Source organism: Callithrix jacchus, chromosome 5 (genome assembly GCF_049354715.1).
Source record: "Callithrix jacchus isolate 240 chromosome 5, calJac240_pri, whole genome shotgun sequence".
Classification (NCBI taxonomy): domain Eukaryota; kingdom Metazoa; phylum Chordata; class Mammalia; order Primates; family Cebidae; genus Callithrix; species Callithrix jacchus.
The window spans coordinates 103,113,193-104,059,936 of NC_133506.1; the positions used below are offsets into that span (position 1 = coordinate 103,113,193).

A 946,744-nucleotide genomic window follows, 5' to 3' on the forward strand; every position below is an offset into this window, starting at 1 on the left:
TCAGGTCAGCCCTGCACCCCTTTGCTGAGACACTTTGCTGAGACACTTATGAGTATTTCCTCACACAACCCTGACAATATAATCAGGGCATAATTATGGTAGCCATCCTTATCACCATTTTATAGAGGAGGAATTGGCCACTGGCTGGATTAACTGCAATGCTCTAAAATTAGACAGTGAGGCTGGTTGCACAACCAATGTACTAAAGCCCAGAAGCACACTATTTTTCAAAAATTAATTTATTTTTGAGTCAGGGTCTCTGTCGCCCAGGCTGGAATACAATGGCACAATCATTGCTCACTCCACTGTTGACCTCCTGGGCTTGTGATCCTCCCATCTCAGCCTCCCAAGTAGCTGGGAGTATAGGTGAACATCATCATTAGTGGCTAATTTTTAGTTTTTGTAGAGACAAGATCTTTGCTATTACCCAGGCTGGTCTTGAACTCCTTGTCTCAAGCAATTCTCCTGCCCTGGCCTTTCGAACTGCTGGGATTACAGGTGTAAGCCACTGCACCCAGCCAATTCTACAATTTTAGATTCCCATCATGCCTCCTGAAGTTTCATGTTGATAAGAGATTCCCCTTCACTTCTAGGGCTAAAATACTAGTGAACTGTTCATATGATGGTTTCTGAATGACACGTGACAGCTTTTCAGCACCTATATGACTTCATCCTGGGTTTCAGGACATTATGAGAAATGCTTATCAACACCAAAGATACCATAATCTCTATCCCCAGACTCCTTTGATGGTTCCTGTTTCAACATAAACAACCACAGATGCAACCATTTAGATTTCTAATTTATTATTAAATTACATACCAAAGCTTCTTCTATACAGTCAGAAAATGCACATTTAGATGAGAACAAAAATTAAGTACAAATACAATAAAATTGGTTCCAAGAAGCTATTTTAAAAGCAAAAACTTACAAAGTGCATTTGGAAAATTATAGGTTTTAAAAATCTGTATTGGCATTTTTTCACGAGGAAACATCTTCCATCATAGAAAACTCTGATTGGAACTGATTTCCCTCCTCCCTTAAGAGCTAACAGGGTGGGAATGGATGCAAATACGTTGATCCTGAAGTGAGCTCTTAGGTACAGAAAAAATGAGAAAGAGCCTTCAAGACCACATGGCTCAGCTTTAAGCTTCTTACCCACTAAACTCCTCAAAATTCACTTGTTCCTCCCTCATTTTCTTTTTGCCCATGAAACTTAAGAGTATGCAGGTTTATAAAGGAATAAACAAGATTAGTTTATTAAGACCATAATGAAAAGTTCTGCATCTTTTTGGAGACCAGGCTAAATAACCCTTAACCTAACAGGAGAGTGGAACATAACGATTCTAACTCTCTGAGCAGAATCCATTTGTTCTTTAGTTACATTTGCCAGTGTAACACTAGACATGGCCAGTTATCCCCAACAACTTAATCTTGCAAGTTAGAACACTCAATCCATTTCCAAAAATCATATCTGACAAACAATCAAACATGAGGTATTAGAAACCAAAAGGCTAGTCCAGTTCTCTTAGAGTCATTTTCCTCATGTTGAGATCATTAACAGTGAAACAGAAAATTAACAGTGGAACGCAAACGCAAGGTGCCTGAATTCCATAGAACTCAAGAGCCACTGCATCAAAAGGCTCAGTAAGTATCTTTTTGTATTCACATCCAGGATGAAAGAGCTAAAGTAAGTATTATTTGGCTCCAGGTGTAAGGACTGCCCTCATGGTATCTCCTCTCATCACCTGTCTCCGTTCTCAGGTGTTTTCTTCCATTCCTGATCCGAGTACCAGGCAGTATGGAAAAAGGCAGGAGAATCAGAGAGAAGGAAAGCCCCTTTCTAACACAAGAGAAAGAAAAGGTGAGCAGTGCAGGTTACAGGGAGTCCTCCAGCATCATTAATAGGAATTGATAAGAATGTAGAGATTGCCAGGATAGATACGCTAAAGTACTTGGATCTAAGTTTGAATTTGAATAATGAATTTATTAAACATTTTTACTAAAGTCATCAGTACACATTAAAACAAAACATCAGAAATACATCTTCTGGAATTTCCTGCCCTTTTTGTTGCCGTGCTTTTTGTTTTTTTTTTTAAAAAGGGTCTCACGCTGTCATCCAGGCTGGAGTGCAGTGGCGTGATCATGGCTCACCACAGGCTTGAACTCCTGGGCTCAAGCGATCCTCCAGCCTCAGCCTCAATAGCTGTGAGCTAGAACCACAGGCACTTACCACCGCACCAGGCTAATCTTTTTATTTTTTTGTAGAGACAGTCTTGCTACATTGCCCAGGCTGGTCTCAAACTCCTGGCCTCAAACAATCTGCCAGCCTTGGCCTCCCAAAGTGCTGAGATTACAGGTGTGAGCCACTGCACCAGCCCTACTGTCATGGTTTTTCATATTTTTTCAGTGAAATGAAAAGTTTTGAGTGGTTACTTAAAAGGACCAAAAAGGAAAGATCTGTAATAATAAGACAATAGCTGAGGGGGTATAACTTCCCCTAAGAGGCAACATTTGGAGCCAGAGGCAGAATATTCCTTCTGACCTCCTGGCTGTGACTAGCATTAACAACTAACTAACTGTTAGTCTTGGAATCTGTCAACTGGTCCACAAGGAGGACAGCAAAAAAAGGAGAGAGAGCCAAGGTGGTTAAACGAAAAAGTTAAATGACATGGAGCTGAAAGAGCTCAAAAAATCCCTTCATGGGATCCACATGGAGCCCCTTCCTGTGAACACACACCTCTATTCCCTTGCTGGACTTGTTTCTTTCTGCAAAGGAATCCGAAGAGGAAAAAGCACTGGCCTAGCTGTCTACATGTGGCACTGGGTCACCTCACCATGGGCTGCAGCCCATGGGAGGTTAGTCAGACCTATCTGACACCAACATCTACACCAAGCCTTTTAACTTCCTTGGAAGAACTGGTTTCTTTATTTTCATAAAGAAAATAACCAACATAATTCCATTACTTCACATAAGCAAAACCCTAATGGAAAGGCCCATCAGCCATCAACATGGTGTGTTTGCTTGGCTGCAGTGAGCTAGACTAGCTTGTGTCCTAGTTTACTCTCACACAATCAGCTTTAATGAATGCACCAAAGAATCAGACCAGTAAAAAGGACTGGTAGTATAATTAAATAAATAACTTTATTTATGATACTTCAAATTTTATAAATGCCAACTACATAGCAAGCAAAGTCCCATAAATTCTAACCGAGACACAACCACCAATCAAGGCCCTTTGAAAAATCAAAGATAATAAAGTATCAGAGGAGAAAAGCTTTTGTTCTCCCAACTGAGAATTTAATCAATCAACTTTCTTCCCTGATCCTTTAAGGTTCACAATGGGAAAATGTAACTTTCTTTTAAGGGTACCCTGAATCAATGAACAGTCAATCAACCCATATTTAGAAAAATAAACCCCATAGTTAAGAAAAATATATCAAATGCCCTTCACACCCATAATGTAACAAAACTTTGACACCAGAATGAAAAACCTCTCAGTCTCTGTACCAAACCAGGTGTTAGCCCACCATTAGCAAGTTCACCTGAATAACAGCATCTATACACCATGATGTAGCTGAGAACTATATGCTGATATCCTTTTATTCCCTGTGGCTCGGACTGAAGCCAATACTATAAATACCACAGTGAATTCCAATGGTGAAGAGCAGCAGTGTAGATGTTGGAAATCTACAAACCAGGTGGTAGTTCAGTAAGACAAGTCATGAATTTACAGAAACTAAGAAATGGTTAACTCAAAAGAATTCTGGTGGCTGGTTTAAAATCTGTCACTGTCCACGGATGGTAACAGAAGACAGGTGCAGAGAGAGGCAGATTCTGCCACATGCACCCTCAACAGTGAAAACATTCTCTGGATGTTTGGAAATGGTAAACAGATTTGGAATGAACAGATTTTCACAGGACACAGAATTCCTGGTACATCAGGCAGTAGTCCTTAAACTTTTGCCCATACATTGTGGAGCATTTACACATGGAATTCTCTGAACAGTGAGCTCTCAATACCTTTTTCTGTGTGGCTTTGAACAGATCACATTAGAAATGGAGCAGTCCCTTTCCTCAGTTCCCAGTGTCAATCCTGGTCTGATGAGAACAGTGGGGACAATTACAGACCCTGGTGATTGTTTTCTTCTATCACAGCGGAACTGAGATTTCACCTCCTTTCAGTGGAAAATATCAATCCAAAGGAAAAGTGTTAAAAAAATGGAAACAGTGACTGGTGCCTTAAATAAAAGACTGTCGTTCTTGATGTTTTTCCAGCAATACAGTTAACCCCACTGTACTCGTAATTTAAAAGAAAAAAGAGAGAGTTTTACAGTGTTCTCCATTTCAGACAACCTCAAACATGCTGAAGTTGGTCCATCAGCATCTCAAACAATCTATGAAAAACAGAATTTTCCTCAAATATCAACAGAGTTGAGGAGACAGAGTAGAAATCTATAGCACAGATCATCAAGAAAGAACTTGTGATTTCTCATCATGAGTGTAAAATAAGGGGACAAGAATTATTGTTATTCACAATCCAATCTGGTGAGTAAAAGAAAAGCAGTCTTTGGATGTAGAAAACCTGGTTTTCTGAAGAGCCCAGCTGTAAAACCTGGCTTGTCATCAGGTTTCAACACTATCACAGAAACAAAGAAAACTCTGTTTTTGATTGGTTTACTTGCCTCCTGGGGAGACAAAAGCAACTGAAAACCTTTTTGTTTTTTAAATTAAAAACAGAAAAATATGTTAGAAAAGACAGCACAGAAAAACTGTGGCTTCAGCTCAACCTGACCATGTCACAGAGTCCATCACTGTCAGTCTTGCATTCTTCCTGCCGGTCAGGCTAATTATCAAGACAGTCAACTTCTCGCTCCGATGTTGCCTTATTCCAGACCATGGCGTCAAAGTGGTGGTAGTCAAGAGTCCCTGCAGATGTCCCATCAATGGAACGCATACAGGAGCAACAGGATGGTACAGATCCCAATAACACCCCCCAGGATGAGAGAGTCCCGCCGCTTCCTCAGGTTGATCCTCTGGATCAGGCTGTTCACAGCAGGAAAACGATCTTTGGGAAATCTTTATTAAGGTCATATTTGGAAGAAGCCTCTCTGGTGAATCACAAAAATAGAGATTAGTGGTATCCAGAAACAGTTAGTGACAGAAAGACAGGGGGAAGAAATTCATACCAGGGGAGTCTTTAGCAGATGCACTCGCCCAAACCAGGACTGCCCTGCGGTTCAAGGCCCCTAAAAAATACCAATCTCCCAGTCTTGTGTGTAACACAAATAAGAATGAAAAGAAAAAAAACAAGAGAAAGGGAAAAGAAAATGATAATGACTGCTCCCATGCACCGAGGGCTTACTGCCAGGCTTCAGGCCAGGGTGAGAGCCCGCACGGCTGGAATGAACCCTGGCAGAGGCGCACAGGCACAGCCAGCTACCATCGCCACCACCACCCCATTTCCCTCCCTTTCCTTATTTTCCTTCTCTTTCTTTATCTCTCTCTCTCTCTTTTCCCCTTCTCTCAGGAGACTGCAGAGTTCTGCCCGAGAGTTTGAAGAAATACCTGATCCTTTCCTGCCTTGGAGTAAGGCAATTCGAGGGAAGCAACTCTAGGGTCTGTATAATCGGGCACTGGTGAATTATTACAATTTTGAAAGTTACTTCACAGCAGGAGGCAGGATACACAGGAGGAAAGTGGACGAAACTGCTTTAGCTGTCCTATTTGGGGACATAAAAATATTTAAAATGTTTGATTTTAGAGGTTTTATAGTAGCCACATCTGTATTTTACCTAGTATTTCCAGATATCTTTATGTCTTACTTGTTTTGTGCCTGTGTGGTTTTGTGTTTCTGGCAGTGGTTTCTGACAATATACCTGCAGGTACATCCTCTTTGTTAATAGAAGCATTATACCAAGTTCAGGAAAAGGAACCACAAAAACCACCTAGGGGTTCTGGAGAGCCGGAACCACCCCTGCTCCTTGTGGTCTGCCCCGCATTTTCCTGTAGTGAAAGTACTCTCACCAGAGCCTAGACAGATTTGTATACTTGTATATTCTACATAGTGTGTAAGTAGAACCATGTGTTCTTCTAATCTTGAATTTCCCTTTATGTCTAGAATGGAGCTTTATATACTGTAGCCATTAGTGTGTTTTTGAATTTCTGAATTTAAAAAAAAAAAAAGTGGCCGGGCGCGGTGGCTCACGCCTGTAATCCCAGCACTTTTGGAGGCTGAGGCGGGTGGATCACGAGGTCAAGAGATCGAGACCATCCCGGTCAACATGGTGAAACCCCGTCTCTACTAAAGATACAAAAAATTAGCTGGGCATGGTGGCGCATGCCTGTAATCCCAGCTACTCAGGAGGCTGAGGCAGAAGAATTGCCTGAACTCAGGAGGCGGAGGTTGCGGTGAGCCGAGATCGCGCCATTGCACTCCAGCCTGGGTAACAAGAGCAAAACTCCATCTCAAAAAAAAAAAACAAACATACAATTTGCAGAAACATTTTAAAAATGTAGAACAAGAAGCACGTACTGAAATAATGGCAAAAAACTTCTACAAAGTAAAATCGCATATAGAGAAAACACTTAATATTTTCTTGCTTAATAAAAGGATAACAAATCCACTGAAATGCAATTATTTGGCATCAGGAAAACCTCTTTCTCAGTCTATAGTAATTGAGTTCAGTCCATGAAACAGGGCAGGGCTGACTTCTTCCTCGGTCTTACATACAAATCCAGGATTTGCTAGTAAGAATATTCTCTCCCCTTGGCCAGTGACTGAGTCAGGAATGGGTAGTAACTCATGCTGGACAACCACAGCTCTCTTGGGAACAGTTGTGACAACTGTTAGAAGACACCCTTTCTCCGAGGGGATTCTTGGGACCCTATTACAGCCATCTTCATCACCCTCAGAGAAGGGCTGCCTGGAGAAACAGACTAACACAGAGGAAAGCTGAGATAAGCGATGGGAAAGAAAGGGAACAAAAAGAGGGAGGAAAGGGAGATTCTTGCTGATAAAATCTCAGCTTCTGAATCCAGCTATGCCTTAAGCCAAATTTTACCCCTGAATTCTACAGTTACATGAACAAATTGAGTCCTTTCTTTCCTCTCTTAAGTCAGTCTTAGGTTACTGTGACTACCTCTCTTTGGGGCCCTGACTAACCCACACCCATTTCGTTTGATTTTCCTTTTTTTGAACACACATTCTTTTGGAGTAACTGTAAATTTCCTAAGTGACTAATTTGTATGAGGCACTTTGCTAGGTTGCAGTATACTGCTTTGCCTTAAGAGAACTTAGGGTTGGGCTGGGCAGGGTGGCTCACACCTGTAATCCTAGTACTTTGGGAGGCCAAGGCTGAAGGATTGTTTGAGATTTGGAGTTCAAGACCCACCTGGTCAACATGGTGAAACCCTGTCTCTACAAAATATACAAAAATTAGCCAGGCGTGGTGACACACGTCTGTAGTCCCAGCTACTCGGAAGGCTGAGTCGGGAGGATTGCATGAACCTGGGAGTTTGGAGGTTGCAGTGAGCTGAGATTGTGCCATTGTATTCCAGCCTGGGTGGTTAACAGGGTGAGACTCTGTCTTAAAAAAAAAAAAAAAAAAAAGAGAGTGGCTGAGGCACAGTGGTGCACACCTGTAATCCCAGCACTCTGGGAGGCCAAGGTGGGTGGAACACAAGGTCAGGAGTTCGAGACCAGCCTGGCCAATAGTCCCAGCTACTCGGGAGGCTGAGGCAGGAGAATTGCTTCAACCCAGGAGACAGAGGTTGCAGTGAGCTGAGATTGCATCACTGCACTCCAGCCTGGGTGATAGAGTGACACTCTGTCTCAAAAAAAAAAAAAAAAAAGTATACATGCAAAAAGAAAAAAAAAGAGAGAGAGAGAACTTAGAGAAGTGTACAGAGTAGTAGAGAAGAGGTCATGAAGAAGAGTGTGGTAAGTTTTAAGGAACAACTGAAAAAAGCTTCAGTGTTTCACATCACCAGTTATTTGACTCCCTCTTCTATTCCAAAGTTTCAAAAGTTTCACTAAATAAAACTCTTGTATTCACTAACTAGCTTTTGTTCTGGCTGGCAATTGAGTTCATAATTTAGTAAAATGAGATAATGTATATAACAGCACTCTGTAAATTTTATAGCTCTATATAAAATGTGATTTTGTACGTGCAGTTTTATACTTAGGGTGACAAGGCAAGAACAGAATTCACAACAGACTGGAGAATAACAGCACACATCAGGATAGTCTTTTCCTCAGGCAAAAACACATCAAACTAAAAGTGACCTTAACTTATCTAGGACGACAAGATACTCAATTTTGAAAATTCTAGGCCCCTCCCCATTTGGCAGCTGGGGGAGGAAAGCTTTTTCACCTAGAAGGCTTGTCTTTTTCAGAGGTTCGGCGAATCAAATGACTCAGAGTGCCAGGCTTTTCTGGTTCCCTAGTGAGTTTCTGGGAAGTATTAATAATCCTAATTTAAATCGGAAAATTGAAACGTTTTTAAAGTAGAGGTTACAACAAAGTGGAGAATGTATCCCAGAATTCAACCTGTGCACAGAGTCACAAACTCTATCAGCAGCTATAGGTCATCTGCACAGATGGCTTCTCCTTCCTTTCCCCTTCCAAACACCTGCTACTGACTTACTCTCTAAAAGGGAAACATAAAAAAGAAAGGCACATGATTTATCAGGTTTACGTAAGAATAATGTATACTATGGAGTTTTAACATGAATTTAAAAGCTTTCTAAAATGTAAAATAATTTGATGAATCATTTTTAAATTCACATTATAATTTTTTTTTCCTAAATCTAGTAGCATGAAACTTTTGAGGTGCAGTCTTTAGGACTTTCACCAAGTAGGAATGCACAATTTATTCATATTATGCAACTACTGATGGGCTCTACTGCTACTGATGATGGCAACCTGCCCCCTATAAAAGCACACACAGACACTTCTCCCCTCCACCCTCAAAACACAGACAGCAAATATTCAAAAAGGATACTGGCCAAAGTGTTCATTTTGCTGTGAATTGACTTCAACATTCCTCTCTGTGAAGTCATATTTTCTTTTGTTGCCATAGCAATGCTTCAAGGAGAAAAAGAGATGACAAATCAGCATTTAATGAGCCTGCCCAGACCCATCATACCCTTAACAGTCAAAGAAAACTATAGTGAGCAACATCATCTTAGAAAGCACTGTGCCAGAAAATAAGGGGGAAAAAAAATCACTTCCCAAGCCACTACTTTCCCACTGTGCTTTTTCCAAATGACTCCACTGTTCTCTGATATCTTTTTATACAAGGCAGTAAGCCACTTCCTATATTTGCTTCAAAATAACAAAAATAAGGCATAAACAGAAACATCACATATTACAAAAGCTTCTTAAAATAGTTTAAAAAGAGGCTAGCTACTAAAATATCCTTAATCGAGAAAAACTGTTGAAAGGGAATTATAAAAATAGAAAAGAAATATAAAATATCATAAAATATGCATATACAACCACCCGTTAATTTATGAAAATTCTACTTGAGAACCAACATTATGCAACATTATGCTGGATTTCCGAGATGGCTGACAAAGGTCATTAACCATGGCTAAGAGGGCTCATGTCTGGAATCCCAGCACTTTGGGTGGCCAAGGTGAGAGGATCACTTGAACCCAAAAGTTTGAGACCAACCTGGGCAACATGGTGAAATCCCACCTCTACCAAAATACAAAAATTAGCCAGACATAGTGGTGTGTGCCTGTGATCCCAGCTACTTAGGAGGCTGAGGTAAGAGGATCAATTGAGCCCAGGAGGGGGAGGCTACAGAGAGCTGTGATCACGCCACTGCACTCCAGCCTGAATAACAGAGCGTGACCGTGTCTCAAAGAAAATGAAAAAAAGAGAGAGTAAAGACTAAGGGAGAGGGGGAAAAGTCACTTTTTGTAGGCTATAATCTCTTCCATGTGACTCCCTTGACGTCCTGTTTAAAAGCTCTCTGAGTTAATATCTGTTTTTTTGCGGGGGACAGGCTTCCACTCTGTTGCCCAGGCTGGAGAGAGTGGTGTGATCATGGCTACTGCAGCTTTGACCTCCTGGGCTCAAGCAATCCTCCTACCTCAGTCTCCTGAGTAGCTGGGACTATAGGGATGTGCCATCATGCCTGGCTAATTTTTTTTTTTAATTTTTAAATTATCTGTAGAGATGGGGTCTCCCTATGTTGCCCAGGCTGGTCTCAAACTCCTGGGCTTAAGCCATCCCCCTGCCTCCACCTCCCAAAGTGCTGGAGTTATAGGTGTGAGCCACCAAGCCTGGCTCTAAGTTAATATTTTTTGCTATTACTTCTAGGCTTACTCATTTCCCATAGTCTTATCTTTCTGGACATTAGAGTCCTAGAGGGCAGGGTCAGTATCCACCTTGATATGTAACACACAGAAGTGCTTTGCATATTGACACTATAAAGAGCAACAGGAAATGAAATGCTGTTGAGCAATTTTGAAATATTATTTGACACGAATTTTATATTCTTCATAAGAAATCATACCTAGCTTTATACTTAGTGAAACTTTTCTTGTAATGCCTATCATATTTTGAAACAAGGGAAAATACTGAAATAAAAGACCTTCTAATAACATGTTTTTTAACTAGCAAAATAACAGTAACAATTCAATGGTTCTCAATCGTTTCTATCCTATGAGGTACCCCAAGTTTTTATACTCATATTACCAGCCCTTAATTGGCCAGTTCTGAAGTGAAAGCTTAATTAAGGCAGCCTGGCCCTAGAAAACCAGGCAGAAAAAAAGGGAACTAAAGAAAAAAAGAAAAAGGATTAATAGGAAACTTTAAGAATTCCTGGCAAAACGTGATCAGATCTCATGTGCTGATGAAAAGGAAAAAGCTACAAGAAAGATACTTCAGTCAACATCAGGCAATTCTGTGAAAACTTTCTTCAGATGGAAGACTCAGCACATACAATTTAAACAAAAATTCAACACACAATAATGGCTTATTGTTATAAAAAACTATAATGTATTAAGATTATTAATGATGGAAAATATTCCAATCCATTGAATAAAGACTCCATGAAGCCATACAAAATAAACAGATATTTAGGAAATGACCACTGAAATATTCAGGAGTGGTCACACTTCATAGAAGTCACACTTCATAGAAGCTGGATAAAGGGTGGTAAAGGGTATACAGGACTTCTTTTCACTACTGAAATTTTTCTGAAACCTCAAATGATATCAAAATAAAAAGTTAAAAAAGGATTGGTATTAATAATATGGCTACCATTACAGATTACCTAGTATTAGACCAGGCATTTTCCTCACATGATCTCTAGCAGTCTTACAGGTAGATATTATCATCAATACTATGTTTTAAACAGATAAGAAAATGAAGGTTCCAAGAAGTTAAAGTAAATTATCTAAAGAACAGAGATCTAATAAATAGCACAAGCAGGTTCCAAACCAAGTCAGACTTGAAATTTTGTATTCTTTCTACAAAGTGGTAAATATAGCAGTGGTTTAGATAGAGCTCTGTTTTCAGAGTTAGACTCAAGACTGTAGGATCTGAATCCTTAATGCTATTTACTGGTCATGTGACCATGGGCAAATTAATTTCTTTTTTGTTTTGGAGATAGTTCTGAATGATTCATGTCCATCTAATAGGTTATTGAGAAAATTAAATAAAATAATGCATGCAAAGTACTTTTAGCAGAGGCCCAACATCCATGATAAGAATACAAATGTGGCTGGGCATGGTGGCTCACATCTGTAATCCCTGCACTTTGGGAAGCCTAGGCGGGCAGATCACCTGAGGTCAGGAGTTCAAGACCAGCCTGGCCAACGTGGTAAAACCCCATCAGTACTAAAAATATAAAAAATTAGCCGGGCGTGGTAGCACGCGCCTGTAATCCCAGCTACTCAGGAGGCTGAAGCAGGAGAATCGCTTGAACCCAGGAGGTGGAGGTTGCAGTGAGCCAAGATCATGCCACCGCATTCCAGCCTGGGCAACAGAGTGAGACTCCATCCCCCCTACACACACACACACACACACACACACACACACACACAGAAAAAAAAAAAAAACGAATACAAATGTTTGTTATTGTCATGTACTTTGATTTACCTTTCCTGAAAAACAATGCTTTATACATTGGTGAATTCTAGAGTACAGAGACTATACCTAGGTAATTTGCTTTTTTACTATCATAATATAGGTATTTTAAAATTCATCAAACCTTGAAAGCTAAGCAGTTCAAAACAACAAATAAATGTCCCTTAAGTAAGAAACTAGTTGAATGTGATTACAGATACTATGAACTATTACTGCAGTAGATTTTCTGCAGGTGCTGTAACAGAAAGTCTATGAATGACATACAATTATCTATCAAATTATGCTTAAAATAATTTTCCTTTAAAAAGTTAGAATAAAAAGACCGAGGTTGAAAATATTAAGTATAAATTAACTGGAAAAATTAACCTAAGTAAAACATCTTAATTAAAGTAACTACAGAAATATAATTTGGATATCAAATATCTCTTATAAGGGGAGGACACAGTAAAAATTTCATCTTTAATGAGGATAAGCAAACCTTAACTCTAGTCATACAGGGTTAAACCTGATCTGTTCATTAAAATGATGTTTCTTTAATTCTAAAAGAGCTGTAACACCGTTCATTAAATTTACATGAAAACAAACAAACAAAAACCAACAAAGCAAAACAAAATCTTATTCCTACCTTATTGTCTCTTCTATCAGACGATCTGAGCTGCAAATGAAAAAAAAATTCAAATTCCAGATTTACTAAATGCACATTTAAAACTTGTATTTAATTTTTCTACATCTATAATTTTTAGCCATTTATGTATACAGAATCTCTAGCTTTTTGAAAGCATCTGGAGAAAATTCTAGACTCTAAATTTTTATTTTTATTTTTAGACAGTCTCACTCTGTCACCCAGGCCAGAGTGCAGTGGTGCAATCTCAGCTCACTGCAACCCCCACTTCCTGGGTTCAAGCAATTTTCCTGCCTTAACCTTCCAAGTAGCTGGGATAACAGGTACCCACCATGCCTGGCTAATTTTTGTATTTTTAGTAGAGATGGGGTTTCACAATGTTGGCCAGGCTGGTCTCAAACTCCTGACCTCAGGTGATCTACTCACCTTGGCCTCCCAAAGAGCTGAGATTACAGATGTGAGCCACTGAGGCTGGCCTGGACTTTGAAATAAATTTAATTCATTCATATACAATATATATAACTTCCATCTTATAACCAGGCATGGTATCTCATGCTGGTAATCCCAGCACTTTGGGAGGCCAACGGAGGCCAGGAGTTCTAGACCAGCATGCCCAACATGGCGAAACCCTGTCTCTACCAAAAATACAAAATTTAGCTGGGTATGCTAATGTGTGCCTGTAGTCCCAGCTACTCGGTAGGCACGAGAATTGTTTGAACCCGGGGAGATTGCAGTGAGTCGAGATCATTGTACCACTGCACTCTAGCCCAGGCCATAGAGCAAGACTCTGTCTTAAAAAAAACCCACAAACATTTCTATCTTACTTTTATTAGCTTAAATCTATTTTTTCCACAGAGATACCTGATAATTAAAGTTGGAACAATTTTAAGACAGCATAAAGAAATGAAACTTTCTTTTTAATCTAGATAGCGCAAAGTTGTCACCACCATTTGTTCAGAACCTAAGAATCAGAACAAACTTGTTGAGACACAATAGGAAAATATAATTCTGATGTCTATAAGTAGTAAATACTTACACCTTAATGTTTATTCCTTTTTTTGGGAAACAGTTTTGTTTTTTTTTTTTAAACTACAACAAATCTCAGCCTACCAAACTTTAGAATTCAATAATCAGAATAAAGATACCAAATACACCTTTCATCTGTAAATTGTTTGCCTTTATGCAACAGGCACTGCAAAGAAAGAGACAAACACAACCATTTGAGGGAGAAATTAATAGGTAAAGTTTGGTAAAGGGCCAGCTTTACAGCAGAAGTAGGAAAACAAACTTCCAGACATCCGTATCCACTTGGCATAGAGTAAGGTACACAGTAGGCACTCAAATAAATATTTGCATGTTTTTTTCCAACTACTTATTTCCAAAAGAATTTCTAAGTTCGTTCTATAAGTAATAAGTCAAGGTTTCATCATAAAGTAGTGGACTAGGTAATCTAAGTTATGGCATATATTAGGGAACAAATGAGCTTTACAAAGTCATAAATACTCGCTGGGCTCAGTGGCTCACACTTGTAATGCCAGCACTTTGGGAGGCCGAGGGGGTTGGATCACCAGGTCAGGAGTTCTTGACCAGCCTGGCCAACACAATGAAACCCCGTCTCTACTAAAAAATATAAAAATTAGCTTGGTGTGGTGGCAGTTGCCTGTAATCCCAGCTACTCAGGAGGCTGACGCAGAATTGATTGAACCTGGGAGGTGGAGCGGAGATTGCACCACTGCACTCCAGCTTTGGAGACCGAGCTAGACTTCATCTTAAAAAAAAAAAAAAAGTCATAAATACCATATATAAATCCTATTATTAACAATTTCATAATGCAGTACAGCTAAGCTGGAGGGACCCAGTATTATGCTCAAACATGCGGAAGGCTTAAATAAAAAAAATATTTCAAAAATTATAAAGATGGTGGTGAAAGACAGACTATGTGGCTATTTAAATGCTGAATCTACCACTTATTAGTTATTTGACACAAGGCAAGTTTTTCTGTGGCCCAGTTTTCTCATCTGTAAATTGGCAAGAATAATAAAACATACTTGCTCAAATAAAGGGGTCTGTATAATGACTAGATCAGTACCTGGTACACAGTAAGTGTTAAGTATTTTTTGCTATTAGTTTCTCAGTAACTACAGATTGTAAATCTAAGCATAAAACTGATATAAATTTCCAGATAAACTCACGATTCTTATGAAATCTATGATTATTAAGTATGCACTTACTCTTCTAACAAACATGTATAGAAGCACCTCTGGAGGTTACTAGGTGAGAAAGAGGCTACAAACCTGCCAAGATCTTACAATGGAGATAAACAAGACATATGCCAAAAGGCGTCTGGTGAAGTGGTCACAAGGCCACAAAAAAAGTGGGTTAACTTGGTTTAATACCTCCTTCTTCAACATAATGGTTTGGTTGACTGTCCTCATCAGGGCTACTTAGCACATTAAAGAGCATAAACATAAGCTGTTCTAAAATCTAAGAAGTAAATATGAACATGAAGAATTATATTGCCCAAATCAACAAACTAGTTTTGTGCCAACAGCCTTAATGAAGATAAATGAAATATACTATTAAATTAAGAGCAAAAGAGCAATCTATTAATTTGCTAATTCTGTTAAGAATAAAATTCTATGAGATTGATTCTATAATTCTCTTCATTTAGAAAAAACTTGGGCCTGGAGAGCAGATTTCTCTGTGCCAAATGATGTGGTTTGACAGCATTTTGCCCCCAGCAGAGCTTCTTTCAAAACTGGAGGAGTCAATCATCTCAAACCCCTTTGCTGTTTTATCAATTAAGTTTATACACTGTTCTAAATCCTTTGTCATTTCAACAATGTTTACAAAGTCTTTACCAGCGCAATCCATCTCAAGAAACCACTTTCTTTCACCTTTTATCATGAGATACTATTGTTAATTTAGTCACATGAGATAAGACTGCAATCCAGTCACATCTTTCAGGCTCTGCTTTCTAACCCTTTTTTCTTTTCTTTTTAAGACAGAGTCTTGCTCTGTTGTCCTAGCTGGAGTGAAATGGAGTAATCGCAGCTCCTTGCAGCCTTCGCCTCCTGGGTTCAAGTGATTTTCCTGCCTAAACTTCCCAAGTAGCAGGAATTACAGGTGCACACCACCAAACCCAGCTAATTTTTGTATTTTTAGTAGAGATGAAGTTTCACTATGTTGGCCAGGCTGGTCTTGAACTCCTGACCTCGGGTGATCCACTCCCCTCAGCCTTCCAAAGCACTGGGATTACAGGGATTATACACGAGCCACTGTGTGCAGCCCAGGCTCCACTTCTAATTCTAGTTCTCTTGCTAGTTCTGCCAAATCTGCAGTTACTTTCTCCACTGAAGGCCTGAACCCCTCAAAGTCATCCAAGACGGTTGAAATCAGTTTCTTTCAAATTCCTGTTAATGTTGATATTCTGACCTTCTCATGAATGTTCTTAATGGCATCTAGAATGGTGACTCCTTGCCACATCATTTTCAATTTACTTTGCACAGATCCATCAGGAGAATCACTATCTATGGCAGCTTTAGTCTTACAAAACGTATTTCTTAAATAACAAGACTTGAAAGTGAAAAATCACTCGAACCACAGGCTTCAGAATGACTGCTGTGTCAGCAGCATGAAAACAACATTCCTTTCCTTGTACACCTCCACCAGAGGTGAATTGTCAAAGAGTAGTAATATCTTAAAATGATTCTTTTTTTCTGAGCAGACTTCCACTTAAAACGGGCTTAAACTATTCAGTAAACCATGCTGCAAACAGATGTGCTGTCTTTCAGGCTTCGTTGTTCAATTTACAGAGCACAGGCAGAGTAGACTCAGCATCATTATTAAGGGCTCCAGCATTTCTGGAAGAGTAAATAAATAATGGCTTCAATTTAAAATCAACAGCTCTATTACTAAGAAGTGAGTCCGCTGTCCTTTGAAGCTTTGAAGCAAGGCAGTGACTTCTCATCTCTAGGAGGAAAGTCCTAAATGGCATCTTCTTCCACCAAAAAACTTTTTTCTACATTGAACATCTGTTGCTTAGTGGAGCCGCCTTCATCAACAATCTTAGCTTGATCTTCTGGATAACTTGCTGCAGCTTCTAAATTAGCACTTGCTGCTTCAACCTTGCACTTTTATATTACAGAGATGACTTCTTCCTTAAACTCCAGCAACCAACCTGTTAGCTTCAAACTTTTCTTCAGCGGCTTCCTCATCTCTCTCAGCCTTCATAAAACTGAAGTGAGCTAGGGCCTTGCTCTGGATTAGGTTTTAAGGGAATGTTGTGGGTGGTTTGATCTTCCAACCTGACTATTAAAACTTTCTCCATATCAGCAATAAGGCCGTTTTGCTTTCTTATCATCTGTGTATTCACTGGAGTAGCACTTTTAATTTCCTTCAAGAACTTTTGCTTTGTTTTCACCACTTGGCTAACTGGCACAAGAGGCCTAGCTTTCAGCTTAGGTCGACTTTCGGTAAAGGCAGTTGTTTCTGTCTTTTGACTTAAAGTGAGAATTGTGTAACTCTTTCTTTTACTTGAGCATTTACAGGCCACTGCAAGCTTATTAATTAGCCTAACTTCAATATTGTTGTGTGTCAGGTAACAGAGAGGCCTGAGAAGGAGTTGGGAATGTATGGTGAATGGTACAGTCAGAACACACACAACTGTCAGGGTGCAGTGGCTCGTGTTTGTAATCCCATCACTTTGGGAGGCTGAGGTAGGAGGATTGCTTGAGTCCCCAGGAGTCTGAGACTACCTTGGGCAACATAGTGAGTCCTTGTATATACAAAAAAATTTAAAATTATCTGAGTACAGTGGTGCATACCTGTAGTCCCATCTACTTGGGAGGCTAAGGTGAGAGGACAGCTTGAGCCCAGAAGGTGGAGGCTGCAGTGAGCTGAGATCATGTCACTGCACTCCAGCCTGGGGGCCATAGAGAAAGACCCTGCCTCAAAACAAAAGAAAAAACCTACACATACACAACATTTATTAAATTCACCCTCTTACATCAGTGAGGCTGTAAACGATTACAATGGTAACATCAAATATCACTGATCACCATAACAAATATAATAAGGAAAACATCTAAAATACTGTTACCAAAATGTAACACAGAGACACAAAGTGAGCATATGATGCTAGAAAAATGGGACTGCAAGACTTGCTTGACACAGGGTCCCCACAAACCTTCAGTTTGTAAACAATAATATCTGCAACATGCAATAAAGCAAAACACAATAAAACTTCGTAGGCCAGTATGTGAGATTTCTCTGTATTATTATTATTTTTTTCTCTGTAGAGATGAGGTCTCACTGTCACCCAGGCTGGAGTGCAGTGGCACCATCACAGCTCACTGCATCTTTGAACTCCTGGCTTCCAGGGATCCTCCTGCCTCAGCCCCCCAAGTAACTGGAATCACAAGCATGAGCCACCACACCCGACCTCTATTTTTTACAACTGCATGCAAACCTATAATTAACTCAAAACAAAAAGTTAAACATTTGTAAAGTGATCAGCGTACCAAATGACAATAACAAAAACCCAATTCCAATCTAGATTGACTATAAAGCTACATAACTTAAGTAGTATACAACTGTGAAGCAGCATTTAGAAAAACAGATAACCAGTCTGTAGAAATAAATTTCTAACTAAATGAACTCAGTGCATCAGCCTAGAAAGAAACATAAAATTACAAAGCCAAGCATTTCACATAAATCTTCAGAGTCAGCCAGGTATACTTCATCATTTCCATTAGCTGCTTTCTATAAGATATGATGATATCTTATCTGTTTTCTCTTGATCTGTTCTCAACAGGTCAGAACCAAACTAGAGAATAAACTAGCCTAACTACTATAGTTAGAAAATAAACTCATTATGATTTGTACTCAGTGTTCCTGAGGAACTGGAGTTGAAACGGATGATGAGGAACAACTTTCTGTGTCATTATATATAAACAAAATTCTTTGAAGTTGTCTTTGGCACACAGATAGAATCCTTGTTCTATGTAATGAGTACTCGCTTTTAGTACTCATTATGTAATGAGTACATACGTTTTAGGTATGCTTTCTGAAAATGACATTTTGACCAACTTAAATCAGATTTTACATGTAATAAACCATTTTCTATTTATATGAATCAAATAAAGATCTTGTAAAGCAAACATGCCCCCATTTATTTCCCACTTTCTGCACAAAATTGGATTTTCATAGGTTTTCTTAATAGGATAAATGGTCACTGAAATTGGTCACTTTATATATTTGAGACTGACAACTATCTTCAAATTACAGTAATTTTATAGCAATACTGGAACTATAAGTCAAAGAAAACAATGTTTGCTGGATTCACTTGAAAATGAAACCAACTGGCCAGGTGCGATGGTTCGCACCCATAATCCCGGCACTTTGGGAGGCTAAGGCAGGTGGATCACCTGAGGTCAGAAGTTTGAGACCAGCCTGGCCAACATGGTAAAATGTCGCCTCTACTAAAAATACAAAAATTAGTTTGGTATGGTGGCAAGCGCCTGTAATCCCAACTACTCAGGAGGCTGAGGCAGGAGAATCCTTGAGCCTGGAAGGCCGAGGTTGCAGTGAGCCTGGATCACACCACTGCACCCCAGCCTGGGTGGCAGATCGAGACTCAAAAAAAAAAAAAAAAAAAAAAAAAAGAAGGTTGGGTACGGTGGCTCACGCCTGTAATCCCAGCACTTTGGGAGGCTGAGGTGGGTGGATCACCTGAGGTCAGGAGTTCGAGACCAGCCTGACCAATATGATGAAACCCCATCTCAAAAGAAAAAAAAAGAAACAACCTAAAAAAAAAGAAAATTATAATTCCAAATATTCTACCCTTTCTACCCTATAGGGAAAGGGGTTTTTCTTCCCTTTAAGTCCCTTTACACATTAGTTATCTTTCTTTTATCAAGTTTTAAAATATCCTCTAAAGCTTATTTTAAAATATACATGAGTCCGCAGGACTCTTCCTCACAGAAGGGATCTGTAATTTACAGGAAGACAATGCTGACACTAGCTTAACCACGCATTCAGCACAACACAGTTACAGTGAGTCACACAGGAATTCCACACACATTCCCTACCCACTGTCATTCTTAGTTTACATAGTGGCATCAATAGAGAAAAGCCAGTGATTCCTAAATGTCTTCTCAAATTGCCCAGTCTCCAGGTCCTTACTCATTTGGCTAAGACCAGATAAAGCAAACAAACACCATTCATTAAAACACATCCTGGACAGAGTAGACACAACAGAGTTTGTCCATAAAGATGACATTATCTGGTTAAAATTAAATTTAAACATATTTTCCTTTAGGAACTAAAATATACAATCAAGTAGAATGATCCTTCTTTGGCAAGTCCTAGATAACAGCCCAAAGGTGTTCTATAAAGTCATCTAGAGTCTGTAATTAAGAACAAATTTCTGTTTGTCTCAAGACCAATTTAAACTAGCTGAAAACAATAAGCTACATTTCATTACCAGTTATCGTCCTGAGGAATCACTAAAACCATATCTAAATAATTCTCTTTTTAAAAAACTAATTCATTTCCCCAGAGTACACACTGCAGTGGCACACATTTCAGGAGCAAACGTGACTTCAAGCAATTTAAACTAACACAATGTAAGAACTTGGCAAAATCACTTAGATAATACCTTCCTCTTTTAAAATGGCAGGAAAGTAACTAATAAGCAAATAAGCAACTAAAGAGAATCAAGTAAGCAGGAATGATAAGTAAAAATTTAAAAATTGATCCGTTTGTAAGCCACAATAATTGATGAGGTTTTCACATTTACATCAAGTATTGTGGTGATGCAGTCTTTCACTTACAGTTAACCAGAGAGATCCTTAATGTCTGTGTCTTATTGCTACATTTCTTAATCTCTTCAATTATGTTAACTGAATATAATTAAGCTGGAGTAGAATACATATATACTGTTTTAGTGCTAAGAGCTTTTTTATCTTAGAGAGAACATTTGGAAAATACAAGAAAACAAAGATGAAGGTAGAAACCAGCTGTAACCTCGCTTCCATTAACATTGATATGGTGGCATGTTTCCTTTCAGTATGGGTAGATGAAGGAATATCTTTATTCGCATTTTTCATGGGTTAACACAAACATTTTTGAAATCACAGCAAGTTACCGGGAGACAGAAAGTGAAGCGCTTGACAGATTCAGATCCTACTCAGTTCAAGGAGAAAATAAAAAAATAAAAGCTAAGCCATTAGCAGTGAGATCCTGGAAAATCGCTTTTTCCTTTTTAAAAAACGAATACAACTATTTTAGAGAAATTTTCAACATATGGAAACATTCAGTAGAAAGCACAGATTATAGGTCAATGGGACAAAGTTCAGAAATAAACAAGTGTCCAATTAATTCTCTACAAAGATGTTAACATCTTTAAACAAATGAAACAGAGAAAGGAGTCTTCTCAACAAACGGTACTGAAACAATCAGATATTCATGCGTTTAAAAAAATAAACTCTGACCCTTATCTTACACCCCGCACAAATGTGAAGTCAAAGTGGATTATAAACCTAATTTTGAAGCTAAAACTGTATGACATTGGCTGCAGGTTTAAAAACAGACAAACAAAAAAGCTGAAACTAAAACTCCTAAGAGAAAAAAAAGACAAAAATTTGTAACCCTAGGATAGCCAAGATTTCTTAAATAGGTCAAAAATACATGAATCAGAAAGAAAAAACTGATCAACTGGACTTCATCAAAATTAAAAACCTCTGCTCTTTTGAAAGTTGCCAGATGAAAATGAAAAGGAAGTCACAGGCTCAAAGAAAACACGTGCAAAACCTTTATCTGACAAAGCAATTACGTCCAGAGTACAGAAAGAAGCCTTACAATGCAACAGAAAAAGAGAGACCCACAAAAAAAGGCAAAAGACTTGAACAAACACCCCTTACTAAAGAAGATACACAAATATCACAACAATCTGTGAGTTGTGATAATAAAAAAAATACACGAATGGCTAATAAGCAGTTGAAGGAATGCTAAACATCATCAGTCCCTAGAGAAATGCGAATCAAAACCCCAATGAAAAACCATTACATTTCTACTAAAATTGCTACAATAGAAGGGCATGTTGGCAAGGACTTAAAGCAATTTGTACTGTCACACACGACTGACAGGAATGCAAAAATGGTACAACCACTTTGGAAAATCTTGACACTTTCTTATAAATTGGAACATAAACTTACCACACAACTCCTAGTATTTACTCAAGAGGAATGGGAACATATGACCACACAAAGTTCTCATTATGAACATTCATAATAATTTTGTTTGTAACAGCCAGAAACTGAAAATAACCCAAATGTGCAAACCAATAGTTGAATGGATAAAGAAACTGTGGTGTATAATGCAACAGAAATTATTCAGCTATAGAAAGAAATCAAATACTGACACTTAAGAAAAAGAATGAATGTTAGAAACACTATGCTGGCCGGGCGCAGTGGCTCACACCTGTAATCCCAGCACTTTGGGAGGCCGAGGTGGGCAGATCACCTGAGGTCCAGAGTTTGAGACCAGCCTGACCAACAGGGGGAAACCCCATCTCTACTAAAAATACAAAATTAGCCAAGCATGGTGGTGCATGCCTGTAATCCCAGCTACTTGGGAGGCTGAGGCAGGAGGCTGAGGTAGGAGAATCACTTACACCCGGAGGCAGAGGTTGCGGTGAGTGGAGACTGGCCATGTGGCCATGCCCTCCAGCCCAGGTAACAAGAGTGAGCCTCCATCTCAAAAAACAAACAAAAAAAAAAAACAAAGAAAAGAAAGAAAGAAACACTATGCCAAGTGAAATAAGTGCAAATATGAATTCATTTGTATAAAATTCCGGAAAAGGTAAAACTAATCTATAATGATAGAAAGCCAATAAGCAGCTGCCCAGGACTGGGAGACAGGGACTGACTCCAAAGGGGCATAAGGAACTTTCTAGGGGTGATAGAAGTGTTCTCTATCTTGACTGTGGTGGCAGTTAAAAGAGTCTATATATTTTTAAAACATACCAAACTCTAAACTTAAAATGAATGCATTTTTACTATAAGTAAACCCTACCTCAGTAAATCTGATTTATGAGGAAAGAGAATGGTTCCATCAGGCTGACCCACGTGACCCTCAGAGCCCCACACCGCTCACTTTCTTTTGATTTTAAAATGAATGACATTTTAAAAGACATCCATTTAATAATTTATCAGGAATGATACAGATTTAAGAAGAGAAGGCAGGAAGGTATAATCATAAGGTTTTGAGTTTTAACTTTTCAATCTTTTTCTATCTCTACTTGGTGAACACTTACTCATTCCTCAAGAACCAAATCAAATATTTTATTTCTATAAAGCCCTTTCAGAAGCTTCAGCAGATTAATGACTCTCTTTTATGTGCTCCTCTAGTACTATGTCCATATCTTAATAAAGCACTTATTACTTTTCACCATAACTACCGATTCATATTTCTTTTCTGCTCCCCACCCCACCCTGGCTGAGCTCACTGAAGACAGGGATGATGCCACTGTGCTTTACTCAACTTCTCTATCTCCAGCACCCAAACAATACTTTCCACATCATAGATGCTCAACAAATGCTCATTAAAACAACCAAAACTGGTACCCACAAATTACATGTGCATCTAGATACGCACATGAAGAAACAGGTGGAATGCAACTGAAATGTTATTGTCTCCACCAAAAAAAAGAGAAGGTTTTGAATAAATATTCATTATGCTGATATATAATAAGACTAATAAGAGTGATTTAAAAATAACTTGAGTTGTTTTTTTTTTGAGACATAGTCTTGCTCTGTCACCCACAGTGATGTGCAGTGGTATGATCTCAGCTCACTTCAACTTCCACCTCCCTGGTTTCTGCCTGGAGTACTGTGTTTAAAAGGACTCCTAGACCATATCTGGAGGCACTCAGGAAGAAAACAAAGAAGTGAGAAAGGTTAAGTGGAGAACCAGTAAAGTGCAATGCCACAGTAGCCTAGGGTTTCAAGGAAAGGAGATTATAATGTTAAGTCAGGGAGAGTACTAAGCCCTTGTTTTCAGTCTCAACAACTCCTCAAATTCATCAGAAGCTCTTACTCCATTCAGTATCATCCTGTCTCGGTTTCTCTCTTTATAGAATTGGCACACACACTGGCCAGGCACAGTGGCTCACACCTGTAATCCCAGAGCTTTGGGAAGCTGAGGCAGGTGGATGGCTTGAGCTCAGGAGTTTGAGACCAGCCTGGCCAACACAGCGAAACCTCTTTCTACTAAAAATACAAAAATTAGCAGGGTATGGTGGCATGCATCTGTAATCCTAGCTATTCGGGACGCTGAGCCTGGGAGGTGGAGGCTGCGACGAGCGGAAATCGCAACACTGCACTTCAGTCTGGGTGACAGAGTGAGACTGTTTCAAAAAAAAAAAAAAAAGAACTGGTACAAACAAACTTATTCACAAGAATGTTGAAAGAAATGCATATAAAGTATATTATATGTAAAACTGAGACTTTATACTTTGATCAAACAAAAATGGAAAAAAAGCTTTTGAATTCCATCTTCTCATTTTTATAATGCTAAACAAATTATTAAATATGTGCATATTTGAACTGCTTCATTTTCCTGTAAAATGAACCATATTAAACTCCTCAAGAATTTACTCTGAATAATTAAAGCAAATGCAAAACTTTCTGCAAAATTCATACAAAAGTTTGAATATGTGACGTGTTATGAAGTCATGAAATAAACAATATTCATGTATTTAATAACCGGTAGTCTCTTCTCAGCATTGAATCATTCCTTTCAAGGAAACTACTGCACTCCTGTTTCATTATGAGGCAATAAATATAGAGACACTAACGCAATTTAATTGAATCTATATTTTGTACTATAAGAATATGCTATCCCCTAAATTACTGTGTTCCCCAAGAATAGATTAATACAATTTGGGATGCAAAATTTTTTTTATGGTGGTCTTTACCCAACACAAAAAGAACTATACCAAAGCTATAAATACTACAAACTAAACATGTTCTAGAAGAGACTGCCCCCTTGTGTGTATCAATAACACCCAACAGATTCAGAAAACTAGTTCCACCACTGGAAGCACCCAGGCTTCTAAAAAGGTCTGGATCTTTCTGGGTTTTAATTTCAACAGCTTATATTTAAAGTGGTGACCTTTAAAGAAAAATAAATTGAACATTATGCTAAGCTTATAAAACATGACTAATTTATGGCATTCAGCAGCAAATATCAACATGATTCCTAACACTTAACTATCAGGAATACAAGCTGCTCAAGTGCTTATAGGCTAAGCCCGCAGAGATGAGTAATTTTCTGATCCTTAATTCTACAACACAATACAGAGCCAAGAACAAAGAAACCTGTACATTTCAGAGAAAATAGAAAAATAATGAAGCAGACTATGGTGGCTTGTTTTAAAATATATATATAGGGCCAGGCGCGGTGGCTCACGCCTGTAATCCTAGCATTCTGGGAGTTCGAGGCAGGTGGATCACGAGGTCAACAGATCGAGACCATCCTGGTCAACATGGTGAAACCCCATCTCTACTAAAAATACAAAAAATTAGCTGGGCATGGTGGCACGTGTCTGTAATCCCAGCTACTCAGGAGGCTGAGGCAGGAGAATTGCCTGAACCCAGGAGGCAGAGGTTGCAAGTGAGCCGAGACGGCGCCATTGCACTCCAATCTGGGTAACAAGAGCAAAACTCCGTCTCAAAAAAAAAAAAAAAAATTTATATATATATATACACACATACATATATAGTTCATCCAAGTATTTAGGTATTTTCTTCTGAAATCTTGGAAAATAAAAACTTTTAAAAATTTGATATATGGCCTAATGTCTCTTTATAAGAGACTGAAGTGCATTCTATTCATATATAAATAGAAACAGGCCATTCAAACACAGGTCATTATCAGCATTATTATTTTGACTAACAACCTGCAGTATTGAACAAAAGCTTTAGAGCAAGACTTGCTGAGGAAAAGAACACATTAAGGCAATAAAAAACATTAAGGTAACAAGTGATGTGAAATACTCAACAGCACAGATCTTCTCTAATTATGGTCAGAACAGCTGAAATTCCTTTCTATTGAAAAGCCATTAGGAGAATTAAATGAATTACCATGTGGTAAAGCACTTACCATAAGAAACATAAAATGTTTGTTACATAAGTAAAGAAATTAATGAACATAGGAAACCACATAGTGCACATACATTCAATAATACCTACTTTCGAAGGTGGTCATGTTCTTTCAAAAATAGCTCAGTTCTTCTGTTGTTTACTCCAGATCCACTTTTATATGACCTAAGACAAAAGAGAAAATTTAAAAACATTTTTGGCAGAGAATGCAAAATCAGATTAAGTGACTGACTCTAGTGATCTTGCAAGTAGAAAAACTGAGCCTCTTCCAAGTTTTGAATGAATAATGAAAATACATAATCCTTTTCATTTCCCTCTGAACAATGTTATTTATTATAACTAGATAAATATTAATGCCTCTGCCTCTCTAATTTAGGCCTAATAGTTTACTGTTTTTCACCAAAATAACTTAACATTCTGAAACAACCAACCAAAAAATCTTACTTTTCCTTTACTTGCTATCTCTGATATCTTCATTTTTCTCCAAGTGGAAGTAAAACTTAGGACTGATTTAGTATATAGCACACAGGGTGGGAAAGCTGTTGAAATGAAACGGTTTCCTTCACAATAATATATGCAATCCACCAACACCTAAGGAACACTGAAATCAAGCTAAAGATTTTCTCATTTTGGCACACTTATGGATAACTGCTTTGGTCCTTAGCGTATTGAAGTTGACAAAAAAACTATTCTTATTACTACTATCAAAAATTTAATTTTTCTGTTTTCCACTAATAAAGTATCAGGATCAATTGTTTTTGTTTTTGTTTTGAAACATTAGAGTCTCATTTTGTTACCTAGACTGGAGTGCAGTGGCACAATCTTGGCTCACTGCCGCCTACTCAACCTCTCAGGTTCAAGTGATCCTCCTGCCTCAGCCCTGCAAGTAGCTGGGAATACAGAAGCATGACATCATGCCTGGCTAATTTTTGCATTTATTTATTTTTGAGACAAATTTTCACTCTGTCACCCAGGCTGGAATGCAGTGGTGCCAACTCGGCTCACTGCAACCTCTGCCACTCGGGTTCAAGAGATTCTCGTGCTTCAGCCTCCCAAGTAGCTGGGATTACAGGTGCCTGCCACTATGCCAAGCTAAAATTTTTGTATTTTTAGTAGAGATGGGGTTTCACCCTATTGGCCAGGCTGGTCTCGAACTCCTGGACTCAAGTGATCCACCTGCCTCAGACTCCCAAAGTGCTGGGATTACAGGCGTGAGCAACTGTGCCTGGCCGCTCTTTTCACTTCTACCTTCTACTGTGATTAACTCAGAGTTGGTACTCAGGAGACAGTTTAATGAATATATGGAACATATCTTTTACGGCCATTTTTCAAAAAGCAAGTTATTACAATGGATTGCATTCTAGTGATCCCCACACATTGTGTCCCACAATGTCTACACATTAAAGGCCACCCCCTACACAGGTTCTCAATGCATTCCTCAAAATGTATATATAAATGGACTGTACGAAAATTGAATGAAAGACGTACATGTCCTGAAGGAATAAAAATCTTACAGCTGTGTTATTGTTACAACAAAATAAAGAATCTCCAGGAAAGTGCTTCTATAGTTCACAATAAATGTATATCATAATTTATGAAACTTATCACGTAATTTATCACAAATGAAATGATGGCAGGTATCATTAGATGCTCCAAATTGGAAAGTCTTCAGCTTCAATGAGATACCCTGGGACTTAACTTTGTCAGTAGTGTTCAGTTCTGACAAAATTTTCAAAAATGTATATGAAATGCTAGAACAGATCATTAATGGAGAAGTGAAGGCACAGAAGAAAAAAATATTTAAAATTATAGATTGAGATTGGTGTAAGAAGGTTAGATAATTTAACATAAGGCTATGAGTTTGTAGATATTACTGTTTGTAATATATAACTGTCGGGACAAGGGACAGGAATAGGAGATAATCAGGAAGAGAAACATGAAAAGCTTCAGTTACTGATAATGTTAATTATTAAAAATTTTATTTTCTCTAAGCCATCTGCAGAGGATCATAAAAGTAATGTTATAATTCTTAGAGTGGGTAGTGAGAGATCAGAGAACCATGAAGACATCACCTAAGCAGGACTTTGAATTAGGACAGGAAAGTCAAGGCTGGCAGGAGCCAATGATAAAGTAAGGGGAAGCATGAGATAAACATGGAAAAGTAGATTAGGATAACACTGCAGCAGCAGTCTTCAAAAGACAGTGAAATGAGAACTGGAAACCCTGAAATCTCAAGCATGGTTCTGAATATATCCTAAAGTCAACTCTGAATAAATATTCTACCAAATAATATAAAAGGCAACTTACTCAATATCTTTCCGTACTGATCCCATGAGATTCTCCCTTTCCCGTATTGCCGTAAAATTTGCTTTGGTTTTATGAAATTCATGTGTATAATCCTGTAATAAATAAATCAACATCCAGTCTCAACAAAAGCTAATTATGGATTTTCATCTCACTTAACCAGTTATGTACTGTTATCACACTGTAAATTTCTGTCCAGAAAACTGCTATTTAAGAAATCAAACTAACCAAAGGTAAAAATAACTTAATAATTACTTTCCTGAAGAGTGACCAATTTCTTTCAAATGAAAATAACTCAGTGCTAGGGAAACAGTGCCATTAAATTATTGTCCTTTGTACCTCCTGGTACTTTATGAGGTGGAATTAGGAAGAAAAAAATTCTGAGATAAAATAACTTATGGCGAAACCCCATCTCTACTGAAATTACAAAAATTAGCTGGGGTGGTGGCATGCACCTCTAGTCCCAGCCACTTCATTCAGGAGGCTGAGGCAGGAGAATCGCTTGAACCCGGGAGGCAGAGGTTGCAGTGAGTTTACACCACTGTACTACAGCCTGGGCAATAGGTCTCAAAAAAACAAGGATATTTAAAGAGTAAATGTCTATCAAGTTCAACAGAGCTTAAAAAAAATGGAGTAAATGCCTAGGAACAGAATAACTGGATCAAAGAATCTTACATTTAAATTTTGGTATTGCTAAACTGTCTTCTAGAAACATTACATCAATCTATATTCCCACAAGCAATATATGAGTGCCCTTTTTTTATTTTTCTCTTGCCCATAATGGGTTACAAATGTTTTAACACTTGCTAATCTGACAGGTGAAAAATCACCTCTTTCTGAGTTCTGTATTTTTATTTGGAAATATTACTGAAAATGTTTTTATAATTTTGGCCACTCATTTTTTTTGTAACCAAGTTTATATCCTTTGTCCATTTTCCTATTTTTTTTCTGATTTCTATTATTTCTCTGTGTAGTAAACAAATTAGTCATTTGTTACAGTTTCCAGTATCAAGTCTTATTTATAAAGTCCTTTCCACTCAAAAATTTATAAATTTCACCCATGCTTTATGATTTCTTTTTCGACTTACTTCTTGGATCCATTTGGAATTTATGCTGGATATGAGGATTGAGATATAATTTTTTTTCAGTCCTTCAATAATTAGCCAATGGTTATAGTTCCACTTGTTTTATAATTTCTCTTTGTCCCATTGATTTTAAACAATGTCTTTATCAGAAGCTAAAAATTTCCATACGTAATTGGGTCTACATATGAACTCTATTCTGTTTAATTATTTTTATTTTTTATTTTTTCTCTAGAATAAAATTGGCTTAACTATTCCAGTTTTTTTTTTTAACAGGTTTTAAGATCTGGTAGAACTAGGAACCCTCTACTGCTTATCTTCATTTTCAGGTTGTTTTTTCTTGATTGTTCTTGTATGTCTATGATTCCTAATGAACTTCAGTGTCATCCTGTCATTTTCTGTTTTTTTTTTTTTTTGAGACGGAGTTTCGCTCTTGTTACCCAGGCTGGAGTGCAATGGCGCGATCTCGGCTCACTACAACCTCCACCTCCTGGGTTCAGGCAATTCTCCTGTCTCAGCCTCCTGAGTAGCTGGGATTACAGGCACGCGCCACCATGCCCAACTAATTTTTTGTATTTTTAGTAGAGACGGGGTTTCACCATGTTGACCAGGATGGTCTCGATCTGTTGACCTCATGATCCACCCGCCTTGGCCTCCCAAAGTGCTGGGATTACAGGTGTGAGCCACTGCGCCCAGCCGTCATTTTCTATTTTGAATTAAACAAACAACAATACAAACCTGCTATTTCCATTGGGATGTTACTGAATTTAGAGAAAAGTCTTCCCATCTAAAAATGGAGTGATTCTTTCCTTTACTTAAATCTTATTCTCTATGTCCCTCAGCAGAATTTTGCACATACAAGTCCTATATATTTCTTATTTAATTTATACATACTTTATAGTTTCTTCCATTATATTTTCTAACAGGTTATCATTTGCATGTAGGAAAACTATTTGCTTTTATGTATTCATTTTGTAATCTACCATCTTACTGAACTTAATTGTTTCCAACTTTTTATCAGTTAATTTTGAGTGTACTAGACCTATCATTTTATCCTGCTACCTCATAGAAATTTTGCCTCTTCCTTTCCAATATTTACATCTTTTTTCTCTCTCTTTTTTTTTTTTGAGACAGTCTTACTCTGTCACCAAGATAGACTGCAGAGGCACAATCTCAGCTCACTGCAACCTCCACCTTCTGGGTTCAAGTGATTCTCCTGCCTCAGCCTCCCAAGTAGCTGGGATAACAGGCACCTACCACCACACCCAGCTAATTTTTGTATTTTTAGTAGAGATGGGGTTTCACCATGTTGGCCAGGCTGGTCTCAAACTCCTGATCTCAAATGATCTGCCCATCTGAGACTCCCAAAGTGCTAGAATCATAAGCAGGAGCCACCATGCCCTATCTATATCTCATTTATTTTTACTGTCTAATTGTACCATCAAGAACTTAAAAAACAATGTTATACATTTGCAGTGATCATGGGTATCCCTGTCTTGATTTTTTTCTTCAATGGGAATGTTTTTATTGCTTTACCTTTACAAACACAATGCTAGCTTTTAATCCAATATATACATTTTTGTATGTATTAGATAAAATATCTTTCTATTCCAATTTTTTTTTTTTTTGAGATGGAGTCTCTCTCTTGTTGCCCAGGCTGGAGTGCAGTGGCACAATCTTGGCTCACTGAAACCTCCACCTCCCGGGCTCAAGCTTCCTCTGCCTCTTGAGTACCTGGGATTACAGGCACACACTTCCACACCGAACTAATTTTTGTACTTTTAGTAGACACGGGGTTTTGCCACGTTGGCCAGGCTAGTCTTGAACTCCTGACTACAGGTGACCCACCTGCCTTGGCCTCCCAAAGTGATGGGATTACAGGTGTGAGGCCACCTATTCTTACTTTTAAAAAGAGTTTTAAAAATTAGAAATAGTTGTTGAATTTTCTCAATATTAAAAATATTTGCGGCTGGGCACAGTGGCTCATGCTTGTAATTCTAGCACTTTGGAAGGCCGTGGTAGGTGGATCGTCCATACACAGGAGTTAGAGAACAGCCTAGGCAACACAGCAAAACCTCGTGAACACAGGAGTTACAGATCAGCCTGGGCAACGTGGCAAGGCCCTATCTCTGCAAAAAACTTTTAAAAAATTAGCCAGGCATGGTGGCATGTGCTTGTGGTCCCAGCTGTTTGGGAGGCTGAAGTAGGAAGATTGCTTGAGCTTAGGAGCTTGAGGCTGCAGTGAGCTGTGATTGCACTACTGTGCTCCAGCATGGGTGACAGAGTAAGACCCTATTTGAAAAAAAAAAAAATTGGCCGGGCACGGTGGCTCAGGCCTGTAATCCCAGCACTTTGGGAGTCCGAGGCGGGTGGATCACGAGGTCAAGAGATCGAGACCATCCTGGTCAACATGGTGAAACCCCGTCTCTACTAAAAATACAAAAACTTAGCTGAGCATCGTGGCGTGTGCCTGTAATCCCAGCTACTCAGGAGGCTGAGGCAGGAGAATTGCCTGAACCCAGGAGGCAGAGGTTGCGGTGAGCCGAGATCGTGCCATTGCACTCCAGCCTGGGTAACAAGAGTGAAACTCCGTTTCAAAAACAAAAACAAAAACAAAAAAAAACTTGCCCTCCTGTTTGTACTACTATATTTTTAACATATCCTCCATTTCGATCTGTAAGAGTTTATTTCATTTTATTGGTACATATACATTTAATATTTTCTCAAATAATATACTAAATATAGAAAATCATTCCCCCTCCATATTATCTTCAAAGCCAGATGAAAGTATACTCTAATCCACCACGTTATTGTCTATACATGACCATTGGCTATTTCACTGTTATAGCTCGACAGCTAGGTCTCCCAGAGTGGAACTATATGTACCCAGTGATGAATATTACTCAACTTCACCAGGAAAAACCAAGAGCTATTAAATATTTTCTGAATTTTATAATACTGACCAAAAAATTTTTAAAAAGTAAAACAAGTCCCCATACCATGGCATTTATTTTCTCAGATTTTTCTCTTTGTCCTTTTAAATACATGTGCACATATCCTGACCTCGTGATCCACCCACCTCAGCCTCCCAAAGTGTTGGGATTACAGGCGTGAGCCACCATGGACATATCTTATGCAGGGATTAAAACAAAACAAAATAAAAAACACCAAACTCTGTGATAACAGAAAAGTCTTGAGCCCAATATATTACCTGCAGTATGTCTCTATGTCGTTGTAATGTATGCATCAGGGCCGTATTCAAGGAGGGGACACCTGTACTGTTGGTATATTCTGCCATTTTATCATTTACCCCTGTAAGCTAGAAAGAAAGGAGAAAAAAACAACCAAAATATTTAATGAAGCACTATAAAAAGCTACAAGCAAATTATTTGCCTATATGCCCTTCTGGCTGACGGCAAAACAAAATGAAACAAAAAACAAGATAGCAAGTAACAATTCAGCATTTCCTCCACATAATCCATAAAGACCAAAATAACACCATATGACCTGAGAATGGCTGTCATCAAAATTTGAGTGGCCTGGGGAGGCACACATCTTGAATGGAATGGATAATTTCAATAAGCATGTCTGTCTCAATATAATCTAGTACCCTATCTAACAAGTGCATGGTTATTTGCAAAAACAGCCATTTAACAGAAAGCACTTACCCTTGCCAAAAGTTGTTCAATCTCAATTGCCATTGTCTCAAACATTCTGTCTTGGCTTGATCCATTTAAAAGGGGTGTTGTATCAGAACTAAAAAGAAGTTCAGTTAAAGAGGATCCATTACTCAAATACAGTCCTTTAAAACATACTTAAAATAAGGTAGTTAATAGGAGCCATAAAAGGAATTATGCATTATGTTACAGGGTCTGTGAGAAACAATCTTTTACATTTTTACCCCAAAGGAATCACAGTTCCTTCAACCTTAAGTTCTCTCTTCTTTCCTTTACTGTTACCAAGAGGAAGTAAAATTGAGATTTAAATGATCCACAGATTGGATAACAAGCTATTGAATACTCAGAAACTGGCTTTAAATCCAATACATACAGCCATGTCCTGCATGCTTTGGTACTAATCTTCCACATTTCCGCTTATAATATGCAATCATCCTTTTGTTTTGTAAAATTGTGTTAAATTGCTTTTTCAAATCTGAATAGTCAAAAATTGATCTTTTTACAAGTGAAACTTATGTTTGACAGATTCAAATTCTAAACGCACCTGTCCTCAGTGTTTCTTTTGTCTTTTCTAAAACACCACTAACCTTCATTAGATTAGGTATGTATGAGCATATGAAGAGCAGCTCAATATAGACCTAAGTTATACTGGACACAGATAAATGCCCAGGTAATTGACTATGCTCTCCAATCTTACCAAAGACTTTGTCCTGCCCTGCAAATGAAAAAGATTAAATAAATGTTCTGTAGACTACTAGTATAAATCTTCCCTTACCAGATATATGAGAAAGAACAATAGGCCAATAGAATTAAAGCTTCATAAGGGGAGAAAAAATTGTCTCTGTCTTATTCATAGATATATGCCTAGCACCTAGTACAGAGCCTGGCACATAGTAGGTGCTCATTAAATGTTTGTTGAATGAATGAATGCGAGAGCAATCCCTACTACTGGTTATTCCATACTCATCATATTCATACATTCATCAGGACAGTATAAGAGTAAAGGGAAGATGGGCGCGGTGGCTCACGCCTATAACCCCAGCACTGTGGGAGGCTGAGGCGGGTGGATCACGAGGTCAAGAGATTAAGACCATCCTGGTCAACGAGGTGAAACCCCATCTCTACTAAAAATACAAAAATTAGCTGGGCATGGTGGTGCGCGCCTGTAGTCCCAGGTACTCGGGAGGCTGAGGCAGGAGAATTGCCTGAACCCAGGAGGTGGAGGTTGCGGTGAGCTGAGATCGTGCCATTGTACTCCAGCCTGGGTAACAAGAGCGAAACTCCGTCTCAAAAAAAAAAAGGAGTAAAGGGAAACGTCCAAAAACTAATTCTTCACAATACTAGAATTCAGTTAAATTGAATTCATCCTACAGGTCTATAGGTGGGTAATGATTCACAGACCTTGAAGTTCTGAAAATACAGAAAGTTAAAAAAAAGAAAAAGAAAAAGATTCCTGGAATAAAATTCTAGTTATTGCTTAGTTGACTCATTGTGACATGTTTCCAACCTGGGCATTAAACAAGAAACTTTACACATCAAATCTTCATCCTCATGGCCTTAGGTTTTTTAATGAAAGGGGAGTTAGGCTGAAGTAATTTTACAAAGCCAGTTCCAGTTTGTAGCAGAATTTCTTAGGAAATGTTTTCAAGATAGTTTTTCCTTTAGAGGAGTAACAAGAAAAAAGTATTAGTTCAGGAAGCACACAGAACATAGAAAATGCATAGAAAGAACATTCTTCATTCTCTTGACTTGCTAAATAAAGACAAGCCCAGAGCAATGCAATCTATTTAACGTGTTGGTAATTTATTTTTAGATTCTGGAGTCAATGTTGGCCCTGCTGCCTTCACAACCAATGAGCCCTTATGAAAAAGAAACAGTGCTTTGGCTATAGTATTGAATTCACTTTTTGTTCGAATGTACACAATATAGAAGGGTTTAGAGTGTGGGCTCTGGAGATAGACCTGGATTCAAATCCAAGCTCAGATTTTGTTGTTTTTATTAGCTGGCAAATATCCTGCTCACTTTTAAACTTTGAAAAAGTATGTAAAGTCAGTGTGGATTAACAACAATTCTTATACCAGCAATTTCACTGCTAGGTATATAGAAACATTCTGTGTAAAAATGTTCCCAGCAGCATTTATAGAAAGCTCTTACCTAACATATAATGAACATTCTATGTCAGCTATCAAAATTATTATTAATTAGCAAAAATTAGAAACAGTGTCCATCACCAAATGGTTAAAGTGTGATACAGTCATACAATACTACATATGAATTACAAATGAATATACCAGAATTAAATGAATCCATAGCTGAATCTCAAACTGTTAAAGGAAAAAAACAATTGCAAAATAAATATACTATATATATACCTATATTACTACATAACATAATAGGATACTATGAATTGTTCAGAAATACAAACATGCAGTAAGAATATATGTTGATTATGGTGTGGGAGAAAGTGGAGTGCCATAAGGGACTTCAATGGAATGATTGATCATTTTTTTAAAATGGGAGATTTGTAACTGTCTTAAATCTCTTTTTTTTTTAATTTGTTATTATTTTTTTTAATGGAGTTTTGCTATTGTTGCCCAGGCTGGAGTGCAATGGCACAATCTTGGCTCACTGCAACCTTTGCTCCCAGGTTCAAATGATTCTCCTGCCTTAGCCTCCTAAGTAGCTGGGATTATAGGCATGTACTGCCACGTCCAACTAATTTTTTGTATTTTTAGTTTCACTAGGCCAATCTCAAACTCCCAACTTCAGGTGATCTGCCCGCCTTAGCATCCCAAAAGCGCTGGGATTACAGGTGTGGGCTACTGCGTCCGGCATTTTTTGTTATTTCTATTTTTTTTAGAGACAGGGTTTCACCATGTTGCCCAGCCTAGTCTTGAACTCCTGGGCTCAACTGATTTACCTTTCTCAGCCTCCCAAAGTGCTGGGATTACAGGTGATCCACTGTGCCTGGCCACTCCTAATATTTTTTTGAAACAAGTGGATGACTTAAAGTGAGCATAAGCTTCAAAGATAAGAATGTATTTTCCAGGCCGGGCCCGGTGGCTCACGCTTGTAATCCCAGCACTTTGGGAGGCCGAGGCGGGTGGATCACGAGGTCAAGAGATCGAGACCAACCTGGTCAACATGGTGAAACCCCGTCTCTACTCAAAATACAAAAAATTAGCTGGGCATGGTGGCGCGTGGCTGTAATCCCAGCTACTCAGGAGGCTGAGGCAGGAGAATTGCCTGAACCTAGAGGCGGAGGTTGCAGTGAGCCGAGATCGTGCCATTGCACTCCAGCCTGGGTAACAAGAGCGAAACTCTGTCTCAAAAAAAAAAAAAAGAATGTATTTTCCATACATTCAATATAATAATATACTAGTTTCTCAAAAAAGTACCAAAATTAAAAATAGTTTTGATAATTAACAGCAAGGTACACACTACATTAGATACATTCTAATAGAATAAACACCAGAATAGCAATATGTATACTTGGCACCTGGGTGGATCCGCAGGTTCATTTAGCAACTGGAAAACACAAGAAATATATATCAAGCGTACAAATCAGCCACCTTTTCCTACACTGGCTGAACACTCATATTGTTGATATAAACTTATTCTCAAGTTCTAGGAAGATTCTCCTGAGACTGTAACAATCTTTGTCTAAGGATTTCAAATAAATGCTAGTCTCAAGAATTCAGAAGAATTTTAATAAGTCACTAAAAAATAAAACAATCAATGACCAAACAAAACACCAAAAATTCACCAATAGACCAACTTACAGAAATCATATATTTTAGTTTATTTTTTACTGCTTTAAACACATAGTTAAGGCATAAGAGACAGAATCTGGTAGTACCTATACCTGTCGCGTCTTCCATCTCGGGCACTGCTATGACTGTAACTTGTACATAGTTTGCTGAAGGAAACTAGTTTCAGGTCAAGTTCATTTTCCAGCTGTCGAGCCTGTTTCCTGAGATCTTTAACAAAATTATAACAGAAAATAATTAGACACAAAAAGTCCATCAACAAGACACAAAAATCACAAGACTATTTTGAAGAAAACAAACTATGAAAATGATCATATACTGATCTCGTTACCCCCATAAAAAAAAGTGTTAAAAGAAGGAAACCAATGACTTGCCCAGCAAAGCAAATCAGTCACTTATGAACTTCAGAGGGGGCAAGAAGGGAAGTAGCAATGGGAGATGCAACTCTGCAGCTTTACTCCAAAAATGGCTAGAAAACAAATGTTGTTCTACCCTTCCTGAAACTACTTGTATAGCAAAAACTTAACTGTATAGCAGTAACTAAAATTCCATAATTTATTCCATAATTCCAAAAACTTAACTGTATAGCAATAACTAAAATTCCATAATTCAGAGAAAACAAGAGAATACAAATCACAAAGGAACTAAAAATACGGTTTCTGACCATTGTATCAACTTACCAATTAATATTACAAGAAAAAAGCATTATTTTTTTGAAAGGAATTTTTCTTTTTATGTTCCAAAGCTTTATTAGACTTATTAACTTCTTTTCATAATAGCAAAATGACTTATCTTTTTTTTTGAGATGGAGTCTCCTTCTGTCACCCAGACTGGAGTAAAGTGGCATGATCTTGGCTCACAGCCGACTCCACCTCCTGGGTTCAAGCAATTCTTCTGCCTCAGCCTCCCAAGTAGCTGGGACTACAGGCAGACACCACCACACCTGGCTAATTTTTGTATTTTTAATAGAGACGGGGTTTCACCATGTTGGCCAGGATGGTATCAATCTCCTGACCTCAACTGATCTGTCCACCTTGAACTCCCAAAGTGTTGGGATTACAGGTATAAGCCACCATGCCTCGCCCAAAATGACTTTTCAATTGAACATAAAGAAAAAAAAGTTACACAAAAATTGTCTTTTTTTTGTTGTTGTTATTAGAAAAGAGATCTCACAATGTTGCCCAGACTGGTCTCAAACTCCCAACCTCAAGTGATCCTCCCATCTGGGCCTCCCAAAGTGATTTCAGGCATAAGCCACCGTGCCTGGCCAAAAACTGCCTTTAAAAAACTTACTGTTTACTCTTAAAAAAAAAAATAAAATAAAATAAAAAATAAAAAACTTACTGAAAGTAATCTGGAGGGCTAAAAGTAACAATAAACAATGTGCTACTAACAAGATCTAATATGAGTATGACAGAAATAAGTACGTAAGTTTTAATAGCAGAAGCAAACAAGGAAGCAAGCAGAAAAATTGGTTTAGCAGTCTGGCATTTAAGGGGTTGTGTGAGAGAAGCCACAGTCTGGACATCCACACAGAGATATAAGTGTCTCATTCATGGCAAAGTGAAGGTTAAAATAAAAGGGCAGAAGTACCAGAGATAACGGTATAAGAATCTCTCTTTCAGGGATAAAGAATACAGAACATTATTTCAACATACTTTTCAACCAGAAATAAAAAGTACAGTTAATATAGTGGAACATATTTGCCCAGAGACCAAATGCCAGTTTGAATCTCAGCACAGCCACTAACTGACTCTAAGATTTATCGACAATCTACTTAACCTATGAAATTCAGCTTCTTGTTTTTTAAACCCCTACCTTCAGTATTCAATATTAGTAATCATATGCTTAAAGCAGCTGGCACAGAGTAGGTTGTCAGTAATGAGCAGCTGTAATATTATAGCATGGTACTTCAAAAAAACCACCGTCTAATGACTAATAAAAGTATCAGTAGCCACTTCTACATAATTTTAAAATGTTTTCTAGCGGTCGGGCCCGGTAGCTCATGCCTGTAATCCCAACACTTTGGGAGTCCGAGGCAGGTGGATCACGAGGTTAGGAGATGGGGAACATACTGGCCAATATGGTGAAACCCCATCTCTACTAAAAATACAAAAATTAGCCAGGGGTGGTGGCGCATCCCTGTAGTCCCAGCTACTCAGGAGGCTGAGGCAGGAGAATCGCTTAAACGCAGGAGGCAGAGGCTGCAGTGAGCCGAGATCATGCCACTACACAGCAGCCTGGGGCGACAGAGCCAGACTTTGTCTCAAAAAAAAAAAAAAAAATGTTTTCTAGCTAGTACATACATTTCAAATGGGCAGTGAAACACATGTTCTAAACTATAAGCACACTTTTCTGTGATTGGAATACTTGTCTTGTTTAGTAGAAACATAAGTAAAAGCATATTGAAAGTATGACAGGCCAATCTGGATAAATTCAGAATGAAGTTTCTTAGACCAAGTAGCTGACAGTGACAATATTGTAATTTCTAGAGGCTTCCGTGGATACCAACAGGAACAGGGCAAATGAATTTGAAAAGTAGTTTCTATGCTGCAGTAAAGCAAAGAGATCATTGAGAGAAAAAGGCGAGCTTTCTCTGTTCTTGTTGATCATCAAGGTTCAGGAATGAGTTTTATGTAAGCTCACTTTATTGGACTGTATTTTCATGAATTAAATGAATGCATTTGTCAAATCAAAAAAAGGTTTTCTTGGTGGGAGAAGTATAGCAAATGTAACTGCAATCCACACAACTTTTTCAGTAAAACCAATTCTAGGCTCCAGAGCAGCAGAAGAAGTTATTTTCTCTCCCTTAAAACACCCAATCCTGGAAACCTCCAGACTGTAGTTGTCATAGGGACCCAATAGGAGACATTCTGTTCGTACTTCCTCCGACGGACCGGAATGTAAGTTCCTCCTTTCTCCTTTCCCACTCAGTTTTCCAACAGTGACCTCAACTCCAAGGCGCCGACTCCTCCAGTCTCCTGGGCTCTGAACCTTCTCCCTCAACATTCGTTTCCTCTCAGAGTTGGTACCCCAAGCCCCTTCGTCCGAGTTCCATTACTCCCTCAGTACAGTTCTACTAGGCGATTCAGGTCCCTCTTCCTCTACATCCCCTCCCTGTCCACTCTGTCCAACCCCCTGCCCCACGTCCCGCTCACACGGCCCGGCCAGGCCAGCGCTCCCGCCCCAGACCATTCAGGCTCCTCAGTCCCCAGGCCCCGGGGCTCCCACTTAGGCAAGCCAGGCTGCTGAGCTCGGCCACTCCTGGGGTCTGGTTCTTTCCTCTGCTGCTTTTCCCAAGATCCGTCCTCACTCAGCCCCTCTCACCCTCGTGGGACGCGCCCGGAGGCCTTCTCGTCCTCACCTTCCCAGTAATTGCTGGTTCCTGCCGCCATCTTTGTTGTCCAACGTCAGCCGGGATAGGGGAGCATAGGCGCCGCAGGCCAGAAAGTCACCACTGCGCCTGTTTCCGCCCCGAGCGCCAGGGCCGATGGGATGCGAGCCTCCGCGGACACTGCCACCTGCTGATCAATTCGTTATTTTACAGCTTTTAAGTAGCGAGAGATCAAAAACTTCAGCTTTGGCTCCTGACGCTCCCTGAATGTTTTTCATTCCCACTTTCTGCGCCCCAGTTCGCGGCTTATCCGTTCTCTCAGCAGGTGTCTACTTGACGGGGAGGAGAATCATCCTCAGGCAACTTTCTCAGTTTCCCTCACCTTATCTCTAATGTGTATCCTCAGGCAATTTCTTCCTTTCTCAGAGACAGAGACCCTCTTCCCAGAGTCATTTTCTTCTTCCTACCTCCCCGCCTGTGCTCCATCATCCAGGCTCTCCGGCATATGCACTCTTCTCGCTGCTTTGATTGTGTCTACAGTAGTTCCAGTTCCAGCCCTTTTTCCTTGCCAGCCACCACATCTAGAGAGAGTGAGCTAACTGCTTCCACATGCTCTCCACCTGAGAGGAGGTTGAGGGCTGTCCAAACCCATACTTTACAGATACAGAAATTATCGCAGTCTGCTGGTACTGACATTTTACCTTTTCTAGTGAAGTATAGAACCCTTAATTCCTGTAAAGTCCTTTTTCCTACTCATTTATAATATAGTTGTTTTTAAGTATTTCCTCTGCATTCATTGAGAGAACCACATCAGTCAATGTTATAATATTTGCTTCAACTGTCAGGCATAAGTTAGAGAATTCAAGGGAAGAGGAAAGCTTAGTTGATTTATGCATATTTTTACTCTTCTCCCTTCCTAGTGTCCCCAGATTCCTTTTTTGTTTTTTATCGTTTCCTTTCTGTTTCAAGAATTTCCCTCCGCCATTTTTTTTTTTTTAAAGAGTAGGTCAGCTGGTGACAAATTCTATTCGTTTTTTTTCCTTCATCTATGAATGTCTTGATTTCCCTTCATTCTTGGGGAACAGGATATTGCTGCCAGATACCGAATCTGGAGTGGACAATTTCTTTTTGCAACACTTGAAAAATGTGCCAATTCTGGCCTCCATAGTTTGAGGTAAGAAATTGACTACCATCTGAATTGTTTTCCCACAGTAGCTAAAGTATTTCTCTCGCACTGCTTTCAAGAACTTTACTTTTCAGAAGTTCTGATGTGCCTTGGCATAGATTTCTTTGGGTTTATCCTGTTTGGGATATCCTCAGCTTCTTGATTCCTAGATTTATGTCTTGTGCCAAATCTGGGGGATTCTCAGCCATTGTTTCTTCCAACACTTTTTCTATCTCATACTGTTTCTCTTCTTGTTCTGAGAGTCTGATGATGTGAATGTTAGATCTCATGTTAATGTCCCACATAGCTATGAGGCTATGCTAATTTGTTTTCAGTCTATTTTCCATCACTCAGATTTGGTAATAAATGCTATTCTGTATTTGCTGACAGTAAAGTATGTCTTTCCTCTGTTCCCTCCATTCTGCCGTTGAGCCCATTTCTTGAGTCCATGTCAATTACTGCATTTTTTATAACTAAAATTCCATTCAGTTCCCCATTATATCTTCTGTTTCTTTTCTGAGACTCTTTTTATCATTTGTTCTAAGTTTGTTTGTGATTGCTCACTAAAGTATTTTTATTATAGCTGCTTTAAAGTCCTTGTCAGATAATTCCAACATCTGTGTCATCTTGGTGTTGGGGTCTGTTGTCTTTTTTTCATGCAAGAAATTTTCTGGGCTATTGAAATGATTATTTTTAAAAATTGTATCCTGATGTTTTAGGTATTCGTTATGAGATTCTGGATCTTATGTAAGTCTTCTGTTTAAACAGACTTCCTCTGACACTATGCTGGTGGGGGACATAGGGGAATGCTTGCTACTTCCTGATGGAAGTTCAGGCTCTCCCTTGGCCTTCATTGATTCCCCAGGCAGGAGGTGCCTTGTTGCTGCTGCCCATGTGGTCCCCACTGCCACCACGGCAGGGAGCCTCATTACTGCTGTGCAATGGACAAGAAGTCCAAGTGGAGGGGTGGTGGGGGGGTGCTTTATTACAGCTGGTGAGTGTGGAAGCCTAGCCTCCTCGCTCAGCCTTTGCTGGCACGGAGTGAAGGTAGGCCTCAGTTTTTTTCTGTGGCATTTGCCTGGAGTGTTGAAATTATTATCTAAAAGTATTCAGTCTTGTTAGGACACCTGTTTCCTGGTCCCTTATCTAGAGAGAGAAGGCTTTCCATTTTCCTTTGGGCTTTTCTTGTCTGTACCCTTTGGCATTTCTGGGTTGCTAGCTTCTCCAGCACCCATTATAGGACATAGGAAACAAAAGGGAAACCCAACGAACTCATCTTCGTGTTGTTTGCATCCTAAGGTCCCTAGCTGGTCTAACTTCTTCTTTCCACCTTTTTGAGTCTTTTTAAAATTATATATAATGTATTATTATTTTTTTTTTTTGCTGTACTTAGTGGGAAGAATAGAAAGAAATACAGCTAATCCATATTGCCCAGAAGTGAAATTGTTCGTTTAATTTTTTTAATGTTTTAATTATCTGGCTGGATATGGTGGTTCTAATCCCAGCACTTTGGGAGGCTGAGGTGGTAGGATTGCTTGAGTCCAGGAGTTCGAGGCCAGCCTGGGCAACATAGTAGGACCTCATCTCTACAAAAAAATAAAACATTAGCCAGGCGGGGTGGTGTGCCCTGTAGTCCCAGCTACTCAGGAGGATGAAGTGGGAGGATTGCTGAGCCCTGGAGGTCAAGGCTGCAACATGACCATGGCACTGCACTCCAGCCTGGGTGACAAAGTAAGACCCTGTCTGAAGAAAAAAGAAAAAGGAAAAGAAAAAAAATCAGCTAAAATTCTTCATCTCGTCTTTTACTTTCTTGAATTTATTCATCATCATTTTTTTTTTTTTTTTGAGACAGAGTTTTGTTCTTGTTGCCCAGCCTGGAGTGCAGTGGTGCAATCTTGGCTCACCACAATCTCCACCTCCCGGGTTCAAGCGATTCTCCTGCCTCAGCCTCCTGAGTAGCTAGAATGACAGGCATTTTGTATTTTCAGTAGAGACGGGGTTTCTCCATGTTGGTCAGGCTGGTCTCGAACTTCTGACTTCAGATGATCCACCTGCCTCAGCCTCCTCCCAAAGTGCTGGGATTACAGGCGTGAGCCACCACACCCGGCCTGTCATCATTCTTTAAAAATTTCTGGTAACTGAGAAATCTGTACTTCCCATAGGATTGTTTCTATTTTTCTTGACCTTTCATAATTTAATCTTGTCTTTTGACAATAAGAACTTTTGATTGGATGATGATTATTATAGTTATAATTTTATATTAATCATTTGAGGATCTGGATGATGTTGTCTTTCTCCAGAAAGAATTTACTGTCTTTTCCTGCAGGCAGTTCAGGTAGGGCAGATCAGCTTAATCCAATACGGGGTGGAACTAATATCAGGAGGGATTCTGTGTTTGTTAAAATTGGTCTATTTCTGGTTAGCCCTTAATTCTAACATGTAGGCATTCAAGTTTTCTAACTGAAAGCCTGTTTACCAGTGCCCCTTCCTTGACAAGTGCTAACCTCATATATTTCCCCCACCCAGTGATATTGCCTGAAACTTCTGCTTGGGTTCTCTGCCTCTTTCCTGGCCTCTCTTCTGTCACCTACAAATTGACAAATGCCTGGAGGTGAAAGTTTTACTATCATGCTCACCTCTCAGCTCTTTTTGTTTCAGGATCTTGATCCTATAAGTCCTTCTTTCCTTAGTAGTTCATCCAATCCTTCCATTTTTTTTTTTTAATAAAATGCAGCTTTTCTGATTGCTCTTGATGAGAAGGTCTTTCCCTTTCAAGCCAATCCATCCATAGCTGGAAGTGGAACTAAATTTTTTTATTTCTAATTTATCTGTAGATTATTTTGTATTTTCCACATATATGATCACATCATCTAATAATGACAAATTCATTTCTTACCAATATTCATTCATATATGCTATTTGTATTTTCATGCTTCATGGCTGAGATCCATTCTGATATTAGAGCAAAGCTCAGGTATTAAATACTTTAGTAGGCATTTTTGTTGCCATGTTCAGGGAGGAGTTGTAAGTGCTCTGATTTTGCAGTTCTCATTTGACTGGCAGGACTCTAAATTTTCCTCCTTTTCTTTTCATCATCTAATTGTTTTTTGCTTCTTTTATTTTCATCACCTGATTATCAAAGGGTGCTTCCCCATTTTTCATTTTTTCCCTTCACTGGAAGCTCCTCTTTTCTTTTGAAACTATGTTTCAAAGACGGCCTCATTAAGTCACACCTGCTCCCTTTAGATTGTGGTCACTCTGAAGCCCCTTTCCTCTGGCTTGTGGTCAGATCTGCTTTGACATGCTTTTTAGATTGAGAGTTAGGTGGACCTAGTCTTTCTGGCAATAGTTTTAGACCAAGATTAGAACATATCTTCCTTTTTCTGGCATCTCTCGCTTGTCTTCCCTGCAGTTTATCTCCATGTGACTTCGTTCCACAGAGCCTGTGGGTTGCTGCTGGGGTGGGCCTGTGAGAATCCATGTTGAGATTTGCTGGTTTTCCTCATCTTACTCAGTTTGAAGTTTCAAAATTCTCTGACTTCAAATTATGCCGAGAGAGTGGTTTCTGTATGCTTTTTCCTTCTTGTGCTTGCATTATTTTGCAATGAAATATCAGGAGACAGGTAGCCAGGCTACCACTAATGTTTTAAACAATCTGGAAGTTTGCTTTCATTCTTGAAAGGTATGTTCAATACAGAATCCTATGTTGGAAGTTATTTAATGTTTTCCCTAGCATTTTAAAAGTATGATTTCAACGTACTTTGGTTTCCATTGTGGCGAGTGAGTCTAATTGCTAATCTCTTTTCTCTTTGTCTTTGTTGATCTGCAATTTCACTGATCTAAGTGTGGATGTTACTTTTTCTTGTTTGGATTGATTTTCTTTAATCTAGGGTTGCTATCTTTTTTTTTTTTTTTTATCAGTTTGGGGAAAATTCTGTCAGTGTCTCTGTTTCCTATGCTCCATTCTTTTTCTCTCCTCTAAAACTGGGGTTGTCAAACATATAGTATTAGTCATTTGTTAAATCCACATTTTAACCCTCTCCTTTCTGTTTCTACCTTTTTGTCTCTGTGCTACCTAATAATTTCTACAGATCTGTCAACTAATTACTTCTCTGTGCCCAGTCTGCCATTCCAACTGTCCATTTTAGTTTCTGTACTTTCATTTCCAGAAGCTCTACTATTATTTTAACGATTCTTGTGATAGTCTCAGATGTATCTTTTATTTGAAAACAATAATTATATTTTATAGTTTAATAATATAAACATCTGAAACCTGTATAAAACCTTTTCTGTGCTTTTTTCACTTGTGAAAAATTGTGAGGTCTTTTCCACCTCCAGGAGGGACCACCTTCCACTAGAGATTCCAGTTGAACTTGGTCACCTCGAAGCAGTGCCGCATAGCTTGACAGCCGGACCACCCAAGCTGTGTGCATAGCTGCCTAGGTTCTAGACATCCTATATCCTATGCCCAGCTCCTCTTTCCAATATGTTCCATTCACATTCTGCTAAATAGAAAACTGTATAATCCTTCCTCTTTTGCCCTCCCAAAACTCACATCTTCCAAATCAAAACCCAGGAGTCAACTCTGTATTATCTCTGCAACTTTTCCGTAAATCTAAAATTATTACTTTTTAAAATCTAGAAGTCCTGCATTTTAGCCATTACTATAGCTTTCCCAGTCCCTTTCTCTTCTGTTCCCTCTCTTTAGGATCAATGCTTTTGACACTAGATCAAAAGCCTGTTTAGTCTTGAAAAACTCTGCTAGGAACCATATGTACATAATTAATAATAATCATAAATACTAGAATAACCTCAAATATTTGAAATTAGCAATCTAGACTTTCCCATTACTCCCTCACTTGGGCTCAATCTCAATGGCAATCACGGAATATAATCCATGTTATCATAGCAATTTCTATTTAATCAGTACTCTATTTCCTTCATGTTCCATCTTGTTTCTCCACTTGCTGATTTTCCACCTACAGACTTTATCACTGCCTCTTCATATTGCTTCTAATTGAATCAATAAATTATCTTTGCTGAATTTGAGACATCCATCTCAATATACTTCCACTTCCAATTACCATACCTTCAATCTTATCAAGTAATTCTCATCCTTCTTTTCTTCAACCTTCCAGGTTGTCCTCTAAATTTCAACACCTTACTACCCCATATAGGCCAAACTGTCTCATTCTTGCTCACCTTGTCTACATTTGTTTACACACAGTAATTAGGGAGGAGGATTATTTGACCTCAACCAAAAGGCCAAAGAAATAGTATGTTTGCTTTTAATATTCTACTAATGTAGGTGAAAATGGTGATATTAAAGTTAAAATTGGGGGGCTGGGTGCTGTGGCTCACGCCTGTGCTCCCAGCAATTTGGGAGGCCGAGGTGGGAGGATCACTTGAGGTCAGGAGTTCCAGACCAGCCTGGCCAACATGGCAAAACACTGTCTCTACTAAAAATACAAAAATTAGTCAGGTGTGATGGTGAGCGCCTGTAATCCCAGCTACTTAGGAGGCTGAGGCAGGAGAATCGCTTGAACCTGGGAGATAGAGGTTGTCGTGAGCTGAGATCATGCCATTGTACTTCCAGCCTGGGAGACAGAGTAAGACTCTGTCTCAAAAATAAATAAATAAAATAAATTTATAAATAAAGTTAAAATTGGGCTTTATCTACTGATTGTATTGCTTTTAAGTTGTGAGTAATAATTAATGGTGTATTTATCTGAGGTCTGCAATAAATAGCATAGAATCAGTTGGCATTCTAAGTGACAGTAAGACATGAAGACTGACACAATGGCACTTATTCATAAGTGAGTACTATTAGCATTGACAGTCATGTTTACTTTGTTGAGAACAATCAGCTATTAGAAATCTGAAAAACTGAACATAATAACTAGATTACTGTTTATGAAACAAACCAAAAGGGTTCTTGATTCAGGTGTAAGAAAAGTAAGAAAATTCAGGAAAATATTTCAAACATTGAGAGAAAAAGAACCGTTATCACTATTCACACTTCCTGTAGCAGTTAAGCAAGGCTGTTTTCACTAACAAAGCATAAATACAACTTAATTTCATTTAAAAACAAATATGAAGCATTTTGGCATAAAACTTTACTGCCATGCTTTAGACAATCGATTGAACCACATAACAAATTTTTCTTTTTTCTTTGGAATTTGTGTCTCAGAATTTCTTCTAAATTAAAAGATCATCTATAAACGGAGCTTTGTTCATACATTTGATAAAGTAACTTTCTTTCAAAGGAGTAAGAAGACAGCATATGAAGGAAAATGATGCTGGTTATCATGGGCATTCAATTCCAAGCCAGATATTATGTTGGGCCCTTTGATAACATTATTTTGTTTAACTTTCCACTGCAATCCTATCAAGGATTATTCTTTAACCAGTAGAGAAACTGAGGCTCAGAGAATGTCAAGAAACTTGTACAAGCTTACATCAGAAGCAGTAGCAGAGCCAAGAATCAATCACAGATTGGTCCAACTCCAAAGTCCATGCTCAAACCTCTATGCTTTATTTCCTTTACAGCAGAGACTTTTAGATGAACCAATCACTATTGAAGTATAACTTATTTCCATTTCTGTTTCTCTGGTTTGGATTATGAGTTCTTTGTCAGCAGAGTCTGTTTTTTATATAACTTTGCTTTCCCAGTTCCTATTAGGGTAGCAGAAACACGTCGTTGCTGAATGAAAATGGGATACTGAATTCATCTTCACTGTGCCTAAAAGTGCCAGGACACATTATTCTAACTGGGCCTCACCTGGAAAAAGGACCACATTTTTAATGAACAAGTTTAAAATGGGTACATAAAATCTTTCAATGACCAGTTTTGTGTTGTTATTGTGAAATGATTGAACATATATAACAATCTAGCTGAACTACAAACAGAAAACTGTGGCTACTATATAATGTGATTTCAGAAATGAAGCCTTCTTTTGAGTCAATTCATAAATACAGAAACATTCCATAGGTGATACCCTGTATTCTGGTACACATTTTTCCCCTAGTATAGGTAGAAAACTATTTTTTTCTGTTTTCCCCCTAGTGTAGGTAGAAAAACTAAATAACTTTCAAACTGGACCTATAACTTTTTCTGGCTTATTGCATCTGAAAAAAAGATTATGAGACAAAACACAAAGGAAGACAAACATCATAAAATAACTTTTATACAGGATTAGTAGATCTGTTTACATATAAAAAACAGAAAGGACCTCATTACAGTTAGATTTCACATAAATTACACATTGACTTTTAAAAACTACTATGCAACTTCATTTAAAGTCCCTTTTAAAAATTTCATTTTGAAGGCACAGTGCATGACATAAACCAAAGACTGAAGCACTTGAGATGAATGCATGTTGGGCACTTCATATAAACAGCTGTAGATTGCTCTAGAACTGGGAGTATCACTTAGAAAAATTGGAGAGGCGAAAAGCTGATATTTAATCTGAGCATAAAAAAATACCATTATGTCATACCTCCAGAAAATCTGTAGCATGGCTGCATAGAAGGTAGTTAGTACACTCATGTTACGCCATTTATAAAAATCATAATCATACATATATATTTACATAATTTATATCCAACTGCCTCAAAATGGTAACCTATTTTCAAATTTCATAATATATTCTCTCAAATCAAAATCAACCAGGATAATATTCTGAAAATCAAGTGGAATAATTAATGAATTATTGCTAAAAACAGGAAAAATGGGTATTGGGAGAGATTTCTTCATGAACTAGAAATCCAAGTTCAGTTGACATTAACCAAAGACTCCAGTAATCCCTCCAAAATTTTAGTTAAAACAAATCAGAAACCTAAAGAGTTACTTAAAAAGTTGCTATGGAAAATCACTGAACATCAATTATAGTGGAATTCTTAGCAATAACAATAAAGCAAAAATATAGGGGAAATGCTGGGTTGTCACTGTTAAAACAATTCCACAAGAAAACCATAACGTAGGGCACTATTACAGCATTCACTACAAGAAGCTTTTCATAAAGCAGGGACAAAACCTGGCACAAGTGCATTTCTGGCAATAACAAGATGAAACTATTTTTAATGTTGAGAATAAATGGAAATGGAGGAGCAGGTCATGGCTACTGAGTAACCTGGTGTTAGCTCAGAAACACAATAGGCTCAGACATAAACACTACGTTTTATTTATTTGTCAACTCATAATTAGTTTTAAATTCAATAGTCATTAATTCAGCAAATCTCATTCAAGTAAAAGTTACCAAAGATTAAGCAATCAATCATACTGGGCCAAATATACAGTATGTTTCCTTTCTGGAAGATGACAAAGTCCCAAAGCAAATCCCTTCAATGAGCATTGCAAGCATTCCTCAACTGGATAGGGTCCCACTCACTACCCAAATGTTCAGCAAAATGCATCAAAACCAAAGGATTTTTCTTTCTGAAATGACTTGGGCACATCTTACTGAACTACATAATCAATACAAGTACATGTACACAGGTAGACCTGAACATTACCTACTCAATCACTTTGCTTTAATTAAGGAGCAGGGAAAGAAGAAGGCTTACAAACTGATCACCAGGACAAACCCATGCCTTGTGAGTAAAGAAAGGCACAACTTAGTTTTGGGCAAAGTTCTTAATACTATGATACTTACTTGCCTCCATAACTCCAAGTAAATGAAAAGTCTCTCTGAGAAACACTGAAGAAATGCATTCCCCATCTCATATGGCTTCAGTGAATGCCGTAAGCAGTTAATATGTTCTAATATTAGATTAGATCCACAAATAAAAGACAGGGCAGGGCTGAGAATATAGTCTTAGTAGTCAGGGATCCTATACATTCACGCTTCTAGGTAACACAAGCTAGGAAAGTCTTGTTTTCCAGCTAACTGCGTTATTTAAAAGTTCATTGAAGATCAAGATTTATCACAGAATTTGGTTTTTCTTTCAGGAAAATTTACTAAAATAACTACTTGTATGTTCATTTCTTTAAAAATTTTATACATGCTTAAAAGGCATGGCCTCAAGCCACTGAGATGTACAGTTAAAGACATATTTGATCCAAGAAAGAAGTAAATGTAAAAGGTATACTCTAGTGAAGACCAATGATAACAAAGTAAAGCCTGTCACATTAACTTTGCTTGATTTGCTGTAATGTCCCAAGCAGGGCCAGCCACTTTTAGGCCCCTTGTTGGTTTCCTGACTGTACTTTAAAAAATAAAGCTGAAAAAGAGCAATATACCACCATCCTTAAAGAAAACACAGAGACTATTAGAAGAAATTGATCATGTATATTCATTAACTATTAGCATCCCACAAGCTCTGTTCCATGTACGAGGTGGCAGAATTTATAGTTGCTAATACCAGAATTAATACCAGAATGGCTTAACCTTGAACCACTGATTTATCACAGATACTTATTAACAAATATCATGACCTCATTATTCTTGCTAAACAAAATCTTTTTTTTATAAAGCCACTTTGAATGCATTCCTCACAAAACCTGATTGAATGACCTCGGTAGGTAGTAAATCACTCCACATGAAGGCTTTGGGATAACTGATACATTAATAGATATAGAATACAATTTGAGAAGATGAGAGCAAGTTTTTTGATCCCCTGATTTAGTATAAGTTCAGCAGCAACTTGGTCATTAAACATTCAAAGGTATTAAACCATTAGATCATTGGTAAGATGCATACTTACAAAAAGCATCATTTCCATTGCATGATAAGACAGACACAATTAAATGCAAATCTTTCAGGTCTTTGCCTGATTGGCAGTGAAGATGACACTTTCACACCAGTGTTTTATCACTCAGCAGTCATGGTTTACATTTTTTTTCAATGGAGGGAGCTATACGTAAAAGCTTTTAGCTATATTGGTTGATCAAAAAGAGACTGTCAAATGAAACATTAGGACAAAGAACCAAATTACTCCCAGAGGCCTATGTGAACAAGACCGGCCAAGCGATTTCAATAATAGTATGCTAATACAGGGTATAGGCTTGGGCTGGAGCATGAAATATAGATATTTTGTGTTCAAATACAGGTTAAGAATGTGCAAGTAGGTCTCTTCCACATTTCTAGATATTTTCAATAGAATTCAGATCTTGTAGGTGGCTGAGTCATCTGAAATCCATGTGTGCAACCTAGAAAAGGTTCCAATTTAGGCAATATTAAAGAATCAGGCATTCCTAGAATAAGCTAGTGCTTCACAGATAAAAGCAGCAGCACCTGTGGGTTTTTACCAAGTTAAAAGATAGGCAACATGAGTTTTAGCTTTTGCTAGATCTATCTCTCAGCTTCATTGAAGTGGACATTTAGATCTTTCACAACAAAGTCAGTAAGCTCTCCCTTAAAATGGGCTATCCAGAAGTTTGCTAAACCTTAAAAGAGAGGTAGTGAAATCTTGCTTACAGCATAGTCTACCAGTTCCGATCTAGCCTTGGAACAGGTAGAAAGCTAAATGGAGAAGCCCATTTATTCATTTCCTACTGTTATATGTGTTTAAAAATCAATTCAACCTCCATTAAACCTGAATAAGAGAAACTCCAGCTATTTAACAACTAGAGAAAAGTACTCCTCAGTAGGTTGAAAAAACCTTGAGTTTTTAAAGCTTTATTTCGATTCTGACTGCTGTCCCTGCCTTAATGTTTCTGGATTCTTTTGGCCATTTAAAACAAAGAAAAATACTAAAGCCACTAGTAAACACCTGATGTGCAAAATACAACATCCCCTAGTTGGCTTTATGTCATTATTACATAAGCTCCAAATAGCTTATCTTAAATTAAAAAGAGAAACAAAGTGGCTGTTCCATCTCTGCTGCATAAATAGAAATCAGATTTTGTTTTTTAAGGTTAAGAGTACTTTAAGGAAGGGAAGTTCAAAACTGCCAGTGAAATTCACAGAGAATACAAATTTAGCAATTTAACTTCCCAAAGCTCTTTGAAGAAGCAAGAGAGTCTCTCTCCTTAATGGAGTGTTCACCCAAGAGGAACTTTAATTTTCCTTGGTACTTATGCTAGGAGATATACAAAATGTGTTTCAGTGTTTGCTAGAATATAATGTTTCCTCTTCAGTGTCTGTTTCATCCTGGAACTCATGGCTTAGGAGGGACTTCTTGGAGCCAGTTGACATCATACGAATTTCATCTTCATACTCATCATGATGCTGCCTGAGCCGATGAAAGCCATCCTTGTGTCTATTAGACTTGATTGAGCAGATGCACCAAATAATGCAAGCTGTTAGGATCAATGCTGACATAGTAGCACCTGACAAAGAAAAACCATCATGTGGGAAAAATTATACTTTAAGGATATGAACAAGCAGCTGCTTACAATGGAACTTTTAAGATTATACCCCTCATTTATTTCTATTTCATGCACTCACAAACACATTTTTATTATTATAGAAGTAGTACATGTACAATATACAAAATTTAAAAATACAGATAAGCAAAACTAATAAAAGCCAAAACCAAAAAACCTACTATTTTTACATTTCCATTGCCCATCATTTTTAATCACCAGATGTTTTGTGTGTGCGTGATCCTCCCACCTTGGCCTCCTGAGTAGTACCACAGGTGCACACCACCACACCTAATTTTTTCTATTTTTGGTAGAGATGGGGTTTCACCATGTCGCCCAGGCTAGTCTAGAATCCTTGACCTCAAGTGATCCACCTACCTCAGCCTCCCAAAGTACTGGGATTACAAGCAGGAGCTACCATGCCTGGCCCCAGATCTTTCTTTACGCATGTACATGTATTTTTTTCTTTTACCATAATGAATTTATACTGTGTCTACTGTTCTGCAACCTGGTTTTTATGACTTCTATTATACTTTCCAAGTAAATTTTCATTTCATCCAAATCTCCTCATATATTTTAAATTTGTATATAAGATTACCAAAATAAAAGTGTTAGAAACTAAAAATAATAAAATAATAAAAATTAAGTTCACAATAGCTAATGGGTGGCAGAGCCAGATTTAAACCATGGCTGAATTCTAGCTCCTGTGTTTTTAACCACTAAGTTATTCACACATTTATCTGAGACAAGCTAAGAACTCTTTAAACACATCACAGAGGATCTATGACTGGGCCATGTTTCCAATATACTACTTTCTCTCTGCTAAGGGACTCTCTCACAGGCACCCTATAATAAAACTTCTGCCCCACCCAGGTTGCCCTTAGAAATAAACTTAGGCTCTTTGTATCAAATAGATACAGTATAGCAGAGTATTCATTTTACCCCATATTTTTTCTTCCTAACCTTTCAGTAATCCAAGCAATGACATAAATGAGCTCCAGTGAAAACAAACATTTCCTCTTTCCTCTTTACTGATCTTGAAAAATCAGAACTAATATAAGTCAAAGTCTTAGGAACTTATGACTTTAATATAAAGCAAATCATTCATTCATTCAACAACTCTTCATTAAGTTCCACTGTGTGCTAACCATCGTTCTGGGCTCTGAGGATGCAGGCAGATTTCTCACTCTCTCAGAACTTATGTTTTAGTGGAAGAGATTGAATTTAGACAAATAAATGAACAAATATATGATATAATGTTAGTACAAGTGCTATAACGGAAAAAAGCAGGGTAGAGAGAGTGACAGGGGTAGCTAGAGTGATTAGGGAAGGCCTCTCTGTGGAGGTGACATTTGAGTATAGACCTGAAGAAAGAGAGGGGCAAGCCATGAGAACATGCGGGAGAGCAGAGGTCCAGGAAAATCACATTTAGATAAGAAGACATTAGAAGACAAGTGATTAGTTTCAGGATTATGGAGGTGATCCACTCTCAGATTGAAATGTCAAGATTGTTTTTAACTTTTACTGCTAAAAATCAAGATGTCTTTACCTGATACAGTTACCACAAGCTCCCTTGGCAAACCAAATATCCGGTTATCTGTGTCAAAGACTATCACCACAGAACTAGCTGCATCATGATGCACAAAGACCTAGAAGGGGAAAGTGTAAGAATCATGACAAAATCTGTTTAAGGTATACTGTATCCCTGCTACATTCTTAGGGCATGTATAGCAAACTAAGGAGATGATGCATTGCCATCTAAAGTACACAAAATGCTAGAAAATTGTCCCTTTTTGTTGACAAGGGGTATAAGGATAACAAGATATAATAACCAAGAGACAGTCACACTTTTAGTTTTTTTATTTCCCTCAAGATTTCTAACAAGATAAAATAGAAGTATTATTAAGAATAAAAAATTTACATGATAGTACTCAATTTGAGTTTCTTACCTGTGAATGTTGTTGCTGGTACCCATCAGCGATGGCATTGATGTTATGGACACCTGGTGCTAAGAGTACATGGAAATAACCTCCTTCTTTTATGTGCACCTTTATTCCTTCATTAAGTACAATGACTGCTTTAGAGACTGGCTTTCCAGTCTTATCTTTAACAAATCCATGAACTCCCTTGTGAACCTGAAAAAAATGTTTAAAATATAAATCTACGTTGTTATAATGCCAGACATTCTAAAGGCATAGCCTGAGGCATAACCAAACCAACCAACCAACCAACCAAACAAACAAACAAACAAACAAACAAAACCAAACAAAAACCACACACAAACAAACACTAAACTCTGTATGGCCTGCTTATTCTCTTCCCTTCCCACTGACTCTGACCTTGTTTGCCATTGACTCAGTGTTCAGGGTCACAGAGCTGGATACAAAAAAGAACTCTGACATGTCACAGCCTAAAGCATTAGAACTCAATCTTCTAATGCCTTGAATGATTCCCTTCCCACCATAGTATATTGACTCCAGTAACTCTCTAATATTCAAATGAAAGAACTTGTAGCATCTTGCAAGGTCAAATTACCTAAATTATAGCAGATTCCAGATATGTGAATAAATGGCATCTATGTAGGAAATATAAAATGACCAAAACTCTTTCTATATAAATTTCAAATAAATAATATTAATTTTTGGTAAAAGACAATGTTTTGATAAAGGTTTTCACTGAACATATTCTGGGGAGTTTGCCCCTAGTTAAAAGGAAAAGACTCACCTCCACTAACATACTAAGAAGAGATCTCTTATTGTCTGCCCACAAGGAAGGAAGTTGTGCAGCACTAGGAAAGTAGCAGCAGCTTGTGTATACTGTGATTTCTGGACAATGGCCATAGGTGACACTATAATCCTAGAATAAAAAGTTTAAAATCAAATGTGGGAAAATTAATAAGTAAAAGAAAGAATGAGGCTCTGTAATACAACAAATGGAATAAACGAAATAAAAAGAAAACCTAGGTGATGTAGACAAAGATCTGTAAAGCATTTTATGCCAAATTTAAATAAACCTCTCTGTATTATAATCAGTCACAAACTCTATGAGCACCCTTGAAGACAGGGGCTATGTCGAATTCACCTTCCTATCTTCAGTGCTTCCCACAGTGTCCGGTAGTGCCAGGTAGATGGGGTTTATTCGGGTTTGCTGAAGAAATGAATGAATGAGTACATGCAGAAGAGGGTCAGCTTCTCTCTAAACCCAGAAATGTCAAGTTGTTCTTGGAACTCTGGAGAGAATGATCATTAGCCTTCTGATACCCTCAACCTGGACCCCCGCTGTATCCATTCCCTGCAAATACAGCATTTTCAAGGCACAGGCAGTTCCTGTGCAGTCAGGTTTAAAAACCCAACTTACCACCTTTTCCCAAAATCTCTTCTTTTTCCTCAGTTAATGGTGTTAACTCATTTTCTCACATAGCCATGAAACCTCTTGTCTTTGACTTCTCTATCTCACTATCATCCATAATTTGCTGACTCTTGTTAATTCTACCTCCACGGAATTTCTAAAATGTCATATTTGACTCTACTCTCCTTGCCACTAGCATAATCTAGGCCCTCATTACTTTTTGTCTAGACAATTCGAAACCAGTCTCCCTGTACCAGTCTCTCCTTCCTCCAAACTATCTTAACTAATTATTTAGAGATTAGTTTTCCCATAGCATAGCTCAGATCATGCCAATATTGTTATTCCTGCTCAAAACTTCATAGCTTCCCATTTTTAAAACAAAACATTCAAAACAACAAGCACTCTTTCCATTCTTAACCTGCAGCTCTGCATTATACCCCATATTCTAACTAAATTAGACTGTAGCTAGGTACTGCTTCTTCTTTCTGGAATGTTCTGCTTCAGCATCTCTGCACCCTAAATGCTATCTCCTCTACAGAGAAAAGGCTGTGTCTCTGACTAGTTACAATGTTTTGTGTCTTTAATTTCTCATGGCTTGTTGAGAGTGGTTCTCTTCCAGATCAAATCAATTATGTAACACAGTTAATTTGTACAATAGGCCAGACAATATAGTTTATTTATTACTAATACAGCAAAGTGCCTCCCAGTAGTAAGTTCTTAGCAAATAAAGGAGGGAAAACAGGCAGAAATGGGAATGAAGTCAATTTTCTAGTTGCACATGTGAATAAAATGATCAGCCAACCACCCATCTGCTAACAACTTCTACCTCATTTGAAATGGATGGACAATGCTGTCAGAAATTAAAGAAGACCTAAATAAATGGAAAGGAGGACAATATTGTAGAGATGTCAATACTACCCTAAGTGAGCTATAGTTTCAACACAACCCCTAACAAAATTCCAACATCGCTTTTCTCAGAAAAAGAAAACCTAGTGCTCAAATGCAAATGGAATAACAAAGGGTCCTGAATAGCCAAAACCATCTTTAAATACAATAAAGCTGGAGGACTCACATGTTCCAATTGTACAACTTACTACAACAAACCTACATTAATCAAAACAGTGCTACCGGCATAAAGGCAAACATGTAGACAAATGGATAGAATTGTGAGTCCAGAAATAAACCCACACATCTAAGGTAAACTCATTTTTGACAAATGGTTTTGACCAAAACCATTCAATGGGGAAAGAATAGCCTTTCAACAAATAGTGCTGGGACAACTGAATTTCTACACACAAACAAATGAAGTTGAACTCCTACTTCATACCACACCAAAATAAACTGTATCAATGACTGAAATATGACAGCTAGATCCATTAAACTCTTCTTTTTTTAGGCAGGTCTCACTCTGTTGCCCAGACTGGAGTACAGTGGCGAGATCTTGGCTCAACACAACCTCCCCCTCCCAGGCTCAAGCGATTCTCCTGTCTCAGCCTCCAGAGTTGCTGGATTACAGGCACACACCACTACAGCCTGGCTAACATTTGTATTTTTAGTAGAGACAGGATTTCACCATGTTGGCCAGGCTGGTCTTGAACTCCTGATCTCAAATGATCCACCCACACTGGCCTCCCAAAGTGCTGGGATTACAGGCCTGAGCGACTGTGCCCAGCCTATAAAACTCTTCAAAGAAAACACAGAGATAGGCAGCAGGGAGCAGGGAAGGGGAGATGGCAGGGCCACGTACCCTGCCCCTCCCACTCACCCCCTATCTGCCCTCAAAAAAAAAAAAAAAGAAAACTTAGGGGAAAATCTTCATGACCTTGGATTTGGCAACAGATTCTTAGATAGGGCAACAACAACAAAAACAGATACATTGGATTTCATCAAAATTAAAAACATTGGATATCAAAGGATATAATCAAGAAATTTAAAAGGTAACCTACAGACTAGGAGAAAATGCTTGCAAATCATATATCTGGTAAGAATTTCATATCCAGATACAAAGTATCCAGAATTGTTTTTTGGTTTTTTTTTTGGAGACGGAATTTTGCTCCTGTTACCCAGGCTGGTGTGCAATGATGTGATCTCAGTTCACTGAAACTTCTGTCTCCCAAGTTCAAGTGATTCTCCTGCCTCAGCCTCCCAAGTAACTGGGATTACAGGTGCCTGCTACCACACCCAACTAATTTTTTTGTATTTTTAGTAGAGATGTGGTTTCACCATGTTGGCTAGGCTGATTTCTAACTCTTGGCCTCAGGTGATCTGCCCACCTCGGCCTTCCAAAGGGCTGAAATTACAGGTGTGCGCCACCATGCCTGGCCTTTCATATCAATATGTAAAGAACTCCAGCCTAGGCAACAGAGGGAGACCCTGCCTCTACAAAGACTTAAAAATAATTAGTCCAGCATGGTAGTGCATGCCAGTGGTCTTAGGCTACTCAGGAGGCTGAGGTTGGGGGATCACTTGGGCCTTGGAAATTGAGGCTGCAATAAACTGCGAAGGAGCCATAGCCATTGTACTCCAGCCTAAGCAACAAATTGAGACTCTGTTAAAAACAAACAAACAAACAAACAAACAAAAAACAGAAAATAAGCCTTGGTGAGGAGAGGATATGGAAAAATTAGAACCCTCAAACATTGCTGGAAAGGAATATAAAGTGATGCAGCTGCTGTGGAAAACAGTTTGGTAGTTTCTCAAAAAGTGAAAAAGAATTACAATATAACCAGGCCTAGGTATCCACCCCAAAGAAGTAACAAATACTTGTAACATCAATGATACTTGCAATATTGACGTTCATGGCAGCATCATTTGCAATAGCCCAAAGGTAGAAATACAAATGTCCACCAACACATGAATTCACAAAATGCGGTATAAACATAGGGTATTATTCAGCCATAAAAAGGAATGAAGTAAGGATACATGCTCCAAAATGGATGAATCCTAAAAACATTATGCTAAGTGAAAGGCTAAATATTGCATGATTCTATTTATGTGAAATATCTAGAATAGACAAATTCATAGAGACAGAAAGTAGACAGAGGTTCCAGGAGCCATGGGAGAGGGGAATAGGGAGTTACTGCTTAGTGGGTATAGAGTTTCTGTCTGGGGCAAATATGGTTTTTGGGGTATAACATTTAATTAATGTCACTAAACTGTACAATTAAAAATGGTTAAAATGACCAAAAAAAAAGTATTGTCAGGTAAGAGCTAAACATGTCAAGAAAGCCATGAGGCAGATGCCATTCACTTTACAATATCAGAAAAGTCATATATTCTTGCACTCAATGGTTGGTATTCATAAACTCCATTTGGTTTTTTTTTGTTTTTGTTTTTGAGAGGGAATATCACTCTGTGGACCAGGCTGGAGTGCAGTAGTGTGACCTCGGCTTGGCTCACTGCAACCTCCGCCTCCTGGGTTCAAGCAATTCTCCTGCCTCAGCTTCCCAAGTAGCTGAGATTACAGGTGTCTGCCACCACGCCCAGCTAATTTTTGTATTTTTTAGTAGAAACGAGGTTTCATCATATTGCCCAGGCTGGTCTCGAACTCCCAACTTCATATAATCTGCCTGCCTTGGCTTCCCAAAGTGCTGGGCTTATAGCCACAAGACATCACGCCCAGCATGTTCTAGAAAGCATACCTTCATGCTGCCCAGGTGACTATGCCATTCTGCTCCACGCATTACTCCTCCTGGAATATTCTCATCTATAAAAGCATTGAGAGATGTGGAATCAAGAAGGCCATGAGGTGAACTCCCTTCCCCACAAAAGTAACAATAACAACAGCAATAACAAAAAGTATGGAAAACACCTACCTGATTTATTTGGGCAACTGGGTTGACCCATGTGCATGGATGGATGATTATTTGCATAAAGAGATGCCAAATGCTTCAGAGTCTCTTTGTTTTCTACTATAGAAAGAAAAATAGAAGTCAATGGAGAAATCCAAACAATTTTTTTCCCCAAGTTAACCTTCATGGATACAAGTCATCTTTTTCTCCTAATAAATTTTGCATTCCACTTAAGTATACTGTTACTATAATTAACCCTAAAGGGTTTTGTTTAGCCCAAGATAATCACTCTAAGAAGACACATATCCTCCTAACTTTATTTCTTTTCTTTTTTTAAATTAATTTATTTTTTAAATTGCATTTTAGGTTTGGGGGTACATGTGAAGAACATGCAAGATAGTTGCATAGATACGCACATGGCAGTGTGATTTGCTGCCTTCCTCCTTTTCACCTATATCTGGCATTTCTCCCCATGCCATCTCTCCCCAACCTCTTAAAGGTACCATTAGTACCTTTTAAAGTTGATATGATAGACATAACAGACTATCACACTAAAATACTAACTTGTTTTGGTATGTCTTACTGTATTTGGGGACACGGTAGCCTAATAACAATATTCTTTGTAAGGTGCACTGAAAACCACCCAAACTATACTGCAACCTCACAGAGATTAAACAAGCAACTGTTTAACTCACCATAAGGTGCAACCACTTAATCAAAGTTTAAAGCAGGGGAAGACAAATCTGTACTGTTAGTATTTGGTTACATAGGAGTTTCATGAGGCAGAAACCGTGTCATTCTCATTTTTATATTCTCAATATTTACAGACATACGAATTGCTCAATAATTATTGAGCTCAGGCTCCCCATGCTTGTGGACTAAATGGAATAGATGGAACAAGATAGCTGGACTCAATGGAGCTGGGCTATCATTAGATCTGAGCTCTCTTCTCCAAGTAACTGAATTGCTGAATGTATGTACCATCTTCTTTGGTTGGTAATTTGCTCACAGAATGTGCTCAAATGCTCACCATTTACAAAAATGTGGAAGGGACATTACTTAATTGGAATTTTCTACCTAAGCTTAAATAGTATATATATGACATGACCTTCTACATACCTGTCTGTACTGGCTTGTCATAAGGGTATGTGACCAGCACAGAACCACCATCTAAGGCAACAGAAAGACTAAAGTCCTGTTTTTGAATCAAATTTTCAATGATGGCTTTAGTCTCAGGTTGGGAGGCATTATCTAAAAAACAGAAAAGTCAAATATAAAATATCAAATTTTAAATCTTAATATGAATATCTAAGAAAATATTCTCTACTTGAATACAATCAAAATGGTAACTTTAAAAATTTATAGACAAATATTTTATTTTTCCATAATCTACTATCTCAAGCAAGAAAAATACATTACAGAAGGTAGGTTAGTCTGTTTTATTATGTACTTCTGGATGTGTATATACTAATGACGCTAAGCAAGTTAAAGAAAAATCTTATTGGAAAAACCAAAAAGGATGCACATATCCTGCTTTACAAAATAATTTAGGGAATATATAAATAACCTACCTGATAGGTTATTTATATATCAATCTCAACTTGAACTGTATCAACAATTCAATCTCAATTTGAATTGTATCTCCCAGAATTCCCATGTGTTGTGAGATGGACCCAGTGGGGGGTAACAGAATCATGGGGATGAGTCTTTCCCATGCTATTCTTGTGACAGTAAGTCTCACAAGACCTGATGGGTTTATCAGGGGTTCCCACTTTTGCTTCCTTCTCATTCTGTCTTGCCATTGCCATGTAAGAAGTGCCTTTTGCTTTCTGCCATGATTGCGAAACCTCCCCAGCCATGTAGAGCTGTAAGTCAAATTAAAACTTGTTTTCTTCCCAGTCTCAGGTATGTCTTTATCAGCAGTGTGAAAATAGACAAATACACTATCATTGGAAGAAAATGAGAGTTTCAGAAAACAGGGTATTCTCTGCAGCATTGTTTACAAAAGCAAAAAATCAGAAATAAAGTAAATATCTATCAGTAGAAAATGGATAAATAAATTAGAGTACTGTAATAGATTAATGGCATTATAAATGCCATTAAAAAAGAATGTTGGGCCTGGCACAGTGGCTCATGCCTGTAATTCCAGCACTTTGGGAGGCTGAGGTGGATGGATCAGCTGAGATCAGGAGTTTAAGACCAGCCTGGCCAACACAGTTCAATTCCATCTCTATTAAAAACACAAAAATTAGCCAGGCATGGAGGTGGGTGCCTGTAATTCCATCAACTCAGGAGGCTGAGGCAGGAGAATCGCTTGAACCCAAGAGGTGGAGGTGAGCCAAGATTGTGCCACTGCACTCCAGCCTGGGCCACAGAGTGAGACTCTATCTCAAAAAAAAAAAAAAAAGAAAGAAAGAAAAGAAAAAAAAGGAATGTTAGGTTAGAGATCTATAAGTACTGAAATTGAAAGGTGTCAGTGATATATATTCAATGAAAAAGGTTACAGAATAATCCACACAGTTGGTGATCTCATTTAAGTAAATAAGAAACTGGGCCCTCTAAATCAATATGTGTGTGTATACACATAAATGGGAGAGGAGAGAGAATACACATCTCTTCACAACTAGTGAAGAAACATCCCAATATTACTGATTGAATTTCTGTGAAAAACTTTAATTATATTTGCAAATAATAAAGGAGAAAAATTTAAAAAGTTTTCTGCATGTCTGTATTCATTTATACCTTACATTCATAACCCAGACAAGAAAGCACTTCATTACTCACTGACATAAGATCAACCAATTACTCCATTGCTCACTGACAAAATAGGATCAACCAATCTTCTAGCAAACAGAAAATTATCTCCAAAGTACTTTAATGGCCTAAAAATTAGTCTTACTTGTGAAGTCTGTATCCAAATCTTTGCCACGAGCATTTGTTTGTCCTATTTTTGAAGTACAGTCTTTTTCTTGTGCTCTCTCTCGCCCGTCTGGATTTAGTAAAGGGACAATCACAATCCTAGTCCTGTCAACCAACTAAAGCAGAACCAGAAATTAATGAGTTACTAGCTGTATGTAGAATCAACAGGTACCCTCCCATGCTGCAAATGGAAAGTCTACTGTTTATTCTACACAGTTAATTTAAAAGGAAGAACTAAAATAAATGAATTAAAAATAAAATTTCCTTTTGTTTCAAATTAAAAATAAGGAAAAAACTACTGTACAGCTAATGCTCCCAGAGACCTCCCAGTGACTTAGAAAAGGGATCAGAAACCACTAACTGCACAAATCCAGTTGCTGCCTGCTCTTACATATAAAGTTTTATTGACACATAACCATGCCTATTCATTTATATATTGCTTTTGTGCTCTAATGACAGAGTTGAATAAGTTTCCAACACAGAGCATCTGTCCCACAAAGGAAGGTAATAAAAATAATTTTTGATCAGTGTGATTTAAGTTCATGTCACCTAATTACATAGGTCCCTTCTGATCAGAATCATGACATCGATTCTTTCCAAAATTGTTTTGGCAAGGCAGAGCTGCTCTGGGCTTTGGAGTAGACACAACTGGGTTTAAATTCTAGTTTTACCAGTTTCTAGTTGTGCGACTGCCTCAGTTTCTACATTTATAAAATGGAGATAATCAGTATCACAGGGTGGAGGATATAATGAGGTACATAAAGTACGTGGTATACTACCTGGCACATAGTATGTGTTCAATAAATACCAGTTCTTTTTCCCTTTCCTAAGTCCTCTATGGACAGTGCCAGTTAGTGAGTGTTTTAGAAGGCTCCACTCTTTCCTTCCCTTCTCTGAGACAACCTAGGATGCTTAATCATACATGACCAAGCATCTGGGTCAAAGTTTTGTTTTGTTTTTGAGATAAGGTCTCACTGTCACCCAGCCTGGAATGCAGTGGTGCAATCACAGCTTACTGCAGCCTTAACCTACTAGGCTCAAGTGATCCTTCCACTTTAGCCTCCGAAGTAGCTAAGATTACAGGTATGCACCACAATGCTCAGCTAATTTTTAAAATTTTTGTAGAGACAGGATATCACTCTGTTGCTCAGGCTGGTCTCAAACACCTGGCCTCAAGTGGTCCTCCCTCTTCAGTCCCGTGAATTGCTATGATTACAAGCATGAACCATCACACCCTAGTCAATGTTCTTTCTGTAATTACGGATGGCTAAAGTAGACAATACCATATTGTTTTTTCTAAAATCTCTTAGCAGCCAAGACGTCCAATAATTTTTTATGTATTTCATGAAAAGAAAAGCTATATTGAAAAACTAGTCTTTCACTAGATTTTTCAATATAGTGTCCTAATTATAAGTAACTTAGAATGGAAGTCCCTCAAATTAGAATGTAAAGAACTAGCCGGGTGCCATGGCCTAAGCATGTAATCCCAGCACTTTGAGAGGCTAAGACAGGTGGATTACAAGAGGTCAGGAGTTTGAGACCAGCATGGCCAACATGGCAAAACCCCATCTCTACTAAAAATATTAAAAAATTATCCAGGTGTGGTGGGGGGTACTTGTAGTCCCAGCTATTCAGGAGGCTGAGGTGGGAGAACCACTTGAACCCAGGAGGCGGAGGCTGCAGTGAGCTGATTCCAGGACGCAGAAGTTGCAGTGATTGTGCCACTGCACTCAAGCCTAGGTGATTGAGCAAGACTGTCTCCAAAACAAAACAAAAATTAAAGAATGATGAATAAAGACTGGAAGGGTAGCATGGCTATTAAATGAAAGAGTAGGAAATTGAATGTAAATTTTTAGTATTCTTTCCTGTATGCCTCTTAAGATATATAAGGAAATATAATAGAAAGACACTATTAAAAAAGAGTATATACTACAAAGATGGTTCCTTTTTGAAGAGTAAAGTTCATAATGTACTACAAGTAACTTGATAAAATCTAGCAAGAAATTAAAAACTTTAAAAATGGTGGCCTGATACTAATGTTGAGCTTTTTCCTTTTAAAGCGTGTCAACCCTGTCTATTCTCTTACTTGGGTAACAGCTGGGTTCTTTTTGTAGTTCAGGCAAAGAAATTCTGCCAGAGCCAAAAGCAGTTCAGTTCCAACTGGAGCATTTCCATGGATACCAGCAACAAAACGAATCTTTGGTTCTTCAGGCTCAGATACATTGGGCTTATTGGAGATTTCAAGAGACCAAATGTGACGATATTCAGCGCTCTGCCCCAAACTTTCAAAAACAAGAAACAAAAAATCAGCAAGTAATCAAGTATTATGTTAATGTTGACTTATGGACTTTAAAAATAGAAATGAAAATAAAACACAAGAAGTTTTTAAAGCGTGAATCACTGTATCAGAAAACCTTAAGAAAATTAGTTTTCCTTGACCAGAGAACGTCAAATAGAAGATATTATCAGATTTAGAAAAGTTTAGCAACCTCCCAAATGCAGTCGTTCTCATACGATCATCAAAATATTTGCCCTATCTTCTATAATCTATACTACTATTTAGTAAATATATATCTTTTGTACCAACTCACAAATTAAATTTTTATTACAGAAATATTTAAGAATGTATGAACATAGAGAACCTCCCTTATTTATTTATATTATTATTATATTTTTAAGAGACAGGGTCTCACTCACTATGTCACCCAAGCTGGAATGCAATGGCTTGCTCATAGCTCAGTGCAGCCTCAAATTCCAAGGCTCAGTCTCCCAAGCAGGTGGTACTACAAGTTTGAACTACCATGCCTGGCTAATTTTTTTTTTGAGACGGAGTCTTGCTCAGTCACCAGGCTGCAGTGCAGTGTCGCAATCTCAGCTCACTGTAACCTTCACTCCCTGGGTTAAAGCAATTCTTCCGCCTCGGCCTCCTGAGTAGCTGGGACCACAGGTGCGTGCCACCACGCCCGGCTAATTTTTTTGTATTTTTAGTAGAGACGGGGTTTCCCCGTGTTGGCCAGGATGGTCTCAATCTCTTGACCTCGTGATCTGCCCACCTTGGCCTCCCAAAGTGCTGGGATTACAGGTGTGATCCACCGTGCTTGGCTGCCTGGCTAATTTTTTAAAAAAAATTTTGTAGAGACAGGGTCTTGCTATATTGCTGAGGCTGGTTTCAAGCGCTTCTGCCCTCAAGTGATTCTCCCACCTCAGCCTCCCCAAGTGCGGGGATTATAGGCATGAGCCACCACCCTGGCCCTCCCTTTTTAAATCTAAATTAATTTATGTAAATAAGTCACTTTGTACTTTACTATAAATGCAACACCAGTTTCATAAAAATAAAAATAATTGAGTGGGGGAAAAAATAATGATTCAATGAAATTAAGCAATGGTCAAATACTCTGCTTGCCCAAGAGTTTAAGCTTATGGTCTGCTTTCTTTAGCATAAAAGGAGATTTACAAGAACTGGACAGAAAAAATATGATCATATTAAATTGAGACAAATTAATAGAAAACTTACTGCTTTCTCATGATGCTGTTAAATGGTACGTAGTGCCTACTGGTGTACCACCTAAAACTCTTGTGCCCCACCACTGGCATATTGAGAAAATATTTAACTAAAAAGTGTGTCTTAAATTCGAAGGTTAAAAAAATTAAACCAACTAAGTAAACAGCAAAATAATGTCCAATTTTTGTTTGTTTTAGAGACAGGATCTTACTCTGTCACTTAGGCTGGAGTACAGTGGTGTGATCATAGCTCACTGTAAACTGGAACTCCTGTCCTCAAGCGATCCTCCCACCCGGGCCTCCCAAAGTGCTGGAATTACAGGTGTGGGCCACTGTGCCCAGCCTGGTTTTATTTTAAAATAAAAAAGTATATGAACTCTATGGAACTAAGATTGTATGATATTAAAAGCTGAATAGCCAAAAATATTCAAGAATCAGTTAAGGAAAAAGGTAACTGGTATTGCCAAAGAAAGTAAGTAGCACTCTGTGCCTATGAACATTATAAATCAGAATTTGAGAAACTGAGTTTTCTGATGAAATTAAAAGGACCACTGAAGAAAGACAAAGTAAAAATAATGTTCATGAGGTTTGCAGCAGAAAACTATTAAGCTCAAGGCAAAATGTAAAGACTTTACCTATAATAGGCAAACCATAGGAATCAACAAATCATGGTAATAATTTTGGAGTAACTGTAACAAGATCTAAAATGAAACAGTGCAAGTAAGGCAGAACAACCGTCAGAAAGTGAAGGTAAAGGCAATCTCAGCTATCAGTTTTACATAAGCCAGGACTGCATATTTTCCCTGCGACCCTTGATCATACATGTTCCTAAAACTTCATGTAAGAGACTGTGAATAGAGACTAGAATTAGCACAGCAACTAGGTTTCACTTTCTAATTAAAAAAAAAAAAAGTTACACATAATTTCTAACAGGTGAGCTTATAGTTCGAAATTCCTCCCTTGCCCCAAGCAAAATAAACTAAATAATATTCAGTCAGAACATATTAATATATCTGTAGCTAAGTGATGAAAAAGGTTTCACAATCAGTCAAAATAATTATTAGGAAGAGTAATTTCACATTTCCTGGAGGAATAGGCTATCGACTTCTAATTCTCCTGAAAGTTTCCAAGATTCACTATTAAAAAGATTAAAAAGATCTCTAAGCAAACACCTGTTGCAAAATAAGTAAAGTCCAACTCTCTATCCATTTGGTTCCCAAATATTTCTACATAAATTACAACAACTATTCAACATGGCTAATGCTGATTTTACTCTCTTTAAAAGAAAAAAGACGGTAGAAAGTGACACTTACTTGGTAAGATTTGTAATATGTGGATAGTTCATTACAAGTCCTCTCAGAAACTCTGATAAATCTTTGTAGGAATGGTATCGATAAAGAGCCAGATTTGAGGAAGAGGGTAACATGAGGCTTTCCAAACCATTTTCAGCTGAAAGGTCTTTAATTAAAGTTTCAAACTCTTTAGTAGTTGGATCGCTGGCATCATCTGTGCTGGTGCTAGCCCCCTTTCCCTTCTTTGATTCATTGTTTGAATCTGTTGAGGATCGAACAAGTGTGAAGTTGACCTGAGTAGCACCTTCACTCTTGACAGTCACATTCTTGGTAACTGGATTATACCTATGATAAAGAAGACAGATCAGAACGACACTCCTCCTGCAGCTAGAGTACCCAAACCCTGGGAAAGCAGAGAACGTGTGAATCCTTGAGATAAATGTGATGCATCTTCCTAAAGAAGCAAAATTTTAATGCCGAGTAATTTATTATTTTTAATACATTAATAAAAAAGACATGGGTATACTACAACATGTAAATGGATTTTTTTCATATATAAATATATATTTTTAAGACGGAGTCTCGCTCTGTTACCCAGGCTGGAGTGCAGTGGTACCATCTAAGTCCACTGAAACCTTTGCCTCCTGGGTTCAAGTGATTCTCTTGCCTCAGCCCCCTGAGTAGCTGGGATTACAGGTGCCCACCACCACACCTGGCTAATTTTTGTATTTTTAGTAGAGATGGGGTTTCACCATGTTAGCCAGGCTGGTCTCAAACTTCTGACCTCAAGTGATGTGCCCGCCTCCACCTCCCAAAGTGCTGGGATTACAGGCGTGAGCCACCATGCCCGGCCTGGGTTTTTAAAATTAAATATATGACTTCAAAAGAAAGTTAATGTTTGTAGTGGATACTTCCATGTCTCCTGAAACTTGAATTCACTTGTCCTCTATCAGGGTATATGGGTGGAAAAGTTGGAGAGGTGCTAAGTTAGGACATTCTCTGCCAAACACATCCTTCTCACCTGTTTCTCAGATCCCCTGCTGCTTTAGTTAACACTCTTCCAAAATGGAAGAATCACAGAGAAGACCTCATTACTCGTTAGTGGGAGGTTCTAACCCATCCATTTATGGATCACTAGATATATATAAAAACCATTAAAAAACAAAGGCAACAACCAAAATGTGTTCATGTATTTACCTTTATTTCAATGGGTATTCAAACTAACTCTTTAAAAATAAGTGAGCTAGTAGGAAGAAGGGAAAATATCCTGTGGTAACATCTATACTTATCAACAGATAAAGAAAACTACAAGAAAAACCTTGTATCTACTAAAAATACAAAAATTAGCCAGGCATGGTTGCACATGCCTGCAATCTCAACTACTTGGGAGGCTGAGACGCAAGCATCCCTTGAACCCAGAAGGTGGAGGTTACAGTCAGCTGAGAGTGTTACTGCACTCCAACCTGGGTGACAGGGAGAGGCTCTGTCTCAACAACAACAAAAAAAAAGTTACTAGCATGTCAAATAGATTGCATTGCTTTGGGCTTGCCTTTGTTTAGCAAAAAAAGGGAATGAGAAACATTCCTTCTATGCATTTTCTATGTTCTTTGTGCTTCATCAACTAATACTTTTGTTACTCTTTTAAAGGAAAAACTATCTTGAAAACATTTCCTAGAAGTTCTACTACAAATTGGAACTGACTTTATAGAATTACTTTGGCCTAACTCTCCTTTTAAATAAAAAAACCTAAGGCCACAAGGACCAGCATTTGATATGTATTCTAAAGTGTCCTGTTTAATGTCCAGGTTGGAAGCATGTCGCAATGAGTAAATAACTAGAGTATTTTTCCCAGGAATCTTTTTATTTTTTTCATGTACTCTATCTGCCACTAAAAGAGAGTCAAAGGTGTAACAAGCCCTAAACTTCCCAACAATACATTAAAAGTTGCTTAACAGGCTCTCTAGGACACTCTGGTAATAATCTTCTAGACTGGAGCCATGTTTGTCTGTCCCCCAAGCACTCAATTTCAAAGCATTCAGTCACTTACCCTCGAGCAGATGCTGTGATTTTATAAGTTCCTGGAACCAAGAGACGCCAGTAATCTCCAGTTTTGTAAGTAGTCACTGGGTGATTAATTTCAGCAACACTAATGGTGGCATTTAATATACCCCTACCATCTGTGGCATCTAGAACAAATCCTTTGACACCCTGATGAACCTGGATTAAGTACAAGGACACCAGATTTCAATAGTAAACATCATCTAATTATCTTGTGAGGTCATATTCAAAATAACAGATTGTTAACACAAATAAATGGAACAAACAGGAGTTTAGGAGTTCAGAGTAAAGCTAAATGTAAATGTTCATTAATATATTTCTGAAGGCTAATTTTTCACAGGCTTTCTCTTTATCGTGAAGAATATAAGCAATACTGTTTAAAGTTTAGCACATTCTGATTTTTCAGAATATGACATTCTACAAGAAAACAGGCCTAGCCTTTTCAAAAGGAAATGGCAATTTTTTTAAAATGGAAGGACTCTTCTAGATCAAAGAATAGTAAAGAGATATAATAATTAAATGCAATGCATGAAACATGACTAGATCCTGGTCATAAAATACAGCTATATAAAAAAAATAGCTATGAAATTGCATTTGGTGGACAAGTATGGAAATTTAAATATAAACTAAGTATTAGGTAATATTAGAGAATTACTGTTAATTTTCTTGGGTAGGATAGTAGCATTTAGAGATAGTATGTAGGAGAATATCCTTATTTTTAGGAGATAGATGCTGAAATATTTAGGGGTAATATACCATATCTGCAATTTATATTAAAATAGTTCAGTCAAAAATATGTACTTATAAAATAAAATTTACATTAAAATAAAGCAAATACAACAAAATGTTAAAAATGATAAATCCTAAATATAGGAATAATTATTGGCTAGTCATAACTTTTTTGTGTATTTAAATTTTTTCAGAATAAAATGTCTATGAATATAGTAAACAAACTCACAGCCTTTATGTCATACCACGCAGGAAAAAGAAAAAAGCAGAAATGTACTGGCACAAAGTATTAGTCTGATTATCCTATTAACATCAGCACATTTCTTGTACTCTTTCCCTATTAGCCACCATACATATCCAAACAAAAGGAAATTAATCATTTCAGGGTAAATCATTGGCAATAAGAAAAAGAATAAAAACACTTATTCCACAGCCTATCTTTCTGTCACTTGGTAAATTATTAGGTGTGTATTCAATTTATGTTGGTCTTTTATAAACACAGAGTAAAAAGTGACCACTAACCTCTAAGAGCGAAACATCACTACCTTGTTTAATCATTTTCTTCAACTTTTCCTCATGCATACAAATATCCTCATTTCCATCCATGAATTTTCTAGATAAATATACTAAACCCCTTGGAATATACAAATTGGTTAAATATACTAAAACAAATTGAAATTTTAAAGCGTATATTCTAAAATCACTGCATAAAAACCATGTGTACACACAAAAATCTATTCACCCTAAGGAGAAATTTCATACTTCACTCCTGCATAGTCACCTGTTTCATAAACTGGATTAGAGATCTTCGATTCTGTTCCCAAAAATTTGGCAGCTCTTTCTCAAATGGGTATTTCACACAACCTAGTTCAATAGTCACTTCAAAGCAATTTGTCTGTAAATAGTTCCAGTCCTGCATACCTCCTAAGGGATAAAAATTAAAATTAATCACTCTGAAGAAGTTCTAAACAGCTCAGATTCCAAAAGGTAAGCAATATTCCTAGTAAAAAGCCAAATTCATTTCTTATTAGCATTGACTGAAAACAGTAATGCGTTCATGTGAGGGCACTTTGATGGTTATAATACAAGCAAAACACCTATACTTTCATGTTTAATTGTTCAAATATAGCTTATACTCTTACTATTAGCACATGTAAGATTCTTTGTAACAGCCAGAAGTAAAATGTAACACTTTGATGAAGTTTTAGTGATTAAAGTGTTACATTTTACTTCTAGCTATTACAAATAGCTATACCTTCATGCTTAATTGTTCAAATATAGCTTACACTCTTCCTATTAGCACAGTAATAGCCAGAAGCAAAATGTAACACTTTAATAAGATTTAGCGCATTATTCTTACTCAAACCTCAATGTACATAAAACATAAAAGTAGTTGAAAAGATTATTTAAATATTTTTAACTATTTAAACAATGTTTTAAAAATAATGATTATTTCTCAAAATTAAAAGATCAGCACCATCTAGGAAAGCAGAAAGGCCATCGAGTTTCTAAGGCCTTGATATAAAAGAACCTTTACCTGGGACATTATACCAATTAGCTCCATTTGTTATTCCATGAGGAAAATATTCATTAGGATACATATTCTTGCAAGGTCTACCTTGAAACATCTGGGAATTTTCCTGGAAAAACAAAAAGAATCTTTACTTATATTTGTTTGCATCTCCATCAAAAAATTCTGGGAAGATACAGGAAAATAATAAAACTAGCTTTCAACAGGGTGCGTGAGGGGTGGAGGTGGGAGTGAGGTGGGGATATGAGCAGTGAGACTTTTCAATGTATAGCTTTTTATGCCATTTTGATTTTTCACTATGTGAACTTATCTGTTTTTAAAAATCAAACTTAAATGTGCTCTGTAAGAAAATATTGACAACTTTGGCTGGACGTGGTGGCTCACGCCTATAATCCAAGCACTTTGGAGGCCAAGGCGGGCAGATCATCTGAGGTCGGGAGTTCAAGACCAGCCTGACGAACATGGTGAAACCCCGTCTTGGAAAAAAAAAAAAAAAAGAAAAGAAAAGAAAGAAAGAAAATATTGATGACTTCATTTATTACTTGCAATTAGACGTAATATAAAACCCAGGCAAACCCCTCTCTAAAAAAAACCTTCTGCTCATATTCATACTTTTGTTTCATGCTTTCAAGGAGCTTAAAGTCCAAAAAGATAGTATACATATAATGAGAGTAAGCAGCTCTTCCCGACTTCTAGTGGGAATAAGATGGCCCTTCTGTGCTCTGACTGCCCTCTGTACAATTATCTTATCCTATTACAACTAGTTGTATCTTTTTCTTCCCTAAAGACAATACACTATTCCTTGAAACAGTTTTGTGTCTCTGTGTCCTCAACATTTAGCATACAGGAGGCATGCAACTGATCACTCGATGAAGGCAAGAAAACTGCCATGGAGGCACAAATAAATGCCATTGAAAGAGGAAAGAAAGATTACATCTGATTAGAGTAGCAGCGGGAGTTTCCTAGAAGAAACTGAGCTTCGAAAGATGGTCAAAACTTCATTTATCTCTTTTTAAAACGGAAAAAAGTACTGAAAGTATAAAGAGAAAAATAATAATTTCCCATTTTTCTACCACAAAGAATCAACCATTTAACTCTAAAATACATGAACAAGGACAGGCAAGCTCCTGCCTATAATTCCAACACTTTGGGAGGCCAAGGTGGGAGAACTGCTTGAGCTCAGAAGTTCAAGACCAGCCTGGGCAACACAATGAGACCTTGTCTCTACAAAAACAAAACAAAACAAAACAAAACGTCAAGCATGGTGGTACGTGCCTGTAGTCCCAGCTCCTGGGGAGGCTGAGATGGGAAAATAGCTTGACCCCGTCAAGGAGGTCAAGGCTGCAGTAAGCCACAATTGCACCACTGAACTGCAGCCTGGGTGACAAAGCAAGACTCTGCCTTAATAAAAATAAAATAAAATAAACAATCCCCCTTTAGAAACTTAATATGCCAATTATGGGCTTATCATCCCATCACTCTCTTATCAAATAAAAAACTATAATTTTAGATTATGGTAATAATTATATGTATGCTCTTTTGCTTTTATTTTGTTTTGGTTTTGAATCTGGGTCTTGTTTTGTCACCCAGCCAAGAGTGCAGTGGTAGAAGCACAGCTCATTGCAGCCTCAATTTCCCCATGCTCAGGTGATCCTTCCACCTCAGCCTCCTGAGTAGCTGGGACTACAGGCATGCACCTCCACATCTGGCTAATTTTTATATTTTTTGTAGAGATGGGGTTTCACCATGTTTCCCAGGCTGGTCTTGAGCTTCTGCGGCTCAAGCGATCTGCCCACCTCAGCCTCCCAAAGTGTTGGGATTACAGGTGTGAGCCATCACACCAGGTCTGGTTATATAACTTTTTTTTTTTTTTTTTGAGATGGAGGTTTGCTCTCGCTGCCCAGGCTGAGTGCAGTGGCATGATCTTGGCTCACTACAACCTCTACCTCCCAGGTTCAAGTGATTTTCCTGCCTCAGCCTCCCAAGTAGCTGGGATTACAGGCATGCACCACCATGCCCAGCTAATTCTGTATTTTTAGTAGAGATGGGGTTTTGCCATGTTGGACAGGCTGGTTTCGAACTCCTGACCTCAAGTGATCTACCTGCCTTTGCCTCCCAAAGTGCTGGGATTACAGGTGTGAGCCACTACACCTGGCCATGTAACTTTTATATACTGATTTTTTTTTAACTTATATGTGAATAGAGAATGGATGATGCACCCCTCAGTCTTCTTTAGGTTTTCAAAATCCACTTTATTGAGATATAGTTTACATTCCACACAACTGACTAGGATGACATTCAAATTCCATTTAAAGTGTACAAATCAATGGTTTTTAGTATTCACAGAGTTGTATAACCACCCACCACAATAAATTTTAGGACATTTCATCACCCCAAAGAGAAACTCTACACCTATTGGCATTCTCCATTTATCCCCAATCTCCACTCCCCACCCCCACTGCAAATCCTAGGCAATCACCAATCTACTTTCTCTGTGCCTCTATGGGTTCGTCTATACATTACATATAAATTGAATCATACAATATGTAGTCTCTTGTGACTTATTTCACTTAGCATGTTTTCAAGGTTCATTCAAGTTGTACCATGTATCAGTACTTCATTATTTTTTATGGCTGAATAATATTCCACTGTATGATTTTTTTTTTTAAATGTCTACTTATCAGATTGTTTACCCATTCATCAGTAGTTGATAGACATTTGGGTTGTTTCCATTTGGGGCTATTATGAATAATGCTACTACAAATATTCATGTACAAGTTTTTGTGTGAATACATTTCCATTTCTCTTGTACTAGGGTATATACCTAGCAGTGGAATGCTGGTTCATACTATAATTCTATATTTAATGTTTTGAGGCACTACCAGACTGTTTTCCAAGGCAGTTATACCATTTTACATCCCACTAGCAATGTACGTACAAAGGTTCCAATTTCTCCATATCTTTGCCTATACATATTTTCCATTTTTTAAATTACAGCCATCCTAGTGGATAAGAAGGGGTATCTTACTGTGGTATTGATTTGCATTTCTCTGCTGCCTACTAATATTGAGCATCTTTTCATGTTCTTGTTGACCATTTCATCTTTTTTAGAGAAATGTCAGATCCTTTGCCCATTTTTCACTTGGATGTTTGTTGTTTTACTATTTAGCTGTAAGATTTATTTATATATTCTAGATCTAAGATGTTTATCAGATATATGATTTACAAAAATTTTCTCTTATTCTGTGGGTCATCTTTTTATTTACTTATTTTTTGAGGGGGCTGAGGTCTCTTTCTGTTGCCCAAGCTGGAGTGCAGTGGCATGATCATAGTTCATAATAGCCTCTACCGCCTGGGCTTAAGCAATTCTTCAGCCTCAGCCTCCCAAGTAACCGGGACTACAGGGAGTACCACCACACCCAGCTTCTGTGGGTTGTCTTTTTACTTCCTTGATGTTATCAGTTATGGATTGAGTTGTGTCTTCCAAAAATATGTTGAAGTCCTAACCCTCAGTACCTCAGAATGTGATCTTATTTGAAAATAAGTTCCTTAAAGAGGTAATCAAGTTAAAATAAGGTGATTGGCACAGGTCCTATTCCAATATGACAGTGTCCTCATACAAAGGGGAAACTGGGATACAAAGACACAGGGAGAATGCCATGTGATGATGAAGGGTTGGAGTGATGCAGCTAGAAGTGAAGGAATGCCAAAAGTTGCCAGCAAAGCACCAGAAACCAGTGAGAAACAAGGAAGGATTCTTCCAGTTTCAGAGGGAGCATGGCCCTGGCAACACTGTGATTTTGGACTTCTGGCCTCCATAACTGTGAGACAATAAATTTCTGTTGTCTTAGATGTATGGCCGATAGCCTTGCTAAGAGCCGGATGAACAACACCCACCCATCTCTATGCCTGATAACAGCTTATCAGGCAGAACACATTACTCAGCATCTGGCTCCTCCATGCGGGCTCCCCTCACCCATTTCTGCATTCTGCCCCCAGGTCTACATTTAGCACTAGACTATGCATTCTCAGTACCAAGCTATGCATTTGAACCTCAGCACTAAACTGTGCACTCTCAGCACTAAACTATACAGCTGAACCCACAAAAATTGAAGAAATCCCGCCAAGCCTTACCCAATGGCAGCCCACCCCATGTATCCTAGGCCACCCCCCCAACCCCCCATAAAACCCCCTGCCCTGAGAAGTCAAGCGTGACTTTTCTGGCCCCCCTTTTCCTTAGGACCAAAGAACTTCACCCGGGAGATAAATAAATTTGCAGCTGATTGTTCTTATACTGGCCTCAGGTTCCTCATTTTAAACTTGGCAGTAACCATTACATTAGACCACTCAGTTTGTGGAATTTTGTTACAGCAGAACTAAAAAACGAATAGTTTTCTTTGCAGTAAATAAGTTTTTAATCTTGATATCAAATGTATCAATCTTTTTTTGTCACTATGCGTTTGATGTCATATCTAGAGGAGAACCAAGGTCACAAAGATTTATTATTCCTTTTTTTTTTTTTAGTTTTATGGTTTTAGTTTTTATATTTAGGTTTATGACCTATTTTGAGCTAATTTTGGGGTGTGGTATGAGGAAAGTATCTAGTTTATTCTTTTGCATATAAATATCCAATTGTCACAGCACCACTTATTTTAAAAATCGAATCTTTGCCTATTGAATTGCCTTGGCATCCTTGTCTAAAAAAAAAAAACTGACCATCAACTAAGAATCTTTTCCTGGGCTTTCAGTTCTATTTCATTGATCTATGCGCCTGTCCTTATGCCAATACCACACTGTCTTAATTACTGTAGCTTTACAGTAAGTTTGGAATTGGATGTATGAGTTCCCTAACTTTTGTCATTTCTTCTTCATTTCAGAGATAATTTTGTCTTTTTCTTCCATTTTTTTCTGAGTCCTATAAACTTTATTTCTCCTTGGTTTTTGTTTCCTGGCTTCTGTTTTTATTTTTTGACTATCTGAGATGAGGTAGTTTCTCATATTGTCAATGTATGTTTGGGTATACTTAATCTGTTTAGAGTGCCAACTGAACAGTTTTCTTCTGCTTCTTATTTTTTGCTAATGGTGGGGTTTCCTTAGTTTCTATATGTGAAATTTCATTTCCTAATTTTCTGCAATCGTCTTCCATGGACTTTATTTTCCCCTTGTTCATTTTTATGAGATTGGGCATTTAATATAATTCCTACCTTAATGGTACGCTTTTCCGTCAGTCTAGCAAAATCCAGGTACCTCAGTGTGATTGTTTTATTTATTTGTCTTGGTGGTAAGGGTGGAGCTGGGAGTCTTCTGATTTTAAAGTTATTTTCTGTCTTGTAAAAACCTTACATTTTCCTCCACATTTTCTTTTTCTCATTCACCATCTAATTACCAAGGAGCACTTCTTCATTTCTTTTTTTGCCTTTTTTTTCCTCCTCCAGAAGCTATGAGTTTTGAAGATCTCCCTGTAACCATTCCCTCCTTTTAAATTGTGCTTATCCCATTAAATCTCACCGGATCCTTTAAGTTCTGTGCATTTTGAAATCTCTTCCCTGTATTCCAGAGCTCTCATCTGCTCAGTTACTCCTTTAGTATTTTCGGATTTAGTGCATATGTTATGTATGGCGGTCATTCCAAATCACCTTCACAGCTGCCCTTCACTGGTACCCACTTCTGTCTTCTCCATAAGTTTTCTCAGTCTGCTTTACCTCACCATGAAGCCTTGTAGTGGGGTGAAGGTGGGGTGGGTACATGATAGAGCATCCTGAAATTTCTTGATTTTTTAAAAAGATTTACAGTTGTTTTACAGTTTCAGGATCTTCTGTGATGCCAACAGTGTGGTTTTGTGTAAAATTTGGTAGTTATAAAGTTGTTTTATATTGTTTAAAGAAAAATTCTGGGAGGTTGGTTATCACATAGCCATCATTGTCTTTGGCTGCTCAGAAGTCTCCCAAGACTATTTACTTTTCAGAAGTTTTGAAGAGTAAATATAAAGAAACTTGGAATAGCAGTTTCATGTGGGCTTATTAAAGTTAGCAGAAGACATTGTTTTTAGAGGAGCTGCTTACTGACCAAGAAAAAGGAGGTTGTGAGTGAAGACTGTGGAGTTTATCACCTTTCCATTTATAAAATAAGATATGAAGACACAGTATTCCAGGAGGCAGAAGGCAGTGGGATCAAGAAATGGAGAATATTGTTAAGACACAGATGAATAACAATTGAGAAGACAGAATCTTAGTGAACTCACATCAGATTACTCAAAGTTCTACTTTAGTTCAATGCAAAGTGATCTACTAGGAATAAGAGGGATAGAGCTGGAATAGGAGGCTCAGATAGAGGACAAAGGCTCTGAATCACCACAGTGGGAAATGAGCCAGGGAGTCAAGTAGCTAAACAGGAAATACTGTCACGTAGGACTGAGGGTTCAGCTGAAGTTGGAGAGCATACATATGGACTATAGCAAATTGCTGTGACTGTGACTACTCTGGCCTGTACTTGTAATATTGGAATGGAGAAAAGAGATAATGGTAATTACTGAGGATTGGAGGGCAAAGCAGTTATGTCAAAAGGGTATATAAGATCCTTAGGAGAATCACTGAAAATGTATGTCCATGGGTCTAGGCTACATAGAAAGGTAAATCAAATCAAAAGGGTTAATGGTCTAAGAAAACAAAGAGAAGATAAAGAACTGGAAGCCATAATGAAGGCAAAAAGCAGAAATCATGAGAATGAGCATAGAACGTGATGGGAATATATACAAAATCTGACAATTTAATTTTTATTTTGAGGGTTGGGACACTATCCATTCTCCTCTTATTACTCCACACATGTACTTCAAAAAAATACTTATATCCAAACAGAAGGCAATAATTCTCTAAAGTGAAATGAACAGCTGTACTCCTCTAGTAGAAACTCTGAACAATCTCACAAGATTCATTTGTAGAGAATGAGGGAGTGGGAAAAGTAGAATGATTTACGGCTGCAACTAGAGAGCACAGAGTTACAGTAATAATACTCATTACCTATAACCAATAATAGTACCAATATAACCAACACTAATACTAATTCAGTTGTAACACCAAAAACTGAAACTAACAAGCCTAGTTTACACACCTCAACATTTAACATTTTTTCTAAGAACGATTTTTATTTTTTTGAGACAGGGTCTCAGCTTTGTCACGCAGGCTGAAGTACAGTGTCGTGATCAAGCTCACTTCAACCTCAATCTCCTGGGATCAAGCGATCCCCCCACCTCAGCCTCCTAAATAGGTGGAATAAAAAATGTATGTCACCATGACTGGCTAATTTTTTTTATTTTTAGTAGAGGCAAGCTCTTGCTATGTTGCCCAAGCTGGTCTCAAATTCCTGAGCTCAAGCAATCCTCCCGCCTTGCCCTATCAAAGTGCTGGGATTCCAGGTGTGAGCCACCATGCCCAGCCCTAAGAACGATTTTTAAATTAAATTTTCACACACACACATTTTAACGTTCCTGATTATAAGGGCAATCCATGTTCCTTATAGGAAGTTTGGAAAATACAGAAATTTTCTGCCTGCGTTTCTTTGTTATATGCAACTATGGGATCTTAGATTAAAGTTTGGCATTTTTTTTTCCTGTAAAGAACCGGACAGCAAATATTTTAGACTTTTTAGATCCAAAAGTCTTTTTTTTTTTTTTTTTGAGACGGAGTTTCGCTCTTGTTACCCAGGCTGGAGTGCAATGGCGCAATCTCACCACAACCTCCGCCTCCTGGGTTCAGGCAATTCTCCTGCCTCAGCCTCCCGAGTAGCTGGGATTACAGGCATGCACCACCATGCCCAGCTAATTTTTTTTGTATTTTTAGTAGAGACGGGGTTTCACCATGTTGACCAGGATGGTCTTGATCTCTTGACCTCGTGATCCACCCGCCTCGGCCTCCCAAAGTGCTGGGATTACAGGAGTCAGCCACCGCACCCGGCCCAAAAGTCTTTGTTGCAACTACTCAACTCTGCCCTTTGCATCTATTAAGATGATTACAGGATTTTTCTTCTTCAGTTTTTTAATATAGTAGATTATACTGACTTACTTTCGAATGTTGAAGGAGAAAGCAGACACACACAATATATAAAAATATAGTTGTAGCTGTGTGTCAATAGAATTTTATTTACAAAAACAGGTGGTAGACAAGACTTCTTGGCTCCAGAGCTATACTTCATTAAGCCCCTGTCTTGGTCTACTTTACTCGGCTTATAAGTTATTTGTCAAATGAAATAAACTGACATGCTATGTTTCAGGTACTATGCAAAAACCATAGGTAAAAGGCCAATGGAGAAAGATGTGTAGTATATTCAAAACTGAGGTAGGAAACAGGAGAAACAGCTGTTTTTCAGAAACAACTGAAAAAATCCTGCTTTCTTAACTAAGGAATCACTTCACCTGAGTGTTGCAGAACTTTAAAGCATATTTTTTGATGAAAGAATTAATTTCATGGCATCTTATATTCAAACACAAGCCTACCTTGGAATAAGAAAGTGCTATTTGTTGAAACACAGCATCATCTGGTGATTTACTATATGTGGCAACTCCTCGTTCATCATCATCAAAAGGGTAGTTAACCACTAAAGAACCTATAAGGGAAAAGAGGAAAATGTATCATGTTGTCTGTTTCAAAATGCATCACTAACATAAAACAAGCTTTTCAGAATACTGCCAGAGAAGGGAAAACAATAAAATTTGCCAAGCAGAATTAATTTCCTCAATAGAAATGAAAAATATACTAATTTCTTCAATAGAAAATCAAAGTGAATAGAGAAAATATCTTTTAAATGGCTAATTTTCTAAAGCCAAAAAAGGCATAAAAGATTTATAGTACTTCTACCAAACAGTCTACCTCAAAAAAATAATGGGCATCAATACAAAAAGAACTAGCAACAAAAGAAAAAAACAGATAAATTAAACTGCATTAAAATAAAAAACTTCTACACATGAAGGACATAAGAAAGAGAAAAGGGGAAAATATTTTGCAAGCCAGTTATCTGATAAGGGTCCAGCATCTAGAATATATTTTAAAACTCTTAAATAACAACGACTAAAACCTAATTAAAAATTGGGCAAAGGACTTGAAGAGGTATTTCTCCAAAGAAGATATATAAATGGCCAACAAGCTCATGAAAAGATGCTCAGCATCATTAGTTATCGGGGAAATGCACACTAAAACCAAAATGAGGTACCACTTCTCAACTACTAGGATGGCTATAATAATAAAAATAGAAAATAATAACTGTTGGCGAGTATACGAAGAAACTGGAATCTCAAACATTGCTGGCGGGAATGTAAAATAATCCAGCTGCTGTGGAAAACAGTCTGGCAATTCCTCAAAAAGCTTAACATGCAATTATCATATGTCAATTCCACTCCTAGGTGTATAAACAAAACAACTGAATACAGGGGCTGGGTACAGTGGCTCATGCCTATAATCTCAGCACTTCGTGGGAGGCCAAGGCGGGTGGATTGCTTGAGCCCAAGAGTTCAAGATCAGCCTTGGCAACACTGGGAGACCCTGTCTCTATAAAAAATTAAAAATAAGCCAGGTGTGATGGTGTATGCCTGCAGTTCCAGCTACTTGGGAGGCTGACATGGGAGGACTGCCTGACAGGAGTTTGAGGCTGCAGTGAGCCATGATCACACCACTTACACTCCAGCCTGGGTGACAGAGTAAGACTAGGTTTCAAAACAAGGGTTGGGGGGATGGGGAAAGGAAAACAGGAATTCAAATAGATATTTGAATGCCAATGGGCACAGAAGCATTTTTCATTGTAGTCAAAAAGTAGAAACAACTCAAATGTCTATTAGTAAGTAAATGGATAAAGAAAATGTGATACTGATATATGTACATGTATATACAATGTACTATTATTCAGCCATAGAAAGGAATGAAGTACTGATATATGCTACAACATGAATGAACCTAGAAAACACTATGTTAAATGAAAGAAGCCAGACACAAAAGGTCACATGTTATATGATTCCATATCTATGAAATATCCAGAATAGGTAAATCCCTAAAGACAGAACAAAGATTGGTGGTTACCAGGAGTTGAGGGAAGAAGGGGATGGGAAGTCACCGTTAAATGGGTATAGGGTATCCTTTTGGGGAGATAAAAATGTTTTGGAACAAGATAGAGGGGGCAGTTGCAAAACACTGTGAATGCACTAAATGCCACTGGAATTATGTAAACTTCACCTCAATAAAAAAACTAGTATCAAAATTTTTGAAAATTTATGAAAAATATTGTTTTCCCCTATAATCTTTCAAGATCCTTCTAAATTATAAAGTTGGCAGTGAAGGGAATCAGAATATGCTGCCCCAGAATATGACTCTTTAGCATATTAATTATTTAGAGCTGAAGGCAACTGAGAAACAGCATATGTAGGAAAGGCTATCTACCCTTCCCATTTCTGCCTAAAATTAGGGCATAAATTTCCTGTGAGAAAGTTACCTTCTTAGTACCATCAGAGATGGGATAGTCAATGCCAAGATGAGCTGACACAAACAAACCTTGGTAAAACAACCCTCATCGTGTAGTAGTTTCCCCCACAGATTTCCTAGTAACTTTCCTACAATTTACCACCCCTAAAAGTTTAAACCCCTTCCTTTGTGTAGTCACTTTTCCACAAGGTATCACCCTTTGTTCTAAGATCACTAAGTCCTCAACACTTACTGGCTTTTTGAGGGTTTCATGTCTTTCCTATGAACTCCCCCACCGCCTGTGGCTTGTGCCACATACAAATATTAATAGCAAATAAAATTTGTATGCTCTTTCCTTTTAATCTGCCTTTTGTTAGCTGAATTCTCAAGCTCTAGCTGCAGAATCTGTGAGGTTTTTTACTCCTGTAAAACAGCAAAGAAATTCTCCTTTAAACTGCTTTGCCAAGATTCTAAACTCCATTTAAATAAAGATTTTAAGATGAGAAAACAAAATATGTTATGGAAACAAAGATGTTTACATGACTGAAGATTCCCACCTCTCAGCATGCCAAGGTCTTGATACCACATCTGTACATCTGTGACTTATTTTCAAAGGAATGTAACCATTATTAACTTTTCAGATTTAGCCAACATGATGTGTGATTGATTCTGAGCACATTAAAGCTGTAAATAAAAAAGTGTCTTCTATCAAACATAACATTAAACACATAAAATATTTAAAAAAAAGCAAAAAATTTATTTTGCCAACCAGGGTATAACTTCCTAATTCTTATTTGGCTCCTTTTTATTTTCCATTTTTTATTGCATTTTAGGTTTTGGGGTACATGTGCAGAACATGCAAGATAGTTGCATAGGTACACACATGGCAGTGTGTTTTGCTGCCTTCCTCCCCTTCACCCACATTTGGCATTTCTCCCCAGGCTATCCCTCTCCAGCTCCCCACCGCCGCTGTCCCTCCCCTATTCCCCCCAACAGACCCCAGTGTTTAGTATTCCCTTCCCTGTGTCCATGTGTTCTCATTTTTCATCACCCGCCTATGAGTGAGAATATGCGGTATTTCATTTTCTGTTCTTGTGTCAGTTTGCTGAGCATGATGTTCTCCAGATTCATCCATGTCCCTACAAACGACACGAACTCATCATTTTTGATTGCTGCATAATATTCCAGGTGTATATGTGCCACATTTTCCCAGTCCAGTCTATCATCGATGGGCATTTGGGTTGCTTCCAGGTCTTTGCTATTGTGAACAGTGCTGCAATGAACATTCATGTGCATGTGTCCTTATAGTAGAACGATTTATAGTCCTTTGGATATATACCCAGTAATGAGATTGCTGGGTCACATGGAATTTCTATTTCTAAGGCCTTGAGGAATCACCACACTGTCTTCCACAATGGTTGAACTAATTTACACTCCCACCAACAGTGTAAAAGTGTTCCTATTTCTCCATATCCTCTGCAGCATCTGTTGTCTCCAGATTTTTTAATGATTGCCATTCTTACTGGCGTGAGATGGTATCTCAATGTGGCTTTGATTTGCATCTCTCTAATGTCCAGTGATGATAAGCATTTTTTCATATGTTTGTTGGCCTCATGTATGTCTTCTTTTGTAAAGTGTCTGTTCATATCCTTTGCCCATTTTTGAATGGGCTTGTTTTTTTCCTGTAAATCTGTTTGAGTTCTTTGTAAATTCTGGATATCAGCCCTTTGTCAGACGGGTAAACTGCAGAAATTTTTTCCCATTCTATTGGTTGCCGATTCACTCTAGTGACTGTTTCTTTTGCCGTGCAGAAGCTGTGGAGTTTCATTAGGTCCCATTTGTCTATTTTGGCTTTTGTTACCAATGCTTTTGGTGTTTTGGTCATGAAGTCCTTGCCTACTCCTATGTCCTGAATGGTTTTACCTACATTTTCTTCTAGGGTTTTTATGGTACCAGGTCTTATGTTTAAGTCTAATCCATCTGGAGTTGATTTTAGTGTAAGGTGTCAGGAAGGGGTCCAGTTTCTGCTTTCTGCACATGGCTAGCCAGTTTTCCCAACACCATTTATTAAACAGGGAATCCTTTCCCCATTGCTTGTTTTTGTCAGGTTTAACAAAGATTGAAAGGTTGTAGATATGTTGTGTTGCCTCCGATGCCTCTGTTCTGTTCCATTGGTCTATATCTCTGTTTTGGTACCAGTACCATGCTGTTTTGATTACTGTAGCCTTGTAGTATAGTTTGAAGTCCAGTAGTGTGATGCCTCCCGCTGTGTTCTTTTTGCTTAGAATTGACTTGGCTATGCTGTCTCTCATTTGGTTCCATATGAAGTTCATGGTGCTTTTTTCCAGTTCTGTGAAGAAAGTCAATGGTAGCTTGATGGGGATAGCGTTGAGTCTCTGTAAATTACTTTGGGCAGTATAGCCATTTTCACGATATTGATTCTTCCTAACCATGAACATGGAATGTTTCTCCATCTGTTTGTGTTCTCTCTTATTTTGTTGAGCATGGTTTGTAGTTTTCCTTGAAGAGGTCCCTTAGGTTCCTTGTAAGTTGTATTCCTAGGTATTTTATTCTTTTTGTAGCAATTGTGAATGGCAGTTCATTCTTGATTTGGCTCTCTTTAAGTCTGTTATTGCTGTATAGGAATGCTTGTGATTTTTGCACATAGATTTTATATCCTGAGACTTTGCTGAAGTTGCTTATCAGTTTCAGGAGATTTTGGGCTGAGACGATGGGGTCTTCTAGGTATACTATCATGTCGTCTGCAAATAGAGACAATTTGGCTTCCTCCTTTACTATTTGAATACCCTTTATTTCTTTTTCTTGCCTGATTGCTCTGGCTAGAACTTCCAGTACTATATTGAATAGGAGTGGTGAAAGAGGGCATCCCTGTCTAGTGCCGGATTTCAAAGGGAGTGCTTCCAGTTTTTGCCCATTCAGTATGATATTGGCTGTTGGTTTGTCGTAAATAGCTTTTATTACTTTGAGATACGTTCCGTCAATACAGAGTTTATTGAGGGTTTTTAGCATAAAGGGCTGTTGAATTTTGTCGAATGCCTTCTCTGCGTCAATTGAGATAATCATGTGGTTTTTGGTTTTGGTTCTGTTTATGTGGTGAATTACATTTATAGACTTGCGTATGTTGAACCAGCCTTGCGTCCCTGGGATGAATCCTACTTGATCATGATGGGTAAGTTTTTTGATGTGCTGTTGCAATCAGCTTGCCAGTATTTTATTGAAGATTTTTGCAATCTATACTCATCATGGATATTGGCCTGAAGTTTTCTTTTCTTGTTGAGTCTCTGCCAGGTTTTGGTATCAGGATGATGTTGGTCTCATAAAATGATTTGGGAAAGATTTTCTCTTTTTGGATTATTTGGAATAGTTTCAGAAGGAATGGTACCAGCTCCTCTTTGTATGTCTGGTAGAATTTGGCTGTGAACCCATCTGGACCTGGGCTTTTTTTGGGTGGTAGGCTCTTAATTGCTGCCTCGACTTCAGACCTTGTTATTGGTCTATTCATAGTTTCGGCTTCCTCCTGGTTTAGGCTTGGGAGGAAACAGGTGTCCAGGAATTTATCCATTTCTTCCAGGTTTACTAGTATATGTGCATAGAGTTGTTTGTAATATTCTCTAATGATGGTTTGAATTTCTGTGGAATCTGTGGTGATTTCCCCTTTATTGTTTTTTATTGCATCTATTTGGTTGTTCTCTTTTCTTTTTTTATCAGTCTGGCTAGTGGTCTGTCTATTTTGTTGATCTTTTCAAAAAACCAGCTCTTGGATTTATTGATTTTTTGAAGGGTTTTTCGTGTCTCTATCTCTTTCAGTTCTGCTCTAATCTTAGTTATTTCTTGTCTTCTGCTAGGTTTTAAGTTTTTTTGATCTTGCTCCTCTAGCTCTTTCAATTTTGACGATAGGGTGTCAATTTTGGATCTCTCCACTCTTCTCATATGGGCACTTATTGCTATATATTTTCCTCTGGAGACTGCTTTAAATATGTCCCAGAGATTCTGGTATGTTGTGTCTTCGTTCTCATTGGTTTCAAAGAACTTCTTTATTTCTGCCTTCATTTCATTGTTTATCCAGTCAACATTCAAGAGCCAGTTGTTCAGTTTCCATGAAGCTGTGCGGTTCTGGGTTAGTTTCTGAGTTCTGAGTTCTAACTTGATTGCACTATGGTCTGAGAGAGTGTTTGTTATGATTTCAGTTGTTTTGCATTTGCTGAGGAGTGCTTTACTTCCAATTATGTGGTCAATTTTAGAGTAGATGTGATGTGGTGCTGAGAAGATGTATATTCTGTGGATTTGGGGTGGAAAGTTCTGTAAATGTCTATCAGGTTTGCTTGTTCCAGGTCTGAGTTCAAGCCCTGGATATCCTTGTTAATTTTCTGTCTGGTTGATCTGTCTAATATTGACAGTGGAGTGTTAAAGTCTCCCACTATTATTGTGTGGGAGTCTAAGTCTCTTTGTAAGTCATTAAGAACTTGCCTTATATATCTAGGTGCTCCTGTGTTGGGTCCATATATATTTAGGGTCATTAGCTCTTCTTGTTGTAATGATCCTTTTACCATTATGTAATGACCTTCTTTGTCTCTTTTGATCTTTGTTGCTTTAAAGTCTATTTTATCAGAGATGAGAATTGCAACTCCTGCTTTTTTTGGCTCTCCATTTGCTTGGTAAATCTTCCTCCATCCCTTTATCTTGAGCCTTTGTGTAACCTTGCATGTGAGATTGGTTTCCTGGATACAGCACACCCATGGGTTTTGTTTTTTTATCCAATTTGCCAGTCTGTGTCTTTTGATTGGTGCATTTAGCCCATTTACATTTAGGGTTAATATTGTTATGTGTGAATTTGATACTGCCATTTGGATGCTAGCTGGCTGTTTTGCCCGTTAGTTGATGTAGATTATTCATTTTGCTGATACTCTTTAGCATTTAGTGTGTTTTTGGAATGGCTGGTACTGGTTGTTCCTTTCTATGTGTACTGCCTCTTTCAGGAGCTCTTGTAAAGCAGGCCTGGTGGTGACAAAATCTCTGAGTACTTGCTTGTTTGCAAATGATTTTATTTTTCCTTCACTTATGAAGCTCAGTTTGGCTGGATTTATTTGGCTCTTTGAGAACACTGTATGATTACCACCTGTAGAAGTACTGTTTTCTACTATTGGCAATCTTTCAAAGCATTTTTTGGAGAATCTCAATTAACTTCCTAAATCTAAATATCCATCAGTATGTACTATCATTCTAAAATGGCAGGCTACTGTAATGCCATGAAGTCTCAACTATGATACTTCTGTATGTTCCAATAAATGTTAACACTACATTTCTTCCCCACTGTCCCTGGTGCTAATATTTGTCACTTTTTTTTTTAGTAGTTTTACTGATATAATTCAAATACCATAAAATTCACTCATTTAAAGTTGTTTTTATTCATAGGGGTGTACAACCACTGCCACTATCTAGTTATAGAACATTTTCATAACTCCAAAAAGAAACCCGAAAATCCATCATTCTCTCATCACCTCTTACCACTATTCACTCCAGCCCAATCCAATCATTAATCTACTTTCTGTCTCTATGGATATGCCTATTCTGAACATTTCATAAGAATATAATTATTACCTTGATAAAGAGAAAAAGAAATAATAATCATATAATAGGTGGTCTCTTATGACTGGCTGTCACTTAGCATAGGTTTCAAGAATCTATGTCGTAGCACGTATCAGCACTTGATTCCTTTTCATGCCAAATAATATTCATTGTAAGGGTAGACCACATTTCATTATCCATTTATCAGATGATGGTTGTTCGGGTTGTTTCTGCTTTTTCATTATTGTAAGTAATCCTGAATGAACATTCGTGTACATTGAACATTCATATACATTAGCATTGCCCATTAAATGAACGAACATTTTGTTCAAGTGAGTTTATGTGTGGACACATTTTGGTTCTCTTGGGTACTGATACCTTCACTCTTATTCACAACCTTAGTTGGACATTGTGATGATTTTTAATCTTGACCTCTCATCCTATTGAACCGATCCATCCCTGCTAAATTATTTGGAGGTATATAAGCTCAGGTACTACACGAGAATGTGGTCATTCTGCTGCAGTTAAGCATATGCCAAGTAAAAGAGAGTATCAAAATCTAAATTTACATAAAAGAGTTTATTAACCTTCAGGGAGAAAACAGAACTAAACATTCGGATCAACTTTTACGAATGACAGAGAGCATGTTACCAAGTTCCTAATGTGAGGGATAAATACAGAACACCTGAAGAATTATGAGAAAAAGAGGAGAGGAGAAGGAAGAAGCAGAGTAAGGGGAGAGACAGGGAAGAGGGAGAGGAGAGGAGAAAAAAGAAAAGACAGAGAAGAAAGAGGAGAGAGAGAGGGAAGTAGTACGTGAGAAAAGAGAGGAGAAAGGGGTGGAGAGAGGAGATGGAGGTAGAAGGAGAAGAGAAGAGGAGGGAAAAAAAGGGAGCAAGAAGGAGGAAAGAAACAACCAGGACACTGGCTGAAAAAGTAATGAGAAAAGACCTTTAATGTTGTCTGCCATAAAAGCAGTAACAGGATACTCATTTTAAGAAAGCATAACACTACAAACTGATAAAATTCCACCAGGAAAGTTGCCATACCTCCATGCAGGTTTGCTGAAAGTACAAATGGATAGGACTTCATCCAGCTCATTACAGCAATAGTTTCTGGTTGGGTAGGATCTGTGATGTGAACAAACTGATCTGGGAAATTTCGGTTCAGGTCAAAGTTGTTGCTGTTGTTTCTGCCAATTACACTTATTGAATCTCCTGTATGAAATGATAAAGGATTTGAATTTAAGCCATGTTCGCTTATATTTTATTCCAACATGTACTACTTCAGATATTTTAACTCAAGGCAAATGTGAACATATCAGGCTTCACTATTATCAATCACCTAAGATTATGAAACTGTCTTTGCAAAATTAGTACAGTAAGAGAAATCTGACATAGTTTACTCTACCTTGATTCTTTTTTTTGAAACAGAGTCTCACTCAGCCACCCAGGCTGGAGTGAAGTGACATGATCTCAGCTCACTGCAACCACTGTCACCCAGGTTCAAGTGATTCTCCCATCTCAGCCTCCTGAGTAGCTGGGATTACAGGCACCTGCCATCATGCCCGGCTAATTTCTGTATTTTTTAGTAGAGACGGTGTTTCACCATGTTGGCCAGGCTTGTCTTGAACTCCTGACATCAGGTGATCCATCCCCCTTGGCCTCCCAAAGTGCTAGGATTATAGGATTGAGCCACCATGCCCAGACTCCACCTTGCTTCTAACCTCCAAGCTGTCCTTGGTCATTCCTGGGCATAGGCCAAGCTAACTTTGGGAGGAATTTAGCTTACAGTTTAATCTTAAAGCAAGAATGATAACAGCCTTTCCCAAAATGAAACTACCTTTGTAAAACTAATGAAAGGCAGATGGTTGGGACTATAAGAGGGCTGAAATTGGCTAACATGTATGTGTAATTAAAGTATAACCAGCCATTGTTTCAAAAGTTAGAAGATTTGTAATTCCCCCAATCGCTCCTGTAGATAACATCCCTATTGCAGAACCTAAGATTGGCCTTTTGAGATGTTTTTCAGACTTTTGCATTTCTGACAACCAGCTGATACCACCCAGACCAGCAACTTGTGACTCAGCTGGTCCTGTGGCTCCCAACCAGATGGTGACTCAGCACATGAGGACTGTTTTCCACATCCCTATGATTTCATCCCCAACCAAACATCTCATTCTCTAGCCCCTTGCCCATCAAACTGTCTTGGAAAAACCGTAACCTCTGAGCCTTTGGGGAGACTGACTTGAGTGATAACTCTAGTACTCCTGGGTGGCTGGCCTTGTGTTAATTAAACTCTTTACTGTGATACCATGGTCTTAGTGAACTGTTTTGCCTGTGCAACAGGCAGGAAGAATCTGTAAGGCATTAAAATTTTTTTTTTTTTTGAGATGAAGTCTCACCCTGTTGCCCAGGCTAGAGTGCAATGGCACGATCTTGGCTCACTGCAACCTCTACCTCCCAGGTTCAAGCAATTCTTGTGCCTCAGTCTCCCGAGTAGCTGGAATTACAGGTGTGTGCTACCATATCCAGCTAATTTTTTTTATTTTTAGTAGAAACAGGGTTTCACCATCTTGGCCAGGCTGGTCTTAAACTCCTGACCTCAAATGATCCACCCACCTCAGCTTACCAAAGTGCTGGGATTACAGTCATGAGACACTGCACCTGGCCAGGAACTCTACACTTCTCTCTGTACTTGTATAAGGCTCACTAAGACATTGTAAGAAATATACCAAATGAAAAGAAGAAACTTGTGATATGGTCACATTAAAGTGATCACAAAAAGGTAAAGTTAGCCAAGAACATAGTTGGAAGTTTAACTTGATGGAGGAAAAAGTTCAATTTAAGCTTAACTGTGCATATTCCATTTTAATAAGGAGTGGGAGCCTATCATTATAATGAGAAAAATTGCAAGAGATTGAAGAAAACTGGAGGACTCACTAGTGTAATTAGTTCCACCTTTCAGAAAGGTCTGGGGAGTGTGTAGGAGGGATTTGTGGCACTGATAAAGAATGAGGACCTTAGGGGGAAAAACCTGAAAAAAAAAAAAAAAAAGAAAAGAAACATATATATATATATGGAAGATCTTGTGCCTATTGTTCAAGAGCACTTCTGGGTACTAATGACCAACTGATCCTCCCAATGGTCAGGGCAGTGCTAGTAATAAGTCATGAGGCTCCATATCATACTGTGGTGCCTATTCTACTGATAGATATCATTGCCTAGAAAAAAATCACGGGCTGGGAAAAGATGAATTCTCACTCCCCTAGTGTTGTGCCTAAGGTGGCATGTATTGGTCTACTGTCCCAGCCCATACTATAACACCCCAGGAAAGATGATATTGCCCAGAGAAGTCAAAGAAACAGGAAGTCAATAAATTAGCAGGTCTGGAATATGCAAAGAGTAGAACTGAGAGTCAAAAAGAGTCACTGGCTTTGAGAGATATCTGGTTTGATTTTTCACTTATGAAATAAGATTCCCAAAATAATGATTTAATAAGAACTGTAAACCAAAAACAAAATTCTAAGGCCCTGTCCAACCATCTGAATAGATTCCCTCCTCTTGGCTAGGGGACTCCAAAGTTAGCCTGAAAGACTGGCTCAGGCCATGATGGGAAGTAGGGGTCAGACTTGTCCTATTATACCTCCTCCCTTCTGGAAATCAGGAAAAGCCAATCAGGATTTAATACCAACACAGACCTTAAGTCTGATAAGAAACATTTACAATCTATTCTCTCTCAAGCCTGCTACCTGGAGGCTTCATCTGCATGATAAAACTTCGGTAACTACAACCTGTTATCCTAACCCAGACATTCCTTTCAATTGATAGTAACTCTTTCAACCCTGGCCCTTTCTGGACCAAAACAAATGTATATCTTAAATGTATCTGACTGACATCTCACGTCTCCCTAAAATGTATAAAACCAAGCTGCACCCTGGCCACCCTGGGCAGATGTCCTAAAGATCTGAGAGCTGTGTCATGGGTCATGATCACTCATATTTGGCTCAGAATAAATCTCTCCAAACATTTTAGAGTTGACTCTGTTGACAGAACTATTGCTAAAATGAAACAATTTGTAAAAATCTTATACTCTATTTCTAGTAAATAAGAGCCATTACCAAGTGGAAAACTCCATTAAAAGTATAAATTTGATCACATAATTGAAGCTCCCTGGTGGTCTAGTGGTTAGGATTCGGTGCTCTCTCACATAATTGTTGAGGGGACCAGATCATCTCATAAGAATATAAGAGCTAAAATCAATCATAAATTATAAGGAAAAAAACAAGAAGAAATTCCAAAAGAACCAGTTCAAATTCTCTTCTACATCAAAATAATCATGCTATATGGTTATCAAAAGATTAAGCATTAACAGCCATTCTTTACCTTCCTGGGACTTTTCATACCCATCAGGATTCATGGATGGCATAAGGTGAATTCTAGTGCTACGAACTAAATCTGTGACTTCAGGGTCTGTTCCAAAGTTCTTACAAAGGTATTCGATGAGGTTCAACAGCAGTTCTTTTCCAACCACTTCATTTCCATGCATATTTCCAATGTACTTAAATTCCGGTTCACCTGAAAACAAATTACATGGAAGACTTTTTTCCTTTTTAATCATCATAGACTCTTTTTTTTTACCCCAGCATATATAAATCCTGGACTAAAAATTTTTTTAAACATGTATTTTTGGCAAAGGAGGCAGAAAAAAACCTTCAGAAACATCTTATAAAGCAGCTTCCTTACTAATACATATGTCTGAGCAGGCTCAAAGCATATATATGCCATATAATATGAATAAATAAAACACTATTAACAGAATAAATCTAACCTATGCATGTATTAAATATCATGCCTAATATGGGTTAGCAAAAGGATTTCCTTCTTTTCTGGGAAAAGATTGGTTACATTTTCTTTTTTTCTTTCTTCTAATTTTAGTTAGGTTTTCTTAATACCAGTTATACATACTATAGGTGACTTTTCTGGATGAAACATGGCAATATTGAACATGGCTTTGAGAGGCACTGCTGAAATTATGTGTAAGACCATACCAATTACCTGGTTCGTGGACACCTGGATTATCAGATATCTCCATCACATAAAGTTCTCTTGACTCTACTGATTTTCCCAATGAATAAAGCCGAGTAATGTTAGGATATTCATTGGCAAACCTTCTCAAGAAGATTTCCATATCAGGAAAATGGTGGTGGTGAAAGTCCTTTGGCTGAATTGGCTGATAGGAGGATAATGTTCCAGAAGGAATATTAGGTATAGCAACTGTGCTAGCAGTTGCTATAGCCTCAGTCGTGTCAGGGATTACTGAAGTTACAGATGGCCTAAGGGAAAAATCCACCTCTGTGGCTGGTCCTTCTTTCACCACTATATTGGTAACAGTCAATGGCATATACCTGAAAAAAAATTTGAAAAAGTAAATGGTTTACAGTTAAGACATACAATGCTTTAACATTATAAAAGCACAATAGCCTTTTCATCCTCTTACACTTAGCAATCTATCGAAATTCAAACTAGAGATGTGCAAATTTAAGAGTTTTAAGACATTATCTCACAAAGAACCCCAGATTGAAGAACTATTTCTCTTACCAAATCTTCTCAAATACCACGCACTAGAATGTATACAAAAAAATTACATTCAAAGGAAAGAGCATGTTGAAAGATGCTCTTTTGTTACCCCAACGTAACCACTGCTACAGTACTCAAAGAAGTCATAAATTATACAATTATTTGCAGTGGCTTATCAAACTGACATTCCAACTTCTTTTTCAAGTAGGAAAGTTCAAGATTAAAGGTTATCAATTAAATCCTTATCAGAGTGAGCTTCCAGAAAGCTTTCCGGGGGAGGTGGGAAACCACTCATTTAATATATTAGAAAGCTGATAAGACAGTTCTTCAAAATGTCATTTACAGAGCGCTGGGTTTCTTCTACTCTGGTATTCAGTTAGTTTTAACGTAATGCTTTACATAGCTGAATATCTTTTCAAGTTTTAAAAGTTGTCCTTCCTCTAATGCTACAACTATGCTTCATATCCCATTGTACTATCAGACTATGTGACAGAAAACTCCACAACAGTATTTTCTTATTATAAAAGGAGAAAAATCAGAAAATAAAGACACATAAAAGCCACAAAAAATAAATAACATACACTAGACTGTATTTCTGTCCTAGATATAAAACAGAGACTTGACATTTTAACTAAGAATCTACATAGTTTAAATTCTTACCCAGTTAAAACTACTGTAAGGTTGTAAGTTCCAGGAACAAGTAATCGGTGGAAATCACCAAATCTGCCTGTTGTGATATTATGGTTAATACCAGCCACTGAGATGGTTGCATTCTCCAAACCAGATCCTGTTACTGAATCTTTAACAAATCCTTTAACTCCAATGTGAACCTAAGAAGACAAGAATCCAAGCTCAGAGACCATGAATTTGGAAGGCAAGAGGGCATAACCTCTCTCTGCACTGATACTAGAATTTCTAAAAAATAAGGTTACTCTTCTCTCTCCCCAAAATATTTTCAATCCCTTAAGTTTAAATAAAATACAGATAGAAGTATTAAATCCTTGAACTTAAGTCATATGTGTCTGAACGCTACACTAGTAAGGTGCTTTTGAAATTCCCTCTCCTCAAAGCCAGATTTCTAATTTTCTCAACAAGGTGTAATTGCTGGTGTATCCAATTGCTCTATTAGTCTGTGTGATGTTTAAATTAAACTGATGTCCATGGTTCATATAGTAGTAAAGGCTCACTAGCAAATATGATCACATGACATTGTAAGAACTTAACAACACCAATTTGGCTAATTATTTCAGTTTGTGTAAGTGTCCCAAGACAAGCAAAGGAAGCCCTATGGAGCAGAGAGCTAGGGGTAAGGGGCAGGGGAAGCAGAGCTAGAACATGTTTTAATAGATTATAATCTTTAAAGATAATTTATAATCTTAAATAATAAAAACAGATAAAGGACATCTAATACTGTATAGACTGTCATTCACATGCATCCAAATTTCTCTCTTATTTAATCCTGTTTCTATACCCCAAACTTCCAATCATCTACTTTTACCTTTTCAATCAATGTGATCAAAGACTCACGATTGTTCTCCCATTCCTGTCGAAGCTGTGAAGCAGGTGGGTACTTGCAACAAGACAGTTCTAATGTGATCTCAAAACAGTTGGCCCATACATAATTGTAATCTTGCATACCACCTATAACATGGAAAAAAATCAGTTTACTCTCAGAAGGAAAAGAATTCTATCCTCCAAAAGGCTGAAGAAATTAAATCAGCCATCTCTGCATGTATAAATTTTATTTTCATTAAATTGTTTGAAATTGGAGAAGGCATCTGAATTATAGTGGAGGCTAAGAACGAAGGTTAAAAGGAATATACACTGAAAAAGAATATATAGTGAAAAAAATACATTTAATTGATAGGATGAGCAGTTATGAAAAGTATGACTATATCAGATAATACCAGTAACAATAATGATAATAGCTCTACATTTGAGTGTTTACTATATACCAGACCTGTTCTAAGAGCTTTATGTGTATTAGCATTTAATCTTTACAGCAATTATATGAGGCAGGTATTACTATTTCATCCATTTTACAGATATAAAAAGTGAGGCACAAAGAAGTTAAGATTTCTAACAGAATGATAATAAAGGGTACACATGTCAAAGTTGTGAAGGATATTCATATCGAAGCATTACTAAGTATCTACAATTCTAACTGTACTTCCCTTTATCAAGAAGGTGGCAAGAGCAAAAAGAAAGTCTTTATTTAGGGTGGCACAGCTACACAAATCAAGGGAAAATAAGACACAAAAAATTCTTTCAAAATGTGTAAATGAAAGATGGAACTTAAAAGGGAATAAGCATCCATGGTCTATCACCTTCATTATTTTTATACCTATATAAGCCCACAAACTAATTTTGTTGAAAACCTATTACCCTATCGTTCTTGTCACTTGATTTTCTCAAATCTTGTTTTTAGTGGATAAAGACTAAAAAGTGGAGACAGGAGGGGGTGTAACTTCTCTATGATCTCACCTTGCTCTTGCAAAGTACAAATGTGGATTTTGAGGGTCATCTTTCCTCAACCCCCAGTGCATTTCAGATGATGTGACACAGGATCCTTCAGATCAGGAGGGAGAATAACTTCCCTTTCATTGACAGCACCAACAGATATCCCTGCATCATAGATTCTTCTGCCACTTACTGGATGAGAACCCCTTGGCATTAACACAGGTATTTATTTATTTACATGCAAAGTGAATGTTAGATGATCACAAAAGAACCTTCCATCTCTCGCATTCTATGATGTTTAAAAATACATACTAGGAGAACGATCCATGATGGCCAATTGCTAACATCCTGGGATTGCAGCTCTCAGTGAAGGCGCGGAGAACTAGAGGACGCCACGCTTTCAGACAAATTCTGGTCGCTCACGGAGCAGAAGATCCCCAGTGGAGGAAACACACGGGTCGCCAGTGCGACTCTCGTGGCTGGCGCAGCGGTTCCGCCGACACCTTGGCGCGGCAGCTCTTGGAGCAGAGTAAACAGGTTTGGAGGACCTGCACCGGCCCCCAGCACAACACCAGAGCCCGGCGCAGCGGCTGTGACGGCACCTCAGCGCGGCAGCGCTTTGGCACAGAGTAAACGGAACGGGTTCCCCTTCTGACCGAGGTTTGGAGCCCTGGGAAGGCAGAGTCGCCTACTACGGACACAAGAAGGAAGCCCGACAGGAGAATCCTGGGACGAAAAGCACCATCAGTTTTAACGCCGCTGCTCTGGCCCTGGGAACTAACAACCTGGACGTCCACTCAAGAGACCTAATCTGAAAGTTGGTAAATTCAAAGACGACAGGAGGATAAATTTACAATGACGGAAAGAAGCCAGCGTAAAAAAGCTGAGAATACTCAAAGTCAGAACGCCTCTCACTCTAAAGATGATCACAGTTCCACATCGACAATGGAACAAGGCTTGATGGAGAATGAGCGCATCCCAATGACAGAAGTACTCTTCAAGGAATGGATAATAACAAACTTCCGTGAGTTAAAAGAACATGTTGTAGCCCAATGTAAAGAAACTAGGAACTTTGAAAAAAGGTTTGATGAAATCCTATTGAGAATAGACAACTTAGAAAGGGGTATGAGTGAATTAATGGAACTGAAGAATACAATACAGGAACTCCGAGAAGTATGCACAGGTTTAAACACTCGAATTGTTCAAGCAGAAGAAGGGATATCAGAGGTCAAAGTCCAACTTAATGAAATAAAACAAGAAGACAAGATTAGAGAAAAAAGGATAAAAAGGAATGAGCAAAGTCTCCAAGAAATGTGGGACTATGTGAAAAGACCAAATTTACGTTTGATAGGTGTACCTGAATGCGACGGAGAGAATGAATCCAAGCTGGATAATACCCTTCAGGATATTATTCAGGAAAATTTTCCTAAACTAGCAAAGCAGGTCAATATTCAACCCCAGGTAATACAGAGAACACCATAAAGATATTCCTCAAGAAGAGCCACCCCAAGGCACATAATCGTTAGATTCACCAGGGTTGAAATGAAGGAGAAAATACTAAGGGCAGCCAGCGAGAAAGGTCATGTTACCCACAAAGGGAAGCCTATCAGACTTACAGCAGATCTCTCAGCAGAAACTCCACAAGCCAGAAGAGAGTGGGGGCCAATATTCAACATCCTCAAAGAACAGAACCTTCAGCCCAGAATTTCATATCCAGCCAAACTAAACTTCACAACTGAAGGAAAATTAAAATCTTTTATGAACAAGCAAGAACTCAAGAGATTTTATTACCAACCAGCCTGCTTTACAAGAGCTTCTGAAAGAAGCATTACACACAGAAAGAAACAACCAGTATTAGCCTTTCTAAAAATATACCAAAAAGTAAAGAGCACCAACATAAAGAAGAATTTACACCAACGAATGGATAAAACAGCCAGTTAACATCAAATGGCAGTAACCCTAAATTTAAATCGACTAAATCCCCCAGTCAAAAGACACAGCCAAAACCCAACGGCATGTTACATCCAGACCTGTTTCACATGCAAGGATACACAAAGACTCAAAACAAAGGGATGGAGAAAGATTTACCAACCAAATGGAGAGCAAAAATAAATAATAAATAAATAAAAAGCAGGAGTTGCAAATCTCGTATCGGATAAAATAGATTTTAAAGCAACGAAGATACAGTGGTAAAAGGATCAATGTAACAACAAGAGCTAACGATCCTAACACCCAGATACATAAAGACTTAGACTCAATGAGACAGAAAATTAATAAGGATATCAAGGACTCGAACTCAGATCCGGAACAAGTAAACTTAATAAATATTTATAGAGTGCCCCACTTCAAATACACAAAATATACATTCTTGTCAATACCACATCACACCTATTCATAAGTTTAAATGAAACATTGATTGGCCATTATTAATACCCAATTTTTTCCAGAATAAAGCAATATTTCCGTTTACTCTCCCTCTTTCTTCCTCTCCGTTTTTTTTTTTTTTCTTTCCTTCTCTCAAAAAAAGAAATCAACTTGTAAACCTCTAGATCCAGGTCGGCAATGTCTCTCTCATTACTTGATTTCCTTCCTTCCCTTCCCTCCCTCCCTCCCCTCTTCTTCCCTTCCTTCCTTCCTTCATCCCTTCCTTCCTCCCTACCGTCCTCCTTCCCTCCCTTCCTGCCTTCCTCCCAAAAAAATAAAAAATAAAATAAAATTTAAAAATACATACTAATTTGGGTGGGGTGCAATGGCTCATGCTGTAATCCCAGCACTTTGTGAAGCAGAGGCAGGCGGATTGCCTGACCTCAGGAGTTCAAGACTACCCTGGGCAACATGGTGAAACCCTGTCTCTACTAAAAATACAAATAATTAGCTGGGTGTGGTGGCACGTGCCTGTAGTCCCAGCTACTCGGGAGACTGAGGCAGGAGAATTGCTTGAACCTGGGAGGCAGAGGTTGCAATGAACAGATAGTGCCGCTGCACTCCAGCCTGGGCAATAGATCGAGACTGTCTCCAAAACAAAAACAAAAACATGCTGATTTGATTCTAAGAGAAAAGGCAGGGAGAGAACATGAAAAAGACAATTCTGAAACCGGTTTTTGGAGAAAGGTCAATGTCATAGTTTAAAGCACAGCTTATTAGGAGTTCATAAAGGAACAGGGGCTTATAAAACATTGAAGAAGGGGGCTGGGGGGGGATAGCATGAGGTGGGGAGATTGGGGAGGCAGAACATTAGGAGAAATACCTAATATAGTTGGTGGGTGGATGGAGGCAGCAAACCACCATGGCATGTGTATACCTATGTAACAATCTTGCAAGATCCGCACATGTACCCCAGAACTTAAAATATAATAATAATAATAAAATAATAAATAAACATTGAAGAAAAACAAACAATATAGCAAAAATAACAACCTTACAGAAATAAAATTGCAGCAATATTATTACTGGAGACTGAATTCTTTACTTCATTTTTGCTGAAGTTTCATTATGTGCTTTGAAACACATGTAGTTCTTGAAATAAGCACACCTTACCTAATACAATATGCTCCATTTCACTGGCATATCTATAGAATACATATCAGTAAGACAAAAAAGCTAGGTTAAGTGTAAAGCATCAAAACTGGTAAAGAAATTGGGAAAAGAACCTTTAAAAATCCAGGACTCTGTGAACTCTAACCAATGCCATTTTGAATAAGAAGTACAAAGAAGAAAACGGAACACAATCCTAAAGTTACCCAAGCAGGATTACAAGGATGCTGGTGATGTGCCGTCTAATCTCAGGATACAAAAAGGAGATGATCTGATTCTATTCTTGTTCATCCATGTTAATTTGAGCACTTATAAATAATGCCAGGCGTTTGTTTCCAATCAGAGAAGGGGACAACTACATCCATAAATAATTAAATATGGTAGTAGAGGACAGTGGTGAATGTTGTAACAACAATGTAAATGTACTTAATGCCAGGGAATTGTGCAGTTAAAAACAGTTACAATGGTAAATTTTATATTATATATACTTTACCACAATTTAAAAAATAATAGGCTGGGTGAGGTGGCTCATGCCTGTAATCCTAGCACTTTGGGAGGCTGAGGTGGGTGGATTGCTTGAGCTCAGGAGTTCGAGACCAGCCTAGACAATGTGGTAGAACTGTCTCTATAAAAAACACACAAAAAATTAGCCAGGCATGGTGGCACACACCTGTAGTTATAGCTACTCAGGAGGCTGAAGTGGGAGGATTGCTTGAGCCCAGGAGGTCAAGGCTGCAGTGAGCCAAGATTGTACCACTGCATCCCAGCCTGGGTAACAAAGTAAGATCCTGTCTTGGAAAAAAAAAGAAAAAAAAATGTTATTAATAATAGAGCTATTATGGGTCTATGCCACTAATTTCAGTTATGGAGTTGAGGGAAGATCTATGAAGGCTTCTTGGGGGAGGCAGTTTTTTAGTTAGATCTTAAAACTATGAGTCAGCAAAAGAGATGTGGGGGTCCAGGAGCACTGCAGTTAGAGGAAATGGCTTTGTAAAGGTGGAGGCTGCTTGTGTATGCTGACCACCAGCTGTGAGACTGATAAGGCCACAGTATTAGAGCAGGAGCACAGAGCTTCAGGGGTGTCATGAAGGGTGAGGCTGGAAAGGTAAGTGGGGTCTAAAGGAGGCTGAGGATAAAGGTTTCCTTGGCTTTCCAAGGCATAAAAAATAGCATTTTATTTGTTAGTTTTGAACAGAAAAGTAGCAATATGAATAGAAGATAGATAGTACAGTCTGGAAAGGCATGGGAGATTGGAAGCAAAAAGCCCAGTTAGATGGTTTCTTACAATGATCCAAGTAAAAAGTAATTAGGCCTAAAATGATGTGGCGGCAACTGTGTGGAAGAGAAGGGAAAGATGGGAGATAGGATACTGACAGGATCTGATAGATGGTGGGAATTGAGAGAAAGAAAGGAATCAAAGAAGACCTCTGGCCTGATCAATTGGGCTAATAATGATGCCAATAACAGAGAAAAAATAAGATCTGGCAGAGTAACTGAGCGGAGAGGGGCATGTTGAATTTGAGGTATTTGCAGAATATTTAGATAGAAATACCCAAGAAGGAATCCAAAAAGACAGGTCTGGAGCTTGGGGAAAAGAGCAGTCCTTTTCAAGAAATAATCATTTAAAACTAGGAATTTCAGTTTTCATTCAGCAAATATTTACTGAGCACCTATTATATGCCAGGCACTATTCTAGGTGCTTGGAAATATGGTGATGAACAAAACAGACAAGGTCCCTGCTTTCTTTTAACATTTTTTTATGAGAATTTAAATTAAAAAAATTTAAATTCTAAAATTTTAAAAATGTACAAAATTCTTATATAGGGGAAGCAGACAGTAAATAAAGATAAATGAGAAAAATATCAGAGAGTAAGAAGTGCTAGGCAGAAAATTTAAGTAGAGTGATGTGATATAGCTAGTGACTGGTGGCAACCAGATAGTCATAAAAAGGCTTTGTGAGGGCCAGGCGTGGTGGCTCACGCCTGTAATCCCAGCACTTTGGGAGGCTGAGGTGGGCAGATCACGAGGTCAGGAATTCAAGACCAGCCTGACCAACATGGTGAAACCCTGGAACCCTGTCTCTACTAAAAATACAAAAATTAGCTAGGCACCACACCTTAATCCCAGCTACTCGGGAGGCTGAGGCAGGAGAATGGTTTGAATCCAGGAGGTGGAGGTTGTGGTAAGCCAAGATCACGCCATTGCACTCCAGCATGGGCAACAAGAGCAAAACTCCAACTCAAAAAAAAAAAAAAAAAAAAAAAAAAGGCTTTGTGAGGAGGTATGTTAAGTCAAGATCCAAAAAACAAGATGCAGCCAGCCTGGTAAAAGTCAGCAGGAAGAACATTTCAAAGGCAGAGGAAAAAGTTTGGTGAGTGTAAGGAATAGAAAGAAAGCTACTGTGGCTGGACAATAACAGACAAGGGAAGAATGGCCTAAGACGAGTTTGATGGATTCTGGAAAAACAAGATCATAAAGGGCTTTGGCAGCTAGGGTAAGGAGTTTGGGATTTTACTCCAAGTGCAGTAGGAACCACTGGAGGGATTTTGCTTTTGTTTTATGGCATTAAAGAACACAATGCAAAATTCACCATAGTAACCATTTTTGCATATACAGTACAATTGTGTTAACTATATTCACATTGTTGTGCAATAGAGCTCTAGAACATTTTCATCTTGCAAAAATGAACCTCCGTACCCATTGAACAACTTCCCTTTTCCCTCTCTTCTCAGCTCCTGGCAATTACCTTTCTACTTTCTGTTTGTAAGAGTTTGACTACTTCAGATACCTCATATAAGTGGAAATATGCAGTATTTCTTCTTTGCGGCTTATTTCACCTAGCATAATATCCTTAAGGTTCCTCTATGTTTTAGCATATGACAGGATTTCCTTCTTTTTTAAGGCTGAATAAGATTCCATTTTTTGTATATATAAACTTATCTTTATCCACTCATCTGTCAATTGACATTTAGTTGCTTCCAGCTCTTGGTAATTGTAGATAATGCTGCAATGAACATGTGTTGAGCATCTTTTCGATGTTTATTGGCCATTATTCTTTAGAGAAATGTCCATTTCAGTTCTTTGCCCATTTTTAAATTAGATTGTTTTTGTTGTTGAGTTGTAGGAGTTCTTTGTATATTCTAGATATTAACCCTTTTTAGGGGGTTAATATTTTATTAGGGTAAAAATATTTTTTCCCATTCTGTAGGCTGTCTTTTCACTCTCGTTTCATGTTTGACAATATTTCAGGCTGATTTGTGAGTCAGAATATTCATTCATAACGTTTGCTGTGCAGAACACCGGCAGGCTTTGCACAGAGGTGTGATACAGTTGGAATTACCTTCCTCCTGTTAAGATCATTCTGACTGCTGGATGCAGAATGACTGGTGGGGGCCAAAGTGGAAGCATGGAGATGAATTAGAAGATAACGGTGACTTGGACTAGATTGGTAGTAGTGGAGACAAAGAGGACAGATCTGGTTGTAGAAGGAAGTAATCAATGATGACTTCTAGATTTTAGGCTTGAGAAATCAGGGAGTTAGCGGTACTACTCACTGAAAAGATGAAAGAGAACAAAGGCAACAGATGTGGCATCCCTAAGGCTCTATCCTTGGTCCTCTTCTCTTACTACTTATTTCCTTGGTATAATGAAACTCATACAGTCCCATGGTTTTAAACATGATCTCAAATTTCTATCTCTAGCCTGGACTTCTTCTCAGACTCCAAACTTGTACATCCAACTGCCTAGTCAAAGTCTTCACTTGGTTATCACAGAGTTAACATATCCAAAACTCAACTACTCATCTTCTCCAAACCTGCTGCACCCAGTTTCTCCCACTGAAGTTAATGCCACTTCCGTCCTTCTATTAAATAGTTACTTAGGCAAAAAGCCTTGGATTTACATTTTACACCCAAAATGTCAGAAAACCATGCCAACTCTAATTTCAAAATATATTCAGAATCCAAAGATTTCTCCTCATCTCCATCGCTGTGGCCTTGTATAAGCCACTGTCATTTCTCTGCATGTATTTCTACAATCACCCTTAACAGGTTCCTGTTCCTGCCCTTGCCCTTCTATATTCTTTGCTCAACAGAGATGCCAGAGTAATTCTATTAAAATGCAAGTCAGATGTTTATTTCTCTGTTCAAAACAGTTCAGTGACTCCCTGTATTTCACTCAGACTAAAATTCAAAGTCTTTTCGGTGGCCCCAGACCCTATATGATTTGACCCCCATCACCCAGCCTTCCTTCCTAAACCTTCTTTTATACTCTCCCCATCACTGGCTCTGCACCAGACACATGGCCTCCTTGCTGTTCACTGGATACTCTAAGTACCTCCTGATTTTGCTCTACTTGTTCCGTTTGCCTGGAATGCTCTTCCCCCAGATAGTAGTAAGGACTACTTGACTAACTTCCTCAACTCCGGCGCTTTGCTCTAATTTCAATATGACAATGAAGTCGGGTCATTCTGACCTCCCCATTTGAAGTTGCTACTTAAATTCCTCCATCATTATTCCCAAGCCCATCTACCAGCACTCCCAGTTATTCTTACCTTTTTTCTTTTTTTGAAATGGCAAATAGATTTAATGCAGACTGTCAACTTCAATTGATTGATTGTGGCTGCCTAGAGTGCTGTGTTGAGTAGGATTCTGAGGATACACCCCGGCTTGAAGAGAAAGACTGGCAGGATTAACAATATCTGAAATCTCACTTGTAGGAGAAACCACAGGCACCAGAGTTGCTGCTGGTGCTGGCACCAGCTCCACTAAGGCCAGCGAAGAGCCCAAATGTGAGAGTGGCGGTCAGGCTGGTACCAGCACTGAAGCCACCACTGTTACTGTTACTGGCACCGGTGCTTTTTCTACCTTGTTCTTTTTTCTACAACACTTAACAATTTACCTATTATGTTTATTGTCTACTGTCTGTTTCTCTCTGCCGGATTATAACACAAGGGCAGAGATCTTTGTTATGCCCATTGATGGACATTCCAAGCACTATAACAGTACGTGGCACATAGTATCTCTTCAATAAATATATGTTGAATGAAAGGAGGTTGGAGCAGTGAAAAATTAAGATGTTTGTTTTTAATGCATTAAGTTTGAAATGCCCATTGAATATCCATGTGGGGATGTCAAATAGACTTTGTCTTCTCAGAATACATGCAGGTTTATGATCACCATAAGCCTAATAACTTGGTCTCAACCTTGTCTCCTAGGACAAGGCAATCTTTTAGCTTCCTCTTACTCTCTTGGGTCTGGCAGGAAATAGTTAAGATGCTGATTTTCCTATCCCTACCAAGCCATATTTAGTCATTAGGTGGTATTAGTCACCTTTAGTCATTGCTGACCAATAATCATCTGTGGTAACTTTCACTTGTACATATACACATAAACACACACATGCTATTCATTGTACATAATATTTATTAAAAATCTGTTCCAATTTTTACCACTACATTGGTCACAATGCAATGGTCAATGTGTGTAAGGCATTATACTAAGATTATTGGGAATTATAAACAAGATACATTTCCATCTAGAGTTTAGAGTCCTGGTGAGGAAACAAAACAGAGAACACATAAAAATAACAATTTCAGGACCATGTAAATGTAAACGAATCTAAGTTTTTTGCATATGTAAAATGTAATAGCTATCTTCATTATCTAAAATTATGTCATCTTGGTGAATCTACCCTTTTATCATTATGTAATGTCCCTCTTTATCTCTGGCATTTTTCCTCGCTCTGATGTCTGTTTTACCTGATATTCACATAGCCACTCCATTGTTCTTTTGGTTTGTGTGTGTGTATGGCGTATTTTTTTTCCATTCTTTTAACTTACTATATCATTATATTTAAAGTGAGTTTCTGGCTTGGTATGGTGGCTCACGCCTGTAATCCCAACGCAGTGGGCTGGTGCGGTTGGCTCATGCCAACGCAGGTGGATCATTTGAGGTCAGGAGTTCAAGACCAGCCTGGCCAACATGGGGAAACCCTGTCTCTACTAAAAATACAAAAATTAGCTGGGTGTGGTGGTGGACACCTACAGTCCTAGCTACTTGGGAGGCTGAGGCAGAAGAACACTTAGGAACCTGGAAGCAGAGGTTACAGTGAGCCAAGATCGTACCACTGCACTCCAAAATCTGGGTGACAGAGTAAGACTCCATCTCAAAAAAATAAACAAATAAAAATTAACTAAATAAAGTTACTTGTAGTTGCATAGATGGCATAGAGTTGGGTCTTGTTTTTAATTCAGGTTTACAATTCCTGTCTTTTGGTTGGTGTATTTGCACCATTTACACTGAATATAACTATTGATATGTTTGGATTTAGGTCTACTTCCTAATTATTTTTCTGTTTGCCCCTCTCATTGTAATCCCACTGCTTCCCTTTTCCTGCCTTCTATGGAATTGTGTTTTTAACTGTACTGGTTAGTTGCTCTAGTAAATGCAATTTACAAACTTAACTTTTCACAGTTCTACCTAAAATTAATATTTTACTTCCAAGAGGAATGTACAGACCTACATACCATACCCTTTATCCTCCCCTTTTATGTTGTACTTGACTTATAATACATGCTGTATTGAAAGCCCCACTAAACAATGTTATAGTTTTTACTTTCAACTGTCATACACATTCTAAGGGACTTAAGGGGAGAAAAACAGCTAATTATATTTACCATTTATGTTGCTTTTCCTTCATTCCTGAAGTTCTAAGTCTCTTTGTGGTATCATTTCTCTTCTGCCTGAAGAACTTTCTTTAGAATTTCTTTTAAAGCAAGTCTACTTATAATGGATTCTCTTAGTTTTCCATCTCTGAGAATGTGTATTTTGCCATCATTCTTGAAGGACGTTTTTATTGGATTTAAAACTCTGGGTTGTGGGTTGGTAGTTTGTTGTTTTTACTGTTTGTTTTTGAGCTGTTTTTTTTTCAGAGTGCTTTAACAATTTTGTGTCATTACCTTCCGCCTCTAATGGCTTTTGCTGAGAAATTCATCATTTGAATTTTTCTTCCCCTTTATATACACATCATTTTTCTATGGCCACTTTCAAGACTTTTAATTTTATTGCTGCAGCTGCTCCTTCTTCTTCTTTATTATTCTTGTTCTTATTTTGAGACAGGGTCTGGCTCTGTTGCCCAGGCTGGACCGATTGTGGCTCACTGCAATCTCTGCCTCCCAGGCTCCCTACTCTTCCCAAATGTGCCTCAGCATAAAAATCACTGACTTAGAGTATTTCTTCCACTCAAAGGGGAGAATTGACAAGAAGTCAAAAGGCATACAATTTGCTTATAAACCTACCTTTTAATGCACTTTTCTATGCTCTGAAAAAACTGAATACAATGTACAATGAAACCATTCCCGGCTGGGCACAGTGGCTCATGCCAATAATCCCAGCACTTTGGGAGGCTGAGATGGGCAGATCACTTGAGGTCAGGAGTTCGAGACCAGCCTGGCCAACATAGTGAAACCCTGTCTCTGCCAAAAAATACAAATAAAAATTAGCCAGACCTTGTGGCTCATGCCTGTAGTCCCAGGCACTCAGGAGGCTGAGGCAGGTGGATCACTTGAGCCCAGGAGTTTGAGACCATCCTGGGCAACATCGCAAAACTCTGTCTCAAAAAAAAAGAAGAAGAAGAAGAAGAAGAAAAAGAAAAAAGGAATGGAAAGGAAGAAAGAAACCTATCATTCATTGGTACCAGTATCAAAGAACAAGACTCAAAGTGTAATCACTAGGAATCTGTCTAGTACTACTGCAAATTCTCATCAATACCAATTCTAACTGTTATGGGTAGCCAAATCTTCTGATCAAGTGATCTACTCATTTCCATTAAACTCTTTGAATCAATTTGTCATGCAACTAATCTTCATATGTTTTAAGATACTCAATCTATCTTTATTAGGAAACAAGTCTCTTATCACTGTTTTCACTACAGAAAGATCTAGTGTTAAAGGGGAGGGGAGACTAATAAATTCAATCCTTCTTTCAAAGATACTAAAGAAAGATTCTTCTGTCAAACAGAAAGCCAAAAGAAAAAAACACAGTCAATACTTCAGTGTTAAGACTTAGACACAGCAGGTTTTTTCACTTTGTTTTTTTCACTTGCCTCTGCAGGCCAACTATAAAGTACCAAGCTGCACTACACAAGAACCCTATTAATCTTTTACAGGAAAACTATAATGTGTTTTCTTAAATGGGAAAAGCATTTTAAAGTCTTGGAAAATAGACAATTTCTACCCTATATTTCAATTTGGAGCTTAATGATATTACTTTATTAAAACTACTTCAAAGGATAGTGAGAAATTCTCTCACAATTTTGAATATTCTGAACAATTTTTTACAGACAATAAGTGAGTTATCAAGTGATAACTTTGTACTCTCTGAGGTATTTTAAAAAACTAATGAGCATAATGTTCATAAAAAATTTTAGGTGGAAAATCTGGGCCAAGTGAATGGGACAATCAGAGGTTGCGCTTAAAAAAAATTACCCAAATTCCTAATTTTAAAATTCAAGTTCATGTTGATCAAGTTCTTAGTAACTGAACCTGGTCTTTGTATTCTGAGCAACTTATCTTTTGAAAATCTATTTCCTTCACCACTCCCACTGAAGATATATTTGCTAATGATATGATTCTACAGAATTAAACTAAGTTACACAGTCCTGATTCTCTTTTTATTTTTGTAGAACTTGGTTAACACTGTCTCCCACACAGCTCTTTGAACTGTATTTTTTTTTTTAACTTTTTTTTTAAATTGTACTCTCCCATTCTCTACCACCTGAGTTAAACAGGAAAAAAGGAAAAAAAAAAAGTACATCCAATGTATATACATTAGATCTAAAGACTGGGGGGCCAAATCCTAAAGCAGTCGTAGGTTCTCAACCTTCATGTAGGCCTATTAACACGTTACAAAGTACACAACTGCACTGCTCCTAAAGGTCAGCCTTTATATTAGGTTATGTTTCAATTTACTAAAGTCAACTCATGACTCCAAGCAAATACTGTTTCAAGTATTGTTTTACCTTTTTGCTTTTCTTTTAAATTTGGTAGCACTCAGATTTTAAAAGAGAAAATAAAGGGAAGAAAAAGTGTGAACCAGCTCTTTACTGCGCAAGATCAGGTAAGACCAAAAGCACTTTACCAATGCATATTTGATTATCAACTGTACCTTCAAAATATGATCAGGCTGAGAATTAATATCTTAATTGTTGGCATTCCTTAAGGAAAACATCCCAGTACAAAATGCATACCATTTGGAGGTTAAAAAAAGCACCCATCCGTTCATTTATATATATGTTCTGGTTGAACTTCTAGCTCCGCGCAATTAAATTATGCCAGGAAACACTATCAATTCAATTTTTAAAATCACGTACACTGCCATATGCTTTCCAAATGTCTCAGAACTCCTAAATCTCTTTCTCATCTTGACCTCTCTCCCAAGCTCTAGAATCTATTTCCTAACTTCCCATTGGGTACTTGTGACTAGTAAATCAAGTACTATTAATATTTCCAGTTTCACTACTCTTTCACCTGAAGACACACACACACACACACACACACACACACACACACACACACACAGTCTCTCTCTCTCTTTCTCTCAATCCCCGCCATCCAATTAGTTATGTCCACTTCCATTTTTTCTTATCCAGATTCAAAATCCTCAAAGTCATATCTTTAACATCCTCTCCTTGACATTCTGTTCTACCATTTAAATGATGATCAATTCTGCAATTCTTTTTGCATACTTTCTTATATGTTTTATATTCCCTTTTCATTCCCCTACATGCCCTCTAGGTAAAGCCCTTATCTCCAAAGAGACCTCATTAAAGATGACTGTAAAAACCCCTCTAGCTTTCCCTCCTCTAGGACTCCTTCCTGCTAATACATTTTGCACAAAGATAACTCCAAAATGAATAGCCCTGCACTGTCCTTATCATCAAAGAATTCACACACTAAGAGGAAACACACCAAAAAAACTATTAACAACATAAGTGGGTAAGTATTATACTGATGATACTGTATAAACAATAAACTCTCGAAGGTAGGATAGTGATAGTTATTACAGGAGAGGTTTCAGAAGAGATTACAGCTAAGCTGGTAAAAATCATTGCAGACAGAGAATAACCTAACATGGGAAGAAGGTTCACATTTGGGAAGGACAAGTAGTCCAGTGGCAGAGGAGAGGTAGGAGCTAAGGCTAAAATTATAGGCTTGCGTCAGACTGTGGGATCTTTGTTGCCATGCTAAGAATTATTAGACTTGATCTATAAACCTTTGTTATAAGCTGTGTTTTTTTTTTTTTTTTGGATGTGGGGTTTCACCCTGTCCAAAAAAAAAGGGCTGGAGTGCAGTGGCATAATCATAGCTCACCGCAGCCTCACATTCCTGGGCTCAAACTATCTGCCTGCCTCAGCCTCCCAAGTAGCTGGGACTACAGGCATGTACCACCATACCCTGCTAATTTTTGTATTTTTTTAGGAAATGAGGTCTCACCACATTGCCCAGGCTGGCTTCAAGCAATCCTCCTACTTCAGCCTCCCAAAGTGTTGGAATTACAGGTGTGCTCTACTGCTCCTGGGCCTATTTTAAGCTGTGTATGTTTGTTGTTTGATTTTTAATATATAATCTTAAAAACAAAGTAACACAGCACTAATAGAACCAGATGCATCTTCACTAAGTGTGACAGCTGGTTTCTTAGTCAACTACACCTCAAATTAGTAAACAGATTCTGCAGGAAAATTAGATATAAGGACAGTATTCTGTACATTGTTCATTATGTCAGATTATTTATGTCATTTAAATCACTGTATCCTTATTCACATTTTTGTCTTTATGATATAACAATTACAGAAAGAGGCCTATTTTAAACTTCCTACTACATGTATGGATTTGTCTTTCTTTTTTTTGTATATATTTATTGCATATAACATGATGTTTTGAAATATGTATACATTGTAGGATAGCAGCTCCAACTTTCTGAAAGTTGTACTACTGTTAGTAGATTTTACCGAGTTTTTTTGTTTTTCTTTTTGAGACAGAGTCTCACTCCGTCACCAGGCGCCAGGCTGGAGTGCAGTGGCAGGATCTCAGTTCACTGCAACCTCCACCTCCCAGGTTCAAGCAATTCTCCTGCCTCAGCCTCCCGAGTAGCTGGGACTACAGGCGCTTACCACCACGCCCAGCTAATTTTTGTATTTTTAGTAGAGACGGGGTTTCACCATGTTGGCCAAGATGGTCTCAATCTCTTGACCTCGTGATCCGCCCACCTTGGCCTCCCAAAGTGCTAGGATTACAGGCGTGAACCACTGCACCCGGCCAAATTTGTCTATTTCTTAACATCAGATATTGTATTTTTACAGTTATACACTGTTCATTTGGTTCTTTTTTTGTTTTAGATTACAATTTTCTGGTGTTAAATGGGTTCATTCATGATACCCTATTTAATGACACAGAAAATATTCCTCGAAAATAAGCTTTCTGGTCCTTTTCTGGACCAAATCTAACCTTTCAACAGTGTTGTTGAAAACATGTGGGTAATTATTTTCCTCATGCTCTTCCTTTTCCATCAGTAATCTACTTCCAGCCAAACATACTTCAATATTTAAAACACATTGCTACTGCTCAGTCTGATCTCTACTTTGGGGAAAGAATAGTTGTCTGCATGATAAAAGGAGGTGATATTCACACACAAAAAAACTGAATTGGTTACATTATATGCTTTCTGGCCACATTTCATAACTGTGTCCAATTTATAAAAGGAGAGAGAAGAAAGTTTGATAAATCCACAGAACAGTTTCTTCTTCCAGAGAAGAAAACAATCATAATTACTAGCTCGAAAGGGCTCAGCCTCAAGTTTATAGTGGCTTAAGAAGACAAATATAAACCTTTATGGCAGCTGTCCTAACTAATCATAGACCCCATAGACTCATATGAGCAATACACAGGCCTGACAACTATATTTCTGATCAATTTCCTAACTCAACACTCATTTGTATTTCAGGGAAGGCAATCTAAAAGTAGAACATCTGACATAAATATTTGTGGTTCAGTCTCACTGGAAATAACTGAAACATATAGACAAGTCAGGAGGAAGCCAGGCGAGGTGGCTCACACCTGTAATCCCAGCACTTTGGGAGGGATCAAGAGGTCAAGAGATTGAGACCATCCTGGCCCACATGGTGAAACCCGTCTCTACTAAAATACAAAAATTAGCTGGGCATGGTGGCGTGCGCCTGTAGGCCCAGCTACTTAGGAGGCTGAGGCTGGAGAATTGCTTGAACTCAGGAGGCAGAGGGTGCAGTGAGCCGAGATGTGCCCCTGCACTCCAGCCTGGCGCCTGGCAACAGAGCAAGACTCTGTCTCAAAAAAAAAGTCAGAAAGAAAAATCCAAATAATAAGTTATGCACAACTTGTAAGGTGTTTTGTTCCTTCTTAGAATTTGAAAATAAATGAATTCTACCACAGGGTGACCAATAATAGTGTTTTTACAAACTGCAGGTCATCATCCATGGATTGTGAGATATATTAGTGGGTTCAGACACACTTTTAAAAGAATGATATAGAACAAACTAAAAGAAATAATACCAGAATGTATAGTAAAAGTATTGTTTCATGAATTTTTTATATACACATATATATATGAAATGTACATAAACAAATAAAAAGTATTTTATATTATAGCTTACAAGTAAGAAAAAAAGTTCAAATAATACTGATCTAGAATCTACCAGTAAGACAAGCTTAGTTTCTCAGAGTAGGAGCAAAACTAGGAAAAATATTTTTAGAAATTTTTATAAGACTACCTAAAGATCTAAGATTTTAAATAACCATATATTTAAATTTTGGATGGCAAAAATTCATTTATTAAAAAAAAACTACTGTTTATCTTCTATATACCAGGCATGGATCTGTGTGCTAGAAATAGAAAATGGAATAAAACAAAGTCCCTACCTTCAAGAGGTTTAAACTCTAGTAGAGGTAGGTAGTCATGGCACCAAATGCTAGGCTAAGGTGCTTTATACACATTCTCACTTGAGGCTCCTAATCTTGTGAGTAAATAGTATTTGTCTTAATTTTATATATGTGAGAATTGAGGTTTAGAGAAATTAATTAACTTGTCCTAGATTATTTCTCTCTCTTTCACCCACACCACACACACACACACACACACACACACACACACACACACACAGAGCTTAGGTTATGATTACAACCTAAGGCAATGGGATTCCAAAGCTCTCTTTCTGCCACTACACTGCACTGCCCTCTACTGTTCTTCTATCTGCAAGAAAATGAAATATAACAATGTTCTGCCCAAGAAAACTTCTAAAAGTTACAAAAAAAACCATGATCTTTGATCAAATAATTCCAATTATAAATTGCCTACCTTTCCTTAAATTATATGCTGAAAGAAGGCAATTCTTTTTCGTTTGTTGTCTTGGAGGCAGGGTCTCATTATTTTGCCCAGCCTGGGCTTGAACTCAAGATCCTCCCGCCTTGGCCTCCCAAGTATCTGGGATACAGGCACACAACATGGCTTAGAAGTTTACCTAAAACTACAGTTCAGTTTTTATTAAATCTGCTTTGGAATAAACATACTAAAACATAATATGATTTTTACAATGTCTTCAAAACTGTGAAGAAAGAATGGTAGGCAAATGGCATACAAATCAACACACTGTGATTAAAAAAAAAAAAAGGCAGCCAGGCGAGGTGGCTCAGGCCTGTAATCCCAGCACTTTGGTAGGCTGAGGCAGGTGGATCACCTGAGGTCAGGAGTTCAAGACCAGCCTGACCAACATGGTATAACCCTGTCTCTACTAAAAATACAAAAATAGCTGGGCGCGGTGGTGCATGCCTGTAATTCCAGCTACTTGGGAGGCTGAGGCACTAGAATCACTTGAACCCAGGAGGTGGAGATTGCAGTGAGCCAAGATCGCACCATTGCACTCCAGCCTGGGCAACAAGAGTGAAACTCCGTCTCAAAAAAAAAGGCATCCTGCTCCATGAACAAGTCCAGAGTAGGACTCACAATAACAAGGCTTTAGAAGGGGATGTGACTATTCATCAGCCTTATTAGGGTAGCCATTTCCTAAATGGATCTTGGAGGTTTGAGAGACATGTTGAGAGAAGCAAGGCTTACCCACATAGCTAGATAGGCGGGGTCAACCCTGGCAATGAAGGCAAAGGCACTAGGGACCAAATCACCCCACATTGCACACTACTAATACACTGTCTGATTCTTGAGAACAGGAGTTGTTTCTGTTTTGCTCTCACTGTATACCCATTACCTAATACAGTGTATGTGGCATGGCAGGAACTCAGTAAATATTTGCTATATGAATAAATTATATTGCACAAGTTAGTTCCTCTCTCAGGCCTTGATTTTCTCTAAAACAAAAAGGTTGGACTAAATCAATACATTCCCTTTCAGCTCTAAAGGTCTATACTTCTTGAAGCTAGAATTCCTAAATATATCACATAGCGCATCAGTAAAATTACTCAGCTGGGCATGTGGCTCATGCCTATAATCCCAGCACTTTGGGAAGCTGAGGGAGGCGGATTACTTGAGGCCAGGAATTCAAGACCAGTCTGGTCAACATGGCAAAACCCTGTCTGTACAAAAAACACAAAAAATCAGCCAGTGCGGTGGCTGCAATCCCAGCTACTTGGAGGCTGAGGCATGAGAATCATTTGAACTCAAGAGGTGGAGGTTGCAGTGAGCTGTGACCACACCACTGTACTCCAGCCTGGACAATAGAGCAAGACTCTGTCTCAAAAAAAAAAAAAAAAAATACTCCAGGACATCCGGGTTTTTTGAATACATGCCAAGTCACAAAGTTTCACAACATCTTACTCATTAAACACAATGAGTTCACCCTGTTGAAACTAAAACCATCACAGCTTCTTTTGAAGGGGAAACTGCTCAGTATTTGCTGAGGTAGGAAGAGAAACAAGCTATTTATTGTATAAATAATATCAGGCATATCTGACCATTCAGCTAAAACAAAAGAAAAGTTGATGCTTATAAAAAAAATAATAGTAGCATAATTTAGCTTCTTCAGATGTTTGAATAATCAGGAAAATGTGATGATAACCAGCTTACCAAATAATCTCTGGCATTAATACCAAAGTATACCTACTTTTGGTAGAGGGAGGATATTTATTTATTTATTCATTCATTCATTCATTCATTCAGAGACGGAGTTTTGCTCTTGTTACCCAGGCTGGAGTGCAATGGTGCGATCTCGGCTCACTGCAACCTCCGCCTCCTGGGTTCAGGCAATTCTCCTGCCTCAGCCTCCTAAGTAGCTGGGATTACAGGCACACACCACCGTGTCCAGCTAATTTTTTGTATTTTTAGTAGAGACGGGGTTTCACCATGTTGATCAGGATGGTCTCGATCTCTTGACCTTGTAATCCACCCGCCTCGGGCTCCCAAAGTGCTGAGATTACAGGCGTGAGCTACCATGCCTGGCCCAGGATATTTATTTTTTAAGTAGTATGAGATAGATTTACTTTCCTCAATTAATTGTCAATTAGAAATTACTTTCTAACCTTTTATAACTTTTTCCAAAAAGGCAAAGTTAATTATTTACCCCGTTATTTTCAGTAACATCATCTCAAATTAATGAAGCAACTTGACTGGATTATAAAACCACCAGTTCACAAAGTTAGGTTTTATTAAATATACTAAATAAAATGTAAAAAATATACATTAAAGTAAGTCCCTTATCCATAAAAAATTTTTAAATGATTTTCAAATCACCTCTAATTGTTATGCGGAGAAGGTTTGACTTCTAAATAGTATGTCAAACCTCTTTTTGAATGCTTCTTATGTACAAGAAACACTAGTAGAAACTATAGGAGGATCAGAAAACTCTAGAAAGTGATAGCAGCAGCAGGCCAGAGGGCGCAGGAAGGAGGCAGACAGCCACCCCCTTCTACCACCCCTCACAGCCTGCTGCCATGGGGGCTGCTGCAATGGGGTCAGGCCCGGAGCAGCACAGCAGGGGAGTATTGTAGTCAGACAGACAGGGTTCCTTTGTGGAGCTGGGGCCGTGGTTCAGGAGCAGGGTGGGAGGCAGGAGCGGCTCCAGCTTTGGGGACCTGGCCAGCAGCACAGTCACTGCGCCCACCCCACCAAGGGTGCTGGGTTCCTGGGCCTCAGGCGGAGGCTCTGCGTGGTCCACCTGGTGAGGTGACCTCCCAACCTGACACTTTTGATGGCCAGGCCTGGGGCCTGCAATCTGCTCTGGGCCACCCCTTAGCCTCTGGGCAATGGGGGAGCTTGGGGCAATGTCAGCCCTTCCCCAGATACTGGCCCAGGCACAGCGAGGATCAGGAGCCCCCACCCCAGGCTGCCAGGGGATGTGGCTGGAGGTGCATGTTCCACAGAATCGGCAGGAGCTGGGAGAAGGCAGCAGCTGCACTCCCCAACCTCCTAGGTCTCCCTTACCCTTGCAGGCTTGGAGGTGCCTGCTCCTGCTGCCTGGCCTCTCCCCATTCCTGCCTCTGTTCCTATCTCAGAGGGGGTTGGAGATGACCCAGCACACTGTCACAGTCGGGGGGTGAGTTGGGGGGTGGGGAAGCACATGATTGGGCAAACTGGGCACTGACAAGCATGGCGGATATAACCAAGGTTAGGGACTGACGGTGACTCAGCAATGGCCTGTAGATGCCCCTTGGCACAAGTAGCCTGGGCGCCATGAAAGGCAGAGGAGGCAGACTGGCTTCTAGGTAAAAGGGAGCAGGTCCCTGGCAAGGCCCCACCTTCAGGTCAGGGAGGGCATAAAGGCTGAAGGCTAGGCTGCAAGTCCCACAGACTGGAATGGGGATTTGTGGTACCTTTTACCAGGCCACCCATGAACCAATTGGCATACACTTCCTCCTCTCTGAGTTCTGTAAAAGCCCTGGGCTCAGCCAGAGCAAGGCAGAGGATGGAGAGATGATAGGACATTCAGCTGCAGAGTGGAGCTACCCTCTCTGCTAAAAGCTGAACACTCATCAGGATGACCTAACTGTAGAGAGGAGCCACCCACTCCAGGGCCTCCTTTGTGCTGAGAGCTGAACACTTGATGGGGCAACCTGCCTATAGAAAGGGAGATACCCACTGAGGGTCTCCTCTGAGCTGTTCTAACACTCAATAAAGCTCCTCGTTGTCTTGCTTACCCTCTACTTGTCTACATACCTCATTCTTCCTGGATGCAGGACAAGAACTTGGGCAAAGGCACCACCAGACACAGAGGTTTCCAGTCAGAAAAACAACACCCTAAAGATCCCATAACAAAGTATTAAGTTCTCAAACTTAGTGAACCATTTTGGGTAAACATGGCTTGATATAAAAAGTAAAAGAGTAATTCAAAGGTTTAAATACACATAAGAGACATGTCATAAGACACTTTATAATGTGACTGCCAATAAAAAGGTAAGGAAGACCTAAGGCATTTCACCATGGGCAGACTCTTGAGAAAACAAAAAATTTACACTGATGACATTTACATTGGTTGACTTGTTCCTTCTAAGTTCCCTCCACATCTACATCTGTGCATAAAAACAAAAACGTTATTATTCAAAGTATACCTAAAGTTTCAAAAGAGTAATAGCTATTGTCATAATATTTAAAGAGAAAAGGTAAACAATTCAAGCTTGCTTTAACAATTCTTGCCAGGCACAGTGGCTCACACTTGTAATCCCAGCATTCTGAGAGGCCGAGGCAGGTAGATTACCTGAGGTCAGGAGTTTGAGACTAGCCTGGGCAACATGATGAAACTCATCTCTACTAAAAATACAAAAAAATTAGCTGGGTGTGGTAGCAGGCACCTGTAATCCCAGCCACTCGGGAGGCTGAGGCAGGAGAATTGTTTGAACCCAGGAGGCAGAGGTTACAGTGAGCCAAGATCGTGCCACTGTACTCCAGCCTGGACAACAAGAGAGAAACTCCATCTCAAAAAAATTCTTTAAAAAACAACATTTCATCAGAAATTGGAAGACATATATTGCTGATGGGAATGTAAATGGTATATCCACAATGGAAAATAGTCTATCAAAGCTAAACATAGAATTACCATTTGACCCAGCTATTCTACTCCTGGTTATATATCCAGAAGAATTGAAATTAAGGACTCGTACAGATACTTGAACGTCAATGTTCATTATAGCATTATTCCCAGTAGCTGAGGTGGAAACAACCCAGTGATAGTCAATAGATGGATAAACAAAATGTATTATTAACATAGACATTCAAGGAATATTATTCAGCCACAAAAAGGAATGAAGTTCTGATACCTGCTACAAAATGGATCACCCTTAAGAACATTAAGAAAAATAAGCCAGATGCAAAAGGAAGAATATTGCATGACACCAGTTATATAAAATATCTAAAAAGTGCAAATTTACAGAGATAGAAAATAGATTAGAGGCTATCAATGGCTGGAGGTAAGGGATAGAGAAGGGAGTGGGAATTATTACCTAATGCTTATAGAGTTTCTGTTTGGGATGATGAACAAGTTTTAGAAATAGTGGTGATAGTTGCACAACATTGTAAAAATTAGTGCCAGAGAGCTCTATACTTAAAAATGTTTAAACAGTTAAACTGGCAAATTTATGTTTGTGTGTATATATATATATATATATATACACACACACACACACACATATACATATATATATGTTTTACCACAATAGAAAACAAAAACAGCATTCCATGATAACGTCACAGATTAAAATACAAAAGGAAAATGTGCCTTTATGTAAAATGGAGAGATCTGGGCTGGGTGAAATGGCTCATGCCTATAATCCCAGCACTTTGGCAGGCTGAGGCAGGAGGATCACTTGAGGTCAAAAGTTTGAGATCAGCCTCAACAACACAGCAATACCCCATCTCTAGAAAACATTTAAAAATTAGCTAGCATGGGGCTGGGTGCGGTCGCTCACACCTGTAATCCCAGCACTTTGGGAGGCCGAGGTGGGTGGATCACGAGGTCAAGAGATCGAGACCATCCTGGTCAACATAGTGAAACCCCATCTCTACTAAAAATACAAAAAATTAGCTGGGCATGGTGGCGCATGCCTGTAATCCCAGCTACTCGGGAGGCTGAGGCAGGAGAATTGCTTGAACCCAGGAGGCGGAGGTTGCGGTGAGCCGAGATCGCGCCATCGCACTCCAGCCTGGGTAACGAGAGCAAAACTCCGTCTCAAAAAAAAAAAAAAAAAAATTAGCTAGCATGGTGGCATGCACCTCAGGAGGATCTAGCTACTCAGGAGGTTGAGGCAGGAGTATCACTTGAGCCCAGGAGTTTGAGATTACAGTGAGCTATGATTGTACTACTGCACTGCAGCCTGGGTAAAAGAGTGAGACCCTTTCTCTTAAAAAAAAAAAAAAAAAAAGTATTTAAAAAATTTAAATGGAGAGACCTGGTTGGCGGTGGTCATCATATTAACCAAGCTATCCAACTTGGCCACTTGCAGCTGGACATTAGGTGTCTCCTGATATTATGTGCAACATGATCTATATAATAGCCTTGCTGGGAAATCTGATTTAATCTTATCATGAAGAAAGTGACAATCTAGATTATGGGATTTTTCCATAGGACTATTAGCATGGTCTCTTTACAAGAGCCAGATGCAATGCCTGAACCTTGATTGGATCCAAGATCTGGAGAAAAAGGGGCTACCGAGGATACTTTGGACATAATGGGGGAAAACTGAGTTACGGACAGCAAGTGGTATGACAGTATTGAATTACTGTTGATTTCTCAGTTATGGCAATAGTATAGTTGAACAGGAAAATGTTCCTGTACTTGGGAAATATATGCTAAGGAACTTATAGGTAAAGTGTTGTAAAATCTGCAACCTACTTTTGGATGGTTTGGCAAAAGATTGCGTGTATGTGTGTGTGCATGCACCTGCATGTAGAGAGAAACAGTGAAAGAAGGAGAGGCAAGGTATCTGGGGTAAGATAACAGTGGTGAATTTAAAGGAAGGACAGATAGGTGTTCATGTAGTCCTTCAATTTTGCTGTAGGTTTGAAATTTTGAAAGTAAAAAGAAATAATATTTTTTAAAAATTAGATTTCTACAAAGTTTCTTCTTTTCTGCTCAGAAAACACATAAGAAAACTCAACGAACAAGAGGGAAAATGTAGCAAATTCAATGCTTTGCATACCTTCCACATCATACCAATGTGCACCATTTGTGATTCCATCTTTGAAACTCTCGTCTTCATCTCCTGGACAATGAGGCTCACCAGTTTTCATTATGGGGTGGTTTGAAGCATAAGCTTTTGCCAAGTATTTAAAGACTTCATCATCTGAGGTTTTGCTATAGAATCCAGTAGCCTTATGTTCTGGAGAATCATCAAAAGGATAGCTTGCTACCACTGAGCCACCATGCAGATTTCCAGAAAGTACAAACCTTTGAAAATACAACCAAATCACGTATCACTAAAAAAGGACACAAAATACCATGCATTACACAAAATCTTTTAGAAATAAACTCCTATATCTCTCTTGACTTAGAAGACAACTCTATCAGCTGTTATCTGTTGTAAGGAGACTAACAACAACAACAAAAGAAAGTGGAAAGAAAGTATTACCAATTTATGATTTCAATTTAAGATTTCAAACAGCTTTAACGATTCAGGTTAACCCAAAGTAACTTTGAAGAGTTTTCCCTCGTTGAAAAAATAGCTGGATAACACAGTATAAATTAATATTTCAGGAAATGTCTTATTTAGGGAATTCCAAATTGATGTATTAGGTTGAACTACATGAGCTTCGAGCGTGCCAATATTCACCATTTTTTTTTGGTAGTGATGGGGTCTCACCATGTTTCCAGGCCTCCCAAAGTGCTGGGATTACAGGCATGAGCCACTGTGCCTGGCCCTCACCCATTTTTTGACCTGAAAAATGACAATTTCATATAGTTCAGCCTATAACTTGTGTATTTCATAATATGCAAATTTCATAGAAAACATGGCTGGTATATATAACTATCCATTGTATGTATGTTAGGTTAATAACTTTTATGCTTTTTACATTTATTGTCCAAAGAGAATTTTTAAGATAGGGAGTCTAATTTTAAAAATGATATTTTGTTTTTCACTCCAGTTTCACAATATACTAAATTCACATTTTCAAGAGAGAAGCCACAGCTGAGGAGATTCAGGAAAAAACAAACAAAGTAAACAACCTGATACAGTAAGCTGCTTACAGAGACAAACAATATGCCATATCAAAGACTAGCCCTCCATTGCATAACTGTAGAAGCAGCTCTCTTTCAAGGCCCAGTGTTTCTGATTGGGCCATTAAAAAATAAATTAACATGGAGACAAGGCTGCTCCTATAAAAGAAACATTTTTTTTAATGCTTCTACTTTTAAGTGAACCAATTTGCAATTTGGTCAAATTTATCTATCTAGAAATACTGAAGAATTCCTTTTACGGTAAAAGCTAAAGGCAAAAAAAATGCTTAAGTCCTATTTAAGCATCTTTCCCTTATATAACAGCTTAAACTATTACTATCAGTGGAGATTAAATACTTTTCTCTTTCCATTCTAAATTGGATTTTCTTGCTTCTGCCTTTCTGTTGTTGAAATTAACTGACCTACAGAAATTCTAAAGGGGGTTGATATATAACATTTCTCTATATGCTTGAAAGAAAAGTAAACCTATCATGTCTAATTTTAAAGATTATTTTAAGCATGATCAGTAGTACTATTCCAGAGAAGATCAAATAATGAAAATTACATGTAACACAAAATCTGTTCATCAGAAGGTAGATCTTGGCCAGTAAGGACAGTGATTAAACACTAGCATAGACTATGAAAAGAAACTAGCTAAAAACTAATATAATTATAATTAGCACCCTTCCAGACACCAGAGGAGAATGCCATTTGGTGTAGTGGCAATGGCACAGGCTTTGGTTTGAAAGCATATATATAAACTAATATAATTATAATTAGCACCCTTCCAGACACCAGAGAAGAATGCCATTTGGTGTAGTGGTAATGGCACAGGCTTTGGAGACAGACAAATATGGGCAAGAACATTCCATCTCCCAGATCTGTTGCTTACCATTAATATAATCAGGAGAAGTTACTGCCTCTAAATTCACTGAACCTCCGTTTTCCTCTCATTTGTAAAATGAGGATTAATGCTACCTGTTTCCCAGGGTTGTTAAGAAAATTAATTAAGAAAACACACATGAAACATAATCTGGCATAAAGACTGCTTTATACTCCTGTTCAACAAATGTTCATTTCTCTGGAGACACCTAGCATCCTGCTTAGGGAATCACTACCTTACAAACTGTCATTCTACTTCCCACTTCCACTGCCAGTCTTTGGGTAATAGAATGATACAGAAACAAGAACTAAGTAAATATTCTAACTTTCTAACTCCACCCTACCCACCTCTCCCCTATAGCTAAGCTGTTAACAGTTTACTTTCTGGTTTGTAATTCTAACATAATATATTTCTCCCCCACTGACTTTGGGAAAGTTGTAAGAAGGCTGGGGCAGCTCAGGTAATCCATTTGGCAACAAATATTTCTTGAGTGTCAACTATGCGCTACCTGAGGTTCTAGGTACCAGGGATAGAAACATCTGTGAACAAAACAAATAAACAAATGCTCTCTGGGCATTCATATTCTAGTAAAATAAAATGGATAACTAAATATTCTAAATAAGCAAAGCATGCTACTTTACATATTTTAATTAAAACTTGAAAATCCAAGATTCTCTACAAAATGCTGTTTTTCATTTTGTTCAACATTTCTTGCAACACTTCTCAGAAATATTGTCAAAATGGCCTAACCAAATACTTTTGAGCAATGAAATATTTGTAATCTACATGAGTAATAAAATTCACTTAAATTTTCCTTATTCTAATTACACAGTTTTGAAAGTACCAATGCCATTCTTACAATGAAGATTTCAAGAGAGAGTAACACCTACTACAATGGCTGTAAGATTATGCTTTGAGTCTTTGTCAAATCAGCTTTGCAAATCAGCTCCAATCTTATTTGAAGGTATTTTATGGTGTCCATTCAAATCAATTTGCTCAATTGTTTCTCATACTTGACTTCAGTATCACATATCATTCTTCGCATAAGATTTAAAGTAGCTGGTAAATATATCATAGATATTACAAACGAGTTTATAAATATTAAACAGTTGATCTCTAAATTGACTCTATTATGCTATCCAGATAACCCTGTAGATGGATAACTTTAAAAAAAATTAAGAGAACTTCATATTAGACAAATTAAATTTCAAAGATTCAAAGATTCAGATATGTATACTTAAGCCCCCTGAAAAAAAAATCTGCACCCACTCTCAACACTATGATAATGCTTCTCACAAACACATCTAAACATCATGTATATGCTAATCTCCTATGAAAATCTAAGCAGAAATATTCACTTAAAAAAGTATAGGGTGCCAAAAATATAGGGTCAACTATAAAATCTTTACTTGAATGATAGAGTTAATTTTTTTGACATTTTCTTATTGTCTCAACATCCACTGGATGAAGTATAAAGTGAAACAAGGAAAATAAACTTAATTTTCCTAAGCAGCAGGAAATAAAGCCTTAAAATTTTACATATTCAAGTAACAACAAAAATCTAACTGGAATATAGCTGGGTGAATAGGATATCAAGAAATTACGCAACTGCTTTATCTCACAAAATACACTGAAATGTTTGAGTTTTTAAAAACATCCTATCCATAAAGCTGATGCTATATTTAGGCATCAATATCCAATTGTGTGTGCTTGTGTTTTTAATTTTATTCATGTCAGTGCTATTGGTTAATGGCAAAGAATATGCATTTTGAGTGAATTCTTGAAGACTGAGTTAGAATAGATATACTCTTCACTATGTATAGTCACCTACTTTCCCTTTTTATTAGAGTTACATGTTTGAAGAACAGCCATGATTAGGGTAGTCCACAGCCACAGACCAAAATGACTACATAGCCTCAAGGTGACTTACACCAAGAGAAAGCTTATTTTCATATTTGGTAACAGCAGAACTAACAGTGAAAAGAAAAATCCAGGCACAGAATTTACATCCCTGCAAGGATCAAAGCATTTTGAAGGTGCAAGGACAGAGCATTTTAAACATTTAAGCAATGCAAACAGTGCATTTGATATATCACCTCGAAAAGCCCTGGCCATCACAGCTTCTGTCAATAAGTGTGTGTCAAAGTCATATTTCTTATGCAGATGTTCAGAGGTCATGACATGACTGTATCTAAAAGAAAAAACAAAATCCTTCCAGAAAGTCTATCAAGAGGACTTTATCAAGAGGAGTAAAGTAAAAGAAGATGAAAAGACTCAAGAACTGTCCTAACACCCACGAATTTTCTAGATCTTCTATATATGACTGAAATCTTGTAGAAGAAATGATTCCAAGTCCTACAGAGACACGTCTTTATCTTAGCTGTCCCTCAGAAATCTTCTTTTAATCAAGATGGAATGATTAGCTATTGCTTAAAAAGCCTTATGAAGACACAAAAATGAGGAAATAGTGGCAAAGCTGATGCTTGAAAAGGGGAAGCAATGCCTGCTCACTTCAGACACCATGCCTTCTGAAGTGAGTTCCGTCCCCTTTTATTCCTCTCCTCTTTTTTGCTGAAAATCCTACCCATCTCTGGAGACAGCGCAAGCTCTACCTCTTCCACAGAGATGGTCCATGTTACTGCAGCCCACATACATCTTGCCAGTGGGAACAATTCCTGTAAAGTTTAACTGGGTACACAAACATATAAATATTTATAACATTCTCTTGTTTTATACGAATTTCTTGAGGTCCTCATCTTCTACTTTTTAAGGTTTCACGCAATGCTTAGTGACACTCAAAGTGTGTATTAAAAGCGTGACAATTAGCCATTCTGCCCAGGCTAATAAGGTGCACAAATGGCATTGGAAACCCTTCAGAATCTAAAATGAACCGGCTCACAGATCTATGCAAGTTCTCCAGCTAAGTCCATATCTCCTTAACCTGAGTCAGAGGTAAAAATTGGAGAAAAACCAGTTTCTGTCAAATAGGCAAGAGGAAGATCTTGGAATATCATCTGCCATTTTTGGGCTCCAGTCTCCCTCCGTGGCTAAGAAGACTATCGGGAATCAGATTGCCTAATTCTAACTCCCAGTCACATTCCTATGCAAATCAGTTAACCAATCAATTTCCATGTATGCAAATTTCCCGGTATGCAAATGACCCTCAATTTCCCGGTATGCAAAACTGAGGGTGTCTATGACATCAGGTTGTGGCCAAGATACTGCAGTCACAGAAAGACTTAGAACAGTGCCTATAATATTAGGCACTTTTAATAGAAGATAACAACATTGACAGCTTATCTATAAAATGTGTGAGCTGACCTAGGTTATCCTTAAGATCTCTTCTCGCTCCTGTCCTACGGCCCTGTAAGAATAGGGACCATAGTATCAGAAAGAAGTGTCCCCTCCAGCATCCCTTGAACAAATAGCCTCTAGGAGGCAATCCTTTGATGATTAGCGGGACGGGAGGCTAGGCGGCCTTGGCTGTGTCCCCTTTACAGGGTGTCTCCCTTCACCTTCGCCACCGCCACCCCTTCTGCCAGCATTGTTTGAGCGCCTATTGGGTGCTGGAGCCAGCCTTGGCCCTTGGGGGCTCACACGGACGGCGAGAGGGGCGGGCAACACTCACTTGTTCCTGCGGATCCACTCGATGAGGGCGCGCACCTCTGGCACCTCGTCCAGGGCGGGGGGCTCGCCTGTGCTAAACTGATCGGGAAAGCTGCGGTTGAGGTCGCGGCCGCGGCTGTTGTCGCGGCCGCTGGCCCCTGGCGGGCCGCCGTCATCAAGGCCACAGTCGCCCTCGCGGGCGCGCTCGAAACCATCCGGGTTGAGGCTGGGCAGCAGGTACACGTCGGTGGTGTTGAGCAGGCGGACCAGGCGCGGGTCCCCGCGGCGGTAGCCGGCCGCCAGCTCGCGGGCCAGGTAGATCAGCACCTGGCGCGACACGGTCTCGTCGCCGTGCATGTTGCCCACCAGCTTCACCTGCGGCCGGCCCGGCACCAGCGGCCCCGCAGCGTCGGGCCCAGCAGGGTCGGGCCCCGCGTCGCTCTCAGGGATTAGCGACCCCAGGCCGGCCGTGAGGCGCAGCACCCACAGCGGCCGGCCCTCCACCGAGCGGCCGATGCTGAAGAGGCGGGCCAGGCCGGGGGGGCCCGCGGCCGCCGCCTCCCTCAGAGCCGAGCCCAACTCTTCTTCGTGGTAGTAGCGGTCGAACTGGCCCTCGGCCGCCTCGGCGCCCGCGTTCGTGGTTGTCGTCGCCTCCGCCTTCTTGATGTGAGCCGCCCGGGCCGAGCTCTTCAGCAGCAGCAGGCACAGGAGCAACGGGAGCCGCCCCAGCTGCCAGGGCAGCCGCGCGTCCCGACCGCTCGCCATCTTCCAGCAGCTCCGCTAACCCCGGCTCTGCTCCCACGGCTCCGCGCTCCGGGCGGCCGTGGCCCGCCGGATCCCCTCCGCGCCTAGCAACCCTATCCCGCCCTCCGGCCACAGCCAATCGCAGACGGGCCTGCTGGTGCGTCACCACCAGGGGGCGGGGATTCCCTTAAAGCAGCCGATTCCCTCTGGGCCTGCCTGCCCTCCTCCCGTCCCGGACGAGTTTGGTCAGCGTCTCCCTTCGCCAAGGTTTTTTTTTCCCTTCTCCACCTCCTTGTTTCCTCTTCTGCGTGTGCTCCGCTTCTCTTCTCGCTCAGTCTCTTCTTTATGGCTTCTCCCCTAAATTATCACCCATTTTTCTCTCAGAACTCCTGCTAGTTCCCTTCCCACCTTTGTTGCTGCCTTTCTCAGCTGCGCTTTAACGCTTAGAACCGAGAATGGAAAGAATCAAAAGGTTCGAAAGAACCAAAGAGCTCAAAAAAATCAATAGGTTCGAAAGAATCTACGTTCGGACAGTGAAAGCCTTAGCCCAGTCTCCTGGGCGCCTTCTCTCCGCATCCGCCCCACCTCGGCTGGAGCCCCTCTGTCCGCGCGGTTGCACGGGGCGCCTCGCGGGGAGGAAGGCTCGCACCTCACCGGGCGGCGCATTCCTTTTTAGAGTTCTGCTAGGAAAGAAGGTGTCTCTTTTATGTCTAGCGGAAATGTGCTACGCAGTAGGCTCCTTTTGTGTTAATGTTGTCTATTTCTTAGGCGTCACCCCACGTTGTTTTACTGCAAATAGGTCCGTATCTCTGCTGGCCTCGGCCTTCATTAGGCAGATTTAATTTCACAGCCCACCGGCCCACTTCTCACACCTCTCGGAGCAAGTTGTATATTTAACTATCGCCTTGGAATGACATAGTTTAAAACAGCAGGTTTGACATTTCTGGAAACACTTGCTTGGCATTCCTGAACTCCTCAGTGTTCAGCCAAAGATGGCAATTAGAGCGTTTCATCAAGTCTACAGAAGAGGTCTTTTAAATCAGCCTTGGTATACTTTAGTTTCTTTAGCTTTAAGAAACATAGAACTTTATCCCTTTATCAGCTGCGAAATTCTACCCATCTAACAACATAATCGCAATAACTGGTATTTCCTTCTTTCAGAGCCAGCTATTTCAGGGCCCCTTCCCTGAACTATGACTGAACCCTAATTTGACCAACAGAGTTCATTTATTCATCAAGTATTTATTGAGCAACTTTTATGTAAAAGCGAGTGCTGGGAAACAATTCATTCTTCTGCCCAGTCAAGAGATTCAGTGCAGTTTGTGATGAATGCCACAACAGAGGGGTGCAGGTAAGGGAAATCTCCGAACTTGAGGAGAAGGAGAGAAACCATGGAGGAAGGGAAGGATCCCAGGCAGGAGACGAAGCAAACAAAGAAGCCTGCGGGGTTTGAGAGCAAATGCCTTGTGTTCTGGGAATTGCATGCAGGGTCAGGATTACTGGTGTGAAGGGGCTCACAGGTGCAGAAGTGACAGAAGAGCCTCACAGGCCAGGCTCCGGAGAGCTACATTTGATCTGGAAGGCCATGGAGAACCACAGATGGGTTTTCAGCTAGTTTAGAAAAATCCCTCTGACAATAACACGGAAAATTGAATGGGAGGCCTAAGACTTAAGGTTGAGAGTCCTGGAAGGAAGCTGCAATCCAGAAAGACATGATGAGACTCTGAATGAGGGCAATGCCAGTGGAGGTGGAAAGACGGAAATGGATCTGAAAGACCTTTGGAAAGGAAAGTGGACAGGATCTGGAGACAGAGGATTGTAGGCTGATTTCAGTTACAGCCTAAGCAACTTGCAGGTACTCACTGAGGTACAGGCCAGGAGAAAGCACAGGTTTAGGTGAAGATGTTGAATTTAGTATTCTGCCATGGGAGCGAGCGCCATCACTCTGGTCCCATGAACGGCTCCTCTCCTCCATATCCCATTTGATCTAGTCTATGTTATGCACAGCAGCTGCAACTTATCAGAAACAAAGCCACAACTCTGTACAGAGACACCTCCCACCCCCTGGGGAGTGCTCAACTATTACACTCTGCACTTTTCCAGTAATCCAAGTCAAAGAAGCCCCAGAGGACAGGTTAATCTCTAATCAAATATTTCCTTTTCTACCACATTCACTCTCCTTTGAAACCTCTTCCAGCCCCTATACTCCTGCATCCTCCTCTAGTGAGGCAGGCTGAAATGTAAATAAACAAGCATGAGGGAAGTGAAATAATATGGGAATGTAACTTGAGCCAGTGCCCTCCCAGAAATCCTCAGTCCTTCCATGGTGCCTTTGAGGCCCCTTTCAGGTCTGCAGCCTCCTTCCTTAGCAGGTACACTGCTGTCTGTGGTTAGAAGTGAAACCCAGAGCTCTGGACCTCAGTCACTGCTCACCAGAAGGGCAAAAGAGGGCAGAGGGCAGGCTTTGTGTTTACCTGCAGCTGAATACCTCCAATTGTATCTGAGAAGTCTTGAACCTTGTGACAGGTGTTCCTTTCCTTTTTTGCTGTGATTACAGGCTTGAGCCACTGAGGGAGGTGATTCTTCCTTATAATGGCTTTTATGTGTGCGTTCCTAAAGCATGTTTTTGTTTTTTAAGCTCACTACATAGAAACAGTTTTATTACAGAAGTTAAGCACACATACTCTGAAGTCACACTCCCCAGGTTTGAGTCTTGGATCTGTGGCTTGCCAGCTGTGTGACCTCATGACTCCTCTCTTTATCTTCTAAATGAGAATGATAATAGCACCTGCCTCATAGGACTGTTGTGAAGACAAAATGAGTCAGCCAATGTAAAGGGTTTAGTATAGTGCCTGTTACGTAGCTCTTGTCCCGCAGACACATCCAGTCCTTTGTGGTGTCTGTCTTCTGTGTCCCTTCCTAGATTCTGTCCTCTGGGAGGGGAGACCTGCGTTCATCTTCCAATCCTCCTGTACCTGGCACAACAGACCTTTTACCAGATTGGATGCTTCACAAACATTTGTCATATTGAATTTGTAAATCTGCAGTGTTTGTGCTGGACAATGAGACATGTACAAGTTCCTAATCTATGCTGTGCTTTAATTACCTATGAATCTTGTAAGGAAAATGGTTCTTGAATCAGGCTGGTCATCTAAAAATGTCTTCCCTAAGACTATACTTTCAGGGATCATTTCTGTAGTTCGTTACTAAAAACTTCTGCCCTGTTTTAAAAAATCCAGATCAACTATTTGTCATTTCTTGGTGCTGGAAACATTTCAAATCTCTTCTAGTTAAATGTTTGAGGTGATGGCTATCTGGAATGCCCTGGTTTGATCATATATTATATGCCTGTATCAAAATATCACACGTATCCCATAAATATGTACAATGATCATGTATCAAATAAAAAAAATTTTTTTTTAATCACATCATTGCCAATCTGCTTCTGTGAACAGGGAGCCTTTTTACCTTCAGGCCTTTCCCAAGTTCCTTCCACTTGTAAGGCCACACCTTTTCCTTGGGGAAAAGATGCAAAACCTGTCCAAAGTTCCTGCCACCACACGCTGGGATTCAGTGCACTTAACTCACTCTGGTTGTATGTACGTTGTGTGCACATCTAACTAACAATGAGAAAAGGTGAGAGAATGAAAGTAGCAACCAAACTTAAAACAGATGTAGGTCCAGGCACTGTGGCTTACGCCTGTAATTCCAGCACTTTGGGAGGCCAAGATGGGTGGATCACCTGAGGTCAGGTGTTCAACACCAGCCTGGCCAACATGGTGAAACCCCATCTCTACTAAAAATACAAAAAAATTAGCCGGTGTGGTGGCGGGCACCTGTAATCCCAGCTACTTGGGAGGCTGAAGCAGGAGAATCACTTGAACCCAGGAGGCAGAGGTTGCAGTGAGTCCAGATCACGCCATTTCACTCCAGCCTAGGCGACAAGAGCAAAACTCCGGGGCGCGGTGGCTCACGCCTGTAATCCCAGCACTTTGGGAGGCCGAGGCGGGTAGATCACAAGGTCAAGAGATCGAGACCATCCTGGTCAACATGGTGAAACCCCATCTCTACTAATAATACAAAAAAATTAGCTGGGCGTGGTGGTGCATGCCTGTAATCCCAGCTATTCAGGAGGCTGAGGCAGGAGAATTGCCTGAACCCAGGAGGCGGAGGTTGCGGTGAGCCGAGATCACGCCATTGCACTCCAGGCTGGGTAACAAGAGGTTGTGGTGAGCTGAGATCGCGCCATTGCACTCCAGGCTGGGTAACTCCTCCTCAAAAATAAATAAATAACAAACAAACAAAAAAAGATGTACAGATTGGTTAACAACTGTGGAAAGAATGTGTGAGTAATTTTAAAAGTTTACTGACCATTAACAAAAATAAAATGCAATATGCTGGTGACCAGTAGTGTGGTTAGTACCTGCAGAGGAAGAAATTGAAGAATTAGTTTCTTCAATTAGGGCCATGGAGACACACTAACTTTTTTTTATTGAGACAGAGTCTTGCTCTGTCACCCAGGCTGGAGTACAGTGGTGTCATCTCGGCTCACTGCAACCTCTGCTTCCCAGTTTCAAGCAATTCTCCAACCTTAGCTTCCCAAGTAGCTGGGAATACAAGCACATGCCACCACACCCAGCTAATTTTTGTATTTTTTTGATAGAGACGTGATTTCGCTTTGTTGGCCAGGCTGGTCTTGAACTCCTGGCCTTAAGTATCTTCCTGTCTGAGCCACCACCCAGCCAGAGACTTAAAGGAGAATTAGAGGAACTGACAAGAAGCTGTCCATGGAAGGCAAGAATGATGGAAACATGAAATGGCATCCAATTAGAATTTTCATAAATTTGCTAATGTGTTACAAGCAGCAAAATAATAATAAGAATAAAAGAATGATTTTCTGAATGGGAATTTTTAAAATAAAGTCTGAAAATGGACAAATTAAGGGAATTTTCAAGAGAACCTTTGGCCACATCAGTTCTTAAGGTGCTGTTGGTTTTCTACCCGGATTCTCTCTACCAGGCTCGTGCACCCATCTCCTACCTGATGCTTACTTACATCTGCATCTTCTTGGGACGATTTCCCTTGGCTGGCAGGAGCTACTTTGTCCAGAAATGCTTAAGAAATTACACACACTGCCTGCACCCCCCGTCTTTCCAGGGTCATCCTACTCCTATATGGGTCCCCTTGCCTCTGTATGAGACAAACTTTGGAGCAATGTATGCTCCAGAAAGAGCTTTCTGCAGAATCAGGCTGAGGTAAGAGTTCTTTTTTCATTCTTGCTTAGCATCTTCTTCTGATCTGCTTCCCTTACTTACAGGTTTCTCCCAAGGGCACTCCTACAATAAATCACTTATGTAAGCATCCTTGTCTTAGGCTATGCTTTTAGGAACCTGCCTTAAGACAGCAAGGTAGGATGTCACTCCATAGTATTTCCCTCTATGGGGATAGATAGAATATATTTTGCTTTCCTTGCATTTTGTTTTGTTTTTTGTTGTTTAAATGTTGGGGTTATTATTTAGGGTGAGGGAGAATTTTTTTCTTTTTTTTGAGACAGTGTCTCACTCTGTCCCCCAGGCTGGAGTACAGTGGTGCTATCTCAGGTCACTGCAACCTCTGCCTCCCGGGTTCAAGCGATTCTCCTGCCTCAGCCTCCCGAGTAGCTGGGACTACAGGCACATACCACCATGCCTGGCTAATTTCTGGTATTTTCAGCAGGGATGGAGTTTTACCCTGTTAGCCAGGATGGTTTCAATCTCCTGACCTTATGATCTGCCCACCTTGGCCTCCCAAAGTGCTGGGGTTACAGATGTGAGCCACCGCACCCAGCCGAGAATTTTTTATTTTTGTATTTTTTATTTATGTATGTATTTATGTATTTATTTATTTATTTTTTGAGACGGAGTTTCACTCTTGTTACCCAGGCTGGAGTGCAATGGCACGATCTTGGCTCACTGCATCCTCCGCCTCCTGGGTTCAGGCAATTCTCCTGCCTTAGCCTCCTGAGTAGCTGGGATTACAGGCACATGCCACCATGCCCAGCTAGTTTTTTGTATTTTGAGTAGAGACGGGGTTTCACCATGTTGACCAGGATGGTCTCGATCTCTTGACCTCGTGATCCACCCGCCTCGGCCTCCCAAAGTGCTGGGATTACAGGCATGAGCCACCGCGCCCAGCCTATGTATTTATTTTTACCAGAGTCTCACTCTTATCACCCAGGCCAGAGCACAGTGGCATGAACACAACTCACTGTAACTTCGACCTCCTGAGCTCAAGCAATCCTCCTGCCTCTGCCTTCCTTGTAGATGGGACCACAGGCATGCATCACCATGCCTGGCTATTTATTTTTATCTTTTGTAGAGATGAGGTCTCACTTTGTTGCCCAAACTGGTCTCAAACTCCAGGGCTCACATAATCCTGTCTCAGCCTCCCAAAGTGATGGGATTACACGCATGTGCCACTGTGGTTGGCCTGGTGTAGTTTTTGGTTTTGTTTAATTTCGTTTGTTTAACAGAGTTTTCTCTTACTCTCTTGATGTCTTCATCTTTCTAAGCCAAAGAATAATAAAAGTTGTTTACTGAAATTTCTTTTAAAATTTGGCTGAGGTTAGGTAGGCCTATTCTATCTTAAATTTTAGTTAAGCCTGTTTCTAGGGCATAGATTATGCTGTTTCCCAACAGTCAGAGCATGATAGTAATTTTGATCTGTATTTCCAAAAGACTCACTCTGGCCAGCACTGAATAAACAGTAATTCTATTATCATGAGGCAGGGAAGGAGTAAAGCAGGTATCAGATACTTTCTGTTGTATGAATCAGAAAACCTGACTCATTCTAGCTTAAATAATAAATGGAATTTATTGGCTCATACAACTGAGAAGTCCAAAGGAGAAGTCTGGATTTGGGCATAGCTTTATCCTGTGGCTAAACAGGCACAAAACACCTGGTTTCTTTTTGTCCCATGGCCCTGCCTTCTACAATGTTCACTTTATTCTAAGTCTGACTCCCCTGGTGATTCTAAGAGGGCTGCCAGAAGCTCCCAGTGCTACATGCGTTCTCGTTCATAGTTCAGCAAGAAAAGAGAGGACGCTCTTGTCCTTGCAAAATTGCCAAGCATAACTCAGATTGGAACTGCACAGGTCACCTGTCTTCTCCTGAACCAGTTGCTATGGCCAGGGAGATGGAATATTCTGATCAACTTAGTTTAGGATATGAACCCTATTGCTGGTACTAGGAATGGAATCTGATTCCCATGAACTACATGGATCCCCACATGGAAATCAGGGCCTTTGGCAAGGGGGACAGACCAATAATAAACACCAACCTGCTTCATCAAACAAGCAAAGGCAGCAGAATATTGTATTCCCTCAACATTTATGAGCGTGCCCTGTTCTGGGCTGCGGGGCACATAACTGTGTATGAGACAGAAGGAAGAAGAGAGGGAGGAAAAAGAGGAAGTGCAGTGCGATACGTGACAGTGTGAACAAAGTGTTGATAACCAATGCCAACATGGCACTTTAGAGTTTATGCTTTTCATACAGTTTGCCTCACTAATCCCGATTGGAAAAGGAAAATTTGTCCTTATTTTTGAATGTCAAGTGTCTGAACTCCCTCCCTTCATTTGGGGAACCCTCCAGCTTAGGCGTGGCAGGGCCTTCTTCTACTCTGCAGGCTGTAAATGCTGGTTGCTTGCTCTCAGAGGACATGAGACACATAGACTAGTTTTAACCAAGCAGACAAATCTGTGGCAGGCTTTGAATTGGGAGCTAGAGACACAAAGAAGCAGAGGCTGTGGATAATTCATTCTAGCTGTGGTGGGGGAGATGGCAGCAATATAGAGCTTCAGGGCGACAGAGCAAACATAACACCCAACCCCCAGTGCCAGTGGTGTTGGCAGGACAAGCTGCAACAGCTGTACTTGGTGAGAGTAGAGCGGTCTCTGAGGTTCTGCTGCTTGCTTTGTGGCATTCTTCCCATCTATTTAAAACCCCTGATTTCCCAGCTCTCATAGCAATTCTGTGAACCAACAAATATCCTTTTAATAAATTCAACCAGACTCACTTCTATGGCTGCAACTTATGGAAATACAACCCTTTCAGATCAGTATTATCGTAATTTTATAGGTAAGAATACAGGCTCTGAGACATAACATTACTGGTACCCAGAACCACACTATTTTCCAACTTCAAACCCCATCCTTTATTCTGTATATGTCTCATTCTTAGGTGAAGAGCAACTGGAAAAGTTTCCTTCATTCCTAAAACATTTCCTTTCTCTTCCCATCTGTTTAGTGTCTAAGTGCACCATTAGAGAGGGGTTCTCTGAATCTGAAAGGCTTTTCCCTCAATTAAAAGGCAAACATCAAGGAATCTTGAGATCAGCTGACCCTTAAGGAATGGTAGAAAAGTGGGAATGCTTACCTTAGAGAGGATTTCTTTAACAGGCTTCTTGGAGAGCAAAGGCCCATGAGAAATGCAGATGAGAGAGAAAAATACCGAAAGAGGAGGAATCGGATTGCCAAAGCCAATGGTACTTGTATGACTGGGGCAAAAAAAAAAACAGAACTTACCCTCACATTTCTAAAGAGAATCCTTGATTTAGCTGCCTGGTCACCTGGATAAACAGTGGTGTTCTAAGTCAGGAGAGGCACAGGGGAAATGAGATTGCATGATGCTAATGGTTCTCAGCCCTGGCTACCTTTTTGTTTTTCTTGTTTTGTTTTTTGTTTTGAGATGGTGTCTCGCTCCATCATGCAGGCTGGAGTGCGGTGGCATGATCTTGGCTCACTGCAACCTCCGCCTCCCAGGTTCAAGCTGAGGGATCTGTGGGGATCACTCCCATGTGAGGCCCCTAGGAAATGGGCCTCGCCATACGGTGAGCTTGAGCCCGGACACAGATCCCCAGTTGGGGGAGTCGAGCTGAGGGAAAGCAGGAACTGAGAGAGGGACTATGTTATTCTAAATAATTAACAGACATTACTTTATGGATATGAGGGCTTGGGAGGCATTGCATCCACTTTCGGCTCCTTATGGTTTATTGCTTGATTGTGTTCATTTTGGACCCTTGTTACCTTCATTGTAAAATATTAACTTAAGTATTTACACTTGGTAACTAACTTACCGTAACTTACTGGGCGTAACTGTAACTTACTTACCATAACTTACCGGGCATAAGTGTAACTTACTTACCATAACTTACTGGGCATAACTGTAACTTGTTTACAATTGTTAAGTACTTACTGGGCGTAAATTACTTGCTGGGCATAACTTACTTACCGTAACTTACTGGGCATAACTGACTTAATGGGCTTAACTTACTTACTGGGCGTAACTTAGTGGGTGTAACTTGCTTACTGTAACTTAAGTATGTTGATCTGGAGTAAACAACATTAACTTCAGAAAAGTATATAATAGAACATATTGCAAAAATAAAATTGCTGCTTGGACATAGCCTAAGCCAGCCCTCCAGACTCCGCTTTTCTTTTTGCTTTCACTTCCGTGCACTCTCTCCCTCAGGTTGAACGAGACATCTACGTTGGCGGTCTCAGGGACTCCCGCAGATTGGTAGCCCCCCGGCAGACGTGCCGGACCCCAACATCTGGCGCTCGAACAGGGACCTGAGTACGAGAGGTACAGTGACACACCCCAAATCAGAGGAGACAAGGTAAAGCCGCGGTTCTTGTAGTTCTGGACTCAAAATTAATCTGGAGTAAAGATGGAGTAATGTGAGTCCAGAAATCAGTCTGTGTTTGTAATGTTGATGCATCAAATGTTAAGAAATAGAGGTGCTGATGTAAAAATGAAACGTGTTTCTAAGTTTTTAGAGATTGTCTACGTATTGTGTCTGTGGGTCCCTGAGGAGGGATAGTTAGATGAATCTACATGGCATAAAATAAGAACTAAGATTGAGGAATATGCTGCCACTCATCAATCTTCCCCGCAGGCAGAACTGTTACTTTCGGTTTGGCTGCAGCTGCGCCACGCTGTCTGCCTGCCTTTCTGCAACGCCAAAAGTGCTGGCACACACAGCTCCCCTGCTGCCTCTCTTGCTTATAATCCCTCTTCCTCTTACAAATCTAACCCTGATGATGGAGGGGGCGGCTGTAATTTACCACCTTGTGATCCTCGAAACGAGCCTGATTCCACACTCGGAGTCGGACCTGGAGCCGGAAATGGAGGAGCTCGGGATGAAGGGATCGGAACCGAAGTAAAAAACAGCACTTCGGAGAACACACAGGTCTTTTCTGGCAAAAGGGAATCTTAGAGTGGCTCTATTTGTCTGCCTGCTGGCCGAGCTCTCAAGTGATTTCACCAGACTCCCTGCTCCCGAGAATCCGATGTCTATGCCTACAGAGGATGACATCCCACCGTGCCCATCACCCACCCACGGCACCAGCCTACACCTCCTCAAGAAGTTCCAGTCCCAATCTGGACCCAGATGTGACGCCTAGTGGCTGACGTGTCACACATTGTTCGTCAGCAAGGACGTTCCTTTAAGCCAGTCTCTGTTCCTTTGGCATCAGAAACGTTTCCTTGATATAATCATTGCTGGAATTATAGCCATTGTGTCTGTGATAGCTTCTACAGCTACAGCTGCTGTTAGTCTTTCAAAATCCGTTAATACTGCTGTATATGTGAATCACTTGGCACAAAATGTTTCTATTGCTATGGGAACTCAAATGTCTATTGATGATAAATTAGAAGCTAAACGGAATGCCTTAGAACAAACTGTAACCATCTTAGGGGACAAAGTGTATAACTTACAAAATTGACTTTCACTTAGATGCCATGCTGATTATAAATATATTTGTGTTACTAATACTCCTTATAATGACACTAAATGGCAGTGGCCTCTTGTTAAGGCCCATTTACAAGGAATTTGGACTCATGACAATTTATCTCTAGATGTTTTCAAGCTTCAGCAGGAAATTCATGCCATTGATTTTTCTCATTGAAACCTGCCTGAGGATGACACAATCACCCGTGATATTGTGGACACCTTGTCTTCCTGGGTACGTGGAGTTCATCTCCCATCCTTTTCCTCTTTAACTGGTATTGGAGTGGTTTTACTCCTTCTTATAGTCCTTCTCCCGGTACTGTTTCGCCTTGTGTTCTCCTCCCTTCAACAATTGCGGCTCAAGCTTTTTGAATTGCATCTAAAAACAAAAGGGGGAACTGAGGGATCTGTGGGGATCACTCCTGTGTGAGGCCCCTAGGAAATGGGCCTCGCCATACAGTGAGCTTGAGCCTGGACACAGATCCCCGGTTGGGGGAGTCGAGCTGAGGGAAAGCAGGAACTGAGAGAGGGACTATGTTATTCTAAATAACTAACAGACATTACTTTATGGATATGAGGGCTTGGGAGGCATTGCGTCCACTTTTGGCTCCTTATGGTTTATTGCTTGATTGTGTTCATTTTGGACCCTTGTTACCTTCATTGTAAAATATTAACTTAAGTATTTACACTTGGTAACTAACTTACCGTAACTTACTGGGCGTAACTGTAACTTACTTACCATAACTTACTGGGCATAACTGTAACTTACTTACCATAACTTACTGGGCGTAACTGTAACTTGTTTACAATTGTTAAGTACTTACTGGGCATAAATTACTTGCTGGGCGTAACTTAGTTACCATAACTTACTGGGCGTAACTGACTTACTGGGCTTAACTTACTTACTAGGCATAACTTAGTGGGCATAACTTGCTTACTGTAACTTAAGTATGTTGATCTGGAGTAAACAACATTAACTTCAGAAAAGTATATAATAGAACATATTGCAAAAATAAAATTGCTGCTTGGACATAGCCTAAGCCAGCCCTCCAGACTCCGCTTTTCTTTTTTCTTTCACTTCCGTACACTCTCTCCCTCAGGTTGAACGAGACATCTACGTTGGCAGTCTTAGGGACTCCCGCAGGTCGATAGCCCCCCGGCAGACATGCCGGACCCCAACATCAAGGGATTCTCCTGCCTCAGCCTCCCAAGAAGCTGGGACTACAGGAGTGCACCTCCACACCCAGCTAATTTTTGTATTTTTAGTAGAGATGGGGTTTCACCATGTTGGCCAAGCTAGTCTTGAACCCCTGATCTTAGGTGATCTGCCCACCTCAGCCTCCCAAAGTGCTGCGATTACAGGCATGAGCTGTTGCACCTGACCCTGGCTACTCTTTTGAGCAGCTCAGGGGGCCTTTAAAATATACTGGAAGAGGGCCAAGGGAGGTGGCCCATGCCTGTGATCCTAGCACTTTGGAAGGCTGAGATGAAAGGATTGTTTGAGCTCAGGAGCTCCAGACTGGCCCAGGCAACATACTGAGACTGTCTCTGTTTTTGTTTTTGTTTTTTAAAAAAATATATGTTTAAAATAACATAAAATATACTGGTGCAGGAGGAAATGGGGGAATGGCTGCTTAATGGGTACAGGGTTTCCTTTTGGGTAATGACAATATTAGGGAACTAGATAGGGCCAATAGTTGTACAACCTTGTGAATGTACTAAATGCCACTGCATCCTTGACCTCCCTGACTGAAGCAGTCCTCCCACCTCAGCCTTCCAAGTAGTTGGGACTACAGGCACATGCCACCATGCTTGGCTAATTTTTGTATTTTTTGTAGAGATGGGTTTTCACTGTGTTGCCCATGGCTGTTCTTGAACTTCTGGGCTCAAGAGATCTGCCCACCTCAGCCTCCCAAAGTGCTGGGATTATATAGGCATGAGCCACTGTGCCTGGCCAATTGTGCACTTTAAAATGATTAATTTTATGTTATGTGAATTTCACCTCAATTAAAAAAAATATTAGTATCCCCTGAAAGGGAAGAGGGTAATAATGAGCTTATATGAGGATGGAAGCAGCTCTTGAGAAGTGTGTGACCTTAGCAGAGTGATGATATACTCTATAATGAGCTAGCAACTTTCTCCTGGATGCCCTCAAGATCACTTCAGGTGAATAATGAATGGTGAAGATTGACATACTTTACTTTTCAAGGCTTTTGTAGGAATTGGACTTTGATTTCTTTTGGATGTGAATCTGGGCTGAGACAAGGCAATATAGGTTAGTTTCACCAGGGTTCTACCTTATACATATTTTACAGGTTAGACGAAGGCTGGCCCTAGATCCCAGCAACAGATTTGATTAGGACCAAATACTCTCTTGCCCAGATGTAGTATGGTGTGCCAGATCTGAAGACATATTCCAGTAAAGACAGCACGAAATTGGGGTGGTGCACTCTCGCATAAAGGGCCTAGGGCATGACTCCCATCCCCAACCAGAAAAATGTTCAGTTACCAGGAATGTCCTGGTAGCCAGCAATTTCAGCCTCTAATTTTGATGAAAACACTTGCTGAGACTGAACTGGCACAAACAAAGCACATTTACACACAGTCAGCTGCATTCCATCTTAAGAGTACAAGCTGAAGCTCCAGAAGGTGATGAGATGGATGCTATTCACGGGAACAATCTGCAGGCATCTCTGTTATAGGTCTGGGTGAAAAAGTGGTACAAGGAAAATTATAGCGATGGAGAAAGCAGCTACCAAATACTGCAAGCCCACATAAGAGCCAAAGCTCTGGGGGCTGGGTACGGTGGCTCACACCTGTAATCCCAGCACTTTGGGAGGCCAAGGTGGGTGGATCACAAGATCAGGAGTTCGTGACCATTCTGGCCAACATTGTGAAACTCTGTCTCTACTAAATAAATAAATACAAAAGTCATCTGGGCGTGGTGGCACGTTTCTGTAATCCCAGCTATTTGGGAGGCTGAGGCAGGAGAATCGCTTGAAACCGGAAGGCAGAGGTTGCAGTGAGCTGAGATCACTACTGCATGATGCTAATGGTTCTCAGCCCTGGCTACCCTTTTGTTTTTTTTTCTTTCTTTTTTTTTTTTTTGAGACAGAGTTTCACTCTTGTTACCCAGGCTGGAGTGCAATAGCGCGATCTCGGCACACCACAACCTCCGCCTCCTGGGTTCAAGCAATTCTCCTGCCTCAGCCTCCTGAGTAGCTGGAATTATAGGCATGTGCCACCATGCCCAGCTAATTTTTTATATTTTTAGTAGAGACGGGGTTTCACCATATTGACCAGGATGGTCTCGATCTCTTGACCTCGTGATCCACCCACCTCGGCCTCCCAAAGTGCTGGGATTACAGGCTTGAGCCACCGCGCCTGGCCCATTTTGTTTTTATTGTTTTGTTTTTGTTTTGAGATGGAGTCTCCAGCCTGGGCAAAAGAGCAAAACTCTGTCTCAAAAAAAGAAGAGCCAAAGCTCCCTAGGAAACCCTAAGTGCAAGGGACACAGACAGGAGAGTGGGTCTGCAAAAGGGCCTTCATAAGAAAAAATTACTAGCTCAAGGGAAACACTCAAGGAAAGGAAAGAACAATGAAGCCACATAAAAGAGGATGAACTGATGTAACCAAAGATAAGATAGAACTGGTAGAAATTACAGCAAATCTGAAGCAGGTGATCCTGCTTAGATTAGTAAGTTCTCTAATGGTGCTTTCCAGCACACCTTGCTCCCCATTCCCTGTCTTTTTCCCTTTCCCAGCACTTGGTTCTGCTCTGCAAGGTCTTCTGTCCATTTATTGATTCATTCTACAGACCTTGATTAAACATGGTCTTTATGCCCATACAGGGCTGCTGGCACACAGAAGTGAAGAAAACACAATTAAGGCCGAATTAAGAAGAGCCTTGCCGGGCACTGTGGCTCATGCCTGTAATCCCAGCACTTTGGGAGGCTGAGGAAGGCAGATCACTTGAGGCCAAAAGTGCAAGATCAGCCTGGCCAACATGGAGAAACTCCATCTCTACTAAAAATACGAAACTTGGTCAGGCGTGGTGGCGGACACTTGTAATCCCAGCTACTTAGGACGCTGAGGCAGGACAATCACTTAAGCCTGGGAGGCGGAGGTGCAATGAGACGAAATCTCACCACTGCACTCCAGCCTGGGTGACAGAGCAAGACTCTGTCAAAAAAAAAAAAGGAGAGCCTTAGAGGTCTTAAGTACGAAAAAGGTGAAGGTCTCCCTGTCCCAAAAGAAAACTCAGAATTAAATTTGATTTTTCAAAATGACATAAACCTTGCATATATGCTAACATTAAAATAGCTTCTTTCTAGATTTGGGAATTACAAAATTCAGATGTCAAAATTAAAGATGAGTGTTTCTCTCACTCTCACTCTCACCCTGGTGTTCCTGCTTTGCTGATGCCTTCAGGGATGACCCAGCTATAAATGTTTACTACCTTTGAAAAGGCAAGGACAGTCGGGCGTGGTGGCACCTGTAATCCCAGCCTGTCGCCCAGGCTGGAGTGCAGTAGTGCGTCTTGGCTCACTGCAACCTCCGCACCCCAGGCTCAAGCAATTCTGATGCCTCAGCTCCTGGGTAGTGTATACCACCATGCCCAGCTAATTTTTGTATTTTCAGTAGAGATGGGGTTTCACCATGTTGGCCAGGCTGGTCTCGAACTCCTGATTCAAGTGATCCACCTGCCTCAGCCTCCCAAAAGTGCTAGGATTATAGGTGTAAGCCACTGCACCTGGCCCCCAAAGGGGAGACATTTTTGAGACTAATAATATAAGGACATAGTCTCAGGATAAAGAAGAGTTCTTTTGGCTGGGCACGGTGGCTCACACCTGTAATCACAGTATTTTAGAAGGCCAAGGGAAGCAGGCACATTGCTTGAACCCAGGAGCTCAAGACCAGCCTGGGCAAAATGGCAAAAATCCATCGGCATGGTGGCCTATGACTTCAGTCCCAGCCTCCTGGGAGGTTGAGGTAGAAGGATCACCTGAGCGCAGAAAGTAGAGGGTGCAGTGAGCCACGACTGTGCCACTGCACTGCAGCCTGGGCAACAAGAGTGAGACCCTGTCCCCCCGCCCAAAAAAAGATTTCTTTTTTTACCAAATGAAATTTAGATCTGTTCTCCCACACTATTCTTATTTTTAAGATTTTATGAGAGATTAAAAATAATTTAAAAAATTCTTTCCATATCATCACCAGTTTGGAGACCAGAATTTGGAACCACTACCAGTAGACAGTACAAAGTAAGTTGATAGGACGACCGAGGATAAAAACCCTGAGCCCATCAAAACATTATTCTGACCTATGACATTTCTTCTGTCCTGAAAACTTGGTTGCATTCAGACACAGATGAATAGCATGCGAAAATATTCTACAGACAGTTGTTGGAAGACTGAAGACCAGAGAGGCCTCTTCACCAGAGGATGATTGAGAGCCAAGAAACATAATGTTCTCACCCTGACACATTCAGAGAGTACACTTGTGGCTCCCTGCACCTATGTTCTTATTTGTGTGCTTTTAATGGGTCACCAGCTTCACCAGCAATAGCTCTTGCAATTGTGGCTTCCCAGGAGCCAGGAAGTGAAGCAACCCAAGCGCGATGCATATAGGAGGCTGAGTCTGTGTGGGTGGTGGCAAGGTGAGAAGAAAATGTGACAAGTGTGAAACCACAAGGAAATTCAGAGTTGGTTCCAAGGCTTAACCTTTGCATGAAGTTCCAGAAAGTTTCTGGAGTCTGCACGGTGACTAAGCTTCATGTGCCTTCTTAGCAGTGGTGAGGAAAGAGTTGAATGGGTGTTGCAAACTGAGGTGATGTAGGAGTTCTCAGGGTTTACATACAGTCTATCCACTTCCTTTTTTTTTTTTTTTTGAATTGAGAGAGAGACAGGAGAGACAAGGTATTGTCCTGTCACCCAGGCTGGAGTGTAGTGCTGAGATTATAGCTCACTGCAGCTTCAAACTCCTTGGCTCAAGTGATCCCGTCACCTCTCAAAGTGCTGGGATTATAGGGGTGAACCATCACACCCAGCCTCACACTTCATGTTTTTTAAGTATCATTAAAATGCTTTAATAAATCAGCATGAGAAAGTTTCTTAATGATCCGTCCAAAATTATTCATGCATTAGCAAAGCAAGATTGTTAAAAGGAATCAATGTCATGTGATTAATGTGATACTTCTAGTATCTGTAGACATGCACATCAAATAATACTTTAAATATATTTTCTATGTCATTTCCCCACAGGTAATATCAGTGAGGAAATCTAAGTTAGGGCACATTTTTAAAAAAATCACATACTTTCAGAAAAAGAGGCAAATAAGTTCATAAAACCTTTTTACTGCATGGGTAGTCCCTCTACATGCTGCTCACGGTTTTACCCTGTGCCAGCCTATGCTCCCATGTGGATGCCCCTCTCATCTTTCTTGAGCTCTGATACCATCACCAGGTCACCCTCATGCATGGATGCCTTCCTCATGTGGCTCAGACCCTGGCTGTCTGCACTGAGCCACAAGTACTACCTTACATGGACACCTGTCTCACCCTGCGTGGGCTCCCCCTCCTTGCACTCAAGCAGCCCTCCAACATAGGTACCCTGCTTAAACTCTGACACCCCTTGCTGGGCCACACTCCTGAGTGGATGATACCCTCTTAGGCTCTGACACCTGTACTGGGTCACATGACCACCTGGATGTCCTCCTCATTTTGCTTGGCAGCTCTACTTCTTGTTTTGCCTTATTTCTAGATTTACGTAGATTCAGACTTAATGATTAGCCTTATTAAATAGTTCCCATTTTCTTTCCTTCATTCGGAAATGTCTTCTTTTTGTTGCCCATGCTGGAGTGCAGTGGAGCAATCTCGGCTCACTGCAATCTCTACCTCCTGGGCTCAAGTGATTCCCCTGCCTCAGCCTCCTGAGTAGCTGGGATTACAGGCACATGCCACTTCACCTGGCTAAATTTTGTATTTTTAGTAGAGATGAGGTTTCACCTATGTTGGCCAGGCTGGTCACAAACTCTTGATCTCAGGTGATCTGCCCACCTCAGCAACCCAAAGTGCTAGGATTTCAGGCGTGAGCCACCATGCCCAGCCTGGAAATGTCTTAATTAGCTAGACTTTATCATCAGGAAGCTTTTTCTTTTTCCTTCTTAAATTTTTTTGAGATGGAGTCGTGCTCTGTTGTCCAGACTGGAGTGCAGTGGTATGATCTTGGCTCACTGCAACCTCCATCTCCCAGGTTCAAGCAATTCTCTTCTCTCAGCATCCTGAGTAGCTGGGACTACAGGTTCATGCCACCACACCCAGCTGATATTTGTATTTTTAGTAGAGTCAGGGTTTCACCATGTTGGCCAGGATGGTCTCAAACTCTTGACCTCATTTTCTGCCCACCTCAGCCTCCCAAAGTGCTGGGATTACAGATGTCAGCCATCGTGCTTGGCCAGTGCTAGTATTTTGATAGGAATTGCACAAAATATATAGAAATTTGAAACATTGCCATCTTACAATATCAAGTCTTCTGATCCATGAACATTGGATGTCTAGGTTTCCTTTAATTTCTTTCAATGGTGTTTTGTAGTTTTTTTTTTTTTCTGGGGTACATGTGCAGATCATGCAGGATTGTTGCATAGGTACATACATAGCAATGTGGTTTCCTGCCTCCATTCCCCCATCACCTATATCTGGGATTTCTCCACATGTTATCCCCCCCCAACCTCCCTACCCCTGCTGTCCTTCCCCTATTCCCCCGCAACAGACCCCAGTGTGTGATGCTTCCCTCCCTGTGCCATGTGTTCGACTATGAGTGAGGACATGTGGTGTTTGATTTTATGATCTGGTGTCAGTTTGCTGAGAATGATGGTTTCCAGATTCATCCATGTCCCTACAAAGGACACAAACTCATCATTTTTTATAGCTGCATAGCATTCCATGGTGTATATGTGCCACGTTTTCCTTATCCAGTCTATGATTGATGGGCATTTGGGTTGGTTCCAGGTCTTTGCTATTGTAAACAGTGCTGCAATGAACATACACGTGCATGTGTCTTTATAATGGAACAATTTATAATCCTTTGGATATATACCCAGTGATGGAATTGCTGGGTCAAATGGAATTTCTGTTTCTAGGTCCTTGAGGAATTGCCACACTGTCCTCCACAATGGTTGAACTAATTTACGCTCCCACCAGCAGTGTAAAAGTGTTCCTATTTCTCCACATCCTCTCCAGCATCTGTTGTCTCCATATTTTTTAATGATCACCATTCTAACTGGCATGAGATGGTATCTCAATGTGGTTTTGATTTGCATCTCTCTAATGACCAGTGATCATGAGCATTTTTTTCATATGTTTGTTGACCTCATATATGTCTTCTTTTGAAAAATATCTGTTCATGTCCTTTGCCCACTTTTGAATGGGTTGGTTGGTTTGTTTTTCTTATAAATCTGTTTTAGTTCTTTGTAGATCCTGGATATTAGCCCTTTGTCAGGTGGGTAGATTGCAAAAATTTTTTTCCATTCTCTTAGTTGCTGGTTCACTCTAATGATTGTTTCTTTTGCTGTACAGAAGCTCTGGAGTTTAATTAGATCTCATTTGTCTATTTTGGCTTTTGTTGCCAATGCTTTTGGTGTTTTAGTCATGAAGTCCTTGCCTATGCCTATGTCCTGAATGGTTTTGCCTAGGTTTTCTCCTAGGGTTTTTATGGTGTTAGGTTTTATGTTTAAGTCTTTAATCCATCAGTGCTCTACACGTTCCGAGAAACTTCTCTAGTAACAAACTATAGAAATGATCCCTGAAAGTATAGACTTTGTTTTGTAGTTTTAAGTGTACCAATCTTGCACTTCTTTGGTTAAATTGATTTCTAAGTATTTTATTCTTTTGGAAGCCATTATAAATGAAATTGTTTTCTTAATTTCATTTTTGGATTGTTCTTTGCTAGTGTATACAAATACAATACATTTTTGCATGTTGCTCTTGTAGCTGGCAACCTTGGTAAACTTGTTTATTAGGTCTAATAGGTTTATAATGGATTCCTTAAGATTTTCTATATATAAGAGTAAATCATGGCATCTACAAAAGAGATAGTCCTATTTCTTTCTTTCCTATTTGGATAACTTCATTTCTTTTTTTCTTATCTAATTGACCTGCCTGGAATATCCAGCACAATGTTGAATAAAAAGTGAATATTTTTGGCTTTTTCCTGATTTTAGGGGAGATCTCAATCTTTTGCCATTAAGTATTATATTAACTATGGGTTACATTAATATTTTAATGAGCTGCTTTTGAGCTACCAGTCCTTATAAACCCATCCAGGAAGACCATTACTGATGCACCACTAAATGCCACAGCTTGGAATGGGGTCCCCACATCACTGAATACTGCCCCATTACAGAAACTCAAGTTGCCCCTAGAAACAATGTTTCTGCCACCACTGCCACCACTAGGCACCATAACAAATTCCTGATTCTTTGTGTCACTTACTCTTAATTTGGAGTTGGAGGAATAAGAGTGCAGATGTACTTTCGCCCTTGTCTTTCTTACCTGTTGATCTTCCTAGTGATGAGAAGGTATAGAGATCCATCATTAAGAGCCCACCTTTGGAATAAGCCTAGGGAAGTTCAAGTATGCAGCAGTGTAGTTGAAAGGAGGTCTTGTGCTGAAGCTGTGTTTAAGAGTTAACACACACTGCTTTTCCTTAAATTGTGTATTTAGGGTGGCTGTGTTAATTTGTTTTTCAAGTTGCTGGTAAAGACATGCCCAAGACTGGGAATAAAAAGAGGTTTAATTAAACTTACAGTTCCACATAGCTGGAGAAGCCTCAGAATTATGGTGGGAGTTGAAAGGTACTTCTTACATGGTGGTGGCAAGAGAAAATGAGGAGGATGCAGAAGTGGAAACCCTGATAAACCCATCAGATCTGTGAGACTTATTCACCATCATGAGGATAGCACAGGAGAGACTGACCCCAATGATTCAATTACCTCCCTCTGTGTCCCTCCCACAACAAAGGGGAATTTTGGGAGATATAATTCAAGTTGAGATTTGGGTAGGGGCACAGCAAAACCATATCAGTGGCTTTGGACAAACTAATGGAAATTCTGTAGAGGCTGGTGCCTGTAGCACCTTTCCACACCAAGCATAATTCAGACCTTAGCCTCCTGTATAGCTGGAACTACAGGCATATGCCACCACACTCAGCTAATTTTTGTATTTTTTTTAGAGTTGGGGTCTTGACACGTTGCCTAGGCTGATCTCACCACAGAGCAAGACTCCATCTCAAAAGAAAAAAAAAAACAGCATCTTTTTTGCAGAAATTGATATGCTAATCTTTTTTTTTGAATTGTATTTTACTGCATTTTAGGTTTGGGGTACATGTGCAGAACATGCAAGATAGTTGCATAGGTACACACATGGCAGTGTGTTTTGCTGCCTTCCTCCCCTTCACCTACATTTGACATTTCTCTTCAGGCTATCCCTCCCCAGCCCCCCCCCACAGTCCCTCCCCTATGCCCCCAGTAGATCCCAGTGTCCATGTGTTCTCATTTTCATCACCCGCCTATGAGTGAGAATATGCGGTATTTCATTTTCTATTGTTGTGTCAGTTTGCTGAGAATGATGTTCTCCAGATTCATCCATGTCCCTACAAAGGACACGAACTCATCATTTTTAATTGCTGCATAATATTCCATGGTGTATATGTGCCACATTTTCCCAGTCCAGTCTATCATCGATGGGCATTTGGGTTGCTTCCAGGTCTTTGCTATTGTGAACAGTGCTGCAATGAACATTCATGTGCATGTGTCCTTATAGTAGAACGATTTATAGTCCTTTGCATATATACCCAGTAATGGGATTGCTGGGTCACATGGAATTTCTATTTCTAAGGCCTTGAGGAATCGCCACACTGTCTTCCACAATGGTTGAACTAATTTACACTCCCACCAACAGTGTAAAAGTGTTCCTATTTCTCCACATCCTCTCCTGCATCTGTTGTCTCCAGATTTTTTAATGATTGTCATTCTAACTGGCATGAGATGGTATCTCAATGTGGTTTTGATTTGCATCTCTCTAATGACCAGTGATGATGAGCATTTTTTCATATGTTTGTTGGCCTCATGCATGTCTTCTTTTGTTAAGTGTCTGGTCATATCCTTTGCCCATTTTTGAATGGGCTTGTTTGGTTTTTTCCTGTAAATCTGTTTGAGTTCTTTGTAAATTCTGGATATCAGCCCTTTGTCAGATGGGTAAACTGCAGAAATTTTTTTCCCATTCTGTTGGTTGCCGATTCACTTTAGTGACTGTTTCTTTTGCCGTGCAGAAGCTGTGGAGTTTGATTAGGTCCCATTTGTCTATTTTGGCTTTTGTTGCCAATGCTTTTGGTGTTTTGGTCATGAAGTCCTTGCCTACTGCTATGTCCTGAATGGTTTTGCCTACATTTTCTTCTAGGGTTTTTATGGTGCCAGGTCTTATGTTTAAGCCTTTAATCCATCTGGAGTTAATTTTAGTGTAAGGTGTCAGGAAGGGGTCCAGTTTCTGCTTTCTGCACATGGCTAGCCAGTTTTCCCAACACCATTTATTAAACAGGGAATCCTTTCCCCATTGCTTGTTTTTGTCAGATTTATCAAAGATTGAAAGGTTGTAGATATGTTGTGTTGCCTCCGATGCCTCTGTTCTGTTCCATTGGTCTATATCTCTGTTTTGGTACCAGTACCATGCTGTTTTGATTACTGTAGCCTTGTAGTATAGTTTGAAGTCCAGTAGTGTGATGCCTCCCGCTGTGTTCTTTTTGCTTAGAATTGACTTGGCTATGCAGTCTCTCTTTTGGTTTCATATGAAGTTCATGGTGCTTTTTTCCAGTTCTGTGAAGAAAGTCAATGGTAGCTTGATGGGGATAGCGTTGAGTCTGTAAATTACTTTGGGCAATATAGCCATTTTCATGATATTGATTCTTCCTAACCATGAACATGGAATGTTTCTCCATCTGTTTGTGTCCTCTCTTATTTCGTTGAGCATGGTTTGTAGTTTTCCTTGAAGAGGTCCCTTACGTTCCTTGTAAGTTGTATTCCTAGGTATTTTATTCTTTTTGTAGTAATTGTGAATGGCAGTTCATTCTTGATTTGGCTCTCTTTAAGTCTGTTATTGCTGTATAGGAATGCTTGTGATTTTTGCACATGGATTTTATATCCTGAGACTTTGCTGAAGTTGCTTACCAGTTTCAGGATATTTTGGGCTGAGACGATGGGGTCTTCTAGGTATACTATCATGTCGTCTGCAAATAGAGACAATTTGGCTTCCTCCTTTCCTATTTGAATACCCTTTATTTCTTTTTCTTGCCTGATTGCTCTGGCTAGAACTTCCAGTACTATATTGAATAGGAGTGGTGAAAGAGGGCATCCTTGTCTAGTGCCGATTTCAAAGGGAATGCTTCCAGTTTTTGCCCATTCAGTATGATATTGGCTGTTGGTTTGTCATAAATAGCTTTTATTACTTTGAGATACGTTCCGTCAATACAGAGTTTATTGAGGGTTTTTAGCATAAAGGGCTGTTGAATTTTGCCGAATGCCTTCTCTGCATCAATTGAGATAATCATGTGGTTTTTGTTTTTGGTTCTGTTTATGTGGTGAATTACGTTTATAGACTTGCGTATGTTGAACCAGCCTTGTGTCCCTGGGATGAATCCTACTTGATCATGATGGGTAAGTATTTTGATGTGATGTTGCAGTCGGCTTGCCAGTATTTTATTGAAGATTTTTGCATCTATGCTCATCATGGATATTGGCCTGAAGTTTTCTTTTCTTGTTGAGTCTCTGCCAGGTTTTGGTATCAGGATGATGTTGGTCTCATAAAATGATTTGGGAAAGATTTTCTCTTTTTGGATTATTTGGAATAGTTTCAGAAGGAATGGTACCAGCTCCTCTTTGTATGTCTGGTAGAATTTGGCTGTGAACCCATCTGGACCTGGGCTTTTTTTGGGTGGTAGGCTCTTAATTGCTGCCTCAACTTCAGACCTTGTTATTGGTCTATTCATAGTTTTGGCTTCCTCCTGGTTTAGGCTTGGGAGGACACAGGTGTCCAGGAATTTATCCATTTCTTCCAGGTTTACTAGTATATGTGCATAGAGTTGTTTGTAATATTCTCTGATGATGGTTTGAATTTCTGTGGAATCTGTGGTGATTTCCCCTTTATTGTTTTTTATTGCATCTGTTTGGTTGTTCTCTCTTTTCTTTTTTATCAGTCTGGCTAGTGGTCTGTCTATTTTGTTGATCTTTTCAAAAAACCAGCTCTTGGATTTATTGACTTTTTGAAGGGTTTTTCGTGTCTCTATCTCCTTCAGTTCTGCTCTGATCTTAGTTATTTCTTGTCTTCTGCTAGGTTTTGAGTTTTTTTGATCTTACTCCTCTAGCTCTTTCAATTTTGATGATAGGGTGTCAATTTTGGATCTCTTCACTCTTCTCATATGGGCACTTATTGCTATATATTTTCCTCTGGAGACTGCTTTAAATATGTCCCAGAGATTCTGGTATGCTGTGTCTTCGTTCTCATTGGTTTCGAAGAACTTCTTTATTTCTGCCTTCATTTCATTGTTTATCCAGTCAACATTCAAGAGCCAGTTGTTCAGTTTCCATGAAGCTGTGTGGTTCTGGATTGGTTTCTGAATTCTGAGTTCTAACTTGATTGCACTATGGTCTGAGAGAGTGTTTGTTATGATTTCAGTTGTTTTGCATTTGCTGAGGAGTGCTTTACTTCCAATTATGTGGTCAATTTTAGAGTAGGTGTGAAGTGGTGCTGAGAAGATGTATATTCTGTGGATTTGGGGTGGAAAGTTCTGTAAATGTCTATCAGGTTTGCTTGTTCCAGGTCTGAGTTCAAGCCCTGGATATCCTTGTTAATTTTCTGTCTGGTTGATCTGTCTAATATTGACAGTGGAGTGTTAAAGTCTCCCACTATTACTGTGTGGGAGTCTAAGTCTCTTTGTAAGTCATTAAGAACTTGCCTTATGTATCTGGGTGCTCCTGTGTTGGGTTCATATATATTTAGGGTCATTAGCTCTTCTTGTTGTAATGATCCTTTTACCATTATGTAATGACCTTCTTTGTCTCTTTTGATCTTTGTTGCTTTAAAGTCTATTTTATCAGAGATGAGAATTGCAACTCCTGCTTTTTTCTGCTCTCCATTTGCTTGGTAAATCTTCCTCCATCCATTTATCTTGAGCCTTTGTGTATCCTTGCATGTGAGATGGGTTTCCTGGATACAGCACACCCATGGGTTTCGTTTTTTTATCCAATTTGCCAGTCTGTGTCTTTTGATTGGTGCATTTAGTCCATTTACATTTAGGGTTAATATTGTATGTGTGAATTTGATACTGCCGTTTTGATGCTAGCTGGCTGTTTTGCCTGCTAGTTGATGCAGATTCTTCATTTTGTTAATGCTCTCTAGCATTTGGTATGTTTTTGGAATGGCTGGTACTGGTTGTTCCTTTCTATGTGTAGTGCCTCTTTCGGGAGCTCTTGTAAAGCAGGCCTAGTGGTGACAAAATCTCTGAGTACTTGCTTGTTTGCAAATGATTTTATTTTTCCTTCACTTATGAAGCTCAGTTTGGCTGGCTATGAAATTCTGGGTTGAAAGTTCTTTTCTTTAAGGATGTTAAATATTGGCCCCCACTCTCTTCTGGCTTGTAGAGTTTCTGCCAAGAGATCTGCTGTGAGCGTGATGCCCTTTGCGGGTGACCTGATCTTTCTCTCTGGTTGCCCTTAGCATTTTCTCCTGGTGAATCTGACGATTATGTACCTTGGGGTTGCTCTTCTTGTGCAATATCTTTGTGGTGTTCTCTGTATTTTCTGGACTTGAATATTGGCCTGCCTTGCTAGGTTGGGGAAATTTTCCTGGATAATATCCTGAAGAGTATTTTCCAGCTTGGATTCATTCTCTTCGTCACATTCTGGTACACCTATCAAACATAGGTTAGGTCTCTTCACATAGTCCCACATTTCTTGGAGACTTTGTTCATTCCTTTTTGCGCTTTTTTCTCGAATCTTGGTTTCTCGTTTTATTTCATTAAGTTGATCTTTGACTTCTGGTATTCTTTCTTCTGCTTGGTCAATTTGGCTGTTGAAACTTGTGCATCCTTCGTGAAGTTCTCATGTTGTGTTTTTCAACTCCTTCAATTCATTCATATTCCTCTTTAAGTTTTCCATTCTTGTTATCATTTCCTCGAATCTTTTTTCAAGGTTCTTAGTTTCTTTGCATTGATTTAGAACATGTTCTTTTAGCTCACGGAAGTTTCTCATTACCCACGTTCTGAAGTCTGATTCCGTCATTTCATCACACTCATTCTCTGTCCAGCTTTGTTGCCTTGCTGGTGAGGAGTTTTGGTCCTTTGTAGGAGGTGAGGTGTTTTGGTTTCAGGTGTTTTCCTCATTTTTGCACTGGTTTCTTCCCATCTTTGTGGGTTTATCCACCCGTCATCTGAGTGGTTGCTGACTTTTTGATTGGGTCTCTGAGTGGACGCCCAGATTGTTGATGATGAAGTATTTCTGTTACTTAGTTTTCCTTCTAACAGTCTAGCCCCTCTGCTGTATGACTGCTGAGGTCAACTCCAGGCCCTGCTTGTCTGGGGTACACCTGTAGCAGCTGTGGAACAGTGAGGGATGCTACCAGTTTCTTCTTCTGCTATCTTTGTCCCAGAATAATGTCCACCAAATGTCAGTCTGATCAGTCCTTTTTGAGGTGACTCTTTGGATATACTGGGGTCAGGGAGCCACTTGAGGAGGTGGTCTGTACTTTATGGGAGCTCAAATGCTGAGCTGCGAGCTCTGTTGATTATTCAGGGCTGTTAGGCAGGAACGTATAAGTCTGCTGCAGTAGAACTCATAAAACCCCTTTTTTTCCTCAGATGCTCTGTCTCGGGGAGTTAGGGCTTTCTTTATGAGTATCCGTTGCACTGTCCTGCCCAGCTAGGAGGCAGTCTAGTTGCTATTTGCCTGCCGAGGCTCTGCCCTGCTGCCGTGGGCTCCGCCCTGCTGCCATGGGCTCCGCCCTATTGGCAGAGTCTCTCTGTTATGGCGGGCTGCCTCGGCAACAGCAGGCTGCGTCAGCAATGGGAGTGTACCTCAGTAGGGGTGGAATGCCTCGGTAATGGCAGACGCCCCTCCCCCACCGAGCTGCACCATCCTGGGTTCAGCCGTGCCCGCAGTGAAACTCTCAACCCTGAGCGTTTCAAATCACCGTTTTTTTTGTCCCTGTGGGGGTGGGACCTGCTGAGCCTGACCACCTGGCTCCCTGCCTCAGAGCCCTTTTTTTTCTCTTTTTAAGTTGAACAGTTGACTCTCTTCCAGGCGTTTCAGTCACCTGCTGGTAGGGCACCGGGATCTGTGTGATTTCCTGTGCAGTGACCCACTGCGCCAGCTCAAACGTCACCTCCCAGGAATCTCCTGGTCTGGCTCACTGTCCAAGTCCCGTTCAGTCAGATGGATATGCTAATCTGCCCTCCCAAATCTCAGATTGCCAGTTTAACAGGGTACCCAGACCAGTGCATTTTGTGCAGAGTGCCGCTGTGCTGCGGCACCAGCCAAAACAGCCACACCGCTGAAGCAGCTGCACTGGCATGCCGTGTCTCTCCTACACCTGGGAACCTCCCCATTCTGTGGGCAACAAATATCCATCTGGAAATGCAGCCTGCACTCACCCTATGTGTCTTCACTGAGAGCTGCAATCCCAAGTTGCCCCTACCATGCCATCTTCCCAGGAATGATATGCTAATCTTAATACTCATATGGAAATGCAAGAGACTCAGACAAGCCAAAAACAATCTTGAAAAAGAAGAACAAAGTTGGATGATTCATGTTTCCTGATTTCAAAACCTAGTATAAAGTTACAGTAATCAAGAGAGTGTGCTAATAGCATAAAAATAGACATATAGATCAATGGAATGGAATTGAGCATTCAGAAATAAGTCCTACTATTTTTTCGTCAATTGATTTTCAGCAAGGGTGCCAAGACCACTGAATGGGGGACCCCCATCTCAACCAAAAAAAATTAAAAATTAGTTGGTCATGGTGGCACATGTCTGTGATCTCAGCTACAGGGATTAGGGGGTGGGTGGTGCTCTCAGAGGTGGGAGGGTCATTTGAACTCAGGAAGTCAAGGCTGCAGTGAGTCGTAATCACACCACTACACTCCAGCCTGGGCGATAGAGCAAGACCTGTTTCAAAGGACACTATCAAGAAAGTGAAAAGAAAAGACCACCCATAAAACGAGAGAAAACATTTGCAAGTCATATATCTGATAAGGGACTTGTATTTAAAATACATAAAGAGTCTTCCAACTCAACAATAAAAAAAAACTAAAAATGAACAAAAGATTTGAATGGACATTTTTCCAAAGAAGATATACAAATGGCCAATAAGCACATGAAAAGATATTCAATGTTATGACATATTAGGAAAATGCAAATGAAAACCCCAACGAGATTGCTAAAGGGTATGAGGGTTCTTTTGTGGATGATGAACATGTTCTAAAATTGATTGTGGTGATGTTGCACAACTGTGAATGTAATAAAAACCATTGCCTTGTATACTTTAAGTGGGTGAATTATATCTCAGTATGTAGGTAAATTATATCTCAGTAAAACTGTACCAAAAAAAAAATCTCTCAGAGATGACACTTTACACTTAACAAGGATGGCTAAAATAGGAAAGAGACAATAACAAGTGTTGATGAAAATGCAGAAAAACTGTAACCCTTGTACATTGCTGATGGAATTGTTAATGGTGCAGTCACTGTGGAAAACAAGTTAGGTGTTCTTCAAAATGTTAAATAGAGTTACTACATGACCCAGCAATTGCACTCATAGACATATACCCAAGAGAAATGAAAACACATGTCCACAAAAAACTTGTACAGGAATGTTCATAGCAGCATTATTCAAAATGGCCAAAACTGGAAGCAATACAAATATTCATGATGAACCAATTAACAAAACTGTGTAATATCCACACACTGAAAAATAATAGGCCATGAAAAGGAAGGAAGAAACATATTGCAAATAGATGAATTTTGAAATCACCATGTGAAGTTAAAGAGGTCAGATAGAAAAGACCACATATTGTGTGATTACATTTAAACAAAATGTTCAAAGTAAGCAAATCCATAGAAACAGAAAGTAGATTAGTAATTGCCAGGGACTGTAAGGCAGATTGGGGAATAGGGAGAGAATGCTTAGGGATGTGGAGTTTCTTTTCGTGGGGATGAAAATGTTCTAACACTAGTCAGGATGTCTGCACAATTCTGTGAATATACTAGAAACCACAGAATTGTACTCTTTTAAAGGGTAACTTTTATGTTAAATCTGTTAGTTTTTTAAAAAATCATGAACATAGAGATCGATCCAAGATGGCTGACCACTAACAGCTCAGGATTGTAGCTCCCAGTGAAAGCTCAGAGAACGAGACGACGCCACACTTTTAGAAGAATTTTCGTCACTCACCTATCAGCCGATTCACAGTGGAGGAGCCCCACGGGTCGCCAGTGCGACTCTTGTGGCCGCCGCAGCGGTTTTGCCGGTGTCTCGGCGCAGTAGCTCTTCATGCAGAGCCAACGGGACTGCTTCCCCTACTGACTGGAGTTTGGAGCTCAGGGAAGTCAGAGCCGCTTGTTGCGGACTCAAGAGGGAAGCCAGACTAGAGATTCCCGGGCAGAAGAGCACCATCAGTCTTATCGCTGCTATTTAGGCCGCCACAGTGGGTTGCTCGGATCCCAGCACTGGGAATCAATAAGTCAGACGTCGACTCAGAAACCTAATTAGAAAGGCGGGTCATCTACAATGAAGGGAAAAAAACAGCCTAAGAAGGCCGAGTATACCCAAAATCAGAACCCATCAGCAACGGAACAAGCCCTGATGGAAAACGACTCATCAGTAACGGAACAAGCCCTGATGGAAAAGGACTGTGTTCCATTATCTGAAGTAGGCTTTAAAAGGTGGATGATAAGAAACTTCTGGGAGTTAAAGGAACTTGTTCTAACCCAATGTAAAGAAACTAAGAACTTGGAAAAAAGGTTAGATGAAATGTTGAAAAGAATAGACAATATAGAGAGGAATACAAATGAACTTATGGAGTTGAAAAATACAACACAAGAACTTAGTGAAATATGTACAAGCTTAAACAGCCGAATGGATCAAGCAGAAGAAAGGGTATCAGAGGTCGAAGACCAACTTAATGAAACAAAACGACAAGACAAGAATAGAGAAAAAAGGATAAAAAGGAATGAGCAAAGTCTCCAAGCAATATGGGACTATGTGAAAAGACCTAATATACGCTTGATTGGTGTACCTGAATGTAACGGAGAGAATGAATTCAAGCTGGAAAATACTCTCCAGGACATTATCCAGGAAAATTTTCCTAATTTAGCAAAGCAGGACACTATTCAACCCCAGGCAATACAGAGAACACCACAAAGATATTCCTCAAAAAGACCAACCCCAAGGCACATAATCGTTAGATTCACCAAGATTGAAACAAAGGAGAAAATATTAAGGGCAGCCAGAGAGAAAGATCAAGTTACCCATAAAGGTAAGCCTGTTAGGCTTACAGCAGATCTCTCAACGGAAACCCTACAAGCTAGAAGAGAGTGGGGGCCAATATTCAATATACTTAATCAACAGAACTTTCAGCCCAGAATTTCATATCCTGCCAATTTAAGCTTTACATTTGAAGGAAAAATAAAATCTTTTAGGAACAAGCAAGTACTCAGAGATTTTATTACCACCAGGCCTGCTTTACAAGAACTTCTAACAGAAGCATTATACACAGAAAGGAACAACCAGTATGACCCTTTCTAAAAATACACCAAAAAGTAAAGAGCATTAACATAAAGAAGAATTTTTATCAACGAAAGGACAAAATAGCCAGTTAATATCAAATGGCAGCAACCCTAAATTTAAATCGACCAAATCTCCCAATCAAAAGATACAGACAAAATCTAACAGTATATCCAAAGATATACATAGACTCAAAATAAAGGATTGGAAAAAAAAAACGTACCAACCAAATGGAGAGCAAAAATAAATAAATAAAAAGCAGGAGTCGCAATTTTCACATTTGACAAAATAGATTTCAAAGCTACAAGGATACAAGGGTGAAAGGATTAATGTAATAATAAGAGATCTTAACACCCAGATACATAAGACCCATAATGAGATTTAGATTCAACGAGACAGAAAATTGATAACGATATCTGGGACTGGAACTAAGATCCAGAACAAATAAACTCAATAGAGCTCTCCATTTTAAACACACAAAATATACATTATCCACAAAAATCTAACGATATATCTAAAGATATACAAAGACTCAAAACAAGGGGATGGAAAAAAACTCACCAACCAAATGGAGAGCAAAAATAAATAAATAAAAAGCAGGAGTTGCAATTCTCACACTTAATAAAATAGATTTCAAAGCTACAAGGATGCAAGGGTAAAAGGATTAATGTAACAATAAGAGATCTTAACACCCAGATACATAAGACACATAATGAGATTTAGATGCAACGAGACAACAAATTGATAACGATATCCAGGACTTGAACTCAGATCCAGAACAAATAAACACAATAGAGGTCTCCATTTTAAACACATAAAATATGCATTAACCACTTTAAACACTCAAAATATTGATCGGCCATTATTGAAACCCATTTTAGGAATGAAGTAATATTCCTTTTTCCCTCTTTTTCTTTTTTTCCCCTTCTTTTTCTCAAAAAAAAAAAAAAACATGAACATAGAAATATAAATACCACAAATCATAAGAGCATTATCAAGTTAAATAGTGGCCAGGTGCAGTAGCTAACACTTGTAATCCCAAACTTTGGGAGGCCAAGGCAGGAGGATCCCTTGAGGCCAGGAGTCTGAGACTAGCCTGGGCAACACAGCAAGACTCCATCTTTAAAAAAAAAAATAGCTGGACATGGTGGTGCATGCCTGTTGTTCCACCTCCTCAGGAGGCTGAGGCAGGAGAATCCCTTGTGCCCAAGAGTTCCAGGCTGCACTGAGGTATGATCAAGCCACTGCACTCTAGTCTGGGCAATGGAGTGAGACTCTGTCTCAAAAAGGCAAAAGTTGGCCAGGCACAGTGGCTCACACCTATAATCTCAGCACTTTGGGAGGCCTAAGCGGCCAGATCACTTGAGGCCAGAAGTTCAAGATCAGCCTAACCAACATGGTGAAACTCTACCTTTACTAAAAATACATAAATTAGCCAGGTGCGATGGTGCTGTAATCCCAGCAACTCAGGGGCTGAGTCATGAGAAGCTCTTGAACCTGGAAGGCGGAGGTTGCAGTGAGCCAAGATGGTGCCATTGCACTCCAGCCTGGGCTACAGAGTGAGAGTGTGTCTCAAAAAAAAAAAAAAAAAAAAAAAAGGCAAATAGTGAACAGGACTCTAGTTAAAATATAGTGTGACCCTGTATGTGTTAGGAAGAGCCTCTGAAAATATGGTTATTTTACATAAGTAGTCCAAAAATAACAGTATAGCAGTAAAAGGGGTGATGAGTATCTAAAAACTGAATTTTACTGTGTGTGATGGTTAATTTTACATGTCAACTGGACTGGGCTAACAGAGGCTGGTAAAACAGGATTTCTGGGTGTGTCTGGGAGGTGTTTCTGAAAGAGATTAGCATTTCAATCAGTAGACTGAGTAAAGATCTGTCCTCACCAATTCAGTGGGTATCATCTAACCTAGAGAGAGCCGGACTAGAACAAAAAGGTGGAGGGAGGACAAATTCTCTGTTTGAGCTGGGACACACATCTCACCGCTTCTTGGACATCAGCACTCCTGGTTCTCAGGTCTTTGGACTCGGACCAGGACTTACACCATCAACTCCCTGGTTTTCAGGACTTCGGATTCCGGCTGAATTACACTACCAGCTTTCTTGGTTCTCCAACTTGGATCTCCAAATGACAGATCATGGAACTTTTTGGCCTCCCTCATCATGTGAACCAATTCCTTTAAGTCTCTTCATTCATAGGTATAGAGACAGAGAGAGAGAGAGAGAGAGAGAGAGAGAGAGAGAGAGAGAGAGAGAGAGAGAGAGAGATCCTATTCGTCCTCTTTCTCTGGAACCCTGACTGATACACTGGGCTAGCAATTTATTCATCTCTACTCCTCAGTGTATTCTTTGTTTGAGATGGAGTCTCATTCACTCTATCACCTAGGCTGAAGTGCAGTGGCGCGATATCAGCTTACTGCAACCTCCACCTCTCAGGTGGAAATTAATTCTCCTTCCTCAGCCTCCTGAGTGGCTGGGATCACAGGTGTGTGCCATCACACGTGGCTAATTTTTGCATTTGTAATAGAGGTGGGGTTTCACCATGTTAGGCAGGCTGGTCTCGAACTCCAGGCTTCAACTGATCTGCCTGCCTCGCCTCCAACAGGTGCGAGCCACCGCTCTTGGCTGCTCAGTGTACTGTTTATTATGAACTTGTTCATAAGCCACCCATGCTTTTTTAGTGTCATTTTCAAACAAAACACAGAGACCTCTCTGAAAAACAATGATTTTTTTCCCTAGAATAAGAACAAAATAATATTTTTCAAATTGAAAATTTTATGTCTAAAGGCAAAGACAAGACCAAAACTATAGCCACATCATCGATATCTATATTTCTTTAGCAAAACAAGGCTGTAAATCACTCTAATGCTAAAAAAGTATGAATCTATTTACAAAGCTAATGACTTATTTTATGCTTGAAGAGAAAGCAAACAGAAGTCCTTTATCTGGTGACAGTCTAGGCTGTTGCAAAAATTCAACAACCTACAATGTGAAAGAGTCTGAGAACATACAGGATAAAACCAAACTCCGTTTCGCCGTACTCTTACTCAGTAGTCAACACAGAAGACTTCTGTGACCAAATGTGGGAAGGGTTTCCCCGCTAATTAGCAGGCAATTCGTTCTGCAGCAGACACCAGCTGGGTGTCCTCTAATTCAATGAAAACCTGGAGAGATAGCATCAGATCCCATAGATTTAAGGCTCAGTCCCTAAGCCAGCCCCCCATTTCAGATGCCAACTGCAGGCCCCACACTGTTTTATCTGTGCTTCTGACAAACTGCCTATAAACCAGGATTTCCACAGTCTTCTCCTGGGGTTAGAATAATGTGTTAGAGTGGTTCACGGAATTCAGGGAAACACTCGAGTTTACTGGTTTCTATAAAGGATAGCACCTAGGATACCAATGAACACCAGATGAAGAGATGCATAGGGAAGGTTTTGGGGAGTGGGTACAAAGCTTCCATGCCCTTTCTGGGCACCATCCTCTAGGTACCTGCGTGTGTTTGGCTATCCAGAAGCCCTCCAAACCCTGTCCTTTGGTAGGCTTGATTAGATCATTGGCCATTATAATCAGCTTAACTTTCAACCCCATCTCCTCCCTGCAGGTTGCGAGGTGGGACTGAAAAGTCCCAAACCTCTAATCCTGCCTTGGTCTTTCTGGTGATCAGCCCCCAATCTGAATCTACCAAGGGGCTGCCAGCCACCAGTTATCTCATTAACATACAAGAAGATACATCACTTTGAAGAGTCAAGGATTGTAGGAGATGTATGCCCAGAAAGGGGACGACCATATAGTTCATAATATCACAAGGAGCAATTACTATCATGTGTTCATCCTAATAGATATTTCCCTTCACAAAGGAAGGAAACAGCTGATGTGCTAAGCATAAATCAGACTTTGGCATACACGTGTCACATATGTGAGAGAAAGGTACCCAATAACACTTCATTCTATTTATCATTATAGACTCATGGGAGAAGAGATTTTTCATCTATAACAACTATTGTATGAGTAAAATGTATGTTGGAGTCAGTATTGATGGAACTCTGGGCATATGTTTAGCAAAGAAGGGTGTTAGTAACCCTAACATTCCTAGTTCAGAATAAAAGTTTGCACCTGAATGCTAATCACACACTGCTTCACTCACTGAGAGCAATTAGCAGACAAGTGCCCTGACCTTGAACCAGGGTTGAAGTTTGCAAATCTGATCAGTACACAACCACTAAATGACTTTTCAGCATGTCATGAGTGGAAAAAGGCAGTGGGTGTAAAATTCTGCTTTTCCCTTTGGAGTCATGTTATTAGGACACTCTCACAAATTTTTCAATAAAGGAAGTGACTCAGGGTGTTTCTTTGTTGACACTTATAATGTTTGTAATGTTGTTCTCTATTTTCTTTTTTTTGAGACAAAGTCTCACTCTGTCCCCAGGCTGGAGTGCAGTGACGCGATCTCGGCTTACTGCTATCTCTGACTCTCAGTTCAAGAGATTCTCCTGCCTCAGCCTCCCAAGTAACTGGGATTACAGATGCCCACCACCTTGCCTGGCTAATTTTTGTATTTTTAGTAGAGATGGAGTTTCACCATCTTGGCCAGGCTGGTCTTGAACTCGTGACCTCGTGATCCACCCACCTCGGCCTCTCAGAGTGCTGGGATTACATGTGTGAGCCACCGTGCCCGGCCTTTATGATGTTTCTCTATTTTCAAGTGAGTTATCTCAGCTCTGTATTCACATTCCTGCATGACCCAAACCTATTACTTCAGGACTGATTTAGCAATAAATTTTAAAAGTTGAGAATGAGAATAAACCAGCAGAATTTTCTAAGAAGATACAAACCTGTATTAGTTATGTATTGCCACATAACAGATTATCCCAAAACTTAGCAGCTTAAAGCAAACATTTATCATCTCATGGTTTTTGTGGGTTTGGAATCTGGGTACAGGTTATTAGTTGGGTGACTCTGGCTCAGGGTCTCTCATGAGGTTGTGATCAGGGCATCAGCTGAAGCTGCATCACTTCACGTCTTGATGGAAGGAGGATCCATTTCCAAGCTCACTCATTTCCCATCTGCTCATCTGCTGTCATTCCTCACTGTTATCTGGAGAAGTCAGTTCCTTGCCAAGTGGGCCTCACAACATGGCAGTTGACTTCTCCCAGAGCAAGAGAGTCAGAGAGCAAGAGAAACCACGGTGTTTTTGTTACCTAATCTCAGAACTGATAGCCCATCACTTCTGCCCCATTCTATTTGTCAGAAATGGGTCACTAGGTCCAGTCAGCACATAAGGGGAGGAGTTTACCTCTAGGGCATGAATATCAGGAAGTGAGGGTCATTGGGGCTCTCTCAGAGTCTGCCTCACATAGTATCCATATACTTCTGTGAACCAGGTGCCACAAGATTCAACAGCTCTTAGTCACTGAAGCTCTCAAAGGCCCCTCCATCTGGCATGGCCTGCATCCTCAGTGTTCTGTGATCTGGTAGGCAGAACTTGACCAGCCATGTTAGATATAAAGTGATGAGTACAAGGACTGGGCATGGTGACTCATGCCTGTAATCCCAGCACTTTGAGAGGCTGAGGCAGGAGGATCACTTAAGCCCAGGACTTGAAGGCTGCAATTAGCTATGATCACACACTGCACTCCATCCTGGGTGACAGAGTGAGATCCTGTCTTTAAAAACTAAAAATTTTTTAAAAATAGGCTGAGCTCGGTGGAGGCTGAGGGTCCACCACCCTCAGAACTGGACCCTTTAAAAATAGGCTGAGCACTGTAGGAGGCTGAAATGGGCAGATCATGAGATCAGGAGTTCTAGACCAGCCTGGCTAATATGGTGAAACCCCGTCACTACTAACACACACACAAACAAACAAAAATTAGCTGAGTCTGGTGGCATGCACCTGTAGTCCCAGCTACTTGGGAGGCTGAGGCAGAAGACTCGCTTGAACCCAGGAGGCAGAGGTTGCATTGAGCTGAGATCACGCCACCACACTCCAGCCTGGGCGACCAAGCGAGACTCCATCTCAATAAATAAACAAGTAAATAAATAAATAAAAGAGATAGATACAAAGCCTAAGTAAGCTGGATTGTGACTTAAAAGTGTGATGTCCTCAGGTACATGTCTACAACAGAGCTGGTGGGTTCCCCCCAGCCTCCTTCAGCTGGCATGGCTATAAGCGTGTTCTTCCTTCCATGGTAGGGACAAATGTTGCCGTACCAGTCCTGGGCTATCTCTGGACTTCTTAAGTAAAAGAGAGAAAATATATTTTCATTTTTTTAAAGCCATTTCTCCATTTTTCTGTTATGCCTAACTGAACGTAATCCTAACTAATGATGTGGCTTTGTTCAAGTATCTAGTCTGGTTGTGGCCTGAGCTGCCCCACTTCTTCCTCCTAGATGATGCTTCTAGTAGAGGCGTACTGTTTCTAAGTGTAGGACAAAAGTTATGGCAAACATTGCCAGGTTTCCACTGTTAATGGGTAAGAATCAGGATGTGTTGATGGACTGTGTCCAGAGTATGTTGCAATTTGTAGACAGCTGTATGCTCCCACTGAACCATAGGGATGGCCCTGGAGCTGGGCAGGGGCTAGTCCTCTGGTTCCTCTTCAGATAACAGGATGAGCAAGAGGCTGTGGGGCCTGGATCTAAGTTCTCCTGTCATCTGCCCCGGGTGCCACCTAAGTCCAAAGGCCTGACAGGTACAAGACCTGTATATCAAGCCCCTGTCTAACTGAGATCCACAGAACTAGCAGGTAACTTTAAAAACAAGGAGTAGGAGTGGCTAGGGATAAGGAAGTACAGATAAAAGACAAATGAATTCTGAAAGTAGGCAGGGCATGGACACAAACAAAAAAAATCTATATAGGCTGGTGCAAGGGCAGTGGTGTTTACAACAAATCGATCACAACCAGTTACAGATTTCTTTGTTCCTTCTCTACTCCCCATTGATTCACTTGACTAGCCTTAAAAAAAATCTGTATAAAGCACCAACGTGGACAGTGTTTGCGTTGTGTGTGCAATGCCAGCCAGAGGCCCTGGGAAAACAAAGACCATGACTGTTTCCTTTCACTGCCTCTGCTCCACGGTGTCAGTGACTTTATCTAGTGAAACCCATACCCAGGCTTACGCCAGGGCTGTGTTCAGCTCCCACTCTCCTTTTCATAGCATGCCAAGAAAATCACTTGCCTCGGGGTACCCACAGGGGCATTTCTAAGGCATTTTGAGCCAATTATAGCAGTGGAGCACCGAGGGTATCCACCAATTTCTTAGACCCAAAGTATTCCTATTATAAAATGCATTCCCTGCCTTGTGGAAAGGGCAGGAATTCACCTTAGAGAACAAGAAATTGTCAGCAAAAAATCTGGACTGTGGACATTTTTTCAAATGCTTCTGAACTGACTTTAACTTTCGTTTGACAGACTAGCTAGGACTCACTCCACCAACTTCAGTCTAATCTCCTTTAGGAGATGCAGGCCCAAGAATGCTTCTAGTTTAAAATTCGTAATTCCCAAAATTAGGCAGAAGGGCACTCACTGGCCCAGAAACGGTCAGTGTGGGAGGCTCAGTATGGAGTGGAAGGGCATGGACCCTTAAGATAGACAGCCCTGCAATGAAGTCAAGACTCCAACACTAAAGTCCAAAGATATTATCTGTAGTTGTGGAACAGAAAACAAAGGTGTACATGCATTACAGTTATAGAGGTGTAGCTGAGGAATTGAAAATACTGATAAAACCTTAATGGAAGGCAGTTGGGGAGGTAAAAGGAAAATGTTAGGGTGCTAAATCCTCATCTTTCATAGCAGGAGGTCAATTAATAAATCAAGAAGGGATGGTATACAGGCCAGATGTGGTGGTTCACACCTATAATATGTGAGCCAGCCTCACCCAGCACTTTGGGAGGCTGAGGTGGGCAGATCACTTGGAGCCAGGAGTTTGACACCAGCCTGGCCAACATGGCCAACACGGCAAAAATCACATCTCTACTAAAAATACAAAAAGCTACTTGGGAGGCTGAGGCATAAGAATTGCTTAACCCAGAAGGTGGAAGTTTGCAGTAGCCAAAATTGTGCCATTGTACTCCAGCCTGGGTAACAGAGCAAGACTCTGTCTCAAAAAAAAAAAGAAAGAAAAGAAATGATGGGTTTCTTAAAAACAAATATTTATGATGTGCCAAACACTGTTCTAGGCATTGAGGATATAGCCATAAAATAAACAAAACAAAGTTGCTGCACTCCTTGTTCTAGTAATAAGCTGATTGGTGAAAGATAACACCGTTAAGGTGACTAACAGAAGAACTAGTTAAAAGTCTTACAATAATTGCTTTGGAGAGCAAACTTAGGGGAAAGAAGAGGGAGAGAGAAACAGGACAAAGAATTGTTTTTCCCAACAAGCCCTGTGATGCTATTTGATTTTTTAAAATTTGATTTAAATTATTAACAAGATGTTCTACTACCTACTAGCTGTGTATCCTTAAATAGATTATGGAAATTCCCTGGGCCTTAGTTATTTCATCTGGAAATTGGGGATAATAATGTCTCCCTCAAAGACCATTTACAGCCTGGGCACAGTGGCTCATACCTGTAATCCCAACACTTTGGGAGCCCGAGGCAGGAGGATCACTTGAGGTCTGGAGTTTGAGACCAGCCTGGCCAACTTGGTGAAACCCCATCTCTGCCAAAAATACAAAAATAAGCTGGGTGTGGTGGTGCGCTCCAGTAGTTGGGGAGGCTGAGGCAAGAGAATTGCTTAAAACCAGGAGGTGCAGGTTGCAGTGAGCCAGGATTGCACCACTGCACTCCAGCTTGGTGACAGAGCAAGACTCTGTCTCAAAAAGAAAAAAAAAAAATTGGTAGGGTGTGGTGGTATGCACCTGTAATCCCAGCTACTCAGGAGGCTGAGGTATCAGAATTGCTTGAACCTGGAGGTGGAGATTGCAGTGAGCCGAGATTGTGCCATTGCACTCCAGCCTAGGTGACAGAGTGAGACCCCATGTAAAAAAAAAAAAAAAAAAGACTAAAGTCTGAAGTAGGCACCCAAACGTCAGTCCATCCCTGATGTTTCTCATGTCATATTTTGCAGCTCAAGGATTTCAGGCTGAGAATCGACATCTATTGTTGGGTCTGGTCTCAGCAAGTCACATGACTTTTTTGGATCTGTTTCTGTCCATCTGACACAAAGATGCTCATCTCAAGTTTCTCCATATGCAGAGGAACAGGTGTAGGTTGGTGAAACTCAGGGAAGCCTTTGAGCTTCTTGAGAGAACACTGATCACATCTTAACCTGGTTTCCATTTGGATGAGACTGTGTAATTTTTATATTACTGTCTTTTCTGCTCACTTGGGGATTTATAGGTAATCTGCTGGCCTGACTCTATTATTACCTCAAAAGGTTTCACAGTTAGGTACTTAATCTCTGAAACACTGATGTTCTCATGATATAAGGGAAAGAACAATTATGAATTCAAAAAAAGAGAGAGATAACTGTCTGAGATCAGGATGTAAATAGCAGGAAAACACTGAAGCTGTCAGCATGACAGAGCAGGAAGTTCTGCTGAGATCCAAGCTGGCTATAAAGGGAAAGTGTACATATGTGATTCTTTTTGTGTTTATGCCCACACATAAATATGCAGGAGGAGTGCTTGCAGGTTCTGTGCTGTGTGTGTGTGTGGTGGGGTGAGGTTCAGGCAATGCTGTGCTGGTAAAGGGCTAACCAGTAGTGAAGAGAGCCCTGATTTTTAGCAATTGCCAATTTCAATGGTGTAAATACTCCCACTGTGGCTGATTTCAAGCTATCAAGTTGAAGTCACTGAGTGCAGAGCTGGGAAGAGACAGAGTCAGCTCTCACCAGTTGATGCCAGCCAATTCCAGAAGATTTCTGGTTGCAGGTTTCCAGTACTGCCCTCTTTCAGAAGCAGAAAACCTTCCAGTCCTTCCACACATCTGCTTCTAAAGTTGTGGATATTGCTTTTGCTTTTATTCCAAAATCCATTCATATCTCTCAAACAGAATTGTTATTTTCACTTGATTATTTACTCCTTTGTAAAGTTCATAGCTCATCACAACTCATAGAAAATCTGAAACTAGGCTGGGTGCAGTGTCTCACACCTGTAACCCTGGCACTTTGAGAGGTCAAGGCAGGCAGATCACCTGACGCCAGGAGTTCAAGAGAAGCCTGGGCAATATGGTGAAACCCCATCTTTACTAAAAATACAAAAATTAGCTGGGCATGGTGACATGTGCCTGTAATCCCAGCTACTCAGGAGGCTGAGGCACAAGAATAGCTTGAACCTGGGAGGTGGAGGCTGCAGTGAGCCAAGATCGCACCACAGCACTCCAGAGCAGACTCTGTCTCAAAAAAAAAAAAAAAAAAAAAATTCTGGAACTATAGTGTGGTTTCCCCCCCTCAAAATCTACACAATTGTTGGCAAGATCATTTGTTTATTCAGAAAGCAGTGAACAGGATGCTACAGAGCTGTCAGTGAACCACCCTGCTTCTAAAGATTTGGCAAACTCCTGCTGGCTCAGGAAAGCTCCCAGCAGGCAAGAAGAGGGGGCTCCTTCACGTCTGGTGCCCCAACAATACCAGCTCTTTGGAGTTCAAATGACTACCTGGTTCCTTGGCCCATGTATGGAACTCTTTCTTATCCCACAGGAAATCCTCTCTTAGTAGTTTCAAGGGGGGCTTCCCTTTGAAACTCTCCCCATTCTCTTTCCTCTTCCCTGAAATCCTGTAATCTAGAGCCAGATAGGGCTGGATCCAAGACCTGTGGGGCCTGGTGTTTTTATACTTGATGGTGGTGGTGGTGGTAGGGAGTTCCTTTAAGGAAAAAAATACAAAATTACAAATATAAAGTGACTAGGGTCAGAGCCTTTAGAAGAGGCCTATCCAAATGAGGGTCTGTAAAGGGGAAGCTTCATGAGCTTCCAGTAAATATGTCCCTGGAGCCAGACTATACTCCAAAGGAAATTGGATGTTTGCCTGAGGATGATGGGTGGTGGAATATCCTGTGTGTTTTTCCTTTTGGTTAAGGAGGAAGCTTTAGAACCCTGCTGTGTTCCCACTTGAAAGCCCTGTCTTCAAGACTGATCCTGGAGGACATTACCCACCTTCTTCTGAGGTAGCTATTTTATTCTATATTGCTTCTGCTGTGTCACGCAGCCACTCCTGAACTGCCTGGTATGAAATAGACCGGTTAAGTCTGTAACAGACAGAGCCCTCCTCCAAGGAAATATCTTCTCTAACCCCTAGCCGTCTAACTTCAAAATCACTATGTATGAAGAGGGACCTCTAGTGGTCAATTGCAAAGGTCACATCGCTGCTACCTTCTCCTACTATTATCTTACTGGTGTTCTGCTGTCAACTCTGGGTCGGTCCTAATAGGTGGAGGAAGCGGAGGAATTAAACACCAACAGTTTCCTGCTTGCTATCAATCTGGAGGCAGGAAGCTCTGGAGGAAAGGACACTAGTTTGGGGAGCATTCTCACTTGGGTTAATCTTTTATTAGTTTTGTCATCTTAACCCTGAGAGCTGGCTAGAACTTCGTTTTCTCACCTGTAAAATGGTGATCATCATAGGCACTTTATAGGTGGATGTGAGGATTGAAGGGCAGAACATATGTAAAGGGCTAAGTGTAAAATAGGTATCTGGTTAAAGTTAGTTCTCCTGGCAAGGCACAGTGGCTCATGCCTGTAATCTCAGCACTTTGGGAGGCCGAGGTGGGCGGATCACCTGAAGTCAGGAATTGGAGACCAGTCTGGCCAACATAGTGGAAATCCCATCTCTACTAAAAAAGCAAAAATTAGCCGGGTGTGGTGGCCCGTGCCTGTAATCCCAGCTACTCAGGAGGTTGAGGCAGGAGAATCGCTTGAACCCAGGAGGCAGAGGTTGCAGTGAGCCGAGATCGTGCCACTGCACTCCAGCCTGGGTGACAGAGTGAGACTCCATCTCAAAAAAATTAAAACTTAAAAAAAAATTGGTTCTCTTACTTCTCCCTTCAAATGAAAAATTCGTGGAGGGCAAAGAAGGAAGGAGAATATAGGATAGCTCAGAGGATTTTTTTGTTTTTGTTATAGGTGGGTGGCAGAGCATAGGATGATGTCTTAGTCCTCTCAGGCTAAGATGGGAGACCATCTCCCCAGAAAAATACACATATGCGCGCGCGTGCGCACGCACACACACACACACACACACACACACACACACACACACAGAGTTTTGCCTACAATTTCAGTTGTTTCATGCACACTCTAAAGCTCATCCATAGTGGTTCAAGAAGCCAGTTAAACTCTTAAAATTAGACACTTGGAAAAGGCTGCCATGTGGCAGCCAAGAGTCTTGAAAGAATTCCAATCCCTGCTCTGCCACTAAATAGCTGTGTTACTTTGGACAAGTCTCTTTACTTCCCTGAACTTCATTTCCTCATGTACTAAAAAAGGGAGAAGACAGATGGAGGATTGCCAGATAAAAAACGTGATGCCTCATTAAATTTTAATTCCAGAGAAACAATGATGTTTTAACATACAAGTATTAAAATATTGGCTTGCGATGAATTAGCACTTAGTAGTTACCTAGGTAGGACATACTTATACTAAAAAGATATTTGTTAGTTATTTACTTGAAATTTAATTTTAACTGAGTGCCCTGTATTTTTATTTGCTAAATCTGGCAACCCTATTCAGCCTTTCAGGTATTGCTTTAAGGTCAAAGATTTCTGGTGATGGAGGAATCCTCAGGGAATGAGAGGTTGAGAATCACTGAATGTTCTTCAAGCTATGACCAGACGAGGTGTGGTGGCTCATGCTTGTGATCCCAGCACTTTGGGAAGCTGAGGCAGGAGGATCACTTGAGATCAGGAATTCAAGACCAGCCTGGGCTAGAGAAATCCCATCTCAAAAATACAAAAATTAGCTGGGCATGGTGGTGCATGCTTGTAATCCCAGTTACTCAGGAGACTGAGGCAGGAGAATCACTTGACGTGGGAGGCAGAGGTTGCAATGGGCCGAGATCGCATCACTGCACTCCAGCCTCGGTGATGGAGTGAGACTCTATCTCAAAAAAAAAAAAAAAAAGAAGAAGAAGAAGAAAAAGAAGCTATGACCCATTTTAAGCAGTTTAGTGAATGCTGTATTGGATTCTGGATGGAAAAGACAACACACTGGGTCCCTGTGTTGCTAAAGAACCACTCTATCATTGCTAGGCTGTGCCGGCAGATTCCTAGCTTTTCTGTTACTTTAAACAGTGGCATTGCCAGTGACGTGGCCAGATGACCCTGCTGGCCTGGGGCCCTCTAGCCATTTCCTGAGTTGCTGTCTCTGTCACACCAAGTTTGGTCACAGCTCCAGCTGTGGGATGGCCGTGCTCAGCGGTCAGTGCACTGCCCTGCAGGCCTTCCCCACATTCTGGTTGTTTGTTTCTCCCTCCTATTCTTCTTCCTTCCCATAAAGAGAAAGTACTGTGAGGCCAGTGCACTCATGCAGCCAGCCCCCCACAAGGCAGCCCTGTCACTCATCCTCTTCCAGGGCAGAGCACCCAACTTGCACCTTGAATTTGACTCAGAATGGGCATGCTGCCCACCTCTCCCTGCCTTCCTCCTTCCTGAGGGCCCACTGTGCACTTGGCACTGTGCTGGATAATCTTCCTTAGCCAAGGACCTTTCGCCTTCTTCACTCTGGTCAATGACTTGTTCCATAGTCCATGGTTCTCAAAAGGAGATTCACAAACCACTGTGCAGAGTCCCTTGGAAGGCTCGTTAAAGATGAGATTCCTAAGACTCATCAGGACTGAAGAAGGAAAGGTACTGAAGCCTTCCCCTGGTGATTTTAATACTTGCCTTAATCAGAAAGTCATGGCGTCAGTTCCTGAAGTCCCTTCTCTGTTACCTTTCCAGAAGTACCTGGGCCTTGGGAATGGGAAGCAGATTGCTTTTTTGTTTGTTTGTTTTGAGACAGGGTCTCTCTCTTTCACCCAGGCTGGAGTGCAGTGGTGTGATTGCTCTCGCTGCAGCCTTAACCTCCTGGGCTCAATCCATTTTCCCACCTCAGCCTCACAAGTAGCTGGGACTATATGCCACTATGACTGGCTAATTTTTGTAATTTTTTTTTTTTTTTTTGCAGAGATGAGGTTTCATCATGTTGCCCAGGCTGATCTCAAACACCTAGGCTCGAGCAATCCACCCACCTCAGCTTTCAAAGTGTTGAGATTACAGGCATGAGCCACTGCACCCTGCCAGATGGGTCTTTATTCCCAGGAATATTCAGACTCAAGGCTGCTTTTCCTGTCTCTCTCTTGGTCTAAGCCACTTGTGGAAGCTGTGGAGTATTGTACTCTGTAAATACTCCAAGCAGCCAAACTACTTAGGCTTAATGGTTAACTACTGGGCTTAACTACTCACAGAAAAATGGTTTCTCCCTAGAAAAGAGGAATGTTCCAGGGATTTATATGACCTTGCACAGGTCACACGACTTCTTTGACTCTCCAGCAGGGGCACCGTGATACCGTTTTTCTTGTCTGAAATGCCTCCTCAGCACCTGAGGCCGCTCTGCATGGCTCCTGATCCTCATTAATGTCCAACTCTACAATGTAAGACCTTCAAAAGCCCAGAGCTTGTTTTACTCATCTATGTATCACCACTTAACGTTATGGAGAGCTGGAAGCACCATTCAACTTACAGACCTCATAGCTTTGTAGAATTAGTACAACAATTTTTCACAGATAGCAGTAGAGTAACTAGAGAAGCCGTCTTTCCCTAATTCATGACAAAGCCACCATATTGGCTTGCCTGCAGTTGGCATCCCCAATACTTAGAATACTTAGCACATGGTAGATACTCAACAAATATCTGCTAAATACATTTCCCCAACATTCTGGTCACAAAAATGTCATACAGAAAAGTTGAAACAAGAGTACGGTGAAGATCTGTAGACCCCTATTTAGATTGCATAGATGTTAACATTTGCTATATTTGCTTTGTGTGTGCATGTTTGCTCTTCTTGCTGAATCATTTGAAAGGTAGTTGCAATCATCACGATACTTGACCCATAACTATTTCAGCAGGCATCCCTTGAGAATTAGAACAGTCTATATATAACTGCAATACTATTATCACAACTAATAATAATTAACCATTATTTCCTAATATCCAGTTGTTGAAGTTGCTGGTAGTGCTCTACCCACATCCCCTGGACCTACCTAGAAGTTACCTCCAGCAAGTTCCTGTATAGCCAGTGACTTCCTGAGCATTTGCATGGACATCTTGGCCAGCCTGAGGGAGTATACTCTGCCCTCACAGGGCATGCTGAAAGTGCCAGAGATTCAACACTTTGAGAGTGTCCCTCAGCCAGAGATGGAGAGAAGTTGGTGATAAATACTGATGCTTCCTTCCCCATCAGGAGTTGATTCTAAGGTGTGTTCCACAGACCTTGTCCAAGGTTCCAGGGGGACAGTTGCTCACACCAGTAACCTGTTTATTAACACATTCTTTACTAGTTTCCTGCCTTTCCTATCTTACTTCCTTACTATGCGTCCTGAGATCACCTTTTGTTCTTTTTTGAGACAGGATCTCACTCTCGCCAAGGCTGGAATGCAGTGGCCCAATCTCGGCTCATCACAACCTCTGCCTCCCAAGCTCAAGGGATTCTCCCACCTAAGCCTCCCGAGTAGCTAGGATTACAGGCACACGCCACTACCGTGTGGCTAAAGTTTGTATTTTTAGTAGAGATGGGGTTTCACCATGTTGGCCAGGCTGGTCTCAAACTCTTAGCCTCAAATGATCTACCTACCTCACCTTGGCCTCTCAAAGTGTTGAGATTACAGGCATGAACCACCACCTGGCCAAGATCACCTTTATATAAACTACTTGCACTCAAAGCTCTGTCTCAGGGTCTGCTTTGGAGGGACTGAGAACCAAGACACCACTCCATTGCTAAATTCATTTTAAAATGACAGTATTGGATCCCTAGAGAAGCAAACTCAAGGGCTGGGTGCTATGGCTCATGCCTGTAATCCCAGCACTTTGGGAGGCGGGGGCAGGCAGATCACCTGAGGTCAGGAGTTCAAGACCAGCACCCCTTCTCTACTAAAAATACAAAATTACCTGGGCCTGGTGGTGCATGCCTGTAATCCCAGCTTCATGGGAGGCTGAAGCAGGAGAATCACTTGAAGAGGTGAAGGTTGTGGTAAGCCGAGATCATGCCATTGCACTCCAGCCTGGGTAAAAGGAGTGAAACTCCATCTCAAAAAAAAAAAGCAAACTCAGAGCTTGCTCAGGTGGTACTTGCATCCCAGCCAACAGGAGCTGCTCTTAGCTCTGATTTTTGCTTGAAGAATGCTATAGTGAGGTTACGTTGATTTAGGATGCCCTGCCTAGCCTATACTAATAATAATAGTGATAAGAGCTACTGTTTACTAAGAGCTTACTGTGTGGTAGCTTCACATGCTTCGTTTCATTTAATCCTCACAGTGACTCTGTAGAGAGGTTACTATTACTATTCCCATTGTATCGATGAAGACCCTGAGGCTCACGGAGGTAAAATAACTTTTCAAAGTAACACAACTAGAAGAGGCAGATTGCTGGTGTGCTTCAGCCGTGTATTAAAATGTGTGGATAACTAGCTGGGCATGGTGGTGCATGCCTGTAATCTCAGCTACTCGGGAGGCTGAGGCAGGAGAATCGCTTGAACTCAGGAAGCGGAGGTTGCGGTGAACCAAGATTGCACCATTGCACTCCAGCCTGGGCAACGAGAGTGAAACTCTGTCTCAAATTAAAAAAAAAAAAAAATCTGTGGATAACTATAAGTACTCTTTTGTTATATTTTTGTGTAAATAGGAACAATAGTACTTGGCAGATAAAATTTGCATTGTTAACAATACCATAAACATCGTATAATGTAAGGATCCCCCAGTCAGGTGATATCCTCAAGGGGATGAAACTGTTCCCTAGGCCAAGGTGGGTAGATTGCTTGCGGCCAGTTTGAAACCAGCCTAGGAAACGTGGTGAAATGTCATCTCTACCAAAAATATACATATAAACAAAGTTTAGCTGGGCATGGTGACACACACCGTAGTCCTAGCTCCTTGGGAGGCTGGGAGGCAGAGGTTGCAGTCAGCCTCAATTGTGCCATTGCACTCCAGCCTGGGTGACAGAGTGAAACCCTGCCTCAAAAAACAAAAAACTATTTCCTGCCATGCCTGGCTTGGTACAGCTTATGTGCAGGGTTTGGGTAACTAAGACTTTCCCAGCATTATTTAAGTTGTGTAGAATCTTCCAATGTTTTCACTGCTATGAAAGTCAAACTTCTCCTTGGATTTGTCCCATCATAATCCCCAGACTAGTAGATGATCAAAACGCAGTCATCTTACTTGAATATGACAATCAATATTCAGTGAGATGCGCTACAGATTTTTGTGCAAGTTCAGGCTTTCTTAGAACAAAACATCCCTGTTAGTAATATCTGGCCCCACCTAGTAACCTAGGTACATATAGAAAGTTAGATCTTAAGAAGGTGTCTTTCCCAATTACTGTCTTCTCCAGGACTCCATAAAGAGAAACAGACTTTGAACCCAAGTTATCGTATTTATTTGACCCTACTGTCATAAAGTGTTCAAATTCAAGTATTATAAAGGATTGTAACAGGGAAAGCGTTTAGGGTTTTCAGGCGGAGAAACAGTTGGCCAAGGAAGTCCACTTCTCGGAGCTCAAGAGGTAAGTGGTTAAGACTGTCTTATTTAGAAAGTAGACAGTCATACAGATTAAAAACAAGCCAAATGAGGGAAATACATTTTGAAAAAGTTGCTGGCTCAGTAGAGTGGAGGGAAAGACAATACACAGATTCGCCCCCCTTAATAGGGAGGGGTGAAGTCTGCCAAGAAGCCTGCACTTGCAGTTTTGATTGAGTACCTGTAGTGGAGCATGCTTGAGAAAATTCTACTAGTGATTACATTCTGAAATCATCACTGTTACAACACTGTGATAGATAGAAATCTTCTTGGCAAATATTTAAAATTACGAAAGAATCAATATTAGTAGTAATTGCATCTTACAAAAAGATTGATGCGGGCTTGTCTGCTGGAAAGGGTGGGCCTGGGATGAATGAAACTTACTCCTGTCAGGACACGCCTGGGACAGCGGAGGAGTAGAGCAGGTCCAGAGAAGTCATAGTTATGTTTTAGCTCTTGAAAGTTAAGGGGAGAGAACTCCAAGTGGCCAGCGAGTGGAAGGGATTAACAGTAGCTCCTTTTTTTTTTCCCTTTTTGAGACCGAGTCTTGCCCTGTCACCCAGGCTGGAGTGCAATGGCATGATCTCAGCTTACCACAACCTCCGCCTCCTGGGTTCAAGTGATTCTCCTGCCTTAGTCCCTGAGTAGCTGGGATTACAGGCACCTGCCACCATGCCTGGCTAATTTTTTTTTGCATTTTTAATAGCAATGTATTTTTGTATTTTTTATTTCTAGTAGAGATGGGGTTTCACCATGTTGGTCAGGATAGTCTCAAACGCCTGACCTCAGGTAATCCACCCGCCTCAGCCTCCCAGATCACACTGGGATTACAGGCGTGAGCCACCATGCCCAGCCTAACAGCAACTTCTTAAAGGAAAAGAATATTAATCTAGGCAGTAGATTGGGTAGGAGGGTGGTTAAGAGTAGGGTATAGGCTGGGCGCGGTGGCTCACGCCTGTAATCCCAGTACTTTGGGAGGCCGAGGCGGGTGGATCACGAGGTCAAGAGATCGAGACCATCCTGGTCAAAATGGTGAAAGCCCGTCTCTACTAGAAATACAAAAAATTAGCTGGGCATTGTGGCGCGTGCCTGTAATCCATGCTACTCGGGAGGCTGAGGCAGGAGAATTCCCTGAACCCAGGAGGCAGAGGTTGTGGTGAGCTGAGACTGCGCCATTGCACTCCAGCCTGGGTAACAAGAGCGAAACTCCGTCTCAAAAAAAAAAAAAAAAAAAGAGTAGGGTATAGTAAGCCGGGTGTGGCGGCTCATGCCTGTAATCCCAGCACTTTGCAAGGCTTGAGGTGGGCAGATCGCCTGAGGTCAGGAGTTCGAGACCAGCCTGACCAACATGGAGAAACCCTGTCTCCACTAAAAATACAAAATTAGCCGGGCGTGTGCTGCATGCCTGTAATCTCCCCAGCTACTCGGGAGGCTGAGGAAGGAGAATTGCTTGAACCTGGGAGGTGGAGGTTTCGGAGAGCGGAGATTGAGCCATTGCACTCCAGCCTGGGCGACAAGAGCAAAGCTCCAGCTCCAAAAAAAAAAAAAGAGTAGAATGGTAGTAGTGTAGTAAAGAGCATGGTCTTGGGAGCCCTGGGTTCAAATTCTGACCTTGACATTTACTATATATAGGATCTTGGGCAAATTACATAATCTTTTTAAATCTATAGAAACTACTTCAAGAGGGTTGTTGGGAGGCTTGTGACTGAAATAATGTATAAGGTGCTTAGCACAGTCCCTGTTGCACAGAAACTTTTCTATATGTGGTTCCACTACATTTATAGTAGCACTCTTGAAAGGAAGAAATCAATATGTTTTTTTCCCAGATGGAAGTGGAGAATATCTTAGGGAGAGTTGAAGCAAAAGCAAGAAAGGAGAAGTGACCCCTTTTTTATTTATGATTTTTAGTCCATATGAGTCAAGAGGGAGGGGGAGAGAGAGAAAGAGAGAGAGAGAGAGAGAGAGAGAGAGAGAGAGAGAGAGAGAGAGAGAGAGAGAGAGACAGAGAAGTGAGAGAAAGCCAAGATTAACATGGTTTAAAACTAGAAGCCACGTTTCAGTTGAGTCTTTTCTAAGTACACACTATTTGAATCTATGGGATTTGGAATATTCTCAAAAACTCTATTATCAGAGAAAAACTTTACAAAAATGACCCAAGAGAAGCTTTCAGAACAAGAATTATTTTGTTCAGTAGGGACTGTCTGAGAATGACACAAGTTTCATTCTGTTAGTTTCTCTAGGGAAGACTGGTTTTATCTTCCCCGGTGTGCCCTAACGCTGGTCTATCTGTCACAGCCTATTTCCTTGTGGTTTTCTTTGTTGCTTTAAAAAAAAATTTCTTACTACTAAATGTACTTTGAACTTAGACAGTGTTGTTTAATTAAAAGCTAGAAGTAGTACCGTTATAGTTGTGATGATTCATCTAGGACTTCACTTTAAATGCGAAATAGACAGAAGGAAGGTTCACAAACTCCTTGTAGACCAAAGTACAAAACCGACTGTGCTCTTTTTCCCTGAGTAGATCCGACGTTGACTCATTAAAGATGGCATGGAAGTGCAGTGTCATCATGCAAATGGGAAGATTTCTTCTCTTAGTAATTTTATTTCTGCCACGTGAGGTGACAAGTAAGTTAAAGTTCTTTTTGGCTTCTTTTTAGATAAAGAAAAATTTCTGATTAAGAAAAATGATCATTGGGCATTGGATATATCCTTAAATTCCAAACTGGAATGACTACACAGTTAGCATGGCTCACAGTATATGAGTCAGATAACAATAAGAAATCAAATGGAAAAATATTGTTTTCAGGGTTTTATTATTACAAGACAAGGTGAAATATTCTGTTCTCTCCAGAGCCACCACCAGAATCCTCCTCCATTTGAGTGCATTTTATTACTAATGTTACCCCAAATCATCTTCTGTTTATCCAAACATACTGTTTCACATGAAAATCTTTCCAGCATTTGCTCCCCCACCACTCTTTTCTGATTTTAAAAGTAATACATAGTCATTGTAAAATAAATTAGGCAGTCTATAAAAAAATAAAAAGTACAAATCCCCCCAAATATTTTCATCCAGAGATGACAATCACTCAATATTTTGATACATATTCTTCCATATTTAAAAAATATACTAGACAGCAATACCATTATCTTTACAAGTAGCTTAAGTTTTTTTGTTTGTTTTTGATTTTGAGATGGAGTCGCACTCATGTTGCCCAGGCTGGAATGCAGTGGCGAGATCTCTGCAAACTTCACCTCCTGGGTTGAAGTGATTCTCCTGCCTCAGCTGGGACTGAGTAGCTGGGACTACAGGCGTCCACCACCACACCTGGCTACTTTTTTTAAGTAGAGATGGGGTTTCACTACGTTGGCCAGGCTGGTCTCGAACTCCTGACCTCAGATGATCCACCCACCTCCGCCTCCCAAAGAGCTGGGATTACAGGCGTGAGCCACTGCGTCCAGCCAGCATAAGTTTTTTAAAAGGAAGATGAATGTGTTTATAGAATATATTAACAAATATTATCTGGGGTGCAGGTTTGTGACAGATAAAGTTCCTTTTTAGCGTTTGTTACTTAGTTTTAAACCAGGAAAATAAAAACCGAAATTCAGGTATATTACTATGCAATGAATAGATCTCTAAAAGTCAGAGCTGAAAAAAAAAACAAAACAAAACTATGTATCCTGATCACCCAACTCATGAAGACAAACCCTACAACTTAAACCTACCACACAAACCCCAGCTACTTAAACATCTTTTTATTTTTCTTCACTACCAAAACAATATTAAAACATTATAGATGCAAGACCCAATTTGTCCATAATCCTATCATTTAATCAGAAAAGTGTTTTCAAATCAGTTCTTACCCATAAGCATGTGCAATTTTGATAAGTTGTAGTAATTATTAGAGCTTTAACTTATATTCTTCCTTTTTGCCTAATGTTATGCCTTATTTTTCCATTTCATTCCCTTGTTTTCCTACTTTCAACCCCTTCAAGTAAACAAATTAAATATGGCATGTGTATATGTATATACGTATACATATGTATGTGTGTGTATTCAATATATATGAGATTTTTCCCCAAGTCTTTTTTCCATATTTACATACACACACAAACGCGTGCGCACACACACATGATCATTCTGTATATACTGGTTTCTAATTTGGTGGTTTTCAAACTTCACTGCATATTAGAATCACCTGGGGGCAGGTGGGTGGGGTGTTTTAAACAACACAATGCCCAGGTTGCACTCATGTCAACTAATCAGATGTCTGGGGATGAGAACCAGGCATCAGTACTTTGTTTTGGAGGCAGGGTCTTTATTTTGTTCTACTGATGTACATAACTTATTTAACCAATCCCCTGTTCATGGGCATTTAGGTTGTTTATCTGTATAGCTGTATATCTAAATAGTTTCTCCCTATACTCCCAGGTTCTGTTTTAACTGTGAATGGTAAAACTGAGAACTATATCCTGGATACTACACCTGGCTCCCAAGAATCTCTGATATGTGCTGTTCAAAACCACACCAGAGAGGAAGAACTGCTCTGGTACCGAGAAGCAGGGAGAGTGGATTTGAAATCTGGAAACAAAATCAATTCCAGCTCTGTCTGTGTCTCTTCCATCAGTGAAAATGACAACGGAATCAGCTTTACCTGCAGGCTGGGGAGGGATCAGTCCGTGTCCATTTCGGTGGTGCTGAATGTTACTTGTGAGTGAGGGGAAAAGAAACGGCTAGTGGGTCTTTCATGTCTGTAACACAGGAAGTGATCATTGAGATCTAGGTCTTGGTATTGCCAAATTGCCCAATTTATGCTCCCACCGCAAAGCATGAGAGTACCTATTTCCCCTCATCTTCACGAGCACTGAGTATCATCAAACTCTAAGAATTTCCCAGCCTCATTTGAAATTTTCTTTTCCTTTTTTTTTTTTTTTTTTTGAGACAGAGTCTCACTCTGTTGCCCAGGCTGGAGTGCAGTGGCGCGATCTCGGCTCACTGCAATCTCCGCCTCCCAGGTTCAAGCAATTCTCCTCCCTCAGCCCCCTGAGTAGCTGGGACTACAAGCACGTGCCACCACGCCCGGCTAATTTTTAATTCTTGTATTTTTAGTAGAGACAGGGGTTTCAGCATGTTGGCCAGGCTGGTCTCTAGCTCCTGACCTCAAGTGATCCGCCTACATCAGCCTCTCAAACTGCTGGGATTATAGGCATGAGCCACTGAGCCCAGCCTATTTTCATTATTTAAATTAAGAATGAGAGTGTTCACTTTTGCATAAATAGATTGGCCTTTTTAAAATGGAATGCCTGCTTGTATCCTTAACTCGTTTTTTTTTTCTGTTGGGTTTTACGCTTTTTCTCATTAATCTGTACGAGGGCTTTGTAGATGAAGGACGTTAGTCCTTTGTCATTTTGAATTGTAAGTATTTCTCCTATTTGTTTTCGAACATTTTTTAGTTCTTTTTTTGTCATATTGATTTTAAATGTTTGTATATTTAAAGCTACAAGTCTTTTCCTTTGTAGTGCCTAGCTTTTGTGTGCTGCTTCGATGGATTTTCATGGCGGGGCACAGTGGCTCACGCCTGTAATCCCACCACTTTGGAAGATCAGGAGTTCAAGACCAGTCTGACCAGCCCCTACAAGAAATACAAAAATTAGCCAGGCGCAGTGGTGGGCACCTGCAATCTCAGCTACTCAGGAGGCTGAGGCCAGAGAATTGCTTGAACCCAAGAAGCAGAGGTTGTAATGAGCTGAGATGCCACCACTGCACTCCAGCCTGGGCAACAGAGTGAGACCCTATCTCAAAAAAAAAAAAAAAAGAAAAAGAAAAAAAAAAGATTTTTATTAGGGAATCTTCAAACCTCACCTTAAAATAAAAAAAAAGTGAAGCTCTTCAATGCATGGGTTCCAGGTATTGGTAACCCACTAATGGGACTGTACAGGCTTAGGGGACTGTCAAGTGATACTATGTATGTGATCACATGGGTTGTTGGGTGAAAAGCTGGTTCTGCATGAGAATGGTGTGGATGGTATGGTGATGGGTGAGGTAGGATGGTGCAGTACGATTTGGTAGAAAGACCCTATCTCTGCAAACATAACATAGTGAGACCCTATTCCTACAAAAAAAAAAAGTTTGTTTTTAGTTAGCTGGGCATGGTGGTATACACCGGTAGCTGGTATACACCAGCTACGCGGAAGGCTGAGGCGAGAGGATCACCTGAGCCCAAAAGGTTGAGGCTTCAGTGAGGTGTGATTGTGCCAACCTGGGCAACAGAGTGAGACCCTGTCTCAAAAAAAAAAAAAGACAGCTAAGGAAACTAAGGCCCAGACTAGGGGCTCAAATCATAGCTGCAGCTGAGAACAAAACACTAATTCCCAAGCTTTTAATCTAGTGCTTAAGTGCTTACTCCATGAAACTTTTTATTTTATTTATTTTATTTTATTTTGAGACAGTGTCTCACTCTGTCAGTGAGGTGGCACAGTCTCAGCTCACTGTAACCTCTGCCTCCGAGGCTCAAGTGATCTGCACAGGAGTCTCAGCCTCCCAAGTAGCTGGGACTACAGGTGCACACCACTATGCTGAGCTGATTTTTGCATTTTTTTGTAGAGATGGGGTTTTGCTATGTTGCCCAGGCTGATGGAACCCTCTTAAAAGAGACAAGGCAGAAATGCCGACAATGTGATTTGATGACTTTAAGAAATTGTTTTTAGTCCAGGTGTGGTGCCTCATGCCTGTAATTCCAGCATTTTGGGAGGCCAAGGCAGGCAGATCACCTGAAGTCAGGAGTTCAAGACCAGCCTGGCCAACATGATGAAACCCTGTCTCTACTAAAAATACAAAAATTAGCGGGACATGGTGGTATTTGCCTCCGTAGTCCCAGCTAATTGGGAGGCTGAGGAAGGAGAATTGCTTGAACCTAAGAGGTGGAGGTTGCGGTGAACCGAGATCGCATCACTGCTCTCCAGCCTGGGTGACAGAGTGAGACTCCGTCTCAAATTTAAAAAAAAAATTGTTTTCAGTTTTCCAGCCTCAATCCATTTTTTAGATAGTCTTTATAACAATCTCCTAAATATCATTGTTGCTATGTGTGTGTGTATGTGTGTATAATAATTGCTCAGTAATCCATAATGACAACACTGACACAAACTCATCAACAAATAAATCAAAATGAGCTCATAAAATGTGACAATGATATTATGTACCATTCAAAGGCAGTACCATTATTGTTATAAATAGCAGATTAAGAACTAATTGGAAGCTTGATAACACACTGTGTGGGGGAGAAAGTGGAGAAACAGGTTCTGTTATACATCATTGCTGAAAGTTTAAATTGAGAACACCTCTTTCGTAATACCTATCAAAATTTAAAGTGTGCGTATCCTATGACACAGCATTTCTCCTTCTAGAGATTAACCTTGGAGAAATACATGCACATGAGCATAAAGAGATATGGACGAGGATGTTTATTGTAGCATTGTTTAACATTTTAACATGAAAACAACCTAATGCCCAACAAAACACAAATGATTAAAAAGGCGTACATTATATGATAGCACTCTAAAAGCAATAAGCTAGATCTCTGTGGTTCAATATGAGTATATCCAAAAAGCATGCAAGTTATTGAGAGAAATGAAGTATTTTATGTAAATCCTTCCTATGCTCCTAAAATAATACCATATATTTCCTAAGGGTACACTATGTGTAGAGAAAACTATTTAAGAGAAAAGAAATATAGGGAAAGATTTACACCAAACTCATAGCAGTGGGTATCTCTGGAGATTCAGGAAGTGACCAGGTTGGACCTTAGCTTTATCTGAATTGTACTAATTTTTAGAGAGGGGATATTCACATATACTGATATGCTTAAATTAATTTCAAATCATTACATAAAAAGAAATCACTAACAATCTGTCCACAACTGGAATTGTTCTATTTGGCAATTAGGTTCTCTATTCCAGCAGCTTCCTACATATCTGAATACCATATAACATCCTTGTTGGATGTGATACAGAATTCAAGCTCATTCCAAAGAGCAACAAAATGTCATTCTTCTGAGAGAGTTATTAATAGCACAGCCTACTCAGGGTCTAATTATTCAGTGTGCAGATTATACAAGCTCCTTTTCCCCCTTCTCCGCCTCTACCATTTCCCTAGTTCCACTCTCCAACCATTTTGTTACTATTCAGCACCTCTGTCAGAATCTGCAAGGTGATATACATTGTCTATGGGTCTACAACTGCCTTTATTGTAGAGGGAATAAGGAGTTGCTCACATGGAGCGATGAGAGGGGACTCACTTGCCTTCCACAGATGCCAGAGTTGCATGCTTAGAACACCTTCTGGGAGGAAGACATTATTGCTAGAGGATCACTGAGAAAACACAAAGATGCATTGGTAAATATGTTACCAAGGCAATGGTTAGAGAAAATGCAAAAACAGACAGTGAGAGTAGCCCTCAAAACCACCACCACCATAATAATTAGTAGCTGGCACTGTGGCAAATGTTTTACAGGGATTATTTAATCTTTACAGCAACTCATGAGATGTATGATTATCCCATTTTTTTTTTAATGTGAGAAAAAGAGGTCTTAGCAGTTACTTAACTGTCTCAAAGTCACAGTAAATGGTGTGGATGGAATGAGGTCTAATTGCAATGTATGTCTTCTTAATTTTGCAGCTTTTTTTTTTTTTTTTTTGAGACGGAGTTTCGCTCTTGTTACCCAGACTGGAGTGCATTGGCACAATCTCGGCTCACCGCAACCTCTGCCTTCTGGGTTCAAGCAATTCTTCTGCCTCAGCCTCCCGAGTAGCTGGGACTACAGGCGCGCACCACCATGGCCAGCTAATTTTTGTATTTTTAGTAGAGAAGGGGTTTCACCTCGTTGACCAGGATGGTCTCGATCTCTTGACCTCGTGATCCACCCGCCTCGGCCTCCCAAAGTGCTGGGATTACAGGCGTGAGCCACTGCGCCCAGCCAATTTTGTACTGTTTTGTGCAACACTAACACAGGTTGTTTTATTAATTCTCAGAGAACAAAGAATCAAAGCTTATACTCTTAGGTAGCGTTACAAATTGTCTGCTTGTCATAGATTCATTACGATATATATTATGTTCATAATCCTATGTTAATTCATGGTTTGTCTTCTTCATCACATTAAAAGTTGTATGAGATTTGGAACTGGAAGTATTATTTGCCCTTGTTACCCCAGTACTTGGCACACAGTACGTATTTAATAAATTTTTGTCAAATGAATAAATAACTAGATGAGATAGACTGAAGGAAGACCTTGATCTCTGACAGTGAACTATTGCTTATCTGCTAATTAAATCTAAATGCTTGAGTCTTGCAGTTCCTCCTCTTCTAAGTGGAAATGACTTCCAAATGGTTGAGGAAGGCAGTAATGTGAAGTTGGATTGCAATGTGAAAGCCAACCCCCAGGCTCAAATGATGTGGTACAAAAACAGTAGTCTCCTGGATTTAGAGAAAAGCCATCACCAAATCCAACAGACGAGTGAGTCTCTTCAGCTGTCAATCACCAAAGTCAAGAAATCTGACAATGGAACCTACAGCTGTATTGCAAAGTCACCTCTGAAAACGGAGAGCTTGGACTTTCACCTGATTGTTAAAGGTAACACTCTTTTTAAGTAATACCCAGCACAGTGCAAAACTCAGACTAGATGCTCAGTAAATATTTTTGGTGACAATAAATAATAATAACAGTTATGATTAGTAGCTAGGATTTTCTTTGGAGAATCATCCCCATCCAAGGATTTTTCCACTAAGAATCCTAGTCCATCCTTTTAGGGAAATCTTGCCCATTCCATATAGGACACTGTTTTTTGAGCAAAGATCCTTTCTTAAAACCAAATATAGAAAACAAATCTGCTTGGCTTTTAGGGAGGAGAATTTCCATGAATTCTGGGCAACAAGGTGTATAGCAACTAGACTTTGGAATTCACAGCCTTACAACAACAGAAGAGAAGTAAAAAGACACAGAGAGAACAAAAATTAGGACTAGATAAGAAAATAGATCTCTGCAATCACTCCTAACTCAAATTCTAACTTGTAGGCTAATCAGCAGAGAGAGTAGGAAAAAAATAAGAAGGAAGAAAGCCCTTTCTCTTGGATTCATGCTTCATCTACCCAGGGTTATCACCTCTACAATGACAGAACAAATGAAGCTCTGAGGGGTTTCCCCTACTCATATTTTTTGCTAATACAAAAAGAGAAAGGCAAAATACCTGGGGTAGCAGATGCCAAAAATGCTTATTCACACATTGTCTGGTCTCACGCCAGTATCCCAGGAGCAGCCCAACAAGCTGAGACTCCTGTATCTTGTTAGAACAGTATTCACTTTGTCATTTGTCTCCCTGTACCCCCTCATTGCCAGTCTTGCCAATCCCCAGGAAGCCAACTGAACCCCTGCCCGAAGTGTTGTGGTGATGTAACCATGGGATATCTTATTTCCTTCCCCATGAGGGGAAGGGTTATGGGATATGAACAGAGCGACTGGTGGGGAAGAAGAGTTGCTGGTGGTTGAATATCCATCACTGTGATTTGTGGCATGAGTAATTCATCCTGCAGAGCAGTAGCAATATGCCCAGGGGCTACTTGTTTTAAAAGCCAAACCCACCTGTAATTCCAGCACTTTGGGAGGTCGAGGCAGGTGGATCACTTGAGGTCAGGAGTTCAAGACCAACCTGATCAACATGGAGGAACCCTGTCTCTACTGAAAAAAAAAAAAAAAAATAGCCAGGCATGGTGGTGCATGCCTGTAATATCAGCTACTCAGAGGCTGAGGCTGAGGCTGGAGAATTGCTTGAACCCAGGAGGCGGAGGTTGCGGTGAGCTGAGATGGCGCCATTGCACACCAGCCTGGGCAACAAGAGCAAAACTCCGTCTCAAAAAACAAAACAAAACAAAAAAAACAAGCCCACAAATATCCTAAGTAACCATGGAATAGAAAAAGTTCTCTGGCTATTTACCTCCCCCAAGGACCACTAAAGCATGGAAAGGTGGGCCTCATGCCCTGCCATCCTAACTGACTACAAACACCACACTTAGAGACCGGGAAATTACATCCCTCCTGGTTAAGAAGAAATCATAATTGTTCTGTGTCACATTAAAAAAAATATACAGCATATGTGGCAAACAGGATGCCAGCTTAGTACATTGGCTTTCTGGTGGGCAGAAACTTGTTTTGGGTAGGGCTTTTCCAAACCAACTGGTTTTTCTTATTTCTTCTTGCTTAGCTACTTCCCTGGCTGGTGGCATAAGCGCTCTGCTGCTGGGGCACAGGCTAAATGCCAAGATGTTCATGAGCCCTCTCCTGGCTTCATGTCTCAGTGAGGAAGCTCCTAAATGAGGCTACAAATTACATCACAGATCTTTTCTTGAGCATAAGATTGAGCCCATGTGTTGGGATTATTTAACCATGATGCATAGGGGAGGAAAATATCAGGTCTGGTTACAAATGAGAGCATAAAACAGGACAAGGGGAGAGGCGTGGTTATGTAGTTACCCTTGCCAGTCTCTTTTCTTTCCTTTTTTTTTTGAGACAGGGTCTCACTCTGCCACCCAGGCTGGAGTGCAGTGGCATAATCATAGCTCACTGCAGCCTCATCCTCCTGGGCTCAAACAATCTTCCCACCTCAGGCTTCTGAATAGCTGGGACAGGTGCATGCCACCACAACCAGCTAATTAAAAAAATTTTTTTTTGTAGAGACGAGGTCTTGACATGTTGACCAGGCTGGTCTTGAACTCCTGGGCTCAAGCAATCTGCCAACTCTGCTTCCCAAAGTGCTGGGGTTACAGGCATGAGCCACCATGCCCAGACCAAAGTCATTTTCAACAGAAATTTGGAATCCAAAGCAAGCCAATGGGTAAGGTAGTTTACTTCAGTTTATAGAGTAAGAGCTGTTACATGTGGCTTCATTTTATCTGGCTTGATAAAAATATTCCAACCTGTGACTGAATTCTGATTTTTTTTTCTAATTGCCCTACCTTTACTTCCCCTTTGTTTTGACATCTTGCAAATGGAGGGGCTCCCCAGTAAGGTGAGGGCCCTTGGGTGTGTCCCAGAGCTGACTAGTACAGAACCAGGGCTTATCAGAAAAAGGCTTACTGAGCAGTTTCTCCATAGGAATGGTATGACCCATACCTTCAGGAGAATAATTTTTAGAAACAGCCAAGACAGGGAAAAAGTTTAATCCACGTAGTCCCCAAAATTATCCAGAGCAGGAAAATGATAAAAAGGTAATTACAGGCTGAGTGTGGTGATTCCTACCTGTAATCCCAGCTCTTTGGGAGGGCAAGACAAGAGGATTGCTTGAGCCCAGGAGTTCAAAAACAGCCTGGGCAACATAGTGGGACCCTGTCGCTACAAAAAATAGAAAAATTAGCAGGGTATGATGGTATGCACTGGTAGTCTCAACCACTCAGGAGGCTGAAGTAGGAGGATCTCTTAAGCCCTAGATGTCCGAGGCTGCAGTGAATCATGATCACACCACTGCACTCCAGCCTGGGTGATAGAATGAGACCCTGTCTCCAAAATAATAATAATAATAATAATAATAATAATAATAATAATAATAATTGGTTAGTGTGTTACACAGTTATGGGGACAGAAGAGATAAACCCTATTTCATAATCTTAAGGTATACAGGGACTGGGTTTTGAAATTAAATGTATCTAAAGTTGCTTCCTCCCCTCCTCCCTGGCTTTTGCCCTTCACTTGCTATCTCATGACCCTGTTTCCTGTCTAATACTTAATCTGTAATATCTGTTTGTTTAATGTCTGTCTCTCTCCTAGAATATGAGCTCCATGAAGGCAGAGGAGCCTTCCACATCTGTCCTATTTTCTGCAGAGCTGAACACAGTGCCTAACACACATTAGTCACTCAGTAAATATTCGTTGACTGTACCTCAATCCACAAACTCAATTGTACAATAAATAGCACATGCTCAATTTCCTTTAAATGCCTAAAATTTGATTTAAGCCATGACTGAAGCTCCTTCCCTCGTTGGGCAGCATCAGAATCCAGGGGCTTAGACAAGGTCACTTAAAAACCTTTGTTGACCTTAAGCATGTTCACTTTAAGAAACAGGATCCTGCCAGGCACACTGGGTCACGCCTGTAATTGCAACACTTTGGGAGGCCCAGGTGGGAGAATTGCTTGAGGTCCAGCGTTTGAGACCAGCCTGGGCAACATACCCAGACTTCATCTCTTAAAAAAAAAAAAAGTTGGCCAGGGGTAATGGCTCACACCTGTAATCCCAGCACATTGAGAGGCTGAGGCAGGCAGACCACTTGAGGTCAGGAGTTCAAGGCCAGACTGGCCAACATAAGGTGAAACCCTGTCTCTACCTAAAATACACAATTACCCAGGCATGATGGTGCACACCTGTAGTTCCAGCTACTTGGAAGGCTGAGGCAGGAGAATTGCTTGAACCCAGGAGGCAGAGGTTGCAGTGAGCCGAGATCAAGCCATTGCACTCCAGCCAGAGCAACAGAGTGAGATTCTGTCTCAAAAAAAAAAAAAAAAAAAAAGAATAGGGTCTCACTATGTTGCCCAGGGTAGAGAAGAGTGGCTATTCATAGGTGCAATCATAGGGTGTTATAGCCCTGAACTCCCGGGCTTGGGACCTATACTCCCAAGTAGCTGGGACTACAGGTGTGCCACCCTACCTGGCTTTTACTTTTACTTTTAAAAGTTTCATTCCATATCATAAATCAAATATATTTTTTTAAAAAACACATTGTATGTGCTTTCTGCTACAAAAGTTTTGAAAGAATCTTTATAACTTGTATAGATTTTGAATTTTGTTATAAATAAGTTGTTCATTTGGTTCTTGAGGGTTAAACTTTATTATTTAACAGTTGGGTTATAGTTGACACCAGGTTGCATTTTACAGATGCTTAAACGTTGATTAATTTTGCTATGTTCTTTTCATATCTTGGGGCCAATCATTTTTTTCTGGGTCTCAAATATTTTCATAATCTCTTAGAAAGCCTGCAAACACAGGCACTATGCCTGTAATGACTGATAAATAAAGTAGCTCTTAGCCAGGTGTGGTGGCTCACACTTGTAATCCCAGCACTTTGGGAGGCAGAGGCAAGCAGATCACCTGAGGTCAGGAGTTCGAGACCAGTCTGGCCAACATGGTGAAACCCTGTCTCTACTAAAAATATAAAAATTAGCTGGACATGGTAGCATGTACCTGTAATTCCAGCTACTTAGGAGGCTAAGGCAGGAGAATTACTTGAACCTAGAAGGCACAGGTTGCAGCAGTAAGCTGAGATCAAATCCCTGTACTCCAGCCTGGGCAACAAGAACAAAACTCCGTCTCAAACAAAAACAAAAAAACTAGCTCTTGGTTTGCCTGCTGTTCAGAAAATAGAAGAGTGGGCTTTCGCTTCCAGGTGGTCGTGGTTGCTGCTGATCTCTTCCTAGTCCAAGTTAGAAGTAGGCTCTCTGTCCTTGCATGACATTTAGAGAGACACAGAAACGGTTGCCAAGGTTAGGAAGGCTAATGCTTAGAGTCCTACTTCCCTAGAGGCACTTTGCAGCCACCTGCTATAATGTCTTGTCACCTGCTTGGGTACCATCACAGTACAGGTACAAGGCTCCCCACTGCTTTTGAGGCCCACAGACTTCTCTCCTTCTTAATCCAGAAAGCTCTCCATCCTTTCTCTTCTTGCTCTCAAAGCCTTCCTCCCTCTTTTCCCCACCCTCTGGAATACTTCCCAATATATTTTGAGCTTTTCAAAATGCAGGCAAAACCATTGACTTCAATCTGCTTCTGCTCTATGTGGGGCAAAAATTGTGGGTGAAGGAAGCCCAAAATGGTCTACTTGCTTTAGGGGAGTTACTCATTTTACATTATTATTCCACAAAGGAATGGATTCAAAACTTAATGTCTGCCATTTACTAGATCTGTGACTTTTTTTTTTCGAGGGAGAGAGAGTCTCTCTGTCACTCAGACTAGAGTGCAGTGGCATGACTCTGGCTCACTGCAACCTCTGTTTCCTGGGATCAAGCAATTTTCCTGCCACAGTCTCCCAAGTAGCTGGGACTACAAGCACTTGCCACCACACCCAGCTAATTTTTGCATATATCTTTTCAGTACAGATGATGGGGTTTCATCATGTTGAGCAGGCTGGTTTTGAACTCCTGACCTCAAGTGATCTGCCCACCTCAGCCCCCTAAAGTGCTGGAATTACAGGCATGAGCCACCTCACCCAGCCTAGTTCTGTGACTTTGGACAAGCACTCTAACCTCTTAAAGGCCCTGGTTCCTCACCTGTGAAATGAGGACAATAATACCTACCTTTCTAGATTGCTGGGAAGATTTAATTAAGGGGATGATATACGTAAAGTTCAAGGCACTATAGCTGGGACATAGTGGAAGTATATAAATGTTCATTCTTATTCCCTGTGTTTGTATTCCCAACAGATAAAACCATTCGTGTACCAGCAGAGCCCATTATTGCTGCATGTGTTGTGGTCTTTCTGACATTGTGCTTTGGACTGATTGCTAGAAGAAAGAAAATAATGAAGGTATCTAAGTATTCTGAGCTTTTTAGGTAAAAAGCCATCATCTGAATAAAGGCAGAAATCTAAAAATACAAGTGACTTCAGTTAGGAACCCTTCTTGGCAAAGTCGAATCTGGTCTTTCTACCACGTGTTCTAAAATACAGTTGTTCAAGGGAATAAAAATTATATGTATATTATGAGTACAGATTTACAAAGAAGAGAAGTGCACATGGGCAAAGCCTGAATTGAAAATAGCTGTGTTGTCAGGGTTAGGGAATTTGGGGCTGATTTTCCTTCCTATTAAATTTCCCTTTTTTGTTGCTATGGTATCTGTGGTATAATAAATAAATATAGGGAGGAACATCTGCTCTAGATTCAGAGAGCTGCATGAAAAAGACGGCATTGGCTGCTCACCTCTGGACGACGGCCACATGCCCTGGCTGCAGTGGGCTGGGGTTTGAATTATAAAGTGGTTATCCAAAGTGGAGATGTATACATTTGTTAATAATGCCATGAAAGCATTTTCTTTCTCCTGAGGAAAAGTGAATTTCTTATCAGAATATCTGGCTGGCCCTGTAATTTAAATTAAAATAAAACTTTGGAGAAACAGAAAAAATAAATAAATAAATAAATAAAGTGGTTATCCTCATTGGTTGGCATGATTCAGAATATATGCATGCATAGGTTAATGCCATGCATTTGACTCTGCCAGCTAATCCAGTGCCAAAGGAGAGAAAATATGGCAGAAAGCCCTAGGCTGAGTTCATCATTCAGCAAGGGGCATTATCCTTGGAACACATAGTAACTGGGCAGCCATGTCTCCCAAGAAGCAATTCAATCCACTCTCTATTCCAATCCAGAGCATTTTTTTTTTTTTTTTGGAGATAGAGTCTTACTCTGTTTCCCAGGCTGGAGTACTGTGCCATGATCACAGCTCACTGTAGCCTCAACTGCCTGGGTTCAAGTGATCCTCCCGCCTCAGCCTCCCAAGTAACTGGGACCACAAGCATACACCGCCACACCCAGCTAATTTTTGTATTTTTTGTAGAGACAGGGTTTTGCCATGTTGCCCAGGCTGGTCTTGAACTCCTGAGCTCAAGCCATCAGTCCACCTCAGCCTCCCAAAGTGCTAGGATTTGCAGTGATTGCATGCTCAGCCACAAAGCATTTTTTTCTTTTCTTTTTCTTTTTTTGAGACAGAGTCTCCCTCTGTCACCCGGGCTGGATTGCAATGGCACGCTCTCGGCTCACCACAACCTCCGCCTCTCGGGTTCAAGCAATTCTCCTGCCTCAGCCTCCCAAGTAGCTGAGATTACAGGTGTGCACCACCACACCCGGCTCATTTTTGTATTTTTACTAGAGACCGGGTTTCATCATGTTGGTCAGGCTGGTCTCGAACCCCTGACCTCGTGATCTGCCTGCCTCAGCCTCCCAAAGTGCTGGAATTGCAGGCGTGAACCACTGTGCCCGGTTTCTTTTTTCTTTTCCTTTTCTTTTCTTTTTTTTTTTTTTTTTGAGACAGTCTCACTCTTGTCACCAGGCTGGAGTGACAAGATTTCAGCTCACTGCAACCTCCACCTCCCGGGTTCAAGTGATTCTCCTGCCCCAGCCTCCCGAGTAGCTGGGACTGTAGGCATGAGCCACCATGCCCAGTTAATTTTTGTATTTTTAGTAGAGATGGGGTTTCATCACATTGGCCAGGATGGTCTCGATCTCTTGACCTCGTGATCTGCCCACTTCACCTTCCCAAAGTGCTGGGATTACAGGTGTGAGCCACTGTGCCCGGCCTAAGCATTTTTTTTTTCGGTAAAAAAATAAATACTCAGGTATCTAAGATCCTGGAAGCATCTTAACTAAGAGTTACATCTTCTCTGCATTTAATAAAAACTACTAGTATGGCCCCCAAAACGACACCAGAGCCATTGCAGAGGTGGCTATATTTCCATAGCACCTGTCCCTGAGCCGTCTTAATGCATTCAAAATATTTCTCCAGGGTCTTAAAAAGTAGGCTAATTTATTGCCATGTTTGCTTTTAGCTCTGCATGAAGGATAAAGACCCTCACAGGGAAACAGCTCTGTAAGTACTCTAGGCTAGGACCAATGCTTTTTTAATAAGCAGATGGATAGCAGTGATATGCATCACTCTAGACAAACTCCAGAGATGGGAGGTACTGGAGCGGAAGGGTTTCAGAGGAGAATAGAAGGTGAAGGAAAATCTACTCCACTTTAGAGGAAGACAGGTTGAAAAGTTCCCTAGAACAGAAAACACCTTCGGTTCTAAGCCTGGTCTCTCTTTAAGCAAGTTTGCCCAATGCTTGTGCAACTGCATTTTATTGCCACACAATGCAGATGCCGTGGCGGAAGCCACTGCTCCACACTCCTTTACAACAAGACCAGGAGCCACTTTCATCCTCATACTGCCTTCTCTTTGCAGCTTCATTTAGTGTTTCTAGCATACGTGGAGTGGGTAGTAGGTAACAAGAACAAAGGCATGTTTTCAGGGAGTATGGGTTTTGTTTTGAATTTTTGTTCTTATTGCTCTAAGCATCATTATAATTAATTTCTTCATTCATTTCAGATGAGAAAGATGAGATGCATTGACTGCAGAGAGAGAGTTTTGCATCAGGACCTCCACAATTTATGTAGTCCCATCTGTATTTATTGCTATTACTCAATTCACTCCTGTCACTTCTGTTTCATTAATCACTTAACAGTAGTTGTTATGAACAATTTGATATACTTGTGGAACACTTATATGGAGAAGAATGAAAGTATAAAACTTTAAGAATGAAAAGCAAGATTTTGTTAAGTCTTCTCCTTGAAGTATACATTAATTAACTGAGATTTGTTCTAAATAGGTTGTTAGTCATTTATAGTTTAGTGTGTTTTTTTCTAGGTGGGAGATACTTTGGTCTCACAAATCAGTGCAAAACCAAAAAAAAAAAAAAAAAAGGGAGGCAACAAACAGGGTAATCAATGTTTAAATTTCTCAGGAAACACATTAAAAATATCAGTTATGCCAGATGCCAGGTGTGTTAGCTCCTACAATCCCAGCGCTTGGGGAGGCTGAGGCAGGCAGATCACTTGAGGCCATGAATTCAAGACCGACCCGGCCAATATGGTGAAAACCATCTCTGCTAAAAAGGCAAACAGCCAGGCGCAGTGGCGTGCACCTGTAATCCCAGCTTTAGGAGGCTGAGGTAGGAGAATCACTTGAACCTGAGAGGTGGAGGTTGCAGTGAGCTGCGATGGCACCACTGCACACCAGCCTGGGTGACAGAGTGAGACGCTGTCTCAAAAATAGACAAAGAAACAAAAAAAAAACAATTATAATCTACCTTCACTGTTGTTTCATACAAAATGTTTTAGGACTAAAGAGAGAAAGGAGTCTATAATCTTGAAATATAAGATGCTCCTTTAAATGGAATAAATTTAGTGTTATGAAGAACTCAGCATACATCCTTATTTTTCTCATCTCATTATATTGACACGGTCACAAATTTTGTGTGCTGGATGTGGCAGTGAATGTTCAAAGAGCAATGAACATGGTCATTTGTGTTGAGATACCTGTACTAATTCTGAGTCAGCCTGTACTGTTCTTATACATTCCCAGTTTAAACTGCAGCTGTCTTATAATTTATCATCGACTTTCCCCACCTCCATTCTTTCTTCTTTTTTCCCCCATAAGTTTATGCTTCTCCTTCCCACACAACTGGGGGAGCTTGTACGGAAAGGTAGCCTTGGCCAGAATCATCTTCGATGTCTCTTCTGTGCTCCTCCTCTCTTAGAAAAACAAAACAAAACTGTTTTCATCTAATTTTGAAGTAGCTAAATGTGCCACAGTGCAAGAGAAATCTGCTGTCAGACAGGTGGTAAAAAGCCTTCTTGACATAGAAGCAAAAAGAAGAAATTAGCAGAATGTATGAAATCTCAGCAGACTTGTTTCTAAAAGGAACAGACATAATCCTCCTGTTAGTCTCTCTTTGCTTCCTTGGAAACTTCAGTATGAAATCGATGAGAGAGAGACTGCTACAGACTGTGAATTACAGATTTCTCTGTCTTCTTGGAGGATCCACAGGGTTTTGTGCAGAAGCCTCCGGATCACATTCCTCACTCAAGATTTCTCAAAGTAGAATCTGGATACCCTGGGAGAGTGCTACAGGGATAAAATTAGATTATGAAAAAAATCTGAATGTTTAGATGATTAAATAGAAGCCATGAGACTGTAAAGAAAAAAACAAATGTGAGGCAATGGTGGCTGGGATAGTTTAAACATGGGAAAGGGAACAGAAAACTTACAAGTCAAATTGGAACTGGAATCAGGAGACCAGAGTTCTAGTGTTGGCTCTGTTAACTTGGGCAGGAAAAACTCCCTTGGACCTTTGGGAAATGAGGTTAGATTAGGAGATCCTTAAAGTACATGTTAGCTTAAAAAGTCTATAATTCTCAAAAGATCCTACATAATTTAGTTAAATGCTGGAAAGAGTTGGCAAGAAACACTGAAAATGTAATCCCTTTGCCCCACCTAGTAGAATTATGAATCAGCTTTGTTCTAGGGCATACAGCAATCCTTGAGAATTACGAGTCATAAGAAAAGAGTTTCCTCACCCTTATAAAATATAATGACCTTGTATATTAGCACAGGTAAGAAACATTAACTAGTTTTACCAGAGCACAGCAATACTGTAAATGGTCATTGCATTTCATTTTGCCTTGCAGTTTGGAAAAAACAGAACCTGTATTAAAAACTATGTATATTATTAACACTGAAATCATAGTGAGCCTGCTTGAGAAGGACATGAAATTCCAGGCCTCAAAAGAGGACCCCGCTGCCTTTCCCCATATGTCTTTTACACTTACTATGAGATACCTGAAATTCCAACATTCATTCTTCTGGTTTTGACCCATAGGACTAAAAGTAGCAGCAGAGAAGTGACAATCCCAGTGTCTCCCTTCTCAACCTTTCCACCAGTAAGGATACCTCTTGTTATTATCACATTCTCCTTCTTGGGCCCCATTTTCCCAAGAACTAATCTATGAAGCAACCTTTATTTATTAAATAATAATAATTATTTGGCTGGGCGTGGTGGCTCATGCCTGTAATCCTAGCAGTTTGGGAGGCTGAGGTGGGTAGATCACTTGAGGTCAGGAGTTCAAGACCAGCCTGGCCAACATAATGAAACCCCATCTCTACTAAAAATACAAAAAAATTAGCCAGGCGTGGTGGCGAGCACGTGTAATACCAGCTACTAGGGAGGCTGAGGCAGGAGAATCGTTTGAATCCGGCAGGCAGAGGTTGCAGTGAGCCTCGAGCATGTCATTGCACTCCAGCCTGGGCGACAAGAGTGAAACTACATCTCAAAAAAAAAAAAAATTGGAAAAACAGATAATAATTTTTTTTTAGATGGAATTTTGCTCTTGTCACCCAGGCTGGAGTGCAATGAGGCGATCTCAGCTCACTGCAACCTCCGTCTCCCGAGTTCAAGTAATTCTTATGCCTCAGCCTCCCAAGAAGCTGGGATTACATGTGTGTGCCACCAATGCCCGGCTAACATATATTTTTAGTAGAGACAGAGTTTCACCGTGTTGGCCAGGCTGGTCTCAAACTCCTGGCCTCAAGTGATCCACCTACCTCGGCCTCCCAAAGTGCTAGGATTACAAGTGTGAGCCACTGCACCAGGTCAGATCTTCTGATTCTTTAAGAGAAGTCAGAGATTTGAATTTTTATGTGTAATTCCCCTAATTTAAAAATGTTTTTGTTTGTTTGTTTTAATCCTAAATATCTAGGAGTAGAAGAATCCTCTTACCCCATTATATGCCATCCTCCAGAAGGTAGGTTCTAACAGTCTTGACTTAGGCTTTCATTGTCTCATGGAGATTTTTGTGAAACTGCTCTTGGAATTCTCACTCATTGCTTCCCCAGAGATCAGGCATGATCATGAGGAGCTAAGTCAGGAAACAGTTAGCTATGCTTTGCTGAGGATTTACGCACAAGATTTTACCCTATAAACAATCCTATAAAATGGTCATGATTGTCGCAACTTTGGAGATGAGGACACTTGGGTTCAGAACGCATAATTAATGTATAGAGAATGACTAAGCTGAGATTCATACCCGGGCTGATCCAAAGCCTGGGACCGGAGTAGGAAGGAGGATATCACAGAAGGGGTAAAGGTTGAATAATAAAAACTTCACCTCTCTCATAATATGCTGAGAGTGATATCTGTATTAATCCTACTTCTAATGACTTGTAGAGAATTTATTTCCAGAAATAAAGGAAATTTATAATAATCATAGTTGGAGAGCTTTTTGGAAATGTTACAACACTCCTTGAGATAATTTGCAATACCCTGCCGTGTTGCAGGACTGGAGCTGAGAATTGCTGCCCTAAATATTTGCTTGTCCTCCTGATGATAATAATCAGCAAGTATTACTCTTTATCAAGGGGTGGTTTGCATAGTTCATTTCTGATCTTTGTAACAACCCCTGAAAGGTAGGCGTTGGAGCCTCCATTTTATTGGTAGGGAAAGGGAAGAGCTGAGAAACTAAATAACTTTGGTTGAAGTTATAAAACTAGCATGAGATCCAGTTGAAATTCAAACTTAGGGCAGTCTGACCCCAGAGGCTATGCTCTTTTCCCTACACTACATGGTCCTAAGGCAAAGGTATGAGGATAAAGACGCTTGAATGTGATTGAGAGCATCTTGCTGTGTTAAGGTTCTGGGAATTGCAGCAGAGGTATTTATCATTCACCGAATATCCTTGAGCTCTTCACGTTCCCCTGCCCGCTTGCCATTAGGTAGTCCGAGTGACTAGTTCTGGCAGAGAGACTATGAACAGAGTTATGGTGCCACTTCTGGGCAAAGTAGGATGGGTGCATGTTCTTTAGGTTCTTTCTTTGCCTGACATGGCAGCTGGCAAGGTGGAGAGATGTTGGAGATGTCAGAGCATCTGTCAGCCTGGGGTTCTGAGTAACTATGAGGAGCAGAGCTCCCTGCTCACATATAAGTAATGAACATGAATACAATACTTCCTGTATTCTTCCTATATTCTTGTTTAAGCCACTAGATTTTAGGCTTAATTTGCTACTGCAGCCTACCTTAGCAGGCTTATTCTGACTGATGCAAATATTTTCATTATAGTAAGAATGCAAGAGAAAGTTGCATTTAGTCCGGTACATACAACAATCCTTGAGAATTACGGGCCATAAGTAATGAGTTTCCTAACCCTTAATTTCAGGGGCAAACTCCTTAATAACCCCTATTCCTCCTACTGTGGACCGTGAATCATATATAATACTGAATAACTTGCAACAAAAACATGCTTTTCTCTTTGAATAGACTTAACGTTTTTTTTTTTAATTATTTTTTTCTAGAAAGACCCAGATCAGAGCTAGGCTTAACAACCCACTGATGACACATCTTTGAGGAGATAGGGCAACAGGAGTGTGAACCAGAATAAAATTTGTCTTTTTATTTAAAAAAATCTATTCATACTTAATCTCATACCAGAGACTATAGGAAATAAAATTGACCCATTAATCACAAATTTCCTAATACTCAGGTAGTCTTTTCCCAAGATCCTATCTCTGCAACTTCAAGGTTGCTATTTAGCAAACAACTTACATCATAGGTTGTTTACATACACGTGCTGGTGAAAACTATGGGAACACTGTTGTAAACACAAAAAAACTGAGTTCTCAGAAAATTGTATATATATATATATAATATATATACACATATATATACACACACCCACATATATGTACATCTACAGATATATATAATGGAAGAATTTCAGATCTTCCATTTGTTCTTTGTGTGTATATACACACACACACATATATGCATATTTTTATATATACATATACATAAAAATGGAGATCTGGAGTTCCTGCCAACATATCCCTACAATAAAGTGTTGCTGTGGAAACTAATGAATTCATGAATTATTTGTCCTTATTTCTTCTGACACTCCTGATAGCAGCACTAGTGCTAGACTCTGCTTAAATTGTAGTTAGTAATAATCTCATATTTTCATACCTTATACATGAAATGCCTCATGTAAACATTACACGTTTACAAAACATTTTTTTTAAAAAAAGGCATTTATTCAGTGTCACGATCAGACTATTACATTTAGCAATCAACAGCATGGGTGCAAAAAAAAAAAAGAAAAAGAAAAAATCTACATTAAAACCCTTTGTTGGAATGCTTTACACTTTCCACAGAACAGAAACTAAAATAACCTGTTATACAATTAGTCACAAATACAGTCCTCGAGTTTTTTGCCCATACACATGAGTATTTGTCTAAATCATGTCTTCTTTGTAGCAGCTCGGCCCTGCCACCACTGTGCTTGGCTGAGTTCACAAATCTGTTGTAACCTGTAGCTTCCCTGTCACTTCTCTGGCTCTCCTCTCCTGCTAAGCTTTGTTTCCTAATTAAAATCTTCTGCCACTGCCATAGCTACTGCTGCTACTGGAACCGCCATAGCCACCTTGGTTTCGTGGTTTGGCAAAGTATTGGCTGCCACGACCATAGGGGCCAGAGCTTCTGCCTCCAAAGTTTCCTCCCTTCATGGGTCCAAAATTTGAAGACTGATTGTTGTAACTGCCAAAATCATTGTAGCTTCCACCACCTCCAAAATTGCCTCCATCATTACCAAATCCATTATAGCCATACCCACTGCCACCATATCCACCACCACCACGGCTGCCACCAAAGCCACCACGACCACTGAAATTTCCTCCACGACCAAAGTTGTCATTCCCACCGAAACCACCTCCACGACCACCACCAAAGTTTCCAGAACCACTTCGACCTCTTTGGCTGGATGAAGCACTAGCCATCTCTTGCTTTGACAGGGCTTTCCTAACTTCACAGTTGTGGCCATTCACAGTATGGTATTTCTGAATGACAGTCTTATTCACGGAGTCATGGTCGTCAAAGGTTACAAAGGCAAAGCCCCTTTTCTTGCCACTGCCTCTGTCCATCATGATTTCAATCACTTCAATTTTTCCATACTGTTCAAAATAATCTCTTAGGTGATGTTCTTCAGTGTCTTCTTTAATGCCACCAACGAATATTTTTTTCACAGTTAAGTGGGCACCTGGTCTTTGAGAATCTTCTCTTGAGACAGCTCTCTTTGGTTCCACAACTCTTCCATCCACTTTGTGTGGCCTTGCATTCATGGCTGCATCCACCTCCTCCACAGTTGCATACGTGACGAACCCAAAGCCCCTGGAGCGCTTGGTGTTTGGATCTCTCATGACCACACAGTCTGTGAGCATTCCCCATTGCTCAAAATGGCTCCTGAGGCTCTCATCGGTTGTTTCAAAGCTCAACCCTCCAATGAAGAGCTTCCTCAGCTGTTCCGGCTCTTTAGGAGACTCTGACTTAGACATGATCGCGGGGAGAAGAGAGACTTTAACGATGCTGCTTCGGCAGCGTCCACGGGCAGAAAAAGCTTACAAAACATTTTTCCAGATATTTTGTTTGATTCTCACAGCCACTCTGTGAGACAGGTAATGCTATCATTATTTATGATTTGCAACTATGTGATGTTAAAATTCAGAAAGTTTAAGTGATCTGTCCGAGGTCACAGAGCTAGTAAGAAGAGTCTTTTCTCCCATTACTCTGCCTTTTGGTTCTAAGTAAATAATACAGTTGTTCTTGGTTTTGTAGAGGACAGTCATTCGGCCCTTTTGCCTTATAGGTGATTACTGTATGACAGGAAAAGTGACAACAATGGATGAAAAAATAAATGATCTCACACAATATAATTGTTTCCATTGGGTATTGTTAGGAATTGTCAAAATTGAGTCCTCTGCATTACCTGAGGTATAGAGGCATCACCTAACAGAAGTTACACCCTTATGAGCACTCACCTTGTACTGTTCTGAGCACTTTTAATATATTATAACTCAGTCTTTTTAACAATCACAGAACAAGGGTCCTATTTTTAAGTCATAATCTTTTTACAGGGGAGGTAACCGAGGCACAGAGGATGTAAGTCATGGGCCCTGGGTCACACAGCTTGTTGGTGGCTGAACCAGGATTTGGACCAATATTTAGATGATTAGGTAGAAGCCATGAGACTGTAAAGAAAAAAACAAATCTCAGGCAATGGTGGCTGGGATAGTTTAAACATGGAAAAGGAAACAGAAAACTTACATATTAAATTGGACCTGGAATCAGGGGACCAGAATTCTAGTGTTGGTTCTGTTAACTTGAGCAGGAAAAACTCTCTCGGACCTTTGGGAAATGAAGAGGTTAGGTTAGGAGAACCTTATCCTTAAAGTGTATGTTAGCACCGGGCGCGATGGCTCAAGCCTGTAATCCCAGCACTTTGGGAGGCCGAGGCGGGTGGATCACGAGGTCAAGAGATCGAGACCATCCTGGTCAACATGGTGAAACCCCATCTCCACTAAAAATACAAAAAATTAGCTGGGCATGGTGGCACATGCCTGTAATCCCAGCTACTCAGGAGGCTGAGGCAGGAGAATTGCCTGAACCCAGGAGGCGGAGGTTGCAGTGAGCCGAGATCATGCCATTGCACTCCAGCCTGGGTAACAAGAGCGAAACTCCGTCTCAAAAAAAAAAAAAAAAAGTCTCTACTGTGCTTACGAAGAGAAGATATTTGAGTCTCTGATGATGCTTTCCCAAAGAATTTGCAAAGATAATTTTGACTACAATCAATTTTTGTTTGGCTTTGGAACCTCATCCTTGAGTAAGCTGCAATTCCACTTGTGTCTTTGAACATGGTCAGTGCTGAAGGGAGTAGTTAGATTCCTGTAGTTAGTCATGTAACTGAGCTGTATATATTCAACCTTGCTCATGGAAAAGTTGTAGCTACCAGACATACGTGAAGCTACCAGATGCATGAACAGTTGCTTTGAAAACCCGGCTACTCATCCTGGCTCAGCTACTAATGAACTGCTCAACTCAAGGAAATGATGTAACCTTTTACAGGTTCAAAACCTAAGGGACTAGACCTGTAAAATCTCTAAGATCCAGTGAGGCCTCATATTATATGATTGATTTTTTTTTAATTTAACAATAGATGGGACATGGTGGCTCACGTCTGTTAACTGAGACTGGTGGATTGCTTGAGCCCAAGAGTTCGAGACCAGACTGGGCAACATGGTGAAACCCTTCTCTATAAAAAATACAAAAATTAGTTGGGCCTGGTGGCGTGGTCCTGTGGTCCCATCTACTCTAGAGGCTGAGGTGGGAGGATCGCTTGAGTCAGGCAGGTTAAGACTGCAGTGAGCCATGTTCTCACCACTGCACTCCAGCCTGGGTGACAGTGCAATAATCTGTCTCAAAAAGAAAAAAAAAAAAACCCCAAACAACAATGAAATAACTCTTAGGAGGCCTCACCACTTCTTAGGCAGCTCAAGGGCATCATTAAACAATTCCACCAAAGAGGATATAAACTTTGTTGCACTCAAGAATCATAAGCCTTGAATTCCTGAAATGATTTTATAGCTATGGTACTTCATAAAAGTGTTTAATAACAAACTTGACTCACTTGGAAATCACCAGTCAAAAGGACTTTGCTCCAATTTGAGATGTGAGTTATACTGGTTTTTAAGACAATATTTAATGATTTATTAACAAGTTCATATTTCTGCTAAAGAGTCACAATTTTTTTTTTTTTTTTGAGAGAGTCTTGTTCTGTTGCCCAGGCTGGAATGCAGTGGTGGGATCTCAGCTCACTGCAACCTCCACCTCCCAGGTTCAAGTGATTCTCCCGCCTCAGCTTCCCGAGTAGCTGGGATTACAGGCATGCGCCACCACGCCCAGTTAATATTTTCATAATTTTAGTAGAGACGGACTTTCACCATGTTGCCCAGCCTGGTCTCCAACTCCTGGCCTCAAGAGATCTGTCTGCCTTGGCCTCCCAAAGTGCTGGGATTACAGGCGTGGGCCACCATGCCTAGCCTAAGATCCACAATTTCTAAATCACTCTAAATGTAGGGATAATGCTTTTATGATTCCACAATGCTGTTAGTCATATAACAAAGGCTTCTATCAAGTGTTCCTTGTTTGTCATGTTGAGTGGTCATCATTATTTTCTACCTCTATCAGACAAATTAAAATGGGCTAATGTGAAAACTTAACAGCTGCAAACTTATGTGCCTAAGAAAAACTTCATGATTATGTTCCATTAACTATCCACAAATGGTTGCTTTGCGACAATTAGAAAAATGAGATACGAAAACACTCAAGCCATTTATACATCTGCAGGTGTATTATATAGACTAGTATGTCTAAAATGCTTGAGCTTCAAAGTGCTTTCACTTACATTGTATCTTCTGATCCTTAGGCTTAGAGAGCTTAAGTCCTTTCCTTCCTTCCTTCCTTCCTTCCTTCCTTCCTTCCTTCCTTCCTTCCTTCCTTCCTTCCTTCCTTCCTTCCTTCTTCTTTCAGTCTTGCTCTGTCACCCAGGCTAGAGTGCAGTGGCATAATCACAACTCATTCATTGCAGCCTTCAACTCCCAAGCTCAGGTGATCCTCCCACCTCAGCCTCCCAAGTAGCTGCCAACAGATACATGCCATCGTGCCCAGCTTATTTGTGTGTGTTTTATTTATTTATTTATTTTTTTGGTAGAGATGGGGTTTTGCCTTGTTGCCCAGGCTAGTCTTGTGCTCTTAGGCTCAAGTGATCCACCCGCCTCAGCCTCTCAAAGTGCTGTAATTCCAGGTGTGAGCCACCATGCCCAGCTGAGAGTTTAAATTTTTAATCTCTGGAATCAGACTATTTGGATATGTATTTTGACTCTACCACTTTATTAGTTGTATAATTATGTGCAAATCACCTAGCCTTTCTGTTCTTGTGTTTTCTCAACTATAAAATGGGAATGGCAACAGAACCTACCTCCTGACTTAGGGTTATTGTGAAGATTAAATGGGCTAAAGCTTGTACAGAAAGCAGAACAATGCCTATGGCACAGGAAGTACTCAATAAATTTAGCTACTACAACTAGTATTATTATTCACACCACTTTTCAGAAGATGAAACAGAGATTAAATGAATGCATATACCTGTAAATACTAAAACTATTAAATACTAAAGCTATTAAAATATTAAAGCTATTAAAACTAGGTATATAGACTTAAAACTTTGGCCTCTTAACTCCATGCCGCCTTTCTTATTTAATTTAAGAAATTAAGAGTTCTAATTGAGTACTTTTAGGGAAGAATTATCTTTTTCTCTTGCCTCCCTTTTTTTTTTTTTTTTTTTTTTTGAGTCTTGCTGTTTGTCACCCAGGCTGGGGTGAAGTGGAGTGATCTTGGCTCACTGTAACCTCTGCTTCCCAGGTTCTAGCAATTCTCCTGCCTCGCCCTCCCAAGTAGCTGAGATTATAGGCACCTGACACCATACTCGGCTAATTTTTGTATTTTTAGTAGAGACGGGGTTTCACCATGTTGGCTAGGCTGGTCTCGAACTCCTGATCTCAGGTGATCCACCCACCTCGGCCTCCCAAAGTGCTAGGATTACAGGTGTGAGCCACCGTGCCCTGCTTGCTTTCTTTCTCTCTCTTTTTTCTTTCTTTCTTTCAGGGTAAGATGCATGTTTATCTTTTGTTTTTAGTTTTCACTTGCATTGTGAATGTATTCAGTTTTACTTATATCTGCTGAATCGTTCTTATTGGAACAAGGAAGAAATAAAATTAAATGAAAGAAATATAAGGTGAGAACCAAAAAGTGGAAATTGAATAAGAAAACATTACAAAGGATATACATTAGAAAAGGTGGAACTGAGTTACCAAATCCTGCATATTAACTTTGTTTTGTGATTTTTATGCTTTGTTTTATTTCTAAAAAAAAAAAAAAAAACTAGCCAGGTGTGGTGGCTCACATCTGTAATCCCAGCACTTTGGGAGGCCAGGACGGGCAGATCACTTGAGGTCAGTAGCTCGAGACCAGCCTGGCTAACACAGTGAAACCCTGTCTCTACCACAAATACAAAAATTAGCCAGGCATGGTGGTGCACACCTGTAATTCCAGCTACTCAGGAGGCTGAGGCAGGAGAATCACTTGAATCTGGGATGTGGAAATTGCAGTGAGCCGAGATCATGTCACTGGACTTTAGTTTGAGCGACAGAGCGAGATCTTGTCTTTTTTTTAAAAAAAAAAAAGATAACATCATAATTATTATACTTAAATATTTGTTTCAGATAGTAAAGAATGTAATTCATAAACAGAGGAAGAATTAAAGAAAGCTCTGGTTTTGCAGTTTTAAGTAATGCCAATCTAACAGCATTCCCAAAAGGAAACTGAAGTCTAAGGTCTCCAATGGTATTTAATTGTGATTTTCCCTCAAGTCCAATGTCTCCTGTCTCACCTCTGTCGCTTTCTCTTCCATTTGCCCTTCTTTTCCTTTTATCTTTGTTCCAATCTTTCTGTACGTCAATAAAATTTAGCTTTTGGTGATTGTGGAAGTCATTTTTTAAGAATGAGTAATGTAAAGAAGTATTTTTAGGGTAACCCAACCAGGACTTCCTTCTAGCTAGATCCTCACAGCACTCAGGATCAGCGCCTTATTTTGTTGATCTTCACAAGGATCTTCCTTTCTCCCTAACAGAAGAAAAGAAAAGCAGAGGCAGTTTCCCTGCATCTTCCAGGATAAGGTCTTAACTCCTCAGTGAGCACTGTTGGCTGTCCATGTTTGGCTCCTCCCCTCTCTCTTGTTAGTTCAGATGTGCTCAGTTTCCAAACAGATTTTACTGGTTTTTCTTTTTTTTGAGAAGGAGTTTCACTCTTGTCGCCCAGGCTGGAGTGCAATGGTGTGATCTCGGCTCACCGAAACCTCCGCCTCCTGGATTCAAGTGATTCTCCTGTCTCAGCCTCCTGAGTAGCTGGGATTACAGGCATCCGCCACCATGACCGGCTAATTTTGTATTTTTTAGTAGAGACTGGGTTTCTCCATGTTGGCCGGCTGGACTCGAACTCCCGACCTCAGGTGATCCGCCCGCCTCGGCCTCCCAAAGTGTTGGGATTACAGGTGTGAGCCATGGCGCCCGGCCCAGATTTTGCTGTTTTAAGATTTTTGCATATTTCGTTTAACTGGAATTCCTTTTCTCGAGCTATTTTCACTTGGTGAACTCCTAACTGGGCAAAACTCAGATGATCTGTCATCTCTTTCAGGAAACTTTCACTAAAGCTCCCAGGGAGTTTTATTTAGATATTTCCCCTCTGCAATCCACATCACACCACGCAAATCTCTACGACAGCACATGGTTAGGGTTAGGGTTAAGGTGATCCACCTCCAAAATGTGTTCCATATTCATCTGTTTCTTTTCATTTCCACCGCTGACTTTTTTTTTTTAATTGAGATGGAGTCTTGCTCTGTCACCCAGACTGGAGTGCAGTGGTGCCATATCAGATCACTGCAACCTCTGGGTTCAAGCAATTCTCCTGCCTCAGCTTCCTGAATAACTGGGACTACAGGTGCTCACTCCACCATGCCCAGCTAATTTTTAGTTTTCATATTTTTAGTAGAGATGGGGTTTCACTATGTTGGCCAGGCTGGTCTTGAACTCCTGACCTCAAGTGATCCTCCCACCTTAGCCTCCCAAAGTGCTAGGATTACAGGCGTGAGCCACTGGGCTAGGCTCCACCACTGCCTTCTTTATCCAGGTCACCATTCACCTCTTGCCTGGACAAATTATAGCCTCCTAACAAGTCTTTGGCCGGCCTTCCTTCCTTCCTTCCTTCCTTCCTTCCTTCCTCCCTCCCTCCCTCCCTCCCTTCCTTCCTTTTGATGGAGTCTCGCTCTGTCACACATGCTAGAGTGTAGTGACACGAACTCGGCTCTTTGCAACCTCTGCCTCTCAGGTTCAAGTGATTCTCCTGCCTCAGCATCCCAAGTAGCTGAGATTACAAGCACCTGCCACCATGCCTAGCTAATTTTCGTATTTTAGTAGAGTCAGAGTTTCACCATGTTGGCCAGGCTGGTCTTGAACTCCTGGTCTCAAACTGCCCGCCTTTGTCTCCCAAAGTGCTGGGATTATAGGCGTGAGCCACTGCACCTGGCCTTCCTTTCTTTTTTTAGTCCATCATTTATATTGCAGTCACAATGATCTTTTAAAGAAGAAATATTTCATACATACAAATACATAGATAATGTATAAAATTAGCTATAACAAATACTGTAGAATGAATGCCTATGTACCCAACACCAGCTTAAGAAACAGGAAACTAGGCTGGGTACGGTGGCTCACACCTGTAATCTCAGCAGTCTGGGAGGCCGAGGTGGGCGGATCACCTGAGGTCAGGAGGTCAAGACCAGCCTGGCCAACATGGTGAAACCACATTTCTACTACAAATACAAAATTAGCAGGGCATGGTGGCAGGTGCCTGTAATTCCAGCTACTTGGGAGGCTGAATCAGGAGAATCACTTGATCTCAGTAGGCAGAGTTTGCAGCGAGCCAAGATCACATCATTGTACTTCAGCCTGGGCGACAGAATGAGACTCAATCTCAAACTAAATAAATAAATAAATAAATAAGAAGCTCAGTGTTTCCTCCCCAAAGATAAATACTATCTTGAATTTGGTGTTTAACATTCTCTTGTTAAAAAAAAAAAATCTTTTACCATCTACATATGTATTTCTAAGTAATACATTATTTAACTTTGCTTGTTTTTGAACTTTTGAAAACAGACTGCATGCCACTTGATTGGCAATATGATTTTTGGACTCAACATTGCTTCTGAAACTCATCCATGTAGATTTTTACTTCTGTGTAATAATATTCCATTATACGCCGGCACGGTGGCTCAAGCCTGTAATCCCAGCAATTTGGGAGGCCAAGGCGGGTGGATCACGAGGTCAACAGATCGAGACTATCCTGGTCAACATGGTGAACCCCGTCTCTACTAAAAATACAAAAAACTAGCTGGGCACGGTGGCGCGTGCCTGAAATCCCAGCTACTCAGGAGGGTGAGGCAGGAGAATTGTCTGAACCCAGGAGGCGGAGGTTGCGGTGAGTCGAGATCGTGCCATTGCACTCCAGCCTGGGTAACAAGAGCGAAACTCCGTCTCAAAAAATAAATAAATAGATAAAAATAATAATAATAATATTCCATTATATGACTGTGTCGCAATTTATACAAATTCCTGTTGATGAATTATTGGACTTTTTTTTTGGCTTTTATGCAATCGCTGGCAAAGCTAGTACATGCATGAGAGAATTTCTCTAGGGAAAGAGAAATTACTGTGATAATGAAAATGTTCTATATCTATGCTGTCCGTCTAATAAGGAGGCCTTCAGCCATGTGTGACTATTGAGCACATGGAATATAAGTACTATAACTGAAAAACTAAAGTTTTTATTTTAATTAATTTAAACAGCCACAAGCATCTAGTGGCTACCATACTGGACAGAATAGCTCAAGAAAATATATCCAAGAATAGAGTTGCTAGATTATAGAGTATGCGTGTCTTCAACTTTACAAAATATTGACAAATGCTTTCTAAAGTGGTAATGCTAATTTATACTTCTATCAGCTGTATAAAAAAATTGTCAACATATTTTTAATGCTTGCCATTAACATTTTTGCTTAGGTATAAACTGGGAATAGTCAGGTGTTTGAATCAGAGCAATACCATCCTGAATTGGGGCTGGATAAAATAAGGCTGAGACCTACGGGGCGGCATTCCCAGGAGGTTAGGCACTTAGTCACAGGATGAGATGGGTCGTTGGCACAAGATACTGGTCACAAAGATTTTGCTGATAAAACGATGTGGTGAAGAAGCCAGCCAAATCCCACCAAATCAAGACGGCGATGAAAGCTACCTCCGGTCATCCTCACTCCTCATTATACACTACTTATAATACATTAGCATACTAAAAGACATTCCCACTGGAACCATGACATTTTACCAATGCCATGGCAATGTCAAGAAGTTACCCTACATGCTCTAAAAGGGGGAGGAACCCTCAGTTCCAAGAATTGTCCACTCCTTTCCCAGAAAAACTAATGAATAATCCATCCCTTGCTTAGCGTATAATTAAGAAATAACTATAAGTAGTTGAGCAGCCCAAACTGATGCTCTGCCTATGGAGTAGCCATTTTTGTTTCTTTACTTTCTTTTTTTGAGATGGACTTTTGCTCTTGTTACCCAGGCTGGAGTGCAATGGCACAATCTTGGCTCACCGCAACGTCCGCCTTCTGGGTTCAAGCAATTCTCCTGCCTCAGCCTCCCAAGCAGCTGGGACTACAGGTGCGCACTACCATGTCCAGCTAATTTTTGTATTTTTAGTAGAGACGGAGTTTCGCCTCATTGACCAGGATGGTCTCGATCTCTTGACCTCGTGATTCACCTGCCTTGGCTTCCCAAAGTGCTGGGATTATAGGTGTGAGCCACTGCGCCCGGCCTCTTTACTTTTTTAATAAACTTGCTTTCACTTTATGGACTCACCCTGAATTCTTTCTTGTGCGAGGTCCAAGCACCCTCTCGTTGGGCCTGGATCAGGACCCCTTTCCAGTAACAGCATCTTATTTCCGTTTTAGTTTGTATTTCCATTGTCATTGTTTATTTGCCATTTATGGTTTTTCTTTTTTGTAAAATGTCTGTTTAGGTCTTTTGTCTCCTTTTCTGTTGGGTTGTTTGTCTTTTCCTATTGATATTTTGGAGTTCTTTATATATATTTGTGTTTGTTTGATGTTTACATATTTTAATATTATATTTTTCAATTAAATGTGTTACAATTATCTGCAAAGTTACCCCTAGAAACACAAATCAAATCCTGTCTCTTCATTTCTTAAAACTCTCATTGCACTTGGAATAAAACCTGAACTTCTTATTATGATGCAGTGAACATTATGACTAACTCTCAACACCCATCCGTCTCTGCAGCACTGAGGAGAAGCAACACAATTTGAGGAATTGACCATTGCACTAGGGACAGGCTTCATTGATGTAAGGGTAAGCTCGTCTCCTAACCAATGATTGGTTCAGGAAAAGGCATGTGATCTCATTTTGGACAACAACATTCAGGGAGAGATTTGCTGAAAGCTTCTGGGGAAATTGGCCTTAGGAGGGTGTAAGAAAGAGCCAGACTTTTTTCCACTGGACTTGAAAGAGGTAGTGAAACTGCCTTTGCAAAAATTGTAACAGTGAGAAAATTATGACAATGAAAAAGATCTGATCTAACAACCCGCGTATTGCCTCTAACCTCCAAACTGTCCTTGTTCATTCCTGGGCTTAGGCCAAGTTAACTTTGGGAGAAATTTAGTTTATAGCTTAAACGATAATAGCCTTTCTCCAAATTAAACTGCCTTTGTAAAACTAATGAATGATCACCAACTTAGGAGGATGAGAGGAGCCTGGATTCTGCTAAGATGTAGATGTGTACAATGCCCAGCCATTATTATAGAGATCACAAAATTTGCATCTTCCCCGGTTACTCCTGCAGCTAACATCACTATTGCAGAACCTAAAATTGGCCTTTTGAGATGTCTTTTCAGGCTTTTGTGTTTCTGACAATCGGAGAGCCCACCCAGACATATGACTCTGAACTCAACTGGTAAGTGGCCCTCACCCAGAAGTAGACTTAGCACACAAGGACTGGAGTTTCCACACCCCTATGATTGCATCCCCAGCCAATCAGTTGAACCCATTCCCTTTCCTGCTGAACTGTCCTTGAAAAACCCTGGCCTCTGCGTTTTCAGGGAGGCTGATTTGAGTAATAATGAAGCTCTGTTCTCCCAATTAGCTGGTTCTGTGTGTATTAAACCCTTTTTCTATTGCAATTCCCCTGTTTTGATAAATTAGCTTTATCTGGGCAACAGGCAAAATGAACCCAATGTCCTTGCTGAGTGCTGCTTGTTTCTCTCTTAAGGCCCTTGCACCTGCTTTTTTCACTTCTTGCAACTTTCTCCCACAGATCCTCCAAAAGCCAAATTTTTACCACCATTCAGTTTCAGGACAAATAGTCACCTCCTTAAAGGGGCCTTTAATGCCACTATTCCCCCTGGCCAGTCACTATTACATTATTGTGTTTTATTTTCTTCATATCACTATTTGAAATTATCTGCATATATTTGTTTATTGTCTTACTCCCCCTCTAGAATGTAAGCACCAGAAGGGAAAGACCTTGTCCACCTGGTTTTCCTGTGTATTTCTGTATCTAATACAGTGCCTGAGACATAGTAATGCTCAATGATTTTTTTTTTTTCTTTTTTTGAGATGGGGCTTCACCATGTTGGCTAGGAGAGTCTTGAACTCCTGGCCTCAAGTGATCCACCCGCCTTGACCTCCCAAAGTACGGGGATTACAGGTGTGAGCCACTGCACCCAGCCAAATATTTTTTGTATTAATCAAAATATAATGATTAATTTTGTTGGTCATTGTCCCTACTAGATTGAAGCTTCTTTAGGTCAACGACGAGTCTCCTTCATTTTTTATATTTTAGGTGCCTAGTACAGTTGCTGCCAACCAGTAGATGTTCAACAAACAGTTGAATAAATGAATGAAAGACAAAAATTTAGGTGAAATATAATGTCAACCTATTCCCTTTATGGAAATATAATTTGAAGTTGATTCTCTTTCATTTTTTTTAATGATATAGGAGAATTTTGTGAGTATAGTTATATCCCCATGAGTAAAAGATGCAAACCTTTTAAAGGGCTTCATGATTTGACTGTAAACCATTTTTTCAACCTCATTTTTTATTTCCTGTATACATTTTTCCCCCGCCATTTACTGTATGTTACTGGCACACCAAATTCTAGAACAGCCACATTTTAAGAAAGGAATACATTCCTGAAACCTTCACACAAAATTTAAAACTTCCAAAATCCAAGACTATTTTTCTCATAGCAATAAATGTGAATTTATTGAAGGAAAGATACTATTTTTTCAGCTCAAATGGCTCCGCCATGTGGCAATAGCATTAACAGTTTCTAATTTACCACCACCGGATTTGAAAGTATGCAATTCCTGACAAATATTAAATATTACAAAGGTTTCATACCACTTCAAATTTTGTATTAATGGTTTATAATGAATGATTTCAAATTTGCATAATTAAAATACTCATAAAACTCGACCAAACTTTCTCGTTGTTTCTGAATCAGACTCAAGGCCATTCATGCCTCTACGTTTGCTTATGCTGTTTCCTCTGCCTAGAATGCTCTGTGAAGTGCTAGCACCTAGAACAGTGACTGGCAGAAATGTTATATCCCGAGGCAAGAATAACATGGGTATAAATAACAACATTCAAGAACGTTGGCTAATGTTTAAAAAAAAAAACCCAGACATAATCTACAACTAATGTTGAATATGCTGAAACACTTAAAATATGAATCTACAGTTCTTTGGGCCAAAGGAGGGGTGATACGGTTGGTTTAAGCCCCCATGAAATTTAGGAGTGGCAGGGAAGGTGGAAGTCAGAAAGTTGCCAGTTCTCCTAGACTCAGATGGGTGCACGCCACATTCTGGAGAAAAATTACAGTGAAGGGATATAGGTTCCTTTAGGCCCAGAAAGCCCCAGGATTCAGTATGTCAAAGATTTAGCACAGTCAGCACCTGCTGGTTTCGCTCATCTCAGGGAGGTGGGAATTATGAGGATGAGAGTGGGGACGAGAGTGGAAGGGGAGAAATAATTTTCCCAAACTGCACCCAGGTCATTCTTAATCAGGGGTTGAAAAATCCCTGATTTTTATAGGCAATAAGTCCTATGGATAAAAAATATCCATAGGCAGTAAGTGTAAGACTTCTTTTCCTCCTTTGATGCATAAATGACTATCATGGGAAAACAACAATATTTTTGTTTTTTTGTTTTTGAGACAGGGTTTGGCTCTGTTGCCCAGGCTGTAGCGCAGTGGAGCAATCTCTGCTCACTACAACCTCTCCTTCCCAGGCTCAAACCATCCTCCCACTTCAACCTTCCAAGTAGCTGGGACTGTAGACACACAACACCACACCTGGCTAATGTCTGTATTTTTGGAAGAGATGGGGTTTTGACATAGGATTTTTCTTGGCCACTTTGCCAGCCAGAGACCTCTGGCCAGTGTTGCCCCTGCCCAGGACTTGCTTGGCCCCAAGTTTGGTGCAGGAGGCATCCCGCCTGCTCGGTGTGCCTGGTTTGTGCTCTGGCGCAGATCTCACAGGCACCAGAGCTGCACACTCAGCCCCTAGTGGGAAGAGGTGCGTGGGTGAGCAACTGCAGGGTCTGGCCAGCCTCTCCAAGTGCTGGCATAGGAGCAGGCTCCATGTGGGGCTTGTGGTTGGACCAGATGTGTCTCAAGAGACTCCTGTGGTGGACTCTGGCATCCAGATAAGGGGAACGTAGTGGCACCCAAACAGGGATGCCTGTGACCCTGAATCCCCAGAAGGGGTGTTACAGCATGATAAAAGCTCTTTTAGTCCCATTGTCCACAGCCCAAAAAACAGGAGTGTATTAACAGTTCCGTCAGTCCCATTGCCCTCCTCTGGCCCATGGCTCCAGGTCTGGCCCAGCCCTGCTACAGCGTGGGGCAGTTGCCAAATGCCAATGGGGATGGGGGATAGAGGGCTACAGTGTTACTGTCTTTTTGTACTTACCTTCAGTCAGGTCCTGAGTTCTTGTCCAACATCCAAGAAGAATGAGACCACGCTGAAAATCAAAGGGTGAAGAGGGTGGAGAAGAGTTTTATTGAGTGATGAAATACCTCTCAGTGGAGAGGGAATGAGAGGATGATTCCCCACCTGAAGGTGGTGTCTGTCCCATTGTGGCTGAGTCTGGGGTTTTAATGGGCTCAGAATGGGGCAGTGTGTGCTGATTGATTTATGGGTATGGCGAAACAGGCTAAAACAAGGCATCACTCAAAGGTGGGCACGACAGTGTAAAGGGAAGGGTAGGTATATATAAATTAGGTAAAGGATGGGGCTCAAACAGAGGAAAGCATGCCAAACAGGAAGAGGGGTTCTCAATCCAGTCCATGGATTTATCCAAGACTTGTAACTTGGCTCTCAGGCTTTAAAGTATCTTTGGCTTGAAGATGGGAGTTCACCAGGGACCCTCCCCTATCTGCCTAGGCATTTGACTGCCTTCTGTCACTATCAGTTTCACCACATTGCCCAGTCTGGTCTTGAACTCTTGGATTAAAGTGATCTGCCTACTCAACCTCCTAAAGTGCTAGGATTACAGGCATAAGCCACTGCACCCAGCCAAAAGAGAAAACAGCTACCCAGACTTGTATTCAAAACTTCCTAATTCTAAATATTGTCTCAAAAAAAAAAATTCTTTTGAGACAGGGTCTTGCTCTGTCACCCAGGCTGGAGGGCAGCCTCAACCTCTCAAACTCAAGCAGCCTCCCAAACTCAAGCAGCCTCCCAAGCAAGTCCTGGGCAGGGGCAACACTGGCCAGAGGTCTCTGGCCTGATCACAACTCACTGCAGCCTCAACCTCCCAAACTCAAGCAACCCTCCCACCTCAGATTCCCAAGTAGCTAGGACTAAGGTGCACACCATTACACTGGCTAATTTTTGTATTTTGTATGGACACAGGTTTCTGCCATGTTGTTCAGGCTGGTCTCCAACTCCTGGGCATCCTGCCTGCCTCAGCCTCCCAAAGTGCTGAGATTCCAGGCATGAACCACTTCCCCTGGCCAGCTCAAAAATTTTAAATTACCATGCAGACCAAACAAAACATCCTGAAGCTGAATTTGTTCCAATAGGCTACCAATACATGAACTCTGAAGTTGACTATCAGATCTGGTGAAATATAAGGAGGTTTCCTGACCTTCAAGGCAAATCTTGAAGTTAGTGGGACACTTAAATATGAATGAGTTGCATAGAATTGGAGTACATTTGTGTTAGATTCTAGTCTAGATTGTATTCAACATAAAATCCTGGTTTTTTCTATCAAAATAGAAGTAGTTGACAAACACATGTCAAAGACTGGTGAACAGCAAAGGGGGGCACAAGGGGTGAACAATTTGCCTTAAGACTGGACTTGTTTGCTTTAACTTGGTAGAGTTGCATGGAAGTGACAGGCAGAAGGCGTATCTGCAGTGGCAGATGGTGATGCTTCACAGGATTTTTAAAGATTTTCTTTCTTTTTAGAGACAGAGTCTCACTCTGTTGCCCAGGCTGGAGTAGAGCAGTGTGATCATAACTCACTGCAGCCTCAAACTGCTGGGTTCAAGTGATCCTCCCGTGTCAGCCTCCTGAGTAGCTAGGTTTAAAAGCGTCTGCCACCACATTCAGCTAATTTTTAAGAATATTTCTTTCTTTCTTTTTTTTTTTTTTGTAGTGGTGAGGTTTTATTATGTTGCCCAGACTGGTCTTCAACTCCTGGCCTTTAACTTGAGGCAGCAATCCTTCCACCCCAGCCTCCCAAACTGCTGGGATTACAGGCAATATTTTCCTTTCAAATATTATGGAATTCATACTAGAATTCTGTTTTTGGTTGCTTTGTCTCACAAGGTGCTACTGGGCTATACAACATCTCTTCTGGCTGGAATAAGAGGGATAGAGCATAATAATTCTCTTCTTGAAGAAATGTCTTCCTGGGTGGGTCATTTGGGGGCAACCTACTAGGAAAACCAGTTTTGTTCTATACTTCCTCACCATGCCCATATGGGGGCTGAGTACCTGTGTGTAAATTGCTGGGTGGAAAGCTAGTAATATGGGTGCCACCCTGATGATGGGGCCAGAGCAGGAGGCTGGCAAAGAGATGATAGGAATCTATGGGCATGGGGTGGAGAAATGTAATCACCAGCATGGAAAGGGTGGCAACAGCTGTAAAACTGGTCCCCTTTACCTTCCCCAGTGATTCCATCTCCTCCTGAGCGCTTACTCTTGCAATTATATCCTCTTGACACATATTTAATCTTTCATCTGTACTGGTTCCTTCCTCTCATCCTCCAGTAGACATAAATTTACCCTTTCTCCCCAAAGAGCTTCCCTAATATTTACCTCCCACTCTGCCCTTCCACTAACACTGCCCTCTCTAAGGTTGCCTCTAACCCAGTTGCCAAAACCAATCTTACTTGATTTTCTGCAGCTTTTAGTTCAATTCACTGTCCTCTTCCTGCCTTCCTGGGATTCCAGGACATAACTCCCCAGCTCTCCTACTTCTCTGACTGCTCTTTATATTTCTGCTGGCTCCTCTGTCTTTATCCATACTTTGAACATTATCATTTTCAGAGATAATGCTACCCCCATATGGCATCCTTATAAGAAGTAGTGAAAGAAGCCAGGTACAGTAGCTCACACCTGTAGCACCTTGAGAGGCCAGCATGGGCAGATCATGTCAGGAGCTCGAGACCAGCCTGGCTAACATAGTGAAACCTCGTTTCTATCAAAAATATAAAAATTAGTCAGGCATGGTGGTGCATGCCTGTAATCCCAGCTACTCAGGAGGCTGAGGCAAGAAAATTGCTTGAACCCATGAGGTGGGGGTTGCAGTGAGCTGAGATCATGCCACTGCACCCTAGCCTGGGCAACAGAGCGAGACTCCATCTCAAAAAAAAAAAAGAACTAGTGAAAGATACATCATCCTTTGGTGCATGGGTTGGCAAGCAGAGCTTGGACTGCATTTCAGTCCCTACTCGCCACACTCAGCCTGGTGCCCTTGTGCCATGAACACCTTGTGCAACTGCATATTGCAACCCAGGGCACTATCTGTGGTCATCATCTCTTTCTTGCTCTATCCTCTTTCCCTCTGTACCCTGTTGACTTTCATGGTTCCAATTTGAACCTACAGGTATCTTACTCAATCTCCAGACATCTATTCATCTACCTCCTGAACTTCTCTTCCTGGGTGTCCTGTGGGCATCCTAACTTTGCCATGGCCCAAACTCAGTTCAGATCTACGTGCTTGCATACTTATGCCTATCTTTCTGTATGCCCTCTCTTGGTTAATGACCCACCTTCCATCCTCTTATTCAGCTGACAGCTTCAAGATTATCGATGCCTCTTCCCTTTCCACAATTTAAGGCTTTTATCTTCTTCCAAGTTGACGACTAGAAGAACCTTCTAACCAGTTTCTCTATCTCCAGAGCCTCTGCCCTCCAAATCACTCTCCCCATTGCCACCAGATTTCTTCTTTTACACAGAAGTGAGCATATTTTTCCTTTGTCTCACAACCCATTTTGTCTTCTAATTAACCATAAGATAAAGTCCAGATGCTCAGGCATGGCATATAAAACTCTTTATATCTTGGCCCAAACCTATGAAACTTTTCCAGTCCTACACCTTGCCTCTGCTCCTGACACACTCCTTGCTCTTACCCACATCAGAATATGATGCACCCTTTCTTGAACATGATTTTATTCTCTGTGCCTTCGCTGGTGCCTTGGATGCCCTTCTCCTGTTCTTTGACTTGTAAAAATCTCATCCACTCCTCAAGATCATGCTCTCTTGTCACTTCTATTTTCAGGTACCCTCTGGTCCTCATTGACAGTGCTCTCTTCATTGCTTCTACAGACTACAGAACTATTGGTATGCTAGTACAGATAGTCTAAAAGTTGTTTTGCATCTCTTTCCTACTACACTGAGTTTCTTAAGGGCAAGATTAAGCTTTATTTGTCTCTATATCATCAGCAGCTTGTCCAGTGCCTAGTACATGGTAGATACTTAATAAAGATTTATGATTTGAATTGGGCAGGATGCTTGAACCTCATTTTGTGAAAGGACCAGTGATTCCTTTCTGTATAATTTTCAGCCCCTTCTTCAGATATTGAAAGAATAGATGGTAGATGGGCCCACTTAAAATAGTTGCTGTTATAACCCCAAGTTTTAGCTGAGTCTCTCTAGGGACATGGAAACTAATTTCTCAAATGACTGATTGGTGCCTGAGTATGGATTTTTCCAGATATCAGAGTTCCTGTGATGATTTTCAGTCTAAGAAGACCTAGATTCTAGGTTACACACACACTCATTGTTTTGAATAGCAGATACAGGGTTTCAGTGTTTTAGTTTTACCCTCTGTGGGTTCTAACCCAACATCTCACTAAGGGCTGAGATTTCAGGGCATGAAAAACAGAATCAACAAAAACAAGGTTTTTACAATCTCAAAACTTTGGAAAACTGCTGAGTTATCTTGAAAGCCTAGAGGTTTTGTAGAGAATCCGGTGAAACAATATTGATGCTTAAGGCTGACCACTGTCATTCTCTCCTGAGTTAAACCCAACAGGACATGCTGGACTACATAGGAGACATTCGTGGACTCCATGAAGACCAGATGGGTAGTGTTCTTGAAATGAGCACATGTCTATTTGCAGAACTCTGGTAGTAGCTTTGGAGTGGGTGGGAAAGAGCTTGGCTCCAATTTCTCCTCCAAGACAATTATTTGATTCTGATCCAATCAACAAGTGGCCATTGAAAATGCAGTGATTGGTCAGCAAACGAAGCCTACGGTAGGAAGAGCCTTCGGGTGCATGTATTGTGACAAATCAACCCGTCCTAAGCCCGACGCTTAATTACGGAACCTCTCAGCATCTCCCTCCCGCCTCGAGCCCGCTTTTGGCTTCTCACAAGGCTTCCTGGGGACAATTCCCCTATGCCAGAGTGAGTACTCGGGGTCTGGGCCCGTAGGGAACCCGTCAGCCTCCCTCCTGGAGCTGGCCTGATTGTAGCAAGGCGCCCGCGCAGCGCGGAGGCGGGAACCCATCGGGGTAGTGGGGGATCGCGCTCCGGCGCCGCCCAGGCGCGCAGGGCAATGGTGTGGTCGTGCGCGGCTGTGGGCGCGGGCCGACCTAGCGCGTCAGCCAGGCCGCCCCCGTCGGCCCTCCCCCGGGCGGGGCTAGCTCCGACGTCGCTGACTCAGCAACGCGAGGGGTAGTTTTGTCCCTCCGCGGACCCCGTTTCTCCCGACCTCAGACTCCTGGCCGCCGCAGCAGAGCCGGTTTCCTTCTTCCGGCGCTCCGGGTGTAAGAAGCCGGTCGGGCCACCTAGGCAGCGAGCCGCAGCGCAGTCCCGGAGCTCGCCCGAGGACCCTGGAAGCTACCGTTACCTCGCCGGGCACCGTGGGCGCCATGAGCAGCGCGGGTGAGGCGCCGCCGTGGTCCTCTCTGGAGGAGCTCCGCGGTCCTCGTGAGGCCCGGCGGCGGGGAAGGCTGGGGGCGATGGCGGGGAGGGAGCTTTCGGGGCAGGCTGGAGCGGCCTGGAGGGGCCCTGAAGGGAAACGGCGCCTTGGAGGTGGATGCTGCTCCTGGGTTTCCCCGCTGCAGCGGGCACCTCAGGATGCGCTTACCAAGTTAGATCCGGGATGCGGGAGCCCCAGATCAGCTCTTTCCCCCGGTCTTTTTGGCATTGAAATCCCGTTTGGTTTCCCAACAGGACTGAATTCGGAGAAGGTAGCTGCTCTAATACAGAAACTGAATTCCGACCCCCAGTTCGTACTTGCCCAGAATGTCGGGACCACCCACGACCTGCTGGACATCTGTCTGAAGCGGGCCACGGTGCAGCGCGCGCAGCATGTGTTCCAGCACGCCGTGCCCCAGGAAGGCAAGCCCGTCACCAACCAGAAGAGCTCAGGTATGGGCTTCCACTTCTCCCGTACTTTTCCTTGACCTTCCTGACAGCATCCCATTTTGGTGTCTTTACGAGTGGTCTTAAGTTCGTACTGAAAGAGCTGGTCGTAAATTCGTAGAGAATGAGGTACAGGTACAGGCAGGTCTAAGAACATTACCCATGTGGTTTGTTTTAGTGTACTGTGGCTTGTTAGCACATGCGGTTAGAGTACTAAAGTGACAAGTCCGTGAGCATACGTTTGAGTGTAATTCACTATATTATGTCCTGATGTTTACGTGGTTTGTAGCCCATGTCTTGCAGATCGATGGTCTTGGTCACAAAACAGAGCATTGCGGAAATGTTCATATTCTTGGAGGACTCTCCAGAAATGCCCTGAAGGCCCTATACAAATTTATGAAATAGGAAAGATACAATGTAATTACATTAAAATGCCATCAGGTGTTACTTTTAAAGCTGCTTCTTGGTTACAACTGAAGCTAATGTGTTGATGGGCTCAGTTCCCACCAGTAGATCAGTTTGTAACACTGGAGAAAGTTCTGTTCTCGTGTCTTACTGGTCAAGAAGTCTCGTTTTGCTCTCTACTTTCTTACACCACTCTCAGAAAAACAGCTACAGTGAAAGATTGGATTTCTAGGGATCTAATTAAGGAGCACATTCTCACCACAATATTGTAGTAAAAGGATTTTTAAAAAGTCTTTATCTACTTAAAAACGACTCCCAGTCTATCTGTATGAACAGGAAGCACATTAGTGCTTGTTTATAGTCAGTCAGAACTCACAAAGCACACGTTTCACGAATACATTTTATAGTATGTACGTTATACATCAATAAAGTTGATTTTTAAATGTTAAGGAAAAAGTCAAGACCTTACAATAATTAGTGTTTTGCTCTAGAAGAAAGTGCTTGGAGTGGTGTGAACTCTCAGGCTACAGATGATCCAGTTGGTAATGTTACAGTGGTCCTACATAGTTTAGATTGCAGTGATCTCTTAGGGAACAGGTCAGGTCTTACACATTTTGCAGTGTTACTTTAATATATACAAAAGATTCAAATAGCATGTGAGCTGTGTACTTTATTTTCATGCAGTTTTCACATCACCAGTGCATCCAGATCCCTTCTACTAGAAATATGTAGCATATAGAAGAGAGGTTGCATACAGATAAATCTAAGGAAAAGATGAACTATAGTAAGGCACTAGTGACTTTCAGAAAACACTATAGTTAACTGTAGAGTTTTTTTCTTGTTACAAAATTATTTTTGTTTAATGTACAATATTTACAAATACCAGGTGAATATTTTTGCTATATATTTGTCAGGTCTTTGTGTGTGTGTGTGTGTGTGTGTGTGTGTGTGTGTGTATGTGTGTTTAATGTGGGTTGATAGCCTATACATTGTTATGTAGTCTACCTACTTTTTTCACTTACCAATATATTATAAACATATTTTCATACCAGTAAAGTTATACCCAATACAACTCAAGGTTTTTCCTTCAGAATTTTCCTTCAGAGAAGAGAGAATTACCCTATATTTAAGACCTTGAAGACTTTTCTAATGGGCACTCTCAGTTAATTTATTTTGAAGTAGAGTACAATTTGGAGAAGACTTTATTCTGAAAAACCTCAGATGCATACATTTTTGCATGCTTACAGAGATCCTTTTATTGAATCAGCTTCTTTTAAAAGGTGACAAATTTGAATAAATTGATGTTGTAAATAGACCTTTTAAATGAAGACCACTTAAGTCAGAACAGGAAGTGGTGACGTGGAGTTTGTGATTATACACATACAGGACACATGAAGAATCTGATTGTGTAGTTGATGCTTGGTATAGAATTTTCAGGGACAGCATCATGCATGGATTCAAAACATTGCTGTGACTCAAACATTCTAGATGGAAGAAAGATGACGTGTGCCGATTGAAAGAATGGATCTAATGATGGCACAGATACTGACTGCTAGGTACATGTGAAGATTGAATCAGTGTGAAAATGACATGTAAAGTGGGAAACACAGTGCTTCTAAGTCCATTTATTATGTTAACATGATTTTAAATCTAAGATATATTTAAATTACTAAAGTATTGGCCAGATGCTGTGGCTCATGCCTATAATCCTAGAGCTCTGGGAGGCTGAGAATAGGCGGAGTAGATCACTTGAGGTCAGGAGTTTGAGACCAGCCTGGCTGACATGGCAAAAGCCTGGCTCTACTAAAAATACAGAAATTAGGTGGGCGTGGTGGCATGCACCTGTAATTCCAGCTACTCAGAAGGCTGAGGCACGAGAATCAGGAGGCAGAGGTTGCAGTGAGCTGAGATGGCACCACTGCACTCCATCCAGGGTGACAGAGTGCGACTCTGTCTCCAAAAATAAAAAACTAAAATATTATGGGTAGACAATTTGCTATTCGTATAATCTTTAAGTGTTGATAAAATCCAGTTAGGCAAATATCTGCCCTTTTTTTTTTGACTTATCAGTGGAACAATGGAGTATTGACTTATGTTAAGGTCAGCCTATATTGAAACATATTGAAATGCATATTCCAGATTAAAGGGTAGAGGCTTTTTTTTCTTTATTTTTTGAGACAGAGTCTTGCCCTGTTACCCAGGCTGGAGTACAATGGCGCAGTCTTGGCTCACTGCAACATCTGCTTCCTGGGTTCAAGCGATTGTCATGCCTCAGTCTCCTGAATGGCTGGGATTGCAGACACGTGCAACCATACCCGGCTAATTTTTGTATTTTTAGTAGAGATAAGGTTTCACTGTGTTGACCAGGCTGGTCTCAAACTCCTAACATCAGATGATCCACCCACCTTGGCCTCCCAAAATGCTGGGATTACAGGCATGAGCCACTGCACCCGGCTGGATGGGTAGGGCTTTTTAAAGCTTTTGCTAGATATTGCCAAATTGCATTCAGATACTTTGTACCTATTTAGATCCCTATCCAGATTGATAATGATGCTTATTTCCCCAAATAAATAAATGAAATGTTGTTTCCCCACTTAACAGATGTCTTATCATGAACTTTTAAAACTGCTTCTACAGTTTGTATCTTTTTTGGCCCCTGAATGATCTGTTTGTGATCTCTGTTCATGGTTTTCTAGCATGTTTCTTTTTCTAATGTGATTTTCTTGGGTGATTTGTAATGGATTCTTTATTTGATATTTAAAGAGTGTTTGTGTTATAGATATTAAACCTTTGCATATATATTGCTAAAAATACCACCTTTCTTTTTTTGTTTTGTTTTTAATTTTTCTGCTCTTACTGATTTACTCTTTCTGAATTGTCCAGATTGTGTCATGAGTTCGTGGTTGGAAAATAACAGTTGGAGCAATGCTATCTGTGTGAACCCTCATAATTTCTTGATGTGCTTTCTTGTTTCAGGGCGATGCTGGATCTTTTCTTGTCTGAATGTTATGAGGCTTCCATTCATGAAAAAATTAAATATTGAAGAATTTGAGTTTAGTCAATCTTACCTGTTTTTTTGGGACAAGGTATGGGACTGATCTTGCCAGATTCTTTTTGTATCGATATCAGCCTCCGTAGGGACTGCCTCTTCATTTGTTGCTTTTCCAGTTGCAGCCTGCCCTTTCATGATAGGTGAAACACCTTTCATTCTGACTTCCAGAGTATCAAAAGTTGACTCTTTCAAAGGCAGAACTATTTTTGGTTAAGTGTCTATTTTTTTGCAATGAAATAATAAACTTACTGACTTACCTTACTGCTTGTCTATTTGAAATTTTGAATTTTATAATCAATATTCAATTGAATATATCTCCCTTTTAAACATCTTTTTAGGTTATTTGTTCTTTTCTAGGACCTAATTTCCCTTCTTTAGTACTTGTCTGAAAAAGAGTAAAGAATTTTATTTATTTATTTATTTATTTTTGACACAGTCTCGACTCACTGTGACCTCTGCCTACCGGGTTTAAGCCTTCCTCCCAACTCAGCCTCCTACGTAGCTGGAATCACAGGCACATGCCAGCAAGCCCAATTAATTTTTGTATTTTCAGTAGAGACAGGGTGTTTGACCATCTTGGCCAGGCAGGTCTCAAACTCCTGACCTCAAGTGATCTGTCTGCCTCAGCCTCCCAAAGTGCTGGGATATCAGACGTGAGCCACTGTGCCTGACCATATTCCTTTTCCTAATCTTCAAAATGTATATTGCTAACCTGGTTTAATGGCTCATGCCTGTAAGCCTGTAATCCCAGCACTTGGGAACCTGAGGTGAGAGGATTGCTTCAGCCCAGGAATTCGAGACCAGTCTGGACATAGCAAAACCCTGTCTCTACAGAAAATAAGGGAATTAGCCAGATGTGGTGGTGCACACCTGTACTTCCAGCTACTCAGGAGGCTGAGGTGGGAGGATTGCTTGAGCCCGGGAGGTTAAGGCTGCAGTGAAATTGCACCACTGCCCTCCAGCCTAGGCAACAGAGCATGACCCTGTCTAAAAATAAGAAAATCTATATAATGTAAGTGTTCATTAAATGTTTATTGATTAAAGACTCTAAATACCAGGTTTTGTTTTAATATTGGAATATAAGCACTGTACACATATACACAATATATTGGGATACATACACAGGTATAAGAAGAAACTTCCAATATTCTGATGAAATCAGATACAATGTTTAATTACCAATTTTAGTTTAAAAGTACTTATTATGGTGCTTGTTTCAGCATCGCATATACCCAAACTAGGATGATACAGAGAAGATTAGCATGGCCTCTATAGCATGACATGCAAATTCATGAAATACTCATGTTTTTAAAAAGAAGAAAAAAAAAAACTATTGTGTTGGTTTCATGGTAATTACAAGACTCCCATTCTGTTGATAATGCCAATAAAATTATTGGCTCTTTTTTCTAATTTTATTTAACTTTCTTTACTCTTTAGGTTGAACGCTGTTATTTCTTCTTGAATGCTTTTGTGGACACAGCCCAGAGAAAGGAGCCTGAGGATGGGAGGCTGGTGCAGTATTTGCTTATGAACCCTGCAAATGATGGTGGCCAGTGGGATATGCTTGTCAATATTGTTGGTAAGAGTTCTTTCTTTAATGGAACTGAAACTCAGCATGATTAAGCCTCTGTAGGTAGGCACTGGCCATTTCTTTGGTGGTTACATACAGAGTGGAATCGGTCTCCACGAAGGATATATAGTTACTTCCAAGGACCTTTATTTCCCATTCTCACCTGTAGAGTGACTTTCTTAAGTGAGGGGTAAGCAGATAGCTACTGTGAAGGTTGGGCTGGAAAAGAAAAGGTAGTATTAAGTAGTACTAACTTTCCATGAAAAAACTGTTGTCCTTTCCATTGATAGAATCAAGAAACACATTAAAACTGCAGCTGTTTTAAAAATATCTTCAAAACATTATCTTTTGGGGAAATCTCATCATGCTGAGAACTTTACAGAAGTATGATAAATACACTTGATCTTGACCAAAAGGCTGAGAAGTGACAAGGTATCATAGATAAAAAGAATAGAATTAATTCTAGTTAGATAAATATGCACATTAAAAACCTGCTTAGGCTGCGTGAGGTGGCTCAGGCATCCTAGCACTTTGGGAGGCCGGGGCAGGAGGATTGCTCAAGCCCAGGAGTTTGATACCAGCCTGGGTAACATAGTGGGACCCTGTCTCTATAGAAAATAAAACAAAATTAGCTGGGCATGGTATCATGTACCATAGTTGCAGCTACTCAGGAGGCTGAGCCTGGGAGTTTAAGACTGCAGTGGGCCAGAATTGCGTCACAGCACTCTAGCCTGAGTGACAGAGTAAAACTCTGTCTTCAAACAAACAAACAAAAATCCCTGCTTAATGATATGAAGTATAGGATTTTCTGAATTAAGCCAGCAAAATATGGCCTAATTTTTAAAACAATCACTATTTTTGGCAGGGTTTCTAATCTTTTACCGTATTGAACACTGGAAATTTGTTTTCTTTCAGAAAAATATGGTGTTATTCCTAAGAAATGCTTCCCTGAGTCTTATACAACAGAGGCAACCAGAAGGATGAATGATATTCTGAATCACAAGGTACAGTGTTTGAAGCAGGGTTGTACTGAATACTTAAAGTACTTAGTAGTGTACTTTCCTTAAAACTTATTTTTTAAAGGGGGTTCCTGGGTATATAGTGTATATAGTTTGTATACAAGATAACTACTGATGTCAATGTCTGTCAAAAGCAATGTAGCTACATATTGTTTAAAAATAGTTAAAATTAGAGGGCTTTTCCTTATAAAAAAACTTCCACCTTTATTTCTATTGATTTTAATGTTTTCTTAGGGGAGTATTTAGGAAATAAAGACCTATGTCCAATTAATATTGGCCACAAGCACTTAGGGCGTTGTGTCTCTCACTTGGTTCTAGTGGAGGTGGGCTAGAACTCCTTTATATGATAGTAAAACAAAAAAGAACTATTTGCAAGATGCCTTTAAAGAGGGTGCTATGTTCTGAGACTTCCCCAGACCACATCAATGTGGTTTATCCACCCACTAAAGAGTTGATGCAGTTACTGAACTGCTTTTTATTTGCTTCAGTTTATCTTAATGAATCATTATGTCTTGTCTACATAACCAGTTTTCCCAAGGAGAATTACAATTCCTACAGGGATGCTGCTTTGCTAGCCAACCATCCTTTTTGAGAACTGGGAGTTGCCAGAATCTGCTGTCCTAATCCATGAGGCTAAAATGGGATTTTTCATCTTCCTGGGAGAAGATTATATTTTAAAATAAACTATAGATGTGTTTCCCTAACATTAGAAGTAGGTTATTTTCTACCCTGAAAACACTTTTCGCCTTTATCCAAAGGCTAAAAGATCATTAATAGTATGGCATTGATTTTATTTGAAGTGAGAGCAACATCTTCTTTAGCACTTGGTTAGATTTCCGTTTATCTTGGGCAGCTAAAAAAAAAAAGAAAATTTTACTGGAGGATGGCATAACCATGGTCATCGTCAGTTGGCAGAGAAGGTAAAATGGACAGCTGTTGAAATTCTAAGTAAAAAATCTACCAGAGTAACTTAGTGGCATAATTATCTTGTCTCCTGCTTTTTCTGAGTGATAGGAATTATGTAATCAGATGTTTTTCCCAAGCCCAGGCACATAAAACATCTTTACATGATATTTGCAGAGCAAGAGCAGTTCCATCTAGTACTTTGGAGGAATAATTTATACCTTTTCTCCTTATGGAAAGTATTTTTAGCTATGCGTTTAAATGGACAAGTTGAAGAAAAACATTTGCCTTTATGAACTTTGCATGAGTATGGTTTGAGCTATACATCGATTAAAATTAAATAGAACTAGCGTTGGTCTATGAGGCTCATTTACAATTGAATTTGGGTAACTATTGGAGTGCTGAATAAGTTTCTATCATAGATGAGAGAATTCTGTATACGACTACGGAACCTGGTACACAGTGGAGCAACCAAAGGAGAAATCTCGGCCACACAGGATGGCATGATGGAGGAGGTAATAACGAAATTTGGATTTTTTTTGTGACCCTTCTAAAGAACTCAGAATATTCCCATCTGTTAAATTAATGATTAGGAAGTATACATCATGAAAACAAATGTTTAATTGAATTTAAAATTACTTATTTTACAGCTGAAAAAACTGAGCTTAAAACTTACTTTGCCTTTTAGTATAGGACTTGGACTTAGGTTTTCTAATTCCTAGTTTAGTGGTTTGTATAATCATTCTTTTATCATTTCATAAATATTAAAAACATTTTATGAGTTTGGCACTGAGGAAACAGATGAGAAAGATATAGTCACTGCTCTTAAAGAGCTCAGTCTCTTGGGAAAAAGAAAACACATCTATAATTATAATAAATCCTATGCTAGATGTGTAAAAACTGATTTGGTGGTCATAGAGGAGGGAGTGACTAGCTCAGTGAACTGAAGGTTACATAGGGAAGATATTTGAACCACGTCTTGAAAGAGAAGTCAGAATTTACCAGGTAGATAACAAGGAAGACCATTCTAGGCAAAAGGAATTGTATGAATAGTGCCATGAACAAAGATAGAATCTTCAGGGAATAATGTGGCTGAAACATATAACTTGTGTCAGTATGATGGGTAGCAAATTAAGCTAGAAAGGCAGAGATGTAAGGGATGTTGCAGGTATGTCAGAACTTTTGGCTTTTTTCTGTGTAAATAAAGATGAGCTGTTGATGGTTATATTTGTTAAAATAATGTATGTAAAAACACTTTGGAAAATGTAAAAAAACACTAAACAAATAGGAGGTGGTAATATTATTTATGATCAAGACAGTTAAGAATTTTTATTACTAATACATCTATATCCAGAATAAATATACATAAAACTGAAATTGGTTTGAGGAAAGAATAAATGTTTCCCTTTGTCAGCCAGTGGGCCCTTTGTTAGGCTTCCTTTCAGGACTGTGTGGAATTAAAATGGCCTACTTTTTTTCACTGCAATGGAGAACACTAATGCTTCACTCATGTTATCCTTTAAATTTTAGAGAGGCAGCATAGTGGAGTAGTGGAGTGTGTTATCTCTGGAATCAGGCTGTCTGAGTTTTAGTCTTCTCATTACTTAGTAGACGTATATCCTGGGGCAAGTTCCTTAAGCTGCTCTAAAGACTCAGTTCATGTTTAACATGTCTAGCCTAGTGTTTTACACAATAGCTTTTTCTTAAATATTTGTTAAGTGGACGAATGCAGAAATTTCATTTACCAAATGCATTTAAATAACCTAATTTTTATCTCAAATTCTTACGGAAGAGAGGCATCTTAGTATAGTAGGAAAAAATAGGCTTTGAAGTCAGACATACATGGATTTAAATTCTGGCTCTTTTACTTAACAGTCTGTCATCCTAGATAAGTTAGTTAACCTGTCTGAGGTTCAGTTCAGGATCTAAAATACTTTCCTTATTGGATTTTTGGGGAATCAAATAAGGAATTAAACATAAGCATGCAGGCATAGTTCCTGGCACATAGCAGGAATTCTGTAAATGTTACTTCTCTTCCCTTCCTGCTTGGAATGATCTTGCAGAAGCTGTATCTCCTAAATAATTTGCCTTTATTTAGGATTAGGTTAAGATGGTGGGGGTATAGTAGGAATGAAGGTTCTGTGAACAGTTATGGAAAAGGGCCCAGACAATACTGCTATAGATTGTAAACATCCATTTGGCCTTTGATGTTTTCTTTAATGATCTTTGAGCTAATGGTTCATCTAAGATTCATGTCCTCATCATTGGTAGAGTATGATTATTGGCTGATAAGAATTAGGGCAGATATGTTTCACATATTTTTTTCCTCCCCTACTCTTGCCTCAGAGAAATAGTAAGATCCTACTTTACCCAGTCCTTCGTATGAATGTTTTATAGGATTATTTACTTAATGATGCTACCTAAACTATTTACTAAAGAATTTTGTGTGTAAGGGTTTTTTCCCCCTTAGAGACAGAGTCTCGCTTTGTTGCCCAGGCTGGAGTGCGGGGGTGCAGTCGTAGCTCCTGGACTCAAGTGAGCCTCCTGCTTCAGCCTCCCAAGTAGCTGGGACTACAGGTGCATGCCATCATGTCTAGTTAATTTTTTAAAAACACTTTTGTGGAGATTTAGTCTCATATGTTTCCTGGGCTGATCTCCACCACCTGGGCTCAAGCAATCCTCCCACCTCAGCCTCTCAAAGATTGTAGGTATTATAAGCATGAGCCACCATGCCTGGTCCTGTGTATAAGGTTTTAAAGTTTTTACAGTCCCCCAAATGACTCCTTTTTATTGAATCTGACTCTTTGGTAATGGAGAGTCTAGCTGCAGTTTTAAAGTCACAAATTAGTACCTATGATTTGCCTATAACCTAGTAGGCAAGTCAAAATAATGACTTAATTAACAGCCATGAAGCTCAGATGGCTTTGAATTTATTAAAACACATTTTAATATGTTTATGCTAAAGACATTTTTACTGAGAGAAGTGAGGTGCAGGCTGCTTGTTGAGATGACCGACAAGGCATATTTGTTTTAGAGCTGTGTAGTCACCTCTATTGCAATGTTATTTCAGTGTCCATTTTTGTAGCCTGCAGATCCTCTTAAGATTATTAATGTATTCTCGGTTGGGCACAGTGGCTCACGCCTATAATTCTAGCACTTTGGGAGGTTGAGGCAGGTGGATCGCTTGAGGCCAGGAGTTTAAGACCAGCCTGGCCAACATGGCAAAACCCTATCTCTACTAAAATACGAAAAAAAATAGCTGGGCGTGGTAGTGCACCCCTGTAATGACAGCTGCTTGAGTGGCTGAGACATGAGAATCACTGGAACCCTTCAGGTGGAGGAGGCCAAGATCGTGCCACTGAACTCCAGCCTGGGTGACAGAGTAAGGCTCTGTCTCAAAAAAAAAAAAAAAAAAAAAAAAAAAAAACCAGAACCCAAAATCTCTGTCTGTTAAAAAACAAAATGTAGCCAGGTATAGTGGTGACACTTGTAATGCCAGCTACTTGGGAGGCTAAGGCAGGAAGATCACTTGAGTCCAGAAGCCCAGGAGTTCAAGTGCTACCTGGGCAACATTGTGAGACCTCATCTCTAAAATCAGTCAAAGGCCCAAAACAATGTTTGTCAGTGCCACAAAAAGGGAAAAGAAGCCATTATGATTGACTTAAATTCTACAGCAGTGGCTCTTGCTATTAAAAACAATACGTAGTCCTAACTTGTCCCAAACCCACAAAGTCAATTTCCCTGAGAATAGAACCTAATTATCTGTATTTTTATTTTAAAGACAACTTTGATTAAAAAGTACATTTTTAACATCAAATATATAAAATGTTGGGGTTTGATGGCATATACTACACAGGAGGCTGAGGTGGGAGGATCACTTGTGCCCAGGAGTTCCAGGCTGCAGTGAGCTATGATTGTCACCATTTCACTCCAGCTTGAGTGACAGAGCAAGACACCATATCAGAAACAAAAGAAATTTCAGAGTGTATTTTGGAAGTGAAGCTGTCAGGACTTGCTAATTAATTGGATGTGGAGGACAAGGAAAAGGGAAGTATTGGGATAATGTCCTGGAATATTGAAGAGTGAATTTACAGATAGGAAAGAAGGCTTTTGGCAGTTATGACAGTGTGAGGGAACCAGTATGTAGAAAAGATTAGCAGGTGTGAATGAGAGAAACAATAATAAAGAAGCAAGGTTTTGAAAGAGGGAAAGAATAGATGTGGTCTAAAGTAGGGCTGTGAGACTTCAATGTGCACATGAATCACCTTGGGATCTTGTTAAAATGCAGATTGATTGAGTAGGTGTAGGGTGGGGCCAGATAGTCTGCATTTCTATTTCCTGATATAAACACCTCTAAAATAATCTCAAGATCATTATTTAACTGAGTTATCATCTATGTGAGTTCATTCTCTTTAACATCACAGAAGTGCATAGTTTTAAAGTGTACTTTTTTTTTTTGAGTTGGAGTTTCCCTTTTGTTACCCAGGCTGAGTGCAATGGCACGATCTCGGCTCACTGCAACCTCCGCCTCCTGGGTTCAAGCAATTCTCCTTCCTCAGCCTCTCGAGTAGCTGGAATTACAGGCACGTGCCACCACACCTGGCTAATTTTGTATTTTTAGTATAGACGGGGTTTCTCCATGTTGGTCAGGCTGGTCTCAAACTCCCAACCTCAGATGATCTGCCCGCCTTAGCCTCCCAAAGTGCTGGGATTACAGGTGTGAGCCACCACGCCTGGCCTAAAGTGTACATTTTTAGGTCTTTCTGTGCCTGAAAACACATTTAATGCCTCTAGAGGCATCTGCTTTTCTGCCTGCTTTTGCAGGCATAGGTGGTTTTAGTTTTTTTTTTTTTTTAAAGAAGCAGATCTTTGCCCTTCTTTCATTGCCTACCAGAAAGTAGTAGAGAATTGTCTTCCCTTCTCCCCTTCCTCTGTGAGTACACAGTCACTAAGGTAGGTTCCTTACTCCTCTCCTATAACTAGCTTATTTACCCACAGCACTGTACTTTCTTCAAAGTTGAGCTGTTTTCTGTGACTGCTTTAGTGTTCTTGTAACCATTCTATTCTTTGATCAATAGTCATTTTACCTTTGAGACTTTCTCCGTCAGTAAAACTAAAAAAGTTGGGGTAGACTGTGCACAGTGGCTCATGTCTCTAATCACATTGCCTTGGGTGGCCAAGGGAGGAGGATCACTTGAGCATAGGAACTTGAGACCAGTCTGAGCAGCAGAGACCCCATCTACAAGAAAATGAAAAAATTAGCTGGATGTGGTGGTCTGTGCCTGTAATCCTAGCTACATGGTAGGCTGAGGCTATAGGATCATTTGAGCCCAGGAATTCAAGGCTGCAATGAGCTATGATTATACCACTGCACTCCAGCTTGGGCAATAGAGTGACACCCTGTCTCTTAAAAAATTTTTTTAAAGTTGGGGCAAATGATTGTAGGGCTTTACATTTTTATACAGTAGAATTAATTAATATTTTTACAGTGCTTTAGACTTTACTATATTAGAGTTTCTCAGAAACCCAGTATTGCAAATACAAATGAAGACTAAGATTCTGTCTCTTCTGCAGTGGTTTCAAGCACTGAAATCTTTTAGCCATAACAGTGGAAAGGTAGAATTAGACATAGATGATAAGAACTTAGAATACTAACATGAGAGTTTGCCGCAATTGAACAGGCACTGAGAAATCAGGAAGATTTTTGAGCAGAAGAATAAATAATAGAAGTTTTGCTCTCTTTCAAGTAGTTTGGTTGTTATCTTTAGACTGCCTTACTGTTCTAACCTCTCCATTCTGTGTCTGCCTGTAGCTGCCTTAAACAACTGTTTAAGGTTCTTGCCCTTTTTTCTTTTTTTGACAGAGTCTTGCTCTGTCTCCCAGGCTGGAGTACAGTGGGCGATCTTGGCTTACTGCAGCCTCTGCCTCCCAGGTTCAGGTGATTCTCCTGCCTCAGCCTCCTGAGTAGCTGGGATTACAGGCATGCACCACCATGCCCAGCTAATTTTTGTATTTTTAGTAAAAACGGGGTTTCACCATGTTGGGCAGATGGTCTCGATCTCTTGACCTTGTGATCCACTTGCCTCAGCCTCCCAAAGTGCTGGGATTACAGGCATGAGCAATAGCGCCCAGCCAGGTTCTTGGCCCTTCTAAGACTTATGACTGACTCTCAACTGCTGCATCTTTTCCTCCTCCTTTGCACTTGATGTCTATCATGAGTATGGGAATTAATTCAATCCCATATAATTTGTCTTTAAATTGGGATCTACGCCTTTTTTCCCCTTATTTCATATCTCATTCTTTTGCCTTTCTCTCCTGATTCCATTTTTTTTAACCATGTTATACTTCAGCAAGTCATTTAAAATAAACAGGGAGTTTTTTGTTTGTTTGTTTGTTTTTTGAGATAGGTCTTGCTCTGTTGCCTAGGCTGGAGTGCAGTATCAGGATCACAGCTGCAGCACAGCTCACTGCAGCATCAATCTCCCAGGCTCAAGTTACCCTCCCACTTTAGCCTCCCAACATGCTGGTATTACAGGCATGAGCCACTATATCTTGCCTGAAAATATTTTTAGAAATCTGTTACAGTGGAGCTCCTTTATAAAATGAGACTTGAGAGGTAGGACCCTTCTTTATAATTTATCTTCTTACGAAATATGTTTAAACTGGAAATAGGGCTTGGTCCTTTCTGGCACCAGTTGCAGCTTTTCTAGTTACATGTTGCTAGAAAGGGACTATATAATCCACAGTGTTGTAGGTTAGTTTAAGTTCCCGATTTAATTAGCTAAAGATATAAAATCATAATCAGAAGACAAATGGCCCCAAGAGGCAAGTGCAGATGCATTCAGCATAGCTTCCCTTGACACCCACCCCCAGGGTACAAGTGAAGGGTCTCCATCAATCAAAAAATTGAGCTCAATTTTGGGCAGGCTGCCCTTTATACTTTGGTACTCATATCACAATTTTAGGGGACCTTTCTCAGTAATCCATATTTAAGGAAATAGTTAGAAACATTGGCTGCTTTTGTTCTTTTTAAACCAGACTCAGAATGAATAGGATCGCATCATTGTTCATTTGAGGAGTTGAGGAAAAGCAGAATCAGTTGCCAGGTGTCATTGAGCCATGTATATCTTTGCCTTCAGCTTTCTAGCATTTTGGAAAGCCCATATTCCGAGTCCACCCCCTTTATCAGGTTGGTTCTAAATTTGGTTTGAAATGACAAAAGTGCTCAGGGCTGGTTGCGGGCTGGACTTGGTGGCTCACACCCATATCCCAGCCCTTTGGGAGAGAGGAGAGTCATTTGAGGGTGAGTTCGAGACCAGCCTGGCCAATGTGACAAAACTCTGTCTCTACTGAAAATACAAAAAATTGGCCAGGCATGGTGGTTCATGTCTGTAATCCCAGCTACTTGGGAGGCTGAGGCATGAGAATGGCTTGAACCCTGGAGGCAGAGGTTGCAGTAAGCTGAGATCATGCCACCACACTCCAGCCTGGGTGACAGAGTGAGGCTCTGTCCCCACTCCCAAAGAAAGTCATGTGTTCGGTAAATATTTCTTTAACATATGTACCTGACACTGTTCGAGGCATTGGAGATTGAACAGTGAACAAAACAGAAAAGAATACCTTTGTGTAGTTTACGCTCTAGTAGGCAAAGCAAAGTGTACAAGAAGAAGAAGTACAATATGCCAGAAGATAAGTGCTGTGGAGAAAAATAAAGGAGAAAAGATAAGAAGTACTGGGATGGGAAGTGAGCGATTTTAATTAAAGTCACAAATACATTTCCCTAAATGGGCTAATTGTTTGTTTCAATATTAATTTAATGTGTAATTATATTCTTAGGAATATGGTTGTACTCATTAATTTCTATGTAATCTCTTGTGTTCAATGTCCAGTATCTTTTGTCCTGAATGCCAAGTAGATCTTTTGAGAATCAGGTGACACTCCTGTGTTGCCCACCAGAGAGCAGACTTGGATATCTAAAGCTCACTGCCCAGGGAATGATTTTTCAGAATTGCAGAGTCTCTTATCAAGGAAATAAAGTATCAGAGACCATGGAAGTTATTCTTTGGAGCATTTTTAAAAAATTAGAGCTCATTTAAGCCAGGTGTGGTGGCTCAACGCCTGTAATCCAAGCACTTTGGATTACTCCTGAGGTCGGGAGTTCAAGACCAGCCTGACCAACATGGTGAAACCCTGTCTTAAAAAAAAAAAAAAATTAGGCCGGGCGTTGTGGTTCATGCCTGTAATCCCAGCACTTTGGGAGGCTGAGGTGGGCGAATCACGAGGTCAGGAGATCAAGACCAGCCTGGCCAACATGATGAAACCCCGTCTCTACTAAAAAATTAGAAAAAAAAAAAAAAATTAGCTTGGCATGGTGATGCACACCTGTAGTCCCAGCTACTCGGGACGCTGAGGCAGGAGAACTGCTTGAACCCACGAGGCAGAGATTGCAGGAAGTCTAGGTCACGCCACTGCACTACAGCTTGGCAACAGTGCGAGACTCCATGTCAAAAAAAAAAAAAAAAAATTAAAGCTCATTTAATTAACTGTCGTTATTTGGTGCAGAGTCACATATTCCTTCTAAAATGTTACAGACTGAAATATTAATGACTTTGGATAATTTATAGTGATGGTAAACAAATAGTATAAAACAAAGCAACACATCTCAAGTTACAAAGCTTTTTTTTTTTTGAGATGGAGTTTCGCTCTTGTTACTCAGGCTGGAGTGTAATGGCGCGATCTCGGCTCACTGCAACCTCCACCTCCTGGGTTCAGGCAGTTCTCCTGCCTCAGCCTCCTAAGTAGCTGGGATTACAGGCACGCGCCACCACGCCCAGCTAATTTTTTGTATTTTTAGTAGAGACGGGGTTTCACCATTTTGACCAGGATGGTCTCGATCTCTTGACCTCGTGATCCACCCACCTCGGCCTCCCAAAGTGCTGGGATTACAGGCGTGAGCCACTGCGCCCGGCCACAAAGTTTTACTAGAATCTAAAGAGAAAGAAATATCACCCTTATCCTTATTTATGCCTTAGCTATATCTTTGATAAAATTCAGATTTATAAAACATAGGTGATAGGGCATAAGTATTGTCTTACAAAAGGACTCACTACAGAATTCATTTAGATAGCAGAAATGTGGATTTCCTCTAATGTATTTGGGAGAAGGAGGAATTTAACACTTTTTGTTTCAAATAGGGAGTCAAGTGCATAAGTTATTTTGCATATTCTAGTGTAAAACGTTTGTATTTATCTTTAGAATATGTTTAAAAGTAAACAGAAATTCACATAGTTATCTTTGTCTTAATTGGGCCTGGCCTTGCCTCCTTTTTTGGCCAGGGCCTGGCTGAGCTGGATTTACCACCCTTGGGTAACTGAGAAATGATCTAATTGTTTCCACTACTACATATAGATAAACATGTAACAATAGTTACTAGTTCAAAGTACTAGTCTTTAAAACCATTTAAGTCTTTAAAACCTTTCTAATCTAAACATATTCTGACTGTACACCTTCATTGTCATTGACTTGATCGTAGTTACCAGTGGCAGTGTCCTCCTCATAATGACAGATGCCTAAGTTGTCATTTGTAGCCTTGGCACTGAGCAAATGCAAAATGACTGTTCCATGTGAATCCCAAACAGAGCTCATTAATCCTTGGCTAGAGTAACTCAATTATAGTTGCTTATGTGATACCCTGCCTCTTCTTTTCTGTGGTAGAAACTAACTTGAGAGTGACACCGTGTTAAAGAGAGATTATTTAATGACCAGATGTTCAGGCTCATGACACATATAATAAACCTTAATAAAGGAACGTTCTTTCTTGGAAAACAGAACAAAACAAAACAACAAGCTTAACTTCTGTAAGATAACTTGCTTCTGTTAAGATAGTAGAATCACAGCAGTGAAGAACAAATTGCTCATATACATAGCAATATGTGTGAATTTCACAGGTATTATGTCCGCCAAAGGAAGCCACACACAAAAGATAATATGTTCTTTGAATACTTATATGTGAAGTTAAAGGACAGGCAAAACTAATCGATGGTTATAAAGTAAAAATAGTGGTTATCTGGTGGAAGTTATGAGTTATTTACAGCAAAGGAGCCAGAGAACTTCCAAAGCCCCGGAAATGTTCTGTATTTTGATGTGAATGATGGTTACATGGGTATATATGTATGTTTTTAATAAAAAAACGAAATTGAGCTGTATACTTAAGATTAGTGTGTTTTACACACTTAACATATGTTATGCTTGAGTTAAAAAGTAAGAACAAGAAATTAGGTCACGGAGTTTAGATTTGTTGTGGGAGGTAATAGGGAAACATTGGATCTTCAACAGGGAAGTGAGTTGACAAAAGTAGTGCTTTTTAACATTTCTTATCCTGTGGTGATATGGAGAAAGGAACAGTGTTCAGATTAACTGGTATACCTACCACATGTCCCCAGCCCTGCTAGATGCTATAAAGGACACAAAATATCCATGATCATGTTCTTTAAGAAGTTTATAATCTTTTATGGGAGACAAGTTATATGAACCCTACAAAGTTACAGTAAATGGTAGATAGATGGAGTTTTGGAAACAGCATTAAAGTCAGACCTGTGTTCAAATCCTAATTCTGCCATTTACTGGCTGTATAACTTTAGGCAAGTGATTTATTTCCCTGAACCATGATTTCTTTATCTGTAAGAGGGGGATAATATCTACCATCTTTGTTGAGAGGCTTAAGAGATATGATAGTGAAAGTACAGCACAGTAGATGGTCAGTAAATCTTCCCTTTTTAAATCCTGTAGCCAAGGGGCAATACTTTGTTGTTGTTGTTGTTGACAGCATGTGACCTCAGTTTAGATTGTGGTTTTCTGCTTGGGCTATATGACCTTAAGTAAATTACTTGGTTTCTTTGTGTCTCAATATCTGATTAAAAAAGAGCAAGAAGGAAAAAAACGGTGAGGGGGCAGTGGAGGGAATTATACCTTGAGAGGGTGTTATGAGAATTAAGTGGACCTAGCCAGATACATAGTATCTAGCACAAAATAGGCACACTTGGTAAATATGAAATTTGTTTCTCTTGAACTTGATAGCAGATACAAATGTGTGGTATAAATAATGCAGGTAATAGGTGATTGGATCAGGGTGGTGACTGTAGGTGTAGAAGGGAGAGGCAGATCATAGTGTTACATTTTTAAAAAGACAAGGACATCTGATATAGAAGAGTAAGTACTTGTGCCTCTGCACAGTGGCTCACGCCTGTAATCCCAGCACTTTGGGAGGCCGAGGTGGGCAGATCACAAGGTCAAGAGATCAAGACCATCCTGGCCAACATGGTAAAACCCCATCTCTACTAAAAATACAAAAAACTTAGCTGAGCATGGTGGTGTGTGCCTGTAGTCCCAGTTACTTGGGAGGCTGAGGCAGGAGAATTGCTTAAAACCAGAAAATGGAAGTTGGAATGAGCCAGGATCACTACCACTGCACTCCAGCCTGGCAACAGAGCAAGACTCTGTCAAAAAAAAAAAAGGAAGAGGAAGAATACTTTCTATATTCTGTCCTTGTGCAAGGTATGTCTCTTTTTCTACTTTTTTTGGAGATGGCGTGTCACTCTGTCACCCAGGCTGGAGTGCAATGGCACAATCTCGGCTCACTGCAACCTTTGCCTCCCGGGTTCAAGCAATTCTCTTGCCTCAGCCTCTGAGTAGCTGAGATTATAGGTGTGTGCCACCAGGCTCAGCTAATTTTTTTGGATCTGTAGTAGAGACGGGGTTTCACCATGTTGGCCAGGCTGGTCTCAAACTCCTGATCTCTCCTGGCCTTATCTTTGCATTCCTATAAAATGAAAACAATATAAAATACATCCTTGGATTGTAATGATGTTAACTTGAAGGTATTGTGACATCATTAGAAAATATGTTGTCTCACAACCCAAAAAATTATACCTTATTACTAAAAGTTACTCGTCTTATTTTTGAGACAGGGTCCTTGCTCTGTCACCCAGGCTGGAGTGCAGTGGTGTAATCTCACCTCACTGCAACCTCTGCCTCCTGGGCTCAAGTGGTCACCCTATCTCAGCCTCCCGAGTAGCTGGGACCACCCACAGGTGCAGGCTACCCTGCCTGGCTAATTTTTATACCTTTTTTTTTTTAATTTAACCATGAAATAGCTCTCAGGAGATCCTGAGAACATGTACCCCTACTTTTTGTATTTTTTGAGATAGGATCTTGCTCTGTCACCCAGGCTGGAGTGTAGTGACACAATCATGGCTCACTGCAGCCTCTGCCTCCTGGGCTCAAGTGATTCTCACACCTCAGCCTCCTGAGCAGCTGGGACTGCAGGCATGAGCCACCATACCTGGCTCATTTTTTCTTTTTTAAGATGTGGTTTCACTATGTTGTCCAGGCTGGTCTTGAACTCCTGTGTTCAAGTGATCCTCCTGCCTCACCCTCCCAAAGTGCTGGGATTACAGGCATGAGCCACCTCACCTGGCTCTTCTCTTCTAATAATACTTTTAATAGGCATTGTCATCCAACTCCAGCTGAAAACTAGTTTCTTTCCTATGAGTAGAGACCTGTGTTGTAATATAAGAAAAACATCAATGCATAAAGGGAAGGAAATCCATTTATAAAATTTGTCATTATTTGTTACTTGAAAAATAATCAGCAGAGCAGCAACTCAGATCTTGTTAGTATCAATGGTAGGCAGATCTTGGCCAAGGAAGTTTAATAAATATTAACATTCAGAATTGCATTGTTCACAATATTTATTTGAGAACTCACAAGTTGACTGATAGCAAATCCCAGACATCAGCTTTCCGATTTTTGACATGGTATAAGATTTCTTGTGAAATTTCTGGTTTGAATTTAACCACTAACTTCTTGTGTTACCTAAGCTTAAGGAAAGTGAAGAGGTGAAAAAAATAACATGTCCCCCTAGCCATTGCTCGTCTGTCCTCTTTCTCTCTTCCAGATATTCCGAGTGGTGTGCATCTGTTTGGGTAATCCACCAGAGACATTCACCTGGGAGTATCGAGACAAAGATAAAAATTATCAGAAGATTGGCCCCGTAACACCCTTGGAGTTTTACAGGGAACATGTCAAGCCACTCTTCAATATGGAAGCTAAGGTTGGAGAACGGCGCTGGTAGTCCCTGGCTGTTTACTTTCAAACAGCTGTTAACCACAGGGAGTGGTGTAAGATGATGGGTTAGCATGCATGATTATCAAACTAGACAATAAACATTTTTCCCCACTTCTTCTGAAATATTTTATGCACCTAATGAAGTTGCTGGTGCCAGGATTTATCATACTTTCCCCAATGTTCCTCTTCAGAGACTTTTTAAACTGTATGCCAGCAGTCATTTTAATTCCCACATGCGCCCCTGTTTAGGACCAGAATCATTCTCAAGTGCAAAGACGATGGAGGTGTATTAGGTGTTTCTTACCGTGGATTCAGAGCACTTCTGTACTGAGGTCCCCTCTGGGACCTCTCTTGTTGAAGGGACCAATCATAGTTTTTTCTATTCCCTTTAGGTAGGTCTTCCTCACCTGCCTAGCAGGATGATTCCTTTTATTGGCTTCTTGTTCCTGTTTAAAGCAGATGCCTATTTTGTAACTTGAGAGCAGGAGCCTTGTGATGAGCTCTCCAATTTTCCTTACTCAGTGCATGTAATTTTTCAGTTCTGGGTCCCAGGTGTGGTGGCTCACACCTGTAATCCCAGCACTTTGGGAGGCTGAGGCAGTGGATCACCGGAGGTTGGGAGTTTGAGAACATCCTGGCCAACATGGTGAAACCCCATCTCTACTAAAAATACAAAAATTATTTGGGCATGGTGGCGTACGCCTGTAATCCCAGCTATTTGGGAGGCTGAGGCAAGAGAATCACTTGAACCCAGGAGGTGGAGGTTGTAGTGAGCCAAGATCATGCCATTGCACTCCAGCCTGGGTGACAGAGCGAGACTCTGTCTCAAAAAGAAAAAAAAGAATTGGTTTTGGAGCAGTTTCTGCTGGCAGAAAAACAGATGTACCTCCTAAGTTGTCTCTTACATGAATTAGAATAAGCAGGGAGGGGCCTCTCTCACACGTATTTTGCCACCTTTTGTTTCTTGGTTAAATAACAAAGAAATTGTTAAATAATGTGGCTGTAGTGCTTAGCTTCTAGGCAGAGATGATGACCTTGATGCAAACATGAACCTAGAGAACTATGTCTTGCTTGACATTCCTGGTTTTGTGCTCTAATCAATATGTTCTTGATCTCAATAGATTTGTTTAGTGAATGACCCTAGGCCCCAGCACAAGTACAACAAACTTTACACCGTGGAATACTTAAGCAATATGGTTGGAGGGAGAAAAACTCTATACAACAACCAGCCCATTGACTTCCTGAAAAAGATGGTTGCTGCCTCCATCAAAGACGGAGAGGTTGGTATTGTTTTTGTATCTTTGGGGTTCAAACATCTTTTACTTCCTCGGTGTAATAGGAAGACAGGGTTTATGTTGACTTTCTTTCATCCTCTTTCTTCTATTTCTAGGCTGTCTGGTTTGGCTGTGATGTTGGAAAACACTTCAATGGCAAGCTGGGCCTCAGTGACATGAATGTGTGAGTGTAGGAAATTTAAAATAGAAAGTCATTTGTGGGTTGTTGCTGTTGGAGTGTGCTCCTGGTACAAAATGACTCTGCTGAGGTTCATCTGAAGGTTAAGGTTGGCCTACGGGCATGTCTCTTTCTTTGCATCCTATAGAGTTTGAGGATTCATAGCAGAAACTCCACATACTTAAATACTCTAACCCAGGACATCAAGATCACACTTTGTATCTGAGTGGAAATTGTTGGGTTTTCCTAAAAAGCCATCCTCTATGAGAAAGACACTTTTAAAAAAATAATTGACTACTGTGTGAATGTGTTCACTGCATTTGGAAATGCAATGAAAGATTTTCCAGAGCTCCTGTTTGCTCTCTTACTTTGGTAACTTTGTATTCTATCTTTTTGACTAGTGGGACTAATTTGCATGCATATTTTAAAGCATTCCTCCTGGTCATTTATGACAATGAGGGTTCATTTGTGAACTATATAGGATTCCTTGACTGTTAAAATTCACCATTTTGGGGTTACTTATAAGTAGTTGTTACTTGTAGGAAGTTGAATATCTTGATAGAGAAATCTGCTAAAAGAGAATTAATGAGGTTTAAAAACTTTTTGAAAACAGATCAAACTCCTAAGTGTGTCTCTCACACCGGTTAGAACAAGCAAGGACTTCTCTTACTTGTACTTTGCCTTTTTTTATTTAACAATGCGAGTGTAGTGCTTATGCAAAAATATCCCCAGTATTTTGGGCATTATTTATTTAAATTTTAATCATCAATGATGTAAAAGTATTCTTGTGTAAATGACAATGTAAACGTGTCAGCTTCTGATGTGGAGAATATATGTTTAATCATCTCCTCCCCCCCCATACTCTTGTGACAGAGAATAGACTCCCACTGAGAGACTAAATTCTGCAAGTTCCATATTCTTTCAGAAGAGCTACAGCTAGAGGCTTATTTATTTGGAGCTCTTGAGCCCCTTCAGTTTCTTCTGAATTCCTTTTACAACCAAAAGCCAGTTTTCCCTATGATGGTACTCCCTTTATTTTGTACTGTCATTCTTTTTACAGCTATGACCATGAGTTAGTGTTTGGTGTCTCCTTGAAGAACATGAATAAAGCAGAGAGGCTGACTTTTGGTGAGTCACTTATGACCCACGCCATGACCTTCACTGCTGTCTCAGAGAAGGTATGACCCTCAGCATGCCTGCTGGAGTGTTTGCACAGATGGATCTACATTCTTCTGCAGACTGTTTACCCAACAGAGCTTCATTCATAGTGTATATGATTTCTGTTCCAGGAGGTGGAGGTTGCAGTGAGCTGAGATCATGCCACTGTACTCCAACCTGGGTGATGGAGTGAGATTCTGTTTCAAAATGAATGAATGAATGAATAAATAAATAAGTAATATTAAAAAGGTTTTTAGCTAAACTCTGTGGCTCATTCTTGTAATCCCAGCACTTTGGGAAGCCAAGGTGGGCGGATCACAGCCTGGCCAACATGGTGAAACCTTGTCTCTACTGAAAATACAAAATTAGCCAGGCTTGGTGTTGTGCACTTGTAATTACAGCTACTCAGGAGGCTGAGTCAGGAGAATCACTTGAACCTGGGAAGCAGAGGTTGCAGTGAGCCAAGATTGTGCCTGGGTGACAGAGTGACACTCTGTCTCAAAATAAAAATAAACAAATAAATAAAAAAGATTTTTCAAATAAGGATGCCTTATAACTAAAGCTCTTTAAATAAAATGTTTTAACTATATAGAGAGGTTTTTTTTTTTTAGGCTGAGTCTCGCTCTGTTGCCCAGGTTGGAGTGCAGTGGCACAATATCGGCTGACTGCAACCTTCTTCTCCCAGGTTCAAGCTATTCTTCTCCCTGATTCTCCTAAGTAGCTAGTACTACAGGTGTGTGCCACAACGCCAGGCTGATTTTTTTGTTGTTGTTTTGTATTTTTAGTGGTTACCGGGTTTTACCATGTTGGCCAGGCTGGTCTCGAACTACTGACTTCAAGCAATTTACCTGCCTCAGCCCTCCCAAAGTGCTGTGATTACAGGCATCAGCCACCATGCGTGGCTGAGAGTTCTTTTTGAAAAAAGAAAAGCCGCTTGTAATTTCCAAAAGAAATTCAGCTTTTTATCATTTCCATCTCATAGAATATTCGTATTTTTCAGAAATAAAAATAAATACTTCACTGTCATTTTCTTGGGAACTTTCATTCTTTGATTAGCATGGTTTATTTCCTTAGGAAAATGGAGCTACCTTATATGCTAATAGTATAAAGCAGAATTTATATTATTATAACTGGAATTTTATATTGAACATTTTTCTCTTCATTCCACTAGAGTTTTTGATCACTAAAACAAGTTAGAACTACACTTGAGTAATAGTACAGAGATAAATGCATACTAGTGGTTATATTGCCACAATTTTCTCTCTTTTGTTGCTGATATCATGGAATCCGTATAAGGGAGTTCCAGGTATTATTATTTTGTAATTTTAGATGACCCAGAGAACATTTTGATCTAGGTCACTGCATTGGCCAAAATTCATTGGCCAAGGGGAAAACATCGGAAACATTTTCAGACCTACAGTAACAAGTAACTATATCACTTTAGGTGACATCGACTCTAACAGTGATATTTAAGAAGGAAAGTAAAGTTGGACTACAGTGGGGAGAATAGAAAACCAAAACACATATAATATGCCACCCGTTATATACTATGTATATAGTATATAACGATATGTTTTAAAGGATTTGGTGACAAAGAGTCAGGATTAGTACAGGTAAGGGTGTTTGCAACTTTTGAGTTTGTTGTTTGTTGGCACTATTTGTGAGACAGAAAATTACTGAGATCCAAGAAAACTGCCAAGAGTGGAGTGTTTAGGTTAGCAGAGCCAAAGAGAACCAAATCCCATATAGTCAAGATTCATCATAAAGTTATTTGCAAGGGGGAGTTGACAGATGAAATCATTAGACGATAATACAGGGGTCAGTGCTCTTCTCATGCTACAAAGATTTAAGTTGCTTTGACATCAGTAAATGTCCTGGGTAAACATGGAAGAGAAAAGTCTATTCCCAAATGGAGCCTTCCTCTTGTCCCTCTGTGTGTCGCTGTAGTAAACGCTGTAAATGAAGGTTGTCATGATAAGTATCACTGTCTCTTTAAGAAGATGAAACTTGAGCTTATTTTAATAATGAAGATGGAAAAAGGAGAACAGTAGAACTGCCTGGCTTTTGTTTATGAAAATAGTCTTTTTACTTCTGCTTTGCCATTCAGTCTCTTCTGTGAAATTCAGTATTTGTGTAACTGCATCAGTAAAAGAACACATTTGGAGAGTGTCAGTATTTGGTTTCCCCAAGTAGAAAATTGGGCAGTATGATGAGTTTGTTTTGTTTTGTTTAAGAAAGACTCTGACAATGTTTTAGAATTATTCCTAAAATAAAGTAGGATGCATTTGCTTTAATCAGTATTAAAAGCAAAAATCCCCAGCTTCAAATGGTGTTTACTGCTTTTAGTAACTTAATATATTTTTCTTAGTCAAGTAGCGCTTTTACATGCTTATTTTATGTATAGAATAGAAAGGATAAAATAGTATTTATTATTTTGTTAGTTTATTATGTTTTTGCCCCAAGAGATTCAAATTTCATTTCTGTTGGCGTATCCCTTTGGTGATAATAGGAAATATATGGCCCTGACCAAGTATGTCCTGCCTGTATAGAGCAGGCTACAGAAGAGTTAAAATTATGTGACACCTCAGCAGGGAGAATCTGGCTTCAGACTACTTACCATCTTCTACTTTTTTGCAGGATGATCAGGATGGTGCTTTCACAAAATGGAGAGTAGAGAATTCATGGGGTGAGGACCATGGCCACAAAGGTGAGCTCAGTTGGATAATACTAACTCCAAGTGACTGGGTCTGCTGTACTCTGCTTCTCTGGGTGTCAGGCTGCTCTAGTACTGAGGATTTCTCAGTAATTGGCTCCACTGACTAGACTATTCTACAGAAAAATTTGAGGATCTGATTTGACCCCAGGATTCCTCTGACCAGTATGGGATGCCTAAACTCCTTGACTCTGAGACTTCTATGTGCTACATTTGTTGCAAACTATGCTGACCCTCCCCTCTTTGTAGACCCTTGGCTAGTGAGGAGATAGAGTGCCATTGCCAGGATACTTGCTGTATGGTATTTGATGCATTGTCATCTATTACATCGGTACTCTAGAAAGTCAGAAGCCTTCTGCATGGGAGAATGGGACTGGCAAGAAGCTTTCTTTAGGCATTTATTAGAGACTCTTTAGAAGTTATCATGCCTAAAGTGGAAAAGAATGCTTTGCTTACTACTTAGAACTTTTTTATACTGACAAATCAAAATCTAGGGAAAAGTCATAACTTATGCTAACTAGACTAAACAAAATAACCCAGGTAATATGTGAGTTGTAGAAAAAGTTTAAAATATAGATTTAAAAAAATCTCTAATAATCCAACCACCTAGAGATCACCATTGATTAACACTTCAGGGTATATTATTATGAAATTTTGAGACCATGTTTTTAAAGACTGTCTTTAGTAATTGATCAAAGCCTTTTGAAGGAGATTTTACACTTTAATTTTTAGGGTTCCAAACCAAAAGTGGCAACTACCATGGCATATGTGTACATGTGAGCATGTAGATGCATGTGTGCTGGTGGCATTTTGTAGCCAGCTCTTTCCCAGAGTCCCTTTTTCTTCTAGCCAATGGATTCTGTCTGGGAAGAACATTAACTGCAGCTTAGTAGACTAGTTAGAAGACTGAGAGGAAACAGGTAGGAAAGCCAGAGAAGATTGACATTCAGAGCTTTTTGGAAACAAACTTTAGCGTACATTTTACCCAACAGGAATTAGCCAGGCATTTTATTTTATTTTATTTTATTTTTAATTTTTTCAAGACGGAGTGCAATGGCGTGTAAGTTTCGCTGTTGTTACCCGGACTGGAGTGCAATGGCGTGATCTCGGCTCACCGCAACCTCCGCCTCCTCGGTTCAAGCAATTCTCCTGCCTCAGCCTCCCGAGTAGCTGGGACTACAGGCGCGCACCACCATGCCCAGCTAATTTTTGTATTTTTAGTAGAGACGGGGTTTCACCTTGTTGACCAGGATGGTCTGGATCTCTTGACCTCGTGATCCACCCACCTCGGCCTCCAAAAGTGCTGGGATTATAGGCGTGAGCCACCGCACCCGGCCCAGGCATTTTATTTTTAAAAAAGGAAAGAAAAAGAGATTTTAGTAGCTCTTGTTGTTGCCCCACTCTGTAATTAGAATAGTGATTTTCCAGCTATGTTCCTCCCTAGGATTTACAAGGATAAAGGAAGAGGAGGAGGTGTGGAGGTTTGGACATGAGCATATGGGACTTCCTTAGCTCATATTTGAAAATTGCTGGTTAGAAGAGCCTGCTAAGCTGAGTTTTGAACCTGACAGCACTCTAGTATGTTGACTGGGCAGCACAGGCTTGTATATGATAGCCAAAATCTGAAGACCATTTATTTGTCATTCTGAGGCTTTTCGTCTCCCTATGAAAATAATCACTGGTGGATTTTGGCTGACTGCTCCTGGGATCTGCTGTGAAACTCAGCAGCCCAGCGTTTATATGTAAACAAATACAAGTGTTGTTACTGCATTTCTCTTCATCATCAGATAGTTGCATGTTCACCTTCTGTGATTTCTGTAATTGTTCTGTGATTTCAGAGGTGCCTGTTAAATTAACTATTATGAATTAGAATACAACATTTTAAAATTGGTGGTTTCTTGTAAGGTGAATTTTAAGACGAATACACATTAGGATCAAGTACAGAAGGGTTTAAATCTCAGCAAAGCTAGCAGACAGTAAAAATAACTCACAGTTTTCTTATATCTGTAAGTTGGTGATAGTTAAGAGATGGATACTTGTCTTAAATTTGAAAGAATAGATTATTTGTAGCAAACATAAGATACTGAGTTAAAGTTTTCTGTTGCTTCCAATGAACCCACTGTAGCTTCAGTTTTATTTCTGGTCTAATTTGGTTCCTGTAATTGGGTTTGTTATTGTATAGGTTAGCACCTAGGAAAAGAAGTAACGTTACATTTGTTTAGATGAGCCTGGATCCATCAGCTTGCCGTGATAATTTTTTTTGTCTGTAATAGTCAGTGAGGTTGAAGATAGTAGTGTTTTCTGTTTAAGAGAGGATAGACACTTGTTAAATCTGGAAAATGTGGTTTTTTGTAGTGTGAGGTATTGTTTTTATTATTTTGAACCTAAATATTTACTCTTAAAGATAATTTTAGGTCTCTTTACTGTATATAATTTTTCCATTTAGCTTTACCTCTTTATTTGTACTCAAAGTTTTGCTTCTGCTAACTGACTCATTTCATTATTATACTGAGAGAACTTCAGAATACAGGGTCTTTATATCCCCATAACTTGTCTGTATTCCTTCTTAGTGAAATCTGCAGCTATCTAGTAAAGATTAACTTTTTTGTTGATCTCAAATAACTGAAATGCCTGTGATTATGTAGAGCAAAGCATTTCAGAGGACAGCCAAAAGATAAGAAATAGAACTAGAGTGGGGGTAGGGAGTTGTTCATTTAAAGCCAAAATAAATTATTCTGATGTATTTCTTGGTAATGTTCTTTCTGACTTAACAGGAAGGAAGGAAAGAAAACATGATCTAATTTAATTGGCACACTTGGTCTGACCTTAGGAGAGCGCATAGTATGTTATTATGTTGGCAATGTGTGTTTACCCCAGCAGAGCCTTCTTGTCTGTCATCCTAGTGGACATTGGCTGGCACGTCCAAGGCTGGACCTCTTTTTGTGCCCTCTTGGGAGACATGACAACCTTAAGAAGCATTGCTGGGATTTTGTTTCTGTAGATAACATTGTTAACAGTTTGTTGCTATTCTCTTTGGGATTTCTGACTATTAAGATGGATGTTTCTGAAAAAGTGATGTTGATAATACATGCTGGAGATAACAGAGCAAAGATACCTGGGCAAGCTGCCCTTCCCCTCTGCCCATCCCTGGCTTTGGTTCTCCCCATTGGTTATGTTCATGGCCCTCTTGCTCAGAAACTGTTTTGTAACAGATGAACTATTTTGCAAAATGGACAGAAGGTTTTGTCTGACCAGGAGAGACATAAAGGAGAAATTAGTTTGTGCCTTACTGTACCAGTTGGGTTACTTCAAGTTGATTAATTCTAGTATTCATAGTCAGTTATACTGAAAATTGGATGCATATCTAACACATAATACCAACATGGGTTTCTTTTCTCTCCTGCTTTTTAAAATACTTGACTATGCATTTTGTACCTTGTTAATGGATCATATTAGAAATGGATTTCACAGTTAGATGAGGAACAGACTTTGGGATTTGATATATTATCTTTTATTTTGAAAAGCTGATAAAAATGTTTTGTAAAATAAGAATTTAAAATCTAGAAAGTCATCTTTGATTCCTCTCATTCTTAGAAATTCATCTGAGAAGAGCCAAATCTTTAAGTCACAGTAACCTGCAGATCCCCTAGCTAGTAAATGTTAGAGCCAGAATTATAACCCAGATGGTCCTACAGTAGAGCCAGTATTCTTTTTATTTTTTTAATTGCATTTTAGGTTTTGGGGTACATGTGCAGAACATGCAAGATAGTTGCATAGGTACACACGTGGCAGTGTGTTTTGCTGCCTTCCTCCCCTTCACCCACATTTGGCATTTGTCCCCATGCTATCCCTCCCCAGCTCCCCCGCCCCCGCTGTCCTTCCCCTATTCCCCCCAATAGACCCCAGTGTGTAGTGCTCCCTTCCTGTGTCCATGTGTTCTCATTGTTCATCACCCGCCTATGAGTGAGAATATGCGGTATTTCATTTTCTGTTCTTGTGTCAGTTTGCTGAGAATGATGTTCTCCAGATTCATCCATGTCCCTACAAAGGACATGAACTCATCATTTTTGATTGCTGCATAATATTCCATGGTGTGTATGTGCCACATTTTCCCAGTCCACTCTGTCATCGATGGGCATTTGGGTTGGTTCCAGGTCTTTGCTATTGTAAACAGTGCTGCAATGAACATTCGTGTGCATGTGTCCTTATGGTAGACCGATTTATGGTCCTTTGGATATATACCCAGTAATGGGATTGCTGGGTCAAATGGAATTTCTATTTCTAGGTCCTTGAGGAATCGTCACACTGTTTGCCACAATGGTTGAACTAATTTACACTCCCACCAACAGTGTAAAAGTGTTCCTATTTCTCCACATCCTCACCAGCATCTGTTGTCTCTGGATTTTTTAATGATCGCCATTCTAACTGGCATGAGATGATATCTCAATGTGGTTTTGATTTGCATCTCTCTAATGACCAGTGATGATGAGCATTTTTTCATATGTTTGTTGGCCTCATGTATGTCTTCTTTTGTAAAGTGTCTGTTCTTAACCACTAAACTGTGCTTTCTCTCAGCTTCTCTGTTCTCATAGCATGTTGTCTACTCATGAAATAACAGGTCAATTCATGGTCATTGGTGAGCAGAAACAGTGAGGGGATAGAAAACTGTATAAAGGACCTGGAGATGTTGTGTAAATGTCTGGTGTCAGGACAAAAGGCCCCTAGAGCGTCATTTTTGGCTGGGAATTTGAGTACAGAGTGGAGAATGGGGCATTTTGTGAAGGTTTATGTCCTGTGAGGGTTTGTGTCCCACGTTAGCATGCTGTGACTTAGGCAAATAAGAAACTGCAGCCACTCAAAATTTTTCTGAATTTTGTCCATGCTGCTTTTATAATAAGGTTATTTAGTTCTTAACTTTTTATCTTGGACAATTTTAAACATATGTAAAGTAAACAGGATTGTATTAAGGAGCTCGGCATATGCCTGTCACCCGGCTTCATTAGTTACCAGCATTTTGTCATGCAAATAACAGTGTATTTGATAGTCAAGCAATTCCTAGGTGGTCTTTCTAATGAACCAGCCTTAAGATGAAACTTGACTTCTTTGTGATTGGTTCACTTAGTCATGAGATTGTATTCCATTTCTAGAGCCTGACACAGCAGAGCTCTGAATGTGGAATTATCATAAGATAGTTCTTAATGCTTATTTGGTCTAGTTTCTCAATATGATAAGTAACAACTTTTAAGTAAAGATATGGGGGGATATTATCTAATTCTTCACTGTTCACTGAAGGAAAATACTTATGTTTTAAAAATTTTGTCTCTCCTGGTTTTCATTTTGAACCAAGGTTGAGTTTTCCATTTTTCACATTGCTTTTGTTCCTTTCGGATACATGAACATTTGAAATTGTTTCTAACTCACTGTCTTTTCTTACAAATGAGACTCTCTGTTCTTGATTTCTTTCATTTAAGTAAAATTTCCAGACTTCCTTCTAGAAAGGAGCCTTCTTAATGATTTCAGTTAAAGAGACTTTAGCATGTTAGAGATTAGAAAGAAACATGTGACCAATTCAGATTATATCTAGATTTCTGCTGCTTTCTAAAAACCAATGTTATGACCTATAATTGTCTCACCAGCCAAACTGCCACATGTTATTTTGGAGATGGTATGTTCAAAGCTAGGCACAAAACTCAACACATTATTTATATAATACTATGTTGTAGAACTAGGTGAGTTGTGGAGAGACAGTGTTACTAATAATTCTTGATTTTAGATGCCGGGCAGTAATTTAACTCTTCGTAGTGTCACATTTCTGTATCAGTAACATGGACAATTATTTTGTTTCTTTTTATTGATTTATTTGAGACAAAGTCTCACTCTTTCACCAGGCTCGAGTGCAGTGGCATGATCTCGGCTCATTGCAACCTCCACCCCCAGGTTCAAGCGATTCTTCTGCCTTGGCCTCCTGAGTAGCTGGGACTACAGGCATGTGCCACCACGCCTGGCTAATTTTTGTATTTTTAGTAGAGACAGGGTTTCACCATATTGGCCAGGCTGGTCTCGAACTCCAGACCTTGTGATCCGCCCACCTCAGCCTCCCAAAATGCTGGGATTACAGGAATGAGCCACTGTGCCCTGCTTACTTTGTTTCTTTTTTTTTTAGACGGAGTTTCGCTCTTGTTACCCAGGCTGGAGTGCAATGGTGCTAACTTGGCTCACTGCAACCTCTGCCTCCTGGGTTCAGGCAATTCTCTTGCCTCAGCCTCCTGAGTAGCTGGGATTACAGGCACGCGCCACCGTGCCCAGCTAATTTTTTGTATTTTTAGTAGAGACGGGGTTTTACCATGTTGACCAGGATGGTCTCGATCTCTTGACCTCGTGATCCGCCCCCCTCAGCCTCCCAAAGTGCTGGGATTACAGGCGTGAGCCACCACGCCCGGCCCTACTTTGTTTCTTTATAGCTCCTACAGTTTGTATGGAGCCATCAAATGAAATAATGTATGCAAGCATTTTTCAAACTGTATAGTGTTATATAAATCTAAGGAGTTATGATTAGCCCATATTTCTGTCAGAGATACTCAGGACATAAAGCTACAGGGCATCTTGCTTCATGCAAATTCGTGGTTTGCTAATGTATTCGTACTTATTTCTCCTCATGACATCAGATTAGAGTAACTCAGGATGTGAACGTGGGTGATTATACCCAGGTTTTATGTGAAGAAACTGAAACTTATTGACAGTTGTGTCTTATTCAGGTTGTACAGAATCAGAGATAGAATTGGAATTCAAATCTCTTAATTTGACATACACAGCTTCCTTAAAAGTATATATTACTTACAAAAGACATTATTTGCAGGTCTGTTTGAGGTTCAGTTCTGGATCTCTAGTTACAAGTAATGGAAATTATAGGCAATGTTGGGCCAAACTTGCTGAAACAAAAGTGAATTGTAGAACTTAAAAGCAGAGGTTTCTGGTTTCCGGGAAAAGGGCAAGATGCAAATTTATTTTGTCACCTCAGAGGGCTTCATGTCTCTCCAGGCTTGGGGAAAGTGTTGCTATCATCGAATCTGGATATCTGGGTTCTTTCAGAAGGACTTTTTTGTTGATGTTGTTGTTGAGACAAAGTCTCGCTCTGTCCCTTTTTTGTTGTTGTTGAGATGGAATCTTGCTTTGTCCACCCAAGCTGGGGTGCAGTGGTGTGATCTCAGCTCACTGCAACCTCTGCCTCCCAGGTTCAAGTGATTCTTGTGTCTCAGCCTCCTGAGTAGCTGGGATTACAGGCGCCTGCCACCACACCCAGCTATTTTTTTTTTTTTTTTTTAGTTTTAGTAAAGACGGGATTTCACCTATTGGCCAATCTGGTCTTGAACTCCTGACCTCAAGTGATCTGCCTGCCTTGGCCTCCCAAAGTGCTGGGATTACAGGCATGAGCCACCACACCCAGCCCTCTCGGAAGGGCTTTTCATCATCCATCTTTATTAACCAAAGAGCCTGCATGACTTCAGCTGAGAAATAGTATATGTAGATGGAATAGAGGAAGCATGTGTTCTCCAGTTCACTGGTGCTTCCTTATCAGTGTGACTAAGAGGGGGCTACCATTATGTGGGCAAGGACAGACTATGTGACAGAGGCTCCTAACCTGCAATGAGGTGTCTGCTTCCGGGAGAAATCTCCTCATATCTAATGTAGAATTTTGTGTATAGATGTGCTGTCACCTGTAGAGAGAACCTGTAATTTTCACCAGATTGTCTCCAGGGTGTGTTTGCAATGGTTTAAGAAGGACGGAGGTTAAGGACAGAATCTGGAGCCAGACTGCCTGGGTATGCATCCTGGCTAACCCATCCGTTGGCTGTGTAACAGTAGTCATTGACATTTAACCTATCTGAGCCTCAACTTTCTCATCTGTAAAATAGGGATACTAATTGGACCTATCTCATAGGGTTTTGTGAGAACCATGCCAGGTGCATAAGTGCTTAGAAATATTAGCTTCCATTGCTGCCGTTGTTAGTGTTATCTATAGACTAATGAGAGCAAGATAACTGGAACATGAAGCTCCCTAACCTTTCCCTTCTAGAGGAGAGCTGTCTAAACTGTTCCATGGTTCCAGCTTCAGATCTCTAAAAGTTCAGTGCCCTAGCGTGATCATTATGCTACATCACCAGTGTACCAGGCAGATGACCCATAGTGTAGACTTAGTGTCGTGAGAGAAAGCAGTGGAGGTGAATAAACTAGTGCTGAGGAAAAACCATTAGCCGTAGCATCAGCTCACATTTATTGATGGGATGCAAGGAACCATGCATCGGCCGTGGTGGAATGAATGTCTCTGACCCTCAGGGGAATTTATACTTATTCACCTGTGACACAGGAAGGGGATTTGAAGAGGGCTGTGATGTGACAGAAGTGGCATTCATGGTGTGCTCCTCAGACTGTAAGATACAAGATAAATAGACCGCGAAAAGCAGAGAAGGGATGATTTTTTCCAAGAAGGCAGTTGACAGGAATTAGGGAGGACCTTCCCTCAGTGAGGAGACAGTAGGAAGACCTAGAAGCTGAGGTTGTTGAAAAGGGGGAGGGGGTTGGAGAGAGCACCTTGGAAGCCCAGGGACTAGAGGGTGTCAGAAAGAACCTGGTGGTAAATAGTGAACAACAGAGCAGACAGAAGATGGGTCAAGGAGAAAGGCTGTTGGGTTGGACTTAAGGTAGTTTTTGGAAACTAGGAGGGGTGAGGGTCCATGCCCAGCTGTCCTATTATGCTCTATCAGCAGCATGTTAGTACTTTGCTCCTTCAAAGGCTGGGTACAGTGGGGTTGCAAGGAATAGAAGCTGGGACAATTAAGGCTGTAAATCTTGGCTCCATATGGTGTTTGTAATCTATTATAAGAACAAATATGTAAAACATAAACTCAGGAATAAGTGCAGAGTCACACAGGGGATAAACTGCAAGGGAGATGGTGAGTGACTTGAACTGTGAGACCTCCTTAGGGATTCTTCAAGGGCGAGTAGAGTTTTAGGGAGGATATTAGGGCTGTGGCTTTTTTCTGAAAAGAGAAAGGGAGCCCAGCCAGAGAAATGGTGGCTGAGAATGGCAGCTCTTGGCATTTGGAGCATGAGTTGAACAGATCAGAGGAGTGAAGCCAAGAAATAATGTGACTTGCCATCCACAGAGCTTTTGAGGAATGACCATCAAGCAGACTTTGTCTGAAACAAATAGGAATAGCGATAGTTTGGGGTTAGAGAAGAGTCATTGAGTTTCAGTGGGAAAACAAGGCCCTTGGATGACATCTAAATTTGTGCTTTCCTCTCCTGGTCCACCCTCAGAGCTCCTGGAGAGCTGCGAGTGCTCTCAGGACTGCCTGGCTTGTGCTCACTGGTCTACAGAAAGGAGAAGACAGGAAGTGAACAGGCTTCTTTTGGGCTCCTTAGTAGAGGGCACTTCTCGGTCTGTGGACACTTCTGCTGACTCAACTTTGTGGTGGTTTAATGGTTTAAAAAATACAAACCACAAGCCAAAACAACCCCTTTTCTCTACCACATTTTCCACCCTGTATTTTTCCTAATGTATTTACCAGGGAAACGGTACCTTCTAACCTTTGTTTCTGAAAGAGGCCACAAGTAATATCCGGCTATAAGAGTATCTCTTCTTTTATCAGCAAATGGTTTATGAATGAAAATGTGTCGTCACCACACAACCAGACTTTTATGTTTCCTCTGGAGGAAAAAGAAGCCTCTTTTCAGATCACCATTTGAAATGGCAGTCATATTATAAGTGGTGGTTTTGGTTCTCTTCCTCTGGCTTTTTTTTTTTTACATTCAACCTATCCTGTTATGCCTTTCTAAATACATGCACTTAGAACACATGGCGTCTCTTTTGTTTAAAAAGACAAAATAGCCAGCCAAACATGGTAGTATGCACCTGTAGTCCCAGCTACCCAGCAGGCTGAAGCAGGAGGATTGCTTGAGCCCAGGAGTTCAAGTCCAGCCTGGGCAACATAGTGAGACCCTGGCTCTAAAAAATAAATAAATAAAAGATACAAATGACCTCATAAATAGACCCAACAAAAACTGGGTTCCTGTTTGTTGATATGGTATTTGTGAGCAAATGGAGTTGGTTTCAAAGTTATGTACCTGAGCTAAATTAAATGCTGTCTGTTGCTGAAGCCATCACTACCTCTCAAGTCTCTCTGCCCACTGAGTGCTCAACTGAAGGAAGCTGAGCCCTATGAGAAGGACGAAATTTGAATGTAAGACCTGGGTTTGATGTCAGCTTTGCTTACTGCCCTCCTGCCTCACAGTATTGTTGTGAGGTTCAAAATCAAAACAAGGATAGTGATGTGAAATTGCATTGTGAAGTATGAGCTCCTCACAGGGTTTTGAGGGTATGTGTAAGTACAGTTTTTGTTTTATTTTCTAAAGTGTAATTCTTTTAATAGATAATGACATTACATTGTTCCAAAATCAAAATAGAAAAAGATAGATGAAGAAGAATTTTGTTTTCATCTCTGTCACTCTTCACTCCATTCCCCTGCCTCTCTCTCAGGTTATTATTTCTGTTAGCTTCTGGTGTGTCTTTCCCTGTTTTTTTTAGTACAAACATACATGTATATATATATATAAGTATATTATTGCCTCCTTTTCTTACATTAGTAATAGCACACCAGGTCTCCTGCTCTGCATCTTGTTCTCATGTCACTTACAGCATATCTTGGGGACATTTCCTTATCAGTACATCAGTACAGCTTCATTATCCTCTATTGTCTGCATCTACCACAGTTTATTTAACAATTTCCCTTACTATTGGAACGTGGGTTGTTTCAGTCTTTTGCTATTGCAAACAGTATTGCAGTGGGTTACTATATATATGTACAGTGCTTAGTAGAGTGCTTGGCACATAGTAAGTACTGAGTAAATATTAACTTTGTTTCACAAAAATTCATATTGTATGCATGTAGGTACTATTATCTGTAGGATAAAGTCCCAGAGATGGCATTGCTTAATGAAGAGGGTAAATGCATTTGTAATTTTTCTAGATACTGAGAAGGACAGATCCAACACCTATAAACACCATTCCATAGGCATTGTGTCATTTTGCACATTTGCAACATACCCTGTACAAATTCAAAGAGGTATTAGGGCATGCTTCACCCAGTGGGTACCTAACAGAAGTGGTTGACAAATTTTCACTACTTAGTTACCTGTTGAAATTGTCTATGTTCATAGTTGGGGACTATGCCAAAACCTTAGTGAGTAATGGATTTTTCATTGAGACTCTTTGTTTCTGATGTTTTCTTATGACTTATCCTACTTTTTTTCTTATAATTCTTTTTCATTATAGTAGCAGAAAAATGTAAGCATAATACCAGTTAGAAACCAAAAAGAAAAAGATTGATAAATTTGACTTAATGAAAACAAAAAATGTGCCGGGTTCGATGGCTCACGTCTGTAATCCCAACACTTTGGGAGGCCAAGGCAGGTGGATCACCTGAGGTCAGGAGTTCGAGACCAGCCTGGCCAATGTGTCGAAACCTCGTCTCTACTAAAAATACGAAAAATTAGCCAGGTGTGGTGGTGGGCACCTGTAATCCCAGCCACTCAGGAGGCTGAGGCAGGAGAATCACCTGAACCCGGGAGGCAGAGGTTGTAGTGAATTGAGATAGCGCCACTACACTCCAGCTTGGGCTACAGAGCGAGACTCTGCCTCAGAACAACAACAACAAAAAATGTTGGGCTAGAAAATATAAACTAAATTAGAAGGCAGATTACATAATAGGAAAAAAGTGTTTGCAACCAATATAAATATAGAATGTACTATTACTGGTCACTATGAAAAATAATAAAGCTCCAATTAAAAATGTCCAGAGGGCTAGGTGCAGTGGTTCACACCTGTAATCCTGGAGCTTTGGGAGGCTGAAACAGAAGGATTTCTTGAGACCAGGAGCTCGAGACCAGCCTGGGTGACATGGCAAGACCCCCATCTCTACAAAAAAAATAAGAAAATTAACTGGCTGAGGAGGCACACGCCTGTAGTCCCAGGGAAGCTGAGGGGGGATCGCATATCCCCAGGAGTTCGAGGCTGCAGTGAGCTATGATTGTGTCACTCAGCCTAGGTAGCAACAGAGTGAGACCTTGTTTCTCTCTCTCTCTCTTTTCTTTTTTTTTGAGATAGTCTTGCTCTGTCACCCAGGCTGGAGTGCAGTGGTGCGATCTCGGCTCACTGTATCCTCTGCCTGCCTCGTTCAAGCGATTTTCCTGCCCAACCTTCTGAGTAGCTAGCACTACAGGTGCGTGCCACCATGCCTGGTTAATTTTTTGTATTTTTAGTAGGGATGGGATTTCACTATTCTGGCCAGGCTGGTCTTGAACTCCTGACCTTGTGATCTGCCCACTCTGGCTTCCCAAAGTGCTGGCATTACAGTCTCAAGCCACTGCACTCAGCGAGACCTTGTCTCTTAAAAAGAAAAAAAAAGAACAATTCTCAAGCAGACACTTTACAAAAGAAACTGTCAATAGCAAGCAAACACATAAAAGGAGAAAAGGCTCAAATTGGATCCAAGAAGAAAGTTGATAATTATGTATATCAAATATTGGTTAGGATATAAGGAAATTTAGTACAATGAAGCATTGCTTAAGACAGGGATCTTTTCTGAGAAATACATCATTAGGTGATTTTGTAATTGTGTAGACATCATGGAATGTACTCACACAAACCTAGATGGTATAGCCCATTGCTCCTAAGCTACAAACCTGTACAGCATGTTACTATACTGAATACTGTAGGCAGTTCTAACACAGTGTTATTTGGGTATCTAAACATAGCAAAGGTACAGCAAAAATACCGTATTATAATCTTAATGGAACCACTATCATATATTTGGTTTATTCACCAAAATGTCATTGCATGGAGCATGCATGTAGATGATTAAATGTGTGCACAAAGATTTACTTACAGAAATGTTTACAACAGTATTGTTTCTAAGCATGGAAAAACAATTGGGATTCCAACAGTAAGGGACTGATTAAATATGTTTTGATTTAATCATGTAGATTCAGTACTTAAAAATTATGATGTAGATAGATATATTTCCTTATCAATAAGGAAAGAGATTAATTGGAAAACAGCATGTGTATTACTTTGTAATACACTTTGTAATACAAGACCACCATGCGTGATATCTCATTTTTAGGAAATTTGTAGCATCTAGTACATGTAGATACTTTATCAAGGATACATGTAAAATTTGACAGAACTTGAACATGTGTTCCAAGGTGGTGGGATTGTAGGCAGTTTAAAAGTTTATATTTGACCAGGTGTGTTGGTTCACACCTGTAATCTCAGCACTTTGGGAGGCTGAGTTGGGTGGATCACCTGAAGTGAGGAGTTGGAGACCAGCCTGACCAACATGGCAAAACCCCGTCTTTACTAAAAATACAAAAATTAGCTGGGTGTGGTGGTGAGCGCTTGTAATCCCAACTACTCAAGAAGCTCAGGCAGGAGATTCCCTTGAACCCAGGAGGTGGAAGTTAAAGTGAGCTAAGATGGCGCCATTGCACTCCAGCATGGGTGACAGAGTGAGACTCCATCTCAAAACAAAACAAAAATTATATTCGTCTTCTCTTTCTCCTCCTTTCATGTTGCCAAATTTTTTTATGATGAGTCTTTGGGTAATTTTTAAGAAGTTAAAAAGCAGTATAACATTTCAGAAATTTTGGAGAGAAACTCATCTATCCCATGGTATAAAATTCTCATTTGTTACTGCTTTTCATGTTTTTTTTTCATGATCATCTATATTTCTAACATAGTTGTAATTAACAGGATATGCCACTTTAATCTTTTTATCACCTAAACATTTTCTCATGTTGCTACACAGTCTTTGCACCTTTATTATAAAATGATTCCTGTTCTGTGAGGTGGTTGCTCCCTGGTGATTAGCAAGCTTGAAATATAAGACAAATGCCAGTGAGACTTCTGCTTTCCTTTCTGGGAGTCTTTCATCAACCTTGAGTTATGGCTGCCAGGTGAAAGATTGGCAGTGACTGGATGAGGTCCTGGTAGTCCAGCTTCTTAGTTTCATGCTGCCAAGCAGACGGTCAGAGCAGAACACATACCTTCATTTTGTCATAACTTTTTTAAAAATGACAAAAAGTAATAGCCACATATAGTTTGTTAGTGAGGTGAAATACCTCATAGAACAAAGACAAGGAATATAAAAATTTCTAATATGTTAGAATATATTTTATATTCTTTTTACTCTTTAGTCTGAAAAGCGTAAATTTTACATCTCTGGTGGGATATCAGAAAAAAAATGTTTTCTTGGGTAAAGCATCTTCTTTTTCCTTAAACTAGCCCACTGGAAGCTCTTCTGTTTCTGAATGAATTTCACCTAGCCTGTCTACAGCTGTATTCACAGACAGTGTTTTTCCCTTTATAGTCCGACCCTACCCTTTGTGTCACAAAATACAGAAACAGTGCTGGTGTTTTTTGTGTGGTTGGTTGGTTTGGGGTGTTTTGTTTTGAGGACTGTTCACTTTTCTTTCTTTCTCATTGCATGTAAACAAGACATTAAAGTTAAACAAAATTTAATTTCACCTTAGTTCCTAAAGCTGACTTCAGTTTATCTATTTGTTTCCCTCAGTGTAACCTTGGGATCCCTGGAGGAGATTTTATTTTGTTTTATTTTCCTCTTTCCTTGGGGAATGCTTGTTTCTAATGGCCAGTGTGCCTAAATCAAAAGGCCACCAGAATTCTGCCTGAGCAGGTGCTTTGCTGCTTCCTACACAGGTTTCAGACATACTGATCCTAATCTTCTCAGTCAAACTCCAAGACACATGGTGTCAACAGTTAAGGCAGCCAAAAGTTCATTATCTACATAGGGCACAATTATTTGGCAGCCACCTAGACTGTGAGGTTTTTGTGGGTCCCCAGAGAACTCATATCCTGAAGAGAGAGACTAATCAAGGCGGGTCCTCTTGGCAGGGACATTGAAAGGATGGGTTACAATTGATAGGAATTTTAATTTGTGAGGACTTAATCTGATATGCTTTTGGAACAAGATAGTGTAGATGTACTTATTGTCCATTTTCTTGGAGCATTCTTTGAAGATTCATTTGATTATGTGGTGATAGTATTGTTGAAAGGACACAGAATTTTATTACATGAATCTGCTTCTATCCTTCACCTGCCTCACTGCCCAGGGCTACTGCAAGGATTTATTCAGCCTGCATTGTGGTAAGGGAAAGGATGACTAATGTCTCAAACAGTGTGGTGTTCCCTAGTCTGCTCTCCTGCTGCTGAAAGCTCCTTTTTGGGAAGGCAGATGCTGAGTTTTTCAGGAAGCACTCAGTTAGGATGCAGTGTTTTAGTTTTAAGTATATGCACTGGTTGACCCTTTACCGGACAGAACTTTTGTTGCCAGAACCTGGTGGCACTGGTGTGGGTGATCTTAAGGGCCAGGTCCTGACACCAGCAAAGCCAGGAAGTTTGGGATATATAATCAAGACAAGCCAGCAGTAGCACAGGCTACAGAATGGGCCTGTACTCTCTTTCCATCTCTCGTCCATTGAAAGTAGGGTCAGTAGGAGGCCAGCTCATCAGGAGACAAGGATGCATTCCTTTACCTGCCTTGGTCAGAGCACTTGAACACTTTTCCAGAGTACTCCGAACCCCTTCAATCCCCATGACAGGGTCTTGCTCTGTTTAGACTGGAGTACAGTGGTGCAATCTTGGATCACTGCAACCTCCACCACCCAAGCTCAAGCGATCCTCCCACCTCAGCCTCCAGAGTAGCTGGGACCACAGGCTCAGGCCACCACACTGGCTAATTTTTTTTTTGGTATTTTTTGTAGGGACAGGATTTTGCCATGTTGCCCAGGCTGGTCTTAAACTCCTGGGCTCAAGCAGTCCGCCCACCTCGACTTCCTAAAGTGCTGGGATTATAGGTGTGAGCCACTGCACCTGGCCTCCAGAGCGTTTTTGAGGGTAAACATATACTGTGCCACATCAGGATGATCTGTCTTTGACTTCTGTCAGAGTCGAAAAACAGGATTGGGCATAGATGACTTCACCAAATCCATTGTGTTTTCAGGTTAAATAATGCCCTTCGTCACACCCTTTAGCATACAAAATTAGACTTACCACCATTGTTGCCTTTTAATTATTTAAACCCGTCTTGCCCCAAGAGCAGCAGTTCTCAAAGTGTGATCTGTGGGTCCCTAGGATGCTTTGAGGGGTGTGCAAGCTCTGCCCTTCAACAACATACCTGTGTGAGACTGGATTTACTTCATCTGCTTCAACCAGAACGACATACTGCAACGATTAAACACAGATGCAGATACAGGAATTCAGCTGTCTTCTGCAAATCCAAACATTAAAATGTAAAACAGTGCCACTTTCCTAACTAAAAATGTTTTTTTACAGAATATAATTTTTTTTCCTTGAAATATATTGTTTATATTCATTTTTTATACTTATTTCTAAATAAATTAATATGTTTAACTTTCGGTTTTAGTTTTTGGCATAGTAAATAATGATAGCTGTTAGGTCTAAATTATTAAGGACCTAAAACAATAAATATTAATGTCTTAGGTGCTTAATAATTTTAAGAATGTCAAGGGCAGGGCTTGAGGCCAAGAGGTTTGAGAACTGCACTAGGGGACCCTCTTGGTGGAAATGCCTACTTCTCCTTTCTCTTGGTCCCATGTAGTGGGAAATGGTATAGCACAGGCCTAGATGTATACAAACACTTTCAGAGAAAAATGGCTCCAGTGTTTACTATAAGACAAGTATCAGACACAGTCAGATGACAGTCATCTGATGACAGATGACAGACAATGATGGTCATTGCTAGTCTGGGGAGCCCTTGGATGTGGGTGCCCACATTTCTCTTGATTCAGTACACATCGTTTCCTCTGTGTTCCTTCTGTGACCCAACAACCCATTCTTGTTTGAAATATACGGACTTCAGTATCTCACTTTAATTTTGCTCTTCTTATTAGCAGTGGTTTGGGTAAAGCTTTTTTTTCCCATTTAAAAATGTTTTTTGGAGATCTTGGGGAATTTTGGAGATCTTTGGGGAATTTGTTTTTGTTTATTTAAATTTCAGTAGTTTTAGGGTACAGGTGGGTTTGGGTTCATGGATAAGTTCTTTAATGGTGATTTCTGGGATGTTGGTATACGTGGCACCTGAGCAGTGTACACTGGCATGTTGTCTTTTATCCCTCAGCCCCTCCCACTCTTCCACCCTTAGTGCCCAAAGTCCATTATATCATTCTTATGCCTTTGTATCCTCATAGCTTAGCTCCAACTTATATAAGTGGGAACATATGATAATTTGTTTTTTCATTTCTAAGTTGCTTCATTTAGAATAATAGCCTCCAGCTTCATCCAGGTTACTACAAAATACATTATTTTGTTTCTTTTTATGGCTAATATTCCATGGTGTATAAATATCACGTTTTCTTTATCTACTCGTTGGTTGCTGGGCACTTAGGTTGGTTCCACGTTTTTGCAGTTGTGAATTGTGCAGCTATAAACATGCATGTGTCTGTGTCTTTTTCATTTAGTGACCTATTTTCCTTTGTGTAGATACCCAGCAGAGGAATTGCTGATGGAATGGTAAATCGTTAGTTCTTGAGGGAATCTCCATACTGTTTTCCTTAGTTGTTATACTAGCTTACATTTCCACCAGCAGTGTTTCCTTTTTACCACATCCACGCCAACGTTTGTTATTCTTTTGCTTTTTAATTATGGTCATTCTTGCAGGAGTAAGGTGGTATCACATTGTGGTTTTAATTTGTATTTCTCTGATAATTAGTGATATTGAGCATTTTGTTATATGCTTGTTGGCTGTTTGTATATCTTCTTTTTCAGAATTGTCTATTCACGTCCTTTGCCCATTTTTTGATGGGATTTTTTTTTTCTTGTCAATTTGTTTGAGTTCCTCATAGACTCTGGGTGTTAGTCCTTTGTCGGATGCATAGTTTGCGAAGATTTTCTACCACTGTGTGGGTGTTCTTGTTTACAGTGCTGATTATTTCTCTTGCTGTGCAGAAGCTTTTTAGTTTAATTAGGTTCCATTTATTTATTTTTGTTTTTGTTGTATATGCTTTTGGGGTCTTAGTCATGAATTATATTTGCCTAAGCCAATGTCTAGAAGAGTTTTTCCGATGTAATCTTCTAGAATTTGTCTGGTTTCAGGTTTTAGATTTTAGTCTTTTTGACCATCTTGAGTTGATTTTTGTGTAAGGTGAGAGATGAGGATCCAGTTTCTGAAGGGGAATTTGTGTTGACCTAGTGGAGCCTGAGATGCAGGTTAACCCTCCTCATGGAAGACGACAGATTACTAGAATGGGTACCTGATGACACCGCACTTTTCCTCTCAGCTGAGTTCTCAACCTTAAATGGGGCATTAGTGCCAGGGCATCTCTATATAGTCCTAACCCACTGGAGAGGCCTTCCTAAGGACAACAGGGTAAGCAGATGTCTCAGTCTTACAGTTCTGCCTGATCCTCATCAGAGGTTTCCTCCTAGGAAAGAAAGGACTGTTTGATCATTTGACTCCCAGAGTATCATATGCAAATTCCCTACCAGGGAATGATGACATGGCCCATCAGACTGCCCGCAGCAGCTTACCTGGTTGTTGCAGGAGTGTGTGATAGAAACGAATCAGGGAGAACAGCCATTGACACTGGTAGGGTAAGAAGGGAACTGGTGCGCTTGCCCTTCTTACCCAAGAGATTTATGTCCTAGTATGGCTGTATGAATGAGAAGTTTTTCTACCTCCCTACTAGTACACAGGTCATCACTCACCATCAGCAAGGCAGCTGAGGGAGAAAGCAGCAGCACAGGATCTGATGTTAGCCTTAGGTCCAAGGCCCAGCTTCAAACCTCACCGTGTGACCTCGGCACATCACCTAGTTACTTCAAGACCCAGTTTTCTAATTGGTAAAAATAGAGCCATGCCTGTCCTATCTGTCCGACAGAATTGCTAGTAAGATTTAGATTAAGTGAAATTACAGATAGAAAAGCTGAAAAATATGTATGAATATTAGTTTTGTAAAAGGTTTATCCTACCAAAAGGGTTTCTGCACTTTGCCTCTTGCCCTCTGGACTCATAAGCCTTCTGTTTTTTTCTCCAGGTTACCTCTGCATGACAGATGAGTGGTTCTCTGAGTATGTCTACGAGGTGGTGGTGGACAGGAAGCATGTCCCTGAAGAGGTGCTAGCTGTGTTGGAGCAGGAACCCATTGTCCTGCCAGCATGGGACCCCATGGGAGCTTTGGCCAAGTGATACTGCCTCTTGCTCTTTCCTCCTCCCATGGAACCTGATGTAGCTGCAAAGGACAGATCCAGGGACTGAAGCCAAAGTTATGCAAGGGGCTATGTGTTGCCACAGGACACGGTCAGATTTCCAGCCTCCTCCAGGAACCTCTTCAGGAAGTGTGCTTTTTGCTGAAATAGAATATTCTTAAAGAAAATAAAAAGGGAAAGATCAGGTCATACTATCTACTCTCCTCATCTCTAACAGCTCAGGATCTCTTATAGCATTTTAACCAGATGTAATTGTTTGTCTTTAACTCTGTCAAAAAGTTTAGTTCTGTGTCTGTGTTTTAATAAGACAAGAGAGGACGAGCGATTGAGGTGTATGGGGAGCAAACAGACCTAATGCTCCTTGTTCCTAGAGTAGAGTGGAGGGGAGAGTGGCCTGAGAATTGAGCTCTCGCAACTGCATGCTGCCAGACAGCATCACTGTCTTTCCTCGATGGCAGTCACTGAATTCCATTTTTTCAAGGTAATTTCTTGTGCCTGTAATAGCCCAAGAATGGGAGGTTGATCAGGTCTGACATGATTCCTTCCCATTCTGAACTGTGGTGAGCACAGCTCTGCTTGAGTCGGGTTTGAGTAGAGGCTTAGAGACAGTTGGATGAGAACAACCAAAATCTTATTATGGTCTCAGTTATAATCATTAGGGGGAGCTCTAGCCAAATGGTTTAACGTCTGCCTTTTGGAATGGGGGGGTTGGGTGGGCAGGAAAAGGTGATATCCATTCTTTCTGATAAACTAGATGGTGCTGAGAAGCTTTTGAATAAAAACTTTGCTAAATGAGAATAAGCTGATTTATGTAATCTGTCTAAGAAGTGTTAGTTTAACTACAAAAGAAGGCAGCCAGGTGGCTCATGTTCTTGAAAGTGAAAAAACAGGAAGAGGGCAGGATATGCTCTTTCCCAGACTCTGCTGATTATCACCGGCTTCTGCAAAGGGCCTCCAAGCACCTATTTAAGAACTGTTCCCCTGCCATGTAAACGTTCCTCCACCTAGATCCGGGGTCCCTCCAAGGGTAGGGAGTGAGGCTGTTGGGCCCACTCTTAGAATGGGTCAACAAGTATCTTACTGAGATTGGCCCAGCCTTTTAAGAACAGGATGAAATAGAAGACAGTTTCCAGTATGGAAGGTTTGAAATGTGTTGAGGAATGTAGAACAAAGAACATGATAGATATGTGGATTAGCTACACAAAATGCAACTGTAGATGAGTCTTACAGGCTTCAAAAAAAAAGGTAAAACTAAAATCCATGAAAGTAGCTGGTAACTAGGGAGGGAGGTAATTGCAATTAACATACTCTTAAGATCCTTGTATCATTCAGGAAGAAGATTCTTTAGACTTTGGTATGTAAACATGTATGCCAAAAACTTCCATAGTATCTACTAAAAATAAACAAGGAGCCAGTTTCCAGTCTAGAATAAATAGAATTCAATCAAGAATAAATAGAAACGAGGCTTGGTGGCTCACACCTGTAATCCCAGGAGGCTGAGGTGGGCGGATTACCTGAGGTTGGGAGTTCGAGACCAGCCTGACCAACATGGAGAAGTTCCACCTCTCTTAAAAATACAAAAATAGTTGGGCATGGTGGCACACATCTGGTAATCCCAGCTACTTGAGAGGCTGAGACAGGAGAGTCACTTGAACCCAGGAGGCGGAGGTTGCAGTAAGCTGAGATCGTGCCATCGCACTCCAGCCTAAGCAAAAGAGCAAAACTCTGTCTCAAGGAAAAAAAAAAGGAATAAATAGAATGGGAAAATGCAGTCAATCCATAAGAAGACAAGATAGGGGAGAGAAAGAAAAGGCAGAACAAATAGAGCATCCAAAATAAGATAGTAGAGAGAAATCTAAATATGTCAATAATTACATGTAAATGGATTAAATGTTCCAGAAAAGAAAAAAATGCCAAACTGGATTTTAAAAGAAATCCAGTCATAGGTGATGACAAGAGAGAGACATTGTCAGCCTAGAATATAAGAAAGGATGGAAAAGATACATTGGGCAGATACTAACCAAAATAAAACTGAGAAGTTATAACCCACAAAACTAAGGCCTCTCTGAATAACCAAACACACTAATTCCAGGGTATGCTATTCCTGTAAACTGTAATGTGAATGCCCTCCCTGGAGCTGTGGAACACCGCAGCCCTGGAAATAGGCTTTAAGACAAAAAGCATTACTACAGATAGAATCACTATATAATGATAACGCTTACTCGATTCCTCAGAAAAACAAAGATTCTAAGTTATGTACCCAATAACATAGCCTCAAAACATGTAAAACAAAAACAGCTACATAGGAAAATAGGTAATCCAACATCATAATGGGAGACTTTAATATACTTCACAGTTATTAATAGATCAAGCAACAAAAAATTCAGATAAGCAATTTAAGCATTTAGTAATTTTGGTAAAATGGACATGTGTAATAACACCGCATCTTCATCCTGAAAGCACAGATGTGTGGAAACCAATGACTGAGTATAAACCTGTTAAATAAAAAAACTGCATCTAACAACTACACATTCTTTTTGATCACATATGGAACTTTTTCAAAAATTGATCACATAGTGGACAGTAGAGTCAACCTTAACAGATTTCGAAAGGTGGTTGCCACATAGACCACACTCCAGCCACAGTGCCATTAACTCAGAAACTAAAATTAAAAGATTACAAGAAGACCTCTGTACATGGGTCCAAGAAGAAATCACGAAGGAAATTTAACCTGAACAATAATAAAAATAATGTATGTCAAACGAGGGAGGGATGCAGCTACATTTTAAAAAATTTAAAATGTTTATAGCATTAAATTATTAGATTACATTAAAATAATGCAATTATATTAATGTAATTATTACACTAAAATCATGTAATATTAAGATTACAGAATTTTAATTCTAGTTCTGAATAATAGAATAAATTATTCTAATCTACAAAAATTAGAATGTAATAAAGGCTGAAAATTGAGCTAAACATCTGATTCAAGAAATTACAACAGCAAAATAAACCCAAAGAAAGTAGAAAGATATGCACGGAAGTTAAGCATAGCATCAACAAAGCCAGAAGTCGGTTCTTAAAAAAAAAAATTGACCAACATTAATTTTTTTAAAGCACCAAAGGAATTAAAAGGATATGCTGCCAATATTAGAAAAATAGAAGATACTCTTCACTTTCTCAAAAGCAACAGTAAAGGGATTTGTTTAGAAGACAAATCCACAAGCTCGGGAAGACCAGGAGAGGAGTCAATGAAATATTTGAAGCCAGAAAGCAGATGGAGATGTTGGAAGATTTAGCAGAGCTGAAAAAGTTGAACATCACTGAGCCAATCGTGGAGAAAGTCATTGATAAGCAAATCAATTTACAATGCATAATCCCCCGAAAAGTGTAGATACGGTAGCAATAGAGAAGGCATGACTTCTGGAATTGGGCATGAAGGGAGGGTTACCGAAAAGTTGAATGTCTGTTGGGTCCCCTACCTATGTCCACCAGCCTGGGGACTGCCCTTTCTCCACTCAGCCCATTAGAGATTTCTTTTCTGGAGAGAGAACAAGTGTATGGTCTAGGTGTCAGGTGAGTCCTGAAGGGGATTAAGTGAGCATTTACATTCTGAATGTCCTTGCCATCCCGTAGCCAGGAAACTGGAAGTCTTATCAGAACATCTTGATTAGGCGATGGGAGAGATGTAAGAAACGACTTTATGGCCTAAAGAATGATTTTATGAGGCTAGCATAATCCTGATAAGGATAGTGAAAAAAATACATTTAAACCCCCATAAACATAGATGCAAAGTCCTAAACCAAATCCAGCAATATGTAAGAAAGATAATCTTCATTACCAAATAATAAAAGCTATTTTTCAAATAAAATTAGGATCCAGAGGGGAGAAATGAAGCATGGTGGGTTTATCTTCTCTGCTAAAGATCAGGGAAATGGGCTGAAGTTGTGGACGGAGGTCTCAGTTGGAAGAAATCGCTAACACTTGGGTGATGAATGAGGAAGGAAATGGGAGGACATGGAGTTGTCTTTTGCTTTAACTCCGAATCATACAGTGTCACCAGAGGAGATCTTGATGACTCTGGCCTCTGGGAAGTCCTGGCCTGAGTAATGGTGACCCAATACTTCCAAAAGCCAAGATAATGAGACATGCCTGCAGGATGTGGTGTGGCCCCATCTGCTTGCTTTGGCTTGTCCCTAAAGAGCAACTGAATTCTAATTTGCTGTTGGCGGCACAAAGCCACTTGCACTTGAACCCCCATTCCTCTACTGCAGTGTGGGTGAGCACCGTTGCCAACCATGGCTCTAGTTAGTCATTTGTTAAGTTAGATACTTTTTAAAAGTAATTCCAGATGAGCATGGTCATATTTAGGACAGCTTGTTCAGAACGATTATTGAGACTCATGAAGCCAATGCTTCCTTCTTGAGGTCTGTGACACAAATGGGTTGGAAACTAGGAAAGAACTGGCCAGAGTTTTTCTGTTTTTCAAACTCTTAAGTCCTTTACACATTACTGCAGAGGGAAAGGAAATAGGGAGGGAATGTTCAATTCACACCAGTTGCAGCTGTTTGGTTTTTTGTTTGTTTTAATTTTTTTTTTCTTTTTTAAGATGGGGTTTTACCATGTTGATCAGGCTGGTCTTGAACTCCCGATCTCAGGTGATCTGCCCGTCTTGGCCTCCAAAGTGCTTGTATTACAGGCGTGAGCTACCACGCCCAGCCATGTTTTTTTTTTTTTTTTTTTTGAGACGGAGTTTCGCTCTTGTTACCCAGGCTGGAGTGCAATGGTGCGATCTCGGCTCACCGCAACCTCCACCTCCTGGATTCAGGCAATTCTCCTGCCTCAGCCTCCCGAGTAGCTGGGATTACAGGCGTGTGCCACCATGCCCAGCTAATTTTTTGTATTTTGAGTAGAGACGGGGTTTCACCATGTTGACCAGGATGGTCTCGATCTCTTGACCTCGTGATCCACCCCCCTCAGCCTCCCAAAGTGCTGGGATTACAGGTGTAAGCCACCGCGTTGGCTAGCTGCAGCTAATTGGGAAGAGGATTTGTGTGCAGATGGGAAGCCCTCCACATAATCTTTCCTGGATATTGTTTGAATACTCGGTGCTTTTCCCTCTGCCTCTGGCTGACTCTTCTAGAAAAACTAGTTGGGTAGCACATCTTGAAGTGGACAGAATGAGTTCTGCAGCCATCTTTCAGGCTACCCCATGACAGCCGTTCGTTTTTTTTTTTTTAGACAGAGTTTCGCTCTTGTTACCCAGGCTGGAGTGCAATGGCGCGATCTTGGCTCACCACAACCTCCACCTCCTGGGTTCAGGCAATTCTCCTGCCTCAGCCTCCTGAGTAGCTGTGATTACAGGCATGCGCCACCATGCCCAGCTAATTTTTTGTATTTTTAGTAGAGACGGGGTTTCACCATGTTGACCAGGATGGTCTCGATCTCTTGACCTCGTGATCCACCCGCCTCGGCCTCCCAAAGTGCCGGGATTACAGGTGTGAGCCACCGCGCCCGGCCCCAGCCGTTCGTTTTTTAAAAATCAGCTGCTGTGCAGAAGGCTAGAGGCAGGGTGGCTATTTGGTGGAGAGTATGGGAGGGTGCTTGACTTAGAATTGCAGCATCCCTGCATCTCACCTGGCAGAGACCTTATGGGTTAACCTAGTCCAAATTCTCCAAAACGAGTGAGTCTTTTAAGTTCTACTTGCACACATTCAATGACAGGAACACAGCCTCTCACAGTGGCCCTGCCCATCTCTCCAGACTCGACTTACTCCTCTTATATACTCTGCTTCAGCCAATCACTGACCACTTCCCACCCCGTCTTCACTTTGTCCCTCAGACACACCAAGCTCATCTGCCTCCTGCTGTTCCTTCTACCTCAAGCTCTTCCCTCGGGTGTGCACAGCTGGCTTCTCATTTGGGTCACGCCTTCAGTGTCAAGGCCATCTCTGAGCATCTTATCTAGGGAGCCAACTTCCTCCTCCCACTGCCTGTGCCACCTCCATGCCTGTCACTCTCTGTGCTCTTACGGGGTCTATCTTATTCACAGCACTTGACCACTTTCTGAAGGTAATAATGTATGTGTATTGTCTGTTTTCCCCAAAGTCAGTTACTCCCTGTCAGCTCCCGGGGGCGGGAACTTTGTCCTGCCTGTATTCTCAGTGCCTGGCTCCTAGGAAATACAGGATAGGCTAACACTTCGCACATTCTCCATTCTGACAGCTATAATTAATGAACAGTTTTTACACAGACCTGAAGTCAGCTTTGCTGTAACTTGCTCAGTAGGGACAAGTAGAACAAGAACAAAGTCCTGGGGATCTTTAGATTTCAACATTTAACATTAAGGTCCCGATTTCATTTCATGCAGGTGCCCAGCAGTGGGGAGAAGAGTCGGTAGGGAGAGAACCACGAGGCTCACCTGGCTTCCGCACTGCTTAAACCTTCTTTGTTTCAAATCTGCCCAACACAACGGGAAGAGCAGGGTTTGGACTCAGGTATGCTGGCCTTGCCACTCGGCAAGCATATGCGCTTACACCTGGCAAGTCTATAAATGTGGAGAAGCTACTCAACCTCCCCAAGCCTCAGTTTCCATTCAGATGATACTAAAATGTATTAAATATGAGAACTCACAGCCTGATAAGGAGGAAAACTAATTTAGTTTTTGGTAACATTTATAGTTATCCAAAAATAATACCAGTTTATATTGCATTATTTCCCACATGGCAGAAAAAGGACAAAAGATAATGCGTATAATGTGCCTAGGAGATGCTGAATAAATGGCAGCTTTTATTAAAAACCAGCTCTCATGGAGCTTCTTCAATGTGTCATGTGGTAGGCCCTCTGGGGGTTAAAATAATTCCCTTCTCTCCAACCAAATGTGTCATTTAGTTGGGAAAATAACATGTTTCTGCATGAACCAGTTGAAAAAGAAGGTGACTTGATATGAGATAGATCTGTCAGTAAACTCCATAGTACTTGTGAAGGGGCTTGAAGTTGGAGAAGGAAACCTGCTGACTGGTTTTAAAGTAACTTTTAACCACAGTGACCATAGACGTCAAGGGTGAGGGTGATCAGCTCACCAAGAAGAAGCTAAGGGAAGCCCTTCCTAGAGGCAGAGGCGCACGTTATCCTGGAGTTTGCTGAGGGGACAAAGAGCCACAGAGAGAGTGCGTGTCTTATAAACTTGAGCAGGAGGAAGGAAAATGGACACGGGATACAGAAGAGAGGATTGGCTTCCGAGCTGGGAGCAGAGAGCTTGAGTTCTAGACGGAGCTCTGGCTCTTTGATCAGATCCTGAGCAGAGCGTTGGACTTCACCTCTTGCCTCACAGCATCTTTACTAATAAATAAGAAAGTAAAACGTCCTCCTTCAGTGAACAGCAATGGTGATGTGTGATGTGGCTGCATTTGGGGAGGTAGCGCATCTGTTGTAACGTGGAGCTGAGCTCCTTCCAACTCTCTAGGGCTCCTCCCTCCTTTGTGAGAAGCTTGAGGCCCCTTAGAATATTTTTTTCCTTCCCTTCTCTTTTGTTTTCCCTCCCTCCCACCCTTACCCCTTTCTTTCTTTGTCTTTTATAATTCAATGCTTTTCTTAAAAAGTTTCATAAAAATACCACCTGGACATGGCAAATGTCTGAATAGTAAAGTAGGCTAGCAGGCTACACAGTGGAGGGAAGTGGGTTTCCCTCCACCCTAGTGTCCTCTCCCTCCAAGGTACCTACTGTTCCCAGTTTCTTGTGTGCGCTCACAGATTTCAATACACATATCAGTCCCCACGCCTTGCCCCCAACACATTGGAGAAGCGCCTGTTCTATGCATCTTTCCTCCATTTACAATAAATCTTGAGAACTTCCCCAGATCAGCCCATAGACAACTGCCTTACTCTTTTTACCTGCTACATGGTACTCCATTGGTGGATACGCCACTGGGTCCCTGGTGTTACGGCACTAAATCTGGTAAGACTCAGAGGCATTTCCTAACCATTCAATGCCCGTGTGTACATTTATGGAGTCTGCTGTTAGCCCACAGAGTGGTAGGTGTTGAGGCGTGGAGAGAGGAAGCACCCTGTCCCTTGGGAACCCAGAGCCTGGGAAATTCAGAGAGGGACCAATGTGCTCCAACAGCTCTGTGTGTGTCCAGGGCCATGGGGCCCTCCCTGGTTCTCTGTGCTTCTGGTGTCAACATCTCCACCAAGGTGGAAGGGTGCCCTCCAGAGCATGGCCCTGGCTGATGGAGTCAGGGAAGGGAGTCCCCTAGGGAGGAAGGAGAAATCATAAATCCTGGCTCACAGAGATCGCAGATAGAGTGTGGGGTAGTCACAATATCTGTAAAGTCTGGGGTGTCCCCTACACCCTGATTTCTCCTCATGTGTGAGTATCCTTCAAACTGGGCCTTTCCATATCAGCCACTCCCACCTTTTCCCCTCTTTTAGAAAAAATTATCCATGAAGTCTGAATACACAGTGAGGTAAACAAGGGTAGCAACCAAAACTGACATTGATGGTCCATGGTGGAAGCAAATCCTGCCTTGGAGGTGCCACTGAACATGAACACAGAGTCACCAAAACCATGCCAGGTCCCACGACAAACCGGGGTGTCCGGGAAGCGCTGCTGGGGATGGAGCAAGACGACACTCTAAGGACTGAATACTGTCAGCATTTTCCTGGGCCTGAGGAAAAGCCCACAAGGAGGGTTGGGCCTCCTTCTTCCGGTATTGTATAAACAGGGCAGAGGCTGGACAGACAGATGGCACCGAGGGCTTCCGGAGGGAGAGCCTGGGATTCCATGGCTTGTCCTGGCTGGCTCCAGAGGGGACTCATTGCTGGCCTTTGAGACTTCCCGGAAGTGGGTTTTCTGGGTGGTATTTGGGGCAGGTGTAAATATTTACATGCTCCTTACCCTTCAAAGCGAAAGCCTGTGTTTATTCTGAGCTCCAGAGCAGGTTCTAAGCCCCATTATATTTGGGCTCAAGCAGGTGAACAAAAAAAAAGTATTGCTCTGCGGTGATTCCTTGGCAGCTTCTTCCCAGCTGCCCAGGACCTGTTGCTCTTGCCATCTCCATGGCTGTCCCCATACACCACCAGCACCAAGCTTTGCGGTGCCGCTGGGTTTCCGGCTCACCTTCCTTCCCTGCGGCCACCTGCTGACACCTGCATTCACATTCTAAGGAACTCCTCAGTCCCCAACCACCTGACACTCCCCCACTGTTACCTGCAGCCCATGCTGGTCACAGCCTTTAGATCCTCTCCCACTCCCCACCCCCAAACTCTTGCTTCCTTCCTGCCATGCCCAGGGCTCCCTCCTGCCTTCCATGCCCAGGACAGCACCTCCCAGCCTCCCCAGGTCTCTGGGGCAGAGGCTGTGCCTTCTTATGCGGTCAGGCTCATGTCACAAAGGAGTGGCCCAGAGGGAGGGCAGGCACAGGTGCGGGGCTTCTCCTTCCTGGTGGTAGACACTGAAGCCTGTCCACCTGAACTGAAGGTCGGGAGGGGCAGTTGAGTGACCCCCAGGCCCAGGCAGGGGAACAGGGCACAGGGTCAGAGGATCCTCCCAAGAGAGGGAGTGGGAGGCCAGGGAATGACAGGGCACTGGAGGCGAAGAGTGTCAGAAGCAGGACACAGTGGGGCTGCTGGAGGTCAGGGGAAGAGGGGCTGGTTCTGTGGAGGTGAGGACCTGCAGGTGGACCTGTCCTCTCTGTGGGATGGTGCTCAGGGCAGGAGGAAGAGAAACATCTCTTTAGAGAGAGGGGGACAGTCTGGACCAGTTGTGTTCCGACTCTGCCAGGGAGGCAGGGGAAACCAGGGGGAATGGGGGAACCAGGGAGGCAGGGGAATGGGGGCGGGGTGGGGGGGGAACCAGAGGGAGGCTGTCTGTGTAATTCTAATGTCTCTTGCTAATAGTGCCAAGAGGGGAGGAGACGGAACCACCCGGCCAGAGAGATGGATCTCCCCTTGGGGGAAGGGCCTGCAAGGAGTTGGCCCCTTCACCACCCACAGCTGAGCAGTGCCCACTGAGATCATCCTCCCTACTTCACAGACAGAGGCACAAAGACCAGACAGCTTGAGGTTAAGGAGCTCAGCCAAGCCCACACGACAATACAGGGTGGGAGCTGTGATTTAACTCAGGTCCACAGGGGGCCCACTCTCTAGGCAGCGCCCAGCCTGGAGCAGGCAGTGCCATATTGAGGGGCTGGGCGCTGGGCAGGAATGGATGTTCAGCTAGAACGAGTCTAAAAGAAAGGCCAGGAGTGGTGAGGTCACGTTCATGAGACTGCACGGTTAGGAAGTGTTAAGAAGTCACACTGGATGGACCGGGTGGAGACGAGGGCCTTGGTGGCCAAGCGCTGAAGTCACCCCTGCTGCCATCCTCCACTTTGATGCCTCTGCCCAGCACCTCTGCCCCGCTCCTCTGCTCTCCTGGAAAGGGAACCTTATGTTTTTTGTTGCCCTTGCCTATACAGCACAAACATGTTCACTTAAGTGGAACATTGGAGGCAGCAGACAACCGTGTTCATCTGAAAGGAGGAGCCCCCACCCCCATGCAGTCGCTGCCCCCAGAATAAAATTCCCAAGCTTGTTGGGGAATCCCCACTAGGCATTGCTACTCTGAATGCCAGCAGCACCTAACCCTCCTAACGTCCCTGCTGCACTCTTCCCTTCACCCCCCACCCCCCGCACCCTCCCAGCATACCCCCTGCAACTCTCCCATCATTCCCTCTGCACCCCTCCCAGCATTCCCCCTGCACCCTCCCAGCATCCCTCCTCCCCTCTGCACCCCTCCCAGCATTCGCCCTGCACCCTCCCAGCATCCCCCTTCACCCCTCCCTTCGTCCCCCCTGCATCCTCCCAGCATCCCCCTGCACCCCTCCCAGCATCCCCCCTGCATCCTCCCACCCCTCTGCACCCCTCCCAGCATCCCCCCTGCACCCTCCCAGCAACCTCCCTCCCCCCGGAACCCCTCCCAGCATTCCCCTGCACCCCTCCAGCATCTCCCTTGCCCCAGACGTCGCCCCTGCACCCCTCCAGCATTCCCCTTGTGCCCCCCAGAATCTCCCTTATACCTCTCCCAGCATCCCCCCCGTAACCCCTCCCAGCATCCCCCTGCACCCCTCCAGCATCTCCCTTGCCCCTAGACGTCACCCCTGCACCCGTCCAGCATTCCCCTTGTGCCCCCCAGATCTCCCCTATACCTCTCCCAGCATCCCCTTGCACCCTCTCAACATCCACCTGCCAGTGGATGTTGATACTGGGGTGCACCCTCCCAGTATCCCCACTGCACCCCTGGCATCCCCCCCGCACCCCTCCAGCATTCCCCTCGCACCCTCCCAGTATCCCCCTGCATCCCAGGCTCCAAGCCTCCCGCCCACCTTGCGGTCCCCGCCCTGGCGTCTAGGTGGCACTAGAATCCCGTGCTGACTCCTCCCGCTGGGAGCCGCCCTCGCCTGCCCATGGTTGTCCAGCTCCGTCCCTCTATATGCTGAGCCCAACCGGCTGCACAGTTTTCAGGGGTCAGTTCCTCCAAGTAAAAGGGGCTGTGGCTTCCCTGGAGCTGCAGACTTGTCATTGCTTTTTTCTTTCTGTCTTCTACTTCCTATGGTTCTTGGCCTCCTCTTGGGGAGAGGTAGAGGAGCCCTCTCCTCTCCGCCTCAGGGACAACCCAAAGCAAGTACTGCATGTGCTCTTTTAAAAGTTTTAAATAATTTTAGCAAAAGGATATTAACATTAAATCAATTTTTAAACTTTTTGAAAAAAGTATCAAAACAACATGCACGTGGTTCAAAACAGTAGGCTCCTCTTGGGCCCTTTCAGATAATTCAAACTGTCACTCAGGCTGGAGTGCCACGGCTCACTGCAGCTTCGACCTCCCGGGCTCAGCTGATCCTCCCACCTCAGCCTCCTGAGTAGTAGCTGGGACTACAGCGCGGGCAACCACACCCAGCTAATTAAAAAAAAATTCTAAGAGATGGGGTCTTGCTGTGTTGCCCAGGCTGGTCTTGAACTCCTGGGCTCAAGCGATCCTCTCGCCTCAGCCTCCCAAAGCACTGTGCTCTGTTTTGACGCTGCTTTGAACTGTAGCTGGTTAAAAAATGAGAACCAGTTCTTCATTCCTTCATTCTGCAAGTATTTATTGTGAGGCTCTGGGGACGGAGAGGAATTACACAAGGGCCTCTACGCCGAGCTCACATCCCAGCGGGGCAGTCAGAGAAACCCGTGGGTACCACGTGTTGTTACGTCCCAGGAAGAAAGGGAGAGCAGGTTTCAGGATGGGGCCATGGGGAGGTGTCAGGGGTCAAGAGAGATGGCTGGGAGGAAGCTCCACAAGCAGAACCCTACACGCGGTCCAAGAAGGGTGCCGGCAGGGGAGGCGCATACCCGCCCCTTTGTGTAGCCTCCCCCTTCCCTCAAAGTTAAAGAGCAGGAAAGTCAGGATTCCTCGCTGGCCCTGCCCTGCCGAATGCTCCGCGCTCCGCTCCTGCCTGCGAGCTTGTGTGTATCGGGGGTCCCTCCCCTCCCCGCGCTGGGATCCGGCGCGCACCCCGCCCCGCAGCGCGGCCCCTCCCGGGCGAGCGCACCCCCATCCATTCAGCTGGAGCGCCGAGCCGCGGCCGCGGGGAAGCATTAAGTTTACTCGCCTCAAAGTGACGCAAAAATTCTTCAAGAGCTCTTTGGCGGCGGCTATCTAAAGATCGGACCATGTGAGGGGCCGCGGGTACAAATACCGCCGCGCCGGCGCCCCTCCGCACAGCCAGCGCCGCCCGGTGCCTCGAGGGTGCGAGGCCTGACCACCTCCCCAGCCCGGGACCAGCCTCCGCCTGGCAGTCCGGCAGGTGGGTCCGCTTTTCCTCTCCGCCTCGAACCCACGCTTCTTCCAGAACTTCTTCCCTGTCTTGGGAAGGGGGAGAGAGCCACTGCGCCCCACTGCCCGGCGAGGAGGCGAGGAGGCGAGGACGAGCGTGCATCCCAGGGGTGGGCGCCGGATCCTACCCCATACGACCTCCACGCTCAGCAAGAGCCAGAGCTGAAGCGGACGGGCCAGGGTGGGGCGGGGGACAAGGAGCGTGGAATGCACGAGGGGGCCTTGGGGGGCGGGCGTGGGGGGCTCCTTTGTCTGTTGTTAGAGGGGCTTTGCAACCTCTTGAGGACCCGCGAAAGAGGTCTTAAACAGGGTATTGAGCAAAATGCTGTCCTGCACTTTGGGAAGAGTTGCTTTCGTTTCAACCCTTGGTTTATGTTTAATCTTTACTTTGCTGACATCGCGTGCCTGTGGCTTTATGCAAAGGGAGAGTTCTGGTTGACACAAATGCCCAGATAGCTAGAGAAATCAATGAGTGGCGCTTAAGTGGGCCAAGTCTCTGTGGCTTGGGTGGTTTCACTGTCAGAGCAGAGGAGCGCTCAGACACCACGGGCCATTCAGAATTTATGTGAAACTCCAACTCCAGCGACTGTGCTCCGTGGTTGAAGGCTTTGATCATCATTTGCTTGAAAATTGTGTACATTCAGATTTATTTTTGAACAAAAAAAAAAAATGCTCTCTGGAGCTCAAGACTGGATTTGGGTCTTGGGCTAAGGAGTAAATTTTCTTTTGAACTGGGGCTTTTCCATGTTGAATTGTACCTTTTCCGTTTGGGACTCTAAAGAATTTGAAAAGGGGTAGAATTTCTGAATCAGACATTATAAAGACTTTGTGTATATGTTTTTACGATCAATTTTGTCCAGAAAAGTGAACCAGGTCAATGGATTATTTATGAACCTGCTAGCTAACTCTCATCATAGGAAGATGAGATCAAATATTTAATGTGTTTTGCCTTCAGTGACATAGGAAAACTGTCTTAAGAAGGAGTCATTGGGACTTGTGTTTAATGAAACAGAACTGTGGGCAGCGTCAGTGTTGGGTTTTTAGGAGCATAGGGAGCACACAGCTTTGACTCTGTCCCGTGACTTGCTTCTGTGTGGAGCCATTGAGACCCGAAGGTTTGGGTTTTCCTGCCACACACTCTGGGGTGGCGGTGACCTATCCAGCATGGATGAGAGGCAGGTTCTTACTAGGTTTGTGCAAACTGAGCAAGCCATTTGGGGCATGGGTTTTTCTCTTTTCTTTCTTTCTTTTTCCCACTATAGAACAGATTGAAACTGCTTCACAATTAATAAAAAGTCCTCTCAACACTCTGGTGATCCATCTAAGACCTTTCAGAGATGTAACCACCAGCACAGATAATCAAATCCATTTGTTTTCGATCTTGTTGTTTGAGAAATAGATATACTAGGAGTGGGGTAGAGGGAATAATGTTGATGTTTTAATGGAATCCGAAAGACCTCAGAAATTCCTCTTGGGGGATGTGTAGAGTCGTCTGAGCATTTTGATGAAACTCGGAGAGGCATGTTGAAGAGTGTCGCAAATGGGTGAGGTGCCAGAGGAATGGGGATGCCTGGCTGGAGAGGGGCGTAGGAGCCTGGAGCAGGCTCTTTTCTATAGCACGTTTGCTTCACAGACACCCTGGATGTCCCCTGCCAAACAGAAACACAGGTAACTCCAGAAATTAAGCCTGTACATGGCAGCTCCTTCTCCTTCCTACTTGTTAATGAATGGTGTAATTGGAGAGAACATAGAAGCCAGGGCTTCCTGAAGAAGATTAATTTTAACTTGGCTTCATGAATCAACAGGATATGGTCATGACTTGACTTTTTCTGAAGATGCCCAGACAGCCAGAGCAAAAACTGTACAGTTATTTTTGGTTGTTGTTGAGAAGGTAACTCAATACCTTAGTTATTCCCAGTAACACGTCAGCTCCTCGCGGTTGTCAGCTCTAAATCAGGGGCTGTGGGGAGGCCTGCCTAACACGATGTCCACGTCCCCTCCAACTCACCCTGCAACTGTGACCCTAACCTCTCCGCTTTAAGAAAGCAGGAGTTGAAATGATGGTGCAAAAATGCCTGAGAGCTGGTACTCTCTACCCAGATATCACCTTCAAAGCAGGGTCTCCTGGGGGTCTCCTCGGGTTTCACTCTAAGGCAGAGGCTTGGCACACTCTGGAAGCTTTGCACACATGTAAATTAAGCCTGCAGATTAACCCCACCCAACCAACAGGGGCCCAATAACCCCATTCCCAGCTGCCCAAATGCCCTTTGCAAGACGCCCTGGGTGTGGTGCGGTAGAAATGGCCCCAGGCAGCCCAAATTTGGGCTGCACCGATTTCCCGGTCCAGTCCCTGGGCTGCCGACAGCCGCCTCTACTCCCCTGAGGTTTGTGGTGTTCCAAGGAACAGATCTGGGTGTGGAGCGAAACATCTCATAAAAGCGCCCGTTTCTCCGCACTTGGGGCAAGGGAGGCAGACTCCCCTGATCTTACAGGGGCTTCGTTTCTGGGCTTACCTGGGCAAATGACATTCCAAGGAAGGAAAACTGCCATCTTTCTAGGAGGGACCCAGGTGGAAAACAGATGAAGCTAGCCTGTCACAGAAACCTGGCATCAATGATCTTCCCTGAGCAGAGAGGCAAATTGCTCTTCTAGGGTGAGCATGGCTCCACTGTCGGCCAACACAGCCCCGAATTTCCAGGTGGAGCTCACTGTGCTGACTTGGGCCCACATTCAGAAATGTTGGTCTGTGGCACCGTCTCTGCAGGAGCTGTCTCCTTCAACCTGACTTTTGGTCGCTCTGGGTGACTGGGAAGATGAATGCTCATTTATTGAATGTCAGCAACACGCTTTTAAATGGGAGCGAGTGTTTTCCCAGCCCTGTGTCTAATGAGGTGACAAACTGAGTAGTGATAAAGCGGGTGTAAGGCAGTCTGACTGCCTTATTATTATTTCCTCTTTCCTTTGGCCCCCGTGGAACCTGGCAGCAGCTCCCTGCTTCCATCCCAAACCTGAAGCAAGGGTATTTGTGAATGGGATTTAAGCCTCAGGCTCTTTAGCACCCAGGACTGGACGGACCTCCATTAACCCCAGAAGCCCCTGGACTGCAAAAGGAGAGAAGCACCCCAGTGATGTGAGACACAGAGGCAGTGTCCCAGGGCCTTCAGGCACTGACAGATGCAGTAGTGGGGTCTCCTGGGATGGTGAGGTCCAGTCTTTCAGTCATTCTTTAAGGTAGGGAGGGTAGAGGTGACAGGAGGGGATGTGACCAGGCCAGGTGGTGATCTGGGCAAGTGCTTCTCAGCCAAGTTGGGGACACGGCAAGCCTGTTGTGTGCTTCGGGAGAGCCCAGAGCCCTAGGCTGGGTGAGCAGCCGGTGGGAGGCCGGGAGGGAGCAAGTGTGTGGGCCTTTGCCATCTTGGGTTTTGGTGTGATCTTTCTGTGTATATCCCAGGAAAAAAGAGCATTTCATTTCCTTTGTTACTGAACTGTTGAATAAAATAAGCTGATTTGTTTTCTTTAAGGGAACTTTTTATTCTAACTAAGGGGCCAAGAATTAGAGAGAGGGAGACCCAGAAGGACAGGGGCACGTCCTGAGGACAAAGCCAGGCCTAGAACATAAGTCTCTTGTACTTTTGCTCTCTTCTCCTCTCTCCCTAATGGTGGGCACGTCATCTTTTTTTTTTTTTTTGTGAGATGGAGTCTTGCTCTGCTGCCCAGGCAGGAGTGCATGCAGTGGCACGATCTCGGCTCACTGCAACCTCCACCTCACAGGTTCAAGCAATTCTCCTGCCTCAGCCTCCCAAGTAGCTGGGATTACAGGCATGCACCACCACACCCAGCTAATTTTTGTATTTTTAGTAGAGACGGGATTTCACTGTGTTAGCCAGGCTGGTCTCGAACTTCTGACCTAATGATCCACCTGCCTCAGCCTCCCAAAGTGCTGGGATTACAGGCTCAAGCCACCGTGGCTGGCCAGCATGTCGTCTTTAAAAGGCAAATTCAATTAGCTGGACCTTTCCTTTGTTTCAGAGGAGAGGAGCTGGCGGAGGAACAGGGAGGGAGGAGCCTGGAGGGGAGAGGGGAGAGAGGCTCTTCTGGCCGGCAGGGAGCTTTGGCTGACTGGAAGTTTCCCAGCTCTGGCTGAGGGCTAGAATTATTTTTTCTTTTGAAAAATTTCAACTGAAAAATCAGAGATGTGGTCCATTTTCACCAGTTAACATTTTGCCAATTTGTGTACAAAGCCACTCTAATAATGCATTTATCTAATTTTGCATATGCAGTATATATATAATTAGATATGTATAACACATAAGATCATTAATATAATTATCCCGTACATATATATTCATATATATATAGTTGAACCTTTGAGAGTTTGCAGACTTCTAGATACTTCTTCCTTAAATACTTCAACATACATTTCCAACAAACAAGGACCTTCTTGTACATAACTGCAGCCCCATTTTCACCCTGGGGAAGCTGAACATGGCTACAATACCATTATTGCATCTACAGCTCATATTCCAATTTCCCCACTGTCTCAAGGATGCCCTTTTTAGCCTACAGGGTTACTTTGTGAGACTGTAAACTCCTCAAGTCAGAAGTTTTTTCTTTTTCTTTTCTTTTTTTTTTTTTTTGAGACGGAGTTTCGCTCTTGTTACCCCAGCTGGAGTGCAATGGTGCGATCTCGGCTCACCGCAACCTCCGCCTCCTGGGTTCAGGCAATTCTCCTGCCTCAGCCTGCCGAGTAGCGGGGATTACAGGCGCGCGCCACCATGCCCAGCTAATTTTTTGTATTTTGAGTAGAGACGGGGTTTCACCATGTTGACCAGGATGGTCTCGATCTCTTGACCTCGTGATCCACCCGCCTTGGCCTCCCAAAGTGCTGGGATTACAGGCTTGAGCCACCGCGTCCAGCCCAGAATTTTTTTCTTGCTATCATCTCTGTGCATATCTGAGAACTAGACTGGTACAATGATGTGTAAGGATGAACTGATTTTTCACGAATGTCCTCAACTGTATGACTCATGGTAAAGCACATCTCAGAAATTTTTAACCTAAGAGTATAGGCACCTTTGATCAGCAACACCCAAACTGCAAACACCTCGCAGCTGAAGAGGGGTTCCCACATGGTGGCCTCTGCACCTCCCTCTCCACCTGGATGCTCCCCCTCCTCCAGCAGCCTCACAGCTGACCTTGCCTCTCCTCACCCTCCTTGCCCCACCGAGATAAATGGCCAGTTCCCGCCTCCTTTCCCTTCTCCACTCCCATCTTATCTTGTCGTTCCACTTCAGACCCCTTTCTCCCCACTTCCCTCATCCACCTTGCCCAGCTGCCACAGGGAAATCCACCCTTACTCCATAGCACCCTGTCCCTGGGGCTGTTTGCCGTTTTTCCCGCTTCTCCCTGTCTTGGGTCCCTCTGTGGGCCCAATCATGTCTGTTTTACACAAAGGTAATCTTAGTAATATACGCATATAAAGGAAAAAGAAAAGCTGTGTTTGGACATGTTCCCACGTGTTTTATCTTGATTTCTATTTATTGCACAATTTGCATTTATTGCACCAGTAAAGAAGTGTTTAGAAGATGTAAGTGACTCTCCTAATCCTGCTGAATCGAACACATCACCTGCTTTGAGTTTCTCGAGTCCCTTTCCCAGACTCATCCAGATTTAGACACACTACGGTAACAACGCAAAAGCAGTTTTGTTTTCTGCAGAAACTTATAGGCTGTGAAATTAAGTGGCACAAGCAATTCATGTCATCAACTTCTAAAAAACTTGGGCCTGGCACAGTGGCTCATGCCTGTAATCCCAGCACTTTGGGAGGCTGAGGCAGGAGGATTTCTGGAGTCCAGGAGTTCGAGACCAGCCTGGGCAACATAGCGAGACCTCGTCTCTACTATATATTTTAAAATTGAACAACAAACAAACAAAACTAAAGACCTTAAAAGTGCCTAAAAAACACCTCAATGGAATCTGTACAAGAATCTCCCTGTTCCTTGTTCTTCTTTTTTTTTTTTGTATTTACACTATTTTTTTTTTAGTGTCATTTTTATTATAAAGTTGGGGGTTACATGTGCAGGTTTATTACTGGGTGTATTGTGGGACACTGAGGTTTGGTCTTGTTTTGATTCCATCACCCAGATAGTGAACATGGAGCCCAATAGGAAGTTTTCAGCCACCCCGTCCTCCTCTGGAGTCTTCACTGTGTATTGTTCCTATCTTTATGTCTGTGTGAACCCAAGATTTAGCTCCCACTTATAAGTGTTTCCTTTCCTTAAATTTAGTTTTTCTTAAGAACCAAAAAGAAGGGTAAAATAAAGAACTTCAGATCAGTCTCATTGTGAACCCACTCCTCACCCCACGCTGTCGGGTAGCACTTAACACTGTGTGCTACAGCTTTCATTTCAGAAGTTTTCATTTATCACATTTATTTCTGTGGGTAGGAAATATATGCCAAGTTCCAAACCACCAGCTCACAGATGAACATTGGAGCCCAGGCCACTGATGGGCGTGCCTGCTGGTGCTTGTCTCAAAGTCTGAAAGCCCAACCTGGGCTCTGTAATCCTCGGCATCAGTCTCTTCCAGTCCATAGTCCATGAAAATGATTATTAAGGCAGCCATCCTCCTCTTCCCCAAGATGCACAGCCCATCTTCATGATGGGTGTGGCAGGGAGGGGCGGGGCCCTTTAGAAGAGAACCTGATCCCATTTGACTTAACTCCAGGGAGGAGAGAAAGAGCAGGACCTCACATGGGACTCATATCTGTTGGCACCTTTGCTCGCCCAGGAGAGCTGAAACCAGCCCTGTGTGCTGACAGCTGTACAGGGCATGCTCCAGTCTGCAAGTATTTTTTTTTTTCTTTTTCTCTTTTCTGAGACAGAGTCTTGCTCTGTTGCTGAGGCTGGAGTGCAATGGTGTGCTCTTGGCTCACCCCAACCTCTGCCTCCTGGGTTCAGGCAATTCTCTTGCCCCAGCCTCCCGAGTAGCTGGGACTACAGGCTCATGCCACCACATCCAGCTAATTTTTGTATTTTTAGTAAAGGCAGGGTTTCACCATGTTGGTCAGGCTGGTCTCAAACTCCTGACCTCGTGATCCATCTGCCTCGGCCTCCCAAAGTGCTGGGATTACAGGCGTTAGCCACCACGCCTGGCCCAGTCTGCAAGTATCTGGACACAGGGACATGTAGCCACGGCCCTGCTTCCAGGGGCACATGAAGCAAATGTACATAAAAGGATAACCAATGATGCCTGGTAATCAATGGTGAGTGACAAATGAGAATTGAGTAGAAAGAGCGCATCTTGGGCTGGGGTGGTGAGAGGAGGTGGATAGAAGCTTATGCTAGGCCGTGGAGGGTGCAGGATGATTAGAGGAAGGGAAGGTACAGGGTGGGGTTGCACATGGCACTGTCTGTGCCTGCTGGCCCCTGAGTAACCTGTGGTGCTTGTTGAAAATGCAGATCCCTGAGCACCCACGTGGATCTCTTGAATTAAAATCTCTGGGAGAGCAGCCCACATGTCTGTTTCCCAGGTGACCCTAAGCCACTGACTGAGGTCACTGAGAGGACCAACCATGACCCAGTGAGGCCTGTGCTGGGAGCCAGAGATCACTTAGGTCCTGAGTCTTGTGGGCCTCAGTTTCCCTGACTAGAATGTGAAGTAGAAAGGCAGAATGGGCTGCGATGTGTGGTGGTGCTAGTGACATCAACTCACTGCCATTTATTGATGCTTTCCCTGTGCTAGACGCTGAGTTAAGCATTTGTCATACTTTAATTCCCACGACAGCCTTCAGGAAGCAGTGATTTTAACACACTGCTCTTACACAAAGGGAAATGGAAGCTAAGAGAGGTTAAGTGACCTACTCAAAGTCACACAGCCAGTCAGCGGTGGATCAGGGATTCCAGTGCAGATCTGAGGCAGAAAGGAGAGGTGTGTGTGGGTTGTGAACACAAGACCTGTTGGGCTTGGCTGTTTACGTTCACTGGGTGTGGGGGGGCTGTTCATGTCTGTCTATGCCAAATTCATTTCCTTCTAGTAAAGTCAAAATAAATGATCCAGTGTTCTTTTTGCCAGCCTCTGGGGGGATTTTAACTCCATCACAAGGGGCAAATCCTCTAGATTTTATAGTCTGTGTAGAGAGAAGCCCAGGGCTATCTTCTGTCAGGCAGGGAAAGTTCTGGATGGAGATTCTTTTCCTTTCTCGTGGTAACTGGCCCAAATGGCCCTGAGGATTTTATCCTATTTAATTCATCTCCAAAAACTTAAACCAGGCCGGGTGCAGTGGATCAGGCCTGTAATCCCAGCACTTTGGGAGGCCGAGGCAGGAGGATCGCTTGTAGGCCAGGAGTTCAAGACCAGCCTGGGAAACGTGGTGAAACCCCATCTCTGCAAAAATTTAGCTGTGTGTGGTGGCACATGGCTGTAAGCTCAGCTACTTGGGAGGCTGAGGTGGGAGGATCCCTTGAGCCCGGGAGGTTGAGGCTGCAGAGAGCTCTGATGGTGCCACTGCATTCCAGCCTGGATGACAGAGAAAGACCCTGTCTCTTTAAAAAACAAAACAGCAAAACAAAACAAAACAAAAAACAACTAAATTGTCTGACTCTCATATAAGGAATCCTTAGGATAAGGAGATGGCTGTGATAGTGGAGTACATTTCTACCCTTTTTGTCCAAAAAACAAGCAGATTTTCTCTACCCTCTTCATTTCTATCATGGAATCTCTTTACTTTATTGGAAAGGCAAGCCAGGAGTGCCTATGGCTTCTGACCTGTACCCCCATGACCCTGCACACTCTGAGAACACAGCAGTGCCCTCAGCAGATGTAAATGTGAGCTCCCATTTTACACTGTGGAGCCTGCAAGGAAGGATCAGCTAACAGCCAAGGTCCTGTGACAGAAGCTGTGCAATAGCAGCAAAAGAAGACTTAAAGCCTGGGGGCAGCTGTGGCGCAAAACCCGTGAGCCATCTCAACACGCCGCGGAAGCCAGCGGCAACCTCTGTTACCTCGTCTCCAGAAGCATCGTGTTTTTCCTAGCAGTAGTCGGTCTTCCTTTTCAGATTTTGGGCTTGGCCTGTGGACTCCATGCAGGCAGGACTGTGCTCACCTTGTTTCTTCCTTTCTTTTCTTTTTTGAGACAGAGTCTTACCCATAGACCAGGCTGGAGTGCAGTTCCGCTCACTGCAACCTCTGCCTTCTGGGTTCAGGCAATTCTCGTGCATCACGCTTCTGAGTAGCTGGGAGGACAGACATGCACCACCACGCCCAGCTAACCTTTGTATTTATTTATTTATTTTGAGACAGTTTCCCCCTTGTCGCCCAGACTGGAGTGCAGTGGCTCAATTTTGGCTCACTGCAACCTCTACCTTCTGGGTTCAGGCAGTTCTCCTGCCTCAGCCTCCCGAGTAGCTGGGATTTCAGGCATGCGCCACCACACCCAGCTAATTTTTACATTTTCAGTAGAGATGATGTTTCACCATGTTGGCCAGACTGGTCTCAAACTCCTAACCTCAAGTGATCTGTCCGCCTCAGCTTCCCAGAGTGCTGGTATTACAGGCGTGAGTCACCTGGCCTGGCCTGCCTGCCTTGTTTCTGAGGAGACAGGATGTCTTTGCTGAAGGAGCGTTCTCCATGGAGAGGGCCAGATTCCATGCTCACTGATTTGGGTGGCACCAGCGTTCAGTAATTCCCATCACCACTGGTAGACGCCCTGGGAACTTTATCCTCCTTCTGAATAGAGACTGCAAACTGCCCCTCGGCTATATGACCTGTAATTAATTCTATCTCTGCGTTAAACCCACAATTCATTTGTTTTTGTTTGTTTTCTTTTCTTTTCTTTTTTGAGACGGAGTTTCGCTCTTGTTACCCAGGCTGGAGTGCAATGGTGCGATCTCGGCTCACCGCAACCTCCGTCTCCTGGGTTCAGACAATTCTCCTGCCTCAGCCTCCTGAGTAGCTGGGATTCCAGGCACGCGCCACCATGCCCAGCTAATTTTTTGTATTTTTTGTAAAGACGGGGTTTCACCATGTTGACTAGGATGGTCTTGATCTCTTGACCTCGTGATCCACCCGCCTCGGCCTCCCAAAGTGCTGGAATTACAGGCGTGAGCCACCGCGCCCGGCCTGTTTTTGTTTGTTTTGAAAAAGAAAATTGAGTTTCCTGAGAAATGAACTCACTTTGATCTTGACACACAAAATCAAAGTTCACCATTTCTGTAATGTCTTTCTGCTTAGAATGCACTGATGGACATCAAGTAGATGAAGAGTCACAGCTATCGCCAAAGGGCTGGGTCTTTGTGACTAATCATCATAATTACATGCTTGGTCAGGTACGGGTTGCTCCTGGCGATAGAGACAGAGGGTGTGGAAAGAGGATTGGCAATTTGATCAGGAGAAGTTTAAACAGAAGCAGACCTTTTTCACTTGGGGTCAGGGATTGGGGGAATGGAGTGAATTAGCTCTGGGAGAGTGAAAAGAAAGTCAACCAGGCCCATCAGCTGGTCAACTGCACCCCTCATGTGCAGAGACCTGGGGGGACGAGCTGTCATCCCACAACAGAGATGGGGTCCGTGGCACCACCCTCAGCCTGTCACCGGCTCAGCCTGGAACAACAGCACACATCCAAGGTGCAGAGGAAGGCTTCCTTCCGGGGCTTTTTCTGGCCATGGAGAAGCTCAAAGGCTTCCTGGAGAAGGTCACAGCTGTAATATTGACCTCGTTTGCAATTTTTCCAACCAGCAGGATAAAAATATCTTTTAAAAAAGAAAGCTTAGAAGAGGGCATTATCAGAAACCAGCCTTCTTAACAGCTCACACTTCTCTATTCTTGGACCGGCTTGTTTTCAGACATTGTTATGTCCAAGTCTCGGTAGAAAAAGCCAGCCAGGGCTCTGCAGAATCAGAAAGATGGGAAGAGAGTCTGGGGCTCCACAGGCAGGAGCTTGAAGGCAGAAAGGGCCCCAGGCACTTGGCATCTGCTCCTGGCAGACCCGATTAGTCACCAGGAGGAGTTTTCCTCTACCTGACAGAGGCAGAGGAGTGGGTTAAGGAAAGGAGACGTGCGTCTCCTGTCTTTTGGTAGCTTGAGTGGCTGTAATTTTCTGTTTGCACCCCAGATTCTATTATGAGGGGTGGGGCTCAGTAGGAGAACCCCAGGGAGCACAGCTGGACAGAGAGAGACAGTCTCTGTGGAGAGGCAGCCCGGTCATGAGTTGCCTGAGGGATACTCTGCGTTTTCTCGCACTGGGGCCATTTCAGCCTGTTGATATAAAATTTATAAATTAAAAAATTAAAAAGAGCTAGGGGATATTTCCAGAAACAAGACCTCTGTAATGGCCCAGAACACAAATAGAAACAGTGTATTATTATTCCAGGAGCTGCTCACCATAGTTGCCAGGAATCTAAGATTGGATGCCTTTGGGGCTGAACCCCTGAGGACTCCGGAGAACACACATTGCCCCCCAAAAATCTACCTACCCGCACACATTTTCCACCCTCTCTGCAGGATGCCTCAAGGGAGAAAGTAAATGAAATCCAGAACAAATCACTTGGCCCCTGAGGCAGGAGGGTAACTGCTCACTGCTGTAGCTAAGTGTTTATTTCCTCTCCCCAAAGTATTGCTTCTGAGGTGGACATTTCCCTGCTGCAGACCCTCTGGGCGTGGGCAGAGAGGCCAGGGAAAGGTTAGGTGATGCAACTAGAGCATCTATTTAAATGAGAGGAAAGTGGCAGTACTGAAAATAGAAGAGGTTCAGAAAATTGTGGAGTCAGGCTGGGCTCGGTGGCTCATACGTGTAATCCCAGCACTTTGGGAGGCTGAGGTAGGTGGATCACATGAGGTCAAGAGTTCAAAACCAGCCTGGCCAACACAGTGAAACCCCATCTCTACTGAAAATATAAAAATTAGCCAGGCGTGGTGGAGCACGCCTGTAGTCCCAGCTACTCAGAGGCTAAGGCACGAGAATCACTTGAATCCGGAAGGCGGAGGTTGCAGTGAGCCAAAATGGTGCCACTGCCCTCCAGACTGGGAGACAGAGCAAGACTCTGTCACAAAAAAAAAAAAAAAAAAATGTGGGGCTAGTGGGAGGAAGAGCAGCTCTGTGAGCTCGGTGCCCTCCGGCCACACATGGAAAATCTCTTCATTCCTGCCATTTGGCCTTCATATTCACCAACATTTAATGTAAAAAAACATGTCATCGATATAGGCCAGAGGGAAGTACAGAGGCCTTCTTAAATACCACCACCAGAGACCACCAAGTTCAAGTTTAATTTAGCTGAATATTTAAATATGTTGACATCTCATCATGTAATAAAATAATAATAATATCCCTGGCCTGGTAAATGGTTACTATGGTGAACGAGAGGAGTGTGGTTATTTTAAAAGTCTATCAAGCCTATTATGAGGACCCAAGGCAGGGGGAAGTGCGGGGATGCCAAGGCCGGACAGTAGTGTCAATGGTGAGCAGGATGAGGTTCTGGAGCTCGCTCTTGTGAGAAATGCACATCCTCCTGAGTGGTGTCTGCACCCTTGAACCTGGGGTGGGTGGCCTGGGGCCCAAACAGTGGGGGACAGCCCATGACATCTGCCTCCCCTTATACACAAACCCCTTAGCTACATGAAGCTGATTTCTCTCTTGTCGCTGTAGATATTTTTGGCAACAATCAATCCCTTTAAAATTTTTATTTTCCACTTTACAGAAAAAAATGCAGCAAACAGAAGACCCTAGTGACTGACAGTCCCTGGTGTTCATGTCTAATCCTGCTCATATTTAGAGACATAGTCATCAGCGTGAAGCTACTATTTTGTGTCCTGATTTTTCACATACCATGTTTTTGTCTTCTTCATATGTGTAGATAGTTCAGTTGCAGTCACCGAAAACCCTAAGTAGGTAGGAGACATCTTTGTGCCATTTCAATTAGCCAGTTCCCAGCCATCCTCTTAACTGTTGATCTAGAAGGTTAGCCCCAGATCAGTGCAGTTATAAATAGTCCATCCCCGGCTATCTTTTCCTAGAAGAATCCAATGTCATCTCAGCTAGGCAGAAACATATTTCAACTCCCAAACTGTTTCAAGAGTTTGAAAAGCTCAGGCCCAGAAGAAACAGACTGAACAGCTAACAGTCTTCTCTGCGTACAACTTTATAACAGGCCATGGGTTTAAAGTCCAAAAGGGCTCAAATTTCTACCCCACGTTTGACGACTCAGACCTCAATCCAGAGCTGAGCTGACTTTTCTGCGCCCAGGCCATGGCGGTGAAATGAAGGTGCAGCAGCCCCAGCCGGGCCCTCCTGATGGAGGTGTGTGGGGACGGCGCCACCCGCCACCCCGGCATCTGTAACCTGCATGCTCTTCTCCCTGGGTCTCCTGGAGGCAAAGCAACCTTGCTTGCCCGCTGTTGCAGAATAACAAGGGTCTTAGCCACAGGAGTTGCTGGCAAGTGGCAAGAACGAATGGTGAGCAGCAGTGTCGTTTAAGGTCTGGTCAGATTTGCAGATGCATAATGGGAATGCAGAAAGGCCATGTGCAGACAGACTGGACACAGTCGGAGGCAGCTCAAATCTGCCCCAGCCTTTCCAGGTGCTAAAGGATGAGTGACAGAGTCTATAGCTAAGGAGCTGGGGTGCCCCACAAAGGGTGGCCTTTTTACCTTTGTCCTTTGATTTTTTTCCTTTTAAAATCATATCTGTCTTCCTGTAGGTAAGCAAGAAAAAAAAGAAAAAGAAGATGAAATAAAATCGTATCTGTAGTTGACATAAAGTGTAACTTTGGGTGTGCAGCTTAAATGATGGTGAGGACTCTCCTGCCTACTGAAGGGCAGAAACGCCTTTGCTTGTCATTGTTTCCCCATGGCATCCAAGACAAAGTGGGTGCTCTGTGACGCTCTGGAGCCCCTCTCACGTTCTTCAGAGCTGCTAGAAAACCACGGGTGAGAGTCCAGTGGCTCCCAGGGAAGTGAGTGCTTTGCTCTCTGGTCTGGCCTCTGTAAAACCTGGGTGACTTGCTATCTATTTTTGTTGGTTTTGCTGTTTCCTTTTCAGATTACTTGATTGTAATTTGATGCCCTGTATAGGTTGAGAAATTTAGTTGATTTCATGGACTGTCATGTCGCAAATAGGACATTTCACATTTAACAGGTGCATTTGGAATCCCCTTAACTAATGTAGTTTAAGATGTACAATGAGTTAATACCAATGACTAGTAAAACGTGTAATCGTATTCTCCTTCCTCTGTGTGTCTTTCTGACAGAGCCCTCAGTCCCGACAATAGGAAGCTGAGAGGTGATCCACATATCCACGCACCCAGAGTTCAGGGGATCCTTGGCAGATGGGCATCGGTGTCATTTACTAACCAGCAGGATGGAGACCACGCCCTTAAATTCTCAGAAGCAGCTATCAGCGTGTAAGGATGGAGAAGACTGTCAGGAAAACGGAGTTCTGCAGAAGGGTGTCTCCACCCCAGGGGACAAATTGGAGTCCGGGCAAATATCTAATGGATACTCAGGGGTTCCAAGCCCCGGTGCGGGAGACGACATGAGGCACCCTATCCAGGCGGCTACCACCACCCTAGTGGCTGAGCTTCATCAAGGGGAACGGGAGACCTGGGGCAAGAAGGTGGATTTCCTCCTCTCAGTCATTGGCTATGCGGTGGACCTGGGCAACGTCTGGCGCTTCCCCTACATATGTTACCAGAATGGAGGGGGTCAGTATCATGGGCTTTGAGTAGAGGCTGTGACCCAGGGTGGGCGGTAGGTTCTCTTGAGAGGCTAGAAAACAGAGTATGTCTTTTCGGTCTTCATTGGTGTAAGTCTGGGAATATGATGGCTTAGATTTCAAGCTGGTTGAAAAGTCAAATCTTGTTGGGCACAGTGGCTTACGCCTGTAATCCCAGCACTTTGGGAAGCTGAGGCGGGCAGATCGCCTGAGGTCAGGAGTTTGAGACCAGCCTGGCCAACATAGCAAAGCCCTGTCTCTACTAAAAATATAAAAATTAGCTGGGTGTGGTGGCAGGCGCCTATAGTCCCAGCTACTTGGGAGGCTGAGGCAGGAGAATTGCCCAAACCTGGGAGGTGGTATCTGCAGTGAGCCGAGATCGCACCACTGCACTCCATCTGGGGCGACAGATCGAGACTCTGTCTCAAAAAAAAAGAAAAGGTCAAGGTTGGGCGCGGTGGCTCATGCCTGTAATCCTAGCACTTTGGGAGGCCAAGGCGGGTGGATCACAAGGTCAGGAGTTCATGTGCAGCCTGGCCAACATGGTGAATCCCTATCTCTACTAAAAATTACAAAAATCAGCTGGGCGAGGTGGCAGGCACTGTAATCCCAGCTATTTGGGAGGCTTAGGCAGGAGAATCACTTGAACCCAGTGGGCAAAAGTTGCAGTGAGCCAAGATCACGTCACTGCACTCCAGCCTGGGCGACAAAGTGAGACTTTGTCTCAGAAAAACAAAAGAAAGGAAAAGTCAAATCTCCAGTAAGCCAAATGCGGAAGGCAGCGTGTCGGAGGCTCTCCAGGTTGTGAAGCTGGGTGAAGCCCACCCAAGCCTGACCTCACAGACCTCAACATTGTTAGCACTCCATTTATTAAAGGGTCTCCTCCTCATCCTGCATTCTCCAGGCCAGAAGTGAGGGAATGGCTGTCAGCCTTGTGCTAAGTTCCTTCACTCCTGCTGGCAGGTTCTGCTGGGAAGAGTCCAGAAGGCTAGGCTTGCGTAAGGGAAAATTTGGAGGCGGCTTCAGAGTCCCAGATGCTTCTGGACCTTTAAACCTGTGTGAGGTCAGAGAAGGGCATCGATGTAGGTCCAGAGTCTTAAACCAGGCTGGGCAGACTCTAAAGCTGGATTAGATTCACAGCATGACATTAAAAGCCAACCTCAAACCAGGCATGGCTGTCCCTCCTATCTCCTCCTTGGAGGTTAGATTTTTGAGGCCAGAGGCCCTATCTTGTTCCTTCTACCCCTAAAGCCTCTCAAGTAGTTAATTTGTAGATTATCAAAAATAGTAGCTGATTGTGGGCATGACGATGGGAACCTGAGAGAGAGCAGAGCAGTGGGGAAAGTGCATGCGTTGGGGCCTCTCACTTGGGCTGGTTATCAGCACAGGAAGATAACAAGAAGTGGGGCTCCAGTGAGTCCATCTTGATTTTGATGGGAGCTCTGATGACAGATTTGGGAGGGCAGCTAAAAGAGGTTTGGGAATCATCCATTTGTGTCACCCTCACTTCCCCCTTGACCTAACACAGAGTGGCCTGGATTTGCTGTTTTTTGAGAGCATTTCTGTCCATGCAGATGCAAAGGTAGTGCCAGGGGCCCCTCGGAAGCTCTGCGCTTCCCACCGAGGAGGAGCAAAAGTCATAATCACCTTATCTCCTGCTCCAGAGGGCTCACCTTTAGCCTGAGCATTATGTAAGGGGCTGGGTCACTGGTGACGTTTCTGCTACACTCATTCCCCAGCATAAAGCCGATCAAGCAAACCCTTTGGAGGAAGGCCACCACAAGAACACGTGGTTTTTATTCTCAAGCCGGATTTACCTAGTGTGATTGTAAATTATGTGGACCTTTCTGACTTGCACAGACCTCAGGTTTCCTGGGTTCAGAGTATTTTACAGCAGGGAAAGTTATCAGGGAAAATTGCAGCTGACCCACCCTTTTGGCATTTTTATTTTTTTATTATTTATTTATTTAGAGGCGGAATTTTGCTCTTGTTGCCCAGGCTGGAATGCAATGGCGCGATCTCAGCTCACTGCAACCTCCGCCTCCCGAGTTCAAGTGATTCTCCTACCTCAGCCTCCTGAGTAGCTGGGACTACAAGGCACCTGCCACGATGCCCAGCTAATTTTATATTTTTGGTAGAGACAAGGTTTCTTCATGTTGGTCAGGCTGGTCTCGAACTCCCGACCTCAGGTGATCCACCTGCCTCAGCCTCCCGAAGTGCTGGGATTACGGGCGTGAGCCACCGCTCTGGGCCCCCAACTTGGTATTCTTAAATTCAGCCTCAGCCACAAGTCCAGGAAACACCAGCATCTCCACTTATGTAGCAGCTCTTGCTTTCTTGTTCTGTGAAAAACTACCCTGTCCAGCCACTCCTGCAAATGGGGCTTGTCAGGGAGCATTCTGGCTCAATGGAATTATAGAAGTGTAGCCAAATATCAATGATCATGTGTCTGGAGCCATAGATAATACCGATGAACAAAGGTATTGATTCAGTGACTCACAGATGGTGGCAGCTGTTGCTATACATCGTCACAGGTGATCTATTCCAAGGGTCCCAGGTACTGGTTCCATCAGAGTCACCTACGGAACTTGAACACAATTTTTGTGTTGTACCCGTGCTTGGAGATTCGGCTTCAGGAGGTCTGGGGTAGACCCAGGAATCTAGGTGATTATGAGGTGTGGCTACATCTGGGAAACTCAGCTCTCCTCAACTGTGTTCCTTTATAGGGAGGAAATTGGGGCTCAGAGAGGGGAAGCAGCCCAGGGTTCTCCAGGCAGTCAGAGTGGACGTGGTCCTGCCTGTCTGCTGACTCCCAAACCTGGCTTTCTTCCCAATCTCTCTCTTGCCCTCCTCTGAAACTTCATTTTAGTCATGGTGCTTCCCCTACAACTGCTTCTGGCAGAGCACTAAGACCAGGGGAACACAGCGTAAGGCCACTCAGCCTAGGGTGGCTCCGGGACACTCAAATCATGCCGTGACTGTGACTCGGGGTCACAGATCAGTTGGGCTATCCTAGGACAGATGTGGGCAGGGAGTGAAATTGTCTTTCATCTGCCTCAGGGGCATTCCTCCTCCCCTACACCATCATGGCCATTTTTGGGGGAATCCCACTCTTTTACATGGAGCTCGCACTGGGACAGTACCACCGAAATGGATGCATTTCCATATGGAGGAAAATCTGCCCGATTTTCAAAGGTAACTGAAGGGTTCTGTGGGGTGGGTAAGTGGAGCCTCCGAGGAAGCGATTTCCATCAGTGGGTGGGAGCTGGGAGCCTTCTTCTGGAATCAGTTAGGCCTGAGGCATCCCTGGCTTGAGCAATAAAGGTTCTGACTGCGCACGTGGCATGCAATTGTTAAAGAGAAACAGAATAAATGGCAATTCGAAGTAAACAAACGTAAACATTTTAAAGCATTAACAGGACATGTACACATTTTCTAAAACATGTTACCTTGCTAATACATACGAGTGACTCCCTGCAGGCCACTCTCCCCGCTGAGGCCTGGAGTCCTTGGAATGGAATGGAGGGCGGCACCACCCTGTCCCCCTCTGCTGGGCTGCGGGCCTCTCCGGCGGGCGCCGTGTCAGCCTTCTGTCGTTGGGCCACCCTTAAACCCGGCCTCTCTCCCATCGCCCTGCCCAGGGATTGGTTACGCCATCTGCATCATCGCCTTCTACATCGCCTCCTACTACAACACCATCATGGCCTGGGCGCTCTACTACCTCATCTCCTCCTTCACGGACCAGCTGCCCTGGACCAGCTGCAGGAACTCCTGGAACACTGGCAACTGCACCAACTACTTCTCTGAGGGCAACATCACCTGGACCCTCCATTCCACATCCCCTGCTGAAGAATTTTACACGTAAGTGCATGTAAGTGAGGGGTTGGCCTGTTAGGGGCAGGCCACACCCCTGGGGTTTGGCTTCTCAGGAAGAAGGCTGGGGCCAAGCGCAGATTTCTGAGAGATGAAGTTATCCAGGGGTGGGAGGAGCAGAATTCGGAGTTGGGAAACTACCTCGCCTGCCCCACGGGCTGGCCCTGCTGTGCCTCCCTGAACTTTCTCAAGCGCCAAGCGAGCTTGCTCCAGCGTGCCCATGCTGGTGCCTGCCTTCACATTCCAGAATCACTCCCCTGCAGCTGCCCTGCTTCCAGGCTCCTCCTCTCAGCCAAATGTCTTGGAGATAAAGCATCCTACTGCTTTGATAGTTCAAAACTATTCAAATGCTGTAATGTGTTGACTTCATAAGTGGGGTCTACCTTTGGAAGAAGATTCTGGGAAAGGTCGTTTTCTTTAATGCTGGAATTCTAGGCAATGGCAGCCCAAAGAGAGACCTACTTCAGGGGAGGGAAGGGAGTCCACTCCCCACACTGACACATCCCTCAGGTTCCCAGAAGCCAGTTGCGTTGCTCCAAGGAGTTCAGGTCCCAGCCAGCAGAGGAGAGTCGAGGAAGTCTGCGTTTGGGTTGAACACTCTTCCCAGGGTGTTGGCCGAATGTGCTGTGTGGTTCTTCTGGACGGGCAGGGCCAATCCCAGCTCATCCTGGGCCTCAGGCAGCACAGTGGCCATTTGTCCTGGGCACCCTCAAAGGAACAGCATAGATGTGTGCCCAGGTCACTCTCCAGAGCCCTCAGGAGCTTTTCTTTCTCCTTCACCCCAGGCGCCACGTTCTGCAGATCCACCGGTCTAAGGGGCTCCAGGACCTGGGGGGCATCAGCTGGCAGCTGGCCCTTTGCATCATGCTGATCTTCACTGTTATCTACTTCAGCATCTGGAAAGGCGTCAAGACCTCTGGCAAGGTGAGGAGGGCTCTGGCGGCTGACCCAGGCCTGCCCCCCGGCGCACAGGCTCTCAAACTCAGAACCCAGTAGCCTGGATGGCTCCTGCTCAGGGCATAGCCATTGTTTCCTTCCACACCAAACACATTCCTGATGCACCCTCCCTCTCTTCACCATATTTGTTAGAAAATTCTATAAGTGGATTGGACATGGTGGCTCACACCTCTAATCCCAGCACTTTGGGAAGCTGAGGTGGATGGATCACTTGAAGCCAGGAGTTCAAGACCAGCCTGGCCAGCACGGCGAAACCTGCTCTCTACTTAAAAAAAAAAAAAAAGCCAGGTGTGGTGGCAGGTGCCTGTAATCCCAGCTACTCAGGAGGCTGAGGCAAGAGAATCACTTGAATCCAGGAGGCCGAGGTTTCGGTGAGCCAAGATCGCACTGTTACACTCCTGGGCAACAGAGTGAGATTTTGTCTCACATAGAAAAAAAAAAAAAAAAAAAGGAAAAGAAGAAAGAAAAATTTCTAGAAATGGGCCAATGCCAAGAATCATTACATGATTTTTTCCCCCAAATTCCTTTAACCTACAATTAATGATAGTATCATAATTAATAATCGTGGTGATAATTTACTGGAAACCCATGATGGACCATGTTCAGTGCTTTTTATATGCTGGCCAGCTCGAGATACTCCCCCAGCCTTACAGATGGATAGTGGGCTCTGAGGCGGTTCTACTGGCCAAGCGGAATTTGATCCCTGTCTGTGTGATTCCAAAGGCTGTGAGGTTTCTGCCATACCCCCTCACCCTCCTTTCTCAAAGTCTTCGAGAATAAAAGACACCGACACCCACCCAGCTCCCTCCCTCCCGCTCCCTTCCCTAGAACAGTAGATGATAACGCAGGCTTTGGCCCTCCTTCCTTACAGGTGGTGTGGGTGACAGCCACCTTCCCTTATATCATCCTTTCTGTCCTGCTGGTGAGGGGTGCCACCCTCCCTGGAGCCTGGAGGGGTGTTCTCTTCTACTTGAAACCTAACTGGCAGAAGCTCCTGGAGACAGGGGTAAGAAATACGCACACCTGTCTGTCATTTTACTAAATGAAGCCGGTCCTCCTCCAAATAGGACAGAAGGGACAACTGAAATTTGGTTTCAGTGTGCAAGTCTGCAGTGATACTTTAACTCAGAAATACAAGCATTAAAGTACAGTTGAGGCCACTGGGTGGGTTTATGCCTAAATGATAGAAAGAGAAATCACATTTGTTTGCACTTGATTTATGGCTACGCCTGGAATGAGCCTTACTTAAAAGCTGGGTTTCTGCCTCTGCACTTGGCCACATGGAGGCAGGAGAGGTGAGCCTGCCGGTGCCCAGGGTCAGCCTGCGCCTCCCCTACCCCCTGCCCTTCCCCGCGCTGTGTTCCAGGTGTGGATAGATGCTGCCGCTCAGATCTTCTTCTCTCTTGGTCCGGGCTTTGGGGTCCTTCTGGCTTTCGCCAGCTACAACAAATTCAGCAACAACTGCTACCAGTGAGTACCGGGCGAGCAGAGCTTGAGAGCGGGGCGCTGAACGTCAGCTAGTGTGGGGGAGGATGATGGGACTGACGGCCTTGATGCCATCGCCCCTCGGGGCAATGTTGCAGGCCCCTGACCAGTTCACTCATGGTCAGAGCACTCATTGAGGCTGTGGCTTCACCTGGGCCACTCAGAGGTTGAGAGGGGCCCCAGGCCCTTCGGTTTTGTCAAAGCTCCTGTATATAAAAATAATAAGAGGCTGGACATGGTAGCTCACCATGTCCTGTAATCCCAGCACTTTGAGAGGCTGAGGCGGGCAGATCACCTGAGGTCAGGAGTTCCAGACCAACCTGGCTAACATGGCAAAACCCATTTCTACTAAGAATACAAAGATTAGCCAGGCTTGGTGGTGCACACCTGTAATCTCAGCCACCTGGGAGGCTGAGGCACGAGAGTTGCTTGAACCACCGTACTGCAGCCTGAGCAACAGAGCAAGACTCTGTCTCAAAAAAATAGAAAGAGAAAGGAAGGAAGGAAGAAAGAAGAAAGAAAGGAGGGAGGGAGGGAGGAAGAAGGAAGGAAGGAGGGAGGAAGAAGGAAGGAAGGAAAGAAAGAAGAAGGAAGGAAGGAAGGAAGGAAAGGAGAAATTACAAAACAAGTTTACAAAAAGTTGCAACATACAATTATGTAGCTAGGTTGAATTAGTTAATGTGTTCTTTTTTCTTTCTTTTTTTTTTTTTTTCCTTTTTTTTTTTTTTTGAGGGAAAAAGAGAAGAAGGGGAAAAAAAGAAAAAGGGAAAAAGGAATATTACTTCACTCCTAAAATGGGTTTCAATAATGGCCGATCAATATTTTGAGTTTTTAAAGTGGTTAATGCATATTTTATGTGTTTAAAATGGAGACCTCTATTGTGTTTATTTGTTCTGGCTCTGAGTTCAAGTCCTGGATATCATTATCAATTTGTTGTCTCGTTGAATCTAAATCTCATTATGTGTCTTATGTATCTGGGTGTTAAGATCTCTTATTGTTACATTAATCCTTTTACCCTTGCATCCTTGTAGCTTTGAAATCTATTTTATTAAGTGTGAGAATTGCAACTCCTGCTTTTTATTTATTTATTTTTGCTCTCCATTTGGTTAGTGAGTTTTTTTCCATCCCCTTGTTTTGAGTCTTTGTATATCTTTAGATATATCATTAGATTTTGTGGATAATGTATATTTTGTGTGTTTAAAATGGAGAGCTCTATTGAGTTTATTTGTTCTGGATCTTAGTTCCAGTCCTGGATATCGTTATCAATTTTCTGTCTCGTTGAATCTAAATCTCATTATGGGTCTTATGTATCTGGGTGTTAAGATCTCTTATTATTACATTAATCCTTTTATCCTTGTAGCTTTGAAATCTATTTTGTCAAATGTGAAAATTGCAACTCCTGCTTTTTATTTATTTATTTTTGCTCTCCATTTGGTTGGTACTTTTTTTTCCAACGCTTTATTTGGAGTCTATGTATATCTTTGGATATACCGTTAGATTTTGTCTGTATCTTTTGATTGGGAGATTTGGTCGATTTAAATTTAGGGTTGCTGCCGTTTGATATTAACTGGCTATTTTGTCCTTTTGTTGATAAAAATTCTTCTTTATGTTAATGCTCTTTACTTTTTGGTGTATTTTTAGAAAGGGTCATACTGGTTGTTCCTTTCTGTGTATAATGCTTCTTTTAGAAGTTCTTGTAAAGCAGGCCTGGTGGTAATAAAATCTCTGAGTACTTGCTTGTTCCTAAAAAATTTTTATTTTTCCTTCAAATGTAAAGCTTAAATTGGCAGGATATGAAATTCTGGGCTGAAAGTTCTGTTGATTAAGTATATTGAATATTGGCACCCACTCTCTTCTAGCTTGTAGGGTTTCCGTTGAGAGATCTGCTGTAAGCCTAATAGGCTTACCTTTATGGGTAACTTGATCTTTCTCTCTGGCTGCCCTTAATATTTTCTCCTTCGTTTCGATCTTGGTGAATCTAACGATTATGTGCCTTGGGGTTGGTCTTCTTGAGGAATATCTTTGTGGTGTTCTCTGTATTTCCTGGGGTTGAATAGTGTCCTGCTTTGCTAAATTAGGAAAATTTTCCTGGATAATGTCCTGGAGAGTATTTTCCAGCTTGAATTCATTCTCTCCGTCACATTCAGGTATACCAATCAAGCGTATATTAGTTCTTTTCACATAATCCCATATTGCTTGGAGACTTTGCTCATTCCTTTTTATCCTTTTTTCTCTATTCTTGTCTTGTTGTTTTGTTTCATTAAGTTGATCTTCGACCTCTGATACCCTTTCTTCTGCTTGATCCATTCGGAGTTAATGTGTTTAACAACCAAAATTGTAATGTGATTATTTATTTGTATGATGTATAAATGAAAAGTATGATGACCATATTATTTTGACTAACACAAAATGCCATAATTTTTTCAACAAAATTCTACTTCAGAAATGTTAACAAAACAGGGAGTGTTACACCAATTATGGTTTAAACATCACCCCTGGGCTGGGTATGGTGGCTCACACCTGCAATCCTAGCCCTTTGGGAGGCTGAGGCAGGAGGATCACTTGAGCCCAAGAGTTTGAGTCCAGCCTGGGCAACATGATGAGACCCAGTGTCTACAAACATTTAAAAATTAGCTGAGTGTGGTGGTGCATGCCTATGGTCCCAGCTCTTCCGGAGGCTGACGCAAGAAGATTGCTTGAGCCCAGGAGGTTAAAGCTACAGTGAGCTGTGTTCATGCCACTGCACTTCAGCCTGTGCAACAGGGGAGACCCTGTCTCAAAAATAGATATCACCATCATCTTTAGACTTAATTCTGTTCAATCACAGATGACAGCATCCAGCAATCTCCTTGTGCTATGCATAAGGTAACTGCAGAATAGATTTTTTTTTAAACGTGGGAGGGAAATTCACTTGTACACTAAGTAATGTGGCCTTGCACTGGGACACCACCCTGAATTTGTATGATAAGGTTGTCTTTTAAAAGTGTGAGGGTGGGAGTTTGAGACCAGCCTGGCCAATATGGGGAAACCCCATCTCTACTACAAATACGAAAATTAGCCAGGTGTGGTGGCAGGCACCTGTAGTCCCAGCTACTCTGGAGGCTGAGGCAGAAGAATCACCTGAACCTGGGAGGCGGAGGTTGCAGTGAGCCGAGATAGAGCCACTGCACTCCAACCTGGCTACAGAGAGAGGCTCTGTCTCACACACAAAAAAGTGTGAGGATATCTCGGTGGCTGGCAGTCTTGTGACTTCATGTGAGATGATGTCAAGGTCTAAATCTGAGGCTCTCACAAACGGGAGGCCCAAGGCCTGTCCTGGCTCCACTCTAACCCGGGCCCTGCTCGGGAACAAGGCTGGTTTGAAATGGAGTGGCCTGTGCTGTGCTCGTTTACCGCAGATGGCCTCTGAAAGCGCCCTCACTGCTGTCCCTGCACCATGTGTGGTGGTCATGGCAGCTGGAGCTTCAGGCCTCGGCAGGGGACTCCGGGACAGGCCTGAGGTCCCTGAAGTTCAGCCTGCTTGTCCTTGCTGTGGCCAGCCTGTCTCAGGCAGGACAGACACACAGACAGATGCTCCTTAGACCCCCAATCTTGGAACCGTCTCAAGCAGCCCCTTGGGTTTTTCACTGCAGAGATGCTCTGGTGACCAGCGTGGTGAACTGCATGACGAGCTTTGTTTCGGGATTTGTCATCTTCACGGTGCTCGGCTACATGGCTGAGATGAGGAATGAAGATGTGTCTGAGGTGGCCAAAGACGCAGGTAGGACCTCAGGTTCTGTGCAGGTCCCTTGCTCCTACCGAGATGCTTTGCTTTGAATCTTTATAAATATCTAACTTTTGATTTATTTCTAAATGTTCCCGAAATTTTCCAAAGAACTCTAGGCATGGTGGAGTTGAAGACCAGCCTGGACAACATAGTGAGACCCTGCCTCTATAAAAAATAAATTCACTGGGCGTGGTAGTGCACACCTGTAGTCCCAGCTACTCAGGAGGCTGAGGTGGGAGGACTGCTTGAGCCTGGGAGGTCAAGGTGCAGTGAGCCATGATCACACCACTGTACTTCAGCCTGGGCGACACAGCAAGACCTTGTCTCCAAAATAAGAACTTTTTTTATTCAAAGATTTGAGAGAAGCCCGATGCCTTGGAGATTTTTCCGTGTGTTCAGGCTGTGCAAGGACAGTACCCCTCCCTTGGCACCCAGCACTGGGGCCTTCAAAACCTTTGGGCTTGAAATTATGACTCTGATGATGGCTTTATAGCCGTGGGGTTGCTTTCTGCGATAAGTCTTATGTTGGATCAAAGTCTAGTAAGCTAATCATCATTTATCCTTAGAACTGCCCCTGTAGAAAAAGAAAATCTAGCCAATATGACCACTCTATTTTACTGAGCAGTTCTCATGGAAAAGGCAAGCGACAGAGATGAAAACACAGATGATGGCATCTAGTGGATGAGGTCCTGGGCCTTCTTGCTAACACGCTTGTATCTTTGGCCGATTCGGTGCTTTGACCAACCCCATACCCCAAATGAGGGCACCCTTAGCTAGCCCAGGAGAGGCTGAAGACACGTCCCTCACACTATCAAAAGGGACTTTAAAATAGAAAGAGGTCTTTATTCCAAGGCCTCCGTGACTCTACGGAAATCAACTGAACATTTCCTACTGTTCTGGAGCTAAAGACATCAGAGGGGGTAACTGCCATGGAGCTCAGAAATCTCAATCCTAGCCCTGAAAAACCCCATGGCATTGCGATAGGGTGGAAACTCTGATTCTTGTGTGCAGCTTTGCCAGTCTTTGGGTCTTAGATCTGTTACTACCACCCCTGTGTTAATGGAGGGCACATAGTCTTCAAGATGGAGGCTCCACCCTTCCTGCCTCCCAGGAACTGGGTGGCCAGGTCAGATGGAATAGAGCGTGAGGAAGTGCTTGGTGTGTGTCAGAACCTGATTCATGAGTCAGGGCTTGTGATGAGAAGTGTAACCCCTGGCTGAGTTTCCTCTGTGACGTCCTTGTAGGACAGGTCTTGTCACCCCCGCCTCCTCTCTGCCCTCTGTCTCAGGACCCAGCCTCCTCTTCATCACCTATGCAGAAGCGATCGCCAATATGCCAGCGTCCACTTTCTTTGCCATCATCTTCTTTCTGATGCTGATCACGCTGGGCTTGGACAGCACAGTGAGTAAATGGGAAGGGGACATGGGCTCTGGAGGATGAGAGGAGGACACAGCTGTACTCAATTCCCTCCCGTCCCGGCCATCCCCGGCAGCGCTGACTGCTCCCTCCTGGTGCTCCAGATCCCCAGCTTCCTCCTCGGCATTTACCACTAGTACATTTGAGTTGTTACTGGGATAATGTGGGTCAAGTACCTGGCACAGGCCCAAGGCTCACTCATGTGAACTGTTACTGAGCCCTGCCCCTTGGCCTGATTACGGCGCCTACAGGCCAGGGCGAGGTCTCTCCTGGGTCTCTGCCTTGCCGAGCACTCAGTTCAGGTCCTGGCATGAGTGAAGTGAGTCTCAGCTTTGAGTTGGCTTTTCTGGAGCAAACAAAGTCTCCCCAAGAGACCTCACATATCGAAGTTCTGTCCACGTGTTCTATTTTCTTTCCGGGCTGTCCTTAGTGATGGGCTTTAAATGACAGTGTCAAACAGGGAAATACTCTTTGCGATGCTTTCCTGGGCCAGTGAGTCGGGAAACTGGTGATGATCAGCTTGACCGGTCTCTCAGCAACCTTACCCCTCCCTCCCGTTCACGGTCCTGAAGGCCACGGCCTTGTCCCAAAGCCTCCACCATGACTGCTTGCCTGAACCTCTCAGTTTGCAGGCTTGGAGGGAGTGATCACAGCTGTGCTGGATGAGTTCCCACACATCTGGGCCAAGCGCCGGGAGCAGTTCGTGCTTGCCGTGGTCATCACCTGCTTCTTCGGATCCCTGGTCACCCTGACATTTGTGAGTGCCACGCCCCTCAGTTTTGAGTTGGCCTCCCCTAGGGCAACAGAACTATACAGGAAGCTGTTCCTCTCCTTCCATCCCACACAGTGCCCTGGATTTGGGACCAACGGGGAGGGGGTTGCTACTCACATTTAAGTTTGCCATCGGTTGGGCTCACCCCTGTAATCCCAGCACTTTGAGAGGCCGAGGAGAGTGGGTCATTTGAGGTCAGGAGTTCAAGATCAGCCTGGCCAGCATAGTGAAACCCTGCTTCTACTAAAAATTAAAAAATGGTCAGGTGTGGTGGCAGGTGCCTGTAGTCCCAGCTATTTGGGAGGCTGAGGCAGGAGAATCACTTGAACCCAGGAGGTGGAGGTTGCAGTGAGCCGAGATTGTGCCACTGCACTCCAGCCTGGGTGACAAAGTGAGACTCCATCCAAAAAAAAAAAAAAACTGTTGTCCAGGAGAAGAAGAAAAGTTGTTTCTGGCACATCCATTTGTAGACTCTGTGCACAGCATCCAGGGGCTCTCAGCATTTCACAGTAGACACAACTAGATTTCAGAAAACAAAACTGTGACCAAGGCCCTCAATGTGTCTGGTATCCTGGGCCCTTCTGGATTCAGTCTTTAGAGGCAGGGATCCTCAGGGTCATGTCCACAGCAAGTGTTTAATAAGTTGAAGAAAGTTTAAAATAGATCCCATGGTCCTTTGGAGTATGTCTCTTAAAATTTGGCAAAGAGAGGAAACAAGAAGAATGAACTACATAGGATGGGAAGAGGTATCTGAGTGGGTAAAACCTGCCCACACTGCAAAGACAGTTTCTTTTTTTCGTTTTCTTTCTTTTTTTGAGACCGAGTCTCACACTATCCCTAGGCTGGAGTGCAGTGCTGAGTTCTTAGCTCACTGCAACCTCCACCTGCCAGGTTCAAGCAATTCTTCTGCCTCAGCAATTCACCTGACCTCACGTGATCCACCCATCTCAGCCTCCTAAAGTGCTGGGATTACAGGCGTGAGCCACCATGCCCATTCTGAGGCAGTTTCTGGGGTACTCATGTTCGGTCCCAGGTGGGATTTTTCCAGAATGATTCTAAGTTAGGAAGCCCTTGCAGGTCTCTGTAGTTGGGAGGGGCAGCACCTCGGAGGGTCCTCACCCAGGCTCTGCTCTCCCCTCCAGGGAGGGGCCTACGTGGTGAAGCTGCTGGAGGAGTATGCCACGGGGCCCGCAGTGCTCACTGTGGTGCTGATTGAGGCAGTTGCTGTGTCTTGGTTCTACGGTAAGATGCTTCCTTCAGCCCGCTGTGTCCCTTCTACACCATCAGCCAGCACAACACAAAGGGCTGATTTAACCCGAAAAGGCGGGGAGGGGCAATTTACAAGAGGTGACATCCTGACAATGGGTCTGTAAAAGAGTCTTGGCCAGGCGAGATGGCTCACCCCTGTAATCCCAACACCTGAGGTCAGGAGTTTGAGACCAGCTTGGCTAACATGATGAAACCCTGTCTCTACTAGAAATACAAAAAAAAAAAAAAATGCTGGGCATGGTGGTGCATGCCTGTAATTTCAGCTACTTGGGAGGCTGAGGCAGATTGCCTTAAATACCGGAGGCAGAGACTGAAGTGAGCGAAGACTGCACCACTGCACTTCAGCCTGGGTAACAGAGTGAGAGTCTGTCTCAAAACAAACAAAAAACCCGAAAACAAACAAAAACAAACCACTTTTGCCTGGTATTTGCTACACATATTAAGGAGGTAGGGGGCATATTTTGGGTTGCACGTGGGCTTGGATTTTTTTAAAGAAGAAATCTTCCCACCTCCCTGGCGATCCAGAGGACCAAGTTCAAGTGTGTGATCTCTACAGACCTGCCCAAGGAACTGCTGGGACCTCTGGGGGAAGCAACCACAGAGCACCTTTCCCTTCTCAATTGCTCACCCTTCTTTGGGAGTTTTCAGTTCTCAGTTCTGCACCAGTTACTTTAGATAGAAGAACCTTGATCTTGATCTGGCGTATGAATGGGCAATATTGGGGTTAAAAATGTCCCTTGAAGGTTTCCAGTGTAATGATCAAAGTGACTGTCAGGCGGGTTCACCATTCCTAGACAAAGTTCAACTTTCTTTTCCACAATAACATTGATATCAGTTACGCACGCAGCTCTTAGGAAGGCAGTGTGGTGCCCAAAAGGACGTGTCAGTCTCCTCCCAGATGCCCACCCATCCTCCCTCCCTATGTAGAAAGAGTCTTGCTTGCTATAAAAATGCAGTTTTGTGACAAGTCCCCCAGTCCTACTTTTAGACCAGATTGCTGTGGCTGTGCTCCTCCTACAGAGAAATTCCAGAGCTGCTCTGTGTGTCCTGGGTAGGAATTCCGGTTCCCATTCCCCTTGTCATTCCCAGTGCTGATCCTGTGACTCTGCCTCTCCCGGAGAATAAGGGCACAGCAGCACAGCCCGTGTCCTCTCTCAGTCTCTGCCTCTCTTCCCCTTGGCTGGTTCCAGGCATCACTCAGTTCTGCAGGGATGTGAAGGAAATGCTCGGCTTCAGCCCGGGGTGGTTCTGGAGGATCTGCTGGGTGGCCATCAGCCCTCTGTTTCTCCTGGTGAGTTGCCATTTCCCTTTTCCTCTTCGCCCTGGCGAAAGACTCCCTGCCAGACACATAAAAAATGAATTGCAATGGCTGGGCGCTATGGCTCATACCTGTAATCCCAACACTTTGGGAGCCTGAAGCAGGTGGCCAACATGGTGAAACCCCATCTCTACTTAAAAAAAATACAAAACTTAGATGGGCGTGGTGATGGGCACCTGTAATCCCAGCTACCTGGGAGGCTGAGGCAGGAGAATAGCTTGAACCCAGGAAGTGGAGGTTTCAGTGAGCTGAGATCACACCACTGACTCCAGCCTGGGCAACCGAGCAAGATTCCATCTCAGAAAATAAATAAATAAACAAACAAATAATAGTATTGAAGAATAACATATACAGAAAAGTATTAATACACAGATCATAAGTGTACATCTCAAAGAAATGTTATAAATTGAGCACACCTATGTAACCAAAACCATACCAGGAGACAAAAACATGACCAGCTGCACTTCAGAGCCCCTCTTGTGCCCCTCCCAGCCACTGTGCCCACCATGGTTCCCCACGTTTCTGACTTGTAACACCGTGGAGTAGTCTGGGCTCCAGTCACTCCAGCACGTCGCACCTCTGCTCAGTAATAATGATGCATAACATTTATTGAGCACTAAATGCCAGGCCAGACTTCATGCTCAGTTTGTACTCACTGCTCTATAAATCCTCACAATAGTTCTATGAAGTGATTATAGTTCTGGCACTCTGGGATTACAGGTGTGAGCCACCACGCTTGTTTTTTGTCTTTTAGAGACAGAAGTGTTATTAGATTGATCCTTCAGTCCACCGCCAGCTTATTAGGAGCATGTGGGCGATGCCATTGTGTTTTAGGACATCTTTTTGTCATCCAGCTATTCTGTGTCCCCTTTCAAAATAGCCCTTTTGGTTGTTCGAAATCACCTAGCCCATCCTTACCAGAAGCAGAAGTCCTGACATAAATGGGTTATTAATTTATATTATTACCAGTACGTCTCAACAATCTACTTAAACATTTTTGTTTTCAAAGGCAGAAAAGTCCCTGGATTAATTCCTTGAGGGCAGAAAGATGTTTGTTTGTTTGTTTCTTTCTTTCCTATTATCCCCGCACAGTGAGGAAGTGCTGTCCACGGAGACTTGAAGGCAAGTGAGATATTCACCGTGGGCGTAAAGTTTAAGAAGGCACCAAACAACTCAGTACTCAAGATAAATATTATTCTTGGGCAATGCTTTTCAAAAATAAAAATTGCCAGGTGCGGTGGCTCATGCCTGTAATCCCAGTGCTTTGGGAGGCTGAGGCGGGTGGATCATGAGTTCAAGAGATCAAAGTCATCCTGGTCAACATGGTGAAACCCCAACTCTACTAAAAATACAAAATATTAGCCGGGTATGGTGGCGCGCACCTGTAGTCCCAGCTACTCTGGAGGCTGAGGCAGGAGAATCACTTAAACCCAGGAAGCAGAAGTTGCAGGAGCTGAGATCGTGCCACTGCACTATGGCCTGGTGACAGAGTGAGACTCCATCTCACACAAAAAAATAAAAAGTTAATAAATAAAAATTAATGCAAAAAGATTCATGATTAACAAAATATCAACATTTTAAATAAACACAGGAGCCAGCCCGTACTTGTACATCTTACCTCACTCGCCTTACCCTAATCTGGTCCTGTTAGATCCTTTCTTTTAAAAATTGTCGTAAAATATTATTTATTTTGATTTTGGCTCCCGCTTAACTGTTGTGCCTGAGGTGAGTGTCTCCATGTACCCTGGGGCTTGGGTCTGTTCATTTCTGTCCGTTTTTGGCTGTCAGGCTGGGTAAGCTCTTGGTACACAGTCAATGAGTTTCTTTGCCCAGTAAAACCCACGTGCAGCTTTGGATGTGGGCCCATTACCCGTAATTCCCGTGATGTTTGCCGTACTCACCCCCTCTACCGGCAAGAGCCCTAGTGCCTAATTGAGAGAGGCAAATCTGCCTTCCACTTCTACGTTTACTTAACAGATCCCCTGCCTGCGCTTTTTAAGGCTGCTTTAGGTAAACAACAAGTAGCTTACTAAAAATAATTCTTTTTCACCGCAGCCAAGTTACAAAAAAAGAAAATATTGTGTATGAGTAGAAGCCAGGATGTGTGATGGGGTTTCTGAAGTAGCACTTGCCCCAACCAGAGGCTGAGCCCCCTGACGACCGAGTGGGATTTCACACACCTGACATGAAGAGACACGTGGCTGGGATGATTCCTAACCAGATCCTCTATCCCTGTTCCCAAATAGCTCCCTTAGTAGCTGGGTCTGCAGATGAGGAGCGTGGGTTAGGAGAAAGGTTTGCAATTGACCCGGCTCATGTTTTGAAGGCTTCCTTGTGGTCTTAGGATAGCACTGCTCAGAAGATGGATGTGTGTTTAACAATTTCCCGTTTTATTACCTGCAGACAAAGAAGAAAAAGATATAAATAGATGTTTAACCACACAAATAATTTACATTACTGTCTTCTTTATGACTATGAAATAATAAAATAAAATTAAATCAAGAACAATGATGATTTCGACACAGTGGTTACTAGGCAAAAACTGATATTTACACTCTCTGGAAACCAAACTGAAATAAGAAAACTCAAAAACTGGGTGTTGGGAGCACACTGTGGACTTTTTCTTGGTCAGTATTCTCACAGAATATTCAAGTGAAAAGTGTATTAAGGTGCTTTTTTTCCTTCCGTAATTCCTTTTGTGATGAGGACCGGTGGCAGGCGGTCGGTCATTGTTGAGAGGCCTAGTGGCAGAGCCAACCTCGTTGAAACCCCAGTCAATGGAGCTTAATGCGGAAGGCAGAGAGCTCAAGAAAGCGAGAGGAGCACACCCCCAGGAGCCTGAGTCCCCTCCGGGTCTTGAGAACCTTCTTATCTTTCTTGGACATCAGGCACCTTCCATCTGACCAAAGACAACCATAGCCAGAAACACAGTGAAAGGCAATTAAAACAAAGCAGAGAGAATATGAAGCCTGGTGCTGGCAGGGGCTGCCGAGAGGTCACCCAGTTTATTCCTCTGCCTTCTGGCAAGACAAGGCCCAAACAACTCTCACCAAAGGTTGCCAGTCTCTTTGCCTGGGCAGAGGCCAGTGCTGAAGCGGGAGCTACAAGCTCCCGGACTGCAGGGGCAGCTGGAGGGATGCTGCAACATCCCCCGATAGGAAGTGCAGGCTGGGGAGGAAAATCAGGGAAAGCACCTGGCTGGTTTAGTCTTGCCGCTTGGGTACGGAAGTTGGTAGTTCTGTGTGTCAGAGTTCAGGATATATCACGTCTTGGGAATTTGCTGGAAGTATTTTAGCTTTAGCGATTGGTATTTGCGGTATCAGAAATGTCTCTGTCTGCGTGGATATTGTTAAGACTTTTAATGTTTCTTGGAATTTCTGTTTTAGTTCATCATTTGCAGTTTTCTGATGAGCCCACCACAGCTACGACTTTTCCAATATAATTATCCCCACTGGAGTGTCATCTTGGGTTACTGCATAGGAACTTCATCTTTCATCTGCATCCCCACATACATTGCTTATCGGCTGATCATCACGCCAGGGACATTTAAGGAGGTACGTGCTAGTTAGTGTGTATATGTGTGTTCAGACTACCAACTGTTGGGAGAAAAGGATTCTCTTGTGCTCTATTCAAAAGAGAGAAGTCTACTACATGAGTTTCATCAGGAGGCATGCAACCTTACATATGTCTGTACCTGCATCATGGTGTAGACCACTAATGGCTGTCATCTTAAGGGATCTCCCAGAGCCTCAGATGCAATGGCAAAAGATCATCTCACTCGTGTAAATTTTGCTGTAACATCTCAAATTAACTTATCTCCCTTCTCGGGCTATCATAGATGATGGTTCCTTCTGCCTCTCCCCAAATATCACCCCTCACCAAAGAGTGAGATGATCATTTGAGTGCACTGGAACATTCAGCTTGGGCTGTGTATAGCTTTTCTTTTTTTTTTTTTTGAGACCGAGTTTCACTCTTGTTACCCAGGCTGGAGGGCAATGGCGCAATCTCTGCTCACCGCAACCTCCACCTCCTGAGTTCAGGCAATTCTCCTGCCTCAGCCTCCTGAGTAGCTGGGATTATAGGCACATGCCACCATGCCCAGCTAATTTTTTTGTATTTTTAGTAGAGATGGGGTTTCACCATGTTGACCAGGATGGTCTTGATCTCTTGACCTCATGATCCACCCGCCTCGGCCTCCCAAAGTGCTGGGATTACAGGCTTGAGCCACCGCACCCAGCCCCGGGCTGTGTATAGCTTTTCAAACTGATCAGACAACTATCCTGCCTCCTGCTTGCCACTGGACATGATAATCAGATCTGTGATGTCTAGAGCAATACACGAATTTTAAGTGGTGATTATGGTGGGAAACGTCCATGGTCACTTTCTTTTCTTTCTTTCTTTTCTGTCTTTGTTTCTTTCTTTTTCTTTTTTCTCTTTCTCTCTTTCTTCTTTTTTTCTTTCTTTCTTTCTTTTTTTTTTGACAGAGTTTTGCTCTTGTTGCCCAGGCTGGAATGCAGTGGTGCAATCTCGGCTCACCACAAGCTCCACCTCCTGGATTCAAGCAATTCTCCTGCCTCAGCCTCCTGAGTAGCTGGGACTACAGGTGTGCGCCACCATGCCCAGATGATTTTTTTGTGTTTTTAGTAGAGATGGGGGTTTCTCCATGTTGGTCAGGCTGGTCTCAAACTCCTGACCTCAGGTAATTCACTTGCCTCAGCCTCCCAAAGTGCTGGATTACCACTGCGTGAGCCACTGCATCCAGCCCATGGTTGCTTTTCTAACAGCAGTGTGACAAGTACTATTTTGAAAAATGATCACAAAATAGGGATTTTGCAACTATATCATAGTGTCAGCTCAAAATTGTTAGCTGTCCAACAATAGCATAGTTTTAGCTCAAGCCATTGGAGTAAAAATGTTTTGCCAGGATAGCAAGATTCATTTAAATAATGAGTGCACTGTGGAAATGTTGATAACAGTACCTTACAAGATGTATGAGCGCCACACTTTTCAAAGCATCTGCATGTTGATTATCCTATTCCGTTGTCAAAATACCTTGGGAGGTAAATGGGCAGGCATTATTAGCCGACAAGAATACTGAGGTGGGGAATAATCCTGCTCGAAATTTCCTGATTTCAGTCAGGGTGTGGTGGCTCACGCCTGTAATCCCAGCATTTTGGGAGGCTGAGGTGGGTAGATCACTTGAGGTCAGGAGTTCAAGACCAGCCTGGTCAACATGGTGAAACCCTGTCTCTACTAAAATTACAAAAATTAGCCAGGTGTGGTGGCCCACACCTGTAATCTCAGCTACTTGGGAGGCTGAGGCAGGAGAATCACTTGAACCCAGGAGGCAGAAGTTGCAGTGAGCCGAGATTGTGACTGGACTCCAGGTTGGGCAACAGAGACTGTGTCTCAGAAAAACAAAAAAAAACACAAAGTTTCCTGTTTCAGTGAGCTGCCCACGGACACACAGCACAGAGTGGCTCGGAATTCAGGTCTTCTCACTCCAGCGCTCTTTTAACTTTGAGATGCAGCTTCCCCCTTGTCCTCAGGGAGAGATGAGTAGCCAGTTTTTCATCCTGTGCTGACAGCTTGCAGTTCAGCCACCAGGATTCCCAGCAGACACTTCAAATACCAGACTTTAAAACCCTTCAGTTGCTACTTTTTTGATTGTGCTTCTAGCTGCAGTAAGAAGGGTGCAAGGGCAGAAGAGCCTACAGAAGTAGCCACTTACAGGTCCACAGTTGGGTGCATTTGCAGGGGCCGAGCTCAAAGGTGAGAGGTGATATTTGGGGAGAGGCAGAAGGAACCATCATCTATCATAGCCTGAGAACCAAGGTGGGCTAATTTGAGATCTTACAGCAAACTTTATACCTGGGACCATCACAGTAGTCACCCTAAAACATTTCATAAGAAACGGGAAGCAAGAGAAAATAGGCAATCAAGCATCGGCTCTTCCTTCTTTTCAGACGAGGCCTCGCTCTGTACCCCAGGCTGGAGTGCAGCGGTATAATCATGGCTCACTGCAGCCTCAAACTCCTGGACTCAGGTGGTCCTTTCACCTCAGCCTCCCAGTAGCTGGGACTATAGGCACCTGGCTAATTTTTACAATTTTTAATAGTGACAAGGTCTCACTATGCTGCCCAGGCCGGTCTCAAACTCCTGAGCTCAATCCTCCTGCCTCTGCCTCCCAAACTGCTGGGATTGCAGGCATGAGCCACCGCCCCCAGCCACACATCATTCTGAGAACAACTGGGTTCGTTTCTTTTTCCAAACAGGAAAACTGAATTCTGGGTGAACAGAACACTGAACTCTGTAGTTACTAACTTCCTACAACCAAACCAGCCCTCCCGTGACTGCACTCCTCCCAAAGAGCCGTGAGCTCTGCGCTGCTTCCCCCACGTTCTCATACCCAGTCATTGAACGCTTTCCTTCTGGTCGTCCTTCACGGCAGTTGTGAGGACCCATGAGCTCTGTTGCTTCAAATCCAGAGGCCAAGGTCAGAGTTGGGAACTGTGTTAGGTTAATAAATGTCAGTATTCTTCAGTCACAGGCTGCACCTCAGATCCTGGCCATCTTTCTCACAAATTTCCCCAGTTGGTCACAAGGGAATGCCACCCAAAAGTCGCTAACAGCTCAGATTCGTTAGCAGTAGAGGTAAGACTAATTGTAGGTAGGGCCGTCTTCACCAGGGGCCACCAGATGGGGAGTACTGGGTTACCCAGAAGCAGTGTAGACCATGGAAACGGCCCTAGTCAGCTATGACAGACACTCACCTTATCTGGGCCTCAGTTTCCTCATCTTTAAAATGTGCTCGTCCGATATAGTAACACTTCCCAAAGGGTCTTCCAGGGGCGGTCATAGGTGTTAGTGCTGGAGAAAAAGTTTATGAAGTCAGGTAATTTGTGGAGAATGCTGAACTAAGGCAAGTTAAACACGTTTCTTGGCCGGCAAAGTGGCTCACACCTGTAATCAATCCCAGGTGTGATTTGGGAGGTCAAGGTGGGCAGATCACCTTAGGTCAGGAGTTGAAGACCAGCCTGGCCAACATGGTGAAATCCCATCTCTACTAAAAATACAAAAATTAGCTGGGTGTGATGGCAGGTGCTTGTAATCCCAGCTACTTGGGAGGCTGAGGCAGGAGAATCGCTTGAACCCAGGAGGTGGAGGTTGCAGTGAGCCGAGATCACACCACTGCACTCCAGGCTGGCAACAGAGCAAGACTCTCAAATAAATAAATAAATAAACAAACAAACAGGTTTGTTTACCTCAGGACTTCTCAAAAAAACTTTAATATGCTCGTGTGCATGTTTAATCTCAGAAGAATAAAGCATGCTGTGCTTTTTGCCTAAGGTCTAGAATTCTTTATGATTCTTTGTGAATACCAGACTTGATAGTCTGTAACTTTCTGTCTATGAGGGAGGGAAGCCTCATATGAAATCCTTTTGTGCCCTGGCCATATGCAAGGTTGGAGTTTGTGGAGTGAGCAGCCGCTTACGGCTGTAATTTGAAGGATATCACATACACTCAACAGCCTGGAAGTCTCGCGGTTGGAATCATCCACGGGCTTAGGTCATTTTTGCAGAAACTGCTAATAACCCACCCAAAGATACTGGTCCCTAATGAGTACACATTTATAAAGTTATCAAGAGCAACCCGTTTCTTAGATTAGCTTGTTATCATCTTGCAGAAGGCCAGGGCCTGGCAATTTTTGAAAGCCACAGTAGCCTGGCAACTAGAATGCTGGCAAAGCACAGATAACAAACGTGGGCTTGGCATCCTGGGTGGTCAGTCACCAACAGGGCAGCAGACCATGTGAGTAGGTTAGGGCACAAAAGCCGAGTCTTTGACTTGATGACATCGTTCATCGCTGGCCTTGCCCCACCCTCAGTGATCTCTTCTCTCTCATCCGCCATAGCTCCACTTAAGACAAGTTGTAGTAGTTGAGCATGGTACCGAGCACCGGCAGCTACTTGGGAGGCTGAGGCAGGAGGATCCCTTGAGCCCAGGGGTTTAAGACTGCAGTGAGCCAAGATTGTGCCACTGCACTCCAGCCTAGGCAACAGAGAAAGACCCTGACTCTTTCTTTCTTTTTTCTTTTTCTTTTTTTGAGATGGAGTTTTGCTTTTGTTGCCCAGGCTGGAGTGCAATGGTGTAATCTCAGCTCACTGCAACCTCTGCCTCCTGGGTTCAAGTGATTTCCCTGCCTCAGCCTCTAGAGTAGCTGGGATTACAGGCATGTGCCACCACACCCAGTTAATTTTGTATTTTTAGTAGAGATGGAATTTCTCCATGTTGGTCAGGCTGGTCTCGAACTCCCAACCACAGGTGATCCACCCACCTAGGCCTCCCAGAGTACTGGGATTACAGGCGTGAGCCACCACATCCAGCTGACCCTGACTCTTAAAAAAAAAAGGACTCATTATAGTGATCCCTGTCTAGTTCTCAACTAACAAGATGTAATTCTGTTTAATCAGGTATAGTTTACATGTTCATCTGTGGGAATGTGTGGTTTCTGAAAGGTTGCTTTCCATGACTTGGCAGCTCTGGTAGCTCCTGAGCCCCACAACAATTCCTTTTTAGATGGATTTCTAGTGTGAGAGTTCAGTAGGCAGATACTAAGGCCATGAGGAGCACAAAATCTACAATTTTGTGCATTTTGTCCTATAGTACATTTCATCAACTGTAGGGCTGGAACTTTTTGAATTCCATAGGCCCTATTCCTTAAAGAACAAACTCCCCGAATGAGAAAATAGAAAACCTTGAAGGTGACTCCACACATTTTCAGTCCAAAATAAAAAGGACAGGAGCAGAGCTTCGCCTAAAGATCATCAAAGGATGCTTTCAGATCCAATTTTGTCTGCTTATGATATATACAGGCTTTTGGCCAACAAAGATTTTATTAAGAAACTTAATGAAGATTTTTCTAAGCCTCTGCAGTGCTGCTGTTTTTTTCTTCTCTATATCCTTGAGCTGCTTTTTTGTCACTCTGATGCTAAGTTTTACAAGGCAGGTTGTAGATTTCATACCCAAGCCCAAGTATATTTCAGATCCATCTTAAAGCTTCTGTGAACCTCAGCTGTTTCTATAGCAGACATTCTCAGCCACGTCTCTGTGATGAGTACTACAGCAACACAAGGTTACATTAGAAGTGATGGTTTCGGCCGGGCGCGGTGGCTCAAGCCTGTAATCGCAGCACTTTGGGAGGCTGAGGCGGGTGGATCACGAGGTCAAGAGATCGAGACCATCCTGGTCAACATGGTGAAACCCCGTCTCTACTAAAAATACAAAAAATTAGCTGGGCATGGTGGCGCGTGCCTGTAATCCCAGCTACTCAGGAGGCTGAGGCAGGAGAATTGCCTGAACCCAGGAGGTGGAGGTTGTGGTGAGCCGAGATCGCGCCATTGCCCTCCAGCCTGGGTAACAAGAGCGAAACTCCGTCTCAAAAAAAAAAAAAGAAGTGATGGTTTCAATAATCGCATCTTTTACAATTTGTGTGATGATTTATACTCTTGTATGAACTAATAGTACTGCTTTACAGGTGAATTCATTAAATTAGTGACATCCTGGCTGTTACAGTGGCTGATAATACTGGGCACTATGGCTACAGTGTGTCTGCAGGGGACAAGGAGCCCGGGTGAGGGGATGGGGGCCAAAATCCAGCAATTACTCTGCTCCCCAAGCCCTGTGTGGCTGTAGAAGCCTCCTCTGTCCAGAGAAAAGGGTACCCTTTCCCAAGTCATTCAAAAGCATGTTATTGGCCAGCAGAGATTCTAATGAAGGCTTGTCTTTAGAACTTTCTTCCATTAGTGTTATAATGATTTTCTTAGTTTATAGATGCGTATAGTTCCTGAATATACCATTTTAATTCATATTTGAAAATAAATTGGGAATTCTTTCTCTAAGGAAAGTCAATGAGGCTATTCTGACTCACTGTTAGATGTTATCAAAGTGCTATTTAAGCTTTGTTTTAATATTAATGTTGAATACTTTTGCAAGTTTAAAAAATGACAAGAATGTTTATAACATTGTTTTTTCTTCCCAATAGCGTATTATTAAAAGTATCACCCCAGAAACGCCAACAGAAATTCCTTGTGGGGACATCCGCTTGAATGCTGTGTAACACTCCGTGAGAGGAGAAAGGCTTCCCCACAACCTCTTCCTCCAGTTCTGACGAGCCACACCTGCCTTCTCCCTCCAACTGAATGAGTTTCCAACCAAGCCTGATGATGGAAGGGCCTTCTCCACAGGGACACAGTCCCAAGAGACGATGGTGCCCAGATTCAAGGCCTCCAGCCACTTAATTCCTGGACTCCCCTGGACTTATTCCCACAGTAGACGGTGACGCAGCTGAGCTGGCCTATTTTGGATGTGTGAGGATGTGAATGGAGGTGATGAAAACCACCCTATCATCAGTTAGGATTAGATTTAGAAGCAAGTCTGTGAAAGTCTCCTGTATCATGTCTTGGTCTGATCATTGGTATCTGATATCCACTTCTAAAGGTTTCTCTGTTCATGAATACGTAAACTGCGTAGGAGAGAACAAGGCTGCTGTCTCGCTAGCCATATATTTTCTGAGTAGCATAGCATTTTATTGCTGGAATCTTCTAGAACCTTCTAATCCATGTGCTGCTGTGGCATCAGGAAAGGAAGATATAAGAAGCTAAAATGAAAAATAATGTATACATGTAAGCATGTGAGTCTGTGTATGTTGTTGTTTCAGTATATTCTTATCTGTGGTCCCATACTTTGGGCCCATTACCAATACATGAATTTCCGTGAATTTTTCTTACTTTAACAAATTCTACCAACTCAAATGTGTATGGAGGTTATTATTTGAAGGGTACAATCACTACGACATGCTCTGCCACCCACTCCTTTTCCAGTGACACTGCGTGAGCCTGCATACGTTCCTTCTCGGGCCAGCCTCTGGTGTTTGCTGCTCTTCACTGTCACCTTCCTGTCTCTCTTGCTAAACATGCAGGACAGTGTCCACAGGCAGATCTGGCCTATTTCGTTAGTCACCCTGGCTTGGCTGTGAAGTACTTTGAGGGTGGATCTTGACGCATGCCCCTTCAGTGTTTAGCTGGCCATCTTGTTAAGCTCTGTCTGCCTGACATGACTGAGTTAGACTGTCCACGTTGCTTTGCTATGTGAAGAGAGGAGGGCAAATCGGTTCTTGATTAGCCCTGGGGTATCTAGATCTGGCACCCTAACCTAAACCAAGGGCGTCTTCGCTCCAAGAGCAATTGGAGTCTGGGTTAGCCTTACAGGGACCTCACCACTTGCTGGCAGTCACGATTGTGAGCCCTCCAGATAACGTTTAAGACTGAGTCTAAGTAAGGCTCCTTGGGAAATGGTCAGCTACGTAAATCACCTTTCATTTCACATAAAGCCCTTAATATAGATAAGTAAATTTGGCCTTTGGTGGCTGGTGACTCTCAGAGGCATAGGTAGAGGAGCAAATTAATATTTGTAGCATGGGAATTCCTAATCAGAATTTCGAGGGAAATAAATTCTCATCAGTGACAAAGGGACTTAATCATCTGGCCGCTTATCACTTCAGTTATCTGTATAAATGAAATTTAAATCTAACAGCCTCATAAAAAGGTCCAAACAGCAGAGGAAAGGTCCTGTCCAATCCCAGGTCTTCCTCCCTTGGCCTCCTTTCCTAGCACTGCCTACCTGGACACCTTCCCGCACTCTCCCCATGCCCTGCTAGTTCTGATTCTTTACTTCTCCTGCAAGATATTTACCTTATATGATAGCTGCTGAGAAGTTTCCCAGAATGCTAGAGGAAAAGAAGAGGGGAATTTAGAAATGTCTCTCACTGGCCTAGCTCCATTATCTTCACTGTTTCATTCTTTCTGCGGCCTCGTTTCCATTCTCTTTACTGTCTAGCATGCTGAAAAGAAGTGATCTAAATGCCTTCGTGTTCAGTGGTGAATATTGGGTTGGTGCAAAAGCAAAAACTGTGATTACTTTTTTTACCAACCTAATAGCTTTGCAAATTTTAAGAACCTGCTTTATGAAGATATTTGGATATGGATTCTCCGCATCCCACATTCTTAGACATTGTTCAAACATATTACTTAAAAAAAAAAAACACCTTTTCAAACAGAATTAGTTTTGCCAAGTTTGGTATTAAGGGAATTGTACAGGAGCTTTGAAAGTTTTCAAACTTTATTAAGCTAAAAAAAAGAAAATCCCAAATATCTGTCTGTTCTGCATAGTTTGCATTTATTTGACCCCTATTTACCAATACTACTATGGGGATTTTTTTAAAGAAAATTTAAGAGTAGGTAGTTGGATTTAAAAATAATATTTTAAGACCATTTTACATCTATATATAGCATTTACAGAAAAGCAAAAACTAAAAATATAATTTAATTGTAACATTATTTAAGGACTGAAGTTAATTTTTTTCTTGTAATTTTATCTTTTATCTTATAAGAAATACCTAAGCAGCCAGGTGTAGTGGCTCACACCTGTAATCCCAGCACTTTGGGAAGCTGAGGCAGGTGGATCACCTGAAGTCAGGAAGACCATCAGGACAAAACCCCATCTTTACCAAAAATCAAAAATTACCCATAATCCCAGCTACTGGGAAGGCAGATGCAGGAGAATCGCTTGAACGCGGGAGGTTGCAGTGAGCCGAGACAGCGACACTGCACTCCAGCCTGGGTGACAGAGCGAGACTCCATCTAAAAAATAAAAGGAATACCCAAGAAATGGGCAAGATACAAGACAAAGCCATGGAAGCGATTCAATGATTAGTTGTTCCCTATACCGATATGCAATGAAGTCCAAAGATTTCTCCCAACTGTAAACTTACAAATTGTTTTAAGCTTATTCTATTTGTTGGCTAGAATGTATATAACTGGTAACCTAAATTCACCACTCTGGCTGCCCCATCTGGAAATGGATGCAAAGACCCTATCAAATCCAAAGTCAGTGCAGTAGCTCTTAAACCAAATAGGGAAAATCAAATCAAATAATGAAATCACGAAATAAGGCAGAAAGTTATTCTGCGGGATGTCACTTCCTTGCCATCCTCTTTTTGCTAAGATTGTTAATGTGTTGCTACCAATCTCAAAACTAAAATTAAGTATGAATTTCCATTTAACTCACCGCTGCTCCCTTAAAAGAGAGAATATTCTCCTGGAATTAAAATCGTATTCTTGCCAGGCGCGGTGGTTCAAGCCTGTAATCCCAGCACTTTGGGAGGCCGAGGCGGGTGGATCACGAGGTCAAGAGATCGAGACCATCCTGGTCAACATGGTGAAACCCCGTCTCTACTAAAAATACAAAAAATTAGCTGGGCATGGTGGCGCATGCCTGTAATCCCAGCTACTCAGGAGGCTGAGGCGGGAGAATTGCTTGAACCCAGGAGGCGGAGGTTTCGGTGAGCCGAGATCGTGCCATTGCACTCCAGCCTGGGTAACAAGAGCGAAACGCCGTCTCAAAAATAAAAAATAAAATTAAAAAAATAAAATAAAATAAATAAAATAAAATAAAATCGTATTCTTTCTGATAAGTTGGAAAGACTGACCTGATAGGTTTTATCTGTTATGTAATTGATTTGGAATTCACTGTCAAAACAAAGCTTAATGGTGTGGAATGCAGTGGTTTAACTGTGCTGTTCTTACACATATGTTAGCTATTGCTTAGCCATCGATGGTACAACCCAAGCCAAATTCTTTCCTTAGCATGTTCCTTTACTCATAAATCAACACCTAGTACATAAATATCAGAATTGTCCAGGATGGTGGTCTTCATTGAACACAGTGGTAAGCCATTTCTTACCCCACCTCCACTTTTTTTTTATGTTTTGTCAGGGAAAGGTAGGGAAGAGAAGCAGTAGATTCCCCCAGAAAGATTATGTCACTGCCTGTCATTACACTACATAAGTAATGGAATAAAAGCAAACTAGTTCTACGCTAAGTGGGAAGAAGTTACATATTTCAAAGTAGTCATGGAGTTCACATCTTGTAAAATTTGAGCTGAGTCATACAAAGGGTTCTCACTAGGAAGATGAGCTTAGAACATGTTTGCTCAAGAAGCATGTTAAAGAATAAAATAAATCCAAATATGGAAACACAAAGGTTAAGACAGGTAATACCCCCATACTGCAGAAAGCTTTTATGGTCCACTTGAAATATTCTGGTTTCTGAATTTTTTCAAAATGGAAATGAGTCAGTGATATTAAAATTTGTTGCCAGACATGGTTGCTCATGCCTGAAATCCCAGCACTTTGGGAGGCCAAGGTGGGCAGATTGCCTGAGGTCAGGAGTTTGAGACCAGCTTGGGCAATGTGGTGAAACACCATCTCTACTAAAAATACAAAATATTAGCTGGGTGCCATGGTAGGCACCAGTAATTCCAGCTACTCAGGAGACTGAGGTAGGAGAATCACTTGAGCCCGGAGGTGGAGGTTGCAGTGAGCTGAGATCACTCCATTGCATTTCAGCCGGGATGACAAGAGTGAAACTCCACCTCAAAAAAAAAAAAAAATTGTTGTTTAGTTCCATGGTTCTATGGAAAGAATATTCTAAAGCTTTAAGTGTTCTTTTTCTATTTTCTGTACTATTGCCCTTATCCCACTCATTGTTTAACTATCTCTAAATTTTAATTACAGAATTTTTTTTTTTTTTGAGACGGAGTCTCACTCTGTCACCAGGCTGGAGTGCAGTGGCGCCATCTCACTCACTGCAACCTCCGCCTCCCAGATTGAAGTGATTCTCCTGTCTTAGCCTCCCAAGTAACTGGGGCTACAGGCATGTGCCACCACACCCAGCTAATTTTTGTAGTTTTAGTAGAGACAGGGTTGCACAATGTTGGCCAGGATGGTCTCAATCTCTTGACCTCGTGATCCACCTGCCTCGGCCTCCCAAAGTGCAGGAATTACAGGCGTGAGCCACTGCGCCCGGCCCAATAGAGTAATATTTTTAAGGTCAGATAATGCCATTAGAGGCAGGGGCAAACCTGGGGACCAAGCTAATTTCTCTGTTCTTGGGAGCTCTAAAGAAATGTGAACGTGAGTTTTATTTTCTCTGCTAGAAAGAAATAACACCCTCTCCACCAGGCACGATGGCTCACACCTGTAATCCCAGTACTTTGGGAGCCAAGGCGGGTGGATCACTTGAGTTCAGGAGTTGGAGACCAGCCTGGCCAACATAGTAAAACCCTATCTCTACTAAAAATATATAAATTAGCTGGCCATGGTGGCATGCTCCTGTAATCCCAGCTACTCAGGAGACTGAGGTGGGATAATCACTTGAACCCGGGAGGCAGAGATTGCAGTGAGCTGAGATTGTGCCACTACACTCCAGCCTGGGTGACAGAGTGAGACTCCATGGCAAAAAACAAACAAAAAAAACCCCTCTCAACTGGTTTAATACCACAATAGAAAAGATAAATATTTTAGGATGGAATATTAAATATGTCTGTCTTTTTGTTTCATATAGTTGAAATCAATTCAGTATTGGTTCTATATTAGGTGTTTCAAAAACAGTCACCTTTGCAACAAAAGAGCTCTTTTGTTGAAAATGATTTACGATACATTTCAGTTGGAATGTCAGGTGGTATTTCTCTTACCAACACCTCACAGAATTCATGCCAAGCTGCTCTACCACCAATGCAAGTATTCTTTTAAAACTACCAAAATAAACTTTCTTCACCAGCCAACTCTGATTTGGAGACAGGGTGCATTGGCGAAGGACCTCATCAGAATAAGTTTGAATGTCTACTGAACTAAGAAGAACTTTGCCATTTGGGGGAGAGAATAGATGATATCAGTCCTTCGATTCTGTAATTGAAGACTCCAATTATAGTAGATAAGAGTTGTGTCTAGCAATTTTTAAACACTGACAATCCAAACAAAAATATTTGGTGAGGAAGGATATCCCATTTTTTTGCTTGAATATCATAAAGATGAGCATTTACTAATTTTTAAAAAGGTATTTTGAAAGATTACTCTTATTTATATTCTAAAATTAAAGGCATACTTTATCTTAAGAAAATGATATATGAGGCCGGGCATGGTGGCTCATGCCTGTAATCCCAGCACTTTGGGAGGCCAAGGTGGGTGGATCACGAGGTCTAGAGATCGAGACCATCCTGGCCAACATGGTGAAACCCCATCTCTACTAAAAAATACAAAAATTAGCTGGGTGTGGCGGTGCACGCCTGTAGTCCCAGCTATTCAGGAGGCTGAGGCAGGAGAATTGCTTGAACCCGGGAGGCAGAGGTTGCAGTGAGCCGAGATCGCGCCACTGCACTCCAGCCTGGTGCCTGGCGACAGAGCAAGACTCTGTCTCGAAAAAAAAGATATATGAAAAATGCATATTTCAAAAGATAAAATTGGAGACTTTACAGTTATTTTGTGAATAGCATTTAAACTATGATTTGATTTATATGCAACTTTTCAGAATACTTTTGATTGTGTGTTGAACATATTTAAAGTTAATTTTATCTGGCAGAATTAAACCTAAATTTATTTGTATAAGAGAATCCCCTCTCTAAAATTCATACAATGCCCTCGTATTCATTTATGCAGTGTTTATAAATATTTCAAGTTAGATGGTGAGATATTAATAAATGATTTATGCTGTGAACTGTTACTGTAATAACTCTTAATATCAGCTGGGTGCAGTGGCTCACGCCTGTAATCCTAACTCTTTGGGAGGCTGAGGCGGGTGGATCACGAGGTCAGGAGATCGAGACCATCCTGGCTAACATGGTGAAACCCTGTCTCTACTAAAAATAGAGAAAAATTAGCTAGGTGTGGTAGCATGTGCCTGTAGTCCTAGCTACTTGGGAGTCTAAGGCAGGAAAATCATTTGAACCCGGGAGGCAGAGGTTGCAGCAAACCAAGATCACACCACTACACTCCAGCCTGGGTGACAAAGCGAGACTCTGTATCAAAAAACAAACAAATAAAAATACCCTTAATATTATGATAGATTTGTTGTATCACTAAAAAGCACAAAATTCTAAACTCTTAAGGTTAAAATAAAAATCTTAACTGTATAGCCAAAATGTTTAAACGTCTCCCAAAACATCACTGCACAGCATTCACAAAAACTACATTGAATTAGATGTATTGAATTTCAGTAGTTAAATAAGTCAATATAATTCTCTGTAATTTGTGAAGAGCTTTAGTTTATAATATGCTTCCCCATATATTTCATGGGCTCACCAGAGGTCTGGGTGACAGATGTATTTTCCCAGGTGGGGGTGGGGGTGGGATGAGGAGCCTGAGGCTCAAAGAGGTTGATTTATTGCCGGAGTTCATACACCTGGAATGTTCCAGGACCGGCCTTATGCCTAGGTTTTCTACTTCCAGCCCAAAGGTTATTTACATGTTTAGCTTTAAAATTAGCATCCAGAGACGCTTGAGAAATCCAAAGAGTATTCAACTGCAGAATGGATTTTTTCTAAACTGCATAGACGTTCTATCTCATTTTAGAGTGTGATATGGAAGAATAGTTAATGTAGGGGAAGAACCTGTTACTGATACATCCAGTCCCCAGCCTTTTTGACACCAGGGAGCGGATTCATGGAAGATAATTTTTCCATGGATGGTGGGGAGCAGAGGGGTGTTTAAGGATGAAACTGTTCCACCTCAGTTCATTAGACATTAGATTCTTATAAGAAGCACAAACCCTAGCTCCCCTCGCATGCATAGTTCACGACAGTGTTCGCAGTCCTGCAGGAATCTAATGCTGCTGCTGACTGGCCAGGAAGTGAAGTTCAGGTGGTAATGAGCTGCGTGGCCCGGTTCCTAACAGACCCCCTGCCCTACAGTTGAAGACTCTCCAGTTAACATCACCACAATAAATCTAATCCTTGTATTAGATTCAAATTGATTCACACTGACTTATTTAAAGAGGTATTAAAAGGATAACATAAGCCAAAGACAGATGAAAAAAAGAAATAAAAACAAGGGCAGGAAAATAAAATGGGACCAGAAATGAGGCTAAATGTCACACCAGAATGATTTTCACACGTGCTATTGGTGTGCCACAGATCTGATCCTAAGCTTTGTTAGAGATAACTGTTTCATCCAGATATGTCATTTATTATTACAAATGCTTAGTGGTCACTCTGGGTGCTGCTGCTTTTCTGGGGCTATTGTTATTATTTAAAATAAATGCTAATGTCGTCAGTGCTTTATAGAGAGTTGGGGCAACTCCAGCATCAAGTGTAATATTTCAATTACAGGATTCTCTTTGGAGCCTCAGCTCCAGTTTTGGAACATATCACTAATAACTAAAGATCTCAAAATGATTACCAGTATATTTTTTACACACTTTATTTTTTTGAGACAAGGTGTCAATCCCATCACCCAGGCTGGAGTGCAGTGACGTGTTCTTGGCTTACTATAGCCTTGACTTCCTGGGCTCAAGTAATCCTCTCACCTCAGCCTCCTGAGTAGCTGGGACTACAGGCATGCGCCATGATGCCCAGCTAATTTTTTGTACTTTTGGTAGAGACCGAGTTTTACCATGTTGCCCAGGCTGGTCTTGAAATCCTGGGCTCAAGTAATCTGCCTGCCATGGCCTCCCAAAGTACTGGGATTACAAGCATAAGCCACTGCCCCCAGCAACATGGTTTTTATAAACTAAAACATTCAATATGTAAAATGATGGAGAGGATAGTTAATGCTGAGATCTGAATAAACAGACTTGAATAAAAAGTAGAATATATCTTACAGATTCTAATTACCAAAATTAAAATGAGAGATGTGTTTCTGACAAATGAAGACATTCTCCTACATAACCACAATAAAACTATCATAGTTAGGAAAGTAACACTGCGACATTACTGCCAACTCTTCGACTCATCTTCAGATCTTCAGACCCCCACTGATTTTTTTCTTTTTTTTGAGATGGAGTCTTGCTCTGTCACCCAGGCTGGATGGCAATGGCGCAATCTCGGCTCACTGCAACCTCTGCTTCCTGGGTTCAAGGGATTCTCCTGCCTCAGCCTCTGAAGTAGCTGGGACTACAGGCACGTGCCACCATGCCTGATTATTATTATTATTATTGTATTTTTAGTAGAGATGGGGTTTCACCATGTTAGCCAGGATGGTCTTGAACTCCAGGATGGTCTTGAACTCCTGACCTTGTGATCTACCCGCCTCAGCCTCGCAAAGTGCTGGGATTACAGGTGTGAGCCAACGTGCCCAGCCCATTCAGTGGTCTTTAAGAAAAAGGATCTAGTTCAAAATCATTTTCATTTAGTTTCATATCTCCTTTGTTTTCTTCAGTCTGGAACAGTTTTCCAGTCTTTCCTTGACTTTCACAACCTTGAAGCCTTTGAAGTGAATAGGCCAGTTATTCTGTAGAATGTCCCTCCATTTGATTTGTTTGAAGATTGATTCCTCCTGCTTAAATCCAGGCTATGTATTTTTGGCAGGAATATCACTGGAAGGGTGCTGTGTTGTTTTCCCTGCCTCCTACCGGATGAAGCATGATTTTGATTTGTCTCCTCACTGGTGATGTTAACTTCAACCACTTGGTTAAGGTGGTGTCAACCAGCCTTTCCACTGTAAAGTTCCTTTTCTGTCATTAATATTTTGAGGGATGAAGTTATTCTGACACTGTGAAAATATCCTGTCCTCATCAAGCTTTCATTTATTTTTTAAAATGGATGCCTGTTTTATCCAATGGATGATAATCTATTCACTTATTCATTTGAGACAGAATCTTGTTGTGTCGCTCAGGCTGGAGTGCAGTGGTGCAGTCACAGCTTACTGAAGGCTCGACCTCTTGGGCTCAAGTGATTCTCCTGCCTCAGCGTCCTGAGTATCTGGGACCACAGGCATGCACCACCATGTCTGGTTAACTTCGTATTGTGTGTAGAGGCTGGGTTTCACCATGTTGCCCAGACAGGTCTCCTGTGCTCAAGCAATCCTCCCAAAGTGCTGGGACTACAGGTGTGAACCACAGCAGTTGCCTCCATTACTTATTTTGATGCTCTATTTGTTCCATATTTAGCCAGTGAGAGAGTCTCTTCAAGCTGGTGTCTGTGTGCTTTTGACATGTCCCTATCATTCTTGGAACACTTTTTCCAGAGTGAGATGTTTCAGGACCAGCTTGTACTTTCTCTGCCACAGCTCTGAAATCAGCTTTATCTCCAGGAAGCCCTGGTTCCTTTCAGTCAAGAGCATATTTAGAAATCTCAATCTAGGTATTAGGCATTCTCATGGCTACTAAGTAGTCACTGATCCCCAGTTCCCTCACTGGACAGAAGTGTGTGTATATATAATTTGCATTTAACAGTTATTTCTCTATCTTGAAAATCATGAACTCACACTAGTATCTCCAATTCCAACCCAGTACTACAAAGTTCATTCTAATTTGCTCCCTTTCCATATTTACAACCCCTTTTACCACCTACCCATGTATTTTTAATATAGTTTTGCCTTTTATCCCCCTATATATACTTCTCACAAGGCTGTGAAATTCATCCAAGTTGGGTATAGCTCTAGTGTGTTCATCTGCTGTATTGCCTGTGTGTGAATAACTATACATATGTATTGATTATATACATATTATATATATAATTTTGGGACAGTTTTGCTCTGTTGCCCAGGCTGGAGTGCAATGGCGTGATCTTGGCTCACTGCAACCTCCGCCTCCTGGGTTCAAGCAACTCTCGTGTCTCCCGAGTAGCTAGGATTACAGGCATGCATCACCACATCCAGCTAATTTCCTGTATTTTTAGTAGAGACTGGATTTCGCTATGTTGGGCAGGCTGATCTCAAACTCCTGAGCTGAGGCAATCTGCCCATCTCAGCCTCTCAAAGTGCTAGGATTATAGGTGTGAGCCACCATGCCCGGCTATATATTCTTTACTACTAACGGACATTTAGGTTGTCATTTATGAAAAACGTATTATAGATATTACTGGTGCATCTGTGGAACATGAGTTACAGGCAACATGCAGTGTCAGTTACTAGGTAAAGCCAAACTTTTCCCAAAAAGGTTGTACCAGTTCACCTATTACCAGTAGCACACAAAAATTATTGTTGCTGCTGGGTGCAGTGGCTCACACCTGTAATCCCAGCGCTTTGAGAGGCTGAGGCAGGCAGATCATATGAGGCCAGGAGTTCGAAATCAGCTTGACCAATGGGGCAAAACCCCATTTATACTAAAAATACAAAAATTGGCCAGGCGTGGTGGTGCACATCTGTAATCCCAGCTACTTGGGAGGCTGAGGCAGGAGAATTGCTTGAGCCCAGGAGGCAAAAGTTGCAGTGAGCTAAGATCACATCACTGAACTCCAGCCTGGTGACAGAACAAGACTGTCTTAAAAAAAAAAAAAAATTACGGTTGCTCCACATCCTCAACACTTCGTATTATAAGACTCTTAAAATTTTGCCTTCCTTGTGGATGTGTAATGGTATTCACTGTGATTTTAATCTGAACAAATTTTCATTAACTGCTGAGTCTGATATCCATATGGAAAAAATTAAATCTTAATCCCTTACACGACACACAAATATTAATTCCAAGTGCACTGCAGATCTAAATGGGAAATGTAGGCAATAATGCTTCTAGAAGAGTGTTGTCTATATAACTTTCTGCAATAGAAATGTTCTGTAAACCTGCACTGTCCTATGTGGCAGCTAGCTACTAGCCACATGTTGAACATTTGAAATGTCTAATGCAACTGAGGAACTATTTTTAAATTTTATTAATTTTAATTAACTTTGTAAAATTAGAGATATCTGTTCATTAAAAATTCCATTAAGAGAGTGAAAAGGTAAAGCCACAGAGGGGAGGGAGAAGTTCCTGACAAAGACAACTCATATCTAGAATATATGAAGAACCTGTACTGGGGCCGGGTGAGGTGGCTCATGCCTGTAATCCCAGCACTCTGGGAAGCCAAGGCAGGCGGATTACTTGAGATTGGGAGTTTGAAACTAGCCTGACCAACACGGAGAAACCTCGTGTCTATTAAAAATACAAAATCAGCCAGGCGTGGAGCCGCATGCCAGTAATCCCAGCTACTCGGGAGGCTGAGGCAGGAGAATTGCTTGAACCTGGGAGGCAGGGGTTGCAGTGAGTTGAGATTGTGCCATTGCACTCCAGCCTGGGCAACAAGAGTGAAACTCTCAAAACAAACAAACAAAACTTGTACCAGATTAAGAAAAAGGCAGATAGTTCCCCTCCACCAAACAAACAAAACAAAAACAAAACAAACAAACAAAAAAAAAAAGGAGGGAGCAGAGACACTAAAGAATCAGATCATTGAAAACAGGATAAACACACTGGTCACACAGTTCATGCCTGTAATCCTAGCGCTTTGAAAATCCGAGGCAGGCGAATCACTTGAGCCTAGAAGTTCGAAACCAACCTAGACAACATAGCAAAATCCCATCTCTACAAAAATTGCAAAACAATTATCCAGGCATCGTGGCATGCAGCTGTAGTCCCAGCTACTTGGGAGTCTGAGGTGGGAGGATGGCTTTAGCCTGGGAGGTCAAGGCTGCACTGAGCCATCACTGCACTCTAGCCTGGGTGACAGAGGAAGACCCTGTCTCAAAAACAACCCCCCCTGCCAAGATACCCAAATGTTAATAGCCATCAGAGAACCACAAAATACAACCATGAGTTACAACACCCACCAGAGTAGCTAAAAGACAAATACCAAGTTTAAGATGCGGGGCAACCGAGCTCTCATACGTTGATGAAAGGAGTGTATTTTAGTTCCAGTATTTTGGAAAACCGATTGGTAGTTAACTAGTAAAGCTGAACATGTGCACAGACTATGAATCAGCAACTCCATTCCTAGGAATTACCCCACCAAAACATACATGAATGTACCTAGAATATACATTATTACCTAGAAGATATTACTATTCATAACCCCAAAAAGAAATAGCCCAATGTCCATTAATAGATGGTAGCAAAGAATGGATTAGTAAAGAATATAGAAAACAAGCAAAATTACTCTATGGTGCTAAAAGTCAGAAGGAATAGGGTGGGGAAATGTTTAAGGGGAGCTTCTATGACACAGATAATGTCTTTCTAAACCAGGTGTACTGTGTGAATCCATTATGCTGTAAACTCCATGTGCACTTTACATGTTATAATAAAAAAGTTTACTAAAAGTGTTCTGATAACTTTTGGCATACAGCTATCATAAATGGAAACTTCTATCAGAAAGGACTTTTTGGGTTGTGATGGCAGAAATCCAATTCAAACTAGCCTACCAGAAAAAGGGAAAAGTATTGGTTTAAATACCTTAAAGAAAAAAAAAAAAAAAAAAAAAAAAAAAAGCTACACTAGAGCCAGAGATGCAAAAGCAATCTTTTTTTTTTTTTTCCTTCTGTTTGGCTTTCTTTTCTGTGAGCCTTTTTCTGCCAGGCAGCAAGGCACTCTCCCATGAAACTCCAGACTTACCTCACCGCCATAATCAGTAATGACAGCAGAAAACATCTGTAAATTCCGACAATAGGACCACATCAGCCTAGCTTGGGTGACATATCCTTCCTGTAGGCTATTCTGCCCCATTTGAACCTGCCGACTACGAGTAGTAAAGGTGTGTTTTCTCAAGGGCAAATCAAGATGCTGTTACCAGAAAAGGGGGAATGAATGCCAGAGAGGCAAAATCAACATTCTATTTGGAGAAGGTGACAGAAGAAAACTCTTAATTTGCAGCCTCTCATACTGATTTGTAAAATTAAAAAAAAAAAAAAAAAAAAAAAAAAAAAAAAAAAAGGCAGCCAGGGCGGCGGGGGGCGGACTCGTGGTCCTGGCCCGGGCTGGGGGCGGGGCCTCCAGGTGTGAGGCTTTATCAGCGCTGAGGCGCAGGCATGCCTGGGCTTGGTTTTGCTTGTGAGGGTCATAAGATGGGAACGCTCCCGGAACGTAGAAATATCCCGCCGTGGGTTAAAGTTCCCGAAGACCTGAAAGATCCAGAAGTGTTCCACGTCCAGACGCGGCTGCTGGAAGCCATGTTCGGCCGGGACGGATGTCGAATCCCTTACATCGAGCAGGTGAGCAAGGCTATGCTCGAGCTGAAGGCTCTGGAGTCTCCAGACTGCACTGAGATCGTGGTTTACGGCTCCTGTATATACAAGCTCCGAGCCAAGTGGATGCTCCAGTCTATGGCTGAGTGGCACCGCCAGCGCCAGGAGCGAGGGATGCTCAAACTTGAGGAAGCCATGAATGCCCTCGAACTAAGCCCTTGGATGAAGTGAACCAGCTTCCAACCAGGATGAAGGCCAGGATGTAGAGATTAGTTAGTGGCCAGCGTTGGAGTGATTTCTCCAGCTTGGTTTAAAATCTGTTCCAGCCTGAGGAGTTGAGGGAAAATCATGTTTAGGGGTCTCTACCTTGGGTCTGAGTCTTGTTGTGAATATCTTTGATGGTTGCCAATAAAAAGTTTTTCTTCCCCATTTTAAAAATTAACAATAAAGTTTTAAATCAGTAAAAAAAAAAAAAAAGGCTAAATCTTCGATACATTATTGAATTCTTTAATATCTTGATGGCAAGCAGATTGATGGCTGCACATTTGGCATCCTTTGTTTTATGGATTTTATTTTTAATTGCAGATTTTATTTGGCAATCTACAGTAAATTCTGTAAACTTGCATAAAGTTTATGAATAAAGAACTATTAAAAAAAAAACAACTACTACTACTACGAGTAGTAAAGGTGTGTTTTCTCAAGGGCAAATCAAGATGCTGTTACCAGAAAAGGGGGAATGAATGCCAGAGAGGCAAAATCAACATTCTATTTGGAGGAGACAGAAGAAAACTCTTAATTTGCAGCCTCTCATACTGATTTATGTCAAATTAAGTTGGTTAAATGGAAGTAATTTATAGCTTTTCTAAGGATCCAAGCTCCTTTGTAAAAGATTCTGAGCTTTTCCCTCTGGGAGATGAAAACTCAGTTTATCATCAGATGTCTCTGACATCAGTCTCTCCCTCCTAGACTACCTTGCACACTATGATCAAATTAATCTTCCCAATGCATGGCTCTAGTTATAAAACAATCCTAACAAAGAAACCATATCCCCACCAAAGTTAAAGATTTTCTCTGTCACTCAAGGTCCTTCCATGATGTCACCTAACTTACCTTTCCAGACTTATATGATGTTGCTCCCTTTGTGTACACCAAGTCAGTGATTTTGGGAGTCTGTTACTGTGACTGATTGACTCTAGAGTATTCTGATATAACTGACATTTAATGTATCAGTCAGAGATTTGGGCGTTAACTTTCCTGTTACTTTTCCTTTCTGGTTTTAAAGGTACAACAAAACGATTTATGAATGTGAAATCTGACCCTTAATATACAATGTTTTTAATCTAGTCAGCAATCGTATTAAACTAAGTTTATCCTTCTAAAAATAAGAAAATGTGCTAACTCTTTATGATAAAGTACTGTGAGAGATATAAATAGCACTTTCTTAATGGGAAAACCTATTAGAGAATTATTTTCTCCACAGCATTCATCCTTTTCCCATAAATAAAATATTTACAGTATATAATTATATCTCCTGAATATCAAAGACTCAGGAGAAAGATACTAGTTTTATTTTTAAACACAAGTGGAACTTGTAGTAAACTGCACTACCTTTTTCAGAATACATAAAACAAGACATGTTTAGAAATAGGTCACCTGGATCTTTAGCTATTTCATTTAGGCTAAATGTCTACACATTTTCACCTTTAGCTAAAAGTAATTTACATGCACAACCAATTTACTAACTACAAATTAATTTATACTAAAAGCAAATAGATGAATTGTGACATGAGTGAAATTACTTTTAAATACATTAATAAAATGTATAAGCATATCATTATTTTCATTTAAGCCAACTATGCTGTAAGCTACCTAGACAAGATGATTCACATTTTACACTTTAATACAAATTTCAGAACATAAAAGTATATTTTCTATTGTTCCAATGCATATTTTATCGAAATACAATATTTATAAAACAAACAGCTCCTGCAACAAAGCCAACATTATTAAAAGAGTTAAATTATTTATTAAAAAAATTTTTTTTAGAAACAGGGTCCTGCTCTGTTGCCCAGGTTGGAGTGCAGTGGTATGATCATAGCTCACTGTAACGTCAAATTCTTAGGCTCAAGTGATCCTCCTGCCTCAGTCTCTCAAACACAGCTGGGACTACTGGCATGTACACCATGCCAGGCTTGTTTTTTTTTTTTGAGACGGAGTTTCGCTCTTGTTATCCAGGCTGGAGGGCAATGGCGCAATCTCGGCTCACCGCAACCTCCGCCTCCTGGGTTCAGGCAATTCTTCTGCCTCAGCCTCCCGAGTAGCTGGGATTCCAGGCACGCGCCACCATGCCCAGCTGATTTTTTGTATTTTTAGTAGAGATGGTGTTTTACCATGTTGACCAGGATGGTCTCGATCTCTTGACCTCGTGATCCACCCGCCTCGGCCTCCCAAAGTGCTGGGATTACAGGCTTGAACCACCATACCCCGCCCAGGCTTGTTTTTTAAATAGAGACAAGGCGTCATTATCCTGCCCAGGCTGGTCTTGAATGCCTGGCCTCAAGTGATCCTTCTGCCTCAGCCTCCCAAAATGTTGGTATTACAGTCATGAGCTACCACGTCTGGCCAAAATTAATTTTAATGGCTGTAGTGGAGCCAATTTTCCTCATTATGTAACTACAGGGAATTAGCACACTTATGGTTCTTGAATACAACAAAGAATGTGGTATTGTAAGTACATACTGTATATAAATTTAGCCAAACATCCATATCCAGACTTCCAAACATTCAAGATGTTAGATTGACTTTTGATTTTAACCTACAGTTTTTGAAAATAAATTTAAAAATTCCCTCCAAACTACTGGTAACACATTCCTTTATGGTTTGACACAGCAGATTCGAGGAATTAAGAGTTTTCTGTGTTTCCTCAAATCTTTCTCTCGGGGTAGCCATCAATCATCTTCTTTCTCAATATAGGTCTTTGCATTAACCCGTGCCATCTGCCTGGCTAAATACCTGTCTCTAGCTGACATTACAGTTTCTTCGTTGTTCCGCTTTGCAAACTTGCTTACTGCCTCAGGTGGTCTCTCTTGTTCTTTATCCTTCTCTTGCCTTTCTTCTGTGAGTCTGTGTTTTGCTCCCAGTGATAGTTCAGAATTAGAGAGTTTCTCCTGGTTTCTTTCTTTGTCCTTTGCCATGTTTCTCATTTTGTTGGATCTTTCTTGGTCAAGAAATTTATCCTTTGCCCTGGAACTTGGGCTGCTTTCCTTTCTGTCTCGATGTCTTTCTGAAGACTGAACACTTACTTCTCCTTTTTCTCTATCTCTGTATTTATCATTATTTTCATATCTTTCCCTCCTTCCTTTCATATGTTCTTCCTTAGCTTTGGTTTTCTCTTCCTTCTCTCCTTTCTCACGGTGTCGGTTCTGATCATTTTGCTGTCTGTCCATTTCTTGTTCTCTTTGGGAATATCTCTCCCTGTCTTTCTCCCTTTTCCATTCTCTGTCACTTCTTTCTCTTAGGTCCCTCGTCCTTGGTTTATCTTCCTGTTCATGCCTCTTCCAATGGGAATCTCTATGACTGGCATCTCTGTGCCTATGAGAATCTCTTTCTTTCCGGTAATCACGGTCAGTGTCATGGTTCTCCTGGTCTCTGGATTGCTTCTGCTGGTGCTGATCTTCTCTTTTCTCATGTCCTCTCGATGTTCGTGATCCTTTTGTGTGGTGTCTGGCACCATGCCCTCTTTCTTCACTAGGCGACTGAGAGTCGTTTTGATTCCTGTGGTGCTTGGAGTCATTCTCAGGGGTCTCAATGACCTTTTTTCTTCTGCAATTCACTGTAGTTTCTTCTTTTTCATCATCCTCGCTGCTGTTAGCAACAAAGTCACTGTCTGCATCTGGGTTTTCCTCTACTTTCACATCAGCTTGAAGAATGTATTTCTCTTGTGGTATTCTGTTTTCTACTTCATCGGAGTAACCCCTTGATTTCTCTTTCTTTACACCAGATCTTAAGGAAAACAAAAAGGGCGGGAAAAAAGCCACATTATCAGTTGTAATAAGCAGATAAAGGGTTCATGTAATTTTTCTCAATACTTAAACCAATCCATCTATAGTGATATATACCATCTGATTATACAAATACAAAAAGGTGCTGATGTCTCTGCAAACTAGTATTTTCAAATTTAAACCATTCCAAATATTTTCAATATTTGTAGAAGTGAAAAGAAAAAATTAGCTCTTGTCTGCTAGAACCTACAGGCAAGAGGTCTGTACAGGTCTTTACTTTTTTGGTAAGCCTAAGACAAAGAATAATTGGGAAAAGCAAGATATGTTTTGGATCTAAGTTCTGTTTTCCCAATATGAAGGTTAAGTTGTAACTCTTGGATTTTCGTTTCCTTTCTTATTTATTTATTTAGATACAGGGTCTCACTCCGTCACCCAGGCTGGAGTGTAGCGGCACAATCTCGGTTCACTGCAACCTTTGCCTCCCAGGCTCAAGTAATCCTCCCACCTTAACCTCCTGAGTAGCTGGGATTATAGGCATAGGCCTGTACTACTACACCTGGCTAACTTTTGTATTTTTAGTAGAGACTGGATTTTGCCATGTTGGCCAGGCTGGTCTCAAACTCTTGACCTCAGGTGATCCACCCAACTCAGCCTCCCAAAGTGCTGGGATTACAGGACTGAGCCCACACCCAGCCTCTTTATTTAAAAAAAAAAATTATAAAAATAGTCCTAGAAATACATGAAGGTAATCTATGCACAGCAAAATAGTGGCAAGTATAATCCTAAATATTTACTCTCTCTCATGATGAAAAAGCACTAGTATCCTGATACACTCCTTGGCACCTATCACAACAAAATTAAAATATATTAATTTGTCCATTAGAAGCAATAACACTAAAATTATATTACCTACATGGTTCCATCTGGCAAGTACAGTTAACTTTATTTATACTACTAACACAGTGACTATAATGTAAATAAGAATCATTCAGTGATTCTTACTAATCACACTAACAGCACAACAACTTCGGTTCTCCAGGAATTACTAGCAGAACTATCTTGGCTAAAGGACATACTAACAGTTAGGATTTCGATTATTCGACTCTGAGAAGTACAACTACATCAACAACATTACAGAGTTTCATGGTAGCCTCATAAACATTCCAGATGAAACTCAAACACAAAGCCATAATGTATTATAGTTTCCATTCAAAACCTGAATCTTCAAATACAGTTTCTTAGGTTCAAACTTCTCACCAATTTTGTAATCAAAACGTAGCAGTGTAGGGAGGGAGTGGGGCATAAATTTAACTTCCTCTCTTCACCTTAATTCTATTCTCCTACCTCTTCCCTTCCTTAGCAACACAGACCCAGATCTACTCAGAACATTTGTTAAATTTTTTTTTGCTTAGGACAAGACTCTTTTACCTTCAGCTACATACTTATGACATACTCATCTCACCATTCCTATAATACCTTATAACTTTATTCAAAAATAAAGTTATCTCTAATCATTTACCTTCTAGACCAGCACTAATAGAAATGCCTCAAGAAATAGTAATGTTTATATCTGAGATGTCCAGTATGGCAACCACAAGCCAAATATGGCAACTGAGTATTTGAAATGTGGCCACTGTGATCAAAATTTTCTATCTTATTTACTTTAAACTAATTTAAGTAGCTACACATGACTAGTGGCTACATATTGAACAGTGCAGTTCTAGCCCTTGATATGTAAAGTCTTACATTTTATGAAGGCTGTGTCCTATTTATGGAAAATAAACCACTTTCCTTTTTATATACTATCTGAACATGCATATAAGATTTATATTGTAGACACCTAATTCTTTCCAAATTTCTTAATTCTGCTAGCAATCATTTTAAGGTACTAGGCACCATCGTTTTAAGGACCATGAGGAATACCTACATTTTTAGTTTAAAAAAAAAAGGTGGCTAGGTGCAGGGGCTCATACCTGTAATCCCAGCACTTTGGGAGGCTGAGTGGATCACTCAAAACCAGGAGTTCGAGACCAGCCTGGGCAACATGAAACCCCATCTCTACAACAAAAATACAAAAAGAGGCTGGGCGAGGTAGCTCAGGTCTGTAATCCCAGCACTATGGGAGGCAGAGGTGGGCGGATCACCTGAGGTCAGGAATTCATCAGTCTGGCCAACATGGTAAAACCCCATCTCTACTAAAAATGCAAATATTAGCTGGGTGTAGTGGCATGTGGCTGTAGTCCCAGTTACTCAGAAGGCTGAGATAGGAGAATCGCTTGAACCTGGTAGGCAGAGATTGCAGTGAGCAAAATCGCTCCATTGCACTCCAGCCTGGGCAACAGAGCGAGGCTCCATCTCACCAAAAAAAAAAAAAAAATTACAAAAAGAAAATTGGCTAGATGTGGTGGCATGTGCTTGTAGCCCCAGCTACTTGGGAGGCTGGAGTGGGACGATCACTTGAGCCCATGAGGTAAAGGTTGCAGTGAGCTATGATTGAACCACTATACTCATTCATCCACCAGGCAACAGAGTAAGACTCTGTCTCAGAAAAAAACACATTTTGATTTTGCTCTCCCTTGAAGATTGTGCTCTCCGTTGAGAAGACCCCTAAGTCACTTAAAAATCCAGAAACTTCATACATTAAAAGTCTGTCTTTGGTTTTACAAATAATATTAAACTCAATCACTGTGTTTCAATGTAACAATTTCTGAGAACTGCAGAATAAAAATGGTCTTAAACTAAATCTGTAGGTTTTAAAATCAAGAAACTGCAAATTTCTAGCCATTCATTTAATTAGGTAATGCTGGCTGACAACACAATATGCAATGCTGTAATCTTCCATCTTTCAGAGGATTAAAATGACCCCACAAACAGATTATTAACAATATCTTTCTTCAAAATATTTCATATACCACATCTCCTCACCTGGCTTCACGAAAGCTGCATTTAGGTATTTCCTCTTCACCAACTGCTTGATTTAATAGGTGCCTATAAAATCCACTGAGATCTTTCTGCTTAGTTACATCTAAACATGCTAAGAGAGAGAAAGTAAAAATTAGAATATATTTATCAAGCCATAGCACAGTTTCTTTTTATAGATGCAGAGTATATAACATGCAGTGTATAAACTATTCTCTGCATCAGGAATTGGCAAACTATATCCTAAAGGCCAAATTTGGCCTGTTGCCTGTTTTTATAAGTAAATTTTTATTGAAACAAAGCCTTGTTCATTTGTTTATGCATTGTCCAAAGCTGCTTTTGTACTACAAAGGCACAGCTGAGTAACTGTGACAGAGATCATATATACAAAAAGCCCTGGCCAGGTGCCATGGCTCAAGCCTGTAGTCCCAGCACTTTGGGAGGTCGAGGCAGTTGGATAACCTGAGGTCAGGAGTTCAAGACCACCCTGGCCATCAGGGTGAAACCCCGTCTCTACTAAAAACACAAGAATTAGCCGGGCATGGTGGCAGGTGCCTGTAATCCCAGCTACTAGGGAGGCTGAGGTAGGAGAATGCTTGAACCCGGGAGGCGGAGGTTGCAGTGAATTGAGATGGCACCACTGCACTCTAGCCTGGGCAATAACAGCAAGACTCCCAAAAAAAGCCCTGAAGTATAAATAATATCTGGCATTTATAAATACAAATTTATAAAGTCTTAAAATATGAATACTAAAATACTATCTGGTTCCTTACAGAAAGTTTTCCGACTGGCACTCTAAACACAGTATATGCTTAGACAGAATGTTACAGACTTGGTTTTCTTCTACTTAAAAACTGAAGAGACCAGGGGCACAGTGGCTCATGCCTATAATCCCAGAATTTTGGGAGGCTGAGGTGGGCGGATCACCTGAGGTCAGGAGTTGGAGACCAACCTACCCAACAAGGTAAAACTCCACCTCTACTAAAAATATAAAAATTATCCAGTGGTGGTAGTACACACCTGTAATCCCACCTACTTGGGAGGCTGAGGCATTAGAATCACTTGAACCTGGGAGGCAGAAGTTGCAGTGAGCCATGATCGCACAACTGCACTCCAGCCTGGGCGACAGAGTAAGACTCTGTCTCAAAAAAAAGCTGAGAGTTTGTCAAAGTATTTGTAGAACATGGTGGCTCACACCTAGAATGCTGAGCACTCCCAAAGCACTTTGGGAGGCTGAGGCAGGAGGACTGCTTGAGCCCAGAGTTCAAGACCAGTCCTGACAACATACTGAGACCCCATCTCTACAAAAAATACAAGACTTAACCGGGCATGCTGGTATGTTCCTGTAGTCCCAGCTACTCAAGAGGCTGAGGTGGGAGGATCATTAGAGCCTGGGAGGTCAAGGCCACAGTGAGTCATAGCTGAGCCACTGCACTCCAGCCTGCGTGACAAAGACCCAGTCTCAAAAAAAAAAAAAAAAAAAAAAAAAAAAAAAAAAAAAAAAAAAAGGATTTTATAAATACATATTCTACTTAGATCTTGATAAATAATCATGAGCACTAATGCATTAAGATATTCTTAATTCATCCCATTTTTATTCTTTCTTCAGTTAATATTATTCTTTTTCTAATTGTCCTGTTGATGCTCGAGTGGTGTTACTCTATTGTTTTCTCATCCCAGAAAAATATGAACTAGGGTTTAAAATTATATTTATATTGTTTCTGACAAATGTTATGGTGTTATATTTTGTAATAAATGTTTTTACATTTCAAATCATGTTGTAAGGCAAAAGCCACAAAATGAGAACTAAGGGAAAAGTCTAGTAGAATTAATAGTTACTGAAGAGTTCAACTGTGTTTTTAGTTAAACGTCCCTCTCTGTTTTATACTACTATATAATACCATATATTTTGAGTCTTGGATTCCTATATATAAATTATGATCGCAAACTTATAACCCAAAAGTTCAGCGACAGAGTAAACAGCTAACCACAGGGTAGAGATTTCATGACTGTCTCCTTGTGCCTTTCCCCCTCTTTCATTTTACCTTCCAGTGCAGCAGCCCTTTTTTCTCTTTCTTCTTCTTCAGCTCTCTCTTGCAGTTTTTTCTTATATGCAGATGTCACAAATGCCTCTTTATCATCAAACTCTCCCTTTTCCATTTCTCGTTCTCTCTGTATTTTCTTCTCCATTCTTTTTTCCTGTTCCTTTTTTCTGATCTCAACTGCTTTTAGCAAGTTGTGAATATACTTGGGCTAAGGAAATAAAAAAGATTTAGGAAAAGAGTAAAAAAAAATTGTAATTGTTATTACTGTTATAATTTTATAATGAATTCATTAAGAGATGATCAGCCCAAATAAGATTGTCTTCCCTACATTATAAACTTACTAGCAAAATTAATATTGAAACTGTTTTCAATTAAAATTTAGGTGTAGCAGAGAAGTAATTATTTATAATGCAATTTAACTTTTAAAAAAATTAAACTAAATATAATTTTTTTCTCATTCTTTTTTCTGGTATTCTCTTAATTTAAAAAAATCAGAAAAGTTCCTATTAGTTTTTCACATTTAGTAGAAATATGATTTAAAGGCCAGGCGCGGTGGCTCATGCCTATAATCCCAGCACTTTGGGAGGAGGCGGGTGGATCATGAGTTCAAGAGATCGAGACCATCCTGGTCAACAAGGTGAAACCCCATCTCTACTAAAAATACAAAAATTAGCTGGGCATGGTGGTGCGCACCTGTAGTCCCAGCTACTCGGGCGCTGAGGCAGGAGAATTGCTTGAACCCAGGAGGCGGAGGTTGCGTTGGGCCGAGATTGCGCCATTGCACTCCAGTCTGGGTAACAATAGCAAAATTCCGTCTCGGAAAAAAAGAAAAAAAAAGAAATATGATTTAAAATAGTAGCTTTAATGTAATTTTGTATCATCACTCTACTGATAGATAACTGTCAGATGCAAATACCCTTAAAAATCAGCCTGTGCTTGTGAAAGAACAAGAGGTAATAGAAAGAAAATCTGAACTTATTTCAATTTTTTCCACTCCCAAATTTTTTTCTCACTGAAAATAAAATCATGATAGGTGTAGGCAGATGATTCAGTTACCAGTTAGGAAGAAATAAAAAATGAGAGGATAATAAAACACAAATAAACATACACAGGGCAGGAGCAGTACAAATTTGGTACATCAGAATTTCTAAGAAAAAATTTTCAAAAAACTATTTGCAAAGGTTTCAAAGCAAAAAACAAAACTGTTAGATAATTCACTTGGCCTATTAGCATAATATATATAGTGCTTCTTGAGTCCTAAGATCAAATCTATAATATCTGGAACTAGGTAGTCTTCACACTTCACGTATCTAAAAGCTTTTTCTCAGATCATTCTCATGTTAAAATAAGATTAAGACACAAAATGTAGGTCAAAGTCAAAGAAAGTTTGTTATTTCAGCTTACAAACCTTTCGGTCTTTCCCCAAAAGCAATTTGGGATTATTTTCTTCCTTTTGTTTCTGCATTTCATCATAAATACTGTCATATTCATATACAGTAGAATCTTCTGCAAGGGCCTTCTGGATTTCCAGTTTGGTCTTTAAAAAAAAAATTAAATATGTTTCAAAAATATGAGCTAGTCAATAGATACCACAAAGTCTATGTTTTTTGAGAATGGTTAAAAATTAAAAATATATCACAAAAATTACAATCATATTTTAGATAGGAAATAGGAATGTAAATTATGGAGCCAAGCAGCTGGGTGTGAATCCTAGCTCTACACTTACTAATTAGTCTGGACAAGTTTGTTTATAATCTTTTTGTCCCTTAATTTTCCTCATCTAGAAGAGAAAGAATAATGATTTTATTTATATTCTAAGCTATTATAATTAAATGATTAAACTTACAATACGTAGAATAGACACTGATAGAGAATAAATATTCAATAAACATCAACTATTATTATAATCGATTCATTTGTATATAAATATCAACATCAAAAGGTCAAAAGGTCCAAGGTACCACAGACACACCTAACCCTGGTTTTAAAAGGCCTGTATTATGTATTAAGCTTTCAGTATCATTTTTAGAGTTGTCAGACTTATATAAACCCTCTGACTTTATCATGTATGTTCCTTCTATCTTAAATGATGTTTTTTCTTCCTCTTTCAAGCTATCAAAATCTTATCCAGTGTTTCAGGGCCAGCCCTACTTCTCGTATGAGCCCATTTCTGAGGCCTCTAATCCCCAATGATCTTTCTTCTAAACTCTGAGGAACATTCTATTCTGCAAAATTGAACCCTTAATTAATACACTAGACTTTTTTTTTTTTTTTTTTTAAACAGATGGAGTCTCGCTCTGTCACCAGGCAGGAGTGCACGACATGATCTTGGCTCACTGCAACCTCTGCCTCCCAGGCTTCAAGCGATCCTCCCATTTCAGCTGCCCAAGTAGCCGGGACTACAGGCATATGCCACCATGCCTGGCTAATTTTTATGTTTTGTAGAGACAGAGTTTCACCATGTTGCTGAGGCTGGTCTTGAACTCCTGGGCTCAAATGATCCTCCCACCTCAGCCTTCCAAAATGCTGGGATGACATGCCTGAGCCACCATGCCAAGCATGGATGTTTTTACTTTCTAATTGTTTTGCAAATCTTAGCCTCTTGCCCCAGTTTGTAAATTCCTGAGGTACAGAGTCTACACACTTTAACTTCTTTCTGAATTGCTACATTGTCTAACACAGAACCCAAGAGGGATCCTTTTTAAGTGATCCAAAATTATTCAAAAGAATCTATCTGATAGACTTGGGTTTTTACATACCAACATTTAAACTCTGAATGATGCACATGCTAACTGAAAAACTTCTTTTTCTAGAATATTGATATTAAGAAATTCATTATTTTCGCTTCTCCACCTTTAGAAAAAGATTCTCCTGCGCAGATATTATGAATTGGCACTCCTGCTCCCTCCCCAAAACCAGCCTGGATGACACAAAGAGGGAAACATGGAATCTAAGAAATAATCACCACTACAATAACAAAAAGCAAGGGAAAAGGGAGACTAAGGGCTGTTTTAAACTGTTTAAGCTGTTACTACAGGTGCGCACCACCATGCCGGGCTAATTTTTATATCAATACAGAACATTTTCAAACACAGAGAAAATATTTATAAAAACTGACTGTAAACTGGACCATAAAGTAAACCTCTACATCTTTTAAAGGCATGAAACAATACAGCGCAATGTTTTGGTATCCAAAGTAACCATGTTAGGGGCCAAGTATGGTGGCTCACATCTGTATTTCCAGCACTTTGGGAGGCTGAGGCAGGCGGATCATCTGAGGTCAGAAGTTTGAGACTAGCCTGGCCAACATAGTCAAACCCTGTCTCGATTAAAAATATTAAAATTAGCTGGGCATGGTGGTGTACTCCTGTAAACACAGCTATCAGGAGGCTGAGGCAGAAGAACTGCTTAAACTCAGGAGGCAGAGGTCACAGTGAGCCGAGATCGTGCTGTATTCCAGCCTAGGTGACAGAGTGAGACTCCAACTCAAAAACAAAACACCCCCCAAAAATCAAAGTTATCATGTTAGGAATAAGTAACAAAAAGGTAATCAAAAACCTCCATATGTTCAGAAATTAATAGTACATGGGTCAAGCAAGTAATCATAATGCAAATCAGAAAACATTTTGCATCAAACAATGAAAATACTGCCTATCAAAATCTGTAAGATCCAGCTACAGAAGTACTTAGAGGGGAACATACAGCCTTAAATGCATATATCAGAAAAGAGAAAGAATAGAAAACAGAGAGCTATGCACCCATCTCAAAAAGTTAGAAAAATAACAAAATAAACCCAAAGAAAATAGAATGAAGAAAACACGAATCTGTCAGGACAGAAAATGAACTAGAAAAAAGCAACATGTACATAGTATTATATTAGCTCATTGTATAAGGCTAGCCAAACCTTGGTATTATCAGACTTTTTCAATCTGGATAATTACAGTGAAAGAAAAGGAAAAGTACCCTATTTTGTCGAATCTCACTTATGATGTAAAAATCCTCAATACTTAAAAACTCCTAATAAAACTTTAGTAAGCCATATGCAACAATGTATAAGAAGGATAACATTTTATGCTTATATTAGGTTTATACCACTTCTGTGAAGTTACAATGATTGATTTTCTAATGTTAAGCTGACCTTTCATTACTGGTATAAAATCAACATGGTCATGAAGTAATATCCTTTCGGTATATAGCTCACCATTGAAACAAACAAAACCCTCAAACTAAGAAAAGAATTTCCTTAGATTAGCAACAAGAGACCTACAGCAAATATTATATTTACTGATGACATGCTAAAAATTTTCCCAGTGAAACAGGGAATATGACAGTAATGTTGCCATCGTCACTTCTGTACACTTGAGGTCCAGATAAAAGAAGAAAATAGTAGTTTAAAGTACCCCATTTCAAAGAGCACTTTCTTTAAGATTTAGTAAATGCAATCAAGCTAGTATTCTTCATAGTAAAATGAATAGTTTCAATTAGTATGAATGAAGGCATTTGACGAGTTGAATCAACCAAGTGGGGAACAAAGGGAAGAGTATGAAATATAGGTGCAAGAAAAAAGCAGCAGAAGGCAGGTGAAAGGTATGAGTTGTAGCAGCATTTCCAATTTCCAAGCAAACTATGAAAAAGTCTTACTAAACAGATAAAGTGGCTTTGAACAAGATAGAGTTAAAAATAAAAGTAGATTTGGGATTCATGCGTTAAATGAAGAAGAAAAGGCAGCACAAAAATATTAAATTAACCCTGGAAAACAAGATACCTGTATTACCTTGGAAAAAAGTCACCTAACTCTACAGAACTAAGTCTCCCATTTATAAGGTGATGAAGCTGAACTTGATCGTCTTTTCAAAATTCTGATTCAAAGCACTCCAGTATTTACGTTAAATAATCACTTTTTTCATGTTCTGTATATTAAATGTATATTAAATCATTCTGAGGCTGCTGAGTTATACATTGCATTTCACTGTGAAACTATGACATTATCTTAAAATGACTATATACTTCTGTGACAATTCCTCAGGGAAGGAGTAAAACACAGTGGTTAAAAGCTTAGACTCTGAGATTTCACTGTCTAGTTTTGAACATAACCCTACCATTTATTAACCATGTGATCTCATGAAAGTCACATAAATTCTTGCCTTCATTTCCTTAACTATTAAATAAGAATTATAAAAGCATATATCTCATAGAATTATTGTAAAAATTAAAAATCATTCTTAAAACGTAATTGTCATAATGCCTGGCACACAGAAAGTGCTTAATAAACTTATCTTTATGCAGGTTTCCAGTTAGACATAAAGGAAATAGGACCAAAAATGGTAAAGCTAATGTGAAGAATTTAAAATGAAAAAGAAAAGCACCTTGTTATTGTTTAATTTCATTACATTCTACAGCAGAAAATCTAAGATACACTAGTGGAGAAGCAGAACAATTAGTAAACCTTCAGGCCTACTTCTATAATTGGTAGTATTATCATAAGGAGCACTTTAGCCTTTTTGAGTTTCAGATTTCTTAATTAGGACTATGGGCAAATTTATGAGAACTGTAAAAGACAAATGTATGTAAAAAGTACTTGGAAACACTAAGGTACTAGCACGTCTATTAAAATTATCAGGCTAGGTGCAGTGGCTCATGCCTGTAATCCCAGCACTTTGGGAGGCTTAGGTGGGCAGTTCACCCAAAGTCAGGAGTTTGAGACCAGCCTGGCTAATATGGAGAAAACCCATCTCTACTAAAAATGCAAAAATTAGTGGGGTATAGTGGTGTGTGCCTGTAGTCCCAGCTACTAGGGAGGCGGAGACAGGAGAATTGTTTGAACCAGGGAGGCGGAGATTACAGTGAGCCAAGAGTGCGCCACTGCACTCCAGCCTGGGAAAGAGAGCCAGTCTCTGTCTCAAAAAATAAATATAAAAAAATAAAATTATCTGATATTCCTCTTTCTTGGTAGATGAATTTCAAATAATTATAAGTTTGTGAAATCACCTTGGTTGTGAAAAGGTTTTTTTTTCCAAGTAAGCTCACTAGCAACAATTTAATAATAAATAACAAGTTAAACAATCCATTATTAGACTAATCTGTAAATAGAACTAGTTTATTCTATAGCACAGCAATGAGAAGCTAATTCTTCACTGTGTTTTTCCTTAAACCTACTGTTTTAGTCTCAGCACTTAGATACCAAAACTGATACTTAAAAATGAGTCAAAATGCTTCACTCAGTGCACTTAGCCCAGTCTTCTACCTTACCTGTTTCATGGCCTGCTTCTTAGCAGCTTCCCTCTGAAGGCTTTCACTCACGGAGGTCTATAAAATAGAAATACATTGTCACTTTTTAAACATTAAATTTAAAATTTCTTTTCCAGTAAAGTTGAGTGTCCCTTATCTAAAACATGTGGGACCAGAAGTGTTTTGGATTTCAGATTTTTAAAATACTTATTAGTTCGGCATCCCAAACCTGAAAATCTGGTACCTGAAATGTTCCAGGGAGCATTCCCTTTGACCTTCACATTAATGCTCAAAAAGTTTTATATTTAGGGCATTTAGAATTTTAGATTTTCAGATTTGGATACTTAACCTGTATTCTGGTTGGCAATGGTGCCTTACTTATAGTTAAAAGGATAACAATACAAATTAAACTAACATTTTCAGAGTTTTTTTTTCCCCCCTTAAACTTTAGGAAATTAATGAATTTACACTGTAAATCCTCAGAATAGACTATAAGGTGTCAGAGAAAACAGAATGGTACAGGAAAAAAATGAGGAAATATGAATTTTTAGTTCTAACTTCACTACTGTCACCCAACCTTTATGGATTTCAATTTGCTTCATGTGAACATGTGAGAGTATATATAAATATGCGTGTGTGCGTGTGTGTGTGTGTTAAATGGGGAAAGACTGGACTAGATAATACTTCAGGTACCTTCTAACACAAAAATGGTATGATTCCCAGCTTACAAAAAGCAAATTATTTTAATATTCACCACTCAATATAGTATACCAAGCTCTCGGTTTATGCTTAAGGCTTAAAGACAGCAGTAACTATCTGTGGCTATAATCATTCAAAAACTATGTACCAAAAAGCCTTCCATACCAGGCATGTTCTAGGTCCTAAGGATAGTAAAAAGCAAGAACAGTCCTAGGACAGAGACTGAAACAAGATCTTGTTTCAGATAAATGGTCTGAAAGGGAAGACAAAGAGATACATGGTTGGGCTCGGTGGCTCATGTCTGTAATACCAGCACTTTGGGAAGCTGAAACAGGAGGATCACTTAAGGCCAGGAGTTTGAGATCAGCTTGGCCAACAAGGTGAAACTCAGTCTCTACTAAAAATACAAAAATGAGCCGGGAGTGTTGGCGCACACTTGTAATCCCAGCTACTTGGGAGGCTGAGACACGAGAATCACTTGAACCTGGGAGGCAAGACGCTGGAGTAAGCTCAGACTGTGCCACTGCACTCCAGCCTGGGCAACAGAACCATACTCTGTCTCCAACAACAACAAAAAAAGAGACAATTACAATATAAATGTGATAAGCAACGTAGTAATGGAATAAACAAACAACTGTGGGAGCCCAGAGCAGAGAAGGAAACTAATGTATGAGGAATCAGGAATATCTTCCCAAAAGAGATATGACATTAGACCAGAATCAAAGAGAATAAATAAATTTATTTATTTATTTTTGAGATGGAGTTTCCCCTCGTTACCCAGGCTGGAGTGCAATGGCGCGATCTCAGCTCACCACAACCTCTGCCTCCTGGGTTCAGGTAATTCTCCTGCCTCAGCCTTCTGAGTAGCTGGGATTACAGGCACGCACCACCATGCCCAGCTAATTTTCTGTATTTTTAGTAGAGATGGGTTTTCACCATGTTAACCAGGATGGTCTTGATCTCCTGACCTCTTGATCCACCCGCCTCGGCCTCCTTGCTGGGATTACAGGCGTGAGCCACTGCGCCCGGCCGAGAATAAAAATTTTAAACAATGCAAGAGGGCCAGGAGTGGTGGTTCATGCCTGTAATTCCAGCACTTTGGGAGGTCAAGGCGGGTGGTTCATGAGGTCAGGAGATGGAGACCATCCTAGCCAACATGGTAAAACCCGTCTCTACTAAATACAAAAAACTAGCCGGATGTGGTGTCCTGCACTTGTAGTCCCAGCTACTCAGGAGGCTGAGGCAGACGAATTGCTTGAACCCAGGAGCCGGAGGTTGCAGTGAGCCAAGACTGCGCCACTGCACTCCATCCTGGTGACAGAACAAGATGCCGTCTTAAAAAAAAAAAAAAAAAAAGAATGCAAGAGGAAGATAGGAAGTAGTCATCACATGGGCAAAAGTAAAGACTTACAAACAGCTAAGAAAAAAATACTTAAGAAAAAATGTAAAAGAATAAAAAAAAAAAAGAAAAAATGTTTCCTTAAAAGTGTATTAGGCGGCCCGGCGCGGTGGCTCAAACATGTAATCCCAGCACTTTGGGAGGCCGAGGCGGTTGGATCACAAGGTCAAGAGATTGACACCATCCTGGTCAACATGGTGAAACCCCATCTCTAATTAAAAAAATACAAAAGATTAGCTGGCATAGTGGCACGTGCCTGTAATCCCAGCTACTCCAGAGACTGAGGCAGGAGAATTGCCTGAACCCAGGAGGCGGAGGTTGCGGTGAGCCGAGATCACGCCATTGCACTCCAGCCTGGGTAACAAGAGCGTAAGTCTGTCTCAAAAAAAAAAGTGTATTAGCCTTTAATCACCAGAGAAATGCAAATCAGAACCACTATGAGGTACCAACACACACCTGTTAGAATGGCTATGATGAAAAAGTAAAAAAAATAGCAAAGGTTAACAAAGGTGTTGGAAAAGGGAATTCTTGTATACTGCTGGTGCAGATGTAGACTAGACAGTCACTGTGGAAAACAGTATGGAGATTTATAAACAAATTAAAAATAGAACTACCATACGGGCTAGCAATCCCTCTTGGCATATAGCCAAAGGAAATGAAGTCACCGCCTGGTAAAGGTATCTTTACTCCCATGTTCACTGCAGCATTATTCGCAATAGCCAGATATGGAAACAACTTTAAGTACTCATTGACGAATGGTTAAAGAAATTGTGGTACATATCTACGATGGAGGATTATTCAGTCTTTAAAAATGAGATCCTGCCATTTGCCACAACATGAATGACCCTGGAGGACACTGTGCTATGTGATAAGCCAGACACAGAAAGAGAAACAGTTTATGACATCACTTGTAAGTGAAATCTCTCACAGAGATAAAGAACTTAAAAACAGTGGTTAATAGGGGTAGGGTGGGAGGAAATGGAGAGAGATGGGTCAGAGGATAGAAGGTAGCAGATATGTAAGATGAACAAGTCTAGAGATCTAAGGTACCACGTGAGGACAATAGGCAATAAAATTGTACTGTATACGGTATTCATGCTAAATGAGTAAATTGTAGCTGCTCTTGCCACAGAAACAAACAAAAAAAACTATGTAAGATAATGGATATGCTAATTTGTAGCAACCTTTTTACCATCTATAGGTATCCCATAACATCATATTATATACCTTAAATATGCACAATAACTTTTTTTTAAAAAAAGTTATCAGGATTTACAAATATACTGACACTGAACTGTATAAAAGGGTGAATTTTATGCTATGAAAATTACATCTTTTTAAAAAGCCAAAATAAAGCTACTGACAAATTTTTAAAAAATTTTCTTGCATTTGTGGGGGCCAGGGCTACATGAGCTACTTCTGTCCCTTCCTCTCAATTTTGCTGTCAGTCTAAAACTGCTGTTAAAAAAAAAATGAAGTCTTAAATATAAAAACATATGTGTCAATTTTAAATACATATATGTACATAAAATCCTCAGCCCTAGAATTAAGGTAGTCTAGCCTATTGACACTTGCTATCTTCAGCTGTAAGTATCAGCATTGTTTTTTTTCTTTTCACGGTAACAACGAGAACAAAATAGTTTTCTACAATGAGACAAATTTAATACGCAAAAGTGATACGATGTTAGACATATATCAAAACTCAAAGTAAATATTTCCAATGTATTTTCATGTCTGTACTTCTTTTTTTTTTTTTCCAAACAGGGTCTTACTCTGTCACCCAGGCTGCAGTGCAGTGTGGCAATCTCAGCTCACTGCAACCCCCGCCTCCTGGGCTGACGCGATTCTACTGCCTCAGCCTCCCCAGTAACTGGGACTACAGGCGCCTACCACCACACCTGGCTAATTTTTCTATTTTTAGTAGAGGCGGGGTTTCACCATATTGGCCAGGCTGGTCTTGAACTCCTGACCTTGTGACTTGCCCACCTTGGCCTCCCAAGATGCTGGAATTACAGGTGTGAGTCACCGTGCCCAGCCTCATGTCTGTATTTCTAATTAGTATGACTGAAAAATATTTTTCTTGATCACTGAGTTAATGTCTTCAGGATTGACTGAAAAGAATATCTCCAAAATGCTGTATGTTTTCCTTTTTTACTCATTTTTATTATTTTTTCCTATCTCCTCCTTCAGTCTGTCACCTTCAGGCTGTCAGTTTACCTGCTGCCTTTCAAACTGAATGCTTCAGTCTAAACAAGTTAACTTGGTTGTTATGGAGGACACTCAGAAATAAAATAACTTTTAAAAAGAAAACTTCGGAAAGAAAAACACAAGGCTAAAACATTTTAGACTTTGATAAAGTATAGAGTAAGTAGACTGGGAAAGAGGCCTTTCCAATGTAAACTGTATCTATTTTGAGACACCTCAAAAGATTTTGTTTCTATGTTTAAGCTGTTTAGAAGAAGGAAGTATGACCCTTGAAAAAATAAGATAATACTATTTACACAAAAAGGTAACATAATAGAAGGAGTGTAGTAGTTTTACATATTTTGTTCACAAACTTATATCCCTAGAATTCAACAGTATTAGTGGATAACTCTGAACCTAAGCTGAAAAAGTCAGGAAGGACTGATGATCTCCTTTTGAAGCTCATTGATTCTAAATAAAGGTACTTTAGCAATGACTACTAAGGATGGTGATCAAAATGGCAACAACCTGATTAACAAATTCAAAAAGTTAAAAAGAGTAGCAGTAAAACTTTTACTTTTTTCTATAATGGTAACCCTATATAAAAATAAATACATGACTTTCTATATAACAACTCACCTAGATTCAGATTAGACAGAAAAATAACTAGAACAATTAAAAGCAGAAACAGTAAGATCTCTTTTTTTTTGAGACAGAGTTTTGATCTGTTGCCTAGAATGGAGTGCAGTTGTGTGATCTCGGCTCACTGAAACCTCTGCCTCAATCAATTAATTGATTTTTTTTGTAGAGACAGGGTCTTACTTTCTTGCCCAGGCTGGTCTCAAACCCCTGGGCTCAAGCAGTTTTCCTGTTTTTGCCTCCTAAAATGCTGAGATTATAGGCATAAGCCACCGTGCTCAGCCAATGGTACCTTCTACTAAAATCATTAGGTTTAAATTTAGGGAGACAAAATTTACTTCCTATAAGGGCCTTTATCTCAAAGGAAAAAAAAATCAACTTATAAACAGGTTCAAATGCAGACAGAACTGTTTTAAAAGTACAAAAAACACAGTAATATTTCAAAATAGGTTCTCTATCAAAATCTCAGGAAAATACCTTTTCAAAAACCTGATGTAGTAGCTCCTTGCAAATGTTTTAACTTAATTCAGTAAACATGCTGAGAGTCTAATATGTCTACAGCACTTGGACTAGGTGCTACAAAAAGTTTATAATCTAGTGGGAAAGAAGCCATGTGTGGCCAACATTTAAATTTATGTCTAAGAATTAGTACGTTCCAGTTAGTTTTCATTACAAATAAGAAAGGAACTCACAGAAAAAAGGGAAGAAAGTGGCTGGTCTATTTTACATACACAAATAACATATAACAATACTACACATACATGCGCATGCACGCACACACACATACAAATTATAAGGGTTAAAGATGTGGTTGCCAATTATAGGCACCATGAACTGCAGAATTACGAAAAACACTGCAACTAGGTTTTCTTAGTTTTTCTCTCTCCAGTGTTCTGTGTAGAGAATAAAAATTATTTAATCAATCTAGCATTTGCTTCATTTTGAAGTGCAGTCAGATATGACCTAAAAGGGAGACTTACAAAAGAATAAAAAAACCTTTACAGTTAGTTCAGATAAATCAAAGACAAAAACTGTGTACCTTTGTTGCGTCACTATACAAGTTTATTCTCCTGGGTGGTCATAACTATCAGAAAAGAATTAGGGCTGGGCATGGTGGCTCACGCCTGTCATCCCAGCACTTTGGGAGGCCAAGGCAGGCAGATTACTCAGGAGTTCGAGACCAGCCTGGCCAACATGGTGAAGCTGTCTCTACTAAAAATACAAAAAAAAAAAAAAAAAAAGCCAGGTGTGGTGGCACGTGCCTATAATCCCAGTAATCCCAGAATTTGGGAGGCTGAGGTGGGTGGGTCACTTGAGCTCAGGAGTTTGAGACCAGCCTAGCCAACATGGCGAAATCCCATCTTTACTAAAAATACAAAAAAAATTAGCTGGGTATGGTGGCACATGCCTGTAATCCCTGCTACTCAGGAGGTTGAGGCAGGAGAATCACTTGAACCCGGGTGATGGGGGTTGTGGTGAGGTGAGATCGTGCCACTGCACTCCAGTCTGGGTGACAGAGTGAGAGAGAGACTGTTTCAAAAAAAAAAAGAAAGAAAGAAAGAATTAGACCTTTATTACTGGAACTCCTTTACCAGGAAACAGAATATAGTCTAATGACATTGAAAAAATTGTAGATCCTAGACAACACAAAAACTTAAAGGGTTCTGAATTTTTTCTTTTTGCAAAAATAATCTATTATTCTGTAACTAATAAAGCACAATGGGACATATGACCTTCTTTCTTTTTCTTTTTGGACAGAGTCTTGCTCTGCCGCCCAGGCTGGAGTGCAGTGGTGTGATCTGGACTCACTGCAACCTGCGTCTCCCAGACTCAAGCAATTCGCCTGTCTCAACCTCCCAAATAGCTGGGATTACAGAGGTGCACCACCATGCCTGGGTTATTTTTGTATTTTTAGTAGAGATGGGGTTTCACCATGCTGGCCAGGCCGGTCTCCAACTCCTGACCTCATGATCCACCCACCTTGGCCTCCCAAAGTGCTGGGATTACAGGTGTGAGCCACCACACCCAGCAAGCCTCTTTCTTAAATTTTCTGTCATGCTCTGAGAACTTCCTATTCTTTTCTTTTTTTTTTAAACTTAGCAACAGATAATTCATTAAAGGTCTTACAACTCAGCAATCTCTATTAGAGGCCTTATTTTTCCACATTCACACAACTCTTGTAAGTACAAAGCTTAAGAGCTGTGATGAGTATGTAACATTTTCATTATATAAGCTCAGACCTAAGACAAACACTACAACAGAAAAAAATAGACATAGCTATGAGAAAATTTAGAAAAGAGAAAATATACATTGACTCTTAACTATATTAAAAATGTTGTCTTAGCAATAACTAAAGAGATGAAAATAAAAGTATTAACTTTTATCACCTATCATGTTAGTAAAGATTTTTAAAATGATATAGTAATATCATTTTACTGGCAAGATACTGGCAAGCAAAGATATACTCTTACAACATAAAAATGTGACACAGAAAATGTTACAGAGAGAGATCATTTCATCCATAGCAGTGATTTTAGAATGGTTCTAAATATGAAAAGAAAAATTATATTTCCTATCCACAAAGATCTGAACATACCATTTTTGACAAGTCTTATCTCAATAGTTCACCACTGATGACTCAAATCCCATACACAGGACAAGATCCTCATAATCTAACCATCTTACAATACTGTATCTCATTATAAAAGGAAAATTTTGTTTTTGACATTTTTCTTTAATATTCAAACATTTAGGTTTTGAAGAATATGCAAATAAACTAACAATGTGTTATCTGAAACAATTCCATAGGAAAGCAGCAGGGTAATGATTTTCCCCAAATATGCAACAGGATATATAACAAAGCCACAGAAATTAACAGTATATATAATAGTAGTGCTAATACAGTACAACAAAGTGGATCCATAGACAAGAGACAAAAATGGACACAAGTATATACAGAAAACTAGTATAAGAAAGAAGTGACATTTCTAATAATTACAAAAATTACTATTTAAACAGACACCTTACGTGACCCAGCCATTCCATGCATAGATATTTACCTAAGAGAAATGAAAGCATATACCCACATAAAGAATTGCATACAAATGTTTAACCAGTTCACTTGTAATAGGTAAAACCCAGAAACATATATACTTTGTATGAGGGGCTACTTCTTTCAGCTTATTTTGAGATTAATTCATATTGTGTATCAAGTGTGTTCTTTCCTGCCAAGTAGTGTTTCCACTGTATAAATGTGGCACAATTTGTTTATCCATTCACCTGTTCATGGTCTTCTCCAAGTAAGGCTGTCTTTTATTTCTGGTTATGCAATGAGAGAAGGCCCTAATCCTAACAAAGCCCCTTAGTAGCTTCTGAAATTTTAGCTTCTCTCAGAACTGAAAATATTTTAGTTTTAACTTGAATATCTATAAACTGATATTCATTATGTATAATAAATCTCCTTGAGAGCAGAGATCTGTTTTATTCAGCCTTCTGCTTACTACCAGTAGTATCCAGTACAGTGTCTTGTACACATCAGCTGCTCAATAATGATGATTCAAGTGTTTAACAAGAAAACCGTTCAAAAAAATTATGTTTCTAGACCAACCAAACACTCAAACACAGTAAGAAATGAAAAAGGAGACATTACAACTGATACTACAAAAATATAAAAGATCATCAGAGACTACTATGTCTCTGTACACCAACAAACTGGAAAACCTAAAGAAAATGAACAAATTCTTGGACACATATAACCTACCAAGATTAAAACAGAAAGAAACCCTGTAATCCCAGCACTTTGGGAGGCCGAGGTGGGTGGATCACGAGGTCAAGAGATTGAGACCATCCTGGTCAAACAAGGTGAAACCCCATCTCTACTAAAAATACAAAAATTAGCTGGGCATGGTGGTGCATGCCTGTAGTCCCAGCTACTCGGGAGGCTGAGGCAGGAGAATTGCTTGAACCTAGGAGGCGGAGGTTGCGGTGAGCCGAGATCGCGCCACTGCACTCCAGCCTGGGTAACAAGAGCGAAACTCCGTCTCAAAAAAAAAAAGCCCAGGATCTGATGGCTTCACTGCCAAAGTCTACCAAATTTAGAAAGAATACCAATTCTCTCAAACTATTCTAAAAAATAAAAGAGGAGGGAATTCTTCCTAACTCATTCTATGAAGCCCTGAAACCAAAACCAGACAAGGACACATATTAAAAAACAAAACAAACTACAGGCCATAGGTGAACACAGATGCAAAAGTCTTCAACAAAATACTATCAAACCAAATCCAACAGTACATCAAAAAGACATTATATCACAATTGAGTAGGATATATCCCAGAGTTGTAAAGATAATTTACTATATGCAAATCAATAAACATGATAATCACATCAACATAATGAAAGACAAAAACCATATGGGGAGAAAAAGCATTTGATAAAACTCAACATCCCTTCATGATAAAAATGCTCAACAAACTAGGCAGAGAGAGCTTATCTCACCGGGTGCAATGGCTCACACATATAATCCCAACACTTTGGGATGCCAAAGCAGGCAGATTTCTTGAGGTCAGGAGTCTGAGACTAGCCTGGCCAACATGGTGAAGCCTGTCTCTACTAAAAATATAAAAAATATTAACTGGACATGGTGGCACGTGCCCGTAGTCCCAGCTACTCAGGAGGCTGAGGCAGGGGAATCACTTGAACCCCAGAGGGGGGATGCTGCAGTGAGCTGAGGTCCCACTGCACTCCAGCCTGGGCAACATGTAATTCATAAATAGAACATACTTCAACATAATAAAGGCCATATATAACAAACTCATAGCTAACATTATACTGAATGGAGAAAAGCTGAAAGCCTTTCTTCTAAGAACTGGAAGTAGACAAGGATGCCCACTTTCGCCACTCTTACTCAATATAATACTGGAAGTCTTAGCCAGAGCAATCAGGTAAGAGGAGGAAATTAAAAGCATCCAAACTGGAATAGAGCAAGTCAAATTGTCCCTCTCTGCAGATGACATGGTATTATATTTAGAAAAACCAAAAGACTCCACTAAAAAAAAAAAACCTTTTAAAACTAATAAACAAATTAAGCAAAGTTACAGGACATGAAATCAACACAAAAAATCAGCATAGTGGCCAGGCGCGGTGGCTCACGAGGTCAAGAGATCGAGACCATCCTGGTCAACATGGTGAAACCCCGTCTCTACTAAAAATACAAAAAATTAGCTGGGCATGGTGGCGCGTGCCTGTAATCCAGCTACTCAAGAGACTGAGGCAGGAGAATTGCCTGAACTCAGGAGGTGGAGGTTGCAGTGAGCCGAGATCACGCCATTGCACTCCAGCCTGGGTAACAAGAGTGAAACTCCGCCTCAAAAAAAAAAAATCAGCATAGCATTTCAATATTCCAGCAACAAACTAGATGAAAAAGAAATACAGAAAGCAACCGTATTTCCAAAAACTAAAAACAAAAACCCTAGGAATAAATTTTACCAAGACTTCTACAAGGAAAACTACAGAACATTGATGAAAGAAATTAAAGAGAATGGCCCAGTCCCCTTGCCGAGTCCCTCCGCCGCGCAGCCGGCCACCGCCGAGACCCAGAACATTGCCGACCAGGTGAGGTCCCAGCTTGATGAAAAAGAAAACAAGAAGTTCCCCGTGTTTAAGGCTGTGTCCTTCAGGAGCCAGGTGGTTGCGGGGATTAACTACTTCATCAAGGTGCATGTCGGTAACAAGGAATTTGTCCACTTGCAAGTATTCCAAAGTCTCCCTCACGAAAACAAGCCCTTGACCTTGTCTAACTACCAGACCAACAAAGCCAAGCACGATGAGCTGTCCTATTTCTGACCCTGACTTTGGGCAGGGTCCTTCCACCAGAAGGCTGGTAATTAAGTGATTCTGCGTGGACCACAGCATGCACTTGGGATCATAAAATGAGCATCTCCTGGCTGCGCCCCTTGGGTGGAAGGGGCTGGATGCAGCAGCTGCTCTTGCATTTCTGTTCCTAAATTTCACTGTGTTGATTTTTTTTCCCCCTTCCAATCAGGGATCTTAATTACTTTCAAAATATTTTCAAAAAATAAAATATATATTTTAAAAAGCAAAAAAAAAAAAAAAAAAAAAAAAAAGCAAAAAAAGAAATTAAAGAGAATGACCAAAAAAAAAAAGACACGCCCAAAACAAAAGACATTAGACATCCCATGTTCATGGATTGGAAGAATTAATATGGTAAAATGACCATACCACCAAAAGCAATCTACAGATTCAATGCAATCTCTACCAAAATACCAATAATATTTTTCATAGAAATAGAAGAAACAATTCTAAAATTTGCATGAAACCACAAAGAGCTTGAATAACCAAAGCAATCCTGAGCAAAAAGAACAGCTGGAGACATCATAATACCTGACTTCAAAATATACCACAAGGCTATGATAATCAAAATAGCATAGTATTAGAATAGAAACATACACATAGACCAAAATAGAACAGAATAGAGAACCCACAAATAAATGCAAATATTTATATCTAACTGATTTTCAACAAAGGTGCTAAGAACATACATTGGGGAAAGGACACCCTCTTCCATAAATGGTGCTGGGAGAACTAAATATCTGCATGGAGAAGAATAAAAGTAGACCCCTCTCACCATATACAAAAATCAAAACAAAATGGATTACAGACTTAACAGTAAGGTCCCAAACTACAGAACTACTAGAAGAAAACATAGAAGAAATGCTCCAGGGACACTGGCTGAGGCAAAGATTTTATGGCCAAGATCCCAAAAGCACAGGAAACAAAAACAGATAGATAAATGGGACTATATTAAACTAAAACAATCTGTACAGCAAAGAAAATACTTAGCAGAAAGGACAACCTGATGAATGGGAGAAAATGTTTTCAAAATATTCATCTGATGAGCAACGAATATCCAGAATATAGAAGGAACTCAAACAACTCAATAGCAAAAAAAAACAATGCCAGTAAAAACTGGGTAAAGGATATAAATAGACATTTCTCAAAAGACATGCAAATGGCCAACAGGGATGTGAAAAAACGCTCATCACTAATCATCAGTGAAATGCAAATCCAAACCATACTGAGATATCTTACCCCAGCTAGAAACTCTATTATTAAAAAGACAGAAAATAACAGATGCTGGTGAGAAAAGGAAACTCTTACACACTGCTGGTGGGAATGTAAATTAGTAATAATAACCCTAAAGAAACCAGCATGGAGATTTCTCAAAAAGTAAAACTAGAACTACCATTAAGACCCAGCAATCTCACTATTGGGTATCTATCCAAAGAAGAATACAGTGTATCAAAAGGATACCCTCACTCATATGGATAAAGTGTATTATACATAAACAATAGAATACTATCTGGCCATAAAAAGAATGAAATAATGTCATGTGCAGCAACATGGACAGAAATGGAGATCATTATTTTAAGTGAAATAGGCCAGGCATAGAAAGACAAATAGTGCATGTCCTCACTACTATGTGGGAACTAAATAGCTTGATCTCATGGACATAGAGCATAGAAATAATAGGTAACAGAGACTGGCAAGTGGGGGAGGGTAAACAGGAGAAGGGGATAAAGACTGTAAGAAGTAAAGTCACCTAGTCTGCTATCAAACACTGGAACTTATTTCTTATGGACCCAAACATACAGTTAGATAGAAGAAATAAATTCCAATGTTTGATAGCAGACTAAGGTGACCATACTTAGCAACACTATTTTGTAGATTTCAAAGTAATTAGAAGAGAGGACTTGACGGGGTCCAAAGTGGCTCCCGCCGGAGGTCATGGCACTCACGAAGGCGAGGTCATCAGTTCAAGGCTAACCTGAGCAACCTCATAAGCTCAAACTGATTGGCAAAAAAAAAAAAAAAAAAAAAAAAAAGAAGAGAGGACTTGAAATGATATCAACATATAAAAATGATAAACATTCTAGATGATGGATACCCCAATTACCCTGACTTGATCATTACATTTTCTTTGCATGTAACACTCACATGTACACTATAAATATGTATATTATTATCTATCAATAAAAGAGGGAAAAAGTGGTCAACAGCGATTTCTCAAATACATATGAGTAGCCAATAGGTATATAAAAATATGCCCAAAGCCACTAATTATCAGGGAAATGCAAATTAAAACCACAATAATGTCATCTTACCCAGTCAGAATAGCTATTAACAAAAAGACAAAAACAGATTCTGGCAAGGATGCAGAGTAAAAGGAACTCTCATACACTGTTGGTGGAAATGTAACTTAGTATAGCCATTATGGAAAATTTTTCAAAAAACTTAACACAGAACTACCATTAAGATCCAGCAATATCACTACTGTGTATTTATTCAAAGGATAGAAAATCAGTATCAAAGGGATACACGTGCCTTCATGTTTACTGCAGCACTATTCACAATAGCCAAACTATGGAATCAACCTAAGTCCCTACCACATATGAACTGCCGAAGAAAATGTGGTATATTTACATAGTGGAGTACTATTTGGCCATGAAAAACAATGAAATCATATCACTTAACAGCAACATGGATGAAACTGAAGGTCATTATTTTAAGTAACATAAGCTAGATACAGAAGAAAAATATCTCATGTACTCACCCATATGGATGAACTAAAAAAATTTATTTCATAGAGGTGGAGAGTAGAATGATAGCTAACAGGCTGGGAAGGACTTGGGGGAGTGGGGAGATGGAGAGAGGTAAGTTAATGTGTACTAATGGGTACGAACATACAATCAGAGGAATAAATTCTAATGTCTGACAGTAGAGTGACTGTAGCTAACAACAATGTACTGTATACTTCAAAATAGCTACAAGTGAGGAACTGAAATGTTCTCAACACACAGAAATAATAAATGCTAGCGATAATAGCCTAAATACCTTGACTTGATCATTACATATTCTATGCATATAACATCATATCTATCCCATAAATACGTACAAATAGTACATATCAATAAGAAAATTTAATTGTTTACTGAAACCCAAATTCTCCACTTTTTGAATTATCACAATACTTCTAGACCAGTTTACTTCCATTGCCCAGGGTCTCTCTTGTGTTCCTCTCTCACTAATGAGAGAACATGTGATGACGAAATATAAAACAACTAGTATAAGATTAAATATAATTAGTAAATTTGTGGAAAAAAATCTTATGTACTCAAAGACCAAATAAATATAATTGTAAAAATTAGTTATACTCAGCTTCCAATTCCTCTTAAATCAGGCTCCCTCCCTCTGAAGATGTTCTACGAGTCAGGGAGGTTGGATCTGAGAAGTAAACATAAAATTGTAAAAACCCCCGGGGAGGCAGAAGTTTACTGGTGTAAATGGAAGGAGGGCAGTATGGCAACCCAGGATGGAAAAGGACAGAGCACACCATTTGAGGTGGGGGTGGGGTGGGTAGGATGAAAGAGAGCTTTTCAGAAATGTTCTGGTCTCTCTCCTCAGTCTCCTCTGAGGCAAAGCAGCAACACCAACCTAGTGCTGAAGGTAATGTCAAAGCAGCAGACTGGCCAGGTTGAGGTGGCAGCCCTGATCTGTTTGCTCAATGAACTTCCATGAGAGTCTGTGCTTGGTAAACAGCAACTTCCTGATGGATTTCCTACAAGATGTCCTGAGAGACAATGTAAATAGAAACTATTTGAAATAATGTACATGGAAAATATAGTCGAAATAAAAATATTAAGAGATGGGCTGGACATGGTGGCTCACACCTGTAATCCCAGCACTTTGGGAGGGTAAGCAGGCAGATCACTTGAGGTCAGGAGTTCAAGTCCAGGCTGGTTAACAAGGTGAAACCCCGTCTCTACTAAAAATATAAAAATTAGCCGGGCGTGGTGGTGGGCACCTGTAATCCCAGCTACTTGGGAGACTGAGGCATGAAAATCACTTGAACCGGGAGACAAAGGTTGCCATGAGCTGAGACTGTGCCACTACACTCCAGCCTGGGTGACAGACTGAGACACTGTCTCAGGAAAAAAAAAAAAAAATTAAGAGATGGGTAAATGAATGAATGAATATAGCTGAAAAATGTTTTAGTAAGTTAGAATATTAGGCTAAGAAACTCCTAAAACACACAAGGAAAGGGTAAAAAACTTTAAAAAAAGAAAAAAGAGCCAGCACAGTGGTGTAGGTCTATAGTCCTAGCTAAAGCCAGGAGGCTGAGGCAAGAGGATCACTTGGGCCAAGCAGTTTGAGGCAAAGTGCACTATGATCACACCTGTGCACAGCCACTGTATTTCAGCCTGGGCAATATAATGAGACCATGTCTCTTAAAAAAAAAAAAAGTATAGTGATACTTATAACTATATAATATATATAATTATATAACTATATATATAACTATTTATATAACAGAAGACCCAAAGAAAGATATATAAACTAACCAGATTCAAAGAAATATTTGAATGACTGGTAATTTTCCAGAATTAGAGAAAAATATCATATTGAACAAATTCTAAATGCAAAAGAGGACAGAGAATAAAACACACCCATGTGCATAAGCAACAAATAGATACATTATAATGAAATTTAAGAAAATCAAAGACAAAAAGAAAATTCTAAGAGTTTCCAACAAGGAAGAGTAGATCACCTATAAAGGAGTATGATCAGAATGTCATCAGATACCTTATCAGCAACATGGGATTTACGAACAAGTAATCCATATTATGCACTGCATGTCTGTACCAAAATATCTCACATATTCCATAAATATATACATCTACGTCACACTCAAAAATTAAAAAGAAAAAAAAAAAGATAGTAAATCTTAGTTAACATTACCCAGACGGAATCATTTTAAAGTGCTGATGCAAAGCACTTTGAACTAAAAGTATATATTCAGAAAAACTATCATCAAAAGTAAAGATGTTTTAAGCACATAAAATCTCAGAAGGTCTTTCTTATAAAAGCCCTCTTTGAACATAAATGAGGTACATGTTGAATATCCCTAATCCAACAATTCCAAATCTAAAACTTTTCTAGTGCCAACAGTATGTTCAAAGAAGCATTTTGGATTTTCAGATTAGGGATATTCAGCTGGTAAGTATAATACAAATATTCCAAAATCTGAAAAAAATCTGAAATCTCAAACACTTCTGGGCCCAAGCATTCACTTCTTTCTTTTTCTTTTCTGTTGATTGATTAATTGAGACAGGGTCTCACTCTGTTGTCCAAGCTACAATTCAGTGGCACAATCACGGTTCACCAGAACCTTGACTTCCCAGGCTCAACTGATCCTCCTGCCTTGGCCTCCCGAGCAGCTGGGACTAGGTGGTATGTACCACTACACACAGCTAATTTTATAGTTTTTTTTTTTTGTAGAGACAAAGTATTACTATGTTGCCCAGCTGTTCTTGAACTCCCCTCAGCCTCCAAAAGTGCTAGGATTACAAATGCCAGCCATCATGCCTGGCCCCAAGCATTTCGGAAAGGGATTCTCAACCAGTACTCCCAATAATAACATTATGAGATACACAAAAGGTAAATATATTACTTAGTAAAACTTAATATATCTTTATATATTTTTTTGAGACAGCTTCTCACTATGTTGCCCAGGCTGGAGTGCAGTGGTGCAACCACGGCTGAATGCAGCCTCAGGCTCCCAGGCTCAAGCGATCCTCCTGACTCAGCCTCCTGAGTAGCTGAAACCACAGGCACCTGCCACCATGCCAGCTTATTTTTTATAGAGATGGGGGTCTCACTATATTACCCAGGCATGTCTTGAACTCCCTCCTGGGTTCAAGCAATGCTCCTGCCTTGGCCTCCCAAAGTGCTGAGATTACAGCAAACACGAGAGCCACCATACCTGGCCCTAATACTATCTTTAAAAATGACACAAAAAACAACCATGACAATCCAGAACCAAATCTAGAGCAGGGCTATACAACTTTCTGAAATGACTAAAATATTTCTTACCTATTTTGTCCAGTATGTTAGCCACCGGTCACATGTGGCTATAGAGCACATGAAATGTGGCTAACGTAACTAAGGAACGAATTTTTTAATTTTACTTAAGCTAAAACAGTCTCTACAACTGCTGGCTATCATATTAGCACAGATCCAGAGCAGGAGTCAGCAAATTTCCTCAAGGGACAAATGGTGAATACACAGGCTGGTGGACCATGTGGACTGTTGCATCTACTCATGTAGCACAAAAGTAGCCACAGACAGACAAATGGCAAGGCTGTGTTCCAATAAAACTTTACTTAAAAACAGTATGCCAACATGAGACACAGTATGCCAACATGAGACGCAGTATGCCAACACCTCACCTAGATGATACAAACACAATGGCAAGGCAAGCAGCAGATGGAATAGAGGGAGAGAAGGCAACCAGAAGATAGCTAGAGTGTGCCATGGTACTAATGTTGAAGGCAGTGGGTGATACAAAGATACTTATAACAACAACAAAAGAAACCAAACATATAAATCTAAGCACACACTGGTTTGGGACAATGACCAAAATTTTAACTAAACACAATGAAATGTTTAAATTTCAAACAATGACTAGAAAATTCAATCTATTAAATGAGAGAGAGAAAAAAAGATGGTAAACTCTGGGATTGGATTTTTAAAAGATCCAGAAATAGGAGGTCTATAAAAAACAGCCTAAATACAAAAGGATATAAAAATACTGAAAACAGGCCAGGTACAGTGGCTCATGCCTATAAAACCAGCACTTTGAGAAGGTTAGGCAGGTAGATCACTTGACGTCAGGAGTTTGAGACCAGCCTGGCCAACATGGCAAAACTCCGTCTCTACTAAAAAATACAAAAATTAGCAGAGTGTGGTGGCGCACACCTGCAATCCCAGCTACTCAGCAGAAATAAGGCATGAGAATCACTTGAACCTGGGAAGTGAAGGTTGCAGTGAGCTGAGATCATGCCACTGTACTTCAGCTTGGGCAACAGAGCAAGGCTCTGTCTCAAAAAAAAAAATGCTGAAAATAAATGAGTGGGGAAAAATACAAAAAGTAATTATTAATCAAAAGCTTGATAGTAATTATAAAACCAGAAAAAAATAGAATTAAAGACAGAAACATATGTAAAGAACAAAGTAGGGTGCTAGAAACTGAGAAACAGATCAAGAAGAAATAGCAATCATCAACATTTATACTTTTAACAATGTTATCTTTCAAGTAAATACAGCAACATCAAGACAACTCAATGGTGAAAGAACAGTCTATTCAATAAATGGTGCTGGTACAACTTAAAACGGAGTTAATCTAAATGCTTACATTTAGCTAAAACTATAAAACTCATAGAATAAAACACATAAGTAAGTCTTTGTGACCTTGAATTAGACACATGACAAAATTTGTGTAGCTAAAACCAAAAGTCCAAATAATTTAAAAAAATTAAGGTAATTTTTTTGATCGAATTGGGTAAGGGCCCAGTTTCATTCATTTGCATATGCACTGGGCCCTTACCTTATCCCCTTTGCAAAAAATAACTTAAAATGAAGTTAATCTAAATGCTTACACTTAACTATAAAACTCACAGAAGAAAACACATTAAGCAAATCTTTGTGACCTTGAATTAGATGACAATTTTGTGTAACTAAAACCAAAGGTCCAACTGATTAAAAAAATATACTATTAGGCCAGGCATGGTAGCTCATGTCTATAATTCCAGCACTTTTGGAGGCCAAGACCAGTTTGTCCAACATGGCGAAACCCCATCTCAACTAAAAATACAAAAATTAGCCAGGGACGGTGGTGTGCACCTATAGTCCCAGCTTCTCGGGAGGCTGAGGCAGGAGAATTGCTTGAACCCAGGAGGCAGAGGTTGTGGTGAGCCAAAATCGCATCACTGCACTCAGCCTGGGCAACAGAGATTCCATTCACAAAAAAAAAATTATTTAAAATCTCATCAAAATGGGGCCAGGCGCAGTGGCTCATGCCTGTAATCCCAGCATTTTGGGAGGCCAAGCTGGGTGGATCACCTGAGGCTGGGCCTGATCAACACGGAAGAAACTCCGTCTCTACTAAAAACACAAAATTAGCCAGGCATCGCTGTGGGCTCGGTCATCTCAGCTACTGGGGCGGGGGCTGAGGCAGGAGAATCAATTGAACCCAGGAGGCAGAGCTTTCGGTGAGCCGAGATGGCACCATTGCACTCCAGCCTTGGCAACAAGAGCGATATTCTGTCTCAAAAAACAAAACGAAACAAAAAACCCTCACCAAAATAAATTGTCTTCTCAAAAGCCATAAAGAAAGTGACAACCCACAAAATGGGAAAAATACAGTTGACTCTTGAAAAACACAGGTTCTGAAGTGCACAGGTACACCTATATGTAGATTTTTTTAAGTAAAAGTTACACCCAGTGTGCCTGCCTCACCTTTCATCTCCTCCACCTCTTCTGTCTCTGTCACTTAGAAACACTAAGACCAATCCCTCCTTCTTTTCCTCAGCCAGCTCAATGTGAAGACGATGATGAAGAGGAAGATCTTTATGATGACCCACTTAATGAATAGGAAATATATTTTATTATATATTTTCCTAATAACATTTTCTTTTCTCTAGCTTAACTGTAGGAATACAGTATATAATACATATAAAAATGCTAACTGTTTATCATGAGGCTTCTGGTCAACAATAGGTTACTGTAGTTAATTTTTGGGGTAGTCAAAAGCTTTCAGCTGCACAGGTGTTGGCATCTCTAACCCCTGTATTGTTCAAGGATCAATTGTATTTGCAATCATATATGTTGTAGAACTGTAGCCCATAAAGAATTCTTACAATTCAACAATAAAGACAAACTAAAAAATGAACAAAAGAACATTTTTTCAAAGAAACACAAATTTACTTCAAAGAAGATACACAAATGACCAAAAAGCACATGAAAAGGTACTCAACATCATTAGCCACTGGGGAAAAGCATCAAAACTACAGTGAAATATCATTTCATACCCAACAGGATGACTAAAATAAAAAAGAGTCACAAATGCTAATAAGGATATGGAAATGTACAAGTGCGGTGGCTCACACCTATAATCAAGACCAGCCTGGCCAATGTGGCAAAACCTCGTCTCTACTAAAAATACAAAAATTAGCCGGGCATGGTGGCAGGTGCCTATAATCCTAGTTACTCCAGAGGCTGAGGCAAGATAATCGACTGAACCTGGGAGGTGGAGGTTGCAGTGAGCCAAGATTGTCCAGACTGGGTGAGAGAATAAGACTCAGTCTCTCAAAACAAACAAACAAACAAACAAACAAACAAACAAACAAACAAACAAAAAACCACCAGGATGTGGAAAAACTAGAGCTCTTGTACCCTGCTGGTGGATTTGTAAAATGGTACAGCCACTTTGGAAAACATTCTATCAATTTCTCAAAAGGTTAAATGGAGAGTTACCATACTACATAGTAATTCCACTCATAGGTATGCACTCAAGATAAGTGAAACATATACCCACACACAAATTTGTACACCAGGGTTCACAGTAGCCTTACTCATGAGTAATAATCAGAAAGTAAAACCAACAAATATGACATGTATATTGATACAATGGAATACTATTCAGTCTCAAAAAGGAATGAAGTACTGATTAATGCTATACTAGAATTAATGACATGTCTTCCAATTACTGCTTAATTAACCAATAAAAGAAAAACTCAAAGTTTGTTCCAGTTAGAAATGTAAACTTATTTTCAAAAGGAACATCATTAACCATGCTGGTAACAACCAGCACACTTATAATGAACAGTCAAAGGTCTTATAATCTTTTCTACACAGGCCAAATTTTAATGAAAAACACTTGGTAATGTATTTTTTTCAAAAGACAAGCAATAGTTTGGCACCTAATATATAATCACAATGACCAAGTCAGGTGTGCAGTGCCCCCAGTGCAGACTTTATTAGAGTTCAGTTATAAATACACAATCTCTTGACACTAAAGATGTAGTTATTGAAGATAAAGCCCAAAGGCAGGAAATGAATCTCCTTCCAAATGCTGCTTCTTATCTTTAAAGTAACCTCAAATTATTACTAAACTAATAAAGTAATTTTGTTTCAGAAAGTGATCTGATCTATTTTATTTTCAGCTTTTGATAAATTCAAGAGTGAGATGAGGGATTATTGCTTTCTGTCTGACAACACACACTGAAATACAACATGAAAAAAAAAGAAAAACTTTTTTTTAATGACTTTTATGGTAAAGATGGAATAGGCAATATCAAAGCCTGTCAGTACATGGAAGAGGATGTGTATGGTTTTGGAGAAACAGAAAGCTAATTTTGTTATTTAACTTCATAAATTTGGAAGTAAAGCATTTATTATCTTCTAATTAGAAATTACCAGTTAAACAGGTTGAGTAAAAATAGTGCAATGAGACTGTACACAAACCAAATAAAACAATAACTCAAAAATGTAATTATGGCCATTACTGCCTTATTTATGGAATTTTTCTAATAAAATGGCACACAGTCAATGGCCACAAATCCAAACTGGTGATCAAGATTCCATTAAAAGGTAACAAAAAAAAACCAGGCTACCAAATATGACTGTCAAACACAAAGTAGGATGGAGACAGCACAGGAAACATTCAGACCACTAATGATTAATAATAATTACTGCACAGATTTATTAAATAATTAATTAATTACGGTATTAATATGGTAGCAATATAGCTACCACTTATTGGAATGCTGTGTCATGCACTATACTAAACACTTAAGATAACACTATTACTAATACTTAGTTCAGGTGAGGTCTCAGCACTTTGGAATACTGAAGTGGAAGGATCATTTGAGGACAGCAGTTCCAAACCAGCCTGAGCAGCATAGCAAGACTTCATTTCTACAGAAATTTAAAAAAAAATTAGCCAGGTGTGGGAGTGCATGCCTACATTCCAAACTACTCTGGAGGCTGAGGTGGGAGAATCACTTAAGTGCAGGAGTTTGAGACTGCAGTGAGCTATAACAGAGCCACTGCACTACTTTCTAGGCAACAAAGCAAGAACCGCCCAACTCTGTCTCTAAAAAAAATATATATATATATATATATACACATTTTTAAAAAAGTAATGAGTCTTTACCTATCTAACATAGTTTCAAAATATACAAACATAAAACTTATTTCAAAAGAGAGATAATTAAAACACTATAATCATAGAGGAAAACGATCATGCCACACTCATAAGGAACATCCTGCAGACCAGTGAGAAAGGATATAGATGTGAGTAACAGAAGTAAGGTTGGACAAGAGATACAAACTCAAATTGCTTGCAAAGTACAGAGATACAGCCTCGTGTAATACAGTATGGAGTAGAAGAAACTACAGCTAATCAAAGAAAGCAAGCCCCACCTAAAGATATTCACATTTTTAAATTTTCTTGAGACAGTCTCACTCTGTTGCCCAGGCTGGAGTGCACTGGCATGACCTCGGCTCACTGCAACCTCCACCTCCTGGGCTCAAGTGCTCCTCCCAACGCAGCTTTCCAGGTAGCTGGGACTACAAGTGAGGGCCACCATGTCCAGCTAATTCTTTGCATTTTTAGTAGAGACAGGGTTTTGCCATATTGCCCAGGCTGGTCTTGAACTCTTGGGTTTAATCAATACGGCCTCCCACAGTGCTGAGACTACCAGCATGAGCCACTGTGCCTGGCTGATATTCACATTCTTAAAGTTATAAAAATTGTCGCGACAACCAATTTGCTTGTGACTAATTATTAAACAAAGCAAAAATACACAAATAGATATTGAAATGTACATTATGTATGTAAATGCATATAGTACTTTAAAGAAAACAGGAAAACATTCATTTCAAATATATATAGATTGTCACAAAATTAAGATACTAAGAAAATGTAAAAACTTAAAAGAAAGAAGTCACATGGGCCATGGACATGTTTATGGACAAAATGCATTAGGATCAACAGCAAAAAGTGGAAGAAAAAGGACAAATATTTGAAAATTAGAAGCATAATTATAAATGTGCTGTATTGGGCCAGGCGCAGTGGCTCACGCCTGTAATCCCAGCACTTTGAGAGGCCGAGGTGGGTGGATCACGAGGTCAAGAGATCGAGACCATCTCTTGGTCAACATGGTGAAACCCTGTCACTACTGAAAATACAAAAAATTACCTGGACATGCTGGCGCACACCTGTAATCCCAGCTACTTGGGAGGCTGAGGCAGGAGAATTGCCTGAACTCAGGAGGAGGAGGAGGTTTCGGTGAGCCGAGATAGCGCCATTGCACTCCAGCCTGGGTAACAAGAGCGAAACTCCGTCTCAAAAAAATAAATAAATAAAATAAATAAATGTGCTGTATTAAAAACAAAATCAAAACAAAAATTACAAATTATGCCTAAAAAATACACAATGTGAAAAAAAAATACACAATGTGGTCACTAATAAAAGCCTGTGTATGGCACACACTCAATGCAGCACTGAAGAAAAATTTAGTTATTAATAAAGTTCTTAGAAAAAAATTAATTCAATAGTTTAAAAGAGAATAATATCAAAGAAAAGTTATACAGAGATAATAAAGACAAAAGAAAAAACAAAATAGAAAACTAAAAGACAGTGGACAATCAATAATCAAAAAGCTGATTCTAGCCAGGTGTGGTGGCTCATGCCTATAATCCCTATGGGAAGCCAAAGCAGGAAAACTGCTTGAGCCCAGGAGTTTAAGACCAGCCTGAGCAACATAGCAAGAACTCATCTCTACAAAACACACTTTTTAAAAACTTAGCCAGACGTGGTCTCACATTGCTATAACCTCAGCTACTTAAGGGGGTGAGGTGGGAGAATTACATGAGCCCAGTAGGTCATGGCTCCAATGAGCTGTGATCATCCCACTGCACTCCAGCCTGGGCAACACAATGAGACCCTAGCTGAAAAAGTAAAATCTGAATAATTAAAAAAAATAAGAAACAGAAATAGTGAAGGTCCAATTCCAAATATAGTACCTTGCATTTTAACAACATTTCTGTTAACTGTCCTAGAACAGAGGTTCACAAATATTTTGGTCTCTTTCCTACTCTCTAACATTACTGAGGGCCCCAACAGCTTTTATTTATACAGATGGGTTTAGCTGTCAATATTTACCATAGTAGAAACTAAAAGAAAAAATTTTAAGCTATTAATTCACTATAAATAGTTATTTTAGTTATTTAGTTATGAAAACTAGTTTCAAAAAATTAGAAAAGTGCAAGTATTTTGTATTTTTGCAAATCTGTTAATAAATGACTGCTGGATTCTCATATGTGCTCTATGTTCAATTATAATATCACATGTTAACAGCCTCTGGAAAACACCAAATACTTGTGAGACTATGAAAATAAAAAGCAAATAATCTCTTAGCATCCCTGTGAAAAAGTTTTGTTTTTGCATGTATCATAAGTAACTCCCAAGGGTTACCCCCATTTCACACCTGGAGAGCCACTGTTCTAGAGGAAAAAGAAAAAGGGAAAGCAAAATCAACAGCAGATTAGAACAGCACAAGAAAACTCTAGGCCAGTGTGACTTAATAGCAAACATAGTGTACACAAAAATTTTGCATCAAAATGGATTAAAGACCTAACCATAAGGGCTAAAACTACTCTGAATGAAAATGGAAAAGTTTCATGAAACTGAATCTAGTAATGATTTCTTAGATATGACAAGAAAAGCAGAGGCAACAAAAAAATAGATAAACTGGATCAGCATAACTAAAAACTTGTGCAACAGAGTGAAAAGGCAACCCATGGAAAGGAGAAAATACTTGCATATCATGTATCTGAAAGGGACTGATATCCAGAATACATACAGAACTCCAACAACAACAACAACAACAACAACAACAACGACGACGATGACAACAACAACGACGACGACAAACCACCACCACCTGATTAAAAAATGGCCAAAGACTTGAGATACCACTTCACACCCCTTAGGGACAGCTATTATCAAATTAAAACAGTCATACCAAGTGTGAAGGGATGTAGAGAAACTGAAACCGTTGTGTATTGGTGGAATGTAAAATGATAAAGCCACTGTGGTAGCTCCTCAAGACTGAAACAGTCCTCAAAAAATTAAGCACAGAATTACCATATGATCCAACAATTCCTCCACCACCCCCCAAGTACACAGTTGGCTCTCCTTATCTATGGGTTCCACATATGTGGATCCAACCAACCATGGTTTGAAAATACTTGGGAAAAAAAAAACTGTGCCTGTACTGAAGATGTACAGGCTTTTTTTCCTTATTATTCACTGAACAATAGTGTATAACTATTTACACAGCATTTACATTGTATTAGATATTACAAGTAATCCAGAGATGATTGAAAGTATATGGGAGAACATACACTGGTTATGTGCAAATACTATGCCATTTATATCAGGGATCTGGGCATCCATAGATTTTCGTATCCATGGGAGGACCTCAAACCAGTCCCCCACGGGCACAAAGAAACAAATGTACACTCAATAGAACTGAAGGCAGGAAATGAAACGGAGATTTGTATACCCCTGTTCATAGCAGCATTATTCACAACAGCAAAAAGGTCCAGGCATGGATGAACAAACAAAATGTGATACACATATAGAATGGAGAAGGAAATTCTGCCACATGTTATACTATGGATGAACCCTATGGACATTATGCTAAGTGAAATAAGCCAGTCACAAAAAGACAATACTATATGATTCCACATACATGAAGCATCTGGAATGGTCAAATTTATAGACAGAAAGTAGAAAGGTTGTTGCTGGGGACTGGACAGGGCATGGGAGAAGGGGAGTTATTGTTTACAATAAAACTTCAGTTATCTTCAGTTTGGGAAGATAAAAAAGTTCTCAAAATGGACCATGGTAATAGTTGAACAACAGTGTGAATGCATTTAATGCTACTGAACTACACACTTAAAAATGCTTGAGGCTGGGCGCGGTGGCTCACGCCTGTAATCCCAGCACTTTGGGAGGCCGAGGAGGGTGGATCACGAGGTGAAGAGATCGAGACCATCCTGGTCAACATGGTGAAACCCTGTCTCTACTAAAAACACAAAAATTAGCTGGGCATGGTGGTGTGCACCTGTAGTCCCAGCTACTCGAGAGGCTGAGGCAGAATTGCTTGAACCCAGAAGGCGGAGGTTGCGGCGAGCCGAGATCATGCCATTGCACTCCAGTCTGGGTAATAACAGTGAAACTCCATCTCAAAAAAAAAAAAAAAAGCTTGAATGGTAAATTTTATGTTGTGTATATTTTACAACTTAAAAAAGAGCAAATAAAATTCAGTTGCACATATAAAAGAATAATATACGAAGGCTAAGCACAGTTTATCCCAGTATTTTAAAGAGTAGTTTCACTCTTCAAAAAAAAAAAAGTTTATCAACATAATTCACAATAGTAACAAATGCTGAAAAAAGAGCTGATAAAATTCAGTATCTAATTAAAATGTTTAGCAACTAAAGTTATTGGTCAATTTTGATAATTGATCCTATGTTAACAAACACCACCAAAATCTCAAAACTTATAAAGGTTTACTACTTCTTGCTCATGCTACATGTCCACTGTGGATGGCTGTAGCTCCTCACTGTCTTCATTCTAGGACCAAAGCTGAAGGCACAGTCCCTATATGTAACATGTTGTTCATATGGCAGAGGCGTGGAAAGCAATGACTTAATCAGGCAATGACTCCTGAAGTTTTGCTCAGCTACAGCATCCATCATTTCCACTGGCTAAAGCAAGTCTCATGGTTAAACCTGGTATCCGGAAGTATCTTCTCTCTCAGGGAGGGGCACCTGATAGCACGACTCTAGAGACAGACTCGGTAGAGAGGATTGCCCAATAGTTATAAACAGGATTTGGGAATGACAAATCCATAATACAGGGAAACTCACTTAATTTGAAAAAGGGTATCTACCATGAACCTGGGTGTGAATAGCATACTTAATGGTGAAACATTAAAAATATTTTCGTAAGGTCAGAAACAAGAAAAGGATGCCTGCTATTACCACTATATTTCAACAATATTCTTGAGGTTCTACCAAATGCAATTAGACCAAACAAAAAATCAATATTTAAATTATTTTCAAGTTAATATGATTACCTACCCAGAAAATCCAAAGGGATTTTAACCTATTATTACAGTAAGAGTTTAGCAAGGTGCTCATATACTATATCCACATACCAAAAAACCCCTTAGATATATACATAAAATATGTACACACATGTACAAATGTGTGTATATATATTACTGCTGTGTATCACAATAAATACTTAGAAAACGTAGCAACTTTAAAAGATCCCAATCAACCATGAGTTAAGTTATTAAGTCAATTAGCTATGTAATCTCAGGCAAGTTATTTAAACTTTCTGCCTGTTTCCTCAACTATAAAATGAGAATAATGACATCTTATTTCACTGATTCTAAAACACAGACTCTTCATATTTTAGTATCTCAGAAATCAGTAACTTCTTAAAAAAGTGCCGTCACCCAAGAAGAAATAATGATGTTCTGTCTGAAAACTTTTCATTGACACTTTCTGGTAACACCAAGAAAACATCAATATCAAAGCATCTTAGATTTGATAAAATATGGTAAACCAAATAACGTGATTACATTAGATAATTCATATCAAACATGTAGAGCCATGCCTAAGATATACAAAGTGCTCAATAAATTTTAGCTTTTCTTATTTTTTGTCCTATCATATAGCAAAAGATTATAATGTTAGAGTAATTGAAATAATATGGTATTGAAGCAGAATAGGAGAAATAAATCAATGAAAAAGAATAGTCCGAAGAAACAAACCTACACATTTATGTGAATTTAATATATAATAAATGAGCCATTTTATGTCTGTGGGGAAAGCCCAGACTGGTAGTTCTCCATCTTATCATATCCAATACTCTTTTTGTTTTTTGTTCTAATTCTGAGATGGAGTGTTGCTCTGTTCCCCAGGCTGGAGAGCAGTGACACAATCTCCACTCATTGCAACCTCCGCCTCCCAGGTTCAAGCAATTCTCCTGCCTCAGCCTCCTGAGTAGATGGGACTATAGATGTGCACCACCACACCCATGTAATTTCTGTATTTTTAGCAGAGACCGGGTTTTGCAATGTTGGCCAGGCTGGTCTTGAACTCCTGACCTCAGGTGATCCACCTGCCCTGGCCTCCCAAAGTGGTAGGTCTACAGGCATGAACCACTGCACCCAGCCTAATAATCATTTTATGTGAAGTATTTGTTAATACTTCTTACTATTTACAGAACTAAAATGTGTATATAATATAAATCTACATATAATTTTAAAAAAATTGCATATGCAGTTATTTCTAGTTCAGTTCTGGATACGCATACACATACACATACTTACAGAACCAAAGAGAACAAAAAGAATGAAATTTATGATAGAATAATATATACTATATTTAAGTATATAAATGCACAAAACTAGAAGACCGTTAAGTTGTTGAATGTTTCTACCTTTATGCAGTCAAGATAATCACCAGCAACGAATGCTACAGATACAAATGCTCACTGCAGAATTGATGACTCAAATGCCACAAGTGACACTGGTGACAGTGACCTGGAATTTTCTTAAATTGTGAACTCTTGGTAAAATTCTGAAGAAAATGCAGTAGTCCCTAAATTAAGGTAGTCAAATTAGGGGAAAATTTACCATGAAAAAAAAAATTTTTTTTTTGAGATGGAGTCTTGCTGTGTGGCTCAGGCTGGAGCGCAGTGGCACGATTTCAACTCACTGCAATCACTGCCTCCCAGGTTCAAGCGATTCTCCTGCCTCAGCTTCCCGAGTAGCTGGGATTACAGGTGCCCATCACCATGCTCAACTAATTTTTTGTATTTTTAGTACAGACTAAAAATATTAAATGTTGTATTTTTGTATTTTTACCATGTTGGCCAGGCTGGTCTTAAACTCCTGACCTCAAATGATCCACCCACCTCAGTTTCCCAAAGTGCTGGGATTACAGGCAAGAGCCATCATGCCTGGCTGAAAATACTTTTTTAAAAGTATTTTTAAATTTCTTTTAAAAAAATTTAATAAAACATACAAAATATACTTTGTGGTTATATGTAAAAAAGAACTTGGCTCATAAAACTATAAGCAGGACTGGGCACTCACACCTGTAATCCCAACACTCTGGGAGGCCAAGACCCAGGAGGTCAAGGCTGCTATGAGCTGTGATCATGCCACAGCACCCCAGCCTGAGTGACAGAGTGAGACCCTGTCTCCAAACAAAAACAAAAAAATACAAACATGGTGGTGTGCACTTGTAGTCCCAGCTACTTGGGAGGATGAGGTGAGAGGACTACTTGAGCCTGGGACATCAAGGCTACAGTGAGCCATGATCACAATAATAAAATAAAATAGTTTTTCATCTATATGCATGTTGAGAGGGATTTCACCTATATGAGCATGAGATGTAGAGTAGCTATCACCCCTGGCCCTCATCAAAAACTGGTGCCAACAACATCCTAACCTTAATAATTGTGATAAGTGGCCAGGCATGGTGGCTCACACCTATAGTCCCAGCACTTTGGGAGGCTGAAGCTGGTGGATCACTTAAGCCCCAGGAGTTTGAGACCAGCCTGGGCCAACATGGTGAAACCCTGTCTCTACAAAAAAATACAAAAATTAGCTGGGTGTGGTGGCATGTGCCTATAGTCCCAGCTACTCAGCAGGCTGAAATGGGAGGATTGCTTGAGTCTGGGACGCAGAAGTTGCAGTGAGCTGTGACTGCACCACTGCACTCCAGCCTGGGAAACAGAGTAAGACCCTGCCTCAAAAAAATAAATAAGTATAAATAAATACAATAATGGTGATAAGCAAAAGCCACTCCACAAATTTTTGAGTGTCCTCTTGAAAGTGGTAACATACCCATTGAAAACCCTTGGAACAGACTGTTCAAAAAAAAAAAAACTTATCTGGACAATAGGATATCCATTTTGTTGAAAATTAAATAGCCTCATCTCTTCAAAATATTCGTGGTCACTGGAAGGCAAAGTTGTGTGATTTCACATGATAAAAAGCACATCTGAACACAACTTCTATTTGTGTTCCCTTTCCAAATAATAAACAAGATTGACCCTTTGAAGTCAATCTGATCTTTGTCAGTCCCCTACTAATCATTTTTCTATTGTTTTTGAAATCGGAAATTCCATTATGAACAAACTAACTCTCAGAAGGAGTACATTACATTGTTTAAAAGCATGGACTTGGGGCTGGGAGTGGTGGCTCACACCTGTAATCCCACATCATTCGGGGTCAGGAGTTCGAGACCAGCTTGATCTACATATAGTGAAACTCCGTCTCTACTAAAATACAAAACTTAGCCAGATATGGTAATGGGCACCTGTAAGCCCAGTACTCAGGAGGCTGAGGCAGGAGAATTGCTTGAACCCAGGAGGCAGAGCTGCAGTGAGCCAAGATCGTTCCACTGAACTTCAGCCTGGGTGACAGAGCAAGATTCCCTCAGTTAAAAAAACAAAACAAACAAACAAACAAACAAAAATACCCCATGGACTTGAATCAGACCTGGTATCAAATTTAGCTCTATTATCTAAGTACTCAGTGTGTGCTATGGAACAATTAACTTCTTGATACCCTATTTTCTTTAGCTGTAAAATCTCTCATTTTTCCTTAGCTGCTTCTCCTTTAGCCGAAACCTGCACAAATCATCTCTACCCTAAAACAACAAAAACGAAAATTACATCAACTATATCATTAGAGGTATTCCTCGTTTTATTGTGCTTCACAGATAATACGTTTTATTACAAATTGAAGATATGGGGCAACCCAGCACTAAGTAAGTCTATTAGTGCCATTTTTTCAATAGCATATGTTCACTTCATGTCACTGTGTCACATTTTGGTAATTCTCACAATATTTCAAACATTTTCATTATCACATGTTATGATGATGTTTAATCAATGATCTTTGGTGTTATAATTATATCTGTTTTGGGAACACTTATATCATGCCCACATAAAATGGATAACTTAACTGATAAATGTTGTGTGTGTTCTGATTGCTCCACCAACCAGTGTTCTCTCCCCTTCTCTCTCCCCTACCTCAGGCCTTCCCATTTCCTGAGACACAACAATACTGAAATCAGGTTAACTAATAACCCTACAATGGCCTTTAAGTGTTCAAGTGAAAGGAAAAGTAGCAGGTTTCTTACTTTACATCAAAAGCTGGAAGGCAAGAGAGGCCGAAAGCTAGGCTTCTTGCAGCCAAAGAGCCAAGTTGTAAATGCAAAAGAAAATTTAATGAAGGAAATTAATAGTCCTACTCCAGCGAACACATGAATGATAAAAAGGCAAACAGCTTTATTGCTGATATGGAGAGAATTTTAGTAGTCTGAAGAGAAGGTCAAATTAGCCACAACGTTCCCTTAAGCCAATTTAGAAGCTACAGTAAATTATGCAGAAAATCTAACCAGGACCATCAATGAAAGCGGCTACACTAACAGATTTTCAATGTAGACAAAATAGCCTTCTATTGGAAAAATATGCATCTAGGACTTTCAAAGCCGAAGAGAAGTCAATGCTTGGCTTCAAAGCTTTAAAGGGTGACTCTCATTGACCATTTGAAAAATGTTAGGGCCCTCAAGAATTATGCTAAATCTGCTCACCTATGCTCTATATGTGAAACAACAAATCCTAGATAACAGCACATCTCTTTACAGCTTGGTTTACTGAATATTTTAATACCATCATGGAGACACTGCTCGAAAAAAAAGATTCCTTTCAAAATACTCCTCACTGACAACGCATCTGATTACCAAGATCTCTGACAGACATGTTCAAGGAGACAAATGTTGTTTTCAGGCCTATTAACACACTATCCATTCTGAAGCACACAGTTCAAGGAGTAATTCTGACCTTCAAGTCTTATTTAAGAAATATTTCAAGGCCAGGTGTGGTACTTCGTACCTGTAAACCAGCACTTTGGGAAGTCAAGGCAGGTGGACTGCTTGAGCTCAGGAGTTCAAGACCATTTTGGGCAACATGGTGAGACCCATCTTTACAAAAATACAAAACAAAACAAAACAAAAAAACAGCTGGGTGTGGTAGTGAGTGCCTGTGGCCCCCTGCTACTTGGGAGGCTGAGATGGGAGGATCGCTTGAGTTCAGGGGACAGAGGTTGCAGTGAGCCAAGATTGTACTACTATAGTACAGTCAGAGTGACAAGGCACGACCTTGTCTCCAAAAAAAAGGAAAAAGAAATAGAAATACATTTCTTAAACTCTATAGCTTCCATAGACAGTGATTCCTCTGATGGATCGAGGCAAGTAAACTGAAAACCTTCTGGAAACAATGCACCATTGCTGGAAGCCATTAAGAACACTTGTGACTCACGGGAGGAGGCCAAACAACATTAACATGAATTTTGAAGAAGTTGATTCTAACCCTCACGAATGACTTTGAGGGCTTTAAGACTTCAGTAGGTTAAGTGGTTGCAGATCTAGTAGAAATAGCAAGAGAACTAGAATTACAAATGGAGCCTGAAGATATGACTGAACTGTTCATGATAAAAGTTGAACTGATTACAATCTCACAATAAAACTTGATGGAAAATTTCTTCGAATGCATGAGCAAAGAAATTTTTTTTTTTTTTTAAGATGGAGTCTCGCTCTGCTGCCCAGGCTGGAGTGCAGTGTCACGATCTCAACTCACTGCAATCTCCACTCCCAGCTTCAAGCAATTCTCCTGCCTTAGCCTTCCAAGTAGCTGGGATAACAGGTGCACACCACTACGCCTGGCTAATTTTTGTATTTTTAGTAGAGATGCGGTTTCACCATGTTGGCCTGGCTGGTCTTGAATTGCTGACCTCAGGTGATTCACCCACCTCAGTCTCCTAAAATGCTAGGATTATAGGTGTGAGCCACTGCACTGGATTCTTGATATGGAATCTACTCCTAGTGAAGACCGTGAGCATTGTTGAAATGACAACAAATAATTTCGATAAACTTAGTTGATAAAACAGCAGCAGGATTTGAGTTGTACTCTGGGTAAAATGCTATCAAACAGCATCACATGCCACTGAGAAATCGTTTGTTAAAGAGTCAATCGATGCAGCGAACTTCATTTCTGTCTTAAGAAATTGCTAGGCCGGGCTCGGTGGCTCACGCCTATAATCCCAGCACTTTGGGAGGCTGAGGCGGGTGGATCATGAGCTCAAGAGATCGAGACCATCCTGGTTAACATGGTGAAACCCCGTCTCTACTACAAACACAAAAATTAGCTGGGCATGGTGGTGCGTGCCTGTAGTCCCAGCTACTTGGGAGGCTGAGGCAGGAGAATTGCTTGAACCCAGAAGGCGGAGGTTGCAGTGAGCCGAGATCACGCCACTGCACTCCAGTCTGGGTAACAACAGCGAAACTCCGTCTCAAAAAAAAAAAAAAAAAAAGAAAAGAAAAGAAAAGAAAAGAAATTGCTACAGCCACCCAGCCTTCAGCAAACACCACCTGATCAATCACTAGCATTGAGACAAAACCTCCACCAGCAAAAAGATTATGGCTGGCTCAGATAATCATTAGCATTTTTTAGCAAAAGTATTTAAAAATTTTGGTATATGCTTGGTTTTTTAGCCATAATGCTATTACACACTTTAAAAACTACAACACAGCATAAACATAACTTTTATATACATTAGGAAACAAAAAATTTATGTGACTTGCTTTACTGAGTTATTTACTTTATTGCAGTGGTCTGGAACCATATCCGCAAAATCACTGAGGTATACCTGTATTTCTTCGAACTATCATTTCCATCTCTTCCTCTCTCTCTTTCCTGTCAAACTCTTTCAAAATAAGATCACTATTAAATTTAAAAAGTTGGTAATCAGATGAGAAGACAATAAAAAACAGAAAAGGAAAACTGTAGAGCTAGAGAAAACATACTGAAGACTAAGTTAACACCAATAGAGCTAATAAATAAATTAGAAACAGTAAGAAACAGAAAAGATCTGACTGAAATACTGACAAAAGTTTAATCTTAGTAGAGAGAAAAAGACATATACTAATTTCCCCAAGTATGTGTTTAACTCTCCTTACCCTGCTATATTTTTTCACAGCTGGTGTACTCTTCTTAATTCATATACAACTTACTTATCTGTTATGTTAATTACTTATTCCCACAAGTAAGTGCCACAAAGGCAGTGGCTTTTGTTGTTTCACTGGCACAGGGCAAGTGATCAATAAATATCTGTCGAATACATGAATAAATGCATGCTGATGATATGAAAGACAAAAGATGATCCTCCAAATGATAACCTAGTATATGGAGGACAGTAAATATTTAGAGAAAGAGCAACAATGTATTCCTGGAAAAAACAATTCAAAATATTTGCAGCCAGACACATTGAATGAAAAAGGCTATAAAGAATATACTCACCAGTAGTCCAAGCCAATTAAAAAAAGTCTAGAAGTAGGGATAAAATAAACTATAGTTTCTTTTAAGTCAATTAAAAAAAGTCTAGAAGTAGGGATAAAATAAACTATAGTTTCTTTTAAGTCAATTAAAAAAAGTCTAGAAGTAGGGATAAAATAAACTATAGTGTTGTACTTCTGGATAAGTGCCAGAAAAAAATGACTGTAAGAGTTTAAAACAAATTGTTATTCTAGCTAGAAATATTACGCCCAATCAAGTAGATATTTAAGTGACAAAAGCAACAGACAAGCATTCTTTAACAATCACAAACTTAAATAATGCCCCAATAAGCTCATGGTGAAAAACTATTAAATTAAGTCAAAGACCTAAGAAATGGACAACAATGGTTAAAAGACTAGTGGAGGATGGACGTGGTGGCTCACACTTCTAATCCCCATATTTTGGGAGGCTGAGGCAGGAAGATGATTTGAAGCCAGGAGCTCCAGAACAGCGAGACTCTGTCTCAACAAAAATATAAAAAAAAATTAGCCAGGCATGGTAGTGCATAACTGTAGTCTCACCTACTTGGGAGGCTGAGGTGGGAGAACTGCTTGAGCCCAGGAGATCGAGGCTACAGTGAGCTGTTATTGAGCCACTGCACTCTAGCCTGGGTAACAGTGAGACCCTGTCTCAAAATGAAATAAAATACTTTTAAAAATAAAAATAAAAAGAACAGAATTCTCTCCATCTCCCTACTTCTAACAATTCTATTTTAGTTCCATTTTTTTTCCTTTTCTCTTCTCGTTTTTTTTTACTCTTAGATAGCAGGTTAAGGATGAAATTTTAGTAAACTGAACAATTACTTTAAATCCCTCACTGTTTATACTGCTACTTAGACATATTCAGTATCATGAATTTACTAGTAATTCAGTTTAACAGCATATGAGAAGTTCACAAATTCTTAGCCATCAATAAAATAATCTAAACTTCCTAATATTTTCACAATATGCTTTGTCTTATCTATGTACAATTGTCTTTCTATTTGAACTATCCCAGACTATATCTAGAGAAGCAGGAAATTATCAGATTAAAACCAATGAAAAACTACAATTAAAACATTTTATTGATTTTGATGTACTATAATGTTCAGATAGATTAAAATTTTAACTTCTTCTTACCATTAGTAAGCCAAACAGACTTTCAGCTAAAACAAGATTAGTTTTTCATTAGAAAAACCAAACCTTCCACTTACTTTTTCAAGAAAAATTTTTAAAAAGATTAAAGGGGAAAAATATTAAGAAACAGTGAAAGCAGGGCCGGGCGCGGTGGCTCACGCCTGTAATCCCAGCACTATGGGAGGCCAAGGCAGGTGGATCACTTGAGGTCAGGAGTTCGAGACCAGCCTGACCAACGTGGTGAAACCCAATCTCAAAAAAACAAATAGTGAAAGCAATGAAAGTATGTTATGTAATCCAGTAACTTGCTAATGCTTCTTACTTTGGGAATATACAATTATTCCCAAATTGTATTAGGGTTATCTTTTTTATAAGCATACACCTCATTGTATTCTTCAAAATTATAACAAAATATTATTATTTTGAAACAAACCTCAAACTACCTACCATGCTAAAAAGTAACCATTTTCATTTATTATTTTCTATTTATCTGTGTACCTATAGCACTGTACAACCATAAGTATTCAATTTTGTATCCTGCTTATTTCATCTTACTTCTTGCTTTTAAAACATCCTAATATTCTCTCTCCTAGCCTTCCATCATATAAAATGTGTATCTCTTGTTACATTTTAATATGATTTGGAAACTAAATATACTAGGGAAATCCTTAAAATTCACCACAATTTTTCTTAAAAAAAATTGAAAATACCATCAGAGATTACTACAAACAATTCTATGCACACAAACCAGTAAACCTGAAAGAAATGGATGAATTCCTGAACACTTACACCCTCCCAAGTCTAAACCAGGAAGAAGCTGAAACCCTGAATAGACCAATAACAAGGGCTACAGTTGAGGCAGCAATTACTAGCTTACCAACCAAAAAAAAGCCCAAGTCCAGATGGGTTCACAGCTAAATTCTACAAGACATACAAAGAGAAGCTGGTACCACTCCTTCTGAAACTATTCCAAACAATTCAAAAAGAGGGAACCCTCCCCAAATCATTTTATGAGACCAACATCATCCTGATACCAAAACCCAGCAGAGACTCAACAAGAAAAGAAAACTTCAGGCCAATATCCATGATGAACACAGATGAAAAATCTTCAATAAAATACTGGCAGACCGATTGCAACAGCACATCAAAAAGCTTATCCATCACGATCAAGTAAGATTCATTCCAGGGATGCAAGGCTGGTTCAACATACGCAAGTCTGTAAACGTAATTCACCACATAAACAGAACCAAAGACAAAAACCACATGATTATCTCAACAGATGCAGAGAAGGCCTTTGACAAAATACAACAGCCCTTTATGCTAAAAACTCAATAAACTAGGTATCGATAGAACGTATCTCTAATAAAAGCTATTTATGACAAACCCACAGCCAATATCATACTGAATGGGCAAAAACTGGAAGCATTCCCTTTGAAATCTGGCACTAGGCCGGGCGCGGTGGCTCAAGCCTGTAATCCCAGCACTTTGGGAGGCCGAGACGGGTGGATCACGAGGTCGAGAGATCAAGACCATCCTGGTCAATGTGGTGAAACCCCGTCTCTACTAAAAATACAAACAATTAGCTGGGCATGGTGGCGCATGCCTGTAATCCCAGCTACTCGGGAGGCTGAGGCAGAAGAATTGCTTGAACCCAGGAGGTGGAGGTTGCGGTGAGCCGAGATCACGCCATTGCACTCCAGCTGGGGTAACAAAAGCGAAACTCCGTCTCAAAAAAAAAAATAAATAAATAAAAAATAGAAATCTGGCACTAGACAAGGATGCCCTCTCTCACCACTCCTATTCAATACTGTATTGTAAGTTCTAGCCAGAGCAATCAGGCAAGAAAAAGAAATAAAGGGTATCCAATTAGGAAATGAGGAAGTCAAATTGTTTCTATTTGCAGATGACATGATTGTATATTTAGAAGACCCTATTGTCTCAGCCCAAAATCTCCTTAAACTGATAAGCAACTTCAGCAAAGTCTCAGTATACAAAATCAATGTGCAAAAGTCAAAAGCATTCCTATACACCAATAACAGACTTAAAGAGAGCCAAATCAAGAACGAACAGCCATTCACAATTGCTACAAAGAGAACAAAATACCTAGGAATACAACTAACAAAGGATGTAAAGGACCTCTTCAAGGAGAACTACAAACCACTGCTCAACGAAATAAGAGAGGACACAAACAGATGGGAGAAATATTCCACACTCATGGTTAGGAAGAATCAGTATCGTGAAAATGGCCATACTGCCCAAAGTAATTAAGAATCAGTATCGTGAAAATGGCCATACTGCCCAAAGTAATTTACAGATTCAATGCTATCCCCATCAAGCTACCAATGACCTTCTTAACAGAACTGGAAAAAACCACCTTAAACTTCATATGGATCCAAAAAAGAGCCACATAGCCAAGTAAATTCTAAGCAAAAAGAATAAAGCCAGAGGCATCATGGTTACCTAACTTCAAACTATACTACAAGGCTATAGTAATGAAAACAACATGGCACTGGTACCAAAACAGAGATATAGACCAATGGAACAGAATAGAGGCCTCAGAGGCAATGCCACACATCTACAACCATCTCATCTTTGATAAACCTGACGAAAACAAGCAATGGGGAAAGGATGCCCTGTTTAATAAATGGTGTTGGGAAAACTGGCTAGCCATGTGCCAAAAGCAGAAACTGGACCCTTTCCTGACACCTTATACTAAAATTATCTCCAGATGGATTAAAGACTTAAACATTAAGACCTAACATCATAAAAACCTTAGAAGAAAACTTAGGCAAAACCATTCAGGACACAGGCATAGGCAAGGACTTCATGACTAAAACACCAAAAGTATTGGCAACAAAAGCTAAAATAGACAAATGGGATCTAATTAAACTCCAGAGCTTCTATATAGCAAAAGAAACAATCATTAGAGTGAACTGGCAACCAACTGAATGGGAAAAAGTTTTTGCAATCTACCCACCTGACAAAGGACTTATATCCAAAATCTGCAAAGAACTAAAACAGATTTACAAAAAAAAAGTGGGTGAAGGATATGAACAGACACTTTTCAAAAGAAGACATGAAAAAATGTTCATCATCAATGGTCATTAGAGAAATACAAATCAAAACTACACTGAGATACCATCTCATGCCAGTTAGAATGGTGATCATTAAAAAATCTGGAGACAACATATGCTGGAGAGGGTGTGGAGAAATAGGAACACTTTCACACTGTTGGTGGGAATGTAAGCTAGTTCAACCATTGTGGAAGACCGTGTGGTGATTCCTCAAGGATCTAGAAATAGAAAATTCCATTTGACCCAGCAATCCCATTACTGGGTATATATCCAAAGGATTATAAATCGTTCTATTATAAGGACACATGCACATGTATGTTCATTGCGGCACTGTTCATAATAGCAAAGACTTGGAAACAACCCAAATGCCCATCAATGATAGACTGGACAGGGAAAATGTAGCACATATACACCATGGGATACTATACAGCCATAAAAAACAATCAGTTCATGTCCTTTGTAGGGATGTGGATGAACCTGGAAACCATCATTCTCAGCAAACTGACACGAGAACAGAAAATCAAACACCACGTTTCACTCACAGGCAGGTGTTGAACAATGAGAACACACAGACATAGGGAGGGGAGCACTGCACACTGAGGTCTGTGAGGGGGGACCACTAGAGGAGGGACGGGGGGGTAGGGAGTTGGGGAGGGATAACATGGGGAGAAATGCCAGATATAGGTGGTGGAGATGGAGGCAACAAACCACACTGCCATGTATGAACCTATGCAACAATCCTGCATATTCTTTACATGTACCCCAGAACCTAAAATGCAATTATATGTGTGTGTGTGTGTGTGTGTGTGTGTGTGTATAAAATAATGGAAAATATGAAAAAGTATAAAAAACAAAATAACCAGCTCAGGTACATTGGCTCACACCTGTAATCCCAGCACTTTGGGAGACCAAGGCAGGAGGATCACTTGAGGCCTGGAGTTCAAAACCAGCCTGGGCACTATAGCAAGACCCCATCTCTAAAATTAAAAAAATAAATAACCACTCATAGTCTGCCACACAAAGATAACTGCCATTAATATTCTGAAAGGTGCCGGGCGCGGTGGCAAGTGCCTGTAGTCCCACCTACTCAGGAGACTGAGATGGGAGGATCGCTTGAGCCCAGGAGTTCTCGGCTGTAGTACGCTATGCTGATCAGGTGTCTGCACTAAGTTTGGCATCAATATGGTGACCTCCCGGGAGCGGCGGACCACCAGGTTGCCTAAGGAGGGGTGAACTGGTCCAGTTTGGGAATGGAGCAGGTCAAAACTCCTGTGCTGATCAGTAGTAGGATTGCGCCTGTGAATAGCCACTGCACTCCAGCCTGGGCAACATAGCGAGACCTCGTCTCTTAAAAAAAAAAAAAAAATTCTGAAATGCTTTCTTCTTGTTTTTCCTTTTATTTTATCTATAACAAATTTGTATACTTTTTCACTAAATGTTATTTCGTGATGAATTTAATAGCTGTAGTACTGCACACACTTTACTTACTCACGCTTTCACTGTTAAAAGCTGGCCTAGTCTTAAGTTCTTGCGATCGTAAAGAGCCCCAAGATAAATGCTTTTGAATACCTACAAATATTTTATATCAATTTCTGACAATTCCAAGACAAAATTTTGGAAAGGAAAATACTGGCAAGGTTTCTGTCTCCTGACTGATAATACTGGGTAAAAAATGCTCAACTTTGAAAACATTTATACTCATTTTTGGAATTGCTTTTCAGAGGCGGCACAACTGCTTCCAAAAATGTGCATCAATTTATGATAACAAAAATTTGAGTGTCATTTCACAAAAATCTTGCCATTTCATATTTAAAAAGTATTTGGCTAATATGATTGTAAAAATGGTAGCTTACTATTGTCCTACGTTTACATTTCTTAAATATTAAAATTGAATTTTTTAAATATTCACTAGATATTTCTATTTTTTCTACATTTGTCTCTAAATGTGTCTTCCTCTTTTTTTCTCCTAGGGTTTTAGTGTTTCCCTTATAATTTCTATAAATCCTTAACCTATAAAAGGACTTGGCTTCTAAGTAATTTTTTATACATATGCATATATATAAACCAAGTTCACAGCCAGGTGCAGTGGCTCACACCTGTAACTCCAACACTTTGGGAGGCCATAGCGGGTGGATCACTTGAGCCCAGGAGTTCAAGAGCAGCCTGGTCAATGTAGTGAGACTCTGTCTCTACAAAAAATAAATTTAAATTAAAAAATTAGCCAGGCATGGTGGTGTGTGCCTGTGGTCCCAGCTACTTGGGAGGCTGAGGTGGGAGGAGTGCTTTGGCCTGGGAAATTGTGGCTGCCATGAGCTGTGACTGCACAACTATACTCCAGCCCAGGTGAGAGAGCAAGATCCTATCTCAAAAGAAAGAAAGAAAAAAAAGTAATGTAAATTAAATAAAGTTTAAAACTAAGTTCATAAATTTTAGCTAGGTAAACTTAACACTCTCTTTTTAAGTGGTTAAAAAGTTTGTCTCTCTATCCAAAAGCAACAACTAGGCCAGTTACAGTAGTTCACACCTACAATCCCTACACTTTGGGAAGCTGAGGCAGGAGGATCACTTGAGGCCAGGAGCTTGAGACCAGCCTGGGCAACAGAGGGAAACTCTGTCTCTACAAAAATAAACAAATTAGCTGGACATGGTGGCATATGCCACTAGAGAGCTGAAGTGAGAAGATCACTTGAACCCAGAAGGGTGAGGTTGCAGTGAGCCCTGATGATATCACTGCACTGCTGCTTGAGCAGCAGAGCAAAACCTTGTCTCCAAAAAAGCACAACAATTTTCACACTGTATGCATGGTATCTCTTAACAGCACACAAATTATGTTACAAAAGTAGATCTCACAAGTATATTATTGTTTAGAAATAAACGATTCAATTGACAACATTAAAAGGAAAATTCATTATGCTCTGCAAAACAGGCAGGCATTTATCATAGATAAACACCTAAAAAGGAGTTCAATGTTTAATCTGTCATGCAACATCTAACCATTTTCGTCACTTACAACACTGATGAAATATTTATTACAAATACTTTCCAGAACAATCATACAGACCGGTGGTCAGCAAGTTATAAGCTATGGGTCAAATATAGCCTACCTCCATTTTTATAAACATAATTTTATTAAAACATTTATTACTCATGCTCATAATTTACATATTGCCTAATGTGGCTGCTTTCACACTGAGACTGAAGTTGTACAGTTGCCCTGCAAGGCCTAAGACATTTACTACCTGGCTCTTTATAATACAGACAACTAAACACCTGAATAAATAATCTTACTGATTTTTAGAGGCTAGCCTAGGCCAGACATGGTGGCTCATGCTTGTAATCCTAGCACTTTAGGAGACCAAGGTGAGCATTTCGCTTTGAACTTAGGAGTTTGAGACCTGCCTGGGCAACACGGCGAAACATCATCTCTACAAAAAAAAAATACAAAAATGAGCCACGCGTGGTGTCTCACACCAGTGGTTCCAGCTACTCTGGAGGCCAAAGCTAAAAGATCACTCGAGCTGGGAAGCTCGAGCTGGGAAGCAGAGGTTGCAGTGAGCTGAAATCGCGCCACTGCACTCTAGCCTGGGCAACAGAGCAAGACTATTTCAAAAAATAAAAACGAACCTAGGCTAGATGGCCAGGTCCTAACTCATAGAGCTCATATTCTACCTAGTACAGTGACAATGCGTATATGTAAACAACTTAAAATGCAAGATTTTAAAAGCTAAGTACTATAAGAAAGGTAAAGAGTATCAGAAAAAGGAAGAGATTCTTTCCAGTGAGGAAAATCAAAGAAGGTATTTTGAAAGAAGTAGCTTTGCACTGGATTTTGAAGAATGGCTATAATTTGGACATTAAAAAAAAAAAGCGGGGAGAAGAATTCCAGTGTAAAGAAAAACAGAGCTGTGAAAATCTGCGAACATGACAGTGTACTCTGTGTGGAGAAACAGGAGAAAATACTAATAAGCATATTAGGGGCAAAGCATAGAGAAGGTTTTCAAAGTCAACATTAGCAGTTTAGATTTTAAATATAATTATGTTCAGGACTAACTGAGCAACAGTGATTATAACGGTGCTTTAGGAAGATCAATCTGGCAACAATATCTGAAATAATTTGAGGAGATAGGTAATAAGGAATCTAGTTACGAAACAATTAAAATAATCCAAGAGAGACCAGGCATGGTGGCTCACGCCTGTAATCCTAGCACTTTGGGAGGCCAAGGTGGGTGGATCATGAAGTCAGGAGATCAACACCATCCTGGCTAACATGGTGAAACCCCATCTCTACTAAAACTACAAAAAATTAGCCGGGCATGGTGGTACATGCCTGTAGTCCTAGCTACTCAGGAGGGTGAGGCAGGAGAATCACTTGAACCCAGGAGGCAGAGGTTACAGTGAGCCAAGATCACACCACTGCACTCCAGCCTGGGCGACAGAGTGAGACTCAGTCTCAAAAAAAACAAAAATAATAATAATCCAAGAGAAAAGAATGAACATGGTGACAGTGAGACCAGAAAAGAGAGGATGGATTGGAAAATAAACAGATTAAATACATTACTATGACAGCAAAACCACTAACTTATGAATAGAGCGCAACATCAGAATATGCTTTCTTATTCATATGGTGTAAAAACTTTCACCCCCGTACCATCTCTCCCAGCTTGAAAAACAAAATGGTAATTATTTCTAATATGTTCTGATAATCTAAAAAAGAGGATCTACTAGGCCTGGCGTGGTGGCTCACACCTGCAATCCCAGCACTTTGGGAGGGAGGCAGGCAAATCCCTTGAGGCCAGGAGTTCAAGACCAGCCTAACATGGCAAAACCCCATTTCTACAAAAAATATTGGCCTGGTGGCACATGCCTGTGAGCTCAGCTACTTGGGAGGCTAAGGCACGAGAACTGCTTGAACCTGGGAGGTGGAGGTTGCAGTGAACTGAGATCATGCCACTGCACTTGAGCATGGGTGACAGAGCCAGACTCTGTCTCAAAAAAAATAATTAATGATAATTATCTTATGCTTAAATTATAATTGAAAGGGATGGACTACCACTTTCCCACTAAACCAACCCTGGATACAAGCACAAAACAAAAACAATTCATGTGCTAAGGCTCCCTCTGCTGGACCACTAAAGAGAAAATCTGATCTTAAATTTTGGGATCTTAAATGCTTTGGCTGAATTGATGAAAAGGATAGGTTGGCTTCATAGCAGCTCCTTTCCAGGTGTATCAAATACTCTACTCAGAGAATAAGAAATTATCTTTCTTCTATACTTTCCACAGCACTAATAACTGTTGCTTAAATTGTTGACTAATTATGAGAGATATTTTTATAGTCAAATCCCACAAATTTTTTTTTTTTTTTTGTGACGGAGTCCCGCTGTCACCCAGGCTGGAGTGCAGTGGCACGATCTCAGCTCACTGCAACCTCCACCTCCAGGGTTCAAACAATTCTCCTGCCTCGGTCTCCTGAGTAGCTGGGATAACAGGAGCCTGCCACTACGTGCAGCTAATTTTTGTATTTTTAGTACAGATGGAGTTTCACCATGTTGACCAGGCTGGTCTTGAACTCCAGACCTCAAGTGATCTGCCCGCCCCAGCCTCCCAAAGTGCTGGGATTATAGGCCTGAGCCACTGTGCCCGGCCCAATCTCACAAATATTTAAATATACTTAACTAAGAAATTTACTACTCAGTAAAAAAACAAGCTGGAATTAATCGGACTGATTTTTTATAGGTAAGGAAATTTTTCTAAAGAATAGTTTTATACTCTGTTCACTAAGATGTAGCTCCCTTGTCCATTGGCTTTGACTGGGCTCCACCAATGTAAGGCAGAGACGGTATACTGGAAGGTTGGAGAACCTTTCTCTCTACCTAAGACTGAATCTCATAAATGTTTCTGCTCCTTCTAGTTAAGTCCAGTTCCCACCAGGTCACTCTGTTCCCTAGTTTCTAATACCCACCTCCTACTTGTATCCCTCTATATATCACTGTTTGCTTCTTACTGCTAATCTCTGGATTGCCTTTTCATCTCCTTTTTGGCATCTCAAGTCTTCCACCACCTATGAAACCAATTCTCTGTATTAAAGTCCCACTACAGGAAGGAGGAAAAGAGGAAGAGCAGGCAGGAAGGAAAAAGCTACTGCAAAATGGCCCAGACCTATCTTTGCTTACTCTAGTGTACCCACTGTCTAGCTACCACCAGCCTCATTTCACAATGGAAAAGAAACAGCAGTAACATCAATAAACTCTCTAGATTACTTGTGTAAACCCATCCTTCTCAAACTGTGGCATACTGTGGTCATTTCATCTTGCTTTGTTTCTCTTTTAGAATCAGGATCTCCTTCTGTTGTCCAGGCTGGAAGTCCTAGCTCACTGCAGCCTCAAACCTGGGCTAAAGCAATTTTCCTCATCTCAGCTTTCTGAGGACCTAAGATTACCAGTGTGTGCCACCACACCTTTTTTTTTTTTTTTTGAGACGGAGTTTCGCTCTTGTTACCCCGGCTGGAGTGCAATGGCGCAATCTCGGCTCACCGCAACCTCCGCCTCCTGGGTTCAGGCAATTCTCCTGCCTCAGCCTCATGAGTAGCTGGGATTACAGGCACGCGCCACCATGCCCAGTTAATTTTTTGTATTTTTAGTAGAGACGGGGTTTCACCATTTTGACCAGGGTGGTCTCGATCTCTTGACTTCGTGATCCACCCGCCTCGGCCTCCCAAAGTGCTGGGATTACAGGTGTGAGCCACCACGCCCGGCCTTTTTTTTTTTTTTTTTTTTTTTTTTAAATAGAGACAGTCTCACTGTTGCCCAGGCTTGACTTGAACTCCCTAGCCTCAAGCTTCTCCCACCTCAGCCTCCCAAAGTGCTTGAGGGTACAGGTCTGAGTAAGCATGCCTGGCCATGATGCTTTGTATTATACAGTATGCCAGGATACTTTAAGGTGAAATGCAAAATAAGCATGTCCAATCTTTCTGTTGTATCCATAGTAAGTGATTTTTATAATTATTTGTGTATTAAACCACAAGGGTGCTAGAAAATTTAACAGCAAATGGACAATGGACGATTTAATGGTAAACAGTCTTCAACAAAATGTGTGGGACAACTGGATAATCACATGCAAAAGAATGAAGCTGAACCCCCTACCTCTTATTATAAAAAAAAAAATTCAAAATGTATGAAAGACCTAAACTTAAGAACTAAAACAACAAAATTCTTAGAAGAAAACAGTGTAAATCGGCCGGGCATGGTGGCTCACGCCTATAATCCCAGCACTTTGGGAGGCCGAGGCTGGTGGATCATGAGGTCAAGAGATGGAGACCATCCTGGTCAACAAGGTGAAACCCCGTCTCTACTAAAACAAAATACAAAAATTAGCTGGGCATGGTGGTGCGAGCCTGTGGTCCCAGCTACTCGGGAGGCTGAGGCAGGAGAATTGCTTGAACCCAGGAGGCGGAGGTTGCGGTGAGCCGAGATCGTGCCATTGCAGTCCAGTCTGGGTAACAACAGTGAAACTCCGTCTCAAAAAAAAAAGAAAGAAAGAAAACTGTAAACCTTGCAACCTTGGATTAAGCAATGGTTTATTCAGTATGACACTAAAGCACTAGCAACAGCAGCAAAAAAATGGACTTTCTCAAAACAAGTTTTGTGCTTCAAAAGATATTAAGTGAAAAGACAACCCACAGAACAGGAGAATATACTTATAAACCACATATCTAATAAGATACTAAAGGAACTCTTACAATCCATAATGACAATCCAATTTTAAAAGAGGTAAAGCTGGGCATGGTGGCTCACACCTGTAATCCCAGCACTTTGGGAGGCTGAGGAAGGCAGAACACGAGGTCAGAAGTTCGAGACCAGCCCAGCCAACACAGTGAAACCCCGTCTATACAGAAAATACAAGAATTACCCGGAAGTGGTGGCAGACACCTGTAGTCCTAGCTACTCAGGAGGCTGAGGCAGGGGAACTGCTTGAACCGGGGAGGCAGAGTGTGCAGTCAGCTGAGTTCAAGTCACTGCACTCCAGCCTGGGCTACAGAGAGAGACTCCGTCTCAAAATAAACAAATTAATTAAATTAAATTAAAAGAGATAAATGTGGCTGGGAAGAGTGGGTTGCACCTGTAGTCCCAGCACTTTGGGAAGCTGAGGCGGGAAATCACTTGAGGCCAGGTGTTCAAGACCAGCCTGGCCTATAGTGAGACCCCATTTCAATTAAAAAAAATTTTTAAAGAAAGGTATATGACATGAATATACATTTCTCCAAAAACTGAAAAATGTCCAACATCACTGGCCATAAGAGAAGTGCAAATCAAGTCCACAACTAGATACCACTATATATCTTCTATATAGCTACAATAAAAAGTAAGTGTTGGAGACGATGTGGAAGTGTCAAAACCCTCATATACTGCAGACAAGAATGCAAAACGATGAAAACGTTTGAAAACAATCTGACAGTTCCTTAAAAAATAAAACAAGGCCAGGTGCGGTGGCTCATATCTGTTATCCTAGCACTTTGGGAGGCGGAGGCAGGCAAATTGCCTGAGGTCAGGAGTTTGAACTAGCCTGGCCAACAAAGTGAAACCCCATTTCTACTAAAAATACAAAATTAACCAGGCATGGTGGCACATGCCTGTAATCCCAGTTAGGAGGCTGAGGAGGAAGAATTACTTGAAACAGGGAGTCAGAGGTTGCAGTGAGCCGAGATCACACCATTGCACTCCAGCCTGGGTGACAAGAACAAAACTCCATCTCAAAAAATATATATAAATAAAACCAGAGTTATCAGAGGAACCAGAAATTCTATTCTAGGTATATATCCAACAGAAATGAAAACAGGTCCATACAGAAAACCTACACACAAATATTTATACCACTATTATCTATAATTGCCAGAAACTGGGAAAAACCCAACTGCCTACCACTAATAAATAGTTAAATAATACAATGGAATATTACTCAGTAATAAAAAAGAGAACACATTACAAACTGAGAACATCATGCTAAGTGAAAGAAGTCAGACACAAAAGAAAGCCTATTGCATGATTGTATTTATATGAAATGTGCAGAATAGGCAAACCTACAGCAACAGAAAGATTAGTGGTTGCCAGGGTTTAGGGGTGAGGAAAATGGGGAGTGACTGTAACAGGTACACAGTTTCTTTCTGGGTGAGGAAAATGTTCTGAATAGTAGTGATGCCTGCACAACTCTGAAGAACCAGTGAACTGGGCCAGGCGCAGTAGCTCACACCTATAATCCCAGCACTTTGGGAGGCGGTGGCAGGCAGATCACTTGAGTCAGGAGTTCAAGACCAGACTGGCCAACATGGTGAAACCCCATCTATACTAAAAAATACAAAAATTAGCTGGGCAGGGTGGCTCATGCCTGTAATCCAGCTACTTGGGAGGCTGAGGTAGGAGACCTGCTTGAACCAGAACCTGGGAGGCGGAGGTTGCAGTGAGCCAAGATCACGCCACTGCACTCCAGTCTGGGCTACAGAGCGAGACTCCATCTCGGGGAGAAATAAAAAAGTGAACTGTACACCCTAAGAGTATATAGTATGTGAATTATATTGCAATATTTTTGTTTTAATAAGGGAAAATGACCAAAAAAAAAAAAAAAAGATCTTGCATAAGAATTCGTCTCTTTACCTTCCCAGATATTTGATGTGGCTTCCAGGTCCTATTTATTTCTGTGCTCTCTCTCTCATTTATTCTCACTGACCTCAACCTAGGTTGAGGTCTCTCACCTGAAAAAGGCTTCTAACAAGTATTTTGAACCTTATCATTCATTTCTACCATTCTTTGCTTTACAATTCAAGAGTTATCTTCCCAAGATAAAAGTGTGATATCACTGAATTACTCAAAAACTACCTAAAAATATAAAGTTGAAATTTTATATAAAAAATGTAAGGTACTCCACAATCTGGACCAATCCTGTTACAACCTCATTTGCAATATTTTTTCCTATACACCCTCTTCTCCAGCCACATTATTCCACAAAAATGCTTTGTACTTGTATGCCATTCTGTATTTTTTTGCTGTTCTCTCCCAACTGAAATTATTTCCACCTCTATATTTTTTTTCTGAGACAGAGTTTTGCTCTTGTTGCCCAAGGTGGCATTCAATGGTGCAATATTGGCTCATAGCAACCTGTGCCTCCTAGGTTCAAGTGATTCTCCTGTCTCAGCCTCCTGAGTAGCTGAGATTACAGGCATGCGCCACCATGCCCAGCTAATTTTGTATTTTTAGTAGAGACGGGGTTTCTCCATGTTGGTCAGGCTGGTCTCAAACTCGCGACCTCAGGTGATCGGCCTGTCTGGGCCTCCCTAAGTGTTGGGATTACAAGTGTGAGCCACCACACCCGGCCTCCACCTCTATTTTTGCCTATTGAAATCTAAACCAGCCTTGAAGGCTATTTAAATGTTTATTTCTGCCTTGATTTTCCTGCCACAGAGTGAATTATTTCATTCTCTACATTTCATTAACATTCGGTAACTCTATTATTAAAACAAGGCAAGACAGAAGAAAGAAGAGTACAGGTTTGGGGACCAGATAGGCCTGTGTTCAAATCCCAACCGTGCCACTTATTTTTCAACCACATGGCCTTGAACAAATTACTAACCCTGAGCTTCAATTTTCTGACATGTAAAATGAGAATAACAATACATCACAGAGTGATCCAGAAGAGCAAATAAAGTTTAATGAGCACATAGGAATCCTCACTATTTTAGTTTCCTTTTCAAATTTCAGTCTGCTTTATATTCTTGTTTACATGTCTGTCTTCCTCACTAAACTAGACACTGGTTGAAAGCAACACTATATATGGTCCCCCAAAAAACAGTTTAAAGGGTACAACATAATAAAAGCTCCCGCCGGAGGTCATGGCGCTCGCGAAGGCGAGGTCATCAGTTCAAGGCTAACCTGAGCAACCTCATAAGCTCAAACTGATTGGCAATAAATAAATAAATAAATAAAATAAAATAAAAAGCACATAGGCTACAGATGCAAAACTCATTAACTCTTAACCTATAGTAGGTATTAAATATTTATTAATGAAACAACATAATTAAATCAAAATTTGTAATTAGTAACTTCCTCAATATTCTATTTGAAAATATTGTAGTTGGCTACACAGAAATGGAGATTTAACTAGTAACCTTGATTCATTTCTTATGGTCCATTATTCGAAAATTTTATGAAGAAATTTTTAAAAAATGGAAGAAAAGTCACTGTTAAGGAGGAAAAATCCATTTTAAGAAAAATGTGATTCTACAACTACAAGATGGATCTGGCAATATAGTGAGTGGAGTAAGTTAGATATAAAAGTACATACTGTATCATTTCTTTTATATGAAACTTTGTAACAGGCAAAACTAATTTAGCAATAGAAATACCAGCACTTGTCTGGGGCAGCAGGTGGGGAGGTAGACTGACTCCAGGAGGGTATGGAAGACTTTTTGGGAGAGAGGGAAATGTTTAAATCTTGATTGAGGCATATACATTTCTCAAAAATCATCAACCTATATACTTAAAATATGAGAATTTTATATGTAAATTATACCTCAATTTTTAAAAAGCATGAGCCATACAGAGCCAACGTCTTCAAAAGTAGCAAAGAAATACCAAATATGTTCAATTATCTACCCATGCTATTATATAATAAAAACTGAAAAACAGCCAGGCGCAGTGGCTCATGCCTGTAATCCCAGCACTTTGGGAGGTAAAGTGGGTGGGTGAATCACCTGAGGTCAGGAGTTGGGAGACACACCTGGCCAACACAGTGAAACCCTATCTCTACAAAAAATACAAAACATTAGCCAGGTGTGGTGGCAGGAATCCCAGCTACTTGGGAGGCTGAGGCATGAGAATCGCTTGAACCCAGGAGACGGAGGTTCCAGTGAGCTGAGATTGCACCACTGCACTCCAGCCTGGGCAACAAGAACAAAACTCTGTCTCAAAACAAAACAAAACAAAACAAAAAAAAAACCCTGAAAAACAAGCTATTCTTCTGCCAGACCAAACAAAGTACCAGCTTAACTGATGGAAAGTTCTTTGTTTTAAGAAACATGCTGGGTGAAGTGGCTCAGGCCTGTAATCTCAGCACTTTGGGAGGCCAAAGTCAGTGGATCACCTGAGGTCAGAAGTTCAAGACCAGCCTGGCCAACACAGTGAAATCCCACTTCTACTGAAACTACCAAAAATTAGCCAGGTATGGTGGTGCATGCTTATAAGCCCAGCTACTCGGCAGGCTGAGGCAGGAGAATCGCTTGAACCCTCGAGGCAGAGACTGCAGTGAGCTGAGTTTGCACTGCTGTACTTCAACCTGGGTGACAGAGGGAGACTGCATCTCAAAAAACGAAAAAAAAAGTGGGGGCTGAGCGTGGTGGCTCATGCCTGTAATCCCAGCACTTTGGGAGGCCAAAGCTGGTGAATCACCTGAGGACAGGTTCAAGACCAGCCTGGCCAACAGGGTGAAACTCCGTCTCTGCTAAAAATACAAAAAATTAGCCAGGTGTGGTGGCAGGTGCTACTGGAGAGGCTGAAGCAGGAGACTCACTTAAACCTAGGAGGCAGAGGTTGCAGTGAGCCAAGACTGCGCCACTGCACTCCAGCCTAGGTAACAAGAGCGAAATTCGGAAGAAAGAAAAAAAAAGAAAAGAAGAAAGAAAGAAAGATTTAAAACACGGAGTATTAGAAAAGCACACATTTGCTGGGCACGGTGGCTCACGCCTATAATCCCAGCACTTTTGGGAGGCTGAGGCGGGCAGATCACCTGAGGTCAGGAATTCGAGACCAGCCTGGCCAAAAAGTAGCCAGGCATGATGGCAGGTGCCTGTAATCCCAGCTACTCCGGAGGCTGAGACAGAATTGCTTGAACCTGGGAGGCTGAGGTTGCAGTGAGTCGAAACTGCGACACTGCACTGCAGCCTGGGCGACTGAGCAAGACTCCATCTCAAGCTCTTTTTTAGAGCACACATTTGGGGTTGTTTCTGATATATAACCGTGGGTTTCACAGAAAAACACTGTTTTAGCCAGGCGTGGTGGCTCATGCCTGTAATCTTAGCACTTTGGGAGGCTGACCTGAGGTCAGGAGTTCAAAACCAGCCTGGCCATCATGGTGAAACCCCATCTTACAAAAAAAAAAAAAGAAAAACACTGTTTTGGCTGCTAAAATAGAAAATTTTTTGATGTTATTATAATACTATCAAGGGTAACTATTCACTACAATGATTATAACTGAGAAATTACATTTAGCAGACACTGAATTAAAAAAAAGTAGTGTCGTTAGGAACTGTTACATAGTGATCTTAGATCATGGTTAACAAATAAAAAACTGCTTTGCTAATAAAAATCTGTGGGAAATTGGTGACATCTTACTAACTCATAACTAAGGATCTTTACACCAACAATTTTGTTAAATCAATTTCAGTAGTCTGAAAAGACTGTTTGTTTAAAGATAAAGTTCACAGCTTTTAGAGGAAAAAAAATCTTTAAAAAATCGGTGGAGCTGCTTTCTTTAAACATTCCTTTTGATAATTCCGTAAATTATACTTCACTGTATTGACAAATAAAGGCAACGATATCAGTTACAAGTTCAATTTTTAAAAAATTTACATTTCCAACAATGCATGAGTAAAACAGGTTTCCTTACCTCATCATCATCATCAGAATCATTCCCAAACACTGAAGGTTTTTGCAAAACAGGGTGCAACTGCTGTGTTTTCTTTGGCAAAATAAGCCCATACCTGCATATATTTTTTTTGAAATAGAAATTAAACCGTTATGTTTAAATATTAACAAATAATACATCTACTATCTCTTCCACGTGAAGCTACCAAATCAGAACATATCATAAGCTTTATGAACACATTAACAGACTGCTTCTGCTTCTCAGTGATCTCAAAACTCTAACATGCCATAAGATTCTATAATTATTACTCTAAGCGATCATTTGTGGACACAGGCCAAACTCAAATACCATTTTTATCAATGAAGAGAGGTAAATAAAAAGTTTAGAAATGTTTAAGATGGCGAAGTGACAATAACATTTTTAAAAAAAGTGTAGAGGAAAGCTTAGTTCATGTCCACTAAAGATTTTTAAATACTTTAAATTATCCTTGTGGTCTAACTAGTCAAGAAAATGGCTAGGGTTTTTTTTTTTCCTACTGTGTACTTCAACAGTTTCTAAGAACTGACTGAATAGTGTAACTCACGAAAATTTTTAAAAGATTAACTGAGAACCCCAAGTAGCCATAGAGGCAAGTTCGCATTACACTTTATTAAGATCACGTGCTTGGCCTCGGGGCAGCTGAGAGAACCAACCCATCAGATTCAACTTGTTTAGTTTCTCACGTTTTGGCCTTTAAGATGCGGAGATCACGGGAGGCCGCATCAAAAGGGTTACACATCAAAAGTAAAACTTTCAGGTACGTACAGTATTTGTCTCTTTTGCGGCAACGTATACCCCAATTTCCTACATGCCTACCCTTTTTCTGTGGCTTCTCAGAACAATATTCCTAAAACGAGAAGGAAGGGCGGGAATCAGGACTTGAGCTTCTGCCAAGGAGAACAAGGCCCTCTAAGGAAGCCAGGAACTGTCTCTCTTCACACTGCCCCTGAGAGCATCCAAGCGGGGAGAAACTCAAGCGCGGGGTAGGAAGCAAGACTGAGGGGCCTCAGACCGAGCTTTTGGAAAATAGAAAAGTCTCGCTCTCTGCCCCTCAGCCTAACTTCCTTTATTTCCTCACAAGTTTCTCCCTCAAACTTCGGGCTTCCATCCTGGAAAATGTACGGGGGAGGGGATTCTATGTTCCTCAGGACTTCTCGTTTTTTCCCGTCTCTACCCCTGACGACACAGCCCCTTCACTTCCAGAGCATTTAAAACTCCTTGGCCAAAGAAACAGTCGCCGTAGTTTCTCATCTCCCAGCCTGACCCTAACTCCCGGATCACTCACTGCCTGCCCGGAATCGCCATCTTGCTCCCGTGTCCGCTGAACGTGGCCGACGCCGCCGTGACGCTAACGCCGACGACGTCACATAAACTCTCGCGCGGCTTTAGGTGGCCCGGATCCTGCTTATCGGTTGGATCTAGGTAGTTTGAGTCACTTCAGCGCTACGGGGAATCAGATCCTGCGGCCTCTGTTTTGTTTCTGAGCCCACTGGCTGCCTTAAAATCTGTAGGAGAAAGGAATGACCACGTTCTAGGCCAGTTGTTTGCAGAGTGTGATTCTGGGACCAGCGGCATCAGCATCACGGGAAATATTGTTAAAATGGCAAATTCTTGGGCCCCACCCTAAACCTGCCGAATCAGAAACTTTGGAGTGGGGCGAGCTATCTGAATTTTAACCAGTGGGTAATTTCTGATACTCAAGAACCACTGCCTTGGCTATCGATATCCGCCCCCCGCCCCCTTTTCCCAAGTGTTCAGTTTAACTGGTTCAGGATAATTAGGCGAAAAATGAAAATCCATGTGTTAATAATACCTTACGGAGGACCAAAATTAATAATACTGTTTGCAGTCCCACCGGGTAGAGGAATCAAGATCATATATGATACCTTTTTTTTCTTTTTTTCTGAGACAGAGTCTCACTTTTGTCTCCCACGCTGGAAAGTGCAATGGCACGATTTGGACCCACTGCAACCTCTGCCTCCCAGGGTTCAAGCGATTCTCCTGCCTCAGCGTTTCCAGTACCTGGGATTACAGCCGCCCGCCACCATGCTTGACTAATTTTTGTATTTTTTAGTAGCAGTAGGGTTTCATCATGTTGGCCAGGCTGGTCTTGAACTCCTGACCTTGGGTGATCCACCCGCCTCAGCCTCCCAAAGTTCTGGGATTACAGACGTGAGCCACCGTGCCCAGCCCATATGTGATATCTTTTAAAAACTCTGACCTCATCTGTGCACTCATTCACTCTTGGTTCATTGCAGACTAGTCTCAGAGCAGCCAAAGAGATCAATTACTGAGAGAAGGATGTTGAAATCTCCTACTATAATTGTGAATTTACTTCTGCTTTCAATTCCATCAGTGTGTGTCATGCATTTTGAAGTTAGGCATGTAAACATTTAGGATTGTTATGTTCTCTTCCATTAACCTCTATAGCATTACGATAAGAAGTGGCCCTCCTTATTCCTCTTTGTCTACTTCGTCTGCTATCAATATAACTAGCTTTCTTTTGTTTAATGCTAGCATAGTATATCTTTTTCAACCCATTTTAATCTATTTGTGTATTTATATTCAAATTGGATCACTTGTTGACAGCATATAGTTGGGTCTTGCTTTTTTATCTAGTCTGCCTGTCTCTTCCTTTTAATTTGGATGTTTAAAACATTTTTACGGCTAGGCACAGTGGCTCACACCTATAATCCCAGCACTTTGGGAGGCTGAGGCGGGTGGATCCTGAGGTCAAGAGATCGAGACCATCCTGGTCAATAAGGTGAAACCCTGTCTCTACTAAAAATACAAAAATTAGCCAGGCATGGTGGTACGTGCCTGTAGTCCCAGCTACTCGGGAGGCCAAGGCAGGAGAATTGCTTGAACCCAGGAGGCGGAGGTTGTGGTGAGCCGAGATTGTGCCATTGCACTCCAGCCTGGGTAACAAGAGCGAAACTCCATCTCAAAAAAAACAAAAAACAAAAAACATTTTCATTAAAGTGATTATGATTGCAGGCTGGATGGGGTGGCTCAGGCCTGTAGTCCCAGCACTTTGGGTGGTTGAGGCCAGCACACACAACGTAGCCAGACCCCCATCTCAAAAAAAAAAAAAAAAAAGTATGATTGGTATTTTTTTTTCTATTTTTCCAAACTGTGATTCAGCCTCCTTTGTTGGCTTATTGACCATACTTCTTTGCTTGTTATTTTTTTAAGCTGTTGCTTTAGGGTTTCTAATATATGTCTTTAACTTATCACCCTAAAGTCTACCTTAAAGTAAGAATCTACCACTTTGTGTATAGTATAAGAAGCTTACAAAAGTATACTTCCATTTTATCTTCTAGTTTTGTGTTGTTACCACAAATTTTACTTCTACCTATGTCATAAATGCACAATAAATTATTTTTGCTATAAAAAGTTGATTTGGGCCAGGCGTGGTGGCTCACGCCTATAATCCCAGAACTTTGGGAGGCCAAGGCAGGTGGATCACAAGGTCAAGAGATTGAGACCATCCTGGTCAACGTGGTGAAACCCCGTCTCTACTAAAAATACAAAAATTAGCTGGGCATGGTGGTGCACGCCTGTAGTCCCAGCTACTCGGGAGGCTGAGGCAGGAGAATTGCTTGAACCCAGGAGGTGGAGGTTCTGGTGAGCCGAGATCGTGCCATTGCACTCCAGTCTGGGTAGCAACAGCGAAACTCCATCTCAAAAAAAAAAAAAGTCAATTCATTTTAAAAAATATTTTCTTGAATGGGAAAAATATGTTTACCCACATATTTATCATTTCTGGTGTTTCCATGTCTGTGTAGATTCAGATTTCTATCTAGTATGATATCTTTTAAAATCTTTTTTTAAAAAGTTTGATTTAGCTCAGTCACCGCTGCCAGGTCGCATATGGTGTTCTCTTACCGCTCCGCTCCCCTGCTCCTCTGCTGGTCGCAATGGAAGAAGAAATTGCTGCGCTCGTCATTGACAATGGTTCTGGCATGTGCAAAGCTGGCTTTGCTGGGGACGACGCCCCCCGAGCCGTGTTTCCCTCCATTGTCGGGCGCCCTCGGCACCAGGGCGTGATGGTCGGCATGGGCCAGAAGGACTCCTATGTGGGCGACGAGGCCCAGAGCAAGCGCGGCATCCTGACCCTGAAGTACCCTATCGAGCACGGCATCGTCACCAATTGGGATGATATGGAGAAAATCTGGCATCACACTTTTTACAACGAGTTGCGTGTGGCCCCGGAGGAGCACCCCGTGCTGCTGACCGAGGCCCCCCTGAACCCCAAGGCCAACAGAGAGAAGATGACTCAGATCATGTTTGAGCTTCAACACCCCAGCCATGTACGTGGCTATCCAGGCCGTGCTGTCCCTCTACGCCTCTGGGCGCACCACTGGTATTGTCATGGACTCTGGAGACGGGGTAACCCACATGGTGCCCATTTACGAGGGCTATGCCCTTCCACACGCTATCCTGCATCTGGACCTGGCTGGCCGGGACCTGACCGACTACCTCATGAAGATCCTCACGGAGTGTGGCTACAGCTTCACCACCACGGCCGAGCGGGAGATCGTACGCGACATCAAGGAGAAGCTGTGCTATGTCGCCCTGGACTTCGAGCAGGAGATGGCCACAGCTGCATCCTCCTCCTCTCTGGAGAAGAGCTATGAGCTGCCTGACGGCCAGGTCATCACCATTGGTGACGAGCGGTTCCGGTGTCCGGAGGCGCTGTTCCAGCCTTCCTTTCTTGGCATGGAATCTTGTGGCATCCATGAGACCACCTTCAACTCCATCATGAAGTGTGACGTGGACATCCGCAAAGACCTGTACACCAACACTGTGCTGTCTGGCGGCACCACCATGTACCCAGGCATCGCCGACAGGATGCAGAAGGAGATCACTGCTCTTGCGCCCAGCACCATGAAGATCAAGATCATTGCACCCCCAGAGCGTAAGTACTCCGTGTGGATCGGCGGCTCCATCCTGGCCTCACTGTCCACCTTCCAACAGATGTGGATTAGCAAGCAGGAGTACGATGAGTCTGGCCCCTCCATCGTCCACCGCAAATGCTTCTAAATGGACTGCGAGCAGATGCGTTAGCATTTGCTGCATGGGTTAATTCGGAAGTATAAATTTGCCCCTGGCAAATGCATACACCTCATGCTAGCCTCATGAAACTGGAATAAGCCTTTGAAAAGAAATTGTCCTTGAAGCTTGTATCTGATACCAGCACTGGATTGTAGAACTTGTTGCTGATTTTGACCTTGTATTCAAGTTAATTGTTCCCCTTATTTGTTTAATACCCTGTACATATCTCTGATTTCAACTTTTAGTACATGTGGCTTGGTCACTTCGTGGCTGAGGTAAAAATGTGCTTGGGGGCAGACAAGTCTGCCTTGGTGAGTGCATGGCCAGCAGTCTCTGAGCTGTGCAGGGTATTCATGTGTCAGGGCTTAGTGTTCTGGGATTGCTCTAGAGGTCGGCAAGGGCTGCCAGTCTGTCAGGGTGGGAAAGTCCAAGCCATAGGACCCGGTTTCCTTTCTTACCTGATGTTTTCCTGCCAGAGCACCATGGGCTGTTACTTGCCTTGAGTTGGAAGCGGTTTTCATTTACACCTGTAAATGTATTCATCCTTTTAATTTATGTAAGGTTTTTTTTTGTACACAACTGTCAATTCTTGAAAGAGATAACAAATTTTGGTTTTCTACTGTTATGTGAGAACATTAGGCCCCAGCAACATGTCATTGTGTGAAGAAAAATAAAAGTGCTGCCGTAAAAAAAAAAAAAAAAAAAAAAGTTTGATTTAGCTATAATTCACATATTTATTCATTCACAATTCATTCATTTAAAATGTACAATTCAGTGGTGTTTAATATAGTCAATGAGTTGTACTACGCTCACCATAATCAATTTTAGATTTTTTTTTTTTTAGACAGAGCATTGCTCTGTCGCCCAGGCTGGAGTGCAGTGGTACATCTTGGCTCACTGCAACCTCCTGGGTTCAAGCGATTCTCCTGCCTCAGCCTCCCAGATAGCTGGGATTACAGGCATGCACCACCATGCTTAGCTAATTTTTGTACTTTTAATAGAGATAGGGTTTCGCCATGTTGGCCAGGGTTGTCTCAGGTGATCCACCCACCTCAGCCTGCCAAAGTGTTGGGATTACAGGCATGAGCCACTGTGCCCAGCCAATTTTAGATTATTTTTAATAACCAACAAAGAAACCATGTGCCTATTAGTCACTCCTATTTTCCTCCAAATCCCCCAGTTCTAGGTAACCATTTTATGTCTGTGGACTTGAAGTTCTATCAGTTTTACTTTCATGTATTTTGCAGCTCCATTATTAGGTGTATAAATGTTTAAGATTATAATTTTCTTAATCAACTTTTCATTATGAAATAACCATTATTATTATAATATTCTTTGCTCTGAAATCTACTTGTGTAATATTGTAGCCATTCCAGTTTTCTTTTGACATTAACTTTAGGGAAAGAAAAAGAATGTACAGGAATGGAAAATAATTATAATTTACAACATAGGTAAGCTCTAAGTAGCATACATAATCTTGATAATAGAAACACTGAATATTGATCTATTCTAATTTAAATTACCATGTAATAATATTGGGAAGAATGGATGGGAAGTGTGTGTGTATGTTTGCTGAGGAAGGAGCTAAACCTTTGTACTGTATACTGGGAGATTGATAGTGCCTAAACCAGAAAAGCAAAAGTAACCACACATGAGTGTTATTTAACAATCTAGGGGTAAATGTCAAAACCACAGCTAAAATAGGGGTTGGCAAACTTTTTCTGCAGTCAGATAGCAAATAGTTTAGCCTATGTGGCCCATATGGTTTTTGTGGCAACTACTCAACTCCCAACACTTTGGGAGGCCAAGGTGGATAGATCACATGTTCAGGAGTTCGAGACCAGCCTAATCAACATGGTGAAACCCCATCCCTACTAAAATACAAAAAAAAAAAAAAAAAATTAGCTGGGCGTGGTGGTGTGTGCCTTTAATCCCAGCTACCCAGGAGACCAAGAGAGGAGAATTGCTTGAACCCCGGAGTCAGAGGTTGCAGTGAACCAAGATCACACCACTGCACTCCAGCCTGGGTGACAGAGCAATACTCTTTCACCAAAAAAAAAAAAAAAAAAGGGGGAAGAAAGTAGTTGACTCAGAAGCAAGGTAAATAGAGGTAAGGTAGGCTGGGAAATGCTGTGGTCTCAACAGATCTTGTATAACAAATGACTCTATGTAAGTATGTGTTACTTTGCTTAAAATAAAGAGTAAAAAATAAAGCCCCTTGCTTGAAGAGACTGAATGGGGAATTCATTACCCATAATTACCCAGGGGAAAACTCAATATCCTAGATAATTTGAGTTTTTGAATTGGTATATTCTGTATTCTTCCATTGCCTTTGGGACATACTGATGGAATCATGAGATTTTCCCAAGGCTAGAAGGGACCGTTTCTCAGATGCAGTGTTGTAGAGTCTGCAGCAATGGTGGTAATGCAGCAGTGAATAAGGGCACAGAGAAGCCTCCTAACATTTTAGAACCCAACTTTTGAAACTTTAACTGGAAATGCTGTAAGAACAAGCTGGGTGAACCAGTAAAAGATACCATCATCAATACTACTATCCTTGTGGTTGTTATACAACAGAAAATTCCGATTATCTTAAACTTACAGAAGAGTTGACTAAATTGGATCCATTTCTGAAACTTGTGGATCTTCCATTTAATCTTTTGACACTAGTGTTACTAATATTGACTTCACTACTTTCAATCTCTGCTTCTCTTTGCATTCTTTTCCCCAAGCAACTACTCACACCTTTTCTCAACCTACAGTTTCTGCTAACTTGTAGTGTCATGAAGGCAGTATGCAGCAACTTCCTTTAAGGCCTGTCATGACACCTTTGCCTCTCTAAACACTTAATTTCCTTTTAGACACTGCTCCCATTGCTGTTTCCCAGTTTGGCTTGTCCATGATTTGGGTGCTTTTTATATTAGGCCGTTTCACAAATTGGTCTCACTTTGGTAAGGTGCCTAATTCAAACAGCTGTGGCTAGTGAGGCAATCATGTAATGGCCATCTAGAGTTGCCTCATCACTTGATGTCTGTGGGCAGGACAATCTAAGCTCAGACAGTAGATGGAGGAGAGGTTAAATATGGTTAATGACAAGGAGATGGTACACCTACTGAGGGTAATAACCAAGCTTAAGGGTAGAGAAATTAGGCAATATTTATTTATTTATACATTTAACAAATTTGACCAAGAAAAAGGTTATGGAACTGGGCAGCATTCTAGACCAAAGGTGCTTTACAATGCCCCCACCTCCAAAGTGGTGCTATGTTTATAACCAGAAAACAGGCAAAATAGGCAACATTTAATTCATTGATCTTGTCGGTTGAAAGAGGTCTTTTATTAAATGTGTATTGATTGTTACTTTAATTTTTTTTTTTTTAACTTCTAGGTTCGGGTACATGTGCAGATTTGTTATATAGGTAAACTTGTGTCATGGGGGTTCACTGTACAGATTATTTCATCACCCAGGTACTAAGTCTAGTACCCAATAGTTATTTTTTCTGATCCTGAGGGAGGTCTTTGTAACAAGACTATGTGGGAGAGTAAGAGTATGGTGTTAATGATGTAGGGTGGAGTTTTGTGGGAGTGGTATTGCATAAAACCTCATATATGAGAGTAATGCACAATTTTTAAATTACCTTCAAATGTTCTTCTGAGTTAGAGGATTGAGAATGTCAAGAAATTCAGGGCACTTTTAAATTAAGAAGAAATTGGCTAGGTGTGGTGGCTCACTCATGCCTGTAATCCCAGCACTTTGGGACGCTGAAGGGGCGAATCACTTGAGGCCAGGAGTTCGAGGCCAGGATTTCAAGATCAGCCTTGTCAACGTGGTGAGATGTCTCTACGAAAAGCACAAAAATTAGCCAGGCGTGGTGGTGCACGCCTGTTATGCCAGTTACTTAGGAGGCTGACACACGAGAATCACTTGAATCTGGCTGCAGATTTTAAAGTAGTTTTCAAAAGAATGACAGCATGATCATTAGCTTAGTAAGAAAGTTGGAAAGTGTCAGTGAGATTTCTAGGGTGCTGGCAAGGGCAATAAACCAGAAATTGGGTGCTAGGTCCACTCTCTCTGCCTCTTACACCTGTTGTGAACTGGGCGACTCATTTATAAAATAAAATAGATAATCTCAGGACTACCTACTTTATAGATTATTGGAAGAATCAAATAAGCTAGTATGTGAAACAAATTAAAGTCCTATGCAAATGTATGATATTTATTATCATGTTGGAAGCCATTTAACTTAATTTCCACGATAATGGTTAAAAACATAGCATTCTGCAAAATCTTTCCTTCCTTTTTGCCTAAAATGCCATTTATATTCATAGTGAACTCTGTAAACTTGTTCTGAAGCTATCAGGATATGTGGTTATCTGTTTAATATCTTCAAGAACATTGTTCCTAGCAATGTTGCTGTGAATGCCCTGAAAAGCCCTCTTCCAAATATGAAACAGGCATATAGGTTAAAACTGGGCATGTGATCATCCAAGAGACAACAACTGGTAATAACACTGCCCTCTTATCAGAAAAGGTTAAAAAGGGATGGCCAATCTCAAATTATAAGATATTTGGAACACATCACATTTTGTCAGTCAATCTAATAAAGAAAATAAAGTTTAATTTCCCAAAATTTTATTAAAACTGGACTCTGTCATCAGATATCTTATTGCCAAGATGAAATCTCACCACAGAGCAGGAAAGTTTGTCGTAATAACAAGTTTTAAACAAATATAAATTCTTTTTGTAGTTCTTGAACTCAAGAGGTTTTTATCATTAAAAAAGTGTTTTCTATTTTCCGTGAGTTGTGGACATTTTCCCATAGGAATTTCTGTTCATTAAAATGACTTTTCAGTACCCCATAAATATGTACGCCTACTCTGTACTGACAGAAATTAAAAAGTTAAAAAACAAAAATGACTTGGGGCGGGGAGAGGGAATAGGCAATGTTTAGATCAGTCTTTGAAAAATTAGAAAAACAATTCCCAGTCGGTTTCTTAAAAATCTTTATTACTTGGTATTCTTTTGATATATCTTTATTATTTGATATTCTTTTTTTCTAAATCCTCAGTTGTTACTTTGAACCTTATAAGAATGAAAAATAAAGGACCCAATCAACCACAACAGTTCCACAGCTGATACAAAGCTCAAAGTGAAAGGAAACATATTCTGTAACATACTTAAATACATTTGGCTATGGCTACCTTCGCTGGATATTTTTTGGCTAAAGTTCTCCTTTAGTAGCACTTTTGGGTTTAGAAAGTGCTGAGGTAAATGTTAGGAGCAGAAGACGTTTATGGGTACTTCTTTCGAATGGAAAATATTGTTAACAAACAAAACTGAACACAAACAAAGGATTCTAAGTACAGAACGTATTCCATTATCATCCATTATCACTTCTCTTGCAAACCTTCCCCTGGCATTTTTGCATACATATAATTGTCAGTCTTGGAGGGCAATGGAGGTGTAATAGCACTATTTAGTTTTCTGGTTATCTTGGTGAGAGCTGAACAGATGTGTATCCAGTGGTATAGATGTTCAATGACAACATTACCAAATTTCCAGACTTCAGTTCGGGAATGACCTGCATCAAGAAAAAAAGTAAGGGTGGGTAGTTTTGCACTTTACTATTAAAATTATGAGTTCCAATATTATGATTAAGATTCATTAGATATGTTTTGAGTTGAAACCAAGCAGAATCTTGTGTAAATATGTAATTACAGGAATGTGGATAAATTTTGGTATAGTCATACAATGGAATACTTAACAGCAGTTAAAGAATTAGAGCTATTTGTATTCATGAATAAATCTCAAAATATTCAATACACAAAGTAAGTTATAGAATAATATGTACTTTGGGGCACAAACAGTTTTAAAACCTGAAAGATAGTGTTATATTATTTATGGATTCATTAGCATATAGTAAAAATAAGAAATCATGCATGAAACTAATACCAAATTTCTGATAGTATTATCTCTAGGGAAAGAAGAGAAGACAGTGGGATCAAGGAGGGATAGAAATCCTCAGCTGTTCCTATAACGTTTTATTCTTTAAAAAGTCTAACTCAAACATGACAGAATACATATAGAAACATGGCTATAGAATATAGCTTCTTAATGACTACACATGTGTTATTCTCTATACTTGTATGTTTGAAATATTTCTTAATTAAAAATTATTAAAACTAGTAACAGCACACCATTATATGTTTTAAGTTTTTTAAATTGAAGACTGTTAAACTGTCATTCATAAAAGTTGCTTTTTCCCAGAAGTCAGTGACTAATATTCAGATAGAATGGTCCAATGGAAAGACTATAAAGAGTTGAACAAATGTGGGTTCCAATCTTGGCTCTACACCAATGAGTTTTGTCACTTAATTGCTCTGAGCCTCAGTTTCTTCTTCCATAAAACAAAATTGTAAGAATTGTTTTTGTCTTTGGAGAAATTAAAAAACGATCATGGCTCACTGCATCCTTGACCTACCAGGTTCAGGTGATCCTCCCACTTCAGCCTTCCAAGTAGCTGGGACCACAGGCTGAGAAAATACATGTGAAGATCTGTCACAGAGGTAGTTGCTCAAAAATCTTAACTACCGGCTGGGTGTGGTGTCTCACACCTATAATCCCAGCACTGTGGGAGGCAGAGGCTGACAGATCACTTGAGGTCAGGAATTCAAGACCAGCCTGGCCAACATGGTGAAACCCCATCTCTACTAAAACTACAAAAATTAGCTAGGCATGGTAGCAGGTACCTGAAATCCCAGTTACTCAGGAGCCTGAGGCAGGCAGGAGAATCTGCTTGAACCTGGAGGTAGAGATTGCAGTGAACTGAGATCATGCCACTGCACTCCAGCCTGGGCGATAGAGGAAGACTGTCTCAAAAATAAGTAAATAAATAACTACCCCCTTTTTCTTCAGATGCCTCTCACCCACAGGTCTGTTTTACTCATTTTTGTTATTCCTAGTGACTGAGTGTCTAACCCAATAAATGTTTGCTGATTTGAATTGAATAAACCATTTAGTTATATAATTGAGTTAAAGATTTATTTATTTTAAATAATAGAGACAGGGTTTTGTTTTTCTTGTTGTTTGTTTTGTCTTGTTTTGAGTCTTGCTCTGTCACAAACTGTAGTTCAGTGGTGCGATCTCAGCTCACCGAAACCTCCACCTCCCGGGTTCAAGCAATTCTCCTGCCTCAGCCTCCCCAGTAGCTGGGACTACAGGCGCAGGCCACCACGCCTGGCTAAATTTTGTATTTTTAGTAAAGACGGGATTTCACTATGTTGGCCAGGCTGGTCTCAAACTCTGGACCTCGTGATACATCCTGGCTAACACAGTGAAACCCCATCTCTACTAAAATTACAAAAAATTAGCAAGGCATGATAGCAGGAGCCCGGAGTCCCAGCTACTCGGGAGGCTTAGGCAGGAGAATCACTTGAACCCAGGAGGTGGAGGTTGCAGTGAGCCGAGATTATGCCATTGCACTCCAGCCTGGGCGAGAGACTCTGTCTCAAAAAAAGTGGATACAATTTTCTAGAATTCTCGGTTTGAACACACACACGCACAGGCACACACAAGTGAACATGCATACACGCACGCACAAAGGCACACCACCTTGGCATTACCTTTTCTCAGTCAATTGTAAATGTTCGATAAATGTTAATTTGAAACATTAAGGAATAATGAATTAGGTTTTTAAAATACTAAAAGTCTTTCCAGATTATAGCTCAGTAACATTAGTGAGAATTACGAATATAAAAAAAACAGATGCTGGTCATGAGATCACATTCAAAATACCTGATTCATCTCATTTTATGGGCAATACTAGGCCAATCGACATACATTCTTAAAATATTGAAGGTGCATTTGTTATAATTCATCTCTCCTGTTAATTAGTTTTACCTGCAAGGTAAAGCTACAAGTTTCCAAAGATTAATTTATCTTAATGTCTCAATGTTATGAAGCTAAATAAAATAAAATTTACGCTAGGACACTCTTTTTTTTTTTAAAAATAAAGAAAATAAAGACGGGGTTACACCATGTTTGTCAGGCTGGTCTTGAACTCCCGACCTCAGGTGATCCGCCCGCCTTGGCCTCCAAAGTGCTTGGATTACAGGCGTGAACCACCGCGCCTGGCCCCTAGGACACTCTTAAAGTCCTAATTATCGGAGACAAGACAGCTTTGCTGCTCCCCTCAGCTTTTCTTCTGTCCTTCCCTAATCCCCATGAAGAGCTCTATTCCTTTGACGCCTGCCACTGTGTTCTTATCTGAACATCCACAGGAGCAGACGCCCATCTGCAGCCTTTATTAAGCCAGTCGCCATTTCCATGGTGATGGTGATTCAATGACACGAGGATGGTAGGCGAGGTCGCTCTCTTTCACAGGACCCTGTTGCTTATTTCCTGTCTCATTGTTACCCAGATAGAAGCCCCGAAAGTGTCTGGGCGGTGGTTCCTGTTTCCCTGTCCTTTCCAGAAACTGCTGCGTTAACCACCGGTTCTAAAGATTACTCTAATGAGCCTCCAGCGCTCTGCTGGGTTCCCTATTAACAGTTGAGCGTTACTGCCCTCTTGTGGTAGATACGTGCCGGATCTTTGCAGCTTTGCCCACGAGAGACCCCGTTCACACAGACTTAGTAGTTTTTTCAAGCAGATATATACTTCTTTTATAACCATAGAAATTATGCTTTTTTTGCTTTGCCTTGCAGAAGTGTATAGTAAATTATCTGAATACATCTTAGCTATAGAGAGTACTGGGTCAACCTTTGAATCTATTTATGGACATTAGTTCAGAAACATGGTATTTGGTAGGTTCTAGTTTAATCAAACTTTTAATTATATAGTGAATTCATTATGCTAGAAACACTGGGCTATAGTAGGGTATTTCTGAATTAAAGCTCCATTTATGGATCCCTGCTTTTAGCAATGGATTAATAAACTAAATATTTTGGGAATGATGGATAATTGGTATAGACAGGCAAAGCAAAAAGAATGAAGTAAGCTTCAAGTACAAAAACTAAAATGTAACTGCTCTTTTCAGCAACGAACTCAAGATCAGCTGCATTTTTTGACGTTCCTCTCCTTCATTAGTTGTCTTAGTTTGAGTTCTCTTATTTCTATTGCTTCACATACACCAAGTCATTCCTTAACATGACAGCCACACACAATGAACTGAAGGTGCTGCAGGATTAGAAGGGTGTGTGGATGAAATTTTTCTTTTCTTTTTTTTTGGAGATAGAGTTAACTCTTGTCACCCAGGCTGGAGCGCAATGGCACAATCTCGACTCACTGCAACCTCTGCTGGATTCAAGCCATTTTCCTGCCTCATCCTCTTGAGTAGTTGGGATTACAGGCGCCTGCCACCACACTCTGCTAATTTTTTTGTATTATTAGTAGAGATGGAGTTTTACCATGTTGGTCAGGCTGGTCTCCTGACCTCAGGTGAACCACTCCCCTCAGCCTCCCAAAGTGCTGGGATTATGGGCGTGAGCCACTGTGCCAGTCGTGCATGCAAATTTCAATCAATTTTCTGTAGGCAGGAGAAATATATTTGCTATGGCAATCAGGCACTTAATATGTCATTGTTAATTTAACGTGGTCCAAAGGCACTGTAGAGTACTGCCTCCCAGATTTATCAGGAAAAATATCACTGTTATATGGGGAGTTAAAAACACATTTTTCTTGAGTTATCAAAGTTTGGGAGGAAGTTTGTTCCAGGAGGAATGCTGAGTTCTTGCAGGTATATTAATTTTATTCCCATTGCAAGCATAATTTCTGTATAATATCACATGTAGTGACTTTTTAAATAATGTAGCTATAAATCAAATCATGTGTATATTGAAATCAATACAAATTATCTTTACAAAATTTATAGTTTAATGTAGTGGTCTTCAAACTCTTCCGATCATGTACCTCTATCAGTAACAAACATTGAGCATGAGCCCCAACATATGCATATTTATTTATAGATTATTTATTTTAAAACCTTTATTTATTTAAATATGGGGTTTCTCCATGATGGCCAGGCTGGTCTTGAACTCCTGACCTCAGGTGATCCACCCACCTCGGCCTCCCAAAGTGCTAGGATTACAGGTGTGAGCCACTGCACCCGGCTAAAACTTTTTAATGGAGTTTCGCTCTGTTGCCAGATTGGAGTGCAGTGGCGAGATCTCAGCTCATTGCAACTTCAGCCTCCCAGGTTCAAGCAATTCTCCTGCCTCAGCCTCCCGAGTAGCTGGGACTACAGGTATGTACCACCACACTCAGCTAATTTTTGTATTTTTAGTAGAGACAGGGTTTCACCTATTTTTAATTGTTTTAAACAAAAAAATAGAAGTTAATAATGAGTTTAAACCATTATAAAGAAAAGTCCTAAGAATAAGGAAAAAAAAAGTCCTTTGGCCGGGTGCAGTAGCTCACGCCTGTAATCCCAACACTTGGGAGGCTGAGGCAGGTGGATCGCTTGAGTCCTAGAGTTCAAGACCAGTTTGAGCAACATGGTGAAACTCTGTCTCTACAAAAAATACAAAAATGAGCCAGGCGTGGTAGTGTGGGCCTCTAGTCTCAGCTACTAGGGAGGCTCAGGTGGGAGGAGGGATGATCAATTCACCCAAGCCTGAGATGGAGAGGTTGCAGTAAGCCAAGATCATGCCATGGTACTTCAGCCTGGGTGAGAATGAGACCCTGTCAAAAACAAAAGAGAAAGAAAGAAAGAGAGAGAGAAAGAGTCCTTTGGTATTTTCTTTCTTTTTTTTTTTTTTTTTTTTTTTTTTGTCTTTCAGTGTCTCAACAGAATCATCTTTGATATTTTTCTTGCATCCTAGAGATAGTTTCTTTTTTTTTTTAACCTTCTGGGGTGCTTGTACTTAACTTTGGAGATCACTAAGTTAAAATATGAAAATTTAACAGATAATGCTTTTCTAGATGGTTACATGCATTCAATATTGCTACATCTGAAATTCCTACTAAGACTAATATAAAGGAAAAGAAAGAAGAAAAGAAAAAGACATAAGGGCTAGGCATGGTGGCTCATGCCTGTAATCCCAGCTTACTCAGGAGGTTGAGATGTAAACTCCGGAGTTCGAGGCTACAGTAAGCCATGATTACACCACTGCACTCCACCCTGGGTGACAGAGGGAGACCCTGCCTCTCTAATTGATTAAGAAGACATAAAACACAACAATAGAAAGATCAGGAATAAAAGAAACACCAATATTTCATTCCTACTGCTGTCTCTTCAAAGTCCCAACAACTTCCTTTCCCAACTTCCTCTCCCATTCTTACTCTGGCTGATAACTCTGCTTTCAGCTTCGCTGTAAGATTAAAGCAATCAGAAGGCAACTTCCTTAGACTCCCACCAGCACACCCACCCACTAACTCTCATATGCACCCACGTCCTCTGTCCTCCTGCTGTCTTAAGCCAATTCCTCCCTTGGTGCGGTAGATCCAGGGTAGGCACATAATTCACTGTTCAAATTGGTACACCTGAGTGAGAAAGAGGACGCTCACTGGGCAAGTCACCAGGACAACAAGCAAAGACTTGGGCTGTTCCAAGGTAAATATAGGATGTATGGTTACTCTAACATCAGCCCATTCTCTCTCAGTGTTTGAGGACATTGCTTCAGGAATTCTTCTCTATCTTCAACATTGTCAGCTTGTTGCTTTCTGCAGGATTTCCCATCAGAATCAAACCTATTGTTACCTCTCCCATCTCAGAAATGAAATGAAACTTTTACCCCATTTCCTCCTCCGGTTACCACACCATTGCTTTTCTCCCCTTTGTGGCAAAACATTCAGAATTGTCTACTTAGTCTTCCCACCCAGGAGACTTTCCTCCCTTTTCCAATCATCTATTCACCAATGAATCCCAATTTTATGGCCGGGCGCGGTGGCTCACACCTGTAATCCCAGCACTTTGGGAGGCCAAGGCAGGTGGGTCACAAGGTCAGGAGATTGAGACCATCCTGGCCAACATGGTAAAACCCCGTCTCTATTATTTAAAAAAAATATATATAGCCGGGTGCAGTGGCTCACGCCTATAATCCCAGCACTTTGGGAGGCCAAGGCGGGTGGATCACGAGGTCAAGAGATCGAGACCATCCTGGTCAACAAGGTGAAACCCCGTCTCTACTAAAAATACAAAAATTAGCTGGGCATGGTGGTGCGGGCCTGTAGTCCCAGCTACTCGGGAGGCTGAGGCAGGAGAATTGCTTGAACCCAGAAGGCAGAGGTTGCGGTGAGCCGAGATCGCGCCATTGCACTCCAGCCTGGGTAACAACAGCGAAACTCCGTCTCAAAACAAAACAAACAAACAAACAAACAAAATATATATATATTTTGAGAAAGAAAAAAGAAAAAAATCTCAATTTTATGTCTCCAGCTTAGACCTTTCTCCAAACTCCAGATTTATTTAACCACCTACATATTCACATCTCTACTTCAGTACATCAAAATCTGAAACTTCATCTCCCTCCCAACCAAAGCCTGCTCCACCTACGGTGTTCTCCATCTCAGCTGATGGTAACTCCATCCTTCCAAACCATGGAGTCAACCTTGGCTCCTGTGTTTCTTTCTCATTCCACCCTCAAACTCTCAGGATATATTTTGGTTCTGCCTCTCAAATATATGTAACATGACCACTTTTCACCATTTCCACTGGTTCCATCCTCATCTCTCATCTGGATTCCTGCAATAGCTCCTCTAGTTGGTCTCTCTGCGTCTCTTCTTGACCTCCAAAGTGTCTTCTCATGACAGCAGCAGGGCGATCCTTTTAAAACATGGGTCATATCATTCCTCTGCTTAAAACCTTACAATGGCTGTACTTCACTGGGCATTGTGGCTCATGCCTGTAATCCCAGCACTTTGGAGGACAAGGCAGGAGGTTCGCCATAAGCCATAAAAGTCAAGACATTATGATGGACTTGAAGACCCTAGTTGAGTCAGTCCTCCATTACCTCCTGAACTCATCTCCTTACTTATCTCCTATTCTGTGACCCTGCTTCTGACACACTGACTCCTTTGTTGCTATTTGAACAACTGGTTGTTCCTGCCTTAGGGCCTTCACATTGGCTGTTTTATCTGCCTGGAATAATCTTTTTCTTTTCATTCTTTTTTATTTTCTTATAATACAATATCCTCAAGCAACACCTGGAATACTCCTTCTACAGTCATTCATATGGCTGATTCCTCTGCTTCCTTCAAGTCTTTGCTTAAGTCTCACCTTCCTGATGAGGTCTACCTGACTACTCTATTTAAATTTGCAGCCTGTGCCTCCTCCCTGTCTCCCATCCGTGCATCCACTGCCTTATTCTGCTTTGCATTTTTCCACCATAGCACTTATTTTCTACCATAGTATATAATTTATTATGTTTATTGCTTATTCTCTGCTCTCCCCTTTAGAATGTAAGCTTCTTGAGGGCAGGGGTCTCAGTCTATGTGGTTCACTGTTGTACCCTAGGAACCTAGAACAGGACCTGGCACATGGATAGCACTGAGGTAATTTTAGTTGACTGAAAGACAAAAACAACAAAATTTGAGAAGTATAATGCAGATGAAGAAGTGGTAGCAGACAGGAGAAAAGTGGAATCCTAAATCGGTAGTGGAGAAAGCCTAGAACCAACCTTCTGTATATCTCAGAATCCTCAAAGGATTCAGAAAGGTTTGTTGAAACTGTTTAGGAAAGAGTTAGGAGAAAACACATAGGGATTTTGAAGACTGAATCTAGAAGATCCAATGTCTGTATAATAGGAATTCCAAAGACAGAATACAGAAAAAGGAGGGCAGGGCCACCACCAGCCTTATAGGTCACCTTTGTGAAAGATGAGAAAAACACACCTACTGTGAGTGAATGTGCTCTGTCGGCACACAGCTTGGTGAATGAGAAAGATGCTCCTTCTCCAAGCAGATGTAGCTTCAGGTTAAGGCACACAGTCTAGTAAATGGAGTCTGGAATACATTTTGGTCCCCACCCACCTCCGCAGCAGAGCACCTTTGTGCAGTGTACGAACTGCACAGCCATAAGTAGCAACCTTGATGCCATGGAGGAAATCATCCAGCACTTAAGATCTACATTTCACAACTGAAAAAGCCAGCCCAGCCAGTACCCAGATCAATGGATGAAAACAGACCCATAAAAAGGCATGTTATTATAACATTTGACAGCTTTAGGGATGAAGGGATGATTCTACAGCTTCTGGAGAGAGATAAACCAAAGAAAGGTCACAGCAATTTAGAAAGGCTTCAGACTTCTTCTTTTTTTTTTAGAGAGAGATGGGGTTTCACCATGTTGGCCAGGCTGGTCTTAAACTCCTGACCTCAGGTGTTCCACCCGCCTCGGCCTCCCAGAGTGCTGGGACTACAGGCATGAGGCACCACGTGAAGCTGGCTTCAGACTTCTTAACAGCAATCTTTACCTTTTTTTTTTTTTTTTTTAACAGATTGAGTGTTACTTTGTTGCCCAGGCTGGAGTGCAGTGGCATAATCATGGCCCACTGCAGCCTCAACCTCCTGGGCTCAGCTTCTTGAGTAACTCGGACTACAGGAATGTGCTACTACACCTGGCTAAGTTTTTCATTCTTGTGTGGGGACAGGGTCTCACTATGTTGCCCAGGCTGTCAACAGCAATCTTTAAAGTTGTATGACAATGAAGTCTTTTCCACAAAAATTAAACATAGAGTTAGCATATGCCTGCACTCCAAAAGTATATACACAAGAGAAACGAAAATATGTTTACACAAAAATTTGTAAACAAATGTTAGTGGAGGCATAATTACAGTAGCCAAAAAGTGGAAACAACCTACAGGTGCATCAATTGATAGATGAACGAACCAGAATGTGGTCTATCATGGAATATTTTTCAGCCACACACAAAAAATGAAGTACTGATACAAGCTAGAACACAGATGGACCTTGAAAACATTACACTGAGTGAAAAAAGCCAGATACAAAAGGCTACCTATTTTTTGATTCCATTTATATGAAATGTCCAGAGTAGGTAAATCCACAGAGACAGAAGGTAGATGAGTGGCTCCCAGGGGCTAGAGGGAGAGGAGAGGAAGAATGACTACTAATGGGCACAGGGTTTCTATTCGGGGGGATGAAAATATTCTAAAATTAGATAGTGGTGATAATTGCACAATCTGGGATATATATTCAAAGCCACTAAATTGTACACCTTAAAATGTACAAATGGTGAAATTTATAGTATGTGAATTATGTCTCAGTTTTTGAAAAAGACAATGGAAAGCCAGGTGCGGTGGCAGCACTCCTGTGGTACCTACTTGGGAGGCTGAGGTGGAAGGACATCTTGAGCCCAGGAGCATTTTTTTTTTTCCTATAGACAGGGTCTTGCTCCATGGCCCAGGCTGGAGTGCAGTGGTGTAAACATGGCTCCCTGCAGCCTCAGCCTCCTGGGTTCAAGCAATCCTCCCACCTCAGTGTCCTGCATAGCTGGAACTACAGGCACGTACCACTACTCCCAGCTATTTTTTTTTTTTTAAGTTTTTTTGTAGAGACAGGGTCTCACTATGTTGCCAAGGCGGGTCTTGAACTCCTGGGCTCAAGTGATTGGCCTGCCTCAACCTCCCAAAGTGCTTACAGGCATGAGCCACTGTGCCTGGCAAGCCCAAGAGTTTTTAGTCCAGCCTGGGCAATACAGCAAGACCCTTTCTGTTAAAAATATATAAAATTTGGCAGGGTGCAGAGGTTCACACCTGTAATCCCAGCATTTTGGAAGGCTAAGGTGGGTGGATCACTTGAAGTCAACAGTTCTGGACCAGCCTGGCCAACATGTCAAAACCCCGTCTCTACTACAAATCCAAAGAAATTATCCAGGTGTGGGGCAGGCATTTATAATCCCAGCTACTCGGGAGGCTGAGATAAGAGAATTGCTAGAACCTTAGGGGCGGAGGTTGCAGTGAGCTGAGATTGCACCCCTGCACTCCAGCCTAGGCAACAGAGTGAGATTCATCTCTCACTCTCTACGTGTATGTGTGCGTGCGCGTGTGTGTGTGTGTGTACTTTAAATAAAAATAAAAAAGTACAATAGAGCAACGTCTTCAAAATTATATTCCACAGCAAATTAGAAACCAAATATGAGGACTGAATAAAAACATCTTCAGAAATGAAAGGTCTCAGAACATTTACCATGTATACAACATTTTCTCAGAAAACTACTGAAGGTATGTCAGCTGAAAACAAGGGACTAGACCAAGAATAAACCAAGAGAATGCCAAATTAAATTTCTTCAATAGCGGCGAAGTGAATCTCAGGAAGGCAGCTGAGTAGCAGATCCTGGGGACGGGCAAAGACTTCAGATAGAGAAAGAATTGAGGGCTGGGTATGGGTGGTTTACATCTGTAATACCAGCACTTTGGGAGGCTGAGGCAGGAGAATCCCAGGAAGTCAGGAGTTCAGGACTAGTCTGGGTAATACAGTGAGACCCCACCTCTGCAAAAAATAAAACAATTAGTTGGACATGATGGCATGTGCCTATAGTCCAAGCTACTTGGAAATCTGAGCCAGGAGGATTGCTTGGGTCAAGGTGGGCAAGGTTGCAGTGAGCTGTATTATGCCATTGTATTCCAACCTGGGTGATAGAGTGAGGCTGTCTCTTTAAAAAAGAAAAAAGAAAAGCAAAAAAAAAAAGCAGAGGAATCAAGATCTCTAGAAGAGATGGCTTTGGGAAAAGAAAATAAATTGAAACTAATAAATTACTTGATAGAACTGTCTTATGGGAGAGGCAAATGGACAGGTTGGGAATTACCAAGAAGTACAAATATAACTAAGAAAGTTTAAAAATAAAGAACAATTATTTACTTCAGAAAAAAAAGATGAGGAATAAAAAAATGCTGCAATGCTCAGCTGTGTATGATATTTTCATAGGCAAAATCATGTAAACATTGCTTTTTTATTTAACCCCAAATTATAAATATAGCTACATTGGGAGGATGGGGTAAGAGAATGGTAGTATAACAGAGCTAAATCTTCATTTATAACAAGAGGAAATTTATTGATAAGATTTAAAATTGATGAATCAAAAGACAGCAATATGTGCACAATAGAAATAGATGTGCAAATGCCAAGAAGAAACAGTGAAAGAACAAAAATCGTTGCCTCTGGCAGGGTGAACTGAAGAAAATGCAAGAGAAGATATGGGCTAGTGACTCTTTTTAGGCATTTAGTTCTATGTGACCTTTTCAAGTACTTTAATAAAAAACATAAGACTGGGCTCAGTGGCTCATGCCTGTAATCCTAGCACTTTGGGAGGCTGAGGCAGGGGGATCACCTGAGGTCAGGAGTTTGAGACCAGTCTGACCAATATGGAGAAACCCTGTCTCTACTAAAAATACAAACTTAGCCAGGCGTGGTGGTGCTGCCTGTAATCCCAGCTACTCAGGAGGCTGAGGCAGGAGAATCTCATGAACTGGGGAGATGGAGGTTGCAGTGAGCCATGACTGGGCCAATGCACTCCAGCCTGGGTGACAGAGCAAGACTCCATCTCAAAAAAAAAAAAAAAAAAAAAAAAATACTGTTTCAGGATAAAAGACAGTTTTAACATCCACTAAAATTAAAAAAAAAAAAAATAGAGTGTCAAGTTAAATAGAAAAATGTTCTTTTTTTTTTTTTTTCTTTTTCAAATGAAGTCTTGCTTTGTTGGCCAGGCTGGAGTGCAGTGGTGCAATCTCGGCTCACTGCAACCTCAGGCTCCTGGGTTCAATCAAGCCATCCTCCTACCTCAGCCTCCTGAGTACCTGGGATTACAGGCGTATACCACAATGCCGGGCTCATTTTTTTTTTTTTTTTTGTATTTTTAGCAGAGATAGGGTTTCACCGTGTTGGCCAGCTGGTCTTGAATTTCTGACCTCAAGTGATCCACCCACCTTGGCCTCCCAAAGTGCTGGAATTACAGGTGTGAGCCACTGTGCCCGGCTAGAAAAATGTTCTTATTGAACTGATTTTTTTTTCTAGAGACAATGTCCACTATGTTGCCCAGGCTGGAGTGCAGTGCTATTCACAGGCACCATCACTGTGCACTACAGCCTTGAACTTCTGGTCCCAAGAAATCCTTGTGCCTCAGCTTCCCAAGTAGCTGGGACCACAGGTGCATGCCACCATGTTCCACTTCTCATCAAGCTCATTTTTAAACGTCTTTAATCAGATATCAAAGTAGCAGTGGTGTTATCTATGCATGTAAAACTGTGTTTAGTTGTTTCTCTTAATAATTACTGTTAGAAAACTTCAAAATTTAAATCACAAGAAGTGACAAGGAACATAAAGAGAATGGCTGGTTTGATTTTCTTTTTCCCTCTGAATAACTTGGAACCCAAAAGGCAGGGATTTTGCATGCATGGGAAATAGGTCTAGCATCCAAGCCCAAGAGTTTTACCCAGAACAGAGTGTTATACCCTTCTCCTGTGCATTGTGTGAGTACTTGTTTGATATCATAACTCGTAACTAAAAGGGCTTTTTAAGGGGCTCTTGCCAGTACAAATGAAATCTGTTCGCAAGATGAAATGATATTTCCTCCTCCACGGCCTAAAATCTGTCAGCAACTTGTAAATAAATGGCGCACTCTTAGCTCTCCGTTAAACCCAAGTCTAGCTAAGATGGCAAGTTGTTTCCTATAAGGAGCCAACAATTCCCATTCAAGATGACTAAGTCCAAAAAGACAGCAGAGAACTCTAATTGAATCCAAACCAATGTTAGCATATGGAAGGTTTACATGAATAAGACGGAACAGTGTTCTTGGCGTCTTGTTGTCCATTTTGGCTTGACCCATTTAAAAGAAACAGACTCATCCTCAGAGTTGCAGATTCAGTGCTGTATTCCTAATTGCTATTTCTGGATGGTTGGTAGAATCATTACACCAAGGTTCCTGTCAGGTCCTTAGCTGGGCAGTGGGGAGTTAAGGAATGAGTCATATCCCATTTCTGTAATGGAGTTGGGGGAGCATGGCACTCATGAGAGCCACCATGGTGGTGGCAGTAGCAATTAGGGAAGGATCTCCCAGGGAAGGTGAATTTTGAAGATAGAAGATAAAAGTTAATCAGGACTGTGAGTCCAGCAGTCCTCCCCTGCTGATGGGAAGGCACCTTCCTTCATTTTCACCCTTAGAGGATCATGGTGTGATTTTATTTAGGAAGCTGGTTTCTTAACAGATGGTGACAGTACTGAGGCTCTGGCTGCTTTGGCAGAGTTGGAGGTCTAGGACCCGTGTAGGAGAAGTGGAGGGCCTGGGACACTCCTGCTAAGACCAATGTCTGTGGACTTGTAAACACTTGGATTTAGAGGAGGAGGTATGGTCACTTGGCAGAGACACAGGTTCTAGACAGAAAAGTGATTCTGGTTACACTTGCAATGAGGGACAGCTCTTCTTGCCTCTGGGTCTAAGAACGTTTCCAAGCAGGCAACATCTGTCTAAAACTCCTGGGAGGGAGATATGGAACAGATATGGGGCACCCTGAACGACCAGGTAAGGCTGGCAACAGCAGTCCAAGGTGGAATGGGGAGAACAGGTCCTTGAGGAGGTGGTCAAGTCATGAATCTCCAAGTAGAAGAGACCAACTACTAGGGGTATCTTGGCAAAGTGACAGAGAATAGCAGGCTACTGATGTACTACTGCATACACAGCTATCTGTGAGTGCTCACTGGAGTCACAGGGTCTTCCACAGGGAGTATGTCAGCAGCACTCACCTGCAATGGCATAGTCTTAGGAGTTCAGGCCTGCTCAACAAAGCTACCCAATGTTTCTTCATAGTAAGTAACTCAATCAAAAGGCGGGACACAGCTGCTTAGAGTTCCGTCAGTATAATGATAACAACAATAATAAAACCTCCTTTTCTTTGTTGCTGTTTTTGAGACAGGGTTTCATTCTGTTGCCCAGGATGGAGTGCAATGGTATGATCACATTTCATAGCAGCCTCAACCTCCCGGGCTCAAGTGATCTCCCACCTCAGTCTCCTGAGTAGCTGGGATTATAGACATGCACCACTACACACAGTTAGTTTCCGTTTTTGTTTTTGTTTGAGACAGACACTCTGTCCCTCAGGCTGGAGTGCAGTGACACAATCTTGGCTCACTGCAACCTCCAGCTCTCAGGTTAAGCGATTCTCCTGTCTCAGCCTTAGGAGTAACTGGGACTACAGGTACGTACCACCACACCCAGCTAATTTTTGTACTTTTAGTAGAGTTGGGGTTTCACCATATTGGCCAGGCTGGTCTCAAACTCCTGACTCGTGATCCACCTGCCTTGGCCTCTCAAAGTGCTGGGATTACAGGCGTGAGCCACCGCGCCCGGCCAGTTTTTGTATTTTTTTTTTTTGTAGAGACAAGATTTTGCCATATTGTCCATGCTAGTCTCCAACTTCTGGGCTCAAGCAATCTGCCCACCTTGGCCTCCCAAAGTGTCGGGATTACAGGTGTGAGCCACAGTGCCTGGCCAAAAATATCCTTTTCTTGAACTAGGATGAAGTGGGAGTGAGAATATTGGCAGCAGAAGCCCTAAGAAAGTATGGGCACATTACCAGCCCTAATTCTACCCTTTCAGTAAAATCAATAGTTTGGAAGGCTAGGTGTGTTAAGAGCTATGCTATATGGTCTAGCAGTCTCTGCCTGTCACAGGCTGAATCTACAGATATTATTAATGACATTTATTTCTGGGTAGATTCATGGAGTAGTGCCCTTAGTTAAAGCTGCTGGACCAGGTAAACTCCAAGCAGCAGATTGCCCTGGCAGAAGACTCCTCTCCTTCTGGCAAGCATAAGGCACCCCAAAGAATTGATCTCCCTTTCCCTACGCAGGAAGCTTAGAATGTCCTGATATAATTCCATCTGAAGGAGAGAGGGTTGGTATCTGGGTGACCTACGAACTTTTTTGATTGCTGCGAAGACTGGTAACACTACAGGCTCAGCGGTGGTGACTGGGGGCTATTTTTCTGGCTGAGTCCTGCTCCGTTAACTGCAGTTAGTATTTATTCCACCAGAGGGCATTGTTGGAAAGCAGAAAGTGATGGGGAGCGTTGGTGGTCAAGGCTGCTCAGGAATCAGCTAGGATAGTTCCCTGTGAATCCAGAAACCCTTCCGCCTTGCTCTGGAGCCTCCACAGATAGTAGGAGAGCGGGAAGAGGAGGAAAGAGATAGGTTTAGTGAGCAATTTCTACAGAGCCACTTTCCCAGTTACAATTATTTTGCATAAGTAGCAAAGAAGAAACAGAATTTAAATGAATTCCTCATCATAGCTGAGGCCTCTGGTGGGAGAATAGGGTCAGCGGAGGACCTTGGGCCTCTGTTTGTGTATTTTCTCTCATATGTGGCCTATTCCCTGTGGCCAAAGAGCTAATCGCCTTCTTCAACCTGAGAGCCTCACTGCGCTCCATTCTTGGTGATTCTCCTCCTTGAAAAAGTCTTTTATTTTCCTTGGTTATTTATTGAAGCTAAAGATAGCCTTTTTGCTTAACATTTCTATTCTCATTGCTTAACATTTCTATTCTCATTTGTTTAACATTTCTATTCTCATTTGGTATTTGCATTAAAAAAATAAATAATGCACATGTAGTCAATGAGTGATAGATAGATGTGCTTTTGAATTCTCGTGTGTGGCACAGACAGTGACTTCGGAGAATGATGCAATAGATTTATAGCGTCCCTCCCCTTAGAAGAATTACAACTATTTTCTCCTAAAAACTGAATTTGTGAGCTACTTCCTTTATCCTAATAAAAATCTCTTAATCACAACCGTGTTTTATTGCTGTTGGTATAGATTTAGGCTGTAATTAAGTGGAAATTTACCTCTGACATATTCATCGATAAGCTGTACATTAACTTCCACATACTTGGCAGTTGGATCAAAGGCACAAATATTGTCGACTAAATATTTGTTAACATACTGTGAACAAAGAACAAAAGAAAATTTATGGGCTCACCAGCAAGCAGAAATACAGTTCGACAGCTTACATAATTCCATTTATATAGATTTTAAAACAGGCAAAACCAACAGATGGTGTTAGAAGTCAAGATGATGGTTACCCGCGGGTAGGGCACGGTAACTCACATGCCTGTAATCCCAGCACTTTGGGAGGCCGAGGTGGGTGGATCTCCTGAGATCAGGAGTTTGGAGACCAGCCTGGCCAACATGGTGTAACCCTGTTTCAACTAAAAATACAAAAAATTAGCCGGGCATGGTGGCACATGCCTGTAATCCCAGCTACTCGGGAGGCTGAGGCAGGAGAATCGCTTGAACCCAGGAGGCGGAGGTTGCAGTGAGCCGAGATCGCACCATTGCACTGCAGCCTCGGCAACAAGAGCGAAACTCCATCAAACAAACAAATCAACAAAAAAAGATGATGGTTACTCTTTGGGTGGGTAGGGTGAAGGGATGATGAGGAAGGGTACAAAGGAGAGCTTTTGGGATTTCACAGGTGTTCTATTTCTTGATCTAGGTCTGGTTACATGAATGTGTTCCACTCTGTGAAAATTCTTGCATTTATATTCTTATGATTTATGCAACCATAATTTGCACAGCTAAATTTGTGTAGGCGATTCTTCAATTTAAAAGGTTTTTTTTTTAAAAAAAAAACTTACAAATTTACATTTATCCCAACTTCCAAGGTCACTTGAAAATTCCAACTCTGGATGAAAGAACAAGATAACCGCCTTCAGGATGTCAGGCACTAGTTCCATGTTGGCTTCCAACTCCGTGGACTTGCTGTCTTGAGAATTTGGCTTTGCTAGAGGAGTAATGTCATAGAGCAACAGTGACACAAATTCCATGGGATTGAGTAGCTGGATGCTTTCCTGTAGCTCAAGCAGCATGATTCGGAAGAAGAGAATTCCTGCTCGCTGGACTTCCCCAACATTTTCAATCTCTGGAATAGCAAAATGACAGCTCACATTGCTGTTCAGTCATATGCATTACCTTTTTCATAGGATTCTGAACATATTAAACTTTTTTTTCAAGAGAAGAAGACAATATCCTTTGGTTTTAAACAATCTTAGTTTCTCTAGCCATGAAATCAAAAGAAAGAAATGAAATCACTGCTGGTGAAGCTCACAGGAAGAGGCTTTGAGAAAAGGCAAACACTTGGGTTTTAGAGTTAGACCCTGATTTGAACACATGCTGGCCCCCTTATTAGTCTATTGTCTCTCTGAATATCCTTTTCCTCTTCCGTGAGAATGGGCTCAATCCCTACTTCCTTAGCTGTGAGAATTGGATAAGATGATATGTAAAAGTGCTTAGTTGCAGGCATTACACATAGCGAACACTCAAGAGACATGAATTTTCTCCTTTCTTCTTATTCCACTCTGTAACAGTTTCAAATCTTTTGGCTTAATCCCACAGAGTGTTACTCTTCTAATTCTATTCACTCCATCATAGGAAGCCAAAGGTTTCCATGCCTTCTTCTTCCCTCCCTCTCTCCAAGCTGGCATTGCACTGAAAGTAGCCTAGTGGATGTGGAATCACAAAAACTGGAGTCTAGTCTTGGCTCTGCCACCAGCTTGCTATTGGACCTTAGATAATCCGCTTTATCTGTAAAACGAGATGTTCTGTTCAGTTGTGTGTAACATAGTGGGAAGAGCACCTAAACCTGGGTTCAAATCCAGCCCTCACCATTTCTTAACTGTGTGATGTGGGGCAAGTTGCTTACTTTCCTAACCTGTAAATGGGGTATCACTATTAACCTCATAGGGTTATGGTAAGGATTAAATAAAATAATATCTGAGACACATAATGGGGGCATTTAATAATTGCTAGTTCTAGCTTGCCTTTATGAGCCCTTCCAGTTCTAAAACTACATGGTTCTAATGAAGAGAATGTGATTCCAGGCTCTTTGCTTGAATTTGTAGATGTTACTCATCAGCACAAGACTGCATAAGGGAATTCCTTTTACATGGAAAGATCTGTATATTGTAATAATTCATTTTAGAAAATGCATATTTCATTGCACTGCCCGTGATTTCCCCAAAGCCTATTTATTAAACCTGTGAATTTAGACTGATGCCACATGAACAATACCTAAGATATGTTTTTTCTCTCTCTCTCCAGAGAATTCGCCAAGTATTTCATAGCAAGCCATTTGAACCACTTTCATCATTTTCTGCAGATCTTTATACTCTTGATACAACAACATCCTATTTCGGCCAATGTTAAAATCGAGGACTCCCAGAGCCTCTCCTGTTCTCTCACGAAGTGGAACTACTATGTGGGTTTCTCCACAAGCAGAGGCCAGTACAACTTCTGAACTGTCTGTACATTTGAAGAGGAAATCTCTGAAACCAGAACCAAATAAGCACAAGGATATTAAACATCTGCCTGTTCATATAGTTCCACCCAAACATACTGAATTACTCCCTTTTGTGCCTGCCTCATTTCCACCACACCAGCCCTTCTTGCTGTTTTATCTGCCTGAGAAGAACTCTAGCCCTTGATTTCCTGTGCTTGTCAGTCTGCTCACTCACGTCTCTGCTCAAACATCCCTCAGCAGAGAAGCCTTCCCTGACCACCCAATCTCAAGTAGCAGGCAGAGCCCAAGCCACTCTCCATCATGATACTCTGCTTCGTTGTCTTTACTTATCTGAAGGTGTTCATGTTTTTGTTTACTTATTGTCCATTATACTTTGGTTGAATGCCAGCAGAAATGATGAGTGTGTTAGGTCGGGTTCCCTAGAAGCAGAGCCTGAGACAGGGATGCTTACGCAGGTGATTTATTGAGCGAGTGTTCGCTGGAGAAATCTGTGAGAGGGACTGAGGGAAACAGGATAGAGAAGGGAGAGAAGCTAAGTAAGAATGTAATTTCACGTGAAGTCTAGCCTCCGCCTCATTCCAAGGGGAGCTCTGGAAGGTCAATTGTACCAAAGAATCTGTCCCACCTTGAGGCAAAGGGAGGGGTCTTTTGTGTCCTAGCACTAGTCAGTCATTGGCTCTAAGCTGCCCTGGGTGTGTATGGGCAGTTTGGGTTGGGGAGTGTTTACACATCTCTTAGGTGAAGGGCTCTAATAGCTCAAGGGCACTCCTCCAGAGAAAGTTATGGTGTGAGCCATTACTTGCAGCAGTGCCTACAGCAGCTGGTAAAAAGCATTTTGGGGATCTGGGTAGAGCATCTACAGCATCTGCCTCAGTGAAAGACTTGAGATTTTCATGGAAATGTAGTGGCTGCTTCTTTCTCTTGGTGAGGCACAGACACACCTCTTTTTCTTTCTTTTCGCTTTCCCCATCTACATTAATTCTGATATGGCATTTCTTTAAGGTATTTGTAAAAAATTGGTACTTTGCATAGCCTCAAAAACACATCTATAGTTTGTAATATCAATCCTACAGCAACAGTTAAGATTATGTCCTTCTTCTGCCATTCCCGCCCCTTGCTGCTGTTGATCCACCACTTTGTGTTGTGTTTTGATGATTGCCATAGTAATAATGCATCATACTAAGCTTTCCAGGCATAACAATAGAGGCTGATTGTCAACTGACTTCCTCTAAAGACATCTGCTGTAAGTTACACACAAGAATCCAGGGCTATGGGTATTACAAGGACTTCTATAAAACTCTTGACCAGCACAAGGAATAACTATGTGGAAAAGAGCTTGAGATTGAATGAACGTTCTGGTATGAGGCCAAACTAAAATTTAATTAACATATGTAATTAAATGTTGAATTAGCCTACTAGTCTGAGATTACTGGGTTACTGCCTTCTCGGCAACACTGACCCCCGAAAAAGCAGTCATTCCCTTTTGCAATAGGTGTGTTCTCAGTTAAGACGTTTTACATTTGTACACAGTTCAGTAGTGTTCCTTGCATTTGACAGGTGAGAGTCATTCTAAGTAATTTAGAATTGACTACTTATTAAATACAACATGCTCTGCCTTCTCTCCAACTCTGCCCCTGCATGTCTTCTTTAAATAGAAAATACACATTTACAGACTTGCTAACATTAAGAAATGAGCTCCGATGAGTGATATGAATGTATTATTCATAATTATGGTGGTTTTTTGTTGAATTCCATATTTACCAGGAAATTCATGGAAAATAAAACAATTTCATGCTTTAATACATGCAATTTTAAAATAAAATGCCAATGAAATCTGTTTTAAAAAGGACTTGGGGAAGGCTGGGCACCATAAAGAGACTCTGTCTCTAAAAAAAAAAAAATTAAATTAAATTAGCTACTCTTAGCATCTGCTTGTGTCCCAGCTATTTGGGAAGCTGAGGCAGGAGGTTAGCTTGAGTCTGGGAGTTTGAGACTGCTGTGAGCTATGATCACAGCACTGCACTCCAGCCTGGGTGACACACTGAGACCCCATCTCTCAAAAAAAAAAAAAAAAAAGGACTTGGGGGAAAAAAGAGCCAGTATGTCCCATGCAGACAACATTCTGCAGAAATTTTTCTTTAAAAGCCCATCAGAATAAAATTCAGTGTGATCATTAGAGAAATGCAAACCAAGGCAGGCCACAGTGGCTCACACCTGTAATCCCAGCACTTTGGGAGGCTGAGGCAGGTGGATCACAAGGTCAATGGTTTGAGACCAGCCTGACCCAACATGGTGAACCCCATCTCTACCAAAAATACAAAAATTAGCCAGGTGGGGTGGTGCGTACCTGTAATCCCAGCCCCAGCTACTTGGGAGGCTGAAGCAGGAGTATCACTTGAACCCAGGAGGCAGAGGTTATAGTGAGCTGAGATCATGCCACTACACTCCAGCCTGGGTGACAGAGCAAGAACCCATCTCAAAAAAAAAAAAAAAAAAAAGAGAGAGAGAGAGAAATGAAAATCAAAACTGCAATGAGATATCATCTCATGCCAGTCAGAATAGTGATTTTTAATTCAAGCAACAACAGATGCTGGCAAGAGTGTGGAAAAATAGGAATGCTTTTACACTGTTGGTAAGAATGTAAATTACTTTAACCATTGTGGAAGACAGTGTGGTGATGCCTCAAAGGCTTAGAACCAGAAATACCATTTGACCCCACAATTCCATTATTGGGTATATACCCAAAGGAATATAAATAATTCTGTTTTAAAGATACATGCATATGTATATTCATTGCAGCACTATTCACAGTAGCAAAGACATGGAATCAACCCAAATACCCATCAATCATAGATTGGATGAAGAAAATGTTGCACTGCATATGTATGTTCATTGTGGCACTGTTTACAATAGTAAAGACTTGGAACCCAACCCAAATGCCTATCAAAGATAGACAGGACAAAGAAAATGTGGCACATATACACTATGGAATACTACACGGCCATAAAAAAGGATGAGTTTTTGTCTTTTGCAGGGATAGGGATGAATCTGGAAAACATCATTCTCAGCAAACTGATCCAAGAACAGAAAACCAAACACTGCATGTTCTCTCTCATAAGTGGGTGTTGAACAATGAGAACACTTGGACACAGGGAGGGGAACATCACACACTGGGGTCTGTTGTGGGTGAGGAGCTAGGGTAGGGATCGCAGGGGGTAGGGAGATTGGGGAGGGATAATATTAGGAGAAATACTTAATGTAGGTGACAGGGTGGGGATGGAGGCAGAAAATCAACATGGCATGTGTATACCTATGTAAAAATCCTGCAAGATCAGCACATGTACCCCAGAACTTAAAGTAAAATAAAAAAAAGAAAGTATTGTACATATACACCATGGAATACTATGCAGCCATAAAAAGGAATGAGATAATGTCCTTTGCAGGGGCATGGGTGGAGCTGGAAGTCATTATCTTCAGCAAACTAACACAGGAACAGAAAACCAAACACTACATGTTCTCACTTATAAGTGACAGCTAAACAATAAGAACACCTGGACATGGGGAAGGGAACACACTGGGGCCTGTCATGGGGGAAAGGGGAGGGAGAGCATTAGGAAAAATAGTGAATGCATGTGGGGCTTAACATCTAGGTGATGGGTTGATAGGTGCAACAAACCACCATGGTGCAAGTTTACCTATGTAACAAACCTGCACATCCTGCACATGTATCCCAGAACTTAAAATACAATTAAATTAAAAAGAAAGAATAAAAGTCAGTGTGTATGAGCAGAGCCAGAAACTGTGTCTTTCAGATCTACTACTGTACCACAAGGATGTATTCTGGCAAACAAAACGGACATGTCTCATACCTGAAGATGCATGACTTCCTGTTGATGGTAGGAGGATTTTTGTGGATTTCTGTTAGACCCCGCTGCCCTGTAACCATCATGCTGCGTAAAACATAGTCTGAATCCTTGAAAAGAGGAAGACATTTCATTAGAAAGGAGTAATTAGACCTCATACTTCCATTACAGCTTTTGGGGACAGATAAAGAGAAAAAAATAGGAAAGCTTAGATGACCTCTGGTTTTAAGGACAGTGACATTTTACTTAGTATCATTAAAGAACAGGATAAATGTTTTTTAATGGACAAACTTATTTTACATAATTATGATAAAACTGTGTGTTTATTGTTTTCCTGATGTTAAAAGTGCATTGTAAAACACTTGCAAAATACAGAAAAACCCAAAGAAAGTAAATACGCCAAACACATTCTCTAAGGATGTCTTTGTCCTCACTACTTCACCAAAACTCTTCTGGTCAAGGTTACCAGTGGCTCTCTCATTTCAAATCCATTGGTAAATCCCCAGTCCTCTTGGAAGCACTTGATTCAGTGAACAATTCCCTTCTTGCTTTACTTTCTTTTTCCTTCCTTTTTTTTTTTTTTTTTTTTTTTGAGATGGAATTTTGCCCTGTAGCCCAGGCAATGGCATGGTCTCAGCTCACTGCAACCCCTGCCTCCCGGGTTCAAGCAATTCTCCTGCCTCAGCCTCCCGAGTAGCTGGGATTGCAGGTGTGCACTACCACACCCAGCTAATTTTTCTTTTCATTTTTCTTTCTTTCTTTCTCCTTTTTTTTTTTTTGAGACGGAATCTTGCTCTGTTGCCAAACTGGAGCACAGTGGCACAATCTCAGCTCACTGTAACCTCCTCCTCCCGCGTTCAAGCAATTCTTCTGCCTCAGCCTCCCAAGTAGCTGGGACTACAGGCATGTGCCCACCACACCCGGCTGATTTTTTTATTTTTAGTAGAGATGGAATTTCACCATGTTGGCCAGGATGGTCTTGATCTCTTGACCTCATGATCTGCCTGCCTCGGCCTCCCAAAGTGATGGGATTATAGGCGTGAGCCACCAAAACCCAACAATTTTTGTACTTTTAGTAGAAACAGAATTTCATTATGTCGGCCAGGCTAGTCTTGATCTCTTGACCTCATGATCTGCCTGCCTCGGCCTCCCAAAGTGATGGGATTATAGGCATGATCCACCAAAACCCAACAATTTTTGTACTTTTAGTAGAAACAGAATTTCACTATGTCGGCCAGGCTAGTCTTGAACTCCTGATCTCATGATCTGCCCATCTCGGCCTCCCAAAGTGCTGGGATTACACGCGTGAGCCACTGTGCTTGGATGATTTACTTTCTTCACTTCACTACTGGGGACACTCTCTCCTGGTTCTCCTCCTAACTCAGTAAACAATTCTCATTCTCCTTGCTTCTTTATCTCCCTTACTTCTAAGAAGTTTTCAAACTGTAGGTCAACCTGCAACTTACATGTGGATTGTGAAAATATTTTAATGAGTCTTGATCAATATTTTTTCATAGAAACTAGTTTATTTATAAGAAAGTATATTAACATAATCTGTAAATATATCAACTTAGGAAACACAAATTCAATCAAGAGAAGTAAAGAGGGGTTTTTATGAATCATTCCTTAAGGAAAATAATTCTTAGGGCATGCCTATAGTCTTAGCTACTTCGGAGGCTGAGGCAGGAGGATCGCTTGAGTCTAGGAGTTCAAGGTTACAGTGAGCTCTGATAGTGTCACAGCACTTCAGCCTGGGCAACAGAATGAGACCGGGTCTCTAAAAAAAATGAAAATAAAGATAAATAATTATTGAAATAAAGAGGAAATATGATAAGAGGATCCATAGGGGATCTGCATGCTGAATGGTGCTTAGAAGAGGAACAGCTGCTTTGTAATGTAAAACTTCCTTTTGCCTCTATACTTCATGACTTCAAGGGTTCTTTCGTACAATTTAGAAGGGAAATGTTGTCAACTTTATCTGTGGAAAATTGTTAAGATTATCCCACATTGACGACTGGGCATCTAGCTTCTTTCTAAATGTATTTCTTTCATGGTTTGTTATTTAGTGTTACACACTATTAGACTGAAAAAATATATTTTTTAAATCTCACCCTGTGTATCTAGGTTTAAATGGTTAGCCAAAACTTTACTGTGTTTTTCTCCAAAATTGTATAAATTGACCACTCCTGCTGTTGGATCAGAAGCATAATACAGAATATGCCTGAAAATAAGCTTACTTTTTATTGGATTTTAGTTTGAACCAAAAACTATAAAGTCGGCGAGCCCCTCAGCAATTACTCAGTAGTGAGAAAAACACTCCTAGTTAAAATTTCCCTGGAAACCTTTTGGGAAAAGGCTGCAATTTTCCCCTCCTTTTCTTTCTTCTGGTTCTGGCTTGTTATTTTTTTCCTCTTCCTTTCCAATATCTATGCATTCTCACCTTTCCCATTACACATCGTTTATCTCCTTTGCTTTAATATTTATCCTCTTTTGCTTTTTTCTTGTTTGACAAACACTTAAAAAATGATATAAAAGAGAATATCAGAAAATATAACATGTACGGCAAGTAGGTATTCTTTTGTGAAATTTCTGTTTCATGTGCATGCCCGCATGATCACGTAAAGAGTCAGAATATAAAATGTTTTTTGTACTATGAGTCACAGTAAATACAATTTTCTGAGCCACAGTGATTCTAAACACTTGGAGCACCTCAAGACTCAGTCCTTAGACTTTTTTTTTTCTTTTCTCACTCATTCCTTTGGTCATCCCTTCCGGGCACATGGTTTTGTGCTGTGTTTTGTTTATTGTGGTAAAATATACATAGCATATTTACCATTTTAACCATTGTTTAAGTGTACAGTTCAGTGGCACTGAATACCTTCACATTTGTGTAACCCAGTCTCATGGCTTTAAATGCCATTTATTCATTAGCCTGGAACACTGGGAGCCTATACCTAACTGCCTATTCAATAACTCCTTTGAGATGTCTAACAGATATTTCAAATTGTAGTTAAAAACTTTTTTTTGGCCAGATGTAGTGGCTCACACCTGAAATCCCAACACTTTAGGAGGCTGAGGTGGGACAACTGCTTGAGTCCAGGAGTTCCAGACCAGCCTGGACAACATAGGAAGGCCCCCACCTCTAAAAAAAGAAAGTTTCAATTTAATAGGTAAAAAATTATCTTTTACTTAACTTTGTATTTATTTCATTGAGAATAATTGATTTTTTTTTTACGTGTTTATAAACCATTTGCATAACTTTTTTTTTTTCCCAAGTGTACTTGCCCTTTGCTTGTTTCTCTTTTGGATTTTTTAAAAAATATCATTGATTTGTGTAAAATAGTGTTAACCCTTTGCCAGATACGTGGCAACTTCCCCCAATTTGTCATATGAAATTTAATTTTATTTGTAAGTTTGGTGCAAGAAAGGTTTGCATTTCTACCTGGTCAATATATCAACCTTCCCTTAATTGTTCCAGCCTTTGGTGTAAGTAGCAATCCTTCTCCAGACCAGGATTGCAAGTCTCTCAACGCTCATATTCTTAGTTATCCCATGAAAATTAAAATCATTTGTCAAGTTTTTAAAAAATCATGTTGAGATTTTTCTTGGAATTTTGTTAAATTTATAAACAATTCTTGGGATAAACTATATCTTTTTTTTTTTTTTTAGATGTTGCCCGGGCTGGAGTGCAATGGTGCAATCTCGGCTCACCCTAACCTCCGCTTCCTGGGTTCAAGTGATTCTCCTCCCTTAGCCTCCCAAGTAACTGGGATTACAGGCATGCACCACCATGCCTGGCTAATTTTGTATTTTTAGTAGAGATGGGGGTTTCTTCATGTTGGTCAGGCTGGTCTCCAACTCCCGACCTCAGGTGATCTACCCGTCTTGGCCTCCCAAAGTGCTGGGATTACAGGCGTGAGCCACTGCGCCTGGCAGAAATTATATCTTTAAAAAATGATCTTCTTGTGGGGAAAAAAATAACAGCTTTCTACTTTATCAAAACAAGTTATGTCCCTTGACTTAAATTATAATTTGTTTCATATAGGGCCTAAGGGTGATGGGATGAGGTGGGGAAAATGTTCCTGACAGAGTAACATTTTTGAAATCCCTGAGGTAAAAGAAAATTTGCTTTCTATTATGAATTGTGGAATGTGAAACATTAATTGTAGTATTACGTTTTTCTCCTCCTGAGAATCCCTCTTCTCCTGAGAGTTCTTCTGTCTCATTCAAGCAGAAAGTCTATCTGTTCACTGCCTTAGAAAAGGAATGTGATGAGGTAGAAAGCAGAAATCACTGGCTAGTCTGACTTTCAAATTTTTCCAAAAGCCTACATTGTCATGACTTAAGATAGCTAACCAGGCGCATGTGTTAGCCACTTGTCTCTCTTGAGACCCCAGGGAAATAAAAGACTGAGAAACTGATTTCTTTGCTGGCTGTCAGCTGGGGGCTGCCCTTAGTGCCCTGGGTCTTTCTACATAGCCCTGTGTATCTCGGGACCTGCAGTGGAATGTCATAACACCATCTTTCTGACTCTTTTCCATCCTCCTGTCTTTCACAACCAGAAAGAGTTCTCTGTTTTGTTTTGTTTTGTTTTTTTGAGACAGAATCTTGCTCTGTCATCAGGATAGAGTGCAATGGTGCGATCTTGGCTCACTGCAACCTCCACCTCCCCTCCCCGTTCAAGCAATTCTTCTGCCTCAGCCTCCCACGTAGCTGGGACTATAGGCTCACACCACCACTCCCAGCTAATTTTTGTACTCTTAGTAGAGATGGGGTTTCACCATATTGGCCAGGCTGGTCTCAACCTCCTGACCTCATGATCCACCCTCCTCAGCCTCCCAAAGTGCTGGAATTATGGGCGTGAGCCACCACATCCGGCCGGGTTCTCTGTTTTTAAGGACTCGTATGATCCAGGCCCCGCCTGGACAATCCAAGATAATCTCCCCATTTCAAATTCCTTAATCTTAATCACACCTGCAAAATCCTTTCTGACATGTAAAGTGACATATTCACAGGTTTCAGGAATTTGGACATGGACATCTTGAAGGGGAGGCATTATTCTACTTGCTGCAGTTACCTATTTAATAAATTTGGTACTCCAAAGAAATAGACAGAAGTGCTTTGGGGTGATAGACTAAAATACCCTGAATTTCATACCTAAGAGAATTTGAATCTGTTTTTTCTCCTCTATGGTTACTGTTAACAGAGCAGTAATTTTTCCCCCTCTATGACTCTGTACCTTGCAGGAACATGGGCATGAGGTAAGGGGGAGTATCTCAGAATTTATTTTATATTTCATATCAGTCAGGGTATCACAAGGAAACAGATAGCCAGAACTGGGTAATTTAAGGGGAGTTTAATAAAAGGATTATTTATGAAGGCAGTGTTTAGAATCCTGACCTAGTAATAAGGAAAAGCTGTTAACACTCTTAGCCTGAAGAGGCTGGAAGATGCGGTGGAGGGGCGTGGTGGAGCAACGACCAGAACCTACAAAGGACAGCGGTATGGAGAGGACTGCCTGATGAAAGGTGAAGTGGCCTTTAGGAGAGAAAAACAGCCAACTCACAGCAACCTGGCAGAGAGGGAGACGGAAGCATCAACGCCCTAGCTGCACTCTACTTCTGCCCTCCAGTGTTCTGTTGGCAGCTCTCATTGGACAAACTCAAGCAGAAGCCAAAGGGCCAAAGAGCCCATTGATACTGTTTATTTTTTGAGACATAAAGTAGGCTGGAGAAGAGAGAAAAGTGAATCTGGATGGGGCTGCAGAAGGGAAAGAGGAAGGCTTAGGAAGATATGATCATTGAGTGCTTGAAAAGAGCTTAGACAGGCTATTCTGGTCTCTGTCCCATCATGATCTCACTCACAACCTGGCTGCTGAGTGATCCTTCTCTCCCTTCACCTTTGGCAGGATTTTCTTCACCACCATAAGATGGCCCAGGTCAGATGGGATGTGACCCTGGTGGCTTTGTCTGTGGACTCTAGATTCTGAACCTACAGATGCTGAAGTCATGCTTCTTGCTGACTGCTTTGGGCTATTTTTGGCCTTTTCCATGATGCCCTGTGTGTTGTTTGTCTTAAGGGCCTGACCATACTCTTTGGAATCTTCCCTGGGGTCCCATGTGCTTTGAAGGGCCACTGTGGCTGGGCCCCTTCAAACAGGGTGCTCTGCCCCAGTCCTAAGTGCCCTGAAGGCTCCCATCCTCACCCTCAATAGCAGTGCCAATTACAAGGCATTCTCTGCCTCCATGGTCTGGCCCCCCACCAGAGAGCTCCATGATTCTGCCTTATGACCAAGGCCTCATCAGGTTGACCCAGCCACTGAGGGAGGGATGTAGGGACCTGGTGGGAAGAAAGGAAGGAATCAGCCTGGCGGGAAGTGCACACATGCTTGCCTTGGGCCAGCCAAGGGAGGAGGGGGAGACCAGGTGACACCACCACCTGACCAAGCACCTCCCAGAGTCATTCAGCCTTTCTGAAAGGAAAAACCTTTCTATCCACTCGAATCATATGCAAAATCCTAACACAAAGTATGAAGAAGCAAAGCAAACATTCAGCAAGAAATCATGACATTATAGATAGGATGGCTTGCCAGGCGCGGTGGCACAAGCCTGTAATCCCAGCACTTTGGGAGGCCGAGGCGGGTGGATCATGAGGACAAGAGATCGAGACCATCCTGGTCAACATGGTGAAACCCCGTCTCTACTAAAAATACAAAAAAAAAAAAAAAAAATTAGCTGGGCATGGTGGCACATGCCTGTAATCCCAGCTACTCAGGAGGCTGAGGCAGGAGAATTGCCTGAACCCAGGAGGCGGAGGTTGTGGTGAGCCGAGATCGCACCATTGCACTCCAGCCTGGGCAACAAGAGTGAAACTCCATCTCAAAAAAAAATAAAAATAAAAAGAGGGCTTAAAAAAATTGGTGTTATATAACCGAGCCCTTCCAAAACAGCAGCTCCTTGTCCCTTCCCACTCTACCCATATGATTGTGATGAGTGTTGTCCATCACTGTAAACTCCCCAGTCTGGCCAGTGGGAACGTATCTCAGGATGAGTCAAAAAGAGTTTTCTGGCCGGGCATGGTGGCTCAATTCCAGCACTTTGGGAGGTTGAGGCGAGCGGATCACCTGAGGTCAGGAGTTTGAGACCAGTCTGACCAATATGGAGAAACCCCTTCTCTACTAAAAATACAAAATTATCCAGGCATGGTGGGTCATGCCTGTAATCTCAGCTACTCCAGAGGTTGATGCAGGAGAATCGCTTGAACCCAGGAGACAGAAGTTGCAGTGAACCAAGATCGTGCCATTGCATTCCAGCCTGGGCAACAAGAGTGAGACTCCATCTAAAAACAGAAAGAAAAAAAAGAAATTTTCTCTCTTGGATTTTCCAAATTGCAACTTTTTACTGGACTTTCAGTAAGCACTGGACTTGCCCTGCGGAAAAAGCCCATCTTTAGCCGGAAGAACAAAGCCAACATACAGAGAGAAACAAACATGAGAGTGGAGAGATGAACACAGAGATCCCTGATGGTTTCAAATCCCTGTGACCATCCTGAAAGGTAGCTTGATTCCTGCCCTGTCTTCATTTTGGTCACATAAGTCAGTTAATTCTCACTTTTGCCTAAGGCAATTTGAGATGGATTCTTGTCACTCACAACCAAGGGTCTTGTGTTGGGAAATCTGTCTTTAGTTAGACTAATAGCTGATTAATATGGTTCAAATATTAGCAAGAAATAATGTCTGGATACTCGGCTACCTTGGAGAGATCTATCACGACTGGGCCTGGCTTACCTGGGCTGGGCTAGGCTCTACAAAGTATGCAGTGATGGAGGTAATGCTGGATGTGACGTCATAGAGCCAGCCAATGCCAGTGATCACAATATGCAGAATGTGCTCCCGGCTGTGGACGTAGTGATAGGCAGTGCTAAAGACATTGGCAACACCCTGTAGAGACAGAATATTCAAGTAGCCTTTTCTTTTTAAAATAGCAAAATAATTAGTAATATAGTAAATTGGATCACTTTTACCAGTAATGTAATTACTTCATGATAATCTACTTCCTACAAATTATTCAGCAGTCCTCAAAGGGCAGTGTTCCAGATTCTACTATAAAAAAAGGATCTGGCATTTCTCCCAATGCTATCTCTCCCCAACTCCCCACCCCCCGCTGTGCCTCCCCTATTTCCCTCAGACAGACCCCAGTGTGTGATACTCCCCTCCCTGTGAGAAATGCCAAATATAGGTGATGGGGAGGAAGGCAGCAAATCACATTGCCATGTGTGTACCTATGCAACAATCTTGCATGTGCTTCACATGTACCCCAAAACCTAAAATGCAATAAAAAAATAAAAATAAAAACAATTAAGAATACACACAAATAGAGAGTGATAAAGTTTTCATTGTTATTTATAACAGGAAGAAAATTGAAAACAAAATGTAGGTTTAATAATGGGGGTTGCTGGCCGGGCACAGTGGCTCACGCTTATAATCCCAGCACTTTGGGAGGCCGAGGCGGGTGGATCACAAGGTCAAGAGATCGAGACCATCCTGGTCAACATGGTGAAACCCCGTCTCTACTAAAAATACAAAAATTAGCTGGGCATGGTGGCATGTGCCTGTAATCCCAGCTACTCAGGAGGCTGAGGCAGGAGAATCGCTTGAACCCAGGAGGCGGAGGTTGCAGTGAGCCAAGATTGCGCCGTCGCACTCCAGCCTGGGTAACAAAAGTGAAACTCCATCTCAAAAAAAAAAAAGGGAGGGGGTTGCTTAGTTAATAGAATGGAATATTTTGCCACCATTTATTTACATATAAAGAAGTTTACAATATACTGTAATTTAAAATTAAAAAGTAGTTGCGAAATAATGTGACGATTATGTGATTCATTAACATGATGTGTATGTGGATAAATATAGGAAAGGGTCTAAAATAAATATCCTAAAATGTAAAAAAAAAAGGATCATCAAGGAATCAAAGGTATAGGTCAGGTGTGGTGGGTCACGCCTGTAATCCCAACGCTTTGGGAAGCCAAGGCAGGGTGGATCACTTGAGGTCAGGAGTTTGAGACCAGCCTGGCCAACATAGTGAAACTGTCTCTACTAAAAATATAAATATTAGCTGGGCATGGTGGTATGTACCTGTAATCCCAGCTACTCGGGAGGCTGAGGCATGAGTATTCCTTGAACTTAGGAGGCGGAGGTTGCAGTGAGCTGAGATCGCACCACTGCACTCCAGCCTGGGCAATAGAGCAAGTCTCAAAAAAAATAAAAAATAATCAAAGGTGTAAAGAGAAGAGAGATCCACATAAGTTTTTATGCTTTTGATAATCATCCAGTGAAATTTGTGATATGTGCTATTAGAGAATAGTATCAAAGGAACAAGATAAACTTTGAAATGAGAAAAAAAAATGTTAAAAAGCCAGCCTGGGCAGATGGGTAAGAGCTGCCCTGATCTGCCTGATCTGATGCCAGTGTTAATGCCTGCATCTGTGCAGGGATGGCCATTATCATCAGATCAGAAGTATAGGGAATGTTTGGTTCCAAGACCCACAATGTGCTAGATTACATACTCCTCTTATAGGTATAAGGAGACCCTGTTTCACAGAGAAGGGATGGGAAATCCTTGGAACCCATATGTGGGCTTGTTGTCAAGAAGCTCTAGGAACCACAGACTGTTCAAAATTACATGCCTTTTATATTAGGACTCAAGGCATCTAAGGGTAACCCAGGAGCCTTTAACTCTAAGGGCTAGAGTACCAATGTATAATTAATTTTGAAATGCTCTCTAACAAGACTATATATACTTCACCTACTGATAACTCCATACTCCTCCATTTTAATATCTTCACATCATTCTTGTGTCAGATGACAATGAATTTTATTAAAAATATGTCCAGAGAAAGAGATTTTACCACTTTCCTCAGTTATCCACCCAATAAATGGGAAGAGAAAGTGGAAAATAATGGTAAATAAACATAAAGAACCAGAGGCTTACAGGGCAAATGATGAGGGCATAGCAAGTTCAAGTTCCTAACTTGCTGCTATACTCCACAGTTCATTGCCTCTATAAAGGCTTTTCATTTTCCTCTATTGCAAGTTCTATCTACAGATTAAATAAAAATGCTTGTAGAAATGGTCTAGCTATTCCATGATCTTAAAAGTGCTATTATTCTGTGATTGAATTTAAAAACATGAATACTTAAGAAACATTTAGGCCTTTTTCTTTATTTTTCATCCTCAAAATTATAACACTGAAATCAAGACCTATGGGATGCATATCAGTTAGTATAATTTGTGGAAAGTACAAAGAATTTCTAGGTAGATAACACCATTAGGAAAACACAAGTATGTCCCTTCTAAAAATTCATTCCCACTTTGTGGGTCTTAGTGGTCTAATGGTTGGATTTCTGTTCTGTAGCATAAAATTCTATTTCTGTGATTAATGCTATGGGACACATGAGGGTGAGGCATGGGTATACAACTGAGGCTAAGAGTCCTTCCATAAGTAATGGGGAACTTCTCAAAAGATTGAAACATACATGCAGGAAACAGGAGCAAGTATGATGATGTTGTCTATATACACAGCTTTACTCTCACAGGATTTCAGGTTTCACTCTTTAAAAAGTATAGGAGAGGCCATCCTACCATTGCTCTTGAAAACTTCTATGACTTACCTGATAGAATCTAATCTCATGAGGTAGAAAGATGTTTATTTCATGGGGATCTCTAAGGGTGTCAACAGCCAAGACCCCAAAGATCCTCATATATGCATCTTGAAGTGGCAGAGCCAGGAATGACCCATTATAATCATTCTTATTACGGAAATGGTTCCAGAAGAAGATGTTCCCATGGTACTGAACTTGGGGAACGTGGATTGGCTTCCCTTCATCCACTACTGTAAAGCTGAGGAAAAAGAGTATGAGGATGGAAGAAAGGCACAGGGAGAGATTTAGATCAAACCATGGAGGAAATTAGATCGATTCTCCATTCACAATCTGTGGCTTTATTATCACAGAATAGTGGACTCAGATAAGATGACCAGTTTGAAGATCTGACTTAAAGATTTTTAAAAAACAAGCTTAGATGTGAACATAGGAAACAAATATAAACAGGACTCAGTAGATGTAACTTATGGAACAGGTAGAAATAATTGAGCTGATATTGTGAAGTAGAGTCCCTGTATGGCGAATCATTGCCAAAGAGAGAGCTCTAGAAATAATCAAGTGAAGTTATCCAGGACTGGAAGCCACTGGCTCCTACTCCAGAAGCACTGGTGACTTGAGGCATTTCCCTTTGAGCAGCTAGCTGGGATCTTGATGCCAGTTTACCCAAAAAGGGAATTATTTTTTGACAAGGGTAAAACCAGTCTCTTTAAGTTCTTACCTGATTCCTTTCATGTCCCTGTAGAGCACTTTGTTCAGTACAAATGGAGCATCATCTAAAGTGCAAGCTACATTCCTCAATAGAACATTCCCTTTCTCAGGCAGTAGCACGTTTTCTTCTAAGAGGGAAATGTGAGCACTGATCTTCTTATTTCCATGGGCTTCAGCATCCTACAGCAAAACATTTCTGACCATATGTTTGCCAACAGCCAAAGAACTCCCCTAATCATGCCTTCTCTCACTAGCTAATTTATGCAACTGGCCCCAGTAGTTTCTTTTTTTTTGAATAAAAAATGCTGATATTACTATTCATGGGCAGTGGGGAAAAGGTTGATACCACAGCTGTCCCCTAAATCTGAGTTTTAGTGAGTATAATGGATTTCCTCTATGCCAACTGGACTAGTTTACCGGCAAAGAAAAATAAAACCAAAAAACTTTCAAGTCTACTCAAATTTAGAGGTTTAAAACTTGGATTCCTTTGACCTATAGTAAAATTGTCTGCATTTCTGTTAAAAGTGTTAATTTTAGAGAGATGGACCAAGAAGATGTCTTCACTTCACTAATATTTCTTGACCATCTACTGTGATGTGAATGTGAAAAAAAAAATGCTCTCAAGGAACTCTTAACACACTTTGTATATTTGATCTGTGTAATTTCAGGAAGTATTTTTGGGGGCACAAGATTACAGACTTTCTGCAACTACAAATTCTTTGCACCTAAAATATTATTATGTTATTAACAATATGTGTCATCACATATATTAAACATATCCATAAACTGGGGACATGTGAGACACTTTGATATTTTTTTCTCCGCTTTCTATATATTTGGGTTTGCTTTCCATGCCCTTTTCTTTTGCCTTTATTTCTTCTTTCCACATACAAGATCTATGGAGTCATTAGCAAAATATGTAGTGAGATTTCTCTTAGGATACCACAGATCTCTGAAGCAAGGTAGTACAATGCCTCTTTTTCTTGAGTGGTCTTTTGGTCCTGGTGCCCCATTTCCAATGACACTGGAAAATACAGCCATTCAGGAGATGATTCTATTGAGCAAGTGTCGTTATTTAGCTGAGATGACTGGCACAGGTTTTCTGGATCAGTGGAGTCTATGATACATGTAGAACGCAGCTGTGCTGTTTCTGCCTATGAACAGCAGCAACCTGGGAGTCTCTGAGGAGGTGGCAAGGCTACAGGTAGTGGCGTCTCAGGGCCATGTGTTCTAAGTGGCACGATTCTGCAATAGTTTCAGCTTGCTTCTAGGCAATGCTTTGAAATATTGTGTGGTGTCAGACTCTATAATGAGTTTATGATTTAAATAGTTCCTTTTAAAACTGACTCCCAAAATATCATGCAAGGGAAATGGAGCTTGAACTGCTTGTACAACTCCTTACTGATATTTTTCATAATCTGTCTATTGTCCATTCTAGGCTTATTTGACTCTCCCTAGAAATGAAATGAGAAATCCCAAGACTTCTTTTCTGTATCTGTCTTTTCTACCTTTCTTCTCTGCTTCTATCTTGGCAACCAGCAGTCACTCCAGTTGCATCTCTCCTAGGCATTGGGTCATTTGTAATGTACCGGGATGAATAAAACATCTATAGCAGCACCCAGTGATTTTTAAAGAGAATTCAGGTTCAGGATGCTCCTCTTTTGCAACCATTGAACATCACCTACTTTGAGGAAATGTTTTCTCTTACATATCACTTTAGAAGACATACCTGGGTGAGGGCCTTAAAGGTCTCACTATACACTGGCTCCAGGGATACCCCACTTGTCTTTGCAGCATGTTGGATTTTGTGCAGCCACTTCCGCCTGGCACAATTCCTCAGATTCTCAATGTGGCTCTTCTCCAAAGTATTCATCAGAAATTCCACAATGCTTTCCAGAACTTGGTCTTCATTGCCCCTGAGTTCAGATACAATCAATTCTATGTAATTCTGAAATTGTTTTGAAGACAACCTCACTTCGTGACCAGGGTGTGGTTTTGGAAATTGGATGTGTAGTTTAGCTAAAAGACACAAACACAAAACCAAGAACTAACCAAAAGTTCATTCATCGGTGGGGGACATTTTCATTCTCCTCTTATGATGAACTGAAGCCCTCAATAATTGCTTTCCTGGAAAACCAAGTATATCAAAGTCATCTCTGAGCCCAGTGAAATATTTTACAGTGAATTTCTATGCTGAACTCAATATGACTCCTGTGTCAACTTATTTTTGTATTGTTTTGTTTTAATTTTACCACCTAGCCCAGTGAAACCTCAAGGTCTGATTTGACTCCTTCCCTACCTTTTGCCTTTCATATCCAATAAGCCATTAAATTCTATCCTGTTACTCTTTGGCAATGTGGCCACTCCTCTCCTTTCATACTTTCGTAACCCCAAAGCCAGCTTTTATCACTTTGTAATTGATTTAACAATAGCAAGTGCTCAATACATGTTTGTAAAATTAAATTAAAACACATTATGCACTTCCCTGGTTCAAAGTCTTACCATATTTGGATACAGTCTTTCTTTTTTTTTTTTGAGATGGGGTTTCACCGTTGTTACCCAGACTGGAGTGCGATGGCACGATCTCGGCTCACCACAACCTCCGCCTTCTGGGTTCAAGCAATTCTCCTGCCTCAGCCTCCTGAGTAGCTGGGACTACAGGCGTGCACCACCATGCCCAGCTAATTTTTGTATTTTTAGTAGAGATGGGGTTTCACCTTGTTGACCAGGATGTTCTCGATCTCTTGACCTTGTGATCCACCCACCTTGGCCTCCCAAAGTGTTGGGATTATAGGCGTGAGCCACCGCGCCCAGCCGGATACAGTCTATTTTCAATCACATCTGCCCCTAATACCATCTAGGGATTATTTGCTGCAGGGCTCCCATTCTACTCATGGTCCCTGACCATGTCTTGCACACTTCTGTATTCACAACTGTCTTTTATTTTTTTAGTTGTATAATCATGAACCTACTACCAAACTTGAACATTACCAGTAAGATATATTATTCTGTGATATGTCTCCCATACCTCTCACTGATATCCTGAATTTGGCTTTATCTTTACCTTCCTTTTAATTTTCCCAATGTTATTATAGTTACATAACAATATATGTGTTCTACACACACAGGCACACCCACACTTCTAAACAATGTGTAGTTGGTTTTGCATGTTTTTCTTTTGTTTTTTTGTTTTTGAGACAGAGTCTCACTCTGTCACCAGGCTGGAGTGTACTGGCACAATCTTGGCTCATTGCAACATCCGCCTGCCAGATTCAAGCGATTCTCCTGCCTCAGCCTCCTGAGTACCTGAGATTACAGATGTGCACCACCATACTTGGCTAATTTTTATATTTTTAGTAGAGATGGTGTTTCACCATGTTGGCCACGCTGGTCTTGAACTCCTGACCTCAGATCATCTACCCACTTTGGCATCCCAAAGTGCTGAGATTACTGGTGTAGCCACTGGGCCCAGCCAGTTATGCATATTTATAAACTTTAGAAAAAGATTATCAAACTATGTGTAGTTTTCTGTGACATGCTTTTTTATTCAACATTATCCTACATATCTTCCATGTTGTTTATATCTTTCCAACATATCTTTCCATGTTGTTACTGTAGCTATGGATTCATTCATTTTCACCAGGGTATGTTACTATGTGAGTATATCATTACTAATTTATTCTCCTGTCAGTGGGTGTTTAGGTTATTCCCAATACTTTACTCATATGAACAGTGGTATGAGCATTTTGTAAATGTCTGCTGGTGCAAATGTGCAAGATTCTTGGACAGTTGTCATAAATTAATAAGTCATAGGGTATGTACCCTTCCCCTTTAAAGTATAGTTCAAAGTTCCTCCTCCCTCAAGAAGGCTTCTGTTGTGATTTCTCCTTCTCTTGAAAGACAATAGCATCTATTCGACACCATTTATTTGACAATTAACAAATACTAGCTGGCACTTGCCGACATCATATCATGTGTGAGCTTCTCATTTCTGTAGTTGAATATTTATTGATTTTTTGCTCCTTAGCATCCACTCACCTTTCTCTTAGTAATTGTATCTCTAATTTTGCTTTGGCGAAGGTACTTCATTCCCATCTCTGGTCATGTGTTTGGGTGGGGTTCCCCTCATAGTTCTAGAGATGGAGCACATGCCTCAGGCTTAAGCCAGTCACAACATTCTAATCCTTTAGCAAGAGTGGTTGATTTAGTACAAACTAATGTCGGACTGTCTGATTGAATGATTAGGAAGGGGACACTTTCTTTTTTATTTCCACTGGACTTGAATGAAACTGTAAGCATGTGAAACTGGACCTGGCTACCATAAGGGTAGAGGTTGTATGATAGTGCAGCGAACACAGAAGACAGCAAAAGAAAGAAAAAAACAGACAGCTGCCCTAATGTCATCATTTGGACTCCTAAATCTAGTTATGTTCTAAACTAGTACTGGACTTTTTCATCGTATAAACTAATAAATTCCTCTTATGTGTAACCACTTTAGGTTGGGTTCTCTATTACTTGAGCCAAAAGGATCTTAACTAGAACAATCCTCAATTAGTTTAAAAGTGCCTTGTGGGTTCTTCCATTTCTTCTTCTTTTTTCCCTTTCATTCTTTTGCCTCCTTGAACAATTTGATTCTAAAGCCATTAGGTGGGGCAGAGCAAGATAAGCATCTGTTCCTGGTCAGGTGAAGCCAATGTAGCACCAAGCAGGGTATCAGAGTCCAAATTTGTGCAAGGTTAGCTGGGCATGGGTTGTCCAAGCCTGAGCAGGGTGAGGAGGGTATCTATGTGATAGGGCAATCTTCAGTCTATTTGGATAAAGAAGATGGCCTTACAGAGAGGTGGTTTAGCTTGGGTGTCAGATTCTAAGCAGGTTGAACAGGATGTCCTTCTGAGATGGATGCCCAACATGGGGTGTTTAATCTTGAGCAGGGTGGGGAGGGCATCCAAACTGAGGGGTAGCCTGGCCTGGGAAGTCAGAACCTAAACAGGGTGAGGAGGGTGTCTATGTGGAAGGGCCATCCAGCATAAGGAAACAGAGCCAAGCAAAGTGAGGAGGACTTCAGGTTGGGGGTCAGCTCAGCATAAGGAGTCAGAGTCTGAGTGGATTAATGAGGGCATCCACATGAAAATGTGCCTTGGCATAAAGCATCAGAGCCTAAGGCATATGTAAAGGGCATCCATTTGGAGGGGTGATCTGTTGTGGGATGTTAGAACCTAAGCAGGGTGAGAAGCATAGCCATGTGGGAAGGGCAGATTAGTGCAAGATGCTAGAACTTAAATGTAGTAAGAAGGAAATCACTGTGGAAGAAAGGACAGCAACAGTGATGGAAGATTAGTTCCATGTAGAACGAATGGACTGATTGGGGGATTGATCAAATAAATAAATAAAATTAGGATAATACAAGTCAGAGAAAAGGGAACTACAAAAGGGAATGGGAAAAAACTAGAATGAACCCTGTTGTGTTGGATTGGACTTGGAATTACTAGTATGAACTCGTGGTTTTTAATATTAGTAGACAGAAAGGTATGTACAGATACAAATGTGTACATACATGTACCCACACAGGCGTGCACAAGTGCACACACAGACATACACACAGTTTCTACATCTGTCCACTGAGAAATCTGAGAGAAGAGACTTATGAGCAATGACACATGTAGAACCCAGATGCTGGCTTTGGGAAATGGACAATTCCAGGGTGAAAGCAGGAAAATAGAAGATCAACCTGGAAGATCTCATTGTGCCAGAAAGCAAAGACATGCTCAAAGAATGAGGTATACATGTTAAAAGGATGCAGAAAATTGGCAGTTTTTTAATAAAGTTAAACATATATAGACCTTGTGGCCTAGAAATTACACATCTAAGTATTTATTAATAAGAAATAAAAACATATTCACAAGAAGATTTATATAAGATTGTTCAGAGTAGCTTTGTTTATAATAGCCAAGAACTGGAAACAGTCCAAGTGTCCGTAAATTGGAAAATGGATAAACAAACCACAGTATATTCATACAATAGAATACTACTCAGCAATAAAAAGAAGCAAATTGCTGATACATGTAGCAACATATTAAGACTCTCAAGAAAAATTATGCTGAGTTGACTGGACCCAGTGGCTTACGACTGTAATCCAGAGCTTTGGGAGGCTGAGGAGAATCACTTGAGGCCAGGAGTTAGTGCCCAGCCTGGGCAACATGGTGAGATCTTGTCTCTTCAAAAAGTTTGCAAACTAGCCAGGCATGGTGGTGTGCACCTGTAGTCTCCCAGCTACTTGGGAGGCTGTGATGGGAGGATTGCTTGAGCCTAGGAGTTCAAGGCTGCAGTGAGTTCTGATCACATGCCATTACATTCCAGCCTGGGCAAGAGAATGAGATTCTGTCTCCCTAAAAGGATTAAAATTTAAAAAAAATTATGCTGAGTGAAAGAAGGCTTACACAAAAGAGTACAAGGAGTTTAAACTCTGTAAAAAAAAAAAGGTACATACTGTATAATTTCATTTTTATGAAATTTCAGAATTTATAATAGAAAACAACTAGAAAAGTGGTTGCTTTGGAGATTGGAGGGTGAGTGACTTGAATGGGAAAGGGGTGTGAGGACTATTTTTTGTTCTATATCTTTTTTTTTTTTTTTAATGAGATGGGTTTTGCAATGTTACCCAAGCTGGTCTTGAACTCCTGGGCTCAAGCAATTTTCTTGCCTCTGCCTCTCGAGTAGCTGGGACTACAGGTGAGTGTCACTGTGCTTTTTGTTCTATATCTTGATAGGAGCATGGGGTGCACAGGGCATGCATTTGCCATTATTAGCAAATATACACTTTAAATTTGTGCATCTCATTTTATGAAAATTTGTTCTCAAGAGGAAAAAACTTCCTTCTTTCCCTGTGTGCAAAAAGAAAGGAAAAAAACTGTTAACAAATATTGAACCCTAATTAATGATATGTATGCTGAGGTATTTAGGGAGAAGTGTATTGATTTGTATAATTTACTTAAAATGCATAAAAAATAAGAGAGATGGAAGGATATAGGGATAGAGAGATTAATAGATTAAAAAGTGTGGTAAAATACTAATGGCAGAATTTGTGTGGTGAGCACATAGGTACTCACTGTAAAATTCTTTCAGCTTTGCCATATTTTACAGTTTTCATAATGAAATGCTGAGGTCGGGCACAGTGGCTCACACCTATAATCCCAGAACTTCAGATGAATGAGATGAGAGGATTGCTTGAGGTCAGGAGCTTGTGACCAACAAGGACAACACAGAGAGACCCCATCCATACCAAAACTTAAAAAAATTAGCCAGGCATGGTGGTGCACACCTGTATGTAGTCCAAGTTGCGCAGGAGTCTGTGGTGGGATGATAGCTTGAGTCCAGGAGTTGGAGGCTGCAGTCAGCTACAATTGCGCCACTGCACTCTGGTCTGGGCGACAGAGTGAGACCTGGTCTCAAAAAAAGAAAAAGAAGAAGAAGAAAAGAAAAAAGAAAAAAGTTGGGAGTGGGGAGGGGAGGACACAGGAGCCAGAGTGAAAGAACTCCCATGGTCTAAAACTGGGATAAGATGAGTATCAAAACAATTACTGATAGTATTGGATTACAACACACTGAATAAAAAAAGGAAACCGTAAATACTTACTGCTATAAATATAAAGGAAGAAATAAAAAGCTGACAAAAAGGAAGAATCGTTTATGTAGTTTCAGCGAACACCCATGTAATATTTATTAATTACAAAGTGGGGAAAAGTAGCTTTAAAGTGGAGGGGCCTGACAGATATCATCTTAATCAACTGGTCAAAGTTATTACTATAGGACTTCTGATAAGATACAATGAGAATAACACAGCATTGCTTCTGTGATATATTTCTGACAAAGATGAATAGCCTGAATTTAATCATGGGGAAACAGTAGATATATCTAAATAAAGGACATACTGCAACGAACTTATAATCTGCAAAAGTGTCAAGGTTATGAAAATCAAAGAATGACGGAGGAGTTTTTTAGAGATTCTTTATTCGAGTTCCAGAGCAAAGGCATAGCAGGAATTTTATGCTAGCTACTTGTCCAGTTTTCAGTTTCTTTAAAAAACTCTTTGTGTGCTTCACAAATGTTCATTGCAGCACAGTTTACAATAGCAAAGACCTGGAACCAACCCAAATGCCCATCGATGATAAACTGGACAGGGAAAATGTGGCACATACACACCATGGAATATTATGCAGCCATCAAAAACGATGAGTTTGTGTCCTTTGAAGGGATATGGATGAACCTGGAAACTATCATTCTCAGCAAACTGACACAAGAACAGAAAAGCAAACACCGCATGTTCTCACTCATAGGCGGGTGTTGAACAACGAGAACACATGGACACAGGGAGGGAAGCAGCACAAACTGGGGTCTGTTGGGGGGGAATAGGGGAGGGACAGCGGCGGGTGGGGAGTTGGGGAGAGATAGCATGGGGAGAAATGCCAGATATAGCTGAAGGGGAGGAAGGCAGCAAATCACGCTGCTGTGTGTGTACCTATGCAACAATCTTGCATGTTCTTCACATGTACCCCACAATCTAAAATGCAATAAAAAAAAGAAAATCATAACATGATTTCAAAGCAAACAACAACAACAACAAAAAAAAACTCTTTGTGTGCTTTTCAATGAGACTTTTAAATAAATATGGTTCTTAATTTTCATGGTTTCTGTAACTTTGGTGACAAAAAGTATTACCAAAATGTTTTTTGATGTTTTGTTTTAAAATAAATGTTTTATTATTTCCAGCTGTATTTTTGCTTTTATTATTTTTAATTGATGCATAATTATACATGTTTATGGGGTACAGAGTGATATTTTAATACATGTACACATAATGAAATAAACAAATCAGCATAATGAGCATAATCATCACCTCCAACATTTATCACTTCTTTGTATTGGGAACATTCAAAATGTGCTCTTCTAGCTGTTTGAAAATATACAACAAATTGCTGTTAATTATATTCACTCTGCAGTAGTATAGAATACTGTAACTCATGCCTCATATCTAGCTATACTTTTGTATCCATTAGCCAACCTTTGGATATCCCCTCTACCCTTAACCTTCCCTGTCTCTAGTAACCACTATTCTACTTTCCACTTAAATAAGTTCAACTTTTTTAGCTTCAATATATGAGCAAGAACATGTGATATTTCTTTTTGTGCCTGGCTTATTTCATTTAACAGAATGCCCTCCAAACTCATCTGTGTTTCTGGGAATGACAGAATTTTTTTCTTTTTGGTGGCTAAACAGTATTTCATCGTGTATATAGACCAAATTTTCTTTAGCCATTCATCTGTTGATAGACACTTAGGCTGATCTCATATCTCAGCTATTGTGAGTAATGCAGCAATAAACATGGGAATGTAGAAATGTCTTTGACATACTCATTTCCTTTCTTTTGGATATACTTAGGGTGGGATTACTAGATCATATGGTATTTCTGTTTTTAGTGTTTTGAGGGACTTCCATACAGTTTTCAGTAGTGGCTGTACTCGTTTACATCCCACCAACTATCTATAAGAGTTTCCCTTTGTCTGCATCCTTGCCAGCATTTGTTATTTCTTCTTTTTAATTATAGCCATTCTAGCCAGGGTGAGATAATACCTCATTGTGGTTTTGATTTGTATTTCCCTGATTAGTGATGTTAAGCATTTTTTCATATACCTGCTGGCCATTTTTATTTTCTTTTGAGAGATATCTATTCAGAAATTTATCCTGAGTAACTAGGATTACAGGGGTGCGCCACAACCCCTGTCTAATTTTTTTGTATTTTTAGTAAAGACAGGGTTTCACCATGTTGGCCAGGCTGGTCTTGAGTACCTAACCTTGTGATCCACCTTACTTGGCCTCCCAAAGTGCTGGGATTACAGGTGTGAGCCACCATGCGCAGCTAGGGTATTGGTTTTCTTTGGTGATAAGATTTGATTATTTTCTTTCTCCTTTGTGTATATGCCCTACCAGTGAGTTTCATACTTTTGCATGTTTTCATGATAGTGATTACGATCTTTTCACTTCCAGATATAGGGCTCCCTTGAGCATTTCTTGTAAGGCCAGTTTAATGGTGATAATTTCCCTCAGTTTTTGCTTATCTGTAAAAGACTTTATTGCGCTCTCATTTCTGAAGGGCAGTTTTTCTGGGTATACTATTCTTGGTTGGCAATTTTTTTTTTTCTTTCAGCACTTTGAATATATCTTCCCATTCTCTTCTGGCTTATGAGATTTCTGGAACAAAATCTGTTGCTATTCTAATGGGGACTCCAATGTTACTCTAATGGTGATTTCCTTATATGTGACTTGACACTTCTATCTGGCTGTTTTTAGAATTCTCTCTTTGTCTTTGACTTTTCACAATTTGACTTTTATTTGCCTTGGGGAGGAACTTTTTGGGCTGTTTCTATTTGGGAAATTTTGAGCTTCCTCGATCTGGATGTCCATATGTCTTCCAAGACTTGGGAATTTTCCAGCTATTATTTTGTTAAATAGGTTTTCAATGTCTTTTCCCTTCTCTTCTCCTTCTGGAAGTCCCATAATACAAACATTTGTTTACTAAATTGTGATAATTGTAGGCTTTCTTCACTCTTTTTAATTCTTATTTCTTTTTTTAATTTCTCTGACTGAGTAATTTCAAATGGCCTAACTTCAAGTTCAGAGGTTCATTCTTCTGCTTGATTAATAAGTCTGCTGGTAAAGCTCTCTATTGTATTTTTTATTTCATTCATTGAATTCTTCAGTTGCAGATATCCTGCTTGCTTCTTTTTTTTTTTTTTTAGTGATTTCTATCTCTTTGCTGAATTTCTCATTCATATGGGGACTTGTTTTCCTGATTTTATTGAACTGTCAGTCTGAATTTGCTTATCTTATTGAGTTTTCTTAAAATCATTATTTTAGATTCCTTTCCTGGCAATTAATTAATTTCCTTTTCATCAGTGTCTGCTACTAGAGAGTTATATTGTTTTGGTAGTGCCATATTTCCTTGATTTATCATGTTTCTTGTGTCCCTGTCTATGTATTTGGTGGAACAACTGCCTCTCCCAAACTTTCTATAGTGGCTCTTATAGAGGAAGATTTTCACCTGTAGTTAAGATTTTGTGTGCTACTTGAGATGGACATAGTGACATTGTTTCCAGATAGATGAAGTGGTATAGTCTCTGTGCAGTTTCTTCAGCTGTGTTCAACATCAGCAATACCTGTGGGAACCTCAGTGGCCTAGGCTGTAGAAAGTTTGTGGCAGCAGCAGCAGCAGTGGCATATGTTATTAATGTCCTTGATGTTGAGGGCTTTTGGAGTCCTCCTACTCTTGTTTTCCCCACAATGGGGAAACTTAGCTGAGGGGGATCCCTCTTGGTGTCAGGTCTGATATGACTTATAAGCAGTAGCAATGGGACTGGGTTCCAGGTGCAGGTGCTCAGAGAAGCTGTGGGGTTAGGTCCTAAGCATAGGATCTCCCAAATTTATTGTGACTTCTGAGTCTTGGGTGCAAGTTTGCATTCTGTGGCAGGGTTGAGTGTAGGTTGCCCATAGAGATAGGATCTGTAATTCTGAGGCACTCCCCAGCAGCTTGAGCACAGGAGGCTGGGCTGTAGTTGTGATTCCCCACCGGGGGAGCAGGGCACAGCATTGGCCTGACTCCAGAGAGGAAGCTTGCTCTGGAGGTTTGGGCCTAGGAGAAGGATATGGTTGCAGTATGGGAACCTAAGCAAATAAAACTCAAAGGCAACTCAGCTCCCAGGGCATGAGGCACTGTGTAGTAGTGACACAAGACCATGGAATGGTGGGGCTCAGCATTATCCTAGACACTGTAAGACCAGGTACAGTGGCAGCAAGTAACCCAGAAAGGCAGAGCACAGCTGTTGTTTGGGCCTTAGGTAGTACAAGGAAAAGAATAGCAGTAACTCCACTTCCCAGGGAGAGGGGTATCTCAGCTACTCAGACTCTAGGGGTCTAGTCCAGTTCCAGAGAAGCCAGGTACTAGAGGTGTTTGGCCTGTAGGGCAGAATTCCTTAGCTCAGCCAATGCTCTGTTTCCTTGGGACACAGGTTACTGCATCAACTCAGCACTGGGATGTGTAGAAGCCCAGCTTGGTCAGGGTATCAGTTCCTAGAGGGGAATGTGCTGAAGCACCAGCTCAGAGCTGGAGGTGTGACTGTTCTGAGTGGTCAAGGCACCACTTCTTGGGATGCAGGGAGCTTCTTCAACTTAGGCATTGAGGACGAATGAGTGCTCTGAGTGAGCAAGGAATTGTTTTTCTAGGAGGCAGAGTACTGCCTCACCTTTGGCCCAAGGGAATGAGGGCAGAGGTAGATAGAGTGACTCCACCTCCACTTGGCCTCATGTGGAAGAGTGCTTGTAGTTCCACTTGGGGATATTTGGCCACTGGCCTGGGGTGGTTAAGTGGTGGCATAGCCCCAGGGATGAAGAGGTGTTGTGACTACTCACCCCTGAGGAAGATATAGTCCAGCCATAGTTCCAATCCCAAGATGGTGTAGTGCAGTAACCACATGGGCCCACAAGGATCAGGGCACTGTATCAGCTTCTTCTCTGGGGAGAGCACAGGTCTACAGGCAGCTCCCTCAGCTGGGTTTAATGCCTGTGAGGACTGCAGCAGACCCTAGTAGTGAGGTGTGTAGGTGTTCCAGGTGTTGATGGGGGTTGTTGGGATCTCTTGCTTACTTCCACTTCATAGGTAGAAGTTCTTCCCAGTTTCCACCTGATCTTGGCTGGGGAATGGGGTAGTAGAGGCCTGGCATTGCCTTCTCTTCTCTATGTGGCCATCTGGAGTTTCTGTGCTTACCAGGATTTCTGCTACTCCTCTGATGCAAGATGGTACTCTTCCTCAGTTATTTTTCTTAAATGTAGTTGTTCTGGCTTGTCTTTGTGAGGGAAAGAGGCCCTAAGGGCTTCTAGGTGGCCATCTTGCTGATGTCACCAAAATAAATGTTTCCAAAATGTTTTGTTGTTGTTTTCTGGAGACAGAGTTTTGCTCTTGCTGTCCAGGCTGAAGTGCAATGATGTGATCTTGGCTCACTGCAACCTCTGTCCCCTGGGTTCAAGGGTTCAAGTGATTCTCCTGCCTCAGCCTCCCAAGTAGCTGAGATTACAGGCATGCACCATCATGCCTGGCTAATTTTTGTATTTTTAATAGAGACAGGGTTTCTCCATATTGGTCAGGCTAATCTTGAATTCCCAACCTCAGGTGATCCACCCCTTGGCCTCCAAAAGTGCTGGAATTACAGGCGTGAACCACCGCACCCGACCCCCCAATTTTTTTTTCTTTTATTTATTTTTTCTTTTTTATTTTATATCCAACTCCCACTCAGATCCCAAAATGTTTTAATTATAAAAGTGTTAAATTTCCTACCGAAATAGAAACACATTAAAGCAAAGTTTAGTCATTTAAATAGAAAATTAAAAGGCATAGCCAATAATGCTAATAGTTATTCTATGAGAAATAATGAGGAAAAAAATGACTTATTCCATTAAATTCTACAATGCAGACAGGTCACATGTTCTATAGCCTTTTTTTTTTTTTGAGACGGAGTTTTGCTCTTGTTGCCCAGGCTGGAGTGCAATGGCGCGATCTCGGCTCACCGCAACCTCCACCTCCTGGGTTCAAGCAATTCTCTGCCTTAGACTCCTGAGTAGCTGGGATTACAGGCACATGCCACCATGCCCAGCTAATTTTTTGTATTTTTAGTAGAGACAGGGTTTCACCATGTTGACCAGGATGGTCTCTATCTCTTGACCTCGTGATCCACCTGCCTCGGCCTCCCAAAGTTCTATAGCCTTTTATTTGTGATGTTTCTGCCCAAAAGATTAGGCTGTATTAAACAGGAATAAAAAGGGAAAATGAAGCTGAGCATGGTGGTTCACGCCTGTAGTCCCAGAACTTTGGAAGAAAGAGGCAGGAGGATCACTTCAGCCCAGGAGTTCCAGACCAGCCTGTGCAACATAGTGAGACCCTGTCTCTAAAAAAAAAAAAAAAAAAATTAGCCAGGCATGGTGGCACATGATGCCTGTAGTTTTAGCTACTTGGGAGGCTGAGATGGGAGGATCATTTGAGCCTGTGATTAGAGGAGATAGAGGCTAGAGTGAGCCATAATTATGCCACCGCACTCCAGCCTTGGTAACAGAGTGAGATCTTGTCTCTAAAAAAAGGTGGGGGAGGTGACAAACTAAGAGTTTCCTCTTCCACATAGAAATCTTCCATTTTGAGGACACCAGCAGAAACCTTTCTAAAAACTTCTAAGCCTATGATTTTATGCTATTTAAATCCCAATTTTAAATCTTGGACACAGAAGCAATAAGAGTAGAGCTAAACAATAAGCCAAAAAACAAAAGAGCTGTTTGAAGATTTGCCAATCAGTGATTAGCAATGCTTGAAATTTAGAATATTCTTCCTTTTTAAAGAGGCTAAATCTGCTTTTCTTCTTCCATATTGCCATCAAATCAGCAATCATCTCCTCAGACCAGTGGCTACCAACATGTGTTTAATGAGAGTCATTTTGGATAATATAAGCCTGCTCTTGGAGACAATAATTGTTCTTGTTTGCAGATATCTGGCAGTAGATTCTGCTTCCTCATTGCTGTCCTTGTTCTCATTTGCTGGGCTTGATCCTTCACATTTTATGCTATCTATCTGTCCCTATTGCTGTACCTTACCCATATAATTCCACATAATTAGATTCCATATCATCTAATATATGGGACTTCCTGATAACATTACCTTAGGTTTCTTAAATTCTAGGATTCATCATATTTAATGCTTTCATTTTACAAACAAGGAGAACTGGGTCTATGGAGGTTAAGAACTTGCCAAAGATCACATGATCATTTGGTGAAGACCCAGTATTGGAACCCAGCTGCTCTAACTATTGTCTAGTGTTCTCTGTAGGATGTGGTTCTGTGTTACAAATTTACCCATATTGTAAGTGAAAATCACATCATTATGCCTTTTGGAATTTCATTAAGTAAATTATCTGGATGTATTCTAAGACAAGCCAGGTAGTATAAGGTAAAGTTTGTAGAGGACATAGTTACTGAAGAGAACATGACAATCGATAAACTTAGGTACATTCGAAGCTTGACCAATACAATAATTTTTTAGAGGGCTGAAGAACTTAACAAACCTTGACAATTCTTTCCCTTGTACACTACATACTTTAAAAATTAAAAATCTGGTATACCAAAGTTAACCAGATAAATCTTTAAACCCAGTGAAAAGAAAAATAATTTAAACTAAGATCTGATAAAGTGAAGAAAGGAATTCATTATACTGGAATGAGAATTTTAGTAGCTTTTGACTGGTAAATATTGGTCATAAGAGAAAAATATAGTACATGAAAAGTCACTAAGGAGAATAAGAAGTTAGTAAATTGAAGAGAAATTTGCAAGCCAGTGAAGACAAAGAGATAAAACAAGAAGAGAGAACAAGCAGAACTGTGGACTGGCTTGGATTCTTTTAACGTAAAAGTGAAGGTAGCCAAGTATATAGAAGGAATCTACAGATTTAAGATTTTGGACAAAGGATTCTGTAACATATTCCACTTCTGATTGTGTTGACAAATGCACAAGTCTTCTAATATTTTCACCCCCTTGCCAACACTTGTTATTTTCAACTTAAAAGAATATAGCCAGAGTTGGGTACAGTAGCAGGTGCCTGTAGTCACAGCTGCTCAGGGGGCTGAGGCAGGAGGATGACTGGAGCCCAGGAATTAGAGTCCAGCCTGGGCAGCACAGTGAGATCCCCATCTCTATTTTCAAAAATTAAAAATAAATAACATAAATTTATAGCTATACTAGTAGACATGAAGGGTTATCTTGCGGTTTTAGCATAACCAGTGTTTTAACTGTGTATGTGTACTGGGACGCTTGAAGTCAAGTTATTACCACAGTTTAAATTATTATATTATTATATTTTACCTTTCTTCATAGATTCTTTTTCCATTCCCTCCTTGTACGTGTACAAGAGTTCATCAACTTCCTTCAGATCCAGGAAGCCTGAGGCATCACTGTCCCACTTCTGAAAGATGGCGTCTAGGAGAAGTCTCCGTCGGACTTGGAGAGCATTTTGTCTAAACTAGGATACAAACAGAATAATAAAGCACAGAAGACACATGTTCATTGTGCTAGCTAGCATCCTGTGTTCATTCCAAAAAAGGTCCGTCATCTTTTATTAAAACAGGTTTACTTTGGGGCTAAGCATGATATTAATGGAAAATGCAATGATTCAGCAGTGGCACATGCCTGTAAAGCCAGCTACTCAGGAGGCTGAGGCAGGAGTGTCGCTTGAGGCCGGGAGTTGGAGACAAGCCTGGGCAGCATAATGAGACCTTTGTCTTTAAAAAAAAAATTTTTAAATTTGTTTAGAAAAGAAGATACAGTGATTAATTTTAATCCCTTAAATAGCATTTCTGTTTTACCTCTAAGCTAAACAAAACAAAACAGGCATTCTTGGTTATCAGAATTTATTAACATTAGTGTCACTAAAGTTGGTAAACAACCTTCCACTACTAAACTTGACTGGCTTTGAAGAATTTAACAGGCATTCTCTGCATTAGTATTCCTTAAGAATCTTTTTTTTTTTTTTGCAAATTCCTTCTACAAACCTTAAGAATCTTTTACCATTCTTTTCTACTCCTTCTCTAGTTCTTCAGGAATGTGATAAATACATAGAGTGCTCTGCCTGACTTCTTAGTGAGATTTTAAAATTATTATTATTTTTATTAAGAGACAGAGTTTTGCTCTGTCACTCAGGATGGAAGAGTGGCATAATTACGGTTCACTGTAACTTTAAATTCCTGAGCCCAAGGGATTTTCCCTCCTTAGCCTCCCAAAGCACTGGAATTACAAGCATGAGCCACTGCACCCTGCACCCATATGTTTTGGGTGAAGGGGAATGAATGATAGTGTTTAAATAAGGAAAACGGCTGTGTCTTAAAAATTATTTTTTTAGGTTTACGACTGACTAAATTTGACATTAATTTTATTTACCTTTTAGAGTTTTCACTAGGTTAATTATATTAGTGAGATAGTAATTGAATTAATATCTAGATAGATTTAATTGCAAAAATAAAATGAATATATACCATTTGATTAAGTAGGAGGAACTGAAATTGAGAAAATAAAAGGGAATTGTCTAGAATTAGGTTGAGAAGACTCATAAAGCTGATGATTACTGAATAAGCTTAGTGAAACTAACTTACATATTGCATATAAGAGAATATATTGTTTATATAAGCTAATGTGTATGTACTTACCTGTCACCCAAGTAAGTAGTAAGTTCTTAGGAAATATATACTACCTGGGTGCTTATGAGTCAAAATATATGCTCAGGCCATTATCATACCTCAGGTATGGTTGTACCTATAAAGGGTACGACCCACTCACACACAGGCAAATAATGCACACACACACGTCTTTGCACATATCCGTATCTGCTTCTCAACCTTCAGAGAAAGAAGAAAGCTGTAAAATAAACCATATCCTGCCAGGAGCAATCATGTTATTATCAGGGGAATGAGTTCTCTGGAGTGTGATCTTAGAACATTTGATGATAAAATAGAATATTTAATGGCCATGCTTGTTGAAATAAAGTGGTAAGTTTGGTTGTAAATTTTTTACATGAGTCACATCAGGAGCAACTGAGGTTGAGAGATTTACGTATATTACCCACCTTTTCTAAGGCATTCATTTTCTCTTGTTCTGTTTCAACATAGCCCGCCTTAAAAAAGGAGGTGAGAGTCTCACTGATACTCAAGGGAGCATCTTCACCAACAAATGTCTCCAGGAGTTGCACAAACTGGAGCAGATTGAATGAAACTCCATTGAAGGCAGTTCGGCCTTTTACCTTCTTGAAAGACTGAATATTTCTGATAATTGAGTGTAAATCTGTTAAGCAGGAAACATATACCAAGCAGAAAAGTGAACAATTCTTTCCGTTAGGGAAAATACATGAGTGCCTATTATAATGAATATCTGCTAATTTTGCCTGTCAGGAATCCATGCTCCCTTCATAAGGACAACATCCTCCTTTTTTCTTTGGAAAAATATCTTTCCATTGTCAGTTCAGATGAGTCAGGTCATATCAAGCCCCCCTCGACTTTTGTGCCATGGATGGTCATGTGATATAGGTCTGGCTAACGATTCACATATAATGGCAATGTAATCTACTATAGGCCAATGAGAATTAGTCTCAGAACTTTTGGAAGAACTATTAGGGATGAATCATTCTTTTTGTACTCTTATTGCTGAACTAATAGAATATAAGCTTAGAGATGCTTTAATGACCATTTTTGTCACAACGTGGAGAGAACTGTCTCAAGTTGAAAGTGACACAGAAAAACAGGGCTCAGAGGCAGACAGACAGTATCCTGCTGCTATTGTTGAGCCTTTGAATCTGGTTGTGCCTGAAAAAAGCTGCACTCTGAACTTTCTTTCTTTATTTCTTTTTTTTTTTTTTTTTGAGACGGAGTTTCACTCTTGTTACCCAGGCTGGAGTGCAATGGCGCGATCTCGGCTCACGGCAACCTCCGCCTCCTGGGTTCAGGCAATTCTCCTGCCTCAGCCTCCCGAGTAGCTGGGATTACAGGCACGCGCCACTGTACCCAGCTAACTTTTTTGTATTTTTAGTAGAGACCGGGTTTCACCGAGTTTACCAGGATGGTCTCTATCTCTTGACCTCGTGATCTACCCGCCTCGGCCTCCCAAAGTGCTGGGATTACAGGCTTGAGCCACCGCGGCCCGGCCGCACTCTGAACTTTCTAGTTAAATAAATTACTAAATACCACCACCACACCCCCTCCCTCCAAGAATCTTGACTAATATATTTACCTTTTAGCTCAATATCATAATATAAAATATATTTCATAAAATGACAGCAAAGTGACTTCCATTTGATTTATTCATTGATTCAAACATTTATGCCCTTATACCTTCTATATGAGATTTGATGTGACTTAAAAAAATGATTACTCAAATAATTTTTATGTACATTAGTAAAGCAAAATTGACATAAAGATGGCTAAGAAGATGAACATGAACTAGCAGGCCACAAGAACTTGACCAATGCCATGCATTTTCACCAGAAATTTTGAGGATAGAAAGTTTGTTATTTGAGGCTTACATGAGATAAAAACTTGCAGGTAGGAAGAAAACAATCTTGATCTAACTAGTTCTACAACTGGATGTGAAAGGCAAAACAATATAATAGCTTTTTAGTGAAATATGGGTATTTTTTGGAACAATCATTGTTAAAGACATGGTTTGCCTGAAAGCCAAAAACTACTCTACTCTGTTGAATAGATCTTTCTTTGCAAGTCCTCAAAAACAAGATATATTATCACTTGTCTCAAATGCTTAGATGTGGCACTACCAGGAAAAGGAATAGCTGAAATGATTTCTACTGAGTTTTAGTATCTAATGTCTGATTCCTTCTGTATGCTTAGATCATAGTTTTAAAGCAGCTGCAGGGCCATATCATGGCTAAAAACTATATACTAATTCCATAAGTTTTAAAGCAGAAGAGCATTCATCAATAGCACATGCCACCATCAATAGTACACCACCACCTATCTATTTGGTATATATTTAGATTCTTCAGCTCAAGACAAAATAGTGCAAGGAACACCTTCCCATTCTGTCTTAGCTAAATTATGTCTTTATCGTTGAGTACCACAGTAAATTAAATCCAGCTATTGAACTTCCGTACTTTGATTTTTAACGTATACCTGTGAACCTGGAGTTACCATAGATTAAGTTTGCCTGTTCCTCATCTTCAAATTTTACATACTTCGTTTTCCAGTTACAAGTAAAAAATTCACCTGTAAAAACACATTCCATAATATAGCCAATCAAACTTCACTTTCACGATATTTTTGTTCTAGGGTATAAATGAAAGGAAGATTAAATGAGGAGTTACCTGACCATAACTTTCCTTCTATGTTTTGGGACTTGGGTTCACAGGACTTGTCTTTCTGAACTTCCTTTTTTGAAGTTTCTAAAAGGTACAAATGAAAATGCTTATGAATTAGACATTACACATTCCATTAGCTATTCTAATGTTAATAAGTGGTAGAAATGCCTGCATATAGAACACCAAAAACTGTAAGTACTTTCCCATATATGCTGTGTCATAATCAACTACAGTGAAATCACTTAATAACTTGAATTGTTGAAAGCACCTCTGCAGCAAAAGCTATTTATTGTATCCAATTTGGCCATACAAAATGAGGGCTACACTTCCCTGCCTCCCTCACAGCTAGTTATTACTATACAGTAGTCTTCTTTTTATCCTTGGGGGGATATATTCCAAGATCCCTAATGAATGTCTGAAACTGCAGAGAGTACATATACTTTTGCAGTTTGAAGTATGACAGAAAAACTAGCCATTAATTTCTTTTTCCTTCTGCATGATTTAATGAGTAAAAGATTTGGTCTTACTGTAAATCTTAACAACCTCAGCATACAATTTTCTTTCTTTCCTTACTAAGTTGAGAACTTTTATCTTTTATTCCCTCCCTCCCTCCCTCCCTCCCTCCCTCCCTCCCTCCCTTCCTTCCCTCCTTCCTTCCTTCCTTCCTTCCTTCCTTCCTTCCTTCCTTCCTTCCTTCCTTCCTTCCTTCCTTCCTTCCAAATAGAGTCTCACTTTGTTGATTAGGCTGAATGGAGTGCAGTGGTGTGATCTTGGCTTATTGCAGGATCAACTTCCTGAGGTTCAGGTGGCCCTCCTACCTCAGCCTCCTGGGTAGCTGAGACTACAGGTGTATGCTACCATGCCCAGCTTTTTTTTTGAGACAGCATTTCACCACGTTCCCCAGGCTGGTTTTGAACTTCTGGGCACAAGCCATCCACCTGCCTTGGCCTCTCAAAGTTCTGGGATTACAGGCATGAGCCACTGTGTCCAGCCGAGAACGCTCACCTTTTCACTTCAAAGGTAGCACTTTACAGCTTCTCTTTGGCATATCCAAATTGTCGGCATTATTACTCTTATGACTGGAGCCATTATTAGGTAGAATAAGGGTTACTTGAACAAGAATACTGTGGTATCATGACAATCTATGTTACCTGCTCATTAGTCACGTAATCTAGCAGCTATTAAGTGACTAATTAGCAGGTAACATAGACAACATGGATATACTGAACAAAAGGTGCAAGATTTCATTACATTACTCAGAATGATGCACAATTAAAAATGTATAAATTGTTTATTTCCGGAATTTTCCACATAATACTTTCTGACCGTGGTTGATTGTGGTTAACGGAAACTGGAAAGCAAAACCATGGATGAGGGGGCGCTACTCTATGCCTAAATTCTGGCCAAAGACGTGATAATAAATATTTGAAATGCAGGATGCATTCTATCTTAAATATGACTTTCAGAAACTCCTCTAGAACATATATTTTATATTTAACTGAAAAAAGCAAGACCCATTTTACAGCTGAAATAAAAGAAAAATTTAAAAGTGGTTTCTTATATCAGACACCATATTTAAAACAAAAGGTCTTCTACTACCTTTTCAGAAACCCAATTAAAACACTTCTTCTATAATCTAGTGCAATGGAAGTTATACATAAATTGACAGTAGAGACATTCTGGTTTGCATTTCACTGGTGAATGTAATTAACTTACTTGATTTCTGTTCAAGGTCTAGACTCAGGTTGAGCAGCAAAATATGCTTGAGGTTTGCATGACCTGACTGCCAGAAATAAAATCTGACTTAAATGAGAATTTTCTGAAAATACTTTAAAAACCATTCCACAAAACAGGGAGCTGATGTAGAAGAACTGCATTACTACCTGAAAAGTGATCTTTCCTACTTGATGTTGGAACTTCCTCTTGCAGTTCAGAACTCAGGAATATTTGCTCTTCATGTATTTGTTCCCAAGACCTCATTTCCTTCAGAGGGACTTCAATGTACTCAGAGGGTATGGGCTCCCCAGATTTTGTACTTTTTAACATACTATCTTTTCTTGATTGTGAAGTTGAGCCTATGTCTTCTTGCTCTTCTGAAATTATCTCTCCATAGGGTTCTCGTTCTGATTTTTGGTATGGTTCTTCTATTATTGACTCTCTGAGTGATTCCTGTTCTGCAGTTGGCATTCTGCGTGATCCCTGTTCTGCTACTGATCCTTTGCGTTGACCGTGTTCTGCAATAGACTCTCTGTGTGACCCCTGTTCTGCAATTGATCCTCTGCGTAACCCTTGTTCTGCAGTTGACTCTCTGCTTGGTCTTTGTTCTGAAACTGAAACTCTGTGTGGTCCTTGTCCTACTATTGACCCTTTGTGCTGTCCTTGTTCTGTAGATGGCACTCTGTGTGTTTCTTGTTCTATTATTAACTCTCTACTTGACCCTTGTTCTAGAGTTGACTCTGTGTGGGTTCCTGGTTGTATTACTGATTCTATGTACAGTTCTTGTTCTGCAGTTGGCTTTTTGCCTTGTTCTTGCTCTTCAGTTGAAATTCTTTGTGGTCCTTGTTCTGCAGTTACTCCTCTCTGCTCTTCTGGCAGGTTTGCAGGTAGTGTTGATGTTCTCTGTTCATTGAGTTTAGGTTGATCTGGACTTTCTAATAATTTACTCTGGGTTTTGCTAGAATGTTTTGCAGAAAGTAATGTATTCATCTCTAAGAGCACTTCATCAAAGCCTTCGTAAATGTGTTTCTGATTATCCATGTCTCCCCACAACTCAGATAAGTTCATCTCTTCAAATTCAATGAATGGCCCTAATACAGAAAACAAAACATTCACCTAAACTATTGATCTTATAATGCCGAATTAGAGCTATTAAATTAACGCAAAGAAAAGCATTGAGCACAGTGATTGTAATATAGGCCTATTGCTCTAAACAAATATAAGTTACCTTTAGTTGCAACACAATAAAAAGTAAAAAGGTACCTAAAAGAACATTAAAAATGCTTACTACTCTAAGGTAGAAATCATCCCTTCCTAAAAGGTGTGATTTTGGAAATAAATAGGATCTCCTTTTGCTTTGCTACTTGGAGTGTTGCTTAGACTACCAAGGCAAATAGAATTTGTCCTCTACCTTTGTGGTCTTCCCACAATAAGTATCACATGGGGATGGGAAAGGGGACACACCTTTCATCTCAAATACCTTTTCAATATCTCCAATATAAAAAGCAAATCTTTATCCATGACAATCTTTCACTGAGGCTATGTTTTTCCAACATTCATTTTTTCCCCTTTTCTCTTGCCCTCTTCTTTGTTTTTCATTTCTCAATTATTTTCCTCTACAACTTATGTGGACACCTGGAACAGAATACTAGGAAAAGACTGGATAGTATTCACAGAATCCCACTGTTAAACAACAACAGTAAAACCTTGGTGTCTGTACTATAAAGAGTGAAACTCATGCCACAAGACTGTCCCCATTTCCCCCAAAACAGTACTGGTAAGCTATAAAATTGTGATTCTCACAATTTTTAGAAATACTCCAAGTATATATCACTCACAGATTTGTAAGTATCCAAGTAATAAATCTTCATGCAGAAATAAAGTATTGACATTCTTGGCCAGGTGTGGTGGCTCACGCCTGTAATCTCAGCACTTTGGGAGGCCAAGGCGGGCAAATCGCCTGAGATCAGGAGTTTGAGACCAGGATGGCCAACATGGCGAAACCTCATCTCTACTAAAAATACAAAAAATTAGCTGGGTATAGTGGTGAGTGCCTGTAATCCCAGCTACTTGAGAGGCTGAGGTAGGGAGAATAGCTTGAACCTGGGAGGTGGAGGTTGCAGTGAGTTGAGATCGTACCATTGCACTCCAGCCTGGGCAAGAGTGAGATCCCATCTCAAAAAAAAAAAAAATTGACATTCTTTGGAAAACTCAGCCAGTAAAATACCTTCTCTTTAGAAAAATGAAAATTAAGCTAAGCACAGTGGCACGTGCCTGTAGTCCTGGCTTACGCAGGAGGCCGAGGCAGGAGGATTGCTGAATCCCAGGAGTTTGAGGCCAGCCTGGGCAACACAGCAAGACCCCATCTCTGAAAAAGTAAAATAAAATGAAAATAAACCCCAAAATTCTATTTGTTTTGAAAATAACATCAAATGGATATTTTACTGTATAAGTAAAGATGTACAAGTAAAATGCTTGGGAAAGGGAAATACTGTTCATATAAATCTTATAATTTTAAGCTGCACATTAAAATGGAATTACCAGGCCGGGTGCAGTGGCTTATACCTATAATCCCAGGCATTTGAGACTACCCTGGGCAACATGGTGAAACACTCTCTCGATTAAAAAATACACAAAATTAGCTGGGCATGATGGTGCACACCTGTAGTCCCAGCTACTCAGGTGGCTGAGGTGGGAGAATCATCTCCTATCTGGGAGGTTGAGGCTACAGTGAGTCATAATCATGCTACTGCACTCCAGCCTGGGCAAGAAGAGTAAGACTCTATCTCAAATAAAAATTTTTAAATAAATAAAATGGAATTACCATTACTAACTTAATTTCCAAAACATTCAGACTGTCACTAAAGCAACTGTTCATTTCAATGAATTTAAAATTGAGTTCTAGCTAAGTTCTGACATAACATTTTTGAGTATTGCACTATGGGGAAAAATACATCTAGTTGCGATGAAGAGTGAATTTTGTGGGGGGAATAAACACCTAGATATCGTTATCATGATTTAAGAGAGCTATTATGTGAAGGGATTCCATGGTGGTAGAATGGTCTTGTGTTATCATATCAGTACATATCAGTGTACTGAGACACTCCAGCTTGAATATACTCCGAATGGCACTTACATTGTCGTGGGTTTCGAAGTAAACTCCTAAGCATTTGTGAACTATGGTCATAGAATGATTCCAGCAGGGCCAATGTTCTCTGCCGATCCAAAAACCCTACCTAAACAAAGGAGAAAGTTTGTGATTAGTTGTTGCAGGAGATTTTTTTTCTCTTTTTCCTTTTTTTAAAATATATTTTATTGCATTTTAGGTTTTGGGGTACATGTGAAGAACATGCAGGATTGTTGCATAGGTACATACATGGCAATGTGGTTTGCTGCCTTCCTTTCCATCACCTATATCTGGCATTTCTCCCCATGTTATCCCTCCCCAACTCCCAATCCCACGCTGTCCCTCCCCTAGTTCCCCCCCAACAGACCTCAGTGTGTGATGCTTCCCTCCCTGTGTCCATGTGTTCTCATTGCTCAACACCTGCCTATGAGTAAGAACACGTGGTGTTTGATTTTCTGTTCTTGTGTCAGTTTGCTGAGAATGATGGTTTCCAGGTTCATCCACGTCCCTACAAAGGACACGAACTCATCGTTTTTTATGGCTGCATAGTATTCTATGGTGTATATGTGTCACATTTTCCCTGTCCAGACTATCATCGATGGGCATTTGGGTTGGTTCCAAGTCCTTGAAAAAGTTTTGCAATTTACCCATCTGACAAAGGGCTAATATCCAGAATCTACAAAGAACTAAAACAGATTTACAAGAAAAAAAAAAAAAAACCCATTCAAAAGTGGGGGAAGGATATGAACAGACACTTTTCAAAATAAGACATATATGAGGCCAACAAACATATGAAAAAATGCTCATCATCACTGGTCATTAGAGAAACGCAAATCAAAACTACATTGAGATACCATCTCACACCAGTTAGAATGGCGATCATTAAAAAATCCGGAGACAACAGATGCTGGAGAGGATGTGGAGAAATAGGAACACTTTTATACTGTTGGTGGGAGTATAAGTTAGTTCAACCGTTGTGGAAGACAATGTGGCAATTCCTCAAGGACTTAGAAATAGAAATTCTATTTGACCCAGCAATCACATTACTGGGTATATATGGTACTATTATATATATATATGATTATAAATCGTACTATTATAAGGACCCATGCACACGAATGTTCATTGCAACACTGTTACAGGAGATTTAAGATTTTTATGCAGTTGGAATGTGGCTTATTGAAGCTTTTGTCATTACTACCACCACAACAATCATTATTATGCAAATAAAAGCTGCAGCATCAAAATCAGGAAAGTTATATCTTGCCTTTAGGCTTATTTTCTACTTTCCCATTCTGCGACATGTCAAAATGACCTCTGCTTAGTAAATGTTTAAGAATTTTTTGTGACTCAATATTGATGGCTAAATCCAATGTATAATGTTCAGTTCTTATATTACCTGACCTGAGTATGTCATTTGAAACAATTAAATGCTCCCTACTTGTTCTTTTTCAATTGTTATTTTTGAGAAGAATTCTAATTACAGAAAAATAGAGAAAATGGTAAAATTAACATCTGTGTTCCCAACACCCAGAAATAATGATTGTTAACATTTTGTGAATGTGCTTTAAAAAGCCTGATATAGCAACACAGTGAGACCCCATTGCTTCAAAAAATAAAAAATTAGCTGGGCATGGTGGTGCACACCTGTAGTCCTAGCTACTCCAGAGGCTGAGGCCGGAGGATCACTTGATTTGCAGTGAGCTATGATCATGCCACTGCACTCCAGCCTGGCTGACAGAGCAAGACCTTGTCTAAAAATAAAAAACAAAAATACCTGATATAGTACGTATGTCTTCCTTCAAATTGATTATATTTACTCAAAATTGAGATTCAATTCATATATGTAAAGAAATATGTATTTATTCATTTTAACTGCAATAAGGCATTCTGTAATATGAAAACACCATAATTAAAAAAAAAACTCCTCAAAAAAAAAACCTCCTCTATTGATGGGCAGTTCGATTATTTTTAGCATTTTGATATCAACATAATGCTGCAATGGATATCTTTATGCACATCTCCTTGTGTACATGTGTAAACATTTCTCTCTAGGGTAAATAACTAGAAGTAGAATTACTGGATTATATAATATATACATTTTTAACTTTATTAGTTATAACCAAATTGTGTCACAAAATGTTTATACCAATTTACATACTCGCCAGCATTGAATGAGAGTATTATTTCTCCATATCTACACCAATACTTGATATTGTTAGAGTTTATTATTTTTTCTAATCTGACAAAAATGGTATCATTATTTTAATTTGCATTTCCCTGATTACTAGTGAGATTTAATATATTTTCATACACCTACATATTTGAGTTTTTCCTCTTCTACAAATGGGTTTTTCATATCCTTTTCCCGTTTTTCAGTTGGGACCAGTTGTCTATTTCTTTTTTTTTTTCTTTTTTGAGATGGAGTCTCGGTCTGTCTCCCGCGCTGGAGTGCAGTGGCATGATCGTGGCTCACTGCAACCTCCACCTCCCAGGTTCAAGCAATTTGCCTGCCTCAGCCTCCCAACTAGCTGGGACTACAGGTGCCCACCACCACGCCTGGCTAATTTTTTGTGTTTTTAGTAGAGACGGGGTTTCACCATGTTAGCTAGGATGGTCTCAATCTCCTGACCTCATGATCCACCTGCCTCAGCCTCCCAAAGTGCTGGGATTACAGGTGTGAGCCACTGCGCTTGGCCCAGTTGTTTATTTCCTACAAATGTGTAAAATTTTGAGAATGACCATTCTTTTATTTACATAGCACATATTTTTCCCCAGTCTATCTCTTATCTTTCAATTTAACTTCTGGTGATTTTAGCCATATCAATGTTATCCATTAATTTTGAGAATATATATTAATTTTGAGGTAGTCAAATATATAAATCATTTCCTTTTGATGTACAGTGACTAACCAATAAATGATACTGAAACAATTATTTTTTATATTGGGAAAAACATAAAAGTAGATCCCACCCTCATAATGAGGAAAAGTGGATTCTATCTGATCAGAAATCTAGATGTGGAAAACAAAATTTTAAATATTTTAGAAGCAGCCAGGTGTGAGTCACCATGCCTGTCTGCTTCTAAAACTTTTTTAGACAGGGTCTTACTAAGGAATATTCCTAAGGAATACTCCAAATAAGCACAAACCATTTTGAGTTCAAAATATATGCTCTAAATTTGCTTCTTCTTTTTTTTTTTTTTTTTTTGAGACTGGGTCTCACTCTGTCACCCGAACTGGAGTGCAGTGGCATGATCATAGCTCATTGCATCCTTGAATTCTTGGACTCAAGCCATCCTCCTGCCTCAGCCTCCCGAGTCACTGGGATTACAGGTATGAGCCACCACACCCGGCTGCTTCTAAAATTTTTTAAATTTTGTTTTCCACATCTAGATTTATAATGAGAACTCCCTTTTCCTCATTAATGAGAGTGGAATCTACTTTTATAATTTTCCCAATATGGAAAATTAATTGTCCTAGTATAATTGTCCTAGTATAACTACTCCTTTTCCCAATGATTTATATTGCCACCTGTGTTATGTACTAAATTCTCACATGCTCTTGCATCTGATGCCAAATCTAATATTCTGTTCCACTGATTTGTCTATTCCAGTACCAAAGCCAACCTATTTTAATTAATATAACTTTATTTTAAAAATAAGCTCTTTGGGAGGCCGAGGCGGGTCGATCACCTGAGGTAGGGAGTTCAAGACCAGCCTGATCAACATGGTGAAACCCCTTCTTGAAATAATAATTATAATAAGCTCCTGCAGAGCAAAATAAACTATCTCTCATTCTGTAGTTTGTCTGTTTACTCTGTTTACACCCAACCTGAATATATACTTTTAATAATAAAGACATACACGGCCAGGTATGGTGACTCACACCTGTAATCACTGCACTTTGGGAGGCCTGGCAGATCGCTTGAGCGCAAGAATTCCAGACTAGCTTGGACAACATGGTGAAACCCCATCTCTACAAAAATTATCTGGGCCTGGTGGCATGGCTTATAGTCCCACCTATTTGGGAGGTTGAGATAAGAGGATCACTCAAACCCTCAGGAGGCTGAGGCTGCAATGAACCGTGATGTTGCTACTGCACTCCAGCCTGAATGACAGAATGAGATCTTTCCTCAGAAAAAAAGGAAGAAGACATACGCGCAGCCAACAAACATATAGCAAAATGTTCAAAATCGCTAATCATTAGAGAAATGCAAATCAAAACCACAGTGAGATACAGCTCACACCAGTCAGAATGGCTATTACTAAAAAGTCAAAAAATAACAGATGCTGGCAAGGTTGCAGAGAAAAGGGAATGCTTATACACAGTTGGTAGAATGTAAATTAGTTCAGCCATTGTGAAAGCTGTTTGGTGATTTCTCAAAGAACCCAAAGCAGAATTACCATTTGGCCCAGCAATCCTATTATTATTGGGTATATATCCAAGGGAATAGAAATTGTTCTACCATAAAGGCACATGCACGCATATGTTCATTGCAGCGCTATTCACAATAGCAAAGATATAGAACCAACCTAAATGTGAATTAATGGTAGACTGTATAAAGAAAATGTGGTACAAGCCAAACATAGTGGTTCATCCTGTTATTCCCACACTTTGGGAGGCCGAGGAGGGAGAATCACTTGAGCTGAAGAGTTCAAGAGCAGCCTGGGTAACGCAGTGAGTTACTGTCTCTACAAAAAAATAAAAAATTAGACTGGCATGGTGGTATGTACCTGTAGTCCTAGCTACAGGTAGAAATCCCGTTTCTACTAAAAATACAAAAATTAGCTGGGGCGGTGCCTCACACCTGTAACACCAGTCACTTGGGAGGCTGAGGCAGGAGAATCGCTTGAACTTGGGAGGTAGAGGTTGCAGTGAGCTGAGAGCTGAAATGGTGCCATTGCACTGCAACCTGAGTGACAGAGTGAGACTTTGTCTCCAAAAAAAAAAAAAGGCTACATGATATCTCAAGATATTGATGTACTATTATTTTTAAAGCATTCCCCTATATAGTATTTCATTAAACTCTCTCTTTTTTCATTTATAAACAATGCAACAAGAATTTTCTTTGTATGTATACTTTTAAACTTACTGGTGCTTTTATTTCTTTTTTTATGTTTAATATTAGTTATTAAGAAAATGCAAATTTAAAAGATTGGCAATATGAAGGGGTGGAGAGGATACAGAGCAACATAGTGCTGAACAGAATGAAAAAAAAAACTATAAGCACTTTGACAGTTTGGCAATGTCTTTTTTTTCTAATTTTTTATTGCATTTTAGGTTTTGGGGTACATGTGCAGAACGTGCAAGACAGTTGCATAGGTACACACATGGCAGTGTGTTTTGCTTCCTTTCTCCCCTTCACCCACATTTGGCATTTCTCCCCAGGCTATCCCTCCCCTGGTGCTTTTATTTCTATGGAATAACAATTTTAGGAATGGCTTGCCTGGCTGAAGCATGTATGTATTTTTTATTTAAGCAGATATATCCAGAATGATTTGCAAAAATACAACTATTACATTTTCACCAGGAATGTTTGAGAAACTTTTTTCCTCTATTTGTATCAACGATAGGTATTACCATTAAAAACTATTTTTGGTCATCTATTGAATATATAATGATTCCATGAATGGGGTATTCATATCTTTTGCCCACATTTTGGGGAGTGGTGTTGCTTATATAGAGTCCTGCCATCAGAGAAAGGAGAGTCTAGCTCAGTGCCACAGTACTTGTTGACTTTGTGGTGTATATAGTTCATCTCATTGAGTCATCTGGAAGTTTTATTTTGGTATTTGCTATTTATGTCCTGAATTCTCCTTGTTCTAACCCAGGTGTCTTCCTGGGGGTACTATCAGAACTTTCATAGTCCTCATCTCTGCACATGCACTGTCCTTTATACACAGGTATTTAGGAATACTCATCACCTTTCCTCTGGCCACAGAAGTGAAAGGGAGTACCATCAGGCCCATCTACCTAGACCCTGCCTTCTACAGCTACTACTCTTCCTCTTCAGTGCCATGTAGGACTTCTCTATGAAGCTTATAGTCTCTGAGCTATACCTAGAAAATGAAATGCAAGTGCCTGCTGTTCTTAAATTTCCTCTCAATCTACCTGGGATTTCAAGGGGTGTCAATACTGTTGCCCTCAATCTTCAACCATGATTGGAGCTCAGGAATGGGAGATCAGGTGCTAACCTTGACTTAGGGACCCAGACAACCTCTAAACTCTAGTCACATGTGCTCCAACCTCCTTCTCTCATCAGCTGGTCACAATTTCCCATTGACAGAATAACTGCTTTGATGCCATATTTTGCATTCTTTCTTACTTTATAATTCTCCATTTTTTCTTAAGGGCCCAGCATTTTCAATTTAAAGTCTGGGCTTCTAGAACTTTTATTTCGGCTACTGGTTAAAAATATACAATCACGACTGGATGTGGTGGCTCACGCTTGTAATCCCAGGGCTTTGGGAGGCCAAGGTGGGAAGATCTCTTGCACCAGGATTTCAAGAACAGCCTGGGCAACATAGTGAGACTCTGTTTCTACAAAAGTTTAAAAATTAGCCAGGCATGGTGGTGCATGCCTGTAGTCCTAACTATTCAGGAGCCTGAGGTGGGAGGATCACTTGAACCCAGAAGGTAGAGGCTGTAGTGAGCTATGATCATGCTGCTTCATTCTAGCCTGGGTGATACAGTGAGGTTCTCTCTCTCTCTCATAAATGTCATTATGTTATACATTTTTGAGCTTTGTTCCCAGATATATATTCCATTCAGAAACACATCTAACTTCTTTTTTCCAGACTCTATCTTCCCTCTGAAGGTGTTAAAATATGCTATTCTGACATATTGACTATTTAAGTTAAAGACACTTGAAAAACAACAGATATGAGAAAATCACTTGACCTTCGTGCTGTTTCTTCAAAGCAGAAGATGAAATTCCCATGTGAAATTAACTCTTCCTATACTATAAGGAAAGGCATAATTGTTATCTTAAAGGATGAGAAGTTGAGACCAACAGAATACTGTACAGACCTTGTTAGAATAACTCTTATCTTTTAAGACTCCTGACATAATTTAGTCACATTTTCACATTTTGGTATTCTTTGTCCAATCCAGTACATAAGTAACTGATTCTTTGGGTCTTCATTCCCTTAAGAGGACTCCTGTGCCATATAAAACTTGTAACTAAATTTGTATGCTTTTCTCCTGTTATTCTATCTTACGTCAGATTAATGCTCAGACCCAGCAGGAATCCTATGAGGAAGGAGGTGTAGTTTTTCCACCCCTGCACTTTCAATATCAGCACATAACTATTGCTTGAATGATGGGAAGAAAAGCAAAGAATGAAAGCAAACCTCAGCTAATTTCTCAAAATATTATCTCACTATGTTTGTTACTGCACATGAATTGGTGTTAAATTGGCCAACAGAGAATAGTTGTCCTTCAGGCATTTTACCCAAGGGTAAAATTTTGACACCTATGTCACCTAGTGTTTACTACAAGCTCTGTTAAAAGAAGCAATATTCAATAAGGATTGACTGAAAGACACACAGACATTTCAGGTTTTACAAAATATATTCCTGACTTCATTCAAATTAGCATAGATCTGAGAACGTAGATTGCAACATACTGGTTCTTTTAAGAATTGCTTTTTCTGAATTGCAGTCCAGTGTGGCATTGTTTGCCTACATTTAAAATAGCTATAAAAAACTGCCCTAATAAAGTTGTCACTGTTTAATCTATTACAAGCCCATCATAAAAGATTTTCACTTCAGCACAAAAGGGCCCCTTTAATAAAGAGACACTCCTAATTAATTTGAACCCCAAATTTCTGTACTTCTTAACACTAGTTTGTAATTATCTTGTAAACATTGTTGATAATGTGTTTGGTCGTGTTTCCCTTTTCACATTAGATCCTACTAGGAAACTTAGATCCAAACTTGTAAACAACCCACAACAAATATTTAGGTCATTATGCTATGTATTTTGGGGCTTTGTTTCAAGCTTCATTTACTATCCCCTCTCTTATATTTTTCTTCTTTCACCCTACTTTTGGTTTACATTTTGTTGTTGCATTTTATCTATTCTGTGAGCTTCCTTAAATCCTTTCTGGACATGGAGACACAAACAAGTAAGTATAAGGTTCATAAACAAATATATTTCAGTAAAGTTTGTATCTGTTTTGTAGAGATAGGCTTTCACCATGTTGTCCAGGCTGGTCTCAAACTCCTGGGCTCAAGCAATCCACCAGCCTCAGCCTCCTAAAGTGCTGGGATTACAAGCGTGAGCCACAGCATCCAGCCAAGAAGCAATTCTTTAAATGTCTTAACCCACCTTCCCGTGGTCACAATGTAGGAAAAGTTCAGCAAACATCTGCCTCTGCATGTCAGCTTTTATGATCTCCCGGAATTCATCTGCAGAGTGGCAAAGGTGCTTAAGGAGTTCCTCAAACATTTCACTCTTCAAGTCTTTAATATGTGAAGAGATGTACTACAGAGAAAAAAAAGAGGGTAAATGATTGACTTAAAACCATGCTCTACTTGGATTTTCCCCAGGATTCAATGTGCATGAAATACATTGGCTGTAAAATATTTCCATATGATTTGCTTATCACTTAGATGAAGCATTTTCATGTTAGCTGCTCTAAAAGCTGTCATGCAGAGAGAGGTAACTAATGCAATCCCCAATACCACACATCAGTGACTCTAGATATTTTTGGAGCAATTTCCCTCTATGTCACATCAACATTATATAGGGCAGACTTTCCTTACAGCATGAAACAGCAGCAGTCACCTATAAAATGCTACTTGCAAATTAAAAGTTCTAAAAATTGAATGGAGTTTTTCTATGGTATATGGTATATAAGAGCACATGTGTTGCAAGACTGGCTATATTTAATTAATGGAGTGTAAGGGACAAGAATCACGGGTGGCTTTTTGTTTTTTGATAATGCAATAAGGTATCATTATTTGTCTATAATTTTCTTTTAAAAGTATAGGGACTGAAAACAACTATACTCCTTGGCCATTTCTCTTGATTCCTGTTGAGTAGATTCCAAGAAGTGGAATTTCTAGCTTAGAGGATTAATGCACCTGAATATTTTGTAGGTTTGACATGGTGCTTGTACCTTTGGCACTCCTGTCACTGATGCATGAGTGACTATTTCTTCTCAGCCTCACCGTCAGTGTGTATTGGCATCTGGGTTTTTGCCAATTTGATAGGTCAGGAACAAATTATGTTCTTGATCTCTGCACTTTACTGTAAGAGATAGAAGGTATCCTGTGATAGAGAGAAGTGATCAAGCACTGCAAGAGTTTGAGTGGACTCCTTTCAAAGTGTGAGCTCAGCTCACAGCCAATGATTTCCTCCCTTGCCTCACGCACAGAAGTAGCCAGAGTTATACCGGATGACCCCACTTTTGTAGCCATAAATGACTGAACCGGGGGAACACTTAACTTCAGGCCATTCAGATTCTCTCCACTAGGAATTAGGGATTAGAACTGAATAACAGCCAGTTAATTTGAGTGGGCCCGAATTTGTGAATGTGTAGTGGAGGCAAAACTTTCCCTTTACTCTCTTATGGTCTTTGGCTGGGCCTGAGAATTAAATTGACATAAGATAGGTTAGTTAGAGAAAGGCATAAAATTTTAATATAAATTTTATATGAAATAGGAACTGTCATAAAGAAATGAAGACCCAAAGAAATGGCAAAAACTACATGCTTTTATTAATACATTGGGTTGAACAAAGAGAGGCAATTGTGGAAAATTATGTTGGGAAGCTAAATTATGTTGGAAAGCTAAAATGAAGATAATAATTATTTTAACAAGGTCTGTTTGTACAGAATTCTCTCAGCTAAGACTCCCAATTGAATAATGTTTCCTTTCTCCTAATACAGGGAGGACATCTTTCACATGGGAGATTTTAATTTTCTATTTTCAGGAAGAAAAAGGGAGATTAGAATGCATTTCTTGTATCTGCTATTTTTCAAGTGCCTTTAGCTGAAAGTAGTCCTTATGCCAAAGTGGAATGTTTCAGGTGGCATATTTTGCCACCCTTCAAATGTAAATTTAAGAGTTTTGGGTTGGCCAGATTCCTCCATGTGAACTGAGACTCCAGGGGAAGTCTGTCTGTGGAAAGAAACAGATGAAATGGAAAGCAGAGAGAAACAGTCTTAACACTTTCCAAGTCCCTGTTCTAGTCTCTTCCTGAAGCCCTTGGATTGTGCACATTTCATATTCAGCTAGATAGCTAAGGTTGGTTTCTGGTTCTTGCAATTACCATGTAGTTAACACGGTTTGTAAAAATCATGCTCTACTTTAGTAATTTGTTTAAAATGGAACGAATGTTTTTGGCATATTTCATTGACATATGATTTTTTTATTTTATTGTTTTTAGAGACAGGGGCTCACTCTCTTGCCCAAGCTGGAGTGCAGTGGTGCAGTAGCACAATCATGACTCACTGCAACCCTGACCACCAGATTCAAGTGATCCTTCCACCTCAGCCTCCTGAGTTGCTGGGAATACAGGTATGAACCACCACACCTGGTTAATTAAAAAATATTTTTGTGTGTATAGAGATAGGGTATCACTGTATTGCCCAAACTGGTCTCAAACTCCTGGGCTCAGGTGATCTTCATGCTTCAGCCTCCCAAAGTACTGAAATTATAGGCATGTCACTGTACCCAGCTTCACTGTCATTATTTTTGATGGATCAGTGCACATAGTTAAGTTCTTATCTGTTACCATGAGAAGCAGAGTAGTGGAAGTGGTTAAGAACTCACTCTGAAGTCTGAGTTCAACTCCCTAGCCTCATGTTCCTTCATTTGTGAAATGGGTATCACAGTAGTAGTTACCTCACTGGGTCATGATATGTACAATCTGGGTGTTTCACATAGTAAGTTCTCTTCAGCCATTGTGCTCGTCTACTCTTGAGGTAGGTAAGAAATTGGCCAAGAACATCTTCATTAAATAAACAGTCCTCTTAGCTATTAAACAACTTTGGAAGGAGAAAACCCAACAAGATCAGCGGTTCTCAAAGTGCGATTCCCTAGACCAACAGCATCAGCATCATCTAAGAATTTGTCAGAAATGCAAATTTTTGAGCCCTACCCCAGATTTGCTGAATCAGAAATTCTGAGGATAGGGCCCAACAATCTATAGTTTAACAAGTCCCCCTCCCCCGGTGATTCTGACTCTCATTAAAGTTTGAGAACCACTGAACTACATGATCTGGAGTAGCTAGTCCTAATTAGCCCCATATCCTAAGATCCTGTTGTTTGATCCTTAATGACTTTTTACTTGACTACTGGGTATTCTTCTATATTACTCATAAGTTAGAATTATTGAATAATTGATATTTTCTGGCAACATCGTAGCTCAGTCCTCTAATGCTGAAAAAAAATATTGGTATTTGGAAGAATCATCCTGTTTTAAATTAAGTTTTTGGGAATTGACTTCAAAGCCATATGAGTTTTCTGGCTGTAGGAATGCTATTGAATCACTAATTAGTTTTAAGAGGTTGAGGCAGGAGGATCACTTGAGGCCAAGAGCTTGAGGCCAGCCACAGCAACATAGCAAGACTTCATCTCTATAAAAAATTTAAAAATTTAGCCAAGCATGGCAATGCATGCTTGTAGTCCCACTCAGGAGGCTGAGGTGAGAGGATCACCTGAACCCAGCAGTTCAAGGTTTCAGTGAGCTATGATCACATCACTCCTGCCTGGGTGACACAGCAGGACGCTGTTTCCAAAAAGAAAAACCAAGAAGAATTAGTTAAAAAAAACCAAAAAAACAAAAAACTTTCTCTGGACCAGCAGCAGTGGTTCACACCTGTGATCTCAACACTTTGGGAGGCAGAGGTGGGCGGATCACCCAGGTCAGGAGTTAGAGACCATCCTGGCCAACATGATGAAACCCCATCTCTACAAAAATACAAAAATTAACCAGACATAACGGCAGGTGCCTGTAATCCCAGCTACTTGGGAGGCCGAGGCAGGAGAATTACTTGAACCTGGAAGGCAGAGGTTACAGTGAGCCAAGACTGTGCCATTGCACTCCAGCCTGGGCGACAGAGTGAGCAAGACTCCGTCTCAAAACAAACAAATAAAACTTTCTGAGAGACACTTCTGGATTTTTTCATCCCTGAAAATTCTGAGGGAAAAAAATTCTGGAGCTATAGTCTGTGGGTTTTCTGAGTCAGCATATTCTGATTGTTCTGTAAGTATAGGCTTGCTGGCATAAAGACTAGCAGTTGCCAATATCAACTACAAATCAAATTCAAAATATAAGAATTATAGAAGTTTGCCAATGTCTCTTGTAAAAACAGGAAAAGGTGAAAATAGATGGGAGCCTCTGTGTTTTCATACCCTTCCAAGGAATGATTGCTTAATTTAAAAATATAATTACCGATATCCTTCAGTTATATCTCTGTGAGCTGTTAAACATTCAAACTATACTTAGTCAAGTTATCTCTATGTGCTAAGTCCCAATGTAATGAATTCTGGGATTTTCCTTTCTGACTTAATGCTGAGAATGTGGTAAATATCACATTTAATAGCTACTGTAAGATTCTATACCTCTGAGCCAATGGGATTCATACTTATTTAATTGTAGACATATTGAAGAGTTGATGAACTGGGTGATATAAGAGCAATAGGAAGAAAACTATGTTTGGAAACTATCTATCTTAGGTATTCCAAATGGTATTTGTAAGCCTTGGTAGTATACTAGGAGTGCAAACAAGGAGTACAGAATATTGAAGTACACAGGTTATATATATCTATCATTGAAGAAATGGTGTATTCAAACAGCCTGTGGGCAGAAAATTAGCTTTCCAGTTTTAGGGAGGAAACTTTAAGAAAAAAAATTGCTGGGTGTGGTGGCTCATGCCTGTAATCCCAGTACTTTGGGAAGCTGAGGCAGGCAGATCACAAGGTCAGATGTGATCTGTCTGCAACATAGTGAAACCCTGTCCATCTCTACTACAAATACAAAAAAATAGCTGGAAGTGGTGGCACATGCCTGTAATCCCAGCTACTCAGGAGGTTGAGGCAGGAGAATCGTTTGAACCTGGGAGGTGGTGGTTGCAGTGAGTCAAGATTGTGTCACCACACTCCAGCCTGGGTGACAGAGTGAAACTCTGTCTCAAAATAATAATAATAATAATAACAATTATAATAGTTTGTGTAATTTAAAAAATTTATTCCAATGATGTTATTTTGGCAATTTATGAGTAAAATAAGACTCTGGAATAAATTTATTCCCAATTGAACAAGAATAAGAAGTCATACTAGGATTTATCTTTTCATTTCAGTCTGGCAGATTAAATCGCCTTTCTCAATAAATACGAAAAGATAATGGAGAGATGACAGCTTCATCAACAGCAGACAAAGTAAAAAGAGACCACATGCAGGTAGGGTTTTCTTACCACTTCTAATTTATCCACTGCTTGTCTACCCATTCCTTCCTCTAATAAATCTTGAGATGACTGAAAAAATTCTACCTAATATTATGTATGCTATTTGTAGCTGAGTTTATTAAAAGCAAAAAATAAACAAACAAAAAGACTGTTTTCCATCCTTCTGATTTTGATTTTTCTTATAGCAATAGCACAACAGGTAGTGTATTAAAATATACACATTCTTGAAAAAATTCATGCTATACTTTTCTTTCTGTAAAAATTGAATTTACATGGGCACTAAAAAAATCTCTCATTCAGCCGGGCACAGTAGCTCACACCTGTAATCCCAGCACTTTGGGAGGCATAGGTAGAAGGATCACTTGAATCCAGGAGTTTGAGACCAGCCCGGGCAACATAGGGAGATTCATGCCCACAAAAATGAACAAAATTAGCCAGGCAAAGTGTCACATGCCTGCAGTCCCCCTCTACTTGGGAGGCTGATGTGGGAGGATCATCTGAGACCAGGATGTTGAGGCTGCAGTGAGCTGAAATTGTGCCAATGCACTCCATCCTGAGTGACTCTGTCTCACAAAAATAAAGATAAAATCTCAGTAATTCAAATTTTGTAAGATGTTCTACTTTTATTTTCCATTGGAAAGAAGGAAAGTAGTAATGTAGAAAAATTTTATTTGGAAGATTAGCTACTTATAAAGGAAAGATTTGTTTAATAACCATAGTGATATGCTTTGCTAGCCATTTTAGGGAAAAAGAAAAAATAGGTGAATATTTACCTGATTTGGGGAAGAACAGAACGTTCTAAGCATAGGAGCAATAAAAAAAGACCTCCAGGCCAGAGGCAGTGGCTCACACTTGTAATCCCAGCACTTTGGGAGGCACAGATGGGCTGATCACCTGAGGGTGGAAGTTTGAGACCACTCTGACCAACATGGAGAAACCCCATCTCTAGTAAAAATACAAAAAATTAGCCAGGCTTGGTGGTGCATGCCTGTAATCCCAGCTACTTGGGAGGTTGAGAGAGGAGAATCACTTGAACCTGGGAGGCAGAGTTTGCAGTGAGCCGAGAATGTGCCATTAGCCTGGGCAACAAGAAAGAAACTCCAACTCAAAAAAAAAAAACCCTCCAAAAATAATCCATAGATTTGTTTGCATAAGATTTTCTATAAATTAGAAACCACCAAAATTTTTAAACAATTGAGAAAAGTTGAAAAATATGTTAACAGAAAAACCACTCTGTAAAATATTTTAATGAAGTTTATTCTGAGATAATATGAGTGACCACAGTCTGAGGAAAATACAAACCCAAGAAGCCTTAAGTGGTCCTAAGGCAGTCAGATTAGTTTGTTTTTTTATATTTTAGGGAGGCAGAATTTACACGCAAAGACATAAATCAATACATGGAAGGTATACATTGGTTAGGCCTCAAAAGATGGGATATCTTGAAGCAGGGGTTTGCAGGTTATAGGTGGATTCAGATATTATTTAATTTGCAATTGTTTAAAGGAGTAAGGCTCTGTCTAAAACTTGGAGTCAGCAGAAATGAATGTTTTAAGTTAAGGATGCTATGTGGCAAGACTGGTGGCCTACAAGTTTGACTTAACTCTTACCTGGCACGACCTTAGGTCTTGTTTATAACTTGGCATCTTACTGGCAAAGAGTCTGTTTTGTCAGTCTTAGGATCTGTATTTTAACATTAACGAAGGTCAGTTATTGTGCCTAAACTCCAAAGGGGAAGGGATATAATGAGGCATGTCTGACCTCCCTTCCCGTCATGGCAGGGAATTCAGTTTTTTAAGGTTTTTTTAGGGTTCCCTTGGCTAAGACAGGGTCTGTTCAGTCATCAGAAGGCTTAGGATTTTATTTTTAGTTTAAAAATATATGCAATTTGTGATCATAAATGATAATGTCTTTAATATATAATGAACATTTACAACTCCATAAGAAAAAATAAACATCAGGTAAGATGACGAAAGGATCTGAATGGATGATTTACATAAGAATAAATTTTAAAATAATCTTTAATCTCACCAGAAATCACAAAGATAAGAGTTAAAAAAACAAAATGCCATCGAATTACATTTATTTATTTTTTTTTGAGATGGGGTCTTGCTCTGTCAGCCAGGTGGAGTGCAGTGGTGTGATTATAGCTCACTGTAGCCTTGAACTCCTGGTCTCATGCAATCCTGCCTCGGCCTCAGAACACAGATTTCTTTTTTTTTTTTTTTAGAACACAGATTTCTTATATTCTATTGAGTATAACTTACTGTTAGTGATAATATGGTGCTTTGAGAGCCATCATGCGTTGCTGAGGAGAATGTATCAGTATAACCAAGAGCACAATTTGACAAATAGATGCTAAAACCTCAAATATTTATTCTTTGACATACTTCTTCCACTTCTGGGAATCTAAGGAAATTACTGAAACTGTCTTAGCTCAGGCTTACGTATAACAAAATACCATAGACTGGGTGAGTTAAACAACAGAGATTTATTTTCTTACAGTTCTGCAGGCTGGAAAGTCCAAATCAAGGTGCCCACAGAGTTAGCATCTGGTGAAGGTTGTTGAATAAAAATTATAGAAGGCAATTGTTTTGGACTAAGCTCCTGAACCAGGCCCAGCAGACCAGACTAAACATCAAAATGGAGTAACTCAGGCTGAGGTTCCATATCACTAAACTAAAACTAAGTTGTTATTTAACCTTCTGAGAAATCAGAAACTTTCATGTCCACTGAGCAGTAACAAGGCACCTTGCCCCTGCCTCCAAAGTGTCAAATTAGATTGAATGCGGAACTTGGATCTTTATGCCCACCTGGCAGTAAAGAGGTGGCACTCCCCTTCTTGCACCAGCATGGTATCAGAGGAAGCTTTTTAAAACAAGAGCAGGAGCAGATAAGGAAACCTTGCACAGAGTCTTGCCTGGGCATGTCTGCAACAGACTGCGGGCCCACATGCACATTGAAAGAATGGGGCAGAGCCACCAGGAATTCATGCCTTATGCAGCGGGAGGAGCTGGACCTCTTCAGCTCCTGTGTACTGACCTGGCATTCAGTCTGTGAGGTCAGAATCTGTTGATGGACCCTCTCTTTCTTTACGGAGAGGTTTCTTTTCACCTAATAAATATATCTTCACCCTTCAATGTGTCCGCGTGCCTAATTTTTCCCAGTTGTCAGACAAGAACCTGGTGTTTAGCTTAACTAAGGAACAAAAAATTCTACATCAATAATGTCATACCCAAAATGTCCAAGACAAAATAGAAGATCACATATTGTATGAGGAACTAGGAAAATCTCAACTTGAATGAAAAAATTCAATCAGCAGATGCCAACATTGAAATGACGCAGCTGTTGGAATTATCCGAGAAGGATTTTAAAGCAGCCACTATAAAAATAATTCGACAAGCAATTATGAACATGCTTAAAATAAATTAAAAACTTAAAAGTCTAGCAAAGACATAAAAGACATTTAAAAAATGAAAATTTTGAAAAATGCAACTCAGGCTGGCCGGGCGTGGTGGCTCACGCCTGTAATCCAAGCACTTTGGAGGCCAAGGCGGGCGGATCACCTGAGGTCGGGAGTTCAAGAAAAATGCAAGTCAGAAGGCGAAAGTGGGAGGATCACGTCTCTTTTTTTCTTCTTTTCTTTTTCTCCCCTCTCCAAGACACTATTTCTTAAAAAACAACAAGGCTGGACATAGTGGTTCATGCCTGTAATCCTAGCACTTTGGGAGGCTGAGGTGGGAGAATCTCTTGAGCTGGCTATCCTGGGCAACACAAAGAGAGCCTGTTTCTACAAAAATAAAATTTATCCCCATATGGTGTGGTGCATGACTGTGGTCCCAGCTACTTGGGAAGCTAAAGTGGGAGGATGGCTTGGGCCTGGGAGGTTGAAGCTGCAGTGAGCTGTGATCATGCCATTGCACTCCAGCCTGAGTAACAGAGTAAGACCCTGTTTCAGAAAGAACCACAACAAAAACTACTGAAATAAAAAGCTCAATGTATGGGCTTAGCATCAGAGTGGAGGTGACAGAGGAAGGAGTCAATGACTTGAAGACAGAACAGTAGAATTTATCCAGTCTGAACAACAGAGGAAAAAACAGACTGAATTCTAAATTATAGAATTTACCCAGTCTGAACAACAGAGAAAAAAACAGACTGAAAAAAAAAGAAGAAAAAAGAAATAATAGTTTCAGAGTCTCAGCAATCTGTAGGACTATAATAAAAGATCTAACATTCATGTCTTTCAGAGTTCAGAACGCTAAATACAAACCAACAAGAGAAAAACAACACCTTATCTATTGAGGAAAATTAATTTGAATGAAGTGAATTTTTTATCATCAATCATGGAGGTCAGAAGGAAGTGAAAGAATATTTTCAACAGCTAAAATAAAAAACCTTTTAATCAAGAATTCTATATCCAGTGAAATTATCATTCAGGAATAAAGGGAAAATAAAGATAGTCTCAGACAATGTAAAACTGATAGAATTTGTCATCTCTAGATCTGTTCTAAAAGAATGGCTAGAGGAAATTCTCTAAATAGAATGCATAAAAGAAGGAATCTTGAAATATCAGGAAGGAAGGACAATGAAAAAAGCAAAAAACATAGGTAAATACAACAGACTTTTCTTCTCCTCTTGAGTTTTCTAAATTATGTTTAACAGTTGAAGTTAAATTATGTTTAACAGTACCTGATGTGATGTATGTATGGGAAATACTTCAGACATTGATGTTGTAAGTGGCAAAGTGGAAAACAACTTAAAGGAAGGTAAGGTTTCTACATTTCCCCTGAACTGGCAAAATGTCATTACCAGTAGACCTAGTAGACTTTTGTGGTACTGAAATAGATTTGTACATTAATTTTGGTGGTGGTAACAGATATCTACATGTGCTAAAATAACATAATACTATATACATACATTATATCCATGTTAATTTTCTGGTTTTAATCTTATGCTAAAGTCATGCAAAATATAACCTTTAGGGAAACTGGATAAAGGGCATGTGGGACCTCTCTGTACTACGTTTGCAACTTCTTGTAAATCTATAATTATTTCAAAATGAAAAAAATTTAGAATATGTTTTAAAGAATATTTATTGACATAGAGAAATGATCAAGGATGATATTAAGTGAAAAAAGTAGGATATACAGTATATTAGGTATAACCAAAAATATATATGAAAAAACCCACAAAATTAAAACTAAAACCTTACATGTCTCACTATAAATATAACAGACACTATCAAGCACAAGGGTCAAGACCACGATAAGCTTTGAAGTCAGGGTGACCTGGGTCTAGTCTTGCTTTGTCACATATGTGCTGTGTGATCTCAAGGAAAGTGTTCATCTTTTTAGGTCTCATTTGCAGAATGAAGATAATAATAACTGAGTTGTGAGGATTGCACAAGAAAGTACATCTAATAACCTTAGTGCACAATATGTCACATAAAAAGTGGTAAAAAGCATTAGCTATTATTATTATACAATAGCTCTTACTGGTAGTAAATTGTGGATTAAAAATTTTTTTACTTCTTTACATTTTTATGTCTTTAAATTTCTATAATGAACATATATTACGTTTTATGGCACTATAATTCACATATCATAAAATTAATATATTTTATAATTGTTTTCAGAGATGAGGGTCTTGCAATTTTGCCCAGTTTGGTCCCAAACTCCTGGCCTCATGCAATCCTTTTGCCCCAGCCTCCCTAGTCGTTGGTATGAGCCACCATACCTGGCCTACTTTTATAATTAAAAAAAAAAAAGAAAAATATTCTAACTTGTCCACTTTAAGGGAAACTAACATAAGACAAATAGGCAAGTGCACTGAACATCAGTGCCTTGCAAAGAAATGTTAAGTTGTGCTTATTACTATATTAAAGAGGTAAAGCTTTGACTTTTCATGAACCATTTTAATACTATCATCTGTTCCTCTATGTATTTTTCTTCCAGTAGCTTGTCTCATTTGTATCCATGGAATTTTAATTTTAATTTATGATAATATGGAGTGGCTAATGCCACTGAAAGAAGGTTTTTATTATTTAAGACTTCCAAATGAAGAAAGCATGCCACACCATTCAGGGCCACAGGGGAAGCACCAGGTTTGGGTCAGGAGGCAGAACTGAAAGGAGCAAAGGGATAGCCTAAGCCAGAATGCTTCCTGGGATTTCCACAGGAAATGCAAGCCAGGACAGGTTAAACAGTTAAGGATTGGCTGGTTTGAATAATTCTGGCAGACCCTGAGGCACAAGGGCTATTTCTGGTTGTCTGGTACTTGTCCTGGGTTGATTTAGAGCAGTAGAAATATTAGCTCAGTGTGTGAGAATTAGTAAGGATGTGGTTCACACTATGGGTTGTCAATCACAGGGGAGATATAAACAACTCTGGCCACTAGTTTGGCCTTGTGAGTAATGGATGACAAATAGAAAAACATACAATCTAATAAAACACAGTTAGAATATAACTGAAGTAGAATTTGTCAAATTCTTATCTATACAATAATCATTTTGAAAAGAATTCCAGAAATCCTTCATACAGAACTTTGAAACTGTATATAGTGCATAATCACCTTCAATGGTGCAAAGGTGTATGAAAAAAGAAACAAAGTTATCTTGACTCTGGAACTCATCAGAGAAAAACAAGGGGAAATGGAGAAACATGAAAAAATATTAAAGCAGGCTGTGGAAGACTTAGGACTCTGGTACCATTAAACTGCTTATTTCACAAACAAAGTTTGTTACAATGGAATCATTTCATATGCAATATCATGTAGACTTTGAAACCAACTGACTGAATACAAATTTCCCTGGGTTTACTAATTGTGAAACAGTGCGCAAGTTATTTGACCTTTCTACATCTTGGTGTCTCCATCTGTAAAAGTGGAGGAACTGAGAGGGTTGCTGAGAGGGTTACTCAAGTTCATATATGATGCCTGGCCCATAGGAAAGTTTGTAAGTTTTAGATCTTATTGTTTGAATAACCAGATTTCACTGAATATAAGAGGCTGTTTTTTCTTGATCTTACCAGAAGGTGTCAGTGGAAGTTTTTTATACTTTCACATCATGAGTGATACTGATTGAAAGAAATTGTAAGATGTAACCTAATTTCAGAGGAGATGAAATATTTTGAAGTATATATTTTAGAATGTATAAAATAAGTTTTGTGCTTTCATTTAATACTAATTTAATGATGTGTGACAGCCACCAACAGACAATTTAAACTGGCAAAATAATTCATTTCAAATACTAAATAATATAACTTCTTACTTCTGTAAATTCCATTTTGTTCAATCTTGGTTCTGTTGAGTCAGTAATATCCAATTGTTTGCAGTGTGATTCTATTTATGGAATGAAGATTATTTGCTAGTTAGTTTGGTTGTAATACATATTTGATATTTATACTATAGTGCTTTAAAAGAATATAAAATTATTTATAAGCTAATGTCTACTCATAATTACAATAAAGTGAACGACATATAGTTGGGTAACATACCAAATACTACAAAATTATTACTTTTCCTGGCTTAGCACACAAACCAAATCCTAAAAAACAAGCCTATATTTTCAATGTCTAGATTGGGATAAAGCAGAAATAAATATGCACATCAATAGTATAAAAGACTACAAAAACATCTGTTTTGGTTTATACCAGCATTTATGGTAGCAGGTCTGAAAACATTTCTGCACACTTTCTTTTTAGAAACTTTATTTTGTCTTTAATGTTTCTTAAATACTACATTAAAATGTTCTTTTAGTTAACAAATTCAAATAATACAAAAATATAAGCAACAAAACATGAATGTCTTCTTTTTTCCCTACCTCTCATTAGCACTCTCATTCCTCTCTGCCCCAGATGAAACCACTGTCAACAGTTTATCATCCTTCCAGCAACCTTTCTATGCATTTCCATATGTATATAAATATGTATATATACATGTACCTTTTGTTTTTCTCTATGTAAATATGATCATTTTGATGTACAACTTACTTTTTCATTTGCCACTCATAGTAGCTTTTTTTCAAATAGGACCTGGGGCTCAGGGAAATTTTGTAATGTGTATATAGATTGGGAGTCATCAACTGCAGTCATGAACTTGAATAAGAAAGTTCATAGTGTGTATAGTGATAAGAAAGCTTAAAAGGAAACTCTGGAAAACAAAATTTAAGGTGTAAGCAAAAGAAGAGTAAAGAAACAAAAACACTAAAAGGTGATCAAAAATAGAAGAAAAAAAATCGAGAGAATGATATCACAAAAACCAAGAAGAGTTTTATAAATTAGAGTGATCAATAATGATGAATGTGACAGTTAAAGATTTTTAAACTTTCATTTGATACACAATTTATGTAATCCTTACAGATCTTGCCAAGAGAAAAATACATGAAAGCTCATGATGAAAGAACTACACACTGGTTTCCTCTCCTACTTCTAACAGTAACTCTTCCTGTCTATCATTGGCTGGCACAAGAGCATAGAAAAGACTTTTCGATCACTCTTGAATTTTGTAAGTGCTAATTATGAGATATCAGTTATTGTGGCCATAGGAGGACTATATAAATTTTCACATAAGCTTATGCATTAGATGCTGACATTTCCATCCCAGACCTTCCCCCAAGCGTCAGATGACCATGCAAACCAGACTGGTTTCTAGCAGTAATAGTTGCTATTAAATATATGTGTCTGTCTCTGACTGGAGTTTAAGCAACTTAAGGGCAGGAAACACGTCTTGTCAGTCCTCTTTGTATTCTCTACCTCATTATAGTATCTTCAACTAGGTGAGGGCTCAATGATTATTGACCAAATGAATGGTACAAAAATAAATACTGTAGTATAGGAGGTGAGAGAAGAAACAGTCACTGTCAGTTGGAACGCTCTGTAATTTCACTAATTTTATTAGGATCCTAAACTGAGCTCTCTTAACTCACTCCTTCTGTACCTTCATTTGAAAATACATAAAGTTATTTCAGTGATTTTTTGAAACAAGAGTGAAGGGCGAGCTGACCGAAGACTTACAGGTTTTGGATAATGTGAGACCAAGTAGAAGGAGAAAAAGTTGTCAGTAAAGCCCAAATCATGTTTGGAGATCAGTGATCAGGAAGATGGGAAGCGTATTTTATTTTTAAAAGTGACAACAGACTTCAGACAATGTATCATTGTCAGTGTAACAAAAGTAGTCAAAAAATTAAATGGAAAAAAAATCTATTGGATATAAATTATGTAAATTTCAGGACCCAAACTCTAGTTCCTATGGGAAAAGAGAGGTTTTTTGTTGTTGTTGTTGTTTGTTTGTTTGTTTGTTTGTTTTGCCTAATTTCATATAGGGAAATCTTTCTGAAAACAAAAGCATCAAAATCTGCGAATCTCCATAGGAGTGGTACTGTCCTCCTTTCCTCCCAGGGAGCATGATGGAAATTTGTGGGTGAGTTTTTATTACCACAGTGATGAGGAATAGGAGCAGAGGCAGAACTCCTATAATTCCTGCACAATAAAGACTTTCCCCCTTCTGCAGGACATTCAAGTAGATGAAGAACCTGCTTATAATAATTTTGAACCTAGAACCCAACTCTATTTTACATATAAATGCAGAATATAATTTTGCTGTGGAATTTTCCAAGAATGCAACTTCCATGAAAATTTGAGGGAGAATTATACTTTGTTTAATTCTACAACTTTATCAAGAGTTGTTCACCATTTCAGAAATTGTGTAGTAGGAAGTAATATAAATTGTATCTGAATCCTAATACAAGACACCTGTGTCAGTCTGCATTTCTTGAAATTCTATGTATATATATTCATTTTGCCCCCTTCCATAATGTCAAATACAAATAAAATAGTCAATTGTACACAGTTTTACTTTTCTTAAATCTAAAAGTTCATTATAATTAGGTAGAAATGTCTGACTATTCCATTATGTCTTCTAGTGAAGTTGTAACAAAGCATTTATATATTGAAATACAGTGCATATAATTTTCTTTATTTTTTAGAGGGAATCTCCCTCTGTCACCAGGCAGGAGTGCAGTGGCATGATCTAGGCTCACTGCAACCTCCACCTCCTGGATGCAAGCAATTCTCCTGCCTCAGCCTTCAGAGTAGCTGAGATTATAGGCACCTGCCACCATCCCGGCTAATTTTTGTACTGTAGTAGAGTCTGGGCTTTCACTTTGTTGGCCAGGCTGGTCTCAAACTCCTAATCTCAAATGATTTGCCTACTTCCCAAAGTGCTGGGATTACAGGCGTGAGCCACTACACCTTACCTCTGAAGAAGTCTTAAGCCTAATATCTATAGTAACAGAACTGGATGAGATTACCCAGGGAAATTTATGTAACATGAAAAGAGAACTCAAGGAACAACATTTGAGAAACAGAGAATGACCCCAGGAGGGTTATAGCTAAGTATAGCTTATAAGAGTGGGTAGAGTCAAGGAAATTCAAGGAATTTAGGGAGGCAGTGTTCAACTCTGGTGAATCTTAGCATGAGTCACCGTGCCTGACCAGTGCCTATCATTTTCTTATGCTTTTCTTTATATTTCTCCTTTATATCACAGTTATTACATCATATTTTTCTTGAAAAATTGTGTGTATGTAAGAAATATTTTCTAGGAATATCATAGTATAATAAGAGTATGGAGAGAACTGGTAATAAAATGGACACCAGACTAAAAGGATTGAGAATCACAGATTGCTTTTCTCCTTTTATACATTCTCTATCTGGAAAGCATGGAAGAGCCTAATTGCATTGACTCTTCATCTGAATTCAGTGTCCCCCACCCAAAAAAGAGATAAAAATAAAAATATCAGAGTAATAAGCAGACTTACCAAGCTTGAAATCTGGATTTTGAAAGAATTCATGAAGAGCATTCTGAATCTGCAAATCAAAAGAGAAAAAAAAAATAACGAAACCATATGCTACTCCTTAGTTACCACATATTTGTTATTTTAGACTAAAAGCCATCTATAGTCTTTCTATTTTAGTATTGGGTGATCTTTCCAACTCAAAAACAGAAATAGCAATAAGTCACATGTAATTTCTACAAGGGGTCTTCAAAAAGTTCACAGAAAATGTGTATTATGAAAAAACTATGCATGGATTTCAAAATTTTGCACCAAAATAAACTTGTAGTAACTTGTTATGTCTAAACAAGATCTAGCTTGAATAACTAAAAAGGATAAGACATCAGTCTGAAGAAAGCCCCTATCAGAGCAACACGAATTCTGCTTAAGTTGAAGTAAAAACATTAAATTTATGGTGAAGCTTGGTTGAAAGGATTGTGAAATCACTGGTTTTTTATAAAGTGTTTAGGAGGACAATGCTCCAAAGAAATCAGCAGTTTACAAATGGATAATTCATGTTAAGAAAGGATGAAATGCTGCTGAAGATAAAGCCCATGGCGCAGACCATCCACACCAATTTTCAAGGAAATAAAATCATCTTGCTCATGCCCTTATTGAAGAGGACTAAAAATTAACAGCAGAAGCAATAGGCAACACATAGACATCTCAACTGGCTCTGTTTACACAATTCTGACTGAAAAATTAAAGTTGAAAAAATTTCTAGTCAAGGGTGCCAAAACTATTGCACCCAGATCAGGTGCAGATAAAAGCAGAGCTTCAGATGGAAATTTTAAACAAGTGGATCAAGACCCTGAAGCATTTCTTCAAAGAATTGTAACAGGAGATGAAACATGGCTTTACCCATGTGATCCTGAAGACAAAGCACAATCAAAACAATGACTGGTTACCAAGAGGTGGAAGTGGTCCTCTCAAAGCAAAAGCAGACTGATCAACAGAAGGTCAAAGCAACAGTTTTGGGGATGCTTAAGGCATTTTGCTTATTAACTTTAACATCCGTTTACTATGAGAATGTTCAGAGAAACACTAGCTAAAGCTTTAGCAAAAAAAATGTCTGGGAAAGCTTCATCAGAGAGTCCTCCTCCACATGATGTTGCTCATTCTTCTCATCAAACAAGGGCAAGCTGGGCACAGTGGCACACACTTGTAATCCCAGCTACTCAGGAGGCTGAGGCAGAAGAACTATGAGTTTGTGCGAGCCTGGACAAAATGGCAACACCTGTCTCCACTAACAAAACAAGAACAATTTTGTGAGAGTTTCAATGAGAAATCATTAGGAATCCACCTTACAGTCCTGATTTAGCCCCTTCTGACTCTTTATTTTCTAATCTTAAAAAAATCATTAAAGGACTCCTATTTTTCTTCAGTTAATAATACAAAAAAAGACTGCATTGAAATGGTTAAACTCCCAGGACCTCAGTTCTCTAGCGATGGACTAAATGGCTGGTATTATCACTTACAAGTGTCTGGAACTTGATGGAGACCCTTTTTATTTATTTATTTGCCATTTAAAAAGTAATGGCAAAAACCACAATTACTTTTGCACCAACCTAACATTTGAGATGGGGTTTTGCCATGTTGGCCAGGCTGGTCTCGCACTCCTGGGCAAAAGTGATCCTCCTGCCTCAGCCTCCTAAAGTGCTGGGATTACAGGCCTGAGCCACAGCACCCAGCCTGATGGAGCTTATGTTGACATATAGAGTTTATATTTTTTATTATCTTTTAATTCAATTTTTCCACAGTTTTCGAAGTCTCCTCTTAAGGGTATAAAAAGTTATTTTACATATATATTCTCAATGATTCCCAACCTTTTTGTGTGATTAGGACTGAGGTGCTGACAGTGACCCCATTTTGCCTCCTACAGGGGATATTTCTAGCAACTCTCAGACCTGGCATGATGGAGCTAAGGCACTTTTGGCAAGCACTTTGGCCACCCAAAGAATTCTCTATACTTCTTCATTCTTCAATTACTGAAGATAAAACTTCAGAGTTCTTCCTGGTCCATTTTTAAAACCATTTTGTTTGTTAGAGAAGTTTTAAGTGCACAGGAAAACTGAGCAGAAAGTACAAAGAGCTCCCCCACTGTGTGTGCGCGTGCACATGCGTGCACACACACACACTCTATGCACATGCACAGCTGTATACTATTATTAATATCCTGCACCAGAGTGACACATTGTTACAGCCAATAAAGTCTACACTGATATGTCATTATCACCCAAAGTCCGTAGTTTATATTAGGGGTCTCTGAACTATAGCTTCGACCTCCTGGACTTGAGTAATCCTCCCACCTCAGCCACCCGAGAAGCTGGAACCACAGCCTGGCTAATTTTTAAATGTTTTGTAAAAACAGGGTCTCCCTATGGAAAGGCTGGTCTTCCGAAGGCTGGTCTTGAATTCCTAGCCTCAAGCAATCTTCCTACCTTGGCCTCCAAAAGTACTGGGATTATAGGTGTGAGCCACCACACCCAAAGAGATATGTCTTCTGTGAATATTTTCTCCCAGTCTGTGGCTTGTCTTCCCTGGTCTCTTTTTAATCATTCACTTTAAACTGAAAATATGCTTAGCATTGTATCTAATGAAAAAGTATTTCCAAATCCATATATACCGAAGAAAACCATTTAACTCTCAGAGTACAGTTGTTCTCTAGAGCTAAGTGACAGTCTCACAGGTCTCACAGAAGTAGTCACACATACATACATACACACACACACACACACAACAAACACACAAATGAAATATATGTCTGTTTATAATGATGAGTTTGGGAACCTTAGCTGGAGTCAAGATTTTAGAAATCTAGCTAGAATTTTTTTTTTTTAATGCTCAAGAGAAATTGAAGGAATCAACACTCATGGATCAGACAAGTCAAGACTTACCTCAGCAGTACTGAAAATTTCAAAGGAGGCTTCTAGTATGCTACTCAGTATTCTGGCAACTGTTCTCTTACCACTTACCCCACCTACCTTTCACATAAACCCCCCATTTGCTTACCACTGACACTGGAATCATTCCTTTAGGGTCTAGAATCCACTCATCGAATTGCTCCTGCAGAGCCTGTTTCCGTGTGTTGGCCACCTTGACTTTGATTTTGCCTATGCTTTCTCTTTGTTTTCTATTCTGTTTGACATTCTCTTTCAGCCTGGATACTCTGCAGGATGTAGATATAGAAAACATGTTGCGTTGATACCCTTGGATTTAGTTCAGATTAGAATACAGGAATTCAGACTCTCTTTCAAACTGCTTGCCTGTTTTTTCTCCATGAAATCTTTGTTTCAAGTCTGTAGTGAACCCTTCTTTCCCCAAGCACTTATTGAATTTGGCATCAATCATAGGGTGCTTTCTACTGTTTGACTTTTTCTAGAGGTAGGCCTTATTTTACCCAACTAAGTACTAGACTTAAGAAGTATTGATAGGAATGTAAATTAGTACAAACATTATGGAAAATGGTAGGGACATTCCTCAAAAAACTAAAAACAGAATTACTATATGATCCAGCAATCTCATTTCTGGGTATTTACCCAAAAGATCTGAAATCAGTTTGTCAAAGAGATGGCTGCACGCCCATGTTCACTGCAGCACTATTTACAATAGCCAAGTTATAGAACCAACCTAAATATCTACCAACAGACAAATGGATAGAGGAAATGTGGTTTATAAATACAATGGAATACTATACAGAAGGATAGTATAGTAAAATATACTAAAAAAGAAGGAAATTCTGTCATTTCTGATAGCAGGAATGAATTGGAGAACATTATGCTAAGTGAAAAAAGTCAGACACAGGAAGACAAATACCACAAGTTCTCTCTTATTTGTGCAATATAAAACAAACGAACACATAGAAGCAGAGAGTAGAATGGTGGTTACAGAGGCTGGGAATGAAGGAAATGGAGAGGGGATGGTCAAAGGGTATAAAATCTCAGACAAGATGAATACTTTTTTTTTGAGATCTATTGTATTGTACATTACACAATTGCTGACAGTAAATTTCTAATGTTCTCACCACAAAAAAAATATGTATTTGAGGTGATAGATATACTAATTTGTTTGATTTTATTATTTCACATTGTATTCAAAAATTAGAACATCACTTTGACCTCACAAATGTATATAAGTTATTGATTTACAACTTAAAAAACAGGTAGTAAAAATAGCTCTAGAAGCTGCTATATATACTGAAAAGGCAAGATTGGATGCACTAAGGCCTTAGGGTACTGAGCTTCTCTCTTCCCTGGACACAGATATCATCTGAAAAGATTGATTTCAGGTCTAGGGTGGAAGCCTAGAAGATGCATTTATACAAGCATCCCAGGTCATTCTGATGCCTTGGGTCAGACTTTTGAGAAATCTGTCTAGCAGTATATCTTGGCTAATTGCCTTTATCTAGGCAAAGTCACATGCTTTGCCAGTCACTGCTGAGATCCTGAGCATAAAAGTTACCCTTGCAGCTACAACCGTGTCACTCAGGTTAAAAATGGGGGAAAACCTGTGTTTTTCATTGTACCTATGTGCATCACTCCTATTAGGACTCCAAAAGTCCCAAACTGGTTTTGATCAAGATTAAATAGATTGGCTCAGAATAATAAAAATAGTCGCTGGTTTCAAGTGCAATTTTTTCCCAACAATGTTTCAGGCAGGTCTTCATCTTTCGTAGAAGAAAGACTAAGGCGATCTGACATGTTTTAAAATGCAGAAATATTTTCAGTGGGAACTGGTCAACTGGATACCTCTGATAACACAAAGATTACTAAAAATCTAAGTCATTACCTTATGTCCATATAAGGTCTTCAAAATTCTCTAGAAAAACAAGCATTCAAAAATTAATTTTGAAGTTTAAAAATTAAAGCAGACAGGCAGCTGTGTCTGAACTGCTGGAGGATTAGTAAGTATTTTTTAAATTTTTATTTATTTTTAGTTTTTTTGAAATGGAGTTTTGCTGTTGTTGCCGAGGCTAGAGTGCTGTGGCGCGATCTTGCCTCACTGCAACCTCTGCCTTCCAGTTTCAAGTGATTCTCCTGCCTCAGTCTCCCAAGGAGGTGGGACTACAGACACCTGCCACCACGCCTGGCTAATTTTTTGTATTTTTAGTAGAGATGGGGTTTGACCATGTTAGGCAGGCTGGTCTCAAACTCCTGACCTCGTGATCTGCCCGCCTTGACCTCCCAAAGTGTTGGGATTACAGGCGTTAGCCACCGCACCTGGCCTTAATAAGCATTTTAAAGGAGTGCTAAATTTCTCTGATGCAGTTGCTAACCAGCCAAATCTCTGATTACCACTTAGCTCTCAGAGCTCCCAGTCTCTTCTGCTTATCTCCCCTTCTGCTGTTTATTTGTTTCATCCTCTGCTGCTTTTTTCTCTCCCCGTCATCTCTAGCAAGGATTCTTCTCAATTTCTGTCTTCATTCCTCTGTAGTTCTCTCTTCTGTATCTGTGTTTTCACCCAGCTATTTTGCATTATTCATTCATGCACTCACTCACTAAGCCAGTCACTCACTTATTCATTACACAAATTTTATTCAGCGCCTACTATGGATTCTGCCATTGTAAAGCTTAGGGTCCAATCGCAGAACAGAGAGGTAAACGATATTTTATAGTAAGTACTGAGTGCCTCCAGATTCCCATGTGACATAAAAATGAATTCATAAAATTGATTTTCTGTCATTTTCCCATCTGCTTGAAATATTTTTCTCCCTCTATTTGCCTGCCTAGATCCTCCACAGGCTTTAGGTCTCAACTCAGACATCATTTCCTCCCATTTATTGATGTCCATATTTAGAAACAAAATCTAGTTTTGTGCTTCTGGGCCTCTGTACATGAGACTCAAAATATAATCCAAATGGATTCTAAATTGATTGTGCCACTCATTCAGGGAATGAATAAAATTTGTCTTTTTTATTATTTTTTTTATTGCATTTTAGGTTTTGGGGTACATGTGCAGAACATGCAAGATAGTTGCACAGGTACACACGTGGCAGTGTGTTTTGCTGCCTTCCTCCCCTTCACCCACATTTGGCATTTCTCCCCATGCTATCCCTCCCCAGCTACCCCTCCCACTGTCCCTCCCCTATTCCCCCCAATAGACCCCAATGTGTAGTGCCCCCTTCCCTGTGTCCATGTGTTCCCATTGTTCATCACCCGCCTATGAGTGAGAATATGCGGTATTTCATTTTCTGTTCTTGTGTCAGTTTGCTGAGAATGATGTTCTCCAGATTCATCCATGTCCCTACAAAGGAAACGAACTCATCATTTTTTATTGCTGCATAATATTCCACATGTATATGTTCCACATTTTCCCAGCCCAGTCTATCATCAATGGGCATTTGGGTTGGTTCCAGGTCTTTGCTATTGTAAACAGTGCTGCAATGAACATTCATGTGCATGTGTCCTTATGGTAGACCAATTTATAGTCCTTTGGATATGTACGCAGTAATGGGATTGCTGGGTCAAATGGAATTTCTATTTCTAGGTCCTTGAGGAATCGCCACACTGTCTTCCACATGGTTGAACTAATTTACATTCCCACCAACAGTGTAAAAGTGTTCCTATTTCTCCACATCCTCTACAGCATCTGTTGTCTCCAGATTTTTTAATGATCGCCATTCTAACAGGCGTGAGATGGTATCTCAATGTGGTTTTGATTTGCATCTCTCTAATGACCAGTGATGATGAGCATTTTTTCATGTTTGTTGACCTCATGTATGTCTTCTTTTGTAAAGTGCCTGTTCATATCCTTTGCCCATTTTTGAATGGGCTTGTTTGTTTTTTTCCTGTAAATCTGTTTGAGTTCTTTGTAAATTCTGGATATCATCCCTTTGTCAGATGGGTAAACTGCAAAAATTTTTTCCCATTCTGTTGGTTGCCGATTCACTCTAGCGACTGTTTCTTTTGCCGTGCAGAAGCTGTGGAGTTTGATTAGGTCCCATTTGTCTATTTTGGCTTCTGTTGCCAATGCTTTTGGTGTTTTGGTCATGAATTCCTTGCCTACTCCTATGTCCTGAATGGTTTTGCCTAGATTTTCTTCTAGGGATTTTATGGTGCCAGGTCTTATGTTTAAGTCTTTAATCCATCTGGAGTTAATTTTAGTGTAAGGTGTCAGGAAGGGGTCCAGTTTCTGCTTTCTGCACATGGCTAGCCAGTTTTCCCAACACCATTTATTAAACAGGGAATCCTTTCCCCGTTGCTTGTTTTTGTCAGGTTTATCAAAGATTGTATGGTTGTAGATATGTTGTGTTGCCTCCAATGCCTCTGTTCTGTTCCATTGGTCTGTCTATATCTCTGTTTTGGTACCAGTACCATGCTGTTTTGATTACTGTAGCCTTGTAGTATAGTTTGAGTCTCTGAGTAGATGTCCAGATTGTTGATGACGAAGTATTTCTGTTTCTTAGTTTTCCTTCTAACAGTCTGGCCCCACTGCTGTAGGACTGCCGAGATTCACTCCAGGCTCTGCTTGCCTGGGGAACTCCTGTAGCAGCTGCGGAACCATGAGGGTTGCTACCAGATTCTTCTTCTGCTGTCTTTGTCCCTGAATGATGCCCACCAAATGTCAGTCTGATCAGTCCTTTTTGAGGTGACTCTTTGGATATACAGGGGTCAGGGAGCTGCTTGAGGAGACAGACTGTACTTTATAGGAGCTCTAATGCTGAGCTGTGAGCTCCGTTTTTCATTCAGGGCTGCCAGGCAGGTATGTTTAAGTCTGCTGCAGCAGAATTCATAAAGCCCCTTTTTTTTCCTCAGGTGCTCTGTCTCAGGGAGTTATGGCTTTATTTATGAGTATCTGTTGCGCTTTCCTGCCCAGCTAGGAGGCAGTCTAGGCACTGCCTGCCTGTAGTGGCTATGATGAGCTGCTGTGGGCTCCGCCCTGTTGCCGTGGGCTCCGCCCTGCTGTTGTGGGCTCTGCCCTGCTGCCGTGTGTAAAATTCCCTGTAGTCCTGTTTATATGGGTGTGGTTAGAACTGCAGTGGTGATGGTGGCCCACCTCTGTAGTGGCGGACTCTCTCTGTTATGGCGGGTTGCCTCGGCAACAGCAGGCTGCGTCAGCAATGGCAGAGTACCTCCATAGGGGTCGCGAGCCTCAGTAGTGGCGGACGCCCCTCCCTCACCGAGCTGCAGTGTCCTGGGTTCAGCTGTACTTGCCGTGAAACTCTCAACCCTGAGCATTTCCAATTGCTGTTTTGTTTGTTTTTGTGGGGGTGGGACCCGCCGAGCCTGATCACCTGGCTCCCTGCCTCAGAGCCCTTTTTTTTAAGTTGAATGGTTGACTCTCTCCCTGGTGTTCCAGTCACCTTCTGCAAGGGTGCCAGGATCTGTGTGGTTTCTCGTGCAGTGACCCACTGCGTCAGCTCAAACCATGTTGCTGCCCGGGAATCTCCTGGCCTGGCTTTCTGTTAAAGTCCCATTTAATCAGATGAATGTGCTAATCTGCCTTCTGCAATCTTGAATTGCCGGTTTAACAGGGCAACCAAACCAGTGTATTTTGTACGGAGTGTCACTGTGCTGCGGCCTCGGCCCAAACAGCCGTGCTGGCCCAAACAGCCGCGCCGGCCCAAACTGCCGCACTGGCAGCCTATGGGGCTCTTACACCTGGGAATCTCCTGGTCTGTGGGGAATAAAGATCCATATGGAAATGTGGCATCCACTCACCCTCTGCAGATTCACTGGGAGCTGCAATACTGAGTTGATCCTACAGCGCCATCTTCCAAAATTTGTCTTCAATAGCCTGCATTATCTCATGAACATGTTTACTTTACATTAATCCAGAGAATTCTAAAGCATCCAAAACTCTTAATTTGGGCAGTACAGGGTAGACATAGCCTATAAGCAGATTCATACTAAGTATAAGGGGACTGGAAGGGAAGAAAAACTACAGTATGGAAAATTGCAAAAATAGTCATAAATTCTTCCCATTCCTGTATGAATGTCTGTATGTATGCAACATAACTTTGCAGCTCCTCCCATGAAGAGGTGGAGTCTATTCCTGTACTCCTTGTATCTGCCTCTGGCCATGTGACAGATGGTCAATGGACCATCAGAAAACCAAATGTAAGCAGAAAGTTGAAAAGTGCTTGAACACTGGGGCTTGCCCTCTTTTACTGAACTTGGGAATCCTTCCACTATAATACCATCTTGGAAATGAGCATAGATTCACCTGCTGGATGATGATCCAGTTACCTCTATTGTTTTTGCAAAGAGTCTGACAACCACTACAAAAGTAATTAAGGCCACCACTTTTGGTTGTTATTCTGAGAGTAAAGGGGGTATGTTGAAAGGTTTCACCTTACTGCATTGCATGAGTGAGTACAGTTGATACAATGAGGAACAGAGATGAGCCATGACCCCAGCCCAAAGTTACCAATCTACAAAATCATGAGCAAATAAATGCTATTGCTTTAAGCTATGAAGTTTTGGAGTATTTTGTTATGCAGCAAAAGCTAACTAATAAAAGTTTTCCTATATGAATGAGTGTTTCAAGATCTTTTAAAGAAAAGCATAGTATAAATCTGATTAAAGAGTAGAAGCAAAAATGCTTCCCCACTCTGGTTGTGACAATCCAAATTCTATCCATCAATTCAAGCTGTATAAGGAATATCTTTTATTTACAGAAATATTTGCCTATAGATTATATCAAAAGTGAATGCTGATTTTGTCAAAACTGGTTCTAATCAGCTTAAGTGGATAATTGACCATGAACTTTGAGTGACCTCAGTATATCAGACTATTGCTGCACTTAACTGAAGACTCTTTCTTGACCACTAAAAACTGGGACTTGTTTTAATCAATCATGTACAGACCTATGGACTCACTCTGTCCTATACAATGTGATAAATTTTTAATTCTTATAAGTATAGCTATTATAAAACAATTAAAAGCCCCCGAATTTTCCCCTTCCACAAACCATTCAGTGGAGTCTTCACTGGTGTACTGGCAAGTTAATAAGCTCAGTGTTTGTCTGTTTTTAAGCTTTGGTGGTCTTAGTTTCACAAAGCTAAACTGAATTTCTTGCATTCCTGGAGTATGTCCATATTATTCCTGTGATGAGTATTCTATCCTATTAAAAATCCATATGACATATGTGCCTACTTATACTAACTTCTGATTTTATCTTTGTTTATTCAATATATATATTATTACATAAATGAAGATCCTGATATAATGTAATGACTTAAGAAAAATCTATGTAATTTGTTAATCAATGATTTTTAAGCAGATGAATAATTAGGCCTCTTTGTAATTTTCTAAAATGATAAAGAACATTTATTATAGCATCCTCATTAATTATTAATCACTAATTCCAGATATTTCAAAGTTAAACATTCAATTACTCTAAATTAAGAGATGTGTGAAAATGAGGTGATGCTCATAGTTATTGAGCACTAAGACTATCTCATAATAATCTTATGTATTTAAAAACAAAAAAGCAAAAATAAAATAAAATCAAAAGAAAACTTTCATTATGAAAGCAGACTGGAATAGGTTAATTAATTAACAAACATTATTGAGCATTACTCATAAGACACAGTGTTAGATATTGAGAATTCAATGGTGAATAAGACAGACATAGTTCCTGCTTATATTATAGCAGAGGAAACCACCATCACAATTGTGGTAAGTGCGATGAAGGAGAAACACAGGAAGCTACGAGCACTCATAAGGGAAGACCCCAATTCAATTTCATGATGAAGTGGTATCTGAGCCTGAACTGTAAAGGATTGGTAGGATTAGATAAAGAGGAAGAAAAGTGGTATAGGCAGAGGGAATGGCATATGTGAAGACCCTGAGGTAGGGAGAAGCACAGAATGTTTAAGAGGGAAAGAAATATTGTGTGCCTGGAGTATACCGTGGGGAGAGAGGCAGGAGCCAGGGCTGGAAAGGAAGGCAAGGACAAGGCCATCCAAAGAAGGTCTCAAAGGCTTAGCTAAGAATTTTGTTTTTGGCCAGGCACCGTGGCTTATACCTGTAATGCCAGCACTTTGGGAGGCCGAGGTGGGTGAATCACGAGGTCAAGAGATTGAGACCATCCTGGCCAACATGGTGAAACCCCATCTCTACTAAAAATATAAAAATTGCCTGGGCATAGTGGTGGGCACCTGTAGTCCCAGCTACTTGGGAGGCTGAGGCAGGAGAATCTCTTGAACGTGGGAGAAGGAGGTTGTAATGAGCTGAGATTGTGCCACTGCACTCCAGCCTGGATGACAGAGTGCAACTCCATCTCAAGAAAAAAATATTTGTTCTTTATTCAGAGAGTAAAAGGTTTCACCTTGGGGAACAACATGGTAAGATTAGTCTTTAAAAAATCACTTCAGTTATGGATGAAGAATAGACTGGAAGAGGGCAATTGGATGTAAACATACCAATTAGGAAACTATTGCAATAGGGGAGGTGACAGATAATGGTAGCTCAGACTAGGATGAAAGCAGTGGGGGATGGTCAGAAATGAACAAATTTGAGAAAAGAAGGTAAAATCACCAGGATTTAATGACTTACTAGAAATGAACAGGGAGAGAGCATTAGAAGGTGTCCAGGTTAATACCCTACTTTTTGGCTTGAGGACAATGACTTCTTGAAACTGAGGTGTTTAAGTGCAGATATTGAATAAATAGTTAGATGTACTGGGATAGAGCTCAAAGAAGGTGTTTGAACCAAAGGTATAGATCTAAAAGTCATGAACGTTATAGATGGTAACTAACCTAAGTCATGTTGGAATGAGAGCACTCAGGGATGGAATATAGAGTGACAGGTTAAAGGACTTTAATATTTGAAGATCAAGTAGCAGAGAATGAGCCAGAAAAGGACACTGAGAAAGACAGAGAAATAGAAGGAAAGCTAGAAAAGTATGATATCATGGAAGAGAAGGGAAAAAGCATTTCAAGATGAAAATAATGCAAAGAGGTCAAGTAAGATTAAAATGGCAAACTTTCTACTGGGTCTAGAAGCGTGGAGAATATTGTGATCTTGGCAAGTGCCATTTATTAGAAAGAGCCTGGCACAAGAGTCAGAAGTAACAGGTTAAAAAATGTGTGGGAAGTGGGGAGAGTATATAGGACAACTGCTTTTGATAAATTTGGTTGTTTTAGTTATATTTCCTCAAATAGACTGTTTAAGTTCTTCATGACAAAAATCAAATTTTGTATTTTTCCCTATAAGCTAGAACTCACTGCGGAACACTCAGTAGCTAAGCAATAAATACTAATTGAGTAAAGGTTCCTTAGTAAGTTTAAGTTACTAATTCATTCATCTAACATTTCTTGAGCCCCAGCTCATGCCAAGCATTGTGCTTAGTGTTAAATAGGTATGATAGAAGATAGCCCTTACCTTCAAAGAGACTATGGGAAGGTAAATAACAATTACATTATAGTGTGCTAAGGGGGCCGACCTGAGCCTACAGTTGTTTCAAAAATGTAACAAAAGTGGTGCTGGAGCTGACTATTGAAGGACATGGAGAACTTAGCCAGCTAAAGAAACAAGGGGAAGGATGTTTTAGACAGAGAAAGCTGACACTCTGGATTCCAAAACAGGACACTTGGCTGGTGGTTTTGATTAGTTAATATGTATGGTAGTAAAAGTGATATGTATAAATAATGCAACCTATCTGGCCAGGATGGACTAAGACACGGCTTAGTGGTCATTGTCACTACGTGCTGGGTGTCTCTGATATAGTGCCTCCAAGCTTTAAAACTGGCCTCGATGATGAGGATTTCCTATTTCTTTTTCTTTTTTTTTTTTTTTGAGACAGAGTCTCACTCTGTCACCCAGGCTGGAGTGCAATGGCCTGGTCTTGGCTCACAGCAACCTCTGCCTCCCCGGTTCTAGCAATTCTCCTGTCTCAGCCTCCTGAGTAGCTGGGACTACAGGCATCTGCCACCTCACCCTACTAATTTTTGTATTTTTAGTAGAGACAGGGTTTCACTATGTTGGCCAGGCTGGTCTCAAACTCCTGACCTTGTGATCTGCCCACCTCTGCTTCCCAAAGTGCTGGGATTACAGGCGTGAGCCACCAGCCCAGCCAGGATTTTTTATTTCTAAATTAGGTGAGCTGAGTTCCAATTGAGCTACCTTTTGGAAAAGTAAGAGTATGGCAGGGGACAACAAGTAAGCATATTCTGCCCCCTCCTCACTGCCCCTCCGGGAAGCTGGGAAGCATCTGTTTCAATAATGAAAGACTGAGCAAGGACAGAGGATGTAAAAACCAAGGCAATTGCATATAAGGTCTTCAGCCATTAGAAGGCCAGAACCTCCTCTATGAACAGACAAATTATCTCTTTTGAGGCTCTCTGTCACTGGATAGTTTTAAATGAATAAATGAAATTGTATGGAAAATCCTAAAAATTTCTGGACACCCTGGATATTTTAGGTGTTTCTACTTCATGACCACTACACCTTGTCAGGCATTGTACCAGATACCCAGCCCTAGCTGGAAAGAACTTGACTCAGGGACTCTACCCCAGTCTCTAACATTAGGAATATTCTATGTCATTGAAGCAAACCAAAGACTCATTTAATATTAAGTTGCAGAGTAGGGTATAGAATACAAGGATATCATCTAGGGAGACCATGATCTTGCAGTCCATAAGCGGTTGAATTTCTAAGTATTTAATAATGGGCTATATACATACACAACAGAGTATGGTTTAGAGATGGACATGAAACCAGTCAGTGTACGTAAATTATCGTTATGCTTCAGGTTGAACAAAAGTAGAACCTATCTGGATAAAATCCTACCACCATTCCCTTGGATATAACAGTCATTTGAATACCATAAAAACTACTTTCCTTGTTCATTCACTAACATGATTCATAATCTGTTTTACTGGATTGATAAGATTTGACATTCAGTACAAATCGAAGATGATTAATATTACTAGTATCACCTGTGCAGAAGCACCTGTGGGATTTCTCAGCACAATATAAGCACAAAGGTTTGGCTCAGTAAAGGCGTGGCAGCTGGTGTAGAGTATAAGTAGACAGCTGTCTAGGAAGCCACTGTCTCCTGGCAACTGAGGAAGACCCATATCAAGGATGAAACATTCCCTCTGTCTTGCCAAGTCCTAGTACTGGCATTTTGTAAGGATGAGTAAGATATTTTGAAGCTTTTTTTTTAAAATACAGAAAGTACTTTGAAGTAGATCTTAGCACTCTTTGCAGATAACACGTTCCAATAGAAACATGCACAATAGATTTTTGTCACATAGTTTACATAAATCCCTTGAACACTACATGGGTTAATCTGTAAGAAATGAGTAAAATAAAGGCCTGTATCTCTCACTCTGAAATTTTACTTGGTTGGTGTATGTATCCTTAAGTCTTGAGTCTATACCAACTTGTTCTCTTCTATGTAGCTGTGGTAGAGAAAGTAATTCTTTGAAACACCTCCGCGTTTTTCTCTCTCTTTATGGATTAAATGTTTCATTATTGGCTGGGTGTGGCAGCTCACGCCTGTAATTTCAGCACTTTGGGAGGCTGAGGCAGGCGGATCAAGAGATTGAGACCATCCTGGCAAACATGGTGAAACGCCATCTCTACTAAAAATATAAAAATTAGCTGGACATGGTAACACATGCCTGTAGTCCCAGCCACTCAGGAGGCTGAGGCAGGAGACTAGCTTGAACCCGGGAGGCGGAGGTTGCAGTGAGCTGAGATGGTGCCACTGCACTTCAGCCTAGGGACAGAGCAAGACGCTGTCGGAAAAAAAAAAAAGTTCCATTATTAATGCATAAGGCTAATAAAGAGGAGTCACAGGAAAAATGCCCAAAAGATATCTCAAAGTACAACACAGACCCCATAGTGAATATGCAATGATAAGAGATCACTACCAAGAAAAAACTGGGTATGCATTATACAGGAAAAGATACAAGCTTCTGTTTTGGGTCTCTTAGATCTACTTTCTGGTTCATTTGAACTCATTCTAAGATATTATGTACCAAGACTAGTGGAGAAAAGAGAGCCAATTTGTAGTATAATAGAATAGTCTGAAATTCTAACATTAACAGTTTTCATATTTTTTACTGCTTAAAAGTTTTACATTAAAAAACATACAGTAAAATTTACCTTTTTTGGCACATAGTTTTATGAATTTTAACATATATGAATATGTGTAATCACCATCATAATTAGGCTATTAAAAATTTGTAATCCTATTTTAGGAGCAAATATTTTTCATTATCAATTCATAAGGTGGTATTAACCTTCAAATATGTAATCCTAAACATTGGAGGAATCAAGAGTCAGAGGAAAAAGATACTTTTAAAAAAGGATAATAAAAGAAAAGAAAATATGAAGAAAAACAAATGATACAAACCTAACCTACTTTACAGTTGTCCAAAATTGCATGTAAGAATTAAAGTCTACTTCAATTTTATATTTATGTCTTTCAAGAACCCCAATGAAAAGTAGTAAATTACGTTGCACATATAAAACCTACAAATAGCAGTGATACTGTATTTTTCAGATATAGTGGCTACCACTATGAAAATTATTCCCAATAAGTAAGGAGTGCCTTCTCTATCTGTTGTTTTTAGACACCTAAGAGAGATGAATCCCTTTGTCCTAGAAAGTAGACAGACAAAAGCTTTTTGGATCAAGCTGAAGCAAATAAACACTTAAACATTATCACAAGAAGATAAAGTCTCAATAAACCAAATAAATTTTCCTTGACATTTTTCCTTGGCTCTAAGTAAGGAAAATGTTCATTCCTAAAGTGAATGGACTTTTCTAAAGCTTTGCAATGGATTGAAGGCAACACAAACAATGATACAGTTCTGAGAATTTCAAAGCAGGACTGTTTTTACTAAGATTGCTGGGTATATAAGCTTTAAGTCGATAGCATTGGGAACAGAACACAGTGTTGTAAAACATCCTTAGGATTTCTGAATATTCTGCAAATGCCAGACACCATCATCTGTTGACATACAGATTTTGGATTTTTGCCAGAAAAAAATAAAGCCCTGATCTTAACAATCTAGGCACAAAGCATTGTTGATTAACTATTTCATGAAATTTCTGCAACAGTGTTGCTTCCATAGAGCATCTATTAACTAAAACTTTTACCAAGCCTAGAATGACCCTAAGAAGTCAAACTCCCAGTTCAAGAAGCATCAGTGAAACAACCTAAATCTCCTGTGTCATGGCATTGGTTGGCAATGGAACCAAAGCCCTATTGTGTTCATTACTATCTTATTATAGCCACTGATAAATGTCTAGGGTTTTATGTACCCACTGAGATTTACATATTTGTAACAAGAGGAAGGATTTGTCAATATATCCATTTACAGACTTGACATCGGTTCACAGATTGTAAGTATTTTTAATGGAAATAGATTTAAATACAGTCTAATTTATTGCACTGCAAGAACAGATGGTGAGCGGAAATGTTCCTTAAGCTATTTATTAAATTTAATGAAACTGCTTCCTGAATGCTATTGGAAGTTTTCACTAGTACTAAAACTCTCTTAATTTGGTTTCTCTTTAATTTGATCTTGAATCTTTAGTGTGCAAATATAACCTCTTATGGAACTTGTTTTAAATGCATTCCTAAAGTTTCTGATTCAGAAGATCTGAGGAAGGATCTAGGAATCTGTACTTTTAACCAAGCACCCCAGGTGATTCTGGTGTCATTGATAGACAACCATGATCTTAGAAAGCCTGTTTCTACTGAAAATAAAAATTTCATAGCCACACATAAAACAGGAGTTCTACATATACCTCTTAACTTTATTCCAGAGGGATATCTGTGCCTAATTCCAAAAGAACTACATTCTAAATCTCTAATTAGTTATTTACCCTATAGGAAGGGCACTAAAACAAGTCAAAAAGAATTGTAAATTTTAGTGTAGGTCTGTATGTCAGAAAATATTAAAAAGAAAAGATGGAGATTTGGGAAGATGTTCAGAAATTCAAAGGTATTGTTTTTGTTTTAGACCTGGAAGAAACCTAATAGATATCATTTAGAAAAAAGTTTAGCAAACTACAACCTGGGGGCCAAATCTGGCTCACTGATTGGTTTTGTAGGGTTCAAAAGCTGAGTGGTTGTTATATTTTTAAATAGTTTATTTTTTGTTTTTAAATTTTTATTTTATTTATTTATTTTTAGAGATAGGGTCTCGCTGTGTTGCTCAGGTGGTCTCAAACTTGTGGGCTCAAGTAATTCTGCCATCCTCACCTTCTAAAAGTGCTGGGATTACAGGTATGAGCCACTGTATTCAGCCTAATTTTTTTACATTAAAAAGGAATAATATTTTGTGGCATGTGAAGATTATACAAAATTCAAATTTCAGTATCCATGAATAAAGTTTCATTGGAACACAGCCATGCTCACTCACTTACATATTTACTCTGGCTGCTTTTGCACTACAACAACAGATCTGAGAAGTTGTGACTCAATTTACCAGGCAAAAAGCTTTTAATTTCTATGTAATTAAAATTTTCAAAATTCTCATGATCTTGAGTCATAGTTAAAAAGGATTTCCTCCAGCATAAAGGGATTTAACCCCTGTTTTTTTTTTCTAGTTTTTTTGCATGGCTCTATTTTTTACATATACATACTTAGTGAGACTTTTTTTTTTTTTTTTTTTTTTTTGTGAGACAGGGTCTTGCTCTGTCACCCAGGTAGAGTGCAGTTGCACGACCCAACTCACTACAGTCTTGATCTTTCAATCTCAAATAATCCTCCCATCTCAGCCTCTGGAGTAGCTGGGAGTAGTAGGCACCTGCCACCATGCCAAGCTAATTATTTTTTATTATTTGTAGAGACAAGGTCTTGCTATGTTCCCCAGGCTGGTCTCAAACTCCTGGGCTCAAAAGATCCTTCCATCTTGGCTTCCCAAAGTGCTGGAATTACAGGTATGAGCCACTGCACCTGGAAGGGATATAATCTAAGGACAAAAAAGCTGCAAATAAATGTGAAGCCTTATGTAATATTTTTATAAGTAGTAAGCTTGTTGGTATAATTATTTTGAAGCTTTTTATTTTTTGAGACAGAGTCTCATTCTGTCACCTAGGCTGGGGTGCAGTGGTGCAATTTTGGTTCATTGCAACCTCTGCCTTCTGGGTTCAAGCAATTCTTGTGCCTCAGCCTCCTGAGTAGCTGGGATTACAGGCGCATGCCACCACACCCAGCTAATTTTTGTATTTTTAGTAAGAGGGGGTTTCATTATGTTGGCCAGGCTGATCTCAAACTCCTCACCTCAGGTGATCCACCCACCTCAGCCTCCCAAAGTGTTGGGATTACAGGCACGAGCCACCGCACTGAGCCAATTTGAAGCTTTTACATAAACTGTAGGATAAAACAAATCAGTAGTTATGTCAATGTCATTAGGAACCAAGATTTTCTGTATAAGAAAAAGGGAAATACAGGTTGGGCGTGGTGGCTGAGGCCTGTAATCCCAGCATTTTGGGAGGCCGAGGCAGGCGGATCATGAGGTCAGGAGATCGAGACCATCCTGGCCAGCATGGTGAAACCCTGTCTCTACTAAAAAAAAAAAAAAAAAATTAGCTGGGCGTGGTGGCGCACACCTGTAACCCCAGCTACTCAGGAGGCTGAGGTAGAAGAATTGCTTGAACCCAGGAGGCAGAGATTGCAGTAAGCCAAGATCACACCACTGTACTACAGCCTGGGCAACAGTGCGAGACTCAGTCTCAAAAAAAAAAAAAAAAAAGGAAAAGGAAATACAAATATCAAAGAACTTAGGTTAAAACCCTGACACATTATATTTAATATGCAACTGTCAATATTAACTGATTTTTAGAATTATATTTTTCTTTTCTCAGCACAGTGAATTTTAATGTCTCCCTTTTGCGGGAGGAGGTTTCACTACCCACTTTTGAAGACTCCCCAAAGGTTGTTTGGTAATTTGTTGCAGAAAGGATTTGGCCCAATCTTGTGCTGGCTGGGATATAGAAAGGCACATAAAGTTTGTGGCTCAAAGTCCTCCAGGCTGGGGTGGGGCAGAATGTGCACAGGAAAGTGGTTTGGGGAAAGACTTGAAGGAGTGTGGGCTTCCTGTGACTGAGGTAGTTGGTCTTGGTGGACCAAAGCTGGGGTGGCCCAGGGCAGCCTGAACCCTCAGGCTGGGAAGATGCTGCTGTGGTGGCCCCTGTCTAGAGGAGCTAGTTCGCCAGCTCACTGCTTTCAAACCCAGAGCTGGATCTCTCTCTGGCCCTGATATCCTGAATAGCTGGTGTGGACGTTCCTGCTGATGTGGATGTTGCTGAAGTCTCCCCACATGGTCACAGAGTCAGCCTCAGCCCTGTCAGTGTATTTTATCATGGTCCTCAAGGTGTGGACCACATTGTACCCTTCCCAGACCATGGCCATCAACAAGCCTTGAGCTCACGTAGCTAAGAAGGACTGGGTAGAAGGGCTTCCTCAGCAGGTCCTGGTAGTGTTCACAAGGACGTTCTCTGGCCGACTGCAGGATCTTCATCCCCACCAGCTTGAAACCCTGCCTCCAAAGCACTGGATCACGTGTCTAACAGGCCGCTGCAAGACTCCCTCTGGCTTCAATGAGACCAGGGTCCCCTTCTGGATCAAGAAGGGTCCTCCTGAACTGGGGTCCAGAGCCTGCAGGTTGTACAGGAGGCCTGCCAGCCACTGCAGCCAAGAGGCAGCAGGTGATGTCTGGCCACAGGTCATTGGCTCTAAAAATTATGTTTTAGTCCTGAAGGGCCTAGAAACAATGACTATACAATATTTATGAGCACTCCTAGCTCACAGATGAGTGATCCACATTAAAAGGAGCCAGGAATCCATTTTAAAAATGCATGAAGTTTTCAAAGACTAAAGCGGTAATGTCAGAACACAGAAGCCAAAGTTGGTGCAATTTGAACATCTAAAATACAAAAAAAATGACTACAATTAATTAAAATATATTGAATATATATTAAAATCCATGCATCCATGATGACACTGAAAAAGGAACCCTCTCCCAAAAGGGGAAAACATTTTTCATTTGCTGCCATTGGAGGTGACTACTGATAGGTAGATAGAAATAAAATATATAGAATTCTGAAAATCTGTAATTAAAAGGAAAGAACTATTTATTGTCTTACTAGTAGGAAGCATATTTGTCTTACTAGTAGGAAGCATATTTCAGTGTACTAATATACATAGCAACCAAGTAGGATTTATTTAAGAAATTCTAAGATAGTTAAATATTAGGAAACCTATTAATAAAATTCATCATTAAGGAAACTAAGGCGAGAATCAAATTATCACTTCCGTAGGTGTTGAAAAGCATTTGATAAAATCGTCTTAATTTTTAAAAATCACTCTGAAAGGTAGAAATTAGATATATTTTCCCATTGAGATAAAAATGTTTTTCATATCCAAATGGAATAGAACTAATAATATAAAAACTGCCCATAGGCTGGGTAATCCCAGAACTTGGGGAGGCCGAGGTGGGCGGATCACGAGGTTAGGAGTTCGAGAACAGCCTGGCCAACATGGTGAAACCCCGTCTCTACTAAAAATACAAAACTTAGCTGGGCATAGTGGCAAGCACCTATAATCCCAGCTACTCAGGAGGCTGAGGCAAGAGAATCGCTTGAACCTGGGAGACAAGAGGTTGCTATGAGCTGGGATCGTATCATCACACTCCAGCCTGGGCAAGAGCGATACTGTCTCAAAAAAACTAAAACAAAACTCTGCCCATAATGAAGCAGTAACAGAAGCAGCACTTCTACTACAGTTGTAAAAATACAAAGATGCCCATATCACCACTATTATTTAATATTGTATTCGAGGTAGTAGGAAGATGTTAGTATAAAAATTGAAAAGGAAGAAAGAAAACTACTATTGTTGGCAGACAATGGTTACCTCCCTAGAAAACCCAATAAATCAACTGAAGTTTTACTGTAAGAGAACTCAGTAAGGTAGCAGGGCACAAAAATATACAGAAATTAGTAGGTTTAATGTCTTCAGACTATATGCAGATAGAAAATGTAGTAAGAGAAGAAATTCCTGCTTAAAATAGCAACAAAGAATGATAAAAAGAACTAGTAATGAATCTAATAAGAGAGATACAAAACCTATGCAAAATAAAAAAACAACTTTTTTTCCAAGACAGAGTCTCACTCTGTTACCCAGGCTGGAGTGTAGTGGTACATCTCAGCTCACTTCAGCCTCCGCCTCCCAGGTTCAAGCTATTCTCCCACCTCAGCCTTCCGAGTAGCTGGGATTAGAGGTGTGCACCACCATGCTGGGCTAATTTTTGTATTTTTGGTAGAGACAGCATTTTGCCATGTTGGCCAGGCTGGTCTCAAACTTCTGACCTCAGGTAATCCACCTGCCTTGGCCTCCCAAAGTGCTGGGATTACAGGCATGAGCCACCACACCCAGCCATGAAAAAACTTTAAGACAACACTAATTCATACAAAATAAGATGAGCAAATTGAAAGACACTGGAAACACTCATCATTATTAAAGATGTTGGTTTTCTGGTGTGTGTGTGTGTGTGTGTGTGTGTGTGTGTGTGTATGGCTGCTTTTTTATTTTTCTTTTTTTCTTTTTGAGATTGGGTCTTACTCTGGCGCCCAGGCTGGAGTGCAGTGGTATAATCTTGGCTAATTGCAGCCTTGAAGATTTTGGTTTTCTAAGAGTATTAATACAAGTAATCAGATTTCAATAAAAATTCCTGTAAGGTTTTTTTTTGTTTTCTCTCCCCATTTTTTTTTCGAGTAGAGAAGTTATTCCCATAATTCATGTGAAAAAAAGTAAACAAACAAGATAGCTAGGAGACATCAGAAAGGAAGAGCAAACAGTGGGGACCAGCACTGTCAGATCTGTGGAATATATTTAAAAGTTTCACTTATTAAAGAGTGTGGTACTAATGCATGAAAGGAAGACTGACCAATGGAATAGGATAGAAAAATCCAGAAATATACTAAAAAATATATATGAATTTATTAATAAAGGCTCAATCCTAGTGGGGCAAAGATAGATACTTAGCTTTTACTGAGACCACTAAGTAGACTTTTGAAAAAGGATAAAGTCGAATCCTTACATGTTACACTAGGATAAATTCCAAATGAGTCAATATTTAAAATGAAAATTAAAATCATAATAATTTTGGAAGAGAACATGGAAGAATTATTTTAATATTTTGAAATGTAACAGTGCCTCAAAATCCTGATGCCATAAAAGTTAAATTTGACTATATCGAATTAAAAAATCTTCTATATGACAAAAGATAAATGCAAGGTAAAAATGGGTATTTATAACTCATATCACATGCTTTTGTGTAAAAGAAAGAAAATTAAGAATCCATGTTTTCATTTTCTTATGTATGCATAAAGAAATTCTGTAAGGATCTATAGAAAATTAGTAATAGTAGTTATTTATGGTGGAGGTGGAGTACTGGGTAGATGGAAGATAAGAATGGGAGGGAAACTTTTCACCGTATAACTTTTTTTTACATATTGGCCTTTAAATCAGGTGAATATATTGCCTATATGGAAAGTTAAATTTTTTAAAAGTCCTTACTTTCCAGTGCAGGGAAATTAAAAAAACAATCAATATACACTTGGAGTCATAGTGAGATAATTAAATCTATGAATACAAGAAACTTACTTATTTTGTTAGTATTCACAGTGCCTCAAAAGGAGTGAAGCACATACTAGTAGCTCAATAAATACTTTTTGAATAACTGTAGAGTCACTTCTTTTAAGTCCTGTCTGTACAATTATGTTATTTTTCTATTAGTTTTTCAATGTAAGGAGACATATCATGAACTGAAACTATAACAGACTGTACCTGTTGCAGATAGTGTCAGGAACATATATCTTCAGGTCTTCTGTGACTTCTTTCATCACTCTCTGGTAACCAGACATTCCTGGGTCTTTGATAGAATAAGGATTGTTTCTCATTAAATATTCCCCCAAATAATTAATTGGGTCAAACTTGCTTGGAGTATCAACTTCTGTCAAAACCTTCTTCTTTTCTACTTGAGTTAACATATTTTCTATTCCAGGAATTAAGGTGGGTAGAAGTTTGTCAAGCAAATATACACGATTATTCAGGGTCATGCTTTCAGTATTAAACCACTCTTTGGCCAAATTATCCCTAGGGAGTTTTTTTTCAGCCTTTTTTTCTAGTTCCTTCTTCAGATTTTCCTTATCTATTATTTTCTGCTGCATTGCTTGGGCTCTTGCCTCCATCCTTTCAAAGAGATTTTTCTTCCATGGTTGCTCTAGCTTTGATTCCAGTTCAGTTTCATCTAAAGCAAAAATCACTTTTGCAGGTTTTCTAACTGCAATATTACCTAAGGCTTCAGTTTTAGAGTCTTTTATTGAATCAGGTGAAATCTTTTGCTGCCCCTCCAAGTTTAATTCTGAGGGAGGAAAAAAAAGTGAAATGTAAGAAATGTTAGAAGTAAATTTTAATCTACATGACTTTAGAATAATATCTGAAAAATTTTTCATATGTATTTACACAGTGGATTGGAACAATGTCAGCTGAAAGTAACAGAAAATCAGACAAAGTGACTTTAACCATAAAGATAGTTATTGTTGACTGTCATTCAGCAGCTCAGTAATTTCATTAAGTACCTAGGCCGTTTATGTTAATTTTTTTTTTTTTTTTTTTTTTTTTGAGACAGAGTCCCTCTCTGTCACCCAGGCTGGAGTGCAATGGTGCAATCTTGGCTCACTGCAACCTCCACCTCCTGGGTTCAAGCAATTCTCCTGCCTCAGCCTCCCGAGTAGCTGAGATCACAGGTGCATGCCACCACGCCCAGCTAATTTTTGTATTTGTAGTTGAGATGGGGTTTCAGCATGTTTGTCAGGCTGGTCTTGAACTCCTGACCTCGTGATCTACCTGCCTCGGCCTCCCAAAGTGCTGGGATTACAGATGTGAGCTACCTCGCTTGGCCGTTTCTATTGATTTTTGTTCATTTTTTGTGCTTGTACCTCATGATCACATGATGACCATGACAGCTCTAGCCATAACTTCCTCACAACAAAAAAACCCCTTTGAAAACAAAGGGTTTTTCTCCTCTTGAGGCTCTGTTTTATTATCCGGGAGAAGATTCCAGACTCCCCACTCTAAGACTTCCCTTTACATTTCTTCGGCCCTAACTAGGATACATGCCCAGACCAATCACTAGTAAAGGGAAATGGGATTACTATGAATAGTATAGACCAATTATCATTTATTTCTTGATGTCAGGGTTTGCATCAGGTTCTCTGATATCAAGTGATTTTCATTTGCTACACATTGAGGTTCAGTTGGCAGGCAAAAAGGTAGGGAAAGCTGGGCACAGTGGCTCACATTTGTAATCCCAACATTTTGAGAGGCCGAGGCGGGAGGACTGCTTAAGCCCAGGAGTTCAAGATCAGCCTAGGCAACATTAGGAAGATCCTGTCTCTACAAACAATAAAAAAATTATCCAGGCATGGTGGTGCACACCTGTGGTCCCAGCTACTCAGGAGGCTGAGGTGGAAGAATCATTTAAGCCCTGGAGGTCGAGGCTGCAGTAAGCCATGATCACACCACTGCACTCCAGTGAAACCTTGTCTAAAAAAAAAAAAAAAACAGGTGAGGAAATGTGTGCTGAGTAAGCAAAGAGTCTACCACACATGTATATGTAAATATATTTCCCTTCATCATTTTATTTCCAGCTTCCTTTATATGTTCATTTTTTAAATGTAGGATGGAGATATTAGACCAAGATGGTGGACTGAGTATAGGCACCTACAGCCCCTCCCTACCAAAATCTCTAGCAATGACAGGAAAAGTTGTATGTAGGTTTTTAAAATAAAAAATTGCGTAAGAATACTGCAATCACGAAGGGGGCGTTCAGTAGTCAGGAATTTCGAAGATCTCTGAAAAGTGTAAGGCAGGGGAATTCAGCTAATTGAAGAAACTATAGGACTAAAAAGATATGGTGGAGACCACTGTAAAATTTGGGAGCAGATTTGAGGCACCCCAAGTTTACAGGATGTAGATATGGACCATAGGGGAAAGACTGACCTTTTTGTATATCTTCATCCCTATTTGAGCTAATCATCAGGCACTAGAGGTGTTTTCCCCTGCACTGAGTTTAGGTGTATAGATGTTTAGGCTAGAGAAGCAGGATTTCCATACACATAGAAAATGAAGTATTAACAGATTTCACTATCTGCACATCTTGTCCTTCCCCCACAATTATTGGCATCAAACTATAGAAAACAGTAACTCTATAGGAAAGCAAATAGAGAATCTCAAATTAAAATGTAAGCACATTCATGGAATGTTTAAAAAAAATAACCCTCATAACTAAATTCAACAAACAGAATAACTAATACCACCCAAGGAAATATCATTAAATAAAATAAATGTAAGGAGTCTTTAAAAGAATGAATACCCTCAAAGCAGAGAAATTAGAAGAAATTAAAAGCTATTAAAAAGAACACTTACAAGAATATAGAACATCTGATGCTTGCATCTTGGTTTCTAAGATCACTCTCCAATTAAAAAAAAGTCAGAGAGATATAGCTGATTATCGGATTGGGCCGATCTTGTATATAGGAGGTATATACAAGAGTATCTTGTAGTGTCTGGAGTATCTCGTAGTATCAGAAAGTAAGGAAGTGTTAAAAAAAAAAAACTATAACTATAGTAAATAAGTAAAAAGACAAATTTCCTGTGCAGAAATATTCCAAATAATTTATGTAGATACTCCATGCTCAAGGATGTAGAGCATAACTACCTCTCCTTAAGTGTGGACTGCATAGAGTGACTTCCCCTCAAAGAGTACAATATGGAAATGAGAGAGGGAAAGTAACTTTTCAGTAGAGAAACCTGACAAATACTATCTCAGCCTAATGATCAATATTAACATCAATAGTAATATGTCATGTTGGTAGCATATACCCTTATGTATATGTATATGAGTATATGACAGCATATACTCAGCCTCCTGAGTAGCTGGGACTATAGGTGCACATGACCATGCCTGGCTAATTTTTGTATTTTTTTTCTTTTTTTGTTAAAGACAAAGTCTCGCTATATTGCTCAGGCTGGTCTCGAACTTCTGGCTTCAAGTGTTCTACCCACCTTGGCCTCCCAAAGTGCTAAGATTATAAGCATGAACCACTATGCCCAACCAATCCAGAACATTTAACATTAATCTTATAAAAGTGTCAGAAGGGGTAAACCAAGAGTTAACACGATGAAATATTCGAATAAATAACGTAAGAAATCTCTCAGAACTGAAGACACAAGTCTTTAACTTTGAAAGGCTTTCCAAATGGAGTTTCCATTTGTAATGATAAAAATATTCTGGAACTAGACAGTGGTAACAGTTGCATAACATTGTGAATTTACTTAATGGCTCTGAATTGTACACTTTAACATAGTTTAAATGGTAAATTTTGTGGTATATGTATTTGCCACAAATTTTTTATATGCCTACCAAATAAACACAGGATACAAGATTAAAATACAAAAGTAAATTGATTTCCTAGGAACTACCTATCAATACTATCAATAACTAATTTTAAATATTTAATATTTTTGGTTATCAATGAAAATACAATTTTATAAAGCTTCATCTCATTATAGCAACAAAAATTTAAAATATCTAGAAATAAACCAAACAGAAATGTGTCAGACCAATATGAAGAAAGCTATAAAACTTTACTGAAGTAGTAAAGCCGTAAGGATTGACATATAGATCAATGGAATAAAATTGAGAGTCCAGAAATAAACCCATACATCTATGACCACTTGATTATTTTTAAAAGTCCCTCTTCTACTCTGAAACCAACTGATTTTTGACAAGGATGCCAAGACAATTTCACGGAAAAAGCAGTCTCCTCAACAAATGGTACCATGACAACTGATATCTACATGTAAAGGGATGAATCTGGATGCCTACATTATACCACATGTGAAAATTACAATTAGTCCTAACAGTCATATATACAATAGTCTACCCAGTATAACAGCAGAATACACATTTTTCTCAAGTACACATGGCACATTCTCCAGGATAGAACATATGGTAAGCCACAAAACAAGTCTCAATAGATTTTTAAAAATAGATACCATAAAGTATCTGTCTGTTCTTTAATGAAGAATGCAAAACTTTATGAAGTTAGAAATCAATAAAGGAAAACTAGAAAATGTACAAAGCTAGAGAAAATAAACAATTCATTCTTTTTTTTCTTTTTTGAGATGGAGTTTCACTCTTGTAGTCCAGACTGGAGTACAATGGTGCAATCTCGGCTCACTGCAACCTCCATCTCCCAAGTTCAAGCAATTCTCCCGTCTCAGCCTCCTGAGTAGCTGGGATTACAGGCACCCACCACTTCATCCAGCTAATGTTTGGTATTTTTACTAGGGACAGGGTTGCACCATGTTGGCCAAGCTGATCTTGAACTCCTGATCTCAGGTGATCCACCCATCTTGGCCTCCCAAAGCACTGGGATTACAGACATGAGCCACCACGCCTGGCCTTAAACAACTAATGGGTCAAAAAAAAATCATCAGGGATATTAGAAAACAATAAGAGACAAATGAAAATGAATACACAACATACCAAAATTCATAGGATGCAGTGAGAAAAAGGGCTCAGAGGGAAAGTCATAGCTGTAGTGACTACATTAAAAAAATGTCAGCTGGGTGCAGTGTCTCATGCCTGTAATCCCAGCACTTTGTGAGGCCGAGGCAAGCAGATCACAAGATCAAGAGATTGAGACCATCCTAGCCAACATGGTGAAACCCCGTCTCTACTAAAAATACAAAAATTAGCCAGGCGTGGTGGCACGTACCTGTAGTCCCAGCTACTCGGAAGACTGAGGCAGGAGAATTGCTTAAACGTGGGAGGCAGAGGTTGCAGTGAGCCAAGATTGTGCCACTGAATTCCAGCATGGCAACAGAGCAAGACTCGGTCTCAAAAAAAAACAAAAAGAAAGTCAAATCAATAACCTAACTTTACACATTAAGAAACTAGAAAGAGTAGTGCAAACTAAACTCAAAACCAAAAAAAGAAAGAAAATAATAAAGATTAAAGTAGAGATAAACAAAAGAGAGAACAGAAAAATAGCAGAGAAAAACACTCTAACCAAAAATTGGTTCTTTGAAAAGATCAGCAGAATGAATATACCTTGAAGTAGACTGACAAAAACATTAGCAAAGATACATAAATAACCAAAATCAGAAATGAAAGTGAGGCCATTACCACCAACCTTGCAGAGATTTTAAAAAACAATTGTAAGAGAATACTATGAACAATTGTATGCCAGCATATTGGATAACCTAGAAGAAATGAACCAATTCTGTGAAATTACCTAAACTGACTCAAGAAGAAATAGAAAGTCTCAACAGATACTGTGTTAGTTTATTTTGCGTTGCTATAAAGGAATACCTGGAGAAAAAAAAAAAAGAAATCCTTGAGACTGGGTAATTTACAAAGAGAAGAGGTTTATTTGGCTCATGGTTCTGCAGGCTATATGTGAAACAGTGCCAGCATCTGTTCCCAGTGAGGCCTCAAGAAGCTTATAATCATGGTAGAAGGCAGAGGGGAGCTGGCATACCACATGGTGAGAGAGGGAGAAAGAGAGAGAGAAAAGGGGTTATCAGGCTCTTTTAAACAACCAGATCTCACATGAACTGATAGAATGAGAACGCACTGATGACTGCAAGAACAGCAATGAACCATGCATGAGAGATCCACCCATAACCCAAAAACTTCCCACTAGCCCCACTACCAACATCACAGGTCATGTTTCAACATGAGATTTGGAAGGAACACACATTCAAACCATATTAGACCTCTAACAAATAAAGAGATCAAATCAGTGATCAGAAACTTCCTAACAAAGAAAAGTCTTGGGTCAGATGGCTTCACTAGTGAATGCTATCAAATATTTAAAGAAGAATTAAAATGAATTCTTACCAAATACTTCCAAAAAATTAAAGAGGAGGGAACACTTCCTCATTCATTCTATGATGATAGAATTACTCTGATATTAAAGCTAGATAGACGTCACAAGAAAATTATAGACCAATATTCCTTATGAATATAGATGCAAAAATCCTCAACAAAATATTAACTAATCAAATCCAAGACCATAATAAATGCCTTTTCAACATGAAATCTTTCTAGATTTATCTCAGGAATGCAAAGGTGGCTCAACATAAGAAAATCAAGAAATGTAACCCATCATATTCAAAAAATGAAGGGGGAAAAGCCACATAATTATCTCAATGCATATGGAGATAACATTCCTCAAAATAATAAAGGGTAGTTATTTAAAAATCTACAATTGGCAAGGTGTGGTGGCTCATGCCTGTAATCCCAGCCCCTTAGGAGGCTGAGGTGGGAGGACTGCTTGAGTCCAGGAGTTTGAAACCAACCTGAGTAATGTACTGAGGCCCTGTCTCTACAAAAAATTTAAAAATTAGCTGGGTATGGTGGTAGCACATGCCTATAGCCCCAGCTACTTGGTGGGCTAAGGTGGAAGGATCATTTGAACCCTGGAGTCTGAGGCTTCAGTGAGCCATGATTATGCCACTCATTCCAGTCTTGGTGACAGAGAGTGAACCTGTCTCAAAAAAAAAAAAAAAATCCACAGTTAACATGATACTCAGTAATGGAACATGGAAAGCTTTCTCCCTAAAAATCAGGAAGAAGAAAAGAATGCCTACTTCCACCATTGCTGTTCAACAACATACCAGAAGTTCTAGCCAGAGCTATATGACCAGACAGACAAAAGGCATCCAAATTGGAAAGAAAGAGGTAAAACTGTCTCTATTCACAGATCCTAAATATGGAAATAATCCACAAAAAAACTACTAAAGCTATTGAACAAATTCAATAGTGAAACATACTGAGACCCTGTCTGTACAGAAAAAAAAAAAAAAAAAAAAAGCCAGGCATGGTGGCACATAGCTATAGTCCCAGCTATTGGAAGGCTGAGGTGGGGAAAACTGCTTAAGCCCAGGAGTTCAAGGATGCAATGAGCTATGATTATATCACTGCACTCCAGTCTGGGCAACAGAGGGAGACCCTGTCTCTAAAAAATAACAGAGAGAAAAAAGAAAAGCAATTCCATTTATAGAAGCAGCTAAAAGAATAAAATACTTAGAAATAAATCTAACCAAGGAAGTGAAAAATATATGCTGAAAACTATAAAACATTGCTGAAAGAAATTAAAGAAGACAGAAATAAATGAAAAGAGGTCCCTATTCATAGATAGGAATACTTCACATTAAGATATCAATTCTACCCAAAGTGATCTACAGATTCAATGTAATCAAAATTCCAACAGTCTTTTTCAGAAATAGAAAAAGTGATCCTCAGATTAATATGAAACTGCAGGGGCCCTTGAATAGCCAAAATAAATCTTGAAAGCAAGGAATAAACTTGGAGGATTCACAATACCCAACTTTGAGACTTACTACGAAGAAACAGCAAATAAAACAGTACTGTCATAAGGACAGACATATAGATCAATAAAATAGGATAGAGAGGCCAGAAATAAAGTCTCATATATATATCGTCAATTGATTTGTGACTAGGATTTCAAGACCATTTGGTAGGGAAAGAATAATCTTTTCAACAAATGGTGCTGAGATGACCTGACATATCATGTAAAAGAATTAAGTTGGTCCTTTACCTTATATCATATACAAAAATGAACTCAAAACTAATAAAAGATCTAAACTGAAGAGAGAAACCTATACAACTCTCCCAGCTTGGGCAACATAGCGAGACTCTGTCTCTGCAAAAAATTAAAAAAACAAATTAGCCAGGCTTGGTGATGTGCACCTATAGTCCCAGCTACTTGGGAGGCAAAGGTGGGAGGATCACTTGAGCCAGGAGGTCAAGGCTGCAGTGAGCCATGATTATGCCACTGCACTCCACCTTTGGTAACAGAGTGAGACCCTGTCTCTAAAAACAAACAAACAAGCAAACAAAACCATACAACTCTTAGATGAAAAATGAAAACTTGTGGAAGATCTTCATGACAATAGCTTTAACAATGACTTCATAGATACAACACCAAGAGCACAGAAAACAAAAAAAAAGATAAACTTCAAAATTAAAAACTTTTGTACATCAAAGAATTATGTAAAAATTGAAAAGATGATGTAGTAAATGAGAGAAAATATTTATAAAGCATATAACTGATAAGGAATTAATATTTAGAATACATAAAGAACTTCTAAAACTTGGGGGGGACTGCCAAGATGGCATGGTAGGAGCAAATCAGGATTGCAGCTCTCAGTGAAGACAGAGAGGGTGAGTTCAATCTGCATTTCCAGACAGATCTTTGTTGCCCATAGAATGGGGAAATTCCCAGGTATAGGAGAGACACGGGACGCCAGCGCAGCTGTTTTGGCTCATGCGGCTGTTTTGGTCGGCGCTGCAATGCAGCGGCACTCCGCACAGAATGCACTGGTCTGGGTGCCCTGTTAAACCGGCAATCTGAGATTTGGGAGGGCAAATTAGCATATCCATCTGATTAAATGGGACTTGGACAGTGAGCCAAACCAGGAGATTCCTGGGAAGAGACGTTCGAGCCAGCACAGTGGGTCGCTGCATGGGAAATCACACAGATCCCAGTGCCCTAACAGCAGCTGACTGAAACATCTGGGAGAGAGTCAACTGTTCAACTTAAAAAAACAAAAAGGGGCTATGAGGCATGGAGCCAGGTGATCAGGCTTGGCGGGTCCCACCCCCACAGGGACAAACAAAACAGTGATTCGAAATGCATGAGGTTGAGAGTTTCACTGTGGGCACAACTGAACCCAGGATGGCGCAGCTCTGTGGGGGAGGGGCGTCCGCCATTATCGAGGCATACCGCCCCTACTAAGGTACACTCCCATTGCTGATGCAGCTTGCCATTGCCGAGGCAACCCGCCATAACAGAGAGACTGTGCCAATAGGGCGAAGCCCGCAACAGAAGGACGGAGCCCACGGCAACAGGGCAGAGCCCACGGAAGCAGGGCAGAGCCCACCGCAACAGGGTGGACCCCATGGCAGCAGGGCGGAGCCTCGGCAGGCAAATAGTGACTAGACTGCCTCCAAGCTGGGCAGGAAGGTGCAACAGATACTCAGAAAGAAAGCTCTAACTCCCAGAGACAGAGCATCTGAGGAAAAAAAGGGGTTTTATGAGTTCTGCTGCAGCAGACTTAAACGTACTGGCCTAACAGCCCTGAATGATCAATGGAGCTCACAGCTCAGCACTTGAACTCCTATAAAGTACAGACCGCCTCCTCAAGCAGCTCCCTGATCCCTGTATATCCAAAGAGTCACCTCAAAAAGGACTGATCAGACTGACATTTGGCGGGCATCATTCTGAAACAAAGATAGCAGAAGAAGAAACTGGTAGCACCCCTCACTGTTCCGCACCTACTACAGGTGTACCCAAGACAAGCAGGGCCTGGAGTGGACCTCAGCAGTCCTACAGCAGAGGGGCCAGACTGTTAGAAGGAAAACTAAGAAACAGAAATACTTTATCATCAAAAATCTGGGCACCCACTCAGAGACCCAATCGAAAAGTCAGCAACTACTCAGACGACAGGTGGATAAACCCGCAAAGATGGAAAGAAATCAGCTGCAAAAAGGAGGAAAACACCCGAAACCAGAACACCTCGCCTCCTACAAAGGACCAAAACTCCTCACCAACAAGGGAACGAAGCTGGACGGAGAATGAGTGTGATGAAATGACGGAATCAGACTTCAGAAGGTGGGTAATGAGAAACTTCCGTGAGCTAAAAGAACATGTTGTAAATCAATGCAAAGAAACTAAGAACCTTGAAAAAAGATTTGAGGAAATGATAACAAGAATGGACAACTTAGAGAGGAATATGAATGAATTAAAGGAGCTGAAAAACACAACACGGGAACTTCGCAAAGCATGCACAAGTTTCGACAGCAGAATTGACAAAGCAGAAGAAAGGATATCAGAAGTCGAAGATCAACTCAATGAAATAAAACAAGAAACCAAGATTAGAGAAAAAAGCACAGAAAGGAATGAACAAAGTCTCCAAGAAATGTGGGACTATGTGAAGGGACCTAATCTATGTTTGATAGGTGTACCAGAATGTGACGAAGAGAATGATTCCAAGCAGGAAAATACTCTTCAGTATATTATTCAGGAAACTTTCCCCAACCTAGCAAGGCAAGCCAATATTCAAGTCCAGGAAATACAGAGAACACCTCAAAGATATTCCACAAGAAGAGCAACCCCAAGGCACATAATCGTCAGATTCACCAGGGTTGAAATGAAGGAGAAAATACTAAGGGAAGCCAGAGACAAAGGTCGGGTCACCCACAAAGAAAAGCCCATCAGACTCACAGCAGATCTCTCAGCAGAAACGCTACAAGCCAGAAGAGAGTGGGGGCCAATATTCAACATCCTTAAAGAAAAGAACTTTCAACCCAGAATTTCATAGCCACCCAAACTGAGCTTCATAAGTGAAGGAAAAATAAAATCCTTTGCAAACAAGCAAGTACTCAGAGATTTTGTCACCACCAGGCCTGCTTTACAAGAGCTCCTGAAAGAGGTACTACACATAGAAAGAAAGAACCAGTACCAGCCATTCCAAAAACATACCAAATGCTACAGAGCATCAACAAAATGAAGAATCTGCATCAACTAACGGGCAAAACAGCCAGCTAGCATCAAAATGGCAGTAGCAAATTTACACATAACAACATTAACCTTAAATGTAAATGGGCTAAATGCACCAATCAAAAGACACAGACTGGCAAATAGGATAAAAAACCAAAACCCATCAGTGTGCTGTGTCCAGGAAACCCATCTCACAGGCAAGGATACACAAAGGCTCAAAATAAAGGGATGGAGGAAGATTTACCAAGCAAACAGACAGCAAAAAAAAGCAGAAGTTGCAATTCTCGTCTCTGATAAAATAGACTTTAAAGCAACAAAGATCAAAAGAGACAAAGAAGGTCATTACATAATGGTAAAAGGATCGATACAACAAGAAGAGCTGACGATCCTAAATATATATGGACCCAATACAGGAGCACCCAGATATATAAGGCAAGTTCTTAATGACTTACAAAAAGACTTAGACTCCCACACAATAATAGTGGGAGACTTTAACACTCCACTGTCAATATTAGACAGATCAACCAGACAGAAAATTAACAAGGATATCCAGGGCTTGAACTCAGACCTGGAACAAGCAAACCTGATAGACATTTACAGGACTCTCCACCCCAAATCCACAGAATATGCATTCTTCTCAGCACCACATCACACCTACTCTAAAATTGACCACATAATTGGAAGTAAAGCACTCCTCAGCAAATGCAAAACAACTGACATAATAACAAACAGTCTCTCAGACCATAGTGCAATACAGCTAGAACTCAGAATTCAGAAACTAACTCAGAACCACACAACTTCATGGAAACTGAACAACTGGCTCTTGAATGTTGACTGGATAAACAATGAAATGAAGGCAGAAATAAAGAAGTTCTTCGAAACCAACAAGAATGAAGACACAACATACCAGAATCTCTGGGATACATTTAAAGCAGTCTCTAGAGGAAAATATATAGCAATAAGTGCCCATATGAGAAGACTGGAGAGATCCAAAATTGACACCCTATTGTCAAAACTGAAAGAGCTAGAGGAGCAAGATCAAAAAAACTCAAAACCTAGCAGAAGACAAGAAATAACTAAGATCAGAGCAGAACAGAAGGAGATAGAGACATGAAAAACCCTTCAAAAAAAATCAATAAATCCAAGAGCTGGTTTTTTGAAAAGATCAACAAAATAGACAGACCACTAGCCAGACTGATAAAAAAGAAAAGAGAGAACAACCAAATAGATGCAATAATAAACGATAAAGGGGAAATCACCACAGATTCCACAGAAATTCAAACCATCATCAGAGAATATTACAAACAACTTTATGCACATAAACTAGTAAACCTGGAAGAAATGGATAAATTCCTGGACACCCGTGTCCTCCCAAGCCTAAACCAGGAGGAAGCTGAAACTATGAATAGACCAATAACTAGGTCTGAAGTCAGGGCAGCAATTAAGAGCCTACCACTCAAAAAAAGCCGAGGTCCAGATGGGTTCACAGCTGAATTCTACCAGACATACAAAGAGGAGCTGGTACCATTCCTTCTGAAACTATTCCAAATAATCCAAAAAGTGGGAATCCTTCCCAAATCATTTTATGAGACCAACATCATCCTGATGCCAAAACCTGGCGGAGACTCAACAAGAAAAGAAAACTTCAGGGTAATATCCATGATGAATATAGATGCAAAAATCTTCAATAAAATACTGACAAACCATTGCAACAGCACATCAAAAAACTTATCCATCATAATCAAGTAGGATTCATCCCAGGGATGCAAGGCTGGTTCAACATATGCAAGTCTATAAACAAAATTCACCACATAAACAGAACCAAAAACAAAAACCACATGATTATCTCAATAGATGCAGAGAAGGCCTTTGACAAAATTCAACAGCGCTTTATGCTAAAAACCCTCAATAAACTCGGTATTGATGGAACGTATCTCAAAGTAATAAAAGCTGTTTACGACAAACCAACAGCCAATATTGTACTGAATGGGCAAAAACTGAAAGCATTCCCTTTGAAATCCAGCACTAGATAAGGAGGCCCTCTTTCACCACTCCTGTTCAATATAGTACTGGAAGTTCTAGCCAGAGCAATCAGGCAAGAAAAAGAAATAAAGGGTATTCAAATAGGAAAGGTGGAAGCCAAATTGTCTCTACTTGCAGACGACATGATAGTATACCTCGAAGACCCCATCGTCTCAGCCCAAAAACTCCTGAAACTGATAAGCAACTTCAGCAAAGTCTCAGGATATAAAATCAATGTGCAAAAATCACAAGCATTCCTATACACCAATAACAGACTTAAAGAGAGCCAAATCAAGGACAAACTGCCATTCACAATTGCTACAAAGAGAATAAAATACCTAGGAATACAACTCACAAGAAACGTAAGGGACCTCTTCAAGGAAAACTACAAACCACTGCTCAACGAAATAAGACAGGACACACACAGATGGAGAAACATTCCATGTTCATGGTTAGGAAGAATCAATATCATGAAAATGGCTATACGGCCCAAAGTAATTTACAGAATCAACGCTATCCCCAGCAAGCTACCATCGACTTTCTTCACAGAACTGGAAAAACCACCATGAACTTCATATGGAACCAAAAGAGAGCCCGCATAGCCAAGTCAATTCTAAGTAAAAAGAACACAGTGGGAGGCATCACACTACTGGACTTCAAACTATACTACAAGGCTACAGTAATCAAAACAGCATGGCACTGGTACCAATACAGAGATATAGATCAATGGAACAGAACAGAGGCATCGGAGGCAACACAACATATCTACAACCATATGATTTTTGATAAACCTGACAAAAACAAGCAATGGGGAAAGAACTCCTTGTTTAATAAATGGTGTTGGGAAAACTGGCTAGCCATGTGCAGAAAGCAGAAACTGGACCCCTTCCTGACACCTTACACTAAAATTAACTCCAGATGGATTAAAGACTTAAACATAAGACCTGGCACCATAAAAACCCTAGAAGAAAATCTAGGCAAAACCATTCAGGACATAGGCGTAGGCAAGGACTTCATGACCAAAACACCAAAAGCATTGGCAACAAAAGCCAAAATAGACAAATGGGACCTAATCAAACTCCACAGCTTCTGCACGGCAAAAGAAACAGTCACTAGAGTGAATCGGCAACCAATAGAATGGGAAAAAATTTTTGCAGTTTACCCATCTGACAAAGGGCTGATATCCAGAATATACAAAGAACTCAAACAGATTTACAGGAAAAAAACAAACAAGCACATTAAAAAATGGGCAAAGGATATGAACAGACACTTTACAAAAGAAGACATACATGAGGCCAACAAACATATGAAAAAATGCTCATCATCACTGGTCATTAGAGAGATGCAAATCAAAACCACATTGAGATACCATCTCACGCCAGTTAGAATGGCGATCATTAAAAAATCTGGAGACAACAGATGCTGTAGAGGATGTGGAGAAATAGGAACACTTTTACACTGTTGGTGGGAGTGTAAATTAGTTCAACCATTGTGGAAGACAGTGTGGCGATTCCTCAAGGCCTTAGAAATAGAAATTCCATTTGACCCAGCAATCCCATTACTGGGTATATATCCAAAGGACTATAAATCATTCTACTATAAGGACACATGCACACGAATGTTCATTGCAGCACTGTTTACAATAGCAAAGACCTGGAACCAACCCAAATGCCCATCGATGAAAGACTGGACAGGGAAAATGTGGCACATATACACCATGGAATATTATGCAGTAATCAAAAATGATGAGTTCGTGTCCTTTGTAGGGACATGGATGAATCTGGAGAACATCATTCTCAGCAAACTGACACAAGAACAGAAAATGAAATACTGCATATTCTCACTCATAGGCGGGTGATGAAAAATGAGAACACATGGACACAGGGAAGGGTACAGTACTACACAATGGGGTCTATTTGGGGGAATAGGGGTGGGACAGTAGGGGGGGGGAGCTGGGGAGAGATAGCCTGGGGAGAAATGCCAAATGTGTGTGAAGGGGAGGAAGGCAGCAGAACACACTGCCACATGTGTACCACTGCAACTATCTTGCATGTTCTGCACATGTACCCCAAAACCTAATATGCAATTAAAAAAAAAAAGAACTTCTAAAACTCAATAACAATAAAACAATCTAATTCAAAAATGGGCAAAGGATTTGAACAGAGATTTCTCCTAAGAAAATATACAAATGGCCAATAAGAACATGAAAAGATGTTCAACATTATGAGTTATTAGGAAATGCAAATCATAACTACAATGAGATACCACTTCACACTTACTAAGATGGTTATAAGAAAATCAAAACAAACAAACAAAAACTAGAAAATAACAGGGTTGGTAAGAATATACAAAAATTGGAACTCTTGTATATTGCTGGTGGGAATGCAAAGTGGTACAGCCATTGTGGAAAATTGTTGTGAATTCTCAAAATATTAAACATAGAGCTGGGCATAGTGGCATGTGCCTGTAGTCCCAGATACTTGGCAGGCTGAGGTGAGAGGATTGCTTGAGCCCAAGAGTTCAATTACAGCCTAGGTAGCATACCAAGACCCTGTCTCTTACAAAAATCAATAATAATGATCAATAATAGTAATATAGTTTAATTTTTTAAGGTAAACCTAGAACTACATATGACCCAGCAGTCCCGCTCCTATGTATATATCCAAAAATGTTGAAAGCAGGGACTCAGATAACTTGCACATCAATGTTCATAGCAGCATTATATGCAATCAGTAAAAGGTGGAAACAACTCAAGCATCCATCCACAGATGAATGGATAAACAAAATGAGGTATATATGTACAATAAAATATTCACCCATTGAAAAAATAAAATTTTGGGGGTGGAGGAAGGAGAACACCAAGATAAATAGCTAATGCATGTGGGGCTTAATACCTAGGTGTTGGGTTGATAGGTGCCGCAAAGCACCGTGTCACATGCTTACCTATGTAACAAACCTGCACATCCTGCACATGTATCACAAAACTTAAAATAAAATAATTTTTTTAAAAAAATGAAATTTTGAGAGAGGCAGAGCAAGATGGCCTAACAGAACCCTCCAGTGATCATCTTCCCCACAGGAACACCACATTGAACAACTATCCACACAAGAAAGCACCTTCATAAGAACCAAAAATCAGGTGAGTGATCACAATACCTGCTTTTAATACCATATCAAGGAAAGAGGCACTGAAGAGAATAGGAAAGACAGTCTTTTTTTTTTTTTTTTTTTTAATTTTTTATTGGATTATAGGTTTTGGGGTACATGAGCAGAGCATGCAAGACAGTTGCGTAGGTACACACATGGCAGTGTGCTTTGCTTTTCTTCTCCCCTTCACCCACATTTGGCATTTCTCCCCAGGCTATCCCTCCCCACCTCCCCCTCCCACTGGCCCTCCCCTTTTCCCCCCAATAGACCCCAGTGTTTAGTACTCCCCTTTCTGTGTCCATGTGTTCTCATTTTTCAGTGTGGCGATTCCTCAAGGCCTTAGAAATAGAAATTCCATTTGACCCAGCAATCCCATTACTGGGTATATATCGGAAAGACAGTCTTAAATTGTCTATACCACCCTTCCTCCATCTCGTAGCTGTGGCCTCTTAGTACAGAAAGAGAATATGATGGTTGGGGCAGGGAGAGCACAGTGACTATGGGACTTTGCATTGTAACGCAGTGCTGTCCTGTCACAGTGGAAAGCAACATGGGGCAGAATTCAGCTGGTGCCCATAGAGAAAGCATTTAGATCAGCCCTGGCCAGAGGGGAATTGTCCATCCCAGCAGTCAGAACCTGAGAGTTCCAGCTAGCCCACCACTGAGATCTAAAGTGCTCTGGGGTTCTAAATAAACTTGAAAGGCAATTTAGGCTACAAGGACTGTAATTCCTGGGCAAGTCCTGATGCTGGTACTGGGCTCAAAGCCAGTGGACTTGGAGTGTACATGACCTAGTGAGACACCAGCTGGGGCAGCTAAGGGAGTGGTTGTGTCACCCCTCCTCCAACTCCAGACAGTACTTTGGCAGAGACTCCTTCCAATTGAGGAAAGGAGAAGAGGAGAGTAAAGAGGGCTTTGTCTTGCAATTTGGATACCAGCTCAGCTACAGTAAAATGAAGCACCAAGCAGAGTCCTGGAGTCCCCATGCTAGGCCCTACCTCCCAGATGACAATTTTAGACACACCCTGGGCTAGAAGGGAATCTACTGTCTTGAGGGGAAGAACCCAGTCCTGGTAGGATTCTTCACCTGATGACTAAAGAGCCCCTGGGCTTTGAATGAACATCAGTGGTAGCCAGGCAGTACTCACTGCCTTGGGTGAGACCTAGTGCCATGCAGGATTCAGGTATGACCCAGTGCATTCCCAGCTGTGGTGGTCATGGGAAAGACTCCATCTGATTGAGGAAGAAAGAGGCAAGAGTACAAAGGATATTTTCTTGCAACTTGGGTGCCTGCTAAGCCACAGTAGATTTCTAAAGTTACCAACTCTAGGCCCTAATTACCAGACAACATTTCTAGAACCACCCTGGGCTAGAAGAGAACTTGTTGCCCTGAAGGAAAAGAAACAAGCCAGGCTGGATCCTCTACCTGCTGACTAAAGAGCCCTTGGGCCTTGAATAAACATCAGCAGTAGCCAGACAATAGTTGCCAGAGGCCTTGGGTGAGACCCAGTACTGTACTGGCTTCAGGTTGGACCTCGCATAGTCCCAGTGGTGGTGGCCATGGTGGGGCTTATGTCACTCCTTTCACAAGTCCAGGCAGCTCAGCACAGAGAGAGACTCAGGGGTTGGGGGAGATGTAAGGGAAGAGGACAAGGATATCTACCTGGTAATCCCAAGAATTCTCCTGGATCTTACCCAGGACAATCAAGGCAGTACCTCTACAAAGCTTCAAGAGTCACAGTGTTAGTGGGTTTGGGGTGCCCTCTAATGCAGATATAGCTGCAGTGACTGAAGACTTAGATTACAACACTCAATTCCCTTTGAATACTTAGAAAGCATTCCCAAGAAGGATGGGTACAAACAAGCCCAGACTGTGAAGACTATAGTAAGTACCTAACTCTTCAATGCCCAGACATCAATGAACATCCACAAACATCATGACCTTACCAAAAAAGGTAAGGGAACACTGACCAATCCCAGAGTCACAGAGACATTTGATTTTTCAGACAGAGAATTCAAAACAGCTGTTTTGAGGAAGCTAATGAAATTCAAGAGAACACAGAGAAGGAATTCAGAATCTTACCAGATAAATTTAACAAAGAAATTAAAATATTTTTAAAAAAATCAAGCAAAAATTCTGGAGCTGAAAAATTCAATTGACATATTGAAGAATGCATCATGGTCCCTCAATTGCAGTACTGATCAAGCAGAAGAAAGAATAAGTGAGTTTAAAGACAGGCTATTTGAAAATACAGCCAGATGAGGCAAAACTATGAAAAAGGATGAAGCATGCCTACAGTATCTAGAAAATAGCCTTAAAAGGACAAAGTTAAGAGTTAGTGACCTTAATGAGAAGGTAGAAAGAGAGATTTGTGTAGAAAGTTTATTTAAAAGGATAAAAACAGAAAACTTTCCAAACCCAGAAAAAGATAACAATATTCAGCTACAATATAATTTTTCTTAATAAAAGAAAATTATAGGCCAATATTTCTGATGAACATTGAAGCAAAATCCTCCACAAAATACTAGCAAACCAAATTCAACAACACATCAAAAAGATAATTCATTGGCAATTATTAAAAAGTAAAGACACAACAAATGCTGTAAGGCTTTGGAGAAATAGGAATGCTTTTACAACATTGGTAGGAATGTAAATTAGTTCAACCATTGTGGAAGACAGTGTGGTGATTCCGCAAAGACCTAGAATCAGAAATACCATTTGACCCAGCAATCCCATTACTGGGTATACACTCCTCAAAATATAAATCATTCTACTATAAAGATACATGCACATGTATGTTCATTGTAGCACTATTTACAATAGCAAAGACATGAAGTCAACCCAAATACCCATCAATGATAGAATGGATAAAGAAAATGTGGTATATATACACCATTGAATACTATGCAACCATAAAAAAGAATGAAACCATGTCCTTTGCAGGGACATGGATGAAGATGTAAGTCATTATCTTCAGCAAACTAACACAGGAACAAAAAAAACCAAACACTGCATGTTTTCACTTATAAGTGGGAGCTGAAGAAAGAGAATGCATGGACACAGGGAGGGAAACAACACACACTGGGACCTGTTGGAGGGGTGCGGGGTGAGGTAGAGCATCAGCTATAAATAGCTAATACATGTGGGGCTTAATACCTAGGTGATGGGTTGATAGGTGCAGCAAACAACCTTGGCACATGTTTAACTATGTGACAAACCTGTACATCCTGCACATGTATCCTGGAACTTAAAATAAAATAACAATTTTTATAAATCCTTCATTAATTGGGATTCATCGCAGGGATGCAAGGATGGTTCAACATATGTAAATTAATCACTGTGACATGCCATATCAACAGAATGAAGGACAAACACCATATGATCATTTCAACTGATGCTGAAAAAGCATTTGATGAAATTCAACAGCTCTTCATAATAAAATCCCTCAAAAAACTGGGTATGGAATGAATATACCTCAACAGAATAAAAGCCATATATGACAGACCCACAGCTAGTATCATACTGAATGGGAAAAAAATGGACAGCCTTTCTTCTAAGATCTGGAACAAGATAAGGATGCCCATTTTTTAACCACTGTTACTCAACATAGTACTGGAGGTCCTAGCTAGAGTAATCAGACAAGAGAAAGAAATAAAAGGCATCCAAAATGGAAGAAAGAATCCAAATTATCCTTATTTGCAGATTATATTACCTCATATTTGAAAAATCCTGAAGACTCCATCAGAATAATATTAAAACTAATAAATTCATTAAAGTAGCAGGATACAAAAATCAACATATGAAAACCAGAAGCATTTCTAGATGCCAACAGCAAATAATCTGAAAAAGAAATTAAGAAAGTAATCCCATTTGCAATAGCTACCCATAAAATAAAAAATTTAGGAGTTAACCAAAGAAGTGAAAGATCTCTACAATGAAAACTATAAAACACTGATGCAAGAAATTGATTGAAGAGAGCACACACAAAATGGAAAGATATCCCATGTTCATGGATTGAAAGAATAAATATTGTCAAAATGTCCATACTATCCAAAGCAATCTACAGATTCAGTGAAATCTCTATTAAAATACCAATGACATTCTTCACTGAGATAGAAAAAATAATCCTAAAATTTATATGGAACGATAAAAACCTAGAATAACCAAAGCCATCCTGAGTAAAAAGAACAAAACTGAAGGAATGCGACTCACATGAGCTGACTTCAAATTATACTACAGAGCTATAGTAACCAAAACAGCATGGTACCAGCATAAAAGCAGTACCATGACATATAGACCAATAGGATAGAATATAGCAGACATATAGACCAATGGGATAGAATACAGAACCCAGAAATAAATGCATACATCTACAGTGAACTCATTTTTAACAAAGGTGCTAAGAACAAACATTGGGGGAAGGACAGTCTCTTCAATAAATAGGAAAACTCTATATTCATATGCAGAAGAATAATACTAGAACCCATCTCTCACCATAAACACAAACCAAATGAAAATGGATTAAAAACCTAAATCTATGACTTCAAACTATGAAACTACTGAAAGAAAACACTGGGGAAACTCTCCAGGACATTGGACTGAGCAAAGATTTCTTGAGCAAAACACAGGCAACCAAAGCAAAAGTGAACAAATGGGATCACACCAAGTTAAACAGCTTCTGCACAGCAAAGGAAATATCAACAAGATGAAGAGATAATCCACAGAATGGGAGAAAATATTTGCAAACTATCCATCTGGCATGGGATTAATAACTGGAATATATAAGGAGCTCACAACTAAATAGGAAAAAATATAACAATCTGATTTAAAATGGACAAAAGATCTGAATAGCTATTTCTCAAAAGAAGACATACAAAATTGCAAATAGGTATATGAAAAGGTGCTTAACATCATTGATCATCAGATAAATCCAAATCAAAAGTACAATGAGGTATCATCTTACCCTGGTTAAAATGGCTTTTATCCAAAAGACAGACAATAACGAATGCTGGCAAGGATGTGGAGAAAGGAGAACCCTTACATACTCTTGGTGGGAATGTAAATTAGTACAACCACTATGAAGAATGGTATGAGGGTTCCATAAAAAAACTAAAAATAGAGCTATTATATGATCCAGCAATCCCACTGCTAGGTATATAACCCAAATAAACGAAATCAGTATATCATGAGATAGCTGCGCTCCGATGTTTACTGCAGCACAATTCACAATAACCAAGATTTGGAAACAACCTAACTGTCCAACAAATGAATGGATAAACAAAATGTGGCACATGTACACAGTGGAATAGTACTTATTCCATGATGATTCCAGCCATAAAAAAGAATAAGATCCTGTCATCTGCAACAACATGGATGGAACTAAAGGATGTTATGTTAAGTGAAATAAGCCAGACTCAGAAGGAAAAATATTGCAAATGATTAAAATAATAAATGTCATATATATTTTTCCACAGAAAATATAAAGATCATCTCTAGGGTCTGGAATCCCTTCTTGTCACCTCTCTAGTCACAACCTCTCTCCAAAAGTAACACTATCTTTTTTCCCCTTCCCTCCCTCCCTCCCTCCCTCTCTTCCTTCCTTCCTTCTCCATCTTTTTTCTTTCTTTTCCTCTCTTCCTCCCTCTCTCCCTCCTGTCTTCCTCCTCTTCTCCTCCCATGACCCTCTTATCTCTTATTCCCTCTCCCTTGCCTTCTTCCTTCTTTTTCTTTTTCTGTCTTCCCAGCCCATCTCTCTCTCTCTTTCTCTTTCTCCCTCCCTCTCCCCTTTCTTTCTTTCAGTCTAACTGAAACTCTATGACACAACATTTATACTCCAGGATACATGCAAAGAGAAATGAATCTTTATGTCTACCAAAGACATGTAGAGAAATGTTTATGGCAGTTTTTTGGGTAATAACCAAATCTGGAAACTTGACTTCTAACACTACAGATTTAGCTTGCTTTTGATCTTTATATTAACGGAATTAGAATATGTGCTCTTTTGCATCTGTTGTAACTCAACAATATAATCACTTAGGATCATGTTGCATGGTATTAGTTGTGTTAAATCAAGTTTGGTCAAAACCTGCCTCCAAATTTTCAGTTGGGCTAAAGGTTTCTCCATACATAGTGAAATGTAACCAAACTTGATATGTAAAAAGCCCACAACCTACTGTTGTAACAAGTAGCTGAGTGTGAGCCAATCACAGTCACCAAACTTCAGTCAACCAGTCAGCTGTTCAAACCAATTTTAAATAAGGCAAGTGCCCAGCTGTAACCAATCCATTTGTTTCTGCACCTCACTTCTGTTTTCTGTATATCGTTTCCCTTTTTCTGTCCATAAATGATATCCAACCCTGTGGCAGCCCTGGAGTTGCTCTGATCCTGTTCTGGTTCTGGAGGCTACATGATTCCTGAATTGTTTTTTGTTCAATTAAACTCTGTTTAATTTGTTTAAAGTTTTTCTTTTAACAGTTGTTATTCATTCCTACATGGTATATTATTGTATAACTATATTAAAATTCATTCCTTTAGTCTACTGTTGACAGACAATTTAGTAGTTTCCAGATTTGGTTATTACCCAAAAAACTGCCTTAAACATTTCTCTACATGTCTTTGGTAGACATAAAGATTCATTTCTCTTTGCATGTATCCGGGAGTATAAATGTTGTGTCATAGAGTTCAGCTTTATTAAATAGTGCCAAGCCATTTTCCAAAGTGGTTGTACCAATTGACATTCCCACCAGCAATGTATCAGAATTCCTGTATTCCACTATAGGTATGAGTTGACAGATGTATAAAGAAAAAAGAAACAAGAAATAAATAGAATTCTTGTATTCCATAGCCTTGCCAACATTTGGTATTATCTGATTTTGTTGTTGTTGTTTTTAGTTATTTTAATGGGTATGTGGTGGTATCTCATTGTGATTTTAATTTGCATTTTCCATTGATCAACTTGACCACATTTTTTTCTCTGTCTACGAGCTATTTGAGTATTCTCTTTGATAGAGTGTCCGCTCAAGCCTTGTCCATTTTTCTACTGGTTTGTTTGTCTTTTCTTATTGATTTGTAGGCATTCTCTGTATAGTCAGATAAAAGCCTTTGATGAACATAGGCATTATAAATGTCTTTTCTCATACCTTGCTTGCCTTTTCTGTCACCCAGGCTGGAATGCAATGACATGATCATGGCTCAGTGCAGCCTCAAACTTCTCAGCTCAAGCAATCCTCCTACCTAAAGCTCCTGAGTAACTGGGACTACAGGTGTACACCATCCTGGTTGGCTAATTAAAAAAAAATTTTGTTTTGTAGAAATGAGGTCTTTTTATGTTGCTCTGGTGGATCTCAAACTCCTAAACTCAAACAATCTGTCCACTTCTCCCTCCCAAAGTGTTAAGATTACAGGCCTGAGCCACCACACCTGGCTCCTTTTCATTCTTTTAGTGGTGTTTTCTGGTGAACAGATGTTCTTAATTTTGTCCACTTCTCAAAATGTTTTCTTTTATGGTTAGCACTTTTTATGTTTTAAGAGATCTTTTTCTACCCCCAAATCAGGATATTCTGTTTTCTTCCAAAGATTCTCATGCCTCAGCCTCACAAGTAGCTGGGATTACAGGTGCCTGCCACCATGCCCCAGTTAATTTTTGTACTTTTAGAAGAGACAGGGTTTCACCATGTTGGCCAGGGTGGTCTTGAACTCCTGACCTCAGGTGATCTGCCAGCGTCAGTCTCCCAAAGTGCTGGGATTACAGGCATGAGCTACCATGCCAGGCCTCAGTGTGGGTCTTTCAACCAGACTATTCTGTTTCATTGCTTTATTTATCTATTCTTATGACAATATCACAGTGTCCTAATTTCTGTAACTTTGCTATAGTGTTATAATTCGTGATATCTGGAAGTGTAAGTCTTCTAGCTTTTTTGCTGTTCTTCAACAATTTTTTTGGCTTTTCTAGGTCATTTGCATTTCTATATACATTTTAGAATCAACTTGCTAATTTCTTTTTTTTTTTTTTTTGCTAATCTTCTCTGTATCGTTCCAATTTTAGTATATGTGCTGCTGAAGCAAGCACATCAACTTGCTAATTTCTATAGACATTCAACTCTGCTGAAATTTTTATTAGAATTATGTTGAATCTAGAGGTGAACTGAGGGACAACTACTATGTTAACAATATTAAGTCTTCTAATTCATGAATCAGGTATATCCCTTTCCTTCATTTATATAGGTTTTCTTTAATTTATTTCAACAATGATTTATATTTTCAGTGTAGAGATTTTGTTCTTTAGTTAGATTTGTTTCTAGATATTTAATGTTTTGATACTATTAAAATTGTATTTCAAAATTTCATTTTTGAATTGTTTTTGCTACTATATAGGAATATAATTGGTTTTTGTATATTGACTTTGTGTCTAGAAACCTTGATACATTTATATCAATTGCTATGTTCATAATCATGTCATCTGCAAAAAAATGACAATTTTTCTTTTTCCTTTACAATATTTATAAACTGTATTTGCTTTATTGCTGTGGCTAAAACAATGCATTTCTTTTTAGTAGGAATAATCTGTCTTCCACCCATCTTTAGAAAGTAAGACACATTAATGCAGGGACTTTTGTCTGCCTTGGTTACTACTGAATTCCCTGTGGTTGAAAGAGTATCAGCAATATAGTAGGCACTCAAATACTTGATGAATGAATAAATGCTGTATTTAAACATATTATGGGCACTGACATCAGAGATAACATGGTTCAAATTCTAGCTCTAACACTTACTAGCTGTGTGACTTAGAGCAACTTGCTTAACTTCCCAAATTCAGTTTCTCCTTCTATAAAGTATAAAAAATAATTATGACTTGTAGGATGGTCATAATGAGAAAATTATATATCTAAATCTATCTAGATACTAAAAATGTGAAGTTATGATTATTACACGGTGAACTTAGAGAGAGTGAGAAGAGGATGAAGAAACAAATCTCATGGAATATCTTTAAGAAATAGGCAGAAAAAGGATACTTACACAAGAGTCAAGAGAGTGATTGGGAGTTGGGAGAAAAATAGGATAAATGGTCACAAAAACCACAAGAAGAGTTTCAAGAAGGATGTATTATTAAAGATCACTCAGTTTTGAGCAATATAAATTCATCTCACATAGCTTAACTGAAAAAATGGAATGTATTAGCTCAGGTAGCTAGAAATCTAGCGATATAATGGTTTTTAGGCACAGCTGAAATGTACCTTAGTCTCTGCTTTGTTCCACTGAATTTTTAGGCAGGTTGTCTTTACATGTTGATAAAATGGTCATCAATAGCTTTAGATTTACATAATCCTCATAACATTGACATTTTAAAACGATTTGCTATTAAATTCCAGTTTTTAAAATCTGGGAAAGGTTTTAATTGGCTTGGCATAAGTTATATGCCTATTTCTGACCCGTGCACTGTGTTGAAGGTTGATGAGTACTCTGATTGGTCAGGTTTGTATCACAACCTATCTGGAGAGCTGGGGTCAGCCCCACCTGTACCAAATGGATTAAAGAGAGAAGAGTGATTCCCCAAAGAAATGTTGAGCAGACAAATATATATATATATGAAACTACAAAAGAATTGGTCAGCAGTGTCAAATGCTTTAGAGAAGTCAAATGATATAAGAAGTAGAAAGTATGCATGGATTTAGCATCCAGTTGTTCTTTCTGTGATTTAGAATGGAACCTAGACTACAGTAGATTGAAGAGGAATTTGGAGATAAAGTCCAGAGGTCAATGGAGGGGACAATGATTACAAGGAATGTGACTATAAAAGGAACGATTTTATCTTTTTTTTTTAAGTGGTGAAGAATTTTTCTTAAAGGTGGGATAGGCTTGATTTTATTTAGAGACTGAGTGGCAGGAGCTGAAGTAGAGAGAAAAATAGAAGATATAGCTGAGAGATTAGATGATGGTCCTCAGGGTCTGAGGTAATATAAAGGAGTAAGATCAAGAATGTATATTTAATAATAGTCTTAGACAAGAGAAGATATTTCTTACACTAAACTGGGAGGGCACAGTAAATTGAGGGCATTTCTCCAACAGCCTTTATGTTTTGTGGAATAAAATAAATATTGCTAAAACCCAAGAAAGGTGGGATCATGAGCTTTGCTTGATATGAATGATAAATATTTGAAAGAACTGTTAAAGGGATGGAGAGGAGCAGATAACAAATGAGTAGCTTTCCAAGCAATATTGAAGGTCTTGGCATCAGCACATAGAATTGCATGGCTTTTTTCTAGCGGAATTGGTTAACTTGGACCTGGCTTCCCAGGACATGGTTAGTTCAATAGAACTATCAGATTTTTATTTTTCATGACCATAAGTGCTGAGGTGATTGGAATGGAAGAAATAATGAGAATATTAAGGCTTTTTCCTCACACGACCATGGAGATGAAGTCGTTTGAGGTCTTTTCAAATATTATTCACTGAAAAAAATAATCAGTGCCCAGTTCAATCAACTCCAATAGGATCAGAGCTGTGTGTTGTTAAAAGCTTTTGCTTCTTTTACTTTGTGGATACAGGCAAAAAAAGGAAATATATCTGAAAATTATTTCTAAACTCATTTTTTCTCAACAAATGTTAGCTATTATTACTGCTGTTATTTTCTTAACTTTTAAGCTCAGAGTACCTGTGCAGGATTGTTATATAGGTAAACTTGTGTCATGGGGGTTTGTTGAACAGATTATTTTGTTACCCAGGTACTAAGCCTAGTACCCATTAATGATTTTCCTTGATCCTCTCCCTCTTCCCAGCCTCCATTTTCTGATAGGCCCCAGTGTGTGTTGTTCCTTCTATGTGTCCATTCATTCTTATCATTTAGCTCACACTTGTAAGTGAGAATATGTGGCATTTGGTTTTCTGTTCCTGTGTTAGTCTGCTAAGGATAATACCCTCCAGCTCCACCCATATTCCTGCAAAGAACATGATCTCATTCTTTTATATTGCTGCACAGTATTCCATGATGTATATTTACTACATTTTCTTTATCCAGTCTACCACTGATGGACATTTAGGTTGATTCCAAACATATGTGTGCATGTCTTTAATAGAACAATTTATATTCCTTTAGGTATACAGCCAGTAATGGGATTGCTGGGTTGAGTGGTATTTCTGTTTTTAGGTCTTTGAAGAATTAACATCCTGTCTTCCACAATGGTTGAAATAATTTACACTCCCATCAACAGTGTAAAAGCATCCCTTTTTCTCCACAGCCTCACCAGCATTTTTTGACTTTTTAATAATAGCCATTCCGATTGGTATAAAATGGTATCTCATTGTGGTTTTGATTTGCATTTTTTGAATGATCATGATGTTGACCTTTTTTTTTTTCATATGATTGTTGGCCCCACATATTCTTCTTATGAAAAGTGTTTGTTTATGTCCCTTGCCCACTTTTTAATGGGGTTGGTTTTTTCTTGGAAATTCATTTAAGTTCCTCATAGATGCTGGATATTAAACCTTTGTCAGATGCATAGTTTGCATAAATCTTCTCCCATTCTGTAGGTTGTCTGTTCACCCTGTTGATAGTTTCTTTTGCTGTGTAGAAATTCTTCAGTTTAATTAGATTCCATTTATCAATTTTTTTCTTTTGTTGCAATTGCTTTTGTCATTTTTGTCATAAAATCTTTGCCTGTTCCTATGTCCAGAATGTTATTGCTGAAATTGCCTTCCAGGGCTTTTATTGTTTTGGGTTTTACATTTAAGTCTTTAATCCATCTTAAGTTAATTTGTGTATACAGTGTAAGGAAGGGGTCCAGTTTCAAATTTTTGCATATGGCTAGCCAGTTATCCCAGCACCATTTATTGAATAGGAAGCTTTGCCCATTGCTTTTTTTTGTCAGCTTTGTCAAAGATCAGATAGTTGTAGATGTGTGGCATTATTTCTGGGTTCTTTGTTCTGTTCCATTGGTCTATGTGTCTGTTTTTGTACAGTACCATGCTGCTTGGATTATTGTAGCCCTGTAGTATAGTTTGAAGTCGGGTAGCATGATGCCTTCAGGTTTTTTCTTTTTGCTTAGGATTGCTTAGCTACTTGGGCTCTTTTTTGGTTCCATATGAATTTTAGAATAGTTTTATTTTCTAGTTCTGTGAAGAATGTCATTGGTAGTTTAATAGGAATAGTGTTGAATCAATAAATTGCTTTGGGCAGTATGGCCATTTTAACAATATTAATTCTTCCTATCCATAAGCATAAAATGCTTTTCCATTTGAGTCATCTCTGATTCCTTTGAGCAGTGTTTTGTAGTTCTCCTTGTAGAGATATTTCACTTTTTCGATGTATTCGTCTGTTCTCATGCTGCTAATAAAGGCGTACCCCAGACTGGGTAATTTATAAAGAAAAAAGTTTAAGGCATTCACAGTTCCATGTGGCTGGGGAGGTCTTACAATCACGGTGGAAGGCAAAGGAGGAGCAAAGTCACATCTTACATGGTGGCAGGCAAGAGAGAAAGCATGCACAGGGGAACTCCCCTTTATAGAACCATCAGATCTTGTGAGATTTATTCACTATCATGACACCAGCATGGAGAAGACCCACTCCCATCATTCAGTTAACTCCCACCAGGTCCCTCCCATGACACGTGGGAATTATGGGAGCCATAGTTCAAGGTTTGGCTAAGGATACAGCCAAACTGTATTATTCTGCCCCAGCCCCTCCAAAATCTCACGTTCTCACATTTCAAAACCAGTCATGACTTTCCAACAGTCCCCTAAATTCTTAGCTCATTTCAGTATTAACTCAAAAGTCCACAGTCCAAAGTCTCATCTGAGACAAGGCAAGTCTCTTCTGCCTATGAGCCTGTAAAATAAAAAACAAGTTAGTTACTTCCTAGATACAATGCAGGTACAGGCATTGCATAAATACAGCTGTTCCAAATATCAGGTAGCATGATGCCTGGGAGAAATTGGCCAAAACAAAAGGACTATAGGCTCTATGCAAGTTCAAAATACAACAGGGCAGTCAAACTTTAAAGCTCCAAAATTATCTCATTTAACGCTATGTCTCACATCCAGGTCACAATGATGCAAGAGGTGGGCTCCCATGGCCTTGGGCAGCTCTGCCCCTGTGGCTTTGCAGTTTACAGCTCCCCTCCTGGCTGCTTTCACAGGCTGGTGTTGAATATCTCTGGCTTTTCCAGGTGCATGGTGCAAGCTGTTGGTGAATCTGTCATTCTGGGGTTTGGGGAACAGTGGCCATCTTTTCACAGCTCCACTAGTTGGTGCCCCAGGGAGCACCAACCCCACATTTCCCTTTCGCACTGCCCTAGCAGAGGTTCTCCATGAGAGTTCTGTCCCGGCAGTGAACTTCTGCCTGGACATTCAGGAGTTTCCATACATCCTCTGAAATCTAGGTGGAGGTTCCCAAACCTCAAGCAACCCCTCATTTCCCTTTCACACTGCCCTAGCAGAGGTTCTCCATGAGAGTTCTGTCCCGGCAGTGAACTTCTGCCTAGACATTCAGGAGTTTCCATACATCCTCTGAAATCTAGGTGGAGGTTCCTAAACCTCAATTCTTGACTTCTGTGCACCCACAGGCCCAAAATCATGTGGAAGCTGCTAAGGTTTGGGGCTTGCGCCTTCTGAAGCAATGGCCTGAGCTGTACATTGGCCCCTTAGCCACAGCTGGGGTGGCTGGGATGCAGGGCATCAAGTCCCAAGGCTGCACACAGCAAGGAGGGCCCTGGGCCTGACCTATGAAACCATTTTTCCCTCCTAGACCTCTGGACCTGTGATGGGAGGGGCTGCTGTGAAGGTCTCTGGCATGCCCCAGAGACATTTTCTGCATTGTCTTAGTGATTAGCATTTGGCTCCTTGTTACTTATGCAAATTTCTGCAGCTGGCTTGAATTTCTCCCCAGAAAATGAGGTTTTCTTTTCTATTGCATAGTACTACACATAGTACAATTGCGTAGCAGACAGGCTGCAAAATTTTCAAACTTTTATGCTCTGCGTCTTCTTGAACCCTTCACTGCTTAGAAATTTCTTCCCCCAAATTCCCCTAAACATCTCTCTCAATTTCAAAGTTCCACAGATCTCTAGGGCTGGGGGCAAAATGCTACCAGTTTCCTTGTTAAAACATAGCAAGAGTCACCTTTGCTCCAGTTCCCAGCAGGTTTCTCATCTCCATCTGAGACCAACTCAGCCTGAACTTTATTGTCCACATCACTATCAGCATTTGGCCAAAGTCATTCAACAAGTCTCCAGGAAGTTCCAAACTTTCCCACATCTTCCTGACTTCTTCTGAGCTCTAGAAACTGTTCCAACCTCTTCTTATTACCCAGTTCCAAAGTTGCTTCCACATTTTTGGATATCTTTACAGTAGAACCCTACTTCTGGTACCAATTTACTGTATTAGTCTGTTCTCATGCTGCTAATAAAGACATATCTGAGACTGGGTAATTTATAAAGCAGAAAAGTTTAATGGAACTCACAGTTTCATGTGGCTGGGGAGGCTTCACAATCATGGCAAAAGGCAAAGGAGAAGCAAAGTCAGGTATTATGTGGCAGCAGGCAAGAGAGAGCATGTGCAGGAGAACTCCCCTTTAAAGACCATCAGATCTTGTGAGACTTACTATCACAAGAACATCATGGGAAAGATCTCCTCCCCACTATTCAATTACCTCCCACTGGGTCCCTCTCATGATCCAGGGGAATCATGAGAGCTACAATTCAACATTTGGGTTGGGACACAGCCAAACCATATCACTTGGATAGTTGCATTTTATTTTATTTTATTCTTTTTGTGGCCATTGTGAATGGGACTGTGTTCTTGATTTGGTTCTTGGCTTGACTGTTGTTGGTGTATAGGAATGCTAGTGATTTTTGCACATTGATTTTGTATCCTGAGACTTTGCTGAAGTTGTATATCACCTTAAGGAACTTTTGGGCTGAATATGGCTTTTCTAAATATATGATCATGTCGTGTGCAAAAAGGGATAGTTTGACTTCCTTTCTTCCTATTTGGATTCCCCTTGTTTCTTTCTCTCCCCTGATTGCTCTAGCCAGGTAAACTCATTATTTTTCTTTTCTTTTCAGACAGAGTTTTGCTCTGTCACCTAGGCTGGAGTGCAGTGGCACGATCTCAGCTCACTGCAACTTCTACCTCCCTGGTTCAAGCGATTCTCCTGCCTCAGCCTCCCTAGCAGCTGAGACTACAGGGTGTACCACCACACCAGCTAATTTTTTGTATTTTTAGTAGAGGCAGAGTTTCACCATGTTAGCCAGGATGGTCTCAATCTCCTGACCTTGTGATCCACCTCAGCCTCCCAAAATGCTGGGATTACAGGCATGAGCCAACTCGTTATTTTTAACATTAACTGGAAAGTAGTTATTGAGATGTACTTCAATCATTAATAACTCTCAATAAATAACATTATGTAATAAAAGAGCAAGAGGCCAGAATCCTTATAACTCTAGAGCAGTGTTTTTCAACCTTACTTATTACAAAATATTAAAGACTGGCAAGTATAATGATAGAATAATAAGTAGCATGTATCTACTCTTAGCTTGAGAAAAAAATTACCTCCCATAGACTGCTACTTTAAGAGATAGACTATTCTGAATTTTATGTTTATCATTTCCATACACTTATTTTTTATTAAATCTAAGCAATATAATATTGTTCTTTTTTTAATTTCATAAAAATTATTTCATACTATATATTCTATAGTCTTTTTATACTTAATATTTGGAAAATTCATCTATGTTGAAAGGTATAGGTGTAGTTCATTCGTTTTCACTGCTGCATAATATTTCATGATATAACTGTATTATAATGTGTTTATTCATTCTTTTTCTGACAGACTGGGTTATTTCCAATTTTTTTTTTTACTATAACAGACAATCCTACTATGAAAATTATTGTATATGTCTCTTTGTGTCCACATGTGAGGATTTCTCTGGTATATATTACAAGAATTTTAATTGTAGGTGATATTGTTTGAATGTAGGTGATAATGAACTATCCTTCTTAGGGTTCTGAGAAGGAGTTTCAAAGGCCATAGGACTCTAAGCCCCTTGTACTGTTTGTGACTGGAGCAGCTATGCTTCAATTTGTTTTACATAATTGTAGAGCATAGGAAATTTCATTTGAAAAAAAGGTTTTCCTGATTTAAGAAAAGTTTAAAAGCCAATATCCTGAAGAATACTTTTAAATCCTATTTAGAGAGTATCCATCTTTCTGTCCGGGAGAAAAATTAGTCTGTAAAGAAACCCTTGAAAAGATAACATTTCATCTACAGAATGTCTTACATCTAATAGTGGATAGTATTTATCTATCTCTCTCCCAAGTTTTGAATTCTTCCTTGGCCTATTCTCTTATTCCAATATGGGAAAAGTGAAGAGCGTAGTATAATGTTTCTCCTCACATCTCATTTGGATTTGCAAACATATTAACTACTTTGGGTGGAGGAAGAGGAAAAGGCGTGTTTCTCTTCTGTTTTGTCACAATGCTCATAAATATACAATGCTTTCATTTTTATTTTTAAATAAGTGTGAAAAGAAAGGAATTCATTCTATAAGTTCTAATGTACAGTTGACCTTTGAACAATGTAGGGGTTAGAGGAACCAATATCTGCACAGTCAAAAACCCATGAATAACTTTCAACTCCCCCAAAACTTGACTGATAGTAGCCTACTGTTGACCAGAAACCTCACTGAAAACATAAACAGTTGATTAACACACATTTTGTATGTTACATATATTATATACTGTATTCTTACAGTAAAGTAGTCTAGAGAAAAGAAAATGTTATTAAGAATTGAAAGCAGTTGACTCGGTGAGGTGCGGTGGCTCACATCTGTAATCCCTGCACTTTGGGAGGCTGAGGCAGGTGAATCATGAGGTCAGGAGATCAAGACCATCCTGGCCAACATGGTGAAACCCCATCTCTACTAAAACTACAAAAATTAGCTGGGCATGGTGGCATGTGCCTGTAGTCATAGCTACTTGGGAGGTTGAAGAAGGAGAATTACTTGAATCCGGGAGGCTTGATCAATTGCAGTGAGCCAAGATCACGTCATTGCACTCCAGCCTGGTGACAGAGCGAGACTCTGTCTAAAAAAAAAAGAAAGAAAAGAAAAGAAAATTGTAAGATGCTAGGTGCAGTGGCTCACATCTGTAATCCCAGCACTTTGAGAGGCTGAGGCAGGATGATCACTTGAGGCCAGGAGTTCAAGACCACTCTGGGCAACATAGCAAGACCCAGTCTCTGCAAAAAAATTTTAAAAATTAGTTTTGTGTGGTGGTACACACCTGTAGTCCCAGCTACTCAGGAGGCTGAGGCAGGAGCATCACTTGAGTCCAGGAGGGAGAGAATGCAGTAAGCTATGATTGCACCAGCCTAAGCAACTATGCTCCAGCCTAAGCAACAGAGAGAGACCTTGTTTCTATAGTTTTTTAGGAAAGAAAGAGAGAGAGAGAGAGAGAAGAGAGAAAGAAGGAAAAAGAAAGGAAGGAAGGAGAGAGAGAAAGAGGGAAGGAAAGGAAGGAGGGAAGGAAAGAAGGGAGGTAGGGATGGAGGGAAAAAGGGGGGAAAATCATAAGGAAGAGAAAATATATTTACTATTCATTAAGTGGAAGTGGATCATCATAAATGTTTTCATTCTCATTGTCCTCATGTTCAATAGACTGAGGAGAGGAGGAAGAGGAAGGGTTGGTCTTGCTGTTTTGGAGTGGCAGAGGTGGAAGAAAATCTGTGTTTAAGTGGACCCATGCAATTCAAACTATGTTGTCCAAGAGTCAACTGTACTCTTTCCTTTTAATCTGTCTCCCTTAACCCAAAGCAGACAATTACTCCTGCTGTATTAAGGATATATGGCAACTTAATATCTACCCATCTGCCATGGCTCATTAGTAAACTCACACATGAACTAGGGCATTCTCTATCTTCACTGCAGCCTGTTAGTGCTCTTCTAGTGTACTTGGCCATTATAGGTTGCCAAGCAATAATCCTAGTGCTCTCATTGTCCCCATTGATGTACAAAATAGAAGTAGATATGTTTGGTTACAACTGTAGTCAAACACTTCTTTCTTCGAAACATAAAAACAAGAAAAAGAGGCACAGCAACAGCAGGATCAATAAATCAGGATTCTGAACAAGCCTATCTGAAGCTGTCTTTTAACTGAGTGACCTCTGAATTCATGGATCACAAATTACAGCACTACCCCAAGGACAATTTAATTCAGAGGTTTCATTGAATAGTTTCAAAGAGGTACTGGATTTTTTTAGCAGGTCTCTGGTTGGACATCCTAAACCTTTTAAGATTGATTCATTCATTTATTTACATACTCATTCAATAAATAACTATTAATTTCCAGTGCCAGGCACTGGAATTCTTTTTCAGAATCATCTTCCTAAACTTTTCTAAGAATCAAGAGCCTTTTAAGCTCTGCCCTCAATATGTATATCTTCACCACTCTAGTGGTCTACCTTCTAATATAAAAATAACTATCCAGGCACTATGGGTATAAATGCTTTCAACTAAGTAAGTAAGGACACAAAAGAATTCCTTACACATATTTTGAAAAGTCTAGCCTTATAAGTGACTTTTATCATTTTCTGCTCTCAGTGTATGGCCCACTGCTGGGCAGAGCCTCAGTACAAAGCCTATTTAAGGATATAAATAGGAATAAATTATAATTCATATTGTAATAATCCTTAGCAGGCTTTTTCTTCACAAGGAGGCATATAACATGAATAGGCCTGGCTGCTGATTAAACTGGTGAAAATTGACCCAGCAGGGCTACTTAAGCTGTATGATATTCTCTTTAAACACAGGCTCTGTTTGAAACTCAGCTGCCTTGTCCTTATTATCAGGATTTCTTAACACTTGTACATGATGTACATTTGTACTGCTGTAAAGGAAGGAGGAAAAGAAGTACTACTAAACATCACCAGAATTAAAATTCAATAGATACAGGAAAAGGCAGTTTCCTACAAAACTTTGTTAATCTTAGGGCTGTGTAATAAAAATAGAACTGAGAAAACTGATAGTTAAAAAAAATTCTCAAAATGCAAGTTAAGCTCAGCCTCAAAAGTAGAAAAACAAGGGTAAAGAAATGAGGAATTGACACAATACATTTAACCACAGTATTTTCTTTTATGCAAAGATATGGATTTTGGGAGCTGCTTGTCAAGATAACGTGACTTAAATTTTGACAAGTATATAACAAGGATGAAGACACTTCCTTTGACATGTTGAAATTGCAATAACAGACCAGGCACAGTGGCTCATGCCCATAATCCCAGCATTTTGGGAGGCCAAGGCGGGCAGATCACCTGAGGTCAGGAGTTTGAGACCAGCCTGACCAACATGGAGAAACCTTGTCTCTACTAAGAACACAAAATTAGCTGGGCATGGTGGTGCATGCCTGTAATCCCAGCTACTTGGGAGGCTGAGGCAGGAGAATCACTTGAACCTGGGAGGCAGATGTTGCAGTGAGTCAAGATCATACCATTGCACTCAAGCCTGGGCAACAAGAGTGAAACTCCATCTCAAAAAAAAAAAGAAAAGAAATTGCAATAATAGTTCCTTTTCCTATTTTGTATATACCCAGATGTGCACACACATTCACAAAGGAAGGCTTTAGAATAAAAGGTTTAATAGTGACTGTTCATTTAATTAATAATTACGGTGCATTGTGTTTGATATCAGAATAAGCAACTGCAGTGTTTTCAGTACATATCATATATTGAAATAAACAGATTTAAACAAAACACATTTCTCTCTAACATACATCGAAAAGCAATAAGAGAATCTGAAAGTACAAGAAGAGGAAAGACCACAAACTCTTGCTTGATATGTTTTCTGGGGAGGTGATAGATTAATTGGTGAAATACATACATACATACAATTTTGTAGGTGCAAATTTGGCCACAAACTGATTAAAGTGAACACCTAATTAAATATATAATAATTACCTAGATCAAAATTCTGTTTGGCATCTTTAAATGAATTAGTTAATTTAGGCCAGGCACAGAGGCTCAAGCCTGTAATCCCGACACTTTGGGAGGCCAAGGTGGGTGGATCAGTTGAGGTCAGGAGTTCGAGACCAGCCTGGACAACAGGATGAAACCCCATCTCTACTAAAAATACAAAAATTAGTTGGGTACTTGGGAGGCTGAGGCATGAAAATGGCTTGAACTTGGGAGGCAGAAGTTGCAGTGAGCTGAGATCGCGCCACTGCACCCACCTGGACGACTCCATCTCAAAAAATAAAATGAATGAGTTAATATATAAACCTGGCCCAAGTGATTAAGATAAAGGCAAAGTATATGTATGTGGTATTCATGGTAGATGTTTGGCATAAGGAAGTAAAATCAGAAAAACAGGAGATGGAGACAGGTAGAAGAGGACAAGTAAAGACTTGTCAGGAAGAAAATGTTTAGAAGTTAGTGAATCTGTGAAAACTGTACTAAGGTTATAAGAAAGAGAAAAAGTGTTGAAAAGTTTGGTTCTTAAAAATTTTTTTTTTTAATTTTAATAACTTTGGGGGTACAAGTGATATTTGGTTACATGGATGAATTGTATAGTGGTGAAGCCTGAGATTTTACTGTACCTGTCATCTGAGTAGTGTACACTGTACCCAATATGCAGTTTTTTTTTAATCCCTTGCCCCTCCTTCTACCCTTCCCCTTCTTTTTTTTTTTTTTGAGACGGAGTTTTGCTCTTTTCACCCGGGCTGGAGTGCAATGGCGCGATCTGGGCTCACCGCAACCTCCGCCTCCTGGGTTCAGGCAATTCTCCTGCCTCAGCCTCCTGAGTAGCTGGGATTACAGGCACGCGCCACCATGCCCAGCTAATTTTTTGTATTTTTAGTAGACACGGGGTTTCACCATGTTGACCAGAATGGTCTCGATCTCTTGACCTCGTGATCCACCCGCCTCGGCCTCCCAAAGTGCTGGGATTACAGGCTTGAGCCACCGCGCCCGGCCCCCCAAAGTGCTGGGATTACAGGCTTGAGCCACCGCGCCGGGCCCCCTTCCTCTTCCAAGTCTTCATAGTCTATTATATTATTCTTCATGCCTTTGCAATACCCGTGGTTTAGCTCCCCACTTCTAAATGAAAATATACAGTATTTGGCTTTCCATTCTTGAGTTACTTCACTTAGAATAATGGTCTTCAGCTCCATCCAGGTTGCTGTAAAAGACATCATTTCATTCTTTTTTATGGCTGAGTAGTATTCCATGGTGTATATATACCATATTTTCTTTACCCACTCATTGGTTGATGGGCACTTAGGTTGGTTCCATATCTTTGCAATTGTGAATTATGTTGCAATAAACATACACATGCAGGTGTCTTTTTAATATAATGACTTTTTTTCTTTTGGGTAGATACCCATTAGGTAGGGCTGCTGGACTGAATGGTAGATATACTTTAGGTTCTTTAAGAAATTTCCATACTCTTTTCCATAGAGGTTATACTAATTTACATTCCCACCAGCAGCGTACAAGCATTCCCTTTTCACCATATCCACACCAACATCTATTTTTTTAAACTTTTTAATAATGGTCATTCTTACGGGAGTAAGGTAGTATTTCATTGTGGTTTTAATTTTCAGCTCCCTGATGATTAGTGATGTTTAGCATTTTTTCGTATGTTCATTGGCCATTTGTATATTTTCTTTTGAGAAATGTCTGCTCACGTCATTTGCCCACTTTTTAACGGGATTTTTTTTTTCTTGGTGAACAAGGAGTTCCTTATAGTTTCTGGATATTAGTTCTTTGTTGGATGCATAGTTTGCAAATATTTTCTTGCATTCTATGGGTTGTCTGTTTAGTCTGATGATTATTTCTTTTGCCGTACAGAAGCCTTTAGTTTAATTATGTCCCATTTATTTATATTTTTGTTTTGTTGCATTTGCTTTTGTGGTCTTAATTATAAATTCTTTGCCTAGGCCAATGTCCAGAAGAATTTTTCCTAGGTTATTTTCTAGAATTTTTATGGTTTCAGGTCTTAAATTTAATTTATTGATCCATCTTGAGTTGGTTTTTGCATAAGGTGAGAGATAGGGATCCAGTTTCATTCTTCTACATGTAGCTAGCCAATTTCCCCAGCAACACTTATTAAATAGCGTATCCTTTCCCCAGTTTATGTTTTCATATGCTTTGTCAAAGATCAGTTGGTTGTAGGTATTTGGCTTTATTTCTGGGATCTCTATTCTGCTCCATTAGTTTGTGTGACTTCTTCTATACCAGTACTATCCTATTTCAAGAACTATAGCCTTGTAGTATAATTTGAAGGAAAGTTTGGTTCTTTTTTTTTTCTTTCAAAAAAATTTGTTCTTTAGAAATGGGATCTGGCTGTGTTGCCCAGGCTGGTCTCAAACTCCTGACCTCAAGTGATCCTCCCATCTCAGCCTGCCAAAGTGCTGGGATTACAGGCATGAGCCACCACACCAAGTGAAAGTTTGGGTTTTAATGAATATATATTATAATGTGTATTACTAAGAAGAAATAGTAAATAATTACTCTTAATTGGCTTAAAAGAGAAAAAAACCCTTCGGGAAAAAAAAATCCAGCACCTAACAATTATAACTAGCATCTATATATCAATTTATAGTTTAGAAATCACTTCAATAATTATTATTATACTTCAGCCATAGCTCCGCCTAGCATATACTAAACACTCAATACTTGTAAATTGAAGGAAATTTATAGTGAAATTGTTAAATTTTAGATATTGTAAAGAATTTCTGGTTGTATGGCATTTCACTAAGTATTTGGAGTTAAAAGAGCTATAATGAAAGAGATTCATGTTTTGTCTACTTATTTGAAGGCTTTTTAATCCTACAAATTTTCAATCTGCATAATTATGTGGAATATGGGTTAAGAATGGGGCTAGGAGTCAAGCTTTGAATCAAATGGAATAAATATGTGGTCAAGCACAAGAGTAAAAACAATAAACAGAGCCAAGGACAATAAGCAGCCCAAATCACCGGAGTTCTTCATTTTACTATTGTATTAGTGGGTTGTCTGCTAGATGTCAGTCAGCTTTCTTAAATTTTCTCTTTAAATACAAGATAATCATAACTTGCCTCAAAAGCATTAATAGACGGTGAATGAAATATATTTTAAATTACTCCCAAATTGCATTTAAAATACCCTCTGGCCTATAATCTCAGTGACTCTGGAGGCTGAGGCAGGAGGATCACCTGAGGCCAGGAGATCGAGACCAGCCCAGGCAACACAGCAAGACCCTGTCTTTATAAAAATGAAATATAAAAAACTAGCCAGGTGAGGTAGTGTATGCCCATAGTCCCAGCAACTCTGGAGGCTGAGGCAGGAGGATTACTTGAACCTAGGACTTTGAGGCAGCGGTGAACTGTGATCGTGTCACTACACTTCAGTCTGGGTGACAGAGCAAGACCCATCTCTAAAAAATAAAAATAAAATATCCCCTAAAATTATATCTTTAAAATGCAAAATCTTGAAGAATGCATCCCCAATAAAATTCTTATGATAGTTTTAGATTCTTTTTTTTTTTTTTAAAGACAAGAGTCTCACTCTGTTGCCCAGGCTAGAGTGCAGTGGCACAATCTTGGCTCACTACAACCCCCACCTCCCGGGTTTCACATGATTCTCCTGCCTGAGCCTCCAGAGTAGCTGGGATTACAGGTGCCCACCACCATGCCCAGCGAATTTTTTGTATTTTTAATAGAGATGGGGTTTCACCATATTGGCCTGGCTGCTCTCAAACTCCTGACCTCAGGTGATCCACCTGCCTCAGGCTCCCAAAGGGCTGGGATTATAAGTGTCAGGCACCGTGCCCGCCCAGTTTTAGATTCTATTGTATAAGAGAAAGGCTAGTTCTCTACCTTGGGATTTGATTTCATCCATTGCTTCTTCTACCACATCGTTGCTGGCCTCTTTTACAGGAACATCTGGTACACTCTGTAAAGTCTTTGAAAAGAGAAAAAAAGTCACCAATTTCAATGTGACTTGATTTTCCACAGAGTTGTATCAATTCTCCCAATTAAAGGAAAGTGAATTGTTTTGTAAGAGTTAACCAAACATTCCTAGTTAATTCTAGTTAATTTTTCTGGGATCTAATGCTGTGTATTAGAAGCAAAGAGGTAATCACAGTCTGTTTACTGCATTTACAAGATAAAATATATTGGTTCAAAATGTCATCACATCTTCCTATCACTAACAAAGTAATGTGCTAGGAATATCATTTTAGATGTACATTAATTCTTGAATTATGCAATACTTTATAAAAACATAATTTGAGACCATAACATAGAGAAATAAGACATTTGGAAATGCTGCTGTTTTACTGCTAGAATCACTTTCTGTATTTGTGGCAAAAAGAAAAAGCATTTCATCTAAGTTGAGGAAATTAAAGATTAATTTTATGAATAGCAACAAAATAGTGTTTGTATACATGCTGATGTACTTTAAAATTTTGACAACAGGATTTTTTTTTTTTTTGAGACGCAGTTTCACTCTGTCACCCAGACTGAAGTGCAGTGGCACGATATCAGCTCACTGCAACCTCCACCTCCTGGGTTCAAGTGATTCTCATGTCTTGGCCTCCCAAGTAGCTAGGATTACAGGCGTGTGCCATTATGCCTAGATAATTTTTGTATTATTAGTAGAGACAGGGTTTCGCCATGTTGGCCAGTCTGGTCTCAAACTCCTGACCTTGAGTAATCTGCCTGCCCTGGTCTCCCAAAGTGCTAGGATTACAGGTGTGAGCCATTGATAATAGGATATTTTAAAAGCTCACTTGTGAATCTGTAGGACTCACTTGTCACTCTATAGGACTATTTTCAATTGCCTCCCCTTTTCTGTGAAATGTTCTTCCTTATTGTAGCCTTGTATTTATTTAAACACAAAGTTACTTAAATGATTAACCTAGAAATTACATTTTCAGCATGATAGTAAAGTGACCCTAAAAGCTGGTGGTTACAATTTTTAGGGTAACTTTAGAAAGCAGTCTTTATTTATCTGTGATTAATAACAGCTCTTCACAAATAACTTGCTTGTCTTTGGAAGTTTCCTGCAACTTACTCAAATGAATCAGCTTAATAATCAACATGAATTTTTCCTTTTGCAATTTTACTTATCTTTTTGAATATCTACATCTTTTCTTTTTTCATAAGAAAATTGATTTATCTAGTTTATTCTTCAGTATTAAGATCTGATTTATTCATGCCAACTCTACCTCATGAAGCTCTTTCACTTCAGTAGAGTCCCATTTCCTCTCTTTGTCTTCTTTTCCATTTTCCTGAAATGGAAACAGTGTTAGTAAGTGATATTCAAAAGGAGCTCCAGATTAAACTACTGTCTTATACTTTAATACAGTAAGCTTTTTTTAAAAATTTCACATAATGAGTAAATATGTCAAATAAAATTATACAAAGTAGTTGTATCATCAAATTCAAACAGTAACAGACTTTTATATATAATCAAGGAATGCCAACATCTAGAAACAGGTCTCTGTGACTCAGCTACTATTTTGACCCCCTCTTCAGGATTTCTGTCAAAACCTGATGCAGAATATTTCAACTAAAAAGAGAAATCATTAAATGATAGACTATGATATTACATCTCACTTTTTGCAAGAATATTGAATCTCAAATCTTCTCATAAATGTAAGAAACCTGTGTAGGACAAGAACCTGAGCATGTTTGACTTCCTCTTGAGATGCTGACTTATTCATCTGGACTCCAAAAGATATCCTAAATGGTATAGAAGAGTATTACTAGACCAGTATGAATAACAAAAAGAAATAAAGTATTAATAAACAACACAAAGTACTCCAGAAGATCAAAAATCTCCCTCACTGCTACCCTCACCTCGCCCCACAATTCTATCGAATGATAAATTCTCAACTGCTGAACTTTTCCAACTGTACTACTGTTATGACTGTTGGCTACTGACCAACGCTAGATCAGCGCTCAGGGAGACAAGGAAACGCACCATAGTAATCATCACTATTATCATTAAAAAAAAAAGACAGCAACAGTAATGTAACTGCATTTTTTAACATGATTGCCACCCTCATTAATTTTTGAGATAACAAAGTGAGGTAAAGTGAAACTTTTATGGCTACCTAATTCATGCAAGAAAGGTAGACAGAGAATAGAATAATGGTATCTCTTAAAAAGCATTTTTTGGCAAGGGAGAATTCAAGAAGAATATGACTTAACTGGTTTATTTATTCATTGTGAGGTATTAAAATAAATAATTACCAGATCCCCACTTTACTGCAAATGACTGTAGATTTCACAGATTATCAAATCACTGCCATGCCAAAAATCATCTAAGAGTTTGCATATATATGAGCCAGGTGTTATGTAAAGAGTAAATTATATTCACACAGTCTCTGCCTAGGACAGTTACAGTCTAGAGAGACTGTAATTTGAAATAGTATGTATCTAATGCTCTAGCTTTTTTTTTTTTTTTTTTTGAGACAGAGTCTCACTCTGTCACCCAGGCTGGAGTGCAGTGGCGCAATCTCAGCTCACTGCAAGTTCCATCTCCTGGGTTCAAGCGATCCTCCTGCCTCAGCCTCTGGAGTAGCTGGGACTACAAGAGCCCACCACCACACCTGGCTAATTTTTGTATGTTTAATAGAGACGGGGTTTCACCATGTTGGCCAGGCTGGTCTCAAACTTCTGACCTCAAGTGATCTGCCCACCTCAGCCTTCCAAAGTGCTGGGATTACAGGCATGAGCCGTCGCACCCAGCCATTCCCTTTTCTTTTTATCAACATAACACATCTTCTAGCTAAATAAACCAAAAGTACTGCCTTTGGAGACAACAGTTTCCAACATTTAAAAATGACTGGCTCAAAACTTCTTTGAAGTGCTTACTCAATAATAAATAATAGAAAATAAATTTATGTGATAGATCCTAACTGTATATTCTCACAACCTCATTTCTTTGCTTATGGCGTCCATCTCCTGAAATTGCTGAGAAGCTTTCTTCCATTCCTTTAAAATCTCTTTAGTTTGGATGCACTCAGATAAATTCAACTCAATAAGCCTTTATTGGGTGCTTTCTATATGCAGGCAAATGTTGGGGCTTAAAAGGATTAATAAGACCTGCCGTAAAGAGTTCCCAGTTAAGTGAGGGAAAGATAGGCAATTCAATCTGCCAAGCACGAGAATAGAGGTGCACACAAAATGTTAAGGAACAGAGGAATAAGCAATTAATTTTCCCAGTTAGGGAAGTTTTTGCAGATAGTAAAACACTAGTAAGAAATCTTTTGTGTAAACGAAGAAGGGTATTTGAGGCAGAAGGAACAAAGGAACAAGGATATTTGAAGCAGAAGGGACAAACACTCAAGGTTCAAAAAGTGTTTGAAGCATTCATGTAGCAGATATGCGGATATTGGAGAACTCCCTTAAACCAAAGCCCAATCCAGAGCAAGGCCCTAACTCTCTTCAATTCCGTGAAGGCTGAGAGAGGGGAGAAAACTGCAGAGGAAAAGCTAGAAACTAGCAGAGATTGGTTCATGGAGTTTAGGGAAAGAATTCATGACTTAAAAGTGCAATGTGAAGCTGCAAGTGCTGATGTAGAAGCTACAGCAAGTTTTCCAAAAGATCTAGGATCATCAATGAAGGTAACTACATTAAACAATGAATTTTCCATGCAGACAAAACAGCCTTCTATTGGAAGAAGATGCTATCTAGGATTTTCATAGCTGGAGAGAAGTCAATGTCTGGCTTCAAAGGTTCAAAGGACAGGCTTACTCTCTTGTTTGGTGCTAACGCAGCTGGTGACTTTAAGGTGAAACCAACGCTCATTTATCATTTCAAAAATCCTAGCCTTTAAGAATTATGCTGGGCCGGGCGCGGTGGCTCACACCTGTAATACCAGCACTTTGGGAGGCCGAGGCGGGTGGATCACGAGGTCAAGAGATCGAGACCATCCTGGTCAACATGGTGAAACCCCGCCTCTACTAAAAATACAAAAAAAATTAGCTGGGCGTGGTGGCGCATGCCTGTAATCCCAACTACTCGGGAGGCTGAGGCAGGAGAATTGCCTGAACTCAGGAGGCGGAGGTTGCCGTGAGCCGAGATCGTGCCACTGCACTCCAGCCTGGGTAACAAGAGCGAAACTCCGTCTCAAAAAAAAAAAAAAAAAAGAATTATGCTAAATCTATTGTGTCTCTACCCTATAAATGCAACAGCCAAGTCTGGATGACAGCACATCTGTTTACAGTATCGTTTACAGAATATTTTAAATACACCATTGAGATCTACTGTTCAGGAAAATAGATTCCTTTCAAAATATTACTACTCATTGACAGTGCACCTGGTCACCTAAGCACGCTGATGGAAATGTACAAGCTGATTAATGTTGTTCCTATGCCTGCTAACACAGAATCCATTCTGCAGCCCATGGATCAAAGACCAATTTCAATTTTCAAGTCTTATTTGAGAAATACATTTCATAAGGCTATAGCTTCCATAGATAGTGATTATTCTGATGGATTTGAGCAAAGTAAAGTGAAAACCTTCTGGAAAGTATTCACCATTCTAGTTGTCATTAAGAACATTTGTGATTCATGGGAGGAAGTCAAAATATCAGCATTAACAGAGTTTGGAAGAAGTTGATTCCAACCCTCATTGATGACTTTGAGGGCTCCAGGACTTCAGTGGAGGAAGTAACTGCAGATGTAATGGAAATAGCAAGAGAACTAGAATTAGAAGTGAGGCCTGAAGATTCGAGTGAACTGCTGCAATCTCATGATAAAACTTGAATGAATAAGGAGTGTCATCTTCTAGATGGGCAAAGAAAGTAGTTTCTTAAGAAGGAATCACTCCTGGTGAAGACATTGTGAACATCGTTGAAATGGCAACAAACTTAGAATAGTATGTAAATTTAGTTGATGAAGCAGTGGTAGGGTTTGACAGGACTGACTCTAATTTTGAAAGTAGTTCCACTGTGGGAAAAAGTTATCAAACAGCATCAAATGTTACAGAGAAATCATTCATGACAGGAAGAGTCAATCAGTGTGGCAAACTCAGTTGTCTTATTTATTTATTTATTTTTGAGATGAAGTCTCCTCTGTCGCCCAGGCTGGAGTGCGGTGGCATGACCTTGGCTCACTGAAACCTCTGCCTCCTGAGTCCAAGCGATTCTCCTGCTCTAGCCTCCTGACTCAGTTGTCTTTTTTTTTTTTTTTGGAGACACAGTTTTGATCTTGTTGCCCAGGCCGGCATGCAATGGCATGATCTTGGCTCATTGCAACCTCCACCTCCCAGGTTCAAGCGATTCTCCTACCTCAGCCTCCCGAGTAGCTGGGATTACAGGCATACATCCCCGCACCTGCTAATTTTCATACTTTTAATAGAGATGGGGTTTCCCCATGTTGGTCAGGCTGGTCTCGAACTCCTGACCTCATGATCCACCCACCTTGTCCTCCCAAAGTGCTTGGATTACAGGCGTGAGTTACCGCGCCCAGCCTCAGTTGTCTTATTTTTAAGATCTTGCCACAGCCAGCCCAAACTTCAGCAACCACTACTCTTTTCAGTCAGCATTTATCAACACTGATGCAAGACCTTCCATCAGAAAAAAGATTTTGACTGGCTAAAGCCTCATATGATTGTTAGCATTTCTTAGCAAAAAAAAGTATTTTTAAATTAAGGTATGCACATCGTTTTTTTAGACATAATGCTACTTCATACTTAATAGACTATAGTATAAACATAACTTTTATATGTGCATTGGGAAACCAAAAATTCATGTGACTCACTTTATTGTGATGTTCCCTTTATTGTAGTGGTCTGGAACCAAACCCCAAATATCTCCAAGGTCTGCCTATATGAGGGCCAAAAATATAATTTTAGTCACCACAATAGGGAGTTCCAACCTCTTACCCAGTTCCTTAATTGAAAGGAAAGGTGCGTCCCTTTGAGAAAGAGCTCTCTAGCATTGCCAGTAGTATATACTGAAAAATCTTTCTCTAAGTCTTCTCCACAGAGATTGGTGGCCATTTCCTAAAATGATTTTGTGCTAGGGAAAAGGAATATCCAGATTTTTCAGAGATATCTGAACACTGATTCTAAATTGATATTAATCCTGGGGATACAAAATACCACTTCAGTTCATAAGGTTAAGTGGGGACTTGTGGTGTCCAGCTGCCAGATGGAGTCTTAACTGAAGTTTGAATCACACTGTTTTAGTAGGGCCATAGAATCACCCTGTGGTGACATTAGTTCCTGAATATATAATTAGAACAGAGAAACTAGTAACTGGTAGAATCTCTATGTTGGTTCTCTGATTCTGGAATAAGGACTATTATAGTATGAAGGGCCTCCTCTTGCACCTCCTCTTCCATATGTAGTATCTTTATTGGAGCAAATCAACATAGCCCTTGGCACCTGCTATGTAGCTATTGTTCTAGAAAATGCTTATTTTTCCATATAAATTGGCAAGAAACATCTGAAGCAATATGGTTTTACTTGGCAGGGCCAACAATATCCATTCACAGTCTTTTTTCAGGGCTGCATCCTTTCTCTCGCTTTCTGCCATAATATAGCCCACAGAGATATTGAGCATCTTGACTTCCCAGTCAGCATCACATTGATGAAAGTATGCAGATTGTATCCAAGAAACAGGAAGTAGCAAGGTCTTTAACTGTCTTTAAGAGATATATGCAAACCAGAGGACGGGAGATAAATTCCATTCTGGCATCAATTTTCATATCCATCAAGTGCCAGTTATTAAATTATTGTCTCATCAGTTATTAAATTATTGTCAATTCATCCATTTTTACTCTTCTTTGTTGCTGAAGTTGAGATCCCAAAAATCACATTTCTTTGCCTTACCAGCTGGCTTTGTTATACTATGCTAACTGGGGCACCAGAGGGACAACCCATATCAAAGGGAAAACAAGAGACTTGTCCTTCTTGTTTACCTCCTGACTACTTCTTGTGGCCTTTTGGTTCCTGTGTGCTTCACCTAGTGATGCTTCTTCATCCTGGTAGCAGCATTTCTTTTTTTGGAGCAACAGCTGAATCCAGTTTGCAGTTTTTCTATAGTTGTATAATTTTCATTACTCTAAAGCAACACTATCAGCCATGCAGTGCTCCTGTTTCAGAAATCTGTGTCCCAGACCCCTGGTTGCCATAAAATCCCCTCTCTAAGCTCAGAGGCACTAACACTAGCTGAGCAGCACTTTCTTCTCAGAGACCTTAGATTTAGCTCTGTGGGGCAACTCTTCTAAATTTTTCCCTTTGCTTCTTTTTTTTCTTCCTAGCCCTTAAGATGGGAGGAATTACCTCTGTGATACCTTAGATTTCTCTTTTTACTCTTTTGGTTATCTACTTTATAACTTTATATCTAGTTATTAATTCTTTGATAAAATTTCTTGGCAAATAACTGGTAGGGTTTCTTTCTTTTTTTTTTTTTTTTGAGACAAGTTCTTGCTCTTTTTTTTTTTTTAGTATAATGGGGCAATCACAGTTCACCTCAGCCTCCTGAGTAGCTAGGACTGCAGGTGTGTACCCCCCCTCCTGGCTAATTTTTGTATATTTTGGAGAGATGAGGTCTCACTATGTTGCCCAGGCTGCTCTCAAATTACTGGCCTCATGCAATCTTCCTGCCTCAGCCTCTGAAAGTGCTGGGATTAAACGCATGAGCCACCACACCCGACCCAAGCTGGTGTGGTTTCTATCTCCTGTCTGGACACAGTTAAATAAAGTTAGTAAAGGTTAAAGATTTTATAAAACTTCAGAGAAAATCTAACCAAGTGAAGGCAACACATGACTCAATAATACTGAAGTCACTCTCAGCTCTTATATATTCTATCTGTGCTATATTAATTTATACTGATAACTATGCCCAAGTTGTTTCAAATATAAGGGATTGGATTATCAAAGATAGGATCATAATTTCTTGTCTCTTTTGACTCACTTTTTTTTTTGCTCTCTCTTAAGGGTAGCTATATAAGCTATAATTTTTTAAGTGAAATACTTCATTTGGTATGCAATGAATGAGTTACAGATACATTGCAAGATTGGGATCTATTCAGCCTGAGGAGTTACCTAAAATAACTGGAGTGGTTGATATATCTAGGTAATCTCTAGATCACACTGGCCTGAAGCAGCCCCCCAAAATCAGGGTGTGATAACTTGCCCTGACATACCCATAGTCCTGCTGGTGGACAGCACAATGAAGTTCTTGCCGAGCAAAGGAGTATTATACCACCAGGTAATCACTTTCACAAGACAATTATAGTACACATTGTTACCTATCATAAACTCTCAGCTTTGAAGCATGTTCCAGGTGCCAAAGGAGCAGGACTCACAATTTCAGATAAGGCCAGGAAAGGCAGGGAGGCCTGCTTAATACTACAAATGAACTCAGCTCCCAATCTCTCTTCATATGTATAGAATTCTTCCTTTTGTTTATATCTGATATGCCCTTTTAGTTATGTTCAAGTTAGGTTCAAAATTATTGCTCTAATAACACAATCATACTCTGCAAATTAGACCTTTATCAATATTTTGCAATATATGCTTGACATGAAAAGTGTCTGGATAGATTCTAAATCTAGTCACATTATCACAGAATATTTCCTCATCACATTTGCCAGTTGGGAAATTGGGATCTACAGACAAAGCCAATTGATAAATGTAATGAGGAAGTATCCTGTGATAATGTGGATATATTATCAATTATAATTTATACTCATAAATTTTGAATTGTTATGAAAATTGTTTACATTTTTTATCACCTACTCGAACTGTGAACTAAGTTCTCATCAGTAATGACCACCAAGAATTTGAAGAGATCACTGTTAAACTGTCTCATTCAAGAACTGCATGCAGTCATTTCAATAATAAAATCCTCTATAAAAAAAGTCATGTTTACAGAAGCAATCTCAGGTTTTACATTAAATTTTGAGACAACTTTATTGGGAAACTTATGCAAATTCTATATTTAGTGTCATCCTTAATATGTCTATTTTAGTTTTCTCATTAAAAGTAAGTAATATAAAGAAAACAATTTTTTTCACCAAGCCCCATGTAGTTAGTTGCCTCCAAATCCCCTCTAATTTATCCCACTGCGCTGTACAAATATTATTTCTATGGATGTCATGATGTGAAGAAAAAGGTTGAGGGCCACTGCTTTAACATTTAGATAAGAATTCTTAACCTGGGGTTCCTCGATAGGTGTTAGTAGGAATGAGAAATATGCAAGTACATCTTTCTGGAGAGAAGGTCAATAGTTTTCATCGGGTTCTCAAAGCTTAAGAACCAGATAATCTCAGAGATTTCAAGCTCCGCTATAATTTCACCCTGGAAAAAGTATTGATACAAGTTAAGGGTTAAATGGACTCCAGTGGTACAACCAGAACTCCAGTATCATAGGTGGGAAGAGTGAAAGTGCTGTAAATAGAACTAGGAGGACTTTTGTCTCTTTGGCTCCCTCTTTTGGGACTCCTGCTCTTGGCCTCTCTCTCCACAAACTCAGCTAGAATAGTAAGAGGATTCTAGGATCTTCACTCTATTACAAGGTATCTCCTATCTCAGGTCACCAGAAGACCTAGCAGGAACCAGGGTGAAACCTAGGGAAGAATAGGTATAAGTGGGGCACAGAGCATAGATTTCATCAAATGCTCACTGTGGTCCAGCTCCGTTCACAAAGTGACTGTATTGGGATCTGCAGACAAAGCCTGAAAGCCAAAATCATAAAGAGGGCATTTGCCCAGACCTTCCCTTCTTTGTTTCTACAGAACTTTGTACATATATAAACTTCTCTTGTATTTCTACATATCTCCTTTGGCTCCTAGTAGAGGTAACAGAAGCCATGGTACCCCTAAACTATGCTCTAATTATTTGTTGATGTGTTTTTCCCTGCTAATTGGATTTGAGCCTCTAAGAGGTAGATAAACATTTGTCTTGTTCTTAAAGCAGTGTAGTATATGATACACGTTCAATAAATATTTTCTCAATTATTAGTAAATAAATTAATGAACATGCACCAATAGTTTCCAAATCTTCATTTCCTTAAAAGGTACCAAGAAGATATATTTTCCCTGAAAATTAATAAATTAACTTCCTGATGCAAACCATGTGAATTTGTAACTTCCTGATACAAACCATGTGAATTCAATTTTGATCAGAAATTTATCTCCTTAGATGTGTGGAACAAAAATGTTCTACACTTACCTACAGATGAAACATGTCTTGATCACTAATCTTCTCCTACAATTTTTTTTTTTTTTTTTTTAGATGGAGTCTAGCTCTGTTGCCAGGCTGGAGGGCAGTGGAGTGATCTTGGCTCACTGCAACCTCCGCCTCCTGGGTTCAAGGGATTCTCCTGCCTCAGCCTCCCGAGTAGCTGGGATTACAGATGTGCAACACCACGCCTGGCTAATTTTTGTATTTTTAGTAGAGACGGGGTTTACCATGTTGTCTAGGATGGTCTCCATCTCTTGGTCTTGTGATCCACCCACCTCGGCCTCCCAAAGTGCTGGAATTACAGATGTGAGCCACCATGTCTGACCTACTTCTTTTATTTCACTGGCCATCATTCTTTGTCTTAATAGTAAGCGAAGTAGGCCGGGCTTAGTGGCTCACAGCAGTAATCCCAGCACTTTGGGAGGCGGAGGCGGGTGGATCACCTGAGGTAGGAGTTCAAGACCAGCCTGACCAAAATGGAGAAACCCTGTCTCTACTAAAAATACAAACGTGGTGGTGTATGTCTACTCGGGAGTCTGAGGCAAGAAAATCACTTGAACTTGGAGGTGAAGGTTGTGGTGAGCAGAGATCACGCTATCGCACTCCAGCCTGGGCAAGAAGAGCGAACTTCCGTCTCAAAAAAATACTTAGCTGGGCGTGGTGGTTCACGTCTGTAATCCCAGCTACTTGGGAGGCTGAGACAGGAGAATCGCTTTAACCCGGGAGGCGGAGGTTGCAGTAAGCCGAGATCGCGCCATTGCACTCCAGCTTGGGTAAGAAGAGCGAAACTCCGCCTCAAAAAAAAAGTTATCTTAATTACATAGAAGGCTTTACAGTTTATACTGCACTTTACCATACATTATCTCAAGAATCCTGTGAGTTAGGGTTCCATTGTAGAGATAAAGGAATTAAAGCTCAAAAAGTTCAAGCCATTTGCATACGGTTTTAGAGCTGGGACTAGAAACCAGGTCTTCTGATTCCCACGGTAGTGCTCTTTCTCACTACAAGGTTAATGGGCTTAAGCCTTTCATCTTCCAAAAGAATTTCTTAAGAGAATGTTACCATGAATAAGTAGATAATCAGTGCTGTCGTCCCTGAGTCAGTAAGAAAACCTACGGATTTGAATATTACGTTTTCTAGAATGATATTTTGGTTCATAAACCAAATATAGTTCATTTATTTGAGTTCATTCAGCTTCCAGCTCTGTGTATTTCTTGGCTATGTGTTTAGTTTCCTGTTTTGTCTCCCATGCATTGGTTCAAAGTTCTTACTTCTGAACCTTGCCTTCTCTTTTCCTGTTTACTACGGAGCTCTGGAAAAAACACAGTCAGATTGTTTAATCTGAACCATCCATCTTTGTTTAATTTTGTCTCACAGGCACCCCTGATCACCACCAGGGGGCGAAAGCCTACCAGCTGGCTTCTCTGCACTACACTCTATATAGGACTGTACAGTACAGGGACCCTCAGTGTCTGATTCTTGATGGAATCTCCCTGCTAATTATTTCAACCACAGGGCCCCAGGGAGAGAACAAAGGCTCAGCACAGAGGACTCTTGTGGCATTTAACCGTACAGCAGCCAGAAAGAGCTCATGACAGCCCTGTCAGTTTAAAAGGAGCAACGAGATCCAAGAGTGTTTGAGTGATAAACAGGAGGGGGTGGGTTTTAATAACTGCAAACTCCCGAGTGTGTGTGTTTTCTACAGCTTTAATATGTACGGTGGTATTTACCAGCTCATCCACTCAAACTGAGAAAGCTTTGTCAACCCTCTTTCTTTGTGTAAGTAATCAGTGGTATTTGCATTGTGCGATTTTTTTTTCCTTTTGAGTCTTGATTTTCCATTACATTCTTGGCTTATGTTCTGCTGACAGTTTACCTCTCAGAAAATCATTCCCTTAAAATATCTTTTAATCTAAATTTTTACATAGGTCTATGAAATAATGACATTAGACACGAAGGAGAAGAAAACTTAACGAGCAAATCCTGTTTAATTAAGAGACTGTCTTCACAGCAGGAGGCAAGTGGGAGGTCAATAGAAGGCTGGACCCTCACAACTCAGCGAGCCCGGCTTCCTCGGACTCCCAGGCGCACTCAGCTTCTCTTTCCTCAGGAATAATGAATGAGTCTTTAGACAGGCAATAGAAAGAAGAAGCATGAGGGTACCACCAACCTTTCCAGGATATCAAACGGAAAATGGTTTTCTTTCCAGAAGTCTCATCATAAAACATGGACGGAAGGGTGGTAAAGTTCAGAAAAAGCCCCCGATAACCGGGGCGAAGGGGGTAAACTGGTTTACCCCAGGCCTGTCCGCGCCCAGTGAGAGGGTTTGAAACCCCGCGGAGCCCGTTCCCACCAGTTTGCTTCAGGATTTTCACCTCAGCTGCTTTTTTCTAAGGTTGGTTAAGCTGTGCGCCGCCCCACCCCAGAAAATGGTTGTCTCTCAGGAGTGAGGACTCCAGCGGCCCCCGGCCCTGGGACCCCTCACCCGGCTGGCTCCCCTTGGCCCCTTCCTCCACCCCACTCCACAGCACCCCGCGCGGGCAAACCGCGCGTTTCCAGAGCGAAGGAGGTAACCCAGGAGGGGGCGGCGGCCCGAGGCGCACGCACTCCACCGGCTTCCGGCAACTCAAGGGTTACAACGAGGCGGCGGCGCGCGCTGAGGGGAGAGGCGGTAGCTGACAGGTGGCGCCTGCGCACTGGGAGCGCTCATTGTGCCCCGCAGCTGCCGAACCGCCCGCCCGCCCGCCGCCCGTTCCGCGCGTCAGTTGGCGAGAGTCTGGTGGTGGGTGCGGAGTCTGCAGCCGTTCCCGCGGCCTCCTCCTCCTCCCCGTTCCCTTCACCCCCACCCCGCACCCCTTTCCCCATCCCGGCTCCGTCACCCTCCCGCCCCCCACACTCAGGACAAGAATGCCCTGCCCGGAACAACCCAGCAGCGCCTAGATGGCTTTGGTCACAGTCCAGCGGTCACCTACCCCCAGCACCACCTCCAGCCCCTGCGCCTCGGTGAGTCCTTCCTGGCGGCCGCTCCGCTTGCTTCTGTCACTGCGGCTCCGCTTTGCCTCAGCGGGTCCCGCCGAACCCCACTGCGCACGCGCTGCGCCGCTTCCCAGGCCTTGGCACTCGGCTGCCGCGAATCCCCCACACCCCCATCTTAAAGACGAGCAGCAGAAACTACGAGACGTTGATTTTTGCCCCCATCACCCTGAGCACCTAGCTCCTCACAATCCTCGCCCTGAAATCCCCTGCGGCATGCCTCCCTATGGCTTGAGCACTTCCTTCTGGTAATGAGTCATTCTTGCTTTTCACCCTCCCCCTTCTTTTACCCTCTGTTGCTTTGCTGCAGGGAGGGGACCGGAGCCTCCTGCGTTGCCCCTTACCCACACCCACATCTCTTACCCATACCATTTCATGGACCCGTTCAGTATTTGCACACTGCACACCCTTCTTCGGACTCGCCAGGGTGTGCGCCTTCCCCTAGTCACTTGCTGGCTTTCTTGTGCTCCGTACTGTTCAGGCTTTGAACTGCCCAACCGTAGTTACTCCTTGGTTTCTCCCTCCTCCCCCTCACACCAAAGGGTGGCATTGATTTCTGTTTCTTGGATCTCTTACCTTTCCTCTGTGAGGTCCCGAAGCATCTGGTACTGCTTGGTGATCAATGCCAAAATATTTTCGTCTTACAGATATTTATGCTTTACATTCATTGCTCATGATCGTTCTTGTTCTTAGTCGTGTTTGTATGGCTCGTTACCTCAGATGCCTATGCCAATAAAGCATGCTCCCAGAAGGAAAATACATAGTAGCCAGCCTTTCCCCGCTGGGCCCGTCTTTGCCTTCTCTCCTCGCCCCACCCCCACTCTTTTACACTCCATTCTCTTAGGCTTCGTTTTTGAAAATATTTATTTTTAAAAACAATGTATTGCACCAGTGGGGCAAATGGGCTTTGACAAACAAACATCCAGATGTTTTAGCGAGAAATAGACTGAATGAAAATGCAAGCAACTGGGAAACCCACCTTGAACTTCCTACAGAACTGTAATTTTAAAAAATGTATTGATGGATTTAGTAGTATCAAGTTGCAAAAAAAGGTATTTAATAAACACTGTACCAGTTTCCACGTTAAAAAAAAATCAGTTTACTCTTAATATTTGTATGTTAACTGAGGTGTGAGCTTTGATATCCTGAAATTTGCTGGCTTGTGATTTCAGTATAGTTTCCTGAATTTCAGAATTTTGTTGTGTATGGTTGTGGTTTCTTCTTTTCTGCGCTTTTATTGCATTTTGTGTGAACAAACTGACAACTATATCTTAATTCAATAAGTGATTATATTTCAAAGGTTAAGATATCTTGTGTTGTTTCAGAGAATAGAACTGAGATCCTTGGTTGAGAGAGGCAGATTTCCAGCGATTGTAAGGAAGAATTTCTAACAGTGGAGTGCACTGCCTTGCAAAATAGTGAGTGCACATTGCTGGAAATATTCAAGCAAAGGCTGGAGAACATTTTGCCTGGGAAGCGGTATAAAGAATTCCTGCAGTGGGGGACTATTTCTAAGTCCAAGATTTTGTGCTTCAAAGCTGGTAAAACATTTTAGAGTCCTCCGAAGATAAGTATCATAGGGATAAGAATTTAATATAATTTAGTCTTATGTTTAGTACTTAATGCTAGTTTTTGGAAAGTCATTAACATACCATCAAATCTTCTTAAGTCACTCCACTAGTAAACTCTTTGGTTTGTGCTTACTAGGCCTAATTTTGAAGAAATCGATTGAAAGTAAAGTCATGGAAATAAACTAGAAATCAGTACTATAGTAACATTATTTTTCTTGGGCATTTCTGAAAACAGTTTATGCTTTGATAATAACATGTATATCAAGTTGTCATCATACTAATTTACTTGAAGTGAATGATTAGTATACAATAAGACGTTGTACACTTGATATGACTCATTAGCCAAAACTTGAGTTACTTTAGATCTTGAGGTATCTTAATAGTCACTTTTGACATAGGTAATTAAATTGATTGTGTAATAAGCTCAGTTGTTGAGCAAAATGACTAATATTTCTATATCAACTACACTGGTTATTTCAGTTGTTTCTACTTGGCCCCGTGCAAAGGAATCTGAAGGTTGGTGTACCAATCAACATCGTTAGCATAACTGATAAGCCATTTACCTTTCCCTTCAAATTGTCTTCCTATTGGACTTCATCCAGAGTTGTGTTCAGCTGAGTTGTCTTGAGGTCCTTGTACTCTAGTATTTGGCTGCTGTCCGACCTCCATATATTTTGCTGTTGCATCTCTCACTGCATAAATACGTTGGGTTGTTTGTTTTAAAATAGAGAGCAAAAAGAACCTAGAGAACCATGAAAGAAGAGCTTTAATTTTGTGAGGCTGGAAATATACATTTTTAAATTAATCACTTTAAGCATACTGTTAATACATTTTCACTATAGGACACAGGGCATTTTAATACTGCCAGCTCTTTAGTGTTGTTTCATTAGGCATTAAACAATATGCTAGGTATGAGTGACCATTGTAGATACTAAGATGTATAAGAAATTGACCTGTTCATCAGGATCATGCAATCTGGGGGGCTGAAGCATTGGAGGAAGCACAAACATGAGGTAAGAGGGTGGAAAAGAAGAATGAGGGGAATGATACTGTAGGTATGTGAAGAGTTTGTGATGGCCATAAGTATTATCTGAATTCAGATTAAGATAAGTTCCCTAATGGCAATGTTAATAATAAGAGTAATAACAATATCTAACATTTCTTGGGTCCTCATCTATGCCAGGCATCATGTTAAGTGCTTTACATGAATTAATTCATTTGCTTTTTTCACAATATGCCTCAAGGAAGTTGCTCTTATCCCCATCTTATAGATGAAGAAGCTGAGGCAAAGAGTTATTAAGGAATATGCCCAGTGTCACTCAGCCAGTAGGTGATTGGAGTTGTAATTCAAACCCAGATGTGTCTAACTAGAATCTGCCATCTTTTTCTCATGGGTGATCAAGGAAAAGTATGCCTACTAGGTGGTTCTCAAACTAGTTCTTGAAGAATGGGTTGAATTTCAATAGGCCAAGATAGAAGCTGTGAAGAAGAGAGTATTGCAGGTCAGGAGAAATTGTGTACTTCAAAACTTAGAGGCAAAAGAGTACAGGGCATATCTGAAGGAATTAAATGGACCAGTTTGAGGAAGGATTTGCTAGGGAGAATAGTAAGAGATAAAGGTGAGGAGGCAGCTAGGGCTGCACAGAGACTACCGAGCTTGGGAGTTTGGAGTTTGAACTTGATGGAGAAGGTAATGGAGAGTCTGCTGAGGTTTTGAGTAGATGTGATCACAGTGGCATTTTAAGAATTTTTTTTATTATTTTTTATTTTAGATAGGGTCTCACTCTGTCACTTAGGCTGGAGTGCAGTAGCACAATCTTGGCTCACTGTAGCCTCTGTCTTTCAGGCTCAAGTGATCCTCCCCCCTCAGCCTCCCCAGTATCCGGGACTATAGGCATCAAGCCTGGTAATTTTTGTATTTTTTGGTAGAGATGGGGTTTTACCATGTTGCCCAGGCTAGTCTCAAATTCCTGGCCTTCTAAAGTGCTGGGACTACAGGGATGAGCCATCACACTTGGCCTATTTTAAGAAAATTGATCTAGTAGATATCAGAGATATCAGGGAGCTTTGAAAAAGAGAGGCTGTGAGTGGAGCCAGTGAGAGGTTGTTCTAGAAGCCCAAGTGTGAGGTAATAAATGCCCAAACTGGGATTTTGAAGTGGTAATGGAAAGAAAGAGACAGATGTGAGGGGTTGTGGAAAAGACTTGGGCACTGATTAGATTTAGGAGGTGAGGGATCAGAGATGTCAACTCTTAGGATAGATATTGTTCTTCCGGTGTTTTCTGATTAATAGAGGGCAATGTAAGAATCATCTCTGTCTCTTTCTATTCTTTCTGGTATGAATTTTCTTTTTTAAAACTTCTTTTTTATTTAAAAAATTGTATCGTTAATGGACAACACATATTTATGGTATACAACCTGATGCTTTGATACATGTGTACTACATTATGAAATAATTAAGTCAGGCTAATTAACATATCACTTCACCTAGTTAGCTTTTTTTGTGGTGAAAGCATTTAAAATCTACTCTTAGTAGTTTTCTTCCTTTTTCCTTTCCTTTCCTTCTCTTTCCCTTTTCCCTTCCCTTCCCCTTCCCTCTATCCTTTCCCCTTCCCTTCCCCTTCCCTCTATCCTTTCCCCTTCCCTTCCCCTTCCCTCTATCCTTTCCCCTTCCCTCTATCCTTTCCCCTTCCCTTCCCCTTCCCTCTATCCTTTCCCCTTCCCTTCCCCCTTCCCTTCCCTTCTCTTCCCTTCTCTTCCCTTCTACCGAGTCTCTCTCTGTTGCCAGGCTGGAGTGCAGTGGTGCCATCTTGGCTCACTGCAATCGCTGCCTCTTGGGTTTAAAGGATTCTACTGCCTCAGCCTCCCAAGTAGCTGGGACTACAGGCACGTGCCATCACGCCCAGCTAATTTTTGTACTTTTTAGTAGAGACGAGGTTTCACCATGTTGGCCAGGATGGTCATGATCTCTTGACCTCGTGATCTGCCTGCCTCAGCTTCCCAAAGTGCTGGGATTACAGGCATGAGCCACCGTGCCTGGCCCTTTCTTTTTTAAGATGGGGGTCTCACTATAGCACAGGCCGGAGTGAGTGGCACAATCATAGTTCACTGCAGCCTCAAGTGATCCTCCTACCTCAGCCTCCTGAGTAGCTGGGACTAGCCAGCTAATTTTAATTTTTTTTCTTTGTAGAGATGAGGACTTACTTGGGGACTTGCTGCCCAGGCTGGCCTTGAACCCCTGGCTTCAAGGGATCCTCTTGTTTCGGCCTCCTAAAGAATTGGGATTATAGGCAAGAGCCACCGTGACCGTCCACAAAGTGTACAATACATTATTATTGACTATAGAAACCATATTGTACGACAACTCTTCATTACTTACTCCTCCTGTCTAATGGAAACTTTGTACCCTTTGACCATCATCTCCTCCCTATTCTCCCACCAACCCTCAGTCTGCTGTGAATTTTCTGAATTGATACCTGTATTGGTCCAGGGTTAAATAAACACAGTATAATACATACAATAATAATATTTTAGTTTTCTGTAGTGCCCTATGCTTTTCAGAGTGGTTTTTGGTGTGTGTATGTGTGTTTGTGATCTAATTTAATTCTCAAGCAACCCCAAAAGTTATGCAGGACAGGTACCACAGTTTAAAGACTTGGCTGAAAGCAACAAAATGTGGGTGTAATAACTGCATAGAACTAAGTTCCTTGGCTGCTGGTTTGTATCTCTCTCCATGGTGTGATAAGAGAAACAGCATATGCAGTTTCGGATCCTCAGACTTGACTGCCAGTTGAGTAAAGGTGCAAGACATGAGGCACAATCAAGAACTCACTCTTTCTGGAGCTCATTTATATTGCAACCTTGACTACCTAAAACAGAATCATCTAAGTTTGTGCAAATCATTTTAGGTGATAGCTTTGTTTGAAGTCTATCAACTCTTCATGTATACATAAATCTTATAAATGTGGATATTTAGGTTCCTTATTCTTAGATTACCAACAGCAAAATAGGAATGGAAAATTCCAGGTGCTGCTAAAGGCAGGCTCCCTATGGTGCTGGGAAGGGATGGCTGTTGGTTTCACCACAAGGGAAGAGGAAAAAAAAAAACCACAAATAGCTGGCATAAGAAAAAAATTGAGCAATTCTTTCCTACTTAATATAGGGACAGATAGCCCTCTAGGACCCAGTAGTTCCTGAGAGCTACTATTATATGTTCCTAATGATGATTCTGAATTATCATAAGAAGGCTTACTCTTGTTTTAAATCTTGATTTAAGCAATCCGAATTGAGTGTGGTGTATTTTTAGATGCCCTTCTAAGTTTCACCAAAATTTTGACATTTAAGATGCATATTATAATTAATTGGTAAATCCGTTTACATATATATCTTTATTTCTTGAAGCTAAATAAATATTATTGAGTTATATGTACATGTGTATTAATTATGGCACATCTCTCTCCCTCAGTTGAGAAAATAAAGCCAAGGCAGATATGAAATTGATTTCTATTAAGTATAAACACAAGTAATGCTTTTCCTGATTTATGTACTAGTGACACAGAAAAAAAAGTGATGCTTTTGAATTTTCGAAGACAGTTTTAGAAATTTGCATAAACTCTAGAAATGACTATTATAGAAAATCCAGAAATACAGAGAAGTACAGAAAAGACAAAAATATGTGCCATTTATTTTATAAAGCTGAAGGGCTGCTATATATATAATTTTATATCTTTTTTTAAGAAATTTGGTATATATCACAGATATATTGCCGTATCATTTAAATGACTGTATTCAGTAGTTTTTGTTTGTTTGCTTGTTTGTTATGTTTTTTGAGTCAAAGTCGCAGTCTGTTGTCCAGACTGGGGGGTAGTGGCACAATCTCAGTTCACTGCAACCTTCGCCTCCTGGGTTCAAGCCATTCTCCCTTCTCAGCCTGCCAAGTAGCTGGGATTACAGGCATGCACCACCATGCCTGACTGAGATTATAGGCATGAGCCACCGCACCCTGCTGCATTCAGTAGTTTTAACTCATTCTAATCGTTCTATTATTGGTTGGCATTTGTTTTTTCTAACCACCACCCCACCCCCGTTTTTTTTATTGTTGTTGTTTGTTTGTTTGTTTGTTTTGAGACAGGGTCTCACTCTGTTGCCCAGGCTTGAGTGTAGTGGTGCAATCACAGCTTACTGAAGCCTTGACTTCCTAGGCTTGAGTGATCTTTCCATCTCAGCTTCCCAAAAGGCTAGGACCATAGACACACACCACCATGCCCAGCTAATTATTTTATATTTTGGAGAAATGGAGTCTCATCCTGTTGCCCAGGCTGATCTCAAACTCCTGGGTTCAAGCAATCCTTTTACCACGGCCTCCCAACATCCTGGGATTACAGATGTAAGTCACCATATCCAGCACTTTCCTTTCTATTATGAATTACATTATAATAAACATCACTGGCTATAAATATTTGACTCAGTTGGTAACATTTATTATGATTTCAAGAAATTCAATTACTAGATTATACTGAATAAATAATTTTAAGGCTTGTGTTATATATTTATACTTTCTAGAAAGATTATTCCAATTAATGTTTATTCCAACTAGCATAGTATAAGAATGCTCATTTTTCCTAACCTAATCTACAGTGAATATTCTCATTTCATTTTTATTTTTGAGTTTGTGTCTTGTTATTTCCCAGGCTAGTCTTGAACTCCTGGCTTAAGCAGTCCTCCCACTTCAGCCTTCTGAGTAGCTGAGATTATAAGCGTATGCCAATGTGTCCAGCCTCATTTTGTTTTAATCACTACAAATATTTTAGGATAAACAGTAGTATTTAGTTGGTTTGATTTGTATTTTATTGTTAGGTCAGGTATTTTTTCAAATGCTTATTAGGCATTTACATTAAAGTTTTTGAAAAGATATATTTTTTGATGTATAATCTACAAACTCTGAAATGTACCTGTTTTAGCAAGTATACAATCCAATTATTTTTAGTTAACTTACAGAGTTGTGCAACCCTCACTTCAATCATATTTCCTTTTTATGAGCTATTTTTCTTTTCAGTTTGTGTACCCTTTTGATGTATTATGAATATTAACACTTTATGATATTTATTACAAACTATTTTCTTTTTAATTCAGTTTGTATTATTCTTAGAATAAAGTCTACAATTCAAATTGCTAGTGAGACCTTAAATAAGCCAACCTTGCATTCCTCTTCAGCCCTGTCTCTTCCCAAGTCCCTGCCTTGCACACTGCTCACAGTTAAGCTGACATGCCCATGCTCCCTTTGGTTTTTAGGCTTTTGCACATGCTGTTTCCTTTACCTGGAACACCTTTTCTTCATCTTTCTACCTAATTCCTACTCATTCTTCAGGTCTCAGCTTAAATGTCACTTCTGGGAAGCTTCCCTGACTCCACCCCCTCAGACCATGGTAGGTGCTCCTTCCACGCATACCATAGCACCCTATACTTACCCATGGTGGCTCTTATCTTTTTACTGTACTTGTTTTATTACTTATCTCCCCCACTAACCTCTAAGTCAGATACTGGGTCATTTGCATATTTTTGTATTATCAGAGCTCAAAAGTATTTGACACATGGAGCCAGGCGCAGTGGCTCACGCCTGTAATTCTAACACTTTGGGAGGTCGAGGCGGGTGGATCACCTAAGGTCAGGAGTTGGAAACCAGGCCAACATGGTGAAACCCTGTCTCTCCTAAATATATAAAAATTAGTTGGGTTTGGTGGCAGGTGCCTGTACTCCCAGCTACTCAGGAGGCTGAGGCAGGAGAATCACTTGAACCTGGGAAGCAGAGGTTGCAATGAGCCGAGATCATGCCATAGCACTCCAGCCTGGGCAACAAGAGTGAAACTCCCTCTCAAAAAAACTAAAGGATTTGGCACATCAATCAATGGATGATCAATGGATATAGTCATATTTAGCAGTCTTTTCTATTTTGAGTTCTTCTGCTGTTTTTAAGCAGATATAGGCGGATATCCTGAGAAGCCCAAAGGATTTGATCACTTTTAAGACTTTTGGTACATGTTGCCAAATTATCCTGCAGAAAGGTTGAATTAATCTTTGTTTACAAGCAGTGTATAACAATGTTTCATTGTACGCTCACAGTCTTAAGTATCATCATTGTCATAGGGATATTTATTGAACACTTACTGTATACTAGCCACTGTGTTAAGTACCTTATGTGCATCATGTTGCTTAATTTTCACATCACTCTTGTGGGGTATTACTATTCTCTCGATTTTACCAAGAAAATTCAGAATCAGATAAGTGAAGTGAATTGTCCATGGTTATAGGTCTGATGTTTGGCATCAGAACCCCTTCTCTTAATCACTAGTATTTTATTGTTGTTTTAATTTACATTTTAAAAAATCAGAGGCTAAACATTTTTTCAAATATTTGCTATTATGTGTTTTATTATCTATTACTTGTTTTGTAAATCGTTCATGTTCTTTGCCCAGCTTTCTTCATGTCTGTTTATTTTTTCCATATTGATGTGTAAGTATTCTTTTTTTTTTTTTTGTATTTTTTTTTTTTTCCTTTTTGTGGAGAATGGGGGTTCCGCTATATTGCCCAAGCAGGTCTTGAACTCCTGGGCTCAAGCTGTCCTCCCGCCTCTGCCTCCCTAAGAGCTGGGATTACAGGCATGAGCCACAGCGCCCGGCCAGTATTCTTCATATACTAAGAATATTAACGATTTTCTGTTATGTTGCAAATTTTCCCCTAAATTTTCATTTGCCATTTTGTTTTGTTTATTTTATTCATTTGTATATACAGACATTTAAAACATTTTAATGCCATCAATCCAGTTTTGCATGTGAGTTTGTTTTCCATTATTTTTCTCAGTAAGTATAGAAATATTCTACTTATTGAAAAAGTTTAGAACTGTATGTTTTAAAGCTATTTATGGTATTATTTTTATATTTTACTTTTAATTGTCTGAAATTAATTTTACTACATGATATGAAGTAAGGATTATGTTTGTTTTGTTCCAGATAGTTAACGGCTTGTCCCAGTTCATTTTATGAAACAGTCACTCCTTTTTTCCAATGGTATGGAACTCCTTCTTGGGAAATACTAAATTCCCCAATACTTAGTTCAAGTATAAGCTGAAGTATGTTCCATTGAAGTTCCATTGCAAGTTTCACAGGAATTTAGTTAGGTTAGCATATATTACTTAGTATTTATTGAATTGCATGCATAGAAAATAATCTTTAAACTAGCTTACATTTTAAATTTTCACTCAAGTATCTGGGGAGTCCAGAGAAAGAGAAGGCCTTTGGTACTCAAAAAGTATCTTCAGGTTTCTCATCTTTTCCATCTGGCTTTAAGTGAGAGGGAGCAGTTTCTGGATTACGCTCATGCTAAAAACGATACTGTGCAGTATGGCCTTCTTATGTAGTGCCATTAAATATCACTCCTGGTTTCAGTGGCTTAAGACTTACTGTTTTTCCATTAAATGCCTGCTGTAGATCTATAGCAGTGCCTAGCCTTTTGAAAACATTCACATGTCCATGTTTTACATTTATTTGTTAATCCATTTTTAAAAAGCAAGAACACCTAGCTGTAGTTTTTCCATTCAGTAAACCTAGTAGTAGGGAAACTGTTCCCAATTTAAATAAAAAAGGGTAATTCTTGATGAGCTCCTTTACCCTACATAAAATATCCCAGAGGCTGGGTATACATGAGTAATACCCTAAGAATCTTGTTAATCAGAAGTATTTAATGAGTGCTATTTTGTGTAGGTAATCTCATCCATTCCCTTCGTTTCTGAGCACTGAATTCTTTTTAAATATGTTTAGAAACTGCCCTGCATTGTCTTGCCCATCTGAGCAGCACAGCTGCTGATCACAGTGCCCCTCATTTTCCTGTGAAGGGAAAGCCTGGTGAGGTACTCTTGGCTATGAAATGTAATGGAAGGTCCCAGGGTTCCCTAGACTTCCTGAAAGATAGAGGGAAGTACTTCATTTATTGAGTGGAAAGAATGTCCTTAGAAACAGATGGGGAGAAGTAATATTCTGTTCCAGCTTAGATTTTATGGAACTGTTTGATTCAATTTTCTGAAAAACTTGATTAGTATCTTTATATGTCTGATACATATTTATTTACTAATTTATACCACTGCTGGGGATCCAGCAGCCACTTATTCTCTGGCCTCAGGAAGCTTAGAGAAGTAGAAAGACTGATGTTAAATAGGTGAGTAGATTACAGTATAGTAGTCACAAATACATATGCCTTGAGAAAGAGGAAGAAGGCCAGCAAGGACTTCTTGAGCCTTGAAGAGTGAGTGGGAATTGGTCAGCAAACAGAGGGTTATGGGGGTGAGTAGCAGGAGGGAAAGAAGCATTCTTTTTTTTTTTTTTTTTTGAGAGTCTTGCTCTGTCACTCAGGCTGGAGGGCAGTGGCACAATCTTGGCTCATTGCAACCTCCATCTCCTGGGTTTGAGCAATTCTCATGCCTCAGCCTCCTGAGTAGCTGGGATTACAGGCATGCGCCACCACACCTGGCTAATTTTTGTATTTTTAGTAGAGACAGGGTTTTGCCATGTTGGCCAGGGTGGTCTTGGACTCCTGACCTCAAGCGAGCTGCCTGCCTCAGCCTCCCAAAGTGTTGGGGTTACAGGCATGAGCCACGGCACCTGGACGAAAGAAGCATTCTTAAGCATGAACTTAAGGTACAGGACTACAAATAGCATGATATATGCTGGGAACCAGAGGCAGTACAGTGCTGATGCCATGTAAAGTGCAGAAAATAAGGGTGGAGAAGTAAAGATAATTTCTTCTGAATTTTAACATCTGCACCCTTACTTTTACCTTGAATACAATTGGCTTTTTTTCTAAGTGACTGCAAATTTGTGATTGTAGACACTGGGTTCAGCACTAAATAGGCATCACAATAACCATTGGAAGTAGTACTGTTATTGTTTTCAATTTGCAGATGAAGAAACTGAGTCTCATGGAGGTGTCTAGATTCCCTGGCTAGAAATGGCAGAGCTGGGATTTGAACTTTATTACAGTCAGAAAGCAACTACTATACTAAATCCCCCTACCCTTGGTGTTACCATCTCAATGTCAATCAAAGTGCTGTTTGTTTGTTTGTTTGTTTGTTTGATTGATTGATTATTTGAGACAGGATCTCCATCTGTCACCCAGCCTAGAGTGCAGTGGTGTAAACATGGCTCACTGCAGCCTCAACCTCCTGGGCTCAAGTGGGATTCTTCTGCCTCAGCCTCCTATGTACCTGGGACCACAGCTGCACACACGACCATACCCAGCTAATTTTTAAAATTTTTTGTAGAGATGGGGTCTCACTTTGTTGCCTAGGGTGGTCTCAAACTCATGGGCTCAAGCAGTCCTCCCACCTCGGTCTCCCAAAGTGCTGCCAGGATTACAGGCATGAGCCATGTGTAACCTGGCTTGATTTACTCTATTTTTTAATCATTTAGCTTTATGTTTGACCTGCCATAGTTTGAATCATTGCAATTTGTGTCCTTTTGCTGCTTCTGCTTTAGTACTTAATACTAAGGCACTTCAGCAGAAGTTTGTTGAGATCCTTCTCAAGCACTGAGGGATGATATAAGGCATTATCTTTGCCTTCAAATTTACAAGTCTAGTGGGGAAGGCAGCTATAAACTAAGCATGTATAATTACTTCATATGGTGAGCAGTAGGAAAGGCACAAACCAAATGTGTACAGGTGAAGAAGACATCAGTACTAAAGGGGATAATGGTCAGGGAATTCGGAACAAACTAAATTGGAAAAGATGGAGGAGCAAAATACCTTTGCAGCTAGCAAAATGAGATACATTTTTTCCTTCTAGATATTAATCCCTTTCAGTTTCATTTACAAGTAGAAGCCAGTTGTTTTTTTTTTTTTTCTCTACAGAGTGATTTTTGTATTGCATTTTAGGTTTTGGGGTACATGTGAAGAACATGCAAGATTGTTGCATAGGTACACACATGGCAGTGTGATTTGCTGCCTTCCTCCCCTTCACCTATATCAGGCATTTCTCCCCATGCTATCTCTCCCCAACTCCCCACCCCCTGCTGTCCCTCCCCTATTTCCCCACAACAGACCCCAGTGTGTAGGGCTCCCCTCCCTGTGTCCATGTGTTCTCGTTGTTCAACACCCGCCTATGAGTGAGAACACGTGGTGTTTGATTTTCTGTTCTTGTGTCAGTTTGCTGAGAATGATGGTTTCCAGGTTCATCCATGTCCCTACAAAGGACACCAACTCATCGTTTTTATGGCTGTATAATATTCCATGGTATATATGTGCCACATTTTCCCTGTCCAGTCTACCATTGATGGGCATTTGGGTTGGTTCCAGGTCTTTGCTATTGTAAACTGTGCTTCAGTGAACATTCGTGTGCATGTGTCCTTATAGTAGAACGATTTATAATCCTTTGGATATATACCCAGTAATGGGATTGCTGGGTCAAATGGAATTTCTATTTCTAGGTCCTTGAGGAATCGCCACACTGTCTTCCACAATGGTTGAACTAATTTACACTCTGCCAAAAAAGTGTTCCTATTTCTCCACATCTTCTCCAGCATCTGTTGTCTCCAGATTTTTTAATGATCGCCATTCTAACTGGCGTGAGGTGGTATCTCAATGTGGTTTTGATTTGCATCTCTCTAATGACCAGTGATGATGAGCATTTTTTCATATGTTTGTTGGCCTCATGTATGTCTTCTTTTGTAAAGTGTCTGTTCATATCCTTTGCCCACTTATAAATGGGCTTGTTTGTTTTGTTCTTGTAAATCTGTTTGAGTTCTTTGTAAATTCTGGATATCAGCCCTTTGTCAGATGGGTAAACTGCAAAAATCTTTTCCCATTCTATTGGTTGCCGATTCACTCTAATGACTGTTTCTTTTGCCGTGCAGAAGCTGTAGAGTTTGATTAGGTCCTATTTGTCTGTGTTGGCTTTTGTTGCCAATGCTTTTGGTGTTTTGGTCATAAAGTCCTTGCCCACATCTATGTCCTGAATGGTTTTGCCTAGATTTTCTTCTAGGGTTTTTATGGTGTTAGGTCTTATGTTTAAGTCTTTAATCCATCTGGAGTTAATTTTAGTGTAAGGTGTCAGGAAGGGGTCTGGTTTCTGCTTTCTGCACATGTTTTCCCAACACCATTTATTAAACAGGGAATCCTTTACCCATTGCTTGTTTTTGTCAGGTTTGTCAAAGATTGGATGGTTGTAGATATGTTGTGTTGCCTCTGAGGCCTCTGTTCTGTTCCATTGGTCTATATCTCTGTTTTGGTACCAGTACCTTGCTGTTTTGATCACCGTAGCTTTGTAGTATAGTTTGAAGTCTGGCAGTGTGATGCCTCCCGCTTTGTTCTTTTTGCTTAGAATTGATTTGGTTATGCAGGCTCTCTTTTGGTTCCATATGAAGTTTAAGGTGGTTTTTTCCAGTTCTGTGAAGAAGGTCATTGGTAGCTTGATGGGGATAGCATTGAATCTGTAAATTACTTAGGGCAGTATGGCCATTTTTATGATATTGATTCTTCCTAATTGTGAACATGGAATGTTTCTCCATCTGTTTGTGTCCTCTCTTATTTGGTTGAGCTGTGGTTTGTAGTTCTCCTTGAAGAGGTCCTTTATGTTCCATGTTAGTTGTATTCCTAGGTATTTTATTCTCTTTGTAGCAACTGTGAATGGCAGTTCGTTCTTGATTTGGCTCTCTTTAAGTCTGTTATTGGTGTATAGGAATGCTTGTGATTTTTGCACATTGATTTTGTATCCTGAGACTTTGCTGAAGTTGCTTATCAGTTTCAGGAGATTTTGGGCTGAGATGATGGGGTCTTCTAGATATACAATCATGTCATCTGCAAATAGAGACAATTTGACTTCCTCCTTTCCTATTTGAATATCCTTTATTTCTTTTTCTTGCCTGATTGCTCTGGCTCAGAGTGATTATTATAAGATCAGTTATCTAAGACATGGGAGCCAGATTTGAAACTTCTATGTTTGGAAAGTTTGGAAATCACCAATGATGGTGATTTAGGGTTGTTATTTGGTGTTTGTGGGTCTTTGCCCCTTGCCCATTCATGCTCTCCCATCTCTGTACTTTTCCTCACTTAAAGAAAAGGGAAATAAGCTGACAAACCTTTTTTTTTTTTAACTGCTGCAGACAGATCAGGAATTGTAAGAAATTATATTTATTGAAGTTAAAGAAGACACCTCCAGGCAGATTGCTGATTAGAGCAGTGATTCTCCTATTGTTGTATCAGACACATATAGAAACAGTAGGAATTTGAGATAGCCCTTTCTTCATAATTACAATATTTAGCATGTCTCAGGCAAGTATTAGGATAAACCACATGTTAGCATCTTGTAACATATCTTAATCTTATTAAGGAAGCTCATTTATTCTTTGGGGTTTGATAAAGTGATTGTAATTTAGAATAAAAATGTTATCTGACAATTATCCTAACTTAAGCTTTATGCCGGGTTGGAGGGTGGGGCAAGCCCTAAAAGTACTTTTACTTCTCTCTTTAGGCCTTCAAAAATACTGTAACATTAGCAGGGCATGGTGGTGCATGCCTGTAATCCCAGCTACTCCAGAGACTGAGGCAAGAGAATTGATTGAGCCTGGGAGGCCATGGTTGCAATGAGTCACACAACTACACTCCAGCCTGGGTGACAGAGCAAGACTCTGTCTCAAAACAACAACAACAACACAAAACAAACAAACAAAAGAAAAAACCTTTAACATGATGCAGTTCAGGGTCTGGAAAACCGTCTACTTAAATTTGAATCCTGAATTTATAATTTACTAGACTTAGACAAGTCACTTAACTGCTCTGTGCTTTGGTTTACCCACCTATAAAATAGGGCAATATGGTACTTCTTTCACAAAAATATTGTAAGCGTTAAGCCAGGGAGTGCATTAGCACCATGCCTGGCACCAAATAAACATGTATTCACAAAGTATTAATCATTTTTATAATAATGGTGATTTAAGGTTGTTATTTGGTTTTAAGCACTTTTTTCATTATAACAAATTTGGTGGGGAAGTTATTTGCTTTATGACACTCTAATTCACATGGATAGCCTATTTCAGAGTTTAATTTCTCTTTATCACTTTTTAAATTTTTGTTACTCCATAATGGCTTCATTTTTTTAAATTAGAAAATCTTTGTTTTAGTTGCCAATTTTCACAGCAAAGTACTTTGTGTTTGATTTTGTAATGACTCTAGAGCAGCATACCGAATGATTAATGCAACTGTAATCTTTAAAAATCTTCTTCCCTTGAGAGTTTATCAATTTAATAGACTATGCTTAGTAGCATATTAATCTGTTGAATGTTTTTTATCTGGTAGGACAGATTGTTGCCAAGTGGTCACCTTAGTTTGTATATATATTCAAATCGTAAACTGAATATGTTGGTATTTTTAGTGATTGAGACTATAAATCATGTGACAAAATAGAAATTGCCAGATATCTTTTTTTAATATGGAGAATCCAAAGACACTGAGTGTATTCATGGATTTAAATATATTAATAAAGGGAAACAATAGGTGAGAAGAATGATCTGTCTAATCCAGCTATTACGAGCAGTTGGCAGTTGAAATTGAATGCTGCTCTCAGATGCATTTCCAGAGCAACTGAATGTGCTTTTTCTATAAGTGTCTGAAGCAACAATAGGAGAACATGTGAATGAACTCACATATGATATAACAAGAGGTCTTTGGTTCAGGCTTTGGTTGCATTTAGATTAGTTTTTATTATTGAATCCTATCAAAAAATAGAAACATTTCTTCTTTGAGTACTGAAAAAAATTACACTAAATTTTCTGTGAACATATGTTGATTTGTCTTTGATCTGTCTATACAAAATGAAACGCTGAGCATTTTTATGCTGATTCCATGTTTTTTATTAAACTTTAAAGGAAACTGTATTGACTGTAAAGGACGTCTGGTTAGGCGAGGTACAATTGAAAAATCCAGGAACTACTCCCATACTTGCCTACTAAACATTTACATAACATGTGTGATATAGAATCTTGACAATTAAATCTTAGGCTTTTAGGAGAAATAAAATATTTTTAGGACATTTTCATTTAAGCACCATTTTGTGTGATTTTAATCTATAGGATTAAAAAATTAAGATACCTTTATTAAAAAACAAAACAAAACAGGAGGCTGGATATGGTGGCTCATGCCTGTAATCCCGGCACTTTGGGAGGCCAAGGTGGGCGGATCACTTGAGCCCAGGAGTTCAGACCAGCCTGGGCAACTTAGCAAGACTCCATTTCTACCAAAAAAACAACAAAAAAAACCCCCACAAGTAGTGTTCTTAATATTCTTGAAATTGTCTTATAGAAAATTGTAGTTGTGGCTCAAAAATGAAAATATTTCAAGGCACAAAGCTGATTTGGACCTCTGTATTGATCAGCTTATTAAAAATGTCAGTCTGCGGAAAATTAGAAATAGAGATGTTGGTTGCCAAATTAGTCTTCAGTTTGTTTCCAAGTGTCCTTTTGGGTAATTCAAGAAGACACTTTGAAGAAGACTATCTTAACAGATCTCAGCTTATTTTTTTTCATAGATTTTTTTTCTCACTTTATTAGATTGAATTCATTGGCAAACACTTATAAGTTACTACTGTATATAAGACTTTGTATCGTTTAAGCTGCTGGTATAGCCTACTCTTTAAAGTAAGTTGCCTTATTTTGAACATGTGATTTAGAATATTTTATGGTTGAGGTTCTTTGTTTTATTTACTCTGTCTTCATTCTAATGATATACTGAAATCTCCCGTTTGATTTTGTGCTTTTTTTTTTTTTTTTTGAGACAGAGTCTCACTCTGTCACCCATGCTGGGGTACAGTGGCGTGATCTCAGCTCACTGCAACCTCTACCTCCTGGGTTCAAGTGATGCTCCTGCCTCAGCCTCCTGAGTAGCTGGGACTACAGGTGCGTGCCACCATGCTGACTAATTTTTAATTTTTAATAGAGATGGGGTTTCACCATGTTGGCCAGGCTGGTCTGGAACTCCTGACCTCAGGTGATCTGCCTGCCTCAGCCTCCCAAAGTGCTGGGATTACGAGTGAGCCACCGTACCTGGCCTGTACTTTTTTATTCTGTATTTTACTTGTGGCTCACATTTCTGAAATAATTGTAATAGTGATTTTCTAATTAGAAATAACTTTTCTGCAATAGTTGACTCGAAAGTAAAACCTTTTTTCTAAAAAATGAATCTTATTGTGTATACAATATGATATTATGGGATACCTATTATAGTAAAATAGTTACTGTAACCAAAGTGAAACCTTTCACTTTGAAATTCCTAATTCACTATGAATTAGATTACATATGGCTCTAAAGTCAAAGGAAAAAATTACTGACTAGACAGTTGTCTTCGGAAATTATTTGAATATACAAAATGCTATTTCAAAGGGTCAGTAGTTGAGAAAATGCCTTGTAGCATTGTTATTTCTAAACCCCTAAAATTAGAAAAGTTATCTTTCCTTATTTTGCTTTTTGCCTGCTACACTTGATTTATTACTGACTTTCTGAAATACCATTTTGGACATAGAGAGTAGAATTTCTTCAGGATCCATAGGCAATGTGACAGTGAGTTGATATAATGGAGGTTTCTTTTTCAATGCTGCTAAATTTTTCTTGATTATATTAATTTAAAGAATAAAGTATTTTATACACTGGCCATCAGTATGCTTTTCTACCCTGCCAAATCCAGACCCAAAAGGACAGTTTCCCACTCTGGCCAAATTAGCAATGCTTGTATGACTTAAGTACTTGTTCTCTAGGAAACAGGCTGCATTATATTGTAGTGGTTAAGTTGGCTTTAGTTTCTTATGCCATGTTCAACACTTACTAGGTGTGTGACTTTGTACAAATTAACTTTTCTAAGCCTCAGTTTTTTTATCTGTAAAGTACAGATAATTCTAATACATATCTTATAGGATTATTGTTGGCTTTCATGAAATAAGTAAATGAATGCTTAGCACAATATTTGATACTATTGCTGTTTAGTGACTGCTAGTGATTGCTAATGTTAAGTAGATTTAATTTTTTGCTTTCTGTACAATATTATATACAGTACCTAATTTTTAAAAAAATTATAACTTTGCTTCCAATACATATTTATTATAGGTGATATATTTTGTTCTTTATTGAATTGTGTCAAATATATATTTCTCTCAGATATGTTATTTTATGAGAAGTCGTATACAGTACATCTTGGATTGAAACTGGCATGACCATCTTGGTAATGGTAATGAAGTCATATGTAATGAAGTATATTTGCAGATAGTGAGAAGTGTTGTTTGTGGTTATCTACATCTACCATTAAAGCTATTAAAATTCTTTTTACATAGAGATGCAATGAACTTTTGCATTGGACATTTGTGTCCTCATTTAATGCTTATTGGGCACAGTCGAGTGATTTTTAAAATGATTGGCTCTTCATTTATATTATTAATATTTTTCTGAAGAACTGACAAGAAATAGTCTGGGTTTTTAAAAATTTATTTTTATTTTTTCAGTCAGGGTCTCTGTCACGTAGGCTGGAGTGCAGTGGTACAATTATAGCTCACCTCAACCCCCTGGGCTCAAGCCATCCTCCCACCTCAGCCTGCCAAGTAGCTGAAACTACAGGTGTGTACCACCACACCTGGCTACTTTATTTATTTATTTTTTTTTTGTAGAGACATGGACTCGTTGTGTTGCCCAGGTTGGTCTCAAAGTCCTGGGCTTAAGCAATTCTCCTGCCTTGTACTCCCAAAGTGTTGGGATTATAGGTGTGAGCCACCACACCTGGCCAGAAATGGTCTTTTGGCTGTTGAGATAGGTGTGTCATTTCTTGAAATTGCTTGTAATGAAAGTCTGTATGGTTTAACTATCCTAAATGACAGTCTCCTTGAAATGTCTCAAAACATCATCACAACTGTGACTTGTAAGATCTGACTTGATAGCTTTGGATACTAGAATCCTAAACCCTTCACTAGGACTGTGCGGTGGTGGTACAAGCTTACTTTGCTGCTGAGACTACCAAATGACAACCTTATTTTCTTGCTTGGGGGATTTTAGATGCCCTGGTTTTATATTTCCTTGCCACTTCTATGTAAGAAATATAGGAAGCTGGCCGGGAGTGGTGGCTCACACCTGTAATACCAGCACTTTTGGGAGGCCAAGGCAGGCACATCACCTGAGGTCAGAAGTTTGAGACCAGCCTGACCAACATGGAGAAACCCCATCTCTACTAAAAATATAAAATTAGCCTAGTGTGGTGGCTCTGTAATCCCAGCTTCCTGGGAGGCTGAGGCAGGAGAATCACTTGAACACAGGAGGCAGATGTTGTAGTGAGCGAGATCACACCATTGCACTCCAGCCTGGGTAACAAGAGTAAAACTCCATATAAAACACACACACACACACACACACACACACACACACACACACACACACGAAGTTTCTTGGACTCTTGATTATTATTGGAATCTTGGGATTTATTCATAAATATCGCTTCCTAGGGTTTCACAGAATTTCATAACTGGAAAATTGACTACTCTAATTGCCCATTTTACTGTTAAATAATTGCCAGAGTTTGGCTCCAAGAATAGATGTCAGAATAGCTTATCTCTTGGGCAGTTTCAGGAGAGTTTTTGCTAGTGTAAAAGCTATTTACTACATCTTTAGTAGAAATTGGAGATTTTTTTTTTTTTTTTAATGCTAGGTATTCAGATGGAGACTTAGATTGAGTTACAGGAGGTCACACATTTAAGTGTGGCTATAAGATTTGGCAGATGACCTACATTAGTGAAGCTGGCCAAATAGGATCTGTGGTAAGTAGGAGACTCTGAGCTCTATCCTCGGAGGCTGCCAGTGTGACTCAGTGTAGATCCAGTATTGCCAGAAACTCTTATATCTCAAGAAACATTAGTAATGCGGATTATATGAAATCTTTTTATTTTCTTGGGTGAGGCATACTTTAGAGACAGGATCTCACTCTGTCACCCAGGCTGGAGTGTAGTGGCAAGATCGTTGCTCACTACAGTCTTGAACTCCTGGGCTCGAGCAATCCTCCCACCTCAGCCTCCTGTGTAGTTAGGACTATAGGTGCATACCATCATACCCAGCTAAGTTTTCTTAGTTTTTGTAGAGATGAGGGTCTCACTATGTTGTCCAGGCTGGTCTCAAACTCCAGGCTTAAAGCGATTCTCCCACCTTGTCCCCTCAAAGTGCTGGAATTATAGGTGTGAGCCACTCTGCCTATCTGAAATCCTCTGATTTTTAAATGTTGGCAACCAAATTGGCTGGAAATTGATTGAAATAACAGAAGACCAAGTTTATGGTTTATGTAGCAAGAAATCTGAAGATATACTTAGTCCAGGACTAACTTAGCAGCTCAGCAATACCATAAAGATCTAAATTATTTATATCTTTCTGTTTTGCCATTAATAGTGTATTTGATTCCCATCTTTATGCTTTTTTTCCACATAAAAGATGGCTATTGTAGCTCTGGCAGTACATCCATATTTGTTGCAGAAAGGGGTAAAAGGTACAGTGCCAGCAGTGGCTGTACCATTCATTAGGAAGCAAAAAATTTTCCCAGAAACCAACTATGCATTCTCAGTAGATTTCTCTTTAAGTCTCCTGCTAGAACTAGGTTACATGGCCTACTCTAGTTGCAAGAGAGCCTGGGAAAGCAAGTGTATGGCTTTCCACTTCAATCATTGAGTGATAGCAAGGGAGAAGAATGTTTGGAATAGCTATTGTCAAACTTTGTGTAACAACTAATGCAGATTTAAAGAACTGTATCTGGAGGGCTAAACGGAACATATCTGAGGCCTAGATTTAGCTAGTGTGTAATCAATGTGTGGACCCTATAAACAATATATTTTCCTTCCATTTCAGTACTCTACTACTGATTCCTAGCTTCTGTCAGTCATTTTATTAGATTGCCAAGGAACTTGAAATTAGAAAGCTTGAGTTGTCCTGGTATGGAGACTTGTTAGCAGTATTTTTTGGGGGTAAGTTTGATTAACCTTTCTGAGCCTCCCATTCCTTATCTGGAAAATTGATATATAACATTGCAATATAGCATAGCAATTAAGTGCAGAGGTTTTGGAATCAGGACCACCTAAGTTGGAATCCTGTCTCTGCCAAGCAAGGTGCGTAACCTCTTTTGGTGTTTCCTTCTCTGTAGAATGGGGCTTATATTTGTATACTAACTCACATAGTCTTTATGACTGCCAAGTGTGATACAGTGAAGTCAGTTACACCTTAAGGTTCTAAAGTGAGCATATAGGGCAAAAATCACATATAGTAAAAATTATCCTTGGCTGGGCACTGTGGCTCACACCTGTAGTCCCAGCACTTTGGGAGGCCGAGGCAGGTGGATCACAAGGTCAGGAGTTTGAGACCAGCCTGGCCAACATAGTAAAATGCCATCTCTACTAAAAATACAAAAAATGGCTGGGCATGGTGGCACACGCCTGTAATCTCAGCTACTTAGGAGGCTGAGGCAGGAGAATAGCTTGAACCCAGGAGGTGGAGGTTGCAGTGAACTGAGATTGCACCACTGCACTCCAGCCTGGGTGACAGTATGAGACTCCATCTGAAAAAAAAATTATCCTAAAAAAAAAAATCTCTTAAATCTCTCACAAAAAAACAAAATAAATGGTTTTGGGCATACAACTCTGTAACTGAGACTGTCTGAGGGGACACAGTTTCTTCCATCTCATGCTTACTTTGTTGCCTGCACTTGTTGAGTGGAATGTGCACTAAAATATAACTTACATTTTTATTTTCTACCCAGTGCATACCCAGTTTAACATAGAACCCAGCCCTTTTAAGCCTTGAGTAAATGGTAACTGGTGCTGTTACCATAGGTGCAGCATGTGATTTTTGAGGATGAAGAAATGGAGTTTGTCCAGGGCTTAACAGCATGGACCAATGATGATTTTTTTTCTGCCACATCAGCCAATATTTGTAAAAGATGAATATGGCCAAAGGAATAATGTCACCATTTTAGAAATAAGGATATAGAATTATTAATTGTATTTCAAGGGAATATGCTAACATAACTGCTTCCAAATTTGTGGGACAAAATTAACACAATTACAAATAATAGCCAAATTTTATTATATTTTTTCAGTTTGAATTGTGAAGTATATCATTCACACAAATGAATATTTTGATTTCAACAGCAAAAAAATGTTTTCTTTTAAAGTGATGATGTAAAGATTTCAAAAGATAAAGTGATATTAAGTAGAATGCAAGATGTCTGGGCACAGTGGCTCAGGCCTATAATCCTGACACTTTGGGAGGCGGAGGCGGGTGAATCACGAGGTCAGGAGACCATCCTGGCCAACATGGTGAAACCCTGTCTCTACTAAAAATACAAAAAATTAGCCAGACGTGGTGGCACATGCCTGTAATCCCAGCTACTTGGGAGGCTGAAGCAGGAGAATCGCTTGAACCCAGGAGGTGGAGGTTGCGGTGAGCCAAGAATGCGCCATTGCACTCCAGCCTGGGCAACGAGCGAAACTCCGTCTCAAAAAAAAAAAAAGTAGAATGCAAGATGTCAGAAAACCTTTAAGATAAAATTCATCTGGGAGTCTTTTATCAAGGATGCTAACCATTTTCATCCAAAGCTTATGCAGCCATAAACAGTTACAAATGATCTGTTTTACAGTGTTGACACATATGTCTAATAAGATCTTATAGTATTGACAAAAAATATTTATTATGCATATAATGATATAATCTTTGTACACTTGCTTTCTGAATAACATGTATTTGTTATTTTGGGAATTCAGTTGCTTCGGTTGGATTGTGGTACTCAGGTATAGTGAATCATATGTAGAATAAGGCATAAATATTGCCTAGATGTCTCCAGCATTGCCACACAGGAAGTCAAATAGGGTCTTCCTTTTCTTAGAGGAAATGTTTGTTTTACAGGTTACAATGGGCAGGGGTACACCCTTTGAACATTTTTCTTGAGGATCGCACATTTATAAGTAAGAGTAACAGTGAGCTGGGCGTAATGGCTCAAACCTGTAATCCCAGCACTTTGGAAGGCCACGGTGGGAGGATGGCTTCAGGCCAGGAGGTTTGAAACCAGCCTGGACAACACACAGCAAGACTTTGTCTCTACAAAAAATAAAAAAATTAGCCAGTTGTGGTGGCACACACCTGTAGTCTCAGCTACTGGGGAGGCTGAAGCAGGAGGATCACTTGAGTCCAAGAAGTTGAGGCTGCAGTTAGCCATGATCATGCCAGTGCACTCCAGCCTAAGTGACAGAGAAAGACCCCATTTCTAAAAATAGCAATAATAACAACAATAACAAAAACAACAGTGATAGTATGAAACTCTAAGAACAGTAATATGCTTTTGTTCAAGTGCCATCAGGTGTTTTCTACTGAAAGTAAAGTCGTCTAAACTTATACCTTATCACCTGTTGCTTGGTATGAGACTGCCTTGTTTTTAAACAAAGGAGGAAAATCTTGTTTTAAGGTGACTCTTGTAGTGATGTGGTAGGTTAGTAATGGGGTGGGTTTTTTTTTTTGCTCAGTGTGAGCATTGGAAATAACAGATACTGGTAACTTTCTCATAGAATTTAACTCTTATATTTGGGAATTCCTAAGAATCTGTGTGTACAACCTGGTTCTGTGACAATCTTAATAGTAAGAACAGCTAAATTTCACTACTATGTGATCATGGGAATTTAAGGTATGACATTTTATAACATCTGAGTTATAATTAGCTTATACTTTTTAAAGTCTTTAAATATTGAGCAGTCTCCCTTACCTGTGATTATTTTTCTTCTCCTACTGCCCCTTGAGACTCATTCATCTGTGATTGGATGATTTATTCATTTAAAGTTAATTAAGTTCAGCTACTGAGCCTTATTTATTTATTTATTGCATTGGGTTTTGGGGTACATGTGCAGAACATGCAAGACATTTGCATAGGTACACACATGGCAGTGTGTTTTGCTGCCTTCCTCCCCTTCACCCACATTTGGCATTTCTCCCCAGGCTATCCCTCTCCAGCTCCCGCCCCCGCTGTCCCTCCCCTCTTCCCCCCAATAGACCCCAGTGTTTGGTACTCCCTTCCCTGTGTCCATGTGTTCTCATTTTTCATCACCCACCTATGAGTGATGAATATGCGGTATTTTGTTTTCTGTTCTTGTGTCAGTTTGCTGAGAATGATGTTCTCCAGATTCATCCATGTCCCTACAAATGACACGAACTCATCATTTTTGATTGCTGCATAATATTCCATGGTGTATATGTGCCACATTTTCCCTGTCCAGTTTATCATCGATGGGCATTTGGGTTGGTTCCAGGTCTTTGCTACTGTATACAGTGCTGCAATGAACATTCGTGTGCATGTTTCCTTATAGTAGAACGATTTATAGTCCTTTGGATATATACCCAGTAATGAGATTGCTGGGTCAAATGGAATTTCTATTTCTAAGGCCTTGAGGAATCGCCACACTGTTTTCCACAATGGTTGAACTAGTTTACACTCCCACCAACCGTGTAAAAGTGTTCCTATTTCTCCACATCTTCTCCAGCATCTGTTGTCTCCAGATTTTTTAATGATCGCCATTCTAACTGGCATGAGATGGTATCTCAATGTGGTTTTGATTTGCATCTCTCTAATGACCAGTGATGATAAGAATTTTTTCATATGTTTGTTGGCCTCATGTATGTCTTCTTTTGTAAAGTGTCTGTTCATATCCTTTGCCCATTTTTGAATGGGCTTGTTTGTTTTTTTTCCTGTAAATCTGTTTGAGTTCTTTGTATATTCTGGATATCAGCCCTTTGTCAGATGGGTAGACTGCAAAAATTTTTTCCCATTCTATTGGTTGCCGATTCACTCTAGTGACTGTTTCTTTTGCCGTGCAGAAGCTGTAGAGTTTGATTAGGTCCCATTTGTCTATTTTGGCTTCTGTTGCCAATGCTTTTGGTGTTTTGGTCATGAAGTCCTTGCCTACTCCTATGTCCTGAATGGTTTTGCCTAGATTTTCTTCTAGGGTTTTTATGGTGTTAGGTCTTATGTTTAAGTCTTTAATCCATCTGGAGTTAATTTTAGTGTAAGGTGTCAGGAAGGGGTCCAGTTTCTGCTTTCTGCACATGGCTAGCCAGTTTTCCCAACACCATTTATTAAACAGGGAATCCTTTCCCCATTGCTTGTTTTTGTCAGGTTTATCAAAGATTGTATGATTGTAGATATGTTGTGTTGCCTCCAATGCCTCTGTTTTGTTCCATTGGTCTATATCTCTGTTTTGGTATCAGTACCTTGCTGTTTTGATTACTGTAGCCTTGTAGTGTAGTTTGAAATCCGGTAGTGTGATGCCCCCCGCTGTGTTCTTTTTACTTAGAATTGACTTGGCTATGCGGGCTCTCTTTTGGTTCCATATGAAGTTCATGGTGGTTTTTTCCAGTTCTGTGAAGAAAGTCGATGGTAGCTTGATGGGGATAGCGTTGATTCTGTAAATTACTTTGGGCAGTATAGCCATTTTCACGATACTAATTCTTCCTAACCATGAACATGGAATGTTTCTCCATCTGTTTGTGTCCTCTCTTATTTCGTTGAGCAGTGGTTTGTAGTTTTCCTTGAAGAGGTCCCTTACGTTCCTTGTGAGTTGTATTCCAAGGTATTTTATCCTTTTTGTAGCAATTGTGAATGGCAGTTCGTTCTTGATTTGGCTTTCTTTAAGTCTATTATTGGTGTATAGGAATGCTAGTGATTTTTGCACATTGATTTTATATCCTGAGACTTTGCTGAAGTTGCTTATCAGTTTCAGGAGTTTTTGGGCTGAGGCGAAAACTTCTAGGTATACCATTATGTCGTCTGCAAATAGAGACAATTTGGCTTCCACCTTTCCTATTTGAATACCCTTTATTTCTTTTTCTTGCCTGATTGCTCTGGCTAGAACTTCCAGTACTATACTGAATAGGAGTGGTGAAAGAGAGCCTCCTTGTCTAGTGCTGGATTTCAAAGGGAATGCTTCCAGTTTTTGCCCATTCAGTATGATATTGGCTGTTGGTTTGTCGTAAATAGCTTTTATTACTTTGAGATACGTTCCACTGATACCGAGTTTATTGAGGGTTTTTAGCATAAAGGGCTGTTGAATTTTGTCAAATGCCTTCTCTGCGTCAATTGAGATAATCATGTGGTTTTTGTTTTTGGTTCTGTTTATGTGGTGAATTACGTTTATAGACTTGTGTATGTTCAACCAGCCTTGTATCCCTGGGATGAATCCTACTTGATCATGATGGATAAGTTTTTTGATGTGCTGTTGCAATCGGCTTGCCAGTATTTTATTGAAGATTTTTGCATCTATGTTCATCATGGATATTGGCCTGAAGTTTTCTTTTCTTGTTGGGTCTCTGCTGGGTTTTGGTAACAGGATGATGTTGGTCTCATAAAATGATTTGGGAAGGATTCCCTCTTTTTGGATTATTTGGAATCGTTTCAGAAGGAATGGTACCAGCTCCTCTTTGTGTGTCTTGTAGAATTCGGCTATGAGCCCATCTGGACCTGGACTTTTTTTGTGTGGTAGGCTCTTAATTGCTGCCTCGACTTCAGACCTTGTTATTGGTGTATTCACAGTTTCGGCTTCCTCCTGGTTTAGGCTTGGGAGGACACAAGTGTCCAGGAATTTATCCATTTCTTCCAGGTTTACTAGTTTATGTGCATAGAGTTGTTTGTAATATTCTCTGATGATGGTTTGAATTTCTGTGGAATCTGTGGTGATTTCCCCTTTATCGTTTTTTACTGCATCTATTTGGTTGTTCTCTCTTTTCTATCATTCTGGCTAGTGGTCTGTCTATTTTGTTGATCTTTTCAAAAAACCAGCTCTTGGATTTATTGATTTTTTGAAGGGTTTTTCGTGTCTCTATCTCCTTCAGTTCTGCTCTGATCTTAGTTATTTCTTGTCTTCTTACTCTGGTAATAGAACTAGGTCTCATGGAAACTTGATTTTGGCATTTTTATAGCTATACAGATATTGTCATGATACCTGGAAATATTGTTTGTCTTAAAAAAAAAGGGGGTTTTGTCTAAAGAAAAAAAGTGTTTTGACACTGATCGATTGGCAGTTTTATCTTGGAGAGAAGAATTCAAGAGTCTTTAAAGGTAACAACACTTTTAAGGCCAGATATTGATGAAGGGTAACCAGTTTGACTCTGGACTGAGTTTTTTCTTTCTTTATTTGGAAGATTTTAGTTAAGAGCTCTAGGCTATTGGGCATTAAGACGAGTTCTTTTAACAAACATAACAGAACTTATGTATTTGAAAGACTGCTCTCTAGTCCCTAAGGAAAATAGACAATGTATTTTTTTTCTCTTTTTCTCTTTTCTCTTCAACTTTTAAGTTCAGTGGTACATGTGCAGGAATGTGCAGTTTTGTTACATAGATAAATATATACCATGGTGGTTTGCCACACAGATCATCCCATCACCTCGGTATTAAGCCCAGCATACATTAGCTATTCTTCCTGATGCTCTCCCTTCCCACACCCGACCCCTGACAGGTCCCAGTATGTGTTGTTCCCACCATGTATCCATGTGTTGTCATTACTCAGCTCCCATTTATAAGTGAGAACATGCAGTGTTTTGTTTTCTGTTCCTGCATGAGTTTGATGAAGATAATGGCTTCCAATTCCATCCATGTTCCTGCAAAAGACATGATCTCATTCCTTTTTATGACTGCATAGTATTCCATGGTATGTATGTACCACATTTTTTTTATCTGGGCAATCATTGATGGGCGTTTAGATGGATTCCATGTCTTTGTTACGGTGAATAGTGCTGCAGTCAACATACATGTCCATGTGTCTTTATAATAGAATGACATATTCCTCTGGGTATATACCCAGTAATGGGATTGCCGGGTTAAATTTTATTTATTTTAAATTTTATTTCTGCCTCTAGGTCTTTGAGGAATTGCCACACTGTCTTCCACAGTGATTGAACTAATTTGTACTCCCACCAACAGTGTAAAAACGTTCCTTTTTCTCCACAACCTCACCAGCATGTGTTTTTTGACGTTTTAGTAATAGCCATTCTGACTGGCATCCAATTGCTTCTCATTGTGGTTTTGATTTGCATTTCTTTAATAATCAGTGATGTTGAGCTTTTTTTCATATGTTTGTTGGCCACATATATGTCATCTTTTGAGAATTGTCTGTTTATGTCCTTTGCCCACTTTTTAAATGGGATTTTTTTTCTTTTAAATTTGTTTTAATTTCTTGTAGACTCTGGATATTAACTACAGTTATATTAATCAGATGGATAGATTGCAAAATTTTTCTCCAATTGTATAGGTTGTCTGTTCACTCTGATTATAGTTTATTTTGACGTACAGAAGCTTTTTAGTTAAATCTCATTCATCAGTTTTTGTTTGGGTTGCACTTGCTTTTGGTGTTTTCGTCATGAAATCTTTGCTCATACCTATATCCTGAATGTTACTGCCTAGATTTTCTTCTAGGGTGTTTATAGTTTTGGGTTTTATATTTAAGTCTTTAATCTATCTTAAGTTAATTTCTTTATGTGATGTAAGGAAGGGGTCCAATTTCAATTTCCTGCATATGACTGGCCAGTTCTTCCAGCACCATTTATTAAATAGGAAGTCCTTTTCTCATTGCTTGTTTTTGTCAGGTTTGTTGAAGTTCAGATGGTTGTGTTATGGGATCTTTGGGGTTTCAATTTTTGGACACCTCTGTGGCCAGTGTTCCCTTTGCCTGAGTTCTTGTCCTGCATGCAGGAAGAATGAGGTAGAATGAGGTATGCAGAAAAATGAAGGGTGAAGAAGATGAACAGGAGCTTTATTTAGTGTCAGAACCACTCAGAGGAGACCTGTACGTGTAGCTCCCCTCTGTAGGCAGGCAGGCCATCCATTGAGTGTTCATCTGTTATCAGAGAGGAGGCCCTGGAGAGGGTAGTTCCTCTTTGCAGGTAGGTCATTTGGGGGTCTCTGCAGGTCTCTGAAACTCTCAGCAGAGAGGGTAGGTCCTCTCTGCAGTTGGCCATCCTGTTCGGTTGTCTGCTCAGCTCTGGCTGACTCTGGGGCTTTTATGTGTCTCAGAGGGGAGGAAGTGGGTGCAGATTGGCCCATGGGCGGGCCTGGAAAAGGTACCAGTTTCCACTCAGGTCTGTGGGACTGGCAGCCCAGCCCCCAGCCCACAGGCCCTCGTTGGCCTGAAGGAGGGAACTTAACAGGGATCCACCTCCTTCCACCTGGGACTCTGTCTGCCTCCTGCTGCTGTTCATGGCACTCAGGCTCCGCCAGACTTTGCTCTATGATTTTAGGGGTTGCAGACAGCAGGGAGAAGCCAGGCAGTAGGGGCAGGCACATCCTGGTTGGTATGGTGTGGCTCCTGCCTGCTCCCAGCTCCCCAAGAGCACAGGGAGGCTCTACTTGGATGGCTGCAGCCCCACCCAGGAGGGCAGGGTTCCTGCCTGCTCCTTGGAGCATACAGCCCCAGCCACACCTCCCCACTGCACAAGTGATGTCAGGCCAACTGATGCAGCTGCCACCATCAATTATAGGTGTGTGGTCTTATTTCTGAGTTCTCTATTCTGTTCCATTGGACTATGTGTCTGTTCTTGTACCAGTGTTGTGCTCTTTTGGTTATGCTAGCCTTGTAGTATAGTTTGAAGTTGGGTAGCGTAATGTCTCAGCTTTGTTCTTTTTGCTTAAGATTGTCACACTTACTGATTTGCCTATGTTGAACCAACCTTGCATCCCAGGGATGAAACCAACTTGATCATGGTGGATAAGCTTTCTGATTGTGCTGCTGGATTTGGTTTGCCAGCATTTTATTGAGGATTTTTGCATCAATGTTCATCAAGGATATTGGCCTGAAGTTTTCTTTTTTTGTTATATCTCTGCAAGGTTTAGGTATCAGGATGATGCTGGCCTCATAGAATGAGTTAGCGAGGAGTCCTTCAGTTTCAGTATTTTAGAATAGTTTCAGTAGGAATAGTATCAGCTCTTCTTTGTACCGCTGGTAGAATTCAGCTGTGAATCCATCTGGTCCTGAGCTTTTTTTGGTGGGTAGGCTATTTATTACTGCCTCAATTTCAGAACTCATTATTGGTCTATTCAGTGATTCAGTTTCTTCCTGGTTCAGTCTCAGGAGGGTGTATGTTTGACCATGTATTTATGCAAATGATACAACATTTGTTTAGCATCTTTGGAGCTCCTTTTTCTAACATTGCCTTCAGTTCTTTTAAATATTTCCAAGGGTAGCAAATCTTCCTTTGAAGGTGAATTTGATTTTTGAAAATAGCCAAAAATAATTTGTATCCATAGTCACTGAATATTAATTAATCAATCCCAAACATCTTGATTGAGTGTCTTTTATGTCTCAACCCCTAAGGAAAAAAGAATGAAATAATCAGTTTCTGCTTTCAGAGTGTGGGGGAATGGTTGATACACAAAACTGGTGCAGATGGCACATCAAAAGTCTAAGGGATTTATCAGGGAGATGTAGAACAGAGCAGGGGCTCTCAGCCATGGAGAATCATTCACAAAATTAATAATTTTAGTAAAGGAAAGGCAGTAAAAATAAGCTTGTCTATAAGTTAGTGAAATGACTTTCTTTTTATAAATTGTGAACTGGCTTAAACACGATTTCAAAGCAGATATTCTGAAAATGCTATAAGTTGTGGGGTATCATAGAACTTCTCTCAAGATGACTATTTGAAGAGAACACAGTTAAAAATATATATTCTGGGTTACAGAGTGGAGAGAATGAGGAGGCTGCGTCTGGCTCCCGCTCTCACAGCCATTGCAGTACATTGAGCTCCATAGAGACAGCGCCGGGGCAAATGAGAGCCGGATGGGCACTGGGCGACTCTGTGCCTCGCTGAGGAAAAATAACTAAACATGGGCAAAGGAGATCCTAAGAAGCCGAGAGGCAAAATGTCATCATATGCATTTTTTGTGCAAACTTGTCGGGAGGAGCATAAGAAGAAGCACCCAGATGCTTCAGTCAACTTCTCAGAGTTTTCCAAGAAGTGCTCAGAGAGGTGGAAGACCATGTCTGCTAAAGAGAAAGGAAAATTTGAAGATATGGCAAAGGCGGATAAGGCCCGTTATAAGAAGGAAATGAAAACCTATATTCCTCCTAAAGGGGAGACAAAAAAGAAGTTCAAGGATCCCAATGCACCCAAGAGGCCTCCTTCGGCCTTTTTCCTGTTCTGCTCTGAGTATCGCCCAAAAATTAAAGGAGAACATCCTGGCCTGTCCATTGGTGATGTTGCGAAGAAACTGGGAGAGATATGGAATAACACTGCTGCAGATGACAAGCAGCATTATGAAAAGAAGGCTGCGAAGCTGAAGGAAAAATATGAAAAGGATATTGCTGCATATCGAGCTAAAGGAAAGCCTGATGCAGCCAAAAAGGGAGTTGTCAAGGCTGAAAAAAGCAAGAAAAAGAAGGAAGAGGAGGAAGATGAGGAAGATGAAGAGGATGAGGAGGAAGAGGAAGATGAAAAAGATGAAGATGAAGAAGATGATGATGATGAATAAGTTGGTTCTAGCGCAGTTTTGTTTTCTTGTCTATAAAGCATTTAACCCCCCTGTACACAACTCACTCCTTTAAAGAAAAAAATTGAAATGTAAGGCTGTGTAAGATTTGTTTTTAAACTGTACAGTGTCTTTTTTTGTATAGTTAACACACTACCGAATGTGTCTTTAGATAGCCCTGTCCTGGTGGTATTTTCAATAGCCACTAACCTTGCCTGGTACAGTATGGGGGTTGTAAATTGGCATGGAAATTTAAAGCAGGTTCTTGTTGGTGCACAGCACAAATTAGTTATATATAGGGATGGTAGTTTTTTCATCTTCAGTTGTCTCTGATGCAGTTTATACGAAATAATTGTTGTTCTGTTAACTGAATACCACTCTGTAATTGCAAAAAAAAAAAAAGTTGCAGCTGTTTTGTTGACATTCTGAATGCTTCTAAGTAAATACAATTTTTTTTATTAGTATTGTTGTCCTTTTCATAGGTCTGAAATTTTTCTTCTTGAGGGGAAGCTAGTCTTTTTGCTTTTGCCCATTTTGAATCACATGAATTATTACAGTGTTTATCCTTTCATATAGTTAGCTAATAAAAAGCTTTTGTCTGCACACCCTGCATATCATAATGGGGGTAAAGAAGTTGAGATAGTTTTCATCCATAATTAAAAATCCAAAATCTTGATCAGTTAAGAAATTTCACATAGCCCACTTATATTTACAAACTGAAGAGTAATTGATCTACTCACAGCATGGGACTATTAGAATCAAACATTTTGAAAGTCTGTCCTTGAAGGACTAATAGAAAAGTATGTTCTAACTTTTACATGAGGACTCTATTCTTTAACTCCCATTACCATGTAATGGCAGTTATATTTTGCAGTTCCCATGTTAAAGAAGACCTGAGAATGTATCCCCCAAAGCGTGAGCTTAAAATACAAGACTGCCATATTAAATTTTTTGTTGATGTTAGTCTCGGTGAAGACTATGAAAATGCTGGCTATAGATGTGTTTTCCCATTAAATATGGACTGCTCAGGAAACGAGACTTTCCATTACAAGATTTTTAATTCATTGGGCCAGCTTTTAAAATGAAGATACCACATTCAGAATAGGGTATATTTTCCTATATTATGGTTTGCCCCCTTAAATCCAAGTAGATAGGAGGAAAGAAGACAAACTTTACCTCTGAGTATGAATTATTCAATTTATTCGGATGATTTTTCTTTAAAACCCAAATTCATTCATTAGTCATGTTTATCTGCTTACCAGTTTAGGGAACAATTTGGCAATTTTGCGGTTTTTGAGATTATCGTTTTCTTACAGTACCAGTATTTTAAAATAGCGTTCTTGTAATTTTACACACTTTTGTGATGGAGTGCTGTTTTGTTATATAATTTTGACTTAAATTATTTACATTTGCATCTGTTTATGTAATTTCAGGAGGAATACTGAACATCTGAGTCCTGGATGATACTAATAAACTAATAATTGCAGAGGTTTAAAATATATATATATATATATATTCTGTTGTGTTGGCCAAAAAAGAAATACTTTTATTAGCTTATTTATTTTTAATTTTATTATACCTATATGTACATATATGTATTTATATATGTTTCTGAGATGGAGTCTTGCTCTGTTGCCCAGGCTGGAATGCAGTGGCACCATCTTGGCTCACTGCAGCCTCTACTTCCTGGGCTCAAGCAATTCTCCTGTCTCAGCCTCCTGAGTAGCTGAGACTACGGGTGCCCGCCACCCCGCCTGGCTAATTTTCACATTTTTAATAGAGACAGGGTTTCACCATGTTGGCCAGGCTGGTCTTGAACTCCCGACCTCAAGTGATCCAACTGCCTCGGCTTCTCAAAGTGTTGGTATTACAGGCATGAGCCACTTCATCCAGTTTATTTTATAGACTTAAATTGAATTCTCTATTTTTACCTTTAGATATTCTCAGAAAGTATTCACCATGGAAAATTAATATAGATTTTGTTCATTTTTTCCTACTTCTCCTAGATGCCTCTATAATCTCCTTTAAAGAAAAATCTGGGCTAAAGAAGGCAAGGGTGTCCTCTCACACAAATATGAGGGTGGGGGGGAAGAGGTATTAATAGTAAAATTGAAGAATATGTTGAGCTGATTGCTCTCAGAGACTGAGTAGGTAAAACTAGATAACTTCTTTTCCTAGAGGTATTAAAGATGTTAAATGATAGAAACTGACCTCCAGAATGAAAAGACAAATTATTGAGGATTTTTTTAAGGGCAGCAGAAAGTAGATGATAGATAGGGTGAACTCATAATTTGCTATTTAAACCAGGATAATAATGAATAAAAGGAGCGCTAGTGATCATTTCACCGTAAAACAAGTGTTTACTAGGATGGGCAGACTGGTGAAGATAGGTACCATAGGGATGGGGATTCTAGAAAACAATCTAAGGCGCACATTCACAGGGGTTGCTGTTTTAAAGTAGTTGTGGCACACTCATAACAAAGGCTACTTTTATGCATCCATATGAGTTTGTATTTTACTTTGCAACTGAGCAGAGACCTTACAGCATATTAAATGTGAATTTTGGAAATTGATTTTTAAGTTTCATGTATCATATCTTTCAGAAAGTAGTGTATATTCATTGCCATTTCTACCTTGTTGGTTAAGGAATAGGCCAAGCTGCTGTAAAAACAAAGAGCCCTGCTGGGCGCAGTGGCTCATGCCACTGATAGGAGACTCTGTCTCTACAAAAATAAAAATAAAAATTAGCCAAGCATGGTGGTATGTGCCTATAGTCTTAGCTACTTGGGAGGCTGAGGTGGGAGGAACACTTGAGCCCAGGAGTTTGAGGCTGCATTGAGCTATGATCACATGCCATTGCATTCCAGCCTAGGTGATACAGCAAGACACTGTCTCTTAACAAGGAAGGGAGGGACGGAGGGAGGGACCTCAACACATTGGGACAAATTAGTAAGATTAAAGTTCATTTCTCTCTTGTGTAGCAGTTTAGAGGAAGAACCATTTCTTGTTAATCAGGGGTCAAAGAACATCTGTGAATTGGAATGGTTAGACTCACCAAACCTATAGTGTATTCATGAGCATATATTGCTGGATTTTCCTGAAAATTCTAATGTTTGCCTTTTTGACTACTTAGAATTTTTACTTAAAAGCATATCTACATTCTGTTATACTGTGAGGCTTTGCAACAGAGAAATACAAAAACTTGTTACTTTGTTTAGAAATAGGAACTTATCTTGATATTGACTGAGTTTTAATCTAATTCTAAGTAAAAAATGTCATCTTACTGAGGGAGAAAACATTTTATTTAGAGTTTGTTCTAATTCTTTTGTAACTACTTAACATATGTGAATTATTTATTCCTCTTTGTTCTCATTGAAATTAAATAAATATGGCTGGGCGCAGTGGCTCACACCTGTAATCCTAGCACTTTGGGAAGCCAAGGTGGGTGGATCACCTGAGGTTAGAAGTTCAAGACCAGCCTGGCCATCACGGTGAAACCCCATCTTTAAAAAAAAGAAATTATATAAATAAATATATACACATACGTATATATCTTTATGACATTATATTAATATTTTGTCACCCTATCCCATTAGATTGAAGTCAGGAACCCTTCTTGTTATTTTTGAAACCACTTTAGTATCTGGAATATGATAAATAGGTAATAAATAGATGTCAGTGAAGAACTGTTAATCTCATTTAATTATATTCCTTACTAAAATAAGACAGTTCTGGAGTTTATAATTTTACCTAAGTGTAGTGGATGAATTGCTTGTATTTTGTAATATTAAATAGGTTGAGTATGAATATTTAAATGTATAGGGTGCTTATTACATATAATACATAGAAAATTTAAAGGATAGGATTAGAATATCATGTAATTAAACTCATGAAAAAGATCAGTGGGAACTAGCCAGCAATAAGGTGGGTGGGAGTGGGATTAAATGGACCATACAGATAGAAGAATAGAATGTACAAAAACATGACAGTATGGCCATTTGTAGAAATACATATGATTTTTTTGTGGTTGGAGTGGAGAGTGTATGTCAGAGTAGGGGCATTATAGGAGATGAGGTTAAAGAGCCTAGATCACGAAGAGCCTTATGTGATACCAGTTTGAATTTTGTCCTGAAAACCATGAGGAATATTGAAGATTTGTCCTGAAAACCATGAAGAATATTGAAGATTTGCACATCTGAAGCTGTATTGAAGGGTGCGGGGTAGGGAGGTGGGGAGCAGAGCTGGATATTCTTAGTTGCTTAATTAGGGGAAGTGGGAAGGATGGTAATTGAGAAGGAAGGGTCTAGAATATGGCTTCAGAGTTACGAATTTAGGCATCTGGGTGGATAGTGGTTCCCATACCCTGAGATAAAGAATACTAGGACCAGTTTAAGTGGTGGGAGTGGGTGGTGAACATCTTGAGTTTGAGGAAAATAATCACCCCTTTGTATCTGGAAGTTCTGCATCTGCAGATTCAACCAACTCTGGATTGAAAATATCTGGAAAAACCCCAATAAAAATAATAATATTGTAATAAAAAATAGTGACTGGGCACAGTGGCTCACGCCTCTAATCCCAGCACTTTGGGAGTCCGAGGCAGGCCGATCACCTGAGGTCGAGAATTCGAGACCAGCCTGACCAACATGGAGAAACCCTGTCTCTACTAAAAATGAAAAATTAGCCGGGCATGGTGGTGTATGCCTGTAATCCCAGCTACTTGGGAGTCTGAAGCAGGAGAATCACTTGAACCTGGGAGGCAGAGGTTGCCGTGAGCCATGATCATGCCATTGCACTCCAGTCTGGGCAACAAGATCGAAACTCTGTCTCAAAAAAAAAAAAAATAGTATAACAGCAATTAGTAGGTATTCCAAGTAATCTAAAGATGATTTAAAGTATATGGGAGTATGCACATAGCTTATATGCAAACAGTATGCCATGTTATAACAGGGACTTGGGCATCTGTGGATTTTGGTTTCTGTAGGGGTCCTGGAATCAATCCCCGGTGGATACCAAGAGATGACTATATATAAAACAAACAAAGGAAAGTCCCAAGATGAATAGATACATGTGTTACTCAGCAAGGAGATCGAGGCTGGAGAAAGAAAAAAATGATAGTGACCATTTATTGAGACTTTGCTTAAATACATCAGGTTCTGTGGCAGAAACTTTATATATGTCATTTAGTACTTATGAATTATTATTATTCTCATTTTATAGATTAAGAAACCAATCCAAGATTACACAGTTAGTAAGTAGCAGAGTCACTTGTAGTCTCTAAAGCTGTATTGAAGCCATGAGGATATGAATGAGATCACTTATGGAGAATGTAACATGAGACAAGTGGGAGAACTAAAAGGTGGCTAAGGTATGAAATGGGAGAGGCCTAAAGATGGACTTTTGGGGAATGGGACATTTGGGAGGCTAATGAAGGAAAATACTGCAAAATAAGACCGAAAAAGAACATCAAGAACAATGTTAACTCAAAATGTGTCTCCCAACTCAATTTGTCATGCAAGATAGTTCTTTAAAAGGAATGGAAGGGTTCTGTGAACCGCATCTTGTAGAGTCACAATACACCTCAGTATACTGAAGATCTGAGAAATCTGTAGTAAAGAAAAATACTTAACTTTAATACTACAGTTCCCAGAACTATTTGATCATGAACTCTTGTCACAGTCTCATTCCTGCTATAACAAAATACCACAGAATGGATAATTTAGAAATAATGGAAATTTATTTCTCACAGTTCTGGAGGCTGGGAAGTCCAAGACAAGGTGCCAGCAGATTTGGTGTCTGGTGAAAGCCTTCTTGTTACATCCTCATGTAGCAGAAGGAACAAATGAGGTGTCCTCAAATAGCAAAAGGGAAAAAAGGGTGAACAGTTATCTGGCACTTCCTTTTTTTTTGAGATGGAGTTTTGCTCTCATTGCCCGGGCTGGAGTGCAGTGGTGCAGCCTTGGCTCACTGCAACCTCCGCCTCCCAGGTTCAAGCAATTCTCCTGCCTCAGCCTCCTGAGTAATTGGGATTATAGGCATGTGCCACCATGCCTGGCTAGTTTTGTATTTTTAGCAGAGAGGGGGTTTCTCCATGTTGGTCAATCTGGGTCTCAAACTCCCAACCTCAGATGATCTGCCTGCCTTGGCCTCCCAAAGTGCTGGGATTTCAGGAGTGAGCCACCACACCCGGCTATCTGGCACTTCTTGTATAAGGCCATTAATTACATTCATGAGGGCTCTGGCCTCTGACTTAATCACTTCTTGAAGGCCCCACCTCTTAATACTATCATGTTAGTGATTAAGTTTCAGCATATGAATTTTAGGGGGATGCATTCAGCCTATAGCAATTCTCCCCCACCTTTTTTTTGGCCTAAATTCCATTGACATTGACATTCCAGGACTAGATACTCTAGTTGGGATGAAATTCAGGTGAGTGTAGCATCACAGACTCTAAGCAAAGAGGGAGTTTCAGGAAGGAAGTGTGCACTGTTGGGTCAGATATATTGGGAAGGTCAAGAGAAGGAAGAGTAGAAACTCCATTGACTTTGGCAATTAGGAGGATATTAGTGATTTTTGTAAGATCAGCTTTAGTGGAGTGGGTGGTTAGAAGACCAGTAGCAGCAGGTTAGAAGGTAAATGAGTGGTAAGGAAAGGAAGGTAGCAAGTAGAGACTTCTTTTAAAACCTTGTCTCAGAAGGAAAGGAGAAGTAGCTAGAGGGAAACTTAAGGTGAGAGAAGGGCTGTTTTGGGTTATTTGGAAGATACTTTAGAGTATTTTTCTGCTGAGGGGAAGGATCATTAGGAAAGAAACGGGTACAGGAAGAGGGAGTGATTCATGGAGAAAGATTGTGGAGAAAATGGGAGGGGAGAGGTTCCAGAGGGCAGAGAGATTTGAAAGGTTGAATAGTATTCATTGAGCTCTAGTACAGAAATGCCCTTAGGAACTTCTTTTCCTAGTAGAATTGTTATGTTTTTTGTTTTCATGTTTAGGTCTACTTTTTATTTTATTTTAATTTACAAAAAAATTTTTAAGCTAGTCAGTCATGGTCATTGGGGGAGACAATGTTAATAAGCTTAACAGTGACCCACAAACTTCAGACCAACTTGGATCTACTTTGTATAGCTTTACTGAATCTTCCTCTTCATTTTCAGTGGTGGCTGTTCACATTCTGTACTGCCATTGTGCCTTCCTGTAGCAGCTCTTTACTTTTACTTTTACTTTACTGCTTCATATCTGTTTCCAACTAGAAAACCAGACTTTTCAGGAATTAAGAGTAAATAACCTGAAAGTCTAAAAACACCACCTTCATCTACACCAGGGAAGCAGTTTACAAATTTTGGGGTATCTTTTCTGTACTTAGAATTCCTTTTATAGGTGAGGTGGGGGTAGGGGCTGCTTTGGAAACTTTTAGATGTTTTAAATTTATATGTATTTACTATTTAAAATGTCTGCTATTTGCTAGGTGCTGTGGCACATTCTGTAGGTCTGTAGTCCCTAGCTACTTGGGAGACTAAGGCAGGAGGATTGTTGGAGCCCAAGGAGGTCAAGGCCAACTTGGGCAACAGAACAAGACCTTATCTCTCTTTTTTTTTTTTGAGATGGAGTTTCGCTCTTGTTACCCAGGCCGGAGTGCAATGGCGCAGTCTCGGCTGACTGCAACCTCCACCCCCTGAGTTCAAGCAGTTCTCCTACCTCAGCCTCCCGAGTAGCTGGGACTATAGGCACGCGCCACCGTGCCCAGCTAATTTTTGTATTTTTAGTAGAGACGGGGTTTCACCTTGTTGACCAGGATGGTCTCGATCTCTTGACCTCGTGATCCACCCACCTCGGCCTCCCAAAGTGCTGGGATTATAGGTGTGAGCCACTGCGCCCAGCCCAACCTTATCTCTTTAAAAAAAAAAAAAAAAGAAAGAAAAGAAAAGTTTACTGTTACTTCATTTGTGTACTTTTTAAATTCTAAAAGCCATTTTCCTAATTTTATAAAACTTCTTAGTGGTAGATATCTTCAGCTATATATTGTTCATACAAAATCTCTTCAGTTTGAAGATGGATTTTAACTAGAATCTATAAAGTTAATGGGCTGGTCAGAACATAAGATTCTGAATTATAACCATAAAATGTGTAAGATTAACTATTCTTAGTGGTACCAGGTATTCATGGTGTGGTCTGTTGGTAGACTTTTGATTTATAGTGGGTCACTATATAATGATACAGTTCTGCTCTGTAATTTTAGCTAATTATGTTTCTTTTGTCTATAATTGAATAGCCCTTATGGTTAAATGAGAAGTCTGGACATTCTGCACTTACCTTTGGTCTGCTCTTCACAAGTCAGAAGTTTGAAGGCTATTTTGTTTTCTTTTTTTATTACTAGGACATAATGTTCAACATTTTAGAATTTAGAATTTATTTAGGGCTCTTGAGCTGCTTACTCAAGCCTGCTTTCACTCTGTGGAGTGTACTTTCATTTCAATAAATCTGTGCTTTTGTTGTTTCATTCTTTCATTGCTTCAAAAAAAAGAATTTATTTAGAAGTGAAGGCTAAATCTGGTTGGTTTTGTCTAGATAACATTGCAGAGAAATATTTGTATTAAATGTGGTTGCTAATTGCCTGTACTAGATTGATGTGGGAACTTAAGCAGAGCAGATATGTGGGTTTCATCTCTGTCCCACTCAATTTCTGTTGATATAGTTAGGATTGTGTGTTTTTAACAGGCTCTTGGGTGATTCTGGTAAGCACTAACATATGAAAAGTACTGGTGCAGGGATTCCAGCCTATGATTAGGCCTGATCCAGGCTGGTCCTTACACTGACAATAGCAAAAGTGTCCATAGTTAGAACCTATATCAGAGGAGTATATGTCCAGGTGCTTCTCAGAAGATGATCTTTTAAAGATTTTTTTAGACTTCTTATTTTTTAACAGCTTTAGTGAAATATAATTCAAATACTATACAGTGAAAACACTGGTTTTGGTATATTCACAGATATATGCACCCATCATCACAATCAATTTTTGAATATTTTCATCACCTCAGAAAGAAACCCCTTTATCTATAACCACTCTATCTCCCCCAAACTTCTGCCCAGTCCTAAACAAACACTAATCTCTATCTCTATATAAATTACCTATTCTAGACTTGCCTATGAATGGGATCATATGTGGTCTTTGTGATTGGCTTCTTTCAGTTAGCATATGTTTTCAAGGCTTATCTATGCCATAGCCTGTGTTAGCACTTCATTCCTTTTTATGGCCAAATAATAATAGTGTTTTATCCTTTCATCCACTGAAGACATTTAGGTTGTTTCCATCTTTTGGCTATTATCAATGATGCTGTACACATCTGTGTACAAATTTCTGTATGGACATATGTTTTCATTTCTCTTGGGTATGTACCTAGGAGTGGGATTGCTAGAGCATATGATAACTATGTTGATTGGAGAACTGTCAGATTGTTTTCCAAAGCAGCTGCACCATTTTACATTCCCACCAGCAGTATATGAGGGCTCTGATTGCTCCACATCCTCATCAATACTTGTTGTTACCTGACTTCTGATTCTTGCCATTCTTATGAATGTGAAGTATTATCTCATTGCAGTTTGCGTTTGCATTTACCTGATGGCTAATGATGTTGAACATCTTTTCATGTGCTTACTGGCCACTTGTATATCTTCCTCACATGAGAAATATCTATTCAGATCCTTTGCCCATTTTTTTTTTTTAATTTTAAGAATTTTTTAGAGACCGAGGGTCTTGCTGTGTTGCCCAGCTGGGGTGTAGTGAAACAACCGCAGCTCACTGCAACCTGACACTCCAGGGCTCAAGCCATCCTCCTGCCTCAGTACTGGTGTCTGATCTCATACCTGGCTGATTTTTTTTTTTTGGTAGAGATGGGGCCTCACTGTGTTGCCCAGGCTGGCCTTTGCTGATTTTTATTTATTTATTTATTTATTTATTTATTTATTTATTTATTTATTTATTTATTTTTGAGACGGAGTTTCGCACTTGTTACCCAGGCTGGAGTGCAATGGCGCGATCTCGGCTCACAGCAACCTCAGCCTCCTGGGTTCAGGCAATTCTCTTGCCTCAGCCTCCCAAGTAGCTGGGATTACAGGCATGCGCCATCATGCCCAGCTAATTTTTTGTATTTTTAGTAGAGATGGGGTTTCTCCATGTTGACCAGAGTGGTCTCGATCTCTTGACCTTGTGATCCACCCGCCTCGGCCTCCCAAAGTGCTGGGATTACAGGCGTGAGCCACCGCACCCGGCCCCTTTGCTGATTTTTAAATTAGGCTTTTGTCTTTTTATTATTGAGTTGTAAGAGTTCTTTATATATTCCAGATATAAGTCCCATGTCAGACATGTGATTTGAAAATATTTTATTTATCCCATTCTGTGGATTGTCTTTTTACTTTCTTTATGCTGTCCTTTGAAGCACAAAAGCTTTAAATTTGATGAAGTTCAGTGTACCTATTTTTTTGTTGTTGTTCATGCTTTTGTTGTCATATCTAAGAATTCTTTGGCAAATCCTACATCATGAAGATTTACCTCTATGTTCTCTTCTTCTTTACTCATATGTTTGTTTGTTTTGAGACAGTCTCTCTCTTGTCATCCAGGCTGGAGTGCAGTGGTACGATCTCTCAGCTCCCTGCCACCTCCGCCTCCCAGGTTTAAGCAATTCTTCTGCCTCAGCCTCCTGAGTAGCTAGGATTACAGGCATGTGTCACTATGCCCAGCTAATTTTTGTATTTTAGTAGAGATGGCGTTTTACCATGTTGGCCAGGCTGGTCTCGAACTACTGACCTCAAATGATCCGCCTGCCTTGGCCTCTCAAAGTGCTGGGATTACAGGAGTAAGCCACCTTGGTCAGACTCTTCTGACAGTTTTATGGTTTTTCTCTTACAGGGTCTTACTCAGTCCCCAAGGCCGGAACACAGTGGCATTGATCACGGCTCACTGCAGCCTCGACCTCCTGGGCTCAGCCTCCTGAGTAGCTGGGACTACAGGCATGAGCAACTATGCCTGGTTAATTTTTAAATTTTTTTGTAAAAATGGGGTCTCACTACATTGTCCACTACTTTGGGGCCACCTATTTTACTTAATAATACCCCTATAGAGGATATTTTGTCTCAAACTCCTGGGCTTAAGTGATCCTCTTGTCTTGACCTCTCAAAATGCTGGGATTGCAGTCATGAGTCACCACACCTGGCCTCAGCATAGTTTCTTTCATGATCTTCACATAATACTAATCTGTAAAAATGATACTGTGTTTTGTAAGGTCATCTTATTTTTTATAAAAGATAAGGAAATGTTTCCTTTACATTAAATTACATTAAAAAGAGGCTGAAAGCACTTATTTCTTTTCTAAAATTAGCATTTAATAATAGTATTTCCTAACCTGAACTGCAGAAGACCATTTAAAAGTAGGTCTATTCCCTGTGCTTTGATGACCAGAGGTTTCTTCTCTTCAAAGAGAAAGAGGTAAGAACAACCAACATTGGCTTACTCTATACCAGGCACTGTTCTGAGCTCTTTACTGATATGATCTGATTGAGTCCTGGCAACTACCCTCTGAAGATGTATACTATTACCATCCCCATTTTACAGATGAGGAAATTGAGGCACACATAAGGGGTAGGACAGATTAGAACCCAGGCAATCCAACTTCAGAGCCCATTGTCTTAACAGCACATACCAAAGATTGGCCTGTCTTATTCTTCTTTGTCTTAAACATCAGTTTTGAATTCCATGTTATTTTTGGTGGGTCTAGGAAATAGGACCTAGGAAATACACCTAAAGTACTCTGTTTTGTTTTTGTTTATTCCTGAGCTTTAGCTCAAGTTTATCCTCTATTAATCATGAAATAATTTTATAATTACAATATCTAAGATGTACAAAACTTTCCATGCCTTCTCCAAGTTTTTTTTAATTGTGTTTTATGCTAATAGCTTGCTTTTATAACACTAATTAATTGCTGATCCCAGGTATTTTTTTTTTCTTTAAATGGAGTCTCACTCTGTCGCCCAGACTGGAGTGCAGTGGTGCAATCATGGCTCACTGCAACCTCCACCCCTTGAGTTCAGAGATGCTCCTGCCTCAGCCTCCCCAGTAGCTGAGATTGCAGGCACCTGCCGCCATGCCTGGCTAATTATTTTGTATTTTTAGCAGAGATGGGGTTTCAACATCTTGGCCAGGCTGATCTTGAACTCCTGACCTCATGATCCACCCGCCTCATCCTCCCAAAGTGCTGGGATTACAGGCGTGAGCCATCGTGCCTGGATGATCCCAGGTATTGTTAACAAAATATCCTCTATAGGGATATTATTAAGTAAAATAGGTGGCCCCAAAGTAGTATAAGCTGCATGATGTTGAAGAAATTACATTGGCTGGAAAGGAAAGTCATTCATCTGGCTTTGCTACCACTTAACTCTGGCTCTGGTGAATCTTTTCATCTCTCTAGTCTGGTTTTCTTATCTGAGAAAAAAAAATCTTTAATCTCTAAGGTCCTGTCCAGCTTTAGCACTTAAAGATACTATATACTCTTGGTAAAATGTCTTCAGAACTGTGTAATAGAGGTCAAAGGAGTACTATAATTGGTGATTAACATTCAGCTCCTTGTTACTTATGCAACTTTCTGTAGCAGGCTTGAATTTCTCCCCCCAAAATGGGTTTTCTATTACATCATCAGGCTGCAAATTTTCTAAACTTTTGTGCTCTGCTTCTTCTTGAACACTTTGCCACCTAGAAATTTCTTCCACCAGATACCCTGAATCACCTCTCTCAAGTTCAAAGTTCCACATACCTTTAGGGCAGGAGCAAAATGCCACCAGTCTCTTTGCTAAAACATAGCAAGAGTCACCTTTGCCCCAGTTCCCAAGTTCCTCATCTCCATCTGAGAATACCTCAGCCTGGACCTTATTGTCTTATCACTATCAGCATTTTGGTCAAAGCCATTCAACAAGTCTCTATGAAGTTACAAACTTTCCCACATTTTTCTGTCTTCTGAGCCCTCCAAGTCTCTAGGAAGTTCCACATTTTCCTGTCTTCTTTTGGGTCCTCCAAACTGTTCCAACCTCTGCCTGTTACTCAGTTCCAAAGTTGCTTTCACATTTTCAGGTATCTTTATAGCAGTGTCCCAATACCTGGTACCAATTTACTGTATTAGTTTGTTCTCGCATTGCTACTAAAAACATACTCAAGGGTAATTTATAAAGGAAAGAGTTTTAATAGACTCACAGTTCCACATGGCTGTGGAGGTCTCACAATCATGGTGGAAGAAGAAGGAACAGCAGAGGGACATCTTACATGGGGGCAGGCAAGAGAGCATGTGCAGGAAACTCCCCTTTATGAAACCATCAGCTCTCGTGAGACTTACTATCAAGAGAACAGCACGGGAAAAACCCACCTCCGTGATTCAGTCACCTCCCACTGCAACTGATTCTATCTCCACTCCTTCCTTGGTTAGATAGTGGAGCTGAAACTTCCAAGCTTCTAATCAAGAATTGGTGTTTGTGGTGACTAGCTCCCATCCTAAAGCTATCTAGGGACCAACCAACAGTCACTTCTAGGGACCAACCAAGAGTCACTTCCTTAGAACCAAAGATGCTACTATCACTCTTATCACTCAGGAAATTCCAAGGGTTTTATGAGCTCTGTGTCAGGAACTGGGGAAAAAGACCTGATTTTTTTTATTTTTTATTTTATGATACTACAGCAAGAAGCCCCGTCTTTGGTTAATAAGAGTTAAAGGTTAGTACCTGCTTGATATAAAAAAAGCATAATATTCAATAGGTTACATAAGACTTGGTAAAGTGAAGAAAGAGCAAAAGCATGGAAGTTAATGACACTTGGATAAGTGTAGATGAATTCAGTACTCTAGATAATAAAGCATGTGGTGGAAGAAAAAGGGAATTGCTAGATTAGAGAAATAAATAGGCAAGAGCCAAGACCTGGGAGACATTTTATGCCTTGGTAAGAAATTTAAACTTAAACTTCAGCCTGTGCTCCAGCTTTACATTGCATCAGAATAAGTTGAAAAATATGTAAAAATGCAGATTGACCCAGGAATATACATGTTTACAAGCATCCACAAGTAACTCTAACACAAGAAATACTGCTTTTAGCACTTAGGAACATAAAAGTTTTATGAGAGATGTAAGGTCAGAGTTACACTTTAGAGTGGATTGTTGCAGTTGCCAAGTCCTAGAATTAACATAGGCTCAAACTAAGGCAATTGTGGTTGGGATAGACAGGATGAGATAGATTGGAGAAATACATTAAAAGTAAAGTGGTAGGGGTCTGATGATGGATTATGAGGTGAGATAGAGAGAGAAGACTGGTTAACCCTTGAAGAGTTTGAGCTTGGTTGGGTTGAGCAGATGGCAGATGATATTAACAAATATATAAGAAGTAATTTGTATCAATTAGCACAGAATAATTGTGCTTTGGTGGGAAGATGAGTTCAGTTATGGACCAGCTGAGGTATATAATCCTGTGGAATATGTTAGCAAACATGTTCCAGTTAGGCAGTAAGATATCTGGGAAGACCAGTGATGAAAATATTCTAAAGTAATGTTTGTAGGCTCTTGAAGCTCTGAGATAGATGACATCACTCAAGGAATGCCCATGGAAATAGATACCAAGGACAGAACCCTGAGAGCCCCCATATTTAAAGGTAAAAGTAGAAAAGGAGAATTTGAGAGACTGAAAGGAGCAATCAGAAAGCAATTTGTGGAAGACCAGTAGAAAATCGTGTACCAAAAGTTTTAGGAAGAAATGAATGGTCCAATTCTGTAAAATGCAACTGAGAAATTCAATAATAAAAGAAAAGTGTTATGAATTGGTAGTGTGGAAGCCACCTGTGACTTTGGCTAGAGTAGTTTCAGTAGAGAGGGGACAGAGAAACCTGATTGAGGTAGGTTGAAAATTGATCAAACAGAAATAGTGAATATAGGCCAGGTGCGGTGGTTCACACCTGTAACCCCAGCACTTTTGGAGGCCAAGTTGGGAGGATTGCTTGAGCCCAGGAGAGTTTGCGACCAGCCTGGGCAACATAGCAAGAACCTGTCTGTCCGTCTGTCTCTCTCTTCATATATATATTTAAATATATATTTCTTTATATATATAAAGAAACAGTGAAAATAGAATATTCATTTTCAGAAGAGTTCTCATGAATAGAAGGAGAAAAAGGATTATATCTAGATGGAGGAATGCAAGGTCAAATAAATATTTTTCTTGTTTTTAAAGTATGTAGTAGACTTGAAAAAGGTTTCTGTGCTAAAGGAAATGAACCTAAGTAATGGTGGTGGGGAAAGAGATAGAAGATAAAACTGAGACTGGAGATAATTGATAGGAACAGGTCTCAGGGAGTGGTCTAAACACTAAATAAGGAGTTAGTCTGGAAGAGAAGTTAGGCTGGCTAGGAAGAGAGTTAACTCATCCTTTGTGACTTAAATGTCCATTTCCTGTTATGATTTAACCTTACTAAAGGATGACATTCCCATTCTTTATTCCAGGAGAACTTAAAGTATATCCAATGTGCAGTTTTATCAATTTGTCATGCATAGATAAAAATTTCTATTTATATACAGTATAATTTATATTTGGATATTATAATTGTCATGTATATTTAGATAAGACTAATCTGCTTGCCCTGACTGCTACAGAGACTAGCAAAAACCTTTCCGAAATATGATAGGATACTGTGTCTTCCGTTTCTTTTAAAATCGTTTCTTCTTTTTACAGCTGTTAAGCACATAGTGGGCACTCAATAAATTTACAACTAACATAGGATTTGGAAAATGTGTGAATTACAAAGATATAGCCCAAAATATAAAAGGTACTCATTATTCAGAGTTTAAATTCTTTAAACTTATTAACTCTAAAAATTAATACCAGTTTTTAATAGGTACCTTTTACTGTACCAAAATCCAACTTGTTACTAAGCATAGGAGTTTTTTTTTTTCCTTTTTTCTTTTCTATTTTCTTTCTTTTCACATCAGACAATGTACCGATGTTGTAACTAAGTTAAGGGAGTCACATCTTACACAATAGCATAAAAACCCAGACATCATGCTTTTGAAAAGGATTCTGGGCGTAAGAATATCATTTGGCCATTAAGAAAAAAATTGGGCTGAGCTCAGTGGCTCATGCCTGTAATCCCAGCACTTTGGGAGGCTGAGGTGGGCAGATCACCTGAGGCCAGGAGTTCAAAACCAGCCCGGCCAACATGGCGAAACCCTGTCTGTACTAAAAATGTAAAAGTTAGCAAGGTATGATGGCAGGCACCTGTAATCCCAGCTGTTTGGGAGGCTGAGGCAGGAGAATCGCTTAAACCCAGGAGGCGGAGGTTGCAGTGAGCTGAGATTGCACCATTGCACTCCTGGGGCACAAGAGTGAGACTTTGTCTCAAAAAAAAAAAAAAAATGGGCTGGGTGTGGTGGCTCATGCCTTTAATAAAAAAACTTTGAGAGGCTGGGGTGAGAGGATTGCTTGAGCCCAGGAGTTGAAGACCAGCCTGAGTAACATAGTGACACCCCATCTCTACAAAAAAAATTTTTTTAATAAGAAATTGGCTGGGCACAGTGGCTCACACCTGTAATCCTAGCACTTTGGGAGGCTGAGGTGGACAGATCACCTGAGGTCGGAAGTTTGAGACCAGCCTGACCAACATGGAGAAACCCCATCTCTACTAAAAATACATAATTAGCCAGGCATGGTGGCCCATGCCTGTAATCCCAGCTACTTGGGAGGCTGAGGCAGGAGAATCACTTGGACCCAGGAGCCGGAGGTTGCAGTGAGCCAAGATCACACCATTGCACTCCAGCCTGGGCGACAAGAGCAAAACTCTGTCTCAAAAAAAAAAAAATTGTCGTTGATGATAACTTGGTAGACTTCCAGCTGGAAGCATCTTTATTTTATTTTTTTGAGATGGAGTCTTGCTGTGTCACCCAGGCTAGAGTGCAGTGGCTTGATCTTGACATCTTGACTCACTACAACCTCTACCTCCCAGGTTCAAGCAATTCTCCTGCCTAAGCCTCCTGAGTAGCTGGGATTATAGGCACCTGCCACCATACCCAGCTAATCTTTGTATTTTTGGTAGAGACAGTGTTTCACCATGTTGGCCAAACTGGTCTCAAACTCCTGACCTGTGATACACCTGCCCTGGCCTCCCAAAGTGCTGGGATTACAGGTGTGAGTCACCATGCCTGGCCGGAGCATATTTATTTAAAAGCATGTATTGTAAAGTGCCATGTGAGAATAGAATGCTACCTTGAGTATATAATGAGGTGTGGGGAAAAGTCCAGGCTACTATCTTAAGGCCAGTTACAAATCCTTGGTGATTTCAAATTTGTTGGATTCATTTGATGGTAATGATAGTAGGAGAAAGAAATTGTGCACATGAAAAGGGATTTACTAGAGAAAAACGTGTGAACTTTTGAAAGGTTTTTGGTAAGTGTGCCAAATTACTTTCTAAAACAGTTATATTAGTTTACACTTCCATCAGTAATAGCAGTGAGTATGCTCCAGACATCATTTTCCAAATATTAATAATTACATTCTAATTTTAGAAGAAGTTAAAACTGGCATTGTATAGCTATTCAGGTAATAGGACAGCTATGTATCAACGGTTGAAACCAAGTTTTCAGCCATTGAGTTCTGTAACCAAATGACTTCCTATACATCTTAAGAAGCAAATAATGTGGTTTTTTTCTCAATGAAAATGTTTGGAGATGTTTGTTTGTTTGTTTTTCTCCTTGAAGCCTGTAAAAGTTTGAGTTCATTTAAAAGTTTTGGGGGAATTTTCAAGTTCTAATTTCATCTGCCAAGTATACTTTTCATGATTATTTCAGTTTATTAATAAGGTAATAGGGAAAATAGGCATTACAGATGGTTCACAATTCCCTAACTCCATTTAATATAAGGAGTTTAATAAAGGAGTTTTATTTCTCCTTTTCACTGTAAAACTATCCTACTATTCTTTGGTGGCCAACTGACAATAAACTTATAGCTACTGTAACTGGGGTTTGGGAAATCGTCAATACTTCATATATGTACAGATGCTGGCAGTGTATCAAATTCTAGTTTCTAGTCTTTGTGTCTTTAAAAAATCTTTATTCATTAACACTTTGTTATTCGTACATTCCATTTGTGATAACTGGTTACATGTTTATATTTGAAGACAATCACAATTTGGAATATATAATGGGCACACAGATACTACTCTGTATCTTTTAGATTTCCTTATACCTATGAAAGATGTTATTCAAAACTCAATATGTTCATTTTACTTTGATATAAATATTTTTCTGAAAACAAATAATTGAGCCCTAAATGAATTGTTGTGAGATATGTGTTTGATCCTTTGGGCTCAAGGCTTAATATTAATAAAAAGACTCCCGAACTGAGTCAGGAATCCTGAGGCCTAGCCCTAATTAGCTTCATAACCATGAGCACATTCACTTATCTTTATATCTTCATAAAATGTCCTACACAAAGAATGTTATTTTTATGAAAGTATTACTCAAATATGAGGTAGTATTTCTTAGGGAAAAGAAAAAACCTTTTGCCTTTGAGATTTGGGATGGGAGGGAAGTAACTTTCTTAATTAAATTCACATGTATTATTAGACAAGACGGCACAGTGTAAAGCAAGAGTCAGAACTAATTTGCTTACCAAAGCCAGGCAGGCAGCATGAATATATGAATTGGGCCTATATAAGATTTAGGGAATTGTTGGAGTCTCTGTGTATCTCTTGTCTAAAAATCAGATTAATTAAAAATATATACCATGAGAGTTATACAGAACAGTTCTACAGGGAGGTTTCAGTTTCAACCTCTGGTTTAAAGAAAAAAATTGGCTCACCTATAATCCCAGCACTTTGGGAGGCCAAGGTGGATTGGTGGAGCCCAGGAGTTTGAGACCAGCCTAGGCAACATAGTGAGACCCCGTCTCTACAAAAAATAGAAAAATTAGCTGGTTTTGGTGGTGCACACCTGTAGTCCTAGCTACATGGCAGACTGAGGTGGCTCACTTGAGCCTAGGGGAGTCAAGCCTGCAGCTGTCTCTATCCTTGGTGACAGAATGAGACCCTGTCTGGAAAAAAAAAAAAAGAGGAAAGGAAAGAAAAGAGAGAAAGAAAGAGAAAGAGAATGAAAGAAGGAAAAGAGAAAGACAGAAAAAGACACTGGACCAGAAATGAAAGCCCCAAGTCTGCCATTAATTGGCTGGGCAATCTCAGGCAGATCACTGCCTGTCTTCCTGTCTCCTCTGTGTGAGGTAAATCCATATAACACCCCTTCCAGTTTCTGAGAATTACTTTTTACGTTAATAATTAACTTATATTCTTGGTGGCAGCAAACAATTCACCTGAGTGTGTTTTCTGTCTTCCTGTTTCATCTCGCAGGTAGCTGCTGTGTCTCATATCTGTTGTTAACTCAATAAGGTTAGGACACAGATGAGGAGGCCAAAGAATTTTATGATACTTGGAGGAATTATCTTATTTACTTTTCATATTGGCTAGAGAAAGTACTATGACTCATGCAAAATTTATTAAGGAGAGACTAGGAATGAGACTAGAATGTGTAAAATTCTTTTCCACCTTTTAAAATTCAGGAAGAAAATCTTCTTCTGGTTGTATTATTCATTGTAAATAAATAAATAAAATTCCTCACAAAATCCCAGTAAGGGAGGAGAGTAGTATTAGCTCAATTTTATAGTTTACAAGTAGGAAGTATCCCAGTGTTTATGATATAAATGGGCTGAATTAATAGCAGAATCCTAGACTCCCAAAGTGAAACTTAGATTGTATTTAGCCTCTCTACAGAATTCAACTCACTGCCTATACTCAGAACGCACAAGTACACTCTCCTCAGATTTCTATATGTCTGCATCTTCTAGGTGTGTCAGTGCCCAGTTCAAGCATCTCTTCTTCACAAAGCCCTCCCTAATCCTTGAGCACAATGTAACTTCTTTCTACCTTGTGATTATATTTTACTTCCAGTACTAAACTGAAGGTAACCTTAGAGTGAAGACTACGTTATCCGTTTTGTATACTGTTCAGCAGAGTGCCCAACATTTAGTAGGCACTCAGTGATGTCTGATGGCCGGCTAGCTAGACGGATAATAGGTGGATGGATGGATGGATGATTGGTTTGAATGAATGACTAGAAGGCTCTTCATCCTAGCAGAATGTGTATACAGTATATTGAGTTGTCTTTGCAACTTATTTTTGCTTTTATTTTTATTTGAGTCTCATGAACCAATTGTTTTGTAACAATAAATTTTTGAAAACATATTTTATCTTTTTAACATTCCAGTCTCTTTCATCTTTAGGTGTCAAAATTTAGTATGCCCAACATTACATTTGTGGCATTGCTTTCACCAGCTTAATTTTCATGAGCCTTGGCTGGGATTTGGAAACATTGCATCTTGTTTTGATGATTTTCTGATTGGCTGGAGGCCTCAGATCAATGTCACATGCTGTTAGAGCAGACTTCACAAAGAAAAAGACAGTTGATCTTCTTTGTTTCAGGTGGTCTGTTCTCTCTCAGGTTAGGTTTTGATTCTGGGAGTATTTATTAACTTTAAGGATGAGTTGTATTTTCTTTCTAATGTCCAATTGTTCACAATAACACCTAGTAGGTATGCAGTTCATCTTGGAGTGAATGAGAAAATGAGCAGCATGTCAGTTGTAACAAATGTACCACTCTGGTAAAAGATGTTGAAAATGGGGGAGGGTATATAGGTGTGTGGAGGCAGGGAGTATATAGGAAATCTGTGTACCTTCTGTTCAGTTTTGCTGTGAATCTAAAGCTGATCTAAAAAATAAAATTTATTTAAAAAAAAAGCAGAAGCACTGTAGAAAAGTGGAAACATCATGAGCCTCTGAGTAAGAAAAACCTGTTTGAATACTGATTCTACCTCTTACACTTATCACTCATTCTAGATAGATTACATGGCTGAGTCTGTGTATATCTGTAATATGGAATGATAATACTTTGTTTATATTCAGATTTTTAATATTCTTAGGTTAAATTTATGTCAACATTCTGATATTTTTGTTTGGAAAACATGGTAATTATATTTTAGCTCTTAGATTTTTTACCATGGAATTTTAAAACTGCTTCTGGACACATTTTTTAAAAATGTACAGATATGAGATGTGGGGGGAAATAATGAAATTTAGCCAATTTGTATATTTTGTATAATTATGACAAAGAGCACAATACTGTATTTGTTTTCCTGTGATTGACTTCAGAATATTAATAAATCTTGAGCCAGACTTCTGTTATTCACTTGCTGCTTTGTTTTTCTGCCTATCCATTTTTTATATAGCTCAGAAAATTAAGCAATCGAGATCTTGAGTTTCATATTACACCATTAATTTGCTTATTAGTTACAATCATAGCATGTATATTTAGTAGGACACAGCTGGATTTTCTTTTTTTGCACATGCCTTATGCTAATACTATGACTAGTAACTCATTATTTAATATGGAATATCTATTATAGTAGAAATCCAGAAGAAATATGAATGCTAAATAAGATAGTAAGGGAGATTCATAGTCGATACTTTTTAAAATCTTTGTTTCTATTTCTCCAATTGTTTTTTTTAAATCTTCATCCATTGATTTATTTATTCTAAACATATATTTTGAGCATCAACTGTGTGTCACACACTATACTAGGCAGTAAGTATGTACTGATGAACAAAGCAGGCATAATTTCCTCATGAAGCTTTCTTTATCTATAGTAGTAGTAAAGATAGAATTAAGCACGCATACAAATTTGGGATTTTTCTCTCTTTTTAATTTTTGTGGGTACATTGTTCATATATATATTTATGGGGTATGTGAGATTTTTTGATACAGGCATATAGTGTGTAAAAATCACATCATGGAAAATGGGGTATCCCTCCCTCGAGCAGTTATCCTTTGTATTATAATCCAATTATACTGTTGTTCTTTTAAAATGTACAATTATTACTGTAGTCACCCTGTCGTGTTGTCTTCCAGACAGGGTCTTGCTCTGTCACCTAGACTGGAGTGCAGTGGCATGATCTTGACTTACTGCAGCCTTGACCTCCTGGACCAAGGCAATCCTCCCACCTCAGTCTCCCGAGTAGCTGGGACTACAGGCACAAGCTACCATGTCTGGCTAATTTTTAAATTTTTTGTAGAGACAGGATCTCACTATGTTGCCCAGGCTGGTCTTAAACTGCTAGACTCAAGCAATCTGGCAAACTCCTAAAGTGCTAGGATTACACGTGTGAGCCACTCTGCTGAGCCAAATACTAGGTTTTATTCATTCTATTTTTTTTTTTTTTTTTGGTACCCATTAACCATTCTTACCTCCCTCTTATCCCTCTGCTACTCTTCCTAGCCTCTGGTAACCATCCTTCTCTATCTCCATGAGTTCCATTGTTTTGATTTTTAGACCTGTAAATAAATGAGAATACAAGATGTTTGTCTTTCTGTGCCTGGCCATTTCACTTAAAGTAATGACCTCCAGTTTCATCCATGTTGTTGCAAATGACAGGATCTCATTTTTTAAATGACTGAATCTCCATTGTATATAAGGGCCACATTTTCTTTATCCATTCATCTGTTGATAGACACTAAGGTTGCTTCCAGATCTTGGCTATTGTAGACAGTGCTGCAATAAACATAGGAGTACATATACCTCTTTGATATACTGATTTCTTTTCTTTCAGGAATATGCCCAGCAGTGGGATTGCTAGATCATATGGTAGCTCTATTTTTAGTTTTTTGAGGAACCTCCAAACTATTCTCCACAGTGGTTGTATTAGTTTACATTCCCATCAACAGTTTACAAGGGTTCCCTTTTCTCCACATCCTCACCAGCATTCATCATTGTCTGTCTTTTGGATAAAAGCCATTTTATCCGGGGTGAGATGATATCTCATTGTAGTTTTGATTTGCATTTCTCTGATAATCAGTGATGTTGAGTACCTTTTCATATGCCTATTTGCCGTTTGTATGTCTTCTTTTGAGAAATGTTTATTCAAGTCTTTTGCCCATTTTTTAATTGGATTATTAGATTTTTTTTCCTATAGAGTTTTTTGGAGCCCCTTATGAATTCTGGTTATTAATCCCTCATTAGATTGCTAGTTTGCAGATGTTTTCTTCCATTCTGTGGGTTGTCTCTTCACTTTGTTGACTATTTTCTTTGCTGTGCAAAAGCTTTTTACCTTGATATGATCCCATTTTTCCATTTTTGCTTAAGTTGTCTGTGCTTATGGGATATTACTGAAGAAATCTTTGCCCAGTCCAAGATCCTGGAGAGTTCCCCCAGTGTTTTCTTATAGTGGTTTCATAGTTTGAGGTCTTATATTCAATTTTTTAATCAATTTATATTTGATTTTTGTATGTGGTGAGAGATAGAGGTCTAATTTTATTCTTCTGCATATAGATATTCAGTTTTTCAGCACCATTTGTTGAAGAGACTATCTCTTCCCCAGTGTGTATGTTCTTGACACTGTTCCTGAAGACGAGTTCACTGTAGATGTGTGGATTTCTTTCTGGGTTCTCTTTTCTGTTCCATTGGTTTGTGTGTCTGTTTTCATGCTGTTTTGGTTACCGTTGCTTTGTAGTATAATTGGAAGTCAGGTAATATGATTCCTCCAGTTTTTGTTGTTGTTGTTTTTTACTTAGGATAGCTTTGGCTGTTCTGGGTCTTTAATGGTTCCACATAAATTTTAGGGTTGTTTTTCCTATTTCTGTGAATGTCATTGGTATTTTGATATAAATTACATCGAATCTGTAGATTGCTTTGTGTATGTACTATGAACATTTTCACAGTATTGATTCTTCCAATCCATGAACATGGAATATCTTTCCATTTTTTGGTGTCTCCTTCAACTTTTTTCATCAGTTGTTTATAGTTTTCATTATAAATATGTATAAAAATTTGTAATTACACATTGTGATAATTTTATGACTGAAATAAACAGGGAGCAGTACATAGATTGGATGTTAGGCAAGGCCTCCATTATGGAGTTATACTGAGTGAAGTTTGGAGAATAAGGAGGAGCCAGCCATAGGGTAAAGGAAAGGAGTCATTTAAACAAAAGGCATATTCAAAGCCTCAAAGTGGGAGAGAGTTTGGCATGTTTGAGGAACTTGAAGAGAGGACAGTGTGGCTGGATCATAATGTAGTGGAGCTCAATGAGGAAACTATAGAGAAGTAGGCAAGGATGAAATCATATGAGGCTTTACCGACTGTAATGAGAAATTTGAATTTTTTTTCCCCAAGAACTATGGGAATACCACTGAAAGGTTTTCAACGTGAGAGTGACCATGTTTGTGCTTTCAAAAGATGGCTTTGGATGCTCTGTGGAGAAGACACTATAGGACTTAAGGGTGGAAAGAAGGAGGCCAGTAGGGAGGCAACTGCAGGTAAGAGGTGATACTCAGAGACAACAAGAGTTAAATAAATTTAAGACATATTTTGGATATAGAACCTGCAGGGCTTACTGATAAGTTGAACAGAAGGCTTGAGACAAAGGGTCAAGGATTACTCCAGATTTCTGATTAGAGCAACCGAGGTATATGTTTGCATTGTTTTCTGAGTTAAGGAATACTAGTCCTGGACAGGCTTGTGGGGAGAGAATGGAAGTTGAAATGGGGTGTATAGTTCTAACATGATAAGTTTCAGATGACTGTGAGACTGTCAGTGGTGATGACACATAGTTGATTATATGAGTTCAGAGTTTAGAGAGAGTGATATACAGTCTCCAACTTACCTTAGTTTGACTTAATGATTTTGTGACTCTATGATTGTTTTAACTTTATCAGAATTTAGCCTCCTAAATTGAGAAGCAGCTGCACATTTGGGAGTCATTAGCAAATAGTTGATATTAGAAGTCCTGGGACTAATGGGATCACTTAAGGGAGAGTTACAGGGAGAGAAAAGAGGGCTCAGGACCAACTCAATTTTTGAAAATCTGTAGCGTTATAATTAACTTAATTTTCTGACTGAGTTAGATGTTATCTAACGGAGGCCTTGCCTAACAGTCACAGAGAATTCTGCATCTCTATGTTCTTTTCACAGCTCATAAAGGCAATTTAATTATTTATTCATAAATAATTAAAGTGTTAGTCTGTTCTAATGCTGCTGTAAGGTCATACCCTAGACTAGGTAATTTATAAAGAGGTTTAATCAACTCACAATTCAGCATGGCTGGGAGGCCTCAGGAAACTTACAAGCATGGTGGAAGGTGAAGGGGAACCAAAGCATCTTCTTTACCAGGCAGCAGGAAGGAGAAGTGCCAAGCAAAGCAGGGAAGAATCCCTTTTAAAACCATCAGATCTCATGAGAACTCACTCACTATCATGAGAACAGCATGGAGAAAACTGCCCATGATTCAATTAAGTCCACCTGGTCTCTCCCTTATGGGGTTATAGGGAGTTCAGTTCAAGATGAGATTTGGGTGGGGACACAAAGCCTAACCTTATCAAAATATTTATTTATAAAACAAACCAATTTTTTTTTTTTTTTTTTTTTTGAGACAGAGTTTCGCTCTTGTTACCCAGGCTGGAGTGCAATGGCGCGATCTTGGCTCACCGCAACCTCCGCCTCCTGGGTTCAGGCAATTCTCCTGCCTCAGCCTCCTGAGTAGCTGGGATTACAGGCACGCGCCACCGTACCCAGCTAATTTTTTTTTATTTTTTATTTTTAGTAGAGACGGGGTTTCACCATGTTGACCAGGATGGTCTTGATCTCTTGACCTCGTGATCCACCCTCCTCAGCCTCTCAAAGTGCTGGGATTACAGGCGTGAGCCACCACGCCCGGCCCAAATTTATTTTTTAAGTTAAACATGTCACTCTGAAACCCACCCACAACCTCCTCATTTTTTTGAGACAGAGTCTTGCTCTGTCACCCAGGCTAGAGTGCAGTGACACAATCTAGGCTCACTGCAACCTCTGCCTCCCAGGCTCAAGCGATCCTCACACCTTGGCCTCTTGAGTAGCTGGGACTACAGGCATGCACCACCATGCTCAGCTAATTTTTTTATTTTCTGTACAGATGGGATTTGCCATGTTGCCCAGGCTAGTCTCAAATTGAGCTCATGTGAGTCACCCGCCTCAGCCTCCCAAAGTGCTGGGATTACAGGCATGAGCTGTTGTGCCTAGCCTGAAAACCCCTTTTAATAAAATATCTTTCTTTAGCCTATTAATAAATTTTTCTGGAAACCAATCATTATTTTGAATATTTTCCTCTTAAGGGAAAAAAATGTAGAAAGTGTAGGAAACTGGACCATATATCAAATTTGCCAAGAACTTTCCCTAGAAGCTTGTTTAAGTAAGTCGATCAGTCACTGATAGTAATTTCTGTACTTGTCTATAACGTCTTCTAAAAACAGAATGGAAGATGGAAGGAAACTTTTTCTTGGATGGGGGTTTTCAATTAATTTAAATTTGCTGTATTCAGTTCCAATGTCCTATACCAATAGTAAAAGTTGATTGCTGTTTGCCTTGGAAGTTGATGATGCTACAGTTCAACCTTTTTTCTGGATTTGTGGCTTTGTTTTTTATATTTCTTGTCTCCATGTTTGTTCTGTGTGTTTCTTTGGAGATTTTTTTTTTTTTTTATCAAAATGGAGTCTGGCTCTGTCGCCCAGGCTGGAGTGCAGGGGCACAAACTCGGCTCATTGCAATCTCTGCCTCCCAGGTTCAAGTGATTCTCCTGCCTTAGCCTCCTGAGCAGCTGGGATTACAGGCATGTGCCACCATGCCCAGCTAATTTTTTGTATTTTTAGTAGAGACGGGGTTTCACCATATTGACCGGGATGGTCTCGATCTCTTGACCTTGTGATCCACCCACCTTGGTCTCCCAAAGTGCTGGGATTACAGGTGTGAGCTACCGCGCCCGGCTTTTTTTTTTTTTTTTTTTTTTTTTTTGAGATGGAGTCTCACTCTGTCTCCCAGGCTGGAGTGCAGTGGCGCCATCTCAGCTCACTGCAACCTCTGTCTTCCGGGTTTAAGAAATTCTCCTGCCCCACCCTCCCAAGTAGCTGGGACTACAGGCATGTACCACCACACCTGGCTAATTTTTTTGTATTTTTAGTAAGATGGCGTTTCACTATGTTGGCCAGGCTGGTCTCGAACTCCTGACCTCAAATGATCTGCCTGCTTCAGCCTCTCAAAATGCTGGGAATTACAGGCGTGAGCCACTGTACCTGGCCATACTCTGCCTTCTTTAGTTATTGTTCCTGTACCCATTTAACCTTTTGTAGATATCATTAATCTCTTTTGGGAGGGAGGGAGATTTCTTTCTTTTTTGAGGTAGTCTCTAGGAATAGAGATACACACTCTTTTAAATATTACTGTTGTATTTTGTTTCTTGAATGGGAGCCAAGAGTTCATGCTGATGTTATGGCCACTGGATACTAGTAATATTAGTTACCAATTCCATAAGATGCTAAAACAAACTGAAAGCTGTAAACTTTTAATTTTCAAGAATTGGAGCTGGAATTAGTCTAAAAACAAACATGTTCATGATACAAAAGAAATAATTTTACCTTTTAATAACTTTGAAAACCAAAGAGCAAGCATAATGTCTAATAGACCACTGCTTTAATCAGTGTTTTTTCATTTAACAGAGTCAATCTGGCTTATTAAAGGATTTGGCTGAAATAAGAGTTCTCTATGTTGTACTAAGGACAGTAACTCATTTCAATATGTTACAATTTAATTACTCACCTGTTGTGGAACATTTGGGCTGATGTATGTAATATAAGAAAAAAATTAGGGAATATTTTTTGTATAAATATTTATACACCTCTCTATTTCTCTAAAATAAACTCTGTAATCAACTAATACTAAGGGTAATGAATATCTTTAAGATTTCTGACACAATATCATATTACTTTCAGAAAAATTTTACCATTTTACACTCCCAACCATTAGTATGTGAGAGTTCCTCTTTCTCTTTTCCTAGCTTTGGAAATATTTATAGTCTCTTATTTTTGCCACTCTGAAAGATGAAAATTGTAGCTTGTTTTATTTTGTATTTTTGATTAAGAAGGGCATATTTGTTTTTCTGATTTATTTCAAAAATCAAATGAATCAGAAAGCACTAATGTAAATAGAACAATATATCTTTATTCCACACTTACCTGAAAAGGAATTGCCTACAAATGGCTGCAAGAGGTATATATATATATATATATATTTTTTTTTTTTTTTTTTGAGACGGGGTTTCACTCTTGTTACCCAGGCTGGAGTGCAATGGCTCAATCTTGGCTCACCGCAACCTCCGCCTCCTGGGTTCAGGCAATTCTCCTGCCTCAGCCTCCTGAGTAGCTGGGATTACAGGCACATGCCACCATGCCCAGCTAATTTTTTGTATTTTTAGTAGAGACGGGGTATCACCATGTTGAACAGGATGGTCTCGATCTCTTGACCTCGTGATCCACCCACCTCGGCCTCCCAAAGTGCTGGGATTACAGGCATGAGCCACCGCACCCAGCCAAGAGAGTATATTTTCAAATTTTGTTGCCTTGAGAGATTAGATGTAAACTTTCAATTCTGCTATGAATATCTCAATCTCTAACCAGTATTCAGTAGGATGTTAACATTCTGAGTCCAATGTTCCAGAACATAAATTTGCCAGTTCTCTGAAAACACTAGAACACAGATGGAAAATTCAATAGCTCCACTTCAGTGACTTGCTTATAATCCACCAATGGGCAAAATGCAGGCAAGACTGCCAGCTGCTCTGCATCCGCAAACATTTGTGCAGAACTAATTTTAAGAGCAGATGTTGGAAATAAAGGGGGAAAAAAAAACAATTGCATCCTCCCCTCTGAGAAAGTTAGACCTATCCCGTGACTTCTCAGATGCCCCATAACCCTGTTAGCCAGAATTTCATTCCTAAAATACCATATTTTGCTTTCTTACTTTCTCATGTGAAAAGTTTTAGAAATGCTTAAGGAAATCTAACAACTTCAAAAAGTCTTAGTAATGCTTCAGTTGACCCTGTATGATGTTGTCATATAGAAGATTCTTTGTCTGCAACTAGAGTTTACTCATGAAAGATTCCATTCTGACCTTTGGGGTGTGCAGACTTCAGTTGTATCGTATCCATGTAAAAGAAAGCCTGTTTGTTTTGTATTGAGGTAAAAGTTACAGATTATGAAGAGGAAAACTCTAAGAGAAAACTCTTATTTTTCATCAACTAGAAAATGAAGTCATGGTAGTTCAATAGAAATTTGCTAAATCAGTGTCTGAATGATTTCATGTACAGATTTTAGATTTATGATATCAGTATTCCAGATCTCCAAAGAAGTTCACATAGACCCCAGTAGATGCCTGTGTGACATTTGAGTCAATATCCTCACTCACGTGTCAGAGTTTAATTAAATCTGGTTCTTTCTGGGATTTGGTTACTGCTAAAAGGCTAAAGAAGTTCTTTTGTTATTATTTGATTTTTAAGTTTATTTTTTGTTTACTTTTTTAAACTAGGTAATACATTCACAAAGTTTAAAAGTCAAAACCTTATAAAGGGTATATAGTGAAGTCATCCTCTACTTTTGTACACTCACCATCTAGTTCTCCTCTTCACAAACAATATTAATAGTTTTCTTTGTCTCTTTGTAGAAGCACTATGCACAGACATGCAAACACACGCACACATATACACACACATTCTTCTCTTTTACACTAATGGTGACATACTATATACAATATTGCATACCTTGTTTTTTTTTTTTTACCTAGTCTGACCTAGAAATATTTCTATATTAGTACATCAAAAACTTCCTTGTTTTTATTTCAGATAGTATTCCATTATATAGATATACCATAATGTATTTAACCAGTCTCCAGGATATCATTATTATAATAAATGCTGCAGTGAGTAACATTGGGAAAATATCATTTAACATAATTATAATCAATTCCTAGAAACAGACTTGCTGGCCCAAAGGGAATAGTTTTATTTTTAGTAGACATAAAGCTACACACCAGTAGACATTTTTAATAGACATAAAACCCAAGGTCCTATCCTAAAATCAAACCTGAAAAAATAGTACTGACCAGTATCCCATGCAAGAAGTCCATGCCTAAGCTCCAGGTTTTTCTCTAGGATCAGGTCAGTGACTATCATAGACATGTTTTAGTATCTATACCTACTGCTTATAAAGAGAGTTCTGGTTTCAACTGGGCCTGTACTCTGTGCAGGGATTGACACAGACTTTACTTCATCTGTGAAGTACCTTCCTGTACTTCATCTTGTTTCTGAGAAAAAGCTGTTGTCAAAAACAGCTTATCCTTTTCTGCAATTTTCTTTTCAGAAGAACTCTTTTCTTTGGCAATAATTAAGGGGTCTTATTCACAAGGTTCTCTGCTAATCCCTTGCCCTGGGCAGGGTAACTCTTCCCTATGACTTGGCAGTTCCCTATCTTTCATCTCTTCCTTGATACTCTCCTATTTTGAGTCTCTAGTCTCTTGCTTTTGTTAGTTAGGGCTAAATTCTTGTCCTGAATCTTCCCATTGGCCTAAAGCTTAGGGACCCAAGGTGTTTCTCTTTGGCCTCCATAAAGACACAAAGCATCCCAAGCAAGGGACACTATAAGGGGACAGCCCTGTGGCTATCTCTGGAGCCCTACTTCAAACTTGAGCTTCTACTCACCAGCAAGCTGCTCTTTAAGGTGTATGGTTGGCTTGGATTTTGAGCAACCAACACTCTTGATTGTAGGAGGCATTCCTTGATCACTGAAGCCCTAGGTTGCTAAGATTCCCCCTTTAACTTTTGAGTTTCTCACCCCAGTGGCTCTTATGACACCTCCCAATTATGGTTTAGTAGGTAAGATCCCTTGTATTGCTCATCTCTCTGGAATCTCTGTCCTTTGAAACAATTTCTGAGTTCATCTCCAAAATTCTTTTCCTAAGATGGAAACTAGCTTAGAGAAATGTTCATTTCTTTGACAAACATCTTTTCTTTAGACACTGTCACTCTGTTCTCTGGCTCTGGGCGTTGCGATTTTGTGGCTAGAACCTTTGGAACACGTCTACTCTCATCCCTTTACTTATTTCCTGACATTGCTCAACCTGTAGTCAGCCCTGAACTATCTCTATTAGCACTCCATAAAGTCCCACTTTTCTAGTGGGTGAGATGCTGGATGAGAGGGCTGAAAAGTCTGCCTGTTTTTCTCCCCATCCATGGGAATGGGGAGGATTCTGCAGGCCTAATATTTGACAGGGCTTCTTCTAAAAACTCTCTGGTGGGAACTGAATCTATTTATTTATTTGGAGCTGGAGTCTTGCTCTGTTGTTCAAGCTGCAGTGGAGCGGCATGATCTTTCCTCACTGCAACCTCCGCCTCCCAGGTTCAAGCAATTCTCCTGCCTCAGCCTCCCAGTTAGCTGGGACGATAAGCAGGCACATGCTGCCATGCTTGGCTAATTTTTTGTATTTTTAGTAGAGATGGGTTTCACCATGTTGTTCAGGCTGGTCTCGAACTCCTGAGTTCAGGTAATCCACCCGCATTGGCCTCCCAAAGTCCTAGGATTACCAGCATGAGCCACCGTGTCTATACGGGAACTGAATTTTATGTGAGCACCTTTTCTGCCTCCATGAGGGTTTCCCCCAAGGCGCTTGGCAACCTCACTATGGTGTTGGCTACTGAAATGTGGTGACAGGCACGGGGTGGCTCACTTCTGTAATCCTAGCACTTCGAAAGGTCGAGGCAGGAGGATCATCTGAGGTCAGGAGTTCAAGGCCACCGTGACCAACAGGGTGAAACCGCATTGCTAAAAAGACAAAAAATTAGCAGTGTGGTGATGCACACCTGTAATCCTAGATACTTGGGAGGCTGAGACAGGAGAATAATAGCTTTAATCCAGGAGGTGGAGGTTTCAGTGAGCTGAGATCACATCATTGCACTCCAGCCTGGGCAACAAGAACAAAACTCCATCTAAAAAAAGAGAAAAGGAAATGTGGGTGACTGAGAAGAAAGGCAGACTAGGAAAAAATGTGTAATTGGGCTTTTCTCATCTTTAACAATTTTATGGATTCAAGGATTTTGAGGAATAGGTATTACCTCTGCTGTACCCAAAATTGACTATGAGTTTTTAGTACATGTCAAGGGTTTAGATCAGGGAATAAGAGCCCTAGAGAGTTAGTCAGGTGATGTTCTCCTTAGATAGTTTTAATCATTAGTATAACTATTTCTCCAAGGAATAGGGAATGAATCTCTTTGAAAGATTATACCTGAGGTTTACAAGCTTTCACTTAGCTCCTTCTAAGCAGCTTCTCCATCATAGTGCATAGTTAGAAGACAAAAATGACCTTGCTACAGTGTGAGGACATCTTGTGGTCAGAATGCTATGTAGGAAATTAATTACAAATATAAGGCCACCACTCACTTTACTCCCAGTTCAGCCTGGTAGTCCTTAACTTTAGGTATCTCTAGCCTTCCTTGATATCAATCTAGGTTCCTCCTCTAATACTAGAGCTAAATCCTTCAGCTCTCTTATTTATTAAAGAAGGAATAAAGCTCTTGTGAGGAAATAGGCTCTTTTCACAATCATCTGACACCTAACTTGGTAATGTCTCACAGTTCTATCTAAGTAACAGTGATCTTTCTGCACTTATCTTTCTTTCCTGGCATACATGCCCAGACAAATGTTCAAGGGAGGCTTTTCTCTCCTTTCTTACTCAGTGTCTTCTTTTCTTCAAATGCCTTTCTGAAGTTCCTTAGTTTTTCTAAAATAGCAGTCTTTTTGCTGTTCAAACTTTCATTCTGTAAAGAAACACAGAACTCTACCTTTTTGCACACATACAGCGATCATATTACATGATACACACATTAGCATCTCTAAAACCTAATTGACTTTCATAGCCCAGGTCCCAAATCAAGCTACACAAATTTTTTTGTTAAGTGCTTGTGTGGCAGGGGCTGGGGGAAGTTGGTGGTTGTGTTTAAACCACAGACAGCTCTCATATATTGGTCTGAAAAGGGAAATAAAAAACTAGAAGGCTGCAGTTTTAAAGACTGCAAAAATAATATGTAAGGTGATTTCCAAGTGAATTGAGGTCAAAAGAATTGCATGTTTTTAGCACACATAGAGTTAACCTTGCAATATCTCCTTGGTTTGCTAGCCCGCTGTCACCTCATGAAGTTGACAGGTCTGATCTTTTAAAAACTCCTACACAGGGCTGGATGTGGTGGCTCATGTCTGTAATCCCAGCACTTTGGGAGGCGGCAGGAAGATCACTTGAGCCAATGAATTTGAAACCAGCCTGGGCAATAGGGAGACCCCATTTCTACAAAAAAAAAATCAAAAAGATTAGCTGGGCATGGTGGCACATGGCCTATAGTTTCAGCTACTCAGGAGACTGAGGTGGAAGTATCGTGTGAGCCCTGGAGGTGGAGGTTGCAGTGAGCCAATATGGCGCCACTGCACTCCATCCTGGGCAACAGAGCAAGACCCTGTCTCTAAAATAAATAAATAAAACTCCTACACAGAACAGGAGGGAAATAAGCAGCTAACATGTTAATATCAGAAGCCTAACCCAAAATGGAAAATAATAGAATATTTTGTTTGCCTAAGCAGAGACAAACCAGCCTCTTTATGGATTACATTTCACTGCTCCTCAGCCACTTAATTAGCAGCTGACACATAACTCCAAGAATTTTTATTTTGTGTCTCAAGATTCCAGGTCTAGAAGTTCTGAGATGCTGTTGCCATTTTTTGCTCATTGTTCTTTTCATGGGTTTTCAGACAGGACTGAACATCTACCACTGGCTTCTTGGCTTTTCCCTGTCTTTATAAACTTGTTTATTAACTTGTTTTTTTGTGTGTGTGTGGATGATTAGTTTTCACAATCTGTCATAGTACTAACTTAGTTTGCCTTTTACACTATATAGGTGTTTATCAAATACAAGTAGCAGCCCTCTATGTAAACTTAATAACCTGTACCTATGAATGACTGCTTTTGCATTTCACTAGAGATAACCCCACTTTCCTTTTGTTAGTTTTGCTGTAGTTGCTAGTTTAGGAATCCAAGCATTAGTTAGGAATGTTTCTGTGAGAAAACGTAATTCAATATCTACACATAAATTTCTGAATAATTTTTGTACTGCTGGTTTCCAATTAATTGATTTTTCTACACTGGTTTCAAATTCTTCCAGCATAGTCAGTCTCTTTGCTTGCTTGCTCCCCTTCCCTCCTTCCTTCCTTCCTTCCTTCCTTCCTTCCTTCCTTCCTTCCTTCCTTCCTTCCTTCCTTCCTTCCTTCCCCCTCCCCTCCTCTCCCCTCCCCTCCCCTCCCCTCCCCTTTTTTCTGAGACAGAGTTTCACTCTGCCACCTAGGCTGGAGTATAGTAGCACAATCTCAGCTCACGGAAGCCTCTGCCTCCTGGGTTCAAGTGATTCTCCTGCCTCAACTTCCTGAGTAGCTGGGACTACAGGCTCCCGCCACTATGCTTGGCTAATTTTTTGTATTTTTAATAGATATAGGGTTTCACCATGTTGACCATACTGGTCTTGAACTCCTGATCTCAGGTGATCTGCCCACCTCAGCCTCCCAAAGTGCTGAGATTACAGGCATGAGCTTCCATGCCTGGCCTGTTCCCTTATTTCTGATCTTTGTAAATTTATTGTTCTTCATCTTCTGTTAGTCTTTAGAAGACACTAATTTTTAATTAATCACAATTAGACTTTGTTCCAGGTCCCACTGCTATTTTCTCTTCAGCTTCAACCATTTCTGTCTTTTATAGGTTAAATTATGAAACCAAACCCCACTTGGGTTCAGTGAAATCTGTGATAGGAATTAAGGTCAGCAAAGTCTTCTTCCCCTTCAAGGAATGATTTTTTAGAGTAATTCTGATTTCTTCTTGGTATCCATGATTCTTCCTTAAACTAGGGTTAGAAGTTCCTTAGAGCCCTAATGATACAGTGCATTTTTACTCTCAGCAAATTATCTACCAGGGAGAGGTTGAATCCCAAGTCCTCCCTGTTTATTTTATAGACTGGATAGGAAACTGGGTTGTAAAGCTTTCCTACTGGGGATCTCTAATTTCCAAATTGAATTTAAACTGCTGATTCTTTTTCTTCCCTCCAAGCTCTGATGTTAAAATAATAAATGTTATCTCTCAGCACAGCAGCAGTGATTTAATTGTGGTGCTGTATCAATCTTAAGTTGCAGAAATTACTTCATACTTCTTTTAATTGTAGACTTACCATTTAAAATTTTAAGTCTGTTTCTGTATCTGAGTCAAATATCTGTGATAGAGAAGACATTTCTGTCTTATCTCAATTTGGTTGTAGAGAAACTGTTTCTTCAATGACTGGAGAAGTCATTGAAATTTGGAGACCCACTGCTTAACAGTTTTCATAGGAGTGATATGATTCCACCATTGTGGTTTTAATGCAGTGATTTAAGTGCTATGTACTGAAGGAAATACTTTGGACCAGTGCTTCTGAAACTTTAATGTATATCTGAATTACCTGGAGGGCTTGTGAAAAACACGTTTCTGGGCTCTACACCAGATTTTTATTTGGCAGATCAGGGGTGGGTCCCAAGAGTTTGCATTTCTATCAAGTTATCAGGTGATGCTGTTGATCTAGAGACCACACTGAGAATCACTACTTAGAGGATTTTTTTCTCTTATTTCAGAAACATGCACTTTTAGGGAAGCTGATTATATCAGAAAAAGAGACGGGAAAAAATACGAAAAACAAAACTACCTCAAGGAGATGACAGGGTTTAGTGTTTGTTTGTTTGTTTTTAGGTAAATATTCAGATTATTTCTGTGTGAGGTTATGAATTTGCTACTACAAGTAATGTGGCAAGTATGGGATCTGAAATGTAATCAAGTGAATGTTCAACGAATGATAAGTAAAACTTTTAAATCTTATCACTGTTAGTTGCAATAGAAGACTGAGAAGGACAAGGAGAGACATTGTGAAAGAGTATGAATACATCTAAGAGACCTGAATTAAATTCTCTACTGTGCCACTTAGACTTCATTCATATTAATCTGCAGTATGTAACCTAACTGGGTTGTTTTAGTATTATTATTTATTTATTGAGACAGAGTTTTGGTCTTGTTGCCCAGGCTGGAGTGCAGTGGTGTGATCTCCGCTCACTGCAACCTCTGCCTCCCGGGTTCAAGCGACTCTACTGACTCAGCCTCCTGAATAGCTGGGATTACAGACACACACCACCACACCCAGCTAATTTTTTATATTTTTAGTAGAGTTGGTGTTTCATCATGTTGGCTAGGCTGGTCTTGAACTCCTGACCTCAGGTGATCCACTTGCCTTGGCCTCCTGAAGTGCAGGGATTACAGGCTTGAGCCACTGCACCCGGCCTAGTATTGAATGAGATAATAAATCTGAAATGCTTTGCTTATGGTAGCTGTCTATCAAAGTTACTTTCATAGACACTAGCCTCCTCAGTTGCTTTTGTACACCTAGGAATCTTTTCAAAGTCTAAGGGTGATAAATTTTATTCAAAGTAATTACTCATAAAATAATTGGATCCCAATGATTACACCCCTGTGCATACTGTAGAAGTGCAGACATAGAAAATGTTGACCTTATTCTCCAAGCACACAAAATCTATTTATAGAGTTAGAAATTTTTCCTTCGAAAGTACCAGAATACCATATTAAAAGTGGGATAATTTTTAAGATGAGAAGGCCAGGAGCAAGGCAGTTATATTATAGACTTGATATAGTGATCAATGCAGTTGTCAAAGTTCTGGGTTCTGTCTGTCTGCTCTACCATCTTTAACATGCTGCCTTTTGCTCTTGGGCCTCTCCTTTTGAGGTCAAAAAATGGCTGTCACAGCTCTAGATATCAAATCTGGATAACTGTATCCAAAGGCATAGAAAGGGCAGTTTTTTCCCTTCAAATCTCCTTTGTCAAGATGGAAAACTTTTCCCACAAGCCCATGGCAGACTTGCCCTCAAGTCTTTGAGACCAGGATTAGGATTTATGACTGTGCTGGGCTTCAGGGAGGCTAAGCTGAAAAGGCAGGTACTTGGAATTGTCAGCCCAAGTACTGGCACTGGTAGGTAAGAGAGGTGAGAGATGACTGTTGGGTAGACAACAGAAACTACCACAGGGAGACAAGACTATGCACAGATTAGAGACCAGTTCTGGGCAATTTATCATTAGGCTGCATTATGTGCTCTAGGCTAGGAGTTAGGAATCTTTTTCTTGTTGTTAAGGGCCAGTTAGTAAATATTTCAGGCTTCACTTAAAGATGCCAAAAGCCACATATGGTCTCTGTTGCACATTCATTGCCTTTTTTTTTTTTTTTTTTTTTAATGCAAAAGCCATTCTTAGCTTGCTGGCCATATAAAAACCAGGCTGTGGGCCACATTTGGCCCAAAGGCTATAGTTTGCCAACTCCTGCCTAGGCAAGGAGGGTTCAGAAGGGAGCTCCTATTTCAGTGAGACTGAAGTCATCATTTTGAAGCTTCCTGAAATTCTGGGATTTGAGTGGTGCTTTGAAGGATGGGTGAGATTTGAACTGAGAGATGTGTTCCTTCTGAAGAGCACAGTGAGTGGAGAAACAAGCCTATGATGCTTACCATAACACAGTTGTGTGTTACATGCAATGAGTGAACACCAGCAATACCTTTGCAAATGAAATAGGCTAATTGCAGGCCAGAGTTAGGGAGTAATGTGGCATGAATATCTTGATTGTCTTGGCCACTGACAGGCCAAGCTGCTAAGAGGCTCTGAGAAATGAATATGCTCTTTTGGCTTAAAGCCTCCATGTTGATCTGGAGCCCAAGGGAGGCAGTGTTTCATTTAACAATTGGCTCTTCTAATGGGAGCTGTTGCTACTACTACTAATTAAGGAACAAATATCATGTGTTCAGGGGAATGAAGACTGTTGGCCTCTAAATTATACCTATATACAAAGATTATAACTTATCTTCAATTTTTGTTATTTTTATGGCAACAAAGAAGAATTGCAGCAACTAATACTAAGTCACTTATTCATTGAATGAACATGTATTGAATGCTTACTGTATGTCAGGCCCTGGCGATACAAATCAAGAAGCTCATAGTCCAGAGGGGGATAAAGAATTACAGTAGTGAGTTAAGGGAGTTAGAAAATGTGTGTGCAAGGAACTGTGGATGCCTGGAAGAAGGAACCACTCAATTTATCCTGATTTAAAATTTCAAATTGCCTCGGTTCAATTCAGTAACCACAGATTATATCCTTAATACTAGACAATTTGCAAATCTGTACCGTTTATCACAAAAAAAGCCTATGAAAAATACTATGAGTGGATTAAATCCAAATCATCACCTCTCCAGAAAAAGCTATTTCAAACATTCTGTGGCTGATACTAAGTTTTTATGATCCTCTTTATGTGCAAAGTATATAACTACAATTTTGTATTTCCCATTGCACTTAATTTTTTGCATCTCAGTTTATTGGTATAAATATTGGATTCCAGAAAACGATTCTTTTCCCCCCACAGTAAAGCCTTTAAAGAAGAAGATTATGGGCCAGGTGTGGTGGCTCGTGCCTGTAATCCCAGCACTTTGGGAGGTCAAGGTGGGCAGACCACGAGGTCAGGAGTTTAAGACCAGCCTGGCCAACATAGTGAAACACCCCATCTCTATTAAAAATACAAAACATAGCCGAGCATGGTGGCAGGTGCCTGTCGTCCCAGCTACTGGGAGGCTGAGGCAGGAGAATCACTTGAACCCAGGAGTCAGAGGTTGCCCTGGGTGACACAGCAAGACTATTTCTGGAAAAAAAAAATATTATGGTGGGGGGCAGAATAATGGCCCCAGTAGAGTCCTCATCCTAATCAGCTGAGAACCTGTGAATATATTATCTTACATAGTAAAGGAGGAATTAGGTTGCTAATCATATGTAACTTTAAAATAGGAAGATTACCCCGGATTATTGGGACAGGATGCAACATAATCAGTCACAAAGGCTGTTAAAGTAGAAGAGGGACACCCAAAACTATAAAAAGGCTGGAAGACAACCTAGGCAGTACCATTCTGGACATAGGAACAGGCAAAGATTTTATGATAAAGATGCCAAAAGCAATTGCAAAAAGCAAAAATTGACTCTAATTAAACTAAAGAGCTTCTGCACAGCAAAAGAAACTATCAACGGAGTGAACAGACAACCTACAGAATGAGAGAAAATTTTTACAAACTATGCATCTGACAAAAGTATGATATCCAGCATCTATAAGGAACTTAAATATACAAGAAAAGTAACAAAAAACTCCATTTAAAAGTGGGCCAAAGGACTGGGCAGGTGGCTCACACCTGTAATCCCAGCACTTTGGGAGGCCAAGGTGGGAGGATCACTCGAGGGCAGAAGTTTAAGACCAGCCTGGCCAACATGTAAAACTCATCTCTACTAAAAATAAAAAAATTAGCTGGGCATCATGGTACACACCTGTAATCCCAGCTACCCAGTAGGCTAAAGCATGAGAATTGCTTGAACCTGGGAGGCAGAGGTTGCAGTGAGCTGAGATCATGCCGCTGTACTCCAGCCTGAGCGAAAGAGCGAGATTCTGTCTCAAAAAAAAAAAAAGGCAAAGGACATGAAGAGACACTTTTCAAAAGAAGAAAGACAGGAGCAGATCCAAGATGGCCGACCACTAACAGCTCAGGATTGTAGCTCCCAGTGAAAGCTCAGAGAACGAGACGACGCCACATCTTTAGACGAATTTTCATCACTCACTGATTAGCCGATTCCCAGTGGAGGAGCCCCACGGGTCGCCAGCGCGACACTTGTGGCCGCCGCAGCAGTTTTGCCGGCGTCTCGGAGCAGCAGCTCTGCATGCAGAGCCAACGGGACTGCTTCCCCTACTGACCGGAGTATGGAGCTCCGGGAAGTCAGAGCCGCTTGTTGCGGACTCAAGAGGGAAGCCAGACCAGAGATTCCCGGGCAGAAGAGCACCATCAGTCTTATCGCTGCTATTTACGCTGCCACAGTGGGTTGCTCGGATCCCAGCACTGGGAATCAGTAAGTCGGACGTCGACTCAGAAACCTAATTAGAAAGGCGGTTCATCGCGCCGGGCGCGGTGGCTCACGCCTGTAATCCCAGCACTTTGGGAGGCCGAGGCGGGTGGATCACGAGGTCAAGAGATGGAGACCATCCTGGTCAACATGGTGAAACCCCGTCTCTACTAGTAATACAAAAAATTAGCTGGGCGTGGTAGCGCATGCCTGTAATCCCAGCTACTCGGGAGGCTGAGGCAGGAGAATTGCCTGAACCCAGGAGGCGGAGGTTGCAGTGAGCCGAGATTGCGCCATTGCACTCCAGCCTGGGTAACAAGAGCAAAACTCCGTCTCAAAAAAAAAAAAAAAAAAAAGGCGGTTCATCTACAATGAAGGGAAAAAAACAGCCTAAGAAGGCCGAGTATACTCAAAACCAGAACCCATCAGCAACGAAACAAGCCCTGACGGAAAAGGACTGTTCCATTATCTGAAGTAGGCTTTAAAAGGTGGATGATAAGAAACTTATGGGAGTTAAAGGAACTTGTTCTAACCCAATGTAAAGAAACTAAGAACTTGGAAAAAAGGTTAGATGAAATGTTGAAAAGAATAGACAATACAGAGAGGAATACAAATGAACTTATGGAGTTGAAAAATACAACACGAGAACTTAGTGAAATATGTACAAGCTTAAACAGCCGAATGGATCAAGCAGAAGAAAGGGTATCAGAGGTCGAAGACTAACTTAATGAAACAAAATGACAAGACAAGAATAGAGAAAAAAGGATAAAAAGGAATGAGCAAAGTCTCCAAGCAATATGGGACTATGTGAAAAGACCTAATATACGCTTGATTGGTGTACCTGAATGTGACGGAGAGAATGAATTCAAGCTGGAAAATACTCTCCAGGACATTATCCAGGAAAATTTTCCTAATTTAGCAAAGCAGGACACTATTCAACCCCAGGCAATACAGAGAACACCACAAAGATATTCCTCAAGAAGACCAACCCCAAGGCACATAATCGTTAGATTCACCAAGATCAAAACGAAGGAGAAAATATTAAGGGCAGCCAGAGAGAAAGATCAAGTTACCCATAAAGGTAAGCCGTTAGGCTTACAGCAGATCTCTCAACGGAAACCCTATAAGCTAGAAGAGAGTGGGGGCCAATATTCAATATACTTAATCAACAGAACTTTCAGCCCAGAATTTCATATCCTGCCAATTTAAGCTTTACATTTGAAGGAAAAATAAAATCTTTTAGGAACAAGCAAGTACTCAGAGATTTTATTACCACCAGGCCTGCTTTACAAGAACTTCTAAAAGAAGCATTATACACAGAAAGGAACAACCAGTATGACCCTTTCTAAAAATACACCAAAAAGTAAAGAGCGTTAACATAAAGAAGAATTTTTATCAACGAAAGGACAAAATAGCCAGTTAATATCAAATGGCAGCAACCCTAAATTTAAATCAACCAAATCTCCCAATCAAAAGATACAGACAAAATCTAATGGTATATCCAAAGATATACATAGACTCAAAATAAAGGGTTGGAAAAAAAAAAACGTACCAACCAAATGGAGAGCAAAAATAAATAAATAAAAAGCAGGAGTCGCAATTTTCACATTTGACAAAATAGATTTCAAAGCTACAAGGATACAAGGGTAAAAGGATTAATGTAATAATAAGAGATCTTAACACCCAGATACATGAGACCCATAATGAGATTTAGATTCAACGAGACAGAAAATTGATAATGATATCCAGGACTGGAACTAAGATCCAGAACAAATAAACTCAATAGAGCTCTCCATTTTAAACACACAAAATATACATTATCCACAAAATCTAACGATATATCTAAAGATATACAAAGACTCAAAACAAGGGGATGGAAAAAAACTCACCAACCAAATGGAGAGCAAAAATAAATAAATAAAAAGCAGGAGTTGCAATTCTCACACTTAATAAAATAGATTTCAAAGCTACAAGGATGCAAGGGTAAAAGGATTAATGTAACAATAAGAGATCTTAACACCCAGATACATAAGACACATAATGAGATTTAGATTCAACGAGACAACAAATTGATAATGATATCCAGGACTTGAACTCAGAGCCAGAACAAATAAACACAATAGAGGTCTCCATTTTAAACACATAAAATATGCATTAACCACTTTAAACACTCAAAATATTGATCGGCCATTATTGAAACCCATTTTAGGAATGAAGGAATATTCCTTTTTCCCTCTTTTTCTTTTTTTCCCCTGCTTTTTCTCTTTTTCAAAAAAAAAAAAAAAAAGACGACATACATTTTGCCAACAATCATATGAAAAGAAGCTCAACATCACTGATCATTAGAGAAATGCAAATCAAAACTGTGATGAGATACCATCTCATCTCACAGCAGTCAGAGTGGCTATTATTTAAAAGTCAAAAAATAACAAATGCTGAGGAGGTTGCCGTGGAAATGGAATGCTTATACACTGTTAGTGGGAGTGTAAATTAGTTTAACCATTGTGGAAAGCAGTGTGGCAGTTCCTCAAAGAGCTAAAAACAGAGCTACTGCTGGCGTGGTGGCTCACACCTGTAATCCCAGCACTTTGGGAGGCCATGGCTGGTGGATCACCTGAAGTCAGGAGTTCAAGACCAGCCTGTCCAACATGGTGAACCCCATCTCTACTAAAAATACAAGAAATTAGCCGGGCATGGTAGCAGGTGCCTATAATCCCAGCTACTTGGGAGGTTGAGGCAGGACAATTGCTTGAACCCAGGAGGTGGAGGTTGCAGTGAGCCAAGGTTACACCATTGCACTCCAGCCTGTGCAATAAGAGCAAAACTCTGTCTCAAAAAATAAAATAAAAATAAAACAGAGCTACCATTTGACCCAGCAATCCCATTACTGGGTATATACCCAAAGGAATATAAATCATTCCATCATAATGACACATGCATGCATATGTTCATTGCAGCCCTGTTTACAACAACAAAGAATGGAATCAACCTAAATGCCCATCAGTGATAGACTGGATAAAGAAAATGTGGTACACATACACCAAGAAATGCTATGCAGCCATTAAAAAAGAACAAGCTCATGTCCTTTGCAGGAACATGATAGAGCTGGAGGCCATTATCCTTAGCAAACTAATGCAGGAACAGAAAACCAAATATCACGTGTTCTTATAAGTGGGAGCTAAATGATGAGATCACATGGACACATAGAGGGGAAAAACAGATACTGGGGCCTACCAGAGAGTGGAGGGTGCAAAGAAGGAGAGGATCAGGAAAAATAACTAATGGGTCCTAGGCTTAATGTGTGGATAATGAAATAATCTGTGACATGAATTTATTCATATAATAAACCTGCACATGTACCCGGGAAGTTAAAAGTTAAAAAAAAAAAAAAGAAAGAAAAAATGTGGAAAGGGGCCACTGGAGAGGAGGTCAAATTGATGTGATAAGAGAACTCAATCTACCTTGGCTGATATTGAAGATAGAGGAAAGGGGCCTTGAGCCAAATAATGCAGGTAGCCACTCGATGCTAGAAAAGACACAGAAATTGATTCTCCTAAAAATAGTTAGGGCTACCATAACAAGTATAAGCCATTTAAACAGACTGATTGCTTAAATAACAAATATTTATATTCTCATAGTTCTGGAGGCTAAAAGTCAAAGATCAATGTGTTGGCAAGGGTTGATTTCTTCTGAGGCTGCCTTTCTTTGCTTGTAAAGGGGTATCCTCTCCCTCTGTCTTCACATGGTCTTTCCTCTGGATGCATCTGTGTTATAATCTCTTCTCTTTTTTCATTTTTTATTTTTATTTTTTAGAGACAGGGTCTTGCTCTGCCATCTAGACTAAAGTGCAGCTCACTGTAAACTTGAACTGCTGGGCTTAAGCAATCCTTCTGCCTCAGCCTCCCAAGTAGGTAGGACTACAGGCAGTCCCAGCTATTTTGTTTTTATTTTTTTGTAGAGCTAGGGTCTTGCTATGTTGCCTAGGCTGGTCTTGATCTCCTGGCTTCAAGTGATTCTCTTGCCTTGGCCTCTCATAGTGCTGAAATTATAAGTATGAGCCACTACATGTGGCCCTAATCTCTTTTTATGAGAATACTAGTAATACTGGATTAGGACAAACCCATATTGGAACCACCCCTAGGTTACTAAATGTCATTTTAACTTGATTACTCTTTAAAGACCCTGTCTCCAAATACAACCACATCCCGAGGTACAGGGGATTGAAACTTAAACATGTGAATTTTGGGGGACACAGTTTAGCCAATAACACTCCCCTAGATCCTACAGAAGTAACACAGTTACTTCTAAAATCTATGTTTGATTTTAGAACTTCTTGACTCTACTATAAAATAACAAGTGTATGTTTAAGCCACCAAGTTTTTGGTAATTTGTTACAGCATATTAGAAAATGAATTTAATTGTAAGTAACTTGAATCTATTAGTAGGAGACTGATTAACTGAATTGTGGAACATCTCTACAATGAAATACTATACAGCAATCAGAAATGATGAAATGAATGTCTATTAATAGATGGATAGATAAACAAAATGTCATATATGCATGCAATGGAATATTATTCAGGCTTAAAAAGGAGGGAAATTCTGACACATGCTACAACATGAATGTATCTTGAGGACCTTATGCTAAGTAAGATAACTCAGTCAAAAAAAGACAAATACTGTGTGATTCCACTTACATGAATTATCTAGGGCAATCAAAGCTCATAGAAACAAAGTGAATGGTAGTAGCTAAGGGTTGAATTGGGGTTGAAGAGTTGTTTGATGGCTATAGATTCAGTTCTTTGAGATGAAAAAGCTTTAGAGATTGACTGTACAATAACTTGAATATATGAACTGTACAGTTAACAATAGTTAAGATGGGGCCGAGTGTGATGGCTCATGCCAACAGTTTGGAAGGCCAAGGCAGGAGGAGGCTTGAGCCCAGGAATTTGAAACTTGCCTGGGAAACATAGTGAGACCCCATCTCTACCAAAAATTTAAAAAATTACCTGAGTGTGATGGCATGCTCTTATAAGTCCCAGCAACTAGGGAGGCTGAGGTGGGAGGATTGCTTGGCTGAGAGGTCCAGTCTTCAGTGAGCCATGATCACACTACTGTACTTCAGCCTGGGTGACAGCAGGACTCTGTCTCAAAAATATCGGTTACGATGGTTGATATGGTTTGGCTGTGTCCCCATCCAAATATCATCTTGAATTTCCATGTGTTGTGTGAGGGACCTGGTGGGAGGTAATTGAATCATGGGGGCAAATCTTTTCTGTGCTGTTCTTGTGATCGTGGCTAAGTCACATAAGATCTGATGGTTTTAAAGAGAGGAGTTCCCCTGCACAAGCTCTCTCTCTTTACCTGCTGCCATCCATGTAAGATGTGACTTGTTCCTCCTTGCCTTCTGCCATGATTGTGAGGCTTCCCCAGCCATGTGGAACTGTAAGTCCAATTAAACCTCTTTCTTTTGTAAATTGCCCAGTTGCAGTGTGAAAACCAACTAATACAGTAAATTGGTACCAGTAGAATGCTGAAATGAGTTAAGACTTTGGGGGACTGCTGGGAAAACTTGATTGGTTTTGAAATGTGAGGACATGCGATTTAGGAGGAGTCGGGGTGGAATGATATGGTTTGGCTGTGTCCCTACCCAAATCTTGAATTTCCACATTATGGGAGGGACCCAGTGGGAGGTAATTGAATCATGGATAAATGTTATGCTATTTTTCATGTTATGTAGTTTTTAAAAAATAGTGAAACAAAGATAAGTTGAAAAGGCAAGGGCAGAAAAATTGGTGCAGTGTACTTTCATTTGTGTATTTTGGGAAAGAACATTTACACACAGAATACTTGTATGTACACAGAATAATTCTGAAAGGATTCTTAAGGAACTGGGATAGTGATTCTTCTAGGAATGGGGTTGTGAGAAGTGGAAGGACTGGGATGGTGGAAGACTTAAAAATACTCTTTGACACCTTCTTAGTTGTTTTTACCACATACATACGTTACATACTAAAATATTTGTTTTGGGGAGTTTTTGCTTGTTTGTTTTTGGTTTTTGAGACAGTGTCTCACTTTGTCACCAAGCTGGACTGCAGTGGTGGGATTATGCTTCATTGCAGCCTCAACCTCCTGGGCTCAAACAATCCTCCTGCCTCAGCCTCTTGAGTAGGTGGGACTATAGGCATGCACCATCAAGCCCAGCTATGATAGAGGTCTTTTATTGCATCATTAAAATATCACAAATAGGAGTTAGCAATCATACAGTATCTTGTTATATCTTATTTATTAGACTGCTAAACTTCCTTTTCCAGTGACATATAGATCATCTGAAAGTAGTGTTATCCTTGTTTTTAACTGTTGTGGATTGCTAAATCAAAGCAGATGAATTTGAAACAAGCTCAGTATCATTTCCTCCAAGGATTAATACATTTTTGGGGACTTGAGGTAACTGAATAAGCAACACCTGGCCTCATCTAAACCCTGCAGATGTATTTTTCACCCAGGAAATTTTGGATTTCGGCAAGAGACCCATGCTCCTGGACAACTAAGCTGATGGAGAAAGGAGCATGCACAGACTTCATCTTCTAATGGAAACCCAGTGTAACACCCTTGATCATGTTCTGTGCACAATTGCAAATAGTGCAAGCAGTAGCCACTTCCTTTCTATTTCCCAATCATTTGTCAACCTAGTGCCTCCTCTTTTCCAAGGAGAATGCATTCTACATTAATGTAATTGAAATCCCTCCCTAACTTTCTCTGGGGCTCTTCAAAATAACTGTGTATCCTTTCAGAGTGATGTCTACATTTTCTGGAATGTCAGTAGTCTCATTGCTGAGAATGGCCTTCCTTCTCTCAGGAGATGCAGCAAAGAAGTGAAATAATTATTTTTTAATTTATAATTTAAGCAGGGACTTTAGAGAATTTTCTTAGTTGGATCAGAGTCAGGCTATGAAATTGCTTTTTCAATCCAGTTATACCTAAGTGCCAGGGTATATCCTGGCTTTTAGAGGATTAAAAGCTCTTACTCCCAAAGTTGCTAGGCTTTGGGGTATAAATATATTTTATTGTTTGATGTCTGATAGTATATTTTTCTTTTTATTTTTTGAGGCAGGGTCTTACTCTGTCACGCAGGCTGGAGTACAGTGGTATGATCTCAGCTCACTGCAGCCTCAACTTCCTGAGCTCAGGTGATCCTCCGACCTCAGACCCCTAAGTAGGTGGGACTACAGGTGCACACTATCATGCCTGGCTAATTTTTTGTATTTTTGTTAGAGAACAGAGTTTTGCCAGTGTTGCGCAGGCTGGTCTCAAACTCCTGGGCTCAGATGATTTGTCTGCCTTGGCCTCCCAAATTGTTGGGCTTACAGGCATGGGCTACCGTGCCCAGCCTATGTCTGAGAGTACATTTTCTAAGTCCCTAGTTTAAATACAGCTGCAATGTATTCACTTAGAACCACAAAAACAAAACAAAAAACAAACAAACAACAACAAAAAAAAAAAAACAAGGAAAGGAAGAAAGATGGAAAGAGGAAAGAAATAGTAAATGTTTTCTGCCTCTTAAAACCATACAATTTTTAACAAGAACAGAGTAAAAGAGACTGAACAATAACAACAGGGCAAGAGGTTTTGACTCTTGTGAGATTATTTCTTAAGACTTCTGCTTGTAAATTGTTAGGTAACTGCACAAGTTAGATTTAAACACTCTTGAAAACTTCCTTCTTAGTACATGAGTTCTTTCATCATATAGTCCACATAAAAATTGCAACATTTTATTACTATAATTGTTCCTTAGAAACTGTTATGGGTTGAAACTTCCTGTTATATGTGGATGTTTTTCTTACTAACAATCTTACCCATTTTTCTCCACACAGTACTTAGCCAAAGGGACATGTTTCCACAAAGTTATATCCTATCTTTGTGGTTTTTGCATCCCCATAAAAAGCAAAAAACTGTTTTTTTTAACCGGTTCAGTTACCTTTCCCTTTTTGTTTGGTGTTTTACATTAGCTATTAATAATTCAGTACCCAGAAAAGTGCTTAATACACAGTAGGAGTACAAATGAATGGCAAAGAATGACTCATTGTGAGCTCAGTGCTTCCAGGTTATATAAGGAATATGATTTTGTCTTTTTTTTTGAGGCAAAGTCTCACTTTGTCACCAGACTGGAGTGCAGTGGGGTAATCTCGGCTCACTGCAACCTCCGCCTCCTAGGTTCAATTGATTCTCCTGCCTCAGCCTCCCAAGTAGCTGGGACTACAGGTACACACCACTACTCCTGGCTAATTTTTGTATTTTTAGTAGAGATGGGGTTTCACCATGTTGGCAAGGATGGTCTCAATTTCCTGGCCTTGTGATCCCTCGGCCTCCCAAAGTGCTGGGATTACAGGCATAAAATTTTTCTTAAATAAAGAAAATATTCTTTAAGAATGAAAAACACTTAATATTTGATATAAGCAAAATTTCCCTTGAAGACAAAAGTTTCTTTGAAATAAAATTATAACTCAAATGTATAAGCCTTTTAGATCTAGGAAGGAGATTAATTTTTATAGTAACATTTTTATTATTAGAAGAAGCAGTAATACAGCAACATCAGAAGCTAAGTTATTCAAAGTGCTTTTTCTTTATTTCTTTATTACTTTTTTTTTTTTTTTGTAGAGTCTTGCTATGTTGTGCAGGCTGGACCTAAATTCCCGGGTTCAAGTCCTCTCACCTCAGGCTCCAGAGTAGCTGAGTATCTAGAACTACAGGCACATGTTACCACACCTGGCTCTATGTCTCTAAATGTTTTTCTTATGTTATCTCTCATACAATCTTTACAACAACCTAATAAATAGATGTTATTATTGGGCCATTTTTATGGATGAGGAAATTGAGCTCAGAGAAATTAAGAAATGTGCTAAAAATCACACTGCTAGTAAGTGGCAGAACTAGGATGTGAACTCAATTTAGTTAAAATTTTGGCTTAATACTTTCAATACAAGAATATGAGTTTGACTTTGTCTCTTCAGAATTTTTGCCAAAGGGACATTCAAAAGAAGAAATTATCTGCACTACAAACTGGGGAAGATCACCACCCTCATGCTAGAAGAAACATTGAGGGAATTTTTACAATATGAAATTCAGGCAACAAGGTTGAGGTAAAGGTCTTCCACTGAGAGGCATTATATATGAAAGCCCACCTAGGCCCAGCATGGTGGCTCACGCCTGTAATCCCAACACTTCGGGAGGCTGAGGTGGGCAGATCACAAGGTCAGGAGATAGAGGCCATCCTGGCCAATATGGTGAAACCCTGTCTCTACTAAAAATATAAAAATTAGCTGGGCATGGTGGTGCATGCCTGTAGTCCTAGCTATTCAGAAGACTGAGGCAGGAGAATCGCTTGAACCCAGAAGGCAGAGGCTGCAGTGAGCTGAAATCGTGCCACTACGCTCCAGCCTGGGCAACAGAGAGAGAGACATCCTCTCAAAAAAATTTTAAAAATCCCATCTATGCAATGAATTAAGGCTGCATTTTGTATTCCTAGCTTACTAAAAATTGTTTGAAACCAGAAATGACTATTAATTTTATAAAATGCTTTTTAGCATATGTTTAAATATTGTGTAGTTTAATAGAGCTCCTAAATATTAATTTGTCCTTGCAATCTCGGAGTAAGTCATATAGTCATGAGAAAAACTGTTTACTCTGCAGAACCCAGAAACAATTCAGTAATTAGAGTTACCAGGTCTCAGAAGGAGGCAGAGAAGTGAACTTGACCTTTCTCCTTTGTCTTCCTTTAGGTTTCTCAGAATTTAACTTATAACTAGTATGTTAGTTGCAAGTAAACACTTGTTCCATGAACCAATTATGTTATAATGCTGTCAACCCACTTAATGGATACCTTGTATCCTACTGAATTGTTTCAGTTAATAAATATATATGTAAAGTCTTAAAATAACTTTAGGAATGCAAGTGTGGTTACAGGCCCACTTTCTTGAAAGGTCATTTTCTTTTTTCTTTTTTCCTGTGAGACAGAGTCTCACTCTGTCACCCAGTCATGGTGGTGTGATCTTGACTTACCGCAACCTCCCCCTCCCAGGTTCAAGTGATTCTCCTGTCTCAGCCTCCTCAGTAGCTGGGATTGCAGGTGAGCGCCACTATGCCTGGCTAATTTTTGTATTTTTATTAGAGATGGGTTTCACCATGTTGGCCAGGCTGGTCTCGAACTCCTGACCTCAGGTGGTCCACCTACCTTGGCCTCCCAAAGTGCTGGGATTACAGGCATGAGCCATGGATTACAGGCACGAGCCATGGATCCCAGCCGAAAGGTCATTTTGAAAGAGCTAGTGTGAAAATCTGAAATATTTGTAAGAATGAAAACTGCAACGTCTTAACTAGTGTAATTTGGTTTAATTTACACTTTTCTCTTTTCAGGTTTGTTTTGTTTTGTTTTGTTTTGTTTTGGAGACAGGATCTAGCTCTGTTGTCCAGGCTGGATTGCAGTGGCACAATTATGGCACACTTGAAACCTTGAACTCCTAAACTAAAATGATCCTCCCACCTCAGCTTTCTAACTAGCTGGGGTTACAGAGGAGTGCCACCACACGTAGCTAATTTTATTTTCTTTCATACATATGGAGTCTTACTATGTTGCCCAGACAGGTTTCAAACTCCTGGGCTCACGCTCTCTCCAGTTTTTGTTTTTATTGTTTATTTTATTTATTTATTTGTTTGTTTGTTTGTTTATTTATTTATTAGATGGAGTGTGGTGGCACTCCTCTGTGTTGCCCTGGTTGGAGTGCTCGTGGCGCGATCTCAGCTCACTGTAACCTCCACCTCCCAGGTTTAAGCAATTCTCCTACCTCAGCCTCCAGAGTAGCTGGGATTACAGGCACCCACCACCATGCCCAGATAATTTTTTGTATTTTTAGTAACAATGGGGTTTTACCATGTAGGCCAGGCTGATCTTGAACTCCTGACCTCAGCTGATCCACCCAAAGTGTTGGGATTACAGGCATGAGCCACTGCGCCTGGCATCTCTTCAGTTTTTATACTGTAACAGTGACAAGCCACTTATTTTTATTTTTTGAGACGGAGTTTTGCTCTTGTTACCCAGGCTGGAGTGCAATGGCACGATCTCGGCTCACCGCAACCTCCACCTCCTGGGTTCAAGCAATTCTCCTGCCTCAGCCTCCTGAATAGCTGGGACTACAGGCACGCGCCACCATGCCCAGCTAATTTTTGTATTTTTAGTAGAGACGGGGTTTCACCATGTTGACCAGGATGGTCTCCATCTCTTGACCTCGTGATCCACCCGCCTCGGCCTCCCAAAGTGCTGGGATTATAGGCATGAGCCACCGCGCCCGGCGACAAGCCACTTTTGATATACTTAATATTTATATTATTATCTATTGTAGTTTGAGAGCTTGGAAAGATTGAAAGCAGCTCTGATCTCTACCATTTTAATTCTTTCAAATATTAGTTAGCTTTTAGCTTTCCTAATATGAGTTCTAGAAGTCTTCAAATATTTTATATATTTTTTAAGCTAGATGGAGAGTAATTGTTCTTATTTTCCCCTCTCCAAAATATAAGAGAGCAATAAATAGAAGCTTGCATTTGTGGTATTTTTAACAGTGATTTTAAATATTTGGTTATTTATGATTATTTTCTAAAAGAAGAATAGAGAGGGATAATGCCAGATAAGACTTGGTTTTAAGACAGAAAACTAAAAGTAGGCAAAGGTTCGGAGTAGAAAAAAAAAATGAGAAGGAAGTAAGCCAGGAGCAGGTCAGTTTTCAGAAAGAGTAACTCTGAACTTTACTTTCTTATATTTAAGTTTATTTGCACTCTAAAACTCTTATCTCTGAGGGTATACTTCAGGTTAAAACACAGCCCTAGCTGTGAAAAATTAAAGTAGGAATCAACTAGGATAGCTATGGAGTAGTTACAAGTTTCAGCCACTGGTAGCCAGATGTTTTAATGACATAAGCATATACATCCATGATCCTTGTAGGGATAACTCAGTTTCCAGCTGCTCTTCACTAAAGAGCAAATATTTGAATACAGTCTAATGAGTCAGAGTTGGATCCTTTTCTGTTCCCTTTTTTTGTGTTGTTAATCATAGGAAAAAATACTCCTATGTTACCAGCTAATTATTTCACTCCCTTGCCTTATTTTCCTTATCTGTCTTTTAGACAGATTTTTAGAAAGAGACTAGAGAATATAAGAAAAGGTTTTTAAATTGTTTTCTGGCATCTGTTGGGGAACTTGGGTAGGGCATGTCTCTTGGCTCTTATAAACACTTGTTAGCAGAGGGCTAATGAGGCTAGGCTAAGAGTTTGATCCCCTAATCAGGCCCTATGCTATATTCTATAGCCTATCTCTAAACAAGTAAATGTGTATCTTTGGATGTGAAGATAAATGAACACAAATCTATCCCCAGTCTAAGAAGATTTCTGAGTACATACTATAAAGAATTAGCAGCACCATCTTTATAGAAAAAGATGTGCTGGATCTTTCCCCAAATCAGGAAACCATAGGAAATGCTTCCGTTGATCAAGCATTCCTCAATTAACTAACCAGTCACCTTGTTGTCTGTATTTTCTCAAAACAGCCATTACTAATCAGAATTGCAGCTTCTCATCTGTGAGCTAACACCACTGACTCAGTGATTTCAGCTTGCTTTTCCCCTCATGCTTATGGGCCCATTCATTTGGGTCTCTGAAATGATTTTGTTTGTATTACAGAGCTCTCATTTGGAAGACAGTGAATCAGCAGCATTACTTTGCTGTGAATGTGAAGAATCAGAAATCTTTAGTGATTCCAATGTACGTAGGTATATGTTTTTATACAGACTTTGGTGATTCAAGTAAAATCTTTTTTGGGTAAATTTGGCTATTAAATGCAACTGATATAGTGCCTATTATTTTATCTATTTGACCCCACTCAGCCAAATAGTCTGGGAAGGCAAATAGGTGGGTTGGAATGAGTGTATAAATAAATGGAATGGTACATTTATACGAATAATGTCATGGCAATGACCACTCAAAACGTATTTATCAAAGTAGAAAAATGTTGCATCTTAGAACCTTGAGTGAATCTCCTTCAATAAAGAATATGATTGTCTTTTTGGGATTTTTTTCCCCCTCATGTACACTTTTTTTAATGGTCAATAATATTCATTTCCCTGTGGCAACTGCTTGATATTGGTGCTGCCACACATTATTTATTGGAGGAATAAATATTGTACATTTATTCCTCATGTACATGGGCCTCACATGTCTTAGTATTGATAATGTTAAGCCAAATAGTGTTATAATCACTGGACTGGAAAGTAAACCTGATCCTCTTAAATGTGGAACTTTAAACTATCTTTACTACATTTCATGAGATGTTATAAATTTTTTTATCCCATCTGACCTCCAGCATACTTGTCCACTGAGTCAGGCTGAAGATAGAGAACAGCTTAAATTGACTATTTTTATGTGTTGCGATAAACAGTGAGATTAGTCTGGAAATTCTCAGTATATCCTGAGATATAAGTGAACTTCCCCTGAGTATTGAATGGCCTAGCAGTGATACAGGACAGGCAAGCCCCTAAACTGGGGGTTAGCCCAGGAGTTCTTAGTTTCACCAGGAAAGAAATCAAGGGCAAGCCAGTGGTGTTAGACAGCAATCTTTTATTGAACAGTACTGCTCCTTGTGGAACAGCGCTAACTCATAGGTAGTGTGCCCAGACTCTGCAATATATGGGCTCTTGGCAACTGTATTTATACAACTTATACCCACTTTCAGTTACATGTAAATTAAGGGGCAGTTTAACACAAATTGAGGTGTGGGTTATTTAGAACTTTCTAGGAAAGGGACAGTAACTTCAGGGTTATTGCCATGGCATGTGTAAACTGTCATGGTGCTGGTGGGAGTGTCCCATGCTAACGAGCAATGAGGGCAGCCAGGGATTGCCCTTGTCACAGTCTGCTGGTTTTGGCCAGTTTCTTCGCCTTATCTCATCTGGAGCAGATCTTACTTTGTTCAGCAGGGTTGTGACCAGAAAACAAGTCCTGCTGGACTCCTGCTTCATTAATTCATACACATTGTTCTACCTTAAAGGGATGCTGGAAATATTTTGGAGTGAAGTGAAGGGAAGAGTTGTGGGTAGGGAAAATAAATAAGCTATACAACTGTCATTTAGATAACTGTCTCCTATTGAGCCTCCCAAAAAAAGAAATCTAAGGGGGTCAGTTACAAAAATGCAGACACAGTCCCAGTTATATTAATGAAAATTAGAAATAGAGGGGACCAGCTCTTTGTGAGAGGCCCTGGTCTCTGCCCTCTGGTTCTCCTTTCAGCCCAGAAGCCTGACATCTATTTGCTTCTCACTGGCTCTAAGTTGAAGACTTGGTGACAGCCTGATTTTTTTTTTTTGAGGTGTGCTGCCCTTCACTGTGAAGCTTATGCAGGTTAGATATGGGACTGTGAGCAAAGACTTTATTCAAGCATATTTTTGGACTGTTATAGCCATAGGAGACTGGGCTGCTCTTGGAATTTTCCTCCCCCTATTTTATGAGAGGTTCAAAATGGCCTTGTATCAAACTGAAGTTTAGAAACATAGCAAACCTTTTTCCATTTGGACATTTTTTTTCTGTGTCTTCCTATAGAATGAATCCTATTTCACAAATTTTTAAAAGTATAGCTTATAGAAACTGAATTATAACACATTTCAAAACTGTATTTTTTTTTTACAGATTTGATTGTTTTCTATAATTTTACTTCACTTGATCTCTTCCAACAGGTAGCTGTGACTAAAACTAGGTTCTACAAACCTTGTCCATAAAAACCGAATTCTGTCTGTATCAGGATATTTACTGCTTATAGTAGCACTCAATATATAATGTTGAAATTTCACTAACAGAAACTATCTCTCAAAGTAAGATGTGTCTCAAGTACGTCACCATAGTACTACCTGCACTTAGGCTGGCTTCTTCATCTTCATGTCACAGTGAATGCAGTTACCATTTCAGGACCTCATTCACCTATTTATTTACCCAACTGCACTTCATTCAGTGTTGATGAATCTGGAACGGCATGAATTAAGTTATTGTAATTCATTAAGAGCTGGAGTGGTGCTTATTTCCCTAGTGCTTGCAAGCATTAACCGATGAATCTATATGAACACTCATTATCAGTATTTTGCAGATGACAAATGGAGGGTGAAAAAGTTATAATCTTTGCTCAGTGTTGTGTGATAAGCAGGAGCAATGCTGACGTCAGATCTCAGCTGACAGCCATCATGAGCTCATCACCAGTGGGCAGCATCATTGATGGAATATGTACCAGTCTCATTATATGGGATCCTATAAGATTTATTTTGGTCAGGCCAGGCACGGTGGCTCATGCCTATAATCCCAGCTCTTTGGGAGGCTAAGGGGCGCAGATCACTTGAGGTCAGGAGTTTGAGAAAGCCTGCCCAACATGGTGAAGCCCCGTCTCTACTAAAAATACAAAAGTTAACTAGGCGTGGTGGTACAGGCCTGTAGTCCCAGCTACTTGGGAGGCTGAGGCAGGAGAATCACTTGAACCCAGGAGGTGGAGCTGGCAGTGGTTGCAGTGAGCCAAGATCACACCACTGCACTCCAGCCTGGGTGACAGAGCAAGACTCTGTCTCAAAAAAAAAAAAAAAGTATTCAGTCAGCAGTTGAGTCCTCTGGACTTATTATACTGGCATGTTGTTTTGGCTGATTTTGTCTCAAAGAGACTAGTGCATAGGCATATCTACATGAATAATATTTTCATGAAGTTGGACACGTGGGGAAAGGGTAACTTTAGTTTTAATGATTTTTCTCTCTTAAAACAGTTAGTTGGGGCCAGGTGTGGTGGCTCATGGCTGTGATCCCAAAATTTTGGGAGACCAAGGCAAAAAGATCACTTGAGCCCAGAAGTTTGAGAGCTGACTGGGAAATATAGTGACATTCTGTCTCTACAAAAAATTTAAAAATTGGCTCGACATGATGGCACACACTTGTAGTCCTAGCTACTTGGGAGGCTGAGTCGGGAGGATATCTTGAGGCTGCAGTGAGCCATGTTCACGCCACTTCACTCCAGCCTGGGCAACAAAGCCAGACTCTGTCTCCAAAAAAGGAAGGAAACAATTAGTTGGGTATATGTATCTCCAGACTGCTCTGGGTTGCTTTATTTTATTGCCAAGCCTTTCATTCACTTAAATCAGGTTTGTTACTGTCTTTTCCTCAAGAGGCAAGAGTTGTTTCTTATACTTGGCTGATTTTTTAAAGGTATTGGATCCTCCTCCTGTTTTGTTTGTTCAGGGAGTATTTCCCATACTTTTTTCCCCCTTTTCTCACTTCCCTGTTCCCACCCTCATGTCAGATGGAATTGAAGAGCTTCATCCTAATCTGAAGGCTTAACCTTGGGGATGTGGTGGGGGGAATTTATTTGCAGAGTGAAATGACTGAAATCTCCATTACTTAATTTTCTGTAAAGGAAGTGGTATGGGATCTTGATAACTATTTGAAGTAAAAATACTGATGTAAAGAAGAGTAGAAGATAAAGTCAATCATTGAAGAGCTTTCTCTTCAATTTTGGGATAACAGAAGTATGAACTTGGTTAGTTGTATTCATTCATTTGCTTATGCATAATTCATTAATTCACCAAGTACTGATTGACTCATATGTACAAATCACTGGGCCCAGGGGAGTGGGGGCCCTTAGAGAAAGTATAATCTACACTTCACAAATCAGTTTTATGGCTATTTGTGGAAAGCCTTGAAAAGGAGAGGAGAAAATCATGACATGCAGTAAATGGGAAGAAGAGAAGAAATCTGGATAAGTGGAAACAAATTTGACTGGAGGCCAATTTGGCTGGAGGGCTGGCTGCCTTAGATCTCTTGGGGCTTTCCTGGAAGGGAAGGCAGGAGTTTAGAGAGGCCCCTGTCCCTTTTCTGATCCCACTCAGTCTCCAGGAAACCAGATAGCAGACAGAAGCAGCTACTTGCTCCCTCTGCTGTGCACAGGTTTCTTAGAGATCTCTGTAATAGGGAGAGGATCTGTCTGCCCCCAGAGAACAGTGACAGTGTGACTGGAAGAATTCACAGAGAAAGAAGATACTAGCTTTAGCTGCAGGAGTTTCACCTTGGCTTCAAGATAAGAAGGAATGTAGGTGACTAGATCAGTTGTGATGCTAGTGACTACAACAGCCACTGAGACTCCTAAGGCTTCTCTTCATTTCCCTCCTCTGTACCCACCTCTAACCTACCTAAAAGGAGGAAGAAGCTCTGGATGAGCTGGGATTCCAATTATTGTGCTTATGAGTGTTCACCTAGAAACGACGGGATTCATTTGCCATTGGAGGGCTATTTCTTCCTCAGCCTGATGATCAGGAAAATATTTGTTATATTAGTTTATTTCTTAAAATAAAACTTATTTATGTTGTTTCCCTGGTCTTCTCACCCTGACCCCTACCCAATCAAACAGGCAGAAGGTCATATATAGTCATACTATTGTTATGGTCTGTTTCATTCCTTTGCTTGGTTTATTATATTCTTGAAGGATATAATATTACCCTCTGCATTAAAAAAAAAAAAGCTTTTATGTTTGAATAGCCCAGTGAAAGGAAGAGATAAAGAAAAGAAAAAGCCACTACCTAGAACCAAATGTGGAAAGGGCAGATTAAAAGAAAGGAAACTCTAAAATGTAAGAATTATTTGGTTTAGAAGAGAATGCAAATCTATAGTCTAAAAATGTAAAAAATATTCTAAACCAAATATATCTCAGAATATAACACCCTTGTTGATATTAGCTTCTATGGGATTTTTAACATGGAGTCATTTTGGGAGTGGAAAAATGGTTTGAAAGAGATGCAAGATTTAGCCTGACTAATAATAGTAAGTTCAAGATGAAGGATTTAAGAATTTTTAAAGGTTATCAACATTAGGCTAAACCCTAATTCAAGGCCTTATGTAGAGTAGCCAGTCCTTATAGATTGAAGATAGAAAGGACTTTAATCCTCAGAATTCTTATGAAATATCCTGTTTTTTTATGTTTTAAGTCTTGGAATATAGTGTGTTGGAATGATCGAGACAATGAATGATTTGCTAGCTCAGAAAGGAAAACTACTCTTAGGAGAGGGAAACTGCAATAGTAGTTTCTTTTTTTTTGAGACGGAGTTTCGCTGTTGTTACCCAGACTGGAGTGCAATGGCACGATCTTGGCTCACCGCAACCTCTGCCTCCTGGGTTTAAGCAATTCTCCTGCCTCATCCTCCCGAGTAGCTGGGACTACAGGCGCGCACCACCATGCCCAGCTAATTTTTGTATTTTTAGTAGAGACAGGGTTTCACCTTGTTGACCAGAAGGGTCTCCATCTCTTGACCTTGTGATCCACCTGCCTTGGCCTCCCAAAGTGCTGGGATTATAGGTGTGAGCCACCGTGCCCGGCCTATAGTAGTTTCTTTTGTTGAGGGGTGGGTTTTTGAGACTGAGTCTCCCTCTGTCACTCAGGCTGGAGTGTAGTGGCACGATCTCAGTTCACTGCAACCTCTGCCTCCTGGGTTCAAGTGATTCTCATGCCTGTCACTCAGGTAGCTGTGACTCCAGGTATGCACCACCACTTCTGGCTAATTTTTATAGTGGAGACAGGGTTTCATCATGTTGGCCAGACTGGTCTCGAACTCCTGACCTCAAGTGGTCCGCCCACCTCAGCCTCCCAAATGGAATTACATGTGTAAGCCACTGTGCCCAGCCTACTATAGCAATTAAATTTACTTTTGTAAATGTCTCAAGATTATAAGCAAAAACAAGATAGTAGTGGATGAACATCCAGATAGAACAGCGAACTGTTTAGCTGGAAGGTAGGGATGGTGTCTAGGCCTACAGCAAGCACGTTCTGTCATTCCTGACGATTTGTATTTACCCTCTTCTGCTGTCTGTACCATATGTATTTTCTATTTCCTTTTTCAGACTCATTTGCAGAACACCTTTCAGAACCAACATACACAAATAGAAAAAAAGGGGATAAAAAGGGAAATTTGGTGCTAAGAAGATGAGTTTTGTTATGAGTTTCAAATGGCCAGTTGGCCAGTAGCAAACAGCTGCCCCACAGGAGTTCAGGATTACTTGAATTGTTTCTGCATCACCTCTGCTACAGAGTAGAGAGATTGTTTGTTAGGGCTCATGGTCAGAAAAAAACAGAAAAAAGTGTTGCTAGTGGCAAAACTATGTTTTGCCATGAACAATATTCCTATTTTTTACTTTGGGAGGGGTCTGATGCAAATTTACACTAATAAGAATGTGATGTTAAACTTACTTTATTTCAGAATAAGATGTAAGAAAGCATAGCTCAATAATTTTATCCAAGAATAATTATTATGAGAAATAGTTTTCTTTTAAAAATCTTATACTCTTGAGTGGCATTTGAGTAGAAATGATAATTTGCAGTAATCTTGGGCACAAAGGCTATTTTTGAAATTAGCCTTATTTAACTCAGTGATTCTCATTGTGGCTACCCATTAGAATCACCTGATAATTTTTTCAAGACTGAGTCTCACTCTGTCACCCAGGCTGGAGTGCAGTGGTGTGATCTTGGCTCACTGCAACTTCTGCCTCCTAGGTTCAAGTGATTTTCCTGCCTCAGCCTCCCAAGTAGCTGGGATTACAGGTGCTCCTATGACACCCGGATAATTTTTGTATTTTTAGTAGAGACAGGGTTTTGCCGTGTTGGCCAGACTGGTCTTGAACTCCTGACCTCAGGTGACCAAACTGCCTTAGCCTCCCAAAGTGTTGGGATTACAGGAGTGAGCCACTATGCCTGGCCCTGATGATCTTTTAAATTAATAATAGGGTCTCACCCCCATCCAGTTAAATCAAGATCTCTGTGAGTGGGGCCCAGGTATTAGCATTTTAAAAATGCTTTCAGGATTATTCTAATGTGAATCAAGGCTTAAGAACGCTGGTTTGGGTTGGGCACAGTGGCGCACACCTGTGATCCCAGCACTTTGGGAGGCTGAGGCAGGAGGATCACTTAAGCTCAAGAGTTCAAGACCGGCCTGGGCAACAAAGCAAATCTACAAAAAAAAAAAAAAAAAAAAAATTAGCCAAAAGAGGTGGTGTACTCCTATAGTCCCAGCTATTTGGGAGGCTGAGATGGGAGGATCACTTGACTCTGGAAGATTGAGGCTGTAGTGAGCCAGGATTGTGCTGCTGCACTTCAGCCTGGGTGACAGAATGAGACACTGTCTCAAGAAAAAAGAAAACAGAAAAAGAACGTGGGTTTAACTCTAGCTATGCGAATTTTTGCATCTACAAATTAGAAGTCTAAACTGAAACATTTGTAACATTATAACATCTGTTCCTTGAGCAGCAGGATGAAATGTGAGATTGACTAGAATTTTAAGAGTTGGCTGTATGCATTTGATTACTCAGGTTAATCAATTAACACAGTTAACTTTTATTCTTTCTATTCAGTGAAATTCCTTGACTAGGCTTCTGTTAAAAGAAAAGCAAGATTATTGAGGACTACATGATTAGGTACTGGAGCCTTCTGAAACTAAACCTTTATATAAACTTGAAAAGAAAGAGAAAAAGAAAGAAAAGCAAGATACTGAAATGAGATAATCCAAATCTACTATAAACTTAAGTCAATGAAGGGTAAAGTTTTCCATACCTTTTCCATAAGATATAAAGAGTATAAAGACTTATTCTTCCTGTGTCAACATTGCTAGGGAGCTAGAGTAAAGAAAAAATAATTAAAGATCACTTTATACTTTGCACATTATACTTTTACTGAAGTAAAATACACATATGGAAAAGTGTACTTATCTTGTGCTTTCATATATAACAATGAATTTTCACAAACTGATGCTTTCACAAACACAGATGAATCAAGAAGTATGTAACCTGGACCTAGATCAGGAAATGGAATATTACCACTCCCCAATACTATTTCCCCCTTTTGCCAATGCCCTTCTTGTTCCTTTCAGTCACTACTCATCCTCCCAGCCATCATCCACCAGGAATAACCACTCTCTTGACTTCTTGACTATGTAATTTTTATGTGGACATCAGGCTATGCTCTTTAGAAGGCTCTCTCTGACTTTCAGAATCAGACAGAGGGCTCTGCATCATGTAGTAGTTAAAGAGCTCAAGTTCAAGGTTCAGACAGCCTGAGTTGGAACCCAGCTTCACCACTTACTGCCTGTGTGTCTTCACTCTAAGCCTCATTTCCAGTATCTATAAAATGGGAATAATAATAGTACCTGTCCCATGGAGTTGTTAAAATTAAATGAAATAACTTATGTGAAGTGTTTATAGGGCCTGGCACATTATCTGTGCCAAGTAGAGAGCAGGGCAGATGCAGGATTCCCTCATGTCACCAGCTCTTCAACAGAGTCAAGGCAGTGCCACTGTTGTCTACAGACATAATGAAGTTCATACTTCAGCTCTGAAGAAAAAGAGGAAGGAAAAGTGGACATCCTGACCATCTTTCATTTTCTTCACCATCCCTAATTGGGCTTGTGGCTTGGCTAACTTGTGACAACTTCTAAAACATACTATTTAAATACATGAAATGGCTCCTGAAAGACCAGAAATATTCTCTTATATATCTTTATATTATCAATAACTCTTTCTTTGCACAGTGATTTAATTTGTAAATTGCACATAGTTGATGCCTTGGCTAAAGGAATCTAAAAATGATACTTGAGGCACACCATGCTTTCCTATGCTGGATTTGTATTGGTCTGGCTTCTGATCCCTCTTTTCACCAGTCATATTTTTGAAACATCTGGCATGTTTAAAAGAATGCAGAATGTGGCAGTGAAACAATCTGTAGGCAGAAACAAGGAGCCTTGGCCAGATTTGCAAAATTAACCAAATAAAAGCTCTAGTTGAGTTATCTTGCTTCCATAATCTGAGGCAGGTCCTGCTCAGGTATATCTTCCTCTTATTTTGGTTTGGGAGAGCAAGGAAAACAGGAGGAATTTTATCTTTTCTCAGATTTTTAAGATTACAGCTTGGAAAAAATTTACCCTTTGGAAAAGGTGGGGTGAGGGGAAACCCTTTACTCTGAGTATTTACCATGTGACAGCCATTGTGCTGAATGCTTTTTATACAGTTTAATGTTGAATCCAAGTCTTTGAGGCAAATACTTTTAGTAGTCCGTTTAAAGGTGAGGAACCAAGCATGCCTAAGGTATGTGACCATGCAGGTAGTGACAGCTAACTCTGCCTGACACTCCCTGCCTGAGCTCTTTAACTTATGCTGGCTTGCCTTTGCCCTTGAATGTAATGTTGTTACTCTGGTGCTAGGATGTCAGGGGCAAATGCAGTAGTGATCCTCAGCTCTAGTTTTATACAAGGATAATCTGTAAAGTTTGTTTTTAAAATATAGAAACTTAAGTCTCGCTGGGTGTGGTGGTTCACGCCTGTAATCCTAGCACTTTGAGAGGCCAAGGTGGGAAGATTACCTGAGGTCAGAAGTTTGAGACCAGCCTGACCAACATGGAGAAACTGTCTCTACTAAAAATACAAAATTACCGGGGCGTGGTGGCGCATGCCTGTAATCCCAGCTACTCAGGAGACTGAGGCAGGAAAATTGCTTGAACCCAGGAGGCAGAGGTTGTGGTGAGCTGAAATTGTGCCATTGCACTCCAGCCTGGGCGACAAGAGTGAAACTCCATCTCAAAAAAAAAAAAAAGAAAAGAAAAGAAAAGAAACTTAAGTCTCACTTTAGGAAATTTCTTGTTCAGTAGGTCTTGAATGAGACCTAACATATTTATTCTTTACAAAGATCCACAGGGGATTGTGTGCCAGAGTTGAAAAATCATGATTCTCAGAAGTTCCCTAGAGGAGAATTATAAGATTACAGATTTGGGGGGCATGTTAAGACTGAATTTGGAATATTGTAAAGATACACTGTTATTAGAAGTACAGGAAAGGAAGAGTTAGCTTAATAATCAAGTTTCATGTTTCAGGAGGTAATGTTATAGGATCCTTGGGGTATCGCTTTGCCAGCCAGAAACCTCTGTAGCCAGTGGCTGCCCAACTTTTTCTCTGGCCTGCTGGGCTTATTCCACCCATTCAGCCTGGCAGGCTACACCTGGCTCATGCTACTGGCCTGGATCCCACACCCTCCAAGGGCGACCCAGGCACGGAGTGGTGAGAGGTGTGTAAGTGAGCATAGGGTCCGGCCACTGTGCACAGCCAGGCACCTTGGCTGCAGTGGGGCAGGCAAGGTCTGATCTTTTGGCCTGGTATGACATTAGCCTCTGTTGCCATGGTAACAGAGACCTGGTATACCATAAGCAGCTTCCACAGCTGACACCAGGGAACACAATGGCACTTGGAAGCTTGGAGATGCCAGGAACCACAGACTCCTTATAGAGGATGTCACAGCCCTGGCTCATTGAGCTTCTAGGCCTGGGCTCCCCAAAGGGCCATAGCTTTTCTCTCCTTATTGTCTTCTTTCCTTATTGTCACCCACAACGTTGTGAGCAAGGGGTGTGTTTCAGCCCTGTTTTTGCTACACCTCTTTTGGCCCCACTGTTGGGCAGGTCCCAAATTCTTGTCCTGTGTTCAGGACACAGAGGGTAGCTCCTCTCTGCAGGCAGGTATCCCATCCTCTCTTCTGGTCTGGCTGAGACTGGGGCTTTTCAAGGGCCTTAGAGGGGAGGAAGTGCATGCCAGTTGGTTCATGGTGGCCACGGGCAGCCCAGAAAAAGCACCACAAATTCCCACTGCAATCTACAGGACCAGCAGCCTGGCCCCCATGGTGCAGGCCCTCCCTGGCTTGCAGGTGGGACTTCACTAGGGACCAACCCTCGTCCGCCTAGGAGCCTGCCTGCCTCCTGCTTCCATTCATGGTGCCCAGACTATTCATGCCAAGGGGTGCCTATAGGCCAACACCAAGCTGCCCTCAGTCTGCCCCCTCAGCCTCCATCTCATGCTTGTCAGTGCCCAAACCCAGTCTGGAGGGAGTCAAACTGGCAGGGAGCTGGCATGTCAGTGCTGCCTCAAGTGTGCACACACCCGGCCGGGTTGTGACAGTGTTCAGGCTCAGCCTCGGCTTTGTTCCATGATCAGAGTGGGCACCAACAGCCAGGAGAAGCCAGACAGTAGGAGCAGGCACTTCCAAGCCTATGGGGAAGGAGGGGCCTTCCTGGGCCCTCAAGAGTACAGAGAAGCCTGGGTCTGCAGCTGAGGCTGGGAGGGCAGGGCTCCTGCCTGCTCCAGGCTCCCAAGAGTGCAGAGGTGCCCAGGTCGCAGTCATGGCTTGGGCAGCTGCAGTTGTGCCTGGGGCGCTCCTACCCTGCCAACTTGGAAGGGGCAGGGCTCCCGCTTTTCCCCAACTCCCGCCAGCTCTGTGGAGCATGCAGCCCTGGCTGTGCCTCCTCCACGTTTTCCCCACAGTGGCAGTGAACAAGGTGCAGGTGTCACAGTGGCCCCAGTCAACCCCTGTACAAACAAACCCGATGCTCCTGGGGCCAGCCCTCCAAGTCCTGGCCGTGCCTTTGGGTAGGTTTTCACAGGCTCCTGGGATGTGGCAGAGACCACGATTGAGGCCACGGCAGAGGCTCTGGGCCATGAGTGTGGGTCCTACCCAGCTGTCTGAGGGTTGGGGTGGTGCAGTTGATTGCCTCAGAGACACAGACCACAGGGGTCCCACCGCCACTGCTGCTGCTATCACACATGCCTCCCCACTACAGCTGGCAGCTACAGTGGACGACCCGCTGCTGCCATCAATAAGATGGTATTTATCACTGCAAATTGGATATATTACTGAGGTATTTTATAGCCAGATTTTTTCCATCTTTCCATGAATTTCTAGAGTGCTGTCACTATTGTACTCAAGCACAATCTTTCTCAACCCTAGTTAGCTATCTAAGATGTCTGTTTTCTTTCTTTCTTTTTGGTGATGGAGTCTCACTCTGTCGTGTCGCCCAGGCTGGAGTGCAGTGGCACAATCTTAGCTCACTGCAACCTCCGCCTTCCAGGTTCAAGTGATTCTCCTGTCTCAGCCTCCTGAATAGCTGAGACTACCGGTGCGTGCTACCATACCAGGCTGTTTTTTGTATAGACTGGATTTTATCACGTTGGCTAGGCTGGGCCTGAACCCCCGACCTCAGGTGATCCACCCGCCTCAGCCTCCCAAAGTGCTGGGATTGCAGGCATGAGCCACTGCACCCAGCCTAAGATGTCTGTTTTCTTAGTGCTGAAGGTGAAGTCCTGGTAAAGCTGTAATTTCAAAGCTATTAGGCAAGAAGTGTTAACCTTGGAGAGAGCAGTGGATGACCCTAATTAAGAAAAATGTCATGAGAGTTGTAAATTTAACAAATTCTTAATCTCCTGTCTGCTGAGTCACTTCTAATGCCTTTTGTATATTTTCTGTAATCTCACCGTGTGCTTTGGCAGTAGGGAAGAGGTAGTAATTTTTCCTCTAATTTTATAGTTAGAAAAGCAAGGCCATGACTTGCTGTTAAAACTACATATAACTGAAAAGATAGCTAACATTTCCTGAACACTACTATGTGCCTGGTTAGTAAAAACAGATGTTTGTATGTGCATTATCTCACATTACATTTCTGCTGTTAGTATTTATCCCGTATTCTCGTTTTCTGAGTTTGAGAAAATTGAGCTTATTTATTCCACAATTATTTAAGTCTACTCTGTGGCAGGCACTACACTAGGCAATGGGTATCCAGTGATGAACAAAGCAAACTGCCCTTATGGAATTTACAGTCCACTGGGGAAGATACAATAAAAAACATAAATATTCAATTACAGAATATGGTAATGTTATGAAAAATTCAAGTGGAAACACAATGATGAAGAATAACAAGGCAAATAGCCATTTAGATAAAGGATGCTCAAGAAGGGCCTCTAACATGGTGATATATTTAAGGGATTTGCTTAGGATTACACGTCTATTAAGTGATGAAGTTCAAGTCTGATTTTTTTTTTTTTTGAGACGGAGTCTCACTGTCACCAGGCTGGAGTGCAGTGGCATGATCTCAACTCACTGCAACCTCTGCCTCCTGGGTTCAAGAAATTCTCCTGCCTCAGCCTCCAGAGTATCTGGGACTACAGGCGTGTGCCACCATGCCCAGCTAGTTTTTTGTATTTTAGTAGAGATGGGGTTTCACCATGTTGGCCAGGATGGTCTTGATCTCCTGACTTTGTGATCCGCCCACCTCGAACTCTCAAAGTGCTGGGATTACAGGTGTGAGCCACCGTGCCTGGCTCAAGTCTGATTTTTAAGGCTATGCTCATCATGCTATTTTGCCTGTCAGACATGTACTTGGAATCCACCCCACTCCAAGGTTGTGACTCACCTCTCTGGTCATATAAGCATTCATACCATGGCAATGTACCAGATTTTTAGAGGAGGCATTATAAAATTTATAAATAATAAATGATTAGTAATAAGATCATTCTTTCAAAAGAATCCTGTATCCTAAAATGCTTCTTTAAGGAGAGCCCAGGAGGCAGCAGGGACAAGGGAAAGAGAAGAAAGGACTATAAGCAGTATATGAATTTCAATAAATGAGAGAGAGAGAGAGAGAGACAGCTCCAAAGAAGCCGAAAATCTGCTCTAACTGCACTAGGCATATTTGCATGGGGAAGTGCCCTCCTGTCATGCATGAGCTAGGGCTGGAAATTCCACTTTGGATCAACATCTTATTTCCTGGTCTTACTTGAACTTACTTTGTAGGGCCTGATCCAGGGTAGAAGCTGACTATAAAGTGTTAGATGATGGTTAGAACCTTAAGATATCTGGAAGGAATTGTGGGCGAAAGGGAAACTGCTCTTGGGAAGGGAAAGGACCAAGGTGAATAGTTAAATACAACCTTGAAGTTGAATGCTATGTTCTTTTTTTTTAGAGTTTTCCCACAGAATTCTGAAATGCCCTTTGCTCCAAAAGAATCTGTCCACTTACTCTTTTTCCTCTAAGGAAATAACAGCAATTCTTAGGCTGGTCAGATTCTGTAGAAGTCTGATGCAGTTTTTCTGATTGTGGATTGTAAACCTGTTTAGATTTGAATAATGCCTACTGGGAATTTCTGTTTAGAAAGGATTCATATATCCATATATGCATCTTGATGATTGGATTGTGAAGATTATAAATTGATTTGATCCTGGCAATCTAATATTTTAGTCAAGAGTTATAATAATAATCAAATGCTTTGACCCAGAAATCTAACTCTTGAATATTTTCTCTGAGGAAATTATATATATATATATATATATATATTTTTTTTTTTTTTTTTTTTAATCTAAGAGTCTTGCTCTGTCGCCAGGCTGGAGTGCAGTGGCACAGTCTCGGCTCACTGCAACCTCCACCTCCCGGGTTCAAGTGATCCTTCCACCTCAGCCTCCTGAGTAGCTGGGACTACAGGCACGTGCCACCACGCCTGGCTAATTTTTGTATTTTTAGTAGAGATGGGGTTTCACGTTGTTGGCCAGGATGGTCTCCATCTCTTGACCTCGTGATCCGCCCGCCTCAGCCTCCCAAAGTGCTGGGATTACAGGCATGAGCCACCGTGCCCAGCCAGAAATTATATTTTTTAAAAAGCATATGTACTAAAATTTTAATGAATATGTTTAGTAATGAGGGGAGAGTATGGTTAAGTAAACTATAGTAATATAATAAAGACATTCAAATGAAAAACTTACTTAAAACTATATAGTTCCATGAGAAATTGTATAATTAGTATTAAGTGAATAAATAAATGGAAAAAATCAAGTTGCCTCTCTACTTCACTCTATCACAAAATAAAGATGGATCTAAGAATTAAATGTAAAAATTTGGATACCACAAGGAAGAACATTTAGGATAATTTGTTTTATAATCTTAGAGTAGGGAAGATCTTTTTATGACACAAAACCCAGAAACAATAAAAGAAAGTGTTGCTAAATTCAAGTACATAGAGTCAAAAAATCTACATTAAAAGATCTTATAAACAAAGTCCAAAATCACAGGTTGGGAAAAAGACTTTCAATACATATGACGGAGAGCTATTTTTTATAATACATAATGTGTTCTATAATATTTGTAAATTTTTAATATGTATGTGTACATAGTAGGTATATATATTTATGGAGTAAATGAGATATTTTGATTATGGCATACAGTGTGTAATAATCACACCTGGGTAAATGGGGTTTCTATCACCTCAAGAATTCATCATTTCTTTGTTACCTGCCAATGCAATGTGATATCAAACTTATTTTTATCTTTGCCAGTTTGAGAGCTAAAAACACTGTATTAGATATGAGAACTATTGAATATTTTTTTCAAATGTTGAGGAGATATTTGTATATCTTTTTCTTCTGTGAAAGTCAGTTGACTTCTTTTGTGTATTTTTCTATTGTGTTTCTGATATTTAAAAATATAATATCAAGTTAATTTGTCATCAGTTTAAAATAATGTGTACAACATGTTATTTGCAACCTTCATGGTAACCTCAAACCAAAAAACCTACAATAGATACACAGAAAACATAAAACAAGACATTAAAACATAACATCAGAGAAAATAACTTTCAAAAAAGGGAGGGAAGGAGGGGAGGGAGAGAGAAAGGGAAGAAGGAAGGAAAGGAGGAGGGAGGGACCAGAAAACAACCAGAAAATAAATAACAAAATGACAAGAGTAAGTCCTTACTTATCAGTAGTAATGTTGAATGTAAATGGACTAAACTCTGCAATCAAAAGACATAGAGTAACTGAATGGAGAAAAAAAAAACAAGATCTAATGATCTGTTGCCTGTAAGAAACACACTTCACCTAAAAAGACACACATAGACTAAAGATAAAGGAATGGAAAAAGATATTCCATCCCAATGGAAACCATAAAATAGCAAGAATAGCTATACTTACATCAGATAAAATAGGTTTCAAGACAAAAACTATAAAGAGAGACAAAGAAGATCATTATATAATGATAAAGAGATTAATTCAGCAAGAGGATGTAACAATTGTAAATATATGTGCACCCAGTATTGGAGCACTCAGATATATAAAGCAAATATTATTAGAGCAAAAGAGAGAGATAAACCCCAATACAATAATAGAGACTTCAACACTCCACTTTCAATATTGGAAAGATCATCTAGACAAAATCAAAGAAACAACAGACCTAATCTGCACTATAGACCAAATGGAACTAATAGTTCTTTACAGAACATTTCATCCAATGGCTGCAGAATACACATTTTTCTCAGCACATGGATCATTCTCAAGAACAGACCATATGTTAGACCACAAAGCAAGTCTTAACAAAACAATTAAAAAGAAATTGGTTGGGCACTATGGCTCACACTGTAATCCCAGCACTTTGAGAGGTCAAGGCAGGCAGATCGCTTGATGCCAGGAGTTCAGTACCAGCCTGGCCAACATGGTGAAACTCTGTCTCTACTAAAAACACAAAAATTAGCTGGGTATGATGGTGCACACCTGTGATCCTAGCTGCTCAGGAGACTGAGGCACAAGAATAGATTGAACCTGGGAGGTGGAAGTTGCAGTGAGCTGAGATCGCACTGCTGCTTTCCAGGCTAGGTTACAGGGTGAGACTGTCTCAAAAAAAAAAAAAAAAAAAAAAAACCTGGGAAAAAATTGAAATCAAGTATTTTCTGTAACCACAATGGAGTGAAACTAGAAATCAATAACCAGAGGAACTGTGGAAACTATACAAACACATGAAAATTAAACAGTATACTCCTGAATGACCAGTGGGTCAATGAAGCAGTTAAGAGAGAAATTTAAAATTTTCTTGAAACAAATGGGTAGAACAAAATTTTATAGCCATCATTCATTTATTCAACTATTACTTTAAAAGAAAAAGAGGGCCAGGCTCACGCCTGTAATCCCAGCACTTTGGGAGGCCAAGGCAAGAGGATCACTTGGGCACAGAACTTCAAGACCAGCCTGAGCAGCATAGGCAGACTCTATCTTTACCAAATATTAAAAAAATTAGCGAAGTATGGTGATTCCAACTATTCAGGAGGCTGAGGTGGGAGGATCCCTTGACCCCAGGAATTCGAGACTGCAGGTGAGCTGTGATAGCACCACTGTACTCTCACCTGGGCAACAGAGCAAGACCCCATCTCAAAAACAAAAAAAAAAAAGAAGATAGCTCTTATCCTCAAATGCCCAAAGCCTAGAAAGACAGATTTATAAGTAAGATGACTGAAATACAATGTGGTAAGTGCAGTAATAGAGAAAATGTGTATAATAGGTGCATTTGTGGGACAAGAAGAGAATAATCTTTTCCTTGCCAAATTTGAAAAATGAGCAAAATTTACATATATGCTCTGATTACAAATACGAAAAAACTATTTATAAATAAATAAATAAATAACAAAAGAAGAATGAAAACACACAAAAGAGGCCTTAAGTATAAGCAGTTGTGGCTGGGCACAGTGGCTCTCATGCCTGTAATCCCAGCACTTTGGGAGGCCAAGGCAGGTGGATCACTTGAGGTCAGGAGTTCAAGACTAGCGTGGCCAACATGGTGAAACCCCTATCTCTACAAAAAAAAAAAAAAGTTAGCTGGGCATGGTGGCAGGTGCCTGTAATCCCAGCTATTCAGGAGGCCTAGGCCGGAAAATCACTTGAACTCAGGAGGCAGAGGTTGCAGTGAGCCGAAATCGCACCATTACACTCCAACCTGGGCAACAAGAGCAAGACTTCATCTTAGAAAGAAAAAGTATAAACAGTTGCATTCAGGTGGTGAAGTGCCAGGAAGTAACAAAGTTGTCTTAGTGGTATCTTATAGTGAAAAATTTTTAAATTCACTTTTTAAAAATAAAGTAAACCGCTGGGCACAGTGGCTCACGCCTATGATCCCAACACTTTGGGAGGCTAAGTCGGGTGGAATCACCTGAGGTCAGGAGTTCGAGACCAGCCTGGCTAACATGGTGAAACCCTGTCTCTACTAAAAATACAAAAATTAGCTGAGCATGGTGGCAAATGCCTGTAATCCCAGCTATTTGGGAGGCTGAGGCTGGAGAATCACTTGAACCCAGGAAGCGGAGGTTGCAGTGAACCGAAATCGCCCCATTGCACTCCAGCCTGGGTGGCAGAGTAAGTTCTTCTAAAAAAAAAAAGTAAACCGGGATTCTTTGGAGTCTTACATCTAGAGTCTTTTATTTGTAATCTTAAAGATGAAAATATAGGAAATATTGTATTTGCCCTAAGTTAATACAGGAGAGAAAGAGGTTTTTATCACACACATCCTTTTACCTTTTCCTCCTCTATTTAAGTTTGGATCTCTGCAGGCTACTGTGAAGAGCCTTGGAACTGATTAGCAGACCCTCACCTGGGACTGCTGGATGCCTTAAAGGTGAGCGGCAACTCCAGCCTGGGCAAGAAGAGCGAAACTCCATCTCAAAAAAAAAAAAAGTGAGCCGCAAAGCAACCATGACTATATCAAACAAATTTTGGCACCCAGAATTTATGGCTCGTCCTGTTTGAGCTCCATATAACAAGTAAATAGCAATTAAAATCTGGTACATTAACCAAATGTAGTATTGCTGTGTAGTAATAATTTAAATTCTACCATGAAAAGTTATGCCCAGGGCTTATGATCAGCCTCCATCTCTCATTGTCATGCATTAAAGCACTAATGCTTCATTTCCTTCCCCATTTACGGTTTCCACTAGTCTGGTTCTACATCTCTATCTTAAACTAATTAAACTGGCTCAGACTAGAGCAGCTATATCAGGCATAATACCAAAAGGAGAGCAGAACTGGCCTGGGCACTTCCTTCACTGGCTGTATTTTCACTTCCTTGCCTGACTCCTATGTCTTAAGGCCATGACCTTAGCCTCCATTTCTTATGTATATGATTACCTTTCACTCATTTATTCTTTTAACGAATATGTGCAGAATACCTCCTATGTGCTAGACACTGCACTGGTTGCTGGGGATATAGTGGTGCATGTGATAAACCCTAAACGGGATTCTTCCGTTTGAAACTTACCCTCTAGTGGAGAAAGGTGGCATTAAACAGTTAATTATGCAGTGAAATTTTAAATTATGATAAATTCTGCAAATCAGAAAGTATACCATGCTATGAGAATATAGCACTCAGTGACCTAACTTGGCTTTGGGAAAAAAGGGATGTAAAGGTTGCTTTCTTGGGGAAATCGTGTTTTGAGTTATACTTCAATGATGAGTTGAAGTCAACCAGGGAAAAGTTGAGTGGGGAAGACACAAAGAAAAAACTTACAGATCAGGAAACTGGCACATTCAAGGAACTAAAAGAAGGTCAGGAAGGCTGGAACAAAGAAAATAAGGGAGAAAATAACTTAAGCTGGTGCTGATAAAGTCAGCAAAAGGCCAGATGCTGCAGCCTTATAAACGAAATAAAAAATCTTGTTCTTTATTCCTTAGACAACAAAAGCCACTGAAGAGTTTTAAGCTGGGGAGTGACCAGGTTGAGATTTTTTTTTTTTTTTTGAGATGGAGTTTTGCTCTTGTCGCCCAGGCTGGAGTGCAGTGGCACAATCTTGGCTCACTACAACCTCCGCCTCCCAGGTTCAAGCGATTCTCCTACCTCAGCCTCCCGAGTAGCTGGGATTACAGGCATGCACCACCATGCCTGGCTAATTTTGTATTTTTAGTAGAGACGGGGTTTTGCCATGTTGGACAGGCTGGTTTCGAACTCCTGACCTCAAGTGATCCACCCACCTCAGCCTCCCAAAGTGCTGGGATTACAGGTGTGAGCCACCACGCCTGGCCCAGGCTGAGATTTTTTAAATATTTGCCTGGCTTTGCTATGCAGAGTGGGCTTCTATATGAACACAGCTGTTTCCACAGCAATCAGTGAAATGTCTAGCACATAGGAGGTACTCTGTACATACTGGTTAAAAGAAGAATAAGTGAATGATAGGTAACATATACACAAGAAATGGAAGCTAAAGTCACACCCTTAAGACATAGAGGTCAGGGAAGGAAGGGTGAATACAGAAGTGAAGGAAGTAACCGGGCTCCCCTCTTCCTTCTCTTCTCTCCCCCCCCATATATGTACATACACACACACACACACACACACACGCCATAGATTGTTGGGGCTTCATGTCCCTGTGATTTGCTTTAGTTAACTCGCTTGTCAGGGAAAAGAGCCCTTAATAAAAGGGAAGTTGACAGAATGTCAGTACGGTGTTATGGTGTGGTGGTAAAGAATGTATACAACCCTGGTTAAGTTACTTTTCTTCTGTCTTAATTTCGTCATCTAAGGAATGGAAATGATAAATGGTATACCCACCTTGGAGGATTCTTGTGAAGATTAAATGAGATAATGGTTGCAAAGCACTTGGACTGGCACATTGTTAGCCTTTAATGAACAGCCACTGTTACAATATAACAATCTCATGAAGGGTTCATATGCCTGTCTGAGATCCATCCACTCTTTGTGGCTCATGGAATAGCACTCCATTTGTAGGTTACATGTGGACATGTCTAGCCTCCACTAATGGACTTTAGGACTCTAGTCTCAAATGGTAGAGAAACATGTATATATTTTAATTATACAAATGTCATTTGGAGATGGAAACGGAAGCAGAAGGGCTGCTTACTTTAACTCCACCGGGGTTGTGCTTTGAAGCTGGCTTTTCACAAAAACCAATGAGAGGGCTCTGTCACTTGCAGGAAATGACAGAATGTAGTTAGTTGCTTGGAAACGTCTGTGTCTCTTTGTTTCCCACAATACCAGGTAACGTCTGTAATTATACTGCTGAGCAAAGCTTCAGGTTGATCAAGGTTAATTGTTGACAGTATTTGAAATGTTAATAATGTCTTCCCAAAAACTGCTTTACCAAAATAGATTGTTCTAGCTTCACAAAAGATTTAAATACCATTGATTTATTTCATTCAGCAAGATGTAATTCTAGGCCTGGAAACAGGTATCTTCTGATTTTCTTCTAAGGAATTAGTACCCAGAAAATGTGTTTTCTCTTCTGCTTTAAAGTTTGCCAAATCACTTGCTTCCAGGGAATCTCACTTTTGTCCAGGCCTTACTTTTGTCTTTAGCCTGTTCTCTAAAACATAAATTTCTGCTTTTGATCTATTTTTGTGGAACTAGGAAAAGGGGTTAAAGCATGCCATCTTTCTGTATGAGTCCTAGGGAGTTTTGTTTTGGGCTTTTTTATCACTAACTTAGTATGTTCCAAGCACTGTTCTAGTTGCTTGAGTTACAAATACAAAAATTGCTGTCCTTATGAAGTTAGTAATCTGATTCCTGTTACCATTTCACCCTCTGCCTCTGTCAAGGAAAGAATCAAACCAAAATTTAAATCTTGGGACTACTACATGCTGTCTGTGACTTTGGGAAGTCATTTATCTTCTTCTTACCAGAAGCCTGGTAATCATGTTGTCATTTTATCATTTATATAAGCATCTCAAGAATAGTTTGTTAGCAATTCATTCTGCAAGAGGGAATTTCCTTGAAACTTGCTTGGATTTATACTCAGAAGTGCCTTATGCAAAATAGTTAAAAGAAATTTTGTCCCACCATTTACCCATATGTGTTCCCTAGGATGTGTTTTTATAGTTGATCTAGCTTAATATCGGCAACAATTTATAGTATGAAACCAAGACTACATGGGTTTATATTTACAGAATTTAGTCTCACACATGTTATCAGAGTTAAGGGGAATGATGAAGGAAATGAAAAACTCAAGCTCTCTGGGTAGATAGCTGCTACCCTTTGGTATGGTCTTCATCTTTTCCTTTTGGGAATTGTCTGCTTTACTCCATCTGATTCTGGTAGGGCTGAGAATCACTTGGCCTTGCTTTTCTGCTGCTGGATGATCATATGTCAATAGACCCATGTCAGGCTGGTCAATCAAAGCACTCCTCTTCTCTGGATATTATGGTGGCACATGACCCAAGCAAGGCCAATCAATCACAGTCATTTTGAGAGATGGATATAAGTCTCTCTGGAGGTAAAAAGGATTAATTTTTTTCTGGACTCTGATTAAAAGGATGATATATGCTTGGTGTGGTAGGTGGTCATCTTACTATCACACGGAGATAGTCTGCCTAAGAATAAGAAGAAAGCAAAGTCAAAGAGTGGAAAATAAAGACCTGATAACATCACTGCGTTTCTGAATTGTTGTTGAATTTGCCAGTTAAATGAACTACTACATTTTTTGTTTTTCTTGAGTCAGATTGCTTGCAACTGAAAGCATCTTGTGTAATATAATATACTTATCTATGATTGTAGTTGGCATTTGTGTTTGTCAATATTTTTGGTTCTCCTTCTCCATACTGTTAGGAGTATATTTCCTTGGGAATTGACACGGTCGTGTGACTGTTTTGGCAAACAAAATATAAGTGGTTTTTGTCACTTCTAGGTGGAAGCCTTTAAGTCTTAAGAGCTGATGCATAATTCATTGTATTCTTCTCCCTGTCACAGTGACCAGTCCAGATGAGAGAGAACAACATGTAATAGAATATCCACCAACCTAGGATGGACATGTAACATAAATGAGAAACTGTTGTTTTAAGTCACTGAGATTTTGATGGTGTATGTTTTTGCAGCCCTTCTGACTGATAAATGTATAGAATACATTTTTCTATATCAATTTTTCTAAATGTTTCAGGTCAAAAATTATTTTAGTATAACATATAAAAACACTAATATCTATAGGATGAAGTTATTAAACTATTTAATATATGTAGTTATTCTTGTTCAGAATTAAGCAGTAGGCTAGAGATAAACAGCAGTGTTTCCTGGTTTATCATACAGAAACTAAACCTGCTTTTAGGGCTGTGACCTCTGACCAAATTATAGTTGCCTTATTTCAGATCATGTGGCAGGACAAAGTCTATAATGATAGGGGTTTAAAACTCAGACACTATGTAAGCACTCTAGCCTTGCACATAACAATTCCTTTTATGTGGGCAGGACAATGATGGCATCTCCCAACCAGACCTTACTATCTGAAAATAGAGAAATGGTTCAAGGACAGATTGAACGTAAGCCTGATTTGCAGCCATGTTGTATCAGTATTGAGGCCTTGAAATTAACAGCCCTTCTCAAGGAAAGTGCCTCTAGTCTTCAAAGTAAGTATATACTACAGACAGTAGTAAGCTCTGTAAGCATGAACATCCTCTTTGAGCCATGTTAGAGTATTACGGGCAATGCCATTTGTTCATGCCACATAAAACATGTCATCTTTTCTCCCACTTCTGCAATCCTGGACTTCAAAGGCAATGTATTAAATTTTTTTTTACTGAAATGTTATGGAATAATCTTTGTGGTGGATTCTCCAGCTTACATGAAGCATGGCATATTCTCATGGGCAGAACATACTAATCTGTCATTTAACCTTTGGGTACTTTAATTTCTCTGCCTCTAAAAGTAAATAAACATTTTTCTTTCTCTCCTACCTCTCCTTGATTGTGCACATAGGAAAATGTGGCATATAATGTATTTGTCAGGACCCTTGATTGAGAGTAATAGAAACTGTCAGTAGAAAAATAAAGATTTGTTGGTTCGGATGGGCTCGGTGGCTCACGTCTGTAATCCTAGCACTTTGGGAGGCCGAGGCAGGTGGATCACAAGGTCAGAAGTTCAAGACCACCCAGGCCAAGATGGTGAAACCCCGTCTCCACAAAAAATACAAAAATTAGCCGGGCACGATGGTAGGTGCCTATAATCCCAGCTACTCAGGAGGCTGAGGCAGAAGAATTGTTTGAACCCAGGCAGCAGAGGTTGCAGTGAGCCGAGATCGTGCCACTGTATTCCAGCCTGGGTGATAGAGTGAGACCCTGTCTCAAAAAAAAAGATTTGTTGGTTCATGTAACTGGGAAGTACAAGGGACAAATTTAAGGTATGATTGGATTCAGGGCCTCAAACTATTTCGTCGAGGTAATCTCTCTTCACCACATACCTCTGCTTTTTTTCTATGCTGGTTTCATTCTTGTGGAGGCCCTCCCTATAAGGCAGTGAAAAAACAGCCATCTATAACTGTAGTTGCACATTTTTTTTAAGTCAGCTAAACCATCCTAATGAAAAGATATCTTTTTCTTCAGTAGTTCTAGCTGGAGAATAGCAAAGGATGCTTCCCTGCAAGAAAATAAGTTATTGTCTAATAATAACTTATCTTCTGATAATAAGAGGAATTGATGGGGCAGGCAAAAAAACCAGTTCAAAGTTGTAAAGTGTACAACTACACTACAGGCACAGTTGTCTATAGCAGACACAGCTGGTTAAATACCCTATATCCATTCTCTTTTGCCATTCCTAAAAACTCAGTTTTGTTCAGGTAGGTATCCATTTCCTCCATGTAGCCAAACACCTCAAGGGAAACTGGCCCAGCCATAGCCCATGAATCCTGATTAGACCCAGCCAGTCAGAGGGTGCCATCCCTTGCCAGAGGTTGGCTTAGGCATAAGCATGTGATCCACTTCAGGACAGTGAAATGAAAGGGGAACTTGGGAGCCTGGGAGACTTCTGGGACAATTTTCCTTGTACTTAAAAAGACACAGGGGAGGGGCTGTTTTCCTCAGGGGCTATTGGGGATGTATGTGATGAACCTTGACTGTGGCAGTCATTATTATGCCATATTAGTCTGAGCAATGCTGACACAATCAGGATGGCAGAGCACAAAGATAGGGAAACTACATCTTTGATAAAGTTCAGCCACCAAAGTAACCAACTGTGGTCCTTTTGTTATGTAAGATGCTAGTTTTCTTTAAGGCGTGTTCAGATAGATTTTTTTTATCACTTGTGACTGAAAATTATGAGTAATAAGTAGAGTGAGTTCCTCAGTCAGAAAAGAAGGTCTTAAAGGATTATATAGTTCCACTAGACCTAGAACAGTGTCTTGCACATAGTTGAAGCTCAGTCGTCTTTTATTTGTATTTGTAATTTAAGCACTAAAAAATAAACCGTTTCTTTTGTAACAATTCAGTATAAAAGCCTTTAGATGGGACTAAACAAACTCGATGTCTGTGGGTGGGCACCAGGGCCCAGTGTGAATTTTTTTTTTTCCAAGACAATCACACTGTTGCCCAGGCTGTAGTGCAATGGTACAGTCTTGGCTCACTGCAACCTCTGCCACCTGGATTCAAGCAATTCTCTTACCTCAGCCTCCCAAGTAGATGGGATTACAGGAATATACCACCACACTCAGCTAATGTTTATATTTTTAGTAGAGATGGAATTTCACCATGTTGGCCAGGCTGATCTGGAACCCCTAACCTCAAGTGATCTGCCCACTTAGCCTCCCAAAGTGCTGGGAATACAGGCATGAGCCACTGTACCCAACCCCAGTGTGGAATTTTGGAGCCCAAGTAGGTGAGGAGGGTATCCACATGGGGGAGGGACCCTGGAGCTGGATGTTGGAGCCTAGGCAGGGTGAGGGAGTTACTGCAGACAGAAGGGATTAAGGGTGGCCCAATGTGGGGTGTTAGAGCTGGAGGAATGTGAGGAAGGCATCATCCACACAGAGGAACATTGGCCCAGTGCAAGGGTCAGAGCCTGAGTTAGGTAAGGACAATACCTGCTTTATACTGTTCTGGAAATTCTTCTACAAGTTTGTTATCATATATGCCCAAATGTACCTGTATTTCATTTTGTAAACTGTCACTAAGTTAATACTTCCAATGTCTCATATTTCTTTAAAAAAATATGAAACTAAGTGTATTAGGTGAATGGAAGAAAAAAATATGAAACTATTCTTTATGTGAATATATATGAAACCCCTCAAAGACATTTCTGATTAAAGCAACTTTGCCATCACAGAAAGTCAGTTTATTTTCTAAAATGTATAAATTTCACTAATTATAATCTATTCTGCCTTTCATCTATATAGATGTTTTTCATTTTCATTTTCAGTGGATTAGAACTAAAGAATTTTATTTTTTTCACAACTGTTCTCTGGTACAGTTTTTTAGGTTTCAAAGGCAATCTGATAAAAATTGTCTTTTGAGGAAAAAATATTAGACACACTGGTATCCCTCCCAAACTCTTTGATTTTTGTAAACAAAATTTTCAGTTCACCACTGACATAACAGTACAGTTGCATTCACTTTGCAGATGTGATTAGAGAGTCAAGATTAGCCCTACTTTATTAGTGAGTAATATGGTCACTCTTAATTCCCATTGTGATATTTGGGTAGAATTAGACTCAGGCTGATTTTTTCCTAAGCCAAGAGCTGTGTACTATCCATTAAAGTTGCTTTTGTGGAAATAGGAATTGGAGGAAACTAGGACCAGAATAAAATAAAGTATGAATCCTTGGCTCAACTGGACGAGGTGGCTCACACTTGTAATCCCAGCACTTTGGGAGGCTGAGGTGGGAAGATCACTTGAGCTCAGGAGCTCGAGACCAGCCTGAGAAACATGACAAGATTCTGTCTCTACAAAAAATTTAAAAATTTGCCAGGCATAGTGATACACACCTGTAGTCCCAACTACTTGGGAGGCGGAGGTAGGAGGATACCTTGAGTCCAGGAATTCAAGCTATGATTGTACCACTGTACCCCAGCCTAGGTGACAGAGTGCAACCCCATCTCAGAAGAAAAAAAAGAGTCCCTGGCTCATATGAAGTTTTTTTTTTAATGATTATATGACATTAACAACAGATTCTCATATCTAGAAATATATTTTCATTATCTTAAAATTTGCTTAACTTAATGAAGCCAAGGAAGTGCAATACTCATTTACTTAATGCAGTCTCAGGTGACCTGGTTGTAAGCCACTTATTACCAGAGATGCTGAAGGGGGTGGGCTAGTGTAGACGGTGGTAGCAGCATCTTTGAATTCAGAAGACAAATGCATTGAATGATAAGACACTAATGACTCTGGTTCTATCTGTGATCAGATTAAGTGTGGCCTTTGCCCTTACTTAGCTACAAATTTGACACAGGTTACTTTTTAGCTCATGTTTCCAGTTTCTTATGATCATGAATTCCAAGGTTTATAGATATTCTTTTGATTCTTAAAATTGACTTGGCTTGGTGGCTCACCCCTGTAATCTCAGCACTTTGGGAGGCTGTGGCAGGTAGATCATAAGGTCAAGAGATTGGCCTTCCTGGCCAACATGGTGAAACCCTATCTCTACTAAAAATACAAAAAAATTTTGCTGGGTGTGCTGGCACGTGCCTGTAGTCCTACCTACTTGGGAGGCTGGGGCAGGAGAATCACTCAGACCAGGGAGGCAGAGGTTGTAGTGAGCTGAGATTGTGCTACTGCACTCCAGCCTGGCTACAGAGCAAGACTCCATCTTAAAAAAACAAAAAAATTGACTTGGTTATCTGGTTAGTTGATTGTTGGTTGGTTGTTTATTCCTTAAAAACTGTATACTGCATCAGAAATTTTCCTACTCAATGGTTTTTTATTATTTTTAAGTCCTTACTCATTTTTCTCTTTCCTTACCTAGAATTTTTTTTCGTAATTAATTGTTCCAATAACTAACTTGCTCAACAAATATTTGTTGAGAACCCACTAGATGCTTTACTGTTAGTAAATATGGAGCTGTGTGTGATGGCACATGCCTAGAGTCCCAGCTACTTGGAAGGCAGAGGCAGGAGAATCGACTGAGCCCAGGAGTTCTGAGCTATGATTGTACTACTGTACTCCAGCCTGGGGCAACAGAGTGAGACCCCCCCCCATAAATAAATAAATAGATAGATAAATAAATAAGATGTAAATGCATATAAGTTATAATACAAGGAAGAAGATAAATGTGAGAAGAAAGAACAGGACTTTAGGAAAGGAGGACTTTAACCCAGTTGAAGATCAGAGACTTTGAATTTTGCATTATTTTTCTGCCTGAAAAACAGTAGTCAAGTCTTTAATGAAAGAGGACCAAAGCAAAATATGTTTTTGTCTGAGTTATTTCCCTAGGATACAGTGCTAAGAATAACTTGATATGGTTTGAAATTCTGAATGGACTCTTCAGATGCTTTTAGAGAGCATATGAGAAAAGAAAAATTAAAGTGTCTGGAGTTCTCATGGTTGATTCCTCCCGGTGGGAAAGGCTGGAGGAGAGAATGGAGAGGACAGTGTGGAAGTTGGTAAAGAAAAACAATGGATATTCTTATAAATGTGTAGCTGAGAAGCTTCTGAGGTAGCTTGAGTGGTCTGTAAGTTGACAATGCATGATGCTGATTTTCAAAAAATTGCAGAGGAAATTCAGATGACTAAGTGCTTCTCAGGAGATTTTACTCTTCTCTATATAATATTTTGTATTCATGTAGTTTTAGATATATATTATTGAGGGACGTGCTTTCTTATGATACTTGAGTTGGTGGGTTGTCAAGGTTAATAGTTCTGTAAGTAAAATTAAAATCTTCCTGTATTAAGTTGCCAGTTAATTTTTTCTTCTGTCATTTTCATTAATAAAACCAGGAGGCCAGGCGCAGTGGCTCACACCTACAAACCCAGCACTTTGGGAGTCGAGACGGGTGGATCACGAGGTTAGGTGTTCAAGACCAACCTGGTGAAAACTTGTCTCTGCTAAAAATATAAAAACCAGCTGGGTATGGTGGTGCGTGCCTGTAATCCCAGCTACTTGGTGGCTGAGGCAGGGGAATCTCTTGAACCCAGGAGACAGAGGTTGCAGTGAGCCGATATCACGCCACTGTACTGCAGCCTGGTGACAGAGTGAGACTCCATCTCAAAAAATATATATATATTGGCCGGGTGTGGTGGCTCATGCCTGTAATCCCAGCACTTTGGGAGGCCGAGGTGGGCCAATCACAAGGTCAGGAGTTCGAGACCAGCCTGACCAACATGACGAAATCCTGTCTTTACTAAAAATATAAAAATTAGCCAGGCGTGGTAGCATGCACCTGCAATCCCATCTACTTGGGAGGCTGCGGCAGGAGATGGAAGTCTCAGTGAACTTGAACCCAGGAGGTGGAAGTTTCAGTGAGCTGAGATCACATCATTGCACTCCAGCCTGGGAATCATCAGCAAAACTCTATCTCAAAAAAAAAAAGAAAGGAAAGAAAAGGAACAGTAATTTATACATTTTCCCCATGTCCCTAATTCACTTTCCCATTATAATATATGATCATTATAGGAAATTTAGAAAATATGGATGATCATATATAAGAAAGAAATCACTTACAATTCACATACCAGAAGAAACTTGCTTCTTCCCCAGTAATTATTATTTTCTGCTCATGTTTTTATTTTAAATAAATAATATTTAGATAATATAAGCTAATGGCTTAATAATATGTGGCAGTTTCTTAATTTACTCAACTTCCCATTTTTGTACATTAAAATGGCTTACAATTTGTTTGCTATTATGAATAGTCTGCATAAATCTTTGAGGATATCTGACTTTTATTAGAATGCATTTTTCTAAGGTATCAAAACATGGTAAATACTAAAGCTGTTGATACAGATTGCCCATTTTTCCTGATCCTTTGACAGTATTGCATATTATTGTTTTATCTTAAATTATTTTCCTGGGGAAAATGTAGCACAGCATCTTTATTTGGTTTTTGTTCTGTAAATTTCTAGCTAAAGATATTTTCTCTTATTTTTCATTTGTATTTCTTTTGTGAATTAGCTGCTTCTAGTCTTTGCCTTTTTTTTTTTTTTTTTTTTTTTTTTGAGACGGAGTTTGGCTGTTGTTACCCAGGCTGGAGTGCAACGATCTCGGCTCACCGCAACCTCCGCCTTCTGGGTTCAAGCAATTCTCCTGCCTCAGCCTCCCGAGTAGCTGGGACTATAGGCGTGCACCACCATGCCCAGCTAATTTTTGTATTTTTAGTAGAGACGGGGTTTCACCTTGTTGACCAGGATGGTCTGGATCTCTTGACCTCGTGATCCACCCACCTCAGCCTCCCAAAGTGCTGGGATTATAGGCGTGAGCCACCGCACCTGGCTTCCTTTTTTTTTTTAAGACGGCGTTTCACTCTATCACCCAGGCTGGAGTGCAGTGGCAGAATCTCAGCTTACTGCAACCTCCGCCTCCAGGGCTCAAGTGATTCTCCTGCCTCAGCCTCCTGCGTAGCTGGGATTACAGGCACCCACCACTGTTCCTGGCTAATTTTTGTATTTTTAGTAGAGACTAGGTTTCACCATACTGACCAAGGTAGTCTTGAACTCTTGACCCCAAGTGATCCCCCCCACCTCGTCTTCCCAAAATGCTGGGATTACAAGCGTGAGCCACCGTGCCCAGCCCCCATTTTTTTTTACTGGTGTTTATCTTTTTCTAATTGGAATTCCTTGTTTGTTGAGACCATTAATTCATTCTTTTACATATGGAAAAAAAATCTTTTTGTTGGACTTTAAATTTTGTTTTTTATTTTTTCCTCTCCCTCTTTCTGTATACACTTTTAGTTTTGAATATATGGCATGGTTTTAAAATACGTAAGTAGGCCAGGGCAGTGGCTGACACCTATAATCTCAACACTTCAGGAAACCAAGGCAGAAGGATCGCTTGAACCCAGGAGTTCAAGACCAACCTGGGCAATAGAGTGAGACCTCACCTCTACAAAAAATTTAAAAGTTAGCCAAGCATGGTGGCATGTGCCTGTAGTCCCACCTACTCAGGAGGCTGAGGTGAGAGGATCACTTGAGCCTGAGAGGCAGAGGTTGCCGTGAGCCAATATCGTGCCATTGCACCCCAGCCTGGGCAACAGAACAAGACCCCATCTTTAAAAAAAAAAAAAAAGCAGAAATATATATTTTAAAAAAATAATTGTGTGAAGATACTAAAAAAATTGAATTGTGTACCTTTAATAGGTGACTTGTATGGCATATGAATTATATCTCAATAAAATAAAAGAACACATACTATGGCCACATATCAGGATATAAAGATAAGACATAGTCCTTGTTTCAAAAGGTTCACAGTTTAATGAATAGTTCTTTTATCTTTTTATTTTCCACGAGGATCAGAGATAGATATTACCACTTATTTCCTGACAACAGTTCTTATGTTATATAAATGTATTTTCCTCTTTTATATAAAAATCGTAAATATATTTAAATGTAAATTCAATAGTTGATAGAAAATCAAACTCTTTAGATATTTTTATACTTGAGATCCTTGGAGAATTAAGTTGTGAAGCTTGCATTAAATTATTTGGTTTATGCCTGTCCCAGCATTTTGGGAGGCGGAGGTGGGCAAATTACTTGAGCCTAGGAGTTCAAGACCAGGCTAGGTGAGACTCTATCTCTACAAAATATAAAAGAGTCTCTACATAGTGAGACTCTGCCTCTACAAAAAATAAAAATTAGCTGGGCATGGTGGTGCACACCTGTAGTCCCAGTAAACTGCGAGGCTGAGGCAGAAGGATCACTTGAGCCCAGGGGTTTGAGACTACAGTGAACTATGAGCATAACAGTGCACTGCAGCCCGGGCAGCAAAACTAGACTCTGCTCCCACCAAATAAATAAATAAATAAATAAATAAACCTGTGGTTCACATTTCATTTATAAGTATTTATATTTTATTTGTGAATGGTAGCACTTGTTTACCTAATTTCAGTGAATAACTTTTAACATTTTTACTGTTTGAAAAGTGATTATTAAATGAAAAAATATGTAAAAATTATTTTTAAAAATTTTAATAAACCAGTGAATATCAAAATAAATATATAGAAATGAATTGCTATTCTATATTGCCAGCAACAACCATTATATATTATGTAATATGTAATATCAAATGTAATATTAAAAAGTTCCTGGCCAGGCACAGTGGCTCACACCTGTAATCTCAGAACTTTGGGAGGCCAAGGCAAGTGGATCAGTTGAGGCCAGGAGTCAAGACCAGCCTGGCCAACATGGAGACATTCTATCTCTGCTAAAAATATAAAAATTAGCCAGGTGTGGTGGTGCACATCTATAGTCCCAGCTACTCGGGAGGCTGAAGCAGGAGAATCGCTTGAACCCAGGAAGCAGAGGTTGCAGTGAGCCAAGATACTGCGTGCCACTGTACTCCACCTTGTGCAACAGAGCGAGATTCTGTCTCCAAAAAACAAACAAAGAAGAATTTTTGGGGCCACACATAAACTACACTAATGATAGCTGATGAGCTGAGAAAAAACATTACCAAAAAAATCTCATAATGTTTTAAGAAAGTTTATGAATTTGTGTTGGGCCATATTCAGAGCCATTCTGGGCATGAGTTGGACAAGCTTGTTCTAAAGGAATTTTTCAGGTAGGGAAAACCTAACAAAGTCATTTGGAAGACTAAGTGGGTGAAATTGAGCACTTACTTAAAATTAAAAGATGATATTCTCACAGTCACATATTGAAAACAATTATAAGCCAATAATAGCATGGTATACTAGAAAGAAATAGATCAACATAGCAGATGTTGCCTAGAAGGCCCAGAAATAGGCCTTAGTACATAAAAATATTTAGTGTATGATTAAGGTAGAATTTCAAGTCAGCTGGGGAAAATTGATAAATAGCCAGATAGTGCTGTAATAGCAATTAATTATTTGGGGAGAAAATTAAGTTAGATAGCTCTATCTTCAACTGTATACCACAATAAATTATAGATGAATTAGTGAATTATTTTCTGGAAGACTAAATGCAATTTAAAAATAGAAGCTATAAAGATTGCTAGATATGACTATTTAAAATAAAATAAATAGAACCCACTTCTAAAAGCAGATGATGATGATTAGTTCACTAATTTATGATTATTGACAACATTGACCCATTCATCTGTGTTTCTTTAATTCTGTTGTGCAAATCTCTAAAATGATTGTGTATGTGAAAATGTGGGATGGCTATGGCTATGAATATTCTTATTTGAGGAATTACTATCCTTTTGTATTTTAAATCATAATGTTTGAAGACTTTCTACATTATAGAAAATGCGGCACCTAGGTTGGAGAATCTGTCCTACAATACTTGGAAGACTAAGTGGGTGAAATTGGGCACTCGTGACCAGCCTGGCCAACATGGAGAAATCACATTAGTCATTCTTTCAAAATATTTATTCAGCATTGCTAGGTGCTGAATATACAGCAGTGATCAAGAGGCAGTTCCTGCCTTCAAGCTTATAATATGGAGACCAACAAGTAAACAGGTGGTGTGAGAACTGCTACACTAGAGAACTGTAGAGGGAATATTGTTGTATTTGGAAAGAGCATGGAACCCAGTTTTAGAGGCATCAAGGAAGGCCTCTGGAGAAGGGGCCACCTAAGCAGCAATCTAAAAGATAAGCAGACCTGGTGGGACGGCTCATGCCCATAATCCCAGCACTTTGGGAGGCCGAGGTAGGAGGATTGCTTGAAGCCAGCAATGGCTTCCAAGGTGTTCAAAACCAGCCTGGGCAACCAAGTGAGACCCTTTCTCTAAAAAAAAAAATTTTTTTTTTAATTAGCCAGGCAAGGTGGTATGTGCCTATAGTCTCAATTAGTCAGGAGGCTGAGGTGGGGGAATCACTTGAACTTAGGAGTTCAAGGTTGCAGTGAGCTATAATCACACCACCACGCTGCAGTCTGAGCTACAGAGTTAGGTCTCATCTCTAATGAACAAGTGAATAAAGGATGAATAGAAGTAGGCAAGCCAAAGTGGGAATGAAGAGTGTTCTAGGCAGAGGGAACAAAGTCTGAGATAAGGCAGAGTGGTTTGTTAGAGATACTACATGACTTTAAGTACAGCAAAATTTGCCTGCAATTGTAGTGTACTTATATTTGAAACTAAATGGTATCCTTTTCTAACATATAGGTAAAAGAAAATGCTTGTAATACTAACATTGGTGAGGAGTATAGGAAAATTAACTTCCAGCTAATGGCAGAATATCAAGCTACTAAATGGGATTGCTCTTGCATATTTAATTTAATTTAATTAATTTATTTATTTTTGAGATAGACTCTCACTCTGTTGCCCAGGCTGGAGTGCAGTGGTGCAATATCGGCTCACTGCAACCTCTTCCTTCCAGGTTCAAATGATTCTCGTGCCTCAACCTCCTAAGTAGCTGGGAGTACAGGCACGTGCCACCACACATGGCTAATTTTTTTATTTTTAGTAGAGACAGGTTTTTGTCATGTTGGTCAGGCTGGTCTCGAACTCCTGACTTCAAGTCAGGAACTCCTGCCTCAGCCATCCAAAGTCCTGGGATTACAGGCATGAGCCACCATACCCAGCCTGCTCTTGCATCTTTTAATGACAAGAGATCAAAGCAGAAAAAGGAGTTGATACTACTTTACTAAATCTAGCCTTAACCTCTCAAAAGTTTGATGAAATTTGGCTGGGCATGGTGGCTCATGCCTTTAATCCCACCATTTTGGGAGGCCAAGGTGGGTGGATCACAAGGGCAGGAGTTCAAGACCAGACTGGCCAACATGGTGAAACCCCATCTCTACTGAAAAATACAAAAATTAGCTGGGCATGGTGGCTCATGCCTGTAATCCCAGCTACGCGGGAGGCTGGGGTAGGAGAACTGGTTGACCTGGGACCTGGGAGGCGGAGGTTGCAGTGAGCTGAGATCACGCCATTGCACTCCAGCCTGGGCTACAGAGCGAGACTCCACCTCAAAAAAAAAAAAAAAGTTTGATGAAATTCTCAGCCATTTTATTTAGTTGTTAAAACATTCACCCTGTGTTCTAGTTAGTTCGAATTGAAGACTCCTACCAACCCCCACCCCATCATATGACAGCTTCTCAGCCTGCTGTCAAATGCACATATTAGAGTCTCTGTCTAGTGGCCTCATCTTGCCTCTGACTTTAAAGGGATAAAGAATTTCCCCAGTTGACCAAAATGAAAAGGAGAACCTAGATTCAAATTATGGTCCAGATATTATACATATAGTTAGGTTTTGGCTTGGGTGGTGGTTAGGATGGGTGGGGAAGATTGAGGTAAGATACCCAGTGATGAGTGCTATTGTTGGCATTCTAGGTATGCCTACCACCTATAAGCACATGTGGCTGTCAGCTGAGCCAGATTCCCCAAGCATACCTTTTCCATTGGGCCATTTTGCAATTAAGAAGCATTTTAGGCTGGGCGTGGTGGCTCATGCCTGTAATACCAGCACTTTGGGAGGTGGGTAGATCACCTGATTATCAGGAGTTCGAGACCAGCCTGGCCAACATGGTGAAACCCTTTCTCTACTAAAAGTACAAAAATTAGCCAGTCGTGGTGGTGGGCACCTGTAGTCCCAGCTACTTGGGAAGCTGAGGCAGAAGAATTGTTTGAACCCAGGAGGCAGAGATTGCAGTAAACCAAGATCACACCACTGCACTCCAGTCTAGGCAACAAGAGGGAGACTCTGTCTCAAAAAAAAAAAAAAAGCATTTTATATCCCAGAAAGATTTTCTGTGAAAGACTGATCTGCTAGCTAAAGACTCTGTTCAAGTTTGAAAGCACCAAAAATGGTCTTTAAACAAAATAGTTTTCTCTTAGAATTTTCTATGAATGCACTGCTTTCTCCAGTTCAACCTCTGTGTAAGCTTTTACTCATCTGCCCTCTAGTGGAGGCTCTTAGTTAAATTACCCAGTGTTGCTGGCTTTAGAAAAACTACCTAACTTTTCTTGATTGGCTTTCCAAACTGTAATCTGTTTCCTTTAAAAAAAAAAATTCCATCAGAACAACATATTTTATAATTTTCTAAGATGCTAATAAATACTCTCCCTGGCTCCCTTATCAGGTTCACAGTCCTGTCTCCTGCAGCTTATCTTTGCAGCCTACTTTAAGGAAAGCTCAGGGTTTCAACTCAGCCAGTCAGTTCACTGCCACTCCAAGGTGTCAAATGTATTTCTGCTGTTCTTCCCTTTTCTTCATATCTCTTCTGAATTCCTGTGACATGTACTTCCTGTGCCATACATTTATACTGTATATTTTGGATCAACTTTTCAGATCTAACAGCCTTAACCCTTCAGGCGGATGAACTCCTTGAGTATGGTACTGTTTCACACTTTTCTGTGTCCCCTTTAGACTCCAGCAGTTCTCAGTAAGTATGTTAATTATTTGCTGTTCAGAGATATTCAATATTCTGACTCATTTCCTCTATTGATGGCTGAAAAGCTAATTGTCTAGATTTAAATATAAATATTAGGCCGGGCACAATGGCTCATGCTTGTAATCCCAGCACTTTCGGAGGCAGAGGCGGATGGATCACAAGGTCAGGCATTCGAGACCAGCCTGGCCAACATAGTGAAACCCCCGTCTCTACTAAAAATACAAAACATTAGCTGGACGTGGTGGCAGTTGCCTGTAATGCCAGCTACTCAGGAGGCTGAGACAGGAGAATCACTTGAACTTGGTAGGCGGAGGTTGCAGTGAGCCAAGATCATGCCACTACACTCTAGCCCGGGCAACAGTGCAAGATTTCGCCTCTAAATAAATAAAAATATTAAAATATTAACATAGTAACAGTTCATGACCCCCAATGGAAACTGTCTTAGCAGTAAACCTACATCTTAAATATTCTAATTTCTTTTTTACTTGGGCTACTAACTGTATTTCCCTACTTTGTAGTTTGAAAGTGATTTTACAAAGTTTGAGAAAATTATGCTGTCCATTTAGGAGTATTTGATAAGTAATCGGTGTTGCTTTATTATCCTTCTGTATGTGTTCTTCCTCTTTATTTCTACATAATGTTTCAGTTTGTAACTTTGGTTAGTCCTCTTGTTCTTTATATCCATGAATAATTAGAATGCTTAATGCTATAAGAAACGTAACAGAGGATTTTATTTTATTTCATTTTATTTATTTTTTGAGACGGAGTTTCGCTCTTGTTACCCAGGCTGGAGTGCAATGGCGCGATCTCGGCTCACCGCAACCTCCGCCTCCTGGGTTCAGGCAATTCTCCTGCCTCAGCCTCCCGAGTAGCTGGGATTACAGGAGCGCGCCACCATGCCCAGCTAATTTTTGTATTTTGAGTAGAGACGGGGTTTCACCGTGTTAACCAGGATGGTCTCGATTTCTTGACCTCGTGATCCACCCGCCTCGGCCTCCCAAAGTGCTGGGATTACAGGCTTGAGCCACCGCGCCCGGCCAACAGATGGATTTTATTTAGCCTCCTCCAGGTGATATGAGTGGCTCTTATTAAGTTTCTTGTGGAAGCATGGTAATCATGTGTAACAGAGGCCTGATGCTAAAACCAGAAGCCAGGCTAAGCAATTGGTATAGCTGGTAGGACAGACAAACAAGAAAACATATATGGGCAAAAGGGGCATATGGGTAGGATCCCCAAGGTGAAGCTGAGACCACAGTTAAGAGTTTTAAACGAAAGTTAGAGAACAGAGAGATGTAGCTATAAGTAGAGGAGGAGAAACTCAAAATATTTAACAACTAGTATGGTATAGCCATGAACCAATTAGAAAAGGTGGGAGCAAGACCTGGAAATCCCCTGCTGTACTAGGCATTTACCTGGTTGATCATGACACACTTAAAGGGGCTCCAGGCAGCCACTATTTCACTACTTTAACAGTACAGCTGTATCAGTATGTCTTAGCTGAACATAAGACTGTATGTCCATATTGAGGGCTCAGGCTACAATGAAGGAAATGGACCAAGTGTGGGGTCTTCAGAAAGTGGGATCTGGAATTTCACCTGAATAGAAGGGAGCAGAATCTGGAGCATTCATTTAATGCAAGAGGAGCAACCTGTTCTGGCAGAACGTGTATTTGACCTTTTCAGACAGAATCCTGACTTGGCTGTGTACTCTTGGGTTACTTTGAGCAAACTATCTCACTTCCATGACACAGATTCACCAACTGAAAAATAAGGCTATAATCATACCTACATGGCATTCATTCCAGGGTGGTTCAAATGAGACAATAATCATGAAAATACTGTGTTGACTTTTCTGGTTCTGGAGAACAAGAGAATGGCACAGAGGCAGAGTCTTCTTACTATCTTATGATGGGTGCCACATGCTGTATGCCCCACATTTAAGCGCTTGTCTTGGACTGGCAAACTGAGTATATCACTAATAACTTAATGGAGGAAAAGTACAAGATATAGTGAAATTAGCCTAAGTTTATTTCTGGTTTTGCCACTTACTGGTTGTGAAACCCGGGAGTATATTTATTTGACTAATATCTACTGAGCATCTTCTCTATGCTTAGCAATATAAAAACACAGTCCTGTTCTATAGAACTTACAGTCTAAAAGGTGAAATAATTTTTTCCAGAACTGAGTTTCTATGATCATACTACTCTCCTTGGTTACCTAGCACAGTTACCTTGAACCGGTAAAAGCTATGCATTCCCTAGGCTTTTTAATGTTGTTTCTCCAAACCTTTAACCCAAAGGTTCAGTCTTAACTGCTTATCAGTTATCTACAGAGCTTTTTTAATGTACAGATTCCTGGGCCCCACAACTTGTCTGATGATAAATGTTTTCTAAGCAGGGGCTGATGTGTAGCATTTGCTGATTTTGCTGATAAACACATCTGCCTTGGCTACCAATGTGAGTCTCACAAAGTTCCTAAAAATGTAACAATTGTTATCTAAAAACCTAGCTGGCTCCAGCACACCACTGGACCAAAATCAGAGCTAAAGAATAAGAATTCTTTATAGGCATAAGGCCTGGAGCTTTTTGTTACTAAAAAAGTTCTAAAAGGGACCCAGAGGTAACCAGTGACTTGTGAAGTTTCCATATCGCACGCCTGTCAGGTTCAGAACACTGTAAGACTTGTTGCCTTTTATGACCAGGTATGATAGCTCATACCTGTAACCCTAGCACTTTGGCAGGCCAAGGTGGGAGGATTACTTAAAGCCGAGAGTACAAGACTAGCATGGGCGACTTAGTGAGACCGCATCTCTTCTATTAAAAAAAAAAAAAAAGAAAGAAACCAGACGTGGTGGTATGCACCTATAGTCCCAGCTACTTGTGAACTCATGAAGGCCGAGGCTGGAGAACACTTGAACCCAGGAGTTTGAGGTTATGGTGAGCTAGATGGTGCCTTTGCATTCCAGCCTGAGCAACACAGAGCATGACCCTGGCTCAAAAAACAAAACAACAACAAAAAGACTTGTTGCTTTCTAAAACCAACAAATTTGATCTCTAGTGATAGAAAAGACTGTATAACAACTCTAAAATTATCACAAGTGGGTGAGTTAAGTTGCACACATTAAATAACTTTTTAAAAAGTGGAATAAGGATTGAAGACAAAAAACATTCAGTAACAGCTTCAAACCCAGAGCTCAGATTTTTCTATAGGGCATTGACTGGACTACGATGTCTCTTAAATCAGCTATTGTCCAAGGACTTTTTGTTCTTTAGAATCAAAGCTATTTCAGCAAAATTGTAATCAAGCTTGCTTTCCCATCACTGAGGAAGTAGCTCATTGACAATCCCAACTGTGATTCACATGTATTTGTATTTTAAAGGAGTTTGAAAGAAACGCTTGAGAAATAGTAGGTATCTCAGAGAGGTTTTCTATTGCTTGAAAATTAAAGGGAAGAAAGTTTGTTTATTTAAGGTTTCTTAAACCCTGTGATCATAGGAGCATAATGTGACTTTGATTTTAACTGTAAGTATTGTAGGATCCTCTGACTTTATTTTTACTTTAATGCATGCCATATCTCTATAAAATATGATTAAATTGAATCTGATTCCCGATTCCAGCCAATACTATATATTTTGATCTAAATTAGACTTTAAAACAAGGTCAGATTATATTGGAACTGCTGATTTGATCATGTCTGAGCCTCTTCCAAACCAGCTTTCTCAGGTTAGGAGTGCCTAGGTATTCACTCTGGCCCTGGACCATACTATGTGTCTTTACTGCCACACCTGCAGGTTCTTTCTTGTCCTTAGCCTCCCAAAGAAGGAGAATACTTCTATATAGACATTAACTTATAAAAATATCCATCTGACCTTGAGTCCACCTTGCAGTGACCTGAGAGTTAGCTCCTTTACCCTCCTAAATATCTCTATGGCCCTAGCCATTAGGAGCTCTACTTCATTCACTATCATTAACTACCTGTCCTGTTCATTCACTATCATTAACTACCTGTCCTGTTCATTTTTCCGTCCTGTTCATTTTGTCTTCGTATTCAGTTGGTCACCAGGGTTGGTAGGGTTGATTAAAGATGGCTGCAAATTCTGGCTACTTCTCCCATTGTGAGAGGGAATCTAATTCCTCTCACAAATTCCTTGAATTTGCGTTGGGCTTTTTTTTGATACACCAATAGTGTGTGGTAGCAGAAATGACACTATGCCAGCTCTGAGCCTAGCCTTTCAGGGGACTAGCCCTTTTGGAGCCCTGAACCATTATTCAAAAAGACCAACCCTAAGGATACCATGCTTTGAGGAAGCCCAAGATAAATTAGAAATCATATTTAGGCACTCAGTTGACATTTCCAATTGAGCCCAGCTTTCTACCCATCTAGGCTATGACATCAGACATGTGAATAAAGCTGCTTAGATCCTCCATACTATCATATGCTAACTAAATATCACCTGCATAGCATTGAATGACCCCTAGCAATACCATGTAGAACTGAGAATCACCCAGCTAAGTGCTGCTTGAATTTCTGACCCATAAAATCATGAAATATAATGAAGCAGTAATTTGATATAAAGCAATAGATAACACAAACAGCTGTTTTTTTCTGTTTCTAGCAGTGGATCTAAGCCTTCTCTTTCAAGTAGCCAAGTGTCAGGCCTGGTGCCTTTCTTTATTCCTCCTCAAGCCTGTGTGTTTTATAACTGCTTTTTTCAAAAGCCAGAAGCATGGCATTATCTCTTCCAGTTTCAAAGCACATATTGTCTCTTAGAAAGACTACTAGATTCCTAGGCCGGGCGTGGTGGCTTGCACCTGTAATCCCAGCACTTTGGGAAGCCAAGGTGGGTGAATCACCTGAGGTCAGTAGTTCGAGACCAGCTTGACCAACATGGAGAAAACCGATCTCTACTAAAAATACAAAATTAGCTGGGCGTAGTGCCACATACCTGTAATCCTAGCTACTTGGGAGGCTGAGGCAGGAGAATTGCTTTAACCCTGGAGGCAGAGGTTGTGGTGAGCCGAGATTGCTCCATTGCACTCCAGCCTGGGCAACAAGAGCAAGACAGACTCCATCTTAAAAAAAAAAAAAAGATTACTAGATTCCTTTTTCCTGTGTGATAGATACCTCCCACTATTCATTTATTTCCAAGGGCTGAGGTAACTGAGGGATAATCTGATATCCAGTGAATAGACAATTCACAAACATCTTTTCTGATCATAGAATTATTATATTGGAATTTGTCATTATAGACTCATAACAATCATATTACTTGATAGCCTTAACCCCCAATACCTGTACCTTTGCTTCAAAAATCCACAGCTGCTCACTCTTCCCCAAATTTATGAGACTCATTCTTCTACATTTTTCAGCTCTTTTGCCTATTCTGCCTGAAATATTGTTACTTACTTTTCTTACTTTTTTTTGGTAGAGACAGTCTTTCGCTATGTGGCCCAGACTGGCCTCAAACTCCTGCCTCAAGGGATTCTCCTACGTTGGCCTTCCAAAGTGCTGAGATAAAGGTGTGAGCCACCATGCCTGGCCAATACTCTTTATTTTCCATCTGACAAAAACCCACTAGGTCAAGCCCAGCCAAAAAAATTAACTTTTGTGAAGCATTTCCCAACACCACAGTTAGTCACTTCCTCCTCTGTTGCTTCTGTACCATTTTGTATGTCCTTCTACTGCAGGCCTAAATGATATATCGTTATAATTTCTGTTTTATGAAACTGTCTCTCCCACTGCAATATGAACTGTTTAAGGACAGTTGTGCTTACTTTGATTCCCTGGTGCCAAGAATCTAAAACATAATAGATAGTCAATGAATGTTGAATGAATTAATTAATGGGAATGAATGTAGAATTGAGAGTAGGTGGGCTGGGTACAGGGCTCACACCTGTAATCCCAGCACTTTGGGAGGCCAAAGTGGGAGGATTGCTTAAAGCCAGAAGTTCAAGACCAGGCTGGGCAACATAATGAGACCTCATCTTTTAAAAAAAAATCATATTTTTTTTTAATTGCAATCAAGTAAATGATTCTGTCCGCTTAACCAAAGGGAAAACCTTTATATAAGGTATTACTTCCAGATCTTAGCCACAGGCTACTCTGGAGTAACAAAAACCATTCTTTTAACCTGTTAAGGTTAAAATGTAACTGGCATAGAGTCCTTATTAGCTGAAAATATGCAGCTAGTTAGCTCCAAGTGTTCACATGGTATTAGTTAGCTGCTCCAGTGACTCATCAACTCTTTATTGAGTTCAATCTGCACATAGGACATTGTGCTAAACACAGAGTGAGATGCAAAGGGCAATGAGGCATTGTTCCTGCCCTTAAGGAGATTACAGTCTGATGATGAGAGATAAAAACAAGTACCCAGTTGTATCCCAGAAACAGAACTGGGAATGCCGCAAGAATGATGCACAGTAACCGTTAGGTTTGGAGGGAGACAGAACATCAGTTAGGTTATAAACGAAATGTCACTGCAAGCCTGTAATCCCAGCACTTTGGGAGGCTGAGGCGGGTGGATCACAAGGTCAAGAGATCGAGACCATCCTGGTCAACATGGTGAAACCCCGTCTCTACTAAAAATACAAAATATTAGCTGGGCGTGGTGGCACGTGCCTGTAATCCCAGCTACTCAGGAGGCTGAGGCAGGAGAATTGCCTGAACCCAGGAGGCAGAGGCTGCGGTGAGCCAAGATCATGCCATTGCATTCCAGCCTGGGTAACAAGAGCAAAACTCCGTCTCAAAAAAAAGAAAAAGAAAAAGAAATGTCACAAACTACTAGTGTTTGAAACTAGCTTTGAAGGCTGGAAAAGACTATAGGAGAGGGGAGAGGGGCTTTCTAGGTTGACACAACAGCATGAACAAAGGAAGTCAATAGGTACCTTTGGAGGATGATAAATGAGACCACTTGGATTGGAGCAAATAGAAAGTGTAAAGAATCTTAAATGATAAGATTTGGGAAAATATTGCTTAATACTCTGCTAGCCCAGTGTTCAAGGCTGGCAGCACCTCCCTCCCACAAGCCTACTTCTCAGCAAATATGACTTGGGTCCCTCTATATTTTCCAGACATATTTTATTTAGTAACCTGTTTTTGTGATCAGGTAGTAAACAGATTATTAAGAATGCATTAATCTTTCAATTAATTCATGCCTGTGACCCCAGCACTTTGGGAGGCTGAGGTAGGCAGATCACTTGAGGTCAGGAGTTTGAGACCAGCCTGGCCAACATGGAAAACCCTATCGCTAGTAAAAATACAAAAATTAGCCAGGCGTGGTGGCAGGCGCCTGTAATCCCAGCTACTTTGGAGGCTGAGGTAGGAGAATCGCTTGAACCCAGGAGGCAGAGGATGCAGTGAGCTGAGCTCACACCGCTGCACTCCAGCCTGGGTGACAGAGTGAGACTCTGTCTCAAAAAGCAAAAAACTTAATGGCTCTCGAACACCCTAAAATTAAATGTACATGTATCTAGGGTCTAATACTTTACCGTTTCTAGGTCAAATTTTTCTTAAGAACATAAGAAGTAATTATACTTTTTAAAAGTCATTTAACAATAGGGCTCTTGGAAATTAGACCATAAGAAAAGCCAGCAAGCATGTATTTAGTAATTTAATTAATTAGATATCCTCCTTACGAATCAGAAGTTATTCTCTTCACTAAGAAACTAAAAGCTGTCTCTACACTTTTCTCCTAGTAATTTCTAATGTTTTGAACAGGTTGACTATTTGGCATTTTTCAGTAACAATATATGAAGTTACTTGACAAGGAAAGTGGTTATATCTGGTTTCTGCACTTGTTAGAATAGAATGATAAGCATTCTACCTTCAGCTACCACTTGAATGCTACTGTTCAAGATAACTGCATTACCTGATGATTACTCTTATCAAATAAGAAATGTTGTATCTTTGCTTTTTTGGCAGTGAATTCTGCTGAAATTAACACAATAGAACATTTTGTTCATTCCTTTTAAATCCACTTTACTCTAAGAACTTTAATGCCTTGATATGCTGAGGGGTTTTTTTCCCCCTCAAGTTTTTTTTTTTTTTTTTCTGAAGTAAACAGAAGGAAAAACAAATTATTCATTTACCTGGCTATTGAAACATTAAGAAAGAAAGAAAAAATTATTTGTGGCTCTCATGTTAAAAACACTGTTCTGATTTGCTTTTTTTTTCATGGGCCAAAGGAATTTTCTACACTTTGGCACTACTTTAAAGTGTAGAAGTCATAGAGGAAAGATGCAAAGGATACTATTTTATTATAAGTCATGAAAAAATACATTCCTTCTTCATCTCCCTCCCAATTGCCATCTTGGGTTATAAATATCAAAGTAAGATTCTTAGTTTAGATGCAGCTGATTATAGCAGAAAGATAGACCCAAGTTCAAATCCTGACTTCACCATTTATGACCTTGGGGAAAAAAATGAAGGTAGAGGATTTATACTTCCTTCAAAAATTGTTATAAACTACAGTAGTCAATATGGTATTGTGGTACTAGTGTAAGGACTGACAAATAATCAATGGAACAGAATAGAGAACCCAGAGGTAGACCCTCACTTATACTGTAATTTGAATTTTTTATAGATTATTCAAATAATTTAATGGAGAAAGAATTAAAAGTCTTTTCAACAAATGGTGTTTGAAAACTAGATATTCATACAAAAAAAGTGAACCTCTACCCCTGCCTCACACTGTATAAAAATATTAATTCAAGATGGATTGTAGACCTTTTGTATAAAATAATAAAGCTTTTATAAGAAAATATGATAGGCCAGGCATGCTGGCTCTCAGCACTCTGGGAAGCTGAGGCAGGGGGATCACCTGAGGTCAGGAGTTCGAGACTGGTCTAGCCAACCTGGTGAAACCCTGTCTCTACTAAAAATACAAAAAATTAGCCAGGCGTCGTGGTACACACCTATAATATCAACTACTCAGGAGCCTGAGGCAGGAAAATTGTTTGAACCCAGGAGGCAGAGGTTGTAGTGAACCAAGATTGCACCACTGCACTCCAGCCTGGGCAACAGAACAAGACTCCATCTTAAAAAGAAAAAAGAAAGAAAATATGGTAGAATATGTTCATGACTAGAAGGTAAAGGTTTCTGAGAACCTAGAAAACAATAACCATAGGGGAAAAGAATTGCCAATTAGAGTTAAGTTATAACGCTCATGCATTGTGGATGAGGGCATAAAGTGGTGTAAATGCTTTGGGAGAAGACCTGGCAATTTTATATAAAACTACACATGCATCTGTCCTGTGACCCAAAAGAAATAAAAACATATATCAACCCCCCAAAAAAACTTCACAAAAGGATATTTACATAATAGCTTTATTTATTTATTTGTTTATTTATTTATTTATTTTAGAGTCTCACTCTGTCACCCAAGTTGGAATGCAGTGGCATGATCATAGCTCACTGCAGCCTCAAACTCCTGGGTTCAAGAGATCCTCCCACCTCAGCCGCCAAAGTAAGACCAAAGGTGCCATGTCTGACTAATTCTTTTACTTTTTTGGTAGAGACAATGTCTTGCTATTTTACCCAGGCTGGTCTCAAACTTCTGGCTTCAAGCGATCCTTCTGCCTCAGCATCCCAAAGTGGTGGGATGACAGACATGAACCACCATGTCTGGCTAATAACTTTGTTCATGATAGGCAAAAATTCAAATATCTCAAATGTATCCATCAATAAGAGAATGAATAAACAAACTAGTATATTCATATGATGGAATCCTCAGCGATAAAAAGGAATGAACTGCTATTTAATGCAAAACATGGGATGAATCTCAAAAACATTATGCTGAATGTTTTTCAGAAATCCTCCCATAAAATAGTACATAGTATATAATCCCATTTAATGAACAGTGGAATCATATCCTGTATACTAATTTTTGACGGAAAATATCTGTGGTGGAAAATCAGAACAGGGTTGCCTCAGGGGTGGATGGTGCCACATTTTGACTGGGAATGCCTATGAGAAAAATTTATGAGGTGATAGAAATGTTCCATTTCTTGACAGCAGTTTGAATTACATGGATACATACATTTATCAAAACTCATTGAATGGTGCACTTAAGATTTGTACATTTCATTGTATATAAATTTTACCTTAAAAAAAAAAAAAAAACAATTGGCCAGGTCCAGTGGCTCATACCTGTAATCCTAGCACTCTGAGAGGTCAAGGCAGGAAGATCGCTTGAGGCCAGAAGTTCGAGACCAACCTGAACAACATGGTGAGACCCTGTCTCTACAAAAATTTAAAAATAAAAAAAAATTAGCCAGGCATGGCAGTGTGCACCTGTAGTCCTAGCTACTCAGGAGGGTGAGGCAGGAGAATTGCTTGAACCCAGAAGTTTGAGGCTGCAGTGAGCTACGATAATACTACTGCACTCTAGTCCAAGTGACAGAGCAAGATTTTTAAACAAAAAAAAGTAAAAACTTTAAAGAAATATTGAATTCTAATTAATTATTATGCACTTAAAGGCAGATGTACTCATATCAGTAATTGACATCAAAATGCATCCAAAAAATAAGATGGACTTAGAGAGATTAATAGACATGATTTTCTAAAAAGTATAGAAAATATTGGCTGGGCATGGTTGCCCAGCCTGTAATACCAGGCCGTGGGAGACTGAGGTAGGCAGATCACCTGAGGTGAGACCAGCCTGGGCAAAATGACAAAACCCCATCTCTACTAAAAATACAAAATTAGCTGGGCATGGTGGCACATGCCTGTAATGCCAACTACTCAAGAGGCTGAGGCAGAAGAATTGCTTGAACCTGGGAGGTGGAGGTTGTAGTGAGCTGAGATTGTGCCACTGCACTCCAGACTGGGCAACAGAGTGAGACTCTGTCTCAAAAAAAAAAAAAGTATAGAAAATATTAATGATACAATCTAGATGGTAGATATACAAGTTCACTATAAGGTCTTTCAATTTTGTGTTTGAAATTCTTTTAAATAAAATGAGGTGAAAACAAAAAAAGTATACTTTGGAACTTTGGGATAGTAGTCACATAATGGAAAGAGGAATGGGAGATAAGAGGCAAACGGGTAGAAGCATCAGTATTGGTAGTATTATAGCTCTTAGGTGGAATGGTATTCATAGCTATTCATTTTGTACCTCATAACTCGTACGTTAAACATATTTTTATATTTAAGACAAGTAAAAAATAATGTGGCCGGGCACAGTGGCTCACGCTTGTAATCTCAGCACTTTGGGAGGCTGAGGTCAGGAGTTCGAGACCAGCCTGGCCAACATGGCGAAACCCCATCTCTACTAAAAAGTACAAAACTTAGCTGGGTGTGGTGGGGGGGTGCCTGTAGTCCCAGCTACTTGGGAGGCTGAGACTGAAGAATTGCTTGAACCTGGGAGGTGGAGGTTGCAGTGAGCTGAGATCGCATCACTACACTCCAGCCTGGGAGACAGAGCAAGACAATGTCTAAAAAAAAAAAAAAAGTGAGAAGATTACATTATAATTTGAGATCTATTAATAAAAACAATACCGAAGCACTGCTTGTTAAATGATATTCCAGGAAATCATTTCTATTTACTACAGTTCCTTTGAGCACAAAAATCTAACATTTACATTTGTTTATCTGAGCCTTTTCATTTTCATTCTTGCAAACTTTCCAGGTTCTGATAATTGAGTCAAGAGACAGTTCTTTCCCATTTTAAACCTTTCTTTTCAGTCTCTAAAGGGCATACTTTCTAACTTAAAACCTCTCTCCTATATGCAAAGAGTGTAATACACTATGACACTTTCTACCTGTGCTCCCTCTGGGAGCGGAATCTTTGTTTTATTATTCCTTTGTCAGGAGTGGGGGGGGGGCAGGGCGGGGAAGAGAGAGAGACATGTTTGAAATCAGTAATGAAAGTAACATGGGAATGAGTTATAGAGCTAGCCTTGGCTGCCCAGGAATGGAGACAGAATGATGTAAAGGTAGATGAGGATGGCTTCATAAACTAGAAAATGCAGGTGGCTCGTTGGCAGACAGTACACATATTCTCTGAGATTATTTTTCTCCTTCTACCTAATAGTTCTTTGTTTTCCAGATAGGGCAAAAGTGATGAGAGAAGAAATACAAATTGTCAGGGAACAAATTTAAAGAAAAAGTCTCTCCATCTTTCCTTACTTTTCCTTCATGTCAAAATTCTTACCTCTCTAAAGATCTGTATCATAACATGCACTAATTTTTAACCCAGGCCAGGGAGAGGTAAATGGTAAGTTTTTAAAGCTAGTTGGGAGTCAGTATTTTTTCGTTTTAATTCTTTACCACATGGGTCTCCTTGGACAACTTATTTCCCTTTTGTTTCTTCATCTGTAAAATATTCATTGAGTCTAAGTTGCCGTAAGTTGTAAGACTTTCTATTATTTTATGTGCCACACTAAGAATAAATAAATATTATAATTGAACTATAATTTAGTGCTTTTCGTTGTCATCGTTTGGCATCCCTGGGTGGGTCACTAACCAACAGTGCTTTTATACCACATTGATTTATCCTGTGTTATTGTGTGTACTAGAATTAATTTTAAAATATGGTACCATCAACTTTTGGGTTTATAAGGAATAAGTAGAGTAATGTACTTAAATTGAAGAATACAGCTGGGCAAGGTGGCTCACGCCTGTAATCCCAGCACTTTGGGAGGCTGAGGTGGGCAGATCATGAGGTCAGGGGTTCTAAACCAGCCTGGCAAACATGGTGAAATCTCATCTCTACTGAAAATACAAAAATTAGCTGGGTGTGGTGGCACAGGCCTGTAATCCCAGCTACTGGGGAGGCTAAGTCAGGAGAATCGCTTGAACCTGGGAGGCGGAGATTGCAGTGAGCCGAGATCATGTCACTGCACTCCATCCTGGGCAACAGAGTAAGACTCTGTCTCAGTAAATAAATAAATAAATAAAAATAAATAAAATAAACTGATGAACACAATGCCTAGCACATTGTAAGTACTCAGTAAGTGGTAGCCATTACGTTGATGATGATGGTGATTTGATCATGAGCACTCTCTTTTAAGTGGTGTTCTTTGTTTAGGTAGTTCTTTGGGGATCAGAATCATTACTAGGTTATCTTGATGAAATTTATTGGTGGTAGTCAGCATGTCCACTCATTTTGAAGCTGAAGTAGTGCAACAGTAAAATAACATGTTTAGTTGGTTTCAGAGGTAATTCTTTAAATGAATATCACTTCATTGTCAATGAAATTTGTTCATGGACTGTTGTTGAAGTTACCTCCAAGAATTAGTTCTATTGCCATCAACCTCCTGGGTTGGTTGAAGTCATTTTTTATGAAGAGAATTTAGTTCAAGTATACAACATGAGTAATGTAGTTCAAATATATATGTGAAACTTAGTAAAATTGTATTAGTGATACTATGATATGAAACCTCAGGTCTAAAAATTTTTTTTTCTTCATTTTCTGTCTATACAGGAGGCAGACAGTGGGGAGGAAGAATGCCGGTCACAGCCCAGGAGGTATGTTTGTTCATTATATCCTACTGCATTTTTGTTGTAGGATATTTTTGTTGTAGTTATTGTTTTTTCTCTAATTCTTTTTCAGTCTTATCAGATTAGCTTATCCTTGTCTTCCAAGATACTTCCTTGGTCTCTCAAAAACTGGGATTGCAGCTAGGCATGGTGGCTTGTGCCTATAATTCCAGCTACTTGAGATTGCTTAAGGCCAGGAGTTCAAGACCAGCCTGGACAACGCATCAGGACCCTCTTCTCTTAAAAAAAAAAAAAAACAAAAAAAACAAAAAAACGGAGTGGGAGTGATTGCCTTTAGGAATCCAATTACTGACTCAGAAAGATTTTTATTTTATTTATTTATTTATTTGAGACGGAGTTTCGCTGTTGTTACCCACACTGGAGTGCAATGGCACGATCTCGGCTCACGGCAACCTCCGCCTTCTGGGTTCAAGCAATTCTCCTGCCTCACCCTCCCGAGTAGCTGGGATTACAGGCATGCGCCACCATGCCCAGCTAATTTTTGTATTTTTAGTAGTGACGGGGTTTCACCTTGTTGGCCAGTTTGGTCTTCATCTCTTGACCTCGTGATCTGCCCACCTTGGCCTCTCAAAGTGCTGGAATTACTGGCATGAGCCACCATGCCCAGCTCTCCTTTAAGGGATTTTTAAAAGTGACTCCCTCTCACAAGAAACAAGCCTGATAAGTTCTTGATGGTCATTTCAGTTGAAATGACCAAACTTGTGTCCTCTGAACTCAAATGAGCCATTCTAGATGATACAGAGAAAGGACACAATAAGCATGTTCATTGTGAAGAAGCTGGCTAAAGGGAATGCTTCCTTAATAATTATCAGGCGTTTGTTGATATATGCCTCCCTCTTGTAAATTACAACTTGATATAAAAATAGTTCCTTTTAATCAGTAACTGAGATTATTGGCAGCATTTTTCCTGAGTTGGTTATCACATTAATTTTGGGCTTAACACTTAAATTCTAAGTGTCTGTTAGCAAAGAGAGTATCATTCTTTTGCATAAGGCTAAGGAGGTAGAAACCCGAAATAAATTTTAGCTGAATGTGTACCAGAGATATCATAACCTTATTTCCATTAGAATGAAAAAGAATTCTTAATTTTCTAGGAGATCTGATTTAAAGCTCTCTTAGTCAATTTCAAGCTTTACATATTGACTTGACATCCACTGGAATAATCGTTGTTCAAAATAATTACATAATGATGAGGCAATGGAAGTCTGTTCTCTTATTCATAGTACTGAATTTTCAAGCTGTTAAGAACTATAAAGGCCAGGTGTAGTTGCTCACGCCTGTAATCCCAGCACTTTGGGAGGCAAGGATTCTGAGAACAGCATGGCCAGCATGGTAAAACTTCATCTTTACTAAAAATACAAAAAAAAAAAAAATTAGCCAGGCATGGTGGCGCGTGCCTGTAATCCCAGCTACTTAGGAGACTGTGGCAGGAGAATCGCTTGAACCTGAGAGGAGGAGGTTGCAGTGAGCAGAGATCAAGCCAATGCACTCCAGCCTGGCTAACAGAGCAAGGCTTTGTCTTACAAAAAAAAGAAAAGAAAAAGAACTATAAAGATCTCTGTTTTTAAAGGTTTTGGCAATACTTCGTCACTTTGACCAGCAGAGGGTTTTTGCAGCCTTCTTCTATTCACAAGAAAAGGATCACTTATAGAAATAAGAAATGAAGAAAACCTAGTAGCTACCATTAAACAATCAAAATTTGCTAATCTGTTATAATGTCTTACATTTAGTGTGTTTGCCAGGCTATTTCTAAATCTATAAAAAACTTTAGGCTCACTTGAAGCAAAGAAACTTATCTTACCTGCTGATTGAATGCCCCTTGTAGCTATATGATATGTAGGAGATTGATTTTTTTATGTTTGACTGCTTCAGAATGTTCTGGAGTTCTCCATCACTTACCGCAGAATAAACCAGCATTGAATCATTTCATTGAGCATGCCTAAACTCATCTTGTCTATGGGTTCAAATGTAGCTTACCGTAGGGAATTAAATAGTAAATAGCATATCACTAAAACTAAAGGCCAGTTCCAGGTAATAAAGAAGACATTGCATTAATAACCTGTTATTTTGGCCAGGGGCAGTGGCTCCTGCCTGTAATCCCAGCATTTTGGGAGGCAGAGGTGGGCAGATCACATGAGGTCAGAAGTTTGAGACCAACCTTGCCAACATGGTGAAACCCTGTCTCTGCTAAAAATACAAAAAATATTAGTCAGATGTGGCGATGCACACCTGTAGTCCCAGCTACTCAGGAGGCTGAGTCAGGAGAATCACTTGAACCTGGGAAGTGGAGGTTGCAGTGGGCCAAGATTGAGCCACTTCACTCCAGCCTGGGCAACAGAGCAAGACTCTGTCTCAAAAATAATAATAACAAGGCTGAAGCAGGCGGATCACAAGGTCAGGAGATTCAGACCATCCTGACGAACATGGTGAAACCCCGTCTCTACTAAAAATACAAAAAAATTAGCTGGGCTTGGTGGCACACGCCTGTAGTCCCAGCTACTTGGGAGGGTAAGGCAGGAGAATTGCTTGAATCCAGGAGTCAGAGATTGCAGTGAACTGAGATCGCACCACTGCACTACAGCCTGGGCAACAGTGCGAGACTCTGTCTCAAAAATAATAATAATAATAATAATCTTATTTTAACCAAATGCCATTTATTGAGGAAGTCACAAATTAGAAATAATCTTTCAGGCCGGGCACAGTGGCTCACGCCTGTAATCCCAGGACTTTGGGAGGCCGAGGCAGGTGGATCACGAGGTCAGGAGTTCAAGACCAGCCTGACCAACATCGTGAAACCCTGTCTCTACTAAAAATACAAAAAATTAGCTGGGTGTGGTGGGACACACCTGTAATCCTAGCTACTCAGGAGGCTGAGGTAGAAGAATCACTTGAACTCGGGAGGCAGAGGTTGCAGTGAGCCAGGATCACACCACCACACTCCAGCCTGTGCAACAGAATGAGACTCCATCTCAAGAAAAGAAACAAACAAAACAAAAAAAACTCTGATCCTCAAGTTTTGAGGAAGTCTGATTTGAGTAATAATAAAACTCTAATCTCTCACACAAAATAGAAAAAAATAACAACGTGACTGCCAGAAAGAGTGTGGCAATATTATACAGCATGAAGGGAGGCAAGAAAACTATCAAGGAAGCTGTTATAGTAATTCAGCCGCATGGCTAGAGAGAGAGAGAGAACAGGATTGGGCTGGGTGCCATGGCGGTCACCTGTAATCCCAGCACTTTGGGAATCTGAGGCAGGTGGATCACAAGGTCAGGAGTTTGAGAGCAAGCTGGTCAACATAGTGAAACTCCATCTCTACTAAAAATACAAAAATTGGCTGGGCATGGTGGCATGCCTGCCTGTAGTCACAGCTACTTAGGAGGCTGAGGCAAGAGAATTGCTTGAACCCAGGAGTCAGAGGTTGTAGTGAGCCAAGACTGCACCATTACACTCCAGTGATTAAAAACAAAACAAAACATTGGATTAGGGCATGCCCTTATATAAGAGATGGTTTCTCAGTGGCACTGTTACTAATTTCCAGCTAAATCTTTCCTCCAGATTTCTGTCTGTGGTACCTTGTAATATTTTCTTTATCATGTATTTGCTGTTTATATTTTATCTTTGAGATATGACTTCATCTTTATTCAAACCTATTTGATAATTTTTCTATAGATTTAAATATCATCACAATAAAGTTACATTGTCCATCTTTCGCTGTGAAAAGAGGAGATGTATTTCTGTCTCCATATATGTTCCAGTTAAAGACTATATTAACCTAGAGAATATGAGTATTGTACTTAAATTTTTAAAAGGGAAACAAAGTGGGTCCATTGTAACTATGAACTGATCATTTAATCCTCATCTTTTTTATCTTTAAAAAAATTTTTAGGCCAGGCGCGGTGGCTCACGCCTGCAATCCCAGCACTTTGGGAGGCCAAGGCAGGCAGATCACGAAGTCAAGAGATCAAGACCATCCTGGCCAACATGGTGAAACCCCGTCTCTACTAAAAATACAAAAGTTAGCCAGGCATAGTGGCTGTAATCCCAGCCACTTGGGAGGCTGAGGCAGGAGAATCACTTGAACCCAGGAGGTGGAGAGGTTTCAGTGAGCCAAGATCATGCCACTGTACTCCAACCTGGCAACAGAGTGAGACTCTGACCAAAAAAAAAAAAAAAAAAAAAAAACAAGAGCAATCTCATACTTACAAAGAAATTACAAATAAAATACGAGGAATTCTTCTTCTGAACCATTTGGCAATAAAATGCTCTATCACCTCACTCTTCTACTTTAAAAAAATACAGTGATGGCCAGGCGAGGTGGCTCACACCTGTAATCCCAGCACTTTCAGAGGCCAAGGAAGGAAGGTGGATCACAAGGTCAAGAGATCAAGACCATTCTGGCCAACATGGTGAAATCCTGTCTCTACTAAAAATACAGAAAAATTAGCTGGGTGTGGTGGCACGTGCCTGTAATCGCAGCTACTCAGAAGGCTGAAGCAGGAGAATCACTTAAAGCTGGGAGGCAGAGGTTGCAGTCATCTGAGATTATGCCACCGCACTCTAGTGTGGTGACAGAATGAGACTCCATCTAAAAAAAAAAACAAAAAAAAGAAAGAAATAAGAGTGATGACGTTAACATTTAATGGAAAGACAGAATATTTATTGTACTTATGATGGGAAATATATATTAGAAAGAGAGAGTTTATTTTATTTTTTCCCAAGACAGAGTCTTGCTCTGACATCCAGGGTGCCATCACGCCCTGCTCATTTTTGTATGTTTAGTAGAGACAAAGTTTCACCATGTTGGCCAGGCTGGTCTCAAACTCCTGACCTCAGATGATCTGCCCTACGCGGACTCCCAAAGTACTGGGATTACAGGAGTGAGCCACCACGTTTTTTTGTTTGTTTGTTTTTGTTTTTGTTTTCAAAAGTAGAGCTTTCTATTTATCAGTGGCTGTACCTGATCATATTGAAGCTGTGTTCAACTTTTTTTTTTTTTCCTGAGACAGCGTCTTACCCTCGCCCAGGCTGGAGTGCAATGGTGCGATCTCAGCACACTCTACCTTCCGAGTTCAAGCAATTCTCCTGCCTCAGCCCCTCAAGTAGCTGAGATTACAGGGCCCGCCATCAGACCAGCTAATTTTTCGTATTTTTAGTAGAGATGGGGTTTTGCCATGTTGGTTAGGCTGGTCTCAAACTCCTGACCCCAAAGTGCTGGGATTACAGGCATAAACTACCGGGGTTCATCTTTTGCTATGGGCTTTTCTGCACCCTGACTGTGCACCTCCCACCGTGTGGGTTACACTTCCTGTCCAGAATCAGCTATTTATAAATGTTTGTGGGGTGGCCACCAGGGGGTGTAGAGAGCTGTCTTCTCGTTTTCTTCAATTTCTGCTATTGTACAGAGTAGCCTTTCTCGGATGGTAAATGTACACCTTTAAAGGATCTTTTCCTGGCTACTTAACAGCAGCAAGAATTTTCATTTCACTGAAGTATTCTTTGTTTCTGAAGAATGTATTCACAGACACGATTTTATATTTATCTGATGTGTACTGTACCTGGTGGCTGTGAAAGGCATACTTCTTAAATATGATTTGAAAAGCAAATCTGATTATCACAGCCATAATTAAATTTGGCCAGCCTTCCTTCCTCCCTCCCTCCTTCCTTTCCTTCCTTCCTTCCTTCCACTAGTTAAAAAAATAAGTTTATCTTTTAAATCTAGGTAAATAATTTTACTTTTTTTCCCTAAATGTTATTCTTTATGGTATAAGAAAAACAAAAGTAAAGTAAATGTCCCCTCAGTTCTTGACTTTGCCAGACTGACTTCTGGATGAGTTGTTTTTCTATATTATAAAAACCCAAAGGCTAATAAAAACTCAAGTGCCTATCAATGCTGATTAATAGTAACAAAATCAAAATTATCTTAGCTACATAACTTACTTTTTCTTTTCTTTTATTTATTTATTTATTTTTGAGATGGAGGCTCACTCTATCACCCAAGCAAGAGTGCAGTGATATGATCTCAGCTCACTGCAATCTCCGTCTCCAGCGTTCAAGCCATTCTCTTGCCTCAGCCTCCTGAGTAGCTGGGATTACAGGTTCCCTCTACCACACCTGGCTAATTTTTTTTTTTTTTGAGATGGAGTCTCACTCTTGTTGCCCAGGCTGGAGTGCAGTGGTGTGATCTCGGCTCACCACTACCTCCACCTCCCAGGTTCAAGTGATTCTCCTGCCTCAGCCTCCCAAGTACCTGGGATAACAGGCATATGCCACCATGCCCAGCTAATTTTTGTCTTTTCAGTAGGGATGGGGTTTCACCATGTTGACCAGGCAGGTCTCGAACTTCTGACATCAGGTGATCCACCCACCTCAGCCTCCCAATGTGCTGGGATTACAGGGTTGAGCCACCACGTCCAGCCAGGGTATGTGATTTATGACTATAGATTCTTACAGACTGCATCTTGGAGAAAAGAGAGCATGATACTTTCTTTTCATCTGGACTTTCTCCCTCATTACCAGGTTTAGCAGAAATTCCATATTCCAGAGGGAAAAGGTCTAAGGCAGAATTCCTTTACTAAAAGGAAAGTGGGATTTGGGTAGCTGTGAAATTGTGGCTTTTACCCTTTTTCCACTAAGCAAAACACTTATACATACCATAATTCAGTTCTCATTGAAAAACTGTAAAATATTAGAAGAAATATTCTCACATTCATTGTAGTACTTATTTTTTTTTCTAGTAGGGGAAAGGCAGCAGTATAATCATATCAGAAGAAGAGAGTTCCTTTCAAGGGAGGGGAAAGAGCTGACAGTTAAAGTTGAAGGATACTGTTTCTTTTTTTTTTTTTTTTTTTTTTGAGACGGAGTTTCGCTCTTGTTACCCAGGCTGGAGTGCAATAGCGTGATCTCCGCTCACCGCAACCCCCGCCTCCTGGGTTCAGGCAATTCTCCTGCCTCAGCCTCCTGAGTAGCTGGGATTACAGGCACATGCCACCATGCCCAGCTGATTTTTTTGTATTTTTAGTAGAGACAGGGTTTCACCATGTTGACCAGGGTGGTCTCGATCTCTTGACCTCGTGATCCACCCGCCTCGGCCTCCCAAAGTGCTGGGATTACAGGCGTGAGTCACCACGCCCGGTGTAGGATACTGTTTCTACCTGCTGTCCCCTCACTCCTGGCAGGCTGAAGAGACTGCAAGGCAGGAAGGGATGTGGCAACAGTGACTTCCATCTCAAACCCCTCCAGATCAAGTTTTGTTTGTTTTTTTCTAGTTTTGGGATAGTGCAGCATCAGAAACATGAATATACATTGGAAAGGGCTGACTCCAAGGTTTGTTAGAGCAACCCATAGTAGCAACAGGCTGCAAACACTACCAAGGAGGCTGCTATTTGCAGCCATTGCACACAAGTCAAATTTAAGGTCAACCTTTGGGAGGCCAAGGTGGGTGGATCACAAGGTCAGGAGATTGAGACCATCCTGGTTAACATGATGAAACCCCATCTCTACTAAAAAAAAATACACACAAAAAAAAATTAGCCGGATATGGTGGCATTCACCTGTAGTCCCGGCTACTCCAGAGGCTGAGGCAGGAGAATCACTTGAACCTGGGAGGCAGAGGTTGCAGTGAGCCGAGACTGCACCACTGCACTCCAGCCTAGGTGACAGAGTGAGACTCTGTCTCAAAAAAAAAAAAAAAATAGATCAACCAATAGCTAGTTGTAGAAAGAATCATTTGTAATGAAATTTCAATCTTCTAAAGACAAGGATTGGTGCTTGGAAGGTGTTTTTTCCATCCTTATTCTTTGTAGAATGAATATAGGTACCATGGAATTGTGCATTTTAATTATTTCAGTGCACCATACATTTTCTTATTAGGTTGTCCCTGAGTAATTCTTTATAAGTAAAGCATGAGTCCTTAAATGGGATGGACTCATGCTTTACTAATTAAAAGTATATGAGTTTGCCTCCAGCAAAATAATTCTCAATAATCCATAAATATGTATGTGTTAACTACAAGGAGGCTTTTCCAGTAAGAACTAGATAGATGCTGTAAGGTATAAGATTTAATGATTAAATATCTGATAATCATGATGAATTAAAAAAAATTTTTTTTTTGAGACAGAGTCTTGCTCTGTTGGATCTGTTGCTGAGGCTGAAGTACAGTGGTGAGATCTCGGCTCACTGCAACCTCAACCTTCCAGGTTCAAGCAATTCTCCTGCCTCAGCCTCCTGAGCAACTGAGATTAGAGATGTGCACCACCATGCCTAGCTGATTTTTATATTTTTAGTAGAGACACCTTTCACCATGTTGGCCAGGCTGGTCTTGAACTCCTGACAGGTGATCCACCCACTTCAGCCTTCCATAGTGCTGGGATTACAGGCATGAGCCACCACACCCAGCCATGAATTTTAAATTTTAGCCACAATCTAAAATGTGGTTTCTGTACCTTTTTGAATTAAAAAGTCTACTTTCAGTAATTGCAAAATGCTATACAAATATCCTTTTTTTAAGGAAAATTTGTATTGTTTTAATTATTTTTATGTACAGAAAACTCAACAGTGTACATTTAACCCAGGTTAGTGGCAAGTTCTTTAGCCTTTGCCCTTTCGAACTTGGCGATGCAAGCCACAAACTTGGGACGCAGGACATTGTCTCCCCAGTGATGGTGGATCTCATCATATCTGTCATTGTAATTGGTCGGGATTCCACCAGCTTAGCCAAAGCACCTTTGTCTTTCAAGTTAACCTGTGTGAAGGCGACAGTGGTGCAGGTCTTCCTGTGGACTAGACATCCCAGTCTTGCCTTCCCCTTGATAGTGCAGTAAGGGACTCCCATTTTACAACACAGGGCAGGCAAGAAGACAACCAGCTCAATGGGATCCACGTTGTGTGCAATCACCACCAGCTGAGATTTCTTGTTTTCCACCAAGGTGGTGACCGTGTTAACTCCTGCTCAAAAGACAGGTGGTCTCTTAGTGGGGATGTCCCCTTTGCCAGCAGTTTTCTTCTCAGCCCAGGCCAACAGCCTCTGCTTCTTCTCTTGCTTTGTCTCTATACTTGTGGGCCAGCTTAAGTAGCTGAGTAGCTGTTTGGTAGTCCAGGGCCTGGGTGAACTGGTTAATTGCAGGAGGCACTTTCAGGCGTTTATAGAGGATGGCTCTCTGCCGCCACAACCTGATATAGCGGGGCCATTTCACAAAGCAGGTGAGGTCTTTTTTGGGCTGGATGTGCTGTCCAAGGCCAAAATTCTTAGGCCTTTCCTCAAACAGGATTCACTACTTTCTTGGCCTCCTGCTTCTTCATGACAGCAGGGGCTGAAGCCACCTTCTTCCCCTTGGCCTTCTTTCCTTTCAGCATCTTGGGCAGTGGGAGGAGAGAGCACAAATATCCTTTTAAAAGTTAATCCATTTTAAAAGGCATTGTCAGGAGGACTGCAAGAGGGAGCTGAAGCCACAGCCATCACCATCATCTCCATGCTTCACTGATAGTACCCCTATAACTCCATGGCACCCACATGACAATCCAGATCCACTTTTTCAGTTCTGTAGGCTGCAACTTCTTGTGTTTGTCTGTTCACCACATCAAATTCCAAAAGATCCAGGCCAAAGACCATAATGCAGGCCTCAGAGAGTTTGAAGTCAACTTTACAAAGCTGGTGGTCAGAAAAACTAATGATTCTTGAATGAAAATAAACCAAACAAGAACAGCCTTTTATTATTAAGTAGACCTTTGTAGGTTGGGTCTATGGAACCCAACTGTAATGTCCACCACAGTGGTGGCTTTACTTGGAAACCTTTGCTTGCCTGTTTATGACCACAACCTTCTGCTGAAATAGTTTGGGATTGTTGGTAAGTTATGTGAGCTAAAGATGGTGTGTTGGGCACGTGCCTCATAGAAGTGGTAGAATAGAATATTTTTCTCACATCCTGAAGGAAGGTCTTGAGACCTATTCAGTTCACAGATCCTAAATAAATCAAAAGTGTTAGGGGAATAGCATGCTCCATAGGTGTATCACCTCAGATGGCTGACTAAATCACAGCACTCTCAAGGGGCATGCTCAACAAGTTCTTACTTTATTTACACGGATCACATGAAAGGAGGCAACCCTGAGGAGTCTGTGGGCTTTAGGCTATCACTTTTACAGCAGCGCTCCAGAGGACCATGGCAAGAATCATGCCAAGCTGCTACTAGAAGGACTCTACACAGACAGATAGGTGGATTCTACTAACCAGAGCCTGATTCTAGAAGCTGCTCATGATCCAAATTCCTGCTAGGCCTGATGTCTTCCCCTGAACACAGAGTATTTGAAGCATTTGAAGAATTTTTTTCAGATTATGTTTAAAATCAAAACCAACTCATGTGAAAAACTCAAGGGCATGGATAGAGTACTAATGACTTGTGATGGAATGGCTTTACTAACTTAGCAAGACCATTGTCTCAGGATAAATCCCTACCCTACAGACAAAATCAAACAGCCAAGGAAACCTGGGGGATAAGTTTGAATGCATACCTTCAGATCAGGAGAGGACTTTCTTTTCTATGAATAAAAAAACCCAGAACATACAAATAAAAGATAGCTATATATACTCAAAAAATGACATTCATACAGTAGTTTCCTCACTGATTAAAAAAAAGTTTTAGTGAATTTGTTCCTAATTTCTGTTCTAGAACTATGTTATTTTCAGTTATGTGGTATATTAATCTGGTGAATAAATTTAGCAATGAAAAGTTCATAATATGGGAGGCTGAGGCCAGAGGATCACTTGAGCCTAGGAGGCAGAGGTTGAGGTAAAATTGTGCCAGTGCACTTCAGCCTGGGTGCTAGAGCAAGACCCTGTCTCAAAAAAAAAAAGAAAAAAGAAAAGGACTTCATTTTTCACACTCCAGTTTGTCTCCCTTCTAGGCTACCAGATCTCATGCATTCTTCATTTTTTATCTCAAGGTCCAGTCTAAGCCCTTGGAATTAATAGGCATGAATTACGTAATTGTTAAATTACTGAGTAAATGAGTGATAAATGTATAAATTGAAACTAGGGAACTTGTATAGCAATAGGCACCTTACATTTTGTTTTGTATTTGGTTTTTGTTTCATAATCATAAACTTAACGCTGCAATCCAGCTAGGCATGGAAGGGAACAAGGAAAACATGGAACCCAAAGGGAACTGCAGTGAGAGCACAAAGATTCTAGGATACTGTGAGCAAATGGGGTGGAAGGCTGCTCTCCTGAGCAACAGAAGGAATGGTCTGGTGGTTAAAGTAAAATACAATTCAAACTTACTAGAGTTGTTGACAGTCAGCAATGGTGATCTTCTTGCTGGTCTTGCCACTCACACCTTACAATTTTAAATGTAATTCATGACCAGATAATTAACTTTGTATAGTAGTTACCCTCTCCCAGTATGATTTTCCCAGTTGAATAAAAACTTTATTTTATTTTTAGCTTTTTATTTTTTGAGGTGGAGTCTCACTCCGTCGCCCAGGCTGGAGTGCAGTGGTGCGATCTTGGCTCACTGCAACCTCCGCCTCCTGGGTTCAAGCGATTCTCCTGCCTCAGCCTCCTGAATAGCTGGGACTACAGGCATGTGCCACCACACCCGGCTAATTTTTTGTATTTTTAGTAGAGACGGGGTTTCACCGTGTTAGCCAGGACGATCTCGATCTCCTGACCTTGTGATCTGCCCGCCTCAGCCTCCTAAAGTGCTGGGATTAAAGGTGTGAGCCACCGCGCCCAGCCAAAAACTTCATTTTAAAAAAAGCAGCAGCATATATATAAGAACCAAAGTTTTGCCTGTCGTTCTTATCCACTTCCCTACTCTCCACTCCCAACCCCCAAAATTAGAATCTCACCTTCTTCCAAAAAGTATGCAGGGAACTTTTAAAAATTAAGTTAACAGGCCAGGCGTGGCTCACGCCTGTAATTCCAACACTTTGAGAGGTAGGTGGATCACCTGAGGTCAGGAGTTCAAGACCAGCTTGACCAATATGGTAATACCCTGTGTCTACTAAAAAATACAAAATTAGCCAGGCATGGTGGTAAATGGCTGTAATCCCAGCTAACTGAGAGACTGAGACAGGAGAATTCCTTGAACCAAGAAGGCGGAGGTTGCAGTGAGCTGAGATCACGCTGTTGCACTCCAGCCTGGGCAACAAGAGCAAAATTCCATCTCAAAAAAAAAAAATTAAGTTAACATACTTCCCTTCTTGTTCACTACAAGTTACTTGTTTTGGATGAAAAAGTAAAAGCCTATTAGGAAAGGTTTATTATGAACACTTAATTCAGAACTGCTGAGTTTAGTTTTTGTTTTTCATCTCTTCTGATATTATGTTTATGAGTTTAAACTTTAGGAACTCTATATACATAGTTTTTCTTTGAAAACATGTATGTATATGACCCTTATGCATATGTTTATGTCTTAAATATATTTTTAAAGGAAACAGACACTATGGAAAGATTCCTATTATAACCCAAATGATTTCTCAAATTGCCAGTGTCTTCACATCACTTTAACAAAATTCATATTTAATCATCTCAAAAGGTGATATGCAAACTATCTGATAGAGAAATCTTACAAAGTGAAATTAAAGAGCATTTAATAAAACTAAAATGTTGAATGTTAGTATTATTTGTAGAATATTGGTCTTCAGAAAAGAGAGTCAAAATGTTTGCTATCTTTTCATGGGGTGCTTAGAAAACAAGATTTCTGAAAAACAAAAGATTTCTCAGGTAAAAGTAAAATGTTTTTTTAAAATGTAATTAAACAAAAAATGTAAGTTTTAAGTATACATTTTCTATTCTGTGTAATGACAAGGAATAAGATCTGTTTTCTTTTCTTTTTTTTTTTTTTTTTTTTTTTGAGATGGAGTTTCACCGTTGTTACCCAGACTGGAGTGCAATGGCACAATCTCAGCTCATTGCAACCTCCGCCTTCTGGGTTCAAGCAATTCTCCTGCCTCAGCCTCCTGAGTAGCTGGGACTACAGGCGCGCACCACCATGCCCAGCTAATTTTTTGTATTTTTAGTAGACGGGGTTTCACCTCTTTGACCAGGATGGTCTCGATCTCTTGACCTCGTGATCCACCCGCCTCGGCCTCTCAAAGTGCTGGGATTATAGGTGTGAGCCACCGCGCCCCGCCCAAGATCTGTTTTCTTTTCTATCTTCATTGTAATATTATTTCTATGGATAGAAACTCACTTCTGATTTAGTCTTCCTGTTTAGTCAGATAAGATTCCAAGTCTACAGTGTTGGTTTTCTTTTTATATACAAAAGGGTCATCCGGGGAAGTCTGGACATCCAGCAGATTAATAGAGGATAGATTAGTCAGAGTTTTCCACAGAGAGAGAACCAATAGGATGGATGGGTGAATGATGGATGGATGGATGGATGGATGGATGGATGGATGGATGGATGGACGGATGGACAGATGGGGAATTGGCTCATGCAATTATGGAAGTGGTGAAGTCCCATGACTGTCCATCTGCAAGCTGGAGACACCAGGATACTGGTAGTGTGGCTCAGTCCAAGTCCAAAAGCCTCAGAACTAAGGAAGCCTTTAGGGTAATTCTCAGTCAAATGCCAAAGACTTGAGGAACTGGAGGGGTTCACTGGTATAAGTCCTGGAGTCCCAAGTCCAGAGAGCCTGAAGTTCTGATGTCTAAAAGCAGGAAGAGAAGAGTATCCTAGCCCCAGGAGGGAAGAGGAGAGCTTTTTTCTCCTTTTTTGTTCTATCTGGGCCCCCCAACCCAAGTAGATTGGTTGGTATCTGCCTCCATTGATAGCAGATCTTCTTCACTTAGTCCTTCAACTTACATGCCAGTCTTCTCTGGAAACAGCCTCAGAGACATACCCAGAAGTAACACTTTACCAGTTCTGTAGATATTGGGTAATCCAGTTAAATTGATACCTAAAATTAACCACCACAGAGAGAGAGGGCAATTAACTAAGAGTAAGACGAACTTATTTTAGTTCCATCTCACCATATACTATGCTAGCCCTCAATTTCCTCATTTGTAAAATGGGGATAACATCTGCCTGTCTATCCTTTTAGGTTGCTGTGAGGTGGACTGAATAGAATCTGGAAAAAAAAAAAAAAAACCTTATCTTTTCTCAGTTAGTTGATGTACTAGCTGAAGAATGTTAAATAGTGCCCATTTCTACTAAGGATTGAGGAGTATAATTTTTGCATACTTCTTGATTTTATCTAATAAGAGCGATAAAACAACTTCCAATGTTGTGGTAAATTCTTGAACATATTTGACATGGTTGTTGAAAAGTGTATAATTGTGTAAGTGTCTGATTTTGCATGTTCACCTGATTTCAGAGAAGAAAGACATGGAAAGTGAAATATGCCCAGGGAAACTGATACATGAAGGCTTAGAGAGATAATGACGCTGCTCTGCCAGAGCCTGGAAACTTGACCATTCTAAACAAACTGCATAGTACTAAATTGCTTGTGAAAGGGCTGAATCAATCCCGCTGTGATTTGAACTTTTGGCTCCTGAAAGTCTAGAGAAGGCTTGAAAATAAAAATAAAACCCTTACCTACTTACTAGGTTGTGTTTCAGGCCCTCTACTGAATTCTGTGTATGAAGGAGGTATCTATCCAAAGAACAAGAGGCAGCAAGAGCGAGATGAAAGGTAGTGAAAAGGAGTCTTAAGGGCTGTTCCTTATACCAGGTGTGAGGGAGTGCTCCCAGGGAAAAAAAACTTCCATCATTAATGTATTGATTCCTTAAGAAAACATTTATCTAGAGCATAATATATGGCCTTAAGAAAGCTAGAGAGTGATATAATGTAAAGGATCAGTCATCTAACTAGGATGTATTTAGTGCTTATGACTTGCGTAGCACTGTACTAAGCTATATAAAGTCCACAAAAGAGTTAGTGTCTGATTTGCTCCAGTAGAGAGATAAGTTATATAGGCAGCAATTAGAGGACAACAAATGTGCATTATGTGCCACAAAACAGAGGATAGAAAATAAGACTTTGAATAACATAATATAGGTTGTAAACTCTAGAGCACTTAGAAAAGTGTCATAGCATACTATAAACCAGGAATTGATCACTGGACTTAATCAGAAGATGTAGGTTTAAATCCTAGCTCTGACACTTACTATGTAAGCTTGGGCAGGTTCCCTTAATTTCAGAGCCTTAGTTTCCTCATTTGTAAAATAAAGCTGATAATCCAAGCTAGCTCTCCTTACCTACACAGGATTTTAATGAGAATCAAGCGAAGATGGATATAAAAACACAATAGAATTTCTGATTATTAAAAGAGCTGAGAATTAAAGTAGGTCTTGAAAAGTACGTTATACATAGAAAACCTGAAAGGCTAAATGAAAGTGGTCTCAGAAAGGGAACAGTTTGAACACAGGATAATGAGACTTGGGCTGGGTGCAGTGGCTCACACTTGTAATCCCAGCACTTTAGGAGGCTGAGGTGGATGGATCACCTGAGGTCAGGAGTTCAAGACCAGCCAGGCCAACACAGTGAAACCCTGTCTCTACTAAAAATACAAAAATTAGCTGGGCGTGATGCCATGCGCTTGTGGTCCCAGCTACTCGGGAGGCTGAGGCATGAGAATCACTTGAACCCAGGAGGCAGAGGTTGCAGTAAGCAAAAAGATCAGGCCATTGTACCCCAGCCTGGGTGACAGAGCAAGATTCCATCTCAGGGGGGAATAAAGTGACTTAATTATAAAAAAAAGAGAATGAGATTTGAATATAGAAGGATGGGATAGAAATAATCTGATTAAGCTGGGCACAGTGGTCCATGCCTGTAATCCCAGCGCTTTGGGAGGCCAAGGTGGGTGGATCACTTGAGGTCAGGAGTTCAAGACCAGCCTGGCCAAGATGGCAAAACTTCATCTCTACCAAAAATACAAAAATTAGCTGGGGGTGGTGGTGTAATTTCAGCTACTAGGGAGGCCGAGGCATGAGAATCACTGGAATCTCTTAACCCCAGGAGGCAGAGGTTGCAGTGAACAGAGATAGTGCCACTGCACTTCAGCCTGGTGATGGAGTGAGACTGTCTAAAATAAAAACTAAATATCTAAATATAGCAAAAATTTGTTTTGAAAGGTAGTAACACTGATTGTGTTAGAGAAAGAATGAAGTTGAGGATTACGTGCCATAATGACTGGATTATAGTAGGATTTAAATTCTGGTGGATCTGAAGGCTAGAAGGAAGAGTTCAGACTTGATCTGAAAGGAAATAGAGAACTATTTGGAGGTTTGAGGAGAGAATTAGTGTAAAAGTTATTTAACTCATTTGTTTTGATAATCAGCATGTAACATAGTGCCTCACATACAGGTATTCAAGATTAGTCAAACTGAATTTAATTAATCTGTCAATAATATGTAGAATGAATTGGACACATCCGATAAGCCTAGAATCTAGGCTTCTTATCAATTCAATGTCAGTCTGTTTCATCTTTTTTCTTTAACTGTAACAAGGAACGATAATACTGCCCAGCTAGTAGGTTTATTTTAAACATCAAATAAGATGATGCTGATGCCATCGTCATTCACAAATACATTAAATGCCTCCTTCATGTAGGATGTTGTGTAAAAACTACAGAAACAAAAATATCTTCAGATATAAGTGCTTTGGAAAATGTGATGAATATAGGTTTGAAATACAGAGTTCTAAAGGATCTGGTAGCAAGAGGATGGTATATAGCAGCCAAAAGATCATCTTACTGCTATATTTAGTACCAGGTTAGGTCCCTATTATTTATCAGAACCTGCTAGGCATTAGTTGGATCAAGCAGAGAAGAAAACACCAGGTGCAGTCAGGTAGGTATTTGAGGTCCCCAAGAGTTCTTCCTGTTGGCAATAGACCTTTTCAGTTTAAACCTGTAATGAACCTTCATCATCATGGAGACAATATAGAACACTGTTTAAGAAAGAAGGTTCTTTCTCCTGATTGTATTTTAAAAAGAAAGAAAGAAAGTTCTGGAGCCAGAGTAACTGGCTGGATTTGAAATACTGATGTATAAGTAATAAAAAAAATTAGGCAAATTATTTAACCTCTCTGAGCCTCATAGAGATAATAATAGAATCATAGGATTGTTTATAAGAATTAAGTGAGATAGTGCATACAAACTCTATTTTTTAATTTATTTTTTACAGATAGGGCCTCCCTATGTTGCCCAGGCTGGTCTCAAATTCCTGGGCTCAAAGGATCCTCCTGCCCCAGCCTCCCAAAGTGCTAGCATTACAGGTGTGAGCCACCACGCCTGGCCACGTAAACTCTTAATAGAGTATGTGGTGCACACTGAATGTCAGCTCAATAAATATCAGTTATTGGCCAGGCGCGATGGCTCACGCTTGTAACCCCAGCACTTTAGAAGGCCAAGGTGGGCAGATCACGAGGTCAAGAGATAGTAACCATCTCTTGGCCAACATAGTAAAACCCCGTCTCTACTAAAAATACAAACATTAGCTGGGCGTGGTAGTGCGAGACTGTAGTCCCAGCTACTTGAGAGGCTGAGGCACAAGAATCATTGAACCTGGGAGGCAGAGATTGCAGTGAGCCAAGATCGTGCCCTGGTGACAGAGTGAGACTTGTCTCAAAAAAAAACAGGTATTTTATTTTCAAAACCTTCTTGGCTCCTTTAGTCTCCATTCTTTGTTATTCCCCAAATCACTTCCCATTTTTCTATCTCTGTCTCACTACATTCTAGAACATAATATTAATATGTTCTACAGCGTTATCATTGAGCAGATCTCAAAATATCTTCTACATTTATTGAAAAACTTCAGTATATTTCTAAAATAGAAATAATTTTTAAATCTTCTGAATTTAAAATTATATTAACTTCAAAGTAGCTTAAAAATTACATTTACCGACCAGGCATGATGGCTTATGCCTGGAGTCTCCACACTTTGGGAGGCCAAGGCAGGAGGATCAGTTGAGCCCAGAAGTTTCAAACCAGCCTGGGCAACATGGCAAGACCTCATCTCAACAGGCGTGGTGGCACATGCCTGCAGTTCTAGCTGCTTGGAAGCTGAGCCAGGAGGATTGCTTGAGACCAGGCAGTTGAGGCTGCAGTGAGCTGTGACTGCACCACTGCACTCCAGTCTGGACGACAGAGTGAGAGCTTGTCTCAGAAAAAAATAATTTACATTTATCTTGTTATAGTCTAAGTAGTTCTTTGGAAACAATAATCCATAATTCCTCATAATATTTTTCTTTACAAATTTTCTAGTTTATTTCCATAAGCATATTTTACTTTTCTAATATGTATATATTTAGCTTTTAATGTAACATGTAAATGATGGGACACAGAAGAGCATCTTGGGCCCTGAGTTAATTTAATAGAGTGTGGAGTAGCAGGAGACACTAATAATGCAAGGGAAAATAAAAAACTAAACTCTTTAGGAGGACAATTTGATCATATCTACCAAGTCCTAAGATGTTTAAAATATTTCAAACTGCCTATTCTACCTCCAGGTATTTATCCAACAAGTATATTCACATGTATGCACAAATATTTTTCTTCAATGTCCCTGTCATGACATGAACAAAAATTATACAAACGCATGTTCATAGTAATATTGCATACAATAGTTAAGACTGGAAACAACTTAAATGTCCATAAGTAGAGGACTGTTTAAATAAATTATACATGATTGTACAATAAAATGCTTTACACTCCTTTAAAAGAATGAGGGAGATTTACAATAACATGGAAAAATGCCTAAGGTATAGTGATAAGTAGGGGGAAATGCAAGCAGAATAATATGTATAATTCTGTGTGTGTGTGTGTGTGTGTGCACGCGCACGCTTCTCAACAAGCAACTACAATATATTGCTGTATGCATATGCAAGGAAAATTTCTGGAAATATTAATAGCAATTATCTCTGGGAGTAAGACGATGATGAGAATGAGAATGGTGACTTTTATTTTGCCTTTCTGAATTCTAAAAAGTGATTTAAACATTCAGCATGTGTTAATGTTATTAAAAAAAAAAAACTAGTTTAAAAAAATGTTTCATCCCTGAGCGGTCTGAAAAAAAGAAAAAGAAAATATTTAAAGACATAAAGTGGAGACTAAATGGTTAAATGTTTTGTAAAGTATGTTTGATGTGAAAGTGATCTTTAAATGCCTATTATTTTTACTTAACAATAGAGTTTAGGGCTTTTGTAACCTGAAGAAAGCAGCATTTCAGCATCTCTTCCTACAGGAGCATATGGTATTTAAGTCCATGGTGGGGATGAATGCCTTAGAGATCACCTCTCCTGGAGTTGATAGGTAGATCTTTTCAGTGTTTTCCATTGCTCTTACAGAGCAAAAAATCCGTGGAAAAGACTATAAAGGCTCAGTGACATTGTTCAATCCAATGTTTAAAACTATGGTCAGATATTCTTTTTTAAAAAATAAGCCACATGGTGATTGCAAACCATGATTGTTTTTAAGAGTCTTTGTTTATAGAGTTTGGTTTATTGTGCTATATAAAGAATGCTATTGACTAAGTGTAGTAAGATACCTCTTGATAGAAATTCAGGTATTATCTTGAGAGTTTTGTCCTAGTGCTTTACAGATTAAGAGGAGACAGAATGTTGCATTACTCCAGGTTACAGGATTTTTGTTTTATAACTCTAAGTGTTGCTTTTCCTCCTTTTGATACTCAGAGGATTAACTTACTCTTTATGTTTCTAGATCAAGCCGTTAGAGAAAACATAAAAATACAAATAGTTCTTTGGTGTAATCACTTTTTCTTATGACTAGGTATTTTAAAACTAAAATTATTTAAGTTAAAGCTATTACATGAAAGCTTTAAAAATAGAAAAATTGAGTGAGCACTGTAGATCTCACATTACAACAGATTATAATACTGAGTTCATGTAAAACTACCTGGCAAACAATCATAGTAAAGACTTCCCGAATAAAGTGGTGGTACATAGGGGAAGTTTGTATGTATTTCTTTTTCTTTATTATTTTTATTGTTTTAATGAGACAGGGTCTTGCTATGTTGCCCAGGCTGGTCTCAAATTGCTGGGATCAAGCAATTCTCCTGCCTTGGCCTCCCAAAGTGCTGGGATTATAGGTGTGAGTCACCTATAAGTGACATGCCTGGCCAAGTATTTTAATTTTCATTCATTTGTCAACTTCAGGGTAACAAAAGAAAACAAATATGGGGGGGCATGGTAGCTCACACCTGTAATCCCAGCACTTTGGGAGGTCGAGGTAGGCGGATCACCTGAGGTTGGGAGTTCCAGACCAGCCTGACCAACATAGAGAAACCCTATCTCTTCTAAAAATACAAAATTAGCCAGCGTAATGTTGCATGCCTGTAATCCCAGCTACTTGGGAGGCCGAGGCAGGAGAATCACTTGACCTGGGAGGTCGAGCCATTGTACTCCAGCCTGGGCAACAAGACTGAAACTCTGTCTCAAAAAAAAACAACAACAACAACAAATACAACTAGCTTTCTATTATTGAAAGCTAATTGGCCAATTTGTGAATGATGATGATGATGATAATAATAAATTTGGTGTTGTTCACAAAGCCCTTTTGTCCCTGTATCTTTTTTTTTTTTTTTTTTTTGAGATCGAATCTCACTCTGTTGCCCAGGCTGTAGTGCAGCAGTGCAATCTCAGCTCACTGCAACCTCCACCTACTGAGTTCAAGTGATTCTCCTGCCTCAGCCTCCCCAGTAGCTGAGATTACGGGCACCTACCACTGTGCCTGGCTAATTTTTGTATTTTTAGTAGAAAAGGGGTTTCACCATGATGAACATCCTGGTCTCAAACTCCTGACCTCAAGTGATCCACCCACCTCAGCCTCCCAAAATGATGGGATTACAAGGCATGATCCATCACACCCGGCCTTTTGTCCTTGTATCTTAATTAGCTCTTGAGGTAAATATTACCTCAGTTTGATTACCCTAGTTTAAGATTAAAGAAAGTAGGGCTGGGATAGATTCAGGTTTACACATAGACAAAAAAGCTAGAACCCAGAACTTCTGATATCAGCATCACTGCCACTTTCTAATGTTGCCCACTTTAGCTATTTTTCATATTTGTGGAAAAGAGCATAGAAGATAATCTCTAACGTTTTCATTTTGTCAGTGAATAAACTAAGGTGCACAGTGGGCCTTACCTTCAAGTTGCCAGACATTAAAGCCAAACAGTACATTTTTGTGCCAGGCACTCTTTTAAGTACTTTATGTATATTAATTAATCCTCACAATAACTTCATAAATTAAGCGCCAAGTACTGAGCCCAAGATTAAGTAACTGAAATTCATAGCTAATGGTTGCAGTAGGATCCAAACCTAGCCTATTAATTCCAAAGTCAGAGTTTTTAACTACTGGGCTCTACTGCTTTGCACTAGGTGACTGTTTATCTTAATTGGATTAAATACATTGCTCAGGATTCTCCAGATAGGATGAGATTCCTTTCTCAAAGTTTCCCAACTCTCACACGAACAGATCTAGGGACTTTTCCTAGAGTTTTCTTATATCATTTTATAGATGAAGTGACTTGGCCAGTCTTAGTTTATTAAGTGACTATGTTAGAACTACAAATTAGGTCCTCTGGCTTATAGCACATTGCTTTTGGCATCAGTTCAAATGATCTACTCATGTTGAAATTTTGTCATAGCAGCAAGAGCATATCTACTATATCCTTCATTCACATTTCAGTCCACCTTCTGGTCTGTCCTGGAATATAGTTAGGTCAGCATGTAAGTCTCCACTGTTCACTTTTTTACAGTGATTATACCATAAGGGATACATGTATACATAGTAATGGAAATACCTTAAGCATTTTCTACTTAAGCATTTTTAATACTATTAATGTGTCATCCTACAAAAACTTTATTTGGTCATAGCTACTGTTGTCAAGAGCCAACGTTTTAGAATATTCACATTTTGAATCTTGAAATGGTCAAGCAAATGGCATGACAAAGCTATTTCAAATCCTCCAACTCAAGCAAGAATGTAAAGAAAGGCAGCAATTTTTCTTCAGGGCCTTTGTGCACATTTTTTTGTTTTTTAGAGAAAGCTCTTTCTGACTTCATGTAGAGTAGAAAAATAACTTAGTTTATTTCATGCTGCTCAATCTAATTTGAAATCATTTTTGAATTCCTAGATGCATGGGTACAGAAAGCTTGCTTCCTGGAGCCTTGTTTCCTGACAGTGGAGAGTAAAGAATTAAATTGAGCTGTAACTAAATTGATTAGCATTTTGACACTCTGCAGACTGTGAAAAGAAAAGGAATGGATTCAACTTTTAAAAACGGACAGTAGCAGAAAGAACTATTTTCTTAAATTCATCCCTGTTTGCAAACATGATTTAATTTTTTTCCTAAAAAAGCCAGAGACAGGCCGGAGCGGTGGCTCACGCCTGTAATCCCAGCACTTTGGGAGGCCAAGGCAGGTAGATCACCTGAGGTCGGGAGTTCCAGACCAGCCTGGCTAACATGGTGAAACCCTGTTTCTACTAAAATTACAAAAAATTAGCTGGGCATGGTGGCATGCACCTGTAATCCCAGCTACTCAGGAGGCTGAGGAAGGAGAATCACTTGAACCCAGGAGGCGGAGGTTGGAGTGAACTGAGATCGTGCCATTGCACTCCAGCTTGGGCAAGAAGAGTGAAATTCTGTCTCAAAAAAAAAAAAAAGAAAGAAAAGCAAGACATCTTCTAGCACTTTCTCAATTTCCTATATTACAATTCAATGTGAGAATTTAACTTTGAAGAGCTTTTGAAAAAGCCTGGATAGGGATGTTAACATAGACTCCTTAGCTGAACAGGCACTGACAGAGGTCTTTTGAGGAGAAAGGAAAGGACTAAACACTTCTGGGGTGTCGCTATAGGAACCTATTTATAAAGACAAGATACATATTTATGAAATCTTTATCTCTGGCATTTTTAAATGAAAGAGATATTAAGTATGAATTGAATAATACACATTTCCTTCTTCAGACAGATACAGATAATTACCATGCCATTATCTGTCCTAAATGGCATAATTTAATGTTGACTTCAATAAAATCCTCCCTCTGCTGTGTCATGAAAGGAACTGGACTCACTATTCTAAAGTGCCTCCTCCTTTTTTTTTTTTTTTAATCACAGCAGGAGGCTGTAATAAATTACAGCCTGGAAGAAATTTCAAACTGGCAAGTTTGCCAGATATTTTAAGCAATTTATTTTGGGGTGTATCAGCAGATTTTTTCTTACACTACCATTTGGGTGCCTGCTGACACAGCCTGAATAAATCTTTCAACATTTTCCTTCCTAGAGATGGATGAAGATGATGAACTCCAAGATCCAGACCTTCTATTAACTCTTCACTTACCACCTGGTGTTTTCCTATTACCAGCTATCTCAGAAACTTAGATAACTTTCCAGCATGAGTTTGTAGTATTTCAAGTTCCTCATGGTGCTTTGGCAACAGCCTAAATTTTATGGAAGAATCAACTGAGTCATTCTGGTTTTAGGCATAGAACTTCTAATTTTGATTGATGATTTCATTACTAGTATCTTGAAAATTGTGTGAATATTTATATAAAACAAACATTTTTTTCACATGTTGAGTCTTAAAGTGACTTCTTCCTATTTTAGTCTGTTTTCTAATTGGTTAAAGTTTTTAGAAATTATTAGTTTCTGACTCTAGAATTCTTAAGGTAGCTTCAGTGATACATATTTTAGTCTAGTAATAAAAAAAAACTGCTAAAAATACTGATACCTGAAAGTATTTGCTGTAGCATAATAAGACCTTAAAGCTAAAATAAAAGGAAGCTGACTTTTATCGAATGCCTGCACCATGCCAGACCCTTTTGTGACCACACCATGTAGGAGAGAGAGAGCAGTCATATTTTACAAAGAGCTGGTCCCTGGTCAGGTGAAAGGCACTGCTCAGTGAATTGGAAGGCACTGTAAAGGCATCAGGGAATACAGTTTGGTGGTAAAAGCTCTAGGTCAAGTGTCATAAAACCTGTGTTCCTGAGTGACATTATTTATAAACCAGGTCATCTGCTTAGAACTTAAATGTTACTGTATCTGTAAAGTGAAGATAAGATCTCTAGCCTGCCTTCTCAACCATGGCTGCACTTTGGAATCACTCGGGGAGTTTTCAAAAATATGTCTAAATCCCACCTTCAAGAGATTCTAATTTTATTAAGGTGCAGCCTGGGCATTGGGATTTTTTAAACCTTCCACAAGTAATTCCTATGTGCAGCTAAGGCTGTGAATCCTTGGATTGGGAGATGTCTAAGAAAGCGCTCTACAGATTTACTTACAAAGATTAGATGTTATCGAGCGTCTAAACTGTTTTTTGCTTGTTGCCCTGAACTTCAACTGTTAGTTAAAAAAAAGGGGGGGGGGGCCAGGCACGGTGGCTCACCCCTGTAATCCTAGCACTTTGAGAGGCCGACATAGGCGGATCACCGGAGATTGAGGGTTTGAGACCAGCCTGGCCAACATGGTGAAACCCCTTTCTATTAAAAATACAAAAATTAGCTGGGCATGGTGGCTGGTGCCTGTAATCCCAGCCTTCGGCTGAGGCTGAAGAATCACTTGAACCTGGGAGGCGGTGGAGGTTGCAGTGAGCTGAGATCGCACCATTGCTCTCCAGTCTGGGCGACAATAGCGAAACTCCGCTTTAAAAACATATATGTCTATATATCTATATATATCTATACATATGTATAGATATATATCTCTGAATTACATCACATAGGAAGTCTTTGATAAATATTTGTTGCACTTGTGAATTTATGGCCTTAAAATTTTTTTAAGATCTTTCAAAAACGGATTTGAGGTTCAATGTATGGAGCCAATTAAGAGGCATGATTGTTGAAACATCCTCCTTTAGAGAAATGCGAGCCTTCCTCACCGACCCCTAGCTTCGCTCCCTTCCTCACCAAGCAGCGGTGTCTTGGGGCCACCGGATGCCCCAAGGGCTGTAACGCGGGCTGCGGGATCTGCGCGGGCGTCCCGAGATCTGGGGCGGGGCACCGGCCGGGCCAACCCTCTCCGCTCTCAGGACTCGCCCACCCGGTCCCGCCCCGGACGCGGGTGGGGGCCGGCTGCTGGCGGCGCCTGTCAGTCCCGACTCGACTGCCGAGCCCCGGGGCTTCGGCTGCTGCCTCCGCGCGACCCGGTGGGCCCGCCTCCGCCGCCGGGTGCCCGCACCGCCTGCGCCTCGTGCCGGAGCAGGGCAGATGCCAGGATGCGGAGTTGTGTACTTTGAGCCGGCCTCATGACCCTAAGCACGTTAGCCCGCAAGAGAAAGGCTACCCTTGCCTGCACCTGCAGCTTCTGGGCCCCCGACATGATTCCTTACTTCTCCGCCAACGCGGTCATCTCGCAGAACGCCATCAACCAGCTGTGAGTCCGCCGCGCGCCCTCTGCCTCCGCTAACGCTCAGAAAGTTTGCCCTTTCAGCAGCCGCTTTCCCCAGCATCCTGGGAAGCAAACAAGCAAGCGAGGGCTAGCGCACATCCTGCGTGCCTGGAGGTCTGCGGGCGTCTGGAGAGAAGGATGGTGGGGTAGAAAGGTGGGGGGATTCGTGGAGGCGGAAAGTGTCCCGGGGTGTGAGTGGACGGAAAAAAATCCTGTGGGAGAATTTCCGGTAAACTTTGAGGGACTTTGAAAGCGCGGGTTGTCCCTGAGTTGTCAGTGGTGACCGAGTGACAGCTGAGCCGTTTGGCACTTGGAAGACTGGGTTGAAGGGCGGTCGACAGAATCGGAACAGCCTGTGGGAGTCCCTGTGGGTCCTTCTGGTGAGGAGCCTTCCGTGATTGTGGGTTTTGTTTGTTTTAAATAAGTTTCTGTTATTAGCCATTTACAAAAAGAAAGGCCGTTCTTCGCTCCTACTGGTTGTAGTCTGGAGTAATTCCAGAAAGCTTATTTCGGTAGTTTCGCTATTTTGTCTCCTCTTGTACAACTAGGACGGGTTCACAGCCCAAGCCTGCATGCACACCTTCATTCACCAAAGTGCAAGTGCGTCTTTAAATCGTCGCTGTTTTTAAAGTCTCTAGAGAGTTGTCATTCCATTGTGGTTTAGCTGTTTCTGAGAAGTGTGTGTGCTGAAGCTTGTGGTTAATCTCACCTCACAGTTATCAAGTAGAGGAACTTTTCCTATTCGGGTTGCACCCTTAAATCAATGCAGTGGTTTAAGATTACTTAGATAGCAGCAGTTTGGTCTGCGTTAGTGTATTAGCACTCACTCCAAGTGGCTTCAGAGGAGTCACCTGCTGAAGTTTTCCTAGACTCTTTGCCCTTAAGCAAAGCTACTGTCTCCCTCTTGGGTCAGCTTTTTAATGTCCAACAACAGAAACTTTATCCCTTATTAAAAGTCCAGAGAATCGCATATAAAGTGATTTCTAGATAATCTTACAACTAATTTATTATTTTCAGATATGATTTGCCCTCCTATCCTTCAATTCCTCCTATCCTTCCTATTTTTTTTCTTTTTTTTTGAGACGGAGTTTCGCTCTCGTTACCCAGGCTGGAGTGCAATGGCGCGATCTCGGCTCACCGCAACCTCCGCCTCCTGGGTTCAGGCAATTCTCCTGCCTCAGCCTCCTGAGTAGCTGGGATTACTACTACTGGGCACGCGCCACCATGCCCAGCTAATTTTTTGTATTTTTAGTAGAGACGGGGTTTCACCATGTTGACCAAGATGGTCTCGATCTCCTGACCTCGTGATCCACCCGCCTCGGCCTCCCAAAGTGCTGGGATTATAGGCTTGAGCCACCGCGCCCGGCCCCGCTTCCTATTCTTTAATTCCAAATTAAATTAAACTCATTTGAGTTTCTTTCCCGCCCCCCCCCCCACCCCGTGTGTTGATTCATGGTGGAGCTCCTAAAAAAATAGAAAAAAATCACAAAAGTTGTTTAACTGCTCTCTACTGTAAAAGCTCCACAGTTAAACTGACTGACTTGCATTTTCCCTCTGAAAGGGGGAGGGACATGCAGTGAAGGAGAAGTTAATGGGTGAGTAATCTGACACTGGATAACCAATATGAAAATAATAGTGTTAACAGTACTTTAAAAATGGAAGTGGAAGCAACCCAAGTGTCCATAGATGGATGAATGGATTAACAAAATGTGGTATGTACATATAGTAGAATATTATTTAGCCTTAAGGAAGAAATCTGATGTATGCTACAGTATGAATAACCTTGACAATACTATTCTAAGTCAAATAAGTGAGTCACAAAAGTATAAATACTCTATGAGGTACCTATCCATAGACATCAAATTCAGGTAGAAGTAAAGTAGAATGGTGGTTGCTAAGGGTTGAGGGAGAAGGGATGGGAAATTGGTATTTGAAGAGCACAAAGTTTCATTTGAGGAAGATTAAAAAATTCTGGGGTTGGATGGTGGTAGTTGCACAACGGTGTGAAAGTACTTAATGCCCTAGAACTGTACACTTAAAATGGTTAAAATGGTAAATTTTATGCTGTGTATATTTTTTGCCAGTAAAAATAATAGCAAAAACTGCATTTATTTTTGCACCAACCTAATAAGCACAATACAAAGAATTTAAATGGGCCTGGTGTGGTTGCTCACACTTACAGTTCCAGCACTTTGGGAGGCTGAGGCAGGCGGATCACTTGAGCTCAGGAATTGGAGACCAGCCTGGGCAACACAGTGAGACTCTGTCTTAAGAAAAATAGAAAAAATGAGTCAGGTATGGTGGTGCATGCCTATAGTCTCAGCTACTCGGGAGGCTGAGGTGGGAGACAAGCTTGAGCTCGGAAGTTTGAAGCTACAGTAAGCCGTGATCATGCCACTGCACTCCAGCCTGGGTGACAGAGCAAGACTCTGTCTCAAAAAAGAATAGAAATGTCCAGGCACAATGGCTTATACCTGTAATCCCAGCACTTTGGGAGGCAGGAGGATCACTTTAGGCCCAGGAGTTCAAGACCATTCTGGGCAACATACTGAGACTCTGTCTCTATGAAAACATTTAAAAATTAGTAGAGTGTGGTGGTACACACACCTGTAGTCCCAGCTGCTTAGGAGGCGGAGGTGGGAGGATTACTTGAGCCCAGGAGTTCAAGGCTTCAGTGAGCCATGATTGTGTCACTGCATGCCAGCCTGGGAGGCAGAGCAAGACACTGCCTCTTTAAATAATAAAATATTTTTTTAAAAGCAGGGATTCTAAGCTTTTTTGGCAAAAAGGAGTTGTGAATCATGTTTTCTGGTCAATCAAGTCCAAATTTATTTTCCTAATAATTAGCATCTTTGAGTAAATAATTTGACATCAGTTTCTTCCACTATAAAATGGGTATACAGTGGTTCTTACCCCATAAGATCATAAGAGATCATATATTTGGTAACACTTTGTGAACTGTAATTGTCTACACAAAAAGTTAGTTAATAGAAATTAATAACTAATAGCTGCCATTTATTGACCACTTTCACTGTGCTGAGTTTAATGTACATCTGTCTCATTTAATAATCATGGCAACCTTATGAACTGATTTGTTCTGTTTATGGATAATGAAACTGAGGCTTAGAGAAGCTAAGTAGTTACTCAAGGCCATATAGCTAGTAAGTGACAAAATTGTCCTTAGAATCCAGATCTATTTCCTAGGCCAGTGCCCTTAACCTATAAAAATGATATTTTGTCTTAGTAGTTGCAAGGTCACTTTTGAGACTTGGCAGTCTGACGAATTATCTTTGACTGCTGAAATCTTCAACTTCCTGAAAAATATATTTGCTATACTAATTTTTGCTACTAAGATGAACTTTTAAAGAATTTTATGAATATTTGTCTTTTATTTTTGTCTCTATTTTCCCACTTCTTTTTTCTTTGTTTCTTGTTTTGTTTTTTTGAGACAGGGCCTTGCTCTGTCATTCAGGCTGGAAGTGGCTTGAACACATCTTACTTGCAGTCTCGACCTCCTGGGCTCAAGCAGTCCTTTGACTTCAACTTCCTGTGTTGCTGGGACCACAGGCACATGCTACCACACCTGGCTTTTTTTTTGGAAACAAAGTCTTACTCTTTCACCCAGGCTGGAGTGAAGTGGCATGGGCTTTTTTTTTTGAAACAGAGTCTTACTCTTTCACCCAGGCCGGAGTGAAGTGGCATGATCTTGGCTCACTACAACCTCTGCCACCCCCCTGGGTTCAAGCAATTCTCTGGTTTTTTTTTGAGAGACAGCATCTCACTTTGTTGCCCAGGGTAGTCTCACACTCCTGTGCTCAAGTGATCTTCCTGCCTTCGCCTCCCAAAGTGAGCTACTATGCCTAACCACTCCTTTTTTCTTTAAAGAGACTTGCTATAATATTCACTTCTTGTAAACTATTTATTAGTATTGCTTTAGAGATTATGTTTATTTAGCATTTTTAGAGTTGCCTAGCTTATCATCATTAAAAAAATTATTAGGAATCATTCTGAGTAAACTACTAAACTTTAAGAACTTAAATTTACCCATTGTTAGCACCTAATGAAGAAGTTCTTAATTTGAGGTCCATGGTCACCTAGAGGTCTATGGATTGGCTTCAAAAAGTCAAACTCCTTGAGATTATATGAAAATGTTGAGTAAATATATTTTAAAATCAGATTTTCAACGTGATCTGTGATCTCAAAAAAGGTTTAGAACTTCTTTCCTAAAGGGAAGTGTTATTTCTAAAAACTGATACTATAACCTCAACTGCTGTGAGCATGTCCCTATGGTACCAATACGTATAGCAATAACTAGTAAGAGCAGCTAAACAATTCAGATTTAGGGTCCTAAATGAAGACTGACTCAAAACAATTTTGTATTTGGGGGAGGGGAGTATCTTGATACATGAGTACCCTTAGCTCAGTGGTTCTCTTGTCACTGCTAAGAACCCACTCAAAAGAGCTTTTTGCCCCTTCTCATTTACTGCCTTCAGGTTTGCTGTGGGTTTAGAAGCCAAGAAACAAATCCTGTGAGAACTGTGTCAAAGAGTAAATTGGAGCCAGGGGCAGTGGCTCACACCTGTAATCCCAGCACTTTGGGAAGACAGGAGTTTGAGACCAGCCCAGGCATTGTAGTGGGACCCTGTCTCTGATTGATTGATTAATTGGTAGGTAGGTAGGTAGGCAGGTAGGTAGGTAGATAGATAGATAGATAGAAGAGAGGATGGATGGATGGATGGGCAGATAGATAACTAGGCAGATTAGATAGATATAGATAGATAGATAGATAGATAGATAGATAGATAGATAGATGATAGATAGGAAGGTGTAGCAGTTCATGCCTGTAGTCCTAGCTACTCAAGAGACTGAGGCAAGAGGATCGCTTGAACCCAGGAATGTGAAGTTACAGTGAGCTATGATCTTGCCATTGCACTCCAGCGTGGGCAATAGAGGAAGACTATTTCTTTAAAAATAAAATAAAAAGTAAATAGGCCAAAGTAAGATCCTATGGACTCTCCTAGGGGGGAAAGTTGATGATTTCGGATTTATGGCTTTTGGACATCTATTTTGGTAATTTCATAGGCTCTTATTTTCAACTGTGTTATATATGATAGGTAAAATTATGGACTAGCTGGAGTATTACTTTATTTTAGTGGTAATTATGTCATCATTATTAGATTAAGGTATATGCTTGCTGCTGTATAAAACTCACCAAATATGGTATTATTTTTGACCTGTCAATGAAGAACATTAATAAATGATCAAAATCATTCCAGAAATAAACTATAGTTACTATTGTACTGTTCAGTGTTAATTATGCTAGAAAAAATACATATATGAGCAAACCAGAGAATCATGTGGTCAAACTTCAAGAGTCTTTGGATTAGACTGATGAGAATGATCATAAAAAGTTCATACCCTTTAAGAGTCTGGCCGGGCGCGGTGGCTGAAGCCTGTAATCCCAGCACTTTGGGAGGCCGAGGCAGGTGGATCACGAGATCAAGAGATCGAGACCATCCTGGTCAACATGGTGAAACCTCGTCTCTACAAAAAATTAGTTGGGCATGGTGGCGCATGCCTGTAATCCCAGCTACTCAGGAGGCTGAGGCAGGAGAATTGTCTGAACCAAGGAGGCGGAGGTTGCGGTGAGCCGAGATCGTGCCATTGCACTCCAGCCTGGGTAACAAGAGCGAAACTCCGTCTCAAAAAAAAGAAGAGTCTGTACATGCATTTTAGTAAAACAAAAATCTGAACTTCTGAAAAATATGGAAGCCTGTATTATTTTTAGAGAGCCATTACTGAGTCTCTGGGAAGTAGTCACTAAGCAAGGAGCCAAGGTGTTAGTGTTATTATATACTAAACAAGTGGCCATTTTTGTGTCCTGAAAAGCTCAGGGAAGAATTAAAAAATATTAGATAAAATGCTGGCAAAGACTACTCTTTAAAATATTCCCAGCTGGGCTCAGTGGCTCATGCCTGTAATCCCAGCTCTTTGGGAGGTCAAAGCAGATGGATCCCTTGAGCCCAGGAGTTTAGACCAGCCTGGGCAACACAGGGAGATTCTGTCTCTACAAAAAATTAGCCAGGCATGGTGGTGCGTGCCTGTAGTCCCAGGTACTTGGGAGGCTAAGGTGGGAGGATAGTGTGAGCCAGAGAGGCAGAGGTTATAGTGAGCCGAGATGGTGCCACTGCACCCCAGCCTGGGCAACAGAGGAAAACCCTATCTCATAAATAAATAAATAAAACTAAATAAAGTAAAATATCCCTGTTATGAAAACCTCTGATCAAAAAAGTCTTGTCTTGAAACTAAAGCACTGAAACATAGCTTGATTTGCTAATGAGGTTACCTTAAGCTTTTTATCCTTGACCTAAAAAATTTTTTTTAACTTGGTTCATATATGAACTTGACTTCCTAGAAACACATTAGTGCTTTTTAAGTCTCAACCTCAACAGTAGAGGAGCATATTGGATGTTCATTTACAGTGTACCTTTTCATGAAATCAAAAGGTAGAAAGTCTTATTTTGTGTATTAGTAATAGTACTAATGCTCTTTCAGTTCCACTATGTAGTTGTCCAAGGTGTTTTCACGTGAACTCATCTCCAAACTTAAGCTTGCATCAGAATCACCTGGAGGGCTTGTTAAAACACAAATTGCTACCCACAGTCCCCAGCGTTTCTGATTCTGTAAGTCTAGGATGTGGCTGGAGAATTTGTGCGTCTAACAGGTTCTTAGATGAAGCTGATGATGTTGACTGCTACCTTAAAGTATTCCTCTGAGTCAGATTGGGCAAGTCATTGTCCACATTTTATAGCATAAAAAAATAAAGAATCCAAATGCTGAAGTGATTTGCACAAGGCTACATGACTTGATAGTAGAACTGAAACTAGAACTAGCATTTCTTATTTCTGAATCCAGAGCTCCTAAAGTGCTGCACTCAAAATCCTGATACACACATCTTTATATACATATGTAAACATTTCCTTAAATTTCTAGCAGTGGAATTTCTGGACCTCATGTTATGTATATGTTAAAAATTTGATACATACAGCCAAATTGCTTTCTAAAAAGGCTTTACCAATTTGTTCTTAACCAGCTGTGTATAAGCATGTCTTTCCCTATATCTTCCCCAACCCTAATAATATTAATGACATTCATAGCAGATAAGCAGGGTGAGGTGGCTCACACCTGTAATCCCAGCACTTTGGGAGGCTAAGGCGGGTGGATTACCTGAGGTCAGGAGTTCTAGACCAGCCTGGCCAACATGGTGAAACCCCGTCTCCACAAAAATACAAAAATTAGCCAGGCATGATGACGGGTACCTGTAATCCCAGCTACTCAGGAGGCTGAGGCTGGACAATCGCTTGAACCCAGGAAGCAGAGGTTGCAGTGAGCCGAGATTGTGCAATTGCACTCCAGCAATTGAAACTCACGGCCGGGTGCTGGGGCTCACGCCTGTAATCCCAGCACTTTGGGAGGCCAAGGCGGGTGGATCACGAGGTCAAGAGATCAAGATCATCCTGGTCAACATGGTGAAACCCCGTCTCTACTAAAAATACAAAAAATTAGCTGGGCACGGTGGCGCGTGCCTGTAATCCCAGCTACTCAGGAGGCTGAGGCAGGAGAATTGCCTGAACCCAGGAGGCAGAGGTTGCGGTGAGCCGAGATCGCGCCATTGCACTCCAGCCTGGGTAACAAGAGCGAAACTCCGCTTTAAAAAAAAAGAAAAAGAAACTCCGTCTCAAAAAAAAAAAAGATAATTTTTTTACTGAGCATTTACTATCTGAGGGACACTGTTTTGAGCAGTAGATCATTTCATTCACTCTTCTTAACAATTTTACGTGTTAGATATTATCCTCAATTACAGAAGAGAGGCACAGAGAGGTTAACTTGTCAAGATTATCCAGCCAGGATGCATACACGGGTAGTCTGACTCTAGAGTCCCTGCTCTTCAATAGGTCTCTATTCAAAATTCCCTTATTACTATGGTGGTTTAGCATCTTTTTATATGTTACTGATTTTTTTCTGTGATTTGAATGTTTGTACTTCTGACCATTTTTCTTTGATTTTTTTTTTCTTTTTTATGTTCTCTATATATTCTGAGTATGTGGCAAAAATACTTTCTCCAAGCCTGTTGCTTTTGCCTTTTACCTTTGCATCCCATGTAAAAGTTTTCAATTTTTATATAGTCAAATGTTTGATCTTATGATTTCAAGATTTTGCATCTTGCTTTTTAAAAACCTCTTCCCATTCAGCCTCACGATTATCAAAGTATTTTATATTTTTTCTAGTATGTTTACATTTTTAAATATTTAAGTATTTAAAACATCTGGAATTTATTTATAGTTCAAGGTAAGAATCTAGCTTAACTTTTTTTCTAATTGGATAGTTATTCTAATACCATTATTTAATACATTCTTACTTCACTAATTTGAAATGCTACATATGTTTTTTTTTTCTGATCATATGCGGATACTCATTTTACTTATCATGGATTTACTGGACAAATATATGACAGTGCTTCTTACCTCCTTGTTAGTATTTTTCAGTGTCCTATTTTTGTTTATTTGATTTTCCAGATAAATCTTAGAATCAGCTTGTCAATTTTCACTTTTAAAAATTGTATTAGAATTTTGATTGAAATCTTACTGAATTAATTTTGAAGAAAATTAACAGTTTTACAAAATGAGCCTGCCTAATAAAGAATGTGATGTGTGGGTCTATTATTCACTGCTTTTTAAATGTTCTTCATTTAAATTGTACAGTTTTGCTGATATGGTAATTACACATTTCTTATTAGGTATATTCATGGGCATTTTATTAGGTTTTTGTTGCTCTTGTGAATGAGCTCCACTTTCCCATGACGTTTTCTAATTAGTTATAGCAGGTGGGTCATAAAACTATCACTTTTGATATTTGCTTTTATGTCAGACCACCTTGCTAAAACTCTTAACTTGGTTCTAATATCTAGTATATGTTTTTACTTGATTTTCTTGCTTTTCTTCACGGATGATTATATTATTTGTAAATGAGTTTTGTTTCTTTGAGTACAATTATGCACCACATAACAACATTTTGATCAATGACAGACCACATATATAGCAGTGGTACCATAATATTATAATGAAACTGAAAATTTCCTATCACCTAGTGGCTGTAGCTGTCATAATGTCATAGAATAACATATTATGCACGTGTTTGTGGTAATGCTGGTGCAAACAAACCTGCATTGTTAAATAAAAATATAGCACATACAGTTATGTACAATACATACTTGATCATAAGCAACTGTGATACTGTTTTATATAATTACTGTATTGAACATTTTATCATTATTTTAGAATGTACTCTCTTTCCTCTTTCTTTTTTTTTGAGACAGAGTTTCGCTCTTGTTGCCCAGGCTGCGGTGCAATGGCACGATCTCAGCTCACTGCACCCTTCACTTCCTGGGTTCAAGCGATTTTCCTGATTCAACCTCCAGAGTAGCTGGGATTACAGGGTGCACCACCACACCTAGCTACTTAGTATTTTTAGTAGAGACTGTGTTTCACCACGTTGGTCAGGCTGCTCAAAAACTCCTGACCTCAGGTGATCTGCCCACCTGGGCCTCCCAAAGTGCTGAGATTACAGGCACGAGCCAACACACCCCACCTAGAGTGTGCTCTCTTTCTACTTAGAAGAAAATAGTTAACTGTAAAGCTGCCCAGGCAGGTCCTTCAGGAGGTATTCTAAAAGAAGGCATTGTTATCATAGGAGATGACAGCCCCATATATGTATTGCCCCTGAAGACCTTCCAGTGGGACAAAATATGGAGATGAAAAACAATGATCTTAATAATCCTGACTCTTTAGGCCTAAACTAGGATGTGTGTGTTTGTATCTTTAACAAAAAAGTTTCAAGATTTTTTTAAAAAATACATTTTAAAAATAGAAAGGCTTATGGAATAAGTATATAGCCAGGCACAGTTGCTTGTGTCTATAATCTGGAAGCTAAGGCAGGAGGATCACTTGAACCCAGGAGTTTGAGGCTACAGTCAGCTATAATTATGCCACTGCAGCCTGGGCAACAGAGGAGACCCTGTCTCTTAAAAAAAACGGTGGGGAGGGGAACAGGAAGGGGGAGATAAAGAAAATATTTTTGTACATTTGTACAATTTTTGTTTTTCTGTTTTGTTTTTTTCCTGAGACAGAGTCTAAATCACCCAGGCTGGAGTGCAGTGGCCCAATTTCCGCTCACTGCAACCTCTCCTCCTGGGTTCAAGCGATTCTCCTGCCCCTGCCTTCTAAGTAGCTGAGATTACAGGCACACGCCACCACGCCCGGCTAATTTGTATATTTTTAGTTAAGACCGGGTTTCGTCATGTTGGCCAGGCTGGTCTTGAACTCTTGATCTCAAGTGATCCTCCTGCCTCAGCCTGCCAAAGTGCTGGGATTACAGACTTGAGCCACTGTGCCTGGCCAATCTTTCTGTGTTTTAAGCTGTTATTACAAAAGAACCAAAAAGTTAAAGTAATTAAAAAGTCTATAAAGTAAAAAAGTTACTGTAAGATAAAGTTAATTTATTATTGAAAAAAGAGAAATTTTGGCTGGGTGTAATGCTCAACACCTGTAATCCCAGCACTTTGGGATGCTGAGGCAGGCAGATCACTTGAGGTCAGGAGTTTGCGACTAGCCTGGCCAACATGATGAAACCTCATCTCTACTAAAAACACAAAAATTAGTCGGGCATGGTGGTAGGCGCCTGTAATCCCAGCTATTTAGGAGGCTGAGGCAGGAGAATCTCAAGTTCAGGAGGCAGAGGTTGCAGTGACTCAAGATCACGCCACTGCACTCCAGCCTGGGCAACAGAGCAAGACTCTATCTCAAAAAACAAACATGAAAAGATAAAAGTTTTTAAAATAAATTTAGTGTAGCCTAAGTGTATGGTGTTTATACAGTCAACAGTAGTTATGGTCATGTCGTAGGCCTTCACATTCACTCACCACTCCCTCACTGACTCACCCTGAGCAACTTCCAGTCCTGCAAACTCCATTGATGGTAAGTGCCCCTTACAGGTATACCATTTTTTATCTTTTAAACCACATTTTTACTGTGCCTTTTTTATGTGTAGATATGTTTAGAGTTACAAATATTTAACATTATATTACAGTTGCCTACAGTATTCAGTATAGTAGCATGTTGTACGGGTTTGTCACCTATATGATTATATCATATAACCAAGATGTGTAGTAGGCTGTAACATCTCAATTTATGTAAGTATACTCTATGAAGTTTGCACAATGACAAACTTGCCTAAAGATGAATTTCTCAGAATGTTTTCCTGTCATTAATGACACATGACTGTCCTTACAACTCTCATTGCTTTAGCTAGGCCTTATAATGTTAAATAATGTGATACTAGTGGGCTTTGTCTTGTTTTCCATTGTGAAAAGAAGGCTTCTTAGGTGTTGTAAGTGAGTATACTGTGTGCTGTAGGTTCTGGCATAGATCGTTTATGAAGCTGAGAGCATTTCTTCTTATTGCTAATTTGCAAAGATTTTTCAGTTAGGTATTGAATTTTATTGACTGCTTTTTTGTATCTATGGAATAATATTTTTTCCCTTTACTGGTAATGCAATGACATACTGAATTGTTGAAGTGAATCATCTTTACATAACTGAACTATACCCCCTTTTTGCATTATTCATTTAACCTTGCTGGGTTTGGTTTACAAATATTTAAGGTTTTGCATTTAGGGATCTAAATATTTGGTGAATCTTTGATGCTGTCTTTGTCCAGCTTATGTCTGATTTATAGAATGATTTAGGTAGTTTTTTTCATTTTTCTGTGCTCTGAAACAGCTCTTTTGTAAAATTATCTGTATTTTAAAGCTTGGAACCAAGCAGTTCTATTCCAAGTGTTTTTATTTTATGAAATTTTTTTTACCATTCAAATTTTTAAATTTTCATGTTCTCATTGAATAAATGTAATTATCATCTATAATGCTTTTAAAATCTAGATCTTGTCTTCTACAGAAATGGGCAAACATAACTAAATAATTGATAATGGAGTAATTGAAACCAGGTATTCATTTATGATTTAAGGGCTTTTTTTTCTCTCTCTTTGGTGGATAAAGAGACTAATATTAATATTTAAGAGAGGTATGAGATGCCTCTTTGATTTTAAATTAATACTGACTTTTTATGGCTATTTTTGATCCTCGAATAGAGAATATAGCCTTAAAATGGAATATTTTTAAGAAAATGATCAAATTAGTTTACATCTAGTGAATCTTCTGGGTGTTATGGCCTTCAAATGTGAAGGAACAGTTAATGATCCCCTGTCAAAGTATAAAGATGCATTTGTGTTTTTATTATTAGTGATAACTTTCTGTGGCTTTATCCATACTTGTGATTGTTTCAAATCAGTAGAGCAGTAATTAACATAGAACTGGGGGCATAAAAAAAGATCTCTCAGTCGGTGCAGTGGCTCACACCCCTAATCCCACCGCTTAGGGAGGCTGAGATGGGCAGATCACAGGAGGTTGGGAGTTCAAGACCAGCCTGACCAACCTGGAGAAACCCCGTCTCTACTAAAAAATACAAAATTAGCCGGGCATTGTGGCACATGCCTGTAATCCCAGTTATTCAGGAGGCTGAGGCAAGAGAATCGCTTGAACCCAGGAGGCAGAGGTTGCAGTGAGTCAAAATAGCACCATTGCACTCCAGCCTAGGCAACAAGTGTGAAACTCTGTCTCAAAAAAAAAAAAAAAAAACTCTCAACTTGGGCCTTTTTGGAATCATGCTTAGCCAAGTTAACTGGAAAGTAAATCTGCACAATGAAGATGAACAGGAATGGTAATGTAATGTGCTCAAGTCAAGATTTCTTTTTGATAAGTCTAGAATGGATTTTTTTTATTTCTAAATTACTACTGTTAGGCTTATGTGGTCACCTATATTTACTTCTGAAATTGGGAAATGTCTGTAGACTTAACACTGATCAACACTGCCCAAAGCCAAATAACTAAAGAAGTTGTCAGTCTCTGTTTCCAAGAGCTATTGGGTCTGGGAATAATAGAGAGACTTAAACTGCTATAGATCATCTTGCTCACATCTGTTCTTGGGTCTTTCCAGTTAATGTGAGTCCTCTTAATTTACTGTATGTTAAACTGCCTTTGGGCTAAAGAACAGTGATGGAGGTGTTATCAAACAATTTCTGAATCTTTCACATATTTTTTTAATTTCTTTTTTTTTTTTTTTTTTTTTAGACTGAGTCTTGCTCTGTCTCCAGGCTAGAGTGAAGTAGCATGATCTCAGCTGACTGCAATCTCTGCCTCCTGGGTTCAAGTAATTCCCCTGCCTCAGCCTCCTGAGTATCTGGAACTACAAGCGTACACAACCACAAGGGGCTAATTTTTTTGTATTTTAGTAGAGATGGGGTTTCACCATGTTGGCCAGGATGGTCTTGATCTCCTGACCTCTTGATCCACCTGCCTCGGCCTCCCAAAGTGCTAGGATTACAGCTGTGAGCCACTGCACCTGGCTACTTTTTCAATTTCTAAGGTGAAAGAAAAAAATAATCAGTATCCTATTTTTAGTTAGGGTTCGAGTTAGCTTTGCATTGTTGAAGGATACGGGATGGTTGCTAGATAACTAATATAATTAAGTTTATTTTAAAGAAATGTGCTACAAACATCAAGGCCTTTTTAGGTGTTCCTGTAATTTGGAAAGGATGTAGCCAGTAATTTATAAATAGATTGTTATTGTTGCACACCAAAGGGCAAATTTAGGCTCACCTTTTTTGCATGCTGTGTGAAGTTAACAACTTGTGTTTTCTGCATTAATCTATTTTTAGAGGGGTATGACCCTTCTTTTAGTAATTCAAGGATTTGGCTTAGTTACAGTTGGTAAAGCAACAAAATCCAGAGGTTTGAATCACTCTTAAATAAAGAGAAGCCTCAGTATTAGCCAATTATAAGCTTTCTTAAAAAGTTGTAACAGTTTAGGTTTCCAGGGTAGAAGTAGAATTATTTGATTTTTTTTTATAATGAAGTAATGAACTAACCTATTTAAATTGTTGTATATGTTTGTTTAAGGATGGTATCCGCCTCATTTCAGGGCATTTTGGATATCACCTGAGATAATTATTCACAAGAAAGAACAATAAAAATTCCAGTTATGTTTGTTACTTTTATCACCTGTACTTCATATTTATCCATCAAAATTTATATGGATATTCGTGTTCCATAAGAGTATTTCAAGTCCTGAGTATTCAAATTGTGGACTTTATATTGATTGTCTTCTGTGGTGACCCTGTAAAAGTTTATGCTACATATGGCTTTATCTGTTTGCAACTTAAGCAGTACTTCAAGCGTACTTCATCACCCCAGCAAAAAGCTGGTCAGGTTTGTGAGCTTAGCATCTTATCAGTGCATCTTATCTCTGCTGTTCTCTGAATTTTATGTCATAAAAACCAGTGTGTCTCCATGAGGGCTAAATTGAATGAGAGTATTTCTTCACTGATTTTAAATAAATATCATTTACAACAGAACATTTGAGAGATGGCATTTCTTCAGGATTCTCCTCTGTCCCATGTCCCTTTAAGTTAATCTTTCTCTTAATGCTAATATACACAGTTCTTATGAACATCAAAAATTTTAATTTCCCATAATTATATCATCTCTTTTTATTTCTTTATTTATCTATTTTTTTGAGACAGAGTCTTGCTCTGTTGCCCAGACTGGAGTGCAGTGGTGCGATCTTGGCTCACTGCAACCTCCACCTCCCAGGCTCAAGTGATTCTCCTGCCTCAGCCTCCCGAGGAGCTGGGATTACAGGTACCCACCACCATGCCCAGCTAATTTTTGTTTTTTTAGTAGAGACAACGTTTCACCATGTTGGCAAAGCTGGTCTTGAACTCCTGACCTCAGGTGACCCACCCACCTTGGCCTCCCAAAGTGCTAGCATTACAGGCATGAGCCACCACACCCGGCCTTATCTCTATTTTTAGGGGAAGCTTTAGTTGAGCATTTGGGGTTTCTGTGGGGGAATGTGAATTCTTAATGTAAATCTGTCTTCCTAAGAGATGAGTGAAATGAATTCAGACAACAAATAAAACTGAAGTCCCTTTGACCAAACTTGGTCTATCATTCTGTCAGTCCTACCTCTGTGATGGCCTTCCCTCCTCAATAAAATCTGACACTTAATTCTTGAAGTATCCCATTCCTTAAACATTCTCTTTAGAATTCTTAAAAGATTTCTTGGGTCACATATTCAGAATAACTACTTGCCATTTTTATTGTACCTAATAGTAATAGTGCAGTATTTGAAATGAAACAGACCTGAGTTCCAGAGTTCATCATTTATTATCTGTGTGACTTCAAACATATTATATAATCACCCTAATCCTTAGTTTCCTCATCAGTAAAATGGAACTTACAGTACCTATGAGGATTAAATGTGAGATTTGTGAAGTGCTGGTAATAGTAAGCACTCAGCAAACGGTAACTTCAATTTTTGCTCATTTTGCTCTTTTGATATGAGCCAAATTATAGTAGAAAGAATTAGAAGACAGAGTGGCACCCCAGCATGATGGTAAAAATCCTGTCATGTCCATCATTATCCTAAATTGCATCTATTTTGTGTAAGAAGTAAGAGATAAAAAAGAAATATAAGGCACGGTTCCTGCAGTCAGGATACTCAGTCTGTTGAGGAAATAAGATGTGAATGAAAGGATAAATAAGAGCACAATTTTATTTATTTTTACTTTTTTGAGATGAAGTCTCACTTTGTCACCCAAGCTGGAGTGCAGTGGTGCAATCTCCACTCACTGCAACCTCTGCCTCCCGGGTCCAAGCGATTCTCCTACCTCAGCCTCCCGAGTAGCTGGGACCACAGGTGCGTGCCACCATGCCCGGCTAATTTTTTTTTTTTTTTTTTTTTAGTAGAGGTGAGGTTTCACAGTGTTAGCCAGGATGGTCTCGATCTCCTGACCTCGTGATTCGCCTGCCTTGGCCTCCCAAAGTGCTTTAGGATTACAGGCATGAGCCACCACGCCTGGTCCCAAGAGCACAATTTAGGGACCGGGTGTGGTCCCTAAACTGCACTTAGCACTGCATGCTAAGTGTCAGATAAATAGTACAATTTGTGCTTTAGAAATCTTCACAGAACTGGAAAAAACCACCATAAACTTCATATGGAACCAAAAGAGAGCCCGCATAGCCAAGTCAATTCTAAGTAAAAAGAACACAGCAGGAGGCATCACACTACCAGACTCCAAACTATACTACAAGGCTACAGTATTCAAAACAGCATGGTACTGGTACCAAAACAGAGATATAGACCAATGGAACAGAACAGAGGCATCGGAGGCAACACAACATATCTACAACCTTTCAATCTTTGATAAACCTGACAAAAACAAGCAATGGGGAAAGGATTCCCTGTTTAATAAATGGTGTTGGGAAAACTGGCTAGCCATGTGCAGAAAGCAGAAACTAGACCCCTTCCTGACACTTACACTAAAATTAACTCCAGATGGATTAAAGACTTAAACATAAGACCCAACACCATAAAAACCCTAGAAGAAAATCTAGACAAACCCATTCAGGACATAGGAGTAGGCAAGGACTTCATGACCAAAATACCAAAAGCATTGGCAACAAAAGCCAAAATAGACAAATGGGACCTAATCAAACTCCACAGCTTCTGCACGGCAAAAGAAACAGTCATTAGAGTGAATCGGCAACCAACAGAATGGGAAAACATTTTTGCAGTTTACCCATCTGACAAAGGGCTGATATCCAGAATTTACAAAGAACTCAAACAGATTTACAAGAAAAAAACAAGCCCATTCAAAAATGGGCAAAGGATATGAACAAACACTTTACAAAAGAAGACATACAAGAGGCCAACAAACATATGGAAAAATGCTCATCATCACTAGCCATTAGAGAAATGCAAATCAAAACTACATTGAGATACCATCTCACACCAGTTAGAATGGCGATCATTAAAAAATCTGGAGACAGCAGATGCTGGAGAGGATGTGGAGAAATAGGAACACTTTTACAGTGCTGATGGGAGTGTAAATTAGTTCAACCATTCTGGAAGGCAGTGTGGCGACTTCTCAGCGACCTAGAAATAGAAATTCCATTTGACCCAGCAATCCCATTACTGGGTATATATCCAAAGGACTATAAATTGTTCTATAAGGACACATGCACATGAATGTTCATTGCAGCACTGTTTACAATAGCAAAGACCTGGAAGCAACCCAAATGCCCATTGATGATAGACTGGACAGGGAAAATGTGGCACATATACACCATGGAATATTATGCAGCCATCAAAAACGATGAGTTCGTGTCCTTTGTACGGACATGGATGAACCTGGAGAACATCATTCTCAGCAAACTGACACAAGAACAGAAAATGAAATACCGCATGTTCTCACTCATAGGCGGGTGATAAACAATGAGAACACATGGACACAGGGAGGGGAGCACTACACACTGGGGTCTATTGGGGGGAATAGGGGAGGGACAGCAGGGGGGGCGGGGGGGCGGGAGTTGGGGAGAGATAGCATGAGGAGAAATGCCAGATATAGTTGAAGGGGAGGAAGGCAGCAACTCACACTGCCATGTGTGTACCTATGCAACTATTTTGCATGTTCTTCACATGTACCCCAAAACCTAAAATGCAATTAAAAAAAAATTAAGAGAATTTCATTATCATTATAGCAAGTGCAATGGCTCACGCCTGTAATCCTAGCACTTTCGGAGGCCAAGGAAGGAGGGTGAGATCAAGAGTTTGAGACCAGCCTGACCAGCATGCTGAAACCCCATCTCTACTAAAAATACAAAAATTCTTCGGTGCAGTCGTCACTCGCGTCAGGCTACCGGCTCCTCGCTGCCCTGCGCTCGGCGGGCTGGCATCCGGCCCCGGGAAAAGCGGAGAAAGTCTAAGAAGCTAAGTGTCCCGGCGGCGGCGCACCTCGCGGCGAGAATCCGGAGGAGGAGAAGACTGCAAGGATAGGCCCAGGAGTAATGGAGTCCAAAGAGAAACGAGCGTTAAACAATCTCAGCGTGGAAAATGCCGACCAAGAAAATGAAGAAAAGGAAGAAAAGAAACAAGTTGCTAATAAAGGGGAGCCCTTGGCCCTCCCTTTGGATGCTGGTGAATACTATGTGCCTAGAGGAAATTGTAGGCGGTTCCGCGTTAGGCAGCCCATCCTGCAGTTATAGATGGGACATGGTGCATAGGCTTGGAGAACCACAGGTAAGGATGAGAGAGGAGAATATGGAAAGGCTTGGGGAGGAAGTGAGACAGCTGAGGGAAAAGCAGTTGAGTCATAGTCTGCGGGCTGTCAGCACTGACCCCCCTCACCATGACCATCACGATGAGTTTTGCCTTATGCCCTGAATCCTTATTAGGGAGGCAGACTCCTGCTTTCGAAATTTACATGTTCATTATCTGCCCTTGTTGTAAACCTTTACCTGTCACTTGTTTACGTGGGTCTCCTATTACCAGCTTCTTATTGAATATTGTGTTTCTGACCCAGTCTGTAAGATTTTTGTTAGCAGAAGAATTTTACCTATTGCATGGAAAGATGTTCATTATATATTGTGAAGTTAATAAAGCAGCTTTAAAAAGTAAAAAAAAAAAACAAAAAACAAAAATTAGCCCCGTGTGGTGGTGTGTGCCTATAATCCCAGCTACTCAGGAGGCTGAGGCATGAGAATAGCTTTAACCCAGGAGTTGGAGGTTGCAGTGAGCAAAGATTGCACCACTGCACTCTAGCCTGGGCAACAAACTGAGACTCCATCTCAAAAAATAAAAAATAAAAAGAAAGAAGGGTATCATTGTAATGAACCAATTAGAAAAGGCTTTATGAGGCTGGGTACCATGGCTCACGCCTGTAATCCCAACACTTTAGTAGATTGAGGCAGGCGGATCACCCAAGGTCAGCCTGGCCAATGTGGTAAAACCGTATCTCTACTAAAAATACAAAAATTAGGTGGGCATGGTGGTGCGTGCCTGGACTCCCAGCCACTTAGGAGGCTGAGGCAGGAGAATCACTTGAACCTGGGAGGAGGAGGTTGCAGTGAGCCAAGATCACGCCACAGCACTCCAGCCTGGCCTACAGAGTGAGACTTCATCTCAAAAAAAAAAAGACAATAGGATTTGAGCTGAGACTCTGACCTTTATTTCTGATCTTAAAATACCTTGATTTCTGTAAGTGGTTAAAGGATACTTGCATGCTGACAAGAAAGGAAGACTACTGTGGGGGATGTTATGGCCATATTACATACAAGTAAGATAGCTTTCAATGGATGACTGCTGTTAATCATTTGTGGTAAAATGAAGAATCCAGAAAGGTTTTTTGTATAGACTGATAATGTTCTTTAGGAAATTACTTTGAGCCGGACGTGGTGGCTTAGGCCTGTAATCCCAACACTTTGGGCGGCCAAGGTGGGCAGATAACTTGAGATCAGGAATTTGAGACCAGCCTGGCCAACATGGTGAAACCTTGTCTGTACTAAAAATACAAAAATTAGCTGGGCATGATGGCGAGTGCCTGTAATTCCAGCTATTTGGGAAGCTGACACATGAGAATTGCTTGAACCTGGGAAGCAGAGGTCAAAGTGAGCTGAGTTGGCACCACTGCACTCCAGCCTGGATGACAGAGAGAGAGAGACTCCGTCTCAAAAATAAAAGAAAGAAAGAAAGAAAAGAAAATTACTTTCAGCATATTTTGGGTATATCATATGGGCAGAGCATCCAGAGTACCTACTAGGCACACAGCAGAGTAACCAGTGTTTGCAGGTTTTACATAACTTATTTAGGAAGGTTGCCAATTTTACAAGGCCATTGTTATTGAATCAGTACCAGTGGCTGTGAGCACAATGTGAAATCCCCGCAGGCAACACAAGAACAGAAATCATTAAACTATCTGGTAGTGGCTTTATGGTTTATTTAAAGAAAAAAAAAGCACATTCAAGTATGCAAAGCAAAACTTATTGCTCTTCTTCCTCCAGGTGCTTAATTTTAGATGTTATTATTACATCGGCATCACATGGTAGGCAAGGTGGTTCCCATGACACAGAGGGCTTATAATATTTATAGTGGAGTAAGCCATAAGGGGAAAGGTGTGCTGATTGCTATTTTTTCTTGTTATTATTGACTTGGTTGCTAGTTTTTAATGGCCTGGTTGCTAATTAATGGCTTAATGTATTCGGTGTTCTATATAAGCAACGTACAACTCATTAGTTTCTAAGTCAACTACACATGAAAATCATTCTAGTGGATATGAGAATGTTTCATACAAATAGTAAGCCTGTGATTGTACATTAATCAATGAAGATCAAGAACTGTATAAATGCCATGTTACACTAAGCCCAAATGACAGTTTAATGATATTGAGTCAAAAAAGAGACACTGCAACTACTAAAAATTTAGAGATTATGCCCTAATAATGCCTGTGCCAAGAAAAATGGCATACTGAAACTAGGTAAGAGAAACTGTATATTTCATAACATTTAGTGATTCTAACCAAATGAATTTAAACCTAGTATAATTTTTTTTCAAAATTAAAAACTGAATAATGTAGTAGACTGGCTAGTTATCTATAATGTAAAGATTTAAACTGTTGGTTTAATCATACTTTTTTATTGTTTCCTCTTAGAATTGCTTGAGTACATCTGTTCAGAACAGGTTTTAATCCAGGCTATTAGTGTGCTGGGGCTTATTCCCCCCCGTACCTCTCCTATAGTCAATCTTAGTTATCGTGGTAGTCTATGCCCATGCTACTGGAATTTTCTCTTCTTCTTTTGTTGCTATTTTAGATGCTTGGAGAAATTCTCAGCAAGCCCATATGCCCTGTTTGTCAGAAAATAATAGTGTCATGAGAAAGTTTGTTATGCTTTAAAAAAACAAATCTAGGCCAGGCGCGGTGGCTCACTCCTATAATCTCAGAACTTTGGTAGGCTGAGGCAGGCAGATCACCAGGTCAGGAGATCGAGATCATCCTGGCCAACACTGTGAACCCATCTCTACTGAGGCTGTGGACTGAGGCAGGAGGATTGCTTGAGCTCAAGAGGTCAAGGCTGCAGTGAGCTATGATTATGACACTGCACTTCAGCCTGGGTGACAGAGTGAGACCCTGTCTCAAAAAAAAAAAAAACTTGTCCTGGGTGAGTGATTTTTTTTTTTTAATGGAACCAGTCTTATCAGTAAAGCAGAAAGCTTGGCTGTATTTTAATATTTGCAGATAATGCATGTTTATTATAGAAAAATAAAACATTGAGACATTTCTCCTCCCTCCAAAAACATTACTCTTATTTTTATTTCCCAAATAGATTTACTGTTAACACCATCCAGGTTAACACATATCTTTTACGTGTATGTGTATGCTTTTAAAAATGGGATGGTCCCATGTCTACTGCTTTGCAACCTCATTATTTTCACTTCAGCATATTGAGAACATCCTGCCTTGTCCCCAAATGCATTTTTTTCATATCCTTTTTACTGGTTGTTTGTTTTCCATAAAACTGATTCATATTCTGTCCGATTGTTGAGCATTTCAGTTGTGTCCAGTTTTTTGCAGTTATAAACAGAACCTCACTGAATGAACATCCTTATGCTTCAGTCTTTGCCCATGTCCCTAAAAGACATATTCTAAGGGTCAATTCTGGGATTGCTAGGACAAAGAACATATGTATTTCTAGGGCTTTTGATACAGGCTGCTGGTTTGCTCACCTGTTGGACCAGTCTACACTCCCATCAGCAGATGTAATTCATATTTCTGATGCTCCTGAAATGATAAATAAAAGTTTTTAAAAATACAATTCCATCTTTCAGTTCTTCTGAGCTACTTGGAGACCCAGAAAAATTGATTCTCACTTGTCTTTGCTATCAAGACCCTCTTTCATACCTAAGTACTGGCGAAAAATACATCAGTGAGTTGTTTGGGTAGAACTAATGGAAAGATGAAATAATACAACATCGATAGTCAAGATGAAGAAACTAATTATCCCAGGGTGTTTTTGGGCAGATAGGTAGTGCTTGTAAATTTAGGTTTGCTCCCCACATTGTCAGTTTATTCTAAAAGTATTACCATTTTAGACTTAAAGAATTGAAAGACAAAAGATAAGCAAACAGACTTGCTTAGGTTATGTAGCAAATTAATTCAGACCTTGAACAACATTTCATTGTGCTGTTTAGGAAGTGTTAAGCATGAGATTTCCCTTAGTGCTATCTTACTATGATACTTAAATTTTGCAAGATGATCAAATAGATTTTTATTATTATGCTTATGAAGTTAGAATTTTCTGCCCTTATTTATAGAAAGCACTTCACATATTTCACAAAGCTGAGGAGATTAACTTTTTTTTTGTAGGAGATTAACTTTTTAGGGAATTAGTCATTTAAATTCTTGAACCAAAGGCTATATGATTATTGAATATAGGAGAAAGGAGAAACGTATGCATGTTTCTCAAAGGCTCTTTCTTTAGATTTCACCAGCAGATCTAAACACTATCCATAGGGGCCTATGGCAAATTTACCAAAAAAGGGGGGAATAAAAGGAAAGAAAAAGAAAAGACAGGAAGGAGGTTTCTTTGTCTATTACTGCTGGCTTCAGTAGTGTTGGTTGCCTGCCTCTCTTTGACACTGTGACACTTCCTTAATGAAGGTGTGTGTTTAAATCACAGACAGGGAAAGTGCTTTCCGGTGAAGTTTCACTTTGTGTAGTGACAGCAGTTCTGGACATGGTGCTGGCACAGAGGGTGAGTTCAGCACCTTCTCTTCAGATCGGATCTCTGCCCACAGCTCATCTCTTTTACATAGCAAGCCTTTGTTCACTAAAGAGTAGACCTGTGGTTGGCCTGTCCACCTACTGTCAGAGACCAAAGGTGACTGATAAGGAGTCCAACGGTCAAAACAGATAGTGTGAGGTCAATCCAGCTTTAAGGAGAAAAGCCATTGTTTTGAAGTGCAGGCATCAAAAACTGAATTGCAGCCTGAGAGATGTTCAGTTCATCAGCTTTGGCCATTCAGCTCCCATCAAAGAAAAATCACTAGCTGTTTCTGTGGTCAGCAGGAGCAGAAAAGAAAGAAAACTTTTTAAAATGTGTGATTTAATTAAATTGTGTTGTATTGGAGATTTCTTTCCAGAAATGGTTTCTTTGTGAGTGTTGCTTTGCTTACTATGAGAATGCAAGTATTAAATTAAAAAACCAAAGGTAAACCACAATTACTAGGGCCTTTTATTGGGTTTTTTAATAGAAAGTCAATTAGATTAGATTCAGGTATTTCATATACTGACATTACCTTTTGACCTATTAGGGTCCGATGGAGCATTAGGAAAGGCAAGTGATATTTGCATTATTATTAAGGCTAACACTTTTTAATTAAATTGGCTTTTACTAAGTATTTAGCTAACTTCAGAATTGAGATACTACAAGTGTTTTCAACCTGATTCAAAGTTTCCATTTTAGGGAATGTCTAAGTTAGCAGTGGTCCTTACATATAGTCATTGAGAGACTGTAAGCTAAGCTATTGTCCTTATCCTCTAGTCTAGCAAAAGATTTTGTGCAGGACAGCCATATAATTTTCAGGGCCTGGTGCAAAGTGAAAAGGCAGGGCCTGTTGTTGTTCAGAAACAAGAATTTCAAGACAGCACCAGCAGAGCATTAAGCCAATTCCTTCAAGCACCAAACCCTGTACAGGCCACAAGTGCATCCCTGACGGGGAAGTGAAGTTAAATAGATGGTGGATTTGATTAGAACTCTGCTTCTTATTTATGTTATTTCTGAACCACTGTTTTCTCTATTTTTTATCTTTCTATAAAATTTTTCTTGTTCTATTCTCTTGCCAAACTTGGAGACCCTGAAGGAAGAATTGGGAGTATGTATACTTAAATTTCTTAGTCCATGTGAGAACTTCTGCAAGAACTTCTGTATTTTCTTGTGTTTGGCTGGTGTAGCAATTGAGATTAGAGTTTTGGTTTTAGGAAAGTGAGTAATTTATTTAATTAAAAATACATATACCACATTATAATTTTAAAAGCTCTTTCACAATTCATATAACATTTGATTCAAACAATTATGCTTTTGAGGCAGTTAGTATTTTTTCCTCTCATCTTATAGATAAGAAAATTAAGCCTCAGAGAGGTTGAGACTTTCTCAAAGTCAGCCAGCTGGTAAGTGAAGTTCAAGCCCGTAACTTTTCTCACTATTTAGTTCTGCCTTTATTGTTCTGCAAGATCAAAGGTAAGGTGGCAGAATATCTTGCTTTCTCAAGATCTACTTTATAAAATTTTTGCTAATGTTCTGAGAATAACTGCTAGGTTATAATAACAATGCAACTTTTCACTTCTTTTTTTTTTTTTTTTTTGAGACGGAGTTTCGCTCTTGTTACCCAGGCTGGAGTGCAATGGCGCAATGTCGGCTCACCGCAACCTCCATCCCCTGGGTTCAGGCAATTCTCCTGCCTCAGCCTCCAGAGTAGCTGGGATTACAGGCACGTGCCACTGTGCCCAGCTAATTTTTTTTTTTGTAATTTTAGTAGAGATGGGGTTTCACCATGTTGACCAGGATGGTCTTGATCTGTTGACCTCATGATCCACCCGCCTCGGCCTTCCAAAGTGCTGGGATTACAGGCTTGAGCCACCGCGCCTGGCCTCAACTTTTCACTTCTATTATTTGCAGTAACCCTTGGAATAACTCTGCGTCATAGTATTTCAGCATCATTTTAAAGGAACAAGACTGAGGTTCAAAGAGATTAAATGACTTGTTGAAGATGAAAGGGCAGTGACTGAAATCCAGGTCTTCCAACTTTATATCCCATGCTTTTGTACTGCGCCTTATTTGCCCATAGTTAATTTCATTTCCCTACTTAGTAAATGTTCATTTATTTATTGGTCACCTACCATGTTCAAGGCACTAGGAATGCATCAATGAACCAAAAAGACCAAGTCACAGCTCTCGGAACTTACATTACAGACTGTAAATAAATTACTGTAAATAAATAATTAGCTGATGATATAACTCTAAAGAAAAGATAATGCAGGACAGAAAGAAAGCTGGGAGGGAGAGACTATTTTAGAGAAAATGGTCAGAAGACTGTTAAACTGTTACTTAAACCACAAACCAAAGTGTAGACATTTTATGTAAATGCATAAGTCAATTTTTAGGTATATATAACAGATAATCTAAATAATATAAGGCCACTGCATTTATAGACGACAATAGATGAGGATTGTTAACTGTTACAAAAATTAGCCTTTGTAGTAACTGTTATACCTTAGGGTTAATCTCTTTTCCCATGTTGTGTGGATTGTAAAATCAAGATCAGTAAAGCCCTAAATCTAGTCCTTTTCTTTCATGCTGAATCACTTACTGCATAAAGTACTGTTTAATGTATTGGTGATCTTAGATTTCTCACATTGTTAGAGAATAAGTACTGTGATCAAATGGCATGCTCTGGGTAGCTGTTGACATTTCTAGAGTATCCAAGGGGTTCAGAGAAGTGTAAACTTAATTTGCTGGTCAGATTTAATTTTAATGAATTTCAAAATCTTAACTAAAATCCTTTATTATGCTAAAATCCTGTTATGTCTAGTACTGTTGGGAATCCCAAAGTACTGTAATCCCAAAGTGCTGGGATTACAGGCATCGGCCATTGCACCTGGCCCTGTAGGGTGCTTTAAAATGAGAGTCCACAGTATTAACAGAAGAACTTGTGAAACTCCCATTCATTGTGTTCCCTGTGGTTTCAAAATTAATGCCAAGCGTAAGTCATTCACTATTTGCCTCTTGTTAAAGGTCAGCTGTTACCTGCTAAAAAGTGAGGGGTAGTAGTGGGGAGGCTATTAATTCTCACCTACTCATAATTTCTTTAGGGCATTTATCAGGTTCCTTTAGTCTAGAGTTTTGGACCAGGAAATTCATAAATACACTGAAATAATATGAAAATGTGTGCCTATATAGAAGTAGAGCATTAAATTTTTCTGGAGGAAAAGGCCATAGCTTTCATCAGATTCTCAAAGGAATCTAATGATCTTCCCCCAGCATCCCCCCACCTCCAATTATGAACCTTGAATAGACTCCTTTGGGTATTTGATTTAGAAACCCAAGGAAACTCTTTTTAAGCTTTTTGAACTTACCGCTGAGATTTGTTTATCCAGTTTTAAACAATCACTCATGATTTCCCCAGGCTGAAAGAATTTGAGCTAATGTTTTCTCTCTATTGAGAAGGGTTATACAGCCTTTTGAATACCCTCTCCTTCTTAATAATCTTGGAGTAGATATTCCAAGAATTGTATTTGCTTAAAGAAAACTTGGAATATTACAATAAAGCCTGAATGTTTGTGTTTCTCAGCACAACCTATGTGGTAATAAAATGAAGCAATATTAGGATAAAATATTTCTAGTCTTGAACTATTCCAGGGAGCCAAAAAAATTTAAGGTGGTTTCTCTCAAGAAAAAAATTGAGAGGCAGTAGGAGAGTTTCTAATTGCTTTTAGTATAGGTATCTATTGAATTAATTATAAAGAGATTGTTAGGAGGTTTGGGGATGAAGACCACTGTCCTAGGCTTAGCTATTTAGTGGAATGAATGTGCTGTTTAACTGTTTGTGCATTGAGGGCCAAAAATTCAACCCATAAAGTCATTCTTTGCTACTAAGACTGATTTCTGCAGCCTGCCATGCATAGTTATGAATTTTTGGAAGTGTGCCATTTTTGCCTCCTTGCCATTTATTTGCCTATTTGTGCTTGGAAAAATTTCTGGGCTTTCTTAAGGCATAGAAAACCTTCAGATCAGTTTATCTCTTAGAAATTAAACACCCTAAGGCCGGGCACAGTGGCTGAAGCCTGTTATCCCAGCACTTTGGGAGGCCGAGGCGGGTGGATCACGAGGTCAAGACATCGAGACTATCCTGGTCAACATGGTGAAACCCCGTCTCTACTAAAAATACAAAAAATTAGCTGGGCGTGGTGGCGCGTGCGTTTAATCCCAGCTACTCAGGAGGCTGAGGCAGGAGAATTGCCGGAACCCAGGAGGCGGAGGTTGCGATGAGCCAAGATCGTGCCATTGCACTCTAGCCTGGGTAACAAGAGCGAAACTCTGTCTCAAAAAAAAAAAAAAGAAAAGAAAAAGAAATTAAACACCCTAGTGAAACCTCGTCTCTACTAAAAATACAAAAAATTAGTTGGGCTTGGTGGCGTGTGCCTGTAATCCCAGCTACTCGGGAGCTGAGGCAGGAGAATCGCTTGAACCCCGAAGGTGAAGGTTGCAGTGAACCGAGATGCACCATTGCACTCCAGCCTGGGCAACAGAGCAAGGCTCTATCTCAAAAAAAAGAAAGAAATTAAACACCCTATGAAGAAGAAATTTATATATCTTAGAATTTTTTCTTCCAAAGGGATTATTTCAGCTTTTCAGTATCAAATGAGAATATTTAGGTAGGCATCTTTTATTAGTGTTTTTGATACAGAAGAAACAATATGAGATTTTTCAAAATCCCTCCTTTTTAAAGTATTGAACTGTGAATTATTTATACAACTTTTGGTTTAGAAGTAAATATTGGAAAATGAATACCTAAATGTATATAAACTGTATGGTAAGTTTCTGTTCGGCAACTATTATTTAAATATGAAAATATGTGCCTATATAGAAGTAGAGCATTAATTTTTTTCTGGAGGAAAAGTCCATAGCTTTCATCAGATTCTCAACGGATCTAATCTAATTTAAATATTATTTTAGAAAGTATGTATTAGAAAGTAAGACATTCAAAATATTACCTTTTTAGCATTAACTGCTGATTTGAAAAAGAAATGTACAACAGATTCCATAATCCTCTTCAGTGACACTAGAAAAACTTTGGGGAAACATCTAACGTCTGCTTAACTTTACTGCGGTAGACATTTCATAATTGCAACATGCAGTTTCTTTGACTGAAGATAAACATTTCTATTTGTTATACTTACCTTTTAGAAGTATGTTTACTTCATTCTTTCAATGTATTTCAGTTTTTTTCCCTGACAAGTTGAGGAGGTTCCAAAAATATCTGGTTGTTACTGGGGTTTTCTTAGCTTCCTCTTAGGGGCAACTATTGTGCCTGACTCACTTCAACACAACCTTTATTAGAAAATCCATGTTGACAAGATTTGCTTTTGTTTTGTTTTTTATTTGTTTGCTTGTTTTTGATAGATCTATAAGTGAGCTCATCCCCATTTGGTTCTTCCTTTGCTGGATGCTGGATCCAGGAAACTGTCAACTAGAGGACTTCTGGAAGACTCTCTCCAGCTGGACCTTAGTGTTATTCATATAACAATGATTCCCAGGTTGAAAACCTATTTTTTCCAGTTCTCAGGAGACTAAACTGCTACACATTTTACCCCACTGACCTGGGCAGCTCTTGTCTCTGGCTAAGGTGTGGCAGGTAGTCCTGGCAAGTGAGTTACCTGAAAGATATTTGCTGCTTTGCTTTAGGCATGACTGTACCAGAGTTATGTGTGGTAGAGATTGCTCAGTACATATTAGAAATTATACATTTATCTATTCAGGATGAAATAAAATTGATCATTGGTTTTATTGTTGGTTTCTAAGGAACACATCAATACAGTTTTTCTGTTAGTGTCTTTCCACCTCAACTGAAATGACCCCACTGTTGTGAGCCTAAGCCTGAGTGTCCTTCTATCTTTAATGGGTGTGCATACCTTGCCTAAATATAGCGAGGTGTGAACTTGGCTGATATATAGAGAGAGACAGTAAAATGACCTTAGCCGGTCTCCATATCTACTGTTAGAATTATATTTAAATAATAGGATTACTGTTTTCGTTCTGCTTATAGGCTGTAATGCTGTTTCCAGCTGCTCTGTTTCCTTAGGTAAAAAATTTTTGCAGTAGACCAAAAAATTATTTTAAAAGCTGAAGTGAATTACTTCAGAAAGAAGGCAGAAGTTAATTCCACATGAAAACATGTCTGAAGGGTGGTTTCTGTTTCTGTTTCTTTGTCCAGAATTTAACATTTATTCCCAATGTGAAAGGTAAAAGCTTTTCATGTACCTGTGTTCTTCAGAATAATAATTTGCATTTATATTATCCTGGTGCTTGCTACTTTTTAGAACACTCCTGCAAACTTTTGCCTACTAAAAAGAAAGACAATATTTTATCCCCAGGTATGTAAGACAAGGTAGATATCATTAATTTAGTTTTACAAATGAAGAAACTCAGATATAGAGAGGTAAAATGACTTTTCTAGGGGACTAAGTGAATCAGGAATACAGCCAATGCAGGAGATATCACTTCACCACGCTTTAGCTTAGGCGGCTGCCTTTTACCATCTTTTGTGAGAGTAAAATCAGCCAAGAAGGCTCTCTTTTATGACAATTTCTGTGGAAGAAATTCTCTCTCCCATCCTTTTATTTTTTAATTGACCAATACTGGGGTTGTTCCGTGAGGGGGTTGGAGGATTCTATTTGCAGAAAAATTTTCCAGTGGAAGCAAGGATCCAGTAAATGAACAAATTAATCATTTGATTACTAAATAGGGTTTAGTACCCTGTGGGGTCTGAACAGTCACATTTGTAGAAAAGCCCAGCCCATTGTGACATAACCTTTTTTTTTTTTTTTTCTCGAGAAGGAGTTTTGCTCTGTCACCCAGGCTGGAGTGCAATGGCGCAATCTTGGCTCACTGCAACCTCCACCTCCCAGGTTCAAGCGATTCTTCTGCCTCAGCCCCCTGAGTGCTGGGATTACAGGCTTGCACCACCACGCCCAGCTAATTTTTTGTTTGTTTGTTTGTTTTTGTTTTTTTAGTAGAGACGGGGTTTCACCATGTTGGCCAGGCTGGTCTTGAACTCCTGACCTCATAATCTGCCTGCCTCGGTCTCTCAAAGTGCTGGGCTTACAGGTGTGAGCTATTGTGCCAAGCGTGACATAACCTTTAGAGGTATTCTTTAAGAATTACTTCTTCTGACCTGTAATCCCAGCACTTTGGGAGGCCCAGGTGGACAGATCACTTGGGACCAGGAGTTTGAGACCAGCCTGGCCAACATGGTGAAACCCCATCTCTTCTAAAAATACACAAATTAGCCAGTTGTGGTCGTGCATGCCTGTAATCCCAGCTACTCAGGAGGCTGAGGCACAAAAATTGCTTGAACCTGGGAGGCAGAGGTTGCAGTGAGATCATGCCACTGTACTCCAGCCTGGATGACAGAGTGAAACTCCATCTCAAAAAAAAAAAAAAAATTACTTCTGCTATGAAAAACCTAGTTGGTATTTTTGCTTATGCAATGCTGTAGAAATATGGTGATCTTATGTTTAATAGTGCTTTTAAGGTACCCAGTGATAATCTCCCAAAATCATTAACTTAAGGAATTGATAATATGAGGAAATGAGAGCTGGATTGTCTTATCCCATATTATATAATTCATTAGCGACAGAACAAGAACTCCAGGTCACCTATCAATTCCATGTTTTTCCTCTCTGCCTTTAAATGTTTCCCTGAAGCAGGTGAGATACTACCCTTATCTTGTGTAAATGGAGAAAATGCCTAAAATGCTAAAACTGACTCAAGTGAAATGTGATTAGCAAATCCTGCTCAGTGGCATCTTAGCCAGCCAAGTGTGTACCTACTGTTTACTGCCTCTACCAAGTCAATGAAAACATGATCTGAGCACTCTAAGTCCATTTATGGAAAAGTTAGATTTAGAGAGATTTTGAACTTGCAGTGATGAGCCCCTTTTCAAATGGCTGTATTCTGAATGTAACAGTCACCTTATTATATTTTTCATCATATTTTATTTTCATATCTTTTTAAAATCTTAAAAAACATTTGTGGGTACATAGTAGGTATATATATTTATGAGGTATAAGAGGTATAATCAGGCATGCAATGTGTAATAATCACATTAGGCTAGGTGCAGCAGCTCATGCCTGATTCCAGCACTTTGGGAGGCTGAGGCAGGCAGATCACTTGAGCCCAGCCTGGGCAACGTGGTGAAACACTTACCTCTACAAAAAATACCAAAAAAAATTAGCCAAGTATGGTGGCACACATCTGTAGTCCCAGTTACTTGGAAGACTGAAGTGAGATGATTACTGAGCCCTGGAGGTCAAGGCTACAGTGAGCCATGATCATGCTCCAGCCTGGGTGACGGAGTAAGACCTTGTCTCAAAAAAAAAAAAATTTACATCAGAGTAAATAGAGTATCTGTCACCTCCAGCATTTTCCCTTTCTTTGTGTTACAAATTTTTTTCTTTAATTTGAGACAGAGTCTTGCTTTGTCATCCAAGCTGGAGTAAACACAGCACACTGCAGCCTCAACCTCCTAGGTTCAAGCAATCATCCTGCCTCAGCCTCCCAAGTAGCTGGAACCACAGACACGTGCTACCACACCTGACTAACCTTTTGTATTTTTAGTAGAGATGGGCTTTTACCATGTTACCCAGACTGGTCTGGAACTCCTGAGCTCAAGCCCTCTGCCCACCTCGGCCTTGCCCAAAGTGCTGGGATTACAGTTGTCAGCCACTGTGCCTGGCCTCTTTTACTTATTTTAAATGTACAATAAATTATTGTTGACGTTAGTCACCCTGTTGTGCTATCAAATACTAGATCTTATTTGTTCTAACTATATTTTGGTACCCATTAGCCATCCCCACTTCCTCTCCACACCTACTAACCTTGCCTGTCTTTGGTAACCATCATTCTACTCCCTGTCTCCATAAGTTCAATTGTTTTAATTTTTAGCTCCTACAAATAAGTGAGAATATGTGAAGTTTGTCTTTCTGTGCCTGGCTTATTTCATTTGCCATAATGACCTCCTGTCCATCCATGTTGTTGCAAAAGACAGGATCTCATTTTTTTTATGGCTGAATATTAGTACTCCATTGCATAAATGTACCACATTTTCTTTATTCATTCACCTATTGATAGACAAGTTACTTCCAAATCTTGGCTATTGTGAATAGAGCTGCAATGAATATGGAAATACAGATATCTCTTTATATACTGATTTCCTTTCTTTTGGGTATATGCCCAGCAATGGGATTGGTGGATCAGATGGTAGTTCTATTTAGTTTTTTGAGATTTGTACTCCTTAGTGGTTGTACTAATTTACATACCTGCCAACAGCATATGAGGGTTCCCTTTTCTCCACATCCTCACCAGCATTTGTTATAGCCTGTTTTCTGGATTAAAGCCATTTCAACTGGAATAAGGTTATATTTTTATTGTAGTTTTGGTTTGCATTTCTCTGATGATCAGTGATGTTGAGTGCCTTTTTTCATATATCTGTTTGCCATTTGTACGTTGTCTTTTGAGAAATGTCTGTTCAGATCCTTTGCCCATTTTAAAATCAGATTATTAGATTTTTTTCTCTAGAGAGTTGTTTGAGCTTCTTATATCTGGTTAGCAATCCCTTGTCAGATGAGTAGTTTTTAGATTTTTTTTTTTTTTTTTGAGACGGAGTCTTGCTCTGTTGCTAGGCTGGAGTGCAGTGGTGCAATGTCGGCTCACTGCAACCTCCATCTTCCAGGTTCAAGCAATTCTACTGCCTCAGCCTCCCAAATAGCTGCGACTACAGGTGCGTGCCATCACACCCAGCTAATTTTTGCATTTTTAGTAGAGTTGGGGTTTTGTCATGTTGGTCAGGATCTCCTGAAGTGTTAGGATTCCCAAAGTGTTAGGATTATAGGCATGAGCCATCATGCCCAGCCTGTTTATAGATATTTTTTCCAATTCTGTGGGTTGTCTCTTTACTTTGTCATTTCCTTTACTGTGCAGCTTTTTAACTTGATGTTATACTGTGTGTCCATTTTTGCTTAGGTTATCTGTGTTTGTGGGGTATTCTTTGCCCAGTTCAATGTCCCAGAGAGTTTCCCCAATGTTTTCTTGGTGTGGTTTCATAGTTTGAGGTCTTAGATTTAAGTATTTAATCTCTTTTTATTTGACTTTGTATATGGTGAGTAATGGAGGCTACTTTCACTCTTCTACATATGGGCAGCCAATCTTTCCAGCATCATTTATTGAAGAGACTGTCCTTTCCCCAGTGGATGTTCTTGACACTTCTGTTGAAAATGAGTTCACTGTAGATGTATGGATTTGTTTCTGAATTCTCTGTTGTATTACATTGGTGTATGTGTCTCTTTTTATGCTATTATCATGCTGTTTTGATTACTATAGTTCTGTAATATAATTTGAAGTCAGATAATGTGATTCCTCCAGTTTTGTACCTTTTGCTTAGGATGGTTTAGGCTATTCTGGGTATGTTGTGGTTCCATATAAATTTTAGAATTCTTTATTTTTATTTCTGTGAAGAATGCCATTGGTATTTTGATAGGGAGTACATTGAATCTCTAGATTGCTTTGGTAGTATAGACATTTTCACAATATTGATTCTTTTAATTCATGACCATGGAATATCTTTTCATTTTTTGGTGTCCTCTTCAATTTCTTTCACTTGTGTTTTATAGTTTTCATTATAGAGATTGTTCACTTCTTTGGTTAATTCTGAGGTATTTAATTTTATGTATGACTACTGTAAATGGGATTGCTTTTTAAATTACTTTTTCAGATTGTTTGCTGTTGGGATATAGAAATGCTACTGATTTCTGTATGCTGATTTTATATCTCGCAATTTTACTGAATTTGTTTATCAGTTCTAATAGTTTTTTGGTGGAGTCTTTCGGTTTTTTTCTAATATAAGATTATATCATCTGACTGGGCACAGTGGCTCATGCCTGTAATCCCAGAACTTTGGGAGGCTGGGGTGAGTGAATCACATGAGGCTAGAAGTTCGAGACCATGCCCAGCTAATTTTTGTATTTTTAGTAGAGAAGGGGTTTCATGATGTTGGCCAGGCAAGTCTCAAACTGCTGGCCTCTTGTGATCTGCCCACCTTGGCTTCCCGAAGTGCTGGGATTTCAGGTGTGAACAATCATGCCCAGCCTACAAACAAGGATCATGTGACTTATTTCTTTCCGATTTGGATGCCCTTTGTTTCTTTTCTTGTCTGATTGCCCTGGCTAGGACTCCTAGCACTATGTTGAATAACAGTGGTAAAAGTGGGCATGCTTGTCATGTTCCAGATCTTAGAGGAAGGGTTTTCAGTTTTACCTCATTCAGTGACATAGTAGATGTGCGTTCTAACATCTTTTTAAGTGTTACAATCCCATTTATAGAAGAGAGGTAAGAAGTAAAGTCAATCACCTATAAAACATGACACCTTTTCTGTGGTTAAGATGTATATTGGATTGAAACTTATTCTCTGGACTTACTCCACCAGTTTTTTCCTTGGAATAATCTGTGGTTCATCTTTAATATAAACTCTGTTTTTATTCTCCAGCAGCTATACTTTATACAACTATTGATTTTAGAAGTGGGGAAATTCAAGTTCCTGAACACTGCCTTCTCATAGATACTCATTAACAATGAATTATACTTGGCCAGGCGAGGTAGCTCATGCCTATAATCCCAGCACTTTGGGAGGCCGAGGCAGGTGGATCACAAGGTCAAGAGATCAAGACCATCCTGGCCAACATGGTGAAACCCCATCTCTACTAAAAAATACAAAAATTAGCTAGGTGTGGTGGCGCGTGCCTGTAATCCCAGCTGCTTGGGAGGCTGAGGCAGGAGCATTGCTTGAACCCAGGAGGCAGAGGTTGCAGGTTGCAGTGAGCCGAGCTCACGCCACTGCCCTCCAGCCTGGCATCTGGTGACAGAGCGAGACTCTGTCTCAAATAATAATAATAATGAATTACTTAATTGAGCTGAGAGTCAAAGAAATTTATCATTATCTGCTTGCCAGTTCTTCACTAATATCCTATTATAAATGTAATACAGATGAATTTGTAAAATCCACTTGTCTTCTTTTGATCAAAGCTGGCTTTAGATTTCTGATTCGTCTTTTCCTTGTTACTGTGTTCAGGAAACTGAGCTTTCTTTGTCTGTTATTGGTTTAAAATGGTAGTTCCAGAACTTATCCGCATTATTGTTTATTTGACTAGAGCCCATCCGTATATTGTCATATCCGTTGAATGGGGGATAAGGAAGGAGGGAAGTCCTTTGTGTAAAAGCATTCTCTTCAGCTGTTCCTCCCTAATGCTGTAAGTTTGGTGCCTGGCAGGAAATCATACAGACGTGTGTGATAACAAAGTGACATGAGGAAGAATTGCCTGTAAGCTTCCCTGGCTTGTCCAGGATGATTGGCTGGCAGCTGGTAGATAGGTTAAGGGAGATTTGATATCTAAATCCGAGGATTCACAAGTATACCTTAAGAGATGAGTGAGATGATGGAAAAAAACCTATTTTGAGAGAAGTTGGGCAAAGGCAGATGGTATGAAAGGGAATGGCCAGTAAATAGACTTCTTGTTTGACCCTGCTGGGTGACTCTTAAAGCCTTGCAATCTTTTAAAGGCAAGGACCTGTCAGAAGAATCAAGAACTTCAAAGAAAAACGTTCTTTATGAATGCAAGGGATTTTCACATATCAAAACACTTCTCTGGTTTTTCTTATAATTTGAATTTCTTCATGGAGTAAGTTTACCATTACACTAAAAAATAAGCTAGACAAATAACCCCCATGGTATCTATCTTCTCTTTATTCTTATTAGCTCAGATCAGACCACCCTTGTTTCTTGCCTGGAATACCAAATTAACATCTCCCTTTTTTAAGTTTCACCCCTCTTCCAATCCATTCTTCATATTGTAGTTGGAGGAATCTTTCTAGAAATGCAAACTCTGGCTCTCTGGCTCTCTGTTCATTCTGGCCTCAGAATGAAGTCCAGATTCCTTAGCAAGCCACAGAAAACCCTTCTAAATCTGTGCCCTGCTTACCTCTCCCCATCTGTACTGAAGCCCTCTCTCCACTGTTTCACCATACAATAGGATTGAAATTGTTCTCTGTCTCTGACCAGATCTTGACACATGCTGCTCCCTCTGCATGAAACATCCTTTCAGGCAGTCTTGAACTCCTGACCTCCTGATCCACCCACCTCGGCCTCCCAAAGTGCTGGGATTACAGGTGTGAACCGCTGTGCTGAGCCGCATGTGTCTTTATAGTAGAATGATTTATAATCCTTTGAGTGTATACCCAGTAATGGGATTCCCTGGCTTTTATAAAAGTTCATCACTGTATTCCAGTGCCTTGAGTGGGACCTGCTACATAATAGGTGCTCAATAAATACCTGTTGAATGAAATCTATGATGTATTCTTGAAAAGTTTTCAAACCAAACAATTTCAGAATCAACTAGAGTACCTTTAAAAAAAATGACCAAATTCAGGTCCTTAGAATAGGTTTTTTTGTATGGTTTTTTTTTTTTTTGAGACGGAGTTTCGCTCTTCTTATCCAGACTAGAGTACAATGGTGTGATCTTGGCTGACTGCATCCTCCGCCTTCCGCGTCCAAGCGATTTTCCTGCCACAGCCTCCCAGGTAGCTGGGATTGCAGGCCTGTGCCACCATGCCCAGTTAATTTTTGCATGTATTACACCTTTGAGTTAAAATCTGTATCTGGTTGATTAAATTATAATTTGGTCTGTTGTAGCTTTCTGCTGTTACCAACAGGAAAATGTGGGTCCTGTGAACTATGTGGAATTAACTGAGTGATGAGAATTCACAGTTTAGGTAGCTTTAGCCTAACTAATTCATATAAACCTACAGATGATCAGCTCTGTCATCTAGTAGGAAGAGGAGCTTATATAGAACCTAGGAGAGGCTACTGTGCCTAAACAAGAGGTTTCCCAAGTCTTTTGTAGTCAGCTTGCCCAGAAGGTAGATGTATAGCAGTATCCCATACAACACACCCAACTTCTCAGAAAAGGGAAGTTTAAGACAGAATACCAGATAAAACTTTGCAAGCAAGTTGAAAGTTCTTTTTCAAGTGGAATAAGTTCCCCCAGCATGAAGCCTGATTGAAGGCTGCAAACAGGAACAAATAAGGCAGACTTTCCTGTGGTTTGTATGACAAATGTGGGCTTTCTCACCTGCCAGAAGAGCTGCCCTACTCCCCACCCCAGAACCACTTTGGTCCTTTATAAAAATTGAAAACACAGAATAATATCATTTAAAAATTTTTTCAAAAAGAGAAAATATTACCCACAATGTTAAGATCGTTACTAAGAGCGATTTCGATTCCTGCCATGTTGCCTTCCCATTCTTCACATGCACCAGAGAAAAGGTTTTGTAATATCTTTCATACTTTATTATCTTCCAAAGTGTGCTTGAGTCTTCAGCATCCCTATTACCATTTTCAGATTACATTCATTAAGCACTGTGTACATAGCATTACACCAGGCACTATATAAAGCAGTGTGAATGGCAATTTCCCTTGATTGTGTTACATGCAAGAGCAAACAATATAGGCCTAGAATTATTTATTTAACTAAATGGAAAGTTAAAAATATATCAAAGCAAGGCAGTAGAACAGGTGAACCACTGTATTATCTTTGCTTTTACGTGCGTTTTCTGTACATGATAAGCTTTTTTATTTGGAATTGGAAGATGAAGGGAGGATTGGGGCAATTTGTATCTCACTCAATTTTTATACAGTATATTATATCATATCTCATCTCCCACAGGGATGGGATACCTTGCATAGAGCGAAGTAGTGCTACTGACAGAGAACCTCAGTTACTTAAGTGGAGACGTAGGGGCAACTTAAGTTCTACTTATCTGAGTAATAGACATTGCCAATGGCAAAACGTTTTGGGCAGAGGGGTAGCTCATAAATGAGGAACTTAATCTAAGAAACTATTAGTTCTTCAGCCCTGCGGCTTCTAACTGTTGGTTTCTTCACAGTTCACTTTCTCTCAGGCTCCACCCCTTTCTCACTGCAGAGAAGAACTTGTTGACAGCAGCTCTGCTTTCTCAAGTCTTGCACAAAGGCAGATGTCTGAAAATTTAGCTTACGCAAAACATCTGTGTGCTTGACTCTGTTCTCACGGTGTGTTTTTCTGTACTGCCCCTCCCCATTTTTTGGTCTTTTTTAAAAACTGAAAATACAGTATAACAACATCATTTAAGAAAATTTCAAAAAGAAAAAAATTACCTACAATATTACTATCCTTATTGAGAGCTATTTTCATTCCTGCCATGTTATCTTCCCATACATAGCTTTTTGCCTAGTTATGTCCTTTGTCTTAAGCAGAAGTTCAGATACTTTGTCATATAGCCACTTCCCTGTTTTTTTCCTGGCATTATCTTTTGGTTTTTGGTCTTGAGTTACAGAAAGGGCATTGCAGCTTATCAGTCTCTGTCAATGAGTCCTTATTTTTATTTTCCTTTCTGACTTTTGGAACCTAAGTACTCTCATATTTAGAGTGTGGCTGAGATCCAACTTTTTAAAAGTAACATATGTGTATAGGATTTCTTAATATGTAAAAACTGCTGTTGTAAATAACTTATTTATTTATTTACTTACTTACTTATTTATTTTGAGACAGAGTCTCGTTCTGTCACCCAGGCTGGGGTGCACCATCTCAGCTCAGTCTTGGCTCACTGCAACCTCTGCCTCCTGGGTTCAAGCAGTTCTCTGCCTGAGCCTCCTGAGTAGCTGGGATTATAGGAGCCCACCACCATGCCCAGCTAATTTGGGGGGTTTTGTTTGTTTGTTTGTTTGTCTGAGATGGAGTCTCTCTCTGTCACCAGGCTGCAGTACTGGAATTCGGTGGCGCAATCTCAGCTCACTGCAACCTCCAATTCCCTGGTTCAAGCTATTCTGCTGCCTCAGCCTCCCGAGTGTACTGGGATTACAGGCACGTGTCACTATGCCCAGCTAATTTTTGTATTTTTAGTAGAGATGGGCTTTCACCATGTTAGCCAGGATGGTCTCAATCTCCTGACCTCATGATCCGACTGCCTTGGCCAGCCAAAGTACTGGGATTACAGGCATGAGCCACTGCGCCCAGCCTTACAAATTACATTGACTTTCAAGAAACATTACCATGCCCACTCAAGGACAGCCTCATTTAGAAAAAACATGTCTATACTTTTCTGCCCTTTGTTGAGTTGAAAGCCTCATTTCTCTCAATACCTGACTAATCTTGTTAGTAACAGTGTTTCACTTGTAACTGGTTGTCTCTCTTTTCAGAGCTTACCTTTTGTCTTCTTAAGGGTGAATAAGGACACATCCTTGTCTCCTCATTATTTTCCTTTTCTTGTTTGACAAAAAGAACAAAATGGCCCATGTTTCCTTATTTTGGTAGGAAGTTTGCTATTGAATATCTTCAGCCATCTTCCTTTCAGAAACCATAATCCCCTATATTTAGACATTTGAAGGGTGGACCTGTGGTGGTTAGGGTCCCCTGATGACTTAGGAAGTCTGCAGGACTTACATACAGCTTTGCTAGCTGTCTTACTCTGTGAGAAAACAAAAGACTCAGAATTGTAGCTTTCCTTCCAATCATTGCAGAGAAATTTTGCCTTTAGTAGTAAAACTGGTGGTTAAAAGTGTTTCCTTTTTCCCTTGTTTTCCTGGGTCCTAAGTTGCCATTGGGGTAAGTTATGGGACCTAGCTCAACCAAGACCTGGAAGCAATCCAGGAAGCAAGTATGGGATTGTACTGCAATGTCTGTTCCTACACTGGAGCAAATATATAATGAATCTTAACTTCTTTCCTCAGATACATTTAAAACACATATGAAAGTTAAATTTACTCTTGGATCATTTTGGTTAAGATAGTTTTCTCTTTTTCTAAAACCTAACTAAAATGTTTGGAATTACCATTATTTCACATTGCACGTAGAATACTGCAAAATACTACTGTGTGATCTCTTTATCCCCAGCTCTCCAAGAGCTGTGAATCATTGTGTCTTCATATTTACTTTAAAATGTGCATTTAGTGAATTTGAACTGTTAAACACTGGATTGGACATCAAGAAAGCTCAATAAATTAAATTTGCAAGAAACCGGTAGAGTGAATTTTTCATCTGTAACGGTGGTACAATTCTGTAGTGATTCAGTAAGGGGAAAAAAGTAGTAGGAAGCAGGGAACATTGGATTGGTGAAAAATTGTGAGGTAATTAAGGAACAGTGACTTCTACTTGCTTTCTCTTTTCTCTTTCCCTTGACAGCTCCTTACATTGTCCTTTGGACTTTGCGTTTTGCTATTTTTTTCTCCTCCTCCTATTCCTCTCCCTCCTGATCCTCCTCCTTCATCATCATTAATGTTGTTATTGTTATTATTTACAAAAGTTAACTGCTTTGGCAAGTGTCAGAACCTAAGCACTAGCAGCAGTGCCCTTCCTAGATTTCATTTGTGCATTAGTGGATGGCCCAAGGGATCTATAATATGGATTTAAACAGTTACAAAAAGAAGAATTTGCCCAGGGACTTTAAAAAGTCAGGCAGTCCAGTGATGGTAAAGAAAACCAGGCAGTAGATTTAAAAGAGATTCAACATACTTTGTCATGCCTTTCTCTATGCCCTTTAGTTTGATATTTGGGAACTAGTAACTTTGAGGAACTTTTAAGAGATCCTACTAGCAACGTATTTTTTGTGTTTAGCCTAGTAAGGTAGAAAACAACTATGGAAAAGATGGTTTGGTAAGGAAAATTGATAAACTGGTGTTTCGCAGTTCGAGTTCACTTTTTGTGGCCAGTGAATTTTGAGAATTACTTGTAAGGCTGCAATAAAGTAGCACTGAACTGACTCAATTGTTTAAATAACAACAACTACAACAACAAAAACTCCATGGTGTTCTAGTATTTGAGAATTCACTTTTAGAACCTTATTGGCACATGGGTAGATAAGCTACAATGCAACTGCATCGTATGCTGTAGAAGCCAGGGAGTGCTGTTTTAAACAAAAACAACAAAACTTGAAAATAAGCCTATAGGCCAGGCTTGGTGGCTTCCCAGCACTTTGAGAGGCGGGCGAATCACCCGAGGTCAGGAGTTTGAGACCAGCCTGGCTAAAGTGGTGAAACCCTGTCTCTATTTAAAAATTACAAAAATTAACTGGGTGCGGTGGCAGGCACCTGTAATCCCAGCTACTTGGGAGGCCAGGGCAGGAGAATTACTTGAACCCAGGAGGCGGAGGTTGCAGTGAGCCGAGACTGCACCATTGCACTCCAGCCTGGGTAAAAAAAGCAAAACTCTGTCTCAAAAAAAAAAAAGAAAAGAAAATAGAGCTACATTTTGACCCCTGCTCTGTCATTTACTAATTGTGTAATTGGTAAGCTCAAGCAAGTTCCTCTCAAAACCTTTGTTTTCTTACCTGTGAAATAGGAAGAAGGACTTCTGTTCATGGAGTTATTGTAGATAGTGGTTGTAAAGTACTAGGCATCATGCCTAACACAAGGTGGATACTCAATAAATGATAGTTACAAAGTCCTCTTTTTTTTTTTTTTAAAGACAGAGTCTTGCTCTGTTGGTTAGACTAGAGTGGCACGATCTTGGCTCACTGCAACCTCTTGCCCCTCGGGTTAAAGTGATTCTCCTGCCTCAGCCTCCCTAGTAGTTGGGATTACAGGCCTGTGCCACCACACCTGGTAGGGATGGGGTTTCAACATGTTGGCCAGGCTGGTCTCAAACTCCTGACCTCAGGTGATCCGCCTGCCTCAGCCTCCCAAAGTGCTGGGATTACAGGCATGAACCACTATGCCCAGCCCAAACTCCTCTTTAAGTGTTTTTTTGTTTTTGTTTTTGTTTTTTGAGACGGAGTCTCACTCTGGTGCCCAGGCTAGAGTGCAGTGGTGTGATCTCGGCTCACTGCAACCCCTGCCTCCCTGGTTCAAGCAATTCTCCTGCTTCAGCCTTCTGAGTAGCTGGGATTACAGGCGCGTGCCACCACTCCCGGCTGATTTTTGTTTTTTAGTAGAAATGGGGTTTAACTATGTTGGTCAGCCTGGTCTTGAATTCCTGACCTCGTGATCCTCCCGCCTCAGCCTCCCAAAGTGCTAGGATTACAGGCGTGAGCCACCATGTCCGGCCTCTTTAAGTTTATTTCACAGTGCTCCAAGCCAGCACCTAACTGCTACTACCACCATCACACAACTCCCAAGAGAACATTTTGATGGACATGCCATTGTAACAGATTCTAAGTTTTTACAAATGGAAGTTTGTGAAGTAATGATAAAATTCTTGCCATTATAAACAATATCTGTCCAGTAGGCAGTTGATTGTATAGGTCTGGGGCTCTGATGATAGATCTGATCTTTTAGAGAGCCAGTGGTTGTGGCAGCCAGCCTCCAGGGTGGTAAATAGTGGTTGTTGCCTCCCAATATTGCTATCTTTGTATTAGTCCCCTTATACACGAAATAGGGCTGAGCTATATTACCAGTATGATGTTGCAGAAATTATGGTGTGTGTCCTCCAAAATTAAATCACAAAAGTATTGTTCTGCTACCTTGTTCTCCCTGGGATCACTCATTCTGGGGAAAGCCAGCTGCCCTGTCATAAGGGCACTCAGGCAGCCCAGAGGAGAAATTTACGTGGCAAAGAACTGAGGTCTCCTATCAGCAGCCATGTAAATGAGCCACCTTGGAAACAGATCCTCCAGTCCCAGTCTAGGCTTCAGATGACTGTAGCTGCATAAGAGACCCTAAGCCAGAACCAGCCAGCTAAGCTGTTCCTAAATTCCTGATTCTCAAAAACTGTGTGAGATAATAAATATCTTTTTGTTGTCTTCAGCTTTTAAGTTTTAGGATAATTTGCTATGCATCACTAGATAACTAATCAGGAGTCATCAGCATATAGAATGATGATAGCCATAGTATGGATGAAGACATTCAGAAGAGTAATATAGAACAAGGAGAGGAGTGGTGATGAAATCATGGAAGACATCATATTAAAGAAGTTGGCAAAAGCATTGTAGCCCACAAATGAGAATGTGAAGGAATAATCAGAAACACAGAAAGAATGACAAGAAAATTTCAACAAGATGGATGGTTGTTAACAATATCAAATGATCAAGCATTTAATAAGGACTGAGAAAATGTTCATTGGATTTTACAAGCAAAAGAAAATCCCAATTACAGTGTATTGAAAAGTGAATTACAGACAAGGAAGTAGAAACGTTGAAATCCTACATCACTTGCCTTTCTCTACTTCTTTTCATTTTCTGCCACTCATTGTTGGCCCACTACATTGTTGGCCCAGCTAGCCAGTCACATTTCTGCCTCAGGGCCTTTGCATCTGCTGCTCCCACTACCTTTTTTCAGATGAGATCTTGCTATGTTGCCCAGGCTGGTTTTAAACTCCTGGGCCCAAATGATCCTTCCACCTCATTCTCCAGAGTAGCTGGGATTACAGGTGCATACCACCATGCCCAGCTCCTGCCACTGCCTTTAATGTTCTTTTTCCAAACAGCTGCATGGCTCCCTCCCTGATTCCTACAGATCTCTTGTTGAAATGTTACCTTAGTGAAGAGATTTTTTTTCTGCCATGTCTTATAACACAAGCAAGTATACACAACAGCACTCGCTGTTGCTCTTTCTTTACTTCATTTTTCTCCATAGCACTTACCACCAGCTCATGCCTAAAGTGGCAGCCACTGCTCATCTCTGTCCAGTTGTTGCTAGATGGACATATGTGTTCAAATTTTATGATTTTTCAAAAGAAGCTGGATTTTTAAGTACAATTAATTGTCAGTGGGCCGAGCGCAGTGGCTCACACCTATAATCTCAGTATTTTGGGAGACAAGGCAGGAGGATACTTGAGTCCAGAAGTTCTAGACCAGCTTGGACAACATAGTAAGACCTCATCTCTGCAAAATATTAAAAAATTAGCCAGGCATGGTAGCACACACCTAGTCCCAGCTGCTCAGGATGCTGAAGTGGCAGGGTCACTTGAGCCTTGAGATTGAGGCTGCAGTGAGCCATGAACACACCATTGTCCTCTAGCCTGGGTGAACAGAGAGACCCTACCTGAAAAAAATATTGTTAATAAATTTATGTTTCAAAGCACTGTGAAGGTTAAACAGACTCTTTGGTTTTTTTGTTTGTTCGTTTTTGAGACAGAGTCTCTCTCTACCACCAGGCTAGAGTGCAATGGCGCCGTCTCTACTCACTGCAACCTCTGACTCCCTGGTTCAGGCAATTCTCCTGCCTCAGCCTCCTGAGTAGCTGGGATTACAGGCACACACCACCACGCCCAGCTACTTTTTGTATTTTTAGTAGAGACAGGGTTTCACCATGTTGGCCAGGATAGTCCTGAACCCCTGACATCGTGATTTGCCTGCCTTGGCCTCCCAAAGTGGTGGGATTATAAGTGTGAGCCACCACACCCAGCCAACAGACTGTTTTAAGGGCAGTGGATAGGGTAAGGTTACTGACAAAAGATACGGAACTAGAATGGTCAGAGAGATACCACATGTAGTTAGTGTTTTAGAAACTAGGAGGAGAGCAGGGTCATGGTAGTCTCAAAAAGGAGAAAGTGATTTGCTGGTACACATCAGGTATTAAATGAAGAGCAGAAATTGATGCTAAGCTGAGTTTGTCCTTGGGATCTATCACTTGGGAAATTATTGGCAAACTTAGAGTGGGGAAGGAGTTTCAGAGGAATGGTGAGACAGAAGCAAGATGGCAGTGGGTAGAAAAAATGACTGGCAAGAAAAGAAAATGGTGACAGCAAGTATAGACTTTCTCCTTAATAAAGAGAACTTAGAAGAGAACACAGGGTCAAGTTAAGATTTAGGGGTATGGAGGTTGTTTTTCTTTTCTTTAAGGAAAACAGAGAAGACTTGAGCATGTTTCCAAGCTGAGGAGAAGTAGTCACTAGAGAGAGAGAACTAGGAGATGAGGGAATGGGACCAAGGACACAGGTGACAGCTGGATACATCATTCTCTCAGATTGGAGAAAGGAGATAAGTCTGCAGGTGAGAGAAAGTAATTGAGAAAAATCACACTAGCTAACCTCCATTTTCTTTGTGGTATAGAAGGCCAAGTTAACAGTGGAAAGGAATAGGAGAGGGAGCTGTCCAGAGCTGTTAAGTACCTGGCTGAGTCAAGTCAGTGTTGTTGCTGTCATCTCAGATATCCTTGCACTGAGCCTGTGAATGTGCTGTGGCATCCAGAGGCATGGTTTCTTACCTCCTTAAGTGTTCAGCTGCCTTTCTTTCATTTATTCCATGTATAATTACTAAACATTTAGTGTCAGGTACTGTGCTAAACATTAGAGAGATAGCATCAGACAAGAGTTAAAGCTCTCCAGGAGCTTACTGCTTAAACAGATAATAGTAACATCAAATAACCATATCATTTTAAGCAGTAGTGTTATGAAGGGAAATCAGGAGCAAAAACAGACTGTAGGGAAACCAGTTAAGAAATAGGACATGGGGTTGGATCCAAGATGACCGATTAGGAGCAGCTCAGGATTGCAGCTCCCAGTGAAAGCGCAGAGGCTGCTGCAGGTGATCCCCAGGCAAGCAGGGCCTGGAGTAGACCTCAGCAGTCCTATAGCAGAGAGGCCAGACTGTTAGAAGGAAAACTAAGAAACAGAAGGAAATAACTTCATCATCAACAAACTGGACATGCACTCAGAAACCCAATCTGAAAGTCAGCAACTACAAAGACGACAGGTGGATAAATCCACAAAGATGGGAAGAAACCAGCACCAAAAGGATGAAAACACCCGAAACCAGAACGCCTCTCCTCCTACAAGGGATCACAACTCCTCACCAGCAAGGGAACAAGGCTGGATGGAGAATGAGTGTGATAAATTGACAGAATCAGGCTTCAGAAGGTGGGTAATAAGAAATTTCTGTGAGCTAAAAGAACATGTTCTAACCCAATACAAAGAAACTAAGAACCTTGGTCCAGGCACAGTGGCTCATGTCTGTAATCCCAGCACTTCGGGAGGCCGAGGCGGGTGGATCACCAGGTCAAGAGATCAAGACCATCTTGGTCAACATGGTGAAACCCCATCTCTACTAAAAATACAAAAAATTAGCTGGGCATGGTGGCACGTGCCTATAATCCCAGCTACTCAGGAGGCTGAGGCAGGAGAATTGCCCGATCCCAGGAGGCGGAGGTTGCAGTAAGCCAAGATCGCGCCATTGCATGCCAGACTGGGTAACAAGAGCAAAACTCCATCTCAAAAATAAAAAAAATAAAAGAACCTTGAAAAAAGATTTGATGAAATGCTAACGAGAATAGACAACTTAGAGAGGAATATAAGTGAATTGATGGAGGTGAAAAACACAACACGAGAACTTCGCGAAGCATGCACAAGTTTCAACAGCCGAATTGACCAAGCAGAAGAAAGGATGTCAGAGGTCGAAGATCAACTCGAAATAAAATGAGAAGGCAAGATTAGAGGAAAAAGGGTAAAAAGGAATGAACAAAGTCTCCAAGAAATATGGGACTATGTGAAAAGACCTAATCTATGTTTGATAGGTGTACCTGAATGTGACGGAGAGAATGAATCCAAGCTGGAAAATACTCTTCAGGATATCATCCAGGAAAGCTTCCCCAACCTAGCAAGGCAGGCCAATATTCAAGTCCAGGAAATACAGAGAACCCCACAAAGATATTCCTCAAGAAGAGCAACCCCAAGGCACATAATCATCAGATTCACAAGGGTTGAAATGAAGGAGAAAATGCTAAGGGCAGCCAGAGAGAAAGGTTGGGTTACCCACAAAAGGAAGCCCATCAGACTCACAGCAGATCTCTCGGCAGAAACCCTACAAGCCAGAAGAGAGTGGGGGCTGATATTCAACATCCTTAAAGAAAAGAACTTTCAACCCAGAATTTCATATCCAGCCAAACTATGCTTCTTAAGTGAAGGAAAAATAAAATCCTTTGCAAACAAGCAAGTACTCAGAGATTTCATCACCATCAGTCCTGCTTTACAAGAGCTCCTGAAAGAGGTACTAAACATCGAAAGGAACAACCAGTACCAGCCACTCCAAAAAACATACCAAATGGTAAAGAGCAACTATGCAGTGAAGAAACTGCATCAACTAATGGGCAAAACAGCCAGCTAGCATCAACATGGCAGTATCAAATTCACACATAACAATATTAACCCTAAATGTAAATGGGCTAAATGCCCCAATCAAAAGACACAGACTGGCAAATTGGATAAAAAGCCAAACCCATTGGTGTGCTATATCCAGGAAACCCATCTCGCATGCAAGGATACATAAAGGCTCAAAATAAAGAGATGGAGGCAGCTTTACCAAGCAAATGGAGAGCAAAAAAAGCAGGAATTGCAATTCTCATCTCTGATAAAATAGACTTTAAACCAACAAAGATCAAAAGAGACAAAGAAGGACATTACATAATGGTAAAAAGATCAATGCAACAAGAAGAGCTAACAATCCTAAATATATATGCACCCAATACAGGAGCACCCAGATAAATAAAGCAAGTTCTTAATGACTTACAAAGAGACTTAGACATCAACACCCCATTGTCAATATTAGACAGATCAATGAGACAGAACATTAACAAGGATATCCAGGACTTGAACTCAGACCTGGACCAAGCAAACCTAATAGCCATTTACAGAACTCTCCACCCCAAATCCACAGAATATATATTCTTCTCAGCACCACATAGCACCTACTCTAAAATTGACCACATAATTGGAAGTAAATCACTCCTCAGCAAATGCAACAGAACGGAAATTGTAACAAACAGCCTCTCAGACCATAGTGCAATCAAGTTAGAACTCAGAATTCAGAAACTAACTCAGAACCGCACAGCTTCATGGAAACTGAACAACTGGCTCTTGAATGTTGACTGGATAAGCAATGAAAGGAAGGCCGAAATAAAGATGTTCTTCGAAACCAATGAGAACGAAGACACAACATGCCAGAATCTCTGGGACACATTTAAAGCAGTCTCTAGAGCAAAATATATAGCAATAAATGCCCACATGAGAAGCAAGAAGAGATGTAGTATTGACACCCTGCCATCAAAACTGAAAGAGCTAGAGGAGCAAGATCAAAAAAACTCAAAACCTAGCAGAAGACAAGAAATAACTAAGATCAGAGCAGAACTGAAGGAGATAGAGACACAAAAAACCCTTAAAAAAATCGATAAATCCAGGAGCTGGTTTTTCAAAAAGATCAACAAAATAGACCACTAGCCAGATTAATAAAAAAGAAAAGAGAATAATCAAATAGATGCAATAAAAAAATGATAAAGGGGATATCACCACAGATTCCACAGAAATTCAAACAATCATCAGAGATTATTACAAACAACTCTATGCACATAAACTAGTAAACCTGGAAGAAATGAATAAATCCCTGGACACTTGCATCCTCTCAAGCCTAAACCTTCCTGGTCTGAAGTTGAGGCAGCAATTAAGAGCCTACCACCCAAAAAAAGCCCAGGTCCAGATGGGTTCACAGCCGAATTCTACCAGACATACAAAGAGGAGCTGGTACCATTCCTTCTGAAACTATTCCAAACAATCCAAAAAGAGGGAATCCTTTCCAAATCATTTTATGAGACCAACGTCATCCTGATACCAAAACCCGGCAGAGACTCAGCAAGAAAAGAAAACTTCAGGCCAATATCCATGATGTACATAGATGCAAAAATCTTCAATAAAATACTGGCAAGCCGGTTGCAACAGCACATCAAAAAGCTTATCCATCATGATCAAGTAGGATTCATCCCAGGGATGCAAGGCTGGTTCAACATACGCAAATCTATAAATGTAATTTACCACATAAACAGATCCAAAGACAAAAACCACATGATTATCTCAATTGATGCAGAGAAGGCCTTTGACAAAATTCAACAGCCCTTTATGCTAAAAACCCTCAATAAACTAGGTATTGACGGAATGTATCTCAAAATAATAAAAGCTATTTATGACAAACCAACAGCCAATATCGTACTGAATGGGCCAAAACTGGAAGCATTCTCTTTGAAATCTGGCACTAAACAAGGATGCCCTCTCTCACCACTTCTATTCAGTATAGTACTGGAAGTTCTAGCCAGAGCAGTCAGGCAAGAAAAAGAAATAAAGGGTATTCAAATAGGAAAGGAGGAAGTCAAATTGTCTCTATTTGCAGACGACATGATAGTATATCTAGAAGACCCCATTGTCTCAGCCCAAAATCTCCTGAAACTGGTAAGCAATTGATAAGCAAAGTCTCAGGATACAAAATCAATGTGCAAAAATCACAAGCATTCCTATACACCAATAATAGACTGAAAGAGAGCCAAATCAAGAATGAACTGCCATTCACAATTGCTACAAAGAGAATGAAATACCTAGGAATACAACTAACAAGGGACGTAAAGGACCTCTTCAAGGAGAACTACAAGCCACTGTTCAATGAAATAAGAGAGGACACAAACAGATGGAGAAACATTCCATGTTCATGGTTAGGAAGAATCAATATCATGAAAATGGACATACTGCCCAAAGTAATTTACAGATTCAACGCTATCCCCATCAAGCTACCAATGACCTTCTTTACAGAACTGGAAAAAAAAATCTTAAACTTCATCTGGAACCAAAAGACAGCCCGCATAGCCAAGTCAATTCTAAGCAAAAAGAACAAAGCGGGAGGCATCATGCTACCGGTCTTCAAACTATACTACAGGGCCGGGCGCGATGGCTCAAGCCTGTAATCCCAGCACTTTGGGAGGCCAAGGCAGGTGGATCACGAGGTCAAGAGATCAAGACCATCCTGGTCAACATGGTGAAACCCCATCTCTACTAAAAATACAAAAAATTAGCTGGGCATGGTGGCACATGCCTGTAATCCTAGCTACTCGGGAGGCTGACGCAGGAGAATTGCCTGAGCCCAGGAGGCGGAGGTTGCGGTGAGCCAAGATCGCATCATTGCACTCCAGCCTGGGTAATAAGAGTGAAACTCTGTCTCAAAAAAAAAAAAAAACTATACTACAGGGCTACAGTAATCAAAACAGCATGGTACTGGTACCAAAACAGAGATATAGACCAATGGAACAGAACAGAGGCCTCAGAGGCAACGCAACATATCTACAACCATCCGATCTTTGACAAACCTGACAAAAACAAGCAATGGGGAAAGGATTCCCTGTTTAATAAATGGTGTTGGGAAAACTGGCTAGCCATGTGCAGAAAGCAGAAACTAGACCTGTTCCTGACACCTTACACTAAAATTAACTCCAGATAGATTAAATACTTAAACATAAGACCTAACACCATGAAAACTTTAGAAGAAAATCTAGGCAAAACCATTCAGGACATAGGCATAGGCAAGGACTTCATGACCAAAACACCAAAAGCATTGGCAATAAAAGCCAAAATAGAGAAATGGAGCCTAATCAAACTCCACAGCTTCTGCACGGCAAAAGAAACAAACAGTCATTAGAGTGAATCGGCAACCAACAGAATGGGAAAACATTTTTGCAGTCTACCCATCTGACAAAAGGCTGATATCCAGAATTTACAAAGAACTAAAACAGATTTACAAGAACAAAACAAACAAGCCCATTCAAAAGTGAGCAAAGGATATGAACAGACACTTTACCAAAGAAGACATACATGAGGCCAACAAACATATGAAAAAATGCTCATCATCACTGGTCATTAGAGAAATGCAAATCAAAACTACATTGAGATACCATCTCACGCTAGTTAGAATGGTGATCATTAAAAAATCTGGAGACAACAGATGCTGGAGAGGATGTGGAGAAATAGGAACACTTTTACACTGTTGGTGGGAGTATAAATTAGTTCAACCATTGTGGAAGACAGTGTGGCAATTCCTCAGGGACCTAGAAATAGAAATTCCATTTGACCCAGCAATCCCATTACTATATATCCAAAGGATTATAAATCGTTCTACTATAAGGACATATGCACACGAATGTTCATTGCAGCACAATTTACAATAACAGAGACCTGGAACCAACCCAAATGCCCATCGATGATAGACTGGACAGGGAAAATGTGGCACATATACACCATGGAATATTATGCAGCCATCAAAAACGATGAGTTCGTGTCCTTTTTAGGGACATAGATGAACCTGGAGACCATCATTCTCAGCAAACTGACACAAGAACAGAAAATGAAATACCGCATGTTCTCACTCATAGGCGGGTGTTGAACAATGAGAACACATGGACACTGGGAGGGCAGCATCACACACTGGGGTCTGTTGGGGGGAAATAGGGGAGGGACAGTGGGGGGTGGGGAGTAAGGGAGAGATAGCATGGGGAGAAATGCCAGATATAGGTTAGGGGAGGAAGGCAGCAAATCACACTGGCATGTGTGTACCCATGCAACAATCTTGCATGTTCTTCACATGTATCCCAAAACCTAAAATGCAATTAAATAAAAAAAAGAAATAGGACATGGGACTAGGTTGGTTAGGGAGGAAAGAAAAGCCAAAAGGAGGTTGATAGCCTAGAAAAAGTTGAGGAATCAGGATGAGGAGTCTCCCTTGTCTTGAAGAGGGAGTGAACACACAGGAATTACAAGGAGAAGGAGTTGTAATCAGAAAGTAAGAGTTTAGTTTCTGAAATTAAGACCATTAAGAACACATGCCTTCCAGAGGGACCCTGTGAATTCAAAGTTTAAAAGGAGAAAAGGTCTTTAAAGACTAAGAGGATGAGAAATTTTGAGACAAAGTTGTTGGATTTTCATCTGTATGAACACTGAAATATCTTTTTTTCCCTTTTATTTATTTATTTATTTATTTGAGACGAAGTTTCACTCTTGTTGCCCAGGCTGGAGTGCAACGGCACGATCTCAGCTCACTGCAACCTCCGCCTCCCAGGTTGAAGCAATTCTCCTGCCTCAGCCTCCCAAGTAGCTGGGATTGCAAGCATGCACCACCATGCCCAGCTAGTTTTGTATTTTTAGTAGAGATGGTGTTTCTCCATGTTGGCCAGGTTGGTCTCGAACTCATGACCTCAGGTGATCCGCTTGCCTCAGCTTCCCAAAGTACTGGGATTATAGACGTGAGCCACCATGCCTGGCCACACTGCAATATTTTAAGATTATAGTAGGATTAGGAAAAGAAGAGAAGATTGGACAAAATAAGGAGTAAATAAAAGAGTGACAAGGATATCAGAAGGTAACAGCACCAAAGAACAGAAGATGACCTTAGCCTCAAAGATGCATTGCTGAGCGTGAAAGACAAATGGTCTGAAAGCAGGGTTTGACACTTTGACCAATGCTTGAAAGCCTAATTTGCATTTCTTCTGCAGGTGTGTTTTTAAATACCTGGGAAGTCATTTGTTGAATCATGCAAATGAAATTATTTTTCAAATGCTGAACAGTTTTTCTGAGTTAATCTCCTTTTATTTTGTTTTTTTCCTAACTATTGGGTGCCATGTCTTGGTTACTAAGAGACATGACCAACATGTCTATAGTAACCAAGACATCCAGCATTTTAAATACTGAGAAAGAACTTTTCAGGTCATTTACTTTTGGGGCCAGATAGCTTTTAAATTTTCCATTTTGAAAAAGTATTTAAATCTAGAGTTTAGGGCTACAGAACCGGGAAGCTTTGTCGATTCAGTCTGTAAGGGAACTGGATTCCTTTGAGCTGAGGCAGTTTCTCCTGTCTTTGGAGGAGGACCTTCCCAAAATCAAAACTTCCCACCACTGTCAGTCACCAGAAGGACTAGGGTCAGTTGTGTATTGGGAAGTTGCTTGAGACCAGTTCCTTTCCTGGGCACCTAGGTTTTCTCTTTTCTGTTTTTGTTTGGGGGTAAGGGAGGTGACGGTTATTTTTGGATGGTGGCTGGAGGCAAGACTGAGGCTGAGCTTTGCTAAGGTGGCTGGCTGCACAGAGGGAGACAAGAAGAGAGCAGTGGTGTCATGAGAAGATCTGGGTCTTAGCTCAAACTCAGAGGTGTTTTTTAGCAATGCTGCTTGGTGTTAGCCAAGAATGGTGGCTACCTGGAGGAATGAGATAGTGTGTGTTATTTTCAAAGGTATTTAGAAGTCAAAATTATTTTAGATCTGTGTTTGGTCTCAAGACATGGTGAATTAAGTCCACCTGCTTCCATTTGGAGCCCTGCCTTAGACTCCCTAAAGGCCCTAAAGGCTCTGATCTGTCATGATTTCGTAGTACTTTAAAACTCAAACCAAAAGCTAAAAACATTAAATCCCTGAAAGGAGGTCAAGTGAGTGTGTGGCCAGACAGCACCTAAAAAGAAAAGTCTTTTGGTCTTAGAAAAGACTGAAGGGGAACCAAGGAGGGGGTAGGCATCCACTTCCTTTCCCATGTAAGCTTTTTGCCTTCCTTTCATGGTCTTCCTAACTTTTCATTTCTACACCTAGTTTTTGATATTATTAAAGCACATTTAAAATCCAAGAAATTTTACTAAAGGAAAAAGAAGTAATCTTAAGAGACAGCATGAAAGTATTTGCCTCACTGGAATAGTTTGCATTTTTCCCCACTAGACCTGAACTTTGTCTTCAGGATTCTCTGAAAAATAGAACAAATGGCCGGACACAGTGGCTTACGCCTGTAATCCAGGCACTTTGGGAGGCTGAGGTGGGTGGATCACCTGATGTCAGGAGTTCGAGCCCAGCCTGGCCAACATGGTGAAATCCTATCTTTACTAAAAATACAAAAAAATTAGCTAGGCATGGTGGTGGGCACCTGTAATTCCAGCTACTTGGAAGGCTGAGGCAGGAGAATCTTTTGAACCCAGGAGGCAGAGGTTGCAGTGAGCTGAGACCGCACCATTGCACTCCAGGCTGTGCAGCAGCACAGGACTCCATCTCAAAAAAAAAAAAAAGAAAGAAAGAAAAAGAAAAATAGAACAGACATCACACCAAGCTTTGCAGTGAAATCCTACCTTTGTTCTCTTCAGATGAACTGACCAGCAGTGTTTTTAACTGCTAGTTGTTTCATACTGTTATTTAGCAATATGTCCTGTTGTAGTAACATCTAACACGGAATAAAGGGTTAAAGTGCTGCCCAGAGTATCAGATGACATGGGGGCTTAAGCCTGGCCCTGCTGCTAACTAGCTATGTGATTTTAGGGTAAATCAGTAAATTCTCTGGGCTTCAGTTGATATATCAGATTCTCTCTTGCAAGCTAGGAAATGATTTTTTTTTTTTGAGATAAAGTCTCACTCTTGCCCAGGCTGGAGTGCAGTGACACGATCTCCACTCACTGCAACATCTGCCTCCCGGGTTCAAGCGATTCTCCTGCCTCAGCCTCCTGAGTAACTGGGACTACAGCCACCCACCACCACACCCAGCTAATTTTTTTATTTTTAGTAGAGATGGGGTTTCACCATGTTGGCCAGGCGGGTCTCAAACTCCTGACCTCAAGTAATCCACCCACCTATGCCTCCCAAAGTGCTGGAATTACAGGCATGAGCCACCGCACCCAGCCAGAAATGAATTTTAACTGTCATAAGTAAAATATTTATCAGAAAGCTGTCAGACATCCTAATGGATGGGAGGCTAGAGGACCAAACTTAGAGAACAGATGTATGAAAGGAAAATAAATCTCAAAATCATCCCCCAAATCATCACCAAGCCAAAGGGAAAAGTCAAGCTGGGAGGTGCTTAGGGCAAACCTGACTCCTATTCTATTCCTAAAAAAGATAGCTACCAAGATTTTTAAAAGCTACATAGCTCCCTCACAAGGAATTTCCTTGTGGACAAACGAGAGACAAAACTCAAAGATATCCCTCCTCTGCTCAGTGGCATAAATGCATACCTGATTGCCTTCTTTGGAAAGGTGAATCAGAAACTCAAAAGAATGCAACCATTTGTCTTTTATCTACCTGTGACCTGGAAGTCCCCTCCCTGCTTCAAGTTGTCTTGCCTTTCCTGACAGAACCAGTGTACATTTTTCATATGTTGATTGATGTCTCATGTCTCCATAAAATGTATAAAACCAAGCTGTGCCCCTACCACATTGGGCACATGTCGTCAGGACCCCTGAGGCTGTGTCACGGGGCATTTTTAACTTTGGCAAAATAAACTTCCTAAATATACTGAGACCTGTCTCAGATATTTGGGGTTCACAGGAAAGAGCTGGGGTCATTCAGGAAAGACCAGGGAGCAGGAGCAGACTGGCCCATACCTCAGCACTCTCCCCGTGTATCCAAAGCAGTAGGAATAATGGGATATGGTCCCAGGGGAGTTTCCACAGGAGATTTGGAGTCCAAGGGGAGAGTTTCCAACTGTCCAGATGCAAGCCACATTCCAGCTTCCTACAAACCCCCTTACAGTTCCAGAGTGGGAGGCCACCGAAACCATATTTGAATGGATTCCCCAAAAGGAGAGTAGGATGATGGTGAAAAAGAGAAATCTATTGCTGAACAGCCAAAAACAGCAAATGTCAAAGCAGATGTGCCCATCTGTAAAAACTGGAAAGTTGAATTGTATGACCAGTGGTAAAATTATTGATTTTAAATTATGTTTCTATCAGACATTTCTAAGATGCACAAGGTTAGGGAAAAAATAGAATAACAAGATCTTATCAGTAAGTGAAACATTCAAAATGAACAGAACGAGTAATTTTGGTTTTTTGTTTTGTTTTGGCCTTCCATTTAGGGTCGGTAGTGAAAAGACCACAAAGTTTCATCCTGATTGGAATTTGTCTCTCAGTCTTGAACAAACAGATTCTTTTCCCCCCTTCAGTTGTAGGAAAGGGGAAAAACAAATAGCTGCATCTGAGTATAGTTGTGCTGGGCATTGTGCAACAGAGTTCAAGTGGAAGATTAGGAGGAACTAAGTCTGATGGTTATTGTTAATGAGTAAGAACCAGAGTCCTAAGCTCTTCTCTGCTTTGGCCAGTAATTGGTCTACTCATGTGGTCCAGTCTCTGCTTGTCTGCTGATAAGGAGAGAAATAATCCTGACACTTGGATTCAGAGGCATGTGTCTGGGAAGTTAATGCCCTCAGGGAGAGAGTTCCAGGTATGGCTGAGCATTCTAATATTAAATGTTTGGTCATGTTGCAGGAGTAGGGTGAGAATATTTAATTACAGAAAACAGTATGATATTTGGGTTTGGATTTTCTCCTGTTGTATTCTAAATTCTTTAGTATTACAGAGTCACATTTTCTTCACTACCTAGAGGTGTAATTTTGATTTTTGCAGCCAGGTTGAGTACATCAAGGCACAATTACTTTTTCCTTCCTGTTTTGGGGGTTTGGCCAAATTTTTTCTATTAGGCATTAGTGTTGATAGTTGTGTAGTTCCTTGACCTCTGGTCTGATATTTAAAACTTTTTATTATGAAATTCTCTGTCTGTGTGATGTGGTCATATTAAGTGGGAACATGAATTCCTTTCCATGTAGTGGGGTTGACAGAAGCTGTCCTAGCACCTTGAATCTGAAAATTAAACAACTAAGCAGAAAAGCTTATCAGGAGGGGAAGAATATTGGGAGGGTACAATGTATTTGAACGATTCCACTAGATGAGTATTCAAGACAAAAGCATGAGTTCAGATTATGTGTATAGTACTTGAATTTAACGTAAATACCAACCGGCTCACCTTGTGCAGTAATATTGCATGCAGTCAATAATACACAATGATTTGCCTACAAATTTTGGCTTCAAGCAGAAATGCCAAACCTACTCCAGAGTTTTGCATTACAAACATTACGAACTTTTAAATCTGCTTCGTTCATTTTAGTATTAAGAGCATAACATCTACTTTCTGCAACTTGATTTCTCATAGTCAATGAGCCATTTCTTCTTATGTGTGTTGCATGTAAAACAGAAGAATTTCTGGCCAACTGACATTCAGCAGTTAGGCCAGGTGTGTTGTTGCTTTGTTTTGCTTCCTTGACCTTCCTGCTGGTCATGGATGATCACCCTGGTCACATTCCTCAAAGATTATTTCAACCTCAGAATAGTTAAATATTTTCTTCCCTTAGTTGACCTTTTCCTCCACACTTTGCCTGAGAAAAAAACTACCAGTTAACAAATGTCATACTTTAGGAAATGATTTTGATCAGAAGGGATTGGCACAGAATACTTCCCCAAATATATTTAAACCCAAATGCTCTTTCCTCCATTTTTTGAGACTGAGATGCCACTGTCATTTCCAACAGATACTACAATTTGCTCACTGTCCAGCCCAACTGAATTCATCTCTCAGACATGTTCTTTATCCCCCTCAGTATAGTCTTTCTGTTTGTGGCTTTGCTGGGAAGGTGGTGGGGAAAATAAGAGTTGGAATCTGAATGGATTTCAGTATTCTTCTCTTACTCCTATATTCTATTTAGTTGTTTGTTTGTTTGTTTGTTTGTTTGTTTGTTTTTAGAGACCCAGGCTGGAGTGCAATGGCCCCATCTGAGCTCACTGCAACCTCCGCCTACAGGATTCAAGCAATTCTCCTGCCTCAGCCTCCCAAGTAGCTGGAGCTACAGGCACCTGCGACCACTCCCAGCTAATTTTTTGTATTTTTAGTAGAATTTTTTCAATTTTTAGTTTCACCATGTTAGCCAGGATGGTCCTGATCTCCTGACCTCACGATCCATCTGCCTTGGCCTCCCAAAGTGCTGGGATTACAGACGTTAGCTACCGTGCCTGGCTTTTTTTTTTTTTTTTTTTAAATGAAGTTTTTACTCTGTTGCCCAGGCTGGAGTCCAATGGCATGATCTTAGCTCACAGCAAACTCCACCTCCCAAATTCAAGCAATTCTCTTGCCTCAGCCTCCCGAGTAGCTGGGATTACAAGTGTGTACCACCATACCTTGCTAATTTTTGTATTTTTAGTAGAGACGGGGTTTCGCCACGATGGTCAGGCTGGTCTCAAACTCCTGGCCTCAAGTAATCTGCCCTCCTTGGCCTCCCAAAGTGCTTGGATTACAGGCATGAGCCACCACACTCAGTCTCTGTACTCTACTTTTAAATTATATTCTGTTGAAAAGGTGTGTAGGGAAGACACCGTATTTCATTCATCAAAAACTATATCATAAAATGAAAACATGGTAGAGGATTCAGAGCATGAGCTTTCAAGTCAAATCTTGATTTGAATCCTTGCCCCAAGGCTTACTAGCTGTATGATTGATTTTAGACAAGTAACTTATGATTTCTGAGTCCCTCAGTCTCTTACATGTATTTTGGGGGTAAAAATAGTACCTACTTTGGGATAACACTGGGAGAAATGCCTGATGTAGGTGATGGGGGGATGGAGACAGCGAACTACTATGGCTTGTGTGTACCTATGCAACAATCCTGCAAGATCTGCACATGTACCTCAGAACTTAAAGTACAATAAATAAAATAGTACCTATTTCATAGAATTGTTAGGAAAGTTAAATGAAGTAATGTAAAGTGCACCTAGCATACAGTAGATACCTAGTTGAGTTAACTAATATTAGCTCATTTTATACATGTATATACACACACACACATTCATAACCAGGGATGACTTTCCCCTTGTTGATCAAGCAATCTTATGGCAAAGAGAAGCATAGATGTTCTTAAGTTATAAAGACTCTGGAGAACTTCACTGTCACGAGTACTCTATTAGAAAGGTGATCCTGTCATTTTTGTATCAAGCAGCTAATTGTTCTCTTTTTGATCTCAAGACAATAGTATTCTCTTTATCTCATTTATTCCTTATGTAGGGGTTTCTAAATCCTTTAGGGTTGTATTTAACTTAGGCATCAGTAATCACATACAAATGACTTCATAAAGTTTACTGCAGTTCTGTTTCTGGGCCACATTCTACAGAACTAGTCAATTCAGAAAATATGAAAAAGTTTTCACCTACCTTTCTAAAGAACAGATTTTTTTTTTTTTTTAAAGACAGAATCTCACTCTCTTGCCCAGGCTGGAGTGCAGTGGCACAGTCTTGGCTCACTGCAACCTCCAACTCTTGGGTTCAAGCAGTTCTCAAAGTGCTAGGAATACAGGCATGAGCCACTGTGCCCAGCAAGAACAGATTTTTTTTTTCTTTTTTGAGACAGAGTCTTGCTCTGTCACCCAGGCTGGAGTACAGTGGTGCAATCTCAGCTCACTGCAACCTCCACCTTCCGGGTTCAAGCAATTCTCCTGCCTCAGCCTCCGGAGTAGCTGTGATTACAGGTGCCTGCCACCACACCCAGCTAATTTAATAGAAATGGGGTTTCACCATGTTGCCCAGGCTGGTCTCCAACTCCTGAGCTCAAGCAATCCACCCACTTTGGCCTCCCAGAGTGCTAGGATTACAGGTGTGAGCCTGTGCGCCCAGCCAAGAACAGACTTTTAATTAGACGATTGACAACTCCAGTTGACAAATTCAACTTCAATTGAATTTTTAGGCAGCTGCTTCAGAAAGACATATTTACGTAATAAATCTCTTACTATTCTGGCAAGATATACCAACCTTTTACCTTACACAAAAGTATACATGATTAAATTTACATATAATTTTCTTCATATGTAAATAAAGCATTTAATTTTCAAGCAGAACTTTATCTACCTAAACTCTGGTGGTAGTTGTAAATTTTGTTTTATCACTTCCGTGCTATGAATTTTTTTCCCTTATAAGAGATTTTTGTAATCAGCCACACACTTATTTCTGGTCCCCTTGTGACCAACAGAATGTCACTTTTTTGATAACCCAGGAGTCGTAGCCTGGGGCCACAGAATAAAGAGGATTGATTGTACCATCCAGATTGTTTGCCATGACTCTCTGGGAGCCCATATCGCACCTATTATAATAGTATTAAATAGTAGTCTTGGGCCAGGTGCAGTGGCTCATGCCTGTATTCCCAGCACTTTGGGAGGCCAAGGCAGATGGATCCCTTGAGGTCAGGAGTTCAAGATCAGCCTGGGCAACATGGCGAAACCCCGTCTCTACTAAAAATACAAAAATTAGCTGGGTAGGGCCAGGCATGGTGGCTCACGCCTGTAATCCCAACACTTTGGGAGGCTGAGGCAGGCAGATCACAAGGACAGGAGTTCAAGTCCAACCTGGCCAACATGGTGAAACCCTCGTCTCTACTAAAAATACAAAAATTGGCCAGGTGTGGTGGGGAGTGCCTGCAGTGCCAGCTACTTGGGAGGTTGAGGCAGGAGAATCACTTGAACCCAGGAGGTGGAGGTTGCAGTGAGCCAAGATTGTGCCGTTACACTCCAGCCTGGGCGACAGAGGGAGACTCCATCTCAAAAAAAAAAAATTAGCTGAGTATGGTGGTGTATGCCCATAGTCCCAGCTACTGGAGAATCTGAGGCATGAGAATCATCTGAGTCTGGGAGGCAAAGATTGCAGTGAGCTGAGATCTCACCATTGCACTCCAGCATGGGTGACAGAGCAAGACTCCATCTCAAAAAAAAAATAGTAGTGTCCTGGCCTACCTCAGTCTGCTGTGCATTTGGTTCCATCAGAAAAGTTTGTTGACATTTGTGTTTCAAATTGGAAAGCCTCTTTTCCCTTATACTATATGTGAGTTTGACTCCTGGCATTTCTTTGATAATCAGGACTTTTTGGAGTCCAGGTGGCTTTAAATTAACCGATGGCCCTTGTCCAGTTCCTTAACCCTTACCTTGAGAAGCACTACATACATTTTAAAGAACACATTTAGGTATCCTTTAAAGGAGGAATGTACTTAGATATGTTTTAAAGCATAAGCAACAAATGTATCTATAAAGAACAGTATTACAGAACTCCAAACACCAGGAAGTTCTTAAAATAGTGTTTGTCAAAGAGAAACTACCTCTGTGTCACAAAAGGAATGACTGAAGTATGTTCAGTTGTTTTAAACTGTTCAACAAATATACACACTTCCTTTGTACATGTAGAGAACTGCTTTGTTTACTGGAAACCAGAGTGTCCAAAGCTGTTACTTTGCCTGGTGAATAGGTAGAATATTTAGCCTTTATTTTAAAAATATTTTCATTTAGTAAAGCAGCAGTTGCTGTGTTGGCAGAAGTGTGAATTTCATTTCCTGTCTGTGGTGTAGCCCACTCATCCTGTCACTCAGACATTTTGTTTTAAGTTGTTCCTGTAATGTGAGTGGAACAGTGTGACCCCACAGTAGGGTGGCATGTGAACACCACGGATGTGGTAACAAGAGACAAGGCTTGTGTAACAGACCACAAGAGAGCAATGCTTTATTTAAAAATGAAAACAAAACAAAATCAAGGCACCCTCACCCCCAGCCAGCATGCAAATTTTTAAAGTGACATCTGTGGATTCTTTTGTTTTTAGAAGACATGCTTCAGTCTATTTGGCAGATTAACTCAAAAGTTTTATTAGCTTTATGGACTTTATTAAATGATAAAATTGAATCAGTGTCTGATAACATTATAGAGGTGATTTAATTTCATTTGTTAATCTATTATCAGACATTTTAAAGTCCATTAATCTGCCACATACATTGAGTTCTATATTGATTATTTTTACATGTGAGACTTGTCCTAATTACAATTTTTGCTACAGTTGCAGGACAGTGTCATACAGTGTGGAAAAAACGTGGGATAAATTCATTCATCCATCACATATTGTTTAAGCAGCTAATATGCCTTACACTATTTCTAGTGCTGAAGCTACAGTGATGTGCAAAATTAAGTCCTTGTTCTCATGGAGCTTCTATTCTACTATAGGAAGGTAACCACAAGTATACATGTGAATAAATACAATTTTAGTTTATGATAAATATTCTGAAAAAAACAAAACAGAACAACAGGCTAGAGTATGATTGGAATTGGGGGAAGGAGCAGTGATATTGGAGCTGAGACTTACATAGTGACCAGCCACAAGAAAAGTATTCCAAGTAGAGAACAGAAGGCACAAAGGCCCCCAAACATTGAAGAAAGAGAAAGAAGGATCGTAGATCATGGTAAACAAAAGGGGAGAAGATGTAAGATCAGAGGAGCAGCTCCCTATAGGGTGTTACAGGGCCTTGAAGAGCAAGCTAAAAGACTGGTTTTTTATTTATAAGTACAAAAGGAAACCTTTGAGGAGTTTTAAGCAGGGAAGTGACACTGTATGATCTATCTATATGTTTTTTTGTTTGTTTGTTTGAGATGGAGTTTCGCTTTTGTTACCCAGGCTGGAGTACAATGGCGCGATCTCGGGTCACCGCAACCTCCGCCTCCTGGGTTCAGGCAATTCTCCTGCCTCAGCCTCCTGAGTAGCTGGGATTACAGGCATGCACCACCATGCCCAGCTAATTTTTTTGTATTTTTAGTAGAGACGGGGTTTCACCATGTTGACCAGGATGGTCTCGATCTCTTGACCTTGTGATCCACCCGCCTCAGCCTCCCAGAGTGCTGGGATTACAGGCGTGAGCCACCGCGCCCGACCGATCTATATGTTTTTTAAGTCACTCTAGTTGCTCTTTGGTGAGTAGGTAATGGAGGGCAGAAGTGATTGCAGATAGACCTGTTAAGTTTTTTGCTGATACAGCGCCTGGGGTTTGTTTCACTGTCGGGGGCAAGGTAGAATGGGTGAGGATATACAAAAGAAACAAAATTTGCCACAAATCAAAGCTCAAATATGATGGGAACATAGAGGTTTATTATAGTATTTCCTCTACTTTTGTATATGTTTGAAATTTTCTGTAATAAAAAGCTTTTTTAAGAAAAACTTTTTAAATAGTGGTCCAAGTAAGGAATTATAGTGCCATGGACCAATGTGATAGTGGTGATAGGGATAAGTGGGCAGATTCAAGATGTATTTGAAAGTAAAGCTCACAGGATTTGCTAATGGATTAGATATATATTATAGGAAGGAAAGACACTAAGAAAGACTATTAAGTGTTTTGCCTAAACAACTGGGAGAATAAGGCTGGAGAATGAGGCTAGAGATTGACTTGAGGGTAGAGGAGCTCAAGAATTTAGTTTTGGCAACATGAATTTAGCATGCCAATTAGATTTCTGAGTGGAAATATTGAGTAGACAATGTCATTTACAATCCGTTATAACCTTTAATAGCAGTACTGTACTCACAAGCAATTTGGAATCCTCTGTTATGTATTTCTAAACTTGGCCATTTGTGACTTAAGTTCTGTTCTTTTAGATTCTGTGAGAACCTTGATGGGTAACTTGAAAGACTTATTTAGTCTATTGATAAGGAATAATTTAGATTTATTTTCTGGTTGTTTGTGGATATCCACTCATTTTTGTGTTGGTCTTTTTTTTTTTTTTTTTTTTTTTGAGATGGAGTCTCACACTGTCGCCAAGCTGGAGTGCAGTGGTGCAATCTTGGCTCACTACAACCTCCGCCTCCCAGGTTCAGGGGATTCTCCTGCCTCGGCCTCCCAAGTAGCTGAGACTGCAGGTGCATGCCACCACACCAGGCTAATTTTTTGTATTTTTAGTAGAGATGGGGTTTCACCATCTTAGCCAGGATGGTCTCGATCTCCTGATCTTGTGATCAGCCCACGTCGGCCTCCCAAAGTGCTGGGATTACAAGTGTGAGCCACTGTGCCTGGCCTTTTTTTTTTTAAAGAGACAGAGGTTTGCTCTGTCACCCCAGCTGGAGTACAATGGTGCCATCATAACTTACTATAATCTCAAACTCCTAGGTTCAAGGGATCCTCCCACCTCACCCTCCTGAATAGCTAGGACTACAGGTGTGTGATACCACACCCAGCTAATTTTTATTTTATTTTATTTTATTTATTTATTTTTTTGAGAGAAGGAAAGAAAAAAAAATGAGTAATGGAGAGGAAGAAAGAGGAAGAGAAAGAGGGAGGGTGAACAGAAATATTGCTTTATTCTGAAAAAAAAATGGGTATTAATAATGGCCAATCAGTGTTTCATTTAAATCTATGAGTAGGTGTGATGTGGTATTGACAAGAATGTATATTTTGTGTATTTGAAGTGGAGAGCTCTATAAATATTTATTAAGTTTACTTGTTCCAGATCTGAGTTCGAGTCCTTGATATCCTTATTAATTTTCTGTCTTATTGAGTCTAAGTCTCTATGTATCTGGGTGTTAGGATCGCTAGCTCTTGTTGTTGCATTGATCCTTTTACCACTATATCTTTGTTGCTTTAAAATCTATTTTATCCGATACGAGAATTGCAACTCCTGCTTTTTATTTATTTATTTATTTTTGCTCTCCATTTGGTTGGTAAATCTTTCTCCATCCCTTTGTTTTGAGTCTTTGTGTATCCTTGCATGTGAAACAGGTCTGGATGTAACATGCCGTTGGGTTTTGGCTGTGTCTTTTGATTGGGGGATTTAGTCGATTTAAATTTAGGGTTACTGCCATTTGATGTTAACTGGCTGTTTTATCCATTCGTTGATGTAAATTCTTCTTTATGTTGGTGCTCTTTACTTTTTGGTATATTTTTAGAAAGGCTAATACTGGTTGTTTCTTTCTGTGTGTAATGCTTCTTTCAGAAGCTCTTGTAAAGCAGGCCTGGTGGTAATAAAATCTCTGAGTTCTTGCTTGTTCATAAAAGATTTTATTTTTCCTTCAGTTGTGAAGCTTAGTTTGGCTGGATATGAAATTCTGGGCTGAAGGTTCTGTTCTTTGAGGATGTTGAATATTGGCCCCCACTCTCTTCTGGCTTGTAGAGTTTCTGCTGAGAGATCTGCTGTAAGTCTGATAGGCTTGCCTTTGTGGGTAACCTGACCTTTCTCTCTGGCTGCCCTTAGTATTTTCTCCTTCATTTCAACCCTGGTGAATCTAATGATTATGTGCCTTGGAGTTGCTCTTCTTGAGGAATATCTTTGTGGTGTTCTCTGTATTACCTGGGGTTGAATATTGACCTGCTTTTCTAGTTTAGGAAAATTTTCCTGAATAATATCCTGAAGGGTATTTTCCAGCTTGGATTCATTCTCTCCATCGCATTCAGGTACACCTAGCAAACGTAAATTTGGTCTTTTCACATAGTCCCACATTTCTTGGAGATTTTGCTCATTCCTTTTTATCCTTTTTTCTCTAATCTTGTCTTCTTGTTTTATTTCATTAAGTTGGACTTTGACCTCTGATATCCTTTCTTCTGCTTGAACAATTCAAGTGTTTAAACCTGTGCATACTTCTCGGAGTTCCTGTATTGTATTCTTCAGTTCCATTAATTCACTTATATTCCTCTCTAAGTTGTCTATTCTCAATAGGATTTCATCAAACCTTTTTTCAAAGTTCTTAGTTTCTTTACGTTGGGCTACAACATGTTCTTTTAACTCACAGAAGTTTCTTATTATCCATTCCCTGAAGAGTGATTCTGTTATTGGGATGCGTTCGTTCTCCATCAAGCCTTGTTTCATTGTTGATGTGGAACTGTGATCATCTTTAGAGGGAGAGGCGTTCTGATTTTGAGTATTCTCAGCCTTTTTACGCTGGTTTCTTCCCATCATTGTAAATTTATTCTCCTGTCATCTTTGAAATTACCAACTTTCAGATTAGGTCTCTTGAGTGGACGTCCAAGTTGTTAGTTCCCAGGGCCAGAACAGCAGCGTTAAGACTGATGGTGCTTTTCTGCCCAGGATTCTCCTGTCTGGCTTCCTTCTTGTGTCTGTAATAGGCAACTCTGCCTTCCCAGGGCTCCAAACCTCGGTCAGAAGGGGAGCCAGCCCTGTTTATTCTGCTACGAGAGCTGCCGCGCCGAGGTGCCGGCGAAACTGCTGCGCCGGCCACAAGAGTCGCACTGGCGCCCCGTGTGATTCCTCCACTGGGGATCTTCTGCTCCGTGTGCAACCAGAATTTGTCTGAAAGTGTGGTGTCCTCTAGTTTTCTGCGCTTTCCCTGAGAGCTGCAATCCCGAAATATTAGCGATCAGCCATCTTGGATCGTTGCCTTTCCAGCTAATTTTTAAAATATTTTTCTTGAGATGGGGCCTCACTATGTTGTCCAGTCTAGTCTCAAACTTCAAACCTCAAGCAGTCCTCTTGGCTTGGCCTCCTAAAGCACTGGGATTACAGGCATGAACTACTGTGACCAGACCAGTAATTGTATTTTGAAGAGCTACTATCCTCAGCAGTAATTCTTCACCTATATTGTCATCGTGAGAATGACAAACCCCAGTGGGTTATACACACTTCTTGTACATTACTTCTTTTCACTGAGTATGGGGATGCAAGTTGGCAATAGTAAAATTTTGAGCTAACACTTTAGTGTGGTGTATATTTTAAAAATAAATCTTTTTTGCAAACTTTGGACCTATTATTAGTAGCTAAATATTATAACATACTTCACATCTGACCAGGACACTATTGAAACATCATTATTGATAACCTTCTACTAATCTACTTATAATAACTAATATTTATTGAGGGCTTTTTACTATGTGCCAGGCACCACTTTAAGACGCTCTTTTCTCATTGACTCTTCACAACTTAATTTTATTTTCCCTGTTTACAGATAAGGAAATTTAGGCCTACTCGGGTAGGAAGCAGTAAAGCCAGGATTCAAACTCAGCCATTCTGGTTCCAGAGCCTCAGCTCTTAACTGCTGCCATGTAATGTATAGAATATCCTAAGTTTTCGCTAGGTGCAGTATCTCACATCTGTACTCCTATCACTTTGGGAGGCAAAGGAGGGCAGATCATCTGAGGTAAGGAGTTTGAGACCATCCTGGCCAATATGGTAAAACCCCGTCTCTATTAAAAATACAAAAATTAGCTGGTCATGGTGGCTCACACTTGTAATCCCAGCTACTCAAGACTCTGAGGCAGGAGAATTACTTGAACCCAGGAGGTGGAGGTTCAAGATCATACCACTGCACTCCAGCCTGGATGATAGAATGAGACTCCGTCTCAAAGAAAAAAAAAAACAAAACAGAATATTGTAAATTTTGTTTTAGAAAACTTGTCGAGAGGCCAGGCACGGTGGCTCGTGCCTATAATCCCAACTCTTTGGGAGGCCAAGGCAGGTGGATCATTTGAGGTCAGGAGTTCGAGACCAGCTTGACAAACATGGTGAAACCCCATCTCTACTAAACTACAAAAACTAGCTGGGTGTGGTGGCAGGGCTTGTAATCCCAGCTACTGGGGAGGCTGAGGCAAGAGAATCCCTTGAACCCAGGAGGCGGAGGTTGCAGTAAACCAAGATCACTCCACTGCACTCTAGCCTGGCGACAGAGCAAGACTCCCTCTCAAAAAAAGAAAAGAAAACTTCTCTAGAGTAGACAGGAGCGTATGAGTTGTGAGTAACCACAGCCTTTCTTGATTATGTTTTTACTTCGTTCTGTGAAGTTGGGACTTCGGAATAGGGAAGAGAGAATCCTAAAGTGGTTCTTCATCCTACTCTTTGATTTCCTTTCATCCTACTGTTTGATTTCCTTTCCTAAGTAATTTTTTTTTTTTTTTTGACGTTTTCCTTGTAGCATCAGCGAGAGCTTTCTAACTGTCAAAGGTGCTGCCCTTTTTCTACCACGGGGAAATGGCTCATCCACACCAAGAATCAGCCACAGACGGAACAAGCATGCAGGTAATGCTTGAATATACACTATTTCTTTCTTGGTAACCATATCTTACGTTATATTTTAAAAAGCTGACTGCCTCATCCACATCTCTTCAGAAGTTCTTTAATGGTGAAAGAAAGCATTGTACTGTTTTGTAATCACTTTTCGTTTATACTCTGAGACCATTTTTCTAGCACTTAGCAAAAAGCCTTATACACACAGTAGATGCTTAATAAGTTTTTGTTCAAATAATAATAAGGTACAAAATACTCTAATGAACTTATATGAAACTTCTCATCTCAGTTAATGTTGTTTGTTTGTTTGCTTGTTTGTTTTGAGACAGAGTCTCACTCTGTCGCCAAGGCTGGAGTGCAGTGGCCTGATCCTGGCTCACTGCAACCTCTGCCTCCCAGGTTCAAGCAATTCTCCTGCCTCAGCCTCCTGAATAGCTGGGACTACAGGTGTCCGCCACCACTACCAGCTCATTTTTGTATTTTTAGTAGAGACAGGGTTTCACCATGTTGGCCAGGCTGGCCTCGAACTCCTGACCTCAGGTGATCTCCCCACTTTGGTCTCCCAAAGTGCTGGGATTACAGACGTGAGCCACCATGCCGGGCTAAGTTTTTTTTTTTTTTTGAGATGGAGCCTCACTCTGTCGCCTAGGCTGGAGTGCAGTGGCATAATCTCAGCTCACTGCAACCTCCGCCTCCTGCATTCAAGCAGTTCTCCTGCCTCAGCCTCCCAAGTAGCTGGGACTCTAGGCATGTACCACTATGCCTAGCTAATTTTTGTATTTTTAGTAGAGATGGGGTTTTACTGTGTTGGCCAGCTGTTCTCAAACTCCTGGTGTGAAGTGATCCGCCCACTTCAGCTATCCAAAGTGCTGGGATTATAGGCATGAGCCCCTGCATTCAGCCCTCAGTTAAGGTTTTGAGTGCTCAGGTTAAAAATGTTCAGGTGGGCCGGGCACAGTGGCTCACAGTTATAATCCCAGCACTTAGGGAGGCTGGGGCAAGAGAATTGCCTGAGTCCAGAATTTTGAGGGCCTGGGCAAGATGGTTAAATCCCATCTCTACAAGAAAATAAAAATAAAAAATTAGCCAAGTGTGGCCTGGAGTGGTAGCTCACGCCTGTAATCCCAGCATTTTGGGAGGCCAAGGCAGGCCAATCACCTGAGGTCAGAAGTTTGAAACCAGCCTGGCCAGAATGATGAAACTCCATCTCTACTAAAAATACAAAAATTAGCTAGCTGTGGTGGCACACGCCTGTAATCCCAGCTGCTCAGGAAGCTGAGGCAGGAGAATCACTTGAACCTGGAAGGCAGAGGTTACAGTAAGCCAAGATCGCACCACTGCACTGCAACCTGGGCAACAGAACGAGACTCTGCTTCCAAAAGAAAAAAATTAGCCAAGTGTGGTGATGTACATCTGTGGTCCCAGCTACCTGGGAGGCTGAGGTGGGAGAATCTCTTGAGCCCAGAAGGTTGAGGCTACAGTGAGCCATCTGCCATTTCACACCACTGCACTCCAGCCTAGGTAACAGAGTGAGATCCTGTCTCAAAAAGAAAAAAGAGCCAGGCATGGTAGCTCATGCCTGTAATTTCAGCACCTTGGGAGGCCAAGGTGGGTGGATCACTTAAGGTCAGGAATTCAAGATCAGCCTGGCTAACATGGCAAAATCTCTTCTCTACTAAAAATACAAAAGTGAGCCAACCATGGTGGTGCGTGCCTATAGCCCCAGCTACTCAGGAGGCTGAAGCAGAAGAATCGCTTGAACCTGAGAGACAGAGGTTGCAGTGAGCTGAGATCACGCCACCGCACTCCAGCCTGGGCAACAGAACAAAACTTCATCTCAAAAAACAAAAAAGTTTAGGTGTTCTCTTGAATCCTATTCAAAGCTACTTCAACTAGCCAAAAACTAAATTTCTGATTTATTTCTGCTCTCTCATGATAATATAAGGAGGAGAATGATAGATAAACTCATTGTCATTGCTGTAATAATGAGTCATTATGTCACGTAGTAACATGCCAGTGTTTTGCTCCTTGAATATATACACTAAAAGACTGAAAATTTAACCCAGAAGACTTCTAGAAACAAAGAATCATCAAATATTCACCTATGAGTGAGTATAAGACTATGAATGAGTATAAGACTCTGGTTTTGAAATATCAACTAACAGTAGTATAAGCATTGTGTTCTTTTATATTGGATTCTCTAAATCAGGAACACCTGTGGTGATGAGGTTTGAAAAGAATTATAGAAAATGTGTCCTAGGGAGAGAGATCTCAGGTATAGGATATCCAGAGTTCAAGAAGATAACCTGATGTTTCTCTTCTACCAGCAGACCTTATTTGTCATTTTGGGGGGAAAATTAAAAGTCAGCCTGAGGACGCTAATCCTGATCAATGGTATACAAAAAGGTGATTGCTTGTTGTCATAAATGTGCCACATTGACAACTTGTGACCTCCAGGAGTGAAAGAAATTGCAATTACTACAAAAGGAACAAAGTGTTTAAGTGTTTTGGTAAGAGGTGAAAGCCAGAAATACTGGATCCTATTGAGCTAGTAGTTGAGTTTAGCTTTAGTCAATATAATCTTGGCTATTTTAGTGGCTGCCCTACTACTTGTTTGGGCCTTCATCTAGTTGCATGTGTGGCAGCTCGGAATTGTAATCCATTTTGTTTGGGCAATAGTGTCCTCCTACCAGAACTCTTCAGCCATGGAAAGTTTTTTAGAGTAAGGGGGGAAATAACCTCTTTTGGAAATTAGCTTGGATTACACTTTCTAAAACCTTCCTTCTCAGTGCCTAGTACCGGAGGTCAGGTCAGGGAGGACACTTCTCCAAACAACTTGTATGTGTGGAAGAAGTATACCCGCTAAGCTTTGTATTTCTGTTCTGTGTGGATATTTAGCCCTTACAGTAAAAAGAAGATAAATTATTGGATTAAATCCAACTTGTCTGATTAGGATGTTGGGCAAATTGCTGTATGGCCTGTAATAGTTAATGGGGTCAGTGGCTTTTAAAGTTTCTGGCACTGGTTGGCATTTTTTTTGTTCAAACTTCTACACTCAACTGCCACCCAGGCTTCTACTTAACATTGTTCATTTAGCTTTCCTCATACTAAAAAGAAAAGCAGATTTAACACAAGCTGAATAGACTTGATTTGTGATCCAGACCAGAACAGATGAGGCAGTGCAAATATAAACTCAGCTTACAAAAGCCAGACTGTCACATAAACTGAACTGCCTTGGCTAATCCGACAGTAACTGAAAGTTGATGGCAGAATTGAGAGCAGATCAAGGGCTTACCATGTCTAATTGTACTTCCTTATGCATGTTTCTTGAACTGGTTAGAATTTTTTAAACTGGGCTGCATATAAAGTATCCAAGCACTATTTCGCAATCAAAGAAGGGTGTTATGAGTGAATGTCTACCAGCATTTGAAATGGAAATAATTAAAAGTCTATAAAACCAAATAGAAATCTGAAATTTAGCTCCTAGCAGTGAAGTATATGGTGGGAAAATGCAGGAAAGGGATCTTAATGGTATATCGTATATCGGTATTTTGTCTTCTCTTAGACTCTGAAAAACAGTTTCTCAGTAGGAAATGGTATGCAGTTTGCTCAGAGCAGTACTTTTCGCAGCTAACAAACCTGAGCTTCCAACTCACACAAGAAGCCTTACTTGAGCAGGACTTCTGACTTTTTTGTCTGAGCTTCAAATAAGCCAGCTGAATCTTTGGGCCAGTAGTGTTTGGAGTGGGGACTTTGGGCTACTATTTAGGGTTCTCCTCTAGAAGTTCTCCATCTTAAAAATCCTTTCCTGTGGTTAGTTCTACTGGTAGGACAGAAGGAAACTTAGTTTTAAAGAAGCTCAGGCCTGGCATAGTGGTTCGCGCCTGTAATCTCAGCACTTTGGGAGGCCAAGGTGGGCAGATTGCTTGAGCTCAGGAGTTCGGGACCAGCATGGGCAACATGGTGAAACCCCATCTCTACAAAAAATACAAAAAATTAGCCAGGCATTGTGGCGCACACCTGTAGTTCCAGCAACCCTGGAGGCTGAGGTGGTGGGAGGATTGCTTGAGCCCAGGAGGTCCCAGCTGTAGTGAGCTGTGGTAGTGCCACTGTACTCCAGTCTGGATGGGAGACCCTATCTCAGGAGAAAAAAAACACAAAAAGTAGCCTCAGCTGCTTAACTCAGTTGCAACTTGTAACTCTGGTAGCTTTTCATTGTTTATACCCAACACTTTGTCTCCTCATACTTGTTCTTTTTTTTTTTGGAGACAGAGTTTCACTCTTGTTACCCAGGCTGGAGTGCTGGAGTGCAATGTCACAATCTCGGCTCACCACAACCTCCGCCTCCTGGGTTCAGGCAATTCTCCTGCCTCAGCCTCCTGAGTAGCTTGGATTACAGGCACGCACCACCATGCCCAGCTAATTTTTTGTATTTTTAGTAGAGAAGGGGTTTCACCATGTTGACCAGGATGGTCTCGATTTCTTGACCTCATGATCCACCCACCTCGGCCTCCCAAAGTGCTGGGATTACAGGCTTGAGCCACCGCACCCGGCCCATACTTGTTCTTTTATTTTTTGTTTAACAGCTTTATTGAGATATAATCCACATACCATATAATTCACCCAGTTTACTCATTTAAAGTGTACATTCATTGGTTTTTAGAATAGTCACAGAGTTGAACAATCATCTCCACAAACTAATTTTAGAATGTTCTCATCCCCCTAAAAATAAACCCGATATCCATTAGCAGGCACTCCCTATTTCCCTCACCCTCTCTCCCAGCCCTAAGCAACTACTAATCTACTTTCTGTCTCTATAGATTTGCCTATTCTTGATGTTCTGTAAATGGATTTTTGAGACAGGCTCCTTTTACTTAGCATGTTTTCACAGGTCATTCATGGTATAGTATGTATCAGTATATCATTCCTTTTCTTTTTTTTTGAGACGGAGTCTCACTCTGTCACCCAGGCTGAAGGGCAGTGGCATAATCTTGGCTCACTGAAACCTCCATCTCCTGGGTTCAAGTGATTCTTTTGCCTCAGCCTCTCAAGTAGCTGGAACTGCAGGTGTGTGCTAACATGCCTAGCTAATTTTTTGTATTTTTAGTAGAGATAGGGTTTCACCGTGTTAGCCAGGGTGGTCTTGATCTCCTGACCTTGTGATCCACCCGCCTTGGCCTCCCAAAGCATTGGGATTACAGGCTGAGCCACTGCGTCTGGCCCATCATTCCTTTTTATGACCAAATAATATTATATTTTGTGGATAATAGCACATTTTATTTATCCATTTATCAATTGATAGACATTTGCATTGTTTCCACTTTTTTGGCTATAATGAATAGTGCTGTATATACATGTGTGTACAACTTTTTTGGGTAGACATATGTTTTCATTTCTCTTGGGTTTATGCATCTGAGACAGATTGTGTCCCTGGGCTTGAAATGTCATAGAATGGATCTGGCCAAACATAATGACTTTCCATTTTAATTTTGAAAATTGAAAAAATAAAAAAAAATAAAAAGAATTAAAAAAAGGAAAGAAAATTGAAAGATTCTGCAATAATAAAATTAATTGGTCAGAAACCAGCAGTGAAAACCATCCTTTTTAGTTTGGGGTCGGGGGTTGTTTGGCTTATGTTTGTTTATTTATTTTTAAATATAAGGATTCGCTCTGTCACCAGGCTGGAGTGCAGTGGCATGATCATATATCCCTTATGTAGCATGTTTAATATATACTCTCGTAATATCAGGCACTAATGTGAAAATCATTTTAAACTGTTGACTTTATTCTAGGGAGAATCCAAAAGTCTTCTTAGGTCAAATGCAACCAAAGAATATAATTATAGGAATAGGAATGACAAAATGGTTAGCTTTTTAAAAGTTATGGATGATTTCTCTAATACTACGCTACTACACCCATTTTCAAAGTGCCCTCATTGCTACCTTCAGTGGGCCTGAAAACACAGCCAGTGAGTGCTGCCTCTGCCTAACAGATCTCGCCAACAGGTCTCTCATTAACATCCACGATAATACAAAACTGAGACTGGTCTCAAGTGTACCTTTCACAGGACGGACATAAATTTTAATGTAGTATAGACTAAAAGCAAATGTATTAAGATGCAGTCTAGCAGTCTCTCTTTCCTTTTTAAGTCAATAATGTAATTTCTGTGTCAAATAAGAGTCATTTAATGAATCAGAACTTTCTTTTACAAAAGTCACTACGGTAGAAGGAATCCTCTCTGTCAACATTAGAATGGAGAATAATTATTCTTTGGTTTGTAAATTTCACCAGGCGATCTCCAACAGCATCTCCAAGCGATGTTCATACTACTCCGCCCAGAAGACAACATCAGGCTGGTAAGTTAGTGGTGTCATTATAATTTTCTTCCTCAAAAGACTGCCTAAGATAGCCAACATTAAACAGTCATTTTTAGGCCGGGCGCGGTGGCTCAAGCTTGTAATCCCAGCACTTTGGGAGGCTGAGGCGGGTGGATCACGAGGTCAAGACATCGAGACCATCCTGGTCAACATGGTGAAACCCTGTCTCTACTAAAAATACAAAAAATTAGCTGGGCATGGTGGCACGTGCCTGTAGTCCCAGGTACCCAGGAGGCTGAGGCAGGAGAATTGCCTGAACCCAGGAGGAAGAGGTTGCGGTGAGCCGAGATCGCACCATTGCACTCCAGCCTGGGTAACAAGAGCGAAACTCCGTCTCAAAAAATAAATAAATAAATAAATAAAAACAGTCATTTTTACATCCCAATACAGTGCTGGGAACTATGTGAAGAAAGAATAATGGCATGTCCCCATAATCAAGGTGCAATTGGGGTTATAATCTAATGTGGAGTATTGTGAAATAATTTAATGGTTTAAGACTGTTGGTAAGCACCAGTTTGTAAATTATTAACTCTAATAACAGTTGAAGTTCAGAAAATGGAGAAAGAACCTGGGATTTGACCTAGATGAGGAAGGTTTATGTAGTCAGTGGAGCCTGAGCTGACTCTTGAAAGATGATGAGATTTGGATTGGTAGAAAGAAATTATTCTAGATAAGGACTTAACAAGCAAAAACACACATAGGGAAGGATAAGGAAGGAGTGAAATGGCCAAGGACTGATGCTGGCTTCAGACTTGGGAGACATGGACTTAGGTACTTACTAATCATATGATACTGGACAAGTTACTTTACCCTGTCTGTGCCCATTTCCTCATCTCCTGACTACCTCTCACATTGAGAGGGTCAACTGGACATGAAAACATAGTAAATAGTGCAAAATGCTGTCTAAGTATGGGAATTATTATTGGGAAGATAGAGACCGGAAAACAAGACAGGCAAATATGGATTTAGTGCTGTAAACTAGAGGTCTCAAACTGGCAGTGTATAGGCCAGACATTTTGTTTGGATCACAGTGTTTTTTTAAAACAAAATGTAAGCCAGAATTTTAAAGTTAGGTGAATGTCTGGCGTGGGTTCTTAATTTACCATAATCTTCACATTTCCTATTGCTTTCTTAAGTCAGTGTCACCATTTGTCATCATTCCTGCACTGTTGTAGTAGTATTTCCAATAAAACTAGGAAAACAAAACTGAGATGAGCATGTTTCTTTGTGGAAATTGGAAAGTATTTCTACCTATGTAATATTCACGTGGCTTACTTCCCTTATTTATATTTCCCATCTGACCCTCTCAGTGGTGTCCAATTATCTGGCTTCCCTGGACCATATTGGAAGAAGAATTGTCTTGGGCCACACATAAAATACACTAACACTAACAATAGTTGATTGGCTTAAAGAAAAAAAAAATCACAATATCTTACAATGTTTTCAAAAGTTTATGAATTTGAGTTGGGCCACATTGAAAGCCATCCTGGGCTCCATGTGACCCATGGGCCATGGGTTGGACAAGCTTGCTGCTTGCTCTCTTACTAACTAGAGATAGTATCTCCCCCTTTTCAATAAGCAGTTGTGAAACATTATGGGTTTTTGAGCCAAGGAAAGCCATGGGACAACTATAGTAGTTAGGGATGATTCCTCAGAAGCTAATACAGATTAGAGATGAAGAAAAGGTCATTTTAAATCAGGGAAACCTGCTGGGTAGTTATTGTAGTAATCCAGGTATGTGGTGATGAGCCCTTTGGTTAGAATATATAAAAAATGTAAGGAATCCTTTCATAGTTATTTTATTCTTAATTTTAATTTTTTAAATGTTTTATATCCTAACCAAAAGTAACATTATGCATTTATATAAATCTTATCTGTGTTTCTTTATATATTTCTTTCTTAAATAATGATTTAAGGCTGGGCGAGGTGGCTCACCCTTGTAATCCCAACACTTTAGGAGGCTGAGAGATAGCCCATATTGCACATATTATAATAGTATTAAATAGTAGTCTTGGGCCAGGTGCAGTGGCTCATGCCTGTAATCCCAGCACTTTGGGAGGCTGAGGCAGGCAGATCATCTAAGGTCAGGAGTTTGAGACCAGCCTGGCCAACATGGTGAAACTACCGCTCTACTAAAAATACAAAAATGAGCTGGGTATGGTGGCATGTGCCTATAATCCCAGCTACTCAGGAGAATGAGGCAGGAGAATCACTTGAACCCAGGAGGTGGAGGTTGCGTGAGCCAAGATCACACCATTGCACTACAGCCTGGGTGACAGGGCAAGACTCTGCCTCAAAACAAAACAAAAATTAGCCAGCATGTTGGCACACATCCTGTAGTCCCAGCTACTTGTGAGGCTGAGGCAGCAGAATTCCTTAAACCTGAGAGGCAAAGGTTGCAGTGAGCTGAGATCACACCATTACACTCCAACCTGGGTGACAGAGCGAGACTATGTCTCAAAAAATAATAATAATAACATTGTTATTTAAAAAGGAATAAAGTGATACAATTCTTACACTATTAATAATCTGGAGTGGCTGGGGTGTGGTGGCTCATGCTCGTAATCCCAGCACTTTGGGAGGCCAAGGCAGGAGGATCATTTGAGCCCAGGAGTTCAAGACCAGCCTGGGCAACATGGCAAAACCCTGTCTCTACAAAAAGTAAAAAATTAGCTGGGCGTAGTTGCATGCCCCAATAGTTCCAGCTACTTGGGGGGCTGAGGTGGGAGTATGGCCTGAGCCTGCTAGGTTAAGGCTGTAGTGAGCTATGATCACGCCACTGCACTCAGTCTGGGCAACAGTATCCCTGTCTACCATCATCATCATCATCGTCATCTAAAGCAATGATTCCCAAACTCTAAAGTATATCAAAATCACCTGGAGAGCTTTGTTAAATCACCGATTACTAGACTTCACACACACAGATTGGTTAGTAAAGGGGAAGCAGAGATAATTTAGGGTTTTTTGTTTTTGTTTTTGTTTTGTTTTTTGAGACTGTCTCACTTTGTCACCAGGCTGGAGTGCAGTGGCAAGATCTCACCTCTCTGCAACCTCTGCCTCCCAGGTTCAAGTAGTTCTCCTGCCTTAGCCTCCCGAGTAGCTGGGATTACAGACATGCACCACCATGCCCAGCTAATTTTTTGTGTGTATTTTTAGTAGAGACGGGGTTTCACCATGCTGGCAGGATAGTCTCGATCTCCTGACCTTGTGATCTGCTCGCCTTGGCCTCCCAAAGTGCTGGGATTACAGGCATGTGCCACCATGCCTGGATGATAGTTTGTACTTTTAAGCCAGTTTTTAAACACACTGATGCTGCTGATCCAGGAATCGCACTTGAAGTACATCTCTTTTAAAACCCGTAACAACAGTCAGTTGCACATACTGGATGCCCAGTAAATATTTGCTGATAACTTTCAACATTTGTTTGCTAAACCTAAAGCCTTCAAGAGATCTAGTATCACTTTATCGTTTTCTCATTGATAACCTTCTAGAGTTTGGTTTGAACCTCTAAATAGTAAAATAATTTTAACTACATGGAGACTTGGAATAACATCAAGGAAGCAGTTACAAAGGCAGAGCTGGCAATTAAATATTTTCTTACTAAAATATACATCTTCAGCTGCTTTACATTTATAAAATATAAATTCAGAGAATATAACAGATGCCTCTGAATTCAAAGTTCAAATGGCAAGCCATTTTACAGTTGTTTTGAATTGTTACAAACAGTCATTATGTTTCAGATTATTGAGTGAGTCATCTTCAAGAAAATGAGTCAATGCATTGTATGACTTTGGACAAATTAGCACTTTTCTAACTGAAAGGAGCATTTGTAGACTCAAAGCAAAGGCTTTTGTTTTGAGTTAAATTTGGAATGCTAAAACTCTTAAGATTTATGCATAAGCTTAAAAGAAAAGTTTGATAGTCAACTGAAAGTCTTGCTTTTTTTTTTTTTTTTTTTTTTTTTTTTTTTTTGACAGAGTCTTGTTCTGTCACCCAAGCTGGAGTTCAGTGGCGTGACCTTGGCTCCCTGCAACCTCCACCTCCTGGGTTCAAGTGCTTCTCCTGTCTTAGCCTCTTGAGTAGCTGGAATTACAGGCATGTGGCACCATGCCCAGTTAATTTTTTGTATTTTTAGTAGAGACAGTTTCACCATGTTGGCCAGGAGGGTCTTGAACTCCTTACCTCAGGTGGTCTGCCCACCTTGGCCTCCCAAAGTGCTGGGATTACAGGAATGAGCCACTGTGCCTAAAGTCTTGCCTTTATTATTATTATTATTATTATTTGAGACGGAGTCTCACTCTGTTGCCAGGCTGGAGTGCAGTGGCACGATCTCAGCTCACTGCAACCTCCGTGTCCCAGGTTCAAGCGATTCTCCTGCCTCAGCCTCCCAAGTAGCTGGGATTACAGATGCGTGCCACCATGCCCAGCTAATTTTTGTATTTTTTTAGTAGAGACCGTGTTTCACTTATGTTGGCCAGGTTGGTCTCGATCTCTTGACCCTGTGATCCACCCACCTCAGCTTCCCAAAGTGCTGGAATTACAGGGGTGAGCCACTGTGCCTAGCTGCCTTTGTTTTTTAAATAACCCAACAAAACCACACATTTTACTTTAGCATTGAAAATAGGACGAAGGCAATCTTTTCCTCCAGGGAAGCTCTGTGTTCCAAATACAGACATCAAGCATTAACTTTAGTACATAGTAAAAGGAAGTGGTTTTATAGTACTCTTGCACATTACCAAAGATCAACCATTTAATTAAAATAATAAACTGGGAAATTAAGAATTTTCAGGACATTTGAAGTAACTTCTGTTGATATTCTTAACTGAAGCTGAAGTGCTGATAAGGTCTTTTTTGAGGACTTTGCAGGAGAATTTAAGAAAATGAGGAGTTTTATGATTTTGGTTTTCATCATATGTTGCTTTCTAAAGTGGAAATTGGTTTATTTTTTCTAACTATCAATATATTATGTGGGGTTTTTTTCCCCCAAACAATGCAAAAAGGTATAAATAAAAAAGTAAAAATCACTCTGCATTCTACACTCTGAGAAAATTATTCTTAGCAATTCGGATAAGAATCCTTCCACTTTAAAAAAAAAAATGTATATATAAGAAAGGGGTGTGTGTGTGTGTATAAAGAGTAAGAGGAAGAGAATTGTTTCATTTTACAAAAATGTGATAAAAAATAGAAATACCTTTTTGTAACCTGCTTTCTTCATAGTTTATCATGGATATCTTTCCATTTCAATAAGTAAAGCATGGTTTTTAATGGCTACACAGAATATAATTCATATTTTTTTAGTAGAGACAGACCAATTAAAAAAAAAAATCAGACTTCCTCAAGCTCTAATCTTTTTCTTTTGAAGACAGTGTTCTTTAGTTTATTAGTGTCACAAGTGAAGCCCATTTTAATTTTGGCTATTGATTTTCTTTCATTCTTTTGACTAGAATTTAATACTTACATACTTTTGGAACCTTTCTCCCTGATGGATTGGGTGAACTGCCTGTCTTAGACATTGGGTTTTTATAATGTAGTTTACTGGGGGTAATTAATTTCTTTTCACCAGGAGTCGTACATCAAGCACACAGGAGCATGATGTAAGACTCTTGGTGAAAAGAAATTAAAGGTAAAGGTACAGTGTAAGCTTAAAGAGGAGTATTTCCTGATGTTAGATGATGCTGAAGAGAGAAGCTTTTTTTTGAGACAGAGTCTCGCTCTGTTGCCAGATTGGAGTGCAGTGGTGCAATCTCGGCTCACTGCAACCTCTGCCTGTGGGTTCAAGCACTTCTCCTGCCTCAGCCTCCCAAAGAGCTGGGACTACAGGCGTCTACCAACACACCTGGCTAATTTTTGTATTTTTTAGTAGAGACGGGGTTTCACCATGTTGGCCAGGATGGTCTCAATCTCTTGACCTCATGATCCCCCCCCTCCCCCACCACCTTGGCCTCCCAAAGTGCTGGGACAGGTGTGAGCCACCGCGCCCGGCCTGCTTTTTTTGAGATGGAGTCTCGCATTGTCACCCAGGCTGGAGTGCAGTGGCACAATCTCAGCTCACTGCAGCCTCTACCTTCCAGGTTCAACCCATGCTCGTGACTCAGCCTGCTGAGTAGCTGGGATTACAGGCACACGCCACCATGCCCAGCTAATTTTTGTATTTTTAGTACAGACTGGGTTTCACCATGTTGGCCAGGCTGGTCTCAAACCCCTGACCTCAAGTGATTCACCCACCTCAGCCTTCCAAAGTTCTGGGATTATAGGCATGAGCCACCAAGCTGGGACAAGAGAAGCTCTTTTATCAGGTGGTATTTGTAAACTGCTTGTAATCAGTTTAAGCATTTAAATTAGATGGTGAGAGAATAGCATTATTCTTTAATAGATGAGCTTTGAAAACAGGTTGAGTTCTTCAGGAATGAAGCAGAGGCAGGGCTACTTCAGTCCTAAGATTGCTGGATCCAATTCACCTGAAACTTGTAATAGGATTCAACATTTAAGCAGTAAATGTAGTTTCTTGGAAATATAAACTGAGTTACTATTGCTGCCAAGTTTTAAAATCCAGAATATTGTTTTGTTTAGACAATTGAAATGGACTTCAGTAATGTCCTTTTCAAGGAGAACTTTACTTGATTAATCAAATGCATCTCAATTATTGTCTTATTCCAGTCATTGATTTCAGTCTAAGTTCTGGAGACTGAAGAAACATTGGAAATGGCATCATTTTCAAAATTAGGGTATTATGTACAAACCTTCCATTTTAAATTATATTTATTTGATTATGTTAAGAAATTAGATTATTAGATTTTGCTTACTCTTACCTCCAGCAGAGGAATATGAAATAAACCTCAAACCAGGATGGGTGTTAGACTTCCCTTATGCCTGTGACACATAGATTTTTAATTCCTTAACCTAGGATCTTGAAGTGTAAATGGAATTTTTTTTTTAAGAGTCTCATTCACTCACTGTGCCACCCAGGCTGGAGTGCAGTGGTGAGATCTCAGCCTACTGCAACCTCCTTCTCCTCGATTCCAGTGATTCTCCTGCTTCACAATCCTAAGTAGCTAGGATTATAGACGTGTGCCACCATGCCCAGCTTTGTTTTTTTGTATTTTTAGTAGAGAGATGATTTCACTATGTTGGCCAGGCTGGTCTGGAACTCCTGATCACAAGTGATCTGCCCATCTTAGCCTCCCAAAGTTCTGGGATTACAGGCCTGAGCCTCCGTGCCCAGCCTAAAAGGAACTTTAAAGTCTTGGGTTTATCCCCTCACATTGCAGAATTTTTTCTTTAAAGATTTTAGCTCCTCCTTCTAATTAGGATATAGGTGTTGAATTAATGCTGTAGGTACCATCTAGAGGTCTGTGATCAAATCCCAGGAATTCTTAAGTGCTATTATTCCATCTAAGAAGCTTAAAATTGACCAGCCTGGACAACATGGTGAAACCCTATCTCTACCAAAAATAAAAAAAATTAGCCAGGCATAGTGGCGGGCACTTGTGGTCCGAGCTCTTTGGAAGGCTGAGGTGGGAGGATTGCTTGACCCCAGGAGGCAAAGGTTGCAGATCACCCCACTGCATCCAGTCTAGGTGACAGAATAAGACACAGAAACAAAAAAGAAGCTTAAAATTGAATGGATCTGAGATATGCATGTTATTCAAGCTTAAGTCAATGTGAAATGGCTGGGGCCCTTCTCATTATGTTTGGGATCTTCTGTTACAGTTTGAGTAAGCAAGGGAGAGCCAAACATTTGAAATGCTTTTGATATGGTAAAATAAACTTCTTAAAAAGAGACAACTCGCTGGGCACAGTGGCTCACACCTGTAATCCCAGCATTTCGCGAGGCCAAGGCTGGTGGACCACGAGGTCAGGAGTTCTAGACCAGCATGGCCAAGATGGTGAAACCTCATCTGTACTAAAAATACAAAAATTAGTCAGGTGCAGTGGCAGCTACTTGTAATCCCAGCTACTTGGGAGGCTGAGGCAGAATCGCTTAAACCCAGGGTCCAGAGGTTCGCTGAGATCACACCACTGCACTCCAGCCTGGGCAACAGAGTGAGACTGTCTAAAAAAAAAAAAAAAAAAGAGAGAGAGAGAGACAACTAATGTTTGCAATGAATATCACTTACAAAGAAACTCTTGCAGCTCACTTCTAACTTGGTCTGATAGCTTGCATTATAGGTAATATTTATGAAAGTTTTATTTTTCTTTTTATCAGCTTTGACTTCGCTAATTGGTTGCCACTGGTTAGTGTAGGAGCTGTAGATAAATTGTCAGAAACACAGTTCAGTTGTTCTCAGGCCATTTGTATTTGAGCCTTGCCAGAAATTCTTGGAGCCTTGACAGAGAATAAAAGATCCTCTAACACATTCAGGAAACTTGGGCCAAGGGAGGCCCAAGTACAAATATGTAATAATATGTGAGATCTTGTTTATAAGAAATTCTAGCTTACCTGCACCAGGTTTTCTGGTTAATTAACATGTTGTATAGCGTTTCTGTAAGCAGACAAGGAGTCACTGCCTCCCAGTCCCCCACATGTACATTTACTATTTATCCATTGTTCTATGTGTATAATGTCCCACCCTTGATCACAGCCTTCTAGACCTTAGTTCATTTAAATGTTAGTTTGTCTTACTTTTCTCATAAGTGAATTTGGTTTTAAATGCTCAGTTACTTCATGGAACATGAAGTCAGAAGTACAGCTCTCTGTCCTATGCATTTGGCATCAGAATGGTAAACATTACATTCTTGTTATATCCATTCCTTTTTTTTTTTTTTTTTTTTTTTGCATTTTAGGTTTTGGGGTACATGTGCAGAACATGCAAGATAGTTACATAGGTACACACGTGGCAGTGTGCTTTGCTGCCTTCCTCCCCTTCACCCACATCTGGCATTTCTCCCCATGCTATGCCTCCCCAGCTCCCCACCCCCGTCCCTCCCCTATTCCCCCCAATAGACCCCAGTGTGTAATGCTCCCTTCCCTGTGTCCATGTGTTCTCATTGTTCATCACCCGCCTTATATCCATTCCTATTAGAAACAAGATTTAATGTAACCACTTCTGCTGTTTGTGCTTCTCTACCTTTTCCTAGGAGTATCAGAGTAGAAACAAAAATATAGCCACCTCTGCCTTGCTAAATGGGTCATTTGAGCTGTGAAACTTCTCTTTTTCTCTTGGCCTGGTCATTTTGGAATAGTTACAGAGTTAAGGGGAAGAAGACTCTAAGAACAGCAGCACTGAAAAAAAAAAATACCAAATAGAAATTTCTGACAAATATGAGCCAGTTAATGGATTAGAATTCTGTTTTTCTAAGGAATAGGGGTTATTTTATACAGAAGAATTTGCCTCTAGATCACATTTTCCAGGTTTCAAAGAGCTGTCATTTTTCTGGGTGCAGTGACTTACACCTGTAGTCTCAGCACTGGTAGGCTGAGGTGGGCAGATAACCTGAGGTCAGGAGTTCAAAACCAGCCTGGTTGCCTGGCCAACATGGTGAAATCGCATCCCTACTAAAAATACAAAAATTAGCCAGACATGTACCCGTAATGCCAGTTACTCAGGAGGCTGAGGCAGGAGAATCACCTGAACCCAGGAAAAGGAGGTTGCAGTGAGCCGAGGTCACACTATTTCACTCCAGCCTAGGTGACAGAGTGAGACCCTGTCTCAAAAAAAAAAAATATCAGGCACCATGGCTCACGCCCGTAATCCTAGCATCTTGGGAGGCTGAGGCAGGTGGGTTGCCTGAGCTGAGGAGTTTGAGACCAGCCTGGGCAACACTATGAAACCGTGTCTTTACTACAATACAAAAAAAAATTAGCCAGATGTGGCAGCATGCACCTGTAGTCCCAGCTATTTGGGAGGCTAAGGCAGGAAAATTGCTTGAACCCAGGAGGCAGAGGTTGCACGACAGAGCAAGACTCCATCTCTTAAAAAAAAAAAAAATCTGTCATTTAAAAGCTATTATTATTAACAAATGAGCCGGGCGCGGTGGCTCACGCCTATAATCCCAGCACTTTGGGAGGCTGAGGCGGGTGGATCACAAGGTCAAGAGATCGAGACCATCCTGGTCAACAAGGTGAAACCCCGTCTCTACTAAAAATACAAAAATTAGCTGGGCATGGTGGCGCATGCCTGTAGTCCCGGCTACTCGGGAGGCTGCGGTAAGCCAAGATCACGCCATTGCACTCCAGCCTGGGTAACGAGCGAAACTCCATCTCAAAAAAAAAAACAAATGAAAGAAGAGTAGACTAGACTGTATACTCAAGGATGTTATAAATCATGTCTGTCTTCCACCACTGAATCCTCAGCACTTAGCATTGTTATTATATATATAATATATGTGTAGTAAATATTTGAATGTATCGCCTGAAGTTGTTTTATTTTTAAGGCTTATAAGGTATCTTTTTGAACTTATTAAGGAAATTTCCAAACATATCAAAGTAGAAAATACATCCTCATAAACTCATTACTTAGCTTTCTTTTTTTTTTGAGCCGGCGTTTCGCTCTGTCATCCAGGCTGAAGTGCAGTGGCACAATGTCAGCTCACTGTAACCTCTGCCTCCTGGGTTCTAGTGATTGTCCTGCCTCAGCTTCCTGAGTAGCTGGGATTACAGGTGTGTGCCACCACGCCCAGCTAAATTTTTTGGTATTTTTAGTAGAGACAGTGTTTTACCATGTTGACCAGTCTGGTCTCAAACTCCTGACCTCAGGTGATCCGCCTACCTTAGCCTCCCAAAGTGCTGGGATTACAGGCATGAGCCACTGCGCCTGGCCATTATTCAGCTTTAATAACCATCAACCTTTTGCCTGACTTCTTTAATCTATCCCCTCTCCTTTTTAAATGCTTTTGTTGGAACATTTTAAAGTAAAACTCAGAAACCATGTTATTTCACTCCAGGTACTTTAGAAAAAGGCACAGTAACCACAATGTCATTATTACACTAACAGTAAATCCTTAATTTTATCTAAGATCCTGTCCATATTCAAATTTTCTGAGTGTTCTTTTAAAGTTTAATTAACCAATAAATTAAAACTTTTGACAAAAAAATGAGAAGTTTCTGAAAATGAAACCTCCTTCAATTATTGAAACAAAAAATCTTGTGGTATATTAACATGCAGGAATTCAGTATAGCAAAGTCAATACTCACCTTAGATGATGCCAATAGTTTATTTCATATTATAATTGCTTGTGGGAATTGCATCTTTGAGACCAATACTCACATTCATATACCTCACGCTTCCCTCTTCAGTCTTTAGTACACACTGTGGTGATTATTATAAATTACGCTAATAGCAAACATCTTATTCAACATTTACTGTGTGCCATGCACTGTGCTTTACATGTATTATTTTATAAGATTCTTAAAACAACCTGACAGATAGGTATTAATATACCTACCTCCAATTAATTTAGTAACTTAGTAAAGGTTTTATAGCTAGTGTACAAGCTGAGATTTAAATTTATGTCTCCTAACCTCTGGCTCTGCTGCCTTCCTGAGTATGCTTTAAGACGCTGATGGGCCGGGCGCGGTAGCTCAAGCCTGTAATCCCAGCACTTTGGGAGGCCGAGGTGGGTGGATCACGAGGTTAAGAGATCGAGACCATCCTGCTCAACATGGTGAAACCCCCGTCTCTACTAAAAATACAAAAAATTAGCTGGGCATGGTGGCGCGTGCCTGTAATCCCAGCCACTCAGGAGGCTGAGGCAGGAGAATTGCCTGAACCCAGGAGGCGGAGGTTGCAGTGAGCCGAGATCGCACCATTGCACTCCAGCCTGGGTAACAAGAGCGAAACTCCGTCTCAAAAAAAAAAAAAAAGACACTGATGAAAAAAAGAGTTGAAATGATCTGAAATTAATGTTCTAAATTTCATAATTTTTCTGTTGTCTGCTAACTTCCAGGCTGTAAGACTGGAAAGTACTTACCAGAATCGAACACGCTATATGGTAGTGGTTTCAACTAATGGTAGACAAGACACTGAAGAAAGCATCGTCCTAGGAATGGATTTCTCCTCTAATGACAGGTATGGTGGTACCATTTCAAAATGTGAAAACTGCTTTTTAAATAACATGTTCCAGTTGCCTTTTTTTCTTTTTCTTTTTCTTTTTTTTTGAGATGGAGTGTAATTCTGTTGCACAGGCTGGAGTGCAGTGGCACAATCTCGGCTCATTGCAACCTCCACCTCCCGGGTTCAAGTGACTTTCCTGCCTCAGCCTCTGGAGTAGCTGGGATTACAGGTGTGCACCATTATGCCTGGGTAATTTTTGTATTTTTAGTAGAGATGGGGTTTTGCCATGTTGACCAGTTTCAAACTCTTTACCTCAAGTGATCTGCCCGCCTCAGCCTCCCAAAGTCCTGGGATTACAGGTGTGAGCCACCATGCCCGGCCCCAGTTGCCTTTTATCACAAAAATGTCTTGTGCAGTTCTGCTGTTAAAGTTCAAGACATAAAACTAGAGAACATAAGTATCTTAGCCACAGTCTTGAGAGACAAGAATGTTTAGTGGATGTCTTTGGTTGTGCGTTTACCATTATTCCATACCTTCGTCTCATCTTTAGATAGTCATGATATAAAGCAAGTGGTTTCAAAGTTACATTTCCAGGGGGAAAAAGCTGCTTTTTCTTGGCAGTCTGTTCTATGTTTGTTTTCTTTTTTTATTTATTTATTTATATATTTTTTGAGACAAGGTCTCACTCTATTGCCCAGGCTGAAGTGCAGTGATACAGTCACAGCTCACTACAGCCTCAAATTCCTCCTGGGTTCTAGGGATCCTTCCACCTCAGCCTCCTAACCTAAGTAGCTAGAAGTACAGGCGTGCACCACCATGCCCAGTTGTCTGGTCTCCTTTTGTTTTTCTCCTAATTTTTCTAGAGATGAGATTTCCTTATGTCCTGCTTTGGCTTTCCAAAGTGTTGATATTACAGGCATGAGCCTTGCACCTGGCCTACTCTGTTATAATCAGTAATGATTCACTTTGGTGATTCTAGGGCACCAGTGGTTCCAGATTTAAAGAGATCCCACTTAAACCACAATCTGTTTTATTTTTCCATGTCCTTAAACCTTACTTTTAACAAATGTTATGCCTCCTTTTTCCTTCTATTGAGTTAAAAAGGATGGTGGGGGAAGGGGAGGCGGGGCAGTACAGGATGGCTCCTTAAACTCAAAGCAGAACTTTTTGTTATTATGTACCTTTGACTTTAGTTGTACTTTACATTCTATAATTGAAGATAATACACAACACCTGGCTTTTTAGGTGTCTCCTTAAGGTTTGTTGCTTTCCTTTTACATTTTCCCCATTTTTTCTGGAGAAACGTTTGGAAGACTGTGGAATGTGGCTGCTAAGCAGATCTTTACACTCTGGATAATAAGCCTCAGGAAATCCTGCCAGATGTCTCAAAGCATTGACTTCCTGGTTCAGGACAAGAATGGAACTATGGAGTAGCTAGGGGTGTGACCCAGGCCTAGGGGAATTTAGTCACAAAGAGAGGAGAGGACCCTGGGAATGATTGTAATTGTCCTGATGTTGAGGGATAAAAATCACGTTGTCACTAGAAAGTTTCCCGAACCAGTGTTTACCTTATTCCTATATAGAAGTCAACCTGAAAATGACTTGGGGGTTCACAGGGATCACAAATCCAAAGTTATTAGCTTGTATACCACTTACAGCATTTAATTGTAGGCTCTGAATTTACACAGTCTTATCAACCACATTTAGGAAGCTTTCTCCTGCATAGTTTTAACTTCTGATGTTACCTAAGCATCAGACCTTTCAGTATGTATTTTCCTATAACAGCACCTACCTTGTTTATATTCATTAGGATTTTAGGACCTTTAATTTAGGTTTTTAGTCTCTCTAGATCTGTATTGTCCAGTATAGTAGCCACTAATCATATGTGCCCCTTCCTTCCTTCCTTCGTTCCTTCCTTCCTTCCTTCCTCTTCTCTTCTCTTATTTTTTTTTTTTTTTTCCTTTTTGTGGAGAACAGGGTCTCTCTGTGTTGCCCAGGCTGATCTCAAATCCTAGGCTCCTGCCTCTGCCTTCCTGAGTGCTGGGATTATAGGCATGAACCACCGCACACAGCATGCATCTTTTTGAATAGATTAAAATTAAATGAAATTTCAATTCCTCAATTCTGACTAGTCACATTTCAAGTATTCAGTAACCTTATGTGCTAGTGGCTATCGTATTAGACGGTACATGTATAGAACATTTTCCGTTCTTGCCGAAAGTTCAGTTGGACAGCACTGTCTAGCTCCTATTTCCTTTGTTCAGTTCTCCCTGACCCCCTCCCTTGAAAACCTATAGAACAGGAACAGGAACCTCATGAAACTTCAGTTGAGTCCTCCCCTAAAGACCGAAGACAATAACTGCAGATTCTCCTGACCCAGAATATGAGCAAGCACATGTCTTATCTCTTTCACTTTGTCCTGAACTTTACCAGAAAGAATCCATATTAATATAGGTACCCAGTAGTTTATACTCAGTAAACTACATCTGTCTTTTGCAGTGGTTTTGTCTGAATCATATCTGACTAGTGTCACTAGCCAAAGGAAATTTTAGTTTATAGAAGACAAAATAAGGCATGGAAAGCTGGAAACTAGTTTTCATTCTGTATGGTAAACTTGCTATTATGAAATTCCCATATGTCCTCTACTTTAATGAGTTCCTTGGACAGTTAGAAGTCTCAGGTACTCAGGTAATCTAAAATCATTTCTGTCTCAGTTGTCAATGAAGGAATTTGAATTTGTATCATTTCATATCTGAGACTGTAAAATATTAATGCTTGAATGGTATTAAGCCAAAGTGGAACCCAGATTATGACAAGTACAAATAGTTCTTAATAATGCATTGCAGCCAATTTATTTAGCCCATTTGCAAGTTTTTTGAGTATTATAAGTAATAAAAAATTTTTTAAATGCAACAAAGTCTTGGTTTCTAAAATGTAGCATATATTTTAAGTTATAATAGAGCTTCATGGTTTTGTTTGGTTTTTTAATTTCTTTTTGTACCCCCAACACCTTGAAATGTCTGGTACATAGTAGGCACTAAATAAATTTTTGTTGAATGAGTTGAATATTTACTGAAATAAGTAGTTATACTTTAATGGAGAAAAATCTTGAGAGACTCAGGTAGCCTAGATAAAAATACAAAGTGTGCCTTAGTCAGGCCTTTCCTTCCTGTTGTGTGAAAAAGCTACTTCTTAATGTGAAAAAGCATTCTGACCTGTATACCAAAAATGTAATGTTAGTTCCTATATATCGATGTCACTTGTCCAAAAGTTAACCAAAATCTGGTCACAAGCTTATAGATCATACTCTTTTGAAGCTTTCTTTTTATATAGTTAATTTCTAGATTTGTCACTGGACTACCAACCCATCATATTTATACTCTAAATTATACTTGTTGCTAAGAACCTGTCTAAGCACTCACTAAATACAAAACAAAAAGCTACTGTAAAACTATCCCCACTTCATCTTCAAACGAATTTTTTGTGTGCCCATCTCATCTACGCAACAAAACTTGTGGTTGAGCTGTCTTACTTGCTTCTGGACTCTGGCATGGTAGCTGTGCTTCTGCTGTTCAGGTCCAGGTTCCAATGTGGATAAGCTGTTTCAGTCTTGATTTGAATCTCCTGAGCTCTGGAATCACTAGTAAGGTGTTAAGTAGCACAGGCCAGCAAGTGTAGTGGAAAGCCCAACTAAGGGCTGGCCTCCTTTAGCCCTGCAGTGACTCTTAACAGTTAAAAGTTTGGTATTCCTCATGCTGTTTTTAAAACATTTAAATAATGCTTTAAAAACAATCACTTTCAGAGGTATTTGGAACACCCACTACAGATTCATATTCATGTTTATGTTATGTCTTTACACGTATACCTATGAGAATAGGTTTTGTTATTCACAGTTTAAGATGAAGAAATTAAGGCTGAGAGAGGTTAAATAATTTTTTAAAAAAAGCTGTAATACTGAAGGAAATCAATCCCAGATCTTTTGTTCAATGACTATTACATTTTAGTCGCTTAGGCAGTATTATACACTTTTTAAAAATTTAATCTTCAAACAGTGCAATGAAGAAGATATTTTTATCCTGGTTTTACAAATGAGGAAATTAAGGCATAAAACAATTGAGTAGTTCACCTAAGATTATACAATTAGTGCCAGAAACAGAGCCCATCCTCTATACCATACTGTGCTTTTCCACCTCCCGTGTGCTAGATTCTTTCTACTACACCATGCTGCCTCTCTAGATAGACTGGCTTGGAGTATCATAGAAGCCTTTCAGAGACTAGCCAGAGGGGAAAAGCAAGTTACAGCAGCCTTAAGTAGAGACAGTGGCAGTGACTATCTGGAGTAGGTTACTGTTTCCCTGCGAAGAGGTGTGATAGAGCATGCAATCAGGGGTCCATGCTTTCTGTACCAACCTCTTCCATTAGCTTAAAGTCCTTCCTGGGCTATTGTGTGATTGAAATAGCATTTTAGGTCTGGTGCAGTGGCTCACGCCTGTAATCTAAGCATTTTGGAAAGCTGAGATGGGTGGATCATTTTGAGGCCAGGAGTTCGAGACCAGCCTGGTCAACATGACAAAACCTCATCTCCACTAAAAATACAAAAATTAGCCAGGCCTATAATCCCAGCAGGAGGCTGAGGCAGGAGAATCACTTGAATCCAGGAGGCAGAGGTTGCAGTGAGCTGACTGCCCTCCAGCCTGGGTGACAGAGGGAGACTCTGTCTCAAAAAAAAGAAAGAAAGAAATAGTATTTTTAAATACCATACTAGGTCTACCCTTTTGGTGGTTGTTGACGTTTCTGTTAACTCTGTGTTTCAGCAGTGCTAGCTCAGTACACAGTCACAAAGCAGTGTTTCATTGATTTGATTTCAGTTGTGTTATGTCTGTTTTGTCTATCTTGATCACAAGCTATTAACAATTACTGCTTTATATTTTTAATTCCCTTTCCCTTTTAATCTATTGAATGTGTTCTGGTGTTCATTAAACCTGAGAATTAGAGGCAAATCACACAACCCAAGGTCTCCAGCAACCAGCAATAGTTATTGGCATTAAAAATAATCCTTGGGACTGGACATCTGGCTTATGCCCGTAATCCCAACACTTTAGGAAGCTGAGGTGGGTGGATGACTTGAGATAAGGAGTTCAAGACTAGCCTGGCCAACATATGAAACCCCATCTCTACTAAAAGTACAAAAAGTTAGCAGGGCATGGTGGTGCACACCTGTAATCCCAGCTACTGGGGAGACTGAGGCAGGGGAATTTCTCGAACCTGGGAGGTAGAGATTTCAGTGAGCCAAGAGTGTGTCACTACACTCCAGCCTGGGCAACAGAGTGAGACTCTATCTCAAAAAAAAAAAAAAAAAAATCCTTCAAGTTAAGTTGGGCTCTGTACCCAGTGCTAAGATCTGCCAAATGCAAGACAATAGCAATCATCTGCATTTTTTAGATAGTGGCCATCTGCAAGATGACAATGTAGGAAGCTGAGTCAGTAAGTTTTCTTTATTAAATATTTAAGGAACTGACTCACTATCTCTTAAAAAAAAAAAAGCTCCTGAGTCTCCTATTAATCTTCTACATAAGATTAGTAGTAATATGATAGAAATTTATTTACTATAACACATATGCCAGAATTTGGAATTTAAGAGTTTATCCTTCATGTTGAAAGAGTTAGTAAACAAAAGACTGCTTCCCAGAGTAACAGGAGTAACTTGTGGACTATTTCTTCTCTTGCAGTAGCACTTGTACCATGGGCTTAGTTTTGCCTCTCTGGAGCGACACACTAATTCATTTGGATGGTGATGGGTAAGAGATTTCCTTTTTCATTCTGTTACAGAAAGCCAAGGGGTGGGGTTCCATCTTAGTGCCCATTCATTCAGCTAAAAGGTAGGTCCAGTGTGCCAACTGAACTTTCATGTCAGCAACTCAATGAGTCCTTTTAAACTCCTGTTTTGTAAAATGGAGTAAAAATACAACTTGCCAGGGTCTCTCACTTCTGTTCTTCTAGGCCAACTGTGGTAGGAATCAAGACAAAGAAGAACTAGTTTGTTGGCTCTTTAATCTGAGCATGTGGGACTGTTGCAATGCTCTCCCAAAGGATGATATGTTCTGTTTCAAATAACCTCTTGCTGCTTCTGCCAGCTGTCAGCCTACAGTATAACCCTTTTCCTGTGCCAGTTCCTTCCAGTGACCCCACCCCCACCTACCTCCTAATGTTTTTAGAATGTGTCCCCAAGAGACAAAGATGTTTGCTCCAGTTTATAAAACCAGGGTCAGGTTTGCTAAGAATCCACAAGACTTCTAAACAGAAATATACAGAACAGTTTGTCCACAGCTACAGCTGGGAAACTGCATTTAGTTTCCTAACTCCAATATGGGAATCCATTCATTTTGCCTGGTAGATGAAATCAGACAATTTGTTGAACCTTTTCGGTCAAGTCTTATGCTCTAGTTAAAAATTCTACATGAAATGCCTGATAATTCCTTCTACTGAGCCAGTTGTAAGCCTGGGAAACATCCTTGAAAACTTACAACTGAAATAACCTACCCTAATTTGTGGATTTTTGTCTTGTTCTCATTTGTCCTTAGTGGGTTCAGCGTATCGACTGATAACAGAGTTCACATCTTCAAACCTGTATCTGTGCAGGCAATGTGGTAAGATGACTTTACTATCTCTATGAAAGTGTTTTAATGTTATTGGAGCAATACGTTGTGAGAAATGGTACCGTTTGCTATGAAAATGCTGAATGATCTGTTCGTGTAACCACCATAGTTAAAGATGACCTAGAAATGCAACATTCAAATTGTTGCAATTAGAAGTGTTGGTGAACAAGTGAAATTCAGAGGTGGTATTCTAGGCTCTGGCAGAGACTTAATGGTTCAGATAAGCCAGTTGAAACTGAGTTTTATTACGGACACATTGACTAAGTTAGTTACTTAGTGGACTAAGAGCCAAGTCTAGAACATCACACTGCTGTGTACCAGCTATTTCTTTTCTTTTTTATTTTTGGAGACCGAGTCTCATAGGCTGGAGTGCAGTGGTGCGATCTCAGCTCACTGCAACCTCCACCTCCTGGATTTAGGCGATTCTCCTGCCTCAGCCTCCCAAGTAGCTGAACTACAGGCACGCCACCACGCCTGGCTAATTTTTCGTATTTTTTAGTAGAGATGGGGTTTTACCATATTGGCCATGCTGGTCTGGAACGCCTAACCTCGTGATCCACCTGCCTCAGCCTCCCAAATGCTGGGATTACAGGCGTGACCCACCTCACCTGGCCTGCATTAGCTATTTCTTAAGGTAACCAGGGATAACATTCACAGAGTTACTTTACAGATAGATAAATTTCCATTTAAACTGCTGGTGGCTATTTTCATAATGCAAATAAAGCCTAGAGAAAACGTTATACTTGCTAATAACCATCAGCTGTCATGTGGACATTTTGGGGTTATTTACATGGATTATATTTAATCATTATACCAAGCCCCCAAAATAATATTAGCCCCTTATTATGAATGAGAAAACAGGTTTTGGAGGGGTTACATAACTGGCCTGAGAGTATGTCTCTCTTTTCTTTTATTTATTTGTTTTTGTCATAATCAAGTCTCAGCAGAGTATTTCTTACATTACACTTAGATAGGATAGATGTCTTTCTCTCTCTCATCTCTATCTCCATCTCTCTCTCTCTTTTATAGAGACAGGGTCTCCCTCTGTTGCCCAGGCTGGAATGCAGTGGTGCAATCATAGCTCATGGCAGCCTCCAACTCCTGGGCTCAAGTGTTCTTTCTACCTCAGCCGCCTAAGCAGCCATGACTATAGGCATGTGTCACTACACCTGGCTAATTTATTTTATTTTATTTTTTTAGAGACTGGGGTCTCTTTGTGTTGCCCAGGCTGGTCTTGAACTCCTGGCCTCAGGCAGTCCTCCTGCCTCGGCCTCCCAAAGTGCTGGTATTGCAGATGTGAGCCACTGCACCTGGCCTTTATTCTCTTATTCTAGATTATCTAGAAAATTATATAACTAGAGAATGATATGACTAAGATTCAGTATCCATCCCCCAGTCAGGGATTTGAATTTAATTTTCTTATTCAGCTGCCTGTGTAGTAGAAGTCCCTGTGAGGAGTGGAATGGACAGAATACAAGCAAAACAAGAAATAAAAGAGCCTGAAAAAACTCCAGGGAGATAATCTACCCCTGAAAAACAGAATTGATAGGATGGAGGTGGGTGGAGTCCAAAGACTCACTGAACAATTAAGTCTTATCGTTTCCTGCAGTAATTAAGATAGGACAGAGTTTCAGGTCATGTGTTTAGACCAGATTTTTAGAGTTAGGGCATATTTTGCAGGTAAGTTTCTCATGGAAAGCTTACAAAATTTATGACCTCCTTTGACTAAGGCTCAGTTAAAGGCAATTGACCTATTCATAAGTAACAAGTAAAGCCAAACAGCAGTAACAACCACAAATGACAGTGTTTTGGGGTATATTTTGGGGAAGCGTACAGAGCAGTCTTAATTCAAGTAATGTTCTTTTTTTTTTTTTTTTTTTTTTTTTTGAGATGAAGTTTTGCTCTGTCGCCCAGGCTGGAGTATCTCGGCTCACTTCACCGTCCACCTCCTGAGTTCAAGCAATTCTCCTGCCTCAGCCTCCCAAGTAGCTAGGACTACAGAAGCATGCCACCACGCCTGGCTAATTTTTTGTATTTTTAGTAGAGATTGGATTTCACCATGTTAGCCAGGATGGTCTCAATCTCCTGACCTCGTGATCTGCCCTCCTCAGCCTCCCAAAGTGCTGGGATTACAGGCGTGAGCCAACCGCACCCAGCCAAGCTTTGATGTTCTAAAGCAAGCTTGTGCAACCCGTGGCCCATAGGCCACATACAGCCCATGACGGCTTTGCATGTGGCCCAACACAAATTCATAAAACTTTCCTAAATTCATATAAGTTTCTTAAAATTCTAATCCTAATTCATAAAACTTTCCTAAATTCATATAAGTTTCTTAAAATTCTAATCCTAATTCATAAAACTTTCCTAAAATATGAGATTTTTTTGCAATTTATTTTTAAGTCATCATCTATCATTAGTGTATTTTATGTGTAGCCCAAAACAGTTCTTCCAACGTGGCCCAGGGAAGTCAAAAAATTGGATACCCCATCCTAGCTCTGTTAGCTTATTGCAGAATAAACTTTTCTTGATGTACCTTATGGGGAGTAGTAGGTTGAAGTCACAGGAGAAAAAAAATAGATGATGTGTGGATCAAAGCAGCATTTAGACCAGGTGTTTCCTTCACAGGAAGATACTTAACTGCAGCTTTGCACTCCAATGCTGGAGCATCTGAAGTGGCTAAGCCTTGAGTGTATTTTAGAGCAGTTGCACCAGATTCTGGCATATGCTTTTAGAGCATGTGTTTCTTAGATGAAGAGACATGCATTAGGCATTCCGTAAGTTGCACTAAGCTGGCTCTTACCTTTGAATCTGTATAATGAAACTGAAATTCTCAGATTATTCTCTTGAGACTTTGGCTTACTTTAAATAATTGAAAGCATTTCTAAAAGACTCTGCAACTATGCTTTTAAGGAAAAATGTGTTTTCCTAATAAAAATAGACTGACACGTTTTTCTCTTATTAAATAGTTTTAAATTTGTTTTCTTAATGTACGTTGTATAGGGTTGATAGAGATTCAAGGAACAAACACTGTTATGTACTATTGGTGGAAGAATTAACTGGAGCAGCCTTTCTGGAGAGTGATTTGCCAGTATGCCTTACCATTTTGCATGATCTTTGACCTAGTAAACTCCACTTCTATGAGTTTACTCTAAGTTTGTAAACATGGATGTGTACAAAGATTTTAGCTATAAGAATGTTTGTCAGCAAAAAACGAAAAACAAGCCAAGCACAGTGGCTCACGCCTGTAATCCCAGCCCCTTGGGAGGTCAGGTGGGTGGATCACCTGAGGTCAGGAGTTCAAGACCACCCTGATCAAAATGGTGAAACTCCATCTCTACTAAAGATACAAAACTTAACCAGGTGTGGTGGCGGGCGCCTGTAGTTCCAGCTCCTCGGGAGGCTGAGACAAGAGAATTGCTTGAATCTGGGAGGTGGAGGTTGCAGTGAGCTGAGATCGTGCCACTGTACTCCTGGGCAACAAAGCTAGACTCCATCTCAAAAAAAAAAAAAGAAAAAAGAAAGGAAAACCATCTAAATGATTGAAAATTAGGAATTAGTGAATTACGGTGTATCTATATTATTAAATATTATGCAACCATTAAAAGTGATCCAGTTGGAGCCAGGTGCAGTGGCTCATGCCTGTAATCCCAGCACTTTGGGAAGCTGAGGCGGGTGGATCACAAGGTCAGGGGTTTGAGACCAGCCTGACCAACATGGTAAAACCCCCTTTCTACTTAAAAATACAAATATTAGCCGGGTCTGGTGGTACCCATCTGTAATACCAGCTACTTGGGAGGCTGAGGCAGGAGAATCGCTTGAACCTGGGAGGCAGAGGTTATAGCGAGCCAAGAGGGCATTATTGCACTCCAGCCTGGGTGATGGAGCGAGACTCTATCTCAAAAAAAAAAAAAAATCCAGTTGGAAAATATTTGACATGGAATGATGTTGATGATAGGCTGTAAAGCAAAAGAGCAAGTTATAAGTGGACTGGAGAATATGGTCATATTTTTGTTTATTATACATCTATGCATAGACAAAAAGACTGGAAAGATGTACACTAAAACTTTAAGAGTGATTATTTCAGGGTGGTAGGATTACAGGATATTTCTGCCTTTTCTCTGAGGTCCCTGATTTTCTAAAGCGGGCATGGATCACTTTTGTTATGGGGAAACAAAAAGACTTTTTCTTTTTTTTTGGTAGAGTCTTGCTCTGTCAGGCTGGAGTGCAATGGCATGATCTCACCTAACTGCAGTCTCTGTCTCCCAGGTTCAAGCAATTCTCTCGCTTCAGCCTCCCAAGTACCTGGGACTACAGGCGTGTGCCACCGTGCCCTGCTAATTCTTGTATTTTTAGTAGAGACAGGGTTTCACAATGTTGACCAGGCTGAACTCGATCTCCAGACCTCAAGTAATCCACTTGCCTTGGCCTCCCAAAGTGCTGATTACAGGCATGAGCCACCGTGCCTGGCCATAAATGCCTTTTTTTCTTAGACATTAGTTTATAGCTAATAAGACATTTTGCTCAACAAATACTAATTGAACTTCACCTATGAAGTAGGTATTCTTTTAGTCACTTAGGTAAACAAAATGTAGAAAGATTCTTCTCTTTTATAACTTACTTCCTAGTATTCTAGCTTAAGCTTTTCCCACATATATAACAAAAAATGTACTTTTCAGTTTGTTTACTCTTCTTGGGCTCCTGAGTTCAGACAGAGTCAGAAGGTTTAATTAGTCTCAGAATTACCAGAGCTAGGCCAGATGGGGTGGCTCATGCCTGTAATCCCAGCATTTTCAGAGGCCAAGATGGGCAGATCTCTTGAGGCTAGGAGTTCAAGACCAGCCTGACTAACATGGCAAAAACCCATCTCTACTAAAAATACAAAAATTAGCCTGGCATAGTGACATGTGCCTGTAATCTCAGCTACTACTTGGGAGGCTGAGGCATGAGAATTGCTTGAACCCAGGAGGTGGAGGTTGCAGTGAGCACAGAACATGCCACTGCACTCCAGCCTGAGCAACAGAAGGAGATACTACTGTCTCAAGAAAAAAGAATAATCAGATCTGTTCTTAGAAAATAGCTCATAGATTTAAAGAGACTAGGATACTAAGGCAGCAAGAATAATAAATATTATTAGATCAGTATTTCCTGGATATTAAAGGACATAGGACATGTCCTCAAGGCTTAGAGACATCTATCTGTGTGACCTTTGTGAAACCTCTTAAGAATTACAGAAAATGTATGTTGTAACATCCTGTGCTGAGGAAAACAAATATTTATATGGTAAATTATTTAGATCTTTAGTTTTCTAATGATACAGCAGTCACTGCATGGTTCCAACTATAGTATAGGATCAGGTGCTCCATAGGTACCTGGACCTATTTTTCACTGGTGAGTTGTCAGCTCTCCTTCCCCACCTTCTCCTTATCTTAATGATGCATCATCTCTTTCAGCAAATGTCTTGTTCATTGCTGTGGATAGATAATATGGTATAATCAGAATTGGAGAATCTTGAATTTCAGGGGGTAGATTTTCCAGAGGATAAATTCTATAGAAATTAAAAATTAGAAGAGTTTGGGGTACACAGGTTATTGGCCTTTGGTACCCCACAGTTCTATGGTGCTCATTTCCCAGCATATCTTTCAGGTCTGCACTACAGAGCTTACACAAGGCTTGTGAAGTCGCCAGAGTGCATAACTACTACCCAGGCAGCCTGTTTCTCACCTGGGTGAGTTATTATGAGAGCCATATCAACTCAGATCAATCCTCAGTCAATGAATGGAATGCTATGCAAGATGTACAGTCCCACCGGCCTGACTCTCCAACTCTCTTCACCGACATGTAAGTCAGTTTGCTAAGGATTATGGAAGTTTTCTCCATTATGTCCTGAGGAGTTACAAGAAGCATGTTCCTCCCTAGTCTTTTCTCTTGGGGAATTAATCTTACGTAGGAATATTAGTCACTGTCAATAGCATGTATCTGCCACATATAAAGAATCCCATTCTTGCCGGGCATGGTGGCTCACGCCTGTAATCCCAGCACTTTGGGAGGCCGAGGCAGGCAGATCATTTGAGGTCAGGAGTTTGAGACCAGCCCAGCCAATATGGTGAAACCCCATCTCTACTAAAAATACAAAAATTAGCCAGGCGTGGTGGCAGGTGCCTGTAATCCCAGCTACTCAGGAGGCTGAGGCAGGAGAATCACTTGAACCCGGAAGACAGAGGTTGCAGTGAGCCGAGATCACACCACCGCACTCCAGTCTGAGTGACAGAGTGAGACTCCATCCATCTCAAAAAGACAAAAAGAATCCTATGGTTGCCTGCAAAGGCCTGAGAAGCTTCACCCCAGGGTACAATAGAGTCTCCATAGTCAAGAACTGCAATACCATAAAATTTCATTATTCATATTTCACTAATTTGAAATTTGAGTTTAAAGGAATTGAGCTGAAATTTGAGTATGCATTATTTAAAAGAATCAATTTAGTAAGCATATCAATGATACAAAGAAGCTTTCAAAGTCATGTTTGTAATACTTAAGAAAACAAGGTATTTCTAGTCAAGTTAAAAGAATGCCTAAGTAGGCCGGGCACAGTGGCTCACACCTATAAATCCAACACTTTGGGAGGCCGAGGCGGGCAGATCACCTGACCTCAGGAGTTCACGACCAGCCTGACCAACATGAAGAAACCCTGTCTCTACAAAAAATCCAAAATTAGCCAGTCATGGTGGCATATGCCTGTAATCCTAGCTACTCAGGAGGCTGAGGCAAGAGAATCACTTGAAACCAGGAAGCAGAGGTTGCAGGAAGCAGAAGTTCTGGTGAGCCAAGATCACGCCATTGCACTTCAGCCTGGTGGCAGTGAAACTTGGTCTCAAAAAAAAAGAATGCCTGAGTTGTTAAGCTAATTTTTTTTTTAAGAGACGGGATCTCTGTCATTCAGGCTAGAGTACAATGGCACAGTCATAGCCACTGCAGCCTCAAACTCCTGGGCTTGAGTGATCCCCTCACTTCAGCCTGCAAAGTACCTAGGACTACAGGCATATGCCATCACAACTGGCTAATTTTTAAATTTTTACTTTTTAGACATGGGGTTTCACTGTTGCCCAGGCTGGTCTTCAGCTCCTGGCCTCAATCCTCTAGGATTACAGGTGTGAGCCACTACACCCAGCCTGCTAATTTTTAACTTTAAAAAATTATTTTAAATATTTTATTGCTCAGATGTCTTATTCTGTTCTACCTTTGCCTTGTTAAGTCCTTGTCAGTATGATTTAATTAAATCTTCCCAGTGTATTATAAGTTAGATAAAGGCCTAAGGTAACGCTGATGTTTCTTTCATTTTTAGATCTATGTGTTCAAACTTCTGTGACTGTTTTGGAAATTATTTCTTTTTTGAGATGGAACCTCACTCTGTTGCCCAGGCTGGAGTGCAATAGTGTGATGTCAGCTCACTGTAACCTCTGCCTCCCAGGTTCAAGCAGTTCTCCTGCCTCAGCCTCCCGAGTAGCTGGGATTACAAGCGTGTGCCACCACGCCCAGCTAATTTTTATATTTTTTAGTAGAGACGGGGTCTCACCATGTTGGCCTTGAACTCCTGACCTCAGGTGATCCACCCACCTCAATCTCCCAAAGTGCTGGAATTACAGGTGGGAGCCACTGCACCCAGCCGTATTTTAAAAATTTGTTTTATACTTAGTGCCTGCTTTGTAAATTCATCATGATGTTTCTTTTGCTCTAAATTGATCTTTCTGCACTTCCAAGGTATTCTATAGGAGGGAAAGAAGAGTAGCCAGTTACTGTCTGACCTTACAAACAGGATTCTCCTTCAGATTCCTAAAGTTATGCCAAAACAGTTTGTGGTTTTCTTAACAGAATATTTTAATGTGTTTTATTTTTGGAGACGAAGTCTCACTTGTCACCCAGACTGGAATGCAGTGGCATGATCTTGGCTCACTACAACCTCTGCTACCCGGGTTCAAGCAATTCTCCTGCTTCAGCCTCCCGAGTAGCTAGGACTACAGGCATGTGCCACCATGGCCAGCTAATTTTTGCATTTTTAGTAGTGATGGGGTTCACCATATTTGCCAGGCTGATCTCCACCTGCCTCAGCCTTCCAAAGTGCTGGGATTATAGGCATGAGCCACTGCTTCTGGCCTAACAAATGTTCTTTCCTGGAAAAGGTGAACTTTCCAAAAATTGTATGAAAGCAACAGTCAAAAAAGCAGTAGAGTATCTTTTTGCACAGGGTGTTATTGCTACCAGGACCTTCTTTTCAGTAGCCTTGGTCTTTTGAAGATCTCACAGTAATTGAAAAGATGAATATTCATGGGAAATGTTACTGGTGATTTCATGCTTTACAGTTGGATGATGGGTTTGAGAGGAATGGATGTCTCATCTAGCTCAAAAAAAGCACATTCTAAACCAGACTTACATGAGAGAAAGATAACTTTTCTTCCCATTTTTCCAGATTTTATTAGAGACAGCTGGGCACAGTGGCTCACCCTGTAATCTCAGCACTTTGGGAGGCCAGGGTGGGTAAATTACCGAAGGTCAGGAGTTCAAGACCAGCCTGGCCAACATGTTGAAACCACGTCTCTAATAAAAATACAAAAATTAGCTGGGCATGGTGGTATGCGCCTATAATCCCAGCTACTCAGGAGGCTGAGGCAGGAGCATCACTTGAACCCAGGAGGCAGAGGTTGCACTGACCCAAGAAGATCACACAGATTGTGCCACTGCACACCAGCTTGGGCAACAGAGCGAGAATCTGTCTCAAAAAAAAAAAAATTTATTAGAGAAGATTTTGAAACAGCACAAAAAACAAGAAGAAAAAAGAAATTGCTCTTTATATCCCTAAGCAAAAAACATAAAAGGCAGTCCCTGGCAAATATAAAGCTTATTAACTGTTAGTAGGTACAGTGTAACCCTAATTTAAGATATATTTAAAGAACATCTGTCTGTTCACAGAAAAAGAATAAGTGGAAGCTGTAGGCCAGAGTATTAATAATAATTTTCTCTGGGTAGAGGAGTTTTCAGTGGTTTTTATTTACTTTGTATTTTTATGTATTTTCCAAATTTTTATCAAATGAAATCAACAAGGAAAAAGCAGATTTGTGTGTTGTAATGCTTTTTCTATTTCCCCTCCTCCCTAAGTTGACTAGAAAAGCCTATAAAGCAATGCTGAGAATACAGGGAGAATGTGTGCCAAAATAGACTTACTCTATTGTGAATAATTTATATTTTGAAATCCAAGGAAAGGAAGAAGGGAATACACGTATAGGGGATACACATCTGGTGTTATGCTCAGCACTTCGTACATGTTACTTAATCCTCATAAGAATTATATTCTTATGAGGATTAAGTATTCTTATGAGGATTAAGTAACATGTATAAAGATATTCTACCTGTCTAACATGTAGAGACAGGTATTATTGCTCTACTCTTTTTTTTGAGACATAGTCTCGCTGTTATCAGCCCGGGATGGAGTGCGATGGCCCCATCTCAGCCCCCTGCAACCTCCACCTCCCAGGTTCCAGCAATGCTCCTGCCTCAGCCTCCCAAGTACCTGAGATTACAGGCGCCCGCCATTATGCACGGCTAGTTGTTGTATTTTTAGTAGAGACAGGGTTTCACCATGTTGGCCAGGCTGGTCTCGAACTCCTGACCTCAGGTGATTCACCTACCTTGGCCTCCCAAAGTGTTGGGATTACAGGTGTGAACCATCCTGGCCGGTCTGCTCTACTCATTTTATAGAAAAGGAAACAGAGGCCTAGGGAAGAGAAGGAACTTGTTATAAGTCACACCATCAATAGCAGGGCTGGGATTAAAACCTAGGTCTCTCTACTTCCCAACCACCCTGCCTCAAATACTTGTGAGGGATTGAGGGAAAATTTGCTTAGGAACCAGGAAATCTGACCCATGAACATAGGTACTAAAATTTGTATTTAATTTGTATTTACCTTTTTTTTTTTTTCTACCTTGAGACAGAGTCTTGCTCTGTTACCCAGGCTGGAGTGCAGTGGTACAATCAGGGCTTACTGTAGCCTCCACCTCCAGGGCTCAAGAATCCTCCCACCTCAGCCTCCCAAGTAGCTGTGGGACTACAGCCATGTGCCACTATGCCTGGCTAATTTTTAATTTTACTTTTCAGCTAATTTTTTGTTTTACTTTTTGTAGATACGGGGTTTTACCAGTAGCCCAGGCTGGTCTCGAATTCTTGTACTCACGCAATCCACCCACCTCGGCCTCCCAAAGTGCTGTGATTACATGCATTAACCACTGCTCCTGGCCCAATATTTATTTTTAATGGAAGACTGAAATTATACATTTATTTTCTATCATTAGTTATCTAGGAGAAATAAAGCACAAATAAGAATTGTAATCCTAGTTAATTAAGACAGGAATACCTTGGCTAATTGAAGAGAAACAGCTCAGGTATTGGCTGTATTCTGTAGGGTTCATGAGAAATTAAGAGCCCAGTGGTGAGAGGCCCCAAGGTTGTAGGGTTAGAGCATCCATCTTTGGAGATTACCAAAGCTATTTTTACAGCCAGTGATAAGGCTGTAGGCAGCAAGGGCAGGCAGGATGCCTGAAGGCTTAGTCCATTTTCATCTCCAAATAAGGAGGTGCAGAGCCAGATTCCTTTCTTGAGTAGGTGGTATGGGTTGGGGAGGAGATCAAACAAAGTACTCTCTGTCAGCCTCATTCAAATTTCGCATAATCCGAAATAATGCTTTAGAGGAGAAGTATCTAGTTACATTGAACCACTACCTTTCTAATAATTGGAGAGTCTGCTACCTAGTTTGATTTCATATTGAAGTTCCAAGGGTGATTTTATTTTTAAGAGAGTCAGAAGACTAAAGGAAGTGACATAATCCTTTAGGTAGAGCATTAGGCTGGGCTGAGAGTTCTAATTCTTGTGCCTCAGTGTGGTTATCAGCAGTTCACTTAGCTTTTCAGTTGTTTGTTTCCTCTACCTGTAAAACGAAGATAACTACTTCACAGAGATACTGTGAGAGTTGTCATTAAAAGGAAGGCATTCTGGATGAAAGTACTCTTTAAGTCAGCAGTCCCCAACCTTTTTGGCACGAGGGACCAGTTTCCACAGACAGGGAGCAGTGGAGTGGGGATAGATTCGTGATGAAACTGTTTCACCGCAGATCATCAGGCATTAGTTAGATTCTCATAAGGAACATGCAACCTTGATCCCTCGCATGTGCAGTTCACAACAGGGTTTGCACTCCTGTGAGAATCTAATGCTGCCGCTGATCTGACAGGAGGCTTTTAGGCAGTAATGCTTGCCCGCCCCTCACCTCCTGTTCTGCTGCCCAGCTTCTAACAGGCCACTGACCAGTACCCACTGGGGACCACTGCTCTAAGTAGTTGATCTCTGCAACCCATTTTGGGAGAGGATTTGCCTTATTGAAGAAGGCAGGATCATTCTTCTTTCTTTCCCATTTTCTAGAACCACAACAATGACTTATCAGCATAAGGTGGCATTTTAAACCACAGAAGACTTTAGTTCCATGGTAGGTCATACTACTGGTCTACCCAGCTGGGTATTCTAGCTCAGTAAGTGATACTCAGGGATACTTAAAGAGAAAAAGTATGGATATGGTGCTCCATTAAAGTATTACACTCAGTATACCCAAATTATCTTTGCTCCCTCATGATCTATATACATTAATGTATTTAAGGACTTTACACATATAAAACCTCTTCAGAGTAATAACTTCTAACATGTTTAAATCCTGTACATTCTGAAAATAAACTAATACACTTTTTAAAATAGAATTTTATTTTGCCATGCTTCTACAATATGAACTTGAGGGTAATAGAGGCAAAGTTTGCTAGATTGGAAACCTAATCAAATGGTACATTAATGAATTTAGTCAAATTTCTGCTTAAGAAAAATCATTTCTCTCTTCTCAGACCAACTGAACGTGAACGAACAGAAAGGCTAATTAAAACCAAATTAAGGGAGATCATGATGCAGAAGGATTTGGAGAATATTACATCCAAAGAGGTAAGAGACCTTGATTCCTCATTTGTTCCAAGGCTAGCAGTGGGATAACAATGGGTGTGGGGCTAGAAACAGTGCATGGTTGAAAGTACAGAGGGTCTTTAAGAGATGAGTACAATATGTCATCTTTGTTTCAGATAAGAACAGAGTTGGAAATGCAAATGGTGTGCAACTTGCGGGAATTCAAGGAATTTATAGACAATGAAATGATAGTGATCCTTGGTCAAATGGATAGCCCTACACAGATATTTGAGCATGTGTTTTTGGTAAGTTTTAAGGCCACTTTAAGTGGTGTACTGAAGCTAGCCCATATGGACTCATGGGTGGGAGCAATTGTTAAATTTTATTATACATAAATAAAACGTAACTTACATTAAAGACAAAAGTACTTAAACCCAAACCTCATCAATTATCTTATTACGTGTGTGTGTGTGTGTGTGTGTGTCTGTGTGTGTGTCTGTGTATGTGTGACGGAGTCTCACTGTCACCCAGGCTGGAGTGAGGTGGTACAATCTTGGCTCACTGCAACTACCGCTTCCTGGGTTCAAGCAGTTCTCCTGCCTCAGCCTCCAGAGTAGCTGGGACTACAGGCGACACCACCACACCTGGCTAATTTTTGTATTTTCAGTAGAGACGGGGTTTGCCATCTTGGCCACGTTGGTCTTGAACTCCTGACCTCAGGTGATCCACCTGCCTTGCCCTCCCAAAGAGCTGTGATTACAGGTGTGAGCCACCATGCCTGGCCCTCATTTTTATTTTCATTTTCTTTTTTAATTTTTGAAACAGAGTCTCTCTCTGTTGTACATGGTGTAGTATAGTGGCTCAGCTTTCTGAGTAGCTGGGACCACAAGCATGTGCCACCCCCAGCTAATTTTTGTATTTTTTGTGGAGATGGGGTTTTACCATGTTACCCAGGCTAGTCTCGAACTCCTGAGCTCAAGCAATCTGCCTACCTGGCCTTCCCAAAGTGCTAGGATTACAGGCATGAGCACCTGGCACCAAATTAGTCTTACATAGATGATCCTTAGTCTTAATAGTCTTAATTAGCCTTAATTAGCCTTGAAGGTCACTCTCAAATCTGCAAATGTGTCTAAGGTCTGATATATCTGAGTAGAGCTGGTGGGAGCTACTATAACTGAGAGACAAGAGACTACCACTTCAAACATACAAAACCTTATAGCTATACTTTGAGTCTCTACTTTTATGATTACCAAAAAAAAATTGGTGACTAAAAATTGTTCTTCATGGTTCCTGCACATTTAGTGACCTTGTAATTAGCCCAAGGAGACCTAACAGGTAGATTATGAAAGCTTCGAAAAATCCTAAGATCTATTTTTCTCTCAAATGTTAGAGTTTTAGTTCTTATCTGTACATGTAGTGGGAACAAAGTTAACAAGAATAATTAAAATCAGTGGAGAATGCCAAAACCTCATTTTGTGTCCACTTCCCGCACACTTTTACCAAAAATGCTTACAAGGAACTAAATCAGTTGGTTTGATTTTTACTTCCTTTCTCTTCTTGAGGACATTTATGAACTGTGAAATGATTAGAAACTGGGAAACCAGAAGAAAAGGGGAGTAAATGCAAGGAATTGACTCAACTGGATCCGCCTCACTCTGAATATTCGAGTTTATTTCATGAGGCACTCAGACTGTGCCTTTGAAGGCTTGTGCCCTGAAATAACTTGTTGACACCCTAGGATATGTGAGTCTAGAATAATTCGTAGTGGTATATTAGCTATGCAATTACTCATGAAAAGCTGTGAGCTGGGAGGGGAACTTCTTTTCCATTAAATAACTGACCAATATGTGTTGCCATTTCTGGTTATAGATCGTACTGCAAAACCGTCATTGGCCTTTCCATTTGAAAGGTACCTGACTTTGTTGTCTCTTATGTGTATTTCCACAAGGATTCAGATATATCCTGCTCTCATATTATTGGAAAGAATCTTTGTGTTATCTATAGAAAACTTGTGAGTCACTCATTCTATGGGGCCCTCCCAACTGTCTTACTGAGACTAGTTTTTATGAAGGGCAAATACCTGTAGCTAAAAGGAGCTCATGTGACTGAAGCTGAAAACTTGGGAGTCAAGTTTCCCATTGAGCTTGGCTTTTAACATGTAAAAAAATACAGACGTGATGAATATGAAATACAGTTTCTGACTGATCTACCTGTTTTATTTAATGTATGCTTTCCTGTGTCTCTGGTGCCACCCACTCAAGAACTACTCCTTCCTCAAGTGGTATATCTTAGGCTATGCAAGCCAATGTTAACAGTATTGTAAACAGAAAAAAAATCTAATTTTCCTAAAATTACATTTCCCTAATCAACTACAAATACATTTGAGCATTTCTGCTAGTAGAGAAATACCATGATTTCATTATTGTCAGGCATAATCTTCTGTCTTGAGTTTTTTTCTTATTAAAAAAATAATTCTGGCCAGGTATGGTTGCTCACAGCTATAAACCCAGCACTTGTGGGGTGGCCAAATTGGGAGAATCACCTGAGCCTGGGAGTTTGAGGCTTCAGTGAGCCATGATTGTGCCACTGCACTCCACCCTGAACAACGGAGTAAGACCCTGTCTCAAAATAATAATCATCATCATCATGTTCATTTAAAAAAATTTTAGAAGACAACAGATTATTATACTTCTTTAATCAAGACTGATAATCACCATCATCTTTTGTTATATAATATTTATATATAATATTGCCTTCCAATTTTTTTTTTTGAGATGGAGTCTCACTCTGTCACCTAGGCTGGAATACAGTGGCACAATCTCAGCTCACTGCAACCTTTGCCTCCTTGGTTCACACAATTCTCCTGAGTAGCTAGGATTACAGGTGCACACCACCACACCCGACTAATTTTTTTATTTTTAGTAGAGACAGGGTTTCACTATGTTGGCCAGACTGGAACTCCTGATCTGCCCGCCTTGGCCTCCCAAAGTTCTGGGATTACAGGTGTGAGCAACTGCACCCAGCCCCAATCTTATTTACTTTTATTCGTATATGTATGTATGTATGTATGTATGTATGTATGTATGTATGTATGTATATATATTTGTGTATATACAGACACAAATATATCAACTTTATTTTTTTAAAAAACAGTTTTAGGTTCACAGCAAAATTGAGTGAAGGGTATGGACATTTCCCTATATAACTTGCCCCAACACATGCATAGTCTCCCCCATGGTCAGCATCCTCCACCAGAGTGGTACATTTGTTACAGCTCGTTAGTCTATATTGACACATCATTATAAACTAAAGCCCATAGTTTACAATAGGGTTCACTCTTGGTGTTGTATATTATATGGGTTTGGACAAATTTATGACATGTATTCACTATAAGAGTATCACATAGAGTTTTTTACTTTTTAAATACACATCTATGTACTTTTTGCACATCAGCATTGTGTGTATATGTACATATTTTTGAACAAAGGAAAATCTCTTCAGCCTTAGGTATATTTCCATATTCTAGAAAATGGACATTTTCTTTCCATTGTGAATTTTTATTTGGAGGGAGAAAAAAACTTCAAAATTGAGGAATCCTGTAATTTCACTCCTATTTAACAAAAGTAAATGCATGAACAGGTTGTCTAAACATCTTATTATACTTGTTCCTTGGTGGCTTCCTCCCTTTGTTTACATTGCCATATCCTATGTCCAAATCCCTGTCTCTTCTCCATTGAGTCTATGCCCTGCTGGCTTTACCAGCAATGACATGGAAAAAGAGGCATTCTAGCTGCAAGTGGTGGTGGTAATTTTCTGCAGAGTCATCTCATCTTGTGCGTAACTGCCATGCCTGGAGCTCAACCAGATTGAGTAGAGAGGCAACAGGATTTTTCCCTCCCTTTGGAAGAACACTCAGCTCTGCAGTATACTGCACAGAGATCTGTTTATTGGGCAAAATATCCAGCTGATATGGAGAGGGAAAGTGTAGATTATAGCTTAAATAAAAGCTGCATTGAGAAGAGAGAATTGATTGGTGTGAAGCCAGGGTGTTTCTAGAAAAAGAGATTCTATACCCTTACAAGTGTATCACTTCTCTGAGCTGGAAGCCTTTGCCCAACTAAGTTTCAGTATTAGCAGCTCTTCTGGAGGCTGTTGGATTTGGCTGAGAAAAAGCTAGACGTTGACAGAGACCATTTGCAGAAAAGCAGGCAAATGAGTATGTCAGACACATCACCTGTAATTTTGCTCATGAATTTAAAAAGTAATCAAAACTTTTACTGCTGATTGTCTTTTTCGCAAAAGACAATCTTTTTGTGAATAGTGTTTCCTTTGCAGAGAAAAATTCAGCCTGGGAGAGGATCAGGAAAAAATAGCTAATGGGTAGTAGGCTTAATACCTGGGTGATGAAATGATCTGTACAACAAACCCCCATGACAGAAGTTTACCTATATAACAAACCTGCACATGTACCCCTGAAGATAAAAAAAAAACAGCCTCAAATTGGTTACCTTTACTGTAGATGCAGAGAAACAGAGGGTGTATAAACAGATGAGACTGTAATCAAAAGGATTATTTTATCATATTCATGATTTTTGTCCCTGAATTGGAGGTATGGCATAAACTTCTTTTAGAAGGAAGTTAATAAAGAGCTTATGCCAGGTTCCACAGTAATGTGACTTACAGTATTGAGGCTATAGAAGTAGTATGATAAAATATGGACAGAGATACCAGTCCTTAGATATTATGTCAAGTTATATTTATCTTAGCAGAACTCCCACAGTACAGTCCTTATTTGCTATAAATGTGCTGTCCTCTTCTACTTTACTTGGACAGTTGGACTCCAGCAAGGCTATTTCCTGAGGATAACATGAAATCAGTTACCACTGCAAGCGAACCAGAGTAAAAGACAGAAATGAACTTAACTTTAAAATGTATTATCGTCCGAAGATTTTATTTTACACTTCAGTAAAATTAGAATATGCTTTGCTTAATTACATAGAACATAATGGAAACCCCCATAGAATTATGTCACCATAAGCCTATGAAACATGAGGGAAAAAAATGAGTCTGTGAAGGGCCCCAGAAGTCTAATATACATGGTATTTGTATTGAGGACAGAAAAGTAATTAGACCAAGTGGACTCCAGGTATTTCAGATTGAACCTGAAGCAGCCCTAACTGTAGCCCAAGTCACTTTTTATGGGCTTCAGTGAGTCAGTAACCAGTGCCTTTAATTTATTTGCCTATGGAGAAGTATCACTTCACATGGTCAGGTTGAACTCTCTCTGGACAGGTAGATGAAAACCAGGGACTTTATCCATCACATCAGTGTTATTTTCATCTAACTGGACAGAGTTCCACAAGGGATTTAGATTTTTAAATTAAGAAGTGAGGTGGTCATATTTCACTGGCTCTAGTTTAACCTCTCAGCGCCTATTGTTTGGCATCTGCCTCCTTGAAGTCCTTTGTTATGGTTCTTGCCTATTTCTTTGGTGTGGGAGCTTGTTTTCTAAGGTTGAGCAGAACCTTCAGAACCTCCCATGTTTTTTAAAACAAGCCAGCAGGGCCCTTGCCTGTACATCACTTACTGACCTTTTCCTAAATGGAATTTCAACACAGTGTCCTTGAGATCTCCCAGTTCAATGGCCAGATTACAGATCACCTGTAATATGATAGTACTTATACAACACTTGACAGTTTTCATAGTGCTTCATCTAATGGTCACATTTGATCTTCCAATTAACAAACATTTGTCGATCCTCTTTATTGTGTGAGGCATGAGACTAGGTATTTGTACAGTCTGATCTAATTCTGAAAGGAAAGCATGATGAGCCATATCAGATAGATACTCAGAGAAAGCCAGTGGAATAAGAATACAGACAATTAGGAGAGGTCATTAGTAACATCAGCAATACTGATAATGGCAGAGGCCAAAGTGCTATGGATTGAGACGTGAAAAATGAGGAAATACAGAAAGTGAGTGTTTGATTTTCTTTTTTTTCTTTCTTTCTTTTTTTTTTTTTTTTTTTTTGAGACTGAGTTTCACTCTTGTTGCTCAGGCTGGAGTGCAATGGCGCAATCTTGGCTCACCTTAACCTCCGCCTCCCAGGTTCAAGCAATTCTCCTGCCTCAGCCTCCCGAGTAGCTGGGTTTACAGGCATGCACCACCACACCCAGCTAATTTTTTGTATTTTTATTAGAGACCGGGATTCTCCATGTTGGTCAGGCTAGTCTCCAATCCCCGACCTCAGGTATCTGTCTGCCTTGGCCTCCCAAATTGCTGGGATTCAGGCTTCTCACTCTTTGGCCCAGGCTGGAGTGCAGTGGTGTGATTTCAGCTCACTACAACCTCCACCTCCCAGGTTCAAGCGATTCTTCTGCCTCAGCCTCCCAAGTAGCTGGACTACAGGCGTGTGCCACCACGCCTGGCTAATTTTTGTATTTTTAGTGGAGATGGGGTTTCACCATATTGGCCAGGCTGGTTTCAAACTTGTGACCTCATGATCCACCTGCCTCAGCCTCCCAAAGTGCTGCGATTACAGTGAGCCACTGCCCCCAGCCAGAAGTGAGTATTTGACTTTATTTCTATGAAGCCATGTAGGAAAGGGAGAAAGAACAGAGTCTACAGGAGGATTTATGACAAAGAGAGGGGTTTTCCATTTTAATATGGGAAAACTTTGCATGTATAATTTGAGGGAAAGGAACCTATTAAATATATAGGACTCAGATGGGAAGGGTGTTTTCATTTTACAAATAAAGACAGAGAGGTTGGCCGGGTGCAGTGGCTCATGCCTATAATCCCAGCACTTTGGGAGGCTGAGGTAGGTGGATCGTAAGGTCAAGCAATTGAGTCCATCCTGGCCAACATGGTGAAGCCCTGTCTCTACTAAAAATACAAAAATTAACTGGGCATAGTGGCACATGCCTATAGCCCCAGCTACTTGGGAGGCTGAGGCAGGAGAATCACTTGATGAACCCAGGAGGTGGAGGTTGCAGTGAGTGGAGATCACACCACTGCACTCCAGCCTGGCAACAGAGCAAGACTCTGTCTCAAAAAATAATAATAACAAAAAGAGAGGTTAAGCAGTCTGCCCTAATGTCCCCACAGTAGGAAGGGCAGTCAGAACCCGAACCTAAGTTTTCTAATGCTGAATTCCATTTAATGCCTTTAAATCTAAAAGAGTAAACTCTTATTATAAAATGTCTGCCCTGGCCAGGCTTGGTAGCTCATGCCTGTAATCGCAGCACTTTGGGAGGCTGAGGTGGGCGGATCATGAGGTCAGGAAATTGATACCATCCTGGCCAACATGGTGAAACCCAATCTCTACTAAAAATACAAAAATTAGCCGGGCATAGTGGCACGCGCCTATAATCCCAGCTACTCGGGAGGCTGAGGCAAGAGAATAGCTTGAACCCAGAAGGCAGAGATTGCAGTGAGCTGAGATCACACCACTGCACACTAGCCTGGCAACAGAGCGAGACTCTGTCTCAAAATATATATATATTTAATAAAAATAAAATAAAATGTCTGCCTTTTTAGAAGATAAGAACGGATAGCTCAGAGACAGAAAATTGACCTTAAACAATGAAAAGTTGCTCACTTTTACTCATAAGAGAAATGCAAATTGAAACTACATTGAGACACCTATCAGATTGGAAGAAATTCAAAAACTTAACCACACATTTTATTGGAAAGGTTATGGGGAAAGTGGTGCTCTCATGCATTGCTGGTGGGAACACAGAATTGCTTCAACCTCTATGGAGGGAAATTTAACATTGTCTAACAAAACCATATTCTTTCTTTGTCCCAGCAATCCTGCTTCCACAAATATGAAATATCATTCATAGGAGACAAGTTGAATAAACTATTACATCACTATTCATGAAGTACTATGCAGATGTAGGAAAGAATAAGGAAGATTTCTATGAACTGTTATATGTATTGGTTTTGAGGATATATAAAATGAAATATATGTAAAATGAAAGCAGTGAACAAAAACAATGTGTAGCATACTACTTTTTCATAAGAATTGGTAATATGAGTAAGAAGTAGCAATAAGTATATATTGCTATATGTTTGCTTATATTTTTTCAAAATAGAATAAATCAGAAACTAATAAAAATGTTACCAATAGGAATTAAAGAGATAGGAGTGACAATGAGACTTCTACGTTTACTTTTTAATAAACTTTTGACTTTTAATCACATAAAAGTTTTGCATGCTCAAAATATTAAATGGAAAAGAATAGAAAAAGCACTCGAAAATTGAATGCAAGCCAGGTACAGTAGCATGCACTTGTAGTCCCAGGTACTCAGGAGACTGCGACAGGAAGATCACTTGAGGCCAGAAGTTAAAGGCTGTAGCACACAATGATGGCACCTGTGAACAGCCACTGAGTTCCAGCCTGGTCACCATAACAAGATCCTGCCTCCAAAAAAAAAATACAGCTGGGCATGGTGGCTCACGCCTGTAATCCCAGTACTTTGGGTGACCGAGGCAGGTGGATCACAAGGTCAGGAGTTCAAGACCAACCTGACCAACATGAAGAAACCTCATCTCTACTAAAAATACAAAATTAGCTAGGCGTGGTGGTGTGCACCTGTAATCCCATCTACTCAGGAGGCTGAGGTGGGAGACTCCCTTGAACCCGGGAGGAAGAGGTTGCAGTGCACTCCAGCCTGGGTGACAGCAAGACTCCATCTCAGAAAAAAATATATACAGGTTGTGGGGAATTCTCCAAGATAACAAATCTGGAGTCTACAAAAATGTCAATATCATGAAAGACCCTTCCACTCCCAAAGAAAGCAGAAGATGGACTATTTTAAAGCTAGCCTGGGGTGTGGTGGCTTACTCTGTAATCCCGACATTTTGGGAGGCCAACATGGGGAAGATCACTTGAGGCCAAGAGTTTGAGACCAGCCTGAGCAACATAGTGAGACCTCCATCTCTAAAAAACAAAAGTGAAAAAATTAGCCAGGCATGGTGTTGCATACCTGTAACCTCAACTACTCAGGAGGCTGAGACAGGAGGATGATTTGAGCCCAAGAGTTCAAGGCTGCAGTATGCCACTTCACTCCAGCCTAGGTAACAGAGTAAGACTCTGTCTCTAAAAAAAATAAGTAGGCTGGGCACAGTGGCTCACGTCTATAATGCCAGTACTTTGGGAAGCCAAGGCAAATGGATCACTTGAGGTCAGGAGTTCAAGACCAGCCTGGGAAACATGATGTAACCCCATCTCTACTAAAAATACAAAAATTAGCTGGGCATGGTGATGCACACCTATAATCCCAGCTACTTGGGAGGCTGAGTCAGGAGAATCGCTTGAACCCCAGAGGTGGAGGTTGCAGTGAGCCAAGATCACACCACTGCCCTCTAGCCTGGATAATGGAGCAAGACTCTGTTTCAAAAAAAAAAAAATGTAGCTAGAAGATAGAGATATGACAACTAAATGTGAAAAATGATTATTGATTGAGTGAACATATATAAAGGACATTTTGGGGACATTTGTGGAAATCAAAACGTATAATATATTAGGTTATTGTATTAATGTTACATTTCTTTGATATCATGATATAAGAAAATGTTCTTAGATCATACATGCTCAAGTATTGAAGTTAAGTGTCATGGTTCACAAATTGCTCTCAGATGGTTCAGCGGAAAAAAAGTAGGATATACTGAAAGAAAAGGGAAAGAAGAAAAGAGAGCAAATGTGGCAAAATATTAATAATTGATGTATCCTCCAGATCATCTGCAGAACCTCCTCTCCAACATTTGCCATTTATCCCTATCTTAAAGTGTTACATATCATGTTTCCCTTATCTGTTTGACAGAAGCTGCTTTTTCACTCTCTTTTCTTGCCACACACATGTTCTGTCCTTTAACTCCTCAGATCCAACTTAATGCACTAAAAAGAGTGTGAGCTTCGGAATAAGGTGTAGTTCAAAACATAATAATGCTGCTTTTGTATCTGAAAATTCAGCAAATGTTTATCAAGCACTGTGCAAGGTGCATGGGTTTCCATAGGGAACAAAAGAGCTGGTTCCTGCCCTTTAGGAGCTTATGTTAAAGGTAGTGTGAAAACAAGCACATAAATAAATATATAGCTACAAATTGTGATACATGCTGTAGAGGAAAATATCAGATTGCTATGAGCAAGAATAGCAGAAGACGTCTAATTTCAATTGGATGATGGTTAAAGACCCGTCTGCTCTATGATCATGAGCAAAAATTATTTGAATTCTGTGAGTTGGTTCTATATCTGTAAAAATGAAGATGTAAATAACATTCTTACTCTATCATTTGTGAAAACTACATATGATAACATATGAAGTTGCTGGCACTTAAAGGGCACTGGGTAGATATTATTAGTCTTCATTTTGAAAGTTCTGCTCTTTCCCTCACTCATTTTCAAGTATTGTATTTGGTTGTTTTCTAATACTCCTTAACCTTGTCTTTTTGGCTCCACAGGGCTCAGAATGGAATGCCTCCAACTTAGAGGACTTACAGAACCGAGGGTAAGCACACAAAGTATTTGCTGACATCCCTATGTGACAGAAATCCCTGTTTTATCTTTACATTTTCCCATCAAGGAGGTATCAATGGGTAACTTTAATCTTAAGAGTTGCTTCCGACTGATTCTAATCAGATGTAATCTAAGAAAAATAAGAACAGCTATTCTCCCTCTGTTTCATTCCCCACCTCCCAAGAAATATCAGCTGCTTTAATTGAAAGACTTTGAAAAACAAATATGCAAACCTTTGATGATGTTTAAAATCAAATTTTTACTTTTATGCAAGAATACATAGAATTGCATATGTTGGGCTCACAGAGCTGTTCATTCATCATTTATTGAGCATCTTCTTTGGGATAAAGTGCCAGGTGCTAGGGATCCACAGATAAATCAAGACTCAGTCCCTATCCTGTGTAGTAAACTGCTTGAAGACTCTGTAGGTTATAGATGTGAACTGGACAAGCTTATGAAACTGAAGAGGACCTACTATATTAAGAAAATTGTCCCTAAGCAGCATGGTTATTGATTGTAGCAATCAAGACTGCAGTGAACATTCAGCAAGTAAAAAAGCTACCATTCTTCCCTTATCTAATGCCTACTAAGTTTCTCGTTGAAGTTCATTCACTTTAGGAAGTCAGGTCATCCCAATAAGAAAAGAGAAACTCAGGTCTGAAATTTGCCATGCTAACTCTTCCTAGTGGAAAGAGATATGACCAGCTGGGACTCAGAGGTAGTGATGGTTGCTGGCTGCCTGTTTTCTCAGCCATAAGCCTTCTAGTTATCTTTATCATGAGTGGATAAAAGTATGCCCTACTTCTTCCCCACATGAAAGGTATTTCATAACTGGCAGAATGAACTTGGAACAGGACTTAACACAAATGATTATACAAAGAATTCCAGGGAGGGAATCTGGTTGCTTAATTTAAGATTTGAAGTTAAGGCCGGGCGCAATGGCTCACGCCTGTAATCCAAGCACTTTGGAGGCCAAGGCGGGTGGATCACCCTAAGTCAGGAGTTCAAGACCAGCCTGACCAACATGGTGAAACCCCGTCTTTAAAAAAAAAAAGGCCGGGAGCGGTGGCTCACGCCTGTAATCCCAGCACTTTGGGAGGCCGAGGCGGGTGGATCACGAGGTCAAGAGATCGAGACCATCCTGGTCAACATGGTGAAACCCCGTCTCTACTAAAAAATACAAAAAATCAGCTGGGCATCGTGGCACGTGCCTATAATCCCAGCTACTCGGGAGGCTGAGGCAGGAGAATTGTCTGAACCCAGGAGGCGGAGGTTGCGGTGAGCCGAGATCGCGCCATTGCACTCCAACCTGGGTAAGGAGAGCTAAACTCCGTCTCAAAAAAAAAAAAAAAAAAGATTTCCTTAGGAGTGGGACAATGTTTTCTTTGTGTTTTGTTTTTTTTTTTTTTTTTTTTTTTGAGACGTAGTTTCGCTCTTGTTACCCAGGCTGCAGTGCAATGGTGCAATCTCAGCTCACTGCAACCTCCGCCTCCTGGGTTCAGTCAATTCTCCTGCCTCAGCCTCCTGAGTATCTGGGATTACAGGCACGCGCCACCATGCCCAGCTAATGGGACAATGTTTTTTTTACAAACTTCCCAAGTCATCAAGCTTTAAAAATTCTGTAATTCTGGCCAGGTGTAGTGGCTCACACCTGTAATCCCAGCACTTTGGGAGGCTGAGGCAGGTGGATCACTTGAGGTCAGGAATTCAAGACCAGCCTGACCAACATGGTGAAACCTCATCTCTACTAAAAATACAAAAAATTAGCTGGGCATGATGGTGGGCACCTGTAATCCCAGCTACTTGGGAGGCTGAGGCAGGAGAATTGCTTGAATCGGGGAAGCCGAGGTTGCAGTGAGCCAAGATCATGCTACTGCACTCCAGCCTGGGCAACAGAGTGAGACTCTGGAAAAAAAAATCTGTAATTCTGGGAAACGTAGATACAGTGTTTAGTATGAAATCTGAGATTTGGTATAGTAGTGTTTGCCAAAAGCATTGGAATCATGTCATATATACATATGAATTTAGAACATAATCTCAGCTGGAGATAAGACCCATCATCTCAGTTGCTTCTTAGAAGGCTAAATTATAAAATGCAACTAAGTATATCTAGTTGTCTTTAAAAACAGTATGGTCGAATTTCCAGATAACCACTTAGATCTTGTTTCTTAAATTCAGTGATTGTTAAATTTTAATATGTGAAGAATTATAGTTCAGGGATCTGAACACAGAACCATTTGTACTACCCCATGGAGATAACTTATGCGATTTTTAAGGATAATTTTGACATTAAGGCCATTTCCATGCAATCTACTGACTTCAGAACCTAACCCAAAGTAAAATGTTACTCTGTATAGAGTCATTTGGTGCCTAGATGGCAAAAAAGTTTCAAGGAGTTTCAGTTCCAATTGCCAGTGACTGCTTACAGCTCTATAATGAAAAGGATTGGGAAGCTGTGTCCTGCCTCTAGAAAAATAGTGTCATAATTGATTACTGAGATCCGGGATTAGAGGTGGGAGAGTGTTCATTTTTATTTTAAATAAAATGAGGAGGTTGAGTGTGGTGGCTCACACCTGTAATCCCAGCATTTTGGGAGGCCAAGGCAGGCAGATCATGAGGTCAGAAGTTCGAGACCAGCCTGGCCAACATAGTGAAACCCCGTCTTTACTAAAAACACAAAAATTAGCCAGGAATGGTGGCACGTACCTGTAATCTCAGGTACTTAGGAGGTTAAAGCAGGAGAATTGCTTGAACACAGGAAGCAGAAGTTGCAATGAGCCAAGATCTTGCCATTGTACTCCAGTTCTGGGCTACAGAGCAAGACTCCATCTCGGAAAAATAAATAAACAATATAATAAAATAAGGAAAGTGTGTTGCCTGCCTTTTTTCCTTTTTTTTTTTCTCTTCCTGTCACCCAGGCTAGAGTGTTGCCTTTTTTCCTAGCAGTTTTATTCAAATATAATTTACATACCATATGATTCACCCATTTTAAATGTACAGTTTGTTGGTTTTTAGTATATTCACAAAGCTGTGCAACCCATCACCACAATCAGTTTAGAACATTTTTCAACCCAGAAAGAAAGCCTGTACCCTTCAGGAGTCACCTCCATTTTCCTTCTTACCTCTGCCTCAACAATTCCTAGAAATCACTAATGTTCATCAGCTTAACAAACTCTTTGGTTAGTTTGAATAACTAGCTAGTTTGAACTAACTAACTCTTTGGCTAGTTTGAATAATGCTGGTTGTGACCATTTGTGTACAAGTTTTTGGGTGAGCTTATGTTTTTATTTCTCTTGGATTTATTCTTTGGAAAGGAATTGCTGGGTCCTGTGGTAATTTTGTGTTTAACCTTAGGGAAACTGCTGTACTGTTTTCCATAGCAGTTACACCATTTTACATTTCTACCATCAGCTTGCTTTTTTTTTTATTTTTTTTTTATTTTTGAGACTGAGTTTTGCTCTTGTTGCCCAGACTGGAGTGCAATGGTGTGATCTTGGCTCACCACAGCCTCCACCTCCCAGGTTCAAGCGATTCTTCTGCCTCAGCCTCCCAAGTAGCTGGGATTACAGACATGTGCCACCACGCCCAGCTAATTTTGTATTTTTAGTAGGGCTGGGGTTTCGCTGTGTTGACCAGGCTGGTCTCAAACTTCTCACCTTAGATGATTCGTGCCACTCAGCATCCCAAAGTGCTGGGATTACAGGTGTGAGCCACTGCGCCCAGCTGAGCTTGCTTTCTAAATTAAAAAAAAAAAAAAAATTTTTTTTTTTTTTGTAGTAATGGGCTTTGATGCCAAGTTAAAAACAGATTCAATTCATGTCTAAGAAAATTTTTGGCCACTTGGCCTTAACCACAGATTTGGTTACCTGTGGCTGCTTTCTTTTTCTGTATTCATTTCATCAATTTCAGAGTTTGCGTTTATAGAACTTCACATTTGTTCTGAGAAGGAAGCAGCATCTCAGAGAGAAATGAGTGAGTCCATGTTGTTGGAGTAAACTTAGACATCCAGCTATGTCTAAGTCCACACAGCATTAAGAAAAGACAGCATTTGGTAAATGAAACTCAGGCATGTATTGAGATTTTATAGTGAGAGAGATAACAGAAGACTGTTTTGATAGAGAAACTCTTCTGCAAGCGTCTTAGTATGGAAAAAGCTTCAGACACATTGCTGCCATAGCAGCCAGTAATGCAGTCAGATGAGTTTAAGGGAGTTTTAAGTCCAGTTTTTCTCTGACTCTTCCAGTTCTGGCCTCATTTGCCTTTTATGTAGTTTAGCAAGAGTAATAGCACAAAACCTAACAATCTGGCATTTAGAAAAATAGGAAGAAATTGTTATTCGTTCGCTGTTTTTTTTCTTGGAGTCCATGTCAGTAGTGTGATTTTATACAGATGACTTTCAGATAATAAATTATATTGCTGATAATTTTAATAACAGAGAAAGTGTCTGATTATGGCCTCAAATTGATTCTTTGGAGTAAACTGAGAGTATATTTTTAGAAGACTATCAAAGATGAGATTGCATAACTACATAAACTGAAAACAGAATTTAGATATTGAACATAGTGGAAAACTTTTTGCTTAATAACTCACTGGTGCCCAGGTATGCCCAGGAATCCTGTTGTATAATTTCTCTAATAAATAAATATAACCTCTTAGTTTTTTAGCTTTCTTTATTATTTTTGTACTTAATTTCAGCCTATGGAGTTAACAAGTTTTAAGTAAGGAAAAACAATGCTTCGAATTGGATTTAGCTTGAGTAGTGGAGTACATATTCTCCCTTGATTTCCTTGCAGGGTACGGTATATCTTGAATGTCACTCGAGAGATAGATAACTTCTTCCCAGGAGTCTTTGAGTATCATAACATTCGGGTATATGATGAAGAGGCAACAGATCTTCTGGCTTACTGGAATGACACTTACAAATTCATCTCTAAAGCAAAGTAAGTAATAGTCCTGCACAATGTTGTGAACCCTGTTCCTCTTGCCCAGCACGTGACTGGGTCCTGAGGGCTACAGACACTTACTGATGGTACTCAGGAAAAAGAAACTAAAGAAAGGAGGAGACTGAAATCTTCTTAATCCTAGGCAAAAGACTAGTGACTCACTTTAAGTCAAGCAAGCACCTGGGAGAAAGTAACCTCATGTTGGCTATTTCCATTGAGCACAGAATTAAAGAAAATAGACTTAGACTGCAGCAAAAGATACAGAAATGAGAGAAGGAAGAAATTCTGAATGAAACTCTTAAGTTGCCAGTGGGGCGATTTAAAAGTTACATCGTAGAAATTATTCCAGATACATAGAATACTGGTCCTCCCCACTAAAGACAAGGAGACAAACTTTGGAAATCTTTTCCTCTTCTCTTTGTTTGTATGATACTCTAAATGATGAAATTTTTCTGTGGCCCTTCTGTTGAGGTCTTCCTCAAATTAGTAGGCTCTTTTAATGAAACTATTTTGTATTAACTTAGTGTTTCGTGTTAATGTCAACACTGCTTTTTTTAAAAAAAACCCTTGGGGATTTCCTTACCAATCTTATTTATTCCTTTACTAGAGGGAACCACAAATGAGTTTGTTTGCCACATCTCCCTTCAAGTAGGACTATGTTCAAACCATCCCTGGCAGATGAGAAGTGCTTTTGTATTTAAAGTTCTTCAAAAATAATTCCACACTTCTCTTAAGGACCTTCACAGTCAGGAAATTCTTCCTCTTACTTTCCCTAAATCCTCATATTCTAGCTTTGAGCCTATTCCTTTAGTCTCCAGGAAGTACCTAAAAGAGTGTTTTATATTTTTGAATTCTGTTAATTATTCCCAGTAGTAATACCATTCATGCATGCTCACTATTCTCTCACGTAGTATTTTCAAGGATCCAGAGGGGCAGATCTTGTCATCCTCCTGTACAGATGAGAACAGACTATAGAGCTGACATTCAGAGAGGTCAAAGAAGTGTTGAAGATAAAACTTGAACAAAGATCTTGCTGAGGTGGGAGGATCACTTGAGTCCGGAAGTTCAAGACCAGCCTGAGCAACATAGCAAGACTCCTATCTCTACCCCCCAAAAAAATTTTTTTTAATTAGCCAGGCAAAGTGGTGCATGTCTGTGATCCCAGCTACTTGGAAGGCTGAGGGAGGTGGGAGAATCTCTTGAGCCCATGAGATTAAGGCTGCAGTGAGCTGTGGTCAACCACCGCACTTGAGCCTGGATTTAGGAAAAAAAGAAAAAATGTCTTATTTCAGAATCTGTGGGTACTGGAATAGTCTAGGTCTATAAGGAAAAGGTACTAGAGGCTAGGCCCCAGCCCCCATGAAAAGAAAGGCTAATTTTACTTGGGATTAGGGAGAGACATATGGGGACACCCAGGGCACAATGGGGGCACTCACTCTCAGGTTTCTTCAAGCATAAGTCAGCACCTAGGAGTGAGTATCTCTTTAAATGTTCCTATGTCTTATCCTAATCAGTACCCAGTTGTTGATATTTGTTTGTTTGTTTGTTTGTTTGAGACAGAATCTGGCTCTTATCAACCAGATAAGAGTGCAATGACATGATATCGGCTTACCACAACCTCCACCTCCTGGGTTCAAGTGATTCTCCTGCCTCAGCGTCCTGAGTAGCTGGGGATTACAGGAACGGGCTATCACAACCAGCTGATTTTTGTGGATTTAGCCATGTTGGTCAGGCTGGTCTTGAACTCCTGAGCTCAAGTGATCTACCTGCCTCAGCCTCCCAACCAAACTGCTAGGATTACAGGCATGAGCCACTGTGCCCAGCCCAAGACCCTGATTTTTTTTTTTTTTTTTTTTTTTTTGAGACAGAGTCTCGCTCTGTTGCCCAGGCTGGAGTGCTGTGGCACGGTGTTGGCTCATTGCAACCTCCACCTCCTGGGTTCAAGCAATTCTCCTGCCTCAGCCTCCTGAGTACCTGGGATTATAGGAACTCGCTACCATACCAGCTGATTTATGTTGGTTTTGCCATGTTGGTCAGGCTGGTCTTGAACTCCTGAGCTCAAGTGATCTGCCTGCCTCAGCCTCCCAAACTGCTGGGATTATAGGCGTGAGCCACCCTGCCCAACCAAAGACCCTGATATATATATATATTTTTTTTTTAATTTTTTTTTTTGAGACAGTCTTGCTCTGTCGCCTAGGCTGGAGTACTGTGGCACAGTCATGGCTCAATGAAACCTCTACCTCCTGGGTTCAAGCAGTTCTCCTCCCTCAGCCTCCAAGTAGCTGGGACTAACTACAGGCACCCACTACCACGGGTGACAATTTTTGTATTTTTAGTAGAGACAGGATTTTACCATATTGGCCAGGCTGGTCTCAAACTCCTGACCTTGTAATCTGCCCGCCTTGGCCTCCCAAAGCGCTAGGATTACAGGCGTGAGCCACTGTGCCCAACCAAGACCCTGATTCTTAAAGTGACACCAGGCTTAATCTAGACAGTCCAGCATGGGTAGGGGCACTGAAAGGTGGAATTAGGTTAGGGGATAACTGACTTCAGATCCTTCATTACATGAGTTAGAAGCCATTTGCCAGTGATCCCAGCTATTTGGAAGGCTAAAGGAGGTGGGAGTATCGACCAAAAAAGCCTAGTTGAAAATATGCCAAAGAGATGTCTTCATGGAAGTGGATTTCGTAATTGAATTTTACTTGTGGTTGTCCAAGTTTGAGCACCTTGCATGCTACAGGCATAGACCTGAAACTTGATACATTAAGGTTGTCAGAGCTTGATGGGAAAATGTAGAGCACATGTCTAAACTTCCTTCTGAGAGACTGCATTAGCTTCCTAACTGTAGTCTAAATGTAAACCCTAGGGTGCCATAAGTAAACAGATATTTCCTAGTCATTTGGGCTAAACTACACAGAGAGACACCCCCCCCAATTAATGTTAGGACACCCAAATTTTGTACCTAACTCACAAGTGGGAGGTTAATATTACCTTCCCTTTGGGACTTTCCATTATTCCAGCCCATTTTCTGCATTCCTGTAGCTTACCTGGCTAACTCATTTTGGCACTTAACCACATACTTCCTTGTGTTTATACTGAAGTCTTTCATATGTCTCTTTCTCCAGAAGCAGGATTATAAGCTTCTGAAAGGAAGCTTGTCTACCATCATAATAGTGAGTGAGTGGATGAATAGATTTCCCTTGTTATGCTGACATGTACATTTTTTGGTTTATTGGAATAACCACTGGGGAAAGATTCCAGAGCCCATGTATGCTAGGATAAGGATAACAGTTCTTATTTCCAGATTTTTTAATGTTGTTCCTACTTTAAGCACCTGGTAGACCTAATCAGCAGATCCACAGGTTTATTTATACATTTAGCCAATATTTAATATTTGAAAGTTTACTATGTGCCAGACACTGTGTTGTTAGCATAATTAGCCTACTAAATAATGTTCATATTCCAGAGTAAGCTCCAGCATTTTAAGCCTCAGGGGTTTTGTTTGTTAGCATAGCTTTAGGTAGCTTTGTTTTCTCTTTCTTCCACCTAATTTAAAAAAAGAAGAAAACCCCACAGTTTTCCTTCATTCCTCCCTCATCACTGAGAAAGCCAAGTGGTACACCACATGCCCCCATTCAGCTCCTCAGTGGTAGAGCCCGTCCCTAGATCCGGGTTGCATGTCTGTGAAAAGTACTATCCAGTGCTATATCTGAGTAGAGAAGAAGGTTAGTTTCATTTGGTTTGTGCTTTTTTCCAAGGACAGAACCCTTACTGGAACTTAAGCTGGAAACATCTCATAACATTTGAATAAATTAGTTCACTCAGAGCCACACCTGTAACTCAAGAGAGTGTCAGCCATGAAACATGCCCCTGGGGCTGTGAGGGAACTGGCCTCCACCACACAAAATGGGCTCCAGTCTAAATTTAAAATGCTCCCTCTCCACCCTGTGACCAATTGTCATTGCACTTACCATATTGAACTTTTTCCTTTTCTTTTCTTTTTCTTTGAGACAGACTCTTACTCTGTTGCCCAGGCTGGAGTGTAGTGGCACAATCTCAGCTCACTGTAACCTCAGCCTCCTGGGTTCAATTAATTCTCTGTCTCAGCCTCCTGAGTAGCTGAAATTACAGGCACCTGCCACCATGCCTAGCTAATTTTTTTGTATTTTTAGTAGAGACAGGGTTTCACCATCTTGGCCAGGTTGGTCTTAAACTCCCGACTTCATGATCCACCCACCTCAACCTCCCAAAGTGCTAGGATTGCAGGTGTGAGTCATTGCACCTGGCCTGCCCAGCTAATTTTTGTATTTTTAGTAGAGATGGGGTTTCGCCATGTTGCCCAGGCTGTTCTCGAACTCCCAACCTCAAGTGATCCACCCACCTCAGCCTCCCAAAGTGCTGGGATTACAAGCATGAACCACTGTGCCTGGCCCCATATTGAATTTTAACTGTATGTTTCTCCCACTAAATCCTACCCGTTAGGATAAAAGCTATATGTTACTTTGTACCCCAGCACTTTGTTTCTTGTCTTACACGTATTATAAATACCTGGTAAATGTTTGCTGAATGGATTAAAGAAATATATTATTAACCTTGAATATTGTTTTAAAAGACACTAGAGCTGCCTCCCCTACCCTACCCACATATTTGATTATAGATGTATGGGAGTATACCAAAGTAGAGAGACTGCACAGCAAGAAAATGGAAGGACAGGACAGGATACTTGGAAAAATCTATAACCCAGCTTTTAAAATATCCCCACTGTTGTGTCTTCCTCTGTTCTTTACCTCAATCCCTCAAACAAGGAAACATGGATCTAAATGCCTTGTGCACTGCAAAATGGGGGTGAGTCGCTCAGCCTCCACGGTGATTGCCTATGCAATGAAGGAATATGGCTGGAATCTGGACCGAGCCTATGACTACGTGAAAGAAAGACGAACAGTGACCAAGCCCAACCCCAGCTTCATGAGACAACTGGAAGAGTATCAGGGAATCTTGCTGGCAAGGTGAGTCCATACGTGACTTTCTCCAATTCTCCCTCCTTTTAGGTTCTCTAAAGCAAGATGAAGTGTCCTCCTCTGCAACTAGTTCTCAGGCTGATTTGGATGACTTATTTTTTCAAAAAAGACTTATTTCTCTATCAATCAAGTTTTCAAAAAATAAGTGTAAGCATTTAAGATTTGCATGGGCTGTGTGGGCACAATGGCTCATGCCTGTAAGCCCAGCATTTTGGGAGGCCAAGGAGGGTGGATCATTTGAGGTCTAGAGTTCAAGACCAGCCTGCCAACATGGTGAAACCCCATCTCTACTTAAAATACCAAAATTAGCCAGGCATGATGGTGTGCGCCTGTAATCCCAGCTACTTGGGAGACTGAGGCAGGAGAATCGCTTGAACCCCGGAGGCAGAGGTTACAGTGAACCAAGATCGCACCACTGCACTCCAGTCTAGGTGACAAGAGTGTAACTCTGTCTCCAAAAAAAAGATTTGCATGGGCACGCTGACAGTGGGATACCCCTGTCCCACAAGGAGCAGTACCAAAAAAGTTTTTTAAAGGCAAAAAAAGGTCAGGCGTGGTGGCTTAATCCTGTAAATCCCACTCTGGGAGGCCAAGGCGGCGGATCTTGAGGTCAGGAAATTGAGACCATCCTGGCCAACATGGTGAAACCCCATTTCTACTAAAAATACAAAAATTAGCTAGACATGGTGGCATGTGCCTTTAATCCCAGCTACTCAGGAGGCTGAGGCAGGAGAATAGCTTGAACCAGGGAGTTGGAGGTTGCAGTGAGCTGAGATCATGCCACTGCACTCCAGCCTGGCAACAAAGCGAGACTCCATCTAAAAAAAAAAAGAGAGAGAGAGAGACTAGTATGGAAGATTAAGTATTTAATCTTTCAGGTTGATATAATAAAATTAAAGGATGGAAATACTAAATATTTATACCACTTTTCAACATCTTGCTAGACTAGATTCAGCTGCCATGTAAAAAAAAAAAAATTGGATACCAGTGACTCCCATGATAATGCTAGGCTTAGCTGAAATTCTTGGAAATTTTTTGGCCCATTCATTCATTCACATTTTATTTGTATTTTTGTGTTTTTTGAGACAGGATCTCTCAGCTGGTTCTCTTTCAAGCTAGTTCCCTCTCAAGCTGGAGTGCAGTGTCACAATCTCGGCTCACTGCAACCTTTGGCCCACTCTTTTAAAAAATATAAAAGTACTGTCTGCTAATTTGGGTATTTTTTTTTTCCTCAGTGCTTTGTTTTACTGAACCTTGTCTAGTAATTTTGATCATGTGACAAATCAGCAGAATAGGGATGTATATAGCCCCAGTGAGCTATGAAGGCACTTCCTAGAAACAATTCTTATTTAAAGAATCTTTTGGCCAGGCATAGTGGCTCATGCCTGTAATCCCAGCACTTTGGGATGCCAAGGTGGGTAGATCACACGGTCAGGAGTTTGAGACTAGCCTGACCAATATGGTGAGACCCCATCTCTACTAAAAATACAAAAATTAGCCAGGCGTGAGGGCGGGTGTCTATAGTCCCAGCTACTTGAGAGGCTGAGGCAGGAGAATTGCTTGAACCCGGGAGGCGGAGGTTGCAGTGAGCCAAGATCCTGCCTCAGCACTCCAGCCTGGAAGCCTGGGAGCCTGGGTGACAGAGCAAGACTCCGTGTCAAAAAATATATATATTTTAATCCAGTTATATATGCCTAGCAAAAATGCAGAAAATTGCAAAGGGAAAAAAATAGTTTATGAGCTCAGTATACACAGACAGCAGTTGACATTACCTGTTTCTCAAGGTTTTATTCTATCACATAGTTTGGTGGTTATTTTCGCCACAAAAACTTCTGTAGTCTACCTCCCCACTCAGTACTAGGTCTTGAATGTCTTCCTGAATTGGTAAAAAACAGCTGTTTTCAATAATAATTTGGCAATTGGTGATAAAATGAGTAATTAATTCACTATATTATTATCCCTTCGGTGGTTAAAGCCACCTTCACCAGCTCTTGGGAATAATCATCAGATATTAAGTGATTTATGGATCAGTTTTCTGAGAGGCCACATGCTGAGATTCAGTGGATGTCTAGATTTTGCTTTGTTTTTTTCCATATAGGTATGTTCTAAGTGGTTTTGTTAGGGTGAACGCACAGCTGTCTAGAAGCAGTTGGGCTGGTGGTACCAGTGTTTGACTCCAGTGAGTCTTATGATTTGGTCTTGACTCTTGAATCTGGACTGTATTTCCCCTGAACAAAATGTTACATAGCCTTCCAGCCTATCCAGGCAGAGGGATCACTCTCCCACCCCCAAAGTATTGTGAACATGTGGCCACAGCATAGCATTATGATTTCCACTGAAAAACCCCTCCCATTTACTCAACATTTGGCATGATTTCATCTCATTCTCTTAGGAGGTTGGGAGGATACTGAAGCATCCTATATTTAAAAGAATTTGTAGGTCTTTGAGGCCAGATTTTGATGGCATTTTTAGATTCGATCAGAAGGTAGGATGTAGCAGTTCTTTTGGGCACCAGAAAGAGGTATCTGAGCATTCAGCAAGAAATAAATATATATTCCCAGACGCACATGACAGATGTTGGGCAATGTCTTCACGTGACCCACTGAGAGGAAGGATACTATGTGTCCTGCCAATTTGAGTATTTGTTCTGGAATCCCAGGCTACTGCAAGCTGTCGGGTTGGATTTTTTTAGTGTGTGTGGTTTTCCTTAGTTGTTGAAGGAATTTCAGAAAAATCTTAGATGATAAGAAGGGCAGCGTAAACTCAAAGTCACCTTTTCTTCCTTTTCCTTTCCTTTTTTTGTTCCATCTCAGCTTCCTAGGCTTGATTCATGGAGGGAGGGACAAGCTCTGGGGAGAGAAAACCACAGAATTTGAATCAGTAGATCTGGTTTCCATCCTGGTTCACCCCCTTGCTGTACCCATGAGAAGTTACTTTACATTTCTGATCCTTAACTGACCCCATCTATAAAATGAAAATCAAGAGATCCATCTCACATTTTATGTGAATAAAAATGTATATGAATGTTCCTTATGTATTACTGAGTTATTGAGATATGATTCTCATCTTCCTCCAAGGCTACCCAGAAGACACGTATATGTGCCATTTATTTGCTCTTCCATGACATCACTTACTGCCTCCTGCCACCCACAGACATACTCCATTCAAAACTGGAATGGGGCCGGGCACAGTGGCTTATGCCTGTAATCCCAGCACTTTGGGAGGCCGAGGCGGGTGGATCACGAGATCAGGAGTTTGAGACCAGCCTGGCCAACATGGTGAAACCCCATGTCTACTAAAGATACGCAAAATTAGCTGGGCATGGTGGCACGTGCCTGTAATCCCAGCTACTCTGGAGGCTGAGGCAGGAGAATTGCTTGAACCCAGGAGGTGGAGGTTGCAGTGAGCCAAGATCACGCCATTGCACTCCAGCCTGGGCAACAGAGTAAGACTCCGTCTCAAGAAAAAAAAAAAAAATTGGAATGGAAAGTGTTCCTGAAATTTCCTGTATTATGGTGTTTTCTGGGTTTTAAGTACTGTCTAGTGCTAGGGATATCACTTAGGCTGCTTTTGGCTGCAAGTAATCAAATATCTCAGCAGTCAGGATCTCAGCAAGAAACAGCAGACTCAGATTAGGATTATTTGAGGAGGGTTTTTTTAATTTTTATTTTATTTTTATTTTTATTATTTATTTATTTATTTATTTTTGAGATAGAGTCTCACTCCTGAGTAGCTGGGATTACAGTCACGCACTGCCATGCCTGGCTAATTTTTGTATTTTTAGTAGAGACAAGGTTTCACCATGTTAGTCAGGCTGGTCTCTAACTCCTAACCTCGTGATCCACCTGCTTCAACCTCCCAAAGTGCTGAGATTACAAGCATGAGCCACCATGCCCAGCCTGTTTTATTTTTTGAGACAGTCTATCTTTATTGACAGGCTGGAGTGCGGTGGCATGATCTCAGCTCATTGCAACCTCTGTTTCCTGGGTTCAAGCGATTCTCCTGTCTCAGCCTCCCGAGTAGGTGAGACTACAGGCATGCACCACTATGCCCAGCTATTTTTTATATTTTTAGTAGAGTTGGGGGTTTCACCATGTTAGCCAGGATGGTCTCAATCTCTTGATCTTGTGATTTACGCACCTCGGCCTCCCAAAGTGCTGGGTTCCACGCGTGAGCCACCACACCCAGCCGTTGTTGAGGGTTTTATAAAGGGACTATTTACAAGTGTGGCATTGTAGTGGAATCAAGGGACTTATATCAGTAGGGCTATTTGGAAATAGCTCCTGGACCCAAAAAGAGAGGAAGCAGTTACTAAAACCTGGAAAGAAACTCTTGTTAGAGAAAGGCACTTTCAGAGACAAGCAATAACTTTCTGTCAAAGGGACACTAGCCCGAGGTGACCCTGTGGTGAGGGAGCTAGGGGAGTAAATACCTTCCCTCACTCTCTTTCCTCCAGTCTCCTTCCAGAACTCCCCATTAACCAAACCCTCTGGAAGTCAGAAAACTAAGGGGCCTGTTGTTGTGGTCTGTAGGTCAGCCTCTGCAGCAACAAACAGGGTGGAGAAGCTGAAGAATGGACCCTGCAGGGGCAAATAAAAGCTATCTGGCCCAACACCCAGCTACAGGTAGTTTAAAAAGTTGTACCAGTTATCGCCTTTAAAAAGAAACACAGAAGTAGTCTCTGTAATGGCTCAGTGGTAATGTAATCACAGACTCTGGTGTTCTTTAGCTTTCTGTTCCACCTTCCTTAGTTAATAGCTTGGTCCTTGACGTTGTCTGATGATTGCCAGATGTCTGCCGCATTGCTAGGTATCTGTAAATGTACAGCATCTGGCTGAAGAAAAGGGGAATTTAAATTGGATAGGAAGACCTTCTCCAGAAGTTCCCCATAGACTTCCTCTTGGGACCCATTGGCCAGGACTGGGTCATATGGCCAAGAAAATAGAATTTCCAGGACTGGATAAAACATATTCACAGCTGGGCACGGTGGCTCATGCCTGTAATCCCAGCACTTCGGGAGGCCAAGGCAGGTGGATCACCTGAGGTCAGGAGTTCAAGACCAGCCTGGCCAACATGGCTAAACCCCATCTCTACTAAAAATACAAAAATTAGCCAGGTGTGGTGGTGGGCACCTATAATCCCAGCTATTTGGGAGGCTGAGGCAGGAGAATTGCTTGAACCCAGGAGGTGAAGGTTGCAGTGCGCCAAGATCATGCCACTTCACTCCAGCCTGGGTGAAAGAACAAAACTCTGTCTCAAAAATATGTATATCTATATATCACATTTATCCTCTGGATCTAGGGAAGTGCCACATTTCCTGAACCCATGGGACAGTGAACACCCAAATCAAATCAGGCTTCTGACTGTAAGAAAAATGGCTCTTAGATATATAGCTGTTAGGGTCTGCAATCTATGATGTGTTATTAGGAAACCTTGGAACCTGTAGGCTAACTGCAAAGTGAATAGGCCCAGCAGACTGGCCCAGCACCCAAGTGCTGCTCCAGGATCTGCTTGCTTGGAAGAGCAAAGAAAAAAATCCCCAGACTCCTATGACTATATGAAGCTCTATCAAGCCTTACAGTTTGGGTAAGCAGGAGAGGAAAATCCTTAGAAAAATCTCATTGTTTGTAGAGAAATTCTATTTCCTGTCCAAGTGTTTGGATCTTGCATTTCATCTTATCCCAAGAGGCATGTGGTGGTTTTCTCAAAGAGGCAGAGCCCTGATCCTAGCATTCTCTAGCTCCATAGTTATCTAGGGTGGCCCTGGGTGTTTAATTTGAGGTGGCAGCTCTCTGTTTGAAGATATTTGCTTAGTGCTTTGACATTAGTAGAAGAGGAGTTTTCAAAGTGACACCAGGTTCCTGTATTGATTTATGAATTGGTTACAGTCTTAATCAGAGTATGAGGGTATGAGGCAACCCCCTCTGAAATACAAGGTACTTTTCGTACCTCTTAGTATACCATTAAGGGCCTGAAGAAGGCTGTTTAATATTTCCCTTTAGACCTAAAAAGAAGGGTATCATAAAGCTACTTTTAGTACTGATATCTGATTTTATTTTTTTCTGTTTTTATAGATGGGGGATGGTAGCAAAACAAGAAGAGAGGGTGTGGGTGTGTCTGTGTGTGTGTGCCTGTGTTTTGAAACTCCATCAAACTGCCAGCAGCCCTGTTTGTTATTCTGTACTCTGATCATGCAGGTATCTGGCAGATTTATGTTCCATTAGACAGGTTTAGATTTCAAGCAGACCATTTGCAACCTGGACCGTGTGTCTATGATATTAGGTTTCCATATATAGGGGCAAGGAAGAAAAACTGGGTGGTGACCAGGGAGAGTTTGTGCTACATTTCCTCAGAAATGTCAGTTTTGATTCTTTGAATGCTCCTGTCACAAGAGCCAGAGGAGGCAGGGTTGTCTTTTACCCTGGCTTTGCTGGTGGAGACATTGAGGTCTAGTTAGCTGGTGCACATTGGTCAGCCGGCAGCATACAACCTGAGAATTGAAGACGTGGACTCCTGGTCAGGTGACAGCCAACTGCAATTGAGATTTAAAAGGATTTTCTTACTAGCTTTCCAGTTAAATAATCTTAAATCATCTTGGACGATGCACAGCACACAAAAAATACTCAGATAATGCTTTTTCTTTTCCTTTATTTATAAAGGCTGCCTAATACCCTAAAAAGTAACTATAGACAGCCGGGTGTGGTGGCTCATGCCTGTAATCCAGCACTTTGGGAGGCTGAGGCAGGCAAATCACGAGGTCAAGAGATGGAGACCATCCTGGCCAACATGGTGAAACCCTGTCTCTAATAAAAATACAAAAACTGGCTGGGCGTGGTGGCACGGGGCTGTAGTCCCAGCTACTCGGGAGTCTGCGGCAGGAGAATTGCTTGAACCCAGGAGGCAGAGGTTGCAGTGAGCTGGGATCACACTACTGCACTCCAGCCTGGTGACAGAGCAAAACTCCGTCTTAAAAAAAAAAAAAAAGTAACTATAGACAGCATGATTTTACTGTAACTCCTGCTCCCACCATTTTTTTTTTTCCAAAGAGACAATGTCTATATTGCCCAGGCTAGTCTCACTCAACTCCTAGGCTCAAGTGATCATCATGCTGTAGCCTCCTGAGTAGCTAGATTACAGATGCAAGTACTCCATTTTTAGCAGCCGTTTCCTTTATATAACTTTCTCAGAGTTGATGTTTCACCAAACATGTAACAATATGAAAGTGGAGGCTAGATAATGGAACACCTTATACATCGTCATTTAAATTTCCTTCTTCTTGTGCTCACCTGGGCAGCACATATACTAAAATTGGAACTATACAGAGAAGATTAGCATGGCCCCTGCGCAAGGTTGACAATTTAAAAATATTTAAAAATAAAAACAGAATTTCTTCCCTGTTCATTCATTAGGTAAAAGAGCAATTCTTTCCCAGAATGACCTAATCACCTTATGTATGTCTGTGTTTTTATACGAATCCAAATTCAGGTCAGAGGCCACTCAAGGGGGAAAAGGATCTGAGACTTGGTTACATCATCCAGGATATAGAGCAACTCTGAAGTTCCTTTTCTGGCAAGCTGTTTATTTGCTGCCTGCCTGGAAGAGGGTGGGAGGTGGGGAGTCAGCTGCATTTAAAATTTAACAGTTTAAAAGAATAGATATGATCTAATGTCTTACATCTATTCCTACCAGTGATGAAGTGTTAGAATAAACTGGCTCAGGACAAAGCTTCATTGGAAAACAGTTTAGTGTAATGGACTAAAACTGATGATGAGGCCAGGCATGGGGCTCATGCCTGTAATGTCAACACTTTGGGAGGCTGAAGCGAGCAGATTGCTTGAGGTCAGGAGTTTGAGACCAGCCTTGTCCAACATGGTGATCCCCGTCTCTTCTAAAAATATAAAAATTAGCCAGGCATGGTGGTGCATACCTATAATCCCAACTACTCAGGAGGCTGAGACAGGAGAATCACTTGAACCAACAAAAGGGAAATAAATTGTGTCATACTCATTACACTCTGGTGGGTTACATTTTTATACACAGTGATGAATCTTTTTTTAAAAAAAATCCATTGAGGAAGAATACATATAGTGTGACACCATTTATATAAAATTCAAGACATGCAAAACAAAGCAGTATTTGATTAAGAACAAAACATGTTGACACTATAAAGAAAAATAAGGGAATGATAAGCATAAAATTCAGAGTGGAGGTTACCCCTTGAGTGGGGAGGAGTCGGGAGGGGACCCCTGAGCGAGAAGGGACATGTGGAGTAGCAGTGTTGGAGATGAATCAGCTGCTTGCTATTCTCCCTGCAGGTCCTATTGCAAAAATGAAAAAAAGGCAGCAGCATCAGACCTATCTTTAGATTGTTTTTTTCTCTCTCTCTTTTACAAGTGTCAGCTTAATTCCAGAGCCCCGACCCAGTATTTTCTGATTACTGTCTCCCTAAGGAAGAGAAGGAAATCCCTGCTGACTGTACAACTGTGATGTTAGATTTCCTCTGAAGCATGTAACTGTTTGTGCCTATTAGCATAACTTCAGTCTCTTATTCTCTCCTGACTGATTAGTGAATTCCAGGCAGTTTAAAAAAACATACTTTGGAGGATTCTTGGGATCATGAAACTTCTCATTTGCCTGTTCTATTATTACAGGAGTAAGAATAGCTACCCCCTGAGAGGTCTTCCCAGTCATTTGCATCCCAGGCATTGTCCTACTATGGTGGGTGAAAGAAGCTGGTGCATGTTTGAAGATCCTCATGATAGGTCATGTTTATTTCAAGAAACAAGGATGTTTGCATATAAGAGAAGACACTTTAAAAGGAAACCACTGGCCTCAGTTGGTCATAATGTACAACTTAGGACCCACCTATCCAGTCAGCTTGCCCCTCCCCACAGTCACTCACTTGTTAAGATGTGCGATATGTTGTCTCCTCCTAGGGGTGGCTGGAGTTCATGCAGCTTGGAAAGGGTGAAAACCCCATCTTACACCCAGCTGATTGATTACAGCTTGTCTTCATAAAAAGACTGACCTGCTCCTTACCAGGAAAGCACCCCTCTGCTCTCCAAGCATGAGTCAGAGAGAGCCCCACCCAAGCAGCAGACAGGCAGGAGGAGCTGAGAGCAGGTGCAGAGTTGAGAACAAACAGCGGGTCACATTAGTGCAGGCGCCTGAGCATGACTCGGCAGAGCCCAGGCGTGGCCTGGAGCCCGGGGCAAGTTGTTTGGGCTGAGTTTCCCATTCCACCCTGCGGTTTGGTAACTCCTCATCAGCTTGTAAACCATGGAGACCACACCCCCAAGCACCACACTTAGTGACCTGTTTCCTGGGCAGATGAACCTGACCAACCACAGGGCCATCTTTCTCTTTTTGGCTGGGATTTGGGGAACTGTTTAAGAGTGTGTGGTTTGAAATGAAATCTCCCTATCTCAAACCTCTTTCATAAAATAAAGCAAAGGATGCAGGGTGGTAGAGAGGGGCCTTCCTTTGGCCCACCTGCTTTTCCATGTGTCTCCTTAGCTTAATATTTTTATCCAGAGATTCTTCTGAAAGAGCCTATCCGTTATGCTCTTCCCTTCATTCTGTTACTAAGTTTTCTCTCCAGATTTACTAGCCCCTCCTTTGCTTTCTGATTCCAGAATGCTTACCATGCTCTTCACACCCTACGTCAGTCATTAAGCTACATCAGCTCTTCATCCCACTTATGAGTTCTTGGTAATAGGTTCCAACAGAGTATTCCCTTTGTGTTACTTGTATGCTTTGATTTTAGTGGGGTTTTTCTGATTATATTTGTTAAACATGCCTGTTTTTTTAATTCAAAATTATAAAAATATAAAGGCCAGGCTTGGTGGCTCACGCCAATAATCCCAGCACTTTGGGAGGCCAAAGCAGGAGGATCACTTGAACCCAGGAGTTTGAGACGAGCCTGGGCAACATAATGAGACCCCCATCTCCACAAAAAAAAAAAAAAAAAAAAGCTACTACTAGGGAGGCTGAGGCAGGAGAATCACCTCAGCCCAGGAGGTTGAGGTTGCAATGAGCTGTGATATTGTCACTGCACTCCAGCCTGGGTGGTGGCAGAGTGAGACCCTGTGTGCATGTGTGTGTACCTGTGTGTAAAATGTAGAAAGTAAAAGTCTTCCCCAGAAGTATTTCTACCTTTCTTGAAAGAATCACTATCAGTTTGGTGATGTTCCTCCAGATTTTTTCCTATATTATTCTAACATGGACACTAATTTCAAATGTGTTTGAGGTTCTTTCTTACTTAATAATATACCTCGTATATCATTCTACTAAAATACTGGACAAGTTTTTTTTTCCTTTTTGTTTTAATTTTTCTTATCACAGGAGACTTACGTAGACCTGACAGTTTTTAACAGCTTCATAGCATATAGTTGTGTGGATTATAATGTAAATAATCGTTTTTTGTTTGATGTCTCATCTTTTAGTATCACAAATAGTATCATAGTAAATATCTTTGTTTGAGACAGAGTCTTAACTCTGTCACCCAGACTGGAGTGCAGTGGTGCGATCTCAGCTCACTTCAACCCCTGCCTCCCAGGTTCAAGCAATTCTCCTGTCTCAGCTTCCTGAGTAGCTGGGATTACAGATAGCTGCCACCAAATCCAGCTAATGTTTGTATTTTTAGTAGAGACGGGTTTCACCATGTTGGTCGGGCTGGTCTTGAACTCCTGACCTCAAGTGATCCACCTGCCTCGGCCTCCCAAAGTGCTGGGATTACAGGCGTGAGCCACCACACCTGGCTGGTAAATATCTTTATATATCTTTTCTATTTTCTTATTTTTTTGAGACATGGTCTTAGTCACCCAGGCTGGTTGCAGTGGTGCAATCTCAGCTCACTGCAGCCTCATCATCATGGGCTCAAGTGATCCTCCCACTTCAGCCCCCTAAGTAGTTAAACTACAGGCATATGCCACTACACTTGAATAATTTTTTAATTTTTTATAGAGATGGGGTTTTATCATGTTGCCCAGGCTGGTCTCAAATTCCTGGGCTCAAGCAATCTGCCTGCCTTGGCCTCCCAAAAAGTGCTGGGATTTCAGGTGTGAGACACCACGCCCAGCCATATAGATATCTGTGTGCACTTGTAGTAGTATTTCTCCAAGAAAAATATATTAAGAATTTTTGGTTAAAGGGTTAAATTTAAAGAGCTATTGCCAGATTTCAGTCTTTAAAATTCTACAATTCAGGGTCGGATGCGGTGGCTCAAGCCTCTAATCCCAGCACTTTGGGAGGCCAAGGCGGGTGGATCACAAGGTCAAGAGATCAAGACCATCCTGGTCAATATGGTGAAGCCCCGTCTCTACTAAAAATACAAAAAATTAGCTGGGCACGGTGGCGCGTGCCTATAATCCCAGCTACTCAGGTGGCTGAGGCAGGAGAATTGCCTAAACCCAGGAGGTGGAGGTTGCAGTGAGCCAAGATTGCGCCATTGCACTCCAGCCTGGATAAAAAGAGCGAAATTCTGTCTCAAAAAAAAAAAATTCTACAATTCAACCAGGTGTGATGGGGGGCCGAGGTGGGCAGATCAGTTGAGGTCTGGCCAACATGGCAAAACATCGTGTGCACTAAAAAGACAAAAATTAGCCAGGTGTGGTGGCATGCTCCTGTAATCCCAGCTACTCTGGAGGCTGAGGTGGGAGAATTGCTTGAATCTGGGAAGCGTAGGTTGTAGTGAGCTGAGATTATGCCACTGCACTGCAGCCTGGGCGACAAAGCAAGACTGTCAGAAAAAAACAAAATATTCTGCAATTCACACTCCTCCTGCCAACAGTGTATGAGAGAGCTTGTTTGGCCATACCATCATCAACACTTGCTGTTACCAACCATTTTAATTCCTGTCGGTCTGATTAGGTAAAAAAATCAGATCTCACATTCATTTGTTGTTGTTTTGCTTTGTTTTTTTTTGCTACTGAGTGTCTTTTCAAACATTTATTGTGTAGTTCCATTGAGCAATAACAAAGCATTGCAAGTTAAGATTTATCTGAGAGTGTTTTTCCTGGGAGGGTGTTGATTATCTTTACAAACTAGATTATTTCCTGTGTATGTCCTCCACAGCAAACAGCGGCATAACAAACTGTGGAGATCTCATTCAGATAGTGACCTCTCAGACCACCACGAACCCATCTGCAAACCTGGGCTAGAACTCAACAAGAAGGAGATCACCACCTCAGCAGACCAGATTGCTGAGGTAAAAACCATGGACAGTCACCCATCCATACCTCCTGTCTTTGTGGAACATGTAATCCCACAAGATACAAATCAGAAAGACCTGTGTACCAAAGAAAGAATGATCTGCTTGGAGTTTACTTCTAGGGAATTTCATGCCGGACAGATTGAAGATGAATTAAACTTAAATGACATCAATGGATGCTCATCAGGGTGTTGTCTGAATGAATCAAAATTTCCTCTTGACAACTGCCATGCATCCAAAGCCTTAATTCAGCCTGGACATGTCCCAGAAATGGCCGACAAGTTTCCAGACTTAACAGTGGAAGATTTGGAGACAGATGCACTGAAAGCAGACATGAATGTCCACCTACTGCCTATGGAAGAATTGACATCTCGACTGAAAGACCTCCCTATGTCCCCTGATCCTGAGTCACCAAGCCCCCAGCCCAGTTGCCAAACTGAAATCTCAGATTTCAGTACAGATCGCATTGACTTTTTTAGTGCCCTAGAGAAGTTTGTGGAGCTCTCCCAAGAAACCCGGTCACGATCTTTTTCCCATTCAAGGATGGAGGAACTGGGAGGAGGAAGGAGTGAGAGCTGTCGGCCTTCAGTGATAGAAGTAGCCCCTTCCAAAGTGACAGCTGATGACCAGAGAAGCAGCTCTTTGAGTAATACTCCCCATGCATTAGAAGAATCTTCAATGGATGAGGAACAGTCAAAGGTAAAAACTATCTGTATAGTTTTCCACCTAATGAAGTTCTCTTCAAAGGCAAAGCATTTTGGATTCTGTTACGTTTATTTTTGATGGAGTGTCTGGCTAAGATTTTCTTTGAAAACTTAAGGTTTAAATATTTTTTAAATAATCTTCCTTTTGGGAATTTCATCTTTCTGATGTCATTGGAAGCACTTCTAAGAGGGGATGACAGAGGAAGGGGTTAGCCAAACAATTGTCGTGACTGAATGATGAGAAGTCCAAAGCAGGTAATATCAGATCTTACCAAAAAAATGCCAGGGACTCAGATACTGCATGAGTGAGAGCTGTGTTTCTGAGAAGATAGATTCGTTTGGGAAATTCTTATTGTCTCAGAAAAGTCAAAGACTAGATGTATGTGAACAGTTGTTAGAGTAGCAACTGCTTCCCGTGCTGAGTTCCTGCTGTTAATAATGTGCCTGTCTTCTTCATCTCCAATGCTGTGGTACTTAAGAATCAAGGGGAAATGAATTTGCAAGCAGACAGAATTCTAAGATTCTTCTTTGTGGCATAGAAGCTCTTACAAGCCATCTCAAACCAGGGAAAGAATCACTATATTGCATCAATTCTAAGACTCACGCTTACTCATATTTTGACATTTATGGCATTGTGATGCATCTTATAAACAGTAGTGTCTTAAATGAATACGACACAGTAGTTAGAGGAATAAACTGTGACACATTTACTCTAACATACCAAACTTCACTTAATGATTTTAGTGGAGCTAGGTAGATTCTTTTCATCTCCTGATGTCCGTCTACTTATGTATACCACTTTGTCCGTTACTGATTTGTTCTCTCTCCTTAACTCTACCCCACTGTGATTCTTGCCTCTGCTTCTGTCTTTCCACCACTCCCAAGGCTGTGCCTCTGTTTCCTTTTTACGGAGAAGGCAGAATGCTTGTGCTTTCCCTTGGGCCAGTGACTGTAGCAGCACTGACAGAAATAGCCTTTCTGCAAAGTCCCTGGTCATATGAGCACTCCCTCCATGGCCCATGCACATACTGGGCCCACTATGGCTTCTCTCCCAGTCTTGGCAAGTTTGCCTCTGCCTGATGTCATGGCACATTTCCCCCAAAGGCATTACTGACCTTGTTAGTTTGTACTAACTCTGACTCTCTTTTGAAAGAGAAAGACCAGAGCAGTTCCCAGGGAAATATACTTTGAAGGCTTATAAAAATGTTAACTAAGCTGGGCGCGGTGGCTCAAGCCTGTAATCCCAGCACTTTGGGAGGCCAAGGCGGGTGGATCATGAGGTCAAGAGATCGAGACCATCCTGGTCAACATGGTGAAACCCCGTCTCTACTAAAAATACAAAAAATTAGCTGGGCATAGTGGCGCGTGCCTGTAATCCCAGCTACTCAGGAGGCTGAGGCAGGAGAATTGCCTGAACCCAGGAGGCAGAGGTTGCGGTGAGCCGAGATTGCGCCATTGCACTCCAGTCTGGGTAAAAAGAGCGAAACTCTGTCTCAAAAAAAAAAAAAATGTTAACTAGATTGATAGCCATAATGATAACTACTTTAAGAGGTATCCAAGGATCATTCCCAGATTTTGAGTTTTTGTTTTGTTTTTTTACAGTAGGACCTGATTTTGCATTCGTCAGTATTCTCTGCCCTTGTTCTAAATCCACCTGGGAATTTGTAATTGGCAAAATAGTAAAATTAGAGAGTTATGATTTCTAAGTTTGTTAAGGAATATAGCTATGTAAGCCAAGTAAACCATTCCAAGAAGGAATCATGTAAAACTTAGAGACTGTGTAGTCAGATAGTGTATGCCCCTGCTTGTAAGTACTGGGATGCTGCTGCCAGGGGAAGCAGTGGGAGGATGTGGGTGAAAGCTAGCAAGACGAAGGAGCGAAGAGAGCAGTGAGTCTCCAAAGCAACCATCAGATGATAGCCTCGTCCATCTTGCCCTATCACTGGGACATATCTAAGTGGGCCACTTAGCCCTTGAATGGAACACTTTCCCTCAGATAGGTTAGGATCAAACTGGAAGTTGATAGGCCATAAGGGAAAGGTTTCATTTACCACAGTATGGCCTGAATTCTGGAGGCTCATAGTCTTAGGGAGACATAGATTATAGGCGCCTCCAAAGGTATTTGCTATTCATTAGATTGGAATTCTGCTTAAGTAGACAGAACAGAAAGTTTGGTAGACAGTATCACAACCTATAACAAATTTTGTTGAATTCAGTTTTTTTCTTGTAGTCTGACAAAACAGATGGGCAGAGTATGGTCCCAGGCACTCCATGATTTGTATTCTCATAGCCAGATAGGTTGTCCTGGATCAGAGGATTAATAAGCAGAAAATCCAGCATTTTCAATTAGACTATAATTCTCCATAATCATCTCACTACTTTCTTTTCTTAGGCAATCTCAGAACTCGTCAGCCCAGACATCTTCATGCAGTCTCACTTAGAAAATGCAATTTCAGTCAAAGAAATTGTCACTGAAATTGAGTCCATCAGCCAAGGAGTTGGACAGGTTCAACTGAAAGGAGACATCTTATCCAACCCATGCCATACACCAAAGAAGAACAGCATCCATGAGCTGCCCCTTGAGAGGGCCCAGACCCCAGAGAACAAACCTGGACATGTGGAGCAAGATGAGGGCTCCTGCACAGCCCAGCCTGAAGCAGCCAAAGACTCAGGGATATACAACCAAGAAGGCTGCCTAACCACACACTCATCTATAGCAGACATGGAAGAAGAGGAACCTGCTGAGGGAGAACAAGAGCTCCAGGCCTTAGGGATGCACCCAGGTGCCAAGTGGTACCCTGGGTCTGTGAGGCGAGCCACCTTGGAGTTCGAAGAGCGCTTACGGCAGGAGCAAGAGCATCACGGTGCTGCCCCGACATGTACCTCATTGTCCACTCGTAAGAATTCAAAGAATGATTCTTCTGTAGCAGACCTAGCTCCAAAAGGGAAAAGTGATGAAGCTACCCCAGAACATTCATTTGTCCCCAAGGAACCAGAGATGAGCAAAGGCAAAGGGAAATACAGTGGGTCTGAGGCTGGTTCACTGTCCCATTCTGAGCAGAATGTCACTGTTCCAGCTCCCAAGGTGCCAGAGTTTGACCACTTGCCAGTTCCTCAGGAGGGCCCAGGGTCAGATACTGGAACACAGCAGGAAGAAGTCCTGAAGGATCTAAGGACTGTGATTCCATACCAGGAGTCTGAGACACAGGCAGTCCTTCTTCCTCTTCCCAAGAGAGTAGAAATCATTGAGTATACAGTTACATCACCTGATCACACTGGGCCAGGGAGTGAAATAGCCACTAGTGAGAAGAACCGAGAGCAAGGACTGAGGAAAGTGAAAGTGGAAAAATCTGTCACTGTGCTCTGCGCACTGGATGAAAATCTAAACAGGACTCTGGACTCCAATCAGGTTTCTCTGCACCCCCAAGTGCTACCTCTGCCTCACTCTTCCTCTCCTGAGCACAGCAGGCCCACTGACCACCCAATCTCCATGCTGAGTAGCCCTGAAGACAGAGGCAACAGCCTGTCGACAGCCCCGGAGATAGCAGCACCTTTTGTCAGTCACACAAACCAGTTACTGTCTGTCACTCAGGATTACCTGCATCCCCAGACTATGGTTCACCTGGAAGGCTTCACAAAGCAGAGCAGCACCACAGATGAGCCCTCCACAGAACAGGTTAGCTGGGAAGAAAGTCAAGAGAGCCCTCTCTTCAGTGGCAATGAGGTGCCATATAAGGACTCCCGGCTAAGTAGCGAAGACCTAAGTTTAATAAGTAAACTTGGTGACAACAGTGGGGAGTTACAGGAGAAACTGGACCCATTACCTGTAGCCTGTCGACTCCCACATAGCTCTAGTAGTGAAAACATAAAAGGTCTCAGCCACAGCCCTGGTGTGGTGAAGGAGCATGCTAAAGAAATTGAGTCTCGAGCAGTTTTCCAGACAGGGCTCACCAAACCATCCCAAATGAGGCGCTCAGCTTCTCTCGCCAAATTAGGTTACTTGGACCTCTGTAAAGACTGTTTACCAGAGAGGAAGCCTGCCTCCTGTGAATTCCCTCATCTCAAACTGCTTCAGCCTTTCCTCAGAACAGACTCAGGCATGCACGCCATGGAGGACCAAGAGTCCCTAGAAAACCCAGGTGCCCCCCACAACCCAGAGCCCACCAAGTATCTTGTAGAACAGCTCACAACAACAGAGTGTGTTGTGCAGAGCAAGCCAGTGGAGAGGCCCCTTGTGCAGTATGCCAAAGAATTTGGTTCCAGTCAGCAGTGTTTGCTCCCCAGGGCAGGACCTGAATTGACTAGTTCTGAAGGAGGCCTTCCCGTGCTACAGACCCAGGGACTACAGTGTGCATGCCCAGCCCCCGGGCTAGCCGTGGCACCCCGTCAGCAACAGGGCAGAACTCACCCCCTTAGGAGACTGGAAAAGGCAAATGACAAAAAACGGACAACCAACCCCTTCTATAATACCATGTGATTCTGAGCCTACACATGTGACTTTCTAGAAGAAAAGTTTGTAAAAGGGGCAGGTGTAATATGTAAGGAACATGCACTTTATTGGTTAATTTTATAATATTTTGGTCATTTTACTGTTTCTGGCGCATGCAGGGTTTGGTTTTTCAGTGTGTATGTGTGTGTATATGTAAGGGGAAAGAGAGATAGATCTGGATGGCAAGACCATTTATCATTTTTTATTTTAAAAAAATCAAACCTCAAAAAAAAGTCATTTTCAGAGAACACCTTTATCAAAGGCAAATTGCTGTTTTTCAGTCAGCTGCCACCTGTTTCTCCTTTTGTCCTGCGAGAAAAGGCCTAGTTGCTTGATTGAGGGAAGGAAGCAGATTCAGAAGGCTGGAGATAAAGCTGGGAATTGAAAGTGTTCCCCCGCCTTTGTGATGATGGTTTGGTTTTCAGACCTGAGGCACTGAAGGAGGCAGGTTCTACGTTGCTTTAAAAAATTGTCTTCGGTATTCAAGTTGTATCATTACAGTAAGGCATGATAATGGCTGGCTCTGCAAATTTATCTTATAGTTTTTTCCCCAAGAAAATTATTTTTGAAATGAAATTAAAAGAGGACTCCAAATGAAACCCAAGTGGTCTTCTGTAGAGGAAAGCATGATAAGAGGAGGAAGACATCAAGTTGGGGGTGGAGAGGCTGCTTCCCAGAAACTGCTAGGGCAGTGGGATCCACACAGGTGGGCCTCTTGTTTCTCCCTGCCAGAAAAACGAGCTCTGCAGTGTCCTCCCAACTAAAACCACAATAGTGACATGTTTGAAAAGCAGCAATCGAAAGTCAGTGTGTTCTTGTAAAATGAATAAGCATGTAGGGTTTTAACCCTTCCACTACTTGAATAATTCTTTGGGCCTTCTGAGTTTAATGGCCATATTTTCTTCCAGTTTATTTTCCTTCCCAGTGCTTGTTGCCCCCATGCTGCCTACTTTTTTTTAATTTCATAGATTATATTTGAATTGTTCATATGTTTAACACCATTGAATGCAACATTTTCTTTTCTGTATTATCACTGTTAACACTTGACTTTTTTTTCCTTTTCCTGGAAGGTTTGTCATTTCTCTAAAGTTTATACACAGTATTTATGTACATAATATTGTCGCTGTCACAGTGTTTTGTTGTTCATGTGGTAGGGTATTTTTTGATTTATTCTTTTTAAGAAGGAGTAGAGTTGCAACTGGAAAACACACAGACACCAGAAATAAAACTGTTGGGTGTTGATAGGAATCTATACAGTATGTTGATGGTGGTTGTAGTTGTTTAAATGGAGACTTCTAATCACCAGCTCCTGCCAAATTATGTATTAGTAACTTCTTCCTCAGAGACACCCCTAAAGGCTCCCATTAGGTCACAGTGTGACTGAAAGCTGATTTTTCTTTGAGACTGAAATCCCAGAACAGTGTTTGCCAGTATCTCAACCACAGCCAGGAATTGTATGTGAACTGCCCAGAGTGGAAGCTCCTAGTGGAGGCTGAAGGCCACAGGAGCGGTCTCAGCCAAGGGCAAGTGCCCACAGCGACTCCATTTAGGATGCTGTCGCTTTGCTACTGTCGTGGAGATTCTTAACGCAGGAGCACCTGCCATAAACAAGCCTCTTGTAGCTTCTTACAGAAAACAGATTTAGCCTGGCATGAAACACCTCTGTGGCTCATTAAAACGGAAGAGGCTTGCAGATTTGCTTTCTGTTAGCTTTTGTTGATGTCCACATTATTGAGGATTGACTGAGTACAGACTGGAGACAGGTTTTTGGCTCATTGCAGCACTGAGAGGAAAATACAAATGCATAGACTGTCAACGTGATGTCAGAGGCCAGAGTTTGATGGGGCAGATGGCAGGGCAGCATAAAAGATACAGAAAAGGTAAACTGAGGATAAAGAGGAGCTGTGAAGTTGTATGGAAGCCAAGGTTGGGTCTGACGTCACTGCCAGGAGGCAGGCTGGACAGAAACCACTTGCTAAAAGCGTCTTCATGGTGTAGTGATTATGTGTACCCTGTGCTGTTGCTCAGTAGTTTCCTTGAATGTTCAAGTATATCATCCACACAGTTTTGTGATTCCTGGATATTTGTGTGTTGTAAAGTGTTTTGTTAGGTGGTATGAACCAGTGTGAGGAGGCCTGAGACAGGGTTATGGATTTCCAAGACTCTTCCATCGAGACTGCCCTGCCTTGAAGCAGTGCCACTACCAATATGATGGGGAAGGGCAGGAAATTGTGCAGGGTGGGGAGAGGATTTGCACTGGAAGTTAAGAGTGGCATCCACTCCTGGTAACCCCTGATGATGATGACATCCCATGCATTAAGAAGTACAAGCAGGACCAAAGTTTGGACTTTTCCCTTTTCTCCCACCACTGTGTTTAATGCTCACTCACTGCATTAAATAAGAACAAGATGGGACAAAACCCATGAATGCTCTGGGGTGGGGGGACAACTTTTCTTTAAGAGCAGAGGAAATAGTGTTTCTACCTTTTTATAATTACATTTTTTAATCATTTAGTGTTTACCTGCCTAAATAAACATCTTCTGCGGAGTGTCTGTAATTCAGCCATGCCAAGGAAATTTTCCAGCCCTTTCAGACTCCCAGAATTGGGTGTTCCTGAGTTATTTACATAGCTGAGCAATGTCCAGGGGAGGTGCATAATGAGCTGTCAAGGACTTTCCAGACTTCCTTCTCTTCAGACTCTTATAATCTCCAGTGGTCTGTTTCCCTTTTTTTCTGTTCACGGAAAGCCCAGACCTGAAACAGCAGATTTGATAGACTGGCCAAGATGAACAGGAAAAACCATGACCTCTTGCCCTCTCTCTCTCTCTCCTTCTCTCCCTCTTACTGTCTCTCCCTCTTTAAACCACCATATACTCTCAGTTATTCTGGAGGAGTGTGTGTGCAAGTGTACACATATGTGTACATGCATAAAAAGAGCTGATGTTTTGGTGCATGGGGTAAAAGCCCCAGGAGTATACAGAATTTGAGCTGAACCTGGTCAGTAGAAAGGGAAACCCCAACCCTTTCTTGATTTTTGGAAACATCTAGAAGTAATGGATACTATAGTAGAGGCGTAGTACAGTAATATTCACCTCTCCACATTTCCGTTGCCTTTTAGATGCTAAATGTTTGGGATCATTCCTCCTTTCTTAGTCTCTTCAGGATCTTTTCTGGTTCTGTGTCAAATAAATCCCTACTGATAATTCCTCCTCCTCATTTTGCAAACTACCAGAGCTCCAAGGTCAGCCTGAAGATCTCAGTGCCCCAGGCTCTGAGGTCTCCTGCTCAACAGGACCCAGACAGATGCTATTGGGTAAACCCAAAGCTTCCTCTAAGAAGCTTCTGAGATGTAGTAGGTCACAGAAGTGTTCACCTGTTTCATCTGAGGATTTCAGTTGTGAATTGATCTAGGCATGTTTGGTAAAAATGTTTTTGTGAGAGTTTTTTTTTTTAAAGCATTATGCAAAAAGTCACTTTTAAGGGCATTTAAAATTTTTTAAATAAAGCCATTCTTTGGCTTTTTTGGACTATTTGTGGATACCTTGTTTACACTTTGAATATTAAAATGTTCATCATCTTGTTGGCCACTCAGTCCTGCAGGCATCTGTGCCCTGGCTGTCCTGTATCCTCTTGCAGAGCAGTGCCATAATGGTCAGCCCTTGTGAATAGGTGGGCATACCCTGAAGCTGACTTCCATCTGTGTCCTGCATTCCCAGCCAGCACTCCCTATGGAAATAGTTGTCATTTCCTCAGTGATGATATGTCTTATAGTGATGGTTGTAATGGTGAATGGCTAGTGTCATTTTGTTTAATTTTGTTTTGCTTTTTGATGGTGGATAAGATGAAATTTTAGCTGTTTCAGTACCAATCCAACTTAAAAGCATCTTGGACTTTGTTTTCCCTTCCAACCTAAAAGATCAAGGCATGTATTAGACACAAGCGTATTTGCTGCCTCCACTCCTCTGACATGCATATTAGGAAAAGGCCTGCCACCAAAGCAGGAAGCTGCACATTCCTAACCCTTCTCCCAGGGTGTGGAGTCCCTTGATGCCATGAAGAGCTATTGCAGGCTACTTCTGTACTTTTCCAGCCTGGAAATGGAGGGTGACTAGCCCTGGCTCCTGCTATGAGAAGAGAACCAGCCTCATTTTCTCAGTGCCCCAGAGATCTAGGACAGGATTTCTAAACTGGAATCATCCTTAATCAGCTTGAAGAATCCCCCAAGAGGCATTTGACGGGTACTGCCATCTGTGTCCTCAAAGCAATACTGGTGGCAGTGTCCTGTGTACACATGCAGAGCTGATACCCAAACTAAAAACTGGGTAACTGGCCCTGAAGTGCTTCCCAATCAGTAAGCCCACAGGGAAATGTTTCATTTTTATGTTTTGTGGATTTTGGTTTGCTTGGCATATCTAAAGGTGCCTTTTCTTCTTCTTTTTTCCTGCTTTGTTTTGTAGGACTTGTTCTAAACATGGAAAACAAGTCCAGAAGACTCTCCCTCTGACTGTTACCTTTGCCCCAAACCACCCCAAACTTTTATGCTCGCATTTTATTAAAGCAGGTGCTCCCTGGAATCTCTGGGACCTTTTTGAGGCATTTGAAGCAGAAAATAGAGTGGTCTCATCTCCTTCCTTAATCTTCCTGGTGGTTGAGATGTTCCACTTGTACCATAGATTTTTTTATTACTGATGTGCTCCGCTGTTTTTAAATGTGAACTTGTGTGCAAATGTGCAGATTAAATGTTCTTGTTACAGATTGAATAAATTTTTATTTTGAAGATGAAACGTGTACGTCATCAGATGCAACAAAGGAGGGAGGTGCTGGAGAAGTGTAAGGGTTAGAAGAGGGAACACAGTGAACAAGCAGTAGTTCTCAATGATTCATCCCAGTCATGTCACCCTGAAGAGAGAGCTGAGGTACCTCAAAAATAAATGAAACTTGCTACCTGTCCACAAAGTAAAAGACTAGACAGGAGATAGGATCACTAAAGATTATTTCAGGCAGTGTGGCTCCAATCAAGTGACCAAGCTGGGAATGTGCCAGGTTAAGGAGGCACTTGCCAATGCTACCACCTGAATGTTAGAAGAATGAAAAAGCAAAGGGACCAAAATTCCTCCTCCATATGTGCTGCAGAGTGACTGATCTGGGACAGCTGTGGTCACCTGCCCCAACAGACTGGATTTGTTTGGTGGGTGACCTCTCTGGACATAGTGGGCAAGAGCTAACAAGCTTTCAGCTCAAGGCATCTCAGCCCACTGAAAAATTTCTAGAAATGGGACATGAATTTCCAAAGAAATAAAATCTTATTGCCAGGTGTGGTGGCACGTATCTGTAGTCCCAGCTATTTGGGAGGCTGAGGCTGGAGGATCTCTTGAGCCCAGGAGTTCTGGGCTGTAGTGCACTATGCTGATCGGGTATCCACACTAAGTTCAGCATCAATATGATGACCTCCTGGGAGTGGGGGACCACCAGGTTGCCAAAGGAGGGGTGAACTGGCCCAGGTCGGAAACAGAGCAGGTCAAAACTCCCATGCTGATCAGTAGTGGGATCGTGCCTGTGAAGGGCCACTGCACTCCAGCCTGGGCAACATATCAAGATCCTGTCTCTTTAAATAAATAAATAAAGCTCATTATTCCCACCATTAGAAGAGAAACATTGGTGTCACTGACATAGGAGAAGGGGACAAAAGGCAGTTCTGTAAAATGGCCTAGGGGGTATCCCCACTTCTCCCACCTTTCCACACAGATTCATCGTGAGATGTTTAGTGGTGCCATTCATCACATACAAGGGAGTGCTACCATCTAGGGAGAGCTCAGTTTCCAGTTCCAATTGCTAACAAAATTTAGTGAAGTTCCCCCCAACCAAAAAAAAAAAAAACACACTGCCTTGAACTAAAGTCAGCTTGCTTCATTCTGAATCATCCATATCAAGTGGGAGGGCCACAGTGCTGGTCTTTAGCTGGAGTGCATGATGTTGAAGGTAAGGCCTTTCACAAAATTATTCTAAGAGTGCCTCGGATCCCTGACCAATCTAGATAACCTCAGTCTTGGCTTTCTAGCCAAAGCAGATGGACCAAATCATGGTTAAGTTACCAGACTACCTCATCCAGAAAATGGCTTCCTAAAAGATGAAATCCATGGCTGTCTTCTATGGATTGCAGTCCAGAGCTAACAGTTCGAAAGGGAGGCACCAAGCCCAAGTAGCTTCTTCCCCTGGTTGGTTCTTCCTGCCTTAACTCTGCCCACTCACAGCTCTGCCAGGCCTTGGCAGCTGGAAGAAGGCTAGAGGGCAGAGCTGAACTACACCAGGCCCAAGCAAATATCTGAATCCCTGTACACAGAAAGCACTGCCCTTCCTAGATGATGGAACTGAAGGGAGGATGCACTGATGGATTCTTGCTTCCTAGTCCCAAGCCCTTCCCTCTAGAAGGGAGTCTCCTGTTCTCTTTAAAGAGGAGTGTGGGGGTAGTAGGGAAGGGGTTATTTCCGAGGTGGCACCACATCAAATCCCTACTCTGCTAATGAGTGGTGCAGAGTTGGAAAGAATCTGACCCAATCCTGTTCATTTTACAGCCCAGAGAGCTGTAAAAATATGACAATTGAGCCAGGACTGGAACCAGGTTTTTAATTCATGCCAGGCATCCTTTCCTCTGTGCCACACAGCATAAACTCTCAGTAATGCTTTAGCTTAGCACATGTGAGATAAAGTGGCACTGTCCTTCAGGGAGAGGCAGAAATGAATGGTGCTGAGAAGCATGGACCAGATACCAGACCACTTGGGTAAGAATGGTAGCTACATCAACTACTAGTTGAGGTTGTGATGGGTAAGTCAGCTAACATCTGTGGCTTCATTTCCTCAACTGTTAAATAGGGATAATAACAGGGCCCACCTTAGAGGATTGTTTTTTGTTTTTGTTTTGTGGTGTTTTCTTTTTGGCTGATTTTGTTTGTTTGTTTGTTTGTTTTTGTTTTTTTTAGACAGAATCTCACTCTGTCACCCAGGCTAAAGTGTGGTGACACCATCTCAGCTCACTGCAACTTTCGCCTCCCAGGTTCAAGTGATTCTTGTGTCTCAGCCTCCTGAGTAGCTGGGATTACAGGTGTGCACTACCACACCTGGCTAATTCTTGTATTTTTAGTAGAGATGGGGTTTCACCATGTTGGCCAGGCTGGTCTTGAATTCCTGACCTCAGGTGATCCACCCACCTCAGCCTCCCAAAGTGCTGGGATTACAGTCGGCAGCCAACAGGTCTGGCCTAGAGGAGTATGAAATTGATATGTATAAAGCCCTTAGAACAGTGCCAGTGCCTAGCACATAAGCATGGGTTATTGTTATAAAGGAGCAACTGAGTAACTCAGGTATTTTCCTCCTAATAATGTGCCTGGAATCTTTAGGTAAAAGAGAGGTGACTCATGTACCCTCATACCCTGCCCCTGCACCCCTATGCCAGGAGTTATTTCTGGAGCACTCGTAACAGTTTTTGATTTTGTTCCCCACAAGCCACTGACTCGTCCACAAAAGAAACAAAGGAGCCTTGTGGGGCCCCTCATGGTTTCACCACCTTCACTCCCCTTTCTCCCCAGTGCTGGTCTCTGCCCTCCGGAAAGCTGTGTTCCATTCACTCCCAGGTATGTCCTGGAGAGTGGGAAGTAAGAACTGGCCCCATGATGCCCTTATGATCCAAGGGAAGAAATCCTGGCAACGTGCAGACACTGGGTAAAATGGAGCCACAGGACTAATGGTCTTCACTGGCTGTATTTTGATCAGATTCCCTTTAATCTCCTTGACCTCAGTCAACATTCAGTTCTGTGGGTATTGGGGGATATGGGGAAGCTTACCTGGAACACAGTCGGGCACCAATTCAAACAAGGCACAGAAGACATTAGGAGTCTGACCTCTGCGCTGGCTGCTCTGACCCCTAAAATGTGACTAGAGATCTGTGCCAGCCTCTTTCCCCTGCATCTGGGAGGGGAGGGAGTGTCAGGTGGATTCACTTTACACTTGGTCCCCTCCTTGGTCTTTCAGCTGTTTCCTGCCCTGCTCCATGGAATCCTCTCTAATGGGGGGAAATGTCTAGCACAGAGCCAGCATTTTAGGTTTCTCAAATGACCGCTTTTCCCATTCATAACAATAACTAACATTCACAGCCCTGTGTCGGGTGCCCTCGCACGTGCCCTGGATCAGTATCAGCCTGGGTCCTCATATTCTAGGGCCTGAACGTGCAGTCTCGCAGCCCGGGCCGGTCAGGACAGCTAAATTGGGAGCGCGATTGCTGCTGGAATGCGGGCGGAGGCACCTGATCTCGCACGGCTGCCCGCTCTAGGGGCGTGCGCCCCCTCACCGGCTCCCGGGCCGAGCGTCCTGCTCCGTGTCTGCGAACCCAAGCCTCCCCAGCCTACTAGAGTCACGGAGGGAGGGAAGGAGCGTGCGCACCCCGCACACAGCAGCACACTTACTTTTGAGGCTTTTCCGAGGCCTACGGAAGCTCAGAGGGGATCGGGAGCGCTCGACTTTCCCGCCTCTGGAGGGGACGGGGCAGCTTTGGCCCTGGCCCCGCCCCTACGCTAGGCCCCGCCCCCTCAGGTTGATGGCAGCGGCAGCTGGGGCTGCGGCAGCGCCGGGCCCTGGAAAGCCGCAGGCAGTGGCCGGAGCGCGGAACCGGACGCCCGGGTCTCAGACGCTGCGGACACCCAGAGAGGCGGCTCCTTCGTTCTGACGCCTTCCTCGGCCCCCAGCGCACTCGGGTCCCCTTCACAGAGGAGTCGCAGCGTGAGCACCCCGCAGCCCGCTCAGGACCAGGTACCCAGCCCCCCACACTCGGCCGCCACCACAGCTGGCGGAGCGGACGGGGTCCCTTAGGGGCAGAGGTCTGCGCCGCCAAATTCGGTTTCGGGCAGGAAGGACTTGGTGTCTATATTTGGCCGGACATCGGCCAGCGTGCCCGGAGGGCTCAGACACCTCGTCTCGAAAGAACGCAGTCCGGGGGCAGGAGGCTGGAGAAGGGTGCGGGGAGGCCGGGCCTCAAGCTTGGGGCCGCAGAACCGCCTTGAAGGGCAAACGGATGCTGGGCTGGGGTGGGGCAGGAGCCACTGGCTGGGGCTTTGAGAGTGCTCAGTGTGGCCTCTAGGGAGGCCCTAGCTGGAGAAAAGGCACCTCACCCTCCCCACCCCTGCAAATCTGGCCTGGCTGTGGTGGGGCAGGGGTGGAGGGTGGGGTTGAGGACCCCACCCCTAGAAGAGTTCACTAGTAAGAAGGCCCAGCCAGGGCAGAGGACCCAGAGGAGAAACCCGACAAACATATGGTAGGCAAAAGCCGGAAGACCAAGATCAAGGCCTCCTAGAGAAGCCTGTGTAGGGAGGAGTGGGAGATGAGAGATCCACCCCACTCTGTGCTGCCACCTGTCTCCCCAAGGCATGGGAAGAAATTGATGAAAACAGTTGCAGAAAGGACTCGGGTTGGCTGACAGGAGGAACTTTCCCCTTGACAAATTGTAGAAAAAGGCAAAACCCCATCTGCCTGAACTATGCCAGAGATGCGAGTTCGGGATCCTGTGGTGGCCGCCGTCGCCTTATATCTGGCTTTAAGCCAAGATCCAATGGTCAAGGCCTCTGCTTCTGGACAGGTGCCTCTGAGAGCTACAGCTACTTCTATGAAGAGATGCTCATCAAGGCCGGCAGTGGGGGTGCTTGAAGGCAGTGTGGCATTGAGGCTCCTCCCAAAAACATTCCAGCATCCAGGAAGTTATCAGTGCCTTAGGCTCCACAATCTCCTCAGCCTGGGTCTCTATGGAGAAGCCTGACCCCAAATCCTAGCCCCTTACATTAAACAGCATTTTATACAGCAAATTAACTTTCCCATACTTTTACCACCTTGAAGAAAGCTCCCTGCTTCTAGGACCAGATTCTATATGGATTTATAACTGAGTCCTGGCCAGATAACCCTTCTCACCGGCCACCTCTCCACTCCTCCTCCCTCCCACAGCTCACAGGACTAAGGACCAAAGGCATTTCTGGGCACTAAGATCCTACCTCTGCCCGCAGCTATGAGCAGACGTGTGGTTCGGCAAAGCAAGTTCCGCCATGTGTTTGGGCAGGCAGCAAAGGCCGACCAGGCCTATGAGGACATCCGTGTGTCCAAGGTCACATGGGACAGCTCCTTCTGTGCTGTCAATCCTAAATTCCTGGCCATTATTGTGGAGGCTGGAGGCGGGGGTGCCTTCATCGTCCTGCCTCTGGCCAAGGTGAGGGACCAGGGAAAGGAAGCAAGTGGGAGGACACTGGCTGGGGCCCCTGGGGACTCCAAGCATCCTGTGTTCTTACCTAGTTCCATTCCACAGTTAGGAGAAGCGTCTATGCGGATTGGCTCCTCCCTGTTCCTCAAGCCCTCAAGGACCAGAAGGGAGGCCACCCCATCCCACCCTAGCATCATGGTGGCCTACTCCCACCCCCTAGCCCGTCCACCTCTCCATGTACCATCCCATTCACAATAGGGACCAGGAAGGGAGCTGAGTGATAGAGATGGTTGGGACACAGCACAGCCAAGCCTGGCCAGATTCCATCTCTGCCTCTCCTCATCCCACATCCCATTATGTTTTGGGTGTGGAGATCCTCCTCCCTAGCCCAGGATGACCATTTGATTAAGTCACATCCCAAGCAGCAAATTGAGGACAGGGTCAGGCTCTATCCAAAGAGTCCCTGGTTACCTCCAAGGACTCTTGCAGTGAAGTCAAAAGAAAGGGAAGGGAAAGGAATGATGCACAAGGCCAGACCCTCCCTACCCTCAGGTTGGGGACCAGGCAGTGACTACCAGGTTAGCTTCATAACCTTAAGCCCCTTGACCATCCACATCCTCCCACCCCCAAGGTATGACCTTGACCTGGATTCTGGGCCCTACACCTTGTTAGGGGAGGCTCCACAGGTGTCAGGGTCAGGAAGAGGCCTGACAAAGCCAGTGACTCACCTCAGACAATGCAGACACCATCCAGGGACACAGGCCCCAGGGCTCAAATTTCAGCTGGAGCTGCCTCCTCCCCCAATATGTCTGCTCTTTCAGTGCCACACAGCCACCCTTTCCCCACTGCCTGGTCTGGACCAGTGCCTGTCCCTGCAGAGGTCTCAGAGCCCCCACAAGCTGCCTATGAAGACCGAAAAATAGGTGGGCCCCAGCTCCCATTTAGGGATGGTAGGCACCTGGACTGCTTGCTGCTTGGAAGAGATCTGCCAAGGGAGGCCAGGAAAGGGCTGTCCAGCACTACACTACACTCACCTAGACCTCTTCCACCAGGAGATTCCCACAGACATTTTAATAGGAGAACAGGCTCAAGAACAGCCTCCTCCAATAGATGTCTTTGGAAGAGCCCTGGGCTGGAAAGTTCAAATCTCAGCTCTACCAGTATCTTGTTATGTGTCCCTGGTGAAGTCATCTTACCTCTGTGTCAGAGTCCCTAATATTACATGATTTCAACTCTGTCTGCTTTCAGTAAAGTGCAGGAAGTGGACTGGATGGGGTTAGAAGGGTGGAGAGGGGTCTGCAAAGAGAAAATAGGTAATAGGGAATTCAGATGTAAACAGATCTGCTACCCACCCCCAAAAAAGCTCACAAGAGAGTAGTCCCACATCTTCCTCTCCAACCCCTCAGACAGGGCGAGTGGATAAGAACTTCCCACTGGTCACTGGGCACACTGCTCCTGTGCTGGATATTGACTGGTGTCCACACAATGACAACGTCATCGCCAGTGCCTCAGATGACACCACCGTCATGGTAGGAGCCAGGTGGCTACTGCTGGGCAGTTGAGCAGGGAAGGCTGCCTCACCTGTGCTGGGGAAGGTGCTAAGGATGGTAATAAGGGAGGTGCTGGATCCCAGGGCCCTGCCCTGCCCAGCTCCCAGACTATTTTTAGCTATATGCCCACCCCCTCCCAGGATGCACTGCTTAGGACTAATTATAGCCACGGCCAACTTGAAGAGTGCAGAGCCATGCTCTGAAGTCTCCCTGCTGGAGTGAATGGGAGGTCTCTGGAGAGCTGGCAGCGCCCCCTCCTGGCTCCCAGCTGCTTCTGGCCTAGGCATGCACCACCACATCTTGCCCTGTATTTGACCCTTACCACTTAAGAGAGCCAGCAGGATTAAAGGAAGGTAGAGAAGGGCTGGCTCCTCATTCCACCCACCGTATGCCTTTTCTTCCTACCCAGGTGTGGCAGATTCCAGACTATACCCCCATGCGCAACATTACGGAACCTATCATCACACTTGAGGGCCACTCCAAGCGTGTGGGCATCCTCTCCTGGCACCCTACTGCCAGGAATGTCCTGCTCAGTGCAGGTCTGGGAGCTAGGGAGGGTTCCCCCAAAGATGGGTGGGTGGTGGCAAAGGCCAGATCCAGGTGACCATGCCTGGCCACTCTGGGCAGGTGGTGACAATGTGATCATCATGTGGAATGTGGGCACTGGGGAGGTGCTGCTGAGCCTGGATGATATGCACCCAGACGTCATCCACAGTGTGTGCTGGAACAGCAACGGTAGCCTGCTAGCCACCACCTGCAAGGACAAGACCTTGCGCATCATTGACCCCCGAAAAGGCCAAGTGGTGGCGGTGAGTGCCTGGACTGGCCACTCCCCAGCACCCCTGACTAGTGGCCAGCTGTCAGCACCCTGTACCCACCATCATCAGAGCCCCTGGTCCCAGCTTTCACCTGTCACATCCCTGCTCCAGAAACTAGCCCCCTTCCCCCGTCTCTGCAACCACAGGTCTCTGCCCTAAGTAAGCCCACAGCCTGCAATTCTCTGCCCGGCTCCTGTTCCCTCCCCTCCCTTGCATCTCAGAAGCTCAGAGAAGGGTTCCTCCCTTTGGGATTGAGGAGGGGAGAAGCTGGAAACTCCATCCTCCCACCAGAACCTGCATGAAACCTGAGCTCCGGGACCCCTCTCCTGTCAGCCAGCACCCAGACGCATCTTTCGGGGTCTAGGGTCTGACACTGCCTCTAGGGCTGGCCCCTTCTCCTTGTGGACCCGCTGGGCGGGGGATGGGGGCAACCCTTGCGCGTTGCTTATTCCAGCCGGGTGCCCTGGGAGGGCGACGGCCCTGGCCTCGCCGGCCTCAATCTAATCTGGGGTGCGGGTGCGTGGGGCGCGTGCATGTCTGCGTGGAGCACGCGCGCCGAGCGCGGTCGGGGCAGGTGTGCAGCGCTCTAACCCACTAACCCCGTGAGCAGGAGCGAGCCCGGCCTCACGAGGGCGCCCGCCCGCTGCGGGCTGTCTTCACCGCAGACGGGAAGCTGCTCAGCACTGGCTTCAGCAGGATGAGTGAGCGGCAACTCGCGCTCTGGGACCCGGTAGGCCAGGCCGCGCCCGCTCGCTCCTTCGCTGGGTCCGCCGGGAGGCGCCCTCCCGGGCTGTGGCTGGCGCCCAAGAGGCACGAGCGGAGCAGGGAGCTCCCGTTCGGGAAAAGCCTCGCTGCGACTCCGACATCCCCTGCTCTAGGGATCGGCCTTTGAGCGCGCTTAAGGGTTCGGGATCTGCTGAGAGCCGCGTGCCTCCTGCTCTCTCCAGGCCCGGATGCCCTCCAGGTCAGGGGCCAGCCGTGGCCCTGCAGGAAGCTGAGAGCTTAGGCCCCTTTTGTCTCTTCCCCGCCTCCGCTCCCCCACCCCCCACACCCAAGTCAGCAAGCTGGTTGCTCATCCCTCCATGCTCCTCAGGGCAGGCAGCTGGGTGATGCCCCTCCCTGTCTCCCCCTCCCCCCAGGAGAGGTTTGCGGCCCACGAGGGGATGAGGCCCATGCGGGCCATCTTCACACGCCAGGGCCATATCTTCACCACGGGCTTCACCCGCATGAGCCAGCGAGAGCTGGGCCTGTGGGACCCGGTAATGCAGCTGGAGGGTTGGGGTGTGTGCCCCGGGGACTGGCATCACGGGAGAGGGGCCAGGAACCCCCCCGCCCACCTGCAGGGCATGCCCACCTGGACAGGACTGAAGGCTGCTGCCACCTCTGCAGCGCCTGCCATCCTCACACCCACCCCTCTGCCCAGTTTTGCTGCGTCGTGTGAAGGATCCTGCGCTGGCGCCCCCACCTGGTGATGCCGAGTCCCTGGGGGTGGTTTGCTGTGACTGCATGCGGCGCGCAGCGGGTATATGTGCAGGGGAGGAGGAGTGATTGCGCAGGGGAGGAGGAGCGATGTGCCCAGGGGAGGGGCCTGCAACTCTGGTCGCTAGAGGTTTGGGGCATATGATTTGAGTTGGGCAGGAAGCATAAAGGAGCTTCTGGGGGTCCCGAAGTAGCACGGGAGAGGGGGGCAGGGCTGGTCACGCCTCCTGTGCTCGGGCAGAACAATTTCGAGGAGCCAGTGGCACTGCAGGAGATGGACACGAGCAACGGGGTCCTACTGCCCTTTTACGATCCTGACTCCAGCATCGTCTACCTTTGTGGCAAGGTGCTCACGGCAGGGCAGGGAGGACGGGGCTGGATGGAGATGTGGAGGGCTTGGTCTGGCTCGCCTCTGAACTGACTGGTTTTGCAGGGCGACAGCAGCATTCGGTACTTTGAGATTACCGAAGAGCCGCCTTTTGTCCACTACCTGAACACGTTCAGCAGCAAAGAGCCGCAGCGGGGCATGGGTTTCATGCCCAAGAGGGGACTGGATGTCAGCAAGTGTGAGATCGCCCGGTCAGCAGCCTTGGCCCCTTCCAAGCACCTGCCTGCCTCTGTCCCCCACTCATGTCGGGTCCTAGCCATGGGGCTTCCCCAATAATGCAATGCTTTGGAAAAGGGGGGCAGAGGGATAGGACAGTTCTGTTTCAGTGCCAGACCCACCGCTCACTCGCCTGACATTCTCATCCATAAGATGATGGTGAACACACCATCAGCGGTGTTTTACGGCAGAACCAATAATGTGTGTAATGTGAAATATGCATGGTAGGCGCTCTGCAAATGTTAGCCTCGAAACCCCTTGGTCTGAGACAGGAGAAGTTAAGGACGTGGAAGTCTACAGGGGTGCTGAACCCTGCTCCCTTATAGGTTCTACAAGCTGCACGAAAGAAAGTGTGAGCCTATCATCATGACTGTGCCCCGCAAGGTGAGGGGCCAGAGAAGGGTTGGGCAGGGCTACGAGGCGGAAGGGAGCGGAGCAGGCCCCGCACCTCTTTCACGCAGGTCCGCCTGTCAACCCATCCCTGCAGTCAGACCTGTTCCAGGACGATCTGTACCCGGATACACCAGGCCCGGAGCCAGCCCTAGAAGCGGACGAATGGCTAGCCGGCCAGGACGCCGAACCTGTGCTCATTTCGCTGAGGGACGGCTACGTGCCCCCTAAGCATCGCGAGCTCCGGGTCACTAAACGCAACATCTTGGACGTGCGCCTGCCCTCCGGCCCCCGCCGCAGCCAGTCGGCTAGCGACGCCCCCTTGTCGGTAAGATCGGCCCAGCTGCATTCTGGCCCAATTTACATCTCCCCACTACCGCCCCTATCCTACACGGCCTCTCTATCCTCCGCCCCAGCAGCAGCACACCCTGGAGACGCTGCTGGAGGAGATCAAGGCCCTCCGCGAGCAAGTGCAGGCCCAGGAGCAGCGCATCACGGCTCTGGAGAACATGCTGTGCGAGCTGGTGGACGGCACTGACTAGCTCCGCGCGCGCCAGGCAGGCAGAGCAGGGCAGGGCGGGGCGCACAAGCTCGGCCCCGCCCCGGCTTGTGGTCCGGGATTCCCGACCCCACCTTTCTGGGCTGGGGCCGGGGGCGTGACTGGGAAGGAAACTCCGCCCCTCACGGGACTCTGGGAGCGTAGGGGAGACCCACCTCGTCTGGGACTCGGCTGGAGCTGGCCTAGGGAGGCCTGGGGTCACCGGGGGTTGCTCAGCAATGGTGCTGCACGACGAGGTGGTGCCACCCCCTTTGTTCTCCGCCCAGGGAAGGGACAGTGCTTAGTATTAGGGTGATGCTTGGGGATATTGGGGAACCTGAATGGGTGGCGATTCATTGGGTCCCCCAGGCTGGGGAAAATGACAGCGCGTCTCCTAATCAGCTCACTGAATTCCATCACCCTGAGCGGTAAACCAGATGGGCGTCACCCCAGTTCTGCAGACACATACACAACCCCTTTGCTGCAGAGCCGGACCCAGTGGCTACACCCACAGAGGTCTATGGTAGAGAGCTCTCTCCTTTCCACCGACAAGGGGCGAGGGCGGCTTCCTCTAGGCAGCCCCCGCGGAGAAATCTCGAGAGAACTGGCATGATGAACTAGGTTCATCTCACACACACACACTGCCCCCACCCCTCTGCCGTTGCCTTGACTCTCAGAAAAACAAGACGTACTGAATGAAACACTTTACCAAGCTTCGGTCTCTGCCTCCTGCATGAGTGGGGGTGAGGGGAATGAGGACCCCCCCAGCCTCTACAAATGCCACCCCCAGGCTCCTGGGCTCAGGAGCCACCAGGCAGCCTCTTACCCTAGAGCTCTCCCCACTCTGAGGTTCAGAAGGACCCCAACCTGCACCATAGGTGGTCCCCCAGTAAAGTCAGGTAGGAAAAGCCTCCAGTTTGAAGCCTCTTTTATTGTGCCTCAGAATCAGTCTGGTGCCCCTGGCATCAGGGAAGGGAGTGTGGGAGGAACAGTTTCTCTTTGTTCTTTTCTTCCATCCCTTTTTATGTCCCTTCTGAGCCTCACTGGCTGAGCCGGGAAGGCCAGTCCCAGACAGGCCCGGGACAAGGGTGTGCGGTGGGCCCCTGCCCCTGGCGGGGTCTGTGCTTCTCTGGGTAGGTGAGGTGGGGCAGGGGAGAGCCGGGGGTTAGCACCATTGGATGAAAGGTTTTAGAGTCATTCCCCGTGTGGGGGCAAGTGGGATGTACAACCACAGAGGCTAGCAGCAGCTGGTGGGAAGGGGTGGGGTGGCGCCAGGGCCCTGGGCGAGCCCTTTGTATCCAGTCTAGTCGGTCTAGTGCTTACCCCAGCCCAATATGCTCCCCACTCTCCGAGGCACCATGAGGGAGTCAGGGCTTGCCCAGGCCAGGGGGCTACGTTGCACACACTCCCTGATCACAAAAAAGAAAAAAAAATGTGCCTTGGGGGGATGGGACTCCAACTTCTGGCTGCCCAAGAAGAAGTTGGGACCACCCTGAGACCCAGGACAGGTGTGGGGGCTGGGGGAGCCGGGCACCCCGCTAAGTGCACTTGACGCTGAAATGCCGGGGTGGGGGAGGGGCTGGGCCCTTGACGTGCTGGTTTGTGTCTGGGACAAAGCAGCGACACAGCACGCGGGGAGCTCAGCTGCCCCCCAGGGGTGAAGAGCAGAGATGCAAAGGCTTCAGGGGCAGTGTCCTGGAGTGGGGTTAGTGAACAGAAATGCGGGCCAGCCAGAAGGAGCAAGGGATGGGGACAGCGCTCCTCTAAGGATTAATCTCCCCCTCAGGACCGCCTGGCTCCGCCCTTGTACAGATCTGAGCCTAGGGGACCGGGCTGGGGATCAGGATACAGCAAAGCAGGGGACCAGACCGTGCCAGCTGCCTCCAGGGCCCTGGCTGGAAAGGTACTCCGCTCCCATGCCGAATCCCTCTCCGAACCGTGCCTGGTGCGCTGCTGCACCCCCAAGGTGGTGGCTCCAGTCTCCAGCCGCTGCTCGGCAGGCGCGCAGGCTCTAGTCTCTGGGCGTGGCACAGGCGAGGGGCCCAGCAGGGGGCGCTACTGCTCGGTCAGTGAGAGTCTCAGGATGCGCTCCAGCTCCTCCTCCTCCTGGCGTGCGCGCCGCCGCCGCTCCTCCTGCTCCTGCGCCGACAGTTCCATAGCCAGCCGCAGCTGCTCGTCGTAGCTCCGGAACACGTGGCGGCCGGAACCCGGTCCCGGGCTGGGCCGAGGGCTGGGCACTGACGCCGGGGGAACAGGCTGGCGCTGTGGCGTGGGCGGGGCGCTCCTGGGGGCGGGGAAGGAATGTCGCGGGCTCCCGGACGCACCCACCCACCGGCCGGAGCCGGGACATGGCGTGGAGGCTCCAGGGCAGCGCAAGGCCAGCACCCTCTAGTGGAGGCGGTCAGTCCCGCGTCGCTCTGGCCCCCACCTGGTCGTAGCAGAGCCCAGCCCCTACCAAGCTCTCTCCGTCAGTGACTGGGGAAAGAGTCTGAATGCCGCGGTGAGACCTCGATCCCTACCCCCTGCTTGCCGCCTCGGAGCCAGGAAAGGGTGGTGGCGGAAACTATCCTGATACCAGGAAGGTCCCTCCCAAGGGCCTCGCGGGTTCTCCAGGCTGTGTCCTGGGTTAGGGGAGACAAGATCCTCTCCGGAGGATTCTCTCCAGCCCAGCGGGCACTGACCTGTCCTGTCGGCGACTCTCGTAGGACATGGGGTGGGTGCCTGGCTTGCTGTTGGTTAGCGCCTCCCAGATGGTGACCTGAGGGGAGGTGTGGGCGTTAGCCGGGGCGGCGCCGCAGTCCCGTGGCCCCGCGCACCCGCGGAGACGCACCTGGTCATACTCACTGCCCGCCTCAAGCAGGCTCTGCTGGATGGCAAACTGCAGCAGGTCGTCGTCATCGTCGCGGGTTGCCGCCTCCCGCTGGCCGCCCATCACGCTATAGCCACGCGGGGCCTCGAACAACGCTGGGGAGATGTCGCAGCCGCGGCAGGAGGCTGGGGGCACAGGGATAGGTCAGGCACGGCTGAGGGGGCGCCCCCTCCCGCAGCCCACAGCCTGGAGAGCCGCGGGCAGGCGTCCTCAGGGGGAGGGGGCCTCACTCGTGGAGCTGGAGCTGCTGACGCTGGAGGAGTCGCTGCCTGGGGAAGGCGTCTCGCTGCTGGGGCTGCCTCGCACCGATGGCACCGGCTCATCACAGCCATTGAGGTTCCCAAAGGTGATGCGGGCGTTAAGGATGTGGAAGATCGGGATTTCTGAGGATGAGAAAACCATCAGGCGCCACCACCCAGCCCCTCACACCTCAGCCTCAGCCCCGCCCCAACCTCATCTAAACCCCGGACGGCACACCACAGGCTCAGGGGAAATGGCCATGAGGTCTCACCAATTTTGACCGGGAAGCCAGGAGGCAGGCGCAGGGTGATGAAGTCCCGAAGCTTGGCAAAAAGCGCATTGCTGACGGCCATGAGGTCAATGATGGGGGCCACCTGCTCACACAGGGACAGGGGATGCTCCTCACACAGCCACAGCTTGGCCTTGAACCTGCCCCCACCAGATCCCAAGGGGTGAGGGACACTGCAGGAAGCCATGGCCTCCCAGCATTTGCTGGAGCCCCAGCCCCCAACCCTCCCAGCACGGTAGGGGCCTCACTTCTGTGTCTTGGTGGTCAGTTCCATGGGGCGGCCCATATCACGGTTGCCCAGCTCAAAGTTGGGGTTGAAGTATTCTTCTGCAGTGATGGCAGTGGGGTTGGCTTGGCTCAGAGTCTGAGTGATCAGGGTCTGTACCACATGGGAGGGGCCCAGGAGCTCCCCTCAGTTCCTGATGCCAGGCCAGCTCATTTGGTGCCACAGGGCCCCCAAGCTGTCCCCTCTGCCAGTGTGGCACTGACATGACCTTGGGCATTGTGGAAAGGAGGTCCACAAAGGCCATGCTAAGGACACCTCCCAAGCCTCCTCCTCAGTCACATCCACACCCCTCCACTTAGGGGTACCCCTGCACACACTCACCCCATTTTGGGGGCCCCCGTGCTGCTCAGCAATTCCCAGGAAGGACTGCAAAGGCGTCTTACAGCCTACAAGAAATGTGGCATCTCAGAGGACACTGCAGCTCCACACACACCTGGGCACCTCATCAGAGGTGACAGCATCCAAGACCTAGGGAGGAGGCCGGTTCCTGGAGTGGGGCCTGCTCACCCAACCACATACCCAGGCACCTTCACCTGAAGGAAACTGAGGGCTCCAAGGGCCAGGGGCCAGGACCTCTGTGCACACAGGTTAAACAGTAAAGTAGGCCTAGGGCTCAGGGGCAACTTTCAAAAGTGCTGCTCTCCAGCTTGGTGACCCTGGACACTACGCCCGCCCTCCGTGAGCATTTTGGGGTGTGCGCGTGCACATGTGTGTTATGTTTCAAGCACTCTCATATTCATGGCTTCATTCTGTTCCCCTGTGAGGTAGAAATTATGCCTTTCACCTCAGATATGGTAACTGGTACCCAGAGAATCAGATGTGGCATCAGTGGACATACAGAATCTGTGGCAAGGTCCCCCAACTTTCTACCTAGGATATGTGCAACTAGAACTAGAATGGCCAATAAATGGCATACGTGACATTTCTCTCCCTTCCCAAACCCAATATTGACATTAGTAATCACTTGTAGCATGCCTCTCCACTGAATCCAGATGAGTCCTTAAAATCTTCTTAGTACTCTAGGTAGCCACTACCAATCATGAGGGCTTGGCATCTGAATTGAAGTCTATTTGCCTAAATAAAGCAACTGGGCTCTTGCTAGGATGCCAGTGGGAATACTGATAGAAGGGCTGAAGTGGGAGCTGGTTCCTGCAATCCTGCAACACCTCTCCCATCCACCTCTGCCACATTACCTTTGACCTTGCCCTTGTGCTGTTCTGAAAGATGCTCTGTCCGTGTCCGGGTGATGAGCTCCACGTTGGATGCTCCATATACCTGGGGACAGATGAAGACAGGGCTTATAGGAAGTTCTAGTCCCCACTGTGTCTTACCCCCAAGGGCACTGGAAATACTTCCTGTAAGCAAAGTGTCCTGGAGAGGCTCTGCTCCAGACCTTTGGGTAAATAAGTAAACCAGGTCATTCATTCATTCACTTAGTCACTCAATAAACACTTTTTTGAAGAGCCTTTATGTGCCAGGCATTGAGGTAGGCATCAGGGATACAGTGAACAAGCCAGACATGATCCCTGCCCTCGTAAGAAGGTAAGAGGCTTAAGATCTCTATAAGGAGACACTAAAATGGAGTTATAACAGCATGGTCCATGTGTTGGTGGGCGTAGCACAGAGGCCTTCCCAGTGTACAGAAGTAGGGGAGGCTTTTAGTGGAGATGCCACACACAGAACCCAGGACATCTATCAGTTCCTGCTTTCATATGCTGGGCAACATAGGGGTCTCAGAGTGACAGGCAGTGTCTTTTTAGGGATCAAGCCTTGGCTCTAGGGTCAGGCCAGCCAGGATATGCACCCCAGCTCTGCCACTTAACTGCTGTGTGACCTTGTACAGGTCACAGAACCACTCCAAGTCTCTATTTCCTCATTATAAAATGGACTGATCATGCCTACTTCCTGGAGTTGCTGTGAAGATTAAATGGGATGCCAAGGAAAGGACTCAATAATCATGTGTAAAATGGGAATACTAATAGAACAGCATCTACAGAAAGGGTTGTTGTGAGGGTTAAATGTGTTTGCGCAACAGTGTATACATCCATATAAAATACCAGAGCAGTGCTTTAAACCCAAATATAAGTGCTCAACTATGCTGCATTGTTTCTGCACCTCCAGGGCTGGATAAGGGAGGTCAGAATCTCCTGCACAGCTTGCTGTAGGGAAGAGTGCGGCTGGGCTGGCAGCTGTGAGCTGCAGCCTCACCTTTGCTTCATACCCATTCACCATTTCCGTCTTCTCACTGCGCCAGCCCAGGATGCCAGTCTTGTTCCTGGGGAAGCAGAGTGGTTCAGGTGAGGTAGGCGTACCACCAGGCTGGCTCCAGGCTGACCAAGGCCATGCCCACCCACCTCTCAAAGGAGATATTCTTGGTGTCAAGCTGCGTGGTGACGACGGGTGCAGTGAGCCGGCTCAGCACCTGCTCCTCGGTGGGCTGGGCGGCAGCCAGCAGCAGCTCCCGGTCCTGCCCGGCCAGTGCCAGCGTCTCTGTGTACACCACCCGGCGGTCGTGGTCAATCTCCATGACCACAGCGCTTGTGTCTACCAGCCACGGAACAGCACAGGGGGATCAGGGGTGGCGTGGGGCTGTCTCCCATTGTCCTCACCCTGCCCCACCTCCTTCCTGCCTGACCTTGGCCCCTGAAGATGAAGCTGCGGTTCCCTCGCTGCCAGGTCATGTGGTCAAAGCCCAGAAGCGTAGTGTCTACCCTCAGGTTCTGTCCGCTCTTCCACACTTTGTAGGTGTCACTAGGGCAGATCTTGGACACCAGGGGTACTGGGTGGAAGTGGAGGTTGGAGGTGGCTTTGACTGGTCTGGCCCATCCAGCCTGGACCAGCTCAGGGCATGGGGTTTGGGATCCGTGTGGCCAGGAACAGGGGAGGGAACTGAAGAGAGAGCAGCCTCTCCTCCAAAACCCCCTCCCTGGCCATTGTAAACCATACTCACACAGAAGAGCAACCTGAGGTTGGGACAGGTGTGTTTCTATCACCACTAAGTCCCTAGTGTCCACTATTTGTTACTCACTCATTCATCCATTCTTTCAACAAATATTTATGAAACACCTACTGTTAGGCACTGTTCCAGCCACTGGGAATACAACAGTGAAAAAGACAGGACTACTGCCCTCTCAGTTTACCTTCTAGCCGGGAGTGGCAGGTCATGAATACAGTAAGCAAATCATGACAGGGTGAAGGGAATAACCATGGAATCAAGACCGTGTCTGGGGCAATCTGGAAAGGCCTTGCTGAGGCGGTGGCCCTGAACTGAGCTAAGGGATGGAGGGAGCCACCAGAAGAGCTATACGAACACATTCTGGGCAGGGAGCAAGTGCAGGACCCAAAGTGGGAGAAAGCCCAGAAGCACCCCGGCACAGCCTGCTTACCCCAGCTAGTGAATTCCCATTTCATCTCCACGTAGAAGTCCTGGGCCTGGAGGACAAAGGGGAGAGAGGCTAAGTCTGCGTTGGAGATGGCTTCAAGGGATCCTGCAGAGGCTGAGAGGCTGGGCCTCACCTTGCGCAGCTTCTCCAGGAGCACAGGGATGCCTGCCAGCCGCTTCACCACCCGCTGGTAGTCCCGGTACCGCAGCACTAGCTGCACCAGCTCCAGGTCCCGGGTACTCACAGCCTCCTGGAGCACTAGGAGAGGGGAGGAAAGGTCACAAGGCAGGACCTGTCAGCCAATCATAGGTTTTTGATGCTAGGGGGAGCCCTGGCTGTGGGGCCAGGATGAGCAGGGCTGCCCACCTGTCCAGCCACTGCGATTCTCTCTGCCCACGTCTGCGCCGTGAGCCAGGAGCACACGGGCACACTCAAGGTGCCCCAGCGTGGTGGCCAGGTGCAGGGGAGTCCGACCACGGGGATCCAGCTGCTCAATGTCCACCTGGAGGAAGAGGAGTGGAAGGTATAGCCCCAGTCACGTCCGAGGCGGCCCTCCCAATCCCAACAGCCCTGAGCAGGAAGCAACCTCCACCCCCTGCTGGGGCTGCTCTGCCTCACCAACCTCACAGGGCAACGGAAAGACAGACACGATGAGCTGGGGTCAGGTGGATGGAAAGTGGCTCAGAAGACAGGAGAGAAAGTAACTCTGGAAAAGGGAGGGCCTTCCTCCCATCCTGTCCACCAAGGGCCCCTGGCTGGGTCCTCTCCTCCAAGGCCCAACGGCCTGCCTGCCAAGAGTAAGCCTGGGACTGAAGGGGGGCAGCAGAGGGGCTGTTGGCCAAGGAGGTCACCTGGTACCAGAACTACCCTAGGGGTCCCAGACCACCTTCAGGAAGGGCTACCAACTTACATCACTGACATTATCACTGAGTGAGGTTTAACAAACAGTTACAACAATACACAAACAGGAATGAAAGAACGCATTCAAGGTATTAATACAATTTCACAACCATGTTCTGTGCTTGTGGGACACTATGGATTAAAATGTGTACAAATCAAATAATAAATAAATAAGTAAAATAAAATTTGTACAAATCTTATTATTTTGTGAATAGCGTGATTACATTGCATGAGATATTTATTGTGTGATAAAAGTGATAAAAGCTTTTTGTCTTGTTTTGTTTTGAGACAGATTCTCCCTGTTGGCTAGGCTGAAGTGCAATGGCGTGATCTTGGCTCACTGCAACCTCTCTGCCTCCCAGGTTCAAGCAATTGTCCTGCCTCAGCCTCCCGAGGAGCTGAAACTACAGGCACCTGCCACCCAGCTAATTTGTATTTTTAGTAGAGACAGGGTTTTACCATGTTGGCCAGGCTGTTCTCAAACTCCTGACCTCAGGTGATCCACCCAGCTCGGCCTCCCAAAGTGCTGGGTGTGTGAGCCACAGCACCTAGCCAAAAGCTTTTTTTTTTCTTGACCCTTTTCTTTTTCTTTTTTTTTTTTTGAGACAGAGTCTCACTCTGTCACCAGGTGCCAGGCTGGCATGCAGTGGCGTGATTTTGGCTCACTGCAACCTCTGCCTCCCAGGTTCAAGGATTTTCTCCTGCCTCAGCCTCCCAAATGGCTGGAACTACAGGTGTGTGCCACCACACCCAGCTAATTTTTTGTATTTTTTAGTAGAGACAGGGTTTCACCATGTTGGCCTGGATGGTCGCGATCTCTTGACCTTGGCTTCCCAAAGTGCTGGGATTACAGGCGTGAGCCACTGTGCCCGACCTTGACCCTTTTCTTTTTTCTTTTTTTTGAGACGGAGTTTCGCTGTTGTTACCCAGCCTGGAGTGCAATGGCACGATCTCGGCTCACCGCAACCTCTGCCTCCTGGGTTCAAGCAATTCTCCTGCCTCAGCCTCCTGAGTTGCTGGGATTACAGGCACGCACCACCATGCCCAGCTAATTTTTGTATTTTTAGTAGAGACGGGTTTCATCTTGTTGACCAGGATGGTCGTGATCTCTTGACCTCGTGATCTACCTGCCTCGGCCTCCCAAAGTGCTGGGATTACAGGCGTGAGCCACCGCACTCAGCCTTGACCCTTTTCTTGAGACAGGGTCTCATCATGTTGCCCAGGCTGATCTCAAACTCCTAGGCTCCAGCAATCCTCCTGTTTCATCCTCCCAAGTAGTTGGGATTACAAGCCCCTGCACCTGCCTTAGAAATCATGCTTATTAAACATAACATGCTTTGTTTGTTCGTTCGTTTTTTTGTCTTTTGAGACAGAGTCTCACTGTGTCACCCAGGCTGGAGTGCAGTGGTACAATCTCAGCTCACTGCAACTTCTGCCTCCTGGGTTCAAACAATTCTCATGCCTCAGCCTCCCAAGTAACTGGAATCACAGGTGGGTGCCACCATGCCCAGCTAAGTTTTTGTATTTTTAATAGAGATAGGGTTTTGATATGTTGTCCAGGCTAGTCTCGAACTCCTGACCTCAAGTGATCCACCTGCCTTGGCCTCCCAGAGCGTTGAGATTACAGCTGTGAGCCACCGCATCCAGCCTTAAACATAAGTATTTAAATATACTTCAGGAGTCTAGGACTTCTAGTTAAGAACAGCGAACTGACCACATGCATGTAACACCCTCCTCTCCTCCTCAAAACTTGATTAAAATGCCAGTAAAAAGGCTTCTAATGCAACCATAATAAATACTCTCCCACCATAAACAATGAGAAAATTATTGCTTCAAAATATATGAAGGCTGGACACAGTAGCTCACCCCTGTAATCCCAGCACCTTGGGAAGCAAAGATTGGTGGATTGCTTGAGCCCAGGAGTTTGAGATCAGCCTGCACAACATGGCAAAACCCCATCTCTACAAAAAATACAAAAAAATTAGCTGGGGTTACTTGGTATGTCCTCAGGAGTTTTTGGTAAGAAAGAAAATAAAAATTAAAAATAAAAAAAAAAAGAATTAGTTGGGCATGATGGCCTGTGCCTATAGTCCCAGCTACTCGGGAGGCTGAAGTGAAAGGATCGCTTAAGCCTCGGAGGTTGAGGCTGCAATGAGGTATCACACCACTGTACTCCAGGCTGGGCAACAGAGTGAGACCCTGTCTCAAATATATATATATATATTCTCTAAACAGAGAATATATGTAAAGAGAAATTACTGTTTTCAGAAGTCCAGAACTGTAATCCCTGAAGAAGGAAAATGAACAAGGCAAGCTCAGTAACATCTCTGGATTTCTGCCTGGAGGAACATTCCAAACTATAATTCAAGGAGGGGAAGCCCAAGCAGAGCATGGTGCTCTTCATGAGTTGAGAACACGGAGACAGGAGTTCAGGGAGGCCCGGGTACTAAAAGTTGCAGCAGAGCAGAGTTCTGGAAAGGAGTAAACTATGAAAAAAACTCCAGAAATCTGCATGGGGTCTCTTGAGTCTTGCTGAATACTAAACTTCACATGTGCATAGTGAAATTCAGTGAGACTACACCGAAAGGAGCAATAAAATGGTCAGTTCTCAGAGCTCAACAATGGCAGGGAGATAAGCTCCAGCCTGCTAGAGTTGAGAATCTTTTTGATCACCCAAAATATTTAATCAGACCACAGAAGGATTATGCCTTAGTAGTAGGGCTAAACTATCCCTAGAGGAAAGGCTCACCTAGACTCACCCTAACAATTAAAAATTAGCCTCAGGGCCTGGTGCAGTGGCTCATATCAGTAATCCCAGAGCTTGGGAAGCTGAGGTGGGCAGATCACGAGGTCAGGAGTTTGAGACCAGCGTGATCAGGCTGTGCGCAATAGCTCACACCTGTAATCTCAGAACTCCATTCAGAATCATGCCACTGAACTCCAACCTGGTGAAGAGCAAGACTCCATCTCAAAAAAAAAAAAAAAAGAGAGAGAGAGAGAGACCAGAGTGACCAATATGGTGAAACCCCATCTGTACTAAAAATACCAGAAAAATTGGCCGGGGGCGGTGGCTCAAGCCTGTAATCCCAGCACTTTGGGAGGCCGAGGCGGGTGGATCACGAAGTCAAGAAATCGAGACCATCTGGTCACCATGGTGAAACCCCGTCTCTACTAAAAATGCAAAAAATTAGCTGGGCATGGTGGCGCGTGCCTGTAATCCCAGCTACTCGGGAGGCTGAGGCAGGAGAATTGCCTGAACCCAGGAGGCGGAGGTTGTGGTGAGCCGAGATCGCGCCATTGCACTCCAGCCTAGGTAACAAGAGCCAAACTCCATCTCAAAAAAAAAAAGAAAAGAAATTAGCTGGACATGGTGGCATGCTCCTGTAATCCCAGCTACTTGGCAGGCTGAAGCAAAAGCATCGTTTGAACCCAGGAGACAGAGGTTACAGTGAGATTGAGCCATTGCATTACAGCTTGGGCAACTCCATTTCAAAGAAAAAAAATAGCCTCAGGCCAGGAACAGTGGCTCCTGCCTGTAATCCCAACACTTTGGGAGGCCTAAGTGGGTAGATTACCTGAGGTCAGGAGTTCAAGACCAGCCTGGCCAACATGACAAAACCCCATCTCTAGTAAAAATACAAAAAATTAGCCAAGTGTGGTGGCACAGGCTTGTAATCCCAGCTATTCAGGACACTGACGCACAAGAATCGCTTGAGACTGGGAGGTGGAGGTTGCAGTGAGCCTAGATCGCACCACTGCACTCCAGCCTGGGCGACAGAGTGAGACTCCGCTTCAAAAAAAAAAAAAGAAAGAAAGAGAAAGAAAAATTAGCCTCAAAAGACAGGCATGTTGTCTCACACCTCTAATCCTAACACTTTGGGAGGCTGAGGCAGGCAGATCACTTGAGCCTAGGAGTTCAAGATCAGCCTGGGCAACATAGTGACACCCCATCTCTATAAAAAATTAGCCAGGTATGGTAGTAGATGCCTGTAGCCTCAGCTACTCAGTAGCTAAGGCAGGAGGATCCCTTAAGCCCAGGAGATTGAGGCTGCAATGAGCTGAGATTGCACCACCGCACTCAAACCTGGGTGACAGAGCAAGACTCTGTCTCAAAAAAAAAAAAAAAAAGCCTCAAAAAGATCAAACTGATTTGCAAGTAATTTATCTAGTTCTGCCAGAACAAAGCCCAGCCCTCTTTAAAGGAAAATAACAAATCCAGAGGCTTAACAGCATATTTACAACGTCCAACATTCAGTTAAAAATTACTAGATATGCCAAGTAGGAAAACATAACCGATAATCAAGAGAAAAATAATTTCATAGAAACAAGACTCAGAAGTGATAAAGATGATAGCTCAATATACTCAAGAGTTTAAAGAAAAACATGAGAAAGATGTTCATGAGGAAAGGAATGGGAGGTATTCAAAAAGAACCCAGTGGACCATCTAAAGATAGTAAGTATAGTATCAAAATGAAAAATTCACTGAATGGGAATAACGGCAGATTAGACACTGTACAATTTCAAAATCAGTGAACTTGAAGACACAGCAATAGTACTTTCCAAACCGAAGCACAGAGTTGAAAAATAGTACTGAAAAATAAAGTTGCTTGGGCTTCAATAGTCCCAGCACCTTTGGAGGCCAAGGTGGGAGGCTGGCTTGATCTCAGGAGTTTAAGACCAGACTGGGCAACATAGTGAGATCCTGTCTCTACCAACAACAAAAAAAAACTTTTAAATTAGCTGGGCATGGAGGCAAGCAGTTGTAGTCCCAGCTACTTGGGAGGCTGAGTCAGGAAGATCCCTTTAGCCCAGGAGTTCAAGGCTGCAGTGAGCTATGATCACACCACTGCAATCCAGCCTGGGCAATAGAGCAAGACCCTGTCTCTTAAGAAAAAAAAAAAAGTTGGAGCCTCATAATCTGTAAGACACTATTGAGCATTCTAACATATATATATTGGAATCCCAAAGGATAGAATAAAGAATTAGGAGAAATAAGACAAATTTATAGAAATAATGGCCAGCCGGGTGTGGTGGCTCACACCTGTAATCCCAGCACTTTGGGAGGCTAAGGCAGGCAGATCACCTGAGGTCAGGAGTTTAGGACTAGCCTGGCCAACATGGAGCAACCCCATCTCTACTAAAAATACAAAAAATTAGCTGGGTGTGGTGGCGCATGCCTGCAATCCCAGCTACTCGGGAGGCTGAGGCAGGAGAATCGCTTGAACCCAGGAGGTGAAGGTTGTGGTGAGCAGACATCAAGCCATTACACTCTGGCCTGAGTGACAAGAGTGAAACTGCTTCTCCAAAAAAAAGAAAAAAAAACAATGGCCAAAATTTTTCCAAACTTGGTAAAAACTGCTACGATTGATTGAATAATGATGCCCCTCTTCAGACATGTCCACATCACATTCTGACTCTCAGAGCCTATTTGAAAAAAAAGGGTCTTTGCAGATATAATTAAGTTAAGGATCTCAAGATGAGATCATCCTGGATCACCCAGGGAACCCTACATCCAATGACAACTGTCTTTCTAAGACTCAGGGAGAAGAGAAGGCCATGTGGAGGTGGAGGCAGAGACTAGAGTTCTGCAGCCACAAGCCAGGAGGGGGTGGTCCAGGCACCAGAAGCTGAAAGAGACAAGGCAGGACTCTTCCCTAGAGCCTTTAGAGGGATCACCACCCTGCCAACATCTCAAATTTGTACTCACGCCTCCTGAATTGTGAGAGAATAAATTTTTGTGGTTTTAACCCACCCAGTTTGGAGTAATTTGTTGTGGAAACTAATACAAAGATAAATCCACAGAACCAAGAAACTCAATGAACCCGAAGAAAGACAAACATGAAGTAAATTACACCAAGGTCCATCATAATCAAATGCTGAAGGACATGGCCGGGTGCGTTGGCTCAAGCCTGTAATCCCAGCAATTTGGGAGGCCGAGGCGGGTGGATCACGAGGTCAAGAGATCGAGACCATCCTGGTCAATATGGTGAAACCCCCGTCTCTACTAAAAATACAAAAAATTAGCTGGGCATGGTGGTGTGTGCCTGTAATCCCAGCTACTCAGGAGGCTGAGGCAGGAGAATTGCCTGAACCCAGGAGGCGGAGGTTGCGGTGAGCCAAGATCGCGCCATTGCACTCCAGCCTGGGTAACAAGAGCGAAACTCCATCTCAAAAAAAAAAAAAAGAAAACTCTTTGGGGGGAAAATAGAAATTTATATCCTCAGGAAAATATAAAAAGGTCATTGAATTCACGAAACAAAATGGGACATCCTGGCTTTCCATGACATCTCCTGCCCGTTCTCTTGCCTTCTTCATTCTGGAAGTGACTTTCTCAATTTTTCCCGTTTTCTGCATTCCTGGACAGCTGCACTTGCCCCCATAAACAGTAAACATCACCTGAATTTACTTCATTTTCAGGTGGAAAAAAAAAACTTTGAAACTGTCTTTATCTCTTCTTCTTCCCTCACCCTCCATATCTAACGCATCAGCAAAACTTGTAGGCTCTGCCTTCAAAACAGATGTAGAAGCCTCCCAGCTGTCACCACCTTGCAGCTACCATCCTAGCTGTAACCACCCCATCTCTCACCGGCAGCCCCCCACTGCCTCTTTGCTGCTCCCCTGGCTCCCACACTCTACTGTCTACATCACCTATGGCAGCTAAAATCATCCTGTGAAATGTTACTCAGGTCCTGACACCCTTTAGTTCAAAATCTTTCAATGGCTTCTCATCGTAGTTAGCAGAGAATCCAATGGCTCCAGACTTCTCTTTGAACTCATTTGCTCCACCCCTCCTCCCCACTACCAGCCTTCCCTGGAATGTTCTCCAGGATCCTCCAGAGAGCCCCAAGCCTTTCTCCCTCCCTTCACTCAGGCTACTGCTCAAATGTCACCTCCTTAGAAAAGCCTGCCCTGACAGCCCATCTGAGGTGACAGCTGCTATGGCTCTATCCATTGCCCATCAAAGTGCCTGTTCAGTGCCTCCTGCACCTCAAACAGAAGCCCCATCAGCCAGGTCCCTGTCTGCTTTGTTCACTGCTGGTTCCCCACTCCCCCGGCAGCACCTGGCACATAAATATTTGCTAGACAAATGCACAGAGGACTAGGGTGAGGGGGCACAAGGAGGGGAAGGTAATTAACCAAGAAATCATTGCATAAGTATATTGTTTATGACATGCAAGGTGGCTCATGCCTGTGGGAGGCCAAGCACTGTGGGAGGTCAAGGCGGGTGGATCGCTTGAGCCCAGGAGTTTGAGACCAGCCTGGGCAACATGGCAAAAAATAGAAAAATTAGCCGAGCATGGTGGCACTGCCTGTAGTCCCAGCTCCTTGGGAGACTAAGGTGGGAGGATCACCTGAGCCTAGAAGGCAGAGGCTGCACTGAGCCGTGATCATGCCGCTGCACTCCAGCCTGGGTGACAGAATGAGACCCTATCTCATTAAAAAAAGAAAAGAAGGGCTGGTCATGGTGGTTCACGCCTGTAATCCCAGCACTTTGGGAGGCTGAGGCAGATGGATCATGAGGTCAAGATCAAGACCATCTGGCCAACATGGTGAAACCCCGTCTCTACGAAAAATACAAAAAAAAATTGCTGGGTGTGGTGGCGTGTGCCTGTAATCCCAGCTACTCTGGAGGCTGAGGCAGGAGAATCACTTGAACCCAGGAGGCGGAGGTTGCAGTGAGCCGAGATCGCACCATTGCACTCCGGCCTGGCAACAGAGTGAGACTCTGTCTCAAAAAAAAAAAAAGTAGAAGAAGAAGAAAGAAGAAGAGAAGTATATTGTTTATAGTTGGGGAGGTAAAATGACAGAAGGAGTCCAGAGCATTCAAAGTAGTTGCTGCTGAAGGGGAGAAAGAGGCAGAGCAAAAACACCGCTTTTCATTACACATCCTCTAGCAACAGTTAAATATTTTAAAGCATGACCATGAACTCCTTTGTCAAAAATGAAACATTTTAAATAATTTAAGATAATTTATATAATTTGTATAGCCCTGTCCTGGCATTTCTTCATTTTTCAATATAACGGGAGCCTCAAAAAAACCAGTGGGCCTGGCTGTGTTGGCCTCTGAGCTGTGCCCGCCCCCCCCTCCAGAGAAAGGGGTGCATTGTTTACTCTTGGCCTCTCCTGATTGGGCTGGACCCCAGAGCTTGAAACCTGAGTGGGGTCCTGAGCCCTGCAGTGAGCATGGGAGACAGCCACAGGGCCCAAGCTGGCTGGGGAAGTCAGGAAGCCTCCTGATGGCACTGTGCTGAGCCACCCAGGCCTCCCCAGCCCTGCTCCAGATGCTGCCGCAGCTTTGGTTAATAAGGCCCTAGGGAGCTGGCAGTGCTCCACCCGGCCTCAGGGCTCCAGATGCCGCTGCCGCCGTCCCCCTCAGGTGCCCAGCTCCAGGATCCAGAGAGAAGCTGGCACTCCCTTGCAGGCAGGGTGCCCCTTCCCATCCCCACACCTCAGGAGCGTTCCCCAGGGCTCCACTGTTTTCCGGGGCCCATGCAGAACCCCATACAATCAGCCAAGCCCCAAAGCAGCTCTCACCACAAGCCCAGAGTGACCCCTGCAGTGCCAGTGGTGCCTTGCCCTGGACGCAGGTGGGAGAATTCATTAATCTCCTCAGCAGAGGCCTCCAGCTATTTAATTGCTGGAATGAAAAGGTTTCCCATGAAACCCAACACCCAGCCCTCCCTACCAAGAGAATGGAGACTCCTCATCCCAGCAGGCCTCAGCTGGGGTCTCTGGAGCTTTGAAGCTGGGGCTCCCTGGGCAAAGAGCCTCCCTGCCTCCACTCAGGCACACACACCATACGCTAGTGCACATAGGTACCATACAGATACACACTCATACATTCATAGTACTCACATATGCCCTTAAGTGTACAAGCACACTCATGCCCAGCTGCCTTCTGGCCCTGCAGGAGTCCACTCCTGTGTAACACATGTGAGCTGCCAGCATATTTGCACAGGAACACCCCTCACACCCACGTGCACTAGCAGGGTACTTTACAAACTCCTTTAGCAAGACCAGAAGGCTTTTCTTAAGGGAAGTATTAAAAGCCTACACCCAATGTATGGTCTAAACATGGTGCTTGAGAGGAAGGTGAGGGACGCAGAGCATGCTCCAGGCCATGCCGCTCAGCCCCTTCCCCAGCCCTGGGGAGGAAGGCAGGAGTCTGGTGTGGTCGTTGCTTCTGACCTCTCCTGACCAACATGGGCACAGGAGCAGGTCTGCCTGAGCTCACTCAAGGGGAGGGAGTCAGGATGCGTCCTCAAGCTTCGTGGAGGCCATGGGATGTGGGGGCCTGGACTTCTCCCTGGACTTCACCCTGGACTTCTCCCTTCATGTCAACCCTCCCATCCTGCCCGTGCTGCCCCTCCCATCCTCATCCCAGAACTCATTGATTTTTGGTTTCTGGGGTTTGTGGCTCCCTCTCCCTAGCTTCCTAGCTTACCAGCTGTGGTGATGCCCCACATCCAGGACTGCCCACTGTAGGCAAAGGGAGGGGTCTCAGGTGCTCCCCTTACATCCTGGGCCCCACAAATCATCTCACCTGCCTCTAGGTCAGAAGGGTGAACAGGGAAAGCAGCCAGCAAGCCCATGGTGGCAACCGCCCCAGGGAGAAGGAAAATGTTTCTCTGGGACCACAGTCTGCCCACTCCAGAGTTCTGGTTGCCAGGGGCAGAATCCTGCTCCCCAAGCCCTGCCTACATATGCCCCTCCCACAGGAGCCTCACAAACTAACCCTTCCCCCTGCTCCAACCCCAGGGAACACCAGGAACTCGTGACTCCAGAACCAGGGCCGTGCCCAGCTGGCCATGCCAGGCAAGGGGGATCTGGCACATCCCCTGGCCGACAACCCTGTCTCCCCGACCTGGAAGGGAACATGCATAGTGGCAGGCAGGGCACTGCACTGGCACCACAGCATTGCTGGTGCCCCTTCCCTTCACTAGGCACCTCCTATCTGCCCACTGCTCCCTGCTTCCAGACTCCAGCAGAGCAATTAGGGGTTGAGCAAAGCCTGTTAACAGCTCTGAAGGTGGCCATGCCGGGCCCCCTCCTCAGCCAGCTGCACTGCCAAGCCTGCCCACGGAGGGCCTCAGCGGGGCTTTCTTGGAGTGAAGAAGAGGTGGTTATGCCAAGCCAAGACCAGGGAAACCTGGCTGCTGAGTGCTTGAGGAAAGCTGAGCTGTTTCCGTGGTGGCTGGTACCAGGGGGACCAGAGGCCAGGGACCCCTGGCTGGGGTGCCAGGGTTCCACAGTGCTTTTCTCATGATGTCAGGTAGTTGTCCCCAGGTCCTCCCTGCAGAAAACAGAGCCTGGTGCCCTGGGGAGTAGGCAGCATACATCTGGATACAGGCCTCACTCTGGGCCAGTCCTCGACAGGGGAGACAGCCAGGGAACTCTCCCGCCCACTCGGATTGGCATTCCCCTTTTTGGCACCCCAGAGAGAAGGAGAGGACTGGCCTGGCTCCTCTGTGGTTGAACAAGGGTTAACCTCCACCGGTGCCCTATATTCCCCCTGTCCTGGATACGGGGCAGGCAGTGTCCATTTCAAGGAGACGTTAGCTCACTGGGGCAGAGGTAGGGGTGAATCTGGGACCTTGCTTCTGAGGCAGCCAGAGGGGAGGGGGAGAGGAACACATGAGCAGCCCTCAGCATCTCTGCCTGCAGCAGCTCCAGTGCCTCCCAACCCAACCTTACCCCAGCAAGATGGCCACCAACTTCAGGACTATCAGCAGAGAGGCCTCCTGGAGAAGTCTTTTCTCCCGGGGCACTTTGCCTCTCTCCAGTCTTTGCAGTAAAAAGGACCACCCACCCTCAGGCAAGGGAGTGGGACTAAGGCATTCTGGAGATTCAGCCTTCTGCCTACTAATCCTTGGACCCCTGGGAAGTTCTTCCACATCAGACTTAAATCTCTCCTGCTGTAACCTCTGGGAGAGGCTTGTCTTCCTTTGCCTTCAGGGAAGGAAAGCAGAGAGGAGCCAGCATAGGATGGCTGCCCGTGTCTTAGCACTCTGCACATCACCCTGGAATTCCCTGTTCACACTTGCATCACCAGAACAGAGACTCCTTGAGGGCAGGGACTGGTGCCCTGTTTGTTCATCTGTTTCCCGGGGGCACTGTGACCCAGTCTCTTAACAGGCCTCTCTTGGTTGCACAGCACTGCCTTTATGATCAATAAACAGAGACAGGATCTGAGGGGAAACTTGGAGAGTGCTGGTATAAGCACAGGTAACAGGAAGTGGCCACCCAGACCCACCCAGAGGCTTGCAGGCACAGGTCTTTCCGATATTTACAAGGACTGCCATGCAGAGCTGGATGCCATGCAGGCCTGGGGGCTGGCTTTGCATGGGATTTCAGAGACATCCTGACCCCCAGCCTGCTCAGTCCGATGGCCCACTCTCCACCTCCACGATTCCCTTGGCAATTGCACAGCTCCTCAGACTGAACTTCTCGTCCGTCACTCAAGAAGTGGCCCTCAGAAGGTAAATCCCCACAGCGGCAAGGCTTGGGCTAATCCCTCCCAGCCCATGGCACTAAGGTCTCAGACCCGAGTCTGGGGTTCTCAACCTGCAGCAATCCAGGGGGTCCAGGCCCAGCTTTGGCTCCTGCTGCCCACCCTGGGGGGGAGGGGAGTCATCATCTCTGTCATGAGTGCCTACCTGTGGCCTGGATGTCAAGGGCAAAATTGGCAGAATCTGTAACCTGTGCCTGCCTTTGTCCTGAAGCGTGGCCAGAAGACACCCTCCCTTCCCGTTTTCTTGGAGATTACTGCCCAGCTCAAAGCTGGTGACCCACGTGGCCTTACTGACCAGCAGAAACCAGGGAGCCCAACCCTGTGCAGAACCTCAAGTCCTTCCAGCAGCCAGGGCCCCCCAGCTTCCTATGCGCCTAGAAGCCAGGCCCCAGCACCAGAGAGCAGGAGAGCGCTTTTCAGCACCTGGACAAGGCCCTTGGGGCCTCCCAAAAGGGTCTTTCTCCACTCCCCATTTCTGAGCTGGGGCTGGGGTCTGAGGGATCCAAGGATATGACCAGTCTGAGAGTGAAAAGAGAAAGTGCTCCCCGAAGGAGAGAGGGCGCTGGGTGGGGCTGGGGTGCCTGGGAGTGTGACACAGCCTCTTCCCAATCCCTGACCTATGGCCCCCTCCCCATGCAAGCCTTTCCCACCTCCGCACCCTCACGCGGGAGGTGTCGCCGCTCCACTGGCTGGGGCGGACTCTCCCACCACATGGAACACGGATCTAGCCCGCAGCCCCTCCCTGCAGCCCTCACTGCCCCGGCGGAAGAGGGGCACAGTGGCCTCTACCCCCATCCAGCAGGGTCCGAAACACGTGTGGCCCTACGGTCCCGGCCGGAGGGGAGCGGGCAGGGGCCGCTCCCATCACCCTTTCTCGGTCAACAAGCACAAAAGCCGCGGCCTCAAACAAAGACGCGCCGCAAACTCGCCGGGGAGGCGGGACAGCCCGCGCCGCGCCCCCTCCCCAGGCCAGACGGGCGTGCCCGGCCGTGGGGTCTCCGCGGCGCCCCGACGGCGCTCCTACCTGGCCAGCGCGGACCTCCTTCTCCAGCTCGCGGTGGCGGTTGTGCCACACGAGGTAGTGCAGGGGGTACTTGCCCTCGGGCCCCTTCCTGGCGGAGGCGTTGGCGGGGATCATCGCCCGCTCCTCATGCCGGGGCCGCGGCGCCCGGCTGGGGAGGAGGGACGGCGCCGGAGCCTGGGCCCGGGGCCGCGGGGCTGGGGGCCGGCGCTGCCTGCTCGCGGGGCTGCGGCTCGGGCATGTGCGAGCGGCGGCAGCGGCGGGCGGCGGGCGGGGGCGGCGCGCCCCGCGCGGTGCGGGCGGTGCGGGCGACGGGCGTCCTCGCGAGGCGGCGGCGGCGGGTGGCGCGGAGAGGCCCCCACCCGTCCTGGGAGGGAGCGGGCACTCGGCGGCGCGGCGCGGACTCGCGCTCGCCTCCCACACCCCCGCACACAAAGACGCCACTCAGAGGAGCGAGCAGGCGCCCGCAGCGGGCGCGGGGGCGCACGGGGCGCGGGCCCCGGGGACGCCGCCTCAGGGACGCGCGCCCGCAGCCCCTGGCTCCTCGCAGCCACATAGCCCGGCCCTCAGCCCGAGCGGCGGGCGAGGGATGCGGGGGAGAGAGGAAAAGGACCGGGCGCCCCGGGTAGAGATTGTCAGCTCGGCCCCGCGGCATCATGGGGCTTGTAGTCCGCCTCGTGGAACTGGGGGTGACAGGTGGCCGGAGAGGGTCCGCACTATTCCCGGATCCCGTAGGAGAGTGGGCAGGGAGTCAGGCCTAGCCGAGACGCGGGCGGGGCCCTGACGCCAGATGAGCTGGGGCGCACCTCCCCCGCTGGCATTTTGCCTTTTGCGGGGAAAGGGGGACACTGGCCTAGGTCAAGCGTTTGGGAGACAGGGTGGAGGTGTAGCCTTCAGAATTGAGCTTGAATCCCAGGGGCCGTGAAGAAAGATCCGGATTCCCAGAAGAGAGTGACTGATAGGGAACTCCTGAGAAAAGTGTGGGGCACCAGTACGAAGGGTCATTAGCATAGCCAGGGGTCTGGCACCTGGAACATTTGTGAGTAGTCTTCCCTGCCCTTTTAGAAAATTAAACTCCATCTTCCACACGTGCCATTGGAAACAATGTCCAGTAAAGCGGGAAAGAGGGTCCCTTCCCCCCCCCACACACACACACTGTCCCCAGCAAGAACCAGAGTGAGGTCGGATGGAGAAGGCAGCAGGTGGCGGCTCCGCTCCTCCAGCCAGCTGGTCCCCTCAAGAAGGGAAGTGACTGATTCCAGAGACCTCCTTCCGGAATGACCCCAGGGCAAAGAGGTACTTCCAGAACGGTCCCTGCAGAGTGTAAAAGTTGAATTGGCCTCTTAGGCGCCAACTGCGAGACCTGGAAGGACCAAGAGGCTTGGACCAATCCCTGGAGAGGGGACTGTGATGTCAGGGAGACCTGAGTTCGAATTTCTCCAACTGCCTGACCTTAAGCAAACTGCTAAATTTTTCCGACTTTCTCGGTCCACTCCCCTTCAAAATGAGACTCTAGATACTACCTGCTGGGGTGAGCTAAGGATAATGACTGCCCTGGAAACAGCGCCTCCCTCCCCCAGCCAGGCGGGCCGGGACTGTTGGCAGGACCAGGCACGGTGCCTTCTTGAGCCCACCTCAGAACAAGGCAGGAATAAGGGATTCCACACCGGCCCTACTTAAAACAACAAACCAAGAAGTGTTTGTGTGGGAGGTGCCAGCAAAAGCTTGCAAACTCTCGCAGGTTTTTTGTGTGGTCTTTTCTCCTCCTCCTCCACACCCTGCGGTGCCAGGCCCCGGCGGGAAGAGATGAGGGAGGAGCGGGCTGCCTCGCCCTTTCTCCCGCCTGGGAGGAGCCATCTGGCGTCTCCCGTGGCCCGGGACCAATGCCCGCCTGCACCACCAGGGGTCAGCAGAGTGTCGCGGCTGCCGCCGGCGCTGAGGAGGGGGCTGGCGTGGGGGAGGGGCATCTAGGAGAGGCCCGGGAGCATGCCTGTGCATTTCCTTATTAAATTGTTTTTCGAACTTGTGTGTGATTCCACTGTAACAGTCCTGCTTCCTGGGGTGGTGACATCTCCACGAGGGAATCCAAAACCCTTTTATCTCCAGTCCCAGACCCAGAAGTTTGGCTGTGGCGGGGCTGGAGGGTCGGAAACAAAGTTTGGACAGTGTGTCCGTATAAGGGCCACTCCCAGGTAGTCTCCGAGCCAACCTGGGGATGGGGAGTGTTGGGGGTAAGCGGAGTGAATCATCCTTCTTCCCCAGCAAAGCCCAGGAGTCCCAGGACAGCGGAAGTTCAGCCTGGATTGTGGGGAGCTGACCCCTGGGCGGCCGGGTCCTTTTTTTTTTTTTTTTTTTTTGCCAGGCGGTGGTAGACAGTGAACCCAGGTCGCCTGCGCTCGGAACCGCTCGCTCAGCTGCCACGTGCACGAGACGTGCCCACACAGCGGAGAAACAAAGACAACCAAGCGGCAGGGCTGCCAGCAGCCTCCTCGACATTTAAGAAATGAAATTCCATAGCTGGGGGTCGATCGGGGGTGAACAGCCGAGCGGCCACCGCTCGTGGACTGAGCGCCCGGCACCGGTTGCCTAGCCACTCCTCCCGTCTTCCCTTTCCCGTACCCACTTCCCGCTGGGGCCACCAAGACCATAGTCTCCTTGATGAGGGAGCAGCTCGGGGCGGCACGCGGTGCTCCCCACTACATACCCGTTAGGTATCGTTGCTTGCAAAAGCCCCACCGGCTGAGTGGCTGGCTGTTGGGGTAGGGGAGGCCTGCAAGGTTTTTTTTAAGGTGCAATTATAAATAAAGCCCATAGATCGCGATTTCAAACAAACTTGTCAATCTGGGCCGCAGCAAAAGGCGATGGAGGCAGCTTTGCATGTATTTCGGGTGGTGTGACTCATGAGCATTACTTGTCTCCCCTAGGGAAGGAGCCTGCCCACCCACAAGTCACTGCTGCTCTGGCACCGCTGGGATAAATCTACCAACTTGAGCACCCCTGCCCAAGGACTGCCCCCATCTTCTTACCGAGCAGGAGACTCTGACTTTTGGAGAACTCTTCCTCAATCGTCACCACTGATCTGGCCCCCAGGTCTGGCCCTGGGGTCCCCTGCCCTCTCCCCACAAGCAGAGGAGTGCCCCGCCTTTTGCTGCTGCAGGGATTGGGGGTTGGGTGCACGCGCGGCACACGTGTACGTGGGAGCATGCTCAGTGCGGGGGCTGCACCCACGTGCGGCCTGCACCTAGGCTCCCTGCCCCCCTGGCCACCCACGTTCCTCACCTGCCTCGCCTTTGCCTGTCTCTTCGTGTGAATCCAGAAGAAAAGCCGTCACCTGAAATGGCCCCTCTATGTTATATGAACCCTTTCTGGACACACATACCTCTGGTGGCCCAGAAACACCGTGGGTGTGTATAGGCCGGATGACAAGTGGATATGAGTGCACACAGGCACAGTGGTCACTCCTCGGGAGGTCTTTAAAACCGTCCAGATTCTCTCCTCTCTGGATGGAAGCATGCATGGAGAGATAGATGTATTTTTAGTCCGAAGACAGGAATACACTGCCTGACCTTTCCGGCACCTGGGCGTCCATATTGTGTGGGCGTTTTCAGCAAGAGTGTGACACCACACACACACCTGGACACACAGATGTGGACACTACAGGACCGGGACGCACACTTCACCCCAACCAGAGATAGACGGGTACTCAAGGCACAGCCCCTTTGACGTGGAGCGGGACTTGGGCCTCCAAGTCCTTCCTCTCTTCCCTAATCCCCGCCCTCGCTGTCCCTGGGCCCAGCGTCGCCCGGGCCACCCGACACCGAAAGTGAAGGGGAGGGGGCTGTGAGGGTGACTCACACTGCCTCCGGGCCAGGAGAGCGCTGCAGCAGAGGCCGAGGCCTCAGGCCACGCTGCCCGCCGGCACCCGGCGGCGGCCGCGGCCCCTTTAAGCGTCCCCGCCCCCCTCCCTCCCGCGCCCGGGCTTCCTTTCTCCGGGGGGCGCGGCCGGCAGCGCGCGGCGGGGCGGGGGTGCGGCCCCTCCCCCGGTGGGCAGGGCCTGCGCCGCTTCCTGCAGGAGCGGCCGGGAGCCGCGCAGGGGGCGGAGAGAGGAGCGGCAAGCGGCGGCGGGGCGGCGCGGGGCGGCGCGGGGCGGAGGACGCCCGAGGGCGAGCGGGCAGGCGGGCACGGCGGGTTCCGGGCCAGCCCCGGGGCGGACGGTTGGCCGGGCGCGCGGAGCCTCGCCGGGGCCACGCCGGAGCCGGGCCGGGCAGCAGGGACCGCCGCCGCCGCCGCCCGGGCCCGCCGCCCGCGCCCCCCACGCTGGCCCAGAGGGCTGCGGCCGCGTCGCCGCTGAGGATGTCCCGGAAGGGGCCGCGAACGGAGGTGTGTGCGGACTGCAGCGCCCCGGGTAAGCGCGGCCGGGCCGGGGGCGGGACCGCACAGCCAGGCCGCCGCCGCCGGGCGGGCGCCGGGGCCAGGCGGGAGCGCCGTGCGGGGCCCGAGGGCGGGGCCGGGCGGGGGGCCTCGGCCTCCAGGCTCGGCCCCCGCCCGGGCCACTGCGGAGCCGCGTCCTAGGCTGGAGAGCCGGCCTGGGGAGGCCCCTGCTCCCTGGCGGCCGTGGACTAGCGAGGAAGGACGTTCCCGGCGCCGCCTCCCACCCCTCGGTCTGAGGGAGGCGGGCAGCTGGCTGCTCCTCCACCTCCATCTCTATATCCAACGGAAGCGCCAGCCTGGGGTGGCAGGAGGGCCGTGGCGGAGGCCGGCAGGGTTTGGGAGGAGGGGGCGAGTGTGGTTTTGTGTCATCTCAGTGCCACCCCCGCGTCTTGCACCTGCTGCTCTCGTGGTCGGCACGCCCGCCGGGGTGGTGGAGGGCAAGGAGCAGAGGGCCGGGCATATGCGCCAGTGGAGCCTGGATACCGTCTCCTCAGGAGCAGATGAGCGGTGGCTACTCCCAGGACTCCCTGCCTCGGGTTCCTAACGCTGGGGCTCCTTGTGGGGCCTGGTGTTCAGGGCCAGTCCAGACCCGGGTGTTTTCCCTGGCGGCATCCCCAGGCCTGCTGGTGACTGGGAACAGCTCGGCTGGACCCTGCTTTTGCTGTTCCCCAGTAAGGCCTGCTTGAGAACGCGAGCTTGGCATTGAGCTATCCTGGGCTCGGCTCCTCCCTGTCCGCTAGCCCAGTCTGGCCAGAAATGGATGGGAGGCAGTGGCAAAAAAGTGCCTAGATTCCCCCATCCTGCTGGCTTCCTGGCCTGCCTCCTGGATGTATTTACATAGTGGTTCCCTTCTCTTTCGTAGCAGAGTTAGGACTGGGCTGGAGTGAAACCCCCCTGGCCTGCTGAGGAAGTTAGGAGTAATGATCCTAGAGGCTGCTCCCTTCTGATGGGGGAGGACAGCCAGTGATGGGGCTCTGCAGCTGGCCTGGGAGGGAAGCTCTAGCCCCATCCATTCTTTCTTTAGAAAAGGAGCTGTCTCCCTGGAGCAGGGAGCAGGTTCCAGAGGTCTGTGGACTCTAGGGAGAGTGGGCATGATTAAGAGTGAGAGTATGGTGTGCTGTTTTGTGGACCCATAACTTTCAGCCACCCCTTGAGCAGGCCCAGGACCCCACAGGTTGAGCCTCACAGATGCTCTGGTGGTTCTGGGGGTGCCAAGCTAGAGTATTTGGGAACTGGGAACCTGGCAGGGCTTGGGGACGAGATACTCGATGGGCATTATGACTGGAGGAGCTATCTGGGAGTGGGGGTCCATACCCCTAAGAAACTGTGACTCCCTTTCCCCAGATGCAGACAGGTCTGGGGATGGCAGGGCTGAGGACACCTTGCCTTATAAATGTCTGTCCCATTGTTCCGCACCTCCATGGTGTGGGCATGGAATGATGGGAGGAGAGGCTTAGCAGATACCCTATCAGAGGAGCCTGGGCTTTAGTGTAGTGTACCTTTGTTCCCAGCTTACTCTGTAACCCCAGCAAGACTTTCATCACTGTGGGGGCCTCAGTTTCCTCAATTCTGAGGCAAAGAAGTTGGAGTAGAAATTGTTTTTGAGGGGCTGCCATCTCTGAACCTGTGGTCTGATTCTGGGGCAGTGAGGTGTAGGGCAACACCAGCAAGGCAGTTACCCCTTTTTTTTTTCCTTTTTTTGAGACAGAGTTTCACTTTTGTTACCCAGTCTGGAGTGCAATGGCGTGATCTCTGCTCACTGCAACCTCCGCCTCCTAGGTTCAAGCGATTCTCCTGCCTCAGCCTCCTGAGTGGCTGGGATTATAGGCATGTGCCACCACGCCCAGCTAATTTTGTATTCTTAGTAGAGACAGGGTTTCTCCATGTTGGTCAGGCTGGTCTCAAACTCCCAACCTCAGGTGATCCACCTGCCTCAGCCTCCCAAAGTGCTGGGATTACAGGCCTGAGCCACCGAGCCCAGTTGGGAGTTGTCCTTGCTACATTGCGTTGAGTAGTTGGCCAAAGCCTCTGGATACCCAGTGAGCTCAGGGAGGAATGGTGAGCGTGTAGTATGTTGGATTGCCCAGCTCCTACCCCCAGGTCCTCATCCGTCAGAGGCATTTGTGCCCCAGATATCTCCTTTCCCCTGATCCCCAATAGAGGTCAGGAAGGTAGTGAGAAGGTGAGGATGGTAGTGGGGGAAGGATGTGGACAAAGTCTTACTCATTATCCCACCTCCCACCCAGCAAGGTGTCTGGCATGTGGCAGGCATTCCGAGTGTTTGGCTGCTTGTCAGGACCCTGGCTGGCTGTTTGGGACTGTCCCACACCTGGACAATTAGGATGCTGGCCCTGGTGAGCAGTGGCACATTTGGTCTGGGTCCTGTAGCATCTCAGGCAGAGAGGCATGAGGGTACCCGGTAGTCTGGAGGCCAGATCCACTGCCAGCCCCCGTGGTGTATGACTCCACCCCAGGGTCACAGGCTTCTCTTATTGCAGGAGCCCTGCAGTTCCAGCCACTTGAGTAGGCTCAGGGGCTTTTGTGCTTGGTTAATTTGGGAGGTCATGGAGGTCAGAGGTGAGATGCAGCCTGTCCCCAGAGAGCCCCTTGCTCCCTCTGCTTCCAGGCCTGGGCGCACGGGACAAGAGTGAGTGTGTTGGGAGGGAGCTGGACATGGTGTGGCTGCTCTGGCAGCTTGCGCCACCTAGTCAGGTACTGTGTGCCCTGGCTGCCTGGGGAGTCCGAGAGGAAGGGGGCGGGGAGCCCTGAAGAATGTGCATCTTCCCCTTTCCTTTGCCTTGGCCCACCTTGCCACAAGGTCTCAGTCAAGGGCCTCTCCTCACCCCTGGGCTTCTATCTCAGCCTTTCCACTTCGGCAGCCCTGGGGACTAGAGTGAAGGCCTCAAAATGCCCGTCCTATAGGCACCTCTGGTGAGCAAGGCTGGGGACATGTCACAGGACGACTTGCAGGCTGATTTGTCTCTTCATAGTGTAGATTGCAGAGTGGGACGAATGTTGGGCTCCTCCTCCTCTGTTATTTAGGTAGAACTTGTGTGTGTCAGTGCCCACACCTGAGTGTTCATCCTGATGGGCTTTTACATGTGTGTATACCTGTGTAACCACCACTCTGATCATGTTATAGAATAGGGGTATCCAATCTTCTCACTTCCCTGGGCCACACTGAAAGAATTGTCTTGAGCCACATGTAAAATACGTTAACACTAATGATAACTGAGGAGCTAAAACAAGCCAAAAAAAAATTAGAAAAAAGTCTCATAATGCTTTAAGAAAGTTTATGAATTTGTGTTGGGCCGCATTCAAAGCTGTCCTGGGCTGCCTGTGGCCTGCAGGCTGGACAAGCTTGTTATAGAACATTTCCATCACTCTAGGGGGCTTCCAAGTCCCTGCTCCCAGTCAGTGCATCCCAGAGGTAACCATCATTCTGACTACCCCAAGGACTACTCTTACCAGCCTTCATGATGTGGGCTTTTCCCTTAGTCTAGTGAAGACCTGGCCCTTAGCTCAGGGAGGGAGGCCTGAGGCTGGCCTGTATATGCAAACCTACTGGCCCTGGAGGCCACTGATGGCTTCAGGTGGTGGCAGGAATTCACTGTAGTAGAGGCCTCCGTGGGGTTGGCACTGGTTAACATGATCCCAGGGTCTCGCCAGCTACCTCTCCGAACATATAGACCCACAGCCTGACGGTGGAGCCAGAAGCCTGGGGGAGGGCTGACAAGTTCCCTTACAGTTCCTGTCCCTTCTGCCCCAGGTTTGGTCCAAGGAACCTCTTGAGTCAAGGATCCCTTCAACTTAAACTATAATCACTGTGTGACTTTCAGAAACACCTGCTGGCCCTTCTGCTTTGGAACTGGCCTGGGTGGAGCCTGGGGGCTCCTGCCTGGGTAGAACCAAGGGTACTTGCACAGAGGGAGAGGGTAGAATGGTTAGGGTGGGTCCCATCTGTGTCATCAAAAACTGAGCTGACACCAGTGTCAGCTGCCCCAACCAGGACAGTGTCCTTTGCCTACCATTCCTACGTCAGGTCTCACCTGGAAGAGAGGGAGAACCCCTCCCCAACGCTGGGGGAGAGTGCCAGGCAATCCATTGGACCACATTCCAGTCCAATATCTAGTCAGCCTTTCCAGGCCTGGCTTCTCCAGTAGGACCACAGATCTCAGGGAAGCCCATTTATGATCCTGCCCTGGGCGGCTCCCCACTTACAGGAAACCCCACCATTTCAGCAAGAGGAATTTGGGCTGCATCATTTCCGGCTTCCTGCCTGGGCTGATGGAGGAGGCTGGCGGCAGCCCCCTGACCCAGTGGTGTTTGGAGTGGGGAGAGGGAGTTCTCCATGCCTGGGGTGCTTCATTGTTTGGGTAAAGCCAGCACAGAAATGCATGTTAGGGCTCCCCCTCTTGGCGAAGAAGGCTGGTTCCTTCCTCCCGAGCTCTGTAGTGAGCCCCTGAGGAAGGTGTTGGTGGTCACCTTGGGCATCTCTCTGTTGCCCTGATTTGAAGGGGTTCCCTAAAAAAGCCTAAACCCAAAGACAAGTCTCTCTCCTTCCTGTTTTCATGCTTTAGTTGGGGGCACTTGCTGTGGGCAGAGCTCAGGTTGGGCCCCTGACTCAGAGTCTCCTCAGTTCTCCTGGGAACTTTGGTGGAAGTCCTTGGAGAGGAAGGGCCTGAGAATTGCCTTCTGGTTGGGAGAGATTCTTATCCCCCCAAACTTGTCCCTCCCCTGGCGGGTACACTTCTGAACACCCTGAGCGCTATAGGGCAAGGCAGAGAGCCTGTCCCCCACCCCCACCCCAGGACAGGGTTTCCTGAGACAGGGCGGGGGCCACTGGGCAGAGCAGAGTGTCCTGGGAGAGAGGCCCCCTGCCCCCACTCTCAGGCGGCACACAATGGCTGCTTTCTCCCCCATGACCTTTCCGCAGCCTGAGTTGTATGCAGCTGTCTCCTCCCATATCCCAAGGGTCCTAGGATGGGTGGCATCTCCTCCTCCCTTGAGAAGGACCCCAGAACTTCCACCCAGTCTTGGCTCTGCTTCTTCTTTCCAAAGTTCACTTTTCCCTAAGGAGTGGAGAACAGGCTATATGGGCAGAGGGAAAGCAGCAAGTGCGGACATGTTATGGTCTCAGGCATCAGAGTGCCACATCCTGGCAATTCCACTCATTAGCCTTGCGACCTTGAACAAGCCGTTTAACCTCTCTGAGCCTTGTTTCCTCATCGCAGAGGTAGCATGTCCTACCCCGCCTGACAGTTGTAAGCAGCATCATACATAATGCACCCAGCTAGTACCCAGTGGATGCCCAGTCAAGCCCAGCTCCTTTGCTCAGTCTGTCCTCCTTAAGAGGGTTCCAGCTTACACTCTCAGTGATGGTGGCAGGAAGCTCCAGCATGAAAGGACCTCACCTGCTGGCAGGTGGGCAGAGTCAGGACCTGTGGATGGGTGCGATCTGTCAGGCATGTTTTGACAGCATCTGGCATGCAGCAGCATCAGGGTTGTGTCCCCTTGGGGATTCCTACCTCCCTACGGGGAAGGGCTGGGGTAGACGCCTTGTTTCCTGGGAAAAGGCTGAGAGAATGGTAGCAGTGGCTGCAGGGCAGGGAGCTGTGCCTGCTGAATGGGTCCTGGGGACTGCATATCCCAGAGGGGTAAGAATGTAGGAAAGGGCATGGCTCTGTCTGCCCCTAGCTGTGAGCCCTTGGGGAGATCCTTCCCTGGTAACCTGACTGTAGTGATGGTCCCAGCTCCTAGGCTGTTGGGGACCAGCTCCTAAGTGAATGTGTGGAGAGTACTAAGCATAGCATGGGCCAGAGCGGGTGCTTAGGAGGTCTGACCCATGGTCTGGCTCCGGCTGACCCTTGCCCTCCCCCTGGCAGACCCTGGCTGGGCATCCATCAGCAGGGGTGTGCTGGTGTGTGACGAGTGCTGCAGTGTGCACCGGAGCCTGGGACGCCACATCTCCATTGTCAAGCACCTTCGCCACAGCGCCTGGCCTCCCACACTGCTGCAGGTACAGGGCTTGGCTGGGTGGTTCTTCCTTCCCACAGACAGAGTGTACTGAGCATGAGGGCGTTTTCCCCCTCACCCACATACACCCCTGTCTGGAATCTGCAGCTTCCAAGGGGCAGCACCCCTTGGGGAAGAGCCTAATCACGACCCTTTTCTCCCATCTGCTCATTTCATGCAGAAGGGCAGCGCTCACCCCTGCTCTGCCACTTACCAACATGGTCATGTAGCATTGAGCAAGTCGCATCACCTCTCTGAGCCTTGGCACACTCACCGTGCAACCTGAAGCACTACATTGGATCTGTCTTTGGGCAGCTGGACTAGAGGGAGGTGTGATGGTGCAAGCACACAGTAGGCCCCCTTGGTACTGTTTCCAGCTACGCCAGTCGCAGCAGGTGCTCAGGAGGTGTTTCCCCAGTGCCCAGCATGCAATAGGCACTCTCTCACTTGGCATCTCTTCCCCGCAGATGGTGCACACACTTGCCAGCAACGGGGCCAACTCCATCTGGGAGCACTCCCTGCTGGACCCCGCACAAGTGCAGAGCGGCCGGCGTAAAGCCAATCCCCAAGACAAAGTCCAGTGAGTGGGGCTGGAGGGGTGGTGGGCAGAGACTGTGCAGTCTGGGACAGAACCTTGAGAGGTGGCAAGGTGACCACCCTCTCCCACTGTGCTCCCCATTCCTCCTGTGTGCCCCATTGCAGCCCCATCAAGTCAGAGTTCATCAGGGCCAAGTACCAGATGCTGGCGTTTGTGCACAAGCTTCCCTGCCGGGATGATGATGGGGTCACTGCCAAAGACCTCAGCAAGGTTTGAGGGGCCCTACAACAGATGGGTGGCCTCCTCTTCTCCCCACCCACGACTCCCTGAAGGCTTCTCCTTTGTCCCCACTGAGCCCTGGGCCCCAAAGGCAGGATAACAGTAAGCAGGATGGAGAGAACAGATTGCTAGGTCAAGCCCCGTGCAGCTGAGGCTCGTCAAGCTCCCAAGTGGACACACAAGGCTAGAAGCCCACAGCTGCCACTCAGAAGCTGGGAAAACCTGGGGTAGTTGCTTAGCCTCTCACAGCCTCAGTTTTCTCATCTGTAAAATAAGAAAGAAATAACAGCATCTACTTCATAAACAGTATCTAAGCAGAGTACCCAGCACACGTAGTTGGTGACTGATGGCAGCTCTTATTAATTGGCATTAACCCCTAGTGGGAAGCCTCCGTCCTCATGACACAGCCTGGTTTGGGCAGTCCTTGGAGCTGGTAGGCGTCCAGGGCAGCCGGGGCTGGGTGCAGCTTTTGAGTGGGGAGGTGCACCTCGTGCACATGCATATTCATTGCACACTCTGCTCCTCTTAGCAACTGCACTCGAGCGTGCGGACAGGCAACCTGGAGACATGTCTGCGCCTGCTATCCCTGGGTGCCCAGGCCAACTTCTTCCACCCAGAGAAGGGCACCACACCTCTGCACGTGGCTGCCAAGGCAGGGCAGACACTGCAGGCTGAGCTGCTTGTAGTATATGGGGCTGACCCTGGCTCCCCTGACGTTAATGGCCGCACACCCATTGACTATGCCAGGTGAGGGTCGGCTAAAGGGTGCCGTGTGGGTGGGTGTGGGTGTGGGTGAGGGCTGCTGCTGCAGGACTGAGCCATACCCCCTTCCCACAGGCAGGCGGGGCACCATGAGCTGGCGGAAAGGCTGGTTGAGTGCCAGTACGAGCTCACTGACCGGTTGGCCTTCTACCTCTGTGGACGCAAGCCGGGTGAGCAGAGCTTGGGGTGGCCCTGGCTGGGCTAGGCAGGTGGGACCTGGACACACCCTGCAGCAGGTGCCATGGTGACAGAGCAGCTGGGGAGCAATGTTGCTAGGCAACTGGCTCCCGTGAAATTGCTGCAGGCTCTGGGCCGAAGCAGTGCTGGGGCTAGGGAGTGGGGGTGGGCATCCTGCATCCTCACGCCAGCTCCCAGCACTCCTGGGGATGGCCTGCCCTCCCCACTTTCTCCTGACACTTCTGGGTGCCAGCCCTGCTCATGGCAGTGAGGTGGGCTCCCAGTTGCTGAGGCCACCCAGCACTAGTGAGTGACTTGGCAATTTTATTTTTGTTCAGATCACAAGAATGGGCATTACATCATCCCACAGATGGCTGACAGGTGAGTGCCCACCTGATGCCCCTTTCCACATGGCCATGTTGGATGCCATGTGGGCACCTGACCCCCAGAGCTTCCCGCCCAGTCTTCAGGGGCCTGGGATCCTGCTCCCTCCCCACCCCCAGAGACTGGAGGCACAGCTTAGTCATCACTCCCTAATGCTGGGCCCCAAAGGAGGTAAAAAATGTCAGCTCTGTACATGGCCAGCACAGCCTGAGCCCCATGACTGTCAAGTACATGAAGGGCGTGGGTGTAAGAAGCTACCTCTGGCTGGGAGGATGGGTCACTGGGTTCTGTCCCAGTAGCACTAACTCTAGTCTTTAGACAAGCCTCTGCTCTTAAATGAAAAGATAGGGGTCTCCAGGGATGTGACTAACTTTGAAACTGCTAGCCAAGCCTCTGTAGCATGCTCAGAAATTGGGCAGGTGCCCTGGGGCTGGTCAAATGAGGTATTTCTGCCTCTGAGAGGCCCCAAGTGCCCAGGCAGTGCCCCAACCCCTGCCACTCACCTAGCACATAAGATGGATGCTAGTGCCACCTGGTGGCCACCTCTGATGGCCACAACCTCATGCCAGGCTGTGCCTGCTGGCCTGGATCTGGAGAGAGGAGGTGCTCTCTTCCCCAGAGGCCTGCATAGGCAGATGGGCATTGCCAGGCCTGGGCAACTCAGATCCTAAACCCAGACCTCCTCAAGACCCTACGGCTCCTACTTCTATGGTCTGATTCTACCTGGGCTGTGTGTGCATGAGTGCGTGTGTATGGTGAATAGACCCCAATATGGGCTCCATTCAACAGCACATTAACTGAGCACCTTCCTAGAGCCAGCTACTGCTCTTGGGACTGGGAGCACAGAGGCACCTGAGACACAATCCCTGCCCTTCAGAAGCTCACAGCCTAGCCAGGGAGGCAGCCTAGGAGGTGATTCTAATCCCCATGGGGGAGTGCAGCAAGAGAGGCAGAGGAATGGAGGGTAGAAATGCTGCATGGGAACTGAGGCAGCTCCCAGGGCTGGAGCACAGCACGGGAGGCCGGGAACCCCACAAGCAAGACTGGAATAGAGACAGGGAGAAGAATGAGCAGCTCTGAGAGCATTGCCAGGACCTGTGATCATCCCGGGTGGAGAGAGTTCCAGGTTTGGAAGCGTGAAGTAGGCCCTGCTGCTTACTGGCTGTGTGACTTGCAGGCTGCTTGCCTTCTCTGAGCCTTGGTTACCTCTTCTGGAAATGGAGATGGCAGTGTCTGTTTTTCAGGGAGAAGAGAATTAAATAACATATGCGAAATTTAGCTTTTGTTTAAGAGTTGGGGTCTCACCCTGTAGCCCAGGTTGGAGTGCAGTGGCTTGTTCATAGCCCACCGCAGCTTCAAGTGCCTCACCTCAAGCAATCCCCCTCCATAGCCTCTTGAGTAGCTGGGACTAAGGCATATGCCACTATGCTAATTTTTAAATTGCTTTTTTATCTCTGTGTTACCCAGGCTGGTCCTGGCCTCAAGCAAAACTCCCAGCTTGGCCTCCCAAAGTGCTAGGATTACAGGTGTGAGCCACTGTGCCCGGCCCGAGGGTATTCTAATGAAGTTGGTCGGGATGTGCCATATGCACCTGTTATTACTGCAGTGCTTGAAGGCAAGGGGTAGTGCAGCCAGGTGTGTCCAAAAAATCACCCTGGCTGTGGGTGCAACAGGATTGTAGAGGCAAGACTAGAAGGAGGGAGATTAAGAAACTTGCAAAGCCCAGGCAAGAAGTGCTTGTGGAACCGGGGAGTTTCACTAGGACTGTAGGGTGAGGGAGGCTTCAGGTGGCTGACACTGGTGCTGGATGAACAGGTCACTGAGAGGCAGAGCAAGACCGAGGAGGAGGGGTGGGGGACACAGTGAGACAAGCTCATCTTTGTCCCTTCTGGGCTGGGTGTGCATAGAGGTGGGTCTGGGCCTGACATGAAAAGGTATGTATGCTGCCCTGCTCCTGGGTAACTGCTGCCTCTGTCCTGTTCTTCCCTCTGCTGCCTTCCTCTGGACTTAGATCTCGACAAAAGTGCATGTCTCAGAGGTATATGGCGCCTGCCAGGGCAGCAGGCCTAGAGGTTGGGTAGGGCGGGAAGGCGTTTGGTGTGCAGCATCTGGGGTGCCGTCTCCCTGGGATCCCTGCATGTTGGGGTGGTTGCTGGCACGCGTCTGGCCACCTCTCAGGTCTCCCCCCGTCTCCCTCCGCCCGCAGCCTGGACCTATCCGAATTGGCCAAAGCTGCTAAGAAGAAGCTGCAGGCAGTAAGTCTGCTCTGGCAGTGCCCTGACACTCGGAGCTGGCCCTTCTCTAATCCCTGACCCCCTGCTCTTGCTTCCCCTTCCTCTGACTCGATGCCCTTTTCCAAGTCTTGGACTTGTCCCCTCACTGGCTTCAGCAGTCCCTTCTCCCTGACCTCCCGGTGAGTGGATGGGCTGGCCTCTTCTCTCCCACGTTGCAGCTTGGAACACGACCCCTGCCCACTTGCCAGTTCTGAGACTGTAGGGCTGGGTGGCACAGGGAAGGCCACCTCCCCCGAGGCTCACCACATCCTGGGGAGCTGGCCTTGGGGCCGATGCATCTGACAAAATCTGGGCCCTTTCTTCCTCTAGCTCAGCAACCGGCTTTTTGAGGAACTTGCCATGGACGTGTATGATGAGGTGGATCGAAGAGAAAATGATGCAGGTGAGTCGGGGAGTATCTGGTGTGGAGGACCCGAGCAGCCAGGGCATGGGTCTCTGGTCCTTTACTGGGCGAAGAAGGGGTGCCTGGGGTTGGGCTGCTCAGAGGCCTGCAGATGAGCCCCTGCTGGCTGTGAGCCTGCCTGGGCAGCTCCCAGGCTGGGTGGAGTGCTGGAGGGGAGGCGGCTAGCTTGCTCCTCCCCCAGCCTCAGACTGGGGCTCCTCTCGCTCTGGCAGCCTCCCACTTTGGCTGTCTCCCTGTGGGAGGGCTGTCTCCCTGTATTGCTCCGCCCCTCCGCATCCCTCCTTCGTGGCCACAGCCAGATTTCAGCCCAAACTCTAGGTCTGGCTGGGTGGGACCGGCCTTGTTCCGTTTGTCCGTCCCCAGCAAGCCACACCCAGGCTTGCCCTGGCTCAGCCTAGCTCTGCGTGCCTAAGACCACCCTTGCTCTGAACACCCCAGTGCTCAGTGGGCGTGGGGGCAGCTAGGCCAGGCTCAGTGCTTCCCTACCCACACCGTGGGGGCCTGGCCACCATGGCTGATCTGCTCCTTTCCCTCCCCCCTAGTGTGGCTGGCTACCCAAAACCACAGCACTCTGGTGACCGAGCGCAGTGCTGTGCCCTTCCTGCCTGTTAACCCGGAATATTCAGCCACTCGGAATCAGGTGAGGGGGCTGGGTTGGGGGCCTAGGGTGGTCTCCTTCATCCCCGTGGTCCCTCCTCATCTGGCAGTGGGCTAGGGCCTAAGCCAGCTCTCCAACATTTGCTAAGGCCTCCCTCAGGGCCCAGCTGGCACTGGGATTTGGGAAGGGGCAGGAGACTATTCTTTTGAGCACCTGGTGAGCAGCTCCAGCAGGCGTTCCGGCCTCTGCCCAGGCACCCTCCTCTGTCATACCCGGCCCCAGGTGGCCTAGGCTGTTGACTGGCCAGGTAAAGCTGGGCTGGGGTGCTTTAGCTGGGGTTAAATTAGATGGCAGGGCCATGCCTTGCTTCTTGGTCCCTACCCCCATCCATCAGTCATAAGGAGTCCCCTGAGGCCAGCCTGGCCCTTTCTGCCTTGCAGGGGCGACAGAAGCTGGCCCGCTTTAATGCCCGAGAGTTTGCCACTTTGATCATCGACATTCTCAGTGAGGCCAAGCGGAGACAGCAGGGCAAGAGCCTGAGCAGCCCCACAGGTGGGGGGGGTGTTGTGGGCAGCGGGTGGGGCTCCAGGGGCCTCTCCTGCATGGCTCTCCCTGCCGGGGGTGGCCTGAAAGACAGGTCGTGTGCTGGAGTGAGGCCTAAGTGACAGCCCTGTGTCCTCAGACAACCTTGAGCTGTCTATGCGGAGCCAGAGTGACCTCGATGACCAGCACGACTACGACAGCGTGGCCTCTGACGAGGACACAGACCAGGAGCCCCTGCGCAGCACCGGCGCCACTCGAAGCAACCGCGCCCGGGTCCGAGGGCTGCCCTCCCCAGCTCTCCTGCCCGCTCCACCAAGGCCCAGCTCTGTCCTCTTGTAGCCCAGGGGCCTGGGGGACAGGCGGGCTGCTCATAACCTTAATAACTGCCCCCTGCGGGTGTTGGCTCCCCTGCCTCCAGCTCTGATCAGCTTAGGTCTCTCTCTGCAGAGCATGGACTCCTCGGACCTGTCTGATGGGGCTGTGACACTGCAGGAGTACCTGGAGCTGAAGAAGGCCCTGGCTACCTCGGAGGCAAAGGTGCAGCAGCTCATGAAGGTCAATAGTAGCCTGAGCGATGAGCTCCGGAGGTTGCAGCGAGAGGTGAGGGTGCAGCCTCAGTGGGAGGGAGGGGGAGCCCCAGGACTCCAGGGGGTTGACAGCACTTTGCACCCACAGATCCACAAGCTGCAGGCGGAGAATCTGCAGCTCCGGCAAACTCCAGGGCCGGTGCCCACACCCCCACTCCCCAGTGAACGGGCAGAACACACACCCATGGCGCCAGGCGGGAGCTCACATCGCAGGGACCGCCAGGCCTTCTCCATGTACGAACCAGGCTCCGCCCTGAAGCCCTTCGGGGGCCCACCTGGGGACGAGCTCACTACGCGGCTGCAGCCTTTCCACAGCACCGTGAGTCACCTGTGGGTCTCACAGCGTGGGGAAATGGGTAGGGCTGCCACAGGGTCCACCGTGACTCTCACTGTGCTAACATCCCCAGGAGCTAGAGGACGACGCGATCTATTCAGTGCACGTCCCTGCTGGCCTTTACCGGGTAAGCAAGGCCTGGGGAAAGCAGGTCCATCTTAGCCAGTAGGTTCTGAGCCCCAGGGGGTGCTGGGCTCTGTGCTGAATGTGGGGCCTAAGATGATTAGACTTCCGGCAAGCGGGTGCTATGGGGCACTCTGACTCCATCCAGCATTGCCCTGGGTTTCAGATCCGGAAGGGGGTGTCTGCCTCGGCTGTGCCCTTCACTCCCTCCTCTCCACTGCTATCCTGCTCCCAGGAAGGAAGCCGCCACACGGTAACATTTCCATGCCCAGTGCTCAAAGGGTGGCTGGGGGCCATGTGGTTCCAGGAACACATGTACTCACCGCCCCTTACCTCCACCCTCCAGAGCAAGCTTTCCCGCCACGGCAGTGGAGCTGACAGTGACTATGAGAACACGCAAAGTGGGGACCCGCTGCTTGGGTGAGGCTCCTTGGGTCTCCAGCCCAACCTGCTCACATGCTGAGGCAGGGAGGTTGGGAGGGCCCCCAGCGTGTCTGTGAGGACCTAGGCAGTTGGCTCCAAGGCTGGAACATTTCTTGATCTCTCTCTCTTGTTCTGGACCTGGGCCTTAGACTGGAAGGGAAGAGGTTTCTAGAGCTGGGCAAAGAGGAAGACTTCCACCCAGAGTTGGAAAGCCTGGATGGAGACCTAGATCCTGGGCTTCCCAGCACAGAGGATGTCATCTTGAAGACTGAGCAGGTCACCAAGAACATTCAGGAACTGTTGCGGGCAGCCCAAGAGTTCAAGCATGACAGGTACAGGGTTGGGGGTGTGGTTCCTGTTGGCTTCTGGGGTGTTGTAGAGGGCACGAGGGGCCCTATGTTCTGGTGTCCCTGGGAACCTCCCTCGAGAGCCCCCTAATTTATACCCTCCCTTCTCCCCGAAGCTTTGTGCCCTGCTCAGAGAAGATCCATTTGGCTGTGACCGAGATGGCCTCCCTCTTCCCAAAGGTACAGGGGCCAAAGAAAGGACCAGGAGTGGGGAGCCTCGGGCTGGGGCAAATGTGGAGAATCCCATCTGACTGCTACCTGGGAGACTCAGACAAACTGGGCCCTGATCGCAGCTGGTGGCTTAAAGTCTAAGGTCCAGCCTCACTCCCCCACCCTCCAGAGGCCAGCCTTGGAGCCAGTGCGGAGCTCACTGCGCCTGCTCAACGCCAGCGCCTACCGGCTGCAGAGTGAATGCCGGAAGACAGTGCCCCCAGAGCCTGGCGCCCCAGTGGACTTCCAGCTGCTGACTCAGCAGGTGATACAGTGCGCCTACGACATCGCCAAGGCTGCCAAGCAGCTGGTCACCATCACCACCCGAGAGAAGAAGCAGTGACCTCTCTCCCCACACCCTCACCTGCACCCTAGGACCTCACTGGCCACAGGAGCTGGGCCACTCCAGACCTGAACCTCCACCCCAACAGAGCCACTGGCACAAGTGCCCTTAGTGCTGCCACTCTCACTGGCAGTCAGGCGCCCTGGTGCCCACCCCTGTTGAGCCCCTAAGGATGAGGAGGTGGGGTGGCAGCAGCTTCTGTCCCCCACATTCCATGCACCTCTCCCCTGTATATAGCATCTCCCACCTCCTAGTGAGCAGGGGCCTGCAAGGCATCACTCCCAGTCCCTGGCCCTCTAGGGCACCCTCAGCAAAGGGGCGGGTGGGGACACTCCAAGTGGGGCAGCTCTCCCCACACACGCCCCACCCCCATGAGCCAGTTCAGCCCTACTGGGGGCTGAGCGGGGGCATCCCCTCCTTTGTACATAGTCTCTATGGATGTCCCTGCCCTGTAGCCACCAGCCCCTTGCTGCTCTCCCTTTAATGCCAAACGGCCCCTGCCTAGGGCAAAGGCCCCAACCTGTGTGCTGGGGTTCCCAGCAGCAAACACTGGAAAGTCTTTTTTTTCCCTTTCTTCTTTCCCACCCCTTAATTTTAACTTTGTGGTAACTGAGTATCCCTGCGTGCCTGCGTGTGAGTGTGCGGGCGGCAGTGCCGTTCCGGAGGCCTGGTCCATCTGGAGTTTTGAGGGGTGATGGGACCAGAGCAGTGGGACCAGCATGGGGGTCAGCTTCTCTTCCCCACCTGGAGCCAGGGCTACCCAGGTAACCAGCTGTGGTCCTGCCCGCTGCCTCCCTGATCCCTCCCCACTGTTGCCTCTTCTCTATGAACTTAAATTGAAAACCACTTCCCTCCATCTCCTCCCACTCCTGTGTGGAGGGGGAACCTGTGCTGGCCAGGGCAGAGGACTGAGCACCTGAGCCTGGGGCTGGCTCCCCGGGGTCCCTGACTCAGCTGGTGGCTATGGAGCTGAGTCCCCTCCCTGTAACCTTTGCGAGGCCAGCACCCACCATCACTATCTGCACCTGCTGTGGTCCCACCCTCTGGAGGCCTGGGAACCTGGTCGCAGCCTGGGAAGGCTGGAGAGGCAGACGGTGGCACCCACCAGCTCCCTCCCCATCCAGCCTCTTCCCTGGGGGCCAGGCCCTACCCGTGTGGTGATGGGTGGGCTGACTGTCAAGACATGTGTCATGTACATTTGTATCAAAAATAAATTAGTGACCATGAGCTATTTCTGATGCCTAGAGAGAGAATAGGGGCTGGAGGGAGGTGGCAGACATGAAAGGAAGGGTGGCTGCAAGAGCCTAAGTCTCCCCACCCAAGGGAAGCCCCTGTGCGGGGAACGTCTGTCTAGCGTAAGAGGAGTTTGGGAATAACAAGGTTAGCATGTATGATGATAACGAGCCACCCTCTCACGAGCACACTCCTAAAGCCCCGTGTCTAGGGGCTGGTTGGCCAGTGGCGGTGGGCTGGCGGTGCCCAGTCTGACTGGTAAACCCCTGCCCTAAACACCACCTCCACTGCCTAGGACAAGGGTCCGGATGGGAGTGACTCTGTTCAGCATATGCACCAGCTAAACTCCAGACTCTACTAAAAATAATTTAATTAGAAACGGAGTTTTGGCAAGGGAGGCAGAAGTGACTCCTTTTCTCTCCGCCGCGGCTCACTGCAACCAACGCGAGAAACGCAGAGGAAAGCCTCCGCGGTGCTCGGCCGGGGCCGCACCGTCGCCACCAGGGGGCGCGCCGCGCCCGTCCACGTGGCAGAGGTCGCAGCCTGGCAGCGCGGGGAGGAGTCGCACGCTGCTACAGTGGCAGGACCCAGGCCGTCACTCCGAGCTCTCACCTTCCGGGCCGCTGTCCGGCGTGGGCGGAAGGAGGGGTCTCCGGCGGGAGCGCTTGACCCGTCGCGAGGGCAGCAGCAGCCTCCGCTTCAGCACAGCTGTGGGCCGGGCGCTGAGCAGTCAAGGGCGGAAGGGCAGAGAAGCCATGGGGGGCGACGCAAGATGGGGCGGGGGCCTCGGGTGGGGAGGGAACTCCTCACCAGCCACTGTGTCCTGGCTGTCCGCTGTGGGCCCCCAGTAGATGCTCTCCCCGCGTCGGAAGTTTCGGTGCAGCCGTGTGCAGAGCGTGGCCAGGGTGAGCAGCACCAGCAGGAAGGTCAGGGCCATGGCGGCCCAGGCGGCCTCCTCCGTGCGTGGGGTGGGGCCCCGAGCTGCCCGTGGAGGCACTGCCGCGTGGGGGGCCGGGAAAGCCTGACTTGAACAGACACAGCCCCCTGGGCTGCCTTGCCCGCTGGGCACCTGAACTTCTGTCCTGGAGCTGGCATTGCCTCCAGGTGCCTCAGGCAGCAGGGAGGCAGTGGGAGCAGATGGGGTATTACTCTCCCTACCACGGATTCCCAGCATGGGCTGCTTGGTCTTCAAGCTCCCTAGGGAAGCAGAGGGAAACCTCAGGGCTGAGCGAGTTGGCTGGGGAACAAGGGCAGCCCGAAGCCTCCGCCTCTTGGCACCACTGGGAGAGGGCTGCCTGGGCCCTTGAGATGTCACCTCTGTGCCAGGGGGCCGCCAGCTCCGCAGAGTGAAGGCCAGAGCCAGGGCCTAAGGAGAGGGGAGACAGCAATCACCCTGCTGCCCTCCTCAGAGAACCTGAGACCAACAAGCCTGCGCCCAGCACCTCTCACCTGCACACACCCTCTCCGGCACAGCCTCCCTCTACCCGGGGTTGGCATACAGGGAGGGGGCCCCAAAAGGCTGTCATGGTAGATCCATGCCGTCTTCTTCCTCTGCTTCCTCCTCCACTTCCTCATCAGCCAGTGGGTAGCCCAGGCTGGCTCTACCCAGGCCATCTCCAGTGCCAGCCCCCACGCAGTCAGCACCAGAGGCTATGAGAGGAGGTAACTGTTAAGAGCTATGAGGAAGGTGGGGACAAGCAAGAGGAGCCCCTTGAATTTTCCCTTCCCTGCACACAGGGCCATAGCCTTCTGCCAGGGACAGGCAAGCAACTTTCATCAGCCATATACCCGATCCTGCGTGAGGCTGGAATCAGGGGCGAGGGAGGGGTTCGCCATACAAGCGTAGGCCAGGAAGGCAAGCTGGAGCTTCAGCCAGGGGTGGGCACAGGGGTGGTAGAGGAAGGTGACATCCTCAGCCTGGAGGAAAAGCACAGAGACATCAAAGCAGGCCCAGGGCCCTCCCAGAGAATCTCAACTTCTCCCATCCAGGGGGACAGTTTAAAGGGACTCCCAGGATGGCCAGATGGCTCAGAAAAGGACAAAAGGCCCAGAAAAAGACAAAGGGCCCTAGGTACTGGCATGTACCCGCTCTTGCCTCTGAGTGTTCCTTTCACCCTTCCTCTCCATTAAGTGCCACCCTTCAAAGCTCACAGCATGCCTGGGTAACCCTGCCAGACTCAGACCATACTAGCCATATTTCCCCAAAGCTGTAAGAATGGCTCTACAGGTCCACAATCCAAGCCATAAGCATCCCCCAAATGAAGAACATTGAACCAATCTATACAGTCAATCTCCCAAAAGCATCCAAACACAGGGCAGACAGGCAGCAGGTACATAATCTCAGGATGGAAACACTCCATCAATCATTCATTATTCCTTTTTCTTTTTTTTGAGATAGAGTCACCAGTCTAGAGTGTAGTGGCACCATCTCAACTCACTGCAACCTCCAAACTGGGTTCAAGCAACTCTCCTGCCTCAGCCTCCCAAGTAGCTGGGACTACAGGCTCGTGCCACCACACCCAGCTAATTTTTGTATTTTTAGTAGAGACAGGGTTTCACCATGTTGGCCAGGATGGTCTCGATCTCTTGACCTCATGATCCACCCGGCCTCCCAAAGTGCTGGGATTATAGGTGTGAGCCACCACGCCTGGACTTATTATTCTCTGATTGAGTTGACTTGATGCTCAGTGCTGTGCTAGATGCTGTGGGAGATGCCAAATAATTCGTGGACTCTGCTTGCAGGGAATGTATAAGAAACTCAGGGAAGGCCAGGCGAGGTGGCTCACGCCTATAATTCCAGCACTTTGGGAGGCCGAGGCGGGTGGATCATGAGGTCAAGAGATGGAGACCAGCCTGGTCAACAAGGTGAAACCCTGTCTCTACTAAAAATACAAAAATTAACTGGGCATGGTGGTGCTCACCTGTAGTCTCAGCTACTCAGGAGGCTGAGGCAGGAGAATTGCTTGAACCCAGGAGGCGGAGGTTGCAGTGAGCCAAGATCACACCATTGCACTCCAGTCTGGGTAACAACAGTGAAATTCCGTCTCAAAAAAAAAAAAGAAACTCAGGGAAACAACTAATGCAAATGAAAGAGCAAACTAACAAACTTAGTGATTAGTTGTTAAATTATCATAGATTCAGAGGAGGGGAGGAGGGGAGGAATAAAGGCTGATGCCATCAGATAAGGTCTTGGGAGGAGCTGAGGCCTGGAAGACAGCTGGAGGCGGATGGCAGGAGGGGAGGGAGCTGTACACTTGAGTCAGGATAGCCCAGGTGTGGAGAATAAACAGGAGCAAAGGGACTGTGGTGGGGGTGAGGCTGGCACTCATTTATGTGGCAAGCAGACTGACACAACTGGAGAAGAACCAAGGATTTGGAGAGATCAGACAAAGCTTACTTAAGTAAGGCCTGAAAAGCCAGGCTGGAGAGTATGGCCACGATAAGGTGGGAAATAAGGAGCCATTGACGGTTTCTGAACAGAGGAATGACTTCATGAAAGGGCTGTTTGAGGAAAGGAATTTGGTAGGCGGTGGGAGGCAACATCTCTTGGCCTGGAGCTATTACAGAGAATTTTTTTTTTAAATTAGGTATTTCAAGCCAGGCATGGTGGTTCATGAAATCCCAGCACTTTGAGAGGCTGAAGCAGGCAGATCACCTGAGGTCAGGAGTTCGAGACCAGCCTGGACAACATGGTGAAACCCCGTCTCTACTAAAAATACAAATATTTAGCTGGGTGTGGCAGCACGAGCCTGTAGTCCCAGCTACTGGGGAGGCTGAGGCAGGAGAATTGCTTGAATCTGGAAGGCAGAGGTTGCAGTGAGGCCCACTGCACTACAGCCTGGGCAACAGAGAAGACTCCATCTCAAATACTACTACTAGTACTACTAATAAAAGGTATTTCAAAGGAAAAATCAGAAGGGCTGCGATGAAGATGGAAGACGGAAGCCGCCGTGGAAGCCGAGCCCGCAGTGTGGAGCCTGGGACCACAGGCACACTCCTTCCACACACACCCTTCCTCGCCGCTCACACGCAAGGACAGAATACCCTCTCCTACAGACAACTGGGGCCCACAAAGGAGACTTCCCGCTGTCCCCCCACGTAGCTGGAGCCTGGGCTTCTTCCAGCTACTCTCAGAGCTCCACTCACAGCCAGCTACCCAACAGCATCCTGATACAGTATTACAGGTGACAGGCCTATGGCTCACGGTCCTTGGCCATCTGTACTGGGGCTGATCTGTCCTGGGCTTGGGGTGGGGCTGAGAACTAAAACCCTTGCCTCAGCCTTCGGGAAGTGGTAAGGAATGGTAAGGAATTGGGGGCCTTCTAGGAGCTCCAGTCTCCAGGGGTGGACACCAAGGGTGGGCCCCTGCTTGTACTCACCTTCCCTGGGCTCACTCGTGTGGAGGTCACTCTTGGTGACACCTATACGTGGGGAAAGAACAGAGCTTAGGGCAGTTGGGGGACTCTGTGTGTGTGTCATGGGGAGGGGACAGCAGGCCCCAAGCGCCAGGCTGGGATGGAGAGTTGGCTACTGAGGACGGGAGGAACCGGCAGAGGTCCCCAAAGACTGACTGTGGAGGGTGCGGCGAGAACGGAGCGGGACTGGGTTAGCTTTTCACATCCCTCTCTCCCTGGGCCCTCCAGTGCTCCTACCTGCGGGGGAAGAGGCCACAGGCCCTCGGAACAATGGGCTCCCACCTCCTCCGCCGGTCTGGCCACCACCTGTGGGTCCAAAGCGCAGAGCTGGGGCGCTGGACTCGGCGAGGCCCTGCCCTCTCCTTCCAGGCACAGCCCGCCAGCGGAAGAACTCCGCGTCCCCCTCGGCGCGCCACTCCTTCCAGGACGAACTTTCGGCAAAGCGCTTTGAGCTCCCGGGCCGAGGCCTTCTCAGGAGGAGCTGATCACCTTACCTCGCTGGGACCCAGAAGCCTCGCTAGAGCGGCCAGAAAAAGCAGCTGGGGTGAAGGCAGAGGAGGCGCCATCCCAGACGGCTCCTGGCCGGGTCGTTAGCTCAGCCAGCGAGGGAGCGCGCGCGTCCCGCCCCTCCAGCCCCAGCGCCCCGGCGCCGCCCGCGCGCCCGCCTGCCCTGAGCTCGCGCCCGCCCCTCCCCAGAAAGCGGGCCCCCGGGCTCGCCCCGCCCCTAGGCGCCCCCGCCCCGCCCCAATGCCCGCCCACAGCAGCCGAACGTGCGCGCCGGCGTCTTAAACCTGAAGCCGGAAAAGTTGCGTGAGCTAGCTGGGCTAGCGCTCCAGGCGCTGCAGGGCCGCGGGGACCTCGTCGCCTCGCCCGGGGATTCGTACCAGCGCGTCCCTGCAGCCTGCAGAGCACATCTGCAGCGCCTGGATGGAATTGTGGAGCGGGGTGTAGGGCAGGAATTGGGATCCCTGTGGACCGGGTGGCCCAAGCCCGGGAGACGGGTACGCTCGCCTGGCAAACCTGCTTCAGATTTTGTCTGTGTGACCTGCAGCGAGAAGAGGGGCTGAATCACGAAGTCAGGAGGAGCTGCTGAAGGGAGACGGTCCCACTTCTGAAGCTTTGACGTCAGCCCACCCCACTTTCGCCCTCGCAAATAGGGACCCCAGAGGAGCCTCGAGGGGTCTTCGCCCCCCAAACTCCTCAGACCCAGAAGCCCCGGGAGGTCGGAGCTGGCCGAGGGGCTGCTGTGTTCCCCACCTCCGCCGTCGCCCAGCGGTGGCCGGCGCGCGTCCAGAAAGAGATTGGTCGCCGCGAGGTGGAGAAGCCACAGGCCTCACCCCCGGGGGGGGCGCTGGTTCTGGTCCCCTCTCCAGGATTTGGGAGAAGAACATGGGTAGAGAGCGAGGGTCAAGATGGCCATGCCAAAGCTTGGAAACAGCGAGAACGTGTTATTTCCGTGGTCTCCCATGCACCCCGGCTTACAAGGGGTTTCTTGTAGGTCGGAGGGGCATCCCTGTCGCAGGACGCCTGAGTGTGCTTTTCTCCAACTGACTCTCGGAGGCGTGGGGCTGCTGCTTCTGGAGAACTACCTCCCGGGCAGCAAGGCTGAGGATTTCCTTCATGGGGAGCCCCGAGCTCGCGGGGACGGGGACGGGGACCAGGATTCCGTGGGACCCGCACTGATGCAGTCAGGGAAGTAGCAGTCTCTCGCCAGCGGCTCGAACGCCGCGCTCGCCCTCACTGGCCCAGCGCCGGACCCCGCCCGGCCTAGTAACTGCGGGGCTGCAGGGTCTGGCGGTGGAGACAAACGCCGAGGAGTCGGCGCCCGAAGCTGCGACTTATTCACCTCTCCCTTCTGCTTCACTTCATCGGTCTCTGAGGGCGGAGCGCCCAGGGTCTGTCTAAAGACCCTGATGACACCCGGGTCCCCAAGCCTCGGCCTCCAGTCTCCCCACGCCTCTGGCCAGCACCGCTCTCCCCGGCTCGTGCCCTCCCTGCTCCCTTCCGGCTGCTGGCGCGCCCTCCCTCCCTAGTGGCCCCGACTCCTCTCACCCTCGGCTCTCGCTTGTTGCAATCGCTGTACAAAGGGCCGAGGGCGGAGGTGGGGGGCGGGCGAGGGGAGTCGGGACCGAACTGGCTGCCTCTGCGTAGCCGCGGCCAATCCAGAGCGCGCCCGCGCGGGAGGGTCCCGGGCAGCCGCCGCCGGCAGGCGGAGCCGCAGGCAGAGCGCGGGGCTCTCCAAGTAGACTGCTGGGCCGCCCGCCGCCCGCCGCCCGCCGCCCGCCGGGGCTCTCTGGCCTCGCCATGCTGCCGTGGAGCGCCGCCCTCGCGCTCATCTTGGCGATGCTCGCCCTGCTTTGCCTGCTCCGCCCGCGGCTCCGGAGTCCCTGGGAGCGCACCGTCGGAAAGAGAACCCTGCCGGGGGCCCAAAACCGAGATGACAAGGAGGAGGCAGAAGGCGGAGGCCCCGCGGATCAGTTCAGCGACGGGCGCGAGCCACTGCCGGGTGGGTGTAGTCTTGTCTGCAAGCCGTCGGCTTTAGCCCAGTGCCTGCTGCGCACCCTGCGGCGCTCGGCGGCACTGGAGCCCGGCCCGCGCTCCTGGCTCTCAGGGCCCCACCTGCAGACGGTCTGCCACTTCGTCCTGCCCGTGGCGCCCGGGCCTGAGCTCTCCCGGGAGTACCTGCAGTTGGCGGACGATGGGCTGGTGGCCCTGGACTGGGTGGTGGGACCTTGTGTTCGGGGCCGCCGGATCACCAGCGCCGGGGGCCTTCCCGCGGTGCTTCTGGTGATTCCCAATGCCTGGGGTCGCCTCACCCGCAACGTGCTCGGCCTCTGCTTGCTCGCCCTGGAGCGCGGCTACTACCCGGTTATCTTCCATCGCCGCGGCCACCACGGCTGCCCGCTGGTCAGCCCCCGGCTGCAGCCTTTCGGGGACCCGTCCGACCTCAAGGAGGCGGTCACTTACATCCGCTTCCGACACCCGGCGGCGCCGCTGTTCTTGGTGAGCGAGGGCTCGGGCTCGGCGCTGCTACTGTCCTACCTGGGCGAGTGCGGCTCCTCCAGCTACGTGACAGGCGCCGCCTGCATCTCGCCCGTGCTGCGCTGCCGCGAGTGGTTCGAGGCCGGCCTGCCCTGGCCCTACGAGCGGGGCTTTCTGCTCCACCAGAAGATCGCCCTCAGCAGGTGGGTAACGGAGGCCGCAGACCGGCATGGAAGGAATAGAGGGCCTGAGCTGGCTGAGAAACATAAACGGCTCTGCATAGCATTAGAACAAACATGCGTGGGCCAGTTTGGGCAAAGTTCTCTGAACACATCTTCCAAAGCCGTCCAAACCCTGTAGTCTAGACAACACAGGGGAAGCAGGTTTAAAGTTCGTCGATGGACTCAGCTAATATCACTGTGCTAGAGCAGGGACTCCTGCCCCGGCCCCTTGTCTCATCTCAGCCTCGGTATCTTAGCAACTTAAGTAGGTACTTGGCCCACGACAGCAGAGATACCTGACATTTACCGCTGAGACCACAGCTTGACAACTCAGCAAAGACCACCCTGGAAGCAATTGCAAATGATTATCTGCCCAGAATGTTTACTCACAGTCTGTGAGCCTGGAAGTGACAGAAATCAGAAATATGGTGGCATTTGAAGCCAGGTGCAAGTGCTCCCACCTGTAATCCCAGCACTTTGGGAGGCCAAAGTAGGAGGATCGCTTGAACCCAAGAGTTTGAGACCAGCTTGGGCAACATATGGAGACCCGTCTCTACAAAAATTTATGTTTTTAAATAGCCAGGTGTGATGGCATGCACCTCTGGTCCCAGCTACTCAGGAGATTGAAGTGGGAGGATCACCCAACCCCAGAAGTTTGAGGCTGCAGAGAGCCTTGGTCAGGCCACTGTACTCCAGCCTGGGTGACAGAGCAAGACCCTGTCTCAAAGTGTGTGTGTGTGTGTGTGTGTGTGCGCGCGCGCGCGTGCGTGGGCATATTGGCATTTAATTTATTTAAAAAATTTTTTTTAGTAGAGATGGGGTTTCCTGATGTTGGCCAGGCTGTTCTTGAACACCTAACCTCAAGTGATTCCACCCGCCCAGCTTCCCAAAGTGCTAGCTAGGGCTATAGGCATGAGCTACTATGCCCAGCTAATTTATTAAAATTGTTTAGAACTGTCAACTGTTTTACACATTTCTACATATGTGCTCAATATTTAATACAAAAAATTAATAATATTTAAACAGAATTTTTAAAAAATCTCCAAAAGAAGAACAGTTTACCACCAGGGTGACAGGTGAGACTTTTCCTCTGAGAAGGCCTATTTGACATCGCCAGCCTATACTCTGGCTTTCTTAGGAAATAGTAGAATGAGGTCGACAACATTATGGCAACAGGGTGGTGTAGTAGAAAGCCCTGGGTTATGGAGTCAGACTCACTTAGGTTCAAATCCAGAATTGCCAGCAAGTTAGCCAATCCGCTTAGAGCTTCACTTCCGTCTTCAAATACATTTGTTAATAATAACCATCTCCCAAGATGGTTAGAAAACAAAAGTAGGGGCCGGGCACGGTGGCTCACACCTGTAATTTCAACATTTTGGGAGGCTGAGGCAGGTGGATCACTTGAGATCAGGAGTTCAAGACCAGCCTGGCCAACATGGTGAAACCCCGTCTCTACTAAAAATACAAAAAGATTAGCCGGGCGTGGTGGTGGGCGCCTATAATCCAAGCTACTGGGGAGGCTGAGGCAGGAGAATCACTTAAACCCAGGAGGCAGAAATTTCAGTGAGCCGAGATCATGCCACTGCACTCCAGCCTGGGCAACAGAGCAAGACTCTGTCTCAAAAAAAAAAAAAAGAGAGAACAAAAGTAGGTGCCTGCCACTGAGTAGGTGCTCAGTAAACGGTGGCAATTGTGTTCTCTCTCTTTCCTTTCATTTTGCCTCCTGTTCTGAGAATGTCAAACGCTGAGCTCAACAACAGCTTGAAGCACTGCCATGGCAACCCAGAGGTGCTGGCGCCATTCAGGGGCAAGGTGCCCTCACTGGCTTAATTGCCATAGTTTCCATGCCAAATGATCTCCACCAGCACTGACCTGGGCACTAGCCAGGGGCAGAGTGAAGGAAATGAAGAGAAATGCTGCATGCTTAGGAGCTGTCCTCATGAAAGTTCGGCTATGAAAACTCAGGGCAAGTGGATTTTTGTTGTTGTTGTGTTTGTGTGTGTGTTTTTTTGTTTTTTGTTTTTTTTTCCTGAGACAGAGTCTTGCTCTGTCTCCCAGGTGGATTGCAGTGTCGTGATCTCAGCTCACTGCAACCTCCACCTCCCAGGTTGAAGCAATTCTCCTGCCTCGACCTCCTGAGTAGCTGGAATTACAGGCACACATCTCCACGCCTGGCTAATTTTTGTATTTTTTAAGTAGAGATGGGGTTTCCCCATGTTGCCAGGCTGGTCTTGAACTCCTGACCTCATGATCCTCCTGCCTTGGCCTCCCAAAGTGCTGGGATTACAGGCATGAGCCACCATGCCTGTTTGTGTGTTTTTTGAGAGGGAGCCTTGCTCTGTCACCCACGCTGGAGGCACAATCTCAGCTCACTGCAACCTCCACCTTCCAGGTTCCAGCAATTCTCCTGCCTCAGTCTCCCAAGTAGCTGGGACAACAGACATGCACCACCATTCCCAACTAATTTTTGTATTTTTCATAGAAACAGGATTTCACCATGTTGGCCAGGCTGGTCTCAAACTCCTGACTTCAAGTGATTGGCCTGCCTCTGACTCCCAACGTGCTAGGATTACAGGTGTGAGCAATCATGCCCAGCCGCTTGTTTGTTTTTTTGAGGCAGGATCTGACTCTGTTGTCCAGGCTAGAGTGCAGTGGTTGGATCACCACTAATAACAGCCTAGAGTTTCCAGGCTTAGGTGATATTCCCAGCCTGCACTCTGGCTTTCTTAGGAGATGGCAGAATGAGGTCAAAGACATATGGCAACAGTGTGGTGTAGCAGATAGACCTGGAATGTGGGGGTCAGACCCCCACCTCAGCCTCCCGAGTAGCTGAGATTATAGGCACATGCCACCATGCCTGGCTAACTTGTATTTTTTGTAAAGATGGAATTGTGCCATGTTGTCCAGGCTCATCTTGAACTCCTGAAATCAGGGGATCCACCCACCTTGGCTTCCCAAAGTGCTAGGTTTATAGATGTGAGCCACTGTCCTTGGTCAGAGACGAACATCTATTTTCAACTCTCTGAGGCTGGATTGAGCTACTCAAAAGATGGAGCCTCCCATCCTGGCCTCCTTGTCAGGATGCCAAGCCCTCTCCAGGGGGCTGGAAACAGCAAAGATGTTCCCTGTTAACCCAAAGCAATTGCTCTCAGGCCCCCATTTGGGAACCCAGTAAATTAATTACAGCCCCAGTTGCTTCCTCTGCCAGGCAGCACACTCTCTAGGAATATCTGCCCCAGGTATACCTGATCAACAGCACACTCGTTTGATTACTAGGACAGGATGTTAGTTTAAAAAACAAAAATAAGGGCCGAGCCCGGTGGCTTGCACCTATAATCTCAGCACTTTGGGAGGCCAAGGCAAGCGGATCACCTGAGGTCAGGAGTTTGAGACCAGCCTGGCCAACATGGTGAAACCCCATCTCTACTAAAAACACAAAAATCAGCCGGGCATGGCAGTGCATGCCTGTAATCCCAGCTACTTGGGAGGCTGAGGCAGGAAAATCACTTGAACCCAGGAGGCAGAGGTTGCAGTGAGCCAAGATCGTGTCACTGCACTCTAGCCTGGCAACAGAGCAAAACTCCATCTCAAAAAAATAAATAAACAAAAATAAAAACAATGGATGCAACCTAAAGTAAAATGTGAGTGATTAGCAGAGGTGTCACCTGCTGGTTGGATAGTCTAAGCCAGCAAGTTCTAGGAGCACTTCAGGAGGTTACAGTTCAGCAAGTTCTCCACAGAGGGCCAGAAGTTGAGGTTAGGAGGAGAACTGTCAGCAGCTGTGAAGTCAAGTGCTGCCCCTAGGGCACGTAGGCAGGTTCAGTGATGCTATGAATGACAGGCCTGGTGGGCACTGTCTCACAAGGAGGGAGGAGCCTACATGGCCGGATCTTCCCACTTCCCTAGAGAAGCCAGATACCTGCATTTCATGTGAAATCCTCTAATTTTATTATTTTATATTACTTTATTTATTTTTTGAAACAGGGTCTCTGTCACCCAGGCTGAAGTGCAATGGTGCAATCCCAGGCTCAAGCAATCCTCCCACCTCAGCCTCCTGAGTAGCTAGGGCCACAGGCTTGAGCCACCATGCCAGGCTAATTTTTTTTTTTTTTTTAAGAAATGGGGTTTCACCACGTTGCCCAGGGTGGTCTCGAACTCCTGGACTCAAGTGATCCACCTATCTCAGCCTTCCAAAGTGCTGGGATTACAGGCATGGGCCACCACAGCCAGCCTGACCAGTTAAAAAAATTTTTTTGTAGAGATCGGGTCTCCCTACATTTCCCAGGCTGGTCTCAAACTCCTGGGCTCAAGCGATCCTCCCACTTTGGCCTTCCAAAGTGTTGGGATTACAAGTGAGAGCCACCGCACCCAGCCTTATCTCCTGGTTTTAAATCATGGCCATGAAATAAAATTTTTTCAAAGCCCTAAATGGCCAAAGAAAACCTCTGTGGTTAGGGTCTGGCCTGCCAGCTGTCTCTGCCTCGTCTGCTGTCACCTAATGCTCTCATTCTTCCCTCTCTTTCCCACCTTCCCCACTCAACATCTCGATGTCAGGTATGCCACAGCCCTGGAGGACACCGTGGACACTAGCAGACTGTTCAGGAGCCGTTCCCTTCGAGAGTTTGAGGAAGCTCTCTTCTGCCACACCAAAAGCTTCCCCATCAGCTGGGATACCTACTGGGACCGCAACGACCCCCTCCGGGATGTGGATGAGGCGGCCGTGCCTGTGCTGTGTATCTGCAGTGCTGACGACCCTGTGTGTGGCCCCCCAGACCACAGTCTGACAACTGAACTCTTTCACAGCAACCCCTACTTCTTCCTCCTGCTCAGTCGCCACGGAGGCCACTGTGGCTTCCTGCGTCAGGAGCCCTTGCCAGCCTGGAGCCACGAGGTCATCTTGGAGTCCTTTCGGGCCTTGACTGAGTTCTTCCGAACAGAGGAGAGGATGAAAGGGCTGAGCAGGCGCAGAGCTTCCTTCCTTGGGGGCCGCCGTCGCGGAGGAGCCTTGCAGAGGCGGGAGGCCTCTTCCTCCTCCAACCTGGAGGAGATCTTTAGCTGGAAGCGATCATACACAAGGTGAGAGACCTGGCCCGACAACCCATAAGTCCTGCAAAGAAAAACAGAGCTGGGCAAGCGGGGAGTCCTGGAAAGATGATGTGGACTGAACGGAGGGAGCGCCAGCTCTGTGCTTCTCATTCAGTCCTTCGCTCTTAAACTGGTGCCTGGAAAGAGATGGGACATCCAGCGAGCCTGCGCTCACTTCACCCTCAGTAGAAGAACTCCCGTCTGGGCTTGCTCGACACATCCCTACTCATCTGGTCATCAGTGGGGTGTTCCCATACTGTCTCCTGTCACTGACATCACAAGCCAAAGGACAGCACTGTTTCAGGCCATGGACTCAGGAGAAAATGTCCTCTTACCGGCAGTGGCTAGAGGGATGGGGCATTTATGTTGTCATCAGGCAGTGACCCCGATTCTCAAGCTGGAGCCACTCGATGTCATTAGGACGGGATGTTTGTGTATCAGCCCCACTTCCCTCATTTGCTGTGTGGTTGTGGTGCTCTGCTCTGACCGAATGTTCGGCAGCTACAGAGGCAGGCTTGCGTGTGTGAGAAGGCGGCAGACAGTGGGGCTGGCTCAGTGAGGGCCGAGCAGGGAGAGAATGTGAATGCCCATCACAAGGAATGCGAAGGTCCAATCTCTCAGAAGAGTTCTGCAAGTCTCAGCTGGGAATGGGGCTCCACTCTACAAGTCTCAGCTGATTTGGGCCCTCCAGCCTCACTGGAGAGGTCTCAAGGGTATTTTAGAACTAGGAAGTGCTTCCACGCAGGGTCGGAAGGCTTTACTAGACCACAGTTCAAGGAGTCAGAATCTTGGCCACCCTACATGCTCCCTCTGGCACCATTTCAGGGCATGACTCCAGAGAGCTGCAGCCAGAGCTGTTCATCTCCTGAGATGTGGACTTTCTCCAAGTAAGTGAAAAGTACAAACTCGTAACTTTGGTGTTTTCTGCTTAGTTGCTCCCTTTTCTGAAGCTACTACTGGCCTCTCCCTCTGCAGAGCCAGGAGACACATTGGGACCAGAGGAAAGAAAACACCAAGAGGCTGACTAGAGCTGACCAGTGATTTACGAGTATTTCACATTACCATGCCTTGTCTGTTCAATTATTCATAAAGCCATCTCTGTAAAGGCAGAAAAGCTTCCTCTTAGATCTGGCCACTCAGCAACTAAGTGGGTATTTGGTTTTATGAGGAATAATGCCGAAAACTAGAGATATCGTGTATCGGAGATAAGACATAGTATACAGGTTGATCTAAATGTTCCTGGTTTGGATTAGGCCATTAAAATTTTTTTGGCAATAGGACGTGTTTCCATGTGTTACTATGTGTTACTGAGGTTCAAAAACCTTGCCCAAAGTTTGAATTGTCATTGAGAATGAGGGCTTCTGTTCTGACCTCACAACAGCAATGCAGTTGTAAAGAAGAGAGCTGTTTATACCAAAGACTTTCACATCCCAAGACTTGGTATAAGGTATTCCTGAGGCCATGATTTCAGATTTGGATAATCTTGCCCCAGCCTTGTTCTTCTAGATAAAATCAGAAGAAACTCTGAAATAACTCCAAGAATCTGCACTGAAATGTAGACAGCACTTGATTGTCTAAGGCACATTAACTTGTGAAAAATTCTCTCTCTCCTCCCCACTTCTTGTTTATCTTCCTCCACGTTCCTCATCTGATGTTCTTTTGCCATTTCTAAGCAAGGGAAATAAAAAGGAACTGAAATTGAAGAAGCTGTTCTACTGCCGGTGAACAACAGCCTTGGTGAAAGGCTTGGGGAGGGAGAATTACTGCCGTCTGGCCATCCCCTGGAACCAGCTGCCCCCACATTTGGTACAGGGGGGATTTCAGTTATTAGGGTGCTGCAGTCCAGTTGCACAGTGGGAAGCAGCCTACTGGTTTTTAAACTCTAAGGCTGAAAGCATCCCTAAGGTGAAAATCTACAGTTTTTCTAGAACTATCCAGTTACCACAGGACTCTGATTCTTCAAGATAATAGCTTTTGGAGAAATAGTGGTTCATTTTCCTTTCCCTTTTGATAGGAAAAGAAGTTTTCCAGGGAGGGAAATGTATAAACTTTGTTACAGTCAGAAGAATGGCAGAACAGCCCCAGTTCAGATTCCATTAATTCCTTTGAACCCTGAAGTATTTCTCTTCCATGGCCCTTGTGCCAGATGCACCCACTGTATATCCCAAAAACCTCTCATCTTCCCATTACTACTTGAAGACTAGGGCTGAAATGCCCATTTTTTGCTAAGAAACTGTAGTTTCAGTTCAAGCAGTAAAGGTTTGGATGACCCTGCCCTTTAGCCTAATGATTCAAGAATCACACAGATGAATTCCTGCTTTGGTAAATAGCAGGAAGCTATTTACTGTGTGAAGCCAGCTAGAGGAGCCCCAGCCACACTGTTCTGAGAATGGGTATCTACTGAGTACCACCTTGGCCACAGACACCCCCACCCAGGCAGCGCTGAAGGCATTAAGAAGCAAATAGCCAGATAGAACAGCAAAGTGGGACTATCTGGGGCCAAAAGCCTTCCAATCTGAGAGCCTCAGGCTGACAGCAGCCCGGGCTGAGGGCCTCGAGCAGAATCTGACCCATGTAGTTATTCTCGCTGAACAGGTGATTCTTATTAACAAACAGGTGTTCTGTGTTTTCTCATAGAACCAAGATAAACTAAGTAGGCTGCTGGTGCCTGCTTACCCCTAATCAAGGACAAACTAGAAAGTATTCTCCACGAGGGAGCCACAGGGGCAGGTTCACATATCCTGGGCTTAAAGAATTGTTTTAACCGGTGTATAATATACATATACTGTCTTGCTACTTTAGAATGCCCTAAGTAGTTTTCCACTGGGATGAGGGGAGGGCTAGGTTTTCCTTGCCATCGTTCTTCTTAGCAAACAATATATTCTATCATATACTCCGCATTTCTCAATAGGTGTCCCTTGAACAAAATGGCAAGTTATGAGTTTGAGGAAGCAAGAAACAACAAAATCAACCAATAGGCCGGGCATGGTGGCTCACGCCTGCAATCCCAGCCCTTTGAGAGACTGAGGTGGGAGGGTCAGTTGAAGCCGGAAGAGCGAGACAAGTCTGGCCAACATAGCAAGACCCCATCGATAGAAAAAATTAAATTATCTAGGCATGGTGGTACATCCAGTAGTCCCAGCCACTTGGGAGACTGAGGCAGTAGCATCACTTCAGCCCTAGAGGTCAAGACTTCAGTGAGCCCCTCCCAAACACCTAAGAAGTGCCACTGAGTTGGAGTTTCCAGGTGGTGGGTCTTCAGCGATCTTCAGGCCTCATTACTTGCTTGCCTCCTTTTTGGTGTCCATTATTTACCAACACTTTCAAATGGTAAGATAAAAAAAAGAAATACAAATAAGTAATCCCAGCAGGCCAAGGCAGGCATATCACTTGTGTCCAGTTCAGGACCAGCCCAGGCAACATGGTGAAACCCTCTCTCTACAAAAAATACAAAGATTAGCTGGGTGTGGGGGCACATGCTTGTAGTCCCAGCTATTTGGGAGGCTGTGAGAGAATCACTTGAGCCCAGGACATAGAAGCTGCAGTGAACCAAGACTGCACCACTGCACTCCATCCTAGGCAACAGAGCGAGACCCTGTCTCAAAATAATGTAATAATAAAACAAAAACAAAAAGCCAATGACTTAAGGGAGGTGTTAATTCAGAAGTGACAACTGAGTCCTCTGTCTCTAGCCACAGATCAGAAGGCAGGAAGCAGACAACTGCCTCTAAAAGTTTCTTTGAGTTCTAAGTTCTGATCTCTGATACCAAGATTGTGCTGAGCTATAACTTAATTCTCATAATTTAGGATTTTTTTTTTTTTTGAGACGGAGTTTCGCTCGTTATCCAGGCTGGAGTTCAATGGCGCGATCTCGGCTCACTGCAACCTCCGCCTCCTGGGTTCAGGCAATTCTCTTGCCTCAGCTTCCTGAGTAGCTGGGATTACAGGCACGCGCCACCATGCCCAGCTAATTTTTTGTTTCTTTAGTAGAGACGGGGTTTCACCATGTTGACTTGGATGGTCTCGATCTCTTGACCTCGTGACTCACCCGCCTCGGCCTCCCAAAGTGCTGGGATTACAGGCTTGAGCCACCGCGCCCGGCGGTAATTTAGGATTTTATGTATTTATACATAGATGTCCAGGGTGGCTTGGCTGGAGATGACAGTATGAAAAACACAGCATCAAATTCTGCGACGACACCATCTCTGTTCTGAGTGGCACTAGCCTAAGACTTGGATACTGTTAGAAGAGAGGCCTTTGCCACGCACTGGGGTCCCATGCCTGTAATCCCAGCACTTTAGAGACTGAGGAGAGTGGATTGCTTGAGTTCAGGAGTTTGAGACCAGCCTGGGCAACACGGTGAAAACCTGTTTCTACAAAAATTAGCCAGGTATGGTGGCACATGCCTGTAGGTCCAGCTACTAGAAAGGCTGAAGTGGGATAATTGAGCTCAGGAAGTCAAGGCTGCAGCGAGCTGTAATCACGCCACTGCACTTCAGCCTGGGTGACAGAGCAAGACCGTGTCTCCAAAAAAGAAAAGAGAAAAGGTCTCAAAACAAGGAAGAGTCATCTTGGCTTCATACATAACCTCAGAAACTCCTCTGTACTCATATTCCACCCAAACATCAAGGTCCTTTCTCAGTCGGTCACTCTAAGTAATGAATGCCAAGGCATTTTCCTTTTTAAATTAAATTTATTTATTTTGAGATGGAGTCTCACTCTGTTACCAGGTTGGAGTGCGATGATGTGATATCAGCTCCCTGCAACCTCTACCTCCCAGGTTCAAGCGATTCTCCTGCCTCAGCCTCTATAGGCATGCTGGGACTATAGGCATGCACGCCACAATGCCCAGCTAATTTTTGTATTTTTAGTAGAGACGGGATTTCACCGTGTTGGCCAGGCTGGTCTTGATCACCTTGACCTTGTGATCTGCCTGCCTCAGCCTCCCAAAATGCTGGGATTACAGGCGTGAGCCACTGCACCTGGCTGGTATGGTATCTTCCTTTAGAGATTAACTTTAGCATGAATTCCTCTCCCCGCTTAAACAAGCAGATACATTTGGCCGCTCTAGTAGAATTTGGTAACAATGCCAATAGAAGGAGTATTTGATATTCTTCAGTCAGGCCACAAAGGATGACACCAGAAATTGCTTTGAGTGGTTATCACAATTTGCAGAGTTAAGATTGCATTCAGGAAGGCTTGGGAAGTTATACATAGGGAGTGTCCAAGTACCCAGAGATGAAATGAGTGTCTCGAGAAGCAGTAAGTCCCACATCATCAGTGGGATATTCAAGCTAGACAGCCCTTTGGCACATTTCATGGAAAGAACATGTGCCAAGAAATGAGGATGAACTAGATCAGATATCCTGTTTCTTCTCATCTAAGTTCTCTGAATTAAATAATGCTAAGGATCTTACTGTTTGTAACAGCTTATGCTGGGTTTCTGGGCTCAAGGATCAGAAAACCACAGACCTGACCAGGATCCAGGGAGTTGAGAGATAACATAAATTTTAATGAAAATAGCCCTGGCAGAGTGACCAGAGTGAGTGTGTGTGTGTCTGTGATTTTTGTTTGAGAGAAGGTCTTGCTCTGTCACCTTGGCTAGAGTGCGGTGGTGCAGTCTGGGCTCACTGCATCCTCGACCTCCTGAGTTCAACTGATCCTACCGCCTCAGCCTCATAAAGCGCTGGTACTATAGGCACGAGCCACCATTCCCCGCCCAGAGTGTTTTGTTTAGAGAAAGGGTCTTGCTCTGTCACCCAGGCTGGAGTGTAGTGGTGTGATCATGGCTCACTGCAGCCTCGACCTCCTGAACTCATGTGATCTCCTAAGTAGCTGGGACTACAGGTGCACACCACCATGCCTGGCTAATTTTTGTATTTTTTGTAGAGATAGGGTTTGTTATATGTTACTTAGGCTGATCTCGAACTCCTGGTTTCAAGAGATCTGCTCACCTCGACCTCCCCAAAGCCTGGGATTATAGATGTGAATATACACCTGACCTCAGAGTGTATTTTTATACTCTAATAATTATGCTTTAGTTGCATTTGCCCAGAGGAGCTAACATTTTGAAGGTAAAGTGATATTTCATTGAAACAATAAGACATGCATCAAAAGTAAATCTCTAGTGCCTCTAACCTTTCCTGTAATAACGCAATACCTTGCCTTAGTATCCAGCATTGTTGAACAAAAAATTTCTTTCTAACTTATTTGCCTCTGAATAGTAAACAAATCAGTCTCCTGGTAACACTGGAATGTTATTATTTTTTAAATCTCCAAAAACAAATATGTGCTGTTTGTCTTCTGAAGTCCTCTGTGTACTAAGCCATGCCTGCCTGCTGTGCCTTTAGCAGAGCCTCCCTGCACGTTCTATCCACTGTTCGTTGCTTCACTTTTGTAGATCTAGCCTCCTGTGGCCTTACACTAACCAGTGGCAGCTCTGTTTAATCAACAACCAGGCCTCCTGTTCTGGGCTAATAATTTCCCAGCAGGCTCACAATTCCCTGATCGTTGATGGTACCTACAACAGAGATGTTGTTCAGTGGGCAATTAGTGTCTGTGTATTGATAGGATACTGAAGTAATAGTTTGGAGATGTGAGTTCCAGTTCTACTTTATGACTTAAATTATTTTATGAGTTGTTCCATATAAAGACTGGGAATGCGTATAGGTCTTAATTTATAAGGTCTGTTAGGATATAATAAGATAGTTAACAGCATACAGATCCCATCCTCCAAGACTCTATTTTTCAACCAGAGCTCAAAGACCTCCATGATGAAGTGGCATCTGGTTTCAGATCACAATCTTTATTCTCTGATCAATATCTTGTAAGGCCAAGATGTGTTCCAGGTATTAATTGCACTGCAAAGTTGGGAAGGGCCTGGGAGAGCAGCACCTTTGAGCCTCACAGGTTGGGTCCGGGTTGCCCAGTTGAGGACAAACTCTCCCCATCCCCACCCCCATATATGTACACACACACTAATACCATGTCATAGCTAATTGGCTTCACATCAGTTTTGATTAAAAACCATCTGCATTTCTATTTCTTGTAGATGAAGGTCAGAGAGGATGTGACTTTTAAGATCTCACAGTTAGTAACGGGGCTAAGACCAGACCCAAATTAGTGCTCTTTATGCCATATATTATTTGCCTTTTCCTTTTCTTAATGGGATCCAGGGTAAATGATTTGCCTTTTCCTACCTAATCACTGTCTGAGATGATACTAAATACTGTCCATTTCGGACTCCAAAATGTAAAGGATTTTAACAAAAGGGTGGGGGAAGGGTGCAGGGAATCTCTTTTTGAGGTGCTGGGGTGCACAACTGCCTGTGGGGAGCCATGCACATTATCTATAAATGGCAACCTCTCAAGTTCACTGAACAGCCTGCACAAAGCTAACACCCTCAGCAGCCTTCTCTCCCTGTATCCATTAAGAACAAAGATCTGAAAATAAGGTAGCAAAATATAAAGGTGTTAGTTGCCCAGGACACATACATGAAGACCCTGATTCTGCAGCTGGCATCATGTGATGTAGATGATGGCATAGGGACTATGAAGCTAGCTGAACATCATAATTTCTTTTCTTTTTTTTTTTTTTTTGAGAGAACAAAGGAATCTCTTTGTTGCCGAGACTGAAGTGGAGTGGCATGATCTCAGCTCACTGCAACCTCTGCCTCTTGGGTTCAGTGACTTTCTTGCCTCAGCTCCCCGAGTAGCTGCTATACTATAGGCACGCACCACCACACCCAGCTAATTTGTGTATTTTCGTAGAGACAGGGAGACAGGGTTTCTTTTTTATTCTTTTGAGACGGAGTCTCAATTTGTTGCCCAGGCTTAAGTGCAGTGACACGATCTTGGCTCACTGCAACCTCTGCCTCCCAGGTTCAAGGGCCTCTCCTGCCTCAGCCTCCCGAGTTGCTGGGATTACAGGCACCCACCACCACACCCGGCTAATTTTTGTATTTTTAGTAGAGATGGGGTTTCACCATTGTTGGCCAGGCATGAACTCCTGACCTCAAGTGATTCACCCACCTTGGCCTCCCAAGGTGCTGGGATTACAGGTGTGAGCCATCTCACCCAGTGAAATCTTGTCTTTTAGTTACTTCAAATTCAGGCGGGTATATTGAAAATACTTGAGATGAGGCCTGGGATCTAATCCTGCCTCTACAAGGCAAAGCCTAGCTCTGTCACCCAGGCTGGAATGTAGTGGCATGATCACAGCTTACTGCAGCCTCAACCTTCCAGGGTCAAGCGATGCTCCCACTTCAGCCTCCCAAGTAGCTAGGAATACAGGGATGTGCCACCACGCTCAGCTAATATTTTTATTTTTTGTAGACTATGTTCCCTAGGCTGGTCTTGAACTCCTGGTCTCAAGCAATCCTTCCGTCTCAGCCTCTCAAAGTGGTAGGAAGGCAGGCATGAGCCACTGCACCTCACTGCCACACAGCTATTTGAGGCAAGCAAATCAAACACTATATAAATGCTAATTTCAAGATAATTCAATATCAACACCTAAGAGTGAAAAAACGGCAACTTTTCTAAGTATTTTCAATATGGTAGATAATCTAAACTATATTTTAAAGATGGCACTTCAAAGAATACAAAAAAAAAAAAAAATGGCACTTAAAACTATTTTCTTGGCTGAGTGTGGTGGCTCACGCCGGTAATCCCAGCACTTTGGGAGGCCAAGGCAGGTAGATCACGAGGTCAGGAGTTTGAGACCAGCCTGGCCAACATGGTGAATCCCCCACCTCTACTAAAAATACAAAAGAAATTAGCCGGGTGCAATGGCACACACCTGTAGTCTGAGCTACTTAGGAGGCTGAGGCAGAATAGCTTGAACCCAGGAGGCAGAGGATGGAGCGAGCCAAGATCATGTCACGGCACTCCAGCCTGGGCAACAGAACAAGACTCCATCTCAAATAAATAAATAAAATAAAATTATATATATATATATATATATATATATATATATATATATATATATATATATATAAATTAGCTGGGTATGGTGGCACACACCTGTAATCCCAGCTACTTTGGAGGCTGAGGCACAGGAATTGCTTGAACCTGGGAGGTGGAGGTTGTAAGCTAAGATCACACCACTGCACTCCAGCCACCTGGGTGACAGAGACTGTCTCAAAAATACATATCTTATTTATTTTATTGAGATGAAGTCTTGCTCTGTCACCCAGGCTATAGTGGCCCAACCTTAGAACACTGCAACCTCTGCCTCCCAGGTTCAAGTGATTCTCCTGTAGCTGGGATTACAGGCAACCACCACGCTTGGCTTTTTTTTTTTGAGACGGAGTTTCTCTCTTGGTTAACCAGGCTGCAGTGAAATGGCGCAATCTCCGCTCACCACAACCTCCGCCTCCTGGGTTCAGGCAATTCTCCTGCCTCAGCCTCCTAATTTTTCTATTTTTAATAGAGATGGGGTTTCACCATGTTGGTCTGGCTGATCTCAAACTCCTGACCCCAGGTGATCTGCCTGCCTCAGCCTCCCAAAGCGTTGGGATTACAGGCTTGAGCCACCACACCTGGCCCTATTTTCTTTTTGAATTAAAAAACATAAATCCCAGCCCCTGAACATTTCCTCCTCTGAATTAGCTTCTGACCAAAAAAATACCACAGTGTTTTAAACAACAGGACTTGATTAAATGGTTTAGTGCCCCTATATAGGGCTAAAATGTGATGATTTTCAAATCTAGGAAGATAAGCCCAAATAAGACTACCTTTTAAAGCTTTGTGTAAGACTTAAGAGAACTGCTTACATTAATGACAACTCCATGTATTGAGGTTGTAGTTATGCAGACCACAAGGTAGAAATAAAACTTAAGAACTTGCATCAGGCAGTCAGAATTTAAACTAGAATAATCTCACACCCAGAACACAATAGGCTACATCACTTGGGGCAGACAGAAGGGGAGGCAATTATTAGACCAGAGGGTTTATGTCTTTTTTTTTTTCTTTTTGAGACAGAGTCTTGCTCTGTTGCCCAGACTGGAGTGCAG

General features: G+C 41.5%; 14 protein-coding genes, 2 long non-coding RNA genes, 3 other non-coding genes and 8 pseudogenes across 96 annotated transcripts; 16 read left to right on the top strand and 11 right to left on the bottom strand.

Annotated features, from left to right (window-relative positions):
• Window positions 1-787: 787 nt before the first annotated feature.
• GOSR1 (golgi SNAP receptor complex member 1) lies at window positions 788-40,147 on the bottom strand. Of its 8 annotated transcripts, none has more exons than XR_013535799.1 (11): window positions 40,091-40,147; window positions 36,822-36,936; window positions 32,948-33,035; window positions 32,491-32,598; window positions 28,201-28,292; window positions 25,984-26,058; window positions 12,731-12,760; window positions 9,005-9,087; window positions 8,375-8,473; window positions 5,568-5,722; window positions 788-5,110 (listed from the first exon to the last, which is right to left on the bottom strand). XR_013535799.1 is itself a non-coding variant. In XM_008997136.5 (9 exons), the coding sequence occupies exons 1-9, from the start codon at window positions 40,119-40,121 to the stop codon at window positions 4,943-4,945; spliced, it is 747 nt and encodes a 248-aa protein (XP_008995384.1). In that variant the 5' UTR covers window positions 40,122-40,147; the 3' UTR covers window positions 788-4,942. The 8 variants fall into 8 exon arrangements, 6 of the variants coding, with proteins under 6 accessions (XP_008995384.1, XP_078230025.1, XP_002748256.2 ...); XR_013535798.1 differs by having other exon boundaries at window positions 36,816-36,936; XM_008997136.5 differs by lacking the exons at window positions 5,568-5,722; window positions 8,375-8,473 and having other exon boundaries at window positions 788-5,067.
• An 8,249-nt stretch (window positions 40,148-48,396) lies between these two features.
• CPD (carboxypeptidase D) lies at window positions 48,397-125,777 on the bottom strand. Of its 2 annotated transcripts, none has more exons than XM_008997139.5 (21): window positions 124,992-125,777; window positions 119,465-119,712; window positions 94,805-94,947; window positions 93,967-94,136; window positions 92,785-93,134; window positions 92,113-92,304; window positions 88,777-88,944; window positions 80,191-80,300; window positions 71,709-71,811; window positions 70,953-71,095; window positions 69,432-69,601; window positions 67,406-67,729; window positions 64,678-64,873; window positions 62,572-62,707; window positions 60,792-60,923; window positions 59,697-59,789; window positions 59,523-59,587; window positions 55,258-55,389; window positions 54,483-54,668; window positions 54,083-54,182; window positions 48,397-52,497 (listed from the first exon to the last, which is right to left on the bottom strand). In XM_008997139.5, exons 1-21 carry the CDS (start codon window positions 125,732-125,734, stop codon window positions 52,271-52,273), a joined length of 4,131 nt encoding a protein of 1,376 aa, XP_008995387.1. In that variant the 5' UTR covers window positions 125,735-125,777; the 3' UTR covers window positions 48,397-52,270. The 2 variants fall into 2 exon arrangements, with proteins under 2 accessions (XP_008995387.1, XP_002748257.1); XM_002748211.7 differs by having other exon boundaries at window positions 59,697-59,792.
• A 134-nt stretch (window positions 125,778-125,911) lies between these two features.
• LOC144582646 (uncharacterized) lies at window positions 125,912-137,520 on the top strand. The gene is made up of 2 exons (XR_013535800.1): window positions 125,912-125,980; window positions 135,223-137,520. It is a non-coding gene; the product is annotated as an uncharacterized LOC144582646 (long non-coding RNA).
• On the top strand, window positions 128,882-128,976 carry LOC118154134 (small nucleolar RNA U3; annotated as a pseudogene).
• A 7,705-nt stretch (window positions 137,521-145,225) lies between the features above and the next one.
• On the bottom strand, window positions 145,226-145,298 carry LOC118154129 (small nucleolar RNA U3; annotated as a pseudogene).
• A 22,077-nt stretch (window positions 145,299-167,375) lies between these two features.
• On the top strand, window positions 167,376-194,187 carry TMIGD1 (transmembrane and immunoglobulin domain containing 1). 3 transcript variants are annotated; one of them, XM_035297869.3, is made up of 7 exons: window positions 167,376-167,420; window positions 176,538-176,641; window positions 178,449-178,727; window positions 183,365-183,643; window positions 189,471-189,574; window positions 191,588-191,628; window positions 192,130-194,187. In XM_035297869.3, exons 2-7 carry the CDS (start codon window positions 176,560-176,562, stop codon window positions 192,131-192,133), a joined length of 789 nt encoding a protein of 262 aa, XP_035153760.1. In that variant the 5' UTR covers window positions 167,376-167,420; window positions 176,538-176,559; the 3' UTR covers window positions 192,134-194,187. The 3 variants fall into 3 exon arrangements, with proteins under 3 accessions (XP_035153760.1, XP_008995388.2, XP_054112121.1); XM_008997140.5 differs by lacking the exon at window positions 167,376-167,420 and adding an exon at window positions 173,945-174,002; XM_054256146.2 differs by lacking the exons at window positions 167,376-167,420; window positions 192,130-194,187 and adding an exon at window positions 173,945-174,002 and having other exon boundaries at window positions 191,588-191,632.
• Window positions 194,188-217,372: 23,185 nt separating this feature from the next.
• Window positions 217,373-263,529, top strand: BLMH (bleomycin hydrolase). Its single transcript, XM_035300888.3, has 12 exons — window positions 217,373-217,548; window positions 217,840-218,037; window positions 221,413-221,522; window positions 222,926-223,067; window positions 223,974-224,062; window positions 225,403-225,495; window positions 237,936-238,091; window positions 239,227-239,385; window positions 239,496-239,563; window positions 240,618-240,735; window positions 243,353-243,422; window positions 262,560-263,529. Exons 1-12 carry the CDS (start codon window positions 217,536-217,538, stop codon window positions 262,709-262,711), a joined length of 1,368 nt encoding a protein of 455 aa, XP_035156779.1. The 5' UTR covers window positions 217,373-217,535; the 3' UTR covers window positions 262,712-263,529.
• LOC118154286 (U6 spliceosomal RNA) lies at window positions 222,698-222,799 on the top strand. The gene has a single exon (XR_004744165.1). It is a non-coding gene; the product is annotated as a U6 spliceosomal RNA (small nuclear RNA).
• Window positions 263,530-275,166: 11,637 nt separating the features above from the next.
• Window positions 275,167-315,961, top strand: SLC6A4 (solute carrier family 6 member 4). Of its 3 annotated transcripts, XM_008997142.4 has the most exons (14): window positions 275,167-275,558; window positions 289,828-290,280; window positions 293,352-293,486; window positions 293,933-294,152; window positions 294,950-295,088; window positions 295,993-296,127; window positions 296,488-296,591; window positions 300,239-300,366; window positions 301,661-301,773; window positions 302,414-302,545; window positions 303,703-303,802; window positions 305,020-305,120; window positions 308,534-308,701; window positions 315,193-315,961. In XM_008997142.4, exons 2-14 carry the CDS (start codon window positions 289,938-289,940, stop codon window positions 315,265-315,267), a joined length of 1,893 nt encoding a protein of 630 aa, XP_008995390.1. In that variant the 5' UTR covers window positions 275,167-275,558; window positions 289,828-289,937; the 3' UTR covers window positions 315,268-315,961. The 3 variants fall into 3 exon arrangements, with proteins under 3 accessions (XP_008995390.1, XP_035156780.1, XP_035156781.1); XM_035300889.3 differs by lacking the exon at window positions 293,352-293,486; XM_035300890.3 differs by lacking the exons at window positions 308,534-308,701; window positions 315,193-315,961 and adding an exon at window positions 306,240-306,358.
• Window positions 315,962-328,985: 13,024 nt separating this feature from the next.
• On the top strand, window positions 328,986-329,607 carry LOC103793191 (developmental pluripotency-associated 5 protein pseudogene; annotated as a pseudogene). The gene has a single exon (XR_013535806.1). The product of XR_013535806.1 is annotated as a developmental pluripotency-associated 5 protein pseudogene (transcript).
• A 77-nt stretch (window positions 329,608-329,684) lies between these two features.
• NSRP1 (nuclear speckle splicing regulatory protein 1) lies at window positions 329,685-397,837 on the bottom strand. 5 transcript variants are annotated; one of them, XM_078373924.1, is made up of 8 exons: window positions 397,803-397,837; window positions 396,500-396,593; window positions 365,976-366,077; window positions 344,345-344,401; window positions 339,504-339,632; window positions 338,096-338,303; window positions 336,057-336,165; window positions 329,685-333,132 (listed from the first exon to the last, which is right to left on the bottom strand). In XM_078373924.1, exons 4-8 carry the CDS (start codon window positions 344,351-344,353, stop codon window positions 332,079-332,081), a joined length of 1,509 nt encoding a protein of 502 aa, XP_078230050.1. In that variant the 5' UTR covers window positions 344,354-344,401; window positions 365,976-366,077; window positions 396,500-396,593; window positions 397,803-397,837; the 3' UTR covers window positions 329,685-332,078. The 5 variants fall into 5 exon arrangements, with proteins under 5 accessions (XP_078230050.1, XP_078230049.1, XP_035159131.1 ...); XM_078373923.1 differs by lacking the exon at window positions 365,976-366,077 and adding an exon at window positions 397,334-397,364; XM_035303240.3 differs by lacking the exon at window positions 365,976-366,077 and adding an exon at window positions 397,283-397,364.
• Window positions 354,762-355,187, top strand: LOC103793192 (cystatin-B pseudogene; annotated as a pseudogene).
• Window positions 397,838-400,411: 2,574 nt separating the features above from the next.
• On the top strand, window positions 400,412-401,692 carry LOC100396891 (actin, cytoplasmic 2 pseudogene; annotated as a pseudogene).
• Window positions 401,693-406,565: 4,873 nt separating this feature from the next.
• On the bottom strand, window positions 406,566-566,823 carry EFCAB5 (EF-hand calcium binding domain 5). 19 transcript variants are annotated; one of them, XM_035303243.3, is made up of 25 exons: window positions 565,950-566,064; window positions 558,543-558,607; window positions 554,454-554,514; window positions 553,998-554,060; window positions 552,646-552,730; window positions 512,821-513,397; window positions 493,072-493,228; window positions 490,045-490,093; window positions 486,498-486,568; window positions 474,148-474,303; window positions 465,825-465,924; window positions 462,856-463,779; window positions 460,979-461,056; window positions 460,788-460,880; window positions 458,735-458,949; window positions 456,982-457,138; window positions 442,768-443,057; window positions 441,049-441,218; window positions 440,340-440,568; window positions 437,461-437,613; window positions 429,681-429,784; window positions 425,583-425,836; window positions 424,151-424,434; window positions 423,359-423,455; window positions 406,566-407,157 (listed from the first exon to the last, which is right to left on the bottom strand). In XM_035303243.3, the coding sequence occupies exons 3-25, from the start codon at window positions 554,493-554,495 to the stop codon at window positions 406,967-406,969; spliced, it is 4,539 nt and encodes a 1,512-aa protein (XP_035159134.2). In that variant the 5' UTR covers window positions 554,496-554,514; window positions 558,543-558,607; window positions 565,950-566,064; the 3' UTR covers window positions 406,566-406,966. The 19 variants fall into 19 exon arrangements, 18 of the variants coding, with proteins under 18 accessions (XP_035159134.2, XP_035159138.2, XP_035159135.2 ...); XM_035303247.3 differs by lacking the exon at window positions 554,454-554,514; XM_035303244.3 differs by lacking the exons at window positions 558,543-558,607; window positions 565,950-566,064 and adding an exon at window positions 554,632-554,672.
• LOC118154304 (U6 spliceosomal RNA) lies at window positions 536,784-536,872 on the bottom strand (annotated as a pseudogene).
• Window positions 565,741-872,679, top strand: SSH2 (slingshot protein phosphatase 2). Of its 15 annotated transcripts, XM_078373915.1 has the most exons (17): window positions 565,741-565,980; window positions 650,826-650,906; window positions 700,404-700,447; window positions 792,914-793,017; window positions 799,297-799,361; window positions 811,269-811,390; window positions 811,507-811,604; window positions 817,105-817,173; window positions 817,957-818,022; window positions 823,675-823,869; window positions 829,957-830,050; window positions 830,185-830,313; window positions 840,476-840,522; window positions 845,324-845,470; window positions 850,279-850,479; window positions 862,567-863,401; window positions 865,799-872,679. In XM_078373915.1, exons 8-17 carry the CDS (start codon window positions 817,118-817,120, stop codon window positions 867,881-867,883), a joined length of 3,855 nt encoding a protein of 1,284 aa, XP_078230041.1. In that variant the 5' UTR covers window positions 565,741-565,980; window positions 650,826-650,906; window positions 700,404-700,447; window positions 792,914-793,017; window positions 799,297-799,361; window positions 811,269-811,390; window positions 811,507-811,604; window positions 817,105-817,117; the 3' UTR covers window positions 867,884-872,679. The 15 variants fall into 15 exon arrangements, with proteins under 15 accessions (XP_078230041.1, XP_035159146.1, XP_078230034.1 ...); XM_035303255.3 differs by lacking the exon at window positions 811,507-811,604; XM_078373908.1 differs by lacking the exon at window positions 811,507-811,604 and having other exon boundaries at window positions 817,108-817,173.
• LOC100398111 (high mobility group protein B1) lies at window positions 597,350-599,612 on the top strand. The gene has a single exon (XM_078373933.1). The coding sequence runs from the start codon at window positions 597,474-597,476 to the stop codon at window positions 598,116-598,118; it is 645 nt and encodes a 214-aa protein (XP_078230059.1). The 5' UTR covers window positions 597,350-597,473; the 3' UTR covers window positions 598,119-599,612.
• On the bottom strand, window positions 614,099-614,196 carry LOC118154417 (small nucleolar RNA U13; annotated as a pseudogene).
• Window positions 707,794-707,927, bottom strand: LOC118154337 (small nucleolar RNA SNORA70). The gene has a single exon (XR_004744204.1). It is a non-coding gene; the product is annotated as a small nucleolar RNA SNORA70 (small nucleolar RNA).
• Window positions 743,726-744,369, top strand: LOC144582647 (protein BEX1-like; annotated as a pseudogene).
• On the bottom strand, window positions 845,183-859,637 carry LOC103793193 (uncharacterized). Its single transcript, XR_620175.5, has 4 exons — window positions 859,394-859,637; window positions 856,912-857,023; window positions 853,265-853,340; window positions 845,183-846,727 (listed from the first exon to the last, which is right to left on the bottom strand). It is a non-coding gene; the product is annotated as an uncharacterized LOC103793193 (long non-coding RNA).
• LOC118154232 (U6 spliceosomal RNA) lies at window positions 857,770-857,880 on the top strand. The gene has a single exon (XR_004744123.1). It is a non-coding gene; the product is annotated as a U6 spliceosomal RNA (small nuclear RNA).
• A 3,789-nt stretch (window positions 872,680-876,468) lies between the features above and the next one.
• CORO6 (coronin 6) lies at window positions 876,469-884,416 on the top strand. Of its 17 annotated transcripts, none has more exons than XR_013535805.1 (12): window positions 876,469-876,694; window positions 877,877-878,135; window positions 879,533-879,655; window positions 880,086-880,215; window positions 880,304-880,485; window positions 881,105-881,224; window positions 881,634-881,753; window positions 882,215-882,319; window positions 882,407-882,552; window positions 882,904-882,961; window positions 883,039-883,295; window positions 883,384-884,416. XR_013535805.1 is itself a non-coding variant. In XM_035303272.3 (12 exons), exons 2-12 carry the CDS (start codon window positions 877,938-877,940, stop codon window positions 883,507-883,509), a joined length of 1,539 nt encoding a protein of 512 aa, XP_035159163.1. In that variant the 5' UTR covers window positions 876,469-876,694; window positions 877,877-877,937; the 3' UTR covers window positions 883,510-884,416. The 17 variants fall into 17 exon arrangements, 15 of the variants coding, with proteins under 15 accessions (XP_035159163.1, XP_035159164.1, XP_035159165.1 ...); XR_013535804.1 differs by having other exon boundaries at window positions 883,387-884,217; XM_035303272.3 differs by having other exon boundaries at window positions 883,065-883,295.
• ANKRD13B (ankyrin repeat domain 13B) lies at window positions 884,417-907,960 on the bottom strand. Of its 9 annotated transcripts, XM_078373922.1 has the most exons (16): window positions 907,861-907,960; window positions 907,385-907,504; window positions 890,939-891,074; window positions 890,706-890,830; window positions 890,576-890,621; window positions 889,825-889,968; window positions 889,544-889,733; window positions 889,398-889,464; window positions 888,383-888,464; window positions 887,511-887,575; window positions 887,152-887,282; window positions 886,886-887,043; window positions 886,605-886,757; window positions 886,336-886,499; window positions 886,187-886,263; window positions 884,417-885,789 (listed from the first exon to the last, which is right to left on the bottom strand). In XM_078373922.1, the coding sequence occupies exons 5-16, from the start codon at window positions 890,598-890,600 to the stop codon at window positions 885,561-885,563; spliced, it is 1,485 nt and encodes a 494-aa protein (XP_078230048.1). In that variant the 5' UTR covers window positions 890,601-890,621; window positions 890,706-890,830; window positions 890,939-891,074; window positions 907,385-907,504; window positions 907,861-907,960; the 3' UTR covers window positions 884,417-885,560. The 9 variants fall into 9 exon arrangements, with proteins under 9 accessions (XP_078230048.1, XP_078230045.1, XP_035159161.1 ...); XM_078373919.1 differs by lacking the exon at window positions 907,861-907,960 and having other exon boundaries at window positions 889,544-889,679; window positions 907,385-907,683; XM_035303270.3 differs by lacking the exon at window positions 907,861-907,960 and having other exon boundaries at window positions 886,886-887,076; window positions 889,544-889,679; window positions 907,385-907,683.
• A 136-nt stretch (window positions 907,961-908,096) lies between these two features.
• Window positions 908,097-924,023, top strand: GIT1 (GIT ArfGAP 1). Of its 3 annotated transcripts, none has more exons than XM_035303264.3 (21): window positions 908,097-908,410; window positions 914,322-914,455; window positions 914,919-915,031; window positions 915,154-915,259; window positions 915,798-916,015; window positions 916,106-916,200; window positions 916,546-916,588; window positions 918,603-918,629; window positions 918,798-918,846; window positions 919,195-919,267; window positions 919,831-919,928; window positions 920,327-920,438; window positions 920,569-920,702; window positions 920,877-921,029; window positions 921,105-921,335; window positions 921,424-921,477; window positions 921,640-921,726; window positions 921,820-921,893; window positions 922,046-922,228; window positions 922,360-922,423; window positions 922,584-924,023. In XM_035303264.3, the coding sequence occupies exons 1-21, from the start codon at window positions 908,359-908,361 to the stop codon at window positions 922,794-922,796; spliced, it is 2,313 nt and encodes a 770-aa protein (XP_035159155.1). In that variant the 5' UTR covers window positions 908,097-908,358; the 3' UTR covers window positions 922,797-924,023. The 3 variants fall into 3 exon arrangements, with proteins under 3 accessions (XP_035159155.1, XP_035159154.1, XP_035159156.1); XM_035303265.3 differs by having other exon boundaries at window positions 908,335-908,385; XM_035303263.3 differs by lacking the exon at window positions 918,603-918,629.
• Window positions 924,024-924,382: 359 nt separating this feature from the next.
• TP53I13 (tumor protein p53 inducible protein 13) lies at window positions 924,383-929,048 on the bottom strand. Of its 3 annotated transcripts, XM_078373931.1 has the most exons (8): window positions 928,939-929,048; window positions 928,682-928,750; window positions 928,409-928,450; window positions 926,951-927,048; window positions 925,818-925,946; window positions 925,479-925,679; window positions 924,840-925,395; window positions 924,383-924,737 (listed from the first exon to the last, which is right to left on the bottom strand). In XM_078373931.1, exons 5-8 carry the CDS (start codon window positions 925,863-925,865, stop codon window positions 924,625-924,627), a joined length of 918 nt encoding a protein of 305 aa, XP_078230057.1. In that variant the 5' UTR covers window positions 925,866-925,946; window positions 926,951-927,048; window positions 928,409-928,450; window positions 928,682-928,750; window positions 928,939-929,048; the 3' UTR covers window positions 924,383-924,624. The 3 variants fall into 3 exon arrangements, with proteins under 3 accessions (XP_078230057.1, XP_002748268.1, XP_008995404.1); XM_002748222.6 differs by lacking the exon at window positions 926,951-927,048; XM_008997156.5 differs by lacking the exons at window positions 925,818-925,946; window positions 926,951-927,048.
• Window positions 929,049-929,237: 189 nt separating this feature from the next.
• Window positions 929,238-938,009, top strand: ABHD15 (abhydrolase domain containing 15). The gene is made up of 2 exons (XM_002748223.6): window positions 929,238-931,629; window positions 936,202-938,009. The coding sequence occupies exons 1-2, from the start codon at window positions 930,749-930,751 to the stop codon at window positions 936,725-936,727; spliced, it is 1,407 nt and encodes a 468-aa protein (XP_002748269.1). The 5' UTR covers window positions 929,238-930,748; the 3' UTR covers window positions 936,728-938,009.
• The last annotated feature ends 8,735 nt before the right edge of the window (window positions 938,010-946,744 follow it).

Excerpts from the sequence above, each read along its gene's own strand:
- NSRP1 (XM_008997145.5), bottom strand. The coding sequence starts at position 397,256 with ATGTGTAACCCTTTTGATGCGGCCTCCCGTGATCTCCGCATCTTAAAG. Across the intron at positions 344,402-396,499 it reads ATTCTGATGATGATGATGAG|ACCTCCGTGAGTGAAAGCCT; the intron begins GTAAGGAAACCT and ends TCTATTTTATAG. Across the intron at positions 336,166-338,095 it reads AAGGGCTGCTGCACTGGAAG|CATGTTTAGATGTAACTAAG; the intron begins GTAAAATGAAAG and ends TCTCTCTCTTAG.
- GIT1 (XM_035303264.3), top strand. The coding sequence starts at position 908,359 with ATGTCCCGGAAGGGGCCGCGAACGGAGGTGTGTGCGGACTGCAGCGCC. Across the intron at positions 916,016-916,105 it reads ACACCCATTGACTATGCCAG|GCAGGCGGGGCACCATGAGC; the intron begins GTGAGGGTCGGC and ends CCCTTCCCACAG. Across the intron at positions 919,268-919,830 it reads TCGAAGAGAAAATGATGCAG|TGTGGCTGGCTACCCAAAAC; the intron begins GTGAGTCGGGGA and ends CCTCCCCCCTAG.
- CPD (XM_002748211.7), bottom strand. The coding sequence starts at position 125,734 with ATGGCGAGCGGTCGGGACGCGCGGCTGCCCTGGCAGCTGGGGCGGCTC. Across the intron at positions 93,135-93,966 it reads CTTACAGTAGTTTTAACTGG|GTATATGCCATTGACTGTTA; the intron begins GTAAGAATTTAA and ends ATTTTTTTTCAG. Across the intron at positions 59,793-60,791 it reads TGACAAGCCAGTACAGACAG|TAGAAAACAAAGAGACTCTG; the intron begins GTATGTAGAAGG and ends TTCTTTCTATAG.
- SLC6A4 (XM_008997142.4), top strand. The coding sequence starts at position 289,938 with ATGGAGACCACGCCCTTAAATTCTCAGAAGCAGCTATCAGCGTGTAAG. Across the intron at positions 300,367-301,660 it reads TGAGGTGGCCAAAGACGCAG|GACCCAGCCTCCTCTTCATC; the intron begins GTAGGACCTCAG and ends CCTCTGTCTCAG. Across the intron at positions 301,774-302,413 it reads CGCTGGGCTTGGACAGCACA|TTTGCAGGCTTGGAGGGAGT; the intron begins GTGAGTAAATGG and ends TGAACCTCTCAG.
- ABHD15 (XM_002748223.6), top strand. The coding sequence starts at position 930,749 with ATGCTGCCGTGGAGCGCCGCCCTCGCGCTCATCTTGGCGATGCTCGCC. Across the intron at positions 931,630-936,201 it reads CAGAAGATCGCCCTCAGCAG|GTATGCCACAGCCCTGGAGG; the intron begins GTGGGTAACGGA and ends TCTCGATGTCAG.
- LOC100398111 (XM_078373933.1), top strand. The coding sequence starts at position 597,474 with ATGGGCAAAGGAGATCCTAAGAAGCCGAGAGGCAAAATGTCATCATAT.
- EFCAB5 (XM_035303243.3), bottom strand. The coding sequence starts at position 554,495 with ATGAATAAGTCAGCATCTCAAGAGGAAGTCAAACATGCTCAG. Across the intron at positions 463,780-465,824 it reads ACTTCGAAACCCACGACAAT|GGCCATTCATTGAATTTGAA; the intron begins GTAAGTGCCATT and ends TTTCTGTATTAG. Across the intron at positions 441,219-442,767 it reads CCTTTAAGGCCCTCACCCAG|GATGCTGAAGCCCATGGAAA; the intron begins GTATGTCTTCTA and ends GTTTTGCTGTAG.
- TMIGD1 (XM_035297869.3), top strand. The coding sequence starts at position 176,560 with ATGGCATGGAAGTGCAGTGTCATCATGCAAATGGGAAGATTTCTTCTC. Across the intron at positions 176,642-178,448 it reads TCTGCCACGTGAGGTGACAA|GTTCTGTTTTAACTGTGAAT; the intron begins GTAAGTTAAAGT and ends CTATACTCCCAG. Across the intron at positions 178,728-183,364 it reads GGTGGTGCTGAATGTTACTT|TTCCTCCTCTTCTAAGTGGA; the intron begins GTGAGTGAGGGG and ends TGAGTCTTGCAG.
- BLMH (XM_035300888.3), top strand. Across the intron at positions 223,068-223,973 it reads TATGCTTGTCAATATTGTTG|AAAAATATGGTGTTATTCCT; the intron begins GTAAGAGTTCTT and ends GTTTTCTTTCAG. Across the intron at positions 225,496-237,935 it reads AGGATGGCATGATGGAGGAG|ATATTCCGAGTGGTGTGCAT; the intron begins GTAATAACGAAA and ends TCTCTCTTCCAG.
- SSH2 (XM_035303255.3), top strand. The coding sequence starts at position 565,918 with ATGGCTTTGGTCACAGTCCAGCGGTCACCTACCCCCAGCACCACCTCC. Across the intron at positions 565,981-650,825 it reads CCTCCAGCCCCTGCGCCTCG|AGCTCTCATTTGGAAGACAG; the intron begins GTGAGTCCTTCC and ends TTTGTATTACAG. Across the intron at positions 830,051-830,184 it reads AGAATATTACATCCAAAGAG|ATAAGAACAGAGTTGGAAAT; the intron begins GTAAGAGACCTT and ends TCTTTGTTTCAG.
- GOSR1 (XM_002748210.7), bottom strand. The coding sequence starts at position 40,121 with ATGGCGGCAGGAACCAGCAATTACTGGGAAG. Across the intron at positions 32,599-32,947 it reads TTGAACAACTTTTGGCAAGG|CTTACAGGGGTAAATGATAA; the intron begins GTAAGTGCTTTC and ends CTTTCTTTCTAG. Across the intron at positions 28,293-32,490 it reads GACATAGAGACATACTGCAG|GATTATACACATGAATTTCA; the intron begins GTAATATATTGG and ends TATTTATTACAG.
- TP53I13 (XM_002748222.6), bottom strand. The coding sequence starts at position 929,010 with ATGGCGCCTCCTCTGCCTTCACCCCAGCTGCTTTTTCTGGCCGCTCTA. Across the intron at positions 928,751-928,938 it reads GGCTTCTGGGTCCCAGCGAG|GTGGTGGCCAGACCGGCGGA; the intron begins GTAAGGTGATCA and ends TTGGACCCACAG. Across the intron at positions 925,396-925,478 it reads GCCGGAGAGGGTGTGTGCAG|GCCCTGGCTCTGGCCTTCAC; the intron begins GTGAGAGGTGCT and ends CCCTCTCCTTAG.
- ANKRD13B (XM_035303267.3), bottom strand. The coding sequence starts at position 907,522 with ATGCATGCTTCCATCCAGAGAGGAGAGAATCTGGACGGTTTTAAAGAC. Across the intron at positions 889,465-889,543 it reads AAGAATATCTCCTTTGAGAG|GAACAAGACTGGCATCCTGG; the intron begins GTGGGTGGGCAT and ends CTGCTTCCCCAG. Across the intron at positions 887,283-887,510 it reads ACGGGGGCCCCCAAAATGGG|ACCCTGATCACTCAGACTCT; the intron begins GTGAGTGTGTGC and ends CATGTGGTACAG.
- CORO6 (XM_035303272.3), top strand. The coding sequence starts at position 877,938 with ATGAGCAGACGTGTGGTTCGGCAAAGCAAGTTCCGCCATGTGTTTGGG. Across the intron at positions 880,486-881,104 it reads GAAAAGGCCAAGTGGTGGCG|GAGCGAGCCCGGCCTCACGA; the intron begins GTGAGTGCCTGG and ends CCCCGTGAGCAG. Across the intron at positions 881,225-881,633 it reads AACTCGCGCTCTGGGACCCG|GAGAGGTTTGCGGCCCACGA; the intron begins GTAGGCCAGGCC and ends CCCTCCCCCCAG.